Below are 1,073,647 nucleotides of genomic sequence, written 5' to 3' on the forward strand. Positions count from 1 at the left end.
AAAATAAATCTAGCTGCGCGATTCTGAACTGATTCGAGGGTGTTTGAAAGGTTAGATTGATGAGGGTCCCAGACTGAGCATGCGTACTCTAACTTCGGCCGGACAAATGTGAGGTATGTTAATGTTTTAATTGAAGCAGAAGCGAGTCGCAAGTTCCTACGGAGGAAGCCAAGAGTGCGATTGGCTTCGTTTGTTATGTGCGCTGACCAATTAAGTTTGTTAGAAAATGTGATGCCGAGATATTTATACGATTGAACAGATTATACGATTGAACAGATCTACTAGAACTACTACGGGCTGAACTCGCCACTACGGAGGTAAAACGCGAAACATTAGTACCGGGGCAAAATACAGGACACCGCTCAGCGCGGGGCAGCAGGTTGCCAAAACTCTCGTATACAAGTAACTAAGGGACCACCTTCTCGTATACACCGACGGCTTCCTGTCGAGCGAAAGCTGCTTGCTTGCCACAGTGGCTACCATCTGCGCTTTGAGGCTGCACAGCCAGAAGAGACTGACCTGTGGAGTCTTCACGTGGACCTGATGCTCGCCCCACTGCCGCTCAGGTGTGCATTGCAGCGTGACTCCCACACCCGCCAGCAGACTTCCGCCCGTGGCACTCGGCACCTGTGCGCGATACACGAGTGTGTTGGGCGGCTCGCACACAGCAAATGCACTATTCGTGTGCAGCCTTTGCCCTGTCATTGCTGCATTGGACGGCACCGGCCTTAGTCGGCTTCCACTACTGGCGATGTGCTCGCCCTGGAGGACGTGTGTCCGGTGACCCACGATCAACTCCGTCAACAGCACCAGAACCAAAATATGGCACTAGGAGAGCGCATCTTCCTCTTTAGCGCAGCTCAATGCCGGTTTTCCAGCGAACGATGATCCGCCTAGTGCGCCTCGGCTGCGTGTGGCCAGGTGAAACAAAAGATGGCTACAGATTTTGGCTCAATGAAGCGTGCCGTAATAGCGCTGCCATGGAGACATCGGAACACCTGCTCCTGCGCTGTGCCGCTATCGCCGCGCCGGGCAGAGCGCTGGGAATCATCCCGGGACCTTCTCGAAGCGCTCATCGCCAGGTAGTGCGCGCGGGACGTGAATGCTCGGTATGCGCTACTGAGGACGATATGTGAGTGTGTCGCACAAGCCCCACCAGTGGCAGCGCCTGTGATCACAGGGCAGTGGTGTTATGATCGTACTTCTGGCCACGCGGGCCGGAGCAAGCGACAACCGAGAACTGTCAACAAAGGCGACAACTTCACGACGGCTGAGGATCGGATGCCCTTTGTCTCGAAAAAAAAAAGGGTTCCTTCTATAGCACCTTCTGGCCACTTCGACAGGGCGCTGGAAGACTGAACCCGGCGTGACTACAGCGGACTCTCACGTGCTACCAGGAGTACCGTGAAGCGCTGCGGGGTCCAGTCGTCATGTTTTGACGTCGGCATTAGTCTCCAAAGGGGAGGCTGACACCTCGTACCCTTCCACGTAGCCTTGCCCTTGCACTGATGAGCAACACGTGTGACCGGCTGCAAACCGTGGGAACATCACTCGTTCAGATTCCTGTGTCTGCGCGACGTAGATTGCGCCCTCCTCTCAAGCTCAACACGTGTGGGGGCGTGTTCTCTGGGGAGGTAGTGCGTGATGATCTGCCACAGTGAACTTGGACACGCCTTCCGCGGCAAACACCGCCTCCATCTAGACATTTTAGGGAAGAAAATTCCTATTAAACCCGGCGCAGAGTAGTGCGTCAAGGGGTCCCTCACATCAAGTAGCTTCGTCTGATCGAGACTCTTAGACTGAGAAACACTCGCAGTTGTACGTGTAAACAATGTAAATATACGTATAAAGTTTCCCTTGCCTTTCTCGTAACCCAGTCTCCGATCAACGTCGTCCCATCACCGGTCCGGCCATGCTACCCAAGTCGCAATAGTGGCGCATCGTTTAACCGCCGTGCCACTACTCCAGGAGTGGTATGAAGGAAATGACCAATTCTGCGTATAGCGAGATTAATGCGCAGATTGCGTGATAACCTTGAAGCAGAGCTTAGTTGACCTTCAAATTTTTCGTTCAGTGGTACCTATGTCGCCTACCTTGCACGCGCTCCTACAATTTGAAGAAGTTGCTTTGGGCAGGGTTTAGTTTGAGCTTGTTGGTGAACAGACATAGTAAAAGAAATACAATGGCACAAGAAAACGAGGGCCTGAATTTGGCGCTTGCCTTGTCGTTTGCGTGTTCTGGTCCTCGTTTTCTTGCGCCATTGCATTCCTTTTACGATGTTGCTTTGGCGCTCATTGTGTTGCAAATTGTTACATAAAAAGGAACGGTTATTCATTTTTTCGCTTTGGAGATGGGAAATTAATCATTCTCAATCCATTGGCATAACAATAAATTGTTAATAACATACCTTCTTTTGATGGGTGAGTGGGAAACTATTATGAAAGCGAGTTCAGACCATGCAAGGTCTCAGGGCCAGCGCACAGCCCTCACATTACGCGCATGTGTCCAGGCCACGTAGGGCCATGGCACTGGTACCCCGGTTCACACAGCGAAGTCGCGTGTCCGGGTCCTGTGAAGCAAGGAGGGTCTCCAAATCCTCCCATGCTCCGATGGTGGGCTGTCCCTGCGGGCGAAGATCAACAGGGCAGCCCAAGAGGATGTGGTCCAGGGTGTCGTGCGATTGTCCGCAGAGAGTGCATTCTGGGGAAACGGGGCTGCAGAAGGATAGAAGCTGAGGGGTAGGAAGAGTTCGGGCCTGGAGTCGCCTCCAGAGGATTTCTTGGGAGTGGGATAGGTGGGGGTGGGGAACGGGGTAGAGTCGATGAGCAAGGCGTGTTTGTTGAGTCAGTTCTGAGAACGTGCGCGCCCACTCCCTCGAGAAATCTTGGCTGGGGTGGCCATTTGCCCAGCAAAAAAGTGCTCGAGCTATTTTATCGGCAGCCTCATTTCCTGGATCGCCTATGTGAGCCGGCTCCCACACGAGCTCAATACGCCTATCGAAATTTAGGGTCACATTCTCAATATCTGCCACGCGTTGGGATGGACGCGTCCACGGGCGAAGTTAAGAATGGCTGTTTTAGAATCGCTAAGTATATGTATAAGCGGCATTGACATGGGCAATGGCGATTGCTATAGCTGCTTTCTCTGCTTCTTCCGCGGTACAGGGGGTCTGTGAAATGGGTAAGTGGGGGGTTGCTGGATGGTAAGTCAAAGCTACTGAAGGGTCTGGACCACATACGGCGTCCACCCAGCGCACATCCCCTGAAGTGCCATATTCTTTATGGAGAGCTTTTGCTCACGCGACTCGGCGGGATTGTTGATATTCAGTGTGGACATCCTTATGAAGTAGTTTGAGGATAAGCGTGGCGTGTATAGCGCGGGGGAGAGAGATTAAGTCTGTAGTGTGTGCGGGTACGCGAATTCCCAGAGAATCCAGTATATATCGTCCTGTTTCCGTGCCAGCAAGACGAAGGGACTGTGTGTGGCGATGTGCATCTATAAGTTCTTGTATACTGTTGTGCATTCTCAGTTTAAAGAGCTGTCCATGCTAGAGCTCTTTGATAGGTTCAGTGCTGCTTTGCTAGCCATGCAGATTAGAGAATTTATCTTATCGTTATCCGCACAGAAAAGCTTCAGGTAAGACTGAAATGGCAATAGCGCCACAGCGAGACACACACAAGAAAGACTGACACAGGACATGCGCTGAATAGCCCATGTCCTGCGTCAGTCTTTCTTGTGTGTGTCTCACTGTAGCGCTATCGCCATTTCAGTCTCAAATAATGCCCCATCTAGCCCAAATTGACGTTCTTCTAAACCATTTGTTCAGGTAAGGAATGGCGTAAAGAATGTGTCTATGCTCAAAGGCATGCAGCACCTTGAGGTTGTCTGCTTCTATACCAGCTAGTGAACGTGAAACCCTTCTAAGAAGATGGATGGTGGAGTAAGTGGACTGTTTCAGTACTTTCAGGGTAAAGTTTTTTCTAGTGTACTGTAAATGACGGCCAAGAATGTGGAGTGTAGATGTTCGCAGTATGGGAGTGTTATGTAGGTAAACCGTGATGAGGGCGGTAGAGACGCGCTGCGGCCGTATTATGAGGAGTGCTGTCTGCGTGGGGGAGCATTCAAGCCCAATGCTTGCCGCGTGAGTAGCTATAGTTATGGCTGCTTCCTGAAGGGTCGATTCTATGTCGCCATCCGAGCAGTATGTGGTCCAGACCGTTATGTCATCCGCTTAAAGTGTATGCCCTAAGTGCGGGATGGGGCTGAGAGCCTTGGCCAGGGGAATGAGGGTAAGGTTGAAGAGGAAGGGAGATAACACCGCCCCTTGAAGGCTACCAATGTTACCAATGGCGAAGGAGGGGGTCTGTGTATAATATACGAGGGGGTACCCAAAAGAAACCGGAATAAATTTTTTGGTCGGCAATGCTTCTGTGGTACCGCGTTTTGCCACTAGGAGCGCATAGAACGAACATTCCAGAGTCAGCAAGCCGAGTGCTGTCGTTGAAGGAGGTCAGACTAGTTTAGGCAGAGTTTTAGAGTGACGACTGTTTTGTGTGAATGTCGTTTTTGCAATGGCTGATTTTCGTGAACAGCGTGCGCCGGGGAAATTCTGATTTTTGCTCGGAAAAAGTTGAATGGAAACTCTTGAAATATTAAGAAAGAGGGGGAAAGAGGGGGAAAGACGATGCTATGGGGACAACTGAAGTGTTCCTGAATCGAATCCTGAATCAAAGCAACAATCATGCCAATGGAAAACTTCAAATTACCTCGCCTCAAGAAAGCTCGTCAGGTGAAACCAAACCTCAAAACAATGCTGATTTGTTTTTTCGACGACGTGAGAGGAGTCGTCCATTGAGAATTTGTTCCGCAGGGTCATACAGTTAGCCAGGCTTTCTACTTGGATGTTTTGAAAAGATTGGGCAACAGTGTGCGGTGGAAGCGGCCAGATTTGTGGCGGTCGGGTGACTTTTTTTTCCATCATGGCAATGCCCCTGCTTACACAGCGCTGCCTCTACGACAATTTTGGACCAAAAATGGCATGACCCCTATTCCTCAACCCTCATACTCTCCCGACCTTGCCCCGTGCTACTTTCTTTGTTTCCTAGAATGAAAAGACAGGTGAATGGAAAGCGTTTCGCTGATGTTGCTGAGGTGAAGAAAAAAACGACGGAGGCACTGTCAAGCATCACAAAATATGAATTTAAACAATGTTTTGAAAAATGGAATGAAAGATTCGATAAGCGTATCATTGCAAGTGTGGAATACTTTGAAGGAAATTGAAGGTCTGTGCTTAAAATGTGACCAAATAAGTTCAAACAAAAATAAGTCCGGTTTCTTTTGGGTACCCCCTCGTATATGCAGGTAGGTGGTTCGGCAGTTTAAGAAGGCCTGGATATAGTGGCACGTCTTACGCTCCATTAGCAGCTCTTGGATGCCCTGCAGGATGGCGCTGTGCGTAACTTTGTCAAATGCTTTGGAGAGGTCAACTGCCACGATTGCTCCGGTGTGATGTAACATGTCATTTAGGATAGCGTGTGAAATCTGCAGCAGGGCGTCCTGTGCAGACAGATGGGCTCGAAATCGTGCCATAGTATGGGGATATAGTCCATGGGATTCCATGTGTTGCGTGAGGCAGGTAAGGATGACATGCTCAAACAGTTTGCTCAGGCACGAAGTCAGCGAAATGGGACGGAGATTTTGGGCATTAATTGGTTATTTGATTTAGGGATGAAAACTATTTTTCGGTGCTTCCATTCAGCAGGTAGCGCCCCCATTTCCGAGCACTCATTGAAGTAGTCGAGTAGAAGGGAAATTGGACGGTCATCTAGATTTGTGAGCATGACATTTGTGATTTGGTCCTCCCCAGGTGTTGAGTTTCGAAGGTTGATAACGGCTGCTCTGACTTCAATCTCCATAATGGGGGCGTCAAGGGAGCTCTGATCGGAGCAGTTGGGATAAGATACAGCTTGGGCCACTGTGATATAAGTTGATTGAAGTTGGCGTAATAGTGCTTGATGATTATGTTGATTTTGATGGGTAAGCATATTGGGTGTAAGCGGCGTTTGCTTTTTAGCTTCACTGCGGTCTATCATGTGTCCTAGAAGACCCAGGTCCTGGTGCGGGAGAGATTACCTCGTAATCCGTCGCATGATTGGTTCTAGTTAGATTTACTGATTGCGGCACTGTGCTCTTCTAGTTTTTGTTGTTGCGCCAACTTTAGCTTAAGTTTCCTAATCTGTTTCTGGGTTTTCCAGAATGTGTGGATACTGTTCTGAGCTTGGAGTAGGTGCGCTAAGCGACTATCTGCAACGGGAGTCTCGGGGGTGGCGCCTAACATTTGCGTGAATGGCTGGACATCCTGTTTCAGCTCTGCCATCTATGTGTGGAGGTTAAAGGGGAATTCTAACGTTTCGGCCTCCCTCTGCTTTCGAAGTTTATCCTAGATAGTTATTCGGACACGGTTGTTTTAGCTTTTTTGGCGAAGTCAAGATGCATAGTAATGATATAATGATCCGTGCCCAGGGCCTGATTTCAGTTCGTCCACACCGGTCTGGCAAGGTTGCGACCAAAAGTAAGATCTGGGATAGTGTCGGCGGTGACACTATTGCCGATTCTTGTGGGTGTGCTCAGATCATTATATATGGACAGGCCGTGCATGTGAAGGGTTTTGCACAATTGGATGTCGGTGCGTGTGTATGCCCAGTCTACATGTGCGCACTTGAGGTCTTCTAATGTAAGCAGCGGAGCCTTTCTTGCACTGTTGAGAGTGGTTGTAAAGAGATAACTTAAATCTGAGACCCGTTGCCTCGGAAGAAGGTAACAGTTGAGGATGAGAGCTACCTCTTCCTCCCGCGGTGAGGTTTGGGGTGCACTGGTGGGTTTTGTCCTGGCTCGCTGGCGCTCTTGATGAGGCACTAGCGGTGGAAAGTCCTTCGGCGTAGGCACTTGTTGCTTGGGTTTCGGCGCAGTCTGTCTTCGAGGTGGAGAGGTCCTGGCTTTGCACGAGCCTGTACTGGTAAGGTGGGAGCCAACCACAAAGAATGCAGCTCGGCGTACAAGGGGTCTCTTGAGTGGTGGGCTTCTCGCCACACCGCGGGCAGAGTCCAGCTTCTGGGATAGGGCACACATTATACCTGTGACCAGGTTTCTTGCAGCTCGCGCAAGAATCAGGGCTGCCCTTGTAGTTGGTATAAGCAGCCGTGTACCGCACACATATATTTAATCATGTGAGGCGCGGGACCAGAGGCTAAGGTTATTAGGTTCGACGCGGTTTTTTGCCATGCGTCGGGCCGCTATGATGTTAGCCTCCGGGTATCGGTACTGCAAGCCACGGAGGATTTGCCCTGGTGTCTCATTCTAGTATGCCCGGGAAATAACACCCTTGACTGCGCTGGAGGGGCTGCGATGTACGGGGCCTTCGGATGTTGCTTTTCATCTAAAGTAATTCGCTGTATTTTTACCAAAGCGAAAGCCGTTACCTCCGCTGCCGTCGCCACTGTGCAGGCGTTCTTAGTTGGATGGATTCTGATGAGCAATTGGACCATCACTGAACAGCTGAGTGTTGAGTGAAGCACCTGCAGGATACTGGGAGCCAGCAGCTTCTCCATGGAGAGGCCGCGTCCTAGGACGAAAGACGACTCTGATGGCACCCACCGGCAGTGCGGCCAGTGGCTTACTTCTTTGGACTACCGCGCGCGTCATGCCTAGCAGCTTCGGCGTCTCCTTGAACGCGGATCGAAAGTTTCCAGATGCAGCGTTCGGTGGCACACCGGCTTTGCAGTCGCTTGGCTTAGGTTGAAGCGAGGCCGATGCGGGGTGCTTGGGGGCGAATTAGAATCCGGCCTCCGATTTCTGTAAGCATGGAGCACAGTTTTCTACTCACCAGGGTGACAGTCCAACGTTATAGCTGTCTCTCCATTTACGGGCTCCTCCATGGCGGTCGGGGAGTGAGGAACGGAGCGGGCCGGCGAGGCTCGCCTCAATGAGGCGAGGCTTAGCACAGCGGCGTGGCTGCCAGAGACATTTTTATCGGGTAGTTTACCGGGGTCATTGGGCACATCCAAAAGACGGTAGCGATTAGGGTGCGTGTACCTTCTAGGATCCGTTGAGGACCTTGGTGAGTCCTAGAACGGACTTACCGGGGCACAGGAACCAGAAATTGGCGGAGCCGATAATAAAAGCGGCCGCTCACTCGAATCTCCCATCCGCCAACTCTTCGGTGGGATTTGCTTAGAAAAATATTTAATGCGCTAGCATTAGGAAGTCGAAAACTGAGTGGTGTGTGAAGCCTCCACGTGCCAACCGTGAGTTTAAGAGGTTGTGACACATGTGTTACCTGAAGATAACTGTATTCGTTTTCTGGATATCAAGCTGCAATTCCAGGCGCACCACACTTGTTGGACCTATGAAGCTGGCAATAAGAAATCTGTGGTTCCATACGATTCCGCACATTGCAAAGTGTTAAAGAGAGCCATAGCCAGCCTGGGTTTTTCCAACGCCCCCAAAAATCCTCTCCGTACAGTATGAATGCTAGCTTTGAAAAGCAGTATCTTCGTTTGTGAGAAGCACGTTACCCTTCACACCTCTTAACATCAGTTGCCCAGAAGCTACAAAAGCGGAGAAAAATTCAAGCTAATGAAATTGGCCTGGCTCAGCAGCAATGTTAGAAAGGACTTTAAAAAGAAATAAAATTTAAAGGCTGGCTCTGCGCTCCGGAATTGGGCCAGACGGCCTGGCTTTGGGTGCTCGAAGCAACGGCTCTCCTCCGGGCTCGCTGCTAAGGCTGGCCCGCGGCTGCAAGGCTGGCTTTTCTTTCTAGTTACTTTCCCGATTTACATTTTGTTTTTTTCAGCTAATGTAACCCCCCCCCCCCCCCCCCCGGTCTTTTCCGAAGAGAAAGCGTGTGCTTACTCTTCATTAAGTAAAATTCAAAATGAAAATGTTCTGGCTCGGCACAAAGAAGAAAGCAAACAAAAAGTAGCCGTCATCTCGTATTGCCACACACTCTCTCATAATCTTAAAAAGATTATGAATCATGCAAAAGTGAAGGTGGTCTTCTCTGCTCTTGAAAAGTTGTCCAAGATATGCACCCGTGTCAACCCTGCACCCAACAAAGCCCGAACTTGCAAAACTAAACATCAAAAACAGTTTCTTCCATGTGAAAAAGAAGAAATCTATTCATTTCCATTGAAATGCGGCAAAAAGTACATCGGGCAGACGGGAATATGCCTGAATGACCGGTTGCGCGAGCACAATAATGATATGAGAACGGGCTCAAAAGGATAATTCACCGCACATTGCAAAACATGTACCGCCTGCCACCCAGAATATGAAAAATGTGAAGCTGAATTAGAGCACTGCAACGTCTTAGCCCAGCATGCAGATAAACTGACCAGAGAAGTGATTGAGGCGTTTAACATAGCATTCAATAAAGATACCTGTGTCAGTGCGCCATCAGTGCTTTTATTTGACAAAGAAGTGATGTATCTTTCTGCCAATCTCTGAAACCTTTGAAGACAAGTATGCTCTGATTATTTCCCTCCCTCTCCTTATGTTTCTTTCCGTACTACACTCAGTTTTTTTGCGCGCCCACATTATACAAGGGGCTGTCCCTTCAATAAATTCCTAGTTGTGAGTCAGCAGCTGTTTGTACGTCTCTTCCTGTTGTCCGTGTCTCTTTTGCGCAGTTTTAGAATGAATTTAAGAGGATCTCTCCTCCTCCCCCTTCGCTACTTGTATGTAAGTAAGGGAGGCGCCATACAGAGAATTACTCGTTAAAAATGACCCATGCAGCAGCAGTCCGACGTACAAAATACACAGGCTCCTGAAGAATTATGTGTGCAAAAATTAGGCTTGCGGCAGCTATGACCCCTTCCGTAAAGTAATCGCCGCCAGTGGCTGCGTTTGAAACATCCACCTGCAGGGACAGTGGCGCGTTGTTTAGCGACTGCGCAGGCAGTGGTACGAGGACTCGCCACCACCTATGAATGTGACACGTTGTGGGTCGCTAACAAACCCGAGTGCGTTCTCAAAGAGAAGCGCTAGGGGTGAAGAATTTTTCCAACAGCACGAGGTCTGGCTTTTTAGCATAGAAGGACGCCCGGAGAACTGTCTGAGTAAAAATGAGGCTTGTGGGCCAGTAATGAAGAATGGTAATAGGAATATAATCAGAATTTCAATGCATTGGTGAATGAGATATTAGCCAGAATAGCACCGGGACTGGAACAGATTGGTGATGAAAGAAGAATTATACCGCATTTGCTCGGCATAAGCCCATGTGATCGCCCCCCAAATCTTTTGCCGTCAAGTAGTCATTCCCTAAATGCCTTTTGCGAAACATAAAACATTTCATGAATTCAACGGCGCGATATTGCTGCATATGGCAGGAGGTGCTGGGCAGGAATGCCTTCCTTAATATTCACTCGAGCGTCCAGTTAGTCGTCGGGCTCCGCAGCGCACTAGCTTAAGGCAGAGCGCAAGAAAAAAAAAGCAGTGGTGACCTTGATTCTACCGTCGAGAGAATTTTTCTGACAGGACGCGGCGAGATCAGTTCCGCCGTCAGCTTGGAACGTCCCTACCTGTGGTTAGAAGCAGCCGAAAAAGTGAACGCAGAGCTACGCACCTCTGGTCGGTGGCTGAGACTCATGCGCTGAGTGGTTGGCCTGAAGGGGAAAATGGTTCGTGTAGACTGCGACTAACCGGCTGAGGTTGGTTTCGGTGAGCGAGAATGCGATCTTCTTCTGCTTCTTCTGCGCCCTGGTGGCGAAGAGATCTTCAAACTTGTGGTTTCATGTTTACAGAAAAGATAAGCGCCTGAAAAGACAAACAGTCCGGGCTTCATCCTGGAACAAAGCAGGAGAGTTATTTCGGATATTTAATTTATTTTCTGCTTAAGGTGCCAAAAGCATTATATAAGACGATACAGATGAATATTGTAAGCGTTCCTTGATTAGGCGAAAAAAAAACGAAACAGAGAATAAAATTAAGCAAGGACCAATGAATCAAAATTACAGCAAAGTGCAGAAATAGATGAAGCAATGCCAACTGGTTAAGCATTGTTAGCTGGGCAAGTTGGTTCGATGGTTAACAGCGCGAAAGAAAGAGGAACGAAGGGAGACAAGACACGAGTAGCGCAGGCTCGCAGATGAAAATATATATGGAGAAAAATATCCAAGAAAAACAATACCTCACACCGCGTTCCCACGCAAGAAACAAACAAAAAAAACAAGAAAATCGGATACATAGAGTTAGAACTACTATGAGGTGATTTACCGACAAATATGCCTGAATTCCTTCTAATCTAGCACAATGAAAGGCTTACTGACGCATTGATCTCCAAATTATAGTGCGAAAGCACCCACACACACCAACACCGACCGAGAACCACGTCAAGAAATGCTCTCAACAGCACTAGACAACAAGACCAGACATAGGAGGAGACAAACACGGCGCTTACTTCTTACAACTGGTTTATTAGAACATAGGAAGTGAATTCATACATACGAGCATGGGTGCTCACATACATTCATGCTCAGGTTATGAAACCACAATTCAGATCCAGCCACAACATTCTACGCTTTCGGTACCTGTTCCTATATCTCGCTTGGTTGTCTAGCACCGTTGAAAGTATTTCTTGCCATTGTGTGCGCCGCATTCGTATCCTCCTATGTCAGGTGTTGTTGTGAAGTGCTGTTGAAAGTATTTCTTGTCATGGTATGCGCCTCATTCCTATCCTCTTATGTCAGGTGTTGTTGTCTAGTGCTGTTGGAAGTATTTCTTGTCATGATATGGGCCGCATTCGTATCCTCCTATGTCAGGTGTTGTTGTCAAGTGCTGTTGAAAGTATTTCTTGTCATGGTATGCGCCTCATTCGTATCCTCCTATGTCAGGTTTTTTTGTCTAGTGCTGTTGGATTTCTTGTCATGGTATGGGCCTCATTCGTATCCTCTTATGTCAGGTGTTTTTGTCTAGTGCTGTTGAAAGTATTTCTTGTCATGGTATGGCCCGCATTCGTATCCTCCTATGTCAGGTGTAGTCTAGTGCTGTTGGAAGTATTTCTTGTCATGGTATGGGCCGCATTCGTATCCTCCTATGTCAGGTGTTGTTGTCTAGTGCTGTTGGAAGTATTTCTTGTCGTGGTATGGGCCGCATTCGTATCCTCCTATGTCAGGTGTTGTTGTCTAGTGCTGTTGGAAGTATTTCTTGTCATGGTATGCGCCTCATTCGTATCCACCTATGTCAGGTGTTGTTGTCTTGTGCTGTTGAAAGTACTTCTTGTCATGGTATGGGCCTCATTCGTATCCTCCTTTTTCAGGTGTCTTTGTCTAGTGCTGTTGAAAGTATTTCTTCTCATTGTCTGCGCCTCATTCATATCCTCCTATGTCAGGTGTTTTTGTCTAGTGCTGTTGGACAACAACACCTGTCGTAGGAGGATACGAATGCGGCCCATACCATGAAAGAAATACTTCCAACAGCACTAGACAACAACACCTGACATAGGAGGATACGAATGCGGCCCATACCATGATAAGAAGTACTTTCAACAGCACTAGACAACACCTGACATAGGAGGATACGAATGAGGCGCAGACAATTCGTATCCTCCTATGTCAGGTGTTGTCTAGTGCTGTTGAAAGTATTTCTTATCATGGTATATGGGCCGCATTCGTATCCTCCTATGTCAGGTATTGTTGTCTAGTGCTGTTGGAAGTATTTCTTTCATGGTATGGGCCGCATTCGTATCCTCCTACGACAGGTGTTGTTGTCTAGTGCGTTTGAAAGTACTTCTTGTCATGGTATGCGCCGTATTTGTTTCTTCCTATATCTGGTCTTATTCTCTAGCGGTATCCTGTGTCTGCTCTTGTTGTCTAGCGCTGCTGAAAGTATTTCTTGTCATGGTCAGTGCTGTATTTGTCTCTTCCTATGTCTGGTCTTCGTGTCTAGCGCTGTTGGAAGTATTTCTTGTCAAGGTCAGCGCCACGGCTTTCTCTTCTTTTGTCTGGTCATGTTGTCTGGCGCTGGTAAAAGTTTGTCTTGTCATTTTCAGTGGCGTGCTTCTCTCTTCCTATGTCTGCTATGTCTGGTCTTATTGTCTAGCGCTGTTGAAATTATTCCTGGTGAAAGGGGGTTCGTGCACTAGTGAACTCGGCGATACAGTTCACGAAACAGCTGAGCGGCCGGCAGCAGAATCGCAGTTAGTCTAGACTGCCAGAGAGCTGGAGCCATGCGCCGGAACTTCGTCTTGAACTTCTTCGTCTGCCATGAAGGGAACACGAGGCGCATTCATCATAGTTCAGATGCGTTCATCATAATTCACTACAATTGCCCCGGGATAGAAGAGGAGCCATCCTGGCGACCTAAGGTGATGGCAAGAGGAGCGGGTCGTAATAAGTCTTGAGGCGACTGACATTGACGAGTTCACGGCCACGACGACGCAAGTCTGAAGAGGGTGTAAGCGACTCTAGACTATAATTAACAGGGCACGTTGATTGGACAATCATCTAAGGGCCATGATGTTCTCTACGAAATTTCAAAGACTGTCCCGGTGTAGTGGAAGGGACCGAAAGCCAAACTAATTATCCAGGAGAGAAAACGAGCGGGGTTTGATGGGCGTCGTGTTCATGCTTTCAGCGAGCCTGGGAGTCCGAGGTGAAAGAACGGGCCAGTTGGCGACATTCCTCGGCGTGCATGGCGGGTTCAGAAAGGGGCGTTCATGCGAAGGCGTCCGGAGTGTACGGCAAAATCTTGTACATTGTGGAGGTCGGCTCACGGATATACAACAGGTAGAAAGGGGAAAATCCGGTGGTTGACTGGGTGGCGGTATTGTATGCGTACAGGTGCGGCCAGAATAATAAGGAGCACAGGAAGGGTCGCGGAGCAGCGGAAACGTGCTTATGCGCGCTGCCTAGCAGTGGCGACAGGAACAAACCTAATCTGGACGCGGCGAGATGGGGCCGGTAGCACGGACCCACTTTTTCCGCTGGCCTATCAACATCACAGCATATAGCATGCAATCCCTTGCTCTATGATCGACTGATACTCTGCTGGCAGCGCCATGCGCTTCGTTGCCCCATTTCTCGCATCGAGGAGCGGCGCGCGCTGTAAACGGGCGCAAGACGGCCGTTTTGACATTACGTGTTATTTCGGCCCTTCAGTCCGCGCGGCCACTGCTTCGCAGTTTAGTCGACGGCGCGCGGCACCGAGGCTGAAGTGAACACGCCTTGATGAAGGCAGCACGTGGCGGTGTTGCCCGAACCAGCTCAGCATCTTTCGAACAGTGATAACGGCAGGGTTGCAGCAAAGAGGAGGGCTCGGCGGCAGGCACTCTCGCAGCGCGCGGAGAGCCATGGGTGTCTGTTGTGCTGATAGGTGGCGCTTAGATGCAGTTTCTGCTACCTTGGCCGCCTTTCCCGTGCTCCGTATTATTCTGGCCGCACCTGTACCTCACAAAAGACAGGACAGCGTCCCAGTTAAACTGACCTGACGAGACGTACTATCGGGGACAAAAGTGGTATACTCCACGCGGCGGGAGCCGGAGCAACGAAAAACTGCGTTGCAACGCCATCTACAGGCGCCATCTCGGACCCAGATAGCCAATCTGTGACCTTTTTATTATCAGCAGGCCTGTCGCTTGGCTAGTTTCAATGTTTCAAAAATGCGCTGCTTCCACGACAAGTTAGCCACGCGCGCGCGGGCATTTGATCGCATCATGACGATGCGAGCGCCGGCTCTGAAGCCATATCCAAGGTAGATATACCATGGTAGCGAAGGCTCCATAGACGCCCATTGGTCCAAAAGATGGCGACTCATGGGGGCACCCCAGCGCCCCTATTTTGGGGGCAAACTACGTATTAGTGACGTTGAATGACGTCACGCATACGTATGCTTTTGGCGCGAATTATAAAGTGGTCTTTTTTTATAGAACCCACATTTTCGAGCCGGTATCACTTGCAGGTTGCCTTTCAGTGCGCACCAACCTTTGCCAGACAAATGTGCTCGAGTTCCTGCTAGTTATGGCCTTGTTAATGTGCATGCAATTGGGAACCCAATGAAAGTGACTGGCAAAGAAGGCAGCATAGAAAGGCAGCAACAATTTCAGACGCTGGCTAAGCATGCATGATTCGTAGTGGAAACCTTGGTGGAAATACTGGTGATAGTACTTTTGAGTATATTGTTACATTAGGCGGTGCATGCATAAGGAAGGAAGAAGAAGAAGCTCTTGAGTTTTTGTGAAGAAGACGACGGTCGAGCAGTGTCGGCTGGTGCCTGCAGTAAACGCCTGTGGTTTTAAAGCCCTGTTTTCCGTGTCCGCTCTCTGCAATCCCAAGCGGAACTACCCCGTAACATCTTGGTGGAGGTGCTTTGGATCCCCCTGGCCACAGCTCCTCGCATTTCTGCGCCAGAAACCTGGATTTGCGCAGTGGACGCCATCTCCCCGAACTCACACCACCGACTGCCACAGTAAGCATGGCTTCCCAGGACGCATCTCCCGCTCCGGACACTCCAGCTGCCCACATGGTCTTAACCAAAATCCGCCATCCGCCTATTTTTAATGGCGAAGACAAGACGGATGTTGAAGATTGGCTCGACGAATACGAAAGGTACGGCAAGAATAACCGTTGGGATGCTAGCATAATGCTCGCAAACATCATCTTTTATCTCGCGGGAACTGCGAAGACCTGGTTTACCAACCACGAACAGGAGATGCCTACTTGGGACATCTGCAAGCAAAAACTTAAGGACTTGTTCGGCAAGCCAATTGGGCGAGCTCTCGCAGCCAAAAACGACCTGGCTACTCGCGCTCAATCGTCAACCGAATCTTACCTTGCCTACATACAGGACGTCCTCGCCCTCTGTCGAAAGGTAAACACCTCCATGACCGAAGCTGACAAAGTGGGCCATATACTTAAGGGTATCGCCGATGACGCATTCAATATACTTATCTGCAAAGACTGCTCTACGGTGGACTCAGTCCTGCAAGTGTGTCGCCGTTTTGAACAGGCGAAGCAGCGCCGTATCGTCCATCGGTTTGCGCGCCTGCCCAACACGGCGACTACATCCTCATGCGACGATCTGCCCACTTTGCAGCAGCCTTCAAGTCAGAATAACCTCACTACCATCGTCCGCAGGGAAATCGAGGCCTTGACTCCTGTTCCACTTACAACACTAGGAGAGTTTCAAATTGGGCTAGTTGGTGGTTGTTATTCTCGTGCATTGTTGCGCTTACGAAGGAACGGGGACACAATCAGGGACGACACAGAACATATGTGCGCAAACTATCAACTGCAAGTTTATTTCTGAGTGCATGTATATATAGGCATTGTCAAGACAAAAACAAAAACAAAAACAAATCCGTGCACTCAGAAATAAACTTGCAGTTGATAGTTTGCGCACATATGTTCTGTGTCGTCCCTGATTGTGTCCCCGTTCCTTCGTAAGCGCAACAATGCACGAGAATAACACTTACAACACCTCCTGCAGAGGCAACAATAGCTATGATACAGGCTGTTGTCCGCCAAGAATTCGCGAATGTGGGCCTCGTTTGCAATCCTACCACGCCACCCCCTGCACCACAGCCAATACCAGTGGTTGCTGCTGCTACGACAACCCCGTCCTACACACCGCCCTACACACCGCGCTACACCACCCGCAATCCTGCGGAGTGGCGCACGTCTGACAACAGGCCTATTTGCTTCGTCTGTTGTCGGGCTGGCCATACGTCCCGCTATTGTCGCAGCCGCCCGGCTCCCCCCTCTCACCCCTACTACAGCCCTGTCCGCCATGACTATTATGCACCGCGGCGCGTTTCTGTCACCCCAGCACAGCATCGTGCCGAAAACATTGAGCAAGTCCGTCGTCCTAGCCGTTCGCCATCGCCACAGGCCCACCGTTCCCGATCACCTACTCCTCGCCGCAGCTTGTCCCCAACGTACCAAGACCCCTACTCGGGAAACTAGGCGACGCAGCGCCCGGACGTGACGCTGCGTTACCGACCCGGACAGCCAACTGTGTCTCGACCATCGCACCACGCCGCAACCTGATCAATGTCCTCGTAGATAGAGTCCCTCTGCCCGCTCTCATTGACACTGGAGCCCATATTTCAGTCCTTAGTTCGTCGTTCCGCCAGCGCCTCAAAAAAGGTCTTACGCCCGCTAACACCTCTACAGTTCGTGTTGCTGACGGAAACACTGCTGCCATCATCGGAATGTGTACTGCGCGCGTTACCATCGCCGGCCACCACGTACCTGTGCTATTCGCCGTCCTTACTACTTGTCCGCAAGACGTCATTTTAGGCCTAGACTTTTTAACAGCCCATTCCGCTCTCATCGACTGTTCCTCCGGACTTCTGCGCCTAGCCCTGCCCCATTGTGTTCACGACCCTAGTGCTGACCATTCCCAGCCTCGCCTCCGCTCCAGTACATTTGCTCGCCTACCTCCCGAGGCGGCAGTATACGTGCCCATGTCACCTTTTCCCTCCCTTCCTGACGGCGACTACGTTGCCAACCCCATCACCGACGTCACTCTACAACACAACATCGCCCTACCTCATAACATTGTACACGTCGAGAACAACCTCACCTACATTCCCGTACTCAACTTCAGCATGTCCTCGCAAGTTCTCCCGGAGGGCATTTACCTTGCCGAGCTATCACCTTTGTCCTCATTTACTATTTCTGCAGTGCTGTCCGACCGTCGCGCCGAGGTACCTGCACAGCCTGCCTCGTCACATAGTCCGGAGGACCGCATCTCAGCCATGGTTGCCTCTGACCTGCGTCCCGAATATGCCAGTGCCCTTGCCAGCCTTTTGCGGTCGTACAGCAACATTTTTGATTTCGGTCACGGATCCCTGGGCCAAACGTCCGTCGTCACACATCGCATAGATACTGGAGATGCCCGCCCTGTTCACCGACGGCCTTACAGAGTTGCTCTTTCAGAACGCCATATCATTCAGGAAGAAGTGGACAAAATGTTGGCCAGCAACATTATTGAGCCGTCGAGCAGCCCCTGGGCGTCTCCGGTAGTACTTGTCAAAAAGAAAGACAACAGCTGGAGGTTTTGCGTAGATTATCGACACCTCAACAAGATAACAAAGAAAGACGTGTACCCTCTTCCTAGGATCGATGACGCCCTCGACTGCCTCCATGGTGCCAACTACTTCTCCTCCATCGATCTCCGAACAATATAAAGGTATGATGCACAAAGCACAGGCTCAAGTGCACAGTTTGCAATACAGTGTGCGGCAAGTATGGTTTTCATATTCATGGTTTATTACAGCAACCAAACAAATACAGTGATAAAGCACACCAACAAAAAAGGCGCGTCACAGGCCGCTCAAGCAGTAGTTTTTTTTTTAAGCTGGCTATTCATCTGAATGGTCACAGTGCGGATAGGAAAAAGCCCTGAAGTTCCACGAACGTAGCCAGGTAGGAAATTGAAAAGTATAGAAAACAATGCTACGACAGCTTCTATTGAGGCAAACATGACATGACATAAGTAGGCGCATCAACAAATAGACCATGCAGCACAGAGGGATTACTCTTCACATTTCGTTTCTTCAACTGAAAGAATACAGCAGCTGTGTTTACACCTGCATTTTTTATTTATTTATACTCCGGTCTTGAACAACAAGACCATCGAAGGTGGGCACGTAATTTGTGTAACACCAAAGGACAAAAAAAGAAAATACAGCAGACAAGGCGTCACCAGCAGCGAAATTACTACATCACACTGCACTGTATCGTTCCACAACATCAGAATACATACACTGCAGTCATAGAGCCAAGCATATAGAAGGTTATAATTAAGTAAATCAGAACAAATTACTGAGCAACCGAACACTCGAAATTTCGTCACTTGTTGCAGCAGCGCCTCAAAATGGGACAAATTATTCTCTTCGACTATATGACCAGCAAGGTTGTTCCATTCGGTAATAGTGCTAGGAAAATAGGGATATTTGTAGCAGTTCGTTCTTGTGGATAAAGGTTTTACGGAAAGAGCATGTCAATATTAAAAACAAGTTTTTGCATCAACAAATCTGCTCAACGCTAGAGCATTACACCATACATAGGGCCTGCGCACAATCTCGAGACCTCCTTCTTGTCGCTAACCGCAGTAATTTGAAGCAATTCTAATCAAAGTAAAGCATACACGAAGTGCAGTTTAAAGTGAAGTGCAAGGACATTCAATGCAGCCACTTCTTCCTCGAGTAGGCACAGCATCGAGACGCAGCCATCCTGGCCGCAGATACACAAACAGTTCGAAGTGCTTGGAAGAAACCCTCAGGTCTCGCAGCTGGCACGGCGTCTTCTCCAGGCTGAGGTTGCGGCAGAACTGCACCCACGTTTTGCACCTGGACATGATGCAGCGTCCACGTTATACAACTGCACCCAAATGAATACCATATTGCGACGTATCATTGTAGCGTCCGTTCTTTCGCGCAAGGCCGCAGAAAAGGGGTGTTATCATTTTTGTCCGTGACGCGAGAAGCGACCGGACTAATCTCTATTGTTCACAGCCATGAACAGCTGCATCTGCGTGTTTCTAGATTACTCTAGATGATCTCGGCCTGTTATCTCGAAGTTTCCTTGCCGGCTTTAAATTGAACGATGCCGCGAGCAGCGGGCATTCGTAGTTCGACGACTGACGAGCACGTTTGTTGCTTACGCCGCCGCCGAGTGATTCAGTTCTTTTGTGGGCGCAAGTCAGCCCAAATAAAGACCTTCGTTTGCAAGGCTTGTTGCTGTTTTCTTGACTGCTGGATTGCCGTCACAACGTGAGAATATACTCCAAACGTCAATACGCCAAGAATCCTTTCACCTAAATGCAGTACGTTATAAATATGGCAGAAAATGCTCGCGCCAAGCCTCCGCGCCTCAGAGTGCGGTTACGCTCGCCTGATACCACGGGGCTAGCTGCTTTTCTATGCTCAAAGAGTGACGACAGCGATGCAGCGAAATGAGTTTAAAACTACATTGACGGTCATGCATACGTAGAACGGAAATAACTACTGCTGGGCGAATTCAGTTAAGGCACAGTCAATGCGGCGCACATACAAATGGTTGAGTTTCGATACTGTCAGTGGCGAGGGGATCCTCAAATTGGCTTCCGGTGCTGCAAATACCAATAATGTCATGTTCAGAGCTGTTAGGCAGCGCAGTTGGTTTTAAATTAACCATGCGGCAAGTAGAGGGCACGTGGTTGCTCATGAGAGCCCGGTATGAATTTCACGTTGGTGACAGTCGGTTGCACGAAAATAAGACAAATGATTTGTGTCTTTTGCATATCTTATGAATGCAAGTGCGTGCCCTACAATTTACTAAAATATCCCGATAGCATGAAGCCAAGTGCGTATGAAACGGTTACAGCTACGATAGCCGCGGAAAGCCCGACAAAAGCATATCTAGAGCAGACGAAAACTGCAAGAGCTCACCTGAGAAAGTCCAGGGGCAAGCGGTGTAGACTTGGTAAGACACCCACGGTACAACCCACGCTGTCACAATGTGCCACGGAGCAAGGTTTGTTCACATGCCGCAACCTCATCTTGAAATGCAGAGCTAAGCGCTTGAATCGACGAGCGCGAAGCCTCGGGAAAAGGTTTCGCACTGGCCGTACACCGAAGGAAACGCTGCAGTGGTGCAGCGGGGTGCAGATCTTGCCAAACGGTGACAGAGAAGCGACGGGCAAGGACGACAAAAACTTCTTAAAGAGAATAACACCATCTGTCGGGCTAGTTGGTTGCGATCCATATTGTCACGAAGTTGCGAGGACGGGAACGGGTTTATTTACAAGTCGGGATCGGGGACGTCACTGGACGGTCAGCGTCAGGCGGGCTCCACCACGGTCTCGCGCACACCGAGTTCTTCTTCTTCTTTCCGCTGCACTGCAGTGCGCCAGCGCCGCAGCGCGGCGTAACACTTCGCCCGGGGCAGTCGAAGCTCGACCTCGAGCGAGTTAGTCAGCGTTGTGACTGCAGCGTTTAAGACGGGCGACGTGAACGACCTGGACCGTGCGAGAGCGGCGATTGCCTGGGGTGACTTTGGCGATTGTGTAGTTAACGTCACTGAGGCGATCCAGAACAACAAAAGGGCCGCAGTACTTTGCGAGGAATTTCTGATAGAGGCCCCGTCGACGCAGTGGCGTCCACAGCCAAACGTAGTCACCGGGCTCATACGTCACCGCAATGTGTCCACTGTCGTAACGGCTCTTGGTGCGAACTTGTGCACTGAGTGTTCGGAGGCGAGCTAGTCGTCGCGCTTCCTCCGCACGGCAGAGAGTCTGCGCAATGGACGGATCACGATGGTCAGAAAAAGGAAGAATCATGTCCAGAAAGGTGCGTGGTAGGCGCGCGTAGAGCAGAAAGAACGGGGAGTATCCAGTGACGTCTTGTGTTCCGGTGTTGTAAGCGTATGTTACAAACGGTAGCACAGTGTCCCAGTTCTTATGGTCGGCCGCTACATACATGGACAACATGTTCGTGAGGGTGCGGTTGATGCGCTCCGTCAGGCCATTCGTCTGCGGATGATAGGGTGTCGAATGACGATAGTCACAATTGCAGAGCCGTAGCAGTTCTTCCACGACATCGGCAATGAACTGGCGCCCACGATCGCTGATTACGACACGAGGAGCTCCGTGGCGAAGGATCACCGAGTGTAGCAAAAAGGACGAGACGTCTGTTGCTTTGGCGGACACAAGAGCAGCTGTCTCCACGTAGCGAGTCAAGTAGTCGACGCAAACTATAATCCAGCGTTGGCCCGTGGTAGACTTGGGAAGCGGTCCAAGCAAGTCGACCCCGATCTTCTCAAAAGGGGAGTAAGGTGGTCTGATCGGTTTCAACAAGCCGGCGGGCGAGGCAGTGCGATGCTTAAAGCGTTGACACTGCAGACAGCCTGCAACGTACTGCTGAGTTTACTTGTAAAGGCCAGGCCAGTAAAAGCGTTGCCGCGTCCTGTGTAACGTGCGAGAAAACCCTTGATGTCCAGCAGAAATATCATCATGCATGGCATGCAGGACAATGCCACGAAGACTGGCAGGGACAACCAAAAGCAGACGTGCACCCTCCACGGAATAGTTCTTCTTATAGAGCAAGCCCTCTGATATGACGAACGGCGTTACAGGAGCAGACGTACGGGCTTGATCAAACAACGGCTGGAGACTACGATCCTTGAGTTGTTCTTGCTTAAAAGTCGCAAGGCTAGGAAACTCGGTAGAGACAGAAGATAAACAGTCATCGAAGTCCTCTTCACAACTTGCCGTGTCTGGCAGAGGGAAACGAGACAAACAGTCGGCATCAGCATGGTGGCGACCGCTCTTATACGCCACCGTAAAGTCATATTCTTGGAGGCGTAAGGCCCAGCGAGCGAGTCGACCGGAAGGATCGCGGAGGCCAACAAGCCAACACAACGAGTGATGGTCTGTAACAATCTTGAAGTGACGTCCATGTAGATATGGTCGAAACTTTTGCACAGCAAAGACGACAGCGAGACACTCGACTTCCGTCACGGTGTAGTTGCCTTCCGATTTGGTCAAAGTGCGACTTGCGTATGCGACCACGTGCTGGGCGCCGTTGTGAAGTTGGATAAGCACTGCGCCGACGACCACACCACTGGCGTCGGTATGGAGCTCTATCGGCGCCGCCGGGTCGAAGTGGCGCAAAACAGGCGCAGAAGTGAGCAAAAACTTCAGCTGCTGGAAGGCAGACTCACAGGCAGGTGACCACACAAACGGGGCGTCTTTATGAAGGAGGGAAGTCAAAGGGCGAGTGAGCTCGGCGAAACCTTGGATGAAGCGGCGGAAATATGAGCAGAGGCCCATAAAGCTTCTAAGGTGTTTCAAAGAGCGTGGCTGTGGGAACTCCCGCACGGCAGCGATCTTCTGTGGGTCTGGCCGGATACCATCCTTGTCGACAAGAAACCCGAGGACAAGGGTTTGCCGTTCACCAAAGTGGCATTTCTTGGAGTTTAAGACCAGTCCAGCTCTTGCGAAGCAAGCCAGCACCATACCTAGTCTTTCGTTATGCTCGCGGAAGGTCTTTCCATAAATGATCACGTCGTCGAGGTAGCACATACAGACCTCCCACTTAAGCCCACGCAATATTGTGTCCATAAATCTCTCAAAAGTAGCGGGGGCATTGCATAACCCAAAGGGCATGACATTAAATTCATACAGTCCATCGGGCGTGATAAAAGCTGTCTTCTCCCTGTCCGACGGATGCATGGGGATCTGCCAATATCCAGAGCGCAGGTCAACCGACGAGAAGTACGATGCAGATTGAAGACTGTCCATGGCATCATCAATACGCGGGAGCGGGTAGACGTCCTTCTTCGTCACAGCATTTAACCGACGATAGTCTACGCAAAAACGCCAGGAATTATCCTTCTTGCGTACCAGTATAACAGGAGCAGCCCATGGACTTGACGACTCCCGGATGACGCCTTGCTGTAGCATATCCTGCACTTGCTCGTTGATTAGCTTCCGTTCAGCCTGGGACACACGATAAGGCTTCTGTCTGATCGGATGAGCAGTACCGGTGTTGATGTGATGCTGCGTGCGAGTAACTGGCAGCGAAGGTGGAATGGCTGGCTGAGCGAAGTCAAATACCGACGCATACTGGGTAAGAACAGTCTGTAAAGCAAGCCGTTCGGACGACGGAAGCGACTTGCTGATCATGCGCATGATATTGACGGAAAAGTCTTCTGCTCGACTGGAAGGCTCGCACTCAGACACAGATTGGATAGTAAGAATGTCGTAAGCATGAAACCGAGCGAGTTTAAGCCCCGATGGGATCAAAACAGGCTCCGACGAAGCATTCACTGTCCATAGTTGTGCGTAACCGTCGACAACGGCAACAATGGCCCGGGGCACCAGAACATTCTGTTTCGCGGCGTTGTGCACATCTGGCTCAACAAGCAAATGGAAGGTGCCTTTGCGGTTGTCCGAAGAGCGAACAGAGACGAACATTGCGGCCATGGCTGGCAAACGCACATCTTGCGTGACACTAAAGACACCAGCAGCGAAACACCACACAGGAAGAAGAAGGAGAAGAAGGTAAAGAGCGCTGAACTTCCAACTTTTATTTCAGCAAAAATTGAACCCGCACTTTTATACACATACCAGGTAAAATCCCACCAGAGGGAGTAATCAAGGCAGGCGATCGAATTGGGACCAACACGTTGTCCAGGGCATCAAAATGATAACTACTATCGCACTATACAAAGACTTCCATGAAAAGCACGAATGACATGCGGAAAAAAAAGACAATGTAAAAAACAGGGTTGAGTGTGCGCAAATGGAAAAAAATGGAAAAACAGGGTTGAGGGCGCAACTCAACTCAACAGAAGCAACTCAAGTCCTCCACACTTTTTCTAATACTATATCACCTCTTAAAGTTACTCATGAATTCCCAGAACAAAACGCCATGCGGTTTCTAGAGTTAAAGTTGTTTTTCGGAGAAGACCATGTGTGCTGGTTATTTGAACCAAGAGCCAATAAACCCATCCTACCCTACGATTCAGCCCATTCAAAACTTGTGAAAAGGAACATTGTGAAGTCAACTTTTAAGAACGCACTCACAAAATCTTGTGAACACAGGTTGCAGGACAGTTTTTCGAGCCAAGTGCTGAGGCTGACACAATCAGGATACCCGCAATCTCTCCTTTCGTCTGTTGCAAAAAAAGTCCTGATAAGTATGAAGCATGAATGTGAAGCCCCGGATGATACGCGACAGCGGAACAAAAGGGTCGCCGTTCTGCCATACCTGCACCAAATCTCGCATAATCTGAAGAAAATTGGCAGAAAAGCAGGCGTAGACGTAGTCTTTTCAGCCCCTCTGCGCCTGTCAAGCCTGTGCAACAAAGTTAATAAAAAGAAAAATAATAGTAGCTGTACAACCAGGCACCGAGATCCTTTTGTGCCTTGTGCGGAGGGTGTTGTATACTTTATACCTTTAGCTTGCGGTAAGGCGTACATAGGCCAAACAGGAAGATGCTTAAACGAAAGGCTAATGGAACATAGGAACGATCTAACTGGGGCGCCGTTGAGGAACCTGCCCGCCCATTGCAGCGTATGTGACATCCAAAAGAAGTGCATTCCTCATTTTAAGAAAGCAACTGTCTTAAAGAAACATAAAAACCAACTAACACGCGAAATCATTGAAGCTACCTACATCTCAGGGCTCAAAGAAGGTTGCGTAAGCACCCCTTCCATCTCATTATCTGAAAAAGAAATCACCTTTCTCTCTGGTTTTACCTGATTTTACCTGGTTTTTAGGGGTACACTGCATTTTAGTTCTAGCCGTGTTAATTGTTGGCGCTCATCCCTTCGCATCGCTTACGTTTTTACCGTGTCTCGCCTTCTCATGTTTTTTTCTTCTTTTAGCAAAATTCGCGCCCTCAACCCTGTTTTTCCATTTTTTCCATTTGCGCACACTCAACCCTGTTTTTACCTTTTTACCGTGTTCTTGCCTTCTCACGGTTTTAGCAAAATTCGCGGCCTCAACCCTTTTTTTCCATTTTTTTCCATTTGCGCACACTCAACCCTGTTTTTTACATTGTCTTTTTTTTTCCGCATGTCATTCGTGCTTTTCATGGAAGTCTTTGTATAGTGCGATAGTAGTTATCATTTTGATGCCCTGGACAACGTGTTGGTCCCAATTCGATAGCACGCCTTGATTACCCCCCTGGTGGGATTTTACCTGGTATGTGTATAAAAGTGCGGGTTAAATTTTTGCTCAAATAAAAGTTGGAAGTTCAGCGCTCTTTACCTTCTTCTCCTTCTTCTTCTTGTGTGGTGTTCGCGCTGCTGATACATATGGTTCTTAAAGGGGCCATTTCTAGACCGGCGAGCATAATTTGCACGCTTTCCAAGGCGCGCCATAGCAGGCAGCTAGAGTTAAGAAATCGCTTCGTAAGTTCCCGCAGCTACTGTGGCCGGGTACCGAAACCAGGCCTACAAAGTCGCGCTGCATATGCACCGCACACTCATCAAAAGAGGGCCCAACAAGAGCGTTGCAAAAAATTACAAAATTCGGCGCAATGTTTTGCTGAAATAGTTTACCTATTTTATAAAACGTGGTATTAAAATATTCCTTTCTTTTTGTTGTTTTATAGCGTTTTTATTTGTGCTTTTGAATTTCGTTATATAAGTGTATCGGCCGCCCAAAGTGGCTGTGCTGCAGTCGCGCTAAACCGTTTTCGGGCCCAGCCCATAGAGTTAATATAACCAACTCTAGAGGGAAAGCTGCCCATTGAGCCCATGCATTCCAATGGGCAACGCATGAACGCAGCCATCACACAACGGTTTGCGTGTGTTGCCAGCTGTTTTGTCACTTTCTAAATCTGGGCAAAGAACGGAGTTGGAACCTGGCAACGTAGTCCGTGGGAAGATGGCGGTATGCAGAGTAGCCAAGGTCAATTGGAGTAGCTCTCGACTGCTCTAAACTGCTGTAAACAACGGGAAAATCGTCGCGTTTGGATCGTTTTCAGTGGTATGCAGTGTCGCATACCCAGTGTAATTTCATATAGGTGGCTTGTGACTTCTGAATTGTTATTTGAACGCTAGTACCGCGATTGTGACGCGCTGGAGTGGTGTATTTCGTCTGTAGAGCGCACGGGATTTTGCATGTCCTTTGTTGTCGAGTGCAAATACATGTCGGAAATTTGCTTTGGCCCCAAAAGGGCGAACAAAATTCGCAAAGGAAATGAATGCCCAAGGTAAATGGAGCAACTGCTCTGCCTGGTTTGTTTTGAATTTTTCAGCGTTTTGTTATATTAAATGTCGAAGGTTTGTTAGAGTACCGCGGGCCTCTCGCGTTTTTTTTTTTTCTCCTTCGGCGAGGAAGACGGTGCCGTGTCTTATCTGGCGCGAGACGAGCTCATAATGGGATTTTTCGTACGCAGCAACGCTCAGAGCTTCATCACGAACGAGTGAAACAAGGTGGAGGCCGAAATACATGAAACGCCATGTACCGCTCGAGAAACCTTGGTTTCATGTCGAGCATTGTGCGCATTAAAATGTGGGTGCTTGGTTGGTTGTTGTGGAGGGTTTTTGTTATTATTTTTGTGTTGGTTTTTTAGGTTTATGATTGCTTTTGCTTCTAGTGTGTGACACTGCTTTCTTGCTGAGATATTTTTTATTCCTTTGTTTGGTTTCAAAACCCATTTATGAGAAGCTAGTGCCGCAAGTACTTTATACGCACGGGATAAGAAGGGTCCTGCGATTACATGTATGCTGTCTTGTTTACATGCCAATTTCCTGCCACTGGAGCAATAATGCGCTGTCAGATCCTTGAGCTGAGGATCATAAGTGTGCCTCTTTTCCGTAAAATAAACAGTTGGTAGACTGCGCATGTCCTTCTTGTGCCGTTGTCGTTGCGCGGCCGCTCACTTCAACAGTGTTACCTTGTTACAACAGTGTTACAACAGTTACAACAGTGTTACAACAGTGTTACAGTGTTGGGCATGGTGTTTTCACATTGTGTTCTGTTTCGTTGCAGCGATATTTTTGCGCATTTTTATTTGTTGCTTAGAGGTCAGTTCCATTTTTTGATATGTTAAAACTTGGCACCGACTGGATGGTGCTGGTGTTTTGTTTGTCGTGTTCCGCCTTTGTAATCTGTACTTTGTATCACACCTATCTTGGTCCTGACCGGACTGATAGTATCTCTAATAAATAAATAAATAAATAATTACCGCATGCATTACTGATGAAAATCGTAATAAAACGCATTTAAGCAAGAACACCTGCATCCTTTATAAGTATTGCCAATGTGTCAATCTGTCAAGCAGATTGAGGCAATGGCGCTAAGAAAGTCGAATGCCGTGAAAAAGTAAACGGCTGCAAGGTTCATTCGCTTGGTGTCATCCGCCTTTAAAGAGAGTTCCAAGAGCGGGAGATTTTCATTCACACGCTTTACAGTACACAGTTGTCGTGAAATGTGCATATGTATCTCTTTCAACTTTTACTGACAAATGATGCAAAGTGCCCGATCCTTTTGGAGCTTTTCCCATGCATCAACGCACGAAGATGGCATCGCGGTGAACGAGAGCGCGAGTGACTCCTTGTCGTATGCAGCTCCTTGAATTAAGTGCCTTGAAATCAGGTTCGAAAAAAGAAGTTTAAAACCGAAACTCCGAGAGCGTTTGTTCAGTTCACTCGTGAACATGTTCGCAATCGTCCGATATTAAAAGAAATGACCGCAATCAGTGTGCTAAAGATTACAAGATGTGTTTAAAACATTGAAAATACGCGTAAGAGTGACATATAATTACTATCTCTGCCGCAGTTTTCCGACTTTAAACACAAACTTCACCCATCCTTGACTTTGCGAGAAAAAACTGTGCTGGCCACAATAGTGTGTTGTAAGATGGCGTTCAAGATGGCGACTTACATGCGTGGACCGCTTTGCGAGCTCAGCTTTACCCCCCTGGCCCAGCCTTCGCCACCATTCTACATCCACCTTGCCATATCCCGAACGCGAGTTGAAAAAAGAAGACACAAAATGAAAACAGGGCCACCAGATTGCTACTGCTGCGGCGCAGCTCGACATTTTGGCGAGCAAAAGCACGAAACATTGAAACGAGTCAAGCAACATGCCTGCTGATAATGAAGGTCACAGATTGGCTGTCTGGGTCCGACATGCCGCCTGCAGATGGCGTTGAAACGCAGTTTTCCGTTGCTCCGGCTCCGGTCGCGTGGAGACTTTTGTCCCCGACAGCACATGGTGAGCATATCGCCGAGAGTGCGATTAAAGCGCTCAGACAGCCCGTTAGTTTGAGGGTGGTAGCCAGTGGTGGTTCGATGAATGATGCGATACTTTCTGAGTAGGGCTTCCACCACGTCCGAAAGAAAGGCATGACCTCGGTCACTGCTCCCGCGGCGCACCGTGGCGAAGAACAAAATTGTGCAGCAGGAAGTGGACACTGTCGAGAGCAGTGGCAGCGGGTAGTGCGGTGGTCTCTGCATATCGGTTCAGGTGGTCAACGCCAGCAATTATCCAGCGGTTCCCAGAGAACGTGCAGGGCAGCGGGCCGTAGATGACGCCAACACGATCGAATGGGCGGGCCGGGCACCGTAATGGCTGCAAGGGGCCGCTCGTACGGGTCGCGGGAGACTTGCATTGCTGACAGGCCATGCAGGAGTGGGTGCATTGGCGAATGTACCCGTACATTCCCAGCCAATAATAACGTTGAGAGATTCTTTGGAACGTCTTCAACACACCAGCATGGGCGCATTGTGGGTCAGCGTGAAACGAGGCACAGATCTCAGAACGTAAATGGCGAGTTATCGCGAGGAGCCACCGTCGACCATCCTGCGTATAGTTAGGGCGGTAGAGGAGGCCATCGCGGAGGGCAAAATGGAGTGCTTGGCGGCGGAGAGTGCGCGAAGGCACAGCAGTGTGAGCGTTGGTCGCGACGTCGATGATCGACGCAAGCCACGGGTCTTTACGCTGTTCTGCGAGCATATCAGAAGCGGGCAGAGGCGAGAGGACGGGTTCTGGCACCGCTGAGCATGCAGCGGCCGTGGGCAGAGGAGATCGAGCTAGAGCGTCGGCGTCCGTGTGCCTGCGGACAGAGCGATATAGAGCGCGGATGTGCAAAATCCTGAAGACGGAGTGCCCATCGGGCGAGGTTGCCGGCCGGATCTTTCAGAGACAATTAGCAAAGCGCGTGGTGGTCCGTGACGACATCAAACTAGCGGCCATACGGATAGGATCGAAATTTCGTGAGCGCCCAGACGATCGCTAAACAATTCTTCTCCGTTACGGAATACTTGCATTCAGCCTTGGTGAGCACGTGCCTCGCATACGCAACGACGTATTCCTCAAAACCATCCTTCCGCTCAGTCAGGACAGCATCGAGGCTGACGCCACTTCCATCCGTATGTGCAGGGTCAGTCAAAAGTTCCAAGGCCACAGGGTTCGCTTTTGAGCAGCATAGTCGGGCTGTTGAGATACCCTCGAAGCTCAAAATATCTGTAGAGAATAGAAGAAGCATCGTTCTACCGTCTGAGAACCTCGATAGCTCTATCGGAATCTTAAGTTTCAGGATATACCGATGAAAAGCGGACCATGTGGCCTGGGAACTTTTGACTGACCGTGTACCTCGGTAGGGGCTGTCGGGTAGTATGGGTGAAGCATGGGCGGCGAGGTGAGAAGACGGCGAAGCGTGGTGAACGCGTCTCGGCATTCGGATCACCAAGCGGACAGGCGAGAGTGGGTTCCAGCAGTTTTGTGAGTGGCGCAATTATCGACGCAAAATTGCGGATGAAGCGCCCAAAGTAGGAGCACAGACCGATAAAGCTCCGAAGCTGCTTGATTGATGTCGGCTGAGGAAACTCTGCAACAGCACGGAGTTTGGCCGGGTCAGGGAGACCGCCTTCTTTAGATACAGTGTGACCCAAGATGGTTAGCTGCCGAGCGCCGAAGTGGCACTTCTTCATATTAAGGCCGGCGTCGGTGAGGCAAGTCAGAACCTGCGGCAGGCGCGTGAGGTGAGTAGAGAAATCTGCCGAAAAGACAACGATATCGTCCAAGTGACAGAGGCGCGTGTGCCATTTCGGCTCGCGTAAGACGTTGTCCATCGTTCTTTCGAACGTGGCTGGCGCGTTGCACAAGCCGAATGACATGACGGTGAACTCGTAAAGGCCGTCAGGGGCAACGAATGCGGTCTGCTCACGGTCAGCTGCAGCCACCGGGACCTGCCAGTAGCCAGAACGCAATTCAAGGGAGGAGAAGAATTCTGTGCCTTGGAGACAATCAAAAGTGTCGTCGATGCGCGGTAGCGGATAATGCGAGGTAGCGATGCGAGGTAGCGGTCTTTGTGCGTAATTTTGTTGCGTCGCCGGTAATCGACACAAAATCTGATAGAACCATCTTTCTTCTTGACCAGCACCACCCGAAATACCAAGGGCTGTGAGAGGGACGGAACACGCCAGGGTGCAGCATGTCCTCAAAGTGCTCAGTTATCACTAGACGCTCAGCCAAAGACACGCGGTAGGCCGCTGACGAAAAGGCGGGTGGGAGCCGGTCTCAGTGCTATGAACCACGGCGGATGTACGGCCTACAGGCTGATGGGTTGCATCGAAAGAGGAGCGCAGCGTGCGAGAATGGCTGAGAGCCACACACGGTAGGTGGACGGAAGAGTATCGTCGATGGCGGCGCGGAACAGTTCGTCAGGCTCAGGTTCAGTAGCGGGCTCGGAATGCATGGCGTTTACTCAGGGACTGCTAGCTACCTCGTGGACATTAAGGAAAGAGAGGAGGCAGAAAGGTTTAATGCAGCCAGGACACTCGCCAGGGAGCAGGGTAAGGGGACACGGGGATGGACTGTAGAGCAGCATCTTCGAGACACCCTGGCGCACATCGAGGACAGCAGAAGGTAGCGGCAGGTTCTTGCGGCGCACAAAGGAAGCAGATGGCGTAAATAAAATGGTGTCATCCGACGCGGCACGGCACGACAGGGAAACAAGGGCAGATGCTTTCGGCGAAACTTCCATATCTTAAATGATGGTGACCTTGAGTGGCCAGGGGGCAGAGGTTTCAGTATTAGCTCGTCAGACAAAGCAGAAAATTACATTTCGGCGCGGGCGCAATCGATGACGGCTTTGTTGTGGGATAGGAAGTCCCACCCGAGAATTATATCCTGTGAACATGAGAACATCACCAAGAATTGTACTGGATACCGTCAATGATATCGTCAATGATGACCCGCGCTGTGCATGAGGCCAGAGGGGCAATGCGCTGTTTACTTACGGTGCGGAGCGGGAGACCCGTAAATGATGTCGTGACTTTGCGCAAACGGCGGCATAGTTTTTCGTGAATCACTGATACCGAGGCACCCGTGTCGATAACCGCATGTACCGGCAGTCCGTCGACGGTGACCTGAAGAACGTTTCGTGAAGAATGCGGCGGCCTTCAGCTTTTCGCACAGTGCGCAGTTCTTGCCTCCGGAACTGCGGAACTTAGTCTCCCTCTTCAAAGGAGAGAGGGCGACGGCACATCGGTGACAGTGAGCGGCGACGTGGGGATGCAGAACATCGGGTCTCGTAAGGACGATGGTCGTTGGCGTACGCGTCCAGAGGCAAGGACGGAGGAGCCGAATGAAGCATCCGAGATGGGTGCACAGTGCCTGAGATGGCTGGCGAGGCCACCATGCGACGGCGACAGTGACGGGCGGCATGTCCCAGGTACCCACAGGAGTAACAGATGGGACGGTTATCCGATGTGCGCCACGGGGTGAAAAGCCGCTGCGGTGACGGTGGAGAGACCGCTTCTGGTCGTAGAGGCGAGGCCGGGCGCAGGACGGGCTGACGAGGCGAAATAGTCATGGGCACACAGCGCGCCGCCACTTCTGCGTAAGTCGTACGGATCAGCGTTCGTTGGAAAACCGCCATTGAGCTGCGCTAAAGAGGAAGATGCGCTCTCCTAGTGCCATATTTTGGTTCTGGTGCTGTTGACGGAGTTGATCGTGGGTCACCGGACACACGTCCTCCAGGGCGAGCACATCGCCAGTAGTGGAATCTGACTAAGGCCGGTGCCGTCCAATGCAGCAATGACAGGGCACAGACTGCACACGAATAGTGCATTTGCTGTGTGCGAGCCGCCCAGCACACTCTTGTATCGCGCACAGGTGCCGAGTGCCACGGGCGGAAGTCTGCTGGCGGGTGTGGGAGTCACGCTGCAATGCACACCTGAGCGGCAGTGGGGCGAGCATCAGGTCGAGGTGAAGACGCCATAGGTCAGTCTCTGCTGGCTGTGCAGTCTCAAAGCGCAGATGGTAGCCACTGTGGCAAGCAAGCAGCTTTCGCTCGACAGGAAGCCGTCGTAGTATACGAGCAGGTGGTCCCTTAGTGACTTTTACATGACAGTTTCGGCAAGCTACTGCCCCGTATTTTGCCGCGATACCGATGATTTCGCATTTTACCTCCGTAGTGGCGAGCGCAGCCCGTAGTTGTTCTTAAGTCTGCAGTGCCGCGCTCTTGCACGAGTGTGGGAATTGCCGAAGGCGCCGCCATTCGGTGCGCGGTGGAGATTGTCGAAGTGGTGCAGGGCACGTAGAGTGGCTAGCCCCGGCCAAACACCCTCTTTGGCTATTGTCGCCTCGCATTGCGCGTTTCTCCGTAGGTCGTGGCAAGTTTGATGTGTTTTGACTTTCCGCACCACCACCGCCTGTGACGATGGTATGCGCACTCTGGCGTGTGGCAACGTTTAAAGTTACACCCCAAAGGCTGCGGCATGGTAAAAATACTGCTGCTTTAAACTTGTTTGATTTTTATTTTATGCAAATATTGCACAAAGCTCTCCTCTTTCCTTTTTTGCTATCGCTCCTTTATCTAGTTCGCACGCTATGCACTCCGCCTCTTTCCTTAATCCTGGCCGCAGCTCGGGTGCCTATGATGTCAGATAGCAATTTCTCCGGACGCCAACGTCATTCCCTTCCGTTTCTATTCTTTTCATAAACCAATACTACTGCTGAAACTTTATAGAGCACGCGAAAGAATTTCACTCAGTCCAAACTTCAGAACCCATGCAGACATTGCAGAATCAGAGTATAGAAGAGCCTTATGTAAAAATACTAGAAGATATCTATAGCACGTGCGCTGCCATAGTCCTTGATAAAGTCAGCAATAAAATTCCAATAAGTAGGGTGTCAGGCAGCGATACAGAATCTCGCCTATGCTATTCACCGCTTGGTTACACCAGATTCTGTCCTCTGGAAGGGCCCTTTACAGTCGGTTCACGCATTTCACAGGCCAGCGAAGGTTCTATTCCAAGGTCCCTGAGGTGGATGTTTCAAACGCAGCCACTAGCGGCGATTACTCTTCCCGAGCAATTCGAAGGGGTCATAGCTGTCCCAAGCCTAATTTTTGCGCGGATAATTCTTCAGGAGCCGGTGTATTTTGTACGTCGGACTGCTGCTGAGTCGTTTTTAATCAGTAATTTTCTGTCCGGCGCCTCCCTTACTTACATACAGCTAGCGCAGGGGGAGGAGGACAGATCCTCTTAACTCCACGGTTGGCACGTGGAGGCTTCACACACAATTCAGTTTTCGACTTCCTAATGCTCTCGCATTAAATATTTTTCTAAGCAAATTCTGACGAAGAGTTGGTGTATGGGGAATTCGAGTGAGCGCACGCGTTTATTATTGGCTCCGCCAATTTGTGGTACCTGTGCCACCCTCAGTCCGTTCTAGTACTCACCAAGGCCCTCAACGGATCCCGAAAGGTACACGCTCCTTCTTTTCGCTACCATCGCTACCATCTTTTGGATGTGCCCAATGATCCGGTGAACTACCGGGTCAGAATGTCTCTGGCAGCCACGCCGCTGCGCTAAGCCTCGCCTCATCGAGGCGAGCCTCGCCGGCCCGCTCCGTTCCTCACTCCCCAACAGCCATGGAGGAGCCTGTGGTTGGAGAGACCTCTAATCCGTTTCACTGTCACCCTGGTAAGCAGAAAATTGAGCTCCATGCTTACAGAAATCGGACGCCGGGTTCTTAATCGCCCCTAAAGCACCCCGCATCGACCTCGCTCCAACCTAAGGGAAGCGCCAGAAACGCCGGTGTTCCACCGGACGCTGCATGTGGGAAACTATCCATCCGCGTTCAAGGAGACTCTGCAGCTGCTACGTATGACGCGCGTGGTGGTCCAAAGAAGTAAGCCACTCGCCGCACTGCCGGTAGGAACCATCAGAGTCGTCTTTCGCCCGTGTGGCGGCCGCTCCCGGGAGAAGCTCCTGGCTCTCAGTATCCTGCAGGTACTTCAGTCAACACTCAGCTGTTCAGTAAGGAGCGAATTGCACATCAGAATCCATCCAACTAAGAACGCCTGCACAGTGGCGACGGCAGCGGAGGCAACGGCTATCGCTTTCGTAAAAAAAGCGAATTACTTTAGATGACAAGCAGCACCCGGAAGCCGCGTACATCGCGGCCCCTCCAGCGCTGTCAACGGTGTTATTTCCCAGGCATACTGGAATGAGACACCAGGGCAAATCCTACGTGGCTTGCAGTACTGATACCCGGAGGCTAACATCATAGCGGTCCGACGCATGGGAAAAACAGCGTCGATCCTAAAAACCTTCGCGTCTGGTCCCGTGCCTCACACCATTAAATATATGTATGTCGTACACCGTTGCCTGCACCAACTACAAGGGCAGCCCTGATGCTTTGCACGAACTGCATGAAACCTGGTCACAGGTATGATATGTGCCCTATCCCAAAAGCTGGACTCTGCCGAGCATTCTGGCGAGAAGCTCACCACTCAAGAGACCCCTTTCACGCCGAGCTGCATTCTTTGTGGTTGGTTCCCACTTTTCTGGTTCAGGCTCGTGCAAATCCAGGACCTCTCCACCTCGAAGACAGACAGCGCTGAATCCAAAGCAACCAGTGCCCAGCCCCCGCCGAAGGACTTTCCACCTCTAGTGCCTCATCAAGAACACCAGCGAGCCTGGACAAAACCCACCTGTACACCCCAAACCTCAGAGCACGAGGAAGAGGTAGCTCTCATGCGGCATGAGGTAAGGCCTCTTACGGCAGCCATATATTCTAACCCTTCTGCTGTTTCTCCACCCGCTCCTTCACCAACACCCCCAACCTCTTTACCAACGCCTCAACCCTCCACACCCCCTCCACAAAATAAACGCAGACCAGACTACACTCCACACATGGATTCTAATCTAAAAAACACTGCCCAACATCTCGAGGCCAGTATTCTGGCTCAGACTCAAAATTACATTGAAGCCGTCATCACTAAGGTTACAGAAATGATTCCCAGTCTGGTAGCCACCACCGTTCTACAACAAATTTCACAACTAATTGCTAAAATGTCTTCACATATCCCAGCTAGCAACGCCATAGCTGCTCCCATCCTTCGCCTCCCCACCCTCCACCATGGCCCAGTTTACGGGCAATAATCGCCTATTGGGCATCCTGGAATGGAACTGCCGGGGATATTTCGCCGCAAACGAGACCCCGCGCAGCGGCTCGTCTCTGCTTCTTCCACATCCCCTGATGTAGCAGCAATTCAGGATACTGCCACAAATTTATCGCTGCCAGGGATACGCTCTGGTACCCCCTTGACATCACTCGAAACCTCAGGGTTACCACGTTTGTTCAAGATTTTGTACCCTACACTTGTCATGTACTAACCTCACCAGTAGCTGCCATATTCCTAGAATGAATCTCCTCCGCTCACAGATGTCATCGCCTCTTGATCGTCAATTCTTGCCTTCTTCCGAGGCAACCGGTCTCAGGTTTAAGTTATCTCATTAAAACCACCTCCAACTATGAAAAATAGGCTCCGCTGCTTAATTAGGGGAAGCCAACTGCGCACATGTAGACTGGGCTTATACACGCACCAACAACGTATTGTGCAACACCCTTCAGATGCACGGCCTGTCCATATTGTTACGAGGTGGCAAGCCTAGGAAAAGCACGACATGATGACAGATGATAGTGTGGTTTAATGACTGTGGGCCTAGCACGAGCGCTCCGTCCCGCGCCACTGCCCTCTTCTTCTTCGTAACACGACCCGGGTCCTCCGAGCGATCGTCCCGATCGGTGGTTTAAATTCTCGAAGATGAGGTGGCGATGACCATGATCACAAAGGATAGAAGAAGATGAAAGGCTTGCCACCAAGATGAACGAGATGATCCGATGAACGGTTGTCCCTGGAGCTTCAGGTCCAGCGGTCGGTCGCCCACAGCCGAAGGTCAGGGATTAAGGACTCGCCGGACAGCTTGGGCGGGGGTGCCGTCTTGATTCGGGTCGTCGTCGGGTCATGCTGCGTCTGGTCCTGGTCGTCGTGTCTTGTGGTCGGGGCTGGGGACGGGGCTGGGGAAAGCGGCTGGTCGGTTCTGGTCAGGTCGGGCTCGGGTTGAGCTGGCGGCGTAGTCCAGGTCCCCTCGGCCAACGACGAAGGCGGGCAGGAGGTGGCGATGCTCCAGGGACCAGGATGACAATGAGGAACCCGCACCTCCACCAAATGTTACGAGGTGGCAAGCCTAGGAAAAGCACGACATGATGACAGATGATAGTGTGGTTTAATGACTGTGGGCCTAGCACGAGCGCTCCGTCCCGCGCCACTGCCCTCTTCTTCTTCGTAACAATATGTAATGATCTGAGTACACCCACAAGAATCGGCAATAGTGTCACCGCCGACACAAGCCCGGATCTTACTTTTGCTCGCAACCTTGCCAGACCGGTCTGGACGAGCTCAAGTGAGGCCCTGGGCACTAATCATCATATCATAACTATACATCTTGATTTCGCCAAAAAAGCTATAGCTACCGTGTCCGAATCACTAGCTGGGATAATCATCGAGAGCACAGGGAGGCCAAAACATTACATTCCCCTTTAACCTCCGCACATAGTTGGCAGAGCTGAAACAGGATTTCCAGGCATTCGAACAGCGGTTGAGGCAGTTCGGCCGAGAGACGGCGCCACAAGAATGCCCAGGAATGTGGCATTGCTTCCCCCCCCCCTTCCCCGTCAGGAAAGCGCCGCGTTCGACGCGGCAGGTTGTGTGTACCGACAGCCGCTTCCCTGGTAATGGGATTGTAGAGCCCGAACACCTGCTGTTCATGGAGTGCCCGGGCAGAGGCGCAGTAGTCCTAGTGCTTATAGCAGTGATCGGCAATAGGCTCGGAATCCACTGTCTCGGCTGTCTTGATCTGGTACGCGAGGAGGGAGAGGCACTGAAACACAATCATCCTATATGCGGATAGCTGGAGCATATGGGCGGGCAGGGTGGAGAAAGGCATGGCCTTTACGCTCTCCGTCTGCCGGACATTGGCTACTTCCAGTTCGAGCAGCACGCAGTCGTACAGCGGTCCCGACACCGAGGCGTGCGTACTCTGCCCGACGAAGTATGCAAGCTGCAGCGCGTTGTGGTTGGGCAGCACTGCGAGTGTGGGATGGACGTTGGCGTTGCCGAGACGCATGAGGCGGTTCTGGCCGACCACCATCGCGACGGGTGCGCAAGCTGTAGACCTTAGTCTTCGGCGCCCGAAGGCAGAGACGAGTGAGCTGCTAGCGGGCGTGGTAAGGCTTCATTCGTGCGACATGTACAACCTCGGACGTTGGTTGTCTAGAGGAACGAACAGTTCCTTGAGGGAGAACTTCATAGTTTACCTCGTGAGTTGGCGTATCACTTTATAGGGGCAAAAGTACCGCCGAAGCAGCTTTTCAGAGCGCCCTCGTTGACGGATTGGGTCCACACCTAAACGTTTTCTCCGGGCTGGTAAGTGACATCCCTGTGGCGATGGTTGTAACGATGAGCGTCTTTTTTTTGTTGATGCCGGATGCTGCCGAGCAAGTTGGCGGGCGGCCTCGGCTTTGTGAACAAAGCGGTCGGCCCCCACGACAGTGCAGTTTACACTACCAGGAAGCAGCATTGCATCGAGCATAGTCATGGCTTCGCGACCATGGACTAAGCGAAACGATGTGAAATGAGTCTTCTCTTGCAGCGCAGTGTTATGTGCGAATGTAACGTAAGGGAGTACTGCATCCCAGTTGCGGTGGTTGTCGTCGACATACACGGAAATCATGTCGGCGATAGTCTTATATAGGCGCTCAGTGAGTCCATTAGTTTGCGGGTGATAAGCTGTTGTTCGTATGTGGCTGGTGCCGCTGAGTCGCATAACTTCCTCTGTCAGCGCCGAGGTAAAGGCCGTCCCTCTGTCAGTTATAACTACCGTGGGTGCGATATATGGGTACGATATTGTACGTGAAGAAGGCGGCCATTTCCGCAGCTATTCCACGGGGAAGAGCTTTCGTCTCACAGTATCGACTTAGGTAGTCGGTGGCGGCCACAATGTACTAGCTACCCTGCGAAGACTCCGGAAATGGGCAGAGTAAATCCATGCCGACTTGGCAGAAAGGAACTTGTGGTAGATCAATAGGCTGCAATAGTCCGGCCGGCTTAGTCGACGACGTCTTGCGACGTTGACACTCGCGACAAGTTCGGACGTAGCATTTTACAACCACCCCGACCTTGGGCCAGTAGTACTTTTGCCGCGTGCGTGCCAACGTTCGGGAGAAACCAAGGTGACCAGAGGAAGGGTCATCGTGGAACGCCTGCAAGTCTTCATCGCGAAAGGCATTTGGTATAACGAGCAGATAGACAGCCTCCGTCGGCCCATAGTTCTTTTTGTACAGGATGCCGTCCCGTAAACAGAATGATGACATGCCGCGTGAATAGATCCCGGGCAGAGTCTGAGCGCTGCCTTCGAGATAGCCAATCAGGGACCGTAATTCAGTGTCGTCTCGTTGGCGTTGAGCCAGGGCGGACGCGGAGATGACACCAAGGAAAAGGGAATCGTCGTCGAGGGCTGCCCTGTTGGTTGGAAGGGGGACACGGGACAAACAATCTGCATCACTGTGCCTTTGCCCTGATTTATACACGATGGTGACATCAAATTCTTGCAGTCGGAGGCTCCAGCGAGCGAGTCGCCCTGAGGGATCCTTGAGATTTGCCAACCAACACAGCGAGTGGTGGTCGCTCACCACTCGGAAAGGGCCGCCATACAAATAGGGTCGAAATTTCGGTACTTCCCACACAATAGCTCGGCATTCTTTTTCGGTGGTGGAATAGTTCACCTCAGATCGTGATAACGTGCGGCTTGCGTAAGCGATTACGCGTTCAACACCACCTTGCCACTGTACAAGGACCGCACCAAGGCCAACGTTACTCGCGTTTGTGTGCAGTTCTGTGTCAGCTGCCTCATCGAAGTGCCCAAGTATGGGTGTACTTTGGAGACGCGTGCGTAGCTCTTCGAAGGTATGTTGTTGCTCCCTACCCCAGAACAACGGTTCGTTATCTTTGGTGAGGCGGGTTAGGAGCTCAGCTATTCGGGAGTTCTTCACAAAACGCCGATAATAGGCGCAGAGACCCAGATAACGGCACACACTTCGCTTGTCAGCAGGAATGGGAAAAGCAGTGACGGCGGCAGTCTTGTCGGGGTCTGGGCTAACGCCGTTGGCACTCACAATGTGGCCCAAAAACTTCAGCTCCTGGGAACCGAAGTGACATTTTTCTGGCTTAAAGGGAGAGGCCGGCTGAACGGATAGCTTCGAAAACAGCACGTAACCGGCTGAGGTGTTCTTCGAAAGTGTCGGAGAAGATAACAACATCACTCAGGCACACGAGGCAGGACTGCCATTTGAGGTCAGAAAGCACAGGGTCCATCATCCGTTGGAAAGTTGCCGCAGCTGAGTATAGACCGAAAGGGAGCACCCTGAATTCGTGCCAACCTTCCGGGGTAATAAATGCGGTCTTTTCCCGGTCACGTTCGTCCACCTCTATTTGCCAGTAGCCGCTGCATAAATCGAGTGATGAAAACTATTTGGCGTGGCGCAGACGGTCTAGGGAGTCATCAATGCGCGGCAAAGGATAAGCGTCTGTCATAGTTACTTTGTTGAGACGTCGGTAATCAATACAAGACCGTAGGGTTACATCTCTCTTTGCAACTAGGACCACAGGCGACGCCCACGGGCTCTTCGATGGCTGTATCACGTCTTCCTGAAGCATCGTAGAAAAAAGAAATCGTAGAAATCGTAGAAAGAAAATCGTAGAAGAAAGCTGCCCAAGGGCAGCTTTTTTCTACGATTCCTTCATCTGTAGTGCTAGATGGGAAATAAACTTTGATTTGATTTGATTTGATTTGATTCTTGCAATCGCTTTCGAATTGCATCCCGTTCCTTTGAAGATACCCGGTACGGCGACTGACGTTATGGTCTGAGGCTTTCGTCAACTATAATTCGATGTTTTGTTATCGGCGTTTGTCTAACTCTGGAAGTTGACGCAAAACAGTCCCGGAAAGAGTCAATGTCAGTCTGCATGTTGCGTCTTTGACTAGGCAGGAGATTCGAGTTCACGTCGAGTTTAACCGGAGCATTCGTTGATCCTACTGATTTCGTAGTCCCCGTCAACGCCTACTCTCCGGCGCATTCCCCGCGTTCATCAAAATAAGCAATCGCTGTGTTGGCCGCTAAACGTTGTGGTTCACAACCGAAATTTGTTATCAAAAGCTCGGCTCGCTTATTGTCCAATTCTGTATGCCCGCGAGCTACACACACTTGCCGACCCAGGAGCAGCGGCATGTTGGCTTCAGCGATGTCATGGGTGCCGGCGTTGTCATCGCACTCCACAGTTACTAACATGCTGGTTCTCGCCGGAATCACCACGTCATCATCGCAGACCCGCAACTTAGTCCTGCGTTGCTGGGGTTCGTCGTCAACAGTGCGGTGTGCGCCAAACGAGACGATGAGCTCCTGAAAGTCGATGACAGCCCCATATTGCTGGAGGAAATCGAAACCGAGAATCAGGTCTTTAGAGCACTCAGGAAGCACAGCAAACCAGCCGGGGAAAGTGACGCCGCGGATTTGAATTCGCAAGGTGCAGACGCTGGTCGGCGTCACAACATGGCCGCCGGCTGTGCAGATCTGCGGCCCAGTCCAAGGTGTCAAAACCTTTCTGAGGGTCGTGGCTAGCCGGCTACTTATCACAGAAAAATCAGCGCCGGTATCCGCCAGTGCGGTTATTCTAAGTTATCGGCGGTTACTGGTATTTCCGGTTACTGGTATGCGCTCTGTTGCGCTCTGTTTATGTCGTGTGTGTTCCTTTGTTGTGTCCCGTCTTCTTCACGCAAGTATGTACCAGTTCAAAGATGAACCAACACGCCCAAACAAAAGTTTTACTTCCTATTTCCGTAGAAGCCAATCGCTGGCTCTTCGTCGGTGAGCTCCTCGGGTCAGGTGGTTGTTGGTCTTGTGGTCGCTGCAAATCGTCCAGTGGAGGCTCGTGTCACTTTCCAGCTGCGGCGACCCTACCCCCGGAGGACGCTGTCTTCAGTTTTCCCGCCATGAGGACGTGTCTCTGAATTCACCAGAGGTTGATGTGCGGCTGGGAGAAGAGAATCTCCTTGGCGATGGGGTTCGAGACTGACGTCGAGGCACAGTCGAAGCCTGCAAGTTAGAGGTTAGGTATTGCTTAATCTCCTGAGGTCGCTCACCGTAACGTGGTCGAGGAGCGTCTGAAGCAAAACCCCTTAAACCATTTCGACGGTAGGGGCAGTGGCGCCGGATATGGCTGGGCTCACCGCAGTGGTAGCAGAGTGGCCGGCTCCTCGGCGTCCGCCCCACGTCCGCTTTACGCATGGCGGGCCGGAATTCCTGTGGAACGGTAGTGGGCACAGCTGGACGTGGGTACTGCACAGCCGGCACAGTTTAAAAAGCTGGCGCCACTGCCGCAGGCCGTCGAAGTGCCTCGCTGTAGGTCATGATGCAGGGCTGCGGCTCCGGAACAGCTGGTGCTGGCTGCACCACTCGCCGGATTTCAACCCGCACCACGTCCGTCAGTGCAGTGACGCTGGGCTGTGGGGCTTCGAAGCGGAGTTTCGCGAGTTCTTCGCGAACGATGCTCCTGACGTGCTCTCGAAGATCCTCAGCGGGCAGCGTCGTAGGCGTGCAGATTTCAGCGGCTGCCATACTAGCCTGCCGGCCGTGCTGCGCACCGCGTTCCTGCAAGGAGCGCTCCATGCTCATTCCTTCCTTGTCAAATTGGCCACTGCCCTTGGAGGGTCGCGGACAAGTCCAGCAAACAGCTGTTCCTTAACACCCCGCATTAGGTGCCGCCCTTTCTTGGCCTCGGCCATAGCAGGGTCGGCTCGATTGAAGAGGCGCATCATGTCCCCAACGAACATGGTGACACTCTCATTTGGCTGCTGCGACCTCGAGTGCATAGCGTCTTCCGCCTTCTCTTTTCTTTCACTGGTGCCAAATGTCGCCAGCAACTCGCGACGAAAAACCTCCCAGGTGGCAAAAAAGGTCTCGTGGTTCTCGAACCCGATTTTTGGCGAGTCCTCTAGTACGAAGTAAACGTTCCTCAACTTGCGCTCACCATCCCACTGGTTGAAGGCTGCCACACGGTCGAAACTGGCCAACCAATCTTCAACGTCCTCGAACCTGTCACCGTGGAACGTCGGCGGTGACCGGGGCGCGTGGAGTACGAACGGAACGTCAGCTCCGAAACGTTGAGTGGTCTGGCTACCAGTGGTTGATGTCAGCTCCCTTGTCGGTTTTGTCACGCCGCTGAACTCTGGCTGTAGGCCTAGCAGGCGGCGGCTCGCTTTGTGGACGGGGGTTGTGTCTGCGCCCTGAGAACTGGCTTCAATGGCGTCTTCGGAGTCAGTGTACATGGGACGGCACCTAGCACCTCCACCAGATATGTCACGGCTTGACAGTTTAGACGGCCAAGACACGTTTTACTCGGAAGCGCCAGGCAGCAGCGAACTCTCGAGCGGGACCCGAAGAAGCGACGAATAAGAAGAAGCACTGCCCGCCACTTTGGCTAAGGATAGCCAGAATAGCGGTTAAGCAGTTCGGCCGGGAGATGGCGTCACGAGAATTCACAGGAATGTGGCAATATTATAGTGAATTAGATAGTTCACTATTATCACATGCTGCTGTTGACCGTGACAGTGTTATTGTTGGACTAGTGTGACCGCAATGACCGCCGCCATCGTTGTACACTCAAAACAAGCTGAGGCTTTGGAATGCATTTCGAAAGTGTCGTGCAGCACCGCGGGGGTCCGTCGAGTACCAATGCCGTTCCAAGTCTCTAATACCATTCGACTCAGATCTCATTCTAATGTAGCCGTGTGCACAGGTATAATTCATCACGATAGTCGACAACATTTCAGATGAAGCCATTTTAATTATAATCGGTTACTTATTTTCTGTAAAGTGTACACGACTAATGTATAACGGAGCTGTGTCAGCTTTTAGTTATCTTGCATGTAAGAAGTAGCAGAAAGAGAATCGGGAAACAGGCCCTTTCCCCACAAGTGTGTGACACTTGCTCATTTTCTAACTGAGAATGGAATGTGGTTTGTACCACTCCTTATTATTTTAAGGGGTGGGAAAAAAGGGGAAAAATTATTTTGTGCATTTATTAGTCTTTCTTCGGCTTTTCTGGGTGAAGCGGAAACGGTAGAGGTGAAATACTAAGAAAGCAAACACGGGGGACACGCGGAAACCGGTTCAGAGAAGGAAAAGAAGAAGAAAGAATCGGCCTGCAGAAGGAGGGCATGAGGTAACGTTGCAGACGACGCGTGGGTTCGCTCATTAGTTCTTCCGCGAATAGAGCGCGGCCCGTCATTACACTGCGTGTTACTGGCTGTTGGTGGCGGATGTAGTTTGCACTTCGCGTCTCGGGACGGTGCTTCTCATGCTATCTACTATGCGACTCTGTGGTGTGCAGTCACCGAGGAAATAACGTGTTTCGATAGCCTGCCAACAGGCTTACTTCGCGATGACGTCATCAATCCTGGTAAGTACTGTCGAACGTTTATCTCCTTCTATTTTGTAGAACGGTGGGGGCGAGGAATTACTTTCATAAAATTATTCGATTTCGTCACCGTCTCTCCACGCATCTTAGAATAAACATATGCAGACTAAGCCTCATGGCGCAAATTTCGCAGTATACTCTCATATCTCCAGCAATAAGTTCTGGACGTGAAATGATTACATATTTTCGACGCAGTCGCCTTTCATGAACTGGCGGGTGTACTTTGCAAAACGCATGCGGCCTCCAGCATAAGCATAGCTAATAGTATATTGGAGCTTCAGAGGGTGAGTCGTATCTTCTTTTAGGAAGCTTGATGCTTGCCCTCAATAGTTGAAATTTAAAATTAATTGAACTGGAGACCAACACATTTTTACGATGCGGCCCAAAGCCATTTGGCGTCTTTGTTCCAGACGCACGCGGTTCGGGTGCGTCACTCTCGTACAGAAATATTTTTCTTGAACGCCCTTTTTGAAATTCGGGTTTCTTGCAAAAAACAGTGGCGGCAACAGCTTCATGGTCGCTTATTCCCGGTGCCACTGTAACAGATTCAACTGTACCATTTGGATTACTAAAAAAGCAAATCTAAGACATTTGCGCCAGTTGTGCATAAGCGAGTCGGAAAATCCACAAATTGCAAGAGCCCATAGTTCCGGATCATCTCATAAAAGGCTGAGCGTAGCGCTGATCTACTTTGTTCGACAGGAAGCCGGTTGTTCCATACGACATCAGGCATGCCTCCCAGAATAATCATATCTGATAAGCTTGACAGTGATCTTGATACACTGTGAAATATTTCCGGGTTGTTTGGACTAGGTGGCCTGTAGAATGATCCGACGGAAAGGCTCTCCCCATTTGACAAAATTATTTTGCACCACACAGATTCTGCACCATCATGAACACAGCTGATTGGTACACTTTGGATGTCGTCGCGTACAAGAATAAACACTCCACCGCCATGCGCGTCTCGATCCTTTCGATATGCTATATAACACGAGGGAAAAACTTCAGAGCTTGTTATATTGTGGTCAAGCCAAGACTCAGTTCCCATAACAACATGAGCCTGTGTCACCCCTACTAAACTGGCAAAATCAGCAGTCTTGTTCCTAACACTCCGACAATTCTCGATAAGAAAAGATAGCTGACTCATAGAGTGCTTATTATGACGGGGAGGGCTACATGATTGCTATTGCACAAATTCACGAACAGAATCAGTAGTGCTGTCAAAAATGTATGCTTTCCCATCAATTATTAGTTTATCGTACTTTAACGCATACTTAGCGTTCAGACCTCGGGCATACGCACTTAACGTGCTCCTTGACTGACGCACACTGGGCGAGTAGTCTTCACTCACTAAGTAACCGGTATCCTTAAATTTAGATGCAACAGAAAGAACTCGCTGTTTGTCCTTAAACAAGTTAAATTTAACAATGATTGGTCTCTTTTTGTTTTCAGCATACCTGCCTATTCTATGCGCTCTCTCAATTGCAGCGGGATCAATTTTAACACCCAGTTTTTCGTCGCAGATTGATATGACCTTAGCCTCCGAATCATTCCATGATTCTTTGTCCGTATCTGAAGCACCAAAAAAGAGCAAGTTATTTCTACGGGACCGGTTTTCCATGTCATCTTGTTTAGCTAGCACCGCATTTACAGCACTTGTCAGCTGGCTATGTTGGGATTTCAACTCATCCTTTTCAGCGTTGGCTGGCTGTTCAAGCAGACCTTCAATTTTTGAAGATAACGTTCCGATTTTGTTTTCAATTTTTTCCTGGTGTTCTCGCAGAGCTTCCAATTCCTTAAGAATATTTTCTTGAACTTCCAGAATTCGTGGTAGGCACTTCACGGCAGCAACAAGTTCACTACTCCTGTCTTGGGGGGTCGGGCCTGGATTTAGCTCCACGTCACCACAGAGCAGCAGTAGCAAGAAGAAAAATGCAGCGTTTCTCAACAGTACGAACCGGCGTCTAACATGATGTCTAACTACGTGAGAATCATGCATACAGCGAAACAACATGTGGGGCGTTACCGGCAAAAAATAAAAACTGAATTTTGCACAACGTAGACCAACCTGCGTCAGCAGAAATAAACGTGTGAATCGCAGCACCGACATTTCGCCGGTTCCACGCCCCGATGTCGCTGTGACGCCAGCCGGTCTTTGTAGTCGCCAGTCCACCACACCCACCGACAAGGCAGCACAATGTTCGTGGCAAGCAGCGTCGAATCCGTCAGAACCGTCCGTGGGGCAAAATTCGCAGCCGTAGTGATGAAAGCCACTTTTCTTCAGGAATGAAGCGTCCAGGCAGCCACTGTCATGCCTTGTTAACAGGAAGGCCTGCGTCAGCAGAAGTAAACGTGTGAATCGCAGTACCGACATTTCGCCGGTTCCATGCCCCCATGTAAGACGCGGCATATATCTGTGCATGTTTTTTTTTTCTTCGAATAAATCAGTTGCGAGTGGCGCTTCGTCCCGTCTTTCTGTCTTGTGTACCGTCTTTTTTTCGCGCCTGTAACCAAAGATGAACATCATGAAAGGTATTGACAACGACGCTTTTTAAATGTTGTTGGCGAAGAGCCCCACCACCGTTGTCTCGGTGTATACCCTGTGCCAAGGTTTCAACCAGTTGCGCAAACAACGTCTTTGCGCTCGTCGCCCTCCCCCGCCTGCCGACTCAACCCCTGCCTGGGCATCAACCACGAATTACTCGCTACCGACAAAAACTTCGTGCAGGACGAGGTCGCCCGGCAGCTCGCGCTCCCATCTAGCCAATACCCGTCACCACCCTTCCTCAGTCCTGAGATCCGGAATGCCATCACGCAGGAGGTTGCCGATGCACTTCCTTGTCTTCGGCAACCGGCACCCTTGGCTCTGACATATGCCGAGGCTGTAACAAGACCACCGCGGTCGCAGGCGTATGCATACGTTCCTCCTGCGGTGCCTGCGCCTGTTGCTTCCCTACACCGTTTCACGCCCGCTACCTACAACCCATGGCGCACGGCGGACAGCAGACTGCCGTTGTCCGATGTCCATCGTTACTGATCACCACGCCTTGTGCTGGTTGGCCTTACTAAAAGATCCCTCAGGACGCCTTGGCTGCTGGGCGCTCCGTTTTCAGGAATTCGATATTAACGTAGTTTACCGACCGCGCCGCAAGAACTCCAACGCCGACGCCTTGTCATGCTCGCCACTGCCCTCTCCTGCGCCCTCTTTACCAATATCTAATTCCCTACTCGCAGCGCTCACTACTATGGACATGCCCAGTCAACAGCTCCAGGATCCATGGATTTCGTCCTTGCTCGATGTCCTTCGTGCACACTCTACATCCTCCTACCTTCGGGCCCTCCATCGCCAAGCTTCCCATTTTGCCATCCGCGGCGATCTCCAGTACCGCCGCAACTATCGTCCGGATGGCCGAAAGTGGCTCCTCGTGATTCCCCGACATCTTAGGTCTGAGATCTCCAAACCAAACTTTATTTCTGTGCGCACCACCATGCCGACCCTCAGAGCACTCACGCTGGCTTGCTGAAAACTTCCGAGCGACTACCCCAGAGGTACTATTGGCGGGGCATGTACAACTTCGTTCGTCGCTACGTTCGCTCCTGCACAGCCTGTAAGCAGCGGAAGTCGCCACCTCGTCCCTCGGCTGCCCCGCTACAGCCATTACCGTGCCCGGCTCGCCCTTTCGATCGTGTGGGCATCTTCCCTTCACGACCGCCGGGAATCGATGGATTATAGTCGCCGCGCACCACCTCACTCGGTATGCTGAGACCGCTGCCCTACCTGCGGCTACTGCTCGTGATGTCGCCTTATTCCTTCTTCATCACTTCGTCCTGCGTCACGGCGCTCCCCGAGAACTTCTCAGTGACCGCGGTCGTATTTGCAGGTCTGAAATTGTTCACGACCTTCTCAATGCGTGCCACTCAGTCCACCGCACCGCTACTGCTTACCACCCCAAACCAATGGCCTCACCGAATGATTCAACTGGACTCTTGTGGACATGATCGCCATGTACATTCGCTCCGACAGCTCTAATTGGGATCAGGTCCTTCCGTTCGTCACCTATGCATATAACACCGCATCTCAAGCAACCACCGGCTTTTCCCCATTCTTTCTTTTATTCGGGCGCGAGCCTTCCTGTCTGCTGGACAAAATCCTTCCCTACAACCCCGACAGCTTAGAGTACAGAAAAGTGTGTACTGCCCGACATGTTTCAACGACCTTTTCTTTTTTCTCACACAGGTTCGCTTGGAGAATGGATGCTATCGTGACGTTGACATAAGACAGCTGAGTTATGCTACCATTTTAAATTCAATACGAAATAAATCCTGCCGTGAATACTGGTGTACATTCACTGAAGAGCTAAACTGCACTCTGAAGTGCTGCACGGCATGCCACAAACTTAATGCACTAACACAAACAGAACCAGGAATGTGGAAGAGAAAAATATCGGTGAACTGCACGTAAAGGAGGTAGTTATCATGCCTTTTCAGCAAGCAGCTTTGTAGGTGTATCATGATACTGCGTTTAACTGCAATATGAGTTATACGTTACCGTAGAAGCACCAGTAACGCACACATACAAAGTGAATTATTTTCCTTGACAAGCCCACAAACTGCCTTACTGTAATAACTATGGGTGCCTCTTATCACGGCGAACGCACCTGTGCCTTACTTGCGAGAAGCTGCATTAATGCAGTGCAATACGGGATGCAGTCCTCTGGACGTTAACGTTACCCTTCCAAAAAAGGCGTAAGGATGCTACTAAACGAGCAAAACGTATGCACTTGCAGAGCAATGTTATGCCCACTAATACTATGCAAAGCTGCACTTCGGGAGCGTTGTTATAAACTCATTAGGTAGGTTTATCTAAATTCCCTGTGAGGGTAAGTTTACGCTTAACATTGTCCTTTCTAACACGGTGTAAATGAGCACCTGAAGAGAGCAAAACCATATACACTTGAACAGCTGTGTTAAGCCCATTGATAAGGTACTAAGTTGCACTTCAGGAGAGTTGTAGTAAGCTCATTTTACAGGCTTAATTGTAGCCCATGCGAGGATAAGTTTATGCCCTGAGATAAAGCATAAGCTTATTCCGAGTGGGTGCATATGTTTGCAGTTTCATGGCCTAAGCGTTAGTCTTTCTGTGGAGGGGTAACAATAGACGCCAAGGGGCTATACTCACACTTGACCGAACGGAATAATGTAATTGCTATTGCAGCCTAAATATTACACCATACGCATTTAGTCCCCTGACAAAGCTGTAAATTTGCACCAAAAGGGGCTGGCCACAGCATCAGTGGATTTACTCCCTCAAAGGACTAAGACCACACCTTTTTTTCTTAGAGTGTGGCAACTGCCTTCACCCCACACCAAAGAGGATGCTATAACATCCATCCTGAGTAAGTCGTCAAGCTGACGCCTATGGGACTCTAGCTATCAGCTGATCTGATCTGGTCTGACTTCGACAGCGAGTCACAGCGCCAGAAAAGTGTTGTCACGGCCTCTCGTCAGTTTCTGCAGCGAAAGCTATTAGAGCCTAGTTAAAGAGCCAGGCGTAGGGAGTACAACAGCGGTGTTATGCATAACGCGCATACATTATAAAGAAAAAGGAAGCCCGGCGCGTCAGCTGCGGCGATTCTGAGTCTGAGTCTAAACCTTCCATTGTTTCTGAGAAAAGAGAAAGCGCATAACTGACTGACATTGCAGGCGTACATCACCGACACCTCACAGCACGATTGAGGGGTCCACTGACCCAGTGAGCCATTCCTCGAAACCAGCGGAGGGTTTATACTTGGACACGACAGGACTCGTAACTAGAGACTGCATTTGCTTGCACGCCTGCATTTTCTTCATGCACGTGTGCCCTGGAGTCGGTGAAGTGCGCTGGGAACGCAATCGAACTAAATACCGAGTATGCATGTGACGGTATTGACGACAAAACGGGCGTGTGAGATGCCCAAATAGACCTGTGAAACGTCAAAACGTACGGGCTTTCCACTCTACAGCAGTCGATTATAGGGAAGCTAACATTTTAGGCCAACCTTTAGCTTGCATTATGAGCCGCATGTTGGAAACTAGTATATTTACCGATGAGTATAAGATTGCCCGTGTGTGCCCCGTTAGGTAAGGATGCGGTATGTCCCCTAAATATAACTACAGCAGATTTCTGTTCTACCATTTTTGTCCAAAGTGTTTGAGATTGTTATAAGCAAGCGTCTGACAAGATTCATTGAGAAATATAGCATTAAATCTGCTAATAAATATGGTTTCCGAAAAAACGAACGTACCGAGGAAGCTTTACTAAATACCAAACATGAAATACTCTACAATATTGAAAATAACTTGTTCACACTAGGACTATTTCGTGACCTACGTAAAGCTTTTGATTCGGCTAACCATGAAATATTATTAACAAAACTTAGTAATTTATTTATTTATTTAACAATACTATCAACCCTCGTGTGAGGGTCCTTACAGAGAGGGTATAAAAATTTCATAGAAAAACAGCACTATTCACAAGCATTGAATACATCAGCATGAAACGGTGCATCATTCAGTCAAGCATCAAATGGCACTTTCAAGCAGGGTTATCCAGAGATCGTTCGAATTCATGCACATCACTCTGCTCCACAACACTCATTGGCAAATAATTCCACATTTCAACTGCATGAGGGAAGAGGGAATGTTTGAAAGTTTCACTACGGGCGTTGTAAGGCTGAATTATCCGACCATGATTTGTTCTAGAACTGCGTTTGCCTGGTGCTTGTATGTATGTTTCCTTCTGAATATTTATCTGTCCTTGGAGCATCTGGAACAATAACTTCAGCCCATTTTTTTGTCGTCGTGTTTCTAATAAATCCAGGTTACAGGAAGAGAGCATATCCGCAACTGAGTCTGTCCTTCGATATCGGCAGCAAATAAAGCGTACTGCGTACCTCTGAACTCTTTCTAATTGTTTCTTTAAATAATTCTGTTTAGGACTCCATACTACTGACGCATACTCAAGGACTGGCCTCACAAAAGCTTTATATGCAATTAGTCTTACATCCCGTGTAGCATGCTCCAATTTTTTTCTCAGAAAATATTACTTCTCGTATGCTTTAGAACAAACCTCTTCTATATGTGTGCCCCAATTTAAGTTTTGTGTTATTGTCATTCCTAGGTACTTAAACTGAGTTACATTTACCAAACATTTGTCACCAATGACATATGGGAACAAAAGAGCGTGTATGTTGATTTCGAATAATTTATTTCCATATTCCATTTTTTGCACCATTCGCTTAAAGCTTGTAAAGAGTTGTTAATTCTAAGCTGGTCGTCCTTGTTTCTAACTGTAGAATAAATTAAACAGTCATCTGCAAATAGCTTTAGTCGTACATTTGGTTCCAGAACAGCAGGGATATCATTAATATAGACTAAAAATAACAATGGTCCCAGAACAGAACCCTGCGGAACTCCTGAAAGCACTGCTAGTGGGCTGGACACATGACCATCCACTTTGACCACTTGGTTACGATTTGTTAAATAAGATTTAATCCATTTCACAATATTCAAATTAATTCCAGCTCTTTCCAGTTTAAAAACTAATTTATTGTGCGGCACTTTGTCAAAAGCTTTGGCAAAGTCTACAGCGATTGCGTCAATCTGCTGCTTCCCATCAATCGTCATTGCAAAATCATGAATTGTCTCTACAAGTTGTGTAGTGGTGGAAAGGCCTGCTCTGAATCCGTGTTGGTGAGGGTAAAGTAACCCGCTTGTTTCTAGGTGATGAAAGATGTGCTTCGCTATAATATATTCCATAAGTTTACAAGAAATCGATGTAAGAGATATTGGGCGGTAGTTATTTACAAGTTCTCGGTTTCCCCCTTTAAACACCGGAATTACTAGTGCATTGCGCCAATCTTGTGGTACACAATGGGTGTGCAAAGATTTTTGAAAAATAAGTGTAAGGTATCTCGACGCCCACTCGGCATATCTTCGGAGAAACTGGGTTGGTATGTCATCTGGTCCATTGGCCTTCTTAGCATCCAAATTGAGGAGCTGCTGAAATACACCCTCCTGTGTAATTATGACGTCATTCATTTGGCTAGGCAACAGGTGTTCTGAACTAAGGTCTATGTCATCTTGGGTTGCGGGGAAAACCGACTGGAAAAAGTGATTAAAGTAATCTACTATATGCTCCTTCTTTATCAGTACCTTATTTTCGTGCTTAATCTCCTGTATTCTCTCCTTCCTATCACTAAAGTATCGCCAGAACTTTTGCGGCGACGTTTTGAGGAAGCGGCGCAGCGTTTCATTATGGCACACGTGGTGGTGCACTTCATTTGATGCGCAATTATCTCACTAATATGTACCAGTACGTAAAATTCCACAATGATGTATCGCCCAGTATCAGTGGTGTCCCGCAAGGGTCCATACTAAGTCCAACTTTATTTATTTTGATATCAATGACTAGTCTGATATACCTGTTCAGAAGTGCAAGATGCCGGGCTAGTTGGTAATCCATGATGAAATAACAGCGCAAGGAACGGGACGAAAACACGAAGGAAGAAGACACAGACACTGTTAGTCAGCGCCCGTGTCTGTGTCTTCTTCCTTCGTGTTTTCGTCCCGTTCCTTGCGCTGTTATTTCATCATGATATACCTGGTTCCCCTCGTCTGATTATATACCACGATGATGCAAATGTATTTTTTGCGTCGGCTTCGCTTGCAAATCTAGAATGTACAGTTAATGATTATTTGAATAACTTTCAGCATGGTTGCATACAAAGAGGCTACAACTAAATATAAATAAAACGAAATATATACATTTTTCTCCAATTAATAAACCTGCTTAAAACACCACTACTATTCATTTATTAATGTTAAAATAGAACAAATAGCGACGCAGAATTTTTTGGGTATGTGGTTTAAAACCGATCCATCTTGAAATGCACATGTAGACAAGCTATGTTCAGAATTAAGTAAGGTTGTTTGATGACTTTGTAGGTTAACTTACTTGATACCTCTCTGGTTGAAGAAAACATTGTACTACGCTCTTTTTTATTCCAGATCATCTTATGGCAGCCTAGTACGGGGTAGAACGTTCATTGCCGAAAAAAGGTTAGTACTGCGCCGGAGAACGATGAAGAACGGAGAACCGAGGATGAAGAAAACGGAGAACGAGGAAGAGGCTGCGCCTGTGTTGTCGTTTGTGTTCCTCGTTCTCCTGTCCTGTCCCATTCGCGCATAACTAACATTTTTAGTATGAGGTACTACGAGTAAAACAGATTGTACCCAGTTAATCATGATACGGAGAAAGATTTTAAGAATGTTTGAAAGCTACAGAGGTATACCTTAAGTTTGTCCAACTGAACCCCTCTTCTTAAAACATGAAATCATAAACCTAGTCAAGCGTGCAGAATTCATAAAAAAAAGCTATATATTGATGCCACGTATCTTTCTAGCATCCGTTCGTTCGCGCAAGGCCGCAGAAAAGGGGTGTTACCATTTTTGTTCGCGACGCGAGAAGAGGCCGATGTAATCTCGATTCTTCGCAGCCATGAACAGCTGCATCTACGTGTTTCCAGATTACTCTAGATGATGTCGACCTGTTATCTGGAAGTTTCCTTGCCGGCTTTAAATTGAACGACGCCGTGAGCAACGGTTATTCTGTTCGACGACCGCCCAGCACGCTTGTTGCTGCCCGACTATCCGCACTATGTGCAATGTGCTCGCCTTGCGAGGAGTACGCAATCTTTTGCGCAACCCAGACTATCCCGGGAGAACACTCCTCACATACTTTCTGGGTACAGCGCGTAACGTGTTTTTTACACAACACGTGGTTGGCACTACAGCCGAGCGGCCGCCGGTATTTTTCGTTAACGTGCTTCGCACACTGGCGTCCTTGTCTGCCAGCGTGCCCGATCTGGATGTTGATGAAACCCCGCCCTCCAGGACGTGTGAAGCACTAACGGTAGCTGAGCTGACACGCGAACAACTCCAGAAAACGAGACGGGCACGCTGGCGCCAACTGACCTCAGCTGTGCTTCCTGCAGATGTCAGGGACTTCGGCTGGCTGCGAGGCTGGCGGGTCCTGCCCACAAGAGACCGCCTTGCGGCGTGGGGCGTGGCGCCCTCCGCCCGATGCCCGTAGTGCGGTCTCTTAGAAACATTGCGGCACGCAATGTTAGACTGTGTAGTGGCGCGCACCTTTTGGGTACTAGTGTCACGAATGTTCGTAACCCGCCTCGAAGCGCGCACTAGTTCACGCGAACTGTTTACAAATATGCTCTTGTGTGTCGGCATGTTCGTTTTGTGGCGGCAGCGTGGAGCGGCTTCCGTAAATGGGCGTCCGCAAAGAGCAATGTTTCCAATGTTGCAGCGCCTCCGCACGCGCCTCTTTGAGCAAGCATGCGTGGACGCACTGACAATGAGCGAGGCTGAGTTCTTGCGCAAATGGTCGACATACTTTATCGTCCTGCGCGGCGGTCGAGCATCGGCTTTCATACTGCCATACTGACGTGCTCAGTGCTGCGTCACTGCGCATGTGCTTGAAAAATCAGACTTCAGTTCAACTGTTTTGTTTCGTATTTTTGTTCCTTTCGAAAAAAATAAACTTCTCTTTCTATGCCCGCGCACGGTTGCTGCCCGAGCACGAGCGGCGGTCGAGTGTCGGCTTTCTTACTGCCTTACTGACTTGCTCAGTGCTGCGTCACTGCGCATGTGCTTGACTGATCAGAGCATTGAGTTCAGCAGTTTTTCATTGTAGTTTTGTTCACATTAGAAAAAAATAAACTTCTCTTTCTATGCCCGAGCACGCGCCTCTTTGAACAAGCATGCGTGGACGCTCTGTCAATGAGCGAGGCTGAGTTCTTGCTCAAATGGTCGACATACTTTATCGTCCTGCGCGGCGGTCTAGTATCGGCTTTTTTACTGCATTACTGACGTGCTCAGGGCTGCGTCACTGCGCATGTGCTTGACTGATCAGAGCATTAAGTTCATCTGTTTTGTTTTGTATTTTCTATGTTACACAGAAAAAAATTAACTTCTCTTTCTACGCCCGAGCTCGTCCAGACCCAGCGAAGATTTTTCGGCGCTGGCTTGCTGAGAAGTTTTGACAAGTGCAGGCGGGCCTCGGATCCACTGCGACCCCTAGGTTCCGCAACCAGCCTTCCAGCCCAGGCGCCGTGCCTTTGCAGTGCTCGGGCAACTTCGAGACCTTCAAGCAGCAGCCCAGTCGACCGCCCGTGACGTCATGGGAGGCCCGGGACCTGCTGCCCCTCCGGTGCTCCGTGCGCCGCCCCCAAAGCCGCACTGTTTCCAGTTGCAACTTACTTCCGACGCGACGGCTGACGACATCGTCGACGGCATCGAGTCGGTTGTCGGCCCGAAAGGGCTAGAGAGCCTCCAGCATCATGGAGGCATGAAGTTCTGCGTCGCCTTGGCCTCGGCTGCGGCGGCGGAGAAGATGCTAGTGGAAGGCGCCTTCAACGTGAACGGCACTTCCTTCCCAGTAGCCTGCGTGGGTCCCGCCGTGGTCCACGTGACGGCTTTTCGTGTGCCGCTGTACGTGGGAGATGCGGCGCTGGCGGCAGCACAGAGCTCTGACGGCATGGTGCTGGACATCACCCACCCCGTTCTCAAGGGCCGTCGTCACGTCGGCAACGGGACGCGCGTGGTCCGGATCGAGATGAAGCAGGCGGTGCCGAACTTCCTGACCGTCCAGGGCCACCGCGTCATGTTTGACTACCGAGGCGTCCGGAAGGTGTGTTCCCGCTGTGGGCAGCGGGAACACATGTGGGCACATCGGCGCGGCGTGTCGAACGCCGCGGTGCGCTCGCTGCGAGGTGTTCGGCCACGACACGGCCGGATGCGGAGCGGCTTGCAGGCGCTGCGGTGGAAGCCACGCCACAGCGGGCTGCCTACGGCCACGGTCCTCGAGGAAAGACCCGAGTAAGGACAACGTGGCCACAGAAACACGGAGCACACCAGCCGTCCGGACGTCGGTTGCCGACGAGCACCCAACGACCAGCCGCCCGAGGGAGCCCGAATCCGCACCCGCGACGGAGGTGCCCGGGAAGGAGCAGCACCACGAGGGGTCACCTTCAAACGAGGTGGAGCCGTTCGCTGCAGCTTTCGCCGAGCCCTTGGCGCCTCTTCCCGGCACAGACACCTACGACACCGTGAGCAGCAGCGACGAGTCGAGCGTGGCGTCGGGCTACGTTGAGGAGGTACCGGTCAAAGTCACGCCGCTTCGCCTGACAGGCGACTTGACGTGCGGCCAGGTGTCAGGGCCGACGACTCCTCGAGGTGCGGACGACGCGCGCTTCCCGTCACCAGCCAGCCACACCCTCCCATCGGCGACCCTGGCGTCGGCATCGGCTTCAGCTGCGAGCGTCGCCAAGACCATGCAACAACCGGTGAGCGAGGCCACAAGCGCCGACGACCCCGAAAATATGGATTTTTCAAGACCCTACTACAAACGTGCCCACCCTCAATCATCGGAATCCGAAGGGACTGTTAACGAACGTTGCAGCAAAAAAGTGCCGCGTGCGTCAAGCGCCGCCCATGGCCGCGCTCTTTAGGTTGTATGTTATGCCGTCGGTGCTCTTGGCAGTCATGGCGGTTGTGCATCTCCTCTCCCTGAATGTTCGGGAACTTCAATCCGCAGACAGACAGAGAGAGGTGATGCACTTTGCCAGGGCTAAGGGCGTCGACATCCTGTTTTTACAGGAATGCAACTTCCGTACTTCTCTTGATGTGCTGCATTTCACCACCCGGTTTTCTGTTTTTGCTTATTTTTCGTTGACTGATTCTCATATGTGCGGTGTTGGTGTCGTTTTTGTAAACCCCTGCCTGCGCGCGGGTGCTCATTGCACTTTCGGGCTGGACGGCCGCACTCTTGCGGTCGACTTCACACTAAACCAGCGGCGGGTACGTGCGTTAGTTGTATACGCGCCAGCACGGCGGACTAGTAGTTTCGATTTTTTTGAGCGCCTCGAATCATTCCTCCTTGATCCCTACCCCACTTTCATCGTCGGTGACTTCAATTGTGTACTTAACATCGACCGTGACGTCCGCGGACAGGGTCACGGTCGCCGTTATTCCGGTGCCCCCGCGCTCCGCGATCTCGTGACTCAGTTCCGTTTGTCTGACGCGTGGGTGCAGCTTCACGGGGATGCCTTTGGAGCGACGTGGGAGAGAGCGCAAACAGCCAGTCGGATAGACAAATTCTATTTTCCACCTGAGCTCGCTTCTTTTGTCGTCAGCTGCGAGGTTCTTGCGTTCCCTGCAGGCACGCCGGTGATTTCCGATCACCACCCCTTGTCAGTCAGGCTCGACTTTGGTGAGGGCACCCCACGTACTGCTACGTGGCGCATGGACACGTGCCTACTGGCAGACCCGGAAAGCCTGGCGTCGCGGCGTACGGCGTTGGCCGCATCGTGCAAGAGCTTCGTTGCGACTGATTCATGGGACACACTCAAGACTCATTGGCAGGCAACTCTGGTGGCGGCCGGTCAAGACCGCAGAAGCCGGGTAACTCATGCACTGAATGATACCCTCAAGCGCATCCGTATAGTGTTAAGGGGAGCACCCTTAACCTTTGCCATGAGCGATTACCTGAGCCTACTTAAAGCACGTTACCACGTGTTGCTCTGCCAGTCATCACGGGCAGCTAGTCGCGCACACTAGCTCGGGCGGCCTATATCAGACCCGGCTGTGCTGCGACACGTACGCGCAGGCACGGAAGAGGAATTCGCTCCCGCTACTGTGCCTTTTGTGACCCTCCCAGACGGCACAGAATGCAGAACCACGTCCGACATCTGCGCGATCTTCGCAAGTCACTTCTCGGACCTGTTCTCGACGGGCAATTGGCTACATCTTCAAGATGGGTATGACGGGCTTCTACAAAGGTTTTTTGGAAGCTTGCCACGAGTAGCTGAAGAGCTGCAGGAAAACCTTTGCGCACCAGCCACAAGCCAAGAGCTGCACGCCATCCTGCAGAGTATGAATGCAGCCTCTGCCCCCGGTCCAGACGGCATTCCAACAAGTTTTCATTCAATGTTTTTTTTACCAGATCCAAGGAGCGCTGCTCAAGATGGTCAACGGCTTCCTCGCGGATGGGTTACGTCCAAACACTTTCCGCGAATGACGCATCATACTCATTCCGAAAGCGGGCGGTCACCCCTCCGACCCGCAAGCATGGCGGCCCATAAGCCTCTTAAACGCAGACTACAGAATAGTCGCATCTTTACTGAACACAAGAATGCGGACGATCCTGCCTCATCTAATCCACCGGGCTCAAACCATCAGCGTGCCTGACCGCTCTGTGTTTGATGCATTGGCACTCACAAGAGACCTGTTCACATTTGCCAGCAGGACGGGCTTCAGCGGGTGCTTTGTTTCTCTTGATCAGGTGAAAGCATTCGATCGGGTGGAACACTCGTATCTGTTCGGAGTCCTCGAAGCCTTCGGATTCCCTCTGCAAATTGTCAGCAGTCTGCGCTTACTTTACGCAGACCTGAATGATTGAAGTTCAGAATGGCGCAAAAGACACACACACTGGAAAAAAGGGGATGACACAAAGAGCGCCTTCGAAGGGGAAGGGGATGACACACAAGGCGCTCTTTGTGTCATCCCCTTTTTTCCTGTGTGTGTGTCTTTTGCGCCATTCTGAACTTCAATCATGAACCAACTAGCCCCAAAGCAAGTTCTTCTGAGACCTGAATGCTCGTCTCTCCGTAAACGGCCACCAGAGCGCTCCCTTCTCAGTCACCCGGGGCATAAGGCAAGGATGCCCTCTCTCCCCACCGTTCTTCGTGTTATGCCTGGATCCACTCATCCATAAGCGGCTTCCCTCGGCCTGGCCAGGGCCAAATCAAGGTTTCGGCCTACGCCGACGACGTGTCGCTTTTCCTCAAGGACGAGGATAGCTACTCTGCTTTTTCGCGGCTGTTTCTCGAGTACAGCGAGATATCGGGGGCCCTATTGAACAGGGAAAAGCAAGGCACTAAGGTTTGGCACCTTCACACCGAACCTTGCGGGAGAGGTGGAGTGGGTGCAGGGGGTCAAAGGCCTGGGAGTAGTATTCCTCGCCAGCAGAGAAGTAGCCCGTGAAACCTGGACTAACCTCCGCACGAACGCTGAGAAACGCCTCTCGGTGGCGTCAACTTTCCGCCTTTCAATGGCAGAGCGCTGCTATATAGTTAAGTCTACAATCCTAGCCGCATGTTGTTTTGTCGCCCGCATCGCAAACCCACCGCCCACGTTTGCTCGCAGGCTAACCTCGGCCTGTGGCTCTTTCGTTTGGGCAAAACCGAACTTGTGTCACGAATGTTCATGCGCCTTCCATCGTACATGGGTGGGTTTGGTATACCTTGGATCCGCACCATGTGCAATGTGCTCGCCTTGCGAGGAGTACGCAATCTTTTGCGCAACCCAGACTATCCCGGGAGAACACTCATCGCATACTTTCTGGGTACAGCGCGTAATGTGTTTTTTACACAACACGTGGTTGGTCCTACAGCCGAGCAGCCGTTGCCATTTTTCGTTAACGTGCGTCGCACACTGGCGTCGTTCACTGCCAGCGTGCCCGATCTGGATTTTGATGAAACCCCGCCCTCCAGGATGTGTGAAGCACTAACGGTCGCTGAGCTGACCCGCGAACAACTCCAGAAAATGAGACGGGCACGCTGGCGCCAACTGACCTCAACTGCGCTTCCTGCAGATGTCAGGGACTTCGGCTGGCTGCGAGGCTGGCGGGTCCTGCCCACAAGAGACCGCCTTGCGGCGTGGGGCGTGGCGCCCTCCGCCCGATACCCGCAGTGCGGTCTCCTTGAAACTTTGCAGCACGCAATGTTTGAGTGTGTAGTGGCGCGCACCTTTTGGATGTGCGGGTTAAAAACATGTCACGCATGTTTTTAACCCGCCCGGAAGCGCGCACTAGTTCACCCGAAGTGTTTCAAAATATGCTCTTGTGTGTCGGCATGTTCGTTTTGTGGCGGCAGCGTGGAGTGGCTTCCTTAAATGGGCGTCCGCAAAGAACAATGTTTCCAATGTTGCAGTGCCTCCGCACGCGCCTCTTTGAACAAGCATGCGTGGACGCTCTGTCAATGAGCGAGGCTGAGTTTTTGCGCAAATGGTCGACATACTTTATCGTCCTGTGCGGCGGTCGAGTGGCAGCTTTCTTACTGCCTTACTGACGTGCTCAGTGCTGCGTCACTGCGCATGTGCTTGACTGATCAGAGCATTGAGGTCAGCTGTTTTCTTTTGTACTTTTATGTTAACACAGAACAAAATAAACTTCTCTTTCCACGCCGCCGCCGCCGAGTGATTCAGTTCTTTGCGGACGCAAGTCAGCCCGAATAAAGCGTTTCGTTTCGAAGACGTTCTCGCTGTTTTCCTGTTCGCCGTACTGCAGTCACCACTACGTGACATCTGGTGGAAGTGCGGGGTAATGCCTCGTATCTTTCTAGCGTCCGTTCGTTCGCGCAAGGCCGCAGAAAAGGGGTGTTATCATTTTTGTTCGTGACGCGAGAAGAGGATCCCGCGAAAGCCGCAGAAGCCGAACTCTTCGATTTCGGCTGGTCGCTGGCCGGGTCGGGGTCGTGGGGCGTCGTACGAGAACCCTCGTGTGCCCATTCTCCGGTACTGCCCATACAGGAGAATGGGCATCCGAGGGTTCTCGTACGACGGCCCACGACCCCGACCCGGCCAGCGACCAGCCGAAATCGTGGAGTTCTTGCATCGGGAAGAATACTCACCGCCCAGCTGCCTATCCCGTTCCCCGTCGCCATCGTCACCGCGCTATGTATCTCCTAGCCGACGCTACGCAGTGCGTGGACGCTCCCCCAGCCCCCGAAGGTTAAACTGAGTAAAGCAGCCTCTGGAGGTGAGGTTGCTTCTGAGCGCAAGAACTAGATCCTCCATCGAGGAAAACGCAAGACTATGCCTCAACGACGACGACCCCTACGGCGACGACGACCCCTACGACGACGACGACAACTACGACGACGAAGACTTCGACAACACCGACGACGACGACACTGCCAGACTTGAAGCTTTTACCGCTGCACTTAAACCTTATTATGAACGCTAAAGGACTCGAAGTTAGCATTCTCCGTGTTTATTTTCATTTTAAAGCATCGAGACGATGCTTCTTTGGGAGGGGGGTAATGCCACGTATCTTTCTAGCGTCCGTTCGTTCGCGCAAGGCCGCAGAAAAGGGGTGTTATCATTTTTGTTCGTGACGCGAGAAGAGGCCGGTCTAATCTCGATTGTTCGCAGCCATGAACAGCTGCATCTACGTGTTTCCAGATTACTCTAGATGATGTCGACCTGTTATCTGGAAGTTTCCTTGCCGGCTTTAAATTGAACGATGCCGTGAGCAACGGCTATTCTGTTCGACGACCGCCGAGCACTCTTGTTGCTACGCCGCCGCCGCCGAGTGATTCACTTCTTTGCGGGCGCAAGTCAGCCCGAATAAAGCGTTTCGTTTCGAAGACGTTCTCGCTGTTTTCCTGTTCGCCGTACTGCAGTCACCCCTACGTGACAATAACGTCCGGCCTAAGACACTAAGTCGGTACAGCTTACTAAAAAACACTTGAACACCACGTATACGTACAAACTATGGCACGCAACATATGCACTACCAAGTCCCCTATTTTTAAATAACCTTGGAAACAGGATTGATTTCAGGTCAGGTATTTCAAAGATGTCACTAAGAAGACTCTTGCTGGAGATCGAAATAATAAATACCTAAATTCATAATTTCTCCTTATGTTGCTGTAACCTGATATTCTTTGTTGCCTTATATTGTAGTCCTCGTGTTGCTTGGTCAGAATAGGAAAATTTAACATTGTTTGGTTTGGTTGGTTTATTGGTGGTTAACGCCCTATAGCAACTCAGGCTATGAGGGACGCCATAGTGAAGGGCTCTGGAAATTTCGACCACCTGCGGTTCTTTAACGTGCACTGACATCGCACAGTACACGGGCCTCTAGAATTTCGCCTTCATCGAACCCGCGGCCGGGATCGAACCCGCGTCTATCGGGTCAGCAGCCGTGCACTGTAACCACTGAACCACCGCGGCAAGGCTTTCTGTTTGAGCGTGTTCTATGTTGTATTAGATGCATTTTGTGCGCTTCCTAGTGTTTTTTTTCCTCAGTTTTTTCTTTTGTGTTCTCTTTCAACGTTTGCCGCCTGTACAATAAGTCAGCTATATGCTTGCAATTTTTGTGCGGAATTTCATCCTGTCTGCCGTTAATGCTCGATAGGGCAGGAGCCCCTGTCAGGCTACGCCTTTAGCTCGTGTTTTATCACGCGTTTGTTACCTGCACAAAAAAGCAATGAACAAACTTCAAACTACCCTTATAAAAATGGTCTGTAGACAGTCTGTCCACTTCTTATTGACTGTATTGACTTCCTATAGATATTGCTTTCTCTCTATTCGTAATGTATAGACCGTCTATAAACAAAAGTCTACTAAACGTGTATGGCCATAAATCTATAGATTGTTTATAGACTGTCTATGGCATTCGTATTGCCTATAGACTTTTCTCTATAGACACTTTATAGACAGAAGTCTATAGGCACTCATAGCTGTCTAAAACTTTCTTGCAAGGGTAATGCCAATCAGCCTGCGCTGTTTAATGCGCTAGGTCGGCAAAACAAGGCCCACTAACTTTATTCGCGCGAGAAGCATTGGCACGTGTCAGGGACGCAGCTTTCCCCGAGCAGCGTCGCTGCTATCTTTACAGCTGGCGGCGGCCGCAAAGCGAGCAAGATAAAAAGCAGCTGCCGGGACAACGACCCGCAGTTGCCGCGCAGAGCCGCCGGCGCCTACGCAGCGACGATGGCCACGATGCGGGGGAAGGCACTCACCGGTGAGTTGCGTGTTGCCTCCTCCTCATACCCGCGCTCATTCAGGGCTTCTTGAAAGCGACCGATCGGTTTGCGAGAACACCTTTACTGGCACCGCAGTCGCAGGAGCCGTACATTCACCGTAATCTCTGCCCCAATGCCAGTCGTCCAGCGTCAGCTGCATTAGCTTCGTAAGCACCTAGCTGTTATTGGAGGGTTCGTCTATAGGTTTCCTGTATACACAGTAAAAGCCTCTCCGGGGCATGTTGGTTGATAGCTGGCAAGAATTAAAGCGCAACAAGACGGCACATAGTAGGTGAAAAAAACGACAGGACAGGCGCTAACTTGCAACACTTTACTGTATTCATAAACCGCTGCATACATATCAATCATAACGCAAGACCCCCTCCCCCTTTTTTTGTGTGCGATATACAGGGTGTCCACGCTCACTTTAGCCAAGGAGTAAAAAATAAAATATTTGAGCTAGGCCAGGGAAATCACATACATACATCTACCAACCCGCTTGCGCATCATAGGCATTTTTTGTTTCGCAATTAATTAGCAATCACGATAATTTTTCTGAATGCGTAAATATTTAATTTAGGTGACAAACACAAATGCGACGAATTTTATTTGCCACTGAGAGGCAAAAGAAGATAGGCAAGTATTTTACTTATCTTCTTTTGACTCTCAGTGGCGAACAAAACTCGTCGAATTTGTGTTTGTCACCTTTGGCCATGTCATAGTTCACAATGCCCGGCGCGTTCACTGCAACTTTCACCGTCACGCTTGCAGACTGGCTCGCGCCGGCGCCGCAACCACCGTTGACATATCGGCCTGCCAGAGCATTGAGGTCGTCGCGCCCTGCCAGCCGCTGATTTCGTTCACTCAAGCCACGGTTGAGAGCAGCACAATCGTGGTGCGTGAATGGGCTAGTCACGTGATTTATTTTGTATTTCGCGGGCTTTCTTTGGAGCTCGGAAAACAGACACACGTGAGGTTTTCTTTATCGCAAATAAATGGAGTGGGGGTTCCTGAAAGCGCTCTCCAACTTCGATATTCACACTTGCTGTCTAAAGTCAATATTTATGTATTTAGAAAAATTATCTTAATTGCTAATTAATTGCAAAACAAAAAATTGATTATGATGCGCAAGCCGGTTGGTAGATGTATGTAAGTGGTTTCCCTGGCCTCACTCAAATATTTTATTTTTTAACCCGTGGCTAAAGTTAGCGCCCGTGTCTTCTTCCTTCGTGTTTTCGTCCCGTTCCTTGCGCTGTTATTTCATCACGGCTAAAGTTAGCTTGGACACCCTGTATACGCAGCGATTTATGAAGACTAAGTGTTGCAAGTTAGCGCCTGTCCTGTCATTTCTTTCTCCTGCTATGCGCCGTCTTATTGCGCATTAATTCTTTCCAATCGTGTACACACATGGACGATGGATCTGTAACGTTGATTCGCCGCTCTTGGGCGGGCCTGTATTCGTCTTTTTACCGCACGACATTTTTTTTTTTTCAAGCAAGAAGGACCCATTCTCACTTTACTACCCTGTGCAGCCGGAACTTTTCTCGCGTTTGGTGCTGCTTTGCGGGGGCAGTAAGAAGCCTCTCAATTGAACATTCCAAAACTGTTCAAGTCGCCCTCCGTTGCTTGCTTTGCTAACCGCCCCACTGTAACTTGAGCGTCGACTCAAGCAGTTGTCGTCAAATGAGAAGACATGACTAACATGTAATGATCTCTGATGCACGCATCTCAACAGAAACGCGCATTTCTCCAAACGGCGTCATTTCTGTGCAAGAAACGGTAACAGCACAGCGCCATTAACGCCTCATGTACCCAATACCTGTTCTGGTATTTTAAAGACAAGGTAAGTTGCTGGGCGAGTTGGTTTCGATATTCCATGACTACAGCGCAAAGAACGGGACAAGAAGAAGGGCACAGGCAGAGACACAACACAGCGCTGACTTACAACTGAAATCTTTATTACTTTTCCTTTATCACCGCCTGCTAGGTACTTATTCCGGCTGGCAGATAATAAAGATTTCAGTTGTAAGTCAGCGCTGTGTTGTGTCTCTGCCTGTGTCCTTCTTCTTGTCCCGTTCTTTGCGCTGTAGTCATGGAAGGGGGTATTTTATAGTTAAGCATGAATGCACTGTAAAAAAAATGGTGACCAACGCTTTTATGATGCTGCGGATGCGAGCGCGGGCTGCGTCGCCAAAGATAGCGCTGGCACTTCTAAAACTGGGGATTTGTGGTTGTGCGTTCTCTCAAACGACGGGCGAATGCTTTTCGTGTGTCGTTTTCGAGCCTTGGCCCTTCGCTTCACTTATTACCTTAAAGGCCTCCAGGTTTGAGGGTATTGCATAAGGGGTGGGTTACATATATCAAGCAGATTGAATAAAGAAAGAAAATACGAAAAAGGTACATAAATTATTCGCCGTTAAAGATAGTAACTAAACAGTTCGTAAACGTTGATGGGCAGGTGAGTGCGGCGATGTCGTGTGGAAGGCTGCTCCAGTCCGTGGCTGAGCGTGGAAAGAATCAATCAATCAGGTGTATTTTCACATCAAGGATGTGAGGAGCGGGGACAAAACGCCTATAGAGGCTTGACAGAGGTCCTCGCCCCCTACAGCAGCTGCATTGTGCACAAAAACCGACAATCACGCAACGCTAAAGTACATGTTATGCATTTGACATATTTAAATGAAGAGCACATTGCATCGAAAATAAACATGTTCAGGGCATCAAAAAACACATTACCATCAAACATTCCCGTCAAGAGGGAAGGCATAACAGCTGGCTGAGTTAGTACAGTAAAGAAAGAACCGATATTTTGTTACTCTTCACTAATAACAGTTTTTCGCAAATTGTTTAAAATATACGGCATATTTTAGGACAGCATTTGTTGGCCGTAGTTAGTTCGCGTTCGCGGTAAATAGCAATTGTCTGTAATGCGCGTATTATAGGGGCGTTCTCTGCATATTAGGGTCGAAAAATCAGCGAGACTGCAGTTCCTCGATTAATATTTGATGTGTACTTTTTACGCAGCAGGATAGAGTACAATTACACAATAGGTACAATATGTAATGCCTCAAAGACAAGTTTGGTGTGTGCATCATTTGGAATGTTGTTAATTGCACGAACTGCTTTTTTCTGTATTACATGGAGTTTTGTAGTGTTGAAGACAGTGGTTGTACCCCCAGACTAAGAAACAATAAGTTATAACACTGGTGAACAAAGAGTCGTATAAAAGATTTTTTTTATGCGTTTTTATGCATTGTGGAAAGTAGTACCATAATACAACATTTTGGGCGAGTTGGTTACCTACATTCATTATTACAGCGCAAAGACGGCACAGAACAAGAAGGGGACACAACAGCGCTGACTGTCAACTAAGTTTTATTCGAGACCAGCAGGGTTTTTATACCACCTGGCGATCAGAACAGGAAAACAAACATACATGCGACATTGTCACTGTGCTCTTTTAGCCTTTTGTTGAGACAGCGGCCAGTCTGCCGGATGTATTTTTTCCCACAGGACATGGACAGTGAATACCCCACACCTTCTTTACATGGTACAAAATGATCCCCGTGTTTAACTTTACACCTGCGTGTTTCGTTAGTCGTGCAGTTAACAATGTCAATGTCACAATGACACAGTGACAATGTCGCACGTGTGGCTACCACAGGCCACGTAGCCAAACATTGCAGGGACTGCAGCGCAGAAGATGACAGCGACGATAAATGTAAACCGATGTACAGGGAATGCAGTGTCATAGGGAAACACCGAGCCACATTAACAAGAGAAATAATAGAAGCTGCTATGATTATAAGACTGCAGGACGAGTGCATAAGCGCACCATCAGTGGCATTGTCCCAGAAAGAGATGAAGTATCTAGAATGTGAAATCTGACACGTGCCGGATAACCGCCGTTACTGTACCCTTGCGCGTGCCTACAGCTATTCTTGTATGTTTGTTTTCCTGTTCTGATCGCCAGGTGGTATAAAAACCCTGCTGGCCTCGAATAAAACTTAGTTGACAGTCAGCGCTGTTGTGTCCCCTTCTTGTTCTGTGCCGTCTTTGCGCTGTAATAATGAATGAATGGAAAGTAGTACCGAAACTTGGACAGGATACCTACTACTCTTGAAATTTTGGCAGCTGTATTATCAACACGAAGATCCCAAGATAAGTTCTCGTTGGTTTATGGGGTTTTAACGTCCCAAAGCGACTAAGGCTATGAGAGGCGCCGTAGTGGAGGGCTCCGGAAATTTCTACCACCTGGGGTTCTTTAACGTGCACTGACATCGCACAGTACACGGGCCTCGAATTTCTCCTCCAAAGAAATTCAGCCGCCGCGGCCGGGATCGAACCCACGTCTTTCGGGCTAGCAGCCGAGCACCATAGCCACTGAGCCACCGCGGCGGCTTAAGTTCTCGTGAAATGCAGTTGTGCACGTACGTGGCCGGGCTACTTGAAGGGGATGACCAATGCGGAGGGAAATGCGTGCCGGCGGATTGGTGTAGGGCGGACGACGAAGTGCACGAATAGCACGAATAGCGAATAGCACGAATATATGAATCTTGTGGCTCCATTTTGTACTGATTCTAGGGAATTTATTAGACAGTTATGGTTAGGGCTCCAAATAGCAGAAGCTTTTTCTAATGTAGAATGGACAAGTGATTTGAAGGCGCGTAATTTTAGATTTTGTGACAAATGACGTAATGTCGATGTAAGACTCCAAATCTTCTGTTAGTGGATGATATAGCTTTAGTGACGTGCGTGTTCCATTTTAGATGATCGGACAATGTCACGCCGAGGTATTTATAAATTTTATGCGAGAAAAGGAGAGAAGGTATCTGCCTTAGTAAGCGACAGTTCTCTGCATGTCTAGGATGTCTATTCTGGCATTTTTGAACTGCGATTCTATCGAAAGCCTGGCGTATAGCTGCTAGTCCGGCGCGCATGTAACAAATTGTGGGAAAATTCCAAACCTTTTCGCCTTCAAAAATTCAAAATGAAAAGGAAACGAAAAATTCGCAGTGTAGTGTAGCAGCCGCGCTCGCTCACTGTGGTGAACTGTGGAGGTGAAAGACAACGACGACCTTTAAGTGTGAAGCTCGCTCGCAGCGCGAACGCTTGGCTGAACCTTTGCTGAACGTTGCAGAGCGACCTACGTTCTACTGAGTCACAACCCCCTCCTACATTTGGTGGAGGCTGCTGTAAGTTCCCCCTCTCTTCCTCATCCTGGAGCTCCGTAGCCGTACCTTACCTTTGCCGCCCGTTATGCCTGAAGTCACCAGCCAGACAGCCCCCCTCCCGTCGCCTACCATCCTCTGTTCTGGCGGGCTCCGGCAGCGAGATCCCAGCGTCTTCAGCGGTGCCGACGACCGCGATGTCGACGACTGGTTGTCGTCTTAGGAGCGCGTCAGCGCCCACAACAAATGAGACGATGCCACCAAGCTTGGTAACGTGCTCTTCTATCTTAGCGACGTAGCGAACTTGTGGTTCCGCAACCACAAGGCCGACTTGCCTACCTGGTCGTCCTTTAAGACCAGCTTCTGGGAGGTATTCGGCCGCCCAGCTGTGTGCAACCCGCGCGCCGAACAACGCCTCCGCGCTCGCGCTCAGCACGCCACCGAAACCTTCACCAGTTACACAGAAGATGTTCTAGACCTGTGCAAACGCACCAATCCATCCATGCCGGAGGCCGAGAAAATTGTAACATCTTGAAGGGCATCTCGGACGACGCGTTCCAGATGTTGCTAGCCAGGAATCCACAAACAGTGGTGGATGTCATCCAGCTTTGTCAGAGCTATGACGTCCTCAGGAAGCAGAGGAATTCTACTCACCGATCCGGCGTGCTGGACAAGTCCCTTCCTGCGCCGGCGGTCTGCAGTCTGGTCTCTGACCCGGCCTCACTGCTTCCCGAGATCAAAGCCTTCATACGGGAAGAGGTGGCCCGCGTCCCTCCTGCCTGTGTCTGGCTACCCTGCGCCTCCCCTCGATCCGGCACTTCGACGCACCATCCAAGAGCAGGTCGCCGACGTTTTGCCCTCTAGTTCTCGGCTACCGCCTGTGACTGCCCGTCTCACATACGCTGAGGTTGCCGCCAGACACCGAGGCCACGACGCCTGTTTCCCACCCATCTGTCGCGCCGCTAACACCTCCACCGGCACCTATCCGTCGTCGTCTGCCGCCTCGCCGTGCCGTCATGAACCCATGGCTCACCCACGACAACCGCCCCATATGTTACGCCTGTAGCTTGCTGGGCCACGTCGCACGGCTTTGTCGCCAACACACGCCAAGTTTCTGGGACGGGGCAGGCCCATTCCACTACGACCCTGGGCCTCCTTCGCTACCAGTTTCCTCCGGCACCCCTGCGGACTCCTTCCATCTTGACCGCTCTTGATATTCTTCACGCCGGTCGCCTTCTCCCCGTCGCCGATCTATGTCTCCCATGCGCCGGCGATCACCTTCTCGTCCGGAGGAAAACTAACAGCCGCAGTTCCGGAGGCAAGAACTGCTACTCCATCGAACTGTCCAAGTCCTCCGTCTTCACCCGTCAATGTTATCGAAAGTTTGTTGATGGCGTCGACGTTCTCTCCTTTGCCGTAGACTCCGTAAAGTGACGGCGCCTGTTTCGAACTTTTGCCTCCGCACTGCAAGCTCGCACCGCATTCAACCTCTAGCGTTATGCACAGCTCGCCTTGTTAGCCGGGATGTTGTGTAAATCGCCGAGTTTTTCGTGCTTTTCCGGTGTTCTCATGACGTCATTCTGGGCTGCGACTTTCTAACCCTTCATCATGCGATCATCGACTGTGCCCGCAGCAGCATTGAACTGTCTCCGCTCAGTGCCACTCTGCCGTACGAAACATCTCCCCGACCCGGTAAAATGCTGGTCGCTAAAGATACTGACATCTCTGCAGCCCTGGTTCCCCTCTCTTGCGCCTGCGATCCTGATTTGACTGTTCTCCTTACTCCGACTGATGCTGCTGTCGGTCGCCACTGTTTCCTCCTTGCGTTCGATCTTCTATCTGCGATGGCCACAGCGCAACTTATGTCACAAACCCTTTTTCTTGTCCATCACCGCTTCTCCGCGGCGAATGCCTGGGACATGTCGAATCAGTCTATCACGCTCTTCCATACTCTGTCTCTGAAAAGCCTGCCCCTCTCCAGATAGATGCCACTGGTTCGCCTCCTGCTGCGCCAAACCATGACAGCGTTTTTGTTTTTCCCCGATCTATCAATGCCAGCCTTTCGCCGCACCAACGTGCTCCGCTTGTCGCATTACTTCAAAGTTTCGGTCCGTCTTTCGGCTTCCCGCACACCTCTCTAGGCCGCACATCGCTCGTCACACGCAGCATGGACACCGGCACGCATGCCCCTTTGTGCCAGCGTCCTTATCGCGTGTCGATCCTGAACGCACCGTCTTTACCAAAGAAGTGGACGACATGCTTCAGCGCGTCGTCCAGCCTTCTCACAGCCCCTCGGCCTCTCCCGTTGTTCTCCTGCAGAAGAAGGACTGATCCATCCGCTTTTGCGTTGATTACCGTCGCCTCAACAAGATTACGAGCAAGGATGTGTATCCACTTCCCCGTATTGATGATGCCCTCGACTGCCTGCAAGGCGCGGAATTCTTTTCCTCATTGGACCTCCGCTCCGGCTACTGGCAGGTGGCCATGGCTGCTGCTGATCGGCCAAAGACGGCCTTTGTTACACCCGACGGCCTCTACGAATTTAACGTCATGCCGTTCGGTTTGTGCAATGCGCCGGCCACATTCGAGCGCATGGTGGACACAGTTCTCCGCGGACTCAAGGGGCACACGTGTCTCTGCTACCTGGACGATATCGTCGTCTTTTCTCGAGACTTTTCGTCCCACCTGATCCGCCTCGAGCGTGTCCTGCAATGTTTGACCGACTCCGGCTTACAACTGAATTTGAAGAAGTGCTGCTTCGCAGCCCGGAGGCTTACCATCTTGAGCCACGTCGTCTCCAAACAAGGAGTCTTTCCCGATCCTGCAAAACTGCGCGCAGTCGCCGAGTTCCCTCGACCCACTTCCCTGAAAGAGCTGCGTAGCTTCATTGGGCTGTGCTCTTACTTTTGCCGCTTCGTGCGCAATTTCGCTTCCATCCTGTCTCCCCTGACTAATCTGCTTGCCGGCGACATCAGCCTCTCGTCTTGGACACCAGACTGTGATGCGGCGTTCACCACGCTTCGGCGCCTTCTTGTGTCCCTCCGCCATTTCGTGCCCAGCCTGCACACTGAAATTCACACTGACGCCAGCGGCGTGGGCCTCGGTGCCGTTCTGGCTCAGCGGAAGCCCGGCTTCGCCGACCATGTTGTTGAGTATGCCAGCCGCACTTTGACAAAGGCCCAGTGGAATTATTGCGCAGCGGAAAAGGAATGCTTCGCAATAATTTGGGCTATTGGAAAGTTCTGACCTTACCTATACTGTCGCCCATTCTCTGTCGTTACCGACCACCATGCCCTCTGCTGGCTGTCATCCCTCAAAGACCCCTCAGGCCATCTTGCTCGTTGGGCGTTGCGCTTAAAGAAAAAGACATTGAAGTAATCTATCGGTCTGGCCGTAAGCATTCTGACGCCGACGCACTATCGCGGTCCCCTCTACCTTGTGACTTAGACTCCACATCTTTCGCCCCCACTGATGTCTCTTCCCTTGATAATGCCGACATGCCATTTGAACAACATCGGGACCCCTGGATCGCTTCCCTCCTCGCTCTCCTGTCTAAACCATCTCAGCGTCCTGCGACCTGCACTCTGTGTCGTCAAGCGCGCCACTTCGCAATCCAGGAGGGCCTTCTTTACCGCCGCAACTACCTTCCCGACGGGCGCATATGGCTCCTTCTTATTCCTCGGCTCCTCCGTTCCGACATATGCGCCTCTTTCCACGCCGACCCCCAGTGTGCTCACGCCGGTGTGGTGAATACTTACACGCGCCTTAGACTCCGCTTCTACTGGCGGGGAATGTACCGTTTTATCCGACAGTACGTTCGCTCCTGCCCGGAATGCCAACGCCACAAAACCTCTTCTCACCGTTCCATTGCTCCGATGCAGCCCTTGCCTTGTCCCACGCGCCCATTCGACCGCGTTGGCATCGATCTCTACGGGCCTCTTCCCATCACTCGGTCTGGACACCGCTGGGTCATAGTGGCAGTCGATAACCTTGCACGCTACGTCGAAACATCATCTTTGCCATCCGCGTCTGCGCACGACGTTGCGTCTCATCCTGCATCATCTCGTTCTACGCCATGGTTCCCCCAAGGAGCTTCTGAGCGACCGCGGCCGTGTCCTCCTCTCAGACACCGTCGAAGGCATACTTCGCCAATGCCGCATTGTTCACCGCTCTACAACGGCCTACCACCCCCGAACGAATGGCATTACTGAACGTTTCAACCGCACATTGACGGACATGATCGCCAAGTATGTTGCCTCTGACCACTCAAAGTGGGACCGCATTCGCCCATTTCTGACATATGCGTACAACACTGCCACACAGAGCACAACTGGCTTCTCTTCGTTCTTTCTTCTTTACGGCCGAGAGCCTACCTGTCCCATGGATACCGTGCTTCCGTATCGCCCTGATGTGTCCGAAACTCTCACCCTTTCTCAAGCAGCGACCTATGCTGAAAAATGCCTCCAGCTTGCCCGCTCTTTTACAACACAAGGTCAGAATCGCCAGGAGCACCTTCGCGCCCCTACCAGTCCGCTTCCGTCCTATACACCAGACTCTCTCGTGTGGCTTTGGGTTCTCTCAACCAGTCCCGGTCTCTCCACAAAACTCATTTCAAAGTACCACGGCCCGTACCGTGTCGTCTCCCAGACCTGTCCCGTCAACTACAATATTGAACCGCCTTCACCGCCCCAAGATGCGCGCCATCGTGGCCGTGAAACAGTGCACGTTGACCGTCTCAAGCCGTACTACAATCCGCCTACCGTGTGTGCGCCCTAAGTCGGCAGGATGCCTCCTTTTTCGCCGGGAGGTAATTGTTGTGTAGCAGCCGCTCACTGAGGTGAATCAACAGGAAAATGGCGCAAAAGACGTGGACAAAAGAGACAAACACGACAGGACCAGCGCTCTTTTTGTCTCTTTTGTCTATTTTGTTTGTCTCTTTTGTCCAAGTCTTTTGCGCCATTTTCCTGTTGAATCATGAACCAACTAGCCCAAACTAGAGTTCTTACTCAGGTGAGCTGTGGCGGTGAGAGACGACGGTGATCTTCAGGTGTGAAGCTCGCTGGCAGCCCGAACGCTTGGCTGGACCTAGGTTCTGTTGAGCTACAACCCCCTCCTACAGCAGTGGTTTAGCCCTGGTTCAACCTGGAGGATTGCGAAGGCAACGAGGAGATAGACAGAGGCGAAGGAGAGCGCGCGGCAACGGTGGCGGCCCCGGCACGGTAGCTATGTGCCGCTACTGCGCATGCGTAATTGGCTAGCGTGGCGGCGGCACCTCTGAGTCACCCGCACAGCGACGGCAGCGGCGCGCCAGCTGTGCGCCATGGGACGTCACTGCTCCTCGCGCATGCGCAGTATGGACTTTCCTCGGCTCCGCCAACTTGGCTCGGCGAGTAGCGTAGTGTTGCTTTCGAAATAGTATCTAGTTAATTGCTGCGTGCTTGAAAATAGCTTCCTTTAGTTGGCAGTACCGTGACATCAACATGGATGTTTAATGGCCACAGCCGCACTCTCTCACAGGTTATCTTAATATACTTCGTACTTGCTTTTAGTAGTAGTAATTTATTTTGATATCAAAATAAAAAACAATGCGAAAGGCTTTGCTGGCCACGCCGTGGGGGAGGTGTGTTTCTGGAATCAACGCGAAGGACCTAGAGAAAGTCGTCCGCTGCCGCTAATTTCGGTTCCAACTTTGCCGACCTCTTCGCTTGCTTCATGGCAGTCGCTCTGTAGCCAGCGTCTTAGTAGTAGTTGTTGTCGGCACAGGGCGTCGGAAATATTCGGGGGTTGCGTAAACTTCAGAGGGCACGCCCTCTGAATGACTACAAAAGGCAGGGTCTAGACCGAGAATCGAACCAGGGCCTATGCCGTTCGAGACGGGGAAGCTTCCACTCCGAAAGGAGAGTTCGACGTTTCAACGTGAACAATGGTGCGTCTAGAGAATGCACGGGTTTCTTAGAAATGTATCTTTGAGAGGTAAACTGAGGAGTGCATGGTTGTTATCGGCATGTGTCCGTTCCGCCCCGTCCGTCAGCGCTGTTTCGTCGCACCATTCAACGTGAACCACCCAGCCCGACTCGGCCCTCTACGCAGTAATTATGAGCGCATAAATTGCAGATGTCGGAATTAAGCAAGTACAATTTGTTTCCAGTGAATTCCATCCGTGCTTGGCGCGAACTCGTAGCGCCATCTGGGGCGCCCACTGGAGCCCCCGTTCGCCACGCACGGCGATAGGCCCGACAGATGGCGCGACCTTTCTGCGTCGAAGTCGTGTGGTAGTGTCGTTGCGTTCCATTCTGAACAGGTGAGATAGAATCGCAACCATCGGGGAATGCTAGTGTGGAGCAGCTTGGGTGCTGCAAATGCGGATATTTGTAGAGGACTCCTGGAGACACCGAACAACTAGTCCAACGGGCAAGGCTTTGCGCAGAACGCGCCGTGGCTTTCCGTGGACTGCCTGGCAGCGCTGCAACACGCTCTCGCGCTCGTCTCTTAAAGGCGAAGCTTAAGCGTCCTCCAACTTTTTTCTGCTGCAACATCGCTGACTGTACTGCATCATCACCAGACCAACGCGACGTACTGAATTTTCGCACGAAGTAAAACCAAAATAGTCAAAATGACATGAGGCTTTCTATACATGCATTGCGGGGGCTGAGATGCGCTGTGCGCACTGCACGTTTTGTTCGTTCGCTAGTTCAGTGGCAGCCTTTAGATGCTGTGAGGAAACCAGTGTCTGCTAAAAGGTGCACGTCTGAGCACTTCGCACTGCTGCGAAAGTACACAAAATAACTGACGCGTTAACACTAGTTCAAACGCTCATGAAACCGACTGCAGTGTATAAGGCCGAACATCCCTCCTGCGTTGTCGATTTTAACCAAGACAGAAAACGTTGACCTTTGGCGATTGTCAATTTCGGCGCTAACGAAATGCTCATACGTCGAAGGCGCTTATATTACTATGGTGCTATACTGTGACCGATGCGTCATCAGAAATAGTTAATTAAAAGACTAGCACATAAACCTAGGACAAAGACAAAGAAGAAGAAACCGGTATGCACCATAAACCATGTGTGCAAGTTCGTTCCTTGCACTGCTGTCGTTGTACACCGCATACCCCTCTCCTGCGGTAGTTGCTACGTGGGGCAGTCTGGACGTTGCCTAAATGACCGGCTACGAGAGCACCGCACGCTGGTGGATTCATTGGCGGGGGGCAGCCATTTGGCCACGCATTGTAAGCGGTGCTGGTGCGTGCCGGCGTTTGATGCCACATGTGTGCTTGGTAGGAGAGGCGCAAGGTTAGGCCGTGAGATTTATGAGGCTTTTCACATTAACAGGGAAGGTGATAAGTGTGTCAGCACGACGTCACTTGCCCTGACCAGGAAAGAAAGCATGTATCTCCGAAACAGTTTGCCACATTTTGATTAGTTTGTGCTCTTTGTAACCAAGTGTGCACATGTTCCACCGAAGTGTTTTTAAGTACTTGTTTGTCGTAGTAAATCTTCAGTTGATGTTTAGTACTCATCCTGTCTCCTTCTATGTCTTTGTCCTAGTTTTATGCGCTAGTCTTTTAATTAACAATGACATACCAATTAGCCCAGTTTTCCGCCTTGATTGCGTCAGAAATAAATGAGTGAGGCGACTGCAAATGAACAGATAGTGTGCGGGAGAAAATTGGCGCCGGAAGTAGCTAGCAGATGACTTTTCAATTATTATTTGCATTCTCATCCGAAACGCTCCTCACCAACATTAGCACCCCAGCTGCGCTCAGCGGAAATACACGTAAGATGATGATTAGCTAAGTACAGATAGGAGCGATAGCAAAAAGAGGGAGGGTACCCACTATTCGCACCCAATAGCCACACTAGCAATGGAAAGAAGATTATCACCACCGGTTTTTATACAGGGTCCTATACGCTTCTTCATGTGCATTCCTCTGCAGCTGCTGTTTTGTTATGCTCTTGATAATTAATGCGTGGCATCTTCCTTTATGTTTATTTTTATTTCGCCTACGTTCATATTCGCTGGCGATCCCACCCTGTAAAGGATAAATCTAGTGAGACCGCTTGCTCTGCTTGCCAAATGCCTGTGAAAGCCGACTGCCCATCAGTAACATACATTTAGTGAGCGCATGCATGGGCCAATTCTATATTGGTTCCATCTGTGCAGCGTATCATAGTCTACATGCCAATACCAAGGGAACGACTATATGGAGCCTTAGAGATGCGTATCGTGCCGGAAAAGCAATACAACTGTGCCCAATTCTCAGGCACGTAGTTAGGAATTGTAGTTAGGCGGGTGCGGATACTAGCAGGTCGCTGAGTACTGCCAAGAGAACGGGGTTGAAGACGAGGCCTCGCCACCCCCACCCCGGCGCCGACGCTCACCGTAGGGTGCCTCTGTGCACGAGCTATAAACGAGGCACCTGATGCCGATTCCTTACTATGCACGACACATGCAGTGAGGGCACAGAGCTCCCGGCGGAGGACAAGAGAGCGGGCGTAAGGTGGTGTGCAACGCAGTTTCGGCACGTGCATTCACGTGCTGCAACGTTGTGATTGCGTAGGTGCCAATGTCACAGAGCACACCGGCGAAATAGTCTAAGACTTTCAAAGCTCGAAGAAGCTGGAAACAACGTTAAGCTAAGCAGTGTCTGCTGCTGCAAACGACCTTCAATTCCACACTCGAAAGTTCGGCATCGAAATTGACGGGTGAAAAAATAATGAAAAGGAATGCCTCGTGACCAAAATAAATGCCCTCGCTACGAAATTGAAAAGTGATCCCATTAAGGAGCGGACTGTCTGCGCCGCTGGCCGTCTTCCTTCTAAGCGAGATACTGTCACGGCTAGACAGTCGGGATGGCCAGGACACGTTTGACTGTGAAGCGCCAGGCAGCAGCGGACTCCCGAGGGCACCACACAGAAGAGACGACGAAGAAGAAGCACTGCCCGCCACCATGGCTAAGGCTAGCCAGAACAGCGGTTAAGGCAGTTCGGCCGGGAGACAGCGCCACGAGAGTGTCCAGGTATGTGGCATTGCTCCCCCCCTCTGGAAAGCGCCGCCCTCGGCGCGGCAGGTCTTGCAATGCCACATTCCTGGGCACTCTCGTGGCGCCGTCTCCCGGCCGAACTGCCTTAACCGCTGTTCTTGGAGGGTCGCGGACAAGTCCAGCAAAGAGCTGTTCCTTGACACCCCGCATTAGGTGCCGCACTTTCTTGGCCTCGGCCATAGCAGGATCGGCTCGATTGAAGAGACGCATCATGTCCTCAACGAACATGGTGACGCTCTCATTTGGCTGCTGCGACCTGGAGCGCAGACCGACTTCAGCCTTCTCTTTTCTTTCACTGTTGCCGAATGTCGCTAGCACCTCACGCCGAAAAACCTCCCAGGTGGCAAAAGAGGTCTCGTGGTTCTCGAACCAGACCTTTGCCGAGTCCTCTAGCGCGAAGTAGACATTCCTCAACTTGCGCTCACCGTCCCACTGGTTGAAGGCTTCCACACTGTCGAAAGTGGCCAACCAATCTTCAATGTCTTCAAACCTGTCTCGTGGAACGTCGGCGGTGACCGGGGCGCGTGGAGCGTCAGCTCCAAAACGTAGAGTGGTCTGGCTACCAGTGGTTGATGTCATCTTCCTTGGTTTTGTCACGCCGCTGAACTCTGGCTGTAGGCCTAGCAGGCGGCGGCTCGCTTTGTGGACGGGGGTTGTGTCTGCGCCCTGAGAACTGGCTTCAATGGCGTCTTCGGAGTCAGTGTACATGGGACGTGACCCAGCACCTCCACCAAATGTGTCACGGCTAGACAGTCGGGATGGCCAGGACACGTTGTACTGTGAAGCGCCAGGCAGCAGCGGACTCCCGAGGGCACCACACAGAAGAGACGACGAAGAAGAAGCACTGTCCGCCCCCATGGCTAAGGCTAGCCAGAACACCGGTTAAGGCAGTTCGGCCGGGAGACGGCGCCACGAGAGTGCCCAGGAATGTGGCAATATTAAAAGAAGTAAACGGATCCCATATTGCCATGCGCCTAACGCGCCGCGCGGCCTCCGCGCTGAGTCGAAGACGACGACGAAACGGCGGTGGTCTCTGGAGGCGCGCTTGTTTGGTTCGGTGTCCTGGAACCTGGCGCTGTAATTAAAAGAAGGCTCCCAGACTTGTATTCTTCCCGACGCCTATCTCCACGGCCCCTCTGGTCGTGACAATATTATACTACCGTATTCAAGAAGAGGTGAAACGACCGTACTATACGCAAGAAACTTAACATCCTTGGATGAGTTGCGAAGGCTTCGCTTCAAATAATGCAGTTTTATCATGACGTTATTTGGAATGTGGGTAATATGATGATCCCAACGCAAATCATGAGGTATGTGAAGGCCTAGGTACTTCTGCTCTGAAAGTGTGCTCTCTCAGTCTTGTCTGTTTTTCCGGCAACCAGCTGTAACAGAAAATTTTTAAATATTTTCTTGAAGAGTTTTTCTTTCTGTCTGAATTTTGTTACGGAGTTATTTGAGGCGGTGACTCCAACTTCAGTATGATCGTCGGAAATATTCTTAAACGTAACCTTGAACCAATTATACGCACTTCTGGTTGTTTCGATGTGATTTACGTTAATGGCATTGTTAGCGCTTACTATAACACTAAGTACATAATGACACCACGATACTGTTTTCCTCTCATGATGCCTCAGATTTACTAAATACTGCTAATTGTGCCCCAGATAAACTTCATGCATGGTACATTGCAAACGGCCTCATAATCACCACAACTGCAACAAAGCTATATTGTTCCAAGCCAAGAACAAAAAATCACGGAGGGCACTCAAGACTGCTTGCGTGCTTTGAACGCGAAAGCAGTGTGCCATCGCGAGCTCTGTTGCGGGATTGATTGAAGATTCGTTCTGTTATAATGGCACTTACCCATTAGCATACAGCCTTAAGGAAACTTATACACACCGCTCACCTTTATTCGCAAAGTTACAAGTGCTTTGTTTATTTATTTTTATTTATTTATTTCCTCAAAGGTCTCGGTTGCCAACGTACGTAGTTTCATGCCCAAGAAGGAATCTATAGAAGCTATTCTAGACGATAACAGCACCGATATCGCGGTATTCACAGAGACTTGGTTGACTGCTGACATTCGAAACGACGAACTACTTGATTTATTTTTGTTTTGTCTTTACCCCTCAGTTTCCACGTCCCGTCTTTGTTGCGCTGTTTCAAAAATGAATACGTATCAACTTGCCCAAATTTCTGCTTTACTCAATGAACTACTTGATAACATTACAGCATTCACCATTCACAGGCGCGATAGGCTCGGTCGAAGGGGTGGCGGCGTACTCGTCTTCATTAAGTCCTGCATGCCTTCCTTCACTATTGATATTAGCTGCCGTCAAGAAATTCTGTGTGTTAACTTTTCATTTTCTGGAATCACATACATACTGATTGCTTGTTATCGCGCGCCTGATTGTGACATTTCCTTTACTAACGAACTGCATTCAGTGCTGCTCGAATTGAATTGTCGCTTTACCCGCGCTAATTGTATACTTTGTGGCGATTTCAATTTTCATGATGTAAAAAATAGCGCACAGGGAACACACTTCAATTTTCCCGATATTAACTGGGCCAACTTAACTGGATCCTCCCCTCTGTCTAAAGCGTTTCTTGACCTAATACTTCTGTTTAACTTTATTCAAACAGTCAGTGCACCTACTCGTTATTTCAACATACTTGATCTAGTTTTTGTCACGGATGCAGAATTAAGATTCTATGTCGTGTGTCGATGGTCTGAGTGATCATAAAATGCTGTTATTCAACCTATCCATTCAAGCACCTGCTCGTCAACCATCCATTAAACACATACGCGACTATAACAGTGCTGATTTCACCCGCATCAACGAAGAGTTGGAACCTTTCCTTTCGCGAATCTGCCAACAGAAGAGCAGTAAACGAAAACTGGATGGCTTTCAAACACACACTTTTATCTCTAATTCATACCTATGTACCACTCGTTTCCATTCGTGGTGACTCAGGCAAACCCTGGTTTTCCAATGCTTTGAGAAAACTATCGCAAAAGAAAAAACGCCTTTTCCGCGCTGCCAAAATATCAAATTCTGCTCTTAAATGGGGAAAATATTTTACTGCTCTGAGGGTTTACAATAAGCTTTTAAAAAGTTCGAAGAAAACGTTTTATCATCTAGACCTACTGAGCATCCTCCGCACCAATCCCCCAAGGTTTTGGAACGTTCTTACTCCTCCGCGTAGTAAAAACCATAACATTTCCTTCCTTAACGAAGACAGTTCTCTGGTACCGGTAGAGCAGCGCTCCAATGTAATGAATTCATACTTCTAATCCATTTTCACTCACGAACCTGCTCAAAACACGCCGGTCTTACCTCGCTCACACCTCAACCAGATGCCGCCCATTCATATTTCTGCAGAAGGAATCGAGAAACTTATTGACAGCCTTAAGTTCTCTACCAGCCCCGGCCCTGACAACCTCCCCGCGAAGATTCTGAAGTCCACTAAAATAATTTCTAGCCTGATCTTGCAAATTTTATTCATCCAGTCATTAACCGAATGCTCGCTTCCGGAAGACTGGAAACTAAGCAAGGTAGTGCCAGTATTCAAATCAGGAAACCGCTCAAATCCGTCCAACTATCGCCCAATTTCATTAACGTGCATTGCATGTAAGCTCATGGAACACATTATATACTCTCAAGTCGCCAGCCACCTTCACAATAACTCATTTTTCTTTTCTAAGCAGCATGGCTTCCGCCCCGGTCTCTCATATGAAACACAACTTTTTGAATTCACTACTGACCTTCATTTGCATTTGGAATCATTATTTCAAACCGATGTCATATTTTTAGACTTTTCAAAAGCATTCGATGGCGTCCCGCACCCACGTCTTATGTCTAAACTTTCTTGTCTCAATATTGATCCCCTCACATTATCCTGGATTAACTGTTTCCTCACTAACCGGTTTCAATATACCGTCATCGGCGGTTATCATTCAGCAACTCATGAAGTGATTTCAGGCGTGCTTGGGCCCGTGCTCTTTCTCGTATTTAACAATGATCTCCCATCCGGCATATCTTCGTCCATTCGTCTTTTCGCGGACGACTGTGTGTTATATCGTCGCATTTCCTCTCACGACGACCAGGTTATCCTACAAAATGACTTACAAAAAATAGATAATTGGTGTTCCGAATGGTTGATGGAGCTGAACATCACTAAATGCAAATTTATGCAAATTTATGCAAGTTTCACGCAAGCATTCCAATATTACGTATCCTTATTCTCTTCAATCAACTATCCTTTCGCAGGTTGAATCATACAAGTACTTAGGTGTCACAATCAACAGCAAACTGACGTGGGAAAAACACATCACTCAACTCGTTGCCGATACATCAAAAACACTGGGTTTTTTTAGAAGGTCACTTTCACTGTCTCCTCAATCAATCCGTAAACTAGCATATGAGACTTTCATTCGCACTAAACTTGAGTACGAATCAGCAATTTGGGCTCCTCACCAGGCTTACTAAATTAACACCATTGAATCCATTCAGAATCGTGCGACACGCTTTATTACTTCAGATTACGATTTTCACCACAGCATTACCGCTATCAGGTCATCCATCGCTATCAGCGCACTTGCCCTTAGACGCAAAGTTTCTCGCTTATGTTAATTGCACAAATTATATCACAATTCTCCTAACCTACGCGAGTCCTTTCTAGTCCCTCCTGTGCGCACGTCATCCCGTTTATTCAACTCCATGAGCATCCAACGTTTACACGGATCAACTAATGAATTTAACAAATCTTTTTTGCCAGTGGCTATTCAAGACTGGAATCGGCTTCCAGAATTGGTTGTCATTGAATGCGATCCAGTAAGGTTTAAAGAATGTCTGATGTGTTATCTTGCTGTATAATTTGTTTCATTTCCCTTTCGTGACTTTATTTCTCTTTATAATTTTGTTGTGTGTGTGTGTTTTTGTTTGTTCTTTTTTAAATTCTTTTTTTTCCCACCAATGTGAGTCATGTTGAATGTACTACTGCGATCGCTCATTTTCTTAAATTGGCCCTGGGTCCACGCTGGGTATGAGGAGATTGATGCACAGACTCCAAGAATGGTTTTAGAATATGATTTATTGAATGGATCTGGCTTGATGCCGCTTACGGGAAAATGCAGTAAGGCTCGTCCACGTCGGGGCTGAGTCAGCTTGTCGTGGCACGGGCTCGACGAATGGCTGGGTGTCTGCTGAGGCCGGGCTGGGGATTCTTCGCGGCTGTGCGGCTCTCGTTCTCGGCCAGGCGTTGGATGAGCTGCCAGGTACCGAAGCTTGCTGTCGGAGGCCGAACGCGAGCGAAGGCTAGGCCCCTGGGCTCCCTAGTCCACGCGCCGCCCCGGTCTTCTGCCTTCCTCCGTCTCGTCCGCTCGCTCGAATCGTCCCTGTCTGCCCGTTCCTCCCGTCGGCTCCCCCTTTTAAGCCTTTTGCTTCTTTCTTTCTGCAGCCTCCCCCTTCGCCGTAGCCGCTGGCTGCTTCTCGCCGCCCCCGCGGCGCCGCCCGCTCGCCGCTTCCTTTTGTTCCCTCCGCGCAGATCTCTCTCCTTGTGACAGCGTCGAGCCCCCCACCATGGCGACGCGACGCCAGTCTGCCGCTTCCCGGGAAAGTCGCTGACTGGGTCCACTCCGCGCAGCTCTTCCCTGGAATCTTCGTGACAGGCTTAATCCCCACCGCAGGAGTCGTCGACGGCCATCCTATGCGCTATGTGGCCTTGTCCCTCCGTGGCGACACGCCGCCAGGATGGCGCGGTCTGCCGTTTCCCGGGAGTCACCGACCGGGTTTGTGCGGCCACTGGTGTACGCGCACGGATCGTCACACTACTCCCCCCTTATGTAATACCCCCCCCCCCCCAGGGGCCTTTAAGGGTCAAATAAATGATGATGATGAGACATTACATGAGGGAGTGGACGGTATCTGGCAAACAATGGCAAAAAATGTTAAGATGAAAGGTTGGCCATGCTCCGCTTGAATTCTAGTGGGTTGATGATAATGGCAACTTCGGTGGGCGGTCATTCCAGGAGCCTATAAAGGATGTTACTCGCTATTGTAAGTAGACTGCCAGAGAAGTCACACATCTTTGAGACTGTGGAGATGAATCACAGACACAAGTCGTTGTTTTGTCTCCACAAATATATTCGGCAGGACCTGCTCAGCCAATCGGAAACGGGACAGCGCGCCGCCGGCATTCAGTTAGCAGCCACGAAATCCAGTGTGCGCGTGCTTGGCCGGCGTGCTGGGGCGGTCGTCGTCTTCTGCGGCCGAACCCCGATGGCACGGTATAAGACTTGCATGGGTTCGGAGCAACACCCCTCCGCCTTTTGAAAATATGACGTGGTCTTTCAGACCTGCGCGCGGCTATACCTCGGACTCCCGCTTAAACATATAATAAGGACCCAAAAGGTTTCAGTAGTGATGAAAGTGAATGGTTGCTCCTCCAACGCTCTGAGCGTCCAACGATACTTTCAACTGATTTTATTTCATGCGAAAAACAATTTTATACTCATGACATTCACCTGCGCATGCTTACAAGACCATTATCAACGAGTGATGGCTGGCACATTTTATCAGGCAACCCACGTGCCCGATGTAAGATATGATATCCCTTTTTCAGACAAGAAAATTTATGGAGCGGTTGCGTAACTATCGTCCACTCGTGGGATCGCAAGTTTCCAGAATCTCTCTCGTTATTTGACATTTGCCTTTAAGAAGTATTCTGCATCTGTGAAAAATGGGATGGCAGCCTTCCTTGCGTTTCTCGCTTTTTTCCTTGCACTTCAGACAATGGATACTCAAGTGCCCACCTCTTTTGTTTTCCACGTTGTAATTATGCTCTCCTAACCTTTCATCTAGGCATCTTCCTGTCTGCCCTATATAACTTGCCGCATGTAAAGCGAACCTCGCACACAACGCCTTCACGCATCTTACAAACGGCTTTTGGTGCCTGAGTGCACAAGCGGAGTTTCCCTGGTTTCCAGAAGTGCTTTTCCTACACAGGGCGCTCAACTTATTCGGGCCTGAAAACAAAGCGTGTCTTTACCCCGTTACCAATTTCCTCAGGTTGTGCGATAGGGAACCGCAGCTCAAGTTTGCCGTGTCGACTGCAGCGCCTTAGCACACAGCATAGCGAGAGGAGCAGGCAGTTCTGGGGGCGCTCTTGGTGCTATTCCACGCCACCTTCCTGAGCTTATTGGCGTGAGCTTCTGCGCGCCGTCGAAGCCACACGTGGTGCGTGTCAGTTATCGGGGTTATGTGTACAGAAGCGAGGCAGATAGTGCTATCAACCAAACGCGGGCTTCTAATCGTTCAGAATGTGCCCTGGCGTTTGTAGCGGCCCAAGCGACTGACGGCAGCAGTTTTTAGACGAACAGTGGAATAACTGCAGTGCCACCTGGGCAGCGCACGTTCCCTATAGCCTATGCTTATATAGAACAGAGTTCAGTAAAGTAGAAAGTTGGGCTAGTTGGTAACGATCCATCAAAAAACGGCGCTCAGAACAACATAGAAAACACAGGGAGAACGGACAGGACAAGAGCGTACTAGCAACTGATGTCCGGTCGATGAAACACCTCTCACTTGGTGGGCATGCGCTAGGAAGTTCAGCACGTGTCAGGAAGATAAAAACCCAAATAAAAAAAAACCCAGTAGATTAGACTTGGAGTTGTCGCCTTAGTGAGTGGCCCAATTTAGAAGTGCTTCAAGGCCCCTCCAAGTAAGTCCTCAGCATCTGCTAGAAAAGCAATTTCTACTTGCCCAATAAAATCACAGGCTAATCAAAACAACATTTGATGTGCTATGAAAAGAAGTGTTACATTTTTCATTGACAGCTCCACTAAATGCTAGTCATTAACAAAGTTTGATTTTGCCTGGTTGAATGTGCTCACGTATTTTGTAAATTCATTTGGATTTGTTTCTTTTCGTGATATATTTCTAATTATTTGCTAAAAATAAACGTACGGTTGGCATTTTCTGCAAGCAGTGCATGCTGCTTATGTAAAGGAGGCGTACAGTTGTTAGATTTTTCAACAATTACGTATTTTTCTTCACTGCGAAATTATGTCAGTCTTTTGACAAATATTTTTTCCTAGCAATCCTTCATTGTATAAGTCCTGTATGTGCCGGGGCGCTGACCCATTCCTGAGTGCTTTTGCCAACGCGCTATACGTGATGTCGAATAAGCTTGACTGACATCACGAGTTCGAATAGAACGGAGGTAGCAACCTTTTGTTTTCGCAAAAAAACTAAGTGCAAGAAAAGCCGGATAAGGGAGAGGGAGGCCTCTCCTTTTAGAAAAGTGGAGTTTTGGGCCAGTTGGTGATCCATGATTTACAGGCTGGCTTCGCGCGAGATAAGCGAGGACAAAGAGAGGGACACAGGACGATCGCTATCCTGCGTCCTGAGCGCTTGTCCTCTTTCCCTCTCTTGTCCCTGTTTGTCTCGCGCTAAGGCAACATGCAAACCTCTTTTTTTGACTGGTGGAGTCACGCAAAATATTTTTACCAATAGAATGAAGCACCAACTCGTCCTGCGAAAAGTTTTGCTCGTGTATGCAAGGAAGAGAGAGGAGGCATGTCTCTCTTCCTTTTTCACTTCGTCTTTTTATGAGACCATGCACCAACCAGCCCCCCAGCGTGCATTACTAAGCAGTTTTCTGCTGCCGGCCTAACATCTGTTCGGCCAGTTGGAGGAGAAGCCATAGGAAAAGAAAAACTGCGTTCGAGCGATCAATTGTGGCGGTGGTGGTGGTGATCTGTTTTACTGCGCCCGAAAACAGGGGACCAGTCCAAGGACCGGTTGCGCTGGCTTAGAGGAGGTCGGCGGGGATCCCTTGAAATATCGCGGCCTCCACCGCGCGCTGGATAAGCCGGCGTTGGTTACGTAGGAGAGACTCCCACGTCTCTGGGGTGTTTGAATGTTGTAATGTGTACAAGTCCACGTCCTGTGTATGAGAGTGGCCGTTCACTGCTCAACTGCCTGTGCAGTCTTGGGCCCCGTGGAGCCGTCCCAGCTGGGCGCGGTGCTCACGCACGAGCACCTCTCCGACACACTTGACGAGCGGGTGTTCGTCAGCGGAGCGCCGCAGGTGCACCACGCCGACATGCGCCACTGTCCGCTGTCCATGGAAAACCTCTGGTGGATACGTCAGTTCCCGTGAGTCTTTGCGATGGATTCTCAATTAAACAGACCACGGGCCAAGATTACTCTCGAAAAGTAATTTACATACGGAGCTCCTTTCCTAGGCACAGATCACTACTCACATTAGAATTGCTTCCCAAAAGTGATACAACTATTCTTTAATCTTAGTTTCGGCGCACACAAACTACCCTTGTGACAGCTTCTGCAGCACCACAGGGCCCTTACTTTGATGTACGCTTTGCTGGCACGAAGACAAAAGCCTTGATGAGTTTGAGTTTGATTGAGTTTGATTTACTATCATACGGGGCATTACATAAATAGTTTGATTCCACTTTAATATAAGCAGCTAGCGATGATAGCTTATAACTATTGGAAAAAAACCTATGGATGGGATTATTGGAAACCACTATCCAACACCTTAGTGGATTGTGATAATCGAAAAGACGTTGCTGGTGACGCTGAGCCGATGGTTGCTGGTAGGGTGAGATGCGGGGAATGGGGAATGCTGGTGTTGCTATGAATGCGGCCATGTTACGTCTCTCACGATGAGATATCAAAAATTGTGGAAAAAGATGATGCTTGTACAAACAGGTTTATTTTGTTTCTAAGAAAAACAGCAGCGCTAAAGCATGCAACCACAGAAGAAAGAACAGGACACAAGCGCCGACTGCCAACTAAATTTTATTGATGGAAGGCACACACCTTAAATAAGGCGAGGAAGAGAGGTGAACAGGAGGAGAGGGAATATTCGGGATTACTAACAGCACGCGCAAGCAAGCAACAAGACATACAAAAGCTCAAACGTTAGCTACTTCAAAAAAGTGGACCTCTCCTGCGAAGAGTGATAATAACGGAGTGTTGATCCAGCTGCTGCCATATCTCTTAATACAGTATGCTTCCGGGTTGACACGCGCAGCTCTGTCGGCAATCTTACCCATAGTCCTGGTCTCACCCATCCGAGCCTGAATCCTCTGCACTTACGTGCGGAACGAAGTGTGCGTACTTGCCCTTGGACTGACTTAAATTGCAGGCATATTCCACTGATCGTTCCTTGAGGGAACGGCCGGTTTTGCTGGCATAAAACTTTGCGCTTATCCTGGGATAAGCGGTAACTCCTGTTGAGCACTTCACGAGGGAAGTGTCATATTGTATCTCACATCCTCGTTTTTTGGAGCCACAAATGCGTCGGCATAACTGTTCCAGCTTGTTGGGTACCCAAAAAACCAACGAACACACCATGGCTGCCGCCCACGTTCAACGTGGGCGGCAGTTGGGGCTGGTGCAAAATAATGGGGGCTTACGTCCTCGTTGAAGAGACCTTCTTTGCTCGCGTGCGGTCCGGTAGTAGTCCGTATTCACGTGAACGGCTCTGGAGACGACAGCTGCCACGCTCCTTGTCTTCGGTTGGGGCGGCTTCTGCGGCTTTCTCCTGATCTTCTTCGAGACGGCTCGGGCTGCTTTGACGGCTCCCAGGGAGTGAGGGCGACAGGGACATCCATTAGCACGTCCACCAGATGTCACGTGTTCGTGACTGCAGTCTGGCGAACAAAAATATAGCGAGAATGGGTTGTAAACGAAACTCTTTATTTGGGCTGACTTGCGCCAACAAAGATCTTAATGACTCGGCGGCGGCGTGGAAAGAGAAGTTTATTTTGTTCGACGTCAACAAAAATACAAAAGAAAACTGCTGAACTTAATGCTCTAAACATTCAAGCACATGCGCAGTGACGCAGCACTGAGCACGTCAGTAGGGCAGTAATGAGGCCAACACTTCCTGGCTGTTATTACACTGTACGATAAACAACCATGCTGGCTCTTGACTGGATCAATACTTGGTCGGCAAAGGCGCCTAACTTAGTCCTGCGTGGCTCGGTATTGTGGTCGATAGGGCGTTGGGTGGAAAACGCAGGTTTACTTCCTGAGAGCTGATGACGGCAACGTACCCCCGAAGAAAATCCAAATCGAGCATCAGGTCCTTGGAGCACAGCAACCCGGGAAAGTAACACCGGAGACCTCTAATCGTGAAGAGCAGACGCCAACTGGCGTCACCACATGGCCACCAGCTGCTCATTATAGAAAAATCAGCGCTGGTGTCCACGAGTGCGGTCGCGTCGTGGTGGTCGGCGGCCACAGGAATTTTGGCGGAAACCAGTCGGTAGTAGCGCGCCGTTGAGGTCGTCGCGGGGCATCGTCGGGTGGAGGTCCAGCAGCGGCAGCCCTGCCCCTGGATGACGCCGTCTTCCGTTTTCCCGATGCGGGGACGGGCCTCTGAACTGGGCGGCTGTGTGAAGAGAACCGCCTTGAGGATGACGATCAGGACCGACGTCTCTGGGAGGTCCAGGGCTACTAAGCACTAGCTTAGTAGCGCTGTTGGAGGAATTATCGGGTATTAAATGGGATGTCATAGGGCACAGCAAGGTTAGGAGGCGTATACAGTTCTAAACAGCGGGCACGTACTGTGCTATCGTGGATTAGCAAAGAGAGGAGAATTAGGCATGTGATTCCTCATCAATCAGGATATAGCTGGCGACCTAGAGGAGTTTATAGTATTAACGGGAGGGTGGCAGCTATCATTAGGCTTAATAAGAGGTACAAAGTGAAGGTGGTCCGGGCCTACGCGCCTACATCAAGCGATGATGACCAGGTTGTCGTACGCTTCTATGAAGATGTTGAATCGGCAATGACGAAAGTAAAATCACAGTACACTGTACTGATTGGCGACTGCAATGCGAAGGTAGGCAAGCAGCAGGCAGGAGACCAGGCGGTAGGCGACTATGGGATAGCTTCTAGGAATAGCAGGGGGAGATATTAGTAGAGTTCGCAGATTGAAATAATTTAATGATCATGAGTACCTTCTTCCGCAAACGAGCAAACTGGAAGTGGACATGGAAGAGCCCCAATGGTGAGACTAATAATGAAATAGACTTCTTACTGTGCGCTCACCCTGGCATCGTAGAAGACTTGGAGGTCCTCGGAAAGGTCCGTTGTAGCGACCACAGAATGGTAAGGTCTCGTGTTATCTTAGGTTTGAAGAGGGAACCGAGGAAACTAGTGAAGCAGAAGGCTATCAAAGAGTTAGCGTTATGACGGAAAGAAGAGGAATTTAGGATTTCGCTGCAGAACAGGTTTTCCGCTTTAACAGCAGAAGACTACCGTAATGTTGAAACAATGAACGATAATCTCACAGCAATCGTTACGGAGTGTGGCGTGGAAGTAGGTGACAGGATGGTTCGACAGGATACCAGCAAGCTATCTCAGGAGACTAAAGATCTGATTAAGAAACGCCAAAGCATGAGGACGTCTAACTCCACAGGCAGAAAAGAACTAGCAGAGCTATTGAAGTTGTAATAACTAAGCGCAAGAAAGCCGACATAAGAAAGTTTAACATGGAGAAAATCGAGCATGCTCTAAGGAACAGAGGTAGCCTGAAAGCAGTGAAGAGAAAACTATAGATAAAACCAGATGTATGCGCTAAGAGACAAAGAGGGCACTGTCATTAGCAATATGGATAAGATAGTTAAATTAGCCGGAGAGTTCCCTACAAATCTACACAGTAGCGAATATAATCAGCACGCTATTTAGAGAGGCAGTCGAGCACAGCATTGGGACATCCCGCCAGTAACGAAGAAAGAGAGAGAGAGAGAGAAAAGGACGGAAAGGCAGGGAGGTTAACCAGGCGATGCCCAGTTGGCTACCCTACACTTGGGGAGGGGAACAAAGGGGAAAAAAGGAAAAAGAGCGGCAAGGAAATGAGTCTTCTAAGTGACCAGCGACCACTATGTCACAGGGACAGAGGGCGCGCACTGAAAACTGAAAAGATTATAGGCGGGAATGCAACCCCGAGTCGCTTAGAAAATTCAGGAGCGCTTTCACCGCTTTCCGTTGTCTGGAAGGTTGTGTCCAAGGCCCCAGAACGTTAGAATCTGTTAAAGGACGCGAGTCCAAGCGGAGCAGAGAAGCAACTAGGCAACCGCGCTCTCGCTCAAAACGAGGGCAGTCACAGAGTAGGTGGCTGATCGTCTCGTCACAATCACACTGGCCACACGCAGGAGAGAGAAGTAATGAAAGCCTGAGGAGCAATGCAAAGGGGGAAAGCAGCTGGTGAGGATCAGGTAATAGCAGATTTTTTGAAGGACGGAGGAGAGACTGGCCTAGAAAAACTAGTATACGCAATGCCTTGTGACGTCGAGTGTACCAGCAGCTTGAAGAACGCTAACATTATCTTAATTCATAAGAAAGAAGACATCAAGGTATTTATAAGGCAGTCGATAATAGAGCCAGGACAACCTTGCACTTCAATCAACCAAAATTAAGAGGCAGGCTTTTGTAAAGAATACTCGACAATAGACCATATTGACGCTATCATTCGGGTGACAGAGAAATGCGCAGAATATAACCAACCCTTATGTAGTGTAGCCTTCATTAATTACGAGAAAGCATTTGACTCAGTTGAAACCTCAGCTGCCATGCAGGTATTGCAGAATCAGGGTAGTTAAACTTGAAACTCTAACTTGAAACTCTAGGCTGATCACGGCACTAGTTAAACTCGGCAATCTTCCGGAAACGTCGTCGGTGGCGACGAATAACGATGGCACGTTGGCCGATGATCGTATAGCACTTCACGTCTTCGTAAGCTCGTCCGGCGACACGTTGCCGGCGGGGGCAGCAACTCCAAACTTCTTGACAGACAAAACTTATTTATTCAAGACGAAACCAAAAATGAAGGCAACCGGAGAAAAAGGCGGTTAAAAGAAAGGCTGTCTACAAGAAGGGCTGTAGAAAAGCGGCCGAGACTGAGACTCGGCGCGCTCTCCGCACTTTGCTGCAGCGGGTTTTAATACCTTCGATAATTGGGCGCAGCTTTATTAAATCTGTTCTCGCCCAATTTCAACCAGCGTGTCGATGGAATTGCATAACCAGGCTTGGAGTGCGGCCTGATTTCGGTGAACAGAACCGAGAACGCACTTCCTCACCAGAACAGGATTTGGCCACCCTGGTGTAGTACTTGGCCACAACCTTCTATGAACGAACCAATTAACCCTCGGCCCTCAGTCCCCAGCGGCTGCGGAGAAACTGACCAAGGCGGCGGTCAGACCTGTGACGACGCGGAGGGTGCTAAGAATCTCTCGCTCCGGACAGGCCGCCATTGGAAACTGCACTTGGCAACGTTTAACGCAAGAACTTTATCAAGTGAGGCTAGCTTAGCAGTGCTGTAGGAAGAATTAGCCGGTATTAAATGGGATGTCATATGGCTTAGTGAGGTTAGGAAGACAGATGAGGCGTATACAGTACTAAAGGGCTGGCATATACTGTGCTAACGTGGATTAGCAGATAGGCGAGAACTAGGTGTGGGATTCCTCATTAACTAGGATATAGCTGGCAACATCGAGGAGTTTTACAGTATTAACGAGAGAGTGGCAGCTATCGTAATTAGGCTTAATAAGAGGTACAAGCTGAAGGTGGTGCAGGCCTACGCGCCTACATCAAGCCATGATGACCAGATAGTTGAAAGCTTCTAGGAGGATGTGGAATCGGCAATGACCAAAGTAAAATCACAGCACACTGTACTGATGGGCGACTTTAATGCAAAGGTAGGTAAGAATCAGGCTGGAGACAAGGCGGCAGGTGAGCATAGGTTCTAGGAACAGTAGGGGAGAGTTATTAGTAGAATTCGCAGATAGAAATAATTTACAGATTATGAATACCTTCTTCCGCAAACGAGCAAACAGGAAGTGGACGTGGAAGAGCCCCAATGGTGAGACTAAAAATGAAATAGACTTCATACTGTGTGCACACCCTGGCGTCGTAGAGGATGTGGAGGTCCTCGGTAAGGTCCGTTGTAGCGACCACAGAATGGTAAGGTCTCGCATTACCTTAGATTTGAAGAGGGAACGGAGGAAACTGGTGAAGAGAAAGGCTATTAACGAGTTAGCATTAAGAGGGAAGGTAGAGGAATTCATAATGTCACCAGCAATATGGATAAGATAGTTGAATTAGCCGGAGAGTTCTACACAAATCTATGCAGTAGCGAATGTAATCATCAAGTTACTGAGGGAGGCAGTCGAGAACAGCAATGGGACATCCCGCGAGTAACGAAGGAGGAAGTAAAGAAAGCCTTAGGAGCAATGCAAAGAGGGAAAGCAGCTAGTGAGGATCAGGTAACAGCAGAGTTGTTGAAGGACGGAGGAGAGATTGTGCTACAAAAACTAGCCACCCTGTATACGCAATGCCTTGTGACCTCGAAAGCACCAGAAGCTTGGAAGAACGCTAACATTATCTTAATTCATAAGAAAGGAGACGCCAAGGACTTGAAGAATTACAGACCGATCAGGTTACTGTCCGTTGCCTACAAGGTATTTACTAAGGTAATCGCTAATAGAGTCAGAACAACGTTCGACTTTTGTCAAGGCAGGTTTTCGTAAAGGATACTCGACAATAGACCACATTCACACTATCAATCATGTGATAGAGAAATGCGGAGAATATAACCAACCCCTATATATAGCCTTCATTGATTACGAGAAAGCATTTGACTCAGTGGAAACCTCAGCTGTCATGCAGGCATTGCGGAGTCAGGGTGTGGAAGAGTGTTATGTGAAATTATTGGAAGATATTTATAACGTTTGCACAGCTACTATAGTTCTCAATAAAGTCAGCAATAAAATTCCAATACGGAAAGGTGTCAGGCAGGGAGACACGATCTCGCCAATCCTCTTCACTGCCTGCTTGCAGGAGGTATTCCGGGGACTAGAATGGGAACAGTTGGGGATAAGAGTTAATGGAGAATACCTGAGTAATTTGCGATTCGCTGATGACATTGCCTTGGTAAGCCACTCAGGACAAGAACTGCAAAGCATGATCAATCAGTTAGACAGGCAGAGCAGAATGTTGGGGCTAAGAATTAACATGCAGAAAACCAAAGTAATCTTCAACAGCCTAGCAAGGGTACAGCAGTTCGGAATTGGTAGCGAGGTAGTTAAGAAGAAGTTCTTGTTGGGCGAGTTGGTGCATACTGTCGTAGGTACGTATTGCGCACAAAAGACACACACAGGAAAAAACACACGAGGGAGACTGAAAGAGCGCAAACTGCCTATAAAGCGCGCTTTATAGGCAGTGTGCACACGTGCTTACAAAGAGGGGAAAGAGAGGATAAGGAGGCAAATCATACCCTGCGCGACAAACCATCAGAAACGCTCCAAAAAATTCTTTTCCGCGTTCTACAGTCAAACGGATGTGTCACTCACTCAGTTATCACCCCTTGCCTTGATGTGGTATGCCTCTAGACGTTCACGGGAAACTTTGTCATTTCTCCTGCTCAGAATTCTGATACTTTTTAACAGTGCCTCACAACCGGTGCATGCAATGCAATGGGCAGGCAAATTTGCTCCTTCTCTGTTCCTAATTGAACGCTGATGCTCCCCTGCGCGTTCATTCACGCAGCGTCCTGTCTGGCCCCCATACACTCGACCACACTTGAGCGGAATCAGATATGCAACGCCCGTGACGCATTTGACAAATTGTGCCGCGTGCTTTTTCTCGCATGCTCTTCGTCGAGCGCCTTCCGCGCTGATCCTTGGGCACTACCCGGCGAGCTTGCGTGGCGCCGAAAACACCACAGGGACGCCATGCCTATTTGCCACTTTTTTATGTTGTAGGCCACCTTGTGTATATACGGGACAACCGTAGTCTTTCGTCGCGGCAATCGCTCCTCGTTGTTGGTGCGGTTTCCTTTTTTTTACCTTCCGAAGAAGGTTCTCGGCCACAGCTGAGATGACCTCGCAGGGGAAGCCGGCTCAAAGCAGCCTGTTTATCTGATTATGAAAGCTGGTGTGCATTGCATGCTGGAATGACTTCTTCAGAGACGATTCCAGGCACGAGCTAACAATGGCTCTCTTTACTATCTTCGAATGGGCAGCATCATAGGGAAGAAGCCCTTTCTGCGCTCGCGGTGCATAGTGCCAGCAGACGTGATGCAAACCTAACTGTAAGTTGAGGTCTAAAAATTGCAGCGAACCATGGGTCGGAAGTTCGTGCCTAAAACTTAAACCCTTCCCATAGCGTTTGAGAAGAGTTAAAATGCTATCCACTGAATAAGTGTGGTCAAGGTTTTTTGTTTAGATAAAACAATTATAAAATCCTCAACATATCTAAAAGCCGTAAGTATACCCTGGTTAGTAAACACGTGATTCAGGGATTGGTCAATATTGGCTAAAGAAACATTGCAAAGAGTCGGTGCGACGCAGGATCCAATGCTTTGTCGTTGAATGTAAAAGTCATCGTTAACAGAAATAAAAGTAGCCTGCAAATAGAATTCTAGCAAGGAAATGAAGCTGTCTGCTGGCACACCGGCTGAGTTTCCAGAACTTACTTCACCATTCCTTTCCATACACTCTCTGACGGCAACAAACAATTCATCATGAGGCGCGGAATAAAACAAATCCTCCACATCTACAGAGAATGCGTAGCCAATAGCAGCGTTGGATTTCAATAAGCGCACAACATCACCGGAGGTTTTTGTGGCGAATGGGTCCTCAACTTGTAACCGACTCAGATGATTCTGCAAATACTGGCTTATTAGTAACTACCACGAACCCTTCTCACTAACAATTGTTCTGAACGGCACTGAGTCCTTGTGGGTCTTTGCGGTGAAGAAAACGGATAGCGCTCTCTTTCTACAATCAGTTATCGATCTCGCCAGCTTAGTTAAATCAAGATCACTGCACAGAGCCGCAGCCCTGCTCTTGATTCTTGTTGCACTGGGCTTCACGCGCACCAAGTTCTTAGCGATCGCTTGGCCAGCCTTTTCGTTGAAATCATCTTGCCGTAAAACGACGAACCCTCCAGTCTTATCAGCCTGTAGCAGCCGTAAGCTGTTTTCCCTGAAGAAAGAGACAGCACTTCTGGTCGGGTCTTTGGTGTGTTTAGTGTTCACTGTTCTTGCTAGAGCTTCTACTCCTTCCAGGAGGCACCTTTCACGATCTTCTTGTTCAACCTTGCTTGAAACAAGCCGGTTAAGTGCCAGCAGGTCGTGAGCTGGGACCGTAGGCTCGTAGCTGTACTTTGGACCCTTGCTGAGTAAACATGCAACTTCTTCAGGTAACGCAACGTGTCCAAGGACTTGAAGACCTCTTCCCTGGATTGGCTTGGATGAAGTTCTACCAAAAGCCCGGACTTAGTGAAGGCACTGAGCCCACCTAAATTAAGTCAACTGAGAAGCAAATCTTCTGGCAGCGCGTAGCTTGACTTCAGCTAGCCAGGCCTGGTCTAGGGCATAGCAAAGCGTTCCCAAAAGATCTTGGAACCTGCGCACTTGACGCCAAAGTTCTGATCTGAGGTACCTGCATATGCGTTTTGGAAGACCCGCTCGCGGTTTTAGGATGCCGAACATAGAACTTACATCTTCGGGTATGAGTCCCATGCGCAGGCTAAAGGCAAGGTACCTGGCGCGGCAAGTTGACCTGACGATGAGGTTCACACAGGCGTGTACTTAATGCTTTTAGATATGTTGACGATTTTCTAATTGTTTTATTTAAACAAAAACCTTGACCCCCACTTATTCAGTGGATAACATTTTAACTCTTTTTAAACGCTTTGGGAAGGGTTTGAGTTGTACGCACGAACTTCCGACCCATGGTTTGCTGCAATTTTTAGACCTCAACTTAGAGTTAGGTTTGCATCACGTCTGCTGGCACTACGCACCGCGAGCGCAGAAAGGGCTTCTTCCCTATGATTCTGCCCATTCGAAGATAGTAAAGAGAGCCATTGTTAGCTCCTGCCTGGAATCTTCTCTGACGAAGTCATGCCCGCATGGAACGCACACCAGCTTTAATAATCAGATAAAAAGGCTGCTTTCAGCCGGCTTCCCCTGCGAGGTCATCTCAGCTGTGGCCGAGAACCTTCTTCGGAAGGTAAAAAAAGGAAACCGCGCCAACAACGAGGAGCGATTGCCACGAAGAAAGCCTACGGTCGTCCCGTATATGCACAAGGTGGCCCACAATATGAAAAAGTGGCAAATAGGCATGGCGTCCCTGTGGTGTTATTGGCGCCACGCAAGCTCACCGGGTTTTGTCCAAGGATCAGCGCGGAAGGCGCTCGACGAAGAGCATGCGAGAAAAAGCATGCGGCACAATTTGTCAAATGCGCCACGTGCGTTGCATATCTGATTCCGCTCAAGTGTGGTCGCGTGTATGTGGGCCAGACAGGACGCTGCGTGAATGAACGCGCAGGGGAGCATCAGCGTTCAATTAGGAACAGAGAAGGAGCAAATTTGCCTGCCCAATGCATTGCATGCACCGGTTGTGAGCCACTGCTAAAAAGTATCAGAATTCTGGGCAGGAGCAATGACAAAGTTTCCCGTGAACTTCTAGAGGGATACCACATCAAGGCAAGAGGTGATAACTGTGTGAGTGACACATCCGTTTCACTGTAGAACGCGGAAAAGAATTTTTGGAGCATTTCTGATGGTTTGTCGCGCAGGGTATGATTTGCCTCCTTATCCTCTCTTTCCCCTCTTTGTAGGCACGTGTGCACACTGTCTATAAAGCGGCACTGAGTCCCATAAACACCAGTTGACAGTTTGCGCTCTTTCAGTGTTCCTCATGTGTTTTTTTCCTGTGTGTGTCTTGTGTGCGCAATACGTACCTACGATAGTAGCGAGGTGCTGGAAGTAGTAAGAGAATATGTCTACTTAGGGCAGGTAGTGACCGCAGCTCCGGACATGGGCGTCCGGAGGGGGGGGCAAGGGGGGGCGGCTGCACCCCCCTGGAAAATCACTCACTCGAACCGTGAGTGATGGCCGCACGCCAGGGGCGGTGGTGGGCTCAGCCAAAAGGGTAAAAGCAGCCCCGCTTCCACGCTTTGGGTCACATCTGCGAAATGCCGTGTCCGGGCGGGCGTCGTTCCGCCGTTTTCAAACCACGCCATCGTTAGCTCTACTAAAAGGCGACCTGTTGCAAACATACAGCGGCACCGGCGAGCATGTGTTTGAGCCTTCTTACGATCGGTGTCTGTTTCTTTGATCTCTAGAGATAGCGGCACGGAGGCAGACAGTGCACAGAGCATCTTGTTTTCGCCTTCGTCGCTCGCTATAATCAGGATACGTTCGTACGCCGGCCACCGATGAATTCTTCAGGAGGGAAGGACAAATCAGCCGTATCCACCCCCGCTTTGTCGGGCTGCTCAGGGTCAAGCGGGCGGTGGGTTGGCGCCGCAGCCGCCGCTCGCTGTCTCCTCCGATCCACGGGAGAGCGCAGTTCGGTAGAAGCGCCGCTTTCGGAATCTTCGGCAAAGGGGATTAGCTGCTTTTGTTCACGGCGACGCAGTCTCCAGAGGCGCCCCCACACCAGCGTTTCTTGCGTCTTCTCCGAAAACCAGCGCCTTTGGTCAACGCAGACCGATGGCGCCTGCCTGGCTCGCCTGTAACCTCTGGCTGGGTCTCAAATCACAACAGCGCCCATGTTCTGTGCGTGTCAGTGCACGGTAAAGAGACCCAGACCCAGGTGGTCGACATTATCCGGAACTCTGTACTGCGTTTTGGGGCTCTGAACCCCATAAAAACACAACAACAAATTTTCCGACCGGAGTGGCGAGTGTTCCTTCCCCTCGGAAGTTGCGTGGCGTTCCTTTCACCCCCCAAAGTGCGCATTCGGGGATATTGCGGCAAGTAAGCCCTTGCACGTGTGCGCGCCTCTGTGTTTGTGCTTCAGTGTTTTTAGTGGCCGGTTGTCAACGTAGGTCAGAACAACCAAGACAGCGGACGAGAAAACGACGAGCGGCGAGCAGTGTGTGTGCGGTTGCTCGACTGTGCGGATGCGCGAGCAAGATGGAGCGAGGTGTATGAAGCGGCGAGCGTGCATTTATCTTGTAAAGAAGTTTTTGTTGTATATATAGTTGTCTTTTGTTTTCAACGTACGCGTTCAACCGTTTTTCCATTCAATGTGTATGATGAGTATGCACCGAGAGCGTGTAGTGAAGCACAGAAATGAATTTATCACCCGTGTAATTACACAATTCGCCCAGAAAAATCCGAGGCGCCTACAGTTGCTGTTCAAGGAAGACTGACTGAGTGACTGTAGTTGCGTGTTTGTGAACATATTGTGCTGTGTGCTGGTCATCAATCCGGGTGAGTCGAGAACCCGTATGCAGCAAGACTGAGCACTCTTCTCCACGAAGTGATAGTATCTTTTTGTATTTTTTATTAATTTTAATTGTTTTTTCGTTGATAAACTTTAATGTATCTCTCCTAGCCGCGCTTTAATTTGCTGTTTGTAATTTTTCTTTCATGTGCGTATTTTACTTATTTTTTTTATTTATATATAAATAAATAAATTTACTCCGCAAATAGTGCCTTTTTGCTACGAATATACCCCCCCCCCCCCTCCGGCGCCAACAACCAATGGGGCCCCCCCCTGCAAAAAATTCTGCGGACGCCCTTGGCTCCGGATTATGAGAGGGAAATAACTAGAAGAATAAGAATGGGGTGGAGCGCATATGGCAGGTTCTCTCAAATCATGAATGGTAGCTTACCAATATCCCTAAAGAGAAAACTATACAACAGCTGTATCCTACCGGTACTCACCTATGGGGCAGAAACGTGGAGGCTAACAAAGGGTTCAGCTTAAGTTGAGAACAACGCAGCGAGCTATGGAAAGGAAAATGATAGGTGTAACGCTAAGAGATCGGAAGAGGGCGGAGTGGGTGAGGGAACAAACGCGAGTTAATGACATCTTAGTTGAAATCAAGAGAGAGAAATTGGCTTGGGCAGGGCATGTAATGCGAAGGCAAGATAACCGCTGGTCCTTAAGGCTAACGGAGTGGATTCCAAGAGAAAGCAAACGTAGCAGGGGACGGCAGAAAGTTGGGTGGGCGGATGAGATTAAGAAGTTTGCGGGGATACAGTGGCGGCAACTGACAAAGCACAGGGTTAATTGGAGACATGGGAGAGGCCTTTGCCCTGCAGTGGGTGTAGTCAGGCTGATGATGATGATGATGATTAATTGGGCGGAGCTTTATTAAATCTGCTGTCGCCCAATTTCAACCAATACTGCTGCGATGTCACTGTACATAAAAGTGGGCGGGGCCCAGTGTTCGCCTGAGCCCGACTCGGCGCACCGCGCACTTTTCCTGGAACTTTCGCACTTTTCGAGGCAAAGCCGAATTCCACCGCTTATCACGACAGTCGGGTGGTTTCAGAAGGCGCCTACCTTACTGACACCCACCCCTTGAGAGCTAATCTCTTCTCAATGGGAAACGGTCGTCAGCCCCTTGGTCCCCATTTCCCGCGGCCCACGACAGCGTCCAAAGCGCACCACGCGCTGTCATCATTGTCAACCCCTCCCGACTTCAGACGGACACGGTAGGGGGGAATTAGCTACTGGCGCCGTAGGCTTCTACCTTAACAAGGGTGTAGAAGAGTTTTATGTGAAGTTATTGGAAGATATTTGTATCGGTTGCACACTTACCATAGTCCTCCATAAAGTCAGCAATATTTCAATAAGAAAAGCTGTCTGGCAGGGAGACATGATCTCAACAATGCTATTCAGCGCCCGTTTGCAGGAGGCATTCCGAGGCCTGGAATGGGAACAGTTGGGGATAATAGTTATTGGAGAATGCCTAAGTAATTTGCGATTCGCTGATGGCATTGTCTTGCTAAGTAACTCATGACATGAACTGCAAAGCATGATCAATGATTTAGGCAGGCGCAGCAGTATGATGGGGCTAAAAATTAACATGCAGAAAACCAAAGTAATGTTCAACAGTCTAGCAAGGGAACAGCAGTTCGCAGTTGGTAGCGAGGGGCTGGAAGTAGTATAGAATATATCTGCCTGGGGCAGGTAGTGGTCGCTGATCCGGATCATGGGAGGGAATTATAGAGAAGGACAAGAATGGCGTGGAGCGCATATGGCAGGTTCTCTCAGATCATGAATGGCAGTTTGCCAATATCCCCGAAGAGAAAAGTATATAACAGCTGTATCTTACCGGTACTCACCTATGCGGCAGAAACGTGGATACTAGCAAATAGGGTTCAGCTTAAGTTAAGGACAACGCAGTGAGCTATGGAAAAAAAGAACGATTGGTGCAACGTTAAGCGATCGGAATCGGGCGCAGTGGGTGAGAGAACAAACGCGCGTTAATGATATCTTAGTTAAAATCAAGAGGAAGAAGTGGGCTTGGGCAGGGCATGTAATGCGAAGGCAAGATAACCGCTGGTCCTTAAGGGTAACGGAATGGATTCCAAGAGAAGGCAAGCGTAGCAGGGGGCGGGAGAAAGTTAGGTTGGCGGATGAGCCGAAGAAGTTTGCTGGGATACAGTGGACGCAACTGGCAAAGGAGAGGGCGAATTGGAGAGACGTTGGAGAGGCCTTTGCCCTGCAGTGGGCGTAGCCAGGCTGAAGATGATGATGATATATCGAATTCGACAAAATGGATAGCGATATATTTGCTATATTTTTGTTTCGTAACGCAATTGTGGCGCTTCAAGGCCTAACGAGAGCCGTAGATTTCTTCTCAAACGTGGTTGTACTAACCACAAGTGCCACTGGTGATTTAATTATCGTTGCGCTGAAGAAGAGATGGTTTCGAGACACTTTGAACTGAAATTTGTGATCTGACATACAACTTCAGGTCATGCAAAATGCTGCCAGTTAGCGTTCTCTCACATGCCTCCAAAAACAAATGGTAGCTGTACGTGTCTTAACCATTAAACAATTCGGCACATATTGAAGCAGCATTTAGTAAAGCTGAGATCTGGACGAGTTGGTATGCATTCATACTGGTGAACAGTATGCAACATACTGGTGTCGTAGTGCCGCCTTTTTGCGCTCTTCACCAGTATGAAGCAGCATGTTTCACACGTCCGGAATTTTCAGCTTACGGTCGGCTACACGTTGGCTATTGTAAACAAAAGAAATGAGGGAATAGTACACTTCGAACATAAGGGGTTCGAGGGGCTCGGTGGGAATGATTCGTTCGTTTCTGTGTTTAAATGTGGTTAGTGTCCCGCTGTGATGCAACAATCTGCCCCCAGGTACAGCCACCCGGAGAACCTGCGCTTCCACGGGGCCGACGTGGAGGAGGCCGTGATGCAGGAGATGCGGTTTCTGCGTGCCAACGGAGGCGGGGCCCTGGTCGACAACACCTGCCGTGGTATGGGCCGGAACGTGGCCCTCATGCGCCGCGTGGCCCGGGAAACGGCACTGCACGTGGTCGCCGGCACCGGTGAGTGAGTCCGAGGAATGTGTGCGAGAAGCAGAGGTGGTTGCTGCCTACGCGGAGTGTTCAGACAAATGCAAGTCCTGCTGTTGAAACGCAGCTAGCGGACTGAGCATCCCTCGATCGTTTCGCTTGCTTTTACAAACCATCGTCGTGGGCTGAATGAGGAAAGGGCCGGCTGTTTCGCCTCTCGGTGCGCACTTCAATGGCGGCATGTGGGAAAGAATGAAGAAGGGAGTGAATGAAGCGCGGTATAGGATACGGAGAAATTTCTAACTCCTGGGGTTCTTTAACCCGCAAGGATACCACACGCAGCCTAATCACATGTCCACCTCATGCACGAACGCACACAAGCAAGCACTGAGGCAGCCATGCAGCAGCGGAGCTGTCGCGTTGGGGCGCAGATCGCACTCCACTGCAAGCAGTTTCATAATGCAGATGGGGACACCAGGCCACTTGCACTCGGTGCTCGTGAGACTACGAACGCGCTAAACTTGTGCGCCAGAAGAAAGGAGGATCTAGGCAGGAAAACTCTTGTTCACGGGTTATCTGGACAATCAAATTGGGTGACAGTGGCGAAGGCCACTTTAACTCGTGACTGATGCCAGGCTGCGCCAAGCCGCAGATGCGGACCTGAGCACTGAGTGCATATCAGGGCTTTGGTGGCTGATCGTGAAGCGAAATGTTTATAGCCAAGCGGTACAGTGGTCAGCAGGTGCGTTTGTTGCGGGATGGAAATCCTTTAAACTGACTTTTTTCAGTCCGTAACAAGTGTAAAAATTTTTGATATCTTTCGAAATGAACGTTCTTACGTTGTCTGAAGCGAGATAACGCGATTTCCGGAGTGTCGGAAAAAGTCTTCTTAGAACGGAGATACCCACGCTGCTTTCGACGCTTATTCTACATCAACTCATTTCGTATAGACGTCTTGGGCTGTAGGTAGGCACCTGTGTTTGTAGTGGGCCTGCAAAGTCAATGCGCAGCTTTTACCGCGATGTCTCAGGGCATTCCGAAGCAGGAATCGGACAGGTTTCTCTCTTCTTCTTGTCTTTCTTTTCTTCACTGACTGGCTTGGCATGCGTGCATCCGAACGTCTGGCAAAAGAAGCGTACGGCTGTCTGACATTTGCTGGCACAGTGCTGCGTTTACATATTTGCAGGCCACGGCTATGTTACCACCGGCCGAACTCTCCACCTTTTCCTCGTTAAAATTCCTTTCTGTCTCTCTCGCGGTCTATCTGGCGTCCGTGCCACAGCCACTGGCCTAGTGCACGTCCTTGAAGTCAGTCTCCTGTAGTCTTCAGGCAAATTTTATTCGCTCAGAGTGAAGTCGTATGCCTTTTTAAAGGGTTTTAGATATGCTGTCGTGTTCCTTAAAGCTTTTACTGAATGACTCACGGCGCTTGCAAACGACGTCCAAAGGCTTTCAAAGTTTCGTCAAACTCTTAAGTTCAACCGTGAACTTCATAGGTCGCCAAAGATTGAATTAAAATTTCATGACGATGGCCATTTATGCTAGTTTTTCACCTAGAACTAAGAGGAATAGTTGTCTTACGGGTCCGAAGACTCAAAGATTGTTAAGAGGGAGAATCGAGTTAACTGATTTCAGAATGCACTGCAAAATAAGTTGGCACCAGGCCATCAAAACCGACTTTTGCAAGCAATTCAAGCCCTTTTGAGTGCTTTCGTGGAGTCGATGCTTCCCAAAGCAAGGAAGGACGATGTGCAGGTGGCTTCCGCTGTATAAGGCAGAAGTTTCAAGTATTGGCTTATTTGCACAGTGGGGCCTACAACATTAAGAAAGTAATTGTCAGGCAAGGCGGAAGTGTTGCGTTTTCAGCTCGTTGGAAGCTTTGAAGCTTGTGCTGCTGTGAGGCATGCAAAGGAATCCATTGTTTCCGACTCAGCATGAGTCAGCCCCACAGGGGTGTCTCCAACATGAAGATGCTGGCGAGTTGCGACACTATGAGTTCCGAGCACCCGCGGAGACGTCCCCTGCAATGGTGAGCAGTGGCGAGCCGTGCGTGGTTATGCCGATGTTCTGAAACCTAGCTGCACTAGACACAGTGCCTAGAATTGCGCGAAAACGTGATCTATTTCCGTCATGGTTCTATTTCCCTGCAATGTGTGACTTGACTCTTTCACAGTTCCGTAAAAACAAATTCCACAGCGAGATATAATTTAAGAATTTCTTAAACTCGAGGAAAGTGCAGTACATTCACAGCTTTTTATACAGATAGTGCAAAAAGTGGTGTTTACGTTAGGTGCGCAGTGGTACAAGGAAACCGGAATAAAATCGTGAGGCTTCCGCAGTGTGAACCCATCTTCACTGCCACATCTAGCGCCACCTGCATAGCCGTGGAAAAAATAGCGAACGAGAAATACGAAAACAGCATTGTTTACAGAGACTCGCTAAGTGGGCCCTTAACTAGAGATGCTATCACTGCGCTGCTTGGCGACATCATGCACAACACAGCAACCGCCATAGCTCAAAGACAAAACATAAAGCACATCAGGGTACCAAGTCATGTCGGAATAAAAGGCAACGAAGGAGCAGATTTGTCCTCTGCTCAAGCTTGGGGCAAGCAAATTAAAAATGTAAACATGGCCAGGATTCTGGTTCATGCGCCCTTAGTTCACAAATCTGCCACCACGCGCCGCATGAAGTTGAGCTCCTCCTTCTCCTCTTACATTCCTCCTTCCTGGATTGGGGGAGAGATGCCTTCCCCTTCCCGCATTCTCCACTTTGTGTGCGCTCCCCTCACGTGAACCCAACTTTTCGGTGCCCCGGCAGAGATTCTCTTTATTCTTTTGTCACCCAGCGTATTGAAGGCGCGCTGATTGTGTCGCTCCCCTACCCGCTCCCTTCTTTGCTGGGGTGAAAGAAAAGAAGCCGGACCGTGGCTAGTGCGGTGTACGCATGCCAACTTCGTCAAAAAATTTGGGGGCGGTTTAGCCCTGCTAGCTACGAAATATTTTTCGAAAGCAAGTTTTTTATGTGGTCCCGACGCGCTCGCTCGTGAGCGAGCGCGTCGAGACCGGCCGTGCTATGCTTTGGTTGTTTGCTTTGAGAGGTTGAGTCGTGCCACATGAAGGCGTACTTTAATCAAAAGTGCTCCCATCGGAGTGAGGCTATACCATGGGCTGCTGCATAAAGTGCGACAAGAAAGCGCACCCGGGGTGGATAGAGGAGATTACAAGGACACTTTTGCGTGATAGGTGCATTTTTTATTAAGCGCGTACAGTGACCACATATGCATAATGACACTGATATTGCTTACGCATTAACAATACAAAAGCAATGAAACTTCCAGGGACACTCGTTCAAGCAGTGAAATGCGTAATTCCCGACGCTCATACTTAGAGCTCACTCACGAATACTTGTATGTGGCTCTTACTCTGTGCATTAAAAATATTAAAATCGTGTTGTTAATCACTGCATTTCAACACTCATGTTATTGGCCTCGATAGCAGTCAGCTCTTCGAAACTTCTGTCGATGTGGTGAAAATGCAGTACGAATGCGTTGAGTGAGCAAGTGCTGCAGTATAACAAGCGGCAACACCTGATGCTGCGCTTCATGCTTGTTTCACTGACTCATTGTGCGCGGTACGTGTTTTATCCAATGTAACAATTAGTAGTGTGGTAGTTCACATTTTTTCTAGGTTGGTAAAGTGCCTCCGATGATTATTCGTTCACCGTCGATAAGGGCTTTACCACTGCTGCAAGCGATGCTAGTTTTGGAAAATATTCCAGTGGTGTACGCAAACTATGAAGAGCTAAAGAAGACTTCACAAACGGCATGCTGGGAACTATTCCGAAGCGTTTCCCGCCTGTTCGGCAAGAAACTACGCCTTTACCCAGAGCAGCACTCAAGAGTCAAACCTTAGTTAAATGTTGTTGATTATGATTTAAATTTCTTGAGAAATGAAGAGAAGTTATTTTTAGATAGCACGACGTTTAAAAGCTGACTGGGTTTCTCAAGCGCGGCGGCTTGGCGCTCCACCCCGCCCGCTTGTGCAGTGGGCCGCTCGCGCGATTCATTAGCGAGAGGAAGCTACGTGCGCGCGGCCCTGAATATGCAGTGAATTTACCCGTCACGGATGCGAATACGTGCAACAATACCTAGGCGCTCGCACGCGAGTGGCGCGAACATATAATTTTTTTTTCATTTTGGAATGTTGTGCAAAGCTACCCCTGCCTTTTTTCTCTGTCGCTCCGCTACGTACTTCTCGCTTTCCTCTCCCTTTGCCTTTAATTACACCGGCGCAGCTCCAATGTTTGAGGTCATCATCATCATCATCACCAGCCTGACTACACCCACTGCAGGGCAAAGGTATTCGATAGCACTCACCGCAGCCGGCAACATTTTTAATTTCGTTAGTTTATTTTTGTCAACTGTTATTGCCTCTGGCAAACCACTACTACTACTACTACTTCTTAAAGGAGGGACTGCAGGGGAGTTGCAGGTTCTTTTTAAGCCCACAAACGCGGGTTAAGAAGAGGGAGCCATTTCCAGGGAACGATTAACATTCCCCCGCGACTTTTAAATCAGCCAGGGCAACAGGTTGGGCATGTTGGTTACTCATTTGCATTTGTGATGGAACAGCGCAAAAACCTGTGTCCCGGTGTTTACTCTGTTCTATCACACACACAAAAAAAAAATTAACTGTGCCATGACTTAGGGCCGTTTCACATGCATGCGATTCTCGCCTGCGACGCTGTGATTGGGGAGGTCCGTCGGTCTAGCCGCAGACGGCCTGCGACCAAGTTCCGTCCGGTTGGAATTCAGTCGCAGCGTCGGTGTGCTCGCTCTGCGACTGACCAATGGGCAGCGCCGAGACGGCGCGTGTCACGTGGGAGCTGTTGCCTCGGCCACGGCCGGTCTCGAGGCGCGCGTGTCGAGACCGCCGCGGCAACAGCTCCCACGTGACGTCACGTCACGCGCCGTCTCGGCATGGGGTCACGTGGGAGCTGTTCCCGCGGCGTAATCCAAACTGTTTATTCTAATCACAACATACCAAATATTGCCTTGCATCTAAAAACACGCTGGCCATAATATCGTCAACACATTCCGTGCAGCCTTTCTGTCGCGTTTAATCGTGGGTTGCCTATGCAAACATCGACCAACCTTGCGTGTCCCTCCGACCGAATTCGCTGGGTACGCGTTGCATGTGAAAGCACTGTGCGAAAATCGCACTGCGGCGTCACCGACTTGGCCGGCTATTTTCGTTCTGCGCAAATCTGGCTCGGACTCGAGCACAATGGTTCTGTTGAAGTCAGTCCTGTTGACAGACGCCTCGAAGGGCTAGGCCACCGCGCTTCGCTCTACGTTTATTTGTTTGACGTAAGCATTGTGCTGCTTCACCTTACCGCCATATTTCACAGCCTACGACACCAAGCACTTGAAGCAAGGTATTACATACCACGCCTTAGGCCTTTTCTTTAGGATGACTGTCTTTGGGACGGTGGAGGAGGCGTCCGATAATGGTGGCCGGCTTGTGTGTAGTTTACATCCCTTCCTTTTTGAGAATACTGGCCAAGGTTTCGCTGACTTCGTCTTAATCAAAACTTGCTTGCATTTCACTGTACCCTTCGGACATGACTTTTTGGCAGTGTTCTTCCCACAAAGGCAACAAGAACAAGACGCACTGTTGGCAACATCAAACCCTACTGAAAAAAAGGTCTATGATGCAATAACCTCACAGAGGCTTCATCATAGAATATCGTGCAATTTTTGTGATATATCATACAATTTGTATGATATTCTGTGACATCTCTATGATGACTGTGTGATTTTACAGAAATGTATGACATTTCTATGATAATTTTCTATGATTCGTGTGATAAGTATATGATATTTGTATGACAAACTGTATGAGTTTATTGCATCATACAACTTTTTCCAGCGGGGAACTGATGAAGAAGGGGGAGGTGTAGTATCATGAAGGGCGAAGGATGAAGTGACTCATGTGAGCTGTTGCATAGGTAGAGAGAAATTGTTGTTATTTTTTAAGAGCGGTTATTTTGCAACGGGGGATCGGTCGTGGGTGGTAAGGGGGCGGGAGAGAAAATGACAGTAGGGGGGTCTCCTGTTGTGCCTTTGCCTGCCTTTCTTTTTTCCCCCTTTTACTTTTCCTCGAGTCGTAGAGCGCAGACCGTGGTTGCTTCTGGAGTGCGCTGTTTTTCTGCTCCCTACAGTGAAACAGGACGGAGTCAGCGCCTCTGCGAAAACGGCCCGGAAAGGTCTCATACATGAACGCACTCTTGTCTCTAGGCTTTCACAAAAAAAAAAAAAACTTACAGCCGGTAATGTGTCAGTCCTGGCGAAGGGTCACTCCATGCGCGAAAGAAATCTCCCAAAAATGACATCAGAGCTTTTGCAGAGGATCAGTTACATTCTTTAATGCCTTCCACCAGCTTAAGGACTTCCACCAGCTTTGTTAAAACCAGAGCGCGTGGTCATGGCGTGGTACGAAGAGTTGCACAAAAACAAATTTCGGACGATTTAGCGCGGTTACTCGACATGCGCAGGTGCGCCCGCACTCCGGTTTTCACTGCGGTTGCGGTGTTCGGATCCATTGCGCACGGATGCTGTTGAAGAAATGATATCCAAGACACAGCGCAAGAGACTGGTAGTTTAAGATGCATGCGGGATGCTCGGTTGCGGTGATGTAGTTGTCTAAAATTGATCTGTTCGCGCTGGCCAGGGTTCGAAACCCACTCGCGGCCGCAAAACATTTTCGATTATTTTATTTCACGTGAAGCAGGCTTCAGACATACAGACAGACCACGTCGAAATCGAGAATTCAAGCCTTAGTGCCGCACCAAAAAATGCGACCCCGTCAGCTGGCTGTTGTTTTACCAGTTTGTGGAGGTGGCGGTTGACAAAAAAACGGCCGCTCGATGGAACCGCATCACCGAGTGGCCGTGGTTCTCGTCTGCTCACTTACTGAAAAATACGGCATGCTGAAAGGCTTTTCCTAGAGCCTTTACTTCGTTCCTTCTCATTAAACGTGCGTGCACAGTGTTATTATGGCTTGTGTGCAGTATCAAATAAAACAAACCATTGGGAACGGACGAGACCTTTCAGCGGCCACGTAATTGGTCAAAGCTTCAAAAACCGCGTGTTCTCTCCTTGTGTGGCTAGAAACCAGTCGAATGTAGCAAACTTTCCGTTTCTCCAGAGATCATCTGGCGACGACAAAGCGTCGAGGCTCCAATGTCACTATATCAAAAACAAAAAGAAAACGCTCAGAGTAGAATGCAAAAATCACAGGACGTGATTACCGCTGTAGAACGCGAGATTTCAGGTGATGAAATTCGTATTTCTTATTGCCATTCATTTTCATATTGCTTTCAATACGCATGGCCTCACTATTCTTTCACTCGTGATGTAACTGTGCTCGTACCTCTCAGACATCAACACCAACACTGACGATGCACAACCGAGAAACATGCCCTCAACAGCTGTCGATGTTAATACGTCGCAGAGCGTGCACTGAGAATGCAGGCAACGAAGGCAGCTCCGTGGAAGATACCCGCTTTCGCTGTGGGTCGCTTGGCGGCCTTGATGTCCGCTGACGCACCCTAGCATACTCTCGACGTGCCGGCATTCATTGTGTCTGAAGTAAATGGACAACTTGCAGAATTGCAGGAAAGCTTATTTTCATGAAGGTCTCTTCAAACCAAGAACCCTCGTTCACAGACCGCGTTTCCACTTCCTGCTCGGCTGGCTCAAGGGGTTAGCGCGAAGGGGGATGATACAGTAGCCCTCCATTGTGTCGTTCTTGGAAGAAGGTGAGGGGGGCTGCTCCCTAATATGCCGGAACCTGAAGCCTCGACGCACGCCTCCAGCCATCGAGATAGTGTAAAAAGAAGTTGCCGAAAGGTTACCATGATGCGTTCTCGTGACAAGTACCTGTCCCGACCCGCTCCTCACATCCTTTCCACAACTTCTGTCTTATATTGACAAAGGGACATCTCCCCCCTCATTTTTCGAACGAGAATGTTCGGTTGAAAAATTGTTGAGGGCACTCGATATGCTGAAAGTGTGCTCCAAGGGCCCTTCTTTGGCGTACGCGCTCAAGGTGGGCGCTCTTGGAATACCACAGAACCGGTATAAGCATGCGCACTATAGGAGACGTCACCGGACCACCACCGGAACGCACGGGCGCTCGCGCACGCGTAGGAAGCGGGGTCCGGTTTACGACATTCAGAGGACAGCGGAGCTCTCGGCGACTCTTTTCTTTATGGCTTGAAGCTATATCAGGTTCCCAGAACTTTTCGCGGTTCGAGTTGCCCTTCAGAGCACCCAACCTCTTTTCTTCACGGCTCGAAATTACTTCCGTCGGCTTCAGAGGGGGAGCCAGCCAGCACCAAGAACATGGAGGTGCATGCCCTTTTTCGGCGCCCGTTCGGCGTACGCCGTCGCTGTACTGCTTGCAGCATCGGTTCATGTTTGGTAAACTTCGGTATGCCAGGCACTCGGGCAAGTGGTTTGTCAGCGGAACGTTTTATCATATCCGTTCTAGAAGCCGCGCAGCAGCTGCGTGAAAGTGTGGAAGTTAAGCTGAAATTGATCTGGCTCCCGTAGAAAGTCGGAAAGAGGAAAACATATTGCGTTAGAGCTGAGCTGGCTGGACTGTACATAACAAAGACCCACACGTACTGGTAGTACACGAATCCGTGTAGGCCGGTTTATTGAAGTGAGCGTAGTTCTAACATTGCTATCGCACCAACTAACCCTGTTACAAGTAGAGATGCCGTGTTTTCGGTATCCGTTAAACTCCGTTAAACTCCGTTAAACTCCGAAAAATGACCCCCGCGGCATTTTGATATGAATGCTGGAAAACCAATGAACACTTATTTTCAGCCGTCCTTGAAGAAAAGAATGCCAGTTTCAAGTGAAGAAATGTACTCTACTTTTTTTCTCTAGTTCACCCGGAACACAGCCGCACTGAACTGTCCTTGGTACCATTCCTTTCAATCGAAACCAAATTCTGTTGTCGCGTTCCTTTGTCTTCTCTTTACCAGCGTGACGGTTTTCAAGTGTGTAGGTCAGGCATAAGTTTCCTGTAGCGAGGAACGCAACAGGACACGAGAGTACCCAGGACAAGCTCCCCACCCGACAAAATCTTCTACTCTTTCGGCTCAGCAGTGCTTACAGGCTCCAGGGGAATACGGCGGGATTTTCACATTGCCTGCACGTCTCTCTCATTGCCAGTTTGGCAACTTGCCACTGTGGCTCCCCTGAGAGCTGGTACTTTTTTTTTAGCGTTCATTCATGTTCTTGGTTTCTGGAGAGCAATCAAACAAAAGGTGAAAAGCTCGAGAACCTGCTAGCAGTACTCGCTATCCCCGAAGACATGACTGTATATATAGTTTTTGTGGAGTGTAATCGCGTGGTATAGAACATCGAAGCAATAAACACAGCAATAAAATCATTGGAATCAGAGGAGGCACTTGTCTGCTGCGTGTACTCAATCCTGGTTCATCTAGCCTGCACCTTCACTGGTCAATACCTTCCTGAATGGTCAGCGTTTGGTGCGAAGACCGATATATTCGCTACTCGACAAGCTATGAAGTCCGCGAGAAATATATGCGCAGCTTCCGCGAAAACTCACTTCATAGCGATGATTTCTGGCATCAAGTGCAAGTTGTGGACCCGCCCATAGAGCAGGAATTGATGACAAAGAAGTCTTTAATGGATTATTTTCGCCTGTTGTGAGCTCTGCAGACCACCCGTTTTTGAAAGAAGGATCTCAGAATAATCGCTGTTCAAAATTACATCTGCTGACGTTTGCTTTCACAGCATATGGAGAGCGCGCTGTAAAGAATGGCCGGTCTTGTTAAAACCATTTCTTGATTTTCTTGCCATCCCCCCATCAAGCGCAAATGTAAAACGTGTGCTTTCTGACCGCATTCCTCCGATGGCTGACAAATCTCTCAATGTACGTGTCCATTTTTTTTCACTACGTGTAAATATAACATTTTATACTCTTTAAAGCCTTATAGTTCCATTACGAGAAAATCCGGCGCCGTGCGTTCGTCGTTCCAAGTATTTGCGTGCGTATGTACTACATACACTACAGACAATCCAAGCGATGCCATCACTGGCAGAGGCTCAATGCGGTGGCAGTATTCCCAACTACATTCGTGCCAAAATTTTGAATAACCTTACGTCGTACAGCGTTCCGTTGCTGTCATAGCAGTTCTCTTTTATTTTTACTCGTTTGGGAATTAATTCATTGGGTAGGGTGTTTGGTATGTGTTTAATAAAAAAATTCAGGTGCGCTATATTTTCTCCAGTAACTATACAGCCGCTTTAGAACACCTATCCCGATAAACGCCGGTTTCTCTCCGGCATTGAAAGTAGAAAGCGAAAATCATCGAACCAAAGAGAAAAAATAAACCCCATATAACCCCCAAGTGGAAAAAAAAAAGAAATACTGAAAACACGGAACCCTAGGTTTTTTAGTGAAACGCCTTAGCAACGAAATAAAGCACCCAAGCGCTTTCCAAGAGGCGCCATAGGGTGCGTGTGTCATTATTCCAGAGGACGAGGCAAGCACAAGGGCCCCTGCCTCATTCCAGATAGACGCAATTGCAGGCCAAATCTATTCAGGGTGTTTCACGGAACTTGAACCAAAGATTAAAAAAAAGGGTTGCTGCGTAGCCAGGTGAAACCAACGACATGTTGTTGCTCACTGTGTGGCGCTCCTCAGAGTATTTCTTATTTTCGCTTAATTAGTTACTTATTTAAGATCAATTATACATAATTTTAACGTTTACTGTAAGGGAACGTGCATTTTGTTAAGTTGTACAGAGGCGTTACGAAAGAACCGATCCAGTTTTTTGTAGCAACGTACGTGGCCCTTTTTTCGAGTTTTCATGGAATGCTCGCTAAATATGAAAAAGAAAAAACACTTCATTGCGCTCTTGCGCTACTGCATTGTAGCGCTGCCAAGCGCGTTCTGAATGAAGCGTGCGCGCTCACCTTCTGGAAGTGAGCAGTCGACGCCGCTCTTAGCATAATCTTGAAAGTGCGATCAGCACATTCTTCCAGCATGGAAAGCGCACGGCGTGATCTGCCAATTGCGATAGGGCTTTTATGAGACATCGCGCAGGCAAACCAGAAAATGAAGTGAAAGTAGTGAAGTCGTGTATTCCAGTGCAGTCTTCGTTTTTTTTTTTGTTCATAATTTTGCAGCCCGTCGAACTACGCCCCGGCCGCTTACTTGGCCACGGTGAGCGCACACGCTTCGTTCATTCAGAGCTGGCTTGCAACGCGACAGTACGGTAGCGCAAGAGAGAAAACACGTGGTGTTTTCATATTTCGCGGGCTTTTTAAAAAAAAACTTGAAGAAAGAACCACGTAGAAGACACGCTCCTACAAAAAAACTTGATCGGTTCTTTCGTAACTCTCCTCTACAACTTAACAAAAGGCACGTTAACCTAAAGTGAATGTTTAAAATTTAGCATAATTAATCTTACCTAATTAACTAATTGATCGGAATTTATAAAATACTCTGAGGAGGACCATACGACGGGAAACACTCTGTGGGTGGTTTCACGTAGCTCTGGAACTCCATTTTTTTATCCTTGGTTTAATTTACGTTAATCACATATTATACTTTTTTTCAAGAGCCGATAATCTGAGAAGTTGAGAAAGTCAAAATTGTCGAATAGAACTCAAGAACCGTAATCGACAAATTCCGCTGAAAGGAGGCCTTCCGTCAAATGCCGTCTGCCGGGTTTCGCTATCGTCGTGTTTAATCTGCCTAATCCTCAGTAATCCCATTTAACGTGCAAAAACTCGTGATGACAGGCTGACAGGTACAAGATGTCACGGCGTCATGCCAATCGGTGAAGCCATAGGGTGTATTCGTCGTACCGTTCATGAGTTGTATCGATCATCAAGCCTTCTATTCTGCGCTTGCACTTTGGTTAGCCCCGCCTCACTATGAAAAACGGAGCTGCTCATAGTGCCTACAGCTTACCTGGCAGCGTCTTAGTCTGCATTTCACTGGCCAAACACGTAAAGCCGAATGTATTGACGCTGAACTGGCATTCGAATGCCCAAATGGCACCTTCTTTGTTTTTGCTGTTTCTTGCGTCTGGCGGTTTTGACTTCGTGGGCGCGCACTTCCTAATAATGGTGGCATCGCAAGATCGCGCGTGACTCTGCCCACCGTTGAAGGCTTCGTTCAGTTCACGCAGGATCAACACATAGGCGCCGCTTGCGCTCACCGTTTCAGCATTGTTCGCGAACTTTCGGAGTCCTGCTTCCGGTGACTGAGACTGCTCGCAACGAAAGCTAGCGACTGAGTGACGGAGCGCTGACAACAGTGCTGGAATGGCCGAAATATGTTTTTTTTTTTAAAAGCTTTTGGAGAACAAAAATGGGCGTTCTGGGGCAACTATGGAACGAAAAATGTGCATTCTGATGCAGCTGTGAAGTAGAAATATCGCCATTTTGTTGCAGTAAAACCAGTATTGTGGAGCTCCAATACACAAAATATTTATTAAAACAACCCCTCATGCTGAGAAGTGCTGGTGTGGTGGAAAGTTTTGTTGCTTCTGAACCAACTATCCCATTTACCTCATCCTTCACAGTTTGGATACCTTCCCGACCATGTTGTTAATGATAGCAACTGTCAGGCTTTTAGGGCTCCGCTCTCTGATTATCGCAGCAAAATCTTGTCCCGTTGTCTCGAAAAAGTTCTGTGCCGCTTATGGGACGTTTAGTCATGTCTTATGTTATGTGTATACTTGCAGTAATTTTTGACAAATCATCGCTCGAAGTCGCACGAAGAAGGCACAGAGCCCTGTTAGCCGCGACCCGACTTTTCCTTTTCCTGCACGCCAACAAAGGGAGCACGGGGGGCAGCCGCACAGTCAGCCCGCCTTGAAGACGCTGGGTGAGAAAAGAAAAAATAAACGCACTACGGCTGGTTTCTTGACACACAGGCTGAGGACACGTGGTTTCCGAAGCTTCCACCAATTACGTGGCCGCAGAAAGGTCTTGCTCCACATGGCAGTGGAACAACAGCGACCTGATGCGATCAAAGTTTTTTTTTTTACTCGGTGCTGAGGCTTCTTAGTGTTCGCCTAGGTCCGTCTGTATGTCTGGAGTTTTCTTGATCTTAAATAAAATTAACTAAACGAAAATACCTTACGGACCGAGTGGGTTGCGAATCCGGACGGCGCGTATAGATTAGTTTTGCTGGCCACTGCATCAGACCACTACATCACTGCCTTTTGTTCTATGTACATGAACCGTGTCCAAACCATATGGAAAACAGTAGCAGATCGACATGACACGTAATACGACACACCTCAGCACCACAGCACTCGCTCTTACATCACCGCAGCCGAACATCCCGTGTCCTAAACTACCCGTCTCTCGCGCTGTGCTTTGGGTATCTTCTGCATCAACTTGCAGCCGTGATCAGCGGATTCGAATATCGAAACCGCAGTGCTAACACATCTAATTCGCATTTGCCGTAGCCACGACAAATGGACCAAAATTTCTTTTTGTGCCACTCTTTTTGCCTTGCACTGCTCTCTTCGCAAAGCTGGTGGCAGTCCTGCGTAACCAGGACGTCAGAGAATGCAACTGATTCTCTCCAAAAACTCTGATGGGGTTTTTAGGAAATGTTTGACCGCTTCAGTCAGGAGTGGCACATTAGCAGCTGTAAGGGTTTTTTTTTTTTTTTTTTACGTGAGCCGGCAAGGATGCGTTCATGCATGAGACCTTTCAGGACCGGTTTGGCAGACGCGCCAGCTTTGTCGTTCTTCAGCGTCGGAAGTAAAAAAAAAACAGCGCATTTTAGAAGAATTCGCGGCCTGCGGTCCACGGCTCGAGGAGAAGTAAAAGGGGAAAAAGAGAAAGGCGCACACAAAGGTACAGCAGGAGACAGCACCCTCTCCCTACTGCCCTTTGCTCTCTCCTCCCCCTTACCCCCGCAACCGGTCACCTACGTACCTCTTGAAAATAACGCCCATTTCTCCCTGTGTTTGTCATCCATTTAATTCTGCGAATCTTGTGTCGCGTTGTCATAGCCTTTCTGAGAGGAACATATTGTCAAAGAGTTGTGTCGGAAGGGTAGCGTGAAATTCAAGCAAGTTTAGGTTGAAAGCGATGCCCAATTCTTCCTTATTTATTTTAAAATCAGCGATAGCAGTGCTTTTAGCATGCGGTTCGCGGGCGGTTCGGTTGTTCGATTCCCAGTGCCCCCCGGGTACCTATCGCTTTCCAATGCATACAAATTTTTTCGTGGTTTCTCTGAGGTGAATTGACTCGAAAAATGTCTTTCACCTAACCTTATGTAGAAGAAAACACTGTTCCATGGCGCTCTTTGGTGCAAGGCGGCCCTTGCACCATTAAAACTTGTCAACAAAAGCAAACATCCTTATGGGAAAAAACGCAACGAAAACAATTCTACGCGTAGGCTAAGTACACGCCAGGAGCAAAAACGCGTATGCAATCTGTACGTAAAAGGCGTCAGCAAAACATTGGCCAGCATTCGCGGAAAGGAAGCGGTGGAAACTGGGTACCAGCCGGACATCATTATCAGGCGCCTCCTCCCCTGTCCCGAAGACCCATCGTCCTACAGAAAAGATGCAAGGCGTGGTACGCAAAAACCCTGCTCGAGTGCATGGTGTCTAGAGCGGCGTTTACTTGAAGGGGTTTAGTTGAGGAATTCAGTTGAAAACCGGTTACTGGTTTCATGTAAACACCGCACAGTCGGTTCCGGGAGTCGAGGAAGTGAGTCCAGTCAACTCCGCTGCAGGGGGGGGGGGGGGGGGTTGACTCGCTCAATTCCAACGGAAGATAGCACGTAAACCGGATACAGACGAAGAGTCGGGTTAGCGGGAGTGGAGAGCATAAATTACGATCCTGCTTTTACGCTTGCGCCATCGCGCCTGCGAGACAGCGGTGCCGTGCCGCAATCTTGGAGGCTGCCACTGCCCTCACCCGCTGCGCTGCTCGACGCTTGGTGTCGCTGCAGTTGAACCGGTCTCGACTCGCTAAAATCTAGTTCATGTAAACACGCAATCGTCGAGTCGGGCTGACCTTACACAACTTGACCCCCCGATTCGATCTACCGCAGTCCGGTTTATGTAAACGAGGCTTAGGCTGGGGACACCAACAATATGACGGAAAGAGTGAAGCAGCAAAAAGCTTATGTCAAGCAAATGAACAGAAGCGCAGTGGCCGTACTTCCCAGCCATGCCACCACAGGGGTGACTTTGACGGCACTATTGTGGTGGAAACCGAACCAAACTGCGCAGAAGCCTTCTACTTGAGTCATGACGGAGGAGAACGTTGAATGTTTTCTGGGAATAACTCCCTTTTCCTACATCCACGGTATAAGCTCCATGACCCTGCGGTCGACCTTATGTGGGCTTAAAAAAGGCTCCGCAACGCGCCCGCAGTCGCACCTTCAAGAAGTAGTAGTAATCGTTTACTGACAAAAAAATACAAAAAGGAAGCACGAGAGCTGCAGCCGGTGGAATTCACGGAATTCAGAGCCGGCGGAAGTCACAGGGAGAGTATAGCGAGGAAAAGTACGAAGGAAAGCGACCGGCAGAAAAGACGGGGGAGCTTTGTTTGGACAACTTGCAAAACTGCGGGAAAGCTGACTAACAGGAAGATGTTTTCCAACCAAGAACCCTCGTTCACAGACACGTTTTCGCTTCCTGCAATGCTGCATGAAGGGTTTAACCGCGAGGGGAGATGAGTCAGCAGCCCTGCACTGTGTCCTTCTTCGAAAAGGTGTGCGGGGCGCCCCACAAATCTGCGTGAACCTGAAGCCCCGCCAGACATTGCCAGCTTTCGAGGTAGAGTGTAAAGGAAAGCTGTGCAAAGGTTACAATGATGCATTCCCTTGACGACTGCCTGTCTCGACCCGCACCTGTCCTTCGCGTCTCGGCTCTATTGTGTCCTTTCAACAATTTCCCTCCCATACAGATAAAGGGACGGCTCTCCTCTCTCTTTTCGAAGAAGAATGAGAGATTGCCGTCTGCGTACGAGGGTTCTTGGTTGGAAAATTGTAGAGGGCGCTCGTTATTCTGCAAGTTGTCCATTCACAAAATACAAAAAAGTATCAAGTTCGCGCCGCTCGCAAGCTAGTAGTGCCTAAGCTTTGTTGTACACATTTACAACGCGCGTAAATTAACTGCATATTCTAGGCCGCGTGCACGTAGCGTCCTGTCGCTAATGGACAGCGCGAGCGGCGCATTGCGCAAGTGGCCCGGATGGAGCGCCCAGCTGCCGCCTTAAAGCAGAAACAGAGCCGGCTTTGAAACGTCGTGTTATCCTACAAGAACTTATTTGGCTGGCGTTTACTTCTCAAATAAATGCAAATTATAGTCATAAAATTTTAATTGGATTTGCCTCTGGGTTGCAGCTTTGGGAAAAGGCGTAGCTTCCTGCACAGCAAATGGCAGATTTGTCAGAATAGCTCACAACATGCCGTTCTATGAACTCTTCGTTATCGCTTCATAGTTTGCACACACTTTTGACATGAACGCGGAAATTAGCAGCGATTACGGCAATGGCAAAGCCCTTAGCGACGGCGAATGATCGAATAACTGGAGGCACTTTAACAACCTAGAAGAAATGCTGTGAATTACCACACTACGAATTGTTACACTGGACAAACTGCCTAATGCGCACAATCAGTTAGTGAAACAGGCACGAAACGGAGCACCAGGTTTCTTGCATAGAATCCTGCAGTACTTGCAACGTACAAGCTTATGGGCATCTATATATGTACAGATGACAGGAGTACAGCAAGAAGCCAAACGAATTCGGCTTGATTGGGCTTGTACCCTTACAGAAATAGCTTTATATTCAATAAAGAGACTACAGAGGTACACTGATTTCAACGCATCCCTGCTGCATTTTGACCGCATCGCCTAAACTTTCGAAGAGCTGAACGCTATTGAGCTTTAAGATGTAGCGATTAATGCGCTAATACCTAAGTTTCGTGGCTTTGTATAGTTAATGCGCACGCATTTCCACTATCACTCATCCTCAAGTAGCCACTGTACGCGTTTGCAATAGTAAATGTGTCTGTAAAGCTCTGGAGTTTGCTTATAGTCCTCTATAATACCCATTCATGGCGAGCACTTTCTTGTAGCGGCCCATGTTTGTGTGCCTACATCCGATGGGGACACTTTTAATAAAAGCGCGCATTCACAAGGCGTGACTTGATCTCCTTAAAGCAAGCAAAAAAAGCGTAGACGTGCGCCTAGCCAAACGCACCAAGAGAGGGCGCCACACGTTTCTTGCCGATGCTGAGGATGCATGATGAATAGAAAAATAGCCAGGGAAAAATTCTGCCTCTTTCAAATGTAAAATACTTTACATCTATTAAAAGATGGGACATTTCGCTACCTAAAGCTCCTAGAGCAGTCCGATATATTTTAAATCATGGCAGCGGTGAGTGATCAAGTGAGGACAAGTGGGCTTTTTTTCGCGACCTCGTCATAGGCATCATGCGACCATATCTCATCGCGCAGGGTAAACGCAATATTTAAGCCACAGTGATGAAACTTTATTAAAAGAAACTTTATGAGGTATTTAACCCCTCAGGGTCAGAGCTCGCTTGTAACTGTTATGCGTGACGAGATATTGATTTTTTATTTTTCATCGCCATTCAGTTACGCGCCGCCGCGCCGCCGGCTGTCGCGAGATGGCGCGACCGGCTTTCCGAGGCGCATGGGCCGGAATCCTGGGGATGTATGCCCTGTAAAGACTGCATGAACTTAGTGCATCGTAAAGCAATGGCAGCGTACTTAGAGAGCACGCTCAGACCTTATCACAGACTAGTGCTCACAAGGGACTTTAACCTACCTGGCATAAACTGGCAAATATTTGCGGTCTCGGGATCCAAATATAATAATAGCGCCCGCCTTCTTGATATTTTGATCAAGACTAAGATATTTTTCCATGACCTAAGGCAGATTGTAGGCACCCCAACACGCATTACTGAATTTCAGCAAAACTTGTGGTTGGGCTATTTGGTATGCCATGATCTCAGAGGAACCGGCGCAAAAAAGGACAACGAACAAGGAAGACGGCACTGTCCTTATGCGCTTCTGTCCGTGTCGTCCGTCCCTCTTCTTTCTTGTCCGTGGTCCTTGTTTGTTATTACTGAAAGAACGCAGTTGGTTCTTGACCTTGTCTTTCTGAAAAAAAAAATTTATCCGATATTTGTTCACTTAATGCTACAGATGAAATTTCGGACCACAAGCTTGTTCGCGTAAATGTGAGTATTGATAGAAAGAAAAGCACGAATTCTCGCCAGACTTGTCGAAATTTTTCAGCTGCTGATGGCGAATTCATTCTTGATAACCTGCATTTCTTCGTGTCTTAATTTGAAAGCAGCTTGGATGTCTCACACCTTTGGGAAAAGTTTAAAGCTTTAATTTTCTCTTGTATCACTAGTTTTGCCCATTACATCATAAGATGGCAAAGCTTTGCAGTCTATGGATTAATTTAAGACGCCGTATTGCACGAAGACGGAAAAGAAAGGCAAACGCTCCCGCCGAACTGGCCACTCTTAAGGACGAATTGCTTAGAAAGTTAAGGAACGCGCGAAGCAACTTTTTGGGCAAACCCTCACAAATATTTTGAAAGAAACCCCTCAAAGGTTTCGGTGCTTCCTCTGAGAAACTAAGCGAAGTGTGGAACAGCTAAAAATTAAAGGTAGCATAACTGATGACCTCGCCAGCATTGCTAATGAATTCAGCGGTGCTTTCCTGCTCGCCTGTGCTCGATCACGCGCCGCACGTGTGCAAGCTCAGTACGCCACCCCTGCTACTGCGATACCCGGCCTAGAGCTTAGTCGTGAAGGGATATTAAGGCTTTAATGCCTCATGCTGTCATTAGCAATCCGTGTCGGCAGTCGCGTCTGCGTGCGTGTCGGCAGACACGTCAAATACAATTTTCATTTTCTTCATTACGGCCTCTCTTTCTCTTTCTTCTTTCACTTCACTTCCTTCCTTCCTGTACGGTGCGGTTCAGGTGTCCATCGAGATGACAGAGAATTACAGTTCCATTTTCTTTCCTCAAAAAGCGTTGCGTTCAAAGGGCAACGCATCGCGCCGAACGGATGGTGGCGTTCCGTGGACTCCCTGGCGGCGCTACAACACGCTGTCGCGTTCCACTCCTAAAGGCGAAGCTTAAGAGTCATTAATTAGCAATCAATTAGTTCTAAGTGATTAATCAGTAATTAGTCATTAATTGGTAATTTGTCATTATTTCCTCATCAATTATGTGAGACGTCATCTAGTGGTGACGTCACCAGTATCACATAGGCAAAGTGGTGCGGAAAACGCTTTCGCCTCTACGTACTTTAGACAAAGTGCCCCTGATTTTTTTTTTCACTCTTTTCTAAATAATAAGGTAAAATCGTCTCACGGGCCGGACCGCGCACCGAACACATTTCTTAATCGATACTCCGAAATATTATCTCATTATCTTTTCGTTGTATTCAACGCATCTCTTAAGCAAAGTTCATTCCCAACTGACTGGTTGACAGCAACAGTAATTGCAATGTTTAAATAGGGTGATAAACTAAATGCTGTCAATTTCAGACCGATCTCTTTACTATGCTTAATTCTAACCACCTCGAATCAAAAAACTTTTCTGCTGCCAGCCAACATAGCTTTCGAGAGGAGGTGTCCGCTGTCACACAGCTATTATCGGTCATTCATGATGCGCATCGGCTGTTGACAGTGGCGAGCAGGTTTTCACCATATTCCTCGACCTCTGAAGGGCTTTCGACCGCGTCTTGCAAACTTTGCTGATCGAGAGAATTAGGCAAGCAGAGATTCCTGTCAATCTGATCAGATGGTTACAAGTATACTTAAGCCCCAGTATGTAGAATGTGCTGGATTTAGATCTGCTGATGGAGATGTTCTGACTGGAGCGCCTCAATGGTCTGCGCAAAGGCCGTTATTATTTTTAATTTATATCCATAGGATTGCCAACGATGTCGATCAGAGTGTGAAAGTGAAATTGTTTGCCGACGACTGTGTCTTGTAGAGTGTTTTATAGACAGTGCTTCGCAACGAACTGTGTTGAATGAAAACTTCTGTAAACACGCGGACTGGGGCGATGGGAGCGCTATGAAGATCAAGTTTTCCAAAACTCTTTCTGTGTCAGTGACAAGAAAGAAAAGCCCCTTGATTACAATTCTCATATAGCAGACGACTTTATTAACTCAGTTTCAGCTGTTAAATGTCCAGGATTAAATTTTAGAGACAACCTGAAACGGGATACACTTATTTAAAATATAAGCACTACGGCATTTAATAACGTTTGTTTTCTTCGGCCAAAATTAAAAGGCTCATCTCCTGGCGTTCAGCTTGACCATTTCACTCTATCGTCAGACCAGTTCTCGAGTGTGCTTCTTCTTCTTGATTGAAGGACAGTGCAGAAAAAGACGAGCGATCGTCGTGTCTTGTCTTTTTCTGCGTTGTACTGCAACGAAGGTGAACCAGTGCCAACTTTTCGCTTTCGAGCATGCTTCGATTGTATGGGACTCGTAAGGACATAGCTAAACAAGAACGCATCCAGCACCTTTCCGCCAGATTTATTATCTCTGATTATCGCATGCTGAGACAGCTTAACTTCACGTGCGCCGTCAGGTTTCCAGGCTAAAAGTCTGTATGACAACAAATACGGTCTGTCACGTGAGACCTACTTTCTCGCTGCTGCACCCCGTAGATCTAGTGGACTGAACCACTCGAAGGTAATCCGGCCGTATTTCGCCAGGACAAAACTTAATCAGAATATCTACTCCCCCTCACAACGTACCAGTGGAACCGTTTGCCGTCATTTATTGTTGAATCTACCAATTAAAATTTTTTGCTGAATTGTTACTATAGCATATGTAACCCTTTCTTGTTTGCGCACCATTGCTGACTGCAGTATTTGTAAGTAAATAATTAAGTAAATAAAATTGTGGTCCACTTGGAACAACAAAATCACAAACTACACTTGGTAAAACCAGTTTTAGGTGAAAGGAAGTCATGTGCGCACCCAGAACGTTTCATGGAAGTGATTCTCTGCCGTCTCCGTATAGGCCGCACACAGCTCACACGCAACTTTCTGCTGACGAAAAAAGAAAAAAGCACCTCTGACATAACTGCAGCGCGAACGAAACAACCACATAGGGAAAGAACACACTCAAGACACGGACAAACGCTTCACTCACAACTGATTTATTGCACCAATGCAATAAAAATATAAAAACTCCACCGCGCGTGCGCGCAGAATACAGTGTGCATGCACAGCGGGGTTTTTATATTTCCATTGCATTCGTGCAATAAATCAGTTGTGAGTGCAGCGTTTGTCCGTGTCTTGAGTGTGTTCTCTCCCTATGTGGTTGTTTTTTTTCGCACTGCAGTTGTGTCTAAGGTAAGCAGCCAATTGGTCCAATAGTTCGTTTTACTTAAGCAAGAAAAACAAGTCCGTACATGTGGAGATGAACATACAGGAAATCACATTTTATTTTCTTGCTTCAAATACGAAAAGCCCAGGAAAATATGCTTTTCTCCGATTTATAATCAACGCCTCCCTTCCTCCCACAGCAGCTTTTGGGTGATAATGTAATTGTGGTGATTAAGAAAATTAGCAGCACTACCGACCAAGAATGCTTGCAGTCAAATCTTAATAATGTCCTAGAGTGGTGCACCCTTTGGTCCATGAAAATAAATAGCGACAAATCGGTTCTTCTTCAGGTTACTAACAAGAAAGCGCCATACAGTTTTAATTACGCAATAAACAATCTTCCACTGCTACAGGTGAGCGAATACAAATATCTTGGAGTCACCATTACAAATCGCCTTTCATGGTCCAGCCACATTAATAGCATTTGCTCGTCTGCTTCAAGGAACCTCGGCCTTCTAAGACACAAATTAAAACACGGTCCCTCTGAACTTAAACAACTTGCCTTCAACACACTAATTCGTCCGAAACTTGAGTATGCTTCCGTCGTATGGGATCCGCACTTAAAAAAGGATATAAAGAAACTTGAAATGATCCAAAGAAAAGCCGTCCGTTTCATTTTTAAAGCTTACCATAGCTCTATCTCGCCATCCGTTAATCCGTCTACGAAGAACATATCCACTCTAGAAAGAAGGAGAGCACTCGCAAGGCTTAAATTTCTGTACTCATTTTACTCTAGTCAATTTAATATTAATGCTGCTCCCTATATATCCCCCCGTTCTACACGACAGACACGCAATAGCCACAACCATAACCTTACCCCGTACTTTGCACGCACAAATACGTTCAAAAACTCATTTTTTCCCCGAACAATCACAACATGGAACTCACTGCCAGCAAATGTCTTTTCGGCTCAGGATGCCGCTGCTTTTGAAAAGAGTGTCTTATTGTATGTGTAAACTTAACAATATCATTGCCCTCTGTTTGGTTTTCTTCTTTTATTGTTGCCGGAACGCTGGATTTGCGTAGTGTTTGATATTATTTTTGCTTTTTGAATGTTGCCCCCCTGCTTGGTCTCTATGACTGCAGTATGTGTAAATAAATAAATAAATGTCTTGTATTTTTAGATTTGTAACAGAAGCAGGTTTTCTTCAAAAAAGTAAAGCATGATCCACTGCTTTAACTGATGCACCTCAGCTGCGTTATCATGCCTGAAAAAAACGCTGAGGTTGATTGTTTGGGAGCCTTCAGATCCTTGCCCCATCCAAGGATAGCCGCTGAGGCTACCTCACTTCTTTAAAGCTTTCACCATGAACCATTCATAAATTTCTCTTCTTTTGTTACTACTATAGCCAGTACAAACTTTTTAAGCCCATTACACCACCGATCACTTCCACATCTTTATGAAATTCTCCAGACAACTTTTCTTACACCTAGGCGCATGATGGTCTTAGCTTCCATTGAACCCGACACAACAACACACTGAGCATGAGTCAGGGCAAGGTCCAAAGGTTTATATCGGCCAGGCAGGAACTCCGTGCTTCCTTGTATTTTAGTGGCGGAGCAAACCTGCCTCGCCACTTGCTTAGGACTGATCAGCAGTGCAAGTTTCCTTGAGAGCCAGAGGGGAGAACGTGAAACTTTTAAAGCTTACTACATCAGTAAGCATGTTGATGGTTCCATTAGCAACCATCAACATGCTTTTTAACCAAAGAACACGCTTGGTAGGATTAAAAGCCTGGTTTTACAGATATCTGGTGATACATTGTCATTGCTTGAGCTGCACATTCCTGTTAGCTCTTGTGGGGGCGGATTCGCTCTAACAAAGCGCAGTTAATGCAAGAAAATATATACTGGCTGATTTATGAAGTTCCCAGGTTTTTATCTTCAAAAACTACGAGAGATAGCGAGTGCGGCCAGTTCAGGTGCATTGGAGGAAGTGGACGTTATTGCCACGAATTATTGCAGTGTCCTTCCGTTCCCGCTCAAGGCCGCAGTAAAGGGGTGTTGTCATTTTTGTTCGTGACGCTAGAAGCGACCGGGCTAATCTCGGTTGATCACAGCCATGAACAGCTGCATCTACGTTTTCCCAGATTGCTGTAGATGATCTTGACCTGTTATCTAAAAGTTTCCTTGCCGGCTTTAGATTGAGCGATGCCGCGAGCGGCGGGCATGCACGTGATAAAACTCAATGATTAAACATATATTGAGCTATAATTACTAATGAGCTTTATATCTTTAGCTTAGGAGGCAAGATTAAATTGCGTCAAACAAAAATAGCGCAGTAACAGAACAGGGACAAGCAAGAACACAAACCAGCGCTACCTTCTAACACTGTATTGTGAACCGGAGGGCGGTAACTATATACGAAGCGGCGATACATTGCGTAGGCGCCGGACACGTCGAGAAGCAGTATCGCCACCTTGTATATATTTACCGCCCTCCGGTTCACAATAAAGTGTTGGAAGTTAGCACTCGTTTGTGTTCTTGCTTGTCCCTGTTCTGTTCCTGCGCTATTTTTGTTTGACACGTGATACCAACAAGCCCAAACTGCCACCTTAATAGATTAAATTGCGAAATTCAAGGTTGCCGACTTTGAAGCGGATCTCAGGTTTTGAAAATTTGTTAATAGGCTATGTAATTCGAAATATCTAACGTTCAAACACGCATTTGGAAGCTCGTTGAGTTGGATTTTCCTCATTGCACATTGATGAAATGGTACACGACATGAGAGAGGCAGCGCTGTGTCTCCACCGTGTCTCTGTCTTGTGCGCCTACGTTCCAGTCAGAATTACGAGCAAACCTAGTAACCCAAGCAATAGTAAATACAACGGTGTCGCTGCACTTAGCATCGTCGCCGCAATTCCCCAACTGCGTTATGGACTACAAAAGGAGTGTCTCTATTCCCTGCATGGCAATAGAAAACGGCGCCATTTCATATTAATTGGGTAAGCTGTTTCATTTGGTTCGTTCGTTCATTGAGATTTTCAACGCAAGAAAGCCAACTCAACAAATTTTTAAAATGTGTATTCTTGACTTTCGATATTTAGAACCACATTGAAGACCAGGAAAATTAAGAAAAGAAACATTGCTAACATTCAACACTGCCAGCCATGAATTTCTCAACATGACCTTACCTCTGGAGTAAAAAAAAAACGTTTATTCATTTATTTATTTACTACGAAGTGGTGCAGCGCCCAAAGGCATTGCACTAATCACATTCACTGGTAGGGCCAAAAGGAGAGAAAGAAAATTACACAAGTAATAATGGGAAGCATGCACCGAAGGAGGGCCACAAATACTATGAGACGAATGTAATGAAAAACACGCGCAAAAAGAAAACTACGCGCCACGTCACACATGTGGTACAAATGCGTGAAATCGATCTTCCATACAGCACTCAGTGACGCCAGCTGGTAGCCTGTTCAACTCGTTGCTCATCAATGCAACGAATGACGATTTATAGAAATCTGTTCTACATTCGGTCGCTTTTATTTTCCTTTTATGATCCAGTCATCTAGAAAAAAGTGAGGTTCGCGGAGCTGCCGGGGTTTGTTAATACTCAGCTTTCCAAAATATATTCCATACACGATTTGCAATCTTAAATATTTTGTACTGCAAACTTGAGATCTCCAATAAAGGTGATCTTTCTGTGACGTAAAACTATTTAAAAATCTGGTATTTGCAGAACGAAATCTCGCAGCATTATTTTGCGCGTTGGAGCATGTCAGATATATAAGGAAACTTGGGGTGTCATACGGGCACATACATTCAAGAATTCATGTCATGTAAGCGGAATGCAGGAGTTCAAAAGGGTGGAAATTTCGGCTGGTTGGTGCATGATCTGAGGCTAAAAACAGCGCAAACGGGGACGAAGCAGAGAGAGGGACACGACGCTGACTATCAACCAAGTTTTATTGCACGTTCACCGGTTAAATACATCTCGTTCGTGCAAAAAAAAGGAAGAAAAAAGAAGAAAAAGAGAAAGAGGGAAGGCGGGATAGACAAGAAACCAGGTGGCATGAGATTATGCATTCATACACAGATAATTAATTTCGCTGTCACGAAGTGAAATGGAAGGAATGCTGACGCACTCTTCACAATTTTGCCGAATGTTGATGGCTTCTTCAATTTCTCTCGTCCGTTGGTCTGGGTAGGTAGATATGATTGTGGTGTTGCCAAACTGGGGAGCACATTCATGTTCTCGGCAATGTCTTGCCAGTTCACTGCTGATGGCGCCTTTCAAAGATCTTTTATGCTCTTGCAGCCGTTCATTTAAACAGCGCCCTGTTTGGCCGATGTAGGTGTGCCCGCATGACAGTGGTATTTGATAGACGACGTTTTTAGTACATTTCACTTGCATGTTCTGGTGCTTCTTTTGGCACTGCTTCCTTCCCGTTCGCTCACTGTTTACCTTGGCACACCTGCTCTTTAACTTGTTGGGTGCTGACATCAGTACTTTTACGCCAACGTTTTCGCCTATCTTCTTGAGGTTGTGTAAAAAGCCATGAATGTACGGAATTACTGCATACGGCTTCCTTTCTTGTGATGTGGTCTTGATCTTTTTCCTGCCTCTAAGTTCTTGCAGTACTCCTTCTGCGACACTGGACAGTAGCTGCGTCGGGTAACCTGCTGCTTCCAGCCGACAAATTTGGGCGTCGAAACATGGTGGCAAGATCTTGTTAATGTGGCTTTCATTGCTGCTGTACGGGCCACGAAGCAAAAAGGGACTGCTTCCTTACACCTCAGCCCACTCCAAGATCATCAAACGGGGAATAGTGAAAGCAGCAATGAAAACCGCATTGACAAGATCTTGCCACCATGATGTACAAGCTAGTTTCGACGCCCAAATTTGTCGGCTGGAAGCAGCAGGTTACCCGGCGCAGCTACTGTCCAGTGTCGCAGAAGGAGTACTGCAAGAACTTAGAGGCAGGAAAAGATCAAGGCCACACCACAAGAAAGGAAGCCGTATGCAGTAATTCCGTACATTCATGGCTTTTCACACAACCTCAAGAAGATAGGCGAAAACGTTGGCGTAAAAGTGCTGATGTCAGCACCCAACAAGTTAATGAGCATGTGTGCCAAGGTAAACAGTGAGCGAACGGGAAGGAAACAGTGCCAAAAGAAGCACAAGAACATGCACGTGAAATGTACTAAAAACGTCGTCTATCAAATACCACTGTCATGCGGGCACACCTACATCGGCCAAACAGGGCGCTGTTTAAATGAACGGCTGCAAGAGCATAAAAGATCTTTCAAGGGCGCCATCAGCAGTGAAGTGGCAAGACATTGCCGAGAGCATGAATGTGCTCCCCAACTTAGCAACACCACAATCATATCTACCTTCCCAGACCAACGGACGAGAGAAATTGAAGAAGCCATCAACATTCGGCAAAATGGTGAAGAGTGCGTCAGCATCTCTTCCATTTCACTTCGCGACAGCGAAATTAATTATCTGTGTATGAATGCATAATCTCATGCCACGTAGTTTCTTGTCTACCCCGCCTTCCCTCTTTCTCTTTTTCTTGTTTTTTTCCACGAACGTGCAATAAAACTTGGTTGATAGTCAGCGTCGTGTCCCTCTCTGCTTCGTCCCCGTCAGCGCTGTTTTTAGCCTCAGATGCAGGAGTTGTTTTGACTCTAGACTGTGCTCTATGAAATTACGTTTCAGGAAAGTAAGAATTGTGGACGCTTTGATTGCAATATACTGAACATGCCTTATCGACCTAAGGTTACATGCGAATTAAACGCGGAGATAGTAACGTTCGGACATTCTTTCTAGGGGGACGTTATTTAATGAGGAATGAATTGGGACTGGGAAACGGTTTTAAGAGAACGACATAGCTTGGCTTTTTGCGGCCCACTGAGGCATTCGCAATTGATTGTAAAACCGCGCGAAAGACGAGGTTCCGGAGAATGCTGACTGGCAACTAAAATATTAATTTGCTATAACCTTAGTATACAAAGGAACACTCAATTACATTAAATGTTATGATGCAAATAAACCATGAAAACACAGCTATAAAAGCACCCAAAGATGCGCGCGACCCTAAAGCATTCCCAATGAAACCATTCTCCCTGTCGCTTAGAAAAACCGATGTTTTGCTGATGCACTTTTGTTGGTCCTTTGTGGTATGGAAAACGTCAACCAGTTCCCGCGTTGCCTGATCCTCGTGGGTGTAAAGTACACATGCCCGACGAAACAATGCTGTGCATTCTTTTTCTTTTTTATCTGCTGACACCCTAGACATTGCTTCCTCAGATTTGATAGGCCATATCCATTCTGTAAATTATTCCTATGCTCTTGGAAGCGCTTGTTAAGGCCCAGCCTGGTCTGACCGATGTAACGGCCCTCGCAGGAAAGGGGAATTGTATACGCTACGACTATGCTGTAGGCGACGAACTTATTGCTGTGAGCGACGCCACAACTTTTTCATTTGAATGGCTTGGCACACCTCTTTTAGCTTCATGGGGGCTGAAAAAAAAAACGCCTTCAATAAATAATTTCTACCTACAGCAATAGAAAATTGGAACCAGTTACCAGACCATATTGTAAATAAGCTTGACGCTACTAAATTTAGAGACGCACTAATCGAACATTACAGCAAATTAAAAATCAACCTAATGCTTTGATTTTTCATCAACACCTCTTTTTGGGGTAGTTGGTGCATACTTGACTTAGGGGGAAAAAATAGCGCCAAACCATGCACAACACGAGAAAGGAACGTAGACGATACGCAAGCTCTAACTCAGAACTGAAATTTTATTGAAGCCAGGAAGCACCTTGTATAAGGTGAAGTTTCAAGGGGAAAGAAGGGTGACCAGGATGAGAAGGTGAACAAACGCAACCATCTGGGAACGCAGAAACAGGCAGGCAGCCCAAAATCACAAAAAAAAGTTACCTGATAGCAGAATCTAGAAAATTGTACTCGGAGGCAAAAAGCGATAAATATGGAGTGCTAACACACCTACAGCCAAATTTTTTTATGTAGAAAACCCCCAGACTAACGCATACAGTTTTATCCGTGCTCTTGCCAAGAATCTTTGTCTCCTTTAACCGAGCCTCGCAACCATCGCAGCTCATTACGTGCGCAACCAAATGTGCATACTTATCTATCATATCGGATAAATTCCGGGCATGGTCCCCCAAACGCTCGTTGATGCTTCGGCCAGTCTGGAAGAGATAAAGTTTCCCACACTTTAAGGGGAAAGCGTAAACCACTCCTACGGAACACTTGGTAAGCGGAGTATCGTGCTTTATCTGGCAGCACCGCTTTCTTGAGGTGCAGATTCGTGGGTACAACTTTTCCAGCTTGTTAGGAGCCGAAAAGGCGACACTCACGCCATACCTGTTGGCCACTTTCCTCAAGCTGTACGAGGTTTTGTGCACGCAAGGCACAACGAGCGGCTTCTGTGTCCTGTGAAGGTCGTCTCCTGTATTTCTTCTTGTTCCATGCTTAAGTTTTTGAAGGAGGGTCTCGCAAACAGCAACCAACACAGAGCAGGGGAACCCAGCCGCCGAAAGTAGGCTCATCTGATTGTGAAAGCTATCTTGCAACTGGTGCGGGCACGATTTCTCGAGAGAAGACTCCAGGCAATGCGACGCAATCGCTCTTCTTACTGTCTTGGAGTGCATGGAATCGTAAGGGAAAAGATCTTTTTTTGCACGCGACTAATAACCCCAGCAAACGTGTCTTTCAAGAAAGGCAAGTTTCAAGTCTAAAAACTGTAAAACATTAGTGTTGGGTAGTTCATGGGTAAAAGAGATGCCAAGTCCATGTTTGTCAAAACCATTTAAAGCTTCGCCTTCGCACACTTGATTGCACACTTTGCAGCTTCGATTTTTACCATTTATTTTTCTTGTTACTGTTGCCTCCTTTAGCCTATCCGCCAACATGCATTGATTAAAACTGCATCTTAACATTTCACACTGTATTCCATGTTTTTTTGCATTGAATTGTGTTGTATTTTACTGTGTTAACATTGTTATTCTCTTTAGTTTGCATTTCAACTGTTCTCCCCCCCCCCCTTATGTAATGCCCGCAAAGGGCCTTTAAGGGTACAATAAATGAATGAATTAGAACTGTAGACTGTTAGTTTCTCCCTGTATACCTCGCGCTTTCTCGGCTTCATTTAATTAGTCAGCGTAGGCGTCCGCCGCAGTCACGCCGTTACTCGCTGCGAAGTACGAACATAAAAGAAAGCTCGTGCAGCGTCCGCCCTGATCATTCCGTCTGAAGTAGAGGTTGAAAATGTCCAGAACTACTCTCCGGGTTGAAACAAAAATGTTTCTAACCACAAGTAATGCGCGCTCTTTAAAATATTCGCGTACGCGCGTTGCTTTGAAAGCAGAGTCACGTGGCGCATGGTGCGTTTTCACCCACACCCTACGTCGCTGCCAAGCGCAACGTCACCTTTCTTTACAAACATGGCGCTTGTTTAAAACACCGGCATCTTAGCGGTTAAAAAGGAACAGCGCAAACACGGGACACATGTACGTACAACACTGGCGCTGCCTGTCCTGTGTTTCCGCTGTTTCCTTTGAACAATGCTCAACCAACTAGCCCGCAACAGCGCCCTCGTATCTTAGCCGCACTCACTTAAGGGGCAAAAACGTGGAGGATAATGAAAAGGGTTCAGCTCAAGTTAAAGACAACGCTGCGAACTATGGAAAGGAAAATGATAGGTGTAACGTTAAGATAACCGAAGCGGGCAGAGTGGGTAAGGAAAGTAACTCGGGTTAACGACATCCTAGCCGAAGCCCAGAGGAAGTAATGGGCTTGGGTATGGCATTGCAATGCGAAAACTGTATAGCTGATTCTCCTTAGGTATAATGGATTCTAAGAGAAGGCAAACGTAGTAGCGTGTGGTGCAAAGTCCGGTGGGCGGAGGAGATTGAGAAATTTATGGGGATACAGGGATCGCAGCTGGCACAAGACAGGGATAATTGGAGAGATATGGGAGAGGCCTTTGCCCTGCAGAGGGCATAGTGTGCATGTGATTGTGTGTAGTGAGTAGTAATCAGTTCATGTGCTTATAGGTGCAACATTATGTGCCTAAACTGCACCATGGGAGGCTTCCAAGACAAGACTGTTTGCTGATAATTATGACAAATGTGTGAATGTTAGCAACGTACAGAGACTGTGCGGGACGAAAAGCTGCTGTACGTATGAGGACGCTATGGCTTTATTACATCATAGGTGGTGGTTAAGTGTCCCCCTTAATGTTTAATGCGATTGCATTTAGGTTGGCGTATTGCGAAAAGCAGCGGATTTCTCCATAACGATATTCCCTGAGGGCTGAGGGGGTCGTGGCGTGATGAGAACCAGGAAGTTTGAAAATCTGAGGACTACGAATGCTCCAGTACTTTCTACTGCATTATAATGTGGATTTCCACTAACCTGACCCAGCCTTCAACCTTCTACCCATACACCTTAATCCAACCACTAATCTCTACTCGGAATCATCAGCCTGACTACGCCCACTGCAGGACAAATGCCTCTCCCTGTGCCCCTCCAGTTAACCCGGCCCTGTGAGAGTTGCGGCCACCTTATCCCTGCTTTATCTCATCCGCCTACCTACCTTTCTTCCGACCGCTGCTACGCTTACCTTCTCCTGGTTCGCTAGCCTTTAAGACCATCAGGTACCTTGCCTTCGCAATACATGCCCTGCCAAAGCCCCTTTATTCTTCTTGATTTCGGCTACGATGTCGATAACCCGCGTTTGCTCTCTGACTCGCTCTGCCCTTTTCCTGTCCCTTAACGTTACACCAAACACTTAACTGCCAAAATTTTGGGGGTTCTTTGGAATATTTGGGGGTGGGCCAACATGTAAATGATATTAGATTTTATTCTTCCAAAATATGGTTAAGAAGGCCGTGAGTTTTATGTTTATCTGTGTTACAACAATACAAGACGAAAAAATAATGCAGGTTGATGACAGACCAATGTGACTATGCCAGCAACAATAATGCAACATTGAAACGAATAATTCATCCAATATCACAGAACGAATAGCGCAATCTCCTTTTTTTCATATCCGAATAGCTCATGAAAGAAGTTACATTTTGAAGAAATTTGTTCTGCATGTGTTTCTTTGTCCGTGTCTTCTCGTTCATCGTGTCGTCTCTCGTGCTCCGTTATTTCTTTTCAGATATGAACAACCAACATCCCAATAGCAATAGCACAATTTAGACTATTCTATTTGCGGATAGTTCAGGAAAGAAATGGCATTTTGAAGATGTCGTTGAGCTATTTCATGTGATCGAGACGTTATGACATGTAATCAAGGCTCAATATGTTCTGACCGGGTTCAATAGCTGTTTTGCATTGAAAGATGTTGTTGAATAGTTTCAAACGAAAAATTATCCTCCATTTCTCAAGTGTATCCTAGCCAATACTGCCGTTTGCTGCTTTCAAACCAAAATTGCTCGAATAGTTATCAAAAAGGCAAAATGAGCTGCCATGTTCTGTACCCTTTCTGAATGACGAATATTAGTCATCGCCCATGGGTCCCATACTATTGACGGGCTACTTCAGATATAAAGAGAAGACACCGAGACTCATCTCCGAGCCCTCCTATGTACAAAGCACAAAAGGCGCATGCAACAGTAGCCCGTGAATAGCCTTGTTGCCTCAGAGAAGTGCTTATCTTAATCAAAGACAATGAGTAATTCTTCTTTAGTGCGTGGGGTGTGGTCCCCCTTTTCCCTTTTTTCTTGTTATCGCTCTCGTTATCTTGTTGGCCAGGTGCCCTTTATACGCTGCTTCAATTTTTCACAATGAATCATTTTGGTTGCTATTCAGTGCAGGTGTCTGTCTCGTTCTGCCCCGTGTTCAAAAAAGCGCTGTTATTTCTTTTCCGTAAACATGCTCCAATCAGCCCGTATTATCTCTCTTCTCGAACAATAAGAATGTTTATTTCAGCATCATGTCATGAATGGTAATGCAAGTCGACCGATGTAAAAGCAGTCTTTCACTAATAATCATGTGAAAGCATCCAGAGTGTCTCCATTTTCTTTTTGAACCGACGAATTTTCTTCATTTTCGTATTTTTTTTATTTTTCGTGCACATAATACATGATGTGTGGCCCTCAGGAATTTTTATCGTCTCTTACTTTCACTCTTTTGATCCTTAGTATCGAATATGTGTTTTATTCTTTTACTGGGAACATATTGCCACGCATTGAATACACAGTGCGCGCTTCTCTGTATACTTTATATCTTACACTATTACCATGTCCCCGCAGGGGCGTCTGATTCATGCAGACGTTGGTGAGTTGGGGCACCACGGGTACCTGAGCATCCGCAGAGACATCCCCACAGGGAGATGATGGCGAGCAGTTCGTCCCCACGGACCCGAGCACCCGCGCTTAGCAGTGCGTGGCATCGCCGTGTCCGGGGAAAAGGGGATCCTGGTGGTTGAGTCAATGCCGAGCGTTTGGGCCTTTAAGGCCCCTCGGCGGAGGCAACACACCGCTTTGGCCACAGCTTCCTGTAGACGGCACCTCCGGCCTGACCCGACCTGCGGAAATCGGCAGTCGCCTTTTCCTATCCTACCCTATATCTTTCACTTTCCTATCTCTCTCTTACAACTCTCCTGTCTCCTCCTCTCTTCTTAGTCTTTTTTTACTTTTCATAGGCGGCTAGGGTTAACCTTGTGTGGCCAACTACCCTGAGTTGCGTCATATTTGGCTATAGCTGGCGTGGGCAGGACTTGCTCGCAAGTTTCTGTCCCGTCCCTTTGTTGGGCTCCATGGTGGGTTGCTGGCACCATGACTGAAAAACTAGAATCTTTTATGGCTCCCCCGCTTTCAAAACCTGATCGCTCTCTCAAGAGAGGGCGGAACGAAGCAGACGAGTTTCTTCAAAAAAAAAAAGTCAGTTTTCCTAAATACCATGTCATCCATAGTGAAGTACAAGATAAGCAAGCAAGAATCCTGTCCCCCTTCTTAGTATCAAAGTGTTTGACAGAAGCCTTGGGCATTGGCTACAAGGTATCAAAAATGGCCAGTGGTGACTTACTGCTCGAACTCTGTGACAACGTCCAACACTCAAAACTCAAAACACTCAAAACTCGTAAACATTGTGTCTGTTGGGGATATTCCTGTCTCCGTGACTTCATACCGATCTCTGAACACTGTCCGAGGCGTTGCATCGAGCGGAACAGACGACGACACGTCATGTGTCACTTGCTGGGCAAAAGTGAGCCCGAGCGTTTATTCAGCACTGGTTTTATACACGAGAGGAACAGGCGGGCAACGTCCTTATCACATGGCTGCGTATCTTGCCATCAACACAGAGCGCGCTACATGCTGAGCAGATTAGATACAGATTACGATACATCCCCCTTTGTAAAGAGAAAAAAAAAAGACAAGGAGCGCTTTTAGCTCGGGAGAACAAAAAAGAAAAAAAAAGTTAAAGAATCACTGCCCATTAAAACTACAGCAAAGATCAGAGTACTGAATACAGTCACGGCACTTGTTGAAAGTTCGCGTCATACATTAAGCGCCGAGGTGGTCTGTGTGTTGTCTTGTGGTCCTTCTTGGAGCAGCTGCTTGTTGCGAAACTGTCGGCACAATGCTGGCTGTGCTGTTTATATTTTGCGCCGCCTCTGGGTCGTGTTGTTTGCTGGCAGGGGCAGCGTATTCTTGAAAGTCACTTTCATGGTCGTGAGGAGGACCGCTAAGGCGAAAAGATTCTCTGGTTGGCAGCAGATGCTCGCGGTTGCGCCACAAAAGTTGCCCGTCTTCCGTCATGACTACGTACGGCCTTGGTTGACCAGAGGACTGAAGAACCCAAGCCTTTCTTCTCCATGATGAGCCGTGTTTTATTTTGACCGTTTCGCCGTTGTTGAGTGGTGGGAGTGGCCCTCTTGAGTAGTCTTTTTGCTGGCGTTTGTCAACCCGACGGCTTTGTCCGACCTGAACGGCTGGTAGAGTTGTTCGCAGCGAGCGTCCCTGTAATATTTCGGCTGGTGACCAGCCGCATTCCAGTGGAGTTGACCTGTAAGCGAGGAGACCAAGCCAAATGTCTTGCTTAGCTTCAGTAGTTTTCTTCAAGATTCTCTTGACTACTTGTACCCCCTTTTCGGCGAGTCCGTTGGAGCGGGGAAAATACGGGCTTGAGGTCACGTGTTTGAAATCATATACTTTTGAGAACATGGCAAATTCTCTACTGGAAAACTGAGGCCCGTTATCAGTGCATACCTCTACAGGTATGCCATATCTAGAAAATATGGCACTTGCTGCATCTACAGTAGTTTTTGCTGAAGTGTCTGCGAGCTGTTGGACTTCGGGAAAATTGGATAGGGCATCATAAATACACAAGTATGACCGACCTGAGTAGCTAAAAATGTCCATGCCGACGCGGTACCATGGTTGGTCTGGAACCGGACGCATAATCAAAGGCTCTTGTGGCAACTTGTAAGCGTACGTTTTACATACAGAACATGCCTGTACAAACGCCTCGATATCAGTGTTCATTCCTGGCCAGAACACCAGGCGCCGTGCCCTTTCTTTGCACTTGCTAATTCCGATGTGGCCTTGATGAATTCTTGCCAACATATCGCGCCTCATACTGGCCGGAATGACAATCTTACAGCCTTTCAAGAGAACCCCTTTTACTTCCGATAGCTCAGCGGCAAACAGCTTGAGCGGTCCTTCAATTGGTTGCCCGTTCTCCAGGTGCTCTAGCACAGCGGCGAGCTGCGTGTCCTTCATTTTCTCGGAAGCCAGTTCTTTCCACGTGGTTTCGGTGACAAGAGAATCCACCACATTTACTGCGTGCACTTCGACGCCGTCGTCGTTGTCTGCGTTATCTGCTGCGCCCTTAACGGAAGCCCTGGACAGCATGTCCGCCAATAGAAGCTGTTTTCCTGAAACATAATGCATGAAAATGTCAGAGCGTAGCAGACGCAAAAAAAATCGCTGCAGTCTTGGCGGCATGTCACCGATCGCCTTCTGCGAAATGGAGATCAACGGACGATAGTCAGTCTCAACGACAACCTTCCGCCCATACATGAAATGGTGAAATTTTTCGCAGCCGAAAACTATGGCCATTGCTTCCTTTTCAATTTGTGAATAGCGTTGCTGCGTACCTGTAAGCACTCTGGAAGCGTAAGCAACCGGTTTCCATGCACCGTTGTGATACTGCAGCAAGGCAGCACCGATTCCGTTTTGTGACGCATCGCATGATAACCTGGTTTCTTTTTCAGGGTCAAAAACTGATAGCAAGGGCTGCTTGCTGAGGCTGTCGCACAGTGCTCTCCACTCTTTTTCGTGATTTGCCGACCATTCGAAAACAGTGTCTTTTTTTAGCAAGCTTCTGAGAAGCGTTGTCCTTTCCGCTAGTGCTGGCAAAAACTTTCCGAAATAGTTCACGACACCCAGCATGCGTTGAACGGCTAGTTTATCACTAGGCGGTGGCATCTGCAACATGCACTCGACTGACGGATTCCTTCTTCGTTTATTTTGTTGTACGCCAAACTCGCATTCTGCTGTATTGAACGTTAGACCCGCAAGTTCTGCCGCTTCTAGCGCTGATCTGAGACGTTGGTCGTGCTCTTGTTGGGAATTGCCCCACACGAGTATGTCATCGACATACACTCTAACGCCAGGAAGCGCGTCAAAAATTTCACGCCCTTATCACATGGGGGCGTATCTTGCCATGAACACAGATCGCGCTACATGCTGAGCAGATTAGATACAGATTACAATACAGGCGTTATATCAGAAAATGACTGTCCACATCACCGAAAAAGAAATGCTCGAAGGTCTGAGTGACCAAGACGTCATAGACGTTCACCGAATCAAGGTCCGGAAGGAAAATAAGGAAATAGACACAAAACACATGATCCTCACTTTCAAGACCAGCACACTTCCCGACACAGTCGAAGTAGGATATCTGAAAGTTATCCACGCCCCAGGCAGGGACAGCGAAGGCTGCTCTGCCAACTCCAAGGCAGGGAGTGCCGGCCCGCGGGTCAGCATCCCGCAGGACTTCCCCCAGTCCGGGGAGGGCTGACATCCACACACCCACGGCATCTTCGCGGTCGTCCAGCACCTCTAGTGAGGTGATGGACCTAACTCCCATCCCGCCTGCTTTACAGCGGCGGAACAGCTCTCTTGAGCGAAAAAAAGACAGTGCCGTCCTAACGGCCCCAGAAAACAAGTCAACCCCCTATCGTTCATACCCCAAACATAAATATGGCTTTTCTACTTCAGTGGAACTGTAGAGGACTGTTGAGGAATTACAGCGACATAATAGATATTTTAGGGTCAGTAGTGCCCGTAGCCTTATGTCTTCAAGAAACAAATCTAGGTCCACAACATATGAATATCCTGAAACGTTATAAAACTTTTAGACGCGATCGCGAGCAAGCCAATAGACTCTCGGGAGGCGTCGCGGTTGTTGTAAAAATCGGTGTCCCTGTTCGGGAAATCAAACTAAAAAAACTTAAAGCCGTTGCGGTCAGTGTCGTCAGCTATAAAACAATTTCTATCTGTTTGATATATATTCCTCCACATTTTACATTAACAGTGCACGACTTATAGCAACTCAACTATGAAATTCCAGAACCGTATCTAGTAGTTGGGGATTTTAACGCTCACTCCCCTTTTTGGGGAATCGAACGCTGTGACGCTAGGGGTCAAGTGATCGAAAATTTTATTCTTACAAGCAATGTTTGTCTTTTAAATACAGAACAAGCCACATACTGCTCCCCTACCTCGGGGAAAATGACCCGTTTAGATTTTTCATTTAGTTCACCTTCCGGTTTTAACGATTTTAATTGGGATGTCATTGACAACCCATATGGCAGCGATTACCTCCATGTACTAATCACTTTATCATCCACACCAGAAATAATTCCAACAAAACCGCGACGCTGGAAGCTGCATTTAGCAGACTGGAAACTTTTTAGAGCTAAAACCACTTTAGAAAGTATAGCTTTAGAAAATTTGAGCATCGATCAGATAAACCAAAAATTCAAAAATTGTATCATAACTGCCGCACAGTTATCTATTCCGCAGTCGTCAGGAACTGGTGTCACAAAACTGGAAAGTGTGGTGGACAAAAGACTGCAAGAAAGCAAAAAACAACAAAATAGAGCATGGAGTAAATTTCGAAGATATCCGACACATGAGAACCTCTTAAATTTTAAAAAGGCGAGAGCTAAAGCTGGGTACGCCCGCCGCGGTGCTGAGAAAGCCTCATGGCAGAGTTATGTTTCATCTAGTAATAGTCAAATAACATCTAAAAAAATGTGGGAGCAGGTTCGAAAATGAAATGGCAACTTCTCACCGTTCACAATTCCTCTTCTGACAACACCTGGCACACAAACAAGCATAGGAGGACAGGCAGATATATTGGGGGGATATACAGTATCAAGTTCATCGCTACAGTATCAAGTTCATCACACTATACGTAGTCTTTTTTGAAACACAAAAACACAGCCGAGAAAAAAAGGCTTCCAACAAGTGGAGGTGCTAACGAAAAGTACAATAATCTAATTACCCTCCAAGAAATCAATAGAGTACTGTCTGCCGGGAAAAAAAACTGCACCGGGACCCGACCAGGTACACTACGAAATGCTTGCTCATCTTTCCCAGCCTGCCGTAGAGGCGCTCTTAAATTTCTTTAACATAATATTCATAGAAGGTAAAATACCTAAGGAGTGGAAGAGAGCTGTTATAGTACCATTCCGTAAATCTGGGAAACCGACAACCGCTCCTACCAGCTATAGACCCATAGCCTTGACCAGTTGCCTCGCCAAATCCTTTGAAAGTGTCCTTAACATAAGATTAACTTTTGTCCTTCATTCGTGTAAACTTCTTTACAGCCACCAGTGTGGTTTTAAAAAGGGATGCTCCACTACTGATCACTTAGTTCGTCTCGAAAACACCGTTAGAGAGGCTTTTGTCCACAAGCAGAAATGTCTTGCTGTATTTTTTTATTTGGAGAGGGCATATGACATGGCCTGGAGGTTCGGGATTCTTCAAGACCTTGCAAAGCTTGGCATCCGAGGCAGAATGTTGAACTGCCTAAAAGACTTCTTATGTAAACGTTCATTCCATGTACGCCTAGGTGCAACCCTTTCAAAGAAGTACTTCGTCCAGGAGAATGGGGTGCCACAGGGGTGTATTTTAAGCACTACACTTTTCATTGTAAAAATGAACTCTCTTAGTAAAGTAATCCCAAGATCCGTTATGTATTCAGTGTATGTAGGTGACCTCCAGATAGCCTGCACATCCTCCAACATATTAACATGTGAAAGAGAAATACAGTTAACAATAAATAAACTGGCAACATGGGCACACAGAAATGGTTTCCGATTTTCTCCACAGAAAACAGTGGCCATTTTTTTCTCGCTAAAACAAGGTTTACAGGCAGATCCCACCCTACACCTGAAGGAAATAGAGTTACCTGTAAAAAACAGGCATAAATTTCTAGGCGTAACATTTGACAGAAAACTCACTTTCCTGCATCACATAAACACATTAAAAAAGAAAGCCTCCCGATCCCTTAACATACTTAAAGTACTCTCCCGAAAGCACTGGGGTTCCGATAGGTCATGTCTTTTGCAAATCTGTCGCTCTGTAGTGCGCTCCTCCCTGGATTACGGGTGTATAGTATATGGGTCGGCGAGACCATCGTACTTGAAACGACTCGACCCGGTACATAATTTAGGTTTGCGTCTTTCCACTGGTGCATACAGGACTTCGCCCATAAATGGTCTTTATGTGGAAACTAATGAACCATCGCTTACAGACAGAAGAACGATGCTCACATGTTCATACATTTTAAAAATCCGTTCACTACCTAAACACATCTTTTACCAAATAGTCACAAACTGCCCATCAAGAACACTATTTCATAACAAACCGCGGACTACTAGGCCACTGCTCTTGCGTTTCGAAGAGGTGTGCGAAAACCTCGGCATACTAGACACATTACCTGGCATTGCTCCAAGACGAGATCCAACCTCCATGGTACCTTTTTCCTTCAATCTGCGATTTCAGCCATACCAAGTTCCGTAAAAAAGAAAACCCACAGCAGCATATAATACAAGAATTTTTGGCACTCGAGGAGAAATGCAGTACTTTTACACCTTTTTATACAGATGACTCAAAAAACAGATGTTTACGTTGGAAGCGCAGTGGTACAGGAGAATTGGAATCAAATAGTAAGGCTTCCGCAATGTGCATCAATCTTCACTGCCGAATGTTACACCGTCTGTGTATCCACTCAGCTAATAGTAAACAAGAAACTCACAAACAGTATTATTTACACAGACTCACTAAATTTACTGACTGCGCTCCACCCTAGACATTCAATCACTCCACTACTTGGTAACATCATACATAACATAGATATATCCACAGGTCAAGGACAGAACATTAAACTCTGCTGGGTCCGGAGTCATGTCGGAATAAAAGGAAACGAGAGAGCAGATTTCTGCGCTGCTCAAGCTCGGGGCAAGGAAATAAAAAATTAATTATGCCTTTTATAGATTGCGTGAACTTAATACAGGGTAAATTAAAAGAAAAAAGGCAGTCATCTGGAACAATGATGTAAATAACAAACTACACTTAGTAAAGCCGGTTTTAGGTGAGTGGCACTCCTGCACCCATCAGGAACGTTTCAAAGTTGTTATCTGTCGTCTTCGTATAGGGCACACACATCTCACACATAATTTCCTACTAACAAAAGAAGACAGGCCACAATGTGAAGTTCAGGATTATGCCAAGACGAGTTAACAATAAACCATGTTTTATTTTGTGGGGTTAAAATGGGGGAGATAAATGCGTATTCCCCGTTTAACCGTGGCTGAACCAGTTCAAAACCCCGCGGACCCCACCCCGTGGTCGCGTACGCTACTGAGCGCACGCCGACCACGGCGGGCCGTGCTCTACGGGAACAAAGGAACGACACACTGGCTGACACAAACAAGGCGTTTATTGCTATAACAACAATAACGCCAGCTAGCAACAAAATACACCGAGGAATGTCCGACTCACCAGCACGGCTACGAGCGAACGTTCGCCCACGCTAGGGCAAAGGGAAGATCCGAGGCCCGACGGGACGGGGTGGCGGGAGCAAGTTCCAACCACAAGACGCCCGCGGCGAAGAGCAGACCGGCGCGCGGAAACGTCCGCGTGCTTCCCTGTCCCAGGGAGAAGAGACCCCGTAGCTCCCCGCTAGCGCGCAGCAAAACGCCATCCGTGGCGCTGGTGTCGCTGCGACGCGAGCGCCCTCCCCTGTTAACCGAACCGAGAGGAGTGCTTTTCGGGGGCAGCTAACAACAGTGGGCTGCAATGCGGGAAAGTGAACGCAGGGGACGAAGGCGTCCCCACAATTTTCATGCAGAAAACTAGAAAGACTGAGGAAAGAGCATTTTACAGTTTTTTTAGCGAACACATACCATTCCATCCAACATTGTTTTTAGGCGAAGATGCACTTGTTGACATTTCACAGGTTTTTAAGTTTTTAAATAGTGCAGGTGTTTTAAACAAATTGTAAATGTAATTAAATAATGGTCAGTTTTTCTTACAACTTGCGGTTTTTTTCGAACCACACCTCAGCCACCCTCTCGTCTTGAGAAGACGGCTGAGGTCACTATTCCATCGGTTGGGGACCTCAAGATCCTTGTACAGCCAAGGATGGCTGCTGAGGTTGCCGACCCTCTTTAAAGCTTTTACCATAAGTCACTTCTCAAATTTTGTGTTATATTTTTACTTGGTTACACGAATTAATTTTTAGGCCCTTTACACAGCCGTTCATTTTGACTTTTGTGTAACATGTATATAAAACAATTTTTTATGCTCTGAGCTTGGCGCATGATAGCCTTAGTTGCTTATGCGCCATTAAACTCAACTCAACTCAACTATTACCATGTATATTTTACAGGATAATGTTCATGGCTTTATGTTACCTTTAGACAGGTGTACTTTTCGGTGCACCTATGGCTTTTATTTTCTACATGATTAGCCACGCTTCCCATCATTGCTCATTTTTTTTTAATTGCTAGCCACCCACAGCTTCTCCCTTATTTTGGTGCCGCACAGCCAGCACATGAGCATTGAGCGAAAATTTCACCATTTGCTTGCACTCGCCAGCGGCTTCGTCGTCACAGCGTGATAAAGTGTGCATAAATTCCTTATGTAGCAAGCCTTCAGCAGCTGGCTTTGCCACCTCCGAAAGTGCAGCAAAAAGAAATTTTGAGATAGCCCTATCAAAGTGCTTTCGTCCTGGGAGCGCTTCTGCAGCGCACACTACTGGGGCCCTGGACTGAGAGCTCCACCTAGGCTGAGAGAACTCTTGTGAAAATCAAGTTTTTCATTCATTTATTCATTCACTTCAAGTGCCTTCACAACTCCTCATTTTCCGCATCAGTGAGCTTGCAGTGTTTGTTGCTACGTAAGCGTAGCATGTGTAAACTTGGACGAAAGCAAGGACTCGGCCGACACAACCGCAGCCCAGGCACAGATAAGCATGTTGCTGATCGCTACGCTAGACATTGCAGAGTGGCACTGTAGGCAAGTCGCGATGAAAATTAATGGCAAAATAATGCGCAGGCTGGACCCACGTAGAAAAATTGCTAATAAGGGAGTAAATTACTCATTGGCATCCACCCATGTGCATCCACATGGCTACAAAAGAAAGCAAAACAGCTTTCTCAGAAACTTCGTAATCAAAGAAACACTTGTCCTGGTCCGGGGTTCGAACCCTGGACCACCGCTTTACCGGAGCAGTCGCTCTACCAACTGAGCTCACCGGGACGGCAAGCTTATGGTAGGGCGAGAGCAAATTAATTCGAAGTGGGAACTGTGTTTGTCAAATGTTTAGTGGAATCCCCCAAGGTGGAGTAGAATTTTAATAAGGGAGTAAATTACTCATTGGTATCCACCCTAGCGCAGCCATACGGCTACAAAGGGAATCTTTCCATTGTAGCCGTATGGCTGCGCTAGGGTGGATGCCAATGAGTAATTTCAAGTTTCAGGTTTCAAGTTTATTTAATATGCACATAGTAATACAAATACAATAAAATCAGTACAGAAGGAGGTCCCATAGTACACGACTGTCGGGGGGACCTCCTAGAACTAATCAAGTGGGGTAAAATTGCAAAGAATGGAAGGCAGTGTATCAATTAGCATAAATAAACAATCTACAAAAAAATTTACAATGTTATGTGTGAAAACGGAACAAAAAGTATATACAGCAACAACTTTGTAACATAATGCAAAGAAAATGAGACTTTAAACAAGGATTACTACTGTTTAGGCATGTGAACTACACAGGAAATTAATTAAGTACTCTTTAATGCGGTGATGAAATGAGTGAACAGTAAACGACGCTTTAATTTCACATGGCAAAGTATTCCAACAGGATATGCCGGCAAATATTGTGGTAAATTTTCCATAATTAGTCCTCACTTTAGGTAGAAGAAGATTATTACGCTGTTGAAACCTAGTAGAATTAGTATTTATAAGCTGATCAGTATTTATATCTTATAGTATTTATAAGCTACTCCCTTATTACAATTCTGCTCCACCTTGGGGGATTTCCCTGGCTATTTCATAACGAGCAGCGAGTTGTTGGTCATACCAATCCCCAGAAAGCATAAAAAAACCAAGAGAACCTGTTAGAACAGACGCTGCGAACAGGGCTCGCGCGTTCGTTCTCTGCCCCTCTCCGAAAGCTGCGTAACGCGCTGGCCTTGTATGAAACTTAGGCTGTAGTTTCGTGGCCAAAAGAAAAAGCACTGAGGGGCCATTGAAGGCTATGATTGTACCAGGAAGGAGCTCTACTCATCTCTTCTGCAACATGCCGCACCCCGCCGATTGCCTCTGCTCCGATACTGCAGAACAAGAACGTCTTAACTGTTTACATATTCTAGTAGCCTTTCCGATAGCCTCCACCGACCTCCAGTGCTTCCCTGATGGTCACTTTGCTGGTATTGCTGGTAAATAGGCGACCCAACTTGATGTTTGGTTACTGCTGTGGAGTTCGACATGAGCAGCTGAAACCTGGTGACGCAAACTGGCAAGAAAAAAAATTCTGGGGGGCACTTTGGCTCTCTAAAGCGCTGCAAGGCGAAAACGTTTCCTGGCACACTGTTTGTTTGTTTGTTTGCTGATTTTTCATGTTTCATCTTTGTATTTTATTTTTATTTTGTTTTGTTTCTTATATTTATTTCTTTTTATTTATTTTATTTTATTTATGGAGCCCATGCATTCACTAGATGCGCCTTTATTAATGCTCAAACCCTGAGCCTTCATGGCGGAGTGGTAGCGTCTCCGCTTCAAATGCCAAAGGGCCTTGTTCTATTCCTAGCCTCCACACAGCGTGTTTTTAAGTAGTGATGCCGAAACGCGGACACATCTGCCGACACGGCTGCAAACGACAGTATGAGGCACTGAAGGCCTTAAAAGAGAACCTCCATTGCAACGAGAACGTGTGTATCTGGCGCAGGGTACTACGTGTCCGCCAACTACGGCCACTCCGTGCTGAGCAAAAGCGTGGAAGAGCTGGAGCGCGAATTCGTTGCCGACATCACCGAGGGCGTGGACGGGACAGACTCCCGCTGCGGGGTACTCGGCGAGCTCGGCTGCAGCTGGCCCCTGCAAGGTACGTAGCGCCCAGGACGATGCCACTCGAGCGCGTGAGCGGCGCATATAGAAATATGGGGATACAGTGTAGTGCATACAAATCCGTGCAGTTTCGGTACTATTTATGTGTGTCGTGTGTGACGTAGTACGGAGTCCGTATCTATTGCGACTTTTCCATATGCGTTGTCCGTACAGGCGGCGAGTTCCATTGTACTATCGGGGACAAAAGTCGCATACTCCACGCGGCGGGAGCCCGAGAAACGGAATACTGCTTTTGAACGCCATCTGCAGGCGGCATCTCACACCCAGACAGCCAATCTATGACCTTTATTATTGCAGGCATGTCGCTCGACTCGTTTCAATGTTTCGCGCTCTTGCTCGCCAAAATGCCGAGCGGCGCCGCAGCAGCAGCAATCTGGCGGCCCTCTTTTCATTTTGTGTCTTCGTTTTTTCAACGCGCGTTCGAGGTACGGCTTGAGAGTCGGCGCGCGCATCGTCATGATGCGGTCAAATGCCCGCGCGCGCGTGGCTAACTTCTGGAAGCAGCGCTTTTTAAAACATTAAACGAGCCAAGCGACATGCCTGCTCATTATAAAGGTCACAGATTGGCTATCTGGGTTCAAGATGCCACCTGTAGATGGCGTTGCAACGCAGTTTCCGGTGCTCCGGCTCTCGCCGCGTGGAGTATACCACTTTTGTCCCCAATAGAACATCTCCCTTGTGTTTGTACTAGGCAAAAATACGCATTTATGGAATCGTCGTAAGTAAATTTCATAAGGCATGTTGATAAAAGCATTAAAATCTGCCGTCGGCGATGGAAGATGCAGACATTCAACGCAATAAAATACATTGAGCTACAGTGCAGTTTCATGCCCAGAAATCTCAGATATGAACAAGAACTGTCATCAATCGGTCGCTTGATCCGGAGGGTGATGTGTTTTCAATGGGCGCCTCTTGCTAAAATTTTCTCTGAAACGCGGAAGTGCACTCGGCCCGTTGTATGAACAAATATGTAAACATATATCGCATCCTAGACATATCACATCCAGCAGTAAACAGCAGTTTGCATGCAATGCTTCACGGCAGCACACTCTACTTGTGTTGGTTGCGAGGAAGCGTGCTCACAGGGGCGAGTTGCTCACACTCTGCGGTTACCTAGAAAACTGAAGATCCATTTTAGAAAATAATGCCCACCTGTAAGTGTACATTTTACGAAAAGGGCATTTTAGTCGCAACTGAGTTGAGGTCTTAGGCAGAGAGCTTCGTATTGACTTATGTCACCTGGGGCTATTTGACGCGTGCTGACATCCCTAGAACACGGGCCTTCTTCCACACAGCCTCCAATATGATGCTTTCGCCAGGGCCGAGTTCCAATCCCCCATGTTCCCCCAGTGGCCTAAACCCAAATCCCGGCTGGTCGTCTTGGGAAAGAAAGGCCACCCGTCATACAGTTAATAAGCAGAGAAAAAAAGAAAGGACTTAGAGTAAATCCCACGCGAGCAAGACAGTTATCCCTTCGTCTTCATGAAACGAAACAAAGAAATAGCGTCCAACGGCGCGCGGAAAGAAACGTTTTCTGATGACGACGGTCAGCTTGAATACGTGTTTTCCGTGGCTGCGTCTTCTGACACCATTTTTGGTCAGGACGGTGATTAACCATGGCTCATCACAATCTAAAGGCCGTTACCCCGCCAACTCGTTTGAGGATGTGCAAGCGGCCGGTCACCACACAGCAGGTGGCACACCAAGCTGTTCAGAAATCGCGGACGGGCACAGCGAATAGTGCACATTAGCGACCATAGGCATTTCGGAGCAATAGCGCAAACAGGACAAGGGACCGAGAACGAGTAGACACACACAGCGCTAACTTCCAACAACTTGATTAGAAACACGAGCACAAGAATTTATACATGCATTTTTGCCGCGTCATCCCAAATCATGCGCAAATTCACTGCGGGCGTAGGTTAAGCAATTTCTTTTTTTGAGAGCCTGACAGAAGGAGTGCTTACACAGGCACTTCCTAATCTGGCTATCTTTTCTGCTTCAATAATTTCACGAGTGCGCTTGGCCTTACTTTTCCCAGCTAAAAAACACTTGTCTAGTAACGGCTTGCACTTTACACATGCGTTGCAGTGTTTCACGAGTTCTCCATCGTTTTCGTTTTTATTACTTACATTGCGATTATGCTCACGGAGGCGGTCATTTAGGCAGCGACCAGTTTGACCGACTGTAGGCATGTTCAGCCTTTTTTGTGTATTCAAACTCATTATGTAGTCAAAGCTACTCCAGGCTAGCGCATTTCGCGGTTGCCTGCCACAGGCCGCTACTGCGCATGCGCCGTTACCATGGCGACCAGTACGGTTAAGTTTTTCACAACCATCGGATGGCCGGATTGGGCTTGTCAGGTGTCCGTCGATGGCGATGAATAACGATTGCATGTTGGTCGACGATCGTAATGGATAGCAGTACGAAGGGCACTTCGCGTCTTCGTCCACTCGTCCGGTGACACGTTGCCAGTTCAAATTCAAATTCAAATTCAAATTTATTTGGCATCAACAATGATGTTACAGAACTCGTGATGCAACGGGGTGCTAGCAAAAAGCCTGTAACGGCTTGACAAAGGCTAGCACCCCGTTCACAAAGCAATACAGCAGTGGACAAAAAGTGATAGCGATATAAAGAAAAGCAATATATATATATGGCGACGGCTTTACATAATCATAAAAACATGTTAAGTGATAGGGCTAGCATTGCGGGTTCATAATTGTAAGTGTTAATGTCTTGGAGGTGACTTGAAGGTGTTATCAGAAGAGTTAAGAGCATGTGGTAGTGTGTACATCAGCATTTGGCGGCCATAGTTAGTACGGGTGTGAGGAATCTTCCATGTCTGACTGCTTCGTGTGCTATATGCTTTCGCAAACGGAGACAGGGTCGCAAGGTTTTCAAAGAAAGGGTCATTATTTAGATGAAAGGCATGATGACGTTTTAACAGAAGTGCATTGAACAGGTTTGATAATGGTTGTAATCTAAGGTCATCAAAAAGAGGTTTTGTGTGGGCGTCATTGGGTTCATTTGAAATAATTCTTACAGCTTTTTTCTGCAGTCGATAGATTTTGGACAAGTTTGTGTACGTTGTTGTGCCCCATATCAAGTAGCAATACGATAATGTGGATGTGAAAAGGGAGTTATACAAAAGTAATTTAATGTGCTTAGGAAGAAAGTTACGAAAACGTGCAAGAATACCAACTATTCGGGATAGTTTGGAGTGAACGAGGTGAGTATGTGCGTTCCACTGCATATTCTCATGAAAAAGGACACCTAAGGTTTTTATTACTGGTACCACCTCTATGACTGAAAGACCAAGTTGCAGGACAATATTTGAATTAACTGGTTTATTTTTAGGGCGAAAAAGAACTGATTTTGTCTTCGAGACGTTTATAGTTAAGGAATTATTTAGACACCAAGTGTTCAATACATCAAGCACTGCATTCGCTTTCTTTACAAGCAGGGGTAAACTGTGATGGGAGAAAAATAAGCTTGTGTCATCGGCATAAATAATAAATGATGTATTTAAATCTATGTTAACAAGGTCATTGATATATATTGCGTTAACACGTTTTGGCGGGCTAGTTGGTTAAGCATCTTGAATAAACAGCGCGAACGAAGACGAGCACAAAAGACAAGAAGACAGCGCTGTGTCGTCCATTTTCTTGTATTTTGTGCTCGTCATCGTTCGCGCTGTTTATTCAAGACATTGATATATAGGTTGAAAAGTAGTGGCCCGAGAATACTTCCCTGCGGAACGCCATGTAGCAATGGTTTGAAGCTGGAGCAAGAGTTACTTATGTGCACCCTTTGTTGGCGGTATTGTAGGTAGGATTTAACAAGAGAAAGGAAACAGCCTCTGAAACCATAATATTCCAATTTTGTTAATAGTGTAACGTGATTTATTTTGTCAAATGCCTTTGAATAGTCTATGAAAATTTCAAGTGAATACAATTGGTGTTCAAAGGCGTTAAGAATGATTTCTTTTTGCACTAGCAAGGCGCTTTCTGTAGAGCGTTTTTTGGTGAACCCAAACTGATACGGTGTCATAATCTGATGCTTGGTTAAAAATGAGCTCATTCGTACGTGTATTAGCTTCTCAACGACCTTGGAGAATACAGGGAGTATTGAAATTGGCCTGTAGTTAGACATGTTACCTTTCTCACCACCTTTAAATATGGCAGTAACTTTGGCCACTTGGAGCCGGCGAGGAAATTGGCAGCATGAAAATATTTGATTAATGATGTACTCTAAAACAGGGGCTATAATAGTAGCAACATGTTTATGTGGCCGAATCTCCAAACCATCTACATCAGTACTGGTAGTATTGTTTAGAGATAAGATTGTAGACACAACGTCATCTGCAGTTACCGGGAATAAAAATGCAAGGGGGGTACTGCGCACAAAAAGACAAGGACAAGAAAACACAACAAGCGCAGACTCGCGACTAACTTTATTTGAAAACACGATACTCCTTTTATAGTTTCAAACTTGTTGAGTTGGCGGAGGCGTTCTGTATCAAACAGAAGGATAAATATTGCGTAAGTGACCCGTCTATCAAACTGTATCAGAATGAAGAAGGGTTTTTGGTTTCCACATGTGTGTGATGTGACAGTTTGAAACTATAAAAGGAGTATCGTGTTTCCAAATAAAGTTAGTCGCGAGTGTGCGCTTGTTGTGTTATTTTCTTGTCCTTGTCTTTTTGTGCGCAGTACCCCCCTTGTATTCACCATGATTGACCGACTAGCCCAACAACGTACGCTCTTAAATAAAAATGCAGTCTCTTCTGTTGGTTGGTGCATAAAGTTCATGCAGCTTGGGTCATGATGACTATTTCCCACAGATGTGAAGAAATCATTAAAAGCTTTAGCTAATTCTTCTCCTGCAAGAGTTGTGCCATTCATACTTATCTCCATCGGGCTATCAATTGCACCAGTGTGCCGATTTAGGAGTGTGTTTAATCTTTTCCAAATTATTTCCGGAGTTTGCTTCGTGTCCTGCATGAAAAGGTTTTCAAAGTACTCTTTTTTAATTCTCCGTAATAGGCTGTTTGTCCTATTTCTGTGTTTTTTGAAGTCACCTAAATCGTTTTCGTTTCTGGATTTTAAAAACTTTTGATAAAGAACATTTTTCAGCTTTATAGCTTTGACACATTCAGCTGTAATCCAAGGTTTGCGTGCTTTGCGTGGCCGCTTACGAGTTTTGAAGGGAAAGCAATCATTATATACCTTTATAAATTTGTCTATGAAGATGTTATAAGCCTCCTCCGCATCAGCGCTTGAAAGAACACTCTCCCATGATATCCCTAAAACTAAATTATAAAAAGACCCCAGGGTATCTTCATTTATCTCCCGGAATGTACTTACAGTCGGTCTCGCGTCTTTTAATTGGAACTTTTTATGACTAAGCACTAAATATATAGGTAAATGGTCACTAATGTGTGTTTGAAGAACACCTGAACTGATGGGCACATTTGTAGCATTGGTGATAAAAATGTCAATGAGTGTAGATGTATCCCGCTCTATACGAGTTGGTTGTTCTATGAGATTAATAAAAGCATTAGTTTCTAAAGTGCAGCACAATTCTTCACTTTGTGGGGACGAGTGTAGGAGGTCAATGTTCAAGTCTCCACCTAGAATCAGTTTGTAGGCGTTTTCGCTGATCCAACCTAAGAAAGTGTCGAGAAATGAAAGAAAAGCTCTATTGCTACCTTTGGGCGGACGGTATGCCACAGAAAAAATGGTCATATTACATTGCAAAGTTAGCATTTCATAATCATCAGTTATTACAGAAAAAATGTCAACAATGTCGCATACAAATGTATCTTTCACTAATAACATTACGCCGCCGCCTGTCTTACCACTTCGATTCAAGTGGTAGGTTCGATAGCCGTGCACACGAAGCACTTCCGAGTCATCCCGGTACCAGGTTTCTGTTATCATCACTGCATCAAACTTAAAACCGTCAAAAAGTGTTGTTATTTCGTCTTCTTTGTTTCTGGCTGACTGAGCATTTATATGTAAGCAAGAAATGTTGTACTTCTCTGGAAAGAGCGGCAAGGTTGATACTTGTGGTGCCATCTGGTATACGATTAAGCGTGCTAAACAATCTTTTCAAGGTCACTGCTGCTCGTTATCTGAAGAACTCCGGATTTATCGGTTTTACGGGCAAATATTTTTCCGCCTTTCGTCCACGCATACAGCCAGCTCATCTCTTTTTTCCTTGCCACTGTCATACCGAGCAGCTTTTTTAACTGCGGACAGAGATGCTCGTTTACGTAGATGGGCGTTGTTTCTGAAAGGCCGACGTCGGTAGCTGATAGACGCATTTTCCGCGCCTTTTCCAACACAGCATCCCGTTTAGACCGGTTGTGGAATTGTATAACAATGTGTGGGAAAGGGGCATCTCTGGCAGGAACACGATGACAAATATCGATGTCGCTTTCTTCTATCGGCTCGCCTACTGCTTCACCAAGTTTTGCAAGGACTTCTGTTAGCTTTTCATCGGAAGAGTTGGGGACATTTTTCAGTTCAATGTTTTTGTTACGTGAATACTGCTCAAGGGCAGTTGTTCTCTTCTCATGTTGAACAGCCAGTGTTTTAAGCTCCTCTTGCGCAGCCACTAGAATTTCATTCTGAGCCTTCAGTTCATTATTTTCTACCTTGAGCCGTGTGCACTTCGTTACCATTTCCTCATACTGTTTATTGAGGAATTCAAGGCTCTGCTTCAGGTCGCGATGCTCTTTTCGAAGTTCTCTTTCGAGAGAGGTACGCAAGTCAGTAAATTGTTCGTGCAAGTCACTTTTAAGCAAGTCGCGAACTTCTTGCTTAAACTCTTTGAGAACCTTTAGTAGTTCTGCATTTGGCATGTCACAAACACTTCGGCAGCAGCAGCAGAGACACTGGAAAAGAAGTACTACAAATGTAGTCAAGACTAACCTGAAAAAATGGTAGATAGTAGCTTCAATTGCTTGTGCGCGTCCGCTGCTGCTGCCAAAGTGTCAGGAAAGACGCTCTGCGTAGCCACAGGAAAACAGCGAACCAGGTGTCGCTCACGGTACACAGATGACAGCCACGCCCGTAGCAGGTATCCTCGCGCGATGACACGCGCCGATGCGTCACTGGAAGTGCTGAAAAAATGGTAGATAGTAGCTTCAATTGCTTGTGCGTGTGTCCGCTGCTGCTGCCAAAGTGGCACCAGTTCCAACTTCCTGACAGAGAAACTGATTTATTAAAGACAAGACTAAAGTGAAAGCAGTAAGAGAGAAGGCGGTTTACAAGAAAAGCTGTTTAAAAGCGGCCGAGACTGAGACTCGGCGTGCTCCTCTCTAACGATCTTTGTTTGGAGCTGGTTTTAAACCCTTCGTTAATTGGGTGGAGCTTTAGTAAATGTGCTCTCGCCCAATTTCGAGCAATAACAGTGCAATGCACCCCACATAAAAGTTGACAGAGCGCAGGCCTCGCCAGAGTTGGTTGGTTGGTTTATGGGGTTTAACGTCCCAAAGCGACTAATGCCGTAGTGGAGGGCTCCGGAAATTTCGACCCCCTGGGGATCTTTAACGTGCACTGACATCGCACAGTACACGGGCCTCTAGAATTTCTCCTTCAAAGAAATTCAACTCCCGCGGCCGGGATCGAACCCGCGTCTTTCGGGTCAGCAGCCGAGCACCATAACCACTGAGCCACCGCGGCGGCTCGCCAGAGTCCGAATGAGCGGACCGCGCACTTTTCTTGGAACATGCAGGGCGCCCGGGTTTGCATATGCATCTCACTACACCTGCAGCCCATCGAGGCGGCCCCGCATCGGCTTTACTGTCACAGCTGCCAGTGAACAGAACCCTACCTCTTAAGGCCGTTGTACGATCGTTTTTTGGGCGGATTCCGCCAGCGAGCGGACCGCTCGCTTTCAGCCTCCGCCCGGGCGTGCGGCGGAAAGGTTTTGTAGGATCACTTTGGTGCTGGCGGACGAGACGGATGGTTCGAACGTTCCGATTGGCGCCACCGGCAGTGCCGCCCGTCTAATCGCCTGCAGCGGTACGGGCTTGTATTTGTAGCGACACACCAAGATATCTTGTGGTAGAAATTATTCGTATTGATTGTGGCGTATTCGAGATCTATCCGTTGCGTCAATGTTTCTTTTGCTGCGGGATTTTCGTCAAAGGTAAAATCGTGGTCGGCTGTCACGGCACGGATCTCGGTTCAGCCAGTCCTGACGGCCGCAAACCAATTCGCGGTAAAACTTTACAACATCGAAGTAGAGTCTGATCATCTGAAGCGATGTCGTCGGAAACGATACGTGTTTGGACCATTTCTACCCAAGAGACTGAAAAACGCGTCACATCGCAATCCAGTACAGCTCCTCCTCGTTCGACGATACGTTCTCACAACGGCTTGTGATTTCTGCCCCAAAATAACAGAATGCTGTCTTTTCTTAAACTTACGCTGCCTCGACAATTTCACAACGACGACGCGATTCTTACTGCGAATTCTCGATCGGGCCAGGCTGCAGCACAGTCACCTAACAACCATCCGTAATTACGATCGGTATAATCCCATTTTTAAATAGCTATGATTACATACTTAATATTTTTAGTCAGTCTTTGTCTTCAAAGTGAGCAAACCTCATGATTATAGGCCTGCATTTGCCAGTTTAGAAAGAGTCAATACGATGCGCACGCTCAATTCCGCGGGGCTGTATCTGGATATGTAAGTACTGCTTGCAATGTGATATGACGACGTTCTCAGAATCAAGCCATGTTTTTTTAACTTTACCTTCGATGCCCTAGAACACAAGAATATTTTCTTTTAGATCGGTTTTCTGCATCGTTTTTCCGTGCAGACAGTACATTGGTCTGTGCGATATTTTCGGTGTTTTTCTCATGCAGTTTGTCTAATTCATTCTGCATGCCATCACACGAGTACAAGCTGTCTCAATTTTGTCTAGTCCCGCCTTAATTTCGCTAATTGTTTTATCATGATTGACCAGTTTCATTTCAATTGACTTCAGTTGTCTAGCATTACTGTATGCCCAGATTGTAGCTCTTTTAAAACACTAAGAATCTTTTCGTCAGGACCGGGATTTGATTCAATATCACCGGCTAGCGTGAGAAGCTTTAACAGCATATGCGTACAGTCACACATAATAGAGCTCATTCAAGTGTTCAAGAATAAAATGGCTAATTTGCTGTTGCCTTGAATCGCGCTCGCTGACAATGCATCTAAATGGCTTATTGGGCTCATGCGTTTTAACAGTGAAAAACACGTCTAGATAACCCTTCTTGCATTTGCTAGTACCGCTGACTTAACTGGTGAGCTGCATGTCATTACACAGGCCTATCGCTTTAGTCTTCACTCTGGAGGCTTCTCTGCCCACCTCAACAAAGTTCATTGCTAACACTAGACAGACCTTTTGTTTTTTGAGAACGTATGCCCCAAGTTGTGATCACAACAGTTTAATCTGCATTGTGCTCAGTGTCCGTTTTGTGTCATTCATAGATGTGTCTGCTTAGAAGAGCTGTGTGGTGTTCGTAATTTAGCAGCACGAAAAAACTGGACAAAGGGGGAGACAACACAAGCGCGGACTATCAATTGGTTTTCTATTCTGTGTAGCTATAGAGGTGCCAGGCAGGGCGGACAAAACACAAACCCTTAAAAATCTTCAATGACAGTCCTTTAAGCAGAACTTTTAGCTGGGCTAGTTGGTTTATTGTGACATAAGTGAAACAGCGCTTTTTCCTGTCCCTTCTTCGTTTCGCCTTCGGGCTTCTTCTTTCGCGCTGTTTCACTTATGACATTCCTTTATGCACAGAGCAGGAGGGTGACCTCATCTTTCCAACGCATTAGAGCCTTCATCGTAGACACCCCAATGCTATCTGCTGGGACGCACGCAGTTGAGGAGAAAAGTTGCCTCCTTGACTAACAAAGTGAGAGAGGCTGATGCGTCTGTTTCCTGCCTGAGCAGGTATGCTTCCTAGAGCTTTCTACAAATCCGATCGGGGTGATTAAACGCTTGTCTTATCTAAACAACCGAAGCACTCTTTACAATGTCTGCGATGCAAAGCAAGTTTAGTTGTCACCGCTGCGTTCAGGCTTGTTGCGCACAGAACCACACACACTTCAAGGGATCCCCCCCCCCCCCCCCCCCCCGCCAGAATCTCTTCACATGTTGGAGCCTCATCCGGAAAACCAACATCCCTTAGTAACGGCAAAAGGAAAGTGGTCGCAGCCCTGTTGGTGCAAGATTTCGGCAGGAGTGCTTTAAGGCAAGAAGTAGTCGCGATGTTTGAATGTCCTGAACTGTAATTGAGGAGAGGCTTAGCCGTCCTTGGGTGAAATTTGATATAGACTCCGCGCTGATGGCAAACAATCTTCAAATCCATGAACCAGATGGACTTCACTCTCGCAGCTCAAAGGTGAAACTGATATACTTGCCCCTTTCATAGCGGTCATCAGGGAGCCTTGTTTCAGAAAAACCAAAAAATTGTAGACCTAGTGGCACACCCTTAGAGCCAGCTCCGGAATATCTTATTCCAGTCTAGGGCTTCTTTCGCACAGTTGTTGCTCTATGAAGATATAAAGTGACTCGCCTGCTCTATGCACGCGCTTGAAGGATTGTCATTTTTTTGGCGGGGTTGGGGGGGGGGGGGGGGGGGGGGGGGGGGGGGGGGAGGGATGTCTTTTTGGTGTTTTGTGTTTTTCCGCCGTGTCTGGCGCCTGTATAGCTACGCATTGCGAGACTGTATAAACCAGTTGATAGTTGTCTCCCGCTTTGTCGTGTTTTCGCCCTAAGTAGCTAATATATAATAATCTGATTAGAATAAGCACCCATGATTATTTTACTCCTGTTCCACGAGCAAGTACGCGTTATAACCATGGAAAAATGCTGCAAGAATTTCGTGCACACTCTGACGCAGTTAAACACTCATTTTTTGCCAAATCGCTTACAGAGTGGAATAAATTGCCGAAGCGTGTAGGGAACAGCCCGAATGTAGAAATATTTGTTGATAATTTGAGAGCCTTTTGTGTGTGAAACCATTGTCTTTTTGGTTTCATTTTTCGCATTATCTGTTTGCTTTTGCTTGACGCTCGTGTATATCTTGTTTTTATTTGTATCTGGGCTCACGCCTGCTTGGACTCAAGCGTTCCGCAGTATTAAATAAATAAATAGATAAAAAGTGGTCAATAAATAATGCGCGTCTTGCTTGCAGAGTTCGAGAAGCGGGTGCTTCGTGCCGCCGCGCAGGCGCAGGACTCCACGGGGTGCCCGGTCATCATTCACCCGGGCCGCGACACCGGGGCGCCCTCGGAGATCGCCAGGGTGTTCGCCGAGGCGGGGGGAAAGATGCGCCACACCGTCATGTCCCACCTGGACAGTGAGTCCTTTGCATGCAGACCTTGTGCAGCGGCAACTTTTACATTTCCATAGGGTAAGAGTGCGGGCTAGTTGGTGATCCGTCCCATATAAATACCAGCGCAAACCAGCAGGACACACGACGAAGAACGAGGACACACAAGCGCTGAACTTCCAACTGACGTTTAATGGGTGAAAGATGTGCTTAAATAGTAATTACAAACAACAAGAAGAGAATATCTCTGTTTGTCACCTCTTCAAGAAGAGCAACTCCGCATCTGACAGAGCGATTGGAGGCGCGCTGACACAATTGCCGGGCCGCAAGATAATTGTGTCAGCGCGCCTTCAATCGTCTTGTCAGATGCGGAGTAGCGCTTCTTAAAGAAGTGACAGGCAAAGATATTTTCTTTTTGGTGTTTGTAATCAGTATTTAAGCACATTTTTCACCCATTAAACGGCAGTTGGAAGTCAGCGCTTGTGTGCCCTCGTTCTTTGTCGTGTGTCTTGCTGGTTTGCGCTGGTAGTTATATGTTTACATTTCTGGTTTCTGAGGCGCCCGTGTGGCGCGGTGCAGCGTATAACGCCCTGATTGGTTCCAACACAGTGACGTCAAGGGCACGTTAAAGGCACGTCATGGTAACGCGTCACGCTGATCGATCCGAACACAGTAGCGCAAAGCTCCTTCCGCAAACAAGAAGTGGACATGGAAGAGCCCCACTGAAGAGACTGAAAATGAAATAGACTTCATGCTACGCTCCCTCTGGCATCCCGCAGGATGAGGAGGTCCCCGAAAAGGTGCGTTGTAACGATCACAAAAAGCTAGCTGGGCTGGAAAAACGAGATTCATATAGGTCAAAAGGGTTAAATGTTGGGCTAGTTGGTGTTCAGACTTCACAGGCATATTTTAGCGCAAAAAAAAAGGGACGACGGAAAGACAGGACGAGCACGGGCGCTACTGACAACTGCTTTATTGAAGCGAGAACGAGGCATATAAATACGCTTCTGGCCTGCGCCAGCGCTACCTACTGAGGAACTTGGAATCTACATAGGGAATCATATAAGACGCGATAGGAAATTTATCTCGGCATTATACACAACAATAGACGTGTCACTAACGCAGTCCTCTCCCCATTTCCTGACAAAGAAAGCTTCGAAGGTTTCACGGGTTGTTTTATGAGCACTTCTGCAAAGGATTTAAACGCTAAAGAAGGGAACATGCAAAAGATATCTACAATAAGGAGCGTACTAATCTGGTTGACCACTGCACTGCTTGCACCAATTGTGAGCCGCGTTTCCTTAGCATTTCAATACTTGGCAGAAATGCTCAAAAAACAACCCGAGAAACCTTGGAAGCTTTCTTTATCAAGAAAGGGGGACAGGACTGAGTTAGTGACACGTCTATTGTTCAGTGTAGTGCCGAGGTAAATTTCATATCGCATCTTATATGATTTCCTGTGTAGATTCCAAGTTCCTTGGTAGGTAGCGCTGGCGCAGGCCAGAAGCGTATTTATATGCCTCGTTCCTGCTTCAATAAAGCAGTTGTCAGTAGCGCTCGTGTTCGTCTTTTCTTTCTCTCGTCCTGTCTTTTGCGCTAAAACATGCCTCTGAAGTGTGGAGATTCATATACAGCGCAAGAAATATTGAGCGATAGGGCGTGAAAACTCACGGAATTTCGTATGGTAATCGAACATTAGAAAGTAAACTATCCCGACTTTTCAACAACCTCGCACAAAAATATACTGTTTTCCGAAATGCTACCCGCCGGCATCTTTTCAATAACTTTTACATATATTCTAAACCCCTTCTTTTGTGACTTTTCCGACCTCCTACTTTCTTTTTTGCGCAACGATTGTGATCTTCATTCCGCTTTTTTTTGTGCTGGTTTTGTTGATGTGCTGGTTGCTAAAAACTGCAAAGAGCTTTGTTCTCTATGTTGCCTTTGCTTGTGTTGTTGTTTTTGCTTGTGCTGAGATGTCCTTTTGATGTACTTCACATTTACGACCACATGCCAGACTACTGCATTGCTGCTAAAGGGGCAGTCCCTGGCATTGTCAGGATGTCAAAAGACAGCTTTTACTCCGGACCCTCGCCATCATTTGTGCCATGGTGGGAAAGAAATTGAGTTGAATTGAATGGTAGGGTATCGAATTAGAATTGAAGAGGGAGCGGAAGAAACTAGTGAAGCGGAAGCCCATCAACGAGCCTATAATTGTTCGCTTTCAAGACTCGAGAGAAAAAGAAGCTGCGTTAAGCAATGCTTACAAACTGAAAGGGACAAATGTCTCTATCCAAAATGATTACTGTGCTGACACTCTTAGAAGACGTAAGTTACTATGGGACAGTGAAAAAGACAAAAAAGGAAAAAAAGTTCGGCTAATCCATGACAAACTGTGCATTGATGACCAGTTCTACAAGTGGGATGACGAAACTATGTCTCGCGTACTCTTACCTAAACGTACCAGTCTTTCTTCTTCGTCCGAAAGCTAGCAGTTAAATACCAGGCTCCTACGTATCCTTTCTTTTAACGCTCAAAGTTTGGTAAATAAAATAGATGCCTTAGAAGCGCTTCTTTTTTCATACGACCCACACTTTTGCGCGATCACTGAAACTTGGCTGCACGAATCTATACGGGATGATGAAATTGTACCTCCCGGGTACAAACTTTTCCGGCGTGATAGGGGTTCTCGAGGTGGCGGCGTAGCAGTTATTGTTAAAGCGTCTATTGATGTTATTTCCAGTGAAGAAATCCCTGGATGCGAATCCTTATTATTAAAAGCCAGATATGCAGAATTCACATTCTTTATTTGCGCAGTGTACCGCCCCCCAAATGCAGATGATACGTTCATGTCTAATCTATATGACAATCTTCTAAGGCTACGAGGTAAAAACGTTATAGTAACCGGTGACTTCAACTTTCCTTCGTTTGACTGGAACCATATCAATTATGGAACTTCCTTGCAGAGTGATACGCTTTTAGATATTATGTTTTCATTAAACTTGCAGCAAACGGTGCATGAATCCACTCGTGGCACCTCTATTCTGGATCTTTTGTTTATTACTGAAATATTTCAAGGCGCGTCCGTGAAAGTTGAAAACGGATTATCGGACCATAAGTTAATTTACTTCTCCTTCATGTTACCATCTAAACAAGCTAAACCACCTAAATCAGTCGTTCTTAGAAAAGATTTCCTTCGGGCAGATGACACCTCGATTTTAGACCACCTGGACTTGGTTCTTAATGCAGTTGAAGATGATGTCGAAGCCTTGTGGGCTAAATTTTGTGGTGCAGTTAGGTTTTCTATCAATAGGTATGTCCCATCGAAACAAGTTCGCAAGCGTAGCCGTAACCCTTGGATAACCAGGGAAATTATTCACATTAAGCGTAAAATTAGGAGGCTAAGGAAGCAAAACAAGGAGTCAACGCCCCTTTTTTCCAACCTAAAACATAGCATGTTATGTCAAATAAACGATTCCAGAAGAAGTTACTTCTCCGATGGTCTAAACAAGTTCATTAGCAACGATGTCCAAAAGTTTTGGCGCTATTTGAAAAAGAGCAATCTTGACATCAAGAAAATAAATATTGCGGAAACTTCAACTGCTGACGCTTGGGAGATAGCGGAACACTTTAACAAGTATTTCCAGAACATTTTTTCAAAGCCTGAACGATATGAACTTCAGTATTCAATCTGTACAGAATCGCAAAGTATTACAGTAAATCGTGAAGGAGTCGTAGCCATGCTTCTAGAACTTGACGATAGCAAATCAGCAGGACCGGATGAAATACCAAATGCTTTTCTAAAGCGTTACGCAGAACAGATATCGGCATTTCTGACTAACCTTTTTCAGTTATCTCTAGATTCAGGTGAAATACCAGCACTATGTCGCACGGCACGTGTTGTCCCAGTTTACAAAAAATTACCGACGGTTACGTTACTTCTTAATGCGAAATTTGAGCGCAGCAAATAAGCTGTTTCACCTTTTCGATAGATTGAGGCAAAGAAATGCGCAATCATGTATGCGCAATCACAGAATTTTTTTTTTTTTTTTTCACACGTATTCGCAATTTCGGCTCGGGCGGTGCACATATACAGATCCGCCGCCACCGATCTGGCTCTCTGATTGCCACCGCACAGGGGTTGCATTGGAGGAGGAGCGAAGAAAGGAATTAAGTTCGAGCCGGCGCTTTGACAACCGGAGACTCGCAGGAAGAGGGGGGAGGGGGGCGGCGTGTACACCCAGCGGCAAACGATGGGGGCAGAAGCGCGCGCAGCAAGCGGACAACACGATAAAGGGAGGAGGGAAGAGATAGCAGCGACTGACTGATGCCGCTGACGCCGATAGCGCTGGGGGGATGAAAGGGGGGCGGAGCTGGTTACGAGGCCGACGCCGACGACGACGCGAAACCCAGGAACGGACGCCAAAGAGCTGCGCTCTAAAAAGGTGAACCGTTATCTGTCGCGAATTACCGACCAATCTCGATCACAAGTACGTGCTGTAAAATGCTGGAACACATTGTAGCATCATATATTCGGCAACACTTCGAAGGGAACAAGGTATTATCTGAATTCCAACATAGTTTTCGAAAAGGGCTCTCAACTGTCACACAACTGCTATCGACTGTGCATGAACTGGGATGTGTGTTAGACGGGAACGGTCAACTCGATGTATTGTTCCTAGACTTCTCTAGAGCTTTTGACCTGGTTTCACATGCAAAACTGTTGTTTAAACTGGAATGTATCGGTATTCCTCAAAATGTTGTCCACTGGATCAAGGCCTACCTTAGTGATAGGAAACAATACGTCACCATTAGGAACTGTTCTTCTCGGATGTTAGATGTTACTTCTGGTGTGCCTCAGGGAAGTGTCTTGGGCCCGCTCCTTTTTTTAGTTTTTATCAATGACCTGTTAGATGTTATTCCTGCGCAGGTTTCTGCCCGATTATTTGCCGATGGATGTGTTGTGTTTAAAGAAATTACGTGCACAAAGGATCAAGAAATTTTACAGGATACTTTAGAAGCTATTTCCCACTGGTGTACAAATTGGGGTATGCAGTTAAACACTGATAAAACGGTACTTTTAAGAGTAACAAGGAAAATACACCCGTGTTCCTTTACATATAAGCTTAACAACAATAATATCTTAGAGGTGGTCTCATATAAATACTTAGGGGTTACGTTTACAAATACATTAACTTGGTCAAAACACATATCAGAAACTTCTGCTGCTGCACTTCGCAAACTGTGGTTTCTTAAGCGAAAACTTAGGAATGCTCCTGCCAGTACTAAGTGTCTTGCCTATAACAACTGTGTAAGAGCTAAACTTGAGTACGCGGCGGTTGTATGGGACCCCCATAATAAAAAAGATATCATACAACTCGAGCGTGTGCAAAGAAAAGCTGTGCGATTTATATTTGGAAAATATAGAAGACAGGATTCCCCATGTACGCTTATGAAGCAACACAACATTCACACCCTTGAATCCCGAAGGAAGGTTAGTCGCCTCATCTTGCTTCATCACTGCCTGCAAGGAAAAATAAAAATGAAGTTGCCTAATGCGTCAAAGCTCATTTTACGAGAAGAACTAGGCATACGCAGGAACACTCACTGGCACCAATTTTCGCCCGCACAAACACATTTAAAAATAGTTACTTCCCTAGAACTGTATCCGAATGGAATGCATTACCTTCTCATATTTTTCTGTCCAGCAACTTTGTAGCAGAGTTGGAACGTCATCTCTTTATTTCATGAGTAATGTTTGTTTTGTGTTTCGATGCCTGTCTATATGTTCAATTCTGATTGATTGTCTGACTTATTATTTTTTTCTCTATGCATATGCTTGTCATTTTTTGTACTGAAAAGTGTTTGAATGTGCCCCTCCTGCTAGGACCATGCATGGTCCGCAGTTTTTCAAATAAATAAAAAAGCCATAAGAAGAAAAATAGAGGAAGACAGATTATCGCCGCAGGACAGATTTTCGGTTCTAACTCAGGAAGGCGATCTTAATGTTGAAACAATGAACGACCGTCTCACAGCTATCGTTACGAAGTACGCTGTAGAAGTAGACGGTAGGATGGTTCAACAGGATACGGGCAAGCTATCTTAGGAGACGACAGATGTGATTAAGAAACGTCAAAGCATGAAAGCGTCTAGCCCTACAGACAGAATAGAACTGGCATTAGTAAACAAGCGCAAGATAGCCGACATAAGGCTACCTTGAAGTTTAATATAGACTTTAATATAATATATAAGTTTAATGAACGGAGCTAACATAAATGCGGGGAAGAGAAAACTAGGCATAGCTATAACCAGATGTATGCGCTAAGAGGCGAAGAGTGCAGTGTCATTATCAAAGTGGATAAGATAGTTAAAGTAGCCGAGGAGTCCTTCGCAAATCTATACAGCAGCCTACGTAATCAGAACGATAATTAGATGTATGCGAAATGTATGCGCCTTAATTATAGAGGCAGTAGAATACAGCAGTATGACATCCCGTCAGTAACGAAGGAAGAAGTAAAGCCTTAGGAGCAATGAATAGTGGAAAAGCAGCTGGTGAGGATCAGGCAACTGTCGAAAGACGGAGGTGAGATTGCGCTAGAAAAACAAACCACCCAATAATATCACATCTCAGGACCATGAGAGGTGGCTAAATCTCACTCACAGACACGGCCACTCACAACCACTCCCACTCGCACTTTTTTCCACTCGCACTTACGTCAGGTCCGTCCACACTCACAACGACTCACTCGCACTCATGTCCACTAGTTCTCACAACGACTCTTTCGAGCTCAAAGCCATTCACTCACCCTCGTGTCCACTCACTCTCAATTACGTTCACTCACTCTTTTCGTCTTTGCTGACAGCGGAGGGGGTGAGAGATTTACTGCCGCTCAGCAAGGCAGAAATTTGGGCGAGTTGGTAAGTATTCATGATATTGTTCACAGCGAAACAAGAACGGGAAAAAACGAAAGACGAAAGAGTAACGCAAACAAGCGCTGACTATCAACTTGTTGCGCTGTGAACAATATCATGTATATTTACTGCTGCGGCCGATTGCCATCGTGCCTCCCCTAGCATAGGCTTAGTCTCAAAGATGGGGTGGGGAGCCGCCAGGGCTATTTGTCCAATGTTCACAGTTTCGATGCTCGTAGGAAGTGGTCACACATATTCCGTGCACTGAATGCTACGCACGTGTGCTCCGGCACTTGCTGCGGAGATGGGAGTGCCTGTACAGCGTCAGCAGCTGAGATGCTTGACATTACAACTTTCGCGGGTACTTGGTGAAGCATTGTCTAAAAAAAAGATAAAAACTGCGCTAAATTTAGCATAAACCGCACAGAAAGGCGGGCAGGACGGGAGCTGACCCCAACTGTGTTTATACGCGATAATGGGTATTTTTCGTCTGTCGGGTGTTTTCTGTTTTTTTAAGGCAGAAGCCTTTAATGCCTAATCGTTGTAAGCAGTTGTTGTCGACAGAAATGTCAAGGTTTTCAATTGGACGAAATGGACGTGACGCCACAGTGCGCGAATTTCAAACGGGGCAAATCGTGCTAGTAACCATGGAACCAATTAAAGTGATAGTATAGTGATGTTCCAAGTGGGACTGAGTTTAGTTAATTAGTTAATTAACCAATTAGCCTACGTAACCTTTCTAGTGAGACCAGATGAATAAATAGAACCGAGTAGGAAACTCGTCGAGTTGGGGAATTGAACTAGGGTATCCGGAGTGCCAGACCAGCACGCCAACCACTCCGCCATGGCAGCGCGATGGTTTAGAATGAACAAAGGCGCGTCTATACTCCGTTTCATACATCAGGTGCAGCGCTGTCAAAGCTACAGCTCTTGTTTACGCTCCCTGCATACGTGATAAAAAATAGTGCATGCTCGTGGCGAGCGGAAATAATAATTGCTTTGTCTGCAAGCTTAATAATATTACGTTTGACATCAATTTGGTAAACAACAGCTTTTTTTAGAGGGAAAAGATCGGAATCAGTAGATATATATGTTTCGTTTGTCGTTTTTGTTCGTGTCGCGTTTTCGCCGACCCGCAACCCTGCCAGCTATGCTCTCCGTGCTGCGCATCTCGTTTTCAGAAAATGTCGTCCAACGCATTGACCGCGACCACCTCTCCGGAGCGGCTTTTTTCGAAGATTCTCACTTCGAAGATGTCCAGACACGCGAAGCAAGTCATTTCAAACGTGTATGCTCGGAATAGAGCCCGTTTCCCGCAGAAATCCGTCCGGGATATTGTGAATGTTGTTAGCGAGGATACCGGAGTGTCTCCGCGTACCGTCGCAAAATACAAGGCGGAGCGCCTTTGCGGACCAATCATGTCTCCGAAGAAAAGGCCTCGTCATGTGAGAATCGCAAATTCACGAACGGTGAAGCATGACAGCTTCACGGTGCATGCCGTCCGACTGAAGGTACATGAGATGTACAGGAAGCGACAGGTACCCACGCTGGAGAGTGTTCGGAAGGCTGTCAACGAAGACGAGGACCTGCCGAACTTCAAGAAAACCACCTTGTGGAGGTTGTTGAAGGACATTGGCTTCGTATTTCAAAAAAGAAAAAGGAATTTTGCTTTCATCGAGCGCAGTGACATCATTGCCTGGCGCCGGCGGTTCCTGCGGGCGATTAAGGAATTCCGAAGACAGGGCAGGTAAGAATAATGCTTTGCATCTTTTCTCACACAGCACGTTTGGATTGTCCCATAACGCGTGATGTTAACGTTTACAATTTAATAACATTAATACGGATTTCTTGCAGAACTGGCAATGAATGTTGCGTCATCAGAAAAAAAAATGAAAAAATTACGAGGAACTTTAACGGCTAAAGTCGTGAAAGGCGAAAGCCTGAGTGCTGCATTCTGCTCTGCGATTGTTCACTTCACATTCTGTTGATGCATTAATTAACTTCCAATTAATGACGCTTAATATTTGTCTTTAGGAGTGGAACGCGACAGCGTGTTGCAGCGCAGGCAGTCCACGGAACGCCACCACCCACTCGGCGCGGTGCGTTGGCCTTTGAACGCAACGCTTTTTGAGGAAAGGAAATGGCGCTGTAATTCTCTGTCATCTCGGTGGACACCTGAACCGCACCGTACATAACCACCATAGCACCATAACCACTGAGCCACCGCGGCGGCACCACTTCTCGGCCTTTTGGCTAAGATCGAAGTGTCTTCTCTAAGAGTGGAACGCGACAGCGTCTTGCAACGCTGCCACAGAACGCCATCGCCCGTTCGGCCCTACGCCTTGCTCGTCCGTAAATTGGTTTTTGAGGAAAGAAAATGTATCTGTCTCGCATATCTCGGTGGTCACCTGAACCTCGCCGTAACGGGAAGGGAGGAAGATGGGAGTGAACGAAAAGACCGTATTTACCAGACGCGCCTTTGTTCATGAATTTTGCTCAGAGGTGGCATTTGGTGGCTGCTGATGTTTTATGCTATATTTGGGTGAGGAACTACCTGATTTGTTCAGAAGTAATCAGTTTAATTCCAACTGTCTGCTACGACAAGCCAAAAACAGGTCTCCACTGGTTGAGGCACCAGTATGCGTATCATCCCGCCGTCATGGCAGAAATGACATGCAGGAGTGAATCGTAGTACTCGTTCTTCCGATGGACGCAACTTGGGGCTCCTGGTGCTCGCGTGCATATCATTTCGCAGGCAAAGAATGAAGATAAATCATGAAGTAACATTTCCTACTCAGTTTTTGGCCTATATTCTGCTCTATGTTGTCAGTGATATGGCAAGACTCGTATTGCTGCTATAGACATAGCCGTGGGTATGTTTAATGATGTTAATTACCTCATCCATTATTTTGTTCAGCTTTGTGCAGATCCATCATTTACTTGGACGAAACGTGGGTGAACAGCGGGCATACGAAGGAAACTGTCTGGCAGGACAGAAGCCTCAAGTCCTCGCATGATGCGTTCCTGAAAGGCCTGACAACAGGACTGCCTGCGCCCTCAGGAAAGGGGGCCCGTTTGATCCTTGTGCATGCCGGGAGCTCTGTAACAGGCTTTGTGCAAGGAGCTGCTGACTTCTTCCGAGCCAAGAAGGGCAACAAGGCTGATTACCACTCCGAAATGGATGGAAAATACTTCGAGATGTGGTTCACAGAGAAGCTTCTGCCTAATATTCCAGGCAACAGCGTTATTGTAATGGACAATGCGCCATACCACAGTGTGGCGCTTGAAAAGGCCCCTACATCATCAACCCGAAAAGCAGATATTCAGCTTTGGCTACGATGTTCTCCGTATACCGTCCTACCACTGTGAGTTCAACCCTATTGAACTTGTTTGTAGCCAAGTGAAGGGCTTTATAGCAAGCAGGAACAAAGGTTTCACTTTGGCAGAAGTTGAAAACCTCCTACCCGTGGCGTTGGCCGGTGTAACCCAACAAAACTGGGAAAACTGTTGTGCCCATGTCCAGCAAATTGAGGCAGAGGCTTGGGAAAGGGACATGATTGTGGACACCGAAATAGATCCTCTTGTTTTCAGTGTCTGTGACTCGTGCAATTCCTCGTCTGATGATTCGATTGCTGAATTCAGCGATGAAGATTTAAGTGCTGTTGATGAATTTGTGTGACTTTTGTGAAGAGATAGCTTGTTTGTTTGTTTCTTTGGGGGGTAATGGTTGGGGGTTTACTGCACTCATCACAAGCTCTTAGCAGTGGGCTGAATTCCTGATCGCAACTGTGGATCAGTAGTCTCAGACACTGCAAACAGAAGCCCACCCTGCAATGGGCACTCCTGAAAACCACCCCTGGGAAGCAGGACGTATCAGCTGGTGGTGGTGTCGTCAGCAGAATAATTACAAACGCAAGCTCAAAATTGTCAAGGACACACAGCAAGCAGAGAGGACTGTGTATCGACCCTTTCCAAAGACAGCTGGCTCTCCGTGTGCGGTTCCTTGCGTGGAAACCTCTTACGGCACCCGTCACAAACTATTGTCAGTGCACTGAACCGCTTATTAGTACTGTCAATTAATAGTCTCGTGCACTACAAACAACAGACGTGGGGGGCAGTTCTATCTTGCCCGAGACTCGTCGAGCAGCCTTCGCCAACGAAGTCCGGGACTGAGGGCCCTACTACCTATCCTTTTCCCTGAACCCTTTTTTCTAATAAATGTTTTTAGCAACTACTGCAAAGGTAGTTGTTCATTGCTACATTGGAGTATGGATGTTTCTCTTTCCCCAGTATGCAAGACGCCAAAAGTTTGAATAAAGGCTTCGAAATTTTTATTTCCTTAGGCGGGAAAAAAACATTTGAGTGTGGCATAAAGAAATTTCTTTCCTCAGCCAGAAATTTCAGCATCTTGCTCTGCACATAACAGTGCACCTAAAAGAGCTTTCCTTTATGACAAGAAGCAGAATATTGCTTTTTTTTTGCCACAAAGAAAACTCGCACAAAAATCAACTCATAAAAGTTACGACATCAGTATACCCTGACAAAAAGGAATAAAAAACAAACTGCTCACATGATATGCATCTCGCTGTTCCGCAACGGATATTGTTATTTTTTTTGCCAGAAAACTCTCACAAAAATCGACTTATACAAATTATGAGAACAGTGTACCCTGAATAAGGAATGAAAAACAAACTGTTCACATGATACGCATCGCGCTATTATTCTGCAGCGGATATTGCTTTTTTTTGCCAGAAAGAAAACTCGCACAAAAATTGTCTCATGAAAATTATGACATCAGTATACCCTGAGAATAAGGAATCTAAAAAACAAACTGCTCACATGATGTGCATCGCACTATTCCGCAACGTAGTGGCCGTCAGTCCCGGACCGTCTTAAAAACTCGATCCCCTGCTCTGCTGGATGCACGGAATAGTTCATGACATGCCCGATGCCTCGACAGAGACAGGGGAGCGAGCAGTGCCGTGGGGTACAGCAAAACGAAAATTACAGATGGCCTGAATCCTGAACGAAAAACCATATTTCATCGTCGTTTCAGCTTGGTATTGAAGGTATTGTGAGCAAAAAATGATATCAGTTGGCGTCAACTACAAATTCCTAATTAAAAAAAATGTCGCGAGGTGGATTGCAACCTACGTACGTGAAATGCTGCAAAAAAAAAAAACAAGTATCGAGGTGGATTCGAACCGACGCCGCCGAAGTTCCTAGTCGTCCCAAAGCGACGCCTTAGACAATTTTTTTTTTATTTATTGCCTGACTTCGGCAAGAACCACAGTACACAAATACACTTACAGAGCGCAATGAGCAATAACTAACAACACTATCCGCCCGGGGGTGCGTGGCTTCATCATATTAAAACTCCTTAAGCGTCACCAAAGGCTCGACTCTTTCGAGCCACTCGGGAACTTCAGGAGCAAGTTTCTGAACTTTAATATACTTATGCATGCACTCCCGAAAATAGATCCGTGCTGGCCATGCATCAGGATCGCAATGATATCCTGCCATTCTGGAGCGCCAAATACAATGGAGGCCCATTAGCATAATGAGGTCGAATGGTGTTCCATCCTCACTCCCTACAGGCAAGTACCGAATACCATGAGCGTCGAGCGGAAATTCCTTTTTTAAAGTCCGTTGCAAGATGTCCCAAAAGTATACCCCCTCCCAACAGTGCAAAAAAACGTGGTCTATTGTTTCTGGTTGTTTACAAATTAAACAATGTGATCCCCAAGGTAGAAATAACTGCTTCCTTTCCAAGAATTCCTTTACTGGTAGTATTCCGGTATGTAATTTAAAGAAAAAAGTTTTTGCACTTGGCGGCACCTGCATCGCCTTCACACGCTTAAGTACGTCGCGTCCCTGGCCTCCATTGTATAAGGCCCTGTACATAGGTTGTGGAAGAACTACATCGCACAAATCTTTATACAACTTCTTCCTGCTAACAGAAGATAAATATTCATACGAAAATCGAACAGACAGGAATCGAACACTCGCGACAACCTCTCTAAAGTAACCAAAAATACGTCCCGAGAAACTTTCGGTTGTGACAACAAAGTCCGGCAGTGCATTTCCGAGCCTTAATTGGCACACAGTGCGCAAAAACGGATCGCTTACATCGCGCACAAAACAAAATCTGCTTGCAATCTGCCGCAGAAATAAGTGTCCCAGACTCAGGCCGCCTTAGACGCCTTAGACAACTCGGCCACGAAACGAGCGCGGAGGGGTACAATTCATTATTTTTTCTTGCGGACTACTTCCGTAGCCTTAACAGCGTTGCACGTGATGTATGAAACGGAGTATAGTGAATACGGTGTCTTCGTTCACTCCCGTCTTCCTCCCTTCCCTTACAGCGAGATTCAGGTGTCCACCGAGGTATGCGAGACAGATACATTTCCTTTCCTCAAAATCAAAGTTACCGTCGAGCAAGGCGTAGAACCGAACGCGCGATGGCGTTCTGTGGACTCCCTGGTGGCGGTGGTGGAAAACATTTATCTACAGGTATCTACAGGAGGTTACGCATGAGCTGACCTAGAGGGGGCCAGCCCTTACAAATACTAGATGGACGTCCCTAGTTCGGGACCCCAGTGGCATCGGCCGCCGCCCGGGCTCGCGCGACCAAGGCCCGTTCGGCCTGCAGGTCAGAGCAGCCAAGCAGGGTCGTCTCCCAGTCCTCCCGGGTTGGGTTGGGTTGAGGGGGGATAGCAGGGTTGTAGGGGCAGGCCCACACCATGGGGTAGATGTCCGAAGACTTCTCCGCACAGTGCGGACAGCTGCTCGAGAAAGAAGGGTCGAAGTGTTTGAGAGCTGCCGGGCACAGCAAAGTATTAGTATAGAGGCGAATCAGAAGCCGCTCCTCCGCCTTTGAGAGACCTTTACACGGGCGGGGATAAAGACCACGGCCAGATTTCTAGAGTAAAACGATGTCTTTGAAGGTGTAAGCTGGAATAAATTCGAGTTCCTGATCGTCAGGGTCGGAGGGAAATGTCCGGTGAGAGAGCGCGCGGGCGGCGGCGTCAGCTGCCTCATTTCCCTCAAGGTACATGTGAGCTGGAACCCAAACTATGCGCCGGTGCGCGGGGTCACCGGTGTAGACGCTGTTTTGGAGAATACGGTAGGCTAGATACGGTACCCAGTCCTGCTCGACGTTCCGACATACCCCTCGCGAGTCGGAAATAATTGTTTTTGAATTGGAATCAGATGCAGCCAACGCAATGGCAACCTCCTCCGGGTGTGTTATGTCACGGGCTCGGAAAGTAAGGCCGTTCACTGTTTTGGATTGGTGGATGACTGCGGCTGTGTACCATCTCTCATGGTGGGAGCTGGAGGCATGCACATAGAATACGCCGGGTTTCGATCCATAGTGGCGGGCCAGGGCTTCCGCCCGCGCCAGGCGCCGGCCATTATGGTCCTCACGGTTCATGTTCGCGGGAAGAGGGCGCACGTGGAGGGCGCATCTCCACTGGGCGCTCTTCCATGAGAGTGGTGTGTTGGATGTGCAGTCGGGCAAGGAGGCGGCGACCCGACGATGTCTTCGAGAGACGTGTGTATTGGTTAGTCAAGTGGGCATCCCGGAGCTCCCGAAATGTGTTCAACATGCCCAGCCCCAGGAGGCGCTTGTTGGAGGTACTCACAAGGAGGCCTAGAGCCCACTTAATAATTTTGCGGAGGATGACTTCGAGTGAATCCTCGTCTTGCTTCCGCAGGTGGAGGTATGCAGCCAAATATAGAATTCGACTGGTTACAAATGCATGCGCCAGCCGCAAGGCGTCCTTACATCGTAACCCCCAGCGCTTGTTAGAAACCCGGCGGACCAAGCGGCCCACCTGGTCCCCCACCTGACGGAGTTTGGCCAATGTTGTTTCTGACCGTCTGTCTTGATGTATAAAGAGCTCCAGTACCCGGACTTCGATATTTCCAGGGATTGGACCTGTCTCGAGAGACAACCAAATTTTGGCTGTGCACTGTGGTGAGGGGCGTACGTGCACAAATTCAGACTTTTGGGTCGAGCATTGGAGGCCGCAGCGGCGAGCATAACGGTCCACTATGGTCGCCGCCTCCTGCAGGTTAACCTCACTGTCTCCAAGGGAACCCTGCGTGGCCAACAGGGTGATGTCATTGGCGTACAGCGCATGCTGCACACCGGCGAGAGTGCCCAGCTGGGCCGGTAGGCGCATCATAGCCAAATTGAATAAGAGGGGAGAGAACACCGCGCCCTGGGGTGTAGCCCTGGTTCCTAAATGAAGAGGGCCATGTTCTTTATCCTGGATTCGAATGTAAGATTGTCTGTCGGTTAAAAATTACCGAATGTATTGAAAGGCGTTTCTGCCGCAGTTAGTTTGAGAGTGGTGGGTGAGAATGATCTCGTGGGTAACGTTGTCGAATGCACCCTTCACGACCTTGTCATTGTGAGGGCATTCGACGGGGTCGAGGACAGCCCGATTGAGTTGTAGCAGGACATCTTGAGCAGATCTGTGTGGGTGAAACCCGAACATGGTGTCTGCGAAAATGTGTTTGGATTCCATGAACTCAGACAACCTGTCACGTACCATCGTCTCCATGAGTTTGCCCACACAGGAAGTCAGAGAGATGGGGCGGAGGTTGTGCGCGTTGATGGCCTTGCCAGCTTTAGGAATGAAGGTGACCAGGGCGGTCTTCCAGTCGATGGGGAGTGGCACTTCCCCAGGACAGATTCAGTTAATGTAATTTAATGAAGACAGGTATGCTGGGTCGGGGAGGTTGGCTAACAATTTGACTGTAATTTTGTCCCGACCCGGAGCGGTGCCGCGTTTCATTTTTGCCAGGGCCGCCTTCAGGTCGTGGAGCTGGAACGGTTGATCCAGCTCAACGTTCTCAGAACCTGCATAAGAGTACGCCGGCCCGCGGGGGTCCTGGTTGGTGCGCAAGTATTGGTCCCGGAGCTTGTGCGGCAATTGAGTTGTGTTGCCCTGAAAGCTGTGTATTGCTCTTTGGAGGTGTTTCTGAGTTTCCGTGCGTGTTTGCGTTGGGTCAATTAAGGCGCGAAAGAGACGCCACGTGTTCCGGCTTGACATTTGCCGCGCGGCCGTATTGCATCGGGCCACCCAGTTGGAGTCGGCGAGTTGGGCCGCATACTCAGCCGCTCGTTGAGTGAGCTCGGCGATGCGAGCTTTAAGTTTCCGGTTGTGCTTCTGCCGGCGCCACCGACGGACGAGGCAACGCCGGGCCTTCCAGAGATGGAGCAGGTGGTTGTCCGCATCCGAGACCGCCTCTGAGGGCTGAATTTGAGTTTCGGAGGAGCGAAGGCCAGAAACCAATTGCTGTGACCAAGACTGGTAGCCCTGCTCATGTATGGGTGTGGCATTATTATAATTCTGCCTGAACTTGGTCCAATCTGGCAGTCGGGCTTGTGTTGTTGGTCACGCGAAAGGATGGGTCCTAATCGTAATATTTAGAAGGCAGTGGTCGCTGCCGAGGGTTTCCTCGGTGTTGACCCAGTCTGCATATTGAATGTTGCGGGTGAATGTCCAGTCCGGACATGTATCCCTAGTCACGGATTTGCCTATACGAGTTGGGTGGACTGGGTCAGTGTGAAGAGTGAAGCCCAGCGTTGACGCAAGCTCCGACAACTTGCGTCCCCGCTTCTCTTCATGGCGGCAGTAACCTCACATCCGAGCGGGAGCGTTGAAATCGCCCACAATCAGGAGGGGGTCTCGACCCGCACCTCTCAGTGCGCGGCTAAAGAGGTCCGCAAATGATACATTCGGCAATTTCAGATTGCAGTATACATTGAGTATGTGTAGCGGTGGGTCCTGTTTGCGGAGTGGGAGGAGGGTCACCATTACACAGGAGTATTCAAGTTGCATGTCTAAGTCGACCTGGTTGGCTGTATAATTTCTATGCACTAATAGACAAGACGAGGGGTCCTGCTGGAACGTCGTATAATTTGTTAGTACGGCGCCTTTCCCTGGCTCTTGGAGGGCAACCACGGCTGGCAATTGCTCAAAAGTTGAAAGTAAAAGTCGGAGGTCGGCCCGCTTGGAACGGGACCGGAGCCCCCGACAGTTCCATTGAGTAATCGTAATGGGGGAAGCCGATTTGGAAAGGGGGGAGCGCCTACACCGGGGGTGTCCCACCATTCTCAGATTTAGAGGTCAGAGGTGGAAATGAGGCTGACCCCGAGCCAGATACCAGGGGCTGAAGCTCAGCATCTAGAAGGGGGCAGCTGTCTTCCTCATCGTCAAGGTCATTTACTCGGCGGGACAATCTGGAGGGCCGACGAGATACGTCCTTAAGAGGACCGGTTCTGCGAGAAAGGCGGGTGTTAGTCGCGACGTGTTGCGCGATCATAGAGGGGATGGCCTCCATGACTCTAACGATGAGGCGTTCCATCGCTGTTTCCAACATTGTGTCAAATTTGGCATTAAGACAGGCTTCGAGTTCGGCAAGGGAAGGTTCCATAGTCGGCATCGCCGCCGTCTCGCTCTCCATAACGTCCGTATCGGAGTTACTAGGGAGAGGGGGAGCTTTTTGAGCCTCTAAGGCTTCAATTTTGGCAAGTAGCATCTCGTTTTGGGCCCGGAGAGAAGCTACAAGGTTGTGGAGCTCAGCGTCAGCCGCCGAGCGAGAGGGAGGGGAGAGGGGGTGGGAGGAGGAGGCAACCCTTGATCACGATGACAAATTCGTCCTGTTGAAACTTTGGTAAAGGCTTGGGCCTCCACTTGGTCACTGGGTTGCGGCCCTTACGGCCGGAATCCTTCGCCGCTTGCGAGGCGAGAGCTTGGCGGGTAGCATTTTCGGCGGTTGCCGGGGCGTCAGCCGCTATCGTGGCCTCTCGTCTGGAGTGGCGCTCAAGTAGACGGAGGAGAGATTCATTGCGGATCGGGTCCGCGGGTGCCGATTTCGGTTCCACAGTGACGGGAACGGTCTACCAAGACATGGCGTGCGGGTCATAGCCGCGTTGAACGTGCGTTTCCGTCATCTTGCAGAAAGCAGCAGCTCCCCCGCAGCCGAACGCCGGCGCAGCCGTTAGGCTTAGCGTCGGCGCCGGAGGCGGGAAGGAAAACCCACTTTAAAATTCGGAAAACTGGGCCCACCTGAATGAAATTGGTGTCCACGGATGCCGATCAGCATGCCGAATCCAAAGTGAGCAAAATTGATGAGGTCCGACGACTTGAGTCGTGGCTCCTGTCAAAAAATGACGGAGCCGAAGCGCCACACGTCTGGCAGACGCGATACGCTGCAAGGTCTCGACTCCCTGGCACCGTTGCAAGACTCAGTCGCGTTTCACTCTTACAGGCGACGCCTAACATCTTAACCATACATCAGTGACACAAGCAGCAACACCGCGATTAAGACTTTCGCCTCACCGCACTTTAGGTCAGCAAAGTGCCCCCCTGAATTTTTTTTTGACATATCGGAAATACACATGAGTTCACCTTCTTCGAACTATGTAGTATATGCAACCTGTGGCCTTCAGTAAGCACAGTTGGAGTCAGCGCCCTTCCTGTCCGTTTTTCTGGTGGTTTGCGTCCCATTTAACGCTGTTTCCGCCTTTTCTTAGACGAAGATGCTTGGGCACGTTTTTGAACGGTGTCCACAGGCGTGCGCAGGGTTCTCCACAAAGGGGCGGGGAGGAGGGAGGGGGGGGGGGGGGGAAGCTTAATTTAAGCGCAGCACCCCCATCCCAACCGCATCTCACCTGGGCCCCTGCGGCCGGAGCTGACCGCAAGGATAAAGAATATGATCACAAAACATTTACTGAAATGCTCTGTATTTGTAAAATATACAAGACATTATAGTGGAGTAGTTTTTTAGTCAAGGGTTCGACGGCATACCGTCTGGTCAGGAGTCATGGCTTGATGAGATTCACTGGTCACTGACCATGGTCAAACAAAAACAAAAATATGTTTCGGGAGCGCTACGGCTCCCTTGTTCACAAGATTGTGAACAAGGGAGCCGTAGCGCTCCCGAAACGTCTTTTTGTTTTTGTTTGACCATGGTCAGTGACCAGTGAATCTTATCGTGGAGTAGTTTTTACTTTCATATGTAATCCAGGAAGAGGAACATATGGTAGCGAGGGGATAAGCGGATGATTTTTTGACACTCACGCGGGCAACAAGGGAGGGGAAAGCCTCGGGGTGCTTGCCAGCGTTTCCACAACAGGTCTTGTCTCCACCCGGAAGAAGACAAGTGCTCTTGTTGAAACTTTCGCAAGCACCCCGAGGCTTTCCACTCCCTTGTTCCCCGCGTGAGTGTCAAAAAATCATCCGCTTATCCCCTCGCAACCATATGTTCCTCTTCCTGGTTTAGATATGAAAGTAAAAACTACTCCATGATAAGATTCACTGGTCACTGACCATGGTCAAACAAAAACAAAAAGACGTTTCGGGAGCGCTACGGCCCCTTGTTCACAAGATTGTGAACAAGCGCTACGGCTCCCTTGTTCACAAGATTGTGAACAAGGGAGCCGTAGCGCTCCCGAAACGTCTTTTTGTTTTTGTTTGACCATGGTCAGGGACCAGTGAATCTCATAATGGAGTAGTTTTTACTTTCATATCTAATCCAGGAAGAGGAACATATGGTAGCGAGGGGATAAGCGGATGATTTTTTGACACTCACGCGGGGAACAAGGGAGGAGAAAGCCTCGGGGTGCTTGCCAGCGTTTCCACAACACGTCTTGTCTCCACCCGGAAGAAGACAAGTGCTCTTGTGGAAACGTTCGCAAGCACCCTGAGGCTTTCCACTCCCTTGTTCCCCGCGTGGGCACGGGCAGTGGAAGGCAGTCACTGCGTCGCTGAGGGAAAAGTGTAACACCGCGCTCCCGTAGGAATGTCCACTCACTCTAGACCCCAGAAAATATGACAGATTTGTCTTTAGGTGGAGGAAGAGGAGGAAAGCAGGGAGGTTAACCGGGAGAATAATCTGCTTGCTACCCTACACATGGGGAAAGGAGTGAGGGGATAAAAAATGAAAGGAAAGAGAAAAGAGAGAGGCAGAAAACTCAAGTCACTATGAAAAGTCAGCGTTCGTTAAAGTGACGGCCTATCAAAAAAGAACCTGAAAAGATTGCCTCAAAATAATTCGGCATGTAAACAGTTCTTGGAACGCAACAAAATGGGTCTTCGGCTGTTAAAAAAACCAGCATGGCAATAGCACTGCACTGTAAACAATGACGGAATAGGTCCGACAGAGTAAACGTGTGGGGTAGACTCTGCGACTCGGGGGCTTGCACTACCAGGCGCGGGGTTGGCCGCACCCATTCCACCCCCCCCCCCCCCCCCCCCCTCTCCGTGAACGCTCCTAGGATGGTGTCTAAGTAACTGTAATGAGTTTGCCTTGACAACACTCTTCGATGCTGTCTAATTGCCAGTAATGGAACTTTCTTGAAAATGACGTGTCCGTGGCTCCGCATGAGCACAAAGGAGTCAAGGGTCGGCTATGAATACTTTTCGATTCATGGCAAGTGGAGCGCGTTTTTGTGAAGATAGAGTGAGCTCCTCACAGAAAAGGAGACAGCCGGAATGGGCCGCAAGTGCAGGTCTTCTCCGCGTAAAAATGATGCTAGGGAGAGCAGCCATTACCATTCCATTTACAAAACTTTTTACGCTTACTATGTGTGACCAATCTGTGGACATGTCTGCGTGCAGTACGTTTTCTGCACTGCTCCTTATTCCTGTCTGAAGGAGGTTTTGCAAACCAGCGCGGTGTTCTCCCTTAATGCCAGTACGCGCGGAGACCACGCGCGCATCCGCGTCGTAATAAAGAGTACTAACATGGCACCAAACTGTTCTCCAACGTCGTACGCGTAAGAATGCGTGTGAAGCTCACTTTTGATCCATTTTGTAAAGCACGCCCTTCCGAAACGATACGATGTTACTGGAAACAAGCCTTATCGGGAAGTTCTCAGAGGAAATCACAGTATTCGGTTATATCAGTTGCTGAAATCGGTGCGTGCTGAAATAGGTGCGTGCAAAGAGAAGTTAATGCATCCACTGTATTGAAAACACAAAGAATGAAAAATTGCATTTCACAAGCCCATTCCACTCGCCAAGCGCCGAAGATTAGGCGCCACAAATCACAACCATGTCTTGCCCATACGAGTATGCAGCGGTAGCTTGTATGCAGCTGTTGACTTGCCAGCTCAGTCCCCAGCAGCTCCAACTGCTGGCGGAGTAGCTCAGTGTACATGACGCTGAGGGGAGCCTTTTCATCACCACAAAAAAAAAAAAACAGCGTTTTTCTCAACTCCGGGCAGAGCGTGGGGGAGCCTAACCTTCTGTTCTACGCGCACAGTCCAACAGCCTTCGACCAGTTTATGAAAAGCTCATGGCTCCCCTTCCGCCCTCAGTTTCCTGTTCTCCTCTGGTCACATTCTTGGCTGTGATCTCCGTCGGACGGTTTTCTCTTCACTGCCTTCTCGGTGTTGGCAGTTTGAACAGCAGCACTGGCTTGCACAATACTTTAGGCGAAACGAAAACTGTCGCCCCGCTTGATTCCTATTAGCTTTCATTCACCTGTACTGCTTTTCTTCTCTACTTTTTTCTCGAGCTGAAAGGTGACAATAGTCAGGCACATTCTGTTTTATATCCTTTTCCCAAGTATATAAAAATTAAGTTCCAAATGTATGCCCAACTGATCAGAAATGGTGTGGCCAATATGGTGGACACCTCGTATCCACTGCTGAAAATCGCCGCAACGTTTCATCACCATCGGCACGAGACAATAATTTCTGGCGCAGAATAAAAAATTAAATATTACCTTTTTGGATGTCACCTTGGGCGTCAAAGGCATCGCCGTGTCTGATGCTATGCATACAACAAGTAAAAACCACATGGTTGATTTTATGACACTGTGCTCTTTCAAGTGCATAATAGAAACACGAATCCTCTGGCGTTACTGAAAAGCTCGCTTGATTTTAGCGTTGTTTCCGTGCTTGAGCCGAGCTTGGGCAGATTTTCGCGTGGGTCCGGCCCAATAGAATACAAAGCACCAAACGAAGTCTACAAAGTGTGCTCTGGGGGTAGTTTATTCTATCCGTACCTCTTCTACGGAAATTTACACAGGGACGACGGGGTAGTGCTTGAAACTCAGGAGACACTGCATTCTGGCACACGGAGCAACCTGGACGTACATGTGAAAGACTGCCAAAATGGCGAGGACACTTTGGCAACCAGAGTGTTGAGAGGCGAAAGCCGACGACGCTATGCTGTGACGATTTCCGGTGGATATGACGTCACACAGTCCCCGTGGCTATATCGATACGTAAAATATACATCTTTCGGGGATCTGAAATGTTAATTACGCTTAATTACACATTTTCCCACCTATTTTGACCTAAATCCGACGTTTTTCCGGCCATACTGTGACAATTTTCACTGTGCCGTGACGACTTCTGGTGGAAGTGACATTACACCGTTCCCGTGGCTATATCGACGTCCGCGGTATTTCGACGCAATTTCGACATTTTTGCCTATAATAATTAATTAATCTACAGTCATCAAACTTGGCTTCTAGATTTATTTTTTACTGCTCTATCTGAAGCAGCCATTGTTTTTCTTCTACATTTTTTAGTTCCCGAGTTAAAAGCGTGTGGCACGCTATGTTAACGGACGACAGTACGAGACATTAAAGGCTTTCGCCTTAAAATTATGGCCAGAGCAGAGCTCAACAGTGCGCACACCTGGGCACCGAAAAAACCTAAGCGCCCAGGGCAGTAGTCCTCGACATCCCACCTTAGGGTAGTTATTGCTCTGTAGCAGAAGTCGTTGTTTCAGCAGAGAAGCATTGTTACTCTGCTTATATGAGCTCGAGCCGGGTGGGGAGCGTGACAAGAGACAACTGTCTATATTTTAGCACTGTCAACGCTAAATTCCATCAAAGGATCTGAGGAAACTCGTAGCGGCTCATTGCACCCGCGAAGGGCCTGCGCAGTGCCGACGATGACTTACAAAACCAACGAAAGATTGTCGTTCCCGCGCCGGCGGAATCCTCTGCTTCGGTTGTCCAAAAGCACCGGCACGATGCCTTATGCTGCCTCGAGCGCCCTCAGTAGTGAATGATTGCTTTCCTGAGCTGTGAACAACATGAAAATACCCAAGCGGGTATCGTCGTCGCGAAGCACTCGCGGCTGACTTCGCTGTCGCATCCACCCACCACTCACGACCACTCATTGCCGCGCATGTCCACTCACCAATCGTGTCCACTCGCCACTCACACCTACTAACACTCACACCCACTCACTTGAACTCACACTCATCCCCACTTACACTTACGACCATTAACTCACACTCACTCTCAGGACCACCCATGCTGATATCCACTGACTCATATTCACATTCACGTCCACTGACACTCATGACCTTCCACACATACACTCACACTGGCACCCAGAGACGTGAGTGTGAGTGAGGCGATATGAGTGCACTCAACAGTTAGTGTGCCCACCTATATGCCCCGCATACGCAATGCCTTTTCACCTCGAGCGTACCAGAAGCTTGGAATAACGCTAACATTCTCTTATTTCATAAGCGAGGAGACGTCGAGGACTTGCAAATCAAAGAGCGGTAAGCTCGTTGCTCGTTGCCTACTAAGCGTTTACCTCCAACACCAACATTCTGGGCAAGGGCAAAACAAAAAGCCAACGCGAAATTTTGGTCGCTTATCACATCATCACAAAAGAAAGATACCTGTGTTAGTGACACGTCTGTGATATTGTATCAAAAATACTATCGCTTCTTAAGCACTTTAGAGAACCTGTAGATAACTCGGCATGCAGTGAATTTTATTTTTTCCATTTTGGGTTTTTTTTTCTTTATGCGTGATGTATGGCGTGCGCATGCGGTGGCATCCTTTGTTCATGGGTGTGTTTCCTGCGAATAAATCAGTTGCAGGTCCAGCGTCGCCCTGTGTCCCCCTCTCTGTCTGTCTGCGTCCTTCCGCTGGCTTTTTCGTCACAACTAACTGGTTTGGTTTATTGGGGTTTAACGTCCCAAAGCGACTCAGGCTATGAGAGACGCCGTAGTGGAGGGCTCCGGAAATTTCGACCACCCGGGGTTCTTCAACGTGCACTGACATCGCACAGCACACGGGCCTCTAGAATTTCTCCTCCAAAGAAATTCAACCACCATGTCCGGGATCGAACCCGCGTCTTTTCGGGTCAGCAGCCGAGCGCCGTAACCACTAAGCCACCGCGGCGGGGTCCTATGTGCCAACTGGCCCAGCTCTCAACCCTACCGAATGTTTCACTCGTACCCGTTAGTGAATTTAGCCTTCTTGGCAGCAGCATGCGGAAAAGACGCGTCTTCGTTTCATTTATTTTTTCCCCAACCTGGGTCGAGGTCGAACGCTCACGGTGAGACACAAGTGAAGAGACACTAGCTAACAGCACGTAAGCAGTCATCAGTGACTTCTGAAATTTAGTGGTCGCGTTTGGAGCCTCCAAATTCCGCTGATTCCACGGATAGAATCCTAGATGCCGGCCTGCATAGCAAGACATTGCATCCGAGTGGTTGCCATGGCAACCGAAGGGTGGATACATACTAAAGAATGGTGAACCAGCGCAAAACACGGGACGAAGGAACAAAACGGCACACAGAGCGCTCACTAGCAACTCAAGAGTAATGCGCCAGAAGCGAAGTATATACCCAGAGAAAGAAAGATAACACAATTAAATCAACCGCTTACAGAATCCAATAAAAGAGGAACAGGCGGCAGCGTGATGCCCCAGCACCGCAACTCGAACGTAAACTGTGTCGATCCGCTTTGTGTGTGTGTATATACATATGTGAGAGAAGCCAACAACCTTAGAAGCCAAGGGAGACAGGGGATTTTAATTTTTTAATTTATTTTATGGTGTTCATCAATTTAGAATATTACTGAATATGTTGCCGCTTAAAGCTAATTGATTAGAAAAGCCGAAGAAAAAAATTACCGACGATTACGTTACTTCCTAATGCGAAATTTGAGCGCAGCAAATAAGCTGTTTCACCTTTTCGATAGATTGAGGCAAAGAAATCGAGCAACACATGTATGCGCAATCACAGAATTTTTTTTTTATTTTTCACACGTATTCGCAATTTCGGCTCGGGCGGTGCACATATACAGATCCGCCGCCACCGATCTGGCTCTCTGATTGCCACCGCACAGGGGTTGCATTGGAGGAGGAGCGAAGAAAGGAATTAAGTTCGAGCCGGCGCTTTGACAACCGGAGACTCGCAGGAAAAGGGGGGAGGGGGGCGGCGTGTACACCCAGCGGCAAACGATGGGGGCAGAAGCGCGCGCAGCAAGCGGACAACACGATAAAGGGAGGAGGGAAGAGATAGCAGCGACTGACTGATGCCGCTGACGCCGATAGCGCTGGGGGGATGAAAGGGGGGCGGAGCTGGTTACGAGGCCGACGCCGACGACGACGCGAAACCCAGGAACGGACGCCAAAGAGCTGCGCTCTAAAAACAACCACACGCCGTCGGTGGGAACCGAACCCACGACCTCCGGTTCAGTTCCCACTGGCGGCATGTGGTTGTTTTTTCTTATGCTTTTCTAACCAATCAGCCTTAAGCGGCAACATATTCAGTAATATTCTAAATTGATCAACACCATAAAATAAATTAAAAAAAATAAAATCCCTGTCTCCCTTGGTTTCTGTGGCTGTTGGCTCCTCTCATACTTATAACGAGCCCTCATTCCTCTTCCTAGAAGCTAGGCGTGTCCTTTTGGAGCATTACAACAAATCATGGAATGAGGGCACAGTTCCAGACGAGTGGAAGTCCAGTCGTCCGGTTCCGCTCCTGAAACCAGGGAAATCGCCTCTTGACCTGACATCATACCGTCCAATTGCGCTGGCTAGTTGTGTTGGCAAAGTACTGGAAAGGATGGTACTTACACGCATTGAGTGGTACCTGGAGCGCTACCGCATATATCCGGATATAATGTCCGGGTTTCGACGTGGACGCTCTTCAATCGACAACGTGGTCGACCTAGTGTCATCCGTCCAGCGCCAAAAAACATTTGAAGCGCTTGACCGCGGCATTGTTCCTGGATGTAAAGGGCGCATACGACAATGTAACCCACCAGGCTATTTTGGACGCTCTGGAAGCTGCCGAGCTTGGTGGCCGCGTATTCTGCTGGATACGTAGTTATTTATCCAACAGATCTCTCTTTGTGCAGACAGAAGAAGGCTCAACATCATCTTATTTCACTTCCCGTGGAGTCCCGCAGGGTGGAGTGCTCAGCCCAACGCTGTTCAACCTTACACTTGTCGGCCTTGTCGATATACTACCACAGTCGGCGCAACTCTCAATATATGCGGATGCCATCTGTATCTGGGCATCCGGAGTTACGCGCCCACAAGTTCGAGCGAGACTTCAAAAGGCGTCAAGTATTCTTGCGGCCTACCTTCGCCAGCAAGGCCTACAGATTTCAACCGAGAAGTGCTCGCTGGTTGCCTTTACACGCAAGAACATGTCTCCTTATACCGTATGCATAAACGGCACATCAATACCCTACGTAAAGAGCCATCGGTTTCTGGGAGTAATCAGCGACCGAAATCTATCATGGACCCCCCATATCTCATACATGAAAAAGAGACTGACAGCGATTTCGCACGTTCTCGCCTTTCTAGGGGGAAAGTCGTGGGGAGCGTCGGTGCGGTCGATGATGCAGCTCTACAACGCCTTATTCATGGGATTTCTTCGCTACAGCCTCCCTGTACTTGGAAATATTCGAAAAACAAACATACGAAGTCTGCAAAGCGCTCAAGTTCAAGCTCTCCGGACTTGCCTAGGATTGCCGAAATGTGCCTCTACGGCCGCATCTGTACTCATCGCCCAGGAGCATCCAATCCCTACCTACTTAACAGTTGACGCACTGAGGGCACATTTCCGGCACATTTCCCGGGTTCCCTCTCACCATCTTGCCAGTCTTCCTATTACCAGGCCGCGCACATCGTTTACAGGCATCATTGACGCACATCCCGCCATTCTGCCGTCCCAGTTTACACCCGCCTCTAGACCGTCCTCGCCACTTTGGAGCCTGCATAATCCCCGTATGCTTATTTCGATACCTGGCATCACGAAGAAGATAGACTTATCGCCGACAGAACTACAACAAGTCACCCTTGAATATTTACATGAGCACCATGCAAACCGGGTGCACGTTTACACCGACGGCTCAGTAAACCCTATCACTTCTTCTGGCTCCGTCGTCATACCCGCAAGCACTACAGAAATTAGAGTTAGTACAGGTCACCGCACTTCTTCGACGGGTGCAGAACTCACCGCTCTTCGTATCGCCATTGAATACATCAATCAGCAGCGCCTTCAGCGGTGGTCTATTTTCACCGATTCGAAAGCTGCCCTCCAAGGCTTACAAGCTGCTCTTCGCCGTGGAGCCCATGAACAACTGGTCGCAGAAATTCGACAACTACATCACTCTGCCATCAACAAAGGACATGACGTTATCTACCAATGGCTACCGGGGCATAGCGACATAGCAGGCAATCACCGCGCGGAATTAGGTCGCGCGAACTGCTCACGACGACGGCGATTTTGTGTCGATCCCCATTTCGAGATCGGACGCAGCGAGCAGGCTTCGCGCACTTGCGCGGGACATCACGCTTGCCGCGTGGAATTCCGGCCAATTTTGCAATTCCCGTTTACAATCCGTGGACCCAGATCTGAAGCTCCGGCTACCATCAGGCCTACCACGACGAGAAGAAACTTTGCTGTGTCACCTCTGGCTTGGTGTAGCTTTCACCAACCACTACTCATTCTTAATTGGTATGGCTGATAGTCCTGCATGTTCCATCTGCGGGCATAATGAGACCATAACCAACATTCTTTGTGACTGCCCTGCCTACACCACCGAAAGGCAGTCTCTCAGCCGTGCGCTGGAGCGCATAGATCCACGCCCTTGCACGGAAATGAAGATTCTCGGCCACTGGCCGCGGCGGTCATCGGCGGAAAAGGCCTGCAAGGCACTGCTCCGCTTCTTGAGAACTTCTGGCCTGCACGATAGGCTGTAACTTTAACGAACAGTGACGTTTTAGAGTGACTTCAATTTTCTGTTACTCTCCTTTCTCTTTCTTTTTTTAGCCCCTCACTCCTCCCCCCCCCCCCCCCCCCCCGTGTAGGGTAGCAAACCGATTATTCTCTCGGTTAACCTCCCTGCCTTTCCTCTTCTACATCCTCCTCCATTCCCCTTCCTAGGCTTTTCCCCTTCCTAGTAGGCTTTTTGGGATAAGAATATATCTTTTGCGGCCTAGTATTACCAGTGCTCGCGGACGCCATAAAACCGGTTAATCGTCTTAAGTAGTACGCTGTTTAACTAATTCTTGATAATTAAATTATAACCATTAGAGTTAGGCATCTAGATGCAATCAGAGATTTTTAGTCGGTCGTTATTTTTAGCCATATCAGGTTTTATAATTCCGAAAACGCAACTACGGCTGGCGACGTGGATCAACAATATTGGGCTTTTCCGGCTAGTTACGTGCACTGGAGAGGTGGCTTTGCCTCCATGCTCTCGAAACGTATGTATTTTCAAACGATGCAGCCAAAATTTGCCGAGCAACAGCGGCGAGGGAAATCGCGTTTTGGAAATTCTAAAAAATGATACGACTATTTCGAATGACCGGCTACAAATCTCTAATTGCGACTAGGCGCCTATCCTTAACAGTTGTAAAGTCAGTTATTCAAAAATTGGTTAACCACTTTAGTATTTCAGACGATTCGCCGGTTTATGGTGTCTGCCAACACTGGTAATTCTATGCCACAAAAACCATATTTTTAACCCAAAATGCCTGTTTCTGAAAATTTTTGAAAATGTTCGCTGAAACGCCTGGTGTATACAGTGTGTGCCAGCTAACTTGGACCAAGATTTAAAAAAAAAAAAGACTAAGCGTTCATCAGAACCGGAATTGCATGGATATGGTTAAGGTATATCTAAAGTTACAGTGCCATGTTTTTCGCCCCTCCTATTTAAATAATTAGTCGGGATAAATAAATTAACTTTTTAAATGTAGCTTGAAACGTTCAGGCGTCAATAGGAACGTTGTGGAGCCCCACAATATTGCCCCACCCAGGCACTTCCAGCTAGATAGAGTTAGTAAAGTAAAAGCTTTTAGCGCACAACGACTAAGAAAAGACGGGACGGACGGACTTTTAACTGCTGTGGCTGAGACGATGTTGCAAAAATCTAAGAGGAAACCAGCGGTGGATGCCGCAGATAAGGAAGGGAACGAAAGGGCAAGAATGAAAAGGCCTCAAGTGATACCATACTCTCACCGCGTGGCCCTCAAACTTAAAAAAAGTGGCCGACAAATACGACATTCCAGTTGTCTTTTCAGCGCCCTGCAAGCTGAAAAGCCTACGCCCTAGAGTGAATGATGAGGAGAGAAATAACGGATGCCTAACGAAGCACCAATTCAGATATGTTGGTTGCAATGTTGGAATCGTCTATGAGATACCCCTCAGTTGTGAAAGAGTGTATATTGGCCAATCTGGACGTTGTTTGAATAAGCGCTTGCGGGAACACGAAAGATGCCTCGAGCAGGGGACCGGAACAAACTTGGTTGTATATTGTAGATCCTGTGGTCGGGAGGCGACATGCGTGCCATTGCTAAAACATACTCGGGTTATCGGGAGAGGCAATGATGAGGCTTCTCGGGTGTTGTCAGAGGTGTTCCACATCAGAAAGAAGGGATCTGTGTGTGTCAGCAGCCCCGCGGTGAAGCTGTACTATAACGAGTACATGTTTTTAGATAAGATTATGTTACAAGATGTGTGAACGACAGCGTCACTTGGCGTGTGCACATGGGCGCAGTCTTTGGAATCTGAGCAGGTTCTGTACTGGAACCAGTGTATAAAATGACTGTTTCATCTGACTTGGTTGAGAGTAGCGCTCCTTCGTATCTGTGTTCTTTTCCCGTCCTTTCTTAGTCGTTTTGCGCTAAAAGCTTTTACTTTACCAAGATGAACCAACTCGCCCAGCAGAACGTGTTACTGAGATAGACTTAGCGTGGTCGTTTTTATTCAGGAAAAATGAAAGCCCTCGGAGTTTAAAAAATACCACGTGACAGCGCGCTCCGTGCGAACGAATGCGCCGCGATTAGAGCGCCCTCATCCGTGCTCTGTAGGTAAAAACCATCACTCGCTTCGCGCCTTTCGTGCTGCCCAAGACGGGGCTTCGCGTTGTGCTTGGTTCCAAGGTAAGCACCAATGGGTACGGGCGGCAGTTAAAAGGAAGCACGGCTCCCGTTTCTGCGGCAATAATTGCGCTCTCACGTTAGCAGAATGCGTGCAGAGGAACGATGGCACTCTCACGAGTTTGAATTTGGGAGGAAGATTCCAACAAGCAAAGACACACAGACAGATAGACTGACTGACAGATTTATTTGACATCATGTGTACACAATGTCGGGAACATGGGCAAAAAGCCGGAAAAAGCGCGGCTTGACAGGGCCCATGTTCCCTATTAATAAAGGCTACATATGTTATGAATTCTGGTAACAAACACAATTTGACAACAGCAACGATTAGGAAATGGTACAAAGATCACCTTTAAAAGAAACATAGTTTAGTATTCAATTCGACATTGGAGTATGAAGTAGCAATGAGGGTTATTAAGAAAGTCAATTGGAATACAAGTGATTAAGATATGTTCCAACAACAATGCTTATTAATAGTTTACTATACAATTCAGCACAGCAATATGAAGTAGCAGTCAAAAATGAAAAACAGAATTTCGAAAATACAAAACTATCACAAATTATCACAGTTCAAATCAAACAGTATGAAAAAGTTTACCCCACATACATTTATCCCTGGACACAAATGATCATGTAATATTGCCGAGTGAGTTGAGTAATGATGGCAGTCTGTAACTTAGTGCCTGGGTTCCGTAGTTAGTTCGTGTTTTTGGAATGTACCATGTTTCGTTATGCCGGGTATCGTAAACGTTAGTATTTCTTGTGAGGTTAGATAGCTCTTGAAATAAATTGTTACCCTGTTTTTTGCTTCCTATAAATCGCCCAAGGAGTAAGTCATTGTATATGTAATTCATTGTGGCTATGGAAAGTCTGTTCAAAAGTGGTTCTGTGTGAGCGAGGCGTGGTGCGTTAGCAATTGCACGGACAGCTTTCTTTTGTAATAATAACAGCTTACTAATGTTAGTTGCGTTGGTGGTACCCCAGACCCGGTGGCAATAGTTAATATGCGATAGAAATAGTGAATTATATATATGTACCTTAATGGCCCGTGGTAAGAAAAAGCGTAATCTTGTTAATATGCCAACACCTTTCGCAAGTTTTTTTAAGAATGAGTTGGACGTGATTATTCCATGTTATGTGTGCGTCAAATATAACTCCAAGACTTATTGTGTACGGAACAAGTTCCGATGTACCTATAACGAGGTAACTGTTAATGAAGGGGTTTTTATTTTTCGCTTGAAATAACACGGCCTTAGTTTTAGTGCTATTAATAGAGAGTGAGTTGAATGTGCTCCATTCGTGTAATTTACTTAGGAAATTATTGCAGCGTGGCACAAGATCATTATGATCGGAAGAAGTAAAAAACAGGCTAGCATCGTCAGCATATACAATGAATTTCGCAGATAACAGAATTATTTCGCAGATAATTTCGCAGACGCATATAACAAGCCTGATAACGTCGTGTGAAATGTGCTGAAATACAGGAACCGCGCTTTCTTTCAATTTTGGGGAAAAACACAGCGCACTCCTAAGACAAAGACAAAGAAAGACAAGACGATACAGCGCTGTATCGTGTTGTCTTTCTTCGTCCTTGTCTTAGGAGTGCGCTGTGTTTTTCCCTCAAGATGAACTACCAACTAGCCCGCACTTCCACCCTTGCAAGTTCTTTCAGTTGCCGCCCGTGCCCACTGGCACTTGCTTGGAACCAAGCACAACGCAAAGCCCTGTCTTGGGCAGCACGAAAGGCGCGAAGCGAGTGATGTTTTTTACAAAGCACGGATGAGAGCGCTGTAATCGCGGCGCATCCGGGTGCACGGAGTGCGCTGTCACGTGGTAGCAACACTGTGCTAATCTCCGAGCCATGTCGCGGAGCTCTGGAGAGGCCAAGCTGCGCATGCGCGAGGAGCGGGTGACGTCACACGGCGCACAGCTGGCGCACCGGGGCCGCCGCCGCAGCCGCCGCGCGCTCTCCATTGCCTCATCGAAAGTCTCCCTCTCGCTCTCTGATGCGCAGTAGCGATTGCACATCTGCGTGGTTTGTGGTGTATACGAAATTGGCCGTGGTTTAGCTCTGCTATGCCAGGATATACGTAGCGTTAGGTAAGGGCGAGGTGTCCCCATCTCGGTGGACACTTGAGCCAGAAAGAAGGCGCATAACTGCCCTCTTGGAACAGTAGACACCTGAACCATGCTTTAAGCTAAGTGGTGGTAGTGACAGGTGTGCGCTGCATGCGTTGGCATAGCCATAGACCATCGGCGATCGTTGTGCTCTTTGGCTTTGGCGTTGACCACGTTTTGCACTCAGATCATTTTAAGGAAAGGAAGTGCGCATAATGGCTCCCCGGGTAAGTGGACGCCTGAATCGTGCTTATATGTACGTGGGGTGATGAGAGAGAGAGAGATGTGAGCTGCAGGCATTGACAAGGTTGTGCCAGAAACGCGGCGCTGAAGCCATAGACCATCGGCGATCGTTGTGCTCTTTGGCTTTGGCGTTGACCACGTTTTGCACTCAGATCATTTTAAGGAAAGGAAGTGCGCATAATGGCTCACCGGGTAAGTGGACGCCTGAATCGTGCTTATATGTACGTGGGGTGATGAGAGAGAGAGAGATGTGAGCTGCAGGCATTGACAAGGTTGTGCCAGAAACGCGGCGCTGAAGCCATAAGCCATCGGCGTTCATTGTCTTCATTGGCGTTGGCGTTAACGTTTTAAACTTCGATCATTTTAAGGGTAGAAAGGCGAGCGCGTGCCGCGAGGCACGCCAGCTGAGCATAGTGACGTCACTTGCTCCTCGCGCATGCGCAGTATGGTCGTGCAAGAGCGCGAGAAACGGCGAAACTGTAGGAAATGCATCTCACGCAACAATATATGGCTACGCGCAGATGTTCCTTTCGCGATTAATCCTCCAGGCTTAAGCAGAGCTAAACCACAGCCAATTTTTTTTTTAACTCCGCGCTAGTCTATCTCGTTGGAAGTGCATAGGAAGTGTATGGGCACAACTTTCCTATTGACGCCTGAACGTTTCAACGTTTCAAGGGATATTTGAAAAGTGAATTTATTTATCCCGGCTAATTATTCAAACACGACGAGCAAAAAAATAGTACTGTAACATTAGATAATCCCTAGAAACATCCACGCGATTTCAGTTCTGAAGAGCGATTAGTTTATTTATAAATAATGGTCCGAGTGTGTGTGTGTGTATATATATATATATATATATATATATATATATGTAGTTGCAGGAGGTCTTGTCGTTCAATGGGCCAGGAAGACTTGTAGAAGAAGGGGTCCCAACCTTGCAATTATCTTAATTTAATACCGACAGTTTCGGACGGAGGACCGTCCTTCCTCAGGGTATACACAAGAATATACAGGTATACCCTGAGGAAGGACGGTCCTCCGTCCGAAACTGTCGGTATTAAATTAAGATAATTGCAAGGTTGGGACCCCTTCTTCTATATATATATATATATATATATATATATATATATATATATATATATATATATCCCTCTCTGGCAGGCGCCAAAATGAGCCGCTTAGTCCCGACGTTTGTATCAAATTTGCCGGCCAGGTGTGTGCCGCAGAACGTTCCGGATGGTGCAATACGATTTACCGTTTTATGCACACAAATTTACTAGTGCGTTAGAGCCTAACGCGCGGCAGGGATACGAACCGGATAAATACGTACCCACAATTCCACGTCTTTACGGACCTTCATAAGAAAATTGCGGCTTAATCGTTTGTCGCAGAGTGTTCGCGGTAGTGTCACACGATTTCGTGTTTCGTGTAGCATAAACTCAGTAGGGAAGTTAGAGTCTAGCTCACGGCAGGGATTCGAACCGAGACCTATGCTGGGTGTGTTAACGCTCGATATTCGATCGCTGCCTCAGTGCGGCTGACACACACAAACACACACACACACACGCACACGCACACAGAGTAACGCACGGCGCCGGCTTTTCTCGTTTTTTGGTACTTTTCTTCAGAAGTTTTCTGCAGTTTTAAAGGAGTTCAAAGGTAAAAATTAAGCAGAAAAGGTTGGCCTGCATGGTAATAACACGTCGCTCGCCAAGTCATCGGCAGGGTTAATATTTAAAATAATTAAAAAGTTGTCGACGTGTTAGTTTACACGAAGGATATGGTTGTTAGTAAGTACACGCGGGAGCGAGCAATCGGCTTCAGCTAGATATTACCAAGGGCTCGAACGAGTGTTTTCGTGTTTGAAGGCAAAAAGATTAATTTTTTAGATATATTAGGTTCACCTTCATTCTCCAGACACGCTTTTGTGGCCTGAGGGTGAACCTCACAATCTGATTCAATTCCTTCCACCCACGGAAAAAAGCTTTTAGAGCGATAGCGGCGTAAAACTCTGTTTCGCCTTACTTTGCGCGTTTGACCTTGAAGCCTGCCAAAGGTTAAACCAAGCGCACACCCGCAAGACTAGCGATGGCTTTTTGTTTTGCGGCATATAGCCTTGATACGCCTGATATGTATGATATAAGGCAAGACAACCGGTGGTCCTTAAGGGTAACGGAGTGGATTCCAAGAGAAGGCAAGCAAGCAGGGGGCGGCAGAAACTTAGGTGGGCGAATGAGATTAAGAAGTCTGCTGGGATACGGTGGCCGCCACTGGCAAAGGACAGGGTTGACAGGAGAGACATGGGAGAAGCCTTTGCCCTGTAGTTGGCATAGTCAGGCTGATGACGACGATGCCTGTACGGTATGATACAAATTGAAGGCACAACACACGAGGGACGGGACAAGGCAGAGACAAACACAGCGCGGACTTGCGACTAAACGGCTTTATTGCTCGCACGCAATAAATAGGCGAAAAGGAGCACAATAAACAGATAAAACAGCATCAGTGATGATTGTCAAAAAAACACACCTTGTCCCTTGCCTTGCCTGGCCCTGTTCTTCGTGCGCACGTGCGCTGTGCCTTCAATTTGAACCATGTACCGACTAGACCAGACAAATACCTTACTGCAATACGGTATGGTAATAGTTAATGACCAGCAGACCAGTGACCGATGCAGTGACCGATGACCAGTGGTCACTTTGACCTGAAGAGCTTAGATTTGCATCTCCTGATATGACATATCAAGCGAGGACGTAGCAATGATGTCTCACCGTTCATCGCTATAAATACAGCCGACTTTGCTTTCGCTTGTCTGCCAAGTTCAGCCGGGTGGAACCTCAGCCAATTTTTCTGTTTGCTGATGACGTCTTTCGGGGTTTTTTTTTCGGCGCCGACGAGTTTAGTTGCTAATGGGCTTACGCAACACTTTCGCCGTAAAAGGCCTCTGAAAGAACGGCAGTTACTCTAGACAGGATACAGAATGGTGAAGGTCAAGTAAACATTCAGCAGTCCTAACAACTCCTATTCTGTGAAACCACAGCCATTCTGAAATGACACCGCAGCCTAAAGTTCGCCACTGTTCCGAACCACCATGAAGGTCATCGTGGGGATGCGAGTAGCACAACTCGGTTATTCTTCAAATCAAATTATTCTTCAATAATTGTGAATAATTACTCTTGAATAATTGTGGGAGCTAATGATCTTACGCGGACCTTCAGGTGCAAGTCTCTTCAGAACGTACTTAGTGATCACAGCTTTCGCGGGTCCTCCTTCCGTTACAATGACTCAGAAAGAACACTCCTCCTTATGGCTCTATGCGCTAAAGAAGACGATGAGCACACGGACCTTTTTCTTCTACACTTAACTTTTTATCCGATCGAGTTTCCGGTCCTCCAAAGGCGCGGCGTCCTTAGCTTGAGCCTTAGAATGCTTTTCATCAGTAGATGGAAGCACGTGGGCAGTATCGTCCGGAACACATGACTTGCACGCCGCCTTTGGGCCAAACAAAGATTATCGGCGGCGCGAGGGAACGCGCAATTCTCGAAGCCTTACAGATAGCAAGATTTGCTCCTGACAAGCGTTGAAGTGAGGATTTCATGACCCTGTGCAGAAAGGAACTGGATTGTTTGGATTTGACGAGGCGATTCTGTGTTTGACGACAATGTGTGTTTGGTGCGCGTGCTCTTTGCTGCTTTTATCGTGATATGCTGAGATCGTCTATCGTGATATGCGACTAGCGTGAATGAATGTGTACTACTGTTTCCATTGTCACGGCTCACTGCGTCCTTTTCCCCGCACCGCCGCAGGAACCTTCGTGGACGCCACTGGCGCCCTCCTCGAGTTCGCGGGGCAGCACGGCTGCTACTGCGAGTACGACCTGTTCGGCATCGAAGTGTCGCACTACCAGCCGGCGCCGCACGTCAGCATGCCTAGCGATGCGCAGCGCCTCGCCCAGCTCCAGACGCTGGTTGAGCAGGGCTTCGGCGACCGAATCGTCATCAGCCAGGACATACATACTCGCCACCGCCTGGTCAGTTTGCCTCTTCGCAGAGCATACGCTGCATACTGGGGACGGGCGTTATGTGACAGTGATACCATAGTTGGCTACATAGCGCTCGTGTTGTTCGTCTCTCGTCTCTTGTGTCCTCGTCTTTTGCTGCGCTACAGTATATTGGAACTATGTACCAACAAGCCCAAAAAAGCCACGCTACATATAGCGCGGTTGGTGGAAAGATCGCGTAATGACGCGATTTTTTTTTTTCGCCCGACGTGGCAGGAGGCGGCGTTGAATAATGTGCGTCGTGTGCACGATCGAAGGCGCGAATGTTTCCACCACGCTGTACCGCGGGACGGCCTGCCTCAGAATTGACGCAGCATCGTCGAGCAGTGAGGGGCGTTCAGAGAGAGAGAGAGAGCTACTTTATTAAGGCGAATAATTAGATGTCTCATTAGCATAAAATCCGGCGTCCGTCGCCGTTCATCGAACGAAATTCGTCGCTGACGTCACCTTCCTCTCGCTCGGCATCAGCAGTCGACCACCAGATAGTGACGTCTACTGCTAAGAAGTCAGAATAAAATTTCTTCCGAAGGACCTTCCTTCAAGGGCGAGCACTCAACCACAAAGCCTCACTTCTCGGCGAATAAAAGTTAACCTAGTGCATGTGTTGCCACACACGAGTATGCTAATGAGTAGGGCTGTCATTCGAAAGGAAGAAATAGCTCGCAAGAAAGCCAGCGATGACGCATTGCTTTCATTCTCAATGCATGTAAGCAGTCTTAAGTGCTCCCGTAATTTCTACAACTCATGACCGAGCCGCGTTTGTGTCTGGGCGTAATCGGCGTGACTTGAGCACCATGACGTGAGACGGAGCAACAGAAAAGCCTGTAGTTCCCAGAGTTGAGCGGTCTAGCTGCGCCGTACGTGAGAGATGCTGGGAGATAGGTGAGAGCATCGGGTAACTGGTCCAGTTCATGTGTTCACTGTCTGGGACACTCCCGTGGCATTGATCCCTGATCTTTGGTGTCCCTGATTTTTGAAGGGTTCATCATGTTGCGTGGGATCTTCGCTTAGCGAATGTAAGTGGCAGCGCGTCGTGAGAGCGTGCGAACGAGATGGTAACCGGCAGCGGTCCGTGAGAATAGCTGTTTCTGCGCAACATGCGGCCAACGGCATGTTCTTGATTAGGGTCTGACCAGGGTTGCTCAGTGGCTGCATTTCGCGAGCAACGGCCCTGGCGGCCTCGATTCTTTCCCAAAAAAAATTAGGAGTCACTTTGGCGACTAAAGTGGTGCAAGGCGAAAGCCTTAGAACAGCATTCTGTCACGAATGTGGTTGTGAATTTTGATTCAAGTGCTGCCAGCGAATGACGCGTCCATTGGCTGTCTGCGTGTGTTACTGATGTGTGGTTAACATGTTAAGCTTCGCCTGTAAGAGTGGAACGCGACAGCGTCTTGCAACGCTGCCAGGGAGTCCACAGAACGCCATCGCCAATTCGGCTGTACGCCTTGCTGGACGGTAAATTTATTTTTTGAGGAAAGGAAATGTATCTCTCTCGCATATCTGGGTGGACACCTGCACCTCGCCGTAAGGGAAAGGGGGAAGATGGGAGTGAACGAAGACGCCGTATTAGCTAGACGCACCTTTGTTCATTCCAAACCATTCAGCTGGCATTACGGAGTGGCTAGCGTGCTCGTATCGCACTCCGGAGACCCTGGTTCGATTCCCCAACTCGACCAATTTCGTTCTCGGTTTTATTGATTTATGCGGTCTAACTAGAAAGGTTAATTAGGCCATTTCATATTTATATTATTGTATTTCTATCCATCGTGTTCTGTCATTCACCTGTCAATTGTTGGAACTGTCTAGGATGTTCGACACAACGTATATGAAACGAGCAACGTCGAACTGAGTGGGGAAGTGCGTGGTGGTGGAGCGAACGCGGCTTCGTACTTACCTGTTTTTTCCAGCAGCGTCTCCTTCCGCGGACGCTGTTGTCGCTGCGGCGCGCGTCTTTTCTTTTCCTCTCTCTTCTGACCTCTTCATTCTCCTCTATCTTAATTAGGCTAATTGATTAATTAAGCAATTAACTAAACTCAGTCCAACTTAGTTGGAGCATCACTAAACGATCCCATTGATTGGTTGCATGGTTACTAGCCAAAGTACAACTATTGGCCCCATTTGAAATTCGCGCACTGTGACGTCACGGCCGTTTCGACCAATTGAAAAGCGTGACATTTTCTGTCGACAACTCCTGCTTACAACGATGAGGCATTAAAGGCTTCCGCCTTAAAAGACCTAGAGTTTGGTGTGCTGGCAGCCCCTCCCCTGCTGCGCTATGCTGTCAGTAAAGGAGTGTAGGGCACGCTGGCTGTGAGCCCGGACAGTGATCATCTCTCTATTGCTTGCACTCCCACCGTGGAGGAGTGCTGGAGTAGGACATGATCTTTGGACCCGACCGATCCAGCGATTCTGACGTTATGCGTGCATGCCTGGTAGGTGTCATTCAAGGGTTCGCTCAGTTATTCAGCAGGATCCTGCCGACGCACTTGATTGGCTGATAACAATATTCTTCGGCATAGGTTGCATCATAATATGAGCTGCACTGACCCAAGGAGCCAGACTTTACGGGATTTCGGGGTGGCGTTCTCTGAGTAACCGAGATCTTCCAGGGTGGCCCTGCCTTGCTGTGAAGTGATGAGACGATGGCGCTGGGCCTCATTTTGGGACGATATCTTCTCTTCCAATATGTTATGGAGGGCAGCGTCAGCAGGGCAAACGTTAAGAGCGCAGTTAGGGACGTCTAATTCTGTCCTTAGACATTTGCTTAACGGCGTTGCTACCCTACTAGCTTGCGTTTTGCTCAGTTGTGGTGAAACAGCTTGCTTGGAGAGTTGGTGCATAGCTTGCGGTGATGAAGCGCAACAAATGGCAATACACAGAAGAGGGAACGGTGACCAAATGCGTCTCGTCATTCATTCTGCTGGGTGCTTTCATTGGTTGCGCTCCATCAGTTACAAAAAAAAAAGAACCCTGGCTTGTACGTACCGATACGCATACATGATGTTGTAGTATTTGGTGGCTTAAACGACCTTCCGTACCTCCCTGAGGCCTTGTTTATGATGGGAGACCCGGGCGATCACCACCATGGGATGAATTTGTTGAATCAGCTTAAGAATATTTGTAGTAACTGTATGCTGCCTTCCTGCTGCAAGATGAAGCCAAGAATGCCTATGTCGATCTTGCGTGGAGTGGGTGCCTCATTGACATGAAGGGTGTCAAGATTTCTGTTTTCGTCGGCCTTTTGTAAGTGTCGGTAAGGGTGACCGTGTACTGAGGCTTCTCTGGGGAACGTTCCAGATCTATGGACTGAGGTCGAGACTGTGACAGAATCCTGTCTGGCCAAGGGGATACATTTAAAAAAACAGAGACGCCGACCATTAAAATGAAAATTGAAATTGACGTTTCGGCGTCCAGAACGGGGCCTTGTTCACAATGGAATCACGCCAAGAGGGTTCGTCTTTAAAAGCTAGAGTAATTGCCGTAAGGATCGCGCGTAAATCGGGTTAAGATTGCCCTCGTTACGATTAAGCGTATGTGACGTTGTGTGTATCCCTAGGGACTCGAGATGAAGCCGTGATGCTGTCAGTTTTTTTTTCTCGATAATTTGTCCCTTTTCCCAATCGATTTTATGATTTTGCATCACCGCGTGCTCTGCCAAGGCGTCATTGCGAGCATTTTCATTCTGCACATCACGAGCATGCGAGTAAGCGCTTCTTATAACTTCGAGTTTCGCCGATGTAGACATCGCTGCAGTGTGCGCAAAGGATGGCGTAGACAACTCCTGGAAATTTCCCTTTCGGCAACTGCTCTTTGACGTTCATCAGTTGTCGCATTTCTCTTGGCGGGGACATAGGCTAGTTGAGACCTACGGACTGTGCGCATTCATAAACGATATCGAGCCCTATTCTCAGGGTGCGTTCTTGACACCCTGTGCTGCCTTTTATGCACCATACTGTAATATCCCGAGGTCTTTGTTGCTTGCTAGAAAGGAGTGTTGTCGCGGCTTTTACAAGAAAAACAGTGACTCGATATCCGCTCCTCCAAAGTGGACCGTCACTACCTTATGTACGAACTCAATGATTTCTAGATTGTGTGACAGACAATAATCTCTCGCGGTCACCTCAGATCAAAAAAAAAAAAAAAAACTCCGCGAGAGGATCACAGCAGCATTGCCAGCTTTCAGATTCATTGACACATCGGGGAAGCAAGTGCCGTTCAATGATTCTGCTTGGAAAAGCCTACGGTGAAGGAACCTTACGCTAGTGTCTACGAGTGTTTAGAAGGTTATCTCCAACAATGAAGATTCTACAGGTCGCGCGAAACAACTGCCTGCGGATATGCCTCAGCCTCCCAAAGGATTCCTCTGCGTCAGGAACAGCAGCGGAAGCAGACCGTCTCCCTTTAGATGTGATTGCCGCCCAAGAAACTATGCGCACCGACATCCGCTATGTCCTCCAAGGGAAGAAGCACTTCCTACTCCGTGCCCAGCTAACTCACTGTAACTCTGGCTTTGGCCAAGGTGTGCAGCCCCAGAATTTCTCTGCTATTATATCGGCCGCAGAAATTACCTTTCGCCCCTGGACACTTTCGCCTCTAGAGGTCAAGCATTTTGCTCCAGGTGTGAATGCAAAAAGCCGCAAGCAGCAGGCAGCGCTCTGCCACCTGCTCTCGCGTACTTCACCGAGGAATACAGGCAACATACCCACATCTTCACCGTCGGTTCAACTACGCAAGGAACTTCTTCTTGTGGCCGTTGTGTGACCTCAACAAGCCATGTCCTTTTTTACCGGCTGCAGCGGAAGACATCCTCTACGACAGCTGAACTTTACGGCTGTAAAGAAGCTGTTTCTTATATCCTGCGCCGAACTCCCGGATGATGGGTTATGTCTACCGACTTCAAAGCATCTCTGCAGATCCTGTCCAGCCTGCAGATGAAAAGCAATATTCAGTCCGTTTCCTTTGACATCGAGTATCTACGTCATTTAGCTATTGCCGCACGACACTACTTAACACTTCATTGTATACCAAATGAAAAAGCAGATGAAGCGGCCCGTAAAGGCCACCAATGTCCGCTATGCACCCTGGCCAATCCACCGCCGTAGGAATGTGCATTAAGCCTGAGGACATCATCATCATCATCAATAATATCGGAGATGCATTCGGACGTCGTTCACAAAAAGTGATGTGTCCCAAATGTGTAAAATATATGCTTCTGAAAAGCTTATCGGCACTAGAGCTTGCTGACACATCACTGCCAGTTTCTTTACTCAATCGACCCACATCTCTGGTTAGGAGAGAATTCGAGTTCCTGATCGTCGGGGTCGGAGGGGAATGTCCGGTGAGAGAGCGCGCGGGCGGCGGCGTCAGCTGCCTCATTTCCCTCAAGGCCCATGTGAGCAGGAGCCCAAACGATACGCCGGTGAGCGGGGTCCCCGGTATAGACGCTGTTTTGGAGAATGCGGTAGGCTAGATACGGTACCCAGCCCTGCTCGACGTTCCGACATGCCCCTCGCGAGTCGGAAATAATTGTTTTTGAATTGGAATGAGAACTCGAATTCTCTCCAGCTTACTCGTTTAAAGACATTTCTTTACTTTATCAATCTGGCCATAGTCTTTATCCCCGCCCGTGTAAAGGTCTCTCAAAGGCGGAGGAGCGGCTTCTGCTTCGCCTATATACAAATACTTTGCTGTGCCCGGCAGCTCTAAAACACTTTCACCCTTCTTTCTCTGGCAGCTGTCCGCACTGTGCGGAGAAGTCTTCGGACATCTACCACATGGTGTGGGCCTGCCCCTCCAACCCTGCTATCCCCCCTCACCCCAACCCAACCCGGGAGGACTGGGAGGCGACCCTGCTCGGCTGCTCTGACCTGCAGGCCCAACGGGCCCTGGTCGCGCGAGCCCGGGCAGCGGCCGACGCCACTGGGGTCCCGAACTAGGGACCTCCACCTAGTACTTGTGAGGGCTGGCCCCCTTTGGGTCAGCTCATACCTCACCTCCCGAAGTTTATCTGTAAATAAATTTTTTCCACCACCACCACTGGTTAGGAGTCCCAAGGAGAATTCCTCCCCATCTGGAAACACTTTTTCACCCACTTCGCTCAAACGCTACACTTAAAAACGACTTGCGATACCGTTTCGGTCAAACGAACAGTCCGCTTTGTGACAACTCCGGCTCGATCGAAACTGTGGAACATAAGCTGCTTGAGCGCCCTCCGTATGCTGACGAGCGTGCGCACTATGAACACGCATGGAGAAGCTCTCCTTAGTGCTTCTAACAATGGGCAAAGTAAAGTTCCAGGGTGTTTCCCTTTCCTTGCCTCAGGGGTGCCCCGTCGGAGATGGTTTGATGTCTTGAAGGCAATATTCTAGCACACAATATTTGTCAACAACAGAGGACTTCCAGGGGATATAAACTGTTGTTATATGTACAACAAGTTGAGCAGTGAGCACCACAACACGCAACTGGCTAACATTAGGGAAGGCCCTTACTCGGCATGCATTACATCTGACCGTAGCCCAGAACCCCTTTTCCCGGGCTCCGGGACCCAGTTCTAAAGACATATGGGCCCGCCCCGCATTGTTCAACATCCAACCAATCATACCAAACTCTTAGAATGATTGGTTAGCAGCCGTGTGGCCCGCCCTCCAATTTCGTTAATACAGATAACCTATCTCAAATATACATAGTGTAAAAAGGACATCAGTTTCAATTAAAAAATCGTACATTGTGAGAACGGGCACGCAAGCGGATTGACTCCCTGGGTTACGTGCCACGCCCCACACTTCCACTGTATTAGATAAACTCTCTCCCCTAGGGAAGAAAAGCAAAACACATAACACCAACACATCGAAGCACTTCCACAGGTGCGCCGGTCTCCTCAAAACCCGTGACCCGGACGGATCTCGGAATTGGCGTAGTTATCGGCCCAGACGCGAGCCACAACCGTCGTGAACAGTGAAAAGCAAAACATGTAATCAGCATAGCAAAACACATCCACGGGTGCGCCGGTCTCCCCAGGACCCGTGACCTGGACGGCTCTCGGAATTAGGGTAATTATCGCTTCCTAACGCGAGCCACGACCGTCGCGAACAACACCCGGGAGCGCCGCACTGCGCCCCCTTGCGAGTCGGATTACCGCGGACTGCTGACCCAGCAGAAAATGAAAATTGTAATTGAGGAAAGGCTATTACGCAGTAACTGTCTCATATATCTCGGTGGGCACCAGTCATCCGTTCGTAGAGGAAGGGTGGTGGTGGTGGAAACTTTTATTTGGTGAAAGCGTTTGGGAGCCAAAGAATGGCCCCGCTACATGGTCAGCGTCCCTAGTCCGGGACATCGCATGACGAGGCCCCGTCTCTCGCCCGTTTCACCAGAGCCCATTCGGACTCAAGCGAGGAGCAGTTGAGGAGGGCAGTGTCCCATGCCTCTCTGGAAGGGGTAGGGGAAGGGGGGAGGTGGGGATTTTGAGCACATGCCCACACCATGTGGAAGATATCACAGGTCTCCCCACAGTGGGGGCATCACCCATCCGTGTTAGGATCGTAATGTTTTATGATTGCAGGACATAGTAGAGTATTAAGGCGGAAGCCTTTAATGCCTCATCGTGCCCAGCTGGGCGCTGTCACCGGTGTACAGCATGCGCTGTACGCCGATGACATCACCCTGTGGGCCACACAGGGTTGCCTTGGAGACATTGAGGCCACCCTGCAGGAGGCGGCGACCATAGTGGACCGTTATGCTCGCCGCTGCGGCCTCCAATGCTCCACTCAAAAGTCTGAATTTGTGCACATACGCCCCTCACCAAAGTGCACAGCCAAAATTTCATTGTCTCTTGAGACAGGTCCAATCCCTGAAAAAATCGAAGTCCGGGTACTGGGGCTCTTTATACATCAAGACAGACGGTCAGAAACAACATTGGCCAAACTCCGTCAGGTGGGGGACCAGGTGGGCCGCTTAGTCCGCCGGGTTCCTAACAAGCGCGGGGGGTTACGATTTAAGGACGCCTTGCGGCTGGCGCATGCATTTGTAACCAGTCGAATTCTATATTCGACTCCATACCTCCACCTGCGGAAGCAAGACGAGGATTCACTCGAAGTCATCCTCCGCAAAATTATTAAGCGGGCTCTGGACCTCCCCGTGACCACCTCCAACAAGCGCCTCCTGGGGCTGGGCATGGTGAACACATTTCGGGAGCTCCGGGAAGCTCACTTGACCAACCAATACACACGTCTCTCGAAGACATCGTCGGGTCGCCGCCTTCTTGCCCGACTACACATCCAACACACCACTCTCATGGAAGAGCGCGTACGTATTCCATCCCAGTGGAGATGCGCCCTCCACGTGCGCCCTCTCACCGCGAACATGAACCGTGAGGACCATAATGGCCGGCGCCTGGCGCGGGCGGAAGCCCTGGCCCGCCACTATGGATCGAAACCCGGCGTATTCTACGTGGATGCCTCCGGCCCCCACCATGGGGGATGGTTCACGGCCGCAGTCGTCCACGAATCCAAAACAGTGAACGGCGTTACTTTCCGAGCCCGTGACATAACACACGCGGAGGAGGTCGCCATTGCTTTGGCTGCATCTCATTCCGATTGAAAAACAATTATTTCCGACTCGCGAGGGGCATGTCGGAACGTCGAGCAGAGCTGGGTACCGTATCTAGCCTACCGCATTCTCCAAAACAGCGTCTATACCGGGGACCCCGATCACCGGCGTATCGTTTGGGCTCCTGCTCACATGGGCCTTGAGGGAAATGAGGCAGCTGACGCCGCCGCCCGCGCGCTCTCTCACCGGAAATTCCCCTCCGACCCCGACGATCATGAACTCGAATTCACTCCAGCTTACTCGTTTAAAGACGTTTCTTTACTTTATCAATCTGGCCATAGTCTTTATCCCCGCCCGTGTTAAGGTCTCTCAAAGGCGGAGGAGCGGATTCTGCTTCGCCTATATACAAATACTTTGCTGTGCCCGGCAGCTCTAAAACACTTTGACCCTTCTTTCTTTGGCAGCTGTCCGCACTGTGCGGAGAAGTCTTCGGACATTTACCACATGGTGTGGGCCTGCCCCTCCAACCCTGCTATCCCCCCTCACCCAAACCCAACCCGGGAGGACTGGGTGGTGGTGGTGAAAAACTTTAATCAAAGAGAGCTTGAGGGTTAAAAAAAAAATAACCCTGCTGCATGGTCGGTATCCTTAGTCCGGGACACCGCATGACGAGGCCCCGTCTCGCGCCCGCTTGACCAGAGCCCTTTGGGATTCCAGTGTGGAGCAGTTGAGGAGGGCAGTCTCCCATGCCTCTCGGGTGGGGGTGGGGGAGGTGGGAAGGTGAGGATTCTGAGTACATGCCCACACCATGTGAAAGATATCGCAGATCTCTCCACAGTGCGGGCAGCGCCCATCTGTGTTCGGATCGAAGTGTTTTGCTATTGCAGGACAGAAAAGGGTTCCTGTCTGCAGGCGCCGCAGAGTTCGCTCCTCCGCCTTACTCAGCCCCTTGGCAGGTGCCGGGTAGAGACGGTGGCTGTCGCAATAATAAATTAGGATTTCGCGGAACCGCAGAAGCGGTTTATGAGCTTCTGAGCCATGAGAGCTAGGATGAGGAGCCCGGTGTGTGAGCGCTCGGGTGGCCGCATCAGCGGCCTCATTGCCTCGTAGACCCTGGTGGCCAGGAGCCCAGATCACTTTTGTGCGAGTTGGATCGGCGAGAGCGCGTCTTAGAATTTGCGAGGCCAGAGGTGATATTTCGCCTACAAGATAATGTTCACAGGCCCGGCGAGAGTTTGTGATAACCGTTTTCGATTTTGGATCGGCGGCAGCGAGAGCTATTCCGACTTCCTCCGCTCGTGTTGAATTTGGGGCCCGAAAAGATAGCCCATCGACATTCATTCCCCGGTGGACTACGGCAGCCGTGAGGCGACCCTGCTCGGCTGCTCTGATCTGCAGGCCCAACGGGCCCTGGTCGCGCGAGCCCGGGAAGCGGCCGACGCCACTGGGGTCCCGAACTAGGGACCTTCACCTAGTACTTGTGAGGGCTGGCCTCCTTTGGGTCAGCTCATACCTCACCTCCCGAAGTTTATCTGTAAATAAATGTTTTCCACCACCACCATCGTTGTAAGCAGGAGCTGTCGACAGAAATGTCACGCTTTTCAGTTGGTCAAAACGGTCGTAACATCACAGAGGGCGAATTTCAAACGGGGCCAATTGTACTTTGGCTACTAACCATGCAACCAATTAAAGGGATCGTATAGTGATGCTCCAAGTAAGTTTGAGTTTAGTTAATTGCTTACTTAACCAATTAGTCCAATTAACCTTTCTAGTCAGACCAGATAAATAAATAAAACCGAGTAAGAAATTGGTCGAGCTTGGGAATCGAACCCCGGTATCCGGAGTGCGAGTCGAACACGCTACCAGTCCGCCATGCCAGATCGATGGTTTGGAATGAACAAAGGTGCGTCTAGTGAATACGGTGTCTTCGTTCACTCCCATCTTCCTCCCTTCCCGTTACGGCGAGGTTCAGGTGTGCCCCGAGATATGCGAGACAGATACATTTCCTTTCCTCAAAAACCAATTTACTGACGAGCAAGGCCTATTTGTCCGCTTTTCAGATTGGTCCAAATTGTCGTGATGTCACCACGCGCAAATTTTGACGCGTGTCCACCGAAATATTTGAGACAGTTACTGCGCAACTTTCTTTCGTCAAATACCATTTTCGACTAGTGTCTACTGAGATATGCGAGACAGTTAATACGTCGCAGTGCGCGAATTTCAAACGGGGCCAATTGTACTTTGGCTACTAACCATGCAACCAATTAAAGGGATCGTATAGTGATGCTCGAAGTAAGTTTGAGTTTAGTTAATTGCTTACTTAACCAATTAGTCCAATTAACCTTTCTAGTCAGACCAGATAAATAAATAAAACCGAGTAAATTTCCTTTCCTGAAATACAATTTTCATTTTCGCCATTACGGCCCCTCTTTCTTCTTTCACTCCACTTCCTCCCTTCCTGTACAGTGTGGATCAGGTGTCCACCGAGACGACAGAGAATTACTGCGCCATTTCCTTTCCTTAAAAACCGTTGCGATCAAAGGGCAACGCATCGCGCCGAACGGGTGGTGGCGTTCAATGGACTCCGTGGCAGCGCTACAACACGCTGTCGCGTTGCACTCCTAAAGGCGAAGCTTAAGCGTCATTAATTGGCAGTTAATTAATGCACCCACAAAATGTGAAGTGAACAATCGCGTAGCAGAATGCAGCACTCATGCTTTCGCCTTTCAGCACTTTAGCCGCTAAAATTCCTCGTAATTTTTCCCTGCAGGCGCCTTAAGGTTCGCTCCTCCCTCTTACTCAGCCCCTTTGCAGGGGCCGGGAAAAGGCGCTGGTTGTCGCTATAATGCTAGCGCATTATTTCCCTGAATCGCAGCACCGGCTGGTTAGTCTCCGAGCCTGAAGAGCTGGAATGCGGAGCCCGGTGAATAAGCGCTCGGGCAGCCGCGTCAGCGGCCTCATGACCTCGTAAGCCCTGGTGGCCAGGAGCTCAAATGATTCTTTTGGGTGTTGGATAAGTGGTAAATACAAGGGGGGGGGGGGGGGGGGTACTGCGCACAAAAAGACATTGACAAGAAGATAACACAACAAGCGCAGACTCGCGACTAACTTTATTTGAAAAAACGACACTCCTTTTATAGTTTCAAACTGTCACATCACACACATGTGGAAACCAAAAACCTGTCTTCATTCTGATACAGTTTGATAGAAGGGTCACTTACGCAATCTTTACCCTTCTGTTTGATGCAAAACGCCTCCGCCAACTCACGCGCCACCTCATCACGGCCACCGCGCCACGGGATCAGTGGCAGTCCGTCTTAGAATACAAGCACCTAGGGGGGAGATCTCCCCTGCCAAGTAATGATCACATGCTTTTCGGGAGTCCATGATGATGATTTTCGAATTGGCATGGGCGGCACCAAGCGCTATCGCTACTTCCTCGGCTCGCATTGAATTCGGGGCTCGAAAGGAGAGTCCATCAACGTGCATTTCCTGGTGAACGACAGCGGGCGTGTAAAATCCCGTTGGCGATGACCCTGGTGCGTCTACATAATATACAACGGTTCGGGAGCCGTGTTGTCTCTCAAGAGCCCGAGCCCGCGCTTGTCGTCTGTTTTCGTGCATGTCGGTGGTCATGTTACGGGGGATAGGGGAGACCCAGAGCTTATGGCGCCACAGTACTTGGATACGCTCCGCATCCTCTGGAGTGCAGTCGTGATGGATGTGTAAGCGGTTTAGCAGGCGGCGCTCTGGGCCTGTCTGCATGAGCCGCGTGTATTGCTTCACGAGGTGGGCCTCCCGCAGCTCCTGGTAGGAGTTTAGCGCCCCCAATGCCTTGAGTTTGGCTTTAGAGGTAGCCACCGGGAGATCCGGGGCTCGCTTCGTTGCCTTGCGGATGATGGCGTCTATTCGCGCCTCGTCTTGCTTAGTAGTGCGAAGATATGGCACGGCGTAGAGGATCCGGCTAATCACGAAGCCATAAACGAGCCGAAGCGCGTCCCTGCCTCGAAGACTGCCCCGCTTGTTGGAAACGCGGTGCATCATGCGCCCTACCTGTTCGCCTACACTCTTGAGTTTCACAATAGTGGAGTCAAGTCTGAGTCTGTGGTGAATGAAAAGGCCCAGAATACGAAGCTCCTCCACCTCTCTAATAGTACCTCCTGACAGAGAGATGTGTATTGCTGTCCTATCCTTTGGGTTCGCTCTGACATGCAGAAGCTCTGATTTCGCTGGAGCACATTGGAGCCCACAGTCAATAGCATACGCATCGACTATGGAAGCGGCCTGCTGAAGGCGGTCTTCCATGTCCGCAAGTCTCCCCTGAGTGGTCCAAATTGTAATATCATCTGCATATAACGCGTGTTGAATGCCTTCCACCCGGGCTAGTTGGTTTTCGAGGCGCATCATAGCTATGTTGAACAGGAGCGGTGATTGCACCGCTCCCTGAGGGGTACCCCGTGTTCCCATCATGTAAGAGCCGTATTCCTCGTCCTCAATCCGAAGAAAGGCCTGGCGATTAGTCAAGAAATCTCTTACATACGTGTAGGCCCTAGCCCCACAATCGATAGAACTCAAGTTGGCCAGGATGCTTCCGTATTTAACATTGTCGAAAGCCCCTTTCAGATCAAGGGCGAGGATAGCTTTGTCATTGTGTTGCATAGTTGTGGGTCGTATTACATCCCTGTGCAGCTGGAAAAGGACGTCCTGTGCAGAAATGTGGGGGCGAAACCCGAACATGGTGACTGCCAAGAAGCCCTTGCTTCCAGGTATGGAGAGAGGCTATCCCGTACCATCGTCTCCATAAGCTTGCCCGCACATGAGGTCAGTGATACGGCCTCAGGTTGTCCGTATTCATGGCCTTACTTGTTTTAGGCCTTACTTGTTTTAGGGACAGTCATGCTCCGCCGGGTCGTCAGGAGTGGCACCAGGAACCTGGACCCCGCAGCGTTTGTAGCGCCCCGGCTGCGGTCGCGGGCACGCATTGGCCTAATGGCCCACTGTGCCACAGCGGTGGCATGCAGGCACTGTCTTCTTGTACAGGCGAACAGGGAGCCGTTCCTAGCTGTACAACATCGTTCGTGGCACCTTGGTCCCCGAGAAGGTGATCACCGCAACCGGGGTTCCCCCCAGCTTGCGCACAGACACCACATTTGGTTCCGGACGGAGTTTTCGTTTAACGCTTTCAGACGTTTCGTCTGGCGAAACAGTCACGACGCTGCGACAGAACGCACCGGAGAGTTTGGGGTGTCTCCGGAACGGTAGCGCGTGTTCCCCACCCGGCAGTACAATATCCCGGGGTAGCTTCTTCGCGGCGTCGAATAATTTCAGTGCACATACTAGCACGTTCTGTTCCCAAATAGGCCACACCGCAAGTCCCGCATTTGCGTTGTCCCTGAGGATGCTGCGGATTGCAGCGCCGGCTTATCCAGGACCAAGAGTTGCCTTGAGGTCGATCGTGTTTCGCGGTTTCAGCACCATGACGATGTCTTTATCGATGCGCGGCGTGTTCTGCGGCCGCCACCGGAGTTTCTTGGAGCGCTTCGAGGCTGCGTTCAGCGCACTTCCGCCCTGCGTATGCGCAGAGCTAGCCGGCGCCAGCACCAGCGTCCCTCGATGCCGCCGCTTCGTTCTTCTTTCCGCGCCAGACGCGGACCATATCTTCAAGGGAATCGTCCTGGGTTGGTAGAGGATCCTCGTCTTGAGTCGTATCCTCGGATTTATTGGTATCCATTGTTACGGTCCGCAAGGACTGCGGGTCGTATCCGGTGACTTGATTTGGAGCCGCCGGAGCCGAGAGATCGGCGACCGGGGCCATCACAGGTCCCGGCGCTGTTAGGCTTAGCACCACCGCGGCGTGGCGAAAGCTTCAAATGCCCGGAAAGTGGTCAAAAATCGACCCCACCTTAACAAACGTGGTGTAGACGGGTGCCGCTGAGGTTCCTGGAGGTCATGATACCGGGCTTGCAGGGGAAAATTTGATGTATCGCAATTGATTGCGATCTGTCACGGAGCCGACGCGGTATATGCGACCGCTCCCGCCACCGACGCTAGTTCCCCCCTAGAGGAAGGGAGGAAGTGGGATTGAAAGAAGACAGGGAAAGAGAGGTCATAAAGAAGAATATAAAATTTTACTTTTTTACTATGAACTTGATTGAAGAATACCAATTGCCCAGCAACTAAATCTTCTCAAGTTCATTTCTTATACATCGGGCTCGCCTATCCTGGGCGTTTCTGTTCTTTAGGATGTGAATCCGCTCCAGACCAACATCGCAAAAGCAACGTACCGTGCGAGGTGCTTGGGGCTCTGCATTAAGAGTGTAATGCCAGCTGAAGTCAGCGCTGTGTTCGTCTTCCTTCCCTTCCTTCTCCTCCACATTCAATCTTTGGCCTCCTTGGCCTTTGCGCTGTTTACTATGAACTTAATTCAAGAATACCAACTATTCCCGCAACTAACTCTACTGAAGTACCGTCTTTGTCAAAAGTAACCAGGCTTCATGGTTTGCTTCTACCTTGTATAGTTGAGCCCTTGAGGCTTTCCTAAAGATCAAAGGGTGTTGGAAGGTAAGGAGTCCCAGTCCTTCCCTTTAACTGCCAATTGAGCTTTAGAGATGCTGTAAGGGCTCCACTGTACAAGCTAGAAGCAAACCATGCAGCCTGGTTACTTTTCACAAAGACGGTACATTTCTTATACAACCGGCTCGCCATTCGTTGGTGTTTCCGTTCTTCAGGATGTCAATCCGCTCCAGACACACATCGCAAAAGCAACGTACCGTGCGAGATTCTTGGGTTTCTGCATAAAGAAGAGTGTGACCACAGCTGAAGTCAGCGCTGTGTTTGTCTTCCTTCCCGTCGTTCTTCACCATTTCGAAATTTGGCGTTGTGCCTTTGCGCTGTTTACTACGAACCTAATTCGAGAATACCTACTAGCCCAGCAACTATACTGAAGTACATGTCTTATACATCAGGCTCATTTTTGGCTGTGTTTCCCTTCTTCCGGATGTGAATGCGCTCCAGACCAACATCGCAACAGCGACATACCTTTGAGGTTCTTGGATTTCTGCATTAAGAAGAGTGTGACCACAGCTGAAGTCAGCGCTGTGTTTGTCTTCCTTCCCGTCGTTCTTCACCATTTCGAAATTTGGTGTTGTGCCTTTGCGCTGTTTACTACGAACCTAATTCGAGAATACCTACTAGCCCAGCAACTATACTGAAGTACATGTCTTATACATCAGGCTCATTTTTGGCTGTGTTTCCCTTCTTCCGGATGTGAATGCGCTTCAGACCAACATCGCAACAGCGACATACCTTGTGAGGTTCTTGGGTTTCTGCATTAAGAAGAGTGTGACCACAGCTGAAGTCAGCGCTGTGTTTGTCTTCCTTCCCGTCGTTCTTCACCATTTCGAAATTTGGCGTTGTGCCTTTGCGCTGTTTATTACGAACCTAATTCGAGAATACCTACTAGCCCAGCAACTATACTGAAGTACATGTCTTATACATCAGGCTCGTTTTTGGCTGTGTTTCCCTTCTTCCGGATGTGAATGCGCTCCAGACCAACATCGCAACAGCGACATACCTTGTGAGGTTCTTGGATTTCTGCATTAAGAAGAGTGTGACCACAGCTGAAGTCAGCGCTGTGTTTGTCTTCCTTCCCGTCGTTCTTCACCATTTCGAAATTTGGTGTTGTGCCTTTGCGCTGTTTACTACGAACCTAATTCGAGACTACCTACTAGCCCAGCAACTATACTGAAGTACGTGTCTTATACATCAGGCTCGTCTTTGGCTGTGTTTTCCTTCTTCCGGATGTGAATGCGCTCCAGACCAACATCGCAACAGCGACATACGTTGTGAGGTTCTTGGGTTTCTGCATTAAGAAGAGTGTGACCACAGCTGAAGTCAGCGCTGTGTTTGTCTTCCTTCCCGTCGTTCTTCACCATTTCGAAATTTGGCGTTGTGCCTTTGCGCTGTTTATTACGAACCTAATTCGAGAATACCTACTAGCCCAGCAACTATACTGAAGTACATGTCTTATACATCAGGCTCGTTTTTGGCTGTGTTTCCCTTCTTCCGGATGTGAATGCGCTCCAGACCAACATCGCAACAGCGACATACCTTGTGAGGTTCTTGGATTTCTGCATTAAGAAGAGTGTGACCACAGCTGAAGTCAGCGCTGTGTTTGTCTTCCTTCCCGTCGTTCTTCACCATTTCGAAATTTGGTGTTGTGCCTTTGCGCTGTTTACTACGAACCTAATTCGAGAATACCTACTAGCCCAGCAACTATACTGAAGTACATGTCTTATACATCAGGCTCTTTTTGCCTGTGTTTTCCTTCTTCCGGATGTGAATGCGCTCCAGACCAACATCGCAACAGCGACATACCTTGTGAGGTTCTTGGGTTTCTGCATTAAGAAGAGTGTGACCACAGCTGAAGTCAGCGCTGTGTTTGTCTTCCTTCCCGTCGTTCTTCACCATTTCGAAATTTGGTGTTGTGCCTTTGCGCTGTTTACTACGAACCTAATTCGAGACTACCTACTAGCCCAGCAACTATACTGAAGTACGTGTCTTATACATCAGGCTCGTCTTTGGCTGTGTTTCCCTTCTTCCGGATGTGAATGCGCTCCAGACCAACATCGCAACAGCGACATACGTTGTGAGGTTCTTGGGTTTCTGCATTAAGAAGAGTGTGACCACAGCTCAAGTCAGCACTGTGTTCGTCTTCCTTCCCGTCCTTCTCCCTTTCTATCTTTGTCGTTGTACCTTAGCGCTGTTTACTATGAATTTTCATTCGGCTTGCCGTGTGCTAATCGCACAGAGTCCGCCACTCAGACGTGCTCTGTCAATGAACAAGGTTGTCGTCTGCGAAATGCTTCGATTTTTTGTCGCTCTCAGCTTGTGGAACACGAAAATTAAAGTACTAGAAGATCATTTACGACTCTTTTCGGTATGAATGCTTATATGGCCTGCATGCCAAAGCAGTGTGCTTGAGTCTTATTTTGGTAGGTTTCACTGTGGTCGCGGACCGCAAATGAAGTTGCTTTCGCCGCTCTTTCCTGTTGGTTTATCCCGCGCCATCGCTCGTGCAAAGAAGGTAAGCAAGTGTTTTGCTGTGAAGGCAATGCAGATCAGAGCTTGGAGTGTATTATTGGTTGTGCTCTAAACAGCATTCAAAATTGGCGGTGCGCTAGGTTTCCCAGAAGCTATGCTGAGATCGTGAAGTTCGCGGCAACCGCAAGGTGCCGCAGCACAGATTGCGGTTCTGCTTATTTATTGCGGTTGTTCGCCAGATATTCAATCTTTTTTGCAGTAAAGTAGAAGCGCTAGATGAATGGCTGATCTGCAATAAGCACTATGCGATTTCAGCTGAAATAAAAATGAAATAGAAAAATTGAAAGAAAAAGAAAGTTGTGCCGACAAGGATGAATTCATGGCTGCCCGCTTGCGAACCGAGGCCATTAGCCACTATACCACGAAAGATGCCATCTCGGCGCCCATAAAAAGGCACCCAGGGAAGACTAACGACTGCAGCGCTCCAAGCGTAAAAGACCTTTTTTGGCTTCAGTTTCGATAAACTGGCGGCATAGGCAGTTCAGGCACTCTCTTTTTCTAGTACACTCTGGGTACAACTAAAGATTGCGGTTGCAGTCTGTGTTTTGTCTGTACAATTACTTCACGAAGGAGGGGATGCTGCAAGCAGTCGAACGCAGTTTGGGGACAGTGCAAACAGTGCAGGAAAGAGTGGAGGAACAGCACGGAGTGCTCGGCACAGGCAAGGCTCTAATGCTTACAGCTCTCTTCATGATACGGGTATTGCGAGTTTGCAATGGGTTTAAACGCAGAATTCAAGTCTGAACGAATATTTTTCTGTGGCATTCTGTTGAAGTGATAGACGCCTTGACATCGGTATTTGCATTCACTGCGTGCTTTATTTTCCAGTGACTGGATTGCATAAGTGCCGAGATATCAGTCATGGATGGTTTTCAGGCACGAGCGCTCTTTTTATAATGCTTCATTTTGTTGGCGTGAAATTTTCGTGACAAGACTGTTCAGTATTTTAGAGCAATAATAATGAACGGACAGTTTCGATTTTAGTTCATTAATTTTTTTTTCGTGCAGGGCTGAGGGCATTACATAAAGGAGGCAGAGTTAATATGCTACACACATTAGTTGAATATAAAAGAAAAAATTTAAATACGATGTAAACACGCTAAAGCAAAAGAATACATTCACTGAAAAAATAGGAAAGAACCGGTAATTATCTTGAAAATGACTTTTTTCTCAGGCTGCCTCTATTATGTTTCCAGCAGCCGAACGACGGCTGTGACATCAAGGTCACGTGGGGAATGCAAGAACTGTGGTATTGTCGTAGAATAGATAGTTACATGGCGGACAACCTTTACCCGCATAGCATGGTAGGATTTCGCCCCCATCTACCGCACAGGACGCCATGCTACAACTACAATTCACACACGGCATTTTCGACCCCTTCTTCCAGGTCACACCAAGGCAGTCTTAGCTTTGGATCTCTCCAAAGCTTTTGATCGCATTGAACATCAGGCGATCATGACTGCTCTATCCCCCTTGAATGTGGGTGCGCGCATGTAGGCACAGCTGAGATACACTTCGGCCCTCTGTCTTCCCCCTCCTACACTCTTCAGAGTATCGGCACCCCTCAAGAGTCCCTCCTTTCCCCCTTTCTCTTTAACATTACCCTCATCCCCCTCGCCTGAAAATTGGCAACTATTCCCCACCTGAAGCACACTCTTTATGCCGACGATATCACCCTGTGGACCACCCACGGCAGTGACGGAGTCATAGAGAACACCTTACAGGAAGCAGCCACCCTCACCCAAAATTACGCACGGACCATCGGACTGTCTTGCTCCCCAGAGAAGTCCGAACTGCTCCTCATCCGGCCTAAAAACCACCGCTGTCCTCGCTCCCTCATTGCCATTGAACTGAATGGTGACCCGGTCCCTGAGGTTGGCACCATCGGTGTATTGGGCTTGCACATCCAGAACGATGGCAAAAACCCCACTACCCTCAAGAAACTCAAGCAGGTTGTAGGCGCGATATCGCACCTCATCCGCAGGGTTTCGGGACATCATAGAGGCATGAAGGAGCGCGACCTATGTCGCCTCATTCATGTCTTTGTCCTCAGCCGTGTGCTGTACACTGCCCCATACTTACAACTATCCAAACATGACATAAACGCTTTGGATGCTTTGATTCGCAAGGCATTCAAGGTAGCACTTCATCTTCCCCTCAACACACCCACAGACAGATTACTAGGCTTGGGCCTCCACAACACGATCGGGGAACTGGTGGAGGCCTACCGACAGATCCAATACATCAGGCTCACACAAACTTCCGCAGGTTGGTATTTCCTGGACTCCCTCGGAATCAGAACACCGGCCAACGACGCAACCCTCCTCGCCATCCCACGACCCCTTCACCGGGAGCTCCTCATCAGGCCGCCCCCGAGGAATATTCACCCGTTCCACCATGAGCAGCGCCGCAGAGCCCGAGCGAAGGCACTCCATCGAGCGTACGGCTCTGAGCCGGACGCCGTATGGGTCGACGCTGCCCGCACGGGTGATGAAGCGACAGCAGCTGTGGTGGACTCCTCTTCATCCGCCCTCCTCACACTACCTCTTTCTCCAGACACGTCCCCAGAGGCTGCAGAGGAAGCCGCCATTGCACTTGCTATCACTCGCATGGAAGCCCGGTATATTTTAAGTGACTGTAAAACTGCGATGCAAAATTTTGCTCGAGGCCGAGTTCATGTCCCTGCTTTTGACATACTGGACTAGCCTGATGCACCCCCGCCCCGCCATGTGGAGCTGATATGGGTGTCTGCGCACTCCGGGAATCCCGGAAACGAGGCCGCCAACCTATTAGCCCGAGGTTTTTTAAACCGGGCTCAGGTGGCCTCTGATCGGGGATTCACGAAGGAGCGCATGCACTCATTCAGTGAGCTGACCCAGTCATACAGAGCCTCACGCCAGCTCTACCCCCCGCTCCACCCCACCCTAGATAACAAACACGCAACACTCTGGCGCAGGCTACAGACACACACTCTCCCTTCACCGCTTAACCTAGCCCACTATCATCCCTCCTTCCCCACTCCGGCTTGCGCTCTATGCCCAGAACCCTTCGCCTCTTCCCTCCACATCATTTCCCTCTGCTCGGTGGACCCTCCCCGCGGGACCTAGAGAACCTCAAGACCTGGGAGGACTGGGAGACCCTGCTGCGCTCGGAGGACCCGGCCGTGCAGACCATCGCCACCGGCTGTGCTGCGAGTGTTATGGACCTTAGGAACATAACTACCAGTGTTATGAACCTTAGGAACATAAACACTTGAGTGCAGTGGGGTCGTTCGGGGACCCTGGGGCGTGCCCCGAATTCCTGTGTAAATAAAATTTTTTCTCGCTCTTCGGCTAGATTGTAGACAGCGCTCGTCTCTGTGTTTCCTTTTCTAGGTCTATCGCTCGTTCGGGCTGTTTTCTGCCCAAAATGTGTTATTTTCGCTGCTTTCTTTGTTTTTATTTACGCCGACAAGAGTTGGAATGAAACAAAAATGAGCATGCAGCAACTAGCCCGGCTTGTTCCTCTCTTGGACGCATCTTACGTCGCAGCGAAATTGAAATTAACACATGAGAAAAAATTCATTATAAATTATTCACCCTGGGTAGCTCCATTCTACGTGGCGACTCTTATATAGCAGTCAGACATGATGTTGGGCTAGTCGGTTCATGGTTAGAGCGAAACAAAACTGCGCGAAGAAGACGGGACAAAACAAAGGCACGAATACACACACACAAAGCGCAGACTTCCAACTGACTTTATTTTGTAAAAGCAGGGTGCTTATAAAAGCAAACTAGGAGACAACAAGCAGAAGCAACGTGCGAACGGCAATGACCAAGTCAACAATACCATGTGTGATTACGACGCATGAAAAGTTCGAATGTGACCATGTAAGAAATTGATTTCCTGACATGAAAGAGATAAAGAAGGGGCGCTAACACACTTATCACCCCTTTTAGAAATGAAAAAGGCCTCGATAATTTCTCTTTCGGTTTTAGTTTTGGCTTTAGAAAGGAACTTTGTGTTTTCCTGGTAAGGAGAACAGGTTTTCGTGTCGCAGCTCTTAGTGCAAGGGTAGATTGCTGCCAGAGCCACTGCTAAGGGATCGCCTGTGTTCTAAAGCGCGCTCATTAAAACAACGGCCAGTCTGGCCTATGTAGGAACGACCGCATGACAAAGGTATCTCGTAAACAACTTCGGAAACACATTTTGTAAACTTGTTCCGGTGGTTCTTCTTGCAAGTGGTGGGTTGCTTTCTTGTTCCAGCCAGTAGAGGGCACACTTTTTCAGCTTGCAAGGAGCCGAAAAAACAACGCGTATCCCATACCTTTCTGCTACCTTCTTGATGTTATGGGAAAGGCAATGAAAATACGGCATGACAAATGGTGGCTTGGGATCCGAGCATCCTTTATCTTTTTCTTGTGAAGATTTTAGCCTTTGAAGCAGGCTTTCGCAGGTGCCAAGAAGTAGATGACGGGGATAGCCAGCGGAAAGAAGGCGCTCAACTTGACAGTGAAAACTGGATGACATGGTGTGGGTACAGGATTTCTGCAGGGCAGAGAGGCAACGTTTGACTAGCTTAGAATGAGCGCTTTTATAGGGTAGTAGACTCTTGTTCGACCTTGGGCTATACGACCAGCAAACGTGGGCATTAGTGAAGTGCAGATTTAAGTCTAAAAACTGTATGCGGTTGTCCCTTGTCAGTTCATGAGTAAAACGTAAGCCTTTCCCCTCAGAGGAGAAGGCGTTAAGAATGTTAGTGACAGCACTGTCAGGGTCATAGTTAGAAGAATTGTCTAGAATCACTAGAAAGTCATCGACATAACGAAACACACGTGATACAGGGTGGTTTAAAAGCTCTTTTTCTAAGCGTCTGTCTAAAAAAGCCATAAAAATGTCACATAGCACTGGAGCAACCGAAGACCCAATGCAAATTCCGGACTTTTGAACATAAAATCGTCCGTCGTAAAAAGTGGCTGTGGAACTCAGGTAAAACTGTAAAAGCTCTAAAAAATGCTCGGTACTGATGCCAGCCATATTGTGAAAAACTAATTCACCATGCTCTTGAATGCAATCCCTCACAGCAGTGTACAACCCTTCATGCGGTACTGAATAGAAAAGATCTTGTACATCAACGGAAATAGCTGTGTAAGCGGAGGGCATTCCCTGTTCCAGAGCCAGCAAAAGGTCCTTGGAGCTGCGGATGAGGAACGGATCACGACCCAAAACTTGGTCGAGGTGGCGTTTAAGGAAGGAGCTAACAGAACGTTGCCAGCTGTCTCTCTCGGACACAATCGCACGTAGCGGGCAGTCAAGCTTGTGCGTTTTGCCAGTGAAGAAAATTTCCAGAAAATCTCTGTTTGCTTTTGACACTGAGTTTTTGACAGTGTCCAGATTCATCTTGTTCAGCAGCTTGACAGCTTGTTTCCGCTGGGTAGAAGCACGGAAATCAACAGGCTTGAAATTCTTGAGCACTGCTTCTCGGGCCTTTTCTTCAAACATGCCTTGCGGCATGACGACGAAGCCCCCCTCCTTGTCAGCTTCCACGATAGACAGTCCGTGCTCCTTAAGGTATGAGACTGTTTTCTTGATCGGGGCTTTTGTAGAAGAAAGGCGACTTGCATTGCGTAGAAGGCAGTCCACGCTGTCACTCACGACGCGTTCCCTCGTCTGATCGGAGGCGTGAGAACCGACGCGTCGCACCGTGGCAAGAAGCTCCGAACAGCCAGACGGAGGTTCGAAGCAGAACTTCGGCCCCTTCTGCAGAGTTTGCTTGACAGACTCCGGGAGTATAACGTTTCTCAGGACAGTGACAGTGTTCTCTATAGATGATGGACGTCGTGGCGCCTGAAGGGAGAAGCGCGTCCTCTGCCGAAGAAACTCAGTCGTTTGCGCAGAGAGTCGCAGATATTCTTGAAGATGCTTGGCCGCAAGCCATTCGTCCGAGGAGAGTCAGGCATTACTCGGACTGGCTGAAGGTGGACATCTATGAAGGTTCGGACGAATGGCTTGCGGCCAAGCATCTTCAAGAATATCTGCGACTCTCTGCGCAAACGACTGAGTTTCTTTGGCAGAGGACGCGCTTCTCCCTTCAGGCGCCCCGACGTCCATCATCTATGGAGAACACTGTCACTGTCCTGAGAAACGTTATACTCCCGGAGTCTGTCAAGCAAACTCTGCAGAAGGGGCCGAAGTTCTTCTTCGAACCTCCGTCTGGCCGTTCGGAGCTTCTTGCCACGGTGCGACGCGTCGGTTCTCACGCCTCCGATCAGACGAGGGAACGCGTCGTGAGTGACAGCGTGGACTGCCTTCTACGCAATGCAAGTCGCCTTTCTTCTACAAAAGCCCCGACCAAGAAAACAGTCTCATACCTTAAGGAGCACGGACTGTCTATCGTGGAAGCTGACAAGGAGGGGGGCTTCGTCGTCATGCCGCAAGGCATGTTTGAAGAAAAGGCCCGAGAAGCAGTGCTCAAGAATTTCAAGCCTGTTGATTTCCGTGCTTCTACCCAGCGGAAACAAGCTGTCAAGCTGCTGAACAAGATGAATCTGGACACTGTCAAAAACTCAGTGTCAAAAGCAGACAGAGATTTTCTGGAAATTTTCTTCACTGGCAAAACGCACAAGCTTGACTGCCCGCTACGTGCGATTGTGTCCGAGAGAGACAGCTGGCAACGTTCTGTTAGCTCCTTCCTTAAACGCCACCTCGACCAAGTTTTGGGTCGTGATCCGTTCCTCATCCGCAGCTCCAAGGACCTTTTGCTGGCTCTGGAACAGGGAATGCCCTCCGCTTACACAGCTATTTCCGTTGATGTACAAGATCTTTTCTATTCAGTACCGCATGAAGGGTTGTACACTGCTGTGAGGGATTGCATTCAAGAGCATGGTGAATTAGTTTTTCACAATATGGCTGGCATCAGTACCGAGCATTTTTTAGAGCTTTTACAGTTTTACCTGAGTTCCACAGCCACTTTTTACGACGGACGATTTTATGTTCAAAAGTCCGGAATTTGCATTGGGTCTTCGGTTGCTCCAGTGCTGTGTGACATTTTTATGGCTTTTTTAGACAGACACTTAGAAAAAGAGCTTTTAAACCACCCTGTATCACGTGTGTTTCGTTATGTCGATGACTTTCTAGTGATTCTAGACAATTCTTCTAACTATGACCTTGACAGTGCTGTCACTAACATTCTTAACGCCTTCTCCTCTGGGGGGCAAGGCTTACTTTTTACTCATGAACTGACAAGGGACAACCGCATACAGTTTTTAGACTTAAATCTGCACTTCACTAATGCCCACGTTTGCTGGTCGTATAGCCCAAGGTCGAACAAGAGTCTACTACCCTATAAAAGCGCTCATTCTAAGCTAGTCGAACGTGGCATCATCATGTCTGCCTGCCTCTCTGCCCTGCAGAAATCCTCTACCCACAACATGTCATCCAGTTTTCACTGTCAAGTTGAGCGCCTTTCCGCTGGCTATCCCCGTCATCTACTTCTTGGCACCTGCGAAAGCCTGCTTCAAAGGCTAAAATCTTCACAAGAAAAAGATAAAGGATGCTCGGATCCCAAGCCACCATTTGTCATGCCGTATTTTCATTGCCTTTCCCATAACATCAAGAAGGTAGCAGAAAGGTATGGGATACGCGTTGTTTTTTCGGCTCCTTGCAAGCTGAAAAAAGTGTGCCCTCTACTGGCTGGAACAAGAAAGCAACCCACCACTTGCAAGAAGATCCACCGGAACAAGTTTAAAAAATGTGTTTCCGAAGTTGTTTACGAGATACCTTTTTCATGCGGTCGTTCCTACATAGGCCAGACTGGCCGTTGTTTTAATGAGCGCGCTTTAGAACACAGGCGATCCCTTAGCAGTGGCTCTGGCAGCAATCTACCCTTGCACTGTAAGAGCTGCGACACGAAAACCTGTTCTCCTTACCTGGAAAAAACAAAGTTCCTTTCTAAAGCCAAAACTAAAACCGAAAGAGAAATTATCGAGGCCTTTTTCATTTCCAAAAGGGGTGATAAGTGTGTTAGCGCCCCTTCTTTATCTCTTTCATGTCAAGAAATCAATTTCTTAGATGGTCACATTCGAACTTTTCATGCGTCGTAATCACACGTGGTATTGTTGACTTGGTCATTGCCGTTGGCACGTTGCTTCTGCTTGTTGTCTCCTAGTTTGCTGTGATTGCCTTTATAAGCACCCTGCTTTTACAAAATAAAGTCAGTTGGAAGTCTGCGCTTTGTGTGTGTGTATTCGTGCCTTTCTTTTGTCCCGTCTTCTTCGCGCAGTTTTGTTTCGCTCTAATCTTATATAGCACTGTCTAGTGCATCCCTGCCAAGAGAAGAACTTCTATCCAAAAAATTGGCTGTGGCTTAGCTAAGGTTAAGCCTGGATATCTCGAAGCGAAAATATCTAACTGCTTATCATCCAACTCCCAAGCTACCACTTCTGGATCGTTGTTTCTGCGCCGTGCGGCTGTTGCTTCTTCTTCTCCTTCCATGGCGAGTGTCTGCGCCTGTTCTATGGGCAAGGGCGCCTGTTCTATGGGCAAGCCCTCCTTTCAAATGCGCGCTGCGCACGGCTGCGGCGAAAGGTCAAACAGTGGCGAGGAGGAGGAGAAGCGGCGGCGCACATGCGCAGTAGCGCGCGGCGGCGACGACGGCTGCGTCACTCGGTTTCGCGCATGCGCAGCTGTGGCAAATCTGTAGTGTGGTTCACGCAAAGCGCGGTGTTGACGAGCCTAGTGACGCTTTTCGCTTCAAAAATTAGCGCTTCTACTTCTTTAAAGCTCTGTAGCATGCTGAGGAAATGCTACCTCAACTGATAGGGCGTGAATTTGGAGTTAAAGCTTCTCTTTCTTGCGGTCATCCACCTTACCGAGAAGGCCTTTTAAACTCAAGCGGAAGTGTTCATCCTCATCTGCTGACATGGCAGCCGTTGTCTGGTCATTTAGGCTCTGGCGGTTCGCTGGCGGTGCCGGCATCATTAAATCGTCCAGGTCACTCTTGTTTACTTTTGTGCGCTTGCTCAAGTTTTTGGCTGGCGTAGACGCGCGAAGGCCCACTTGTGACAGAGTCTCCGTCGGCGGCTCTGAAGGGGGAACATCGAGTGCTGTCGGTGCGGCATAACAGATGGAGCTGACTTACTGTGCAACTGCAGCCGCAGTCTCGCCAGGCTGTGGACGGGACACTTACATCCATTTATAAACTCAAGAACATGAAGAGAATAGCGCATGCGTCGTTGTGTCGCATGGGACTGTGTCGCATGGGACTTCTCTCATTGAATTTAACCACGCTGTCTGCCCGTCGCCAGACTGAATCATTAAAATTCTTACATTGTATCGTCAATTCCTCAGTAAGGCTCTCAGCTAACCACTACATTAACTTTGCACCATTATCATCTACAGAAGAACTGCAGATTGGGCTAGTTGGTGTAGATTCATAGTGATGGTTCAACAGCGCAAACACACACAGACCAAGAAGGAGACAAGACACACACAGCGCTGAACTTACAACTGATTTTTTATTAGGAAGAAGCATGTCATAATATAAACACACGAAAACAACACACATGAAAAAACAGCGCACATGCGCAATGTCAACAATCTCATAGTACTAAAAAAGGTAAAAACCGCTTTAAAAGCACGTGTGTATCCACAGAACCACTATCCACTGTGTAGCATTTTCATTTCACTCACTGATGTGTTGTTTCGTCATTCTGACCAGCGCACTAGAGAAATTGCTGAAGCCTTTCACATTAACAGGAAAGATAAAGGGTGCGTGAGTGCACCATCTGTAACATTATCTGTAAGGGAAATGAAAATGCTACACAGTGGATAGTGGTTCTGTGGATACACACGTGCTTTTAAAGCGGTTTTTACCTTTTTTAGTACTATGAGATTGTTGACATTGCGCATGTGCGCTGTTTTTTCATGTGTGTTGTTTTCGTGTGTGTATATTATGACATGCTTCTTCCTAATAAAAAATCAGTTGTAAGTTCAGCGCTGTGTGTGTCTTGTCTCCTTCTTGGTCTATGTGTGTTTGCGCTGTTGAACCATCACTATGAATCATCTACAAGAAGTCATCACGAGCTTAATTTGATACCGTATTTCGCGCATGCTAATTTGTTCAAATTCCGTTTTTTTCCCCGTTCAATAGAAGCCTGGAATTCTCTACCTGGGTCCATTCGTTCTTGTCTATTTCAAAACTTTGTAACTGCCGTTGCAGACGCATAATAGCTGTGTATTCTTACCCTGTCGTTAACAGTTCCTTTCTTGTTTGATATTTCGTTTGTGATTTTAACTTTTTGTAGTGCTCACTTTGTACATTTTGCTGCATTTTGTTACCTTGCATTTTGTGTTTTTCCCACTCCTGCCATAGCGCATATAATTGCGCTGCAGTATGAATAAATAAATGAATAAATAAATAAATAAATAAATAAATAAATAAATAAATAAATAAATAAATAAATAAATAAATAAATAAATAAATAAATAAATAAATAACTAAATAAATAAATAAATAAATAAATAAATAAATAAATAAATAAATAAATAAATAAATAAATAAATAAATAAATAAATAAATAAATAAATAGAAACTTCCTTTCAAGTCGTGACAAGTCAGCTCTGCCCCATTGTATGGGTGGTTCGAGCTTCTAAATATTTTGGTGCTCGCCGGTGTCCTTTTGTCACAGCAGAATGGAGCACAAAATCCTAGCTTTGGAATGAAGTTGGTGGCGGTGAAAAAATAGATAATCACCAGCACTACATGTAACGGGGCCAGTAGCTCTTATTACTCGAATGAAAATTCCAATTGTAGACTACAGGAGAGCAAAATACTACCAACATGCGGTAACTTGGACGAAGGGGCCTAAGTATTGTCGGAATATATTACTGATTCTTTGAAAAACACACTTTAGCGTTGTGGTAGGTCATTTTATGCGCGATGTGCAGGCGGTTGTGTTACCCTGATTGTTCCTACTTCAGGAAGTGAGAAAGTCAAGTACTTCTTACATATCAAAAATGATATTAAAACATATGCCCTTTAAAGTCCCAATGCCCAAATATAGGCTACAAGAATGTCGGGCTGTGGGTACAGCGTTTTTTTTTGTTCACCAATTAGTGTGCGCGAAATTGTAGGTCACGAGTGTGGATGTCTTCCTTTCTTTATCGAAATACGGCCGTTACAGCAGGTACCGGAAATATGAGCCCATGCATAGCAGCAAAGAAGCTTTTAAGGCGAAAGCATTTAATGTCTCATCGCTGTAAACAGGAGTTTTCGAGAGAAATGTCACGTTTTTGAATTGGTCGAAATGGTCGGGACATCACAGTGCGCGAATTTCAAACGGGGCCAATTGTGCTTTGGCCAGTCACCATGAAACCAATTAAAGGGATGCTCCAAGTAAGTGGGACAGAGTTTAGTTAATTAGTTAATTAAGCAATCGGCCTAATTAACCTTTCTAGTCAGAACAGATAAATAAATAAAACCGAGTAGGAAACCGGTCGAGTTCGGGAATCGAACCAGGGTCTCCGGAGTGCGAGACGAGCATGCTAACCACTCCGCCATGCCAGTTTTTTTTTTCTTTATTGCCTGGCTTTGGCTCATGACATTGCACAACAAAAATACACATAACGCTATCAACCGTAACCATACATACGACACTGTCATGGTCAGCCAGCACGAGACTGGCTTCGTCAGCTTAAAATTCCCGCAACATACACAACGGCTCTAGTCTTGAGAGCCACTCGGGAGGCTCCGCAGCTGCTTTTTGGATTGCAAGAAAGCAGTCCATGCTTTCCCGAAAATAAAATCGGGCCGGTCGTGCGTCTTTGTCACAATGGTAGCCTGCCATTCTGGAGCGCCATATACAGTGGAGGCTCAAGAGCATTATGAGATCAAAAGGTGCCCCATCCTCATTATCAGTGCTTAAATAGCGAATTCCGTGCGCATCAAGTGGTAGCTCTTTCTTTATGGTCCTTTGTAACACGTCCCAAAAATAAACCCCTTCCCAGCAATGCAAAAAACATGGTCTATTGTTTCAGGCTGTCTACAAATTAAGCAGTTCGATCCCCACGGTAAAAAGAAATCCTTTCCCTCTAGAAACTTTTTAACTGGTAACGTCCCGGTGTGTAACTTAAAAAAGAAAGTCTTTACTCCTGGTGGCACCTGCATTTCCTTCACCCTTTTTAAAACATCCCCACCCGGGACCCCCCTGTACAAGGCCCTGTACATGTGCTCTGGGAAAACAATATCACAAAGATCATTGTACAACTTTTTCCTTTTACTTTTCCGCAAATAATCGGTGGAAGAACGTGCCGAAAGAAACCGAACGCTTGCTACAATCTCTTTGTAGTAACCAAAAGTTCCACCAGAGAGCTCTTCTGCGGATACCACAAACTCCGGCAGCAATCGCCGCAGCTTCACTTGGCACACGGTGCGCAAGAACGGGTCTGTGACGTCGCGAAAAAACAAAAAACGGTTCACCAGCTGCCTTAAAAAGAGGTGCCCTATCCTAGCCCCGCGTCTTTTACCCGCCGGAAGAGGTTCGTTCTGCTACAACGTTCCCATTCGGACGCCCATATGAAAACTGCAAAAATCCTGTGTAGCTTCTGAACGTTCACACACGAGCAATGCAAAACCTGCATCACATACCAGAGTTTGCTAATAAAAAAAAGATTGCAGACTGTAGCTCTGGCGAAAATTGAAAGGCTGGTTGGTGCCTTTCCATTTCCCAGCTCGGTCATGTGCGTCTTTAGTTTGCTCTTTCCAATACTCCTCGCTACCGCAATAAGCATCGAGCGGAACGCCCAAATACTTGCCGGGGTCGTCGCCCACGGTACGTTGGCGAAATGGTCCGGGTGGGATGGCCACCATCCATGCCAGAGCCCGAGGCACTTGGACCAGTTAACCCCGCTACCTGTGACTTCGCTGAACGCGCGTACACACCCGACAGCTTCCCTTATGCTACCCTGCTAAACCGTAAATACCATGCCAGTTCGATGGTTTGGAATGAACAAAGGCGCGTCTAGCTAATACGGCGTCTTCGTTAACTCCCATCTTCCTCCCTTCCCGTTACGGCGAGGTTCAGGTGTTCACTGAGACAGGTACGTTTCCTTTCCTCAAAAACCAATTTACCAACGAGCAAGGCGTAGAGCCGAACGGGCGATGGCGTTCTGTGGACTCTCTGGCAGCGTTGCAAGACGCTGTATGTTCCACTCTTAGAGGAGGAGCTTAACGTCTCAACCACACATCGGTGACACAAGCGGGAACACCGCGCTTAGGGCTTTCGCCTCAGTGCACTTTAGGTCAACAAAGTGCCCCCCTGAATTTTTTTATGCGAAGCATATTGCTAGAGCTACCACTCACGCCGTCGGCGTGGGACCCCTAGACGTCACACCACGTGACACCGTGACGCCACACCACGTGACACCGTGACGTCACACCACGTGACGCCGTGACGTCACACCACGTGACGCCGTGACGTCACACCACGTGACATCGGATGAGAGAGGCGGCCTCCACCTCGCGCCGTCACCGTGGGACCCCTAGCCGTCACGCCACGTGACACCGTGACGTCGTCGTGACGATGCCATCGCACAGACGCCGGAATGTCCTCGAGCGGCATTCCCGCGCATTTCGAACGCGCGTTCACACTCGGTGTAGGTGAAACGCTCGCTCCACCGGACAGGCAGACGCGGCTTCCGTGGCAATCCAGGCGCTCACCCAACGCGCGTCTCGGGGTTAGTCGGCGTTCCGCTGTAGCCATGCCGTTGTCTTCCCCCACGACGAAGGCTTCTAGTGGTTGTATTAAAATGACCAAGTATGCAACCAAGGAAAGCCATGTATTACCAAGCCTAGCCACCAATATGCTTCGCATCTGACTAGGCTTAACCTTAGCTAAGCCTCAGCCATAATTTTTTCCATCTACTTTGTATAGGGTTGGCCGGGAACATTACGTTGGTCCGTGGCTTCTCACATGTCTGCTGCTCCACTGCCGGACTTTGTACTACACTTTCCGGAGGCGGAGAATTTTTTGTCGTCGATAGCTCCACCAGTGCTGCAGCTCTGGCACCGCATTGAAAAAGAACGTGTTTACATATTACAAACAACACATTACACACATTGAAAAATGAGTTCGTCTAAAGAAAGCTCACTGCCGCTAGTCTATGCTCATCTCATTTTTATAGCCTGACATTCGGTTTATTAAAACTTACGCACGCTGCCTTAGAAGTGACATATGAACATTTAGTACGGCCTACTAGTGGGGCACATGGATAGCATAGCCGCTCCCATAGACATCCCTGCATGCGTCGGTTTTCGGTTGGCCTCCCAGCCGACGGCTAGCGACCAGCAGCTCTGTGCCCGCGCCGATTTGAACGCAATCACTGACGCACCTGCGCGCGGGGCCCGCAGTGTTTGCCCCAGAAGTGGACAGCGACACAACGACACCGAGAAAGGGCCTCGGCGGGCTCCTTGTCCCAGCACAAAAGCACCATTGTAGACACGTCGCTCGATGGGCGTGGCCGATGGCGGCTGGAAGAATCCACTAGAAGGAAACGGACAGCGCCATATCGCACTTTCCCAGATGACTCTGTCCGCACACGGAAAAACGAAATACGCTTTGGTCCAGCGCATTCTCTATTTCCAGCATGGCGTCGTTTTGCCTCGGTGCGTTTTCAGCCGCTGGTCGTAAAAAAACCGGCCTCTGCCGCTCTAATTCGGTGAGCAGCTCATCATCAATACATACGCAAAAAGCTTCCGCGGTCAACAAGCTGCGGGCGGACAAAATGAGCGACACAATAACACTGGTGAGCCGAGACAGTGATGGCATGTGTCGTAGCGTCAGATGGAGCCACCTACTTGTCGGTTTTCGCGCGAAATTTGGGTTCCAGTGCTTCGGTATTATTAAACGCTGCACTTTTTGACAAAAAGGCGCTGAGTGAAGCTTGCTTGTCTATCTCCTGACGAACACGCTTTTGCACCACGAAATGAGGTGAAGGTAACTCATATTTTAGCATGCGCACTTTATCTTTTATCTAGTAGCCTGATTACAGCATTTTGGAAATTTATTGCAATAGAGAAAGCGAAACTACAACGGCAAGAAACACTAGTTGCACCGACACTAGTTGCTTTCCCGGTACAATCAATTTTCGACGATCTTCAATAGTACGCGCCTCCTTAAATACGAGTCGCCTTTCTGTGGCGAATAATTTGCAAATAACTGGCTGTGCTCGTAAGAATCAGTCGTTTCCGCCACCCATACCTTTGCAGATGAAGTACGGCGGCCACGGCTACTCGCACATCCTGCTGAACGTTGTTCCAGCTATGCGGCAGCGAGGATTCTCGGAGGAAGTTGTACGAGCCATTACACAAGCCAACCCGCAGGCATGGCTCACTTTCTGGTGACGCTTCAACTTCCCGCACTCGTATCACTGGTGAATAAAGGGGTCACCTTATTAAAAGCTTGCACGTTCCACTGAAAGCATGAGTTTTAACCAATTCTTGCTATATTGTGCTGTTCTTTTTTGAAGTGTTGCGTTTTTTTGTGTGTGGCTTGATTGAATTGTTCGCCCACCATTCTCGGACTTAGTGTCCACAGTATTTTGTAAATAAGAAATAAATAAATAAAGGCCACCGCGGTGGCTCAGTGGTTATGGCGCTCGGCGGCTGGCCCGAAACACGCGGGGTCGACCCCGATCGCGGCGGCTGAATTGCGATGGGGGCGAAATTCTAGAGGCCCGTGCACTGTGCGATGTCAGTGCACGTTAATGAACCCCAGATAGTTGAAATTTCCGGAGCCCTTCACTACAGCGTCCCTCACAGCCTAAGTCGCTTCGGGCCATTAAACCCCAACAAACCAAACCGAAGCAAGAAAGCCGGGTGCTCAGAGTGACATCTGACATACGACGCCCCGAGATCTTGTGTGCAGCGTATGCGCAAATATCGATCTTTTCAGCGGGCACAATTTGAAGCGACCATCCAAGTGTCTTCCTTGCCATAATTCCAATACAAATTTTTCTCGACTACTGGAAAGCTACATTTACTCAGCACATCTCGCGGAAGAGGTTAAACATGCACCTCCCAGTTGCGCCGTATGGAATGTCGGTAACGATGGGGGAAGCCGTACGAATTATTCATCTTGCCCGGGATGAAAAACTGGAATGCCTGTTAGACACGCTCACCTGGATGCTCGTCAGCGGGTCAGCCTTCCTTCGAAACTTGGGCTTATAGAGAAAAGAAGTTTACAACGCTCAGGGCGAGAAGTGTGAGTGCGTTGAGCGAGTTGGCTAACATAAAACATTTTTTGAAACACAGCTTTGTCTTCCACTGTTTCCAGAAAATGGTTGTAGCGCCGAAACAGACAACACAACAGGCGCTACAACCATTTTCTGGAATCATGCACCAACTAGCCCCCCAACAAGTATTACTCAGTTACCTTCCACTGTTAGTGGTACTCCAGTGTATATATTTTTTTTTGGCACTGAGCAGGCAATGAATAAAAGTCATCCTTGGCGAAATAGATTACATTTGTGGTTTTCAACGCCTGATACAACGGTTGGGATCAATCTTGTGCTGATAGACTTTTTCTAATTTATTTATAACAAAGAAATAATAGCAGGCAAATAATTTGTAATTTTCCCTCGACCGTGTGTTACTTTATAATTTCAATTCTAAGATAATGATGAATAAATTCAAAGGAACTTACGACTGCATACCTCTTAGATGCTGCAAAGGCGAAAGCATGAATGTCTCATTGTGAGTTTATACGTCGTCGGTTGAAATCCGTGTCGCGATCCAGCCTTCAACTTGACAAGCAGCTGTAGGTTACGTGCAGCCAAAAATAACATGACACCACTCCGAGTGAGGTAGGACGAACAGCTGCGTCACAATTTTGAAACAAGTACATATGTCGTCGTTTGGAATTCCCGTCACGAGCTAGCCTGCAGCTTAACGCCTGACTTAAGAGTCTTAAGAGACAGGACGAGGGCAGAGTAGATCAGGGATCGAATGCGGGTTAATGACATGGTGGTCGAAAACAAAAGGAAGAAATTGGCTTGGGCAGGGCATGTAATACGAAGGCAAAATATCCGATTTTCCTTAAGGATAACAGACTGCATTCCAAGTGAAGGGAAGTGTAGCAGGGGGTGTCAGAAAGTTTGGTGGGCGGATGAGATTGAGAATTTTTTTGGGATAGCTTTGCTCAGAGCTAGCTAATTCATTAAATATACTGCATTAAATATACCAGTGCTTGCTACCCCAACCCCGCCTTACACACCGCGCTATCCTGCCCGCAATCCTGCGGAGTGGCCCACATCTGACCACAGGCCTATTTGCTTCGTCTGCTGTCAGGCTGGCCATACGTCCCGCTATTGCCGCAGCCGCCCGGCTCCCCCCTCTCGCCCCTACTACAGCCCCGTCCGCCGTGACTATTATGCACCGCAATATGCACCCCGGCGCGTTTCTGTCACCCCAGCAGAGCTTCGTACCGAAAACATTGAGCAAGTCCGTCGTCCTAGCCGTTCGCCATCGCCGCAAGCCCACCGTTCCCGATCCCCTACTCCTCGCCGCAGCTTGTCCCCAGCGTACCAAGACCCCTACTCGGGAAACTAGGCAACGCAGCGCCCGAACGTGACGCTGCCTTACCCACCCTGACGGCCGACTGTGTTCCAACCATCGCACCATGCCGCAACCTGATCACTGTCCTCGTAGATAAAGTCCCTCTGCTCGCTCTCATTGACACTAGCGCTCATATTTCAGTCCTTAGTTGGTCGTTCCGCCAGCACCTCAAAAACGTTCTTACGCCCGCTAACACCTCTACAGTTCGTGTTGCTGATGGAAACACTGCTACCACCATCGGAATGGGCACTGCACGCGTTAGCATCACCGGCCACCGCGTCCCTGTGCTCTTCGTCGTCCTTACTACTTGTCCTCAGGACATCATTTTAGGCCTAGACTTTTTAGCAGCCCATTCCGCTCTCATCGACTGTTCCTCCGGACTTCTGCGCCTAGCCCTGCCCCATTGTGTTCACGACCCTAGTGATGACCATTCCCAGCCTCGCCTGCGCTCCAGTACATTTACTCGCCTACCTCCCGAGGCGGCAGTATACGTGCCCACGTCACCTTTTCCCTCCCTTCCTGACGGCGACTACGTTGTCAACCCCATCACCGACGTCACTCTACAACACAACATCGTCCTACCTCATAACATTGTACACGTCGAGAACAACCTCACCTACTTTCCCGTACTCAACTTCAGCATGTCTTCGCAAGTTCTTCCGGAGGGCATTTTCCTTGCCGAGCTGTCACCTTTGTCCAGATTTACTATTTCTGCAGTGCTGCCCGACCGTCACGCCGAGGCACCTGCACAACCTGCCCCGTCACATAGTCCGGAGGACCGCATCTCAGCCATGGTTGCCTCTGACCTGCGTCCCGAATATGCCAGCGTCCTTGCCGGCCTTTTCCGGTCGTACAGCGACATTCTTGATTTCGGTCACGGATCCCTGGGCCAAAAGTCCGTCGTCACTCATCGCATCGATACTGGAGATGCCCGCCCTGTTCACCGACGGCCTTACAGAGTTCAGGAGCACTGACCTTTGGGCTAGTTGGTTCATAGCAGACACGTACAAGCGCAAAAAACACGGACAGAGAAGACACGTGTTGTCCAAGTCTCTTCTCTGTCCGTGTTTTTTTTTTTGCGCTTGTACGTGTCTGCTTACAGAGTTGTTCTATCGGAACGCCAGATCATTCAGGAAAAAGTGGACAAAATGTTGGCCAGCAACATTATTGAGACGTCGAGCAGCCCCTGGGCGTCTCCGGTAGTACTTGTCAAAAAGAAAGACAACAGCTGGAGGCTTTGCGTAGATTATCGACATCTAAATAAGATAACAAAGAAAGACGTGTACCCTCTTCCTAGGATCGATGACGCCCTCGACTGCCTGCATGGTGCCAATTACTTCTCCTCCATCGATCTCCGTTGTGGATATTGGCAGATCTCTGTTGACAAAAGAGATCGTGAGAAGACGGCTTTTGTCACCCCGGATGGACTCTACCAATTGAAGGTGATGCCTTTGGGCTTATGTAATGCCACTGCGACCTTCGAGCGCATGATGGACTCCTTACTACGCGTGTTCAAATGGACCACATGTCTGTGCTACCTCGATGACGTCATCGTATTTTCATCAACCTTTGAGTGCCACCTCCATCGTCTTTCGGCTATTCTTGGCGTCTTCCGACGAGCTGGCCTTCAGTTGAACTCCAAAAAGTGTAGCTTTGGTCGCCGGGAACTTAAGATCCTTAGACATTTGGTCAACACCCATGGCTTCCAGCCGGACCCCGACAAAATTCGCGCTGTAAGTGGTTTTCCTATACCGAAATCTTGCAGCGACATGCGTAGCTTCCTCGGACTTTGCTCATACTTCGGGCGATTTGTACCAAACTTCGAGGAAATCGCCAGTCCACTCACCCAGCTTCTGAAAAAAGAGGACTCCTTTTCCTTGGGCCACGAACTATCGGCCGCTTTCGCCGCTCTTATTGCCCACCTCACCCGTCCGCCAGTGTTGGCTCACTTCAATCCATCAGCACCCACAGAAGTATACGCACCGACGCAAGTGGTCATGGAATTGGTGCCGTTCTCGCACAACGTCAGCTCGGCTCCCCTCGCGTCATCGCCTATGCCAGCCGACTCCTCTCTGCGGCCGAACAGAATTATTCCATCACTGAACGCGAGTGCTTCGCCCTAGTCTGGGCCATTACGAAGTTCCGCCCTTACTTGTATGGGCGGCCATTCACAGTAGTCACTGACCACCACGCACTGTGTTCGCTCTCTACACTCAATGACCCTACTGGCCGCCTTGGACGTTGTACCTTGCGCTTTTAGGAGTACAATTTTTCAGTAGTTTACAAGTCTGGCCAGTTGCATCGAGACGCCGATTGCCTGTCACGTCGTCCAGTCGACCCGCCCAGCCAACCTGAATGTGACAATGACGATTGCGTGCTCTCTATTTCTGACTTTTCCAACATTCGCCGTGAGCAGCGCCAGGACCCTCAGCTTCGCGGAATTATCAATCGCCTCTGCGCCGATCGCCATGATCGCCTTCCCTTCGTTTGTTTGTGCTCCATGACGGCCCCTTATACCGGCACAATATGCGATCTGATGCCCCCGACCTTCTATTAGTCGTCCCTCAGCACCTACGCGCAGCCGTCCTTGAACAGCTGCACGACGTTCCCACAGCGGGTCATCTAGGCCTCTCTCGCACATAAGACTGTGTGCGCCGTCAGTTCTTTTGGCCAGGCCTATACCGCGCTGTCCGCCACAACGTGGCTGCTTGTGACCGCTGTCAACGCCTCAAAAAGCCATCAGTTCTACCAGCTGGACCTCTGCAGCCGATCGACATCCCCATAGACACATTTTCTCGATTGGGTCTGGATCTTCTAGGGCCTTTTCCGCTGTCCGCATCGGGGAACAAATGGATTGCGGTGGCCACTGTTTACACCATACGCTACGCGGTCACACGAGCAATACCAAGCAGTTGTGCAACTGATGTCGCTGTTTTCCTCTTCAACGACGTTATCCTTGTCCATGGAGCTCCCCGCCAACTGCTCACCAACCGTGGCCGCTGCTTTCTTGCGCGTATAGTCGACGAGATCCTACGGTTGTGCAACGTTCGTCAGTCTTTCACGACTGCCTACCATCCACAGACGAACGGGCTTACCGAACGCCTTAACCGGACACTGACTGACATGCTGTCTATGTACGTTTCTGATGACCACCGCGACTGGGACATAACGCTGCCATTTGTGACATTTGCATACAATTCGTCGCGTCACACCACTACCGGCTACTCCCCCTTCTATGTTCTATACGGCCGTGAACCTCTGCTTCCTTTTGACAGCCTGCTCCCTTCTGTCGCCACTGCCAGCTCATATGCTCGTCACGCCATAACCCGAGCTGATGCTGCCCGCGTTCTTGTTCGCAACCGACTCACAGCCTCCCAGCACTCCCAGAAACTTAGGCTATGATTCCTGTCATCGCATCCCCCATTATTCTTGCGGCTCTCTCGTGCTGCTTTCGACCCCAGATCGCCGCGTTGGCGTCTCGGAAAAACTTTTGCCCCGTTATACAGGACTCTACCTTATTTTACGACAAGTGACTCCAGTGACATACGAAATTGCGCCCTTCCATCCCGCACGTCATACCTCTCCACCTCCCACCGAGACTGTCCATGTTGCACGCCGCAAGCCGACCCTGGTTTGGACGCTGGTACGCACCCGGACGGTGCTTTTCAGCCGGCGGGGTAGTGCTACATTAGGCGGCGCCTGCACTGATATGCGCATAAGGAAGGACAAAGAAGAAGCTCGTGAGGTTTTGAAGAAGACGACGGTCGAGCAGTGCCGGTTGGTGCCTGCAGTAAACGCCTGTCGTTTGAAAGCCCTGTCTTCCGTGTCCGCTCTCTGCAAATCCCAAGGGGAACTACCCCGTAACAATATATTTACTTTAGCTTAAAAAAAGGTTTCTCTAGTCGGCTTTTATTATTGACTCATGATGTAGTTCTTAGACTGGTGTACTCTGGGCATGTGCGCGTGCGACGTCCAGTTATGTGACCTTTTCTTAACTGTAAATATCTGTTTTTTGGGTCTAATTAATAGTTGTGAGTCAGCGCTCGTCCGTGTGGTTTCGCTCTTCTTTGTCTTCCGTCCCTTCGCGCTGTTTTTCCACCCAAAATGAACGCATACTAACTCGCCCAACTTTTTATTCAACTAGTCGGCTTCACCAGATGGGACGGGTAATGTTATCATCTGTACTAATGACTGACGGGGCTATACGCGATAAGCATGTAACACGTTCTGCGGGTCGAGTTCGTTCGTTTTGGTAAAGTAAAAGCTTTTAGCGCAAAACGACTAAGAAAGGAGGGGGACAGAACACAGACACAAAGGAGCGCTACTCTCAACTAAATTTATTGTCAGATAAAACAGTCATTTTATACACTGGTTCCAGTAAATAATCTGCTCACATTCCAAAGACTGCGTACATGCGCACACGCCAAGTGACTCTGTCGATCACACATCTTGTAAGATAGACCTATCTAAAAACTTGTACTCGTTAGAGTACAACTTCACCGAGGAGCTGCTCACACTCAGAGATCCCTTTTTCTGCTGTGGAACGCCTCTGTCAACACCCGAGAAGCCTCATCATTGCCTCTTCCGGTAACCCCGATAACCCGATAACACTTCGTTGCCAGTGACATGCGGTAAACAATACATTGGGCAGACCGGCAGGTGCATGAATGTAAGGCTACTAGAACACAAAAATAATTTTGAGCAAGCTTGCAGGAACCTGGGAATTCATTGCAGAGATTGCCCTTCAACAAGTTGTGCACCGGTTTTTCAAAAATGTAAAGCTTTGGCTAATCACAATGACCAGTTAGTCCGGGAAATAATCGAGGCAGCTTCGATAGCGAGTCTGCGCGACGATTGTGTCAGCACGCCGTCTGTTGCTTTGACGAAGAAAGAATTTGACATGTTAAAAATGTGATTATAAATCTCTGTGATTATTTGTCTTATGTTTTTTGGACGCTTGAACGATATGGTTGTGACGCATGCTGTTTTTGAGAGGGTGAAGAAGGTATAATAAGCAGTGTTTCTTCGAAATAAAAACCAGTTGTAATAAGTTGTAATAAGCAGTAATAAGCTTGTCTCTTGTCCCGGTGTTTTGCGCTGTTCCGTCACAAATTGGCAGAGGCGCCGCTACTGTACTACGTGACTAGACGGTTGTATATAACAGCTGCTTCGCTGGCGCTCAGCCGCTCAGAGTGGCCAAGGATGAGGCGCTCGCCGGCTCCAAACCGTGCGTAACCACGCTTAACAGAGCTTTCGCGCGTGTCACCATGTTCAACAAGCTGCTATTTATCATCATCATCATTTATTAGCCCTTAAAGGTCCCGTTAGGGACATTACATAATGGGGGGAGGTGGTACAGGTGTCTTCAGCAGTCATACATGAATATAAATATAAAAGGAATATAAATATAGAAGGAATATAGAAATACAGAAAAATATAGAACATATAAAATATAGAATATAAAAAAGTAGAACAAGACAAAAAAAAGACAGAAGTAACCAATTGAAATAATCAAGTCATTACAGCGTGTAGCAAAAATATAAACAAAAACAGATTACAACTTTGGAAGTAGAACAGGCTGGTCAGTTTGTAGGGCTTGGAAGCTGACATAGGGTGCAGGAAAAAAGTATTGGTCGTTGACATGGTCGATTAGGAGCTGTCTGAATCTGGAAGGATTAGTCTCAATGGCAATGTGTTCGGGGAGGTTATTCCAGCTTTCTATCGCACTGGGAAGGAAAGATTTATTGAAAGAATTGGTGGAGCCATGTAAACGCTGTATGCTTAAGGAGTTAAATAAACGACGAGATGATCGTACCGGAGCACGTAGAAGGTTTTCTCGAAGTGCTGGAAAGTTAAAGTACAGTTTGTGAAAAAGACAAAGAATTGAAGTTTCCCTGCGAAAGGCTAATGACTTGTGAAGGTATAGGATGCGCAAACAGAGGACGAACCACGAAGAAAGACGCAGAGACACACACAAGCGCGTCTCTGTGTCTTTCTTCGTGGTTCGTCCTTTGATTGCGCATCCTATACCTTCACAACATCATGTACCAACTAGGCCCAACCCAAGTTTTATTGAGGCTAATGACTTGATGCCGAGAGATGATTTCAAAGCTGTGATTCCGAGCGTGCTGCCCGATTCTGAATGGCTTCGAGTGAATCTATCAAGTAGGCCTGGTGAGGATTCCATATTGTTGAGGCGTATTGTAGTTTAGTCCGAATGTACGTTTCATATGCTAGTTGTCTGGTGGCTGCGGTGGACATGGAAAGTGACCTTCTGATGAATCCGAGTGATCTGGAGGCACTAGCACATAGTTTCGTGATGTGATTAGCCCAGGTTAGGTTGGTTGTTATCTCGATGCCGAGGTACCGGTATGAATTAGTTTGAGACAGCGCTATGGAGTTCAGGGAGTACGAAAAATGAAGAATCGAGCGTTTACGTGAGATGTGCATGAACTTACATTTAGAAACGTTGAGCTGCATTAGCCAGTCGAAACACCACTTCTGAATTCGGCTTAGGTCATCCTGTAATAATGCCTGATCACTGCTATTGTTGATGCGGCGATAAATGACGCAGTCGTCCGCAAAGAGACGGACAGATGATAAAATACCAGATGGCAAATTGTTGATGAAGATTAAAAAGAGTAATGGAGCAAGAACCGATCCTTGGGGAACCCCGGAGATTACTTTAGTAGTTTGATTACTTTAGTAGTAGTTTCAGTAGTTTACTTCAGTAGTTTTACTTTAGTAGTTTGAGAACTCCTGAGATGCGTCGTTTTGCGCGGTTGCAATATGCACTCCATTGAGATGCATGACTGGCGGTGACCGTGAATTCCAAGCGGTCGGTTAAGAAACAGTGGATCCAGGATAAGACAAGCGGGTCAAGCGACAGAGCTGAGAGTTTGGAAAAGAGACGCTGGTGATAGACGCGATTATATCGGTTTGGAAGGCAGAGTCTAGATTTAAGTGAAGATCAGTTGTAAGTTCGAACAGTTGAGTTTCGCACGAAATACCTGCCCTGAAACCGTGCTGATTGGGAAAGAAGAAACGGTTGTGGTCAAGGTGAGATGCGATATGCGAGTATATTGTATGTTCGAAAAGTTTACAATGTTTTTACAAAAGTTTACAAAAGTTTACAGTTTCACATGTCAGTGAAATTGGTCGATAATTCGAGGGGTCGGAACGATCTGCAGCTTTGAAGACTGGTACAACTTTGCTTAATTTCCAGTAGTCTGGAATCTGACTAGTGTTAAGAGACTGGGCAAAAATGAGTTCCAATATTTGGCTCGTGAAATATTTAGTTGCTTTAAAAATCTTAGCAGGGAGGTTGTCTGGTCCAGGGGAAATGGATATCTTTAGATTATCTATGAGTTTTAAAATTCCCTCTGCTGTGATGGTAACAGGTGGCATAGGTGCATAATTTAGACTTGGCACGGAAACGATGCTTGCTGTTGGCTCCTGGGTAAATACGGACGTGAAATAGGAATCCATGACGTCGGAGCACTCGGAAATTGGAACATCGGAGCCGTCTCCTCCCTTCAGGGAAATATTGTGCGAACTGTTTTATTGGGCATGAGCAAGTTCCAAAACTTCTTGGGGTTTACCCGCATTATCTCTATGAGATCGTGACAGTAGAATTCTCGTTTTGAAGATCGTAATAACTGCGTGTATTCGTGCAGACTTGCAAAGTATTTGTCCCACTTCCTAGCGCATCCTGATTTTTTTTGCATTACGGAATATGTGTTTTTTCTTTCGCGACAACTTCCTCAGCGCATTTCAGTACCATGGTTTATTGGCATCCCCTCGAATGCAGATGAGCGGGACGTAAGCTTTTATAAACGATAACATTTTCTCTTTAAAAGAACACCAGTTGTTATTCACGGATCTGCGATGTATGGAAATTTGAAACGTATGAAGAAATTCTTCAAGGTGGGAGTTAATGCTTAGAAAATCGGCCTTAGAATAATCGCGGATGTATTTAACAGACGGTTGGCGTATAGGAATTTCAATTGAAAGGTTGAAAGTTATGATACAGTGATCACTTAGACCACTAGTACACGAAGAGAGAGAAACAACTTTATTGCCATAGATTGGCGGGATTTAGGGCAGGTGGGCTTGGTGTGGCCCCCAGGTGGGGGCGACTTCCTGGGCCCACGAAATGAGTGCCAGTTGGATGCTCTTAGAAGGAGGGCAGAAAGTTGCTCTTTGATGCTCTTGTCTGACCTTTTGAGGAGTTGGTTCCATCCGTCTTCGGAGGGAGCTGGCAGTAAGGTTCGAGGGGGCGGATTTCCCGCGCAACCCCAGAGGATGTGAGCCTGGGTGGCGATTTCTCCCTGGTAACAATTTTAGCAGACGGGGTCGTATTCCCCGTCTGTGATGAGTGAAAGTCTAGAATGGCTAAGGATAGAGTGTGTCTGCAACCTGCGGAGGAAGGTGGCTTGCGCTCGATTCAAGTCGGGGTGTGGAGGCGCGAACTGGCGTCTCATCTCTCTGTAGAGGTTGGTAATTTCGGCAAAGGTCTGGGGAGCCTCGGCAAGAGCGTCTGGGTCCGTGGGGTCGGCCGCCCGGTTGGTTAGTCCTCGGGCTAGTCGGTCGACCCCTTCGTTTCCAGAGTTTCCCGCGTGGGCGGGTACCCAGACCAGGTTGATCTTATGGTCGGGAGTGCAGCCGCGAAGGATGCGTGCAGCGGGGTGGCAGATAAAACCTGCCGAGTAATTTTGTATTGCCCTTTTGGAGTCGCTGAGTACTGTGCGCGTACGTGGGTCAGCGATGGCCAGCGCGATGGCAGTTTCTTCTGCCGCTGTCGGAGAGTGAGCTACTACTCGCCGCAGAGTATGAAGTTGGCACGAGAGAATCGAGACTACACGAAAGCGACTGAACTAATTCTGGATTGGATACAAGGACGAGGTCTAGTATGTTTGAGCCTCGAGTTGGTGCACACACAGTTTGGGTAAGGTTAAACGTAAGGACCAGATCTAAGAAGTATTTTGATGGACGAGATGACGCAGTCAAGTTATCCCAATCGATGTCTGGGAAATTGAAGTCGCCGCAGAGTATGAAGTTGGCACGAGAGAATCGAGACTGCAAGTCCTCAAGAAGAGAGTGAAGGTCGCTAATGAAAGAAGGATCCGTGTCGGGGGCTCGATAGCATGCAATTAGAATGTTGGCGCAAGAGGGAAAATTAAATTTGAGCAACAGTACTTCGCTACGGCAATTGGTATCAACTGGGGTAGAAGAAATGCTTGTTTTCACCAGAGCAAGAATGCCGCCTCCCCGACGACCAACTCTGTCTCGCCGGTAGGAGTGATATGATTGATTGTCGTGTAAAAGTTCGATATCATCTATATCGGATGTTAGCCAGGATTCAGTGAATAATGCGATGTCATTGCTGTGGTCGTCAAGAAGAGCCTCAACAGATTCTTTTTTGGGCAGGTAACTCCGAATATTTGTCAGCAAAAGAGAAATATTATTGTAGGTGTGGATTGAGCGACTGCGCTGTGAAGGATTGGAATGAGGCGATTGTGGGGGTCTCGGTGTTTTCAGTAATCGCTATGGTTTTAGTTCGACAACGGAATCCGTATCTGCATTCTAAGTGAAAACCTTTTTGCCAGTGAGCAGCTTGTCAAAACGAATCTTGAAAGAGGCGTTTTTCTGTTGACCATAATTGAAAAGTTTCCTTCAAGCCACGCGTACCTTGGCTCAATAATCCTCGCGGATAGAAAACGATGTATCCTTCAGCTTCGGACCAGCAAGCAATATCCCTGATTTGTCTTTGAAATGCGTTATCTTGACAATGATTGGGCGGTTCTTGCCTACCTCGAATCGACCCAATCGATGCGCACGACACTAGACCAACTCCGTCAGCGTAAGCCAAAATTTTGATTGAGCATTGCGATCTCGAGAAGCCAAGAATTTCAGCATTTCTGATGACACCAATGCATAAGGGCTTAATATATAAAGCGAATAACAAAAATAACAATACGGATAGAGGTAAATTCGGCGAAAGAAGTGATAGGGATAGCGGGCAACCATGTTCAGTCGGTGATTTAAATGCAGCAAGGTGGGTTAGCTTGTGGTGAGTGATTAATGATGAGTGGATGCTTTATAACATCACCAATGGTTGTACTTACAAAGACGGCAAACAAGAAAACTTGACGCGCTTCATCAGAATATCAATCTGATTAAGTGATGCTTGGCTAACCTCATCTGACACTGCCTTCAACAACGAGCCATGTGCGATATGGACATGGTCTTGTATACTGCGGCCTTTCATTCCATGCACTTGGCGTGGCCCGTAAGAAATCTAATGCCACAAGCTGCAGATGAGAAAAAAGAACTTTCGAGAAATCTGCAACTCAGGCTGCATAAGGATATCGGACGATACCTTTCAACAGTTTTCAACCGATCTGCATCTGAGCTTTTCGGGGTAAGTAAGGTTTGGTTTGGTGTATTGGGGTTTAACGTTTGACGTTATGGTTTATTGGGGTTTAAGCAACTCAGGCTATGAGGGGCGCCGTTTTGAAGGGCTCCGGAAATTTCGACCACTTGGGGTTCTTTAAAGTGCACTGACATCGCACAGTGCATGGGCGTCTAGAATTTCGCCTTCATCAAAATTCAGCCGCCTCGGCCGGGATCGAACCCGCGTCCTTTCGGGTCAGCAGCCAAGCGCCATATCCACTGAGCCACCGCGGCGGGGATAAGTATGGTTTGACCAGTATAGAACATGGGACGTGAAAGCGCACGTCATAAACAGAACTGAAATCTTCGAACAAGGCAGACGCAAGGAAAGGCATAAATAAGTTTCAATCAATGCACGCTGCTCATCTTCAAGTCAAATCGCATCCCTGAAGTTGATCAAATCTGACCCACTAATCTCGTTACTATTGCTGTACCGAATTTCTAAATCCTGCTAGGAATGGGCAGGCTACCTTCCATGATTAAACACGCGGTGATATGGTTGTTCTTTAACAATCCTCGCAGCCCGTGCGCCAATAAAGGCGCCTGACATTTTTGTAGTCTAAACGGTTGTTACAGTGCTTGTATATTATTGATGTCAAAACCACGAGACCCCGGAGAGATTCATTCCATGTAGGTCATCTGAACAATGTCCCGATTCACGAAGGTAAAGACGCTTCAGGAATGAGATCGATGATGATGCTATGATATCCAATATCTTAACTTGCTGCCTGAATAGATGCTACCTTTCAAAGACTGAGAGGTCTATACGTGTCCACGTATCTTTGAAGCAAGCAGATACATCATCACCATCATCAGCCTGACTACGCCCACTGCAGGCAGATGCCTCTCCCATGTCTCTCCAATTAACCCTGTCGTCTGCCAGCTGCGGACAACGTATCCCAACAAACTTCTTAATCTCATCCTCCCACCTAACATTATGCCGCCCGTGCTACACTTGCCTTCTCTTGGAATCCACTCCGTTACCCTTAAGGACCAGCGGCTACCTTGGCTTCGCAGTAAATGTCTTGCCCAGGCCCATTTCTTCCTCTTGATTTCCACTGATTTGATTTGATAATCTCTTAGCCCACGTTCATCCCCTCACCTACTCTGCCCGCTTCAGGGCTCTTCACATTACACCTATCATTTATATTTGCATAGCTCGCTGCGTTCTCTTCAACTTAAGTTGAACCCTTCCGAAAAGACCAGCGCGAAAACAGACGGCGACAAGAGAAGAAACATTAGCGACAGGACGGGAGCTGACGATCAACTGTTTATTTTCGAAGAAAGCACAGCACAATATATGCCAAAAACCACGTGACAGTCAGGGGGCCAAAGATTGAATAACACTATCTGCCGGGCTAGTTGGTTCCGATCCATAAGTATCAGCAACTTCGTTAAAACATTAAGTTGGGCTAGTTGGTAACGGCTGGAAGGAATCACATTCTTAGCGGTAAGAAACAGACACAACACCAAGACACCCACACACAGGACACCCGCTAGACTTCAACTACCTTTACTGGACACTTGTACGGCATAAATATGTATCACTGAGCCCACGCAGGTGCCTCGTCATCCGCATCAGGTCTAACTACGCCCTGCCCTCTCCTTCAAGGCATACGGTTGCGCAGATAATCTCTTTCTGCCAACGCCAGGGAGGGAGTGCTTACACACATGTCGCCCGCCTCTTGAATACGAAAGGCTTCGATAATTTCTCTTTCTTTTTTCTCGGCTCCCACATGCATCACAGATGTAGCGTCATATACAGGGATACAGCCTCTACAACCTCTGCAATGCTTCACATATTCAGCTCTACCGGCCTGTGATGAAACATCCCTTCTGTGCTCTCTTATCCTATCGTTGACACACCTTCCGGTCTGGCCTATATATACCTTGCCACAGGCAAGTGGAATGGTGCACACCACTCCCGTTCGCCAGGTTACAAACTTCATTTGGTGCTTTTTGCTGCAACACGGCTTCTTCGTTTCTGTGACTGCTGAACATAATCGTACCAGCTTTTCAGGGGCTGTCAACAGAACACCAACACCACACTTCTGGGCAAGTTTTTTTGAGGCGCTGGGATATACTGTGGACGTACGGGATTGCGACCCGCCGCTTAGGCCTTTCTTCACCGGCCTTCACTTTGGCACCGCATTCACCGATTCTAGAGGGTAGTCCGCCTTGTCCAAACGGTCAACCTGCTCTTGCAGACTGGCTTCCATATTATGCGGGCACGACTTCTGCAGAGCCGCACGCAGGCTGTTCATCATAATGCCGCGCTTCACTACCTTCGAATGAGCAGAAGCGTAATTTAAAACCTGTTTTTTGGATCTCGGCTTATATGCCCAGCACGTACGCTCACCCGTGATGCAGAGGGACACTTCTAAAAACTGGATAGTACCATTCACTGGAAGTTCATGAGTGAACCGAAGCCCATCTGCACATCTTTGAAAAACACCTAAAATACCAGATACAGCAGAGGCACTTTCCTGGAGGCTATTCAACTTTACAATCACCAGATAATCGTCTACATATCTGAAACATTTCACAACACTCTTATCTAAACCCTTAGCAATGCGCTTGTCACAATGGGCTAAAAATATATCACTAAGCCTAGGAGCTAAACAAGACCCGATACATATTCTATCCTTCTAAATAAAATAATCATCTCTGAAACAAACCACAGTTGCTTTCAAATAAAAGGATAGCAATTCCAAAAAACTGTTTACTGACAAACCACAAGCGTTCTGCAAGTCTACCGCGCTCCCGTTTTCTGTGAGGTCACGGACAGCATCGATTAGTTGTGGCTGCGGAATGCTGTAAAACAAATCTACTACGTCGACAGAAAATGCAAAGTTACCACAGGGTGTTTCGTGCTGCTCTTTTAGGTAATCAACCACTTCCATCGCATTCCTGACCCTAAACGGATCAACTACTGTTAGAAGTTTCAGTTGTTTTTGCATGAACCTTGACAGCACCCCTTGCCAGGATCTGAAACAATGGCTCAAAAGGGCAGTCCTTGCTTATGTGTTTTACCTGGAAAAAAGGTTCTTAAACTATTCTCCTCAGCCCTGTTCACCTGTTTTTTCAGCGCAACCAAGTTTAGCTCCTCACATAAAACCAAGCCTTCTTTCTTTAATTTCGCAAGTGTCTTTTCGAATGGATCGAAGTTTTTCTGGTTTTTAAGAGCTTGTCTGGTTTTTAAGAGCTTGTCTGGTTTTTAAGAGCTTGATAAGGCCCATTCTCGAATATTGCCACGTATCATTGCAGTGTGTGTTCGTTCACGCTCAAGGCAGCAGGAAAGGGTCGTTATCACTTTTGTTCGTGGCGCGAGAAGCGACCAGACTAATCTCGATTGTTCGCTGCCACGAAAGGCTGCATCTAGGTTTTTCCAGATTACCGTAGATGATCTTGACCTGTTATCTGGAAGTTTCCTTGCCGGTTTTAAATTGAACGATGCCGCGAGCAGCGGGCATTCGTAGTTCGACGACTGACGAGCACGTTTGTTGCTTACGCCGCCGCCGAGTGACTCAGTTCTTTTTTTGGGCGCAAGTCAGCCCTAATAAAGAGCTTCGTTTCCAAGACTGGTTGATGTCTTCCTGACCGCTGCACTGCGTCACTACAACGTGACATCTGGTGGAGGTGCGGGGTAGCCTTCCATGTACCGGACACCCCCAGCAAGTCGCGACGCCAGCCCTTCGAGTCATTCACCGGAGGATTTGACTCCAGTCTACCACGCAGCCTCTTGGAGCCTCCAGCCATGACTTACGCCGCAGCAGTGCGCCGTCCTGCACTTCGACGACGGCACCTAAGCCCCTATCGCCATTAGCCAGCTGCGCTGGAGCGCCTCCCTCTCGCCCCAACTCGCCCGTCCTACGAGCGTCGCACACGGCCTAGGAAATGCGTCAAGTGGAGAACACCCGACCAGCGCCGCCCACAATGCTTCCATTGCGGAGAAGCCGGTCACATTCTCCGGTACTGCCCATACAGGAGAATGGGCATCCGAGGGTTCCCTTAAGACGCCCCACGACCCCGACCCGGCCAGCGACCAGCCGAAATCGAGGATTTTTTGCATCGGGAAGGATACTCATCGCCGAGCCGCCTATCCCGTTCTCCGTCGCCATCGTCACCGCGATAAGTATCTCCTAGCCGAGGCTAAGCAGCGCGTGGACGCTTCCCCAGCCCCCGAAGGTTAAACTGAATAAAGCAGCCTCTGGAGGTGAGGTTGCTTCTAAGCGCAATGACAAAGGTCCTCCATCGACGAGTACTCAAGACCATGCCTCAACTACGACGACAACACCGACGACGACAACACCGACGACGACGACACCGACGACGACGACGACGACGACGCGGCCAGACTTGAAGCTTTTACCGCTGCCCAGTGAAGTAACGTCGCAGTACGCCCACCGCAGCCTCACTACTCGACGAAGCCGAGATCGGACACCGAAGACAACGTACAATACGAGAACGCGAACAAGTGACCTTGAAGTTACGGTCGACGGTTACACGGTTACTGCCTTGGTGGACACGGGAGCTGACTACTCTGTCATGAGTGGCCCACTCGCTGTCCGACTCAGGAAGGTAACAACAACCTGGGATGGCCCGCTGATCCGCACTGCAGGTGGCAACCTGATTACGCCGTCAGGACGCTGCACCGCGAGAGTTACTGTAAATGGGAGAACCTATGCGACAACCTTCCTGATCCTACAGCAATGCTCGAGAGACGTGATTTTGGGAATGGACTTCCTGAACGAACATCGGGCAATCATCGACCTTCGATCTAAGTCGATCAAGCTTTCCACGGAAAAAGCCATACCTGTTGTGACGGGCGCGACTCATCACGTTGCCTTAAACGTCATCGATGAAGCATTCAGCGTGCCGCCCCGATCAAGTGTTCTCGTCGGCATAGGTACTGGAGACATCGAAAATGCCGAAGGCGTTATCGAGGGGAACACCCAGTTACTCCTGGATCGAGGATTGGGCGTCGCGAGGGGAGGTTCCGAAATCCGAAATGGCCAAGCCCAGGTGTTGCTAACCAACTTCACGGAAGAATACCGGCATCTAAACAAAGGTACGACGATCGCTTTCCTCGACGAGTTGGCAGACATCAGAGACGTATTTGCCCTACCCGACCAACCAGCAGAACCATCTGACCAAGGCCATCAACCCACGTTCGACATCAACCCGGCATTACCCCGGAGCAGACAAGACCAAATACGCAGTCTTCTTCAAAGGTACACCGATTGCTTCTCATCAGCATCGAATGTGCGACGAACCCGGCTTGCCAAGCACCGCTTGTCACAGACGAACACGCACGACCACTGCGACAGAGCCCCTACCGCGTATCGCCGCTAGAACGCCAAGCTATCCGCAAGCAAGTTGAGGAAATGCTTCGTGACGACGTCATACAGCCATCGAGGAGCCCCTGGACAGCACCGGTCGTCCTAGTGAAAAAGGAAGACGGCACCCTTCGCTTTTGCGTCGATTACCGCCGTCTGAACAACATTATGAAGAAGGATGTCTACCCCCTCCCCCGCATCGACGATAGACTGGACCGGCTGTGCAACGCTAAGTACTTCTCATCGATGGACCTGAAGAGCGGCTACTGGCAAATTGAAGTCGACGAAAGAGACCGCGAGAAGACTGCGTTCATCACGCCAGACGGACTCTTCGAGTTCAAGGTGATGCCATTCGGCCTCTGCTCTGCCCCAGCGACGTTCCAGCGAGTAATGGATACGGTGCTCGCAGGCTTGAAGTGGCAGATTTGCCTAGTCTACTTAGATGACGTTGTTGTCTTCTCCTCAAGCTTTGAAGACCACCTCAGAAGGCTTCGGATAGTGCTGGAAACGATCAAGTCTTCAGGCCTGACACTGAAACCAGAGAAGTGCCACTTCGCCTACGAGGAGCTGCTGTTCCTTGGTCACGTCGTAAGCAAGGATGGAGTTCGCCCAGACCCCCAGAAGACGGCTGCGATCGCAGAGTTTCCACAGCCTAATAACAAGAAGGCTATACGCAGATTCCTTGGACTGTGCGCTTATTACCGACGATTCGTCAAGAACTTTTCGCGCATCGCTGAACCTTTGACTCAACTTACCAAGGCTGACGTGCCTTTTAAATGGGAAAGGCCACAAGAGGAAGCTTTCAACGAGCTGAAGCGTCGCTTACAGTCCCCTCCTGTGCTCGGGCACTTTGATGAAAACGCCGAAACCGAAATCCATACCGATGCAAGCGGGGTGGGCTTAGGAGCGGTCCTCGTTCAGAAAAATGGCAGACAGGAGAAAGTTATCGCGTACCCGTTCACTGTCAAGAGCCGAAGCCAACTATTCGACGACAGAGAATGTCTCGCCATTATTTGGGCCACGTCCAAATTTCGCCCCTACCTATACGGACGACCATTCAAGGTTGTGAGCGATCACCATGCTCTGTGCTGGCTGGCCAATTTGAAAGATCCCTCCGGTCGCCTTGCTCGTTGGAGCCTGCGTCTTCAAGAATTCGACATAACTGTAGTCTACAAATCTGGCCGCAAGCATTCCGATGCAGACTGCTTGTCACGAGCTCCTGTCGACGCAGCACCCGAAGAGGAAGACGACGACGCTTTCTTAGGACCGGTAAGCGCCAGCAGTTTCGCGCAGCAGCAGCACTCGAATCCTGACTTGCAAAGCCTAGCCGATTATCTGAAAGGCAAGACCGCATCGCCTCCCCGAGGGTTCAAGCGGCAACTGTCGACCTTCGTCCTTCACAATAATGTCCTCCTGAAGAAGAACTTCGCGCCGAACAGGACAGTGCATCTTCTTGTCGTGCCCAAAAATCTCAGGCAAGAAATTATGCAGGCATGTCATGATGAGCCGACTGCAGGGCATCTCGGGATTGCTCGCACGTTGCACCGCATCCAGGAGAAGTACTATTGGCCGCGGCTAGCTACCGACGTTTCCCATTACGTGAAAACGTGCCGTGAGTGTCAGCGACGCAAAACGCCTCCGACTAGACCAGCCGGACTCCTGAACCACATACCACCGCCAATTAAGCCTTTTCAGCAAATAGGGATGGACCTCCTCGGCCCCTTTCGGACCTCTTCATCAGGAAACAAGTGGATCATCGTGGCCACCGACTACATGACCCGCTACGCCGAAGCAAAAGCGTTGCCTAGTGGTACCGCAACAGAAGTCGCAAATTTTTTTGTCGAACAAATTCTCCTGCGACACGGCGCCCCGGAAGTGCTCATCACAGACAGAGGAACGGCGTTTACAGCGGAGCTGACGCAAGCCATTTTAAACTACAGCCAGACAAGCCATCGGAGGACCACTGCCTATCATCCACAAACCAACGGACTCACAGAGCGTCTGAACAAGACCATCGCAGACATGCTCTCCATGTACATCGACGCCGAACACAAGACGTGGGACTCCATTCTGCCCTACGTGATCTTCGCTTATAATACTGCCGTCCAGGAGACAACCAGGTTTACCCCATTCCAGCTGGTATACGGCAGGAAGCCCACGACAACACTCGACGCAATGCTCCCGCACGTTTCCGACGAAGACAACCTCGACGTCGCCGCCTACCTTCATCCCGCCGAGGAAGCCCGAAGACTTGCGCGGCTTCGCATTCAAGACCAGCAGCACACCGACGCCCGACGCTACAATCTGCGCCGACGAGACACGCATTACAAGCCAGGTGATCGGGTTTGGATATGGACGCCAGTTCGCCGCCGTGGATTGAGTGAAAAGTTGCTGCGACGCTACTTTGGCCCGTACAAGGTTCTCCGTCGTATCGGTGACCTAGACTACGAAGTCATCCCCGACGGCACGACAGCATCTCAGCGACGCCGCACACGCCCGGAAGTCGTACATGTCGTACCCCTGAAGCCATATTATGAACGCTAAAGGACTGGAAGTTTTCATTGTCCGTGTTTATTTTCATTTTAAAGCATCGAGACGATGCTTCTTTGGAAGGGGGGTAATGCCACGTATCATTGCAGTGTGTGTTCGTTCACGCTCAAGGCAGCAGGAAAGGGTCGTTATCACTTTTGTTCGTGGCGCGAGAAGCGACCAGACTAATCTCGATTGTTCGCTGCCATGAAAGGCTGCATCTAGGTTTTTCCAGATTACCGTAGATGATCTTGACCTGTTATCTGGAAGTTTCCTTGCCGGTTTTAAATTGAACGATGCCGCGAGCAGCGGGCATTCGTAGTTCGACGACTGACGAGCACGTTTGTTGCTTACGCCGCCGCCGAAAACGAAAACGAGACGGGCACGCTGGCGCCAACTGACCTCAGCTACGCTTCCTGCAGATGTCAGGGACTTCGGCTGGCTGCGAGGCTGGCGGGTCCTGCCCACAAGAGACCGCCTTGCGGCGTGGGGCGTGGCGCCCTCCGCCCGATGCCCGCAGTGCGGTCTGCTTGAAACTTTGCAGCACGCAATGTTTGAGTGTGTAGTTGCGCGCACTTTTTGGACATTAGTGTCACGCATGTTTTTAACCCGCCTGGAAGCGCGCACTAGTTCTCCCGAAGTGTTTCAAAATATGCTCTTGTGTGTCGGCATGTTCGTTTTGTGGCGGCAGCGTGGAGTGGCATCCTTAAATGGGCGTCCGCAAAGAACAATGTTCCCAATGTTGCAGCGCCTGCGCACGCGCCTCTTTGAACAAGCATGCATGGACGCTCTGTCAATGAGCGAGGCTGAGTTCTTGCGCAAATGGTCGACATACTTTATCGTCCTGCGCGGCGGTCGAGTATCGGCATTTTTACTGCATTACTGACATGCTCAGTGCTGCGTCACTGCGCATGTGCTTGAATGATCAGAGAATTAAGTTCATCTGTTTTGTTGTATTTTCTATGCTATGACAGATAAAATAAACTTCTCTTTCTACGCCGCCGCCGAGTGACTCAGTTCTTTTTTTGGGCGCAAGTCAGCCCTAATAAAGAGCTTCGTTTCCAAGACTGGTTGATGTCTTCCTGACCGCTGCACTGCCGTCACTACAACGTGACAATATGGAAAAATTGCTTGGGACCCCCATACTGCACAATTGCTCTAAGCTGGAAAGAATTCAGCGTCTCGGTGCTAGGTTTATATTTAATAGGTACCGACATTCTGATTCCCCAACGTCTTTGTGTAAACGTGCTGATTTGGAAGCGCTCGATTTTAGAACCAAATGTGACAGGCTCAAGTTTCTTTTTCAGATTATTAATCGCAACTTGAAAATAAACCATTCAAAGTGCTTTGAAATTAAAACTGGAGAAATATCACGCCATCGTCACAGCTTTTACATACCAATGCCCACAGTCCGAAATGATTGCTTTAAATTTTTATTATTTTTTTTATTATTTATTATTCCTCAATGGTCCAGAAGGACATTACATGAGGGGTGGGCTGACAAAATTCTATTATTTTGGACACAGATGATATTCGATGGCGGATTTGAAAAGGACTGGATTGATGATGGTCGCCACCTCGGATGGAAGGCCATTCCAGTCGTTGGCTGTTCTAAGAAAGAAAGACTGCTGATATGTTACAGTACGAGATTTTTCGGGGTAGACCGCGTTTGGGTGGGAGTTACGGGATATCCGATGAGCGCGTGTGATACGGGGCGCATCGTGGGTAAAGGTGTGAAAAAATTTGTGATACAAGGAAAGACGGGCGATTTTGCGACGGCAGGCTAGTGTGGGAAGACTGAGCTGGGATTTCAATGCAGAAACGCTAGTGTGATAAGAGTAGTCAGACCAAATAAATCTGACAGCACGGTTCTGGACAGATTCGAGCATAGTGATAAGGTTAGCATTGAAAGGATCATACGCTGCACATAGTTTAGGACGTACAAAAGTTAAGTAAGCAAGAAGTTTAGTCTTTTCCCAAGAACCGTTAAGGAATGGAATATGCTACCAAACTCTGTTGTCACCTCACAATCACTTAGGGAATTTTTAGATAAGCTGCACGATGTTTTATTGTCGACATGAAATATATGCCAGTGTTTTATTTTTTGTATAAGTGGTGAACGCTTTATGTAGTGAATTTTGTGCCCGTTTCAATTCTTTGTGTTCTTGCAGTTTTTCATACCTGATTATCCACTCCTGTTATAGCCAGTGATCTGGGCTAACAGTATAAATAAATGAAAATGAAATGAAATGAAGTTCTTACATATAGCCTCTTTCGCTTTTTTCAGAAACATATCATTTGGAAGTACTACAATCCCCCTTCTTTATCAGCTGTTAGCAAAGGAAGCTCTTTGTTCGTTAGATATTCCGTTGTACTTCGAAGCATTTGTGCAGTCCTCTTATCAGGCTTCTTTCTATCTAGTACACAGTCCATGCCCTCTGAAATACACCGCTGTTTCTCTTCAGGCGCAACATTATCTGCAATCTTCCTAACCATAGACACAAGACTCACAGGCTTTTCCTCGGGCTCCACACAGAACTTCACACCACAGCGCAACACCTTTTCAACATCTTCTGGCAACTCTTCATTTGTCAGCAGGGTTACACTCTTATTCTTCTCTTCAGCACACCCTTCTCGTTTCTTCCAGGACAGAAGGCTCGGGAGACACTGTTTCCAAAGGAATTCAGTCCCACAGCTGCCTCCTGGAACCAGGATCGCAGTATGGTTTCATTGGTGTACTGACAGCTTGACCAGGTCGCCGCTTAAGTACGCAGGCATACTTGGTGGAACCGAATCTGTCTCCACAAATAGGATAAGAGATAGGATAAGATAGGATAAGATAACGAAGGATAAGAGAGCACAGAAGGGATGTTACATCACAGGCCGGTGAAGCATTCCAGAAGTTGTAAAGGCTCTATCCCTGTATATGGCGCTACATCTGTGATGCATGTGGGAGCCGAGAAAAGGTGTGGTCACACCCTTCACAGTGTTCGGTTACGGCGCGGACGTCCGTCACATGAATCGTCAACGCAGCTCCGTGGCCGAACACTGTGAAGGGTGTGACCACCCAATTGACTTCGACAGCACCATTGTATTGGAAACGGAAGCTAACCCACGCAGGAGGCTTCTATTCGAGTCGTGGCACATTCAGCAAACACGAGAGAATGTTAATCGTTCCCTGGGGACTCTCCCCTCATCCTACGTCCATGGGCTGCGGCCATTGACCCGGAAGTCCTTCACGCAGGGACTTAAAAAGCCAAGCTGCGCTCGCCCGTAGTCACACCGTGAAGAAGGGGCCGAGCCGGTCCCGAAACGTCTTGTTTTTCCTGTATTTTACTTGGTTGGCGTCACTTACCTTCTCCTAACATCAGTGATGATTTCCAGCGTGTATGTCAGGTCACGTTCGTCCCGCATTTTCTTCCCATCAATGATTTATATTACCCCCCCCCCTCTTTCGCAATGAACCATTTGGTTGTTAGTTCAGCGCATGCGTCTATCTCTTCTTCTTGCATCCCGTCCGTCAGCGCTGTTTTGTCGTACCATTCTACCTACAGAAGTCTCTTGCATGCCTTGTCTTTGAAGACGCTTTTCTCACAAGTAACTCCGAAGTCGTTCGCGAATACCTCCAGGACAGTAACTCCGGTGACTGTCATGTGTTCAGTGTGGACGTAGAGTGCTTATACTACTTGATTCCTCACGATTGTTAGCTGCGCTTTATGAGGGACTGCATTACGGAAGAAAATGACGAGGTGCGGTTCCGCAACGTTTGTGGTGTGTCGGCGGATGCCTTCTTTGTGTAGTGTGCCAACTACTACCGCAATGCGCCGACACTACGCTGCGCCTGACGACGACGAAGTTGCCCCGCTATCTTGGTGTGGCTACGCCGGTCTACGCTGCCAGATCCTACACGGCGGTTCGGTCTCCTGAGGACGCCCAATAAACGCACCCCGACACTTGAAGTACTGTGCATGTACCTTAGATCAACCATTGTTGCTTGTAATGATGGTGTGGTTATACAGCGCTCTGGGATTTGCATCGGTTCTCGTGTGGCACAGATGCTAAGCGATTCGTTCCTCAGCAGGGCTGACAGAGCGATTGAAGGAGAGGTACCGGCCGGCGTACTTAAGATACTTAGGCATGTGGACAATTACCTCGTCTTTGTAAGGAACGACAGCTGTACGCAGCCTGTGCTGGACGCTTTTGTCATGAATGGCCATGGGCTTGCCTTTACCACAGAGTCCATTCAATATTGCAGGATTCAGTTTCTGGATCTAGAATGGAGGCTTTAACCTGGGCATGTTTGCTGGCTGTATTCGCCATGCTCCGCCAAGAGGCTACTAAGCTTCCAGTCGGAGCATTCCAAGTTTGTGAAAGATGGCATTGCCACTTCATGTATTCGCGCCGCTCTAAATAAGTCGTGCTTCCATTTGATTGAGGAAACTGAAAAGCCAAGTTGCCAGGCTTAGGGAGGCCGGTTTCTCAGAAGTCACGACTGGAAGGCTCTGTGAAAGAATGGTGTCAAAAATGAAATTTAACCACATCCAAGCGCCAGAAGGTCGCGGTTTATTCCTTTCATCCACCCGGCATCTCGCCGTCTAAGAAAGTGGGCCGTAAATTTGAAGTTGACATTTTATTTTCGTCTCAAAGAAAATTGAGTAATATTTTCCTAGCTGTACAAAGAAGGCGTGAGTCCCTACTTGGTAGGAGGGTCGAAGGTGAATGTACCTGTAACTATGCTTAAAGGAGGGTCGATTGCGTAAAAGGGGTTGTATACAGATTCCCCCTGTCTTGCGGCGCATGGTATGTAGGACAGACAGCACGCTGCTTAAACCGCCTGCGGGAACATTTATTTTGTTGGACAAAGCAGGCGGATCAAATTCAGCTTTGCATTGCAGACAACGTGAACACGCCTGGGCTTCTTGTTTCAAGAGGCTCTGCAATTTTAAAGCACAAAGTTCACACGGTAACAGAATTAGTAGAAGCGTATCAGATTGATAAGGGGAGTTTCACGTGTGCCGCAAAACCGACGTTGTCATTGATTAACCGTGAATTTCCTTTTCTTGAGAAGTCATTGCCGGAATATTAAGATGGAATAACTTAAGGGAAACGACTTTGCAATAAGTGAAGATTATTCTAAACATGTTCGTCAGGCAAGGAACTGCCGACGCGCATTTGCCATGGAACAAAAAGGCAAGTACCCACTTAGGTACCACAAACTGGTCATGGGCGGAAAAGCGTACATTTATGACGGTTCCAATGGTTTTGTTCGAGGATGTACCCAATAGCAACTAACACAGCCTTCTTATCAATCTACTTGAAACAGAACTGAGCACCTATCTTTCAGTGTCGTAAACCGGCGAAGCCTAAAAAACAAAACTGCTGATTTCGCTGGCATTTTGTCCATAACAGAGCCTGCCAATATTATCGCCACCAAATCCTGGCTAGACTCTGTCATTGCCGATTCTGAGGTTTTTCCGTCCGGCTATGTTTCATATCGAAAAGACCGAAATGCACGAGGCGGAGGTATTCATTCTTTGAAGGGTAAAAAACGTAGCGCAAAGAAACAAGGACACAGAAAGACAGACAACACATGGCGCTAACTTCCAACAATGGTTTATTTCAGAAAGTAAAGGTGGTTTTATATCGACATCAAGACCATCACGCCGTCAAACCATGCGCTAGCAAAGCGTATCAGCCAGATATGCGAGCTCTTTTGCCAGCAATGAAACAGAGGGGGTACTTTCAAAAGTGATATCCATTCTGCTTCTATGATTTCTCGTGTCAACCGGTTATTGTGCACTTTTAACACCATTCATTGTTCAAGAAGCGGTATGCAGTGACACCCACGGCTGACAACCCTTTTCCACGCATATCATCTACGTCAGGCCCATGCTCTCGAAGCCTATCATTCAGGCATCTGCCGGTTTACCCTACACTCTGCTTGCCACAGGAAAGAGGAATCTGATAAATGACATTTTCAATCTGCTTTTCGCGAGCTCATCATGACCTATGGGCTCACCCAGTTTGTTTATTTTCCTACTCGTTTTGAATGCACCGGTGGCAATATATTTGGATTTTAGTAACCAAAGCGATTTAATAGAATCAACTGCACCAGTACCAGGGATTAGTGATCAGGAAGTAGTGGCAGGCACTACTCGTTACAAGAAAATAGAATTTACCAAAATGCGGCGAGAAAGGTATTTTTCTATGAAAGGGGCGATTGCGACGCTGTCTCTACAGAGTTGATAAATTTCCATCCAGTATTTGAGCATTTGGCAGCATAGACAGGGATAAACTATTGTCATTGGCTTCGGATCATGTTCCGTCTAAAGTGGCTTCGGCTAGGCGGCGCAAAGATAAACCTTGGATTAATAAGGCTTTACGTACATGAGTTCAGAAAAAAATCTCGAATTTTATAAAATATACCGAAAGACAAAAAATCCTAACCTGTACACAAGGCTAAGATAAATGAGCGCAAATTTCAAGAATGAACTAAAGGCTGCGAATAATGCATATCTATCAGCCTCGGCGGATAAAATCACGACCAATCCCAAAGAGGTCTGGCGATATATTAAGAGCAATGAGGACAGCACTGGCATCCCTGCCATCGCAAATGAAGGAAACTTAATCAGAGATGACAACAGCAAAGCCGAATTTTTCAGCAAGTATTTTCATTCAGTGTTCACAAAACCCTGTAGCGTTGCTATTTCAGGGACACCGACAGGCTTACCGGAAATGGAAGGCATTGTCGTGAGCGAGACGGGAGTCCAACCTTTGTTGCGCAGTTTGAATCCCCATTCAGCTCATGGACCCGACGGTATTTCCAGACACATTTTGAAACGGTGTGCAAGACAGGTAGCTCCTCTATTATTTAAGAAATCCTTAAAACTACAAAAACTGCCCGAAGATTGGAAGACAGCTAACGTGACGCCGATATTTAAAGAGGGCGATGCACACGTGTAGGCAATCACAGGCCAGTATCTTTAACGTCCGTCTGTTGTGAGACGCTAGAACATGTCTCCTACTTTAATCTAGTGAAGCAATTTGAAGAATACAACTTTTTGACCTCAGCTCAGCATTGTGTTCGCTCCGGTTTCTCGTGCGTAACGCAACTAACGGAATTTTCTCATGATACTGCAGGCAGTTTGGACCGCGATGAACAAATAGGTGCGCTTTTCATATATTTTCGGAACGCATTTGATGCCATCCCACACGATCTGCTTGGCTTAAAATTGTCATCTTTAGGCATACCTGAAAATATTCTCGGCTGGTTAAAGGCTTATTTACACCTGCGAAAACAGCAGGTTGTTCTGACATCAGCTCTTATGCACGTGCTATCAGGAGTGCCTCAAGGCTCTCTACTTGGGCCACTTTTATTTCTGGTGTATATTGATGGTATAGTAGCAGATCTGAAATCTAACGTTAGGCTTTATGCCGACGACGGTGTCGTGTATCGTTCAGTTAAATGTCTTGCCGATATGTCTGCTTTCCAGGGCTACCTAGATAAAGTAGCTGTCTGGTACAGCCGGTTCAAACCACAGACCATGTTAAATACCTCGGAGTTATGTTTACTGAAACTCTTGGCTGAACAAATCATATTGACTTAATTACCGCGAAAGCTTACCGTGTCCTCCACTTTTTCCAGCGAAATTTTAAGCAGTCTCCGGCATCACTTAAAGCAAACTTGTATTTGACTAGCATTAGGCCTATTTTAGAATATGCATGCGTCACCTAGGATCCATACACAAATAACCTTATGGCTAAAATAGAACATGTCCAGAAACAAGCAGCACGATTTGTAACAGGAACCATAACATACGAGTAGCGCAAAACCAGGACGACGGACAAAAGGGGAGAGAACACACACCAACAACACAGGCGTATGTTATGGATCAATACCGACTTGCCCAAATTTCCACCCTGGTGAAACGGAGAGTTGAGCTAGTTGGTACATGTTTCTTGGAAAAAACAGCGCTAAACGAAAGGACAACGAAAAAGAGTACAACAGGACCGGCGCTGACTATCAACTGAAGGGTTTATTAGGAACAACACGCAATATATACTCCAATGACAACAAAGAACGCATGGCAACACCAAAAGCTACAATGATACATCAATCACCTGGATCCAGATACTTCAGTTCACAGTCATGAACTGTTACAGAGGGGATGCTCACGCACGAGTCACTGTTTTTTTGAATATGAAAGGCTTCACTGATTTCCCGTGTTAGTTTATCTTTGTGTTTGTACAGAATCTTAGTTTCTTAGAATCTTAGAATCATGTACCCCCATTTTTAACGAAACTAAGATTCTGTACAAACACAAAGATAAACTAACACGGGAAATCAGTGAAGCCTTTCATATTCAAAAAAACAGTGACTCGTGCGTGAGCATCCCCTCTGTAACAGTTCATGACTGTGAACTGAAGTATCTGGATCCAGGTGATTGATGTATCATTGTAGCTTTTGGTGTTGCCATGCGTTCTTTGTTGTCATTGGAGTATATATTGCGTGTTGTTCCTAATAAACCCTTCAGTTGATAGTCAGCGCCGGTCCTGTTGTACTCTTTTTCGTTGTCCTTTCGTTTAGCGCTGTTTTTTCCAAGGAACCCTGGTGAATTGTAACAGGAAATTATAATTTTACATTTAGATGATCCGCTATATGTGAAGGGTTGGGTTGGAAAACTCTCTCGTCGCGCAGAAAAATACTAAGATTAAAATTCTTTCACAATATATACAAGAACAAAACATGTGTAGACAAAGGAGCTTTCATAAAGGAGCCGAATTACGTCTCCTCTAGGCGAGGCAATACTAACAAAATTACACCTTATCAGTGCCATAATAATGTGTTCAAATATTCATTTTTTCCTAGCACGATTAATGACTGGAACCAGCTCCCGAACGAAGTGATGGATGCTCCTGATTTTTGAAAATTCTATTGAGAGCCTTATTCATTGAATTTATCTGAGCATTTTTCTTCTTATTAAACTATAGTTTAATAAGAAAAAACTTACTTATACTTATGTGTGCGCTCTTCATACGTATTTTATTTATATTGTTCTGCATCGACATTGCACTCTCTGTATGTTTTCCAGTAATTTTGATTTTATTGTTATTTTTTGTTAACTGGTGTATTTGTGTGCATTGTTACTTAAACTTAACACAAAAAAATCTTCCGGACCCGATGGTGTTCCGAATTCATTTCTTAAACGCTACGCGGAACAAATATCTCAATACTTAACTGATATGTTTAACTTGTCTTTTACAACAGGTGTTATACCGTCTGATTGGCGTAAGGCTCGAGTTGTCCCTATTCTTAAGAAAGGTGACTGCCAACTAGTTACCAATTATCGCCCTGTTTCATTGACGAACAATTGCTGTAAGTTGTTAGAGCATGCTATTTTTTGTTATATTGTAAAATTTTTAGAGGACCGTAATATTTTGACAGCTTACCAACATGGTTTTAGGAGAGGTATGTCTACTGTTACCCAACTTTTATCTGTAGTGCATGAATTTTCAAGAGTCCTGGATGCTTCCGGACAAACAGACGTCTTATTTTTTGACTTTAGTAAAGCATTTGACAAGGTGTCTCACGGAAAATTATTGTTTAAACTTCAATCGATTGGACTTCCCTCTTTTATAATTCAGTGGGTGCATGCCTATCTTACAGATAGGCAGCAATTTGTAGCAATCCAGGACTCTTGTTCTGACATGCTGCATGTGACTTCAGGGGTTCCTCAAGGCAGTGTCTTGGGACCCCTGTTATTTTTAATCTATGTGAATGACCTAGTGGATATTGTTGAAAAGGATGTAGAGGTGAGGCTGTTTGCCGATGATTGTATAATTTTTAAAGAGGTAGTAAGTGATTCTGACCACTTATCACTTCAAAAAACTGTGCTAGCAATTGCAGACTGGTGTGAGCGCTGGGGCATGGATATTAACCCAAACAAAACCGTATTATTAAGAATCACAAGAAAAAAAGCACCCAGAATTCACAGTTATATACTTCACAATCATCCCATTTTAGAAGTAGAAAGCTATAAGTACCTCGGAGTAACCCTCACGAACAAACTTACTTGGTCCACTCATATAGCTGACATCTGCTCATCAGCAGTAAAGAAGTTATGGTTTATTAAAAGAAAACTCAGAAACTCTCCCGTGAGTACCAGAATCACTGCATACAAGGCTTGTGTTAGGTCCCGACTTGAATATGCGGCAGCAGTGTGGGACCCGCATAACAAGAAAGACATTGCTCAACTGGAGCGTGTTCAGCGAAAAGCAGTTCGTTTTATTTATGGGAAATATAGAAGGATAGACTCTCCAACTGCATTAATTCGAAAGAGTAATTTACAGTTCTTGGCAATAAGAAGAAAAGTTACCCGTCTAGTACTGCTTCATAATTACATGTCTGGAAATTTGAAGGCAGATCTTCCTGATTGCGTGAAGCTGGCGAGCACTAGGAGAACACGTCATGTACATGAGCAGTCATTAGCACCAATTTTTGCACGAACTAGTGGGTTTAAGAACAGTTTTTTTCCGAACACTGTCGCGGAGTGGAATGGCCTTCCTTCGGGTCTATGTAAGTCTAGAAATTTTGAGAAGGAGCTCAAGAACTTATTGTATGGCTCCTAGTATCTTGTTTGATGACTCTGGATTTGTGTCCTGTTTACTGACTCGCGGTGTTGTAGCTGATGCTCTTTTAGAAATTTTTTTAGTTGTATGCCCCTCCTGCTTGGGCCAACTCTGGCTTGCAGTATACTGAAATAAAATAAAAATTATGGCGAACTTTTTGCCATTGTGTGACCCCCATGTATTTAACTCCCCTACAATAATGCCTTCTGGCGATGTAGGTATGCTGAATCAATAATAAATAAAATAAATAAAAGTAGGGTTTTGAGTGTCTTTTGGCGGGATTATGTATACATGTCGTTTGTGATCATAAATCTTCATTTGAAAGTCAGCGCTCGTGTTGTCGTGTGTGCAAACGTCGTCGTCTTTTTCGCGCTGTTAAAAAATGGATAACAACCAACTCGCCCAGCTTTCTGTTCTTCTTAATGACCTCCATGATCTGAGAGAGCGTGGCATGTGGACTCCACCCCATTCTTATTCTTCTGGTTATTTCCCTCTCATGATCCGGATCAATGGTCACCACCTGCCCTAAGTAGACAGATTCTCTTACATCTTCGAGCGACTTCTGTTTTCTTGCGAGACTTTGGTCATTGCTTTGGTTTTAATGTTCTTTATGGATGGATGTTCATTTAATACGCATGTTAACTTTCAGCTCCACCGTTCTGCTCTGCGTGTCTGACTCACTCATCATGCTTTGCAGTTCATGTCCGGAGTGACTTAGCGAGGCAATGTGTCAGCGGAAGGGTCGAAATGCCGGCTAGTTAGAACATTGTAAATGAAAAAAAAATAGTCACAAAAGACGAGGGACAAGAGAAGGAGCGTGCACGCCACAACAACTGGACTATCAACTGAAGTAAGCTGTTAGTATTTTTGCCGTGCTACTTGTTGGCATCTTATCTTTTTCATTTCCATTGCCCTGTTAACTTTATTGCTTTTATCGATTTTATTGGTTTTTAACCTTTTTGTTTTTATCGGGTTTTGTTATTAGAATCAATTTTCATCTTCACGAGGTCTGGCGTTTTTTTTTCCCTGTGTTTTTTTCCCTGTTTATTCTTGCCTCCATTGAAACATCTCACCTTCACGTGTTATATTGCTTAAGATCTTTGGTTTGCTTGTGACGCTTGTCTCATCATGACCTTGTAGATTCCACTTGTTCTTGCTTTCCTTGTGTGGTACGCCCCCCTGACATGGCTGTATATATACGTTGCATCTGTACTTCCAAAATAAAGTTGAAAGTTGTGGGATATACAGATATCCCTCGCCGCCCCGCGCTGAGTCACGAGACGAGAGCGCACGCCGCAGGGAATGGGGAGAGGAGGGCACCCGGCAACTCTCCTCACCCTCAGCTCGGACGTGACGTCACGCCTACGCTCTGGCGTCTTAGGAACGGGGTGAACGACCCCTCTTGAATGCAACCGGTTGCTCAAGGGGTGCAATGTGGTAGGGGTTTAAGGAGAGCTCACGCGGGAACAAAGGCTGTCTAGTCTCTCCTCTCGCCGCGGTGACTGCCCGATTGCCCCGCCGACCCCGTCTCCTGCCCGCGCCCTCCCGGATTATCCAACGCCAGTCGACGACGACTTGGTAAGCTGCTGAACCATCTATTATCGGATAGAACATTCTTCCGCAGTGTGCTTTGCCTTGCGCTAGGTAAATAAACGGTTTCCTAGCGTACTCTGTTCGTTGCCTACTTCGTCCGAACCCGCCGTGGCTGTGGCTTTGCGCCACGGGTTGGGGACACGAGAACGCCCGCGCATAGCTGGCACGGAAGCTCGCCCTCCCGGCCGGCTGCTCGCGGGTGACCCCATATCTTGGCACCCGAACGTGGGGCGAACTAGGCATTGAGCAGTGTACTTTGTTGGAGCGAACGACTGTCGACGCGCTAACAAAGGATGGCAGCTGATAGGCCTGACTTCCAGTCTTTGTTCATGCTGTCAGAGCTAGCGGCACAGAGCCAGGGCTCCCTACTTGACTTGCCTTTGGAAGGCGTAAATCTTGAGTGTTCCACGCGGAATAGCCGTGTTGCATTCCCGGGCGAGTCGGCAGGACTTAGGCCTGGTACGGAGGGCACCACATCGGGCACCTCGCTGCTCCGTGGTGCGAACAATGGGGCACTTAGGCCTCATCATTCGACACCATCAGCGGCTGCGCCCAACTCCGGGGGCGTTAGTCCGCAGTCATCCGAGGTGCTCTTGCAGAACGCGATGCAAGTTATGCAGAGCTTAGCGGGGATGTTGCAAAACAATTTGCAAGCCCCGGCCCAGGCATCCCGTCTTAGGATAGACGTACCTACCTACACGGGGTACCTTGACAGAACAGGGGCTAATGAGTACCTCGACCGTCTGCTGCGTTATCAGCAAGCGACAGGAATCGCAGACGCCGAACTGCTCGCGCGTGTTGTGCCTGTTTCTTTGACGGAGCAAGCGGCCCGCTGGTACCGACTAACCGGGAACCGAGCGAGGACAATGGAGGAGTTTAGCGCAAGCTTCCGCGACGAATTCCTCCCCGCAAACTACGAGTGGCGTTTGAGGAGGGAGCTGGAACTCCGCACCCAGCACCCCGACGAGTCTTTGTTAGAGTACGTCCGAGCGATGGACGAACTGTATCGCCTCGCTGACCCTCGCGCCACAAACACGGAGAAAGTTGAGCGTGTCACACGACAAGCGCACCCGACTTTCGCGGCCTACCTGAGAGGAGGCAGGTTTAGAGACCTGGACGAGCTAGCAGCTGAGGCGAAGCGCATTCAGGGAGACATCCTCTCTGCGCGAGCGTATCGGCCGCCGCCACCTGCATCGCAGTCACTCGAGCCGCGCTGCGCGTGGAATGGCAGCTCAGCGCGTAGTCCGTCTAGAGCTGAAGCGACAGCACAGTTTGCTGACGAGCGTGTCCCGAGGGGTTGGGAATTGTCCGACCGCGCTTTGGACCCATTCAGCTACGCGCTGCGAACAGCACACGCTGCCGCAGAGCGGAACACCTGTAGCCGAGATCGCGAGGCCGACACGCGGCCGCACGAGCGGCCCCCACCGTCCGCACCGCGAGATCGAGATCGAAACGACCGACCGGAGCGTGGCGACCAGCGCCTAGCCCGTCGGAGCCCGAGCAACCGCTGCTACAGGTGTGACCAACCGGGGCACTTCGCCCGCGACTGTGGCCGCCTCCCCGCCCGTGACCAAACACAGTCGGGAAACGGCTACAGCCGCCGGTGATCGACCTTCGATCCCGCGCGGCTTACACAGAGAACCCCGGTTTATTAGCGCCTTTGGCATGTCGCGTAGGAAGTTCTGTTGACTTGCCAGCGCCGTTCATCGAGCTAACGATAGCTCGAAAGAAATTCACCGCGTTACTCGACACAGGGGCAAGCGCTTCTTTGTTCGGTGACGAAGTGCTAAACCATCTCCGCCAGAACAAAATCCGGTTGAGAGAGTGCGATACCACTTTTCGCCTCGCGAGCGGCACAGCGCAATCCAGCGGTGCAGCTAGGATAGTGGTTCGCTGGGAAAGACGCGTGCGGCGACAACGCCTCGTTCATCTTCCCTGTTTATCCGTTCCTGTAATTCTTGGGCGAGACTTCCTAGCCAAGACAGGCATTGTGATAGACATAGCCAGCGGAGGCTATCGAGAACGCACCACCGGCGCCTTGAAGCTTTTTGCAAAAGCTCCCGCGGCCTCGCAGTCAATTACGGCTCCGAACGCGGAGCTAGCGGGGAGTGACCGTGGAAAATCACCCCCGCCGGCCCGGAAACAAGCATGCGGGCGGACAGTCGCCGCTGAAAGAGGGCCCACAGAGAATGCTGTCGCGGTAGAAAGCTGTTCTACCGTGCCAGGGAGGGCAATGCACCCTTTGTTGTCGGAGGTGAACAGCGTATCGGAGAGGGAGAAGGCACGCTTGTCATCTCTCCTCTACGAATTCAACGCGACATTCACGGACCGGCCTGGCCTCACTACACTAGTAAGGCACAGAATAGACACGGGTGATGCACTGCCTTGGAAGTGCAATCCTAGACCAATCAGCTTGGCTAAGAGAAAAGCACTGGACGGCGCCTTAGACGAACTTATCGATACTGGCGTTGTTGAGAGGTCTAACAGCCCTTGGGGCTTCCCGGTAGTCTTAGTTCCAAAGAAAGACGATACGTATCGGCTTTGCGTGGACTACCGCAGACTGAATGAGGTTACGAGGAAGGATGCGTACCCTCTACCAACCATTTCTTCCCTAGTGTCCAACCTAGGTGGGGCGAAGTACTTTACTACGCTCGATGCTAGCCGCGGATACTTTCAGGTTGAAATGGATGAGCGTGATAAGGAGAAGACTGCTTTCACTTGTCACAGAGGTCTTTTCCAATTCAAGAGAATGTCTTTTGGCTTGGTAGGAGCACCCGCTACTTATCAGCGCCTAATGGACCGTGTTCTGGGAGATGCGAAGTGGCACCACGCGCTCGCATACCTAGACGACATCGTGGTGTACTCGAAAACGTTCGAGGAACACCTGCGCCACTTGAGGGACATCCTAGAGAGGCTGAGGTCCGCGGGAATCACTTTGAACCCGAAGAAGACGCAGATCGCCGCGACCCGAATAACACTGTTGGGGTTCACGATCGACGAAGGCCGCATTCTGCCATGCGAGGATGAACTCGAGGCTTTGCTTAAGTTTCCGTCGCCGTCAGATCTAGCTGGTCTCAGACGCTTCCTGGGAATGGCGAACTTTTATCGCCAGTTCATCCCAGATTGCGCAGCGCTGCAGGCACCTTTGACAAAGCTTTTGAAGAAGGGAGAGCGCTGGAGTTGGGGTCCCGAGCAAGAGGCTGCACTGCGCAACCTCGTTAAGGTGCTCGCGGACACGGCTGAGTTGCAGCTACCCGACCTAAACAGGGAGTTTGTGATTCAAACCGACGCAAGCGACCTGGGCTTAGGAGCAGTGTTGCTTCAGGAGCATGAAGGCGTCCTCCGACCGGTAGCGTTCGCGAGCCGTTCACTGACGCCGGCAGAGAGGAGCTACTCGGTGACAGAGAAGGAATGTCTCGCGATAGTTTTTGCTCTGCGGAAGTTCGACTACTACGTCGACGGGGTGGCATTTGTGATCGAGACGGATCACATGGCGCTCACCTGGCTGAGACGACTCAGCGAGCCGAGCGGCCGCCTGGCGCGTTGGGCCCTGTTGCTGCAGCGTTACGACTTTACCGTACGCTACCGCAAAGGGAAGAACAACGCCGTGGCTGACGCACTCTCGCGAGCGCCTGTCCAGGGCGAGGAAGGTCACGCGACCGACCACCCGACAGAGGGAGAGAGTGCGGGACTGTCGCCAGCCGTAGCCGATGTAAGGGACACGGACCGACCGTTGACCCCAGGCGAGAGCGTGAACCACGTGGACTACGCGAGTTCCGTGGGGATCGTGTTTAGCAGAAAGGAGTTGCTCGAAGCTCAGCAGATGGATTCATTTTGTCGAAAAGTGTTCGACGGGCTCCGGGCGGCCGGGCCGCCGCGCACACGGGGACAGCTGGTTTTGCTGTCGGTGCGGAGCGCTTGGAAACAGCTGGTAGTGCTGTGAGCGCGCTGGATTCTTATCTGCTGGATTCCGACGGCGTCCTGCTGAGGTATATCCCATCCGAGAACGACACAAGTGAGGCGTTCAAGGTGGTGATACCGCGGGTGTTGAGAGCGGCACTGTTACGCTACTTTCACGACTCGTGCATCGCTGGGCATGCAAGCGGCCCCAAGACTTACATCAAGTTGTGTCGCTTTGCTACCTGGCTTGGCATGAAAAGGGACGTAACACGCTACGCCCGCTCATGTCATGTGTGCCAAAGCGTGAAGCCCCGGGGTGGACGACCGCCCGGCCTCATGCAGCCGATTAACAGCCAGACTCCCTGGCAAATCGCGGCGTGTGACATCATGGGACCGTATCCCACGACACCAAGCAGGAACAAATTCTTGTTGGTGGTCACGGATCACTTCAGCAAGTGGGTTGAACTTTTCCCCCTTAGAAAGCTGACGGCACGAGTCATCATGGAGAAGCTGATGGACGTATTCACCAGGTTCGGTTTCCCAGAGCAGCTGATAACGGACAACGCGTCCTACTTCACTGCGAAGGTGTTCGTAGATTCGTGCGCTGCACTCGGCATTAAGCACAAGAAAACGACCACCTATCATGCTCAGTCGAACCCCACGGAACGAGTCAACCGCAACATTAAGCACATGCTTGTCGCGTACTCTGAGAGGCACAAAGATTGGGACTCCTATCTGCCCGAGATCGCGTTCGCTTTGCGTTCGACCGTTAACCGCTCGACTGGGTATGCGCCGTCTTCTCTCAATCTGGGTAGAGAGCTGCTAAATCCGATGGACCGGGTTCTAACGGACAGCAGGAAGACGCCAGTCGCTTCGTCAGCACGAGCTGAATACGCGACGCAGCTGCGCGCTAAGATGACGGAGGCCTTACACAAGGCTCGCCGAAACCTGAGCACTGCTAGGGCGCAGCAGAAAGCACAGTACGACCGCTCGCGCCGGGATGTTCACTACGAAGTGGGCGATCTGGTGCTTCGGCGCCAACACGTTCTGAGCGATGCTAGCAGACAGTTCGCGGCCTCGTTGGCGCCGAAATGGATCGGGCCGTTTCGCGTGCGAGAGAAGCTTTCCTCGCTCGTTTACAGACTCGAGGACTTGCGGTCGAAACCGACAGGCGGACCGGTGCACGTATGCGACCTGAAACGTTACGTGCAGCGAGATGAGTGGGTTCAGGACACAGCCCGGCCTGCGCCGCAGTCGGAGAACGAGCGCTGCGATCAGCCGGCGAACTCCGCGTCCCGCTATAACTTGCGCCGTAGGCAGAAATAAAATCTGCCTGCGCGGACTAGAGCGAGTGCGCAGGCTGACAAGCAGTCTCGTTAAATGCATGAACGTACGGGCCGCTCATGCCGATCAATGTTACGTGAGACTTACTTGCGTTAGCCCTCATGACTCTCGTGAGGGCCGAACAGCTACGTAGCACGCGCTGCGGGAGTTGGTTACATCTGTGTTGAACTTTTCAGCGCAGATGGAAAAGAAGCAGGGCGCATCAGAACGACATCGTTCACCACTACCACCAACTAGAACCATCTAGAAGCCACCATCCAGCTTCGGCAACGCGCCGCGCCCATGGCCCGCCGCTACGCCCAGCCCGCGACCTGCAGCCGCCACCCTGCTGCAGCCAGGCCGCCACTGCTACCTGCCACAACGCGTCGGAGCTGCCCGCCTGCCGACTGTACGCCGCCGCACCCGCCTACCCAAGAGCAAGCTGGCCAAACGAAGACAGAGCAGCCGTGGCCCCATTACCACCTCAACCCTGGGCCCTGGCCAGCTAACCGGGTATGCCAGGGCAACCCAACCGCCCGGCCTCTACCATGGAAGCGCCTCGGCCCTCGCTCCTGAAGTCACCTGACACAGCATCTCAGGGCGGCGCAGCCACGAACCTGGCCTCCAAGCCTTCTCGGCCGTTGCCACGGAGGCAGTCAACCACCTTGAACGGAGCGGCGCAGCCGCGCGTACTCGGAAGACGGCGACCGGTAACAAGCCACCTTTCGACGTCGGCATCTCGCGGGTGGTCAAGCCTTCGGACCAGCTGATCGGTGCGGGCGTGGCGCGGACATCAACAAGTGTACCAGCGGGAGTCGAAGAACTTCGATCCCTGGATGGCGGAGAAGATTAAGTAACGTTGCGCCCGCTTCTCTGTTCGGGAGGCTTCTTAAGGAGGGGAGGATGTGGGATATACAGATATCCCTCGCCGCCCCGCGCTGAGTCACGAGACGAGAGCGCACGCCGCAGGGAATGGGGAGAGGAGGGCACCCGGCAACTCTCCTCACCCTCAGCTCGGACGTGACGTCACGCCTACGCTCTGGCGTCTTAGGAACGGGGTGAACGACCCCTCTTGGTTGCAACCGGTTGCTCAAGGGGGTGCAATGTGGTAGGGGTTTAAGGAGAGCTCACGCGGGAACAAAGGCTGTCTAGTCTCTCCTCTCGCCGCGGTGACTGCCCGATTGCCCCGCCGACCCCGTCTCCTGCCCGCGCCCTCCCGGATTATCCAACGCCAGTCGACGACGACTTGGTAAGCTGCTGAACCATCTATTATCGGATAGAACATTCTTCCGCAGTGTGCTTTGCCTTGCGCTAGGTAAATAAACGGTTTCCTAGCGTACTCTGTTCGTTGCCTACTTCGTCCGAACCCGCCGTGGCTGTGACTTTGCGTCACGGGTTGGGGACACGAGAACGCCCGCGCATAGCTGGCACGGAAGCTCGCCCTCCCGGCCGGCTGCTCGCGGGTGACCCCATAAAGTTCAGCGCTTCTGTCCGTCGTGTTCCGCCTTTTTCTTGTCCGTTGTGTTTTTTGCGCTGGTTCGTTCAGAAGTGGCTGCAAGGAAAGATCAAACTGTGGCGAGGAGGCGAGCGCGCAGTAGTAGCGGCGGTGAGGCGGCGGCGCACATGCGCAGTAGCGCGCGGCTGCGCCGAAAGGTCAGGCGGCGAAGTCGGCGCGGCGGCGGCTGTGGCCACCTGCGCCGCGCATGACGTCACTCCGTTTCGCGCATGCGCAGCTGTGGCCAATCTTGGCTCCGACGGCTCACGCGAAGCGAGGCTGTGGTGCGGGTAGTGAAGCTTTTCGCTTCAAAAACAGCGCCGTGCGGACACATCTCGCCAGCGCGGGTCGCAAAATGGGTGAGAAGGAAACCCTGGAGAGCTACTAGCCCTGTGTGTGTGTGGCTGCCCCCTCCACCGCCGCTCGCCAGAAGGATGAGTCAGCCATGACGTCGATTGTTTAGACTGTCCGAGTCGTTTATAGGCGATGTTGACGGAGAGGGCGTTGCCTTGCGTGCGCTAAGAGATGACCTCCCCCTCTTCACTGGCGCGTCGGCGGCGGCGCCACGACTGTTTTTTCTGGAAGCTCCACGAAGCCACTCCCGGCGTTTTGACCAATGGGGACGCGTGCCCGGCGCAAGAAGGAGAAGGAGACTGCAGGGCCGATACTGCGTGCATGTGCGCGCCAGCCTTGCCGCGAAGAACAGACTGACGTGGAGCGAGCCTATATAATAAGGGCGTTGACCGCTGTCAGTTTAGCGCGGCCACTCGACTCCCGGGACAACAACACTCGCTCCAGCCACGGACCAACGAAGCAGCGTGCGCCAGTCTACGGGACGGCATCGTCCTGGATCTCTGGTCGTCGGAAAGTCGCAGTGCCCGGTGAACAAATTGTGTTTTGTTTGTTGCCTCTGTCTTGTGTTAGTGCACTTTAGGTGCAATATCCCTTTTGTATTGTAGTCTCTCTCGAGTTTAACTTTGCACGAGTTGCATTGCTTCGTGAATCACTTTATATGTGCTTTTACTAGTGATTGTGAAATCCTCTGCATCGTCTAATCGCTGTATAAACCTTGTTTTGTTTGTGAACCTTTGGCTCCGGCCCATTCTCTGGCCTGCGACCGGCGAAAGCTGGGCACCAAACGACCAAAAACCTCTTGTCACTTTGCAGCTGGTCTCCGCTGAGCTTGCCACGCTGAGTCGAGGGCATCTCCTTTGAGTCCGAGACCGCTATACCTACACGCTCTAAGGGTGTCTGGGAGCTCAAGCTAAAAGTGCGGGAAGTTGGGTGACAAGAGGTCTTGTCCAGAACGGTCTGAAGGCGTACTTCTTGGCGAATAGGGTCCGTGTGTACTGACCAAACGGCTACATTGTCCGTATACATCAAACAAAAGATATCCGGAGTAGTAGCCAGTTGTCATGCTAAAGAGAGTAGAGCGATGTTAAATAATACTGGGGCCAGCAGGGATCGTGGAGGTACACCCGTCTTTACGGACTTCCACGAGCGATGCCACCAAGTGGCGGGCTCGGGTAGGGAGACGAAGCCAAAGTAGAATGGCCACGATCGCTGAGGGGCTGACGTTGTCATACACCTTGTGAGCGTCCATGGGTAGAAGTGTTCGGAATTTGCGAGATCTATCTCCTAGCAGCACCATGCTTCATAGGTGGTCCAATCCGTCCTGTGGGTGAAAGCCACTCTCAGGTGTGTGGTACCAGTGATACTGTGGAGGTCAGTGTTGAGGTCGCCCACGAGGCGACCACGACCACGTTTATTTGAGGCTGCCTGAGAAGAGGTAGCGACAGAGCAGCGGCGGCAGCGTCCGGCGAGGCCGAAGTCCAGAGCGTTCTCTTCTGCGCGAGCTGGAGTTCCCCTGCGCGTGCCCACCGCTTCGTCGTCTTCCGCGAGCCGAAGCGGTGGCGCTACAGAGGCCCCCACCCAGCACAAACGTCCGGTTTGTGCGAAAGGGGCAGAAAACACGAGAGGAGAGGGTGGAACAAAAGAAATATATAAACTGGGAACGAAAGGCCGGTGAGTTCAGGTCGGTAGTCCGGGAAGGCAGTCAGGCTGGAGAACAAAGCTCAGGCGGTCGAGCCTGGCTGCTTCGCAACGGGCGAAGGAGGCAGAAAGCGGAAGGTGAGGACAGGGGCAGCAGACATGAAAAGTAATCCAAGATACGTCCACGGGATTGCCGGGAGCAAGTCTTGGGGGCAAGTGGTAGTAGGGCTGACAGCGCGCTCGATGATGGCCTGAACATACACCAGCGTCCAGATTTGCAAGCGTGTTTAGTGCGTCGCCCCAGCGAGTGTGGTAGATGATGCCGCCTGTGGCAACAGCAGCGGTAGTAGCGGAGGCGATGGCGCAGGCGCTCGAGGCGGCGAAGAAACGGCAAGGCAGGCGTAGGCGGAGCGAGCAACGGGCGGCTGCCATCTGATTGGAAAGCCGGGGCTGCTTGGGTAGTGGCAGCGGTGGATGGAGGAGTAGGGCGCAAATCCGGCACGTGAGCATCGGAAAGAACGGGGTGCGCTGGTGCTGCTACGACAGGCGGTGCTGGAGGGGGCCCGCTGAGGCGCGTCGATGTCGCATGCAGGCCACTTTCGACGACTGTCTCGTTTGTCGCAGAGGCAGAGTCACTTGCGAAGCCGCCAGATGACCAGGAAGCCGTGGGAAGCATTGCGGGTTGCGCATTAGCAGCGACAGGGTCCTGGTGTGGCGTGCAGGCGTGCCCCGCGACAGGAAGGAAAGAAGGGCTCACCGGGGAGAGGCATGAGGGGACAGGCGAACATGTGACGAGGAGCGAGACTGCGGCGCAGGTCGGGTTACTTTCCGAAGAGGTGGGGCACGTGTCGAGAGAGACCTCTTCTGGTGGTGGTCCCAAGGCAGGCACCACAGCTGGCAAGCAGGGCTGGGCAGGAGCCGTGAGACGGGTGCTCGCACGTGGATGGGCGACTAGAGCCGAAGCTTGTACCGTGTGGAATGCAGAACGGGGAAGGTTTGCGCCGAAAAACTTGAAGAAGGCGTCCCTCAAGTCATCGTAAGGGTGTTCACCCGGCGGCGGAAGGTCAAGCTGGGAAAAGAGATCGGCGGGCAACTCCCTTTTCACGAGGAGGTACCGCCAGATCTGTGATCGGACGCCGTTCACGTGTAGCTGAGCGTCCACTTGCAGAAACCAAAGTACAGGGCTGTGCGGGCGGAACGGCCACAGCTGCAGACGTGAAGAGTCGAGAAGCTCGGGTGGTTGCCACTCGCCCTGAGCCAGGTCCTTGGCGAGAGGGCAAGGTGCGGTCGTTGTTAAAGCAACCGGGCCGGAGACGCTGGACTGTGGCGGAAGAGTACTGGCCAGTGACGGTTGCGGCATGCTGTTTCTCGAGGATGCAGCCGAAGACGAGTGCGATGCTTGTGCGGGCGCAGGCGCTGGCGGTGGCGAAAGCGAGTCCGCCTCATCATGGAGCGGCAGCGGGTAGTATGATGCGCCGTAGTAGACGAGGACGGCAGCGCGCAACTCGTCGTAGGGCCGGCATCCCAAGGCAGGGCAGGCGAGTCGGCAGAGGAGGTCAGGCGGGAGAATGTCGCAAAGGACTGCGTGTTTAAACGGCTGGATGGTAATGCCGTTCAAGTACATCGCAGGCTCCAGTTGGGCGAACCACCCGCCGACGCCTGCAGGCCGGAACGCTGGAAGCGGGGGGTTGAAATCCAGGTCTTGCCAGCCTGCCATGCTGAGACGCCGCTGGGATAGAAGGCGCGGCTCTCCGGGTCACCACGATGTGGAGGTCAGTGTTGAGGGCGGCCACGAGGCGACCACGACCACGTTTATTTGAGGCTGACTGAGAAGAGGTAGCGACAGAGCAGCGGCGGCAGCGTCCGGCGAGGCCGAAGTCCAGAGCGTTCTCTTCTGCGCGAGCTGGCGTTCCCCTGCGCGTGCCCACCGCTTCGTCGTCTTCCGCGAGCCGAAGCGGTGGCGCTACAATACCATTCCAGCCACCATGACAGCCGCGTAGCTATCATCCGTTCCAGTAGTTTGCATAGTGTGGACGCAAGCTCTATCGGGCGAAGGCTGCTTAACCTACTCGGATCCTTTCCGGGCTTAGGGATAGGCACCACCTCAGCATTTTTCCATAATGTTGGGAGGTCTACGGATGTCCAAATTGTGTTCAGGGCTTCGAGTAACCACTCCAATGCCGGACCTTCGATATTTTTGAAAACCTGATATGTAAGCCCAACCGGCCCAGGAGCTTTACGCAAGTTTTGCTTGATCGATGGCTGCACGAAGCTCAGCCTTGGTGAACTGCTTCTGCTTACCTTCAAGGTCCTCGTTGCTTGGAGTCGAGCCCGCTTCAGAAGGAAGAGTATTCGGGTCGATGAACGGCGGAGGTGGTTGGTCTAAAGCTGGAAATAAAGTAGTGACAACCTCTCAAGCGAACTGACTTGATGTCTGTCCCGAAGCAAGATATGCTGAACTTGCGAGGTCGTTTGAACGCTTGCCGATTTCCATGAGACAAAAGGTGCGCCATATCGATGCAGTAGTCGACGATGAGCCAAGAGAGGCGCACCAATCCTGCCATCGCTGGTTAGAAAGGCGCGTCTTATGTCGGCGTGCTGCAGCTCTTAGCCGGTGTAAAGTGTCTCGGCGTTGCGGCGAAGATGGGTCTCGAGTGAGCGCCTGTTCCGCCCGACGACGGGCTGCCCAGAGCCGAAGAAGGTACAGATCCGGAGGGGGTCGCCTTTTCTCCACCTACCTAGAATGAGTGGCAGTTTGAAGCGCTGCACAAAAAGCTTCCTGCAGATTAGATGGAGCTGATAGAAGGCAGTCGTTTAGTGCCGCTCTGAACAAATTTCACTCTCTGACATATGGCAACAGAGCTTATGGCGACGCTGGGAATCAGGATCCAAACCGATAAGCAAAGGGTGGTCATCGCTGCCCCAACGGTCTATTTCTCGGTCCCAGGATGCAGGTCGCGTACCACACCGCCATATTAGGTCTGCAGAGGAAGGTTGAGACTGCGGATGGTCCCACCGGACGGTTGCGGTGCCTGGGGAACCCAGAAGCACAAACTCTCCCTCTTTAAAAGTATCCAGGACTACATTTCTCCGAACACTAGAGGAGTGATAACCCCAAGTCTGATGTAGGGCGTTGAAATCAGCGCCAACCAGGATAGGACGTTTCAGGTATGCGCCGCGAAAGTGAGCTATCCATCCTAGCTGTAGACGAGGCGCTCTGCCACTGTAGGAACGTATGTAGCACGAGAGAATAGTCACGTCAGTGCGGGGAACGCGAACCAGCACAGCAGCATCTTGCCAATTATTGCACCATGGAGCCATTTGAACTTCACTCTGACAGTAAGAAGTAGCTACGTATACGGCGGCCTTTGCAGGCGTTCTGGAGGCAGCACTCCAACAGCTGTCTGTGATAGTTGGGAACGAGTAGGCACTGAAGCCAGAAAGCGGAGGCAGAGCATTAGTCTCTTGTACAAGTAATGCCCACGCAGGAAGTTTACCTGAACGCTGTCGTTGATGGATCTCACCTGCCTTGTTCAGGAAACCCCAGCAGTTCAACTTTAACGCACTTCGGTGGATGTTCAATGTAGAGTACATCGTGGGAGGGAACAGCGCGAAACAAAACGGCGGACAAAGGAAGAGGACACAAAGACAGCGCTCGTCTTTGTGTCCTCTTCCTTTGTCCGCCGTTTTGTTTCGCGCTGTTCCCTCCCAAGATGTATCAGTACAAACTCGCCCAGTTATCCATCCTTCTTCAATCAGCGCTCGTCTTTGTGTCCTCTTCCTTTGTCCGCCGTTTTGTTTCGCGCTGTTCCCTCCCACGATGTATCAGTACAAACTCGCCCAGTTATCCATCCTTTTTCAATGTAGAGTACATATTTAAGAATCCGAAGGAAGGTTAGCTATCAACACTTTTGTCAGTTGTTGCAGTTGTCGGGCCACGAAGTGGAGCAGCTCTACAGAAGTCAACTGAGCAGGTTGTGGTTTTGAATATTTATAACTTTAAACGGTTATTAGGAGGTGGCCATAAGTGGAGTAGGGAAAAGTTTCAATTTTCTTTATTTGTGTTATTTTCATTGCTACTGTTCTTTCTTATCTATATTCATTTGTCATGTTGTGCAGCCATTTTCTATTTTATCCAGAGATGAACTAACCTGAGAGTGGTCATTCGAATCTTTAATTTCTTGGTAGATAACGCAGTCATCTACAAAAAGTTTTATTTTCGAACACATCGGTGAAAATTTCTTTAATTAACACAAAGAGAAGAGGCCCGAGAACAGACCCCTGGGGAATGCCCAACTGGACCGACACATAACTAGAAAACACAGCTTCAGTCGACACACACGGATTCCAGGAGGAAAGATAAGCTGCTATCTAGGAAAACTATGTGTGATTTCTAAGTATTGCCAGCAATTTTAGCCATAACTTTTGGTGGCAGGTATTCCGTTGTTATCGCAGTCTTCTTGAACCGTTGATTTAAGATCAAGGCTCGTCCGATGCCTCTGCCGCCAAAGGCTTGGCGGCTCCAACGGACACCTTTCTTAATTTCGCCGTGGAGCGCTTGTTCGCCTCCCGGCGTCGGCCGTGTGTTTGAACGTTGGTTCCGTTGTTATCGCAGTCTTCTTGCTGCGCAAAGCCACGTTTCAGGTGCTCAAGGGTGAAGGGGAAGGCATAAAGTAGAAAAAAATAAGATGAAGGTCAAGACAGCTCCGCCGCCGCTGCGGCGGAGGCGAGTTCGGACTTGTGTCCTCGGCCTGAATGGAGGCGCTCTGCGGAGAGCCCACGGGCGTAGGGGGTGTGGGCTTCTCCCGAACGGGGCAAGCTTTCCGGGCTGCCGACGAGAGAAGACGAGAAAAGAAAACGAGAAAGAAAGAACAGGAGATAAATGGACTTCGTGAAGCAGAAAGGGCACCACGACTCCGTGTAATGGTAAGTGGGAGCGGAAGTAGGATTATTCAAAACGGTCAGTTGGTGAGCCACGGCGAAGTGGCTAAGTTTGGAGCCACGCCAATCGGAGGGCGCAGGGCCGCACAATTCATGTTTGGCGTTAAAGTCACCGGCCAGGATGCATATGGTGTGACCGGCTGCCAAGGCGACCACTTCATGCAGTTCGTCTAACGAAGAGTCAAAGTGGGCGGGGAGCAAACCGCGACAAAGAGGAAGCAAGCAGATCGGGAAGTGCAGAGCAGCACCGTAACGAGGCGTAAATGAGTATCCGACGCGAGTACCAACGAGCGCGGATGGGTTTGAGCAGAGAAGACGGCGAGCCCACCAGAAAGACCCGACACGGCATGCTCGGGTGGTGTCGCAACTCACCAACATCTGCACGTTGCGGACAGCGGGCAGAAAAAACAGGCCTTTCCAATTTCGACGACTGCGCACTTCTCGCCTGAGGCACTGCGTTCTCCTCTTGAGTTTCCGAGGAACACCGTCGCATCGGCGAGATGGAGCGCCGACGTGGAAAAGGCGAATGGCGTCTGGAGAAGGCGGTGCGGTCAGTTGACAGAGAACCTTTAGGGGCGGCTCAGCAGAAGGCAAGCACTGGCGCTGCGGCCAGGAACTTGAAACTTCGGGCGGAGGTCGCGAGACGCTCATGGCCTGTCAAGCCGCAGCAGTCGCAGGTCGGGAGTTTGTCAGGCGCGCGCAAGGAGTTTTCCAGTTGAAGAGGCGGTAGAAAAATTAATTAAACCGAGTAGACCTGCGAAAGCAGGTGTTCATTCCTCAATTGGAGGGGGCACTAGTGCCTTAGTGCCGCCTTCATACTTCCATTGGAGGGGGCACTACCCACGTAACACAAAAAGAACTATGTGAGGTCTAATAAACCTCTCAGCAAGACCATGCCTGAGTCTTGCAGATGTCTAGTGGTAGATGTTATCCAGCTGTGGAAAGCCTGAAGCCTTCCTGTAGTTGCGCTAACGTGACGCTAAAAGGTGTCTAAAAAACATCTTGCAAGAACATTTCAAGCATTCTTCAAGCCCCCCCCCTCCCCCCCCCCCCCCAAATGAAAAATTAATTTTTTTGCTAAATCTGCCCCTGATCACTGCAGTAAGCCATGCATACACCATTTGGTGCACTCCTGCTGTCATCCTGACCATATTGGCCATTCAGGCATATGTCTAAAATTTAGTCACGCGTACAGCCACCCAAATCTCTAACTAGCGTGCACGATGGCCATTTTCCTTGTCCTAGCTGCGCCTTTGCGTGGATCAAACTTGTGGATAGGTCAAAATTAGGCAAGAGCTTGGTGAGCCTCTGCTTAGTCTTGATCTCTTCGTAGGTTAACTATTTTTTAACGCGCAGGAACGCAGAAAAGTGGCAGTCATGCTAACTAGTTAACTTTCTTGGTTTCTATATAATATCGGAACTTGTTAATAAAGCCAATTAAAATCATTCTGCCTAAGAGCCTTTCAATATGCTAGCCTGAAAAATAGTGTTGTCACAAGAGCTTCTGGCAAAGGCAGCAGAACAGCTTTAGTCGCAACTGATGTAGACATGCAAAGTAATTCAGAACTTTAACCAATACATGGCAACTTGATGACTTGACTTGTGAAGTGAAGTGAAGTTTATTTTTGACATCGATTTATCAGAGGTGACGGGACAAAAGGCAATTCATTTTTTGCCTGACGTGGCCCCGTCACCCGTTACATTGCTCAGGGGGTGACAATTTACACAGCAAAGTACACAAAGCAAAACAAGAAAAGTAACAACATCGCATACGTACTACATGAATTATATGTAACGATCAATGAGTTACACATAACACAGATGCAATGAAAAATGAAGGAAATAACAACGCATAGCTAAAATGTCTATAGGAAAAAACAAAAAATTGAAATAGCAAACAATGAGATACACAGAATTAACATACAGGCAAGGGGTGAAACAGCACGCAAACCAAAAACAATGAAAACCGCATCGCACACCTCCTACGTCTTTAGGACAACAAGACCAAAAACAGACCAAAAATAGCGAACCTGGACATACACCCAGCGAGTAAAAGAAAATAAGCATAATAATAAATAAAAACTAGAAACTGGACACTTTATGGGGGAGGCAGGGAGAGAAGGTACATTTTAACATTGTTTTTGAAGTTACGGGGGGAGCGAGGCTGCTGCAGAAGTTCCATAGTACGTCGGTGATTATTAAGTAAATCAGGAATTAAGTAATCAATGTGCTGCATACCATAATTCGTTCTCATCAGAGGCATTTGAAAATGACTATGCCTGAAATCATAAGGTTTCTTGTCAGGAAAGTATAAAGCATAAAAGGAAACTGGGTCACGGGTGACTTCATGATAAATATGATATGCAAGCTTTAGTTGATACAGTCCGTTTATCTTGAGTAAATTATGTTTTAAGAATAATGGGTATGTATGTTCTAGCAGACCTACATCTTCTATGCAACGCAGAGCTCGTTTTTGCAATACCTCAAGCCTGCGCAAGTTTGTCTTGGTAGTGGTGCCCCAGATTAACAGACAGTAATGTAAATGAGACTGTACTAAAGCAAAATACAACTGACGTTTAATAGAACTGGGAACCAAATATCTCACTTTATACAAAATGCCTAGAGATCTAGAGATATTTGTGTGAACCTTATTTATATGAGAAGTCCAGCTTAAGTTTTCCTCAAATAGGACACCTAAGAACTTATAAATGGAAACGCGTTCAAGGGCTGAGTCTTGGTACTTGACCTGGGTATTAAAATTTTCAGGTTTATTTCGCGGCTTAAACATTACGTACTTTGTTTTCCGAACGTTCAATTGCATTTGGATTATACGGAGCCAGCATGAAAGCTCATGTAGCCAGGTGTTCGCCAAGGTTTCTAGTGTAGATAACTGTTTTCCTGAAAAAAACACACTGGTGTCATCTGCATAAAGTATAATATCGGGTGTATTTGGTATGAGGACAATATCATTAATATAAATTATAAACAGCAAGGGTCCCAGGATTGAACCTTGTGGAACACCATATGCAATCGGTTCTAGAATAGAAGAATGTCCATTAAGGCTTGTAAATTGGTAACTGTCCGTCAGGTACCTCAGAGCAGGTATTCAGAGCTCAGGTATTCAGAGCAACGCCACGGATTCCATAAAAAGGAAGTTTATAAAATAATATTTGATGTTTAATAGAATCAAACGCTTTTCTGAAATCAAGGAACAGACCTAGCGTGAATCGGTTATTTTCAAAGTTATTGATAACCTTGTTTTTAATATTCAGAAGGGCTATTTCAGTTGAGCTATTTGGACGGAAACCATATTGCTGCCTCACAAGAAGCTCTCTTTCAATACAGAACTTACTTAGGCGTGATTTTATCACTTTCTCAAGCACTTTAGAAAATAATGGCAGTACTGAAATAGGTCTGTAATTGTTAATATCATCATGCGCACCACCTTTATGTAAAACCACCACCTTTGCAATTTTCATGCTGTTTGGAAAGATTCCTGTAGCTAACGAGCTATTGCATATATGCTGCAGAGGAAGAGATATGAGGTCAACAACAGATTCTATAGGCAGAGCCTTGATATCATCGTTCCCTGGGGCAGCATTTTTGCTTAAAGAGCTAAGACAGCAAATAATTTCAAGCTCACTGCATGGAGTCAGGAACAATGAATCAACCACACTAGGAGATATGTATTTGTCAAGTCCATCAATATCTACCACCTGTTGTGTCGTAGCCCCGGAGTTTACAAAATGAGTGTTAAATTTATTGGCCAAACAAGTGTCCTTATACTCAACACCATCAATTTTAAGTACGTTAGGTATCTTGTTGCTAATTTTTCCACTAATGTCTTTGAGGCAGTTCCATGCCTTTTTAGTATTACTGGAGATGGCTTCAAACTTTTGCGTGTAGTATTGTAACCGGGCCTTCTTGAGATCTTAACTGAGCTTGTTCCTGGTTCGTTTATATTCAGCTAAGAAATCAAGGTTCTTTGACCGAACAAACTTATCGTACAGTTTATCGCGTGCCTTTATTCTTTTATATAACTGTTTGGTAACCCAGGGTTTGCTGGATTTCTTGCAAACTTTGACCGGCTGCAAAGGAAATGCTCTATTATAACTTTACTTTACCTTAAGTAGGAAAATATCATAGGATAAACTTGGGTTTTCCTCCGAGTAAACGTCATCCCAGTTTGTCGCTTCTAACCCAGTACGGAACGTAGCTAGCGCCTCAGCACTATAATTACCATGAAAGATTGGAGCGAACCGGTTACGACCTCCCCTTCTTTTTGTCCATGGAAAAAAACAGAATATGGGTAGATGATCGCTTAGTGGCAGTGTTAAAATTCCTGAGATTGTTTCCTCGTTACTATGGCTAGTTACGCACAGGTCAAGCAGTGTTTCTATGTTAGGTGTTATCCTGGTTGGTGCATTTATAACGTTACAACAGCCAAACGACTCGATGGTATCCCGGAAACGTAGGCAAAGAGGGCTTTTAGATGACAGATCAATGTTGAAATCACCAACGCAAACAATACGTACATTGAGAAGTAAGGCATGTTCGAAAATACTAGAAACAAAATTCAAGAAGTCATGATATCACCAGAAGGTGGACGATAAACTGAACCAATTAGGGTCCCATGAACTATTACGGCGACAGACTCATAGTGGTCGCAAACAGCAAAAAACTCAGGCAAGACTTCATACAAATGTTTATCTTTAATGTAGAGTGAAGTTCCACCCTCTTTTCGAGTTCTTCGGTACACGCCTACTTCTCTATAGCCTGGGACCCCGACAACCTCAGTTTCGTCTAAAAACCACGTTTCAGTGAAGGCCAAAATATCAAACTCGTGGTTCAGAGAACTCAAAGATAACTCAGTATCGTTCCATTTGTTTTTTAAACTTCTGATATTAACATGAAACAATGACATCTTTCCACTTTCAGTCTGTGCAATGCGTGTAAAAGACGAGCAGTCATGATAATTATTTACTCGGGACTGTGACATCAGAATTTTGAATGAACAACACAGCAGGAAAGAGAAAAGATTCAGCGAATCTTATCTAGATCTGCATGACTTTCAATACGAATAGCTGTGTCGCCTTGTGCCTTGCGTACAAACAACTTTCCATTGCTTTGCCAAGCGTACTGATAAGCCATTTCCGCAGCCTTCCTCTTCATTGCCCATAGCAGCTTTTTGTTATATGCTGTCAGATTGTCGAGCATATGCACACCTGAATTCGTGTCACTGAGATCACGCCTCTTCGCCATCCACTGGTCCCGTGTTGTACGTGACACAAAGCGAACAAGTACCGCCGGCGATTTTCCTTTTTTCTCGGGCAGCCTGTGCAGGCCATCGAGCTCATGTTCGGACAGCAGAGGAAGTTTTAGTTCATTTGCCTGTGCATTTAGCTTACCAAGCAGGTCTTCATTGCTATCGTGTTTCAACCCATGAATTTCCAAGTTCTGTCGCCTATTGTATTGTTCTAAGCTCTTCAATTCTTGCCTGAGCTCCTGAACTTCCTGTCCGGTGTTAGTAGCCTCAACCTTTTCCACCCTCTTTTGAAGAACCGCGATTTCAGCTGACTGCTGTTTCATTTCCACAAGTACCTCGTCGTACTTCTCAGACATATGTTGAACAGAATGTTCCATTCTGTCTACAGTTTCTTTGATTTGTAGCAGTGTCTCGACCTTGGCTTTTATCTCCGTTATTTCTGCCAGCTTCTTATTTATCTGTAGTAAAACGTCCTGAAAGGCAGGTTCTTTTTCCGGCTTTCCTTTCCTAGGTGATGCAGTGCCGCGAGCCGATAAAATGACGCATGTTTGACACGTCCATTCCTTCCTTTCTGCGAGACTTTTAGATTTGAAGGCAGTTTTAGAAACTCCGGAGCAGGATCCGAAGTGATAACCATAAGCACATTCACAGCACATCGAATACGTGCCGTTTTCCGGTAGCAGCTCACTGCAAACCAAGCAGGAGTCGTTTGCAGCCATGTGTAACAAAGCAAAAGATGAAAAACACACAGAATGCACTTCAGCAACAGCAACAGCCAGTGGAGCCATTTCTCTGTGTATGACTGAGCTTACACTGCAAACCGAAAAACTCCCAAATAGGAGTAAATGGCTCATCGCGTAGCGCACTCCCGAAAAGGGGTTTTAGATACTCCTCAGAATAGGAGTAAATCGTCTACTCCTCTGTTTGAAGGGGTACTTTCGGAGTGCTGGAAGGAGTGAAGTGTTACCGCTCTCTAGACGGGAGTTTATTTAGGAGTAAATTTGCGATCACAAAGGAGTTAGCATGGAAATTAATAGAAGTATTATATACTCCTTTGCAGCTACTTTTATAGTACATTTCAGGAGTACGTGCCTGTTCCTTATAAGTAGTTTTGACAGGAAATTTTTTTAGCAATTTCCCTTACTATAAGGTAACATTCATGATTCCCAGACGAGTTTATTATTTCACTTTATGAGGAAGCCCATTTGAAATGAAGTATTCCTATGGAAGGCTCATTTAAAGCCTTCCCAGGATAAATGCGTCGATGAAATTGCAGTGATTGATTTCAAACAATATTTTATTGTGTACGAAACATTTGAACCAAGTGTTCGGCAGCTTGCTTTCGATCGTTACAGAGAACCAATGTCTTGGCCCCTGCAGAAAAGAAGAAGAGTGCCTTAACCCGTGCTGTCTTTGGGTACAGGGTTGAAATATCCCAAGGAATAAAAATAGAGATGCCACACTTGAAAGCAAGGAGGGAACCTTGAAATGCTTTGCTGTCAACTTACGGGCATGTCACGCTATCGCTGGTTAAAAGGCACGACGTCAGAGGAGGCTCCTTCTGAAAGAAAGATTAGAAAAAAAAGTGCATCAGAGGAATTACACCTCTAAGCTTGAAGTATGACGTGCTTCAAGAAGTCAAGTTCCCAAAGCAGTTCAGAGTGAATTTTTCAATAAAGTAGGTGTTGTTGAAGTTTAAACGTTTCTCGTGACAAAAGATTAGCTAGTAGAACATAGTAGGTAATCAACTAGCTAATACATATCTGTACCCTGTCGCATGACAGCGGCTAAACGCGTTTTTCAGGGACTCACAAATTCCAGAGAGCCGCTTTCGTAAACGTTAAGGCAATACGGCGAATGGGAAGCAGCGTCGATGGGGAACATTTTTCCCGTAAAGAATAAAACTAAAAAAATAAAATGGTCTTACTGAGGCACTTGCGCATTCGCGCTGCCTTTGTCTGCGTTCCGGCAATGCAAGAAGCATTGCGATATAATTTTCTTTTTCACTTGTCAGAAGGTTCCCCACACGTTCCAGGCACCATATCAGAACCAATTATTGAAATCAGAACATGCAAACAAAAGACTGCATGTGAGCTTCCACCGCGTGTATGCAAAGCGCTATTTCCTTGATGGGAGAACCCGCAGCCGTGCATTTTGAGGGCGTCGTCATTCTGTGTACAGTTCAAAGGCAGGGCAAGGGTAACTAACGTAGCATTCACTGTTAGGAATAGAAAGCTACCACCAGACCCACCCTTCCACCGCCACCTGTCTTCTGTTATGCTTTGCCCTCACATGAGAAGATGAGAAGTGCTGCATATATCTGAACGAGAACCTGACAAAGCGGAACCGGCAACTGTTGCAGCGTGCAAAGACGTGGGCCGATGACCATGGATTCCGTTTTGCATGGTACAGACATGGTAGAATTTACGTGAGGAAGGAAAGCGGTGAAACCGCTTATCTAATCAAAGACGAGCGTGATCTTGACAAGATCGTGACCTAAACCGCTACCACCTTGAATTGCGGATAACACAAGCGAACAACAAAAATGAGTTTTTCCTACCTGCTTCCTGAGGAACTAAAAGACGTTCTTGGTTCGAAGTACCATACATTATTTAAATGTTTTCATATAAATACGCGGTCGCTAAATAAGAAACTTTCGGAAATAGAGCTATTGTTATCTTCATTTCATTTCAGCAATGATGTTATCATGTTCACCGAAACTTGGTTGTCTGATGAAGAGACGTTCATTCTGCCCCACTATAAGAGCTTTTTTCTTAACCGCAGCAGTCGTCGTGGCGGCGGCGTGTCTTTGCTTGTAAGCAACGAACTGAAAACTGACACCCTTGATCAATATTGTGTTTGCAGTGATGACTATGAGATATTGACTGTAATTACTGGCGACATGGTTCTCTCTGTAATCTACCGACCACCAGACGGAAACATTTCGAACTTCATTAATTTCATTGACCACTTTCTTGCCTTTATAAATGAAAAAAAGTTAAAGATAATACTTGGTGGTGACCTAAATTTAGACATGATGTGTGACAATATTCATACGCGATGTTTCAATGTTGTGATTAAGAGCAATAACTGTGAAAATGTCATTTGTAAACCAACTCGTGTTACGTGTTCTACTGAAACTTTACTTGATCTTTTTATTACTAATTATGACACCTCATGTGTTCAATCAGAAGTACTGCTATGTGACATTAGTGACCACCTTGGTATATTTATAGGTGTTGAAAAGACTAAACGCCATAAAAAACCAAAGTCATGTCACTCTACCCAGTTCGTCTCTGAAAAAAGCTTAGAAATGTTCCGCGATGACATTAGCAAGGCAGATTTCTCTGAGCTGTATTCTATGCAAGACTGCAACGTTGCCTATGAATTGTTTATTGAAACTGTGAAAAAAGTGTACGCAAAGCATTTTCCATATGTAACCAAAAGGCAATCCACACGTATAAGAAAACCATGGATTACACGTGATTTATTAAAGCGAATAAAGGAAAAAAACAAAATATACAATAACTTTATCAAATGTAGGGATCCTGCAGTGTTTTCAACATTTAAAGCCTATCGAAATAAGCTAAACAAAGATATTAGGCTTGCTAGAGATCGATATTTCTGTGAATATTTTGAAGGATGTGGTAATAATTCAGACCTGCTATGGAAAAAACTTAATTCGCTGTTGAAGCCCTTGAGAAAGGAAGGCGCCATTGAAACCATAACATGTGGCGATAATGTCCTCACGGGTGCCGCTGTGTCGAACGCTTTTAACAGCTTTTTCACAGATGTCACAAGCATGCCTTGTGGCAATATTGACTACCCCTACATTAATGATCGCTTAGAAAACAGCTTGTTCCTTCATTCTGTTTCTGAGGCTGAGGTTGTGTCGGCATTTTTGGAACTTTCTAATAGTTCGGCCTGTGATGCGGACGATATCCAGGTCAAGCCAATTAAGTTTGTTATAGACATATTATCATCGCCACTAAGTTATTTATTCAACTTATGTTTTTTAAATGGCATATTTCCAAATAAAATGCAGGTGGCTAAAGTGGTAGTTATTTACAAGAAAGGTGACAAGAACTCCCTTGGAAATTACAGACCTATTTCTTTGCTCCCTGTCTTTTCTAAAGGTTTAGAAAAGCTTATCTTCTCTCGACTGCAAAAATTCATAGAAAAAAATGATATTATAACAGGATGGCAGTATGGATTTCGGAAGAATAAATCCACTGAGCTTGCGCTTCTTCACGAGAGAGAATATATCCTAAACAGTTTTGAAAAGAAACATATTGTGCTAGCTATCTTCGTAGATTTCAAAAAAGCTTTTGATTCTCTAAATCACGAACTGCTGATTAGAAAGCTTGAAATGTATGGAATTAGAGGTCTTCCTCTGCAAGTTTTAAACTCTTATCTTTCTAATCGTGCACAATATACAAGCATTAATGGTATTGAGTCTTCTTTAAAGAATATAAAATGTGGAGTGCCACAGGGTAGCATATTGGGGCCTTTGCTCTTCAACTTATTTATTAACGACATAGTAAACATCACCGACCAAGCATCGTTTTTTATTTATGCAGACGACACAAGTATTTTCCTCTCAACGAATGACTGCGATTCCCTGATAGACAAAGGAAACAATATTTTATGCCAACTAAACACCTGGACAGAACTAAATGGGTTAAAAATAAATGTGAATAAAAGCAAGGCTGTTATCTTCCGACCACGGAATAAACTTCTGTATACAAATAAAAAGCTACTACTTAATTCAGAGGAGATTGAGATAGTAGACAAATTTAAAACACTTGGAGTCGTCTTTCACGAAACAATGTCATGGGACCATCATGTAGATACTATCTTGCCTAAACTCGCTCGAGTCGTAGGACACCTATATCGCCTGAAAACAATGCTTCCTGCGAGGATTAAGGAGCTCATATACAAATCTTTGTTTTTGTCTAATTTGAATTATTGTCACCTTGTCTGGGGCATGACCACTCTGAATAATCTTGACAAAATTTATCTACTTCAAAAGAAAGCGATAAGGTGCATATTCCAGCTTAGTTTCAACCAGCATACAAGCCAGTACTTTGAAGATGCATGTATTATGAAAATTTTGACATCTATAGTTTTCAACTGCTTTCTAGGTATAAAAAGGAGCTACTTCGTCATATTGATTATTTGGGGACACTGGCCTGCTTAACGCCGAGCGAGAAGCTGTATAACACTAGACAACACTCCCCGTGGCAGACTAAAACACCAAGAACAAACTACTGTTTACAAATGATTGCCTTCCAGCTGCCTAAACACCTAAACACGTTACATCATAAAAATATTGACATAATTAGTACGCCGATCCGTGACCTTTGTAAACATTTCCTGTGTTTCAAAAATTAGTCTGGTTTTATAATCTTTTCATTTTTCCTTTTTATTCAATGTTTCCATCAAAAGTTTGTAGTACTATTTTTGTTATTGTGATACTGTTGCACAATATGTATTCTTTGTTCCCCTGATGCCTTTGTATGTGAAGGGGCCGAGGGCTCATCAAGCCTTGCTGGCTTTTTTCCTCGGTCCTTTTCATCGTGTTGATGAATAAATCTCTATTATTATTATTATTATTATTATTATTATTATTATTATTATTATTATTATTCGTTGCCAGGATTCAAAAGAAAACATTCGACAAAGGTCTATCTGGCTGGGAAAGGAATTTAAGTAGGAAAGAACGCCAACGAAAAAAAAAGCGAAAAAAAACACGACGGAACCTTCTTCGTTCTTACCAGATGTGACTGCGAGCGAGTCACAACTTGCGTTTTTTAAGCCTTCGATCAGTCATCCGCCGGGTCACTGCCCGTAGACAGTTGATGCAAGAGGGGGGTAGGGTTTCTAGGGAGAGTATAACATTTCCTTGCGTCTGCTGAATGCGCCATGACTCAAGTAAGAGCGTCCTGCGCGGGCGCGGCTCGTGTCCAGCACAAGAGTTCCCTTGAAGTCAGTCTTGTCAACCCGCGCTTCGTTCCTTATTCATTTGTTTGACATCCGCTTTGTGCTGCTTCAATTTTTCGGGGAAGTGCTTGGTTTCGCCAATGTACTGCGTCCAGCTCGAGCAGGGGATCTTGTATTCTAGCGTATGCTTTATTCTTTTTCTTTCGCTACCTTCCCGGGATCAGCAGTCCGAACCGGAACGCTTGCCTCCACGAGTTTCACATAATGGAATGTGTTCGGAAACTGCACGCGAAGAGGAAACTTATTTTCACATTTTTCAAATGCGAAGAGCTTACAAGATACCACATTTTGGAACTAGGCGCCTAACGATCCAGAAAGGCAACGCTCAGTATGGTTGCCACCTCATGTCCGCTGCCGAAAATCGCTGCTACGTTCAGACGCCACCAACTCGGAAAATGTAACAATTTAGGCAATCTCCTTGAGCGCTAAGGCTTCGCCATGTCCTGTGCTATGACTGAGAAGAATAAAATCGCTTGCATTCTTTGCATAACAAGGCCCTCTTAAAACACAGGAAAGGAAGCAACACATTAGGGCAGGCAATGTTTTGTTCTCAGCACTGTTCGTAATAACCTGCTCATTGCCTGTACAGCTTTTCCATATTCATGGGGCGTGAACGCATGGAGAAAATTTGGTCCCTAGAAGAATTGACCCTACTTCCAGTCGTACATACTAACGTAAACAGCCATGACTGCAGTGCCACACTCTTTTTCAGCCGCATGCAACAACAAATTTCTAGATGCTTACTTAATGACCTCTGTGTGAGCTGGATCCTCCGGACGACGATGAAGCCTTTCGTCTCCGTGCACCCGGGGTTCACAGCAAGCCTTCGCACACTGAAAAGGGAGCGGCGTTAAGTGCATGCGCGTCTGTGGCATCAAAGGAGAGTATAATACTGCTAACCGCTATACACGACGATGATAATCCGGTCTTTTGTATTCTTGCTGTAATACAGCGAAAGAACGAGGGGCCGTCGGTGTCGAGAAAACTGATGCGTCACACACACACCGCCATGTCGGCGCGGCGAAACGGCAGCAGCCAACACTTGTATGCTGCGTAGACAATGAACGACAAGCCGCTGCTTCTGCACATATTGCTGGCTTGAGAGAGACGTTCATTGCGGCATGTTGCTGCTAAGGTCGATGATGTCCAGTCTCTTATGTCCCGACAAGCGCGCGAAAAGGAGCGGGCGGCAAGCTGGCGGCTGCGGGGAGGTCGACGCGTCACACACCGCCATGTTGGTTCGACTGAGCTAGGCTGGCTAAGCCTCTCGCGGACTGCCGTCGTAGGCGATGCAACACCAAGCGTTCTCCGAACACACTGGAGACTTCACAGGCACTGTCTGTGCAGAGCACACTGCTGCGCAAGGCTGCGACGATCCGGTGTCTTGTAACATGACAAACGGGCTTGAAGCAGCAAAAGTAGCAGCGAGAAGCGAGCAGGCAGCGACGAGCGAGCAGGCGTCGTCACCTGCAAGTGCAGCGAACCGGCAGCTGCCACTAGGCGGCGGGCAGACACTAAGGAGTGCATAAAGGGCCTGAAGGAGTATTGAAGCCGACATACTCCTGCTTGGAAAAGTAGTAAAATCATGTGAATACTTTATTTTACTCCTCCATTCCGCGACAGCGGTAAAAAAGGAGGATTTCCTCATTTTTACTACTTAAAGTCGATTGCGCAATTTTCAATAAGGAGTTTAAAAGTGGACACAAGCTATTTATACTCCTATTTTGGCTTATTTGAGTTTGCAGTGTAAGAAACCTAGCACATCGCATTTACTTCTGTGAACAAAGATTTTATTGCCTAAAAGACTAGGCAAGAAGTAGAAGTTCTACACTTTTAATTTAAAGCACTGACGTAGAAATAGCAAGCCTGAACAGAAATAGATGCGGACTTCCACTTCATGTGAGATGCTAGTATCTTGGGCACAGCTAGTATCTTGGGCACCTCAGCAGTCCACGATGTAACAGACTTGCACTGGAGGCTTGCACTGCATGGTCCTAAGCAGGCACGGCCTCAGAAGAATCGAAATACCTGCATTAAAAAAAAGCACGATAGTCATTAGCAACAGTCGCGCCGCAACGAGGTGCAACCAAAACAGATGCAACAAAAACTAAAGCAGGAACTCACTGATGGAGTCCGCCTTTTTCACAAGGTCGATCTGTGCATGCGCCCCTAGTCCTCCTCCAGCTCCACTGGTTGAAAATGTACCACCAGCTCCTATCGCGCATGCACAGTTTATGTTAGTGACAGGCGTGTGCGACAGATGGCGACAGCTGTCAAGCACACTCATGCCACTCAGATGAAGTTGGTGCCTCGTGGAACCAGATCGCGGCTTCTTCTCCCACGTGTGTTTGTTCTCAATCACTTGCAGACGAATTTCCGCCACTTTCCAGAGGGCGCCGCATCTTGTGAAAAAGGCAGATATTAATCTATGCCTACTCTCTTGGACTTTGTCCGTCTTCTCGAAACACATGAAGCTTGCTTCTGTTTTATTTCTGCCATTTTCTAAAATCCCCTCTCAATACATAATATCTAAGGCTAGTACCGGTTAAAAAGCCCAATTCCCTGTCTTCTACTCTTTCCAAAGCAACCTCAAGTAGAACTTTAAGAATAATGAGAGTAATGCGGCATGGTCCTCAAGCCGATGACATTAAAGTTCAAACTTCCCATCCCTTTCAGCAACGTGTAGAACGCAATACCATAAATTACTTAGAGAAATGTTTTTATTTTCACTTCAGTACGAAGACCGCTGACTATGCAACCAAGTTTTATGACTACAAAAAAGCACCATTACAAAACAAACGAAACCGACAAGCACCACTCGAAAACACCTTCAAACACCACATGGAAAACCATCTCTTGTTGAGAGAGCATAAAAGTCAGTTTTAGCGAGTATATGCATACTGTGCGCTTATAAAAGCACTCTGGAACCGCCAGTAGGCCACTCAAACAAATATTTACACACAGAGTGGCAAAAAAGGGCTATTTTGATTATCATTTCGTGCATTCACTGCTGGATCGTTATAAAATGTTCATTAGAATTGGCAGGCAGCTCTCCTCATTACAGCAGTACGATGGCGCAGGCCACAGGGAAACGAAGGCACAGAGCCGACTATACAACCTGATGCCTGCCTAGATGCGGAAGGGTGTCAATAAATAAAAATGAAATGTATTTGAACCAGCTTACCAGAAAAACAACGAACGTGACTGCCATTCTCTGCTCCGGCCTTGAGCAGGACACAACTGTCACCAAAATGCCTGCATACATAGAATGGGAGGTAATAACAGACTTAATTAACGTGCAAGTTGGTTTACCTGATGTAATCAAAAGCGAAACCCAGCTGCAATTTTCCCAGTATATGTTAGAGTACCCTGAACTGCAGTCGCACTGCTTTGCAAACGACGACGCTGCTGCCTTGTAGCACATCTTTGTCGGGCACCTATTCCCCTTGGAAACTGGAAGCAAATAAAAATAAACTGTGAAAAAGCCCAAATGAACACCACACTTACTAAATACCAAACTAGGCCGACACGTTTTTTTTTCTGTGTGGAACGTGAGAGTCTTTCCTCGTTTTTATGTCCCTAGTAAGGCAACTTGCACGCATTTCAACAAAGCGATGTTTTGTATGCACAGCCCACAGGAAGATGCTACACAGCAGTGGGCATCACAGGTAGCCAGGTCTTGATTATTGCTAACCATGCACGCAGAAACTACCCTCTGCTGTTAACTGGAACTCGAGACAAGCATCTTGCTTTGCTGACACCCTGTTTAAATGGCTGACACGACTCCACTGGATGTAATATCTTTTTATTTTATTTTCATTTTACGCTGAGCAATTTTTTATATATTTCTTTTTTTAGTCAGCAATACCTAAAATGAACAAAGCCAGGGCACGTTTTTAATTCTCTTCAATAAACGCTCCCTATACCAAAACAAAAAAGAAACATCTTTGAAGAAGCAAACCTGCCTTTTGTTCTACTTCATCACAATGAAGTACAGCACACAAATGGAGTGACGGAGAGCTGTCGAAAGTCACCAATTTGTCTGGAAATTTTTTTGGAAATCGCTTAAATTGCCGAGGACAGTATTAACCCAGTTCTTATGCAGTAGCAAATGGCAGTTTAAATACGTGCTTTGTGGTACCCTACCTTCTCAATTTTTTATTCAATTTAGAAAGTTAAAATCTCACGAAGAAAATAAATGCCTATTTTGACAAAGGCTATGCACATGAGCTGTGTTTGATTCACTACCCCTTTTTACCCATGTAATATTTGCTTTAAATATTTCTTTTTTTCCAAGCACAGTAGAAGAGTGGAATTGTTTACTAACGACCAAATTTTACAGCAATCTCTGGCGTCACTCACTAGAAGTCTAAGTTTTGCTGATAACTACTTCGTTGCTGTATTATGTTATAATTTTTCATTTGGTTTAAAAGGCATTTGCTACTGAGTAGTAGCTGTAGTACGTTTCTTTATATTATTACTTTCTTTGCTTACTGCCAATGAGTGGTTGTTTATTATTGTTACTTCTGATTAATGCCTAAACTTTTGACACCTGTACTTCTATTTTTTTTTCTCCTTGTATTCCTGTCCCCGCCCTTCAAAAATTTCTCATGGGATTGCAGTAATTACCAATAATAAATTATCTAGACATCCCAGACTTTGAGAAGTGCATAATATTGTGAACAGGTTCACCCTGAACACTAGTAAATGCAGGCTGGGCATGACAAATCCCCATAAAACGGACAGATGAGCAATAAATTATAATGCATAGAAGTAGTTACCTCTTCATTGTGGTTTTCAAACGTGCCTGGCAGTTTTTGAGCCAAGCCATAACTCCGGAACGTACATCCATGTCTGTCACATTATAAGCTGTTCGGAACGTACATCCAAGCTGCAACATAACTGCATATTGCCTTAAGAAAGGCAAAACAAACATGAAAAACCAATCATATTGGCAGATTACTCTCTTAACATGCTAACCGCACAGTAAGAATGAATGAACATACAAGGAGAGGGCTGAGTCTGGCTGGTTGGTTCATGTTGAATGGTACGGCAAAACAGCGCTGACGGACGGGACGGAAGATGAGACAAACACATGCGCTGTGTTTGTCTCATCTTCTTCCGTCCCGTCCGTCAGCGCTGTTTTGCCGTACCATTCAGAATGAACATACAAATGCTCGTTGTCAGCTCCGGCAAAAAGCTTTGACAAACCTTTGACAACCTTTGGCAAACACCTTTCACCAGGCAAAATGTAGATTTCATGCAGCTCTCATGAACTGCCTATTCTACTTTTCTCAGCTCTGCTGTGCTTTTCCATATCTATGTCTAAGCCCACTGTTCACCTTCACTGCACAAGTGTCAGACAAAAGGAATACTAGCTGGTCCTGCTACGCTGTTCTTGCATCTGTAGGGATCAAACCTGTCTGTGAAAAGAAGAATCCATAGAAATGGTTAACAAGTGCTTCTCACCTATTCATTTTCACTCTGCAGTAGTTAGATATTGCAAAAGTAATTGGCATACTTCAGCCTAGATTAGTTGCCCTGCTAATATTTTTTTTACTAAATCAGGTTACAAAAAAGTAGGGCTCCCATCGTTAAAATGCATTATAACACCCAAAGTGAATAGTAAAAGCACGCTTGATATCCATAAAGTAACATGTTCCTTTCTATGAGTAGCTGTCAAGGTAAATAACTTTCATCTATTTGTACTTTCATCTGTACTTTCATCTATTTGCAGTTTTTCTTGGAACGAAAAAAAGGCTCGCGATGCACCCATCCTTGTTATCAGTAATTACGGATGATAATTTCAACACAGCATTGATGAGCCTTGACGTCTTGTCACTAGATGGCGCTACCGTTTACGCGTACCCCTGAGCGACGCTACGGCACGGCCAGCCAGAAGCGACTCCTCCGAAAGACAACACGCTGCTCGGCCGTTTCGGCCGAGAAATCCGAAATCCAAGCCTCGGTACCCTCGGAGTGCCAAACACCCGTCTTTCCGGGAAGCGCGACGCAATCTCGTGGTTCAAGCTACACTACCAGCTCAAGCTCGCGAGCGCGTCTCTCTCGGCCGGCGTGGCTCCGTCCAGAATCACGTGACGCCCGCTCCGGCTCTCATTGGTCCTCTGTCGCTGCCTTCTCCCGGCGTCGGCGCGGCCTCGACGTTTTTTGCTGTTCCGCCAGAGCCCGACGATTTGACAAAAACGTCCTCTCCTGGGGCAAAAAAACGCTCCGGTGCCGTCGACGCCGACGAATCACCAGGAAAAACGCTCCATGCGGGCCACGCTTAAAGGCCTACTTGATCGAAAGTTTACTTCCGCTAATTTTGCGCTGGATAAAGTGTGCATGTTATGAACAATATTTACATTTAATATTAGGGCTGTGAAGCGTCTAGAATTTTAGTTAGAAGCGTTCAAAAACCTCTGTAGCAGACGACGCAGTCCCCTGGCGGTATGCTTGGCAACTAACAAACCTGACCGGAAATGACGCACAATTGAGACACCGGCATCGCCGGCTCGCCAGTTTCAGGCGTTCAGAAGTGAGTGCGCGCTCCTTGTAAGCTCTTCTGGCGCGTTAAAAATGAACTGCTGGCATCATGTCGACGAAGTGCGTGGCCGCGGAAAGGAATACGAGTAATGCGGAAAGCATCATGTATACCTCTCGGCCACTGCCCTTCACCCCCGATCTCGAAAGCTGGTGTCAGCTGTCTGGCGCTCAGGTTTTAACGTGATTTCCCCTCTCTTCTTTAAAAAAGATAATGGTAGGTGACTGACGCTTCTGCCTCGCGCTAACCCCTTTTGTGGGTTGAACTTCGTCGATAGACCTGTCCCGGTCTACATCATGCATCAGAGCACGTACGTGTTTCTGGCATGATCGGCAAAGCAGGCCACGAACCGAGAGGGTAATAATTCGGAGAAGAAAGGCTTAGAGGCGTGTCTAATCGGGAGAATAAAGAGGACGGGGGACCGCTTGTCACAAGCTACCTTAGCCGGTTCAGAAGCTAAAGTGACGGTTTTGCTCATCGAGCAGCGCCCTTTTGACATGTAACAAGTGAAGGCGGGTTAGTTGGTGGTTGACAATGGAGTGCATACTGCAACCGCGCAAAACGACGAGGGACGAAGAGAGGAAAGCACATGACAAGACGCGGGCCCGCATCTTGTCCTGTGTTTTCCTCTCTTCGTCCCTCGTCGTTTTGCGCGGTTGCAGTATGCACTCCATTTTCCTTTTCACGGCACGTTATTTACACCAGGCAGAAGTCTAAGGGGATGTCTGCTTCGTCTGAAAAGGAATCAACATATGCACGCGTTTACTGCACATACAGCTGTGCCCAATGCGCAATAATGCCGTCGTGCGCCGAGTGTATCTGCTGCCTCGAAGATTCGCAGGCCGGGCTGAGAATCCTGGAAGGAAACATGGGCGGTACTGAAAACATCGAATTTCTTACTGCCTCGCGCCGTTCATACTCGAGGTCGATTAGAGGAAGCCTCAGCGTTACCATTCGAGGCTCGTCTCCAAGACCTCAGAGAACTGAACGCATGTTATTTGAATGATAATACTTTCAAAGGAAGACAACACCTAATTTTGATTATACGTTCTCCATTGTTACTCAGTCGGTACAGACACACTGCCTACGGTAATTTACGCGGTGGGTGTAAACGGTCGACTGGGGTCCGGCAACCGCGTCGTTCTGCGCAGTTGTGTGGTTTGAAAAGATTAGAAAAACTTTTCCGTCCCTGCAGTACACCGGCTGTAAGTGATTCTAGGTAAATACAGTAATGAACGCAGCTCATAAGTTTTTGTTCATTTGAATCGGCATGTATTTCGCAACGCGCAGTGGCTGGCCCGACCGAGGCGCGCAAAGATGAACCAGCCCACCATCGGCACCGCATTCATGCCACGGTCCTCGAAGAGAAAAATATATATTTATTTCGCAACACAAGTTTTGTTTCTGGCATATTCTTTCGCTTAACGCAGCGATTGATTCTCTTGAGCTCCCTTTTCAGACATCCAGCTGTTTTTATTGATTTACCTCGCGTTCACAGCACCTGTTCCAAATTTCTATGCGACGGCAGGAATACCTTTCGACGGGGGAGAAAAATGAGAAGGAAAAGGAGAAGCAGGTCATTTTTTTAATCAAGACAACAACCATATTGCACGCGCAGCAGAGCGCACATGTGCTGTTGGCACGCGCGTGCCCGCTCAAAAAAGCCGACTTGATAATGCAAGCACTTCTACTTGGTCTCGATTTGAATATGCTTCCTTTCTCCGCTGTGTCCGAACTTTGCGCAAGCAGTAATCGAATACTGCCAGGCAAACAACGCTCACTAACATTGCGGCGCGATCATCTTCGCTGACGTTGAGCGAGGAGTTTTCTAGTCTACTACAGCAAATAAAACACGCTAAAAACTTTTTCTGGGGTCTTTGATCCGTTTCAAGATGTGTGTTTTCACATATAACCAGTATTTATCGCACAAAGTGCTGCACGCGCTACCGGTACCAGCGCTTTGCTCGGGCCGCAACGAGCAGACGCTCCGAACCTGTCAGGCCTCTAGTCTCAAACATGCGTCACTTCCGGCGGGCGGCAATGGCGCCCGTTTTTCTAGTTTCGGTATTGAAAACTCCGATTTTTGCGTGCCTTTGGCACCGTAACTGCTTGAAACTGGAGCGTAATGTTTTGTGGGTAGCATAATACGGGGGTGTACTATGAAAAAACAACCTTTCTACGGTTTGAAAAATTTCGGTCAAGTGGGCCTTTAACAGCCTGAAAATGTCGCCTCGGCAATCCTGCCATCGGTAAAGGTAAGCATTGCATACCGGTTATTTTCAACACCTGAAGGACATTGCAGCTCTCTCCCAAACAAAATTACCGATGATTCAACTGCCGACGGCGGAAGTTTTGGAGAATAAAAACTTAGGGAGGGTCAGCCCAGCACATCGGGCGCATTTGCCAAAATTCAGCACAGTGATGGTCAGTGGGCAGAATCGATGCTTCAAAACAACTTCTTCAGGGTTAGTCATTCCTTTAACTGTCAGGAAAAAAGGGGCAGTTTGAAACCGCAAAGAATTTTAAAAATATCAATTTTTAATTCCTCAATGTTAGCCAAACCTGTTCCTTAATGCGATACGAGCACACTCTAATTGCAAAGGTCACTGCCGTATCTGTTATGCTTTACTCTTTGCAGGTTATAAACATGACAGTTCACCCCACCCGCAGCACTCCACTCGGTGGTGGTCCCAAAGATTGGTTTTAGGGGGAGGGGGGGGACGAACTTCTGTAAACAAAAAAAAAGAAAAACTAGAACCGCGAATTTTTATTCCCATTTTATTTGCACAACAATTTTAGTGCGTTTTCTGTAGAAAAATAAATGACGAACGATATAGATGTTATACCATAACTCTTGCCTTGAATGTTAACGTTTACGTGAGCAATATTCTTTTCCGGATGCCAGGGGAAAACGGGTCGTCGGATGAGATATCCCGCCACGGTGGGTCCAGGAAGGTCAAAGCCAAAGCGCGTTTGGCGGCTTTCATTACTCAGTTGGGGAAAAGGGCTTTGTTCCGCCATCGGTCCCCTCCGACAAGGCGGCTGGTCGGCGCGCCTTGTGAAGCCAACGGAAGGGATGATCCCCACGCTGGCGTCGCTGTGTCTCACGGTGGAATAGGTGGTAGTTTTTTGTTGTAAAGAAAATATAAAAAAGGTGAAGGAAAAGAAGGTTGCCGGCCGCGGCCATTGCCATCTAATATCTCAAGCACGCGAGCTGCAGCCAGCGGACATGAAAGAGAAAGGGAAAGGATAGCGTGGAGAAGTATAGTGGAGAGCGATAGCAAGGGAGAGCTTTGTAAGCTATTTATAAAATACAATAAGTGATCAGGTTCGCGCTGCTCGCGCGCAAATGTTCAGGCTCTGTCCGAAAATAAGAGCGCGCTAGCGGCTACTGTGCACAATCATTTAGAGAAAACCACAAATTGTACGTAGCGTCCTGTCTCGAACTAATCGCACGCGCGGCACACATGCGCGAGCGGCCGGGGTGGGGCGTCCGAGGTTAGGGTGCCTCGATGAGCGCCCTTCTTTTGTAGCATATACAGTAACTCTACGCCCTATCCGAGGTAGCACCCACGGAGCGTTCGTGTCACGCGTGCACTACCTGGCGAAGAGCAAGAGGGAAGTCAAGCCGGCGTGCGCTCCCATGGTGGGACAAAGACATGAATGGGTGGCCCCGACCAGGTTGCTGGCCACCCCAACCGCCGGTGAATGGCACCACCGCCGCCGTGCCGGCGTAAAGCAAGACAACGATGGGGGCACGGCAGGATCCCGATACCTCGACAACGGAGGGTCGGGGCGAATAGGGTGACCCTGTCCGCATGCGCTTAGCGTTGGGGAAACGGATTCACGCTTTCTGTCTATAGAATAGGGTCGTGGATGGTCGCTTTGCGTTGCTTGAAGGCAGCGCCATAACGGCGGGAAAGAGAAGCTTTCAGAACAAATATATATGCTGTGTAACGGCCTTTATTGGCAAGAGATGACTGGTTGTGAAGGCCGGTTAGAGCGGGCAAGGGCAGGGCCGGTACCTGGGCTCTGCTGCTTCAGCTGCCGATCGTCGTCTTCTCGCCTCGCGCAGCGCATCGGTTCTGTTGCTCCGACTGCTAAGCATCTTCCTCTTTACATGTGGCCCCGGCGGAAAAAGAGCCATCCTGGCGAGTTAGGGGGTCAACAGGACGCAGGGGTCGTAATACGGCTTCAAACGCGAAACGTACCTATCGAAAAATCTCATATGAATTCATATGTGTCTCGTATCATTCCATATGTGTTACATACGAGCTATATGTGTCAGATATGTGTCTCATATGAACTCGTATGCAGCCCATATGAGTTACATGTGTCAGCATATGTGCCTCATATGAACTCGTATGCGGCCCATATGAGTTATATGTGTCAGCATATGTGCCTCATATGAACTCGTATGCAGCCCATATGAGTTATATGTGTCAGTATATGTGCCTCATATGAACACATATAGGCTTCATACGATTTCATATGTGCCACATATGTGCCTCGTATGGACTCATATGGGCATCATATGAGCCATATGTGTCGACAAATGCGCATTGTATCTGCACATATGCTTCATACGAGTTCATATGTGTCACGTACGAGCTCATACGCGTCACAAATGTCACAAATGAACACATGTGCCGCATATATAGCAGTTCACGCGCTACGGAAATGTGACTTGTATGCACTTATTACATATGTGGCGTACCTCAACTGACACGCGACACTCGTGCGTACACAAGAGCTCCGATATGCGTGGCATCAGCTTACATCAATCTCGTGCGAAACAGATAGCCGCTGTTGAGTGCCTCTTATAGAGTGGGCCTTGCTGTTTGAAACACGCGGAAAAGAAGGGATGAACAAGCGAGTAACAAGTGCCCAACCAACGCATAAAAAAAACTCTTTGTCTGTTTCAAATATTTTTCTCAATGATTCTCTGCTTGTGCCCTCTTGTTCTAAACAGCGCCTGTCCAAACAGTATGACGTAAGGCGTTTCCAATGTGTTTGGACAAACGTTAAGCTAGAAGGCAAATATTGCCTTCTGGGCTTAGTTGAGCTGTTGAGCGAATAACGCCAGGTATTTTCATGCAAGAGCTCCGACTGTAGCTAACAATAGGTGCGCAATGAAAGTACTACGATGAATGGTGCAGGCGCTGTGAAAATTAAAATACATACAAATATCAGATCTTTCAGTGCTTATCACAGAGCACATCAACGTTCACAATATCAGTGGAAGTGCAATCGGCTGTAGTTCAGCTCCGTAAACCTTACAAATAAACATTTGACTTCGCACCTAACTGTCGAATTCTAAAGTAGTGGGAAGCATAGCGTAAGTCTTCTTGAATAAACAGCGCGAACGAAGACGAGCACAAAAGACAAGAAAATGGACGACACAGCGCTGACTAACAACTGAGGGTTTATTGCTGATCACACAAGTATAAATACATAGATGTCGGCAGAGAGGGAAAGGTATACAAAGTGCAAAACAAAAAACAAACCATAAATGTGACAACAGCAACAGAAGCGCGCTAGAAATCAGCGGAGATTATCAGCCCCCAGGAGTGACAGCTCTTTTTCCAGTAGTGTTAGCGAAGGAGCGCTTATACATGCATTTCCCTGCTTGAATATGTTGAAGGCCTCGATAATTTCCCTCGCGGTTTTTTCCTGATTTTTGGCAATGACCTTGGTTTCATGATATAGCGGTACGCACTGTTTCTTCTCTGTCTTTGCCCATTCACAATCCCGGCAATGAATGCCGAGGTGACCGGAAACTACTTTTGACACTTTATAGCTGTGTTCGCTCAGCCTTTTATTGATACATCGTCCCGTCTGTCCAACGTACTGCCCTCCACAGGGCAGAGGGATGTTATAAACGACCCCCTTATCACAAGGGACGAAGCGTGACTGGTGCTTGGTTGTGCACTTCGCCACTTTTCCTTTGATCTCATTAACAGATCGGCACAAACCAGCCAGACGATCAGGCGCGGAAAACACAACATCGACACCTGCTTTTTTCCCCACTTTTTTCAGGGAGTGTGAAATTCCATGTAGATATGGAATCACAGCGACACGTTTGCGGTTGTTGTCCGATTCCTGGCCGTCTCGTGTAGCTGGTTCTGACTTGCTCTTCTTTAGGGCCGACTCAGCAAGTCAGAACCAGCTACACGAGACGGCCAGGAATCGGACAACAACCGCAAACGTGTCGCTGTGATTCCATATCTACATGGAATTTCACACTCCCTGAAAAAAGTGGGGAAAAAAGCAGGTGTCGATGTTGTGTTTTCCGCGCCTGATCGTCTGGCTGGTTTGTGCCGATCTGTTAATGAGATCAAAGGAAAAGTGGCGAAGTGCACAACCAAGCACCAGTCACGCTTCGTCCCTTGTGATAAGGGGGTCGTTTATAACATCCCTCTGCCCTGTGGAGGGCAGTACGTTGGACAGACGGGACGATGTATCAATAAAAGGCTGAGCGAACACAGCTATAAAGTGTCAAAAGTAGTTTCCGGTCACCTCGGCATTCATTGCCGGGATTGTGAATGGGCAAAGACAGAGAAGAAACAGTGCGTACCGCTATATCATGAAACCAAGGTCATTGCCAAAAATCAGGAAAAAAACCGCGAGGGAAATTATCGAGGCCTTCAACATATTCAAGCAGGGAAATGCATGTATAAGCGCTCCTTCGCTAACACTACTGGAAAAAGAGCTGTCACTCCTGGGGGCTGATAATCTCCGCTGATTTCTAGCGCGCTTCTGTTGCTGTTGTCACATTTATGGTTTGTTTTTTGTTTTGCACTTTGTATACCTTTCCCTCTCTGCCGACATCTATGTATTTATACTTGTGTGATCAGCAATAAACCCTCAGTTGTTAGTCAGCGCTGTGTCGTCCATTTTCTTGTCTTTTGTGCTCGTCTTCGTTCGCGCTGTTTATTCAAGATGCTTAACCAACTAGCCCGCCAAAACGTGTTAGCGTAAGTCTTATCATCCAAATATAACGCAAGAGTTTTCCGTGTCAGCCGTGGTGAAATTACACCATACACTATTAGATTTCTGCCTGTTGCCAAAAACTCTGTTGTGCCTTATGATCTGTTTGTGTTGATGGGACTATTCAGTCTTTGGAAAAGCCGTATGATGGACAGACATGCCGAGCCACCAAGATCGTCCAAATCTGTGTTTCGTGAACAGTGTGCTTTGGTGAGGAGTGTATATGCTGCACGCGAAGAACCTCCAAGCTGGCTGCCGTGCCTAGATGCATGTGTGTGCCTCCCTGAATTTTGATGTTTTGATGGGGATGCAGTGTTGAGTTAGGGCTATGGCGGGCTCCTATTAAGCAGCCCGGTAACTTGAGACGCGAACCAGTCTGATTGAAGTTTTCCTCCTTTCTACGGAAGTTCTTCTATGCAATAAGAAAAAAAAAGTGTCAGCCGTGGTGCAGTTGATTACAGTTCCTTACTCGGAAACTTCCCTCGACTTGACGATGAGAACTGGGCTGTAGTGAAGGGACCTATCACTTTGGATGAAATTCAGTCAGCCATTTCTGCCCTGCAGAGCCAGAAATCTCCTGGGCCAGATGGTATTACTAGCGAATTCTATAAAACATTTTCGCCTTGCCTAGTGCCTGTTTTGATGGAAGTTTTCCAAGCATCTTATGATGTGGGTGTCCTGCCTCCCACTTTCTATTCTGGGCACACAATATTAATTCCCAAAAGCAAAGATACTAATCGGTTGAAAACTCTTGAGGGATATCGTCCAATTTCCCTCTGCAATGTTGATTACAAAATTTTTGCCAAGGTTCTTAGCTCTCGTCTGCAGCTCGTCATTATGGACTTGATAGGTTCGCATCAGGTCTGTGGTATTAGAGGCCGCAGTATTCAAACACATATCCATATTGCACGTTCAGTATTAGAGACAGTATCAGATGAGACAGGCCAAGTAGCTCTGATTCAAATTGACTTGGCGAAGGCGTTTGATAAAGTTCGGCACAATTTCTTGTTCGCGGCCTTGGAGTATGCAAATATTGGTGACGTCTTGCTCAAAGGCATAAGGCTGTGCTTTAAGCACTCCTATACAAGGTTAATCAGGAGCTAACGAAACCAATACCACTAGAAGCATCTGTTCGTCAAGGATGTCCACTGTCTCCATTGTTGTTTGCCCTATATCTGGAACCCCTCTGTTTCTGTATAATTAACAGCGCAGCTATCCGCGGTTTCTCTCTGGCTCAATGTGAAGTTAAAGTTTTAGCCTACGCTGATGATGTCGCCCTCTTTTGTTCTGACAAAAAGAGTGTACTTGAGGCTCTAAACTTGACTAAACAGTTCTGCGATGTATCAGGCGCGGCTCTTAATTTAGAGAAATCCAAAGGCTTTTGGTTGGGTTATTGGGGAACTAGGCCAAGCCAGTTCGGTGGCATATGCTGGTGGCATAGCCAGTTCGGTGGCATATATAGCCCTCTTGAGTACCTAGGCGTTCCGCTGCACCAAGTTCGCAACAGTACAGCCTACTGGTATTCACAAATTGTAACTCTACGGCGGCAAACACAGGCTTGGATGGGTAGGGAACTCTCAGTGTTTGCGAGGGCACAGGTCTGTAACATATTTTTGTTTGCAAAGCTCGCGTATGTACTTCAAGTCCTGCATTGTACGAGGAGGAAGGTGCAAGCAATACACAGAACATTTGCAACATTCGTTTGGCGCTCTCAATGGGAGCCCATGAGGCGTGACAACTTGTTCCTTCCCTTAGAGAGTGGTGGAGTGGGCCTTGTTCACCTGTTCGTGCATCAACTTGTTTCCCGTTTTTTCTTTTTCAAATCGGCAAATCACCCGTTTCTGGTAGCTGGGCTCATTAGGCGGCTTAGTTTTCATTTCCCTTACTTATTCGCACCGACTTTGCAGGCTCGTGAGGGGACTTTATGGGGATTCCTTAAGGAGGTTGCTGACACTTTCAATTTCCTCACTGTGCGCTTCTCTTTAGATTACCTGTATAGCCTCTCGAGAAAACAGATGACCCAGGCTCTCACTGAGTCTTTGTTCCCTACACCATTGTATCGGCAGCCTTATCTGGGGTCTTTGGACATCAGTGTTCTAAAGCGTGTTAGGCGGATGTGCATTCAGGCAGCCGATAAAACGTTCTTTTTCAAACTACACACAGTGACGCTGCCTGTCAAGACATTTCTTAATGACAAGGGGATGTTTGTACCCTGGAATGTGAATTGCCGTCTGTGTAACCTGCCTGAGACAATTGATCATTGCTTCATCCTGTGCCGTGATGCCATGTTCTTTTGGGACATACTACAACGAACTCTTAAGAAGGACATTGAAATTACACCATACACTATTAGATTTCTGCCTGTTGACAAAAACTTTGTTGTGCCTTATGATCTGTTTATGTTGATGGGACTATTCAGTCTTTGGAAAAGCCGTATGATGAGCAGACATGCCGAGCCACCAAGATCGTCCAAATCTGTGTTTCGTGAACAGTGTGCTTTGGTGAGGAGTGCATATGCTGCACGCGAAGATCCTCCAAGCTGGCTGCCGTGCCTAGATGCATGTGTGTGCCTCCCTGAATTCTGATGTTTTGATGGGGATGCAGTGTTGAGTTAGGGCTACGGCGGGCTCCTATTAAGCAGACCGGCAACTTGAAACGCCAACCAGTCTGATTGAAGTTTTCCTCCTTTCTACGGAAGTTCTTCCACTTCTTTGTACCCGTTGTGAAAATGCAATAAAGAAAAAAAAGAAAAGCCGTGGTGCAGTGGTTAGTGTCGTGAGCTGTAGATCTCTAGGTCAGTGGTTCGAATGCGGACCCACCCGCAGTTTTTTTTCGCGTCCGAATTTTTTTTTACTTTCTTTAGTTCCCTAACTTCCATGGAAGCTATTTTATTGTTAATTGCCTTATAATTTCACCCCAGCCCTTCCCTTTCCTTTCCCAATAATTGTAAACCAGACACATATGACACATATCACACATATCACACATATTCCATAATCTCGTATGAACCAGACACATATGACACATATATATGAGATCTTTCGATAGGGAACGGTCTCGTGCCCACGTCGTCGGAGATCGGGTGATGGCGTCACGGGCTCAACGATGCAAGTGACGGGAGAAATGCGCTCAAGGACACGGTAGGGTCTGTGGTAGTTTGGCAGCAATTTCGTAGAGAGACCTGGTGCAGCAGAAGGTACACGGAGACAAACAAGGGATTGCGGCTGAAAAGTGTCTGTGCCACGGGAGTGGTCCAAGCGGTATTTCTGGCGCCCTTGGTCGTCAGACGTGAATGACCGGGCGAGTTGGCGGCAGTCTTCAGCGTGTCTGGAGGCTTCAGATACGGTTGTGGATTCTGACGAATCAGGGTGGTACGGAAGAATAGTGTCGAGCGGCGAGGATGGTTCACGGCCGTATAGAAGGAATAATCGTGAGAAACCAGTAGTGCTCTGCGCAGCGGTGTTGTAGGCATATCTGACGAAGGGGAGGACGACGTCCCAGTTGGAATGGTCTGCCGCCACGTTCATTGACAACATGTGACCTAATGTTCGATTGAAACGTTCTGTCAAGCCGTTCGTCTGAGTATGATAGGCAGCAGTTTTGCGGCGAGTAATGTTGCATTGCTGCAGAAGAGATGAAACGACGTCTGACACAAACACCCGCCCACGGTCGCTCAACAGTTCACGCGGTGCTCCGTGCCGAAGTATGAAATGGTGCAAGAGGAAGGCTGAAACATCCCACGCCGTAGCAGCTGGGAGGGCGGCTGTTTCGGCGTACCGTGTCAGGTGGTCTACAGCGACGATGGCCCAGCGGTTTCCTCCAGCAGTGTAGGGAAGTGGTCCATACAGATCAATGCCAACTTGGTCAAATGGCCTGGATGAGCAAGGCAAAGGCTGAATCATCATCATCATCATCAGCCTGACTACACCCACTGCAGGGCAAAGGCCTCTCCCATGTCTATCCAATTAACCCTGTCCTCTGCTAGTTGCCGCCACTGTATCCCCGCAAACTTCTTAATCTCATCCGCCCACCTAACTTTCTGCCGTCCCCTGCTACGTTTGCTTTCTCTTGGAATCCACTCCGTTACCCTTAAGGACCAGCGGTTATCTTGCCTTCGCATTACATGCCCTGCCCAAGCCCACTTCTTCCTCTTGATTTCAACTAGGATGTCATTAACCCGCGTTTGTTGCCTCACCCACTCCGCCCTCTTCCGATCTCTTAACGTTACACCTATCATTTTCCTTTCCATAGCTCGCTGCGTTGTTCTTAACTTAAGCTGAACCCTCTTTGTTAGCCTCCACGTTTCTGCCCCATAGGTGAGTACTGGTAGGATACAGCTGTTATATACTTTTCTCTTCATGGATATTGGTAAGCTACCATTCATGACCTGAGAGAACCTGCCATACGCGCTCCACCCCATTCTTATTCTTCTAGTTATTTCCCTCTCATGATCCGGATCTGCGGTCACTTATTAAGGCGGAAACTTGGGCTAGTTGGAAAGCATTTGGATTCATATGCGGTCACTACCTGCCCTAAGTAGACATATTCTCTTACTACTTCTAGCACCTCGCTACCAATTGCGAACTGCTGCTCCCTTGCAAGGCTATTGAACATTACTTTGGTTGTCTGCATGCTAATTCTTAGCCCCACCGTTCTACTCTGCCTGTCCAGCTGATTGATCATGCTTTGCAGTTCTTGTCCTGAGTGGCTTAGCAAGGCAATGTCATCAGCGAATCGCAAATTACTCAGGTATTCTCCATTAACTCTTATCCCCAACTCTTCCCATTCCAGTCCCCGGAATACCTCCTGTAAGCAGGCAGTCAAGAGCATTGGCGAGATCGTGTCTCTCTGCCTGACACCTTTCCGTATTGGAATTTTATTGCTGACTTTATGGAGAACTATAGTCGCTGTGCAATCATTATAAATATCTTCCAATATTTTCACATAGCACTCTTCCACACCCTGATTCCGCATGCCTGCATGGCAGCTGAGCTTTCCACTGAGTCGAATGCTTTCTCGTAATCAATGAAGGCTATATATAGGGGTTGGATATACTCTGCGCATTTCTCTATCACCTGATTGATAGTGTGAATGTGGTCTATTGTCGAGTATCCTTTACGAAAGCCTGCCTGATCATTTGGTTGACTAAAGTCCAAGCTTGTCCTGATTCTATTAGCGATTACCTTAGTAAATACCTTGTAGGCAACGGACAATAAGCTGATCGGTCTGTAATTCTTCAAGTCCTTGACGTCTCCTTTCTTGTGAATTAAGATAATGTTAGCGTTCTTCCAAGCTTCTGGTACTCTCGAGGTCACAAGGCATTGCGTATACAGGGTGGCTAGTTTTTGTAGCACAATCTCTCCTCCGTCCTTCAGCAAATCTACTGTAACCTGATCCCCACCAGCTGATTTCCCTCTTTGCATTGCTCCTAAGGCTTTCTTTACTTCCTCCTTCGTTACTGGTGGGATGTCCCATTGCTGTGCTCGACTGCCTCCCTCAGTAACTTGATGATTACATTCGCTACTGTATAGATTTGTGTAGAACTCTTCGGCTAATTCAACTATCTTATCCATATTGCAGATGGCATTGCCCTGTTTGTCTTTTAGCGCATACATCTGGTTTTTGCCTATGCCCAGTTTTCTCCTCACTGATTTTAGGCTACCTCCATTCCTTAGAGCATGCTCGATTTTCTCCATGTTAAACTTTCTTATGTCGGCTACCTTGCGCTTATTTATTAACTTAGATAGCTCTGCCAGTTCTATCCTGTCTGTGGAGTTAGACGTCCTCATGCTTTGACGTTTCTTAATCAGATCTTTAGTCTCCTGAGATAGCTTGTTGGTATCCTCTCGAACCATCCTACCACCTACTTCTGCGGCGCACTCTGTAACGATAGCTGTAAGATTATCATTCATTGTTTCAACACTACGGTCGTCTTCTTCAGTTAAAGCGGAAAATCTGTTTTGCAGCGACATTCCGAATTCCCCTACCTTCCCTCTTAATGCTAACTCGTTAATAGCCTTTCGATTCACCAGTTTCCTCCGTTCCCTCTTCAAATCTAAGCTAATACGAGACCTTATCATTCTGTGGTCGCTGCAACGGACCTTACCGAGGACATCCACATCCTCTACGATGCCAGGGTGCGCACACAGTATGAAGTCTATTTCATTTTTAGTCTCACCATTGGGGCTCTTCCACGTCCACTTCCTGTTTGCTCGTTTGCGGAAGAAGGTATTCATAATCCGTAAATAATTTCTATCTGCGAACTCTACTAATAATTCTCCCCTACTGTTCCTAGAACCTATGTCATAATCACCTACCGCCTTGTCTCCAGCCTGCTTTTTACCTACCTTTGCATTAAAGTCGCCCATCAGTACCGTGTACTGTGATTTTACTTTGGTCATTGCCGATTCCACATCCTCATATAAGCTTTCAACTATCTGGTCATCATGGCTTGATGTAGGCGTGTAGGCCTGCACCACCTTCAGCTTGTACCTCTTATTAAGCCTAATTACGATAGCTGCCACTCTCTCGTTAATACTGTAAAACTCCTCGATGTTGCCAGCTATATCCTGATTAATGAGGAATCCCACACCTAGTTCTCGCCTATCTGCTAATACACGATAGCACAGTAGATGGCCGCCCTTTAGTACTGTATACGCCTCATTTGTCCTCCTAACCTCACTAAGCCCTATGACATCCCATTTAATACCGGCTAATTCCTCCAGCAGCACTGCTAAGCTGGCCTCACTTGATAAGGTTCTTGCGTTAAACGTTGCCAGGTTCCGTTTCCTGCATAGGGCTGCATAGGGCCGGTCGAATGGTGATGGCCGGGCTTGCGGCGCTGGCAATCGGTGCAAGAACGGACGAATTTTCGAACGTAGTTGTACAAGCCGCGCCAGTAATAGCGGAGGCGAAGCCGGTTGTAGGTCTCGAAAGCGCCGCTGTGACCAGCTTGCGGGTCGCTATGAAAGACTGCGCATATTTCCGAGCGTAAATGTCCAGGGATCACTAGGAGCCATTTGCGGCCATCAGAGAGATAATTGCGGCGGTACAAAATCCCATCATGAATAGTGAAGTGGGCAGCCTGACGGCGGATTGCGCGCGGTACCGGCAGGACAGAACGGTCTGAAAGATAGCGTACAAGAGAAGTGATCCAAGGGTCCTTGGACTGCTCGTTGAGCATATCGTCCAATGATAAAGAGGCGCAGTCGATGGCGGGAGGAGAGGCACTTTCATTGGCAAGAGGGGAACGAGACAAAGCGTCGGCGTCGTTATGCTTCCTGCCAGAGCGGTAGATCACACGAATATCGTACCCTTGAAGGCGTAAGGCCCATCGGGCGAGGCGGCCATTTGGGTCTTTTAGGGAAGACAGCCAACATAGGGAATGATGGTCCGTGACGACCGCGAAAGGCCGGCCGTACACGTAAGGCCGAAATTTCCCGATCGCCCAAACGATCGCCAAGCACTCTTTTTTCAGTGACTGAGTAATTTTTCTCTGCCTTCGTCAGTGTGCCGCTCGCGTATGTAACAACATACTCCGCGTACCCCGGTTTGCGTTGACCAAGAACAGCACCGATACCAACGCCACTGGCATCTGTGTGGATTTCAGTTGGAGAAGCAGGGTCAAAGTGGCGCAGTATGGGCGGAGAGGTAAGTAGACGGCGCAACGTAATGAACGCTTCGTCAGAGGCCGGACTCCAGCTTGATAGGTCGCTGCAGCCAAGAAGAAGGGCAGTCAGAGGTGCGATGATAGAAGCGAAATTTCGGATGAAGCGTCGGAAGGAAGAACATAAGCCGATGAAACTGCGAAGTTCCTTGACCGTAGAGGGCTTCGGGAACTCAGAAGCTTTGCTCGGTCAGGAAGGACACCCTGTTTCGACACGACGTGGCCCAGAATCGTCAAATGTCGAGCAGCAAAGCGACATTTCTTTAAATTGAGTTGAAGCCCGGCTGCCGCGAGGAATCCCAAAACTTGCTCCAGGCGAACGAGGTGCGTCTGGAAATCTGTGGAGAAAACAACAATATCGTCCAAGTAACATAAGCATGTTTTCCATTTTAGGCAGCGCAGTATCGTGTCCATCATCCGCTCAAAAGTGATAGGGGCATTGCATAGTCCGAAGGGCATGACGTTGAATTCATACAGCCCGTCAGGCGTCACAAAGGCTGTCTTGGAGCGGTCAGCGTCGGCCATCGGGACCTGCCAATAACCCGAACGTAGATCTAAAGAAGAAAAGAATTCAGCTCCCTGCAAGCAGTCAAGTGCGTCATCAATGCGGGGCAGCGGATAGACGTCTTTGCGGGTGATTTTGTTCAGGCGCCGGTAGTCAGCGCAAAAGAGCATAGAGCTATCTTTCTTGGTGACAAGGACGACGGGGGAAGCCCATGGACTGTGCGATGGTTGTAGGACGCCCCTCTGTAGCATGTCATTTACCTAGGCGTCGATAACCTGGCGTTCGTTGGCCGAGACGCAATATGGGCGTTAACGCAACGGCGAATGGGCGCCAGTGTCGATTCGATGGGTAACAGCTGAGGGTCGGCCCAAACGGTGGTGAGAGAAGTCAAACGATGACCGAAACTTATCTAGCACGGCCGCAAGCTGAGTCTTCTGCGGTGGCGAAAGATTCGCGTCGATTGGGTGCATGAAGACGGCTTCGGGAGCGGGATCAGGAGACGGTGGGGAAGAAGTAAGTGAAGACACTTGCATGCGGCAGGGGTCATCCTCTGTCGCAAATCGGGTGGACGCGTCCCCGACCAACGTTACTGCTGGAGGGCAACGCTTTCGCGTGCAGGTTCGAAGAAAGGAACAAAGAAATCAAACAAAACAAAACGAAGCCGTGTTTATATTTTAAAGGAAAGGAGCCAATAAAAGAAGTGAGAACACTAAGGAAAACACACTAGGCACGCGTAAAACACAACAGATAAAAAGGAGAGTTCACCGGCTATACAAAGCGTCCCAGGTGGTGCGGGAATGCCTTGCAGGTAGCACAGACGCGGGTTGGCGAGTTGCGATGCGTCACTGGCGTTGCGTCCTGGGAGGCGGTGGTAGAGAGCCAGGAGATGAGAAACGGAGATGACACGGGAGACGCTGACGAACTCTTGTCAGTCGCCCCCAAGAACTGGGCAGCTGCCGCAGGAGTACTATAGCCGGGTCCTGTCGACGGCGTTCCGCAAACACCGTGGGCTTGTGCAGCCTATCCAAGGAAGCCTTGACAGCAAAGTGGCGATTGCAGTAGGCGTGCGTCGTAGATTCAAGGGAAGTCAACGGCAGCACAGACCCGAAGTCTGACGGCTGCCACCTCCACGCTTGAATGAGGCTCAATGGTCTTGCGTCGTTGATCCAAGGGAAGTCATTGGCAGCTCGGATCCAATGTCTGACAGCTGCCACTTCCACGCTTGAACGACCAGATTTGTGCTGCGGTGTCTCCTCAACACCTCGGTTTGCTGACACGTAGCTCTACGCTCCTCGTGCCTGCCTCGCGCACATCACTCGCACGCGCACACGCGCAACGCGGGGCTGGCACGTATGGCGCTCCGCTGTCCGACGCACCACTGCGACACGCCGCGTTCCAAAAATCCCTCACCAGTGTGGTGTGCACATCACATCCTCATAAGGGTCCCAGGCGACGACGGAGGCGAAAGGCTGGACACGTCCCAAGCATTCACCGCGAAGAAGAGTAGAGGGGCACAGGAATGGATTCGTCAGGGGCAAGGCGCTGCAGCCGGCTGAGACGGTAAGCACGGCGAATGGCAGGGGTAGACAGTGGCGAGAAGCGAAGGAGTCGGACGGGATGAAGGTGACAGGGTCGTTGGATGCAGAGTCGCAGTGAACAGAGACGAGCACAGCAGAGCACGGCGGGATCACGACGTCATCAGCCACAGTCAACTTGGAGCACGGGTTAGTGGAAGCGTTCACGGAGGCGTCGCCGAAGGGAAGAAGGGCGACTTCAGAACGAGTGCAGTCGATGACAGCTTCATGTTGGGAGAGAAAGACCCAGCCTAAGATGACGTCGTGATACGGCGATGCGAATACGATGAATTCAACAACGTACAGAACGTCCTGAATAGTAACTCGAGCTGTACAGGCCCCCAAAGGCGCGATTATTTGCGAATAGCGGCGCGAAGCATAAAACCAGATAGCGGAGTCATCACTTTTCGTAACTGGCGGCACAATTTTCCACTGAGTACAGATACAGCCGCACCGGTGTCAACAAGCGCGAAAGCATCGGTGCCCTCCACAGAAACGGTCGAGGTCTTGAGCTTGGCGACGAGCACGCAGTTCTTGCCTCCGGAACTGCGGGCACTAGTCTTCCGAAGGGGACGAAGGACGACGGCGCATCGCGGTAACCGAGCGGCGACGCGGAGATGGAGAACGGCGGCGAATAGATGGGTTGTAATCGGAGGAACCAGTGGTCTCAGAAGGCGAAGTGCGGTGAAAAGGCTGGGGAGGGGCGTAGGCGTAACCTCGAGGGTCGGTGTACGCAGCAGGGGGCAAAACTTGGCGGCGGCAGTGACGCATCACGTGGCCAGGAATGCCGCAGGCATAACAAATGGGTAGGTTGTCCGGTGTCCGCCATGGACGGAAACATTGCGGTGGTGGCTGGGCAGGACGAAATGGGGTCGACTGCGGTAGATGTTGTTACAAAACGAACGTGTTTGGGTGGGGACGGCTGACTGATTCGGCGTATGTAAGTGGCGCAGCGACAGGAGGCTGGGAGGAAACCGGTGGCAGGGCCTCGGACACTTGCTCCCGGATCACGTGCTGAAGTGTCGGAGTCAGCGTAGATGGGCCCGAAACAGTAGGAAGAAGCGAAAGCTGCCGCGCAACCTCCTCACGGACAAACTGTTTGATCTGGAGCAGTAGCGAGCTGTCTTCTGTCGTCATGCTGAGGCTAGTTACTGTGTCTGTCTGTGCAGAGGGCTGCCGAGTGAAAACGCGCTGTCGGCGGAGCTCGTCGTAGCTTTGGCAGTGGTCGACTATATCGGTGACAGATGTGACGTTCTTGCCCACAAGCATATTGAAAGCGTCGTCTTCGATTCTTTTCAGGACGTGTTTAAATTTATCAGCCTCCGTCATGGACGCATTGACGCGCTTGCAAAGATTGACGACATCATCTATGTAGCTGGTGTAGGATTCACCACTCTGCTGTGCGCGAACGCGAAGACGCTGCTCGGCGCGAAGTTTGCGCACTGTCGGACGGCCGAAGATGTCGAAGAAGCTGGTTTTAAATTCGGTCCAGGTGGTAAAGACCGATTCGTGATTTTGGTACCAAAGGTGGGCGACGCCGGTTAGGTAGAAGATGACGTTGGTGAGTTTCGTAGTGTCGTCCCATCGGTTATGAGCGCTCACCCTGTCGTAAGAGGACAACGAATCCTCCACGTCGTGATCGTCCGTGCCGCTGAAGACGGCAGGGTCGCGCTGGCGGGGAGCACCATGGCAAGCAACGGGTGCCGGCGAGGAGCCGGCTGGCTGGTTGGCGTTGGCAGGCATGGGGGTAGTGATGGTCCGGTTACGTAGCTCCAGGACGGAATCCCGCACCTCCACCAAGATATAACGGCCTTTATTGGCAAGAGATGACTTGGCCTTTATTGGCAAGAGATGGATGGTTGTGGAGGCCGGAAGGCCAAGGGCAGGTCCGGTACCAGGGCTCTGCTGCTTCAACTGCCGATCGTCTTCTTCTCGCCTCGCGCCGCGCATCGGTTCAGTTGCTCCGACTGCTAAGCATCTTCCTCTTTACAGCTGTATTTTTCATTGTGTTAATAAAATGACACGCAAACTGTTGCAGTTAGCATTTTCTACTTAGGAAATGAGCAAAATGATGCAAGCATTTTTTATAATGCGGACATGTTCAATCCGAGCCAAGACTATCCACACAAGAAGTTACCGCCGCTAACAGCCGATTGCCCCTCCGTGAGCGTGCCTAGCTTTATTTTTATGCATAAGTTCTGCGCTCGCTTGGGCGTAGCTCTACAAGAAAGGCTTTTCACATTTTTCTTTAATTTTTTTGTTGTTTGTCACGAGCAGCGTCATCTCGAGCAGAACCGCAATGGTAACTCTCGCAAATGTAATTATTTTCAGTTTTGTTTACATCCGCGCAAATAAAATATAGTGCCTAAATAAGGAAAGTGTGTTACCGGGAAGCCAGTTCTTTGTGACTCTTTTTTGGGACCAAAATTGCAAACCTGTTTGTGGAGATCAGTAGTTCGAACTTCCCGCGCTTTCTGACGTCATTCGACGAGTACTCGCTAAGCCTAGCAGCTCTGTAAACACGGAAGCAATCTGAAAATTTGGCGCGTTTTATCGTTCAAATTTTGTTGTTCAGGCAACTTCAGCCAAAGCGAAAGCCTCGTGCGCCTTTAGTTTGCCGTGAGCGTCAGCCACGGAGTAGCGGCAACGACGAATCGGTGATGAAGCGAGAGGGCCCGCTTCGATGGGCGCCGCCATGTTGACCCAACGTAAAGCGGCTTTGGGGCGCACGCTATTTCGCCGATTTAGTGTTAGCTTCGCCCGCTCACCGAAACACCAAGGGGCGTTAGCGTTCTGCGCATGCGCAGTAGCGTCCCGCTATTCCCCTATGACCCAAAGCGATAGGGTGACGCTATACTAAAACTCTCTATTAACTACGAATTTTACTTGTATAACCTGTATAACGTAGAATTGTGTGAAACAAGACAGGCGCTAACACGGTGAACGTAAAAAAAGGGGACTACTTGACGCATCACAGGCGGAAAAGCTTTCCTTTTCTGCGTCAAAAATCTCATCTCGCCCTGTGAGAGCCCGAGACCGGACGTTCGTGAAGATGTGCAAAGGATTTTGGGGAAGAGGGGGGGCACTGCCCCCTCCGCCCCCTCCTTAGGACCGCCACTGACTCCACTGCACACCGCTGCGCTGTTTTGTCATCACGCTGTTTTTTACGTGTGCTGTTTTTTTTTCTCTTTGCTATCGTGTTTTTTTTCTTAGCGCTGTTTTTTTGCGCTTAAGTTTTAGTCAATTCCCTGTGCGTCAGTTAGAATTCTCGGCCTATCAACCGCCATATTCGGACTGCAAGGTGCACCAGCCGGTGTCCGCCATGCTGCAAGGGAAGTGGCAATAGCGCGACAGCGAGACACACACAGAAAAGACTGACGCAGGACATGCGCTAACTTCATCTGAGTTTATTTACTGCGCATGCGCCTGCATTAATAGTTCGATGCATCGAATGCTCCGCTTAGCGCGAGTTCGATAAACCACTACTATACAGTTCCGTGGAGTTTTAAAGGCCATATTCGGAAAGTAGTAAAACTGACATTCGAGCAAGTTGGTACAGCATATTGGAAAATTTACAGCGCACACAGGACAGGGACGAAGAAGAGAACACCACAAGCGCTGACTCGCAACTAAGCGTTTATTCGCGAACGCAGAAAAATATATGCTCAAAGGAAAAACAAAAACATCAAAACTGATGCAATGACGCAGGCGTGTCCAGATATCAAAATTCCCGTTCATGCAGGACAACAGATGGGTCACTAACCCATGTAGGCTGGTTTTTGTAGATATGGCCTTTACTCGATAAAACGGCTGTTTTGTTTAGGCATCTTAATCAATTGACGAGAGAGGTATCAGAAGCCTATCATATCTACAAAAACTAGCTTACATGTGTTAGTGTTGTCCCATCTGTTCTCGGTTCAGAAGTGTCGTCCGTCTCTTCCTGTAAGTACTTGGGTATTACTGTAACGCAAAACCTAACATGGTCATCTCATATCATGAACATCGCTAACGCGGCTAATCGTACCCTTGGTTTCATACGGCGTAATCTGCGATTTGCCACCCCATCCATCAAATTATTAGCATACATAACTTTTGTCCGTCCTAAACTAGAATATGCTTCAGCAATATTGGATCCTCACCAGTCTAACCTCTCTTTAACCTTAGAAAAAATACAAAATCGAGCTATCCGCTTTATTTATTCTGATTATTCGTACTACACTAGTGTGTCTGCTTTAAAATCTCTAGCTAACTTACCCAGGCCTTGAAACGCGAAGAAAAATTTCTCGATTGTGCCTCTTTGATATGTTTTATCATTTATCTTTAGGAGAATCGGTCATATCACCTGCTTATCGCCTCTCAAGCCGTATTAACCCCCATAAGGCCGTCTACGCCCCCACCGCAAGAACCACCGCTCATTCTCGATCTTTTTTCGTCACGTCATCCCGGGACTGGAATGATCTACCACAGGACGCCGTGCATCACATCAACGCCATCCATTTAAGAACGCTATCAAGACCATAGCTGTTTAACTGTCATGCCCATCCCTCATGTAATGCCCCGTACCAGGAGCCTTTGAGGTATCAAATAAAAAAAAATAAAGCAAATCCAATCGAATGCATTCAGTGCGCGCCACTAAGAAATAAAAGGAAGCGAGCAACCCTTGGATCACGAGGAATATGATTCATGTAAAGAGCAAATGTAAACGGCATGGGAAAGCTTAATGTCAGACTCCAGGTTTTAATTTTATTCTGCAGAAATATCTACGCATATCACCCCTTTAACAATGGGACACAGCTATCTCCTTCTAAAAAGTTAGTTTCCGACGTTACGACAGGAAGACTAGCATAACAAACAAACTAGAAATAGTGAATTGCTGCAAGCAAAAATTTTGCATCGCTTTCGCAAAGATGTCGAAGTTCTGATGGACTAGTTCTAAGTATCGCGAAAGAAGTTGAGAGACAGGAAAGAAGCACTCCTCAATTCCTGGTTCAGCCCTGGCGTCAGCACGAAGGCCAGCGCCGGCTTCACGCTCCCTCCTCTTCCTTGCCGTGGCACAACTGGCTGCTGATTTTTGTTCGGAAAAATACAGGAAAGCTCTGGCAACGTGATTATATGCTTCACACGGTGTAAAGGGGCTATAAAAGCGATAGGAGATGTACAGTCTCCGGACCACGCGTTCCTCAAAAGAAGCGTGTAGCTCGACTATCAGACAGCGGCTGGAGACCGCACTTGTGAAAATGAAAAATCAAAAATTTAACTTTTACCTCCACAAGTGGGGAGTCTTGGGGAGTGGGGAGTGGCGACGAGGGTGGGACAGCTTCACGATGACAGCCAGACCACCCGAGTTCGACGACACGACCAGTAGCTGGAGCACTTACCGTGTTCGTTTGGAGGCCTTCTTTGAGGGTCACGGCATCACAGATTCAGGGAAGCGGCGTGCGCTTCTGGTGTCGGCACTGAGTGACAACGTGGTTCGCGTGCTTCAAGGCCAATGCCAGTCCGAATCGGTGAACAGCCTGAGCTACGAGGCCGTCGTACAGCACCTGGATAACCACTTCGATCCCCAAGCCAATGAGATAGCAGCGAGCTACGCTTTTTTCATGCGGAACCAAGCAGAAGGCGAAAAGGTACGGGACTACATCACCGACCTGAGACGTCTCGCAAAGGATTGCAGTTTTGAGAAGTTTTTGGACCGCATGTTGCGGGATCGGATTGTCTGCGGAATACGTGATGAACAAGCTCGACGACACATGTTGTCGCAAAAGAAGTTGAACCTGGCGGAGGCAGAAGCTTTTGCTCTAGCAGCGGAAACCGCAGAAGCGAATGTCCGGGCAATGCAAGAAAGGAGCTTCAACGACAACGGCGCGGCAAACTTTGTACAGAAGCGCAGGATGAATCCGCAGAAGTCCGGACGCGGGCATGGATCCATGACCGAGTCAACTCAGTGCTGGAGATGTGGCTCAAACCATGCTTCGGAAGTATGCAGACACAAGAAAGCGACGTGTCACAAGTGCGGCAGGAAGGGACACCTGGCAAGGATGTGCTCCAGTGGCCGCTCTAACCCCTCAGGAACTTTCGCGGTGAAGGAGCTGGACGCCAATGACGCAAGCGGAGAAGAAATGCTCTACGCTTTGGTGGCTCACAGCTGCAGTAGTAACCAGTCCGCACGCCCATTCGAAAGAAATTTCATCTGGGAAGGCCGGAACCTGCGCATGCTGGTGGATACAGGGTCCACTGTCAGCGTCATTCCAAGAAAGGTATACGAGAACCATCGCGAAGGGTGGCCGGCACTGCAGAAGACTTCACTACGCCTGACGTGCTTCCTGGGGCCGCTGCCGGTCCTTGGCCGGGTGGCCATGAAAGTCGAATGCGGCAGCACTCAAGTGGACAGCTCGCTCGTAGTAGTGGATTGCGACGGGCCTCTATTATGCGGCCGGAACACCATCCAAGCCTTCCGGAATGCTGGCATGGCACTATTGGAAGAATGCAAGTCGCAGACCATACATGTGGTTCACAGTGGCACAGAGACAGCGAAACTTCTGGCGGAATTTTCGGAAATCTTCGAGGAGAAGTTGGGTTGTTGTAAGGGACCGCCCGTGAAACTCCACAAAAAAGAGGCCGCTGTACCACGCTTTTTCAAGGCTCGACCAGTGCCCTATGCGCTTCGAGAAAAAGTGTCTGCAGAAATCGACCGCCAAGTACAGGAAGGAGTGCTGGCACCAGTGAGAGTTTCCGAGTGGGCTACGCCCGTCGTGCCCGTACTGAAACGAAACGGTGATATTAGGCTCTGCGGCGACTTCAAGCTAACCGTGAATCCAGCAACACATCTGGAGCAGTACCCGCTGCCGAAAATTGAGGACATCTTCGCATCTCTGTACGGGGGCGAGGTGTTCACCACTTTGGATTTACGACACGCGTATAATCAACTTCCACTGGACGATGAAGCACGAACAATGGCCGTGCTGAACACACACAAAGGGTTGTTTGCATACAACCGTCTCGCTTTCGGCATCGCATCGGCTCCAGCATTGTTCCAGCGCCGCCTCGAATCCGTTCTGCAAGGCCTCCCTCGCGTCAAGGTGTACTTGGACGACATCATTATTGCCGAAAAACAGAATGACGACTCCACTCTCCGGCAAGTCTTCGAGCGGCTGCGCGAAAACGGACTGAAGTTGAACCGTGACAAATGCAGGTTCCGCGAGAAGGAAGTTTCGTTCTTGGGGCACAAGATCGATGCAACTGGCCTACACCCCCCTGAGAATATGGAAGCCATCACCGCCGCACCAAGACCGGAGACTGTGAGCCAGCTAAAATCCTTTTTGGGATTAATCACATATTACGCCAAATTCTTACCCAACCTTTCAACTACGCTGGTTCCACTCTACAGGCTGTTGGCTAAAGGAGCGCAATGGCAATGGAGAGCCGAACACGAGGAAGCCTTCCAGGCAGCCAAGCGCGCTATGGTAGAAGCGGAACTTCTCGTGCACTACGACCCCGGAAAGCCGTTGCGGCTTGAATGCGACGCTTCGCCAGTGGGAGTCGGCGCGGTGCTGTCACACCGTATTGGAAACAGGGACTACCCCATATCGTTTCGTTCGAGAGCACTGACACCGGCTGAGCGGAATTATTCGCAGTTGGAGAAAGAAGCGTTGGCCTTGGTGTTCGGCGTCACCAAGTTTCGGGATTATTTGCTGGCGAAGCATTTTACTCTGGTGACGGATCACAAGCCACTGACAGGACTGTTCCACCCGGATAGGCCGATTCCGCACATGGCCGCAGGAAGAATTCAGCGGTGGGCATTACTACTGTCGGCTTACCATTATGATCTCGAGTACCGCCCAGGACAGCTAAATGCTAACGCCGACGCTCTCAGTCGCCTACCATTGCCGTGCTTTGGTGACCGAGGAAGCCAAGAGCCCATGGAATACGTGCTGTATACGCGGAGTCTAGATTCCAGGGCCCTTTCCGCTAAGGAAATAGCAGAGCTAAGCCGCTCGGACGAGGCGCTTCGTCAGATCAGGGAGTGGATCTCACGCGGCTGGCCGCGGCACTTATCAGCAGCACAGCAACACCTGATGCCGTACTTTTCTCGCCGTAACGAGCTCACGGCCAGTCATGATCTGATTTACTGGGGCCATCGCGTAGTGTTGCCGGATGCGGCGCGACGATGCATGCTAAAGGAACTGCACGACAGTCACCCCGGTATCAGTGCCATGAAGCGCATAGCGCGAGCGTTGTTTTGGTATCCAGGATTAGATAGGGACCTCGAAGTGCTCGTTCATGGTTGCCCTCAATGTATACAATGCTGGCCCATGCCGGCTGCTGCAGTGCCGTCTCCATGGCCGGCGAGCAACAAACCATGGTACAGGTTGCATATGGATTTTGCGGGCCCCATCAATGGCTGGCAAGTTTTCGTGTTGGTTGATGCCGAGACGAAGTGGATTGAGGCCATACCTTTGAAGACCATCACAGCGGAGACCACCATTCAGGTACTTCAAGGGATTTTCGCACGTTTTGGCCTACCACACTGCTTAGTATCGGATAACGGACCACAGTTTTCAAGTGCCACCATGTCCAGTTTCTTGCAAGAAAGCCACGTGAAGCACATCAGAACAGCCCCATACCATCCTCAGTCAAATGGTTTGGCGGAACGGGCCGTGCGGACAGTAAAAGAAGGGCTTCGAAAGAATCCGGCCGGCACGTTGCAAGAACGACTAATCAAGTTTTTATTCCGTTATAGAACGACACCGTTGGAAGGAGGAAAGTCGCCAGCGGAACTACTGCTGGGCTTCCGTCCCCGAACCCGGCTGACAGCTTCACTCACAGACACCAAGGTGACAGGAAATGATGGCTCTGGCGAACCTGTGCCAGGAGCAGCAAAAGCACCGACACAGTTTCAACCGGGAAGGCATGTATGGTCGCGCCAGTTTCAGTCTGGTCGAAGGTGGGTGCCGGCGACAGTAGTGTCCACGACGGGAACACGTATGGTAACATTGGAAACACCTGGGGGACAGCAGCGGCGCCATGTAGACCAACTCCGTCCACGACTCGACACACGGTCGTCACCTAGCAAGCCGAGCCAAGTCCGCACCCACGAAGATGCTCAGCATAGCTCCGAGCAGGCAGAAGCTGATCAAGACCCGGAGGCACGGGAAGTCAGCTCTCAAGCCGAAGACCAACCACCACGTCGTTCGACTCGCATACGGAAGCCTCCAGATCGTCTCGCTTACTCCAGCTTAGGGGGAAGGGATGTAGCATTATCAAGCACGCGTGATGCAGTGTTATCAAGCACGCGTGCTGATGTATGAGCAGGATGGTTCACATGTGTCGCACTCTTGCTTATCAGCGCCAGTCATGTGACCTTTGCTGTATCGTTATAAAGTCGGTGACACCAAGCAATAAACGTTCATTTTCTATGTTCCACCCACCGGCTACGTTCCGTTACTTCACCGCCGACCAATAGCAGAGCTATCGGCTTCGTTAGAGGAACACGTGGTCCGGGGACTTTTGTCCCCGACTGTAAAACGGTGGTAAGGCTCAGAGGCGATAAATTCTTCAAAGGGATGGTAGAAAAAATACTGTACACTCGATAATATTGTTGCGTGGCGGCCAGCCGAAGAATTAGGCGTGATGAACGATGCATAAGAGATGATTTAATGGCCACCAGCCTAGCGCGACTGCTCGGCCCCGCGCCACTGCCAGCCTCGTCACACTACCCGGGGCCACCGAGCGATCGTTCGCGCGGGACGCAGCGCTAGGCCGGCGGCCAGTACAACTATATCATCAACATGGGTCATGTAATCCTGTCTTCATCGGCTCGCCGTCACGTAACAATATATAACTGTTAATGTCGCACGGTTTAAAGGGGCATAAAAGCGATAACATGCATGACAAGGTCACGGCTAAAAGACGATGAAATGTTAAAAGGAATGGTACAAAAAAATTATCTGCAATGGATGACTATATAAGAGATAATGTCGCGTGGTTTAAATAGCCATAACTTCGATGAAATCCGTATATAATTATATTTTTACCGAAGACAATAGCCAGGTTAAAGAATTTCAAAGGACCGCGGAGCCTCTACGACTTCCTGAGATTAAAGCCGCTTTTATAAGCTTAAAGTAACGAAATTTATTTGTCCTTACGAAATTTTATAGGCTTCCCTAAAAATGATACACTGAACGGTCGGCTACATACCTCTATGTTATATCCCAGAAGTCATTATCCTCTGGCGCACTTACGACAGGCTAGGGAACACTCGCCTGTAAGAACTTCAATAGTAGTCTAGCACGCAATAGAGAGATCTTTAAGGAACGAAACAGCGCAACTAAAACAAAGGACCAGAAAAAGAGACACGAACACGTGCTGACTCACAACTGACTGGTTTAATCGGAAAACCTTATATAGATAATCTCTAAGCGCTGCGTCACAGCCTCACGTCATCATCGCAAACTGCTGACATAAAAGGAAGGGAAATAACCATTGCCGAAACATAAGCACCTACAGGCTACCACGTTGTTCCAACAGGCATATCTCACGCTTAAAACAGTCAGTTGTAAGTCAACGCGTGTTCGTGTCTCTCTTTTTCTGGTCCTTCGTTTTGGTTGCGCTGTTTCGTTCCTTAAAGATGCAATACCAACTCGCCCACTATGCTATGTTGCTGCAAATAGAGAGATCTCAATGAGAACATGTTAGTGAAGTCTAGGAGCCGCATTAAAAAGGACACATTGGAAGTGGAGAGAGTCCAGAGAAAAGCCTTGGTATACATACATGGCAAACATGCCAGGGAAGATTGCCGTTCGCAACAACAGAGTACGGACACCAGAAACACGTAGGAAGATTAGTCGCCTTACACTACTACACAGTAATTTTTGTGGGAAAAAAATTGGGCAGTGCTTACGTGCGGGAATGCGAAACTGTCCCGGCGTGCATTGCTGACGGGTAAGATTTGTACACCGATTAAAGTTCTTTCCTGCGCATTTATGGCAGCTGCAGAGTTGTTCCGGGTGGTGGCACCGTCCGGAACGCTGTGCGGCAAACGGTTACGTCATGATTTTGGTGTCGGCAAACCTGGCGCCATGTTGACGTCGGCCAGTAAACAGGGTGTTTCACCTAATACATTACATGATTTTTAAAAATAGGATTTTTGAGTTAGAAGGGAACATTTTTTTCGGCATAACATTGTCAGCGGTGTAGTTTATCAGAGTGCAGCTAAGACGTGCTAACTAGCAGGCTGGTTAATTAATATTGAGTAGTTAACTTTTTAACCATTACTGTCAGGCTCCTAATTACTGTGCACGCCGTAAATAATATCCATATGAGTTCTCATAATTTCGAAAACGTGGTTACCCTCGGCGCTGTGCCCCAACAAATTTTGGGTTAAGTACACTGGAGGAGTTGCTTTGCCAGCAGGCTTCTCAACAGCGCATGTACAGGGTCTGTTCTGAAAGTAGTAGGACTGGTTTTTTCCTGGGCGAACGGGCGGACGAGAGGTGGTCTGCGCGTGCAGGATTGTTGAAGGGGGATATTGGGAATGCTGGGTAAAATCGGCAGTCGGCTCTCGGCCGTTGACGAGAGGAGGTCGCTTGTACTGTGAACCCCTGTCGAAACGTCTCGTCACGCAGAATCGTCGAGCGTTTACTGGATCAGCGATATGCGATCAAATTTTGAGTAAATCTTAGTAAAACGGGCAAAGAGACTCACAACATGATTAAGGAGGCCTACGGTGACGCTTCCACGGGTAGATCAGGTGTTTTTTGAGTGGCACAAGCTGTTCCGAGAAGGTAAGGAAAGAGTGGAGGAAGACGACCGCTCCAGACGCCCTTCGACCAGCAAGACCAACGAAAATGTGTAGCGAGTGAAATATTTACTTAACAGTGATCGTAGAATGAGTATCAGAATGATTGCTGATCACTTGAGCATTCCTCAAACCCAAATTTTTGAGATCGTGACAGAAAAATTATCCATGAGGAAAGCGTGCGCGAAGTTGGTGCCGGGAGTGTTGTCAGAGGAGGAAAAGGCCAACCGGTAGGATGTTCTTCATCATGTGAATGAGGACCCCAATTTTTTGCCCAGCACAAGGCGGCAACGCTGCCTCAGCCCCCCTACAGCCTCGACTTGGCCCCGCCAGACTTTTTGGAGATATCTGAACTCTAGTAAACACAAACAAAGCCATGTACCTCCGCATGAGGCTTTAAAGATAGCTAATGACTTCAATCAGTATTTTCAATCGGTTTTCACGTTTGACGACAATTCTGTGCCTCACCTCGATTCCCAAATAGGTGACTGTAGCCTAGACCTGCCTGAACTAACAATAACTGAATCGGGAATTTTTGCTCTTTTACTTAATGTTGACGAGAAGAAATCTAGTGGCCCAGATAATATTCCGAACACGTTCCTCAAGAGATACGCAGAGTGGTTATCGAAATATTTGCTCCTTGTTTATAATTGATTTGAAGAAAATAGCGCCAGAGCATGCAAACCACGAAAAGACAAGGACGAGACACAAAGCTTGTTTATAAGAAGTCCCTAGATAACGCAGAAGTGCCGAAAGACTGGAAAATAGCTAAGGTTGTTCCTGTTCATAAATCTGGGGACACTACAAATGTATCTAACTATCGCCCTGTTTCACTCACGTGTGTTGCATCCAAGATATTTGAACACATCATTCTTAAGCACATAGTAACATTCCTGGAAGAAAATAATGTACTGAGTTCTAATCAACACGGCTTTAGGAAAGGGCTATCAACTACAACTCAACTGCTGGAAACGATGCACGATCTCGCATGCGCACTGGGCAAACGTAACCAGGTTGACGTTTTATTTCTTGATTTGTCGAAAGCGTTCGATCGTGTATCACACCCAAAATTGATGTTTAAACTTCAACATTTTGTTAGTTGCAATAAAATTACAAACTGGATACAAAATTACCTTGCAGACCGCAACCAGTTTGTGCAATATGACGGCCACGCATCACACCATGTCAAAAAAAAAATGTCTGGAGTACCTCAGGGAACGGTATTAGCACCCATATTAATTCTACTTTACATCAACGATCTAACAGTTAACCTTAACGCAACAGTCCGAATGTTCGCAGATGATTGCATTATTTATAAAGAAATTAAATCGCACGACGATCAAGTCACATTAAACAATGCAGTTGGTCAAATAGCAGAATGGTGTCGAGAGTAGCAGATGACCCTGAATCTCGAGAAATCACTGTGTATGACTGTATCAAGAAAAAAGAACCCGCTAGTTTTCTCACATGAAGTCGAAAATAAACCTTTAAAATCAGTCCAAAAATACAAGTACCTCGGTGTAGTCAACTCCTCCGACCTGAAATGGGATAACCATGTAGAATATATATCGTCAAAAGCACTTTCCGCACTCTCTTCTCTAAAGCGATCAATACCGACTGCCTCTCCCGATACCAAGCTACTGGCATACCGTTCCCTCGTCCTTCCTGTGATCGAGTACAACATCCTGTGTTGGGTTCCGCACACACATAAATGCATAAATGAGTTAGAAAGCGTCCATCGGAAAGCAGTAAGGTTTATTTTTAACAAATATAAACGTAATGACTCTCCAAGTGAACTCTTAAAAAAGGCGAATCTCTCCACTATTAGTAACCGCGCCCGGATCTCGCGCCTTAACTTGGTCTTTCTCCTCTTAAACGGCGCTCTTAAAATAGATTCTGAACGCTATTTAGTTCCTTCACCAAAACGCAATACCAAAACGAAACACTCACAGCATTTAACAGAGTATAAATTCACTGACACCTTTCATTATTAATTTTTTTCCGCAAGCGATTAAGGATCGACACCGCGTCAGCCATGCACAACTTACCGGTCCTGATTGTGCAGGGTGCTTTCATCTGTGGCGTCGCTTGCTGGCCGGCCATCTACCGCGAGGCTGGTCTTAGAGCATCGCTGCCGCCCGTTCTTGGTTCGCCGCCGCCTTCCCTGTTTTTGGATGCCACCGACACTTTCATCTGGCAACATCCATCGTCGACAACGGACCACGTCACAGCCAGCCCGGTATATAACGGCGACAGAGCGGCGCGCGGAATTGGGCTCGACACCGCGTCAGCCATGCACAACTTACCGGTCCTGATTGTGCAGGGTGCTTTCATCTGTGGCGTCGCTTGCTGGCCGGCCATCTACCGCGAGGCTGGTCTTAGAGCATCGCTGCCGCCCGTTCTTGGTTCGCCGCCGCCTTCCCTGTTTTTGGATGCCACCGACACTTTCATCTGGCAACATCCATCGTCGACAACGGACCACGTCACAGCCAGCCCGGTATATAACGGCGACAGAGCGGCGCGCGGAATTGGGCTCGACACCGCGTCAGCCATGCACAACTTACCGGTCCTGATTGTGCAGGTTAGTTACCTCAACGGTGCTACTTGTGCCAAAAGTGATGATTACTGTCTGCTAGCGGTGTCGTGCCCAACAGAGTTCCGCGCCAAAGTGAAGCGTTTTCTACTCCCAGTGTCGCGATGTTGGTCACTTGCCCTGTCCTTGTTGATCTTACTTGCCGGTGACGTTGAATCAAACCCAGGTCCTTCTCCTGAGGACCTGCTTTCCTCGATTTTGGAAACTATGCAGAGGCTCGAGTCTGGTTGTATCTGACTACAGTGCATACTGAGACAGGTTGTCGGCAGCTTATTCTGAATACTGTTCCGCTTTTCCCTAAGATTGCATGCAGCGCCAATATGACCAGGCTTTCTTAAAGCAGTCGGTGCTTGTGCAATTTTACAAGAATCAAGAGCTGTGCAGCTGCAAAGCAGTAGGCAGAAGGAAGAAACTGGACCTATCACAACCCACTGTATTGGGTGGCAGCCATATTTTGCACCGTTTTTGAGCATCTGGCAGCCACCGCCCGTGTCTTGACCAAACAAATGTCTTGAAAAAACAGGATGCTACAGATGTGATGATTAAACAGCTTTCTGACAGAGTTACAGCACTGGAGGCCAAAGCTGTACCACTTAGCCAACCTGACGCCAGCACTCTCGATCCCGGTCTGCATAACATTACTGAAAAACTGGCCCAAGTTACAGAGAGGTGTATTGATGCTGAAAACAGGCTTCGGCGGTCCAATTTGTTGTTCTTTGGGCTCACAGACGATGAGAACGAAAGCTGGGACGATTCGGAACAGAAAATAATTACCTTCTGCCACGAAAAACTGGGAATTACTGTCACAAACTCCCAGTTTGAGCGTGTACATCGGTTGGGAAGGTTCGCTGTCGACAAGCATAGGCCCATTATCACGAAACTAACTTTTTTTAAGGACAAACAGCGGATTCTTTCGTCAGCGTATAAGCTAAAAGGCTCGAATCATTAAATTCGAGAGGATTTTTCTTTGCCAACCAGGCAAGCACGGCAAAAGCTACTCGAGTTCGCCAAGCTCCAGGATAAGAAGGGCAAACTGGTCGTCGATAAGCTGCGCATTGGCAAAAATACCTACGTATATGATAGCGCGACCAATTCTGTCATTCTATCAACCAGATAGCTCAGCAACAGCCATCCCACTAAGGCTCTGCCTGGGTCTTGTGGCTCCAGTCCACAGTTATCGTTATCATTTACTAACATCCGAAGCCTACTGCCTAAGCGTGAAGAGGTGTGTTCTTTTCTGGATGATTCTGACGATGATATTGTGGCACTAACAGAAACTTGGTTGCACCCTGATGTAGCGGAGAGCGAAATTTTTCCCAGTAAAGATAACTACAACGTATATCGCTGTGATCGCTTCGGTAGAAAAGGTGGTGGTGTCCTTATCGCCATCAAAAAAGGATTAAATTCATTCCTCATTAACACCGGGTCTTCACTTGAAATAGTCTGGGCTGCTTGTACTTTGGCATCGGTGAAGGTACTGGTTGGTGTTTGCTACCGTCCGCCTGATTCAGATCATTCATTCGTTTCTAAACTCCATAGCAGTATTACTTCAGCTATGCAAATATGCCCAACTGAACTCATTTACCTGGTTGGTGACTTCAATTTTCCGCAGATAGATTGGTCACATTTGTCGTCATCTTGCCGCGCCTCAACAGAACTTATCAACATTATGTTAGATTTTAATTTCTTTCAGGTGATTAACCAACCTACTCGCGGTTCAAACATTTTAGATTTAGCTTTCTGCAATGCGCCCGAAACGATTAACGAAGTATTGCTCCTTGACGGTTTTAGTGACCATAAGCTCATTCATCTACGACTTAATGTACCATTAGCGTTTCAAGGTCTTACATCCAGGAAAATTCGCGATTACAATAGAGCTAATTATAGAGATATGAATATTGCACTTAACGATTTTTTTATTCAAACGTTCTTGCCCTCATTTGCGGACAGGTCCGTCGATCAGAACTGGGTACTTTATAAGATCATGATGTCCAATCTAGTTTACAAATATGTTCCCTTGGTTTCAATTTCAAACGACAAATCTAGTCCATGGTTCACTAGATCTCTCCGTCGTCATCGAAACAAAAAAAAGCGTTTGTACAGAAAGGCTCGGTTGGTATCTACATCGGATGCTTGGAAAAAATACAACGATTGTCTGAAATCTTACTGTTCGGCCCTCCGGGCATCAAAGAAAAAATATTTTTCCCATGACCTACCCGCCCTCCTAAAATCTAATCCCAAAAAGTTCTGGCGCGAGATATCTCCCGACAGTACTAACAACCAATTTCCATTATGCAACGACGATCACGTGCAGCTTTCGGAGAGTGAATGTCCCCAAGCATTTAACAAATACTTTGCGTCAGTGTTCACTCGGGAAGATCGTTCAAACATACCCATTGTTCCTGATCATGATTACCAATTCATGGCCCCTATTACCATTAACGCTGAAGGTATCGCTCGTCTCATTGCAAATCTTAAGGTTTCCTCATCAGCAGGTGTTGACAACATAAATTCTAAAATATTGAAAAACACCGTATCGATATACGAGCGAACTACGATGCCATTAACCTCGACTTACAAACATTCTGTGATTCCTTTCTGCAATCCTTTCCTAATCAATCTGTTAACGAAAACTGGCGTCACTTTAAAGATAAACTCACGCAGTTAATGAACACCTATATACCCCGCATATCTTTCCGTGCTAACTCATCTAAGCCGTGGTACCACAGGAACCTGCGTACATTGATGAACAAAAAAAACGACTTTTTAAAACAGCTAAACGGCTCAAAACACCCGCATCATGGGAAAAACATAAAAACGCTGATAAAGAATACTGCGCGGCCATACGGAAAGCTAGGCATAAGTTCATGGCTCACGATCTGCAATCCCTCCTTAAGCACAATCCAAAAAAATTTTGGAAAACATTATCACCTTCCGAAACTTCTTCAGATTTTACGTTGATTGATGAGGCTGGAGACCCCATTGCTCAAGACGAACGCCCTCAGACTTTCAATAACTTTTTCGCCAATATGTTCACGAAGGAAGACTATTCCAATATTCCATCGGCATCAGAATATGACTATGACTACATGAGCCCAATAGACGTTACTGTTGATGGCGTTGCGACATTGATTAACAATCTGAAATTAAGTACTTCATGTGGTATTGACGGGATTAATTCGAAAATTTTGAAACATACCGTGGCTCATTCCAGCGTCATACTCACTCATATATTTCGGCAATCACTTTCAACAGGTGAGATACCATACGAGTGGGAAATTGGAAAAGTTATTCCAATTTTCAAATCCGGTGACCGAACTGACGTTGCTAACTATCGCCCAATATCTCTGACATGTATATCTTGCAAGCTTCTCGAACACATCATTGCATCTAACACGGCATTACATTTAGAAGGCAACGGTTTTTTCTTTTCAAAACAACATGGGTTCAGAAAAGGGTTATCATGTGAAACACAACTACTCGAATTTACTAATGAGCTGTTTCACGGTATGGACGAAAATCTTCAAATCGACTGTATATTCCTAGACTATGCTAAAGCCTTTGACCGCGTCCCACACTGTCGTTTAATAGCGAAACTCTCATCATTGCGCCTCGATTCATTAACAATTTCTTGGATAAGAAACTTTTCATCATTTCGAAAACAATTCACTTCTGTTGATAACCATTCATCCCCTTTAATTGATGTAACATCAGGCGTACCGCAAGGTAGTGTAATAGGCCCGTTACTTTTTCTGATTTACATCAATGACCTCCCATTAGGCATTACCTCAACACTCAGAATGTTTGCAGACGATTGCGTTATTTATCGCAAAATCCGCTCCTTTAATGACCACATCGCCCTTCAAGAAGATCTACATCGCATTAATAACTGGTGCTCATCATGGCAAATGTCCCTTAACACTGATAAATGCCAGTTAATGACATTTAGCCGTAAACGGTCTAATTACCTTTTCACTTACTCGCTTAACAACAGTCCAGTCACTCTTGCGTCATCGTACAAGTACCTTGGCGTTCACTTTTTATCTAATCTCTCATGGAAAACCCACATAGAAAAAATTGCTGCCAAAGCTAGCCGTACATTAGGTTATTTAAAGCGTAACCTCAGAGGTGAGCCTTCTTCCACACGCCAGCTCGCATATCAGACATTCGTCCGCCCACAAATTGAATACGCATCTTCCATTTGGTCACCTCACCAACAGTACCTAATTAATTCCCTAGAGCGCGTACAAAATCGTGCCGCTCGCTTCATTTCTCGCAACTATTGCCGACATTCCAGTATAACTAACATTAAGGCTTCGCTATCCCTTCCATCCTTAGAATCTCGCAGAACAATAGCACTTATCTGTCTCTTCCATAAAATTGTTTACAGCCATCATTCCTTCACACTACCCCTTACAAAACCGGCCCGCACATCTCACCGATTGCATAATCACCTCAGTTTTAAGCGCCTTTCGGGAAGGACCACTGCATTCAACTCATCAGCCCTGCCCCGTGCAATCATTTATTGGAATAGTCTTCCTGACAACATTGTTCACATCTCAGATCATGTTATTTTCAAAGAAAAAATAAGTAGCATTTTCTTGTGAAGTGTGTTCTGTAGTGCGTTTTTCAATTTAGTTTTTCAATTTAGTTCTATTTTCTGGTTGGTTGCTTGTTCTTTGTATAACGATGTTAAAATAACCATGTTCTACTTGCTTCTTTTTCCCACCCCAGTTATGTAACCCCCCTCACATAATACTCCAGTCGGAGCCCGTGAGGTATTTGAATAAATAAATAAATAAATAAATAAATAAATAAATAAATAAATAAATAAATCTCCAGTGAAATTTTATGCCTCATCTATCAGCAATCATTATCATCCGATTTACTTCCTACAGATTGGAAAATTGCTAAGATCGTTCCGGTGTTCAAAAGTGGAAACAGAAATTCACCGGAAAACTACCGCCCCATTTCTCTAACCTGCATTTGCTGTAAATTACTCGAGCATGTTATCGCTTCCCACATTTACTGCCATCTGGAACTTAATTCTTTCTTTTTTCCTAATCAGCACGGCTTCCGGAAAGGTTTTTCTTGTGACACCCAACTGCTAGAATTTACGACTGACTTGCATTTCAACATGGATGCTAACCTTCAAACTGACTGTATCTTTTTAGATTTTGCTAAAGCCTTCGACCGTGTTGCACATTCCCGCTTGTTCTCAAAATTGTCTGCTCTGTGCCTAGATTCTTTAACACTGTCATGGCTACGTAACTTTCTTTCATTTCGCTAGCAGTTCACTACAGTTAACAATTTCACCTCCCCACTCAGTGATGTAGAGTCTGGCGTACCCCAGGGCAGTGTTCTTGGTCCCTTATTGTTTCTAATATACATTAACGACTTGCCAACAGACATATCTTCTTCTATACGACTCTTTGCTGACGACTGCATCATTTACCGGCCCAATAATTCTATGCATGATCACCTTGCCCTCCAAACTGACCTGAACTTAATTTCAAATTGGTGTAGTAAATGGCAAATGATGCTCAACTCATCGAAATGCAAGGTAATCTCTTTCACCCGCAAGCGTACTAATTCTAATTTCTCGTACTCCATTGAAGGTACCGCAGTGTCTCGGGCATCATCTTATAAGTATCTAGGTATTCACCTCACGGATAATCTTTCATGGGCCACACACATTCAATCCATCTGTGCCAAAGCTTCAAGATCACTTGGGTACCTGCGCCGGAACTTGCGAAACACCCCTAATAACGTGAGAAAAGTCGCTTACTTAACAATCGTGCGTCCTCAACTAGAATTTGCTTCACCTATGTGGTCCCCTTATCAAAATTACCTGATCAACATGCTTGAATCCGTACAAAATAGAGCCGCTCGTTTCATCACACAAAAGTACCACCCCCAGTCCAGTATCACTAAGATTAAACTTGATATCTCCCTCGAACCATTACATATTCGTCGCTCCATCGCTCTTTTATGCTTACTTCATAAATATCGTCATAGCACCAGGCCATCTCCCTTGCCCCTCGAAGAGCCTTCACGCATTTCACGCCGCCTACATAATCAGTATAGCATTAAACGCATTTACGGAAGAACCTTAGCATTCAATTCATCTGCACTTCCACGTGCCATTATTCTTTGGAATGATCTTCCCAACTGTATCGCATCTATCGGCAACCACGAATCATTTCAAGACCAGCTGCACAAACATTTTCTTTAACGACATAGTGTCTTGTTTCAGGTTGTTCTGTTTCCTTGGTTCCCTTTTCTTCTCGTTGGTATTTTACAAAGTTTTGGTTTCTTGTGCAGTTTCAACCATTTGTATGTTTTTTATGGCTACTGCTTTTTCTTTTCATGTGTATTGGGCACATGCGATGCATTCTTGCTACTAATTTAATTTTTGTTGCTCGCGGTGATGTATGTCTTTTAGTTACGTTTTGCCCTGTATATTTATAATTGTGTTTAATTTTTGCATTGTATCACGCGTTGTTTTTAATTTATTCTTCCTACTTGCTTAATATATTGTTTTTGCCCCCCTTACTCAATGCCCTTCTGGGCCCTGTAAGGTATTTTGAATAAATAAATAAATAAATAAATAGAATACGTTACCTGCAAATGTTGTTAGCTCTGAAGCTCTGAGTAGTTTTCTTTGTCACCTGTCATAATTGTTTATTTGAATTTTTAGTAAGGCTTTGCTTGTACTTTTTCGAAAAAAATATGTATTCACATTGTGCTTTATTTTGTGTTTAAGACTGCGTCTTCCATTTCGAAACTGTCTCCCATGATTATCCCTTTTACAATGGTTTGGTTTATGGGGTTTAACGTCCCAAAGCGACTAAGGCTATGAGAGACGCCGTAGTGAAGGGCTCCGGATATCTCGACCACCTGGGGTTCTTTAACGTGCACTGACATCGCACAGTACACGGGCCTCGAATTTCTCCTCCAAAGAAATTCAACCGCCGCGGCCGGGATCGAACCCGCTTCTTTCGGGACAGCAGCCGAGCGCCATAGACACTGAGCCACCGCGGCGGCTCCTTTTACAATGTTATTTCAGTTGTGTGAACCTTCTTTGCGAATTTTTGTTGTGACGTACCTAAAAAAAACGAAAACAAACATGTACCCATTCCTGTAACAGCCTCGAAAGAGGCTAGCAGTATGTTCCAAATAAAATAAATAAAAAATAACCGATAAGTGCAGTGTATACGCTTTGGACATTATTGCGTTGCATTCATACAGCATATTTGATATGATTTCAATATATTTTCCGGCCCAAAGCAACTTCACTGACATCGCGACATCCCAGAGCGAAGTGCACTAACATCGCGCAGTGCATGAGGCTTTGGCGTTTCGCTTTCATCGAAATGCGACCGCCGCGGGGTTCTGAATAGTGCATACCATTAAGCGAAGTCGTGCACTTCCGTAGAATGTGTATAAGGAGAGACTGTCATGGCAACAGTCGCAATTTATCCTAAACATTAGTTTATTGCTGTGTGAATATATTTTATGCCCTTCGGAACCGCCATTCACATTTTACAACATCTATTCCAACACAGCAACCTCCAAGGAAAAGCGGTTCGCAGAAACGAGCCATGCTTCTGTTAAAGGAAAACACTTCTGTCAGATCCCGCAAACCTTCGCGTTCGACCTCGAAACATTAGTTTAAACACTTTATATTGCATAGCTACTACGGTATGAATGATCTACGAGTGCTCTAGGGAAGCTACACATCATTTTAATACGAATAATAGTGCATCAGGACACCAGTTAACTCGTTCGCGAAGGGCGAGTCAACGTACGTACCGTGCACCATGAAATTGCTGTCGAGTAAAGTTTTCCCGTGGCGTTAAGATGTTGCCTTTACTGTTTCATCATTTACCTACCTGTGCCAACTCTAACCAGCCACGATCTACGAATTTGAAAAACAGAATTCGCGACATATACGCACGAAACTGCCGCTGAACTCAAAATGTAAGCATATATAACTATTCAAAAGCATTACTACCAGCTCCAAGTGAGGAGAAAGAAGAAGACGTTGTTCGAAGCAGACTCGTTCCTCGATGTTCTCCGCACAAATGGTTCAATCGGCCTCTGGCCGAGGTACTGCTCAGGCTTTTGCCGGCAGTAATGACTACCGTATCGTTCTGCCCCGACTCCCAACCGGTAAGCTTGTGACCGACTCCGTATTCCTGCATGCAGACCTTGCCGGACGCCCGTACAGGACACATGATTTCAGAGACTCGCTGCGAAACGTCGGGGACCTCAAAGAAATTAGCTCCATCGGACAATTCTAGATGTCTCACGTCTGGATGATTACTTGCAAATCGGCGCAATCAAAAGAAAAGCTCGTGTCGTGCGGCGACCTCTTGGTGAAGAGCCGCCGCTGCGTTTTTGTTGACCCGGAACCGAAGGAGGTGAAGCTGAAGCTTTTGTGGCTTCCCGAGCGCTTGGAAGATTGTTTCATCCGTGAGGCCCTCCAGGCGTACGGGAAGGTGATATCTATCTCGGCGGAAAATTGGAAAGTTTCAGACATGGAGCAGATGAGAACTCTAAGCCGTGATGTCGTCCTGTCTCTTGCTGAAGGAGTCGGGATTCCGCATCAGCTGACTGTGCGCGGCATTCAGAGCCTTGTTCTGATTCCGGGCAGACCACCTCTGTGTTTACGTTGCAACCGCGTTGGCCACATTCGTCGGCACTGTCGTACGCCCCGGTGTGACGACTGCCGGCGTTTCGGCCACAGTACGGAGGAGTGCGTCGCGACGTATGCCGACAAGCTGCGGCATCGTGTGCAGCCCCCTGACGACGCTCTGCAGGAGCACATCATGGAAGCTACAGAATTACTTGACGTGACTGCGGTCTTGCCAGCCTCCGTTGTAGCTGAGCCTTCGAGTGTCAGTGCGCCGGCTGTTCCCCAAAGTGCTGCCGCGGAGCGTAAAAAGCCGGCGGATGACCATGCAGCGCCGCCTCGGTGTGAGGCGCCGGATTCTGCTGCTGGTGGGGAACCAGTCGCCGTCCTTGAGGCCCCTACGGATACCACAGCGGACACTTCGCCTCCTCCTGTCAATGCTGGTCAGCAGCTTCCGGATCAGGGCCCTCTTCCAGCGGATGCTGAACCTGGTGCCGCAGTCGAGCCGCTTCAGAAGCGCCGCGCGTCCTGCGCTTCCGAAACGAGTGGCGATGAGGACCGCAGCACTCATCGCCGCGCGTCGAGTCACACGGAGCAGCGCCGACGTTCGCGGTCCAGGAGGCCTGGCGGTGGTTCTCAGGCGGCTTCGCCGTCTACCGACAGGCACAGGGAACTGTAGGCATCATGGCTGCTTCCGCAGAGTTAGTATTCGCAACACTGAATGTCTCGTCAGAAGCAGGTGCAACTCCGCCGACTCTACTGCAGCAGGCACCTTGATGTTATCGCCGTCCAGGAGACGAAAATTGAAAGTGAGGAAGATGCTGAGGTGGCCCTGCAGCCCTTTTTGTCAGAATGTCCTCGTGACGCATGCTGTGGGCTTGTCGGCGGGTTGCTGTTTTTTCCTACGCAAGACACTTCCTTGTTCCGGCTTGACCTATAGTGTCGATAATGAGGGCCGGTTGATATAGTACTGCGATTTTCTGCTGTATGGAAAGCCATGGCGACTAATTAATGTCTATGCATTTCATACTGTAACGCAGCGCATCAGTCTTTTAGCAAGCATAGCTAGTTTACTGGACTGTGACCGGCACGTTGTACTAATGGGTGACTTTAATCGTGTGTGCGACCCAGTTGATAGGGCCGGTCCTGATACAGCCAGGGATAGGAGCGGTGAAGTTTTTTCACTTGTTACAGAAGACGGAGGGCTCAAGGATACCGCAGCTTCATGTCGTGGTTCCTGCTTATTCGCACGCATTCAGGCCCATTCTCACGCTTGCCTAAATCGAATTTATGCATCTTTCGCACTCGTCTCCAGAGGATTGGTCTCTGACACTGTACCTGTTTAATTCCCTGATCACTGTATGGTGATTACTGTTCGTTCAATCATAGCTCAAGCATCGTTCAAGCATCGTTCAAGCCTAGCATTGATGATGTGTTTTCCACAATAGATCGATTCGGCATCGTTTCTGGTGCTCAAATGAATCGCTCCAAAAGTTCTGGCCTCTGGTTTGGTTCATGGGGCACAACTCCGCCTCTGTAGGCTGGCGTAGAATGGTCTTAAATATCTTGGTGTTCCACTTCATGCCTACAAATTTAATTCCCATTACTGGAGAGAGCGAGTTCCGGCTGTTGAGCGTTATGCTGAGATGTTTGTACCGCATCGCCTCTCAATTTTTCATCAAGCCCAGGCTTGCAACACCTTTCTGGCAACAAAGATTTATTACGTACTCCGGGTCCTTCACTGCGGCACACATTACATACAGCGTTTCCATCGTATATTTGCGACGTTTATTTGGTCCTCCAAATTTGAGCCCATGCGGCGTGATAACCTTTTCAGGCCTGTTTGTGCAGGAGGCCTGGGCCTAGAGCACCTGCATGTGAGACAGTTGGTTGCCCGTTTATTCTTTATTCGTGCTTGTTCCCTTCTGATTATTAGAGCATTCTTGCAGGTTAACTTCATGACTCTACTTCCGAACTTAGTAGTTTCTTCCAATTTTACTGACCGACCCCGTTTACTAGGCTTTATGTAGGAAGTTTATGCCTCCGTGCGTTTTTTGAAAGTTCGGTTTGCAAATGAGGACTTATATTTTGCTTCGCGCAAAAATCTGTACAGCGATTTGATATCGACGGTCTTCCCGCCCCCGCTGTATCGTTCCGTCTACTTTGGGCTCATGGGTCATGATGTTTTAAAGCGAGTGCGTAAAATGCCAATTGCTCCTTGCACCAAAAGATTTTTCTATAAATTACACACTGAAACTCTACCTGTCAAGACGTGGCTCGATAGGAAAAACATTTTTGTGTCTTCTGTAAACTCGCTTGTGCAATGTGCCTGAAACAATTGCACATTGTGTTATAGACTGCAAAGACGCGATTTTGTTTTGGGATGTGTTGCAGAGGACGCTACAGAATGATTTTCTCCTAAATTCCTACAGTGTGCGGTACCTTGTTCTTTCCCAACCTGACTCGAACCCCTATGATATGATTCTTCTGATTGGACTTCATAGCCTTTGGAAAACGCGCATGCAAGACCGCAACGTTGAACCTGTTGTTTCGCCCAGAATTCACTTTAGCCGAATGTTGCTGCAGGTAACGGACATTTACAAAATATTGGACTTTGTACCGGATTGGTTTCCTCTCCTGATGCGCTGTATATTCTTACCGGCCTTTTAGTTATATGTTACTATTATGTTTCTGCCACCGCCTACCTAGGTGCTCTGTACATAGTTGTTTTTTTTTTGTGTGTGTGTATAGAAACACACATATGTATATATATGCTTTCTATACAAAACCATGTAAATAAATACCATTAAAGAAAAAAATCCAAGTGTAGGCGAGAGGTCGCGCACTCGGTTCACAATGCAGTGTTCCCCGGTTGGAATCGTCGCTCCGGCGCAGCTTTTTTTTTCCCCCAGCCATTCGTATTAAAGGAATGTCTACTCCTGCAGAGGGAGTGCACCTCGCAGGAGTGCGGCGACTCTGGAAAAAGGAGTTAAATACGGGACAAGCGTATACTCCATCGAAAGGAGTTCCCCGCACTCCTTTCGTTCTTAGAGTGTAGCTGTATTATGATGCGCTATACCGCCGACATTGCTAGGCCGAAAAAAGCGCTAACTCAGAAGTCCTATTTTTAAAAATTGCGTCAATTCTTTGGTGAAACACCCTGTATATGCATATCGGAGAGCACGAAGTTGGGCGAGTTGGTGTGTATGCATGTCTGAAAGAAAGCGCGAAGGAAACACAAGGGCGGGGAAAGGAAAGACACGGACGGACGCCAACTCGCAACTGAGACTTAATCGAGAACGGAGCGAACAAAAGGAAACATGAGATGCAAAAACACGAGCACCAGGCTTCAATCTCCACGTGACACGTGCTTTCATTAGAGTGTTGGTAGTTCACCGCCAGTTCTGTTGTCTTGTGCTCGTTGGCCAGGACAGCAGCTTGGGCATGTGGGTTGCTCATTTGTGACGGAACAGCGCAAAACACAGGGACAAGAGACAAGCGCTGACTTACAATTGATTTTTATTTCGAAAAATCGGTGATTATAAAAGAAACGTGATTATAAATCTGTCTGATTATTTGTCTCAGGTTGCCATTTTAGGACGTTTTAACGATATGGTTGTGACGCATGTGTTTTTGAGAGGGTGAAGAAGGTATAAGAAGCAGAAATAAAAATCAGCTGTAAGTCAGCGCTTGTCTCTTGTGTTTTGCGCTGTTCCGTCACAAATTGTGCTCGTTGTTGTCTATTCGCGCTGCTTCTTTTTATCACGCAGTCTTTACAGTGTCCGTTGTGCGCGTCTTTTTCTTAAAACCGAGCCCTTTCAAGCCGTTTCCTAAGCTCTTTATCGCAGTCATGTTTTTGGGGCGCAATTATACCGACAGCAATTGAGGCAGCCTGGTGATAGGTCGGCCTCTGGTGCCTGAAAGAGTGCTGAGCTACCGCTGTGCAGAACGAGCAGTTTGCGCCCCCTCGACATCCGGCTTCGAATCACCTTACACTGTTAACCGGTCTGCCTGGTGCGCACTGCTAGACCGCTCCACACAAGGGCCGCAGCCCATAAGTCGGAGGTACACACACGCCACGTGACCGGGAGTTTGAACTTTTCAAGTTGCAGTCATTTGATGACCACCGGGCAGTAGTTTCAAAGCAGCCCACCGCGCTTCTACTTAAGGTGCACAGCCAGCAGACAGGGGGTTGATGGGGTCGACACTATTTCTGTTGGGACCACGGGAGAAGCGCCCGGTTTTCGACTGCGCTGGTGAGTGCTTCGTTATAAACGAGTGATACGGCCGTAGTTGTTCGTTGTATACGAGACGCAATGCCACATCTTTTAGCTTCACCCTCGTTCGTAATAAGCGGGTTATAAGTGCGGCCGTTTGAGTGGGCTCGTCTGATCAAGTCTGCACTGTCCAGGATTCGTGACTGTATCACCCGACTGTAGTAGAACGAATTTTATAGCATGAAGACAGCGCAAGGATGCAGCACCTGGCTAACAGCTGTGCCTTCGCATGTAATGCGAGGGTAAAATAACCGCTGGTGCTTAATGGTAACGGAGGGGATTCCAAGAGAAGGCAAGCGTTGCAGAGGGCGGCCGAAAGTTAGGTGGGCGGATGAGGTTAAGAAGTTTTGCGGGGATACGGCGGCTGCAACTTGGCGAAGGACAGGGTTAGTTGGAGAGACATAGGAGAGGCCTTTGCCCTGCAGTGGGTGTAGTCAGGGTGATGATGATGACGTTGGTCAGACATGATTTCTTGGGCAACAGCTCAACGGCACAAGGCCAGAGGACAAAAAGCGACGATACACAGCGCTGCTACTTCGAACACAGCCACTTCGAAAGCAGTTGGGCAGGGCTGATGCAAGCTCAGCCCTGTCCAGGGAGAAGAAGGCTTGGGTATCCATCGTCACTGTCGAAGGCCAGCCTACGGAGCAAATCCGCGGTGGTGGGCGCCCTGTCCCGTGTGTCACATGTCTTAGGACGACCTCCCTGCAATTTCCTCTCGCCCACAGGACACGGGCTGTGTTCATACGCTGACGGGTTCGACGTCCTCGCTCCCGACTAATAACAAGAACAATCGCATCATGGTGCGTGAAGCCTGCAAAATAGAGAAAAGAAATAACGGGGAGATCAGACATCTGATGCGACAATTCTGGGAAACTGGTTGGATTTTCCCTCAATGCTTGTTCATCAGCAGCCTGACCAGAGGCTCTCCCATATGTTTCCAGTTAACTTTCGCCAACTGCGGCCGCCCTATCCGCACAGTGATTAACACAAGCAGCAGAGATCGCTGGACCCGAGCTTCGCAAATCGCCAGTGGCAACATCATTGTTGCCACTGGCGATGCAGGTTTTCGCTCGAAAATGGTGACAAGCCTGCAATTGGTCGAACGCAGCAGGGCCACATATTGGACCCACCTTACACCATGAAGCTGCCAATGATAATATGCCTTGCATTCAATTAGCACTTTATATTTTTGGCCCAACACTTTGTCCAATGCTTGTTCGAACACCTTTGCAGAATGCAAGGTTGTTTGTCCAATGTTTGTTCTAGCATTTTTCATATCAATACCAGCGCAAACCAGCAAGACACACGACGAAGAACGAGGACACACAAGCGCTGACTTCCAACTGACGTTTAATGGGTGGAAAATGTGCTTACTGATTTCTAAACAACCAAAAGAAAATATCTTTGCTTGTCACTTCTTCAAGAAGAGCAACTCCGCATCTGACAGAGCGATTCAAGGCGCGCTAACACAATTGCCGGGCTGCCCGGCTATCTCAGCAGCCTCCTTGATCTCCCGCACTATCTGGTCCGAGTATTACCGAACAGCTGGCCAAGTCCGGAGTGCACTGCTCTCCTTACACCCTGTAGTTCGGTCTTTGATGAAGCATTTCCGCCGGTGCAGCGCCAGATTGCCTGTCTCGAATGTCCTGTAGCGGTGTTCTTTCAGCCGCCGCTCATTCAGGCAACGACCCGTCTGGCCGATGTAAACCTTGCCGCATGAAAGGGGAATGAGACTTCCATGCTTTTGCCATTGCTATAAATTCTGAGGGAAAATTATACACTATCGCTGCTGGAAGTAGAGCTTCCTGAAAAATATTTCCAATATTTTTGTATAACGAAGACGGTGAAGCAATGAAAGCTAACATCATCATAATAAGCAAAAAATAAAGCAGCCTTAACTTTTTTCGAGATATGCACCTAAATTCCGTTCATCATCGTCAGCCTGACTGCACCCACTGCAGGGCAAAGGCTTCTCCCATGTCTCTCCAGTTAACCCTGTCATTTGCCAGTTGCGGCCACTGTATCCCCGCAAACTTCTTCATCTCATCCGCCCACCTAACTTTCTGCCTGCACCTGCGTGCTACGCTTGCCTTCTCTTCGAATCCACTCTGTTACCCTTAAGAGTACTATGCTATAAATTTATTTAGATTACGTAAAGCAGACCAGAGATAGGCGTTTCATCACTCGTCCCCCCAGCGGAGGAATTTTTCAGCTAGCATCAATAACAACAAAGACATAGCCGACTAAAGATTACGCTCCTCGTCTCCCCCCTCAACTCGCACACGCGGGTCACCCGAAAAAAAATAAAGAAAATAGCTCTGGGACTGGGCCCTGCCCATGGATACGTCATTCGCTGACGTTTGGCTTGCGACGACTTCCGGTTGTCGTGCCCAGCACCCCAGCAGCAGCGTCGGCAGCGTCTCTCTAGTTTCTCTCTTCGCCTTCCTGGATTATCGAGAGTGGCTCCCGAATTCCCGTCAGAAAGAGGCGGCAGAGGTGAGTTGAAACCATATGCGCGAAGGCAATGCCTAGCTGGCTCGCGCTTGCCCGAGGGGGTCGCGCGGCGGCACGAGCAGACGATTTTCACGGCTACCGCAAGTGGGCCCGTAACGTCTTGGCTGCCGTGGCTCCAGCGAATGACAGCGTGTGGCGGCCTGCCGACGTCACGGGACTAGTCACGTCTATTTTCAGAGGGATTCCTCCGCCGGCTGTTGAGGTGAGCGGACGTGCGTCCGCTGAGCTCCGTCGACTACGGGGGCTGCGCCGCACTCAGGGCCCTGGATGCGCACAAAACAAGCTGGAATCATCGACAAGAGTCTACCGAGCGCCGGCCTGGCCGAAATTATCAAGGTGGGAGCGGAATTTTCCATCTTAAGAGCCGCAAAAGCGCCGAGAGCCGAGGGAGCCGCTAAGCTTAACGAGGCCTAGGTGCGAGAACAAAGACCGGACCCCCTCGAAGGCCCTCCGGGGCGACTCCAACAGACATGGAGGTCGTAGAGGGGAATGAAATTGATCCTGAGGAGATGAAGATACCTGGACAATGGTTTAAAGCCAAGAAAAACGGAAAGTAGTACCGGAAGAGACTGAAGCCGGCGGCCACGTGGCAGCGCCTGAACAGCGACGCAAGGAGGAGAAGCGTGCGGGAAAGAAGCTCGCGGAAAAATCGGTGGAAAGGCAACGAATGAAGATTCCATGCGACTACGAGAAAGTTATTATGAGGCCGCAATGAGGCCTGGAAAGACTGATGAAGTTCGGCGGCACCTACCTGGATGATGCAATCGGCAGGGCGACAGGCATAGGCGACGAAGGAGCTGGAGACATTATCACCTTCAACTTAAAACAACAGTCCGTGCTCATCGCAACGGGAGACGAAGGGAAAAGAAACCGCTACATGGCGGTGCGTGAACTCATCGTGGGGAAAGAAGCTACAAGCATCAACGCATATATGGCGGTACCAGAAGACTGCGGGTGGGCTGTTATATACGACGCCCCCACTTTCTGGTCGGAAGAGGAGATTATGAGGAGACTAAAACTCTTTGGAAAAATGAACCCCCCGGTTCTAGGGTGAGAAGATTGGGAAAGGACTCAAAAGCGGTCGTCATCCTGTTCGAAAGCAAGGAGGTTCCGTGGCGGGTACTGCTCTCAGCGGCGCCAACCAGATGCGTACTTTACAAGAAAAAGTACGAGGTCTGCTATGCATGCGGCCGCATGGGACACAGGCAAGACGTCTGCCCGGCCCCCGAGAACAAGAGATGTAGAGGCTGCGGGGAAGAAAACCCTCAAGATGGACATCAGTGCCAGATAAAATGTCAGCTCTGCGGCAAGGAGCACCTACTCGGAGACAAGAGATGCAAATAAATATATAGAACTCCGTTCATAGTCAAGGAAAGAACGTGGGAAAAGAAGAAAATCGAGGAGCAGCGAAAGCAGCAGCAGGAGCAAGAGGCAACCAACAGCAAGGATCGCCGCAAGGACGACAGCTTCCCAAGGCTGGCCGAGAAGCAAGTGGATTCCGGAGAGGCTCCCTCGAAGGAACCCAGGAGATCGAGATCCAGGGACCCAAAGAACCCCTGGGGCAAGAAGAGAGACCAGAGCAGAGATCCGAGCAAGGACTCGAAACAAGTAAGCTTTGCAGAAGGGCAGTCCCAGGCCAAAGATGATAAAGATAAGGAGATAGAGCAACTTGAAAAGAGAATAGACGAGCTACAAAAACTCGTAAACACTCTTACACAGATGTTGCCTGAGACAAAAGGGAAGCAGAGCGTTGCTCCTCCTCCGCTCACACAACCTGAGCAAGCGAAACAAGTGGTCCAACAGGTTGTCCCATCGGCACCTAGAGCACAAGAAGATACGAGTGAGGCAATAGAAGTAACAGACCCACCTAGGAGGCCCCCGCTTAAACGTAAAGGGGGGGATGAAGAAACGGACATATGGGTGGTACTAAAGAAGGAAGGGGAAGCCCATAGAGCCGAGATGGCGGCAATTCGAACAGTATACGAGAATTCATGACGCAGGTGTCGCTGCAATTCCAGAACATGAACCAGAGATTCGAAAGTATGATGGCAGAACTTAAGGTCCAGACAGCCGATATAACAACTCTGGTGGAAAGACAGAGGACCTATGAAGAGCGCCAGGCCAGATGTGAGGAAGCCTTCATGTCTCACCAACTGGCCTACACAGCTACCCTCCTAAGCATTAACTCATTTTGCAACATGGCCAGACGCACTAAACAGAAATCCATAATCTGGCAATGGAATTGCGAGGGTTCCAACGCAAGCGAGCGCTGATGCAACAGTACATAGGAACCCTGCAGGAGAAGCCGCTAGCAATAGCGTTGCAAGAAGCTGGCAAAAAGATAACACTCCCGGGCTATCAAGCCTTTCATAGCGATCGGGGGGAAAACTCGCATGTAACAACGTTGGTTAAAAGAAACATTGCGACAATAGAACACCAAATTCAGTCGAAAACGATAGAAGGAGTCTTAGTGGAGATGATTGCGGGTAGGAAAGAGGAGCCCAGCCTCTTCCTACTAAACATCTACTCGAGGCCAAGACAACAAAATGTAAGGTTCAGGGCCCTCTTTCGTGCAGCTTTGAAGGCTACAGGAAGGCATCCCCTTGTTATAGTTGGAGATTTTAATGCGCACCATGAAGAATGGGGCTACAAGAAAAAAGATAGCAAAGGCAGACAGCTGTGGGAGGACATCCAAGAGCTAGGCCTCACGCTTCACACAGACTCTGGCTGTCCGACAAGGAAAGGAAATAGCGTAATGGCAGACACATCTCCTGACCTGACGCTCTCCAAAAACGCACCTGCGATTAGGTGGGAGAATACAGAGCAGGACTTAGGAAGCGACCATTACATAATAGCAACTACCCTGGAAACAGGACTTTCGGAAGATCGCTCTCAGCAAGCGAAGATCACGAAATGGGAAAGGTTTAGGGAAATGCGGGAAGGTATCCCGGCTGAAGACATTACTGACATAGAAAGCTGGACGAGCAAGCTTAAAAAGCATGTAGCTAAGGCAGCAGTAGCTTTAGAAGGACAGGACGCCCCAGCGATAGCCGACAGCAAGCTACTCCACATGTGGGAGGCAAAACGCGGGTTAGAACGCAGGCTTAGAAAACAAAGGTGGAACCGGAACCTGAAAAGGAGGATAGCTAGACACAATAAAGAAATCTAGAGGTAAGCAATGCAGCTATGTGAACAAAATTGGTGCGGCGTATGCGATGATATGGAGAAAGGAATGAGTCTAGCCAAGACGTGGAATATCCTACGCCACCTGCTAGACCCAACTCAATCGAAAACTCAAACGAACATTAAGCTAAAGAAAACTAGACATGCCTACCAGGGGGAAGACAAGGAATTCATGAAGGAAATAGAACAGACCTATATAAGAAATATAACTTGCTCTGACTTGCCCGCTTATAAAGGTGTAGTAAGAGAGGAGCTCGACGCACCCATAACGGAGGCGGAGGTTAGAGCGGAGTTAATCAGACTTAAAACAAAGTGCGCCCCAGGGCCGGATGGTATAACAAATAAGATACTTAGAAATTTAGATGACGAGTCCATCATTGCTCTCACAAAATACATGCAACAAGTATGGGAAAAAGGAAAGCTACCCAAGCAATGGAAAGAGGCCAGCATAATTTTAATCCCCAAGCCGGGCAAGCCACCCAAGCTGGAAAACCTCAGGCCAATATCCCTGACCTCATGCGTAGGAAAGCTGATGGAACATGTAGTTCAAACGAGATCAACTCGCTACATGGAGGATAACAGCTTATGGCCTGATATGATGGTCGGATTCAGACCAAAGCTAAGCACTCAGGATGTAATGTTACGACTGAATCATGACATCATAGACTCCAATTCTAGGGATGCAAAAGTAATTCTTGGGCTGGACCTCAAAAACGCTTTCGACAATGTAAAGCACGAGGCGATCCTAGAGGAACTCCAAGAGATAGGAGCAGGCCAAAAAACCTATGACTATATTAAGGACTTTCTGACAAATAGAACAGCGAAAATAAGATATCAAGACATAGAGGCGGGGGTAATTACGCTAGGGAGTAGGGGCACCCCGCAAGGATCGGTCTTATCCCCGCTTCTATTTAACCTTGCTATGAGAGGTCTCCCGGAAAAGCTCAAAAAGATTGGCAACATACACTTTAGTATGTATGCTGATGACGTAAATATCTGGGTCAATCAGGGCAGCGATGCCGAAATAGAGCATAAACTACAGGAGGCAGCGGACGTAGTGGTAAACTACGCAGCGAATAGAGGGCTAGTGCGCTCACCAGAGAAATCCGAGCTTCTGGTGTATAACCCTAAGCACTTGAGACTCAAACAGAGTAACAACTTCAACATCACGGTCGGAGGAAAACCGGTGCCGATGGTGGATAGGATTAGAATATTAGGACTGCATATTCAGAGCGACGGATACAACGGGGAAACCCTGAAGAAGCTCGAGGGATATGCGGTGCAAGCCATAGGGATATTTAGAAGAATAGCACTCAAAGGACGAGGGCTAAGAGAAAAATGCTTGATCAAGTTGGTGCAAGCATACGTTATCAGCCGGATAAGCTGATACAACAAGGGGAAGCTTTGGGCCAGTTGGTCTGACATGTTGGAGGGGAGGAATAACCGCTAGCTTGACAGGACTGTCCTGTCCTGTCGTCCTGTCCTCTTCTCGTTCTTCAGTCCTGTCAAGCTAGCGGTTATTCCTCCCCTCCAACAAGCTATGATACACTCTACTTGAAGATGCAATGAAGTGAAGTAGCAGTCACTGACCATAGTCGAAAAAAGAAAGACGTTTCGAAAACCGTGCGGGTTTCTTGTTCACAGTGAGCAGGACAAGAGCTGTGTCGAATTTATGTCCGGAGAATGTGACGTAAAGATCGGGCGTAGATGCCTGGCATGGGGCCAGCGTTCTTGTTTAATGTTGCTTGTGTTGTTTGGATGAACAGCGATTCCAGCAGAAGGCGCGTCGTCAGGTTTCTTTCCTTAGATAAGATGGAGGCATTGCCCCAGTCAATCTGGTGGCCAGTGTCGTGTGCATGACCCGCCAGCGCATTTGTGGCATGCTTTTTGTTTTTCACATCACGTTGGTGGTCCTTTATGCGTCTTGAGAACTTCCCTGTCTCACCGATGTAGGCATGATTGCAGTTCAGGCATGGTATTTTGTAGACGACCCCTGGAAACTGCTCATTTGGAAGTCGGTCTTTCACATTCATTAACAGTGTCGAACCAAGCTTGAAGTTCACGGCCGAGTTTGAGCAGGAAAACCGCCTTCCCTTCTTGGATGTCCTGGTCGAGCGGAGGGACAATCGCCTTTCGTTCTCTGTGTACAGAAAACCTACGCACACAGCCCAGTACTTAAATTTTCATTCGAATCATCCAGTTGCGCACAAAGCCTCCGTCGTCACATCACTGACCAAACGTGCGACACGTGTCTGCAAAGGCCAAGAAGATCTAGAAAAGGAGTTAAAAAAAGTGCACGAAGAACCGTCAGCCAACGGTTATCCGAGCCGCTTCATATCAAAGATACAAGGACGAGCTGCACATCCAGCTACCACTGATTGTAGGACGTATCGAACGCGAGCAGGCATTCCATACATGCCTGGTATCAGCGAAGCGCTGTCTCGTGTGTTCTCAAAATACGACTTGCGCGTGGCCCACATGCCTGTCAGCAAGCTGCGGAATCAGCTAATGAATGTGAAAGACCGACTTCCAAATGAGCAGTTTCCAGTAGTCGTCTACAAAATACCATGCCTGAACTGCAATCATGCCTACATCGGTGAGACAGGGAAGTTCTCAAGACGCATAAAGGACCACCAACGTGATGTGAAAAAAATTATGACTGAGGCTTAGCTAAGGTTAAGCCTAGTCAGATGCGAAGCATATTGGTGGCTAGGCTTGGTAATACATGGCTTTCCTTGGTTGCATACTTGGTCATTTTAATACAACCACTAGAAGCCTTCGTCGTGGGGGAAGACAACGGCATGGCTACAGCGGAACGCCGACTAACCCCGAGACGCGCGTTGGGTGAGCGCCTGGATTGCCACGGAAGCCGCGTCTGCCTGCCCGGTGGAGCGAGCGTTTCACCTACACCGAGTGTGAACGCGCGTTCGAAATGCGCGGGAATGCCGCTCGAGGACATTCCGGCGTCTGTGCGATGGCATCGTCACGACGACGTCACAGTGTCACGTGGCGTGACGGCTAGGGGTCCCACGGCGACGGCGCGAGGTGGAGGCCGCCTCTCTCATCCGATGTCACGTGGTGTGACGTCACGGTGTCACATGGTGTGACGTCACGGTGTCACGTGGTGTGACGTCTAGGGGTCCCACGCCGAAGGCGTGAGTGGTAGCTCTAGCAATATGCTTCGCATAAAACAAAAAGCATGCCACAAATGCGCTGGCGGGTCATGCACACGACACTGGCCACCAGATTGACTGGGGCAATGCCTCCATTTTATCTAAGGAAAGAAACCTGACGACTATGGTCAGTGACTGCTACTGACGACGCGCCTTCTGCTGGAATCGCTTAATTTATCTGTTACTTTCGCTAAACTCATTGCCATCGCACATGAATGTTCCATTGCTTTTGTAAGTACTTTCTAGCTTCATTCTAACATATTTTCTGTATAATTTTATGTAGTTCTTATGAGTGATTGTAATTGCAGATGTTTTCATGTTTTGTTTCTATTTTCTTTTTGGATGAGACATGCCGTTTCATTGCGCCTATGATGCTGTCAAGTGTATAGGGGGGCCTCCGGCTTTGTCAAGCTGTCGCTTGTGACAGCTTTTACTGCGGGTCTCCCGCGCCATGTATTCATTTGGCGCAAATAAAACCATTATTATTATTATTATTATTATTATTATTATTATTATTATTATTATTATTATTATTATTATTATTAACATTAAACAAGAACGCTGGCCCCATGCCAGGCATCTACGCCCGATCTTTACGTCACATTCTCCGGATATAAATTCGCCACCGCTTTTGTCCTGCTCACTGTGAACAAGAAACCCGTACGGGTTTCGAAACGTCTTTCTTTTTTGGACTATGGTCAGTGACTGCTGCTTCACTTCATTGCATCACCATGCCTGACCAGACGGATTTCCGTCGAACTCTTGACTACATCTACTTGCAGATCCGCGCCTCAGAACGGGATAAACTAGACACGATCATAAGGGGATGCTACAAACGGGCTCTAGGCCTGGCCTTAAGCACCACCACTGAAAGAATCCTAGACATGGGTATTCACAATACATGGAGAGAGATCACTGAAGCCACGAGAACGGCGCAGCGAGACAGATTAAGCCAATCAAACACAGGAAGTGCGATTCTAAGCATGGTAGGACTCCAGACGGAGAGGGGTATTCTAGTAAAGCAGGACATCCCAAGGGACATCAGAGAAAAGGTCAGGATGGATCCTTTACCCAGAAACATGCACCCTACATTTCACAAAGAAAGGAGGGGAAAGAGAGCTGAGGCGCTCACCAAACGCTTCGGCGAAATGAATGAGAAAGCAGTGGCCTACACGGATGCGGCTAGCGGGAAACTGGGAGCAGCGGTGGCAATTCGGTCGTTAGTGGCCGGGGTACAGCTGTCTCTTCCGCAACCATACGCAGTCGAAATCCAGAGTCGGCTGAAGAAGTTGCAATAGCGCTCGCTTGCGTGGGAACGGAGGCACAATACATAATTAGCGATAGCAAGACTGCTATCCAAAATTATGCCCGAGGCAGAATAACACAGGAAGCACGGCGAATCCTAGAGGGACGGAGAATAAATAGAAATATTAGTCTTGTTTGGACGCCAGCTCACGAGGCAGTTCCAGGAAACGAGGCGGCCAACGCCCTGGCTCGAGATCTCTACTTCCGAGCCGCGGCAGGACCGCCCGATAACAAGGAACTAGGCGAGAGACTGATAAATTGTACAGAAATAGTGGAAAATTACAAACTAAACAGGAGACTCTTTCCTCCCCCGGACAAAGAGCTCGCTAACACAGAGGCTACGGCTTGGAGGAGACTACAGGCTAAAAATTTCATACACCCAGTGTGGGCACCGCATGTCTTAAAGATGAGGATATTGATGATAAGTGTAGGAAGTGTGGGGAGCGGGAGACCCTCGACCATGTGATTTGGGAATGTGCGGATTGTCCAGGGTTCCGAGAGAAAATAGACAGTAGAGAGGCCTGGGAAACCCTTGTGCGAAGCACGAACCCCGTCGTGCAGAAGAAAGCGGTCCAGCTGCCGCGAGGAGCCAGAAGCTCCTTGCCTGTCTCTAGTCGCGGAGGTCCCGGCCCCTGCCCCTCGGCCTGTGTGCCGGAGGTAGGGAGTAGGGGACCTCCATTCTGATGGAAAATAAAGGTTTATCAACAACAACGTCATTTTCACGATTTTAGTTTTAAAATTGGTCACTACGAGGACACCAATCGGCCCGCGAATTTTTTAAAACAGTTTTTGAAAATTCATAATAAATTGCCGGCTCCGTTCCGAAGACTCACACCAAGTACGAGTCTAAGCATCATGTTTAAGCATTGAAAACATTTACAAGCGACTTTTAGTTCGTTTCATAGTCCCTTTAAGGACCAGCGGTTATCTTGCCTTCGCATTGCATGCCCTGCCCAAGCCCATTTCTTCCTCTTGATTTCGACTACGATGTCGTTTACCCGCTTTGTTCCCTCACCCAGTGTGGCCGCTTCCGGTCTCTTAAACTTACACCTCTCCTTTTTCGTTCCATAGCTCGTTGCGTTGTCCTTAACTTAAGCGGAACCCTTTTCGTTACCCTCCACGTTGCTGCCCCATAGGTGAGGTGTACCCTAACTTTCATGTCATTAGGTAACATTAGTGCGCAGCACGCGCGACAGGTCGCAGTCCGAAGGCACACCAAACCAAGTCACCCGAAGCTGCAACGTCGTCGTCAACTGCCCAGCGTCAAAACAACGTCGTCTTCGCCTCGCGACTATGCACCGCATTACCCGCCCTCCGCCTCGCGGAAGAGAGCACAGTCCATATTCGTCCTAAGGTTCGAATGGTAGGGCTTAAAGGTGCCCTGAAAAGGTGGCCATGTAGAAGCCGAAATACTGATAGACATTGAACGATCCATCATCCTACCGCAAAAATTTTGATGTACCTTGTGTGGAACCAGAGATAATGGCTTTAAAAATTGACCACCAGCCTTTTCCCTCTCAACTCGTACACCGGCTGGAACCATAAAAAAAATAAAGATTACAGGCCAGGACCATGCTCCACCCACAAATACGTCTTCGACGAGATCGGTTTGTTTACTTCCGGCTGACGCGCTCTTTCGATCGCTCACTTTCCCGCTGACTGCTGTGTTTACCTGTGTCTTTTAACAGAGTACACTGTGGGGCCAGTTGGTCATACATAATCTGAACGAAAAAACGTAGCGTTGAAACAGGACACAGAAAGTTGAGGACAGGACGGGGCTACAACTTACAACTGAATGAAATCAATCAACGAAAGACACAACCCTTCTCTAGCAGACACGCATCAGCACGCCCGTTTTTTCGTTCAGATTATACCTGTGTCTTGCAACCGTCGCTGCGGCTTCTCTCGAACTATGGAGCCCGAGCTGAAGGAAGGACTTTTGCGGATGAGTGCCGAAATGGGATTTCAGCCTTAAGCAGGAGAGATATGTGCGAAAACTTGGCCGACGCGCCGCACCGATCGCTGCTTGCGAACTGCCGTCCCACAGCAAGTAGGGACACACGGAGCGGTGAGCATCGCTGCGCCGCTCTACCCAAGCTGCGCCAACAACCGGTGTCGCACTTCGCCGCCGTGCAGCAGTGCCTGAGCGCTGATTGGGATGGTGTACAAATATCACAAGAAAAGACAAGATCGCCTTGTTATCAGGACAGCCAGCTATACTCGAGCGACGACAAACATGCCTCTTATGGTTGCGAGCTTTCGGCAACGGCACCGCTCGTGGGCGCTCCGGGCGACGAGCTCTGCTGCTGCCATTGCCTGCTCTATAATGGCCTACTGCGGCCTGCTTTATAATAAAAGTAGCAAAGCAAAGTAGCAAAAGTATAATAAAAGTAGCAACTATATGGTTTATGGTTTATGGGGTTTAACGTCCCAAAGCGACTAAGGCTATGAAAGACGCCGTAGTGGAGGGCTCCGGAAATTTCGACCACCTGGGGTTCTTTAACGTGCACTGACATCGCACAGTACACGGGCCTCTAGAATTTCTCTTCCAAAGAAATTCTAGCCGCCGCGGCCGGGATCGAACCCGCGTCTTTTGGGTCAGCAGCCGAGCACCATAACCGCTGAGCCACCGCGGCGGCTAGCAACTATAACAAAAGGCCTACTATACACATGGCTTTACTGTCAACAGCATCGTCTCGCAATAAAATAATAGCGTAGTCAATTTCCGCGACGCCTTCGGCAGCAGAGCTAGCGGGCGCCAGGCGAGCCGGACCCCAACGTCGGGCCAGCGGCAGCTGCGAGGCGGTTGTCGCAAGAGATTTGCTCGTATCACAGTTGTTACCTTCACCAGCGCGTCAGTAGTGGTCAGCGCTCCTCGAAAATGACACATTTTTCACTTTTCTTATCCCATGGTTTATTATTTACGTCAAGAACACTCTTTAGCTCGTTTTTATGACGCCGGCAGGTGGGAGCGAGGCTGGCCGGCCGGCCGGCATGCTCGGTGTACTTCACGTCCGCGCAAGAAAATACAAAAAAGCGATGATACCAGAGAGGATGCTTCCTAGATTCGAGCAACGACAACATGTCTGTGCAAAGGTGAATCTTTCGGCAATGACACCGCCTGCGGCAACGCCGGGCGACGAACTGCGCGTTGGCCCCATGCTGCCCTAGTCGTTGCTAGGCCTAGCTGGTTTCGCATCGAGCTGACGGCGCTTCGGAAGTCGCCTGCGCCATAATAAAAGGCATACTCTTCACATCGCTTTACGGCGAACTCATCCCATAATAAAATATATGTTCGATTTCCACGACGCCTTCAGCAACGGAGCTAGCAGACGGCAGGCGAACCGCACCGATTGCCCTAGTAGCACAGTATGTTACTGCAACGTTGGAACAACATTGCCAATGTTGTACTACGTTGCGCTAAGATTCTTCACATTAGATAATGTTGCTGCAATGTTGCCTAGCAACATGCTGATAACGTTCCTCTAAAGTGTTCTTTTCACATTACAGCAATATTGTCAATGATGAATAAATGTTGAACCACATACGAAGGCATTGCTATAACATTCATGATATAAAGCAAACAAGGGAAGGGGAATGAAGGGCTCGTTATAAATATGAGAGAAGCCAACAGCCACAGAAACCAAAGGACAGAGGGGATTTTTAATTTGTTTATTTATTTTGTGCTCTTGTTCGATTTAGAATATTACTGAACGTGTTATAGCGTAAAGCTACTTGATTAGAAAAGCAGAAGAAAAAACAACCACATGCCGCCCATGGGATCCGAACCCACAACCTCCGAATTACGCGTCCGGTGCTCTACCGCTGAGCTACGGCGACGGCTGTCAAATCTTCTGCTTTCGGGGGTATTTATGTTTACAAATAACCTAACCTCGAGAGTGTTCATCAGCGCCACCCACGTTCTTAAGCGGCGGACGTAGCACGTCCTGAGTTACCGCTGATGTGACGTAGAATGTCATCGAACGGCGCGGGTGGAAGCTGTGTGAGGGTTTCCTATGGCGTCAAGGCTGCCAGAACCGAGGCCCTCGCTAAGCAATTAAGCAAAAAGGGAAGGGGAATGAAGGGCTCGTTATAAATATGAGAGAAGCCAACAGCCACAGAAACCAAAGGACAGAGGGGATTTTTAATTTGTTTATTTATTTTGTGCTCTTGTTCGATTTAGAATATTACTGAATGTGTTATAGCATAAAGCTACTTGATTACAAAAGCAGAAGAAAAAACAACCACATGCCGCCCATGGGATCCGAACCCACGACCTCCGAATTACGCGTCCGGTGCTCTACCGCTGAGCTACGGCGACGGCTGTCAAATCTTCTGCTTTCGGGGGTATTTATGTTTACAAATAACCTAACCTCGAGAGTGTTCATCAGCGCCACCCACGTTCTTAAGCGGCGGACGTAGCACGTCCTGAGTTACCGCTGATGTGACGTAGAATGTCATCGAACGGCGCGGGTGGAAGCTGTGTGAGGGTTTCCTATGGCGTCAAGGCTGCCAGAACCGAGGCCCTCGCTAAGCAATTAAGCAAAAAGGGAAGGTTAATGAAGGGCTCGTTATAAGTATGAGAGAAGACAACAGGCACAGAAACGAAAGGACAGAGGGGATTTTTAATTTGTTTATTTATTTTGTGCTCTTGTTCGATTTAGAATATTACTGAATGTGTTATAGCATAAAGCTACTTGATTAGAAAAGCAGAAGAAAAAACAACCACATGCCGCCCATGTGATCCGAACCCACGACTTCCGAATTACGCATCCGGTGCTCTACCACTGAGCTACGGCGACGGCTGTCAAATCTTCTTCTTTCGGGGGTATTTATGTTTACAAATAACCTAACCTTGGATGGATGGATGGATGAATAGGAGCGCCCCCTTTGAAACGGGGTGGTGGCAATTGCCACCATGGTCAGCTTTTATTTCTTTATTATTTTTTTTGTTTACTGTGTTGGCAATTCTCATTAAGATTCTCCATCAACTTTGCCTACGGTTTCCTACTATTCTAACCTTATTCCACATCTCTGCTTTTCAGCCACCAATCCTCCAATCGCTTTTTGCTGACTTCCACTGCAGATTTATTTACATGACCATTGTTATCTTTAAACCCTAGGGCCTCAGAAAGAGTGACTGTGCCTGCATCGACATCCGGATGGATACCATCACATTTGATTATGAGGTGTTCAATTGTTTCCACAGATCCACACACCTTGAGAGTGTTCATCAGCGCCACCCACGTTCTTAACGGCAGACGTAGCACGTCCTGAGTTACCGCTGATGCGACGTAGAACGTCATCGAACGGCGAGGGTGGAAGCTGTGTGAGAAATAGCCCTCTCGGGCTATTTCTGAAGCCCAAATAGAAAACCGGTACCAGATCACTTCTCCTCACCATGACAGTATTAATTTATTTATTTATTAATTTTTACTTCAAGTGCAAGTTTGCATGTGGTGTGTATGCAAGCGGTGAGCAGTGCAAGTGTACTTGCACTCTGTTACACTAAGGTAGAAAGATATATTTCTATCTAAAATATTTTTAAACAGCTGGAATTAAACACGCAGACAAAATTAAAACTCCCGAAAAAATTTAGTTCTGGTTTCATTGACGCCCCGCAGTCTAATGGCCATGGAGATCCCTGTCACAAATCTAAATCCAAACCCATGAAGAGAATGATGTGTTCGCTAAGCGAAGTGTCCAAGAACAGCAGAGGCTGTTCACGGCGAACTAGAAAACTGTTTGGCAGTTGTCAGTCTTGATAATGTTCATGGCAGCAGATTGTGCGAAACAGGAGCAGAACTGTATCAAGATGCCTTTTGATCGCATAATGTTATTTTATCCTCTTTGTCAGCGCCAGCCAAGGATGCATTTGAAAGCCGCAGTTCGCACTTGTCGGAGTTTAGCACCGCTAGCAGCATCTCTGGCATAGAAAGTCCAACGTAAGAGTTGTCGTGGATTTCTGACAATGAGGAGTTGGTGACTTATGAAGATAGGATGACACTTGAGTCTCGTGCCGGTACTCAGTGTCTAGAGCACGACTTGCGCGTGTGGGCAATTAATAGCCAATTGCCTGCTTCTCACCTGCATTCCCTGCCTAAGGTGCTGAAGCCATACCATCCGGAGTTACCCACGGATGCTAGAAAATTACTAAAGACGCAGAGGCATACTGATCCAGCATTGATGACTGATGGTCGTTACCACTACTTTGGAATTTTTCGTTCTCTGGAAGAACATTTTGTGCATGTTCCTTAACGTCTGCACTTTGTGCGAGCGCATTACACCAGTTCTCATGCATTCTACTGGAAGATAGCATAAATCCAGCAGCATTGTAAGCAAGGGACCAGAATTTATTATTTTACTCGAAACTGACGCTGCTGCATTATGCGAGTAGTTCAGACACTGCCCTCTCATTCCCAAAAAGATGTACACTCATATAACCAACATTTATGGGACTGTGCAGTTATTTGCGCCAAGGGTAAGAAAAGTAAAATATTCATTGGTATTCAATCATCCTTCATCATCATCAGCCGGACTCTATACCCACTGCAGGGCGACAGTCTCTCCCATATTTCCCAAATTAGCCCTTTCCTGTGCTAGCAGCAACCACTTCAGCGCTGTACAGAGCTTCAGCGCTGTATCGTCTTGCCTTTCTTTGTCCGTGTCTTAGGAGTGCGCTGTGTTTTTCCTCAAGATGAACTACCAACTAGCCCGCTCTTCCACCCTTGCACTTGACCCCTGCACCCATCATCAGTTTGTGATCCAGCTTATGTAGCCCAGGAAGAATTAGCCGTTAGCAACTTTGCCTTTCAAATTGTGCACAGCAGTGAGGCTGAAAAAGACTATAGGCTGAGCCTGCCCTCTTCGCTCGGTTTACTTTGTCGGCGACCCGCCATGGCACAATTGAGGGAAGACAAAGGGAGTGATGTGCAACCACCTCCACAATTTCGATGAAGGCGAAATTCTTGAGGCCCGTGTACTGTGCTATGTCAGTGCACGTTAAAGAACCCCAGGTGGTCGAAATTTCCGGAGCCCTCCAATACGGCGTCTCTCATAGCCTTAGTTGCTTTGGGACGTTAAACCCCAATAAACCAAACCAAACCAGCCGGCTACGCCTTCATCTACAAACGCCCTTGTGGTTTTAAGCAATTGAATGGTCGTCCCCATGGCTGACACCAGTAGGTCCGCTTGAAAGGCAGGATTCAAGCGAGGCAGCAGCACTGGTCATTGCTGTGAGGTGCGGGATTGGAAATGTTTGTTTGTAAATTATTTGCTTGCTTTTGAGGAATTTTAGATGGCATGAATAGTCGATGTCTTTTATGTAATGAATGCTTTCTAGCGACTTTCAGAACAATTTGTTGCTCAGGATGTTAAAATATGCTCGCGGTGCCAGGGAAGGGCATTTTTTTCACTATTTTAATTTGAACCAAGTGTCTGGACATAAATCCTTTGTACAGAGCTGTCCAATGTTTGTGTTCATTGAGGAGTGTAGAAGATTTGTTATTAGACGTGCGCCCACCAAGATGCTTATATTAGGAAATTTTTGGTTCTTTCCTTTTTTTTGCACGGATGCAGCTTCGCTTTTGACATCATGAATTAGAAGAGACCATCATCGTGAGCAGCTGGAGGCTACGAGAAGACAAGCATATTTCAGAAGTGCTAAATTGTTCAGGCAAATGTTGACAGTACTTTAAATTTGTAGTTTTCCAGTGCAACGGTGCATGACCAGAGAAGGGAAGAAGGATACTTGACGAAAACAGCACAGCAACAGGGACAAGAGAGAAGATGAGACAGGTGCTGACTAGCAAATAAAGGTTTATTGAAAAGGAACGCATAAAATACACTCTCTTTACAACCAAGAGTGCGCATGAGCTGCGCGAAAAACACTGATGACCTGTCAACTTCAATCGTGGTGGTCAGGATACAATAGTTCACAATCATGAACAAGGACGGACGGTCGTTCATGATTGTGAACTGTTGTATCTTGACCACCATGACTCAAGTTGACAGCTTATCAGTGTTGTTCGCGCAGCTCATGTGCGCTCTTGGTTGTAAAGTGAGTATATGTTATGTGTTCCTTTTCAATAAACCTTCAGTTGCTAGTCAGCACCTGTCCCATCTTCTCTCTTGTGCCTGTTGCTGCGCTGTTTTCTTCAAGTATGTACCAACTCGCCATTTTGCTGAAGTTGGGAAGAAGGATGAAACACGGCGCTTAGTGACAACTGGTTATTTAACGGCGCAGAAACTGCTTAAATGCCCTCAGACCAGCGCAGCAGGAAATAAACACTTATCACATCTTTATCATAGAAACTATGAAAGAAACATCATTTCTGCGTTATATTGAAGTATTGCTCGCACATTGTGAACCAGCTTTTTTAATATGATGCGTCTCTGTCCCTTCACATGTGGTTTGTGGTCTCCTTCTGCTAAGGATCTTCACACTTGAAAATCTCTGTGCAATCACTGCAGTGCTTGACAAGTTTGAAACCTATCCTCATTCTTTAGATCTCTTACGTGCAGATTGCGTTTACGGGCCTCTAGCATTTTGTCTCCATCGAAACGCAACCACCGCGGCCAGGATAGAACCCGTGTCTTAACAGGCCAGCAGCCGAGCACCATAACCACTGAACCACCACGGCGGCTCATGTATCTGTTTGCCGCCGCGGTGGCTCAGTGGTTATGGTGCTCGGCTGCTGACCCGAAATACGCGGGTTCGATCCCGGCCGCGGCGGCTAGAATTTCTTTGGAGGAGAAATTCTAGAGGCCCGTGTACTGTGCGATGTCAGTGCACGTTAAAGAACCCCAGGTGGTCGAAATTTCCGGAGCCCTCCACTACGGCGTCTCATAGCCTCAGTCGCTTCGGGACGTTAAACCCCATAAACCAAACTAAACCATCATGTATCTGTTTGAGACAGAAATGGTAATAGCGCTGCCATAAGACGTACACAAGAGAAAGACTGACACAGGACACGCGGTTTCGGCGGGGTTCCCATGCACGGTTATCACAGCAGTTGCTGAAGCCGTCCCAAGAAAAATCAAGTGTGCGATGTTTCACAAGTCGACTGAGCCGAACAAGCAGTCCATGAGACCAGAAGTGGTGCCTTATGTGCACAGGGTCGCGCACAATGTGAAGAAAGTGGCAAAGCGACATGGCGTGCCGGTCGTGTTTTCTGCCCCACGAAAGCTTGGCCAGCTATGCGCGCCCATTGGGAGCGATAAAAAGAGCTCCTGCAACAAAAAGCATGGCAAGCAGTACGTGAAGTGCTGCATAGGTGTGGTGTATGAAATACCACTGTTCTGCGGAAAAGCCTATGTGGGACAAACGGGGCGGTGCGTTAATGACCGCGCGGCTGAGCACGCACGATCGCTAACAAACCTAGGAGGTGCACATCTTTCGCAGCACTGCGCTGAGTGCTTCATGTGTAATCGTGCGGCAGAACATGGGCCGGGGCAAAAAAGATGCCAGCAATGCAAGAAGTCTGAGCCACGGCTTCGGGAGATAAAGATTCTGGGCAGGAGTGGAGATACGAAGGCGCGGGAGCTTTTGGAAGCATACCACTTTAGGAAGAGGGGATTAGATTGCGTGAGTGATACCTCGGTTCGCCTTTTCAAGACTGAGATATCGTATCTTGAACGGTTTTGTTGATGCCTGTTGTACCGGTGTTTTTTGCGCATGCCTTGAATTTTCCATATATTTGCTGGCTTTGCAGTAAATAAAATCAGATGAAGTTAGCGCGTGTCCTGTGTCAGTCTTTCTTGTGTACGTCCTATTGCAGCGGTATTACCATTTCTGTCTCAAATAATGTACCATCTAGCCCCAATTGACGTTCTTCTAAATCATGTATCTGTGTGTGTGTGTTCTGTAGGAATGGAAAACTATGGATTTAAATCAGTGATGTTAACCAGCCCAACAACTAACTGTGCTGTTCATAATACTTTATGAGAACAAAAAATAACTGCGCAATAGGACGGGACAAGAGTTTGTCCCGTGTGGTTCTCTTTCTTTTGTCCCGTCCTTTTGCGCAGTTATTTTTTGTTCTCATAATGTCATACCAACTAGCCCCTCACCGACTCTTCTAGTGCTCATAATACCTTTGCTCCTTGTTTCATAATGGCCAACTAGGTTGCACTGCTACTTTGTTTATTTGTTGCAATTTTGTGCACAAAATGAATGTCTTATAGTTGGGAAATATGAAGTTCAGGTAAGGCATGTTGAAGGGCTAGTTGGTTTTTCATCTTGAAACTTGGGAAAAAACCCACCTAGGCGCAAATGATTTCACGACACAAAAAGATACGAGGTGACAACGAACAGGTGGGGCATGTTTTCAAGGTGCGCTATTGTTGTTTAAATAGTTTACTGAAGTGTTTTGTATTTATAACATGCCATTTGAGAGGTGTGTGCACGTTTTCATGCTATGGTAATGTGCCTAGTAACTATTTAAAACATTTGCTCTGGTTCTTGTTCCTGAGTAGCTCACATGTGTGCTGTTTTTTTAGATTTGTTGGAACTTTCTTTATAAAGTAATTAAATAAATCATTTCTGTGAAAATGTTAGCCCACGTGTTGCATTTTTCAAGCTATGCCAGTGTGTTTGTGTAAATGTTGAGTGTATATTATGAGTCTGCTTCCTTTTTGTAAATTATATTTCTGTCGATTTAAATAAATCAGTCTAATTGTCAGAATAACCATGTCATGGAATCTTGTTTCATCTAAATGATAAGAGCACTGGTAGAGAGCTGATGAATGTTACATTTAAGGATTTATTTAGAGTAGGCGGTCTGGAAATTATGGAAAAGCAATGTGTTGTGCAGTGCAGTCTTGCATTTGTATTCTATAGCAAGCACCGCATTACTGTGTAGCAAGGAGTAATGCTCAATTGCTCATTCTTACCTTAAGCTGCTGTAACCATTCTGATATGACGATGTCATTGTAAACAGTTTAGCCTTTCAAGAGTTCACTTTATTGAGCAGCAGCCATTATAGGTAGCTGAAATATTTCAGTAATTTAGAATGCTGTCTGAACGTTTCTGAAACATTATGACAGCATTGCAGCAATATTGCAGTAACATTGTCGTGGCAATGTTGCATGTGCGCAAATAAAAAGTTGTATCAACATTAAGAAAATGTTGTAGCAATGTTGCATTAATATTGTCTCCAGAAGTTGCTTTAACATTGACTGAAAGTTGATGTAACATTGGAGCAATATTGTCTCAACGTTGTCTTATGTATGTTTCATTAACGGAGCAAAAAGAGGACGCTAGCCACGTTGAGGCAATGTTAGAAGCTAACGTTGTGGCCACACTGAGGCAACAAAGCGTGCTACTAGGGAAGTAGCAGCACCACCAAAGCGGCTATGGGATGAAATTTGCTTGTACCACAGTCATCACTTCTACCGGCAACTCAGTATTGGCCAACGATCGTCAGAAATGATTTATTTTTGGCATGCATCTATCCCAGGGATTGCTATGGACGTGAACAACAATACTAGTGCGTTTTTCAGCCGCCGGCGGCCGGCATCAAGGCTGACACACCGTCTCGCCGTGACTCCGCCCCGAGCGCACCGATGACCGCGCTTACGTCATCATGACTCTGAAAGAACCAGCGCAAAAAGGCTGAGGCTTAACTTGGTTAAGCCTGGAGAATGCGAAACATCATCGTGTCGCGTAATTTGGAGGCGCACAACCACAGCGACGGCGCGAGGTGGGCCCCCGTTTCTCCACTGTCGTGACGTCATCGTGTCACGTGGTGTGACGTCATGTATCACGTGATTTGGAGACGCACAACCACAGCGACGGCGCGAGGTGGGCCCCCGTTTCTCCACTGCCGTGACGTCATCGTGTCACGAGCTGTGGCATCATCGTGCCACGTGATTTGGAGGCGCACAACCACAGCGACGGCGCAAGGTGGGCCCCCGTTTCTCTACTGTCGTGACGTCATCGTGTCACGTGGTGTGACGTCATGTATCACGTGATTTGGAGGCGCATAACCACGGTGAAGGGCTGAAGTGGTAGCTAAAGTAGTATGCTTCGCATAAAAAACACAACGGACAAGAAAAAGGCGGAACACGACGGACAGGAGCGCTGTTCCGCCTTTTTCTTGTCCGTTGTGTTTTTGCGCTGGTTCATTCAGAAGCATGTCCTACCAACTAGCCCAACAACAAGTGTTGTCATCATGACGCTGCCGCTCTCCGCGCTCGCATTGGCTCCCACTTCCCGTCGCTGCGTTTGCCGCGCGCGGCTCGTCGTTGACATCCAGCAGGTTGGACGCAGGCGACGAGCTGCGATCAGACGTTGCGATGCCGTTCGCAACGGCGCGCCGCAGTGAATCGCAATCACTTTTCGCACATGTGTCCCCGCCCTTATGAGGACACGCCGTTCAGAAATCCGGCGCTGAATCCTGACGACGACGACAGCTCGCTCGCTTCCATCTTTCGGCAGACAGTGCCGAAGGGCAACATCTTGCCGAACCCTGGCTTTCCAACCAACGACACAGCACGGCCGATCCATTTTGATCGCGCATGCCACGGAGGTCACGATAGAAACCAGTAGCGCGGTGACTCCGAATTGCACCTCAATTCTCGATTCGATTCGACGGCGACGGTGACACAAGCGGTACGAGCAGACGACAGCATTGTAAACCGGAAGTGCAGCACTAATTTCTGACACCCAGCACACAATAACCGCGTAAACATGCATATAAACGACAACTCTCCTTGCTGAAATGCGAAATGTTTCCGAAAAAGAGTACGAATGTGAAGTATCTAGAGCTTTTAGTTTCTTAAATGCGTGATTTGACTTTGGCACGGCGAACCAATGATGGCCCTGCGCTGGTGACGTAACGAGCGCTAAAATGGCGTAATGAGTGCGGATTCGTGCAGAAGTTCTCCGTCGCTGGTCGCCGCGAGGCTCGGGAGCGGTAATTTTTGAAAATGTATTGTAAATTATCTACTCGTTTGTGATGTATTGTACGCGGCAATGAACGCTCAGTGGCCTATGCTCTACATAATACAAGTATTTTTTTGCCAACCTCAGACGCCCCTTTCTGGGACCCTTTAAGACGGGCGACGTGCACGAGCTGTGTGGAGGGGGTAGCAGGGAGGAGTGGGGGGGCGCATGGGGAGTGATTTCTTATGTCACATTGCTCACTTGCCTCAAGACGCGGTAAGGACCCACGTAACGAAGAGGCAGCTTCTCACAGACGGCCACACGGCGTGCAGGGAGCCAGAGGAGTCCGAGGAAGCCGGGAGTGTAATGGGCGTCACGGTGATAAAGGCGGCACCGAAGTTTTTGAGCGAGTTGTGAAGCGTCGAGGCGATCTCGAGCGATTTGGCGGGCGGCGTCAGCACGGGCAATGGCGTCAAAAGCGTGACTGCAGGTAGAAGGTTCATGAGGCGGTGAGCTGTCAAAATGAGTCGCGGCCAAAGAACAGGTAGAAGGGGGAGTAGCCGGTGATGTCATGGCGTGTGGAATTGTAGGCGAACGTCACGAAAGGTAAACTGACGTCCAAGTCACGATGGTGGTCTCAGACATACATAGACGGCACGTCCGTCAGGGTGCGGTTAAGACGCTCAGTAAGGCAGTTGGCCTGGGGATGGTAGGCCGTCATGAACTTGTGGCGCAGAAGGTCGTGGATCACTTTAGAAAGAAAGCAGGGGCCGCGATCCGTAAGCTGTTGACGAGGAGCGCCATGAAGCAGGACGACGTCATGGAGAAGAAAGTCGGCGACATCGGAGGCACAGCTGGTAGGGATAGCGCGCGTGATAGCGTACCGGGTAGTGTCGTCGGTCGCAACGGCAATCCACTTGTTCCCGGAAGTTGATGCGGGGAAAGGAGTAAGCAGGTCGATACCAACACGGAAAAATGGGTCAGTCGGGACGTGGATGAGCTGAAGCTGGCCACTAGGCGGTAGTGGGGGCGTTTTCCGGCGCTGGCATTGATCGCAAGCAGCAACATACCCGCGGACAGAGCGGTAAAGGCCAGGCCAGAAGAACCGCCTGCGCACACTGTCGTACGTGCGTGACACGCCGAGGTGCCCTGCAGTAGGAGCGTCATGAAGTTGAGCAAGTACTGTGGAGCGGAGATGGGTCGGGACGGCGAGCAAGAGGCCGGCGCCATCTGGGTGCATATTGCGTCGGTACAAAGTATCCTGATGCAGCACGAACAGGCGTAGAGCAGGATCGGAAGGGTCGCTGCGGAGGTGGTCGACTATGAAGCGTAGAAATGTATCACGGCGCTGCTCGTCACCAATGTCCGATACGGACAGAACACAATCGTCGGTATCACGGGTGTGGGAATCAGGAGGATCGACAGGATGGCGGTACAGACAGTCAGCGCCTTGGTGCAGCTGGCCGGACTTGTAGACAAAATTAAATGTGTACTCTGGCATGCGCAAGGCCCAGCGACCGAGACGGCCTGCAGGGTCTTTAAGAGGGGACAGCCAACACAAGGCATGGTGGTCTGTAACTGCCCAGAACGGTCTTCCAAATAAATAAGGACGTAATTTCGTTAACACCGAAACGCACTCCCGCTCCGTAATGGAATAGTTACTTTCGGAAGGAGAGAGCAGGCGGCTGGCGTAGGCAATCACACGAAAGTGTCGGCGCTGCGTAAGGATGGCGCCAATACCAAGGCCACTGGCGTCTGTGCCAAGTTCTGTAGGCGCAGGCGGGTTGAAATGGGCCAGCACAGGTGAAGCAGCATTGAGGGCCGCAACAAGCGCCGTGATGCAGCGAGCTTGGTCAGGGCCCCAGGAGAAAGGCACCTCCTTATTCAGGAGGGTGGTAAGGGGTCGAGCCGTGTCGGCGAAGTTTGGGATAAACCGGCGGAAATACGAGCAGAGCCCGATTAAACTTCGCACATCGCTTGAGGAACGGGGGGTGGGGAACTCACGAACTTTTCAGGGTCGGGATTTACACCAGAAGCATCAACCACGTGGCCGAGGACCTTAGTTTTGCGCTGGCCGAAGCTGCACTTCTTGGAGTTCAGTTGGAGACCAGCGCGACGGAAGACCGCAACGATAGTACCAAGACGGCGTATGTGGCTTTCGAACGTGGGGTAGAAAACGACACCGTCATCTAGGTAGCCCAAGCACGTCATCCATTTGAAGCCAGGTAGGAGCGAGTCGAACAGCGAGCGAGTACAATACCATTATTTAAAGCTCAATTTACATTTCATGTTAGCATTTCTGGCGTCTGCGACCATTGTATTATTTGTCTTGCTTATTGTGTGAACTGGTGGGCGAGTTGGTCTTACATATCTAGCGAAGCAGCGCAACGGCACTGGACCAAGGGAAGAAAGCGCTGAACTGACAACAAAGGTTTATTCCGGATGCTAACAGCACACAAATACTTTAGCACCTGAGACTGAGTGGCTTCTGTGCGAGGATAAATGGCCCGGATAAAAGATCAGAATCTCGTCATGAAGCCAGGAAAAACCCCAAGATAAAGTATGTGCCATGCCAAGATAACATGGTGTATTCAGTCCCGTTGACGTGTGGTGGTCAAACTGGCCTTTGTTAAATGAAAGACTTAGGGAGCTTGGAAACAACGTTAAGAAGCCGGCCCGCCACACAGGTATTCACTGTCGTGAGTGTTCATGTTTTCCAGTATTCAGAAACAGCCAAGTAGTTACCAAACACTAGGATAAACTTACACGAGAGATTATCGAAGCATCTGAGATCATGAAGCTGGGTGCGAATTGTATCAGCACTCCTTCCGTTGCCATCTCGGTGAAAGAGCACAACTATCTGATATCACATGATCGATGTACACGCGATACAGCTGCATGCGCATAGTGACTGGGTTCGAAACTTTCCGCTCTTCTCTGTTTCTTTTGTTTTTCCTAAGGTGCTAAAGTGTGTATATATATGCTGTTAGCATGCGGAACGAACATTTGTTCTCAGTTCAGCGCTGTGTTTCTCCCTTTCTTCCCTTGGCCCGGTGCCGTCGCGCTGCTTCACTAGTTATTGTGTGTGTGTGTGTGTTGTAACTGAGCTTTGTTAGGAGCACCAGTTCGTTTTTCTTCCATTATGTGCAAAGAAGTAGCCGGCGCCACGATCTAGGCACCAACATTTGCTTTCATGTCCATTGTGGGGTTTAAAGGGCAACTCCGGCGATTTTTCAGCCATTTTAAGTAAATGGCTGTTTTGTGTTCCTAAGAACCTCCTGTAATGTGTACGATACACGGTTTTCAAAAGCAACTCTAAAATAATTTTTAAACAGCAAAAAACGCAAAACTCGAAACCGAAACCGCAAAACCGAAGAGGTGCCTTCGTGCGGTATTGACTGTGACGTCACTAGCGGGTTCGCCGCACTGCGAAGATCGGAGCCGCGCTGTCGACATGGCTTAAGCGCGGAGAACAGCTTTTCCTAAACCAGCGAGTCTTTAGAAGACGACTCATTCGATGATTTCGGACTGGACGAGTCGCCTTTCAGGTATGATCCACCGCCGCGCGAGCCAGCCGAGTCACAACACAGGCCGCGTCACCTGCAGCATGGAGACGGTCTGAACTGAATACTTACTCGGAGAAGTAAGTATTTGAGTCATTTCTCGTGCATGCATTTGGGACACAGTCGTCAGAACAAAAGTTAATGTGATGCTCCCGCTGATAGCTGTTCGTGTGGCGAGGGATGGCCAACCCAGCCTGATGAAAGAATCTGCTGCCGAAACGTTGCCGCGCTGCACAACGTCCTTACAGGGGAATGCATAACGAAAAGTCCTCTCTTTGCGAAGCTTTGTCTCGACTGCGAGCTTTTGGGAGTGAATTCACGCCAGCTACAGTTCTACAATCCAACATACTTTAAGCGCGCTCTCCGTGGTCCGCTTCCTCCTGACGGCCGCGCTTCGTTCAGCTGGCCGCTGCGATGGACGGTTGTACTCGAATAACGTTGGCACAGAATCTGCCTTCAAGTGCCGGTTGACAGAAGCCTTAGCGAGTCCAAAGCTCCCTCTGAGGTACACGCTGTCTTCATAGCAATCTGGCGCGAAATGTTCCGAGCACAAGCGGGAATGCATCCTCGGAGACCAGTTGACACGCTGGACAGATCTCATCCAACTGTCGCGAAGGTTCTTATCGCTAGGAAACCTATGGCAGATCACGCCCGTTGTCACAGGTGAAGAATTGGTGCCCACAGTACATCAGAAGTTGCCATGACCCATCACTCTGGCGTACACATCACATCAGGCACGTTGAGATGGCTCGAAATTGCACAGGTGGTCGAAATAATTCCGGAGACCTGCACTAAAGCTCCTCTTTCTTCCTTTCTTCTTTCACTCGTCCCTTACGTCCCGATTCGGGTGTCTTTTACTGCGTCATTTACTTTCCTCAAAATCAATTTTCAGTTTTCCCTGAACTGCCAACGCCGGCGCGCGCCCGACCAGCTTGACACGCCACCCCGCCAGTGACGTCACAGTACAGGGTGGCCTGTAGAAGTTGCTCGATCAATGGGTGCCGCTCGCGTCGAGGAGCGCTTGTCTTCAAAATTCGCTTGCGGAAAAACTACGCCGCTTTCAGGTTCGACATTTTACATGAGATATCAGACTACCATAGAGAACACAGTCTTAGAATTTCATTTCGATCGATGAACATCGAAATATCGCCGGAGTTGCCCTTTAAGTGGGGGAGATAAATACGTATTCCCCGTTTAACCGCGGCTGACACAGTTCAAAACCGCGCGGACCCTACCCCGTGGTCGAGAGCGCTACCGAGCGCTCGCCGACCACGGCAGGCCTTGCTCTTCGGGAACAAAGGAAAACACACTGGCTGACACAAACAAGGCATTTATTGCTATAACAACAATAACGCCAGCTAGCAACAAAATACATTGAGGAATCACGGATGTCCGACTCACCAGCACGGTTACGAGCAAACGTTCGCCCACGCTAGCGCAAAGGGAAACTCCGAGGCCAGACGGGACGGGGTGGCGGGAGCAAGTTCCGACCACGAGGCGCCCGCGGCGAAGAGCGGAGCCGCGAGCTAAACGTCCGCTTGCTATCCCGGTCCCAGGGAGAAAAGACCCCGTCGCTCCCCGCGCGCGCGCAGCAAAACGCCGTCCGTGGCGCTGGTGTCGCTGCGACGCGAGCGCCCTCCCCTGTTAGTTAAACACAACTAAGGGGAGTTCGGGGAAGGTAACCACAGGGAACTAGTGCGTTGCGGGAAAGCGAACGCAGGGGACGAAGGCGTCCCCACATCCCCCAACCTTAAATAGACCCCCGCGCCTGCAAGTTAAATGCTATGGAGGAGTCTCCTGGTCTTCATGCGCTTGAGGTAGGTCGTGCAGCGGAGGTCACGCCGACAGCGTGCACGCAGTCTTCCGCGGTATTCCGAAGGCGGCGTGAAGGTCTCCGCTGGGACGTCTCGCATGGCCCGCGGACTACGTGTCTGCAGGCCTGCGAAGAGGAGGGCCGGTTGGAAACTACAGGCCAGGATCCTGCAGTAGTCGCCACGGTAACAGCAGCCGGAGGTGGCTGCTGTCTGGTCTCGCCACGGCTGCCCCGGATGGATGCGGCGAACTGGATACAGGCCGCTCCGTCGCAGCAGGCGGCAGCGAGACGATGTGCACTGGATCTGCAAAATTTCTGAAACACACTCCGCATGCCTTTAACGTAGGTCACGGGAGGGGAAACGGCGTACACAAGGGCCTCGTGGCTCAATGCTCAACTCGCTAGCAAAACGTGTCGGGCGGCTGTGCAACTCAAAGTTCGAGTGAACAAAGCCCTTTCTTGAGTTGAACGAGAATGCTCAGTTCATGCGAGGTTAAAAAAAACGGGTGAGCAGCAAAGTGCGCCCCCTATCAACACCATGGTCCGGTGGTCGTGTCACTTTTGACATGGTGAAGGCATCTCTGAAAAGCCTTAGGCCTCACTGCCATTGTGACGGTCGAGGACCCCCAACAAAAGAAAGACCCCAAACGGGTTTCATGAGCGCAGCCGCGAGGAGGCATCAGCTTTGTGGAGTGGTCCTTCCCGCTCACTGCACGAAGCAGCTTCTGAGCGGCCGGCGCCCACCGTATCGGACGGTGTCGGAGCGCCCGGTGCCGAGCTGCAATACCAGCGAGCTCGTAGCGGCACCCGTGGCCCCAGGCCACCCGGCTCCCGGAGCCGCGACTCCCAGAGTCGAAAAAGAGACAGCGAGAAAATATATACAGAAAACTCGGACCACCCACGCGGCTTCTGTACTCCCTCGCTTCGGGCTCGGCAACTCCGCGGGCGCTAGGCCTCGCGCTCCCTCGATGCGGACCGAGTGGTTCTCGGGCTGAAGCTACTCCAGAAAAGAAAATCTTGACGAAAAAAACATGGTGAGCATGTCGAAAAGTTCAAACATGCTGCAGCGCAATACACCTCGCACTCAAGAAAGCATGCCGCAGGTCCTAGCGATCAAAGTTCACACTAGGCCTACCACTTGTCAAATCCGGACAAAGAGCGTTCCTCGAACCGAACAGACTGTCGTCCAATGTTCCAAGAGCAGGCCCCACGTTGGGCGCCAGATATGGGGTTTAAAGGGGGAGATTAATACGTATTCCCCATTTAACCGCGGCTGACACAGTTCAAAACCATGCGCACCCTACCCCGTGGTCGCGAGCGCTACCGAGCGCTCGCCGACCACGGCGGGCCTTGCTCTTCGGGAAGAAAGGAGCGACACACTGGCTGACACAAACAAGACATTTATTGCTATAACAACAGTAACGCCAGCTAGCAACAAAATACACTGAGGAATCGAGGATGCCCGACTCACCAGCACGGTTACGAGCGAACGTTCGCCCACGCTAGGGCAAAGGGAAGCTTCGAGGCCAGACGGGACAGGGTGGCGGGAGCAAGTTCCTACCACGAGGCGCCCGCGGTGAAAAGCGAAGCCGCGAGCTAAACGTGTGCTCGCTATCCCGGTCCCAGGGTGAAGAGACCCTGTCGCTCCCCGCGCGCGCGCAGCAAAACGCCGTCCGTGGCGCTGGTGTCGCTGCGACGCGAGCGCCCTCCCCTGTTAGTTAAACACAACTAAGGGGAGTGCGTTGCGGGGAAGCTAACCACAGGGAACTAGTGCGTTGCGGGAAAGCGAACGCACGGGACGAAGGCATCGCCACATCATATCAATAAAAAAAACACATGTAACTACAATTCAGCGTTCATGCTCCATTAAAAATTGCAGGCACCATACGCAGCAAGTAACATTAAACGTTTTCTGAGGTGCCATTTGGGGTGAGCTGGCTTGACACAGCGAATATATGGCAAAGCAGCCAAGCAAAGCCAAGGTAGATAGATACAGAGAGAGGGGAAAAGCAGGGATGTTAACCAGAAAGGTTTCCGGTTCGCTAATCTACACAGGTTGGCTACCCTGCTCTTTCTGTCTTCTGCTCTTTCCTGTGTATGTTTGTTCATGTGCGGAACGTCATCCCAAGATAGGAATGAAGGGAGTAAAGAGGAAAGAGAGAAGGAAAGAGAGACACAGTCGCAATCTATCAATCAAGGCAGTCTCTCTCAGAAAAAGCAAAACAGTGCCTTATAAGCCCTGATGACAGTCGACTGTTGTGGCCACGGGCTGAGGATCTTGGCCTGTGTGAAAGAGCGAGGATCAAGGCAGTCCAGAGCAAACGCAGCTTAAGCCTTTCGGTCACAAATACAGGGCACTCACAGAAGAGATGAATGATTGTCTCTTCACAGACACAGTTTACACAAGAAGGGCTGTCTGCCATCGTGATCCGGAAAGCAAACTGATTTGTGAAGGCAATGCGGAGCCATAGACGATACAGTAATATTGCTTCACGACGCGCTACATCACATGGAAGACGGAGGCGCAGTCCAGGGTCCTATGCCCTGAGGCGACGGTTGCAGAACTCTCCCGTTTTCCACGCTGAAAGTGTGGGCTCCAGCCTCAAGGAACGAAGCCCACACGCTGCGTCAGCTCTCGTTACAGAGATATTGACAGGTATTCCGTCATTGTGGGCAGAACGGGCAGCTTCGTCGGTGTTTGCCATGAATACCGCAGTGACCCGGTAGCCGCTGGAAAATTATGTTATGTCCGTTCAATGTGGCGTCATGGTACAGCTTGCGGATTTCTGCAACGAGTTGTTCGTGTGACCCACGGCGTAGTGCAGCTTGAAGGCCTTGAAGGGCTGCTTTATAGTCGGTGAAAACTTTCCATTCATGTGCAGATTTGTGACGGATGAATTTCCAAAAAGCTTCCCACCATTAAGGTAGCAGAATGACACAGTCCCCTGCACTCTTTTGCATTTTAGGCCAAGCATTCTGTCCGATGTTTGTTCTAGCATTTTTTTTTTGCTGTTTCTCTCAAGTGAACAGCAGGGTGCTTCTCTGTGTGTGTGTTTTCTTTCTTTCGTAACCGCCGCGCCATTCGTCCCAAAACATGTGGCACCAACTTGCCTAAACCTTTACACTGTTCAGTTCAGTTCAGTTCAGTTTTATTCCTTAAAGGCACCCTTTTCAGGGGGTTTTACATAAGGGGTAGGAATACACTTGAAAACGTGAAAAAATAGCAATGATTAACATTTAAGATGATCTGTTACACGCGCTTGAAAAACAGATGGCGAAGCGATGACGGCGATGTCATAGGGAAGGCCGTTCCAGTATGAAGCTGTTCGAGAAAAGAGCGATGCAGAAAAACTAGCAGTGTGCGATGGTGGGCGTGCAACTTGCAGTGGATGACTGGTGCGGTGAGATATGCGTGCTGCGGCTCTGATGTACGGTGCTTGATTCAGGGAAGAATAAAAAAACTTGTGAAAAAGAGCGAGGCTAGCGATGCGGCGACGAAATGAAAGGAGTGGCAATCCGGATTTCACTTTCAAAGTTGAAACACTGGTGTCGTACGAGTATGAGGAATGAATTAACCGGACGGCACGATTTTGAACAGATTCCTATGCAGTGATTAAATATTCTTGATGTGGGTTCCAGATGGCAGATGCATATTCTAATTTTGGTCTTACTAATGATTTGTACGCGAGCAGCTTTACCTCAGGTGGGGCAAGACGGAGGTGACGCTTCAGGAAACCTCGTGTTTTATTTGATGCTGAAATTATGTTACTAATTTGAGCGCGCCATGAGAGATCAGGAGAGACGGTGATTCTCAGATATTTATACGATTCTGTTAGCTCAATCGGTGTATTAGAAACAGAGTAATAAAAGTGATAAGTATCACGACGACGAGAAAAAGACATGAGTTTGCATTTAGTAGGATTAAGGGACATCAACCAATTATTGCACCAGTTTAATACACTGTTAAGATCTGCCTGTAGGGTGTGTTGATCATCACGATTGTTAATGGAACGGTAAATGGCACAATCATCGGCGAACATTCTAATGTTGCAGGAAACATGTATGGGCAAGTCGTTAATATATATTAAGAATAGAAGGGGACCAAGGACAGATCCTTGTGGGACACCTGATGTTACTGGGACGGACTTAGACAGGTGGCCGTTAACATAGACAGACTGCGAACGATTAGTTAGAAATTCTTCAATCCATTTTAAAATATTAGCGTGTAGGTTGAGCTGCGAAAGTTTTAGTAATTGTCGGCGGCGAGGGACCTTGTCAAAGGCTTTCCCAAAATCTAGAAAAATGGCATCGGTCTGCATGTTACATTCGAGATGAGCATGTAAGTCATGAAGGAAGAGTGCTAGTTTGGTTTCGCATGAGAGGCCCTTGCGAAATCCGTGTTGTGAAGGATGGAAAAATTCGTTTGCGTCAAGGAAGTTGATGATTTGTGAGTATATGACGTGCTCCATTATTGTACACGGTACGCTAGTTAAGGAAATGGGGCGGTAATTCAAAGGTGAGTCTCTGTTACCCGATTTGTAGACTGGAACGACCTTGCCCTGTTTCCAGTCAGCTGGAATGATTCCTGAAGACAGTGACTGTGAAAAAAGAAGACACAAATAGGCTACACAAATAGTGTTCACATTCTTCAAAAGTTTTGAATTGATTAGGTCTGTACCAGCTGCAGACGACAGTTTCATATTATGAATTATGGATGAGATGCCTTCTTCGCTAAAGGTGATAGCCGGCATGAAGGATTCCAAGTTAAAGGATGATAAGTGTGGAGGCGCGTCAAACTCGGTGGTGAAGACAGTTGCGAATGCATTGTTAAAAACACCTGCACAGTCGTACTCAGCAACAGGTTCATGCAAGTCAATCGTTAACGTAATATGGGAACGGTGCGTAGGATTTAGGACCTGCCAAAATTGCTTTGGGTTGCTTATTAGTAGGTTTGGTAAGTCGTGGTGATAAAATGAGTGCTTGGCATCACGAACGGAATGTAAGTATAATTTTTCGATTTCGTATTATTTTTTCCATGCGGCAGGCGTGTCGATGCGTTTGGCGGAGCGAAAAAATCGTTTCTTTTTGTTTTCTAGGCGTTTTAAGGGCCGAGTAAACCAGGGTTTATTGCGGTTAGTGTGAAAAGTAATCGGCGGGACAAACGTATCAGTGAGACTGTTTAATTTGTTCTTGAAGATTGACCAGTTTTCATGAATTGAGCGAGTGTTAAATGCGGATTCATATTCGGGAAAAAAAGTGCTAAGATCTTCAGTTATTGCGTTTTAGTTCCCTTTATCGTATAGACGTATCGTTTTTTCAGATGTCTGTTTTTCAGTAGAGTGAAATGAAAATCGAGCATGTATGACTGTGGTCACTGATTTCCGGAAGAAAACTGATAGATGTTAGTTTTTGGGGGCTATTGGTTAATATCAGGTCGAGTGTGTTTGCTGATTCTCGTGTCACACGGGTTGGCTGCGACACTACTTGGGTAAGGTTAAAATTTAGACACATTTCGATAAAGTTCTTTGCCTCTGCATGGCATGTTATTTCAGAGCTAGTTAAGTTCTGCCAGTCGATGTCAGGGTAGTTAAAATCACCAAATAGAAGGATGTAAGCATTTGAATATGTGGAAAGAAGCTTATGAATGGTATTATTGAGATGACGAGGGAAGTCAGGATTAGTCTGCGGAGGTCTGTAGCAAACGCCGAGCAGTACTGTTACGGGGGCAGTGCGACAAATGAGCCATAATGGTTCGATGTCAGAAGTGACGCCAGCAACAGAGCAAAACATCCCTATGAATTGCAGCAAGGACACCACCCCCCCGCGAATTTTTCCGATCATTTCTATAAACATTGAAATCAGGCAAATCAGTTAGGAGTTCAGCGTCTGTTACATCACTTTTTAGCCAAGTTTCTGTTAATATGAGTATGTTGCTCCTGGATGACGAGATGGTGTTGGGTACATTTAGGAAGGAAGCTTCGGATGTTAGTGAATATTATGGAAAACGAAAGAACTTCGCGGGGCGTGGTGGGTCGACGTGAGTGGGCAACTGCTACGCGACTTCTCTAACAGTATCAGACGATGCGTCGAAAGTGTAGCGTTTTGACCCTATACAGTGTTTTGAAGCGTAAAGAGTACTTGTCAAAGTGTGCTTTCGCAAATGTTAGCAATTGCTTCCGTGCGTGTTGAAGGGGTGGGAAAAGTCTTCACCAAGGGCGCTATGCTGGAAGGCCCGAGTTTGCTGTAACTCGGAATCTTCCCGAGCTCTGGCGACGCCCTCAGATGAGTGAACTAATGGTAGCAAGACAAAATCCCACCCTTGTGACGCCTCCAACTTCATTGGATTATCTGGATATATTCCGTGCTTTGTCATCACATCGGCGCCACCTCATGGGCTTCTTGAGCGGTCTACAAAGAACGGGTCACGTGAGCCAACCGCCGGTGCACTTTTCATTTCTGTGTCGCTCCACCAAGTGCATTGCGTGTGCAATCAGACAAACGAGGTTTGTTGAATTTTATAATGCACTTAGTACACCTTTATAAGCATTTTATAGTGTGCAAGATTTGGACTTAAAGCGCTTTAGAGTGATTCATGCATTATTAAATTTTGCTTTGTACCGCGAGGGAACGCTACCAGCGCTACCGTCGCATCATCAGCTGACTGCCAATGGCAACGACGTATATGTGCAGCGCTGTGAAGGCTACGGAAGTAGTCGGCAATAAAAAATAAAGAGGGGTGTATCACTTCGCGCTGTTCTGTGGCCGTGTGCATTTCAACCGAAAGTTTCTCGGGACGTATTTTTGGTTACTTTAGAGAGGTTGTCGCGAGTGTTCGATTCCTGTCTGTTCGATTTTCGTATGAATATTTATCTTCTGTTAGCAGGAAGAAGTTGTATAAAGATTTGTGCGATGTAGTTCTTCCACAACCTATGTACAGGGCCTTATACAATGGAGGCCAGGGACGCGACGTACTTAAGCGTGTGAAGGCGATGCAGGTGCCGCCAAGTGCAAAAACTTTTTTCTTTAAATTACATACCGGAACACTACCAGTAAAGGAATTCTTGGAAAGGAAGCAGTTATTTCTACCTTGGGGATCACATTGTTTAATTTGTAAACAACCAGAAACAATAGACCACGTTTTTTTGCACTGTTGGGAGGGGGTATACTTTTGGGACATCTTGCAACGGACTTTAAAAAAGGAATTTCCGCTCGACGCTCATGGTATTCGGTACTTGCCTGTAGAGAGTGAGGATGGGACACCATTCGACCTCATTATGCTAATGGGCCTCCATTGTATTTGGCGCTCCAGAATGGCAGGATATCATTGCGATCCTGATGCACGGCCAGCACGGATCTATTTTCGGGAGTGCATGCATAAGTATATTGAAGTTCAGAAACTTGCTCCTGAAGCTCCCGAGTGGCTCGAAAGAGTCGAGCCTTTGGTGACGCTTAAGGAGTTTTAATATGATGAAGCCACGCACCCCCGGGCGGATAGTGTTGTTAATTATTGCTCATTGCGCTCTCTAAGTGTATTTGTGTACTGTGGTTCTTGCCGAAGTCAGGCAATAAATAAAAAAAAAAAGTTCTGTGGCCGTGTGGTCTAACGCGTCGCTCCGGAGAGTCGACAGGCAATGGGAGTGCATGGGTTCAAATCCCGCATGGTGAAACGTTTCTTTTCGCACATTTTTTTTTTTCATCGCTAGTTGAATTTCTTGTGACTTGAATGAGGAAACTCGTTTTGTTCAGAATCGCTTGAATATTATGCCGTGTTCTGAAATGAACTGCATGCATCTGTTCATTTGAAGCATACCGCGCTAATGTAAGCTGTCTGAAATTCGTTGTCAATGAGCTCGCACCGGCTTTTGGTCAGCAGGGGCGGTTTTCTTCCAGATTCTGCAGCATTGTGACTATACTTTTTAGATGCAAGCGAGAGGTTTGTGCGAAAGGTGACATTCATTCGTCGGGTTTAATTAATTAGCACAGTAGTGAGTGCTCTGCAGTGGCCTGATTAACAAGCGGCCGTCTGCAACTTTCGATTTCGCCGTTGCCGATGAGCCCACTTTTTTGTGGGCCTCTCTTAAGGTACCTGGCATGTTATGAATTGCTCGGTGCAACCGGTTAGCGGCTGATCCAGTCTTCGCCAAAAGAGTCTGGGGCCGACTTTGGCACTGTGCTGTAGAGCAACCTAAAGGACTTGGCGAAAGCAATTATTTTTTACTGATCGCAAAGTTCAGACGCAAGATGTCTGTTAATTTAGAATGCTGGTTTATCATGTAGGAGCGCAGAAAACATGTTCTAGACTTCTTCATCGCCTATTTTCTGACTGTATATGTGTCACATTCTTGTGCATATCTGCAATTCTTTTGTTTTTGTTAAGATATCTTTCGTTCTTAAGCAAAGCGCGTTTTCCTTTGTCATTGAAGAGAGCTCTATAACTTGGCTATTATATGCCGCAAAAGAGCAGTATATTTAAACTGATTGGTCAAATTATTTTTACACACACCACCTCGATATGGCCTGTTTTCCCGTGTTAAGTGTTATATTTTGAACATAGTGTTGATTCACACAGTGACAGAAAATAGTACTGCCTCAAGAGTCAGTTTGGCTCGATTTCCCTGCTCTCCTAGAAGAGCAGATGCTGCTCAGGCAGGATTTTCATGCAGCCAGGTAAAAAGAGTTCCAGGCTGTGGGAGCGTCAATTAAGAATGCAGAAAAAGTTGTAAAACGCTAGGAAAAAATATTTTGAAAGAGCAAACAATAAATGAGACAGGACAATAAATAATGCTGACCCCGCAGTGTTTGCGAGAAATGGTTTATTCTGGAAACAGCCAGTGCCATGGATCACAGTGCATACAAATTAAAGGACACGTGCAGTGGATGTACACCAACACACAATCAAACTGGAAAAAAAAATGTGGAGCCATCGAACAACACTATTTGATAAAACGAAAACCTGACCAATGTACTAACAAAGACATGACTCGAAACAAATTCACACTCAACTGAGCAAGAGCCAGCCTGAAATCATTCACACCTCCGAAAAATTAAGGACAAAATATACAGTACTGGCCCCTCAACACTGGCACTGCATAACATGTCAAAACGACCAGAGATTGACAGTAATGCAAGACAACACCAAACCAGGAATCCCTTTTCAGGGCATGAAGATCAGACACCCGTACGCGTATTCGCCAACTGCAGCCTGTACAGCCACAAGGCTTGAAACCACGGTGAATTGATCACGGTGACTGAAGATTGTCACAACGGCTTACCTAAAAGGGATAATAAATCCTCTTAAACGGCGTTATATGCCACTAAGCATCACGATTTGCGACCTAAAAGGGAAAAAATGGAAAAAAATGTAATTAAAAAACAACAAAATTACAGTACCGAGAGCGGAGTCGAACGGCCGACCTTCCATACGCAACACGTGCCTCTAATCCACTGCGCCATAGCGGCGATGTCAAGCCGTCGTTCTGAATGAATATTTATAACCAGCCTTCATGTGGCTGCTACCTGCCGGTGGGCGGCGCTGTCATCGCTGGCTGTACCGGCTGCATTTGGCGAACACGCCACCCGTACATACCATTCCCAACCATCACACAAAAAATGAGGGATCTGTGAACGTTCCAACTTTTTGGACAGCATAATTGAATAAATTTCTGTTCAGTTAGCCGAACAAATCAAACAGTATATATTCAAAATCATTTTAAATGAATCCAGTTTGCTGTCAAATTTTCAGATACTTTTCGAATAAGTGACACAACGCTTGATTAAGCTCCACTGTATTTTTCTGCTATTAATCTTCCAAAAACTGCACACATTCACGACGTGTACCAGTATACGTATTCTAATTGAAAAAAGTACTATTTGCACTCCCTTACAAATTCTACTTCTACACAGACACTATTAACACGACCACCTCGGCTCCTACACTACAAGTTACTGCCCGATACAATTTGATGCAATGAACCGCAATGATGCAATGATTTGATGGAAATGTTAGAAGTTCTGATGGAAATGTTACAATTTCCTCGGTAGACTGATCAACACACACACCCACATGCACACATATTTCACATTTCCACCCACACGCGTACAAAGGTGATCACAGCAAGCCGATGAGTTCTCTCTCTTTCCTCGGTAGCATGTGTATTACACATCAGTTCGAAGTCAGACAAGTTCCTCGATGGCACTCAAATCTTCATCACTGGAATCAGTGCTCGACTCATCAGAGGAAGAGTTGCACGAGTCAGAAATGCTGAAGACAACCGGTTCAATTGCAGCGTCAACAATCATATCACGTTGCTATGCTTCAGCCTCAACTTGCTCCACATGAACACAACAGTTTTGCCAGTTTTCTTGGCTTACAGACGCCAGTGCTTCCAGCAGGAGCTTTTCCACTTCAGCCAAAGTAAAACATTTATTGCGGCCATGAATATTGCATAAGAATGCAATCTGCCAAGTGACACAAACGCTACCGTTTAAAAATCCATTAAAATGCATGCATGAAATAGCTGGAAAAATCCATGCACTTATTACATGCGCAAACATGAGGTAAAAAAAAATTATCTACACTGTGTGTAAAACTGCTCAGTTACAGATAAACGGAAGCGGTTTTTGAGGTTTAATGCCCCAAAGTAACTCAAGCGATGAGGCATGCCATGGTGAACGGCTGCCAATAACTTCGACCATATGGGGTTCTTTAACATCCACTGACACTGCACAGTACACGGACCACTATCACTAATAAATGGGAGAACAGTCCATTAACCATGACATGCATGAAAGCAAAAACAGGGCATTCTTACAACCATTGTGTCCACTGCATAATGTACCTTCCTCGTGAAATAGCTGGCCTTCACCATGTCAGGGCTGGACTTCGAAGGGGCCTTTGCGCCAGTGTAGGTCCCGGCGACGCATCCCACAACGTCTGTGATGCTCGGCCGCAGTCGTGGGGAATGCGAGCCACCGCTTCTGCACAGCCGCGTCGATAAGCGCGTCGGAGACGTCCCTCACACAGCGACTCAGTGCTTTGGTGGCGTCCAATAAAGAGGTCGGCGCCGACGCTCCCCTGGAAGCTCCCGGTCGCGAAGAACCGGAGGGCGCAGAGGACTTGCTCTTCGACCGAAAGCAAATGAGGCCCGGTACGCACTCTCCGCAGGCGTGGGTCGTCGCCTAACTCTTTACACAACCATCGTACCGATGTTTTCGAGAGGCGAAAATGTCGCTGGAATTCGTCGTCGGCCACGGCAGTAAACGGGTCCAGCCGGCCGTACTGACATTTGCCGTCAGAGGAAGCGATAACCCAGGGGTGGTATTCTGCCGGTGTCGCCTTTTGCGACATGTCGCATATGGGCGGGGCCTAAAAAAGTGCTTACAGATGCTCGAAGAAACGGAAAAAGCCGCCGGCACTTTCGTCTGCGGTGCATTCATTCACTCCGAGAGGCGACAATTTACCACTGCTGATCCACTAGCAGCAGTAGTTTCGTATCTTTTATAGTGTTGAGGTATTAGCGGGGTCGCAGCGGAGCACCAGACAGAGACGACCAGCGTGGCAAGCTTCTAGTTCCGGACTGCGCGTGCCGGGCGTGCGCTCCGAGCACGCGCTGTCGTTCTTTATTTTCTTCTGTCGCGGGAACGCCGATCGCAGCGCCTGCGCTTTATAGCGTCGCCGGGCGCTACAGGGCCCCCCGCCTAGACGGAACGTCGAAATATACGCGCCGACGGGGCAGAGATGGAGTAGCCACGGCAGGCAAGCAGGCAGCTGGAGTAACAGTGTCCCCACGGGGTCGCTACAAGGTCCGGTAAGTTCATGTCGGGGGCCGGGAAGAGCTGTCGGGTGGAGTGCACGGGCTCAGGTGGACGAGCCTGGCTGCTTCGCAACGGGCGAGGGATGCAGAAAGGGGATGGTGATGACAGCGGCAGCCGACATGAAAAGTCACCCAGGAAACGTCGACGGGATGGCCGGAAACAAGTATTGACGGCAACTGGTAGGGCTGACAGTGCGCTCGAGGATAGCCTGAAGAGAAACCGGCGGCCAGTCTGGCGAGCGTTTGCAGTGCGTTGCCCCAGAGGGTGTGGCAGATGGTGCTCGAGGCGGCGAAGCAACTTCAAGGCAGGCTTAGGCGGAGTGAGCAACGGGCGGCTGCCATCTGGCGGGAAAGCCATGGCCGACTCGATACTGGGAGCACTAGTTGGAGAAGTAGGGCAGAAGTCCGGCACATGAGCATCGAAAGGAACGGGATGCGCTGGTGCTCCGACCACAGGCAGTGCTGGATGGGGCCCGCCCAAACGCGTCCATGCCGCAAGCAGGCCACCACCTTCGGTGGCTGTGTCGTCTGTCGCGGAGGCAGAGTCACTTGCGAAGCTGGCAGATGCCCAGAGAGCCATGGTAAGCGGTGCGGGTTGCGCATTGTGAGCGACAGGGCTCTGATGGGGCGTGCAGGCGCGTCTCGCGATAGGAAGGACAGATGGGCTCACCGGGAATGGGCATGAGGTGGCGGCCCAGCTAGCGGTGTCAAGCTGCTTTGAAGATGCAAACACCGGCGGGGAGCAAGAAGGGCCCACATCAGTGGACTGGTCGGGCTTGAGAGAAAGCGCTGACACCGGGTCAGGAACCTTTTCAGGCAAAGTGGGGCTGGTGGCAACCGCCATGCCTGTTACTGCTGTCACCGGGTTGGCCTTCTCACCCTGTTCCTGATGACGATTAGTGCTCTGCGGACCTTCTGAGGGGCTGGGAGTGTGACAAGCAGGCTTGGTCGTGGTCGAGGGCTCTTTAGCATCAGCGGGCGGCGGCTTCAACCGCACAGCAGAGGCCTGCAGAGCTGTTGGCGGTAGTGACGAGGTAGATGGAGATTCCGGAAGCCTCGGCACGGCTGCTGCCGCAGAGTCGTCCTTGGCTGCAGGAGGCTCTGGCGACAACGCCACTGGTGTGGCGTCGAGAGAGACAGCCGGGCTGGAGACGCTGGACGGGAGTAGCGGCGATGCGGCGAGGGGCTGCTGAGGCGGGCCGGGTTCTGATGAAGGCTGCGTGGGCGCGAGCGAGGCCGGTGCAGGGCCAGAGGCTGGCGGCGGCGAAAACGGGTCCGCTGCGTCGTAGAGCGGCGGCGGAACGTAGTAGGCGCCGAAGTACGCCAAGACGGCCGCACGCAGCTCATCGTATGGCCGGCCGCCGAAAGCAGAGTAGGTGAGCCGACGCAGGAGGTCGGCCGGGAGGATGTCACAAAGGACTTCGTGTTTGAACGGCTGGATGGTGATGCCGTTCAGGTACATCGCAGCCTCCAGTTGGGCGAACCACCCGCCGACGCCTGCAGGCCGGAACGCCGGGAGCGGCGGGTCGAAACTTGGGTGCTGCCAGTACGCCATGCTGGAACGCCGCTGAGATAGAAGGCACGGTTCGCCAGGTCACCACTGTTGAGGTATTAGCGGGGTCGCAGCGGAGCACCAGACAGAGACGACCAGCGTGGCAAGCTTCTAGTTCCGGACTGCGCGTGCCGGGCGTGCGCTCCGAGCACGCGCTGTCGTTCTTTATTTTCTTCTGTCGCGGGAATGCCGATCGCAGCGCCTGCGCTTTATAGCGTCGCCGGGCGCTACAATAGCAAGAATATTTGCCATCACATGACGTCTAATGTTCAAAAAAACATTTGCGAATTTAATATAAACTCGCTTTACTTCATTTAAGTCTATAAAACACCGCGAAAAAGCTCCAAATCTATTTTTCTTTCGTTCCGGACGGTTGTGCTAGGTTTCGGCTGCGTTTCGGGCAGTTGCAGACGGTAGCAGTGTAGCTGGAGGTCCCATTAGGCTTGCGCGCTCCAGAATCGACAGCGTATCTAAAAAACTAGGCTGAATTGCAGCTTAAACTTTATCGTCGAAGCAAGGTAAGTCATAGCGAAAAGTAACAACACCAGTAGTTGCCGGTAAACATGCCGACCGGAATCGCAAGGACTGCTGAATTGGCTGAAGCGGGCGGCTCTCGCTTGAAAGGACGTCGCCATGTTTTCACGCCAAGGGCGCAAAAGCCGCAACTGCCATAGAGTTTCTTACTATTACCTAGAGGGAAAGCTGGCAAGCCGTCTATGGGAGTTTGCATGGCGACCCCTCGAGACCACTTAAGCCACCATGGGCGCTCAAAGCATCATGGGACGGTGAGCTACTTGTTGCGGAACTGCAACTTTTGGCCAAAAAATAATAGAAAAATAAAGCTGTTCGATAACTACGAATGTCCTAACATTAAATATCTTGTCTAATGATTGCAACAAATGAGCAGAAAAGCATTTAAGTGCAAAGTTTGCCCAAAATAAGAGATGACTAGCTTTCCTATTGGCCAAGTGATGAGCACTACAAAAACAAATATTTCGTAATTAACAGGCGCACTTTTAAAAGTAAATATGTTTTCAAAAAATATGTTGTTGCTTAGATACTTTAAGAGGTTTTTTAATGGCATTTCGGAAGAATAGAACCTTTTATTGGCGTTGTGTGTCGTTGTGGTTTCACTACTATTGTTTTTACACACTGCTATCGCGCGAAAGTCGTCTGCGCATACACGAACAGCGTTTTTGGAATGAAACATCTTCTTCGGCAGCGGCAACGGCGGACAGCGCACGCAAATCAACCCTCTGTTATTGCTTGGTGCAGGACTGTCTGTGGGAAAATCTACCAGCAACCAGCCACTTCGAGTACTGTGACTGCTGCGTCCTTTCTACGGACACTTTGGCCTGGGTGCATCGCATTTTGCGTCGCATCAAGGACGCAGCTAGCGTCACCAAGCAGTGATTCCAGGCATCCTTACTCGGACAAGTGACGCCCACCATCGCGCACTTCGGCAGCGGCAACGGCGGACAGCGCACGCAAATCAACCCTCTGTTATTGCTTGGTGCAGGACCGTCTGTGGGAAAATCTACCAGCAACCAGCCACTTCGAGTACTGTGACTGCTGCGTCCTTTCTACGGACACTTTGGCCTGGGTGCATCGCATTTTGCGTCGCATCAAGGGACGCAGCTAGCGTCACCAAGCAGTGATTCCAGGCATCCTTACTCGGACAAGTGACGCCCACCATCGCGCACTTCGGCAGCGGCAACGGCGGACAGCGCACGCAAATCAACCCTCTGTTATTGATTGGTGCAGGTTGGTTCTCTATTTACTATTACCGAGATATCCCACAATCATTGAACAGCCGTTTCCCTGCCGAAGTTTTGAATGTTTTGAAAGCTTTGAAAGGTTTGAGTGTTTTTAACTTTGTCTGTGCTGTTTTCACGTATTACAGTGCCTTGAGTATTTTGTTAAGTAATTTTTGTGGTTTTAGTAGTTTTTTCGCGCAATCTGCAACGTAAAATATGACTAAGGAGGCGGCAAAACTAAGGGAAGATATGAAGGCTGAATTTGCCAGATTGAAAGAAGAACTTAAGCAAGAATTTAAGTTGCAACGGGAGACACTGGAGCGAGACATGCGCAATGAAATCAGGGAATTAAAAGTGGAGCAACAAAACATTACCAAAAGCCTTGAATTTGCCTTCAGCACTGTCGAAGACTTGAAGTCCCAACTAAAAAATGAAGCAGTTGCAAACAAAAAGCTAGCAAGTGAGAATGAGGCCCTTCATGCTAAGTGCATTAGCCTAGAAAAGAAGAACCGTGATCTTGAAATCCGCTTGGTGACCTCAGAACAGTATTCTAGGCACTGCAATCTTGAGGTACGTGGTGTTGTCAAGCACGATGATGAAAACGTTATCAACATCATCTCCCAAATTGGCTCACTTGTAAACGAAAGCATATCTGAGTCTGACCTGGACGCTTGCCACCGTGTGCCTACGCGAGATGCCGATAAAAGCAATATCATTGTTCAATTCAAGTCACGTGCGAAACGCGATAGAGCACTGATGAAGGCAAGAAAGCTGAGGCTTAAAAACACTGACCTTGGATTTGACGAGACCACACCCATATACATTAACGAACACCTTTGCCCCTCGCTGAAACTGCTTCTGGGAAAGGCCGTCAGCAAAAAGAAGGAGCACAAATGGAAGGCGGTGTGGACGCAAAGTGGGAAAATCTTTGGCAGAGAAAAATGTGATTCATTGCCAGAAACCCTAACAGTTAATGGCATTGACCTAAGTGGTAAAGCTCTTGCTGATCATTTCAATCGTCACTTTACCAATGTCTCAAATTACGGTAATTACAGCTCAGCAACATTAAACACGATACGTACCAGTACCTCTGAAAGCATCTTCCTTCACCCGACAGACGAAAATGAAGTGCAGAGATCGTTTCTATGCTTAAAAAACAGTAAGGCCCTAGATTTTGACAACGTACAAATCAAGCCAATAAAATATGTAATTGAATATCTTAGTCCAGTACTGTCTTATATATTTAACCTAGTAATAGAGTCTGCTGTTTTTCCTGAGGGTATGAAGCGAGCAAGAGTCGCTGTAATCTTTAAAGGTGGAAGCAAAAATGAAGTAACTAATTATCGACCGATTTCTATATTACCTGTCTTCTCCAAAGGACTAGAAAAGATCATTTACCTACGCCTAATAAAATTTTTAGACAAGACTAAAGCTTTGACTGATTGTCAATTTGGCTTCAGAAAGGGCAAATCGACTGAAACGGCGCTGCTCATGATAAAAGAAAGTATATTGCAGAGCATTGACAATGGAGCATACACGCTGGGCCTTTTTGTCGATTTCAGCAAAGCTTTCGACTGTCTCGATCATAACATACTTCTTGAAAAACTCACTTCATATGGCATCCGCGGAAAACCTCATGCTTTACTTAAGTCGTATCTCAGCAATAGAAGCCAGTCTGTCTGCATTAAGAACGAACAGTCATCCTTACTTCCAATATTTTGTGGAGTACCACAAGGAAGTGTATTAGGTCCGCTTCTGTTCAACTTATTTATAAATGACATAATTCATATTGACAACAGTGTTCAGTTCATCATATACGCTGATGATAGTAGTGTTCTTATTTCTGGAAACGATCCCAATGATCTTGTGCTACATTGTAATGATGTGCTTGAAAAATTGTTTGTTTGGTCCCAGTCAAATCGCATGAAAATAAACGCTCAGAAAACGAAAGCTATTTTATTTCGAGCCCGTAATAAGAAATTTATTCTTGAAAGGTGCCTAATGATTCGTGGCAAAAGTATTGATCTTGTGGAAGCGCATAAAATTCTTGGTGTGTATTTTTCTTGCCATTTGAGTTGGGACACTCATATACACTATGTTGCAAACAAGATTTCTTCAGTGACTGGAGCCGTATCTCGATGTCGTGCTTTCTTGCCCAAAAAGGTTAAACTTCAACTATATAATGCATTATTTGCCCCGCACATGAGCTACTGTAGTTTACTGTGGGCAAGCACGACAAGAGCAAATACTGATAAAATAATAGTTCTTCAAAAAAGGTACATTCGTAACATAGCTAATATTGACCGTCAGTCTACAACAAGACATTTATTTGCAGAATATAATATTGTTAGCTTTGACCATCACTATGAACATCGCTTGTTGCATGTTTTCTATTTTTCTCAACATGACACTCAAAGTTTCCTTCTTTCTCTAGCGCTGCTGCAGCCTAGAGCTATTTCTTTAACTCGAATTTCCCAACCCTGGTTCGTTCCATTTTTTCGCACTCAGTACAAACTGCAATCATTAAAACACAACCTACCGGTCTTGCTAAATAAACTCAAACAAGTAACCTTCAAATCGCCAAAGCAACTACGAATACACTTTTCACAGTTGTAAATGAGAGTATAATTGCACTGACAAATATTCTACCATGTCTCTATTTCCTTGTACATTTTTGTTCATAGCGTTGTGAATATTTTGTTGTGCTGCTCGGAACCGACGTCTGCTGTTGCCTTTGTAAACGGCTCCAGGGCCCAGTCAAGTTGCTGGCTGCAACTTTTAGCCCTGGAGACCGTCCAGTATTCTGGTAAAATAAATATGAAATGAAAATGAATTAGTAATGACACTCCGTGTTCCTGAAAAACTACGACTGTCTCGCAACAAGTAGCTCACCGCCCCATGATGCTTTGGGCGTCCATGGTGGCTGAAGCGCAGCGCCGCCAGCTTTCCCTCTAGGTAATAGTAAGAAACTCTATGGCAACTGCCGATTGCGTTCGTACGCTAACGGTAGCCCGTCGCCCGCGCGAATCGCTTCAGCGCATTCCGTTGTTCGACTAAGCGTAATAAATTGGGGCGACGTCACGATGACGTAGCAGGAAGGCGGGTCCGTGTCGTCACGCCGCCGTCACCGCGGCTCGAGCCAATCAGCGAAGAGCGAATGCGACATGTCGCAAAAGGCGACACCGGGAGAATACCACCCCAGGCTGCTGCTGCTGCCGCTATGACAGTCCCGAGATGAATTCGGGGCGCTTCACCGTTCACGAGTTTAGCTCAGAGTTCACCTGTCAATCAGAACCATTGGTCACGCCCCCGACGTGCCGTGCATAAATTATAGGCGTACGCGCACTCCCAACATTCCTGCCGGCTACAGATGTGCTGCGCGGCTGTGCTGATTATTGACAGACATCGACGATGTTGACCATCGAAATATACCAGTCAAAACGGACGTCATCGCTGATTAATCTAAGCACCTCTGCGAAGGACGCGCAACGTGGCGACACCCGCCGATTTCTTCGCTCGCATACCAAGATTGCACAACACTATAGCCTGTTGCAACCACGTAAGACACAGCACAACGCTGACGACGCGTCACCCCTGCTTGCAAGGCGTCAAACACGGAGCACGAGACGAAACGGTGATTGAATTCAAATTCAAATTCAAATTCAAATTTTATTTTGCACCATGGTACAGATGATGGCGGGGACCCGTAGTAAAAGCTGCCGTTTGACAGCTTGACAAGGCCACGGGCCCCCACTTTGACAGCAATGCAGTGGTTTTTTTTTTTTTTCACACACACGAAAAAAAAAAGAAAATACAGGAAATACAGATAACAAAGGAGAAAAAATACATATAGCAGAGCTGTTATCAGGTTACAGTAGTCAGCATAAAATCAACAGCATTGTCCTGGCTGGAAAGAAAACTTACAATGATGGTGAAAGAAAGAAGAATTAGGTAAACAAATCGCAGGAAAAAAGGTTAGGTGTAGTGTAAAAAATACTCGAACAGTTTGTGCCCTCTACTCCACCCCCTCACCCTCTACTCCAACAACAGGTGTTTGGCTTGGCCGTCCTTTCAACGGTGATAAACCTCAGCATCAATGTGTCAAACACATCCGGGATCTACAAACGGTCGCTTGTCGAGACCCAGTGCAATAAAGAGTTTGTAATTTCCACCACGCAAGCACTGCGTACTTCACAACCGTAACACCTTTCTCTGTTATAAGTCAGATTCCATTATTACAAACAGGATCCCTCATCTGCCCGAACGATATCCATTTTGGGTGGAAAAAACAGCGCGAAAGGGACGGAAGACAAAGATGAAGGAAACCACACGGACGAGCGCTGTCTTCCGTCCCTTTCGCGCTGTTTTTTCCACCCAAAATGAACGTATACCAACTCGCCCAACTTTCCATTCTACTACTCGAACGATATTATTGCGTTTCACTGCGGTATACAACGGCGATCGACGTTAGTGACAAAACCAGTGCGCAAAACCTTGAAGAGCGCGATGTAAACAAATACTACGCAGATACGCGCGCCACCACCGTCACAGCTTTTAGTCAGCGTCTGATGACATAGGATGAGTTGTGTCGCTGGGTGGCACGCTCTTCGCATCCGCAGTGCACTAAAGAGGCGTCACACACAACAGGCATACGTAAGGAATCATTGAATACAGCCAAACAGCAATTTTTTTCTCACACCGCATCACAGCCGCTCGCACGGCCAATTTCTACCGCTGAGATTCTCCAAGAGCGTACTAAAAGCAATGGTTGGCCATAGCGGGGTGCGGCAGCGGCCGTAGCGGCGGAGAACTCCACCTGAGGTCACTGCACAGAGCAGCAGTGACGTGGGGGTGCAATGCAGTTCAGTTTTTTGCTTTTGTGTATTATGAAAGCCAGAAGATGCATGACTGTTATATTTTGATATACGACACAATAAAATATATTATCGCAATGGCCGAAAAATAAGAAAGATTCAGCGTGTAGTAGTTGCCCAGTCTTTCCAATCGAAGGCAGCTCTACCGGCGGCGTGTCAGCGCAGGAGCTCTCTCGTTTTCGGCACGGTGGCTGCCGCTCTAGTTCGTATGCGAGCCACGCTGCAAGCAATGGCCTCACTATCGCCACTAGCGGCAGAAAGTGTCAAATCTTTGTTAATTACCTAAAGCTATGCTTTTCAGCAACGCTTCATTGGATTCACATTTTAAAACAGATTTGGAAATGAACAAAATGTTCACAATATTGACACCGCCATTCGGGCACCGCCCTACTGAACCACGCGTGACAATATTCTCTGTTGCCTTTTAACGTATTCGAGAGAAGAGAAAGGGTTGATACAAGAGTGCACCTATTGCGCACTGTTCATCTTCGGAAATGTAGAGACAGATAGAGCCTGAAAGAGAAGACACGCCTTTGACGCGCCCGCAAAGGCGTGTCAAACAGCTAGCGGCGGGTGTGCAGATAGATAGCAGCGAAGTCACGATTTCGCGATTGCTGATATGGCGCTGATAACTTCAGGTAGCGCTGCTGCCTGGTATTGCGCAGTGTATTGTGTTTGAAATGTGAAACAGGCGCGCAGGGTGCGCTTGTATCGCCTTTACGTGGCTTTATCTCTACATTTTATTGTCCGCTGCCTGCGCACGTTCCGCGCTATCTTCGTTGACTGAACTCGGATGAAACTCGGGCGAGCGCCAAACTCAGGCCTTCCGGCATGGCGCCCCAATACTGTAACCGGTGTTTTTCAATGTTTACGCACTACAACGCACAACTTTGTCTCTCGCCGCGGAGGCTGCTCGGTTATAAAGACAAGCTAAGAGCACTTGCTGCTGGTCTGGTAGGTTTTGGTTCATAATTTAATAGTTTTTAGGCTCAAAAAACAGACGAGACACCTAGGTAGGCGACCGGAAGAAGTGCCAACTTCCAACTGATTTTACAGCATGCATGAAACGTACTCATGTAGCTTTTCATCACATGCTCAGGTGGGTCACCTAAAGCTCAGGAACGAGATGATAAGGCGTGCCCCAAGAATTTCTTTTCACTTTTATACAATGCAATGGATGCGTCGCTTACGCACAAATCGCCTTTATTTTTGATAAAAAACGCTTCTATCAACTCCCTAGCATTACTTTCATTGGTTTTGCCCAGAATATGGCGCTTCGTCTTGTCACCCTAGCTACGTGCCTTGTCTGTTTTTTGCGCCTGAAAACTATTCAATTAAGACAAGCTGTTTCCACACACGTGCTTTACACTTTGCCCAAGCTCCGCCATCACGCTCGCTTATTGCACGGCGGCCAAGTTCTTTATCAGCACCCTGCCCAGTGTCGCTAAAATTTAGCTCGGTAGCCAAGCCCTTTTTCGCCACACAGGCTGGTGTTTCTTCAAGCACATTGGCAATCGATGTGAATCTGGCCGATCATTGGCTGGGGCGGTCTCTGCTTTCCCACCGCGTCCTTGAATTCCAGAGCCGTTACACGGAGTGTTGCGTTACGGACCAGTTGGGCAGCCGACCAGGCGGGTCCTCGTTCATCGTGATGAGTGGCAGGTCTGTAACAGCGGGGAACGAGCCGAGAAGCAGTCGGGAGAGGCGTCATCGCAGTGCATTGGATAATTTTGCGAACCATAACCAGCCGCCGTTGCGGATCACCCGTTGCGGTGGCCGGGAGCGGCACCGGCTGCTACTGCGGGATTAAATCACTTCGCAGCTTTCGACGCCAGATTTAAGCCTTGTTTACATACGATTTCAGCAGCGCGAAAACGGTTAGGAAAAGACAGAAGGCGGCCAGGACAGAGCGCTTTTCCTAACCGTTTTCCCGCTGCTGAAATCGTATGGATTCCTACCAACTAGCCCGCCAGATTGTGTTGAGCCTTGTTGTTGTTGTTTAAGACTTTATTTGTGCGCAAATTTAAAAGGGAAGGGTGATGGGATCAGGCAGACGGGAGCCCTCGAGCCCCGGCGGCCTCCCACTTGCATGCCGCCACTTGGACGGCTGGATCGGAGCTGCGCATCAGTGCCTCCCACTGCTCCATATTTTCAATGTTGCTGGGTAGTTTGGGAAGATTTGAGCAACCCCACATCATATGCGTGAGGTTGGCTGACTGAGGGCAGAATTCACATGCACCCGTGTACTTGTCTGGGTAAATGTGCGAGTAAATTGGGCGATGAGGGTACGTATTTGTCTTTAAACGGCGCCAGGTGTTTTCTTAGGCTTTAGAGTTAGGGTTTTGTGGCCGGCGGGGTACTGTTTGCGGGCCACACGGTAGGCCTGCGTAGGTTCCCGGTATACGGTAAGCCTTCCCCCCGTGCACCCTGATACGCTGCACGGCCGCTCCATTGTGTGGGGCGCTGCTCCGACGGGCGGCGGCACCCCGCCAGCTGGGAGAGAGGGGGCGGCGACGACGAAAATGGCCGCAGGAGAGAGGGCGAGCAGCGGGTGACGAGCAAATGTTTTCCCTGCGCAGCCGGCCGGGCCAGTTGTGCGAGGTAGCTCGTTCGGCGCCTCCGCTCTGGGCGCAGCATGGCAGGCCTGCTCGTGCTCCTGCTGCTTCTCGCGGCGACGGCGGCCGGCGGACGCGGCGGCGGCAAGCTGCGCAACGACGACTTCTCGCTCTGGATCGACGAGAAACAAGTACGGGAGTTCAGCGGTGAGCCAGCAGCCCCCCTTGTGCGCCGCGCGACCCCGCAGACGCACGTGCGCCGCCCGCTATTGTGGCGGGCGACTCGCTTGACCAGAGTGCGAAACCGTCACGGACAAAGCGCGCCCCTTCTTTCGCGGTCGGCGCATGCCTCTTGCTCTGCGGTGCCATGTGACAGCACTCGCTGATTGCGGGAAATACGCGCCTCTTTCCGGGGGGCGAATGTGTCGAGCGAAAGGATGCGTAAAACTGATGAGAAAAGAAAAACTTCCGCTTCGCCCGGTTGCACCCATGTTCTCTTCAGCCGATATGGGGAAAGATAGCCCGCCATTTCGACTAGACATGACGGTACGGGTAACTGTAGCAGGGACGGAAATGTCCTGTCAGACATTGCAGTAAGACATTGCAGTAATTAAATTACGTTCAATAAATTGCTTAGATACCCACCCTATAATATGTAGTTATGAAGTATTTCAGAAAAAGTTATCTTCGTGGTTCCCCTTCATATAGGGCACCGCTTTTCCGGTCAGCAAGGCCTTGCTGCAGGCAGAGTGGGGTGAAATTTTCGTTGCGTATATTGAATGTCAGTTGTTGCTGCTCTGCATGAAATTACGAAACCTGACATAGCTGTGGGAACTGTCACCAGCGTTACTTTGTATGCGTCAGAAGTAATACCAGCAATATAAGAGTACTTACGTTACTTTTGGAGGTAATTGCGGTGTTATGTGTATACTGTTGGCGAACTGTAATTGATTATGTGATTTATTATTACATTTGCCCCGATGTAATTTTTTAATTTAATTTTTCAAAGCCAATTTCGCCGTGGCGCATCCCTGGGTACGATGCACTCAGTGCCCGTCGGCATCGGCAGCAAGCCGATCGAACGGTGCACGACGACTTGACCTGCCCTCGAAGACAGTATTCGAGTAATATGCAGCCCACAGTTGGAGCAGTTTCAAATTAATTAGTACAGGCGGTGCATGCCCAATCGCGCTCTGCTGTGGGCGGCAATTCCGGCTCTTGAGAAGGACTCGGTCTGCAGTGAATTAAAGCAGCGATTGTATCGCAGTTTTTCATGCCTCACTGTCTACCAAAACTGCATGAGAAAAGAAATTGAACTGTGCATATGGGTAGTGTAGTACATTTACACCAAAGTCAAATGAAATCAAATCAAAATTCATTCGTATCTATGCGTACACATTCATAACTTCTGATCTGCCTAAGCACATTTTGCTTGTTGGCTGATCAGGCAGCAGGTGGAGAAACACCTCCATATGCATACATTTCTTGTCTAAACAGTCATGCTAAGATAGAGAGAAAAAAAAAAGTCTGTGAACACAAAATACCACATACGAAAGAACTCAAGCTATACACAAGGCATTTGCACACCCAATTCTTATGTCACTGATCATCCTACGTTTATTATTTGCAATACATAGATCATCGGGAATTTCATTAAATACAGCCGGCACATAATAACTGCGCATGTTTTTACCATAGTTTGTGTAAACCCGTGGCTTAAAAAAACGTTCCGTTTTTCTCAAGGTGACATTTTTTTTTACGGGAGTCTTATATTCATTTGAATACAATACCGTGTTAACACAACAAAGTGAAATAGTTCACGTATCTGAATGATGCCTAACTCATCGCATTTCTCCTTCATGTCAACCGAGTGTAGTTTCGTGCCGTACGATATAGTGTTCACTATTCTTTATAGGATAACATTTAATGCTTCTTTCTTGTATTCGGAGCAGTTCCCATACAGAGTACTTTAAAACAGGTTAAAACATGAGTATTATAACAAAGAAAGCACGCAAGGAAACGTTTAGGGTCTGCAGACTAATCAGCAGCTGTCGCTTGGAAAAGGATCATGATCATCAATAAGCACACCAGAATAGACTTTCACACTTGTATGCAGTATAACAGAACACGACAAACTCGGCACAAACACGATAAAACAATTGTAGTTCCCAAATGCAGAACCACTGCATACAAGCTGTCATTCTTTCCAAGAACGATAGCTGATTGGAATGCATTACCTGACCTCGCGAACTGGTCACTTTATCGTCAGCCGAAACATTTTTATCTGCAATCAACCCCAGCCGGTCAAATTAGGGTATTTGGTTCGATTTTGGAGTGTTGCCCTTGTCGCGTGTTGTTTTGTATTTTAATGTAAAGTGTTTGTTACTCGTCTATTATTTGAGTTGTATGGCAGAAATTTTGTTGCCTACCTGCAGGCCTTCTTTTTTTCCCCCTTTTTTTCGTTGTTTGCTGTTGACAGAGCACTGTGCAATTGTATCCCCACTCCTGCCTTGGCCACCAAAAGGCGGCTGGCAGTATTGAATAAATAAATAAAACATGGGGTGAAGTGAAACGAGAGATACCTGTTAAAATCATAAACGGTATTCCTTCGTCCGTTTGACGCGCTCTAAGAAAACTGGATAGACATGAAACTGTGGCTCGAATCCGAGGTTATCACACTCTGAAAACACCAAGATAATCGTCCAAAAAAATTCCACAAACGCCGGTCCATTCGAACCGTTCATTCAAGATTCTGTTGCGCACGGTCAGAAACACGTCGCTAAGTATGGGTGCTAGGCATGACCCAATACAGATGCGCTCTTTTTGCATTTATGCATTGCCATTCTATTCAGGAGATGTAGGCCCTAGACAAAATAATAGCTCTCCGAGGAAGCTGCCTCTAGGAATCCCGCACACACATTGCGGAATGTCTGAGGAGTTGTGTGCTATCAGTGTTTTGAACCAATTGAAACTCCACAAAGTTTCTTGCTGTAATTGGATTTTAGGAACGCACTTACTTCGCCCCAACATTTTACTATGACACGCTCATCAAATGCGAGAACATCCAGTTTTTCGTGCAAAATTTTCGCGACATGTTTCTTCCAAGTTAGTTACGGCGATTATTGGACAAAAACTGCCTCTCAGGTATTTTCGCTGTGAAAATCATCTCCAAGTAAAATTTGTTGCTGCTGCAAGGTAACTTCTCCCCGAAACACCTGTACCTTGTTAATACATCTGCACCTGCTTAGTTATGTCGACCTGTCTGCACCCCTTGGTTAGACCAGGGGGCGGAATGTTCCCGGCGGTGCGGATCTGTTGTCCACGAAGTACTGCGGCCGCCGTATGGTGCGGTGCGGATTGGATTGGAGCACCCGAAGATGCTCACTGTACACCTGCCACCGCGCTCTGGCGTACATCTGCATACCCTTCCTCCATTCTATTTTACTTGCTTATGTCGCTTACTGGGTAGCTGACCTGATAGTATTTAACCACATCTTTCGCCTCCCGAGAGAGGTCTACCGTCTACCTTATCTTCCGCTGCCTGAACACCGAGGTCGTCGTCCTCGGCTAGAGTCTCTTCTGCAATGAGCTCCTGAATTACCTCTTTTTTTCTCTTACCACTTATTCGTTAATATGCACATTTTCTTGACAGCTTACAAGGCATTTACGGGGATGATCGCTAATAGAATCACGAATCTCAAACTTCAGTGAATCAGATGACCAGGACCCATTCCGTAAAAGCTACTCAACAATACATCATGCAGAGAAATGCCCGGAATATATGCTACCCCTTTATAGATGACGAGAAAGCATTTGACCGAGTCGAAACTTCAGTCACGCAGGAATTGCGCAACCAGGGTGTAGAATAAGGACATTTTCGAGTACTGGGAAAAATAATTAGCGGCTTGACAGCCACCGCAGTACTCCGAAGAGAATAAAATCACAATCAGAAAGGCCAGAGAGAGACGGTATTCTTCATCGCGGGCTCATTAAGTGTACATAAATCTGATTTTAGAAGACCTGGGGATAAAAGTTGATCGTAAATACCTTAGTAATCTCCGATTTTCTGGTGACATTGTCTTGCTGGGTAACTCGAAAGACGATTCCCAAAGCCTGTTGAGTACCTACCCAGGCAAAGAAGAGCGATGGGTTTAAAGTTAAAATGCTGAAAACGAAAGTAACCTTCAAAAGTTTCAATTTCATATATGAGTGGCGGTTTACCTGGTATGCCTCAGGAGAAAAGTATATAATAGCTGTATCTTACCTTTCCTCACCTCTGGGGCAGAAACGTGGAGGAAGGCGAAAAGGGTTCAACTTAAATTGGAAAGGAAAATGATAGGTTAAGAGACAGGAAGCGGGCGGAGTGGGTGAAGGAACAAACGCGGGTTAATGACATCCTAGTCGAAACCAAAGAGGAAGAAATGGGCTTGGGCAGGGTGTGCAATGCGAAGGCAAGATAACCGCTGGTCCTTAAGGGTAACGGAGTGGATTACAAGAGAAGGGGCGACAGAAAGTTAGCTGGGCGTATGAGATTAAGAAGTTTTGCCGGGATACGGTGGCCGCAACTGGCAAAGGACAGGGCTAATTGGAGAGACATGGGAGAGGGCTGATGTGACAGAGCCGAGGGAAGAAAGCTACGAGAGGCAGCTTGACGGGCCCCCTGGGCGAATGCGTGTGGAAGCAGCAAGCATAAAAAACACCAGAACTACGCGCTGAGAATGTGAACGAGAGTTGCCGACTTGCCACGCAGGAACTATAAGCAGAGAGCAGTAGAACGAAAAAACGCAAAAAAAAAATGAAACGTATGTGTCGCACAAGTCACACAGCGGAAAGATTGTGAACGGGAGAAGCGCAAAAGAGCGAGTTCAGCAATTGGTGGCAAAGAATTGGCTTAGACGCATGCAAGCCTACACAGCAGCGCAAGCACCTCTGCTGTGGGACGCATCAGCACTTAACTCGTTTAAACACAAGGTAGGGTACGCGGCAGGTTGGGGCATGCCTCGTTTCAGTGTCTCTGGTGGGGTATTGCTTAATCTTGGTTTGATAGTTCTTTGGTTTCACTAGAATTCCGGTTTACGCTTCTGCTTCGCGTATTGTATCTGAATTGTTTAAGCTATTTTTCATGTAGAACGCAAACTTTTTCAGCCTCTTTCAGAGCTTTTCATGTCGAAGTTAAGTGGTACGAGTTGATATCACTGGAATAGAGAGCGCGTCATTCTTCGTGGATGTGGACAAGGTTGCCTCTTCATGCACATTACCTGGCACTGCCCATAGACGGCGTTTACATGAACCCGACAACGGCGGGTCGAGTGAGGGGATCGAGTTGAGCAAGGTCACCCAACTCGACGACTGCGTGTTTTCATGAACTCGACTTTAGCGAGTTGAGACCGCTTCAACTCCAGCGGCACCAAGCGTCAAACAGCGCAAGCGGGAGAGGGCAGCCTCCGAGATGGCGGCATGGCACTGCTGTCTCGGAGGCGCGACGGCGCAGGCGAAAGACAGGTTTGCATATATCCTCTCCCCTCCCGTTAACCCGACTCTTCGACTAGATTCTTTTTAGAAAAGCGGGGCAAGTGAGTTAACCTACCCCCTGAAGGTGAGTTAACTTGACTCGCCCTGCGGCTTATTTTACTCGACCCGACAGCGTTTACATGAACTCGACAACTGGTTTTTTACTCGACAAGCAAGGTCGACTCGGCTCTATCGAGTTCATGTAAACAGGCCTATAGACGTGACCTCCTCTGTACAAATTTCGTGCAAGCCGCGGAGTTACTCTTGCACAGTTGTGTAAAAGTCAGAACAGCATATCATTCAAGAATTCCTTGGACGCGAAGAAAAATACGGCTCTTTACAGACTTTTATGCTGCTGGCTAGAAAAAAAAACTACTGTTTACGTTGGAAGCGCGGTCGTACGATGGAATTGTGAGGAAATAATGAGACTTGCACAGTGTGCATGGACGAAGAAATACTGAATGGAAACATTTCGAGCGGTACACGCGCCTGAGGTTACTCGCAGTTAATTCCATCAATTTTAAAAGAGCGAAGAGCGATCAATGGGATTCATGCAACCCTAACGCATTAGCATTAGTTTTACAGCGCACAAAACACAACGCGCCTCTTGGAACGCGCGACACGTATCCGTCGGTGGCCGAACGCCGAAGGCCACGTGGGCTGACCGACAACTTGCGGGGTTGCATGGCAGCGCCCCCTCTTCTCTTTCAGTGACGCCGTACACAAGGCGACAGACGTGTTTCCGTTCTCGGCACTGTTTTAATGCTAACGCATCAAGGAAAAGCAGGCTGAGCTACTTTAGTAGAGTGAGTTCTTGGGCTGGCTGGTATACTTGATTTAAACTCATGGATTTTCAGCGCAACGGCCAAAGAAAAGAGGCAGGAAGAGAAGGACTGTGTCCGTCGGATTGTGCACAGAGTTCGCTCCTCCCCTTGGCAGGTGCCGGGTAGAGACGGTGGCTGTCGCAATAATGAATTAGGATTTCGCGGAAGCGGTTTATGAGCTTCTGAGCGAGGAGAGCTAGGATGAGGTGTCCGGTGTGTGAGCGCTCGGGCGGCCGCATCAGCGGCCTCATTGCCTCGTAGACCCTGGTGGCAAGGAGCCCAGATCACTTTTGTGCGAGTTGGATCGGCGGGAGCGCGTCTTAGAAGTTGGGAGGCAATAGGTGATATTTCCCCTGCGAGATAATGTTCACAGGCCCGGCGAGAGTCTGTGATAACCGTTCTCGATTTTGGATCGGCGGCAGCGAGAGCTATTGCGACTTCCTCCGCTCCTGGCGGTCGCGTTTTGATACAGGCGAAATGCAAAAATGCACCCGTGTGCTGTGTGATGTCAAGTTCCCAGGTGGTTGAAATTATTCCCGAGCCCTCCACTAAGGCACCTTCCTCCCTCCCCTCAAGACGCGATTGAGTTGTCCACCTATAGAACTGAGGCATCTGCTGCGCCTTCTGTGTCCTCAAAACTGAAAATTTTTAACCTGGCTCTACGAAACCAATCCCACAACAAAATAACGAACAAAATAAATTGCCGCGGCGGTCGCATTTCGCCTCGTGCACTATGTTATATCAGTGCACTAAGGAACCCGAGGTGGTCGAAATTGTCCGGAGCCATCCACTACGGCGTCCCGCATAGCCGGACCCGTAGACGAGTGTTTCGCTTTCCTAGTGGCCGCCAGAGCACGAAGTGAAACCGTGTGACTGCCAAAAACTTATCACAGCCTAACTTTTTTTTCAACTGGGTAAAGTTGAAGGAAAAAAAGTTGGTGTGGTGTAGCTCTGGCTAAGCCTGGCCAGCTGCGTTAGCTGTGACGCTTGTCTCTTTCTAACTTGGTCCTGCCGCCGTTGGAAATAGAAACAAACAGTGCGCCAGGAAACGCTTTCGCCTTGCAGCACTTTAGAGAGCCAAAGTGCCCCCTGAATTTTTCGGTCATGTTGGCAATTCGTGTCTGATAACCATTGTTCACAGCGCTGAAAAAAGGTTGACGATAACCTTAGTCACGCAAACTAATTACTATTTTCTCAACTTGTCCGGTACGCAAAGAAGCCAATAAAATGTTTTAAATGCCAGAAAACGTAAGCCGCTTCAGAGAAAAACATATCAGTAAAGTTTTTTTTTTTAGGAATATTCAAACGTCAGTTGTATACTGGGGTGTTAGTAAACCAACTATGAAAATGGTACGCTTCAGAGTTCCACCCGGTGAAAGGCATTTTAGGAAATTGTAATGGACCACTTCGTCACGCGAGAAAATAAATATTTTTCAAGTTGAGCCCAGCGTTCAACCCTATTGTTGCTCCACGCTTGCTCCTCACCGAGCACACGTTGGAGCCGAGGCCAAGGGGCCAGAGAGAACCATGGCGCTCCGAGTGCCTGAGGTTTGAGTGCTGAAAGTAAGGCGACGGGCTCACCTACTTTGCGACGCCTGAAACCCGCGGACAATCAACGTCTGCGAATAGGTGGTGCGTTGCAGGTAGGCAACTCGGAACGAAGCGGACAATGGCGTCAACTCCCCCTTCACCTCGGGGCGGCTCAACGGGATTGGCCGCGGTCGACGCCCTTTGAGGGGCTCCTTCTTGACTTGTATGCCACTTCGTTATCCCGAGTGCGTAAGAAAGAAGTGAGGCGCGCATTTGAGCTGGCTGTCGGCTGCCATACTGAAGCAGCCTGACTGACGGTCGGTGCGGATCAGAGCGCGAGCCTACTTGCCGCGGCACACTGTGGTGATGTTGCCGGGCAGCAGCTAGGTAGAAAAGGGACTTCCCCTAACATGGAACGACGCGCAGTGCAGTCGTGAGCAGGCGCGTCGCCGTCAGCTTATGTCGTCAGTGATGTGTTGCCTGACTGCCACGCGGTTCGGGAGAACTTTTAGCTGCAAAATACTCACTGCATGAAGGCAGCTCATATTTTGCCCAGTTTTTCCGAAATGCACAGCGAACAACATGCAATGAATAGCTTGAGCCCAGAAATGACCCTTTTTAATATAGCTCAACGCTCGATGTCATGAAACGCCCGTGTTCCTTTCAAAGCTACTGCTCTTTCAAACCATCCTGGACATTTTTTCTTGAATAAATTCTTGTGGCGCCCAGAGAGCTACGGTACGCTTGAACGTTTCCTCCATCGACGCAAATAGCTCATAGGAGGTCAGTATCTATCCTTTCTATGGCCTCTGAACACTGATCTGATGCAAGAAGAGATGCAAAATGCCCATCTATTCCGCTTTTACTATTTCTTTAGCCCATGGGCACAGTAAGGCGTGTTGCCGGGCTAGTTGGTTTAGCATCTTGAAACTTGGAATAAAACCACCTTCGCGCAAATAAGTTTAATAATAGTTTTGGTTTGGATTTATTGGGGTTTAACGTCTTAAAGCGACTCAGGCTATGAGGGACGCCGTAGTGAAGGACTCCGGAAATTTCGAGCACTTGGGGTTCTTCAACGGGAACTGATATCGCACAGTACACGGGCCTCTTGAATTTCGCCATCGAAATTCGGCCGCCGCGGGCAGGATCAAACCCGCGTCTTTCGGGTCAGCAGCCGAGCGCCGTAACCAATGAGCCACCGCGGTGGGGCTAATAATAGCTTTGTAATAAAACAAAACTAATAATATTTTTGTTTTATTCAAAAATAATATTGTTTTATTCCGGAAATAACTTCGTTTTATTCCGTCGCGCATGCTGGCATCTGTCGCCCCTATTTTATGTGAAATTTATTTAGTCGCTTTGGACAACGAACTCGCACAAATGCACGACAGCTTAAGAAATCAGATTGGACGCCTTTTGGCTCCTGGCTTCCCCTCGGTGGTGTTGACTGCCGCCGCTGAAACCCTGATAAAAAAAAAATAAACGCTGCACCAGTCCAAAGAATTCTGAAGAAAGGCGCCCTGCGGTAAAATGCCTTATGTGCACAAAGTGTCACAAAATTTGAAGAAGGTGGCTAAAAGGCACAAGGTACCGCTCGTTTTTTCAGCCACAAACAAGTTGAGCAAACTTGTACCCCGGATTTGTGGCACTGAGCGCCCTGGGTGCAGCATAAAACATCAGCGCACCTTCATATTCTGCATGGAAGGAGTGGTGTACGAGATACCCCTGACCTGTGGTATGTCCTGTTGTCACGTAGTGGTGACTGAAGTCCGGCGAACAGGAAAACAGCGAGAATGTCTTCGAAACGAAACTCTTTATTCGGGCTGACTTGCGCCCGCAAAGAACTGAATCACTCGGCGGCGGCGTAGCAACGAGCGTGCTCGCCGGTCGTCGAACAGAATGCCCGCCGCTGTCGGCCGTGCTCTCTTTAAAGCCGACAGCGAATCTTCGAGATAAAGCTTTAGAAGTTACTAGAAAATTCTGGCACAAACTAGAGTCGGCTCCGTCCGGATGCGATCCATCGAGATAATTCTAGGCGCGTCTTGCGTCAAAAACGAAGCGATAAAGCGGCGTGCCGGCAGCCTTGAAGCATGAACAAATAAACACAACAAACAAACGCTACAAAGACTCGCGGCACTATATAGGGCAAACGAGGAGGTGCATCAACAAACGCCTTGGGGAGCATGACAAAAAGGTGTAGAATAATAGAGATAAATACGCCACTTTGGTCAGCCACGTTAACACGGGCAAGTGCGAATCTCGACTGGAAAAGGCGAGTATTCTAGGCAGAAGCAAATTCAAGCAGGCGAGGCTTTTATTGGAAGCCTTTCAAAACATCAAGAAAAAAGGCAGCCTTGTGCATGAGTGATAATTCAGTTAAACTGAATGCGGTGGAGTACGATTTTCTGTGCAATAATGATGGTGCGATGGGGCACGTGGAGTGAAAATGTGGCCGTTACCTGAGGCTGTAGACGTATGTGCTTTTCTCGAGCGATGAACAGTTGGAAGTTGGCGCCTGTCCATTGTCTCCTCGTCTCTTTTGTCTATGCGAAATTATTTGCGCCAGGGTGGTTTTATTAACAGTACTGCATATTGGGCGAGTTGGTTAACATACATGTTGCTGCGCTCGTGTCGTCTACTCTTTCTGTCCGTGTTTTTCGCGCTAAAATTTTGCAAGATGTGGTTTTATTCCATGTTTTATTCCAAGATGGACAGAACCAAACCACGGCCGCTGGATCTGCCGTGGCCAAACTTACGAAAAACACAACCCTCCGGTTCGCTCACACGATCACACTCTCCTTGTTATGGGAAGCTTGGCCGAGCAACACTGTTAGCAGCACATGACCACTCTGGTCCGCCGCTTATCTCTGCTGCGGGACGAGTCTTGGAAGGATGGAAACAACTTTATTTAATACACACAAAAAAATATTACAGGGTGGTCCCCTACTGGTCCAGGAGTCCACGGGCTTGTGCTTCACGTAAAGCCCGATCCACCAGCCATTGCTGGCCGTGGGGATGAGCGGTCCGTAAAGCAGCGTCCCAGGAAGAATGAGTGGACATTCCCAAAGGCAGTGGAAAAGTGTGGACCTGGGCACGCCGCAGGTGGTACAATCAGGAGGAAAGGTGGGGTGAAAGCATGAGAGACGGTAGGGTGAAATAAAGGAGCCTGTCTGTAATTGGCGCCATGTGGCGCTAAATAAGGGCGACAAGGTACTGTGGTGTGGTGCCAGCGTCATGCGGCTGAGTTTGGTGGGGGTGAAAATATTTATGAAATAGTTTAGAAGGTTGTAGCGGCGGTTTGAGCTCTCAGTCCGGAACCCCATTGGCATAGGCAGCTGTCCGGGCTCTTTCGATGAGTTGCTTTTGGTTCTTTTCGTCCGAGCTGGTCAGAGCTGCCTCCCACCCCTCCTGCGTTGGCTGGTGATTAACAGTGATCACCTGATTTAGTTGGCAGGCCTATACCATATGGTACAGGTCCGCCTTCTCCCCGCAGAATTTGCATTGTGAGTCAAATGACTCCGGGTCTATGGCATGTAGTCTTGGTGTTGGTCTGTAGCTTTCGGAGGTGTTGTTCCTCCCCTTTATCTAGTGTCTTATCCGGCGGAGGGTAGACCCGATTCGCAGACAGCGTATTGCAACTACCTCAGCGGCTGAGTTTCTAAAATGTGGTGATTTGGTGATATGCAGAGAGGACCGACGGGGCTTCTTGCGCAGGGTTGGGTGCCTGACGAGTCTTGAGCATATCCAGTGGCAGCTTCGTTCTCCTAGTTTTGATGCCGTGCTGCCGAAGCGTCCATCGCATCCCACTTGTGCGGCCAAGTGTACTGCAATGAAGAGCAACGTTGGACTCAGCATTAAAATTATTTCCTCCTTTAAATTGGTTTTTAATAATAAATTGGTTTTTGAGGAAAGGAAATGGCGCAGTATCTGTCTCACATATCTCGGCGGACACTTTAACCGCGCCGCCGTAAGGGAAGGGAGGGAGGTATGAATGAAAGAAGAAAGAGAGAAAGAGGTGCCGTAGTGGAGGTCTCCGGATTACTTTCGACCACCTGGGGATCTTTAACGTGCACTGACATCGCACAGCACACGGGCGACTTTCGCATTTCGCCTCCATCGAAACGCGGCCGCCGCGGTCGGTTTCGAACCCGGGTATTCCGGCTGGGTAGACGAGCGCCTTACCATTGAGCCACCGCGGCGGGTTCCTCCTTGAAAACAAAACGTATTCTGGAAGTAAATGATGCTGTTTTGCGTACTACCTTCCATATTTTGATTAACACCTAGCTGCAAATATTTGGGCTTAATGCGCCATATAAAGCAAATGTTCTCAAATCTCGAATTTCTTATCTTACGCAGCTTACGTTTTCTGATCTTTGAAACAATTTATTGGCTTCTTTGCCTTTCGGACAACCTCAGAAAATAATTGGAATGACTACTGTGGCAGTATAAATTTTTCTATATATTTAAAAATACCTTTGTTGTCTACCTTTTTACGTACTTTATATTTGAGGAAAATGAAGCAAAATAATTTCTACTTCCCGTGTATGAAACCGCAATATCTTTGAAAGCGCAATGTCTGCGTAAAAAAAAATTGTTCCTTGCAATTTTTTTAGACTGCGTTTTTTTGGTTGATGTTGATGGTGATGTTCTGCAATAATGTTAAACAGTAGAACACAGACACTGGAAATACACAGAAAAATTAATCGTCTTGTACTACTACATAATACTCTTTCTGGAAAAAATAATATGACGCTACCAGCTTCCGCATGTCGGCCTTCTGCAAGAAGAACACGACACATTCATGAGTATTTGCTTGCACCTATCTTCGCGAAAAGAAACGCGTACAAGTACAGTTTTTTCCCTCGAATGGTGAACGAGTCAAATTCACTTCCAATTAGTGTATTTCAGTCTAACGATTTCATGGCTGCATTGCAAAATCATTTTTGTGCAAGTTAGCGAAGTTGACGTTTTCATTTGTGCTTTTTGTGCATTATGTTCATTTCATGTTACATTGTATACGCTTTTCTGTGCTTTCTCTTTTGTTTGTGATATGCCCCTCCTGCTTGAGCCAACGTAATGGCTTGTAGCATTCCTAAAATAAAATAACTAAAATAAATTAACCAAATACTATATACCGCCCTGAGCTTGAAGTACTCAATAATTATTATTTATTATGAATTATAAATATTATGAATAATACAAGCGGTATTTAAGAACGAAGCCTAGGACATAATTTCGCACAATGCATGTTCTCCTAAAATATCGTATGCTGCGGATTTACTGGCGACTATCTGCGTGCCAAGCGAATTTCGGGGGCTGCAAGACCCGCCAAACGAGGGCACTCATTCTGATGTACTCTGTCACAGCGAGCTGTATCGAGAAAGGCGAGTCGGCTTGGCGCACGGACTAGTGGCACTAGTGAGTGACTTTATTAAAAAATGAGAAGGGTGGGCCTGCCAGCCGGCACCCACTGGAACACTATCACTGCAGCGCGCCAGTAGAAGAGAATGAAGAAAAGTGGCGGTGCAGAAAGAACCAATGCGTGTCAAACGCACCGCATGTTTCAGTACTGCGGCGAGAAATCAACGCACTACCGACCGCTACTACAAGTAGGAGCTTGTAGAAAACATTCATTTTGCTGGAGACATACACTGTAGAGGTTTGCAACCTGTAAGCAAGCCGGCAGCCTAACATAACATCTATCAAAGGCATTGTGCAGTAGCTTACCAAGACGCCTTGCAGACTTTCAGCAATATTATCGTAATGGAGTGCGTAATGCAACCGCGCAGAACGACAAGGGACGAAGAGAGGAAAGCAGAGGACCAGACGCGGTTCTCTTCGTCCCTCGTCGTTTTGCGCGGTTGCAATATGCACTCCATTGTCAACCACCAACTAGCCCGCCTCCACTTGTTACAATATTATCATAGACTGCCCTTTGGGAAGCTGCAGTCCCAGCCTCCGCCTGCTTCAGGGCAGCGCGGTAGTGATCTCGGAGGCGGTGCCCTGTTGTGCCTTCGGGAGACCACGCGATCGTGGCAGCTCCAAAGCGTGTCCTTACGCGCTTCATTCCGTCCCAATGGGAGACCCGCTCAAAGTAGTCACACACTTCATAGTCCAGGACTTGCGCATGCTCCTGGAGCTCATTGTAGCCTGGAAATGAAAACAAAGGCACACACTAACACAGCACTCGCGGGAGACATTTCCTTCACTTACTTTTCTCATTGCTCTAAATGCCTCTGCTTAAGCACACTTCTCAGCGTATGAAGGCGGAACTGCATTCTTTCACGCAAGTGAAGTCGGCGTTGTCAGCGAAAATTTTCACGCGTCTAACGCGTGTGTATCGGAGCTTGGAGGTAATTACCCCAACTTCGTAGCAAATAGCTGGAAGAAACGTGTGCTGCAAGAGCCCACCTCACCTTTCGCAACATCCTCCGGTCGCGGAAAACTCAAGGCCGGAAGTAGCTGCCCTGCTTCGCGGAAGTAGGACTCGGTAGCGTACTTTCGGATCAGGCAGATCTCTTGGACCTTCCTTCGGACAGACTGCTTTCAACGAAAAAAAAAAAAACACGCGGAAGGGGTTGCGGCCGGAAACACCACCCGGGCGGCTTGGATCGAAATATGTGAGCAAATCTCATTGGCGACAGAGCCGGTTCGAGTTCCTGAACACCCAGACAAGACACCATCGACAGACTGCAGAGCGTGAAGGGTGTACAGCTGGTAAAGCACGGCTGGTCCCACTGTGAATGTTCCGCCGGCGAACCAGAGCGGACAGGAGTGAAGTTTGCTTTGTTCCAAGAAGAATGAGTATCCTGCCGGTCGTCGCCATTGGCCAACTGCATGAGTTCTCTATCCAATGCGATGTCTGCAATGGACCGAGGAGTGGACGGCAGCGCCTTGGAAATCCTCCGTTGCCTGTGAATGGTCCTAGTCATCGATGCTTTGGAGGGCAGGGCCAACCTTTGAAATTCGGTAGTGGATGTAAAGGGAAGGGGTGGATAAGTAACGTTCTATTTCTTTCTACCTGCATTCTAAGTCGATCAGAAAAACAGCTTTCCATTGCCCTCGCAAGAGAAGAGCATTGTGAATTCAAGCCCCACAATCCTCATTTGCCGAAAACCCCACTTCCAAAAACTGTTTCGCGGTCGGGCCGAATAAGTACAGGGTGAAATTAGGAGAAGCGCCATTAAAAATACACGCTGTTGAGGACGCGGTCGCGTCTCGACGGAACCACAGTCAGCACGACGCCCGTTCCCACCACCTGGACAGGAGTGCCGCTGAGCGAAGGAGATCGAAGGTGGCGAAAGAATACTGAATTTATTTGCATTTTTACACGAGTCAAGATCAGAAAGTGGGTCTCCGACCGCATTCGTCGTCGAGTTCTACAGCGTCCTTCTAATTTTCCTAGGACGCCGTCCGCGGGGTGGGAGTGGCCAGAAACTTTCAGTCGTGCGCAGAGACTCACACCCCCGTCATGACATCCGTCACGAAGGATCGGAATGCGAGGTCAGCAAAGGGCCGAAGTAGTCCTTGGTGGTGGTGGTGAAAAACTTTAATCAAAGAGAGCTTGAGGGTTAAAAAAAAAATAAATAACCCTGCTGCATGGTCGGTATCCTTAGTCCGGGACACCGCATGACGAGGCCCCGTCTCGCGCCCGCTTGACCAGAGCCCTTTGGGACTCCAGTGTGGAGCAGTTGAGGAGGGCAGTCTCCCATGCCTCTCGGGTGGGGGTGGGGGAGGGGGGAAGGTGAGGATTCTGAGTACATGCCCACACCATGTGAAAGATATCGCAGATCTCTCCACAGTGCGGGCAGCGCCCATCTGTGTTCGGATCGAAGTGTTTTGCTATTGCAGGACAGAGAAGGGTTCCTGTCTGCAGGCGCCGCAGAGTTCGCTCCTCCGCCTTACTCAGCCCCTTGGCAGGTGCCGGGTAGAGACGGTGGCTGTCGCAATAATAGATTTTCTTTTGGGTGAGCTACTTTTTGCGGCAATTATTTCCATAAAATTGTTTTAGAGCGCAGCTCTTAGGCGCCCGTTTTTGCGTTTCGCGGCATCGCCGTTGTCCGTTGTTACCAGCAGTGGACACCCTTTAAGCTGCGGAAGCAACGGAGCTGGAGCTTGGAAAGGAGAAAATAAAAGCGCAACCTCCTCTTGTCCTTAGCAACCGGCGCGCCGGTGGGGGCCGCAACTGTGCATAGCAACCGTGACGTCACACAGTAGGGGTAGAACCAGCACGCGCGCGTCGGCGGTGGCAGCTGCACCGCCGCTCCTTCGCCAGACGTCTCGTTGCAGTCGAGTGAGTGAGACGCATGGCTCTGATGCGGCCCAGTGATTCCGCGCCAAGCGGTTCGGGGAAGCGGTAGTGGGTTGACCGCAAGGCTTTCGCCAAGCACACTTTAGAATTTCCAAAGTCTCCTAGGTATTTTTTTGAGGAAAGGAAATGCACAGTATCTGTCTCCCATAGCTGCGAAACCAATAGAGCGGGGACTTGGAAAGTAGAGGATAAAATTTGTAAATTGGTTTTTGAGGAAAGGAAATGCGCAGTATCTGTGTCACACATTTCGGTAGACGCCTGAACCAGAGGGAAGGCGCATAGCTGCCCTCTTGGAACAGTGAACTCCTCAATCGTGCTTTAAGCTACGTGGCGGAAGTGACAGACGTGCGCTGCATGCTTTGGCATTGACAAAGCATGCAAGGGTGGGTGGGGACTTTAATGTAGATATAAAGACAAGCGGGAATTTCTTACCACTTATGCGGGAGAACATCCCGTTCCTCTCGCTCGTAATGGCTCCCACAGCTGTGACAACCTCGCGAAATACTTGCGCAGACCTCGTTATTGAGAACCAGGAATTGGTGCAGTAGATGGATCCTATATCCGTCTATTTCTCCGTCCACAAAGCTTCCTTCATGACAATCAAGAACTCTTAGTGGAGCGTTTCTTGAAGAAGGAATATGTGCGAAAAATAACAAGTTGTCTTAATTGTACACACATGTCTTGCTCGAATTCTTTGCCTGAATCTATCGAAAAGCTGAAACAGCTGATGAGTTGCGCTCAAATTTGGCTAGGAAGTAACGTAATCGTCGGCAATTTTTTTAAAAAATACATTAAATCAAGTAGAAGCTCGGTGCTTTCGGTATCACTCTGTTTACGGTCACAAAAAAAAAAGCCTTCAATCAGCATAGTGTCGCTGCTGCTGATAGTGGTTTTCACTCAAACGTTTTCGGAATCCACGCATCCTCAAAATGCGTTCTTGTCGGAGGACGTTCCCCTCGCAATCTGTAGGTACGTTCAGGTGAAGGGATGTCCTATACGTTTTATAATGTATTACGCAGAGCCAGGTGAAGTAAATACTCTGCCTAGGAATTGAAAATATTCCTTGTAGGTCAAAGCCGGTCAAGCGCACCACAAAATTATCTCCAATAGCCCCTTTGGAAGAATCCAATTGCCAGGGAAACTCCATCCTTATTAGTGCTAGCACCTTTTCACATTTGCTCATCGCACCTGAGGTCTATGTCAATACAAATTGAAATATTTCCAGAGCTTTGCGACGACTTCCTACGTTATGAAAACAGATGCAGTCCAATTCGAATTTTTTTTTTCCGGCTATGGCAACAATAATAAGTTACCATCCAATGAAGCCCCTGAAATGACTTTTCTGGCCCAGTCTCGAGATCCTATCGCTTGCTGGTTCATTTTCCTCGAAGCCGCGATGCAACGTTCAGGGTTGGGAAAAGGCCTAGGTGCAGGGCCATTGCCTGCGGGGGAAAAAAAACAAACAGAACGTAGCTCTTCGAGGTGTATCCTAGATATTCGGTTATTCCTTACCTTTTATTAAAGTTTTTTCCCGCTTAATGATGCGAACAAGAATATTTCAAGTATATTCAAGGTTGGTTGAGTCTACATTCCTGTTTTCACAGTCACAAAATTAAGCGCATTTTGATCGCATCCTAGAAATAAAGAAGGCTGCTGTCAACACGAAGTGCTCCTTCCAGCGTGACGGTGGTAGCTTGCACCCGACGGTGCAGCACCGCCACGACGTTCGGTTGTCGTTTCTTCCTACTACGCGGTAGGAGTAGCCCTGGTAGACGAGTTTTTCCTCTCCTTTCCGCGTTTTCAAAATTTCTGCCGTGGCTGCGGTTGTTGTTACTGAGAGAAGGATGAAAAAGAAATTCCACGGGCCTGCCAGCTGGCTCCAGCCGAGCCACCACCGCTGCCACGTGCAGATAGAGGAGAGTTAAAAGATCAGAGGAAAGAGAAGAAAGAAAAGAAAATACATGCGTTGCAGCAACAACCGCGTCCGCCGAAGCGGACTGTGGCTGAAAAAACAGATAAGCGGCCGAAGCCGCGATTCGTCACCACCTCCCCATAGCAGAGCTAAGCCACATCCACATCCACGTCCACGGGTGTGGATGTGTTCTCTGCTGGAGTTCGTGATTGGTTGGTATAGTGCCTGATATAATGCGCCTTGCATTTGTGTTGGGCGTGGTGTTTTCACATTGTTTTCTGTTTCGTTGGAGTGATATTTTTGCGCAATTTTATTTGTTGCTTAAAGGTCAGTTCCATTTTTTGATATGTTAAAACTTGGCACCGACTGGATGGTGCTGGTGTTTTGTTTGTCGTGTTCCGCCTTTGTAATCTGTACCTTGTATCACTCCTATCTTGGTCCTGACCGGACTGATAGTATCTCTAATAAATAAATATACACCAGAAACCACGCAGATGGCGATGCGCAATCGGTACTGCGCATCAGAGAGGTAGAGGGAGACTGTCGGCGAGGCGATGGACAGCGCGCGGCGGCGGAGAGCAAGCTGACGTCACGCGTCGCCATAGCAACGAAGAGGCTGACGTCACACCATCTGTTAGGCGTGATGATGAAAAGCCTTTATTTAATAAAAGAGGTGAGGCTTTCTTAAAGAGCCCCGCAATGGGTGGAGTCCCTATTCCGGGACCCCATTGGTCGAAGCCGCCAGCTTAGCCCTCTTGACCAAAGCCTTTTGGGCCTGAAGGTCCGACGAGCAGCCAAGCAGGGCCGCCTCCCATTCCTCTCTGGTAGGGTTGGGGTGGGGGGAGAGAGCTGAGTTGCGCTGGCAAGCCCAAATCATGTGGTAGGTGTCAGCCACCTCGCCACAGTGTTTGCACCTGCCAGCGAACGCGGGATCGAAGTGTTTTAATACTGCCGGGCACAGCATTGTATTAGTGAACAGTCTAAGTAGAACGCGTTCGTTTGCTTTCCCCAGTCCCTTTGCAGTGGCTGGGTACACGCGGTGCCTATCCTTATAATAAGATGTTATTATAAGGATAAAGTAAAGAGTAAAGAGCGGTGCCTATCCTTATAATAAGATGTTATTATAAGGATAAAGTAAAGAGTAAAGAGTAAAGAGTAAAGTTAAGAGTAAAGAGCCACCTTCAGGTTTCAGGTGCTCAGGAGCCAATGGGAACGCCCGGTGAATGAGTGCTCGGGCCGCCGCGTCTCCAGCTTCGTTTCCTGCTAGGCCCTGATGGCCCGGAGTCCAAACTATGCAGCGGGGAGTAGGATCGGTGTCTCGGCTGCAGTTCCTTAGTATTCGTTCAGCTAGTGGAGTTATCCAGCCAGCCTCATAATTTTTACACGCCGAACGCGAATCTGTTATGATGTGTTTTGATTTGGTATCAGAAGCAGCTAGGGCGATAGCAACCTCTTCAGCTTGTGTTGTGCCTGGGGCTTGAAAGGAGAGACCGTCCACCTGTATTTCTTGATGTATGACCGCGGCAGTGGGTCGCGGCCCCCCGTGGGTCGGCCCGGCTACATCTACGTAGTAGACATCCTGCTTGTTGCCATAGTGGCGCGCTAAGGCTTCCGCCCTAGCCTGGCTATGGTCTTCCTTATCCATCTTAGTGGGGAGGGGTCGAACTCTGACGGCGCGTCTCCAGAGTTCGGGCACTCGGACCCGCTCCTGAATGTGGAAATCGTGTTGGATGTGAAGCCGGGCTAGCCAGTCCCGGCCCGACTTCGTTTGGGCTAGCCTCGTGTATTGATTTGTGAGATGGGCTTCCTTGAGCTCCTGAAAGGTGTTCACCACTCCCAATGCAAGAAGTCTCGCATTGGAGGTGGAGACAGGAAGGTCAAGTGCCCTCTTCATCATTTTACGGAGTATTACCTCAACTTTGTCTTCGTCGTGCTTCCGCAAGTGTAGATAAGGGACCGAATAGAGAATTCGGCTGATTACGAAAGCATGGGCCAGCCGAAGTGCATCCTTGCTTCGCAAACCCCCTCTCTTATTGGAGACGCGACGGACCATACGGCCCACCTGGTCTCCAATTTTGCGGAGCTTGTGCAATGTTGTGTCTACTCTTCTTTGGCTATTGATGAAGAGTCAGAGTATTCGAATTTCTTTGGCCTCATGTATGGGGCCACTTGTTAAGGAGAGATGTATTTTGGTATTGTCCTTAGGTGATGCCCTAAGGTGTACAAATTCAGATTTGCTGGGTGCGCATTGGAGACCACAGTGCCCTGCGTAGCGATCCACTACGTGAGCGGCTGTTTGCAGGCATTCCTCCATGCGCCCTAAGTTTCCCTCTGTGGCCCAGATCGTGATATCATCAGCATACAGCGCATGCCGTATGCCTTCAATACCCTGCAACTGGTCCGGGAGATGGAGCATCGCCAAATTAAAGAGTAGGGGGGATAGCACCGCGCCTTGTGGTGTCCCCCGCGTACCCATTTGATACGGACCGTATTCTGCCTCTTGGATTTTGATTAATGCTGTTCGATGGGTGAGAAAGTCTTTGATATAGTTGAAAGTGTTGCGGCCACAGTGGGTCTCACTGAGGTGTGTCATTATGACGCTGTGTTTGATATTGTCGAAGGCTTCTTTCAAGTCTAAGGCAAGGACGACCTTGTCATTATGTGGATGTTCAACTGGTTGTATTATGTCTCTGTTGAGTTGGAGGAGTATGTCCTGTGCCGACTTATGTGGGCGAAAGCCGAACATAGTGTCTGGAAACGTATTCCGTTGTTCCAAGTATTCCGAGAGCTTATCCCGCACCATTGTCTCCATTAGCTTGCCCACACACGAGGTGAGCGAGATAGGCCTCAAGTTGTCTGTGTTGATTTCCTTTCCCGCCTTGGGGATGAAGGTTACTAGAGATGTTTTCCAGTCTAGAGGGAGCGGGGTTTCGCCCTTCCATATAGTGTTGATGTATTCCAGAAGGGCCTCATACGCCTGGTCAGGGAGATTGGCCAGAAGCTTGACTGTGACCTTGTCCCGTCCAGGCGCACTGCCCCTTCTCATTTTAGCCAGGGCTGCCTTGAGATGAAAGAGTTGGAACGGTTCGTCTAACTCAGGATTATCTTTGCCTGCGTAAAGATACTCCTGACCACAAGGGTCCTGTTTGCAGCAGAGATACTTGTCCCTGAGTGTGTCTGCGAGTTGTGTTGTGCTGCCCTTGAAATTATGAAGTGCTCGTTATAAGTGGCGCTGTGTTTCGCCCCGGGTCTGCGCGGGGTCTATAAGGCTGCGGAAAAGCCTCCAAGTGTTCTTCCCGGACATCTGCCTGGCAGCCGTGTTTAGCGATCTATCCAGTTGGCGTCAGCAAGTTTTGAGGCATACTGAGCTGCTTTGTGAGGGAGATCTAGGATGCGCTTCTTGAGTGTTCTGTATGTTTCTGTCTTTTCCAACGTTTCGTGAGACTGCGGCGGGCTTCCCAGATGTGGAGTAGATGGTTGTCCGCCGCTGGGCAGTCCTCCGTGGTTTGTATCTGTGTTTCGTGTTTCTTGAGTGTTGTCATAAGTGTTTGGGCCCACTGCTCGTATCCATCTTTAACCAGGCTGGTTGTGGGCAGGGACTTTCTGAAAGCCTGCCAGTCTGGGAGTCGAGCCTGTGTGAGTGGCCTTTTGAGAGGCCGCGTGTGAATTAGTGTGTTAATGATGCAGTGGTCACTGCCTAGCGTGTCTTCTGTATTGTTCCATTCCACGTGTTGGATGTGTTTGGAAAGTGTGAGATCAGGACACGTGTCCCGAGTCACAGAGTTTCCCATTCGTGTGGGATGTGCTGGGTCGGTCTGGAGGGTGATGCCTAGCGTACAGATAAGCTCCGCTAGCTTTCTACCTCGCGCCTCCCCCTTTTTGTAGCCCCATAATTGGTTGGGGGAATTCAAATCGCCCACAATCAATAATGGGTCCCGACCCGCTATCTTCAGTGCCCGGCTGAAGATATCTGAGAAAGTAATATGTTTTAGCTTTGGCGGACAGTATATATTCAGTATGTGTACAGGGGGGTCAGAGCGTCGCAGGGGTAACACGGTGACCATAGTGTACGAGTATGTTATATCTATGTCGAGGTCTACCTCCTGTGCTGTGTATGACTTATGTACAAGAATACAGGTGGATGGGTCCCGCTGAAATGTGTTATATCCAGAAATTTTTGCTGAAGCCCCAGATTCTTGAAGCGCGACGATGGCGGCATGAAATTCTAATGTTTCTAGGTAAAGGCGTAGGTGTGCTCGTTTCGCGTGGTCGCGAAAACCTCTACAATTCCATTGTATTACGCACAAAGGTTCCTGTTTTGTTTTATGAGGTGTCCGTTTAGTGCCCTGAGCCATGATGAAGGCTAGAGGCTGGCTGGCTCACCCCACTCACTGCATTGGTGTTCTGCACCGTAGCGAGGAGGTTATCCTCATTCTCTTCCTCAACAGCGTCGCGGCAAATTTTGGATGGGCGGCCTACTTCTTTTACGGGTCCTGCGCGCCTAAATAATTTTGGGCTAGTCTGTATCCAGGCTTTAATGTTTTGGGTGACTTGCTGAGTAATGGACACAGTTAGTTGCTGAGTTATGGTTGTTACCAGCTGCTGCATTTGTGTTTGGATAATTTGTGTAATAATCGCTGGTAGTTGGGCCATGTGCGGCGGCTCCTCGAGGAGCAGGGGGGTCCACGCACCACGCGACGAGCGGTTAGGCCTGGCGTAGCATTGCTGTCGCAATAAAACGCAGGGATCGAGCCAGGGCCTCCGGAGTGCGAGACGAGCACGCTAACCACTCCGCCACGCCAGCTCGATGGTTTGGAATGAGCAAAGGCGCGTCTCGTGAATACGGTGTTGTTTTAGAAGGGTGCTTTAGAGATATGTACTGTGGTGTATATTAGTATACCCTTAGCGAAAAAGAGGATGTGCTAAAAATGCATTTCAAACGTATTGTATTAATTTCATATTTATTTCGCATTTTTTTGTCCCTATGCTTAAACTGCAATACGAATGCTTTCTAAGTATACTAGGAATAATATTTTCAACGTTCTTAAAAATACGTGAAAATTACATTTTTGCCCGCTTAGCATATTTATAGTGCATTAAAATATACTAAAAATATACATTAGAAATAGACTAAAAATGTACATCTAATACATTAAAAATATATTTACTCCGGCTTAAAAGAATGGCTACTGGGGCGGCTCCATGGAATAAGATGGGTTAATGCTTCAACTGGAGAACAAATTGTACACAATTATTTATCATCAATTAACAGGAGTCTGAAATTATAAGCTCACGTTACTAAATGGGAACGGCAGATACCTGTTTAGAAAAAATTTTATTTACATATGTACACATGCCAAGGTTACTAGATACATTCACATTTACAAGAACACGACACATGTAAGGCGAGCCAATTAAAGAGGTACCATAAACATTTCTAAGTAACTAACAGGAATGGGCGATGTAAAATAGGAATGCATATATACCGATTGTCAGAAGAGCGAAAAGGCAATAACTGGACATTGAAACATTGAAAAGGATACTTTAGCGCCAGTTTGGCCTAAAAACCAAGACAATACGACCGTTATTTACAGAAATAAATGGGCATGACCACTGTCGGGGAAACTCTTCCTCACCCAAGAAAAAGAGTTCCTCGGACAAAAAACTGATCAGCTCCCGTCGGAGACGGCCGAGAATTGGCCACACAGCGCGGCGTCGAAAGCCACTAGCGACCGCGGCGCATCGACTGCGCCACAAACTAAAAAGACCTGCAACTATTAACAGGCGAGCAAAACGGCCGCTGGGGAAGCGGCCGCGGGAGACGAAGCACGAAATGCCCTGCCCATGAAATCCCGCATGAACCGCGCGCCAAAAGACACGCGCTACAACACAGGTGACTGTAGCGTGGCGATTAGATTCCGGGAGCGGGCAATTCGGACAGGTACTGGAGCGTAACACACCCCACCGTTCTAACCGATCACAAGTAGGGAGCACTGCCCAGCCAAGTTTCCAGACAAAGTCACGTAGATGATCTGGGAGAGGTGTCGACGCTAAACGCGCCCACTGAACCCGGCGCATCGGTGAGCGGCGAGACGCCGGCACAACAGGTAACAATAGCGTGCCCATAATGTCCACCACACGGTCTGCAACGATGTTGACAGCAGGTGCTACTGCTCTAACATGCCTGTAAAAGGCCACTGATGAAGCGTAGAAAGCTGTAGGTTGCTCTGACTGGGGTCCATGATTAACAGGGGCCGCCGGATCCAAAAAGCGTAAAGAAGGGCCCAAAAAGTACCGAGCCAGGATTCGCGCCGGAGACGCGTTTCCTAGCAGGATACGCAATATACTCTTCAACGCTAACAGCGAGGACGTGACGGACAAATTTGGAAAGGCAAACCCTCCTCTCTCCCGTGGTTGTCCAAGAACAGCACGGGCCACAAGCTCGGTTCCGCCCGACCAAAAGAACGAAAAAACTGTAGTCTGCACTCGCCTTATGACACGGAAGGGTGGTTTAACAGTGTAGCAGAGGTACCAGAAGGCACCGAGCATGACGGACTGAACCAGGTAGCGCCTCTCAAGCAGAGGCAAATCGAATGTCTGCGCCCTTCGCACACGAGCTGTAATGTCTTCGACGACCGAAGACCACACACCATTCTATATTCCAGCACAGTCGTAGGTCACACCTAAAATGCGCATCTGCGCGCACCACTGCAAAGGTATTGAAGATGTAATACGAGTCTGGGTAGACCCCACAAAAAAGTAACAACTCTTCGAGTAATTAAGAGCAGCCCCAGACAAGGAGGCGTACTCACGGAAAACATTTAAAGTTTCAAGCAGGCTGCGTTCATCAGCTAAGTACAGAGTGATGTCGTCTGCATAAGCAGTGACGCGTACCGCTTCGCTGCCTGGCAAAGCCAGACCTCTAATAAAGGAGTGGCGATTGACTGCCAAGAGGAAATGCTCTAATGCTAAGACAAACAAAAGGGGGGAGAGCGGACAACCTTGACGGACGCCGCGGCGAACATCAAATGCGGTACTTTCCCGGCCATCGAGGAACAGAGTGCTTGAAATATCTCTGTACATCTCTTTAATGAGAAGAACGAAAGAAGGTGGGAAGCCGAAAGCATCCAGCATCCCGTAAATGTACTCGTGCTCTAAGAAGTCAAACGCCTTTTCCTGATCAAGGGAAACAAGAAGACCCTGTGCGCGCCGTCGTAAAGTATACGCTACAATGTCTCGCGTTACAGAAGATAAACTGTGTATTTCACGGCCTGGGATGGAGCAAACCTGGTGGCAGGAAATAAGTGACGGGAGGAGAGCTCGTAGACGACGAACGAGTAATTTTGCTAATACTTTGTAATCTGAATTTAGCAGGGTGATAGGGCGCCAATCTGCCGGACATGTAGACATAGGAGACTTTTTAGGAATAAGGACAATGCGGCCTCTTTTGAATGATTCAGGAAATACGTGCTCAGTAAAGCATATTTTTAATACTTCCGAGAAAATAGGGCCCACAATATCCCAAAATTCTAAATAGAACTCCACAGGAAGGCCGTCTGGACCAGGCGCTGAGCCTCGTTTCATGGAGTCCAACGCCTCCTTGATTTCATCTGTTGTTGGCACAGCCATAAGGCCGTCATGGAGTTCAATTGAAACCTGCGGCAAGCCTGCTAAAAATGGGGCTGCGGAAACGACATTGCGATCAACTAGAATGACCGACTGAGCAATACCCCTGAAATGGCTAAAAAACGCACTGAAATTCCTGCCACCTGGTTGGGACGTAGCCCCGGCGGAAGATGTAAACGCAGGGGCACTTTGAGTGTACAACAGCTCTTGGCGGGCCAACCGAAGCATCTCAGGATGAGCAGTTGGACTGCGTCGACAACGCCATGCAGCCGCTGTCAAAGAGGAGGCACGTAAAAGACGCTGTAGGCGCTCCGAAAGCTCCTCTTTCCATGCGCACATAAGCGACGAAGGCGACGGGGTGCGTTGAGCAATACGTAGCTTCGCCGTCACCACACGCACCTCACCTGACACGCGAGCCCTAAGGGCTCGACCAGATGCGGCGCAATGGTGACGCCACTGCTCCTTCAGACGGTCCCAGTCACCAGGCACCGCCCCAACAACCGAAAAACGCAAGACCCGTGTGAGCCCCTCTTTAGTGCTGGCGTCGTGAAGTATGCGTACATCCAACCGCCATGGTCTATGGGGTGATACTGCAGGCGCCGGAACCGTGAGTGATAGAAGAAAAGGGCGGTGGTCTGATATGTGCACCGGCGACGATGGCAGCGTCAGTACATTAGCTACACACACTGACCGCGAAAGGCTCGCCGGAACGTACGCCCTGTCTAGCCTACTCGACGATAACCCGCGACGCCAAGTCCACACAAAGACGTTGCCATAGAGGAGCTCATACGCGTCCGTGAGCATGAAATGGTTCACTAAGCGGCGCAACTCACGCGCATTCCAGCCTGGCCTACCCCTACCAGGGCCTTGCACATCGGCGACCGTATCGAGCACGCAGTTGAAATCGCCCAACATCACAACATTACGCCCTCCAAGAAAATACACATCTAAATCTTTAAAGAATGCGTTTACCAAATTGGAATGCGCAGGCGCATAAATACAAAGAATTCTCAGGTGAAGTGCGTTAAACGTGCACTCGAACGCCAACACGCGTCCAAGCGCATCGTAGGTAACATGATGATCGCGCAACAGTGAGCGGTTCAAAACAAGAACGCCAACGCCGCTAGAACGCGTGCTGGCGTACGAAAAGAAGGCATCGACGCCAAACCTACGCTTGAATTTCAACACGTCACTGAGACGAAAAAAATTGGTTTCTTGCAGGCAGACGATATCGCAACCCTAGGAACGAGCGAATGCGACCACCGTTGCCTGCTTCAAAACACTGCGGAACCCCTGCACGTTAAGAGTAATAATTTGAAGGTTAGTCATTTTGGAAGTGAAAAATGAAACCTGAACAGTCGTGATGCTTAGGCAATACAAAGCGCGCCGGGAACGGCGCTAAACCACCTCACTTTTTGCGGAGGGTCGGACCAGAGGAGGCACGAGGCCTCCTTGGCCGACCGGCAGAATTGTCCGAGTCCGTAGTCGACGCATGTGGACGCTTTAAGCTCGAACTTAAAGCGACCATCTCAATATCCGACGACTCTTCGCTAGAAGTGCTAGCGCTGATCCTCGATATTGAAGAGGACGGCGACTGCACAGGGTCAGCGTCTGGAGATGATCTTGGCTCTCGTACAAGCGATGACGAAGACGACGATGGCGGCGTCGGGTCCTCCTCAGGCGTGATGACAGTCTCGTCAATGACGAGGTTGACTGAAGAGGCCGAGGACGTCAAGCTGCTGTCGTCACCGTCGACCTCAGCTATGTCGGCGTCCCTGCTCAAAACCGCAACGCTGGCCGCGGGCTCTAGCGCGGGCTCCGAGGGTGGCACGTTCTCAGCCTCAGATTTTTCCAGGGACACAGTAGGCTCGGCCCCTGTCTCATCAGGGACGCTCGGAGAGACTGAGGCTGACGCAGCAGGAACGTTTACTGTCTGCTCGCTTGGTGCAGCACTGGACGCATCAACAGCAGACTCCGGCTCTTCCACGCAGCGACGCTGAGACGCACTGGAAGCACCCGTAACGGCGGCGGTGTTGGATCCGCCAGTCTCCTTGATGGCTTCAACCGCTCCCTGAGCGGCCTGCGGGGGCGCAGGGCGGGCCGCAGCCTCCGAGTACGAGGGCTTGATAGCGCACGCCACAGTAGCGTGCGGATCACCACAACGACGACATGGCAGCACGCAACCCTGGCCTTGGTGCCCAAAGACCCCACAGCGGGCGCAGAAAGGAGCCGTGCACTGTGCCCTGAAGTGCGTAGTGGACCTGCAACGCCGGCAAACGCGCTGCATGCCCTTGTAGTCGCACGCCACGCGGTGGCCCGCGACCTTGATGTAGTTGGGTACGGGTGACTCTGGTTTCATTTCAATCCGCACGTAGCGGGTCCCGGTGGTGACAGTGGGACGCGATCCCATGACGCCGCGACTAATGTGCAGCACCTTGCCAAAAGGGGAGAGAGCCTTGGCAAGGGCGTCACTGGGTACACGTGCGGGCAGAAAAAGAACAGTCACCTGGGTCACTTGCGGGCTCAGGGGAACGATGGCGACGCGTTCCTTGCCGATGGTGAGGCAGGAAGCTTCAACGATTTTAGCCATGGCGGCTTCACTTTTCACAGTGACTTGGTAGTTGCGTCCACCGAAGTGCTGGACGCAGTACACTTCCTCCAATCCAACAAAGGAGGCTGTCGCATCGACGACATCCTTCGGACTAGCCCCCTCAGGGACGACAACATCAAAGGCCAGAGCCTTTGTAGGTGGCTGGCTCACCATAATGAGGCGCCCGCCAGCCGAAGGACACCTTAACAAAACAGTACGTCGAAAGGTCACACACCGGCCACCGACGCAAGCCGGCGGCCGGAACACACACCGAAGCGTCCACCAGCTACCGGTGCAACGTGCTACACACAGCATACCAGGACGACAGTAGAACCGCAAAATAGAAATCCTACGACAAGCACTATACTTGGCTTGCCTTATATATATCCACCGAAAGCTACGCACTATCTAGCCCGATGAGGCCTTTTTTTGCGCAAAGACTGTGGGCTGCCAAATTATCGCAGTAGTACCCTACTGATTGCGTTCGAATCTGCGGCTAATCGAGAACGGAATTGCTAGTTGAAACTTGCGTCAGGCATACGTCATGAGTCGAACTGTCAACCAAAAGATACATGGGCGTCTAAGGAGCCGGTCGGTCTTGCCAGTCGGGGTCCTTTCCGCTGGCGTATTCGGGCCCAGAAGTACCCAAGGCGCTTTTGCTGGTATAATGCTACCACGTTCCCACACGGAAATGTTCAAATGACATCTGAGTCGAATGGCATTCGAGAATTGGAATGACATTCGGAATCGACGGGCTCTCGCGGTGCTACACACTTTCCAAACGCATTCGAAAGCCTCAGCTCGTTTTTAGTGTACCGCGACAACGACGGCGGCGGTCACACTAGTCCGACAACGACAGTATATATCACGCTCAACAACAGCATGTGATTATAGTGAACTATCTAGTTTACTATAATATGATTGCAGAGGGACATGTTTTTCAGGCCAACGACACCGACGAATCCGGTCGGCGGACGGTCAGCCTTGTCGGCGGCTGAGCGAGAGCACGGTGATGAGGCGGCGGTGTGAATATGCTCGCGCTTCTAGATGAGCGACACGAACGGCTATATTTCACATGTGCACACCTGAACACTCACCAGCGATAAGCGCTTGCCAAATCAATTTCAGTCGACGACGGCTCTCTTTCCTTCAGCGACGACTAGGCCCAGCGAGTCCGCAGGGTTGGATCAGTGATTGCGGCGGTTGTGAAGATGAATCACAAGCTTTAGCGAATGCAAATGGTCACCGGGTATAGTTTTGGCAACAGTGACCTGAAATCAACTATTGCTTACATCGCAGGGCACGCGTACGATGAACGGGAGACGCCGGTGTGACCCAGACTGCCGAGCCGTGTTTTACGGCCAGCAGCAGTCGTCGCCGTCGCTAGCTTGTGGATAACAAGTTAGGCCGTTTCAGTTAAAGCGAACAGTCGCCAAACATACTTCTGGGTAAAGTAGTTTAATAAAAGTACTGGTCACGTCGGAGAAACCCGGGACAAGAAGCGAGAAGCGCCGATCCTGCGCGATGCCAACAACCCGGCTGCCAAGTATTTCTCAGGCGTGCGATCGCATCATCGCTTCCTACATATTGTCGCACTGCGTAAACAAGCACGAGTACAACCAGTAAAAAAGAAACCAGATTGTTTAATAGAACTAAATCGCAGATTGAGTTTATGTTATGAAAAGAGCACTAGCTGTTCGTACGCAGCTATGTAAACAACAGTATGAGTGCAGTCGTCCTCATCGGCACACTCCTGGGGAATGACATTCGGTTGGAAGGCATTCGAAGCGCCCGTGTAGCAGGGGTGGTGATCACCATAAACGAAAGGATGACAAGAAAGGGAAAATTTTCACTCTTCGCTGAAACGTCATTTCGAGCCCTAGATTGTTCCACGGTAGCTTGAAGTGTAATGCAAATATGTTTACGCGGACTACCGATTTGTTAGAATTTAAGTATACCTCAGGCGGATTAATTGCGTATTTACGGAAGTACACTTCAAATACATTGACAACACGCAAATGCCATTTCCCGAAACGCGATTTCGAGCACTCGACTGTTCAACGGCAGCTAGAAGTGTGGTGCAAATACTTTAAAAAAAACTGCCCTTTTGTTAGAATTGAAGTATACTTCGGATAAATTAATTTCATATTAGGACGAAGACGAAGCTACACCGAAAATACACTTTTAATACATTGACAAGATGCTAAAACTGCATACATATACGTTTACAAGGACTGCCCGTTTTTTAGAATTGAAGTATACTTCGGATAAATTAATTTCATATTTCCGAAAATACACTTTTAATACACTGACAATGTGCTAAAACTGCATACATATTTTTTTACGTATTTGAAAAGTGCTCGAAGTATGCTTTAAGTCAGGTATTTTTGGCACATTTTAAAACTATATTTCGAATACCAAGCATGAAATTTCAGGAACGTATTTCCTACATATTTTTAGTGCATTCACGAATACAAAATATGTTTAAAATACAATTTAAATAGCCCACCATATATTCCAAACGCATTAGTTTTTGCTAAGGGTAATTATGAGCATGGAAATAACAGAAGTCGCAGTTAAGCCAGTAGCAGTGTACGTTTCCGCTACTTTTACTCCGCTTGGCGCACACGTAGCGCCATCAAGCGGCGCCCCCTAATACCTCCTCCTCGCAATGTACGATGGCGGGGGACGGCAGCTCCTCCAGCTCGTCTCGTTCGGGCGCAATGGGGCCGTGCGGGGACGCAGAAACCGCGCGGTGAGCGGCGAACGCTGCGCACACCCAATGCGCGTTCACCACGAAGCTTGCTGCCCGTTCGTGCCGCGTCGAAGCTTTGCTGGCCTTCGTGGCATCGTCGAGAACGATGTGCCGACGAACGCTGTCGCGTCGTACCCTCAAGGCGGAGCTTGAGTGCCCCCTCCATTTTTCAAGCATGAAATTTTTTTTTTGGTGTAATAAAGTTGTTTCCATCCATCCATCCAAGCATGAAATGCTTTTAGCTCCCGTTGTCGGCAGTGTGGTGACGTCACGCCGAGACCGAGAGCCAACATCCGGGCACCGCACGAGATTGAACGAGATGTTGGTTGGTTGCGACTGAGAGAAGGATGAAAAGGAAAGTGCACGGGCTTGCCAACTGGCTCAAACCGAACCACCACAGCTGCCACGTGCAGATAGAATAGAGTTGAAAGATAAGAGGACAGAGGAAAGAGAGAGTAAAGACGTGCGTCGCAACAACCGCGTCCGCCGGTACGGACGCTGGCTGGAAAAACAGATACACGGCCGCAGCACGAAGGCTGCGGCCGAATGCCACAGATATATATATTTTAAGGCGAAAGCCTTTAATGCCTCATACTGTCGTTAGCAAACGCGTCGGCAGCCGTGTGGGGTGGTGGTGGTGAAAACATTTATTTCGAATGAACTGGAGGTATGTTTGGATCAGCCCGTAAGGGACCAATCCTTACAAACACTAGGTGGAGGTCCCTAGTATGGGACCCCAGTGGCGGTTGCCGCCGCCCGGGCGCGCCCGACTAAGGCTTGTTGGGCCTGTAAGTCGTGGCAGCCGAGCAGGGTCGCCTCCCAGTCCTCCCGGGTTGGGTTGGGGATGGGGGGACTAGCGGGGTTGGAGGGGCAGGCCCACACCATGTGATAGGTGTCAGAAGACACTGCACTACAGTGTGGGCAGCTGCCGTGTCGACAGACGCGTCGGCAGGAGTGTCGACAGACGCGTCGGCAGATTCGGCGTCACTGCTTAAAAGGCTGAAGGTTCCAGCATGAATAAAGGCGCATCTAGTGAATGCATGGGCTTCATAAATAAAATAAAAGGAGTGAAGTCAAGAAAAGGAAAATAAAAATAAACAAAAATAAAATTAAAATGAAAATCAGATGTGAAAATAAAAATAAAAAACTAAAATTAAGGAAAGGAGCAAAAAATAAAGAACAAAATATGAAAAATAAAATGTAAATAAAAACAAACAGTGGCCAGCAAACGCTTTCGCCTTCCAGCACTTTAGAGAGCCAAAGTTGTTGTGACTGAGAGAAGGATGAAAAAATTCAGGGGGCACTTTGACTGTCTAAAGTGGGTAGAGGCGGAAGCGTTTTCCGCACCACCTTCGCTGTTTCTGTGGCACTGGTGGCGTCACATATATTTGAGTACTAATTACTAAGTGATGGCAAATCACTAATTAATTCTTAATTACTGATTAATGCCTGAATACTAATTAACTGCTAATTAATGACGCTTAAGCTTCGCCTTTAGGAGTGGAACGCGACAGCGCGTTGTAGCGCTGCCAGGGAGTCCACGGAACACCACCACCCGTTCGGCGCGATGCGTTGCCCTTTGAACGCAACGCTTTTTGAGGAAAGGAAATGGCGCAGTAATTCTCTGTCATCTAGGTGGACACCTGATCCGCACCGTAGAGGAACGGAGGTGGGAGTGAAAGAAGATAGATAAAGAGGAGCCGTAATGAAGAAAATGAAAATTGTATTTGAGGAAAGGAAATTACGCAGTAACTGTCTCACATATCTCGGTGAACACCCGTCAAAATTCGGGGGGCCATTTTTTAAACTGAAGTGTGGTCACTGATGTGTGGTTAAGATGTTAAGCTTCGCCCCTAAGAGTGGAATGCGACAGCGTCTTGCAACGCTACCAAGGAGTCCATATTACGCCATCGCCCATTCGGTTCTACGCCTCGCTCGTCGGTAAATTGGTTTTTGAGGAAAGGAAATGTATCTGTCTCTCATTTGTCGGTGGACACCTAAACCTCGCCGGAGGGGAATGGAGGAGGATGAGAGTGAGTGAAGACACCGTATTCACTAGAAGCGCCTTTGTTCATTCCAAACCATCGAGCTGGCATGTTTTGATTTTCTCACGCGAGCGAAACACATGTCCGTTCTTGTTGTTTGAGTGTGCAGCGCAGAACATCTGTTTATGATCTGTTGTAATCTGTCAAAACAGGCAATAAAGACAAAAAAAAAAAGCTGGCATGGCGGAGTGGATAGCGTGCTCGTCTCTCACGCCGAAGACCGGGGTTCGATTCCTGAGCTCGACCAATTTGTTAATCGCTTTTATTTATTTATATGGCCTGACTAGTAAAGCTAATTAGGCTAATTGGGTAATTAAGCAATTAACTAAGCTCAGTCCCACTTACTTGGAGCATCACTATACGATCCCTTCAATTGGTTGTATGGTTACTAGCCAAAGTGCAATTGGCCCCGTTTGAAATTCGCGCACTGTGACGTCACGACCGTTTCCACCAATTGAAAAGCGTGACATTTTCTGTCGACAACTGCTGCTTACAACGATGAGACATTAAAGGCTTCCGCCTTAAAAGGAAATTGCACGGGCCTAGCTACTGGCTCGATCCGAGCCACCACCGCTGCCACGTGCAGACAGAGGAGAGTTAAAAGATCAGAGGAAACAGAAAAAGGAAAGAATAAACGCCCGCCGCAGCGGACGCTGCTCAGAGAACAGATAAGCGGCCGAAGCCGCTCTCGCCGAAGCGAGAACAGATACTCTACAGCCAAAGTGACCCCTGAGACTCTCTAAGCCCTCCTACGGGACCGGCATACAAGCGCCGGTTGCTCTCCAAAACGAGTACAAAAAATAGCTGCTGCCAGTGTCTTCTCAATGTTCATCAAGATATCACTCGAGCTGTGCATTTGATAATGCACGGAATTATATTTTCCGATTTCTAATAACGCGTGCAAAAAGCACACACATGCCACGATACATTTCGTTGTCATACGTGATCTGTTAGGGGCTTTGAGAGAAGGCCGCATAGAGAAAGAGGGGAACTCCAGGGCGAGAAGGGCTTTCGGCGGAAAACTGCTTTCGCGCCCTCCCCAAGGATGGCGCTACGGTCCTACACTCACGCATGTAAGACCGGCCGCTGGGCCTTCAGCTGCATCGTCCTGCATTTCAATGCCGCCACCGTCACAGCTGCTTAAGACGGGAACATTCCCGTGCCTAAACATCCTAAGTAAAAATTCAGGGGACACTTTGGCTCTCTAAAGTGCTGCAAGGCGAAAGCGTTTCCTGATCACTGTTTGTTTTTATTTACTTTTTATTTTTCATATCCTGTTTCTTATTTTTTTGCTCCTTTTCTTAATTTTATTGTTTTTTTTTATTTTCACATCTTATTTTTATTTTGTTTTTATTTTTGTTTGTTTTCTTTTTATTTTTATTTTCCTTTTCTTGATGAAGCCCATGCATTCACTAGATGCGCCTTTATTCATACTGGAACCTTGAGCCTTTTAAACAGTGTTGCCGAAAGGCGGACGAATCTGCCGACGCGTCTGTCGACACGGCTGCCGACGCGTCTGTCGACACGGCTGCCGACGCGTCTGCTAACGACAGTATGAGACATTAAAGGCTTTCGCCTTAAAATCTACCCCACACAGTACAAGAGCGAGTGCCCGTGGTGTGGAGACAAACCAACATTATACCATAACACATGGGCATGCCAGAAAATAGACAAGCTATCCATAATTGAAAACCCGAGTGCGGAACAGTGGGAGAGGATGCTATCCAGCGACATCCTGAAAGTCCAACAAGGACTAGTGTGACGTGCACGCAGGGCAGCTACCCTCAGCGGAGCCCTGGACTAGGGGAACCGACCCTGATGATAAGATGGAAGAGTCCATCTGAAGCCGCAAAAAAAAAAATATTTTAAAATAGAGGAAATAAACGTTTTCCACCACCACCACCACCTAGCAATGGAGCCTGATAAAACGAGAGGTAGGAAGCGTCTTGCGGAAAGCGATCGCTTTGCAAGTGAAACGCCACAGAAGAAGACTGCTCGCCCTGCCGACAACGAACACTAGACCCATTTCAAGATTTTGACTAGTACCATCTACAAGCAATGTGTTATGCCCGTAAATATTTCATATTTACTCTACTCTCGGTTACGGGAGAGGCAGAGATTTTTGTTTAGTGGTTTCACTTTCTTTTTCTTTCGGCGCGTTTCTGCGGCGATTAGCGTCTATACGCATGTAAGGGCCTGACTTTTAGTCACGGTTTTTGTTCTTTTTGGCGCTAATCCGAAAGCGGAATTCTACAGTCCAGTTTTTAAGCTAGCGTCTGCAGAGGCTGCTTTAATGACTCAGATAGTCTCACGCTATATTTGGTGCCTATACGAGTGTGGCGCTTGCACGCATAAATACGATGCGTATTTATTTCGCGTCAATCTTTAAAAAAAACTATTTAAAAAAATCAGCAGTTAGTAACACTCGCCATGGTCCGTGGCGTCCACTTGCCAGTTACAGCTGTGATCAAAATAAGATTTTTAATATTTGGCTCTATCAGACAAGCCATATATGATCACCAACCTTGAGCCCACAATTCTCTCTCGTGATTGACTGCTTGTTTAGGCAAAAAGAGAAGCTTTAAAAGCAGTCAACTTTCTCTCACGGAGGAATTCCCTTCGGTGGTCCTGAACGAGGGCGTAGCTTCTCTGCAGATTTAGTTGTATCCGACTACAGTTTATCTGCAACGTACGCTGTTCACATATACGGTAATGGAAGAGGCAATTTATACTGTGTTGTTTGAAGTGGCAGCCAGATGGCCATTTCAGCTTAATAGAACAGCCGAAACTTGCGCTCAAAATGTAGTTTCGACGAGCGGAACAAAATCGCTGTGATCGAGTGACACAGACGACAGTTGTCATACGTTTGCGATTATTGAACCACTTTGGGCATTATATCCGAAAAACGAAAAAACCATTGTGAAGGTCTTTCATTCATATGGCCATTTCGCAAACACTGTCGCCAGAACAGCGCCTTGTTTACTCCAGACCTGAATGAACTGAAGCCTTAAACAAAAATCTTCGTCTGCTGCAAACGTCCGCCTCAAAATATAACCAATATACTTTCCATCAGCTGAGCGTTTAAGCACTGTTTTCATGCAGGTCCAGTGCGCTACGAAGAGCGTATGCACAAAACTCGAAACCAGGGCCTCGGCATGGGCATCGAAGTGGACAAGCACAGGCGTTGTTTGCAAGCGGTGCCGTAATTCATCGAATGCCTTTTGCTGTTCGTCTGTACAGGCGAACTGTCGGGTGAGACTCGTCAACGGGGCAGCAATTCGTGAAAAGTTTGCAATGAATCGGCGGTAATAGGCGCAGAGTCCCAAAAAACGCCGGACTGTCTTCTTGTCGGAAGGAGTAGGGAAGTTGCCGGCTGCAGTTTTGGCGGGATCGGGCCGAACACCTCGACTGCTGACGACGTGGCCCAGGAACAGGAGCTCTTCATAACCAAAGTGGCACTTTTCAGGTTTTAACGTGAGGCCGGCAGATCTTATAGCCCGTAGCACGGTGGAAAGGCGTTGGAGGTGTTCCTCGAACGTTGGGGAAAACACAATAACGTCGTCCAGATATACTAGACAAGTTTGCCATTTAAGGCCGGATAAGACTGCGTCCATCATTCGCTGGAATGTCGCTGGAGCGGAGCAAAATCCAAACGGTATGACCTTGAACTCGTAAAGTCCATCCGGCGTGACAAACGCTGTCTTCTCACGATCCCGTTCGTCTACTTCGATCTGCCATTAACCGCTTTTGAGATCGAGCGAGGAGAAGTAGCGCGCATGGCGCAGCCGGTCCACGGAGTCATCAGTGCGTCGTAGCGGGTAGACGTCTTTTTTTGTGACCTGGTTAAGTTTGCGGTTGTCAACACATAATCCGAGACTGCCATATTTATTCTTAACCAAGACGACAGGTGAAGCCCAGGGACTCTTCGACGGCTGTATGACACCGTCATTCAGCATTTCGTCTACCTGCTGAGCGATTACTTCACGTTCCCGCGGTTACACTCGGTGTGGGTTCTGTCGGACTGGTCGGATGGCGTCTGCTTGACCGCGGAGGCAGACGACAAACAGTCTTGAAACTGACAGAGCAGCCCGACAAGTCAATCCTTCTCGGCTGGTAGGGCGAATTGGGCCGTTTTTTTTTTGAAGAAGAAAGTTAGGCTTTATTGGTCCCCAAAAAATATACAAAACATCATAAATGTACAGACGAGTGTCCCAAAGTCAAAGACTGCACCGGGACCCTCGATAAATCAATAATACAAGAAATGGTTACAGCATAGTTAGCGGATAAATACAAAATATAGAAAATATCAAATCAATACTTCACAAAAAACAAGGTCAAAAATCACAATAACGCAGGTAATATACACAAAAAGAGAATAACACATCAGCATTCCAATAAAAATACTTTGAGCTTGTTTTTGAATTCAGGCAAGGAAATTGATGTTTTTAGATTAGGTGGCAATGTGTTCCAAATTGAAATGGCTTGAAAAGACGACGTAGATTTACCATGTAACACTTGTTGCTGGGCTAGTTGGTGCATTATTCTTCGTACAAAAGCTAGCGCAAAACACGACACACACAAGAAAGGTAGACAGGACAACGCGCTAAGCGTTGTTCTGTCTACCTTTCTTGTGTGTGTCGTGTTTTGCGCTAGCTTTTGTACGAAGAATAGATTTACCATAATTGGTATGGACTTTGGGGAGCAGAAAATTGTTTCTTGCTGCAAATCTGGTAGGGTTGTGATTGATGAGCTGAATGCGGTCTACAAACTGAAAATGTAGGGTGCCATGTAGTAATCTAAAGAACATGATTGCTAGGTGATACTGGAAAAGCTGGTGGACTGGTAGAATACTGTGCTCCTGTAATAAAGAACGAGGATTAGTTGAGAAAGGGCTACGGGTAATAATGCGGATGGCCTGGTTTTGTAAGGTTAGGAGAAGGTAAGTGACGCCAACCAAGTAAAATACAGGAAAAACACGACGTTTCGGGACCGGCTCGGCCCCTTCTTCACGGTGTGACTACGGGCGAGCGCAGCTTGGCTTTTTAAGCCCCTGTGTGGAGGACCTGCGGGTCAATGGCCGCAGCCCATGGACGTAGGATGAGGGGAGAGTCCCCAGGGAACGATTAACATTCTCTCGTGTTTGCTGTATGTGCCACGACTCGAGTAGAAGCCTCCTGCGTGGGTTAGCTTCCGTTTCCAATACAATGGTGCTGTCGAAGTCAATTGGGTGGTCACACCCTTCACAGTGTTCGGCCACGGCGCTGCGTTGACGATTCATGTGACGGACGTCCGCTTTGTGTTGGTTCATCCTTTCCGCGAAGTTCTTCGTTTCCCCTATGTACGACGCCGGGCAGACGGAACATGGAATTTTGTACACGACGCCCTGGGCCTTTTCTCTGGGCTGCCGGTTTTTTGGGCGGGGGAGAAGGCGACCGATAGTGCTGGTCGGTTTGTGCGTTGTCAGCACCCCTTCTTTTCCGAGAATGCGACCGAGCGTCTCGCTCACGCCTCTCACGTAGGGGATGCAAACACGTTTCCGCTTCTGGCATGCGTCTGAGGAAATAATAGACCGGATTTTGTTTTGCCTTTCTTGCTTCCTGATAATGCGCCGGATGAATGAGCTTGGGTACCCAAGCTCATTCATCCGGCGCATTATCAGGAAGCAAGAAAGGCAAAACAAAATCCGGTCTATTATTTCCTCAGACGCATGCCAGAAGCGGAAACGTGTTTGCATCCCCTACGTGAGAGGCGTGAGCGAGACGCTCGGTCGCATTCTCGGAAAAGAAGGGGTGCTGACAACGCACAAACCGACCAGCACTATCGGTCGCCTTCTCCCCCGCCCAAAAAACCGGCAGCCCAGAGAAAAGGCCCAGGGCGTCGTGTACAAAATTCCATGTTCCGTCTGCCCGGCGTCGTACATAGGGGAAACGAAGAACTTCGCGGAAAGGATGAACCAACACAAAGCGGACGTCCGTCACATGAATCGTCAACGCAGCGCCGTGGCCGAACACTGTGAAGGGTGTGACCACCCAATTGACTTCGACAGCACCATTGTATTGGAAACGGAAGCTAACCCACGCAGGAGGCTTCTACTCGAGTCGTGGCACATACAGCAAACACGAGAGAATGTTAATCGTTCCCTGGGGACTCTCCCCTCATCCTACGTCCATGGGCTGCGGCCATTGACCCGCAGGTCCTCCACACAGGGGCTTAAAAAGCCAAGCTGCGCTCGCCCGTAGTCACACCGTGAAGAAGGGGCCGAGCCGGTCCCGAAACGTCGTGTTTTTCCTGTATTTTACTTGGTTGGCGTCACTTACCTTCTCCTAACATTAAATTTCCCAACCAGGCAGACTTCTGTCGAATGTTTTCTTTTGGTTTTGTAAGTGTTGCAGAGACGATAAATAGCAATGATAAGTATTTCCCCATGCAATAATCCCATAAGTGATGTGACTATGTATGAAGGCACAATACAAAGATAGGAGTAGGTTGCATGGAAAATATGGACGCGCCTTAATTAAAGCTCTGATGCCAAACATAGATCTTTTTTTTTTTTGATGAGCGATATGGACGGAAAATTGAAGAGTTGAATCAAGAATAACGTCGACGAAGTTGGTTGTATCAGAAGCCGGAATATTACAAGAACAAAGGTTTAACGTAGGAGGACACGAAATAATTCGGATGTCCCGTTCTGGAGTGCGACGCAGTCAGAAGTTTCGGCGATATCTTCCAAGTAGGCGCCCGTGGTCCCTTTAGCGATGCGTTGTCGTTCATTGCCGAAGTTGTCAGAAGTATATCCGCGAGGCTGTTGGTCAGATGGACGATACCGCGGGCAACACAGATGCCGTGATGGAGCAGCAGCTCAGTGTTCTGTTCGGCCACCCCTGCAGCACTGGACTGGTCATCGCACCTGACGGTAACGAGGGTACGTGAGCGCGGCGGCATGGTTACATCCGCGTCAAGTATGCGCAAAGGTGCGTGGCGTCGTTCGGCGTCTGAGGAAGTCAGTGCAGGAGGTGAAAACGTGGCCAAACGGCGAGGAACGTTAATGACGGCACCGTGCCGTCGTAAAAAGTCAAGGCCGAGTATGAGGTCCTTGCAACAGTTAGGCAGAATAACGAAAACGGCAATGAAGACGGAGTCGGCAATGGTGACTCGTGCAGTGCAACGCCCTAAAGGTGCCATAAGGTGGCCACCAGCAGTACGAATTTGGGGTCCAGGCCATTCAGTCCTAACTTTTGCGAGCCGATCCGCGAAATTCTTGCTGATTATTGGGAAGTATGCTCCTGTATCTACTAAAGGAGTCACTGGGTGCCCGTCAACAAGCACGGGAAGGTCAGCGCGAGCTGTGTCATCGGTATGAGGGAAGCTCGGAGTCACGGAATCACGCTGCGTCGCCACGGGGGGGGGGGGGGGGGGGGGGGGGGTCTTTGGGACGTCGTTTTCGTTTGTGAGCAACCTGCCCCCCTGAGGTCGCCGCCTTCAGTTTCGCCGGCGTGGGCTTGGCGACCGCCCCCTCAGCGTATCGCTGAAAGTACGACGGCTAGGTGGCAAGTAGCGGACGGGAGAAGGTGATCGTTGGCGGCCGTTCGGTGAAGTCTGCCAGGCAGCAAGGTATTCCTCGATTTCCCGAGGTCGCTCACCGAACCGTGGGCGCGGGGCGTGACGTGAAAATCCCTGAAGCCCGAGTTCACGGTAGGGGCAGCGCCGATACAGGTGGCCGGCTTTCCCGCAGTGGAAGCAGAGCGGCCGTTGACGAGGAGTGCGCCAGATGTCTGCCTTCCGGACCGGTGGTTGCATGGCGAGTCCCGGCTGCGGTGGCCGCTGGTAGGAGGGTGGCGGCAGAACGGACGGCGGCTGCGAGTCGAACGGGAGAGGCTGCGCGGGAGGCACCGCGGGCTGACGGACAGCTGCTGCATAACTCAACTGAGCAACTGAGGCGGTGCAAACGCTTGCCGGATCTCCTCGCGCACGACTTCAGTGAGACTTGGTTCAGCGCGAAAGACGAACACAAAGAAAGGAAACGACACACACGGAGCGCTCCGTGTGTGTCGTTTCCGTGTGTGTCGTTTCCTTTCTTTGTGTTCATCTTTCGCGCTGAACCAAGTTTCAACTATGTCCCACCAACTAGCCCAGCACGAAGTTTTGTTAAAGTAGACTTCAGTGAGGGCAGCGGCTGTCGGATCACGCGAGATGATGTGGAGTTTCCGGAGCTCCTCGCGAACTACGTCTCGGATCAACTCTCGCAAAAAGGAATGTTCACTGGCGCTGCACGAAGCGGCCACTGAGCTGAAGGGTTGAACGCACGCAGACTCGTTACGTCGGGAACGTTGCTGCAGGGCTCGCTCAGTGAGGGTTGCTTCGCTGATGAAGTCGGCAACGGTCTGGGGGGGATTCCGCACCAAACCAGCGAAAAGATGTTCTTTTACCCCCTGCATCAGGTGGCGCAACTTCGCGGCCTCCGTCATGTCGGGATCAGCCCGCCGACAAAGACGGGTCACGTCGTCGGCAAACATGGCGACGCTCTCGTTGGGCTTCTGGATACGGGCTTCCAGGAGGCGGCGCGCTCGATCGCGGCGGTCGGGGCTGGCAAACGTATCGCGCAGCTGCTGGCGGAAGGCATCCCAGCTTTGAAGCCCGGTCTCCCGGTTCTCGTACCAGGTTTTGGCGCCCTCTTCCAGCGCGAAGTACACGTTGCGCAGCTTCATGCTCCACTGATTGAAGTTGGCCACACGTTCAAACTGCTCAAGCCAGTCGTCGACGTCCACAGCAGGAGCGCCATGGAAACTGGTCGGTACACGGGGCTGCTGGAGGGGAACTCGCCTGCGCCATGGGATGACGCTCGACGGGGCGGTTGGGAAGGAGACCGAACTCTGGGGAGAGGCCGTGAATGCGGCGGCTGCTTCGATGTACGGGCGTCGGTCGGGACTCGATGGACCGCGGCGAGGAGAGGTCCGGGACATGGTGTCTGGAATGCACCTCCGGCAGTGTTACGTAGCCGTTGGGGCTCGTAACCGAAAGGCTTTAATGGGGGGTTGACCTGGACGGCACCGGAGAGCAAGCCAGGAGCACCCAGAGGAGCCCGGGACCGAGTTTCGCTCGCCGGTGCACGCGGCTTGCTGAGAGCAGCCGCCCAGCGGCTGCTTGTGGAAACGTGGCAGTATTATCTACGAATGAAACTATTAATTCACGGAAACCTAAAAAAGAAACAAAATAGAGCGAAAGCAATGCCTCCATGGAGCTGGCATAAAGGCAGTCCACGCGTTGGTCGACTCCGCCCACCGTACGGAGAGGATTAGGGAAATCGGTCACACAGGGCAATAAGTCAAAGTTTCTAAGAATGCTCGGAACGTGTAGATCGAGTTCCCTCGGCAGAAAGACGAGTTCAGATTAAAAAGGTGCAGTGAAGAGGAATCTGGACTCGTCTGAGACTCATAATTTGTGGTTGGCGTGTTCTTTGTTTGAAACCTTTCTTATTGCTCCAGGAAGCATGATAAACACTCTAATACTCATATATTCGCAGTGATTAATTTAATATTGCATTTTTTGGTGAACAATTTTCGGTTCCGGCTTTTGAACGCCTACTTGGACAGTGACGTCACATCTAGGATGGCCACCTACCTTGCCTGGTCACGTGGGCCCACAAAGTTCTGACGCACCTACTGCTGCATCGTCTGCTTTCTCACACACGTGCTGACCAGCGCATAAAGACAAGCAACGGCATGGCTAGACCCAGCAGCTCGGATTTTGACGAATCTGATTCCAATAAGGACATGGACATTTTTTTGATCGCACTATCGCACGCTAATATCGCCTTCGCAGGTTCGCGTGGTGATGCGAAGCGCTTTGCAAAATGCCATTAAGCATGGCTAGCTCGGCAGTACGTCGACAAAAACTAACCGAGCGAGTGGCTGTTCGCAGCAAATGCGGCTCGCTGGTGCGTCGACTGCGCTCACATGGCTCGTCACTCGTGCCTCATGGCTGCAGCTGTGCCCCCGCTCATCGTACGTAACTGTATTTTGGTATGACGTCACTGAAACGTTGCTTACTCTACCAGCGTTGCGACGTCACATTGATCGCGCTAGCGATGGGTGTAGATTGTGAGAGTGAGCATTTAGGTTATGTTTATAACCGAATTCAAATATTTTTTAAACGTTCGTTGTGTCAACACCTGGCTGTGAGTGCCCTTGCGTACAGAGGAATCCCATAGTAGTCTTTCTATAGCCTCAAAATTTTGTGTCTCCACCTCTTTAAAACTGAAGAAAAACGCTGAAAATAGATTGTCGGAATGTGATCACACCGAAATCTGGTCGTCACTTCGCATATTTTTCAGCAGATGTTTTTGCTTTAGATGTTTTATGAGCAGACACCAAGCCTTCCCTGCCGGCGCGAGGTGAAGAGCGTGACGTCATTGTTGCGCTTTAATTCTTTGTAACTTTTGTTTTGTTGCGCTTTAATTCTTGCCAGCTATCAACTTTGGTCACGAAAAACAGAATGGTGGCAGACTGCCTAATCTGTCTTAGATTATTGAGGCTCACGGCAGTCTAACATGCGCAATAACGAGCAAACCTAAGTTCCCCTCGAGCTAGTTAGAATAGAGCTAGCTTGTGCGCTGTTTCACTCGCCCACCTGACCAGTGCATATATGCGCGTTCTGTTATTTGCTTTAGACGCACGGTGCCATCTATCCGTGCAGTTAGATGCCACCGGTGAATGGAGCACGCATTTCACTCGACCTGTGCAGTGCAGCGGCGGGGTCTCGTGGCGCTGGTCCTATATTGCATGAGTAGACTACTGGGCGATGCACACGTGTTTAAAGCGGATGCTTGAGCGAGTTGGTTTTCTTGAATAACAGCGCGAACTTGGACTAGGACTGAAGGAAGACAGCGCCCGTCTATGTGCCTTCCTTCAGTCCTCGTTCAAGTTCGCGCTGTTATTCAGGAAAACATACGTGTTTGCTGTGCAAGCTTTGAAATTTCTATCTTAGCTGTGCATTTTTAATCAAACCAAATTCAAGGCTAACCTAATCCGTCCTTCAATAAAATTGGCAGTGGCTTAGCTCTGCTATGCCAGGATACGGTGCCTAGCAATATACTGGCAGTATATTCTAGGCACTATAGCCAGGATATACGTAGCGTCAGGTGAGGGCGAGGTGTCCACATCTCGGTGGACACCTGAACCAGAGGGAAGGCGCATAACTGCCCTCTTGGAACAGTCGACTCCTCAACCATGCTTTAAGCTTAGTGGCGGTAGTGACAGGTGTGCGCGGCACGCGTTGGCATTGACAACGCTGTGCCAGAAACGCGGCGCTGATGGTGGTGAAAATATTTTAATTAAATAGTTTAGGAGGTTGTAGCGGCGGTTGGAGCTCTCAGTCTGGAACCCCATTGGCGTAGGCTGCTGTCCGGGCCCTTTCGATGAGTTGCTTTTTACTCGTACCGTCCGAGCTGGTCAGAGCTGCCTCCCACCCCTCCTGCGTTGGCTGGTTATTAACGGTGATCGCCTGATTTCGTTGGCAGGCCCATACCATATGGTACAGGTCCGCCTTCTCCCCGCAGAATTTGCATTGTGAGTCGATATGACTCCGGGTCTATTGCGTGCAGTCTTCGTGGGTTGTTGTAAGTGTTGGTCTGTAGCTTTCGGAGGTGTTGTTCCTCCCTTTATCTAGCGTCTTAGCCCGCGGAGGGTAGACCCGACGGGAAGTATGTCATTGTAAGTTAGTAGTGGGGTAGGAGGTTCCACGGCGTTATTCCCCCCATCCCCAACCCAACCCGGGAGGACTGGGAGGCGACCCTGCTCGGCTGCCACGACTTACAGGCCCAACAAGCCTTAGTCGGGCGCGCCCGGGCGGCGGCAACCGCCACTGGGGTCCCATACTAGGGACCTACATCTAGTGTTTGTAAGGATCGGTCCCTTACGGGCTGATCCAAACATACCTCCAGTTCATTCGAAATAAATGTTTTCACCACCACCATCCGTACTGGGTGCCCGGGGGAGAAATGCTGGGGCTGAGGCATGTGCGTTCTCGTTCCCTGGGATTGCCTGACGACCTGGTACCCATATGAAGTGTTTTTGTGTCGGTTAGTAGCCAGGGGTGTAGGTATCTTGCAGGATTTTAGCTCCTAACGGTGCGACCCTGCCTCTGAGGTAATTGCGATACGCTGTCTGTGAATCTGTGAGAATGTATTCTGAGCTAGTGTGCGTTGCAGCTAGAGGAATCGCCACTTCTTCCGCAGCCAGTATGTCCTGGCTAGCCGATACTAGTCCGTCCACTGTTTTATTTTGGTGCACTACCGCGACGGCCGTCATTCCCTGCTCGGGACCCACAGCATCGACATAGAACACGCCCTCGCGCCCGCCGTAGTGTCTTTTCATGGCTTCGGCTCGCGCTTGTCGCCTTGACTGGTGAAAATCGGGGTGCATATTCCTGGGTAATGGAGCTGCCTTGAGTTGTCCTCTCCGTGAGTCTGGGATGTCGGTTTTGGTGTCTAGCTGTCGGGGGCAATTGATGTTTAAACCACTCAGGACTTGCCGGCCAGTGCGAGTTGTGAAGAGCCGTACTACCTGCGCCGTATGGTGTGCCTCTATCAGGTCATCTATCGTGTTGTGCACAGCCAGTCGCAAGAGCCGGTCCGTCGATGTCGCAAGAGGGAGTCCCAGGGCCTTCTTGTGGGCTGTTCTGATTATGATGTCGAGGTTTTTGATGTCACGCTTCTTGATGCGGAGGTAGGGCGCTGCGTAGACGACGCGGCTGACAACGGAAGCCTGCACCAGTCGCAGAGTATCTTCTCGCATCCCCGATTTCCCCGTCGTTATCCTGGCGATAATCCTGGCGACTTGCTCGCTCACGAGCCGTAGTTTCTAGAGCGTGAGCAGGTTGTTGCCGTTGTTATTTATGTAGAGACCCAGTATCTTGAGGGTCTGAACTTCCTTGATGGGTGAGTTGTCGACGCGGATGTCGATGGTGTCCTGAATCTTGCGTTGACGGAAGACTATGAGGTCGGATTTTTCGCGTGAGCACGTTAGTCCACACGCCCGTGCATAATTTTGAACTGTTGTCGCCGATGTTTGAAGTTGTTCTTCAATCATTCCCATACTTCCCGTGGTTGTCCAGATGGTTATATCATCAGCGTACAGGGCGTGGCGTATGCCCTGTACTTGATTGACAAGAGGTGGGAGATTTAGGAGTGCAATATTTAAGAGAAGTGGGGATTGTCAAGTAACACTTGTTGCTGGGCTAGTTGGTGCATTATTCTTCGTACAAAAGCTAGTGCAAAACACGACACACACAAGAAAGGTAGACAGGACAACGCGCTTCCTCGCGTTGTCCTGTCTACCTTTCTTGTGTGTGTCGTGTTTTGCGCTAGCTTTTGTACGAAGAAAGTGGGGATTGTACTGCCCCTTGCGGAGTGCCTCTCGTGCCCATCTTCACTTGCGTTGTGTGTTTTGTGCCGGTGCTAATATTGACGGTTCTGTCCGTTAGGAAATCGCAGATGTACCAGTAGACTCGCTGGTCACAGTTCGTGCTGTGCAAGTTGTTGAGGATTGTGGAGTGTTTGACATTGTCAAACGCTCCCTTGAGGTCGAGTGTTAGAAGCGCTCGGTTACTGTTTGTGCGTGCGGGATCAATGACTCCCCGTTTGATTTGCAGAAGCACATCATGGGTGGACAAGTGTGCCCTGAACCCAGACATCATTTGTGGCAGTAGCTCGTTGTCCTCAACATAGTTGGAGAGACGGGCGTCGACTGCCTTTTCCATGAGTCTGCCTGCGCACGATGTGAGGGATATGGGGCGCAGTTTTTCGATGCTGATTTTGTTGCCGGGCTTCGGGATAAAGTGTACATTGACTGTTTTCCATGCTTGCGGAATGATGCCGGTGCGCCAGCATTCGTTTATGCAATCCCTGAGTTGCTGCAGAGCCTCTGTGCCGAGGTTGGCCAGAAGCCCGACCGTAATTTTGTCTTGTCCCGGGGCTGTGCCTCGGCTCATGTCTGCTAGTGCTGCAATGATTTCCTCCAAAGTGAAGTCTCTATCTAGGTTTTCGTTCGGTTGCCCCCTGTACTCCTTTTTGTAGGGTTGTGGGTCTCTCGCGGTGCAGATATAGCGACGCGTGAGTTCATCCACGAGTTCGTGATCCGTACCTTGAAAGCCGTCTAGGGCTCGATGCAAATTTCTGTGTTGTTCACTCTTCGCTTTCGGAGGGTCAATTAGGCATCGCAGAAGGTTCCACGTGGCATTATTATTTTTTATTTATTTGCTGTTTCCTCAAGGGTCCACTGGGGACATTACATGAGGGGTGAGCAAAGAAATCAGTTAATATGAACACAGATGGTCTTCAATGGCGGTTTTGAATGGAACAGGATTGATGATGGTCGCCACATCGGATGGAAGGTCATTCCAGTCATTGCTCAAGAACTCTAGTTTGGGTTAGTTGGTTCGTGATTCAGGAGGAAAACGGCGCAAAGAAAACGGGGACAAAAGAGACAAACACGACAGGACCAGCGTCAACTTGCAACTGAATTTTATTTCACACCAAACCCGCCTTTATGTAAGCCAACACGCTGTAGCATCCGTGTAATCACGCACAGGCAGTAGAAAAGATCACTGTAATATATCTAACACATGAAGAGCGATAGCAACCACGTAATATGTTACGTGGTTGCTATGCTATCATGGCTAAAAAACCCAACAAATGTATAGCAAACAACACTAAAGCGGTCAAGGCCAAGCAACTCTTAAACACCAAAAAAATGATACACACTCATGAGTGATACGAGATGACCAACAAGAAACGTGGAAAAAAAAGGTGTAGAATGAAGCGCTAAGACCAAAGTAGTGTCAAAGGTAAAAAAAGCTTGAAATGGATGAAGAGTGGAAACCTTGAAATTGGAAACGAACAACCAGCAGCCACATGAATGATAACCGATGACCAACCAGAAACATGAAAAAAGATGGATGCGGAGCTGAGACCAAAGTCAGCGTCAAATGAATAAAAACGATAAAAAATTGGAAACGGACAACCAGCAGCCATATGAATTATAACCGATGACCAACAAGAAACATTAAAAAGGGTGAACGCGGAGCTCAGACCAAGGTCGACGTCAGAGGTGTAAAAGAAACAGAACATAAATCCGCGCAAACAACCGCACATCGTCAAAAAAATTGTCAAAAAAATTGCACCCAATGCCAAAGAGAAGAGCGTGCAGAACAAAACAAAACAAAGAACCTACAAAAAACTTTCTAGAAAAGTGTACTCCTCGTTGCTAAGCGTAATGGATGGCTTGCTGACGCATCTGCTCCCTTCTGTCCTGATGTAAAAGGCTTCGACCACCTCTCTCTCAAATCTGTCCTTCCCAGTCCTAAAAAAAAATAGTTTTCTCGAACTCCGGATGGCAGCCCCTGCAGGCTTTGCAATGATCCACTAGAAAGCTTCCTTCGTTATTCCGCAGATTCCGGCAGTGCTCGCTGGCGCGCTCATTAAAACACCGACCAGTTTGGCCAATGTAGCTGAGCCCGCAACTCAAGAGAATCTGGTAAACAACCCGCGTCCTGCACCGTGTGTTTTGATGTTTCACAGTACAAGCCGGTTGTTTTTTTCCGGTAGTCATGGCGCAAAGCTTAGAAAGTTTGCAGGGGGCTGAAAATGCGACCTGAATATTATGTCTGCTTGCTACTTTTTTAAGGCCAGTCATTGGCTGTTCGAAGAAAAAATGACAGTTTATATGTTTCGGTGCGGGCCCGTTTAGGGTAGACGGCGTTAGGGTGACTATTACGAGAAAAGCGATGAGCGCGTGTTATCGGGGCAGTTTCATGATCGGAAGTGTGATAAAATTTATGATACAGCGAAAGACGGGCGATTTCACGCCGGCAGGCCAGTGTTGGGAGATTGAGCTGAGATTTTAGTGCTGTAACGCTAGTATAATGAGAGCAGTCTGAGCAAATGAATCTGGCGGCGCGGTTTTGGACTGCTTCGAGCGTGGTGATTAGGTTAGTATAGTGGGGATCATATGCAGCACATGCGTAATCAAGTTTAGGACGTGTGAAAGTTATATAAGCAAGAAGCTTAATGGGAGGGGGAGCTAAGGATAGGTTACGGCGCAAATACCCTAGAACTTGATTAGCTGAATTGGTGACGTGGTGAATATGATGCGACCAGGTTAAATCTTTACTTAAATGCATACAAAGATAATTGTATGAGTCATAGGACGAAATAGGATTGTTGAGAATTGTATAAGTATTTTCACGGTGGTTGCGCCGGCGATGGAGAGAAATAAGTGACGTTTTACTGCTATTTAGGGACATGAGACAGGTACTACACCATTCTTCGACGCGTCCAAGATCTTCTTGAAGAATGGTGGCGTCGGAGGAATTATGTATTGGGCGGTAGATAACGCAATCATCCGCAAACATTTGTTAGGTTGGGGCAACCAAAAGGAAATAAAAATAATATGCCCCCGCCTGCACCGCTTACGCACAACAGGCTCAACCCAATTAGAAAATAAAAGAGGAGGCCCGTAGGCAAAAGATGTTTTTGCCACCCATGGGTGGAAAAATAAAATAATAGGGAAAATGCTACATCAGCGACCCACAACCGAGGAAGCGGGCCCGGGGAGACTCCCCTGATCTCCCCTGGGAAGTAGCGGAAAGGATGGGATAAATGGATGGGAAATTGGACGTTGGATTGGGTTGTGGGAATTAGGTGGGATTGGGGACAGCAGGATTTTGACCAGATTTGGCTTGATTTGATCCTGAGTTCCTTTTCAGGCCTCCTTGAAGGGCGAGCACTCAGTACACCAATAGTGGGCCCTCGGCGTCGAACGTACTCCCACACCACAGAGAACGTTTTGCCGGCGATCTCCGACCGTCCGAGACAGGGAAAATCCTAACAGGGGCTCGACTAGGATCCCCTCCCCCAAGCCAGGTTCCGCCACCCCGACCCACTCACAGTACTAAGAGACAGATATTTCGCAGCACTCGTTCGGTACTTCGGCTCTTACTCCTGCAGTACTCGCACACGCTGCAGCCATCCTTTCACGGTTTTCGCGGCGATCGAGACCGATCACCCTGGCAGAATATGTGAAACTTCAATCCATACTCCCACTCTTTCATGGTTGAAGTCCCGGTTGATGTCCGCAGTGACACCACGTGCTACCACAAGGTATATCTGCACGAGCCCGGGCAGCAGCAGGCTTGATGCCTTCTGCGATTTCACCAGTCTACTAACCGTTACTCAGACAGCCGCCGGGCTTTCCCGCGTTTCGGAGCTTACTGGCCTCGGAGTTTGCTGCTACTTACTCCATCTCTTTTCGTGCTTTAAGGCCAAGGGCGGCTTCCCCAAAACCCAAGCTTGGATCGCCCAGCCGCATGCCCCCGCGAGGCACCGAGCTCTTCGTGATCGGAAACCAACGCGTCCGCGGCTGGGTGGTACGCCCTCGTACCGAGAGGGAACCGTGACTTTCAATTTTGCGAATTTTGGAACGACCTCGTCTGCCCGTCGATCGGCAAAACAGCTAAGTCGGGACCGCGTCTACCGCGTCGACCACGCCAAAAGCAAACAGCCGTTCTAGTCACCAGTTCTGCTTTTAAGCCGGGTTCCACGTGCCCAGTCCGTCTCCCTTCTCGGACCTGCCCTCCCACTCAGGCATAGGGCATCGTGGGCGCGACACGCTCACAATGTCGCGGAAAGTCTGCTGCACCTTTCCTGGGGATTCGCAACCCCAAGAGTGGATTCCGGCGGATCCACCCACCGCTGTGCATTGCACCGGAACAAAGCCTAGTTAGCCGAAACTACACCGGCCCGTATCCGGTGGCAGGGGGGGGCCACGGGCAGGCCGCACAGTCGGATTTCCCCCCCATTCGCAAACAGTTGGACATTAGATCTGATGTTAAAGGGTAAATCATTTATGTAGATAAGGAAGCGAAGAGGGCCTAAAACGGTCCCCTGAGTGACGCCAGACAAGACAGGGGAGAGGGATGACGAGTGTGTGTTAGCAGGAACAAATTGATAACGATTAGTAAGGAAGGCTCGAATCCAATCCAGAACTAGGGGATGAAGGTTTAGGCGTGACAGTTTAAGAATTAGGCGCGCGTGTGGGACTTTATCAAATGCTTTTTCGAAATCCAGAAATATTGCATCCGTGGGAATGTTACGATCTAGGCATGCGTGTATATCATGAAGAAAAAGAACAAGTTGCGTGTCACAGGAATGGTCTTTACGAAAGCCGTGTTGGTTAGAATGAAAAAAATTACGAGATGATAAAAACTTGGCAGTATGAGAATATATGATATGTTCCATAATTTTACAACAAACACAGGTTAATGAGATCGGCCTATAGTTAAGTGGTGAAGATCTGTTACCTTTCTTGTAGACTAGAATGACCTTCCCAATGCGCCAGTCCCGTGGTAATGAGCACGAAGAAAATGACTGCTGAAAAATCAGAGACAATATGATACTGCAGAGGTCTTTGATATTTTTGAGGATTTTGGCATTGATGCCGTCAATACCGGCGGATGATTTTTTTAGTTTATCGATGACCTTGGCGATGCCGCGCGGTTCAAATGCAATGTTATCCATAGGCGTGTGAAGAAAACTGGGTGCATCAGGAAGGTTATTAAGTTGTTCGTTTGTGAATATAGAACAAAATGCGTCATTTAGAATATTTGGACCTCTGATTCGGAAGACGAAACACCAGAATTATCAGTCAGAGAAGTGTCTAGGCGGCCTTTCAGGGATTCGCGCTTTGTTAGCCAATTGGTGCGAGCGAGGTCCCATGCGTATTGTTCCGCTTGAATAGTAAGCTTGGCGATCCGAATTCTTTCTGAGTTTCCGACTGTGCCTTTGTTTTTTGTTTTATAAGACCACGTCTGGCTTCCCAAAGATGTAGGAGGTGGTTGTCAACAGCTGGGTGGTCCTCCGTAGTGGCGAGGGATTTTGTGAACTTTCCTTCTCAATCCGGCACTGCTTGCCCTCATGTACCCTGGCCAGTACGATCCAAACTGCCATAAAGGTGGTGAAAGGGCCACCTACGACCACATTCTGTGGAATTGCGCAGATGATCCGCCTCCGGCGGAGTTGATGCAGCTCCCTTCTCCCGAGCGGTGGGAGGCCGTGCTGGTCAGCTCGGACCCCAGGATCCAAGTGCGCGCAATCGAGCGGGCCAACGAGGTCGCCGCTAGCCCAAGGCTAGCGGCCATCTAGTACGTGTTTCCGCAACCTCCTCTCGACGCAATAAATGTTTTACAATCCAAATTGAGGTCGAGAAGGGAGGCTGCCCAATCTTCGTAACTGGTTATTTGTTGCGATGTTGCTAGTTTGGTGTCCTTCCTCAATGTCTCCCAGTCTATAATTCTGGCTTGTCCTCATTGTTTGCTGTGCTTGTTGCTTTCGAAGATAGTCTGCAGCACGTAGTGATCACTGCCTAGCGTTTCTCCCGTATTGAGCCACTCATAGCTGCGGGCAATGCGGACGAGCGTGAGGTCGGGGGAAGTATCCCGTGTTATGCTGGTGCCGACTTGCGTCGGGTGCTGCGGGTCTGTGAGTAGTGTCAAAGCAATGTCAGCGATGGCGGATGCTAGTTTTCTGCCTTTCGCGTCTTCCCTCAGGTAGCCCCACAGGGGGCTAGAAGCATTAACGTCGCCTACTATAGCTATGGGAGCTTTTTGGGCTTCTCTTAGTGCTTTAAGAAAGATCGCGTCAAAGGCTACGCGGTGCTGTTTGGGGCGACTATATATATTGAGTATTTAGGTGTCCATGCTGTTTCTGTGCTGTGATAGTAGCTTTATGAAAGTATATTCAATGTCGGTGTCTAGGTTAAGGTCTGCAGTGGTTGCCGTGCATGATTTGTGGACCAAGATGCATGTCGAGGGATTTGTTTGATGTCTTGAGTATCCTCTGATCTTAGCCTCCATATTAACTTCTTGCAGGGCTATTACTTGCGGCGTATGGGCATGAGAGTCTGTGTATTGTTGTAATGTTTCCCTCTTCCGTTTGAGTCCCCTAAAGTTCCACTGTAGGATGGTAAGTTTAGGCCTGGGTTGTGGTGCCATGCTGAGGATTAGAATCGTGGGTCTCATCTTGTGGTCCGCCCTCAGGTCGTTGATCGAGCTGATCGAGTTTTAATAACTGATTCGAACAGGGTTTTGATTGTCGTCTCGAGCATAATTTGTAATTTATTTTCAGTGAGATCTTTAACTGTGTTTTCCAAGCGGGTTAAGCGTTCCTCAGTTTGGGGCTGCTCTGTAAATTGCGGCTGTGGTGCCTGCGGAGCTGGTGCCTGGTGTGGTGCGTCTGGTGGAGTTGGTTGCCTCTCGGGGGTGCTAGTGTCTAACTGGTGTGGAAACGGAGGGGGTAGCTCTGCCTTATCTTCTTCCGTCGGACATGCCTGTTGCGTCGATGCAGGTAATTTCTTGGTTTGAATGCGATACCTAACTGCTCTTTCAGTGTGCTATTTTCTTATTGTAGTTGTTCAATCTGCTTTTAGTCTTTTGTAAGCCAACGCTTCGGGGGAGGAAGCAGCTACGCTGAAGCGACAGGCCGTCGGTGTTCGAACTGTTCATTGCTGTTGGCGTACAACGCTTTGCACTCCGATCATATTAAGGACAGGAAATGCGCATATTGGCTCCTGGGGTCAGTGGACGCCTGCATCGTGCTTGCAGGTTCTAAGGACGTGGGGTGAGGAGAGAGAGAGATGCGGTCTGGAGGCATTGACAAGGTTGTGCTAGAAACGCGGCGCTAAAGCCATAGGCTGTCGGCGTTCGTTGTGTTCATTGGCGTTGGCGTTGACAACGTTTTGCACTCCGAGGGAGTCGGCGTTCCTGGCCTGGTGTGCAGACGCGTGTGCGTATGGGCTCCGGCCATTTCTGCTATTTTGACCGACTTTTGACCTTCCGCCGAATCTTATTGTGTCTCCCGAAGTTCATGAAGGTGCTCGGCACCTGCCCAGCCCAATTTCGGGCCCGGCACTCCGTTTTTGTGACCTGCATGGACACTTGTTTCCACCGAGTCCAGCGCCAGCCTCGCTAAGCCTACCGCCGCTGGCGATAGGCTCTGCTTCGCAGCCGGGCCCAGTGCTTCGCCAAGCATGGACGTCGTCACCGTGGAGGGGGAGGATCTAGCCCCTCAAGATTATATACCCACGGACTGGACCTACGTAGCCCGCTGCTACGAACGCGGCTCCGCCGCCGCTTCATCGAAACGCACTCCCAAGCCACCGCTGACGGAGACGCCTTCCGCGTCCGCCCAGCATACCGCGTCCCAGCAGCTACCTCCCTCCACGTCACGTAAGCTACCTCGAGGTGCACCGTCACTGCCACGTCTCCCTCTTGAAGACTTTAAAGTCATCATTCGCCCTCGCGGGGGCCTCAATCTGCGTTCCTGGGGCGAGAACGCTCTTCGCAGAGCAATCACCTCAAGCCTTCGTTTGACTTACTCCGATGCCGCAGAGGACCGCCTTCAGGTGAATTTTGTTCACAACACCCTCACCTTTAGCACCCCGAACCGGGACCGCGCCATCACTTACACGAAGCTACAGGAAATCATCCTGGGCCCGACAAGCTACCCAGTTGCCGCCTATTTGGCCCCACCAGGCGCATACGTCCGAGGTATCATTCACCACCAGTACGTGGATGAGACCCAGGAGGAAATCATGGAGTACTTGATACCCCAGAATCCAGAACACTGCATTCTCTACGCCCGCCGTTTAGGCAAGACCCAATCTATTGTCATCACTTTCGCAGGGACAAAGGTCCCCCGCCAAGTCTCCTACGCAGGAAGTGCTGTGCGCTGTTACATCTTCAAGAACAAAGTGGAAGCCTGCCTTAACTGTCGCAAAACAGGACACCGAGAGGACGTTTGCCCGTCTCCCAAGCTCTCCAAGTGTCCTCACTGCGGAGTTTGCGACCCTGACGAAACCCATGAATGCACCCCCACTTGTATAGTTTGTTCTGGTCCTCACCAGACTGGTTCCTCCAAGTGTAAACGCCGCTACAAAGTGCCTGCTGCCGTACTGAAACGCCAGCTACAAGCTGACTCAGACAGTGCCTCCACCTCCCATCGTTCCCGATCCCGGACCCGTCGCCAAGGGTCTGGAAACACCTCGGCCAAAATGGATTCTAACCGCTCCTCCTCCTCTTACCGGCGCTCCAGCCGGAATCGCTCCCAGTCCTTCCCGCCCCTGGACTCCAAGTCGTCTCCTCACCGAGAGCCCTCCACGAAAAACCAGGTGAGCTGGGCAGCTGCGGCTTCTCACTCTCAGCAATCTCAGTCCCGTGATTCAGAGCTGCAAGCCCTGCGCGACGAGATAATAGCCCTTAAAGCTAGCAATCATAGACTCCAACAACAAAACGCTTCCTTAAAGCGTCCACCCTTTGCACCCGATCCACCACCTCAAACAAATGCCACTCTACCACTTCAACCTGTTCCTACCATCTCACCTCAGGCGCCCCCATCTACTCCCCCGCAACCCAAAGATACTACCTCTAGTCCTCCCTCTAAGCGGAAAGCTACCTCCCGCTCAGAACGCTATGTTAATTTTGCCGACCTTGAGGATTTTGAGGCTCGCCTAGAGGAAAACTTAGAGGCTAAAATTGATGCTAAGCTCGAAGCGAAATTTGCTGAGTTCTCCCAACAAATCCAACAGCAAATGCTCTAGTTGCAACAACAAATGCAGCAGCAAATCCAACAACTTAACACCCTCATGCAACAGATCCAAACACGCGTCACAGGCCTTGAAGCTAGGGGAGACGCAACGGCCGCCCTCCACACGACGCGCGTTAAACCATACGGTCGCTTGCCGCACGCTCCCACCACCCTACCCATTTTAGCTTTACCCACACTTCACCATGGCGCCCCGCCACCTACTTAATGTGTGGCAATGGAACTGCAGGGGGTTTCGCCGCAAGCGAGGCAACCTGCAGCAGTATGTCCAAAGTTCCGACATCCCCCTTGATATCATCGCCCTTCAGGAAACTCATGGCCCAGTGAAACTACCTCGTTATAAACCATACTCCCCCCTAGATGTCACCACTCCCGACACCGCTATTTTGGTTCAACGCAACCTGACGGCCGTCCAACACTACTTAGACGACGTTGGGGTAGACTGCGTCTTGCTCGAACTCCTCCCTCGCAAAAGGGGCGACCAAAGCCTCTTCATTCTTAACCTTTATAGCCCTCCAAGAGACAGAAGACGCAACTTCACCACCCTTCTTTCCCGGGTGAACAGGCTTGCGCACCATTCTGGTCTCCTCATTGTAGGAGATTTCAATGCCCACCACCCCGCTTGGGGTTACCGCACCGCCAACCGAAAGGGTAACACACTGTGCACTCTTAGAACTAAAGGAGTGCAGAGGAGTGCCCAGAACACACTTTGAAGGAGTATTCGCTTGTCCCATATTCCACTCCTTTTTCCAGAATAAAATTACTCCCTCTGGACAAAGAGTGATCCAACACCTACTCAAGGAGTACTGTACTACTCCTGCAATAGAGTACAGGCACTCCTCCGAGGGAGTAAAGCTACCACATTGAAACAGCATCCTACTACTCTTTCAGGTAGAGTTCCAGGACTCCGTTTGTTAGAGTGACTATACTCCTTCAAGGAGTATCAGCCCAGATCTTATATTACTCCTTCCAAAGGAGTTTCACGTGTTTTCAATGTATCGTACTAATTTTCTTATTTCACATATTCTTCAGAGCAAGTTGGTCATATGTTTTGCAGGATCCACCTGCGCTACATCTACAAAAGAGTAATGAGCAAAAGGGATCATAATCTTTGAGTAGAATAATTTTTGCTCATACAACTACTTTATGGCTACACTACAGTTTGCACATTAGTATGGTGCTCTGTCTGCGTTGGGAATAACAATGGTTCAAGAAATAATGACACAAATGTACAACACTGATAACTTTTATTTCTCAAGTCATTGCTGTGATTGCTGTGGCTGCCCAAAACACGCTCGGGAGGCGCTCGCTAGGATCAAGCCCCATTAGTGTCTCAAGCAGCAGACAAGCCCGCTTTGTTTTTGGGGTGTACTTGACATTAAATGCCAAGAACACTGCCAAAAGCAAAGTAAACCCATCTACCAAATCCACCGCAGTGAGCTGTAAGCGCTCAAAAGAAACTAAGATGCTGGATGATGCCGTAGCTAGCTTGCTCGGCTGAGTGAAGGAGCTTTGGCTATGAGTGCATTTCACCAGGTGCCTGCAAATATGAATGAAAATAATGCAAGTAAGAGTGAATTCCAATGCCCTTTTCATACTATCCTGCATATAACCCCATGAAAAAAAAGAAAGAATACAACTAGAATGTACTGATCGTGTGTGTCATGTCGCCACTAGTGTGTACCTATATTGTGACCAAGTGCAGACACCTTTCATTGCAAACCTTCATTCAGAGCTACAATTTTATGAAGCCCAATACAATTATCACTATGCTAGTCCTTTCAAAAGCTGTGTGCATGTAAAACAAGCACATATTTACCAAATGAAAATTTTAACATGAGCAAGCTCTTCTGCAAGTATCATGATCAGCCTGACTACGCCCACTGCAAGGCAAAGGCCTCTCCCATGTTCTCCAATTAACCCTGTCCTTCGCCAGCTATGTCCACCGTGTTCCTGCAAACCTTCGCCCATGGAACATTTTGCTGCTTCCTGCTACGCCTGCCTTCTCTTGGAATCCACTCCGTTACCCTTAAGGACCAGCGATTATCTTGCCTTCGTCTTACATGCCCTGCCCAAGCACCCTTCTTTCTCTTGATTTCGACTAGGATGTCTTCAACCCGCGTTTGTTCCCTCACCCACTCCGCCCGCTTCCGATCTCTTAACGTTATGCCTATCATTTCTATTTCCATAGCTCGTTGCGTTGTCCTTAACTTAAGCTGAACCCTCTTCGTTAGCCTCCACGTTTCTGCCCCATAGGTGAATACCGGTAGGATACAGCTGTTGTATACTTTTCTCTTGAGGGGTATTGAAAAACTGCCATTCATGATCTGAGAGAACCTGCCATATGCACTCCACCCCATTCATATTCCTCTAGTTATTACTCTTCATGATCTGGATCAGCGGTCACTACCTGCTCTAAGTAAATGTATTCCCTTATCACTTCCAGTCATTTCTAAAACCACACCTATTGTGCTTGACGGTTCTTGTCACATAATACATTGTGCAGTTTAAAATATAGGGTAACCTTGAATCGGGAAAACACTTAAACCAATGACAGTTTTCTTGCTGAAGAGAAATGGCTGTTGCAATTCCTGTTTCTCAGATACCATAACTGAATTTCATGCTCTAAAATAGTGAAGGAAAAATTCAAAATTTTTCATCTCAAAGAGGCAGACAACAAATTTCAGTTTGGTTTGGGTTGGTTTATGGGGTTTAACGTCCCAAAGCGACCCAGGGTATGAGAGACGCCGTAGTGAAGGGCTCCGGAAATTTCGACCACCTGGGGTTCTTTAACGTGCACTGACATCGCACAGTACACGGGCCTCTAGAATTTCTCCTCCAAAGAAATTCCAGTCGCCGCGGCCGGGATCGAACCCGCGTCTTTGGGTCAGCAGCCGAGCAAATTTCAGTTGCACATTTTTTTTTGTTTTTAATGATGCATAAGGCATTACTATGCACGGATAACCACACAGTATTCGCCTATGACTGCTAAATAATTTGTAATTAAATATCTTCTCTCTCCTGCTTCACTTTTAAAAACTGAGCAATGGCAATGGCATCAAAGGTCAGTATAAGCCAGGGGAGGCATGAGGAAAACTGCAATATAATTGCGGCTTCGTCATTCATTGTGATTCCGACTCTTAAGGCAGGCTGGCTTTAGCATTGTAACTAATTAAAACGATGAAGTAGCGATATAGTAGCTTTTTTGTGCCTTCCATAACCTATACTGAACATTGATGTCATAGCAATTGCTATGCTATTGAAACAGGGAAGAAAAGAAATCTCGTGGTAATTCTTGATGGAACAGCGCAAAACATCGAGACAAGAGACAAGCGCTGACTTACAACTGGTTTTTATTTCGAAGAAACATTGCTTCTTATATCTTCTTCACCCTCTCAAAAAACACATGCGTCGCAACCATATCGTTCAAGCGTCCACAAAAAAGCATAAGACAAATAATCACAGATATTTATAATCACATTTTTAACATGTCAAATTCTTTCTTAGTCAAAGCAACAGACGGCGTGCTGACACAATCGTCGCGCAGACTCGCTATCGAAGCTGCCTCGATTATTTCCCGGACTAACTGGTCTTTGTGATTAGCCAAAGTTTTGCATTTTTGGAAAACCGGTGCACAACTAGTTGAAGGGCAATCTCTTCAATGGATTCCCAGGTTCCTGCAAGCTTGCTCGAAATTATTTTTGTGTTCTAGCAGCCTTTCATTCATGCACCTGCCATTCTGCCCAATGTACTGTTTACCGCAAGTCACTGGCAACGAATAAACAAGGCCTTCGGTGCACTCCACAAAGGGGGTTCGATGCTTTATCGTGCATCCCTGCTTCTTTTTGGTCGGATCGGAGTTGACTCGTCTGCACAGACTTTTGAGTTTATTAGGAGCAGTCATCACTACATTCACGCCAGCTTTTCGACCTATGCCTTTCAGGCGATGGGAAATATTGTGAAGATACGGAATTGCTACTACCGGCCTCCTTTCTTTCTGTTTCTGTGCATCATCTTGCTGCTCGGGCCTAGCCTGCATCAGGTGCTTTTTCATCTACTTGGCAACAGATACCAACAGGTGCGAGGGGTAACCCGAGTTGCCAAGCCGTTCCGCCTGGCGAAGAAAGCTCACATTCATTTTGTGAACACAGGATTTCCTCAAGGCATTCGTGAAGCACAAGTTCACAATAGCCCTCTTGGTCAGCTTAGAGTGAGCTGATTGGAAGGGCATTGGCGCTTTCTCCGCTCTGGGCTCATAGGCCCAGCAGGCGTGCCCTCTAGTGAACTCAAGTCTCAGGTCTAAAAACCTGAGTGACCCTTGAGCAGGAAGCTCGTGCGTGATAATAAGTGGCTGCAAAGCCTGCGCAAAGCGACCCACCTCCTCCATTACTGCTTCTAGCGTATTCGCCCTTTGGCCATCACAAAGAACTAGGTAGTCATCAACGTACCTAAATACCTTTTTAACACTAGTACCTGCAAGGGTTACGTTCAGGAACCTGTCTTTTCGCGCCAAGTACAAATCACTGAGTAGAGGCGCGATACATGAACCAATGCAAACACCGCGTTTCTGGAGATACACTTTTTCCTCCCAACAGACGTAAGTTGACCTGAGGTACACTGCTAATAGCTCCAGGAACCCTCTAATAGACATTCCGCAGGCGTTTTGAAATGCAACAGCACCATGCGTATCTATGCATTCTTCTACAGACACCATCAGCTCGTCATGCGGTATGGAATAATACAAATCTTTTACATCAACTGAGCATGCGGCAAAGGCACTGCTAGAATTGTCAGTTAAAAATCTAGCTATATCGTCCGAAGATTTCACCTGAAATGGGTCGTCAATTGTTAGTAGTTTTAATTTTGCTTGCAAGAAGACACCAAGAATCTTTTGCCACGTCCCTCCCTCAGAAATTATTACCCTCAAGGGCCAGTCTGGTTTGTGAGTTTTTACAGTGAAAAACGCGTCCAAGTTAGACTTCTTGCAAGTTTTTATGCCTCGAAGGAGGTAGTCAAGTTTAAGTTCTTTGCATAGCTTCATAGCATTGCTTTCCTAACAGCTGATGTCTTGTGCTCGTCAAAAACAGAGCTGATGGTTTCTAACGCCTTAGTTTTGTACAAGTCCTTGGAAATCACAGCAAAGCCCCCCTCTTTGTCAGAGGTCAGCAACGCAAGGGAATTGTCTTTCAAGTACCTTACAGTACGTCCCACTGGGAGATTCCTCTCGCAGAGCTGGTAGCGGCCAACGACGTCGGCTCCGTCTGAAATACACCTCGCACTTTCCGACTCAGGGCTTGCCTTGGCAACGCGCCGCACCATGGCAAGAAGCTCCGGTGTTGTCTTCTTCGGTTGGATGGCAAACTTAGGCCCAAGGCTAAGCACCTCGCGGACCGGTTGTGGCAGAACATCCACACCAAGCGTGTGGATCTTGTTTTCTTGGCTTTGTTCGGTCATGCCTCTTCTCCTTTCATTGTAGTCAGCGCGCAGCAAGGTGCAAGGAAAGTGCAAGGTGTATTTCAGACGGAGCCGACGTCGTTGGCCGCTACCAGCTCTGCGAGAGGAATCTCCCAGTGGGACGTACTGTAAGGTGCTTGAAAGACAATTCCCTTGCGTTGCTGACCTCTGACAAAGAGGGGGGCTTTGCTGTGATTTCCAAGGACTTGTACAAAACTAAGGCGTTAGAAACCATCAGCTCTGTTTTTGACGAGCACAAGACATCAGCTGTTAGGAAAGCAATGCTATGAAGCTATGCAAAGAACTTAAACTTGACTACCTCCTTCGAGGCATAAAAACTTGCAAGAAGTCTAACTTGGACGCGTTTTTCACTGTAAAAACTCACAAACCAGACTGGCCCTTGAGGGTAATAATTTCTGAGGGAGGGACGTGGCAAAAGATTCTTGGTGTCTTCTTGCAAGCAAAATTAAAACTACTAACAATTGACGACCCATTTCAGGTGAAATCTTTGGACGATATAGCTAGATTTTTAACTGAAAATTCTAGCAGTGCCTTTGTCGCATGCTCAGTTGATGTAAAAGATTTGTATTATTCCATACCGCATGACGAGCTGATGGTGTCTGTAGAAGAATGCATAGATACGCATGGTGCTGTTGCATTTCAAAACGCCTGCGGAATGTCTATTAGAGGGTTCCTGGAGCTATTAGCAGTGTACCTCAGGTCAACTTACGTCTGTTGGGAGGAAAAAGTGTATCTCCAGAAACGCGGTGTTTGCATTGGTTCATGTATCGCGCCTCTACTCAGTGATTTGTACTTGGCGCGAAAAGACAGGTTCCTGAACGTAACCCTTGCAGGTACTAGTGTTAAAAAGGTATTTAGGTACGTTGATGACTACCTAGTTCTTTGTGATGGCCAAAGGGCAAATACGCTAGAAGCAGTAATGGAGGAGGTGGGTCGCTTTGCGCAGGCTTTGCAGCCACTTATTAATACGCACGAGCTTCCTGCTCAAGGGTCACTCAGGTTTTTAGACCTGAGACTTGAGTTCACTAGAGGGCACGCCTGCTGGGCCTATGAGCCCAGAGCGGAGAAAGCGCCAATGCCCTTCCAATCAGCTCACTCTAAGCTGACCAAGAGGGCGATTGTGAACTTGTGCTTCACGAATGCCTTGAGGAAATCCTGTGTTCACAAAATGAATGTGAGCTTTCTTCGCCAGGCGGAACGGCTTGGCAACTCGGGTTACCCCTCGCACCTGTTGGTATCTGTTGCCAAGCAGATGAAAAAGCACCTGATGCAGGCTAGGCCCGAGCAGCAAGATGATGCACAGAAACAGAAAGAAAGGAGGCCGGTAGTAGCAATTCCGTATCTTCACAATATTTCCCATCGCCTGAAAGGCATAGGTCGAAAAGCTGGCGTGAATGTAGTGATGACTGCTCCTAATAAACTCAAAAGTCTGTGCAGACAAGTCAACTCCGATCCGACCAAAAAGAAGCAGGGATGCACGATAAATCATCGAACCCCCTTTGTGGAGTGCACCGAAGGCCTTGTTTATTCGTTGCCAGTGACTTGCGGTAAACAGTACATTGGGCAGACTGGCAGGTGCATGAATGAAAGGCTGCTAGAACACAAAAATAATTTTGAGCAAGCTTGCAGGAACCTGGGAATCCATTGCAGAGATTGCCCTTCAACTAGTTGTGCACCGGTTTTCCAAAAATGCAAAGCTTTGGCTAATCACAAAGACCAGTTAGTCCGGGAAATAATCGAGGCAGCTTCGATAGCGAGTCTGCGCGACGATTGTGTCAGCACGCCGTCTGTTGCTTTGACTAAGAAAGAATTTGACATGTTAAAAATGTGATTATAAATATCTGTGATTATTTGTCTTATGCTTTTTTGTGGACGCTTGAACGATATGGCTGCGACGCATGTGTTTTTTGAGAGGGTGAAGAAGGTATAGGAAGCAATGTTTCTTCGAAATAAAAACCAGTTGTAAGTCAGCGCTTGTCTCTTGTCCCGATGTTTTGCGCTGTTCCATCAAGAATGAATAACCAACATGCCCAAGCTGCTGTCCTGGTTGTAATTATTTAGCGATTGGAGACGAATACTATGCAACAATTCTATGTATACGAATGCCCAGCACGTCACTACAAAGAACACACATAACCAAAAATTTGGTGTTTATACTCATTTAAGGTAATACTACTTCCCACGCAAGAACACGACAGCCATGTGTAAACTTTTTGCTTTCATAGTAATAAAATCTATCCAACGACAAGTTAGGCGCAGCATGCCTGCTCTTTATAAATATGCAATACTGACAATGTTTGACACTAGCATTTGGCATGAACGAGATAACTGTGATTACTTCGCACATTACGTGCCAGTCCATACTATTATGCACAATTTAGATTTGCAAATGTAATGTGTAATTCTCTCTGACTGCCACGTTAGTGCACTGCAAACCAATGAAGTTGCCTTGCATTTGCAATGTTCTCACTAGTTTTATGCAACACTGATCACTTCAGTATATCTGCATCGTTCTGTTAGACGGCCACGGGATAGCTAGAATTAAGGCTATTTTATGTGATGGAAACCATTGACTAGACAACAAAGAAGAAAAGCCTCAACTACTGTCCTGGTGCTGGGACGTCTAATAAGAGCTCAGAAAGACTCGGTTTCAATACGCCAAACCCTCCGCATAATATTACCCTGTGCGAAAATACCCCACCCCACCCTAGCTTAATTTCTGTCCACATGCACCAAGGCTCACTGCACCTGTTATAAATATTGCCCTAAATATTGCAATCAAGCTGCCCGTGTATGCATAGGCTATCTGTGCATCGAGAAAGAAAGAAGTTGTTAGGAATGTTTCACACCAAAAACAGAAAAAAAGGCAGCCTGTTTCTCAGAAACAGCTAAGAGCATGAAATGGTGTGTCCAAAAAGATTAGGCTGCTTTGTACTTATTTATGACAACGAGAACTGTCAGAGCTGCGCTTTCAAAAATTCAGGACCTTTGTGCACAAACGTAGCTTCCGTATGCACGTCTTGCAGCACCAACGCTTCCGAATTGAAACGACCGATGAATATGCACAGGAAAAAGCAAATAGAGAGCGCTTGAATTTAAAAGAAAAGCTACCTTGCACAATCAGAAATTTCACGACAGAACCTTCCAAACAGTGACGTGTACTGGTTGCGGTATACCGAATATATACCTAGCAAATAAGTGTGCGCTTTGTTAACGAGCGGGATTCTGTGGCGGCAATGCTACAGCTCCAATTCCGAAAACCTAATGCTGCAGAAATTGAGTTTTCAAAATACGTGCGAATGCACGATACACTTTTGCACGCATTTAGAACTTTCAGTTGTGAAACACAGACAACGAATCTTGTGTATGCGTCTTCCTTGGCTGGTAAAAAAATTCTATAAGTCTCCAGTTTGCCTGTGTACTCCACAAATTCTAGGATCCCTGTCCGCTACATGTCAAATTTCACTGAAGCGAAAGTAATACAACCGACAGCTGATGATCTGCTAGGGCAACAGGATTTCAAAAGTTTGAGAAGGGCAGTGGGAGTCCAATCCAGGTGGAGTAATGAAATTTGACTAGTAACAGACAGGGATCCTCCAATCTGTGGAGGACACGGCAAATTGGAGACTTACGGAGGAATTTTTTTACCCGCCAAGGAACACGCATACACAAGAGAGAACCACAGAGGACTACGGCTTTTACCAGCCCTTGTCCTGTGCGGTTCTGTCTTGTGTATGCGTCTTTTTTGGCTGGTAAAAAAATTCTTCCATAAGTCTCCAATTTGCCTGTGTACTCAACAAACCGCAGGATCCCTGTCCACTACTAGTCAAATATTTCAACTCCACCTGGCTTGGACTCCCACCGCCCTTCTCTGTGGAGAAAGGGTGACAGCAGCTGGCAAAGGACAAGGTTAACTGCAGATCAACTGGGGAAGCATTATCCTGCACTGATTTTGACGGCAGGTTCACAAGACAAACAAAATCAACTCGAGGAGCGGGGTGCACATCATGCGACTGAATGTCAATGGCCAGTGAAAATGGCACCAGCACTGTGGAATGCACATGCAGAAAACGACGCATTTTTTTGTCAACTTTGAGTAGCAGTCTACTGCAATTTTAAAGAGCAAAGCTCTCAAGTATGGCAACACTGGCACTTTTTGTTTTACTGGGGTGAGGGTCGTCGTGAGGGTTGAAGACCATATTTCTTTTCCATCCACTGTGTTAATTGCGAGCTATGTTTACCTAATAGGGGCTGGGCATCTAACATCACCGTTATTTCTTTGCAGCAGTTAAAACAATACAGCATACATTTTATATCATGCTTAACGAATTTTTGGGAGCAGCATGCTTTTACCCTTCTACTATTTGTTGCTACTGAATCAGTTTGGCGTTGACAAAAGATCTGTAATAAGGAGTAATTACTCATTGACATCCACTCGAGCACAGCCAAATGGCTACAAAGGAAAGCTACACAGCTTTCACAGAAACTTCGTAGTTAAAGAAAGATTCGTCCTGGTCCGGTGTTCGAACTCAGAACCACCACTTCACAGGAGCAGTCGCTCTATCAATTTGTCCAACCTGGACGGCAAGCTTATGGTAGGGCGAGAGCGAAGTGATCAATAACTCGAGTGGGAACTGTGTTGGTCCAATGTTTTAGGACCCCTAAAACATTGGAGAAACTCAGTTCCCGCTTCATGTTACCTCTAAAACATTGGACAAACTGAGTTCCCGCTTCATGTTACAATACTGAGTGACATTTTGGTCTATACACCAGAAATACCGGTAAAGCATCATGATAGAACACAATGTTTTTTAAAGGGATAAAGGAATATGTTCGTCCTTTCAGAGGGCACATATGCATAAGAGGCAACATGTGTGAAATAGTCTCTGCACCTGAAGCAGTGTAAATTCCATTATGTTAACAGCAGCAGTCAAAAGCTTCCTAGCGACTATTTCATACAGATCATGTAATTACATTCATGTAATTCAGGATCAGATTCATGTGATTATACAGGGAGGTACTACTGCTAAGTGCACGTAGAGCTCTGCATGCATTTCTAAACCCGGCTGTGAGCCTATGTCTACGAAATTTTTCTAAATAGGCAGGTAAGGTTGCATCACTGGAAAACAATACCTACCACAAACAGCTGAGGAGAGATAGCACAGCCAAAAGCTGGAAGCACGAATGGCCCAGTAGATACTGGCAGCTGGCAACTGCAAATAAATATGTCAGAGCAACTGTTGTCAGTGGCCGTAACAATGTCATGAATGACAAGAGAAGAAATTGTCTACTGCTTCATAAATTAGAATAAGGTAGTAACATAGGAACACAAAAAGCAATGAGAGGGCCCATGACAAAAGAAATGAACAGATTGTATGTGATGCACCGATATACATTTTTTCAGTAGATTTACATGACTGTCACACCCGCATAGAAAGATGAGCAGGCTGGAATACCACTATTTTTATGCATGATGAAAAGAGCGTAACTATTCGAATATAGCATGCACAGGATTTTATTACTACTAGGGTGCTTTGCAGCAGCACCGAAGGTATTTTTAAATTGAACGTAGCGACCAGTAGACCCGTCTGCTTTGCACAAATGATGAGAGGATGGAAAAGGCATGCATTCATTAGCAAGAAGCACGATATCTCACATCACAGCATGAAACGAAAATTGGTATTGCATTTAACAAATCTGCACAGAAATAAAAACTGCCTAGTGGCAATGCAAGTAAGAGCAAGGGAAAAAAATACCGAATAAAACTGGTGAGTGTGGTGCAGGGAGGTCTGTGGGTAGGGTCTCGTGCCTGGGAATAGTTCCGAGCGCGGAGAATCGCCGGCAGCACAGCTGGTGGCAGTCAACCAAGAATAAATAAGAGAAAGTGAAAATCAATAACAAACCATCACCGATATAGCGAACGACTTGAAAGCGGGCCGCACAAACGAGGGATATAGCAAAAAGCTTGAAATCCTAAATAAGTGCGCAGTTGCATCCCAAACAGTTCTCAAAATCTGAAGGCGAGGAAGCATCGACACCTACACCTCAGGGCAGACGCAAGAACGATCTAACTTTGACATAATACTGTGTCAAATTCTGTTCCATGGGGAAGCACAGATAAAAATTTACAAATGACTAGGCAAGGGATATGCCCCAGCCTTTTACACGCGATCATTGTCCCCGAAAAAATTGTATGACAAATATTAAGGCGTAAGCACTAATCCCACGAGTACACACACTGAGCACTGTCTGTTGGCAGCTGGCCTAGCGCGAGTGCTCTGTCGCGCGGCACTGCCGCTCATCGTCATCTTCTAAGTAGCACAAATCAATCCGACGGGCACCAGCCGCGAGGCAACTCGACCGTTGTCAGTTCCCTTGTCTGTCCGCAGCTGGCCTAGCAAGAGCGCTCTCTAACGTGGCACTGCACGCTCATCATCCTCTCCTACGTAGCACAAATCTATGCTATTGGAATGTAGTAAACTTTGTCTGTTGTTTTTCGCAGCGCTAGCAAGCGACCGCATAACTCTGTTGTGATAACTGGTGGCATTTTTATTTACCGCGGCACCCGAGTACTAAACGCAGATAGAGACTATGGAGCAACAGTTGCCATGCGGCCTATACGCCCGTTCTTTTCTGGTAAAGGCCGATTCACACGATTTTCCGTTCGCCCGCTGCCGCGGCCGACAGCGCGCCTCTCAATGTGGTGACGCATGAATACGTAGTGCGCGGGCCGCGGGCGAACGGACCGTCGTGTGAATCGGCGTTAACGCATTATAGCTGAGGCAACCGCACGCAGACTGCCTGCACTGCCATCCCTATATAGGCGCACACTAATAACGCGTGCGAATAGAGATCAGAAGTAAAGAAACGTACTGTCAGCAGCAAAAGTTTGCGGGATCTCCAGCGCGTGGCGGAGCGACGCAAAACAGCATTCCAGCGCCATCTGCCGCGATTACGCCCGATGTCGAGGCTCACAGCACTTCCGTGTTAGCCATTATTTGTGCATGCCTGTCCTTTCTTTGTTATAGGGCATGTCTCATCGCGTTCTTCGCCGGGATCCGCTTTTGCCACTGGCAACGAATCGCCGTGTCACCGTCGTTGCGCGTCTGTTTCGGCTGCTGCGATGGTGACGAGTGCTCCGATCCCTCGCGCGAGCCAAAGTAGGACTGGCTGCGAACATCACACAGCGCCTCAGCGGTTTCCCTGAGTCTGATAAGCACGTCACGGGGAAGCAAACGTCAAGGCATGCTTGATAGCGAAGAAAGGATAGGCATGCGCAAAGCGTGCTTCAAACGCCATTTCCGTGAGCCTCGACATCGGGCGTAATCGCGGCAGATGGCGCTGGAATGCAGTTTTGCGTCGCTCCGCCACGCGCTGGAGATCCCGCAAACTTTTGCTGCTGACAGTACACGGGACTCACCGTTCAGACGGCTCATCAAGGCTTAGCAAAACCGCACATTCTTCTTCGTTGCCTCTCCAGATGACAAGAATTCGTAGCGCTACCTTTCTTCAGGGCTTTACCCGTTCAAAATCACCAGTGTTGATAGGGCGTAATTCTCGTCGTTGGTTTCCAAAACACACTTGTGTTCTTCATACACGTCCACCGCACGAGCACTCAAACAATGCTACTAAAACCCAAATAACACAAAACGTGACGACGGCTGCAGTTTTGCTTCGTTGAAAAAACCTACAAATGCGCTTTTTTTATTACTAATATTTGAATTGTGTTCGCAACAAAAACAAATTATATTTTTTCATTTTATTTCTTTATTAAATGCGAATACCAAAGCGCTTTTAGATACTTTTGCTGACATGTCGTTTGTAGAAGCTGCGATCCTGTGATCCCATCCCCGGGTGTCCTAGCAGACGACGGCGCAGACGACGCTGTTGACGGAATGCAATTTCGATTGACGGCAGCGAAAATCCCTTAAATGTGACAAAAAAGGCAAAGAAACGCACCGTATCGCAAACTGGTCCATATCAAGGATATGTTCGACGCGAGCGGTAGGACAAAGAGCAGCTGCGATGCATTACTCTACGCGACACTGGCATGGTCGACGGAGATCTACATGAAACAGAGCTTAAATGTGACCCGTACAAGCGGATTACTGTGATATCAACTGCGTTACGGAACTACGACGATACTTGCTTCACACTTTAGCTTGTATGCAACAGCGGCCCGCACTCGCCGCATCCTGTTCGAGTGTACTTTCACTAGCAAGAGCCCACATGCATGGAAGCCGACAGAAGCAACTGTCTTTTCGAGTTCAGATTGTTCCGAATAATACGAGCAGCTTACTTTAGCACGTACTCGAATTCAAGTTCTCAGCCTGTGTGTCACGTATGGTGACGATGGCGTCGAGGACGAGCTTAAGAATCGCCTTAACGTGGCCGCAACGCAGCCGGTATCCCAAGCATTCGTGCGCTAATTGTTGTTCACCTGTACTGCGAACGTGCGCTCAGTCGCAGGCCAGCCGCTAGCTGCTCGATTTGCCAGCGTTGCGAGTACAATTCGCAAGTTTCTGAGCCAATCTTTGAGCGAGCCGAGCTTTCAGCTATGACGCTGCTCGCGAGCGCGCCGCGCGACGAGCTTCGGCCTGCTCCCTGGCTGCCGTATTCGTAGCTAAGCCTAGGAGGTTTCACTTCGATGCCAGAGCTGAGAGCGCTTTGAAACTGGCTAGCGCTGAGGTGCTACTCTTTGCATTGTAAACGTTTTATTGTGAACTATGTCTCGTAGTGAAATAAAGATATGTTCGGGTCCACCCGAACGGTGATGATGGCGTCGAGGACGGGCTTAAGAATCGCCGCAACGCCGCCGATATTCCATGCATACATGTGTGCTAAATTTGAAAGCACGAGCTGATGGGCGAGTTGGCTAAATTTGTTCACCTGTGCTGCAAACGTGGGCATAAAGGCTCGCTCAATCGCAGGCCAGTCGCTGCTCGATTTTCCAGCCTTGCGTGCGCGATTCGCAAGCTACGGAGCGAATCATTGAGCGAGCCGAGCTTTCGGCAACGACGGCGCCCGCGATCGCGCCGGGCGACGAACTGTGCGCTGCTCGCTGGCTGCCCTTGTCGTCGCTAAACCTAGCCGATTTCACATAGATGCTGTAGCTGAATGCGCTTCGAAACTGGCCAGCACTTAGGTGCTACCCTTGGCACCGTTTTACTCTGAACCCCGCGTCATAGGGAAATAAATATATGCTCGGTTTCCGCGACCCCTTCAGGAGCGGAGCTATAGCAGAGGCCAGGCGAACTCCAGAGCAGCAGCAAAGCGGCTATGGGAGGAAATTTGTATGGCTGTTATCGCTTCTACCAACAACTCGACATTGGCTAATGATACTCTATCCCAGAGCTTTGGTCGTGAACAAACAATACCAGTGCATTTTTCTGACGCCGGCATCCAGGCTGGCAGGCCGGCCCCGAGAAGCTAGCGCGCCCTTACGATTGTATGGCCGTAAGGGCGGAGGAGTAAAACAAGCACTGAACTCCCTTGGGGTATGCAGGAGTGGAAATGCCATTTTACTCTTTTGTCAAGAGGAGTGAACAGGACCTTTCACTCTTTCTCGTTTGTAGAGAGAGTAGATTGAGACCTGCAGGAGTAGCGAGGCTCTTTTACTCTTAATGCAGGAGTAGCAGTTCTTAGAGTGTGGTTGCGAGCACAGGAACTGGGCTTCACCCTTGTTACTGACCCTCACACTCCCACCCGCGTAGGAAACAGCGTTTCTGTTGACACTTCACCTGATCTGACATTCTGCAAAAACGTACGGTTCGATCAGTGGCTGAACACTGGGAATACCCTCGGCAGCGACCACTATCTCCTCGCGACCACCCTCAGTATGTCTCCGTTCCGCCGGAGAGGTCGCCCGACCCTAATCACGGATTGGGACAAGTTTCGTTCCCTACGCGCTCAGAACGCCCCTACCCGGATTAATAACCTGGGCGAGTGGATCTCCAAACGGCAGGCAGATGTCTCTGCTACTACTCAAGAATCACCTATCACGGCTGATCAATCCAATACAGACAGCCGTCTCCTTCACCTATGGCAGGCCCGCGAAAGCCTTCAAAACCATTGGAAAAAACAGCGCCACAATAGAACGCTTCGGCGCAGAGTAGCTCAGATAGACAAACAGATTGAGGCGCACACTATCGCAATGACTACCCAGAAATGGGGTCAAGTTTGTGACAACATGCGTGGACAGCTCGGGCTAACTCGCACCTGGCACCTTCTCCGTTACCTTTTAGACCCAGACGGTTGCAAAACATCCAAACGAGACACCATTTCCCGCATAGTCCATCAACACCCCTGCTCAGACCAAGATCTTCTCGATGAACTTCGTGTACGCTATCTCAATACTACTTCCCCAGATCCTCTCCCCCCCTACATGGGCGGTGCCAACCCTGCCCTCGATCAGGAGATTTCGGAAGCTGAGGTAAGATTCGCTCTCACTCAGCTCCGTCCTAACTCTGCCCCGGGACCGGACGGCATTTCCAACAAAACTCTCCGTAATTTAGATGGCCCGTCCATTGAGGCCCTCACTGCCTTTATGAATGATTGCTGGAGAGAGGGTAAAATCCCCGCAGCATGGAAACATGCACGCGTGACTTTCATACCGAAGCCAGGCAAACAACTAGCTCTCGAAAACCTCCGCCCCATCTCCCTCACTTCCTGTGCTGGGAAACTGATGGGGCACGTCATTCTCAACCGTCTCAATAATTACGTTGAAGATAACCATCTCCTACCTCGCACCATGTTTGGCTTCCGCTCAAATCTCTCTACGCAAGACATTATGATCCAGCTCTCACGAGAGATACTGTGCCCCTCTACCAGAGCGGGCACAAAGGCTATTCTAGGGCTTGATTTAACTAAAGCATTTGACAGCGTCTCGCACCGAGCTATTCTCACTAACCTCTCCCTGTTAAATCCTGGTCACCGTACCTACGAGTATATACGTACTTTCCTCTCTGGTCGTACAGCTGAACTTAGCTTTGGCTCTCTCCTCTCAGACCCTATAAACCTCGGTAGCAATGGCACCCCCCAGGGATCCGTTCTCTCCCCGTTTCTTTTCAATGTCGCCTTGCTCACGCTACCTTCTAAATTAGATGCTATCCCCCGGCTATCCCATACCTTATACGCAGACGACATTACCCTCTGGGTTTCAACAGGCAACGATGCTGAGGTCGAATCCGCACTTCAACAAGCGGTCGATGTCATTGAGCGCCATGTAGCCGCAGCCGACCTCTCGTGCTCCCCTCAGAAATCCGAGCTGCTGCTCATCCGAGGTCAACCCGGCCTCCACGGCCATCCTCCCATCTCCATTACTGCTAGTGGTCAGCCCATACGCGAAGTATCCACCATTAGGGTATTGGGGCTCCTCATCCAGGCACTCGGAAAAACACCGACACTCTAGCTAAACTTAGTCTCTGTATCGCAGACCATTCGTCTAATTCGTCGCATTGCTAATAAACATAGAGGCATGCGAGAGGCTGACCTCCGACGTCTTGTTCAGGCGTTTGTTATCAGTCGCCTCACATATACCCTCCCTTACCTCTACCTTAGCTGCCAGGAACAGGACCGCGTTGACTGCTTTATTCGACAGGCTTACAAGGCGGCTCTTCATCTCCCCCACCGGACCCCCACTTATAAACTACTGGCATTAGGGGTCTACAACACTGTGACGGAGCTCTCGGAAGCTCATCTCACTTCTCAGTACGAGCGTCTCACTCACACCTCCACGGGACGTCACATACTCGACAAGCTTGGAATACGCTTCGAAACAACCGCACCAGACAGGGTCCAGCTTCCACACCATATCCACAGTAACCTTATCGTTATCCCTCTTCCTAAAAATATGCACCCATAGTATCATGTCGCTCGCCGCAAACACAGGGCTAAGTCTGTGCACAAAAAATATTTAACAGATCAGACAGCAGTCTATGTCGACGCCGCTGAATACCCCGACCGCGAAGGTTTTTCGCTCGCGGTTGTAAACTACTGTGGACGGCCGCTAGTTGCGTGCTCCATTCCCGTCAGATTGCCTGAAGAGGCCGAGGAGGCGGCCATAGCCTTGGCGATGGTCTCCACCTCTGCAGAAACCATCTTCAGCGACTCTAAATCGGCGATTCGTAGTTTCGCCAAAGGCCGGGTCTCCCCTGTCACCTTCTCTCTCCTTCACTCCACCAAACTCCACTCCACCCGATCCAATTCCTGCGCACTCGTCGCATCCAGGCAACGAGGCGGCCCACAATTATGCCCGAGGATTCGTCGACCGGGTTGTGGTGTCGCCCGTCCTGCGGACGGCGAGAGATCGTATGGTCACATTTCATGACATAACCATGCACTACCGCTTAGGTAGACTTCTATATCCCCCGCACATAGTTCTCTCACCAAACCCCAAGAAGTTGCGTGGAGGCAACTCCAAACGAACACCTTCCCCAACCCCGCGATATATGCCCGCATATATCCTGGGGTCTACTCCCCTTCCTGTCAAATGTGTGGCCAAGATGCCACTCTATCCCACATGCTCTGGGCTTGCCCTCGGGACTACCCCCCTAGAGGCTTGCAGCTCTCGAATCCAGACCAGTGGGAGGCCGCATTGCTCCGCTCCGACTCGGACACACAGATCCGGGTTGTGACAAGAGCCCTAGAAGTCGCCGAACGCCACGGGCTCATGGCCACTTGATGGGGCTATAACCCCACACCGTCAGATACATCTGTCGACGAAAATAAAGTTTATCGTCCTCCTCCTTTGCACTCCGATCATTTTAAGGAAAGGAAGTGCGCATATTGGCTCCTGGGGTCAGTGGACGCCTGCATCGTGCTTGCAGGGTCTAAGGACGTGGGGTGATGAGAGAGAGATATGCGGTCTGGAGGCATTGACAAGGTTGTACTAGAAACGCGGCGCTGAAGCCATAGGCCGTCGGCGTTCGTTGTGTTCATTGGCGTTGGCGTTGACAACGTTTTGCACTCCGATCATTTTAAGGAAATGAAGTGCGCATATTGGCTCCTGGGGTCAGTGGACGCCTGCATCGTGCTTGCAGGTTCTAAGGACGTGGGGTGATGAGAGAGAGATATGCGGTCTGGAGGCATTGACAAGGTTGTGCTAGAAACGCGGCGCTGAAGCCATAGGCCGTCGGCGGTCGTTGTGTTCATTGGCGTTGGCGTTGACAACGTTTTGCACTCCGATAATTTTAAGGAAAGGAAGTGCGCATATTGGCTCCTGGGGTCAGTGGACGCCTGCATCGTGCTTGCAGGTTCTAAGGACGTGGGGTGATGAGAGAGAGATATGCGGTCTGGAGGCATTGACAAGGTTGTGCTAGAAACGCGGCGCTGAAGCCATAGGCCGTCGGCGGTCGTTGTGTTCATTGGCGTTGGCGTTGACAACGTTTTGCACTCCGATAATTTTAAGGAAAGGAAGTGCGCATATTGGCTCCTGGGGTCAGTGGACGCCTGCATCGTGCTTATAGGCTCTAAGGACATGAAGTGATGAGAGAGAGATGCGGCCTGGAGGCATTGAGGCATTGAGTATGAGTGACAGTATGCGAAGTAAGAGCGAATGCCTTCATTTAGGCGAGAAACGGCGGCGAAGAATGCTGCGGAGATGCTGTATTTGGACCGAAGCTGCCGTGCGGGGCGCCGCCATGTTTGTTTACGAGCGAACGCTAACCCTCCGCAACAATAAAAGACACTCCGTGAAGTGCTAGCGGCCCGGTGATAGGCGCGCATGCGCAGATGTCGCTTGATATAAGTTTTTGTCGATTTTTAAGATTTTTAACACGGTAACGATATGCTATAACTCAATAAATGGTTGTGCCCGTGTCACCTGGTAGTCGACCTTTGTTAAGCCGAAGTGCATTAAATATAAGTTTGTGTGTATTTTGAATGTAATGTAATATATTTTATTTATATTTTAGTGTATTTGTAACGTATTATAAATATACTAAGCGGACAAAATTGTACTTCTGACGTATTTGTAAGAACGTTCAAAATATTATTCTAGTACACTTAGAAAGCATTTGTATTGCAGTTTGAGCATAGGGACAGAAAAATGCGAAATAAATACGAAATTAATAGAATATGCTCGAAATGCATTTTCAGCACATCTTTTTTTGCCAAGAGAAGGGCTTGTTCCTTGATCAGCTCACACACATATGTACTGCCGTCTCCACCTGTGAGCAGTTTCTTATCAGAGCTCCAAAATGGAGCGGCTTCTTTTGTTGCAGAGGCGGATGCGGACCGCTTGCTTGGCTGCTTGGCACACGTGGCTGCAGGCTGTCGTTTTCTAGGAGGCTTTATAGAACTTGCTTGTTTTGTCAAATATTTGGGAAATCCCAGGGAAAATACTGGGCACAGCATTCGGCAACAGCACCGGTTTTTTGGACGCATTTAAAAGCTCCTTGCCATTGAACTCGGCGTAGTACGATTCCATATCGTGTGCTCGGGAAAGTGCTTTGCGCTCGGTTGCAGTATCGTATCTGCTCTGGGGATTGCCTGGGGCAAAGTTCTAGGCGAGCAGGCTTCGGCGCAGCTTTAATAAGTGACTCTGGTTGTCCGATCTGCAGCTGGGTACGAGGCATAATCGCGTCCAGTCGGCTTCCGGACCCGACTGGACGCCTCAGGTGTGCCACAGCAACGACCAACACATTACAGCCACTATGTATACTATAGGTCGCGACGACCATCCACGGCGTCGGCTTGCGCCATGACGTGAGTTCGCACAACAATCACTGCGGATGGCCCCAAACCGGCACACAAAAAGCTGGTTCTAGCAAACTTTGTTCGTGCACGGTGCCTGCCACAACGCGGAAGCCGAGAACTTAATGCCCACACCCTGTAATGCACTTTGGCAGCCCATAACACCGACAAACACAGCCTTAGGCCACATTCTCACAGCCGGTTTTTGGCTTGCTCCGTCTCCTCCGTCACGCCGGTAGCCGACGGAGGGGGCTGCATTTGGACCGTTTTCCCCCGGGTCCTGCTCTACGTTTCCGTCGAGCGGCGGCGACGGAGCCCGCCCCCCACGGAGAGCGAGCCAGTCACAGCGCGAGCTCGCTTCACGTCACCCGCGGCTTGCTCGCTGCGACCAAGAGATGGCGCTGGCGAGCGTCGGCGGCGGCAGCGATGCTATAGTGCCTAGAATATACTGGCTAGTGTGCTGAGCGCGGGCGGCGCGGTGGCACCCGCGGTGATGCCTGCCGCGGCGGCCGCGTAGCGGCGCTGTGGTGCGGGAGGGTGTAGGGTGAGCGCGCGCGTCGGGGCGAGCCGGTTTCTCGCACGCGTCGCGCCTCTGAGGGTTGGAAAGGCCTTGCCAAACCTAGTGTAAGCACACGGGAGCGTAAGCGGTTGATGGGATTTAAGCTAAAAAAAAAAACACGTTTCACAAAACGCACAATTCGGTTTAATAGAATGAATGCAGTATGTTTAATCAAAGGGGAAGTGCGAGTGGGGGTAAGGCTTTTTGGCCAACAGAAAGTACGATAAAGTGCGTATTCAACTGCAGTGGCAACAGATAAGCACTGTCACGGATAGCCAGCAACAGAGAGACACTGTGTAGGCTTCACCTACACATATTAACTTTGAGTGTGATAGAGTAGCACATTTTTTTACCTGCCAAAGCGGCAGGATATCAAACTTACAGCTTTTGAGTATATTAGTACGGAAACAGATAAAACACAACGCTATTATGAATCCATTGCAGCCTATAATTTATATAAATTTTAAAAGTTCCAAGTAAAGAGAACTTGTTACGATTACGGCTGAACGTGTCCATGCTTTTGGTCTTTTCGCTTAAGGCCTAAAAAACCTTCGTGTTTTTTTGCAAGTATTTTCGCCCAGGCAAAATCATAATGCTCTGCTTCCGAAGGTGCTCGCAGAGCTTTGGGCTCCTCATTAGCAAACATTCCACAATCCAGGCATCATCATAAGGCATGCCTCTCAGAGACTTTCGTCTTACGGCCAGGAAACAAGCTCTCACAGCTAACTGCTGCTTCTTCGGGAGTGACTGCATTTTTGCCTCAAGTGTTTCTTCGCTCAGTGCATTGTTTTGCTCCTTCATTTGAGTCACATGTTGCTGAGCATTGGCCGCGCTTTTCTTTGTCTTTCTCAAAGCACGAGAAAAATTCTTGATTTTTTTTTGTCACTGCAAGGATCTTTCGTCTTTTTTCTTCTGTACATGTTGTTCTGCGAGAGCTTCCGTAAATATTTGCACTGCAAGCAAGACTCTCCTTTTCTATCGGTGGTCAGCAAGCATTTCTCTGCAAAGTGCATATTTCTGTATGAAGTGTGCTAGCCTGCAACAGGAATCATGCCACATCCATTACAAAGGCCACGCAGAGCCATTTCTTAGATTAATCTGCCTCATGGCGTGATGTAAGCACGCGCTTTTCCTTTTATCTTCCTCGCAAGTAAATTGTGGCAATTACAGAACCGTGCTCACGCAAAGTTTTTACAAAAGTCACCATTCTTTCGATGAATTGTTTCGAGAAGTCACCAGTTTCGGTCTCGCAACAGACATAAGTTAAAGCGCCATTTGACACAGCAGGCAACTTCATCCATGTCACCGGAATCAGAATTCCATCGAACGGGTGCCGAACATCACTTGGGCACGGACACTGCAGTATCGCTTCGCTATCACACACCGGTCCTGTAGCAATGTCTGTCTGCTTGGAATCGGAACGCCTCTGGAGTTCCTCTGATATGCGCCTCCACGAGCGACGCAATGAGGGTCAACCCGCGTATGATATCACCGTCGACTGCAGGGCACAACTCGGGATCCACCAGCTCAACATTTCGCTTCCGTTATTTAGGTGCCGGTCCTTGGTCGCAAATGTTTCGCACCTTCTTTTTCACCATCTTTTTAGGCACAAGATGAGGTGGATAATATTCGAATACTGTAGGAACAGCATCGGGCTTCAGGCGTGAGTTCATTCACGACGCCGTTCACCGTAATCTTGAAAAGATCTTTCGATGCATTCGTTCTCGAAATGTTTTCATCTTATTTTCCCATTCAGGATGCCGTGCTGGGTTCGCCTGTGCAGTGAACAAAGATACCTTTTCTTCACCGATAACCGCTTCGACACAACGGAACAAAACACGTCCTCTCTTTGCATTGCCGCTTAACATTTCAGGGTGTTTTTGCTCACGTTTAGCGTCTTCCAGCTTCACAATCCAAGAGATGATGTCTGTCAAACATTGATTTCACACGAGCAATCGCGCGAGGCTGCCGTATCGGCGCGACAGCAGACGACAGGAGTCCGGCGGCTTTCGCGCACGGATGGATGGATGGATGGATAGGAGCGCCCCCTTTGAAACGGGGTGGTGGCAATTGCCACCATGCTCAGCTTTTCTTTATTTATTATTTTTTTTGTTTACTGTGTTGGCAATTCTCATTAAGATTCTCCATCAACTTTGCCTACGGTTTCCTACTATTCTAACCTTATGCCACATCTCTGCTTTTCAGCCACCAATCCTCCAATCGCTTTTTGCTGACTTCCACTGCAGATTTATTTACATGACCATTGTTATCTTTAAACCCTAGGGCCTCAGAAAGAGTGACTGTGCCTGCATCGACATCCGGATGGATACCATCACATTTGATTATGAGGTGTTCAATTGTTTCCACAGATCTACCACACACTGCACATGTGTCATCTTCTTCGTTAAATTTCTTTTTGTAGCTGCGCGTTCTAAGACACCCTGATCTAGCTTCAAAAAGTAGGGCACTGCCTCTTGAGTTATCATAGAAAAATTCTTTCCTGATCTGCCTTTTCCAGCATCGATATAGTTCTACACTATGTTTCTTTTCCATTGAATTCATCCAATTTTTAACTTCCGCGTTTTTAACCTGTCGTTTAATGCTCTTTCTTTCTCCGTCCTCATGACCGGCATACTTACTGGTTAGTTTTCTAGTTCTTTTCCGCCACTGTGAGTCAACGTTCTTTCTGTATAAATATTTAAATACCTTAGCTGCCCATCTGTTATCGTCCAATTTCCTCAGGCGTTCTTCATATAGTATTTTACTCTTAGCTTCCCGTGCCTCGAACGATGCCCAGCCCATATCCCCTTGTACTGCCTCGTTTGTGGTTTTGCCGTGGGCACCTAGTGCTAATCTTCCAACAGCTCTCTGATTTACGTCTAATCTCGACTGAACTTCTGCCCTTAAGCACAGAACCGCATTGCCGAAAGTAAGTCCCGGCACCATTATTCCTTTCCAAATACCTCTTAGTACTTCATATTTGTTGTACCCCCATAATGCCCTATGTTTCATTATCCCGGCGTCCCTCCCGACCGGCAGCGCCCCTTGCGGCCTCTCCGCGCAGGCATCGCGGCGGGGGCCTCGTCCTCCCGTACGAAACGCGCGCGCTGCGCACACTAGCCAGTATATTCTAGGCACTATAGCGATGCGCGGGTGCGCGGGCAGGGAGAAAAAACAAAAAGCCTGCTCACTTTTTTACTCTCCGTCGTGAGATGCACGCGCATTGCACCCCGAAAAGCGCCCGCTGTCGAGGAGCAGAGAGCGGATGTCAGTTTTATTTCATATGGCAATATACGAGGTGTTCGAGCCAAAACGGGTCTCCGAATGAGCATTGTGTTTGCACTAGGTGTGGGATATACGATAAATTATTTTTTTTTCTGGGACGCTCAAGTAGCACCACTGTTATGTATTTGAATTTCATGCGCTATCTTTTAGAGCTTTAAGAAAAAACTACTCGGACGATACCTTGTTGCGAACACCCTAGCCGGCCGTTTGTCAAAGTGATCTACAACTTTTAAATTGGCACTTTTTTCAAGAAATCAGTCAGAAGAATGAAAAGACAGCACCAAAACCTTTTCCAAGAGAACTTCCTGATGTCCATGTTTTCTTTTTTTTTTTGGAAAGCAATCATTTTTTTTTTTTTTTGACGCGAAATAGCCTTGCCGTGTTTGTTGCCTGATTACCGCTAGCGGTATTCGTTCTGTCCGGTGGCGTCTCTGCGCCCGCCCGTTTTTTTTTTTTTTTTTTAACCGCTGATGTTCCGACTTTAGAGCTTTGGCGCTATCACCGAACACCAGCCAGCCGCACTGTGGCTAACAACTGAAGTTCACTCCACGCACAGAGAAATACAGAAAACGGCACGCCGGATCAACACACTCGTTCACATTTAGCCCAGAAGGAAAAGCCTGTTCACAAACAGCGCTGACTGCAGCACCGCGCTTGCATGCTACAAGAAGCTCGCAAACCTAAGACACCCCAAATCAGGAAAAGCCTGGGAGGTTGAAACGGTGGCTCAACATGTGGCTCAACGGTTCAGAGGCGAGCCATAAGGTAGAAAAAAACTTGAAAAAAAAAAAAAAACATGGCCCGTGGGTCATGAAGAACAGTGGGAGTTCGAGAGGTTACGAAGTGGGGGACGAAAACTGTTGCCAGGTTTAAAGCGAAGTGAAGGGGATGGCTGATGCAAAGGGGAACCATCCAAGTGAAGAAAGGAGAAAGGGGCGAGAGAGGTAACTGCGGAGATAATGAAAAGAGCAGAAAAAACAAAATTCTGTTCACCCGTTGCTAGCTCTTGAGGCCTCATTGTTTTTATTAACCGTTTAAATTATTTTGCTAGCTTAATCTCTCAAGCCATTGATAACAGAGTTCATTACCACCCTACATATGTTCAATTTCGTGCAAATCGGCCTGAATACAGTGAGTGCAGCACTCATTTCTGCAGCGGCATTAAAAGTAGCTTGCTATACTCATATATATTTGTTTTGGTGCTGTACGCGTGGTGTTTCGTTGCAAAAACAGGGGAGTTGCGTAGAATTAATAAACTAACTTCAAACGTTTTCCACCGCTTGCGAGACCGCATCGTTTTTTTTTTCTGCGATAAGAGCGAAGCGAACCAAAGCGCAAGCAGACGACAGACGACTTTCACCGCTACTTCGGCATGTCCCTCGGACACCACCGAGCAGCGTTTCTTTTTTTCGCGCGGAAGAAAAAAAAAGGCACAGACGTAGAGTCACGTGGGAGGAGCGAGCGCCCGCCCAAACTGGTCTGCCGGTGTCCGGCGCCTCTTTCGATTAGAACACAAATCCGTTCCGTTGCGGCCGCGGTTCCCGGCTCCGTCGCCGCCGCGCCGGAGAGGAGGCCGGCTGTGAGAATCAGGCCTTAAACGTCACCGAGAGCCGTGAAAAACATTCAGCCCCGTCCGCTGCTCCGCAAACGAATGAATGAATGAATGAATTATTTAATTAATGGGTGGGTGGGTGGACGGACGGACGGACGGATGGATGGATGGACGGGCGGATGGATGGACGGACGGACGGATGGACGGACGGATGGATGGATGGACGGATGGATGGATGGATGGACGGATGGATGGATGGACGGATGGATGGACGGATGGATGGATGGATGGATGGATGGATGGATGGATGGATCAAAATCTTCATTAAATTCTTTTTGTAGCTGCGCGTTCTAAGGCACCCTGACCTAGCTTCAAAGAGTAGGGCACTGCCTCTTGAGTTATTATAGAACAATTGCTTCCTGGTCTGCATTTTCCAATATCGACATAGTTCTACGCTATGATTCTTTTCCATTGAATTAATGCAATTTTTAACCTCCGCGTTTTAACCTGTCGGTTAATGCTGTTTCCTTCCCCGTCCTCGTGTCGGGCATACTTGTTAGTTTCCTACTTGTCTTCCAGCGCTGGGAGTCAATGCTGTTTTTGAATAAGTATTTAAATACCGTAGCTGCCCTTCTGTTATCGTCCCATTTCCTCAGGCGTTCTTCATATTGTCACATTGTAGTGACGGCAATCCAGCAGTCAGGAAAACAGCAACAAGCCTTGCAAACGAAGCTCTTTATTTGGGCTTACTTGCGCCCCCAAAAGAACTGAATCACTCGGCGGCGGCGTATGCAACAAACGTGCTCGTCAATCGTCGAACTATGAATATCCGCTGGTCGTGGCAGCGTTCAATTTAAAGCCGGCAAGGAAACTTCCAGATAGCAGGACAAGATCATCTACAGTAATCTGGAAAAACCTAGATGCAGCCTTTCATGCCTGCGATCAATCGAGATTAGACTGGTCGCTTCTCGCGTCAAGAACAAAAATGACAACACCCCTTTTCTGCGGCCTTGCGCGAACGAACGGACGCTACAATGATGCGTGGCATTACCCCCCTCGCAAAGAAGCATCGTCTCGATGCTTTAGAATGAAAATAAACACGGAGAATGCGAACTTCGAGTCCTTTAGCGTTCGTAACAAGGTTTAAGGGCAGCGGTAAAAGCTTCACGTCTGGCTGTGTCGTCGTCGTCGGTGTTGTCGTAGTTGTCGTAGTCGTAGTCGTCGTAGTCGTCGTCGTCGTAGTCGTAGGGGTCGTCGTCGTCGTAGGGGCCGTCGTCGTCGTAGGGGCCGTCGTCGTCGTAGGGGCCGTCGTCGTCGTAGGGGCCGTCGTAGTAGTTGAGGCATAGTCTTGTGTTTTCGTCGATGGACGGTCTTAGTTCTTGCGCTCAGAAGCAACCTCACCTCCAGAGGCTGCTTTATTCAGTTTAACCTTCGGGGGCGGGGGGGCGTCCACGCACTGCGTAGCCTCGGCTAGGAGATACATAGCGCGGTGACGATGGCGACGGAGAACGAGATAGGCGGCTCGGCGATGAGTATTCTTCCCGACGCAAGAACTCTTCGATTGCGGCTGGTCGCAGGCCAGGTCGGGGTCGTGGGGCGTCGTAAGAAAATCCTCGGATGCCCATTCTCCTGTATGGGCAGTACCGGAGAATGTCACCGGCTTCTCCGCAGTGGAAGCATAGTTGGCGGCGCTGGTCGGGTGTTCTCCACTCGTCGCATTTCCTAGGCCGTGTGCGACGCTCGTAGGACGGGCGAGTTGGGGCGAGAGGGCGGCGCTCCAGCGCAGCTGGCTAATGGCGATAGGGGCTTAGGTGCCGTCGTCGAGGTGCAGGACGGCGCACTGCTGCGGCGTAAGTCATGGCTGGAGGCTCCAAGAGGCTGCGTGGTAGACTGGAGTCAAGTCCTCCGGGGAATGACTCGAAGGGCTGGCGTCGCGACTTGCTGGAGGTGTCCGGTACATGGAAGGCTACCCAGCACCTCCACCAGATGTCACGTTGTAGTGACGGCAATCCAGCAGTCAGGAAAACAGCAACAAGCCTTGCAAACGAAGCTCTTTATTTGGGCTTACTTGCGCCCCCAAAAGAACTGAATCACTCGGCGGCGGCGTATGCAACAAACGTGCTCGTCAATCGTCGAACTATGAATATCCGCTGGTCGTGGCAGCGTTCGATTTAAAGCCGGCAAGGAAACTTCCAGATAGCAGGACGAGATCACTACAGTAATCTGGAAAAACCTAGATGCAGCCTTTCATGCCTGCGATCAATCGAGATTAGACTGGTCGCTTCTCGCGTCGAGAACAAAAATGACAACACCCCTTTTCTGCGGCCTTGCGCGAACGAACGGACGCTACAATGATGCGTGGCAATATAGTATTTTACTCTTAGCTTCCCGTGCTTCGGACGATGCCCAGCCAATATCCCCCTGTACTGTCTAGTTTTGGTTTTCATGCTGGAACAACAGCGCAAACTTAGAGAACACAGAACAAAAGGGGAGACACTACATGCGCTGACTCGTAAGTAAGGTTTATAAGAAAAACGGAACAGAATAAACACAGTAACCACCTAAGACTGCCTACTTACGTCATAACCACGGGGAAACAGATTACATGCATGGCGTGAAAGAGATATATCTAAACAAGAGTGGCGCGCGTGTACACCCGGTTGTTCAAGTATCTGAATTTCATATCTGCCAGGTAGTACACTGAAGGTTCGCTGACGTACCGGTTTCCGTTTTTTTTTCTAATAAAGAAGGCTTCCATCAGCTCCCGGGTCACCTTGTCTTGGTGGCGAAAAAGCACATTAGTTCTCGGCGGGAAAAGGGGGCTGCATTTGCAAACCTGGCACTGTGCGGGCAGGTTGTCTCGCGAGTTACTGCCGAGTATGTTGCGGTGCTCAAAGAGCCTTGCGTTTACACAGCGCCCCGTCTTCCCGATATACTCTCTATCAAGTGAAGGCGGGCTAGTTGGTGGTTGGCAATGGAGTGCATATTGCAACCGCGCAAAACGACGCAGGACGAAGAGAGGAAAGCACAGTACAATCCGCGTCTTGTCCTGTGCTTTCCTCTCTACGTCCTGCGTCGTTTTGCGCGGTTGCAATATGCACTCCATACTCTCTGTCGCAAGACATTGGCAATCAATAAACAACACCCTTTTTGCAAGGAATGAAAGACGACACATGGTTAGTTGTACAAGCTTTCCGATTCTTGTGAGTACCATGCCGCCAGTTTTTGGTCCACTTATGGGCAAATTGCAGCGAGCTTCTTTGGTGCCGAAAACACCACCCTAACGTCGTACTTTTTTGCCACGCTCTTTAGCCCATGGGAAAGCCTGTGAGCGTACGGAATGACAGCCGGCCTACGGCGCTCGCTGTCAACACGGCTGCTTCCCTTGGCCCCTGTCTTAACCCACCTCAGAACTTTTTCTCCTGCCCTGGAGATGACGTGGTCGGAAAAAACACTGCTTTTCATTCGCACTACTTGCTCTGACACACTTTCCGCAACACGGTGGTGGCAGGACCTAGATGTGGCGGCCGTAAGGCACGAAATAACGATACCGTCCTTGATCAGTTTTGAGTGCCCTGACTCATAACCGAGGAGTGGCTTGACGGTGCGCGGGCGATACATCCAGCAAAGGTGTTCCGAAGTAGCTCTCAAAGACATGTCAAGGAAGCGTAGTTCGTTGCCAACAGGAACTTCCGTAGTAAAACTTAGACCACGGCCGAACTGACTAAACACCCTCAGAACTTCAGCCATTTTCGCTGTGAGGTCAGACCCTGTAGTGCCGGAGCTCCCATTTCGCTGGCTGGCCCCCCTGGAAACAAGCGCTGCGCGCTCGCCGACGCTCAAAGCACGCCCAGACTTTCTCGGACAAGTCGCGACATGCAGCGTGACTCACCCCGACGCCGCGGCGCCGACACGGACCCTTCCTCCTCTCCTCCTCTCCGTCGGTGCGAACTCCTCCGCCGCTCGCCGGCTCTCGACCATTGGTCTAATTTGAACGGTGGCCAGTGATTGGAGGATTTGAACGGCTGGCTGCCGTAACCGTTACCAGCGGCTATAAAAACGGAGACGCGCTGAACCCGAGCAGCAGACGGGCAGCAGAAGAGCCATCACGCCGGAGCTACGCTCGCCGCCGGGGACGCCCTTCTTCTGTGTGCCTGCCCGTGGTGCTCTTGACCCTTGTATCATGTAAAAGCCCTTGTACATACTGTACATAAAGTTCATTTGACTCACCGTCGCCTCGACCGTTCCTTGGCTCGGACCACGAGTCCCAACAGTGGATGGCAGCTGCGGGATCGACCGGCGTCAGCTACCTCGGCGCGGTGAGTGCCTGATGTTTTCCCCTCAATTCGCCAGACTGCTCTAGCACACGTGATTGTAGTCTAGAGTAGGGCTGTGTGTGTAGCACTGTAGGAGAGCTTTGCTGTTTCGAGCCAAGTCGGAGCGCTTTGAAACGAAAGCTGGTGCAGAGGGAGTAAACGAGGCGTTTTGGAAAGAATTACTTGCGCGTGTCATACTAGTAGCGCTGTAGTAGTGAACGGCAAGGGAATTCTAAGAAAAGGGCAAACTACAAGAGGCTATTGTGAGCGATGGAGAACTTCAAAGTGAAGGAACTCATCGAAATTTGTGAAGAGTTGGGCATTGATTTGGGCCCCGCAAAACGAAAGCATGCGATTCTTGAGATCATGCGAAAGGAGAATGTAACGGCTGAGGAAGCCAATGAGGCCCGGGAAGAGATCACTGAACGCCGTGATCGCGAAGAGGAGATAAAACGGCGTGCTAGGAAACTGATGGACCTGGAGTTTGAAGCACACGAGATCTTTTATGAGAGAGATAGAACATTGTTCGCTCTGCGTGAGACCAACGGTCATCAGCTGAGAGACAGGCTGCAGCCCTTCGTGATCGCCGAAGATATGGCGAAATATCTTGCGGAGTTCGAGCGCGTCTGCGAGAGAAAGCGCGTTGAGCGGAATGGTTGGGCACAGAAGTTGGTAGCCCTGCTTTCCAGCGAAGCGTATGACGTTGTCAAGCGCCTGTTGGACGACGGCTTGGCGGACTACGATGAGCTGAAAAGCTTCTTACTGGCGAGATATAACGTGTCACCGCTGGACCTTCGCCAAAGGTACCTGCGAGAGAATAGCACCCCATCGTTTAACGATTTTCCGTACCAGTTTAAAGCCGACATTTTAGAGTGGCTCGAAAATGCTGAAGGGTCGGAAGATCGTGACGCAGAGGTAGAGAACGCAGCTGTAGAGCAGAGCTGCCAGTGCGGCACAGAGGAAGGTAGTCGGTACGTGGCAGACGTAACTGCTGCTGTAACATTGGGAATTGCCTCGCATTCGCGAACTGAGGGAACCTCTCTACCATCGGAAAAGGTAGTCACAGCATCGGACGATGCAGTTACGGAGGTCTCGCCCATTGAGATTGTCGCGGAGCTACCGGAAAGCGGACCTCCTAGCGTGTCAAAAGCAGGAGAAGTTGCCGAACAGGGCAGAGAGGACGTCCGTCTGGACATTAATGGAAACACTTGCGCCGACGCAAGCGAAGTAGATGAGGACGGCACACCGTGTTGTGCAGCGCGTTCGGCAGAGATGCAGAAATCCGCAATTTACGATCAACGGAAGCAGGCGCATGGAGTGTTTGCGGACGCTGAGTTGTGCGTTAGTGTCTCTGGCGAGGAATGCGAAACGAGTCCCGTGCTTCCGCACTGCTCTGAGCTTTACGACATTCCTGAAAGCAGCTGCAGTGGCGAGAACACCGCGACTGAGTGCACAGCCGACCCTCAACCGAAATTGGCTGAAACGCGTCAGGAGCATGACGAGAGCTGCGTGTCAGCAGTAATGTCAGTAGAAAACACTGGTTCGTCTGCGCCTGAAGAAACTAAGGTGCTGGACGACAGTGGAGAACAGAACGTTCCAGACAACATAGCGGCGGCAGACGTCAACCCGTCCGAGAAAGATGAGGACGAATGCGCACTCAGAGACGCTGAGCAGGAAGAGCGCAGCTTTGAGGAACTTAGTGAAGGCGCCATAGATAGGTCTGATCTAGGTAGCGCACGTGAATCGGCTGCGAATCATAGTGACATTTTCAGAGAACAGGAACCTAGACGACGGAAGCAGCATGTGCTTCCTCAGGAGAAAATGATAGGAAAGCACAAGAAAGAAAGCTGCAACCGGAAGGAAAGTAACAGCCAGTTCCGAAAAGTGAGCTATCACCACAAGGTGACCGACAAACAGTGCTGCCGCCGAAAGGACAGTGAAGGCAAGCTCGAGAGAGAGAGCTGTCACCGAAAGACGATGGAAGGCAGGCAAAAGAAAGAGTGGTGCCGCCGAAAGATGAAAGGCAGGCATAAGAAAGACAGGCGCCGCCGAAAAGAGAGAAAGGGCAAACGCGCGAAAACGGGTTTCCACCATCGGAAGCGCCAGCGTCGCCGGCAAAATGACTTCAGTAAAGTCAGTCACGTTGTCAGCCCTGAAACTAGCGTCAGAACCAGAGCTAAAGAAATGTGCGAGGCATTACTATCGCGCAAAGCAAAACGCATCAGTGTGTCGAGGCACATAGATCTGAGCAGTCGAATAAACTGCAAAAAGAAATCGCACAAGTATTTGTGCGGGAAAGAGTATCTTGGGGGGAAACCGAGATACAAGAGAGCGCTGCCCGGGAGGCGAAAAATTAAGGAGCGGGACAAGTGTGAATCTTGCCGCCAGCACAGAGAGAGCGAGACGCGCAAAGGCACGTGCTCTCATGCGGGCTCTCGCTTTCCGCTGCAGTCACGGGAGAAACCGCGCTCCCACAGTAAGCGGCACGCGCGCGCAGAGAAAACGCGAGGACGGCTCAAAAAGCGAAAGATTGTACGAGGCCGCAGTGACAGGGGCAAGAAAATTGGCAAGAAACCGTCTAAGCGCTCGGCCAAGTACGGTTATCGCGATGGGAAGCCGCATGTCAGGATAACGCTCTCCAGTACGCGTAAAATCCACAGGCTGGGCAGAGGCGAACTACACACCGAGCGGAAAGGCAAACGGATGCGCGAGAAAGTCAAGACTCGTGCAAGGTCTGACTTGCCCCCACGAACAGAGAGAAAGAAAGAACGGTCCCATCGGAAGCGTTGCGCACTCGCTATGGGACGTCGCGACTGGCGCGCGAAGCGCAAAGAAAGGGACAAGTTGCCAGTCTATGAAAGCGAATCGCTCTCGTACTGTAGCTCCCGTAGAAACTGGAAAGACAAGTACAGAGAGAAAGAAAAGCGCGTATACCGCGAAAGAGGCAGAGACATTAGCTACCACGGTAGTAGAGAGAGAAAGAAAAGCGCGTCTACCGTGAAAGAGGCAGAGACGTTAGCTACCATGGTAGTAGAGAGAGAGAGAAAAGCGCAGCACAGCGAAAGAGGCAGAGTCACTAGTTTCCGCTGTAGCGGGTGTCGTTTACCGTCCGTTAGAAGCGAGGAAAACGCGAACGTAGACGCACTAAGCCGTGTGTTCTAAGCAAGGCTGGCTTCGCCTCCTCGTGACCTACATTTTGTCTCTTCGCGAACAGCTGTTATAAGTTCGCTCGTAGATCGGGGAAAAATTTGTCCTCATTTGTGGCCTCAGCTGTGTGTTCTGGCCGAGTGATCTCAAGAGAGCGAATTTATTTTGCATTCATTCTATTCCGTGTTACGTGTTTGACACTTTGTTTGAGTTAATTACTTTCAAGTTCTCGTATCCCACATGCGTCTCTTGTTGGAGAGGGAACAAAAAGGGGACAGAAATGTAGCCAACAGAGATTTGAGACTTTAAGTCTGGCGTTTTGACGGGTGACGGAGGGCACTTGCTCGTGTTGGGTGTTGCCTGTTGTCGGTCGGTTCTTCGCAACATGCAGAACGATCAACGACCGATGCTGAGAAGCAAGCTCTTCCGAAGGACCGAGCGAAGCTGATCCAGTCATCTGGGCGACAAAGCTGCGGAGCAGTGATCCTGTCCTGGCGAGCGGGACCCGTTCTCGGGAAGGAGCCTGGAGCTACCTGCGGCTGAACACCGGACGAGAACTTGGAGGAGCCTGGCGTACGAGCGCGCCCCGCATCCGAGCCACGCGGAAGTAGCTCGTCTTCGTGGCGCATTGTCTGGCGGCGGTGGTGCTGTAGTGCCGGAGCTCCCATTTCGCTGGCTGGCCCCCCTGGAAACAAGCGCTGCGCGCTCGCCGACGCTCAAAGCAGGCCCAGACTTTCTCGGACAAGTCGCGACATGCAGCGTGACTCATCCAGCCACGCCGGCGCCGACACGGACCCTTCCTCCTTCCCTCCTCTCCGTCGGTGCGGGCTCCTCCGACGCGTCATCGGCCGTCGCCCCTCGACCATTGGTCTAATTTGAACGGTGGCCAGTGATTGGAGGATTTGAACGGCTGGCTGCCGTAACCGTTACCAGCGGCTATAAAAACGGAGCCGCGCTGAACCCGAGCAGCAGACGGGCAGCAGAAGAGCCATCACGCCGGAGCTACGCTCGCCGCCGGGGACGCCCTTCTTCTGTGTGCCTGCCCGTGGTGCTCTTGACCCTTGTATCATGTAAAAGCCCTTGTACATACTGTACATAAAGTTCATTTGACTCACCGTCGCCTCGACCGTTTCCTGGCTCGGACACCTAGTCCCAACAGTGGTGGCAGAAGTGGGATGCCTCAGTCCCAACAACCCTTCCACGATGATTAAAAAATCATCCACGTATCTGAAAGCCCTAAAGAACAATCCCGCAGAGGCCTCAGCTACCTTCCTATCCATGTCGCTCAGAAATATGTTGCTAAGCACAGGTGCAACCCTCGACCCAATGCACACGCCTGTCTTCTGTACAAAAAATTAACCGTTCCACCCGATGACTGTTGATTTAAGATAAAAACACAATATTTCGCAAAACATGTCAATGGACTCACCGCACTTCCTCATACAGCTGACCACATCATTATCGTCGGTGATGCACGCTTGAACGCTTTTCATCAGTTCATTATGCGGCAACGAGTAGAACAGATCCTAAACAATGCTAAACATGCTGCACGTTCCCGGATTGTCGTGCATGAGCACTTTAACGAATGCTCCAGAGTTCGGCACCAGAAAGGGATCAGGCACTTCTAGGGACGCCAAGTTCGACTGCAGATATCCTGCAACAGCACGTGGTATCACAGCGGCTGAGCCGGCGAGCGCGCGCAGAGGTGCGCCTCTGCATGACGTCATTTGCCTGCGCTCCGGGGCCTCAAGGTCAGACCCGCATCAAAACTGACCTTGGGAGACGTTGTAAAAGAGCAATGCAGAAAGTTGGGCGAGTTGGTAATACATGCTGAACTTAGAAAAGCGCAATTAAAAGACAGGGACAAGAAGAAGCAGCACGCAGGACGCTTGACATCAACTAGTTCTTTACTCGGGAAAAAACACATATATACAGATACATAGAGGGCGGAAACAAATTATAAACCAAGCAATCAATCGGCTTTATCACATGTGTGTTTAACGTGAACAGGCATCAAGGTAAGCAATTTCCTTGCGTGATAAGGTCAGGGAATGAGTGCTGATACAATTTTCAGCTTTCTTTACAATGCGGTAAGCCTCTATCATTTCTCGGTCAAGCCTCTTTTTTCCTTTACCGCACGTGCGTGTGGCATTGTAAAAAATGTCATGCAAAAAATGTAAAGCAAATGAGCCGCAGTTCAATGCCACACGCACGTGCGGTAAAGGAAAACAGAGGCTTGACAGAGAAATTATAGAGGCTTATCGCATTGTAAAGAAAGCTGAAAATTGTATCAGCACTCCTTCCCTGACCTTATCACGCAAGGAAATTGCTTACCTTGATGCCTGTTCACGCTAAACACACATGTGATAAAGCCGATTCATTGCTTGGTTTATAATTTGTTTCCGCCCTCTATGTATCTGTATATATGTGTTTTTTCCCGAGTAAAGAACTAGTTGATGTCAAGCGTTTGTCCTGCGTGCTGCTTCTTCTTGTCCCTCTCTTTTTATTGAGTTTTGCTAAGTTCAACTTGTGAAAGGTAATTTGCAGCTGGCGTTTTTTTTTTTGCAATTTCGAATGCGTTCCCCCCTGTGGCGCCGGACACTGATCCAAGCTCCGGCGGGCTCTACAAGGGTATCAAGGTACGACGGCGCAACTTGCGGACACTCTGTGCGACAGATATCTTTGTCGTACGGAGGACCCGCCTGGGCCTGAGTACATGTACTCTGGCAGGCCTAATGAAACACTTGATGCCCCTTTTGAGTTGCACGACCTTAAGGCGGCCTTAGCAAAAATGCGCCGGGGTACTGCTCCAGGACGGGATCACATAAGAGTGAACCTGTTGGCGAACCTACCGGACTCAGCCTACCTCCATTTATTAGAATACATCAACCAGATCTGGGACTGGCGTCCACTCCCTCCCGAGTGGAGAACGTCACTTGTGACGTTTATCCCTAAAACAGGTAAGGCCGTGAATACGGACAACCTGAGGCCCATATCACTGACCTCATGTGCGGGCAAGCTTATGGAGACGATGGTTCGGGATCGCCTCTCTCCATACCTGGAGAGTAAGGGCTTCTTTGCAGTCACCATGTTCGGGTTTCGCCCGCACATGTCTGCACAGGATGTCCTTCTCCAGCTGCACAGGGATGTAATACGACCCACAACTATGCAACACAATGGCAAAGCCATCCTCGTCCTTGATCTGAAAGGGGCTTTCGACAATGTTAAACACGGAAGCATCCTGGCCAACTTGAGTTCTACCGATTGTGGGGCTAGGGCCTACGCGTATTTAAGAGATTTCTTGACTAATCGCCAGGCCTTTCTTCGGATTGAGGGCGAGGAATACGGCCCTTACATGATGGGAAGACGGGGTAACCCTCAGGGAGCGGTGTTATCACCGCTCCTGTTCAACATAGCTATGATGCGCCTCCCAAGCCAACTGGCCCGGGTGGAAGGCATTCAACACGCGTTATAAGCAGATGACATTACAATTTGGACCACTGAGGGGAGCCTTGGGGACATGGAGGCCCGCCTTCAGCAGGCCGCTTTCATAGTCGATGCGTATATGCTATTGACTGTGGGCTCCAATGTGCTCCAGCGAAATCAGAGTTTTTGCATGTCAGAGCGAACCCAAAGGATAGGACAGCAATTCACATCTCTCTGTCAGGAGGTCCTTTTAGAGAGGTGGAGGAGGTCCGTATTCTGGGCCTTTTCATTCACCACAGACTCAGACCGGACTCCACCATTGTGAAACTGAAGAGAGTAGGCGAACAGGTAGGGCGCATGATGCACCGCGTTTCCAACAAGCGGGGCGGTCTGCGGGGCAGGGACGCGCTTCGGCTCGTCTATGCCTTCGTGACTAGCCGGATCCTCTACACCGTGCCATATCTCCGCACTACTAGGCAAGACGAGGCGCGAATAGACGCCATCATCCGCAAGGCAACTAAGCGAGCCCTGGATCTCCCGGTGGCTACCTCTAATGCCAAACTCAAGGCAATGGGGGTGCTAAACTCCTACCAGGAGCTGCGGGAGGCCCACCTCGTGAACCAATACACGCGGCTCATGCAGACGGCCCCTGTGCGCCGCTTGCTAAACCGCTTACACATCCAACACGACTGCTCTCCAGAGGAGGCGGAGCGTATCCCAGTACTGTGGCGCCATATGCTCTGGGTCTCCCCGCTCCCCCGTAACATGGACATCGACATGCACCTAAAAAGGCGACAAGCGCGGGCTCGGGCTCTTGAGAGATAACACGGCTCCCGACCCGGTGTATATTATGTAGACGTAGCAGGGCCATCGCCAACGGGATTTTACACGGCCGCTGTCGTTCACCAGGAAATGCACGTTGATAGACTCTCTTTTCGAGCCCCGAATTTTCATGCGAGCCGAGGAAGTAGCGATAGCGGTTGCTGCCGCCCACGCCAATTCGAGAATCATCATTATGGACTCCCGAAAAGCATGTGATCATTACTTGGCAGGGGAGATCTCCCCCTTAGCTGCTTGTATTCTAAGACGGACTGCCACTGATCCAACACCCAAAAGAATCATTTGGGCTCCTTGCCACCAGGGCTTACGAGGTAATGAGGCCGCTGACGCGGCTGCCCGAGCGCTTACTCACCGGGCTCCTCATCCCAGCTCTTCTGGCTCGGAGACTAACCAGCCGCTGCTGCGATTCAGGGAAATTATAACGCATTATAGCGACATCCACCGCCTTTTCCCGGCCCCTGCAAAGGGGCTGAGTAAGACGGAGGAGCGAACTTTAAGGCGCATGCAGACAGGTACTCTACTCTGTCCTGCAATCTTAAAGCATTACGATCCTAACACGGATGGGCGATGCCCGCACTGTGGGGAGACGTGTGATATCTTTCACATGGTGTGGGCATGTACTCAAAATCCCCACCTCCCCCCTTCCCCTACCCCTTCCAGAGAGGCATGGGAGACTGCCCTCCTCAACTGCTCCTCGCTTGAGTCCCAAAGGGCTCTGGTGAAACGGGCGAGAGACGGGGCATTGTCATGCGGTGTCCCGGACTAGGGACGCCGACCATGTAGTGGGGCCAGTCTGTGGCTCCCAAACTCTATTTCAGTAATTAAAAGTTTTCACCACCACCATCACGGGAGCCATTCGAAACAAAAAATTGGCAGTGGTTTGACTGTATTGCACGAAAGATTCAGCGAGCAATGTCGGCCGGGTGATCGGACGCAGCCTGGTTTCTGTGCTGAACCGTTCGCTTTGTATGCACGGCCTCCTTGGCGTCGTGGAGCGTGGCGGAGTGAGTACCTGTTCTTCTTGGGGCTACGTGGGGCATATGTGCTCGCCTTCTGCCACCATGATGGGAGAGTGTATACGTGGTTGCCAATCTTCCGGGGCATCGTGGCTCTAACCGTGGGAGTGGAGACTTTGGCAGGTGATCCGACTGCGGGTGGGCCTTGTGTTGGTCAGCTTCCACCGGGAAGGGGGGTGTGGACTCCCGCACGGAGGCTGGGGGCTCGGGAGGGAGGGAGACACTGGAGGAACTCCTGCAGTCGCCGGAAGGCCAGGATCTGGCTGCGCGCCGGGTGCAAGAGGTCGCGTCATGATGCTGCATCCAGAGTCGGGCAGGCGCAAATCCCAGGGTCTCGTCTGACCCAGCAGGCTGAAGAGGGGGCTCTGCCATGGCGATGGAGGCGGCTTATATCCACGCGGCAGCCGTTGGGGTCCGCAGGAGAAGGGTCCGGTCCTTCCGTGGTAGGCTGTCGGCATCCTCAGGAGGCGGCCCCCTGAACCTTGGTGGAGATCCCGGAGTCGGAGGGCACGGCGAGCGAAGTCTAGCAGGTCGGCAGCTGAGGAGTCGTTCCGCAGCCTCGCTACCAGCGATGCCGATGTGCGAGGGGATCCACTGCAAAGATACGGGACGGCCACCATGAGGTGTGCTGCCTTTTCTGTACCCGCCGCAGGAGGGCAGCTCAGGAGACTCAGTCCGGGCGTCAGGAACAGAGGGTCCACAGCCAGGTGGAGGGCGGCCAGTTCCGCCCCTGTGGAGCTGGCCGGGAGGCGCCACGATAGTGCTGTGCCTAGGGTCGGGGCGACACAGGCCGCATGTCCTGAGCCACCCTGCAACACGGTGGCGACCGTGTCTGCTGGAGGTTAGCGGCAGGTGTTCGCCGGCGGCTGCGGCCCGGAATGGCCACCGAGAGGGGGAGTGGTGGCGGCTTGGTTGGTGGTGTGGGGACCGGTGCCTGGGCTCAGGCGGCAGAACGTGCTGCTCCATAGGGGCCCCATACTGGAGGACGGTGCGTGGCGCAGTCGAGGCAGGAGGGCCCTCCCCCCCGTCTGGCGCGTGGCATAGGCGGTCAGTGTGCCCAAGCCCAGTCTGGTGCAGGAACTTCCAACGGCGCAAATCACTAATATGAGATTGCGTTCTTGAGGCTCCCCTTCACCCTCCTTGTCTGGGCGGGACGTAGCAGGTCGCATGACACGCGCGAAGCGGAGCATGTCTTGGTAAGCGTACGGCAGTGTTTCGCGGCAAACTCTGACCGCCACTAAAGCAAGGGAGCCGTGCCCGGCCTACTGGCCCTGACCGCCACTGCCGAAGCCTTGTGCGCGGTCAGGGACTTTGCCAAAACGTACGACGGCTAGAGACAAAAGCCACGATCTGGGCTGTAGCCAAGATGCTCACGACCTTCATGAACCTGCGTACACCAGTAGTACACAACGCACTACAAGTGCTGGAGGCCAGTTGTTGGGGCCCAGCTGAACTGCAGCAGCCGATAGACTGGGATTGCCAACAGCCGTTAGCGTCCCTCTGTGTTGTGCTCTGTGCAACCTGGATCCTCGGCCACTAACAGAGGACAAGGCCCTCGGATCGTGGCTACCGCAGTCGACTGCCCTACTGTGCCATTCGTGAGAGCACCTGGCTTGAATGGGAAACTTTGACTGTGGTGCTCACCCATTTTCCAGTCACCTCGTCTACAGTGCAGGGTAGCCAGCCGGAACACTCTTCTGGTTAACACCCTTCCTTCCTTCTTTATCTCTCTCCCACCGCCGCAGAAGAGGCGCTGGCTTAACCCCGTCAAATGTTTTGACTCTCTCGTCATTAATACACCTTTTGTTCCTTGGTCCTTGATCCTCTTCCTTTCTTTTCCTTGGCCTCCACGTCTCTGTCCCATCGGTTAGCAGCGGTTGTACGCTTTTTTTATTGGGGAGTATTGGTAAACTTTCATTAGTGACTTGCGAGAACCTGTCGAATGGGTTGTTATATTCATATATTTATTTCACTCCCGTGATACGGATTTGCGGTGACTACCTGCCCTAAGTAGACATATTCGCTTACCACATCCTATGCCTTGCAAACAGTCGTGAACTGCTGTTTCGTTCCGAGGCTGTAAAACATTACTTTGAACTTGTGCGTATCAATTTTCAGACCCATCGTTCTACTGTAAAACTCTAGATTGGGCGAGTTGGTTCGTGTTGAAGGAAAAAAATGGTAATGGCGCAAGAAACGAGGACACAGAAGGCACAAAAAAAAGACAGGACTGACTGTGCCAGTCTCGCATGTTTGCCATTTCATCTCAATAAATTAGCAAGGCATTGCCAAGGCGGATTTACCCACCTGAAAAGGGAGTGAGAAAAAAGCCATTTTGGTCCCGGCCAGGAACACGGGCGATTGTCTTTTATACCCCGCTACACAGATGTCGCTGCGGTTCCATGCAAAACGCTGCGAGTCCACAAGTCATTCGACGCACAGGCGGGGCGAGTGAAGCGTAGTCGACGTAAGGGGGGCCAAGACACAGGCGCCAAAAGGCACTCAATGCCACCTTTGCCAGTGGGCCGGGCTGTCTGCCGGCAGGCGCGACGGGAACGACTGCGCGCATTCGCCGACGATCAGTCTTTAGCCGTGCTTCGACCGACGGCGCCGTCAGCTGCTGCACAAGAGCGGAGCACGTCCGCTCCCTTGCCGGGCCGCTCCCCACCCCTTCGGCAAACAAACGGCGGCGCAATGATTTATCGCTCGCCCAGACGACGCCGTTCGGCTTTTCCGCGCCTCCTTACGCGGCGGTCATCGCGCGTTCTTCCATTTTTCACGGCACCCGAGCAGCTCCTCCGCTAATTGTTTGCTTTCTCCTCCTCTCCCCCCGCACCCTTGTAATTGAGCGCCCTTGGACGGCTTTATTTATTACCACTCGCCCTGTCCCCGGGAGGGAAACGGCCTGGCCCCCCTTTCACACTTGCAGCACCGCCGAAGCGCTTTAGCTCGGAGCGCACGCATGTGTCGCCGTAGTGCGCCCTGTTTGCGAGACGCCATTTGCACGTCGGGCGAAGACAGCGCGAGGCTCGCCGTCACCCAGCGCCCCTCGTCGTTCGTCTTCCACGCCTCTTGCGCAGCGCACACTGTTTCGCGCCGTATCGGGAAAACCCGCTTCAGCACTGCACTGCAATTTGGCCATGGCCGCCACTAGCTTTCGCACAGAACGCCGCCGCAGGTATTCGTCGCCCGGTTCGTGACTTGGGTAGCGCGGTATAAATCGTGTTTGCACTATGGCACAGATTGTATTGGCGTCGCGTTCGAACCGGAGCGTTTCAAGTGAGCGCAAGCGCCCATTTTCCTTATGTCGCATTTTTGTAGCGAAAGCAGAAGCGCATTTCACGGTGCCTGCCAAAGGCCACTACTGAGCCTGCGCCGTTACGAAGGCAACAACCAGTACCATGGCAACCATGGCGCCGAAGCCGCTGCGCATCCGCAGAGTGGCGCTGCGCAGCTGGTATATAAGCCGGAAGCGATCCGCGCTCGCCACGGCAGCAGCTCCACGGCCGCTCGATCTCCCTTCGGAGCGATGATGGAAGCACCAGTTTACGCTGGCTACCGGTGCAAAAGTAGAAGCGTTGGCGGGTGCGCATTTCTAACAGAATCGTTGCCTGCAGTTTTGCGGTATGCACTGCACCTCGGAGCCTGTGAGTTAGGGCTTCGAAATTTAATAAAAATTATATTTCGATCTACTGGTTTTTTATCCAGTAGTATTCATAATGGTATAAGGAAGGGAAAGGGGTAGCGGGGTATGATTTCGTACTTTTGGAAACGCAAATAAAATGAACACGGTTGTCTATGCGGATGTTTGTTGACATCCGCGTGGGCGGTAACTTTCGCAGCACGCGAAGTTAAGCCGAAAACGCAACTGAGATTGTCATAACGACTACTGACATTATCTTGTCCAGCCATGCTCAGCGCATGCCCTTTATTTGCGGCACAGAGCGCACTTTTTACTTTCTTTTTGAAGAAAACGCGTACTCAGGTAACGAGAAAAGTATATTTCTCAGTACTTCTGACGTATAAAAGACGGCGAGTAGTAAAGATTCGCCGAAAATAATTTTACTACATTTCCGCTTATGCAGGACATAAGTACATATTGTAACGTGATGGCAAGCCGATGACAAATGGCCATGGCATGATTTAGTGGCCTTGCGCGAGTGCTCCTCCTGCACACGCCACTGCTCGCTCTGTAGTCGGTGGCCGCGAATTATGTCAAGGAGGCGGGGCTAAAGGCGAACCATGCGTCTCCTCACGAGGCCTTCAGCACATCTGACAACAGCACAAGGATACTGCGTGTACCTTTGATGCAATGATAAGTATACGCAGCACACAAAAATGAAACGGAGTAGCTAGAAACACTTTATCACGGAACATTGCGGTGTTGGTCTCCTCGTTGTCGGTGACAACACGAACAATGCGGATTCCTGCCTCTTCAACTGCCTTCAACCTGCCTTCGCGTCATATTGAGGAGCTGGCCATGCTTGAGGTTTCTTGCAAAAAAGTAACCGAGTGGCCACTTCAGCAGCACCTTTTCTAGACTCGCGCACTTTGTCAACCACCCAAATGTTTTGTCTACTTGACGATCATAAATTACTTTTTTGCTGGATCGACATTTCGTCAGTGATGAGGTTGCAGTATGTTTTTTTTTTTCTGATGTCATACCTTCCCTCTCTACCTGCAGTCGTTCTCTCCCGTCTGCAGCGTGCTTCGGCACGCTAGTTTCAGATGCTTTCTTCCGCGCACCAAGTCGTATCCTTTAATATAATATACATAATATACACTCTCTCAACGTTGGCCAGTTGGTCTTGCTTTCTGAAAGTTCATCGAGCTGTCGAAGGCCCGATGGCGAGATGTGCCGACCGCAGTCATCGTGGGTAAACCAGAGACGTTGCACTCCCTCAGTATGGTTGATTTTTGTCTTAGGTCCCAGACGACGTCGGCATACTCGAGTAGTGGACGTATGAGGGCTGCGTAAGCAACCAGTTTTGCCTTTGTCGTGCAGTCATGTGGGCGCGCTTAGACGTATTCAAGCTCATCTCCCATTTCCGACGCCAGTCATCGACAGCCTTTTGATCGTCAACTGTTCCGACACTAAGGTAGGCAACGCAATCATCGGCAAAGAAACGGCAGCGCACAGGAGATTCAAATGACAGATCATTGAGATAAATAAGGAGAAGTAACGGCCCGGCACAGATCCTTGTGGGACGCCTGATAGGACAGCCGCCAGATCAGATGTGGACCTACCAAGTTTGACGTATTGGTAACGATCGGATAGGTAAGAATCAAGGCACTGCATGATATTGTTGTTTTTTAACAGGTTTTTTAGCTTCATTTGTAACTTGGGATGCGAGACCAAATTGAAGGCTTTTCCGAAGTCCAGCAAGACTGCGCCATCATCTAAAATAGTAAGATTTCATTTGTAGTGTGGATTAACTGCGTGACAGTGGACAAGCTTCGACAGAAACTGTGTAGACTGTTTAAGAAAAAATTGTTATTCTCTAGGAACGAACTGATGCGATTGAATATGAAGTGCTCCATGACCTTGCTCGAAGAACGCAGCAAGTAATTGGCCCGTAATTAGTTACGCATTGCTCATTCCCAGATTTGTAGACCGGAACAATTTTGCCTAATTTCCAGTCCTGTGAGATATCTCCGGTACGCAGGCTTTCGGAGTAAATTATAAGCAAGTATTTAGCACACACTTCAGCATACTTGCAGAGAAAAACATCTGATATCGTCTGGGTCGGTGGATTTTTTTGGGTCTAGATTGCTTAGAGCAGAGACAATTCCCTGTTCATCAATTTCAATCTCGGGGATTACATCTAGTGAATGACGCTCAAGCTCAATGACCTCGTCACTGCCATGCGAAAACACACTAGCAAGATAGTCGTTAAATGTTGTTGCTGTCTTATCAGTGTCTTTAACCTCAGTACCCGCTATCTTTATTTTATTTATGGTCTCTTTTCTACTCGCCAAGTGCCTCCAAAACTTAACTTGGTTGTTGCACAGAAAGTTTTGCATTCCCACGTTAAAAAAGTTTTATTTTGATGATTTAATTTTTGACCGTAACCGATGCAAACCCCTGTACGTTGAATGAACAAGCCTTGTATTATTCGATGCCTCATGAAGGATTAATGGCAAGTGTTAAAGTGTGTATCACGGATGACAATCATGAAGTCGCCTTTATGGGCAGATGCGGTGTTTCAGTAGAGTCCTTCATGGAAATTCTTTCTATCTTTCCTCAACCTTCATCGGATGGGAAGGAGGCTTGTTCATTCAACGTACAGGGGTTTGCATCGGTTCGTGCGTAGCCCCCATACGTAGTAACATTTTCCTCGCACAGGTGGACCGAAAAATTGAACTTAATTCACCAGGTTTGGTTAAAAACAATTTGCAGATATGTTGATGACTACCTTGTGTTTTCATATCAGTGTGATCTAACTCATAGCATGCCTGTCATTTTGAACGTTTTTAAAGAATGCAGTTCAGGTTTGAATTTCACCGTTGAATCACCCAAAGAAGGGGTGCTACAGTTCTTAGACTTGTCGTTGTCCATTTGCTGGACTTACAGCCCCCGTTCTGCCAAGGCCCTTCTTAATTTTGCTTCGGGACACTCAAAAATCGTGAAGAATGGTATCGCGACGTCCTGCATTAAGGCAGCCATCACCAAATCGTGCATTCACTCCTTCCAAAAGAGCGTCTCTGCACAGGTGAACAGGCTCAAGGAATCAGGATATCCCATGCATGTCATCTCGATGACGTGCGGCAAACTAGTGCGTTGGATTAAAAGGGCACAAAAATCCCAAGACGTTGGAAGGGAGCGGCATAAAATCGGCGTGGTGCCCTACGTGCATAGAATGGCACATGGGTTAAAGAAGGTAGGGAGCCGCTACGGCGTCCAGGTGGTTTTTTCCGGGCCAAGCAAGCTGAGCAGTTTATTCTCTCAGATACGGAACAGGCAGGTAGGTGTTGGAGATAAGCGAAAAAAGCGCGGATGCACCGTTAGGCACCGCGCCCCGTTTGTTCCCTGCAGCTTGGGTGTAGTGTACAAGCTACCGTTGTCCTGCGGAGCTGTCTATGTAGGACAAACGGGGCGATGCCTCAACGTTAGGCTTGGTGAACACCGTAACTCCCTAAAAGATCATTATGGCAATCTTCCTGAGCATTGCCGGGAATGTAGCAAAAAAAAAGAGCAGAAGGGGAAAATTTGCAAACCGATTTTTTCTAGTACCGTCATACTTTTCAGACATCGAGATCAGCGTGTACGCGAGATAATGGAGGCATACCATATTAGGAAATGTCGGAATCCGTGTATCGGTGAGCCCTCTGTTAACTTGGCAGACTGTGAAATCGATTTTTTAGCCTCAGCGTTGCATTGAATTCCTTTTTTGATAACGGTTTTTTAACTGATCTTCCACAGCGATGAGTGGCGCCTGATGCTTCAATTTTAATTTTTTCCTCTGACTTGGTCTTTCGAGGAGGGACTGTTTGTGGTTGTTTTATGCTTTTAAAGTGACTGACTACCTTATATTGCGCGCGTCAACAATAAACCTCAGTTGCGAGTTAGCGCTTGTCTGCGTCGTTTACTTTCCGTCCCTTGTGTTCCCTGTGCGCTATTTTTTACATCATGGGCGATACTAGCAACTCGATTTTTATTCCGCCAGAAGCGAGATATATATCCGGAAAGTAAAAAAAAACAAAGATAAACAGTACAGACACTCAGATACATAAAGTGCATTGCAGGTGCATGCACAAGTCACAAAGTTAGATAGCGAATTTCTTTGTCAAGTAGCTAAATGGATGGCTTGCTGACGCAGTTCTATCCTCTCTGTTGAATGATTAGTGCCTCGAAGACTTCCCTTGCTCTTTTCGATCTATATTTCTTGATAACGCTCGTGCGATCCAAGAAAGGTGTGCACTTTTTTGACTGGCAGTTTTTGCAGTGTATGGCTAGATTGCTGCCAGTTCCTGTAGAATGTAATCTGGCGTGCTCGCTTAGTCTGGTGTTAAGACAGCGACCTGTTTGCCCGACGTACGTTTTACCACACGAGAGTTTATCTTTATGTTTTTGTGTTCTTACTTTCCGGATATATATTTCGCTTCTGGCGGCATAAAAATCGAGTTGCTAGTAGCGCCTCGTGCTGCGTTGTTCTTCCTTCGTCCCGTGTCTAGCGCTGTTTTACTTACAAGACATGGTCACGCAAAAGGCGCACTGGCGCTAAAAAAAAACGGAGACAACACACACAACAAGACAGGACTGGCGCCGGTCTCGAATCGTACTGAAATTGAAGATGAAGCAAGCATTTGCCCTTTTGCTCTACGCGAGGTTTCTGTCCTCGCTGAGCTCGCCTTAGGACACCAGCGTTACCGTTTGATAGGTGTACCGCTCCAATCGGAGTCTCATTCCATGCTGAAATAAAAAATAACGGCAGTCCCAGTCAAACTCCCCGCCTGACACTGTCCTCGGAACAGATCGTGCAGGCCTTCCGCAAAGCCCGAAGGATCACGGAGGTCCCCGCACTTGGCGCTAGAAGCGTGGACAACACAATGGTCCGCTCCACCGAGTAAGTAAAGAAACGATGAGAGTAGTGGTATTTCACTGACGGCCACGAGGACCCCGCCGAGGCGAGGCCGTATTCCGCGACCTCCCACTTATGCTACACCTCTCATGTTTCACAGAGTCAGACTAGAGTCAAGCTCAACAGGGTTTTCTTTCCACGCCGATTTTGCCAAGCCCGTTCCATTGGCTGTGGTTTCGCTAAGTAGTAGATAGGGACAGAGTAGATTGAGACCCTAGGTTGGGTCTCTCGCGCACCGCTAATGAACCGCGGGTAATGAAAAAGCCAATCAGAATTTCTAAAATTCGGTCTAGTACCAAAATTTTAATTTTGTAATTTAAATGAAATAAAAGGTGGAAAAGTGGAATGGAAAAGGGGGGGTATGAAAGAGGGAACGAAAAGGAGAGAAGTAGATACCATCATCAGCGAACCCCAGCCAAGAGAGCGAGCCTGGCCTCCAGCGGTTTTTATTCTTATTTCGTTTTTTTTTTTTACATTCCGATATTTCACTACATCCGATTTAGATTCTTCATTGGACTGTGCTTGTCACTTCTTGGACTACTTTTCTGTCTTCTATTCTTCTCTTCCTCCACGTACTTTTCCTCCACCATACTGCCAGATGTAGCCAGCGAGCACTTAGTTGTGGTACTTGGATTCTTGATTTGACTTCTGTCATCTTCCGTTCTAACTGTCCACTTAATAACTTAATAACGACACACGCAACACAAAAAGCACGAGCACTGCTGCACTTCACTTTGCGCACTTTCACTGGTCACTGGACTCCTTGTCACTTTTTGCCACAAACACGGTCACAAACCTAATGACTAAATTACTTCACAAGATTACAATAACACTTGATTGTTATTCGCTCGTTGTTCTCCTGTGTAGTGATTTTCCATTTTAGTGATGCCTGTTTTTGTTACACACACACAGACACACACACTAAACACATATACGGTCGCACAGTTGCTTTTCACCCAGCCTTCATTGTGATGATTGGAGCTCTTGACTTGTCATCTAGCTCTTGCATTCTCTGTGTGCAGACTTGAAACACTTTTAAAAACACAGCACAGAACACTCACAAACACTTGGTTGACTTCAATTCTCTACACATTTATTTATTTGTTTAGTAAGGAACCTACAGCGCCGTGGCATTACAGTGGGGGGGGGGGGGGGGGCAATGTACAACAAAGAAGCACACATGACACCTCCGCTCGCAGGCAGAGTTACAAGCATAAAACTTTCACCATGTACATCTCACTTCAAAAGAACACATCACAATCGCATCACATCATTAAAGAACGAAAGAACGCATCATTTGATGTCACACTCACAACATCGCTCGGTAGTCTGTTCCATTCTCTAATGGTTTTCGGAAAGAAAGACATTTTAAACAATTCAGTTTTTGCCGCGAATTCGCGGACTTTAAAAACATGGTCAACACGGTTGGATCTATAAAAAGGCTCCTGCACATACCTTTCGCGTTCAACCCAAACAGTTGAATAATAAACAGCATGAAACAGCTTCAGACGCAACTTCTTTCGGCGCGTGTCAAGCAATTCCCAGTTGAGTGCATCCTTCGTACGCGATGCACTGTAACGAGCCCCGCGTGTGCCAGACACGAAACGAGAGGCAATGTTCTGCACCCTCTCCAACTTATTTTTATCTCTAGCAGTAGGCGGGTCCCAGACAGTGCACGCGTAGTCCAGAACCGACCTGACATAAGTCTTGATAAGCAGAGATATAATCGACTTGACGGCGCCAGCTCAAATCAGGAGTAAAATAAACGCCTAGATATTTAAATTCGAATACCTGTTCTAACATTGTGTTCCTAATAACATATGAATACACATCAGGGTTTTTCTTTCTTGTAAACTTCATATGGACAGCCTTGGACAAATTCAAATTCATATTCCATTTAACGCACCACTCTGAGATTCTGTTCAAATCTTCTTGGAACATTTCCGCATCTCGATCACTAGTGACAACACTATAAAGAACGCAGTCATCCGCAAATAACCGCATTTGAGATACTATTCCGTCACCAATGTCATTCACGTAGAGCAGGAACAATAGTGGTCCTAACACGGAGCCCTGGGGAACACCAGACACAACCTGCACTCTTTGAGACTCGGCGCCATTCATAACCACAAACTGCTGCCGTAAACATAGGTAATCTTTTACCCATGATATCACTTGAGGGCTAATATTGTAAAAAGACATTTTTTGAATTAGTAAAGAATGCGTCACGGTATCAAAGGCCTTCTTAAAGTCCAAAAACACGCAGTCCACGCTAAGTCGCCTGTCCAGTGCCTCAGCCAAATTGTGCGCAAATTCAGTCAGCTGCGTAGTACACGATAGGCCCCTTCGAAAACCATGCTGACGAGGATTAAACAATGAATGTGCGTCCATATGTGCTGCTATACTGGTGAACAAAATATGTTCGAGTGTCTTGCACGTAACTGGAGTTAGAGATACCGGTCTATAATTTGATACAGTGTTGCGAGGGCCCGATTTGTAGATTGGCACAACACTTGCAATTTTCCAGTCATCTGGAAGGCAGGATTCTTCAAGCGATTTTTCAAGAATTATCTTTAAGTAGGGTGCAACCGACTAAGCACACAGTTTGTAGAATTTGTTTGGCAAGTCATCAGGACAACCAGCCTTAGCAATCTTCAGATTCTGCAACAGAGACTGTATACCGTTGATGCTGATCACAACATCATCCATAACACTCGCCACTGGCTGGAAACTCGGGGTATTCATATCAGCATGTTCGATTTCAGAGCTGAAAACAGTGCTGAAATATTTATTAAAGAACTCAGCTTTCTGTGCATCATCATCAACAAAGGTGTCACCAGAAACAAGAGGTGGTATAGTTACAGGGTCTTTTCCATTTCTCTTTACATGTTTCCAAAATTCCTTTGGGTTTTCTTTTAATTTCGTCTCCATTGAAATGCCAAACGAATTCTTTGCAGCTGCCACAGCAACTTTCATTCTTCCGGCAATTTCCTGAAGCTTGAACCAATTCTCACGCGTCGGATTTCCTTTAAATTTAACGTAAAACACGTTGCCTTTTGCGTAACGTGTTTTGCCTTTGCGTTGCGTTGCATTGCCTTTTTGTTTTTCCCACACTTCACTTCAATACAAATACCGTCAACACCGTAGTGACGGTGTGCTAATTAGGTAGCACCTCGGCCACATATCGCGGGTTCGGGCCGGAGCAAGCTGAGGGCACTGCCAGCGTTTGGTGCGCGCCTGCGCTCTCGCTCCGAACGAAGGAAGGCGCAGTTATTCGAAAGCACGAGTGTTTATTACACAGTAAGCTGCATTACATAACACTGCACTAATCCCCAGACCTCGGTACAACCCATAGCCCCGCCGCAGCACCCGAAAGCGGGCCCGCGAAGCCGCGCTCGCAAAGCAATGACTACATACGCGCGTGACGGCACAGCTAAGGGCGATCGCATGCCGCGCGGCCAACCAAAGGGTTAAGTCACGCGCAGCGCAACACTAGCAAGGATGGGGTATACGCGGAGCACATCTTGACGACGCATTTCGCACATCGATGGCTCATCGCGCGTCGTCACCGGCAATGGCCGGCGATGACGGAGAACCAGCCAGATCAGGCCCTCCCGAATCCGGAGCGCGTCGGCGCCGCACAGGCGGGCTACACGACTCCGGAGGTTCGGGCCTGGACTCAAGCATACATACTAGGCGCGCACGTTAAAGCACCCGCGTTCTTGGGCCCCCGGCAAAGGCCGGGGCGCCCAAGAGCCAAACTCTACGCACCTTTCTGCTGCCCGAGTCGGTGGCGATCTCCCCGCTCATTTCCCGCTCGGGACCTCTCGCCAAAACAACGCCCCCAACTGTCACTCGGGGTGCCCCAATGGGGACGCGAGGTCGAAGCCGGAAGAACGGAAGGGAGGGTGATTTACTGCGGTTCTCGAAAGAGCTTCCCTTGCAAGGGAGGACAAGCAGCGTGGCTGCCCACATTCCGCTCGCGGACACCCCACGGGGGGTCCCTCTAACGAACGAAACGGCAGAAGCGGGCGCACACTCGGGTAGCCCAAGAAGCTCAATCCCCACAACTTTCACTTCACTATCATCGTGATCGGTGTAACGGACGCATACTTGATGTTTTCTCGCCGTTATTCGGCAGTCAGTTTGCTGTTCTGTTCATTGCTATTTTCACTGCACACACTCACACCACCTGCGATTACTTTCAGCTGTGTTCCTTGGTCAGTACTTCACACGCACGTTTTTTCTGCTGTTTTCACAAGTTCTTTTGTTCATTTCAGCCTTAGCACCTTTCACCAATTAACAGACCAGTCAATACCCTTCTTGTGCCTTACAGTTACTTACTTTTAATTTATTTTTTTTCGCTACTAGCAATTTTCTTCATTCCCATTTATGACTCATGATTTTTCTAATATTACCTCTACCATAGTATTAAGTATATTATAAGTATCTAATTGTCTAATTATTTCTGGTTTCCTAAGTGCTAAATTAGGGCCTAATTTATTAATCAGTTGTTCTCTCTCCTTTCTTGTTATCGAGCATTTTTGAAGATAATGGTCAAAGCTTATAGCATTTTCTCCGCAAGTACATTTTAGTGAATTCGATATATTAAACCTGCATAAGTCAAAGGGGAATCTCCCATGCGAGGAGATTGCCTGAGATGTGCGATGATTTGTTGGAAAATGTTGTGGCAAATTCTTAATAATTCTAATCCACTGAAATGCATAGCTATTTTTCCCTCCTGATTCTCCTGATTCCTGATTGAATTTTTCTAGAATTTTCTCTAAAGTTGAGTTGATTGGAATTGGTCGCAATTTTCCTATTCCCGGCTTTTCCTTAGCTCCAACTTCAGGTATTAGAAGTACTCTTGATTGTTTCCAGTGACTAGGCATATACCCTACTCTTAAGCAGGCATTGAATAACCTCACAAAGAAAAGTTTATGAGCAGCAAAAAGTTCTTGAATGAAAGTTGTCCTTAATTGGTCCGGCCCGACGGCCACATCCTTCCTGAGATTCCTGGCGACGTTTTCAATTTCTTTTTCTGCAAACAGCTTGTCTGGTTCTACTTCACTTTCTCAAGGTGAATCAGCTGGCTATTCTTCCTCGATTTTGCTTTCGTACAAAGACTCCAAATTATACTCGACTGTTTCTTCTACTGAAGTTGTGTTTTCTCCCTCTTTTTTCGTGATGCTCTCTAAAATCTGAGCAGTTTTTAACTGCCCCCTGGCAATTTTGTATGGTAGCGTAAATGGATTTTTTGATGCACTACTGCATAATTTGTCCCAACTTTTTTGCCGAGCTTCACTCAACATATTGTTATAAATTGTGTTTTTTATAATATTGTGTTTTATATAGCTGCCTTAACTCTCCTTGGGCTCTCTGATATCTAGTTCTCATCGCACGTACTTTCTTTCATTCTAATTCCAATTCTGCATTCCACCAAGTGCTTACTTTCTTTGATGCTTACTTTGATGCTTACTTTCTTTCCATCTGCTTCTAAATTTATTTCGTAATTTCCTAATTTTTTGGTAACATTGTTCTACAAGTTTTTCTACTTCCTCCGTTGTATTGAGGTCAAGTTCTGCCTCAAACCATTCATCCTCTTTTAATTTTTTAAGTATTTCCTGTTCCCCCTTTAAAGTTATATGATATCTTGTCGATTTTTTCATTTTGCCTACTAAGATTTCAATATATCTATGATCGCTATCATCTGCTTCCCTTAATACCTCCCAATTTTGAACACTAGCTTTCAATGCCTCATTTACCATTATTAAATCTATCCACCCTTGTGCTCTTACAGTTTTAAACGTTGGTGGAGAATTTGAGTCGCTCAAAATTGTGAGGTTATTTCTTATGGTCAATTCACACACTTCGTCTCCTCTTTGATCCGTCTCTTTGCTGCCCTACAATACATTCTTGGCGTTGAAGTCTCCTATGACTAGAATATTTTCTGTTGAAAATTGTGCTATCGCCATTTCTATTCTCAACAATAACGTTGTTACGTCTTCGCTAGGAGGACAATAAACATTTGCAGCTACAAATTTTTTATCGCCTTTTGTTATTCTTGCAAAAATCAGTTTCTCCTCAACCTTAATGGGAAATCTTTATTATCTTTATGCACTAAAATTGCTGTTTTTGGGGTTTTTCTTACTTGAAATTATTTTATGCTTGATTGGAAATGGGATTATTTTATCATTTAAACTATATGGCTCTTGTACTAAAGACAAATCATGTTGCGGGCCTTCATGTTGCAAATCATGTTGCGGGCGGTTGGCCTAAAGGCCCGCCCCAAATTGACCTGAATTACTTTCATCACTTATTCTCCCGTTCGGTCTGCCGTTCCACCGTCTTGATGTTTCCAGACATAGAGTAGATAGGGACAGATATTAGTTTGGGTTTAAAAAAAGGAATAAGAAAAAAGTGCCCTGCCCGCAAGTAGATAGGGACAGTGGGAATCTCGTTAATTCATTCATGCGCGTCATGAAATAGATGACGAGGCATTTGGCTTTTTTTTTTTGCTGTCCACCCACCTCCCGCCGCTGGTGTGCTGGGAGACTGCATGAGACTACTTTGCCTACCTCCACCGTTGGACGTGTGAGGCAGCTTTGCACACCAGCTGCGCCGCGATCAGCCGATTCAAACTAACTTGTCCGAACAGTGACGCGCGTGAGAGGGAGTTGCCGGATTCCCACTGAGAAAGTGTAAGTTGTGCACTAGTGTCAGTCGGCGCCAACCTCATGACGGGCCTCCCTTTTTATCACGATTGCATTGCAGCCCGTCATCCGTTGATGTGCCTTGAATGCTCTCACCCCCCTGAAGACAACGCACTGTTAATAATTTGAATTCTCATAAATGCTGCGCTGCTTAGTTGTACACGGACAAAGAAACTGGACAAACGCTGAGGTTAAGCGCAATTAAAACATAATAGTGCACTGTAACAGCAAGAAGAACTATGGAATGAGACCATGCCAATAAGAACATATGAAAATAAAAACTTTATCTAAGCCCGGGATGAAAGCGCACTCAACCCCCCCCCCCCCCCCCCCCCCCCCCACGCCGCGCATCTACCAGACACGCGCGGGTGATCCTCATGCAAGTCTTTTGTCTCTCCGCAACATATCTATTTCCCTGCGGAAAAGAACTACGGGGGGGGGGGGGGGGGGAGTGCGATGTCATCCCGGGCTTAGATAAAGTTTTTATTTTCATATTGTTAAGAAGAAGACGGATCTTGGCGCGAAAAGCAGACAACTCGGACGCGATCCGAATTTCTACAGAGGCCGACCTCGGCCTTAAGCCCCAACTCCAACGACACTTCCTGGGCGTACGCGCTCAGCGTCGGCGCTCTTGGCGCCGCGCAACGACAGGCGCTGGCAGCAGTACGCACCTCCATGGTACTAGGCGCTGGCTAGCGCTGCCGCACGCTGCTCGCGCTTGTGCTCACGCTGCTGTGTGGTTGCCAGACCTTACAGGCAGATGCTGGCCAAAACAGTCTGACTGCCACAAGCGTTTTCGAGCACATTTCACTCAATCAGCACTCGTCACAAGCAAGATATCGGCTTACCTGTGCTTGGCAGAATCTCCGCTGCCACTTCAAGCCACAATGCTGCCTTTATTAGCTTATTTTTATGGCTTTTATGGCTCGCCTGCCAGAGCGACGGCCGCCTTTCTAGTGCGGCGATCAGACTTTCATTTATTATTTTATTTTGCGACATGGCGCGAACAGCATCGGCACCAAGCAAAAATGTAGACAGCAATTGAAAAGCGCGCGAAAAGCCGCACCGGATGTCCCGAGAACCGCGTCCTTCCATTGGTGTATGAGAGACGTGACGGTGAGCAGCTTCCAGCGCTCGCGCTAGCGCTGGCGCAGATATCTAGCAGTGACAGATATCGGCGCCTCGCCGAGGTTCGCTGGCGTCTCCTGCAGTGCGCATGCGCAGACCGGTTCTGGCGTACGCCAAGAGCGCCGACGCTGAGCGCGTACGCCCAGGAAGGGCCCTTGGAGTTGGGGCTTTATAGTCTAGTTCACTCAAAATGCTGACTGTACGAACCACTCATAAAATTTTCACGTCAAATGAATCACGCACCATACTGCATTGCAATGTAAGGAGCATAGCTAGAAATTTTGACGGCCTTTGTACGTTTCTAGCAGAGCACAGCTTTCTTTACGATGTTATAGCCATTACGGAAACCTGGCTGATGCCCGGTGAAAGCTATAACATTCCCAATTATGTATTTCTATCCCGTCCCCGCATTTCGAACAATCGAGGAGGAGGGGTAGGTTTGTACATTAAAAGGGCCCTTGTACACTGCGAATGTCCGTTTCTTAACGCATCCGTCAGTAGCAGTTCGGAATTTCTATTTGTTGAACTTGAAGGTGTCATGGTTGGTGTTGTTTATAGAGCCCCCCACGCAGATCGCAGTAAGTTTGTGAATGATCTTGAATCTGTTTTTATACACGTAACCGATATGAACAAAAAAGAAATCATCGTCGGCGATACTAATATTGATACTTTAGGTGCCAACCACAGTGAATACACTGACCTGTTATTTTCATATGGATTTACGAATCTTATCTCTACTCCGACCCGAATCGCAGGTTCCAGCTCGACATGCCTCGACCATGTTCTATGCAATTTCGTGCCACCTAGTTATTTGGCTGGGGCATATGATACAGCAGTGGCAGATCACTTCGTGATTGCCTTCTTATACCGCGTAGACGATAGAGATAGCCGTAGAACTTCTGACAGCACGTGCGAACATAGGAAGAAAATTGACTATCAAAAATGCGCACTCAGGCTCTCTGAAATGAGCTTTGCAGACCTCGCCGATATGAATGCCAATGAACACTGCTGCAGCCTTGTCGATAGAATTAAAGCTGTGATAAATGATTGTAGTTTTACGCAGAAAAAAACGTACTATACACATCCAGTCTGCCCTTGGATGACAGCAGCTGTGCTAAACATGATAAAAACGCGCGATCACTGGCACACCAAAATGAAACAAAACAGAGGGAACGCATATTATAGTGCTCAGTATAAGATTCATAGAAATAAAGCTGTTGCTACCATGCGTGTACAGAAGAAGGTATATTTTAGTAACCAAATAAACGCATGCGCCGGCAATTCTAAGAAACTCTGGGCTACAGTGAACTCGATAATTCAGCCTACTTCATTAAACCGAATACTTCCTGACCTGGCCCTTTCCGCAGATAAACACCTGCTATCAGATCAGTTTAACGATCATTTCTGCTCAGTGGGTGCTGATTTACGTTTAAGTATGGGTCTCACAGACGAACCTTCCCTGCCTGAGTATCTTGAAAAGACCTTCGGTTTTATAGATATAAGCAGTGACGAAGTAATGAGTGCACTTAATTCAATGGATGCCACTAAGGCCACGGGTCTCGATGGTATTCCGGTTTCCATAATTAAAAACAACAGTGGCGTCCTAGCTGCCACCTTAGCCTCTTTATTTAATAAAGCGTTTCTGTCCGGCATCTATCCTGATATTTTGAAGCTCGCCAAGGTAGTCCCTATCTACAAAAGTGGGAATCCTAATGAACTCGGAAACTATAGGCCGATCTCAATCCTTAGCTGTATCAACACTCTCTTCGAAAAACTATTGGCTAAAAGAATTACGCAATTCCTGACTAAAAATGCAATTCTGTCAACGTCCCAACATGGTTTTCAGAAATTTAGATCGACCACCACGGCTGTGCTTTCTATAACTGACTCAATCAATGAAGCACTCAGTAATAACAATATTTCTGTTGGTGTATTCCTGGATATTAAGAAGGCATTCGACACTGTGGATCTCGATATTTTATGCAAGAAACTAGAACGATATGGGTTCAGAGGTGTATCACTCGATTTCTTTAGAAGCTATTTAACTGGGCGACGGCAGTGTGTTATTATTGACGAACACGCGTCAAGTTCGCGTTCTATTTCCGTAGGTGTTCCGCAGGGCTCAGTACTGGGGCCTATACTTTTTACACTCTACATAAACAACTTACCCGATTGCCTAATAAATACCCGTGCCATTATGTACGCCGACGATACCTCATTGTTGGTGACTGCTAACTCCGTTGAAACAGCCAAGTATATTTTAAACTCAGAACTTCAGAGAGTCAATAAATGGTTTTTAACAAATAGACTCACTTTGAACATAGGCAAGACTAAATATTTGCATCCCCTTATAAAAAATACCAGAATACCTGCTCCGCAATATCGATAGGAGATAAAGAAATTGAAGAAGTTAAAACTATTCAGTACTTGGGTGTAACCTTAGACGCTGCATTAAACTGGAAACCGCATATCGAAAAATTGCGCAGCAAACTATCTTATGCATGTTTCGTTCTGGCCAATGCTCGGCGACATTTCAAAATACACACACTAAAAACAATATACTTTAGCTTTTTCCAATCCCAATTAACTTACTGTATAGAATCATGGGGGTTCACTTACATCACTTACATTGAACCTGTTTTACGCCTGCAGAAGCGGGCACTGAGAATAATGACTTGCACAACACCGTATACGCCTTCTCGCCCTTTGTTTTTTAGACCCCAAATAATGCCGGCATTGCAGCTTCGAGATTTTCGCATTGCACTACTCGTACTAAGAGTCCTCTCCGGCACCTCCCCCTTTCCTTTGAACACATTCCATAGAGCCCCAACTAACAGCCGTTCAGCAGCACAGGGAAGATTTCTGGTTCCTACATCTCGCAATGACTATGGCCAGCGCCGCTTCGAGTATCAAGGGGTAAAAACTTGGAATAAAATCCCCTGTGCAGTCTTTGCAACGTCTAATCCTTATATTTCACTGAAGACCTTTTTTCTGTCACAAATAATTACCTGATTTACAATGCAAATCGCTTTGTGATTGTTTCTTATTATTCTCTGTAGTGTCTATGTTGGGTTTGCCATTTATATGTCATTGAATAATCACTTCTAAGGCAACTGCGTTTATTTTGTATAAAGAATGCTGTTCCTGCCTTCATGTTTTTTTGCACACTCTTCTATTTTTTTTGTAGTGAGCCCTCTTGTATTTCTGTAATTTGAACCCTCTTGCTTGTACGCTTTGCATTTTTCCACCGTTCTTATGTGTATTATTTTGGCATGCATGTAGAAAGCATTTGTCCTCACTAATATCTTTGCTTTTACTGCATGGATCCATAACTAGCCGTTGGCTAAGGATCCAGACAGTGATGTTATGTACTGTGCTGAAGAAATGATAATAAAAAGAATTGAATTGAATTGAAAAATTGAAGCTGGCAGTGGCGCGGGACGGAGCGCTCGCGCTAGGCCAGCGGCCATTAAATCAACTCTTGTTCATGGTTCATCACGTCTCATTCTTCGGCTCGCGGCCACGTTACATTTGGTGTGAGGTGCTGGGGTCCCTTCATCGCCATCCTGGTCCCGGAGCTTCGGTGTACTGCGCCTGCCGCGGACGTCGGCCGTGAGTACCCGGTCCGCGCCGCCCGGCCGTGCCCCAGCCCGCCCGACCTGAACCGACCTCGCCGCTCACCCCAGTCCCGTCCCCTGCCCGGACCACAGGACACGATGCACTGATGACAGCGACCTTAATGACCCGACCGACCGAAGACCGACTCAAGACCGACCCTAGACCGACCCAAGACCACGTGACCCAAGAAACAAACACGTGAAGACACCGCCCCCCTGCCCCGGCTGTCCGGTGCGCCCCAGGACCTCGGCCGTCAGATCCTGGCACCCTCCGGCCCGGATGCTTCGTGGACCGGGACTCATCGTTCGATCATCTCACCCACTGTGGCGGCCAGCACTTCACCACTTTGCCACTTCTTTCTAAGCTGGAAGCCCATCACCGTTTCGCCCATCCCTTCATTGACGTCTTCTTGACGAAGCTGGCAGTGGCGCGGGACGGAGCGCTCGCGCTAGGCCAGCGGCCATTAAATCATCTCTTGTTCATGGTTCATCACGCCTCATTCTTCGGCTGGCCGCCACGTTACAATATGTTCTTATTGTCATGGTTTCATTCCATAGTTCTTCTTGCTGTTACAGTGCACTGTTTTGTTTTAATTGCGCTTAACCTCAGCGTTTGTCCAGTTTCTTTGGCCGTGTACAACTAAGCAGCGCAGCATTTATGAGAAGATGTTCCAACTAGCCCAGTCCCAAGCACTTCTTAATAATTTGAAATCGCGCGCAGCAAACCCAGGCCCTTCATTATATGTACGGTTTCTCGCGCCCAGACCCCCCCCCCCCCCCCCCCGTATGACAAATTCAGTGAAGAGATAAGGGGCCTACTGGAACCGTGAGAAATTTGTTGAATCAGGCCTTTGAGCAGATCCTTGCTCACCTTGGCCTCGTGAGCTCCCGACAGGGGAGCGGAACCCCCCACCACCTGGGCATCCAGAAGAGCGACCTGGCCATCCCTTGTGATGACAAGGTCAGGGAAACGGTTGCCCACGGAGGTTTTGATTCAGGGGGCATGTTTCACCTGGCACCCCATCTCTTGGAGTCATGAGGCCAAGTACTTGCTGAGGCTGTCATGACTCTGAATGCGGATACCGTCCGTGCGTTTACACTTTTGGAGGACATGACCTATGGTCTCGGGCGAGTTGCACCCTGCCCTGCACTATATGACCACATCCCTGCCTCGTTTAGTCCTGGAAAGAGTTGGAAGGGCGTTGAAATGAAGCTTCACGACGTCTATGAAATCTCGTCCGGTGAGCAAACGTGTTCCCTCAGCGATCCAAGTTGTGGATCCTGGAGCATCATCGGAGCCTTTTAACGCAACACCATCCACGCTGGCGTACAGCTGGCTTTTCCAAAATTTTAAGTTCAGGGAACCGGAGTCAATCGTCTCTCCCTTGAAGACGCACAGTGTGTCATTCCTCGTATCCGAAATGCGGCCGATCTCTGCCATTGTCCTGCAGCAGGGACTGGTCGAAGACTGTGACCGTTGAAGTCTGCGCCTCCTCAGAACCGGGATAGCCGTCCGAAGACAAGGTATCCCCAGACCGCCGTACTTGACTTGGGCATAAAAAGCTCCTAGGGGTAGGTCCTTTGGTAGGCGGCACCACAGACGCGTAGCAGCCCTAACCGCCCCGTCCATCTTGAGCAGCAACTCAGCAGAAACCAGCCCCAAGACCAAGCGGTGGTAAAATCGAGGAAGAAGGTAATGCCGTAGAGCCACCAGCCTCTGTTGGGGCTTAAGAGGTGCCTGGCTGAAGTTGTTTAGGAGACCCTTCATGTCTTGTAGAATTTCCGCAGCGGCCAAACCCGAGGGTGTAAATTGCAATCCTACGTACTTCCATTTCGTGGTGGCACCTGCTGAGGGGATTTTCTCTCCTCCCACATAGAAGGAAATGGAGTTGTCAACCTTGGCGATTTTAGCCTTGACATCAGGAACTATGGCAACCTTGGCGATGGCAACCTTGGAACTATGGCAACCTTGGTTCTTTGCCGCGCTGCCATTCTTTTGATTCTTTTGCTTACTTATATGTCATGCAAAGTGTCTTATTTGTGCTTTTGATTGATTCTTTTGCTTACTTATTTCATCCAGTGTGTCTTATTTGTGCTTTTGTTGTTTGTTTTATATTTGTGGTTTTTCTTTTAGTCTGTTCAATTGCCTGTGCCCCCCTCCCCTATGTAATACCCTCTCGAGGGCCTTTAGGGGTATTCTGTATAAATAAATAAATAAATAAATAAATAAATAAATAAATAAATAAATAAATAAATAAATGAAAGGCATTTCTTTGGATTAAGGGCGAGGGCCCTGGCCGAAGGAAAAGGTATTCTTCAGTTGGAGTTGTAGTCCCCGTGGCGTAGTTGAGGAGACGACTAGGTCATCCGCAAATGCCATGGCGTTTAGTTCAAGGTTTCCACTTCGGAACGCCACCCCGATGTCACATATCGACAGCCAGAGATCCACTACTGCGTTGAACAGCATGGGGGAGAGAGGATCGCCCTGACGAACGCCGCGAGAGGGTCGGACCAGCTTCGTGGACTCTCCAAAAGTAAGGACCGTATTTGCGGATGTACAGAAGTCCCTAATATATCTAACAAAGTCTTCGTCGAGGCCTTTTCTCTCGAGCCCTTCCAGTATGGCTGCAAAGGTGACCCTATCAAAGGCCTTGGCTATATATAAATAGAGGTCTGAACTTAGTCTTGGCCTCATGTAAGGCTCCGGCCAGCATATGGAGGTTTTCGCTGCATCCGTCGACGGGCAGGAAAGCTCTTTGCCGAAAACCTAAGTCCAGCAAACCAGCTAGTCTTGATGCGATGATCTTATGGAAGAAGCGGAGGAGGACCGCGGAAACTGTTATGGGATGGAAGTCACCCGGCTGCGTCGCGTTCTGGACCTTTGGTATGAAGATTGTACGAGCTCCAGTCAGAGAGACTGGAAGGCGCCGTGTCAACATCAAAGGAGTTAAGACCGTCTTGAGTACCTCAACAGGAACCGCTCGCAGATCCCCAGGACGGAAGCCATCGGGACCTACTGCCGAGTTTAGTGCTGGCAATGCCCTTTTGATCTCCTTAGAGGAGACAGGTCCCAATGGAGACTTGCCCGTAGAGCGGGGACTTGCTGTCGAAGGAAGCGGAGGCAGGTTATCTGGAGCCTCCATCACTTGCGCCCATGAAGATAAGAATGAAGTACGTCAAAGGTCACCTTGACGTCTAAGACTTGTCGAATACAGCTGCTTTGGTTCTTCTTGTAGAGGGATTGTACTTTGGCATATTCCCTTCTTCTTCTCTTTCTCCTTCTTCCCGTCCTTCGTTGGTTTATCTCTCCTACTGGGTCACCGTTGTCCCTGTAGAATACAGCTCGTAAGTAGTCATTAAATTTCCTATCAATCCAGGAACAGTCTCGCTATGGCCCAAAGCTCACCCGCATTGTGTGAGCGCGGGCATTTCCTTTGGGTGAGCTTCCGTAGTTCCTCAACCAGTGAGTCACGGATGCTGGGTTCACTTACCTCCAGTACTACCCCCACCCCATCTCCCAAACCATTTCATTTTTTTTTTTTCATTTCATTTATTTACCTTAAAGGCTCCTTTCGGGGTATACATAAGGGGTGGGTTTCGGTGATTTTTTCACGATGACATATGAAGTTCAATGTTGGCGTTGAAGAGTGACGGGCAGGTGATAGCAGCAGCGGAGTGGGAGAGGCCGTTCCAGTCTGACGCGGCTCGTGGAAAGAAGGAGGTGGAAAAGGTTACGGTACGGGCACGTGGACGAGTAACTTGAAGGGGGTGACCAGTGCGATGTGATATGCGCGGCGGGGGTGCGCAGATGTATGGTTCATGAGCGAGTGAGCTGTAATAATTCATGATGTTGTTCACAGCGCAACAAGAACGGGAAAACGAAAGACGACAGAGTAACACAAACAAGCGCTGACTATCAACTAGTTTTTATTGCAGAAAAGAAGGGGTACATATAGAAACACTTATCAGGCACACAGACGTTTTCTGGAAGGCACGTGGGAGTTCAGATACCTTATTAACTCCCTCTCGGATAAGGCAATCGAAGGGCTGCTGATACATAGACTGCCTTTCTGATGAATATAAAAGGCCTCCATGATCTCTCGTGTTACCTTATCGCCGTGTCGGAACAGGATGCGCGTGTTACTATAATCCGGTACGCATTTGCACTCCTTGCACATAAACGTAGACTGTGCAAGGGGGTCACCTCTTGCCCTCCTTTCAGCATGATCTTTCATATGCTCGCATTGGCAGTTCCTGCAATGGGCGCCTGTGTGGGAAAGGGGTTCATTTTTTCTAGTATTTTCATGCTCCAACAGGCGCTTATTCACACACCTGCCGGTTTGGCCGATGTACATAGCCCCGCATGAAAATGGAACCTGGTAAACCACCCCTACTTCGCAGGGTACCGCCGGGGCCATATGCCGCACCTGGCAGGCATCCCTCTTGCCTTCTAGCCTCTGGCTGATCTGCTTGCACATCGTGCTTAGTTTCCTGGGCGCAGAAAAGACGACGTCAATGTCGTATCTGCCTGCAACTTTCTTCAGCCCATGTGATAAGCAGTGTGCATATGGGACCACAGCCGGCCTTTTCCTCTTTTTGCCTTCTTTCGGCTAGACGCCATTCTTGAGCTGCCTGAGAAGCTTTTCCGCTGTTCTAGAAATGAGTCGGTTAGGGTACCCATTCACACGCAACCTGCTTGCTTGCGCCAAAATGCTCTCTCCCATTCTCTCATGGCAAGATTTCCGGAGAGCTGATTGCAAGCAAGAAACGGCAATGCCCTCTTTTATGAGCTTAGAATGACCAGACCGGAAGTTTAGCAAGGGTTTGGCTGTCCTCGGGCGATACCACCAGCACACGTGTTTTTCCTCCCCACACAGTGCCAAATCCAAAAACTGCAGTTCACTGTTGCTGGGAACCTCAGTCGTGAACTCTAGCCCTCGTCCACACTCCTTAAAAATCTTAAGAACGTCGACCAGACTCCTAGGCAAGCTGCCTGTTCGGGTGAACACCAAGTAGTCATCGACATATCGAAACACCCGAACAACTGACTCATCTAATGCCCTTTCAATTGCCTTATCGACCCTACCTAAAAAGATGTTGGCCAACACCGGAGCAACTCTGGAGCCTATGCAAACCCCCGACGCTTGCACAAAAGCCTCACCCTCCCAATCAACCACTGTTGCAGACAGATAAAAAGACAAAATCTCTAAAAAACTTTCAACTGAAACACCGCATTTATCAATAAAGGCACTTTCGTCATTGTCCTGTGTAATGCAAGGTAGGTTCCAATGATGTGTAAGCGAGTAATTTGACCTCTTTTGTTGCGTGACGTAAATGGCGCTTCAGATATCCAAGGGTTCTGTTTACAGATGAAATAACATTAGTAGCATGTTCCCGCCAAGTTAGATCATGACACACAGTGATACCTAAGTATTTATATGAATGAATGTGCTCTATTGGATTGTTAGAAATTCTATAGGAAAAGGACAGCGGATTAAGTCTGCGGTGAAACGAAATAAGCTTGCATTTGTTAGGGTTAAGTGTCATTAGCCAATCATCGCACCATTTTTCAATGCGGTTAAGATCATCCTGAAGGGCTTTTTGGTCGGAAGTGTTAGTTATTGAGTGGTAGATAACGCAGTCGTCGGCGAATAAACGGATATTGCATGATAGATATTCTGGCAAGTCATTTATGTATATTAAGAAAAGTGGACCTTGGACCGAGCCCTGAGGTACGCCTGAGGTTACGGGGGCAGAAGGAGATGACTGGTTGTTAACAGCAACTGACTGAAAGCGACACGTTAGAAATGCTTCAATCCATTTTAAGATGTTAGGATACAAGTTCAGCTGCGAAAGTTTTAGCATCAAACGTCGGTGGGAAACTTTGTCGAATGCTTTAGCAAAGTCTAAAAAAATTGCGTCAGTCTGGATATTCAAGTCGAGGTTCGCATGCAGATCGTGAACAAAGTGTGCTAATTGTGCGTTACAGGAATAGTTTTTGCGAAATCCATGTTGTGCAGGATGAAAGAATTTGTTACCATCCAGGAACTGCATGATTTCTGAGTAGATGATATGCTCCATGATTTTACACGGTACACTTGTGAGCGAGATAGGACGATAATTTAAAGGTGAATTTTTGTTACCGGATTTGTAGACTGGAACGACCTTTCCCTTCTTCCAATCATCAGGTATGGTGCCTGTGGAAAGTGGCTGAGCAAACAGTAACAATAAATATTCGGCAGAAATGCACTTTGTGTTCTTTAAAAGTTTAGAATTTATTTCGTTTATCTATTAAAGACATTATGCCATTAGCAGAAACATTGGTTACAGGCATGGTGTGCGGAATGGTTGTAGGCAGAATAGGTAAGGGCGCATCAGGCTCGCTTGTGAAGACAGAGGAAAAAGCAACTGAAAAGATATTAGCACATTCAGTATCGCTAAATGGCTCTCCTGAATCTTTATTCAGGGTAACTGAATGCGTATTGGTAGGGTTTATAATTTGCCAGAACTTTTTTGTGTTACTTTTTAGGATTCTCGACAAGTCGTCGTGATAAAAGTGTTGCTTAGCGTTTTTGACAGCTGATAAATACGAGCTCTCGGCGGCATAATATTTGTTCCATGAGTAGGTGCTGTGATTGGCTGTAGCTGCGCGGAATAGGCGTTTCTTTTTATTTTCGAGTTTTTTCAGGGACTTCGTGAACCAAGGCTGGTTTCGAGTGTCATGAAAAGTAGTCTTCGGGATGTATTTATCTGCCAGAGAGTTAAGCTTTTGTTTAAATATTGACCAGTTTTCCTGGATAGATCTGCATTGAAAAGTTGCGTTAAAAGATGGAAATAAGGCGTGCAGCTCGCTATTTATTGCTTCATAGTTGCCTTTATCGTACAGCCGGATTGTCTTTCCCGGACTGTGGCGAGCAATTGCTTTGAAATTAAAGACTGTGTGGATGACTTTATGGTCACTAATTTCCCGCAAGTAAGTCATGGAGGAGAACCTTTCAGGATGGCTTGTTAATACTAAATCTAAAATATTTGCAGTGTCGTTTACTACACGCGTAGGTTCTAGTACAAGTTGGGCAAGATTAAAATTCTAACAGATATCAAGAAATTCTCTTGTATCCGCTCGATTATCTATGGAGTGCACCGGGTTATGCCAGTTCATAGTCGGGTAATTAAAATCCCCGAAGAGGAGAATGTGAGCGTTGGGATACCGCGAGGTTAATTTAGACAAGGTTGCGTTCAGCTGGCGGCAAAAATGGGGAGTGTTGTGTGGCGGCCTGTAGCAGATACCCAGCAGCACGGAATGTGGTGCGGATCGACAGATAAGCCAAATTAATTCAAGGTCGGGTGAAATGTTTAGAGCAGTGCATGATAAGTGGTTGCTTGCCGCAATCAGAACACCACCACCACGTGCGTTTTTACGATCTGAACGAAAGAGAGAAAAATTTGGCAGATCAGCAAGCACCTCGCCATCACTAATGTCATTTGTTAGCCACGTTTCTGTTAATATCAGCAAGTTGCTATCATATGATAACACCAGGTTTGACACGAGCTCTCGCTTCGGGATGAAACTGCGTATATTAGTAAAGATTGCCGAAAACGTAAGATTAGGACGAGGACATGTTTGGGAACGGTGTAGTGCCGACTTGCGTCGCCGTGGTGGCTAGAAGATTTCTTTTACTGTTTGCTCAGTCTCATCAAAAAAATAGCGTTTGGGGCCTATATGGAGGGTCTTGTACCGCAAAGAAAATTTAGTTGTCTTTGATTTGGCAAACGCGACAAGTTGCTTTCTTATATTTTGAACTCGGCGGGAGAAATCCTCACCAATGCTGAAATCCGTATCTTTTAGTTTGGGGCCATTTGAGAGGATCATTTGTTTTGTCTTAAAAGACGCAAACTTTACAATTATGGGACGCTGGCGTTCTATGTTGTGACGCCCAAGACGGTGTGCACGTTCGATATCTTTACTATCTAACGTCAAATCGAGCTGATCGGAGCAGTGGCGAATTATGACTTCTTCGGAATCGGCAAATGACTCGGATGGTGTAGGATGGGAAAGGCCGTAAAAAATCAAATTGCATCTTCGTGAGCGGTTTTCGGCGTCATCAAATCGGGCTTCCAGATCCCGCACCAGTTGAGTAGCCTTTTCTGTGTTGCATTGCACACATTCGACATCTGTTTTCAAAGTAGCCAGGTTCTGGTAGTGGCTCTCTAAATCGGCAATCCTCTGAATTAGATCTGTAATGGTTTTCTCTGTAGTTGTTAACTTGTTTTTGGTGTCTTGGACGTCACTAATTATTGTAGCCTGACCTGAAGACAACTTTTTCAATTCAGCAAGCACTGCCTCTGCACTGGCAGGTCCCGGATTGGTTTCTATGTCCCCGGACAATAGTAGCAAGATGCGAATCGTTTCTAAACATTCAATAGCAACATCGACACAACACCGTGGGCTCGGAAGCTGCACCAGGCAGTAATTACTAGTTTTCTTAGCAAATAAGGCGTATGGGTTACTGACCTGCATTATGAACAGAAGCGGATTAGTGGTCTGCTTCATGGTACAGCCACCAAGCCCACAGAGCGCGGCCGGTGATTGCCGATCTTTTATACACGGTGTGCCAGGTGCCGTCGATGACGATGGGTGTGTCCAAGGTTCCGGAAGTGTCCAGGGTTCCAGCGATGACGCTGGCAGGTTTGAAGCGCTGATGGCGTTGAGGCAACGGACATGCGTATCACTGTAGGGGTATCCAGGCGGGTCTGACGGCGCGCATTCCACCCCAGCCGAAACCAGGGCGGGAAGCAGCGCGTGTGTAACGACTGCTGCGAGCACCTGCATTCTGAACAGAAGCGGATTAGTGGTCTGCTTCATGGTACAGCCACCATCGAGATCATTCCCCTCTGGACCATGCGGCAACTCACTCCCCACTCATGTGAAAGTTTCTCCACTAGTTCCCTATACTCTGGAGAACGCCTGTGCGACTTTATCGCATCGAATCTGCGCTCAGAGAAGTGCTGGTGTAGAAGTTGATTTATATTGTTTTTGGGACCATCACGTAGGAGGTCCACCTCCATTCTGGCTAGAAGAGTTGACTCTTCCAATGATCATCTAGGCTTTATACGTGATACCACGATGTCGGCATTGTATTGGTCCAAATGCTCCCTACGACGGTGCACCACCGGACCGATTTTTGTACTAAAAGACCTGCCACACAGGTAGTATGCAGCAAAGGACCTGTGGGAGGGCCAGTTGTGGTCTCATCGGAAGCTGTCTTCAAGAAGGCCGGCCCGGGCCAAGCCGAGAGAGGTAAGAAACCGACCTCTGGCGAAGAGGAACCACCAACGTCCGAGGAGGAGGCCTGGACATCTCCCCACTCGGCTGCTTACTAAGACCGACGGGAAGCCCTCGAGACCCGCGGCCGAACATCTCGGGGGACACGCCCGTGTGGCGAGTGACGCGGAGGGAGAATGCGGCCAGAACGCGTTGTGATGCCACTCCCAGGTGGAGGAATGGACTTCTCCAGCCTAGGAGACGGCGAACCCCGCACAGAAACGGACTTTCTTAGCCCCGGGGGCCCCCACACATGCCGTCTTAGAGGTAGTGGGAGTAGCGCATACCACGCGGAAAAGTTTCCTTCGTCGGAAAATTACAGCGCGGGTGAAATCATCCCCCGAAGAGGCAGGCGAGGAATCCCCCCGAACGCCGAACACCCCGGGCCCAACCGCGTCTGCCGGGGCGGCCGCGGGCGAAAAAAAGGGTGGGGGTCATCCAATGACGGGCCTACAATCTGTGAAGAAGTCCCAGGGAGGCTACCACCATCCGAGGAATGAGCCCCACCAACAGGGGGGGCTACCATAGAAGGGGAGCCTGGGGCATACACCCGAAGCAATCCCCGGGGGGCCGGGCCAACGGGCCCCTGTTGGAGAGGAGCGCTCCGACTCACTGACTTCCCGGGACTATTTTAGCCGCCGTCCAGGGCGTCAGTTAGCGCATCCTCATCCAACTGGCGAGTGCCTTGGAGCAGCACAGGCCGCGGAGCACCGTCCAAACCGACAGCAGACACCGGGGTATTACCGACACAGACGTAGAGGCGGCCCCCGGGTCTACGGCCAGCTGGAGCGGTGACGCGGCTGGCTCCTTAAGGTACAGCAGTCAACTCCATGGGTTTCAGAACTAAGGTGGCAGGCTTCGTTGAGAGATCCATCCCCAGCGGCACACGCAGTGCTCAAACCTCACATGCCTTCTCATCCTCTCGCATCGGTACATCAGAGAAACTTGACCCGTCTATAAAAAACTTAGTTTTTTTTATAGACGGGTCCATTTATTTTCACGGCAACTTGCCTGCAGTGTGGCTCTGGTAGATCTGGCAGAGTGGTGAGTAACGCATTTATATGAGTCTGGGTTGCGGCTGACTCGGCCGAGTCCTTGGTTTCATCGAAGCGCATAAGACTGCTCATAGCAGCTGGCGTTTGGAGAAATACTGCAATCTCACTAATGGTGAGAACAGTACGCTATGGCAGCATTTTAAGAACCGGAATGCGCGCTGCGGAAGCGATCACGGGACGAATGCGCCGGCAGTATTCTTTTTTTTGCTCGCACTTTCGGAGGCGCCAAAGCAGCTGTGACGGCGAAGACTCTCTGGCGAGTGCAAGAAAATTTCCAAATTGTTTGTTTGGTGCTCGAGCTCGCTTTGCGCTACCAAATTAAGCGACAAGCTGTGAGCGGTCACGCACTAAACACAAAATGCGCAATGATAGAGAGCATGGAGCGCTCATGTACAAAATAAAAAGAAAATAGGCGTATGTACGGCCCTTTCGCCATAGCTGAGAGCAAACCCCGCGCGTTGTAAAATATTTAAATTTCAACCAGTAGGACGCCGTAGAGCTCCGCGAAAAGTGCCCATGAAATCGCTTTAAATTCAGACGTGTAGTCACATGTCATACGCAGAAAAAAATACACACGCTCCCTTTCCTTTTATTATGAAAGGTGCGCATCGTGAGTTCAGTTTACTCGCTGGTGATCATGGCTGAAAATCAAGTTGTGCGACCGTGGCACTGGATAGTGACAATATACCCGGTGATTTTTTAAAAATCTCTGCCACTCCCGTAACCGAGAGTAGAGTAAGCGTGAAATGTTTACGGGCATAACAAGAAGCGTACGCGGACACGACGAGACGCAGGCCTAACAAGAATGTATATACAGCGCGTTCGAAACTGTCTAAAGTGCGTAGAGGCGAAAACGTTTTCCGCACCACTTTGCATATGTAACACTGGTGACGTCACCACTGGATTACGTTACACATAATTGATGACGAAGTAATGACAAATTACTGATTAATGACTAAATACTAATCAACTGCCAACTAATGACGCTTACGCTTCGCCTTTAGGAGTGGAACGCGACAGCGTGTTGTAGCGCTGCCAGACAGTCCACGGAACGCCACCACCCGTTCGGCGCGATGCCTTGCCCGTTGGAAACACCTTTGAACGCAACGCTTTGGAGAAAAGGAAATGGCGCAGTAATTCTCTGTCATCTCGGTGGACACCCGAACCGCATCGTATAGGAAGGGAAGAAGTGGGAGTGAAAGAAGAAAGAGGGGTCGTAGTGCAGAAAATGAAAATTGCATTTGATGAAAGGAAATTCGGCGGACACCCGTCATTCGTTTGATGACGTCACCTTTTGACAGCTTCGCTCGTCGATGAGTCACCCCAGGCGCTGGATGTAACGCCGGACGGACGGCCGGGAGAATGAGCCATTAAAGGCTTTAGCCTTAACAGAGTAGCTGAAAGAGAAATTGGATTATGAGGTTTCAAAACACAAGCAATACGAGGTCTGTCAGAAAAGTATCCGACTTTATTTTTTTTGCGAACACCTGATGGTTATGAGACAAGCGCGCTTGCATCAGGCGACCTTGAACCTTCATGCGCATGCATGAATTTTTTCCCGCCTGCCGATAGCGTCAGTCGCTGGGAAGCAGCGTTTGAGTGAGGCAGTGTGCAGTGCTCTCGTCGGTTTTTTATTGCAAGGAAAATGGCGGAGTGAAAGGAGCAGCGCTACTGCAACAAATTCTGCCATAAACTTGGCGACAGCCGAGTGGAAACCATTGGAAATATTCAGACGGCTTTCGGTGAAGATGCTATGAGCAGCACACAGTTTAAGCAGTGTTACAATTGTTTTAAAGATGGCCGCACATCAGTGAAGAACGAGCCACGCTCCAATCGGCCATCAACATGCCAAAATGACCAGGTCATTGCCGAACTGAACGCTATGGTGATGCGGGACTGTCGCGTTACTATCCGAGAAATTGAGGAAGAGGTGGACATGAGCAATTTCTCCGCACATTCCATTATCACCGAAGATTTGGCCATGGAGAGAGTTGCGGCGAAATTCGTGACGAAGCTGCTCACGGTGGAGCAAAAGCAGCTTCGTGTTGAAGTCTCACAGGACATGCTGGATTCCGCAAACAGTGACCCCGACTTCATCAACATCATAATCACTAGTGACGAGTCTTGGGTGTACAGGTACGACCCGGAAACCAGATCCCAGTCGTCAGAGTGGAAGCATTCCACGTCACCAAGACTTAAGAAGGCCCGCCAATTGCGCAGCAATGTGAAAGTGATGCTGACTGCTTTCTTTGACACCCTCTGTGTGGCAGACCACGAGTACGCACTCTACAGGGTCAAACAATGACCAAAGAGTACTACAGGGATGTCCTCCGTTGCCTACGTGATGCTGTGCGGCGCAAGAACCCGGAGCTGAGGTCAACAGGAAATTGGCGCACCCATCGCGCCAATGCTCCTGCACATTCCTCGCACTCGAATCAGATTTTTTGGTGAAAAACCAGACTCCTGTAGTTCAACAGACTCCTTACTGTCCTGATATGGCCCCTGCGATTTCTGGCTGGTTCCCAAAATCAAAAGGCCATTGAAAGGAGCGCGATTTCAGACAAGGAAGAACATTATGGCTGCAACGACAGCTGAGCTAAACTCCATTCCGAAAGGGGCCTTTTCGGAATACTTCCCACAATGGCAGCACCGCTGGGAGAAGTGTGTGGAGTCCCATGTAGACTACTTTAAAGATGACTAGGTTTGCAACGCTCCAGTTATGCGTTTTTTTTTCAACTGCCAAAGGTCGGATACTTTTCTAACAGACCTCGTATAGCAGCTAAAAACAAAGCACTGCGCACAGCTTTCACGTCTGTGGAAACCAAGATGAAAGATCTGGAAAACCGGCTGCCCTTTCCGAGCACTACTCCGGGAAGAAGAACCTGCAAGTACAGGGCGTGACTATAGATGCATCAGCCTAGCAAAAATTGGAGACGCCGTGAAAGAACCATTTTCTGAGACCGAGGTTTGCCACGCGAAGCTCTGACAAAAGAAATGTTATCGTCCAGTTCCGTTCACGAGCTAAGCGCGATGACATGCGCAGGAAAGCTAATCTCGCAGGCCATCTACGTGAACGAAAGTCCTTGCCCAACGCTCAACTAGCCGTGACTAGAAAAGGGGTGGAATGGCAAGGTATTGCGACGGCATGTCGATTGTGGCACCGATAAATAATATTCTCGAGTCACAGATGTATCTAGGAACAGCGAATAAATAAAGTATTAGCTTGCGTATCAACACGAAGAGAAAATAAAATGCACTGTAACGAACTGATACTGCCATCCAAACTCAGTTTACAGCAGTCTTTTTTGCGAATACGTCCTGCACATGAGTGCACATTCGGTTGACTCTAGGGAGGGTGACATGTTTTTGCTGTTGCGCCAGTTTTCTAGTAAGTTTGATATTGTCACGGAACCAAGGCAGGAGACACCGTTCGCTAGCAGCGCTAACAGAATCATCATCATCAGAACCAACTCTCAGAGCGCGTGAGCCAACTCTCACCTCTTTGTCTTCTGATGCCACCTGGGGCCACCTGGTGGCATTATTCCCCCTCCCGAAAAAAAAAAGAAAAGGAATACGGAAAACCACTACGACACCACGAGATAACTGAAGGAAGTAGGGGAACAAAAATCGAAGGGGCAAAATGACAGGTGGAAAACGGGCCTCTGCGAAAAAAAAAAGAAAAACCGAAACAACTGTGGAAGCGCTGTCAGTGCGTGAAGAATGGCCTCATACGCAGTACGTGCACTACTTCAGGCTGGAGTCGACGGCGCGCACTGTGGACAGAACCGTCGGGCAGAACTTCATAAGTCACATCTGTTATGCGACGCAACACTCTGTAGGGGCCAAAGTAGCGACATAAGAGTTTTTCCGACATGCCCGGGCGACGTACAGGGGTCCATACCCACACTTGGTCGTCCGGTTGGCACTCGGCGTGGCGCTGTCGCTGGTTATAGCGGCGTGCATCTGTGCCCTGTTCCCTCCTGATGTGCATGCGGGCGAGTTGGCGGGCTTCCTCCGCGTTTCGGACAAATTCTCCGGCGTGTGGCGTGAGCGCCCGGTCGTCGGCAGTGCATGGAAACATGGCATCCAACAAGGTGTGCACATCGCGCCCATAAACAAGGCGAAATGGCGTAAAGTGAGTGGTTTCTTGTACAGCCGTATTGTACGCGAAAGTCACGTATGGAAGGATCTCGTCCCAAGTCTTAAGCTGGACGTCTACGTACATAGCGAGCATGTCTGCTATTGGTTTGTTCAGTCTCTCGGTGAGCCCATTGGGCTGCGGGTGGTAGGCAGTAGTCTTGCGATGGCTGGTATGACTCAACTTGAATACCTCGAGTATGAGCTGCGCTGTGAAAGCCGTTCCCCGATCGGTGATTACCCTGGACGGGGCGCCGTGTCGCAGAACAATGCGATGCATGAAGAACTGCGCAATTTCAGACAATGTGCCACGCGGCACTGCTTTGGTTTCGGCATAGCGTGTAAGGTAGTCTGTGGTGACAATTATCCACTTATTGCCGGCCAACGGTAGGGGGAATGGGCCGAGAAGGTCCACGCCGACTTGGTCAAAGGGCGTCCGAGGAGGTGCAACTGGTTGGAGTAAACCTGCGGGCTTGAGGGGAAGTGACTTGCGGCGCTGGCACTCACGGCAACCTCGGACGCAGCGGCGGATGGTGGCAGCAAGTTTTGGCCAATAAAAGGCCTTGTGTACTCGAGCGAGAGTGCGTGTAAACCCCAAGTGACCAGAGGTGGGCTCGTCTTGAGAGGCAAAAACGATGTCGGCACGGAGGTCTGCCGGCACGACGAGGAGATAGGCGCGGTCAATGTGGCTCGAGTTTTTCTTGAACAGTATGCCATTGCGCATGCAAAAAGAGGAGAGGTTCCGGGAAAACTCCCGGGGTATGGTAGCAGTGCGGCCCTCCAAATGGTCAATGACGGGTCGTAAGGTGATGTCATCTCGCTGCCTCGCCATTACGTCGGAATCGCTGACCACTCCAAGGAAACGACTGTCGTCCTCTATGCTGTCATCAGTTAGGTCGACTGATGCGCGGGAGAGCGTGTCGGCATCTTCGTGCTTGCGTCCAGATTTAGGCTATGGTGTAGTCAAATTCCTGGAGGCGGAGGCTCCACCTTGCCAAGCGGCCTGACGGGTCCCGTATATTGGCCAGCCAGCACAAGGAATGGTGGTCTGCGACGATTTTGAAATGGCGGCCGTAGAGGTAGGGTCGAAACTTCATCGTGGCCCACAAAACCGCGAGGCACTCCTTCTCCGAGGTAGAGTAGTTAATTTCGGCGCGAGACAAAACGCGACTCGCATATGCAATCACGCGTTCCACGCCATCTTGGTGTTGGACTAAGACAGCACCCAGGCCGATGTTGCTGGCGTCTGTGTGGATCTCGGTGGCAGCCTCCTCATCAAAGTGAGCAAGAACAGGTCTGGTGTGCTGGCGTCGGCGTAGCTCTGTGAAAGCCTCCTGTTGCTCGGTAGTCCACACGAACGGGGGGGGGTATCGTCACGCGTCAAACGGGTCAGGGGTTCGGCGGTCATTTTTAGCGGTCATTTTTTAGCGGTCATGTTTTTAGCGGTCACTTAGATCACTTGCTGAATTATGTCAATCAAAAAAACCTTAACCTCATTCTCGGTGGAGATCTTAATCTCGGTGGAGATCTTAATATCGACTTGCTGAAGCCATCTACAGCTCAAATGACGCTTGTATCAACGATAGAGTCCGGTGGCCATCGTATTTTAACCCAAACTGCAACCCGAGTCACAATGCAAACTGCTACCCTTCTTGATATTTTTGTAACCAACATTAATAGTAATTGTGTTTCCTCCGGAGTTGTATGCTGTGATATTAGTGACCACTACCCGATTTATATACTTGTACGAGGCATCAAAAAGCAAACAACTGACTTACCCGCCCTGAGAACAAAACAGTGCATCACACCCCTGACTCTTGAAGCGTTTCGTTCAAGTATTATAAACGAAAGTTGGAATGGTGTATTTTCTTCTGATACAGCCGATGATGCATATGAGGTATTCATTTCTCGTTTTAAGTCATTATACCACGAACATTTTAAAGAAAAGGTGATTAAGAAATCAAGAAGAAATCGTAAACCTTGGATCAACCACGAATCTCTAAAGATGATTAAAAAGAAATCCAAGTTGTTCAAGAAATTTCTGAAAACAAAGTCGCCGGCTGATCTACAAAGATTCAAAGAGTATCGTAATAAATTAACGGCTCACTTAAGAAATGAAAAAAGAAAATATCTGCATAATGAGTTTATGAGTGAAAATTGCGAAGGAAGCACTCAAATCTGGATGAAAATCAACAAACTACTTGATCGCAAATCAAGTTCTGCAGATGTTACCAGTCTTACTATCGAAGGTCATAATGTAGAAGGTATCGAGCTTGCAGAAAAGTTCAATATTTTTTTTAAGGATGCTGTTTCACGAAACAGCCCCCCGAAAACTGTACATCCCAATGTAAAAGCCAGTGATCACAGTGTCTCTTTAGATCCTACCAATGAAAATGAAGTTTGCAGTATTTTTGCCTCCTTAAATAATAGCAGAGCTTGTGATATAGATAACATTCAAATTGCGCTGATAAAATACGTAATTGACTGCATAGCTTCTATTCTCACCCATATTTACAACCTCGCCCTATCTACTGTTCTGTTTCCGAAGTTAATGCAAGTGTCAAAAGTTATCGTTGTCTACAAAAAGGGAGATAAAAGTGATACGTCTAATTATCGACCAATCTCAATATTACCGGTCTTTTCAAAAGGATTAGAGAGAATAATCTACAAACGAATAATAAATTTTTGCTTAAAGTTCAATCTTCTTTCCCCTTCCCAGCATGGTTTTATCCATGGGAAATCAACCGAAACAGCGTTATTAACGCAAAAAGAAATCATATTGGATGCAATTGAAAATCGGGAAATCTGCATCGGAGTTTTCATAGATTTTTCAAAGGCTTTCGACCGCCTCATTCATGCTGTTTTACTGCAGAAACTGGAATTATATGGCGTACGCGGAACACCCTTAAGCCTTATAAAGTCCTACCTTCAACATCGACATCAGAAAGTCCAAATAGGGTCTCATCTGTCATCATCGCAAGCAGTTTGTACCGGTGTACCGCAAGGCAGCATTTTAGGGCCTCTCCTGTTCATATTATATATAAATGATATAGTTACAATACATGATAAGCCAAAATATGTCATTTACGCAGATGACACAAGTTTATTTTTTCAAGGCACCGCAATACAGCTCCTCATTCCAATTATAAATGACGCAATGAATAGATTAAAAACCTGGAGTGAAAATAATGAACTACTTTTAAATACTGAAAAAACTAAAGCCGTACTTTTTCATGCTAGGCAATCAGCAATTATTCACAACTTCGACATAAAGCTTGGGAGCACCAACGTAGAATTCAAGGACATGATTAAAACACTAGGAATACTTTTCCACAATCGCATGAGCTCGAACGCTCAAGTAGATTCTGTCATCGCTCATCTGTCACGGTGTGTTGGTATTCTCGCTAAATTCCGAAACTTCCTTCCTGTTGCAATCAAGATAAAGATATATAACGCCATTTTTTTGTCACATTTAAACTACTGTTTTTTGGTGTGGGGAACTACAACAGAAACAAATATGCGGAAAATTTACATGCTGCAAAAGAAAGCTGTCCGTTACATTGCCAATGCTGACTACCATGCCCCTACTGATCACTTATTTTCACACTACCAGATTATACCAGTCCATAGCTTGTACCGATATTACTTAGCAACCAGATACAAGAAGTACAAGAAACTGTGTCTGTGTAAAAAGTTTTTGTCTCTAGCGTTTGACCATCTTCCGATGTTTGCTGCTGTATTCCATGTAAAGGGGGGTCGGGGGTCCCTCAAGTGATCTGCGATCACTTTTTACCCGAACCTACCCACATCTATTATGTAAAATAAACAAACTTCAAACTTCAATATGGGAGAAGGCGGTGATAAAGCGATGGTAGTAGGCGCACAGACCAAGGAAGCGTTTCAGCGCTTTCTTCGTGGTAGGAACCGGAATTTCGGCCACGGCGGCAGTTTTGTTGGGATCGGGTTGGACACCGGCGGCGCTCACAACGTGGCCTAGAAACTTCAGTTGTTCGTAGCCGAAGTGACATTTTTCGGGCTTGAGCGTTAAATTGGCCGACCGAAGGGCATCTAATACATTCCGCAGGCGTTTAAGATGTTCGCCAAAGGTTTCAGAGAATACGACCGTGTCATCCAGGTAAACTAAACAAGTTTGCCATTTCAGGCCAGCGAGAACTGTGTCCATCATTCTCTGAAACGTTGCCGGCGCTGAACAGAGGCCGAAGGGCAGCACCTTAAATTCATATAGACCGTCGGTAGTAATGAAGGCTGTTTTTTCCCGGTCCCGTTCATCAACTTCAATCTGCCAGTACCCGCTGTTTAAATCAATCGAGGAAAATAATTGGCGCGGCGAAGGCGGTCGAGTGAGTCGTCTATGCGGGGCAGTGGGTATACGCCCTTTTTATTTATGGTGTTCAACTTCCTGTAATCGACGCAAAAGCGCAGCGTTCCATCCTTCTTCTTAACTAAAACAACAGGCGACGACCACGGACTCTGAGATGGTTTAATAATACCGTCATTGAGTATCTCCTTCACTTGTGTTTGGATGCCCTCGCGTGCTTTAGGTGAAATACGGTACGGCTATTGGCGTATGGGACGGGCATCTTCACTCGTGATGATGAGGTGTTTCGTAATGGCTGTCTGTTGAACTTTCGAAGAAGACGCAAAGCAGGCTGTGTATTGGTGTAGTAAGGTACGGAGAGCGCGGCGTTGAACCTGTGATAGTCCTGAGCTGATGTCAATGTGATCAAGAGACACATGTTCAGAGATTCCACGGCTGTGCACGCAAAACATTCAGAAACATCAGCTAATTGGTCGGCGAACGCGATCGCTGTGGCGCGGAAGAGGTGCCGGAGTTCGTGGGTGAAATTGGGAACCAGTAATTGGGTCCTACCACTGCGTATGTGGACGAGGCTTCGGGCCGTACAAATGCCGTGTGTCAGCAACATTGAAACATTGCCTTCGGCGACTGCTGTTCCGTCACGGAACCCATCGCAGTCGACAGTAACAAAAACACTGGAGCGTGGAGGGATGAAAACACTCTCGGAAGAAACGCGAAGGGCGGTGGTGGTGGTGGTGGAAAACATCCCAGAGGGGGCTGACCCAGAGGGGGCCAGCCCTCACAAGTACTAGGTGGAGGTCCCTAGTTCGGGACCCCAGTGGCGTCGGCCGCTGCCCGGGCTCGCGCGACCAGGGCCCGTTGGGCCTGCAGGTCAGAGCAGCCGAGCAGGGTCGCCTCCCAGTCCTCCCGAGTTGGGTTGGGGTGAGGGGGGATAGCAGGGTTGGAGGGGCAGGCCCACACTATGTGGTATATGTCCGAAGAGAGCTGTTTGAGAGCTGCCGGGCACAGCAAAGTATATAGGCGAAGAAGCAGCCGCTCCTCCGCCTTTGAGAGACGTAAAGTAAAGAAATGTCTTTAAACGAGTAAGCTGAAGTGAATTCGAGTTCCTGATCGTCGGGGTCGGAGGGGAATGTCCGGTGAGAGAGCGCAGCGGGCGGCGGCGTCAGCTGCCTCATTTCCCTCAAGGCCCATGTGAGCAGGATCCCAAACGATACGCCGGTGAGCGGGGTCCCCGGTATAGACGCTGTTTTGGAGAATGCGGTAGGCTAGATACGGTACCCAGCCCTGCTCGACGTTCCGACATGCCCCTCACAAGTCGGAAATAATTGTTTCTGAATTGGAATGAGATGCAGCCAACGCAATGGCGACCTCCTCCGCATGTGTTATGTCACGGGCTCGGAAAGTAAGGTCGTTCACTGTTTTGGATTCGTGGACGACTGCGGTCGTGAACCATCCCCCATGGTGGGGGCGGAGGCATCCACGTAGAATACGCCGGGTTTCGATCCATAGTGGCGGGCCAGGGCTTCCGCCCGCGCCAGGCGCCGGCCATTATGGTCCTCACGGTTCATGTTCGCGGGAAGAGGGCGCACGTGGAGGGCGCATCTCCACTGGGATGGAATACGTACGCGCTCTTCCATGAGAGTGGTGTGTTGGATGTGTAGTCGGGCAAGGAGGCGGCGACCCGACGATGTCTTCGAGGGTCCAAAGCCCGCTTAATAATTTTGCGGAGGATGACTTTGACTGAATCCTCGTCTTGCTTCCGAAGGTGGAGGTATGGAGTCGAATATAGAATTCGTCCGGTTACAAATGCATGCGCCAGCCGCAAGGCGTCCTTACATCGTAACCCCCCGCGCTTGTTAGAAACCCGGCGGACTAAGCGGCCCACCTGGTCCCCCACCTGACGGAGTTTGGCGAATGTTGTTTCTGACCGTCTGTCTTGATGTATAAAGAGCCCCAGTACCCAGACTTCGATTTTTTCAGGAATTGGACCTGTGTCAAGAAACAATGAAATTTTGGCTGTGCACTTCGGTGAGGGGCGTATGTGCACAAATTCAGACTTTAGGGTGGAGCATTGGTGGCCACAGCGGCGAGCATAACGGTCCACTATGGTCGCCGCCTGCAGCAGGTTGGCCTCAATGTCTCCAAGGCAACCCTGTGTGGCCCACAGGGTGATGTCATCGGCGTACAGCGCATGCTGTACACCGGCGACAGCGCCCAGTTGGGCTGGTAGACGCATCATAGCCAGACTGAATAAAAGGGGAGAGAGCACCGCGCCCTGTGGTGTACCCCTGGTTCCTAAATGAAAAGGGCCATGTTCCTTATCCTGGATTCGAATGTAAGATTGTCTGTCTGTCTAAAATTGCCGAATGTATTGAAAGGCGCTTCTGCCGCAGTTAGTTTGAGAGAGGTGGGTGAGAATGATCTCGTGGGTAACGTTGTCGAATGCTCCCTTCAAATCCAAGGCGAGTACGACCTTGTAATTGTGAGGGCATTCGACGGGGTCGAGGACAGCCCGATTGAGTTTTAGCAGGACATCCTGTGCAGATCTGTGTGGGCGAAACCCGAACATGGTGTCTGCGAAACGATGTTTGGATTCCATGAACTCGGACAACCTGTCGCGTACCATCGTCTCCATGAGTTTGCCCACACAGGAAGTCAGAGAGATGGGGCGGAGGTTGTCCGTGTTGATGGCCTTTCCAGCTTTAGGAATGAAGGTGACCAGGGCGGTCTTCCAGTCGATGGGGAGTGGTACTTGCCCAAGCCAGATTAAGTTAATGTAGTTCAGTAAAGACAAGTATGTCGGGTCGGGGATGTTGGCTAACAATTTGACTGTAATTTTGTCCCGACCCGGAGTGGTGCCACGTTTCATTTTTGCCAGGGCCGCCCTCAGGTCATGGAGCTGGAACGGTTAATCCAGCTCAACGTTCTCAGAACCTGCATAAGTGTACGCCAGCCCGCGGGTGTCCTGGGTGGTGCAAAAGTACTGGTCCCGCAGCTTGTGCGCCAACTGAGTTGTGTTGCCCTGAAAGCTGTGTATGGCTCTTTGGAGGTGTTTTTTAGTTTCCGTGCGTGTTTGCGTGGGGTCAATTAGGGCGCGAAAAAGTCACCACGTGTTTCGGCTTGACATGTGCCGCGCGGCCGTGTTGCATCGTGCCACCCAGTTGGAGTCGGCGAGTTGGGCCGCATACTCAGCCGCTCGTTGAGTGAGCTCGGCGATGCGAGCTTTAAGTTGCCGGTTGTGCTTCTGCAGGCGCCACCGACGGACGAAGCAATGCCGGGCCTCCTAGAGGTGGAGCAGGTGGTTGTCCACATCAGAGACCGCCTCTAAGAGCTGAATTTGAGTTTCGGAAGAGCGAACGCTAGAGACCAATTGTTCTGACCAAGACTGGTAGCCTTGTTCATGTATTGGTGTGGCAGTGTTATAATTTTGCCTGAACTTGGTCCAATCTGGGAGTCGGGCTTGTGTTGTTGGTCGCGCGAAAGGATAGGTCCTAATCGTAATGTTCAGGAGGCAGTGGTTTCCTCGGTGCTGACCCAGTCCGCGTACTGAATGTTGTGGGTGAAGGTCAAGTCCGGACACGTATCCCTTGTCACGGAGTTGCCTATACGAGTTGGATGGATGGGGTCAGTGTGAAGAGTGACGCCCAGCGTTGACTCAAGCTCCGCCAACTTGCGTCCCCGCTTCTCTTCACGGCAGTAACCCCACATCCGAGCGGGAGCGTTGAAATCGCCCACAATCAGGAGGGGGTCCCGACCCGCAACTCTCAGCGCGCGGCTAAAGAGGTCCGCGAATGATACATTCGGCAATTTCGGATTGCAGTATATATTGAGTATGTGTAACGGTGGGTCCTGCTTGCGGAGTGGGAGGAGGGTCACCATTACATAGGAGTATTCAAGTTGTATGTCTAAGTCGACCTGGTTGGCTGTATAATTTCTATGAACGCACAGACAAGACGAGGGGTCCTGCTGGAACGTCGTATAATTAGTTAGTGTGGCGCCTTTCCCTGGCTCTTGGAGGGCAACCACCACTGGCAAATGCTCAAAGGTTGATAGGAAAAGCCGGAGGTCGGCGCGCTTGGAACGGGACCGGAACCCCCGACAGTTCCATTGAGTAATCGTAATGGGGGAAGCCGATTTGGAAAGGGGGGAGCGCCTACACCGAGGGTGTCCCGCCATCCTCGGATTTTGACGTGAGAGGTGGAAGTGAGGCTGCCCCCGAGCCAGATACCAGGGGCTGAAGCTCAGCACCTGGAAGGGGGCAGCTGTCTTCGTCATCGTCGAGGTCATTGACTCTACCAGTGTCTGGTAGAGGCGGGAAGCGACAAATGGACAAAGTGGTCAAACATTTTGTTGACAATGACCTTAGGCTACTGTTATCTGACAAAGAGGGTAGGTTTGTCGTACTGCCTAAAGGTTCGTTTGCAAAAAAAGCGGGTGATGCCATGTCAAAGAACTTCGTCCCAACGAAGAAAAGACTTCCACGCCTGAGACGAGAAGCGTCGGAACTGCTCCAGGATTTTAACCTGCCTTGGTTGGAGAAGGCGGTCAACAAAGCGGAGCGAGATAAGCTTGAGGTGTTGAGCTTGAGCTACTCACCCAGAACTCAGAAAGCGCTTTTGCCTTATGTTTCATCGCACTCCAAGCTGATTAAAAGAGCCATAGCTAACATTTGCCTAGGGAATGCCTTGCAGAAGAGCTGCCCACCTGCAGTGAATGAGAGCTTTCATCAGCAAGTGCGTCGCCTTAGCGATGCGGGTTATCCGGATTACGTGCTGACTGCAGCTGGTGAGTCGATGCTGCAGAGGATTAAAAATCAGAACGTACGGGGGTCCGGAAGTGCTAGACTGGATGGGAGGAAAGTTGAAGTGGTGCCCTATCTTCACGGTGTGTCGCATAACCTGAAGAAAGTGGCACAACGGCACGGCGTGACGGTAGTGTCTCGGCACCTTGTAAGATGTCTGGTTTATGTGCACGAATTGCGAAGGCCAGTGAGCGGAAGAAGCCCAAGAGCTGCACTGTTAAGCATGCTAACAAGTTCGTTGCATGTTCGACACGGGTCGTTTACAAGATACCCCTGTCATGTGGTATAGTGTACACGGGCCAAACTGGCAGATGTGTGAATGATCGGGCACGCGAACACAATAATTCTCTGAAAAATTCGTCAGATCAAAATACTCTCCCACGTCACTGCAGGAGTTGTAAAAAATGTGTTCCAGGTTTTAACAACATTTCTGTTATCGGGAAAGGGAAAAACGGAGGAGAGGGAAATCCTTGAGGCCTTTCATATTAGGCTGCAAGGCAGTGAAGCATGCATCAGTGCACCGTCCTTGCATCTCACTGGCAAGGAAGTTAATTTACTAAGCAGAAGTGTGCGCGTGCACGATTGATAGGCATATTATCTGTATTTTGTTGTTTGCCAGTGTTGGAGCGTGTATCCACTCCTCGGTGATCTGCCACTTATGTATCTGTTTGTTTTGTTTGGTGTGTCTGATACGCATGCGTCTTCTGGTGACCTAGGTTGGCCGTTTCTCGATTAAACTTCAGTTGTTAGTCCAGCGTTGTCCTGTGTTCTTCTTCTCCTCGTGTCTCGTTCTTTCGCTGGTGAAGTTATGTCATTGACTCGCCGGGATAATCTGGAGGGCCGACCAGATACGTCCTTAAGGGGACCGGCTCTGCGAGAAAGGCGGGGGTTAGTCGCGACGTGTTGAGCGATCATAGAGGGGATAGCCTCCATGACTCGAGCGATGAGGCGTTCCATCGCTGTCTCCAACAAGGTGTCAAATTTTGCATTGAGGAGACGGGCTTCGAATTCGGCAAGGGAAGGTTCCAGAGCCGGTGTCGCCGCCGTCTCGCTCTCCATAGCCTCTGTGTCGGGGTTACTAGGGGGAGGGGGAGTTGTTCTAGCCTCTAAGGATCAATTTTGGCAAGTAGCATCTCGTTTTGGGCCCGGAGAGAAGCTACAAGGTTGTGGAGCTCAGCGTCAGCCGCCGAGCGAGAGGGAGGGGAGAGGGGGTGGGAGGAGGAGGCAACCCTGCCTGAACCGCTCACCTGTTTGCCATTTTTGATGGCGTTGGCTCAGGAACCGGCCGCGCCATTCTTGTCTTGGAAGCGGGCTTGCTTCTCCTAGCCGCCTCATTCGGACGTCTCATGGTTAGCCACCGTAATGACTCCATAGCAGACGTCCTCTTCATGTTCTTTGAGATGGCCGGCGAGAGGCACATCTCCTTTGGTCGATTTGATGGAAAAATCTCCCAGCAGACGGTCTGCGACGTGGGCGTTCCGGGTGCTGGCGAGGACCAAATTTTGGTCCTTGGATAAAAGGAGGCTCAACTCGGACGCCTTAGGCGGCCCAAGGAAAGCGCCGAACGCGGCACCGAGCTCGCCGTATTGAAAGACGTCCCGGATGGCCAATGACTTCCGGGGCTTTATGACGATGACAAAGTTGTCTAGGTGAAATTTTGGGGAAGGCTTGGGCCTCCACTTGGTAACTGGGTTGCGCGTTGGCGGGGAAGCCCTGCAGGCCGAGCTCACGATATGGGCACTGGCGGAAGAGGTGGCCGGGCTCTCCACAGTGGAAGCACAAACGCCTTCGGTCAGGGCCACGCCAGACGTCCGCCTTGCGCATAGGTGGCCGTTCATTCGGCAAGTACTGCGCCGGCTGCACGGAAGGTAGCGGGACGTGATGTTCAGGAACAAATGACGCAGATGCTGGGGCAGGGAGTCGCAGGGCCTCAGCGTATGTCGGGCGGTGGAAGTCATTCCGGTAGGGCTCAGGTTTGTCACCAGGTGGCATCAGAAGACAAAGAGGTGAGAGTTGGCACACGTGCCCTGAGAGCTGGTGTATGTCTCGAGCAGACGACGGCGGAGCTCATGCCATGATCTTAGAACTTCTTCACGATTCTCGTACCATGTACGAGCGCCGTCTTCCAGTCTGAAGAAGACATTCCGAAGCTTTGCGGCGTCGTCCCACTGATTGAAAGATGCGACGCGTTCAAACTGCATCAGCCAGTCTTCCATGTCCTCAAGCTGACTTCCGTGGAAGGACTTCGGTACTCGTGGGTTCTGAAGAGTGTAGTAAGGAGTACCTTGCATGGCTGGTCGTGGGGCAGGCGCCGAAGTAGAATCCAGTGGGCCGTGCTCAGGGGGTGGTAGTCCTAGGTTGCGGCAACTGACTCGGTGCACTGGTGTGTCGACCGGCAGAGGCGCGAGGTCTGCAGTGCGAGGAGGTGTGCGTGACATAAGTCAGAAAAGAACCCAGCACCTCCACCAAAAACATGTCACTGAACCAAGGCAGGAGACACCGTTCGCCAGCAGCGCTAACAGAGCCAGCTGTCAGGGCGCGTGAGCCAACTCTTACCTCTTCTGATGCCACCTGGGGCCACCTGGTGGCAATATAATACTAATGCCTGAAACTTGATAATCAAACTGTAAAATTTCAAACTGTAATTTTTTCTTGATTTGTTCCGGTAGGCGAGGTGGCGGTATTGCTATTCTTGTTGCAGACAAGTGAAATTATTCCTGAATTCAGCATGACTAATAATGAGTATGAAATTCTTACGCTTGTTGTGGCGCACAGGAAAGCTCGAACCCAGGCTCCATTTGGTAGCGTGTTGAGTCGTCGGGCTGAGGAAAGTCTGAAGCTTCGAAGGTTGGAGAATACGAAAACAAGCAGATTTAATGGCAAGAAACTAAGACACTTATTTACATAAATTTACAAAAGAAGAGCAAGGAATCAAAATTTAAGAGTTCATGACGTCGTCCGACTGGATGAGCCTTTTTCCCAGGTCCCAGAGCGTTCGTGCTCACTTTGGGAGCAGGTTAAATAGCCCAAGGCTCCGCCCTTTCACCAGGCGGCAATTCATCGTGACACAGAAATAAGGCGATTCAGAAGTTTGCGGGGATACATTGGCGGCAACTGACAAAGGACAGGGTTAATTGGAGAGACATGGGAGAGGCCTTTGCCCTGCAGTGGGTGTAGTCAGGCTGATGATGATGATGATGATAACGCATTATAGGGACATCCACCGCCTTTTCCCGGCCCCTGTAAAGGGGCTGAGTAAGACGGAGGAGCGAACTTTAAGGCGCCTGCAGACAGGTACTCTACTCTGTCCTGCAATCTTAAAGCATTACGATCCTAACACGGATGGGCGATGCCCGCACTGTGGGGAGACCTGTGATATCTTCCACATGATGTGGGCATGTACTCAAAATCCCCACCTCCCCCCTTCCCCTACCCCTTCCAGAGAGGCATGGGAGACTGCCCTCCTCAACTGCTCCTCGCTTGAGTCCCAAAGGGCTCTGATGAAACGGGCGAGAGACGGGGCATTGTCATGCGGTGTCCCGGACTAGGGACGCCGACCATGTAGCGGGGCCACTGTGGCTCCCAAACTCTATTTCAGTAATTAAAAGTTTTCACCACCACCACCTTGCCCTTTGAACGCAACGCTTTTTGAGGAAAGAAAATGGCGCAGTAATTCTCAGTCATCTCGGCGGACACCTGAACCGCACCGTAGCGGAAGGGAGGAAGTGGGAGAGAAAGAAGACAAAGAGGGCCCGTAATGAAGGAAATTAAAATTGTATTTGAGGAAAGGAAATTACGCAGTAACTGTCTCTATCTCGGTGGATACCCGTCAAAATTCAGGGGGGCACTTTTTTGACCTAAAGTGTGGTCACTGTTAAATTGAATTCAGCGCAAAAATACAGACAAGGGACAAAGAGAGACACACTGAGACGTACACGAGCGCTCGTGTACGTCTCAGTGTGTCTCTCTTTGTCCCTTGTCTGTATTTTTGCGCTGAATTCAATTTAACATGCTTCACCAACTAGCCCGGCAGCTTGCTCTCCTGAACTGTGGTCACTGATGTGTGGTTAAGATGTTAAGCTTCGCCTCTGAGTGGAACGCGACAGCGTCTTGCAACGCTGCCAGGGAGTCCACAGAACGCCATCGCCCATTCGGTTCTACGCCTCGCTCGTCGGTAAATTGTTTTTTGAGGAAAGGAAATGTATCTGTCTCTCATACCTCGGTGGACACCTAAACCTCGCCGGAAGGGAAGGGAGGAGGATGAGAGTGAGAGAAGACACCGTATTCACTAGACACGCCTTTGTTCACGCTAAACCATCGAGCTGGCATGGCGGAGTAGATAGCATGCTCGTCTCGCACGCTGAAGACCGGGGTTCGATTCCCGAGCTCGACGAATTTCTTACTCGTTTTTATTTATTTATATGGCCTGACTAGAAAAGTTAATTAGGCTAATTAAGCAATTACGCAATTAACTAAGCTCAGTCCCACTTACTTGGAGCATTGCTATACGATCCCTTCAATTGGTTCCATGGTTTCTAGCCAAAGTACAATTGGCCCCGTTTGAAATTCGCGCACTGTGACGTTACGACCGTTTCGACCAATTGAAAAGCGTGACATTTCTGTCGACAACTGCTGCTTACAACGATGAGACATTAAAGGCTTTCGCCTTAAAAGATCGGCACCACAGGTCACAACAAACGAAGACACCTGTTGAGAGCGCCCACACTTGGGAACTGGCGAGGAGGAAGCGCAAGTCCGCATCCCTGTCGCACTCTGTTGGCAGCTGGCGTCCATCGAACACAGGTGTGGCATGATGACGTCACAGCCGCAGCTGCGCAGGCTTCCTCTGATTCGTTCCGGGTTTTTTTAAGACGAGGGGCACCCGTTTTTCCCCGGTCGTCGGTCCTTCTAGAAGGGGGTTGGCACCGAGCCGTGGGGTCATCTTGGGGGTCAAACGACCCGTCGAAATTGCCGCTACTGTTGAATCCACCACCGTTTCATCGCGGGTCTCAAGATGGGTCGTAACACGCTGCAAAATGAACGTGAAATAATATCTCTTGTTTACCGCTCACCGCATGTTATGCTCTTCTTTTAGTTTGATGAAAAATTTCTAAACTTTGCTTGACCAAAGGCGGTCAAAGGCGGTGGTCAAAGGTCAAATGCTGGTCAAAGGCGGTGACTTCAACATCAACATTTTAGAGGATAGTATTCATGTGCATAATTTCAAAGCGCAGCTACTTTCTTTCGGTTTCTCAGATGTGATTGTTTCACCAACTCGCATTACATGTTCTTCATCTTCGACATTCGATCTTCCGATAACCAACACTGGCACGATCATCTGTAGTGCTGGCACAGTTGTGTCTGACTTCAGCTATCATTTTCTGGCTTTCATGATACAATGAAGGAATTCAGTAGAAACCCCTCAACTACTTCATGAATTATGCAATACATCACTGAGCTTAGACCTGCTCAAACAAGCAACCAGAACCCAAAACTGGTCTTCAGTTAAATCCAGAGGTGACGCGAATGAAGCATATAACGAATTTATTAAGCTCTTTGCTGCTGTCTATGCTAAACAGTTTCCACTAAAGACTATTAATCACTCTTAGAAGACGAGAAAGACGTGGATAATAAAAGAGCGTCTAGAAATTATTTAATATAAAAGTAGATTTTATCACTCTTTCTTATGTACACAAATACAACCGACACATAAAGGGTTTAAAAAAGTTTAGCAGTACCTTAAATATTCAATAAAAAGGGGTACAGCACACAAAAAGACATGGACAAGAAGGTAACACAAGCGCAGACTCGCGACATGATTGACCGACTAGCCCAACAACGTACGACCTCAAAAGTTAAGCTGACAGAAACAGAACCGACACTTAGAGTTCAAACAAGTTTAGTAATACCTTAAATGTTAAGCTGAGATCTGCTAAATTTCCATACTGCAAACAGATATTTTAAAATATAACTCAGTAGCACCCCGGCGCTGCGTGGAAAGTACTAAATGGTGTCCTGGGGCGTCGAAAAACGAACTTCGTTCCGAATACTTTAGTGGTCGACGGCCGAGAACTTAATAGCAAAAATTACGAGGAACTTTAGCGGCTAAAGTGGTGAAAGGAGAAATCCTGAGTGCTGCATTCTGCTACGCAATTGTTCACTTCACATTCTTAATTAACTACCAATGACGCTTAATCTTTGCCTTTAGGAGTGTAACGCGACAGCGTGTTGTAGCCCGGCCACGGAGTCCACGGAACGCCACCACCCGTTCGGCGCGATGCGTTGCCCTTTGAAAGGAAATGGCGGAGTAATTCTCTGTCATCTCGGTGGACACCTGAACCGCCCCGTAAAGGAAGGGAGGAAGTGGAGTGAAAGAAGAAAGAGAAAGAGGGGCCGTAATGAAGCAAATGAGAAGTGTATTTGAGGAAAGGAACTTGCGCAGTAACTGTCTCACATATTTCGGTGGACACCCGTCAAAATTCGCGCGCAGTGACGTCACGACCATTTCGACCAATCCTAAACGCGAACACACTTGCTAACATATTAAAGGCTTTCGCCTTAAAGAACTTGCTGATTACTGAAATCAATGCTTTGTTCACGTTGCTGTCCCTGGCCCCGGAGACAGTGTCTCGGAAGAGACAGCATACCGAAGCATACATTCCTTCAGCCAGCCTCTGAAATTTTTAATATACTGATGGCCAACAGCAAGTAGAACGTGTTGTGGGGCTAGAATACTTCAGACATGGTTGTTGCGCGAAACAGACAATACAGGGTACGGGACGAGCGCAAACTTACGACTAATTTTATTCAATGGACACAGGACATATTTGAAGGAACGAGTGCACTTCGAGCATGCGCAGCGAAAGGGTACAGCATGTGTCAATCAGCAGCACACCAAAGCCACAACTTACATCGTCTTATCGAGGAAGGCTACCTCACTACTGAACAGTGCAACCGAAGAATCACTGATGCATGCATCTCCTCTTTTCTTTATGAAATACGCTTCCGCAAAAGCATTTGTTGGGCGAGTTGGTGTTTTCGATTATCCATAACTACAGCGCAAACGACAGATGAAGAAGGGACACCACACAGAGCTGTATGGTGTCCCTTCTTCATCTCTGTCCTGTCGTTTGTGCTGTAGTTATGGACGCTTCCGTAACTGCACGTGCGATTGAATCGCGGCTCTTGCCCAGTATTCTAATCTCATTCAGCCGCAGTCACTGCAGGACAGGCAATGCTTAGCCAAATTGGATCCCTCCCCCGTTGTTAGCGATGGACCACGTTCCCGTGCACGATCGTTCAAGCAGCATCCACTCTGGCCTACGTACGTTTTTCCACAAGTCAGTGATACTTCGCAGACAACTCCGACGGCGCATCCCGCAAAGGGCCTAGCGTGCTTCTTGTCACAACCACTTTTCTTTGTTTCTTGATTCGCGATGTGGGTGCATAGCTTTGCCTGTTTGGACGGTGCAGTAAACACCATTGGCACACTGTACTTTTCCGCCACGTTTTTTAGGTTCTGTGATACCTTGTGCACGTATGGCATGACTACTGGTCTTGCTTTGCCTTCAGCCTTTTGCATTGCATCTTTTGCATTAGCGTCTCAGCTACAGCCGCCACGATCGCACGGGGGAACCCGGCAGAGAAAAGCCTGCCGACCTGATCGTTAAAGCTTTCCTGCATTCTGTGAGGACACGATTTCATGAGGGCAGCAGACTCCAGACACAGAGCAGCAATCCCCCTCTCTGCACTTTTTGAGTGCTCCGAACTATAGGGCAACAGAACGTTTTGGGCTTGGGGCGGTACAACCAGCACACACCATGGTTGGAAAAGATCTTGTGGATGTCTAAAAACTGCAGGCAGTCCTCCGAAGGCATTTCATGAGCAAAAGTTAGATCATTACCATGCTGCCTGAAATGAAATAAAACCTCATTCACCATATCCTGGGACGTCATAGCTTGGTGGTTCAATCAATCAATCAATCAATCAATCACTCAATCAATCAATCAATCAATCAATCAATCAATCAATCAATCAATCAATCAATCAATCAGTCTCTATTTTCGCATACATTGTACAGCGAAAAAAGGTGACTGGAGAAAAAGCCGCTTCGTTGCGGCTTGACTGAGCTCCAGTCACCCATCACCCATTAGCAGCGACGAACGATGCACTTGCCTGCGGAAACAAAAACTGGTTTGGCGCATAATGGTGAGAAAAATAAACATGCTAAATACAGAGGAAACAAACAAAAATGCACACATCAGAAATACCATAACTGGAAAACAAACTTGGATAAGACATTAATACATTATGTAATGATGGTAATAAACGACTTTTGTATGAATAGTTCGGTAATACGTTTATGAGGTAGTTGTGCAATATCAATTATGCCGTAATTAGTTCGTGATGCTTGAACCAACCAAGGTGACTGGTTACGAAGACAGTAATTACTCAAAGGAGGTTTTAATTGTGCTAAGTCCAAAAACAAAATCTAAGGTGCCTTTAAGGGCCCTTTTGTAAGTGGGAAGTAATTTATACATATATATGTCTTGTGTTTTGATGATCTTATGTGTAATAAAAAGTGGTGCTGTGTGTTTGAACAATGGCACATTTGCAACAGCGCGTAGGGCACGTTTCTGAAGAACAAAAATTTTCTTCATGTTCGTTACAGTGGTGTTGCCCCATATTAAAACACAATAACACAAGTGGGAATGGAAAAGAGCATAATAAATAACACGTTTCACTGCAGTTGGAAGGAAAAGGCGGCATCGGTTTATCATTCCCACAGCCTTGCTTAATTTTGATGAAAGGTAGTTGATGTGATCATTCCATGACATGTGTTCTGAAAAAATCATCCCAAGTGATTTGACACATTTTTCTACAGATACTACGTATGGACCTAAAATAACAGTTTTTGGGACATCAATTAATGAGCTGCGGGCACGAAATAGCAGGCATTTTGTTTTCGATTCATTTAGCATCAACGAATTGCTTTTACACCAATCTTGCAGTTTGTAGCAAAAACCCCTTGCCTTTGTTTCTAGTTCCGCCATGTCCTTCCCAGAAAAAAACACAGTACAGTCGTCGGTGTAGATAAAAAACAGGCAGTTATTTTCTAATTTTACAATATCATTGATATAGTAAAGAAACAAAATAGGCCGAAGGATACTTCCTTGCTGAACTTCTGATTCTATACATTTGAGGCGCGATCTATGACTATTTATGTCCGTGAATTTGAATCGGTCTTTCAGATAAGACTGCATCAGTTGTTGAACAGTTCCTCTGAAGCCATATCTTTCACGTTTTTCTAGCAAAATTGAGTGATTCGCGCAATCGAACGCCTTACTAAAGTCTAGATATAGCCCCAGAACCAATAGTTTATTCTCAAAATTCTTTAATATCATGTCTTTCTGCGCCAGAAGTGCAATTTCTGTTGTACGGTTCTTTCTAAAGCCGAACTGGCACCTAGTAATGAGTTCATGTTTCTGAGAGAAGTTATCGATGCGTATTTTAATCACCTTCTCGAGGCCCTTAGAGAAAATTGGAAGTATGGAAACTGGCCGGTAATTGGCAAAAGTATTTTTTGCCAATTTTTGTCACCATGTTTGTCGATTGCGATTACCCTTGCGATTTTCATATTACTAGGAAAAACACCTGTGGGAAGTGCGCAGTTGTAGATGTGGGTTAATATAGGAGCAATTACGTCAAGGACGTATTTAACCGGTCTGATTTCTATATCTATTGCATCGCGACTGTGGCTGTTTTTAAGGAGACGAAAAAGTGAAGTAACTTCAGAGACGCATGTGGGCTGGAAAAAAATAGAATGTGGTAAAGGCAAAATGCACAATGCCGCTTCTGGAGAAGGTTTAGAGCTGCCTATCTCAATGAAGAAGTCATTGCATTTGTTTGAAAGGGTCTTCCACATTATGTCGCTTCTATGATGGCAGCAGGTCTCAAACACTTGTCTGAAGTAGTTTTCTGTAGAATTTTTTATCGACTTATTTAATTTGTCCCTAAATGCTTTAAATTCCCGCAATTTCTGTTCATGACGAGAGCGTATGAAAGTTTGATACATCTTATTTTTCACGCGAATGAGTTTTAGGAGGTCTCTGGTAATCCACTGCTTGCGCGATTTTTTATGCGATCGATGTGTCTTTATTAGGAAAGATGTGTCATAGTGTTTTTTAAAAATGTTCAAGAAAGCATCATATTGTCACGAATATTACACGGCACACAGTTAGAGACACAAGAACTGTTCCAGTCTGGCGAGCGGTCACCGGCAAGAAGACGAACCACTTCTTCTTCCTCGTCACAAGCGAGATGGCAGAGCACTTATTCTTCGTCCACTTCTGAGCTGTATCATTGCTCCCTCCTCTGCAGCATCGCCTCGATGCGGGCCGCTTTCACAGAGGGGAAAATGGGTTAGACACGGGAAGTGAAACACAGCTATCACGACACACAACTGGCGGCACTCAGCGTCAAGTACAATGAGCAGGACGGTCGTGGTACGGCTTCATACGAACGACGTGCACAACATCCGGATTCGGTGGTCTGCGCGAAGGGCGGCCTGGGGTTGCCGGTGAAACTTCGTACGTCACGTCGCTAATGCGGCGGAGAACTCGGTAAGGTCCGAAGTATCAGCGCAGTAATTTTTCGGACAACCCACGGCGACGAACTGGTGTCCAAACCCACACATGGTCGCCTGGTTGGTACGTAACAAATCGCCGTCCGGGATTGTAGCGGTCAGCGTCGACGTGCTGTTGACGGTGTATTCGCTGCCTGGCCAGTTGACGTGCTTCTTCAGCCCGCTGAACGAAAGTGGCGACGTCAAGATCTGGCTCTAGGTCACACTGAGGGTCGACGGGCAACATGGCATCCAAAGAAGTAACAACTGGACGACCGAAGACAAGCTGGAAGGGCGTGAGCCGCGTTGTCTCCTGCAGGGCCGTATTGTAAGCGAACGTTACGTATGGGAGAATTTGGTCCCATGTTTTATGCTCCACATCCACATACATAGAGAGCATGTCGGCCAGGGTTCTGTTAAGGCGCTCTACCAAACCATTTGTCTGTGGGTGGTACGCTGTTGTACGCCGATGGCTGGTGTGGGTCAGATCTAGGACTGCCTGAGTCAAGCGGGCTGTGAAAGCAGCTCCACGGTCAGTAATGACAACCGCAGGAGCGCCATGACGCAGCACGATGTTGTGTACAAAAAACGTAGCTACTTCGACAGCAGTTCCGTTTGCAAGCGCCGTTGTCTCAGCGTACCGCGTCAAATAATCCGTCGCGACAGCAATCCAACCTTTTTCCAGTGGATGACTTCGGGAAAGGGCCGAGTAGGTCCATTCCCACTTGTTGGAAAGGCGTCTTCGGAGGCGCTATGAGATGAAGAAATCCTGCGGGTTTGAAGGGCTTACGGCGCTGGCAGTCGCGACAGGTTTTGACGTATGTCCGCACTGATGGAAGTAATCTTGGACAGTAGTGCCTCTGCCGAGTCCTCGCTAAGGTACGACTGACCCCCAGGTGACCGGCAGATGGTTCGTCGTGGCAAGCGCTCAAGATATCGGGTCGCAACTCGATCGGGTCGCAACGAGCAGAAATGTTGCAGTGTTGCTGTCAAAGCTGCGCTTGTAGAGGACGCCGTTCTGCAGAGTGAAAGCTTTGAGCCCACGAAGAAAAACACGAGGAACGCGGGGACCATTGCAGCCTTCCAGGTACGCGATGACCGGCGCTAACTCTGGGTCTTCCCTTTGAAGCTGCGCCATATCGGTTGCGCTAACAGCACCAAGGAAAGAGAAGTTTTCAGCGATTTCTGGGGAAGCCAGGTCCACTGGCGCGCGTGATAAACAATCCGCATCTTGGTGCTTCCGCCCCGACTTGTACGCGACCATTACGTCGTACTCCTGCAAACGGAGGCTCCACTTCGCCAACCGCCCAGATGGATCTTTGAGGCTGGCCAGCCAGCATAACGAGTGGTGATCACTGACAACGCGAAATGGTCTTCCGTATAAGTATGGGCGGAACTTACTGATGGCCCAGACTGCCGCAAGACATTCTTTCTCAGTCGTTGAATAGTTGCATTCCGAGCGCGAAAGTGTACGGCTTGCGTAAGCGATGACTCGTTCGGCGCCATCCTGCCACTGTACCAGGACCGCCCCAAGGCCTACGTTGCTAGCATCAGTGTGTATGTCGATTGCTGCGGCGTCATCGAAATGGGCGAGTATCGGTGGACGTTGCAGGCGGTAGCGGAGCTCCACGAAAGCATCCTCTTGGTCGATTCCCCACAAGAAGGGTGTGTCGTCTCTGGTCAGCACTGTTAAGGGTTCAGCTACTTTGGAGAAATTTTGGACGAATCGTCGATAGTAAGAGCACAGTCCCAAAAAACGTCGAAGAGTCTTTTTGTCAGTAGGACGCGGGAAACTGGAGACAGCAGCGGTCTTGTCGGGATCTGGGAGAATACCGCGCGCGCTGACAACATGGCCGAGGAAACGAAGCTCTTCAAAACCGAAATAGCATTTCTCAGGCTTGATCGTAAGTTGCGCACATTGGAGCGCCCGGAGCACTGTGCGCAGCCGCTCCAAGTGTTGCTCGAAGGTGGGCGAGAAAATGACGACATCGTCCGGGTATACGAGGCAAGTCTGCCGCTTGAGCCCAGACAAGACAGTGTCCATCATGCGTTGGAAAGTGGCCGGCGCTGAGCATAGTCCAAACGGGAGCACCTTAAATTCGTGTAGACCATCAGGCGTCACAAAAGCAGTTTTCTCGCGGTCTCGTTCGTCCACCTCTATCTGCCAGTAGCCGCTTTTGAGATCCAAGGAGGAAAAGAACCTGGCATCACGTAGTCTGTCGAGTGCATCATCAATCCTGGGGAGCGGGTAAACGTCCTTTTTGGTCACGTTGTTCAGTTTGCGGTAATCCACACAAAATCTCAAGGTGTTGTCTTTCTTTTTCACGAGGACTACCGGTGATGCCCATGGACTTGTCGACGGTTGGATGACATCGTCGGCGAGCATTTCGTCTACTTGCCTTTTAATGGCTTCGCGTTCCGTCGAAGAAACGCGGTATGGGCGCTGGCATACGGGTGGTGTAGTCTCGTCGGTGATGATGCGATGCTTTGCGACAGGCGTACGACCGACCCTGGAGCTCGTGGCAAAACAACCCGCGTAGTCGGTTAGAAGCGCCGAGAGAAGAGCCTTCTGCTCAGGCGCCAAATCCGGATTGATTCTGACGGATGGAAGGACAGGGCATGGTGGGGCCTGGTCTTGAGAGCTTGTCTCCAGGGCGCACACTTGAGGCAACACGGCGAAGTCATGCAGGAAGGCGACAGTCGTGACCTTGGCGAGGTGCTGCAACTCGTTGGAAAAATTTGTAAGAAGCCCACTAACACAACCGTCTTGTAATTGGACGAGCCCGCGAACCACCGCTACACCCTTTTCGAGCAGCAGGGGTACGTGGCTGTCAGCGATACCCTCGTAGTCGTGGAATAAATCATTCCTCACGAGAACTAGCACACTGGACCGGGGTGGCACCATTACGTCGTCGTCGCAGAGCAGTGAAGCGTGAATCGTCTCTGTAAGTGCGTGCCACGGCCCGTTTCGTCGAGAACGTGACCCGTGCTTCGTGGAGGTCAATGACAGCACCGTTCGTGTGGAGAAAGTCGAGACCGAGGATCAAGTCCCTCGAACACTCACGGAGGACTACAAATTCGCCGACGTACACAAAACCATGGATATCAACACGAGCTGTGCACCTGCCGGCAGGGATAATCAGGTGACCCCCAGCAGTGCGAATGCTAGGCCCCGATCACCCCGTCAATACTTTCTTCAGTTGTACGGCAAGGGCCAGGCACATGACAGAATAGTCGGCACCAGTATCCAGCAAAGCGGTCACGTCGATTCCATCAATTTTGACGCACAAATCGGAGGTAGCGCGTCGGATGCTGTCGCTACTCGCTCCCGGAGAAACATCGTCGCGTGGTAGTGGCGCAGGAGGATCTTCACAAGTCCCGGCATCAGCGGCCTTGCCTCCAGAGGCCGCTGGTATCAGTTTTCCCGGCGTGGACTGGGAGAACGGCGTCCGGAGTAGCCTGCAGCTGGACGGGGGCTTGGAGAACGGTAGCGTCTCGGCGACGGGGATCGAGCCTCTTGGTGGCCTGACGTGATGTGATTCTGGCGCGACGACAGATGGTACGCTATCTCATGCGGTCGTTCGCCGTTCTGTGGGCACGGGTCGTCTGGCGCGAAACCACGCAGGCCCACGCGGCGGTATGGGCACGCCCTGTAGAGGTGACCCGCCTCGCCACAGTGATAGCAGAGGGGCCGACCATCCGGGGCACGCCACACTTCACTCTTTCGCGGTCGCTGGTAGGCTGGCGGAGCGTGACTACGAGGGGAGCTCGGTGAGAGCACTGCTGGAGTCGCGGCGATGACGTCGTACCCAGGGGCCTGGCGTAGGACGGACGCGTACGTGGGCCTTGCATCGTGCTGGCGAGGAACCTCGGAAATTTGGTGCTGTTGTGCTGCCAGGCGCACCTCGTCCCGGACGACTTCACTCAGTGGCGTGAAAGATGGCGTCTCGGATGGCGTACGGAAGGCCTGCAGTTCCTCTCTGACGACAGATCGGACCAGCTCGCGTAGAAAGGTCGCGTCGATACCGGGAGGCATGGAGATGGGATCAGGCCCGAAGGTGTTGACGTCGCGATTGTACTGGCGGGCTCGCTGTTCCACCGTCTTCTCCATAGTGGCCGCCTCGGTGAGGAACTCTGCCACAGTGCTTGGTGGGCTGCGCACGAGTCCTGCGAAGAGCTCTTGCTTGACACCCCGCATGAGGTGGCGAAGCTTCTTATCTTCCGTCATGTTGGGATCCGCGCGTTTAAAAAGTCGGGTCATGTCCTCGTAGTACATGCGTACACTCTCGTTGTGGCGCTGGTTGCGCGAGTGTAACGCAGCTTCTGCTCGCTCTCGACGGTCTGCATTCGGGAAAGTGGCTAATAGATTGCGGCAGAAAGCTTCCCAGGACGTAAACGAAGCTTCATGGTTTTCGAACCATGTCCGAGCCGACTCTTCAAGCGCAAAATAGACATTGTGAAGCTTACGGTTGTCGCTCCAGCCGTTGTAACGGGCAACACGTTCGAAGATCTCGAGCCAATCCTCGGCGTCCTCGAACACGTCGCCATGAAACGACGGGGGTGTTCGTGGCTGATGACAGAGGATTTGCGCCGGGAGCGTGGTCTCAGTTGCCATGGCAGCTGGTGCCTCCGAAGAACGAGGGTGCGTCGCCCTGGTTGCAGCCGGAAGGAATCCGAATTCAGGGGACGCTCCACGGAGGCGGCGGCCGCAGCGCTGGTGAACTGGGGTGAGATCCGTATTGGTCGGTAGCCTACGCGCGTCTGGATCATCACTGTCCCAGGTTTCCGTGAACATCAGTACGTCAAACTAAGCGCCGCATGACTCCAACAAAAGCAGTATGTCATCCCATTTTGGCCGGACAGATGTGGCGTTTCAATAAAAGACTTTGAACCATTTGTCTGCGTGATTATTTTGGATTGTTTTCTGGACATCTTCCGGAGGAATCGCCATGATTATCAATGAAGGCTTATACAAAAGCTTATGACGATGGTTCTGAGACGTCTGCGATAGCGCATATCTTGTCGAGGTCGCTCTCATGTTTGATTGAAACGACAGATGACGTATCGCTATGACGGGCAAAAATTAAGCCGTTCTGACCCACACAAATCGCCACCTGTGCTCGCGCTTGCGCGCGATGGCTGTTCCCAAAAGTTTCTTGAGGTAAGGGCATAGGTGGTCATTTATATATATGGGTTGCTCTGTTTGGGAGTCAGAATAATCCTCCTCTGAAGTCTTGTTGCGCAAGCCCAGGGTAGCATTTGTAACCCTTTCCTTTTTTGCTTTTTCCACGACTTTGTCACGCTTGTCGCGCCTTTGGAACTGCACGACAATGTTTGTGCTGTTTTTGTCCTTCCTTAGTACCCTGTGGCATGCATCAATGTCAGTGCGGCTAATTGGCTCCCCAATGAAAATACAAAAGAGAACACTCTCCCTCGCAGTTAATGATGTCAAACAACATTCCTACACTAGAAATCCGCCGAAAGATAACAGGTAAAAATAAACTGAAGCTTCCGGGGTGCATTAAGCGTCCTCGGAACGTTCATGAACATTCACTTACTCCCCTTTTCGCCAGGACTAAGAGTTTTAAATACAGTTTTTTCCATATGAACAGTGCAAGATTGGAATTCGTTACCGGAATCTGTTTCTTCCTCGAAAAATTTTTCTGATGCGTTAAATCGTCTACTTACCTGCTAATTTTGCTTATATGTAAGTTTTGTATCCGTGTGCTGCTAATTTTGTATAAGTTTATAAGTTTATTCTTTTGGTTTTATTCTTTGGTATCCGTGTGCGGCTAATACTGAATAATTTTGTTCTTCTTTGTTCTGTAACAATGTAAGTTCACTCCTGCTTGGGCCAAGCAGTGGCCTGCAGTATTATGAAATAAATAAATAAATGAAATAAAAAATCGCACTACCAATTTTTTCCAAAATTTCAGGAATGCTTTCGTGTGGTTCCTGCAGCACACCTTTAATTTCTAGATTCCTGTTCCGTGTGTATTGCTCAGATTTCACTAAGCTAGTTCGGGAATCATTTAATTCCTTTCCTGCGACCTGCAATTTCTGCCTCAGCATTTCATTATCCTTCTTCAATGTGCTGTTGTCGGTTAAAGCTGTCGCCAGAAGTTTTTTCCTCAAGTTCAGTGCGCAAGGTGCGCTCGCCTAAGCTAAAGTTCCTCTCCATTGTTTCTCTTTGGGATTTCAACTTGACAATTTCTTTCGTCATTTTATACTGGGTGAACAAAAACCACTCAGCGAAAGAAAAAAAAATCACTCAAGCTTTGGCAGCAGTGACGGGGATAACAACAGCAAAGCGCAATAAAGAAAAGTTCTAACCTGCGATATGTAGAAGATTTGCTTAGCTGCCGTTCACACCACCGTCACCACTGCCAAGCGTGGCCTCCGGGACGCGCTGCGGCTTTGTGACGTGGCCGCTCCCTCTGGTGTAGGCTTGTCCTTGGCGAACAGCAGGGCCCTCTCGTGTGTCGATGAAGTAATCGTCTGCAGAGGTCGTTGGTCTGGCGCAGCCGGACGATGTAGCAGGTCCGCAAAAAGCCGGCCAACTTGCAATCGCTAGCACTTCCTCGTAGATTAAACGGTATTCCACCTTGCACAGTGATCTCCGATATGTAGAAGATTTGGTTAGCTGCCGTTCACACCGCCGTCACCACTGCCAACCGTTGCCTCCGGGACGCGCTGCGGCTTTATAGCCACAGTGGTAGACACGTGACGTGGCCGCTCCCTCTGGTGTAGGGTTGTCCTTGGCGAACAGCAGGGCCCTCTCGTGTGTCGATGAAGTAATCGTCTGCAGAGGTCGTTGGTCTGGCGCAGCCGGACGATGTAGCAGATGCGCAAGAAGCCGGCCAACTTGCAATTGCTAGCTCTTACACGTAGATTAAACGGTATTCCACCTTGCACAATGATCTCCGATATGTAGAAGATTTGGTTAGCTGCCGTTCACACCGCCGTCACCACTGCCAACCGTTGACTCCGGGACGCGCTGCGGCTTTATAGCCACAGTGGTAGACACGTGACGTGGCCGCTCCCTCTGGTGTAGGCATGTCCTTGGCGAACAGCACGGCCCTCTCGTGTGATGATGTAGTCGTCTGCAGAGGTCGTTGGTCTGGAGCATCCGGACGATGTAGCAGGTGCGCAAGAAGCCGGCCAACTTGCAATCGCTAGCACTTCCTCGTAGATTAAACGGTATTCCACCTTGCACAATGATCTGCGATATCTAGAAGATTTGGTTAGCTGCCGTTCACACCGCCGTCACCACAAGCCAAGCGTTGCCTCCGGGACGCGCTGCGACTTTATAGTCACAGTGGTAGACACGTGACGTGGCCGCTCCCTCTGGTGTAGGCTTGTCCTTGGCGAACAGCAGGGCCCTCTCGTGTGTCGATGAAGTAATCGTCTGCAGAGGTCGTTGGTCTGGCGCAGCCGGACGATGTAGCAGGTGCGCAAGAAGCCGGCCAACTTGCAATCGCTAGCACTTCCTCGTAGATTAAACGGTATTCCACCTTGCACAGTGATCTCCGATATGTAGAAGATTTGGTTAGCTGCCGTTCACACCGCCGTCACCACTGCCAACCGTTGCCTCCGGGACGCGCTGCGGCTTTATAGCCACAGTGGTAGACACGTGACGTGGCCGCTCCCTCTGGTGTAGGGTTGTCCTTGGCGAACAGCAGGGCCCTCTCGTGTGTCGATGAAGTAATCGTCTGCAGAGGTCGTTGGTCTGGCGCAGCCGGACGATGTAGCAGGTGCGCAAGAAGCCGGCCAACTTGCAATTGCTAGCTCTTACACGTAGATTAAACGGTATTCCACCTTGCACAATGATCTCCGATATGTAGAAGATTTGGTTAGCTGCCGTTCACACCGCCGTCACCACTGCCAACCGTTGACTCCGGGACGCGCTGCGGCTTTATAGCCACAGTGGTAGACACGTGACGTGGCCGCTCCCTCTGGTGTAGGCATGTCCTTGGCGAACAGCACGGCCCTCTCGTGTGATGATGTAATCGTCTGCAGAGGTCGTTGGTCTGGCGCATCCGGTCGATGTAGCAGGTGCGCAAGAAGCCGGCCAACTTGCAATCGCTAGCACTTCCTCGTAGATTAAACGGTATTCCACCTTGCACAATGATCTGCGATATCTAGAAGATTTGGTTAGCTGCCGTTCACACCGCCGTCACCACAAGCCAAGCGTTGCCTCCGGGACGCGCTGCGACTTTATAGTCACAGTGGTAGACACGTGACGTGGCCGCTCCCTCTGGTGTAGGCTTGTCCTTGGCGAACAGCAGGGCCCTCTCGTGTGTCGATGAAGTAATCGTCTGCAGAGGTCGTTGGTCTGGCGCAGCCGGACGATGTAGCAGGTGCGCAAGAAGCCGGCCAACTTGCAATCGCTAGCACTTCCTCGTAGATGAAACGGTATTCCACCTTGCACAATGATCTCCGATATGTAGAAGATTTGGTTAGCTGCCGCACACACCGCCGTCACCAATGCGAAGCGTTGCCTCCGGGACGCGCTGCGGCTTTATAGCCACAGTGGTAGACACGTGACGTGGCCGCTCCCTCTGGTGTAGGCTTGTCCTTGGCGACCAGCACAGCCCTCTCGTGTGTCGATGAAATAATCGTCTGCAGAGGTCGTTGGTCTGGCGCATCCGGACGATGTAGCAGGTGCGCAAGAAGCCGGCCAACTTGCAATCGCTAGCACTTCCTCGTAGATTAAACGGTATTCAACCTTGCACAATGACCTGCGATATGTAGAAGATTTGGTTAGCGGCCGTTCACACCGCCGTCACCACTGCCATGCGTTGCCTCCGGGACGCGCTGCGGCTTTATAGCCACAGTGGTAGACACGTGACGTGGCCGCTCCCTCTGGTGTAGGCTTGTCCTTGGCGAACAGCACAGCCCTCTCGTGTGTCGATGAAGTAATCGTCTGCAGAGGTCGTTGGTCTGGCGCAGCCGGACGATGTAGCAGGTCCGCAAAAAGCCGGCCAACTTGCAATCGCTAGCACTTCCTCGTAGATTAAACGGTATTCCACCTTGCACAATGATCTCCGATATGTAGAAGATTTGGTTAGCTGCCGTTCACACCGCCGTCACCACTGCCAACCGTTGCCTCCGGGACGCGCTGCGGCTTTATAGCCACAGTGGTAGGCACGTGACGTGGCCGCTCCCTCTGGTGTAGGCGTGTCCTTGGCGAACAGCAGGGCCCTCTCGTGTGTCGATGAAGTAATCGTCTGCAGAGGTCGTTGGTCTGGCGCAGCCGGACGATGTAGCAGGTGCGCAAGTAGCCGGCCAACTTGCAATCGCTTGCACTTCCTCGTAGATTAAACGGTATTCCACCTTGCACAATGATCTCCGATATGTAGAAGATCTGGTTAGCTGCCGCTCACACCGCCGTCACCACTGCCAACCGTTGCCTCCGGGACGCGCTGCGGCTTTATAGCCACAGTGGTAGGCACGTGACGTGGCCGCTTCCTCTGGTGTAGGCGTGTCCTTGGCGAACAGCAGGGCCCTCTCGTGTGTCGATGAAGTAATCGTCTGCAGAGGTCGTTGGTCTGGCGCATCCGGACGATGTAGCAGGTGCGCAAGAAGCCGGCCAACTTGCAATCGCTAGCACTTCCTCGTAGATTAAACGGTATTCCACCTTGCACAATGATCTCCGATATGTAGACGATTTGGTTAGCTGCCGTTCACACCGCCGTCACCACTGCCAACCGTTGCCTCCGGGACGCGCTGCGGCTTTATAGCCACAGTGGTAGACACGTGACGTGGCCGCTCCCTCTGGTGTAGGCTTGTCCTTGGCGAACAGCAGGGCGCTCTCGTGTGTCGATGAAGTAATCGTCTGCAATGGTCGTTGGTCTGGCGCATCCGGACAATGTAGCAGGTGCGCAAGAAGCCGGCCAACTTGCCATCGCTAGCACTTCCTCGTAGATTAAACGGTATTCCACTTTGCACAATGATCTCCGATATGTAGAAGATCTGGTTAGCTGCCGCTCACACCGCCGTCACCACTGCCAAGCGTTGCCTCCGGGACGCGCTGCGGCTTTATAGCCACGGTGGTAGACACGTGACGTGGCCGCTCCCTCTGGTGTAGGCTTGTCCTTGGCGAACAGCAGGGCCCTCTCGTGTGTCGATGAAGTAATCGTCTGCAGAGGTCGTTGGTCTGGCGCAGCCGGACGATGTAGCAGGTGCGCAAGAACCCGGCCAACTTGAAATTGCTAGCACTTCCTCGTAGATTAAACGGTATTCCACCTTGCACAATGATCTCCGATATGTAGAAGATTTGGTTAGCTGCCGCTCACACCGCCGTCACCACTGCCAAGCGTTGCCTCCGGGACGCGCTGCGGCTTTATAGCCACAGTGGTAGACACGTGTCGTGGCCGCTCCCTCTGGTGTAGGCTTGTCCTTGGCGAACAGCAGGGCCCTCTCGTGTGTCGATGAAGTAATCGTCTGCAATGGTCGTTGGTCTGGCGCAGCCGGACGATGTAGCAGGTGCGCAAGAAGCCGGCCAACTTGCAATCGCTAGCACTTCCTCGTAGATTAAACGGTATTCCACCTTGCACAATGATCTCCGATATGTAGATTTGGTTAGCTGCCGCTCACACCGCCGTCACCACTGCCAAGCTTGGTGGTTTTTTATTTTTTATTTATTTATTTCGGATACTTTCCAGGCCCGAAGGCATTACAGAAAGGAGTAGTAAGATACATAAAATGGACAGTGCATGTTAAACAATGTTATTTACAAAACGGCAGAAAATACAGTTGTCTTGAAATTACAGATGTCAGAAATGGCAGCGATGGAGGGAGGAAGTTCGTTCCAGTCTGCGCTCGTTTTGGGAATGAATGAATTATGACACATTTTTGTTCTGGAAAATGGAACAGCAACTTTAAACATATGGTCAGAACGGGACGATATGTATGATGGTCGAGCAAAAAGATGATCCTTTAATACAGGGTTGTGATGATACATTCTATGGAAAAGACAGAGTCGAAAACATTTACGGCGTGAGGAAAGGTCTGGCAGGGTAAGGGTGTTTTTCATGGAAGTAATGCTGGCGTGACGGGAATAGTTAGATAAGATGAAACGTGCTGCGCGATTTTGAATGTATTCAAGTGTGTTGATTAATGTGATTTGACTGGGATCCCATACTGCGCAAGCATATTCTAGCTTCGGCCGCACTAATGTTTTGTAAAGTGTTAGTTTTATTGGTAGAGGCGCAGCAGAAAAATTTCGACGTAAATATCCAAGAACCCGGTTAGCGTTATTAGTGACATGCTCAACGTGCATATGCCATGATAGGTTACGTGAAATATGAACACCTAGGTATCTGTATGACTTGACGGATTCAAGGGAAGTGCCACGAAGAAAGTAAGTGCGCGTGTTGTCAGTGATGTTAGTGCGACGCGATACATGCATTGTTTTACATTTGCTAGCATTTAGTTGCATGAGCCATTTATCGCACCAGTTAGATATGCTTTTAAGGTCTTCTTGAAGCTTAATAGAGTCAGTGAGGTCAGATATTGTGCGATAAATGACGCAATCATCTGCGAAAAGCCTGATAGATGAATGGGAAATGCATTTAGGTAGGTCGTTAATGTAGATAAGGAAGAGAAGAGGTCCCAGTACCGATCCCTGCGGTACGCCCGATGTTACAGAAATGTGAGAAGATGAACAGTCGTTAGCAGAAACGTACTGAGTTCGATTAGAAAGAAAGCTTTTAATCCAGTTTAGTACATGCGGATCAATGTTAAGCATGCTAAGTTTAAAAATTAGGAGATCGTGTGAAACAGTGTCGAAAGCTTTCGCAAAGTCCAAAAAACACGCAGTCTACATCGATGCTCATGTCAGCATGGGTAAATAGGTCATTAGTAAAACATATAAGTTGTGTTTCACTTGAGAACGTCTTTCTAAAACCGTGTTGTTCAGCCGCAAAGAAGGAATTAGACTCAAGGAAAGTGATGAGATGCGAATAAATAACATGCTCGAAAAGTTTACATGGAATACTCGTGAGTGATATGGGACGGTAGTTATTGGGGGAATGGGTGTTACCTGATTTAGGGACCGGAATAACCTTGCCAACCCTCCAATCGCTTGGGAGTACTGCGGAACCTAGAGACTGTGAAAAAAGCATCGAAAGCATAATGGACGAATACGGTTGAGTAATTTTGAGCATTTTACAATTGATTGAATCTTCGCCCGATGAAGAAGATATTTTCATGTTATCAATCAACTTTGCTATGCCTGCAAAGTCTATAGTAATGGAATTCATTGGCAAGTAAGAGCAATTAGGTAGAGACGGAAGAGTAATAGGAGCACTTTTGAGCAAAACGGAACAAAATACATCATTCAAAACGGAACAGCACTGGTTCGGAGGGATCGGGACATTGTCAGAACGGGCTAGTTGGATTACTTTGCTTTCTTTGCCTCCAACAATACTCCAGAATTTGCGTGGATTAGATTGTAGGAGCGATGGGAGGGTGTTGTCAAAAAAAATCTTTTTTGTATTTTTGATTCCGATAGCGTATTCTGCGTGAATGTGATGATACGCAGCCCAGCGTTCAGGAAGGTTAGTTGCTTTGGCGCGACGAAAAATACGCTTCTTTTTGTTACGCAGGCGGCGTAGGGTTGCAGTAAACCATGGTGAGGCAGAATGCGAAAGAACCTTTCTTTTAGGCACATGACGATCTATTAGTGTAAGCATTTTGGATAGTATTTTGGATAGCATTTTGGTAGTGGATAGTAATAACCAACTTGCCCACCTTTCTGTACTTATCTAGGACATGCCTGCAGAAATCTGGAACGACACTTCTCCGTGTTCTTCCACACATGCCCTTACCGATGCGAACAATTCCGCGTGCGGTACGGAGTAGAAAAGGTTTTCTACATCCACAGAAAACGCGAACCCAATTGAGTGGTTATGCACCAGACACCCTGTGACATTTTCTGAACTCTTTGTGCCGAAAGGGTAATTTACGCTCAGTTTGTTCAAATGCTTAAGAAGGAACTGGCTAACCTGGATCTGCCAACAGTCCTTTTCACTGACAATTGTCCGGTACTGTATGTCCGATTTGTGAGTCTTTGCAGTAAAGAATACAATTAACGAGTTGGATGGCTGCAAGAGATTGCCGAGGTTCAGGGGGTGAAGGATGCTGCTGGTTTAGAGGGGTTCGATCCACTGACGCTCGAATGCGTGCGGATGGCGAGTTCCTCGTTATCGGAGTCGTCAATGCGACGAGAGAATTTTGTGGGGCGTGTGGGAACCTTACGCGTCTCAAGGAACGTGGGTGTTGGAGAATCAATTTCTGGGTTGAGGTTGCTACCGTGCGCGTGATGCGGGCAGTTATGCTTTCCACCTGAGAGGCAGTGGCAGCGTTTATGAGTTGAGGCAGCTGTGCAATGATGTTTCCGATAGCGGCCACTCGGTCCTCCAGGGCATGAAGGTGCGCCTGGGGGGAGGGGACCCGTTCGGTGATGTTATCGTCGTCCTCCGTAAGGGACGGCAGAGTTTTGGGTGGCCAGAGCGTGAAGAGTGGCTTGGAGCTTGTCATTCTGTGCCCGGAGAAGAGAAAGCTTCGAGGGGCGAAGGGTAGGTGTTTTTATTGCGGTTCGTAATGTGCTCTCATGTTATATTTTACCTGAGCTTTCAAGCACAACATGTGATTTTGAGATACTAACATTCCAGCATGCAACCTATGTTATATGTGTTGTTTATCGCCCACCACATGGCTCTTTACAAAATTTTATTGATCATTTACAAAGAGTGTTTGACTATGTTACCTGCAACCAATATACACTCATAATGGGAGCTGACATCAATATAGTCAAGGGTTCGACAGAATCCTGTCTGGCGAGGGAGAGGCATAGTGGTAAAATAAAACATACACTCGCCAAAGATCGTTTTTAAAACATGACGTTTCGGGACCATTACGTGTCCCTTGTTCACAATGAAAGATGGACGGATTGGGCCGCTTCTTATATGCGCACTTGACAGCGCTTCTTATATGCGCACTTGACAGCCCTTCGTCCTGTTAATGACATGATCCGTGGTCTGTATATAAAAAGATTCTAAAAGCAGTCGTCACGATGTGGGTTTCATGGTATGAAATATTGTGGCGTTCTCCCAGTCATTTGTGTGGTTCATTTCTTGAGCATGCTCTGCCAGCGGGTTGGATGAGGTGCGACATTTGTTGACGTCGCTGTTGTGTGCTCTTAATCTTCTTTTGAAATCGCCTGATTCGCCAATGTATGATGCATCGCAGTTTTTGCAGGGGATTTTGTACACCACTCCGGGGAAACGTGGGCGCTCCAGATGGTCTTTTACGTGGCAGAGCTGTTGTTTCAGCTTGCTGGACGGCACGTGCGCAATGCGCACGTCGGATTTTGAAAATATTCGTCCCAGAGCCTCAATTGTACCCCGGGCGTAAGGGACGCTCGCGCACTTCCGTTGTCCGATGAGTCGGGGTTCGGCAGGTTGCAGAGAGCGACGCTGTTCGTTGTGCAGCAGTTGTCGAGGACAGCCATTCTTCTCGAGGTCGACACGCACTTTTTTCTGCTCGGAACAGCGCAGACCGGGACTGCAGCAAAGGCGAGCTGCACGGTTGTATAGAGAGGACGCGACGGACCGTTTGTGGCCAATGGGGTGGGCGGATTGGAAATCCAAGTACTTCCCAGTGTGTGGGGGTTTTCGGAAAACAGTAGTGCCAAGACCATCGGGAGTGCGCAGAACAAGGACGTCAAGGAAAGCAATCCTTTCGGAAACTTCTTCTTCCATTGTGAACTGAATTTTCGGTATAAAAGAATTTAGATGGTCCAGAAACAGTTTGGCGTCCTTGCGGGGAATTACACAGAAACAATCGTCCACATACCGCAAGAAGAGCTTCGGACGAGTATGGAACGATTGCAGGGCCGAATTTTCAATGGTCTCCAGAGCGAGGTTGGCACAGGTTACGGATACCGACGCACCCGTAGGCGTGCCAAAGATTTGCCTGTAGAACTCGTTGTTGAAAGTGAAATATGTGTTCTGAACACAGAATTTCAGGAGACGGCACAGATCAGCTGTTTCAAAAGGCGTTTGGGATGGCAGTGATGCGTCTTCTTCCAGTACCCTCTCGCAGCATTCGACAGCGAACTGAACAGGAACGCATGTGAACATGGATTTCAAGAGAGACCATGATGTCATCGTCGTCAACCGCCACAATCTTCAGCTTAGTAACAAAATCAGCCGAAGCTTTCACATCTGTCGGTGTTCGTCCAACGAGGGGCCTAAGGACTTGATGCAGATACTTGGGCAGGTTATGCAATGGCGAACGCGTGAAATCAACAATAGGCCTGAGAGGCACGTCCGGTTTATGAATCTTGGGTAAGCTGTAGATAGCTGGTGCTGAGCCGTTGTGGCATAACAATTTGTAGTAAATGTACTTCTTTGAAGAAGGGACAAATTGAACACACGGATATTTTGGTTTGGTTTGGTTTGGTTTATGGGGTTTAACGTCCCAAAGCGACTAAGGCTATGAGAGACGCCGTAGTGGAGGGCTCCGGAAATTTCGACCACCTGGGGTTCTTTAACGTGCACTGACATCACACAGTACACGGGCCTCTAGAATTTCTCCTCCAAAGAAATTCAGCCGCCGCGGCCGGGATCGAACCCGCGTCTTTTGGGTCAGCAGCCGAGCACCATAACCGCTGAGCCACCGCGAAATACATATCTAGTGAAGCAGCGCTACGGCACAAGGCCAAAGGGAAGAAAGGGACGAACATGAGCGCTGTGTTCGTCCCTTTCTCCCCTTTGGCCCTGTGCCGTAGCGCTGCTTCACTAGATATGTCAGACCAACTCGCCCACCAGTTCATTTTGTTTCAAAATACGACGTGCGCATTGCGCACGTGCTGTCCAGCAAGCTGAAACAACAGCTCTGTCACGTGAAAGACCGTCTGGAGCGCCCACGTTACCCAGGAGTGGTGTACAAAATCCCCTGCAAAAACTGCGATGCATCATACATTGGCGAATCAGGCTATTTCAAAAGAAGATTAAGAGCACACAACAGCGACGTCAACAAATGTCGCACCTCATCCAACCCGCTGGCAGAGCATGCTCAAGAAATGAACCACACAAATGACTGGGAGAACGCCACAATATTTCATACCATGAAACCCACATCGTGACGACTGCTTTTAGAATCTTTTTATATACAGACCACGGATCATGTCATTAACAGGACGAAGGGTAATCTCCCGGATAACTACGCCCGCTCACTGCGCTGTCAAGTGCGCATATAAGAAGCGGCCCAATCCGTCCATCTTTTCATTGTGAACAAGGGACCCATAACGGTCCCGAAACGTCATGTTTTATAAACCATCTTTTGGCGAGTGTATGTTTTATTTTACCACTATGCCTCTCCCTCGCCAGACAGGATTCTGTCGAACCCTTGACTACGTTGCCTTCCGCGGAAAACATGGGCCCGCTGCAATCATCGAGATCCGTCAGTTCGTTTTTCTGAAATCAAGACTGGCCTCGTTCCAGAGCCACTTGCGCTTCAACTCCCGTTGCAAGGCACACGGGCTTATACCAAAGTCTCTCCGTTTACCCCAGCTCGTAAAGACACCGATCGGAAGAAATGTGATTGCTCAGGCAGAACGGCATCTCCTTCAGGCCCGCATCATGGAAACAAAAGCCACTATCAAGCGCCTTGATAATGAAGCGTTCTTCTCGGAACGCAGACTTCAGGATCTTCTGGGCCCTGATTTCGTCGACGTGTTGCTTCATGCCAACTTCGTCGCATCCCGAACAGGAGATGAAAGGGTCGCCAGCCAGGAAGCGAAGTTCCAGCGCTTACTCGGAACCACCGGAAGCAGCCACGCTGTACCGGGGATCTACAACTTGTCGTCGCACAACTTGGATCCCGTGGAACATGCCCTCCTGAGCCGTGGCCTCAGTTTCAACACAGGCGCCGCACCAAGGGTAGGCCAAATGACTTGTGCCGTTGAGCAGGCAATTCGCCTAGTAGATCCGAAGTTTCAAGCAGAAGCACGCTCGCGTGCTATTGGAGCGCTTTGAAAACGTTCAAATTTGCCCAGCACTTTACCTACTTGTGAGAAGCATGCGCTCAAGAGCTTGAAGAAAAATCAAAAGATAGCAATCCTTCCGGCCGACAAAGGAAACGCTATACTTAAGAAAAACCAGCCAAAAAGACGGGGACAAAGGAGAGACGAGGCACACACAACGACTGGACTATCAACTGTGCTTTATTGAAAAAACAGCCAGTCTCCAAGAAAACCCAACAGAGCATGCGCAACTCAACGGCACCGCAAAACCAGCACAAAAAACAACAACAGCGATCTCGTAAGATAGTCAAACTGCGGTGTCAACGGGACAAGTAACCTAATTCTTTCTGCATCAACGTGATAGAAGCCGTGCTAACACAGTTATCTCCATGATTGCTAATGTGAAATGCTTCGAGGATTTCCCGCTCAACCTTACCCTTGCCTCTACCGAGAAAAGTGACATTCGAAAACAACGGGTAGCACCCGCAATCGCGGCAATGGCGAGGCAAGTTTGCTCCGTCAGCCGGAGTCAGAAGAGAGTTATGGTGCTCTCGTAGCCTTTCATTTATCCGGCTGACGGAGCAAACTTGCCTCGCCATTGCCGCGATTGCGGGTGCTACCCGTTGTTTTCGAATGTCACTTTTCTCGGTAGAGGCAAGGGTAAGGTTGAGCGGGAAATCCTCGAAGCATTTCACATTAGCAATCATGGAGATAACTGTGTTAGCACGGCTTCTATCACGTTGATGCAGAATTAGGTTACTTGTCCCGTTGACACCGCAGTTTGACTATCTTACGAGATCGCTGTTGTTGTTTTTTGTGCTGGTTTTGCGGTGCCGTTGAGTTGCGCATGCTCTGTTGGGTTTTCTTGGAGACTGGCTGTTTTTTCAATAAAGCACAGTTGATAGTCCAGTCGTTGTGTGTGCCTCGTCTCTCCTTTGTCCCCGTCTTTTTGGCTGGTTTTTCTTAAGTATAATGTACCAACTAACCCAGATTTCAACTGTTCTGAAAGGAAACGCAGCCGTGATATTAGACCGTACTCAGTATATTTCAAAGATGTCCGACCTGCTGCAAGATGCACTAACATACGCCAAGCTGAACCGGGATCCCACTAAAAAATTAGAAGCAGAGCTTCATAAACTGCTAACCGATGTGTTCAAGTTTTTCCCTACTTCAAAGAAGTACATTTACTACAAATTGTTATGCCACAACGGCTCAGCACCAGCTATCTACAGCTTACCCAAGATTCATAAACCGGACGTGCCTCTCAGGCCTATTGTTGATTTCACGCGTTCGCCATTGCATAACCTGCCCAAGTATCTGCATCAAGTCCTTAGGCCCCTCGTTGGACGAACACCGACATACGTGAAAGATTCGGCTGATTTCGTTACTAAGCTGAAGATTGTGGCGGTTGACGACGATGACATCATGGTCTCTTTTGATGTGAAATCCATGTTCACATCCGTTCCTGTTCAGTTCGCTGTCGAATGCTGCGAGAGGGTACTAGAAGAAGACGCATCACTGCCATCCCGAACGCCTTTTGAAACAGCTGATCTGTGCCGTCTCCTGAAATTCTGTGTTCAGAACACATATTTCACTTTCAACAACGAGTTCTACAGGCAAATCTTTGGCACGCCTACGGGTGCGTCGGTATCCGTAACCTGTGCCAACCTCGCTCTGGAATCTATTGAAAATTCGGCCCTGCAATCGTTCCATACTCGTCCGAAGCTCTTCTTGCGGTATGTGGACGATTGTTTCTGTGTAATTCCCCGCAAGGACGCCAAACTGTTTCTGGACCATCTAAATTCTTTTCAACCGAAAATTCAGTTCACAATGGAAGAAGAAATTTCCGAAAGGATTGCTTTCCTTGACGTCCTTGTTCTGCGCACTCCCGATGGTCTTGGCACTACTGTTTTCCGAAAACCCACACACACTGGGAAGTACTTGGATTTTCAATCCGCCCACCCTATTGGCCACAAACGGTCCGTCGCGTCCGCTCTGTACAACCGTGCAGCTCGCCTTTGCTGCAGTCCCGGTCTGCGCTGTTCCGAGCAGAAAAAAGTGCGCGTCGACCTCGAGAAGAATGGCTGTCCTCGACAACTGCTGCACAACGAACAGCGTCGCTCTCTGCAACCTGCCGAACCCCGACTCATCGGACAACGGAAGTGCGCGAGCGTCCCTTACGCCCGGGGTACAATTGAGGCTCTGGCACGGATATTTTCAAAATCCGACGTGCGCATTGCGCACGTGCCGTCCAGCAAGCTGAAACAACAGCTCTGCCACGTAAAAGACCGTCTGGAGCTCCCACGTTTCCCCGGAGTGGTGTACAAAATCCCCTGCAAAAACTGCGATGCATTGCGATACATTGGCATTGCGATACATTGGCGAAAAACTGCGATACATTGGCGAATCAGGCGATTTCAGAAGAAGATTGAGAGAACACAAGAACGACGTCAACAAATGTCGCACCTCATCCAACCCGCTGGCAGAGCATGCTCAAGAAATGAACCACACCACTGACTGGGAGAACGCCACAATCTTAGATACCATGAAACCCACATCGTCACGACTGCTTTTAGAATCTTTTTATATACAGACCACGGATCATGCCATTAACATTACGAAGGGTAATCTCCCGGATAACTACGCCCGCTCAATGCGCTGTCAGATGCGCATATAAGAAGCGGCCCAATCCGTCCATCTTTCATTGTGAACAAGGGACCCTTAGCAGTCCCGAAACGTCATGCTTTAAAAAGGATCTTTGGCGAGTGTATGTTTTATTTTACCACTATGACATCAATATCCACCTTCTTTTAACATCAAGAGCGAAAACGCAATTACTAAATACACTATCAGCAAACAGCATGTTAAATGCAACAAACTGCCTTACACATATCACGACAGCATCATCGTCCATACTCGATCTGTTCATTACAAACTTGGAGCCCTAGAACACATCAGCAGGAGTAGTAAAGAGTTCTATAAGCGATCGTTTACCTATATACATTATTGTGCACAAAACCTCGCTACACCGTAGGAATGAAATTATCTCTTTGTTTCGAAACATGAATCAAAGTACGCTTCAAAATTTTTGTCAGAAAATGCACGCACCAATGATGCGTCGTACAGCAGATTCCTTGGAATATTGAAATCTATTTACGATTAATGCTTTCCTCTAGTAAGCAGACAAAATGCCACAACAGCTCAAAAACCTTGGGTAACAAAAGAATGCCTGAGCATGATCCGCAAGAGAGACAAACTCTTCGCAAACTTTATGCATACGAAGGAAGTAAGCAAGGAACAAACTGGTGAAAGCACTCCGTAAATCGAAGTAACGCTACTTCTATTCTCTGCAACCGGACAAAATGTGAAGGCAATTAAACTTGCTAATTAACCGCGTCAAGTCACATGACCTGCAACTAGAAATGAGCATAAACGGTGGAGTTCTGTCAGGATCTACACTTGCAAACTCTGTTAACGAATACTTTTTGAACTTAGTATCAGAAAATACTGATCAGGTCGACACCTGCCCGATTTCCACGAGCAAAGTATTCATTTTCATCCTGCTATTGAGGCAGAAGTATTTCCATGTTTTCACTCCATGTTTTCCCCGTTTAATTTGTTCTGGACATTCTTCTGGCGCCTATTCTGACGCATATTTGCAACCGCTGCCTGTGGAAGCTTTCCTCAAAAGCTGCAAGTTGGAAAAGTTATTGGTTTGGTTTATTGGGGTTTAACGTCCTGAAGCAGCTCAGGCTATGAGGGACGCCGTAGTGAAGGGCTCCGGAAATTTCAACCACCTGGGGTTCTTTAACGTGCACTGACATCGCACAGCACACGAGGCTCTAGAATTTCGCCTCCATCGAAATTCAGCCGCCGCGGCCGGGATCGAACCCGCGTCTTTCGAGTCAGCAGCCGAGTGCCACTGAGCCACCGCGACGGGAGTTGCAAAAGTGAGCGTGGTTTATAAAAGCGGAGACAAAAAAAAATAGCTTTCCCAACTATAGACTTTCTTGGGATGGCGCTGCGCACAAATAGAACGTACACAAGAAAGAGCAGAAGATGACAGAAAGAGCGCAGACTATCAACTGAATTTATTGCTCTCACAACGGCATATATATATATTCACACACGCAAAAAAAAACAATGGGGAGGAGGAGAAAAGCAAAAAAACGCTGACCTGCACTTACTCAGTTAGCAGTGTTTTAACTCTTTTTGTACAATATGGCAATGGCTTGCTTTTCACGCACGAACTCCCAACCAACGGCTCATTGCAGTTTTTAGACATTAAATTGCAGGTTGGCTCGCAGCATGTCTGCTGGAAATATGCTCCTCGAGCACAGAAAGCCCTACTTCCATTTCATTCTGCACTTTCAAAGATTGTGAAAAGAGCAGTTGCAAACTCGTGCCTAGAATCAGCCTTAACCAAATCATTCGACCACGAAATGCATTCCAGCTTTAATAATCAGATCACTAGGCTGCTTTCATCCGGATTCCCCTACTCGCTCATCACAGCGGTAGCCGAAAACCTTGTCCATAAGATAAAGAAAGGCAAGCGCAGCTGTGACCTTGAGCGCTTGCGGGCTGCAAAGCCGATGGGCCGATGGTGGTTCCATACACGCACAAAGTCGCCCGCAATTTTAAAAAAGTGGCAAATAGGCATGGTGTTCCGGTGGGTTTTCCGGCGCCTAAAAAAGCTTGCTGGGTTATGCCACAGGATAACCGAGGAAGGAGCCCCACGGAGCGCATGTACAGTGAAACATGCTGAACAGTATGTGAAATGTGCCACGGGCGTGGCCTATCAAATCCCGCTCAAGTGTGGACGCGTGTGTGTCGGCCAAACTGGGCGCTGCGTCAGTGAACGCGTAGGGGAGCATGCTCTTTCTGTATGAAAAAGAGAAGGGGCGACCTTGCCCGCCCGTTGAATTTCATCCTCTGGTTGTGAGCCGATGCTCAAGGACTTCAATATTCTGAGCACGAGTAAGAACAAAATAGCCCGCGATCTTTTAGAAGCATCCCACATCAAAGAAAAAGGCGACAACTGTGTTAGCGATACCTCGGCCACCTTATATGACAGGGAAAGGAATTTTATCCGTAGCTTTTGCTGACCTATGCAGGCTTGACTTGCCATTCCCCCCAACCCCCTTTTTCTCTCTTTTTTCCTTTTTTCTCTTTCCCCATTCATTTTTTGCGTGTGTGAATAATGCATATATATGCCGTTGTGAAAGCAAAAAATTCAGTGGATAGTTAGCGCTCTTTCTGTCATCTTCTGCTGCTTCCTGTGTATGTTTGTTCGTGTGCGCAACGCCATCCCAAGAAAGCTATGCACCAACTTTCCCAGCAAGAAGTTCTTCTACCTTACCCGACTATAGACCCATATCAGTACTACACTCTACGAAAAAAAACAGGTCCAGGGGGGAGTAAAGACAACTGTAGTCCTCATAGCGCCCCGTTAGTCCCAAAATTTTTACACGGCACTCTTCTTGCCACAAATGCGTACCGTGTGCAAACTCAGCGGACTAACTGCCCAGAAAGAGACTAAATGGGGGCGAATCGCAGCATAGCAGCACTCGAAAATCGCACGAGAAGACCTCGACTGCAATAGTACTCGATTTTTGAAGCGCAGGATGTCGTCTGAGGCCAGTGAGAGCACCGCCGCTGCCCGGGACGAAGCGGATAGAGTCTTTTGCGTGAGAAAAAGGCTTCGTGCAACCTAAACGGCTGGCAGCTATGCAACCACATAAACAAACACAGCGATCTTCAATACGTGTCGAATGTGGGTTGTAAACTGGAGCAAAATAGTGGTCTGAGCTAGTTGGTACAACTTCACAACTACACCAGCGCTGCGACGAGGAAAAGACAGAGAAGTGAGGACAGGGACAAGCGCTACAAGCCACTGAAAGTTTATTTTAAAAAAACACACAGCTTATATACTCTCAAATGACAACCCGAAGCGTCTGCCCTTCCAGCAAAAAAGCACACAAAAGAAAGTTACGAATCCAGTTACGAAATTTCACACTCATGTATGGTGTCGCTGTTCTTGTGAATGTGAGAGGCTTCACACAACTCCCTGGTCAACTGATCTTGATGTCTAAACTTAGTCTTAGCCCTGTTAAGCAGTGGAAAGCATGCTTTTTTATTAGACACCTTGGACACACCGGGTTTGTTCAGATGACAATATCTGTAATGAAGGGACAGATTTCATGAAGGAGCACCATTCAAAGATGTTTTATGCTGGCGTAAGCGTGTATTTATGCATTTCCCGGTTTGCCCAATGTAATTCTTGCCGCATTTAAAAGGTATGTCATAGACCACTCCCTCTGCACATGGCACAAAAGGTGATTCATGTTCCGGTTGGTATGCATTTTTTCTTTTGCCTCTTTTTTGCTTCTGTTCCCGGGCTCTTTTGTCAACAATAGCACAAACCTTGCCTAGCTTATTATGGACCGAAAAGAGCACTTTAACCCCAGATCTAGTGCCAACCTGCTTAAGCTTGTGGGATACTGATGGATGTAGGGTATTACCGCATACTTCGTTCTATCATTACCGGAATTTTCCTGTGGTTCATGTCTACCAAAAGACTTCATCTTCTTCAGGATCTTGTTGCTAGCAAGCGCTATCACATCATTGGGAAAGCCCGTTAACCTTAGCCTTCGAACCCGCTGATCGAAACTGCTGACTAAAGTATGAATACATGATTTAGTACGTGCAGATCCTAAACAAGACACTGCTATGCCGCATTTAACTATTTTCGAGTGTCCAGACTGATAATTTAGCAAAGGCTTTTCCGACCAGTGTAGGAAGGACCAACAAACATGATTCATCCTTTTCTCCAATCTAATATCCAAGAATTGCAGCTGCTTTTCTTCCGGTAATTCAAAAGTAAATTCCAGACCAAACCCGCAGTTTTCAAAAGTCATTAAAATGTCGTCCACCTGTGCCTTGAAGTCATGGGATTCAACAAAAACGAGATAATCGTCTACATACCGGAAGATTTGCTTTACACGGTTGTCTAGGCTATCTTTAATGCACCTATCCGCATAGGAAAGAAAGATATTACAAAGAACTGGTGCCACTTTTGAGCCAATGCACACACCTGTTTTTTGAACATATAGCCTGCCTTCCCATTCAACAAATGTGGATTTGAGATAAAATGACACTAGCTCCAAAAACGAGCCCACAGAAACACCACACTTTGAAATGAATGCTTCGTCATCATTATCCTCTACTATACATTTCTTAACACACTGGAGGAGCCTATCATGTGGCAATGAATAGAATAAATCCTGCACATCAATACTAAACATATCACACCCACCAGGATTATTGAGTTTCAAATATTGCACAACCGCCACGAAATTAGACACAAGAAACGGGTCTTCTACAGAAAGTTGTGGGAATCCTGGCTTTCCGCCGTTGCCTTTGCGCGGCTGTGCCGGCTTCCCGCGTTGTTTCTCCTCTTTCCCTTGCTCCCGCCTCAGGCGGTGGAGAGGCGGCTAGGTGACTAATCACTGTCATTTGGCCACAGCTCCGCCCCGGCTCCCAAATGGCCTTTGCCATTGGGGCCTTTTGGCGGGATTTCGGGACCCTCTGGGCGGCCGCGCACCGCGCGACCGTCCGAGCGGGGCCCAGAGAGAGATCCCTCGGAGACAGCGTAAGGGGCGTAGCTACTCTTTGTCTGAGCCGGCCTTTGCCGTTCGGACCAGTGCATACTCGAGCTCGCCCGCACGTGTCCTCTGACCTGCAGCGGCTCGAGCCTGTCCAGCGGGGTCCAGCTACCCTCCGACAGGCGTACCTTGCGTTGATTGCCCACTCTCTCTAGCAACCGGCCCAACGGTCGACCCGAGAGAGAGATCACAGCACAGGGGACATTCTCCTGCAGCGGCGTGCTAGCGGCGCGCATTACTCTGGTCGCTTCGTGCGCGCAGCGGAGCCTTGCTCCTCGCGCGCCCCCGGGACGGGGTGACTATTGAGTGCTTGTGTACCTGCTGGAGGACGACGTGAATAAACGTCTCCGTTGTGAGCTTGGAGGCCTATTTCTTTGCGGCGAATCGCTCTCCTCCCAGCGGAGGTTGAGTGCACCGCATCAGTGTCCCAGTGTGTGTGTGGTGACGGCTGATCGGGGCCCTTGGCTCGCGCGAAGCTCGAACCCGTGGAGGTTGGTGGCCTCTGTCCACTTAGAAACCCACAAAGTGAACATAAATTGCTTTGCAAAAAAACTTGAAACAGCATGTTGCCATGTTCCCCGTTCAGTAACAATGGAACGGAAGGGAATGTCAATTTTGTGAGTTTTGGCTGAAAAAACCACCTCTAAAAAGTTACCCTTCGCCTTCTTAATGGATGTTTGCAAGCCAACTAAATTCATGTCGCCTACCAGCCTTAACGCCTCGCTTTTTTTGCTTCAGGGCACTGGTACGCACAGGCTTAAAGTGCTTGGCAACTGAATTCCTAGCCTTCTCGCGGAAAAGTTTCTCTGGCAGCGTTACGAAATAACCTTATTTATCCGAGACAACCACACTTAGTTTTGCGGACGCCAGGAAATCGGTCAGGTGCGCAACTGGCCGGTTTCCTTTGCATCCGCAGAGGATGGATCCCCAAAGGGTGGGTTCCGGCCGTCCCATCCCCACCGCTGGCGTTGCACCGGAACAAAGCCTAGCAGCCGACACTACACCGGCCCGTATCCGGTGGCGAGGGGGGGGGGGGGGGCGGTCCACGAGCAGGTCGCACAGTCGGATTCCCCCCCCCCCCCCTGTAGATAGGGTCAATGAATAGGTTGGGGCGACCTAAAAGAAAATAAAAATAATAAGCCCCTGCCTGCACCGCATACACACAACAGGCTTAACCCAATTCGAAAAAAAAAATGAATAGCCCCGTGGGCGAATGGTAATTTTACCACCCGTAGGTGGAAAGTAAAAAGAAAAGGGAAAAGCTACTGTAGCGACCCACAGCCGGGAGAGGGGACCCGGGGAGACTCCCCTGATCTCCTCTGGGATGTAGCGGGAACGATGGGTAAAAAGGGATGGTTGGAATGGTTGTCAGGAATGGATTCCTTCAATTATCTCGACTCCATTTCTGGCCTGCCTGGTCAGGGCAGGGAGAGCATCGAGATTGCCCAATGGTGCGGCCCCGTTCACGGGATGCCCGACCACCCACCATACCCAGCGGGCTCCGACCGTCTGAGACAGGAAAACCTAACACGAGGTCAGCTACCTGGGGCCCCTCTACGACCCTAGGGGTGTTTCCGACCGGCCAGCCACTTACCGTCGAGTGCTTTTCGCGGTTTTTCAGACACCGGAAGTATGTGTGATGCGATCCAGCCAGTAGAGGCTTAGGTCGTCAGACTATCGGCCTTCCGGACCTCGGCACCATGACCTAACACCTCCGGGGGACCCATCTGTGCTACGAACCAACCAACAATGCACTTATTTCCTCCCCCTAGCTTGCTCTTATCCTACTGAGGAGAGAGTGTTCAAGGCCGGGCGACCGGGCCACAAACCACGAACGTGACTGAGGGTGGATAGCCCGGGCCTACTCCACCGGTACTCCACAACATCGACGCTTTTTGCCGCTTCGAGCTCGCACTACTCCCCCATCCCCCAGAGCCCCGCAAAGCCATTACAGCCCTGCGGCCGGCCGTGAGGCCGCTTCCCTGAGGCGCCGTTTCAGAGCCTGGCTACTGTGAACCCCCGCGCGGACTTGGTTTCTCCGTAATCAGAAACCGGCGCGTCGGTAGCCAGACTTGCACGACCCCGCGTGCGGAGGGAGATAGCATGTATTTGAACGTTTCGCTCTTTTTACATGCCTTCCGTGCCGGATTTCTTGGGTCCAACCAGAGTATAAACCCAGGCCTGCCTCTGCGCAGGTATCGGACCTTACGCACGCGACTGGCCCTCAAAGAGCCTGGGAGTCGCTGCCACTCCCATGGGGCTTTGCATCCCCAGAGGATGGGTCCGGCCGTCCCATCCCCGCTGCTGGCGTTTCGCCGGAGCAAAGCCTAGTAGCCGAAACTACACCGGCCCGTATCCGGTGGCAGGGGGGGGGGGGCACGAGCAGGCCGCACAGTCGGAGTGAACATAGGGACAGAAAGTAGACCGAGGTTGAAAGGAACCGCGCGTGTTCGTGTCTCTCTTTTTATGGTCCTTCGTTTTATTTTGCGCTCTTTCGTTCCTTATAGGACCCTGGCCTGCTCCACTAGGGAATCTCGTTAATCCATTCATGCACGTCACTAATTAGATGACGAGGCATTTCGGTATTTTTTGCGGTCCTTCCGACCTCTCGCCTTAGTCCCCTCCGAAGGCCACCAGGGAACGTTGTCCATAGCGCAGAGCATCATGCTGGGCAGCCTTCGAGAGGACTAATCCGCCGCGATAGCCAAATCGAGACGTCGCGCGCGCTGAGAGAAGAAGGTCGTATTACTACTGTGTGCCGGCAGTAGGACCGGAGGTTAGTAGGTGGTGAGAGGATCATGAGAAAAGGGCCCTCATAATGAGGGCCTTCTAAAGGCCGTCATCTGTTGGTGACGTCTGAAGGCCTGAACCCCGCCCCCCCGCCCCCCCCCCCCCCCCCCCTGCAGGCAGCGGAGAGTTAGTAGTTTAAAGTCTGTTTGTGCGAAACCAAGGTCTATGAGGATTTTCACTGAAGCTGCGGCTCAAACACCACGGCAGGAGATTGTTACCGCGGAAGGAATGGGTTTCCAGCTACCTGGCAGTTGCTGGATCAGTTCTGGGATCGCATACTTAACGCCCTTGATGTCATGGGCCTATGAGAGCGTAACCCCCTTCCCCCAACCACTTGGGCATCCAGAAGGACCGTCTGGCCCTCTCTTTTGAGGACCAGATCCGGAATCTTTTTGCCCTGTTTTGTTAGGAAGTGGGGCTCCAGCTCGACCTCAAAGCCAAGCTCACGTGCACGCTTTGCAATATACCGCCCAATGGAATCATGCCGCGAGGTCCGGGATTGGTCAGTTTTATGACACATCTGTGTAACGTGGCCTAGTGTCTCAACGGCCGAACATCCAGCTCGAAAGGTCTTAGGTATATCTCTGCTCCTTTTGGTGCGGGCAAGAACAGGCTTATCGTTGTACCGGAACTTCACGACATTTATGAAATCGCGGCCGCTTAGAAGGTGTGTTCCTTCCCGGATACTACTGTTGGCACCTGGGGAATTTCTCGCACCTCGGAGGGATGCACCATCTGCGCTGGTGTACAACTTGTTCCTCCAAAACGCTTGTACCAGTTTCCCAGAAGTCAGGGCCGTCCCACTGTAGGTAATCATCTTCTGTGCTCTAGCGATCATGTCAGTCATGTACGGCATCTCCGACAGCACTGTACAGCATACATTTATCGAGTCCCGTAGGGAAGTCAGACGCTTGAGCTTCAGGAAGGGTACCGTAGCACGAAACGACAAAATCCCTAGACCGCCATCTTCAATGGCCGCATGAAAGATGGAGTGCGTTGCGTCGGGCGGCAAGCGTAGCCCGCGTAGCACAGCTGCTCGGGTAGTGTTATCGATCAAAATTTTTTTTTAGGGGAATCCCCCAAGGTGGAGTAGATTTGTAATAAGGGAGTAATTACTCATTGGCAACCACCCGAGCGCAGCCATATGGCTACAAAGGAAAGCTATACAGCTTTCTCAGAAACTTCGTAAAGAAAAATTCGTCCTGGTCCGGGGTTCGAACCCAGGACCACCGCTCCACCGGAGCAGTCGCTCTACCAATTGAGCTAACCAGGACGGCAAGCTTATGATAGTACGAGAGCGAATTGATCAATAACTCGAAGTGGGAACTGTGTTGGCCAAATCTATCGAGTCTTATCGAGTTTCGTCAACAATTTTGAAGAGGCCGGACCAAGCACCACTCGGTGCATAAGTCGCGAGAGTAGGTATGTCCGGAGTAGAACCAGACGCTGCTGCGGCTTCAGAGGCACTGCACTAACACGCTGTAGCCAGAGCTTCAGCTCCTCAGTGGTGTCCGATGGTATCATTCCTTGGGGCAAAAAAGTCAGCCCTATATAGCGCCACGTTCTGTACACTGTGGCCTTTGGAGTAGCATCACCGCCGCTGGCTATCGTCTATCTTGGTGATTTTTCATTTCGCAACCGGGAGGTATGCCACCGTCAGACTCTTTGTAGCGTTGATGGCTAATCCCCGCGGTGCGAGGTAGGCGTACAAGTCAAGTTGGTCTTGGAGACCTGCCGACGTTGACGCCATGAAAATGAAGTCGTTGGTAAAAGCCATGGCATTTACAACGAGTGTGTCACTCTTGAAGCCTATCTCAGGTGGGCAAGCAGCCAGCCACTCGTCCAGCACAAGATTAAACAGCACAGGTGAGAGTGGTCCCCTTGTCGCACCCCCCTCGTTTGCTTGACATACAGTGTGCACCCTTGGAATCCGAGAGCTGTCTCGGCGCCGTCGGAGAAATCTCTGATATAGCGAAGGAAAGGCTCATCCAATGCTTTGTGTCGTAGTCCCTCCAGGATTGCTCCCTTGGTCACCCGGTCGAACGCCTTAGCTATATCCAGAGTTGCCATGTACAGCGGACGATAACGTCGTCTAGCTTCATGGATGGCGCCCGCCAACAGGCGGATATTTTCGGCGTAGCCATCCACGGGCATGAATGCCCGCTGCTTGAGATCTAATGGGACGGCGCACTGAAGTCTTGCTGCAAAAACCTTATGGAAAAGCCTCGCCAGAATGGGGGATACCGTAATTGGCCTAAATTCCCCAGGCTCACTCGCGTTCTCTTTCTTTGGTATGAAGATGGTGCGAGCTCACTTCAGGCAGACTGGCAGTCGCCCCAAAAGCATTATCAATGACAATACGACCTTGAGCACCGCGACCGGCACACCCCGTAGGTCCTTAGCCGTCAAGCCATCGTGTCCTGGCGCTGAATTCAATCTCGGCATTGCTACCTTGAGCTTGCTCGTAGCGACTGGTTGGAAGAGGGACACTTCTTTCACATTCCCTTCTTCTGTGCCAAGTGGTAAAGACGGTGGCTCCTTTTCCATTATTTCCTTCCACGTGTGCAGAAAAGCAGAAGTGTCCTGTACGTTGGCCTGCTTTGAACCATGCAGTACCTCCAGCGCGCACCGCCCTTGGCATTTCTTGAAATCCTCTTCAACTCTGGCGTACTGCATGCGCCGTCTCTTCCGTTTGCTTGGAGTCTTCCTCTTGCGCTGTGCTTGTCGTTGCGCTTGCCGTGGTGGTTGGACACGAAAGAAGTACTGTCTCAGAGAATTGTTGAACGTGGTCAAAACATCCTGTCCGTCAAGGTACAACTTAGCGATTGTGCATAGATCGTCAGCCCCGAATAGTCGGGGACATGGTCAATTCATCAAAGATCGTAACTCCTCACGATTAAGTTCGTGATCTGATTGTGTGGTTATATCGCTCTCAGGTGTACTGGCCGCAGCCTCAGCATCGCTACTGGCACTAGCTGACTCGGCTAGTGGCTCCAATTGAGGCAGCATATAAATGAAATGGCACGAGTAAAAATGAGATAAGCATGAGAGAAAGATACCGCACAACCACACACCTTGACTGAAAAAAAAAGGCACGTCACTGATTAACATACGCAAGTTCCTTAGGTAGTAGATTTATCGACGGGCTGCTGATACAGGTGTTACCTAGCTTTTCGATATGGCAAGCCTCCGAAATGAGCCTCGTGGTCTCATTCTGATAAGAAAGACTGATGGCGCGTCAGCAATGCTAGTGCAGCACTCTTGCGACCTTGGCAAGCTGCAATAAGAAGGGAGAATTGATTTTGAATTTTTATTTTGTTTCCTGCCAAAAATGCAGACTGTAACAGAAAGGAATTATCTACTCCCAGAGAACTTCAAAGATTACCTTGGCCCGGTTTTCCAGACGTCATTCAAATGTCTTCATATCAATGCTCGATCTGTCAGACGTAAAGAAGCATACTTCGGCACTTTCTTTCAACAACTAAATGACGCTATCATGATCAGCGAAACTTGGTCTACAAGTGATTATGATGTCTTTCGAATTCCTGGTTATGAGACATTTTTTCTGAATCGTTACGCTGGTATTGGTGGTGGCGTATCCATATCATTTAAAAAGAAGTGGCGGCCTGAAATGTTAGAGCGGTTCACAGTTTCTGTGAAATAATATGAAATCTTAACAATGTGTTTGAACAACACTATTTTTGCAGTGTGCTATCGTCCACCAAAGGGTTCCGTAGCTATTTTCTTGAATTTTCTTGAAAGCCTGATTTCATTTGCAACCAGTCAGCACTTAAACATTGTCCTTGGTGGTGACCTAAACATTAATATGTTATCGGTTGATGCATCCCAAATGAGTTTAGATTTATTGCTTAGAACACATGGACTTCTGAATGCAATCAAAATGCCAACGTGTGTTAGGGTCACGTCTTCATCGCTGATAGATTTGTTTATCACTAACCATGACCCTAGTATGATCACATCTGGAGTAATAATTTCTGACATCAGCGATCACTTGCCAATATTTATGTGTGTTAAAAACATGTCTAAAAAGAAACGTAGTTCAACATATTCTTTCCAACTTATATCTGAAAAACCACTGTCCACATTTAGAAACTCAGTAGAAAAGAACAACTGGAGGCCTGTCCTTTTAGAAAATGACGCCAATAATGCTTACGAGGCATTCTTAAGCATTCTGAAGCCGATTTACGAGGCCTGTTTCCCAATATTAACAAAAAAACAAAGGCGTCACAGTCGCAAACCATGGGTCACACCGGAGTTGGTGGCAAAGATAAACACAAAGAACATCCTATACCATAAGTTTATTAAATCGAGAGCTGAATGTGGTCTGACAGCGTTTAAAAAATATCGAAACCGCTTGAATACTGAGCTCAAGAAAGCCAGAAACGCCTATTACACAAATCAATTCACGTCAACTTGTGGTCGTGTCGACATTATGTGGAAGCGGCTAAACGCAATTTTGGGGAGAAATAGCAAATCAGGTGAATTAAATATGCTAAATATTGATGGTGTAAGTATAACTGGAAAAGAATTAGCAGATACGTTTAATACGCACTTTGTTTGTGCTTCTAGAAATCAAGTACCGCATAACAATCTCAGTGATGTTGTTCATATAAGCGACACTGTGTTTCTCAAACCGGTTGAAGAAGCAGATGTAACGGCAGCCTTCCACGAACTAAACAATAGCACATCCATTGATATTGATGGCCTCCAGAAAAAGCCTATACGGTATATTTTTGACCTTATTTTACCATACATCACGCATATCTTAAACCTTTGTGTCAGTACCGCTGTATTTCCTCGTAAAATGCAGATTGCACGTGTAACAGTTATCTTTAAAAAGGGTGATAAAAACCAGCTCGGAAATTACAGGCCAATATCCATCTTACCCGTGTTTTCTAAGCTATTAGAAAAAGTAATACTTAGAAACTTTTTTGCAGTTTGAAGAAAAACACAAAATTATAACAGCGGCTCAGTATGGCTTCCGTAAGCACCGCTCTACTGAACTTGCACTATTAAATCAACGAGAATATATATTGAACGAACTCGAACATAATAGGATAGTCATTGGTATTTTTCCTGATTTTTCGAAGGCATTCGACTTATTGAACCGTACAATACTTCTTCGTAAACTTGAGCGTTGTGGCTTCCGCGGCCATGCACTATCGCTTGTGCAGTCATACCTCATGGATCGCAAACAGACAGTAGCAATAAATGGTCTCCTCTCAGATATGCAATCTGTAGGCTGTGGCGTTCCACAAGGTAGCATTTTGGGTCCATTTCTGTTTAATCTTTACATCAATGACATTGTACTTGCAACTCCATTCGTTAAATTTATCATCTATGCTGATGACACCAGTATTTTTCTTGCCGGAGATAATGCAGCTGAACTCACAGATACTGCAAACAATGCACTGAAGCAAATAGAAAACTGGAGTAGCAGAAATGCGTTGCTGATTAACACAGCAAAGACTAAAGTCGTTGTTTTCAAAGGTAGAAACAAGAAGGTCTGTCTCACTGAGAATATATTCCTTCAGTCCGTACCCTTAGAAGTTGTGCCTTCATTTAAAACATTAGGAATAATATTTAATGAAAGAATGTCATGGGATGATCATGTTAGCTTTGTAATAAATAAATGTTCACGTATTATTGGTCTTCTTTACAAGAACCCTGAGATACTGCCGCGAAATGTAATGCTAATGCTATATAATTCATTGATACAATCTCATTTCAGCTATTGCCATTTAACCTGGGGTGCAACAACAGCAGGCAATCTTCAGAAACTACACTTGTTACAGAAAAAATTTCTAAGAATTGTTGAAAATGTTTCGCATACCTACCATACGGCCGCACTTTTCTTAAAATAACTTACTTCCAATTACTAAGCTTTATGACTATCGTCTGAGCAAGTGTGTGAAAAACGAGGTGTTGAAGAATATATCTTTTCTATCCAAATTAGCTGGTTTAGAAAAGCGAGATGCAATGTACAATACAAGAAATATAGCACAATGGAACGTAAAAACATACAGAACTTTCTATGGTAATCAAACATTAGAAAATAAACTACCACGACTTCTTAACAAACTCGCACAAAACGATATTGATCTCCAAAACACAACACGCCACAAACTGTTCGAGCATTTTTTACACTACACCTAACCTTTTTTTCTGTGATTTGTTTACCTAATTCTTCTTTCTTTCACCATCATTGTAAGTTTTCTTTCCAGCCAGGACAATGCTGTTGATTTTATGCTGACTACTGTAACCTGATAACAGCTCTGCTATATGTATTTTTTCCTTTGTTATCTGTATTTCCTGTATTTTCTTTTTTTTTTCGTGTGCGTGAAAAAAAAAAACAAAACAAACCACTGCATTGCTGTCAAAGTGGGGGCCTGTGGCCTTGTCAAGCTGTCAAACGGCAGCTTTTACTACGGGTCCCCGCCATCATCTGTACCATGGTGGCAAAATAAAATTTGAATTTGAATTTGAATTTGAATCTTTATAACGGGCGATGATAGTGGTCCGACTGAGATGCGCTTCGCAATCTTCACACTCAGCACAGTGCACAGCAAGATGGTTTCTGCGAGACTTGTTCTCTATATCTTTTGCGTGTTCACGTAGTATATCGTTGATGCATCGCCCCATCTCACCGATGTAGAAACTGCCACAGGAGGTCGGGATCTCGTAAACGACACCAACACGACACTGAAAAAACTTCCGCTTATGCTTCTTCTGGCAGCCTTTTTTGCTTCCATCCTCATTAACACGCTTGCACAATCCGCTATGTTTATTCCTGGCTGAAAAAAAAACAGCCTAATGCCTCCTTTGCTGACTATCTTCTTTAGATTGTGCGAATCTTTGTGCACGTACGGGATGCACACTGTTCTCTTTCTTTCTGCCAGACCCGCATCGGTGCCCTTGATCTTTCGCAAACTACATTCAGCAAGCAGGGACTCAGCAACATTTGACACCATCTTCGTGGGGTATCCTGCTGCAGATAGCCTGTTCACCTGTGCGTAGAAACTGCCTTTTGTCTGACGCAGACATGCGATCTTTGCAGTGCGGCTCTTAGGCATGCCTTGGCGATACCGCGCTTAACAATCTTCGAGTGAGCTGACCGGAAAGGGAGAAGGCTCTTCCTGGACCGCGGCGAGTATGCGCAACAAATATAGTTGTTAGAAATTGGAAATTATCAGTTCCATGTCTAAAAACCTGAGCCTATTATTAGAGGGGAGCTCAGAAGTCAATTGGAGGTCATTAAATTCATAACAGAACACGTCAAAAATATCTGCAGCCGTTTGCTGTGCGTCGTTAGTACGATATAAAATTAAAAATTCATCAACATATCGCATTATCCTAAAAATGGGCGCGTAATCGAGCTTAGTTCGAAGACGCCTGTCATAACTTGCTAGAAATAGATCGCTTAGTACAGGAGCGATGCTCGAGCCAATTCAGACTCCTTGTTTTTGGATAAAAATTTGCTCTCTATAGTGACAACATTTAAAAAAATCTCTGCCTCGCCCGTAACCGATGGTAGAGTAAGCATGAAATGTTTACGCGCATAACACATTGGCTGTAGATGGTACTAGTCAAAATATTGAAATGAGTATAGTGTTCAATACACCACACCCCACTCTTCTTGTTGCGTCGAAGCGATCGGCTGCAATAGTGCGGGGTTAGGTAGGAAGCCGCGAACCGGGGCGGCCTTGTCACTTTCGGGAGTGGCCGCATAATCCTCAGCGTTGTCGGCAGGGGCGAGCAGTCTTCTGCTGTGGCGTATCACTTTCCGCAAGACGCTTCCTACCTCTCCTTTCATCAGGCTCCATTGCTCGGCTTAAGCAGCTGTGACGGTGGCGGCATTGAAATGCAGGACGATGCAGAAGCGTCCGCTGACACGACGAGACGCAGACCTGACAAGAATATATGCAGCGCGTTTGAATACTCCGCGAGCGTGTATACATCAGCCTGCCAAAGGGGGAAACGTCATGAGGTGAAGGCCCAGCGGCCGGTCTTTTACGTGCGTGAGTGTGGGACCGCAGCGCCATCCTTGGGGACGGCGCGGAAGCAGTTTTTCCGCTTCCATTAAAGTCTCGTTAAATCTCGTACGGTGCCCGGATGCTCTTGTTTCAGTGCCCGGATGTGTGGAATTCAGTTCCGGGATGTTGGCTCTCGGTCTCGGCGTGACGTCACCACATTGCCGACAACTGGAGCTAAAAGCATTTCATGCTTAAAACCTAGCACTTCTAAAAACCTGCTAACGTCCATTCCACATGCGTTTTGGAACTTTGTTACTTCAATGCGGTCGATGCAAAGGCTGACTCTGTGACCGCGGAAGTCAGCCTTTGCATCAACCGCTTTGGGACGCTTTGGGACGGGACGATGCATCAACGATAGACTACGTGAACATGCAAAAGATATAGAAAACAAGTCTCGCAGAAACCATCTTGCTGTGCACTGTGTTGAGTGTGAAGATTGCGAAGCGCATCTCAATCGGACCACTATCATAGCCAGTTATAAAGATGAGACCACGAGGATCATTTCGGAGGCTTCCCATATCAAAAAGCTAGGTAACACCTGTATCAGCAGCCCATCGATAAATCTACTACACAAGGAACTTGCGTATGTTCATCAGTGACGTGCCTTTTTTTCAGTCAAGGTGTGTGGCTGTGCGGTATCTTTCTCTCATGCTTATCTCATTTTTACTCGTGCCATTTCATTTATATGCTGCCTCACCTGTAGCAATAAACCATTTGGTTGTTAGTCAGCGCTGGTGTTTTGTCCTTCTCTTGTGTCGGCTTCCGTTGGGCTGTTTTTCCGATTCGTAAAATCCAAGTGGTATGAGCAAAAACATTCATTACATCGAAGTAAGACATGATGTTGGGCTAGTCGGTTCATGGTTAGAGCGAAACAAAACTGCGCGACTAACATTCTTAACGCCTTCTCCTCTGAGGGGCAAGGCTTACTTTTTACTCATGAACTGACAAGGGACAACCGCATACAGTTTTTAGACTTAAATCTGCACTTCACTGATGCCCACGTTTGCTGGTCGTATAGCCCAATGTCGAACAAGAGTCTACTACCCTATAAAAGCGCTCGTTCTAAGCTAGTCAAACGTGGTATCATCATGTCTGCATGCCTCTCTGCCGTGCAGAAATCCTGTACCCACACCATGTCATCCAGTTTTCACTGTCAAGTTGAGCGCCTTCTTTCCGCTGGCTATCCCCGTCATCTACTTCTTGGCACCTGCGAAAGCCTGCTTCAAAGGCTAATATCTACACATGTAAAAGATAAAGGATGTTCGGATCCCAAGCCACCATTTGTCATGCCGTATTTTCATTGCCTTTCCCATAACATCAAGAAGGTAGCAGAAAGGTATGGGATACGCGTTGCTTTTTCGGCTCCCTGCAAGCTGAAAAAAGTGTGCCCTCTACTGGCTGGAACAAGAAAAGAACCCACCACTTGCAAGAAGAACCACCGGAACAAGTTTACAAAAAGTGTTTCCGAAGTTGTTTATGAAATACCTTTGTCATGCGGTCGTTCCTACATAGGCCAGACTGGCCGTTGTTTTAATGAACGCGCTTTAGAGCACAGGCGATCCCTTAGCAGTGGCACCGGCAGCAATCTACCCTTGCACTGTAAGAGCCGCGACACCAAAAACTGTTCTCCTTACCTGGAAAAAACAAAGTTCCTTTCAAAGGCCAAAACAAAAACAGAAAGAGAACTCATCGAGGCCTATTTCATTTCTAAATAGGGTGATAAGTGTGTTAGCGCACCTTCTTTATCTCTTTCATGCCAGGAAATCAATTTCTTAGATGGACACATCCGAACTTTTCATGCGTCGTAATTCACACGTGGTCTTGTTTACCCTGTCATTGCCGTTCACACGTTGCTTCTGCTTGTCTCCTAGTTTGCTGTGATTGCCTTTATAAGCACCCTGCTTTTACAAAATAAAGTCAGTTGGAAGTCTGCGCTTTGTGTGTGTGTATTCGTGCCTTTCTTTTGTCCCGTCCTCTTCGCGCAGTTTTGTTTCGCTCTATTCATTACATACCGTGCAATCATCATCAGGTTCAACGGATTTACCACATTCAAAGTATACATCGCCTTGCTCACTGCCCATCTTTGAACGCTGCAGGGGCAGTGCTGCAGCAACACAGACTACCGGACGTACAGTAGGTTCAAATGTTCGGAGACAAGCCTGCAAATACAGGAGTGCACTCAAGAAGGCGCCTTTTCTGTGTCGCTGCAGCTGCCCAAGTGCCAGGCGTGTCGACGATGCCTCCTTTTAAAGCAGTAGTGGCGGAGCGCAGATCTCTGGCCGTACTTGATGTGCGCAGATTCCAGGTCAGGCGGGTAGGACGAAAGCAGCAGGAAAGGCCAGCTTATCGTAGTCCACGAAGAAACACAATCTGCAAATACAGGAGTGCAGCCAAGAAGGCGCCTTTTCTGTGTCGCTGCAGCTGCCCAAGTGCACATTTCTGTGCCTTCCTCCGTTGCCTTGGCATATTGAGCAAGAGCAAACGACTATCCGGCAGCTAGGAAACAGAGGCGGAAAACTTGCCGTCTGCTTTGGAACTTTCCATCATTGGCTGTGTAACTTTTTTTTTTCAGACGAAAGTACGTAAGATTAAACAAAGTTATGGATTATTAATAATTTTTAACGGTCTGACAAAATTATTGTAGCTTTTATCGAAGACAGTTTAATTCATTGTTCTGTAATAAACAGTGCGTGCATTAGAGCCCTCCTCCGTTCTCTTGCATAATAAAAAGCCAGTAACCTATAGCGCTGAGCCCATGTGCAGTTTTCTAATGTTGAGATTGTGCGCTTTAAACAGCGCTTTAAAACACTTGCACCAAGGCAGTGTTGATTATAGTATTGATGAAAGCTATGCAATATGTGGAAGCTTCGCTGAGGCTTCGCATGATCTGAAAAATTAAATTAACTTCACTTTAACCCTGACATTCGTGTTCTATGTGCTCTGGAGTCTTCTGCCGCATTCGTCTTCTGCCGTTCTTCTGCCGCATTCGAGTGTTCTGCCGCATGCGGATTAAATTGGTTGGCAGCCGGACTAAAACCGCCGGCGCTGGTATTATTTTTGTTGCTACTCAGATTAAATTGGTCGCCGCTGGCATTGTTCGAGTTGGCGTTTGGATTAAACACGCTGGCGCTTAGATTAAATGTTTTGCACTGGGATTGAATTACATGGCATGCAGTCAGCGCTTAGATTATTTGCGCCAACACTAGGCGACAGTGGGACAATCTGCGGATGTACCACTGTAAACTTTGGACCATGTCCCTATACCTTTCTTTCCTGCTGCCAAGCGCAAGTCGAGACAGCACATGATTTGCCGACATCCGTTCCATATGAGTCAGTGTAGGTACCCGAAATAGCGTGTTTTGAGTTGAAGTCCCTTGCAATAGTGACCCTATTATAGTTGGCAAGTAAGCTGTCTAGGTAGCCTGTTCTGCCTACTCCTGCTGGAAAATAGACATTATCAACTGTGACAGTGGCGCAATGCGGTAAAGTGAGATCTACAGCTCGCAGCCAGGAAGCATTGCTTTTTTTTATTTATTGATGCCCGGTGACACAGTTTTGAAGAAACAACCCGCCGCCTGTGCCATTTATGTGGTCCGCTCGAGGGCAGATGCCACCCGCAAAAGTTGTTATAACTGACCCCGTAGCAACATGCACTCCAGCCACCTCGAGAAAGCAGCGGTTTACAGAAATAACCGTCGCTCCTGCATCCTGGAATTCCTCCAAAATTTGTTGAGCGGTAGATGACGGGTCCACTCCACGCACAATGTCTTTAGTGCACGCAAGCTGTTTAGGAGTGAAGACTTTAACCGGATTAGAAGTGAATGTGAATGGCGCAGATCCGACACACAATCAATGTTTGCTGATTTGCAAACAATACCACGGGTCCCGAAAGGTCGCACTTCAGAGATGCCTAGATAGCGATTTCTTAGACTCTTGAGTTGTTGCTAGATCATTTTAGGATTCTTCACTTTCAGCATTCCATCACCTATCGGAACAAGCGCCACCGGAATTGCATCGACATCATTCTTTCCAAATGAAACCAGAGGCAACCAAGCTGCTGAGCCCCGTGGCGGGGAGGTGAAAGTCATGCCTACAAAGAGCCCAAGTCAGCAGAGCTACCCTGATACCTGGCAAAAACTGCACGAACGGCCTCACCCAAAAGAAACGCCCGGCACCACCAGGAAACGAAGCAGGAAGGCAGAATGGACAGCGACAGTGTGGGGGCGCTGTGCGAGTTCCTGCCTTGGCAGCATCTACCCCGCCCGTCCTCTCAGTGAGGCTATTCTACAGCTTCCCGTGATTACCGCCACTCCAGCGGAAGACACGTCGTATCCGCCAAATCCAGCTACAGTGGAATTCCCAGCCTGGCAACCATACAGCATCGTCACCTGCGGAGCCACGCCTCGACTGCAAATGCAACCGCCGTTTCGGGGCCATTCGGGGCACGCCACTGCGACGAAGGGGGTCATGAAACCGCCGCTCTTTGCGCAGCTCAGTTACCTGACTCGTGTCAGTTCTGTCCGTACTAGCAGCCCTTTCGCGGTCGCAGTGTCGTGGCCCGCTGACCTGCCTGACTGCTACCGCAGAAGGATGTGCTTTTCGGGCCACTTTTGTCTCAACGCCCATCCGGTGTGCCTCTTTGTCGTCCTGTCGAGAGACGTGCAACTAAATCCTGGCCCTCCGAACGGGGGCCCACCTGCATCACTTCAATCGATTTCGCAGACTCTGTCTCGTTTAGAAGAGTCCCAGACCATATAAGGCAGAAAGGTGGGCTAGTTTGTGTTTGGATTGAGAGGACATAGTAGTAGCGCTACTATGCGCTACTACTATGTCCTCTCAACCCAGACAGCGCTTGTGTTTGTCTCTGTGTCTTTCTTCGTGGTTCGTCCTTTGATTGCGCAACCTATACCTTCACAGACGATAGTCCTCGCCGAACTTTTAAAAATTCGCGCTGCATAAAACGATATTGAGCGTGCGGTCTGCCGCTTGTCTTCTCGCGTTCACGCACTATAAAAAAATCGTCCAGATTAATCAACTGAATGACCCAAATTCTTCTGGAACGTACGTAGAAAAATTTTCCTAGGAAATTAACGTTTTCACTAACAAGATCGATCACGCAGAGAATGGCCTTGGTCGCTGTTGTAACCAGACGCCGAGTAACCAGACGCCGAGTAACCAGACGCCGAGTAACCAGACGCCGGGTAACCAGACGCCGGGCAAACAACGGGACGCTTTATTACGAGGTGCTCAGTATCAGCCTCGAACCAACGACTGCCGTGCATGTTGTTGTTGTTGTTGTGACTGAGAGAAGGATGAAAAGGAAATTGCACGGGCCTGCTACTGGCTCTAGCCAAGCCACCACCGCTGCCAACGTGCAGATAGAGGAGAGGTAAGAGATCAGAGGAAAGAGAAAAAGGCAAGAAAAAAAGTGCGTCGCAGCAACAACTGCGTCCGCCGGAGCGGACGCTACTGAAGACATCAGATAAGCGGCCGGAGCCGCGCTCGCCGAAGCGAGGTCAGATACTCTTTTTACTGCCGTGCAAGGCGTCCGCACGGGGTTAAATACGTTTGGTGAGACGTCGGCGCATGCGCAGCAAGGCATGGCGAACGCGACAAGCCACGAGCAGACGCCGCGCTACGATACACTTCCTCCCCTTTACAGTTCTAAAAACAAGCATAAGTTAAACGATCAGGTGGACGCCGCTCCCTGGTGCAATTTCGTAGTGGCACCAGTTGCTCGCCGCTTGCTCGATGTGCTGGTCGGGTAGACTGAGATGGCTCAGCCGATTGTTCTGTGCCGCGTGAATGAGAGACCACGTCCGATGCATGCGGAAGTTCCACGTCTGGGTTAACGTTCGATCGTGCACGCATATAACTGACATCATTTCGTCAGCTAACAAATCCGTTGGTTTTCTAAAACGTCATCTCCGCGATGCGCCCACGCATGTTAAGTTATTAGCTTACGAAGCACTTGTGAAATCGAAATTAGAATAGGCATCACCCATTTGGCATCCGCATCAAGCTTATCTGACCAACGCATCAGAAATTTTGCAAAACCGCGCCGTCGGATTTATTCATTCTTCATACCATTACAGCACGAGTGTCACGTATCTAAAATCGCTTTCAGGCATACAGCCACTCGAGCTGCGCCGCCGCACAGCCAGTCTTTCGTTATTTCACGTTATTTTACAGCCATCTACGAACTGCACCCTACATGGTCCCTCCGGCACGCATATCTCACCGCACTCTCCAACTCCAGATCAGCCGTCCACGTGCACGCACAGTCACCTTCGCAGCTTCATTTTTTTCACGCATCGCCGCGGACTGGAATGGCCCTCCCGCTGACATTGCAACAATAACCTGTCCCGCGAACTTCGCAAGCAGAGCTAACAGTTTTGAAGCGAAAAGCTTCACTAGGCTCGTCAACACCGCGCTTCGCGTGGGCCACCCCTGGGCGCCGCCGTGGCGCGCCCTTCCACCTCCTCGCCATCCCCTCCTTTCTCCTCCTCGCCACCGGTTAACCCTTCGCCGCTGGTAGCGGTTCTTATCGCGTTCTTATCGCGTTATCGCAAGGCGTTGCGATAACGCCTGTGCGGCGGCGGCGGACAAGAAAGAGGACGCGCGCCCCGGCGCGCGCTCCGTCGTTACTTCTCCTCGCCATCGGTTAGCCGGTTGGAACGGTTGGGACGGCGGTCTCCGTCCCGAGAGAAGGTTCTTTCGCAAGGCGTTGCGAGAACGCATGCGTGAGCGGCGGCGGCGGCCGTAGAAGAGGCGCAGACATTCGCCATGGAAGGAAGAAAAGACCCAGAAGTGGTAGCGAGGGAGTTGGCTCAAAATCTACACCGCTACCGTGGTGCTCCCAGTGCATTGTGCGCGAACTGCGACAGCCATGACGTCAAACAAAGCATAACTGCAGCTTTTCGCTTGTATATCCAGGCTTAACCAGAGCTAAGCCACTGCCAATTTTTTTTTTTGTCATCATCATAACGCATGATTACTTTGTCTCGCCAAACGTTGTACCCACCCCTTATGTAATTTCATTTCATTTCATTTATTGATCCCTTAAAGGCCCGAAGGCATTACATAAGGGGGGGCATATTGGTTTCCAACGGCGATGATGGGAACATGCATAACAATAAAAAGAACAAACATACAAACAAACATAAAAGGGGTTGCAGTCATATCAGGGTTTCCCAGCAGGTGATACACCATTTAATAAAGGTATGTGAAGCAATACTCGCTACAAAGAGCGCAGAAGTGATCAAGATTTATGTGAGGTGAATTTTTATTTTCTCGCGGAATGTTTTGTGATCAGTGCATGCAGCGATGTCGTTAGGCAGTGAATTCCATAGTGCTATTGCGTTGGGGAAAAATGAGTTGTTGTAAGCTGACGTGTGGCCACTGATGCGTGCTATCGGGTTACCGTGACTAAGCCGGGAGGACGTTCGTAGTGGGCCGGTTAATAGAGCGTGCCGTGATCTTGTGTTATGATAAAATGTATGAAGTAAGCATAGGCGGGAAACGACGCAGCGTGATTCCAGTGTTGAGAGACGGAGGGACTGCTTGAGGGCGGTGACACTGGCTTCTCTTGAGTAACATGAAGTGATGAACCGAGCTGCACGATTTTGGATTGATTCCAATTCGATGGTGAGATACGATTGCCATGGGTGCCAGATGGATGATGCATACTCTAATTTTGGCCGCACAAATGTTTCATACGCGAGTTGTTTTATGTTAGGGGATGCAGATTTCAGATTTCTTCTCAGGTAGCCAAGTGTGCGTGAAGTGTCGGAGCAAATGGTTCTAATGTGGGTGACCCAAGAAAGTTTGGTTTGGTTTATGGGGTTTGACGTCCCAAAGCGACTGAGGCTATGAGAGACGCCGTAGTGGAGGGCTCCGGAAATTTCGACCACCTGGGGTTCTTTAACGTGCACTGACATCGCACAGTACACGGGCCTCTAGAATTTCTCCTCCAAAGAAATTCCAGCCGCCGCGGCCGGGATCGAACCCGCGTCTTTTGGGACAGCAGCCGAGCACCATAGCCACTGAGCCACCGCGGCGGCCCCAAGAAAGTGTTGATGTGAGATGTACACCTAGATATTTGTAAGATTTTACAACGGTTATAAGGACTGATGAAATGCTGTAAGTGTGATTCGTCAAGGTGTGTTTGTGAGTGAAGGACAACGATTTGCACTTAGTAAGATTTAAAGGCATCTGCCACTTTTCACACCATGATGCAATAACGTCAAGGTCCTGTTGCAAAGTGAGGTTATCGGTTGGGCTACTTATTACATTATAGATGACACAATCGTCCGCAAAGAGTCGCAATTTGCATTGAATATTAGAGGGCAGGTCGTTGATGTATATTAAGAAGAGTAATGGTGATAACCCGGCCCCTTGAGGGACACCAGATGTTACGTCTGTTAAGGGTGACTGGATGTTATTGGCGGATGTGAACTGCGAGCGTCCTTTTAGAAAATGTTCGAGCCAGCATATCAGATTAGCAGGAATTCCCAGGAACGAAAGTTTCGCAAGCAGATGGTTGTGAGGTACGCGATCAAATGCCTTCGAGAAGTCTAAGAAGATTGCATCTATTTGGAGGTTATCGTCTATGGCCTTAAGGATGTCTTGGGTGAACTCTGCCAGCTGGGTTTCGCATGAAAATGATTTCCTGAAGCCATGTTGATGAGGATAAAAGAAATTAATTGAATCAAGGTGAGACATTAAGCTTGATGATATAATGTGCTCTAGAAGTTTAGAAGATATGCTAGTAAGGGATATTGGACGATAGTTAGCTGGGCATGCGCGATCACCTGTTTTGAAAATGGGAACAATTTGGGCTATCTTCCAATCGTCAGGAATGATTCCGGTGTCTAAAGATTGGGTAAATATTAGATGTAGTATCTGGCTTGATAATGATAGAGTGTTTTTAAGTAGTTTACTGTTTATTTGGTCACATCCTGCAGATGATGAGTGCTTGAGTGAACTGATTAATTTGGAGATTCCTTCGGGGCTAATTTGAATTTCCGGCATTTCTTTTTGACTATTGGTTTGCAAAACTGTGGGTGTAGAATTGCTGACAGGCGAAAACACACATGAGAAGTAGTCATTTAAAAGTTTTGCGCATTGATTAGTATCAGCCGGTTCGCCATCAGGTCCTACAAGATCGAACCGATTAGATTTATGTTTAGGGGAGAGGATACGCCAGAATTTGTTGGGATTTGTTCTGAGAATGGATAGCAGGTCAACAGAGAAAAATTTATTTTTCGCAGCACGCAATTCATTTAAATATTTACTCGCGCAGGCGTGGTATCTTTCCCATGCTTCTTGTTTTTGGCTTAGTTTAGCGGAACGATAAAGCCGTTTTTTCCTACTAAGAAGGTGCTTCAAGTTGCCCCTGACAAGGGGTCTTTAAGGAAATAAAATTGATTGATTGATTGATTGATTGATTGATTGATTGATTGATTGAGTGACTGATTGACTGATTGACTGGTTGATTGATTGATTGATGCGATGCCTGATCGTCGCAGGTGGTCCGCGTGCACAAACCGCACTCACACACCAAGTACGTTGACGGTGACTTCAGTCGGGTAATTTTTCCAGGCCACGTCATCACGCACAGAGCGAACCCACACGCAATCACCAACAGCAAACACTCGCTGCGCACCCCTGCGTTTATCAGCACATGTTCTAATTCTATCAGCCTTCGCACTCAGTGCCTCCGCCGTGCTTGGCATCAGTAACGATAGGCGAGTCCGCAGTTTCCTTTGCAGAAATAATTCAGCGGGTGTTCTTCCCGTGAAAGTATGAGGTGTAGTTCGGTAAGAGAAGACGAAGTTATCAGTTCTGTGCTGCAGCGACCTAGAAGCGCCTCTTTCTTAGTCTTCCAGCAGCTGCTTAAGCAATGCTTTCTTGACTATTTGCACCGCACGCTCTGCCGCTCCATTCGACTGAGGATGGTAGGATGGTGTGAGCGTGTGCTTAACTCCATTTGATTTAAGAAAATCTTGGAATTCAGCTGCTCGAAACTGCGGGTCGTTATCGGTTACTACTTCCACAGGCAGTCCATGTGACGGAAACCACGAACGAACACAGTCTACCGGTTTAGCGGCAGTTGTCACTGTCATTACCTTGACCTCCAACCATTTGGAATAAGCATCAATCGCGACAAGGAACAATTTCCCTTTTTCTTCTGCGAAGTCCAAATGTACTCGTTCCCATGGGTTTTCACACAGTTGCCAGGGTGTTAAAGGTACGGGCTGTGCGGAGGAGAGAACTGACTGGCATATCTGACAATTCCGCACAATTCTCTCGAGAGCGTCATCAATGCCAGGCCACCATACCGTGGATCTCGCTACTGCTTTCATTCTAGAAATGCCCAGATGTTGCTCATGCAACAAACCCAGCACAAGATTGTGCAACGACTCGGGAATGACCACTCCGTTTGTCCGCACAAGGCATCCGTCGTCTATACTCAGCTCCAGTCGGCGCGCCCACAATGGTTTCAGCTATCAGACACAGTTTTTTGGCCAGCTATGCCATATCGTTTCCCGAACAGTGCTAAGTAGTTTATCTCGCCCTGTTTCTCGTTCCACATCCTTAGCCGTCAATGGTAACTCATTCAAAGACGAAAAATAAAAGATTTCATCACACCGGTCACTCGTGTCTGGTAGTGGCAAGCGAGGCAATGCGTCCGCATGACTGATAGCAGATCCCGGCTTATGTTTTATCTGGTAGCGATAGTTGGCCAAAAATCCGAGCCAACGATGGACTCTTGCAGTAGCTACAGCACTGCCCTGTCCTTTCGGATAAAAAAAAAAGTAGTGAGCACCTGATGGTCAGTCAAGACGTTAAACACTCGCGGCCGTAAAGGTACTTGTGAAATTTTTTCACTGGAAACACAATGCTTAGGGCTTCTTTTTCTATTTGGCTGCAGTTCCGCAATGATGCATACAATGACCGCGAGACAAAAGCTAGTGGTTTTTCACTACCATTTTGGACGCGCGACAGTACTGCGCCCAGCCCGTACTCATAAGGGACACATGTAATCTGAATTTCTTTTTTCACAGCGTAAAGCTGCAAGGCACTTTTATGAAACAACATTTCTTTACACAATGTGAAAACCTCGTCACACTGACGCGACCAGTGCCATTCGCTTTCCTTACGGAGAAAGTTGTGTAGGGGTTCAAGGACCGTTGCCAAGTTTGGCAAGTATTTGGCGGACAAATTGACCATGCTCAAAAAGGCCTTCCGCTGGGTGACGTTGATCGGCTTAGGCGCATTTTTAACGGCCACCACCTTTTCAGGCGTGAGATGCAACCCAACCTTATCAATGGTATCTCCCAAGGACGTTATTCGCTGCTGAAACAACGCACACTTTTTTATTCACTCGCACACCGTTTTCGCTCAGGGGTCGGAGAGCCTGCTCTACTCTTCCGTAGCACTGCTTGCAGTTATCGCCTGTGAGGAGTATGTCATCCAAGTATCAGGCCGTACCCGGCATACCGTGGAGTATTTGGTCCATGACTGCTTGGAACACTGCGGGTGCAAAAGTTACGCCATACGGCAAGCGACGAAACCTAAAAAGGCCCAAGTGCGTGTTTATAGTTAGCAGTTCTTGAGCTTGCTCGTCTAGATCGAGCTGGAGATACGCCTTAGACAGGTCAAGAACAGAAAACACTGTTCCGCCTTGTAAAGTGGCAAAAATATCCTCAGTCATCTGCAAGGGACAGTGGTCTACCTTAATTACTGGGTTTACGGTGAGCCGGGTTTACGGTGAGCCGGCAATCGCCGCAAAGGCGAAGCTCCTTGCGGTTCTTTTTAGGGACTATGACCAGGGGCGTTGCCCATGTTCTGTGCCCAACCCGATACGCAACGCCAGCTTTCTCTAGATGTGCCAATTCCTGTTCGACTTGCTCACGTAAAGCGTGAGGAACTGGCCTTGCTTTAATGAACACTGGGCGCGCATTTTCCTTGAACCCTTTAATAGCCCAAAACCTGAGTTGAACACATGACTATAAATTTTGTGAGGGGCGTGTCAGTTTCCACTGCCTGCACAGGCATGATCTCGTGCCAATTGATCTTAATCTGGGAATGCCAGTCTCGGCCGCCGAACAACGTCTCGCGCCCTGCGCTCCTTCGCGATGACTAGAGGCATAATTGGATAAAACGGCGCAACGGAAGACGAGACAAGAGAAGGACAAACACATTCCTTCTCTTGTCTCGTCTTCCGTTGCGCTGTTTTTTTCCAGCTCTTCAAATATGTACCAACCAGCCCGTATTTGCCCACTACTAGAGGCAGCTCGAAACACTGATCTTTATACTGAACTTTGACGTCTATAACTTCATCAATAGGCAAAGCCGTGCTGTTGTATGTCACGAATTTCACATTGACCTGTCTTCAATCGGCATTAGGAAAGTGTTTCGCCCACTCGACTTCCGACATGATTGAGACAGCTGCTCCTGTATCAGTTTCCAAAGGAATATCCTTGCAGTTTATCGTAACCACAATGACAATAGCAGGTGCACCAGCTTTTTGGGTAGTGTGACACAAAGTCAGTACCTCAGTACTGCTATCATCCGGCTCTACAGAGTGCACTACTTTAGTTCTGCATGTTTTTGCAACGTGTCTGTTCTTTTTAAACTTGTAGCAACGGCTGTTTACAGAAGGGCAACTCACGGGTGCGTGTTGACAGGTGTTTCTCTGTTACCAGCACTACGCTGCTTCCCTGCCTCTCGCATCCTGTAGACTTCGGTGCTGTCCGACAAAGCTGTTCCGTTGCTCGGAGATTTCAGCATGTCTTTGGTGTCCTGGCTTGCAGCTTCCATGGCTATGGCCACAGTCCACGCTCGGTCCCGTGTTATCTCGTCGACAGGAAGAGCCAGCAGTCGGCACCGTATGACGTCGGAACACAATCCTGCGGCGAGCCGATCCCGCAGAGCTTCGTTCAGGAACGTGCCGAATTCGCAGGCTGAAGCTAGTCTCTTCAATTCGACAATGAAGTCCGCGATGGTCTCGTGGGTTTCTTGCTTGCGCTGGTTGAACCGATAGCGTTTGGTGACAGGTGAGCGTTTGGGAGCGTAATGCTTCTTCACAGCACTTATCACTTCCTTGAATGAAGACTTAGCAGGCGCCGCCGGCAACAGCAATCTCCGGAGCGTGACATATCTTTGTCGCCAATAGCTGTTGAGAAAACTTGCAGTTTCTTGCCATTCTTGATGCCGTTGGCAGAAGCGAATAATTCGAAGCGTTCCCGGTACACTTCGAAGTTGCCGCTTTCCGGCTGGAACTCCGGTAGCTTCCCGACGCTTGCGGTCACTCTGGTTTCTTGGTTGTCCTCATCCATCCCATCCTCGTCGCCACTTGTTGTAACCAGACGCCGGCCAGGGAACAACGAAGTGCTCAGTATCAGCCTCGAACCAACAACTACCATGCATGGCGTCCGCAAGTGGTTAAAATACGTTTGGTGAGACGCCGGCGCATGTGCAGCAAGGCATGGCGAACGCGACAAGCCACGAGCAGGCGCCGCGCTACGATATAACAGCCGCTCCAATTTGCTTTTTTTTTAAATTAGGGATGATAGTGGCTAAACGTGGGCTCAGTCCGTCTCTCTGATTATTTTTTTTTGCTCGGAGAAACTTGGCCCTACCTTAAACCCTGATGACGTTGAACGGGCACACAGGATGGGGCCTTACTAGCAAGAGAAAAATCGCGGCATAATTTTCAAACTGTCACATTTTAAAGAGAAATCAAGAAATATATCGATGGGACCGAGGTTGAAAAATACCTCTAATGAAATGCGTGAGGATTGTTTGTTCAAAACGTTCAAGAATGGCCCTAAGCAAGCTTTATTGTTATACCCAAGACAGAAGCGCCCCGCTCCAGTGGCTCAGTGGTAACGGCGCTCAGCTGCTGACCCGAAAGACGCGGGTTCGATCCCGGCCGCGGCGGATGAATTTCGATGAAGGCGAAATTCTAGAGGCCCGTGTACTGTGCGACGTCAGTGCACGTTAAAAAACCCCAGATGGTCGAAATTTCTGGAGCCCTTCACTACGGCGTCCCCATAGCCTGGGTTGCCTTGGGGCGTTAAACCTCAATAGACCAAACCAGCGAAGAAAGAAGCACTACATTTAAGATTCGGTTCTATAGGCTCTACATGAACGAAACGACCAAGAATTCATTCATAACACTGAAACAGATTGTGTCCAAAAAGCGGAATTGTAGCGGTTGCCGTCTGCTCATTGGCCACCGCCACGCCTACCACGTCAGTCACCAGGAGTCAAGTACGCTGCCTCGACTTATGAGACGTTAGCCGTTCTGCTAGCCAGCATCCGCAGCCCAAGAAAGATGAAGCCTTCTTAAACGATAGCGATATAGCTACATTTACTGAGTCGTGGCTAACCTCGGCCATGACGAGCTGCTGCAGGATCAGTCACAGAGGCGACAGGGAGGGGTGGGGGCGGTGCACTAGTTTCTGTGAAATCAAGCCTGCTGTCTTCTTTATCATCATCATCATTTATTGTCCCTTAAAGGCCCCTGTCGGGGTATTACATAAGGGGGGAGCGTATACAAGGTTGATGTGGAAAAACAAAGGTCACAAAAATATAACAATGCAATATAGGAACATAAAGAGAAGCAAGGAACCCGAATAGTTAGAACGGTGCAGGTAAAAAATGCCTTTAGGCCACAAGCACCACACACGTCGACGAGAGGTTAGGGCAGCAAAACTCAATACAGGAAAAAGAATTACATATAAACACAAATAGAAAAAAAAAGACATGTTAACCCAGGTGATCTAACAACATCGCCTTAAACCTTGTCGCATCGTGCACATTTGCTAGTGAATCGGGCAGAAGGTTCCATTCTTCAATTGCGGTCGGAAAGAAGGACTTGTTGAAAGCATTGGTGGAGCCATGAAGTCGTTGGACACTATTTGAATTAAAAAGGCGGCGCGATGTGAGACATGGGAAATTGAAGTATAGCTTATGGAACAAGCAAAGGCGCGCAACTTTTCGTCTGAGAGCTAAGGAAGTGAGGTCAAGTGATGATTTAATGGAACTTACGCTGGAATGAAAGTCGTGTGTTGATGATATGAAGCGGGCTGCACGGTTCTGGACGGCTTCAAGCATGTTAATTAGGTAGGACTGATGAGGACTCCAGATCGCGGATGCATACTGCAGCCTACTGCGGACAGAAGTTTCATAAGCCAGTTTACGTATGTTAGCGGGGGAAGAGGGAAGTGATCTTCTAATAAAACCAAGCGTACGTGAAGCATCGGCCGTGATTTTTGTAATATGATCAACCCAAGTTAATTTGCTATTGATTGTGATGCCAAGGTAACGATAAGATTCAACTTGCAATAGATCCTCAGAAAATAAAGAGTAAGGATAAGTTAAATTGGAGCGTTTCCGAGAAATTTGCATAAAACTGCACTTCCTAATGTTCAGTTCCATCATCCACAAAGAGCACCAATTTTCGATGAGCTTCAGATCGTTTTGGAGGGCAGCTTGATCGTCTTTAGTATTTATACGGCGGTAGATAAGGCAGTCATCTGCGAAAAGACGGATGGTGGATGAGATGTTGTGTGGGAGGTCGTTAATAAATATTAAGAAGAGAAGCGGACCCAACACAGACCCCTGTGGTACTCCGGAGGAGATGGAAGTAGAATTTGAAGGAAGTCCGCCTATTACGGTGAACTGAGAGCGAGCTGTGAGAAAATTGTGAATCCAGTCTAAAACAAGTGGGTGAAGGTGAAGACCTGAAAGTTTGACCATAAGACGCTGATGTGGGACACGGTCGAATGCTTTGGAAAAATCAAGATAGATGACATCGGTTTGGAACAAAGAATCAAGGTTTAAGTGAAGGTCCATGGTAAACTCAAATAACTGATTCACATGAATAGCCGCGACGAAAGCCATGCTGATTTTTGAAGAAGGAGTTGGAATTAAGGTGGGATGCAATATGCGAGTATATAATATGCTAAAGAAATTTACATGGTATGCAAGTTAATGAAATAGGACGATAATTCGACGGGTCGCTCCGGCTGCCAGCATTGAACACAGGAATGACTTTGTTAATTTCCTAGTCACTAGGTATGGAACTGTTCGCAAGAGATTGATCAAAGATTATTTTTAGAAAATGAGAAGATACATTTTTTGTAGCTTTTAATATCTTGGCAGTGAGGTTGTCAGGCCCGGCAGCACTGGATAAGTTTAGTTTGTCTATCAGAGCACAAATTCCAGCAGTAGTGATGTTGATAGGTGCCATCGCAGAAAAGTTTAAAAAATCTTGGTGTGATGTATTCAAGGCAGGTTCATGTGTGAAGACTGATGTAAAATAAGAGTTCATGACGTCAGATCGAAGTTCTGGAGGCACCTGTGAACCATCTGGATACAAAAGGGTAATGCAATGAGTGTTGCCTGATCTGGGTGATAACATCCGCCTGAATTTCTTTGGGTTTGTTAGTAGAATGCCATACAGATCATTGTGGAAAAAACTTTCTTTTTGTACACCTTAGGAGACGCGTGTAATCCTGCAGGCACGAGAAATATTTTGTCCATTTATAAGCCAGTGCAGTACTTTTAGCTTCACGAAAAAGACGCTTTTTCTTTTGAGAAAGCCTCCTTAAGGAGTTAGAGTACCAGGGCTTGTTGGAGTCGCCGCGAATGCATATCAGCGGAACCTAGGTTTCGACCATATTTGAAAGTTTGTTTTTGAAAGTTAGCCAGTTTTCTTCGACAGACCTATCAGATGCAGACTGCTTGAAATGAAGAAAAAAGTTCTCAAGCTCCGAGTTGATACGGGCGAAGTCTCCCCTTTTATAATCGCGAATGAACTTAACAGAGCGCTGCCGTTGGGGAAACGGGAGTGATAGGTTGAAAATAACTGTGTTGTGGTCACTGAAACCGTCAGTGCTCGATATGGATTGGATGAATTCGGGGCTAGACGCAAAGACTAAGTCAAGGGTGTTACTGCCACGTGTAGGGAAGTTTACTGCTTGGGTGAGGTTAAATGTCATGACAACGTCAAGGAAATCTTTCGCTTGACGAGAAGATGTGCTCAAGTTTCCCCAATCAATGTCGGGGAAATTAAAGTCACCGCAGAGGATGTAATAGGCTCTAGGAAAACGAGTATTAAGATCGAGCAGAACCGAGTAAATATCGGTAATAAAGGAACTGTCACTGTCAGGAGGGCGATAACATGCAATAACTATGCATGTGCTTGTGGAAAGGGTAATTCTGACACAAAGAATTTCCTGGCAGTAATGAGTCATGAGAAGAGAAGAATTAAGACTGGTTGTAATAAAGAGTAAAACACCCCCACCCCTGCGCGAGACCCTATCACGTCTGTAGATGAAAAACGGTTTATTGTTGTCAAGCAGTTCCTCGTCTGAGATATTATCGGAGAGCCACGATTCTGTAAATATGGCAATATCGGTGCCGTGATCGTCAAGAAAGGCTTCCACTGACTCTCTCTTCGGAAGATAGCTACGAATGTTTGTTAAAACAAAAGCCATAGTTTCACAAACATGTGAACGTGACGGAGGCAAAAGTGGCTGATGGTGGGAGGGGAACCTTGAAACAGACAGTGACCGCTATGACAGATGCTCTACCACGGAATCTGTATCCGCATCGTAGACAAACTGCTTATCGCCCATGGTTAACCTGTCATATCTTACTTTGCAATTTAAACCACTTTCCTTGCCGAACGCACGAAGTTTCTTTTGAGCTGTACGCACGCGCACTGAAATATCTTCACGGATTGAAAAGTCAGTTTCTTTGAGCTTAGGGCCAGCAGAAAGGATTTTGCATTTATCTTTAAAATGCGAGAATTTGACCATTGTTGGCCGTTGTTTCCCTTGCTCGAAGCGGCCTAAGCGATGCGCTCTTTCAATGTTGGCGGAATCGATTGATGTGCTTAACTTATCTGTGCAGAAAGAAATCACGACCGTTTCAGATTGCTCCCATGTTTCATCCGCCGTATCGGGCAGTCCGAAGAACGGCAGATTATTTCGGCGAAGTCGGTTTTCCGAGTCGTCACATTTTTCTTTGAGGATTCGAATTTCAGATGAAAGGCTGTGAATAGCCGGGTTTGAATTAGGCGTTGCACTGACATCGTTGCACTGACTTGTTGCGACTATTTTTTCGAGAGCATCGACGCGCGATGAGAGGCTACTGACCAAGCTTTGGAAATTCGACTGGGAAGCACGAATCACTGCAAGTTCAGACAGAACGGAATTCTGTGCAAGTTCTAAGCGTGACAAACTTTCAGCAATAGAATCAAGAGACGGAGAAGGACCAGGATTTAACTCGATGTCGCCTGACAGGACAAGATGCAGGGAGACAAAGTGAGCATGTACGGCGAGGGAAAGTAAGCATCGACACAAAAACGCTTGGCAACGCTTGACTGTGTCTGAGGGGCACGACACCGCAAATAAGCATTTCGCCCATTTGAAATCATGGAATTGATGCTGTCAAGTTACCGCTTCCTTCTTGTGCTGTTATATTACTTGCATGCTGTCGTGCTTCAGACTACGACACTTCATTTGTTAATGAACTGTACTCAATACTACTGGACCTAGAAACCCGTTTTCCCCGTGCAACGTACTTATTATGCGGCGATTTCATCTTTTCTTATATTAATTGGTTCAGCGTGCACTGGCCAATCGAGGGAATTTCTAAAGTTAGCCCTTACTTTTAACTTTACGCAAAGAGTTTACACACAAATTCGCCTGGTCAATACTCTTGGTCTTGTTCTTATTTCAGGCCCGGAATGTATCCAGTCATTATCATACATCTCCGGCTTCAGCGATCGTCTTACTTTGTTGTTCGACTTATCCATGCACATCGCTACTCGTCAACTATGAATGCAGTACATTCGCGACTATAATAAAAGGTCGACATTCCAAGTACTACCACTTAGTTAGAGAAGTTTTTCCACCACTTTAGCATGTCCTCCTCTGCAAGACCCGTTCATGAAAAGCGGCTGCTTTTCAAACAGAACTTGATATAACTCATCACACTGTATGTGCCCCTTATGCGCATTCGAGGTGTTGCCAAAAAACCGTTCTTTTACCAACGCCCTCAGAAACTTTTAACGCGAAAGAAACTGCTCTCCCATCTAGCAAAACGTTCGGCTAGTGCATTACGGTGGGAAAAGTATTTCTCATGTCTTCGCGAATACACGAGACTTTTTCGACGCTCAAAATAGGGTTTTACCACCAGGACCTGCTGGACAACATTCGGTCCAATCCTAAGAAATTCTGGAAACTTCTAAAGGCAGGCAGTAAGCCTACGCGCCATATTTTTTTGGTGAACCCTGACGGTTCTGAGCTTCCATCAGGCGAACGTAGTGTCGCAATCAGTTTTCACCACGAATCTCAGTTTTCACCAACGAATCTACTTCAAACACCCTTCCCGTATCCAAGTTTTCATTTTCGCAAATGCCGCCCGTTACTGTAGCTACCTACGGAATCGCAAGCCTTATCGATAAGCTTAAAGCGTCAGGTGCCCCAGGACCAGATAATATACCAGTTACGAGTTAAGATACTGAAATGCACCAAGGAAGTCTCCAGACAAATTTCGCAAATACTCGACGAGCAGTAACATACAACTAGCCTATTTCCGGATGACTGGAAGCCCAGAGGAGTAGTTCCAGTTTTTAAAGGGGCAACCGTCATGATCCGTCTGAGTACGCATTGTTTGGTTGCCATAGAGAGGATAGCTCAGAAAGTGCAGGAGGTTGAAAAAGGGGGAAAGACTCTGGTCCAAAGAGGGGTCACAGAAAATTGACATTCCATTAACAGGTTAGCTTTTATTAGCACAGTCGAGTATTTTCGTTTTTTGAAGCAGGCGACCGACATGATCCCTGTAACTATCGTCCGATGTCATTAACATGCATTCCATCCAAACTACTACAGCATATTATTTATTCACAAACCGCATCTCACGCTGATACCAATTCCTGATGTTTGTCTGATCAGCACGGCTTCTGATCTGATTACTCATGAGAAACCCAACTATTCGAGTTCACTACTGATCTCAGCCTCAACTTAAATTCTTCATTTCAGACAGACGACATATATCTGGACTTCTCAAAAGTGTACCCCACCAACACCTCGTGTACCCCACCAACACCTCTTCAGCAAACTTTCACGCTTGTACCTCCATCCTCTGACATTAGCATGGATTCGCTGTTTCTTAAATGATCGCTCATAAGACACTATTATCGATAATGACCATTCTCCCACGACAGATATTTTCTCTGGAGTCCCGCAGGGCTCGGTTCCTAGCCCACCTCTGTTTTTAATCTTCATATACGATCTTCCTTCCCACATTTCATGGAAAATTTGTCTTTTCCCAGATTACCGCAGTATCACAACAATCGTCAGGTATGGCTTCAAAGTGACCTTAACAGAGTTGAAAACTGGTGTTCCACATGGCTAATGACGCTCAACATATCCAAGTCCGAATTCATGCAGGTAACACGCAAGCGCACTAAAGTCAACTACGCGTATTCAGTGCACTAAACCGCTCTTACACAAGTCGAATCCTACCGGTATCTCGGTATTCATATCACCAGCAATCTCACCTGGTCCCATCACATAACGAATGATGCCTGAAAGCACGTGGAACTCTTGGAATGTACCAACTAACAGTCTCCATGGCGGCGGCGCAGGCTTCCCGATGGAGATCTTCGCCATCCTGGACGGCGTGGTGCTGCCCTACATCCTGGACCCCAACTTCGAGAAGTACCTGCCTGTCATCCCTTCCGAGGTGGACTCGGTGAACTTCACCTGGAAGGCCGGTGAGAACAAGGTTAGACGAGCCTCTCCCGTCCACGGCCGCCGCAAGGGGGTCTGCGGATCAGAGGCACATTCTTTAGGTGGCTGAGTTATGGCTTCAATTAAGGGCTGAGCGTATGCGGCGCAAAGCTATGCAGCTTTCACAGAAACTTCGTTGTTGAAGAAAATGCCTCTGCGATTGCACTTTCTCACTGAAGGCCATCGCATCTATTCCCGGTCGAATGAACGTTGGGAACACCTGTGGGGTGACGACAGGTCGAGGTGCTCACTTGATGTCTTGCGCCTTCAGTCGGCGCGACGCCACTGGCACCTTCGCGGCAAAGAACTGTTCTGGCTCGCAAATCGAATCGGCTGGCAGACTGCAGGGCGAGCCTGAATTGATCGGAACAGTTGCTCAATTGAAATATAGGATTCCTAGGCCTATCAAATCTATTAGAAGAGCTCCTACTAGGGCTAGTCGGTATATGATCCTTACAGTTTATGCGAAGCGTGGACTGTGCACAGGAACGGACACACACGACGAAGCGCTAAGCAAGATGTGCTCGGAATTTGTCAGTAGAGTTACTACCAGGGCTAGTTGGTATGGCATGCTTGTGCCTGTGAGGCCCTAACTCGGCACAGGAACGCACACACGCAGACGCGGGACGAAGCGCTAAGCCCGATGTACTCTAAATTAAAGTCAGAAGAGCTGCTGCTGCGGCTAGTTGGTATCACATCCTTGTGGCTTTGGAGGCCCTGACTCTCCACAGGAGCGGCTGCCTTCTTTCTAATGATCCTATCAGTGGTGGGTGAGGAACCATGCTGTTCTGTTTCTTCTGCGACAGGAGCCAAAAGCTTTTTACGGTAACTAGCCTCTATGAGTCTCATTGCTTGCGCTAAAAGGCTGGTTTCAATTTCATGGTCACAAGATTTCATTACCGCAATTCCAAAAATTCTTTGCGCTACATTTTTATTTTTCCAAATTAGAGCGGGCTGACTCAAACTGGAGAATCGGTTTACATGCCCCTTGGCTCATTGAGACCAGGAAAGAGAATCCATCTTGAAATGATGATGCAATTCCAATAACCTGAAAAACCCGTTAGTCGGCAGTTTATGCGTCAGAGTTAATGAGTATTCTGAGAAAAGGACCAATGCTTTTGGGACTTGAACTTGAAAGGAACCCTAATTGCAATCAAGAAGCACAAGAAAGTCATACACAAATCGAAAATCTGTCACTGTTGTGCCTTCAATACGAATGTTCGCTTCTCTGTCAAGTTTAGCTAAATATAGGTCCCTTAATAACGGGGAAATGACCGAACCAATACAGATACCTTGGTTGTGGAGAAAAATATTATCTTCCCATTTCGCAAAAGCTGATTTTAGATCGGCTGCTAAAAGTTCCAGGAAACATTCTTCTTGAATGCTACAGTCATTTGAAAAACACCGGAACAAATTTCTCAGTGAAATCGTTGATGGATTTCAGTAGGTCGCCATGCGGAATTGATTAATATAAGTCTTTTACGTCGGCTAAAATCATAAAATTGGCTTGTTGTGCTGGAGCTCTAAAAATTCAACTACTTCTCCAACATGCTTTACTAAGAATCCAGAAATAATTTCTTTAGCTGACGCTTCAGAAAGCCTCAAACACAATTTTTCAAAGTACCAGTTTCTGAAACAGTAACCCCAGGCAATGGCCAGGCTCGTGCGAATTGCCTGTGAAAAACATAGAGGAAGCTTTTTGCTCTTTTTATAGCAGTGGCGAGTTTTGCAAATTATAAATTTTACGCAGTTTCTTCTCTTATTTTTAGCTCCGGAAATTTAAGCTATACGATGCTTGTCAACAGAATCGTTGATTGCCTGAGATGTTTTACCCTCGTAAGCATGTCTGGGTAGAACACAGAATCTTCCTTCTTTGTAGGCGCCCAGTAAGACTAAGTACTTTTCTTTCAAGAATGCAGCAGTTCTTTACAGAGGAAGCTTTGCGCATTTACCTTCACACCTTGCCAGTAAGCGAAGGAAATACTCCTGTAGAGAGACTCCTTCAGCGAGATGGACTGGATTCCTTGACGCCGGTTTCTTCTTGACAACTTGTGTTCTAAGCCGGGGCTGAATCCTTTACCACAGGAATTCTGTAGTTCTGCTCATGATGCGGGAGAACTGACGCACTGCCACTGGCAACTGTTGATCCCCTGCTCTGCTAATCCCCCGCCACTGCCGAATACGGGATCAACAGAAGCCGCAGGAAGTCCACTCATACATGAGCATCCTCCAAAGCATGACTACAACTCGACTGTTCGAAAGCGCCGCCACATTCTCGAGATTGCAAAGCTGTGAAAACCGGCCGTTTACCTCAACCTGAGAAAAAAAAACTCAAATTTTTTTATTCTTTATTTCTTTATTCAAGAGCGACACGGACCTCGGTGACCGAACACCGACAGAACAGCACATGCATCGCCCGAAGGCGTTACAGCAGGGGGGGGGGGGGGGGGTTGCAGATTGGCAAAAGATATATCTTCACTTGCAGAGCACACTTACATTTCCGAAGGCCGGTTCCACTGTTGCACTGTTTTAACAAAAAATGAATTTGCAAACATGTTCGTCCTGGTATGGTACTCTAATTTTACGAGAATAGTGATCTCGTTTAGAAACGTAAAATGGCTGTTTAAAGTAACTTTCAAAATCAATCCCCGTTTTTTCGTGAATGATTAAGAACAGAAACTTTAGCCTCAATTTTCTTCTGCGGGAAGCGAGTGGTTCCCATTGCAATTCTTTTTTCATTGCTGTACAACTATTCCTTCACCCGTACCTGCCCAAGACGAACCTTGCTGCTCTGTTATGAATTTTGCCGAGTGTGTCAATTTATACCAGATGTGCACGGTCCCGTACAATACACGCATATTCCATGATACACAAGAGAACAGAACACAAGAACACAGCACAAGACTGAAAAGCAGTTTTCTTGGGGTTTGGCTGCGAACACCTTAATAAATTTCGCTGTATGAATTTCAGCGCCCTACCGGCACATGATCCACATGATGGTAACCACATGATACACATGAGCATTCCAACCTATGTATCTGTATGTACATTTCTCTCTGATCAATTCATTACTTATGCGTTACTGAGCGTTTGAATTTGATTTTTTTTCTTGAAAAACAAAGATGATTGCATTTCTCCGTATTCAAAGACATTTTCCATTTCAGACGCCAATCGTGGATAAGTGTTAAGTCAGTTTGGAGTTGAACAACACTATTGGCATGGTTAATTTTCCTACACAAAACGCAGTCATCAGACGTAGGAAATACTGCGTGAAATATCATTTATATAAATTAAGAAGAGGGGTGGCCCCAGGACCGACCCCTGTGGTACCCCTCATGTCACAGCAACGTAATCTGAGCATTTAACATTCAGCACTACACGGTGGCGGTGGTCGAGCAAATAATTCTGAATCCATAATATTACAGCTGTGTCCAGATTTAATATTTTTAGTTTATAGAAGCAGTGGGTGTGGCACAGTGTCAAACGCTTTCCGAAAATTCAGAAATATGCAGTCGGTCTGCCCCGCGCGGTCAAAGTTCGTGATAAAGTTCGTGATAAAAGTTGAGTAGTACATTATAAACCTTGGCGGAACCCATGTTGTTCCTTTATTAGCAAATCATTCCTTACCAGGTGGTTCATTATTTCTGTGCATAAGATGTGCTGAAAGATTCTGCATGAAAGTGATGTTAGAGAAATTTGACACATCCTTTCTTGATCCGCCTTTGTAAATTGGGACCACATGAGCTATATTCCAGTCGTCTGGTGAAAAAAAATCTCTGCCTCTCCCGTAACCGAGAGTAGAGTATGCATGAAATGTTTACGGGTATAACACATTGGTTGTAGATGGTACTAGTCAGAATCTTGAAATGAGTATACTGTTCAACACACCACACCACACTCTTCTTGTTGCGTCGAAGCGATCGCCTTCAATAGTGCGGGCTTAGGTAGGCAGCCGCGAACCGTGGCGGCCTTGTAACTTCTTTCGGGAGTGGCGGCATAATCATGGCGTTGTCGGCAGGGGCGAGCAGTCATCTGCTGCGGCGTATCACTCGCAAAGCGATCGCTTTCCGCAAGACGCTTCCTACCTCTCATTTCACCAGGCTCCATTTTTCGGCTTAAGCAGCTGTGACGGTGGCAGCAATTAAATGCAGGACGATGCAGAATCGTACGCGGACACGACGAGACGCAGGCCTGACAAGAATGTATCTGCAGCGCGTTCGAATACTCCGCGAGCGTGTATACATCTGCCTGTCAAAGGGGGAACCTTCATGAGCTGAAGGCCCAGCGGCCGGTCTTTTACAAGCGTGAGTGTGGGACCGCAGCGCCATCGTCGGGGACGGCGCGGAAGCGCGGCCCTCTTTCTTAGGGAGTCTCGTTAAATCTCGTACGGTGCCCGGATGCTCTCGTTTCAGCGCCCGGATGAGTAGAATTCGGTGCCCGGATGAGTGGAATTCAGTGCCCGGATGTTGGCTCTCATTTATTTACCTCTCATTTATTTATCGGTCTCGGTGTGACGTCACCCCACTGCCGACAACGGGAGCTAAAAGCATTTCATGCTTAAAACCTGTATCCAGAGATTTTTATAAATAAGATATGGATACTAGGAGATAGGATGAGCACAGTTCGTTAGCAAACGGGGCGATATGCCGTCTGGATCACAGGCCTTTGATTCATCTATGTCCTCCAAGAGCGTTAGAATACCTCTTACACTTATTTCAACTGGCTGCATTGTTGGCGCATAACTTGTGTATTTTTGGTGACTATTGATATCGTTAGGTGAGAAAACAGAAAACGTTGCCTTTTCTAAGTCACCTGAGATGACCTGTTGATTATAAACGATTTCACCTACGCCAGATGAATCTGATCCACACTCTCTTAAGTAATGCCAAAAAAAGTGAAGGGTTAGGAGAGGTAATTGACGCCAACCAAGTAAAATACAGGAAAAACACGACGTTTCGGGACCGGCTCGGCCCCTTCTTCAAGGTGTGACTACGGGGGAGCGCAGCTTTGGCGTCAATTACCTTCTCCTAACATTAAATTTCCCAACCAGACAGACTTCTGTCGAATGTTTTCTTTAAAGTGAAGGGTGTTTCTTCATTTTAAAGTCCAGCTTTTTAAAGTACTCCTCTTTCGCAGTTTTTCGTTTTTTCTTGTCCTCAGGCATTAGTTCCATGTAGTCTGTCAAAGTGATCTTCACGTTTCTTTCTCTTAAACTCGAGGTACGCATGCCTTTTCCTTATCATTTTAATCTAACTGGAAGTCACCCACGGCTTTCTACGTTTCTTCGGTCTAGCCGAATCTATATTTGGCACGTGTGCATCCCTCAGTTCAAAAAGTTTTCCTCAGATAAACGACCTAATTCATCAATATCGCACTCTTCATAAAAGCTCTCAGAAACGGGCAAGTGATCTAGTAATTTTTGGGACATTCTTGCATCGTCACCTTTCTCGTAAAATAAGACTCGCCTTCACTCACTTTTCTTCTGTCTATTATTAGATGCTTTTATACGTACTGCATCGAGTGGAACAGTCGACGACACGTCGTGTGTCATTCTGGGCAAAAGTGAGCCCGAGCGTTTATTCAGCACTGGTTTCATACACGATATGAACAGGCGGGCAACGCCCTTATCACATGGCTGCGTATCTTGCCATCAACACAGAGCGCGCTATATGCTGGGCAGATTAGATACAGATTACGGTACACATACAATGACCGCTTGATGATCACTAATGCCTGGAACAACCTGAACAGCATTAACTTGATCGGGATAGTTGGAAAAGAAAAGACCTAAAACATTTTTATCCCTAGTTTGTTCCTGAACGTACTGTAATAAGCCAAAAGTATTTATGATGCTCTTCATTTCTACATCAATTCCACAACCTGTTGTGGTTACACTCATGCCATCAACCTAATGCAGATCCGGCAGATTGAAATCGCAACCGAGCAATATCGGTTTTTTTGGAAATACTTTCATAAAGTGATTGCAACGTGCTCAGATCAGAACTGGGTGGGCGATAAAATTGTTCAACAGCGTATGATAAGTTCCCGTGTAGCGCAAGTGTGCACCATATTGATTCAGCATCATTGTAATTGACATCTAATAATGGTGATCTTAAAGAAGAACGCACCAACAGAAAGACGCCCCCGCCAAAGCGGGATCTGTCTTTGCGGTAAGCACTGGATTCTTTCGGGAACACCTCGCAATCACGAATTGAGGCATCTAACCATGATTCAGTACCAAATACTATGTCTGCCTTTACAGACTCTAGAAGACTAGCAAACTCATCAACTTTATTTACAATGTTTCTGCAGTTAACGACTACGACAACTAAATCTCGTTGGAGGCTTTTCTTTGGATGAATGGGGCGTCATCGTTTCATGACGGCAACAACCACCTGTTTTTCTTTGTCCCCTGTAAAAGCCTTTAAGTTCAGAATAAGTTTGTCGTACCTTAGTTTTATATTGCTTTTGTCTGCCTTTTGAATTTTTGCGTATTCCCACAGTCACTTCCGAAAATTTCGTGCCTGTGGTGAACAATCTTGATTAACGCTATAATCAGAACCCTTTAACTTTTTCGCGCAACTCATGACTTCCTATTTTTCTTTGTAGAAGGCAAAATTCACTGTTATAGGTCGCCCAGTCTTATCATTGTAACGCCCGACACGGTGCGCCCTTTGTACAGTTTTCAGTTCGATCCCCAGCTTTGATGAACAGATGTTTTGATTGGGTTCTCAGATTCTTCCCACGTTTCTGATTGGTTGCTGTCTTTAACGCCTTAGAAGACAAGGTTTTGCCGCAGACTTCGATTTTCAAGATCGGTATTCTCGCTGTGCAAATCCTTTCCTTCTCGCATTAAGTTGTCAATAACATTTTCCTGTTCAATAACCAATTTTTCGAGAGCGTCAATCTGTGCACAAGCTTTATTGAGTTTACTGCTTATATCCCCTATGATAACTTCATGCTTAGCCATCCTCGTGTCAATGGTAGCTAACTTAGCCATAATAGCAGCCTGACCGCTTTGTAAACTCTTGAGTAGTTCCACTTGACATTCACTAAGAGGGCCAGGATTGAGCTCAATATCTCCGGAAAGTAGCAGTAGGAGCACCAGGTACAACACCCGATTCACGATCAAGCGAAACTGCTAGCAACATACAAGGTTGTGCAGTCGTCTGCTACGACAAACAGAAGCACTTGGCATAGGTTGTGGGAATCCTGGCTTTCCGCCGTTGCCGTTGCTCGGCTGTGCCGGCTTCCCGCGTTGTTTCTCCTCTTTCCCTTGCTCCCGCCTCAGGCGGTGGAGAGGCGGCTGGGTGACTAATCACTGTCATTTAGCCACAGCTCCGCCCCGGCTCCTCAAGGGCCTTTGCCATTGGCGCCTTTTGGCGGGAATCCGGGACCCGCTCTGGGCGGCCGCGCACCGCGCGACCGTCCGAGCGGGGCCCAGAGAGATCCCTCCGAGACAGCGTAAGGTGCGTACGTTACTGTTTTGTCCGTGCCGGCCTTTGCCGTTCGGACCAGTGCTTACTTGAGCTCGCCCGCACGTGTCCTCTGACCTGCAGCTGCAGCTGTCCAGCGGAGTCCAGCGACCTCCGACAGGCGTACCTTGCGTTGATTGCCCACTCTCTCTCGCAACCGGCCCAACGGTCGACACGAGAGAGAGATCACAGCACTGCCGCGGGGACATTCTCCTGCAGCGGCGTGCTAGCGGCGCGCATTGCTCGAGTCGCTTCGTGCGCGCAGCGGAGCCTTGCTCCTCGCGCGCCCCCGGGAAGGGGTGACTATTGAGTGTGTATGTACTGCTGAAGGACGACGTGAGTAAACGTCTCCTTGGTGAACTTGGAGGCCTATTTCATTGCGGCGAATCGCTCTCCTCCCTGCGGAGGTTGAGTACGCTGCAGCGGTGTCCCAGTGTGTGTGTGGTGACGGCTGATCGGGGCCCTTGGCTCGCGCGAAGCTCGAACCCGCTGTGGGTGGTGGCCTGTGTCCACGTAGAAACCCACAACTGGCGCCCAACGTGGGGCGCCAGTTGTGGGTTTCTACATGGACACAGGCCACCACCCACCGCGGGTTCGAGCTTCGCACGAGCCAAGGGCCCCGATCAGCCGTCACCACACACACACTGGGACACCGTTGCAGCGCACTCAACCTCCGCTGGGAGGAGAGCGATTCGCCGCAAAGAAATAGGCCTCCAAGTTCACAAAGGAGACATTTATTCACGTCACCATTGCTGGCCGCGAATTTTCGGCGTTACTGGATACGGGAGCCAGCGCTTCCTTGTTCGGTGAAGAGGTTTTGTCCCACTTGCAAAAGCACTCTGTGCGCTTGCGGGACTGCCGTACGGCATTCAACCTTGCGAAAGGCGTAGCCCATTCGGCTGGCCCCGCGAGGCTGACTGTCAGGTGGGGAGAGCGGACGAGACGCACGCGTTTCATCCATCTCCCAGGGCTCAGTGTGCCCATGATTCTCGGACGGGACTTTCTCCTGAAAACCGGGATCGTGGTGGACATTGCGAATGGCGGCTATCGCGACGGACCATTTTCCCAGCTTAAGCCGTTCATTAGCCCACCGGCGTCAGTATCTGCCTGCGCAGTGAAGGCGTTCGGAGAGTGCCACGCTCAGCGGACAGGGCCACGCCCTTGTGTCGAGCGTTCCGTCGTTCAGCCTCCCCTTTGGGACCGAGCGGCGCGGCACGACCAGGCACCACATCCGCTGGCCGCCTGTGCGGTAACATTGGATGACACACAGAAGGCTCGTTTGACAGCGCTATTGCGTCAGTACGATGAGCTCTTCACGGATCAACCTGGCTGTACCACTTTAGTGAGCCACAAGATCCACACTGGAGATGCGCTTCCTTTGAAGTGCAACCCTAGACCCGTCAGCCTTGCGAAAAGGCAGGTGATTGATGGGTTGCTGGATGAGATGCTGTCGGCGGACATTATCCGCCGCTCGTCCAGTGCCTGGGCGTCTCCGGTGGTGTTGGTGCCTAAGAAAGATGGCAGCCACCGTTTGTGTGTGGATTATCGCCGTCTGAATGCGCTGACTCGCAAGGATGCCTATCCGCTCCCGACGATCAGCTCAATCGTAGGAAACCTGGGCAGCGCGCGGTACTTTTCCACGCTAGATGCCTCCAAAAGTTACCTACAGGTCCAGATGGCTGACACTGACCGGTCTAAGACCGCGTTCACGTGTCACAGAGGGCTATTTGAGTTCACTCGTATGCCCTTTGGTCTCTGCAATGGTCCTGCGACTTTTCAGAGGCTCATGGACCGCGTCCTGGGGGAAGCGAAATGGTCCCACGCCATGTGCTACCTGGACGATATCGTGATTTATTCACGAACCTTCGATGAGCACTTAGGCCACATTGCCGACGTGCTCGAGAGGGTACGGGCTGCTGGGATGACTTTGAATCCTGCGAAAGCCCAAATAGCGCGGACCCGGGTTCAGTTACTAGGGTTCACGCTGGGCGAGGGCTCCATTGAGCCTGATGCGGAGAAACTTCGAGCCATACTCGAATTTCCCGCGCCCAAGGACGTACGCGGCCTCCGCCGTTTTCTGGGAATGGCCAATTTTTATCGGTCGTTCATCCCGTCCTGTGCCCGCGTGCAGGCACCCTTGACCAAGCTCTTGGGAAAGACTGCAGCGTGGCGATGGGGGCCCGAGCAAGAGCGATCCTTTCGCCTCCTGTCTTGTGCCATTGCCGAGACAGCGCAGCTCAGGCTACCCGACCTGACCAGACAGTTCGTAGTCCAGACTGACGCGAGCGATCTGGGTTTAGGAGCAGTTCTCCTACAGGAATTCGATGGCGTGCTGCAACCGCTGGCCTTTGCCAGCCGCTCCTTGCTGCCCTCGGAGAGGAATTATTCCGTGACCGAGAAGGAGTGCCTCGCCATCGTGTTTGCACTGCGCAAATTTGATGTCTAGCTTGATGGAACGCAATTCGTGGTGCAGACAGACCACAGTGCGCTCAGTTGGCTGATGCGGCTCCGCGAGCCTGCGAGTCGGCTGGCGCGCTGGGCTCTCCTGATACAGCATTACGACTTTTCGGTGCAGTATCGAAAGGGGAGCACGAACGTGGTAGCTGACGCGCTATCCCGTGCCCCACTCGCCAGCGGCGCCTTGACGCCTGTAGGCGGAGGGGGCGAAACAGCGGACGAGCCGCCGGGCGGCAAGGAGGGGGAGCCCGCAAACGGGTTAACCCATTTCGCTAACCAGGCAAGCAGCGCTTCGCAAAGCGGACGAGAGGCAAAGCTCTTCGTGAGCGCCTCGGAGTTGCCGACGCGAACGGAAATTTTGGCTGCAAAACTGAGTGGGGACGAGACCAGGCTCCCCTCTGGGATGACTGGAATCGTTTTCAGCCGTAAAGAGCTACTGAAAGCCCAGCAAAATGACCCCTTTTGTCGCGAGTTGAGCGACGGTCTCAGGGAGACGGAGCGCCGTGACGCTACTGGTATTGTAGCGGGTGCAGGGGGGCAGAAGCCAGCGTGTGTCGCGGCGAACCCCGGGGATTCATATTTGCTGGACCATGACGGGCTCGTGCTGAAGTACATAGCCACCGATGACGAGTCCATCGACCCGTTCAAGGTGGTTATCCCCAAAAGTCTGAGAGGCGCCCTGTTGCGATTCTCTCATGACGAACCACTGGCCGGTCATCTGAGTGGCTCCAAAGTTTTTGCAAAACTGAGTCAATCGGTGACGTGGCCCGGCATGAAGCGTGACATTTTCCGCTATTGCCGTTCCTGCCATGTCTGTCAAGCGGTGAAGTCACGGGGCGGCAAGCCGCCTGGAATGATGAAACCAATTGACAGTGTGCGTCCGTGGCAGATGGCCACCTGCGATTTGATGGGGCCTTTCCCCAGGATCAAGCAGGGGTTCATTTACCTGATGGTAGTCGCTGACCACTTTTCCAAATGAGTTGAGTTGTACCCCCTTCGGAAAGTGTCAGCACGAGTGGTGCTGGATAAACTCCAGGAAGTGTTCTGTCGGTTCGGCTTTCCGGAAATTGAGAGGACATAGTAGTAGCGCTTAAAAAACAAGGACGACAGGGTAGAGAAAGACAGCACAGGCGCTAGACATCAACTGACTTTATTCCCGAGAACAACGAATTTGTAGGCGACAATCAGGAGCATAAAAAATCAACTTTTGAATCGCATGCGTGATGGCACTTCCCGATACAAGAACCTCAAATGTTTAGTGCACAGATAAACATACGGTTTGCTCACGCAGGTTTGCAGTTCCGAGTGAATGAGAAAGGCTTCCAATACTTCCCGCTCTTTCTGATCTGCACTGCCATAAATCACACGTGTCTGCTCAAGCAAAGGGGTACATTTTTTGTCATCATGTTTACAACGTTTGCAATGTGCCGCCAAGTGTCCCTCTAAACACCAACTAGCCCAGCTGTCTGCCTTAAATTTCCGGAAATACTGATCACGGACAATGCGTCCTATTTCACCGCTCGGGTGTTCGGTAACACGTGCCGTTCCCTCGGAATCGAGCACTACACCACTTAACCCTACCACCCGCAGTCCAATTTGACCGAGCGAATCAACCGAACGCTCAAGCCAATGCTTGCGGCCTTTGCCGAGTGTCAAAAGGATTGGGCAGACCATTTGAGTGAGTTCGCGTTCGCCATTCGAACAGCTGAGAATCGCTCAACTGGTTTCTCTCCCGCCTTCCTCAATTTCGGGAGGGAGCTGGCGAATCCGATGTCAAACGTCGTGCGGAGCCAGCTCGGGGATGAGCAGACGCGGGCAGACTGCTCTACTTATGCGTCGACGCTTCGGGACCGGCTTGGTCGGGCTCTCAACAGAGCAAGGCAGAGTTTGGCGGCAGCCAGAGCCCAACAGAAGGCTCAATATGACCGCAAGCACCGCCGCCTGACTTTTCAGGTGGGTGATCTTGTCCTGAAGCGCAACCACGTTCTTAGCGATGCGAGCAAGGGGTTCTCAGCCTCGCTCGCTCCTAAGTGGCTTGGTCCGTACCGAGTGGTCAGAGTCTGGTCGCCACTCGCGTACCTGCTGGAGGATCCCCTTACGGGGAAAACCAGCCGTGCCCACATCGCAGACCTGAAGGCCTACGCGTCACGGTCTGACGAGCTTGCGCCGGTACCCATTGGTATCAAAGGCAAGCGCAAAGGCACAACTGGTGCTTCGGAACGCAAGCGTACGGAGCACCGGTACAATCTGAGGCGACGATCACCGGTGTGATTGATGCCGGACGGCGGACTTTTCCGCAACCGAAGGCACGCAGCCTCAGCTAGCTGGCGAGCTTTCTCGTCAGGCCCTACCCAGGCAAAGCGTGGTGTGTTATTTTTTTGTTGTTGTTTTTGCAGCATGCTCAGTTCCAGCCTTGTGTGTTTATCAGTTTATTTATTTGTTTGCTTACGTCAGTTTCTAGCCACTTTCGTTTCCTGCTTGTACGTCTGTTTTCGTTCTAACGTACCGAGATTGTACATAGGCAACATGCGTCAGCATTGGCGTTCAGTTTTTTTTTACCAGACTTGTACATAGGCAAACTTCAGCCCGCTCGTGCTTGCTCTTATCTTCTAGAAGCAATAGATTGGGTGTCGTTTGTACAGCGCTCCTTTTCTCATTTCCGGCCCGACTGTGGGTGGTTGGCTCGTTAAGGAGCCGTGTGTCGCGGTGTGAGTTTTGTGCGGCCCGTATGGAGGGGAAGTTGGCGGGGCGTTTGGGGCGATGGGGGGCGGAAAGTGCACCCTTTGACCCTCGCCGCGGCGCCTCTGGACGCTTCTGATGAGGGAATCGTTGTCGCCGACCAGCGTCCGCGCACGTGCCGGTGTATGCGTGTTTGTGGCTGTGGCTGTGGCTGTGTGCGCGCGTAACCGTGAGCCAAGGCGACGCCTGTGAGTTGTGCCGTGTGCTTCTGCGTGAGCGCGAGGATGAGAAGGACCCCTCGCTGTGGCCAAGGTTACACATCAGGACCCCGCCGAACGTCCTCGCCCGTTTCAGCCGGCGTGAAGGGGGGGTGTACTAACTGTCTTGTGCCCGAACGTGATGTCGTGTCCAAGGGCGCGAGGTCAGTGCCCTGCCGCTGCCCCTTCGTCATCAACGGAAAGAAGACCGCCATCAGTCGTCGGCCCTCCCAACCCGTTCAACTTGAAGTCTGCGAGCGGTGAGTCGCCGACAGGCCCACTGGGCCGCGCCATCGAACTTTGAGGCTGGCATCCACCTGTTACACAGCTGTACAGTGGTATTCACATCTCCTTGTGTACCGTGTATATAATCTGCAGGCTGCTTTGATTTACTGAAGAGTATGCCAGTGTTTGTTTGTTTGCCTTGTTTTCCTTTGTTTGTGTTGTTTTTTTTCTTACGTTGTTGTGGCTGGAACTGAAGTGTATCTAGTTTTTTTGTGTATTCATTTCTTTATTTTGGAACTGAAGTGTAGCTTATTTTTTTTGTGTATTGATTTCTTTATTTTGGCCGCGTGCTTTGCCGATGGGTAGGAGGGCATTTAAGGAGAGGGGGATGTTGGAATCCTGGCTTTCCGCCGTCGCCTTTGTGCGGCTAGCCGGCCTCCCGCGTTGTTTCTCCTCTTTCCCTTGCTCCCGCCTCAGGCGGTGGAGAGGCGGCTGGGTGACTAATCACTGTCATTTAGCCACAGCTCCGCCCCGGCTCCCCAAGGGCCTTTGCCATTGGCGCCTTTTGGCGGGAATTTGGGACCCGCTTTGGGCGGCCGCGCACCCCGCGACCGTCCGAGCGGGGCCCAGAGAGAGAGATCCCTCCGAGACAGCGTAAGGTGCGTACGTTACTGTTTTGTCCGTGCCGGCCTTTGCCGTTCGGATCAGTGCTTACTCGAGCTCGCCCGCACGTGTCCTCTGACCTGCGGCGGCTCGAACCTGTCCAGCGGGGTCCAGCGACCTCCGACAGGCGTACCTTGCGTTGATTGCCCACTCTCTCTCGCAACCGGCCCAACGGTCGACACGAGAGAGAGATCACAGCACGGCCGCGGGGACATTCTCCTGCAGCGGCGTGCTAGCGGCGCGCATTACTCGAGTCGCTTCGTGCGCGCAGCGGAGCCTTGCTCCTCGCGCGCCCCCGGGACGGGGTGACTATTGAGTGTTTGTGTACCTGCTGAAGGACGACGTGAATAAACGTCTCCTTTGTGAACTTGGAGGCCTATTTCTTTGCGGCAAATCGCTCTCCTCCCAGCGGAGGTTGAGTGCGCTGCAACGGTGTCCCAGTGTGTGTGTGGTGACGGCTGATCGGGGCCCTTGGCTCGCGCGAAGCTCGAACCCGCGGTGGGTGGTGGCCTGTGTCCATGTAGAAACCCACAAGGTGGAGCCGGCAATGTATACAGATGTTCTCGTATTACAATAGGATACCGGCAACTAGCCTGCATGTGCGACAGTAGCCTGAGGCGCATGTCAGCAAGCGTGCCGGCTCCAAATCCCTACGTAGCCAAAGAGGAGCGGTTTTAAGTAGGCTTGGTTGTGGTCACGCGGCTCCTGTTGCTCGAAGATTGGTGCGTCGCAGACAATGGAATCAGTGTCCGAGTGAAGCTTGGAAACGTTGATAACCGGTGATCCGCTACCTTCGAACCGTGCGCGGCCGATGAAAAAGGCTCGATGAGTATGAGTTCAATAATGGCTGCGTTTGGGCGAGTTGGTTAGACATGTTAAACCTGGAAAGCGCATAAAAAACAACGGACAACAGAAAGAGACAGACACACAAGCGCTCGTGTGTCTGTCTCTTTCTGTTGTCCGTTGTTTTTTATGCGCTTTCCAGGTTTAACATGAGTATGAGTTTATTTCAAACAAGCATGTTTACATACAATGAGGCAAGAGGACGCCGCCTGTCCGGTCGGGTCGAGATTCCGAGCGTGAAAAAGACCTGCATGTGCAACAGTAGCGTGAGGCGCATGTCGGCAAGCGGGCCGGCTCCAAATCCCCGAGATATAGAAGCACGAGGCCCCGTGAAATCATTGAGGCAGTCAACATACTGTCGTTCAAGGACAAGTGCATAAGCAAGCCTCTTTCAGAAAGACAGCCTGCCTATGGAACGCGATATTCGAGGCACTAGCCGTGCAGCCGTCTCACCATGTTTCGCATATTCATCACTTTTGTGCACTTCTATCAGTAAGGAACTGCGTGGGTTTTTGCTTCCTTGTGCAATTCTTTTCGTATCCTGAGTCATTGTCTTATCAAAATGGTCTTGCTCTGCTTGTGCGCCACAGTCCCTGACAGGAAACTGTATACATACGTTGCTCTAGTTCCTTCCCAGATAAAGTTGAAAATTCAGCGCCCCTGTCCGTTGCCGTTTCACGCTCGTTCTTCTGAGATCATGAGAGGGAAGGATGTGCCCTCACTCCGCGCGCCATCCGTGCACCTCTCGCTGTACGCTACGCGGCGGTCTTTCTCACCCTAAAGGCGGCGTGTGTACATGCGAGAGAGGCAAGGAGGCCCCACGAATGAACTCAGTCTTGTTTCGAATTCGCTGCTCTCGGTCTGGTTCTTGACCCAAGAGTGGTGACCCACCATGAGCATGCACAGCGACGTGCCTACCACGGCGGCTGTCGAAGTAAAGCTGCCTCCATTTTGGCCCACGGTCCCCGGATTCGGGCTTGTCCAGGTGGACCGGCGCATCACAGCTGACCACCGCGTCGCGAGCAGTCTGCCACTAGCAACGGCGAGCGAGGCCCGCCACCTGTTGCTCGTCCCGCCTGCGGAGAACGCCTGCAAGACTTTGGAGCATACGCTCATTCGGCGTCTTACATCGTCCGAACGGTTAAGTCTGAGCGACACGGACCTCGGTGACCGAACACCAACAGAACAGCACATGCAACATCTCGCGGGAGGAGCCACAACGAGCCTGGACAGCACGCTTCTGCGACAGATATTCGTCTCCCCAACAACGTCCGAGTGACGCTCTCTGCGGTGGCTGAAAAAGACCTCGCCATCGCCGGCACGACCATGGCGGCTGCACTTCCGTGGATGGCAACCATGGAGACCACCTCCCCTCAAAACCAACTGCTCCAACTCCGCTAACAGATCGCACGCCTCGTCGACACAGTGACAGGCTTGGAAACAAGCACCGCTAGCACTTCGAAGCGACGTTCCGTACAGCCGCAGCAGCCGCGGCCGCGCTGGTATCACCGGAAACATAAAGGCGCCAAGCGCAAATGTATTGCACCCTGCGACTATCCGAGAAACGCAACAGGCCAGCTCTGAGGGCGTCCAGCGCTGCAAACTTGACGGAAAGTGCCCTTCAGTGTTGTTCCTTACCGGTCATGGTTGTGGCGTCCGCTTCGCTGTCGACATAGGCGCAACGGTCAGCGCGTTCTCCCAGAGTCTTCAGCTGACCGCCAGCGTCCGAGCTTATCCCCATTGCAAGCAGTCAACAATACAACGACTGCCACTTCCAGACATCGCTTGCTGTCCCCCTACCTAGACTTGAGAAGAACATTTCGCAGGATACTTATTCTTGCGCATGTGAAGATTGCTATTCTTCGGGCTGATTTCCTCCGTCATTTTGGCCATTCGGTAGACGCGCAAAACCGATGGCTTCAGGATCCGTTATCGAATGCAAGGCATCCTTCAATGAGCCCAGCTTGGTCGGACCTCCTGGAGCACCACGTTTCGTGGCCATACTGAACAAGTTTGCAGAACTCATGCACCAAACACTGGCAGACACTGCAGTCCAGCATAATGTACGCCTCCACATCACTACAACCGGTTCTACTGTCCCAGATCGACCATGTCGCCCAGAAAAGCTCCGCTTGGCCCGTCGGTCGTTTGATCACCTGTTGGAGCTCGGCATCATCTGCCCGTCGTCAGGCCCTTGGAGATCTCCGCTCGACATGGTCTAAAAGCCAACATCTGATGACTGGCACCCGTCTGGAGGTTACCGCGCGCTAATTAAAGCAACTGTCCCTGACCGTTACCCTGTGCCGAACATAATGACCAACTTCAACGGTGCCACAGACTTCTCTAAAGTGGACCTCGAGAGGCACCAGGGGACATCCTAAAAACCGCCATTACAACACCTTTTGGCATGTTCTAATTTCTTCGAATGCGTTTGGACTTAGAAACTCAGAGCAGACTTTCATTCATTATTACAGCGCAAAAACGGCACAGAACAAGAAGGGGACACAACGGTCAGGGCAGACCTTTCAGTGGTTCATAGACGATTTCTTGCGTGGTCTAGACTTCTGCCACATCTACCTAGACGACCTTCTCATTTGAACATGAACAACACCTGCGCAGCGTTTCCCGATGCCGCTCTGCACCCGGCATCGTAGTCAATGCAGCCAAATGGCAGCTTGGTGACCGGAATTCGCCGCCATCTGGAAAAAGTCAGAGCTGTGCGGGATTTTCCGCAATGCAGCACAAACCGGCAACTCCGAGAAATGGTAAACTTCTGCTCCCGTTTCGTGATTCAGTGCGCTCCGATTTTGCACCCTCTATACAGGTCGCTAGCAACAGCGGACAGCACGGTGGAGAGCGTCACTTGGACCGACGAAGAATGCGACGCTTTTGATCGGGGCAAAAAGGCTTTGGCAAATGCTGCTACGCCCGCATATCTGCAGCTGCAGTGTAGCATGGTCGACGCTTCGGGCGCAGCCACCGGCGCAGTGCTGCAGCACCTGAGCAATGAAGCCTGGCGCCCTCCCTCTTTCTTCTAAGCTTGTTCTTGGCGCATGATAGCCTTAGCTTTTTATGCGCCAATAAACCCAACACAACACAACACACTCTTTCTTCTAAGAGAGCTGGCCGCTCGAGAACAGTTTTACAGCACCTTCGGCCGAGAACTGCTTGCCATCTATGCCGTCATTCGCCGCTTTCAGCACTATTTGAAAGGCGTGTATTTATTTCGGCTTAAGGACCACAAACCTCTGACTTGAGTGCCCCGACGTTAAATGCCTTACGTATCCAACTTTACGACAGACGTAAGACATGTGAGCGGGGTTCTCAGAGGGAACCGATTTAACTCAACTCGTTGCAGCTGATCAAATCTGAGTGGCACCTGAGTTAAATGAGCTGAGCGTGACTAAGTAGAGCAATTAGCGGGTATTAAACGGGATGTCATAGAGTTTAGTGAGGTTAGGAGGACAGATGAGGCGTGCACAGTACTGAACGGTGGGCACGTACTGTGCTATCGTGGATTAGCGGACAGACGAAACTATAGGTGTGGGATTCCTCATCAATCAGGATATAGCTGGCAACATAGAGGAGTTTTATAGCAATGACAGGGTGGCAGCTATCGTAATTAGGCTTGATAAGAGGTACAAGCTGAAGGTGGTGTAGGCCTACGCGCCTGCATCAAGCCATGATGATCAGATCGTGAAAGCTTCTCTGAAGGCATTGAATCAGCAATGACCAAAGTAGAATCACAATACACTGTACTGATGGGCGACTTCAATGCGAAGGTAGGCAAGGTGCAGGCTGGAGAGCAGGCTGTAGGTGACTATGGCATAGGTTCTGGGAATATCAGGGGAGGATTATTAGCAGAGTTCACAGATAGGAATAATTTACGAATCATGAACACCTTCTTCTGCAAACCAGCAAACAGGAAGCGGACGTGGAAGAGCCCAAATGGTGAGAATGAAAATTAAATAGACCTCATACTGTGCGCTCATCCTAGCATCGTTAAGAATGTGGAGGTCTTCGGAAAAGTGCGTTGTTGCGACCACAGAATGGTAAGGTCTCGTATTATTTATTTATTTATTTATTTTCACAATACTGCAGACCCTCATTTCGGTCAAGGCAGGGATTGCACAAAAACACATTCACACAACACTGTAGCACATATACAATCTAAAATAGCTGTCAAAGTGCATTGTTAAAATCAACAGCCGATATGACTTGTAGAGGCGGGGTTTAGATTTGAAGAGGGAACGGAGGAAACTAGTGAAGCGGAAGTCCGTTAAACGGTACGAGGGAAAGTAAAAGAAATTCAGGATTTTGTTGCAGAACAGAACCCCTGGCACTCTGTAGCGTCAGACGTGTTCGCTTACTTGCGTGGAGAGATTTACACGCTTTGTTGCAGCTGTGCCCATAGCAGACATCACTGCTGAAACAATCGCCTGCACGTTTCTGTACCACTGGGTGGCTCATTTCGGCGCACCGTCGACAGCAGCGACTCACCGAGGCAGGCAGCTGGAAACCGCAGTTTTCGCCAGCTTTACGCGGCTGATCGGCACTCCTCACATCAGAGCGACTGCCTGTCACCCTCAGGGCCACGGCATGGTGGAACACCGCCAGCTGAAAGCAGCTCTGGCTACGACCGAGCGGCACAGCTGGACGGAAGCGCTGTCGTTCGCTCGGTCGACTTCCAGCGAATGGCTTCCACCGGAGATACGCCCGTCGCTGACATTGTCCGCACCCTCGTGCAGCCAGTCTGGTGTGAACGTGCTCTCATGTGCGACTTGACGCTGTGCCGACGGGCTGGTGCTCCACCGCACGGGTTGACGTCGTCTCTACTGACCAAGCCGGCCCATGCTGGCCGCGTTCCGCAGGCGACCCGACCACCCGCACGCTGCGGGCGCACTGTGCCAGTGCCCACGATGCCTCCCTCCATCCGCTGTCTTTCACAACGCGTAGGCGGCGAGAGAGGAAAAAGAGGCCACAGGGGACGAATAAACGCCGTCTTTGTTCGCAGCTCTCGGTGCGGTTCCTGGCCCGCGCTTGCATTCCACCATCTCCGTGTCGGTGCGGCCCTTGTCTTCGCCTGACAAGCACAGTGTCACTTTATGTCACACTACGCATAACAGGGGGTTGTACCATCGTGGCGCCTTTGACTTTGACCTTGGCCCGGGCCACCCCCGACAGTTCATTTCGTCCGATTTAAGCCCAAATTTATGTCCAACCATTTCTGGCGTGTCTGACACGACGGCGACCTCCAAATTTGGCCCGGGCCATTTACAAAATTGGACGTGAGGGATTTGAGAATGCTTTCGAGTTTCTCCAAGGTTTCTCCAAGTTAGAACCCTAGGCGTACCAACTCTACCAAAGGTACACCTCATGCCCACCATGGTGGTTTGCTGTCCTTTAACCGTAGTTAGTTTCGCAAAGGTGGCACTACTGTCGGGTCACGTAAAGTGATTTCAACGTATACACACGCCGCGTAGCCGCGTTTGCATGTAAAAAGATTTCATCGTTTTATTGGGGCTTAACGTCCAAAAGCGACTAAGGCTATGAGGGACGCCGTAGTGAAGTGCTCCGGGAATTTCGACCACCTGGGGTTCTTTAACGTGCACTGACATCGCACAGTACACGGGCCTCTGGAATTTCGCCTCCAAAGAAGTTCGACCGCCGCGGCCGGGATCTAACCCGCGTCTTTTGGGTCAGCAGCCGAGCGCCGTAACCACTGAGCCACCGCGGCGGGTGCATGGAAAAGAGTCGGGACCGTCTGCCTAGCCAGCAATCGCTCGACCTTTGGGTATGACCCCAATGGTTACACTCAATGCACCTTCAAATGCAAAAATATAAAAGGGTTATACCCAACGCGGCACGTCGGCTTCACCCGCTTAGCGTCTTACCTCGGAAAACAAGTTATCTTTCGTTGCATCTCATTCTCGAAGTCTCTTTCACAAACAAGACCAGCTCTGTGCAGTCACTGAATCTAGCCTAATACTAGGCACAGAAACTTGGCTCTCCTCTGGCTGTAAATTAATGCACTTTGTTTTTCAGAAAACTTCTTTACATTTAGGAAAGACAGGTCATTGTCAAGAGGAGGCGGTGTGTTGATTGCAGTCAAAAAGAACCTTCGCGCGTCCATTTTTTATTTGTGTCCAACCTTAGAAATTTTTGTGAATAGGACTGCGGCTCTCTGGTTCAGTTTCTTGCTGTGTCGATGTCTGTTACCGTCCGCCAGACTCAGTTGGTGACTTTGCAGGGAATCTATATAATTCACTAATTTTTGTGGACAACAAATGTCGCAACTCTCCCATTATTTGGGCCTGTGATTTCAATTACCGTGTAATTGACTGGCAGGCACGCAGACCAACCAGCAACGGAAGGAAGCACGGGTGCCAAGAGTTCATAAAAAATTCAGGGGGCACTTTTTTTGGCCTAAAGTACGGTGAGGCAGAAGCCTTAAGAGAGGTGTTGCTGCTTGTGTCACTGATGTGTGGTTAGCATGTTAAGCTTCACCTCTACGAGTGGAACGCGACAGCGTCTTGCAACGCTGCCAGGGAGTCCACAGAACGCGAATACATGAAATTTTACCCCTGCAAGCCTGGTATCGTCTCCAGGAACCTCAGCGGCACCCGTCTACACCACGTTTGTAAAGGTGGGGCCAATATTTGACCACTGTTCGGGCATTTGGAGCTTTCGTCACGCCGGGGTGGTGCTAACCCTAACGGCCCCGGGGCCTGCAATGGCCCACGCCAGGGATCCCTCGGCTCCGGCGGCTCCAAATCAAGTCACCGGATACGACCCGCAGTCCTTGCGGATCGTAACAATGGATACCAATCAATCCGAGGATACGGCTCAAGACGAGGATCCTCTACCAACCGAGGACGATTACGTTCAAGATATGGTCCGCGTCTGGCGCAGAAAGAAGAACGCGGCACCGGCAACGAGGGACGCTGGTGCTAGTGCCGCCCAGCAACAGGCGCCGGCTAGCTCTGCGCATACGCAGGGCGGGAGTGCGCTGATCGCAGCCTCGAAGCGCTCCAAGAACTCCGGTGGCGGCCGCAGAACACACCGCGCATCGAAAAAGACGACATCGTCATGGTGCTGAAACCGCGAAACACGATCGACCTCAAGGTGACTTTTGGTCCTGGACAAGCCGGCGCTGCAATCCGCAGCATCCTCGGGGACGACGCAAACGCGGGACTTGCGGTTTGGCCCGTCTAGGACCAGAACGTGCTAGTATGTGCACTGAAATCAGTTGACGCCGCGGAGAAGCTACTCCGGGATATTGTGCTGCCGGTAGGGGAACGCTAGCTACCGTTCCGGGGACACCCCAAACTCTCCGGTGCGTTCTGTCGCGGGGTCGTGACTGTTTCGCCAGACGAAACGTCTGAAAGCGTTAAACGAAAACTCAGTGCGGAACCAAATGTGGTGTCTGTGCGCAAGCTGGGGGGAACCCTGGTTGAAGTGATCACATTCGCGGGGACCAAGGTGCCATGGACGGTGTTGTACAGCTACGAACGGCTCCCTATTCGCCTGTACAAGAAGACAGTACCTGGATGCCACCGCTGTGGCACAGTGGGCCATCGGGCCGATGCGTGCCCGCGACCGCAACCGGGGCGCTGCAAACGCTGCGGTGTGCAGGTTCCTGGTGCCACTCCTGACGGCCCGGCGGAGCATGACTGTGTTCCGAGCTGCCTCATCTGCGGAGGCGGCCACCCAACCGGAGTTCCTGGCTGTGCCGGGCGGTTCCGGAAAGCCATCAAACTGAGCTCCCCATCCGGATTCAAGCCGAAGACCAAGACGTGGCCCAAGCAGGCTCCTCCGCCCAAGGCCAAGAAAGCGCCAGCCCCTAAGGAACCCAAGGCCCAAACCGGGCCATCGAAACCCGTCAAGTTCGGGACCAAGGTGGAGGCCCCGGTCCTCAGCGCCAGGGACTTCCCGCCCTTGGCACCCGTCCAACTACAGGTGAGCAGTTGGAGTAGGGCAGTCTCCGGACCCCCTACCCGTCGCTCCCCTATCGAAATCGCGCTACAGCAGCAGGTAGAGGAACTAAGGCGCCAGAACCAAATTCTAGCGCGCAAAATTCAAGAATTAGAGGCCGAACAGGTCGGGTCATCCGAACCAATGCAGGAAGCTGAGCCAGATGACGAGGATGACGGATCATCCGTAACAACTTGCCTCACTAGCGTCTCGCGGCAGACCGGGGACACGGTAGTTGGATCAGTTTGCACTGCTGGTCGCGTCGGCGGCCTCGAGGCACTGCAGCGCCAAACCGAGCAACTGGAGGAGCAAGTGGCGGCCCTCCCGAATCAAATCATGTCAGCAGTCCGTGAGTCCTTCCAGCCCATGTTCAAGGCGGTTTTAACGCAAGGACTTCCCGACCTTACGGCCCAGGTCACTGATTCCGTCCTTAAAATCGTGCAGCCCTGCGTCAGCACCTAGATTAAGAACTCCGCTAGCTGTGAATCTCCTTGACCTCAAACGTAAGACAGCCTCCCGCCAGGCAGCGGAGGAACACGGTTCAGGCTCGGCAACCGGTGAGTCGGTTCGGCCCCTCTCTGGGGTTGCGCCGGTTCCCGGCCAGAGCTAGCCCACTCGCCCGTAAGTAAATACAACAGGATGGCTAGGAGATCTAACAGGAATGCTAAAAACCTTGAAAAGTTCCAGATGATCCAATGAAACTGCAGGGGTTTCAGAGCTTGGAAAAAGCTGTCAAACCTCTAGCTCTACCTGCAGTCCCTAGGTGACATGCCGGCGCTCATTGCCCTTCAGGAGCCCGGCATAGAAGCTGAATTCTCGGGATACAGCACCTTTCAGGGGGGCGCCTCTACGTGCATCCTTGTGAATAAGGCTTACACCGTGGTTCAGGTCGACTTAGACTTGAGCACCGAGCAAGAATATACAATGGTCCGGGTACTGCCTCTCAGACGCCGCGACCCGTCAATACATATCCTCAACATATACTGCCCTCCGCATAAGCCGCGTAACTTTCAATGAAATCTTCCTTCGCGCGATCAAAATGGCAGCCAAAGAGCCTCTAGTGATCGTTGGAGACTTCAGTGCTCCCAGCCTTCACAGGGGCTACCACTTCGAAAAGGCAAGAGGAAGTAAGCTGGCGGAGCTCATCTCCACCCTCAACCTCACGTTGCTCACGGACCCGGCGTATCCCACCCGAGTGGGGAATTCGGTAAACCGCGACACGTGTCCTGACCTTTCTCGCGTTAAAAATGCTAGAGCGGCTGCCTGTGAGAACTTGGGAGATTCTTTAGGCAGCGATCACTTCCTTCTCCGAATTACACTCGTGGCAAAGGCAGCGCGCAAAAAATGGGGTCAGGCCAAGCTGACCGATAAGCACAAATTCCGAGATCACACTATCTCTCACGTACTATTTTCCGGCGGCTACGCGGAGTGGGCTAACCACATATACAACATTCAGAAACAACACGTCACAACACTACAAACCACCGGAGAGATCCCCGCAGTGGACACCCACCTCCTGCATTTGTAGGAGGCGTGCCGGAGCTTAACTGAACGGTGGAAAAAGCATAAAACTAATCGGAAACTACGCGCCCGCATAGCCAAACTCACAGAGCAGGCTGCAGCGTATGCTGCGGAACTCTCAGATTCAAATTGGATAGCACGCTGCGACGCCGCAGTTCATCAGATGAGCTCGAAGGGGACGTGGCGTCTCTTTCGCAGTCTAATCGACCCCTCCCAAACGAGAGGGGAGACGCAAAAGCAGCTCCGGCGGGCTCTGCAAGGGTGTCAAGGACGACGGCCCAACTTGCGGACACCCTGTGCGACAGATATCTCTGTCGTACGGAGGACCCGACTGGGCCTGAGTACACGTACTCTGGCAGGCCTAATGAAACACTCGATGCCCCTTTTGAGTTGCACGACCTTAAGGCGGCCTTAGCAAAAATGCGCCGGGGTACGGCTCCGGGACGGGACCACATAACAGTGAACCTGTTGGTGAACCTACCGGACTCAGCCTACCTCCATTTATTAGAATACATCACTCAGATCTGGGGCGGGCGTCCACTCCTTCCAGAGTGGAAAACGTCACTTGTGACGTTTATCCCTAAAACAAGTAAGTTCATGAATACAGATAACCTGAGGCCCATATCACTGACCTCATGTGCGGGCAAGCTTATGGAGACGATGGTTCGGGATCGCCTCTCTCCATACCTGGAGAGCAAGGGCTTCTTTGCAGTCACCATGTTCGGGTTTCGTCCCCCACATTTCTGCACAGGATGTCCTTCTCCAGCTGCACAGGGATGTAATACGACCCACAACTATGCAACACAATGACAAAGCTATTCTCGCCCTTGATCTGAAAGGGGCTTTCGACAACGTTAAATACGGAAGCATCCTGGTCAACTTGAGTTCTACCGATTGTGGGGCTAGGGCCTACGCGTATTTAAGAGATTTCTTGACTAATCGCCAGGCCTTTCTTCGGATTGAGGGAGAGGAATACGGCCACTTACATGATGGGAACACGGGGTACCCCTCACGGAGCGGTGCTGTCACCGCTCCTGTTCAACATAGCTATGCTCCTCCCAAGCCAACTGGCCCGGGTGGACGGCATTCCACACGCGCTATATGCAGACGATATTAAACTTTGGACTACTCAGGGGAGGCTTGGGGACATGGAGGACCGCCTTCAGCAGGCCGCTTCCATAATCGATGCGTATCCTATTGACTGTGGGCTCGAATATGCTCCAGCGAAATCAGAGCTTCTGCATGTAAGAGCGAACCCAAAGGATAGGACAGCAATACACATCTCTCTGTCAGGAGGTGCTATTAGAGAGGTGGAGGGCCGTTTCATTCACCACAGACTCTGAACGGACTCCACGATTGTGAAACTCAAGAGAGTAGGCGAACAGGTAGGGCGCATGATCCGCCGCGTTTCCAACAAGCGAGGCAGGGACGCGTTTCGGCTCGTTTCGGACGCGTCTCGGACGCGTTTCGTCTATTCCTTCGTGACTAGCCGGATCCTCTACGCCGTGCCATATCTCTGCAGTACTAAGCAAGACGATGCGCGAATAGACGCCATCATCCGCAAGGCAACTAAGCGAGCCCTGGATCTCCCGGTGGCTGCCTTTAATGCCAAACTCAAGGCGTTGGGGGTGCTGAACTCCTACCAACTAGCCCGGAACCTTGCTCTTCTTGCTCTTCCTACCAGGAGCTGCGGGAGGCCCACCTCTTGAACCAATACACGCGGCTCATGCAGACGGCCCCTGGGCGCCGCCTGCTAAACCGCTTACACACCCAACACGACTGCACTCCAGAGGAGGCGGAGCGTATCCCAGTACTGTGGCGCCATAAGCTCTGGGTCTCCCCGCTCCCCCGTAACATGGGCACCGACATGCACGAAAACAGACGACAAGCGCGGGCTCGGGCTCTTGAGAGACAACACGGCTCCCGACCCGGTGTATATTGTGTAGACGTAGCAGGGCCATCGCCCACGGGATTTTACACGCCCGCTGTCGTTCACCAGGAAATGCACGGTGATGGGCTCTCCTTTCGAGCACCGAATTCAGTGCGAGCCGAGGAAGTAGCGATAGCGCTTGCTGCCGCCCACGCCATTCGAGAATCATCATCACGGACTCCCGAAAAGCATGTGATTCATTACTTGGCAGGGGAGATCTCCCCCCTAGGTGCTTGCATTCTAAGACGGACTGCCACTGATCCAACACCGAAAAGAATCATTTGGGCTCCTGGCCACCAGGGCTTACGAGGTAACGAGGGCTCCGCATCCCAGCTATTCAGGCTCGGAGACTAACCAGCCGCTGCTGCGATTCAGGGAAATAATAACGCATTATAGCGACAACCACAGCCTTTTCCCGGCCCCTGCAAAGGGGCTGAGTAAGACGGAGGAGCGAACTTTAAGGCGCCTGCAGACAGGTACTCTACTATGTCCTGCAATCATGAAACATTACGATCCTAACACGGAAGGGCGATGCCCGCACTGTGGGGAGAACTGTGATATCTTCCACATGGTGTGGGCATGTACTCAAAATCCCTACCTCCCCCCTTCGCCTACCCCTTCCAGAGAGGAATGGGAGACTGCCCTCCTCAACTGCTCCTCGCTTGAGTCCCAATGGGCTCTGGTGAAACGGGCGTGAGACGGGGCCTCGTCATGCGGTGTCCCAGACTAGGGACGCTGACCATGTAGCGGGGCCACTCTGTGGCTCCCAAACTCTTTCAACAAATAAAAGTTTTCACCACCTCCACAGAAAGCCATCGCCCGTTCGGCTTTACGCCTTGCTCTTCGGTAAATTAGCGTTTGAGGAAAGGAAATGTATATGTCTCGTATATCTCGGTGGGCACCTGAACCTCGCCGTAAGGGAAGGGAGGAAGATGGGAGTGAATTAAGACACGGTATTTATTAGATGCGCCTTTGTTCTTGGCGGAGTGGTTAGCGTGCTCGTCTCGCACTCCGGGGACCCTGGTTCGATTCCCCAACTCGACCAATTTCCTACTCGTTTTTATTTATTCAGCTGCTTAAAACATAGTGACTGGCTAGTTGGTTCTGCATACTGGAAAATTGCAGCGCAGCAGTAACAAGGACGAGACGAGAAGGTCGCAAACACAAGCGCTGTGTTTGCGTCCTTCTCGTCTCGTCCTTGTTACTGCTGCGCTGCAATTTTCCATTATTCATCTGGTCTGACTAGAAATGTTAATTAGGCTAGTTGGTTAATTAACTAAACTAGGTCCCACTTAATTGGAGCATCACTATACCATCCCTTTAATTGCTTGCATGGTTTCTAGCCTAAGTACAATTGGCCCCGTTTGAAAATCGCGCACTGTGACGTCACGACTATTTCGACCAATTGAAACGCGTGACATTTCTGTCAACAACTCCTGCTTACAACGATGAGGCATTAAAGGCTTCCGCCTTAATATACTGATTACTGTTCCAACGCGTGGCAACTCCCTACTAGATTTTGTGCTCACAATGGAGCCAGGTGCCATTCCTGTTCGTGTCCTAGATTGCCTCACTGATCACAGTGTGTTGCACTGTGAATTTTCTTCGAAAGCAGAGAAACTGAAACCGACAAAGAAAAAATTACATTTTACTTGAAACGAGCGCACGTGGATGCACTACTCAGTGATCTGACATCATTTTCATCGCAGTTTCTACGATCATTTCCTTACCGCCGCACAAATGAAAACTGGTGTACCATCAAAGCAAAGATTACTCATACTTCGGAGCAATAGCGCAAAGAGGACAAGGGACCAAGAACGAGTGGACACACGAGTTGTGTGTCTACTCGTTCTTGGTCCCTTGTCCTGTTTGCGCTATTGCTCCGAAGTATGAACCAACAAGCCCGAATTTCAACGTTGTTGAAGCTTACTCAGCTGAAGCACAAGCACGTTACAAAACTTTCAGTCACTGCATCTACTCGGGACTCATGGTTCATTTCCCAGTGAAACGTTGCATTAACAAAAAAAAAAAGCCTCTCCTCGAAAGCAAAGCTTACTGACTCTGATGTTGATTGGCAGTGCTAAAAAAGGCAGTCCCAAGAATGTAAACTTTAAATTCACGCAGCAAAATCCAAGTTTTACGGTGATGATGTATCTGGCCTGTTAGTGACTGCTGAGCAAAAATATCCGGAAAGTGATTAATCCGAATTATTCCTCCAACGTGATACAAATTAATAAAGACGACAGAGTGCTGTCGGCATCAGAAACAGCAGCTGAATTTAATTCATATTTTGGGTCTGTATTTGCGAACGAAACTCCACTGCCACCCGATTTAACATGTGACTCCTGAGCTCTGTTGTGGATGACATTACCTCCGGAGGAATTGCATCTGCCATCGATCGTCTCGCTCTTAACTCGGCGCCAGCGCCTGACGGTACTTGTCCAAAATTATTCAAATGACAAAACCCGTCATATGTAATATTTTAACCGCCTTATTTTAGCAACCTATTTATACAGCGCAAGCACCCGATGAGTGGAAATTAGCTAAAATAGTTCCAATTTTTAAAGCCGGTAATTCCTCTCAGCTTTCTGACTACAGGCCCGTATCACTCGCAAGCATACCTTGCAAGCTCCTCGAACATACTTTATCATCAGCAGTTATGAAGTACTTAGCGCGACAAAATTACCTTCTTGTTAACCAGCATGGTTTCCACAGTGGTAGGTCTTGTTTGGTTTTGGTTTTATGGGGTTTAACGTCCCAAAGCGACTCAGGCTATGAGAGACGCCGTAGTGAAGGGCTCCGGAAATTTCGACCACCTGGGATTCTTTAACGTGCACTGACATCGCACAGGTCTTGTGAAACATAATTATTTGAACTGATAACTGACAATCTTTTAGCAGCCCACGCTTCCTTGCCAGTTGATGCCATATTCATTCATTTTTCAAAAGCTTTTCGTATTGAACGTTTAATATTGAAGCTTACCAGCCCTAATATCAAGAGTAACGTTGTTCAGTGGACTGAACATTTCCTAACCGGTCGTTAGCAGTCTGTTTCTATATATTGTTACGGGGATGTTACGGCGGTAAGTCTATATTGGCGGCTGCTCTGAGATGGCCAGCACTCAGCTCAGACTCCGAGGGCCCAGCTACCCACTGTCAACGTCGTCGTCGTTCAGCGCACCGCCACTTCTTCGTTCACGATTCGTCTACTTATTTAGTAACCAGTTCATCGGTAACAATATGACGTCAGTTCCTGTCTGGCTCATGTTAAATCTGGTCTCCTGAAGGGTACAGTGCTTGGGGCTATACTTTTTCTCATATACATCAATGACTTTAGTAATAACTTTACCTCCACTAAAAGATTATTTGCAAACGATTGTGTCATTTACACGCAGATACATGGACCTTCGGACATTGCTACCTTACAGTCAGACCTCAATGAACTTTCCAAGTTGTGCGAACGCTCGAAGATGGAAATAAACGTTGCTAAGAGAAAGTCTATTAGATTTACCACTATATCTAATGCAGTTGTCAAGGAGTACCCTATAAACAGTCGAACTATTGAAACGGCAAGCATTCACAATTACTTAGGTGTCCACATATCAAGCAACCTCACATGGCAACATCACATTGACACAGTGACTGTTAGAACGGGCGGTGGTAGCCGCACGGGGCTTTACCCCTTTACCTTGGGACCAGTGGGCGCCCTACCTCCCTGCCCGACGACCTCGGTGGATGCCCTGTCCGGAAAAGGGTCGGGACGGTCGTGGTGGGGACGGGGTTAGTGTGTGTTGTGTTGTTGACTTGCCGTGGTCGGTGATGTAGTGTGCCGCCTTTTCTCCTCCATGCAGAAAAAGACTGTGTGGTGGCGCGTGATCAATAACGCTGATCGGATCACTCCGTTACAGTCACCAGTGAGGCATTTCGCTCACTCGGGTTCATTAAACGCAATCTACATCACTCTAACGCATCTGCAAGACTTCTGGCCAGTGGCGTTCCTAAAAGGGGGGGGGGGGGGGGCGGTCGCCCCCTCATTTCCCCTTTGCACATTCTCCCGGACATCTGTTTTCGGGCTCTCATTGGGCGAGATGTGATTTTTGACGAAGAAATGGAAAGCTTTTTCGTCTGTGATGCGTCAAAAAGTCCCCTACTTAGTACGTTCACCGTGTTAGCCGCTGCCTTATTTCACACCATTCTACCTTCTACAGGTTGGTAGTTGTTCGAGAACAATTCGTAGCGATTGTCGAGGTATCGTGCTCCAGCCGTGCCCCCACCGTTGTCTTTCCACGCCGTCCGCGCGGCGACCACGGCGACACAAAGCCACTTCCCAGAACTGAGTAATGAAGGCCGCTAATCCCACTGGTGAAATGTCCGGGTTTGACCTTCGTGGACATGCCGTGGCGGGATATCTCAGCCGCCGGCTTCTTTCCCCTGGTATCGAAATGAATATTGCTCGCGCAAACATTAGCATTCAATGAATGAGTTATGGTATAACATCGATATCGTCCGCCATTTATTTTTCAACAACAAAGCGGTCAATATTTCTGTGTAAATAAAATAAATGAAAAATCATTGTTTCTATTTTTTTTCTTTTCTGGCATACGGAAGTCTCCCTGCCCCCCCCCCCCCTCCCGTCCCCCCCCCCCCTATAACCACTATCTGGGACCGCCACTGCTTCTGGCATACAAAACACTTGTACGTCCTAAAATAGAATATGCTTCACTGATCTCGAATCCCATCAGGCGTATTTAATCAATGAAGTAGAATCTCTTCAAAATAAAGCTGCCCGGTTCATCACAGCAAATTATGCACGCACATCTAGTATTACGGAAATAAAAAAGATCGATAAATTTGCGCTCTTTTGAAAAAAGAAGACTGTGTTCTCTTTCGTCATGTTTCCATCGGTATTATCACGCACCGTCGTCGTTCTCCGCCGGTCACATCACGCCTGCTCGTCGCATTTTTCCCGGTCCTCTTGCACCCCGGTCCTCTTGCACGCGAGGCGGATGCTCTACCTCTACGCCATCGCTGCAGGCGCTGCAGGCGCCATCGCTGCAGGTTGCACGCCATCGCTGAGGCCATTAGGATATATTTATTTAGTTGAAATACTGCCAGTCTCTGGTTGAGACCTTAGCAGGTGGGCATTACATGTATAATACAGGGTAAATGATAAACATTTCAAAAAGCGGCTGTGCAAAGGACAACAATAATCTAGACAATTCATAGCTCAGAAAAACTGATAAGAAGTTTGACAGATTTCCACAAGCAATCCAAAGAAAAAAGCGTGCTAGTTCAGAAACATAAACATAATATAAACATGGGCATAACACATCGTATACTCCTTGAAGTTGAAAAAAAGCTTTCGAACCACAACTGTAGTTTTAAAACGCGCCTTCTAGTTCAGAACAAAAATTTTGAAAATGAATCAGCGTTAGTTATAGATGCGTCTAGACGGTTCCATTCTCTTGTTGCTAGTGGGAAGAAAGGATCTTTGAAAGTGTTACTGTGATAAGGACACTCGGTTAGCGTATACGCGTGCTGGTTTCTTAATGCACGTTTTTGTGACAGTGAAATGTACTTTGATGAATCGATCTTAGAAGTGTTGTTAAGAAGCTGATAAAGGAATTTTAGTCGCGCGCGCTTTGCCCTAGTTGATAGTGTTTCGAGCCCGGAGATTACAACTAGTTGTGTTCGTGAGTCAGTTTTTTTGTACTTGTTGTGAATAAATCTCACTGCTTTACGTTGAATTTTTCGAGTCGTGAAATATTGGTTACAGACTGAGCAAACCAAACAGTGTTAGCAGGTTCTAAAACAGGACTGACAAACGTTTTATAAGCTAAAAGTATAGCCTCTGTTGGCGCAAGGCGAAGACACCTTCTTAAAAAAAAACAGCTTTCGTAATGCAGTTGAAGTGATATTGCCGATGTGTTTGCCCCATCTAAGATGGTTAGTTAATGTAACTCCTAAGTATTTGTGTTCGTTGACGAAGGCCAGTGGAGTACCACTGATGTTATACAAGAAATTTGATGGTTGTTTTTTTCTAGTTTTTTTTAGCGCCCATGAGGCATTATTGTGGGGGGGGTATTACTATATACAATAACACATGCAAAGGAGATATTGGAAAACATGTCAGCAAGGATAACACAACGTATTAAAAGAAGACTAAATAAGTTTACAACTAGTATGAGTGATGGCACAGTGCTGGTAAACACACGAGCCCTGGAAAAAAAAATACATCAGACTATCGCTTCAACAGCACTTTCGAAATCAGGTGCACAAACAACATCATTCGGAAGCTTATTCCAGCCCAGGATTGTGTTAGGGAAAAACGTATATTTAAATACATTAATGCGGCATTGATAACTATTAATCTTTTTCGTGTTATCGAGTCTCTCCGAAATGTAATATGGCTGCTTTATATAAGTGTTTTTATTAATACCGGTACAATCATTGTAGATACTGTGCAAGAACTTCAGCCTGGAGATTTTTCTTCGGGTTGCTAAAGTCTTCCAACCAATACTGTCGCGAAGTTCGGAGCTCTTTATATGAAAATTAAAATTTCCAGTCACAAACCTTGCAGCGCGTTTCTGTACCCTTTCTAACTTGTCAATGAGTGTACCCGTGAAAGGGTCCCATGCTATACATGCATATTCTAATACTGGCCTGACATTTGTTAAATATAATGTTTCTTTTAGTACCTGGAGAGAGTTTTTGAAATTTCGTTGGAAAAAATACAAAAGACGAGAAGCTTTGGCAGTTATCATGTCAACATGGGCTGTCCAGTCGAGGGATGCTGTGAGTATAACACCAAGATATTTAACCTTATCAGTAGTTTGGATAGTGTCATGGTTTAAAAGGTACGATCCAAGAATTTTGTTTTTTTTTTTGTTTTGGGCACATGGAAACACTTAGATACATTCAATTGCATGCCCCACTTCAAGCACCACTCGCAAACTCTGTCAAGAGTTTGCAATTGCTACAGCTTTCACCTTGTTAATTGACATTTGCCAGTCATTACACCAGTCCGAAAGTTTTTGCAGTGATCTGTTAAATATGGCATGATCTTCATGGCTTGTGATTTCTCTGTAAATTATACAATCGTCTGCGAAGAGTTTGATGTTACAGGTAATGTCGATAATAAATATAAGAAACAACAGTGGCCCAAGGACAGAGCCTTGAGGAACTCCGGGTGTAACTGGTACCGTTTCAGATTAAATGTTGTGATACAAAACGAGTTGAGAACGTTGCTGCAAGAAATCTTCAATCCAAGCCAAAAGTTCCCCGTCACCGATGTAACCCCGTAGTTTTACGATTAGTTTGGAATGGCATACGCGGTCGAAGGCTTCAGCAAAGTCGAGTAATATGATGTCAGTTTGGCTGTTATTGTCCATACCTAAAGCTAGGTCATGCACAACCTCAGTTAATTGAGTAACTGTTGATAAGCCGCGGCGAAATCCATGTTGATGAGGCGATAATAAGTTGTGATCTAGAAACTCTGTTATGAATAAATAAGCCGTGGCTAAACGCTGCCCAACTTTATTTGTTGCGTACTCTCGCGGACTTGGGTTCCAAAAGGTCACAATTTTATAAGCAATGTCTAACAAAAAAAAAATGGCTGTGGCTTAGCTAAGGTTAAGCCTGGATATCTCGAAGCGGAAAGCTGCGGCGATGCTCGTGGCATGAGTGAAAACAGCGCGAAAGAAGCCCCAAGGCGAAACGAAGAAGTGACAGCAAAGAGCGCTGAACTGACAACTGAATTTTTATTAAGCGAAACTCGTACTATATATAGGAAGGCAGTGGCAAAGATAATCAGATGCAGTCAACGTCACATGGTGTGAAGAGCCATAAAAGCGATAAAAACATAACAGGGCGAAAAAGCTAAAAGTCAACTGAATCTCAAAAGGGATGATAACAAAATGAGAAAAAAAGGTACACTTGATGACTTTGAACAGTAAAGTAACAAGGTGTAAAGAGCCATATAAACGGGTAAAACATCAATAGCAGGTAACAAGGATAAAACCGATTAAAACTGATAAAATGAAATTGTGGAAGGAATAAAAACTGACTGAATGTGACAGCGTCGGGCTAAAAAAGTGCACAGACCTTAACAATAAAACGATGAAACAGAAAATGCTCGATGATTGAAACACGCATAGTCAGCAATAAAAATTCAGCAATGTTGTTCCAAAAAGGCAAGTTTACTCCCGTACAATGATTTTGACGCGTCACTGACACATTCCAAGCCCTTTCTTTTTATAAAGAAGGCTTCCTTCAACTCCCAGGCTACGCTGTCCCTACTTCTATCTAGAACAACAGTTTCGCGTAAACGAGGCATGCATTTGCATTCTTTGCAATGAAGCGCTAGATTAGAGCCAGTGCCTTTTTCAAGTGAGCGCTCGTGTTCCCTTAAACGTTCGTTCAAGCACCTTCCGGTTTGTCCAATATATGTTGTTGTTGTTGTTGTTGTGACTGAGAGAAGGATGAAAAGGAAATTGCACGGGCCTGCTACTGGCTCGAGGCAAGCCACCACCGCTGCCACGTGCAGATAGAGGAGAGTTAAAAGATCAGAGGAAGGAAAGAGAGGAAAGGAAAGACGCGCGTCGCGGCAACAACTGCGTCCGCCGGAGCGGACGCTGCTCAAAAAACAGATAAGCGGCCGAAGCCGCGCTCGCCGAAGCGAGAACAGATACACATCCGCGCTCGCCGAAGCGAGAACGTTTTTTTTTTTTTGTCCAATATAAACTTTGTCACATGTAAGCGGAATCTGGTAGAAAAGTGGAGTATCTGTTCTCGCTTCGGCGAGCGCGGCTTCGGCCGCTTCTTTTTGAGCAGCGTCCGCTCCGGCGGACGCAGTTGTTGCTGCGACGCGCGTCTTTTCTTTCCTTTTCTCTTTCCTCTGATCTTTTAACTCTCCTCTATCTGCACGTGGCAGCGGTGGTGGCTTGGCTCGAGCCAGTAGCAGGCCCGTGCTATTTCCTCTTCATCCTTCTCTCAGTCACAACAACAACACAACAATCTGGTAGATCACCCCTTCCCTACACCTGACAAACATGTTGGCGTGCTTTACGACACACTCGTGGTTTAACTTAAGGTTATACTTACGGTTACACTTAGGGTATAGCTTTCTGGCTTCTCCGAAACGTATTGTCTTAGATATAAAAAGTTTGTACAGAGGCGGAGGAGGAGACGCGCGTGTAGTGAATACGGTGCTGTCCTAAAAGGTTGCTTTAGAGCCATGTACTGTGGCGTGCATTCCTTTCGGGCGTACACCAAGATATGAGAGACAGGCATTTACTTTCCTTAAAAGCAATTTTCATTTCATTTCATTTTCCTTAAGGCCCTTACGGCGCGGTTAGGGAATCCACCGAGATATGAGAGATACAGGCGTCGTTTCCTTTCCTTAAAACCAATTTTCTTTTCATTTTCCTCCCCTTACGGCGCGGTTCGGGTGTCCACCGAGATAAGAGAGTTTCCTGGCGCACTGTTTGTCTTTCATTTATTTTTTTATTTGTGATATTTGTGATATTTTAACGTGGAGGCTAACGAAAGAGGGTTCAGCTTAAGGTAAGGACAACGCAGCGAGCTATGGAAAGAAAAATGATAGGTGTAACGTTAAGAGATCGGAAGAGGGCGGAGTGGGTGAGGGAACAAACGCGCGTTAATGATATCCTAGTTGAAGAAGTGGGCTTGGGCGGGGCATGCAATGCGAAGGCAAGATAACCGCTGGTCCTTAAGGGTAACGAAGTGGATTCCAAGAGAAAGCAAGCGTAGCAGGGGGCGGCAGAAAGTTAGGTGGGCGTATCATATTAAGAAATTTGCGGGAATACGGTGGCCGCAACTGGCGAAGGACAGGGTTAACCCGAGAGACATGGGAGAAGCCTTTGCCCTGCAATGGGCGTAGTCAGGCTGATGATAATGATGATTTCTGTCGTGTGTTTTTTTATTTTTGTTTGTGTCAGCGGCGGCGACGGCGGCCATCTGCGCCGTGCGTGACGTGACTTGGTTTCGCGCATGCGAAGAAGTGGCAAATCTGGGATCCGGCTCACACGAAGCGCGGTGTTGACGAGCTGAAGCTCTTCGCTTCAAAACAGCGCTAATTTAACACAAACCACGCAGAGAGATGGACAGGACCGACGCTGCCTGCAACTGTGTTCATTGAAGGCCACAAGTTGCATATATATAGCATGCGCATTTCCGATATGGCAAAAAACCAAAACTTACCAAACAGACGAAAACATCTACTAGATTAGAGAGCGCAGACTCATCGCGTACTTTTTAACAATCTGTGTTCACCTGCTCGCACGGAGAAAGAAGTGGTGCTGCCGCGCATGTGATAAAAAATGGCTGACCTACCCGAAGCGGTGGCTCAGTGGTTACCGCGCTCGGCTGCTGACCCGAAAGGCGCGGGTTCGATCCCGGCCGCGGTGGCCGAATTTCGATGAAGGAGAAATTCTAGAGGCCCGTGTACTGTCAGCGCCATCTTGAATTCTCAAGGCCTGCGCGCTTTCCTTTCCCCCCGCTCTGACGTCAGCCACTTTGACCGCTGACCCCTCCGCATTCCTCCGACACTGAGACGTCTCCTTTCTTCCCTCAACCAGTTCTGCACCCTTCCGTAGTCGTGTAGAAGGACATGTCAGCGTGCGCTGCTTCGTTTTATTGCTGTTGCGTTCGTGAGTGCTGGCTAGGAAATTGCTTGTCATCGTGATACCTAAATCTTTGCGTGTCGTGACCTGCTGTTGAAGCAATGGGTCGCTGCTGCGTGCCCAACTGTAGAGGAAACTATGACAACGGGCCAAAAGTGCGTGCGTTTTCGTTCCCAAAAGACTCCCGTAGGATTACGTGGGAGCGTGCTGTTCGCCGCGACGACGTCGACATACGGACTGTGCGAGATTCTAAGGTACTGTACGTTGTGTCTGCGCATCGAAGCAATCGTTGAAGTGTAATAATTTATCACGGTGCTAAAATATGGACAAGGTGCTGTTCTAAGATTCATGGGACGCGATGTTTGCCCTAGACTGCTGGTATCAGTAAATGTATCTTTTTCTCGTATGTACCAGGCAGTGTTCTTGTGTGGTTGAAAGATACAAATTTTCAAGTTCAGGGCGGGCGTTCATGTCATGGTTAAATAAATATGTCTATGAATATCATCGAATTTTGCAGAGAGCATATACACACTAACGAGATATATTCTTGCATCTTGATTCAGCGTTTCGACTATATTTAGTGTGCGTAGTGTTTTGGCTAAAGAACGCTCAGTATATTTAGGTAATTGAAGCGATTTTATGCATTTGCGCAACGAATAAAGGCGTCTATGACATGGGTGCGCAGTGTCGCATACAAGTAGCTGCACTGAACTTGGTTCAAACTTGAAATAAAAAAGTGAAAAGAAAGGGCAATATTTTGGTCCCTGAAGGACTTTTTCCTCCGCTGCTTTTCAGGTATGCGCTCGAGCTACATTTCAAACCTTAAAATAGAATCTTTAATAGAATCGTGTGGGCTGGCGTACGAACGGAAAAATCTTGCCATTTGTAAATATGTATATAATTTGTAAATATGTGAATAAAGTCTTGTGACCACTGTTCCTTACGATCCCTGGCGTTTCTTTTACGGAAGTTTCATATCTAGGTATGCTACGTGAAACATATACCACAAAAATATTCCAGCAATCCCTTTATTAATACAATAAAAACCCATCCATTCAACGCATACCTTCATTTTAGCCCAATGCAATTTAATAGCAGTCGCCAAAATTTTACCCCACATCAGTACCGCCCGCACTACGCGCGTGCACCTGCACGGGAGGAGACGCGGGCAGCGGCGGTTGGGTCAAGTTGGGTGACGTCACGGAGGGAGCGCGCAGGCCTTAAGTGTCTAGGTGGCTTTGGTACTGTGCGATGTCAGTGCACGTTAAAGAACCCCAAGTGGTCGAAATTTCAGGAGCCCTTCACTACGGCGTCCCTCACAGCCTGAGTTGCTTTGGGACGTTAAACACCAAATAACCAAACCAAACATTTTTATGCAAGCGAAAGTCACTCTTCCATAACCAGCGTGAAGTCACGCTATTGGTGCAGTGCCGCAACGTTAGCGAATTCAGCCCACATCTCTCGCTCACGTATAACCGCGATTGAGGCGTCCACTGACCCAGTTATGGTCCTTCCTTTCCTCAAAATCGTCGGAGCCTGGAACGTTCTTCTCAACGCCAGTGAACACAATGTTCTAGTCGAGGGTTCGACGACATACCGTCTGATCAAGAATCATGGCTTGATGAGATTCTCATCAAGAATCTCATCAAGAACACAATGTTCAGTGCCGCGTTTCTGGCACAACGTTGTCAATGCCAGCGCACACCTGTCACTCCCGCCACGTAGCTTAGAGCACGACCGAGGCCAGTTACGCGCCTTTTCTTCGCTTCCTGCCCTCCTTCGTCGGCTGCCCGTGTAGCTTGCCCACGCTCGATGGCTGAATCCCTCGCACGGGTGGCAATGTCGACCGGATGGCTCGGCCCGACGTCTGCGAGTGCCCACTCTCGAGGACGTCGGCACCGGCTGACTTACTTCGTCCGTAGCGAGGCACTGGATAGGCATGCAGCGCGCAGCGGCCGCGGAGACGTGCGTGGCTGCACCTGCTGCTGGGAGTCACGTGGTTACTTACGCAGCTCCGCTCCTCCTGCTCACGGTCATTCGCTCAGACACAACGAAATCATCGCCGCTGGGATGGTCTCGCTTTAAAATGCTTCTGCCAGTTCACGAGCTATTCCATCTCTACTTCCAGATATAATCTTGATCTCCTTAGCCGATATTCCCAACCTTCATTTCGTCTTCTATGCAGACGATCTCACCTTGTGGGTCACCACTGGCTCACCGGGAGAGGTCCAAACCACACTACAACATGCACTTAACACCATTTCCTCACACCTCTCCCAAGCGGGCCTGCAACCCGCTCCGGAGAAATCAGAACTTTTACTCATAACACGCTGTAAATATCAACGGACGATGAACCCCTCCATCTCCCTCACACTTGCCGGACAGCGCATCCCCCGCGTCGAATCTTGTCGCATCCTGGGTATGCCACTAAACTCCAACACTTTCACCTCTGCCATCAATCAGTCCATACGCACATGCCACTCAGTAACACACTTACTGCGCCGCGTAGTTTTAAAACATGCGGGCCTCTCCGAGACACACGCCAGCCGCCTTGCTCAAGCGCTGGCTCTGAACAAATTCCTGTACTAATACCTTACTGCCCACTTACAAGTACACAACAAGACAAACTAACCCGGGCCCTCAATACACTATATAAAGCAACACTAGGACTCCACCCTCAGGCTTCTACAGACATCCTGTACATAACAGGCCTCTTCCACCCTCTTCAAGCCCTCCTTGACCTGCACCTGGAGAGACAAATCATCCGCCTGTCCAGTATACCAGCTGGACAGTGGATACTTTCCCAGACTCCCTACGCACCCATCTCTTTCCCAGACCGACCGCAGTCTCCGATCTATCCCCCTAACCTCCGCCTCGCAACCATTCCACGCAACATGTCCGCACACACACACGCAGGCCGTCGCCAGGCATACGCATACAACCACAAGCCACCTTTGGACGCTGCGGCGGTGGCCTACACAGACGCCTGTCTCACGGAAACCGCGGGCTCCACAGCAGCCTTCGTCCTCCACCCTTCCCTCTCTACAACCAGCACTCACACAACCGGTCCATACACCTCCACACCCTCCACGCTCGCCCTAGAAATACACGGGATCGCCGATGCCATCACACACTTTGCCACCCTACCCCCCGCCCCCCAATACGTTGTCTATACAGACTCGCAGGCAGCTCTGCGTGCCTTCCATGAAAGAGCCCTCCCTTTCCCTACTCGATCGGCCTTAGATGCCGCCCTATTAGCATTAAGCCCACGACCGGTGACCCTTCTGTGGATCCCTGGTCACATGGGCATCCCCGGCAATGAGCTGGCTCACCAGCTTGCCTGCGAAACTATACACCGGGCGCCGGGGATCCCATGGACGAGCCCACCGACGGGGCAGGCGGTCAGGGCTTACAAACGTACTGTCGACGAATACTACGCGCAGCAAAAATTGGATTTAGCTGATTTACCATCACCGCACCCATCCTTATCGATCCGTGAAGCTCGCATTCTTCGCCGAATACAGTTTAATCTCCTACATACACCAGCCAAACTTTACCTATACCGGTACACTTCCACGCCTCAGTGCCCAAACTGTCCACACACATATGCAGACATAGAACACTGCCTTACACAGTGTCACGCAGCCTTCCAGTCCCCCGCCTATCCTTCCCCCCCCCCCCCCCCCCCCCGTGGCCCATCTGGCTCGCCTCCCTGGAACTGAGACTGCAACGTGCCCTCGTCGCCTTGGCCCAGGATGTACTGAACGCCTAACAGAAAGGATGTTCGAATAAAAATGTCACACCACCCCAAGTCGTGGTTCACAGTTTTTTTTTTATTTTTCATCAGTGCAGCAGCGGAATTGAGCAGGCATGTTTTTGGAACCCTTCTGATGTGTTTTCTAACGACCTTTCATGTTCCCTGGCAATTTGCTTCTCGTGGCGCCCAGTTTGACAGGTATACCCCGTCGCATGAAAGGGGGATCCCGTAGCGCACATCCGTGGCACACCGTGCGTAGTGCTCTGTGTGCTTCGTTTCACAGCCAGATGTTGCATTGGCGCCGCTGCTAAGCCGCTGCTAACATATTAGCTTCACCCTAAAGGGGGGGGGGGGGGTAATGTCGTTGATGATATTGCCTTGCTAAGTCACTCAGGACGTGAACTGCAAAGCATGATCAATGAATTAGACAGGCAGAGCAGAACGGTGGGGCTAAAAATTAAAATGCAGAAAACCAAAGTAATGTTCAACAGCCTAGCAAGACAACAGCAGGTGGCAAATGATAGCGAGGGGCTAGAAGTAGTAAGAGATAATGTCTGCTTAAGACAGGTAGTGATCGCTGGTCCGGATCATTAGAGGGAAATAACTAGAAAGATAAGAATGGGGTGGAGCGCATATGGCAGGTTCTCTCAGATTATGAATGGCAGTATACCAATATCTCTCCAGAGAAAAGTATGCAACAGCTGTATCTTACCGGTGCTCACCTATGGGGCAGAAACGTGGAGGCTAGCAAAGAGGGTTCAGCTTAAGTTAAAGGTGCACTGAACTCGTATTTTTACCGCTGGAACTCGATCTACACGTTCCGAGCGTTCTTGGAGACTTCGAATTGTTACTCTGTGCAGCCGATTTCCCTAATTTAAATCGGATTAACGTTGGGCTCCCGCCTTTTTTTTTATTCCCCGCAAACGTTTGGGAGGAGTCGACCAACCTTCCACCCAGTCCCGTAGCGGCTTACGGCTCTGCCATCGGTGGAGTGCTACGTATTGATCGGCAAAAGCAGTCCACGTGTGTTTTTATTTCCGTGGGCCTAATTGGCAGACGTGTAGTCTCTGACTAGACCTATTTATTCACGAAAACCTAAAAGAAACAAAATAAAGGTGAATACAAGGGGGGGTACTGCGCAAAAAAAGACAAGGACAAGAAGATAACACAACAAGCGCAGACTCGCGACTAACTTTATTTGAAAACACGATACTCCTTTTATAGTTTCAAACTGTCACATCACACACATGTGGAAACCAAAAACCTTTCTTCATTGTGATACAGTTTGATAGACGGGTCACTTACGCAGTCTTTATCCTTCTGTTTGATACAGAACGCCTCCGCCAACTCACGCGCCAGCTGGTCACGGCTCCTCCTCAAAACTTTTGTATCTGTCAGCAAAGGCAGGCAAGGGTTATTGCGCGTAGCATCCGGGCATGCGCCACAATGCAGGGGTAAATTCGACCCTGTCCCTGATTTCATGGAAAGCTGGTGCTCTCTTAAGCGCTCATTCAGACATCGGCCTGTCTGGCCGATGTATACCCTGCCACAGGTGAGGGGAATCTGGTATACGACACCCGTCTGGCACCTGACAAATCGAGTGGCATGACGCTTCTCGCAGTCAGGTGCCAGACGGGTGTCGTATACCAGATTCCCCTCACCTGTGGCAGGGTATACATCGGCCAGACAGGCCGATGTTTGAATGAGCGCTTAAGAGAGCACCAGCTTTCCATGAAATCAGGGACAGGGTCGAATTTACCCCTGCATTGTGGCGCATGCCCGGATGCTACGCGCAATAACGCTTGCCTGCCTTTGCTGACAGATACAAAAGTTTTGAGGAGGAGCCGTGACCAGGTGGCGCGTGAGTTGGCGGAGGCGTTCTGTATCAAACAGAAGGATAAAGATTGCGTAAGTGACCCGTCTATCAAACTGTATCAGAATGAAGAAAGGTTTTTGGTTTCCACATGTGTGTGATGTGACAGTTTGAAACTATAAAAGGAGTATCGTGTTTTCAAATAAAGTTAGTCGCGAGTCTGCGCTTGTTGTGTTATCTTCTTGTCCTTGTCTTTTTGTGCGCAGTACCCCCCCTTGTATTCACCATGATTGACCGACTAGCCCAAAACGTACGCTCTTAAACAAAATAAAAGCGAAAGCAAAGTCGCCAAGCGACTGCCTGAAAAGCACTCCATGCGTTGGTCGACTCCCCCCACCGTATGCGTGGAATTCAAAAAAAAAAAAAGGCGAGAGCCAGACGTTAATTCGATTTATTTAGAGAAGTCGGCTGCACAGGGCAATAAACCGCAGTTTCTAAGAATGCTGGGAACGCGTATATGGAGTTCCCGCGATAAAAAGACGTGTTCAGATTCCTCTTCAGTGCACCTTTAAGGACAACGCAGCGAGCTATGGAAATAACAATGATAGGCGTAACGTTAACAGATCGGAAGCGGGCGGAGTGGGTGGGGGAACAAACACGGATTAATGACATCCTAGTCGAGATGAAGACGAAGAAATGGGCTTGTGCAGGGTGTGTAATGCGCAGGCAATAAAACCGCTGGTACTTAAAGAGGTCATGACGGCCTATTTTCGCGCATACAGTGCTTATTGCATATAATCCCCAACACGTTAAACTACAATTCCCCGTAGATTCAGTTCATTCTGTGTGGTAGATATATTTAACTCGATTTTTTTTTTCGTTTCTCTTGCGAGCTACTTGCTGGTCTGGCAACCTCTGACCACTGACATCGCAAGGGCATACCCGCCCCGCGTCGTCTGCTGCGCGCTGTTCGCTGCGTTGGGGTGCTTGCTCGAGTAAAGTGGACGGCGGTTGCGCGAAAAGTATTCTTCTTTTTTTTCGCTTAGCGAAATGAATGCATTTTCCGTGTTTTCTTTTCGGAAGCCTTCAGTTTAGTACGAGGGCTTAGTGGGGAGGCGGAGTTGCTCGTGGCGCCTGTTTTCTCATTATTGATGAAACAGAAATCGGTGCGCTCCCGCTTTATTATTTAAACTTAGATAGAAGCAGTGAAGTGCTCCCGTATGTGAGAAACGGCACCTGCCATGCATGCCTTCGCCGATGTGCGCCGGGAACGGTGTGGCGATCTGTCGCTGGCTGTTCTTGCCCGCCATTCGTCGGCTCGATAAATAAACTCAAATTATCACAAGGTGGCACTAGGGCAAGCTTGCGGCACGAAAGGAGCAGAGAAAAGTGCCAAGTGTGACTGCCTCGCCGCTGCACGGGTGTGTGTGTGCGTGCGTGTGTGTGAGTCGAACATATATTTCTTTCAGCTCGTAGAACCCTTTTGCTGAACCACAAGCCATTAGCAGAAGCCAACACGACTCGAATGTTTCACTGCCCACACCGACGGATAGTCGCCGCCACCTAAACGAGTGCTTCAAGATAATAGTGCATCCTGTAGCATTTACTCTGCGTGCGCTAAGTCCCTAAGGAATGCGACGATTATGATTACTACAGCCCCGCGCTGAGGTTCTTTACATACTGTTGTAGGTACGAATTGCGCAGAAAAGACACACACAGGAAAAACACGAGGGACACTGAAAGAGCGCAGACTATCAACTGGTGTTTATTAGATTCAGTGCGCTTTATAGGCAGTGTGCACACGTGCCTACAAAGAGGGGAAAGAGAGGATAAGGAGGCAAATCAAACCCTGCGCGACAAACCATCAGAAACGCTCCAAAAATTCTTTTCCGCGTTGTACAGTAAAACGGATGTGTCACTCACACAGTTATCACCTCTTGCCTTGATGTGATATGCCTCTAGAAGTTCACGGGAAACTTTGTCCTTGCTCCTGCCCAGAATTCTGATACTTTTTAGCAGTGGCTCACAACCCTTGCACGCAATGCAATGAGCAGGCAAATTTGCTCCTTCTTTGTTCCTAATTGAACGCTGATGCTCCCCTGCGCGTTCATTCACGCAGCGTCCTGTGTGGCCCACATACACGCAACCACACTTGAGCGGGATACACAACGCCCGTGGCGCATTTTTTGGCGCTGGTCCTGTTGTGTTTGTCTCTTTTGTCCACGTCTTTTGCGCCGTTTTCCTGTTGAATCATGAACCAACTAGCCCAAACTAGAGTTCTTCTTGAGCATTTTATGAATTGTGCCGCATGCTTTATTACGCATGCTCTTCGTCGAGCGCCTTCCGCGCTGATCCTTGGGCACAACCCGGTGAGCTTGCGTGGCGCCGAAAACACCACAGGGACGCCATGCCTATTTGCCACTTTTTCTATGTTGTGGGCCACCTTGTGCATATACGGGACGACCGTAGGCTTTCTTCGCGGCAATCGCTCCTCGTTGTTGGCGCGGTTTCCTTTTTTTACCTTCCGAAGAAGGTTCTCGGCCACAGCTGAGATGACCTCGCAGGGGAAGCCGGCTGAAAGCAGCCTATTTATCTGATTATGAAAGCTGGTGTGCATTGCATGCGGGCATGACTTCGTCAGAGAAGATTCCAGGCACGAGCTAACTATGGCTCTCTTAACTATCTTCGAGTGGGCAGAATCATAGGGAAGAAGCCCCTTCTGCGCTCTCGGTGCGTAGTGCCAGCAGATGTGATGCAAACCAATCTCAAGGTTGAGATCTAAAAATTGCAACCAACCATGGTTCGGAAGTTCGTGCGTAAAACTCAAACGCTTCCCATAACGTTTAAAAAGAGTTAAAATGCTATCCACTGAATGAGTGGGGGTCAAGGTTTTTTGTTTAGATAAAACAATTAGAAAATCGTCAACGCATCTAAATGCCTTAAGTACACCCCGGTTACTAAACACCTGATTCAGGGATCGGTCAATAGCGGCTAAAAAAATATTGCTAAGGGTCGGTGCGACGCAGGATCCAATACAAATGCCTTGTCGTTGAATATAAAAGTCATCATTAAAAGAAATAAAAGTGGCTTGCAAATAAAATTCTAGCAAGGAAATGAAGTTGTCTGCTGGCACACCGGCTGAGTTTCGAAAACTTACTTCACCATTCCTTTCCATACATTCTCTGACGGCAACAAACAATTCATCATGAGGCACGGAATAAAACAAATCCTCCACATCTACAGAGAATGCGTAGCCAAGAGGAGCGTTGGATTTCAAAAAGCGCACAACATCACCGGAGGCTTTTGTGGCAAATGGGTCCTCAACTTGTAACCCACTCAGATGCTTCTGCAAATACTGGCTTATTAGGAACTGCCACGAACCCTTCTCACTAACAATTGTTCTGAACGGCACTGAGTCCTTGTGGGTCTTTGCGGTGAAGAAGACCGATAACGCTCTCTTCCTGCAATCAGTTATCGGTCTTGCCAGCTTAGTTAATTCAAGATCACTGCACAGAGCCGCGGCCCTGCTCTTGATTCTTGTTGCACTGGGCTTCACGCGTACAAAGTTCTTAGCGATCGCTTGGCCAGCCTTTTCGTTGAACGCCTCTTCTCGTAAAGCGACGAACCCTCCAGTCTTATGAGCCTGTAGCAACCGTAGGTTGTTTTCCCTGAAGAAAGAGACAACACTTCTGGTCGGGTCTTTGGTGCGTTTAGTGTTCACTGTTCTTGCTAGAGCTTCTACTCCTTCCAGGAGGCACCTATTCTACTCCTTCCAGGAGGCACCCTATAGTCAATGACTATAGGGTGTACTACACCAACTAGCCCACATGGGTACCTTGTTACAGTGTATTTCGGTCCTCTGCCAGTGGCACGAGACCGGTCCACTCTTGGCCTCCTCCGTTGTGTTTTATCCGACATGCGACTTACGGGTATTCTTGGGGATTGCAGCCATTCCACGTCTCCACTTAACCACACCAAATTTGTGCTTCCCCATCTCGACGTTTAAAACCTTGCTAAAACGTGTCTGCTAGAAGCTAGTACGACTCCTTTCTTGAGGCGGAAAAAGAGAAGGCCCAATCTAGAAGAAAGTTCGTTCATTTTGCGGGGCTTTACGAAAAGGTAAAGCAGCAGGTATGACTAACAGTGCAGCAGAGCGTGGTCTGCTCTCCTTGCTATCGAATGCCCACCGTTTAGTCCTCATAAAGATGGCTCCCTCGTCACCCCGCAGTTAGCTTCGTTTCCGGAGACCGCGACTGTTACTGGAAGACATGTCACCCACAAGGACGAGCAGCAACGAGGCAGCGCAGCACAACGGATTCTGTGTAGCCACGCTGCGGCTCGGCCGGGGTCGGTCACCGTGCCTCACAAGGGAGGCGCAGGGAACACAAGCGTGGTGTCGTATGGCTGCGCTTGGGTGAGTGGCCAATGAGTATACTCCCTTGTCTACTCCAGCTAGGGGGATTCCCCTAAAACATTTGACCAACACTGTTCCCACTTCGAGTTATTGATCAATCCGATCACGCCCTACCATAAGCTTGCCGTCCCGGTTAGCTCAGTTGGTAGAGCGACTGCTCCGATGAAGCGACGGTCCCGGGATCGATCCCCGGACCAGGGCGAAGTTTTATTTAACTGCGAAGCTTCTGTGAAAGCTGTATAGCTGTCCTTTGTAGCCGTATGGCTGCGCTCGGGTGGACGTCAGTGAGTGTGTACTGCCTTAGTATAGAACACGAGTGTTGTGCCACGGGCATTTAGTCACCCTCGCCGCCCGGAAAAAAGGAAAAAACCAAGAAGGGAGGAGGATACAGGAAAGTTGTAAGAAAGGAGATAGGACAGTGAAAGATAGAAAGGAGAACAGGAAAAGGCGACTGCGGATTTCCCCCTGTCGGGTTAAGCCGGAGGTGCCGTCTACGGGAAGCTGGGGCCAAAGTGGAGTGTTGCCTCCACCGAGGGGCCTTAAGGGTCCAAACGCTCGGCATCGGCTCAACCACCAGGATCCCCTTTTCCCCGGGCACGGCGATGCCACGCACGGCTAAGCGCGGATGCTCGGGTCCGTGGTGACGCATTGCTCACCATCATCCCCCTCAATGTATAATGTATAAAATGTATAAAACTATTGAAATGAATGGATTTTTAATTAACAAAACACGAAAGCAATAAAAGAGGATCGAAAGTAGTTAATGTAAAGAACTGCCCGTGGCACAACACTCGTGTTCTATACTAAGGCAGTACACACTCACTGACGTCCACCCGAGCGCAGCCATACGGCTACAAAGGACAGCTATACAGCTTTCACAGAAGCTTCGCAGTTAAATAAAACTTCGCCCTGGTCCGGGGATCGATCCCGGGACCATCGCTTCATCGGAGCAGTCGCTTTCGCGAAAAAGTCTGTTGCCTCGTTCCGCCCTCTTTTGAGAGAGCGATCAGGTTTGGAAAGGGGGGGAGCCATAAAAAATTTAGTTTCTTCGGTCATGGTGCCAGCCACCCACCATGGAGTCCAACAAGCGGACGCGACAGGAACTTGAAAGCAAGTCCTGCCCACGCCAGCTGTACACCTCAACTATAACCAAATATGACACAACTCAGGGTGGTTGGCCACACACCCTCGCCGCCAGGAAAAAAGGAAAAAACCAAGAAGGGAGGAGGATACAGGAAAGTTGTAAGAAAGGAGATAGGACAGTGAAAGATAGAAAGGAGAACAGGAAAAGGCGACTGCCGATTTCCCCCGGTCGGGTTAGGCCGGAGGTGCCGTCTACGGGAAGCTGGGGCCAAAGTGGAGTGTTGAATCCACCGAGGGGCCTTAAGTGTCCAAACGCTCGGCATCGGCTCAACCACCAGGATCCCCTTTTCCCCGGGCACGGCGATGCCACGCACGGCTAAGCGCGGATGCTCGGGTCCGTGGTGACGCATTGCTCACCATCATCCCCCTGCGGGGATGTCCCTGCGGATGCTCGGGATACCCCGTGGTGTCGCCACTCACCAACATCTGCATGCTGCAGACGCCCCACTGCGGGGATAATGTAGAGTGAATACAGCAAAATTGATCTTGTGCTACTTTATTTTATCCATGTTGATGGAGTAAATGCTTCCACACAAGGACTTTAAAGGGCGATGCCCTTTATCCCTTGTCTACTCCACCTAGGGGGATTCCCCTAAAACATCTGACCAACACTGTTCCCACTTCGAGTTATTGATCAATCCGATCTCGCCCTACCATAAGCTTGCCGTCCCGGTTAGCTCAGTTGGTAGAGCGACTGCTCCGATGAAGCGATGGTCCCGGGATCGATCCCCGGACCAGGGCGAAGTTTTATTTAACTGCGAAGCTTCTGTGAAAGCTGTATAGCTGTCCTTTGTAGCCGTATGGCTTCGCTCGGGTGGACGTCAGTGAGTGTGTACTGCCTTAGTATAGAAGACGAGTGTTGTGCCACGGGCAGTTCTTTACATTAACTACTTTCGATCCTCTTTTATTGCTTTCGTGTTTTGTTAATTAAAAATCCATTCATTTCAATAGTTTTATACATTTTTAACAAGAATTCACCATAGTTGGAATTTAAATGGTGTGCATCGCCCTTTAAAGTCCTTGTGTGGAAGCATTTACTCCATCAACATGGATAAAATAAAGTAGCACAAGATCAATTTTGCTGTATTCACTCAACATTATCCCCGCAGTGGGACGTCTGCAGCATGCAGATGTTGGTGAGTGGCGACACCACGGGGTATCCCGAGCATCCGCAGGGACATCCCCGCAGGGGGATGATGGTGAGCAATGCGTCACCACGGACCCGAGCATCCGCGCTTAGCCGTGCGTGGCATCGCCGTGCCCGGGGAAAAGGGGATCCTGGTGGTTGAGCCGATGCCGAGCGTTTGGACCCTTAAGGCCCCTCGGTGGAGGCAACACTTCACTTTGGCCCCAGCTTCCCGTAGACGGCACCTCCGGCCTAACCCGACCGGGGGAAATCGGCAGTCGCCTTTTCCTGTTCTCCTTTCTATCTTTCACTGTCCTATCTCATTTCTTACAACTTTATTGTATCCTCCTCCCTTCTTGGTTTTTTCCTTTTTTCCTGGCGGCGAGGGTGTGTGGCCAACTACCCTGAGTTGTGTCATATTTGGTTATAGTTGAGGTGTACAGCTGGCGTGGACAGGACTTGCTTTCAAGTTCCTGTCGCGTCCCCTTGTTGGACTCCATGGTGGGTGGCTGGCACCATGACCGAAGAAACTAAATTTTTTATGGCTCCCCCCCTTTCCAAACCTGATCGCTCTCTCAAAAGAAGGCGGAACGAGGCAACAGACTTTTTCGCGAAAAAGAAACCGTCATTCACAAAGTTCCACGTAATCCACAGCAACTGTGAAGAAAAACAAACACGAATCATATCCCCATTTCTTGTCACCAAATGCTTAACAGATACCTTAGGGCCTGGCTACAAGGTATCAAAAATGGCCAGCGGCGACCTACTCCTTGAACTACGCGAGAGCATCCAGAGCTCAAAACTTTCAAACATCGATTCCATAGGGGACATCTCTGTCTCCGTAACTCCCCACCGATCCCTCAACACAGTCAAAGGCGTGGTCTCAGAGGCTGACTTTATCCGCCTTAAAGAAACCGAAATGCTTCAAGGACTATCCTAACAAAATGTAATTGATGTCCACAGGATCAAAATCCGCAAGGATAACAAGGAAATAGACACCAAACACATGGTCCTCACATTTAACACCAGCAGCTTGCCCGAAACAATCGATGTCGGATACTTGAAAGTCAACGTCAGGCACTACATACCCAATCCCAGCCGCTGTTTCAACTGTCAGAGGTTTGGCTATGGCTCACAGAGCTGCCGCGGCCGCAAAACCTGCGCGCAATGCGCCTCAAAAGACCGCCAGTCTGAGGAATGCGACGCAGCACTACGCTGCGCAAACTGCGAAGGAGACCACGCTGCGTACTCCAGGGCGCGTCTGTCCTGGAAAAAGGAGAAAGAAATCATCACCATTAACACCAAAGAAAACATTTTATTCAAAGAAGCCAGAAGGCGTTTTGCACTTACCAACACATTCTCCTTCACAGCGAAACCAAACTTCGCTGATGTGGTGCGCAGGGGCGTAGCACCACACAGCACTCCGGCACCTGCCGCGGCCACTTCCACCGCGCCTGTGGCAGGGCCATCCACGCCCCAGGCAGAGACAGCGAAAGCTCCTCTGCCAACTACAAGCCAGGGACTGCCGGCCCACGGGTCCGCATCCCGCAGGACTTCCCCCCGTCGGTGGAGGCCTGGCTCAGGCAAAAAGCGAAAATCGTTAGCTTTTTGCCTGAGCCTGCCCACGTCATAATGATGTAAATAAAACTGACTTGACTTGACTTGACACCCACACACCCGCGGCATCTCCGTGGTCGTCCAGCACCTCTCGCGAGGTGATGGACCAAACTCCCAGCCCGCCTGCTTTACAGCGGCGGAACAGCTCTCTTGAGCGGAAAAATGGCAGGGCCACCATAACGGCCCCAGAAAGTAAGTAAACTCTGAATCGTTCCTATCCCAAACATAAATATGGCTTTTCTATGTCAGTGGAACTGTAGAGGAATGTTGAGGAACTACAGTGACATAAAAGATATTCTAGGGTCTATCTCGCCCGTAGCTTTATGTCTTCAGGAGACCAATCTTGGTCCTCAACATGCAAATATCCTGAAACATTATAAAACTTTTAGACGCGATCGTGAGCAGGCAAATAGACTTTCTGGGGGCGTCGCGATTATCGTAAAAAGCGGCGTTCCTGCTCGAGAAATCAAACTCAAAACAAAACTTGAAGCCGTTGCGGTCCGTATCGTCAACCATAAAACAATTTCTATCTGTTCTGTATATATTCCTCCACATTTTACATTAACAGTCCACGATTTACAAGAACTTATCAATCAACTTCCAAAACCGTATCTAGTAGTTGGGGACTCCAACGCTCACTCCCCTTTTTGGGGAAGCGAGCGCTGTGACTCTAGGGGTCAAATAATCGAAGATTTTATCCACACAAACAATGTATGTCTTTTAAATACAGGAAAAGCCACCTACTGCTCCCCTAACTCGGGGAAAATGACCTTTTTAGATTTGTCATTTAGCTCACCTTCTGTTTTTAATGATTTTAAATGGGATGTCATTGACAACTCATATGGCTGTGACCATCTCTCTATACTAATCACTTTAACTTCCTCACCAGAAATAATCCCAACAAAACCGCGACGCTGGAAGCTTCACCTTGCCGATTAGTCACTTTTTAGAGCAAAGGCAACTTTAGAAAATATAGTTTTAGAAAATCTCTCCATCGACCAGATAAATGAAAAGTTCACTAATTGTATCATAACTGCCGCACTCACAGCTATCCCTCAGTCGTCAGGAGTAGAGATGTGCAGGCCTGAAAAAAACACTGCAATTTTGGAAAAAAACCGGGTTTTTTTTCGTTTTTTTTTTCAGACGACAAAAAATGGAAAGAAACATCGAAAATTTCACAATGCAATTTCAAGGTTCTATGATTTCTTGCTTTCAGTTCAAGGTTTTTGTTTTTGCTTTGGAAACCATAACAGTTTGCATCGTTGAACGATTGGAGAGCAGTCGTCATCGCCGGTACCAGGTAGTGGTTTTAAAACTCAAGGCTGAAGTAGAACAAAATTACTGCAGATTCTACAGCGCGACACACACGGCATAAATAACATAGGTTGCTGTGCACGTAAGCGGTTCTAGCCAAATACAAGCCTAGCTTCTTGATTTCCAACGTAGCAGAGTACAGGACATCCGCAGGAATTTGATTCAGGACAGGGGTCTGGGACTCAGCGAAGCACGTGGCCCCATCTACCTGGTGGCAAGGCCTTTGCACCAACCAGCCGCTAACTCATCTGGCTTGCCGACTGCTGCAGATATCTTAATCAACCGCCAGCTGCGAACGAAACTGGTCACGTTTCGGAAACGTCCATACAAGGATTCGCAACAGGCTTTCAGGGGATCGCGTTCGAAAGCTCGTGTATGTGCAGTCGAACTTAACTGTGGACACAACTTAATCCATGCTGCTGCGCGTAGTGCCGCATCCTGCGGAAGTGACTCTGAATCCAATATGGAGTGACTTATAGATCAGTTTTCATGTTCCCTTTGTCGGTGCAATGGAACAAGAAGTTCGCTCCACAAATACAATATTTATATCTCCATATTCGCCTGGAGTGCAAATCATTATTTATCTTCTCGGTGCAATAGAACAAGAAGTTCGTTTCAGAATATGACATCTATAACTGCATATTCGACTGAACTTCGGAGCATTATTATTGATCGTTGTGCTGTTGCAAATAAATCTGTTTTTAACATGTTTTGCAAAATTTCCAATTTTTCATTTTTTCACGTAAAAAACCCTGAAAAGAATGGTTTTTTTCATGCCATTCAAAATTTCTTGAAATTGTGCATCTCTAGTCAGGAGTCGTGCGACAAAATCATAAAATATGGTGGACAAAAGACTGCAAGGAGCGCAAAAAAACTACAAAACAGAGCTTGGGGTAAATTTCGCAGGTATCCGACACATGAGAATCTCATCAATTTTAAAAAAGCAAGAGCTAAAGCTCGGTACGTCCGTCGTAGTGCCGAGAAAAAATCATGGCAGACTTACGTCTCTTCTATAAACAGTCACATCACATCTAAAAAAATGTGGGAACATGTGCGAAAATTAAATGGCAACTTTTCACCATTCACAATTCCTTTATTGACAACACCTGGCACACAAAGAAGCATAGGGGAACAGGCAGACATATTGGGGGAACATTTCGCTACAGTTTATGTTCATCACACTATACGTAGTCTTTTTTAAAATACAAAAACACAGCCGAAAAACAGACTTCTAACTAGTGGAGGTGCAAGCCAAAAATACAACAGTGTGATTACCCTCCAAGAAATAAATACAGTACTGTCTGCTGTTAAAAAAACCGCTCCAGGACCCGACCAAACCCACTACGAAATGTTGGCCCATCTCTCTCAACCTGCCGTAGAAGCACTTTTAAGGTTCTTTAACACAGTTTGGATATCGGGAAAAATACCTGAGGCCTGGAAAAAAGCTATTATTGTACCGCTTCTTAAACCTAGTAAACCCCCAACCTCTCCTAGCAGTTATAGACCCATAGCCCTGACCAGTTGCCTCGTAAAATCCTTCGAAAGTGTCCTAAATATACGACTAACCTTTGTTCTTAAATCCTGTGAACTTCTTGATATCCACCAGTGCGGTTTTAAAAAGGGATGCTCAACTACAGATCACCTAGTCCGTCTCGAAAATACAGTCAGACAAGCTTTTATACACAAACAACACTGTCTTGCAGTCTTTTTTGATTTAAAAAAAGCATATGATAATACCTGGAGGTTCGGAATTCTTCAGGACTTAGCTGAACTTGGCATCCATGGCAGAATGCTGAACTCCATTAAAGACTTTTTATCTAACCGCTCATTTATTGTCCGTCTAGGCTCAACCCTTTCGAGGAATTTTATTCAGGAAAATGGAGTGCCTCAAGGGTGTATTTTAACATGTTGGGGAGGAGGAATAACCGCAAACTTGACAGGACTGAAGATCGAGAAGAGGACAGGACGAGCGGTAACTAACAACTGAAGTTTATTGAAAAAAGACATGTTGCAGCAAAGGTTGCATCTGCGCATAGCGTACGGGAACTAAGATAGTGACACGTGGAACACACAAGATAATTAATGATATACATCGAAACGAACAAGAAACGAACAAAAAACAACAAAGAAATGCCCGTCACAGGTTTAACAGAAACCGGGTCTCTTTATCTAAAAGCGCCACGGAAGGCTCACTCACACACTCTCTTCTCGTTCTTCTCGATCTTCAGTCCTGTCAAGTTTGCGGTTATTCCTCCTCCCGAACATGTCTGACCAACTGGCCCAAAGCTTCCCCTTGTGTATTTTAAGCGCAACTCTTTTTATTGTAAAAATGAATTCTCTTAACAAAATAATACCAAGGTCCGTTATGTATTCACTTTATGTAGACGACCTACAGATAGCTTACACATCCTCCATCATATCAACATGTGAAAGACAAATACAGCTAAGAGCGTACGTTGTTGGGCTAGTCGGTCAATCATGGTGAATACAGCTACCAAATACAGCTAACAATAAATAAACTGACAACATGGGCAGACAAAAATGGTTTCCGATTTTAAGCTCAGAAAACAGTGGCCATTCCGTTTTCACTCAAACGAGGCTTACGGGCAGACCCCACCCTACACCTGAACGAAATAGAGAAAATGAAACCTGTAGAAAATGAACACAAATTTCTAGGCATAACATTTGACAGAAAACTCACTTTCCTGCCTCATATTAACACGTTAAAAAAGAAAACTTCCCGATCACTCAATATACTCAAAGTCCTTTCACATAAACACTGGGGTTCTGACAGGGCAGGCCTTCTAAAAATTTATCGCTCTGTGGTACGATCCTCATTAGACTATGGTAGCATAGTATATGGTTCAGCAAGGCCGTCGTACCTGAAACGACTGGACCCAGTGCACAATTTAGATTTACGTCTTGCAACTGGCGCTTACAGGACGTCACCCATAAAATAGTCTTTACGTTGAAACAAATGAACCATCTCATACAGATAGAAGAATTCCAGAAGAGGGCAAATACGGGCTGGTTGGTACATGTTTTACGAATTGCAAAAACAGCGCAATGAAAGACGAGACACAAGAGAAGGACAAAACACCAGCGCTGACTAACAACCAAATGGTTTATTGCTACAGGTGAGGCAGCATATAACTGAAATGGCACGAGTAAAAAAAAAACACAAAATAAGCATGAGAGAAAGATACCGCACAACCACACAATTTGACTAGAAGAAGCATACTTACATGCTCATACGTTCTAAAAATCCGTTCCCTACCAAAACATATCTGTTACGAAATAGTTACAAAGCGTCCATCCAGAACACTATTTAATGACAAACCGCGGACTACTAGGCCACTGCTCTTGCGTTTCGAAGAGATGTGCGAAAACCTCCGCATACTAGACACATTGCTCCGAGACTAGATCCACGGTACCTTTTTCCTTCAATCTGCGATTTCAGCCTTACAAAGTTCCGTAAAAAGAAACCCCACAGCAGCATATAATACAAGAATTTTTTGCACTCGAGGAGAAATACAGTACTTTTACACCTTTTTATACAGATGGCTCAAAAACAGATGTTTACGTTGGAAGCGCAGTGGTACAGGAGAATTGGAATCAAATAGTAAGGCTTCCGCAATGTGCATCAGTCTTCACTGCCGAATGTTACGCCGTCTGTGTAGCCACTCAGCAAATAGTAAACAAGAAACTCACAAACAGTATTATTTACACAGACTCACTAAGTTTACTTACTGCGCTCCACTCTAGAAATTCAATCACTCCACTACTTGGTATCATCATACATAACATAGTAATAGCCACAAGTCAAGGACAGAACATTAAACTCTGCTGGGTCCCGAGTCATCTCGGAATAAAAGGAAACGAGAGAGCAGATTTCTGCGCTGCTCAAGCTCGGGGCAAGGAAATAAAAAAGTAAACATGCCCTTTATAGATTGCGTGAACTTAATACAGTGTAAATTAAAAGAAAAATGGCAGTCATCTTAAAACAATGAGGTAAATAACAAACTACACTTAGTAAAGCCAGTTTTAGGTGAGTGGCAGTCCTGCACCCACCAGGAACGTTTCAAAGAAGTAATTATCTGTCGTCTTCGTATAGGGCACACACACATCTCACATATAATTTCCTACTAACAAAAGAAGACAAGCCACAATGTAAAGTTCAGGATTATGCCAAGACGAGTTAACAATAAACCATGTTTTATTTTCATGTAGAAAACTAGAAAGACTGAGGAAAGAGCATTTTACAGTTTTTTACAGCGAACACATACCATTCCATCCAACATTGCTTTTAGGAGAACATGCACTTGTCGACATTTAGCAGGTTTTTAAGTTGTTAAATAATGCAGGTGTTTTAAACAAATTGGAAATGTAATAAATAATGGTTATTTTTTTTTACAACTTGCGAATTTTTTCGAACCACACCTCAGCCACCCTCTCGTAGTGAGAAGACGGCAGAGGTCACTAATCTATCGGTTGGGGACCTCGAGATCCTTGTACAGCCAAGGATGGCTGCTGAGGTTGCCAACCCTTTTTAAAGCATTTACCATAAGTCTCTTTTAAAAATTTGTCTTATATTTTTACTATGTTGCACGAATTAACTTTTTAGGCCCTTTACACCGCCGTTCATTTAGAGTTTAGTATAAGAGCTGTTTAAAAGAATTTTCTATACCTTCAGCTTGGCGCATGATAGCCTTAGTCGCTTATGCGCCATTAAACCCAACCCAACTCAACCCAACTCAACACTCAACATTAGAGCAAGAATGTGAGTTTTTCAATTCAACTCCCTTTTTAAAATGGCGTTTCTTCCTCTCAACGTTCCCCAATCACCAACGAAAAAAAAATCCAATTTGCGCCATCCTCACGCATCGCCTCATCTGCTTCTGGTCACTGGTGCGGTAACGGTGGTGAGCGCCGTTTCTTTGGTTGCCACCGTCGATGGCTCGTTGCTCGCTTCTGGCATTTCACGGTGCCTGCTGACGTAGAAGATGCCAACGTAGAGGCAACATTCAACTGTTTTCTCAAGCACCATACTTGATCTTCCTTTGTTCGCGCCGGCACCCCCTGCTCATTCTCACAGCTTGTTTCAGTGCGGTTCGCGTGGTATGTTGCGACAATCAACGCTGAGCTGTGGAAGAGAGGAGTTCCAGCACCGAGCTGATGAGGGTACATTGTTCTTCCTCGATTATATACAGAAACCAAGCTTAAAGACATGGTGGAAGCAAATAGTGTCATTCCAGGTTACCGTCGGTGGTTTTCAACTTAATCTAGGCTTATTTTTTTCCGGACTGTTGTTGGTAACGCTGCATCAATTTATATACGAAGCAACAAAACGAGCTCACAGAGCACAAGCTGACGACTCCGCTGGGCTTGCAGACGGCAAAAAGAACGCGTGGCCTGGGGTCGCATGAGAGCAGCGCAGTTTCCCAAGCTGCCCGCAACGCCCGGTCCGCTGAACTGCTGTAAGAATGAGCCTGAATGGGGATGCATAAACATCGCATCCTGTTTGTGTTCCAAACTTTGCTTCTTCTATGCACCTCCCTCGTACAGAGGAGTGAATAAAATACTCCGCACATGTAGAACACTTCCTTACGGGTGTCCAGCAGACGGCATGAGTTAAAAAGGTCGGAATGGCCGGTTGGTCCGATCGTATTGCCGCGAATCTTTGTAGCGTTTGTTTGTCGTGCTTATTTGTTCATGCTTCAAGGCTACCGGCACGCCGCTTTATCGCTTCGTTTGTGACGCAAGACGCGCCTAGAATTATCTCGATGGATCGCATCCGGACGGAGCCGACTCTAGTTTGTGCCAGAATGTTCTAGTAACTTCTAAAGCTTTATCTCGAAGGGTCGCTATCAGCTTTAAAAAGAGCACGGCCGACAGCGGCGGTCATTCTGTCCGACGACCGCCGAGCACGCTTGTTGCTACGCCGCCGCCGAGTAATTCCGTTCTTTGCGGGTGCAAGTCAGCCCGAATAAAGAGTTTCGTTTCGAAGACATTCTCGCTGTGTTCCTGTTCGCCGGACTGCAGTAACCACTACGTGACATCTGGTGGAGGTGCGGGGTATCGATCCCCGTACCTCTTCCTTTGAATGGCCTTCGTCCACTCGTCCGGCGACAAGTTGCCGGTTGGAGCTGCAACTCCAAACTTCTTGAGAAGCAAAACTACTTTATTGAAGACGGGAACAAAAATAAAGGCAACAGGAGAAAAAGGCGGTTAAAAGAAGGGCTGTATAAAAGCGGCCGAGACTGAGACTCGGCGCGCTCGTCTGCTCTTTGTTGGCAGCAGTTTTTATCCCCTCGATAATTGGGCGGAGCTTTATTAAACCAGCTCTCGCCCAATTCCAGCCAATACTGCTGAAATGTCACTCTACATACAAGTGGGCGGAGCCCAGTGCTCGCCGGAGCCGGACTCTGGCGGACCGCGCACTTTTCCTGAAACATTCGCCCTTTACGAGGCGCCAGCAAAGTCTACTCCACCGCTTAACGTGACAGTCGGGGGTTTCAGAAGGCGCCGACCTTACTGACACCCACCCCTTGAGAGTAAACTCTTCTCAATGGGAAACGGTCGTCGGCCCCTTGGTCCCCGCTTCCCGCGGCCCACGACAGCGTCCGAAGCGCGCGACGCGCTGTCATCTTGTCAACCCCTCCCGACTTCAGCCGGACACGCTAGGGGGAAATTAGCTACTGGCGCCGTAGGCTTCTACCTTAACAGCATGCCATTTCGCTAATAGCGTGTGGGAACGACGCTAGTGTTTGTTGTGCGAGCACTGCTTCCGTAGCTGCAGCCGCATGTGCTAAACGTAAGTCCTGGGCACAGCTTGCATGCCTCGAGTTTTCGTGTGGCTTCCTTTCGCGAGACTGAGCGCACTGAATTGTCTCTCGTGCAGCACTACTACTACGACTTCGACCTCTTGGAGTCCTTCGACGGCTCTGTCCTCAAGGACCCGCTGATATCCATCGAGACCAAAGGAAAGGTGCCTCGCAAAGCGAAAGGTAAGAAGAGCCAGCCGAGATTCTGACTAGTTTAGAGCGAACGGATGGTCTTCGGCGCTTAATAAAAGGCATGCAACAGCGAAACCGCCTCGCTTGATGAAGGAAGCGAGACCAATTCCTGGAAGCCGATTCTTGCAGGGCCGGTTGTCACTGGTTGAGTACATCCGAGAGACGACCGCCTAGAAATAAGATGAGGAGTTAAGGCAGACGCTGGGGCGAGTTGGTAATCCATGAGTGTAGACAGCGCAAAAAAGATGGGGACGTAGAAAGAACACAAAGGCAATCGCAATTGAAAACATGACGACAGTCACATGAACTGCTGAGTGGAATTTCGCGGGCCACGCAATGAAGCCTCGGTTGAAAACAGCGTTCTTCTCTCGGTTCTTCCTGCATGCCCGTCTTTTTTGCGCTGACTGCACTCAGGGACCAGCCGCACAACAGCGCACTCGAACGCCGGCGCAGCAGCAGCGCAGGCCTCTCGTGCGTGAGGCATTACAGTTAGGAGCAGAATCGTGGTAGCGCTAGAAGTTATCCACCGCAATCTAAAAACAAAAAATCTTGGAGGACGGTTAAGCTTCGCGTTCAAGAGTGGTACGCGACAGCGTGTCGCAGCCTGCCAGGCCGTCCGCAGAACGCCATCGCCCGCTCGGCGCGACGCCTTGCCCGTCGAACAAATCGATCGGAGTCTCCAGGAAGCCTCTCGACAAACCCGATGCCATGGACGCCAGCATAGCTTCCGCGCCGCAAGAACGGGCAGCAAGCCGCAAGCTTCGTGGTGAACGCGCCTTGGGTGTGTGCGCCGTCGTTCGCCGCGTGGTTCCTGCGTCCCCGCACGGCCCCACTGCGCCCGAACGAGACCAGCGGGAGCCGCTCCCGTCGCGCGCTATCTGTTGGGGCAGTGGCGTACACTGCGTGGAGGAGGAGAAAGAGGGAGTGGTTTTAGTGGGCGCCGCCTGATGGCGCTACGTGCGCGCCAAGCCAAGAGGGAGAGTAGCGGAAGCCTACTGTGCTACTCCCTTAACTGCGACTTCTCTAATTTCCCTGCTCATAATTACTAGCGTACACCACAGTACACGTCTGTAAAGCACCCTTCTGAGACAACACCGCATTCACTAGACGCGCCTCTGTTCATTCCAAACCATCGAGCTGGCGTGGCGGAGTGGTTAGGGTGCTCGTCTCGCACTCCAGAGGCCCTGGTTCGATTCCCGAACTGGACCAATTTCCTACTGGTATTTATTTATTAATGCTTCTGCGATTTTACGCCCACGGCCAGTGCTGCCGACGGCGACAGCGGCTTTTCTGCGACACGGGGCCCATAACGCTATCGCTTTAAAATTTCAGGCCTCACTCCTTCCGAGGCCAATTTTGACCTCACATTGTGAGGTTGGGTTCGGGTGTGCACCTCAAAATACACATAAAAAACTGATCACACATTTGAGTGAGTATATCCAATTCAATCTCCAAAGTAATTACTGTTGTGTTATAGTTACTAGTTGTGGCATTTAGGTGCGTATAATTATTCAATACGCAGTAGAGATATACTACTCAATGTGCATTCAAGAGGAAAAACTGGTATTTTCTCATAAAAGCTCCGAGAATCTGTGGCTTGCACGTGGAAGAACCATCGCATACTGCTGTAGTTTGAGTTGTATTCGTGAAGCGTTTTTAGATAAGCACAGTTGTAAAACTTGCGCCGCGTATGCGGCCCTATTTTGTGGCCGCTTTAATCTACTAGAGACGCGAGCGCCATCTGTACGGTGGTGACAGTACCGCGTTCGGTTTTTCGGTTGAACTTTGGGCACGTGGTCATTTTTCTGCAGAACTGGCCTGCGCTGGCTCGCGCCTCGCATCGTCCGCGCCGGATGTTGCTACGTCTACCCGCACGTGTCTAAGTCTAAGTGCTGTCAAGTTCTAGTGCGCTCTACGCCTGGGGTACGAGAGAGCTTCGTGTTGATTTTTATTGCGAAAGCAATACTACGCTCATGAACGGCCTTTCGCGTAGTGGCGGCCGGTAGCCACTGGCACGCGATGATAAAATTGCGAGGCTAGAAAAGGAGATGGCGAAGCTCCGCCAATTAATTACGAATGCTAGGGGACAAGAATCGAAGTCCCCCGCACCAGCTAAGGAGACGCGAGCCCCGCCACCGTCGTCGGAGGCAGGGGTGGAAGCGATGGAAACGGAGGCTAGGACCCCAATCAAAAGACCACCTTCCCCGAGCGGACAGGAGAACAGTAAACGAGTAGCAGAAGCCTCGAAGTCTGATACGCGGCAGCACATTAGAGCCCCGAGTAAACTCAGGACTGACTTAAATGCAGTCACAGAAAGGGTAGACATCTTGGAGGATAAGGTGGACACCCTAACGGGCAGAATGGACGCACTCACGAATAGGGCGGACGCCTTATTCAACGCATTCAGGGCGTTCCAAAATCAGGTAACCATGTCATTCGAACGAGTGATGGAAACACTAAGCGAAATAGAGGCGCGCCTTCATCCGTTGCCTGGTCAGCAGTAGAGATGCAAATTTTCAAGAAATTTTGAATGGCATGAAAAAAGGGTTTTTTCAGGGCTTTTTCATGAAAAATTGGAAATTTTGCAAAACATGCAGATTTATCTGCAACAGCACAACGATCAATAATAATGCTCCGAAGTTCAGTCGAATATGCAGTTATAGATGTCATATTCTGAAACGAACTTCTTGTTCTATTGCACCGAGAAGATAAATAATGATTTGCACTCCAGGCGAATATGGAGATATAAATATTGTATTTGTGGAACGAACTTGTTCCATTGCACCGACAAAGGGAACATGAAAACTGATCTATAAGTCACTCCATATTGGATTCAGAGTCACTTCCGCAGGATGCTGCACTACGCGCAGCAGCATGGATTAAGTTGTGTCCACAGTTAAGTTCGACTCCACATACACGATGTTTCGAACGCGATCCCCTGAAAGCCTGTTGCGAATCCTTGTATGGACGTTTCCGAAACGTGACCAGTTTCGTTCGCAGCTGGCGGTTGATTATGGTATCTGCAGCAGTAGGCAAGCCAGATGAGTTAGCGGCTGGTTGGTGCAAAGGCCTTGCCACCAGATAGATGGGGCCACGTGCTTCGCTGAGTCCCAGACCCCTGTCCTGAATCAAATTCCTGCGGATGTCCTGTACTCTGCTACGTTGGAAATCAAGAAGCTAGGCTTGTATTTGGCTATAACCGCTTACGTGCACAGCAGTCTATGTTATTTATGCCGTGTGTGTCGCGCTGTAGAATTTGCAGTAATTTTGTTCTACTTCAGCCTTGAGTTTTAAAAGCACTACCTGGTACCGGCGATGACGACTGCTCTCAAATCGTTCAACCATGGTTTCCAAAGCAAAAACAAAAACCTTGAACTGAAAGCAAGAAATCATAGAACCTTGAAATTGCATTGTGAAATTTTCGATGTTTCTTTCCATTTTTTGTAGTCTGAAAAAAACGAAAAAGAACGGTTTTTTTCCAAAATTGCAGTGTTTTTTTTTCAGGCCTTCACATCTCTAGTCAGCAGCCAGTACAGATAATCGCGGCGCAACGTCGGCCCCTCGCCAACAAATTGAAGTGTGGCAGTGGTACTGCAGACGCTTCCGCCGTAAGCGGGGGAACTTGTAGCTCCACATACAAAACATAAAGCGTCCGCCAGACGTTATTGCGCTACAAGAAGCCAGCGGCGCAGTAAAAAATGACTGAGGCTTAGCTTAGGTTAAGCCTAGTCAGATGCGAAGCATATTGTCGCCGAGTTGCATATCAAGCACGCCGCTTGGCTAGACGTTCTTCACGCTCTTCATCAGTCTCTGTAGCACGGCGCAACTTTTGCTTCTCATTCCAACGAGCAGCCCTGTCTCCAGGAGGCATCTCTCTCCCGTGTACGCCTAGCAGAGGCAGGCGCACCCCCTTGTATACCGCCGCTCCAGCATCACGTGTTCACTACAGCGCACCTAGCGGCAGAAGCAGGAAACACATTGGTCGCGACGCCTCGCGCGACGGCGCGAGCTGGGGCCCCGTTTCTCCTATGTCGTTACGTCACGCATCACGTGGTCCTCCTTGGTCGCGACGCCTCGCGCGACGGCGCGAGCTGGGCCCCCGTTTCTCATCTGCTGTGACGTCACGCACCACGTGGTCATCCTTGGTCACGACGCCTCAAGGCGCCGCCACCGGCGGACCTACTACCAGTCCCTTCTCTAGAGCGGTGGGAGGCTATACTGGCCAGCTCAGACCCGTTGACGCAAGTCCGGGCCACTGAGTGGGCTCACAAGGTCGCCAAGAGCCATGGGCTCGAAGCCACCTAGTATAATGCCCACTAGGGCTCAGTGCTGACAATAAACGTTTTCCAATCCAAATCGCGTGACGGCGCGAGTTGGGCCCCCGTTTTTCATCTGCTGTGACGTCACGCATCACGTGGTATCACATGGAGGTCACGAAAGGTCAATGGTAACGACACCGCCGCGCTCGAGGAGCTGGGTTGGGCTATTTTAGTATGCTTCGCATAAAACTTCCGGGCTACAAAGCGTTCCTACCGTCGGGATATGACGCCAGTACCGTCACGAGCGCGTTCACCGCCACGCTGGTGCCGCGTAACGTCACGGCAATACAGTACAACATCAACTCCAAGGAGGACAGAGGGACGGATATTCCGGAACTACTGATTCGAAGCCTAAGGTTGGCAGCCAAAGCGCAGCTACTAGTGGTCGGAGACTTCAATGCCCCGCATCCGGAATGGGGATACGTTAAAGCCGGCCCAAAAGGCAACTTAGTATCGCAAGCGACCCAAAACCTGGGCCTTTCTGTATTAAACAACCCGCAGGAATGCACGAGGCTAGGCAATATTGTCAGTGTAGACACCATGAACTGGTGGGCGAGTTGGTCTGACATATCTAGTGAAGCAGCGCTACGGCACAGGGCCAAAGGGAAGAAAGGGACGAACACAGCGCTGAACTGACAACAAATGTTTATTCCGGATGCTAATAGCATATATATACTATTTTGCACCTTAGAAAAAACAAAGAAACAGAGAGCAGCAGAAGGTATCAATCCCAGTCACTATGCGCATGCAGCTGTATCGCGTGTACATCGATCATTTGAAATCAGGAAGTTGTGCTCTTTCACCGAGATGGCAACGGAAGGAGTGCTGATACAATTCGCACCCAGCTTCATGATCTCAGATGCCTCAATAATCTCTCGTGTAAGCTTATCCTTGTGTTTGGTAACAACTTGGCTGCTTTTGAATTCTGGGTAACATGAACAGTCACGACAGTGAATACCTATGTGGCGGGCCGCGTTCTTAACATTGTTTGCATGCTCTTTAAGTCTTTCATTTAGACACCGGCCAGTTTGGCCGATGTATGACCCACCACACTTCAACGGGACTGAGTACACCACGTTGTCTTGGCATGGCACATACTTCATCCTGTGATTTTTCTTGCAATTATGACCAGATTCCGATCTTTTATCCGGGCGATTAACTCTCGCACACAAGCCACTCAGTCTGACAGGAGCCGAAAAACAACATCTACTCCAGCCTTTTTGCCTATTCTGTTCAAATTGTGGGACACAACATGAACATAAGGTATTACTGCCAGATTTTTTTGTTTGGAATGGGGGACAGCTTTGCCCTCCTTCAGATTTTTCAATATCCCTTCTGCTACTGATGCCAGAATATGAAGGGGGTATTTTGCGTCTGTTAGCCTATCAACCTGATTGGAGAAACTAAATTCAAACTTGTGTGGGCAGGATTTTTGCATGGCATTTTATTATTTATTTTATTTTATTTATGTACATACTGCAGACCATGGTTAGGTCCAAGCAGGAAGGGCAGGTGCACAAAAAGCAAAATTATAGCAACAAAAATACAACAATACAGCAAAGATAATGTAGTAAAACAACAATACAGCAATGCAAGACAAAGCAGAAAAAATACATAATACGCAATATCAAAAAAGATGGCTGAGGAACGCGTCTGATTTTCAGGGTTGATTAGGTTCGGTTAATGAGTTCCAGTCGGATATGGTGCGTGGGAAAAAGGAAAACTTGAACGAGTTAGTCCGGGCAAAATATGGTTTTAAAAGAGCTTTGTGATAGTGTCGTGTATTCCGTGTTGGCATTGGGGAAAGATAAGCAGAAGGGTCAAGTCTGAGTTTATTGTTAAGAAGTAACGAAAGAAAATCTAAACGAAAATTTCGTCTTCTTACCTGTAGTTCTTCAATACCGTTAGCATGCATCAAGTCTGAGGGTGAGTCAGTGGGTAGATACTTTGAATATATGAATCTAATTGCTTTCCTTTGAATGTTCTCGAGCTTTCTTATGTTAGACTTAGTATACGGGTCCCAGATTATGCAAGCATATTCAAGCTTCGGTCTAATTAGAGTATTATAACCTAAGAGCTTAACGTTAGCGGGGGCGTTTCGAAGTTTATGCCTTATATAACAGAGCTTACGGAATGCGAGTGAACAGATGTTATCTATGTGAGAGTTCCAAGAAAGGTTATTAGTAAGTGTTACACCCAAGTACTTTACGGACGCTACTTGTTGCAATGGTGATGATTCTAATTTATATACATATTCTAGAGCGTTTATCTTGTTAGTTATGCGAAGAGAAATGCTTTTATCTGCGTTCAGTGTCATGTCCCAGCGCTTGCACCACTGTACAATATTAGTAAGCGTATTTTGTAGGTCACTCTGATCGTTTTCATTGCTAACATCGCGAAATAGGACACAGTCATGACGCCATGACGCCACAAGCATGACGCCACAATGCCTCTTTTAACAAGCTTCGAATGGGCTGAGCTGTACGGAAGGTAAGCCATGGGTCATTTACACTATCAGTGCTATTCCTAAAATTATCATAACATGAATCAAGCATACCCAGAATAGATTCGTCTTCCCCACGCGAAAAACTTGGGAAAAATTGCACGCTTGTTTGACGATCTGGGTACACATTTGACAAGCTCAGCAGCACAGCTTTGCGATCGGATATTCCGTTTATGACTTCACATTCTACGAAGTTGCGGATGGCACCACTTACAAAAAATAGATCTAAAATTGATCCCGCGGCTCCTTGCACTCGTAAAATTATTTACTATTTGCAGCAGGTCAAATGTGAACACAATGTCGAGCATTACAGTACCAGCGTTATGGGCAGAGTATGATGAAAAGGTGTGCCAGTCAATATTAGGCAAGTTGGAATCACCAGCCAGTATTAGTCTATCGTCTCTTTTTACATGGCATTGTAAATATGCTCTTAAGTTTTCCAGGACCGTAAAAACGGCCTGTAAAAAAACCAGAAAAAAAAGCGAACCCTGTTGATGAATGTTTTGCAAAATATGGCTTCAATGCCTTGAGCATCAGGCATCCTCAAAAATTGCAACAATGATTTCATTACCATTGCCACTCCTCCACCACTTCTGTCGCGGTCACTACGAAAAACTTTATAGTCTTTAGGTACAAATTCACTGTCAAATATTTTATTGCTTAGCCAGGTCTCGGTAAGCATGGCAACGTCCGCGTCATGTGAGAACAACATGCCTTCATGTTCTGCAGCTTTGTTTACGACGCTGCGACAGTTTATGTTAAGAATTTTGAAAACCAGACTGTTCCCTTGCTGGTGTCACTTTTGATTCCTCGGGATTTTATACTTGCATTATCCCATCCGAACATGTTACCCTCAATGTATAAGCTAGCCAAACATCAGCTTAACCTTGGCACCATTGCTCTTTTCCCGAGATGCTCTTTCCCATAACTTTTTTCTGACGTCACAAATTCTTTTTGAGAAGTCTTCAATAACCGAAAAATCTGTGCCTTTCAACTTTGGACATGCCTTCATTATTGAAGCCTTTTCTCGGTAGTAATTCAGTTTAATGATGACAGGGCGATTATTTGTTTATTTCATACCTATTCTGTGGCTCCTTTCTATACTGTTTATTGCCACTCCTAACTTCTCGTCAAAAATTTCCTTTGTTATTTTCTCCCTAAGCTCTGCTTCTTCATTCTCTTCTTTTATTATTCCGTAAATAAGCAGGTTGTTCCTACGGCTCCTGTTATCCAGGTCGTCTGTTTTATTTAACAGGCATGAAAAGGTGCCTTCCATTTTAGTTACAGTCGACTTCAGGTCCTGCAATTCCGATTTTAAAGTATTGATCGTTGCTACCTCATTTTCAGCACTTTTAATTCTATCTGTGGAGCTATCTATCTTTTCTTCAAAAGAACCCTGTTTTGCCAGAATGTCGTGCACACACGACGCCAGGGTGCTTTGGCCCAAGAGTAGCTGCTGCAGCATTTCCTTTTCTGTCATATCTGGGCCTGGATTTGATTCTATGTCACCACATTTTAACAGATCGTCTTGGAAAGAATAAACGTACCACAAACCATCTGTTATACACAGTGGGCAGGGCAGTAGCAACAGAAAACGGTGGCCGCTACGATAGCAACTCGCAGATAAATAGTTACCAACCTGCGCAATGAAGTAGAATAGGTTCCTGAGCATTGTGCTCGATGCGCTGCTGCCGAGCCCACTGGATGCAGGCGGCGATGAGGAGCTTCTTATATAGGCGACGATGTCCCTGTGATGTGACGTTCCCAGTGATGGCGCAGTCGCAGCAACGGTGGTGATAGGCACGCTGGGGTGGTTAATCTAGCAAAGGGCGGCACGTGCTCGAGTCTCGAAGCAAACATCACTTGCTTGATATGAAGGCTGGTTTGGTTTATGGTTTGGTTTATGGGGTTTAACGTCCCAAAGCGACTAAGGCTACGAGAGACGCCGTAGTGGAGGGCTCCGGAAATCTCGACCGCCTGGGGTTCTTTAACGTGCACTGACATCGCACAGTACACGGGCCTCGAATTTCTCCTCCAAAGAAATTCAGCCGCCGCGGCCGGGATCGAACCCGCGTCTTTCGGGCCAGCAGCCAAGCACCATAGCCACTGAGCCACCGCGGCGGCTGATATGAAGGCACTTGGAAGAAATGGTAGCCGAGGCATGACGGTTGTACGGGCAGCAAGACGGCCAAAACCTACGCAATAAAGCAAAATGGGTTCCTCAGCATTGTGCTCGATGCGTTGCTGCCGAGCCATCTTAGTCTGAAGAGGTCGAACCTAGAGGGCACGTCTCCACAGTTCGGACACTCGAACCCGTTCCATCGTATGGTGATCATGCTTGATATTGCCACGTATCATTGTAGTGTTTGTTCGTTCACGCTCAAGGCTGCAGGAAAGGGTTGTTATCACTTTTGTTCGTGGCGTGAGAAGCGACCAGACTAATCTCGATTGATCGCAGCCATGAAGGGCTGCATCTAGGTTTTTCTAGATTACTGTAGATGATCTTGTCCTGTTATCTGGAAGTTTCCTTGCCGCCCTTAAATTGAGCGATGCCGCGAGCGGCGGACATTCGTAGATCGACGACCGACGAGCACGTTTGTTGCTTACGCCGCCTCCGAGTCATTCAGTTATTTTGAGGGCGCAAGTCAGCCCAAATAAAGAGCTTCGTTTACAAAACTTGTTGGTGTCTTCCTGACCGCTGGACGGCCGTCACTGTAACGTGAAATCTGGTGGAGGTGCTGGGTAGCCTCCCATGTTCCGGACACCCCTACAAGTCGAGACGCCAGCCCTTTGAGTCATCTACCGCAGGACCTGAGTCCAGTGCACCGCGCAAGCCGACGCCTGCAAGGGGACGAACCTGAGTTCGGGATTCTGCCGGACCCTACCCGGAAGCGAAAGCCAGCAGCAACATCTACCATGAGCTTGCCCCAGACGATGACTCCAATCATTCTTCAGCAGCCCCGGGTGCCACCAACCTTCGACGCTTCGCCTGGCGCCGACCCCGAAGAATGGCTGGAGCAGTTCGACCGTGTGGCGATCTTCAACAACTGGGACGATGCCACGAAACTTAGGTACGTGTTCTTCGCCTTGGAGGGACCAGCAAAATTCTGGTTTGAGAATGAGGAAGCTAACCTCACGAACTGGGAAACCTTCAAGGAGCAGCTTCTAAAGACCTTCACGAACGTCGTGCGAAAGGAGAGAGCCCAGCAGCTGCTACAGTCTCGCATACAACACCCAAACGAGACCGTTGCTGTGTACACTGAGGAAATGAAGCGTCTCTTCCGGCGTACCGACGCAAACATGAAGGAAGACGAAAAAGTAAAGCTGCTCATGCGAGGAGTTAAAGAGCAGCTCTTTGCCGGCTTCGTCCGCAACCCACCGAAAACTGTCGCGGAATTTGTAGAAGAGGCATCCACGATGGAAAAAACTCTTGATACCCGAGCCCGCCAGTATGACCGCCAGCAGCGCGTTTTCTCAGCAAGCTGCCTGGACACCGCTAACAGCAATGACCTGCGGGAGGTTATACGTCAAGTTGTGCGAGAGGAGCTCCGACGATTGCTGCCAACGGGAACGCAGCCGCAACCTTCACCGCTCACTGACGTCATCCGGGACGAGGTTCAACAGGCCTTGGGTGCGACGCCGACACCCATGCAGCCTATGCAGCCCCCCAGCCATGACTTACGCCGCAGCTGTGCGCCGTCCTGCACCTCGACGACGGGACCCAAGCCCCTATCGCCCTCAGCCAGCTGCGTTCGACCGCCGCCCACTCGCCCCAACCCGCCCGTCCTACGAGCGACGCGCGCAGCCGAGGAAATGCGACGAGTGGAGAACTCCCGACCAGCGCCGCCCACTATGCTTCCACTGTGGCGAAGCCGGTCACGTCCTCCGGCACTGCCCATACAGAAGACTGGGCATCCGAGGGTTCTCTTACGACGCTCCACGTCCCCGACCCGGCCAGCGACCAGCGACTCAGGAAGGTGACAACAACCTGGGATGGCCCACTGATCCGCACCGCAGGTGGCAACCTGATTACGCCGTCAGGACGCTGCACCGCGAGAGTTACTGTAAATGGGAGAACCTATGCGACAACCTTCCTGATCCTACAGCAATGCTCGAGAGACGTGATTTTGGGAATGGACTTCCTGAACGAACATCGGGCGATCATCGACCTTCGATCTAAGTCGATCAAGCTTTCCACGGAAAAAGCCATACCTGTTGCGACGAGCGCGACTCATCACGTTGCCTTAAACGTCCTTGACGAAGTACTGAGCGTGCCGCCCCGATCAAGTATTCTCGTCGGCATAGGTACTGGAGACATCGAAAATGCCGAAGGTGTTATCGAGGGGAACACCCAGTTACTCCTGGATCGAGGATTGCGCGTCGCGAGGGGAGTCGCCGAAATCCGAAATGGCCGAGCCCAGGTGTTGCTAACCAACTTCACCGAAGAATACCGGCATCTAAACAAAGGTACGACGATCGCTTTCCTCGACGAGCTGGCAGACATCAGAGACGTATTTGCCCTACCCGACCAACCTGCAGAACTACCTGAACAAGGCCATCAACCCACGTTCGACATCAACCCGGCATTACCCCGGAGCAGACAAGACCAAATACGCAGTCTTCTTCAAAGGTACACCGATTGCTTCTCATCAGCATCGAATGTGCGACGAACCCGGCTTGCCAAGCACCGCATTGTCACAGACGAACACGCACGACCACTGCGACAGAGCCCCTACCACGTATCGCCGTTAGAACGCCAAGCTATCCGCAAGCAAGTTGAGGAAATGCTTCGTGACGACGTCATCCAGCCATCGAGGAGCCCCTGGGCAGCACCGGTCGTCCTAGTGAAAAATAAAGACGGCACCCTTCGCTTTTGCGTCGATTACCGCCGCCTGAACAACATTACGAAGAAGGATGTCTACCCCTTCCCCCGCATCGACGATACACTGGACCGGCTGTGCAACGCTAAGTACTTCTCATCGATGGACCTGAAGAGCGGCTACTGGCAAATTGAAGTCGACGAAAGAGATCGCGAGAAGACTGCGTTCATCACGCCAGACGGACTCTTCGAGTTCAAGGTGATGCCATTCGGCCTCTGCTCTGCCCCAGCGACGTTCCAGCGAGTAATGGATACGGTGCTCGCAGGCTTGAAATGGCAGATTTGCCTAGTCTACTTAGATGACGTTGTTGTCTTCTCCTCAAGCTTTGAAGACCACCTCAAAAGGCTTCGGATAGTGCTGGAAACGATCAAGTCTTCAGGCCTGACACTGAAACGAGAGAAGTGCCACTTCGCTTACGAGGAGCTGCTGTTCCTTGGTCACGTCGTAAGCAAGGATGGAGTTCGCCCAGACCCCAAGAAGACGGCTGCGATCGCAGAGTTTCCACAGCCTAATGACAAGAAGGCTATACGCAGATTCCTTGGATTATGCGCTTATTACCGGCGATTCGTCAAGAACTTTTCGCGCATCGCTGAACCTTTGACCCAACTTACCAAGGCTGACGTGCCTTTTAAATGGGAAAGGCCGCAAGAGGAAGCTTTCAACGAACTGAAGTGCCGCTTACAGTCCCCTCCTGTGCTCGGGCACTTTGATGAAAACGCCGAAACCGAAGTTCATACCGATGCAAGCAGTGTGGGCTTAGGAGCGGTCCTCGTTCAGAAAAATGGCAGACAGGAGAAGGTTATCGCGTACGCTAGCCGTTCACTGTCGAAAGCCGAGGCCAACTACTCGACCACCGAGAAAGAATGTCTCGCCATTATTTGGACCACGTCGAAATTTCACCCCTAGCTGTACGGACGACCATTCAAGGTTGTGAGCGATCACCATGCTCTGTGCTGGCTAGCCAATTTGAAAGATCCCTCCGGCCGCCTTGCTCGTTGGAGCCTGCGCCTTCAAGAATTCGACATAACTGTAGTCTACAAATCTGTCCGCAAGCATTCCGACGCAGACTGCTTGTCGCGAGCCCCCGTCGACGCAGCACCTGAGTTGCAAAGCCTGGTTGATTATCTGCAAGGCAAGACCACATCGCCTCCCCGAGGGTTCAAGCGCCAACTGTCGTCCTTCGTCCTTCACAATAATGTCCTTCTGAAGAACTTCGCGCCCAACAGGACAGTGGATCTTCTTGTCGTGCCCAAAAATCTCAGGCAAGAAATTATGCAGGCATGTCATGATGAGCCGACTGCAGGGCATCTCGGGATTGCTCGCACGTTGCACCGCATCCAGAAGTACTATTGGCCGCGGCTAGCTACCGACGTTTCCCATTACGTGAAAACGTGCCGTGAGTGTCAACGACGCAAAACGCCTCCGACTAGACCAGCCGGACTCCTGAACCCCATACCACCGCCAATTAAGCCCTTTCAGCAAATCGGGATGGACCTACTCGGCCCCTTTCCTACTTCATCATCAGGTAACAAGTGGATCATCGTGGCCACCGACTACATGACCCGCTACGCCGAAGCAAAAGCGTTGCCTAGTGGTACCGCAACAGAAGTTGCAAAATTTTTTGTCGAACAAATTCTCCTCCGACACGGCGCACCCGAAGTACTCATCACAGACAGAGGAACAGCATTTACAGCGGAACTGACGCAAGCCATTTTAAAGTACAGCCAGACAAGCCATCGGAGGACAACTGCCTATCATCCGCAAACCAACGGACTCACAGAGCGTCTGAACAAGACCATCGCAGACATGCTCTCCATGTACATCGACGCCGAACACAAGACGTGGGACTCTATTCTGCCCTACGTGATCTTCGCCTATAATACTGCCACCCAGGAGACAACCAGGTTTACTCCATTCCAGCTGGTATACGGCAGGAAGCCCACGACAACACTCGACGCAATGCTCTCGCACGTTTCCGACGAAGACAACCTCGACGTCGCCGCCTACCTTCATCGCGCCGAGGAAGCCCGAAGACTTGCACGGCTTCGCATTCAAGACCAGCAGCACACCGACGCCCGACGCTACAATCTGCGCCGACGAGACACGCATTACAAGCCAGGTGATCGGGTTTGGATATGGACGCCAGTTCGCCGCCGCGGATTGAGCGAAAAGTTGCTGCGACGCTACTTTGGCCCGTACAGGGTTCTCCGTCGCATCGGTGACCTCGACTATGAAGTCATCCCCGACGGCACGACAGCATCTCAGCGACGCCGCCCACGCCCGGAAGTCGTACATGTCGTACGCCTGAAGCCATATTATGAACGCTAAAGGACTCGAAGTTTCATTCTCCGTTTTTATTTTCATTTTAAAGAATCGAGACGATGCTTCTTTGGAAGGGGGGTAATGCCACGTATCATTGTAGTGTTTGTTCGTTCACGCTCAAGGCTGCAGGAAAGGGTTGTTATCACTTTTGTTCGTGGCGCGAGAAGCGACCAGACTAATCTCGATTGATCGCAGCCATGAAGGGCTGCATCTAGGTTTTTCTAGATTACTGTAGATGATCTTGTCCTGTTATCTGGAAGTTTCCTTGCCGCCTTTAAATTGAGCGATGCCGCGAGCGGCGGACATTCGTAGATCGACGACCGACGAGCACGTTTGTTGCTTACGCCGCCTCCGAGTGATTCAGTTATTTTGAGGGCGCAAGTCAGCCCAAATAAAGAGATTCGTTTACAAGACTTGTTGGTGTCTTCCTGACCGCTGGACGGCCGTCACTATAACGTGACAATATGTAACAGGTCCAAGAGGCGGCGACCGGTCACGGTGTGGGCGAGACGCGTGTGTTGGATAACGAGATGCGCCTCCCAAATTCCCGATAGGTGTTCACCACCCCCTACGCGAGGAGTCGCGCATTAGAAGTGGAGATCGGGAGGTCAAGGGCTCTCTTGAAAATTTTGCCTGTACAACCTCCAAGCAATCTTCATCATGTTTCCGTAAGGGGAGGTAGGGAGTCAAGTACAGTGCTCGACTAGTTACGAAGCCATACGCGAGCCGCATCGCATCCTTCCTTCGCAACCCTCCTCGCTTGTTGGAAACGCGGCGAACCATTCGGCCCACCTGGTCGCCGACTTTGCGGAGTTTGGCAAGAGTTGTGTCTGCCTTACGATGTTGATTAATAAAGAGAGCGAGTATTCGAAGCTCCTTCGCTTCACGGATGGAGCCGCTTGCGAGAGAAAGCTGAGCGGAGATTTTGCATTTCGGAGAAGATCGAATACGCACAATTTCAGACTTGGGCGGGGAGCACTGGAGGCCGCAGTGCGTGGCATAGTGGTCAACTATGCTCGCCGCTGCTTATAGGCATTCCTCCATCTCTCATGTGTTTCTCGTAGTGGCCCAGATGGTGATGTCATCGGCGTATAGCGCATGCTGAACACCGCCGACACCCGCCAGCTGCGCCGGGAGATGTGGCGGTAATGACAGATGTGCGCTGCATGCTTTGGCATTGACAACGTTGTGCCAGAAACTCTGCCACCTGCCAGGGTGGCAGGGTGGGCCGGGACTATAATTTAGATATAACGACAAGTGGGAATTTCTTACCACTTATGTGGGAGAACATCCCGTTCCTCTCGCTCGTAACGGCTCCCACAGCTGTGACAACGTCGCGAAGCGCAGACCTCGTCTTTGAGAACCAGGCTTTGGTCCAGCACGTCGAGCATATATCCATTTATTTCTCCCTCCACAAAGCTTCCTTCGTGACCATCAAGAACTGTTAGTGGAGTGTTTTTTGAAGAAGGAATGTGTGTGAAAAGTAACAAATTGTCTGTAATTGTACATACATGTCTTGCTCGAAATCTTTGCCTCAATCCATCGAAAACATGAAGCAGCTGATGAGCTGCGCTCAAATTTTGCATTAGGAAGAAACGTAATCGTCGGCAATTTCTTTCGACGTGTCTATCCTGACATGACGGAAGAGAAGAAAGTAGAGATTCTGATCCGTGGCGCTAAAGAGGCACTTTTTGTTGGTCTGACCCGCATTGCACTGAAGCCGTCGCTGAATTCACCAGCGAAGCAGCCACAATTGAGAAAACTTTAGAAGCACGAGCCCGCCATTTCCCTCGACAGCTCCAAGTAACCTCCACAAGCCACTCTGATGGCACAGCATTCGGAGGCAAGCTGAGGGATGCCATCCGCGAAATTGTACGGAAAGAGCTGCGTCGCCTGCTACCATCTTCCAACCAGCCCCAAGTAGCGACCCTTGAAAAAATTGTGCGCGAAGGAGTACAGCATGCGCTTGGCTCCCCGTCATCGACGCCCCCAGATGAAGCTCGTCTTGACCTACGTCGCTGCCGTACGCAGTTCACAGCCCCAGCGGCACACCCTAAGGCCATCTTTACGACATCAACCAGGCGTTCCCCACACCGCAGCTAGGCAGAAGCGGTAAGAGGAAGGTCTCCCAGCCCACGAAGGGGGAACGAAAGGCAGTCGCCTCTAGAGATGAGGTTGCTCACGAGCGAAACGCCGGAGATCCTGCAACGACCATTCCGCATGAAGACTCCGCCCCCGACACGCCGACGCCGCCTACAATGGCAACCTCGACCACGACGCGAAGTCTTCAAAACGACGCCGCCACCCAGGAAAGCTTCGACGACACGCCCTACCCACCCACGATTCACATAAATGACGAATCCGTGACCCGACGCCGAGGATGACGTGCAACGCAAGAGCCAGGACATCCGATTTAGAAGTGGTTCTCGACGGCCGGAAAGTTACCGCTCTAGTCGAGACAGGAGCCGATTACTCGATGATGAACGGCACATTCGATGCGCAGCTGAGGAAAGTGACGACCACTTGGGACGGCCCACAAATTCGCACCGCAGGGGGCCTCCTCATTACGCCACCAGGACGATGCACAGCGCGAGTGACTCTCAAGGGACATACCTATCCCGCGACCTTCGTAGTGCTACGCCAATGTTTCCGCGAAGTGATCTTGAGCATGGATTTCCTTAATGAGCATCAGGCGATCATTTACCTGCGATCCAAGCTCATCACGCTTCCCATGGACGTGGTCATCCCGTCGATGAGGACTCTGGAACACCACGCTGCACTTAGTGTCCTGGAGGAACAAGTGAGTGTCCCACCCCGCTCAAGCGTCATCGTCACCGCATTCGCCACGGAAGCCAATAACACTGAAGCCATCATCGAGGGGAACATGCAGTTGCTTCTAGACCGAGGAATCGGCATCGCACATTTCCGTAATGGCCCAGCTGAAGTACTGCTGACTAACTTCAGCGAAGAATACCGGCACGTTAACAGGGAAACGGCGATTGCTTTCCTCGACGAAACATCCGCCGTACGAGATTTCTTTGCCCTCTCCGACCAATTCGAAGAAGATTCGCCTGACCAAGAGAACTCGCCCTCTTTCGACATAAACCCAGCCATGCCCCGGAACAGACAAAACCAAATCCACAATCTGCTTCGAAGCTACAGCGAGTGCTTCTCGACATCGCCGAAGGTCCGACAAACGTTGATTGCCAAGCATCGCATTATAACCTAACAGCACGCCCGACATCTCCGCCAAAGACCCTACTGAGTGTCGCCGCGAGAACGACAAGCCATCCGGGACCAAGAGGAAGAAATGCTTCGTGACGACCTGTTGTTCTAGTGAGAAAGAAAGACGGCCCACTTGGATTCTGTGTTGATTACCGCCGCTTGAACAACATCACAAAGAAGGACGTCTACCCTATTCCTCGGATCGGCGGCACACTGGACCGGCTCTTCAGCGCTTATTTCTCATCGATGGACCTCAAAAGCAGCTACTGGAAAAATGAGGTCGATGAAAGAGATCGCGAGAAGACCGCATTCATCACTCCAGATGGCCTCTTCGAGTTCAAGGTGATGCCATTTTGAGTCTGTTCCGCACCAGCGACATTTCAGCGAGTAATGGATACAGTGCTGGCAGGCCTGAAGTGCCATATTTGTCAGGTATATTTAGATGACGTCGTTGTCCTCGCCTCGATCATTGAGGAACACCTGAAAAGGCTTCGAACAGTACTGGACACCGTCAGATCGTCCAGCCTAACCTTGAAAGCAGAGAAGTGCCACTTTGCCTACGAAGAGCTGCTGTTTCTAGGCCACATTGTTAGCAAGGAGGGAGTACGGCTAGACCCGCAGAAAACAGCTGCTATCGGAATGTTTCCGCCGCCGGCCGATAAGAAAGCTGTGCGCAGATTCCTCAGACTGTGCGCGTATTACCGACGATTTGTCAATAACTTTTCGCGCATCGCCGAGCCACTGACCCACCTGACAAAGGCAGACGTGCCAATTAAGTGGGAAGCGCCGCAAGTGATGATGATGATGATGATGTCCTCGGGCTGAATGGCACATACCCACGGCGGGGGATTGGCCAGGGTGCATAGCGGATACAAACGCACTCATGTACAGGGAATGGAGTATAATTAAATCTAAAAATTTGGACGCAGAGCTAGAATTTGTACAATACAAAAAATACGGAGAAAGAAAAGTTGTGAATTCACATTCTAGCAGAGAAATCTACCAGATGAAATTATATAATCCGCAAGTGGAAGCCTTCAAGGAACTTCGGCGTCGTTTACAGCCCCCGCCGATCCTGGCGCACTTTGATGAAAACGCCGAGACTGAGATTCATACCGACGCAAGTAGCGTGGGCCTAGGCGCTGTCCTCGTCCAGGAAACTAACGGACCGGAGAAAATAATCGCACACGCTAACCGTTCCCTGTCCAAGGCCGAGGCTAATAATCGACAACTGAGAAGGAGTGCCTTGCCATCATCTGGGCTACGACGAAATTCCGCGCCTACATGTGCGGACGACCGTTCACGGTGGTCAGCGATGACCACGCACTGTGCTGGCTTGCCAGTTTGAAGGACCCCTCCGGCCGCCTCGCTGTGGAGCCTGCGCCTCCAGGAGTTTGACGTCACCCTGATTTAAAAGTCCGGACGCAAGCACTCTGACGCGACTACCTGTAACGAGCCCCTGTAAATGCACCGCCGCCGGACGACGATGAGGACGCCTTCCTGAGACCCATCAGCTCCAGCTGTTTTGCACAGCAGCAATGCTCAGACCCCGGCCTAAAACGCCTCATCGAGTACTTGTAAGGCAAGGTTTCTTCACCCCCCGCCTCTTTCAAGCGAGGATTGTCTTCGTTCTTTTTACAGAACGATGTCCTTGAAGAAGAACCTCGCAGCGAACAGAAGAGCCACCTGCAAGTCTGCGCGGAGAAGTTCTTCAGGCCTCACACGACGAGCCGACAGCTGGACATGTCGGGTTTTCTCGCTCCCTGCTCCGCATTCAAGACAAGTATTACACTCTCTGACTGTCTGCCGATGTCGCAGGTTTTGTGAAAGGCTGCCGAGGTTCTCAGCGACGAAAGACACCGACAACCCAACCAGCAGGATTTCTGAACCCCCCTCAAGGCCATTTCAGCAGATCGGCACGGACCTGCTTGGCCCCTTCCTAAAGTCAACGTCTCGAAATAAGTGAATCGTCATAGCGGCCGACTATCTGACCCGCTACGCCGAGGCAAAAGCGCTACCGAACGAAACAGCAGCAGAAGACGCCAATTTTTTCCGTGGAGTGCATTCTTCTGCGACACGGCGCCCCCGATGTGTTCATCACGGACAGAGGAACAGCGTTCACGGCGGAACTGACGCAAGCCATCCTGCGCTATTGCCAAACCAGCCGCCGGAGGACAACAGGATAGCATTCGCAGTCCAACGGAGTGACCGAACGCCTGAACAAAACCATCGCCGATATGCTCGCCATGTATGTCTGTGCCGAACACAAGACCTGGGACGTTATCCTGCCTTCCATTCTTTTCGTCTATAACACCGCAGTCCAGGAGTGCAGGAGACCACCCAGATGAGGCCTTTTAGGCTCGTCCATTGCAGGGAGGCCACGATGACGCTAGACGCCATGCTGCCCAACGTTATCGAAGAAGATGACGTCGACGTCGCCACCTACCTGCAATGCGCAGAAGCCCGAAGAGTTGCCCGATTACGGATCAAAGACCAGCAGCGTACCGACGCCAGACGCTGCAGCCTACGAAGACGCAACGCGGAATACAAGCCAGGAGACCGAGTCTGGGTTTGGACTCCCATTCGCCGCCGCGGATTGAGTGAAAAGCTTTTGCGACGCTATTTCGGCCCGTGCAAGGTTCTTCGTCGGCTAGGTGAACTGGTCTGCGAAGTCGTCCCATACCAAATCACTGCATCGCAGCGCCGCCGCGTACGATCAGATGTTGTCCATGTTGCCTGTCCAAAGCATAATATGCGCGCTAAAGGACGCTGTGCTTCTACATTCAGTGTTTATTTTTCCACAATCCGTTTTTAATTGCTTGTTGCCGCATTATGTTCAGAAGCATCGAGGCGATGCTTCTTTGAGAGGGGAGTAATGCCGCGAATCTTTGTAGTGTTTGTTAATTCTTCAAAGCTGCCGGTGCGGCGCTTTATCGCTTTGTTTGTGATGCAAGACGCGCCCAGATTTGCCTCGACTGATCACATCGAGGCGGAGCCGATTCTACGTTGTTTCAGAACGTCCTAGTAACTTTCCAAGCTTTATATCTAAAGTTCGGTACAGCTTTAAAAAGAGCACAGCAGAGATAGGCGGTGTTAAGATCGGGGTACACGAGCCTGAGAAGAATTATTTCCAGACGTCAGTCATCGTGAAGCAAGATGCGGCGAAGGCTAAGCACCAGCGGAAGCAGCGGTGACGGCAGCGGCGTCCAGTGGCCGAGTCTACCCTCGCGTCGCCGGACGACGGAGCGGTGCTCGTAAGACCAAGCTGTTGCTGTTAATCGAAAGACTGCTGTTTCCTCGACAGAAGCCTCGTACTTCGGACATCCGGCGGGGGTCACCTGCAGGGAGGGAACGAGCAGAAGACTTGCCGCAGTGATCTAAGGAACACATCAGTGTTTGATGACTGTCTCTTCCCCTTCCCATCTTTCGAGCTGAGAGAGAGCCTAGCACCGCCCCTGCCGTGGGTGGTATCACCAAAGTCCACAACTGCCCATCCGATTGGACAGCGTTCATCGAACTTTATTCCCCAGTCAGGGATCTGGGGAGTACCAACCCTATTTAACGGGTCGTTTTTGTGTGTGTGTGTGTGATCAGAGCACTCCCATCTCGATTGTAAATATGTGAAATAAACATTTTGTACAGTTTCCTCCATAATGGATCGTCCTTCGGAGCCGGGACCTGCGGGCCTGAACGACCCACCCAACTCCAGGGCCCCTCCGTCCTCAACAGCTTGTTGCTACGCCAACGCATTCAGTTCTTCGCGGGTCGACCCAATCTCTCCGGACCAACGTTGCTAGAAATCCAGCAACGTTGCTCCGGACTGCAGTCACCACTGCGTGATAGCATTGAAACCAGCGTTGTGCCTTACATAGCTCAGCATTGGGTTGAGCAGCGTGGAACCCCTCTAAGCTTTTCTTCCTAATTTTACAACTGTGTTTTTATTCTGGTAGAAGTTATGCACCTTCACAGATGCAGGCTACTGCGGTTACTTAAACTGTGGTTACTTAAGAGGTAAGTGTGCTTATTCTGTGTGTTTTGGCATTAGATATACCTGCAGCAAGGGGGTTGCGCAGTCACATTCCCACGTTTAAGAGTTTCTGCAAAAGAAACGCTGTTTAAACATGGATGCCACTTAACTTGTTTCCTTGTTCTCAATGGTCTCTGAAAATTTTGAGCTTTTGCTCTGCAGAAGGATAATTATGAAAAGAAAAACCACTCATAACCCCGCCTTCCTCGTGAAATTTCAAACCAGAAGAGGCACACGAGGGTACATTTTTTGCTTGGTATGCAACTACTTTTTTCGAATCTTGACAACTTCTTAAAAGCAGCGTGAAATAAGAAAATGAATCCCTCAAGGTTAAGCAAACATCGCAGTTTCGCCTTTATTGCTGGCCAAAGATAACCGAACAGAGACCAGCGCAACCGCTTGCCTCTTCCCTTAGTGGAGCGAAACCCTATTCCAGTTATCGGAACGCCTGAAGGTGTCATTTATCCGAACGTCTTTGTATAGTCATTTTCCGAGTGAAAATGTACGCAGTCAAAGCTGAAGTAGGGTAACAAATGAACGCGGGAAAAATGCTCCATTGGCCGCGCGTTGATAGCTGCGCTGATCGGGAATTCGTTTTTGGGCCCTCGCCGCTTCTAAAATTTGGTGTTAGCCCTTCTTTGCGCCCTTTGACAAAAGAGAGCACAAAGAACGAAGGACGGCATTTCAAACGAGGGACCGCCCGCCAAGCTGGCAACATTCCGCACTTTGAAAACGCTGTTCGCTGCTCCAAGACTTGAAGCAGCACGCACTGGTCGTTCTGGGACCCACAGACAAAACAAGCTTCTTCGTAATCGACCAAAAATGAGAAACCTCGCTCCCGGCTCCTCCGCCACTCTCGCTCCCGTGCGCCTCTCCACCAGGGTAAGGGCAACGCCGCAGGAGAGAAGTGGTTGGGCTAGTGATGCAAAACTATCGATAGTACTATCGATACTATCGATAGTTGGTTCACTATCGAACTATCGATGATAAAAAAGACTATCGATAGTACTATCGATAGTTCACTATCCATAGTACTATCGATAGTTAGTACTTTAGATAATAGTATCGACAGTACTTTCGATAGTTCTATTGATAGTACAATCGATAGCCGTATCGATAATATTTGTTATATATAGTTTTATCGATTCTATAAAATCAACCACGCGTACCCACTGCATCCTAAACTTGTCTTCCCGAGCGTGTGGTATGGAGGCGATGGTATGAGTACCTGACAAGACTCGCCGGTTTTCGTGGCCTACGCGTCACCGAGCCCTGCCGACGTTCCATACGTAAAGCTGCTGGGTGAAATGTTAGCGTGCGAATGTCCTAGTTGCGAAGCATGTGTGCGAAAAGCATTTCTGCAGGGGTTACGTCAGCAAGACGACGTCTGCTGTGCACGACGGTGTCGTGTAAGCCAGCACAGCTTGTGCTGTTTGTTCTTTCATCGGATGCAGTTGCAGGCATTTTTTCCGAACTGTCGCTGTGCATGTTAAAGAACCACAGCTGGTCGAAATTTACTCGGAGAAAACAGCGCGAAAGGGACGGAAGACAAAGATGAAGGAAACCACACGGACGAGCGCTGGAGTGGTTTCCTTCATCTTTGTCTTCCGTCCCTTTTGCGCTGTTTTTTCCACCCAAAATGAACGTATACCAACTCGCCCAACTTTCCATTCTATTACTCGGAGACCTCCACTACGGCATCCCTCATAGCTTGAGTCTTTTAGGAACGTTAATTCTCATGAGACCGTGAAACGAATCAGGTATCGCAAATGTTTTGGTTATACCGCTGGCCAGCAAATGCATAATAATATCAATATTGTTACTATCCATAGTGTTACTCGCGATAGTAGCGCTATCGATAGCAAGACTATCGATAGCGGTACTATCGCGAGTAATACTACCGATAGTAGAATTGATAGTATTACTATCGATAGTAGACTATCGATATTACTATCGATATTCTATCGATAGTAGCACTATCGATAGTTTTTTACGCTATCGATTGTTTCAAAAAAACTATCGATACTGTCGATAGTCAATTTTCCGATAGTTTTGCATCACTAGGTTGCGCCCATTGTAGCAGCCCATCCCGCCGTTTAGCAAGTTTCTGGCGGCTGGAAGAGGACGAGAAGGAGGGCTTCGCGAACCGCAGCGAATGCACCAAGTTTTACTTGGCAAATCCAGCGACCCTCTTCCCCGGTATTGTAGATAAGACGATCTCAGCCGGTGGCGTCTCTCAGCAACGGCCCCACGCGGCTGAAAAGTGCTTCCTCCCACGTGACTGCAGAGTGTGGTTCATGCGTCCAACCTGAGTGAATGACGACGGTGTTCTCTGCGCGCGCAGTGTTCCAGGTGTTCCTGCCGTGCCTGGGCAACGTGACGGGAACCGCTTCGTTCGGAATCGGTCTGCGGATCCAGAACGAGAGGGGCCGATACCTGAGCGGCACACCCATCCGGCTGCGGCTGCAGAAGCAGTGCGCTGACAACCGTGAGTAGTCTCTTTAATGCCACATCCTGTGTAGAGGAATTCGTGGGGGATTCCTCCCTTGCATGCGGGGCCCTCGGTGTCGCCTGAAGCCTGGTTGGGATTTGCAGTGTTGAAGGGTGTGGATAGAATACCAGCTCCTAAACACCACTCCTTCTCAGCGTGAAAAGTTTGAGTTTGGAAAATATTTATTTTGAAGTGTCTCTACTAGAGCACTGCACGGGCCTCAATCTGAAGCCCAAGCCCGGCCTGGGCCCGAGACCTGAAGCCCGAGCCCGGCCCAGGCCTACGGCTTCAAGCCTGGGCCCGGCCCAGGCCCGCTATATTATCGCTCTAGCGAGCCCGGCCCGACCCGTGAATCCCGGAGTGAAGCCCAGCCCGGGCCCGGCACGGCCCGTTTCACAGTAACGCTTCAGCTATACTGCTCCTTCTGATCAAGTAGACTGCTACTGGACCGATAAGAAACTGGCCGACAAAGGTTCTGAAACCACTGTTCGGCTTGCAGAAAGTTGGTTCTTTTTCACCCAGAAGGAAGTGATTAAGAGTAGTGCTCGCCAGGCCCGTCTTCTGGACAGTGATCTCGTGTAGGTGCGCAAAAATAAACTCGGAAGTTCCGAGAGCCAAATAAAAAGGGCTGCATACGAGCGTAATAGACTACTTTGCATTGCCCCATGATTTTAATCAGTTATATTTTGCCGCCCGCGAAGTATAAACATTAAAGCTGCCTAGCAAGCAGTGGGATGACATTTTTTTAATGAACGCGATCTCACAGGTTGAACTCATAGCCGAACTGGTCGCCTTTCAGCAGAAACGAAAAGCTAGAAGGCTTGAGTGTTTCACGGTGTGTGTTTGAAGACTATAAGCGTCCTAAACTTATATGTTCTTCCCGAATGCATTTTAATAGTGTATAGGTATGTTTTTGGATGACGAACGATCAATGGCCAATTAAGGCCGGTTGAATTTTACTCATAATGATGGAGCAGAAATAACGCGCGAACCATGTGATAACTTACAGGGGAAAACACTTGCCATGATAACCAAGCTGAAGAAGCGAGGAGGGATAGATGTGCTTATGAGAAGAGATTTACAAACTCTCGCGAGCTTCTGCGGCTATTTCATTTACGAGATGTTCCGCTCAGCTGATTAAAAAGAAAACCAAACGCGCTTTAGTTTGTGAATTTGCTCTCATGAGAAAAATATAGCTATAAAATAAAAGCTATGTTTTTGGGGCTTAAGGGCCTAAGGGGAGTCAGACTGACTGTGAGAGATACCAAAGCAAAGGGCTCCGGATCATTTCGACCGCCTGGTTTTCTTCAGTGAGCAATGATACTACAAAGTACATGGCTGTCATGCTTGCCGCATAACTGGAAATGCGGCCGCCGAGGCTAGCAGCAAACCCTGATTCCCCGGCTCAGTAGTCAAGAAACTTCACCACTAAGCCACCGCGGCGTGGAAATAGGGAAACGAATAAGTCAATGAATGAAGCTTAGCTTTTTTTCATCGCGCACTACAACCCATAGCTCAACCGTGTCCCTGCTGCAATGCCGCAGTTGTGTACTTCACTCTGCAATAGTGAATGAATAGTCGGACACCAGCCGGACACCAGCCCGGCAAAACAAATCATGTCCTGGCCCGGCACGGCCCGCAGGCCGGGCCCGGCCCGGGCTTTTGGGCCGGCCCGAGCCCGTGCAGTGCACTAGACTCTCTACATACACTTCAGGAAGGAGGCCAAAAGGCCTGGTGCCTGACGATGGCCTTCCTCCCTGGGGTAAGCAAATTGCATTCAGCATATGTACACACAAAATAAACAAATAAAATAATTGTAGCGGTCACCATGACACTTGTTGGAATGTTAAAAACAAAACAAGAACTGTACAGCAATCTAACAGTATCTTCAAATTTGTTGAGAAGCATGCTGTTAGATTACAGGGAGGAAAAAAAATATAATCATGTTAACTGTTACCAATTTACGGGATATATCAACAGTGCAATCAGTTTTCTCGTGTATATTTTTCGACTTTTGCATTGATAGTGGTGGTCATGAAATTTTGTGTTTTCATTCGAAAAGGTAGTCGTTTGGTATCTAATTGTTTTGAGCACGTAATTTGTTCTTGCTTTTGATGCTCTCATTGTCATGTGCCGAAGGTGATATGGGTTTTTTGGTAGCTGCGGTGTTACAAAAAACTGAGGTTCAAGATGAATTCCGTTATGTGCCTCCAGCGCTAGCCGAAGAGTTCTTAACTGAGAAATTGTCAAGACTGTCAAATTGTCAAAACAAAGCTCCCGTAGGCAGGAGAATTAAAGTACAGGTATCGCCGCCAGAGCGCAGTTTCGCAAGTAAAAAGGAGTAAAAAGACACTCAGGCTGACAAAGGTGCCGACAAACGGGTTTGACCGATGCCAAGTTTTATTTTGAAGCCACTCATGGCGAAGATAGAAAAACCTGAATAATGGCCAGCTGGGCTTCGTGGGGTGCTTCGCAGCCGTGCCTTCTGCGTGCTGTCCATTTACAGGGGCGGAGACCTCCAAGTGCTCCTCGAACGAGGAAAAAGAGCTGCGTATGTTCAACGTGCCTCCATGCTATAGCAAACGCACCGCTCGGCGAGTTCGCTTCGTCAACGTGTCCAGACGCTCCGCTGCATAACCATTACTGCAGCATACGCACGTACCAGTCGCTGCTCATCAGTCGTGACGGTGGCTGGGCGACTTCTCGGTGCTTTTTTGCCAGACCCGCAGCCTCAGAACGCTGTGTGGAGTTGAGGTCCCTGATTGGAGTTCTTCCTCGTCGGCATCCATCGTAATGTTGGTGCAAGCGTAAACGAAGTGACGTCCGGCCGGCTTTCACTTCGGCCGCTGCCAGGCGGGAGCGCAGCGCTCGCCGGCTGCAGCCACGGAGTCCTCGTTTCCGTTTCTACCGCTTGACGTCCCTCTTGCCCTATTTCGTCATCAGAGTGCCCCTAGTTTGAATCATAGCGGTGGGAATTCAAATCTCTCAGCAATAAATGCACCTTTCGCTTCGGACAAGCGGCATCAAAGCCATAATCTGCCCAACTATCGTATTTTACTAAAAAAATTTATAGCGTTGCGTCCCTTTAACTGTAAGGGGCGTTGAATGAAGTTGATACCTGTAAAGGACGCTGCTTCAAGAATATCCCCAGCAAAATTATTTTATTGTTTATTTGTTTCTTGGGGTTTAACGTCCCAAAGCGACTCAGCCTATGAGGGACGCCGTAGTGGAGGGCTCCAGAAATTTCGACCACCTGAGGTTCCTTAACGTGCACTGACATCGCACAGCACACGGGCCTCTAGAATTTCGCCCCCGTCGAAATTCGGCCGCCGTGGCCGTGTTCGAACCCGCGTCTTCCGGGTCAGCAGCCAAGCGCCGTAGCCACTGAGCCACCGCGGAGGGGCAAAATTAAGGCGAAAGCCTTTAAAGCCCCATACTGTCGTTAGCAGCCGTCTCGGCAGATTTGTCCGCGTTTCGGCGTCACTGCTTAAAAAGAAACTGCGTCGAGGCGGCGAATCGAACCAGGGCCTTTGGCATTTGAAGCGGAGGCGCTACCACTCCGCCACGAAGGCTGAGGGTTTGAGCACGAATAGAGGCGCATCTAGTGAATGCATGGCTTTCATAAACCAAATAAAAGGAATAAAAAATGGAAATAAGAACATAAAAATAAAAACCATAAATCTAACAAAAGAACAAAAAAGATAATAAAATATGCAAAATAAACAATAATAACAAATAAAAAATAAAACAATAAAAGGAAACAACAAAATGAAATGAAAAAAAAAAACATAAAATATGAAAAATATAAAATATAAATAAAAACAAACAGTGCTCCAGGAAAAGCTTTCGCCTTGCAGCACTTTAGAGAGCCAAAGTGCCCCCTGAATTTTCTTATTGCATTTGTTAGAAAGTGATTAGTTATTCAAATTTTAGCAAATTCGCGCTTTTCCCTTTAATTTCACAGAACCTTGAAGGCAGTCGCGATTTTAATGGGCGATTACGCAGCCATTTTAAAATGCTACCCAAAAGGCACTTCACATGTTTTACCAGCAAGTTTCACACATTCGACACCTTTAAGCTTGCCGATTTGTAAAACAAACGCAGTTGTACTTTAAAGCCGCCCCCCCCCCCCCCCACATCATTTAAACGGGTGTTACATAAGGGGTGGTATTACAGCTGATTATAAGAAAACAAACGGCGAAGATTAGTTAACATTGAAAGTGATCAGTTCCACAAACTTTAAAAGACGATTAAAAAGCGAAGGCGACGATGTCGTAAGGTAGGCCGTTCCAGTCTGTATACAGCTGCTCGAAAAAGAAGGAAGCAGAAAACGTAGTAGTGTGTGATGGTAGGCGCGCAACTTCAAGTGGATGACTGGCACGGTGAGATATGCTCCTAACCCAAATTTAGACGCAGACATCACAGACGCAGAGGTCTGGTACGCAATTGGAAAACTGCGGACCACATCTGCGGCAGGGCCAGACAAAGTAACAAATAAGACTCTCAGGAACTTAGACGCAACGTCGATCGCGGCGGTTACTATGAACAAACACTGGCATGCAGGCAACATACCACAAGAGTGGAAACACGCGAAATTCAATTTTATTCCTAAAGCGGGTAAGAAAGTCAGCTCTGAGAATCTGCGCCCAACTTCATTAACATCATGCCTAGGCAAACTCATGGAGCATGTCATCCTCAACAGGCTCCAAAACTATGCGGAGGACTTGAACCTCCTACCTGAAACAATGTTAGGGTTCAGGGCCCAACTATCCACCCAGGACATACTCCTGCAGCTTAACAAGGACATAATTGAAGCTGACGAGGGAACAGGAACGAAAGCAATATTGGGTTTAGACCTTGTTAAAGCTTACGACAATGTCACCCACAAAGCCATTTTGACAAACTTCTCAGAAATCAATCCCGGAGAAAGGACGTACAACTACATCCGATCGTTCCTCACTAACAGAACAGCAGCGATAACGGTCGGAACAATAGAGTCTGCCCCAATCACACTAGGAAGTAAAGGAACGCCTTGAACATTCGACTTAAAGAGCACAACAATGGCAGTGCCTCAGGGGTTAGGGAACACCTCCAAGAATGCAATAATTGCCGGCCTATCTTTGTGGCAACAGAGGTTCTACTCCGTCACCCTGAATCAGGGAGGTGATGGAAGCTTTCCACATTGCCTCGCACGGTAATTGCGTGAGTAAGCCGTCAGTATCGCTCACGAAAAAGGAAATAGGTTATCTGCGTAAATTTTGAGTTTGTTCAGTCATAACATCGAATCTTAACTGTTTTTATCTGTACCTACCTGTGATATATTTTCATATTTAAGTGTTTGTTGCCTTCCCATTAAATTAGTTGTGAAAAAAGCGCTTGTCCTGTGGTTTCTTCACCGTGTCTTTTGTTTGTCCGCGCCCACAAATTTTCATTATGAACAACCTACAACTAGCCCAGCTTTCCATTCTGTTGAAAGGAACGCCACAGGGCTCCGTCCTGTCCCCTTTACTTTTTAACCTCTCCCTCATCAAAATTCCCCCCAAACTGGCACAAATACCAGACGTTCTGTACACACGTTCTGTAGAGATGACATCACACTTTGGGTAACCAAAGGATGAGAAGGCTACATCACACTTTGGGTAACCAAAGGATGCGAAGGGTACATAGAAGACACACTCGAAGCAACAGTGGACATCATTGAGGCATGCGCATGGGAATCCGGCCTCACTTGTTCTGAGCAAAAATCTGAACTCTTCGTGATCCGTCGTCGTAAACAGAGGTAGGCGTAACACGACTCCCCCCCCCCCCCCCCCCCGCAAATAAACGTCTATGTTAATGGACGATCTGTCAAAGAGGTACAAACCATGAGCATACTGGGGTTGCATTTACAAACAAATGGAAAGAATACTGACACACTCACTACGCTAAAACGCACGGTAGAAGCGACGGCGCGATTAATCCGCCGCATAGCTAATCGCAGACAAGGGGTGAGGGAAAGAGATTTATGCCAACTAGTGCAGGCCTTTGCGCTAAGCAGGATACTCTATGCCACCCCTTATCTCAAATTAGCGAAAGCAGAAAGGGACAAATTGGATAGCATGATACGGCACGCCTATAAGGCTGCGTTAGGACTCCCACTAAATACCTCAACCGAAAGGCTTATGAGGTTAGGGATACATAACACCTACAAAGAACTGAAAGAAGCCCATTTAATGGCTCAAACAGCGAGATTAGCCAATTCGAGGACTGGCAGGAGTATTCTTACCAGGCTCGGAATTAACTTTCAACCTACGAATAAAGATGCTAAAGTAGACTTACCCCGCGACTATAGGCCGGCCCTACTAATCAAACCACTTCCCAAAAACATGCACCCCTTACACCATGAGGGTAGAAGACAAGCACGAGCCAAAGCCTTACATAATAAATACGGACAGTGCGCTAGAACACTTTATGTAGATGCGGCAGAATACAAACATTCCAATGCCTTTGCAATTGTGGCTGTGAACGAGAATGGTGACCACATCGTCTCGGCAACAATCAAAACGAAATCCTCTGAAACGGCAGAAGAGGCGGCTTATAGCGCTCGCCCTAGCGCATACCCAAGAGAGCATCATCCTCAGCGATTCCAAAATGGGTATCAATAATTTCGCAAAAGGGCGAATTACAACCACCTCCCTTAGAATCCTTAACGCAACCAAATTACCACCAAATTATTCCGAACTGATATAGGTCCCAGCTTATTCGGGGAATCCGGGGAACGAGGCCGCCCACACTAAAGCCCGAGGTTTCGTCGACCTGGCTGTGAATGAGTCTGCCTCCCTGAATTTCACGAAGGACTCGATGATCACATATCATGATCTCTCCAATCATTTTAAACTAGAGAGGAGAATTTTCCCGCCTCCGGACAAAAGCCTGACTAAAGAACAAGAGGTTACGTGGTGTCGCCTACAGACGAGATCGATACGCACCCCATCACTCCTCGCGCACATTTATCCAGATCTTTACAACCCAAACTGTAAACACTGTGGCCAGCGAGCCACCTACGATCACATCCTGTGGGACTGCAAAATAGAGCCTCCTCAGGGTGATCTAGTTACCGCTCCTTCTCTCGAGCGGTGGGAGACCGTGCTGGCTAGCTCTGACCCCAGAACGCAAGTTTTGGCGGTGGAGTGGGCTGACAAAGTCGTCTAGGGCTGCGTACTTTCGACCACTTAACGCGACCTCTTACCAAGCTCTTTCCGGCAAATAAAATGTTTTACAATCAATATGCGTGCTTCGGGTGTGATATACGGTCCTTGACTGAGCAGAGAATAAAAAAAAGCTTGTGATAAAGGGCAAGGCATGGCGTGCGGAGACGTTAATTAGGGGGGTGCAAGTAAAGATTTTGCTTTCAATGACGAAACACTCACGTCGCATGAATATGCGGCATGAATGAATCGTTTTGAACTGCTTCCAGTGCAGTGATTAGGTACACTTGATGTGGGCTCCAGATGGATGCATATTCCAATCTGGATCATAGAATTGATTTTTACGCGAGCAATTTTACATAAGATGGAGCAAGACGGAAATGGCGCTTAAGAAAACCTGATGAGGATGATGTAGATGAAGAATTTTGTTGCGAAACAACACTACGCTAGTCGCCGAGCCATTTCGCGGAGCTCTGGAAAGGCCAAGCTGCGCATGCGCGAGGAGCGGGTGACGTCACATGGCGCACAGCTGGCGCACCGGGGCCGCCGCCGCAGCCGCCGCCGCGCGCTCTCCATCGCCTCGCCGACAGGCTCCCTCTCTCTCTCCCTCTGATGCGCAGTAGCGATTGCACATCGCCATCTGTAACGGCGTTTACATGAGCCCGACAGCGGCGGGTCGAGTCAGGGGATGGAGTTGACCTAGGTCAGCCCAGCTCGACGACTGCGTGTTTACATGAACTCGATTTTAGTGATTCGATACCGCTTCAACTCCAGCGTCGCCAAGCGTCAAACAGCGCAAACGAGAGACGGCAGTGGCAGCCTCCAAGATGGCGGCTCAGCACCGCTGTCTCGGAGGCGCGACGGCGCAGGCGAAAAACAGGTTCGCATCTATCCTCTCCCCTCCCGCTAAGCGAGTTAACCTACCACCCGCAGGCGAGTTAACTTGACTCGCTCTGCGGCTTATTTTACTCGACCCGACAGCGTTGACATGAACCCAACAACAGGTTTTCTACTCGACAAGCAAGCTCGACTCGACTCTATCGAGTTCATGTAACAAGCCTTGTGTGGTTTGTGGTGTATATAAAATTGGCAGTGGCTTAGCTCCGCTACCCTACTGAAAAATCGAGTATGAATTTTGCTGTGAAGGTATGCTGTGCACCACTAGCACAGCACCAAGGACACGCTCTGCCGACACTGACAGGTCCTGTGCACGCCACTCTCGCATTAAAACCAAGACACTGGACCAGAAGAAGGCACACTGTCGCCGGACTTACAACCGATTTATTTTTTTGCTCATCCACGCATACTCAAGAGCCATCTTGTCGCGCAAGCGCACATGCAAACGTAAAAATCAAGTCCGGTCGTCATTCCATCGCCGATGAAAGCCACCACTCTTTCTATGCGATAAGGGCAGACTTATGCAGGACCACTAATTCTTTATGATTAAATATTCTTGAAGCAGTTCTCTCTCGCGCCTGGATTTCCCCGTGCCGATAATGCGGTTAAACAGCGGCGAACATTTGTTGCACTCGTTCACATGCACCCCGCCGCGGTTGCTCAGTGGTTACGGCGCTCGGCTGCTGGGCGCTGAAAGCACCGTGTTGGCAGGCAATTTTTCAGCCTCTGGGATCATCTCAGTCTTTTTTGTCGCTTCTCTTGGGGGTCGGCGTTCCTGGCCTGGTGTGCAGACGCGTGTGCGTATGGGCTCCGGCCATTTCTGCTTTTTTGACCGACTTTTGACCTTCCGCCGAATCTTATTGTCTCCCGAAGTTCACGAAGGTGCTCGGCACCTGCCCAGCCCGATTTCGGGACCGGCACTCCGTTTTTGTGACCTGCATGGACACTTGTTTCCACCGAGTCCAGCGCCAGCCTCGCTAAGCCTACCGCCGCTGGCGATAGGCTCTGCTTCGCAGCCGGGCCCAGTGCTTCGCCAAGCATGGACGTCGTCACCGTGGAGGGGGAGGATCTAGCCCCTCAAGATTATATACCCACGGACTGGACCTACGTAGCCCGCTGCTAAGAACGCGGCTCCGCCGCTTCTTCATCGAAACGCACTCCCAAGCCACCGCTGACTGAGACGCCTTCCGCGTCCGCCCAGCATACCGCGTCCCAGCAGCTACCTCCCTCCACGTCTTGTAAGCTACCTCGAGGTGCACCGTCACTGCCACGTCACCCTCTTGACGACTTTAAAGTCATCATTCGCCCTCGCGGGGGCCTCAATCTGCGTTCCTGGAGCGAGAACGCTCTTCGCAGAGCAATCACCTCAAGCCTTTCTTTTGACTTACTCCGATACCGCAGAGGACCGCCTTCGGGTGAATTTCGTTCACAACACCCTCACCTTTAGCACCCCGAACCGGGACCGCGCCATCACTTACACGAAGCTACAGGAAATCATCCTGGGTCCGACAAGCTACCCAGTTGCCACCTATTTGGCCCCACCAGGCGCATACGTCCGAGGTATCATTCACCACCAGTATGTGGATGAGACCCAGGAGGAAATCATGGAGTACTTGATACCCCAGAATCCAGAACACTGCATTCTCTACGCCCGCCGTTTAGGCCAGACCCAATCTATTGTCATCACTTTCGCAGGGACAAAGGTCCCCCGCCAAGTCTCCTACGCAGGAAGTGCTGTGCGCTGCTACATCTTCAAGAACAAGGTGGAAGCCTGCCTTAACTGTCGCAAAACGGGACACCGAGAGGACGTTTGCCTGTCTCCCAAGCTCTCCAAGTGTCCTCACTGCGGAGTTTGCGACCCTGACGAAACCCATGAATGCACCCCCACTTGTATAGTTTGTTCTGGTCCTCACCAGACTGGTTGCTCCAAGTGTAAACGCCGCTACAAAGTGCCTGCTGCCGTACTGAAACGCCAGCTACAAGCTGACTCAGACAGTGCCTCCACCTCCCATCGTTCCCGATCCCGGACCCGTCGCCAAGGGTCTGGAAACACCTCGGCCAAAATGGATTCTAACCGCTCCTCCTCCTCTTACCGGCGCTCCAGCCGGAATCGCTCCCAGTCCTTCCCACCCCTGGACTCCAAGTCGTCTCCTCACCGAGAGCCCTCCACAAAAAACCAAGTGAGCTGGGCAGCTGCGGCTTCTCACTCTCAGCAATCTCAGTCTCGTGATTCAGGGCTGCAAGCCCTGCGCGACGCGATAACAGCCCTTAAAGCTAGCAATCATAGACTCCAACAACAAAACGCTTCCTTAAAGCGTCCACCCTTTGCACACGATCCACCACCTCAAACAAATGCCACTCTACCACTTCAACCTGTTCCTACCATCTCACCTCAGGCGCCCCCATCTACTCCCCCGCAACCCAAAGATACTACCCCTAGTCCTCCCTCTAAGCGGAAAGCTACCTCCCGCTCAGAACGCTACGTTAATTTTGCCGACCTTGAGGATTTTGAGGCTCGCCTAGAGGAAAAATTAGAGGCTAAAATTGATGCTAAGCTCGAAGCGAAATTTGCTGAGTTCTCCCAACAAATCCAACAGCAAATGATCCAATTCCAACAACAAATGCAGCAGCAAATCCAACAACAACTTAACACCCTCATGCAACAGATCCAAACACGCGTCACAGGCCTTGAAGTTAGGGGAGACGCAACGGCCGCCCTCCACACGACGCGCGTTAAACCATACGGTCGCTTGCCGCACGCTCCCACCACCCTACCCATTTTAGCTTCACCCACACTTCACCATGGCGCCCCGCCACCTACTTAATGTGTGGCAATGGAACTGCAGAGGGTTTCGCCGCAAGCGAGGCAACCTGCAGCAGTATGTCCAAAGTTCCGACATCCCCCCTGATATCATCGCCCTTCAGGAAACTCATGGCCCCGTGAAACTACCTGGCTATAAACCATACTCCCCCCTAGATGTCACCACTCCCGACACCGCTATTTTGGTTCAACGCAACCTGACGGCCTTTTTGGTTCAACGCAACCTGACACTCCTTAGACGACGTTGGGGTAGACTGCGTCTTGCTCGAACTCCTCCCTCGTAAAAGGGGCGACCAAAGCCTCTTCATTCTTAACCTTTATAGCCCTCCAAGAGACAGAAGACGCAACTTCACCACCCTTCTTTCTCTGGTCAACAGGTTTGCGCACCATTCTGGTCTCCTCATTGTAGGAGATTTCAATGCCCACCACCCCGCTTGGGGTTACCGCACCGCCAACCGAAAGCGTAACACTCTGTGGTTGCGAGCACAGGAACTGGGCTTCACCCTTGTTACTGACCCTCACACTCCCACCCGCGTAGGAAACAGCGTGTCTGTTGACACTTCACCTGATCTGACATTCTGCAAAAACGTACGGTTCGATCAGTGGCTGAACACTGGGAATACCCTCGGCAGCGACCACTACCTCCTCGCGACCACCCTCAGCATGTCCCCGTTCCGCCGGAGAGGTCGCCCGACCCTAATCACGGATTGGGACAAGTTTCGTTCCCTACGTGCTCAGAACGCCCCTACCCGGATTAATAACCTGGACGAGTGGATCTCCAAACTGCAGGCAGATGTCTCTGCTACTACTCAAGAATCACCTATCACGGCTGATCAATCCAATACAGACAGCCGTCTCCTTCACCTATGGCAGGCCCGCGAAAGCCTTCAAAACCATTGGAAAAAACAGCGCCACAATAGAACGCTTCGGCGCAGAGTAGCTCAGATAGACAAACAGATTGAGGCGCACACTATCGCAATGACTACCCAGAAATGGGGTCAAGTTTGTGACAACATGCGTGGACAGCTCGGGCTAACTCCCACCTGGCACCTTCTCCGTTACCTTTTAGACCCAGACGGTTGCAAAACATCCAAACGAGACACCATTTCCCGCATAGTCCATCAACACCCCTGCTCAGACCAAGATCTTCTCGATGAACTTCGTGTACGCTATCTCAATACTACTTCCCCAGACCCTCTCCCCCCCTACATGGGCGGTGCCAACCCTGCCCTCGATCAGGAGATTTCGGAAGCTGAGGTAAGATTCGCTCTCACTCAGCTCCGTCCTAACTCTGCCCCGGGACCGGACGGCATTTCCAACAAAACTCTCCGTAATTTAGATGACCCGTCCATTGAGGCCCTCACTGCCTTTATGAATGATTGCTGGAGAGAGGGTAAAATCCCCGCAGCATGGAAACATGCACGCGTGACTTTCATACCGAAGCCAGGCAAACAACTAGCTCTCGAAAACCTCCGCCCCATCTCCCTCACTTCCTGTGCTGGGAAACTGATGGGGCACGTCATTCTCAACCGTCTCAATAATTACGTTGAAGATAACCATCTCCTACCTCGCACCATGTTTGGCTTCCGCTCAAATCTCTCTACGCAAGACATTATGATCCAGCTCTCACGAGAGATACTGTGCCCCTCTACCAGAGCGGGCACAAAGGCTATTCTAGGGCTTGATTTAACTAAAGCATTTGACAGCGTTTCGCACCGAGCTATTCTCACTAACCTCTCCCTGTTAAATCCTGGTCACCGTGCCTACGAGTATATACGTACTTTCCTCTCTGGTCGTACAGCTGAACTTAGCTTTAGCTCTCTCCTCTCAGACCCTATAAACCTCGGTAGCAATGGCACCCCCCAGGGATCCGTTCTCTCGCCATTTCTTTTCAATGTCGCCTTGCTCACGCTACCTTCTAAATTAGACGCTATCCCCCGGCTATCCCATACCTTATACGCAGACGACATTACCCTCTGGGTTTCAACAGCCAACGATGCTGAGGTCGAATGCGCACTTCAACAAGCGGTCGATGTCATTGAGCGCCATGTAGCTGCAGCCGACCTCTCGTGCTCCCCTCAGAAATCCGAGCTGCTGCTCATCCGAGGTCAACCCGGCCTCCACGGCCATCCTCCCATCTGCATTACTGCTAGTGGTCAGCCCATACGCGAAGTATCCACCATTAGGGTATTGGGGCTCCTCATCCAGAGCACTCGGAAAAACACCGACACTCTAGCTAAACTTAGTCTCTGTATCGCAGACCATTCGTCTAATTCGTCGCATTGCTAATAAACATAGAGGCATGCGAGAGGCTGACCTCCGACGTCTTGTTCAGGCGTTTGTTATCAGTCGCCTCACATATACCCTCCCTTACCTCTACCTTAGCTGCCAGGAACAGGACCGCGTTGACTGCCTTATTCGACAGGCTTACAAGGCGGCTCTTCATCTCCCCCACCGGACCCCCACGTATAAACTACTGGCATTAGGGGTCTACAACACTGTGACGGAGCTCTCGGAAGCTCATCTCACTTCTCAGTACGAGCGTCTCACTCACACCTCCACGGGACGTCACATACTCGACAAGCTTGGAATACGCTTCGAAACAACCGCACCCGACAGGGTCCAGCTTCCACACCATATCCACAGTAACCTTATCGTTACCCCTCTTCCTAAAAATATGCACCCAGAGTATCATGTCGCTCGCCGCAAGCACAGGGCTAAGTCTCTGCACAAAAAACATTTAACAGATCAGACAGCAGTCTATGTCGACGCCGCTGAATACCCCGACCGCGAAGCTTTTTCGCTCGCGGTTGTAAACTACTGTGGACGGCCGCTAGTTGCGTGCTCCATTCCCGTCAGATCGCCTGAAGAGGCCGAGGAGGCGGCCATAGCCTTGGCGATGGTCTCCACCTCTGCAGAAACCATCTTCAGCGACTCTAAATCGGCGATTCGTAGTTTCGCCAAAGGCCGGGTCTCCCCTGTCACCCTCTCTCTCCTCCACTCCACCAAACTTCAACTCCGCCCGATCCAATTGATTTGGGTCCCTGCGCACTCGTCGCATCCAGGCAACGAGGCGGCCCACAATTATGCCCGAGGATTCGTCGACCGGGTTGTGGTATCGCCCGTCCTGCGGACGGCGAGAGATCGTATGGTCACATTTCATGACATAACCATGCACTACCGCTTAGGTAGACTTCTATATCCCCCCGCACATAATTCTCTCACCAAACCCCAAGAAGTTGCGTGGAGGCAACTCCAAACGAACACCTTCCCCAACCCCGCGATATATGCCCGCATATACCCTGGGGTCTACTCCCCTTCCTGTCAAATGTGTGGCCAACATGCCACTCTATCCCACATACTCTGGGCTTGCCCTCGGGACTACCCCCCTAGAGGCTTGCAGCTCTCGAATCCAGACCAGTGGGAGGCCGCATTGCTCAGCTCCGACTCGGACACACAGATCCGGGTTGTGACAAGAGCCCTAGAAGTCGCCGAACGCCACGGGCTCATGGCCACTTGATGGGGCTATAACCCCACACCGTCAGATACATCTGTCGACGAAAATAAAGTTTATCCTCCTCCTTGTCGCTTCTCTTGGGCTCTGGGAACGGGTCGGATCGGAACCTTCATTTTTCTTTTTCACCAACGGCCAGCGACAAAGAGGGCACAAAACCTTTTTATTGCGAAAGCAATATTGCTAGCACTTTTCTGCCGTCGGCGGAGGTCGTTCCTTCGCTGTCACGTGGCACGACTACGTGACAGCGTGACGTCACGACCAGAGGAGAGCAGGGGCCCCAACTCGTCTCTTTGGCGTAGTCGTTCCTTCGCTCGGCGCGGCGGCTACCACGTGACGGCCTCCTCCGCCCGCTGCGTGAGGGCGCTCGCTAGGAGAGGATACAAGGGGCGCCGCAGGCGCGCTCCGCTTAGTCATGTCTGAGGAGTTGTACAAGGCGTCGCTGGAGCGACGTGCTGCGCGCAAACGCCGGCGCCGTGCCGAGGAGACAGATGAAGAAAGAGAAAGGCAAGAGCGGTTGGCTAAGCAACGCGCCTATGCCGCAGAATGGCGAGCCCGGCGGCGTTCTACAAGTTCTTTCAGTCGCAACAACAAGGCATCGCGCCGAACGGGTGGTGGCGTTCCTCCCTTCCTTTACGGTGCGGTTAGGGTGTCCACCAAGATGACAGAGAATTACTGCGCCATTAACTTTCCTTAAAAATCCGGTAGCCACGCGTGACCTGTAGACGCGGCGCACTGCGTTCCTTCAGTTGGAGGCGCTGCGCGCTTTCGCTACCTACCAGGCTTAACCAAAGCTAAGCCCCCGCCAATTTTTTCGTGACATTCGTGCAACACAGGTTTGGAGATTCACATGGAAAAGGTGACTAAGACCCAGGAGCATACTTTTAACACACGTGTCCGTCAGATAAAACGAGTTTTAATGGTCTTGTCTGAGGGTGTCTTTGGTAAAAACCTTAGAGCAGGCACTAACAACCTTTAAAATCTGGTTCGCAGCAGAAGTTAGCTGGTCAACTCATGATAAATTTCGGATGATCAGCATATCTAAAAAATTGGCAGAGGCTTAGCTTGGTTAAGCCCGGAAGGTTGCGAAAGCAAATTACGAGCGACTTTAGCGACTAAAGTAGTGAAAGGCTGCACGGAACGCCGGAATTAGCTTGAAGTGCTAGTGAGGTGTCCACTCAACCACACAGTTGGTAAGGCGCCTTTCCTTTCCTCCAAATCAACGCAGTCTTAAACGCTGTCTATGTCAGAGCGCATCAATGAACGCCGGAATTAGCTTAGTGTTATTGAGATGTCCACTAAACACAGAGTTGGTAAGGCGCCTTTCCTTTCCTCCAAATCAACGCAGTCTACAACGCTGTCTATGTCAGAGCGCATCAATGAACGCCCGAATTAGCTTAAAGTGCTATTGAGGTGTCCACTAAACCACAGAGTTGGTAAGGCGCCTTTCCTCTCCTCCAAATCAACGCAGTACACAACGCTGTCTATGTCATAGCGCATCAATGAACGCCGGAATTAGCTTAAAGTGCTATTGAGATGTCCACTAAACCACACAGTTGGTAAGGCGCCTTTCCTCTCCTCCAAATCAACGCAGTACACAACGCTGTCTATGTCATAGCGCTTCAATGAACGCCGGAATTACCTTAAAGCGCTATTGAGGTGTCCACTAAACCACAGAGTTGGTAAGGCGCCTTTCCTTTCCTCCAAATCAACGCAGTCTACAACGCTGTCTATGTCAGAGCGCATCAATGAACGCCCGAATTAGCTTAAAGTGCTATTGAGGTGTCCACTAAACCACAGAGTTGGTAAGGCGCTTTTCCTTTCCTCCAAATCAACGCAGTCTACCACGCTGTCTATGTCAGAGCGCATCAATGAACGCCGGAATTAGCTTAAAGTGATATTGAGGTGTCCACTAACCCACAGAGTTTGTAAGGCGCCTTTGCTTTCCTCCAAATCAACGCAGTCTACAACGCTGTCTATGTCAAGCGCATCAAAGAACGCCGGATTTAGCTTAAAGTGCTATTGAGATGTCCACTAAAACACAGAATTGGTAAGGCGCCTTTCCTTTCCTCCAAATCAACGCAGTCTACAACGCTGTCTATGTCAGAGCGCATCAATGAACGCCGGAATTAGCTTAGTGTTATTGAGATGTCCACTAAACACAGAGTTGGTAAGGCGCCTTTCCTTTCCTCCAAATCAACGCAGTCTACAACGCTGTCTATGTCAGAGCGCATCAATGAACGCCGGAATTAGCTTAGTGTTATTGAGATGTCCACTAAACCACAGAGTTGGTAAGGCGCCTTTCCTTTCCTCCAAATCAACGCAGTCTACAACGCTGTCTATGTCAGAGCGCATCAATGAACGCCGGAATTACCTTAAAGTGCTATTGAGGTGTCCACTAAACCACAGATTTGGTAAGGCGCCTTTCCTTTCCTCCAAATCAACGCAGTCTACAACGCTGTCTATGTCAGAGCGCATCAATGAACGCCGGAATTAGCTTAATGTGCTATTGAGATGTCCACTAAACCACAGAGTTGGTAAGGCGCCTTTCCTTTCCTCCAAATCAACGCAGTCTACAAAGCTTTCTATGTCAGAGCGCATCAATGAACGCCGGGATTATTTTAAAGTGCTATTGAGGTGTCCACTAAACCACGGAGTTAGTAAGGCGCCTGGCCTTTCCTCCAAATCAACGCAGTCTACAACGCTGTCTATGTCAGAGCGCATCAATGAACGCCGGAATTACCTTAAAGTGCTATTGAGGTCCACTAAACCACAGATTTGGTAAGGCGCCTTTCCTTTCCTCCAAATCAACGCAGTCTACAACGCTGTCTATGTCAGAGCGCAACAATGAACGCCGAAATTAGCTTAAAGTGCTATTGAGATGTCCACTACACCACAGAGTTGGTAAGGCGCCTTTCCTTTCCTCCAAATCAACGCAGTCTACAACGCTGTCTATGTCAGAGCGCATCAATGAACGCCGGAATTAGCTTAAAGTGCTACTGAGGTGTCCACTAAACCACAGGGTTGGTAAGGCGCCTTTCCTTTCCTCCAAATCAACGCAGTCTACAACGCTGTCTATGTCAGAGCGCATCAATGAACGCCGGAATTAGCTTAAAGTGCTATTGAGATGTCCACTAAACCACACAGTTGGTTAGGCGCCTTTCCTCTCCTCCAAATCAACGCAGTACACAACGCTGTCTATGTCAGAGCGCTTCCATGAACGCCGGAATTACCTTAAAGCGCTATTGAGGTGTCCACTAAACCACAGAGTTGGTAAGGCGCCTTTCCTTTCCTCCAAATCAACGCAGTCTACAATGCTGTCTATGTCAGAGCGCATCAATGAACGCCCGAATTAGCTTAAAGTGCTATTGAGGTGTCCACTAAACCACAGAGTTGGTAAGGCGCTTTTCCTTTCCTCCAAATCAACGCAGTCTACCACGCTGTCTATGTCAGAGCGCATCAATGAACGCCGGAATTAGCTTAAAGTTATATTGAGGTGTCCACTAACCCACAGAGTTTGTAAGGCGCCTTTGCTTTCCTCCAAATCAACGCAGTCTACAATGCTGTCTATGTCAGAGCACATCAATGAACGCCCGAATTAGCTTCAAGTGCTATTGAGGTGTCCACTAAACCACAGAGTTGGTAAGGCGCCTATCCTTTCCTCCAAATCAACGCAGTCTACCACACTGTCTATGTCAGAGGGCATCAATGAACGCCGGAATTAGCTTAAAGTGCTATTGAGGTGTCCACTAAACCACAGAGTTGGTAAGGCGCCTTTCCTTTCCTCCAAATCAATGCAGTCTACCACACTGTCTATGTCAGAGGGCATCAATGAACGCCGGAATTAGCTTAAAGTGCTATTGAGGTGTCCACTAAACCACAGAGTTGGTAAGGCGCCTTTCGTTTTCTCTAAATCAAGCCAGTCTACAACGCTGTCTATGTCAGAGCGCATCAATGAACGCCGGAATTACCGTAAAGTGCTATTGAGGTGTCCACTAAACCACAGAGTTGGTAAGGCGCCTTTCCTTTCCTCCAAATCAACGCAGTCTACAACGCTGTCTATGTCAGAGCACATCAATGAACGCCGGAATTAGCTTAAAGTGCTATTGAGGTGTCCACTAAACCACAGAGTTGGTAAGGCGCCTTTCCTTTTCTCTAAATCAAGGCAGTCTACAACGCTGTCTATGTCAGAGCGCATCAATGAACGCCGGAATTACCTTAAAGTGCTATTGAGGTGTCCACTAAACCACAGAGTTGGTAAGGCGCCTTTCCTTTCCTCCAAATCAACGCAGTCTACAACGCTGTCTATGTCAGAGCGCATCAATGAACGCCGGAATTACCTTAAAGTGCTATTGAGGTGTCCACTAAACCACAGAGTTGGTAAGGCGCCTTTCCTCCAAATCAACGCAGTCTACAACGCTGTCTATGTCAGAGCACATCAATGAACGCCGGAATTAGCTTAAAGTGCTATTGAGGTGTCCACTAAACCACAGAGTTGGTAAGGCGCCTTTCCTTTTCTCTAAATCAAGGCAGTCTACAACGCTGTCTATGTCAGAGCGCATCAATGAACGCCGGAATTACCTTAAAGTGCTATTGAGGTGTCCACTAAACCACAGAGTTGGTAAGGCGCCTTTCCTCTCCTCCAAATCAACGCAGTACACAACGCTGTCTATGTCATAGCGCTTCAATGAACGCCGGAATTACCTTAAAGCGCTATTGAGGTGTCCACTAAACCACAGAGTTGGTAAGGCGCCTTTCCTTTCCTCCAAATCAACGCAGTCTACAACGCTGTCTATGTCAGAGCGCATCAATGAACGCCCGAATTAGCTTAAAGTGCTATTGAGGTGTCCACTAAACCACAGAGTTGGTAAGGCGCTTTTCCTTTCCTCCAAATCAACGCAGTCTACCACGCTGTCTATGTCAGAGCGCATCAATGAACGCCGGAATTAGCTTAAAGTGATATTGAGGTGTCCACTAACCCACAGAGTTTGTAAGGCGCCTTTGCTTTCCTCCAAATCAACACAGTCTACAACGCTGTCTATGTCAAGCGCATCAATGAACGCCGGAATTAGCTTAAAGTGCTATTGAGATGTCCACTAAACCACAGAATTGGTAAGGCGCCTTTCCTTTCCTCCAAATCAACGCAGTCTACAACGCTGTCTATGTCAAGCGCATCAATGAACGCCGGAATTAGCTTAGTGTTATTGAGATGTCCACTAAACACAGAGTTGGTAAGGCGCCTTTCCTTTCCTCCAAATCAACGCAGTCTACAACGCTGTCTATGTCAGAGCGCATCAATGAACGCCGAAATTAGCTTAGTGTTATTGAGATGTCCACTAAACCACAGAGTTGGTAAGGCGCCTTTCCTTTCCTCCAAATCAACGCAGTCTACAACGCTGTCTATGTCAGAGCGCATCAATGAACGCCGGAATTAGCTTAGTGTTATTGAGATGTCCACTAAACCACAGAGTTGGTAAGGCGCCTTTCCTTTCCTCCAAATCAACGCAGTCTACAACGCTGTCTATGTCAGAGCGCATCAATGAACGCCGGAATTACCTTAAAGTGCTATTGAGGTGTCCACTAAACCACAGAATTGGTAAGGCGCCTTTCCTTTCCTCCAAATCAACGCAGTCTACAACGCTGTCTATGTCAGAGCGCATCAATGAACGCCGGAATTAGCTTAGTGTTATTGAGATGTCCACTAAACCACAGAGTTGGTAAGGCGCCTTTCCTTTCCTCCAAATCAACGCAGTCTACAACGCTGTCTATGTCAGAGCGCATCAATGAACGCCGGAATTACCTTAAAGTGCTATTGAGGTGTCCACTAAACCACAGATTTGGTAAGGCGCCTTTCCTTTCCTCCAAATCAACGCAGTCTACAACGCTGTCTATGTCAGAGCGCATCAATGAACGCCGGAATTAGCTTAATGTGCTATTGAGATGTCCACTAAACCACAGAGTTGGTAAGGCGCCTTTCATTTCCTCCAAATCAACGCAGTCTACAAAGCTTTCTATGTCAGAGCGCATCAATGAACGCCGGGATTATTTTAAAGTGCTATTGAGGTGTCCACTAAACCACGGAGTTAGTAAGGCGCCTGGCCTTTCCTCCAAATCAACGCAGTCTACAACGCTGTCTATGTCAGAGCGCATCAATGAACGCCGGAATTAGCTTAGTGTTATTGAGATGTCCACTAAACCACAGAGTTGGTAAGGCGCCTTTCCTTTCCTCCAAATCAACGCAGTCTACCACACTGTCTATGTCAGAGGGCATCAATGAACGCCGGAATTAGCTTAAAGTGCTATTGAGGTGTCCACTAAACCACAGAGTTGGTAAGGCGCCTTTCGTTTTCTCTAAATCAAGCCAGTCTACAACGCTGTCTATGTCAGAGCGCATCAATGAACGCCGGAATTACCGTAAAGTGCTATTGAGGTGTCCACTAAACCACAGAGTTGGTAAGGCGCCTTTCCTTTCCTCCAAATCAACGCAGTCTACAACGCTGTCTATGTCAGAGCACATCAATGAACGCCGGAATTAGCTTAAAGTGCTATTGAGGTGTCCACTAAACCACAGAGTTGGTAAGGCGCCTTTCCTTTTCTCTAAATCAAGGCAGTCTACAACGCTGTCTATGTCAGAGCGCATCAATGAACGCCGGAATTACCTTAAAGTGCTATTGAGGTGTCCACTAAACCACAGAGTTGGTAAGGCGCCTTTCCTTTCCTCCAAATCAACGCAGTCTACAACGCTGTCTATGTCAGAGCGCATCAATGAACGCCGGAATTACCTTAAAGTGCTATTGAGGTGTCCACTAAACCACAGAGTTGGTAAGGCGCCTTTCCTCCAAATCAACGCAGTCTACAACGCTGTCTATGTCAGAGCACATCAATGAACGCCGGAATTAGCTTAAAGTGCTATTGAGGTGTCCACTAAACCACAGAGTTGGTAAGGCGCCTTTCCTTTTCTCTAAATCAAGGCAGTCTACAACGCTGTCTATGTCAGAGCGCATCAATGAACGCCGGAATTACCTTAAAGTGCTATTGAGGTGTCCACTAAACCACAGAGTTGGTAAGGCGCTTTTCCTCTCCTCCAAATCAACGCAGTACACAACGCTGTCTATGTCATAGCGCTTCAATGAACGCCGGAATTACCTTAAAGCGCTATTGAGGTGTCCACTAAACCACAGAGTTGGTAAGGCGCCTTTCCTTTCCTCCAAATCAACGCAGTCTACAACGCTGTCTATGTCAGAGCGCATCAATGAACGCCCGAATTAGCTTAAAGTGCTATTGAGGTGTCCACTAAACCACAGAGTTGGTAAGGCGCTTTTCCTTTCCTCCAAATCAACGCAGTCTACCACGCTGTCTATGTCAGAGCGCATCAATGAACGCCGGAATTAGCTTAAAGTGATATTGAGGTGTCCACTAACCCACAGAGTTTGTAAGGCGCCTTTGCTTTCCTCCAAATCAACACAGTCTACAACGCTGTCTATGTCAAGCGCATCAATGAACGCCGGAATTAGCTTAAAGTGCTATTGAGATGTCCACTAAACCACAGAATTGGTAAGGCGCCTTTCCTTTCCTCCAAATCAACGCAGTCTACAACGCTGTCTATGTCAAGCGCATCAATGAACGCCGGAATTAGCTTAGTGTTATTGAGATGTCCACTAAACACAGAGTTGGTAAGGCGCCTTTCCTTTCCTCCAAATCAACGCAGTCTACAACGCTGTCTATGTCAGAGCGCATCAATGAACGCCGGAATTAGCTTAGTGTTATTGAGATGTCCACTAAACCACAGAGTTGGTAAGGCGCCTTTCCTTTCCTCCAAATCAACGCAGTCTACAACGCTGTCTATGTCAGAGCGCATCAATGAACGCCGGAATTACCTTAAAGTGCTATTGAGGTGTCCACTAAACCACAGATTTGGTAAGGCGCCTTTCCTTTCCTCCAAATCAACGCAGTCTACAACGCTGTCTATGTCAGAGCGCATCAATGAACGCCGGAATTAGCTTAATGTGCTATTGAGATGTCCACTAAACCACAGAGTTGGTAAGGCGCCTTTCATTTCCTCCAAATAAACGCAGTCTACAAAGCTTTCTATGTCAGAGCGCATCAATGAACGCCGGGATTATTTTAAAGTGCTATTGAGGTGTCCACTAAACCAAGGAGTTAGTAAGGCGCCTGGCCTTTCCTCCAAATCAACGCAGTCTACAACGCTGTCTATGTCAGAGCGCATCAATGAACGCCGGAATTACCTTAAAGTGCTATTGAGGTCCACTAAACCACAGATTTGGTAAGGCGCCTTTCCTTTCCTCCAAATCAACGCAGTCTACAACGCTGTCTATGTCAGAGCGCAACAATGAACGCCGAAATTAGCTTAAAGTGCTATTGAGATGTCCACTACACCACAGAGTTGGTAAGGCGCCTTTCCTTTCCTCCAAATCAACGCAGTCTACAACGCTGTCTATGTCAGAGCGCATCAATGAACGCCGGAATTAGCTTAAAGTGCTACTGAGGTGTCCACTAAACCACAGGGTTGGTAAGGCGCCTTTCCTTTCCTCCAAATCAACGCAGTCTACAACGCTGTCTATGTCAGAGCGCATCAATGAACGCCGGAATTAGCTTAAAGTGCTATTGAGATGTCCACTAAACCACACAGTTGGTAAGGCGCCTTTCCTCTCCTCCAAATCAACGCAGTACACAACGCTGTCTATGTCAGAGCGCTTCAATGAACGCCGGAATTACCTTAAAGCGCTATTGAGGTGTCCACTAAACCACAGAGTTGGTAAGGCGCCTTTCCTTTCCTCCAAATCAACGCAGTCTACAACGCTGTCTATGTCAGAGTGCATCAATGAACGCCCGAATTAGCTTAAAGTGCTATTGAGGTGTCCACTAAACCACAGAGTTGGTAAGGCGCTTTTCCTTTCCTCCAAATCAACGCAGTCTACCACGCTGTCTATGTCAGAGCGCATAAATGAACGCCGGAATTAGCTTAGTGTTATTGAGATGTCCACTAAACACAGAGTTGGTAAGGCGCCTTTCCTTTCCTCCAAATCAACGCAGTCTACAACGCTGTCTATGTCAGAGGGCATCAATGAACGCCGGAATTAGCTTAAAGTGCTATTGAGGTGTCCACTAAACCACAGAGTTGGTAAGGCGCCTTTCGTTTTCTCTAAATCAAGCCAGTCTACAACGCTGTCTATGTCAGAGCGCATCAATGAACGCCGGAATTAGCTTAAAGTGCTACTGAGGTGTCCACTAAACCACAGGGTTGGTAAGGCGCCTTTCCTTTCCTCCAAATCAACGCAGTCTACAACGCTGTCTATGTCAGAGCGCATCAATGAACGCCGGAATTAGCTTAAAGTGCTACTGAGGTGTCCACTAAACCACAGGGTTGGTAAGGCGCCTTTCCTTTCCTCCAAATCAACGCAGTCTACAACGCTGTCTATGTCAGAGCGCATCAATGAACGCCGGAATTACCGTAAAGTGCTATTGAGGTGTCCACTAAACCACAGAGTTGGTAAGGCGCCTTTCGTTTTCTCTAAATCAAGCCAGTCTACAACGCTGTCTATGTCAGAGCGCATCAATGAACGCCGGAATTAGCTTAAAGTGCTACTGAGGTGTCCACTAAACCACAGGGTTGGTAAGGCGCCTTTCCTTTCCTCCAAATCAACGCAGTCTACAACGCTGTCTATGTCAGAGCGCATCAATGAACGCCGGAATTAGCTTAAAGTGCTATTGAGATGTCCACTAAACCACACAGTTGGTAAGGCGCCTTTCCTCTCCTCCAAATCAACGCAGTACACAACGCTGTCTATGTCAGAGCGCTTCAATGAACGCCGGAATTACCTTAAAGCGCTATTGAGGTGTCCACTAAACCACAGAGTTGGTAAGGCGCCTTTCCTTTCCTCCAAATCAACGCAGTCTACAACGCTGTCCATGTCAGAGCGCATCAATGAACGCCCGAATTAGCTTAAAGTGCTATTGAGGTGTCCACTAAACCACAGAGTTGGTAAGGCGCTTTTCCTTTCCTCCAAATCAACGCAGTCTACAACGCTGTCTATGTCAGAGTGCATCAATGAACGCCCGAATTAGCTTAGTGTTATTGAGATGTCCACTAAACACAGAGTTGGTAAGGCGCCTTTCCTTTCCTCCAAATCAACGCAGTCTACAACGCTGTCTATGTCAGAGGGCATCAATGAACGCCGGAATTAGCTTAAAGTGCTATTGAGGTGTCCACTAAACCACAGAGTTGGTAAGGCGCCTTTCCTTTCCTCCAAATCAACGCAGTCTACCACACTGTCTATGTCAGAGGGCATCAATGAACGCCGGAATTAGCTTAAAGTGCTATTGAGGTGTCCACTAAACCACAGAGTTGGTAAGGCGCCTTTCCTTTCCTCCAAATCAACGCAGTCTACCACACTGTCTATGTCAGAGGGCATCAATGAACGCCGGAATTAGCTTAAAGTGCTATTGAGGTGTCCACTAAACCACAGAGTTGGTAAGGCGCCTTTCGTTTTCTCTAAATCAAGCCAGTCTACAACGCTGTCTATGTCAGAGCGCATCAATGAACGCCGGAATTACCGTAAAGTGCTATTGAGGTGTCCACTAAACCACAGAGTTGGTAAGGCGCCTTTCCTTTCCTCCAAATCAACGCAGTCTACAACGCTGTCTATGTCAGAGCACATCAATGAACGCCGGAATTAGCTTAAAGTGCTATTGAGGTGTCCACTAAACCACAGAGTTGGTAAGGCGCCTTTCCTTTTCTCTAAATCAAGGCAGTCTACAACGCTGTCTATGTCAGAGCGCATCAATGAACGCCGGAATTACCTTAAAGTGCTATTGAGGTGTCCACTAAACCACAGAGTTGGTAAGGCGCCTTTCCTTTCCTCCAAATCAACGCAGTCTACAACGCTGTCTATGTCAGAGCGCATCAATGAACGCCGGAATTACCTTAAAGTGCTATTGAGGTGTCCACTAAACCACAGAGTTGGTAAGGCGCCTTTCCTCCAAATCAACGCAGTCTACAACGCTGTCTATGTCAGAGCACATCAATGAACGCCGGAATTAGCTTAAAGTGCTATTGAGGTGTCCACTAAACCACAGAGTTGGTAAGGCGCCTTTCCTTTTCTCTAAATCAAGGCAGTCTACAACGCTGTCTATGTCAGAGCGCATCAATGAACGCCGGAATTACCTTAAAGTGCTATTGAGGTGTCCACTAAACCACAGAGTTGGTAAGGCGCCTTTCCTCTCCTCCAAATCAACGCAGTACACAACGCTGTCTATGTCATAGCGCTTCAATGAACGCCGGAATTACCTTAAAGCGCTATTGAGGTGTCCACTAAACCACAGAGTTGGTAAGGCGCCTTTCCTTTCCTCCAAATCAACGCAGTCTACAACGCTTTCTATGTCAGAGCGCATCAATGAACGCCCGAATTAGCTTAAAGTGCTATTGAGGTGTCCACTAAACCACAGAGTTGGTAAGGCGCTTTTCCTTTCCTCCAAATCAACCCAGTCTACCACGCTGTCTATGTCAGAGCGCATCAATGAACGCCGGAATTAGCTTAAAGTGATATTGAGGTGTCCACTAACCCACAGAGTTTGTAAGGCGCCTTTGCTTTCCTCCAAATCAACACAGTCTACAACGCTGTCTATGTCAAGCGCATCAATGAACGCCGGAATTAGCTTAAAGTGCTATTGAGATGTCCACTAAACCACAGAATTGGTAAGGCGCCTTTCCTTTCCTCCAAATCAACGCAGTCTACAACGCTGTCTATGTCAAGCGCATCAATGAACGCCGGAATTAGCTTAGTGTTATTGAGATGTCCACTAAACACAGAGTTGGTAAGGCGCCTTTCCTTTCCTCCAAATCAACGCAGTCTACAACGCTGTCTATGTCAGAGCGCATCAATGAACGCCGGAATTAGCTTAGTGTTATTGAGATGTCCACTAAACCACAGAGTTGGTAAGGCGCCTTTCCTTTCCTCCAAATCAACGCAGTCTACAACGCTGTCTATGTCAGAGCGCATCAATGAACGCCGGAATTACCTTAAAGTGCTATTGAGGTGTCCACTAAACCACAGATTTGGTAAGGCGCCTTTCCTTTCCTCCAAATCAACGCAGTCTACAACGCTGTCTATGTCAGAGCGCATCAATGAACGCCGGAATTAGCTTAATGTGCTATTGAGATGTCCACTAAACCACAGAGTTGGTAAGGCGCCTTTCATTTCCTCCAAATCAACGCATTCTACAAAGCTTTCTATGTCAGAGCGCATCAATGAACGCCGGGATTATTTTAAAGTGCTATTGAGGTGTCCACTAAACCACGGAGTTAGTAAGGCGCCTGGCCTTTCCTCCAAATCAACGCAGTCTACAACGCTGTCTATGTCAAAGCGCATCAATGAACGCCGGAATTACCTTAAAGTGCTATTGAGGTCCACTAAACCACAGATTTGGTAAGGCGCCTTTCCTTTCCTCCAAATCAACGCAGTCTACAACGCTGTCTATGTCAGAGCGCAACAATGAACGCCGAAATTAGCTTAAAGTGCTATTGAGATGTCCACTACACCACAGAGTTGGTAAGGCGCCTTTCCTTTCCTCCAAATCAACGCAGTCTACAACGCTGTCTATGTCAGAGCGCATCAATGAACGCCGGAATTAGCTTAAAGTGCTACTGAGGTGTCCACTAAACCACACAGTTGGTAAGGCGCCTTTCCTCTCCTCCAAATCAACGCAGTACACAACGCTGTCTATGTCAGAGCGCTTCAATGAACGCCGGAATTACCTTAAAGCGCTATTGAGGTGTCCACTAAACCACAGAGTTGGTAAGGCGCCTTTCCTTTCCTCCAAATCAACGCAGTCTACAACGCTGTCTATGTCAGAGTGCATCAATGAACGCCCGAATTAGCTTAAAGTGCTATTGAGGTGTCCACTAAACCACAGAGTTGGTAAGGCGCTTTTCCTTTCCTCCAAATCAACGCAGTCTACCACGCTGTCTATGTCAGAGCGCATCAATGAACGCCGGAATTAGCTTAAAGTTATATTGAGGTGTCCACTAACCCACAGAGTTTGTAAGGCGCCTTTGCTTTCCTCCAAATCAACGCAGTCTGCAATGCTGTCTATGTCAGAGCACATCAATGAACGCCCGAATTAGCTTAAAGTGCTATTGAGGTGTCCACTAAACCACAGAGTTGGTAAGGCGCCTATCCTTTCCTCCAAATCAACGCAGTCTACCACACTGTCTATGTCAGAGGGCATCAATGAACGCCGGAATTAGCTTAAAGTGCTATTGAGGTGTCCACTAAACCACAGAGTTGGTAAGGCGCCTTTCCTTTCCTCCAAATCAACGCAGTCTACAACGCTGTCTATGTCAGAGCACATCAATGAACGCCGGAATTAGCTTAAAGTGCTATTGAGGTGTCCACTAAACCACAGAGTTGGTAAGGCGCCTTTCCTTTTCTCTAAATCAAGGCAGTCTACAACGCTGTCTATGTCAGAGCGCATCAATGAACGCCGGAATTACCTTAAAGTGCTATTGAGGTGTCCACTAAACTACAGAGTTGGTAAGGCGCCTTTCCTTTCCTCCAAATCAACGCAGTCTACAACGCTGTCTATGTCAGAGCGCATCAATGAACGCCGGAATTACCTTAAAGTGCTATTGAGGTGTCCACTAAACCACAGAGTTGGTAAGGCGCCTTTCCTCCAAATCAACGCAGTCTACAACGCTGTCTATGTCAGAGCACATCAATGAACGCCGGAATTAGCTTAAAGTGCTATTGAGGTGTCCACTAAACCACAGAGTTGGTAAGGCGCCTTTCCTTTTCTCTAAATCAAGGCAGTCTACAACGCTGTCTATGTCAGAGCGCATCAATGAACGCCGGAATTACCTTAAAGTGCTATTGAGGTGTCCACTAAACCACAGAGTTGGTAAGGCGCCTTTCCTCTCCTCCAAATCAACGCAGTACACAACGCTGTCTATGTCATAGCGCTTCAATGAACGCCGGAATTACCTTAAAGCGCTATTGAGGTGTCCACTAAACCACAGAGTTGGTAAGGCGCCTTTCCTTTCCTCCAAATCAACGCAGTCTACAACGCTGTCTATGTAAGAGCGCATCAATGAACGCCCGAATTAGCTTAAAGTGCTATTGAGGTGTCCACTAAACCACAGAGTGGGTAAGGCGCTTTTCCTTTCCTCCAAATCAACCCAGTCTACCACGCTGTCTATGTCAGAGCGCATCAATGAACGCCGGAATTAGCTTAAAGTGATATTGAGGTGTCCACTAACCCACAGAGTTTGTAAGGCGCCTTTGCTTTCCTCCAAATCAACACAGTCTACAACGCTGTCTATGTCAAGCGCATCAATGAACGCCGGAATTAGCTTAAAGTGCTATTGAGATGTCCACTAAACCACAGAATTGGTAAGGCGCCTTTCCTTTCCTCCAAATCAACGCAGTCTACAACGCTGTCTATGTCAAGCGCATCAATGAACGCCGGAATTAGCTTAGTGTTATTGAGATGTCCACTAAACACAGAGTTGGTAAGGCGCCTTTCCTTTCCTCCAAATCAACGCAGTCTACAACGCTGTCTATGTCAGAGCGCATCAATGAACGCCGGAATTAGCTTAGTGTTATTGAGATGTCCACTAAACCACAGAGTTGGTAAGGCGCCTTTCCTTTCCTCCAAATCAACGCAGTCTACAACGCTGTCTATGTCAGAGCGCATCAATGAACGCCGGAATTACCTTAAAGTGCTATTGAGGTGTCCACTAAACCACAGAGTTGGTAAGGCGCCTTTCATTTCCTCCAAATCAACGCAGTCTACAAAGCTTTCTATGTCAGAGCGCATCAATGAACGCCGGGATTATTTTAAAGTGCTATTGAGGTGTCCACTAAACCACGGAGTTAGTAAGGCGCCTGGCCTTTCCTCCAAATCAACGCAGTCTACAACGCTGTCTATGTCAAAGCGCATCAATGAACGCCGGAATTACCTTAAAGTGCTATTGAGGTCCACTAAACCACAGATTTGGTAAGGCGCCTTTCCTTTCCTCCAAATCAACGCAGTCTACAACGCTGTCTATGTCAGAGCGCAACAATGAACGCCGAAATTAGCTTAAAGTGCTATTGAGATGTCCACTACACCACAGAGTTGGTAAGGCGCCTTTCCTTTCCTCCAAATCAACGCAGTCTACAACGCTGTCTATGTCAGAGCGCATCAATGAACGCCGGAATTAGCTTAAAGTGCTACTGAGGTGTCCACTAAACCACAGGGTTGGTAAGGCGCCTTTCCTTTCCTCCAAATCAACGCAGTCTACAACGCTGTCTATGTCAGAGCGCATCAATGAACGCCGGAATTAGCTTAAAGTGCTATTGAGATGTCCACTAAACCACACAGTTGGTAAGGCGCCTTTCCTCTCCTCCAAATCAACGCAGTACACAACGCTGTCTATGTCAGAGCGCTTCAATGAACGCCGGAATTACCTTAAAGCGCTATTGAGGTGTCCACTAAACCACAGAGTTGGTAAGGCGCCTTTCCTTTCCTCCAAATCAACGCAGTCTACAACGCTGTCTATGTCAGAGTGCATCAATGAACGCCCGAATTAGCTTAAAGTGCTATTGAGGTGTCCACTAAACCACAGAGTTGGTAAGGCGCTTTTCCTTTCCTCCAAATCAACGCAGTCTACCACGCTGTCTATGTCAGAGCGCATCAATGAACGCCGGAATTAGCTTAAAGTTATATTGAGGTGTCCACTAACCCACAGAGTTTGTAAGGCGCCTTTGCTTTCCTCCAAATCAACGCAGTCTGCAATGCTGTCTATGTCAGAGCACATCAATGAACGCCCGAATTAGCTTAAAGTGCTATTGAGGTGTCCACTAAACCACAGAGTTGGTAAGGCGCCTATCCTTTCCTCCAAATCAACGCAGTCTACCACACTGTCTATGTCAGAGGGCATCAATGAACGCCGGAATTAGCTTAAAGTGCTATTGAGGTGTCCACTAAACCACAGAGTTGGTAAGGCGCCTTTCCTTTCCTCCAAATCAACGCAGTCTACCACACTGTCTATGTCAGAGGGCATCAATGAACGCCGGAATTAGCTTAAAGTGCTATTGAGGTGTCCACTAAACCACAGAGTTGGTAAGGCGCCTTTCCTTTTCTCTAAATCAAGCCAGTCTACAACGCTGTCTATGTCAGAGCGCATCAATGAACGCCGGAATTACCGTAAAGTGCTATTGAGGTGTCCACTAAACCACAGAGTTGGTAAGGCGCCTTTCCTTTCCTCCAAATCAACGCAGTCTACAACGCTGTCTATGTCAGAGCACATCAATGAACGCCGGAATTAGCTTAAAGTGCTATTGAGGTGTCCACTAAACCACAGAGTTGGTAAGGCGCCTTTCCTTTTCTCTAAATCAAGGCAGTCTACAACGCTGTCTATGTCAGAGCGCATCAATGAACGCCGGAATTACCTTAAAGTGCTATTGAGGTGTCCACTAAACCACAGAGTTGGTAAGGCGCCTTTCCTTTCCTCCAAATCAACGCAGTCTACAACGCTGTCTATGTCAGAGCGCATCAATGAACGCCGGAATTACCTTAAAGTGCTATTGAGGTGTCCACTAAACCACAGAGTTGGTAAGGCGCCTTTCCTCCAAATCAAGGCAGTCTACAACGCTGTCTATGTCAGAGCGCATCAATGAACGCCGGAATTACCTTAAAGTGCTATTGAGGTGTCCACTAAACCACAGAGTTGGTAAGGCGCCTTTCCTTTCCTCCAAATCAACGCAGTCTACAACGCTGTCTATGTCAGAGCACATCAATGAACGCCGGAATTAGCTTAAAGTGCTATTCAGGTGTCCACTAACCCACAGAGTTGGTAAGGCGCCTTTCCTTTCCTCCAAATCAATGCAGTCTACCACGCTGTCTATGTCAGAGCGCATCAATGAACGCCGGAATTAGCTTAAAGTGCTATTGAGGCGTCCAGTAACCCACAGAGTTGGTAAGGCGCCTTTCCTTTCCTCCAAATTAATGCAGTCTACAACGCTGTCCACAGCGCCGTGGTTACCCTGGGACCGCGCCTACGAGCCGAGCTGGGGGCCCTTTTTTTCGCAGCTGCTATGACGTCACCACAGCGAGCGCCTCCTCGCGGCTGCGGTGCGCAGCAGATGCGCGGCGCGCCGTGGTTACCCTGGGACCGCGCCGACGAGCCGAGCTGGTCTCCAGTTTTTCCTCCGCTCGGTGTGACGTCACTGCGGGGGTCGTCTAAAGGTCAAACGTGGTTACCGCCGGGACCACGCTGACGGCTCAAAACCTAGCGTAGTATTGCTTTCGCAATAAAATATTAAGTGCTTCCCGGAGCCAAACTTTACCAACGACAGGCTACGCAGCCTTGGAACCAAAACATAGCTCTTGTTTTATTGCAACATAGCGTGCTGTACAATAGTTGACCTTGAGAAGCTCCAGGAAGGACTCGAGTGCAATTCCACACTTGTTGCAACAACCTCCTTACTCTCGATTAATTCGCGCACTGCTTCTAATAAAATTCAGGAGGGCGCTTTGTTGACCTAAAGTGAGGTAAGGCGGAAGCTTTAAGCGCGGTGTTGTTGCTTGTGTCACTGATATGTGGTTCAGATGTTAAGCTTCGTCTCTAAGGTTTGGTTTGGTTTATGGGGTTTAACGTCCCAAAGCAACTGAGGCTATGAGAGACGCCGTAGTGGAGGGCTCCGGAAATTTCGACCACCTGGGGTTCTTTAACGTGCACTGACATCGCACAGTACACGGGCCTCTAGAATTTCTCCTCCAAAGAAATTCTGCCGCCGCGGCCGGGATCGAACCCGCGTCTTTTTGGTCAGCAGCCGAGCACCATAACCGCTTAGCCACCGCGGCGGCGCTCTTCGTCTCTAAGAGTGGAACGTGACATCGTCTTGCAACGCTGCCAGGGAGTCCACAGAACGCCATCGCCCATTCGCCTTGCTCGTCGGTAAATTTGTTTTTGAGGAAAAGAAATGTAACTGTCTCACAGATCTCGGTGGGCACCTGAACCTCGCCGTAAGGAAAGGGAGGAAGGTGAAAATGAAGGAAGACACCCTATTCACTAGACGCGCCTTTGTTCATTCTGAATCATCTAGCTGGCATGGCGGAGTGGTGAGCGTGCTCGTCTCGCACTCCGGAGACCCTGGTTCGATTCCCCAGCTCGACCAATTTCCTACTCGGTTTTATTTATTTATTCATTTAAATTTATGATGATAATAATAATAATAATAATAATGTTTATTTGATCACCACGTTGTACATGATGATCCAGGGGACCGAAGTAAAAGCTGTCTTTAAACAGCTTGACAGAGCAACGGCCCCCCTTTTGGCAGCATACAAAGTGGCGCAAAAACAAAATATACAAGGTAAAGGGAAAACTACGTGGGATGAGCAACACCGCACTATAAGACAGTATAGAAACATGTTACAAAACAGATGCACATGGCACATATATTTAAAGCAGTACAAAACCATAAACACATGGCAAAAAGAAATAAGGAATTCTAATATTTAACACAATGCAATTACATGCTAAAGACACTTTAATAGAAAACATATGAATACGAGCCAGGAACACCAACAGGTCCAAGGCGGCTGTTTTCGTTGCATGAAGAATTACACGAAATGTTTACAAAGAAAGTAAGTTAGAAGTCTCTGAAATGTTACACATTGGGGTGTTATATTCTGTTTTAGTAGATCATTAAGAAGTCGTGCAAGACGGTTTTCTAAAGTTTGCAGACCGTACGTTCTTCGGAAAGTATTATTTTGCCACATGTCATTATTTCTTGTTTCATAAGTTTGTTCGCGCCTTTTCAGGCCTGAAATATTTTGAATAAAAGATGTTTTATTCAAAAATTCCTGTTTAAGTGTTCGGTTAAACCGGTTTGTTACTGGTATAATTTTGTGTTCTAAAAATATTTCTCGTGTGTGATGTAACCTTGGTAATCTCTTAACAATTCGCATTGCCTTTTCTTGCAATACAAGTAATTTGCTCAGATTTTCCTTTGTCGTAGTACCCCAGATAAGGCTACAGTAGTTAAATCGAGAATGGAATAAAGAGTGATAAACTAACATCATAACACAAGACGGCAAGATTTCACGGTTGCGATGGAGTATACCAATTATTTGTGACAACTTAGAAGTTATGTGGGCTATGTGATCGTCCCAGGACATTTGCTGATTAAAGACAACCCCAAGGGTTCTGAAATGTGGCACTATTTCCAGTGGACAAGATCGCAAACATAATTGTTTTGTCAGGTGAACTTGTTTATTCTTGGCCCGGAAGATAACTGCTTTTGTTTTGTTTACATTAATTTGTAATGCATTATTTTGTGTCCACTAGTCTAGATGTTCGAGCATGCAGTTTGCTGTATCTATTAACACATTAGCATTTTCACCAGCCAAGAACATGCTGGTATCGTCTGCGTATATAATAAATTTTGTGAAGAGAAATACATTGACGATGTCATTAATATAAAGATTGAAAAGAAAAGGACCGAGTATACTCCCTTGCGGTACACCGCAACGAACAGGGAGAGTTTCAGACATGAAGCCATTTACACTAACAGCCTGCCGGCGATATTGAAGATATGACAACTATCGATGCTGCGTGCCCGCGGAAGCCGTAGCGTTCAAGCTTCTGGAGAAGTAATTGATGATTTATAAGGTCAAACGCCTTTGTGAAATCAATGAATATTCCTAAAACTATCATATTCTGTTCAAAATGTTTTACTATATATTCCATCTGATCTAGTGTGCAAATTCTGTGGAAAGTGCTTTCTAAATCCATATTGTGATTTGGTAAGTATGTGGTGTCTGGATTCAGATGCCGCAAAGCGTTTATGAAGCGCTTTTTCAAGTACCTTTGAGAATATTGGAAGAATTGATATCGGGCGGTAATAAGGGGTATTCAAAATTCCGCAACCGCGCTTTTCCTCATAACAATGTGTCCCAAACAAGATGGCTGACCATGCGTTTCCAACTGAAACAAAGCAAGAAAGACTGGTTTTTTGTTTGATTCTTCCAAAACACGTTTCTTACATTCTATGCACAACTTTTAGCGCCTGTCCTGTAGCCCACGTAGTTCCTTTATAGCGAAGTCGGCCATCTTGTTTGGGGCAACATAGTTATGTGGGAAAGCGCATTTTCGAAATTTTGAATATCCCCTATTGCCTAGCTGGTTCCTATCACCCTTCTTAAAAAGTACAGAACAGCGGGCAACTTGCATTTCGTGAGGAAAAACAGCATTTGCAATACATAGATTAATTATATGGGTTATGTAGGGCAGGATCAGTACTTGGAGGATCACTATATCATCCCTTTAATTGGTTGCATGGTTGTTAGCCAATGTACAATTGGCCCCCTTTGAAATTCACGCACTGTGACGTCACGACCGTTTCGACCAATTGAAAAGCGTGACATTTCTGTCGACAACTCCTGCTTACAACGATGAGGCATTAAAAGTTGGTCATGGGGAACTGGATGAAACAATGGCCAACAAAGAAAGCAGCGTTGGCGCTACGAAATCCGCAGCTCTCCACAAGCTCTGCACTGCACAAAGAACCGGCGGTGCAGGTCCACAAATGGACTGTCTTCGCAATGAAGACTGGGAAGGGTTAACGCTGTTCTGCTCTGCTTCGGCCGCAGAAGCCCTTGTCCGCCCTTCTGACAGCAGGTGACGACGTCCACGCAGGTCCAGACCCGGAGTGTGACCGCAAGTGCGCCAATGGGGGCCGCTGCAACGCCGAGAAGATCTGCGAGTGTCCCAAGCGATACATGGGCCGCTACTGCCGGACAGGCAAGTGCTCTTTCTCCTCACAGCGGTGGCCCCCCTTCGTGTGGGCGGAAAAATGAGACGTGCAAGCCTCGCACCTGTCCTTGACGCTGGTGAGGCTGAGAAATGAATCCGGGTTTCTTTGCCAAAGAAATTTGTCGAGCTGTACATGTGATAAAAAATGCTGCAATATCTGCTTCGCCTCTTGAAGGTGTCACCTAAACGCAGACATCCGAGTCTGAGGATCATTTGTAGCCATTTATTAAAAGTACCGTAAGTGAGATCGACTTATCGGGGATTACGCTACGCCCTATAGACTACCAAGAAAGCATGTGGCGACATCTGAACAGCACGCTTACGGCCAAGTTTCTGGCAAGTCCATTTCTCCTGGTTGTCGTGAAACAGCGCGCAGTGAAGAGGACGTCAGTCGCTTATGCTTGGTCCTTTCGTCGTGTGCCTTTTTGCGCGTGCGACGATGAATCGCGACCGACTGGCCGACGCTTGACGTTACTGTACGCCCTCGCGACCGTGCTGTTATATAGCGTCAGGGCCGGCCTGCTAGGTTTTTTGTGTAAATCATTGTCTCTCGAGTGTGCCATCGCCTGAAGCACTCTGCTTTTTATGGCACCTCCTGCCTAACCCCGTGCAATGTGTGGCTCAATGGCCGCGATACTTTCAAGTATACGAAGGAGCAGAACCAACTCGCACCATTGGTCAGCGCGATAATTCGCTACGCAACGCCCCACCTATAGGAACTTCTAGTTTCCATTACTGGTCTCTGCATTGCGAAAATGTGAAAGCTAAGAAAACCTTAATTGCTGCAAAATTAATCTAAGCGAAATACGATAACTTCTGAACGTCTTAGATCGGCAACGCTTAGCATAAACACTGAGGCGCATGAAATAAAAATTCAAAACCGTTTCATCGGTTACCAGCTAAGTAGTTGGGCCTCCTTTGCCGCTAGGATTAGGTATTGCACTGAGTTATTTGCCAGCAGTCTAGGTGGCGGCCACTTTAATAAATATGTCGAAGATGGCAGAATTTCAGTAACAAGCAGATATTACTACCAGTCACGTGATGCGCCGGACATTCAACGAATGCGAGCGCACTGCAGCCACGGCTGCGAGATAGTTCTCCGTTTCCGGTCAAGCGTGGCCTGTCCGTGCTCGGGGCAGATTTGCAATGCTCCCTGGGTCCGACGAAATTCTTGTACGCTGCTTTCCCTTTGAATGCATTGCGCTTAGTGAGCAGCAGGCTAGGTATGCTCGGCTTTTCTGTATTTCCTAAAATCAATATAGCTCAAGTCCTAATACTTGCATGTGTTGATGCCACATTGGCACGTTTCAGAAAGTGTCCCAATAATAATCATTGCCCACCTCTATTTCTGTCCGTACGGAAGAAATACGTTTCCATTTTTCTTTTATTTTGCGTGCTTACTCGATGCAAAGCATGCATCATCGGACCCAATAGCCGATGACTAGTAGCTGGGCTCAAGCATTAGTGCAGCGCACAGCAAAGTGTTGATGTCGCTAAGCCTGAAAGGAGTGTCGGGGGGAGGAGGGAGCTCTGATCCCGGTCGCCTGCCCAGCAGCGCTGTGCTATCCACAGTGCATGAATGGCGGCACCTGCGTCGCCCCGGGGAAGTGCGACTGCGCCGTCGGATACCAGGGGCCCCACTGCGAGGGAGGTGAGTGCCGCTCTTCTCTTCTATCCACCCTGCTATCCACCCGCGGTAATACGCATGACGAGCACAAACGATCGAAAACAGTAGCAGCGTGGCCACTTCCAGACAGCGCCTTCGATGCGAAAATAATCGCTCTGGTCTTGTTTCATTTCGCGTTGATAGCACTCAACATATTTATTTACTGGATGGGCAATACATGGTACTGCCCGTGGGGCAGGACAAAAGGAGATAATTAGTCTCCTGACGACGCCGTGGCCCCACTGGGCGCAACAGCAGCGGTTACAGAATACATGTATACAGTACACATACAAATGGATATAACAATCATCACCGTACAAAAATGCACATGAAGCAAGTTCAAAAGGAAAGAAATACATGTTACTGTTGACACTTTGTACACAAATATAGAAACCACAACACAATAACTTTGCAACTAGAAATCATTATTCAAACGTGTTTGGCTTGCTATTTCGAGTGAACAGAAGTTGTATTCTGCGTTTGAAATTTCTCAGACTTCTACATGATTTTGCTATTTCGAGAATATATACCCGCGAAAGCAGAAGACTGGACAGCCGCCACCATAGGTCAGTTGGTCGGGCACCGATACACCGAGGTCGTGGGTTGGGTTCCAACTGCCGGCACGTGGTTTCTTGCACAGGACAAGTTTAAAACAGACAAGGCAGAGGAGGAACACACACACAACACTGCTTTTTACGATGGATCACAATCAACTCGCATAATCCTCAGTTCTTCTGCACAACACTGCTGGACTTACAGCTGATTGTGATTGAATGGCCGCATGTGACGCAGCAAAGTCCGGCGGAGGGCAAGTCCTTACAAGACGTGCGCCCAAATCTCTGGCGGGAAACAGGAGCTTGTAAAACCCACTACGTGATTGGCCGGAGGGCGTCTGAGGCAGCACCGAAGCAGTTAGTTAATTAAAAGACTAGCGCATAAAACTGGGACAAAGAGAAAGAGACAGGACGAGCGCTCTGTGTTTGTCCCAGTTTTATGCGCTAGTCTTTTAATTAACTATGACACACCAACTAGCCCAGCTTTCCGCTTTGAGAGCACCGAAGCAACTCAGCCTTGCACTGCCGCCACTGTTCCCCCCTCTGTTTCACGTCGCTAGTGTGATCAGCGATCCTTCAGCTTTTATCGCCGAAAAACAGGGCCAGTTCTTGTGACCGTCTTTCCATCATTTTGTTCTGAGTCCGGCGACGTCGTGTGTGCGCCTCCTTTGTCTCGTCCTGCATTCGGATTTCGCTCGTTTCACCTTCCGTGCACTGTCAACCGGTATTCTGCGCTCTTGTTTCTTCTTTTACTTCAACGATTGAGCGTAAAGTGATTGCGCTGTTAATTTCCCATTGATCAACTACCTTAAAGAGTAATAAAAACTAGAAACACGTCTGTTCCTTAGTTTCGCTTGCTGTTGGCTTCCTTCATGTGTTCTGCTGCGCCCTGTGTTGGTCGCCGTCATTAAACCCCACTTGGTGGCGGTGCCCCGATCCTCACCTCTGACGTCACCCTGAGCCACCTGCCCTGAGTGGCAGCAGCGACCGAGATGTCGAGAATCGGCTGTCGGCCTGTTATTATTATTATTAGTTATTTATTCAGTACTGCCAGCTGCCTTTTGGAGGGCAAGACAGGGGTGGTACAACGATACATCGTTTCTACATTGCAACGCAAAGGAACAAGTGAGCACGGAATGAGCATAAACACGCAGCGTTTATTGAAAAAAAAAAGGAGGCGTGAAATGAGCACACAGTATACGCTCGTAAATGTCGTCTTTCGTTCGACACCGTGGCGCTACGGGTCGTGATGAACGCGTGAGCCGGCACAACAGACGGGACGACGCTGAACAGCGCGCGGCATTCCACTTACGCAGGGAAGGTAAGGGCGCAGAAAGGACGATCACGAGAGAAGAGACAGGACGGCACGAACGCAAACTGTTACAAGCAGGCTAGTCGTAGTCCCCTATGCCCACAAGACTGCTCACAACTTCAACAAAGTAGGGAATAAACACGGCGTGCGGTTGGTGTTTTCAGCGCCCTGTAAGCTCAGCCGCCTATGTGCTCGAGTCGGCCAAACCTCCACCAAGAAGCGCAATGCCTGCAGTGTAAAACACAAAAACCCTTATGTGGACTGCCAGACAGCCGTGGTGTATCAGATTCCATTATCATGTGGTAAGATATACGTAGGGCAGACTGGCCGCTCCTGAACATAAAGGGTCAATTCGGGAACCAGATCTACGACACCCGCCAAAACATTGCCTGGCTAGCCGTTACCGAAAGAAACGAAGATCCTGCGCAAGTGCAGAGATAAAACAGCACAAGAACTTGTAGAAGCCTAATACATTGATAAAAGAGGTGCAGACTGTATCAGTGATACGTCAATCAAACTTTACGGTAGTGAAAAGCGTTTTCTCGAAGGCACCATACCATGATTCGCCCCCTGCGTGTTTTCGTCGCTCTTTTGCGATTCATGAGTGAAGCCAACAGCGACAGAAACCAAGGGACAGAGGGGATTTTAATTTATTTATTTATTTTGTGCTCTTGTTCGATTTAGAATATTACTGAATATGTTATCGCAAAAATCTAATTGATTAGAAAAGCAGAAGAAAAAACAACCACATCCCGCGGGTGGGATCCGAACCCACGACCTCCGAATTACGCGTCCGGTGCTCTACCGCTGAGCTACGGCGACGGCTGTGGGGGGTATTTATGTTTACAAATAACCTAACCTTAAGAGCATGGTAGAGAGAGGGTGCGGTAGATGGTCCTTGGCGATCACAAAATGAACAAGGGAGGGGAAAACCTCAGGTTGCTAGAGCCAACGTTTCGACAAGGGGACTTGTCTTCGTCTGGGCAAAGCGTTCATCATCGGCAGGGATTATATAGGGCCTTCGCTCCGAGGAGGAAGGCCCCGGGGGTGGGGAAGGAAAGTGGTGTGGGAGGGGATGCGTGTCAGGAAGGGGAGGGAGGTGAATCATCATTCGCTAGGCTGCAATAGTCCAACAACCTATATCCGGGGGGTATGCAATGAACAAAAGGCTTTGAAGGGGCTGCGACGGGAACTCAGATAAAAGGATTAGTCAGCGTGGTACAGGGAAATGAGAACAAGGGAAAAAAAAAGGAAAAGGGGGGGGGGGGCTGGCACTGGAATGAGAAAGGAAGGGGGGCATTTCCAAGGAAGGACAAGGCAGGGGGGGGGGGGGGGGGGAAATGGCTCGTGTTCAGAGAAAGCCAAAAAGTGGGGGCGGAGGGGTTAACAGGAGTGTCATGGTTTCCGAGAACTGGTAGCAGGGGATTAGGAGAAAAAAAAAAAAAGGTGAACAAAGGAAGAGGGTGACAAGGCCGGAAATGGGGTGGAAGATATGACTTGGGAAGGGTGCAAGGAGCGACCATATACTTATGTGAGGTTCTAGGAAATAGTCTGACCACGTGCTAGACATTTGTTAATTTAAAATTATGCTGACCCTGGAATGTACCTGAGAGATTCCAGGTTTCCTCTGGACATGTTGATCCCTGTTGGTTGCAGTGTTTTAAATTTGTGGATTAGGAATGCTTCTCTGTATTTTTTGTCCCTAGTCGATTTGAAGCCTGACTGAAGAATGAACAATTTGAGTTCGTCGAATTTGTGATGGCGTTGATTAAAATGGGTCGACACTGCCTTCTGTTCATTCCGTGTTGTGTCAGCCCGGTGCCCGTTTAATCTGGCACTCATTGTTTGTCCGGTTTCTCCGATATATTGTTTCTGGCAGTAGGAGCACTGGAGCATGTAGATAATATTGGACGATGTGCAGTCAAAACTGGTCTTTATATCGAAACTGAAATCGCTTGCCATGCTTTTAACCGTAGTGTCCCTTTGTAAATGTTTGCATGTCTTGCATCTGGGTCGAGAGCATGAAGTTACTGTCGGTGGTGGTTTCTTACCGAGCCTAGCATGCACCAGGATGTCCCTCAGGTTTGTGTTGCGTCTGTATGTTACCCTTGGTGCGTCGGGAAATATTTTCTTGAGACGGTCGTTACCAGTTAAAATGGGGTGGTATTTCCGCAGGATATTGTTTATGTTTGGAAGCGCGTTTGAGTATTTCGTTATAAGTGCAGGAGGTCGTTGACTGTTAGCTTTTGTTCATTTTTTAAGAACTACATCTCGTTTCAAAGTGGTTGCTCGTTGGAACGCATTATTAAGGGTTGTCTGTGGATGGTTTCTGGTGATTAGTGTGTTTTTTAGCGAGTGGAGGTGTTTCAGGTAGTCATCGTCGTCGCTACATATTCTTCTTAGTCTCGTTGCCTGTCCTACGAATATACCTTGTTTGCAGTGTCTTGGATGATGGCTAGTGAAATCTAAGTATTGTTGTCGGTCAGTAGGCTTCCTGTAAAGTGTGGTTTTGAGCTTGCTATTTTCTAAATGGACAGTGGTGTCAAGGAAATTGACTTGCGTTTTCGAGGAGTTGAAGGTGAATTTAATGCTGGAGTGGAATGAATTGAAATGTGTGACGAATGCCTTCAGGGTCTCAGCCCCATGCTCCCATATCATGAAAATATCGTCTATGTACCGCAGGTATATGAGTGGTTTTTTTAGAAATGAATTTAGAAGTTTAGATTCTAGTAGCCCCATAAAAATGTTCGCGTAGGTTGGTGCGAAGGGAGTGCCCATGCTTGTTCCAAATACTTGAAGGTAGTAAGAAGAATTGAATTCAAAGTAGTTGAGTGTTAGTACCAATTCAAGTAGCGTGAGATACACTTCAGTTTCGTGCGGGTGAGGACTTTGAGTTAGAATTTTTAAGAGTGCGTCGATACCTTCATTAATGGGAATATTTTTGTACAAAGCGGCGACGTCAAGTGTGACAAGTATGCTATCTGCTGGGATAATGGAAGCGTCATTCAGAGACTCTATTATGCGGAAAAAGTGCGGTGTATCCTCGACAAAGGAAGGGAGGTGGGTGGGAATATCTGCAAGATAGTTGTTCAGGAAAATTGATAAGTTCTCTGTGGGCGTGTTATTGTTTGAAACGATAGGTCTGCCGGGGATATCTGCGGTAAACAAGTCTTCTGCGGAAACCTTATGGATTTTGGGAAGTAGGTAAAAGCGTCCTGCCTGTTTGTTTAGCGGATTTAAGAAGTGGTAATCGGACTGCGTGATTAGTTCTCTTGATAGTAAGTTTGCCAGTTTGTTCAGAATCAATTTGCAGAACTCTGAAGTGGGATCTGAATCTAATTTCCTATAATGACAAGGGTTGTTAAGTTGCCTAAAAGCTTCTTTTTTGTATTTTTCGGCTGGCAGGATAACTATGCTACCTCCTTTGTCTGCAGGTTTAATGACTATATCGGTTCTAGAAGCTAAGTGGTTCAGAGTAGCCTGTTCCGTTGGGAAGAGTGTTCATCAGCGCCACCCACGTTCTTAAGCGGCGGACGTAGCACGTCCTGAGTTACCGCTGATGTGACGTAGAACGTCATCGAACGGGAAATTACACATTACACATGACGTGCTTGATGACACGATCCCCCACCTCACTACAGCTATTCTGGCGGTTGACCTCACAAAGGCATTTGACAGGATTCGGCACGATGCCATTTTGCGAGAACTGCAGGCACTACAGGTAGGCTCAAATACCTACAACTACGTTCGCGCCTTTCTCTCGGGCCGCACTGCCTCCCTGCACATAGCAGAGCTGAGCACACCACCTTATACACTCGGCGAACTTGGAACCCCCCAAGGCGCGGTCCTCTCCCCTCTTCTCTTTAATATTGCTTTCATCCTCCTAGCTCATAAACTCGCTCTCATCCCACACCTAAGGCATACCTTGTACGCTGATGATATTACCGCATGGAGCACTCATGGATCTGATGGAGAAATTGAGGAAACTCTTCAATTAGCAGCTGACACCATCTCTGCTCATGCGTCATCTATTGGGCTCGAATGCTCCCCCTCTAAATCCGCACTTCTCCTCATAAGACCGAAATCTGCCGCTAACTCGCCCATTCAAATCGCTTTACAAGGAACCCCTATCCCCGTCACCCCCACCCTCCGTATCCTTGGCCTTTACTTGCAGGATTCAGGACGCAACGATCATACCCATAAAACACTCAAGTCCTCCACGCAATCTGTGTTGCAACTTCTACGCCGCGTATCCTCCCTGCACAAAGGTTTAGACGAAGCGGACAGCATGAAAGTAGTGCATGCTTTTACACTTAGCCGCATTTTATACGCCACCCCATATCTTAAGCTCAACCGCATGGAAACAGAGCGAGTGAACGCCATGATTCGTCTAGCAACCAAGGCAGCCTTAAACTTACCCCGCAGCACTAGCACAGCCAAGCTCCTTGAACTATATGCATAGCACCATTCAGGAACTAGTAGACGCGCACCTCCAGACTAAGTATCTGAGACTTGCCGCGAGCGCAATTGGCAGGCATATCCTCGCTTCCCTTCGCATCAACATTCCCGCTAATCAGACATCCCTTATAGCTATTCCTCGACACATTCATACCCCCCTCGTTGTGAAACCCCTTCCCCGGAACGTTCATCCCCAGTACCACATCCCTCGCCGCATGGCTCGCGCTGAGGGCCTACACAAGTATTATGGACAAGCCCAGGACGCCATTTGGGTAGACGCCGCGTGCACAACTCATGAAGCTGTAGCTGTCGGTTACAATCCAGCCCTAGCACAGCCCCTCACACACCGCCTTCCCTCGGGCTGTACGCCTGAGGAGGCAGAGGAAACCGCCATCGCCCTAGCCTTGTACATTCCAATGCAAACTACATCTTTAGCGATTACAAAACGGCTCTGTTCAACTTCGCGAGAGGCAGGATTCACGCAGGGTAGAGCTCCAGTGGGTGCCGGCTCACTCTGGGAATCCAGGAAACGAGGCTGCCGATAAATTGGCCCGAGGTTTGATTTGCCGGGCTCAGGACGGCCTCGATCCAGGTTTCTCGAGAGAACGGGCGCACACCTTTGCAGAGCTCACGCAAATGCCCCGCTTGGACCGTCGGACTTACCCTCCTCCACACCCCTCCCTTACCCATTCCCAACAGATCCTCTGGAGACGCCTCCAGACCCGCTCTCTCTCATCCCCTCAGCTGCTATCCCACTACTGTGGCACCTCCCCTGCATGCACCCTGTGCGGCGACCCTCACGCCACACTCTCCCACATCCTTTTCGGCTGCCCTGCTGATCCTCCCCCGCAGGGACAGCCCGCGTTATCAAGTTGGGAAGACTGGGAGGTCGTGCTCTCGTCTCCGGACCCGCCATCGCAGCTTGCTGCGGTGCTTCGGGGTGCCGACGTCATGGACAAACACCACATGAACGTTCCGACGTAGAGTGGGACCGTGTGGTGGTCCAGGGACCCAAGGGGGGTCTAAACACACTTGCCATAATAAAGTTTTTCTCTCTCTCGAACGGGAAGGGTGGAAGCTGTGTGAGAACAATCTTATGCTTCCTATGGAGTCAAGGCTGCCAGAACCGAGGCCCTCGCTAAGCAATTAAGCAAACAAGGGAAGGGGAATGAGGGGCTCGTTATAAATATGAGTAAAGCCAACAGCCACAGAAACCAAGGGACAGAGGGGATTTTAATTTATTTATTTATTTTGTGCTGTTGTTCGATTCATGTCACATACCGATTTGAGCCTGTACTGAAGAGAAAGATTAAATATGTAAGCCTGCCTCAACTTCCAACAAACATCAGTCGAAGTTTGCGCTCGTACCGTCCTGTCTCTTCTCTCGTGATCGTTCTTTTTGCGCACTTACCTTCCCTTCGTCACGAACCCACTCGCCCAACAACGTATCCTGCTGAAATACATTTCTTCTACATCGAGCTCTTCGGTGTTTACGCTACAGTTTGCCAAGAACCAGCTCTCATTCCAGGTATTGTAAGTACCTCCTGCCGTGCAAGACTCTTGGGATCCTATCTGAAGAAAGGCTTCATCCCAGACGATATTAATGCCTTGTTTGGCCTCCTTCAGTTGGTCATGCCAAGCGCATGTGCAAGATCCTACGCTCAGAATCAGGTTCGGATGTTTCGAGATATGCTTCGAATGCTCTGCTTCTCCCGCGACGCAGAAAGGTTGGTGTACCCTGTACCCACTGTGCTCGCGACGTACGGTGAAATGGTGAACACACTCGTGAATATCGTCTTTCGTTCGGCACTGTGGCGCCACGAGTTGTGGTGAACGCGTGAGCCGGCGCAACCTTCACCCATGACAATAATACTTTGCAGTTTTTAGACCTTAATCTAACCTTCCTTCATGAACATGTTTGATGGTGGTTCTCTCCCCGCTCAAAAAAGCAACTCTTGCCCAATGAGGACCCTTTTGCCAGACTACGGAATACTGGTGGAGGCATACACTCAACCAAGTGCTTCCTCGCCTCAAGAAGAACAAGAGACAGCGGAACAACCTGGTGTGCCTCGGAGGAGCCGAAGTTTCGGAGAAGGTGGCCTCACTGCAGCAGAAAGGTCCCAAATTCAGCTTGGAACCGACTGTAGAACCCCATCAATGGATACCTATGCAAGGTCAGCGAACAAGACTGCTTCTAAAAAAGACCCAACAGACAGCGTCTACGCCTTCTTTAGAAGTAACGATCTCCAACTTGTCGAAGCTGATAAAGAAGGTGGCTTGGTCGTTTTGCCTTCGGTACTTTTTGGCGAAAAAGCAACAACGGCTGTGTTCAGGAACTTCAAACGAGTGACTGCAAGCACTACAGGTGTAAAGAAAAAAAAACAATCGCATTATGTGAAAGTCTTCATCTCGATAAGTTGCCACGCGCTATCAGCAGCAGTAGCAAAGACGGTCTGTCAGTGTTCTCTGCTGCTAAGACGCATAAGACCGCAGTGCCCTTCAGAGCAATTGTAAGCGAAAGAGGTACGTGGCAACACGAAATCAGTTTATTCCCACATAAGCACCTAAACATGTTAAAAATTGAGGACCCTTTTGCCACAAAGAACTCCAAAGAAATTATTTCGCTCCTACGGACCAATGAGACCATTGGGTTTGGGTTCTCAGTGGATGTAGAGGACTTAATCTACACTATACTACATCAGCCTCTTTTCGAGTCTGTGCGCAGCTGTATTGAAGCGAACGGTACAGTAGGCTTTCAAAACACATCAGGCATCTCGGTTGACAGCTTCTTAGCTCTTTTAGAACATTACTTGAATTCTACCTTTATCACATTCGACAACCAGACCTTTCTGCAAAGACAGGGAGTGTGAATAGGTTTGGTTTATTGGGGTTTAACGTCCTAAAGCGACTCAGGCTACGAGGGACACCGTAGTGAAGGGCTCCTCCAGAATTTCGCCTTCATCGAAATTCGGCCGTACTTTCGAGTCAGCAGCCGAGCGCCGCTGAGCCACTGCGGCGGGAGTGTGCGTATCACGAGTTTTAATTAAGTAGCATACTTTTAAGCAGCACTGACTGCACCTTATCTGGTGTTCTAAACCGTGATGACATCGTCGATGTCTTTAGATATGTTGACGGCTTTCTTGTGTTGTTGAAGCAAAAGAGTGATTGTGTGTATGACGATGCTATTGCTGACATTTTACATTGTTTCAAATGTAGTGCTTCAGGTTTAACCTTCACCCATGAACTCCCTGTCAATAATACTTTTCAGTTTTTAGACCTTAATCTAACCTTCCTTCATGAACATGATTGATGGTGGTTCTGTCCCCGCTCAAAAAAGCAACTCTTGCCCAATGAGTCCGCCCACTCGAAAACCGTTAACAGGGCTATTGCTGTAGAAATTATTGCAGATGCCCTAGCCAAATCCTGCACATATGCCTTGCAGTATAGCTTCGACCGGCAGATATCAAGGTTGAGGGAAGCTGGCTTCCCTGACCAAGTCTTAAATTCAGTGGTTAAAGGCGCCCCCTGAACCAAAGACTGATACGGATAATGTTACAAACAGGCTAGTCGTAGTCCCCTATGCCCACAAGACTGCTCACAACTTGAAGAAAGTAGGCAATAAACACGGCGTCCGCCTGGTGTTTTCAGCGCCCTGTCAGCTTAGCCGCCTATGTGCTCGAATCGGCCAAACTTCCACCAAGAAGAAACGCAATGCCTGCAGTGTAAAACACAAAACCCTTATGTGGACTGCCAGACAGGCGTGGTGTATCAGATTCCCCTATCATATGGGAAGATATACGTAGGGCAGAATGGCCGCTCCATCAACATCCGCTTGGCTGAACATAAAGGGTCAATCCGGGAACTAGGTCAACGTCACCTGCCAAAACGTTGCCTGGCTCAAAAATGCAAGCCGTTACTGAAAGAAACGAAGATCCTGCGCAAGTGCAGAGATAAAACAGCACGAGAACTTGTAGAAGAATATTACATTGATAAAAGAGGTGCAGACTGTATCAGTGATACGAGGGTCGTTCAATAAAGATTTCCCCTGACCCACTTCCTTTCGACGGAGAGCAACGAAACTTTGCAGATTTATTAGTCCTTCTGTACATAGGTGCCACCCAGGGACACACACTTCTCCCATTTTTTATGCATCTGTAAACATCTTGCTTGTAGAAGTCAACACGTAGCTCCAAAAACCATGTTGTGACTTCGGAAATCAGAGTCTCATCATCTGGAAAATGCTTGCTCTTCAAATATGACTTCATTGTTCGAAAGAGGAGGCAGTCCGATGGTGCGAGGTCGGGTGAATAAGGGGGATGCGGTAGAATTTCAAAGCCGCAGCAGCGTGCTTCCATCTGGGCAACATGAGAGTTGTGAACTGAGGCATTGTCTTTCAGAAGGCAGACACCTTTGGTGAGCACGCCACGTCTCTTGCTTTTGATGGACTCCCGAAATTTCCGCCGCAGTGAAGCATAGTATGCCCCAGTAATCGTGGCACCATTTGCTAGGAAATCCATCAAGACTACTCCATGCTGGTCCCAAAAGACTTTGAGCATGACCTTGCCCGCCGAGGGCTGGGCGCGTGCCTTCTTTGTAGGCGGTGAGTCCAAATGCTTCGATTGCACCGACTGGACATTAGTCTCCGGATCATAGAAATGGACTCAGCTTTCATACTGTGCAATCAGTCTGTTGAAAAAGTCCTCCTGGTTTCCATGGCACATGGTCAAAAGAGCCTGGGAGCATTCGACTCGTTCCTGCTTTCGGAAAGGTGTGAGCAGCCGTGGAACCCAGCGAGAGGATATCTTACGCATGCGAAGATGGTTCTGAATGATTTTTTCCATAGACCCCACACTAATCTTGATATTTTGGGCTAGGTCTCGAGCGGTTACGCGGCGATTTTCTAAAATGGCGGCCTCTACTTGCTGAATGGTGTGTTCATCGATAATGGAATGAGGTCGCCCTGCAATCGGAGCTGTTTCCACCAAAGTCCGACCACATTTGAATTGACGATGCCAGTTCTTTACTACACCATATGATGGGGAATCCTCCCCATAAACTTGTTTTGTCTCATCGAAAATATCCCTTGGAGTGCGGCCTTACAAGTACAGGAACTTGATGACTGCTTTGTATTCCACTGCATCCATTATCACACCGCACACCACTTCAGCACCTGTGAAAGGAAGACCGTTATTAGTTAAGAGTTGCATATTAGCACGTGACCTATAGGGACTTGAGTCATTACACATGCGCAGGTTCAGCATCCTGCAATAAGCAGAAGTGTGTCAGGGGAAATCTTTATTGAACGCCCCTCGTACGTCAATCAAACTTTACGATAGTGAAAAGCGTTTTCTCGAAGGCACCCTACTATGATTTGCCCCCCTGCGTGTTTTCGTCGCTCTTTTGCGATTCATGCCACATACCGATTTGAGCTTGCACTGAAGTAAAAGATTAAATATGTTAGCCTGCCTCAACTTCCAGTAAACATCAATGGAAGTTCGCGCTCGTCCCGTCCTGTCTCTTCTCTCGTGATCGTCCTTTTTGCGCACTTACCTTCCCTTCGTCACGAACCAACTCGCACAACAACGTGTCCTGCTGTGTTCTACTCACGCGAAGCCGCCGGGAATTAGAACCACAAGTCGGCAGGCAGCCATTTGCTGAGGTATTCGGCCGCTCGCAAACATCGTGCTGAGCATCGTGTGCGCTCAGCAGGAAAGCTCCGCTAGTTACATGGACGACGTCGTGGGCGTACGCAAAGACATCAGCCCGGCAGAGAAAGAAGACGAGATCCGGCACGCCTTGAAGGGGACCGATGACGGCGTCAGCCTGCTCATCGCCGAGTCCCACTACCTTCGCGACGGTCCTCTGCCACAGCTCTGACGAGCAACGAAAGTCGCGTGTTGTGGTTCGCCACCCGACTGGCGCGTCGTTCGCAGGACTGCCAACCGAACCCTCTCTGGCGATCTCAAGAAGTATGAGGTCGCCCGTCAGTTGTGTCTGCCGCATCGTTCCTTGCGCCGCATCTCAGGCACGAAATACAGGCCTCCCTTCCGGCCAGCTCCCCTCACTGCACCCCGCCTGCAACATGCATTTGCTTTGTTTGCGTCCCTGCACCACCCGCAAACGTCGGCACTTCAGTTCAGCCGGCATCAGGCGTCCTTCACCTCGTCGCCGCTCCATTTCTCGCCTCTGCCGAGCCGGAAAACTAACCGCCGCAGTTGACGAGCTGCGTTCACATGAAAGCGCTCGTCTTTTCCTCTCGAAGGTTATTGCCGCTATCCATCTGTATAAATTTCTCCACCTTATATTTTCTTTTCTATTACAGTAAGCTGATTCTGAAGTTCTTTCGATGCCTGTAGTATCTGTCGTGAGTCAGAAACTTTGTCGCTCCCTTCGTACAGTGGCGCCCTTTCGCGGCCTGTCGCTGCGTACCGCCAACGCTCTTCTGCGTCGCCCGAGTTGTAACTGCCCAAGCTCTGTGTAACGTCGTCCTCCCCAGTTTTTCTCACGAAGTCGGCTGGGGTCTCCTGTCCCTGACTGACTGCGCCCGTCTTCATGTCGAACTCTCCGTACCGTCTCCACCCAATGACGAGACGGGTCCTCGTGCTGCTACCAAGCTCCTCCCCGTCCCTACTCCGCCCGTCTGTTCCTCCCTCGGCCGCCGATGCCACCTGTGTCTGTGCCTTGTCTCCCGCCTCCACCACGTATCGCTCTAGTTCGCCACCTGCGAAATGGTCCCTCCTCCCGCCACACTGCTTCGTGGGAAGTGCGTGGAACTCCTCCTTGGCCTTGACACATAGCTGCCATGACCTTCCCGCCGCTTCGGCGTGACATCTTCAACCGGTCTGTTGGCAGCGTCCTCTTCCAGCCGCGCCGCTGCGAGAAGCTAGTTGACCTTTTCCGCTCCTCTTTCGACACGCGGCATTGGGCAGACAGCCGTTACATGGAAAGTCATCCTATTCGCAAGCAGCGCCCGTGTATCCAGACAACGGACCTCTTGGGGCCCGCGGACTAGCGGTCACGTGGGGTCTAGCTTCCGGTGTACGAGGTCCGCGGACCGAATCGCGCGAGGAATGCGAGAACATTTTTTTCTGGCGGCGGACCACGGACTTCTTTGCCTACTGGCTCACTTCAAGTCTGGCAACCACGTCACACTTGTCTCTTCAGGCTCTAGTTCACTATACTTCAGGCAGTCGATTCACGACAGCTATCATTCTGTGCGCCAAGGCGAGCACTGTCCACATGTCAGCGTAGTCGCACGATGCTACGTTTTACTTTTATGCAAAGCATACTACTTTAGCTACCACTTCAGCCCTTCACCGTGGTTATGCGCCTCCAAATCACGTGATACATGACATCACACCACGTGACACGATGACGTCACGACAGTGGAGAAACGGGGGCCCACCCCGCGCCATCGCTGTGGTTGTGCGCCTCCAAATCACGTGATACATGACGTCACACCACGTGACACGACGTCACGACAGTGGAGAAACGGGGGCCCACCTCGCGCCGTCGCTGTGGTTGTGCGCCTCCAAATTACGCGACACGATGATGCTTCGCATTCTCCAGGCTTGACCAAGTTAAGCCTCAGCCATTTTTTAGGTTCAGTACAGCTTTATGCCCCTTTTGCACTTGGGCATGAAAGCGAGCGAAATCCGCCGCCGCCGAAATGCTGCCTCGTACGCACCTCGCAGCCGCCACGGCACAGCTTGCGGCGTACACAGATATGGTTAGAAAATAACATAAATTGACGCTGTCTACGCACCGCTAAACTGAGTATTTTGTGGGGCATTACACCAATTCTCAATATCCTACGTTTAGTTCACCCATAGTCCTTCAATTGAAGGACTATCGTTCAGCGCATGCAGCACACACAACGATAAGCCCAGCCTAGTGGCGGCATCTAGTTGTTAAGACAGGAATCATTTCTGTCAACAAACCTACGCCTCTCTTAAGCCTAGAAGCGGCAGAATCGTCACTGTAAATAAAAAATGAAGCAAAATTTTTATTTGTAAGTTTTCTTATCGATGAGGTGAGACCAAGCGAAAGATCGGTGCCCCGTTTATGGCCAATGAACGCAATGAAGAAGGCAGTAACAACGACGAGTAGAGTCCGAAGTGAGCGGTCCTGCTTCAAAGCGCGCCGCCATGTTTGTTGACGTGGGAATGCAACTTCCTTCTCGCCGCGGCCCAAATCGGTCGCGGACTGGTCGGGCTTTCCACTAGGCATTCAGGCGGAATCGCTGCCGCGGCGGCCACTTCCGCTTGCCCTCGCCGCCGTATGCCGAAGCGTGAACGCGCCATGAAACGAGCCGGATCAGAGAGCTTTTCAGTTGGCCCGCCTGCTCCTTTGGTCCGTCGTGTGGAGGCTGTCGCCGGGCCGCCCTGGGCGGGCCACGACCCCACGTGACCGGTTCGCGGGCCAGACCGTGGCCCGCCGTCTACAGAGCAGCGCCGTGCGACAGTGGGCTGCGCTTTTCCGGAGGGCCGCCATCTTCCCGCTCGACAAGAGACTGCACGGTGCCATGAGTCGTCGGGGGCTCATTGCGGCTGTGAAGGGTGACAGCCTTACCACACCAACAAGCATCAAGAGTGACAGTGGCACCGGCCGGAGAAGAAAATGCGGCAGTAGGCGGAGAATTCGGCAGGCGCTAAGAGGAGGGCGAGGGAGACTGGAAAGAAGGATCGCCCGAATGAAGGGGAAAGAGAGTAAGGGGGGGTGACGAGGAAGGCCCGAATGAAGGGGAAAGAGAGTAAGGGGGGTGACGAGGAAGGCCCGATACGTCACCGCTGGGAGTCGCTCCTTCGAGGCCCGAAGCGCGAAGACATCGGAGGCAGCGAACTAACAAGGCCCTTTGCTCCTTCTTATGAAGGCTCCGGCGGCAACGTAGCGGCGCCAGTATATGCGTTCTCTTTCAACTGAGTCAAACGGTGTCCCTCCGTCCCGTGCGGACCCGCGCAATATGTGGGGTCGCCGCATGCGGTGTCATGACATGCCGCACCGCAGTGTTGTCCTTGTGGAGGATGGGTCCATTCGGATCTGCGTCGCCGCTTTAACGAAATTGGATGTGTATCCGCTCCACCCACTGGCGCAAGCAGAACACTGGGCCAGTTGGTGTAGCGACATATTCAGGAAAACTTTTTGCGCAGAATAACAAGACGGGAGGGAGAGACACGCACACACACACGAGCGCAAACTTGCAACTGTGTTCTCAGAAACGATACACCGCCTTAAGAATCGGAAAGGTCGCAAGCGTACAATATCCAGGCCAACACGTGTGGGAAAAAACAGCGAGCACATGGGTACAGCAAATATTGCATTAGTGACAGGCACAAGCAAAGTCACAGCGGAACTCAGCGGAAATGCCCAGAAACCAGGAACAAGAAAAGCGGCAATCGGGGATAGTTTCACGCATGATAGTTGGCACGCATGCAAAGCTTGATAACTTAACGGGGGCCGAAAAAACAACATCCACTCCGTCTCTTTTACCAACACTTTCCAAATTATGCGATAACTATGTGAAATTATGTGAAAACTATCTCCGATTGCCCGAAAAACCATGAGTGCAAATTCGTGAAGTGTCAAAAGAAAAGCGGGTTATCGATCGCAGAGAAAATCAAGTTCTTTTTTTGAGAAAGGCTGCCGATGCCTTACTCACGCAGCTTTCCATAATAGATATATCGAGGGCCTCCACAATTTCCCGGGCCAGCCTATCGGAAGCTCTTCCGATAACCACCGTAAAACGGGGGGGAGGGCGGCACTGCTGTTTCTTCTTCTTATTCCTGTCAATGCAGTGTTGGCATTTAAGGCAATGCAATGACTGGTTCGAGCCGCCTTTTGAGGCCATGGAATTGGCATGCTCTCTGAGCCTGTACGCAGACCCACAGCTGAGTGGAACCTTGTACACCACACCAACAGTGCAGGGCACAAACTGAGTTTGGTGTTTGGTGACGCATTTGTTCTTCTTTGCTCTCTTACCCTGGCACCTGGTGGCCATGGCGCACAGGCGGGACAATTTCAAAGGAGCTGTAAAAACAACATCAACTCCGAACTCGTGCCACCCTTTTGACATTGTGCGATAGCTTGTGCACATATGGGAGGACTTGAAGAGGCCTTTTTTCTCTTGCCAGCGTGAGGTGAGGAACATCCGACGGCCCTCCTCTCAAGCCTCCTGAATTGTCTAAGCAGTGACACCGCTTCAGAAACTAATACTGAACTCGGGAATCCAGCTCGCTCCAAACGTTCAATCTGGTAATCGAAACTGGGTCTAAAAATTTCAGGTCTAAAAATTGTTTTTTTACTAAATGACTATATGGTGCGTTCTTTACTATATGCCGCGTTCGAAGAAAGCTTTGTTACCATTTGAATCATCTCATTCTAAGCTCGTAAAACATAGTATTGCGTCTTCTTGTCTAAGAAGACGCCCAAAACTGCCGCACTTCAGAACCACGCAAGGTGTTGTTTTACGAAAAAGACGACTACGCATCACTGTCCGCCGAACTTGACGCATTTCTTCCCCACTTCCGATCACATATCTCACGCCTTGATATTAATGGGTTATGGAATCTATTCAAAACAAATTTACTATCGTTAACAAAAACCTTCATTCCTTCGTGTATCATTTCCACCAAGCGCTATAGCGATAAGCCATGGCTAATAAGGGAACTTCGCACGTTGATAAACAGAAAAAAATAGATTGTTTCGTAGATATTGTCAGTTTCCTGATCTAAAGCTGCGCTCACAAATGAAAGAGCTGAGCAAGGTCATTACAAAAGTGATGCGCACAGCACATGATACGTACCTTTCCAATCTAGGCGATAAACTTAAATCCAACCCAAAGGAATTGTGAAAATACGTCAAAAACAAGAAAAATACCAGGCAGGCTATTCCAGATGATATTGATGGTACAAACTACAGTGCCGATAAAAAAGCAGAAGCTGAAAGTTTTAATGCATTTTTTCAATCTGCTTTCTCACAATCTGCAACTGCAGTCACCGCTTCGCAAGGCGTTTCCAGCTGAACAAAAATGAATGGGGTATCCTTTTCCGAATGCGGTATAGCGTCTATACTGCAGAAGATTAATTTACAGTCTTTGTCAAAAGTTTAGAGCCCAGGGGGTTTGCTTCTAAGCCTCGCAGTGGGACTGCTGTAACATTCGTGGTAGACCTAAACATTGGAGAAGGCAGGACCAGAAATCTTCTTACCTTCAGCATATTTCGAGTGCTGGAGATGCATTACGAACCAGACAGTGTGCTTCAGAAGCAAACCCTCTGGGCTCCAAACTTTTGACAAAGGCTGTAAATTCTTCCCCCGGTCCAGATGGCATATCAAATTTCGTCCTCAAGAACTGCAGGTTAGCTATTGCTCCGTTTTTAGTACTACTCTTTGACACCTTTCTTGAGCAAGAACCTTTGCCCGCTGACTGGAAAAATGCAAGCATAATTCCGATCCATAAGAGCGGTGACAAGAACGGAACATGTAACTACAGACCTATTTCGTTGACAAACGTAGTATGGAAAACACTAGAGCATGTAATTTACACTAACCTAATTAATCACCTACAGTGTAATAACTTATTTTCACCAACGGAGCAGCACGGTTTTAGGGCTACGTTTTCTTGGGATACGCAATTCATTGAATTTATTTGCAGCCTCAATTAACTTAGGTACGCAGGTAGAGTGTATTTTTAGATTTTTCGGAACGCATTTGATTCCGTTTGCCATATACTTCTGTTGCATGGCAAAATTTCTTAATATACCAACCAATCTCTTAGCATGCGTTCAAGCATAGCTCTCTGAAGGAAAACAGTGCGTGGTTCTGGACGGTGAGTGCTCATCAAGTGTGTCTGTGTTATCTGGTGTCCCACAGGGGTCAGTTTTGGGCTCTCTACTTTTCCTTATTTATATCAATGACCTTACTGACCGTACCACCAGCCATGTTCAATTGTACGCAGATGATTGCTGTATATAACCGCGAAATCACTAGTGCGGCGGACTGTCAACATTTACAGAACGACCTGGTCTCCGATTTTTTGTGGTGTCAGTTCTGGAAGAAGTCTCCTAATTCATCCAAATGCAATCTCGTAAGATATACAACTAAAAAACAGCCAATTCTTACCAGTTATGTCATGGATGGAACCTGCCTGTCGGTCGCAAGAGAATACAAATATTTGAGGGTTGTATTCTCGGCCAATTTGTCATGGAATACTCATATACATATCATAACTCTGAATACTAGTCCAATGTTAAATTTCCTCAGACGAAATTTTAATCAGGCACCAACAAAGCTAAAGAAGGCATGTCAAATGTGCGTCCCATTCTTGAGTACGCTTGCAGTACTTGGGATCCGTCAACCCAGTGCAACATTGCAAAATTTGAACGCGTACACGCACGTGCTGCTCGCTTTGTATCAGGTAATTATGACTTTTCGAAAAGATCTCGCGATATTTCCAGAAACCTTGGGTGGCCGCTGCTTGAAACGAGAAGAAAATACCTGCGCTTGTCGCTATTTTATAATATCCTTAACTCTAGAACAGGCATCGATAAATATATATATCTGAAGAAACCAACTTATGTATCTGCACGAACGGACCATTCCCGAAAAGTGCGTGAATATGCTTGCCGAATAAATTTATTTAAGAACAGCTTCTTCCCTAAGACATTACATGAGTGGAATGGTTTGCCTGCAGAAATTGTTTCCGGGACCCCTTCGTCTTTTATCCAGGATCTGAAAAATATTCTCTTTTATTGCCTGCAGAAATTGTTTCCGGGACCCCTTCGTCTTTTATCCAGGATCTGAAAAATATTCTCTTTTAATGGGTTTCAGCATTTCCCTTAACTTCTCATATCTATTTTTCCACTTACCATGATACAGTGTGATTAAGTGATACAAATATCAAGACAACTACGTGTATACGCATCGTTTTATTTTTCACTGCTTGTTTCATGCTTTTCAATTTGCTGCTGAATTTGTATTATATTGTCACGTTTTAGTGACGGCAGTCCAGCGGTCAGGAAGACACCAGAAATACTTGCAAACGAAGCTCTTTATTAGGGCTGACTTGCGCCCGCAAAAAGAACTGAATCACTCGGTGGCGGCGTAAGCAACAAGCGTGCTCGTCAATCGTCGATCTACGAATGACCGCCGCTCGCGGCATCGCTCAATTTAAAGCCGGCAAGGAAACTTCCAGATAACAGGTGAAGATCATCTACAGTAATCTGGAAAAACCTAGGTGCAGCCTTTCATGGCTGCGATCAATCGAGATTAGTCTGCGCGCTTCTCGCGTCACGAACAAAAGTGATAACGACCCTTTCCTGCAGCCTTGAGCGGGAACGAACAAACACTACAATGATACGTGGCATTATCCCCCTTCCAAAGAAGCATCGTCTCGATGCTTTAAAATGAAAATAAACACGGAGAATGAAAACTTCGAGCCCTTTAGCGTTCATAATATGGCTTCAGGCGTACGACATGCACGACTTCCGGGCGTGTGCGTCGTCGCAGAGATGCTGTCGTTCCGTCGGGGATGACTTCATAGTCCAGGTCACCGATGCGGCGGAGAACCCTATATGGGCCAAAGTAGCGTCGCAGCAACTTTTCACTCAATCCACGGCGGCGAATTGGTGTCCATATCCAAACACGATCACCTGGCTTGTAATGCGTGTCTCGTCGGCGCAGATTGTAGCGTCGGGCGTCGGTGTGCTGCTGGTCTTTTATGCGAAGCCGAGCAAGTCTTCGGGCTTCCTCGGCGCGATGAAGGTAGGCGGCGACGTCGAGGTTGTCTTCGTCTGAAACGTGCGGGAGCATTGCGTCGAGTGTTGTCGTGGGCTTCCTGCCGTATACAAGCTCGAATGGGGTAGACCTGGTTGTCTCCTGGACGGCAGTGTTATAGGCGAAGATGACGTAGGGCAGAATGGAGTCCGACGTCTTGTGTTCGGCGTCGATGTACATGGAGAGCATGTCTGCGATGGTCTTGTTCAGACGCTCTGTGAGTCCGTTGGTTTGCGGATGATAGGCAGTTGTCCTCCGATGGCTTGTCTGGCTGTACTTTAAAATGGCTTGCGCCAGCTCTGCTGTAAATGCCGTCCCTCTGTCTATGATGAGCACTTCGGGGGCGCCGTGTCGCAGGAGAATTTGTTCGACAAAAAATTTTGCGACTTCTAAAAAAAAAAAACGCTTTTGCTTCGGCGTATCGGGTCATGTAGTCGGTGGCCACGATGATCCATTTGTTTCCTGACGATGAAGTCGGAAAGGGGCCGAGGAGGTCCATCCCCATTTGCTGAAAAGGCTTAGTTGGCGGTGGTATGGGGTTCAGGAGTCCGGCTGGTCTAATCGGAGGCGTTTTGCGTCGCTGACACTCACGGCACGTTTTCACATAATGGGAAACGTCGGCAGCTAGCCGCGGCCAATAGTACTTCTCCTGGATGCGGTGCAACGTGCGAGCAATCCCGATTGGATTGGATTGGAACAAACTTTATTTGTGCCTGCAGTTGGGCGCTCGCGCGCCCCGACGAGGGCCTACGTCGTCTACGAGGCTGCCGTTACTCGGCGCGGGTCTCCGCTCGCCGTTGCCGGCTCGCTGGGTCCCTGCCTTTCGAGCGCCCCGAGGACCTGCTGGACGGCCCATAGCTGTTGGTCATGGTCGTTGCACTTCGCGGCTGCCTCCAGCCGCGGCGGGATTGTTCCTGATCTTGCTTCCTTTGGATTTCTGATGCAGTCCCACAAGATGTGCGTGTGATCCGCCGGCTCCCTCCAGCAGACTCTACACGTATCGGTCGGGTAGGTCGCGGGGTACATGCGAGGCATCAGTCCCGGGCTCGGTAGCGATCCGGTCTGGAGCTGTCTCAGTAGTACCGCCTCCGCTCGACTCGGGTGCGGGGGTGGGAGAGTCCTGCGAGCCAGGCGGTAGGCCTTCGTGATTTCGTCATGCGGTCCTTGGCTCCAAACCACGTCGGACGGTGTGTTGCCGGGGCGTGTGCCGTCTCATTGTGGTTCGCACTGCGTTCCGACGCGTCGCCCGCGTGTGCCGGAAACCACTTGATTCTCACTCTTGCAGTTTAGTCGTTCGTAGAATGCGCTCGGCCTCCCTGCAGACTTGGCCTTTGGCGAAGTTTCGCACCGCCTGTCTCAGCACCGTGTAGCAGTCTGCGTCGGCGATGGCCAGGGCGATGGCCACCTCCTCCGCTTGTTCCGCTCCGGCGCTTCTCACGCTCGCTGCCGTCCTCGTGGCGCCGGTCGACGCTTCTATGACGACCGCTGCGAAGGCGTTCCGTTGGTATTCGGCCGCGTCCACGTACCGCGCGTGCTCGTCTTTGGCGTGCAGGTCGATGAGAGCCTTGGCCCTCGCCGCTCTTCTTCCCTTGTTATACTCGGGGTTCATGTTCTTGGGTATGGGGTCGATTCTGGTCTGGCGTCGGACCTCTTCGGGGACGGGGATCTTCGTCTCCGCCTCGTTCGAGTGTCCTATTCCCAGGTCGTCCAGTATCTTCCTCCCGGCTTTGGTCGTTGACAGCCGCTCAAGTTGAGAGGTCCGTTGCGCTTCGGCTATTTCTTCGAGCGTGTTGTGTATCCCGAGTTGTAAGAGATGCCCTGCAGTCGGCACATCATGACATGCCTGCATAATTTCTTGCCTGAGATTTTCGGGCACGACAAGAAGATGCACTGTCCTGTTGGGCGCGAAGTTCTTCTTCAGGAGGACATTATTGTGAAGGACGAAAGACGACAGTTGGCGCTGGAACCCTCGGGGAGGCGATGCGGTCTTGCCTTTCAAATAATCAACTAGGCTTTGCAACTCAGGATCCGAGCGCAGCTGCTGCGCGAAACTGCTGGCGCTTACCGGTCCTAAGAAAGCGTCGTCGTCTTCCTCTTGCGGTGCTGCGTCTACGGGGGCTCGCGATAAGCAGTCTGCATCGGAATGCTTGCGGCCAGATTTGTAGACTACAGTTATGTCGAATTCTTGAAGACGCAGGCTCCAACGAGCAAGGCGGCCGGAGGGATCTTTCAAATTGGCCAGCCAGCACAGAGCATGGTGATCGCTCACAACAATCGCTCACAACAGGTAGGGGCGAAATTTCGACGTGGCCCAAATAATGGCGAGACATTCTTTCTCGGTCGTCGAATAGTTGGCTTCGGCTTTCGACAGTGAACGGCTAGCGTACGCGATAACTTTTTCCTCTCCACCATTTTTCTGAACGAGCACCGCTCCTAAGCCCACGCTGCTTGCATCGGTATGGATTTCGGTTTCGGCGTTTTCGTCAAAGTGCGCGGACACAGGAGGGGACTGTAAGCGGCGCTTTAGCTCTTTGAAAGCTTCCTCTTGCGGCATTTCCCATTTCCTCTTGCGGCATTTCCCCCTTGGTAAGTTGGGTCAGAGGTTCAGCGATGCGCGAAAAGTTCTTGACGAATCGCCGGTAATAAGCGCACAGTCCAAGAAATCTGCGTATAGCTTTCTTGTTATTAGGCTGTGGAAAGTCTGCGATCGCAGCCGTCTTCTGGGGGTCTGGGCGAACTCCATCCTTGCTTACGACGTGGCCAAGGAACAGCAGCTCCTCGTAGGCGAAGTGGCACTTCTCTGGTTTCAGTGTCAGGCCTGAAGACTTGATCGTTTCCAGCACTATGCGAAGCCTTCCGAGGTGGTCTTCAAAGCTTGAGGAGAAGACAACAACGTCATCTAAGTAGACTAGGCAAATCTGCCACTTCAAGCCTGCGAGCACCGTATCCATTAGTCGCTGGAACGTCTCTGGGGCACAGCAGAGGCCGAATAGCATCACCTTGAACTCGAAGAGTCCGTCTGGCGTAATGAACGCAGTCTTCTCGCGATCTCTTTGGTCGACTTCAATTTGCCAGTACCCGCTCTTCAGGTCCATCGATGAGAAGTACTTAGCGTTGCATAGCCGATCCAATGTGTCGTCGATGCGGGGGAGGGGGTAGACATCCTTCTTCGTAATGCTGTTCAGGCGGCGGTAATCGACGCAAAAGCGAAGGGTGCCGTCTTTCTTTTTCACTAGGACGACTGGTGCTGCCCAGGGGCTCCTTGATGGCTGGATGACGTCGTCACGTAGCATTTCCTCTACTTGCTTGCGGATAGCTTGGCGTTCTATCGGCGATACGCGGTAGGGGCTCTGCCGTAGTGGTCGGGCGTGTTCATCAGTGACAATGCGGTGCTTGGCAAGCCGGGTTCGTCGCACATTCGATGCTGATGAGAAGCAATCACTGTAACTTTGAAGAAGACTGCGTATTTGGTCTTGTCTGCTCCGGGGTAATGCCGGGTTGATGTCGAACGTGGGTTGATGGCCTTGGTGTGATGGTTCTGCAGGTTGGCCGGGTAGGGCAAATACGTCCCAGATGTCTGGCAGCTCGTCGAGAAAGGCAACCGTCGTACCTTTGTTTAGATGCCGGTATTCTTCGGTGAAGTTGGTTAGCAGCACCAGGGCTCAGCAATTTCGGACTTCAGCGACTCCCCTTGCGACGCCCAACCCTCGATCCAGGAGTAACTGGGTGTTCCCCTCGATGACGCCTTCGGCATTTTCGATGTCTCCAGTACCTATGCAGGCGAGGACACTTGATCGGGGCGGCACACTCAATGCTTCGTCGAGGACGTTTAAGGCAACGTTATGAGTCGCGCTCGTCGCCACAGGTATGGCTTTGTCCGTGGAAAGCTTGATCGACTTAGATCGAAGGTTGATGATCGCTCGATGTTCATTCAGGAAGTCCATTCCCAAAATCACGTCTCGCGAGCATTGCTGTAGGATCAGGAAGGTTGTCGCATAGGTTCTCCCATTTACAGTAACTCTCGCGGTGCAGCGTCCTGACGGCGTAATCAGGTTACCACCTGCGGTGCGGATCAGCGGGCCATCCCAAGTTGTTGTTACCTTCCTGAGCCGGACAGCGAGTGGGCCACTCATGACAGAGTAGTCAGCTCCAGTGTCGACCAAGGCAGTAACCGCGTGACCGTCGACCGTAACTTCAAGGTCACTTGTTCGCGTTCTCGTATTGTACGTTGTCTTCGGTGTCCGATCTCGGCTTCGTCGAGTAGTGAGGCTGCGGTGGGCGTACTCCGACGTTACTTCACTGGGCAGCGGTGAAAGTTTCAAGTCTGGCCGCGTCGTCGTCGTCGCTGTCGGTGCTGTCGTCGGTGTTGTCTTCGGTGTTGTCGTCGGTTTTGTCGTCGGTTTTGTCGTCGTAGTTGAGGCATGGACTTGGGTTTTCGTCGATGGAGGATCTTTGTACTTGCGCTCGGAAGCAACCTCACCTCCAGAGGCTGCTTTATTCAGTTTAACCTTCGGGGGGGAGCGTCCGCGCACTGCGTAGCCTCGGCTAGGAGATACAAAGCGCGGAGACGAAGGCGACGGGGAACGTGATAGGCGGCTGGGCGGTGAGCATTCTTCCCGACGCAAAAACTCCTCGATTTCGGCTGGTCGCTGGCCGGGTCGGGGTCGTGGAGCGTCGTAAGGGAACCCTCGGATGCCCATTCTCCTGTATGGGCAGTGGCGGAGGACGTGACCGGCTTCGCCACTGTGGAAGCATAGTGGGCTGCGCTGGTCGGGAGTTCTCCACTCGTCGCATTTCCTCAGCTGCGCGCGTCGCTCGTAGGACGGGCGGGTTGGGGCGAGTGGGCGGCGGTCCAACGCAGCTGGCTGAGGGCGATAGGGGCTTGGGTCCCGTCGTCGAGGTGCAGGACGGCGCACAGCTGCGGCGTAAGTCATGGCTGGGGCCTGCAGAGGCTGCATGGGTGTCGGCGTCACACCCAAGGCCTGTTGAACCTCGTCCCGGATGACGTCAGTGAGCGATGAAGGTTGCGGCTGCGTTCCCGTTGGCAGCAATCGTCGGAGCTCCTCTCGCACAACTTGACTTGACGCAGGTCATTGCTGTTAGCGGAGTCCAGGCAGCTTGCTGAGAAAACGCGCTGCTGGCGGTCATACTGGCGGGCTCGGGCATCAAGAGTTTTTTCCATCGTGGATGCCTCTTCTACAAATTCCTTGACAGTTTTCGGTGGGTTGCGAACGAGGCCGGCAAATAGTTGCTCTTTAACTCCTCGCATAAGCAACTTCACCTTCTCTTCTTCCTTCACGCTCGCGTCGGGACGCCGGAAGAGACGCTTCATTTCCTCAGTGTACACAGCAACGGTCTCGTTTGGGTGTTGTATGCGAGACTGTAGCAGCTGCTGGGCTCTCTCCTTTCGCACGACGTTCGTGAAGGTCTTTAGAAGCTGCTCCTTGAAGGTTTCCCAGTTCTTGAGGTTAGCTTCCTCATTCTCAAACCAGACTTTTGCTGGTCCCTCCAAGGCGAAGAACACGTACCTAAGTTTCGTGGCATCGTCCCAGTTGTTGAAGATAGCCACACGGTCGAACTGCTCCAGCCATTCTTCGGGGTCGGCGCCAGGCGAAGCGTCGTCGAAGGTTGGTGGCACCCGGGGCTGCTGAAGAATGATTGGAGTCATTGTCTGGGGCAAGCTCATGGTAGACGTTGCTGCTGGCTTTCTCTTCCGGGTAGGGTCCGGCAGAATCCCGAACTCAGGTTCGTCCCCTTGCAGGCGTCGGCTTGCGCGGTGGACTGGACTCAGGTCCTGCGGTAGATGACTCAAAGGGCTGGCGTCACGACTTGTAGGGGGTGTCCGGAACATGGGAGGCTACCCAGCACCTCCACCAGATGTCACGTTTTAGTGACGGCAGTCCAGCGGTCAGGAAGACACCAGAAATACTTGCAAACGAAGCTCTTTATTAGGGCTGACTTGCGCCCGCAAAAAGAACTGAATCACTCGGTGGCGGCGTAAGCAACAAGCGTGCTCGTCAATCGTCGATCGCCGCTCGCGGCATCGCTCAATTTAAAGCCGGCAAGGAAACTTCCAGATAACAGGTGAAGATCATCTACCAAATCTGGAAAAACCTAGGTGCAGCCTTTCATGGCTGCGATCAATCGAGATTAGTCTGCGCGCTTCTCGCGTCACGAACAAAAGTGATAACGACCCTTTCCTGCAACCTTGAGCGGGAACGAACAAACACTACAATGATACGTGGCAATATCATCTGGGCACTCATTGTTTTTTTTCTTTCCCCCTACACTAATGCCCGCAAGGGCGCTGTAGGTATGTAAATAAATAAATAACAACAGTACAGCCCTTTCGAAGTCGTGCACGCACAGGGTCAAATCCAGTTTTGTTCAGTATTAGGTTCTGTAGCGGAGTCACTGCTTAGACAATTCAGGAGGCTTGAGAGGAGGGCCGTCGGATGTTCCTCACCTCACGCTGGCAAGAGAAAAAAGGCCTCTTCAAGTCCTCCCATATGTGCACAAGCTATCGCACAATGTCAAAAGGGTGGCCAACGAGTTCGGAGTTGATGTTGTTTTTACAGCTCCTTTGAAATTGTCCCGCCTGTGCGCCATGGCCACCAGGTGCCAGGGTAAGAGAGCAAAGAACAACAAATGCGTCACCAAACACCAAACTCAGTTTGTGCCCTGCACTGTTGGTGTGGTGTATAAGGTTCCACTCAGCTGTGGGTCTGCGTACAGGCTCAGAGAGCATGCCAATTCCATGGCCTCAAAAGGCGGCTCGAACCAGTCATTGCATTGCCTTAAATGCCAACACTGCATTGACAGGAATAAGAAGAAGAAACAGCAGTGCCGTCCTCTCCCCCGTTCTATGGTTGTCATCGGGAGAGCTTCCGATAGGCTGGCCCGGGAAATTGTGGAGGCCCTCGAGATATCTACTACGGAAGGCTGCGTGAGTAAGGCATCGGTAGCCCTTCTCAAAAATGAACATGATTTTCTTCGCGATCGATAACCCGCTTTCTTGTTTGTGGGCATTTCCTTCGAGTTCCACTGTGAATTTCCTTGTGCCTATCACTGATGCAATATTTGCTGTACCCATGTGCTCGCTGTCTTCCCACTCGTGTTGCCCTGGATATTGTACACTTGCGACCTTTCCGATTCTTAAGGCGGTGCATCGTTTCTGAGAACACAGTTGCAAGTTTGCGCTCGTGTGTGTGTGTTCGTCTCTCCCTCCCGCCCTGTGTTATTCTGCGCAAAGAATTATTCTCCTCCTTTGATTTGCGCTGCAGTTACTGACAGTCCCCGCGGCTGCGGCCGATAGGGCGAAGACAGCCTTTGCCACCCCGCAAGGACTCTACGAGTTCAATGTTACGCCATTCGGCCTCTTCAGCGCCCTGGCGACGATCGAAAAAGTGATGCTGCGTGGGCTCATGTGGCATATCTGCCTCTTCTCCCCTGATTTCGCAACCCATCTGAGTCGTCTCCGCCAGATCTTAACCTGCTTTACACACCTTCAGCCTGAAAAAAAAATCACTTCGGAGCCCGCCAGCTCACAACACTTGGCCACGTCGTGTGCAAAGACGTGAATCCTGGCAAGCTGTTGCTGACTTCCCGAAACCGACCTCTATCGAAGAACTGCGCAGCTCCTTGGGCGGCTGCACCTACTTTCGTCATTTTGTCCGAAATTTGGCTACAGCCCGCCTTACTCCGCTCCTGAATCTCTCCTTGGACACCGCCCTGCGAGGAACACGTTCGCGAAGCTCCACCACGTTTTGACATCGCCGCCAATACTTCGTCAAAGCATGAGTTAGACAGGCAGAACAGAACGGTGGGGCTAAAATTAATGCGCAGAGAACCATCGACAAGGCAATAGCAGTTTAGAATGGGTAGCGAGGTGCTGGAAGTGCCTTAGTGCAGACACTGACCGCACAACCGGATCACAAGAGTGAAAAAACTGGACATCACTGCAGCGGCGACCCGCATCGGGAGAATGCGACAGCAGTGACGCCTTCTCGGCACTCGTCGGCTCTCTTTATCATCCTCTTTTTGTTCGTTAAGTAAGTTAACATCTGAACTAGCGTAATTATCGTATGCTCTAATTAAAGAACGATTTATTTGCTCCGACTATACCCGCTTTACTTGGTGGGAAGACAGCGCAAAAAACGACAACCACAGGGGAGGACAAGACACAAAAGAACGCTACTATCAACTGATTTATCCACAAAGTTTATCCGTTTATCCACAAAAGCAAGACTTCTGCTTGAAGCGTTTCATATTGACAAGAAGGCGGACCACTGCGCTAGCGATCCGTCTATAAGCCTGTACACAGCGGAGCGCGGTTTTTTGGAAGAATTCTTGTAACAATCTTTGTAGCAATCTTTTCTTACTTGCCTGGTCTTTTGTCATGCGTGGTTCTTTCATTTTCTTTTTTGCAATCTGTATCTAACTATAGCTATTTTTACAGCTGAGGAGGTGATAGTACCTTTCATATCTATTAGTCCAAGATAGCTGGTACCGCAAAATGTGGCATGTGATGTGACTGTCTGGTTATATATATGTGACTTGACGACAAATAAATCAGTTGATAGTAGCGTTGTTTTGTGTCTTGTCCTCCCCTGTGGTTGTCGTTTTTTGCGCTGTCTTCCCACCAAGTATGAATTACCAACTAACCCGCTTTAATCTCAGCCATTTTGGTTTTTATGCGAAGCATATTAAGGTAGGTTTCGGGCCTTCGCGCGACGCCCGGCGGTGGCCACCATTGACCTTGAAGTGAGATCACATGATGTGACGTCATGTGATGACGTCACACCGGCTGCAGATGGGGCCTCATACAACACCACCTAGAAGACTTAAGGCCCCCACACGGCGGCGTGACGTCACGCAGGTCAGATCGTCCTGAAAGTGGGCTTCACCTCGCCCGATACTGCACGTAAGCGGCGCGTTGCCGCAAAATAAAACTAAATTCGCTGGCTCTTGTTACACGTAGGAACTGACTAAAATGCCGTATCTACAGTTATGTACGAAGCTTGGACGGGAAAAATCGCCACGGTTTGTAGCCTCGTGCCTTAAGGAGGCGTTTTGCATGCTTACACATGTAAGAAACAGTTTTCTGACTGATTGGATGCGATAGATTAAAATTTTATCATCACTGTTGGGGATCACCTCTTTGTCACGTAAGTATAAGCTATTCACTTTTCAACCTACCGCCACGATTATAATATAGTTAACACTTTCAGATGTTTTTTGTTTACAGTTTCAAAAGCCCTATCAGGGATGTTATGAAAATGGCAAAATTTGACATTACACGAAACTACAATGTCAAGAGTTCAAGGTGGAAGAAATGAACACTCATAAAATGACACTCATTTCTGCTCAGCAGCAATACAGGGTCGTTTATTATACACAGCTTGACAGTCTTGTCGGTGTACAAGAATACATTTTAGTAAAAGTGCACATAAATGTGATGCACGTCAGTGTCAGAAAAAAGTTGGTAGAGTAACTTTTCTGCGAATACACTTCACTGCTTTGGCACATACTATTGCTTCAAGCCTGCAAAACCAGGCGTGCACAATTTTTCGTGACACAGAACAGAAACAGATTAGAACACGAGAAACCATCTTGAGAATGTAGGTAGGATGAAGGGCATTTCATTTGACATTGATGAGAGAAAAAGGTATTTTTTTTTTACAAACCATACCGTGTAAACAAAACTGCATAAATGACACCTCAACTTTTAACAGTTTGAATTTTTCGCTTTGCCTTTGCGGCAGACAACTTGTCATTTGCTAACTTGTCGTTTGCTGCTTTGCACAAGTTGTTTAAAAGGGTGTTTGCTGCTGCACTCAAAATGTAATGCATGACTTGCCGTCTCTTCAGTTAAGAAGAACTTCTTGTTGGGCGAGTTGGTGCATACTGTTGTAGGAACGAATTGCGCACAAAAGACATACACAGGAAAACACGAGGGAGACTGAAAGAGCGCAACTATCAACTGGTGTTTATTGGATTCAGAGCCGCTTTATAGGCAGTGTGCACACGTGCCTACAAAGAGGGGAAGGAGGGGGTAAGGAGGCAAATCAACACTGCGCGACAATCCATCAAAAACGCTCCAAAAAATTCTTTTCCGCGTTGTACAATGAAACAGAGGTGTCACTCACACATTTATCACCTCTTGCCTTGATGTGGTATGCCTCTAGAAGTTCACGGGAAACTTTGTCATTACTCCTGCCCAGAATTCTGATATTATTTAGCAGTGGCTCACAACCGGTGCATGCAATGCAATGAGCAGGCAAATTCGCTCCTTCTCTATTCCTAATTGAACGCTGATGCTCCCCTGCGCGTTCATTCACGCAGCGTCCTGTCTGGCCCACATACACGCGACCACACTTGAGCGGGATGAGATACACAACGCCCGTGGCGCATTTTACGAATTGTGCCGCATGCTTTATCACGCATGCTCTTCGTCGTGCGCCTTCGGCGCTGATCCTTGGGCACAACCCGGCGAGCTTACGTGGCGCCGAAAACACCACAGGGACGCCATGCCTTTTTGCCACTTTTTTTATGTTATGGGCCACCTTGATAGTTGCGCTCTTTCAGTCTCCCTCGTGTTTTCCTGTGTATGTCTTTTGTGCGCAATTCGTTCCTACAACAGTATGCACCAACTCGCCCAACAAGAAGTTCTTCTTAACTACCTGTCTAGTACAGAGGGCCCTTTCATGAATGTTCCTCCTTCACCTCTGCAAGTCAACATCTGTGTGAACCTCATCGTCAGCTCAACTTGCCGCGCCAGGTACCTTGCCTTTTGCCTGCGCAAGGGACTCATACCCGAAGATGTAAGTTCTATGTTCGGCATCCTAAAACCGCGTGCGAGCCTTTTAAAACGCATATGCAGGTACCTCAGATCGGAACTCTGGCGTCAAGTGCGCAGGTTCGAAGATCTTTTGGGAACGATTTGCTATGCCCTAGACCAGGCCTGGCTAGCTGACATCAAGCTATGTGCTGCCAGAAGATTTGCTGCTCAGTCGATTGAATTTAGGTGGGCTCAGTGCCTGAACCAGCTCCGGGCTTATGATAGAACTTCGTCCAAGCCAATCCAGGGAAGAGGTCTTCAAGTCCTGGGAGACGTTGCGATACCTGAAGAAGTTGCATGTATACTCAGCAAGGGTCCAAAGTACAGCTACGAGCCTACGGTCCCAGCTCACGACCTGCTAGCACTTAACCGGCGTGTTTCAAGCAAGGTTGAACAAGAAGATCGTGAAAGGTGCCTCCTGGAAGGAGTAGAAGCTCTAACAAGAACAGTGAACACTAAACGCACCAAAGACCCGACCAGAAGTGTTGTTTCTTTCTTCAGGGAAAACAACCTGCGGTTGCTACAGGCTGATAAGACTGGAGGGTTCGTCGCTTTACGAGAAGAAGCGTTCAACGAAAAGGCTGGCCAAGCGATCGCTAAGAACTTTGTACGCGTGAAGCCCAGTGCAACAAGAATCAAGAGCAGGGCCGCGGCTCTGTGCAGTGATCTTGATTTAACTAAGCTGGCAAGATCGATAACTGATTGCAGGAAGAGAGCGTTATCGGTCTTATTCACCGCAAAGACCCACAAGGACTCAGTGCCGTTCAGAGCAATTGTTAGTGAGAAGGGTTCGTGGCAGTTCCAAATAAGCCAGTATTTGCAGAAGCATCTGAGTGGGTTACAAGTTGAGGACCCATTTGCCACAAAAACCTCCGGTGATGTTGTGCGCTTTTTGAAATCCAACGCTCCTATTGGCTACGCATTCTCTGTAGATGTGGAGGATTTGTTTTATTCCGTGCCTCATGATGAATTGTTTGTTGCCGTCAGAGAATGTATTGAAAGGAATGGTGAAGTAAGTTTTCGAAACTCAGCCGGTGTGCCAGCAGACAGCTTCATTTCCTTACTAGAATTTTATTTGCAAGCCACTTTTATTTCTTTTAACGATGACTTTTACATTCAACGACAAGGCATTTGCATTGGATCCTGCGTCGCACCGACCCTTTGCAATATTTTTTTAGCCGCTATTGACCGATCCCTGAATCAGGTGTTTAGTAACCAGGGTGTACTTAAGGCATTTAGATACGTTGACGATTTTCTAATTGTTTTATCTAAACAAAAAACTTTGACCCCCACTCATTCAGTGGATAGCATTTTAACTCTTTTTAAACGTCATGGGAAGGGTTTAAATTTTACGCATGAACTTCCGAACCATGGTTCGTTGCAATTTTTAGATCTCAACCTAGAGATTGGTTTACATCACATCTGCTGGCACTACGCACCGAGAGCGCAGAAAGGGCTTCTTCCCTATGATTCTGCCCACTCGAAGATAGTTAAGAGAGCCATAGTTAGCTCGTGCCTGGAATCTTCTCTGACGAAGTCATGCCCGCATGCAATGCACACCAGCTTTCACAATCAGATAAACAGGCTGCTTTCAGCCGGCTTCCCCTGCGAGGTCATCTCAGCTGTGGCCGAGAACCTTCTTCGGAAGGTAAAAAAAGGAAACCGCGCCAACAACGAGGAGCGATTGCCGCGAAGAAAGACTACGGTCATACCGTATATGCACAAGGTGGCCCACAACATAAAAAAGTGGCAAAAAGGCATGGCGTCCCTGTGGTGTTTTCGGCGCCACGTAAGCTCGCCGGGTTGTGCCCAAGGATCGGCGCCGAAGGCGCTCGACGAAGAGCATGCGTGATAAAGCATGCGGCACAATTCGTAAAATGCGCCACGGGCGTTGTGTATCTCATCCCGCTCAAGTGTGGTCGCGTGTATGTGGGCCAGACAGGACGCTGCGTGAATGAACGCGCAGGGGAGCATCAGCGTTCAATTAGGAATAGAGAAGGAGCGAATTTGCCTGCTCATTGCATTGCATGCGCCGGTTGTGAGCCACTGCTAAATAATATCAGAATTCTGGGCAGGAGTAATGACAAAGTTTCCCGTGAACTTCTAGAGGCATACCACATCAAGGCAAGAGGTGATAAATGTGTGAGTGACACCTCTGTTTCATTGTACAACGCGGAAAAGAATTTTTTGGAGCGTTTTTGATGGATTGTCGCGCAGTGTTGATTTGCCTCCTTACCCCCTCCTTCCCCTCTTTGTAGGCACGTGTGCACACTGCCTATAAAGCGGCTCTGAATCCAATAAACACCAGTTGATAGTTGCGCTCTTTCAGTCTCCCTCGTGTTTTCCTGTGTATGTCTTTTGTGCGCAATTCGTTCCTACAACCGTCTCTCAGATGGCGTGCTTGTGATGATTATGTTGGATCCAGGTCGGATTCTGGTAATGAAGTTCTCTCCTCCGCATGCTGAGTGGTGGCCGGTAGCCGCCTGGATTGCTTTCGAGATGAGAAACTGTGGAAACTGTTTCAGTTGCAGTCCTTGCTTAGGTCTTATAATGACTTTCACGTCGGTCTTAGGTAGCGGTGGTACCCTCCGCGATGGCGCCTTGCCGCCTGTCTTCTCCAAATTGGCCGCTGCGTCCCGTCCGACTGGCGTCTGTAGCCTCCTGGCTTCCGCTCTGACTTTGTTTTCTTCTTTTGCTTGTTTGAGCTTTTCTCGTCGTCGCGCCCTGGCCCGCATAACTGGCGTCCAGTTATCCGCGCCATCGTTGTCGTTTTCCTCCGCGTCCGTGTTGGCGTCGCTCGCGCGTTCCCGGCACGTTTCGGTAGAACTTTCGTCCTCAGAAACTTCGTCTTCCATGTGAGAATCCTCGCACTGTGAATCCTCGCTTTGCACGCCCTTGGGAGCGTTTCCGCTCCCGCTTGGACTAGCGAGCATCCCTCCGTCGGCTTCTGTCTCGGCGCAAGCGCCGAGGTCTAGCGGAGGCCTTCGTCTCGTTAGGCTTAGCTGCGGCGGGTCGCTGGCGAACTTTACAACTCGATAAAAAGTCGCAAAATTGGCCTACCGTTTTGAAGTTGGTATCCAGATGCGTCGGATATCTTGCTTTCCTCGCACACCAAAAATGGTTGGGCCACGTCCGTTTTAACCTGGTAAAATTAGCCCACAATGCGGGAGGCGGTCCGACATGCGTCCGCTCCCGCCACCAGGCTAGCGTTCCATCCGAGTGAGGATCTGAGCTTGGTGACGTAGACGCTTGTGCGAGGAGGCGACGCGGGGGCCTTCAGTCTTCTAGGTGGTGTTGGCCTCATACAACACCACCTAGAAGCTTGCCTCATATCGCGCCGTCGGACGTCGCCTAGGGTGCCTGGATGCGCACCCTCGCCCCCGCTCCGTTCAGGGTGGGGACATTCTTTGAAGGACCTGTTGCCGCCTCGACCGGTTTTCGTAGCCGCTGTCCGCCATTGCCTAGCCCACTCTCCGCGGAGCCAGCACGTGTGAACTTCGCGCGGCCGCCTGGCCGTGGTTTTCGGCTACGGAATGCCTGGCTGCTGTGTGCCGCTGTGCACCAACCATTCTAGAAATGGCTGGAAGATGTATCACTTTCCGACAGAGCCGAAGAGAAGACTTCTGTGGATCGCAAAAGTCAAGCGTGATAAGTGGCAGCCGACGAAGGGATCTGAACAAAATGTTGAGACCCAATCTCGAAACTTGCGAACAGCACAAGGAAGCCGTCCAGAAGATGCTCATCTCAAGCTACGCACGGCTGCGGCTGCGCATACACCTTCGTAAGGTTGGAGCAAGAACAGTCAGTGGAAACGCAAGTAAGACATGTGCAGGAGCAAGCCTGCCGTGAACTCTGAAATTGTCCTGCAGTGCCCTGTACATCACCACAGCATATCCCCATTCATATTACCTTAGTAACAGTGGTTTTTTTTTTGCTCCTTTCTTCAATACCATCTCGTCCTGCATTTTTAATTGTTTTCTGTAGTGTATTGCCTTGCATTTTTACGCTGCACAGCTCATTTTCCCCTTCAAAACTATAACAGCATCCGAATAAAATTCTTCAAAAGGTTGCTCGGTGTGTTCAATATGCCTGTTTTAAACTGTATTCGAAGCTAGTGTGAAATTCGCTGCTTAAATTTATTCCCCAAGTCTGACATAAATACCAGAGTTTTCGTTCATTAGGTTACTTCCATTCATTCTTTCAGCAATTGAAGTTCATATCTTAATGTCCCATAATGACAGTTTAGAAAAATAAAATTTTGTCAGCCCGCCTTGCCTTGGGAAGGTGCAGCACCTAGAGCTCGCATAAGCTAAAGCAATTTTTTTTTATTTGTCTGTATACGTACACATTCATAAATTCTGATCTGCCTAAGCACATTTTGCTTGTTGGCTGATCAGGCAGCAGGTGGAGAAATACCTTCATATGTATACTTTACTTGTCTAAACACTCATACTAACATAGAAAAAAAATCAATAAACCAAATAAAACACAAACAAAAAAAATTTTTGAACACAAAATTGCACATACCAAAGAACTCAAGCTATACACAGGGAAATACATTTGCACACCAATTTCTCATGTCAGTCATCATCCTACGTTTGTTACTTGCAATACATAGATCATCGGGAATTTCATTAAATACAGCCGGTACATAATAACTGCGCATCTTTTTACCATAGTCTGTGTAAACCCGTGGCTTAAAAAAACGTTCTGTTTTTCTCAAGGTGACATCTTTTTTTACGGGAGTCTTATATTCATTTGAATAATAATACCGTGTTAACACAACAAAGTGAAATAGTTCACGAATTCAGTTCACGAAAGAGAAGCTCACACCACGCCAATAAAAATCAGTGAACTACGGCATCTGTCATACCGCGAGAATAGAGCGATTCACATCGCATACTTTCTAAGCGAACAATTACTGCACTGTGTTTCGAAGCAAAACACGCTGCATTCGTGAACGATATCATGTCACAGCATGGGTTGAGCAAAACTGTACCATTAAAAAGTTAACTTCCTTGGTCTATTATTTTGTCCTGCCCCCTCTTCAAGTAATTTTATTAGCACGAAACGTGCACGCGGACGAGCAACTAGGGCCATAGTCGTATGCTTGCAGCGCGCTACCTGAGAGAGGGCTATGCAATGGCGGACGCCGTAGCAGACGACGCGGTTGTCCTCACCCTGAACGGAGCGGGGGCGAGGGCGCGCATCCAGGCACCCTAACGTCGCCCGGCGGAGGCCTCCACACTTCGGTTCGCGCCGTCGCGCGCGACGCGGCGGCGGCGCCACGATCGCTGCATCACGTGATATGTGACGTCACGCCAGGGATGAAGCGGCGCGCGCCCGCCGTCGCGTCAGTCTCTGTGCCCGCAACCGCGCCAGCGTCTTTGCGCCGGGCGTGTATGCGGTCAAGATGCCTCCAAACGCTAAGGACGTTAATAATAAGAATGCAAAACGAAGGCTGCTTCGCATCCACTGGGCTTAACCTTGATAAGCCTCCAACTTTTTTTAAATATGGCGCCGTGGTTGCTTTCTCGCCCGCTTACTATATCCCTGTCCAGCCTATTCAACCGTCCAACGGTTTCTGCTGGTAATTAGTCAATCTATGTCAAGGAAATTTTGTGTTCGATTAAGTTTCACTGATCATATACATTTCAAACTTCATTTACACTCTCTTGCCCATTTTTCCACAATTTTGCTATAAACGGCTCTATTCCCGCCCAAACACTTTATCGACGTCCGCGCTATTTCGACGTTTTTCCGACATTTTTTATTCCACATTTTTTCCGCATCCTCACATCATCTTTCAATTACAACCACTCGTTTGATGATACCACTTCTGAGAACGTCACAACTGCTGCGGACAGGTTTTGCTGACACGGCCCCGGCGGCCTAGCCTAACAATTTTCGCATTAATAATGAGAAGAGTACGAATGGGGCGGAGCGCATTTGGCAGGTTCTCTCAAACGTGAATCGCAGGTTATCAATGCCCCTCAAGAGGAATGTATATAGCAGCTGTATCTCATTGGTACTCACATATGGGGCAGAAACTGTTACGTTTCGGGCGAATCGACGAGCAAGCGGCGACACCGAAGGAACGCCTTTATTCCAACTCGGCAGACGGGCAGGAAAGAGCGGCGCAGCGCTCTGCCGTGGCGTTTATATAGCATCCCCAGAACGCCGGCGCGCGTCCCACTCGGCTCGCCTAGAACGCCGGCACGCGTCCCACTCGGCTCGCCTAGAACGCCGGCACGCGTCCCTTACTCGGCTGGTCCAGAACGCCGGCGCGCGTCTCACTCCGCTGGCCCAGAACGCCGGCGCGCGTCTCACTCGGCTCGCCCAGAACGTAACAACTCCTCCCCCTTTTAGGAGGACACCACATAAATTGAACAAGTTCTTCGCTGTTATGCCAACAGCTGTGAAGAGCTCCCCTACAGTCGCAAGTCGACAATAACGTAGTTCGTGAGAGCAACACGCACCGCTGCTCCATATAAGTCGTGACGACCAGTTCGGCGCTGTTGAAATCTTGCTTCCGAAATCTGGTGCGGCGGAGTCCACAGACGAAAGCACCAGCACAGCACAGCAGCACACCGTTCCGAGGTCTGGCTGGAGGAGGGGGTTGTAGCACGAGGATGAATTCACCCACACATCATTGTGACGGCCTCCATGCCGTTGAAGAGATGTGGACCGCAGTGGCCAGGCATCAAGGGCTGCCCCGACGGTGTCTTTCTGAACCTCTGGCCGAAGCCACCGGTGCCCCATTCTTGAAAGAGGCTGATGGCTGGGCAGACGGGGAAACAACAACCAAGCCCCACAGAAGCCACCGAGGTGCCCAAGATGTCAATTGTGTTCACCGAAAATGCCTTTGTTTGCCTCATTATACTGCCCAAAGTCTTCCTAAATGCAACCAGATTTTTGCCCTAAAAGAAAAAGATTAGTAGCGAACATTTGAAAGAGGAATAAGCATGAATGACTGTCTGATGAGACTATGTACAGTGATGCAGATGAGCCAAAAGAAACAAGAACTCCAGATGGCGTACTTATTCGTGCGCCCGACTTAACAAGTCTGCGTTCGCATGAAGTTTGCCTCTCTTATGCTTTGCCACAAAAGTATATTCCTGGAGAGTTAAACTCCACCGGAGCAATCTGCCGTTCTTTTGAGACAGTTGCTGGAGCCATGTCAACGGCCGATGATCAGTAATTATAATAAATTCAGAGCCCAAAAGGTAACAGCGAAGTTTCTCGACAGCCCACACCAGGCAAGCGCATTCTTTTTCAATTGTGCTGTAAGCTTGTTCCCTCGAAGTAAGCTTCCTGCTGACAAACAAAATCGGGTGTTCTTCCCCTTTGTCGTTTTCTTGGCTTAGTACCACGCCCGTACCTCTTTCGCTAGCGTCACACTGCACCAGGATAGGCCTCACATAGTCTGGGGTGGCCAGCACAGGCTGAGTTAATGCCAGCTTCAGGGACTCGAACGCTTGACGTTTACGATCGTCCCATACAATGTTATTGGGCTCCTTTTGCTTGAGGGCATCCGTAAGTGGACTCGCCTTATCCGAGAACTTGGGAATGTACTGATGGTAGTAATTCACCAACCCGATGAAAGACATCACCGCCAGCACCATCGGCACCAGGGTAAGGGGGGCTTCTCGTCGCTTGTTCGGACGTCCCGTCCTCTGACACGTGTCACACGAACGAACGAACTCCTCAACGTACTTGGAACAATCGGGCCAATTATACTCTGCCATTAGCCTACACTTCGTTTTCGTGATTCCTAAGTGCCCCGACCATCCTTCCTTATGAACAAGTTCCAGAAGGTCACGCCTGTACTTGCATGGAACTACCAGCTGGTCTACTTCATTCCCTCCTTTATCCTTAAAGTGGCGATAAATAATACCGTTCTTCACATAAAACGAGATATTCGGTGTTACATTTTTTCCCAGGCTATCTCGACATTTTTCTAGCGTTGGGTCCGTGGCCTGTTCTCTGGTAAGTGTGGCCTTATCAACATTTACCAGAGCACGGAAGTTCGCGCTTTCCGGCGAAACCAGCGTGGTTACGTCGGCTTCTTCGAGCTTATCCTCCGGCGTCCCTTCTGCCGTTTCGCTATCTGACTTATCAGCTTCTGCCCTCGTCGCGAGCGTTTGCGGCTCAAAGCCGTTCGCTGACGTCATAGAGCGAGAGAGAGAGAGAACAACTTTTATTTAGAAAGCCTGCAGAGTAGCGAGTGACTACTAGAACGGGATTCATGTCAAGCGAGACGCCCGAGTCATCGAGCTGCCTTGCCGTTCTGTTCGAAAGAATGTACGGGCAGTTTGGCAATACTCCGTCGGACACTGCTGCCTCCGTGTCTACTACACCGAAAGGCCCGTCTAGTTTTACTCTGGCTACTGGCAAGCTGATTGTACGATCTTCCAGGGCCTGTCGAACCCACACGCAGTCGCCTGTGAGATCGTCTTGCTTCACTAGCGAGGAATGAACCAGGTCGTGTGTGGCTCCCGTGTCTCTTAAAGCCTTGCAAGACTGACCATTTACTTCTATGTCGTACAAGTATGGCCTAAGCAGGTCTTCTGCCTTATCCATGCACAAGTTAACCGGTGACACTTTAGGCACACGACAGCCTGAAGCCACATGACCCGGCTGGTGACATATGTAGCAAAGAATATGCTTTCTTGCTTCAAACGACTTTGTTTTTAGCTTTTGCTTTTCTGGATCCAACGCTTCCTTAACCGATGACACTTTAGGCACACGGCAGCCTGAAGCCACATGACCCGGCTGGTGACATTTGTAGCAAAGAATAGGCTTTCTTGCTTCAAACGACTTTGTTTTTAGCTTTTGCTTTTCTGGGTCCAACGCTTCCTTTGAAGGCGGAACATGCGTCGAACGCTCTGCGTTTTTAGATAACGCACGAGCCGTTCCTCGCTCGTGGCTTCGGACAAAGCTAGGCTTTTCGTTATTAAACGTTTTCCCGTGTCTGGAGCAATACAGGTCTGCGTAATCTGCCACCACTTGTACGGTTTTTACATCTGGCCTGTCCTGAATCCAATCATTCAGGGTTGAAGGAACAGAACAGAAAAACTGCTCGAGTGCAATCTGCGCTAGCACCTTTTCGCGGTCCTCATAAGAGTCTACACCACGGAGCCAACTCTCAAGAAAGCCCATTAACTTGTAAGCGAACTCGGCATAGCTTTCTTCCGGCTGTTTCCTTGCCTCTCGAAACTTTATTCGAAAAACCTCAGGGGACAGCCTGAACTTCTTCAGTAGACAGGTTTTTACGGACGAGTAATCATCCGCCTCTTTGCAATCTAACCTTGCCAAAACATCAGCCACTTCCGCTGGCAGCAAGCTCAGAAGCCTTTGTGGCCAGCTCGACTCCACGAAGCCCCCTTTTCTGCACACCCGCTCAAAATTTACTAGGAAGAGACCTATGTCTCCCACGACGCAAAAGGGCTGCAAGAGACTTCGCATGTCCAATTTTGTCGATATATCGATCGCCATGGCTTCCTCGTCCTTCTTAACCTTTTGCTTAAGCATTTCTAGCTCAAGTTCTTCTTTCTTCCGTTTCCTCTGCACCTCGGTCCAAGATTTTAAAATTTCATCGGCGTCCGCGCCACACTTTTCGATGGCCGAGATGATCTCGGGCTTTCTCATGGCTTTCGCCACCTTTACGCCCAGCTCTTCGGCTAAGAGCATTAATTCGGGCTTAACAATCGCACCGAGATCCATCTTGCTACGACCGAAAACTTTACGAGGAAAAAAATCTGGCTGCTTTCCACCCACTGCCCTTTCTAGTCAGTGACAGTCTATTTTCACCTTTCAAGCTACCTGGTGAACAAAAGAGACCTCCCAGGCAATCACCGACAACCGCCGCGGAACCCGGAGTCGTCGATCCCCACCGCTGTTACGTTTCGGGCGAATCGACGAGCAAGCGGCGACACCGAAGGAACGCCTTTATTCCAACTCGGCAGACGGGCAGGAAAGAGCGGCGCAGCGCTCTGCCGTGGCGTTTATGTAGCATCCCCAGAACGCCGGCGCGCGTCCCACTCGGCTCGCCTAGAACGCCGGCACGCGTCCCACTCGGCTGGTCCAGAACGCCGGCGCGCGTCTCACTCCGCTGGCCCAGAACGCCGGCGCGCGTCTCACTCGGCTCGCCCAGAACGTAACAAGGCTGTCTGTTTTCCGCCTTAGCTATTTCTATGCATTGGGTAAGCACGAAGAGGCTATCATCTAAGCGCCTACCCATTCTGATCCCGTTGTGAAGTTCTCCGAGTATCCTATTGCCTTCCACCCATGACTGCATTCTTAATTTCACCGCCTGCATTGCCAGCCTGTATATAACAGATGTTATCGTAATCGAACGGAAGGATTTTATGTTCATCGTATCTCCTTTCCCTTTACAAATCAAATTCATTTTACTCTGTCTCGAGCTCTGCGGAATTTGCTTATTTGTTATGACTGTCTACAAAGCTTTTATCGGCGTTTCCTTGTTTTTTGGACCAAGGTCATTAATGAGCTTGATTGGAATTTCGTCTATCCCTGCGTATGTGTATTTAGGAATATTTTCTTCCGCCTTTTCCAGTTACGACTAGTCAGTTCTAAGCTGTTCTCTATTGTGCTGTCCCGTGTTGCTCCCTCACAGGGGAGATTACCCCATTGTCGTTGCTAAAAGACGCAGCTATAAATGATGTAATGTAGTTCACAGCATCGTCTTTCTCTAAATATTTTTCCTCGGCATTTTGAATCTGTTCCTGCTTTGTTTGATTCGTAGTACCCAGCCAGCTTAAATAGTTTTCAAAATTTTCTTGACTCAACCTTTATTTGCATTGCGAACTTCAGCCAGCGAGTGATCAGAGGACGGCTTTATTTTAGCCTGGACGAGGACCTGCACTTGCTGCTTATTTTGTCGACAACATTCCCATTTTTGGGCTATTTTCTCTTCAGATCACTGCGCCCACTATGCTTCTCTGTGTTCCCTTGAAGCCGCCCGTCGTTGTTCGATGGCCTCCTTAATTTCCATATTCCACCAGCTTCGCGGCTTCCTCTTTCCTCTTTTACTCCTTTTACTTGTTTCATTTTTGTGCTGATGAGTAGTTCTGATTATAACCCCACTTTTCCACGGGGCGTTTGTCGGCTGCTGTTAGCGATATTTGTTCGTCGTTGCGCTCACTTTTTTACTTCTCTACATTTCTCTTTCGATCAGGGCTCCCAGCTGTAGACTAATACGTTTGTGATTACTTTCCACGCTGTAATTCCCCTCTTCGTCTATTTCCATTATTGTGAGCTTGCTATAGATGCCCTGCCACAGTAGGCAGTAGTCAATGGTCGTCTGCCTGTTACGGGATTCCCACGTGATTTGTCCCTCACATTTAGTTTCTCTCTTAACAATAACTAAGTTGTGCCGCTCACAGAAGTCTAGCATTAACTTCCTGTTACAATCTGTGTATCCATCCAGATCATCTATGTGGCCATTGATCTCACCAAGCAGAAAATATCGGCACCGTCTCCAAACTGCTTTATATCGCCATTGAGACATTTAACTAGATCTTTGTCGTCTTGCCTGCATTTGTCCCCGGTCCCTAAATAAACTACCCCCTAGCCATGTCCTTTTACCGGCAACTTTACCTGATACCCAGACATGTTCTTTGCAAGTTGATTTTATTCTCTGCCAATTTGTTCCGTGATGTATCAGCATATACCTACTCCTCTTCTCTTCCTCTCCGTTGTTGTGCTGTTGCACCCTTCCCAGATGTAGCCATCGATTAACAGTGGTTCTTCTAGATCCTTCAGATGTGCCTGGCATTGAGCGTACCCAACTACTTATTCGTCCTTTAATTAACTGCCGTTCTATTTCCAGCCATTTCGCTCTCTTTCTACCCCCTTGCATGTTTATGTAACTGATCCTGGCGTTATATTTCTTTTTGGCAGTTTTCTTTCTGGACCTCCTAGTGGCCATTTTGTTGGGCTCAGCCACCATTGCTACACCTTCTACTTCACCTCTACCTTCCCCTACACCCTGAGCTGCCGTCGACCCCCTAAAAAAGCTATACCGCCCGGCGTGCCAGGTGCCGGCCGATCTCTGCTCCCACCCTTCTACTGAAATGGATGCCATCTCGTGCAAACCCTCTGCCAAAGCCTTCTCTGTGCACTTCCCTGTTTGTCTGCCACTTCAGGCTTAACTTTATCTCTCGATTAAGATTCACGTCATCAACAACCTCTCTGTTCCTTTCCACCACCTGTGCGGCGTCACCGCTCAGGACATCATTCAGCCCCGCCGCTACCACTACCAAGTTACGCCGTGCAACGTTCTCAGAAAGTTCACTTTTTGTCCCTCTCAGTACCCCGTCCACTGTCCTCCCCGAGAATACCCCGACTGCTACCCGCCCATCACCCATTACACGCTCCAGAATGCACGCACAATCTCGACAAAAGCGCACATAAGCTGGTTGAACGCGTACATCTGGAGCAAGCAGACGCCCTGTGCAAATTTAGCTGCGTATCGTGTCTGTAATGCGTAGAGTGCTGGCACTCGGAGGAGCTACAACTCGGCCTTGCGCCTCACAGATGACCCTCGGATATTTTAGGCATCTGTGGCATGTAGCACACACCGCCTCGGCTGCCGTGACAACTGTGTGGATTCCTCGAGCGATGGGCCGCCGCGGTGGCTCAGCGGCTATGGTGCTCGGCTGCTGACCCAAAAGACGCGGGTTCGATCCCGGCCGCGGCGGCTAGAATTTCTTTGGAGGAGAAATTCTAGAGGCCCGTGTACTGTGCGATGTCAGTGCACGTTAAAGAACCCCAGGTGGTCGAAATTTCCGGAGCCCTCCACTACGGCGTCTCTCATAGCCTTAAGCCCCACCTCGATGGACACTTCCGAGGCGTACGGGCGGAGCGCCTACGCGCACGGGCGTACGCTGGAGCCTGTCTGCGCATGCGCGAGGCGCTACGCGCGAGCAGGCGCGAGCGGGGCGCAGATATCTGTGCATGTCAGATATCGGCGCCTGCGCACGGGCGCTAGCGCGCGCGTCGGAAGCGGGGTCCGGTTGACAACAATCGGAGGACCGCGGGGCTCTCGAGGACTCCTTTCTTCATAGCTTCGTGTTCCCCGAACTTTTCTTCGCGGTTTAATTCGCCCTTTCAGCACCCCCCAACCATGTTTTGTTCACGGCTTGACATTCTTTCAGTCGGCTCGGGAGGGGGAGCGAGCCAGCACCAGGAGCATGGAGGTGAATGCCACTTTTCGACGCCCGTCGCAGCGCGTGCTGGGCGCGCAGGCGCTTCTCGTGTACGCCTGGGAAGTGTCCATCGAGGTGGGGCTTTAGTCGCTTTGGGACGTTAAACCCCATAAACCAAACCAAACCATCCTCGAGCGATGGGACATGCTTGAATCAATCAAGCATTTCTGAAACCATATCGATTTTTCCACTGCGCAGAACGGAATGAAGACCACGCTCTCGCATCGTGCGCACCTCGCCAAACACGTTTACCGTACGCATGTACTACCGGGGACAACAGTGGTATACTCCACGCGGCGGGAGCCAGAGCAACGGAAAACTGCGGCGTTTTGCGAGCTAAAGCGCGAAACATTGAAACGAGCCCAGCGACATGGCTGCTGATAATAAAGGTCACGCATTGGCTGTCTCGATCCCAAATGCCGCCTGTAGATGGCGTTTCAACGCAGTTTTCCATAAAGGGGCACATAGGTCATTATGGGGGTACAACAAATATGAAGTACTAAGAGGTATTTGGAAAGGAATAATGGTGCCGGGACTTACTTTCGGCAATGCGGTTCTGTGCTTAAGGTCTGAAGTTCAGTCGAGATTAGACGTAAATCAGAGCTGTTGGAAGATTAGCACTAGGTGCCCACGGCAAAACCACAAACGAGGGATATGGGCTGGGCATCGTTCGAAGCACGGGAAGGTAAGAGTAAAATACTATATCGAGAACGCCTGAGGAAATTGGTATTTAAATACTTAGCTAAGGTATTTAAATACTTATGCAGAAATAGCGTTGAATCACAGTGGCGGAAAAGAACTAGGAAACTAACTATAAAACTAACATTGTCGTAACTGCACGCCCAGGTTCGGCGACACAATTGTCTTGAAAAAATTGACGGCCCAGCTTAGCAGGGAAATTTTTGAAGCCTACTGCATAAAAAAAGAAAATGACCGTTGCATCAGCTCCACTTCAGTATCTTTATGCAAGAAAGAATTCCACTATCTAGATGCTAACTTGTGCCACGCGCGACCACGTGCCTGTATAATGTGATGCTGTCGGCTGTTTATCAGGTGTCATTACGAATCATGTATAAATGTGGTTTTCCTGCAGTAAACCTTAGTTGAAGTTCCGCGTCTTCTCCTGTGCTAACCTCTCTTCGTCCCTTGTCGTTTTGCGCGCTTGCAATATGCACTACATTGTCAACCCGCCTTCACTTGTTACATAACCAGTAAGTATGCCGGTCATGAGGACGGAGAAAGAAAGAGCATTAAACGACAGGTTAAAAACGCGGAAGTTAAAAATTGGACTAATTCAATGGAAAAGAAGAATAGTGTAGAACTATATCGATACTGGAAAAGGCAGATCAGGAAAGAATTTTTCTATGATAACTCAAGAGACAGTGTCCTACTCTTTGAAGCTAGATCAGGGTGTCTTACAACGCGCAGCTACAAAAAAATTCAACGATGATGATGACACATGTTCAGTGTGTAGTAGATCTGTGGAAACAATCGAACACCTCATACTCGAATGTATGAGGTCGATGCAGGCACAGTCATTCTTCCGCCCGCCGCGGTGGCTCAGTGGTTACGGCGCTCGGCTGCTGACCCGAAAGACGCGGGTTCGATCCCGGCCGCGGCGGCTGAATTTCTTGAGGGCGAAATTCTAGAGGCCCGTGTGCTGTGCGATCTCAGCGCACGTTAAAGAACCCCAGGTGGTCGAAATTTCCGGAGCCCTTCACTACGGCGTCTCTCGTAGCCTCAGTCGCTTTGGGACGTTAAACCCCAATAAACCAAACCAATCATTCTTCCTGAGGCCCTAGGGTTCAAAGATAACAATGATCATGTAAATAAATCTGCAGTGGAAGTTAGCAAAAAGCGATTGGAGGATTGGTGGCTGAAAAGCGGAGATGTGACATAGGTTAGAAGCGTAGGAAACCATAGTGAAAGAAGATGGCGAATCTTAATGAGAATTAACACAGTTGAACAAAAATAAAGAAAGAAAACCTGAGCATGGTGGCAGTTGGCCACCACCCCGTTTCAAAGGGGGCGCTACCGTCCGTCCGTTGCTCCGGCTCCCACCGCGTGGAGTATACCACATTTGTCCCCGATAGCACATACGCGCGTGTCTGAGCACGTACACGGAACCTGGGCCGCTCTCACGTAAGGCCTCGAACACCCGGGGGCACGAAATTAACGGCATTTTGTGAATGAGAACGGGGTGCGGGGTTTGTTTCGCGACAGGGCCGTACTATAAAAATGTTCGCACCGACACTGCGTCACACGCTCACCGCGTCTTGACGGATGCCAGATGCTGTTCAATCTAGCTTCGTTCGGAGGTTGGACAGCTTTTCTTTGAAAAGGGAACACTGCCAGACGAAGCGGGCTCGGGCGCGCCCAGATAAAGGGGAGTTCAGAAGTGCAAGATGCCGGGCTAGTTGGTATTGCATAATGAAATAAAACAGCGCAAGGGACGGGACGAAACACGAAGGAGCGCCCGCGTCTGTGTTTTGCTCCTTCGTGTTTCGTCCCGTCCCTCGCGCTGTTTTATTTCATTAAAGGGGAGTGGTCGGCGACAGTGCAGCTGGCCGGCGTTCGGTATGGCGCCCAAGCTCGAGAGCTGAAACATCAACAGTTCTCAAGAAACAGGCGCGCGCAGAAGACGCCACCGGACGGAGCGAACGCAGCCACCTGCTTAATTAAGAACAGTGACGGCCACTTGAGTTATGACGCCTCCCGGACCCCGGTGGGGCGGCTGCCGGGTCAGCAGTGCAGGGTAATCCGACTCGCATGGGACGCGGTTCGGCGCTCCCGGTTGTGCGCGACCGTCGTGGCTCGCGTTTGGGTCCGATAATTGCCCTAATTCCGAGAGCCGTCCAGGTCACGGGTTCTGGGGAGACCAGCGCACTCGTGGAAGTGTTTTGCTTTCTCTTCCATAGGGGAGAGAGTTTGTCTAATACAGTGGAAGCGTGGGGCGTGGCACGTGTAACCCATGGAGCAAATCCGTTTGTGTGTCCATTCTCGGAATGTATGATTTTGAAGTGAAAATGATGTCCTTTTTTACACTATGTATATTTGAGAGACGGTTATGCTCCTTATGGAAATTGGAGGGCGGGCCACACGGCTAACAACCAATCGTATTAAGAGTTTGACACGACTGGATGCTGAAGAATGTGGGCCGGGCCCATGGGTCTTTAAAACTGGGTCTCGGAGCCCGGAAAAAGGGTTCTGGGCTACGGTGACATGTAACGCATCTTCGGCTATGCCGAGTAGGGGCCTCCCCTAATGTTAGCCAGTTCCATGTTGTTGTGCTCGCTGCTCAACTTGCATATATATAAATCCATGTACATAAGGCTTCAGTTTATACCCCCTGCAAGTTCTCTGTTGTTGCCAAGTATTGTCTAGCAGACCCTCAGCCTTGAAGACATCACAACCAGGACAGCAGCTTGGGCATGTTGGTTATTCATTGTCATTGTCACAGCGCTTGTCTCTTGTCCCGGTGTTTTGCGCTGTCCCGTCACAAAGACATCACAAGCCGTCTCCGACGCGGCACCCCTGGTGCAAAGGAAGGAAAGAAGTCAAAAGAAGCTGAAACTTTACTAAGACGGAAACAGGCAGCCAAAAATTAGCTGTCTATGAAACGGAGCTGGACTTCAGCGCTGTGAACAGTGCGCATACTTGTTGATGGCAAGCTGGCTGCACTTAGGCAGCGAAGCAGACGAGGACTCTGACAGACGCTTCCATCGCTCTCACAGCCTTTCGGCCAACCAGATGGCGCCGCGGCAGCCGGTCTTGACGGCGCTCGTGAGCATCGCGTAAAGTGGCGCCCCCTGGGCGCCGTGCTCCAGCGCCGCGTCATGGTGGTCCTGCTCGTCGTCGCGGCAGCGCCGCAGCAGGTCGAGCAGCTCGGCGTGCTCCTGGCTGCCGCCGGCGTCGGCCAGCAGCTCGCGGATCTGGTTGTCGTAGTGCTCGGTGATGACCGACTCGACCGCCACAGTGCACGCCATGGCCCCGCGGGGACCCAGGAGCGCCGACGCTGCGAAGACACGTACTACCTCTCAGTCCCCTAGCCAAGGAAAATCAAATGCCAGCCTACAAAGAGCCAATCATTATGAGGCACCCCATTGACGATCCCATCTGTTGACATCCCTCATTCCACTTTGAGTGGATTCGACCAGCGCTCACCTTCCTTTGCGCATTCCCACATCGCATTCGCCGCACCAAAAGGGCGTGAAGAAGTCGGCTGAGAACAGAAGACACCTCACCGAAGCCTAGGGCGAAGCCGGCCGCGTTCCACACGGGTAGCAGCGCCGTTGGTCGGGCCCGGTGTCGGGGCAGCATGCGCTGGAAGGCGCGCAGGTGCTCCTTCTCCTGCGACCACATGTGGCGAAGCACGGGGCCCGTCTCCGGGTCGCGGCCCAGCACGCACACCTGGCAATAATAAGAGCTTATGTCTGTACGCGGCTCCGCGGCCAATTAGTAGAGTGCCCCTACCTGGCCCGCGTAGATGCGGTCGGCGCCCAGTTCCCCGGCGTGGTCCACCCGGAGGATGCGGTCGTAGAGGCGGTCACGGCGCCGGCGCACCCACGCCTCCTCGTCAGGCGGGCAGCTCAGGCGCCGAGCGGCCATGGCGGCCACCCGACGCGTCGACGAAGGCAGCATGTCACGCCCCAGACGCTTCTTGGCCTGGTGTAAAAATCGACCCAACCATAATCGCATGAAGAGGCGAAATACGGGCTGGTAGGTACATGTTTGAAGAACTGGATATAACAGCGCAACGAGAAGGGCAAGCCTTCCTTCTCTTGTCTCGTCTTCCGTTGCGCCGTTTTATCCAGTTATTCATAATCACATGCACCGCTGATAGGAGACAACGTCATTAAAACCGAAACACGGTCCCGCTGCAGGCAGATAAAGTGCCCCTATAGTTCGCTCAGCGATTTCGCGTGCAATTTGAGCGCCTCGATGACAAAGCCAGGCCTGCATGGCTTTGCCACCCGCGTGGCCCCGGCGCCGAACTACGTTTAGCGGCAGAAAATGCAGGCCGGGCTGAATATCGGCTCGGCGCTTTGTCCATGCCAGAATGGAGGTTTGGGCGAGTTGGTGACGGTTCACTTGCCACATAGCGCTAAGCAGACAGGGAGACAAATAGGACGGGCTTTATAGCTTTCCGCGTCTGCACTGCGTGGTTACGCCGAACGGCCGACCGATGGCAAAGAAGCAAGTATCGCGCAACAGCATCAAGTTTGGCCTGACCGCTGCGATTGCAGGTCCCGTAAATCAAAGCTGCGCCGTTGGTACTTTTCTGGTCGCTGGTGTCCAATATGCGCTTACCGTGTTGTGTCTTCACCTGGAAACGTTCCAATTTGAACTGCAGAGGCCGTACAGGTCTTCTAAGGAAACGCGAAGAGTTAGAAAACAGAATTAAAATTGCTTCTTTTTTTATGAGGAAAGGGCGCAGTATCTGTCTCACATATCTCGGTGGACGGCCGAACCGCGCCGTAAGGAAAGGAAGGTGGGAGTGACAGAAGGTGCCGTAGTGGAGGTCTCCGGAATAATTTCGACCACCCAGGGATCTTTAACGTGCACTTAAATCGCACAGCACACGGGCGCTTTTTACGTTCCGCCTCCATCGGAACGCGGTCGGGTTCGAACCCGGGTACTCCGGCTCGGTAGACGTGCGCCTTAACCACTGAGCCACCGCGGCGGGTCAGAAAACCGAATCTCGGACTATGAAGGACGCCGTAGAGGGGGGCTCCGGAAATGTCGACCAGGTAGGGTTCTTTAAAGGGGTGGAGACACCAAATTTTTCGCTGGCGTGTTGTTTCAAACGGTGCGTATTGCCCCAGGACGCGTGATACGCGCTCCGCGATTCATATATTCGCCGCAAATAATTTGTTATTGTACTATTTATACTGAGCGATTTCGGTTTCTGAGCGCCGGGGTGTGCTGTGACGTCATGATCAGGGAAGAGCAGCAACCCTGGTCACGTGGGCTCCAAAAGCTGTGGCACACAGACTGCTGCGTCGTCTGCTCTCGAACACATGCTGCGCATACCAGGGTCTTTCAAAATGCCGGCAAACCTGGCCGGTACCGCGACGTATGCTGAGAGAAGCCAGGCGAGCGGGGGACGACACCGAGTTCTGAAACCAAGCGGCTCGCTTGGGCCGATCTCATTCAGTAGAACAGCAAACGCGGTTTCCGTGTTTTATTTCGCTTTGCCACACTACGCCGATGCTGGGCGGACGTCTGTGTCCCGACAGCGCGTCAGTGCGCCGATCCCTTGCACACGTTACGATGGGTTGTGCCGACGAATACCCCTCGCTGTCTTCGCCTCACTCCGTGGCTGCTGATTACGATATCTGCTGCTCGCTTTTTTCTGCTGCTTCAAACAGCCCGTGTATTCTCTAAATGAACGCTTCAAGGTAATTGTACATGATTCAACATTTACTGCTCGAGTACGTAACTTCCCAATGAATGCGATCATGCCGACGACGGACATTAATCGTGCCGAGTAGACCATCGTCATCGGTGCCAACAAGAAGAAGAACACAGGCAGACAACGCAGGGCTCGCTTCGCTGTCGGCGTCCGACGTACAAACCTAACGGTACGCAGCTGCGTGCCACAAGAATTGTCGAGCGCCGCAACAGACATATGGCGCCACCTAGCTCCGCAAGCTTACAAGGTAATTTTCCGCTCGCAAGGAGGGCTGTATCTACCAACTGCTACCAACCGTGCAACCACAGCAAATGCTCCGAAGCATTTGCGCAGCAGCCAACAGACAGCCGGGAGACAACGTCCAGCTACGGATACATCCAAGCAACAATACCCTACAACAATTAAGTAGAGGCACGGCACTTCGACTGGTGCGAGTGAAACCATGATCCACATCAGCAAAGAATATGCAGTCACGTCATGCATAGCCCGAGCATTGGATGCTGTCCGAGGCGTGATTACGGACGCCTTTTGGGACGAAAAGGAGCAAGAAATCTTTGAAGATCTACAAAGGCGAAACCCTGACGCGGACATTATGGCCGCCCGTCGTATGGGACGCACCAGTCTATCCCGGCGACCTTCGCACCAGGGCCAGTTCCCCGGAAACTGATTTAGTTCGGAGGTGTACACCAGGGTACTCCATACCATTCCAGGCCAGAGGGGTTACACTGACTGCCGCCAACCGGGATATCGCTACGATGTCAGCCCGTATCCAAAACAGCCCAAAATGCCCGAGATGTGGCGATGACCACGGAACGGACTCCAAGGGGCTGTGTATCTCCATGAGTGCACTGTGCAGTGGCGAACACTTAACTGGAACAGGGTAGTGGCAGCCGAAGCAGGGAGCGCCACGACCGCCACGCGGGGATTCCGGTGGACAGCCGCGCCGAAGCGGCTCCAGGGAGCCCTCCGGAAGACGGACTGACATGGGCAGACAGGGTCGCCCAGACCCTCAGGCGGAAGAAGTGGCCCGTCTCAGGGTAGAGATAAGGCACCTCTCCCAACCATCTTCGCCCTATCTCCAGCCCAGCACACCGACACCAACCTGACACTTCTTCCATCCAGCTCCCCTCCAACCTCTCCATCCCCGCACACTACCCCCCCTCCCCGCCCCCCTCCTTCCGGCAAAAAAAAAAAGAAACGCATCGAATCAAACAGCGTCAATGACCCCAGCTGAACTGGAAGCCTGCCTAGAGGCAAAATTCAAAATCTTCCAGAAACAAATGGAAGAACGATTCCAAACCCTCACGGCCCAGCTAGAGGCGCCGCTGAACAAATTCTGTGACCAACTCGCTGTTAAAGTAGAAACGATGGTAGAAGCCAAATTGGCTGGACTCCCACTTCAATCATCCCTCATTCCTCTCAGTCCCAACCCCCTCCCAGACCGACAAGTGCAGAAAGATGGCAGCTAATCCTCCCATTCATAACGTCAACAACCACTAATCTGGCACTGGAACTGCCGGAGCATTAGGCGAAAGCATAACTAGCATTCAGTAAAGCAGAAAGTTGGGCTAGTTGGTAGTTGGTTCTGTGCGCCGTTTTTTTGATGGATCATAACTACCAAATCGTCACCCCCTGACCTTATACTCCTACTAGAAACGCGCACAGCGCTTAACATACCATGATATACAGCATACCATGCACCCAACAAGCCCACGGTTACAACCTACATCACACTCAGACGCACAAAACACGAGCACGGACGCGAGGCAGCACATACCACTGGAGAAATCTTACCGAATGACGTTACCAAAAAATCATTAATAGTCTCCGATATATACAACCCTCCTAGTAGCCCCGCATCTCGCTGCGCTAATCTAATTAAGACCATAGCGCAGGAGGCCAAGAAAACACACTTATAATAGCGGGGGACCTAGACTGCGCACACGCTGGCTGGGAATACAGCCGTACTGGCAGCCGAGGAGAGGTTCTGTTCAATCAGATACAGCAGTCCCAGCTATCCATGCATAACGACTTCGATATCCTCACCAAACAGGGTACGGTTGGGGTGATGGATACCAGCCCAGATGTCACGCTCGGCAGACACATCTGCCGTGGGAACGAACCCCACAAACACTAGGCAGTCATCATACCATTGCCCTTACTCTAGCAGGTCCACACTGTACGCCTAAATCATATAAGCATCGTTTGGTGAAGTGGGAAAATTCCGACAGCAACGTCAAAATACCCCTGCTAAAGACCACACAGAATTAGGGCCACGGGTGAGACAACTCCTTCAGGACCGAGACACTAATACGCAGAGCTTTGATGCACATGAAGAGAGGCCAATGTTAGATACGAGAATGGTGCACTTGAAGCCCACTGCAGCTTAACTAAACGATATGCCACACAGAAGCACAATCGCAAACTTAAACAGAAAATTAATGATCTGGCCACCCAAATTGAAGAACATGGAGCAGCAGAATTGGACAAAAATATGTGAAGGGCTAAGAGGGGACCTCACCACACCACGTGCATGGCACCCACTCCGGCACCTGCTAGACCCCACCCTGAGGAGAACGAACACACGCAACATAATAGCTAGACTAACACATCAACACAGACACGACACAGGTACCCTTCGAGCTACGCTAAAGGATATGCACACCACCCCGGGACAACTACAACCCCTCCCGCCCAATGCAAGAGAACCACATGATAAAATAGATACTGCAATAACAACATCAGAAGTATGGGCAGCACTTGAAAGGCTCAGGGACACTACGCCGGGCAAAGACGAGGTTACAAATACGGTCCTCAGAAATCTGGACGGTAAATCAATCCAGGAACTGACAGACCGTGATAACAGACACTGGGAAGAGGGCGCACTCCCAGCAGAATGGACAAATGTAAAAGTTTGGTTTGGTTTGGTTTATGGGGTTTAACGTCCCAAAGCGACTGAGGCTATGAGAGACGTAATAAAAAGACGTAATGTAAAAGTAATATACTAATCCCAAAGCCTAACAAGCCAATCGCCCCAGTGAATATGCGACCAATATCCGCTCACCTCCAGTTGAGGGAAACTTCTTGAACAGGTCATACTAGCTCGGCTAACAGCATACATGGATGACACGGGACAATACCCGCACACTATGGTCGGTTTCAGGCGACGCTTATCTACACAGGACGCTATGCTACAGCAAACTTGAGAAGTGCCTGACCCACTCATACTAAGGCGATATTAGCTATAGACTTGAAAAAAGCCTTCGATAATGTACAACACACAGCAATACTACAGACACAGGTCCTAGGGTATACAACTACACAAGAGCCTTGCTCCAACACAGGACAGCCACGCTTCACGTCGATAATCTCCACACCTCACCCTACACATTTGCCAACGTGGGCACACCCCAAGGCCCCGTGCTTTCCCCCTTTCTCTTCAACATTACACTTATCCCCTTAGCTGCAGCAAATCCCCCATCTTGGTCACACTTTATACGCCAATGACATCACACTCCAGACAACATACGAATCAGACGGAGGACACGCTATAAACGGCAGCAGATACCATTACTAAACTCACCTCAACAATCGGATTAGCGTGCTCGCCAGAAAAATCAGAATTGCACTGCGGATGGTAGGCCGTGGTCTCGCGGTGCATTGTCCAGCTCAGCCGAAAAATGTCCAGCAGAAAGTCCAGGCCAGTAGTACATGTTCCGCACTCTGGCGAGCATACGCGAAAAGCCCAAGTGGCCAGACGTGGGCTCATCGTGGCAGGCGAAGAGAATTTATTTATTTATTTATTTATTTAGAACATACTGCAGGCCTACAGTAGGCCCAAGCAGGAGGGGCGAATACATAATATATGCAAAAAAGAACAGGTTTAGCAAAATTGAAAAATGTTAAATACAAGTTGTAACACAAAATACAGCAATAAATACAAGGCTCAGATGCAAAATACAAAAAGTAAACGTAGAAATAAATGGCTCTCAAATTAAATGCTGTGAAGAAAACTCTGTGAAGAAACTAGAATGTCAGCTTGGAGATCGGCTGGAATGACGACAAGGTAAGGTCTATCGTTGCCTCTCGAGTTCTTGTACAAGAAACCTTGCCGCAAACAGCAGGAGCCAAGACGTCGAGAGAAGTGGCGAGGTTTAGGCGTTTCGCTACCTTCAAGGGTGTCAATGAGAGGGCGAAGGTCCGCGCCTGTCCTCTGCCAGGTCAATAGGTCGGCGACGGTGAGGGTACCAAGGAAGCCACTGTCATCATCGGGTGCTGCGCGCCAGTGTCAACTGGTGCACAGGACAGTGTGTCCGTGTCTTGGTGTCTGCGGCCAGACTTGTAGACAATGGTGATGTCAAATTCCTGGAGCCGTAAGCTCCAGCGTGCCAGGCATTCAGATGGGTCTCGCAAATTTGCCAGCCAGCATAGGCAGTGGTGATCGGTTACGACTTTGAATGGGCGGCCGTACAGATAAGGGCGAAACCTCATGGTGGCCCAAACGACCGCAGGGCATTCTTTTTCAGACGGGGAGTAATTGCTCTTGGCACGGGAGAGAGTGCAGCTCCCTCTTGGTGTTGAACAAGGACCGCGCCAAGATCTATGTTACTGGCGTCAGTGTGGACCTCGGTATCGGCATTTTCGTCGAAGTGCGCAAGAACGAGAGATGTTTGAAGGCGGAGCGTAGAGAAAGCGATCTGTTGCTCAGTGGACCAGACGAAGGATGTAGTATTCCTGATGAGGCACGTCAATGGCTCGGCAATCGTGGAGAAGTCCGCAATAAAGTGCCGATAATACGCACAGAGACCCAGGAAGCGCTGGACTGCTTTCTTGTCGGTTGAAACGCGAAAACGTGCGACGGCGGCAGTCTTTTCGGGGTCCGGCCGCACTTAACGTGACCCAGAAATCTGGGAACTTCAGCAGCAGTTACTCCAAAGCCAGTCGTTGCTCCCGAAATAGGTGACAGTTTATGTCGACGTTTTCAACGAAGGGTTCGTCAGTGCTGGCTGCCGCGGACGCAAAACAAACACGAATATCGATAACGGGTTCGGAAGAAGTGATAGCAGTTCCTGCAAAAAAGTGTCGGTACTCACTAGAAAAAGTATAGTGACCAGGATCGCAGACCGGCCACCACGAAGCGTCAGTAGGCTGCGAGTGAAGCAGATGCCTTGAGTCAGCAGCAGTGAACGGTTAGCCTCGGCGACTGCTTCTGCGTCATGCAAGTCGCCGCAGGTGACTTCAACCAAAAGTGGCGGCAACGTGCCACTTTCTGCAGAAGTGCGAAGGGCGCGGCACTGCGGTGGCAAGAGTTGTCGAGGTGGTTCAACACATTTTGGCGGGCTAGTTGGTTAAGCATCTTGAATAAACAGTGCGAACGACGACAAGCACAAGAGACAAGGAAACGGACGACACAGTGCCGACTACAACTGAGGGTTTATTGCTGATCATACAAGTACAAATACATATATGTCGGCAGCGTGGAAAGATATACAAAGTGCAAAAAAACCCATAAAAGTGACAACAGCAACAGAAGCACGCTAGAAATCAGCAAAGATTATGTCGTCCGTTTCCTTGTCTCTTGTGCTTGTCGTCGTTCGCGCTGTTTATTCAAGAGGCGGGTCGGTTTACTGGTTGAAAAGGTGATGATTCGTTGGCGGAGGTCGATGGCGGCACCATACTCCTGCAGAAAGTCAACGCTGATAATGAGATGGCGGGAACAACTGCACAGAACGACACAACTGGTGATGAACGTAGATCCGTGAATCTGAACGCGAGCCGTGCAAATACCCTTGGGGGTAACGAGATGACCACCGCCAATACGAAGATGCACCACAGAACCAGGAGTAAGCACCTTTTTAAGAAGAGTCGCCAATTTATCACTCCTAATTGAATATTCCGCCCCGGTGTCCACTAATGCACTAACTCTGTGACTGTCGAGAACAGATGTCCAAAGAAACAGGGCTGTCTCGGTCGGATGACGGTGCCATCTATTCACGGTCGGAGCGTAGCGGCGGCGGCGGCGGGAGGTCTTCAGCGCAGCGACTCACAGCGACCTCGCCCCCGAAGGTCGCAGGTCTCAGTTTTCCCGGCGAGGGCTGGGCGAGCGACCCTGTGCTGCTCGCGAGGAGCTGTGGGGGTTCGGGGAAGAGCGCCTCGAAAACGATGAGCGCGGCTGATGCGGCGCGCGGACTGAAATTCGCTGTTCCACAAGGAAGTCTTCAATGACAAGTGGCCAAACCGGGGTCTGGGCGAATCGGCTCGAAAGCCCTGCAGACCGAGGCGTCGATAAGAGCAATGGCGGTATAGAGATGGCCTGATTCTCTGCAGTGAAAGTAGAGTAGCCGGTTGTCAGGTGTGCGCCAGACATCGCCCTTCCGCAAGAGCGCTCGGCGATCGTCGAAATACTGCACTGGTGACACTGAGGACAGTGGCACAGGACGCGTTACTGGAAACGGTGGTGGCGAAGCGGCAGCCGGGAGTCTCGCAACTTCAACATAGGTGGGGCAGTGGTAATCTCCTAACAGAGGTGATGTTTCGATAGTAGGACCCCTGAACTCTTGTTGCACTTCCTCGCGAACAGCGGAAATTGAACCCAGCGCAGTCTGCGAAGGGCTGCAAAATTTCAGGACCTCTTCACTCACGATGGTGCGAATCAATTCGCGCAAGTCGTCAGGGTGGCTCTCGGAGGTGGCAAATGATTCGATCGGCGACTGCAGCAGCATGCACAGGCCAGTTGTAAGTCGCAGAATGTTGTTGAAGGACATTTTTCATCGTTGTGGCCTTTGTAAGGAGTGCAGCGACGGGCGCTGGTGGGCTGCGCACGAGGCCTGCGAACAGCTGTTCTTTGACACCACGCATCAAATGCCGGAGTTTCTTTTCTTCGGCATGTCCGGATCAGCTAGCTCTCCTGAAGAGGCGCATCATGTCCTCGACGTACATCTGAACGCTTTCGTTCGGCAGCTGGACGCGGGATTATAGTGCGCGCTCAGCTCGTTCGCGACGACCCATGCTAGTGTAGGCCCCCAGCACTCGATGACGGAACTCTCGTCGAACAAGGTGCGAGCACCATCCTCGAGGCTGAAGTAAACATTGCGGAGTTTGGCTGTGTCGTCCCACTGATTGAAGCTACGCGTTCAAAAGTGAAGGAGCCAGTCCTCCACATCCTCAAAAAGTTCCCCACGGAACGTCCTGGGAATCCGGGGAGTCTGCAAGGTGTAGTGGGATGGCACGGCAGTGGCAATTTGCAGAGGAGGAGCAGCAGCTGTCGTCATGGCGCCGCTCTCTAATGGTCCAACCTCCAGAGGCAGTTCCTGGAGCCTCCGAATGAGGCGATGTACCGGGGTGTCAAGCAGTACAGGGCTGGCGTGACGGCTTCCTGGAGGGGCCAACGGGCACCCAGCACACTCCACCAGACTGTAGCGTACTTGCTGACGAAGGGTGCTTTAATACCAGGCATGAAGACAGACAAGGCCAGGCAAGCTGAGGCAACAATGGCGACCGATTGCTGTTGTTGTCCTCTCATTAATGGCGCGTGCCCACTGCGGTGGATTGGCCAAGACACAGGCGGCAACTGATAGGTGCTCAAAATGTTAAACAAGAAAATAATGATGGGGGAAAAAATAACAATGATAATAATAGTAATTAGGAAATAAATGAAATTCAGATGTGCAATTGAAACAAGCTGTACAAATACTGTGAGATCGGTGACTGAAACAGAGAACGAGGCTAATGATCCATGTTTCGGAAAGCGTTCGTTGCAGAGAAATATTGACCATGAGAAAGAGCAGAGCTTAAGACGGCAGCCGTTTAGTGTCGTTTAGCACTACTTTGTTGTCATCAGCTATGCGCCACCTGGCAATACTAGGTGGCATTATATTAGACTAGCCCCTACAGCTACCGGACGACACACAATCAGTAAGCTAGGCATCAATATCCCTGCAAACAATACATCGCCAAGAACACTCCCCACTCACATTTCAGTACATATAGCCGTGGCCATGGTCGCGGCAGCGCTGCAAAAATAGTACGGGGATGAGCCCGATGCCGTTTGGGTGGATGCCACCTGCGATGAGCACGGAGCCACTGCGGTTGCCCGCAACCCACACTTAACACCCCTAACTTCCAAACTTAATTCCTTCAGGCACCACCTCCGAGGAAGAAGGAGACTGCTATAGCCATTGCTCCGGCATGCAGAGACGCCCTTTACATTGTTAGTGACTCGAAAACAGCCATCCTAAATATCACCAGGGGTAGGGTTCATCCCCCTGCACATTGCCTGCTGCACAAGCCCACCCCCCACCTCCCCCGACGCGCTGAGCTCATTTGGGTGCGAAATCCCGGCAACGAGGCCGCCGACTTCGTAGCCCGAGGATCCAGAAACCGGGCACAGGCGGTCCTCATGGGGGATTTCTCGAAAGATCGTATGCACTCGTTTGCTGAGCTCACCTCAAACTCCCGCGCTGAGCGCCTCATCTACCTGCCACCCCACCCATCCCTCACTACCAGAGAACAGTCAGTCTGGCGCCGCCTGCAGACGCGAACGCTGCCTACACCAGCTGATTTTTCTAAATTTATGTCGGTACCCCCCCATATGCATTTTGTGTTTCCAACCCAAGGCCACCCTTACCCACATCCCATGCCCGGCGTCTCCTCCCCCCCCCCCCCCCCCCCCCGCGCCGGTGCCTCTCTGAACATGGGAGGACTGGGAGACGGTCAGCGCACCTGGCCAGGCAGAAGACCGCCGTCAGCTCGGCCGCGTACGTCATGGACCAACACCACATGAACGTTTAGTCCATGAGTGGGGTTGTGCGGAGACCCAGTAGGCCTGCGAGCCTCGAATTCTCTTGCTAAAGTTTTTCCATCCATCCATCTATGACAATGACTGCACCTAAGTGCTACAGTTGTTTACATACCAATCAATCAATCAATCAATCAATCACCTTTATTTCCTTTGAGAAGGAGGAGTGCGGGACTAAAAGCTCGGGGAGCTTGACGAGGTCCCGACCCCTTACTGGTTGGCAAACAGCAAGATGAACGGCCAGTCATACATAAAAAAAAAACAGACAATATCAAAGAGACACTAAAAAAAAAAGGCAAACGCAAAAGAAACTCAAACAAAAATGCCGGTACAAATCAACAGAAACTGTCGCGAACAAAATAAAATTATTTTAGCCTTGCAAAAAAACAAGTTGGCAAAAGTGTTTCACGATGTCGTTTTGGTTACAAGTGGGATCAAACTACACACGGTTTAGTAAATTTAGCAATGAGGGCAACGTGTAAGATAATGATTGTTCATCGTAGGATGTCCTAGGGGTGGGCACGGACCATATTTCTTTGTATCTGGTTTGACGATCACTTGTGTTCACCTGTAGTCTTGCAAGACGAATTGCATAATCCATATGAAATTTAACGAAAGCTTTATAGCGTACAATCAACCTATAATTGTATAAACAAAACACAGGAAGAATATCAAACTTTGAAAAAAGAGGCTTCGTGGAGAAAGTGTAATGTACATCAGCAATATAACGTACTGCTCTCTTCTGCAGTAAATGTAGCCTGCGCAAATTGGTCACACCAGTTGTGCCCCACACCATGTTACAGTACTGCATGAGAGATAGCACTAAAGCATTGTAAAGCATAAGTTTCACTTTAGCAGGGATAAAGCGCCGCACACGCGCAATGGCACCAATGGCAGATGACAACTTAGATTGGAGGTAGTCGATATGCTCATTCCAGGTAAGATGCTTTGAAAAATGTACTCCAAGACTATTTACAGAGTCCACCATCTCTAGCTGTTGGGAGCCAAGAAACAAATCCATCTGTTCTGTCAACACTTTGCCTCTAGGCGTATACAAAATTACTTTTGTTTTAGTGGGATTTATTTTCAAACAATTCACCTCAGCCCAGACCTTTAAATCAGCCAGCGTCTTGTTGGCCTTGCTTTCAATATCTTTGCACAAACTGCCTGTAATAAACAGTGTTGTGTCATCAGCATAAGAAATAACCGAAGAATTTTCTGTGCAGTGTACAATGTCATTTACATAGATTAAAAATAAAAGCGGTCCTAAAATGCTTCCTTGCGGCACACCAACATTAACCGGTTTCATTGCGGAAACGACATTGTTGGCATCTACAAATTGCTTTCTGAAAGAAAGGTAAGATTTAAAAAGCGCATGTGCTATTCCCCGCACGCCGTAATTTTCTAATTTGTTGAGAAGGATAGAATGATTGATCAAATCAAATGCCTTAGAGAAATCAATGTATATACCTAATGCCATGTGCTTACGACTGAATGCATCTATAATAATTTCTTTTTGAGTGAGGAGGGCTGTTTCGGTAGAGCGGTGCTGTCGAAAACCATGCTGAAAGTCATGAAGCAGGTTGTGGCGATTAAAAAATGATAGTAATCTTTCGTGCATTATTTTCTCAATACCTTTTGAAAATACTGGAATGATTGAAATCGGCCGATAATTAGTTAGGTCAGTCTTATCACCGCGCTTAAAGACTGGAACAACGCGGGCAATTTGCATTTTCTTAGGGAATACACCCGTAGACAATATTATGTTATAGATATGGGTAAGGACCGGGCTGATAATATCGAGCACGTACTTTAAAGGGCGTATCTGGATACCATCGGCATCCAGTGACTTGCTATTTTTTGTGGCACGGATGCAGGAAAAAACTTCAAGTGATGTAGTTGGAGCAAGGAAAAGCGATGTTGCATTCCTTATAACTGGTAGAAACTGCAAACAGTTGTTCAGGCTGGGATCGTCGTACTGGGAAGGTTCTATGGTGAAAACTTCATTAAACATTTGTGGAATTGCGTTTCCGGAAAGTTGCTGTCCATTATAATATAAAACATCTGGAATACCTGAACACGAGGTGGGATGCAATAACGTATTCAATTTGCGCCAAATTACATCACTTCGTTGATTGTCAGGGTTACTAAATACACCTGAAAAATAAGAATCTTTTGCTGCCCTAAGCTTATTTGTCAGGCTGTTCCTAAATTTTTTAAACTCAGTAAACAGCGTTGCATCTCGACTTTTCACAAAACGTGCATACAAGGCATGTTTATGTTTAATCATGTCAAGAAGCTCGGTAGATAGCCAAGGTTTCCGCGCTTTAGATGTGCTTGCAAGTTTCTTCAGTGGGAAGTGTGTATTATATAAAGTTTTGAAAATATTTACAAAAGATGAATATTTACAAAGATGACTTGACATACGTCAAGTAAACAATTTAAAATATCTTGGCATATACCTTGATTCTGATATGCACTCAACTAAAGCAAGTTTTCTCAAAGCTAGCATATGGTTGCCATATTTCATTGCAACAGCACGAATGCTTTAATTTCTTTATACAGAGGATACTTTGCTTTTGTACAAAGTCAGCTAATCTACTGCACAGAGTCATGGGAAACTCCACATATCTCGAACCTGCGTTCCGACTGCATTTTGGAGCAGGCAAAAATGGGATATTTGGAGCAGCTATGCGTGCTGAGTAGCAGGAGCCCGAAAAGAGAAATAAGGCACAAATGCGGTAATATTAGGTGTTTCACCTCAATGGTGAAAAATTGCTTTCAAAATTATTTTTTTTTTTAGGAAAAGAAATCACGCAGTATCTGTCTCATATATCTTGATGGAGCATGCCGTAGATATGGAAAAAGGTGACACTTCAAACAATATGGTTCTTCATTGTCGTAACTGCAGCAAGCGCAAGAAGAAATGTTCTCCCATTTTTTTCAAAATGTGTGTTCTTTTTCATCATCGAGATCGTGTAACGCGGGAGAGAGTTGAAGCCTATCATATCGCAGAAACGGGGCATACATGTGTTAGTGACCCTTCGATTGCCTTGTCTAGTAGAGAGATAAGTTTTTTGAAAGAGCGATTGGTTTGGTTTGGTTTATGGGGTTTAACGTCCCAAAGCGACTAAGGCTATGAGAGACACCGTAGTGGAGGGCTCCGGAAATTTCGACCACCTGGGGTTCTCTAACGTGCACTGAGGCCTCTAGAATTTCTCCTCCAAAGAAATTCTAGCCGCCGCGGCCGGGATCGAACCCGCGTCTTTTGGGTCAGCAGCCGAGCACCATAACCGCTGAGCCACCGCAGCGGCCAAAGAAAGAGCGATTGAAAATCACGAGTTAATCTCTTCCTGCACATTGGTCGGCATGCGGCGTGCGATTACTCTGGGTTTGTTTTGGTTTTTGTTGCATATATAAAAGCTTCTGAATAAGAATTGTTGCAGTTGCGAGTAAGCGCTGTGTCCCCTCTGTGTCGTTGTTTGTTAGCGCCTGGATTTTTCATAATCACATATCTCGTTAGACACCTGAACCGCGCTGTAAGGGAAAGGAGAAAGGTGGGAGTGAAAGAGGAAAGAGAGAAAGAGGTGCCGTAGTGGAGTGCCCCGGAATAATTTAGACCACCGGGGGTCTTCAACGTGCACTGACATCACAGCACACGGGCGTCTGTTTCACCTGGATGGAAACATGGCCGCCACGGGCGGGTTTGAACCAGGCTCAGTAGCTGAGCGCCCCAACCACAGAGCCACCGCGGTGGGTAAGCTAACTGGAGCCAATGTATAAAAAAGAGAGAAAAGACAGCGCACTGCTTGCAGATCTGAATCTGTAGTGCACGGTTGTAGGCAGCTCTCTTGACCAGGTCTTCATGTTTTTCAATGCATATAACTTGCCAATTACTCAACAAAAGATAAATTAGCTAACCTTTGCATTCTTAATGCTGGTGCAGAACTCAATTTGGGGAAGATGGAGAGAAAGTTGAGAAATGCCATTTCAGTTTTCCTCAGGTTGAATTAAGAGCTTTCTTTTTTGTAAGATTAAAATAATGCCAGTGGTATTTGAAAAGTGCCACACGACTTCACTGCCGCGTCGCAATTTTAGCGGAAAGCTGCAATTAAAAATTCAGGGCAATTTGGCTCTCTAAAGTGCTCCAAGGTGAAAGCGTTTCCTGGCGCACTGTGTTTTTATTCATTTTTTATTTTTCATTTTATTTTTCATTTTTATTTCTTTTCTTATTCTAATTTATTTTGTTATTTTTCATATTTCTTTTTTTTAATTTCATTGTTCCTTTGTCTTCTTATGTTTATTGTTTTTTACGTTTTCATTTCTTATTTATATTTTTTATTCCTTTAATTTCATTTACAAGAGCCATGCATTCATAGATGCGCCTTTATTCGTGCTCAAACCTCGAGCCTTTGTTTGCGGAGTGGTAGCGTCTCCGCTTCAAATGCCAAAGGCCTTGGTTTGATTCCCAGCCTCGACGCAGTTTCTTTTTAAGTAGTGACGCTGAAACGCGGACAAATCTGCCGACACGGCTGTCGACACGGGTGCTAACGACAGTATGAGGCATTAAATGCGTTCGCCTTAATATACAAGCTACCATCAGTCACAGCATGGGCCACAGCGATTGTTCTGGCATGAGCACGGGCACTTTGCTCTGGCAGCATGCTACAGAAGCAGTGCTGACACCACCACAGTGATGGGAATGGCCAAAACCATTTTGTAGCAGGCCTTGTAGCAGGAAAATATTCGCTTTGTAGCAAGCGTCACTTGTTTTGTAGCAAGAGCCGGCATTTCCGAAAAAAAAAGCTTAGAAGACAAATTTATAGTTTATTTGTAACAGCATACATCAATGCAATGCAATACAGAAACACACAAAGTGTATATTGACTAGCACTGGTAATCATTACCATGGTAATTGTACCGCAAGACAAAGAAACATTGTCTTCACCAGCAACAAAGAACTGAGACCGAAGTACTCAAAATATTAAAATAAATTATGAGTGTAAACAGGAGCAGCCACTGAACTAAACCTGCTTTCGAGAAAAAAAGGAACTGACCATCTTGGATTGCAGTAAGCATGTATGACAACCCTTCGCACAAGAATCAAGAGAAATGAAAGGGAATTAGGCATGTGCTTTAAAAATACTGATATCAGATGGACAGGCCTATGTTCCTTTCTTTGAGCCCTTATTAAAGGCAGCCAGATGAGAGACACTATCATTCATTTTTTCCCTAGCTTGGCTCAATATTGCCTGGCCACTCGCAATGTCACTGAAGTTCTTCAGCTTCATGCCCCGCTCAATCAGCAATTCAGCATTTCTGAACATGTGCTGCGCTTCATCTACCTTCTGTTTCGCTTGTGCTTTAGACAAGCTGGCACTTGCTAGCACTGGATCCGCACCTGCACGTGGCCTTTTCGACTTCTCTTGTTCGCAGGCAATGCGCTCTGCATACCGTTTCGATGCGCCTCGAACGGCCCTAATGACATTTGGACAAATTGAAAGCTGGCATGGGTCACTGTTGTACCTTCTGGCAAATGACATAATCTGGCGAATACCATTCACGCTTGCCAGACAAAGGTTCGACCTCTCATTCAAAACCCTTGTATTCTGGCTGAAGCCTCGCTCAACATCAGCGTTCCCATGCGGAAGCGAAAGAAGGGCCTTGACAAGCTTAGTCAAAAGCGGATATTTTCTCTCACCTTGAGCGCCCTTGATGATAAATATATTATGCCAGTATTTGTCAAGTGGCCCATCAGTGCCCACATTCAGCGCTTCAGAGCTTAAGAGTGTCACCTCATCAAGGAGAGATGAAACTTGGCTAGGTTGTATCACTTGAGGCGCACATTTTGCAAGATATCTGAACGATTCTGCTGAAGACTCCTGGGAGTGGGTGTTTGGGTGCAAGCACCTGAGGTGCTGAAGTGTCAAATTCTGAAGAGGAAGCCTTGTCAGAAGGTACTTTGAGCACGCTATGTAAAATGACCTAGCTCCTAGTCGAAATTCAGCTTTCTCTGAAGCAGACCAAGATTTCATAGCTTCCTCAGTATCTGCCCCAACTACTATGCTTTCCTTCCAATTCTGCGAACTTTCGACATCAATGGAAGCGAGCTCATGTCCCTGTTTCAACATGAACACCTGAGGCCTCAGAAATCTGCCCAAAATTTTCTTCAACATCATCACCATTTCATCATAAAGAACATGCAGCAAAGGTTCACTCTTTTGAAACAGCGTCAGAAATCCCACAACTAGGTCACCTGCATTCTTCACAAACAGAGCCTTTGCGTAGAAACTTTTGTCATTCAGGTTTCTGTTTAGTCTCGCCCTCATGCTACCTGCAGCACGCACTGGTTTCTGGGAGTCTAGGATGCTCTTTAGGGCAGAAAACTGCTCGACTAGTCTTTCCACGGCTGGTACAAGAGACAACCAGCGACAGTTGACATGACGCAAAAACACAGTTTCAGGCAATCCAAGAGCCTCTTGTTTTTCTTGGAGCTGGGCACTTTGCACCGAAGATGTCTTGAAAAAGTAATACACGTCACTGACTACAGTTTCAACTTCACTACCAAATGAATCAAGAGCACATGAAAACGCGTTGTGCACCTTGTGCAGCGAGCACTCTCCGATTTCCATTAAGGGGCCGTTTTCCTGGGTCAATTTTTTCTTTAAACACTTCATTACATTTGGACCATCACTGAAAAATGAAAAAAACCCTGCTCGAGGAATATTTTCAGTGGCTTCATTTACACATTTCAAAAGGATATCAGCCGTTGCCCTCCCCAAACGAAACGACTGCAGGTGCTCGACCACTACTCCTTTTTCAGCACCAGAAAAGTAGCGCACGAGAACATCAAACTGCTGGCACCGCTGTTCTGGCAGTGGTGTTTCATCTACACTGATACTGTAAAACACACCAGGACGATTCAGTTCCTCATGCACAAGTCCCTTGAAATAAGGCCCAAGCCCATCTGACACAACGTAAGACACTTTTTTCCTACTACAGGAGAAGTCTTTAGCCACCTTTGAGTCGGGAAACATCAAGCGATGAAGGGGTGTAGCCGTATCCGCCCATGAGTATGGGAGACCTTTTATCGTCAATGCCAAAACAAAAAGTGCTTCGCTAGCTGTGACACGGTCTGCATGGGTCATCGTGCCTGTCGATGAAAAATCCAACGATGCTTGAACAGCAGCTGGCCTCTTCAGCCTCCCGTCAGGGCCCCGAAGCTTGCTGGTCAGCTCCAAGTGCTTTTTACTCTGTGAATGCCGTTTCACTGCTGTGACACCATGCTGTGAGCAGTTGATTGTCTGGTTACAAATAATGCAATAAGCATTTTCTTCCCTTTTTCCTGGTCTGCACCACACCTCGAAGCAATCTCCATTGCAGTCGACATCTTTCAATATGCCAGAGTTAAATTTGCTGTTGCGTCCTGCAAACGATAAATAATAATGTTAGTTTGATGAAATAAAAAGCTGTTATGCAAGCAATATGATCCTGTAAATTAGAGAATAATTGTAGAGTGCTTAAACATATTCTAAAAAAAAAAATAAAGACCCAGGAAACACTACGGTTCTTTTCCCACAACAGTCATGGTTAACAATTATACACTTCATTCAAACGTGGCAGTACAAGTTATAGAAACACGTTCCTCGATACAGAACTGAATATTAAAAATTAACTTTAACAAAATTTCAATGGAGGCAAAATTCCAGAGGGCCGTGCGATGTCAGTGCACGTTAAAGATACCTAGGTGGTCGAAATTTCCAGAGCCCTTCACTGCAGCGTCCTTAGGTTGTAGCTGTTGCACTAATAGCTGCAAAAGTAGCTTTTTCAGGGCTTTCAGAGCACCTGAGCTGCACATACCGGCAATCTTTCCTGCACTAATTTGATGAATAAACATTAATTTGGATAAACGTTAATTTGAACACGTAAAAACAAAAGAGCAGTTTGTTATAAATCCAGAATAAGCAAAGTGCCAAAATTTTGCAGCTCACTAATTGCAAAGTATTGAAGGCTTCTGTCTAGATGTTTGGCAGAGCAAGCTCCATTCTAAAAACCGGACACGTGTAATTATAAAAGCAGTACCACTTTCGCCGACAAAGAGCGCACCTGCTTTGAGCGCGCGATCGCGCTATCATGCAGTCCTCGACCGCCGAGGAAGGGTGGAGGCTTTCTCCCACGTATCCTTTACCCGCCCGTTAATTGCTGCCCTGAAAAACGACCTTGTTTCCCCTTACTTTTTGAAAGCTTCCGCCGTAAATTCGCGAAGCCTGCCAAGCTTCGACAACAGACAGGGCCGTCAGCGCAGCGCCAAAATCGTACGAACGTAGCGGGCGCGCCAGAAGACGCTTGTTGCTTCATCGTATAGCCGGAAGGCTGCAAAATACCGCGTTCCGTGGAACTTTCTTTCATTTTCGCCTCGGAAGTTTTTTTAATTACGGCAGCAACACGAGCACGAAGGCCAGAAGGCCCACCAACTCCGTGAGAAATGTACGGCGTCATATACGTCCGCGGTATACACTTTATTTCAGAAGCCGCTACATAAAACTCCTTAGCATGAGTTCAGTGCTCATATCCATATAACACTTTCAGCTCAAGCTGCAAAGGCACCGCTTTAAGGACGTCTTTCAATCAGCCAAGTGATGTCAGGAAAACGCATTCCGTAGGCTCCGCAGCCGGACAATCCGAAACTACCAAGCGACCTCGCATGCCGAGTGAATAAAGGAGCGCGTGAATGGCCCGGTCGCCGGCGAGTTTTATGCATTTCGTGCCGCAAGGTTGTTATGGGCAGCCCGGACGTCACTGTAGCTTTATTTCAACCACGGAATTCGTAGAACTGCGGATGGCAATATGAAATTACTGAGCGACGTTACACGGCTGCCCAGCACGCCACGTGCTCCAGGGCTTTCGAAGCTGATACTAGCGTAAGACGAACGCCACAAAACTACAAGTACTCTTTCATAAAAAGTAAACAAACCGGAAATTAACAGCACCCTCTCTTGCAGGCTCAAACTACCGCGGTTCTGCAACGTGCATCCACCGCCATTCGCTCAATTTGCTACTGTTAAGTCATGTTCAGTTTCTAAATTTGAACCCCGCCACACTGACTCATCAGCTCTTATGTCCAGAAAGACTCATTTGAATAAACTAAAAGGCGCAAAAAACGAGAAAAAGCTTACCTTTCAGTTTCGAGAGCGCCATCGTGACGCCGCCACGACGCCGCTGAAACCACGCAGTCGAGGCGAACGAGCGGCGGGAAAGTGCAAGAGCGCGCACCGACGCGCCAAGGCCTAGCCACGGCCCACTCCACCAACTACTCGCCTCCGGTGCCGGCCCACCGGAAACGCTCGGAGCTCGGACGCGGTGGAAAGCGTGACGCGTTCACGACACCCTCACTCAGTCACACTCTCCCATCAGAGACGAAGTAGACGGAGCACCATGCGGAGCACTCTAGACGAAGACTGAGAACTGGATCGTATTGGATTTTACCGGCTACTCTCAGACTTCAATGGCGGACAACAGTCGCAAGCATAGTTCCCTCACAGGGCAGTACCTGACGTTGGCGACGGCTCGTTTTGGCGCAGCTTTGGCGCAATTTTGCAAAAAGGCCCCTTTTTGGAGCAGCATGTAGCAGCTTTATCGAAATGGCGCAGATTGGCGCAATTGGCGCAGCATTCCCATCACTGCCACCAAAGCCACACTGCATAGCACAGATGCACTCCAATATGGCCGTGTGTCTCCCGACGAAGCATTTTGCAGCACATGCGAGGACCCAAAGATTTCCTCCACTCATAACTTGCCAAGCACGTGCCACGTGCTTCCTAAAATACTCAGTAGCTAGGCACAATAACCACTCAGCCACCATGGTGGGCTTATAGTCCAGATGCTAACATAGCAGAAGACATCCAATCAGAACACAAGATTGAGATCATGAGTGCACAGTGTGATCACGGTATGCCAAACCCATCACTGTCACTGCTCCAATATGAACTCCAATATGAACCGACTTTCTACACCGAATTATGTGGTTCTACTGTGCAAACCGACTGAAGTAATTACTCGTTAGCATCCACCCAAGCACAGCCGCACACCTACAAAGGAATGCCAAAGAGATTTGACAGAAACCTCGCAGTTGAAGAAAAATGTGTCCTGGTCCGGGGTTCAAGCGCAAATGAATCAGGACCAAGAAATAGAGCTGGAGTAAGTGCGAAACGTTATTCATGGGCAAACATTTACCCTACAGGACAGGGGATGGTGCTGCACAAGCGCTATGTAAGGCTGTTCAAAAGCACTAATTTTTTTGCACATGCGCTTGCCGTGTTTGTTTCGGACAATGTTGGTAGCATCGTTGAGGCAGATATGCAAAATGCGTGCATGCCGTGTACTAACAGTAGGCAGTAAAGGGCTAACAAGTGAAACAGCAGATTTGGACTCCGCAGTTCATCTTTCTCGTCATCTTTCTCATAGGGCCCCTTCTTTTTCTAATTTATATAAATGACTTGCCTAACAAAATTGTTTCTTTCTTATGTCTTTTTGCTGACGATTGTGTTATTTATCGTGAAATTAACAGTGAGTCTGACATTTCTGTTCTTCAATCTGACATTAACCAAGTTTCAGAATGGTGTAAATTATGGCACATGGAACTTAACATTAATAAGTGCAAACATATGTGTGTTTCTCGACGTAACACTGAAGTAGCCACCTACAACCTTAATAACACTCCTCTTGAAACTGTGTCTTCCTATAAATACCTTGGTATGCACTTAACTTCCAATCTTTCTTAGAATCTGCATGTGGAATTTATTACTAGCAATGCTAACCGCATGTTGGGGTACCTGCGTCGTAACTTCTATCTTTTTTCTAGTTTAATAAAATTGCTTCTTTATAAAACATTTGTTCGGCCTAAATTGGAATATGCAGCATCTGTCTGGGACCCTGGCCTTGCATCATTAGTATCTGATACCGCGCGTCACGTTTCATACTTTCCAATTATCACCGTAACTCCAGTGTTACCGCTATGAAAACTACTTCATCATTGCCACCGCTTTCACTCCGCAGAAATATTTCTAGCTTATGCCTATTTCATAAGTTCTATTACTACAATCCTGTCCTTAAGAACTGCGTACTAACTACCCCTACATATGTTTCAGTCCGCATTGATCATCTTCACAAAGTAGGTGTTCCTTCATGTCATACCAAACACGCTTTCTATTCGTTTATTCCTTACACTTCTGGCAGTTGGAACCACCTTCCCAGGCTCATTGTCGATATTACTATTACTGACCCAAATGCCTTTAAGACTGCCAATTTTATTTGCATTGGTTCTCGCTGTCATATTGCTGTCTCCCGGAAATGTTCTTTCTTTTTGCCTCCGTTGTTCTTTTTTTCCCCTTCTATTATTTGCCTTTTTTCTTTTTCTCTCGCTTTTTGCCGCGTTACAATTTCTTCTGTTTTGTTTTTCTGCTGCACTGTGCCTTATACAATGTATATCTTTCCCACTCCCCTCTTTAATGCCTTTGGGCCCTGAGGGTATTCAAATAAATAAATACATTGAGAGAGGAAACCAGACTCATGCCTCTGCATTTTCAGCAGTTACCTGTGCCACATTGGATTCGCCGCACTTGCTAGAATGGCATTTTGGCGCAGCATTGCCTCAATAAATATCATCGATATGTAGCAGGTTTCATGAAATGGTGCAGGTTGGGGCAACTGGAGCAGCACCCAGCACTGCAGCCTGTAGCTGTGACATTAATATGCTGTCACACAACGTGAAGAAGGTGGTATGATGTGAAAATCATATTCTATGCTCCTCACAAACTGTCAAAGCTATGCATAATGAGCACAGGCGGCCCTTTGTTGAATACGCAGAGGGTGAATATATGAAATTCCACTGTGGAAAAATGTATGTTGCACGAACTGGGAGATGTGTGAACGACAGGCTTACGAGTTTTTCTGGCTGTTCCCTTGATGTTCCCCCTTCCCCTTAAGCAAAGAATGTACCACACGAGAAGTCGTGGTATCGGAACAGATATGTTATCTTGGTGCAGCCCGTGTCAGTTCTGCCTCTACTGCCCTCCCCGACAGAGAGCTGGCCTATTAGCGCATGCACTGACGATCAGCCCGACTCAATCGTGGAAACATTCACAATAAAAGCTGTTTGAAGTTCAGCACTATCCTTGTTACCTCTGTTCCTGTCTTCTTTTGCGCTGCCGTATCTTCAAAAACGTACCAACACACCCAATTCACCACATTAATCGAGGTTGAATGGAATCTGGAAGGTAGCGTCATGAGTAGGTTCAGTTGTGCTCTTTTAGACATTTTCGTTTATTATATTTCCTACAGATACACACAGCACTGCATTCACAAGTGAAAACTGTTGCACTATTTGGCATTGTTTTTCTACTGCACTAGTGCACTTTGAGCCATCTGCATGCAAACATTTAAAACTGGCCGAGGGAACTACGTCGTTTGCACGACTGAAATTAAGGAGTTAATTCTTTGGAATACCTTCTTTTCTCTTCTACAAGGCATCTGTGCTGAGAAGTGCCTGAATGGGGGAAAGTGCATCCAGAAAGACACCTGCTCCTGCCGACGTGGTTACTATGGTCCGCGATGTGAATACAGTGAGTGGCCATGTGTTCTTCCTCATGCATCCGATGGCCATTGTTCTCTTGTCTGCACTATCGTCTGTCACTTTTAGTCACACCTTTCTGGCTTCTCTGTCACAAAATCCTCCGACTGGTCCGGAGGCCCGTGACGTCACAAACACCATGTGACACCGATCGTACGTAGAGCACTGCCAAATCTGTACGTAGAGATCATACATAGAGCACTGCCAAATCTGTACGTAGAGATCGTACGTAGAGCACCGCCAAATCTGTACGTAGAGATCGTACGTACAGCACCGCCAAATCTGTATGTAGAGATCGTACGTAGAGCACGGCCAAATCTGCACGCAGAGATCGTACGTAGAGCATCGCCAAATCTGTATGCAGAGATCGTATGTAGAGCACCGCCAAATCTGTACGTAGAGATCGTACGTAGAGCACCGCCAAATCTGTATGTAGAGATCGTCCGTAGAGCACCTCCAAATCTACGTAGAGGTTGTATGTAGAGCACCGCCACATCTGTACGTAGAGATCGTACGTAGAGCACCGCCAAATCTGTACGTAGAGATTGTACGGAGAGCACCGCCAACGACCCCAAAATTTGGAAGTAGGCCCAGCCCAGAAAATGGATTAAGGTGCATTAGTGGTTGAACTAGTATAATCCCATATAATAATCCAATGGAAAGTAAGCAAACATTCTATAAGATGAGGACTCATGCATCAAGGCAACGGAACTGGTTCCTACTGGAGTCTTGGCAGGAAAATTTCAAGATTACACCAACAAGACTGAGCGCGGAACTCCTAGTCCTTCCTCGTCCCTTGTCTTTTTCAAGATGCATTCTAACATCCGCCTTTCTCTGTTATAAGATTAGACACCATACTGGCAACCTGAATGCCACTTCTTATTTAGGAATGCGGTTAAAAAGGCCATGAAGTTTCCAGCCTTTTTGACATACCATTCTGTTTTGACCACCTATGCCAATCACATAAAGGTTTTAGATTCCGTGCAATCTTCACAGATGAGATGGTGATGAGGCAACATAGCTCTGCGCTGATTTACTACATGTTAAACCAGTAATCGTTTGCAGAAAAGGCTGCAAAGCTGAGTGAAAAGAAATTGTTGTCAGTAGCCAAGTAGAACTCTTGGCTTGGTGTGTGATTTTTCAAGTGATTTTCCTTTCCGTTGCTGTATATTTAACGCACTTTCACAGACCCTCTAAGTATCAGGATGCTCTGAACTGCAGCCTCTGGCAACTCCTGCAGAACCTCTCTGTTGGGAAGCACTCGGTATGCTGCTGAAAAACAGACGAAGCGCAAAACAGACGGCACACTAGGAGAGAAAACGAGAGATGTGCAACTTGCAACCATTCATTCACAGCAGATGGTTTTGCTAAGGATGCTCATTTAACTGTCTTGGAGTGGGTGATATCATTCTAAAGTCATAAAGCAGAGGACAGCTTTGAAGACCATGTTCGAAAGCTGGAACAAGCTGGCTCTCCGACTTTGATTATATCCTTAGTGGCAGAAGCTTTAGTGAAAAAAGTGAAAAAAAGACACAAACAGTGCACAAGGTGAAGTTGCCAAGAAGAAAATTATGTGCTTCCTTATACCCATAATTGGTAGCACTTAACTCGAAACACACTAAGTACTTGTAGTTTCTTCTGCCCCAAAGAAAACTTTCTTCTTTGTGCCACAATCCTACCAAGTCAAAGAAAGCACAATGTCTGAGAAAGCTTGTAAACCTGTTTGTGTGGTGGACGCCATCTATCAGATCCCGCTGACATGCGGGAAGCCATACGCAGGCCAAACTGGGAGATATGTATTAATGATCATCAGCAGACCATTACCATGTGCAGGTTTTTACATCCCGCAGTGAAGAAGAAAAGAAAGAGAAAAAAGTGAAGCGAGACTGCAACAAACAAAGATCTTAAACTAGAGCAAAGAAATGACAGTGTGTGAGCTCAAAAGTATAAGCATCGCATATATTACACGTTTGGCTGTCCTTTTTTATATTTGTTTTTTCATTCCTCTCACGAGCACATCCAGTGTCGTTTTCCCACCCTCTCCCCTCGCCCTTTTTTGCTGTATATTCACTCGCACCTGCAGTGAATAAACAGTTCCGAATTGCACATGTCTAGTCTTCCTTCCTAAGGTGCTGTCTGTTCTGCGCTTATGCATCACGAGGTCTGTTAACTTGAGAAGGCAGAAAACAGAGCAAATGTGCTGACCGTATTTGGAACATGCAAGGGGCATTCTTACCATCCGCAGATGCAAGGTGACGCAGCATTTAAAACAGAACAAACTCTGCTGTGGCAGCCAAAGTGGAAAAATGCCCTGAACTGCAGCCAAGATATACACGGGGACTGATATCTGTGCAGGCAAGTGCTCCATCCCGTGCCTCAACGGTGGCCGATGCGTGGGTGTCAACCAGTGCCGCTGCACCAGGAGCTTTGTGGGGCCGCAGTGCGCTCACCGCATCGACAGCACCGCGGGTGTGCACAAAGGCGAGTAAGCTCAGCTGGGTGGATGGAATGGGTCAAAGTGGCTGGCCTGTCCTAGCTCCTACTGGAAAGCAACAACCAGCCACAGTCAATGGGAAAGAGAGGCTGATCGATCAGCCCAAAATATATGACCAAAAGGAACTTATTAGGATGAGCAGATGCCCAGAGAGCACCTGTGGGGTTTCATCCAGTTGCTTGCAAAGTACAGCTTGAATAAACAGTGCGAACGACGACAGGCACAAGAGACAAGGAAACGGACAACACAGTGCTGACTAACAACTAAGGGTTTATTGCTGATCATACAAGTATATTATACATAGACGTCGACAGTGTGTAAAGATATGCAAAGTGCAAAAAAAAACATAAATGTGACAAATCAGCACAGATTATCAGCCCCCAGGAGTGACAGCTCTATTTGCAGTAGTGTTAGCGAAGTGTTAGTGTTAGTAGTGTTAGCGAAGCGGAACAGTAGTGTTCTGTTGCTGTTGTCACTTTTATGGTTTTTTTGCACTTTGCATATCTTTCCACACTGTCGACATCCTATGTATATACACTTGTATGATCAGCAATAAACCCTCAGTTGTTAGTCAGCACTGTGTCGTCCGTTTCCTTGTCTCTTGTGCCTGTTGTTGTTCACGCTGTTTATTCAAGATGCTCAACCAACTAGCCCGCCAAAACGTGTTAACGCAAAGTGCAGACTCAAACGGCTCCTTTGAAGATTGAGTTGAGCGAAGATAACCCTGTGTTCCTCCTCCCTCGATGCAGAACACTGCCAGCGGCGCTGCGTGCATGGTGTCTGCATCCGGCACAACCGCTGCCTTTGCGATGAGGGCTTCTACGGCCGGAGGTGCGCCAGACGTAGGTAACCCTCGACCATGGACCACATCAAAGTGATGTTTGCACCAAATTGTATTTTTCACTGACCAGCCATGCAGCAGCGCTATCAAATGCAATTGGGGCCCACCTGCTTCCTCATCTTTCTCAGTTTTTCCAAAAATTGTCAAATTTCCCGACTTTGTCAGAAAACAACCTCCTTAACCAAATTCCTGAAAAGGAAAATGCCATAGTGCTTGGAAGCTGCCCCCCCCCCATATTCCAAAGGACCCCACAAATTTTGGAAGCAGGCCCACCCCAGAAAATGCACCAAGGTAGATTAGTGGGGATTAGTGAGTGGATCAAGGTGTATTGGTGGATGAATTAGGTGTGAATGTTGATTAGTGTGCAGATTAGGATTTTGAGATTTGGCACTGCTGATGATGTCACCACCGCATGATGGAGAAGCCAGTAATGTTTTTTTCAGACAACCTCAATTATTAGGCTTAATAATAGGTACAAGCTGAAAGCGGTGCAGGCCTAAGCAGCATCCAGCCATGATGACCAGATCGTTGAAAGCTTCTACAAAGACACGGTATCAGCAATGAATAAGGTAGAAACACAGTACACTGTACTGATGGGCGACTTCACTGCGAAGGTATAGGCAAGAAGCAGGCCAGAGACCAGGTGCTACATGACTATATGGCAAAGGTTCCAGGAATAGCAGAGAGGAGTTGTTAGCAGAGTTCACAGAGAGAAATAATTCATGGATCATGAATACCTTCTTCCGCAAACGAGAGGACAGGAAGTGGACGTGGAAGAGCCCCAACGGTGAGACTAAAAATGAAATAGACTTCATACTGTGCGCACACCCTGGCATCGTAGAGGATGTGGAGGTCCTCGGAAAGATCCGTTGCAGCGACCACAGAATGGTAAGGTCTCGTATTAGCTTAGATTTAAAAAGGGAACGGAGGAAACTAGTGAAGCGGAAGTTATTAATGAGTCAGCGGTAAGAGGCAAAGTAGACGAATTCAGGGTTTCACTGCAGCACAGATTTTCCGCTTTAAGGTATGTCACCACCTTTGAAAAAGCGCTTTTTTTGGAAAAATGACATTTTTTCTTTTTTATATTTTGGGAATCCCAAAACATTCAAAAATGTTCTGCAGCAAGAATAATGTTCGTATCTTATTTTGTTAAAAAGTTATAGCCAACTTTCGAACAGGTGGTGAACAGTTCTGAAACCGAAACTAATGTGGTTTGGTAACAGAAAATGATAACTCGCCAATAATCAGCGGTGTATATTGAAAATTTTTTGTTTTGTTTTAGTCTGTTATATAAAAGATTACTCAAAGGCAATTTTTAAGGCTTATTTTGTTTTTTAAACATTGCTTTAAATTTCCGCAAGGGGGATGCATGAGGCTACAAGCGTCTGAGTTGTTTGCTTCGCGCTATCGCTTTGAACGCTACCGAATTCGTCCTTCAGTAATGGCAACAGAAGTACAGCAGATATTTTGAGGGAAGCAGGCATCGAATCTGGCCGCCACACTCTCCTACCATGTTGCACCAGTGACCATTACCATGTGATGAAGGCCCAACGTCAATCAACGGGCGAGGCAAAACATCTCCGCAAAAAAAGGACGGGCAGCAACAAATGCCAAAAGAGAGCTCACATCAGCTAAGGAGGGCCCTAGCTATGAACCTGAAGGATTTTAACTTCCTAGGGCATGATGATCTTCTTTCTAAAAGGATTGAAAAACTTTAATCTTGTTTTTCTCAAAACTTTATTTCTTGCACTTTCGTGTTGCGCAAACAGTCATAACTTCGAAACAAATAAATATTTTTCAATGAAACTTTGCACGCTCTTTCCTTTGTTATTAGCCTGTGCGATGAACTAGGATAAATTAAATCGAATGGTGAGTTTTGATATAATCATGTTTTATGTCAAGGAATGCAGGCAAAAATGACACATTTTTTTGTTTTCTTTGGCATTTTTGCTATAACTTTTTTCCCAATTATCAGATGGCAAAGATCCTAGTTGGTTGCACAGTATGGTTAGTTGGCTAAGTCTGCGCCAAAAAGTTTAAAATTCCTGCTCTCCATTCGCTAGTTATGAATGTTTGCATAACAACCAAGTTTGGGCATTTTTTTGTGAATTATTAATACCAGCATGGCTTTTTTCACTCTTTCTTCCTTTTGAATATCATATAAAACGGTGCTTTATAACGTAAATGTGAAATAAAAATTTAATACTCAAAATTAAAAAAAATTTTGAAAAAGGTGGTGACATACCTTAACTGAGGAAGACGATCCCAATGTTCAAACAATGAACGATAAATACGGAGTGCGCAATAAAAGTGCGCGGCAAGATTTCGACAGGATACTTTATTTATTTATTTTATTTAGAACATACTGCAGGCCTACAGTAGGCCCAAGCAGGAGGGGCGAATACATAATATATGCAAAAAAGAACAGGTTTAGCAAAATTGAAAAATGTTAAATACAAGTTGTAACACAAAATACAGCAATAAATACAAGGCTCAGATGCAAAATACAAAAAGTAAACGTAGAAATAAATGGCTCTCAAATTAAATGCTGTGAAGAAAACATTGAGCCAAAAGAATCAGCTCTGGTTAAGAGATCTGGCGGACACCTGTTCCACTCCTCAATGGTGCGTGGAAAAAAATGAGTATTTAAAGGCGTTAATCCTAGCACTGTAAGGGGTATGATGATTTCGTGTTTGGCGCGTAGTGTTAGGTTTAAGGAAGGGGTCTGCATTCATAGACAGTTTATGGTTTTTTAGTAAGAAAAGTAGTTTCAGTCTTTGAATTTTCCGGCGCAGCTGTAATGTTTCAATACCGTGAGTTCGCATGAGGGTCGTTGGTGAGTCAGTTACACGATACTTTGAAAAAATAAAACGCACGGCTTTGCATTGAATCATTTCAAGGGCCTCGATGTTATGTTTAGTGTAGGGATCCCAGACGGTGCACGCATATTCTTGTGATGGTCTTATTATTGAAAAGTAGGTTAATTTTTTAAGTTCAGGTGGGGCAAGTTTTAGTTTATGTCTAAGAAAGCAGAGTTTACGAAAGGCTGAGGAGCATACGTTTGATACATGTTTATTCCAGCTAAGGTTTTTCGTTATTGTATCTCCTAGATACTTGTACTCACTGACAACGGTCAGAAGGTGAGATGAAATCTGGCACGCTATCTCAGGGGACAAAAGGTCTGATTAAGAAACGCCAAAGCATGAAACTGTCTAACCCTACTCACAAAATAGAACTGGCAGAGCTATCAAAGTTACTAAGTGCAAGGTAAAATATGGAGAGAATCGCGCATGCTCTAAAGAAAGCAGGTAGCCTAAATGGAGTGAAGAGGAAACTAGGCATGGTTAAAAACCATATATGTGCATTAAGACACAAAGAGGCCAACATCATTAGCAATACGGATCAGATAGTTAGAGGACTATACACACATCATTTTATTGCATGTTTTCTTCTTTTAAATGATGCATTACATTAGAATACGTCGATTACGACGTGGTATTCACCTACAACTGCTAAACAGTTTACAACTGAATTTTTTCTCTCGTGCTGTTTCGGTTTCATCATCCAAAAGATGGCTGTGACATGTAGTTGGTGCTTAGGTCACGCGTTCATGGCAATCACCAGAATGACGAAGCTGCCCGTTCTGCCCACAATGACGGAATCCCCGTTAATATCCCCGTAACGAGAGCTGACGCAGCGTGTGGGCTTCGTTCCTTGAGGCTGGAGCTCACACTTTCAGCGTGGAACACGGGAGAGTTTTGCAACCGTCGCCTCAGGACTTTGGACCCTGGACTGCGCCTCCGTCTTCCGTGTAATGTAGCGCGTCGTGAAGCAACACTACTGTGTCATCTATGGCTCGGTGTTGCCTTCACGAATAAGTATGCTTTCCGGATCGCGATGGCCGACAGCCCTTCTTGTGTGAACTGCGCCTGTGATGAGACAATCACCCATATCTTGTGTGAGTGCCCTGCCTTTGTAGCCGAAAGACATAAGCTGCGATGTGCTCTGGACCGCCTGGACCCTCGCCCTTTCACAGAGGCCAAGATCCTCGGTCCGTGGCCACAACAGTCAACTGCCATCAAGGCTTACAAGGCACTATTTCGCTTTTTGAGAGCGACTGCCTTAATTGACAGACTGTGATTATTTCCCTTTACTTCTCTCTTTCCTCTTTAATTCCCCTCATTCCCTTCCCCTGTGCAGGGTAGCCAACCGGAATCCTTTCTGGTTAACATCCCTGCCTTTCCGTCTCTCTCTCTCTCTAGGTCACGCGCCCTAAACATCAGCTACAAGTCACAGCCATCATTCTTCAGTTGAAACCGAAACCGAAACAGTGTTGAAAAGAAATTCAATTATAAATTATTTAACGGTCACAGTGAATGCCACGGTGTGCTCAATATGCATACCAATGTCTAACGCATCGTTTGAAAGAAGAAAACATGCAAGCAAAAATTTGGTGTCTATAGTCCTTTAAAGTAGCCGGACAGTTTTACACGAATCGATACAGTAGCGATTGCAATCAGAATGTTACTAAGAGAGCCAGCAGAGCACAGCAATGGGACATCCCACCAGTAATGAAGGAGGAAGTAAAGAAAGCCTTAGGAGCAATGCAAAGGGGGAAAGCAGCTGGTGAGGATCAGGTAACAGCAGATTTGTTGAAGGATGGAGGAGAGATTGTGGTAGAAAAACTAGCCACCCTGTATATGCAATGCCTTGTGACCTCGAGCGTACCAGAAGCTTGGCAGTACGCTAACATTATCTTAATTCATAAGAATGGAGACATCAAAGACCCGAAAAAATATACAGATCGATCAGCTTGCTGTCAGTTGCCTACAAGGTATTCACTAAGGTCAGCTAATAGAGTCAGGAAAACCTTAGACTTCAACCAACCAAATGATCAGGCAGGCTTTCATAAAAAATACTCGACAATAGACCATATCCACACTGTCAATCAGGTGATAGAAATAAGCAGAATATAACCAACCCCTTTATATAGCCTTCATTGATTACGAGAAAGCATTCGACTCAGTAGAAACCTCAGCAGCCATGCAGGCATTGCGGAATCAGGGTGTAGAAGAGTGTTATGTGAAAATATTGGAAGATATATATAACGATTCCACAGCTGCCACAGTTCTCCACAAAGTCAGCAATAAAATTGCCATAAGGAAAGTGTCAGGCAGGGAGACACGACCTCGCCTATGCTATCCACTGCCTGTTTACAGGAGGTATTCCGGGGCCTGGATTGGGAACTAAGTAATCTCCGATTCGCTGATGACATTACCTTGCTAAGTCGCTCAGGTGATGAGCTGCAAAGCACGATCAATGGTTAGACAGGCAGAGCAGAACGGTGGGTCTAAAAATCAACATGGAGCAACAGTCTCGCAAGTGAACAGCAGTTCACAATTGGTAGCGAGGTGCTGAAAGTGGTGACGGAATATGCCTACTTAGGGCGCGATTTTCTTGCTACTCCAGAAATTTCTCGAAATGGACATGTTCACGCATTAAACGCACCTGCTACATTTGTTGTCAAAATTGATATTTTTTTCCACACACATTTTGAGGGGGAACCAGAGTCTTGAGAAAAATTTTTGTAATGCTCTAACTACACGCATGAAATTTGCAGGGCAGAGAACAGCAGTTCACAATTGGTAGCAAGGTGCTGGAAGTAGTAAGGGACTACGTCTACTTAGGGCAGATAGTGGCCGCTGATCCGGATCATGAGAGGGAAATAACTTAGGGCAGATAGTGGCCGCTGATCCGGATCATGAGAGGGAAATAACTAGAAGAATAAAAATGGGGTGGAGCATATTTGGCAGGTTCTCTGAGATCATGAATGGCAGTGTACCAATATCCCTCAAGCAAAAAGTGTACAAAAGCATTTGTTGGGCGACAAAAGCATTTGTTGGGCGAGTTGGTGTTTTTGATGATCCATAACTACAGCGCAGACGACAGGACAGAGATGAAGAAGGGACACCACACAGCGCTGACTCACAACTAAAGTTTATTGGATGCCAGAAGGTATAAATACCTACCTGGCGGCCAGAAAGAATGCAGTCGACACTTACTTCTTCATCTCTGTCCTGTCGTTTGCGCTGTAGTTATGGATCATCAAAAAGTGTACAACAGCTGTATCCTACCGGTACTCACCTATGGGGCAGAAACGTGGAGGCTAACAAAGAGGGTTTTTTTGTGAAGAAGTTAGCGCAAAAAACGAAGAAGGGACAGAAAGAAAGGACACAAAGAGGGTTCAGCTTCAGTTAAGGGCAACGCAGCGAGCTAGGGAAAGAAAAATGATAGGTGCAACGGTAAGAGATCGGAAGCGGTCAGGTGAGGGAACAAACACGGGTTAAACACATCCTAGGCGAAATCAAGAGGAAGAAATGGATTGGGCAGGTCATGTAATGTGAAGGCAAGATAACAGCTTTTCCTTAAGGGTAACAGAGTGGATTCCAAAAGAAGGCAAGCGTAGCAGGGGGCGGCAGAAAATTAGGTGGGCGGATGAGATTAAGAAGTGTGCGGGAACATGGTGGGCACAGCAGGCAAAGGGCAGGGTTCATTGGAGAGGCATCTGCCCTGCAGTGGGTGTAGTCAGGCTGATGATGATGATGATGAAATGCCCACACATTAAAAGGGTTCATGCATATCCATCCTTTGCAGGTAAATTTGCCAATTGATGGTTGGTCCTTGCAGTGTGTACTCTGCAACCTTGACATGGCTTTGTCATGCAGCTCAGACCAAATTCAATGCCAATTTATTTTTATTCCTTTTATTATTTTTCTTTTTTATTGCTTCCTCTTTTCTTCTTTTACTTCTTTGCAATTATGTGCACATCTCTCCTTCCCTGTTTCTATCCCCAATCCCCTTATACATGCAGAATAGCATGTTTGCAATGTTTTCACGCCAGCTAAAATCACGTTTCAATAAAAAGGTTTTTCTCTCTTGCCACCACTCGGAAATCACGTGCGTGGCTCTTCTGTGGACAAAGTGGAAGCTGGGCGAGATTGTTCAATATTATCAGAGCAGCACAAAGACGCGAACGTGACAGGAGGACACGGATAGGGTGTGGAATTATTGGGGGTCACCTTCCGCCCCTGCACTCCCACACCACGGATGCAGCTAACCGCGGAGGGGTTCGTGCTCAAGGGAACAAAGGGAGGAACGACAAAGCGTGGAACACTCTTATGCTATTTATTACATTTGCAATTAATACACAGAGTGGGCTGGCTAGCAACACAACATCAACGAGGCATTTCTCGGAAATAGAAGGCTACGTAAGAAGGGTTTCCCACTTACCGGCTGGGGCAGAGGCGCGACTTTGGGGGGGGGGTATCGGCAGCGAACGTTTGTGCACGCCAGCAATGGCGGCCGGGTTTTCCCGTGCGCGCCGCATACTTTGGGGCAAAGCCATCCCCGAGCATTTGCTGGGGAGGTGAGGAGAGTGCGCGTTTGCTGTGCTCGCTTCGCTGCCTGGAACCAGAAGGCCAGCAGCAAGGCATAACAGATCTACGTGCGCCTGCCGCGGAAGGTGACAAGAGCGTGCAGCTGCAACCACTCGCGATGCTGGCCCGATCCCAAAGAGACTCTCAATGGCTCCACATAGCCTTCGAGGTGGCGCTCCCGTCGCTGCTTCTGCTCACCCCATGAGGGAAACTTTCCTCCTCGCCCAGCCCATGCTGTCCTGACGCATGAAGTTGGTCGCCCGCGTCGAAACGAAGGGGGAGAAACAGGTTTTCCACAAGGGCACTAACGATTTCTTTTACTGAGGTTTGTGAGATACACTGTTACCGCTCCTCATCCCCCGCGCCAGCAGCGAACGCGCCGGAGTAACGAGACCATGCGCACACGCCACCAGGAATGTGGAGAGAAGGCTACTCTCCCCGTTCCCAACAATGACGTGACGTCACGACAGCGCGTTGGCCACTTGGGGAAAGGTTGCATGCCTGAGCTTGTGAGCAACCTATTGCTCCCAGTGAGGCAATGCCCCAGGGGTTAAAAGAGGAGCTCGCGGCGGGAAGTCTCTCTTGCCGCTGGCCTCCTGCTGAGCTGCCCCGAGGGACCCCTTTCTGCCCGCCAATCCTCGCGCCCAGCGCCGGTAGACAATGACGACTTGGTGAGCTACTGAACTAATATTTTACCGGAGAGAACATTCTTCCGCCGTGAGCTTTGCCTTGTGGAATAAACTATTCCCTAGCGTGCTGAGAAAAACAGCGCTTGCAGACAAAGGACGAAGACAAGGTGAACACACAACTGTTTGGGCTGAGTTGTTGGTTAAAAGTGACGATAAGAGTAGTTGATGTATCTGTTGGCTCTTTCCGTGCTTGCACTTTGATGATTTTTGCACGTGTGCATCACTCCCTCCAGTTCTGTATAAAAGGTGCAGATCGGCTGCCTTCCAAAATAAAGCTGTTAGTCAGCGCAGCTGAGTGTCCTCCTTGTTCTCATCCTTTGTTTGTGTAAACACAAAGGATGTTTTGTGTAAACACGAAGCTATGGGCAAACATGGAGATGACCAAATTCAACCATCCATGGATGTTTCCTTTCTGGAAACATCACTTCCAAGACACAAGCAGCACCATCTACCTCATAGATTTTGCACTACTATTGTGATTTACAGCCGCCTTTGTTATATTTCCTCGTTATATCAGTTAATGAATTTCACAGACGTGTATCACAACACGATGAATCGTTTGACACCATCCAGAAGCCCCTGTGACAAACGGTTTGGCCGTAAAGGCCGTTTGAAGGTCCTCAGAATGCACGTGGGGGCGGAACGGTCGTCCTTGTGGATCCCACACATATTTTGGGCTTCATCTCAATTACTAATTTTATTCGCAGGAACATGCAAAGTCATTTGACACCACTTCAAATATTCTGCATCAAACAGGCGTCCCGCAAAATTTATGCAAATAGTGGCCCTGGGAAGGGGAGGGTTCCACTTCGATGACCGCTACACTGGCAGACAAAGAACAGATCAAAAGCATAGGTACCAAGTGAGGCGCCCACTCTTGCTATGTGATATAGCGTGGTTACTGTTTTGGTCAATTTGACCTTCACTGCAGACAGACGCGTCCTTCACGAATGTAAGTAGTAAGAGCTAATGCTCTTAAAATTCTTTTGAAGATATGGGGAATCGAACCCAGGACTTTCAGACTGCAAGGCGAGCACACGCTACGGAGGCTCGTTGGGTTGAACTGAACAAATGTTAGTGAATGCGTTGTGGTCTTTGACTTTGTGACGTGTCTTTGTGTACTGATGTGTACATATGAGTATGTGAATTTTGAAACGGGACCCAATAACAATCGCATTCTACTCCATAAAACATTTCAATTGACTGTCATAGGCTGAGGCCAAGCAGTGCCATCTATGTTGTAGAGATGAAAGTAAATGCGAATAGCTTGCACTCAGGTATGACAGATGGTGTTATGAGTGTGTTCGGTTTGAGTTTGGGTTAATGGAGTTCTACGTTCCAAAGCAACGCAGGCTATGAGGGATGCCACAGTAGAGGGCTTAGGTAATTTTAGTGACCTGGGGTACTTTAACGTGCACTGACATTGCGCAAGGATTGTGGATTTGAATTTGGAGGACCGGCAGACGAAACCTTTGAAGACGTCAAGTGGTCCAAACGCGGAGCCCGATTACAACACGATGGTTTCAGCCCTGGGGGCGGCAGCGTGGGTGCAACGCTTCGCGACCTCTTCTTCAGGCTTCTGAAGGGCAGGCAGTGGTGACTCTACCTGCGTGCACCATGTTTTCTGCGGTGTCAACCACTGCGATGTCATGGGACCCGTACCGTACCGCCCGAGCGCCTGTGATGTACGTCTGTATGCTGTTGTGGTCAATGAATGTGACATCAATGGAGATGCAGACCTCCACAATGGCCTCTCTGTCTTTTCTCTTTCATTCTAAACTTCCTGGTTGGTTGAGGTGTCCATCAATATGCGAGACAAAATCACAGACGCACAATGGCCAAATCAGGGAGCAGAGTCACTGCAGCCCGTTCGTGATCTCTTTGGGCAGTGGATGAACTGTTTTGAGAGACTCTCAGCAATTTGTCCAACAGGCAAGGCATTGTGCTGAAGGGGCGATGACGCTCCATAGGCTCCCTGGCAGTGCTGCAGCATACTGTCGCATTCCACTAGAAAAGGCGAAGCTCGGGCAACCTCAAGTTTTTTTTCTTTTTATCTTCAAGCGGCACCACCACAGCCCGCGTGGTTATGCACAAGTTTTCTAACACTACAGACCAACACCATGTTTACAAACAAAGCACGGGGTTTGCAGCAGGTGGATCCAACTGGGGGCGAAAAGTAGGCGTAACGCCGAAGAAATATATGGAAGCAATCGTTTTAAAAGCAGTTCTCTGGCATTATAGTGCACCTATGATGCCGTGCCTTCGTGTATAACAACCAAATTCATCCTAGAACAGGTTCTGAAAATATAAAGCATTGTTGCGAAGGTGACGTATTCTTAAAACACTGCGAAATCGCATAATGGGGCTCCCTTGCCGCTGGGAGTATGAGGTAGCTGCGTATCCCATAGAAACACATTAAGCAAAGCTTACCAAACTATATTTCTCGTCTGACAGAGTATCAGTGGAGGCAGTGGATAACATCTGACAGGTGCTTTGGAGAAAAGTGTGACTAAGTACACCACGTGATTCCGAAGCTGTGTTTTTAAAATGCCATGATATGTTTGTTAACAATTCGAACATCCACTGGGTCTTTCCCTAAATCACGCAAGCTTCTCGTGTAGCCTGGTAATTCTGTCATGCGCGCTACATTCCCTCACAACTACTGCCGCTCTAATAATTAGGGAATTTAGTGATAGTGCTCAAACAGCACAACAAATGAACTGTGCACATTAGCATATGGCCACAGAGCTAATAAAATGGCCAGAGGCTAAAGTGACTTTACCGGAAGTGGTCGAGGACATCACCTGCGGCACTGTCTGCTACAGTGTGCCACCCTATTTCATGTGCTTCCCCCATGGTGTTTGAGAACTGCGTTTTCAGGTAATGCTGTCTAGATTAAACAACTGACATAATCACCATCAGCAGCAGCAGCAGCAACAGCCTGACTACGCCCACTGCAGGGCAAAGGCCTCTCCCATGTCTCTCCAATTAACCCTGCCCTTTGTGAGCTGTGCCTACCGTATCCCCACAAACTTCTTAATCTCATCCGCCCACTGCTACTCTTGCCTTCTCTTCGAATCCACAGTGTGGATTCGAAGAAGGACCAACCAAGGACCAATCTTACCATTGCATTACATGCCCTGCCCAAGCCCATTTCTTCCTCTCGATTTCGACTAGGATGTCATTAACCCGTGTTTGTTATCTCACCCACTCCGACCGCTTCCGATTTCTTACCGTTACACCTATCATTTTTCTTTCCATAGCTCGCTGTGCTGTCCTAGACTTAAACTGAACCCTCTTTGTTAGCCTCGACGTTTCTGCCCCATAGTTGAGTACCGGTAATTACAGCTGTTATATACTTTTCTCTTGAGGGATATTGGTTAACTGCCGTTCATTATCTGAGAGACCCTGCCAAATACGCTCCACCCCATTCTTATTCTTCTAGTTATTTCCCTTTCATGATCCGGATCAACGGCCACTACCTGCCCTAAGTAGACGTAGTCCCTTACTACTGCCAGCACATCGCTAGCAATGGTGAACTGTTGTTCTCTTGCTAGACTGTTGAGCATTACTTTGGTTTTCTGCATGTTAATTCTTAGCCCCACCGTTCTGCTCTGACTGTCTGCCTCATTGATCATGCTTTGCAGTTCATGTTCTGAGTGACTTAGAAAGGCAATGCCATCAGCGAATCGCAGATTACTCAGGTATTCTCCATTAACTCTGGTCCCCAACTGTTCCCATTTCAGGCCTCGGAACACTTACTGTAAGCAGGCGATGAACAGCATTGGCGAGATCATGTCTCCAAGCCTGACATCCTTCCTTATTGGAATTTTATGCTGACTTCGTGAAAGACTATAGTAGCTGTGCAGTTGTTATAGATGTCTTCCAGTATTTTTACATAAGACTCTTCTACGACCTCATTCCGCAATGTCTGCACGACTGCTGAGCGACAGTTGAACGACTGTATTAGTGAGCAAGGCAAGATAGCCGATGGTCCTTAAGGGTGATTCCAAGGGAAGGCAAGCATAGCAGATGGGCGGATGAGATTAGGAAGCTTGTGGGATAAGGTGGTGCACGACCTCTGCCCTGACGTGAATGCAGTGATGATGACTGTGCCGATTCTACTGCTCAGTGTCACTTGTGTCCGCAGCTCTCTAGTTCTAGGGAACAGAGAAAAGGCTGCTTGTGCTTGACGGGTTTTGTGGCTGTGCCGATGCTAGTGCTGCAGTGAAATAAGCATTTATTTTCTTTCCTTAATTCTGACACCGCAAAAAACGATGCCAGCAGTGTGCAAATCTGAGTGCAGGCCCACTTTTCCAAGTGGTGCTCATCTCTCTGTGCAGGTATACCTAGGCGGAAAGAGCGTCGAAAGAAACAGTTTGTGTGAACGGCGCCTGGCGTGCCACAGCGACAGAGGCAAGAACAGTGTGAGGCTCAGCAGCCACCGCTCTGCGTCACCTGAACTAGCTTGGCAACCGTTGGAAGCACGTCAGAAGCCTCGCCTCACTGGGTGTTTTGCTGCTAGAGACAGTTGCGGACCGACAGAGCTGTGTGTCTGCCTTCCAAGCTACGGCTGTGATCAGGACATGCTTCGGAGGACGGGAAACCTGGCTGCTGTGTGCCCTGTCCCCCACCTAGTCTTCCTTCGGGCCCCAGCATGCGGAGGGGGCCCAGACAGTGCCAATAAGAGACTTCTTTCAAGAACCACTTCTGCACTTCTGTGGGAGGACCAAGCAGAGCAGAATTGGATACAAATAATAATAACTTCACCAACACACACGGTTCCCTGTCTCCCTCACCACGAACCCCCTACTACAGCTGCTAGCTAGCGCGGTCGGCAGAACTTCCCTTTACTGCATCCATTCACTGTTCACAGCCAATGCTTGATGTGTAGCCGCAAGCAGGCCAGGGTGATAGGGAAAAGCCAAGTTCCAAAGCCATACATGACGGAAGGCCACCGAAACCAAGGAGCATAGGGGATGTGTTTACTTATAAGAGATTAATCTTGATGTAAAGGGTTTTCAATGCAGACAAAGACAAGAAGATTAATATCGCAAGTATTTAAAGATGGAAGCAGAAGAAAAAACAGCAACATGCTGGATTCAAACCCACGACTTCAGATCTCACTGGTGGCATGTGCTTGTTCTTTTCTTCTGCTTCCCAATCAATTATGTTTAATAAATATTTACCCTGTTAAGCTCTCGTTGATGAACAATGCAAATTATAAAAAAAAATCCCCTATTCCCCTTGGTTGTGGCTTCCATCATATGAGCGCGCGAGAGAGGCACGTGTTTACAGCAAGAGACAGCCCACAAGTTAGGACACCTCAAGCAGTTTCAGAGCGGCATCCTCCCGACACATGCAGCAGACACGGGAGGCACAGTGGTGTCCTCAGCTGCCTGTGCTGCTGCCAAAGAGGCACCAGTCAGTGCAAGCAGGCTTCATGGTGGCTGCCTAGAAGACCCATGCACTCACAACAGAGCAAAGAAAGACAATTTTTGAGCGTAGCTGCTTCGGTGCTCGTATAGAACGCACGGAGGTGTCACCGACTTGGGCAGCATCCTGCCACCTCAGGTGAGTGAGCAGCGCAGCACACTACTCTGGCGCCATCTCTTCCTGCACAACTTCACCAGCGCTGCGACGAGGAACAAAGACAGAGGAGGAAGGACCAGCGCTACTAACCACTGACAGGTTATACACTCTCAAATGACAACCCGAAGAGCCTGTGCTTCCCGCGAAAAAAGCACACATAAGAAAGTTAGGAATCCAGATACGAAATTTCACACACGCATGGATGGATACAGAAGGTGTGCTAACGCACGTGTTGCTGTTCTTGTGAATGTGATGGGCTTCACACAACTCCCTAGTCAACTGATCTTGATGTCTAAACTTAATCTTAGCCCTTGGACACACTGGGTTTGTTCAGATGACAATCTCTGTAATGAAGGGACAGATTTGATGAAGGAGCCGCAGGAACGAGGCGTTGTCATTTTTGTTCATGACGCAAGAAGTGACCGGACTAATCTTGATTGACCAAAGCCATGAAGAACTGCATCTGCGTTTTTCCATATTACTGTAGTTACTTTTGACCTGTTATCTCGAAGTTTCCTTGCCAGCTTTAAATTGAGCGATGCAGCGAGCGGCGGGCACTCTGTTCGATGACCGCCAAGCTCGCTTGTTGCTACGCCGCCACCGAGTCATTCAGTTCTTAGCGGGTGCAAGCCCAAATGAAGAGTTTCATTTAGAAGCCATTCTCGCTATTTTCCTACTCGCCGGACTGCAGTCACCACTACATGACATCTGGTGGAGTTGCTGGGTAGAGGTGGTGGTGCTGACCTGCTATCTTGCTAAGCCCCTAACAATGGAACCCGGAGCACAGCCAATGCCCGTCGTGCTTTGACAGCCCCTTGAGCCTCCGCCTTTCCATGGAGGATGTAGAAGACTGGCTGGACATGTACGAGCGTGTGGCAGCGCTCAATGCCTTAGACAATAGCGCCAAGCTTCGAAATGTTTATTTTGCAGGATGGCACTGCGAGAACGTCGTTTGAAAACCATGAATCTTCCCTCACGACCTGGGCGACCTTCAAGAAGCAGCTAGTGGGTACGTTCACTAGCGTTGTACGAACGAAAGAGTGGAGGTCCTGCTGTAGTCACGAATTCAACATCCAAACGAGACCGTGACTGCGCATTTGGAAGAAACGAAACACTTTTTCAGGAGCTCCAGCCCTGATATGACTGAGAAATAGAAGCTCAACTTTCTATGCGCGGCTTAAAGGAGCAACTTTTTGCCGGTTTGATACGGGATCCTCCAAAAACTGTCGCCGAGTGTTTAGTTGAAGCTTCCACCATTGAAAAGACCCTTGACACCAGGGCCCGTCACTACAACCGACCACTTCAAGTGCTGACGGCAAGCCCCCCAGAAGATACCCTCGCAAGCGGAGATAACCTGCGAGATTTGATAAGCGAAATTGTTTGCGAAGAACTTCGTCTGCTGCTGCCATCCCCAATGCAGCAGACGCAGCAGCCTCAGGTAGCGTCGCTCGCGGACATCATCCGTGAAGAAGTACAGCATGCACTTGGCTCTCCGCCATCAACAAATCCATCGGAAGGTGGAGCCATGACCTACGTTGCCACTCTACGCAGTCGTCCGCCCCAACGAGACCCCCCAAGCCCTCTTCGACGGGGCACCAGCTCTACAAGAACAACAACACCCTAGCTCCCGCCCACCCACCTTACAAGGGACGCAACGGAAGTAGGAAATGCGACCAGTGGAGAACTCCCGACCAGCGCCGCCCACTATGGCTCTGGTGGCGAAGCCGGTAACATCCTCCGGCACTGCCCATACAGAAGAATGGGCATCCAAGGGTTCTCTTACGACACTCCATGAGCCCGACCCAACCAGCTGAAATCGAGGAGTTTTTGCGTCGGGAAGAATGCTCATCGTCGAGCCGCGTATCACGTTTCCCGTCACCGCGCTTTGTATCTCCTGGCTGAGGCTACGAAGTGCGTGGATGCTCCCCCAGCCCCCGAAGGTTAAACTGAATAAAGCAGCCTCTGGAGGTGAGGTTGCTTCTAAGTGCAAGAACAAAGATCCTCCATCGACAAAAACGCAAGACCATGCCTCAACTACGACGACAACACCGACGACGACACGGCCAGACTTGAAGCTTTTGCCGCTGCCCAGAGAAATAAAGTCGGAGTACGCCCACCACAGCCTCACTACTCGACGAAGCCGAGATCGGACACCGAAGACAACGTACAATACGAGAACGTGAACGAGTGACCTTGATGTTACGGTCGACGGACACGCGGATACTGCCTTGGTCGACACGGGAGCTGACTACTCCGTCATGAGCGGGCCACTCGCTGTCTGACTCAGGAAAGTGACAACAACTTGGGATGGCCCACTGATCCGCACCACAGGTGGTAACCTGATTACGCCGTCAGGACGCTGCACCGCGAGAGTTACAGTAAATGGGCGAACCTATGCTACAACCTTCCTGGTCCTACAGCAACGCTCGCGAGACGTGATTTTGGAAATGCACTTCCTGAATGAATATCGGGCGATCATCGACCTTCGATCTAAGTCGATCAAGCTTTCCACAGACAAGCCATACCTGCTGCGACGAGTGCGACTCATCACGTTGCCTTCAACGTCCTCGGCGAAGCACTGCGCGTGCCGCCCCGATCAGGTGTCCTCGCCTGCACAGGTACTAAAGACATCGAAACTGCCGAAGGCGTCGTCGAGGGGAACACCCAGTTACTCCTGGATCGAGGACTGGGTGTCGCAAGGAGAGTCGCCCAAATCTGAAATGGCCAAGCCCAGCTGCTGCTAACCAGCTTCACCGAAGAATACCGGCATCTAAAGAAAGGTATGACGATTGTTTTTTTTTTTGACCAGCTGGCAGACATCAGAGACATATTTGCCCTACCCGACCAACCCGTGGAACTATCTGACCAAGGCTATCAACCCACGTTTGATATCAACCCAACATTACCCCGGAGCAGACAAGACCAAATACACAGTCTTCTTCAAAGGTACAGCGATTGCTTCTCATCAACATCGAATGTGCGACGAACCCGGCTTGCCAAGCACCGCATTGTCAGACGAACACGCCCGACCACTGCGGCAGAGCCCGTACCGCGTATCGCCGCTAGAACGCCAATCTATCTGCAAGTAGGTTGGGGAAATACTTCGTGACGATGTCATCCAGCCATCGAGGAGCCCCTGGGCAGCACCAGTCGTCCTAGTGAAAAAGAAAGACAGCACCCTTCGCTTTTGCGTCAATTACCGCCGCCTGAACAGCATTACAAAGAAGGATGTCTACCCCCTGCCCCACATCGACGACACATTAGATAGGTTGTGCAACACTAAGTACTTCTCATCAATGGACCTGAAGTGTGGCTACTGGCAAATTAAAGTCGACGAAAGAGATCGCGAGAAGACTGCGTTCATCACGCCAGACGAACTCTTCAAGTTCGAGGTGATGCCATTTGGCCTCTGCTCTGCCCCAGCGACGTTCCAGCGAGTAATGGATACGGTGCTCGCAGGCTTGAAGTGGCAGATTTGCCTAGTCTACTTAGATGACGTTGTTGTCTTCTCCTCAAGCTTTGAAGACCACCTCAGAAGGCTTCGGATAGTGCTGGAAACGATCAACCAAGACTTCAGGCCGGACACTGAAACCAGAGAAGTGCCACTTCGCCTACGAGGAGCTGCTGTTCCTTGGTCACATCGCAAGCAAGGATGGAGTTCACGGCTGGGATTGCAGAGTTTCCACAGCCTAATGACACCCTCCTCTCCCCTTTCTGTGTTTGCGTCCTCAGGTGGGGTGAAGGAAAACTGCTGTAAACTGGTCCTCTGTCGCCAGACACAACGGATGGGGATGCCTGGCCACAGGGCTTAGCATGCTGGAGAATTCCACTCAAAACGAGGCCTCTTGTGTTCAGCGTGGTGTTGTGTCTGGTTGGGCACTCTCATGACACCCCTCTGGCAGGAGGGCAAAGGTGTGGCCGCGCGAGATGAGGCTGCAGAGTTCACCTCTGTCGCAGATGAGGCAGAGATGTGCTGCCCTGACTGCACTGCTCTCATGGCGACAGAGTGTCTGGTGCAAGTTACCTTGACAAGCACAAGCAACAAAAGAGCCAAATCTTTGCTGACCTAGATGTTTTGAAGCAACTTCTAGTATCTGCAAGATCTCTGTGACTGTCAAAGAGATGGCCGACTTGTGCTACCCGTGCCTTCGCTACTGTTGCAATGAAACATGTGCACAGAACGCGCAGTTTACTGATGACATTTTTATGCCCCCTGAAGGACAAGTCAACACCATCAACTGGAGCACTGCAGCCACCGCCGTCTCTCCTCATCCATGACTACAGCGCAACGAATGGGAGGACCAGAAGAAGGACAGGGAGGCAGGGACAGCGCTGTCCCTGCCCGTGTCCTTCTTCTTGTCCCGTTCATTGCGCTATAGTCATGGAATATTGGAACCAACTCGGCCAGCAACTTACCTCGGCCTCATCGAAACCAGTGAGAAGTTGGGACAGGCTTGCTTACATCAAGGGGACACAAGCGAGTTACACAAGTCGGAAACCAAAAATGTTTTCTGCAAGATACGAAAGGGAAGACAATTCATTGGCAAATTTAGCGGAAGAAAGGTGCTCCCTGTGCGTGCAGTGGACTGAAGCCTATGAAGCATCCACAACATCCCAGGAACTTCTCACTCTCCTGCCATCGACACTCGCAAAAAATGGGACTGAGAAGCTTATTGCTGAAGCATCGATGTACAAGTGCAGGAAAGACACCCATGGAGTGTGGTACCGGCTGGATCATTTCACCAGACACAAGGTGCACATCTGTGCCACGTGAGTCCTACGCAAAAGACGAGTTTCCAGACCAAGTCCCGACAAAAAGGATGTCCCCTCGGTTATGACTGATGGAGACAAAAACATTGGCAACAAAGCATTTCACGACAGGATCAAGTATAGAGGCATTCCGCATATACAAAGATTCTGGTATTGGCCGATCAAAATACTACACCTTGCGACCGCAAGATAGGTGAAATGTTATCTGCAGCATTATGTGTCCATTTAACAGTTCCTCTTGCTGGGCTAGTTGGTGTGACATTGTATTCACGAAAGTAAAAACAGCGCTAAATTTTGCACAAGCCACACAGAAAGACAAGACAGGACGGGCACTGAATCCAACTATGTTTGTTGAAAGCCACATGCTGCATATACAGGGTGTTTCATTAACACTTCCAAAATTTTCAAAAATAGGCTTTTTAGGGTAAAATTATGGCTTTTGTAGCATGGTATTTCCAAGCCTGGTGGATACCAGAAAACAGGTGAATTATCTTAACTAGTAATCTGTCTAATTTCTAATAATGAACTTTTTAACTGGTTGCAAGTAGAGATCTGCAGCCGGTCGTTAGTAATAGCCATATCCGTTTTTAGAATTTCAAAAATGCGATAACCCTTGGCTCGACAGAATTTCACTTTTTCGACCAGTTACATGCACTGGAGCGCTTGCTTTTCCTGCATGCTTTCAAAAGCGTATGTATTTTCGCGCGATGCCGCCAAACTTTGTCGAGGCACAGCGGAGAGGGTAACTGCGTTTTCGAAATTCTAAAGACTCGTATGGCTATTACTAACAACCGGCTACAAATCTCTTATTACAACTAGGCGCCTAACTCTACTAGTTAAAAAGTTTATTCAAAATGAGCTAACCAGGTTACTAGTTAAGACGATTCACCGGTTTTCTGCTGTCCACCAATACTGGTAATACTATGCCTCAAAAGCCATATTTTTACCCCGAAAAGCCTATTTCTGAAAATTTTTGAAACTGTTTGCTGAAACGCCCAGTATATAGCCGGAAGAAGGTGAACACATGCGCATTTTTTACGTGGCAATATTATTATTATTATATTATTATTGTGTTGCTTTTTTGCCATGTAAGAAATGCGCATGCATTCACCTCCTTGGGCTATACACATGCAACATGTGGCTTTCAATGAACACAGTTGGAGACGGCGCCTGTCCTGTCAGTCTTTCTGGGTGGCTTGTGCAAAATTTAGCGCTGTGTTTACTTTCCTGAACACAATGATGTGTCCATTAGTGTGATTTGCGCCAACTATAAACTTGGTCTTGTTGCTCTCTGAGAGCATTACTGGCCACACGATTGATGCTGGTGGCATTCACTCAGCATTCATTTGCATGCTGTCACCAACACAGTACCTTCCAGGTGAATGCAGTCAGTGTCTGAAAGGCACTGCAGACACTTAATGTCCCAGAAGGGGCAGAAATACTCTTAGCGACATGGGAGTTGGGCAACCTTGTGAACAAGGCTTTGGATGCTGACACTTCTTTTAATCATCTTTGGGTGTGAATGGCAAGATGGATTGTGCACAACAACATTAGGAGACACAAGGTACGAGGAAAAGCAATGCACACAGCGTCGGAGCAGTGTGTACCACTTTGATTTTGCTGAAAACTGGACTGTCATGCTTCTTGACAAGACTCAGCCATATCATCATCATCATCAGCCTGACTACACCCACTGCAGGGCAAAGGCCTCTCCCATGTCTCTCCCCAATTAACCCTGTCCTTCTTTGCCAGCTGCACCACCGTATCCCCGCAAACTTCTTAATCTCATCCGCACACCTAACTTTCTGCCGTCCCCTGCTACGCTTGCCTTCCCTTGGAATATCCACTCCGTTACCCTTAATAAGGACCAGCGGTTATCCTGCCTTCGCATTACATGCCCTGCCCAAGCTCATTTCTTCCTCTTGATTTCAACTAGGATGTCATCAAGCCACGTTTGTTCCCTCACCCACTGCGTCCTCTTCCGATCTCTTGAAGTTACGCCTATCATTTTCCTTTCCATAGCTCGCTGCTAACCCTCGGCCCTCAGGCACATACCACTAGCAAAAGAAACTAGTACCAATATGTGTGGTCGCAACGAGAAAATCTACAAACAGTTTCACCACGACTCTGTAAAGGAAGTGAGATGACACGCTGGTGGTAATTTGTTTAGCGTCCTGAGTCTGGAAAGAGGGAGTGTCCCAATGGACACAGAAACAAGTGCAGTGGAGCGGGAGGAGGACTCAGCAGGCACAGCCAGCCCTGAGAGTGCAGTTCTATCGGAGAAGGTGGAAGCACAAGAAGAGAGTTACGGAAGTGCACGGCAGTCCTTCTTGGCATGCGTGGCAGCTGTCATCAACAGACGCATTTTCTCAATCGCATGCAATTGACAACTCACCAGCCTGACTGCGCCCACTGCAGGGCCTCTCCCCTCGTGCCTCTCTCCAGTCAACCCTGTCCTTGACTAAAGTTGGCCAAAAAAGCAGAGCACAAAACTCTGTCCCTTGGTAATTTCGGTGCTCCGAAAAAAATTAAGGGGGCAGCATCTATTGCGGATCTTTTCTTATAAGGCAACAATATATAAAAATTTCTAATAAATGTAAGAGGTCAACCCTTTGTTCAATCTTATGTGGAATCACCAAAAAAAAACAAAAAACCAACAGGTAATGACAATGACATTGCCAGGTAAGGACAATCTGGACTTAAGCACCACCTTAAGGCATGAAAGCCATATGCAGTAAAACTTTGTTAATTAGAAGTCAGCGGGACCACGAAAAAAATATTCGAGTCAACCAGGTTTTTGAGTTAACCGACCACACGACAAAAATGCACCCAGGTAAAAAATTTCATTGCGGGAACACTGGGCGATGCGAATACCATATATTGCCTACCTGGCAGCCCATGGTGCCCAAAAAGAAAGCTGACTATGAGTGGACGCATGCCTCGCAATTGTTTCCCTCGGGATGGAGCAACAAACGATGCAGTCAGAAGAAGGAGACGAAAGGGGCTCCACACACAGACTGGCAGCACACTTAAGGGTCTTGAAAAGAACATTTTATTCATCTAGTCATGGGCAAGAAATTTTCAGGGCACATGTATTTTTGTGCGCTGACCCTAGATATGTCATTTAATTTAATGCAAAATGATTCCTTGGGCACTTATGCAATTTTTATGCAAGTATTTTGCGGAGAGTTTTGAAAATTTGCTGTGGGAAACTCGCTGAAATGTATGCCATGGAGTTCTCTTGACACCAAGGAATGCAATGAGGGTAAAATTATCATCCTGGCTATCACAGACCTTGAGTTATAGGGTACCGAAGCTGCCAATTCAGGAACAGGAATACGCACTATTCTGATCATTTCTGAAGCGACAACTTCAAAACCCTATAACTTAAGTTCTACGCTAGGCAGGAAGACAATTTCACCCTTATCACATTCCTTGGTGTCAAGAGAACCCAATACCATACATTTCAGCAAGTTTCCCACAAGAAGTTTTTTTTCAAATCTCTTCACAAAATACATGCATACAAATTACATAAGTGCTGAAGGAATTGTTTTGTTTTACATGAAATTAAATGGCATACTTAGAATTGGCACACAAAAATACATATTCTCTGAAGATTTCTTTACTGTGACTTCATTAATAAGATTTTCTTTTTCAAGACCAGGCTTCCCCCTTAACTAACGACCCATCTTGTAGACGTTACAGAAAAACTCTGATTACTCCATTTGAAATGTACCATTGGTCAATTACCGCCCCAGAAAAGTACCCGAATAATTACAGAACAGCAGTCTATTACTGCTGCACTACTTTCCATCACTCTCCCTTGGTCATCCAAGTCAAAGCTTGGATGACCAAGTGGCTTGCCTAGTTAGTTGCTGGTTATCCAAGCACATTTATTTCCAGCAACAGTGCTTACAACGGACTATAAAGACAGGGCCTAAGAGTACAACCTGAACTGAACGTAAAAAAAAATAAATCCCATGGTTTCTTGGCATACCAACAGCTGTGGTCGTAAACTGCTCTCCAACAAAACCAAGTTTCTTGTAGACGCCAGAGACACACTTGAGACAGAAATACCCAAGAGTAGAATGGAAAGTTGGTATTCATTCATTTTGGGTGGAAAAACAGCGCTCGTCTGTGTGGTTTCCTTCTTCTTTGTCTTCCGTCCCTTTCGCGCTGTTTTTCCACCCAAAATGAAAGAAATACCCAAGCTTTTCTTACTTCTAAAGTGGGAGATAAATGTGTCAGCACACTCCTTGATACACAGCTGGACATACACGCGTACGTTGTTTTTTTTTGTGGAAGGCGATTCCTGCAGTCTTTTCTGCGATTTTCATACGTCTTGATTACCCTTTGACTAGGATCGCTTTCTCATTTTCAGCACTGTTTTGCTACAGATGGTTTTAACAATCCACACTGGTTCCTTGTTTTTTTCCTTTTTCTCTTTTGACGCAGCCTGGCAAAGAGACAATAAGATTCTCCACTGATAAACACAGCTTACGTGTTATTTATTCCAGGTTATAAGCTGGCTTTGTATCGCTTTTCTAGATTTATTTTTCCTGTGTAGAAATGTGGCGTGTGCTGTAAGACAAGCCATGACTGTAAGCAGAAATAGAGGTTTATCGTTTTATCGTGTGATGTTGCGCATGTGTGATGGTTGTGCCCATAAAATGTGTCTGTCTGAAGCTGAATCCATCTTTGAGCCATCTTTGAGCTGTTTCTAATAGTCCGAGGAAAAAGCAGTTTTTTATTACAATGAATTAGCCAAGAAGCATCCACAGATGGCGCCAGATACAGTCGTTGTCAAAAGTAACCAGGCTGCATGGTCAGCTTCTCATTCGTATAGTAGACCCCTCACATCTTCCCTAAAGACCAAAAACTTCTTTGAAAGTAGTGACAGGGGTTCTCCTTACCATACAGAGATTTAGAGCTTGAGGGCTGGCATAACAGCTTTACTATAAGACTGAGAAGCAAACAGTGCAGCCTAGTTACTTTTGACAAAGACTGTACACAAGGAACGAACGCTATGGAAAGTGCAGCCATGCACGGCCAAACTCTTTGTTGCAATGACATCATCGCGGACACTTCGCCCTGGCAGCCTTTTTTTTGCAAAGAAGTAACTGATTACCGGTAATCAATTAGAGAAAAACAATAACTGCATAACTCAAAATGCTACCGCCTAAGAAATGAACTGATTACAAATTACACAAAAGTGTAATTAATTAGAAGGAATCAACCACGCACAAATCTGCTGCAAACGGCCCTGTAGCTTCAGATTCAGGCACGACGCACGCCCCAGATATTCCTGGTATCGAAACATTGCCCTTGCGCTACCCAGCGCTGGTGCAAACGAGCTAGGTAAATGGCGCGCAATTCGAATTTTCTTCAGCAGAACAAATTTCCATAAAAATTTATTCCATAAAAATTGAATATTTTTGAGGCATCGAGCCCCATGCGTCACGCTGGAAACGGGCACCGGCACGGAGCGCATACTACCTGGTTATTACAGGGCACAGGACGTGGCTACTTACGCCCTAACCTTGCCCTGGCGCCCCCTACTGTAAGACTATGTCGCACTTGTCAGACCCAAAGTGCTCGTTCCATATTCGATCCTCATCCAGTTAACCTAACCCATTTGCTCAAATCTGTTCAAAATCGCGCAACCAGACCCACACTTTCCAACTACTCCTGTCACATCCGAACTGAAGTGGCCCAACTTGGTCTCCTCCACCCCTTGGCTTAATTCCTGCCATAGACTAGCAGGCCCTGGCACATTCATACCTTGCCTCCATCCGTCCAGCACATCACTTATCCTGCTACAGCCATCCTGAGCGCACCCATACCTTCCACGAATCATTTCTCCTGCAACTGGAATGCTCAGATCGCTCTGTTAGCCAACCAATTGAAGACCGCCATCCTGTAAATCACCTGTCAAATTGCCTCCATCATCTGTGCATGTATTTTTATTGCCCACCCCTCATGTGACACCCCGTAAAAGGGCCTGTGAGGTATCAATAAATGAATAAATAAAACATAAACAGGGCCAGGAAACTCGAGTATTGCTAAAATTTTCAAATAGGTTGTTGATTTCCTTGTGCTTTCTCAACTACACTTGAAGGACGGTGCTTCTGCTGTTGCTGACCTGGTGTCGGGGAGGTTTTCTGCTTCTTCCAACCTCCAGAGGACAACTGTTTGCAGTTTCCATACACGACTGTTTCTTACTCAAGACCTCTGCCAGGCTTATATCGAAGAAAGCTCTTTTCACTTACGACCCACTTCAGGTCTGTCTTACAGGGTTTACCATCTCAAAGGGACTCTAGCTATGAGGGACGCCAGGGCTCAAGATAATTTTGACTATAGAGGCAAAATTCCAGGGGCCCGTGTACTGTGCGATGTCAGTGCACGTTAAAGCACCCCAGGTGGTCGAAACTTCCGGAGCCCTCCACTACGGCGTCCCTCATAGCCTCAGTCGCTTTGGGGCGTTAAACCCCAATAAACCTAAACCAATTTCAACTACTTGGCTTCTTTAACCTGCACTGGCATTGCGCAGTACATAGGCCTGTATTGTTTCGCTTCCATTGAAATGAGACTGGCATGGCTGGAATCAAAGCCTTTGGGTCAGCAGTGGAACACTGAGCCACCGACTTTGCATATTCCAAGCTTCACCCTGCTTTAGATCGACCCTTCAAAAATTTAGCACGGGCAGAATTAAGGCCAGTGGGCACTGCTGAAAAGAATGCTCAAGCCTGAGAGCAGCCCTGATGATTCTTGTCGCACATGGGGAAAGTAGAAAAGGCAATTGGAAGTCCTTTTGCAGGTGCATAAGCTGTCACATAATGCCTGAACGGTGGCTCATAAGACCCGCACTGACACTGTTCTCACACTTCACCAGCAGGTGCCAAAAGACAAGGAACGCATTAACATCGAGCAATACAGGTGCTCTTGTGTTTGACATGTGAAGCAGGAAAGAAAAGAGAACCGCAATGAAGTTTGCACTTCAGTTTTGCAGAGTGATGACCTTCACGTGATCTGAACAGAAATGCACCTGCATACGCTACCCCGCGGAATAAAGATAACTGGATGAAAGGACGGAAAAACGGTACAGAATATTATGACACAAAATATGAAAGCAACGCCTGGTCAAAATTGCCAGAGGAAAAAACTGCACGCGGCAGACCATTACACTGACTAACTGTACTAGGGAGAAAATAAGTTTTAATGTGCGCACGTAGAAAGGCAGCAAGTTGTGAGTGTCATGGTGCCTTGACGTGCGTGGCAGGTATGGTTCAGTGTATGGCCACTCGTTAAAATCCAATTCCAGCGACTTGTCGTACATCGTGAAGAGAGATTTAAGTTGGGCTATAGCTGTTTGCGATTCTAAGCCATGAGTTCTGACGGGGAATCAGTGGACCTGAACTTGTTGAAGATGAACCTAACTGCTCACCTCTGCACCATGGCCAAGTTTATGTCTACCCTTCAGATTCTGAAAGGGATCCCATACTATTAGTGCATATACTGATTTCGGAGTTCTGTACAATTTCAGACATGAAACTAAGTTTGCTCCTTTCACTGTGGGTGCAGTGCATGTATAATAATACTCAGCTGTGGTGTTAGCCTGCAGCCAGGCTCACAGAGGCATCCCGGGACTCCTAGGACGCTGTCTCTGAGTTGCAGACATGGTTTTCCTGTGTGGTGGGAAATTCTCCCATGACTAGGAGGGCAGCTTCTGGTGTGTGGCATCATCAAAACGTCTGGTCGCTCTGCTTCTTCCGAATGCGGCCCTTTTACTACTGGTGGCAGGCCTGTCCCCTTTGTACACCTCGGGGTGTGTGCAAACAATGCCCTTTCAAGAGCCTGGCTGAAAGTGATTGAAACTATTTTCGGCATTTAAGCATAAAATCCACTGATGCTGACTTGCACTGCATTTTACGATAGCTACTGTAGTGGTTCAGAAAGCCCTGTCTTGCGCAATAAAGCTATTCTTGTATTGGCTGCATGGAAATAAAAAGTTCCTCACAGACAAAACCAAGAGCTTCACTTCAGTCTCTTTCCGCCGCCATTCATCACGAAATGCCCAAGCAATCGTAGAAAAAGTGCAAGCCGAGAAAATACATTGTCAAGTTTATCACCTCACTGCTTTCGGTCAGAAAAATGCAGCACTGACCTCTCCTCTTTGTGGCGACACTGAGATGGAAAATGGACACTGAATGGAAAATGCGCGAGACGCAATGTCGTACTGATGCTTTCAAGCACTCTTTCTTCCCGCATACCACCAATAAATGGAATAAGCTGCCTGATGCTGTTGTTGAATGTCGGTCTGAGAATGCTTTTCGGGCACTGCTGTCAAGCCTGAGGCGTGCGTGAATCCTCACTTATACTTTATCGCCTTTTCTCTGTTTTGCATTGGTGCCCCCAGTAAACCTGACAGATGTGTACTCCCAGTTGATGCCACTACTTTCTTTCTATTTTCTTCGTCACTGCCATGTATCACTGACTGGGTAGCCCATGTTGTTTGTTTGACATGTATCTATGCATGTATCCCCCCCCCCCTGCAATTATGCTGTCACGGCGCTGCAGGAAGTTCAAATAAATAAATGACGGTTCTTGGTGACACACAATTCGCAATGCTTCGAGACCACTGCAAGCACCATACACTCGACCATACATAAAAAAAACGTCATTTTGTAAATCTGTACTGCAAATCAAGACCCAAGAGTTATGAAAGAGAAAAATGTAAAGTTTTGACCAAACTGCCAATTTTATTGGCCTCATCTACTTTCAGTTGTGTGTGTTTTCTTGTTTCAAATGATACGTTAGAAATTAGAATACATGGATCACCGCATGGTACTTGCCTACGACAGATATCTATGACTGACATGAAGTTGGCTCCTGTGAGGCATGAAAAAAATCTGTCTCGCTGTTGACAACGTAATGGACTAGACCGGCATCAGTGAACGACAAATGCAAGCAAGGCCCCAGAAGACCACACAGAGCAAGGATGCCCTGGGATGACAGATGTGGTGCACTTTTTTCATGCCTCCACTCATCGCAGACACCACTCGACTGATGAAACCAATAAGTGAGCAGCTCCAGAGATCACACAATCAGTCCAATAAGCACTTCACCTCCGCCCAAATACTGCTGGGATTAGCCAGAAAGGCCCCTCACAAATATCACCACTGCCCACACATTACCCAACTTGGCCTTAGTAGTGTCTCAGTCTGTGGCCACCAAAAGCGCAATTATTTAATCCTGTCCACACTGCCTACTCAGCATACTCAAGATGCTTTCACTAGGTCCCCCACCACAGTGGCCTACACCAATCCACAGGGCATTTGCTGCCACTGGGGATTTTTTGCTCAGAGCTAAGGATGCACCACCAGCTTTTCTGCAACACTTGATGCGTCAAAATGGACTCAACACACTGGCACCCCTCTTGCATCCAAAGTAGGCAGCCAGGCACTTCTGCAGCACACCACTTTACTTATCACCAGGCACTACATTTGCTGGGGATGTCTGGAGCAGCACTAATTTATCCAATGGCGGCAGGGATCAGGATCCGAGTCCGTACCCCAGGGGCACCTCGTACAGTTCGTAGGCGAACTCCTCGGTGTGCGAGTAGTCCACGTGCGCCCCCACGTAGTCCAGCTCGAGGCGGAAGGGCCCCGAGAAGCCGTCGGCGAGCGTGACGCCCAGGTGGCGCACGTAGGCCGGGTTCAGGGCGCCCTGCTTGTCCTGCACCCGCCCCTTGTTGGTCACGAAGAACTTGGAGAAGGGGATGCGCGCCAGCTGCCAGTAGGGCCCTCCCCGGGTGTACAGCGGGAACTGGTACAGCACGTTCCACGTCACGTCCCAGTACAGGTCGGCGCCCAGGCTGAGCATGTAGCTGCGGCCGTCGCCGCGCACGCGCAGCTCCAGGTGCGTGAAGTCGCCCCACTCGTAGCACGAGGGCAGGCCGAAGGCGCCCGTGGCCCGCGGAGAGCGCATGGCGCAGTAGCCGCCCTGCACCATCTTGCCGTCCCTGGGGACGCGGTGGTCGAGGAAGCCCGAGAAGACGCCCGTGCCCGCCGGGCCGAGCGAGAGGCGCGCCGACGAGCCGCCCTCGTTGTTGTCGCGGTCCGCGGTCACCGTCCACTCGTCACACGCCTTGGCGCTGTCGAACTTCCAGAACACCTCGGTGTCCCCGTGGCCGTACAAGGCGGGGTCGCACCGCAACGCCTCGGCCACCCGGCCGCCCAACTCGCGCACGTCCTCCTTGAGGCCCTTGACGCCGTTTCGGAACTGCGTCTTGTAGTCCACCTGCGGCGGGGGCTGCTCGTACTCGACGCCTCCTTTGCGGCTCGGGTTGTAGAACGACCGCGAGGGGACGACGACGACGACTCCCCGAGTCCTCGCGAGCAGACGACGGACGGCGCAAGCCATCGCCATCCTGCGCACAACGCCGTTCAAGGGCGGCGCGCCAGACAACTTTTTCGGTCTACGCCGAAAATCGACCCCACAGGCAGGAGAAGAAGAACGAGAGCAAAATACAACATCACCTTCAGGCAGCAGACGTCGATAATGGCACCGCGAAATTCGTCGCCATTCGCAGTACGCAACAAAAACAGAAACGTGGTTCTCGAAAGCGGGCGATGACGTCACTTCCCGTTCCGCTCCTACCTTGCTCAGACCGGCGTCATTTTGATCGACTCTTGCGCATGGTTTTTGACCAAATCTCGAAGGGCAGGAACACCTTCCAACGGTGAGTAAACGCGGCCGCGAGCGAAAAGCGAGTCGATTAAGCCGTGAACGCATTCTGCGCATCTACCGCGCAGTGCTGGGGCCCCGGAGTGGCCCGCAATCCGCCGCCGAAATAGGGGTCCATTCCGCCATGGGACAGCCTCACCGCGCAGTCGCAAAATGGCCGCTTACATTTGTTTTTGATTTTTTTGTGATATTCTTTTATACTGGTTTTCTTCGTCGCGCAGCGACGACCGCAGTAAAAAAGCGCATTGCCGTCCGTTCCGTAAAGTGCTCGTGCCTGAGAAACGAAAACTCGCGCACGGAGATGCAATGAGCAGCGTCCGAGCAGTAGCTTCCGCGGCGTTGCGAAGTCGAGTGGCGGCGGGGGGGTTCAGTGGGCAGCATGGCGGCGTCGTCGCCCGCAGCGCAACAGCGATGACTTACCTCCTCTCGGTCGGGGCCGATTCCAGGTAGGCTGCAGCGGGACGCGCCTCGGTCGCGTCTTCGGGGCGGATCCGAGCTGCGCCGCGGCCAGAGCTGCGACCCGTGCTGCTGCCGCGCTAGTGGAGAGAGGCGGTGCGGGCCGAGCCAAAGTGCGCAGACGCGGCGGCAGGTCTGCACCTGCTCAGTCGCTTCCCGCGGTGCGTGTTCGGGTTGTTGTGGGCCGCCATGGGTGCCGGGGATGCTCGGAGGCGCAGGAGCGGCTGCGTTGCGGAGCAGCATCACGCCCCAATAAAGCTCGCCGCGGTGTTCCTGAAAAGTGCCCGCGCAGGACTTTTTCCTTTGGCCAGCGCCGGAATGGCGGTACTTGCCGACGTTTTATCCGTTCTTCTGGCGCTCTGCTCAAGTTTTGCGTCCCGTTCCTCTAGCTTCTCAGCCTTTTCGTTCCTTTAGCTTTTCAGGGGCGTCGGGAAATTTGGCATTGGGAGCACAAGTAGCACATAATAATGGACAGCTGGGAGGCTGTGATAGAATTTTGGGGGACCGCCGGATGAATGTGTGCACGAATGCTGTGTCGCGCGCTGGTTTAGAAGCATTGAAAGGGTCTTGTTGAAAGACCGAGTATTTGTTGGTGCTATGACAGCAGTAGCACCATCGTGTTTGACCCTGTGCCAGTGATCACCTTTTCCAATATGTCAAATGCTTGGAAATGCAGGGTCCTCTGAGGTGACATGGTGTTCTCCTCAGGGGCCTATCCACTCCTACGTGGCAGGAAGCACAATTGTGTCCTGAGCAAGCACTGAGGGCAGATTGAAATTGGCCTGTGTTGACCGACTTGAAATAGCCTTTTCCCACAGTGTCGACAGCTTCTTCCAGACAGGGACCTCTTTGAATCTATTAGTGGTGAAATTGCATCTAGTTTGCTCACCCTTTTGATGCTGGGCCTAGCTCAGTCATAGCTAGAAACGTGCTGATAATCCGTAGAGGTATAAAATTCATGATTTCACTCTAAACATAAGCAAGTCATTTGAATATCTAGGCGTCTTTTTTTACATCGGGCTTACGATGGAATAAGCACATTAATTATATTGCGGATAAGGCAGCATCACGTTGGGGTTTCCTACGGCGGAATTTTATCCATTTACCAAGTAACTTAAAAACACAGCTGTATTTCAGTCATGTACGCTCAATACTTGACTATGGATGTGTTTGCTGGGTCCCACGCACATCTGAGTGTGTAGGCAAATTATAGAAAATTCAGAATAGGGCTGTTGGATTTATTCTTGGTAATTATAATCAGCAAGTTAGTATGATGGAAAGCAAACGAAAACTTAAATCGCAAGAGTTGAAGGACCATAGAAGGTACATCAGACTGAAATTTTTCCATGAGATCTATTATTCGAAAACTGGCATAAACCGCGAACAATATATCCAGGCACTTCATTATATCTCAAAGCGACTGGACCACTGCTTGAAGGTCAGGGAATCTTCTTGCAAGGGTGACGTCTTGCATTGTTCTTTTTTTGTTGAAACTGTTCGAGACTGGAACAGTTTTGAAGGAATTGGTGAGCGCTAAAAAACACGGAAAAGGGACGAACACACAGGTGTTTGTCCCTTTTCCGTGTTTTTTAGCGCTCGCCAATTCCTTCAAGTATGTATTTCCTACTAGCCCCAGTAGTAGCTCTTTTGGAACAGTTTGCCATTGAGCGTTGCATGTATCACACATAATGATGCATTTTCCCAAGCGCTGCAATGATTTTTATACCTCTAATGAAGCCTGTACCCCCCCTGCTGTAATGCCCTGCAGGGCGATGCAGGTGAGTAGTAAATGAATAAATAAAATGAGTAACAAAAAACATAAGCTGAATAATTTATTTCCAAGCTACCTGGTGCATGATCGAGAAAATAGACTCCACCCATGTACTGTCGGCAGCAGAAGTTTACGGGATGTGGGTGTGCGGAAAAAACTATTTTCCGGCACAGTAACTGAGGCCAGTCGGCTGAAATGTATCAAAAAACATACCAGTTCCTTCCTCAGGAAACAGGCCACTTGGTCGAGAGGTAAAGCCACAATAAATGTTCTTCTGAGAGCTTGCATCACGGAAACTTTTGCTGCCGATAGTACATGATGCTGACCACGACTGACCTTCATTCAAGAGTGGAATGAGGATGGTGGTCGGAGGTAGTTGCGTCACAGGATAAAATACAAAATATAAAGCTACTAAGTTCCAGGGGTGTGAAGGGCCACATGAGACAAAGAAAAAACTAAAGCTTAATATAGTGTACAAAAATGATTGAGCAGACAAGTGTGGGGAAACGAAGGGCTCATTGTGGCTTGCACATGAAGGACGCCAACAGTCACCGAGACCTGGGAGAATGTTTTCTTTTGAAGTTGATCCATGGGAAGTGTAATTATTTTATGGCTGAAAGCAGAAGCAGAAACAAGCACATGCCGCTGGTAGGATCCGAGCTCACAACCTCCAAATTTCCTGTACCCACAGAGCTATATACAGTGGCAGCTGTCCAATCTCCTATGCTGCGTGCAGCCTAACCCCGGGAGTAGAGAGGCACATGGGGACAATCGCAGAGGGTTGCTTGCCAACGCTTCGACAAGAGGGCTTGTCTATATCACCCTTGTGCACACCTCATTAAGCTTTAAGCAGACAAGGGAAGGGGCACGACATAAAGGAATCGGAAGAAACCAGCGCGGGACACCTGTTTTTACACCTGTGTATCGTCCTTCGTCTCAACTTGGATATGAAGACAGCCAGCCATTGCCGAGATGCCTGGGAGAATGTGTCCAGTGTACAGTAAAATGCCAAGGAGCAAGTGCGCCTACAACTTGAAGGCAAACCCAAAATATTGAGCAGTCGGCGCTTGTTAGCTCCATGCGTGAAAATGCAGCAGAAGGTGCAGTGGACCCTTGCTCAGCACGGCGGCTGATTATTAAATTCATGGTCGGGCCACCAGTGCATTGGAAGACATGAAAAACCTTCATCACTGACACCATCAGACGACTCTTTTCCCTCCACGATGAGTGTCGTGGAGACAGCGGGTGCTTGCTGCTCTGCCTGTCAAACTCATTGATCATGCTTTGCAGTTCATGTCCTGAGTGGCTTAGCAAAGCAATGTCATCAGCAAATCGCAGATTGCTCACGTATTCTCCATAAACTCTTATTCCCAACTAATCCCAATTCAGGCCTCGGAATACCTCCTGCAAATAGGTGCCGAAACCATGAATATTGATAAAGGATTTGGGTATCTTGCAAAGTGTTATCAGTTTTCAAGCTGAGGGTGTAGCAACCGGCAGTGGCGAAATGCCGAAAAGGACGAACAGTTGCTGGCACGCTTGGGGCCTCGGCCACATTTCCACTGTGCTGCCATCTTTTCTCTGGCAACATAAACACGGTCGCCTCCTGGGCGACGTGGTGACCCGGGTGTGATCTTAATTCTTCGGACAAATATCTGCGGTTGTGTCTTTTAACTTTCTCCCCCCCCCCCCCCCCCCAGTCTGGAATACGTTTTCCAGCCTGCTACTCCTCATTTTTTCTTCTGGTGTGGGCCTTTACTCACCCAGAGATTTAAGCTGCCGCAGTGGCTCAGTGGTCATGGTGCTTGGCTGCTGACCCGAAAGACGTGGGTTCGATCCTGTCCGCGGCGGTCGAATTGCAATGGAGGTGAAATTCTATAGGCCCGTGTGCTGTGCGATGACAGTGCACGTCAAAGAAATTTCTGGAGCCCTTTACTGCGGTGTCCCTCATAGCCTGAGTCACTTTTGGACGTTAAACCCCATAAACCAAACCAAACCAATCATCCAGAGATTTGTATCCTGTGACATGACTAGTTCTGATTGGCTGCCAGCGCCCTCATTCCTCTTTGTTTGCTTGAATAAAGTTCAGCTCTTAGTTGGCCTCTTCCCTGAGTGACTGTGGTTCTCTTGTGACCTTGACGCTCGTATTTCTGCCCAGAGAGATGAATATTGTGGGGTGTAAAATGAGGGAGATAAACACGTTCTGCCTGTTTAACTGCGGCTGACCCAGTTCAAAGCCACGCAGACCCCACCCCGTGGTCGCGAGCGCTACCGAGCGCACAGCGACCACAGCGGGCCTTGCTCTGCGGGAACAAAGGAACGACACACTGGCTGACCCAAACAAGGCATTTATTGCTATAACAACAATAACGCCAGCTAGCAACCAAATACACTGAGGAATCGAGGATGTCCGACTCACCAGCACAGTTACGAGCGAACCATCAAATCATCCATTGATCTCGACTCGTTAACTCATCGAAGGAAGACATTACGGCTGAGTTTATTTCATAATCTATATTACAACCGCCCTGACCTGCGAACCTCCCTTCTGGTACCACCTGTACGAACGTCCCGTCGGCTCTTCAATTCCCTGAGCGTGCAGCGTATTACTGGTTCCACAAATGCATTTAATAAATCATTCTTACCCTTGGCTATTGATGACTGGAATTCACTTCCCGAAACTATTGTCCATGAGCGTGACAACTCAAAATTCAGGCAGTTAACATCCGCTCATTTTTCTAAATAAACTGATGAGCAGCAATAGGATTTCATTTTTCTTTTGCTTTACTTTTCTCCAATACACTGCATTTTTTTGTTCAGTACCCGATTGCTTTTCCTTTTTGTGTGTGAATATACTGTTTGGTTGTTTGTTAAATAATACACTGCATTTTTGTTCAGTACCCGATTGCTTTTCCTTTTTATGTGTGAATATACTGTTTTGTTGTTTGTTAAAAGTATGCGGACCATAACTGCCTGTGTAATTTTCGTCCGTTTGTTTTGCATATATTTCAAAATGCACGAATCATAGAAATGCACGTACATCACCATGCCTCGTTGTGTTTTTCTTGTCTGTATAAATATGACCATGACCATACTTTCTTGTCCCCCCCCCCTTATGTAATGCCCAAACCAGGGCCCTTAAGGGATAATAAATGATGATGATGATGATGCTGGTGTCGCTGTGACGCGAGCGCCCTCCCCTGTTAGTTAAAGTAACCCAACTGAGAAGAGGGCGTTTCGGGGGAGCTATCCAGAGTTGGGGTGCATTGCAGGAAAGCGAACCACGGGGGGGGGAGTGCATCCCCACAAAATGCATGCTGGTGTTTTTCTTGCCATGCACCGCACGTCAAATGCAAAAAAAAAAGTTGTTGTATGGCATGACTCCTCTGCCTTTGGGTGGTGGTTGCATGTTGAGCAGATGATTGGCAGACCCTGCTTGATTGCACTTAAATACAACAGCAGTCCCAGAGGAACTTCAACAAAACTTGGGTAGGGCCTAGTTGGTACATGATGTTGTGAAGGTAAAGGATGCGCAATCAAAGGACGAACCACGAAGAAAGACACAGGGCATGACTATTGTGGTTAGAGATTGCGTTTGAGCATGCGTGGCCAGGTGTATAAGTAAGCGTTTCAAGGAAGAAATAAACAGTTGTTAGTGCGCTTGTGTGTGTCCCTGTGTCTTTCTTCGTGGTTCGTCCTTTGATTGCGCATCCTTTACCTTCACAAAGTCCCAGAGGAGCTTCACGGGGGACCCGTACGAACCAATAAAGGGGGGAGGAGCGTCCTAAAACCGACATTTTTTTATTTATGGCTAGAATCTCAAGAAATTTTGCACACAGATGCATTTCCCTCTTCTGATTCCAGACATGTAATCGCAATTGAGCTGGTGGTCTTAGTTCAAAAGTTATCTTGGAATATTAAAGTGTAATTAGGTAATTTCTTACGCAGCTTCAATGAACTTTCTCATTGCATTTTGTTGCTTTTGTTTACATGAATTGATATTCAGTGAATTTCCATACCCGATGACATTCTTGCTTTTTTTGTTTAGGCCACATATAAATAGCAATTTACAATTAGCTTAACGAGTTGCAGTCTCAAATACTGCAACCTTTTACTCTTGACACAGTATATCACAATGATATCCCTTTAGAAAAAACAAAGAATGTCACCGGGTATGGGAACTCTCTGGTGATCAATTCATGTAAGTAAAAGCAACAGAATGCACTGAGAAAGGTCATTAAAGCTGTGTAAGAAATTACCTAATTACATTCCAGTCTTTGTAAGATTTAAGACCACCAGCTCAATTGTGATTACAACATTGGAATCAGAAGAGAAAAATGCATCTATGCGTAAAATTTGATGAGATTCTAGCCATAGATAAAAAAGTTAGTTTTAAGACCCTCGTCCCCCCTTAATTGTACAGTTTTCAATATGTACGGACAGCTGTACATAATGAACAGCAGCACTTGATTTAGCATTCAGCCTGCCCCGACGGCCCTTCATCACAGGCAATGTGATTGTTGACGTGCATCCTAAAGTTTTCATCTGAGCATAAAATCTGATGGTTTTATGAGCTTAATTTTGACCACGCGCAAGTCCTGATCCAAGCGGCTCACCTCGGCCCTTGAGAGGTGCCTCACTCACCTTCACAACCGCTCCTCACTCACTCACCACTCGCCATTCACTGATGCTGACGTCCGCTCACTGTTTCCTTTTCTGATGACAGCTTGGCTCCCCTGGGCCACACAGATGTGGTGGCGAGCCACCCGACGCTCTGTCCGGCTCGTGGGCCAATTTTCACCGTTTCAGAGGAAGTGGCCACGCATGTTCCAGGGGCCTGAAGTGGGAAGGGTTGGGGATACGAGTTAATGGAGAATACCTGTGTAATTTGCGATTCGCTGATGACATTGCCTGGCCAAGCCACTCAGGACATGAACTGCAAAGCAAGATCAATGATTTAGACAGGCAGAGCAGAACGGTGGGGCTAAACATTAACATGCACAAAACCAAAGTAATCTTCAACAGCCTAGCAAGGGTTCACCTAGCAGTTCACAATTGGTAGCGAGGTGCTGGAAGTAGTAAGAGCATGTGTACTAAGAGGCAGGTAGTGACCGCAGATCCGGATCATGAGAGGGAAATAACTAGAAGAATAAGAATGGGGTGGAGCGCATATGGCAGGTTCTCTCACATCATGAATGGCAGTTTGCCAGCATCTCTCAAGAGAAAAGTATAGAACAGCTGCATCTTACCAGTACTCACCTATGGGGCAGAAACGTGGAGGCTAACAAAGAGGGTTCAGCTTAAGTTAAGGACAACGCAGCGAGCTGTGGAAAGAAAACATTTTTCAAGCGCTAAGACAACAAGGACGAAGAAGGAACAGACAAGGACGAGCGCTCGTCCTTGTCTGTTCCTTCTTCGTCCTTGTTGTCTTAGCGCTTGAAAAATGTCAAATCTGCACCAACTAGCCCGATCCGCTACCCTTGTGGAAAGAAAAATGATAGGTGTAACGTTAAGAGATCGGAAGCGGGCGGAGTGGGTGACAGAACAAACGCGCGTTAATGATATACTACTTGAAATCAACAGGAAGAAGTGGGCTTGGGCAGGGCATGTAATGTGAAGGCAAGATAACCGCTGGTCCTTAAGGGTAAAGGCCGATGCCGCATACAATGACAACCTAGACCACAACGCGAACAGTTTTCAAAACGACGCCGCCACCCAGAAAGGCTTCGACGACACACCCTACCCACAATTCACACACCCGACGAATCCGTGACCCGACGGCAAGGACGACGTGCAACGCAAGAGCCAGGACATCCGACTTAGAAGTGGTTCTCGACGGCCGGAAAGCTACCGCTCCAGTCGAGACAGGAGCCGATTACTCAGTGATGAACGGCACATTCGATGCGCAGCTGAGGAAAGTCACGACCACTTGGGATGGCCCACAAATTTGCACCGCAGGGGGCCTCCTCATTACGCCACCAGGACGATGCACAGCGCGAGTGGCTCTCAAGGGACATACCTATCCCGCGACCTTCGTAGTGCTACGCCAATGTTTCCGCGAAGTGATCTTGAGCATGGATTTCCTTAATGAGCATCAGGCGATCATTTACCTGCGATCCAAGATGATCACACTTTCCACGGACGAGGCCATCCTGTCGACGAGAACTCCGGAACATCCCATTGCGCTTAGTGTCCTGGAGGAACAAGTGAGTGTCCCACCCCGCTCAAGCGTCATCGTCACCGTATTCGCCACGGAAGCCAATAACACTGAAGCCATCATCGAGGGGAACATGCAGTTGCTTCTAGACCGAGGAATCGGCATCGCAAGAGGCATCGCACATTTCTGCAAAGGACAAGCCGAAGTATTGTTGACTAACTTCAGCGAAGAATACTGGCACGTTAACAGAGGAACGACGATTGCATTCCTCGACGAAATATCCGATGTACGAGACTTCTTCACGCTCTTCGACCCATCCGTAGAAGATTCGCCTGACCAAGAGACCTCGCCCACTTTCGACATAAACCCAGCCCTGCCCCGGAACAGACAAGGCCAGATTCGCAATCTCCTTCGAAGCTACAGCGGCGATGCTTCTCGTCATCGCCGAAGGTCCGACAAGCGCCGATTGCAAAACATCGCATTATAACTGACCAGCACGCCCTGCCTCTCCACCAGAGCCCCTACAGAGTGTCGCCCTCGAGAGCGACAAGCCATCCGGGATCAAGTGGAAGAAATGCTGCACGACGGCGTTATTCAGCCTTCAAAGAGCCCCTGGGCGGCACCTGTTGTTCTAGTGAGAAAGAAAGACGGTGCACTTCGATTCTGCGTTGATTACCGCCGCTTGAACAACATCACAAAGAAGGACGTCTACCCCCTCCCCCGCATCGACGACACACTGGACCGGCTCTGCAACGCCAGATATTTCTCATCGATGGACCTCAAGAGCGGCTACTGGCAAATTGAGGTCGATGAACGAGATCGCGAGAAGACCGCATTCATCACTCCAGATGGCCTCTTCGAGTTCAAGGTGATGCCATTTGGTCTCTGTTCCGCACCAGTGACATTTCAACGAGTAATGGATACAGTGCTAGAAGGCCTGAAGTGGCAGGTTTGTCTGGTATATTTAGATGACGTCGTTGTTTTCGCCTCGAACTTTGAGGAGCACCTCAAAAGGCTTCGAACAGTACTAGACGCAATCAAATCGTCCGGCCTAACTTTGAAATCAGAGAAGTGCCACTTTTCCTCTGAAGAGCTGCTGTTTCTAGGCCACATTGTTGGCAAGGAGGGAGTACGGCCAGACCCGCAGAAAAAATCTGCTATCGCAATGTTTCCACCACCGGCCGATAAGAAAGCTGTGCGCAGATTCCTCGGACTGTGCACGTATTACCGACGATTTGTGAAGAACTTTTCGCGCATCACCGAGCCAGTGACCCACCTGACAAAGGCAGACGTGCCATTTAAATGGGAAGCGCCACAAGTGGAACCGTTCAAGGAACTTCAGCGTCGTTTACAGTCCCCACCGATCTTCGCGCTTTTCGATGAAAACGCCGAGACTGAAATTCACACCGATGCAAGTAGTGTGGGCCTAGGCGCTGTCCTCATTCAGAAAATTGACGGAGGGGAGAAGGTCATCGCGTACGCTAGCCGTTCCCTGTCCAAAGCCGAAGCTAATTATTCGACAAGTGAGAAGGAGTGTCTTGCCATCATCTGGGCTACTTCGAAATTCCGCCCCTACCTGTACGGAAGACCGTTCAAGGTGGTCAGCGATCACCACGCACTGTACTGGCTCGCCAGTTTGAAGGACCCCTCCAGCCGCCTCGCTCGATGGAGCCTGCGGCTCCAGGAGTTTGATGTAACCGTCGTTTACAAGTCCGGACGCAAGCACTCTGACGCCGACTGCCTGTCACGAGCCCCTGTGGATGCACCGCCGCCGGACGACGATGAGGACGCCTTCCTGGGACCCATCAGCTCCAGCTCTTTTGCACAACAGCAACGCTCGGACCCCGACATAAAATGCCTCATGGAATACTTGGAACGCAAGGTTTCTTCACCCCCCGCCTCTTTCAAGCGAGGATTGTCTTCGTTCTGTTTACCGAACGATGTCCTCGTGAAGAAGAACTTTGCAGCGAACAAGACAGCCTACCTCCTTGTTGTACCTGTAAGTCTGCGCGGAGAAGTTCTTCAGGCCTCGCACGACGAGCGGATAGCTGGACATCTCGGGTTTTCTCGCACCCTCCGCTGCATTCAAGACAAGTATTACTGGCCCCGACTGTCTGCCGATGTCGCACGTTATTTGAAAACCTGAGATTGTCAGCGACGAAAGACCCCTCCAACCCGACCAGCAGAATTTCTGAACCCCATTGAACCCCCCTCAAGGCCCTTTCAGCAGATCGGCATGGACTTGCTTGGGCCGTTCCCGACATCAACATCTGGAAATAAGTGGATCATTATAGCGACCGACTACCTGACCCGCTACGCCGAGGCAAAAGCCCTACCCACCGGAACAGCAGCAGAAGTCGCCAAACTTTTCGTGGAGAACATTCTTCTGCGACACGGCGCCCCCAATGGGCTCATCACTGACAGAGGAACAGCATTCACGGCGGAACTGACGCAAGCCATCCTCCATTACAGCCAAACCAGCCACCGGAGAACAACTGCATACCACCCGCAGACCAACGGACTGACCGAGCGCCTCAACAAAACCATCGCCGATATGCTCGCCACGTATGTCGATGCCGAACACAAGGCCTGGGACGTCATCTTGCCCTACGTAGTCTTCGCCTACAACACTGCAGTGCAAGAGACCACCCAGATGACGCCTTTTAGGCTCGTCCATGGCAGAGAGGCCACGACCACGCTGGACGCCATGCTGCCGAATGTTACCGAAGAAGATAACGTCAATGTCGTCGCCTACCTACAACGCGCAGAAGAAGCCCGAAGACTTGCCCGATTGAGGATCAAAGACCAGCAGTGGACTGACGCCGCACGCTATAACCTACGAACACGCAACGCGGAATACAAGCCAGGAGACCGAGTCTGGGTTTGGCGCCCATTCGCCGCCGAGGATTGAGCGAAAAGCTTTTGCGACGCTACGAGGTCTGTTAGAAAAGTATCCGACTTTATTTTTTTTTGCGAACACCTGATGGATATGAGACAAGCGCGCTTGCAACAGGCGACCTTGAACCTTCATGCGCATGCATGAATTTTTTCCCGTTTGCCGATAGCATCAGTTGCTAGGAAGCAGTGTTTGAGTGAGGCAGTGTGCAGTGCTCTCGTCGGTTTTTTATTGCAAGGAAAATGGCGGAGTGAAAGGAGCAGCGCTACTGCAACAAATTTTGCCATAAACTTGGCGACAGCCGAGTGGAAACCATTCGAAATATTCAGACGCCTTTCGGTGAAGATGCTATGAGCAGCACACAGTTTAAGCAGTGTTACAATTGTTTTAAAGATGGCCGCACATCGGTGGAGAACGAGCCACGCTCCAATCGGCCATCAACATGCCAAAATGACCAGGTCATTGCCGAACTGAACGCTATGGTGATGCGGGACTGTCGCGTGACTATCCGAGAAATTGAGGAAGAGGTGGACATGAGCAATTTCTCCGCACATTCCATTATCACCGAAGATTTGGCCATGGAGAGAGTTGCGGCGAAATTCGTGCCGAAGCTGCTCACGGTGGAGCAACAGCAGCTTCGTGTTGAAGTCTCACAGGACATGCTGGATTCCGCAAACAGTGACCCCGACTTCATCAACATCATAATCACTAGTGACGAGTCTTGGGTGTACAGGTACGACCTGGAAACCAGATCCCAGTCGTCAGAGTGGAAGCATTCCACGTCACCAAGACTTAAGAAGGCCCGCCAATTGCACAGCAGTGTGAAAGTGATGCTGACTGCTTTCTTTGACACCCTCTGTGTGGCAGACCACGAGTACGCACTCTACAGGGTCAAACAATGACCAAAGAGTACTACAGGGATGTCCTCCGTTGCCTACATGATGCTGTGCGGCGCAAGAACCCGGAGGTGAGGCCAACAGGAAATTGGCGCACCCATCGCGCCAATGCTCCTGCACATTCCTCGCACTCGAATCAGATTTTTTGGTGAAAAACCAGACTCGTGTAGTTCAGCAGACTCCTTACTGTCCTGATATGGCCCCTGTGATTTCTGGCTGGTACCCAAAATCAAAAGGCCATTGAAAGGAGCGCAATTTCAGACAAGGAAGAACATTATGGCTGCAACGACAGCTGAGCTAAACTCCATTCCGAAAAGGGCCTTTTCGGAATACTTCCCACAATGGCAGCACCGCTGGGAGAAGTGTGTGGAGTCCCAAGTAGACTACTTTAAAGATGACTAGGTTTGCAACGCTCCAGTTATGCAAGTTTTTTTTCAACGGCCAAAGGTCGGATACTTTTCTAACAGACCTCGTATTTCGGCCCGTACAAGGTTCTTCATCGGCTAGGTGAATTGGACTATGAAGTCGTCCCTGACCAAATGACTGCATCCCAGCGATGCCGCGTACGACCAGAAGTAGTCCATGTCGTACGCCTAAACCCTTATCATGCACTCTAAAGGACGCCGTGTTTCCATATTCGGTGTTTATTTTTGCACAGTCCGTTTTTGATTGTTGATAGCCGCATTATGTTCTAAAGCATCGAGTCGATGCTTCTTTGAGAGGGGAGTAATGCTGCGAATGTTTGTAGCGTTTGTTTGTTGTGTTTATTTGTTCATGCTTCAAGGCTGCCGGCACGCCGCTTTATTGCTTTGTTTGTGATGCAAGACGCGCCCAGATTTATCTCGATTGATCGCTTCCAGGCGAAGCCGATTCTACTTTGTGCCAGAATGTTCTAGTAACTTCTAAAGCTTTATCTCGAAGGTTCGCTATCAGCTTTAAAAAGAGCACGGCCGACAGCGGCGGGCATTCTGTTCGACGACCGCCGAGCACGCTTATTGCTACGCCGCTGTCGAGTGATTTAGTTCTTTGCGGGCGCAAGTCAGCCCGAATAAAGAGTTCCGTTTCGAAGACATCCTCGTTTTCCTGTTCGCCGGACTGCAGTCACCACTACGTGACAATATTTTACATGCCCCCCCCCCACTGCAGTACGCTAGAAAACATAATCAATGCATTTTGTTTTGTTGCTGGAGATAACATTGGAGCCAGTTATGAGGCAGGTCAAGTCTATGCAGTGTAGAGACATGAGGCCTTCTCGAATGTAATGAAATGCAGTCTGTTTGTACACCAATGTCATGGAAATGCCATGACTTAAACTGTTGAGAGCTACAGTGGATGCGCGCTAAATCAAACTCTCATAAACGAAAACTCCTCTTAAATGAAACAATTTCAAGACAAGTAATCGGTTTCCTATAAAATCAGTGCTGAATCACGCTCAACAATCAAAACTCCATTTTGTCTGTAGCATGAATAAATGAAACCGAAACTGAGCACATGCAGTCTTCGCTGATGTCAGAATGAAATGCACTCCGATGATACCTTCTCGATGTTGCGCACTGTTTTTGTTGTGTGGACACCATTTGGTGCTGTGTTCTGCAGCAGTGTTCCGTAGCTTCCTACGGGCGTGCAATGTGGGAGGAGCTGCTAGAAAGCATCCCCATAATGTGTTGTCTTTAAAAGCCAAGATGAAAATTTTTGATAACGTGAAGTCGAAGACTGCTGTTGTGAAAAGGCATGGCATCCCAAAGTGCACCCTTTCAAGGATTCTGAAGGAGCGTGACAAGATTGAGAAGGCATACCACAGCGGCGTTTTCGCCCCCGATAGGAAAGGGGTGCGTCTGGCCGACCACGAGGACCTCAATCCGCTTTTCCAGAAGTTCAGGGATGCCCGAAGTTCCAACCTTCCAGTGGCCGGGCCTACCTTGGAGGAGAAAGCGAGAGACATTGCACTCTGGATCGGAATTTCAAACTTGGAATTCAGCGATGGCTGGCTAAGCCGCTTCAGCCTCGTTTGCCACACCATAGCAGGTGAAAGTGCCGTGGTAGATGCAGATGTTTGCACTGATTGGCAGCAGCAGAAGCTCCAAGGCGTCCTCACAAATTACAAGCCCAGCGACGCACTCAGCGTGCACGAGATGGCTCTTCTTTAGAAACTCCTCCCGAACAAGGTCCAGGGTGAGAGGTGCACTGGAGGTAAGCACAGCACAGGGACTGTTCTTGTGGGAGCTGACATAAGTGGATGCTCCTCGTTGTTGGAAAAGCAGTAAGACACCCCGAGCTTTTACGGGTGTCAAAGGACTGCCGTTGTTGTATGAAGCGAGCACCAAGGCCTGGATGACGCAGGCCATTTCTGAAACCTGGTTCAGCTGATCCAGATCATGAGAGGGAAATAACTGGAAAAATTAGAATGGGGTAGTAGAACGTTAAGCTGGGCGTATGGGTTCATGGTTGAAAAACAGCGTCTGAAAAGCTGTGTCGTCTACAGCTTTCCTGCGGAGCCCGCTACATCGGACAGACCGGCCGTTGCTTGAACAAGCGTTTGCACGAACACAGCAACAATTTAGATAAAGGCAATGACCAGTCTTATCTTGTCACTCACTGTAAGGGGTGCGCAGTGATGGAAAGCAAGAAGAAAAAGTGCACTGCTTTGTTAATTCAAGCAGAGGTGTTGTATACTCACAGAGACCAAACTTCGCGGGAAGTAGCAGAAGCATTCTTCATCGCAACGGGGCATTCGTTAGCAAACCTTCGGTTGCTTTAAGTGATAACGAGATCACATTTCTTGGCAGATTTTGGGCTTCGGGCGCACGCTAGTTTTATCACTGCCATAGTTTTGTTTGTTCAATTTTGTTTTTATGTATTATGCTTTCCTTATATACCCAGGTTTCCGCAATAAAGCCTTAGTTGTGAGTTCAGCGCTTGTCCTGTCGTTGCCTTTACTCTTGTCTCTAGTCTTTTGTGCGCTGTTTTTCAACCATGAAGAATGGGGTGGAGTGCATATGGCAGGTTCTCTCAGATCATGAATGGCAGTTTGCCAATATCCCCCAAGAGAAAAGTATACAACAGGTGTATCTTACCGGTACTCACCTGTGGGACAGAAACGTGGAGGCTAATAAAGAGGGTTCAGCTTAACCTAAGGACAACGCAGCGAGCTATGCAAAGAAAAATGACAGGTGTAACAATAAGAGATCAGGAGTGGGCGGAGTGGGTGAGATAACAAACGTGAGTTAATCACATCCTAGTTGAAATCAAGAGGAAGAAGTGGGCTTGGGCAGGGCATGTAATGCGAATGGAAGATAACCGCTGGTCCTTAAAGGTAACGGAGTGGATTCCAAGAGAAGTCGAGCATAGCAGGGGACAGCAGAAGGTTAGCTGAGGGCGGATTAGATTAAGAAATATGCGGGAATATGGTGGCCGCGGCTGGCTAACAGGGTTAACTGGAGAGAGACATGGGAGAGGCCGTTTATTTTTGTTTATTGTATTTGTTTATTGTAATACCCACAGCGCCACAAGTGGCATTACAGTGGGGGGGAATAACACGTCATACAAACGAAAAAAAGGTAACAAAGTGCAGCACATACCATGCAACCATGATGCAACATTAATACAGCCTAAAAACAGCATTCACAGAGATGAAGAGAATAAATCACCTGACGTAATTAATACCACCTCTGCAGAGAGCCGGTTCCAATCTCTTATAGACCTAGGGAAAAAAGCATATTTGTACATCTCTGATTTACAGTTAATTTCCTTAACTTTTAACCGATGGTCACGGAGTAGCAAAATATAGTTTGGTGAATGGATGTACAGGTCACGGTTTATGCCAGTATTGGAATAGTAAATACTATGAAAAAATTTTAACCTCAAACAATATCTACGTTTTTCAAGCGTCTTCCATCCCAGCGAGTTTTTTGCACTTGAAACGCTAAAGCTCCTGGTATAGTTGTTAAAGACATATCGGATACCCAAGTTTTGTACCCTCTCAAGTTTATATATATCCGTTTTATGCCAAGGGTCCCATACTGTGCAGGCATATTCGAGAACCGAGTGAACGTTTGTCATGAAAAGTAACTCTTTTGTTTCTAAAGGGAATTGCTTGGTGTTACGCCTTAAAAAACCAAGAACACGACACGCCTTTCCTGTTACATAGTCGACATGTCGTCTCCAGCTTAGGTTGGAGGTTATGAATCTATGCCGAGATATTTGTATTCCGATACTGAGGAAAGTTGTGTCCCATTAATTGTATAAGAGAATTCATGGGGCTTTTTCTTTTTTGTGACTCGCATATACACAGATTTTTGCAAGTTAATAAACATACCCCATTTCTTACACCAATCAGACACCCTGTTCAATTCATTCTGTAACTGCACACAGTCATTCGGGCTATCAACGACCCTATACAATGCGCAGTCATCTGCAAACAGACGAATTTGAGAAGAGATATTGGAGCAAATGTCATTCGTAAAGATCAAAAATAACAAAGGTCCGAGCACTGATCCTTGAGGTACACCAGAAGATACAATGCATTCGCTTGATAATTTTCCATTAATAACTACCCTTTGTTTCCTTAAGTGCAAGTAATCTTGTATCCAGTCAATCATTCTCTCATCAATGTTATACCAAGACAATTTTTCAAGCAAAAAAGAATGAGGAACAACATCAAATGCCTTCTTGAAATCTAAGAAGACACAATCTACAGACAACCCTTCATCAAGTGCACTTGTCAGATCATGAATTAGTTCAGTCAACTGTGTTACACAAGAAAGGCCTTTACGAAACCCATGCTGCTGATTGCTTAGTAAGGAATGCGTATTCATATGATTAATAATGCTAGTGAAAAACACATGTTCCAAAACTTTACAAGCAATACTCGTCAAAGAGATGGGTCGATAGTTAGAAACTACATTTCTAGGGCCAGATTTGTGCACAGGAACTACATTGGCTAACTTCCAGTCAGAAGGCAGTGCACCTTCCTCTAAGGATTTTGTGTAAATGACTCTCAGATATGCAGACAACTCACATGCACGGAAAAGGGCAGTTGGTAGATCGTCAGGACCAGGAGCACTGGCAGCATTCAGCCCTTTGAGTATCGGCTCAATTCCTCTTTGATTAAACTCGACACAACGCATGTGATCAGAATTAACTCGACCAAAATTGAGCTCAACGTGAGAGGTTTTGGAAGGAGCAGAGAATACAGAAGAAAAAAAACTCATTGAAGCACTCAGCTTTATCGATACTCTCGTCGATAATGGAACCTTCATGTACAAGAGATGGAATCAATACTTGATCCTTGCCGTTTCTTTTCATGAACTGCCAAAATTCTTTAGGGCGCTCTTTAATGCGCAAATGAAAAGAAGAAAAAAATAAGTCTTTTGCTTGTTTAACGGCTGCGTTTGCTGTATACATCATGGGATGTAGCGAGGCCAGTTGGTTCATTTTTCAACTTAAAACAGTGCGCAGGGACAGGACACAGTCAAGAAACACACAGACACAGCACTGACTTTCATTTTTCAACTTAAAACAGTGCGCAGGGACAGGACACAGTCAAGAAACACACAGACACAGCACTGACTGACAACTGAGGAATTTACTGCTTTGCTTGCAATAAATACAGAAAGTATCGTCTAAAATACAAAGAAAGCCTTGAAATCGTCATTTTGTCACTTCTGTCGTCATTGCTTGTCCAGATAACCCATTTCTTTTTTCGTCAACGTTAGTGATGGTGTGCTTACGCAGGTGGAACGATTCTTCTGAATGATGAACGCTTCGTATATCTCTCGCATGAGCTTTCGGGGGTATCTTCTCAGAATCTTGCAGCGTCGAAAGTGTGGAATGCATTCGCAGTCCGACACGTGTCCCGCTAGCTTGCTGCCATATCCTTTTTCGATGTTGCCGACGTGTTCCATGAGACGTATGTTGACGCAGCGTCCTGACTGCCCAACATAGCTGTATATTTTAATTTTTCATTGTTCTGTATAGAAGGATTCTTTCTATACGCCCTGTAAGCAGCCTGTCTTTTGTATATGAACCTGCGCACAGTTTTGTTAAACCAAGGCTTGCTTTTGCTTCGTCGTGCCGTCAAGATCCAACTAGGAACGTACATTTCACGTAACTCTAAAATTTTTTTTTTGAAAATTTTCCACAACTCGTGAACTGACATCGTTTCAGATAGTGTTTCAAACACATGAAAGTAGGATTCGAAAGCAGCGCAGATATCACTGACACGTGCTTTACCATAGCTATATATGCGACGCCGCCCGCCATCACTAACTCTGACGTAATCCAGCTTCATTTCGCACAGGACTGAACTGTGATCACTGATCCCGGGCAAGATTACAGGAGGGTGCACAGCCTCACGAATGTTAGTCAAGAAAAGGTCTAGAACGTTGTTGCCACGAGTTGCCCTACAGTGGGCGTAGTCAGTCTGATGATGTTGATGACCTCAAGGTGGAGTGCGAGACCTGAATTCTACTCATCTGGAGTTTTCCTGTGAACTCCAGCCTATGGACCAGGGCAGTCTGAAGGTGTCCTTCCGTGGCCATGTTGTGTATGGACAAAGTATACACCATAGACCTCCTCATTCACCTTTCGGCTCACTCGTGGGATGAAGTTACGGCAACAACGAATCCGTTACGATGCTTCCATCATGCGGCCTTTTCCAAGGAAGTGGCCGCAGACCAAGAAGAACCTGACAAAGCTGTTTTATTTTGAAATGAATTTAAGCGCACAAGAAGAGGAGACACACAGGACAGGCGCTATGTGGCTCTCAAGTGTGGCATTGTGACAATGGATGATTATGAAGCTATTGATGATGAAACCTGCCGTGAGGACACTTTAGCTGACATCCTGAAGGACAGTAGCTTGGTTTGGACTAGTTGGTAACTGTTCTTCAAAAACACAGTGCAAAAAAGGATCTGACCTTTGAAGTGGACAGGACCTGACCTGTCCACTTCTGTGTCGTCCGTGTCCTTTTTTGCACTATGCTTTCAAAGATCCTGAAAGAAGCTGAGGTAAATTGCTGGGCTAGTTGGCTCATAATGTTGTCAGGGTGGAACCAGCGGAACACAGACGCAGGACAAGAAAAATGGAGGAACACACCCCCTGGTTTGCCCGATGTAAGGTTTTCAGGGGGGTGCATTAATGAACGTCTGAGGCAGCACCGACGAACAACGTTCAATTCAGGCACTGGAAGCAGTTTAGCTTTGCATGTTAAGGTATGCAAAGGATGTTCTCCTTTGCTTCACCGCACGAGCATTATCGGTCGGGGGAGAACAGGACAAGAGCATGAAATTCTTGAATCGTTTTTAATCGGGAAAAACAAGGAGATGTGTGTCAGCGATCCCTCGGTTTTTACCACGGATAAAGAATATAACTTCCTTTTATCTTAAAGCAGTCGATCCCATCGTCCAGAGTGTGCACTTCCGCAGGGAGCACATTTAAAGGTGGCGGTTTTCTTTGGCAATAAATCGGTTCCAGCGGTGTGTCCTGCGGCGTCTGCTGGTTCCTCCACCCTGACACAGCTGAGGATGCCACCGGTGATGAGAGATCAACCACCGTGGCAACAGTGAGCGCCCTCGAGTGCCAGGCTAGTCAAGCGGTTGGACTGCTCCAGAATAGAGGGCTGCTTGGAGCACATGTGCATGCCTGCCTGGTGAAGCAGCAGGATGCCAGCCACGTTGCACACAGTCGGAAGTCTGCAGTGAAGCTCCGCCCACATTCAGCCTCCGTGCACAGAATTCCTCCACAACAGAGAAGTAGCCCGCTGCTTACACGCTTCTTGTTACTCAAACCAGCAGCTTATCACAAGAAAAAGAACTGTGACCTCTAGAATTTCGACAGGTGGTTTGTTTGGTATAGTCAAACATTAAAAAGCTGATTTCGTTCATAGTTGTTTGCCCAGCGGAGTAATACAAGGCGCCGCGGACCACAGCCCTGTGTTAGCAACTGCTGTTTTTTTTTGTTGTATCCTACTATAGCTCCTTTGGTGGTCACAACCCTTAAGCAAAAAAAATTCTGGACTCACTTTGGCTCTCTAAAGTGCTGCAAGGCGAAAGCCTTTCCTGGCGCACTGTTTTTTTTATTTTTCATATTTTATTTTATTTTCCATTTTATTTTTTTTTACTTTTATTGTTTAGTTTTATTCATTTTCTTATTTCATATATGTTTTTCTATTTTATTTTTGTAGCTTTCTTATTTTTACTGTTTCTTTATTTTCTTATTTTTACTTTTCTATTCCTTTTATTTTATTTATGGAACCCATGCATTCACTAGATGCGCGTTTATTTGTGCTCAAACCTCGAGCCTTCACGGCGTAGTGGTAGCGTATCCGCTTCAAGTGCCAAAGGCCTCGACGCAGTTCCTTTTTAAACGACGAAATGCGGACAAATCTGCCGACACGGCTGCTAACAACAGCATGAGGCATTAAAGGCTCTCGCCTTAACAGTTTTCCTTGTCCCCATCGAGTTTGATTTAAAGGGAGTCCACTGTACGGGGCAAATGAGAAACCACCTGGTCTCACGCTGTGCTCAGCTCGAGTGGCTGCTGAGCAGATTGGCTTTGGCAGTGGCGAGTTCTGATGGGGCAGCTCTGGCCAGGGGGTGTCAGGTGACAAGCGTGTCACTGAAACCCAGAGGCCCAATGTATCACCGAGCGGCATGCAAGGAAATTGGACTTGAAGATGCCTTTTTTTTTCTACTTGTGACATCAAAGACGTGTGAGAACCATTTACGAAGAAAGCTAAGAACTGCCCCAGCACACATGAAAACATTGGCTTACGAAACTTGTGTGCGGTCTTTACTTGAATATGCTCGAGTCGTGTGGGACCCGTACGAGAAAAAACACGTAATGGTCCTTGAAAAAGTGAATAGGGAAGCGGTTAGCCTTATAGTATGCGGAAAATACAAAAGGGAAGACTCTCCCTCGCAGTTAGTGATCTCAAATAATATTCCTACACTAGAAATGTGCAGAAAGATTAATAGATTGGTATTCTTGTTTAATAGTTTAACAGGAAAAAATAAACTCAAGCTTCCAGAGTGCATTAAGCGTCCTTTAGTGAGAAGGTCTCGGAGCGTTCATGAGCATTCACTTAATTCACTTACTCATTCACTTACTCCCCTTTTCACCAAAACTAACAGTTTCAAATACAGTTTTTTCCCTACAACAGTGCAATATTGGAATTCGTTACCAGCATCTGTTTTTTCCTCGCAAAATTTTTTATGATGCGTTAAATTGTCTACTTACCAGCTAATATTGTTTATGTGTATGTTTTGTATGTCCGTGTGCTGCTAATATTGTATAGTTTTATTCTTTTGGTTATGTAACAATCCAAACTCAATCCTGCTTGGGCCAAGCAGTGGAGTGCAGTATTCTGAAATAAATAAATAAATTTGTCAGCTGTTGCTTGTTCTGAGGGTTCACTCTAAGGTGCTGCTGATGACCAGCATTGACTGCAGTGTCACTACTGGCATCCCCATTGCAAAGGCAGTGCAGAACACGAAAAGGCAGACAAATACCAAAGGCAAATGAGTTGCTCTTTATGGCATACGTATGAAGGAAGCCACGGAAAGCATGAGTTTTTTCTTTTTCCTAATCAACCATGTTTCAGGCATGAAATGATTGCAGTACTAATTTCTTATTGAACAACACCACAATTTTTAAAAAAAGGCAGCGTCCTTATGCTTGCCTTAGTGCTTGTGGGCTCATCCAGGCTACTTGACACAGGCAAGATACTCATCTTTAGTGAAAGAGATTGGCTGCCACCATCATTGGCTGTTTATTTTATTTATTTCAAGATACCCCTAAAGGCCCTCTTTACGAGGGTATTACATGGGGGGTGGTAAAATTCGAACATGAATATTGAGAACGAACATCTAACATGAGTAACAGAGGGAAAAAAAAGAAACAAGAAAAGAGCAATAACTGGTAGTCAGCAAGTATCAAAATGTGGCGGAACAACAAACTGCAAAATGAACAATACAAAGAAAAAAACGACTTAATGAGCAGATTGAGAAAACAAAACTCAAACATATTACGGTGAACAGAACAACAAGAGAACTACACATCGCTTCGATTTTTTAAAAGTTCACGAAATGATGTCGCGTTAGTTTCAGTTGCGATTCTGGAAGGCAGCTGGTTCCAATCAATAATGGTTTTGGGCATGAATGATGTGGCAAAACTTGAAGTGTGTTGGGCGCTTAGCAAGTGCAGGAGAACGGGGGGGGTTCACATTTAGCACCATGCTTAGATAAAAGGGGAACACTGTCAAGGATGATATTGAAGAAGCATAGCTTGTTGGGCCAGTTGGTGCATGGTGAATGAAAAACCAGTGGAAAGGCGTGTTCACAAGCAGGAGAAGTACACGGGACAACGCTGGAAACACACAACTGAAATATTCTTCACTTGGTGAATTGCCAACATCAGAACAGGGCGTACATGCACGAGAGCAACCACAAACGCTATCAAAACAACAAGAAGAAAAGAAATAAAAGAACAATCAAATAAATAAATAAAAAAAATTGATTAAGCGACGAAAGATTGCATGTGGCATCCGATGTCCCATTCATGAATCTGTGCGCTTTTGCCGTGAGCCTGACAGAGCTGTCGCTGATGCATTCAGTTCCTAACTGCTTGATTTTGATGTTGTTTACTCGCTCCCACTGTCCTGTGGCAGGGCCTGCATAGGTCAAACAGGTCAATGCGTCAACGACCATATGAGACAGCACTGCACTTCGCTGCAGCCAGGCAACACAGCAAATCTGCCAAGACATTGCAACCACTGCAAAAACTGCAACCCTCTGTTCCATAATGTCAGAATCATCGGTCGTGGCAAAACGCAGATAGAACGAGAAATCTTGGAAGCCTTCAAAATCAAGCAGTTAGGAACTGAATGCGTCAGCAACAGCTCTGTCAGGTTCACGGCAAAAGCGCACAGATTCATGAATGGGACATAGGTTGCCACATGCAATCTTCTGCCACTCAATCAGTTTGTTCTTGTTGCTTTAATAGCACTTGTGGTTGCTCTCGTGCATGTGCGCCCTGTTCTGTTGTTGGCGGTTCACCAGGTAAAGAATATTTCAGTTGTGTGCTTCCAGCGTTGTCCTGTGTACTTCTCCTGCTTGAGAACGCGTCCTTTCCACTGGTTTCCCACTTGTCTAGGATGAATTTTGTTCGTGCGCGGAACTAGTGGCCGTGTAGTTTAAATCCTGTCGTGAGATAATTGTGGTTTGCTACGTACCACTTGTGCGGGTAAATAAATGGCAGCAAATTTTCTTTAGTGGAGCGGACCTGTGTAGGAATTTCACGTCTGGGGTCCCACGCGGCCGGTTGAGAACGGGCGCCGGCACGGGGCCCACAACTGGTCGACGCATGTCCAAAGCTACTTTAGACTCTGCAGTGTTATTTGACAAGCGGGCAACCTAAGCCACACTGTGTGGCAAGCACTGCATGCAGTCAACAGTCGCAGGTGCTTCACATGTCAAGCATCTGTGTGTAACTGGCATTGCTCTGTGGTGTCGCCTCCTCACTTCACCGGTTTCCTGTTGAGGCGATCACACTGAGTGGTGCAGACAGACGAAGCGCATACTTTGAACGTGCTTCAGAATTAACCCAAAACCACACACCGTCTGTGTCCAAGTCCTCCTTCTACCACTCGGCATGATTTCCTCAGCACAAAACAGCAACACCGCTCTTGCCTTGCTTCACCAGTTTGCAGCGAGATCAGGATCGGGCATAGCACCCCAGGTCTGGGAATTATCGGGTGAAATTTGCAAATTATGGGATTGCACAGATTCTTTGAAGTATCCAGGCAAATGATTTGACTGAGTTTGAATTATCACTGCTGTCATTGTTTCCCTCAGTTGGCCTGGATCGTTCTGATCTCACAGAACAAGGAGCTCTTATGAGCTGGAAAAGAACAAAATACAGGTGTTGCCATCGCCAGACAGTTTCACAAGTTCACAACGGTGTTGCTCATTTGAAAACAGTCGGTGTAGCTACCATGGGGAATTAAATTTTCTTGCCCATACAGGTGTGTTTTGCTGCCGGGTGAGCATAGCCAGGGAATCATTTTGATTGGCTGGACTTCAGCTTTGTTTTCAGTAAATGTGTTGTGTGCAACAGCTGTATCCTACCGGTTCTCACCTATGGGGCAGAAACGTGGAGGCTAACAAAGAGGGTTCAGCTTAAGTTAAGGACAACGCAGCGAGCTACGGAAAGAAAAAATATGATAGGTGTAATGTTAAAGAGATCGGAAGCAGGCAGAGTGGGTGAGGGAACAAATGCACGTTAATGACGTCCTACTTGAAATCAAGAGGAAGAAGTGGGCTTGGGCAGGGCATGTAATGCAAAGGCAGGATAACCGCTGGTCTTTAAGGGTAACGGAGTGGATTCCAAGAGAAGGCAAGCGAGCGGCAGAAAGTTAGGTGGGTGGATGAGATCAAGAAGTTTGCGGGGATACGGTGGCTGCAACTGGCAAAGGACAGGGTTAATTGGAGAGACGTGGGCCTTTGCCCTGCAGTGGGCGTAGTCAGGCTGTTGATGATGTTACTAATCGTGTAAGGTGTGCTGACTGTGTGTGTCCCCTAGCAGGGAGTGTGGTTAGATGGAGTGATGATGATGTGCAGCCAACGGACGAGGCGCTGCCTCCGGTGGCCCCCTGGAGCAGGATGAACGGCGGTGGGGGGGAGCTGACACCGTCGCTCAGTGTGGCAGTCGTGAGCCACTCCATGATGTCGGCCGACGACCTGAGCGACCCGCCCTCGAGCCCCGACAGCCCCTTTGACGACTCGGACCTGCTCTCCTCATCCACGGTCGCTGACGATGTCACCACCCAGCTGGCGGCTGCTGGTCAGTGCTTGTGCTGTTGTTGGCCACACAGATGTACGGGCTCTTTCCTGGAGGGAGGCATAGAGTGGCACCTCTGGCCACCGCTCCTGCTGGAAACAAAGCTCTGGTGGGGTGGAGAAAAAGCAAGAAATCATGGTGGCAACACAGCGCAAAAAGACGAGGAACCAGAGTAAGAAAGACACAGGACAGGCGCTGAACTAAAGGCTTTATTTGCTAAAACTTTCTGATGTGAAGGGAACAGGCAGAAAGATACACCACAAAACCCAAAACTAAAAAAACCCTGTGTCTTTCTTTCCTCGTCTTTTGCGCTGTGTTGTCACCATGAATCTTTACCAACTAGCCCAGTCGAACGTCTTCCAATCTCACAGGTTGAAGCACGAGGACAAAGACACCACGAATCTCTGTGGCTGACAAACGTGCACTAATGTTACGTGTTTGGTTGATATTAAAGTATATAAGTTTTGTTCTGAAACCACTATAGACAGCCTGCATGTTGGAACAAAGCCTGTACACCCAGTGGCCACCTGAGTTCCACTATGTATCGGTGCTTTGGTGAAATGTTTAGGGGAATCCCCCAAGGTGGAGTAGGTAAGGGAGTAATTGCTCACTGATGTCCACCCGAGCGCAGCCATACGGCTACAAAAGAGAGCTGTGCAGCTTTCTCAGAAACTTGGCAGTTAAAGAAGACCACCGCTTCACCGGAGCAGTGGCTCTACCAACTGGGCTAACCGGGACGGCAAGCTCATGGTAGGGCGAGAGCGAACTGATCGAAGTGGGAACAGTGTTGGTCAGATATTTAGGGGAATCCCCCGTGGTGCTTTGCAGCTGTGCCCTTTGTGTGCCTGTGTGGTTGATGCAGGTGTGGAGAAGCACCCCTCAGAGTGCTGCCCATGTGGCAGCACGCAGCTGCAGTAGCTAATGTGGCACCAGGAGGATACAGAATATGTCCGGGCTCATGACTCGGCAGTGACCGTACCAGTACCATGGCTGGCTGCTGACGGCCCTCATGAGCATCGCACACTGTGTGGTGCTGAAGGGGAGTTCTTGATGAGAACCTCAACAACGGGTTCTGTCGTAACAGCGGTGGAAGGGCACACGAAGCAACAGTAGTGGCGAGTGAGAGAAGCCTTGCAGCTGGCGGTCGTTGTCATTTTAAGCTGCTGCTGCTAGGCTGCATCGCTCACTACCAGCAATCACAGAGTCCACGTTTACGGCACTTTTTGGCTATTCCATCATCAGAGAGTTTTACAACTTTGAGTCTACATCCCTTAGCACTAAGCAAAGCCATGGAATGCCAAAGTATCGTATGTTGCTAGCAAAAAGAAAAAATGATGCAATTGTCCTCAGTGTCCTCTTCAGTGGGTGGAATCAGATGGAATTAACAAGGCCACATGTGTTTAGATGCATTAGAGGTTGTTTAAATTTTCATCCCATGGTATGCTGGGAAAGGCTGTTGGAGTCGTTTGCTGCACGTGGAGTGGCTGCTGCGGTGATAGCTGTGCAGGGCTGCAAGGTATAAAGTGAGGAGAAGTAGAACCTGTGCCAGGGTGGCTGTGCGACGGCAAGCAGAAAAAGGCACTAATGCAGGTTCACTTTATAGGGCTGATGTCGTATGAAAAAGGACTTGATGCAGGGCTTGTTGGTTCATGTTACAATATTTTCAACAGTGCAAAAAAGGCCACAACACAGGAAAAGACAGAAAGAGACGGACAGTAAGAGCACGTCATATGAATGAGAGGAATAGATGAGTCTTGCAAGGTGATTTTGAACTGCTTCTAGGATAGCATGGTGCGGATTCCATATGTCTATCAGCGCACAATAAAAAAGAACCAGGACCAACAGCATGGATACCACAAAGCGCTGGCAGCCACTAGTTTGTTGCCATGCAAAGTGCCTGGCGCATTGAGGCACCCTATGATCTGTCGCAGTGCACCCTGGTCGGGTCGGCTTGAAATAGAGACGTGCTCCCACCACTGGGGTTGGTGTGCGCTGAAGCCGCCAAACGTGTCAAGCGCCGTCAGAGTGCAGAGGGTCCTGCTTTGGCCAACTTGACGTCACCATGCCGGACATGCGTTGCATTGGAGCATAGACATGCCTTGAGGGGGAAAAAGTGATGCGGATGCTTTGCATCACTTTTCGTGCTGTCCTTGAGCAGCTAATCTGTCAGTGCGCAGAATGAGCATCCCGCACCCTAACTGCGTGCTTAAACCCACTGACGATATCACAATCTACTCTTACAGGCACAGTCTTCCAAGTTTTCGTTTTCGAATTTGCCCACACCCTTCTTTTTTTTTTTCCTGATGCAATATGAGGGGTCGACTTAACAGTCAAGTTGATTCGCAGTTGTGTGTGGTTAGTGCAAAGGCAGCCGAAACTGCAAAAAAAAGTGTGTCTCCATCTCTTTCTCTGCATGTGGTGTGGGGCCCATCCAGAGAGTGAGGCTAAGCCAGATTTTGCTGTAATGGAAAGCTCATGGGCAGTACTTTTGAGAGCACTGACTTTGTGCAAACCTGATGTCCAATGAAAATGGGCCACACCCTGCACCAACCAAAACGACCGCATGACAGCCTTCCTCGTCAGCTCAGAGGTCAGGCGGTGTTGCGCACTTATGTTGTCGCCCTAAAAAGAACAACCACGTTTCTTCGCAATAAAATTCCGTGTAGGATGTTCTTGCAGGCTGTCTGGTTCATTTTCGAGGAAGGATAGAAACTGCACAAAAGGACGGGAGGTAAAGAAACACCAGCACCAGCAGACTGACAACTGTGTATTGAAGAAAGCACAGGCCGTTTATTAAGGCGGGATGTCACAGACAAACACAGGGGAGGGAAATCTACCAAAAGAGCAGTACTTGAGGCCAGGTGAGTCAGCAAGGAATGCATGTAAAAACACTCATCAAAACACATAGTTTATAAGAACTTCTATTTGCGCGAGATGGTTCATTGTACTCGAGACAGGAAAACACACACACAGCTGAAAAACAATGTAGTACAAGCGCACACTTCACCTGACTTTAACCTCTGAAAAGCGAGCAAAGCTACAGAAACCTAGGCATGCGCAGACACAAGCCTCATGTGCAATCAGCAGAACCGTTCACCATATGAAGCTTTAAGAAGGTTCACAGATGTATCGCTGACACAACTTTTTCCTCTTTTTCTTATGTGGTGCGCCTCCAGCACCTCCCGTGCCTTCCGCTCCTGCCCAGAATCTTAATCCCATCAAGTCGTGGTTCCCGCTTTATGCAGTGCTCACAATGTTCCCCCCCCCTTGTATGTTCTGCCGCTCGGTGACGCACCTCCCACTTCTTTGGGCGCCTGCTCTGCTGCACAGTCACTGATGCCAGTTCGGCCCACATTCCCGCAGGTGCCTCGTAGACCACACCGGTGCAGCACTTCACAAAGTGTTTCCCATGTTTTTTACCGCACCCGTTCCTCTTCCCATCGCTCGCTACGCGTGCACAGATCTGTGCAAGCTTCCATGGAGCCGAAAAGACGACAGGAACGACATGTCTGTTTGCCACCTTTTTTCACGTTGTGGGCAACCCTGTGCACAAACGGAACAACTTCAGGTTTTGCATCTTGCTTCCTTTGCTCTGCTGGCCGCTTGAACATGGCGCCCTTGACTTTACGTGGGAGGGCTCCAGCAACACCTGGGATCACCGAGCTAACATATTTTTACTAACATTACTAGCATATTATTAGCCTATACTGACTGTGCCCTAGAACGAAGTTAGACAGGGAAAGGAGTACTAAAGTTGTTCAGATACGTGGACGATTTTTTGGTGGTTTTTAAAAAACTGGACGACGTGACCTACACCGATGCTGTAAGCAGTGTTTTAGAGATCTTTAAAGAGAACGGGAGGAGATCAGTTTTCACACATGAGATGCCCTTGCAGGGATGTTTACAGTTTTTACACCTGGAGCTTACTTTCGGAGTATGCCCCTCGAGCTAGAAAAGAGTTGCTACCGTATGCATTGGCTCATTCTAGGACAGTTAAACGAGCTATTGCTAATCTTTGCCTCGAATCTCCACTCGTGAAGACGTGTCAGCATGGAATGCAAGGGTGCTAGCTTTGATACGCAAGTGGATCGATTGGTGGGGGCCGGATTCCCAAGCTTGGTGATCCCAGGTGTTGCTGGAGCCCTCCCACGTAAAGTCAAGGGTGCCATGTTCAAGCAGCCAGCAGAGCGGGTATGCGAATTCTCTGGCTATCAATTCATGTAACTGAAAGCAACAAAATGCAATGAGAAAGTCCATTAAAGCTGCGTGAGAAATTACCTACTTACACTTTAATATTTATGATAACTTTTGATCTAGGACAACCAGCTCAATTATGATTACATATTTGGAATCAGAAGAGAAAACCGCATCTATGTGCAAGATTTCATGAGATTCTAGTCATAAATAAAACGTTTAGTTTTAGGACCCTCGTCCCCCGTTAAGCTTCCCCTGCCTAACTCTAGAAAAGAAGGCTGTCACAGAAGCCTGCTTTACGTGCTTGTGTTGAAGCACAGCATAATCAATTTAGAGCATTTTTTTTTTCATAAACAGGGCTTGGAAACAACTGCCTAAAGAAAGTTTGTACAAAACTGGGTCAAGTCCAGAGCTTCACCTGGGAAAGAGTCAAATCCAAAGTTTATGCGCTGATGTCGGCTAAATTAGTTGCAAAGTTTTTCATGTCACAGTGGCATAGAGTTGCTTTTAAAGCATACCACATTGTTCATAGCCTGGTGTTCTCTTCAAATGATGTTTGGCTTCTTTCTATGTCTGATTTACGAGAATGAATGCAGTGTCAGTAAAAATGGAAAGGATGTTTGTTTATTTATTTACACCATTCTGCGGACACTCACTCCAAGCAGAATGGGCAAACAGGTCAGTCAAGCCACAAAAAACGCAAGACTCGCTTATTGATTTATATTCATTCAAATACCTCACGGGCTCCGACTGGAGAATTATGTGAGGGGGGTTACATAACTGGGGTGCGAAAAAGAAGCAAGTAGAAGATGGTTATTTTGACATTGTTATACAATGGCAAGCAACCAACCAGAAATATAATTGAGCAGAGTAGTAATTTGGGCGTGTTGGTAGTTCATGATGAGGAAGTTGGAGCGCAAAAAAAACAAAGACATAGTGGAGACGTGGACGGGACAAGCGCCAACTTTCAACAACTGCTTTATTGAAGTGCGGGAAGGGAACCTAGCGGGGCCGCCGCGCATGCGCTAAACCTCTTGTCTCCTAAACTTGCTGTCGTTAAACCCTGAGGCGAGTGTGCAGAAGGTGGTGAAGGCATACATGGTTCAAAATAGTTAAGATTATACACATTATGATAACAAAAATCGATGTTCTTTTGGAGTCATGTGCACTGAGGGTGTGCTGATGCATAGATCGTTCTGAGCGATCTTAGCGGCTTCAAACAGCTCATGTTCGAGCCTACCTTGATGCCTCCCGATTACCGAGGTGCTTTTCAGCAGCGGTAGACATTTGCAGTCCTTACAATGGGGTGGGAGGTTCGAGGCGTAGCCTTTATCTAGTGAATTGGCATGCTCCCTCAATCTGTCGTTTAAACAGCGACCTGTCTGACCGATATAGACTTGACCACAGCTCAGAGCGATAAGATAGATAACACCTTCTTTACAGGGAACAAATCTTTCTTCGTGCTTCTCCCCAGGATTCTTTTGACGCTCACCAGCCACCCTGGGACATAACTTGGATAGCTTGCATGGCGCCTTGAAGATAACATTAACCTGTAATTTAGCCGCATTTCTCTTCAGATTATGCGACACGCGGTGCACGTAAGGCATGACAGCGAAGCTTTTGCTCATTTGTTCCTTCGTGCGCCCTTGCAAGGGTGTTTGCATCTTCTGTATCAGCGTTTCTGCCACAGCTACGATCATTTCAGCGGGGTAGCCAGAACTACCTAAACGCTCCACTTGGGTGTGGAAACTTTCTTTTGTATTATGGTGGCAAGACTTCAAGAGCGCTGCACGAAGACATGATGTAGCTATCCCTCTTTTGACTAACTTGGAGTGAGCTGAGTCAAAAGGAAGCACTGCCTTTTTAGAACGTGGCGTGTACACCCAGCACACATGTCCAGGGTCATTAAAAAACAAGCTTCTTGGAAAAAACAGCGCTAAACGAAAGGACAACGAAAAAGAGTACAACAGGACCGGCGCTGACTATCAACTGAAGGCTTTATTAGGAACAACATGCAATATATACTCCAATGATACATCAATCACCTGGATCAAGATACTTCAGTTCACAGTCATGAACTGTTACAGAGGGGATGCTCACGCACGAGTCACTGTTTTTTTGAATATGAAAGGCTTCACTGATTTCCCGTGTTAGTTTATCTTTGTGTTTGTACAGAATCTTAGTTTCCTTAAAAATGGGGGTACATGATTTTTCAGAAGAATCAGGTTGGTTATTCTGGGAACAGTTCCTGTAATGCAAGGCCAAGTTTGACGACGGAGCCCCCCTTAATGAAGTGTTGTGGTCTCCAAGCACCTTCCTGTTTGACCTATATAGGTCTTCCCGCACGTGAACGGCACTTGATACACAACCCCTTCAGCACAAGGGACAAACCGCCGGTCATGCTTAATCTGGCAACCTTTTTTTGTTTTTCTTCGTTTCTTTTCCTCTTCCCTGGCCCTTCTATCTACCATGGCGCACAATTTGCCGAGCTTGTTTGGTGCCGAAAAAAGAACGTCAATGCCATATCTGCTGCCTACTTGCTTCAAACGGTGTGACATTTGGTGAATGTACGGTAACATCTTTCTCAGTTATGTAGATCAGGCTATTAAAAGTAAGTTGGGCATCAGTATAAAACGCATCTGTAGATATGTGGATGATTATCTTGTTTTTGTCGAACATCATAACTTCAATAGGCAGGTCGATGAGGTGTGAAATATTTTCGACGCAAGCGGGCACGGACTAACTTTCACCTTTGAAAAACCTCACAACAACGAGCTGCAGTTTTTAGGTATAAGATTGACAACGAAGCAAGGACAACGAAGGAAGGACCAGCACACGTGATGTGTGCTGGTCCTTCCTTCAGAGATCAGAGAAGCCTTTGCTCAGTTTTCGTTCAGCGCATTCCAAGGTTGTTAAATGTGGCATAGCAGTTTCTTGCTTAGGTGCTGCCATAACCAAATCATGCGTGCATGCCATCAGTACAAGTTTTAATCAGCAGGTTCAGAGGCTAAGAAGTGCGGGCTTTCCAGTCGACCAATGCGTGGAGCGCCTTTCACCCAGTCCCGCGGCAGCTTGCCGCTCTGCCATCGGCGGAGTAATACGCAGTAGTCCGTAGTAGCAAATAGTCCGCGCATATTTTTATTTCTTCAGGCTGATTTTGCGGCTATATTATCTGTGAATGAAACTATTTATTCATGGAAATCTAAAAAACAAAATAAAGCGAAAGCAAAGCCTCCACGGGACTGGGTGAAAGGCGCTCCACGCGTTAGTCGACTCCGCCCACCGTACGAGGCAGAATTTAAAAAAAAAGGCGGGAGGCGGACGTTAATTCGATTTAATTGGGGAAATCGGCCACACAGGGCAATAAGTCACTGTTTCTAAGAATGCTAGGAACGTGTAGATCGAGTTCCCGCGGCAAAAAGACAAGTTAAGAATCCTCTTCAGTGCACCTTTAACTATTTTGAACCATGTATGCCTTCACCACCTTCTGCACACTCGCCTCAGGGTTTAATGACAGCAAGTTTGGGAGACAAGAGGTTTAGCGCATGCGCGGCGGCCCCGCTAGGTTCCCTTCCCGCACTTCAATAAAGCAGTTGTTGAAAGTTGGCGCTTGTCCCGTCCACGTCTCCACTTTGTCTTTGTTTTTTTGCGCTCCAACTTCCTCACCAACCAGAAAATAGAACTAAATTGAAAAACACACTACAGAAAAAAAAACAGTTCTGAAAGAAATGCGGCTTATTTTTTCTTTGAAGATAGCATAATCTGAGATATGGACAATATTGTCAGGAAGACTATTGCAATAAATGATTGCACGGGGCAGGGCTGATGAGTTGAATGCAGTGGTCCTTCCCGAAAGGCGTTTAAAACTGAGGCGATTATGCAATCGGTGAGATGTGTGTGCCGGTTGTGTAAGAGGTAGTGTGAAGGAATGATGGCTGTAAACAATTTCATGGAAGAGGCAGATAAGTGCTATTGTTCTGCGAGATTCTAAGGATGGAAGGGATGACGAAGCCTTAATGTTAGTTATACTGGAATGTCGGCAATAGTTGCGAGAAATGAAGCGAGCGGCACGATTTTGTACGCGCTCTAGGGTATGCGATAGCGACATTTCACTTCGGATTGGGTCTGTGCCTTTAGAAGTTGCCCCTGTCGTAAAAAAGCCTTGGAGTATATTTTGAGAAGCATTTATCGTGGTCAACACATGTCGATAAAACAGCGGACAAGCTGTCAAAAATAACTGGTCTGTTAAGTAAACTGCGCTATTTTCTGCCACAAAAAGTGAAACTAATTCTTTATAATTCCATGTTTGCTTCCGTTTTAAACTACTGTTTCACGGTATGGGGAACTACCACACTCTCAAACTTAAACAGGTTACATGTAATCCAAAAACGAGCCATAAGAAGCATTGCAAGCATCCCCCGCGACGTTACGACAAAACCCCTTTTTAATGCCTTCCACATAACTCCAATACACGATCTATATAATGTCAACTTAATAAAACGATATAGGAGAAGTAATACCTACCATAATTTTCTTGAAACTTTGTCTCAACTAACACCTAGAGAACACACTCATGCCATAAGGAACCGCGATAAATGGTTCATTCCCCAAATACGTACTAACTATAGACGTCAAATGCTCAGCTACCACTTACCATTATTGCTAAATGCTTTGTGTTAGTCTTACAAACCAGTATTTTTGCATTTTATTTCTTTTGCTGTTTTTGTCTGTTTTTATCTCTTGTTTATTTATTTTTTCCGAGTCAGTTGTGTCTCGCTTATTTTTCCTCAAACGCAATTGTTTTGTTAGTTGCTGCCAATGTATGCAATCAAACAAACCTTGAAACCTTGTACGGGGGCGCAGGCGCGCAATCAAGCTCCAGTGAGAGCTTTTTGTCTGCGCCCCTAACATCTGGATGATGTAAATAAAGATTTGATTGATTGATTGATTGAATGAATTAAGCACTGTTGGTGGGGTGACCAAATGGAAGATGCGGATTCAGGTTGAGGGTGGACAACTCGTGGGACGATGGCTGATTCCAGTCTGTTATTGTGCGTGGACAGAACTACTGACTCTGTCCTGTTGCAGCGTTGACGGGTTTTCCCTGCCTTGCAGGCCCCATTGGGGTGGCGGCCGCTGCGGCCATTGCCACGGGCAAGAAGCGCAAGCGGCCCCACACCTTCGAGACGAACCCTTCCATCCGCAAGCGCCAGCAGACCCGCCTCCTAAGGTGAGCACTGGGCTGGGCTCATTTGGCAGGCACAGTGGTGACGACGTGGGCAGTGGGAATGCGGTAAAACAACCAAGTGTTTCCCCATCAGCAAACCATACAGGGCAGTGCAATTGTTTCCCCCCCCCCCCCCCCCCACAACGAACCATTTTGGGTGCGAGGTTCCGCTTCGACCAAATTTCCTTCTTCTCTGTTGATGCTGTCAGCCCTGTTGGAGGGCCACTACAGGAGTGGAAACCACAAACAAAAAAGAGCAGTTCCAACAAATCAAATAAGGCTAATATGCAGAGTAATACGTGTGAATTAAAGGGACACTGAGGAGGGCTCTATTAATATCTTTTTTATAGCAAAATCCGATAGTTCGGCATTTGGTGGCTTTGTTGCCACTTGGCCGGCAGCGAAAGATGCATTTATTTCTAAGAAATTTGGATTCGAAGTTGAAAAAGTTTTTCCCGTCGCTCAGATTCAAACTTGGGATTCTCCTATGACGACACAGGACTAAGTGACGTGAAACATGACATGCACATGACGTATCGCAGACTCCGTGATTTCTGGCGGCCAGCAGTGCGGCCTAGCAGCAGCCGAAAAGAAAGCTACCGCCGGCCGCACGTTGAAGGCATCTATCGGCTATTGCGGCCGTCGCTTCGTTTACGTTTGCACCGGCGTTTTGCCAGCGTTACAATGGATCTTGTTCTCGAAGTCGATAACGAAGTTCTCGCAAATAGACACCTTTAGCATACCGTGTACCTTGTTACCGTTAGCGGAATACCGGGAGCCCCCATACCGCTGTGAGCAGGCACTGATTGGTCCCGGCACTGCAGGAGCGCGCATAGCTGTTGGGTACGTGGCGCCATCTGGCGACGTCAAGGAGATTTGCGCATGCATTTGCTGCGCCTCAGTGATTCGTGGCTTCTCGTGTCCTAGTGTTGCTAGAACCATTGGTTCTAGCAACACTGTTTTGTCCTGTGACATCATGAAGCTTGTACTTGCGAGTTTGGCCTGTGGCGGCGATACCTGTATTTTGGTTCTTGCTCGTTTCTACGTTACAAGAGCTTTGTTGTCAGTATGAGTGGCGTTTTTGTAATCAGGAGCTGGTATTCTGTCGATGCAAGTCAACTTCAATTTCTCCTCAGTGTCCCTTTAACACAGAACAGCAGCAATGTATGTATGTATGGGTAAGCGGCTGATCTCGCTCTCCTTTCCTTTTCATGCTTGCACATCCACATATGCTTGTGTATCTTGGTAGATTTCTCCAAGAACGGCTGCCGAAGACAGTTTGCACTTTCAGTATGTCACGATATTGAGGGTGGCTTGATGTTGGGTTGGCGCCGAGGTTTTAATTAATTGGACCAACGTGCCCACCGCTGCACTCTCCGTGAGTTTGGAGGGGGAGGAGCGACAAACTTCTCCACCCCGCCTGCAAAAGATGAGGTTCGAGTGCTGACTGGCGAAAGGGGCCACGCCTGATTAGCCGTGCACCAGAGGCATGAGGCGTAGGCAAGTTCCTTATCAAACACCTTTGTACTTGAGCACAAAACCACGACAAAAAGTTACAAAACAAGGCCCCCAACAAAATAGTGCCAATACACAGAATCAGAACACAAACAACTAATAACAGGAAAAGGAAAACATAGGGCTGAGAACTGTACAACAACGTTTTAAGAACAAAGCAGTACTATACAAAAGGTTAGGACGAGAAAGAGCGACAGGACAAAGAAAAAGAGTCAAGTGAGTGGGGAGAAACAGCGGCTTAGCTGAGGAGTGGCAAGGTCCGGTCGCAGGGAGCGTCGGGCTGCGAATGCGCGCGGGGCTGATGGACGAACTTGGGCCACGCTTCTTCGGGGCTGCCGTCGCCGCACTCTACGCGTCAGACACCCGCCTAGGCTCACTTGCCGACTACTTCCCTGGCTGACCTCACACACGTCCGCACGCACCAAAATCTTCACGCCAACTAACTCTCGGCTTGCGGTTTTCCCGCCACCGTGTTCTCGTGACGAACGACAAAAAACAAACAAACAAACGAATCCTCAAGGCCCGGTGCGCCAACGATTTGCAGATGTTGAGAAGGGGGGGAAAGAAACGCGAAGAGATTGAGAAGGGACGCGAGGGAAAGCCACGGTCCTAACGAGGAGCTTGCGAAGGTCGGGAAGGGTGCTGGGGCATTCAACCGGCCGCTTCCCGTCGCCACCTCGTGCAATCGCTCGCTTCCCAGCGATAATCCTGGGGATTGACCCTCCCGTGTCGTGAGCAGTCAACTGGCCTCGCGAGGGGTGCAAAATTGTCGCCACCGCATTGCGACCTTTTCTGAAAAACTGAGGCGCCTTGCCCACCTCGGTCGCAAAAGAAAGACAGGGCACTTTGCTACGCAGCAGCTCAGCTGACATTTCCTGTGAAACTAGAAGTAATGTGCATAAGCATGCGGTGTGGCACACAGCTGCTGGCACTGGTTTTGCCAAATGGCTGGGCTCTGCACTTGCGAACGTTGGTGCAAGGCAGCCTTCGGCTTTCTCACTCACTCTGCTGACGAAGACCTAACGGAAGCCTTCATTTCAGTGTCAAGCTATCATGTTGACGAAAACTAGTGAAAACGTTAAACGTTTCATGAGAAACAGTGGCCAGTTAGGGGGGGGAGTCAGGTATTGGACGCGAAAAAAATTGCCAGAAAATCGAATTTTGGAAAACTGCATTTTTCGAATCTACTACACTTATTCTACTGCTTTGTCAAGTTTCTCATCTCCTCAATTCATATTTGAGCCATAATATCAATTTATAACAAGCCTTGTGGCTAATTTCGAGCCAGCATTCACACCAAAACAGCATGTTTTCAAAAAAGTACAGCTTCCGTCTCACGCCTGCGCTCATGGCAGTCTTGATATCGTTTGAAAGAGTGGTTTTTCCTGTTCAAATTGCCCGTGCCAGCTCCCGGTTCCGCCGATTGGTTGAGTAAAAAATAAATAAAAACAGGTACCCGCGTGTGTTCCTATTTGCTAGTCTGTGCACGTGACGAAAAGGGATTGATTGCCTGATTGGCTGATGAATTAAAGTGGCTGTCTGGGCTTGTTGGTCAGTGGTCATGTTTAAAGAACGCAGTGTGAAAAGACAGTCCGTTTGCCCGGGCATCATGGGTTCATGCGTCACCACACTGAGAGGCATGCTGTTGGGCTGCAGACTGGTCTATACTCCGTTTCATACATAACAGGCAATGCTGCCAAAGCTAGCGTGACTGTTTGCGCAGGCTAAGTCCGCTTGCAAAATGTAGTTCGCCACGCAACCAAAGCGAACACAAACATATTTCGTAGTGAAAAATCTTAAGTGTCATGACTTCGTTTTTACCTCTTGCCACATTTCCGTCCTGTGACTCGTCGAGATTTCGAGAAGCAAAAAGTACACGTGGCGGTATGATACGTGGTTGGTAGGGTACGATACGTGGTTGGTTCCACTAAATCCGCGCCCAAAAAGTAGTTCACTCTCTGTCAAAATTATGGCCAAAGAGCCCGAATGCTGAGCGCCTCACAGCTTCGACCGTGATTTTCAGTGCTACTACATCGTTTCATACCGCTCTTTGCATTCGTCCAAACACTGACGAGTTTCGAGAAGAATGGATGATACGTGGCGGAGTAATATGGTTTTGCGGACGCGCTACTTCAGCAACCTCCGCAGCGTTGCCTGCTCTGTATGCAACGGAGTATAGCAGGGAAGCTCGGGTGCCTCTCCCCTCGCGGGAATTAGCGGTGGGCTGCGAAGATGTGCCTCTGGCAACTGGGCTAGCAAGATGGCCCAGGCCACTGTGGAACCGACTTCGCGGGAGCTCTTTTGCAGTTCAGTGAAGTTTTCCTTCCATTCAGTCACAGAGTCATGGGTCGGCAGGAAAATGGTAAAAGAATGAACCGCAAAAAGACAGGGACAAACGAAGACAGGACTGTCCACTTCTTCGTTTGCCCCTGTCTTTTTGCGCGGCATTCTTTTACCATGAGCACTGACCAACAAGCCCAAACAGCCACTTTAGTTCGGCAGGAAAAACCAGTTCGGCCAGCATTGCCAAACACTTTAAGGGGGGACGAGCGTCTTAAAACTGACCTTTTTACTTGTGGCTAGACTCTCATAAAATTTTGCTCACAGGTCTGTTTTTCTCTTCTGATTCCATGTGTGCAGTCATAATTGAGCTGTTGGTCTTAGATCAAAAGTTATCCTAGATTCTAGAGTGTAATGAGGTAATTTCTTACACAGCTTTAATGAACTTTCTCATCGCATTTTGTTGCTTTTAACTGAATGAATTGCTAGCCAGAGAGTTCCCATACCCGATGACATTCTTACTTTTTTGTTTAGGCCACGGATAAGTAGCAATTTACAATTAGCTTAACGAGTTTCAGTGTCAAATACTGCGACCTTTTTACTCTCGGCACAGTATATCACAATGACATCCCTTTAGAAAAAACAAACAAAGAATGTCACCGGGTATGGGAACTCTCTGGTGATCAATTCATGCAATTAAAAGTAACCAAATGCAGTGAGCAAGTGCATTAAAGCTGGAATAAGAAATTACCTAATTGCATTCTAGACTTTGTAAGATCTAACACCACCAGCCCAATTATGATTACATACTTGGAATCAGAAGAGAAATCCTCGTCCCCCCTGAAAGTGTGGTCATGGCCCTGTTCTGTGGGAAACCCTTTGCAAACCCTGCAGTGGTGAATGCCCACCTGAAGGGCCCCTTATGTGTGCACGCACTGATTCCAGTGTGCTGGATGCCAGGCGCTGAATCCATGAGAGGGTTCGCTTTGGACTTTGCTGGGACGTCAACGGGACGTGGGAGGGGACAGGCCAGTCGACTCTGTGGGTGCGGTCCCATCCCAGCTGCTTGCATTTCTAAGGGGCCGTATGCTTACTTGAGTGCTTTTCTAACCGCCAAATGAATGCGTTTGGCTACACTACTGGGAATTTATCACTCAGAGCTTATAGAATAAGCATAGAATTTATTTCCAGAAGGTTTCAATGCTTCTGCGTGCAAAAGTTAGCGCAACACACGAGGCACTCACAAGAAAGGTGGACAGGACAACACACTTGTCCTGTCCACCTTTCTTGTGTTGCGCTAACTTTTGTACGCAGAACTATTTATCGACTAGCCCAGCAACAAGTGTTGCATGAGTTTCGATGTTTCAGATTGTTTTGTTTTCATCTGTGTTCCCGAGAGGGCACTCTTGATTGTGTTGTTTTGTGTTTGTGAGAGGGCGTTAGCCATTTTGAATTTGCACGGGAGACTTTTCGTGTGGCAGCACTTTGTCGGCTTGACATTTTCACTATAGTCATGTCTGTGCACAAGGGGAGATGCCTGGGCCTACACGTCTCAACGCGCCAGCATGAAGGGCTCGCGGAGGATTTCTTGTGCAACAGCACAGCGACATAAGGCCAGAGGAGGAGAAAGGACGATACACAGCGCTGACTAACAACATGAGTTTGTTCAGCAAGCCATGCTTGTAAAGGCACCAGCAACACTGAAAAGCACAAAAACACAAAGAACCGTGACATATATTCCTCCACCCAAGCATGTTTCTGAAACCACAAGGTTAACCTGTGTGCAAAAAATTCATCTTCTTTCTGCAAGATAGCGACAGAAGGGGTGCTTACGCACCTCTGACCCAACCTCATGATCTCAAACGCTTCGATAACTTCTCTAGTCAACTGATCTTTGTGTCTATCAACAATCCTGCCTTTGCCATGTGAAGGCTGGCAGGAACAATCAAGGCAGTGAACACCACAGTGGCGGGCAGCATTCTCAACATCGTTTTTGTGCTCCCTCAGCCTGTCGTTCAAACAACGACTGGTTTGGCCAACATGGGAACCACCACAAGTGTAGGAGGAACATCCCTCCTGCGGGGTCAAGTGTTGAGCTCAGTCACGAAAGGCGCAGCTGTGGCAGCAGATCGCTGAAAGGCCCCGAGGCTGTCAATCAGTGGCAGAAATTCTGGAGAGAAGAAGTAGGCAATGCTTGGCACGGTGCAGCGTTTGTCAACTGCCAAAGCAAGTAAGTCCTGCAGTCACACTTTACTCTCTCTTCTTATCTTGAAACTTGGAAAAAACCACCTGGGCACAAATAATTTCACAAGCACAAAAAAAGACACGAGGAGACAACGGAGAGAAACACACAAGGAGACAACAGACAGAAAGACACGAGGAGACAACAGCCAAGCACCTGTCCGTTGTCTCCTCGTGTCTTTTTTGTCCTTGTGAGGTCATTTGCGCCTAGGTGGTTTTTTCCCAAGTTTCAAGATGCAAAACGAACCAGCCCGTCAACATGCTCTTGTGTCAACAAGCGCACGTTGTCACCCGTAGGGAGGCGGCTGCCTGACGGGGGCCGCATACTTGATGACCTTGTGGGCCGCTCAAGCACCTTTGGCGTGTGTGATACGACGGAACAGGGCAGGTAAGTCCCTTTCAGGTATCACAGCAGCTCTCAGTGCTCCTGCCATTTTTTTTTTTTCAAGTCTTACACTTGCTACGTTGTGATAACTTTCTTCACGATAACCGTATTAGCCAGTTCATGACTGCAATCACGTTGTACAGGGTAACGGCCGAGAAGGCAGGTCCCTCAAGAACCAGAAATTTCTCACCTCTAGAGCGGCTGCTGCTGGGTCTGTGGGTCACAAGGCTGGCACGAAAGCCATAGCACGGAGTCTCTTCTGTTGGAAGCTACCATACATCATCTGCATACACGTGTGCATGACAGGCAGAGCCAGCATTGCATTTGAAGGAAGCCACACTTGAAAGCAGGTGAGTGTAAACACCATGGGAAAAAACACATGCTGCAAGTACTGACCACAAGCCAGATGATTTATTCAACCATGAAATTCAACTATGAAATGAAACAGATATTGTGCAAAAGTTAAGGGGGGACGAGCGTCTTAATGCTGACCTTTTTATTTGTGGCTAGAATGTCATAAAATATTGCACACAGATGCATTTCTCTCTTCTGACTCCAAAAACGTAGTCATAATTGAGTTGGTGGTCTTAAATCAAAAGTTATCTTGAATATTAAAGTGTAATGAGGTAATTTCTTACGCAGCTTCAATTAACTTTCTCATTGCATTTTGTTGCTTTTAATTACATGAATTGATAGCCAGAGAGTTCCCATACCCGGTGTGACATTCTTACTTTTTTTTTGTTTAGGCCACGTACAGCTAGCAATTTACAATTAGCTTAACGAGTTGCAGTGTCAAATACTGCGACCTTTTACTCTCGACACAGTATATCACCATGATATCCCTTTAGAAAAAAACAAAGAATGTCACCGGGTATGGGAACTCTCTGGTGATCAATTCATGTAAGTAAAAGCAACAAAATGCAATGAGAAAGGTCAATAAAGCTGGGTAAGAAATTACCTGATTAAATTCTAGACTTTGTAAGATTTAAGACCACCACCTCAATTGTGATTATATATTTGGAATCAGAAGGGAAAAACTCATCTGTGTGCAAAATTTCATGAGACTCTAGCCATAGATAAAAAAGCTGGTTTTAAGACCCTCGTCCCCGCCTTAACATGTCTTACTTAAACCAGTCCAACATTTAACGGACTGAATATTGGTCAGAATGAGTGAACGTATTGGCGATTCCATTGGCCTATTGTGCACTCCTTTACAGCAGGCAGAGACAAGCCAGCTGCACGCCCTGGTCGACCAATGCTTGCCAACCTCCGGCCAGGCATTGCAGAAAACTACGAACAGTCCCTGGAGATTGCCAAAAAGAAGCTCTTTGTTTCGTAACAGCTGCTAAAATCACACTAGCAGGAGTCAATTGTGAAAGATTAACATATGCCTGGTACATAACACGCACTAAGCTAATAATTGCACACATGTTGCTTTTACTGACAAGTTTCACAGCAGAAGATGACACAGAAATTGCACTGTGTGGCAGCCATTACATACACCTAGTGCATAGCACACACAGTAAGCTGCACACTGTTATTGCATTCTTTATACAAGGCAGTCTCACAGAAGCGGACGGCAGGAAAATTGCATTTTGTTGCAGCCACCTACCTGTCCGATCCTCGGAAGAGGGCGCACCCCCTGGCATTGCAGTGTGATTCTTCTTGCTCTCTGTTCAGGAGATACAACTGGCTTGTGCAGGACAGGGAGGGTGCAACCCAGGCAACTTGTGCAATAGCTGCAGGTGTGTGGGGATACCAGTGCATCTTTTTGAAAAGGCTGCTTCAGCACTACAACGCAGCACAGGCAGCCTTGGAACGCATAGCACGGTGCTGCTTTCTCTGCCCCATGCTGGTATCTGCACCGTTGGCTGTTCTGCAACAACTCGGTGGGCTGCAGTCGAATACTACATCATCATCAAGTAACTCTTGTTTGGGCGAGCTGGTTCTTCTTTGAACGGGCACGTACTTGCGCAAAGAAGAAGACGGGGCACAACAAAGGAACACACACGACATGCACAGAGCGCAACTTCCAACCGGTTTGTAAAAAAAAAAAAATACACCAGCTGGAAGTTGCGCTCTGCATATGTCGTGTGTGTTCCTTTGTTGTGTGGCATCTTCTTCACGCAAGTACGTACCCACTGTGTTTAGTGCAATATGACACCATGACTGCAAAGAAATGTGTGCAGTTGACATTCTACAGCGGGATGCAAGTTGAAAGAAAAACTGCTATTAATTTTGGGTCATGAGTGCATTACTCTGTTAAAGATTGCATGAAGCAATTGTCTTCAATGGCCATGCCAGAGAAAGCTGAGGTACTTACTAGGCTGCCTTGACACTAAAGGTGCACTGAAGAGGAATCTGAACTCGTATTTTTACCACTGGAACTCGATCTACACATTCTGAGCGTTCTTGGAAACTTGGAATTATTACCCTGTGCGGCCGATTTCCCTAATTTAAATCAGATTAACATCGGGCTCCCGCCTTTTTTCTTTTTTTAGTTCCCCGCAAACAGTGGAAGGAGTTGACCAACCTTTCACCCAGTCCTGTGGCGGCTTGCGGCTCTGCCATCGGCGGAGTGATATGTAGTGATCGGCGAAAGCAAAGAGTCCACGCGTATTTGTATTTCCGTGGGCCTAATGTGCAGCTATCCACGGAAACCTAGAAGAAACAAAATAAAAGTGAGAGAAAAGCCACCACGCCACTGCCTGAAAGGCACTCCATGCGTTGGTTGACTCCTCCTGCCGTCTGCGGGGAGTTCAAAAAAAAGGCGGGACGTTAGTTCGTCTTAATTATTGAAATCGGCCGCACAGGGCAATAAATCGAAGTTTATAAGAATGCTGGGAACATGTAGATTGAGTTCTTGCGGCAAAGAGACGCGTTCAGATTCCTCTTTAATATTTACAGAGGATGGGTGTGATGTAATGACCAACCAATGTTTTGTAACATGTGACTGTATGGGTTGTTATTTTTCATATTCAGTTGGAACAACAAAAGCCGCTGATGGCAGTGATAACATTCCGTAGAAGTGTTGTAGGAGTGGTTTGTACTGAATCCTTTTTCAAAATAAAACATTTCCAATTACAGTCATCTGCCTCTGATTGTTTCTTGTGGTGGACACTCCAGCAACGGCCTGATGTCAAGGCGCCCATGTACTGTGCGATGTCAGTGCACGTTAAAGAACCCCAGGTGGTTGAAATTTCGGGAGCCCTCCACTACGGCGTCCCTCATGGCCTGAGTCACATTGGGACGTTAAACCCCAATAAACCAGACCAAGGTAGTGAGGCTGCCCTTAAGCAACTAAATATTCAGCATAATTGCATCATCTGCCTAAGGTGTGGTGTGTGACCTGCCGTTGCATCCGTCTCGGATATTTGGAGGTGCAAGCTATTCTCCTGCAAGCTTGTTGTGCCCGGTCTGAGTCGCCTCTGCCACAGCTGCAGGTTGTGCCGCTACCCTCATTTCGGAATGTGCCTCGTTGCGTCACCTCCTCCAGAGGATATCCCCTGGGTTTTCTTTTCTGTCCCCAGCAGCACTTGCCGAGAAGGTGCTCTCACCCTGAGAGATGCACAGTTGCTCGTTGTCGCAGGGATGAACGTCGCCAGACACTAGAGAGCCGTGGGGTGCGTTCCAATACTACCAAGTCTACTTAGACGTCTTGCCGGACAGCGACCATTTTGAGACTCGTTCCAATTTTCATGAAGCCGTCCAAGAAGACTGCTTCGCCGAAGTCCAACATCGATGCAGGCTAACTTCCTGTCTAAAGATGGCGGAGCAGTTGGTGCAGTCAGAGCTGAGTGAGCCGTGCTCTTGGCGGGCACTGGTGCCCGGAGACGCACCATCTTTCAAGTGTCAGTCATTCCGTTACGTTGATTTTTATAGGAACTGGTGGCAAATAAAGCCGTCTTTGTGGACCTACGATTATATTTGTGAATCGAGCGAGAGGAAATCGTGCGGGTGAGATCGTCTGCTGAAGCGGTAGCGATGAACGCACCATTATTGCAGAAAAAAAATAAAATAAGAACTAGCAAACTACTAACAGCGCGTTTTTAACTTGTTTTATTAAGAATTTTTAAGAACATAGGAGTGCAACTATTCCCAAATGTTAGTTCAGTTTATCTGCCGCAAGGTGGCGCGTGAAGTAGACACGTTCCAATATGTAGACATGTAGACGGCTTCCTAGACGTCACACTAGACGTCTTGTCGGACGTCTAGAGAATTGGAACGCACCCGTGGGTTGAGCCTGGCCGGCATAGATCAATTGCCTGGATGCGCGCACATGCATCGCACACCTGTTGGGACACCAGAAGGAAAAAAAAACATGATAGCAGAATAATTACAGTGTACCACCAACTCTGTACCAACTGCCATGGCCAGGATGACCAATCGAATATATCTCAAAATTTCTTCAAGGAGGAAAAAGTTGGCACTGCACGAATGGGACAGTGCAGGAGAACCAGGAACACAGACGACAACACGGGCGCAGACTTCCAACCGTTTATTCGAGACCGAAAAGCAAACGCTATATACGCGATGAACCTATGCGCATAAACATCACTGTCAGTCACACAAGGCCTGATTAAAATCTAAACCACATTGATCAAAATTTGCATCGCAGGAAGGCCAATAAACCAGAGAGCATTCAGTCAGCATGTCCCCAGAAACTCCTTGTCAAGAAAACGACTAGGAACTACTAAGGAACCTAACAATCAGCCAGAGTAAAGAGCATAAGAAATACTCAAAGTGACAATGCAGTTGTCACTTTGAGTCAAACCTAGGTCAAAAGAGGCTGTCCGAACGCAGAGGGCTGGTTGGTTGACGGAAATGCGCTAAAGACGGACCAGCAACCAAATGATTTATTGAGGGAGCCGTGTAAAGGAAACAAAGGATCAAACATACTGGGGAGAGCCAGTGGCTGAGATAGGCTGTGGGATCAGAGCCATCAACTCACACACGTGTCACCGTAGTTGTGAATGCTTTGCAGATGAGCCGTGATGTCTCATCTTTATATTTGGCAAGGGTAGTGTCAATCTGTGTCAGTCTTCACAAGTATGACCATGTTATTTTTGCGTGACTGATTTTCTGTATCTTTTGCATGCTCGCGTAGACTGTCAGTGATACAGCGGCCTGTCTCACTGATATAGAATCAGCCACATTACATATGCACGATAGCAACAACTGACAAACTTCTTCCGGTGCTTTCTTTCACAGGCTTTTATTTCTTTCTTTCCTGATTGACTCGCTCACACATCCCTCTCAGTTTGTTCCTGACCAAAAAAAGCAATTTTGCACTGTCTTGCTGATTGGTCAGCCTTGGTGCGCGATCAGTGCCTCCACTGTGTTTGAGAGTAGTAACTTTCAAGGGTATTATCTCGCAGGGGTCCACTTGTGCATCAAAGCTTGTTTGGGTTTGATGCTTGCAGTGCAGACCTGTACAGTGCACGCACATTTTGGCTTCTTTGAGTGAGCCGACTCAAAAGGCTCTAAACTCCGTTTCATACATAACAGGCAACGCTGCCAAAGCTAGCGTGCCTGTTCACACATTCTAAGTCCGCACACAAAAAGTAGTTCGCCACACAGCCAAAGTGAACTCAAGCATATTTCGTAGCAAGAACTCTTAAGTGTTATGACTGGCACCTCTTAGACTTCGTTTTACCTCTTGCCACACTTTCGTCCTGCAACTCGTGGAGATTTCGAGAAGCAAAAAGTACACGTGGTGGTATGATACGTGGTTGGTAGGGCAAATTGCTTCTACCAAAAAGTAGTTGACACTCCGTGAAAATTATGGCCAGAGAGCCCGAACGCTGAGTGCCTCACAGCTGCGACCATCATTTTCAATGCTACCACATCGTTTTATCTGTATCCATCGAAACAATGACCGGAGTTTCGAGAAGAACGAATGATGCGTGGCCTCTGCAGCGTTGCCTGCTATGTATGAAACGGAGTATGTACTATCGCGCTCAATATGAGTTGCAACACGCGGTCATCGACCGGGGCTCGTTCCGTGGTGTGCCTCCTCCAAACAGTCGCTCTGAATTCTGGGAGAAACTTTTTCCTGAGCGGGGGTGCTGTTGTTTCCTGGAACAGCAGTTTCTCCCTGAATTCCGAGCGTCTGTTTGGAGGAGGCACACCACGGAACGAGCCCCGGTCGATGACCGCGCGTTGCAACTCATATTGAGCGCGATAGTACATGTTGATCGGAAAGCACCTTGTTCTGTTGTCAAGTCATTGAGTTCCTCACAGAACACGTGAGAGCAGCAGTTTGCTGAGCGTAGCGTGTGCGATAAAAGATCCTGTGGCAGGATCTGGAGCGGCAGTGAGGAGCAGCACGGTTGACACACCTGTCGTGCAGTGCATGCCCACTCTCTCCTGGAGCCCACCCTGAATCGGATGCCAGGCAACGCAGCAGCTGCAAACTGCGTGCCGCATCTAGGCTTGGTTTCTGCGTGGTATCCTTTGTCTGTCACTGTCGTGCGAAACTGGGAGAATCCTTGCAGACAAGCTTCACTCACCTTTTTATGAAACAGCGTCATGCCGTGAAAGATTTCATGACGTGTGGCAAGTGGTTTCCAGGTGTCTGGTGCCACGTGTGAAGCTAAATGTGCAAGGGTCATATTAAGAATAGCCCCAGGTGAGGATAAATTATCATGAAGGCGCCTTTCATATAACTTCCCAAAATGTACCGTGCTATCAACAAAGGAATGCATTTCTTCATCGCGAGAGGGCTGGCCCCAGGACACCAGAATGGCTCCGAATGACAACTCCTGCGCAGCTAAATCTGATTTTTTTTTTACTTGTGCAGTTTTAAGTGTATTGTGCTGATGTGTGGGCAGATGAGTGCTAGGAAACCTTTGCAGCATTCACTGAGTGACAGCAGCGATCGAGACCAAGACTTGGCACTTTATGTCTGCTGTGCACTGCGGTATTTATGTGTGAGAAACTTATCGAGGCTAATTTAATTGCCACTTGTATGTGAATTTCACGGAGACAGAGCTGGTCAACATTATGTGCAGCTTCCGCAGAGCACTGACACAGTGTAGCTGCGTTGTCCCACTGGTAGCTGCTGTAGGCAGGCGGAACATGTTTATTATGAAAAATCCAGGCACCAACAAACAACAACACAGAGGGGACACAGCACTTACTCACAACTACGAGAATTTTTATTCCGAAGCTTCTGTATATGCAACAAAAACCAACCGAGGGTCATCGCACGCCACATGCCAACCAATGTGCAGGAAAAGATTAACTCGGGATTTTCAATCGCGCTTTCAAAAAACTTATCTCTCTAATAGACAAGGCAACCGAAGGGTCACTAACACATGTGTGCCCCGTTTCTGCGATATGATAGGCTTCAACTCTCTCCCGCGTTACACGATCTCGATGACGAAAAAGAACACACATTTTGAAAAAAATGGGAGAACATTTCTTCTTGCGCTTGCTGCAGTTACGACAATGAAGAACCATATTTGCGAGTTAAAATCACGAGTGGAAATTGCGAGTTAATCTTTTCCTGCACATTGGTTGGCATGTGGCATGTGATTACTCTGGGTTTGTGTTGGTTTTTGTTGCATATATAGAAGCTTCTGAATAAGAATTGTTGTAGTTGCGAGTAGGCGCTGTGTCCCCTCTGTGTCGTTGTTTGTTAGCGCCTGGATTTCTCATGATGAGTGTTTACCAACTAGCTCAGCTTTCAGCCCTGTTGGAACCTGTTTTGCTGACTGTGCGGATGCTGGCATCAGTGCCCCCCCCCCCCGCACCTTGGTGACGTGAAGGAGGAGGTGATGAAGGCCTCTTCTGAGTTGTGTGTTCGTCCTCTCTGCAGGAAGCTGAAGGCGACCATTGACGAGTACACAACCCGTGTCGGGCAGCAGGCGGTGGTGCTGGCCGTCACGCCTGGGAAACCCCAGAACCACTTCAAGGTGGGTGGTGGCCCCCTTTGGGGGGAGTAGTAGTAATGTGCCAGTGAAAGAAATCAGCCAAAAGGGAGAACTCTGTGCCCACTGGGAATATGCCTCACAACAAACTGTTCCTTGCTTCCAATGGAAGGCATGTAACCAACTAATTTCAAGACGCAGTTTCAATGCAAGCAAGCTTTTGCGAGCACTAAAAGCAAGACATGATGTTGGGCTAGTCGGTTCACGGTTAGAGCAAAACAGAACTGCACTAAGACGACAGGACAAAAGAAGGCACCAATACACACACACAAAGCGCAGACTTCCAACTGACCTTATTTTGCGAAACCAGGGTGCTTATACAGGCTATCACAGGCAAACAAGGAGACAAGCAGAAGCTAAGGCAACATACGCACGGCAGTGATGGTGTCAACAAGACCACGTGTGGTCACAACCCATGGAAAGCTCGGATGTGCCCATCTAAGAAATTGATCTCTTGCCTTGAAAGAGGTGAAGATAAGTGCGTTAGCGCGCCTATAAAGGTGAGACAAATGAGTTATCAGGGGCGCTACGGCACGGTGTAATTCTATGTTTGCTCTACGGCTCTACCCAGTAGCATTCGGCAATTCTGTGTGCTTGTTCAGAACATATATTGATTTTCGATCTTTTTTCTTTTTTTTAACTTTAACTGTGCACTCGGCGTTCATTGGAATGTTGATAGTAGATGTGTCAATAACAGCGCCACCACCACTCAGAACGGCAGTGCGTCCAGGGAGTGTCAGTAGCTGCTGGAAGAGCGGACGCTGCTCCTGTACAGTTTTGCCAGTCTTTACTGTCATGCCTCATGGGTCCGGCTACATTCAAGGTGGCTGTCATTCTTGGTGTCGAAGGAACTAACTGTGTGCCGGGCTTCAACATTTCGGCATGGGTGATGCCGATACGGCGGCTTAGGTGAGGCAAAATTTTCAGCTGTTCCATGCGATGTCATTAAGCATAGAAAGCTGGGCTAGGTCAAAAGACTAGGTCGGAAGGGAGTCCTGTGATTTTATATCCTCACCGAAACCTGGCAGTGCTCATGAATGCAGAGAAACTAAAGGACACTGGCATTTTCATTGAAAAGTGACTGTTCCTGCTGGACACTTCGATTGCTGTGGCAAAGCACTATGGGCGATAAAGGCAGGTCTTGGTACATGTGTGTGGGGCAATGGCAAAAACGCACAAGTAAAAAAAATTGGCAGTGGCTTAGCTGCGGTTAAGCCTGGATATACAAGGCAACAGTCGCACAATGCAGCCTATGTCACCCAACGAGTGCATTCTAGATCATCTTGCTGGCTACGTGGTCGAGAAGTTTGCAACGATGGCTTGCTCGTGCTGTGTCCAAACCTTAAAAAATTCAACTCGGAGGCCAAATGATTTGACAGCAACAAGATCAAAAGGCTATCTACAGGTGCCTTCAGACCGCTTGCTTGGCCTGCAGTTATGCTTTGACGTCATGGCTGTCGCAGTTCGCGCACAATGCACTGAGAGCACCGCGATAACGGTGGGGGCAAGCACGTTATATATGTGATGTGCACTCTCTTAACTGTCGAGGGACTTTTGAAACACGGCGTGTCGGCAGTGGTGCGTCGGACACCGGAGCGCCGTGCGTGCCAGCCCCGCGTTGCGCGCGTGCGAATGGTGTGCGCGAGACAGGCAGGAGGAGCGGAGAGCTGATGTGTCAGCAAACCGAGGTGTAGAGGAAGACACCGCACTACAAGTCTGGTCATTCAAGTGTGGAAGTGGCAGCTGTCGGACGTTGGGTCCGTCCTGCCGGTGACTTCCCTTGAATCATCGATGCAAGACCATTGAGTCCCATTCAAGCGTGGAGGTGGCAGCCGTTAGACTTGGGGTCTGTGCTGCCGTGGACTTCCCTTGGATCAACGACGCTGGCCTACTTACGTCCCTTTCGAGGTTGGAAGAGGCAGCAGATGGATTGAGGGTCGGTCCTTGCTGCCAAGGCTTCCTGGGATAGGCTGCACAAGCCTACGGTGTTTTGGAACGCTGTCGACAGGACCTGGCTTCGGTTTTCCTGCTGCAGCCGCCCAGTTCTCTGTCCACCTCCGTTCCTCATCTCCTGGCTCTCTACCACCGCCTCCCTGGACACAACGCCAGTGACGCATCGCAAGTCGCCAACCCGCATCCTTGCTGCCTGCAAGGCATCGCCGCTCCACCTGGGACGCTTTGTATCCGGTGAACTCTCTCCTTTTTATCCCTAGTGTTGTGCGCATGCCTAGTGTGTGTGTTTTCCTGGGTGTTCTTCTATTGGCTCCCTTTCCTTTCAAATATAAACACAGCTTCATTTTGTTTTGTGTGATTGGTTTGTTTTCTTCTTCGAACCTGCACGCGAAAGCGTTCCCCTCCAGCTGTTGGGGACGCGTCACCCCGATTCGCGACAATATGGCCCTCCTCCTTGGGCATGTGTAGTAACTGTGGCTGCAACGAACGGTGGCGAGGAGGCGAGCGCGCAGTAGTAGGGGCGGTTGCGGACCACCTGCACCTCTTCTGTGACGTCCCTGCACATGCACAGCTGTGGCTAATTCGGATCACGGAGCAGACGCCAGGCCCTGTGCTGACTAGCCTAGTGAAGCTTGTCGCTTCAAAATTTTGAGTACGCCTACCTCAGTGTAGAACGCCTGCTAAGCATTGACGCCAGAAGTATCAAGGCTGCTGAACTTGAAAGTATTCTATTTGTAATGACCCTCAGGTGACACGTTAGTGACCAAGTCCCAGATTCATACAGCATTTAGGTCGACCACATTCGAGCGCTTGAAACACGGTGTAAGAATATTTTAGGACACTGACCGCCCGCCAAGGCGGAGAGCGCGCACAGATCATGTTCGCCCTCTAGTACATGCGCCGACCACAGCGTTGTGGGGGCGCTGTGGAGTAGTGGCCACTCGCATGTGGGGCGGCGGAAACGGCTGAGTGGCTTTTGGTGCCACTTTAGGCTGTGTTTGTCTACGTTACCATCCACGCTGCTGTTCCACCTGTTCATGCAGTGCCATCAAGGTGACAACACAGCGCAATAAGACGAGGAACCAGAGTAAGAAAGACACAGGACAGGCGCCGATCTAAAGGCTTTATTTGCTGAAACCTTCTGATATGAAGGGAACAGGCAGAAAGATACACCACAAAACACACAAAAACTAAAAACACCCTTGAAAATGAGCACAACAATCAAGCGTTATGAAGAAAACACATCTCCTTATCAATTAAGGAAACTGATGGTCATAACGCTTGACTGTTGTGCGCATTTTCAAGGGTGTTTTTAGTTTTTAGTTTTAGTTTTTGTGTGTTTTGTGGTGTATCTTTCTGCCTGTTCCCTTCATATCAGAAGGTTTTAGCAAATAAAGCGTTTAGTTCAGCGCCTGTCCTGTGTCTTACTCTGGTTCCTCGTCTTTTGCGCTGTGTTGTCACCATGAATCTTTACCAACTAGCCCATTTGAACGTCTTGCTAAGTCCCATCAAGGAAAACACGAAGGCACCCAAAGTTACTCGGGGTCGACAGAAGTTTCAGTCTTTCAGTACCCTGCTGCACTTAACAGAGCGCACGTGCACACCGCGGCACCAGACGATCGTGCAACACCTGCATTACAGCCGTCGCAGCTCAGCAGCTGTATGCCGCCATCTGTCCACATTCGAGAGAAGCGCCAGGAGCAGTGAACAGAATCTGGTCATGCTGCCGGGAGCAGTGTCAACTCCTAAATATACTCTTACACTGTGGTTTGAACAAATCAATGACTTGCTTGCTGTCCACCTTCTGGGACCATACCTTGTCAAATACAGTAAGGTCAGCAGATCCACCACAGAATGTAATCATTTCTTGCAGTACGTCTTTGCAGATTCCCTATGCCTTTGTTATGCAGTAAAACCTCGATAGTCGAAGAATTTCTGTGGCCTAGTGTAAATTGATGTGATCATTCGAAGCAGTGGTGTGCGCCAGCTCGGTTAATTTGAAGATTTCAGGTGCTGTGCGAGGATGTCCAACCCCAGTTTTGTCACAGGCTGCCCCGAAGCAGCACTGCCGATGCGCTGCCTCAATACTCTGTAAACTAGTGGCTTGCAGATGACGGCTTCACTGCAATGCAAGTGTAACGTGCCAAATGGCTGTTTCAAGGTAGCGTAGCCTCAGCACTTCGTCAAGGCGTGGCCTGGCAGCTTCGCTTCTGCCTGGCCAGCGCAGCGTCAGTTCCTGTGTTGGCTGTGTGTAATGCAACTTTTCTTTTATCAGTGCACATTGAGGGTTCCTCTGAGGGTTTGGTTTTCCGTCACACGAAAACAGCGCAAACTTCACGAAGGACGCAGAAAGGGGAGACGAGGCACAGGCGCTGACTAACAACTGAAATTTTAATTGCTCTGACACATCGGTAAATATACTCAAGGCATCGGAAACAAGAAGAAGAATAAGACATGAAACATGGGCAATCGCAGCAGGAAATGAGCCGGAAATCATAAATTTCACTTGTTAGTCAGCGGCTGTGCCTCTTCTCCCCTTTCTGCATCCTTCATCAAGTTTTCGCTGTTTTCGTGTGTTGAGGGTTAGGTCGACCTTTCTTCAAAACAAAAACCTCCTGAAGTTTGGGGTCAACCCGTACCCAGTAATGGGCACCAGGCAGAGCATTGCAGTTCGTGTGAAGGGTGCAGTCCCTCGAACCTTGTGCTCTGACCTCCTGCTTCTGCACAAATTCCCTTTGGTATCCATCTTTAATGGTTGCTGAATTTTGTACTCACACAGGAATGAGCTGCCCCGAGAGATTGTTGAGGCGAGGGAATTGTGAGGCATTGCGCAAGTGCACCATCAGCACCTTTACGAGATAAAGTGAGATCGTTGGATGCGGATCTGATATCACAAGTCATGTTGGGTTTTTGCACGAGCAGCATTGGCTGCTTCTATTTGTCATTTCTGACTCATCCTTCTGATTGTGAACATTATTTCTCATGTTCACAGTAAACTGCATTTGAAGTTTGATCCTGTTTGTGTCCCTTTTCATGTCCTCTCATGTGTCTTTGCAAATGTTTCTAAAAAAGTATGCAGTACCAACTTGCCCCAAATGCAGCGTTTTTCAACTCCTCTGTACTGCCACTGCATGAACCAATCAGTGGCATCCTACCGAGGCTGATTTGTTTTAGCTGGGACTTGCCATGCATTTGTATCTGCAGGCTCTGAGGTAGTTTTCGACGAGTGTCCTCGTGCCCGTTCCCAGCATTAGGCTCCTTGCGTAAAAAAAACTCCTTAATTTGTACGCAAATTGGTACTGTTTGTCTGGCTCATTTGCAATAGCAGTAGCTTCCTCGGATGGTAGCACGAAGGCAAATTTCCGATAATCTCCAAAGGCGCGTGTTGCGCTGAAACCAGAAACTGGAGGACCATGTCCTGTTCAGTTTTTCAGTGCTCCTGTCTGAAGTCGAAATCTTCATGTGGCCCTGACACCTCTCTCTGTCATTACGCTGAATCACTTGCGCGGTTTCTTGTGGTTAGTTTTTCTTTTATCCGAGTGGAGGCTCGCATGCCTCTATTTAAGAAGGGAGACCGCCCCATATCGTGCACTCATGGGGCACTTTATATCAAACTTCCTGGCTACAAAATACATTCTCTCTCCTTCCCTTCCCTTGTGTGGTTTGGCAAACCACACAACAACAGATCATTCCTTTTCGTCTGTTCTCGATACCGGACATGTGCAAATACTGGTTTTTGGTTCAAAGCAAATACCGTATGAACGCGTGTAAGTAAGGGCCCCCAGATTCGAGCGCCAATGTTCGGGGTGCAGCCCATACACACGAACTGCGTAAAAAAATTTTAAGCAAAAAAAGAAACACCAGTCAGGGACTGAGCACTGTTTATTCGGCGTTCACTTCTCGCTCGCGGAGTCTCCGAGCTGGGGCTGTGCTCTGGTGCACGCTCATCCCACAAGAAGTTGTGCAGCACGTCCGCTGTCAACGCGTAGCTGTTGCTCCTCACTTCCATCACATAGCAGAGCAGCTGTTTATTTATTAGTTTACCCACAGTGCCAAGCGGGATTACAGTGGGGGAGGGTATACATAAGAAACAAACATAACATAAGCAGTGTCAGCCACGGAAACAAGTCCAAATTGCATCAAAACAAAGAAAAACAAAAACATATGAAAATTTCACAGAACCACGAAACTGAAATGGTTATTATAAGGTGGAAAAGAAAACACCATTAGACACAATACAAGCAGTGTCTGAAGACAATTTTTTCCATCCGCGTATTGTTCAGGGGAAAAAAAAAGACAATCGAAATACATCAGTTTTTGAGGCAATCTCCTGACAAGAATTAAAGCTCAAAAAGACGGCACAAAGTAGTAGAAAAAATGACAGGACAGGCGCTAACTTGTAACACTTTAATGTCTTCATAAACCGCCGTGTATATATCACACAGGGGGGGAGGTGGGGGGAGTAAAGACGGACAGGGGTGAACACAGTTGAATGCACGTGCATGGGAACTTGAATGTGGCAAAACAAGTATAGGTGATCCAGCAGATACTAAGGCATATCTAAAAACTGACATTCTTTTTTACATATCATGATCGACGGGGTGCTAACACATGCACTCCCACTCTTACATATTCGGTGCGCTTCTATCAATTCGCATGCGATCGTGTCTTTACTCTTACAGATTACACATGTTTCCAGAAGTTTTGCCCCACATGCCTTCTTTTTTCCTTCTTCTTCTTTCCAGCAATCCTTACAGTGAAGCGGTAGATTTGACCCAGTCCCATTCTTTAATGACAGACTGTGTTCTCTCAAACGGTCATTAATACATCGCCCCGTTTGGCCGATGTAAGTTTTTCCACATGTCAGTGGGATGCTATACACAACCCCAACCGCACAATCTACAAAAGGGTTAGCATGTTTCGTTTGGCAAACTTTTTGCTTGTCCTTATCCGGCTTAGTCACTCGGCACAATGCGGCGAGTTTCCTGGGGGCAGAAAAAACCACGGGCACCTTGTACTTGGAAGCAACATGCTTAAGAATATGTGCAACTTTATGCGAATACGGGATCACAACTGGTCTAATTTTTTTCTTTTCCGAGGTTCCACTTTCGTCTCTTTTTCCATTCCGTACTTTTTTCACCTTCTTTAGCAAAGCTTCTTTTTTTCCTTCTTCAGCAATCTGCTGTACTTAGGAACTGTGGTCTATGCGGTCAGTGGGGTGCCAGTATGCACTTCGCTCGTTCGATGCCAACAGCTCCTGTTCCAGTTTGGGAAACTCGCACGGCTTGCCTCATGCAGTTCGACGGCTGAAAAAAGTGCAGAAACGCCATCCGTCACCAAAAACAATTGAAAAAATATACTCAGCCATCACTGATTTCAAAACCAAAATAAAAACAGCTAAAACATTTTACTTTACTAATACGCTGACTCGTTTCTTAAAAGATGCTCCCCAAAAGTTCTGGCGTCACCTGAACCCTAAATCACGAAAAGATAACCAAGCTCCTCCAGAGGAAAACAGAAATATTGCAACCACGCTGAATAACTACTTTACTTCTATTTTCACTACAGACAACGGAATTAAGCCTCGTATTAGTTTTTGCTCAGGAAATAATTTAGAACCCCTCACTGTAACAGAAGCAGGAGTCTTACACCTCTTATTAAACTTGGACACAAAGAAAGGATCAGGACCTGATGGAATCTCTTAACATTTTCTTGCGTAGATATGCCGAATGGGTAGCAAAATATTTAGTAATACTTTTTAACAAGTCATTGTCATCGCACACCATTCCTAAAGAATGGAGAATAGCTAAAGTGACACCTATACACAAAACAGGAAGCATATCAGATCCCTCAAATTTCAGACCAATTTCACTAACAAGCACTGTATGCAAGTTACTAGAGCACATTATCTTAAAGCACATAACAACCTACTTAGAGGAAAATCAAATTTCAACACCTCTTCAGCACGGCTTTCGGAAAGGAGTTTCTACAGTCACACAACTAATCGAACTTACACATGACATATCCTTCGCTATTGATCAGCAGAAACAAATCGATCTCATTTTCTTAGACTTTTCGAAAGCTTTCGACCGCGTATCACATTCCAAACTTATTATGAAACTTAATGCAACCCTTGGAGCTGGCCCTATAGTAGATTGGATCGCTGATTATTTGACTGACCGTATTCAATTCGTCGAAATTAACAATGCTAAGTCCAAAACAGCTAATGTTACATCCGGCGTGCCACAAGGAAGTGTTCTTGGCCCAGTATTATTTTTAATTTTTATAAACGACTTACCTACTAGTATTTCTCACAATATTAAACTCTTTGCCGATGACTGTGTACTTTACCAGGAAATTAACTGCGTCAACGACTTTAAATAACGCTTTAACAGCAGTGACAGCAAGTGGTGTGAAGAATGGCAGATGACTATTAATGTTAAAAATCAGTTTCTTTATCCGTAACCAGAAAGATACACCAATCAAATTTCCAGTACACATTAAAAAACATTCCTCTTGATTCGGTGTCCGAATATAAATATTTAGGCATAACACTGACCTCAGATGGGATTCTCATGTTAACAATGTCACATCAACCGCCTTAAAACAGTGATTTTTCATTAACAGACGCCTCAAACTAGCATCATCAGAAGCAAAGCTCCTTGCGTATAACACATATGTCAGACCAATTCTAGAATATGCTAATGTTGTTTGGTTTCCTTTCACTAACAAGCAGAGGAAGGCGGTCAGATGTATATTTAATAGACACAGGTTGACAGACTCACCAACAGAACTACTCAAACACGCAGGACTACTAACCCTTCAAAACAGCAAAACTAGCGCGCCTTAAAACTTGTTGTGTTATCTTCTTGTCCTTGTCTTTTTGTGCGCAGTACCCCCCCTTGTATTCACCATGTACCAACTCGTACACAATCAATTAAAAGTCGACACTTCAAGATACATATCAAAATCACAAACGTGACAAACACGTAATAAACACATACACACTCTAAACGAGTTTTCATTCCGTACTGACACTTTCAAATATTCATACTTCCCTCGTGCTATACGCGAATGGAACACCTTGAACATATCCATTGTTAGTAATCCATCATTAAATTCCTTTAGCACACGTGTGGAAAATCAACTACTTATATCTTAATAATCATTGAGTTCATATAGGAGGTATTCACATGACGTCATCCGCAAGGGGCGCTAGCGGCCGGCGCGGCATTCGCCATGTTGGTGGTCGCGCGCGCGGCCGCCGCAGCCAGCCGCAGCGTTTGAATAGCTCGTGTGAGTGTGTTTCGCGTCTCGCCGCACGTAATTTCTGTCCGACCCGTTCCGCCGCGTGACTGAGTGAATATTCCGTGAACTGTGCGAAGCAGAAAAGAGCGGGCACGCTCAGAAGGTTCTACTTTGTGAAAAGGTCGACCCCCCGTAGGAATGCGGAGGCACCGGCATGGTGTGCGACGTATACAAGACTGCTGCCGCGCGTTGAATTCACCGGTATCCAGGCCCACCTTGTGCACGGCTTAAGTTTGCTGGCAGGCCAAGGAATTAAAGGATATAAACCTATGAGAGGGTGCAATTACTTGACAAGCGGGTGAGTCCAAGAGCCGTGCTGTGGGTGCCGACGTCCGCGGTGCCGACGGCCGAAGTGCCGTTTTTGAAGAGGTGAGTAATTCGAAGGGTCTGTTCACTTAGCTGTAGCTTAACTTGTCATCTCTACCTGCTGAAAGTGACGTGTTACAACTGAATCTAGCGGAATGGCTGCACACTGCGTTGTTGCGAAAACGGTCTTGTGCATACGAAGCAGCGCTACGTAGCTACAATCAAAACTGCAAAACATTCTCGCTGTGTCTGCCGTTCGTGCTGCGTGCGCATGGCAGTATTTGTTTGCTCATTCTGTCGGGTAAATAAGGCAGCTATGACGCTTTGCCTTTCTGCTGAAAGACCGTACGTCTGAGAAGCGTCGTCAGCAGTTCGCGGACTACAGCTAGACGCTTGAATTATCAATTTCTGCAGTGGCAGTTCTGGAATTTCGGTAATTAATCGTGCTGTTTATCCACGATGTGCCCTGCATGACTAGCTGACAGTTATCAACTGATATTAAAAGCTGCAAGTCGTGTACGTTCTTGCGTGCAGCGCAGCCAGCCAGTTTTGCTGCCGAGTTGAGGCAGCTCGGTTATATCACGGCGCAGAAGAATTCTGCGGCAAACTTCATGCACAATACGCGCTCCACAAAGATTAGTGGTCGCTGACGTATTCAACAACGTACAAATATATTACGGATCACTAACAGTTCAGGCCGGGTACCTCACGGCGCACCGTGACACTGCGCGAGCTGGCCTGAAACGACCGCAAACATGGCGCGCCTACCGCGACGACGCTCGCGCCGTCTGGTAGCGCGGCCTCAGTGAATACCTCCTATAGTCATAACGAAGTTATTCCTTCTGTTTGTGTTTTCACTTGTGGTATTATTTGTCCACCAAAATCTTGTCACATGCTCCTCATTCTGGTTTATTTGTTATACGTATCTTCTAATGTATAATCTCGTGTCATATTTTTTATGTACTTAGATTAATTACCATTGCTATTTTTTGTGTGCCTCTGTACCTTTGAATGCCCTCCCTGTTACGATCCTTGATGGGATTGACAGTATCGAATAAATAAATAAAGCGCGCTTTTTTGCAACGTGTGTTCTTCAATGTATCCTTCTGGTTGCACCATCGTCGGACGCACTTCTCGGCCACTTCGAATTTCCTGCCCGCCGCATGAATGCCGTGTCCGACAGCAGCCGTCTTGCACATCATGCTGGAACTGCGACGCCCGCACGAAAGCCACAGCTGCAGTGGCAACTAGCACAGCCACACAGAGCTGCAGCTGGTGATGCTGATGCCAATGTGGATAGCGGGAGCTCGCAGAGGGGGAAAAGGCTGACGGTGATGATGATGAGCTGCGGCCTCGCGCACCATTTGTGGGCAGCACCTCCTGTGTTGCCTCCGCGATTGAGTGGGGATGGGGGTCTTAAAAGCTTGTTCGTTATTTTTCAACATAAATTGTTGAAACTTGGCACGCAGGTGTATTATAGAATGCTGATTTCAAATATGCATTTAGATTTCAAATATCTCACCTGGAAAAAAATTTATCGCAGAATAACAACCAGATTAGGCCATTTCTTACTGACCTTTATAGTAATTTATCAGTTGAAAAATCCTTTTTAAGAATATTCAAGCATTTCCAAAGGGTGCACCGCACATGCTAAAGCTTCCTTTTTTTACTTTAAACGTGATATATTAGCAATTAGGCCAAGTGTGGGCTAATTACTGCCACATCATTTTTTCTTTACAACTTTGTTATTTATTTATGATCAACAAAATGATTTTATAGAAATTTTGTTAGCTTTAGGATGTGTTTTGGGCCTTTGCAAATGTCTGCTTATTCTTTATAGATCCTTCTTCAACCGACAAATTACTATGAAGGACCGTAAGACATGACCTAGTTAGGATATTTTATTTTGCCATGTATTTCCTTCCAGTTAAGATATTTTAAATCTAAATGCATATTCGAAATCAGCATTCAATAATATACCTAAATGCTAAGTTTCAGAAAGATATGTTAATAAATAAAAAAGTGGTTAAGACCCTCATCCTCCCTTCCCCCTTAAAGGGACTATGAAATAAATTTATTGAGATTACGTAAAGATAGGCAATCCATCACTCGTCACCCCAGCGCAATAATTTTTGAGCTAGCATCAATAACAACGAAGTTAAAGGCGATTAAAAATCACGCTCCTCCTCTCCCCCCTCAACTCGTATGCGCGGGGCACCATAAAAAAAAATAAAGAAAACAGCTCCGGGACTGGGCTCCGCCCATGAATACGTCATTCGTTGACGTTCAGTTTACGACTTCCGGTTGTCGCACTCCCGAGGAGCAGCATGCGTCGGCAGCGTCTCTCCGGTCTCTGCGCTTTCTTGGCTCCCGAACTCGCGACAGAAAGAGGCGGCAGAGGTAAATTGAAACCATACGCGCGAAGGCAATGCCTAGCTGGCTCGCGCTTGCCCGAGGGGGTCGCGCGGCGGCTCGAGCAGACAATTTTCACCGCTACTGGAAGTGTGCCCGTGACGTCGTAGCTGCCGCGGCTCGAGCAAATGACAGCGTGTGGTGGCCTGCCGACGTCATGGGACTAGTGACGTCTGTTTTCCTGATTTTGGTTCCAAAATGGCTCCCTACGAAGACACCAAACGGCCCGCGAATTTTAAAAAACACGATTTTTAAAAATTCATAATAAATTGCCGGCTCAGTTCCGAAGACTCATACTTGGTGTCAATGCTTCTGAGCATCACTTCTAACATTTACAAGCGGCTTTTAATTCTTTGCATGGTCCCCTTAAAACCGCCATTGCTTGCAGCCGGAGCTGATGATGGAGGCCACGGCACTTGCATTTGGAAGGCTATTCCCGTTTGGGTCGTGGAAAGTTTGGGTGTGGCCTCTTACATGCATTTATATGGTACTCATTTCCTTTTAGTAATATCAAAGCCAATATTTGTAATACCAATATTTGTGATAGCGCCTGTCCTGTCCACCTCTGTCGTCCGTGTCCTTTTTGCGCTATGTTTTCGAAGAATTGGGATACCTTTAGCACACAACAAAGGTAGAACGGTGCAATGCGCATTTTAAAAGTCATGTTTTTTAAGCATGAAATGCTTTTAGCTCCCGTTGTTGGCAGTGTGGGGATGTCACGCCGAGACCGAGAGCCAACATCCCGGCACTGAATTCCACTCATCCGGGCACTGAAACGAGAACATCCGGGCACCGTACGGGATTTAATGAGACTCATACGTGATCTGTTAGGGGCTTTGAGAGAGGGCCGCTTAGAGCAAGAGAGGAGCTCCAGGGAGAGGTGGGCCTTGGGGCTGAAAAACTGCTTCCGCACCGTCCCCAAGAATGGCGTTGCGGTCCCACACTCGCGCATGTAATATACCGGCCGCTGGGTCTTCAGCTCATGGCCCTTTGGTGGGCAGATGTATACACACTCGCGGAGCATTCGGACGCACTGCATGTATACATTCTTGTCAGGCCTGCGTCTCGTCGTGTCAGCGTACGCTTCTGCATCGTCCTGCATTTCAATGCCGCCACCGTCACAGCTGCTTAAGCCGAGCAATGGAGCCTGATGAAAGGAGAGGTAGGAAGCGTCTTGAGGAAAGCGATCGCTTTGCGAGTGATATGCCACAGCAGAAGACTGCTCGCCCCTGCCGACAACGCCATGATTATGCGGCCGCTCCCGAAAGCGACAAGGCCGCCACGGTTCGGGGCTGCCTACCTAAGCCCGCACTATTGCAGGCGATCGCTTCGACGCAACAAGAAGAGTGTGGTGCGTTGAACACTCGACCCATTTCAAGATTTTGACCAGTACCATCTACAGCCAATGTGTTATGCCCGTAAACATTTCATGCTTACTCTACTCTCGGTTACGGGAGAGGCAGAGATTTTTTCTAACACACAATGGTCATCATCATCAGCCTGACTACGCCCACTGCAGGGCAAAGGCCTATAAAAGCATATAAGGGGGCCATCTGAGTATGCTTTTCAAAAAACAGCTGTGCGAATTGTCGCGCAAAACATTCAGCATGCTCATTCGGATGAATTATTTGCCGTTCTGGGTATCCTAAATATATACGACCTAGTAACTTATAATACCGCTTCCTTAATTTATCAGATCATTCACAACACACTCAATTTAATTACAATATGTCTTCATCACTCACTACGCACCAACACGTCTACTACAAGACATGGGCTTTTGCTTCCTACAATACACACCAATTATGGTCGACAAACATTGCAATTTACTGGTCCTTATTTGTGGAATAGTCTTGAATATAATGTTCAAATTTCACCTACTCTTCATACCTTTCAAAAACAGCTAAAACATTTTCTACTCAATTCATCCTATTCTACATTCTTTAGTGCTGTGATTTCTGTTTTTTGTCCAAAAATAACATGTTTACTTAATGTTTTCACTAGTATCCAGTTCCTACGCCTGTAATATGCTTATTGCTACATTATTAGTTGCATTATTTGTTGCTGTCGTCTACAGCATATGTATTAGCTTATTGTGGTCGGGACCCTTAAACAAATTTTGCTCGGCCCCTGAAGTTGTGTGTTTTTTATTTCATGTTTTATGCTAAATAAAATACTTTTTCTCCAATTAACCTTGGCCTTTGCCAGCTCCGGCTCCCGCATCCTCGCAAACTTCTTGATCTCATCCGCCCACCTAACTATCTGTCGGCCCCTGCTGCGCTTGCCTTCCTTTGGAATATCCACTCTGTTACCCTTAATAAGGACCAGCGGTTATCATGCCTTCACATTACATGCCCTGCCCAAGCCCACTTCTTCCTCTTGATTTCTTTCAGGATGTCATTAACCCACGTTCATTCTCTCACCCACTCTTTTAACGTTACACCTATCATGTTTCTTTCCATAGCTCATTGTGCTGTCCTTAACTTAAGCTGAACACTCTTTGTTAGCATCCACATATCTGCCCCATAGGTGAGTACCGGTACGATACAGCTGTTGTATAATTTTCTGTTCAGGGATATTGGTAAACTGCCATTCATGATCGGAGAGAACCTGCCGTATGCGCTCCACCCCATTCTTATTCTTCTAGTTATTTCCCTCTCATGATCCGGATCTGTGGTCACTACCTGCCCTAAGTAGACATATTCTCTGACTACTTCGAGCACCTCACTACCAACTGCGAACTGCTGTTCCCTCGCTAGACTGTTCAACATTACTTTGGTTTTCTGCATGTTAATTCTTAGCCCCACCGTTCTACTCTGCCTGTCTAACTCATTGATCTTGCTTTGCAGTTCACGTCCTGAGTGGCTTAGCAGGGCAATGTCATCAGCAAATCGCAGATTACTCACGTATTCTCCATAAACTCTTATCCCCAACTCTTCCCATTCCAGTCCCCGGAATACCTCCTGTAAACAGGCAGTGAATAGCATAGGCGAGATCGTGTCTCCCTGCCTGACACCTTTCCTTATTGGACTTTTATTGCTGACTTTATAGAGAACTATTGTAGCTGTGAAAATTGTTATAAATATCTTCCAAAACTTTCACAGAATGCTCTTCCACACCCTGATTCCGCAATGCCTACAAGACTGCTGAGGTTTCCACTGAGTCAAATGCTTTCTCGTAATCAATGAAGGCTATATATAGGGGTTGGTTATATTCTGCGCATTTCTCTATCACCTGATTGATAGTGTGAATATGGTCTATTTTCGAGTATCCTTTACGAAAGCCTGCCTGATCATTTGGTTGACTAAAGTCCAAGGTTGTCCTGTCCCTATTGGTAAATCCCTTAGTAAATACCTTGTAGGCAACAGACAATAAGCTGATCGGTCTGTAATTCTTCAAGTCCTTGACGTCTCCTTTCTAATGAATTAAGATAATGTTAGCGTTTTCCCAAGCTCTAGGTACACTCGAGGTCACAAGCCATTGCTTGTACAGGATGGCTAGTTTTTGTAGCACAATCTCTCCTCCGTCCTTCAACAAATCTGCTGTTACCTGATCCTCACCAGCTGCTTTCCCTCTCTGCATTGCTTCTAAGGCTTTGTTTACTTCCTCCTTCGTTACTGGCAGGATGTCCCATTGCTGTGTTCGACTGCCTCCCTCAGTAACTTGATGATTACATTCGCTACTGTATAGATTTTTGTAGAACTCTTCGGCTAATTCAACTATCTTGTCCATATTGCTGATGACATTGCCCTGCTTGTCTTTTAGCGCATACATCTGGTTTTTACCTATGCCCAGTTTTCTCCTCACTGATTTTAGGCTACCTCCGTTCCTTAGAGCATGCTCGATTTTCTCCATGTTAAACTTTCTTATGTCGGCTACCTTGCGCTTATTTATTAACTTCGATAGCTCTGCTAGTTCTATCCTGTCTGCGGAGTTAGACGTCCTCATGCTTTGACGTTTCTTAATCAGATCTTTAGTCTCCTGAGATAGCTTGCTGGTATCCTGTCGAACAATCCTACCACCTACTTCTGCAGCGCACTCTGTAACGATAGCTGTAAGATTATCATTCATTGTTTCAACACTACGGTCGTCTTCTTCAGTTAAAGCGGAAAATCTGTTTTGCAGCGACATTCTGAATTCCTCTACCTTCCCTCTTAATGCTAACTCGTTAATAGCCTTTCGCTTCACCAGTTTCCTCCGTTCCCTCTTCAAAGCTCAGCTAATACGAGACCTTACCATTCTGTGGTCGCTACAACGGACCTTACCGAGGACCTCCACATCCTCTACGATGCCAGGGTGAGCTTACAGTATGAAGTCTATTTCATTTTTAGTCTCACCATTGGGGCTCTTCCACATCCACTTCCTGCTGGCACATTTCTGGAAGAAGATATTCATGATCCGTAAATTATTTCTATCTGCAAACTACTAATAACTCTCCCGTGCTATTCCTAGAACCTACGCCATAGTCGCCTACCGCCTGGTCTCCAGCTTGCTTCTTGCCTACTTTCGCAGTGAAGTCGCCCATCAGTACAGTGTACTGTGATTTTACCTTGGTCATCGCCGATTCTCATCTTCACAGACGCTTTCAATGATCTAGTCATCATGGCTTGATGTAGACTCATAGGCCTGCACCACCTTCAGCTTGTACCTCTTATTGAGCCTATTTACGTTAGCTGCCACCCTCTCGTTAATGCTATAAAACTCCTCTATGTTGCCAGCTATATCGTGATTGGTCAGGAATCCCACGCATAGGTCTCGTCTCTCCGTCAAGCCACGATCGCACCGTTCATGCACGCCCCTTTGTGACTGTGTGCGCCTCATCTGTCCTCCTCACCTCACTAAGTCCTGTGCCATTCCTCTGTGCTAGTTCCTCGAAGAGCTTTGCTGGGCTAGCCTCACTGGATAAGGTTAAATGTTGGCCTGTCCAGAGCCAGAGGTCCTTTTCCACTTTGTCGGAAGGTGCCCCTTCAATGTGTGGTCGTGGAGAGCAACTTGACTCGCCCCCACCTGCCGTCACTGCGCCAGGAGAGGACTGCCAGGGATCTGCAAATTCCAGGGGATTAATTCCGTACTTTAAAAGCAGTCACATCGTAACCATAAGGTGGAGGCTAAGCATCCCCTCAAATTTTACTGCTGTTACTGATCTATCAAACTCAAAAGTATTACCATTTATGAATATGCCATTTTTCTGTAAGTGTAAATTTTATTGACCAATTTTTAGTCTTGAACTTGTACGCCTATATCACAAACCTGCTTTTGAGCCACCTACCATCTCCTCACTTTTAACTGACGTCTTCCATGGGTTCACTCATGTTGCCTTTGTTATCTGTAAACCGCAAGACCTGAGGTTGAATGACATTGGTCACGTTAAGATGTGGGTGGATATATTTCATTGTTTCTACGGATTTACCACAAGCTGCAGATATGTGTTCTTGGTTATATTTCTTTCAAAGCATCTAAGGCACCTTGAGCACGCTTCTGTAGTAGACAGTGTGGTGGTGGGGGAAAAGGGTAATGATCTTGATCTCATCCTCACATCATCTCCAGACATCGTGTCTTCTATCATTCATTTGCCTGGGTTAAGCGATCACATGATAATCAACTTCAACCTCTCTCTACCCCTATCACGCTCACGTAAGCAGTTCAAATACATCAGAGATTACAGCAAGGCTGACTTCCAGGCTATTAATAACAATATGTCTTTATTTTTAGATGATTTTTTGAGTGTTTATCTCGACCGTAGCGTACATCGTAACTGGGAGATCTTCAAATCTAAAGTTTCTGACCTCGTAAATAAATACATACCAATCAAAAAGGTATATAGCAACAGTGCTGCACCCTGGTACAACAGGTATCTTAATAGGCTTTCCAATAAGAAAAAAAGGCTTTTCAGGACAGCTCGCTTCACACACTCTGCTGTCAGGTGGTCTGCGTATAAAGCCGCTGCAGTCGCTTATTCAAAGGCATTAAAATCAAGCAAATTTACCTTCTTTAATCAGACTCTTCCAGCTATGCTAAGCAATGACCCGAAGCAGTTTTGGAACACAGTGAAAGGCAAAGAAAATACCACCATACAACTATTTACCCCGGATGGGGATCCAGTTCCTGACCACCTGTGCGCATCGCTTCTCAATAGCACTTTTATCAAAGCCTTCTCTAGCCCCCACCGGCACTTCCGTCCTACCTTCGCTCATAGAATATCACTTTTTACCAATGGATCCCATCGTCATCTCCTCAGAAGGAATTCGTGGCATTATTAACCAACTTAAAACGTCATCCTCTTGTGGTATCGATGGCCTCAGTACTAAATTCTTGAAAAATACCGTAGAATATGCTTCCATTATTCTACATTGTATTTTTTCGCAGTCTTTAAACCATCACACCCTTCCTAATGACTGGCTCACCGGCAAAGTAATCCCAGTGCACAAATCAAGGGAAACGCAAGATCCACGTAATTATCGTCCCATCTCACTTACTTCCGTTCCATGTAAAGTTCTAGAGCACATCATATTTAGTCATCTTGTTAATTTCCTAGAATCAAACCAGTTCTTTACTCCGAAACAGCATGGTTTTCGCAAATTCTTCTCGTGTGAAACGCAGTTAATGATTTTCACTAACGACTTGCATGTTTCTTTAGACTCTGGACTCATTACTGATTGCTTATTCTTAGATTTTTCAAAAGCCTTCGATAAAGTCAGTCATTCTCTTTTACTTTTAGAACTGAGCCAACTTAACATTGACCCTAATGTACTCAATTGGATTCGTGCCTTTCTTAGTAACCGTACTCAGTTCGTCTTCGCCAATAACCACGACTCATCACCAGTGCCAGTACATTCAGGTGTGCCCCAGGGGTCGGTTCTTGGCCCGTTATTATTTCTAATATACATCAATGACTTACCTTTAAAGATTTCATCTAACATGTGCTTGTTTGCTGACGACTGCGTAATTTACAGAGTAATTAATAACACTGATGATATTATTCAGCTACAGACAGACTTAAATAAAACTTATGACTGGTGTCAATTGTGGAAAATGGAATTAAACATATCTAAATGCAAATGCATGCGCGTAACCCGTAACCAGCAAACGAGCCCAGATTATTTTATTAATGACACTCAGCTGAATCCAGTCTCGTCTTACAAGTATCTTGGCGTTAATGTTTGTTCTAACCTTTCTTGGAAAGCTCATATCAGGTTCATTACTTCAAAGGCTAACTGCATGCTAGGGTACGTCCGCAGGAATTTTTCATCCTCTCCACCTTCATTGAAAATGCTACTGTATACTACACTCATTCGTCCGCAACTAGAGTACGCATGTTCAATTTGGGATCCTGACACCATCATATTAACAAATGAACTCGAGGCCGTGCAGAATCGAAGCGTCCGTTTCATCGTTGGAAACTACCATCGCACTGCCAGTGTAACAAAAATGAAATCTAATCTTAAACTCCCCTTACTCTCCACTCGCCGTAAGCTATCACGCATTTGCCTCTTCCATAAAATTTACTATCACAATCCTTGCCTGAAAGCCATCTGTGTAAAGGCACCATCTTTCATCTCGCCTCGCATAGACCACAATCAAAAAGTAGCTGTTCCACACTGCCGCACAGTGACCTGCTCTAATTCCTTCCTCCCTAAAACATGTCGTGACTGGAATAATCTTTCACCCACAGCCACCTGTGTTAGCGACACTGCGCGTTTTAAAAGCAAATTACTCGCACTGTTAGAATCAGACCAATTGTGATATGTTGTTTACTCATATATAGACTACATAAGGTTTCTTTTTTTGTAATCCTTTTATTTATTTCTTTTTACTCCTGTACTTTTGTTCTCAATGTTTTCGTCCTATGTCTCTAGGATCTTTCAATATTGTTCGTATATATAGCCCTGTTTTTGATCTATGTATTGTTTTCTTCACTGTCCCACCCCCTCTGTAATGCGAAAGCCCTGAGGGTAAAATAAATGAAATGAAATGAAATACCGAGGTATCATGAAACAACTGCGCGAATAAGGATGGGGACGAAAGTAAAGACAACACAACGAGCGCTTGTTGTGTCATCTTTACTTTCGTCCCCGTCCTAATGCCTAAGTAATTTGCAGTTCACTGATGGCATTGCCTTCCCAAGTTGCTTAGGAGGCGAACTACGAAACATGATCATTGAGTTAGACAGGCAGAGGAGAATGGTGGGGCTAAAAATTAACATGCAGAAAACCAAAGTAATGTTCAACAGTCTAGCAAAGGAACAGCAGTTCACAATTGGTGGCGAGGTGCTGGAAGTAGTCACAGAATACGTTCACTTAGGGCAGGTAGTGGCTGCTGATCTGGATCATGAGAGGGAAATAACTAGAAGAATAAGAATGGGCTGGAGTGCATATGGTAGGTTCTCTCAGATCATGAATGGCAGTGTACCAATATCCCTCAAGAGTTCGTCCTTGTTTTTTTTGCGTGTTCCTTCTCCGTGTATGTGTGCTTCTTAGCTGCAATATGAATCAAGAATGTTACCAACTTGCCCAAAAACGTGTTTTACTCATACCTCAAGAGGAAAGTATACAACAGCGGTATCCTACCGGTACTCACCTATGGGGCAGAATAGGGGAGGCTAACAAAGAGGGTTCAGCTTAAGAACAATGCAGCGAGCTGTGGAGAGAAAAATGATAGGTGTACCGTTAAGAGGTCGGAAGCGGGCGGAGTGGGTGAGGGAAGAAGCGTGGGTCAATGGCATCCTAGTCGAAAGGGAGAGGAAGAAAGGGCACGTGTTGTGGCGAAGGAGGACAGGATTAATTGGAGTGGTGGTGGGTGTGCAGGTGTTTGGGGCGCACCCCCTGGAGACGGTGGTGCGTGCCTGCCGGGGCGTGCTGGTGGGGGAGCTGGAGGCGGCCCTGGCTCAGCAGGCGCCCCCCCAGACGCAGGAGGACCCCACCCTGCACGAGCTGCCCCCCCTGGTGGTGGACGGCATCCCCACGCCCGTGGAGAAGATGACCCAGGCCCAGCTGCGTGCCTTCATCCCCCTCATGCTCAAGTACTCGACCGGGCGGGGCAAGCCCGGCTGGGGCAAGGAGTCGACCCGACCCCTCTGGTGGCCCAGCGACCTGCCCTGGGCCAACGTCCGCAGCGACGCACGCTCCGAGGAGGACAAACAGAAGGTGGGTGGGTGTGCTCCCCCCCCTCTGCCCTGACACCTGTCCCCCCAGCAGGTGTCGTGGACGCACGCCCTGCGCCAGATTGTCATCAACTGCTACCGCTTCCACGGCCGGGAGGACCTGCTGCCCGCCTTCGAGGAGGACGACAAGGAGAAGGTCGCCGGCAGCAAGAGCCCCACACCCACCCAGCTGACCACGGCCGCCCAGCAGGCAGCCGCCACCGAGGCCCTGACTGCGCCCGCCGGTGTGCGCATCGACAAGGTAATACTCTTACGCTCAGCGTGCCGGCAGAGCAAGGCAAATTTTTCGGTGCCCTGTCCCTGGTTGCACTTGGCACTCTCATTGCCAGAATGATATACCAGTTCACCCCAGTCATTGGTGTATTGTTATTTAATCTCAGTTGCTCCTTCAGTAAAATGCTTAATAAACCAGAAATGTTCCAGCCTTGAGGATCCGCCTTGAGGATCGCTGGCCTGTACCGAGTTGCTGGTAGGAGTAATAACTGTGATACAAGCTAGTTTTACATTCGCAGCCACATTGCAGCTGCCGCCGTTGCAGCGCCAGCTCCGCTGCTAAGGCGTCGCTGAAATCGATCGTATATATTTCTTTTAGTACGAAACAACTTGGTTGTCAGTAAGACAGCACTATAAGTAGAACATTCATTATAGCGTTGGTCAGTTCAAAAACGCCGTCGACTGTGGCTTCGATACGAAACAAGTTAGGCCTAGCGACGACTAGGGAGTACAGAGTGCCGTCGACCGCCGCGCTCGCGGGCGGCATCATTGCGGTAAGCTCGTGGAATCTGGTGCTGCAAGCGTTCCAAATTTGTTGCCTACTTTAAAGATGCGGCTAGGACCGAACATTTTTCGGCGTAACGCAGTAAAATGCATAGCTTGAGCACCGCGGGATGTTGCTGTTGAACGCTGTTGCTGCGCCATCGGACGAGTTCGAAGGCTGCATAAAAGCGCCATCGCGCAGCACTATGCACACTGCCTATTTTGATGCATTGCTCTTGGAACGTGATTTAGTGCGAAGAAAGTACGTTCTTGAAACGGGCCAGCTCGAGCACTTTTCACACTCTATCTTCTCGGTTAACGACAAAAGCCGAGATCGCCGAGCTCGGTTCGCGATAACTGCATTTAGCGGCAAAACCGCGGGTAGCACGCCCGGGTAACAAGGGTTGTCTGACCTGCAACTTGTTTGTGTTTCCAGGGCTCAAAAATTTTTTGTTAAAAATTTACCCCGCGTAATGATCACACCCCTAAATTTGCGTCAATTTTTTGAAAAAAAAGTGCGATCATTATGCGAGAAAATATGGTAATAGGCGCACCCCCAGTTTGGCTGCAAAAAATCACATTTTTTTATTTCCACGCATAATAGGCGCACCCCAAACTTGGCACTGTGATCAATACCGTATTTACACGGCTGCAAGCCGACGCCTCCCCACACCCCAAATCTTTACTTTAACAAAGTTTTTGCTGTACTGACTACTAGTCCTCACTAGTGCTGCTGCCGTCGCAGCTGCTGCGAACCCACAGCATGTACAGCGACATCGCGTAGAACAGCCACTCAAAGTTTTTCACTTTAAACGTCTGTTTGGAAAGCTTCATCTACAGCCGGAAACGTTCCCGACTTAGGCCCGTGAGAACCTTGGTGATGGGAGTCGTGTACAAATTTTTGGCACGCCACAGTTGCAACTGCCGCACTTCTTTGCCACGTCGAATTTCCGACCATCCGCACGCTTGTGTTCGAGAGCGAACTCCCAGCCATGTAGCTAAAAACGGTGCAGTGAAAAGGAATCTGAGCTCGTCTTTTTGCCGCGGAACTCGATCTACACGTTCTGAGCATTCTTAGTAACTTCAACTTATTGCCCTGTGTGGCCAATTTCTCTAATTAAATTGGATTAATGTCCGGCTCCCACCTTTTTTTAAAAACATTCTCTGCGTACGGTGGGCGGAGTCAACCAACGCATGGAGTGCCTTTCAGCCAAGTCAGTGGAAGCTTGCCGCCCTGCCATCGGCGGAGTAATACGTAGTAATCCGTAGTAGCAAATAGTTTGCGCGTATTTTTGTTACTACGGGCTTATTTTGCGGCCATATTATCTGCAAATGAAACTATTTATTCATGGAAACCTAAAAAACAAAATAAAGCGAAAGCAAAGCCTCCACAGAGCTGGCTGAAAGGTACTCCACGCGTTGGTTGACTCCGCCCACCATACGGAGAGAATTAAAAAAAAAGGCGGCAGCCGGACGTTAACCCGATTTAAATTAGGAAAATTGGACACACAGGGCCCCGGCCCTTAGTTTTCTGTACTGAGAACTAAAATTTTAATAAACTCAAACTCAACTCAAATTCAATAAGTCGAAGTTTGTAAGAATGCTCAGAACATGTAGATTGAGTTCCCGCGGCAAAAAGACGAGTTCGGATTTCTCTTCACTGCACCTTTAAGGCGCTTGCCCACCAGGCTAAAATAGCAACGCTCAGTAACGCGCAACCACAGAACCCGCCACTTTGGCAGCCACAAAAAAACTGGAGCTGGTGATGCTGATGCCGATACGGATAGCGAAAGCTCGCGGCGGAGGAAGAAGTTGATGAGCTTAGAGTTCCTGTATATGCTCCCGCAGAGTTGCCCGAAGGTCCGCCATCGTGTTCCAAGCTGTGCGGGAAAGCCACTTCTCGTACGTACAGGGGCTGCGTAGCTCGCTGTGTAGGGCGCTTGGGCTTTTTTTTTTTCTCCTTTAAGTAGATTGACTTGATGGCAAGTTTCTAAACGTAACGCTGAAAACTAATCTGTGATTTGCCGAGGGTGTGCACACAGCACGAAAAAAATAATCGCCAAAGGTTAACAGCAAATCGTAATCATGACAAACTGACGAAAAAAGACTGGAAACGACCTGCGAGTTTTTTTGTTTTTTTTTTTCTGGAACCAGTAATTTCAGAAAAACAAGCAGTTTTGTTCCAGATGAGACAGCGTCTGTCCCATCCTGTCTTCCTGCGTGCACTTCTTAAGAACAAAAAGAGTATAGCGATGAATTGCTTTTTTCACAACTCGCACCGCTGCGTGTTCTGTACTAGTTATGCACGGAAAATACGAAAACGCATTTCTCTAGAACCACATTAAAATAATTGTGCAGCTTGTTGTGGGCAAGCAGACTAAAGAAACGCCAATGCATTGAACGAGCCGAGTCTGACATAACGAAAAAATTAACACTCAATTGCTTGCCCAACACATTTCACAAAATGTACCCTGTTGCTAATGCACTGATAGGACGGATCTTTAAAGGACCTTGAAAGTACTGTTACAAGTAGATATTATTTAACTTTCCTCATTTTTTATCAAAAAGCACTATCATTTCACCGTAGTTATTTAATTACAATAGTTGTTGATTACTGTGGTAGGTTTTCCCGCCTGCTTCATCCTTATTGTTCGGAAAAACTAATTTAATGTTCCGCTTTGCATTTTCGTACTCCTTCTTCATAGATTCGGGTTAGGTCGCAGTATCAAAACATTTCGCGACTCCTGGATTTTTTTAAAGCCAAGGTTATAGGCTGATTTGCTGTCTTCTAGCTGAAATTATTTGCGGCATCAAGATTTGCGACACTTGTTTACATGCGATTTTTGCCTATCCTGCCTGGCACTGCGTAAAACGCTTTGCCGTTTCCCGTGCGGTTGCTGCAGTTTGGCGCACTGCACCCAGTCATAGCTGACGACTGCGTCCGTCACTGCCACTGCAGAACACCAAACCTGACGCCACAGGTGTGCACGAAAAATGTATAAAATGTAGCCGACAGCGCGGGCTCACATGAGCCGTCGAGCTGACAAGGGTTCGCTCGGCGCTGCACCTGTGAAGTCAGCTTCTCCGCGGAGTATTGAACACACGACGTCACGAAAATGATGTGATCTCCTCTCGGCGAATGGCGTTCGGAGCGGCGAGGGAAAACAGACGCGCAACTCTGCTACCTTTGGTAGCATATGCAGTAACTCTAGATGAGCTTGGCCTCGGGCGCCCTCTGTGGGCGGCACCTTGAAACTCCTGTGCACATGTGTGGCCTCCACGATCAGGCACCCGTTGCGTGCAGCCGGTGCTGATGCGGAGGCCACGGCGCGTGCATTTCAAAGGCTGTTCCCGCGTGAGGCATGGAAAATTTCGGTGCGGCCCTTACACGGATTTTTTTTTTAATTATTCTTTCGGGAAAACAGGGTGCGGCCCGTTTAGGATGCGTTATGCGGTATGTTCAGTTTTGCGAGTCAAAAAATTTTCAGAAATTTTACCTTGCGTAATTGGCTCACCCCGAACTGTGAGCCGGATTTTCTTGAAAAAAAGTGCGCCTATTACGTGAGTAAATACGGTATTCTCCAGCGATCGCCAAGAAGCGGGCAGAGGGGGTGTGACTGGTTAATGATATTCTAGTCAAAATCAAGAAGAAGAAATGAACTTATTTATACAAATACCTCACAGGTTCCACACTTGGAACATTGTGTGAGGAGAGGGGTTACAATATTTAGCAGACAAAAGATGGTACAAAGTGGAAAGAACAAAAGTAAACACTATTAAGCACATTGGACTGCAAACAATTATTACACCGTACTTGAAAAAAAACCGTAATATATTGACACAGAGGAAAAAAAAAGCAAACAGATAGCAGCACTGCATGGATTTGACAACACATACGAACACAATTTATGTACAATATCATGGATGCATGAAGGTGGTCAATTCGTTTTTGAAGATTAATGGGTCACGTATGGTAGCAATGCAATCCGGAAGGCCATTCCAACACTTGATAGCTCGTGGCAAAGCAGAAGAATTAAACGCGAGTGTTCGGCCGAATAGACGTTGGAAGCTAAGATTATTATGTAGGCGACGTGAAGTGCGCATTGGGCGTGTAGGTGGCAGTGTGGACGCGTGACGACTGTATATTAGTTTCTGTAGTAAGCAAAGAAGTGCGATATCCCTATGTGTCTGTATCGCCGTTATGACACACATAACTCATATGGGCTGCATACGAGTTCATATGAGGCACATATACTGACACATATAACTCATATGGGCCGCATACGAGTTCATATGAGGCACATATGCTGACACATGTAACTCATATGGGCTGCATACGAGTTCATATGAGACACATATCTGACACATATAGCTCGTATGTAACACATATGGAATGATACGAGACACATATGAATTCATATGAGATTTTTCGATAGGTACGTTTCGCGTTTGAAGCCGTATTACGACCCCTGCGTCCTGTTGACCCCCTAACTCGCCAGGATGGCTCTTTTTCCGCCGGGGCCAAATGTAAAGAGGAAGATTGCTTCGAGGGAATGAATTAAATAAGCCTGATGTGGTGACCAGATGGCTGATGCATATTCTAGTTGGGGACGGACAAATGTTAAGTATGCTAGCTTGCGGGTAGAGACAGGTGCGCTATGAAGATTTCTTTTCAGGTAGCCAAGCATGCGCGATGCTTTGGCAGTTATGCATTGAATATGTTCCGCCCAAGAAAGATTAGAAGTCAGATAAACGCCAAGGTATTTATAGGAAGACATGCGGGATAGTGTGACACTGTTAAGGGAATAAGTGAATAGCGAGTTTGAATGCTTCCGGCTAACTGTCATGATTTTACATTTGTCAGTATTAAGTGTCATTTGCCATGATGTGCACCAGTTAGTTACACATTCAAGGTCCTGCTGAAGAATTGCATGGTCAGTGGTTGAGCGGATTTGGCGATAAATTATGCAGTCATCGGCGAACAGTTGGACTGATGATGTAAGATGCGATGGCAGGTCAAAACTTGGGCAGAACTTGTGATGCGAAGGCAAGATAAAGATAACCACTGGTCCTTGTGGGTAACAGAGGGGATCTTAAAGGTGCACTAAATGGGAATCTGAACTCGCCTTTTTACCACAGGAACTCGATCTACACATTCCGAGAAATCTTAAAGCTTCGAATTATTGTCCTGTGAGGCCGATTTCCCTAATTTAAATCAGATTAAACGTCCTGGCTCCCGCCTTTTCTTGAACTTGCCACAGATGGTAGGAGTCAACTAACACGCGGACTGCCTTTGAAGCAGTCGCATGGAGGCTTCACTTTTTTTTGTTTTTTAGATTTGCGTGAATAAAGAGATCGAGTCGGAGACTACGCAGCTGCAAATTGGGCCCACAGGAATAAAAATGTGTGTTTGCTTTCGCTGATCACTATGTATCACTGCCGATGGCAGAGCAGCAAGCCGCCACAGAACTGGCTGAAAGGGTGGCTGTGTCCTACCACCGGAGAGTTAAAGAAAAAAAGCGGTGGGAGCCAGGATGTTTCATCCGATTTAAATTAGGGGAATCGGCCGCACATGGCAGCAGCTATGCTTGGAACATGTTCCCACAGTAAGAAGACGAGATTTCTTCTCAGTGCACCTTTGCAAGAAGGCAAGCATAGCAGAGGTGGGCTTATTAAGTTTGCGGGGATAAGGTAGCCACGGATGGTTCATAACGGAGAGATATGCGAGGGGTGATAAATGTAATTGTGTTTTTATTGTAGGTGGCATGGTTTCAGTTGCAAGAGTAATTTTCATTTCATTTTCATTTATTTACCCTAGTGGCCCTTTCGGGCATTACATAGGGGGGGAATACGACTGTTCAAGATTGGTTATATGTGCACATAAGCAAAAACGCACTTATAAGGTAACCATAGAATATATATTAAAGGAAAAATTGTAGGAAGAAATAAACTAATTTGGAACCTGTGCATTTATACAATAGATATATAGATTTGAATGATTACACAAGGCTATAACAGAATTAGCCTTGTACATGAAGGGAAAAAAAAACGAGATAAGTAGTCTGAAACAATCAATGACAACAAAGCAACCAAAACAGCCTAACATCGGACACCGTGAAAGATGCATGATTAAATATGGAGGCGACATCTGCAGGCAAACTGTTGCATTGTGAGGTGAATATTTGAGCGAATATGGGCCGGTCTTCCCTCTGCCATTCCTTCGCAGTGTTTTGCTTGTGTTGCGAGCAGTGCTGCCAGTGGGTGGTGTTGTGTTGTTGTGCAGACCCTGTACACCAGCCCCATCACGCACTATGCGCCCACGATGGTGCAGACCATCAACAACCCGGACGGGACCGTCTCCATCATCCACGTGGACCCCGGCAGCGCCCTGCTCACCCTGCCCGACGGCACCCAGGCGCAGGTGCGCACGGTCAGCACGGTAAGTGGCAGCAAGGGGGGGAGGAGGAGGGGGGAGCCCGTCTATTGCGTGGAGGGGGGGGGGGGGGGCACATGGTCCCGCCACATGTCGGTTGTGGAGGAGCTGTAAAAAGACACTAGGGGGGGGGGGGGGGGGGGGGGGGGGGTCGTAGAATGGTCGGAGATGGCCAGAAAGTAAATTTTGAGAAGAATGTTTGTACCTGCCCTCAAAGTATTCTATGTGTTTGTGTAAGGGCTGCACCCCAACTTGGCAGCTGGCATTTGGGGGGGGGGAAGTCAGCCAAAAAGAAAATTGTTTCATGTGTACATAATTTTGCCCACAGCTACTGCCTGTGACACTCGATACAACCTGTGCTAGAATCATGAACGCTGTGTGCTGCTAACTCGTCTTGTGCGCTCAGCTGTGATTTAGAAAAACTGGAATGGGGTGCACCCACAAGGCTCTGGCGGCATGCAGTAAAAGCTCGTTGAGTGGAACTGATGCAGTTGGAAGTAACGAAAGCAGTGAAGGAGAAGTGCAACCAGGAAGCAGCCGGGCATTCAATGCTTGAAGAAATCCCTGGTCTGCCTTTTTTCCTTTTTGCTCTAAAGAGCAACTGGCACAAGGCCTCCCCTTCGAAAACTGAAGAATGGCATCAAGTCCGGCCATGACTTGGTCGTCGTCCTTGTCATCTACACTGGCAGCGCTTTAAATGTGGGAAGTGATGTGCTCGTCTGTGGACGGTAGTGACGCAGTCTCTAAGTGAGGCTGGCTCATCTGCTGGCTTGTGGCAGCAGCGATTGGCTGTTGCAGCCACTGTCACTTACTCCCAGCCACACTCAAGAGCACCACTTTGTAGCTCTGCCACGAAATAGTTCTTTCCAGCATGTGGCACCAATAAAATGTCTCTAAATTCTTCATAATGCTGGGCTGCCGTTGTGTTCGCTGGAAGAAGGGCCAGCTCATTCGTTTCCACTTCAGTCTTGCACGCAGAGCAATTATCGATAGGCAGAAGGACTTCGTGGCCGCAAACTGCTCGTCTACCTTCATGAGCCACTGCTCCAGTCATCCAAGCCTTCCTGTTCGCAGCGAAGTCTGCTGGGAGGGACCTGACAGCGAGGACTGCTCAACTTTCCTATCAGGAGCAGCTTTTCACTTCCGGTCATGTCAACTCACTCTTTGCTGATGGGGCGACACACTGTGCGCATATTTCCACGCAGCCTCCGCCTTGTTGTCATCCGGCCCAGTGTAATACGGCCACACACTGGACTGCGTCACTGATGAAAACTCAGTGTCACCCGAGGCATGCGTCACCGCCGGTGGCTACAAAGGCAGGCTGCCCGGCTGGGAAGAGTGGCTTATTTCTTCCGCTACCGAGACAAGCGTAGTGTTGGCATGCTCATCCGCTGCCACCGCTAATCAGGTAAACAGTTGTTACATTCTTGTGTTGGGATTTGTTCTTCAGCAGAAACGACATCCCCCTTTTCTTTCACCCTCCATAAACTTGTCATCTTTGTACCTGATGGTTTTGGCGGGCAGCAACTTGAAGAATGCGCCGTCTCATCCGCATCAAATATGTCACCAACCTTCACAGCCTGCATCTCCCCTGACAACACACGAAAGACAAGGTCGTACCTTTCACGGACGCAGTGCAGCCACCTATCTGAAGCCTTCGCTAATTCAGTAGAATCTGGATGATACGAATCCCTCGGGAGCAAGCAAAATATTTGTGTCGTACCGAATTCGAATGATCCCATACAAGCCAACTTCAACACGAAAATGAACAAAAAATTGGCAGGGGCTTAGCTTTGGTTAAGCCTGGAAGGTTGCGAAAGCGAGCGCAGGAAGGCAGTGCGCCATGTCTGCAGGTCACGCGTGGCTACCGGCCGCTGCTGTGCAACGACTCGACTTGGTAGCCCATTTCTCACCCTGGTATGACGTCACTAGGCATGGCATGACATCAGAGGTCATTCCAAATGTCACGCGTGGCTACCAGCCGCCGCTGTGCAGCAACTCGACTTGGTAGCCCATCTGTCACCCTGGTATGACGTCAAGATGTGACGTCACTAGGCATGGCATGACATCAGGGGTCATTCCAAATGTCACGCGTGGCTACCAGCCGCCGCTGTGCAGCAACTCGACTTGGTAGCCCATCTGTCACCCTGGTATGACGTCACTAGGCATGGTATGACGTCAGCGGTCATTCTAAATGTCACATGTGGCTACCGGCCACCGCTGCGCAACGACTTGTCACGCGTGGCTACCAGCCACCACTGCGCAACAACTCGACTTGGTAGCCCATCTCTCACCCTGGTATGACGCCAGAGGTAATTCTAAAGGTCAAACGTGGCTACCGGCCGCCGCTATGCGAAAGGCTATTCATGAGTGCAGTATTGCTTTCGCAATAAATCTTTTTATGCTTCCGGCCGAAAAAGTTTGTAATGCACTTGTGCACTTTCCTGCCCTTGATGTCGCTGACCAGCCCCGGCTGAAACGCGTATAACCGTGCAGCAGTTTCGTCGCTCACATTGCCGGCACCTACAGTGCGGCGCAGGATGTCAAGAGTGTGAAAGGTTTCTGCCAGTGATGGCGGTTGGTCTAAGCATCTTCACTATCGCTATCAGGCTCCTCCAGTTCATCTCCGTCTGCTTCATTGCCTAACTCTTCCATGGTTCTTTACCCTCATGCATCGTCCGCGGTTAAGAAGAAGCCAGCCAAAGCTTGGGTTGTGAGACTGCCCCAGCCTTCAGTCGTGAAATCCTCACCGGGCTCTTGATTATCTCTCGTCGGAGCCATATCAGGTCCCATGTTAAATCCACATTTTCAGAAACAATTCGAGATTGTGCCTGCAGTCACAGCATCCCAAGACATGGCTAGGAAGTGCACTGCGTCTTACAGACTTATCCGCAGATTCACATCTTTGCACTCAATTTTCGCCAGGAGACTCCTCACTAAGGTCCTTGGAAGTGATGCTCAACGTTGTGAGTGATTCCTGCGTCTAGTGGCTGCAGATGGCTGGTAGTGTTCGCTGGCAGGAGCCCGACTGTGACGTTGTTGAAAGTCATTTGCTTTGTGTGGGCAGAACGCTGGTCGACAAAAAGCAAAATCCTTTGGTTTTTGGATGCCATTTATTGGTCCAGGTTTGTGAGGAACTCGCAAAATAAATCTGCGGTCATCCAGGCCTTTTGGTTCCCTCTGTACATGACAGGCAAACGTCCTGTCAATTGAAAACACCTCGGCTTCTTGGACTTGCCAATGACTGGGGGCTGCAGGTTCTCCGAGCCGCCAGCGTTGCAGCAAAAAAGCACCGTCGCTTGTTCCTTGCTTTTCTGGCCACCCTGGCATACCTGGTCTTTTACACACAAAGTTCTCTGCAGTTGCAGATTGAAGAAGAAGCCCGCCTCATCGGCATTAAATATGTCGTGCGGTGTGTACTCTCAAATCAGAGCCGGCAGCGTGTTCAGCCAATTGTCAGCAGCTTACTCGTCCACTTTCTTTCCTTCACCAGAGATGACTCTGTACTCAAGTCCATGCCTCTCTTTAAATTGGTGCAGCCACCCTCGAAAAGCCTGGAAACCTTTGATTCCAAGAGAAAGCGCGATGCTGTCAGCTTTTTCTCGCAATACCTTGCCGTCCACGTTGATGCCGGCTGCTGTGACTTCTCAAAACTATGTCAGCTAGACCTCTTCCAGCTTAACATCCATCGCTGTCTTTGCCTGCTTCACGTTGACACCAAAGCTCTAAGCGTTCTTCAAAATAACATCTCGCTGCCCAACAATGGTGCAGAGCATTGATGGTGCCAGCCCTAACTCTTTTGTGAAGTTGACACGTTTCTTCGCTGAGTTCTCGTCGACCATCTTGAGGATATCAAGCTTCTCCTTAAAAGAAAGAGCCTTCCGCTTCTGCGACGTGTCAACAGCGAACGCTCGCGTTTGAGCAGACCACATTGCACTCGGCGAAACGCACATGGCAGCAACGAACGAGGGAAGTGGATGGGCCCAGCCAGTGGCAGTGGCCTCCTGGCCAGCTCCCAGCAGCTGGCGAGACAACTTTTCCGATAGGCCAATGAGCAGGGGTGACTAGCCCTGTTGGGCCTGTCACTCGTCTTGACTCGTTGGGTTCGCGTTGTAGTGCTGAGACCGGTTCGCGTTGTAGTGCTCACAACCACTCACTCACACTCGCACTCATGTCCACTCACACTCACAACCACTCACTTGCAATCACACTCATCATCACTCGCACTCACAACCCCTCACTCGCACTCATGACAACTCACACTCACAACCATTCACTCACACTCATGTCCACTCACACTCACAACCACTCACTCGCACTCGTGTTCACTCACAATCATAACCACTTACTCACACTCATGACCACTCGCACTCATTTCCACTCATTCACTCATACTCATGTCCTCTCACTCTCATTCACGTTCAGTGCACTGTTTCCTTGTTTGCTGACGACGGAGGGGATGAGAGATTTACTGTCGCGGCGACTGCCCTCGTGGCTCCCCTAACATTAGCCTGAGTCGCAAAGATGTGGTGGTGAGCTGCCCAGGCTTTGTCGGGCTATTTGGCCCCACTTGCACAGTTTCGATGCTCGAAGAAAGTGGTCACTCATCACGCATATTCCATGCACCGAATGCTATGCACCTGTGCTCCAGCGCTTGCTGCTGAGACGATGATTGCCTGTATAGCGTCAGCAGCGAAGATGCTGAGACAAATTTCTGAACGGTGTCCATAGGCGTGCGCAGGGTTCTCCATGAGAATGAGCCTCAAAAAACCTGCTTGGCCATAGCACTGCACTGTGAACAATGACGGAACAGGTCCGACAGACTAAATGTGGGGCAGACTTGGCGATTAAGGGGGGCGCACCCCCCTCCCTTTGTGCGCGTGCCTATAACGGTGTGCAAGTAATAATAATGAGTTTGCCTTGACAATATTTGACAATGACGTGTCGGTGACTCTGCATGCATCAACTCATTGGAGTCACGTGGCGATTATGAATACTTTTCGCGGCATGGAAAATGGAGCGTGTTTTCTAAACGATCGAGTGATTTCCTCACGCCAAGGAAAATGGCTGGAATGAGTCGCAAGCAGAGGATTACGCCGCGTAACAACGATGCTAGGGGAAGTTGCCATTATCAATCCATTTAAAAAACCTACCGATCTGTGTCTGCAGGGCAGTACGTTTTCTGCATTTCCTGTGCGAAGGAAGTTCTTGAGGCCAGTGCATCGTGCGGAGTGGCAATAGGGGGTTATGCTCCAACGTTGTTCGCACATGCAGCTAACTTGTGAGCCAATTTGAACCAGTCTTGAACGATATGACTTATCCAGAAGTTCTTGGTGGAAACCTGCTTCAAAGGATGCTGTCCAGATATCAGGAGGGCTGAAACACAAGTTACTGTAGTAAAACACGAAAAATAAACAAAATTGCATTTCACCAGCTCATTTCGGTTTCACTCGCCAAATGCCAAAGATTAGGCGGCACAGATTAGAACCAAGCCTCGCATGCATACAGCGGAAGCCTGTATGCACTTGTTGGCTTGCCCAAATCGGAACCTCGCCTCGCATACATAGAGCGGGAGCTTGTATGCAGCTGAGCAGAGTGGTGTTCTGAGCCAGTTGGTAAGGCATGTTTAAGGGAGGCGTAGCGTGAAAAAAGACAGGGACGAGAGAGACACAGGACCAGAGCTAACTTACAACTGAAAAATATGAAGCGGATTCCCGAGCTCGAATCCTTCGCTACAAGACATTGCACATTGGTACTAAGCGTTACATCTATGATATCTCATCGCAGATGGTTAAAGAGATACCATAGCAGTCACCTCCCCCAAATGTAATCAATACCCGTCCCCGCACTTTACCAAGTAATCATCTTTCGTTCTCTGTAACCTACACTAATATTCGCAGTCTAATGCCGAAACGAGAATGCGTGTCTAGCTTAGTCACATCATCTAACAGCAGTATACTGTTATTAACTGAAACCTGGCTTACTAATGATATCACTGATGCTGAAGTTATTGCCGATTTGCCGAATTTTTCTGTTTATCGGAAGGACCGCACAGATTCTCGAGGAGGTGGCGTGCTGATCGCTGCTGGACCAGAATTATCTTGTTCACCCATCCATCTCGCATCTAACTTAGAGATACTGTGGCTTTTGTGCCGTACTTCACCGCATTCAGTCATAATCGGCGTGTGTTATAGGCCTCCGCATACTAGCCCAAACTTTTCTCGTGAACTGAACAATATGCTAAACCAGCTCATGTTATCTTATCCGAACGCGCATATTCTTCTGTTTGGTGATTTTAATTATCCAGGTATAAACTGGCTCAACCGTTCTCATTCACAGCCAATCAGTGCAGAATCAAGGGATTTTCTAGATGTTTGTTTGAACTTTAATCTTTACCAACTAGTAACCAGCCCAACTCGCATCGCAGGCGATTCGAGCAACATTTTAGACTTAATACTAAGCTCTCATCCTGACAGTTTGTCATCCATTACATACTTAGAGCCCATTAGCGACCATAAAGTCATTCAAGCAGATTTTTCCTTCCGCACCGAGCGCCATGAAACACAAAAGAAAACAATCACCCTGTATGACAAGGGTAACTACAATGCCATTAATCATGAACTGAGCATTTTTCTCCCACTCTTCGAAGCCGGTTATAACCAGAGATCCGTTAATGAGAATTGGCTAATATTTAAAGATAAACTTCATGAACTAACACAAAAATTTATCCCTAGAATAACTTTTCGTGAAAATCGCTCTAAACCCTGGTTTTCTAAGACACTAAAAAGACTGGAGAATAAAAAGAAGCGGCTTTTTCGCGCTGCCAAGTTTAAAAGCAATTCCGAAGCGTGGGAGAAGTACTTTACAGCCGAAAAAGAATACTTGACTTCCGTCACCAACGCTAAACACTCATTTTTTAACAGCGACCTACCGCGCATGCTATGCGATAACCCCAAAAAATTTTGGCGCATCATCAATCCCGCACCATCACACTCAATCACTCTCACTCATGCATCCGGTATTCAAGCCTCCGACACAGAATGCGCTAACATCTTCAATACGGCGTTCTCGTCAGTTTTCACCCAGGAGCGCAACCCGCCTCCAAGGATACCTCCTACTAATGCCACCTCACCGATGGACGCAATAACTTTTTCTTCAACTGGCATCTCGTCTTTAATTGAGAAAATGAAAGTTTCCTTGTCAGCCGGCATCGACGAGATAAACACTAAACTACTAAAAAACACGAAATGTATCAGTGCAGTGTGTCTTGAGTTATTGTTTTCGCAATCACTCTCTACAGGTCTCATTCCGGAAAACTGGAAAGTTGGGAAGGTCGTTCCACTCTACAAATCAGGTGACAAAAATTCCCCTCTGAACTACCGTCCTATTTCTCTAACTAGCGTCCCCTGCAAGATCATGGAACATGTCATATACTCTCATGTAATGGACTTCTTAGACGCTAACAATTTCTTCCATCCATCCCAGCACGGTTTCCGCAAGGGGTATTCATGCGAAACACAACTAGCCATGTTCCTCAACGACTTACATGCTGACCTGGACGCTAACCTTCAAGTTGACGCCATCTTTCTGGATTACGCTAAAGCATTTGATAAAGTTCCACATCAACGTTTAATACAAAAGCTTTCTATTCTAAACCTTCATCCTAACGTGCTAAACTGGATCAAGGCCTTCTTAAGAAATCGGTTTCAGTCAGTCGTTGTAAATAACCAGTCTTCCAACCCTCTCCCTGTAACATCCGGCGTCCCACAAGGCTCTGTTCTTGCACCCCTATTGTTTTTAATATATATTAACGATCTCCCACAGTATGTATCCTGCCAAATTCGAATGTTCGCTGACGACTGCGTAATTTACCGCCAAGTAACAAACATAACTGATCAAGAAGCCCTCCAGCAGGACCTTAACCAAATTGAACAGTGGTGCGCAGATTGGCTTATGACCCTCAACCCTAGCAAATGCAAGCTTCTTTCCATCACCCGTCGCAAAAAGAGTCATGCCTTCCAATACAAAATCGCTAACGAGTCCGTAGAATCTGTATCATCTTTCAAATACTTAGGTGTCACATTATCTAATGACCTAACATGGAATGCACATATTGCTAACGTGATATCATCGGCTAACAAAACTCTGAGATTTCTTAAACGTCACCTTCGCCTCACCTCACATCACGTTAAACTGCTCGCCTACAAGTCACTGATTAGACCTAAACTTGAATATGCATCCGCCATATGGGACCCGCATCATATTAACCTCGTAAACGACCTAGAAGCCGTTCAAAACCGCGCTACAAGGTTCATTCATTCTTCTTACTCCTACGACGTCAGTGTTTCAGCCTTAAAAACCAAATCAGCACTATCGCCTCTTTCCGTTCGTCGTCGCATAGCCACGCTATCACTGTACCACAAGTTCTTTTACTCATCACTTAACCGTGCCCCTTACATCACGCCAGCATCATGCATTTCCCACCGCACTAGCCACACGCTTCAAGTTTTTCGCCCACGTGCCCAAACTGTTACTTTTTCAGCCTCCTTCTTCCCACGTGCAGCTAGAGATTGGAACGGCCTTCCCCAGCATATCGTCGACATCACCTGTACTTCATCATTTGCAAGCAATCTAAACAACATTTTTTGTTCATGATCACATGTCTTGTACCTTTTCTGCTAATCCCACCCCTTATGTAATGCCCCGCGAGGGGTCTTTAAGGTAATAAAATGAAATGAAATGAACCAAACGCGCATGCCCAGCAACAACTGATTAGATGAAGCGGAAAGATAAACCTGACCTAGCATGACTCGAACACGACCTAATCACCATGGGACGGGAGCTGGACAGCCCCGTGCCACACCTTCGAGCAATAATGCGAAAGCGACTACTTAAAAATTTAGAAAGATGGGTTCCTTTCGAAGCAGAACTACCGACGTTTCACTGATGCACTTATCTCTTCCCAGCTTATGAATGAATGAAGCCTCAAGAACCTCCCTTGCTAGCTGTTCTTTAGAGCAACCAAGAACTTTAGTTTTCCCGAAAAGCGGATGACAACCGCAACTTGAGCAATGCTTAGGCAGATTCTTACTTTTGTCTGATCTGAGGGACCTAGCGTGTTCTCTTAGGCGATTATTGAGGCAACGACCGCTTTGCCCTATATAAACACGGCCACAGCTTAAAGGGATCTCGTACACAACACCTACTTTGCACTCAACAAACTTAGTAACATGATTAACACTGCAAGCCGGTTTCTTCTGGCTTCGACTTGAAAGTGCACAAAGGCTCGACAATTTGCGAGGAGCCGTGAAGACGACGTCCACACCAAACTTTCCCGCTATCCTTTTCAAGTTATGAGATACGTGGTGAATGTAGGGTACCACCTCGTATTTCTTTTCCTTATTCTCGTGTTCTATTCCATTGCTGGAATCAGGTTTCTTTTTTTGGTTTCGCAACTTCTTAAGCAAACCCTCAACAACAGCAGTGAGCAACGACGCAGGGTAGCCTGCATTCCTGAGGCGTGTAGCCTGCAGATCGAAACTCAGCTCCACTTTGTGGGGACACGACTTGGAAAGCGCGGATCTGAAAGCAATGCCACGTTTGACAAGTTTTGAATGTGAGGAATGAAAAGGTAACGGTGCTTTTTTCGAGCGTGGCATATAGGCCCAACAAATGTGGCTTGTCACGTTAAAATGCAACCTTATATCTAAAAACTGTAAGGAGTCATTATGTGGCAATTCAAAAGTAAAATTCATGGTCTTGGATACGGCACGAAACCGCTCCAGGGCGAATCAACAATAACCGCAAGGTTGTCTTCCCTTAGTTGTAAAAGGGCCAGGAAGTCGTCGACATACCTAAAAACGTGAACCACGCTTTCATTCCTCACAATCTGATTAAGCTCAGGGCCAAGTTTAGCCAAAAAGATTTCGCATAAAACAGGCGCTACACTAGAACCAATACAAATGCCTCGTTTCTGGACAAAAAACTTCTCCTGAAAGCTAACAATCGTGGAGGACAAGTAAAACGTGAGCAGTTCCAAAAAAGCCTCCACCGTTAAACCGCAACTGTTGCGGAAAGCCACACTTCCAGACAAGTCAGTGCTTTCACGAACTGCAGTCATCATGTGGCACTGAATAGAACAGTTCTTCAATGCCTATGGAGAAGCCACTGTTTGGGAATTTGCTTCATATTTTTCAGTTGTAAGTTAGCACTGGTCCTGTGTCTTGTGTCTCTCTCATCCCTGTCTTTTTTCGCGCTACGCCTCCCTTAAACTTGTATGCAGTTGTTGACTTGCCAGGGCAGCACCCACCTGCTCATGTTGCCAACGCACGTTGTCCACCCATGTTGTCCTTCGTCTTAGCGCTGTTTTTTCCAAGAAAAATGGGGACAATACTCAGGCACATTCTGTTTTATATCCCTTTCCCGAGTACGTAAAAATTAAGTTCGAACTGTACATCCAACCAATCAAAAAAGGTCCGGCAATTTGGTTGCCATCTCATATCCACTGGCCGAAAATCGTCGCAACGTTTGATCACAGTTGAGTTTTCCTCTCAATCTTGTAGAGGTAAATTACGTTGATGATGATTATTGAAGGGTGCTTGACGTCTTGCAGATTCGATATTGCTCGATCATGTTGCCAGAGGACACTTCTGGAGAGGTTAACTTTTTATTACCAATTAATAAAACAAAGAATAAAGAATTAATAAAACAAGCAAGGAGAAAACTTGTTTACATTTGACTGACTAGTAGCTTTACGTGACGAAACCAGCCCTCGGTCCCTCCCAAACACCTGATTTTAAACCCTATGACTCCGCCCTCGGTGGAGACAGTAACCGATCAGGTAACTCTACAAACATCAACCCAATAAATCATTGGGGGAAGGAAAACTTCACCAATCAACAACTGGAAAAGGACAACACAGCCAATCAGTGTTTTTGGAGGGAAGATAACTCACCTCCACAAACACTGCACAAATATGTACATTTTCCACCATCAAGATTTCGGAGGTTTCTCCCTTCCTCCCGCGAGCTTCGCTGACATTCTCGATTTCCGACGGTGCAGGTTGTTTCAACCTCTGGTAAACTCAGGTTCGGGGAAAGTCACCTCAAGGCCCATCTGTTCAGTACCGTCACTTACAAACTGTCTTCATGCCTGCATCTAGCGTGGCATTGTCCTGTTGACCGCGCCTCAAGCTGTCAACGCGTGCTGCCATAGACGTGGGACAAAAGCCACACGACGAGGATCCGCCTTTCCGCAAGAACGTGCACAGTGGGATGCGACCTGACGTATATGTTCCGGGAGGTTGTTTGTCCTTTCCCTTATTCTCGGAATCTGCTGGGCAGCCAGTGTGACTCATCCCCTTCCCTGCAGTTGTGCGGAGGGCAGAAAAAAAAAAACTCAATGGACATTCCTTTATTGCAAACCCGGACGCGGCAAACAATGCACAGGACCGCAAACTTCACTATCACCATCAGCACAAAACAATAATTTCTGGCGCAAATTAAAACATAAAATATTGCCGTTTTAGATATCTCCTTGGACGTCAAAGGCATGATGCTATGCATAGAAAAAATAAGTTATAAAAACCACATGCTTGATTTGCAACACTGGGCTCCTTCAAGTCATCATCATCATCAGCAGCTTGACTACACCCACTGCAGTGCAAAGGCCTCTCCCATGTCTCTCCAATTAACCCTGTCCTTTGTCAGTTGCCGCCACTGTATCCCCGCAAACTTCTTAATCTCATCCGCACACCTAACTTTCTGCCGTCCCCTCCTACGTTTGCTTTCTCTTGGAATCCACTCCGTTACCCTTAAGGACCAGCGGTTATCTTGCCTTCGCATTACATGCCCTGCCCAAGCCCACTTCTTCCTCTTGATTTCAACTAAGATGTCATTAACCCGCGTTTGTTCCCTCACCCACTCCGCCCTCTTCCGATCTCTTAACGTTACACCTATCATTTTCCTTTCCATAGCTCGCTGCGTTGTTCTTAACTTAAAGGGGTGGAGACACCAAATTTGCGGTTCGCGCGTTCTTAGTTTCAAACGCTTCTTATGGCTCCAGGAAGCATGATACACACTGAAATATTCATATATTCACAGTAAATAATTTATTATCGCATTTTTAGGTGAACGATTTTCGGTTTCGGAACGCCGAGTTGTACAGTGACATCACAGAGGGGGAAGATCAACTACTTCGCCTGGTCACGTGGGCCCACAAAAGTTGTGACGCTCCTACTGCTGCATCGTCTGCTTTCTCACACACGTGCTGACCAGCGCATGAAAAAAACAACGGATGGCTAGCAGCTCGGATTCTGACGGATCTGATTCCAATGAGTGAGGACATCGACTTTTTTTGATCACACGCTAATATCGCCTTCGCGGGTTCGTGTGAGGATACGAAACACTTTTCAAAATGCCAGTAAGCATCGTTGCGCCGCTCTACCCAAGCTGCGCCCACAACCGGTGTCACACTTCGCCGCAGTGCAGCAGTACCTGAGCACTGCTTGGGATGGTGTACAAATATCACAAGAAAAGACAAGATCACCTTGTTATCAGAAAGACTGCCAGCTATACTCGAGCAGCGACAAAGCATGCCTGCTTATGTTCGGAGCTTTCGGCAACGGCACCGCTCGCGGGCGCTCCGGGCGACGAGCTCTGCTGCTGCCTGGCTGCCGTGGTCGTCGCTAGGCCTATAGCCTGTTTCGCAAGCAGCCGGCGCTTTGGAAGTCGCCTGAGCTATAATAAAAGGCCTACTTTTCACAAATAGCTGTAGTGTCAACGGAATCATCTCACAATAAAATAATTGTATGGTCAATCTCCTCGACGCCTTCGGCAGTGGAACTAGCGGGTGCCAGGCGAGCCGGACCCGAACGTCGGGCCAGCGGCAGCTGCGAGGCGGTTGTGGCAAGATATTTGCTCATATCACAGTTGTTACCTCTACCAGCAGCTAAGTATTAGTCAGCGATTCTCACAAATGACAATTTTTTCACATTTCTTGTCCCATGGTTTATTATTTACGTCAAGAACACTCTTTAGCTCGCTGTTATGACGTCGGCAGACGGTATCCAGGCTGGCCGACCGGCCGGCAGGCTCGGCGTACTTCACGTCCGCACAAGAAAATACAAAACAGCCATGCTACCAGAAAGGATGCTTCCTAGATTCGAGATACGACAGCATAGCTGTGCTAAAAGTGGATCTTTCGGCAATGACACTGCCTGCGGCAACGCCGGGCGACGACCTGCGCGCTGGTCCCAGACTGCCCTAGTCGTCGCTAGGCCTAGATGGTTTCGCATTGACTCCGCAGTTGAGGGCGCTTCGGGACTGGCCAGCGCTCAGAAACGTGCTCCGCTCGGCACCCCTTTACTGTGAACTCGTCCCATAATAAAAGATATGTTCGATTTCCACGATGTCTTCAGCAACACAACTAGCAGACGGCAGGCGAACTGCACCAGGTAGCAGCAGCACAAAACCGGCTATAGGATGAAATTTGCTTGCATCGCAGTCATCACTTCTACCAGGAAGTCGGTATTTGCCAACGATCGTCAGAAACGATGCATTTTTGATATTCTTATATCCCAGGGTTTGCTATGAACGTGAACAAACAATACTATCGCGTTCTTCAGATGCCGGCGGTCGGCACGAAGGCTGGCGCAGGCCGCTCGGCTCCAAGGAGTGCGCCCTATGTCATCATGACGCTGCCGCTCTCCGCGCTCGCATTGGCTGCCGCTTCCCGTCGTTGCGTTTGCCGCGAGCGGCCCGCCGTTTACATCTAGCAGGCCAGACGCAGACGGCGAGCTGCAATCGGACGTTGCGACGCTGTTCGCAACGGCGAGCCGCAAACCGAGCGAGGGGCGGTTAGCAGCAAATGCGGCTCGCTGGTGCGTCAACTGCGCTCACGCAGCTGTGCCCCGCTAATCGTACGTCACTGTATTTTGGTATGACGTCACTAAAAATTTAATTTTTCTTCCCACCTTGTGACGTCAGAGTTGATGGCGCTAGCGATGGGTCTAGATCGTGAGAGTGAGCATTTAGGTAATCTTTGGAACCGAATTAAAATATTTTTTAAACGTTTGTTGCGTCCAACACTTGGCTGTGAGTGCCCTTGCATACATAGGAATCCCATAGCAGGCTTTCTATAGCTTCAAAATTTGGTGTCTCCACCCCTTTGAGCTGAAGCCTCCACGTTTCTGCCCCATAGGTGAGTACCGGTAGGATACAGCTGTTGTATACTTTTCTCTTCAGGGATATTGGTAAGCCACCATTCATGATCTGAGAGAACCTGCCATATGCGCTCAAGTACATGATAGAAACAAGAATCCTCTGGCGTTACCGAAAAGCGCACTTGGTTTTCGCGTCGTTTCCGGGCTTGAGCTGGGTTTGTGCGGTTCAAGAGCTGGGCCAAGTACGTCGGGTTATCGCGTAGGTCAGAGCTTATGAACAAATTACGGCCAGAGGAGAGCTCTGAGGCTCGCACACCTGGGCACACCTGGGCAAAGAGAAAAACCTAAATCCGCTGCAGCACTCGAGGTCCCAACTTAAGGTAGTTATTGCCGAGAAGCGGACAGTCGTTGTTTCAGCAGTAAGCATTGCAACTCATATGTATGCAGTGTGTGTACGGCACACTGCATCTGCGAAGGACCAGCGCCCGTGCCAGCGGTGAACTACAAAAGCAACGGAAGATTGCCGTTCCCATGCCAGCGGAATCCTTGCCTTCGGTTGTCCAAAGACACCGGCATGATGCCTTATGCTGCCTCGAGTAGTGAATACTTGCTTCCCTCGGCTGTCAACAACATGGAAATAGCTAAGTGGATATCGTCATCGCGGAACATACGCGACTGATTTCGCTGTCGCGTCCACCCACCTCTCACAACCACTCATTGCCACTCATATTCACTCACAACCAGCGCCCACTCACATCCACTCATCAATCATACCCACTCACCTCTACTCACGCTCACATCCACTCAATCGCATTCGCACTCATGTCCACTCACTCTTACGCCCACTCACACTAACAACCACTCACTCACACTCATGACCACCCATACTCACATCCACTCAATCGCATTCACACTCACGTCTACTCACACTCACGACCACTCACTCGCACTCACACTGATGACCACCCACACTCACATCCACTCACTCACACTCACGTCCACTCGCACTCACGACCATTCACTCACACTCATGACAACCCACACTCAAATCCACTCAATCGCACTCACACTCACGTCCACTCGCACTCACGACCACTCACTCGCACTCACATTGATGACCACCCACACTCACATCCACTCACTCGCACTCACGACCACTCGCACTCACGACCATTCACTCACACTCATGACAACCCACACTCAAATCCACTCAATCGCACTCACGTCCACTCGCACTCACGACCACTCACTCGCACTCACACTGATGACCACCCACACTCACATCCACTCACTCGCACTCACGACCACTCACACTCACAGACGTGAGTGTGAGTGAGGCGATATGAGTGCACTCATGAGTGAGTGTGCCGACCTATGGTTTTGAGGGTGTGGTGAAGGACGCGGAATGGTCCGTAGTAATCCGGGGTGAGCGGTACTCGGATAGCGTCACAGCGAATGAAAACATGGATGGAAGTGGATGAACAAGGATGTTGTGGCAGTGAAAGCGAGGCGGAATAGGCTGCAGATCTTTAACAGACTTGACCAGGAGCTGCAGGAACCTCTGTGGCTGGGCAGGCTCTGAGGTGAAGCCTCCGGGTGGACGCAGGGAAGTACCCTACACCAGCTCCACTGCAGAGGTCTGCTCAGAGAACGGCCCAGGCTCACAGGGGGCAAGGCATCAACCCAGCGGCCTTCAGTTGGTGGTGATGGCATTCCACCACGCCTTTGGCACATGGATGGTATGCAGTGGTGCGGCAATGCCGGCCACTGAGAATGCAGTGAACGGAAGCAAACAAGGTGCACTGAAGGTGGCGCCTACGCTCTGTTGTAACGATGTCAGGACAACCAAAGCAAGACACCCACGAGGAAATGAAGGCTCAGCAAACGGTCTCTGTGGTGGTGTCACAAATGGGAACAGCCCCTGGCCAGCGTGTGAAACTGTCGACCATGGAGAGTATGCAACGGTAACCTTGGAACACGGGTAGAGGGCCCACGATGTCGAGATGAACATTGGTATGACGAGAGACTTTTGTTGCCTGGCAGAGGATACATGTCCACGTCCGCACGCGCACATCGCCATTAATACCGGGCCAGACGTAGCGCTGGGTGAGAAGACGCTGAGTAGCCTGAATGCATGGGTGAGAAATGTCGTCAAGCAAGTGGAAAACGGTGCGGCGAAGTGCAGCTGGAACAGAAGGACAGTCAAGTTTTATGGTACCATGCTTTGCTTTCAATTGTAAGACGACGCCCCCACTTCGGATTTTTAAATTTTAATGAACAGGTTGACTTACGATCGTGCAAATACGGTACTTCTTTTTATCCAGCTCCGACAGGAACTTGACGATGGTTGCAGAATTTTTCACCAAAAAGGGGCCTGAAAGCTTGACTCCAAATCGCGCTGTAGAAATCTCGAAACGATGTGCTGCCAAGTGTTCTGCTTAGATACAATTTCCCTAAATAGAACGCTCAGCTTAAGGGTTTTCGCCATGAAGAACAGCTCCAGAACAGTACCTTTAAGTGCCAACTCCAAGGGCCCTTCCTGGGCCCAGCGCGCCCAGTGTCTGCGCTCTTGGCGTACGCCAGAACTGGTCTGCGCATGCGCACTGCAGGAGACGCCAGCAAACCTCGGCGAGGCGCCGATATCTGTCTGTGCTAGATATTAGCGCCAGCGCACTGGCGCTCGCGTATGCTTTGGAAGCCGGATCCGGTTTGCAACAATCGGAGGACTGCGGGAGTCTCGGTGACTTTTTTCTTCATGACTTGAGCCTCTTTCGGGCTCCCTGAACTTTTCTTTGCGGTTTAATTTGTCCTTTCAGTGCCCCCCAACCAATTTTATTCACGGCTTGAAATTCTTTCCCTCGACTCTTGAGGGGGAGCAAGCCAGCACCAGGGACATGGAGATGCATGCCCCTTTTCGACGGCCATTCCGGCATACGCCCAGGAAGTGTTGTTGGAGTTTGGGTTTTACTGTTGTTTACAGCAGCACCCAGTCTGTCTAGATTCGTTCTTTGCAGCAGAACCACGGCTTGTTTCCTGGTGGTAGCAGGCCTCAAAGCTACTTGCTTGAAGTCCTTTTCCACTGCTTCTCTCGCTTTTTGGACGCAAAACCCTTTTGGTGTGAGGTCAACGAACCCTTCTTCGAAAGAGGCCACAGGCCCTCAGCCACCAAATAGTTGACCAATAGTTCACATTGGTGTCTTCTCTCCCTTCACACCACAGCGCTAAAACATTTTCATTGCTTGCCTGTAACCGCCGTGCGAGTTCTTTCTTATAAGTGGTGGAAAATGTGTCTAACGAAGTGCTAATCGGTGCTGTAACATTTACAGGTTGGTTACTGAAGTGTGCAGCTAATTAGCAGCCTTGTAGTTCACCGTCATTGACGGTTGTTGTCGCTTGAATCAAACAGCGGCAATGCCGTTTCGATCATTGCCTGTGTGTGTTTGCTGTGGGAGCGGCGTGATGCAGTGCTCTGCAGACTGGTTGCCTGAAGCCTTTTGTGCGGGACTGTTGCCATTGATGCGTGGCAGTTTCCCGGGGTGCAGATGGGTGCAGATGCGGAGGCCGGCCAGGCGGTGACGCCCATCAGTGCGGTGAACATGGAGCTGAACAGCGAGGCGGCCGCCCAGGCGGTGGCCACCCTGGCCGAGGCCACCATCAACCACGACGGGCAGATCATCCTCACGGGCGAGGACGGCACCCAGAGTGGTGAGTGGCCAGCGGCATTGCATAACACCACAGTCACACCTGGTTGTAACGAAATTGAAACAAGTTCGAAATTTTGCATTATGTCTAGGTTTTTGTTACATGCAGGTGCGGGTTAAGACTGGTAAGGGTCATGCCAAAACGGAAAAAAAATGCGACAGATATCAATTCAAGTGAACTCACCATTCAATGGATTATTAGAAAAAAACTGCATAATTTTCACTTGCTGTGTTTGCCCGATCGAAGCCACTACTCAGTGCTCCAAGGAAACTAAGACTGCTTGGTTAGTAAAACACGTTGCGGTAGTTGGTGATGCATTACCTTATGTACAGCGCGAAAAACTAAGACAGGGGAAGAAACACGCAAACAAACAAGCGCTGACTATCAACTGAAAACTTTATTAGGAAACTCGTGGTTATAAAGGCTTCAACCCAGCACGCGCAGGCGCACAAAGCCTGAAACAACAAAACAACAAAAACAGCAAAACCGAAACAACAAACCAAACCACACGTGCGCATTAGCCTCATTGCACTGCCGCAGTACTATCAAGATATTCCAGTTCTACCTGGTGTAACGCCACCGAAGGTTTTGCAACGCATGGAATGCGCGATGTGGCGATCAGATACGCCTCTACTATTTCCCGGCACTTCTGATCCCTGTGCCTGAAGACAACATCAGCACGCCCCAAGTCAGGAGTGCACACGCTGTCATTTTCCTTACTGCAGTCACGGCAGTGCAGAGCGAGATTAGAAGAAGCGGCAGACGTCCCCAGCGACCTCTCGTGTTCTCTCAGGCGGACGTTGAGGCACCTTCCAGTCTGCCCATAATAAATTTTCCCACATGACACGGGTATTCTGTACACAACGCCCATGTTGCACGGCACGTATCTGTTGGCGTGTCTGACAGCACATGCTCCCGCAATGGGCCTCGACTCTTCCATCCTTCTCCTGACCGCGGCACAAATCTTGCCAACCTCATTCTCAGCAGTAAAAACCACTTGTATGCCAAACCTGCCTGCGACTTTCTTTAGACGATGGGAGACCCCATGCAGATATGGAATGGGAACAACCTTTTTGTGGTCGGAACTTTCCTGGGCTTTTTGGCAACCCCCTTTGATCTTCACCAAGAGCCTCTCCGCCAGACGCGCGAGGCTCTGTACCGGAAAGCCAGCCTCTTTGAGCCTAGAAACCTGTGCGTAGAAGCTTTCCTCTACCAAGTGTGGGCAGGACTTCTTCAACGGTGACCCAAGGCGTGACATTGCTATGCCATCTTTAACAAGCCTCGAATGACCAGACTCGTGGCTCAGAAGGGGCTTCTGAGATCGTGGTGCATACAGTGGAACCTCGATTATACGACGTTCAGGGGACCGCGCGAAACCGTCGTATAATCCGGGTGTCGTATAATCGAAAATCAAAGAATGCGGCCAGTGGCGCTCGGCCTTGCGCCGAAAACTGTTGACCGGCTTCAAGCCCGCGGCAAGTACGCCAATCAGATTAAAAAAGACAAAACCCAGCATTTGTTTGAAACAGATTTGCAAAAAAATCTTTATTACCGTTTAAAAAAATCGGTAATTTTTTTTTTTGCACCTTTGCCCAACCTCGGCGCATCAACTTTCTTTCAAGGGCTGCCACGTCTGGCAGTAGGTCGCCAACATCGTCGCGCGCGCAAGCAAAGCGCCGGATGTTGTCGACGCTCTGCAGCACGTCCGCCTAACTAGGAATGGGAGCGCAAACCTCTGCATCGTTGTCCACTTCCGAAGTTTTATCGTGGGGCACAAGCATCCATTACTTCCATTACAAAAAGCGCCGTGGACGCCGCTGTACTCGCTTGGGCGAGCGCGGCCTCGCCCGCTTATCTGTTTTTTCATCAGCGTCGGCTCCTGCAGACGCATCTGTTGCTGGGACGCGCGTCTTATCTTTTCTCTTTATCTTTCCTCTGATCTTTTAACTCTCCTCGGCAGCGGTGGTGGCTTGGCTCACGCCAGTAGGCGGGCCCGTGCGCTTTCCTTTTCATCCTTCTCTCAGTCGCAACGACAACACACAGGCCGCGCCTCCTTGGGACTCCGACTGCACAGGCTCGACGAAAAAGAGAGCAAGTGCACTTGGCGGCCTCAGCAACGCTCTCTTCCGCGCAAAAACGGGGGTGCTTAGATTCGCATGCAGTTTTTTTTTTTTTTCAGAAATTTTTTTCCGAAAATAGGGGGGGTGCTTAGAATCGCGAAAATACGGTACATCCCGGCCTGCGTTTGCTGACGGCCTTTTTTGACGGACCGTACGAGCCAGCCGTCGTACGAAGCGGGGTCCTTCTAAAATTTGCGTCGTATAACCGAGGTTTATAATGCATTGTCTCTATGGGGGTTTTGCCGGGACCGCACAAATTCGTCGTAAAATGCGGGTCGTCGCATGACCGGGGGACGTATAATCGAGGTTCCACTGTATTTCCAACACACGTGATCTTCCGTAAAGAACATATTGATGTCCAGAAACTGTATATGTCGACTATCTGTCAACTCAAAGGTAAATTTCAAGCCTTGTCCCTTTTCCTTAAAAAGTTTTAACACGTCTACCGAGGTTCTCATCTCACTCCCTTCTCTAATGAACACCAGGTAGTTGTCCACATACCGGAACACTTTGGTTGCTAGAAGCTTGATATCCTCTTCGAGGGCCCTGTCCACCATCCCAAGGAATATGTCGCTGAGGATTGGGAATACGTGTGTTGGAAATATGCACCACGATCTCAGAAGCCCCTTCTGAGCCACGAGTCTGGTCATTCGAGGCTTGTTAAAGATGGCATAGCAATGTCACGCCTTGGGTCACCGTTGAAGAAGTCCTGCCCACACTTGGTAGAGGAAAGCTTCTACGCACAGGTTTCTAGGCTCAAAGAGGCTGGCTTTCCGGTACAGAGCCTCGCGCGTCTGGCGGAGAGGCTCTTGGTGAAGATCAAAGGGGGTTGCCAAAAAGCCCAGGAAAGTTCCGACCACAAAAAGGTTGTTCCCATTCCATATCTGCATGGGGTCTCCCATCGTCTAAAGAAAGTCGCAGGCAGGTTTGGCATACAAGTGGTTTTTACTGCTGAGAATGAGGTTGGCAAGATTTGTGCCGCGGTCAGGAGAAGGATGGAAGAGTCGAGGCCCATTGCGGGAGCATGTGCTGTCAGACACGCCAACAGATACGTGCCGTGCAACATGGGCGTTGTGTACAGAATACCCGTGTCATGTGGGAAAATTTATTATGGGCAGACTGGAAGGTGCCTCAACGTCCGCCTGAGAGAACACGAGAGGTCGCTGGGGACGTCTGCCGCTTCTTCTAATCTCGCTCTGCACTGCCGTGACTGCAGTAAGGAAAATGACAGCGTGTGCACTCCTGACTTGGGGCGTGCTGATGTTGTCTTCAGGCACAGGGATCAGAAGTGCCGGGAAATAGTAGAGGCGTATCTGATCGCCACATCGCGCATTCCATGCGTTGCAAAACCTTCGGTGGCGTTACACCAGGTAGAACTGGAATATCTTGATAGTACTGCGGCAGTGCAATGAGGCTAATGCGCACGTGTGGTTTGGTTTGCTGTTTCTGTTTTGCTGTTTTTGTTGTTTCATGCTTTGTGCGCCTGCGCATGCTGGGTTGAAGCCTTTATAACCACGAGTTTCCTAATAAAATTTTCAGTTGATAGTCAGTGCTTGTTTGTTTGCGTGTTTCTTCCCCTGTCTTAGTTTTTCGCGCTGTACATAATGTTGAACCTTCACCAACTCGCCCAGTTTTCTGTTATGCTTAAATGCATTACCTTTTCTTCAAATTTAAACGACGCTAACTTTTCACACGAATACACAGATAGACATGACAGGACGGGCGCTGACATCACAGGACATGACAGGACAGCACCCGTCCTGTCATGTCTATCTGTGTATTCGTCTGAAAGGTTAGCGCTGTTTAAATTTGAAGAAAAGGCTGCTTGATCACCCTACGAGCCGACGAAACGGCGCAGAATGTACATCAGTTCCCTCGCAGTTGGCACCACACAAAACACATTGGGCTGTGACGAACCATCACCTCCAAGGCTATCTTTAATGGTTTCCACAAGTGCCACGTCAGTCATCTCTTCCGTAGAAACGGTGCCGTTGTCCACGAACAAAATGTCGCACAGTCCGACACCGTCGGGCACCCCACCGTTCATGCGTAGTTCGTCCCACACTTCTGCGACCTCGGGTGGGCTTGGAGGTTCGTCTTCAGTGATTGTAGCTTGAATGGCCCTATTTACCTGAGCATTTGGGGATCACTTATGGTCTGACCTCTTGCCATGACGCAGCAAGCATTTCAATTGCTTGGTAGATGTCTGCTTTCGTCGGCCGTTCAAGGCAGATGTCCAGGGGCATCTTTTGAATCAGTCGACGGCGGTAACAGCATTTATTTATTATTTATTTATTTTTACATACTGCAGCCCCTATTGGGGCTATTGCAGGAGTGGGGTTAACAATTCGCAAAAATGCCAAAGTACAACAGACACACAAAAGGATTACATCTAACATGGTTAAACATACAGCGTGAACAATGTTAGGCAGTAACTAATAAACTGAAACAATGAACAACGCTACACAAAGAAAACATCATGTGGCACGGATAGCTGTGAAAAATCACTTTAATGGAAGAGACCACGTTATGCCTGGAATTAAGTGGCAACAAGGAAGAAAGCTGTGTGTGAAATTATTAGTGTGGGCGAAGTATGGCCTAACATTAAGGCTGTCATGGCTCCTGGTTGATCGGGGGGGAATATCAGGGGGGGTGAGACGGGCATTGGGTGTGACACGGTAAGGTGAATTAACGATGCAGTGCAAGAACTTCAGTGGATCCACCTCAGGGTGCACGAACAAGGGGGTTTGATTCAGAGCGGACAAGGCAGAGGAAGGTGAAAAATAGCGGTTATATCGACGATGTATGAACCTGATGGCTTTCCTTTGGATGCTCTCGATTTGGTCAATTTCACATTGTTTATGAGGATTCCAGACGGGAGACGCGTATTCAATTACGGGACGAATTAAGGACTTGTACATTAATAGCTCAGTTTCTTTTGATGCATTAGTTAACTTTCTCATCAAATACCCAAGTGTTTTTAGTGCTTTTGTACAACTGAAATCAATATGTTTCGCCCAGGACATGTTAGTGGTGAATATAACGTTGTGATACTTGTATTCCAAAGTCCTATGCAGTGGTGAGTTATTGAAGTCTAAACAGTTAAGGGGACGTGCAGTTAGTGAAAGACATCACTATGGATTTAGTAAAATTTATTTTCATTTGCCATGTATTACACCAGGTGCAAAAACTAGTAAATGAGGCGTTTAGTTGCAAGCGATCATCTGGTGCGTTAATTACTTGATATAATACACAGTCATCCGCATAGAGGCATACTTGTGGTGTGACATGGCGAGGTAAGTCGTTGATATATATTAGGAATAATAAAGGGCCAAGTACTGACCCTTGAGGAATGTCAGATAATACATCGACAGGACAGGAATTAGTAGAATTATAGGAAACAAATTGTGAGCGGTGGGAAAGAAAACTAGCAATCCAATTAACCAGTAAATTTAACAATACGTTTTGCTGGGTAAGTTGGAAGTAATTCATATTGTGGACCAGCGCAAAATGGACAAGGGACCAAGGAAAGAGAACACGACCCGGGCGCACGACACGGGCGCCCGTATCTGTAACGAGTTAGTGGACCGAGCAATGCGGAGAGGCGGACCGGCTCAGCGGTCGCCGTCAACGGCTAGGCTCGAAGAAACGGACGATGATGCACCGCGCTCCACTGCGCAACGAACAACTGCTCCTAGAGCCGTGTCCTTTTTATTGCCTTGCTGCCTCGCAAGTTCTATCCCGTCAGCACCGGGTGGCGCCACAAAACAAACATGAAACCGAAACTGTAACAGTCCTCCCCCATTAGTTTGTTCAAGAAGAGAAGAGCACTATGGAGAGTAGCGCTGCACTGGCTTGCGGCTTCTCATGCTTCTTCGCAACTGAGGCGTGCTGCACGCTGACTTGGGAGAGTTCATAGCAGTCTCTTCTGTACCACCAGTCACGGTCACAGTTGTCTCTTCTGTGCCACTAGTAGCACTCACGGTGAGGTCAGAGTCCACAGCCAAGCTGGTGTCACACTCAGTTGATGGGTGGCTGGAAACGCCCTGTGTTCCAGCAGGTCCAGGCCTCCATAGTTCAGGGCTAGGCTCAACGATTTCTTCGGCTTGAGGACGTAGGTGGTCGCCGTGCCTATGCCAGAGAGTACCGTCACTGAGACAGACTGCAGCTGCTGACTGACCTGTGGTGCTCGTGACACGTGCGGGTACCCGCGGTGGTCCTCGACGAAAATTCTTTGCGAGTACGTTGTCTCCCACATACGGCAGTGGGGAAGAACGACACCCTTTATTGGCCTGTAGTTTCTGCTTTAACTGTCTCAGCAGCACTGAAGTGTGTAGATTTGGGCGAAGAACATCCAAAGGTGTCTTGAACATCCTTCCCATGAGCATTTCACACGGTGCTCTGCCTGTGACTTCATGTGGCGTGGTTCTGTAATCAAATAAGAACCGCGAAATCTGGGTTTGGAAAGATCCAGATCCACTCTTCTTGATCTTGTTCTTGACAGTCTATACGACGTGCTCTGCCGCACCATTCGAAGCTGGATGGTAGGGAGGCACAAGCATGCGACGTATTCCATTACGTGCCAAGAATTCCAAGTACTGTTCACTTGCAAAGGCAGGCCCATTGTCGGAAACTATGAGATCCGGCAGTCCATGCTGCGCAAATGTTGTTCGCAAAGCATTGACAACAACTTCCGCTGATGTTGACGCCACTGGAAAAACTTCAACCCACTTTGAATAGGCGTCAACAATGACCAGGAATGTATGACCCATGAATGGGCCCCCAAAGTCAACGTGAAGCCTTGACCAGGGCCTCGGTGGAAACGGCCATGGCGTGTGCTGAATGCGTTGCGGTGCACGCAGGTAAGCTTGGCAGGTTTCACAGCTCTTGACACTCTTAGCGATGTCTCCATCAATTCCCGGCCACCAGATGTGGCTTCTGGCAATTGTCTTGCTTTTCTCAATGCCAGGATGCCCTGCATGAAGTATCATTAGGATTTTGGCTTGCAAAGATTTTGGGATAACAACTCGGGAACCCCACAGCAAGCAACCTTCGTGGAGGCTGAGTTCGCTGCTCCTTGCTGTGGATGGATTTCCTTCTGGTCCTGCTGGAAGTTTTTCCCCTCGCAGGACAGCAAGAGCTACATGGCTCAGGAATGGATCCTTTTTTGTAGCTTGTGCCACAATGGCAGGTGACAACAGTCCTGGGTATGCTTGTTCAAGCATGAACATTTCAGCAGGTGCAGGTAGATCCATGTTGTTTGCAGGCAACGGCAACCTACTGAGAGCATCCGCATGACCCAAGTCCAGACCAGGCTTGTACACAAGCTTGTACTTGTATGCAGAAAGTTTCAATGCCCATCTGACTAGTCGTGGTGATGCTTGCACTGGAATGGGTTTGTCATCATTCAGTAATCCTAGTAGAGGCTTGTGATCCGTATAAGCAGTGAAAGGATTGCCCCACAAGTACTGGTGGAACTTTTCAACACCAAATACAAAGGCTAATGCCTCTTTGTCGAGTTGGCTGTAGTTTTGCTCTGCACGAGACAAACATCTGGAGGCAAAAGCAATGGGCAGTTCTCGACCATCAGATTCTCGGTGTGCCAAAACTGCGCCGATCCCATACGGAGAGGCATCGGAGCTGAGACACAGTGGCTTCCCTGGGTCGAAATGTACTAGGACTGGGGCGGATGTTAGTAACTGCTTCACTGCATTGAATGCATTTTCTTGCTCTTTTCCCCACACCCATTTCTTCTCGTTCATGACAAGTAAATGCAAAGGGCGGAGGCGTCCGGAAAGGTTTGGTAGGAAACGCCTGTAGAAGTTCACAAGTCCCAAAAAACTTTGAAGCTCCTTGACGCCCCGGGGTGCAGGTGCATGAAGGATGGCAGATACCTTGCTCAAACTTGGAGACAGGCCTTGTTTGCTTATAATGTGCCCGAGGTATTCAACTTGTCAGACGAAAAAATGACACTTGTCGAACTTCAACTTAAGTCCAACATCACGAAGTCTAGATAGGACAGCACTGAGGTTGCGAAGATGCTCTGAGTCATTCGAGCCAGTGACAAGGATGTCATCGAAATATACTCCAACATGTGGCAGCCCTGGGAAAAGGTTCTCCATCTCCCTTTGGAACAAGGCTGGTGCCGATGACACGTCAAAAGGAAGACGTGTATACTGGAATAATCCCATGTGTGTGGAGATTGTGACATACTTTCTAGATTCTTTGTCAAGAACTATTTGCTGGTAGGTGTCCCTCAAATCCAGCTTCGTGAACTTCTCGCCTCCTGACAGCATGGCCCACAGGTCCTCAATTCTTGGAATCGGATACTTTTCCACCACAGCCACTGGATTAACGGTAATCTTGAAATCTCCGCAAATCCTGATGCGTCCATCCTTCTTGGCCACTGGAACAATTGGTGCAGCCCAAGCTGAAGAAGTGACTGGCTCCAGGATGCCTTCCCTCTGTAGGCGCTGAAGCTCTTGTGACACCCCATCCTTCAGGGCAAAGGGCAGTGGCCATGGCTTGAAAAACTTTGGTACAGCATCTTGTGGAACATGGATTGTGGCTTCTGGACCCTTGAAAGTTCCCAGGCTCTGTTCAAACACCTCAGGAAACGCTTGAAGAAGGTCCTCAACATCAGAAACAGCATGAACGTCTGCTTCCACGCGAGCAATCTCAATGCCCAGTTCTCGAATTCAGTTCCGGCCCAGAAGTGTAGGTGAACGTTCCCCAGTCAGGAATAAAGGTAGCACTGCTTTTCTGTCACGAAACTGCACTGTGACATCCGCTCTACCTTGAACTTGCATGTGTGAGCTCACCCGAGTAGCTTCGCAGGAGTACATCAGACGGCATGACAGGTGCTGACGGTAGCAGCTCCTGAAGACGATTTTTTTCCATGACAGAAACGCTCGCACCGGTGTCCAGCTCCATACAGAGCGGCTTACCGCGAACGCTGACTGTGACGGTGAAGGGTGGTGACGGCGCGACGGTGTCGACTGGCCACATGTCAAACACGTCGGCAGAAACGTCGTTGTCTCAGTGTTGACTGGATGAGTTCCACACGAAGTTTTGCGAGCCGGAGGCGCGGACGCATGTGGCTTTGTGAATTTTCCCTTCTGTGACGAGGCATGCTTTTTCTTCGAGTTGCACACTCGAGCAATGTGTCCCTGCTTCCTGCAGTAATTGCACGAACTACTGATGTGCTTGCACACGGACGCGAGGTGTTCGTCCCCACAGCGGTAGCATGTGACACGCCCCTTTGATGCCGCGACTTGATAAGTGGGAAGCGCGCTTCGGCTTGAGCTCGCTATCTCGCCGGCATCTTTCTTCGCAGCTTCCATGGCAAGTGCAGTTTGTACAGCGTCTCTCGAGCAGCCTCGTCTGCACGGCTGTGTCGTTGATGCCGCACACGATGCGGTCCCTCAACATGTTGCTAAGCTCAGTTCCAAAGTTGCAATGTTCAGAGAGGCTTTTGAGCGACGCCACAAAGTTACTGACTGACTCGCCCTCCGCGCGAACACGCGTGTTGAACCTACAACGCTGCGCGACAGCAGATGGCTTGGGGCAGTAATGGTCACCAAGAACAGAAAGAATTTCTTGCAAGGTTTTGTCTTGCGGTTGGGCGGGCTTCACGAGATCTAGCAAGAGAGCATACGTTTTCTGTCCACAACAACTAAAGAAGACTGACTTCTCTTTTGCTTCTGCGATGTCATTCGCGATGAAAAAAGCTTTAAGGCGATCAACGTAGCAAGGCCACGCATCTCCTCCTCCTCCGTCGAACGCTTCGAGGTTGCCGAACATTGGCATGACGGAATTCTTGCGCGTTGAACTCGTCAGAACAACGAAGAACTCACGTGCGCAGAAGGGGCGGAGGAAAGACGAACTTGAACTTGAATTTTTCTCCTCGTCGCCACTTGTAACGAGTTCGTGGACCGAGCAATGCCGAGAGGCGGACCGGCTCGGCGGTCGCCGTCAACGGCTAGGCTCAAAGAAACGGACGATGCGGCACCGAGCTCCACTGCGCAACGAACAACTGCTCCTAGAGCTGTGTCCTTTTTATTGCCTTGCTGCCTCGCAAGTTCTATCCCGTCGGCACTGGGTGGCGCCACAAAACATGACAAACATGAAACCAAAACAAACATGAAACCGAAACTGTAACAGTATCATGTTCTCTTTCCGTGTCGTGTTCTCTTTCCTTGGTCCCTTGTCCGTTTTGCGCTGGTCCACAATATGAATTAACCAGTAAAGGATTTTTTAGAATGACGTTTAGTTTGAACAGGAGATTAGAATGCAGTACAGTGTCAAAAGCTTTAGAAAAATCTATAAATATGGCGGTGTCCACCTGGGCTCCAGTGTCGAGGGTGGAGGAAAGGTCGTGCACAAATTCAATTAGTTGTGTTACGGTGCTGAAACCTTGTCTAAATCCATGCTAAAAATTTGAGAGCACATTGTTAGATTATAGAAATTTATTATATGTTTGTGGATTATGTGTTCCAATATTTTACACGAATACGATGTTAATGAGATTGGTCTGTAATTCGATAGAAGCTGCTTGTTACCGGATTTGAACAATGGAATATTCACCGACGATGGTACCACACCAGAGGTTAGCGACTCACGAAAGGTGATGGTTAGATATCGAGCAGTCCATAATGAATAGCGAACAAGAAATGAGTTTGGAATACCATCAGGCCTACTGGATTTTTTCGTGTCCAATTTCAGTATCAGGTTAAGCACTCTTCGCTAATTATGATATCACGAATTGAGTTTGACACGTCAGGAGGATCAAAGGCTGGAATTACGTCGGTGTCAGATAAAAACACAGATTGGAAGTAGGCATTGAAGGCGTTAGATATTTTTACTGGATCATTAGTGGTTTCATTACATTAGTGGTTTCATTACGGATGATGAAAGACGAAGAAGCCGACTGTTTTGGTAAAACTGATTGCCACAATTTACGAGGTTTGCTCTTAAGAAGACTACCAAGCTGGCAGTTGAAGAAATGATCTTTTGCCAGACTGGTCGAAGTTCGTCCCTTGCTTTGCTGAACCTGACAATGCTGAGAGGATCGTTTAAGCTTTTTGTGCGCCTCGGGTGGTGGACACTGCATGCAGGTTGTCACTAGACATCCAAGGGAGGTTGGGATTTTTCTTCTTTGTTTTGAAAGGAACAAAATGCTCTATGCAGTTTTTAACGATGTTTGCAAAGTTGCAGACTAAAAATGGCTGAGGCTTAGCTTAGGTTAAGCCTAGTCAGATGCGAAGCATATTGTCGCCGAGTTGCATATCGAGCACGCCGCTTGGCTAGACGTTCTTCACGCTCTTCATCAGTCTCTGTAGCACGCCGCAACTTCTGCTTCTCATTCCAACGAGCAGCCCTGTCTCCAGGAGGCATCTCTATCCCGTGTACGCCTAGCAGAGACAGGCGCACCCCCTTGTATACCGCCGCTTCAGCATGGATGGATGGATGGATGGATAGGAGCGCCCCCTTTGAAACGGGGTGGTGGCAATTGCCACCATGCTCGGCTTTTCTTTATTTATTTTTTTTTTTTTGTTTACTGTGTTGGCAATTCTCATTAAGATTCTCCATCACCTTTGCCTACGGTTTCCTACTATTCTAACCTTATGCCACATCTCTGCTTTTCAGCCACCAATCCTCCAATCGCTTTTTGCTGACTTCCACTGCAGATTTATTTACATGACCATTGTTATCTTTAAACCCTAGGGCCTCAGAAAGAGTGACTGTGCCTGCATCGACATCCGGATGGATACCATCACATTTGATTATGAGGTGTTCAATTGTTTCCACAGATCTACCACACACTGCACATGTGTCATCTTCTTCGTTAAATTTCTTTTTGTAGCTGCGCGTTCTAAGACACCCTGATCTAGCTTCAAAAAGTAGGGCACTGCCTCTTGAGTTATCATAGAAAAATTCTTTCCTGATCTGCCTTTTCCAGAATCGATATAGTTCTACACTATGTTTCTTTTCCATTGAATTCATCCAATTTTTAACTTCCGCGTTTTTAACCTGTCGTTTAATGCTCTTTCTTTCTCCGTCCTCATGACCGGCATACTTACTGGTTAGTTTTCTAGTTCTTTTCCGCCACTGTGAGTCAACGTTCTTTCTGTATAAATATTTAAATACCTTAGCTGCCCATCTGTTATCGTCCAATTTCCTCAGGCGTTCTTCATATAGTATTTTACTCTTAGCTTCCCGTGCCTCGAACGATGCCCAGCCCATATCCCCTTGTACTGCCTCGTTTGTGGTTTTGCCGTGGGCACCTAGTGCTAATCTTCCAACAGCTCTCTGATTTACGTCTAATCTCGACTGAACTTCTGCCCTTAAGCACAGAACCGCATTGCCGAAAGTAAGTCCCGGCACCATTATTCCTTTCCAAATACCTCTTAGTACTTCATATTTGTTGTACCCCCATAATGCCCTATGTTTCATTATCCCGGCGTCTCTTCGTCCTTTCGCCCTAAGAGCCTGTTCATGCTTTTCCGTGTATATCTGCCCTTCGTTTAGCCATATCCCGAGGTATTTGTATTCGGCCACTTTGGGTATTTCGTGGCCTTGTATGGTAAGCACCTGATCAGTTGTATCGTTAAAAATCATCAAACCTGATTTAGTTGCGCTAAAACTGAATCCTAGAGTGTCTCCTTCGTCTCCACAGCAATTAACCAAAGTTTGTAAATCTTCCTGGCTATCTGCTAACAGTACAATATCGTCCGCATACATTAAACCCGGGAGTCGCTGCTCAACTACATTTCTGCCTAATCTGTACGATAGATTATAACCCAGATTACTTTCTTCTAGCCTTCTTTCCATATTTATCACGTAAAGCATGAACAGCAGCGGTGATAGAGGGCAACCTTGCCTTAATCCTTTGTGCACCCCTACAGTTGTGGTACTTTTTTTCCCTTCCCATGTAATTTCAACTTCATTATCTCGGTAGATTTCCTGTAGAAAATCAATTACCTCATCACCAATACCTAAATCTTTCAATATGATCCACAGGAGTTCCCTGTTCACGTTATCGTATGCACCGCTTATGTCTAGAAAGGCTATAAACAGAGGTCTATTTTCCGCCTTAGCTATTTCTATGCATTGGGTAAGCACGAACAGGCTATCATCTAACCGCCTACCCCTTCTGAACCCATTCTGAAGTTCTCCGAGTATCCTATTCCCTTCTACCCATGACTGCATTTTTAATTTCACCGCCTGCATTGCCAGCCTGTACATAACAGATGTTATCGTAATCGGACGGAAGGATTTTATGTTCATCTTATCTCCTTTCCCTTTATAAATCAAATTCATTTTACTCTGTCTCCAGCTGTGCGGAATTCGCTGATTTGTTATGACTGCCTCCAATGCTTTTATCAGCGCGTCCTTGCTTCTTGGGCCAAGTTCATTAATCAGCTTAATTGGAATTTCGTCTATCCCTGCGGATGTGGTTTTAGGAATATTCGCTTCCGCCTTTTCCCAGTTAAGACTAGTCAGTTCTAAGCTGTTCTCTTTTGTGCTGTCCTGTGTTGCCGCCTCACTTGGGGAGATTACCCCATTGGCGTCGCTAAAAGACGCAGCTATAAATGACGTAATGTAGTCCACAGCATCGTCTCCCTCTAAACATTTTCCCTCAGCATCTATAATCTGTTCCTGCTTTCTTTGATTTGTTTTTCCCAACCAGCTTATATGGTTCCAGAATTTTCTTGGCCCCCCTTTATTTGCCTCGCGAACTTCAGCCAGCCATTTATCAGAGGACTGCTTTATTTTAGCCTGGACTAGGGCCTGAACTTGCTGTTTCTTTTGTCGATAAGATTCCCAATTTTCGCCTCTTTCCTCTTCAGATAACTGCGCCTTCTTTGCTTCTCTGTGTTCCCTTGAAGCCACCCGTCGTTGTTCGATGGCCTCCTTAATTTCCATATTCCACCAGCCTCGTGGCTTCCTCTTTCCTCTCCAGCGGTTTACTCCTTTCACTTGTTTCATTTTTGTAGCGATGAGCAGTTCCAACTGATTATAATCCCTATTTTCCATGTGGCGTTTCTCAATTACTTCTTCTATATCGGCTGATATTAGCGCTATTTGTTCATCATTTAATTTTGCGTTGTCTTTTGGACTTCGTTGCATTTCTATTTTGACTAGGGCTCCCAACTGTAGACTAATACGTTTATGATCACTTCCTAGGCTGTCCTTCCCCTCTTCGTCTATTTCCATTATTGCGAGCTTGCTATAGATGCCCTGCGACATTAGACAGTAGTCAATGGTTGTTTGCCTGTTACGGGATTCCCACGTGATATGTCCCTCACATTTAGTTTCTCTATTGACAATAACTAAGTTGTGCCGCTCACACAAGTCTAGCATTAACTTCCCGTTACAATCTGTGTATCCATCCAGATCCTCGATGTGGCCGTTCATGTCTCCAAGCAAAATAATATCGACACCGTCTCCAATCTGCTTTATATCGTCATTGAGGCACTTAACTAGATCCTTGTTTTCTTGCCTGCATTTGTCCCCGGTCCCTAAATAAACTACCCCTAGCCATGTCCTTTTGCCAGCAATTGTACCTGATACCCAGACATGTTCTTTGCAAGTCGATTTTATTCTTTGCCAATTTGTTCCTTGATGTATCAGCATACCTACTCCTCCTCCCTTCTTCTCCGTTGTTGTTCTGTTGCACCCTTCCCAGACATAGCCATCGATGAAAGGTGGATCTTCTAGATCCCTCAGATGTGTCTCGCATAGAGCATACACACCTACTGCTTCGTCCTTTAACTGCTGTTCTATTTCTAGCCATTTCGCTCTCTTTCTACCCCCTTGCATGTTTATGTAACTGATCCTGGCGTTAAATTTCTTTTTCGTAGTTTTCTTTCTGGGCCTCCTAGTGGCCATTTTGTTGGGATCAGCCGCCATTGTTACATTTACATCGCTTCTACCTACCACTACGCACTGAGCCACCGTGGACCCCCTAAAAAAGCTACCGCTCGGCCTCCCAGGCGCCTGCCTATCTCTTCTCCTACCCTTCCACTGAAATAGATGCCATCTCGTCCAAAGTCTCTGCCCGAACCTGCCCTGTGCACTTCCTTGTTTATTTCTACCACCTCAAAGCCTTTCTCGAGGCCTAACTGCCTTATCTCGCGATTAAGATTCACAACGTCTTTAGCAACCTCTACATTCCTTCCTTGTACCTCCGGCACTGTACACACCACGATCTGCACTTGCTGTGCTATCGCCCTTATACCGTCAACTCCCTCAGCTAATGTTTTCCCTACTTGTGCGGCGTTACCATTCAGGACATCATTTAGCCCCGCCGCTACCACTGCCGAGTTACGCCTTGCAGCCTTCTCGGAAAGTTCACTTTTAGTCGCTCTCAGGACATCGTCCATTGTCTTTCCTGGAAACACCCCGACTGCTACCCGCCTATCACCCTTCACCCGGTCCAGAATAGCTCTTTTGCAGCGCCCCATGTTTGAGTCACCAGCGATAAGCACTAGGGTACTCTGCCACTCCCTCCTAACTTCCGGATCTTGCTGGCTCTTATCAGCGACTGTGCCCTCATTTCCTGGAAATAGCTCGGACCCCTTCTCAGTACCGCATCACGTGTTCACTACAGCGCACCTAGCGGCAGAAGCAGGAAACACATTGGTCGCGACGCCTCGCGCGACGGCGCGAGCTGGGGCCCCGTTTCTCCTATGTCGTTACGTCACGCATCACGTGGTCCTCCTTGGTCGCGACGCCTCGCGCGACGGCGCGAGCTGGGCCCCCGCTTCTCATCTGCTGTGACGTCACGCATCACGTGGTATGACATGGAGGTCACGAAAGGTCAATGGTAACGACACCGCCGCGCTCGAGGAGCTGGGTTGGGCTATTTTAGTATGCTTCGCATAAAATGTCGATGTCTCCCCTGTGGCTAAGCGTGAGAAACAGTTCGAAGGCATCAGCAAGAGTGTCAGTGATAGCAACGTCGTCGGCACGATTGAAGTCAGGTGATCCAGTGAAAGGGTGGTGTGGTACAGAAACGGAACAGTGCAATGAAGCAGCTACCGCCCTGTGGTCTGAAATGCCCTTGACAACGTCGAATTCACAACCAGTACCACAAAAATTTGACCCTACAAAAATCAAGCCAAGAAGCAAATCATCCCGTGTAGCTTCGTCAACCATTTGTTTAAGGCCGAAGAACAAGGTAAAGTTTATCAGCTCACGGCAGATACTGTCTTCCCGAGAAGAAAAAGAAAGTGTGGGCCAACGGATGCCTGGAGCATTGAAATCGCCCATCAAAATTAGATTGGACGAGTTGGAACTTTTGGATGTTTAGATGATCGTTTAGGCTGTGCAATATTTGTACAGAAGAACCAGGAGGACGGTATATAATACATTGGACTGCTTGGTAAGAAATAGTGCAGCTGTGGACAACCCCTTTGTGTTGCATCAGAGAAGTGCAGTTAGGTGGCAATCACTGCAGCTCAACGTTCGAAAGCTGTAGGCCTTCCACATGGTACAACACAGAGCAGTTGTCGTTTGACGTCTTGGTTGAGCTCCTTCAGCCAGTCGGAAGAGACATCCATGGGACATCCAAGCTTTGGAGTTTGCCACATATTTTGCTGGCCTTGTTCCTTTAAAACATCTGGGCTGGGCATTGCGGTCAATAACTAATGATATTCGCTTGTCACTGCCATCAGTGTCACACGGAGTTTACTTTGCTTTCCACCACGGCATTCTTCTCCCTTCAGTGACAACGTGTGGCTCAATAACATTTGGTAAAACAGGGCCGTCTCATCAGCATTGTAAATGTCGGCAGCTTCATAGTGGCTGAAAATGCCGGGCCACCCACGAGGCAGCAGCGTCGCAGACAGGCTCGCCAGACAACACCTTTCCGACAGCACCGTGCCGGCTTTTAGATCCTTGTAGCCAGCCCCGTTACTGGCTTTGAAGTCGTCATGGCCCAGGATGCAAGCGAAATCTGTGGCTTTCTGCTGCAATATCGCGCCACTTATGGGCACGTTTTGTGCTCATTTGTCCAAAAAGCATGCAAACACGGCATTGTCCACATCAGCATACGTCTTCGGTCTTTTCTTCTTGGCACTTGTGCCCGACTCCATTGCACTGCGGATGCTTTGTTGTTCCGCAGCAAGGATGGTTGACAGGCTTGGTGTGTTGAGGTGGGCAGCGACATCCTTCTTTTTCTCGCCAGCAGTAATCGCATTCAAAATTGAGAGCTTATTTTCAAGGGACAAAACTTTGCGTTCTCTCACAGCAGAACTCATTGTAACGAGCCGACACCATGAACAGTACACGCACGTCAACATGCTGATGAAGAAGGCTTATCGTAAATGCGCTGCAAGACACCACAAAGAATTTGTCATAGTAGTGCCACCTAGTGTCAAGCTGCAAAATGGAAGTTGCAAAAGTTGCTACGCTTGCCACGGAGCAGCGCTCAACATCGTCATCATTACTGAGGTCTGCTTGTTGACTGCAATTGCAAGCGTTCTGCTCGCGGTTTATTTTACCTTTTGATATAAAAACTTACTTAAACAATATTCATTAAGGTTGTGCACTGCTCGGCTGAATTTTGGGCAAAACATTACAAGATACAGCTCGATGATCAGCATTGCAAATTCGTTACATCAAGGTCAACCGCTGCAACCCATTTGTTACATGGAGGTTGCATATACATGGGCTTCGATGGGGGATGTGTTGGGGAATTGAAAAATTTTTTAAAATCTAGGAATTCATTACATAGAGGTTCAACTGTGCATCATTGCTGTAGCGAAATGTGTACATAAAACAGAACACTAACAAAGTATATGATTAGGTGATTGACGTACAGTAAACTCTTGTTAATCCAAAGTCATGGGGACCGCAAAAAATAATCCAATTAATCAGGCACATAAGAAAAATGAGATCCAGGCAAAAAAAGAAAAATTGTGTTGTGGGATTGCGCTACCTTAATCAGGCGAAGTTTACAGTCACCGTACATTGCCGCACCTATGTCATTCCCCCATGTCGTTGCCCCTGACATCAAGAAAAACATGAGTTGACTCTGCACGCATACACCTTCTGCGCATACACCTCCCACCCCACTTCATTTTGCAGATTGCGCCATGCAGGCAACTCAAAGCAGTTAAACAGTGTGATGACAAGGTGTGCAGCCATTGGAGACCCCATTGGTGTGACAACCTCTGTGCGGCTGGCGGGAACTGCAGCAGACACTAGTCCTGTTTATTGGAAGCAATCTGCTCCTGCCTGTCCCAGGGAGTGCACAGTGGGAGTTTTCCTTAGCAGTCGCATAGGCCACTCCTGCAAACAGGTCGATCCTCCAGTCTATTTTTGTGAAGACCCCTGATTGCACATGCGATGCTGCTATCGGTTAGGGCTAAATCGAATTTGCCTTGCGTCTTGTCTGCGTCTTTTTTTTCCTCCAGTGCCTCAATATAACAGACATGTATATTACGATTTATTGGCAGCATCGAATTCTTCGTAAATATTTTTGACCCTTGTTTTGTTTGAGAGTCATGCTTTCATCGTGTCCGCACCACTGTGAAAGCATGCAGGAAAGCATGGCAAAACTGTGTTCTGCGCCACGTAACAGCTTCTTTCCTTCGTTGAGAATTGGTAGGTCACACCTGCGAGGATAACAAAGGGGGAAAACTCCATCAGCAGCAGATGCCTACGTCAGGCAGGAGTGATGGATGCCTGCAGGTCGATGTTGCGAATGAATGCACACGCTGCGCAAAGCAAGTCTGTTTCCATGGTTGCAGAGACCAGGCGACAGACCAGCGAATTCCATGGTCGACGTCTGGGCTGTCCCAATTTTAACACGACCCTTGCAGACCACCTCGATGGAAACAAAAAGCAGCCCATTGAAGGGCTAATACCACGCAAGTCAGTCCGTCCTGTTTAAATCCAAGACGGTGCTTTTTCGCAGTGGCGAAGAACTGGTTGCTAGGGACGACGATGTCTGCTCACATCTATGTTGTGCTGAGAAGAGGCGAGAAGTCAGAAATGTTGGTCATGCTTATGTTCCTATGAGGTGCGGGACAGTTGTTGGACACCTGTATGCTTCTACTTGTTTTCCCCTCGAGAGCCATGTGGCTCAGCGGTTATGGCGTTCGGCTGCTGACCCTAAACACGATCCCAGCTGCAGCCGTCACATTTGGATGGAGGCGAAATTTGAGTACCGTGCGATACCAGTGCAGGTTGAAGAACCCCAGGTGGTCCAAATTTCCGGAGCCCCCCTAGCCTGACTGAAGCCACCTGAGCCAAACCTTGAGAGCAGTACTGTCTGCACCTCTTCCTATATGGCCTCACCACGGTTCCTCTGCCAGGTGGAGGCTGACACTGGGCTGCCCTCGCAACAAAGCCACACGGGGGGAAGGAAGGGGGAAAAGAGTACCTGAGAAGTGCCCTCACGGCAGAGGTCCTTGAGAAGGAGTACTAGATTGTCAGGCAGTTTAGTCCGCAGTAATCTACACTCGTGTAATCTGAGTACTTTCTTTTTTCTTTAAATTAAGGCCTGAAAAAGGGGGTGCTCAAATTACACAGGGATTTCACAAACATATGTACTGTATACTGCCGCCAGCCTTTGCTGGCTAAGAAAAAAGTTGGGTCGGAGTATGATTCAACACATGCCCCCATCCCTGCTGCCCTACATTGTTGTGCAGTTCCCCGTGGGATGTGTGATGACACCACATGCACAGCTCATCAAAGCAGTCAACAGACAACGGTGCAGTCTCAAAGTCAGAGGCACACTTTAGATTAAAGGCATGGCAGCCACTGGCAGCCACTTGTAACACCTGCGACAGTTTTTGAATGTCGAGCCATGCCTACCTTGCTTGCCAACGTACGTAGTTTCATGCCCAAGAAGGAATCTATAGAAGCTATTCTAGACGATAACAGCACCGATATCGCGGTATTGACAGAGACTTGGTTGACTGCTGACATTCGGAACGACGAACTACTTGATAACATTACAGCATTCACCATTCACAGGCGCGATAGGCTCGGTCGAAGGGGTGGCGGCGTTCTCGTCTTCATTAAGTCCAGCACGCCTTCCTTCACTATTGATATTAGCTGCCGTCAAGAAATCCTGTGTGTTAACTTTTCATTTTTTGGAACCACATACATACTGATTGCTTGTTATCGCGCGCCTGATTGTGACATTTCCTTTACTAACGAATTGCATTCAATCCTGCTCGAATTGAAGTGTCGCTTTCCCCGCGCTAATTGTATACTTTGCGGCGATTTCAATTTTCCCGATATTAACTGGGCCAACTTAACTGGATCCTCCCGTCTGTCTGAAGCGTTTCTTGATCTAATACTTCTGTTTAACTTTATTCAAACAGTCAGTTCACCTACTCGTTATTTCAACACACTTGATCTAGTTTTTGTCACGGATGCAGAATTAAGATTCTATGTCGTGTGTCGATGGTCTGAGTGATCATAAAATGCTGTTATTCAACCTATCCATTCAAGCACCTGTTCGTCAACCATCCATTAAACACATACGCGACTTTAACAGTGCTGATTTCACCCTCATCAACGAAGAGTTGGAACTGTTCTACCTTTCCTTTCGCGAATCTGCTAACAGTCGATCAGTAAACGAAAACTGGATGGCTTTCAAACACACACTTTTATCTCTAATTCATACCTATGTACCACTCGTTTCCATTCGTGGTGACGCATGCAAACCTTGGTTTTCCAATCCTTTGAAAAAACTGTCGCAAAATAAAAAACGCCTTTTCCGCGCTGCCAAAATATCAAATTCTGCTCTTAAATGGGAAAAATATTTTACTGCTCTGAGGGATTACAATAAGCTTTTAAAAAGTTCTAAGAAAAGGTTTTATCATCTAGACCTACTGAGCATCCTCCGTACCAACCCCGCAAAGTTTTGGAACGTTCTTACTCCTCCGCGTAGTAAAAACTATAACATTTCCTTGCTTAACGAAGACGGTTCTCTGGTACCGGTAGAGCAGCGTTCCAATGTAATGAATTCATACTTCTCATCCATTTTCACTCATGAACCTGCTCAGAGCACGCCGGTCTTACCTCGCTCACACCTCAACCAGATGCCGCCCATTCATATTTCTGCAGAAGGAATCGAGAAACTTATTGACAGCCTTAGGTTCTCTACCAGCCCCAGCCCTGACAACCTCCCCGCGAAGATTCTGAAGTCCACTAAAATAATTTCTAGCCTGATCTTGCAAATCATATTCACCCAGTCATTAACCGACAGCTCGCTTCCGGAAGACTGGAAACTAAGCAAGGTAGTGCCAGTATTCAAATCAGGAAACCGCTCAAATCCGTCCAACTATCGCCCAATTTCATTAACGTGCATTGCATGTAAGCTCATGGAACACATTATATACTCTCAAGTCGCCAGCCACCTTCACAATAACTCATTTTTCTTTTCTAAGCAGCATGGCTTCCGCCCCGGTCTTTCATGCGAGACACAACTTTTTGAATTCACTACTGACCTTCATTTGCATTTGGAATCATTATTTCAAACCGATGTCATATTTCTAGACTTTTCAAAAGCGTTCGATCGCGTCCCGCACCGACGTCTTATGTCAAAACTTTCTTGCCTCAATATTGATCCCCTCACACTATCATGGATTAACTGTTTCCTCACTAACCGGTTTCAATATACCGTCATCGGCGGTTATCATTCAGCAACTCATGAAGTGATTTCAGGCGTGCCGCAGGGTTCTGTGCTTGGGCCCCTGCTCTTTCTCATATTTATCAATGATCTCCCATCCGGCATATCTTCGTCCATTCGTCTTTTCGCTGACGACTGTGTGTTATATCGTCGCATTTCCTCTCACGACGACCAGCTTATCCTACAAAATGACCTACAAAAAATAGATAATTGGTGTTCCGAATGGTTGATAGAGCTGAACATCACTAAATGCAAATTTATGCAAGTTTCACGCAAGCATTCCAATATTACGTATCCTTATTCTCTTCAATCAACTATCCTTTCACAGGTTGAATCATATAAGTACTTAGGTGTCACAATCAGCAGCAAACTGACGTGGGAAAAACACATCACTCAACTCGTTGCTGATACATCAAAAACACTGGGTTTTTTTAGAAGGTCACTTTCACTGTCTCCACAATCAATCCGTAAACTAGCATACGAGACTTTCATTCGCACTAAACTTGAGTACGCATCAGCAATTTGGTCTCCTCACCAGGCTTACTTAATTAACACCATTGAATCCATTCAGAATCGTGCGGCATGCTTCATTACTTCAGATTACGATTTTCACCACAGCATTACCGCTATCAAGTCATCCATCGCTATCAGCCCACTAGCCCTTAGACGCAAAGTTTCTCGCTTATGTTTATTGCACAAATTATATCACAATTTTCCTAACCTACGCGAGTCCCTTCTAGTCCCTCCTGTGCACACGTCATCCCGTTTATTCAACTCCATGAGCATCCAACGTTTACACGGATCAACTAATGCCTTTAACAAATCTTTTTTGCCAGCCGCTATTTAAGACTGGAATCGGCTTCCAGAATCGGTTGTCACTGAAAGCGATCCAGAAAGGTTTAAAGAACGTCTGATGTGTTATCTTGCTGTATAAATGGTTTCATTTCCCTTTCGTGACTTTATTTCTCTTTATGCTTTTGTTGTGTGTGTGTGTTTTCTTGTTTGTTCTTTTTTTTAATTCTTTTTTTCCCCACCAATGTGAGTCATGATGAATGTACTACTCCCCCCCCCCTTATGTAATACCCCCTCCCAGGGGCCTTTAAGGGTCTAATAAATGATGATGATGATGAAAAGGCAGTGAAATTCATCCAGCCCAGCTGACTAGCGACCAACCGAACAGCAAACAGTTGGGTAGTTTTGGACTCCAGCATGCGCCGGAGGTTACTGGATCCAGAAAAAGCGACCACCAGTGCAAGCGTGCCTGTAGAAGGTGCAAAATGTGATTTTTTTTCCTGAAACCAGTTTACAAACAAACTTCTTTTTGCTTTGCACAGAGCCCTACATATCTAGCTGGGAATGGGCACCGGTGTGGGGCGCGTACTATACACGACTTGGACGACATTGATGTATGTACTCATGTAAGGGCCGCACTTTTATATTTTTTTCATGGTTTTGATGGGCACAGCCATTACACGGGACTGGCATTTTTCTGCACAATTTTTCAGACTGCAGCACAGCAGCCCCAGTTATGCGTCCCCTTTTTATGCTGTGGCACGCATTTTTATGATGAATTAGCACAGTCGTGGCACATCCTTCAAATACATGACGCATTGAAGGTATGGATGATAGGACGTACACCCGACGACCGGCACAAATTAACCACGAAAAGTATAGCAGGTTGCGAGAGATCAGTTTAGTGGCTAAGGTCGTGTGACTCTAAGTTAAGATCCTCCGAAGATCTGGCGCTCGACTCACTCACAGTTTGGAGCGGAGAGTCACGCGCGCCGTCAGTGTGAGGTCACCTGGCTACGTACTTCACTGTCGAAGGCCTGGTGGAAATCAGTTATGTGTTCCTTTTAATGTAAGATTATTGTGCGATGGTGAACTGGCAAGATTAAACCTTTTGTAGTGGACCACCACTAGCTTCAAAGCTGCGGCATTGATGCGAAACACGCTAGGCCTAGCGACAACAGGGCGGGCCAACGTTTCTAGATAAAGGCAGTTGGAAAACTCTCTCCGGCTATGCGGCCCCTTTCTGTCGCCGATTTCATCTCAAAGAGATGCGAGCGCCATCTCTTGGGTGGTGGGAGTACCGCGTTGTTTTCCATGGCCTCCGTGACCAGCTAAAGCATCGGTACTTTAACACCGCGCTTGATCTCAGAGGCCACGATTTCTCTTCACCGCCGCGGCGCCCATTTACTGCACTTGGTCACTGTTTGCTGTGCGAATGATTAACGTTAGTTCGCGCCTCGCATCGTCTGCGCCGGGGGCGGCTGCTTCTAGCCGCGCTCATCTACGAATTGCGAAGTCCGCGTGTGCTCCACGTCTGGGGTACGCGAGGGCAGGATGCTCGAGGTTGAGCTTTTGGGCGGTAAATATCGGAAAAAACCGGAAGCCCTTCTTTCCGCGGTTTAGAGAAACATGACGTACCGCTTGCCTCTTCGTAGTTTATGTTGATAATATTCCTCGGGCGGGTAATATTCCTTAAATACGTTGTTTTTTTTTAACGGACGCGAGCAATCTCCTTCCGACGCTCCTCAAGCTGGCAGTAGCAGACGACGCGCTCATCCTAAAGCGACCGCAGCGCCACCGCCTAGACGGCGATCGCGTGGGGCCGCTCTGGTCTTTGGCTCGCCGGCGAAGTTTCCCAACTGTCTTTATCTAGAAACGTTGGGGCGGGCGGCGTGTCACCGCAAAGAAACGCGCCACTAGTGTGGGCTAGTTATTTGCGCAGCGTAACTTTATCCTTTCTGGTGCAATGCCAAGCACACAAGACGAGTTAGCAGTGCTGCATCACTGCCTGTCCATCATGCGTCCAGGCTGTCTATCAGTTCCCAGTGTAACTTACCATGTGGGCAAATTATTGACACATAAAGCAATTTTTTTGGCTAACTTTTTAGAGCAGAGCCTTTAGACTAGCACCTGTGTTGTCTCCATCTACCCTTGTCCCTGTTTTTTAGCGCTACTACTATGTCCTCCCAATCCAAACACCAACTAGCCCTCCTGGCTTCCGTGTCGTAGACGACGCTGTCCAAGTAGCAGAAGGAAACGCCACCTGGAAGGGGCTCTGAAGTCATCCAAAAACAGAGTGATTCATTCAAAAGGCCCCTTGGCAACATCTTGTTGTCGAAGGGGCCATCAGTGACAACCTGGAGGAAATTGTTCTTTTCTCTGTGCGGATGAGGGCCTGGTAATTTTGTTAGCAAAGTTTGGCCGAAGGACAGCGTTTGTGAAGAAAAAAAGGTTTCTAAAAAATCGGGGCTAGGTCTTTACTTCACAGCCGAACTGCCCAAAGAAAACAACCTGCAGTTTTTTTATTTTCGATTGCAATTTGAAGCAGCAGAACATGTGGGTTTTTTCACCCCAGATGAATGGAAACGCCTTGAAATTTTTCTTCAGGACACTCAAAAAGAGTAAAGAATGTCTTGGGTCCCCGCAGTTGTGGAGGGCGTTGAACATCAAGTGCTTGTAAAGTGCTGGTTACCCAAGTTCTGTGATTGCAGCAGCCTGCGGAAAATTGATTAAAAAGGTAAAATGTGGTTTAAGTGCTCCTCCTCAATACCATAAGAAATTTTCTGTGATTCCTTACCAGCATAAGGTGGCGCACGCACAATGCTGCGCAGCGCTATGTGGTCAACGTCCTATTTTCTGCACCCTTAAAAATGGCCCGCTTGTGTGCACAAGTGCTGAGTGAGATTGGAAAGACGCCTAGCCTTAGCGCCCATGTATGTTCCCTGCGTGTGCGCTGTGGTGGACAAATTTGCGTTCTCTTGCGGGCACGTTTATGTCGGGCAGACGGGACGTTGTGTTAATATCCGTTTTAACATCTCGCGAGTATTCCCACAACACTGCAGGGCTTGCGGAAGAGAGACAAAGCCTTCCGCTTGCAAGAATTAAAGCACAACAAGGAAGAGAAAAAACGACAAGACCTTGCAACACTTTAATGTCTTCATAAACCGCCGCGTGTATATCACACACAGGGGGGGGGGCAGAGTAAAGACAGACAGGGGTGAACACAGTTGAATGCACGTGCGTGGGAACTCGAATGTGGCAAAACAAGCACAGGTGATTTTTAGATATGTCATAGTATCTGCTGAATCACCTGTGCTTGTTTTGCCACATTCGAGTTCCCACGCACGTGCATTCAACTGTGTTCACCCCTGTCCGTCTTTACTCCCCCCCCCTGTGTGTGATACACAAGCGGCGGTTTATGAAGACAGTAAAGTGTTGCAAGGTCTTGTCGTTTTTCCTCCTACTTTGTGTCGTCTTGTTGCGCTTTTATTCTTGCCAGCTATGAACCAACATGCCCCGGAGAGTGTTTTACTGAAGTACCTTCCGCTTCTTGACAAAACAAGGATTCTGCACCGTCACAGGGACCGCCGCACACGAGAGCTGTTCAAGGCGTATGTTAACAAGAACAAAAGCACGTGTGTGTGTTAGCGATCCTTCGGCTGTACTTGCTGATTGTGAGGCGAAATTTTGGGATGCAAGGCTGTGACGGCAGCGTTACTCTGTTTTTGGATGACGTCAGAGCATGTCATCTTTCACCAAGTAAATTTTAGCTGTGAGTCTGCGCACATCCTGTCCACTTCTTCTTTCGTTTTTAGCACAGTAGCCCCTTTCTTCAAGTGTCTCGCTAGGGAACAGCTGCTCACAATTGGTAGCTAGGTGCTGGAAATGATAAGGGACTACATCTACTTAGGGCAGGTAGTGACCACTGATCCGGATCATGAGAGGGAAATAACTAGAAGAATAAGAATGGCGTGGAGCGCATTTGGCAGGTTCTCTCGGATCACGAATGGCAGTTTACGAATATCCCTCGAGAAAAAAGTATACAACAGCTCCATCTTTCCGGTACTCACCTATGGGGCAGAAACGTGGAGGCTAACAAAGAGGGTTCAGCTTAAGTTAAGAACAACGCAGCGAGCTATGGAAAGAGACCGGAAGCTGGCAGATTGGGTGAGGTAACAAACGCGGGTTAATGACATCCTGTGTTCGAAATCAAGAGGAAGAAATGGGCTTGGGCGGGGCATGTAATGCGAAGGCAAGATAACCGCTGGTCCTTAAGGGTAACGGAGTGGATTCCAAGAGAAAGCAAGCGTAGCATGGGACGGCAGAAAGTTAGGTGGGCGGATGAGATCAAGAAATTTGCAGGGAATGCGGTGGCCGCAACTGGCAAAGGACGGGGTTTATTGGAGAGACATGGGGGAGGCCTTTGCCCTGCAGTGGGCGTAGTCAGGCTGATGATTAGATACACTATGTCTTTCTTTTTGACAAGGAGAGCCAGTCCGTCTGCTTCTTGTCTTTGGCAGAGACCTGTTTGTTGGCCAGGTAAGGATGAGAAACAGGAGACTGGTCTTGTCTGTGCCCTGACAGCGCTGAGCTGTCAGATGTGTATTCCTGGTGGAAGAGTCATAGCAGCAGCCCTTCAGCTTGGCCATTGGTGGAGTAAAGAGCGTGTGTCACCCCTTGCATGCAGCGTTTCCCGTGTCGGGCATGGTGACCATCCCGGTGTCCATGTACCATGGCATGCAAGTGACCATGGCGCCCGTGGTGTCAGCCGAGGCAGCCGGCACGGACGGAGCAGGCGACACGGTGGAGGTGTTGGCTGTGCCCGTGAGCACCACGCAGCAAGTGGAGTGAGGAGGGGGGGTCCCACATCCTGTGCGGAATCTGTGAGCAGTCACTCCATTGAGGCATTTCTCTGTTGTACCAGCGTGCTCCCGGTTGGTGCGGCCTCCTGGCGACAGTGCTGAAGAATGTGTGCAAAACAGGGTTTCAAGACAGGTGCCACCGTAGAACTGCTACAGCGTGACTCTGGGCCTCTCCCGTCGGGGAGAGACAGTGCACTTTCTAGTCTGACAAAGGTTTGCGTGCGTCCCCTGTTGCACCCCCGTGTCTCCTCCATCATCAAATGATGTGCTGGATTGTATTTATTGATGTGCTGTGTGTGTGTGGCATGTGTGTGTGTGTGCAGCCCCTGGTGATGTAAACCCTCTCTTGCCAAGATGTCTCTCTGCTACCAACTCGCATTGGAAATGTGTTTTCACATTTCCAGCGCTCGTGTACAGCCCTAGGATTTACCCTTACATTTTGTTACTGTTTACTTTTCTGTGTATTTGTTAGGTGTAAAGAAATAGGTGCCCAGTGTTAATTTTTCTTTGTGCATTCTACATGACTCTTTGAGTCTCCAATCAGACCTGTGCCATTAGCTCTAGCAAGGAGATCTGAAGTGCTTTTTTTTGTGTTGTTTCTGCATGGGCCAGCTTGTGCTGTGACTGAGGTTGTGCCCAAATTTTCAAGCCTACCGGAATAAACGTTGTGCTCATTGTTAAAAGGCCACTTTGCATCGCATCCATAAAATGAGTTTGTAATTCCTTTGGAGTGACTTTTTATGCACGCTCAAGCAGAGGGGAAAGATATTTCTTTCTGTGCAGGTAAGTGAAATGTCCACAAGAGTACGAACAACTACAAACATCTTCCTCAATAACATAAGAGTAGCGCAAAACCAGCACGACGGACAAAAGGGGAGAGAACGCACACCAACAACACAGGCGCTAACTTCCGACTGACGAAGAAAGCCAAAACCAACCTAGCGAACGGTACCTGAGCAAAAGTAGCGCATGCGCTGACCTAAGAGAAAAAATCGAAAAAAGATGCGATAAAAAATGGGAGATCACGAATGTTTCGAACCCAAGAAGGCCAGCTCTCGTTTAGACAAGGAAATGGACAGAGCACTAACGCAGTTGTTTTGTAAGGCAGCAATCTGTGCAGCTTCCACAATTTCGCCAGTTCGCTTATATCTACTCTTAGCAACGACTGAGCATTTATCCAAGAAAGGCGCACACTTGCAATCTTTGCAGTGCAAAGCTAGATTGCTGCCGGTATATGTCTTCATGTTGTTATTGTGCTCCCGAAGCCTATCGTTTAGGCACCTACCAGATTGCCCAATATGCTGCTTGCCACAAGAGAGTGGAATATTGTACACAATGCCCTCAGTACACTTAACAAATCTTTTCCAGTGGCGGATAGTACACTGCTGCTTTTGAGAGCGATGTGCGGAGGGCACAGATCTTTTGCGTAGCACACTGAGTTTCTCTGGAGCTGAAAAAAACCGCGCGAACGTTTGCCTTTTTTCCTATTTTCTTGAGATTGTGCGCGAGACAATGGACGTACGGAATGACAGCCACCTTGCTCCCCGTTTCTTCGGTGGTGCTAGGTTCTTTCCGGAGCTTCTTTTTCAGGAGGTTTTCGGCGACTGAACCCACGAAATCTTTAGGGTACCCTGCTTCGAGGAACCTCGCGAGTTGTTCATGAAAGCTAGATGTGGATTGATGGGGGCATGACTTTTCAAAGGTGTTTTCCATGCAGAGGTTAATAATGCCTCGTTTCACGAGTTTAGAATGAGCTGATGTATAAGGTAGAAGCGGTTTGTTGGCACAAGGTGAATAGCACCAGCAAACGTGGTCGTCCATGAATTTAAGCCGAATATCAAGAAACCTTATCTCTGAGTCAGTAGGCATTTCGCTAGTCAATAGTAGCGGGTGAAAACACCCTTGTGCAATGGTCAAAATGTCTGAAGTAACGGCCTCGAGGATCGATGGTGTGCAGTAAACAAGGAAGAGAAAATCATCAACAAATCTAGAGATTCTAACCACACAAGAATTAGCAAGTCACTCCTGGAGGATCCTGTCAAGGTGTGCAAGGTATAGGTTACTACACTGCGCTACTGAATCGCCGTTTCCCTGCACGTGTGCTGCCAGCTTGGTTGCTGACGTGGCCGCCGACTCGAACCGTCGCCTATTGAAAGCTGGCCAGCCTGCATCTGGTCTCATTTTGGCAGCGGCAACCGACACAACTGTGACGTTCTTCACTTTTAAACCCAGGTTGGTGGATACGCCCTTTGTTTTCACGCCAAGTTGTAGTCTGTTGCTGCTGCTACTGCCAAGTGTTTGTGTCCATTGCTGCAATGTTGCCGGATATCGCAAAAGCGCTAAAAGAGTTCAGGCAGGAAATGTGTGACATGAAAAGTACAATCGAGAAGGAACTAAGAAAGGAGTTCAAAGAACTGAAGTTGTCGATCGACTTTTTCAGTGAGCGATTTGATGGAATGGCCAAGCGCTGCACAAAGATTGAGAAAGAAAATGTGTCACTAAAAAAGGAAAACGCCGCTTTGTCTGAGGAGTGCAGTCAGCTTAGAAAACTGGCTATGGACTCAGAGCAAAGGCTTACAAATCTAGAGCAGTACTCGAGGAACCGTAACCTTGAGCTGGTGGAGGGCGAAAGCCTCCCAGCTGTGCTAGAGAAGCTGGGGGACGTCATCCAGGAACCAATCAGCGAGGGTGACATAGACGTTTGCCATCGTGTGCCCAAGAAGGATGGCGGCTGTCCTAATGTTGTTGTGCAATTTCGCACACGTGGAAAGCGCAACGCTGTCCTTGAGAAAGCCCGCAAGAATCAGGTCCTCCATTCAGACCTTGGGTTCACTGGTGATTCTCTGATCTATGTCAATGAGCACTTGTGTATGGCTCTGAAAGAACTGCTCAGCAGGACTGTCGCTCAATAAAAGGACAAGGGGTGGAAATACGCGTGGACAAAAGACGGAAAAATCCTTGCCAGGAAGACGGATACATGGCGTGTGCTTCGCGTAACGTGTATCAAAGATTTAGAAAAGATTCAGTAAGGCTGAAAGACGCCCCTCAGCCACCTTTGCTGTTTGACAGTCATGCCCAGCTGCTTGTTAACGCCATGTGACGTAACAAAACTGCATCGGACAAATAATACTAAAAACAGCACATCCTTTTTTCACCTTAACGCTCGATCTGCCCGGAATACGGAGGACTTTGCTTTCTTCCTTTGGTTTTTCTTTTGATGTCATCATGCTTTCTGAAACTTGGTACCAGTGTGAACATGAAGTTTTTAAGTTGTCAGAGTATGACAGCCATTATCATAACCGTCTTTCTAGTAGAGGAGGCGGTGTGCTGCTCATGGCAAAAAAGGCCTTATCAACAGAAAAAATTGAAAAATACACACAAACAACTCCAGATTTCGAAATCTTGACAGTCATTTCTTCCACAAACATCTTTTCCGTTCTGTACTGCCCACCATCTGGCAGTATACGAAATTTTCTTTCATTTTTGGATAATTTTTTAGAATGGGTTAATTACAACCTTGTATTAGGAGGCGATATTAATATTAATATGCTTCATACCTCAAAAGCTCGATCAGACCTCATCACAATACTCGAAGCCAACACCTGTATTAAGACCATTAACAGGCCCACGCGAATTCATGACGATTCTGAAACATGATTAGACGTATTTTTAACAAATATACACAATGAGAAACATCATTCTGGCACCATTGGCGCCCACATCAGCGATCACTTGCCAATATTTCTCATTACTGACCACAAATTAACACAATCATCATTCCTGGCAACGCGTGACATGACATATCAGGACATTAACCCATTTACTCTGGAACAGTTTCGCAATGAAATATCTCAAATCAGGTGGGAACAAGTCTACAATGAATCGCACCCGGACACTGCTTACGACACTTTTCTGTCATTATTTAAGTCAGCTTATAACAAAACTTTTTCCCGCAAAGCAACAAACAATAAAAAGACTCGTAAACCATGGATAACGAACCATTCTTTAAAACTAATTAAACAAAAGGACGCTCTTTTCAAACGCTTTATTGAAACAAAGGTTCCTGAAGACCTGCGTGCTTTTAAGGCTTTCAGAAACAAAGTGACAAATATTTTAAGACAAAGCAAAAGAAACTACCTTCACAACCTTTTTAACACTGCAGTTATGAAACGCAGTGACGTTGCATGGCGAAGACTTAATACGGTTCTTGGTCGACACGGCCGAAATTCACAGAGCCTAGAAGGCTTGGTGTTAAATGGCACACCATCATCACTGGCTAACGCTTTCAACGAATTCTTCACCACCCTGGTGACTGATTCCCACGATTCACGGAGCGTAAAAAACATTCCTCCCATGACAGCGCGTTTTTGAAACCAACTAACTCTGAAGAAATTTGCGACACGTTTCTCACCTTCAACAACAGCAAATCATGCGACTCGGATGGCTTACAGATGCGCCCCATCAAATACGTCATCGACACTATCAGTCCCATCCTTGAGCACGTGTACAACCTTTCCTTCGCACATGGCATATTCCCTAAAGGCATACAGACAGCAAAAGTGAGCGTTCTTTTCAAAGGCGGCGATAAACATAGCCTAACCAATTACAGACCGATTTCTATTCTTCCAGTTTTTTCAAAGGGATTAGAAAAGTTAATTAACAACAGGATGACTGAATTTTGTGAAAAGCATAACATACTAGCTAAATCTCGGTTCGGATTTAGAAAGGGACTTTCAACTGAATTAGCACTTCTAACTCAAAAAGAACTCATTTTGCATGCAATAGAAAGCAAATTACTAACTCTAGGTGTATTTATTGATTTCTCGAAGGCCTTTGATCGCCTAAATCATACTACATTACTAAAGAAACTTGAAATCTACGGATTTCGAGGGGTATTCCTAAGTTTACTGAAAAGTTATCTCCAGTATCGCCAACAAAGAGTGCACATTAATACTCACATATCTGAAATTAGACAAATTAACAGTGGGGTGCCTCAAGGGCACCCTCGGCCCATTGCTGTTGAATATTTACATTAACGACATAACATCTATTGATGAATCAGCTACGTTTGTTATTTACGCCGATGATACTACCATATTTTTTACTTCGCCTACTCTGGTGGGCTTATTCGACAAATGGAGCGCTGTCAACTCATTAACAATCAACACTAATAAAACCAAAGCTATTCTCATCAGGCCAAAAAATCGGCACGTGTCCGTTACTGGGAATCTAATGATCGGAACATCAGTCATTGACATCGTCCATTCCTTCAAAAGTCTTGGGGTCATATTCGAGGAGCATTGGAATTCACATGTCGACATGGTGGCTAACAAAATTCCCAAAGTAGTTGGAGTACTAACCAAATTACGTTCCTTTTTACCGAGCAGAATAAAATTAGTTATTTATAACTCACTCATCCTTTCGCACATTAGCTATTGTCATCTGATTTGGGGGACTACCACTGCCACTAACATGAACAAGCTATTGTTGCTCCAGAAAAAGTCAGTGTACGTCATTTCGGACTACTCATATGATGCTCATACAGAACCCCTCTTTGAAAATCTGAAAATCCGTCCAGTTCACTTTCTGTGTAATGACACATTACTCAACCGATACTTTAAAACAAGAAACCAAGGAAATAATTTTATTGCAACATTACCGAACCTTATGAGAAATGATAATGTTTATGAAACTGTCACCATGAAATCTGGCACATTCCATCAGTGCGTACCAACTATGGAACTCAGTCATTGCGCGTGAGATTGCCGTCCCTATTGAATATTCGCAACCCATAAAAAAAATTAAGTTAGCTAAAAGCAAACCTAGAAGAAAGTCGGCGTCTTTTCCTACACATTTTAAACTTTCATCAACGTGTCACTTTCTCTTGTTTTTCCTAACGTTCTTATTGCTCGCTTTGTTATCCTGTATTCACCAGTGCTTTCGTGCTGTCGTCCTCTGTTTGTTTTGCTTAGCTATTATCCATGTATCTGCCTTGTATCATTACCGAGAATGTTTTTACTAGTACATTGTGAATTGTTCGTCTTATTAATAACAGAATTGTTCATTTAGTTTTCAGTCATGACTTTTTATGTTCTGAATTACAAATTTGCAACTGACGATGCCAAATATCATTTCTATATGTCTGTACGCACATGAATTGTTAAGGGGCACAGACCCGTCAAGCTGTCTTCTTCAGCTTTTTGTCTGTGCTCCAGACCTCTGTAAAGATGTCGAATAAAGATGAATGAAAGAATGAATGAATGAATGAATGAATGAATGAATGAATGAATGAATGAATGAATGAAAAGTGCGGGGGCCAGGCAGGACCCAATGCATATTCCCTGTTTTTGAATGTACGGAGCGTCTTGAAAATTTATGAAAGTGGAGCGCAGATAAAACAACATTACCCCTTAGGGTAATAATTTCTGAACAAGACACTTGGCAGAAGTCAATAGCTCTGTTTTGCCAAGAAAAACTTCATATTTTGCCTGTCAATGACCCATTTCTTGTAAGAAATTCAGAATAAGTTGTTAATGCTGTGAAATTGTTGTCCGACAAGAGCCTTCTCGGCTTCTCCATTGACGTTAAAGACTTGCATTACTCCTTGCCTCGTGATAACCTACTTACCATAGTTGAAGAATCAATCCTTCATCACGGTGCGGTGTCATTTCAAAATTAATCAGGGCTGTCTGTTGATAGTTTTTTGGAACTGCTGTTGTTTTATCTGCGCTCCACTTTCATAAATTTTCAAGACGCTCCGTACATTCAAAAACGGAATATGCATTGGGTCCTGCCTGGCCCCCGCACATAGTAACCTATACTTTGCACACCTTGACAGGATCCTCCAGGAGTGACTTGCTAATTCTTGTGTGGTTAGAATCTCTAGATTTGTTGATGATTTTCTCTTCCTTGTTTACTGCACACCATCGAACCTCGAGGCCGTTACTTCAGACATTTTGACCATTGTACAAGGGTGTTTTCACCCGCTACTATTGACTAGCCAAATGCCTACTGACTCAGAGATAAGGTTTCTTGATATTCGGCTTAAATTCATGGACGACCACGTTTGCTGGTGCTATCCAGCATGCGTGCTGGATTTCAACAGCTTCTAACTGAGGTTTTGTAACAGTTTGCTCTAATTGCTTCCGTTGACACAAGTGTGCACCATCGTCCCTTGTTCGCCCTTTGATTCTGATTCTAGTGGCTTCGGGCATGATTCAGCACTTCGCCCCTGCGTTCGTTTGCTTTGTTGCTCATTATACCTATAAATGTATGTATTGTTTAATGTTGATATTGACCTGCACTCCATGGGCAAAGAGAAAGCAAACTGCCCCTTTGTATTCCTAGCTTTTATTTTTTTGTGTTTTTGCCCCAAATTGGTGTGAGCACAGATCCGTAATGAAATTGATGGAGACTGCTGAGTGGTCACTCTGATCTAGCAATTGGCAGTGACTGGTACATAAAAAAGGCTTCCGTGTAAAAATTAAGCAGGCAGGGGCTGCGATGATTTGTCAAGGTTTCCTCACATTGTAAACACCGTGTACACAATTTCACTGCGCCCTACTTCATTCAGTAACACGGAGAAGTTTGGTGACAAGTTTGGTTGTTAAGCAATCTTGGTCAGGAACGAGGCGGTCGGTGACAGACTAGAGAGAATCCTGAAGAGGAAGGAGACTGTACAGTTCTCTAAGAAGCATAGCATCCCACACTCACACGGTGGCTTTTATACCCTCTTGTTCCTAGGTGGGGAATGTAGTCACTTGAGTGTCTAATAGGTGCTGTGCGTTTCCATAGAGAACGCAGAGAATCACGGAAAGGTCGTCTGCTAGCTACTTCCAGTTCCAATTTTCTCCCAGGTGCATTGCAGCCACGGTGCTTGCGGCATTTATTCACTCATTTATTTGTAATGCAGCGTTGTTTATTGTACGGCATCATGATAAGATAAGCGCGTGCTGCATATGCACTTGTCGTTAGCGCAGAAACTGAGTTGCGAAACGTAAGTGTTCATGGTTAAAATGCTGCCGTAGAATGTACTTTTGTATGCACTGAGGTCGGTTTCATACGCATTTGAGCGAGTTTAACACGTCAGTCATTAGGTCATTACATCTATTTTCACCACACTGCGAAGTGCTGAAACGTGCACAATTTAGCAAACAGTGTGCTTTCCTCGCAGCATGTAAAGGCTGCCACTGAGCTAGCAAACAATCCATACATGTGCTGTATAGGTGATATTCACAATGGCGTGGTCGTTTGCCGTATTGACGGACCAAGCTGTGAGATCTTCATCCAGTGCTTCATCGGGTGCATATTTGGATGCCAGCTCCAGAGTTGCATTGGGTGCGGAAAGGTGTGTTTTTTTTTTCTGTTTCCATGGAAGGAATGCTAAAACACTGCACTAATGACATTGAATGAGCTCGTGGCGTTGTCGTGCGAGCCATTGTCTTCAGATAGCATTGTTCTGCGGAGCCATAAGACGTGCGGTGTTTTCGCGCGAGACTGCTTCCATTTCTAGCTCTGGCAGGCGTGACTAGAACCTAAAATTTGCACAGTCACTGAAGTTAGCAGGCCCAGGAGCACGAACGTGCAAGTGTGAGAATTTCGAAATGCCGTATCCTTCCCTGGCTGGAGAGGCGCGCCTCCTACCTGAAACAATGTTAGAATTCAGGGACCAACTATCTACCCAGGACATACTCTTGCAGCTTAACAAGGACATAATTGAAGCTGACGAGGGAACAGGAACGAAAGCAATATTGGGTTTAGACCTTGTTAAAGCTTTCGACAACGTCACTCACAAAGCCATTTTGACAAACTTGTCAGAAATCAACCCCGGAGAAAGGACGTACAACTACATCCGATCCTTCCTCACTAACAGAACAGCAGTGATAACGGTCGGAACAATAGAGTCTGCCCCAATCACACTAGGAAGTAAAGGAACGCCACAGGGCTCCGTCCTGTCCCCTTTCCTTTTTAACCTCTCCCTCATCAAAATTCCCCCCAAACTGGCACAAATACCAGACCTACATCACACGTTCTATGCAGATGACATCACGCTTTGGGTAACCAAAGGATGCGAAGGCTACATAGAAGACACACTCGAAGCAACAGTGGACATCATTGAGGCATGCGCATGGGAATCCGGCCTCACTTGTTCTGAGCAAAAATCAGAACTCTTCGTGATCCGTCGTAAACAAAGAGGTAGGCGCACCACGACATCCCCCCCCGCAAATAAACGTCTATGTTAATGGACGATCTGTCAAAGAGGTACAGACCATGAGAATACTGGGGTTGTATTTACAAACAAATGGAAAGAATACTGACACACTCACTAAGCTAAAACGCACGGTAGAAGCGACGGCGCGATTAATCCGCCGCATAGCTAACCGCAGACAAGGGGTGAGGGAAAGAGATTTATGCCGCCTAGTGCAGGCCTTTGCGCTAAGCAGGATACTCTATGCCACCCCTTATCTCAAATTTTCAAAAGCAGAAAAGGACAAATTGGATAGCATGATACGGCAGGCCTATAAGGCTGCGTTAGGACTCCCACTAAATGCCTCAACCGAAAGGCTTATGAGGTTAGGAATACATAACACCTACAATGAACTGAAGGAAGCCCATTTAATGGCTCAAACAACGCGATTAGCCAATTCCAGAACTGGCAGGAGTATTCTTACCAGGCTCGGAATTAACTTTCAACCTACGAATAAAGATGCTAAAGTAGACTTACCCCGCGACTATAGGCCGGCCCTACTAATCAAACCACTCCCCAAAAACATGCACCCCTTACACCATGAGGGTAGAAGACAAGCACGAGCCAAAGCCTTACATAAGAAATACAGACAGTGCGCTGCAACACTTTATGTAGATGCGGCAGAATACAAAAATACCAATGCCTTTGCAATTGTGGTTGTGAACGAGAATGGTGACCACATCGTCTCGGCGACAATCAAAACGAAATCCTCTGAAACGGCAGAAGAGGCGGCTATAGCCCTCGCCCTAGCACATACCCAAGGGAGCATCATCCTCAGCGATTCCAAAATGGGTATCAATAATTTCGCTAAAGGGCGAATTACAAACACCTCCCTTAGAATCCTTAACGCAACCAAATTCTCACCAAATTATTCCGAATTGATATGGGTCCCAGCCCATTCGGGGAATCCGGGGAACGAGGCAGCCCACAATAAAGCCCGAGGTTTCGTCGACCGGGCAGTGGATGAGTCTGGCTCCCTGAATTTCACGAGGGACTCAATGATCACATATCATGATCTCACCAATCATTTTAAATTAGAGAGGAGAATTTTCCCCCTCCAGACAAAAGACTTACTAAAGAACAAGAGGTTACGTGGCGTCGTCTACAGACGAGATCGATACGCCCGCCATCACTCCTCGCGCACATTTATCCAGATCTTTACAACCCAAACTGTGGCCAACGTGCTACCTACGATCACATCCTGTGGGACTGCAAAATAGAGCCACCTCCGGGTGATCTAGTTACAGCTCCTTCTCGGTGGGAGACCGTGCTGGCTAGCTCTGACCCCAGAACGCAAGTTTTGGCAGTGGAGTGGGCTGACAAAGTACTCTCGACCACTTAACGCGGCCTCTTCCCGGCGAATAAAATGTTTTACAATCAATCAATCGGAGAGGCGCGCCGTGAGCCGCTCGAGAGCGCTGCCCTCTCCCGTCGCAAGCGCGCACCCCCGAAGCGGTCGCTGATTGACCGAAAGTGGCAAGTGCGCCGAGATCCGGCCAGAGAGCAGTGCTGCCAACCCTAGGGATTTTTCCCTGTATTTAAAGAATTTGGACGCTGCTTAGGGGAAAGCGGATTTTTTGTATAATCGAGGGAAATTTCATTTGCTCGGAGAGTTCTTTTTTTTCTCTCTCAAATTGGGAAGACAGTACAGTTTTCATTGTTTTTTCTCTACAACTGACGGAGGCCCGCACAGTACCGCCGCGCGCTCGAGCGAAGCCTTTTTCACATGCAAGTGCAAACGCTTTGTTGCTGCGGCGCAAAAGCTGTTTAGAGCCACCGCTGCGGCGTGCGGCGATGTTATCGCTTGCATGCATGTGAACCAGCCTTTACGCGGATTTAATCGGACGTGTATGGTCCCTGGCATCAGCTGCTGTGATCTGGCGCGCCGCTTGCCTTCCCTCAGCACACGCGCCCCTTCCTCATGCTAGCTTACTGAAGAGGAAGAAATGGGCTTGGGCAGGGCATATAATGCGGAGGCAGGATAACCGCTGGACCTTAACGAAGTGGATTCCAAGAGAAAGCAAGCATAGCTTAAGGGGCGGCAGAAAGGTAGATGGGCGGATGAGATGGCCGCAACGATGCCCTGCAGTGGGCGTAATCATGGTGACGCACGACGTGAAATTCCTATTTAGTAAGCATATCTGCATGCTTATTTTGATGACTACAACAGAACAAGGGCGCCATTTTTTAATGCATGGGCTTCATAAATAAAATAAAAGAAATAAAAATTAGAAAATGTAAAAAATAAGAAAAGAAACAAAAATAATATGAAAAATAGTAAAGTACGCGAGGATAGGATAGGATAAACTTTATTTGCTCTATTTTACAAGTTATTACGGTCGACAGTGGTCGGCGCCCCTATTCCAGGGCACCGCCCACGAAACATAAAACGTCTTCCGAACGTCTCGGAACAGCTTCAAATGACTACAAACGTCTTGCGCTGTGTTCAAACCTCTCATAGATGTCGACAAGAAGTTTCCTCTGCGACGTCTCTTAAACATCTGCAGTCAGACGTTTGCTGTGAAACTTCTGTGAAACATCTGTAGTCAGATGTTTTCTAGACTTGCTTCTAACATGTGCCGGAACTTGAGACCACGTCAAGGAGATGCGCCAGCAATCAGCAGAGAGTTGCCACCGTGGATTAAACATGCTGTAAATCACGGCACATAAATTAGATGGCTCTCCTGCTTGACGTTTCGAAGAGCAGGCGCGCCGGTGCAAAGACCGCTCTTTGTTCGAACACAGAAAGCGCGTTTTCTCCTACGGAGTCCGAATCACGTTCCACATCGAGTGCAGCTAACCCGCCACTCGTAAGGCTGGATTTAGGTAATATATAATGGCCCTGAAAGCCGACGGTACGCTTGTGACGGAACAGCGCAAAACACCGGGACAAGAGACAAGCGCTGACTTACAACTGGTTTTTATTTCGAAGAAACACTGCTTCTTATACCTTCTTCCCCCTCAAAAAAACACAACAAATTCGTCACAACCATATCGTTCAAGCGTCCAAAAGACACAAGATAAATAATCACAGAGATTTATAATCACATTTTTAACATTTCAAATTCTTTCTTAGTCAAAGCAACAGACGGCGCGCTGACACAATCGTCGCGCAGACTCGCTATTGAAGCTGCCTCGATTATTTCCCTGACTAACTGGTCTTTAATTGTGATTAGCCAAAGCTTTGCATTTCTGGAAAACAGGTGCACAACTTGTTGAAGGGCAATCTCTGCAATGAATTCCCAGGTTCCGGCAAGCTTGCTCGAAATTAGTTTTGTGTTCTAGTAGCCTTTCGTTCATGCACCTACCAGTCTGCCCTATGTATTGTTTACCACATGCCACTGGCAACGAATAAACAACACACGAAACACAAAACGTCTTACGAACGTCTCGGAACAGCTTCAAATGACTACAAACGTCTTGCGCTGTGTTCAAACGTCTCATAGATGTCGACAAGAAGTTTCCTCTGCGACGTCTCTTAAACATCTGCAGTCAGACGTTTGCTGTGAAACTTCTGTGAAACATCTGTAGTCAGATGTTTTCTATACTTGATTCTAACACGTGGAACTTGAGACCACGTCAAGGAGATGCGCCAGCAATCAGCAGAGAGTTGCCACCGTGGATTAAACATGCTGTAAATCACTGCACATAAATTAGATGGCTCTCCTGCTTGACGTTTCGAAGAGCAGGCGCGCCGGTGCAAAGACCGCTCTTTGTATTCGAACACAGAAAGCGCGTTTTCTTCTACGGAGCCCGAATCACGTTTCACATCGAATGCAGCTAACCCGCCACTCGTAAGACTGGATTTACGTAACATATAATGGCCCTGAAAGCCGACGGTAGTTACGCGAGTGAAAAAATTTGCTGCATGTTGCGAACGCCTCTGTTACGCCTCGGCTAGCTGGCGGCAGCATGCGGATTGACAGGCGCAGCGCACGCTGCCTTTGCCGCCTTCCCGCCGCCTTCGCCGAGCTCGCTCGCGCGGTTTATCGCGCAGATCACCCGCGCGCTATCTTTTCGTGGCGGCGTATCTTGGAGGCTATCTTTCTTGAGTCACGCCGCAGCTTGCTGCTTAGTGTCGCTCCGCACGGTGGCGATGCAGGATAGTTTGCCAAAGTGGTTTAAAGCAGAAAAAAATGGAAGCTGCAAGTGCTTAGTTTTACATGAAAGTATTAGATTCAATTTGTTTTTTGGTTTTTTGATGATTTGTTTATTTTTACGTTTAGAAATTTAGTACTTCATTTGGCGTTGCAGAGGCTAGCGATAGCTACGCGCGCGAAGCGGATGCTACGCACGTTGTACGTTTCGCTGCGCACTTTTTTCCGCGCTGGTTGGCACGCCGCTGCAGTTTGCATTTTCCCCTTTTTCTGCGGTATCGTTTACTACCAGTGTTGCACTGAGATGTGAGCCTGGTTTTCCGCAGAAGTAAGTAACCTTCCATTTCTCCTCTGTGGTGAAAGCGTCGGCTTTGCCGGCTAAGCCACTAACGCGCCTGATTTAACCTTTGGTTTACAAAGCACAAAACAGTATCAGCCAGTGTTTTACATACCAAAGTGCAGCGTTGAATATATTAAAACAGGGCATTTGCATGTATTTGAGCTTTTGTTAAGTGGATACAGCTAGGCTGCTCTCGCATGCGAGTTGCTTTCTTTACCAAGGCGGTGACAAGGTGAACGTGACAAAGCTTCAAACCAACCAGCTTTGTTTAAGCGTACGTTGATAAGGCGCGAATTTTTTCCTACACGGTTTTATTCTTGCCAAGGACTCTCATCTGGCCACCTGTGTGCTCCAATTCTCCTTGCTGTGATTGCCTTCAGTGAAACTCACGTTAAAAAGGCGTTGGTTATCTTAATTACTGCGTCAAGCTTTTATTTCATTGCGATTGAGAGCCCCGGCACAAAGGTAGTTTACTCAGTGGTGCTGCTCTGTATGTGTGCAGGCTGTTTGACAGTGCAGTGAAGTACTACGGCTCTTTGCAGGCATGGCAGCTTTTATTTTTTGGAAAACCATTGCACCGTGCACAGCTGGCGTTGTCCCTACTTCACTGTGTACATTTCGTTTTGAGTACAGGCTGTTCAACAGTGGTTTTCAGAGGACCTCCTTGCCTGCTCAACTTCTCAAGTTTTGGTAAGCACACTTTGCAGCTGACACCTTTTCTTTCACTTCATGATTTCTTGTATAGGTCTAGGCTCTTTGCTAATGTTCATTCCACAAGCCCCATTATTTGTTTGTCCTTTAGAACTCCAACTGTTGGCCGGAGGAGCAAGGACCTGGTCTAGTTTCACGCAAATTAATAGCAGCACCTTGTACTTGGTTGTTCAGACGACTTGGCCTGGAGATTGTTTCAGTTCTGAGGTGGGAACCTGGACTAATGCTTCTTGTGCAGTGGTGTAAGTAATCTCTTGCCCACTGTTTGAGCTTCATCGTACAGATTAGAAAGGGCTTCTTTGGCAATGCAGTGTTAGGAACCTTATACACATGCACTTTTATTTGTCTTATCTTTCAGATGTGCCCTGTGTGGCTGTCAAGTTAAGGTCCAAGATTTAACACATCTCTGGTGTATACTGAAGTGATGCAGGCATTACCAGGACAGCAGCATCTCTGCTATGTTTTCATGCGACGGTGCAAGATGTCAAACATCAACCACTTTTGATTCAGCCACATCTTGCAGGTAAGAGAAAGCCTGTTTGCAAGATGCAGCTTAGGAGGTTCTATGAGTATAGTGTGCATCACAGTAAGGCAGTGCACTTGCTATTGACTGCTTGGCTTTCAGTGTACGTGCACGCTGTTCGAATTTTGCTTCTGTTAAAGGCCTCCACAGTGATTGACTTCTTGAGTTTATGGTGAGCCGTAGCACTCTGCTGAAATGCCGCTTGCAATGACATCATATGCATATATGTTTTTGGTTAGCTTATTTTATTGCCTGTGCTGTCACTCCTTGCCATTTTCTGGTCTTATTTGCTTCCGACTCCTCATTGGCCATTCTACATGCACCTGACTGACTGCTTTTGGTTACTCTAATATTTTTCACTTCTGCAGGCTGCTGAACAGAGCTGGATTTGACTTCCCCTTGTTACCGTCTAGTGGGCATCCTCCTTGCAAGAAAAGCGATGTTTGGAACACCTATAGCGAGCTCTTCATTGCCATCCACATCACAGCAACTTGATCATCAACGCATCCGTTGTGAACAAGGCCTGGGGCCAAATGAATTTTTGATTTAACAATTGGTTGCTGCTCGACACTTTCCCACCATCCAAGTGCTTACCATTGTAATGTCAGCCAAACCAGTGAAGCTACCTCCTCCATGGCTTCTAACATTAATTTCCTGGTCCCTTTCTTTTATTGTGTGGTAGTATGCACTGGATTCAATAAAGAGTAACGCAGTGACTGGAAAGTGTGCTAGCACATGCATTTATGGCTCATTACTACAGCCATACATCCCTTGTAATGTGGGCTTATTGTTCGGGTCATTGCAAATCAGCTTTGAGTTCATTTTTGAGTGTATACCAGAAAAATGAACTGTAAAATTTTTAAAGATTTAGAGGGTTTAAAGGCAGCACTAAAAATCAGTCTTGAAATGCTTAAGTTATTACAGGCACCCATTTCGGAAAAAAAAAGGAACGTCTAAAAAAATTCTAAAAAAGTTCTACCTCAGAAGTTTTCTAGCCGTATACAAGCGTAGCGTTAGCAGAGCTAATAGACGGCTAGTAAACGTCTAAGTCTAAAACACTGCTTAGATGAAACTTCTTCTAGATGTCAAGCTTTTTTTTCAGAGACTTTTTTTAGACGTCTATTAGCGCTTTTTGTGTTTCGTGGGAAGGCCTTCGGTGCACTCCACAAAGGGGGTGTGCACCGGAGGCCTTGTTTATTCGTTGCCAGTGGCATGTGGTAAACAATACACTTCAGGGCTTGCTTCCGTTGGTAGTGCCACAAGATAGTCATCCACGTATCTAAGGATGCTAGAGGTGCAATCCTTGAGTTCTTTCTCCAGTGCCCTGTCCACTGCGCTTAAATATATACTGCTCAAAACAGGTGCTACGCTTGAGCCGATGCATATGCCGGACCGCTGGACGTATGTGTCTCCTCCCCACGACACCAATGTACTCTGCAGATACACGCTCAATAGCTCCATAAAAGAATCAACTGATATTCCGCATTCCATCACAAAACGACTCTCGTCGTTGTCTTCTGTGACACATTCCGCAGATAGTCAGTTGTAAGTCAGCGCGTGTTTGTGTCTCTCTTTTTCTTGGTCCTTTGTTTTAGTTGCGCTGTTTTGTTCCCCAGTCAAAAAAAAACCATTGGAACCAATTGGACATTTCAAATGGAACCAAGTGGACATTCCCATTGGTTCCAATTGGATATTCCAATTGGAACCAATTGGTTCCAGTGGTGTTTTTGGACTCCCGACCAATTGGACTAGCCAATTGGACCCATTAGGCCAGGCAGTTATTTCACCCAGAAAATATTCACAAATTATGGTATGTTCATTGAGAGAGGTAGCTAAATGTTTGCGAATGATATACTCTAGAATCTTGGACAAATATTTCTACAACTGAACATATTATAATATGCAAAAGGAAAACTCATTTATGAGGACTGCAGGGAGATGTCGTGCCTAGTGCCAATCAACATTGTTCTGTGGAATTGAGATTAACATGTTTTTATGGAAATCAAAGTCAACAGCCACAAATACATCACACGCAAGCAACATTCAGGGACTAGTAGCATATATTAGCTCAATATGTACATCCAGATAACATATACTTCTGCTCCAACTTATATACCCCAGTTGTGAGGCTCTCATGCTGGGGCCAGTGGCGCTCGCACACTGAGCGCAGTTATTTAATTTAATTTCAGCTGCAGTGGTGGTGCAGATGATGAGTACAATTTAGTAGGTTAAGGTGCTGATAGCTCTTATTATAGGAACCATATTGGTTCTACCTTGTTTGTCAAAAATGCAAACATTCATTGGAAATATTGGGTGCAGTTGGGCGGTCCAATTGGATGTAATGGGTAAGACCAATTGGGCCCACCAATTGGAAACTCAAATGGTCCATTTGGATAGTCCAATTAAACCATGGTCCAATTGGACAGTCCAATTGGACCATCCAATTGGAACACCATTCCAATTGGAACCAGTTGGAAACTCAACTAGTCCAATTGGAACCATTTGGAACCAGTTGGAAATCCAATGGGTTCCAATGGTTTTTTTTGACTGGGTCCTTAAAGATGCAATACCAACTCGCCCACTATGCTATGTTGCTACAAGTTATTTCTCGTACACACCTTGATATTTCTAATCCCGCCGTACTGACTCCGCTCATCGCAGTCTACATGTGTAGAGCCCGGACTATGTCTTGGTATGCTCGAGGTTCACTGTGCCCAACAGACATCCAGACTATCTGCGGACTTCTAAAACCTTCCCCAGGACACCTCAGGCGGATGTGCAAGATTATTTCTGCTGAATGCTGGAGACAAGCAAGATTTCTCAAGGACTGTCTCTGGGTACATTGCGGCGTCAGGGAAGGAAAAAGGAGGCAACTGCGTGTGTACCAGGATTGGAGTGCGAGGGCTGAACAGCTTACTGAATGGATCTGGAAACTCACACTGCGTACCCTGCCGAAGAAAGAGAAGAAAAGGACAGAAAAAAGGGACGTCCTGCTGCTGGGAGGCGCAACATTGGACAAAAAATCTGAAAAGTTGCTTAGCCTTGGGCCGAAGTTCTCAGTTGATCCAGGACTGAGCATACCAGAAAAAATAGCTCTTACGAGAGCTATTTCTCGGCAAGTGAATGAAGAAGATCGGTTCCAATGCGCCGCCGACTGGGTTGATGCAATTGAGGTTCCAAAGGACCATAGGAGGCATAGACCTATTTCAAATGTCGTGGAACACCTGCTAGCCAACAACCTTCGAGCACTACTGGCTGACAAAGAAGGCAAGTTTGTTATTTTACCTGATAGTGTGTTTGGAGAAAAAGCAGGGGCAGCAGTTAACAAACACTTCAAGCAAGTGCAAGTTAGCCCGAAGAAGTGCAAAAGACAGGCAGTCGCACTGCTCCAAGAGCTACACCTGGAGGCTCTTCAAAAAGCTGTACATAGTACAAAAGGCCTACAGCTCGAAGTGTTTTTCTCAGCCAAGAGCCACAAAGTGGATGTACCATTCAGAGCAATAGTGAATGAACACGGTACATGGCAGTACTTGGTGTCAGGTTTCCTGAAAAAGCACCTATCTTCCTTGAACATAAAGGACCCGTTCCTGGTGGAAAATTCGTTCAAGGTTATAGAAACGGTATCAAAGGCAGAACTGTGCGTTGTATCCGCGTTCAGCATCGACATAGAAGATCTTTATTACTCGCTGCCACATCCCACTCTCATGAAACATGTCAAGGAATGTGTCACAGAAGACAACGACGAGAGTCGTTTTGTGATGGAATGCGGAATATCAGTTGATTCATTCCTGGAGCTATTGAGCGTGTATCTGCAGAGTACATTGGTGTCGTGGGGAGGAGACACATACGTCCAGCGGTCCGGCATATGCATCGGCTCAAGCGTAGCACCTGTTTTGAGCAGTATATATTTAAGCGCAGTGGACAGGGCACTGGAGAAAGAACTCAAGGATTGCACCTCTAGCATCCTTAGATACGTGGATGACTATCTTGTGGCACTACCAACGGAAGCAAGCCCTGAAGTGGTCAATAACATCATGAAGGTATTTTCAAGCACGGCGCCTGAACTAAGCTAGGTTTACCTATGAAATGCCTTCTGAAGAACGCCTGCAGTTTTTGGATGTCAACTTCAAGTTTTAAAGGAACCATGTATGTTGGCGTTACGCACCAAGAACGCAAAAGCCACTTCTTGATTTTGATTCAAATCATTCCAAGCTGGTCAAGAACGGGATCGCCTTGGCGTGCCTTGGAGCGGCAATTAAGAAGTCATGCTTGCATGAAGTTGGTTCAAGCTTTGACACACAATGGTCTCGTTGCAGAGCAGCAGGTTTTCCGGAAGAGGTGTTAGTGTCAACGTGCAACAGGCTACTCTTGAAAATGAAAACAAAGAAAGAAAAAGTAGCTGAAAATGACACTGGAAGTAAGAACAAAGGGGTGGTAGTCCCATGTGCATCGGCTGTCTCACAGATGGAAGAAGATAGCGGCGAAGTTTGGGGGCAAGGTCTTGTTTTCAGCGCCTAATAAGCTGAGCAAGGTTCCGGCGTCAGTGAAACGCAAGAAAGAAAACGGCAACGCCACAGAAGGGTGCGGAGTCCGTCATGCCACTCAGTTTGTGCAGTGCAGAGTTGAGTCGTTTACAGGATTTCGTTCTCGTGCGGCCATTTCTACGTGGGTCAAACAGGCAGGTGCCTCAACGAACGCCTTTTGGAACACGCTAATTCTTTGCGTGGCTCCGGTTCGTCAAAACTGGCTGCACATTGCAAATCCTGCCTATGCACTCCGTACTTTGACAACACTGTTGTGCTGTATCGCCATAAAGAACAACTGGTACGGGAAGTAGTAGAGGCGTATCATATCTGCACAGAAGGCGACTCATGTGTGAGCAGCACTTCGATAGCCTTGTCTAAGCGCGAGATATATCTGCTGGAAAAGCGTGGGAGCCTGTAGGTGCTTACCTTTCGCCAATGGTTTTTCCTTTCTTTTTATGTTAGTGGTTTGCGATGACGACGTGAGCCAGTGACGCAGCGATTAGAGATATGTGGTTTATATTTATATGTGGTTTTCCGATTAAAACAGTCAGTTGTAAGTCAGCGCGTGTTTATGTCTATCTTTTTCTTGGTCCTTCGTTTTAGTTGCGCTGTTTCGTTCCTTAATAATGACCCTTTAAGGGTGCGCTGTTTTTTTTCTCTCTAGATATGAACCACCAACTGATTCATGCACCCTTGCAACGCAATTATTACTTACCCTGCAATAGGCGGCCGCGATTTCGTCAGGCGCACGGTATATTCACCAGCGAAGTCTTGATCGCGAGAACCAGCCACTGTTCTCATGCACTGAGTTAACATCGGCACCGTTTCGCTCGTGTCGGCCGGCATCGCGGGACACAGACGTTTCAGCTGGCATCACAGCTAACTGACGCGATGAGGCCTCTTTCCTCTTCTCAAGGTCGCAACAAAACTGCGCAGTACCAGTATACATGCAGCCCTGCATAAGCACTCACTACAAAGCCATCTGCCTTAATTAATTCTCGTAGTGCCAGCACAGAATCAACATTTTGAGGACCATTCTTTAGAGCAATTGCACAAACACAGAAAAATCAGCGCGTAACTCTGGCGGCAAGTAGCAGTTCACTTGGGAAGGGAAAAAAAAAAAAACTGGCGGTGAATACTAGCCACTTGCAAAGTGCCGTGCGCACACTCGGGCTCCGACGCCGAGCTTCCAAAGATCGGCGCCGCGCTCGACGGCGCAGGCCCACCTTATTCTGCGTTTTGGATGCCGTGCAAAACGACACATTTTTTTGTCCCCGGAGGAAGGACTGCGACAGCCCTGCGCTGTGCAACGTACCATATTAGAGCGAAAAGTGTGTCACGTCCCAGTCTCGTTTCTTCACCCTAAAATCACAACTGCGCAGGCTACAAGGCGTACCAACTTGCACACTGTGCACGAGGCGACGTAGCGTTTCTCTTTCGATGCTTGAGTGCAATCAGCACAAATTATTAATCTCATGAGGGCCAAACATTCAATCAGTTCAGCAATTTCGAAGCGGAAGTAGCTAGCAGACGATTTTCCCAAGACTCCTTGCGCGCAAACCGGAAACGCCACTCGCCGAAATGACCCACGGCGAGCGGCAGCCGCGGCGGTCCGCGTGCTGGCGGCAGCGTTGCGCCTATGCTCTCAATATTTGACGAGATATTCGTGTCTCCATCATGAAATTTCTCCGCGGAGGCAATGAACGACGTCGTCAAATATTTTTTCCGCGGTCCGCGTGCTGGCGGCAGCGTTGCGCCTATGCTCTCAATATTTGACGAGATATTCGTGTCTCCATCATGAAATTTCTCCGCGGAGGCAATGAACGACGTCGTCAAATATTTTTTCATTGTTGTCATGATGTAGCATCACAATTTCACATGCCGCTAAAAAAAAAATTATTGAAACGCAGAAATGCCTACCGCAGCTGTCTTGAAAATCCATACAGACCATAGGTCATGCGTGCATGCTTCCTCTGCGATATCGGGGCGTTTACTGCGAGTAATTTAAGAGCCGCATGATAAAGTAACGTTTAATAAATAGTTACTGAAAATTCTTTTCTCTGAGGAATGCAGTGTATGAGATCAAGAGTTAGAAAACATTTAGAAGCACTTTGAGAACGGATAGACAACACTTCCAAACTCAAATTGAACACCAGCTGAAATCACATTGCAAACATAAAGAAAGTGCACAGGCTGAAAGCGGAACTTCCAACTGCTGTTTGCTAAGGGAACGAGCCACTGAGGAAACCAAAAGCAAACAAATCTGTGAACACAGTGCATTGCAGCAGTTACAACGTTGAGAATTTGTAATTTGCGACTGAAACCTAAAAATAAAGAGCGGCTAACAGAACACGCTTTTGAAGCTCGAAACCGAAACTGCCAGTTTTTTTTTCAGCATTCTGCGTTACCATCTTTATAATTTTTTGGCAGCTGTCGTACTCTAGTTCATTCGGACACAGTTCTTATTGATTCGCAACCACAATCGTGGCGCATTATAGCTTTAATTAAAGTTCACGTTGCACGATCGGCAGGCAAACAAAACATGCTTTCCGATTTGGAAACCGAAACCTGTCCGAGGGATTATGTGCTCTGTGCACGGAAACCTAGTTGAATATTAAAAACGTTTGCTGCACATAAAAATAACTAAACAAGTGTTTCTCTACGTCAAGAAATTGTAATTTGCGACTACAACCTAAAAGTAAAGAGCGGCTAACCGAACACACTTTTGAAGCTCGAAACCGTAACTGCCAGTTTTTTTCAGCATTCTGCGTTACCCTCTGTTGTGTTTTGGATAAACGTAACAGCAATCTTTATTCACATGGCCGGCGTCTGGCCGTACACACACAGCACTTGCTGGGGCGCTCGGGGCGGTGGCGCCATCTCGTGCCACGCACACACAGGCGCTGGGATGGTGGCGCCATCTCTTGCCACGCACTCAATACACATACACAGCACTCCTCCTTCCTTAAGATGGTTATCGGTAACATAGGAGCTTGCGAACAGTTCTAGTTGAACGTCTCACAGATGGCATCGCCGTAGCTTCCGAGGTGCTTGCGGTGCTGGCTACGTCTTCCTCGGTGCTTGCAGATGTACCCGCTGCACTTGATGCTGGAGTGGCCAAGTGCTTTTTCACTTGGTTGTTGTGACGGCGAACTTTCCCTTGAGGGGTTGAGACCGTTACCATCGAAGTTCCGTTCGTTTCATCAACTTCGCCCAACCACCATTTAGCTCCTCTGCCGAAATTGCGAACTGCAACCTTGTCACCTTTCTTGTATTTGGGTCCCTTTTTCGTCTCTCCGCAATGCCTCTTGGATTCTGTCAGCAACTGCTCGGGTGCACTCTCTTCCTCCCTTCTAGGAATGCAAAGATCCAGCTTCGCTTTCATTGGGTATGCCAACATCAGCTCAGATGGTGACGTTCCATTTGGGCGGGGTGCTCTACGGTACATAAGCAGCCATCTCGCTAGCCGGAGCTTGAGATCTCCACCCGTGGTTTTCTTGAGGCCGTCCTTTACAGTTCGAACTTCTCGCTCAGCCAAACCATTTGATGCCGGATGGAAAGGAGCTGTCCGTAGGTGCTTAATGCCATTTTCCGAAAGGAATGCCTGGAAAGCTTGGCCAGTAAATGGGGTTCCATTGTCTGTTACAATGCACCTTGGCAGCCCAAACCGTGCAAAAATATCCCTCAAATGCTCTACAGTGTTTTCCGCTGTTGCACTTGGCACGATGATAACTTCAAGCCACTTTGACTTGGCGTCTACAAGTACAAGGAGCATTTTACCTTCAAATGGTCTGGCATAGTCCAGGTGCACACGTTCCCAGCATTCACTTGGCTCAGGCCATGACACTGGTTCAGTCTTTACTGGCATTGGAGAATTCTGCAGACACTGTGTACACTGTCGAGCCCACTTTTCGATTTCAGCATCCATACCAGGCCACCAAAACAAAGACCTTGCCATGCTTTTCATGACAACCATTCTCTTGTGCGTTTCGTGTAGCAGTTCCAAGATATGCTTCTGGGCAGGAGTAGGCACCACCATTCGGTTACCCCAGTACAAGAGATTTCTATACGTGTTCAGCTCATCATGTCTTTGCCAGAATGGCTGTAGGGTTTTGTCTGGGGTGCTTTGTGGCCATCCGTCCTTGACCCACAGCAGCACTTGGCTTAGGGCTTGATCACAACTCGTGTAGTGCTGAAGCTGCTTCACTGACACTGTCAGCTTTTCCATGCTTGAGACTGAATTCACCAGCTCTGGTGGTTCCGGTGGATCAGCAAAGAGCACTGCCAGTGGTAGCCTGCTCATGGCATCTACATTTCCATTGAGACGTCCAGGTCGGTGCTCAATAGTATACGTGTAGGCACCAAGTGTACGTGAGTGCCCAACGCTGGATACGTGAAGCAGTCATGGCTGATCGGCATCTTCACGGAAGATGCCGACCAGTGGCTTGTGATCAGTGATGAGGATAAAGCTGCGACATAGCAAGTAGTCTCTGAAGCGTGTGACACCATATATAATGGCTAGTGCCTCCTTTTCCAGATGTGTGTTGTTTCGCTCCGCAGGTGTGAGAGTTCGAGATGCGAATGCTAGTGGGAATTCAACCCCTTTCTCACGATGTGAAAGCACCGCACCTACACCATACGGCAAAGCGTCACAGGCTAGCACGAGCTCCTTAGATGGGTCATAGTGTGCCAACACTTTTGCCTCCATGATGGCTTCCTTGCTTTTGACAAAAGCTTTTCGTTCTTCATTTGTCCACCTCCAGTGACTGTTCTTGTGAAGCAGTGCATACAACGGTGCTAGTAGTGTGGACAGGTTCGGCAGAAACTTTCCGTAGTATGACAGGAGTCCAATGCAGGATCTCAGCTCACCAACGTTCTTGGGCTCGGGCGCTTCAATGATGGCTTGTGTGTTTTTCTTTGATGGTTGAAGACCAGTGGCATTGATCTTTGTGGCCCAAGTAAATGAGAGATGGTTTGAAAAACTCACACTTTTCCTGTTTGAGCTTCAACCCTGGCTCTTTGACTCGTTGCAGAACTTTGCGCAGATTCTGAAGGTGCTCTGCGTCAGTTCTTTCTGTCATCAAAACATCGTCTAGGTAGACTGATGTGCCTGGGATGTCACAAAGGGTTTCTTCCATTCTTCTCCGGAAAAGGGCAGGTGCTGATGAAACACCAAATGCCAGACGGTTGTAAGCAGAGACCCTTGTGTGTGTTGATGACCAGTAGCTTACTGGTTTCTTCATCAACAGGCACCTGATTGTAAGCTTCACGGAAATCCAACTTGGAAAACTTGACTCCGCCTTGCAAGGATGCGAATATGTCTTCAACTTTTGGCAATGGGTGCTGTGTCGTAACCACTGCTGGATTCCCACCGATCTTATAGCCTCCACAAATCCTGACACTTTGGCCATCTGCTTTGAGTACTAGCTGGTACTGAGTGGCGAAGCCCACTCAGAATGGTCCACTGGTGTGATGATGTTTTCATGTTCTAGACGCTGAAGTTCATTTTCAACCTTGGCCCGAAGTGCGTAGGGTACCGTGCGAGGTCTGAAGTATCGTGGCTGTGCATCGGGTCGAACGTTGATATGCACCGGTGGTCCTTTCAGTGACCCGCAGCCTGGTCTGAAGATCTCTTCAAACTCCCGCAGCATTTCTTTCACTTTCCCTTCAGTGGTGCTTTCGAGCTGTGTCGCATTTACTTGGTGTGGTAGCAGGTCAAATGCTGGAAGCCAATCCCTGCCGCACAGGTTAGGGCTCTTGCAGTGTCTGCTGACATGTAGTCTTGCCAAGACATACGTCAATCGCCAGCGTTCCCTGCACCGGTATTGTTCCACGTAAGCTTGATGTCTGTCCGTGAAAGCTGCGGCAAAACACCTTGGTGCTGCCAGTAAGTATCTTTTGAGATTAACGAAACGGGAGAACCTGAATCGAACTCCATTTTCAGTGGCACTCCATTGACTATGAATGTCACTGTGATTGGCTTCAGGGGTGACTGTGCACGCGAAGAATGCAGGTAGTACTCAGGTGGCTTCTCGGTCGACTGTACTGCATTGACTGCAGTTGCGCTCAGCTTCTTCCCTTTCTCAGCACCAGACAAACAGCAGCTCGCTAGGTGACCTACTTTGTCGCACTTGTAACACCTTGTGTTGATGTGCTTGCATTCCGGGGGCCTGTGATCACGGGATCCACAGTGTACACATGGCCTGGACTTCTCTTGGCGTCCGGTTTTGATTTTGCCTTTAGGCTTCGGGTCTTGCCCTTTTTGGCCACCGAGCCCTTGCAGGTGCTTTTTCTTGTGCTTGACATAATTCGCTGAGCCTTCTTGAACCGGGGAAGTCGGTATGTCCGCGTGGCCCTTTCGCAGCTCGTTTGCGTTGAGTTCCGCCGCCTCTGCCGTTCTAGCAATCTCAAGCGCTTTATTTAGGGTGAGGCTCTTCTCAACTAACAAACGTTGCTGCACGGCTCTGTCACGAATTCCACACACGTCTGTCTCTCAGCATGCGGTTAAGCGCCGTACCGAAGTTGCAGTGTTCCGCCATTTGCCGGACCTCGGCGACGAACACCGCGACGCTTTCATTCTCGAGCTGTACTCTGGTGTGGAAGCGATAACTTTCGGCTATTTCCGATGGAGCGGGGCTGAAGTGGCTGTTGAGAATAGCCATGAGTTCAGTAAACTTCTTTTCTTTAGGCTTTTCGGGCGCTAGCAAACTAAGGAGCGTCGCGTACGTGCTTGTGCCGACCGTCGACAAAAATACCCACTTTGTCTTATCGTCGTCTTCGATGCCATTTGCATTGAAGAACGCATCCAGCCGTTCCGTGTATGACGACCACGGCTCTTTGTTGTCGTATTCTTCGACTCGACCAAACGTCGCCATGTTTGCGCGGGAACGAAGCGTGCTTCACTTCACTGGCTACTGGCGCAAGTTCACTTGCCTGCGTGCATCACAATGCGATGTCTTCCCACGAAGCGTGCTTCAATTCACTGGCGCAAGTTCACTTGCCTGCGTGCATCACGATGCGATGTCTTCGCCTGCGTCCGGGTCCCCGCTATTCCATGCTCGTCACCAGTTGTTGTGTTTTGGATAAACGTAACAGCAATCTTTATTCACATGGGTTACACGTTGCACAGGGCCGGCGTCTGGCCGTACACACACAGCACTTGCTGGGGCGGCTGGGGCGCTCGGGGCGGTGGCGCCATCTCGTGCCACGCACTCAATACACGCACACACAGGCGCTGGGATGGTGGCGCCATCTCTTGCCACGCACTCAATACACATACACATATAATTTTTTTGGTAGCCAGCTTCCTCCATGTTGGTAGCTGTCGCACTCTAGTTAATTCGGACACAAGTTCTCATTGATTCGCAACCGCAATCGTGGCGCATTATAGCTTTAATCAAAGTTCACGCTGCAAGATCGGCAGGCAAACAAAACATGCTTTCCGATTTGGAAATCGAAGCCAGTACGAGGGATTAAGTGCTCTGTGGAAGCCTAGTTGAATATTAAAAACGTTTGCGGCACACAAAAAAAACTCAACACAAGTTTCTTAACATCAATAAATTGTAATTTGCGAGTAAAACCTAGAAATAAAGACCGGCCAACCGAACACGCTTTTGAAGCTCGAAACCGAAACTGCCAGTTTTCTTTCAGCATTCTGCGTTACCCTGTTTATACTTTTTCAGTAGCTGTCGCACTCAGATTCATTCAGACCTTGATTCAGACACAAGTTCTCATTGATTCGCAACCTCAATCGTGGCGCATTATAGCTTTAATTAAAGTTCATGATGCACGATCGGCAGGCAAATAAAACACTCCCTCCGATTTTGAAATCGAAGCCTGTCCGAGGGATTAAGTCCTCTGTGGAAGCCTAGTTTAATATTAAAAACGTTTGCTGCACATAAAAAAAACTAAACACAAGTTTCTTAACATCAATAAATTGTAATTTGCGAGTAAAACCTAGGAATAAAGACCGGCCAACCGAACACACTTTTGAAGCTCGAAACCGAAACTGCCAGTTTTCTTTCAGCATTCTGCGTTACCCTGTTTATACTTTTTCAGTAGCTGTCGCACTCAAATTCATTCACACAGAAGTTGTCATTGGTTCGGAACCTGCTGGTGCCGCATTATAGCTTTAATTAAAGTTCGCGCTGCAGGATCGGCAGGCAAACAAAACACGCTTTCCGATTTGGAAACCGAAGCCTGTCCGAGGGATTAAGGGCTCTGTGGAAGCCTAGTTTAATATTAAAAACGTTTGCTGCACATAAAAAACTAAACACAAGTTTCTTGACACCAATAAATTGTAATTTGCGAGTAAAATGTAGGAATAAAGACCGGCCAACCGAACACACTTTTGAAGCTCGAAACCGAAATTGCCAGTTTTCTTTCAGCATTCTGCGTTACCCTGTTTATACTTTTTCAGTAGCTGTCGCACTCAAATTCATTCAGACACAAGTTGTCATTGATTCGCAACCTGCTGGTGGCGCATTAAGGCTTTAATTAAAGTTCACGCTGCACGATCGCCAGGCAAGCGATTTGGAAACCGAAGCCTACATGTCCGTCGGATTAAGTCCTCTGTGGAAGCCTAATTTAATATTAAAACGTTTGCTGCACATAAAAAACTAAACACAAGTTTCTTGACAGCAAGAAATTGTAATTTGTGATTAAAACCTAAAAATAATGACCGGCCAACCGAACACGCTTTTGAAGCTCGAAACCGAAACTGCCAGTTTTTTTAGCATTTTGCGTTACCCTCTTTATAGTTTTTTGGTAGCTGTCGCACTTTAATCAATTCGGACACAAGTTCTCATTGATTCGCAACCTGCTGGTGGTGCATTATAGGTTTATTAAAGTTCGCGCTGCACGATCGGCAGGCAAACAAAACACGCTTTCCGATTTGGAAACCGAAGCCTGTCCGCAAGATTATTATGTGCTTTGTGGAAGCCTAGTTGAATATTAAAAACGTTTGCTGCACATAAAAAAACTTAACGCAAGTTTCTTGACATCAAGAAATTGTAATTTTCGAGTAAAACCTATAAATAAAGACCGGCCAACCGAACATGCATTTGAAGCTCGAAACCGAAACTGCTCGTTTTCTTTCAGCATTCTGCGTTGCCCTGTTTATACTTCTTCAGTCGCTGTCGCACTCAAATTCATTCAGACACAAGTTCTCATTGATTCGCAACCTGCTTGTGGTGCATTATAGGTTTATTAAAGTTCGCGCTGCACGATCGGCAGGCAAACAAAACACGCTTTCCGATTTGGAAACCGAAGCCTGTCCGAGGGATTATTAAGTGCTTTGTGGAAGCCTAGTTGAATATTAAAAACGTTTGCTGCACATAAAAAAACTTAACGCAAGTTTCTTGACATCAAGAAATTGTAATTTGCGACTACAACCTAAAAGTAAAGAGCGGCTAACCGAACACTCTTTTGAAGCTCGCAACCGAAACTGCCAGTTTTCTTTCAGCATTCTGCGTTACTCTGTTTATACATTTTCAGTAGCTGTCGTACTCTAATTCTTTCACACACAACTTCTCATTGATTCGCAACCTGCTGGAGGCGCATTATAGGTTTAATTAAAGTTCACGCTGCACGATCGGCAGGCAAACAAAACACGCTTTCCGATTTGAAAACCGAAGCCTTTCCGAGGGATTAAGTGCTTTGTGGAAGCCTAGTTGAATATTAAAAACGTTTGCTGCGCATAAAAATAACTAAGCACAAGTTTCTTGACGTCAAGAAATTGTATTTTGCGACTTAAACCTAAAAATAAAGAGCAGCTAACCGGAGACGCTTTTGAAGCTCGCAACCGAAACTGCCAGTTTTCTTTCAGCATTCTGCATTATCCTCTTTATACTTTTTCAGTAGCTTTCGCACTCTAATTCATTCAGACACAAGTTCTCAAAGGAACAAAGGAACAAAAAAGGAACAGAGGAATACAAACATTAAAACATTTAAAGGGGTTGTGAAAAGAAAATGAAGCTGCCCGGTTTTAATTTTTACTGCTTGCATAAACATTAGACATGCTGATTCCGAAATATTTCGTCTCAATATTGAGTCTGCATTTAATAAAGCCCGTTCGAAATCGCTGCCTTTTTACGTTCATGAAACGACCATGCGCCGCCGTCGGCCGGCAGACGCACTACTCGACTACGTCCGTGGCCGCCGCGATCTGCTCCAGCGGCGCGCCGTTGCTCCGGCCGTCCCATTCGGCGCCTCGCCCAGCAGAAGAGTGTAATGCTACTAGTTCCCTAAAACGCCGCGAGGTGGCGGTCTTAGCCTAAGCATCGAGCGGCGCTCGCCCGGCCGGCACTGCCTGCACTTTCAGCCGATGCACCAGCTTTGTTGGCACGCTTCTACGCTGAATGACTAGGAATACGCAGGCAGTTTTTTTATGACTCTTTCCTGAAGTGACAAAGAAGTTGAGGTACATTGTTAAACAGTTGCGAATGTCTTCAGCATGCAGCTTTTGTGGTAATTTAAGAGTTGATGGGGGGCAATACATGCTTTCACGTCGCGGCATGTCGTCTAAATTGCATGCCATCGCGCTGAGTTTTTTCTTCGCATTCTTGAAAGCGATGCCTCGTGAGTTCCCACTCATTCACCTACTCCACCCATGAAGTGCAACCAAAAAGCGACCACTTTGCTTTATGTTAAGGCTATAATAACTGAGTGGCAACAATGCCATGATTTGAAAATTTTGCAATACATTGCAGAATGTCTAGGTCGGGACCGTGGTCGGGATACTTATATGGGCATTTTCTATTTCACTGCAGCGGCCGCCTTCAGGCATCACAAATGCCAGCATTACGTGGTGAGAGCTCTTGAAGAACGTAGAAGGTGCAGCTCCTGGCCTGCCCTCCACCAGTCGGATTGGTCTAGTCCGTTGCTTACTCATTAGCCTACAGTCAAGGGGGGGATTAACCTACCCAAAATCAGAGTTCTGACGTCAGTGTTCTGGTGGCCACCAGAAGGCTATTGATATTTCCCCGCCGCATATAAAAATAAGCAACGTGCAGTGGCAGCTGGCTGCAGCTATTACTTTCGAGTATCCGGCAGTGCTCCCTTTTTGTTTGCAAAGCAAGGGAGGACCACGCCGCAAGCACAGTATCTGTGGTGTTCGATAATTTCGTGAGGCCACTCTTACCTAACGTAGGAGCTACTGTCACAGACAGGGCAGCATATACCGCAAAAAAAAAGCTCGCCATCAAGCCGCTCCACAGGAAAGTGCTGCGTGTTTAGAATGAACACTATTCGAGAAACATTATTGATCTGGTTTAATCTGCGTAAATAAAGCATTGCGTATCCTATGTATTTCCAAATAATTTTATTTGTCCTCCTTATTGCTTGCAGCGCGCGAGAAAAAAAATGTAAATGCTCCTCGGTTCAGGCTATATGCGCCAAAAAACCATATGCATTGCAGCCTGTTGTGCAAGGCCCTGCCCAACATTCGACAGGGAAAAAGGAATTGAGTGATATCTACAAGCGCCGAAAGCAAACGGTTACTGGATGCATTAAAGTTCAAATCAAATACCATTGCTACACAGGAAAACCGACAGAACTCTAATCTCTATATATAATTTAAGGCTCTAAACTAACGTTTACAGGGATAGCAAAATTAATATAGACTGCTGTGCTCAAATGTAAAGTAATTCATGTTTGGTGCCATATACAACTGCACAAATAAAAAACGCTCTTATGACGATCTGCTTCATCTCGGTCCTAAGTCGGCTTCCGAATTTAGGAAGATATTATACCAGCAAGCTACCTTGTTCTTTGCCAGCGCTCCTGTGCGGTAATTTTCTAGCGCGCATCGCACACAGGACTGCGACTACTGCGTTTTCGCGGCCTACGCACGACCGCCTCAGGGAAAGCGCGCATGGGGTAAGCGCGCCACCGTGCGGCGAGAGGAGCGGTCGCACCGCTCTCTCAAATTACGCTCTCTCCGTGCGAATGGGATGGCCGGAGCAAAAGCGCGCTGCGATCGCGGAGGCCACGCTACGTCCGTGGCCGCCGCGATCTGCTCCGGCGGCGCGCCGTTGCAAAAGCGCGCTTCGATCGCGGAGGCCACGCTACGTCATTTTAAGACCTTCAGAAACGTATAGAGATATCTTCAACTTTCGTTTGCCCTAAAATAATAGCTTTATGAGAAATTGAGAAAGTGAAACAAGGTTTTTCAATTATTTGCACTCTGTTAAACTGCAGCGCGTGGTCATACATCAATCACTGACTTGGGACCAGTTTCGGTTTCGGTTGTGCTTCTCCATCCTCCTTGGCTTCAGTATCAGCGGCTCGACATAGCCTTGCTTACGTGAACCTATCTATACCGCTGTCACACGGGCACTTTCGATCCTCATTGAGTCAATGCTCATCGAACTCAATGCAGATCGACGGTTGTCACACGGCCACTTTCAAGCGCAATCGAGCTCGATCCTGCTTGACTCGATGCCGGCCCCTCAAGAGTGCTTGAGGCATAGAGGAAAAAAAACTAGGAGAGAGTGCGCTCAGCCTCTGCAAGCCATCCTCCTCTGACGCCGCTGCCGAGGGCCCTTTTGCGCACTGGCTCTTGGGAAATAGGCCCTTCGCCACAGTTACCAGACTGCCAACCAGCGGTGCTTTTTAGTGAACATCCGTGCTCCGATGTAGCGCAGAAGCGCAGCGCCTGTGTTGCAGCTTTGGCGGAATGCGTACCGAGCTCGAGGTTGTCTGAAGGCTCCGCGTCTCAACACTTCTGTTGATTACACTCTTGAGTTTTTGGGAGCACTGTAGAAAACTGGAGGTAAACTTTTCATCAAAGGGTGCGGCCGCGACCTCGTCACTGTTCAACTGTGGTTCATAAAGAGAATAGAGAGGAATTCCTTTCGTCGTTATACACACATACGGAGCGTTTATTTCAGCGCTTGCTATAAGCGCAGAACTCGAGAGTAGGCGAAGAAAACGAGCCTCTGTTGTGACTGTACTTCGGACCACGTGGGCCCGATCAAGCAGCTACCGTGAACAATCACCAAGGCCGACAACCTCGCGACGACCATGGGAAGTGGGATGCTTGGAATGCCCCTCCGAGCCTCAGCGGATTAGTGTAGCAGGAATGCCAGGGGCCATTGTCAGCAGTAACCCCAGCGAAATTCCTTCAGCTGAGGTATTGTCCGAGCGACCACACCAAGGCGACGAGCCGGCGCCGGTCACGCTGGCGGATAATTGAAGAATTCTGTGTCCCCGACTCGCGTTCTGGGCAATCGGCGGGGAGGCAAGTTCATTCCCCTGCTGGAGGACTTCGGGAGATTCCTTTCCCGCAGGGCTGGATGAGTCAGCATTCTACCCCTCTCATCGACCCAGCTGCGAGAGAGTGGAAAAAACCCGCACCTGCCCAGCCGTGGGTGGTAACAAGAACGTCCCCTTCGGTCCTTCCGATTGGACAGTGCTCGTCGACCATTATTCCCCAGGGGACCACGTGGGCCCGATCAAGAAGCTACCGTGAACAATCACCAAGGCCGACAACCTCGCGACGACCATGGGAAGTGGGATGCTTGGAATGCCCCTCCGAGCCTCAGCGGATTAGTGTAGCAGGAATGCCAGGGGCCATTGTCAGCAGTAACCCCAGCGAAATTCCTTGAGCGGAGGTATTGTCCGAGCGACCACACCAAGGCGACGAGCCGGCGCCGGTCACGCTGGCGGATAATTGAAGAATTCTGTGTCCCCGACTCGCGTTCTGGGCAATCGGCGGGGAGGCAAGTTCATTCCCCTGCTGGAGGACTTCGGGAGATTCCTTTCCCGCAGGGCTGGATGAGACAGCATTCTCCCCCTCTCATCGACCCAGCTGCGAGAGAGTGGAAAAAACCCGCACCTGCCCAGCCGTGGATGGTAACAAGAACGTCCCCTTCGGTCCTTCCGATTGGACAGTGCTCGTCGACCATTATTCCGCAGCCAGGGATCTGGGGAAACCGAACGATATTTAACTCGGCCGTGAGTGTGGCCGAGAGAAGCCTGCTAGCTCCAGTCGACTACGGTTGACGAAGACGTTCCCCTTCCACTGAGAGCCATTCTCAGTCCCGCTCTATGTAAATAATGTAATTAATCATGTAACTATGTAAATACAGTTTTTTCCTTCACTTCCCCTACTCCCTGTCTCCGGCCCACGTTTCCTTCCTCCTTCGGCAATGCGGCGGTGATCCTGGACACGATGCCTGGTGGGACACGCTACGAGCACGGCAAAATATTTCAACTGGTGGCAGCGGTGGGATCCGAACCCACGCCTCCGAGGAGACTGGTGTGAGTGTGGCCGAGAGAAGCCTGCTAGCTCCAGTCGACTACGGTTGACGAAGACGTTCCCCTTCCACTGAGAGCCATTCTCAGTCCCGCTCTATGTAAATAATGTAATTAATCATGTAACTATGTAAATACAGTTTTTTCCTTCACTTCCCCTACTCCCCGTCTCCGGCCCACGTTTCCTTCCTCCTTCGGCAATGCGGCGGTGATCCTGGACACGATGCCTGGTGGGACACGCTACGAGCACGGCAAAATATATCAACTGGTGGCAGCGGTGGGATCTTCCACGCTTGGTCCTGGCTGCAGCAGTGGTGAGCGCTTGACTTTCTTTAAGAATCTGCCAGGCTTGATAACTCTGGAAATTTATCACCACCTGTAGATTGTTTTTCTGCACGTGCTCGCTTAAGCATTTCACGTAGCAGCTTATTTTTGAATGTCCTCGTTCGGAAGTTGCCATGAATTTGAGCAAGCTAAAGAAGCCAGAGTTGATGTTGCTGTGTGAAAAGCTGGGTATTGAGGCCAGGAAGAGTCACAGAAAGCCGCAGCTGATTGAGGCTATTAAGGAATGTGGTGCTAAGGAGGAGGGTGACAAAATTTTGGAGACCTGGGAAGTCATTCAGGAGGGAATCAGGAACGTCAAGGAGGAGGCCGACAGGGTTGAAAAAGAACGCAAGGAGGAGGCCGTGAGGGTTGAAAAAGAACGCCTTTACCGCAAGGAAGCCGCTAAAAAGGAGGCCGACAGGGTTGAAAAAGAACGCGTTTACCGCAAGGAAGCCGCTAAGAAGGAGGCTGACAGGATTGAAAAAGAACGCAAGGAGGAGTCCGACAGGGTTGAAAAAGAACGCCTTTACAGCATGGAAGCCGCTAAAAAGGAGGCCGACAGGGTTGAAAAAGAACGCAAGGAGAAGGCCGACAGGGTTGAAAAAGAATGGCAGGAGCAATGCCGTAAGAGACGCGCTGAGCTCGAGGAACTACGTGAACGAGAGCAGCAGGAGCTCACACGTAAGACTCAGTTTCTCAGACGGCGAAGGGCGCGAGATCGGTTGCGGACTTTTCAGAGAGGCGAGAGATTCAGAACTTTCCTCGCGAATTTTGAACACATATGTACGGAGGAGGAGCTAGATCAGGGCGAATGGTCAATGATGTTGCTGGCCATCCTTCCTTGCGATGTCAGCGCCGTATTAGCGCGACTGTCCAATGAGGATGCCAGCAACGACGACAAAGCGAAAAGTGCCCTCTTCCGATACTTCGGAATTCGTGTACAGACCGAGTCTAAAAGCCGAAGTGATAACAGCGGGCAGCGCTCCCATCAGTGCGTCAGTGACCAGCCAAAGAGCCTCGCTTGGTCAGCTACGCACAACGTAGTTGCTCAGAAGAACAGTGGCAGTCGGGAAGTTGACGCGATCATCTGCGGCACAGAGCGTCGTTGTCAGTCACCTGACAGCGACTGTGGCGCTCCAAGCAAGAGCGCAGCGTTAGCTGAAAAGCGGGATGCCGCAGAGATTTCCCTTGCAACCCAGAAAGACGTAGGCGCAGCGCAAAAATGTAGTCCTCCAGAGAGCAGTCGCGCGCTGAAAGCGGCAACTGCAAGTTCTATTGTAAGCGAGGAATGCGCCTCAGCGCTGCCTCGAAACAATGATCAGTTCAGCGATAACGGAACGACAGCCGCCCGCGACCGAACACCCGAAAATGAGTTATGCTCCACTGAAACTAGTGTGTCTTTGCCCATTGCCCGCGTCGCGATTGAGAGCCCGCTCGAGGTGCGTCTGACCGAGGCAGCCGTCTCCCAAAACCTGCCTAAGCAGCATCCCTCGATTTGCTCAAATCGCTTGGATGTGCTGCCCAAAGAGAAAGGCCTTTGTTTTGGAGATAACGCTGCGCAGGTCCTTACCATTTCGAAGGCTCGTGAGGTCGCGGCGCTAGCAGAGCACGTGGTTGAAGAGGGCAAACCTCAACCTGTAAGCCCGAAGCCTGTAAATTCTCACGGTGATGAGCTAGAGCAGGCTTTATTGCAAACTGTCGATGAGGCGAACGCCGGCGACTTTACCCGTGACGGCTCCGCGCTACCTAATGACGAGCCAGCCCAGGACTTACTCACTTTTAGCACAGGGGTAAAGAGCACCGATAGTAGTGCAAGCTATAGTGAGTCTTCCGAATCAGGCGCGAGTGATGAGCTGGGGCTAGGTGAGGAATTAAATACCAATCTAGTGTTGCCCCACTCAGATGGCTTTCTCGAACTCCTTCGTGTGGACAGAGAAACGTTCACCGCTGAGCAAGAGAAAGACCAATCTCCATGCAACTTGAGTCACCAAAGTGACATAGGTGTGTCACGGAAGAACATACCTTTCCAGCTCCGTTCTGGCGTGCTGTACCGCCAGTATAAGGATAGGAAAGGTATCCAACACGACCCACTTATTGCCCGCGTCGCGATCGAGAGCCCGCTCGGGCTGCGTCTGACCGAGGCAGCCGTCTCCCAAAACCTGCCTATGCAGCATCCGTCGATTTTCTCAAATCGCTTGGATATGCTGCCCAAAGAAAACGGCCTTAGTTTTGGAGATAACGCTGCGCAGGTCCTCACCAGTTCGAAGGCTCCAGAATTCGCAGCGCCAGCAGAGCACGCGGGTGACGAGGGCAAACATGACCCAGTAAGCCTGATAAATTCTCACGGTGGTGAGCTAGAGCAGGCAATTTTACAAACTGATGATGAGGCGAACGCCAGCGACTTTACCTGTGACGGTTCAGCGATTGCTAGTGACGCGCCACGCAAACCAACTGCGAGGGTTTCCACGGAGCGGCAGCGCACAGAGGTGGCCAAACGGGAAGAGTTAATTAAGGGGAAAGTGCGGCTCTTGTTGACTGCTCGACTGAAATCCGAACCGCGTAGCCGCCCCAATTTGGCACCTCGGTGCTCAAGAGTTCGCACCCGCCCCGTGGGAACACAAGCCAAGAGAACGCAACGCGCGAACCCGATCCGAGAGAGACGGATACGCTGGCACGGCATTAGCACTCGTCCGTTCCCTTCTCGCATTCTGCTTTCTGAGCGTCAGCCAAACTTCAGAACCGCGAGACTTGGACGAGGAACAGTTAAGGGTCCCAAGCTGAAATTCCTAGCCTTGTGTCCTGTTGCACCTGGTAGAGCAGCAATCCGACCGCGGCCGCGCAGGGGGCGGCTGAAAAATAGGAACCAGTAAATTCCCTGAGTCGCACCGCTGTTTGCGGGCAGATTCGAGGAATAATCCGTTCTTGAGTTGAATGCTTGTCTCTTTTTGTTCATTTAACTCTCCTGTACAGAAATGCAAGCTGAAATTCCTAGCATTATGTAATGTCTCATCTGCTAAGCAGCTGTCGGACCACGGCCGCGCAGGGGGCGGATATGACGCATAATCTCATATTGAGTTTAATGCTTGTTTTTTTGTTCATTTAACTCTGATACAAAAATGAGAGCGAAATTTCGGAGCTTGGCATTGCGGGACTCAGTTCACATGCGTTGCCGAAAGGTGCGAGTAATGGCAACGCTGATGGCCTCAGCCGAAGCTTTCCCGTGTAATGCCCTTTCCTGACTCCCCGGACGTTAATCCGCTATGCAAATTTGTATTTTGTTTTTTGCTTTAGCGGGAATCATTTTTGTCTGTTTTGTATGTGTGTTCAGCAGCTCCACCTTCCCTTTGTGCTCTCACGGGCGGTGGCTTTCTGTGACATAAACCGTGCTACGGCAACCCCCCCCCCCAAAATTTTAGAAAATTTTCCTCCCTTTTGGCTAAACAAGCTCTGCGTATTCTGGTTTGGTCAAACATGTCAACTTTCGGAGGAGGACGTAAATTTCACGCGACAGCTCATTTTCTCTAAAGAGGTTTTGTTGACCGAAAACAGCTTGGCAGTTCTTAAAGTCGGTTTGGCGCTTTCTGCTTGTTGGGCTTTGGACTTTGCTGGTTGAGCTCGTTACAGTTGTCAACGAAGCAAGAAGAACCTTTGGGCCCAGCTGTGACCAAAAGCCGAACGGACACAACTCCAGGTCTCTGCGCGCAGCAGCGTTGGCTGCAACCACTACGAGACCTCTTCGGGCGGCGGACGTGCTGTTGTGACTGTACTTCGGACCACGTGGGCCCGATCAAGCAGCTGCCGTGAACAATCACCAAGGCCGACAACCTCGCGACGACCATGGGAAGTGGGATGCTTGGAATGCCCCTCCGAGCCTCAGCGGATTAGTGTAGCAGGAATGCCAGGGGCCATTGTCAGCAGTAACCCCAGCGAAATTCCTTCAGCGGAGGTATTGTCCGAGCGACCACACCAAGGCGACGAGCCGGCGCCGGTCACGCTGGCTGATAATGGAAGAATTCTGTGTCCCCGACTCGCGTTCTGGGCAATCGGCGGGGAGGCAAGTTCATTCCCCTGCTGGAGGATTTCGGGAGATTCCTTTCCCGCAGGGCTGGATGAGTCAGCATTCTCCCCCTCTCATCGACCCAGCTGCGAGAGAGTGGAAAAAACCCGCACCTGCCCAGCCGTGGGTGGTAACAAGAACGTCCCCTTCGGTCCTTCCGATTGGACAGTGCTCGTCGACCATTATTCCCCAGCCAGGGATCTGGGGAAACCGAACGATATTTAACTCGGCCGTGAGTGTGGCCGAGAGAAGCCTGCTAGCTCCAGTCGACTACGGTTGACGAAGACGTTCCCCTTCCACTGAGAGCCATTCTCAGTCCCGCTCTATGTAAATAATGTAATTAATCATGTAACTATGTAAATACAGTTTTTTCCTTCACTTCCCCTACTCCCCGTCTCCGGCCCACGTTTCCTTCCTCCTTCGGCAATGCGGCGGTGATCCTGGACACGATGCCTGGTGGGACACGCTACGAGCACGGCAAAATATATCACCTCTAAAAAAGGGTGCAGTGGCTTCCAGAGCGCTCACGGCGGACGGTAACGAGCGCTCCGGCGCGCTGCGCAAGATTCTATTTCTCGGGCAGGCGGACTTCGGCCCGCCCATGGGCCCGCCGTTCTCCGCTAATCTCGAGGCACAAGTCGCGCCGAATACGCTCGCGCGCATACGCGGTTCCGACGTGAAATGCGGCAGTGAAGTATTTCTCTCTGTCGCTGTCGAGAGAGAGTGCCGGCGGCTTTACGTCTGCCCCTGCGCGGGGTCTCCCGGCCACTGCGCACAATCACTTACAAAAAGAAGTAAAATGTATGTACTACATAGCCGCGCGCATGTAGCGTCCTGTCTCGGACTAATCGCGCGCTCGGCACACTGCACTAGCAGCCGGGGTGGGGCTCCAGGCCTCGTATACCGTCCGAGGTAGCACCAACGCGTGCTACCTCGGTTCGTGTCACGCGTGCACTACCTGGCAAAGAGCAAGCGGGAAGTCAAGTCCGCCTGCTCGATGAACGCACAGAGGCTCACCATTGTTCTGTCACGGATGCGCGCACTGCCGCGCGCCCACAGGAGCGCTTCGAGACCGTCCGGGGTGATACCCAGCGCCCTGTAGGCCGCGAGCATCTCGCGACTCGGCACTGCAGAAGCGGCAAAGCGAAGGAGCATGTGCTCCAATGTCTCCACTGCGCCGCAGTCAGCGCACGCGTCGCTCGGGGATGGTGGCCGCTGCGGCGAGCGAGCAGTTTGTGCTCACGACGGAGCCGTCAGTGAACACAAGCAGATGGTCGCGCAGTTACTCGTAGAACGAGAGAGCTAAACCGAAACCGAAATCTGGCTAAGAGCTACCGCTGCCTTGTCACGTGAGGGCCTTTTTCCCATGATGCTTTCCACTATATTTTTTATGACTAGGCTTCAAGATTGTGACGTCATGCTCCCTCCTAGTTTTTTTCTTCCTCCATGTTCCTGTACGACCTGAAGTGATCCGGAAAGACTTCACTATCTGCCACGTCGCTGTCCAACCATGATTCCGTGCCAATAACAACCGATGGTTTCACCATGTCAACTAGGCTACTGAAACTATCCACTTTATTTTTGATGCTGCGGCAGTTTACGGCAAGGAATGAAATATTCATAGGTGAATGATCACCGGGTCCTTTTAGAGGAACAACTTGGTTGGCGCTATCATCAAAGATGTATTTGTTATCATCCAGATGCAGGACGTCGTATCTGATGGATACTTTTGAGCTATCGTTTTTACGACCCTTAGCGAAATCCCAAAGATTCCGTCTTTTCTTTCGCATTGCCTCTGAATAGTCTTGGGATAGGCCGATTTCGGTGCCCTTTAACATTTTCGCGTTGTGCAAAATAGACTCCTTTTCTTTGAAAGATACAAAGTTAACAATTATAGGACTAGTGCCATCTTGCTTATATTTCCCAATTCTATGTGCTCTTTCTATTGTGGTAGGATTAATGTTGAGCTTTGTTTGGCATGTTTCCTGTACAAGACTCTCAGATCAGACCATGATTCGCAGTCAATATCCTTTATGCCGTAAAAAATAAGGTTGCAACGCCTGGATCGGTTTTCAAGGTCATCCACTTTTGTAAGAAGAGACTGCACGATAAGTTCCTGTTTACCATAGCTTTTAGTGTACTCAGTTACGTCGTCCTCTAACCGTGTGAGGGCTGATACACGTGTCTCCAAAGAAGAAATGCGGTCTGTTAAATCCTTAAGAACAATCTTTTGCGCAATCTGGTTTGTTTCAATAGTTTCGAGTTTAGTTTTGATGGCCTCTTGTCCATCTAAAATCATTTGCAAGGTTGCGGCGCTATCGGGACCGGGGTTTGATTCAATATCTCCGCACACAATGAGTAATAAGAAGTAGAGTGAAAAACGGCGAAACAGACCAAAACAACGTGAATGCCGCTTCTGCATTGAGTGTGCCTTGACACAGTTATACAGAGCCTGGGGTGGAACCCACGAAACACAGAACGTCTTAGAAACGTCCTGAAACAGTTCGAAATGGCTTCACATGTCTTGCGCTAGAATGAAAGGTCTCATATACGTCGACGGCAAGATGTCTTTTGGAAACTTCTTTAAGACGTCCGTTTAAGACGTCCGCGCTTTCTGAAACGTCTAACTTAAGACTATGTTACGAAGACGGGCCAATACGTTCAGGGGATTGGCAGAAAGCTGCCACCATAGATTAAACATGATATAGATCATGGCAAGCGTTTTTAAGCTTCACGTTTTATTCCAAACCATGAATGAAACATGCAAGTGTGGCACATAAACTGTTAGATTTCAGTGCCCTACACCGATATTTTCGCCTTTTTAAGAGCAGGCGCACCAGTGCAAAGTCCGCGCTTTGTGCTCAAACTCTGACAGCGCATTTTGTCATATGCAGTCCGAAATCACGTTTATCACAGTCCACATCGAGTACAACTAGCCCACCACGTGTAAAGCTGCACTAAAGTTACGCGAATCATGAAATTTGTTTCCTGTGGCGAACGCCTTTTCGTTCGGCCTCGGCTGGCCACGAGCAAGGAATGTTGCCGTCGCGCCATCGCCGCTTCCTTCCATGCTGTCTTCATCATGTTGGAGCAGTCTGCTCGCGGTACTCGCGGCTCGCGCGCATTCCTCCCTCGCCACGGCCGGTCTCGAAAGCGGCGCGCGCCTTCGCCTGCCTTCGCGTCCTGAACGCCTCAGCTTGCTGCTTGGTGTCGCTCCGCTCGGTCGCGATACAGTCTACAGTCTGCGTAAATTTAACTGTTTCAAGCAAATATAAACCTTTTTGCAAGTTGTAAATGCTTAGCGTCACATAAAAGTATGAGATGCAGTTTGTGATTATTTTTATGTTGTTGCTTTGTTTCTTTTGCATTTTTGGAATGTAGTACTTCGTCTGGCCGTTTGGCGTTGCGCTCGCTAGCGGTTCCTTGCTACGCGCGCGAAGTGGACGCTCCCAACGTTTTTCTGCCTCCATTGTCTCGTGCTTGTGGGCGCTTCACACTGCTATTTGCAGTTTTCCCGCGATGCCTTTTACTACCAGGACTGCGCTGAAAGGTGCACCTCGTTTTCAGCAAAAGTAAGTCGCCTTCCATTTCTCTCGTGAGCGTCACCCTTACTGCGGCTAAGTTGCCAATGCGCCTCATTCAATCGTCGGCTGTGCGCCCCAACGTTCGTAGACAGTTTTGCGTCCCTCCTTTGGTTTGAAAATCGCAAAGCTCTCTCAGCCAGTGTTTTCATACCAAAGTGTAACGTTCGATGTTCGAAAACAGGGTGTTTCCTAGCGTTTGAGTTCTCGTTCAGTGGGTAGCGCCATGTTGCTCTTGCATCATCCTCTATGAGCTGCTTTCTTACGAAAGTCGTCCATAAATTGGAACCATAGAAAAATCAAGTGTCATCATTTGTGACATAGCTTCAAAGCGACCACGCTTTGTTTAAACACGGGTAGGAAAGGCGCGAATTTCTTTGTGCACATTGAATTGTGCTCAGTTGCATCCCGGTAGGAATTTTATTGTTGGAAACCACTCTGTTCTGTAGTAGAACTTTTTGACGGGTTAGTTGGTACATTGTCTAGAAAGAATGTCGTACCTGTGCAGGTCATACCTTACCTGCATGGGTTTTCGCACAATTTGAAAAAAGTGGCTTCCAGGCACGGAGTGCGGCTGGTTTTTTCAGCCCCCCTGCAAACTGGCAAGCATATGTCCGATGGTGTCAGGAAAGCGGGTCAAAAAGGCCTGCACTGTCAAACATCAAACAGTGTTCACAAAATGTACCACTAATGTGGTATACGAGATCGCTTTGACGTGTGGCAAAGTATATGTGGGGCAAACGGGACAGTGCTTCAATGAGCGTGCTCGACAGCACAATGTGACACTAAAAAGAAAGACGGGAAGCAATCTAGCTTTACATTGTAGCAGGAGTAAAGATTGTTTTCCGAAATTTCAAGAGACCAGGTTTCTAGCCAGGGCAAGAGAAAAAATCGAAAGAGAAGTCATTGAGGCTTTTTATATTGATCAAAGAAAAGACAACTGCGTTAGCACGCCTTCTGTTCTCCTCACCAGAAACGAACTAGCTTTTTTGGACGGTTTCGTTTAGATGCCCTTTCCAAAGTCCGCCTGCTTCCTTCAATCGGTTTCATGATTGTTAATATCTTAGAGGTAGTTCTTATCCTTATTCATAATCGTTCAACCTGTGCTATCATTCACGCTCGCATGAGTTATCAACATGCCTTTTGTAATAGCGACCTCCCTATGACTTGTTGTGCTGTGTTGTAGTGTTGTTATCACTCGTCCACCACCGCATTTGTTTTTTAGTTCACGCACCCTCATGCAGCTCAGCGGCTATGAAAGAGCGCCTGGTTTCCTTTCCTGTTATTAAAGTTGGAAGTTGCGCCTCTTTCCTGTTCTGTGTTTTTCCTTCCTGTTTCGTCCTTTTTTGGCGTACGACATTCTTTCAACACTGTTCTGTCCTTGCGAATGTTCGTATTGAAGTTAATTTGATGACTACCAGTGACACTCGGGTTAAGAAGGCGTTGGTTATGATTATAATGGAGGAATAGAATGTTCAGTACCCATTATCATGAATCGATCATGAAACCCGTCGTGGTGGCTGTGTGGCTGTGCGTTCGTTTGCCGTTCGCAAGCTATCTGACGCCGACCGCGGCGGCCGCACGTTGTTAAAGTCAAAATACAAAGACGCCTGTGTGCTGTCTTAAGCAAGCGCACGTTAGAGAACCCCTATTCATCCAAATTAATCTGGAGCCCTCCACTATGGCGACCCTCGTTGCCCATATATCGCTTCTGGGCGTTAAACCCCGCAATTTAAAAGTAATCATGTGGCGGGAATTGTATTGGTTTCATGAAATTCAGTGACTGCATGCATAATATATTGTCGATAGCTTGTTTTGTTCCAGGTTTTCATGAAAATATGGAATAATACTTTGTCAGTTAACTGTGATTACCTGATTTCTGTTTATTTGAGCAGGGCTGCCCTGAGCTATTTCATTTGCTGTTTGCACTTGTATATGCGTTGTTGCTAAAGATTATGGAATTGTTGTTTTGCCCTAGGTCTGCAGTTGGTTGTGAACTTAGAGAAAAAATAATGGAGTAGAGGGAACCGTGAAAATCCAGGTGCATTACTGCATAGACTTGTTGGACCTGTCAAGCGTTTGTTTCACTATGATTGATAGCTACGACACTGAGGAAACCTACTTGGTGGTACTGCTCTATATGTATGCTGGCTGTTTGACAATGTAAGGAAGTAGCCCCTTGGCAGGCAGGCCTCCTTGAATTTTTTCGTAAGCCTTTGCAGTGTGCACAGCTGGTGTTATGGATGAATTCACCCTGTGCATTTCTTTTTAGGTAGAAGTTGTTCAACAGTGGTTTCCAGAGAACCTCCTGGCCTGCTCAACTTCTGAAGTTTCAGTAAGCACTTTTCACAGCTGACAGTGTTTTCCCCCTTCACTTCATGCTTTCTTGTGCAGGTGCCGGCAGTTAGCAAAAATTTATTTCACGAATTCTGTTGTTTGCTTGACCTGACCTTTTGGTTTTGTCATTGTAGTGTGCACAACTGGTGCTGTCGATGAATTCACCCTGTGCATTTCTTTTTAGGTAGAAGTTGTTCAACAGTGGTTTCCAGAGAACCTCCTGGCCTGCTCAACTTCTGAAGTTTCGGTAAGCACTTTTCACAGCTGACAGTGTTTTCCCCCTTCACTTCATGCTTTCTTGTACAGGTGCCGGCAGTTAGCAAAAATTTATTTCCCGAATTCTGTTGTTTGCTTGACCTGACCTTTTGGTTTTGTCATTGTAGTGTGCACAACTGGTGCTGTCGATGAATTCACCCTGTATATTTCTTTTTAGGTAGAAGTTGTTCAACAGTGGTTTCCAGAGAACCTCCTGGCCTGCTCAACTTCTGCAGTTCCGGTAAGCACTTTTCACAGCTGACAGTGTTTTCCCCCTACACTTCATGCTTTCTAGTACAGGTGCCGGCAGTTAGCAAAAATTTATTTCACGAATTCTGTTGTTTGCTTGACCTGACCTTTTGGTTTTATCATTGCAGTGCGCACAGCTGGTGTTGTCGATGAATTCACCCTGTACATTTCTTTTTAGGTAGAAGTTGTTCAACAGTGGTTTCCAGAGAACCTCCTGGCCTGCTCAACTTCTGAAGTTTCGGTAAGCACTTTTCACAGCTGACAGTGTTTTCCCCCTTCACTTCATGCTTTCTTGTACAGGTGCCGGCATTTAGCAAAAATTTGTTTCACGAATTCTGTTGTTTGCTTGACCTTACCTTTTGGTTTTGTCATTGCAGTGTGCACAGCTGGTGCTGTCGATGAATTCACCCTGTACATTTCTTTTAGGTAGAAGTTGTTCAACACTGGTTTCCAGAGAACCTCGCCTGCTCAACTTCCGAAGTTTCGGTAAGCACTTTTCACAGCTGACAGTGTTTTCCCCCTTCACTTCATGCTTTCTTGTACAGGTGCCGGCAGTTAGCAAAAATTTGTTTCACGAATTCTGTTGTTTGCTTGACCTTACCTTTTGGTTTTGTCATTGCAGTGTGCACAGCTGGTGCTGTCGATGAATTCACCCTGTACATTTCTTTTAGGTAGAAGTTGTTCAACACTGGTTTCCAGAGAACCTCGCCTGCTCAACTTCCGAAGTTTCGGTAAGCACTTTTCACAGCTGACAGTGTTTTCCCCCTTCACTTCATGCTTTCTTGTACAGGTGCCGGCAGTTAGCAAAAATTTGTTTCACGAATTCTGTTGTTTGCTTGACCTTACCTTTTGGTTTTGTCATTGCAGTGTGCACAGCTGGTGCTGTCGATGAATTCACCCTGTACATTTCTTTTAGGTAGAAGTTGTTCAACACTGGTTTCCAGAGAACCTCGCCTGCTCAACTTCCGAAGTTTCGGTAAGCACTTTTCACAGCTGACAGTGTTTTCCCCCTTCACTTCATGCTTTCTTGTACAGGTGCCGGCAGTTAGCAAAAATTTGTTTCACGAATTCTGTTGTTTGCTTGACCTTACCTTTTGGTTTTGTCATTGCAGTGTGCACAGCTGGTGTTGTCGATGAATTCACCCTGTACATTTCTTTTAGGTAGAAGTTGTTCAACACTGGTTTCCAGAGAACCTCGCCTGCTCAACTTCCGAAGTTTCGGTAAGCACTTTTCACAGCTGACAGTGTTTTCCCCCTTCACTTCATGCTTTCTTGTACAGGTGCCGGCATTTAGCAAAAATTTGTTTCACGAATTCTGTTGTTTGCTTGACCTTACCTTTTGGTTTTGTCATTGCAGTGTGCACAGCTGGTGCTGTCGATGAATTCACCCTGTACATTTCTTTTAGGTAGAAGTTGTTCAACACTGGTTTCCAGAGAACCTCGCCTGCTCAACTTCCGAAGTTTCGGTAAGCACTTTTCACAGCTGACAGTGTTTTCCCCCTTCACTTCATGCTTTCTTGTACAGGTGCCGGCAGTTAGCAAAAATTTGTTTCACGAATTCTGTTGTTATCTTGACCTTACCTTTTGGTTTTGTCAGTGCAGTGTGCACAGCTGGTGTTATGGATGAATTCACCCTGTACATTTCTTTTTAGGTAGAAGTTATTCAACAGTGGTTTCCAGAGAACCTCCTGGCCTGCTCAACTTCTAAAGTTTCGGTAAGCACTTTTCGCAGCTGACAGTGTTTTGCCCCTTCACTTCATGCTTTCTTGTACAGGTGCCGGCAGTTAGCACGAATTCTGTTGTTTGCTTGACCTGACCTTTTGGTTTTCTTAGACCTGCTACAGTTTGCCAAATGAGCAAGGGCTTTAGTTAATTTCAAGGAAGGAATGGAAAAGAGAGAAGGCGGTAATTGCCCCCCCCCCTCCCCCCCCCTTCCGGGCCAGATTGAAAACTGTGCCTATGTGGACCTGTCTGAATGAATTCCTACATGAGCACAGGTATGCATGCCAGCAGGTTATGAACACTGGAAACTTAACTTTACATTGTTTGAGTTTTTTAGACAGTAATAACTGGAATACTGAAGGGAAAATAGCAGTGTCATTATAATGGCTCAGCTAAGAGAAGTCAAATATGTAAGCCTTTCAGAAATAACAGTTGTTTATAAAGCAAGGGCATTTCGACTGATCTCATCCAAGTTTCAAAAGTAAAGCAATATTCCTGTTATTTTATTCTTTCACTCTACTTACAGCAGCACGCATAAGAATCATAAATGGAACACAGTATACAGTGTTCCATGGTATAAGAAGTAGTGCAAAACGGGACAAGGGACAGAGAGAATTTCACGTGTTAACTTATCCCAGTGTCTGGCCACGATCGAGCCCTTATCCAAAAATTGGACACAACCACACTCCTTACAGTGCGAAACCAGATTACTGCCATCAAAAGTTTTCAAGTTGATTTTGTGTTCACGAAGCCTCTCATTCAAGCAACGACCAGATTGACCAACATACCGCTTGCCACAGGTGAGTGGGATGTCAAACAATGCCTTCAGTCCATTTCACGAATTTTTTCCTGTGATTAATGGTGCACTGCAGCTTTTGGGGACGTTTATGGCGGGCAAAGTTTTTTTGGATAGCGCACCTATTTTTTAGGGGCTGAAAAACATTCGCTTTGTCCCAATTTTCTTGAGATTTTGGGTCTGGCAATGAATGTAGGGAATGACGACAATTCTGCCTTTCTTTCTTTCTGAAGGTACAGACGGTAGTTGATCTTCCTGGTGATTCTTCAGTATGTCTTCAAGGACAAAAACACAGATATCAGCTGGGTAGCCTGCTTCACTGAACCTTGAGAGTTGTTCGTGACAGCTCTGGCTGACGAGGTGGGGGCATGACTTTTGCAGGGCATTTTTGAAACAATATAATGACGTTTTACAAGTTTAGAATGTGCAGCAGTGTAGCGGAGTGCAGGCTGAAGATAGGTTATTTCAGTAACGACTGAAATAACCTACCTTCAGCCTGCACATCCTTACACTTTCGAACATTCTAAACACGTAAAATGAGGCATTATTAATTTATGTTTGAAAAATGAACTGGAAAAGTCATGCCCCCACCATCCGCCATAGCTTTCACGAACAACTCGAAAGGTTCAGTGAAGTAGGCTACCCAGCTGATATCTGCGTTTTTGTCCCTGAAGGCATACTGAAGAAGCGCCAGGAAGATCAACTGCCGTCTGTGCCTTCAGAAAGAAAGAAAGGCAGGATTGCCATCATTCCCTACATTCATTGCCTGTCCCACAATCTCAAGAAAATTGGGACGAAAGCGAATGTTCGCATGATTTTTTCAGCCCCTGAAAAACTAAGTGCGCTATCCAAAAAAACTTTGCCCGCCGGTAAACACCCGCAAAAGCTGCAGGGCACCATTAATCACAGGAAAAAATTTGTGACATGTACTGAAGGCATTGTTTGACATCCCACTCTCTTGTGGCAAGCGGTATGTTAGTCGATCTGGTGGTTGCTTGAATGAGAGGCTTCATGAACACAAAAACAACTTGAAAACTTTTACTGGCAGTAATCTGGTTTTGCACTGTAAGGAGTGGGGTTATGTGCCATTTTTGGATAAGTGCTCGATCATGGCCAGACACCGGAATCAGTGAACATATGAAATTATTGAAGTAGCATGTATCGCTGCTTTAAAAAATGAATGTGTCAGCGAACCATCTATGTCCCTGTCCAAAAGAGAACTGTGGTCGAAATTTCCGGAGCCCTTCACTACGGCATCTCTCATAGCCTCAGTTGCTTTGGGACGTTAAACCCCAATAAACCAAACCAACCAAAAGAGAACTGGCCTTCTTAAACAATCGCTGAGGTGTACGTGTCCGTAGTTCCTCGTTCACCTGATTTTCATTTTTTTCCGGGCGCATGCACCTGTTTGCCCTCACGGTTTACGTTCGTCTTGGTCGCTTGGGCTCTGTCAGTTGGAAGTTAGCGCCTGTGTTGTGTGCGTCTTTCTCTGTCCCTTGTCCCATTTTGCGCTACCTCTCATGCCATGGATCACCGTTACCGACTCGCCCAAGTTTCTACCCTTGTGAATGATATACAGTTATTAGTTGCTGGCTGTCTTGTGTATTTTTCGACTGCTTACGTGCAATTAGTGAGAAAAAAATATTGAGTGCTGAAAATTGACATTAATTTTTCTGTTCACCCAGTAACCATGGCCCTTTTTATGCCCGCTCTGGAGTGCGACTGAAAACATCTGTGTTGGAGTCATGGGACACGGTCTGGTGCCTACCATGTATATGGCAGACAGCTGTCAACTGTTCCTGCCATGTGGCACTTTTTGTTCTCTTGAGGTATTTGTCATGTGTTTTGATTCAACGTGTCACTTTTTTTTAATCCTAATAAGCAGGTATGTATTACTGAGGCAATAAAATGTTTGATTCTTGGATTGAAGCCATTTCTTGCTTTTTTTTGCGCTCAGAACAGATCCTGCATTAAGAACCAACTACATTGGCTTTTTTTTCTTTCGTCTGAATTTTACTTGTAGTTCTACTATGAATAAATTTAATTAACACAGTTTGCCTGCCCAAAGCTTTCATCTTGCAGTAAGCATTGTAAGACTCAGATTTGCACAATTTACTTATATTTACGCAGCAGCCAAAGTTAAAGGTGCTTTACGAAGAGCTCGTCTTGATGTCTCATGAGCAATAAGAGCTCAGTTTAAGAGAAGGTACAGATCTCTTGCATGCTTGGGAAAAAAATGTGTATTGAGGGTGTATGAGAAAACTTGTTGCTATGCTCTCTTGTCCTTGTTGCCTCGCATTTGGCCAGTTGTCTACAGATTAAAGGAGTGTTTGCATTTAGCAGAAGTCTAGCTACCAGGCAGTCAATACATGAAATGATGCAGCAGTTTCTTTTGCACTCTTGATATGCAAAATTTTCTCGCAAAAGAAACTGCTGCATTATCCATGAATTAATTATCTGGTACCTAGACTTCTGATGAAGAAAATATACTTTTAGTCTGCTGACAACAAGCCAAATGTCAGACAAGAGGGGCAAGAGACAGCAAAGCAACAAGTTTTTGCACACCCTCAATGCACATTTTGTCTCCCAGGCATGGAAGATGTTTGTACTTTCTTCAGTTCTTATTGCTTGTGAGGCGTCAAGGACGGGCTCTTCGTGAAGTGCCTTTCATTGAACAGCATTACATTAGCCCCGATACAAAACACCTAAAATACATCTATATACAGCTAGGTAAGACCTCTATTAGCGAACTACTAGCATCGGATACCACAGCTACAGAAGAGCTAAAACACTTCTTTACAGCTAAAGAAGGTATCAGCTAGAAGTCTACAAGATGTCAACAAAAACCTCTTGTAGCCGACAGATAGCGTTGCATTAGCCTAGGCTACAGGAGGTCTTCAAGACTTTGGACGGCTAAATAAAATCTTGGCTATGCTTCTATAAGACGTCAAAACATCTTGGTGTAGATGACTTATAGATTTCTACAAGCACTTTTTGTGTTTCGTGGGAACCGGCAACAAGAAAACAGTGCTGAATTCACACAGCAATAATTCACTAACCTGAGTAAACAGCAGAAAATGCGTAAGCACGGGCATCGTTGTGCCGGCTCCACGCCCCAGCAGGCCACTGGTGATTCTTGCCTTATGTAGGCCGTAGACAACGTCGACACACCAGTGTTCGTAGTCCGGTAACGGGCAACGGTCGAACTCAGCTGCGCCGCACATCGTGGTTCCCCCTTCGATGCGCGCGGTAGTGTCGATCAGGGATGATGCCAAGCCCACGCAGTCCCTGCAGTTCACAACAACATATTCCATTACGTTCAATTTTTCAGCAGTTGGCAATGAATAAACAGTATACGACTTTATGTTGGGGTTTTTGGTGCTTTGATATCCGTCTATTCGATATTTTGTGGTTTGCTAAGATAGCAGTTGCATGTATTGCTCACAATGTAAAGCACATCTGTACGCCAGCAGCAGTTTGTTGCTAACCAAGTGAGCTCGGTGAGAATCTTTGGCACGCACACACAAATGACATCACGCAGGACGCACGCATGGAAGAACAAAAACTGTTCAATCAAGCCCGCACTGCGTGCTTGCGTGCTCCAACTGTTCAGACTCCGGGCTTGGCTAGCGCTTCGCCATGGCCAAGCCAAGCTTCCACCCAGGTAGTAATAACCTCCATGCAACGAACAGAAAAACTTCAACTTGAGAGAAACGCAAAAATTGATAAGATCATGGACCTGTCCTTCACAGTGATCGTCGTGTGTAAACTTTGACATTGACCGCCTTCTGGATATCGTACGCAGTACCCCTGCACTGCACATCATAATGGCAGACTTCAACACACACCATCCTGTATGGGGAGGCATCACATCAACAGCCAGACGTCAACAGTTATTTGGTTTCGCGCAGTGCAGCCATTTAACTTGAGTGGACAACGGCCAGGCAGCTTTTTATCAAGGTGCAAGATCCAGTGCCCTTGACATTTCTATGATTTCTGCGCATCTGTTGCTTTCAACAACTTGGAATGTCGACATACAATCTTATGGCAGCGATCACCAGCCTACGTACATTGAGGTTGGTTGTGCTTTTTTAAGTTCCTAGCGGCGTGGTGGTACACTACACGAATTGGGAATTTTCACTGGCGCAGTTGAAAAACTGGAGCTCTCGAACCTAGATCATGAAAACTTATTGGTGCTGTTGCACATGCTAAAACGTCCAGCACTAAGGTTATAACTCACCAAAAGTGTGCCCAACTGTAGATGCTGAATATGAGCGACTTTGAGCAATTCGTCGCACAGCCGAGAGACGAGCTCGCAGGAAGAATTATAGAGAAGACATCAGTAATACTTGTTGGGGGGCTAGTTGGTGCATGTTTCCAGAAAATGGTTGTAGCGCCGAAACAGACAACACACAGAAAGCTAGACGGGACAGGCACACTGGCGGGACAGGCGCCTGTCCCGTCTAGCTTTCTGTGCGTTGTCTGTTTCGGCGCTACAACCATTTTCTGGAAGAAGACATCAGCGTTGCTTGCCTTGCACAGAAATGTGTTCAGTGCCATTTGGACAAGACGGGAATCACGATCCTTTTGCGCGAAGCTTGATCCCGGGAAGTCTCTTTCTAAGGTCAGCCCGCGCCACTAAGTCCTATCGAGTGCATAGTCGTAAATGCGGATATTTCTCATCTCGACGCAGTGGATGCTTTCTGGTTTACGATCAATGCTCGATTAAGGGCCGTATTGGTGGCATTGCCTCTCCAAACAATTGATAAAGTCATCAGGAAGCCTTCAGGAGCCCATCGTCGATAACCTGAACAGATTACAAACCAAGGCCTGTGAAGTACGTCACCGTGTTGTGCTTCAGCGGTTACCCACTCACTGCGGCCACGCAGACAACGATCATGCTGACGATGCAGCAAGGTCGCGGTGCTTAGCGGCCCCTCTTTGATCCCACCCATATCCTTTTCTTGATGCGAGACTTCTGGCTACTAAATCCTGGCAGAAACAACGCTCTTTGTGGGGCGATACACAGCGTCACCCCTTCTTCATATCGACCCAACTTGTGACTTCCACATGTCACGCAATCTAGATATACATGATTGCAATTGCCTGCACTGAATTCGCATGGACATTCCCTTCACTAAATACCATCTTCATAAAATTGGTGCATCCAGTAGACCTCTGTGCCTGACATGTGTTGTGCGTGAGGATTTTCAACATTTGATCTGCTGCTGCCAAACCTTTATTAACCATTGCAAGGCACTGTTAAGTGATTTAGGACTCCGTCAGGATGGCCCCGTGCACCTGCAGCATGTCCTTGGACCCTGGCGTGATTCGGATTTGGCTGCATGAGGGACAAAAGCATTATTAGTTTTTCTTAGGGAGACGGGTTTCGTGGACACCCTTTGATAAGTATGTGTGTTTGTGAGTGCGTGAGTTTTGGGTATGCTTGATTTCACTTTCCACCTTTTATTTTTTTCCTTTTCCTCTCTTTTCCACCCTCACCTTCTTATCTTCTTTAGCCCTCACCTGGAGAAGCATGCTAGGCTAACAACCAGGCAGATTTCGCCTTTACTCACGAAAGTCTTTCCCTCTCTTGTTCACAAAACAAGGGTCCCATGCAGCACATAAAAAAACTCTGTGTCATTTCTAAAGGATCAGTAGGTATTTGATTTCAGGGGAAGAGAAGTAAATATAATTTAATGTGACGTAGCTGTCCTTGACATTTCCACAAGCATAATCTCACAGTTCCTTTTGTGATAGAGCAATGCTACTAGTTGCGTTTTGTTTACAGACTATGTGATACAGGTGGACCAACTCCGCAATTTTCAATGCAAGGCTAATCTCTCCTGCCCCTTTACAACATCACTACTGCCACAGCATCGACATGTGCTTGACAAGAAGTGAAATGTTCATATAAGCTACTCTCTTAAAGTAACTGGCACAAATTTGTTTCCTTCAAAAACAGTACACTGCTTGAATTATCCGTTACCCTAAGAAATAAAATTTTAAGACTACTATGCGGTGTCCTAGAAGTTTGGGCATGCGCCTGGCATGTGGACAGTGCTGGGTTCAATCCCCAGTGCTGCTGTGTAGGTGCCAGCTTTCTGCAGGCCTTGCGTGTAGCTTTTGTGGCAAGAAATGCTTTGGAAAAAGAGCCCTTGACCAGACAATTTCTTCAACCGGCCAGTAACTTAAATCTGCTTTATGCGGTAAAGCCCAATTGTGGCCCTTTTTTAATGTTTTCAGACAGGAAGACTACTGTTCCTTTGTCTTGGGAAGTGCTGTTGTAGCTAACCTACACAAAATCAAATTCACATTCTACAGAATAATCTCGTATGTTACGTAGCTAATGTTGGTTTGCCTTACACACAGCAAAGCCATCAAACATAAAAAATATATTTTTCACCGTGACCATATATCTTTCTACAACTTTCACCCCTAGAGCCGACCTCGGCACAATATGTAAATTTTGAAAACAAGTACAATGAAACCTTTGCTTCAGCCTTACAGAACATGGCTGACAAATGATACATCATGCAGCCCTATGATTAATAAAGAAACTAACTTCAACAGGTTTTTCAGTATAAAAACCTAGTCTCTGAACGCTGCAAGAATATTTTCTGTAAGCGTCTTTGTATTTCTCCAGTGTTATTACGTGATATATGGATTTCAGTTTGCACGTGTCTTTTGGTAGCGAAACATCCTATGCTTGTTAATGATGGTTGGTTTATGGGGTTTAACGTCCCAAAGCGACTAAGGCTATGAGAGACGCCGTAGTGGAGGGCTCCGGAAATTTCGACCACCTGGGGTTCTTTAACGTGCACTGACATCGCACAGTACACGGGCCTCTAGAATTTCTCCTCCAAATAAATTCCAGCCGCCGCGGCCGGGATCGAACCCGCGTCTTTTGGGTCAGCAGCCGAGCACCATAGCCACTGAGCCACCGCGGCGGCGCTTGCTAATGAACATTCGTGAAAGTTTACCAGTGGACACGGCGGCACCGTCGTGACTATGTCACCTAACGTATCGTTGTATGTCTTAAAGCAGCGCGATACACAGGACGAGAGAAAGAAACAAGAGACGACAAGAGCGCCTCGTGTCGTCTCTTGTTTCTTTCTCTCGTCCTGTGTTTCGCGCTGCTTTAAGATGAATCCGTTCGAACTTGCCCAGTTTTCTGTTCTCGTTGTATGTGCAGGTTAGTCATTCGAAACATGGCTTCTATAGCGACGACCTCTGTCTTATAGTGTTGCCGTGTCCACACCTTGTGCTACGCTGCTTTTTGGAGTGTTTCTCGTTGGCGGGTTTGTTACTGAAATTATCGGGCGATGTAGAGGAAAATCCCGGTTCAGTGACAGAAGAAATGTTCACAGAACTAATACAGAACCAAAAGGAGATCCTGTCAAAACTCAATGAGGTACAGGTTAATCAGGCTTCCTCTGAAACAAGAATGCTTGAAATGCAAGGTCGCCTTCTAGCAATTTAAAGGAAACTAGAAACCTTGGATGATAATCAGAGCAGGCTCGCAAACATTGAAACGGTCGTTGACAAGTGGGATGATGATATGTCCCGCCTTGCTAAACAGGTCGATGAACTAGATAATCGTTCTCGAAGAAATAATTTGATTATTAGAGGTGTAATTGAAGACGAAAAAGAAAACGAAGTGACATTGATGAAGAAAGTGACAGAAGAAATCTGTAGCGATATCCTTAGGGTGGGTATGTTCCATTGAAAGAATGCACAGGCTTGGCAGGTATTCACCCGAAGGAAATCGCCCGATTATCTTGAGAGTTGGGGACTATAGGGACAAAGTAAAAATTTTGAGTAATTGTACTAAACTTAAAACATTCAGGAATAAGCATTAGTGAAGATTACTGCAAACGAGTAGTGGAAATTAGGAAAAAGCTTTGGGATTCAAGTGCAGAAGAAAAGATGGCCGTAAGGGCAAACTTGTTTGGCTGGAACGAAGTTAAGAATGAGAGATACAGAATTGCCAGCACCACCGGAAGTGGCGCGAACAAAGCAAGCAGAATGAGTTTAAGATAGTGAAATGCGTTTTGAGAAGCTTGCAGGCAAAGCAACCTCTCCAGTGAACCTAACTCGTCGAGATAGCCGAAATTTGTTGGGCCACAGCGCCGAGGATAATCACGTTCTCGAAATTCTGAAAACGGATATGGACATCACTTACGGTGGGCTACATGCCTCTCAATAATTAAGGAGCCTAATGGTAATAGTTTAAACGTTAACTATTAAATATTGGTTAACAAGCCTGCTAGTTAGCACGTCTTAGCTGCATTATGGTGTACTACACCACTGACAATGCTATGCCAGAAAAAGCGCGCATCTAATTCAAATAGCTTATTTTTTAAAATTGGAGAAAGTCTTAGGTGAAACACCCTGTATATAAAGGACGCCGAGTTCGTGCCAGCTGGATATAAAGCATTCAGAAAGGACCGAGAAGGAAGAGGTGGTGGCGTAGCCATACTGGTCAATCAAAACGTTTTGTGTACTTTCCTGCATCAATCGGGCGATAATGAAGCGGTATGGATCAAAACTAAGCTTACCGATCGAACCGTTTATATTGGAGGGGTATATAGACCACCAAATTCCTTACTTGACGTAATTACCAATATAAGGGAATTTATGGAAAGAAATATTAGAGGAGGAGACGGAGTAATTCTCCTAGGTGATTTTAATTTACCGGGAATTAATTGGAGCTCCTACGCACCCGGGGAGATGGATGTGGCAAGCTCTGAACAACTTTTGAACTTGGTATTTTGTTATGATTTAGTTCAAATAGTAACCTAATTCACAAGACTGTGTGATACAGCATCATCTATTCTTGATTTAATTTTTGTGTCTCATGGCTTAATAAGGCTCTTGACAGATTGTCATGTTGAGGACGGATTATCAGATCATAAAATGGCAATAGCTTCATTCAATATGTCACCATCTATCTCATCATCTGAACCAATGAGAGAGGTTTTGAATTTTCAGTTCGCAGATGATGTCAATGTGCTAGATTATCTTGAATCTTCTTTCGATGAATTCATGTACATCTATCACTCAGAACTGAGCACTGATGCTTTGTGGAGTTTCTTTTCCAATGCCGTAACCCATTGCATCGAGCACTTTATACCAAAGAATAAAAAGAAGAGCAGGCGCAGGAATCCATGGATTAACAGAGAGATTATCCATTCGAAAAGGAAAATTCAGCGGAAACGAAAAACATGTTCCGAAAATTGCAATGTGGGTGACACAGCTTGTATTAGCCGCATGAGACATGACTTGAAACGCCAAATTAGAGAGTCAAAAAACCGTTTTTTTAATGTTACACTGAGGAAATTTCTTTGCGAGGCACCGGCGAAATTTTGGAAGTAGGTTAATCGATCAACCAAGCAACACTATTCAAATGCTGAGGTTAACACTCAAGAAAACACTGAACAATTCAACCTTTAGTTTTCCTCTGTTTTTACGAAGGATGATGGCACGTTGCCAGGCCATCATGACTTCTCTACCCATCCTCCCATTTCAGATATTGTGATAACCGAAGAAGGTGTTCTGAACCTGTTACTCAATATTAACACAAAAAAAGCCCCGGACCAGATGGTATACCTAATGAATTTTTAGTCAGGTATGCTGAGTGGGTGTCTAAGTTCCTTACGAAAATATTTATTTCCTCCGTTAGCAATGGTTACTTCCCTTCCGCATGGAAACTAGCCAGAATAGTGCCAATCCATAAAACCGGCAACACTTCAGACTTTAGCAATTACAGACCAATTTCTCTCACGAGTACGTGTTCTAAGCTACTGGAACATATCATGACCAAACACTTATCGAACTATTTAGAAACGTATAACTTGTTATCACCACTACAGCATGGTTTCCGTAAAGGTCTGTCTACGATTACACAGTTAGTTGAGCTAGTTCATGACATTTCGCAAACGATTAATTCCCGCGGACAGATGGACTTAATTTACCTAGATTTCGCCAAAGCTTTTGATAAAGTTTCCCACCCTAAGCTTCTGCTTAAAATCAATACTATGTTTAAAAATCCCAAACTAACGACATGGTTTACTTCGTATTTAGAGTGCCGCCACCAGTACGTTGAAATAGACGGACATACGTCCAGCTTATTACCGGTTTTATCTGGTGTACCACAGGGCAGTGTCCTTGGACCGCTTTTATTTCTTATCTTTATTAATGACTTGCCAAGCCTTGTTTCTGTCCCTGTAAGATTATTCGCCGACGATTGTGTCATTTATAATAGAATAAATTCTCCCAGTGATCAAATGAACATACAACGCAGCCTAGACAATATTACTAAATGGTGCGATGACTGGCAAATGACCATTAATCCCTCGAAATCTGTTTGTATGTCTACCACTAGGAAGAAAACTACCGTAGAATTTCCTTACCGCATTCGTGATAACGTGCTCGAAAGGGTAGCTGAGCACAAGTATTTGGGACTAATATTTACGAACAACTTTAGGTGGAATAGGCACGTAGAGGAAACATGCAATAAGGCTAATAAAGTGCTGTGGAGTCTGAGGGGCAACTTACATAGTACAGCTCCTGAAATTATTAAAAACTTGGCTTATAGAACACTAGTTAGACCAATAATTGAATACGCTAAAATTGTCTGGGATCCTCGCACGCAAAAAAAACTGTAACAAACTAGAAAGGATTCAGAGGTTGAAGGTTGAAGGTTGAAGGTTTATTTCCGCAACTAGGTGTTGCGAGGACAGCCAGGGAAAAAGCTGTATAGACAGCTTGAGAGGTCCTGGCTTCCTCTTACAGTGCAGCAATAGGTTAGCCTCTCGATTCATATTTAATAAATATCGCCGAGTTCATACCCCCTCAGAGCTGTGTCACCTCGCAGACCTTCCCAAGTTAGAATTAAGGACCAAATTCGACAGGCTCAAGTTTCTGTTTCTTATTATCAGTAACGCAATTAAAATCAATAGGACCGATTATTTCGACATCCGTTCTAATGAATCATCTAGACATCGCCATAGCATGTACATTCCGCCTCCAGTAACTCGTAACGATGCATTTAAATATAGTTTCTTCCCCAGAGCAATAAAAGAATGGAACATGCTTCCCGATTCCGTAGTTCAATCTTCTTCGCTCAGTGCATTTTTTGTTAATTTAGACTCTTTTATTTATTCCGGGTGCGCGGTGTGCTAACATGACTGGGTTAAGCCCGTGTATTGTGTTTCGTGTCTTTATATAGTGTTTTACTGTGTAGTTGCTCTTGAGTGTGCGTGATTATGTTTTTTGTTGCTCTCTTCTACAATGTAATAGGGCACTGTGTACACTTCTCTCGTCCTCTTTAATGATTTGTTACGTGTAAAATGCGCCTGATGACAGATTTGTTGGCATTTTTGCTTTCTTTTTTTTCCTACCACTCCTGTAATGACCCTTTAATAGGGTTAACAGTATCAATAAACAAAAAAACATAGGTGGTGACATTTGGAACTTTTATTCCGCTCCTCTGCTTCGTGCTCTGTATGAAAATTTATTTTCTCCCTTTACTGCTTGCACTTGGTGTATGCCCTCCCTATATCATAGTGTTGTAACGAAATCTGACTTAAATTAATTGTCCTACTATAGCGCAACACATCCGATACGAATGGCTTAGTAGTCTTATAAGCTAATACTGCTCATGTTGCCGATACTGGCAAGCATCAGACTGATACAGAGTTGTGGTTTACAATTTTCATATAAAATTATAATGCATTCTGACGTGCTTACCAAACAATGTGAAACATTTAGACTCTTTTATAAGCATAGCATTCATATTGTGTTTATAGCGCACTCGGAATTGTGCTTGATATGTATCTGGTCTTAAAGGGCAACTGCACCACTTTTTGAAAATTCCACGCTACTCAAGGATTCAAATTTATACAAGCTGTAGGTAAAGCATGCCAGCAGTTTTGGCGTCAGAATTTAAAATATTGACATGATCAATTATTAAGTTTTAGACTTTTTCTGGAGAGTGCAGAGAAGGCTGGTGTGATGTCACGGAAGGCAAGATTTCAAATTTTCACTGTCGTCGACCACATCCTGCCGTGCCTTGTTGGGTGCTGCTGAACAACGGTAGGCGACCTTTGCCATTGATGACCTTAGATTTTTTTTCCTTGAAAACAAGCCTTTATGCATTGTGAATGTAGCGGTACCTTTGATGACGTCATGATGTGCCCCTCCCCCCCCACTTGGCGCTGTGCGCTGCGGTGGAGCTTGAACACCGTCACGATTTCAGACAGCATTTACATACACATACATACACATATTCTTTATTTCTCTAAAAAAGAAAAAGGCCCCTAGGCAAAAAAGCTACTTCAGAGTAGCTTGACTAGGCCCGGGGCCCATTACAAGGTAGCAGGGCACACAGAATTCGGACATAATAAAGCACAGGGTCAATTTGGCTAAGCACTGCAATTTCGAACGCAAAAGAGACGAAACATGTAAGGGTTTTTTTATCAAATAAATCAAATTGAACATGACATAATATAACAGGAAAGAAGAACAATAAATGAAATCATAATCAGACATCTAGAATACAACGCTACTAAATAGTCCTAGGCGACAGACATGAGTAAAAAATAAGATGTTCACTATGAGATAATAGAAACAGGGAGGTAGAATTTTCTGTTTGTGAGGAGACACCGTGAGGATGTACAATCATGTACACAAAACAATAGTTAAGAGAAAAAACTGTCATCATCCATACGACTGAGAAAATTTTTCATAAAAAGATTTCTTTTACAGCCGGCATTCCCACACCACCATTCATTTGAATTAAGTGTGTTAGGAACTAGGAATTGCATCATTTGCCTCCCATAGTTTGTGCGAGCCTGAGGTACCGACCATTTGTTTCTTTGACGTGTATATCTGGGTGGGTCTATTTTTTGTAAGGATGCAAGTTTGAGGAGGAATTTACTGCTTGGGAGATCGTGGGTTTCATAAGAAGCAGGACGTTGTACTCTAACATTTTGTTTACTGGTGGAATATTGTGTAGACAAAAACGAACAAAAACGAAGGCTATTATATTCCGCTCTAAAAACAAATCTCTTGATTTTAGTCCTGTTCTAACACTCGGTTCCAACACATTAGAAATTGTCTCTTCCATAAAAAATCTGGGTGTTATATTTCATGAGAACATGCTCTGGAATAATCATATCAGTCATCTCATTGGTAAACTTTCTAGAGTAGTAGGGATCATCTCCAGGGTGCGCTTCTTATTGCCTCAGAAGCTTAAGGTGGTATTATATAATTCATTGTTTTATTCCAATCTAATAAACTGTCATTTGGTATGGGGCACGACAACGTTCTCAAACATAATAAAATTGAAAAATCTGCAAAAAGAAGTTCTCCGCATTACTGCCAACGTAGCTTACGATGCCCACACGTCTCCGCTTTTTTCCTCATTAAGAATAACACCTGCCAATGAACTTTACAACACGTTATTAATTCGTCGTTATAAAACCCACCGAAAAAACAAGAACCCATTTTTCAACATTCTAGCTCGCTTAACCCCCAAAGACAAACCGTACACTACGCGAGCTAATGATGATTGGTACATACCTCGCTCCCGCAATAATTATGGTCGCCAAATGCTTCGAGTTCTGGTTCCCCAAATGCTTAATAGTACATATAACTCCTGTGGTGCTTATGTGACCGTCTTAAAGAATTTGAATGGATGCATTTGCTGTTTTTTGTTGTCTTTGTTCTGTTCTTTAATAAGCCTGTATAGTGGTCCTATGCAATTAATAACCTTTGCCGCACGCAGATACCACATGATGTTTTTTACTGTTTATTTGTAACTCACCCCACTGATCTAACCACCTCTGCCCCGTACAGGGGGGCACATTGCCCGTCAAGCGTCTTTTTGCTTTTTGTATGTGCCCACCCAACATCACGATGTTAAAATAAAACTTGATTTGATTTGAGGATAAATAACGGTGGTGTATGTGTCATGTAATCGGCGGAGGAAATAATACAGATGACCTTTTTCTGCAAGATGAGAATGTGGTTAATATGTGTACGGGCTGCGGTCCCCCAGACTAAGTTTTCAAATATTATCATCATTTCAAATATTAGCCCGAAAAGACTTCGCATGCTTTACCTTCAAGTTTCATACGTTCACCCCCTTTAAGCTCTTCCATTTCTGTAACCTATGCAGTTGCCTTTTCAATGTCAAACTTGGCTAGTTATGAAACGTATTATATTTGTGCCATTAAAATGCTGATGCTTGCAATCATCTGCTTCCTAGAGCCTCCATTGCTAACGAGTAAAGCTAGCACAAGGAAGCATGCCTTTTCTAGCCACATAACTTTCATCCTTAGAAGCATATGATGTAACATCGCTTGGTGAACTCCATCCATTGCGAGATGAAGTCCTCTCCAATATCCCCGCTATTAACCTTGTCCTCCTGCTCTAGATGCAGCCACCTTATCCCTGCAATCATACTAATCTCGTGTGCCCACCTGACTCTCTGCTATGTCTTTCTTGCCCCAGAATCCATTACTTTAGTATAAGGAATCATCAGTTATCCGTACTCCACATTACTCGCTGTGCAGATTTCCTTGATTTTAACTAGCTTTTCTTTAACTCCTACTTGCTCATTAGGCGATTAGGATCTCCTCATATACCCTTTACCCTGTAGATTTGCTTTCCACTCTTCACTGCACTGTCCTTAATTAAAATTCCACCCACTTCCGACAATGATCTGTATGTTATGAATGACGGCAGTCCGACATACCTACGCGGCTGTCACTACAGCAGCTGCCTGGATCTGACATTAGTTTCAAGGTCGTTGCACCGGAGTGTTCGTTGGTTTTGTGATGTGGAGACCCATGGAAGTGACCACATTCCTACCTACCTCAAAATAAACGGCCTTGGTGCGTCCACCCCAGCCCAACTCGTGCGAATCGACTGGGCAGTATTTCGAAAACATATGGAGGAGACGAGCAAAGAAGCCCTCACTGGCAGGCTGGAGCACACTATAGCTAATGCTATGAACGTTGCGAGAAGTCACATCACGTCCTCAAGAACACGCAGTGATTTCGATATTGAACTAGAACGCCTGCGCGCTCTTCGGCGGCGAGCAGAAAAGCGATACAGACGAACCAAGTGCTTAAATGATCTACGGGAGGCGAGACGTACGCAGCAAAAAATCAAACGAAGATTGGATCAGCTGGCGAACTAGCGCTGGAGGTCTTTTTGTCAGCACTTGGATCCCCGCAAGCCCATGTCCCTCGTATGGCGTACTGTGCGGGGCCTCCGTACGCTTCCGCAACAAAGACAACCATTCTATGCGTTGGCTGTCTATCAAGATCGACAGCAGTCGGAGGTAGCAACGGACTACTGCAGGAAAATTGCTGGTGTACAAACTGCTTCGAGTTCCCGGCGTGTTCCTCCTGCCTCTCGGGTCTCAGCCATAGATGTCCTTTTTTCTCGCGAGGAACTCGACGCTGCTCTTGCAGGATGTCGGCGTTCGTCGTCACCAGGGCCAGATGGAATCACATATGCTGCGCTGTCCCACCTTGGCCACGACGCGCGAGAAGAGCTCCTCAAACGTTACAACGACTCTTGGCTCGACGGTGCTGTTCCTCAAGAATGGAAATCGAGTCGATTGATACCCCTACTAAAACCAGGGAAATCTCCACTCGAGCTCTCATCGTATAGGCCAATAGCTTTGGCCAGTTGCGTAGGAAAGGTCATGGAGAGAATGATTTTGTCGCGCCTTGAGTGGTACCTCGAACACTACAAAATATACCCCGACGCTATGGCCGGCTTCAGGCGGGGTCGCTCTTCTATTGACAACGTCGTTGACCTCGTATCCACGGTTCAACAACAGAAGCACTTGAAACGTTTGTCAGTTGCACTCATTCTGGATGTAAAAGGTGCCTACGACAACGTCACCCATGAGGCCATCCTTGATGCGCTGGAAACTGTGGGCATCGGTGGTCGGATGTTTGCGTGGATAGAGAGCTATCTGTACAAAAGATCATTTTTTATCCAATGTGATGATGGCCCGACGCCTGCGCATTACACCTACCGTGGCGTGCTCCAGGGCGGTGTCCTTAGCCCTACATTGTTTAATCTGACTCTCATCGCCCTCCCTAAGAACCTCCCCAACACCGTCCAGGTGTGTATGCACGCCGATGATATCTGCATTTGGGCCTCCTCTGTGACGCGTCCCCAGGTGCGGGCAAGACTTCAGCGGGCAGCATCGATCACTTCTTCCTATCTCCAGAAGAAAGGTCTCAGCGTTTCACCGGAAAAGTGCGCGCTAGTGGCATTTACACGTAAATGTATGACTCCATATCCGGTACGCATCGACGGTCAAGTCATTTCTTACCGCAAATCTCATCGTTTCCTAGGGATCCTGATCGACCGCAATTTATCATGGAACCCGCATTGCACTCTACTGAAAAAAAAGCTAACATCTATCGCTCATTTACTTCGATTTCTGGGAGGAAAATCATGGGGCTCGTCGGTCCAGTCAATGCTGGAGTTGTACAGAGCTCTATTTGTGGGATGCTTGCGGTACAGTACACCTGTGCTCTCAAACACGTGCAAAACTAACATGCGTGCCCTCCAGTCAGTGCAGGGTCAGGCCCTTCGCACATGCCTAGGTCTCCCTCGGAGCGCATCAACACTGGGTAGCATTGCACTCGCCAAAGACCACCCGATCTCTACTTATATTGTCCTAGACTGCTTGCGAATGCACATACGTCATATCTCAAGGATTCCACAGCATCACCTTGCGCCCTTGCCACTGCAGAGACCACATTCTGCATTTGCGAAGGTGATAACGACGCAACAGTTGTCGATCCCACAACAGTTCACCCCGGCAGCACTACCTCCCTCTCCTCTGTGGTGTACGCGGCTTCCATGTGTGCGCCTTGCTATTCCGGGGATAGCGAAGAAGTCAAATTTATCGACGCCAGCCATTAAGCAACTGACACTGTCCATGCTACACTTCGAATATTGGGACCGTACTCACGTCTATACGGATGGATCAGTAACCTCTACTAGTTCTGCTTGCGCTGTGGTCGTTCCTGCTCGACAGACTCAAATTCACCAACAAATTTCGCATCGGACTACCTCTACTGGAGCACAGTTGGCCGCACTTCTTGCGGCGGTACAGTATATCTCACAACAATCACCTCAAAAATGGGCTGTTTTCTGTGATTCAAAAGCTGCCCTACAATGTCTTCAATCTGCCTTGAGACATAGCGACCATGAGCAACTTATAGCGGAGATACGATATCTGCATCACCTGGCAATCGAACAAGACCATGAAATCATCTTCCAGTGGGTACCAGGCCATAGCGGCATTGTTGGTAACGCCTTAGCTGACGATGCTGCTCGATCGGCTCACGAGACAACCAACACTGTCCGCATACCACTGACAAGAGCTGACGCAGCAAGGCACCTTCAACTGCTCGCCCGAAACCTGCCTGTAACGTCGTGGTCTGCCCCTGGAGGTTGGACACCCCGCTCGCATCACTTCAACCTCTTGCTCCAACATCATATTCCATTCGGCCTCCCCCGCAGTGATACTACGCTGTTGTGCCGCCTGTGGCTGGGAGTGGCGTTCACAAACGCCTATTCCCATCTCATCTCAATGGCTGACTCTCCTGCGTGTGGCCAGTGTGGTTGTGACGAGACGATCAGCCACCTCCTCTGTGACTGCCCTCGTTTTGAGCGAGAGCGCGGTTGCCTAGTTGCTTCTCTGCTCCGCTTGGACTCGCGTCCTTTAACAGAGTCTAACGTTCTGGGGCCTTGGACACAACCTTCCAGACAACGGAAAGCGGTGAAAGCGCTCCTGAATTTCCTAAGGGACTCGGGGTTGCATTCCCGCCTATAATCTAAGTTTTCTGTGCGCGCCCTCTGTCCCTGTGACATAGTGGTCGATGGACACTTGACAGACTCATTTCTTTGCCGCTCTTTTTCCTTTTTTCCCCTTTGTTCCCCTCCCCAAGTGTAGGGTAGCCAACTGGGCATCGCCTGGTTAACCTCCCTGCCTTTCCGTCCTTTTCTCTCTCTCTCTCTCTCCACCCACTTGATAAAGGGCTCAGTTCAGAATATTTGCTAACTGCGCTTCACTACTGATCCCAATAAAAGTGCGACTCCCTGGGCCACTTTATTATTCTATACATATGAACACATCATGAGAGGAACGTTTTGAAGACTGTGTCATGTGCCTGTGCGTGCTTAAGAAAATTAAATATTTTCTCTGACTTTCAGCCTTATGGTATTGTCTTCCTTTTTCCACACTAAATATGGACAAGAATAAGCTGGATGGTCTCTGTCACAGTTCGCACAATATGTTAGAAGGTGGAAGTGATCTGGGCTAAAGGGTGCTGCTGATGCCCAAAATTGTCAAATTGCCACAACTGCCTCTGTTCACATAAACTGGGCTCTAGGGGCGGATTTATGCCGGGATGGGGAGGAAACTCTTTCCCAAGCAAGAAATTTTACGTAGGCAAACCGAACTGAACCCTATTTTTTAGACAAAAAAGCCCCCGTGAATAATACATGGTCCAAATGGTCCCCTCAAACCACCTCCTCCAAGAGTGACCCATAAGTCTGCCCCTGCTTGGCCTATGCCCATATTCATAACTAATGCGAATGGGGTGCAGAGCTTCCTTCATGCCAGATGTGATTTTTGTTTTAGTAAGGGGCGTGAAACTAAATTTAAAAAACAACATTTTATTTTTGTCACATCACATGATTATTTTTTACACAGCAATTACAAAATGGTATTGTGAACTCAGACATTTTCTTTTTATACACATCAACACTTCAACATAAAAATTTGCTCCGTGTTCATAGACTAAAGGGTTGTTCATGTTTTCCTGAAGGCACCGAGTTTCCGTAAATTTGTGCTGAGCCCGACAAAAACATTGCTTCTGCAGCCTAATCGTTCTTGCTTTAAATTTGCCATCACGCTGTATTGGGCGAGTTGGATGTAGTTCATCTTGAAGACCAGCCCAAAACAGACAAAGGACCGACAAAAGAGAAGATGACGCGGGCACTGTCTAACAATTGAAGGTAGAATGGAAAAATCAGGAAATATATCAGGTGAAAACGCATGAAACTTAAAACGACACAAAAACAGAAAAACATCAAGGGTTACACTGCACAGGAAAGGGACTTATTAAGGAATGCTGTCTCGTTTCTCTGCAAAGCAACAGACGGTTTTGCTACACACGTGTCCGAGTTCTTAGCGATGCAATAAGCTTCTAAAATTTCCCTGCCTATCTGGTTACTGCTATTGCATGCTGTTGATTATGCAAGTCCGGCAGGCAAGGATGATCTTCATGTTCTTTGCATTCGCGGCAGTGTAGCGCAAGGTTAGAAGAGGGGGATTTTTTTTTTGCCAAGGGAATTTTCGCACTCTTTCAATCTGACGTTTCAGCACCGAGCCGTTCGACTATAATTCCGCATGCAAAAGGAACCACCCCTGTTTTGCAACTAATGAACTTGTCTGCATGTGATAGAGAGCACTTTCAGGAATTCCAGCTCCTCATTCACTGCAGCACACACTTTCCCAGCTTTATGACCGGCGGAGAACCCCACCTGCACATTGTGTCACGCTGCGATCTTTTCTAGATGACGAGACACACCGAGCAGCTGACGGAATCGACACGACCTTCTTTGGTGTCTCTTCCTGGTGTCCCTGAGGGGAAGGTGTGGCCTTTTTCTTCAGCTTTCCCAACAGTCTTTCCGCCAACCGAGCAAGGTTCTACTCCTAAATTTGGCACTGCAGGCATACTGAAGTTAATATAAGAACTGCAAAATAAGTCATATCAGCAAACTATTTTTGGCTCTGGGACTCAGCTAAAGTGCCTTAGAACAAGGTGTTTCAGGCGTTTTCTTTGGTCTGCTCTGTCCTTTCAAAGGATAATGAGGACGAGGAAATTAAATGTTCCCATGCAGTTATGTGCTCTACCTATGGCACCACTCACCCACCGTATGTAACAATTTAACGCGAATGGGTGTAAATGTCTGCCTACTCTCCTATGGAGGGAAATATACGTTAAAAGACACAAAACTAACTTGAGCTTCCTAGAAATCGCAAAAAAATTAAATTGTAAACTACGTGACTTAACATCCCTGCACAACACGTGAGCTATTAGGGACACCATAGCGGTTGACACCAGATTAACTTTGACCAGCTGGGGTTCTTTAGGGTGCACGTGCAATGAACAGCAATTAAGGATCTATGAATTTCTCCTTGAATGAAGTCCTACTGACCTAGCTACATGCCGCGGTAAGGCGGCTGACCCAGTGGTACAAATTGCAGGAGTGATCCTAGCTATTCGCGCCTGGAAGCTGATGAAGATGATGTGCAGTGCATAGTGCTACAGTGTGTTGCAGTTTAACACGAAGCTGTGCCGATAGCATAGTGCTCCAGAGCACTGGCTGATCTGTTTGTTTGAAAAACAAAAGTTGGAGATGGAGACTTTTATTCCAGGCCGCACTGCTGGAGAGCTTATTTACAGAAACATATGCACTCAGATATGCACTTCGCTTTATGTGACAGTAACCAATGGAAGCCAGACAAACGGTCTGGCTACAGAGCACTTCACGTCTTTCGTATTTGAAGGCGTCACGGACTCTTCATAACCACCCCCCCCCCCCAAAAAAAAAAACAATATTGAGGGGCGGGCAATAGCTTGAAGCATCACAGTGGCATCGAGCGCAGTGCGCCATCGAAACCCTGTATGTAGTTAGAAATTGCACTCGATGAAATTGCTATGCACGCCAAATCTCCTGAGATCCTGCATGATAATTCTTTCCCCCCTGTGGAACAGTGGAGTTAGTCGAGACAGCCTGATGATGACTGTGGTCTTGTCTTTTGAATCAGATGGGCACAGCTGGTGTGGTGCCCCCCCCACACACACGCACGCACGCACACACACACAAGCACGCACGCACGCACACACACTCACACGCACGCAGGCACACACGCACACACGCACGCACGCACGCACACACACACACGCACGCGCGCACACACACACACGCACGCACGCACACACACACACACGCACACACGCACGCACACACACACACACACAAACGCACGCACGCACGCACGCGCGCGCACACACACGCACGCACGCACGCATGCACGCGCGCACACACACACGCACGCACGCATGCACGCACGCACGCACGCACGCACGCACGCACGCACACACACACACACAACTAGCCGCCGCGGTGGCTCAGCGGTTATGGTGCTCGGCTGCTGACCCAAAAGACGCGGGTTCGATCCCGGCCGCGGCGGCTAGAATTTCTTTGGAGGAGAAATTCTAGAGGCCCGTGTACTGTGCGATGTCAGTGCACGTTAAAGAACCCCAGGTGGTCGAAATTTCCGGAGCCCTCCACTACGGCGTCTCTCATAGCCTTAGTCGCTTTGGGACGTTAAACCCCATAAACCAAACCAAACACACCCACAACTGGAACAGCAATGACAGCAGCACATCGTAAGCTTGGTGGCCATTTCAGTGACTGCTGCCACATGACACCCCCAACCAGTGTTTATAGAGGTGCTCCTAGTATCGTCTGTACACACCACCCACCACCCAGCAAGGTGCTTCTCGATGGTCTCCACTGGGGCTCGGACATTACGTTTGCTGCTGTGATCGCGATCCAGTTCCTCTAGCTGGGTGGGAAATGGAGACCCAAACGCCTGTAGAATTTGTCATCCGTGGTGGACTAGAAAGGCCTGGGCAGCCGAGCCAAGTGTTCCGCAGTTTTGTCTGCTTGCCCATTCATTCAGCATAGCGCCTGATCAAATCGGCGTCATAGAAGGTAAGGGCAGCCTGTCGGTAGCCTTGTGAAGGCCATAACGGATTTTCAGCGAACATCTCCACTCCCAGACATGGGAACTATAAACTCTGGGCGAAGGACTTATTTTCCAAGGTTAATTCTTAATCCGCCGTGTTGCTTCCAGCCATACAGAAAACCACAGTCTTCTTGGAACTGAGCCGCGGCTTCAGACGAGTAAGCACATTCTCGCAGTTGTTTAGCAGAAATCCCGAATCCTTGGCGGGTATTCTACAGGCAGTACTAGATTGTCCGCGGCGGTCGTCATCCATGCCAGCCGAGCCAATCTGCGACCTAAGCAGCTCTCGCTCGATGACATGTTTACGCAAAAGGCGTACTGGCGCTAAAAAACGAAGACAACACACACAACAGGACAGGACTGGCGCCAACTTCCAACTAGTTTATTCACAGAAAAAACCACTTAAGAACTACACTGCATGCAAAAATATACAGACAAACCATAAACAAGGGGTGATTTAACAAAGGTGCACGTGCCATACGGACCAAAGGAATGATTATAACGCTGCAAGAGACCCACTCAGAAACCTAATCTCTTCTTCTGACAATGACACAGATGGCTTGCTTATGCAGATATCGCCCCTCTGCTTGATGTAATAGGCTTCTATTATTTCACGCTCTAATCTGTCTTTTGATCTTGCAATGAATTTGGTGTTCTCAAAACCAGGACGGCATTTGCAGCTTTTGCAGTGAGTGGCCATGTGGCTGCCATAGCCATTTTTTACAGCAATCTTGTGCTGCCTCACTCTTTCATTGTAGCACTGACCTGTCTGGCCGATATATTCCTTGCCGCAGCTTAGAGGAACAACATACACAACATCAGCCGTGCATTCAGTGGCGCGAATTTGGTGTTTCTTTTTGCACTGCTTAACCTTGGCAGCACTGCTTAACCTTGGCAGTGGCAGCCACATGGCCACTCACTGCAAAAGCTGCAAATGCCGTCCTGGTTTTGAGAACACCAAATTCATTGCAAGATCAAAAGACAGATTAGAGCGTGAAATAATAGAAGCCTATTACATCAAGCAGAGGGGCGATATCTGCATAAGCAAGCCATCTGTGTCATTGTCAGAAGAAGAGATTAGGTTTCTGAGTGGGTCTCTTGCAGCGTTATAATCATTCCTTTGGTCCGTATGGCACGTGCACCTTTGTTAAATCACCCCTTGTTTATGGTTTGTTTGTATATTTTTGCATGCAGTGTAGTTCTTAAGTGGTTTTTTCTGTGAATAAACTAGTTGGAAGTTGGCGCCAGTCCTGTCCTGTTGTGTGTGTTGTCTTCGTTTTTTAGCGCCAGTACGCCTTTTGCGTAAACATGTCATGCTACAACCAACTAGCTCAAATCAAAGTATTGCTGGTCTCGCTCGATGCTCGCCATATATAATATACGAGTTGCGACGACAGACACCCTTGGCGCAGACCTTTCTTCACTGCAATGGGGCCGATCGAGAACCCCAAGTGCGCGACGACCGTGTTTTCCTCACAGAGACGTAGAATGTCGGCCAGCAGATGCTCCGGATGCCCCAGGTCCGAGTCCGACAGGGAGGTAAAAACATGGGTAAAAGGACGGCACGGGTTACGCTGTCGTACGCTTGCTCGGCATCGAGTATCTCCGTGTGGGTGAACTAACTGCCGTCGAACCGACGGTCTGGACGAAATTCATTCTACTGTTCATATGCGCGAACTCCGGCTCAAGCCATGGCCGCCGCCTCGCCTCAAATCATGTGCTTTAAAAACATTTCAACTTAGTTTAGAAACAAAACCTAACAGCTGTATAATTATAGGTGAGCCTTTAAGCTGTTATTGAATATTCTAAAAGTTTATGTCGATTTTATGCGCCCTTTTGTTTAAATACTTTGTCACGTGGTTATGACGTACTTCCGTGCGTGTCACGAGCGATCTAGCCCCGCTACCTCGCTATTGACACGCGGGTTGCAGGATCCCTTGCCTTTTTTTTATAAAGGAGCGCCGTGTTGAAAATCTTCACTAGTCTAACTAGGGCAACAATTCCCAGTTCACCCGCCGCGGTGGCTGAGTGGTTATGGCGCTCGGCTGCTGACCTGAAAGACGAGGCTTCGATCCCGGCCTCGGCAGTCGAATTTCGATGGAGGCGAAATTCTAGAGGCCCGTGTACTGTGCGATGTGAGTGGACGTTAAAGACCCAGGTGGTCGAAATTTCCGGAGCCCTTCACTGTTTCATCCCTCATAGTCTGGGTCGCTGCGGGACGTTAGACCCTCCAAAATCCTAAACCATAATTCCCAGTTCCACCACGGCGAACAAAGTGAGTTGAGATCACATGAGGCATACAAAAGCTTAACAATCACTGCTTTATTGTTTTAATTGACTCAAACTGTTATGTCAGCCACCCTCTAGAGCAATCCCAGCAAATGAACAAGCAGCTTTCAATCGCAGTTTCCGTACACTCCTCAAGCTACCTCCAGGCATTTTTTACGTGGTCTCCTTCGGCTGAAGTCTAAACCGATACAACATGAGGGGAAAAAAATTTAGTTAAAGGGGTCGTGAAATTTTTTCCGAAAATTTTGAACGACGTGCGTATTTGGAATTCTGACCCTTCATTCTATAGTATACCTTGGTTCGTTTTATCATCTGGGTTGACTGAATAGTGAAAAAACTAAATTTTGGTTTCCCAGCGAGTGTCCCCTCATCTCACAGCAAACGTCGTCTTAAGCAGCCAGTCAGAGGCTTCCGTTGTCAACACAACATGGTGGCTTTGCGAGGCCTGTTGAGCCATAGTTGACCGAGGTCACAGCATCATATTGACTAAAATGTGGTGTCAAAATGACGTCACGCCGGGTAATTGAAAAATGACCGATCTTCGCGAGCTGCACCGTCGCCTGCTCAGAACGGAGTCTGCTAGCTGTTAGGCTGACACATGTGCGAAAACTTGGCCGGCGCGCCGCCCCAGTCGCCGCTTGCGAACTGCCGCCTACTGCAAGCAGGGACACAAGGAGTGGCAAGCATCTGTGCGCCGCTAGATTCAAGCCCCGCCCACAGCCGGTGTAACCCACCGCACACCAGCGCGCTGCTTGGCTACTGAAGTTCGCACCAGAAAAGACAAAATAGCGATGTTATCAGAAAGACTGCCTCCTGTACTCGAGCGGCGACAAAGCATGCCTGCCCATGTAGCGCGCTTTCGGCAACGGCGCTGGACGCGGGCGCGCCGGGCGGCGGACTGCACTGCTCTATGGCCCGTCGCTAGGCCTGTTTCGAATCGAAGCCACGGTGGACGGCTCTTCGGAGCTAGCCTGGATTATAATAAAATGCCTACTCTTGGCATCGATTTACTGTCAACTGCACCGCCTCACAACAACAACAAAAAAAATGCTCATTTTTGCGATGCGCTCAGTAGCTGAGATAGTGGACGCCAGGCGCGAGAGCCAGACCGCAACGGCCGGGCAGCGGCAGCTGAGCGGCGGTTGTGGCAAGAAATTTGCTCGTATTACAGTTTCTACCTCTACCAGCAACCCGGTATTGTTCAACGATCCTCAAAAATGATCTGTTTTCCACACTTCTTGCTCCCAGAGTTTATTATTTAAGTGAAGAACAATCTTTAGCTCATAAGGGAGTGATTACTCATTGACGTCCACCCGAGCGCAGCCATACGGCCACAAAGGAAAGCTATACAGCTTTCACAGAAACTTCGTAGTTAAAGAAAAATTCGTCCTGATCCGGGGTTCGAACCCGGGACCACCGCTACACCGGAGCAGTCGCTCTACCAATTGAGTTAACCGGGACGGCAAGCTTATGGTAGGGCGAGAGCGAATTGATCAATAACTCGAAGTGGGAACAGTGTTGACCAAATATTTAGGGGAATCCCCCAAGGTGGAGTAGATTTCTAATAAGGGAGTGATTACTCATTGACGTCCACCCGAGCGCAGCCATACGGCCACAAAGGAAAGCTACCATAAGCTTGCCGTCCCGGTTAGCTCAATTGGTAGAGCGACTGCTCCGGTGTAGCGGTGGTCCCGGGTTCGAACCCCGGATCAGGACGAATTTTTCTTTAACTACGAAGTTTCTGTGAAAACTGTATAGCTTTCCTTTGTGGCCGTATGGCTGCGTTCGGGTGGACGTCAATGAGTAATCACTCCCTTATTAGAAATCTACTCCACCTTGGGGGATTCCCCTAAATATTTGGTCAATCTTTAGCTCATTTTTATGACGCCAGCGGATGGGATCCAGACTGGCCGGCCGGCCTGCAGGCTCGATGTATTTTATATTTGCACCAGAAAAGATAAAATGCTATCAGAAAGTCTACCTGCTATATTCAAGCACTGACAGCATGCCGAGCTTTCGCGCCGGGCGGTGAACTACGAGGCTCCCCGGCGGCCCTGGTCGTCGCTAAGCCTACCTGGTTTCGCATCGATACCGCAGCTGAGGCAGCTTCGGAAGTGGTCAGCGCTGTAAAAGGTACTACTTTCGTCACCCCTTTAACTGCGAACCTGTCGCATAATAAAATAAAGATATCCTCTATTTCCGCGACGCCTTCAGCAGCGGAGCTCGCAGATGCCAGGCGAGCCGCGACAAAGCGGCCATGGGATCAAATTTGCTTGTATCGCAGTACTCAATACTGCCAGCAACTCGGCATTGGCCAACGATCCTCAAAAATGATTCATGTTTGGCATTAATCTATCCAAGCGCTTGATGTAAACGTGAACAAATAATACTAGCGCGTTTTTCTGACGCCGGCATCCAAGCTGACAGGCCGGCCCCGAGAAACTCGCCCCTAAGTCACTAGACACCTTTAGCATACCGTGTACCGTGTTACCGCTACCGTTACCGGAGTTCCGGGAGCCCGCCCACTGGCGCTGAGTACGCACTGATTGGTTCCGACTATAGTGTACTAGAATTTTCCAACACTGCAGGCGCGAGTACAGCCACAGGATGGATGGAACCCTTTGAAACGGGGTGGTGGCAATTGCCACCATGCTCAGCTTTTCTTTATTTTTGTTCAACTGTGTTGTTAATTCCCATTAAAATTCGCCATCTTCTTTCACTACGGTTTCCTACACTTCTAGCCTTATGTCACATCTCTGCTTTTCAGCCAGCAATCCTCCAATCGCTTTTGCTAACTTCCACTGCAGATTTATTTACATGACCATTGTTGTCTTTAAACCCTAGGGCCTCAGTAAGAGTGACTGTGCCTGCATCGACACCCGGATGGATAAAATCGCATTTGAGTATGAGGTGCTCAACTGTTTCCACAGATCTACCACACACTGCACATGAGTCATCATCTTCGTTTAATTTTTTTTTGCAACTGCGCGTTCTAAGACACCCTGACCTAGCTTCAAAGAGTAGGGCACTGCCTCCTGAGTTATCATAGAAAAATTCTTTCCTGATCTGCCTTTTCCAGTATCGATATAGTTCTACACTATGCTTCTTTTCGATTGAATTAATCCAATATCTAACTTTCGTGATTTTAACCTCTTGTTTAATGCGCTTTCTTTCTCCGTCCTCATGACCGGCATACTTACTGGTTAGTTTCCTAGTTCTTTTCCGCCATTGTGAGTGAACACTCTTTCTGTATAAGTATTTAAATACCTTAGCTGCCCACCTGTTATCGTCCAATTTCCTCAGGCGTTCCTCATATAGTATTTTACTCTTAGGTTCCCGTGCTTCGAACGATGCCCAACCCATATCCCCTTGTACTGCCTCGTTTGTGGTTTTGCCGTGGGCACTTAGTCCTTATCTACCAACAGCTCTCTGATTTACGTCTAATCTCTACTGAACTTCTGCCCTTAAGCACAGAACCGCCTTCCCGAAAATAAGCCCCGGCACCATTATTCCTTTCCAAATACCTCTCAGTACTTAATATTTGTTGTACCCCCATAATGCCCTATGTTTCATTATCCCGGCGTCTCTTCGTCCTTTTGCTCTAAGAGACTGTTCATGCTTTTCCGTGTATATCTGCCCTTCGTTTAGCCATTTCCCGAGGTATTTGGGTTCGGCCACTTTGGGTATTTCGTGGCCTTGTATTGTAAGCACCGGATCAGTTGTATCGTTGAAAATCATCACACCTGACTTAGTTGCGCTAAAACTGAAACCTAGAGCGTCTCCTTCGTCTCCACAACAATTAACCAAAGTTTGTAAATCTTTATTTATTTTATCTTTATTTAAAAATACTGCAGTCATTGAAGACCAAGCAGGAGGGCGATACAGGTCATAAGAAAGCGCAATTCAGCGCCACCATTAGCAAGCAATCACAAAAAAGCAACACAAGCAATCATAACAACAAATAGAAGAAACAAATAGACGCTGTCTTTATAGATTTTTCAAAGGCTTTCGACAAGGTGTCTCATAAAAAGTTACTTCACAAATTAGGCGCAATACTGAAAAATTCTCAACTAATTAACTGGCTTACAGCTTATCTTGAGAACAGAGAACAATTTGTTGTTTTTAATGACCACCATTCAGAACGGCTTTCAGTTGGCTCTGGCGTCCCGCAGGGCTCGGTGCTTGGGCCTCTTTTATTTCTTTTGTTTATTAATGATGTACTGCATGGTATTCCCGTTAAGGTTAAGCTTTATGCTGACGACTGTGTGTTGTACTCGGAAATAGAGAACGCCGCTGACCAGGAACTGCTGAACAATGCCTTAGGACAAGTTGTTGCCTGGTGCAAAGCTTGGCAAATGGCAAATTCACAAAGTAGCCCATAATCTGAAAAATGTAGCTGGTTGGTTTGAAGTCGAAGTTGTTTTTTCGGCACCTTGTAAGTTGAGTGGGCTTTGCCGGGCCATCAGAAACCGTAGTGAAAATGTATTAGGAGTTAGTCCATTCAAATGCCGTGTTACTCACAGGTCACCGTTGGTGGAATGCGCATGCTCTGTAGTCTACGAGCTTCCACTATCGTGCAAAAAAAGTATACATTGGTCAGACAGGCCGATGTATTAATGTTCGCCTGAGGGAACATCTTAATTCACTATCAGACACCAGATACTCTAATCTGAAAGATCATTGCCGCGAGTGTGGGAAGGAAAATGATAAAAAAGAGAAAAAGTGCCGCCCTTTGGTCACAAAAACTAAACCTTTGTTTAGACACCGGGATAAATTGACAAGGGAGATTATGGAAGCTTATTTCATACGGAAGAAAGAATAACAGTGTATCAGCCAGCCTTCTTTGGCATTAGTTGACAAAGAAGCATCGTTTTTAGATAATTCGTGACTTGCTTCATTTCGGTTCTCAGGGGTGCCTTTGTTCGGAGTTCACCACGTGGCATATTGTGCGTTTGATGGTCTTGATTCCGCTAGACCAATGCTCCTTGCTCTGTTTGTTCACGTGATTGTGATGTATATATGTTTTCGTTTTTCAATAAAAAATTCAGTTTAGAGTCAGCGCTCGTCTGTGTGTCCTCTTGCTTCGTCTGTCGTTTTGTTCGCGCTGTTCCCTCCCACGATGCAAATGTCAATTAATTTTCAAAAAACTGTTTTTATGACCATTACACGCAAGAAGCACAAGCTTAAATATCCATATGCTACTAACGACATATTTCTCTCCGAAGTAACACACTACAAGTATCTAGGACTCTGGATCACTAATGATCTCACTTGGACTAAGCACCTTGAATATGTAGTAGCTAATGCTAACCGCAAATTATTCTTCTTGAGGAGGGCTTTGAGACTTTCCACCCCTTCTGTCCGCCTGCTCGCATGCAAAAGTGTAATTCTGCCGATACTAGACTATGCATGTGTAATTTGGGACCCTTTCACCAAGACTAACATCACCAAGATGGAAATGATGCAAAGAAAAACAGTTCGCTTCATATATAACAGCTTTGGACGTACATCAGTAACCGAACTACTAATGAAAGCAAACCTGCCACCATTAACGCAAAGAAACCGTGTATCATGACTAAAATTCCTCTTTCAACCGACCTCACGGGAATAAAACCGACCTCAAGGGAATAATTAGTTTTTCATCTGGGTATTCCACAAGGCAGAGACACAGTCGCACAATAACCGCCTTTAGCACCCATAATAACTGTTTTAAGTATCCTTTCTTTCCCCGAACGGTAACTGAATGGAATCTTCTAACCAATGATCAAATTTCAAAATCATCACTATCGTCATTTGTTTTTAGGTATTGTTTAGAAACGTGTTGTCTTTAACTGTTTATACGCTCCATGGATCTAATTTGTATTATATGCTTTGTCTGTGTTATTGTTTTCATTATGTATTCATTGTATCCCACCCTGCTAAAAGCCCCAGAGGGGATTGCAGTATTGATAAATAAATAAAATAAACAGATTGTAAGGCTAAAGAAGAAGATGCGAAGAAAGCCAGTATTGCCAGGGTCCGCCAGTCAGCGCGGCAGACGATAAAAGCGGCTTAACATCCGAAAGAAGAAGAGTCGTTACATTGCACTGGACGACATCAGACGCATCTTCTTCTTTAGCCTTACAAAATAAGCAATCAAAGGGTATAAAACGCGCAGCATGCAGTGCAAACACAGAAAAAGAAGGAAAAAGAAATGAATCAGCAAAAGAGAAGAGTAACACCAACCCAGAGCTTTTCGTACACGTTCTTCGAAAACTTTTACGTCATGCGCGGAAAAAACTTCTATTGGGAGTGCATTCCATTGGGAGACAGCACGTGGAAAAAATGAGTTGTTAAACCTGTTAGTACGCGCAAAGATTGGTTCCAGGTTGTAAAGATGGGAGTGCCGAGTTTGACGACCCTCACGTGGATGAATGAACAATCGCGCGTTGATACCAAGTTGGTGATTGCAGAGCCGATACAGAAACCGCAGCCTGGAAATCTTTCTTCTGCTTTCTAAGGTGAAAATGTCGTTAGCCCTCATTAGAGACGATGGTGAATCTAATCTGCGGTATGAATTGAATATGAAACGAACTGCCTTTCTCTGTACCATTTCTAGTTTATTTACGTCTTTTTTCAAGTGAGGGTCCCATACTGTACAACCCCAATTCCAGCTGGCTATCTGCTAACAGTACAATATCGTCCGCATTCATTAAACCCGATAGCCGCTGCTCAACTACATTTCCGCCTAATCTGTACGACGGATTATAACCTAGATTACTTTCTTGTAGACTTCATTCCATATTTATCACATAAAGCATAAGCGGACAACCTTGCCTTAATCCTTTGTGTACCCCACCAGTTGTGGTACTTTTTATCCCTTCCCATGTAATTTCAACTTTATTATCTCGGTACATTTCGTGTAGAAAATCAATTACCTCATGACCGATAACTACATCTTTTAATATGTTCCACAGGAGTTCCCTGTTCACGCTATCGTATGCACCGCTTATCTCCAGAAAGGCTAAAAACAGAGGTATGTTTTCCGCCTTAGCTATTTCTATGCATTGGGTAAGCACGAACAGGCTATCATCTAAGCGCCTGCCCCTTCTGAACCCATTCTGAAGTTCTCCGAGTATCCGATAACCTTCTACCCATGCCTGCATTTTTAATTTCACCGCCTGCATTGCCAGCCTGTACGTAACAGACGTTATCGTAATCGGACAGAAGGATTTTATGTTCATCTTATCTTCTTTCCCTTTATAAATCAAATATATTTTCTCTGTCTCCAGCTGTGCGGAATTTGCTTATTTGTTATGACTGTCTACAATGCTTTTATCAGCGTTTCCTGGCTTCTTGGGCCAAGTTCTCAATCGTAGAAAACCTGACTCGGTTGAACAGAACGCTTCTCGATTCTGCGAAGAAATGGGCTGATGCGAATGCCTACAAGTATGCCTGGCACCGGAACAACAAAGTGCATGTACGAAAGGCGAACGGGGAACTGGCACACGTGATTCGACGCGATGATGATTTGAGGAAGCTGTTGCAGTGAGTCACTGCTCTTGATTGTAATTAGTTCCTTCTATATGGGTGATACTTACCTCTCTCCGAATGATATTAATAATGAGGTTCAGGGTCAGTCTAACCATTTTTCAGTGCTATGTTTGAATATTCAGTCTGTTCGCGATAAACATGACATTTTACGTGCATTCCTTGAACAGTTTAAATTCACGTTCTCTGTGGTAATGCTTACTGAGACATGGGTCAAAGACAAAGTTGATTGTCCTGAGCTGCTCAACTATCAGTCTTACTTCCTAAACAGAACAAGCAGAAGAGGCGGAGGCGTTTCTTTCTTTGTGCTTGATAGTGTTCAGTGTGAAAGGGTTGATGAGATTACTTCGGTTACACCTGATTATGAGGTGCTCTCAGTTTGTAGCAATAAGAACCTCTTCACTGTTGTGTATCGCCCGCCGAATGGTTGTGTTGAGAACTTTTTTCACTATATGGAGAATGTTTTTCAACTTGCCATTGAATATAATTACACTGCATATATAGGTGGTGATTTCAATGTCGACATGCATGAAAATACACCCAGAAAGTCACGACTATTATTACTAATGGAATCATATTGTCTTGTAAACGTTGTGGCATTACCTACACGCATAACACCCACTACGGCAACACTTCTTGATTTGCTGATTACAAATAACGCAACAAATGTGCTCTCAACCGGGGTTATTAATTATGCTATTAGTGACCACCTGCCTGTTTACATCGTATGTAATAGTGTGCCTGTATTAAAATCAAACTGTAAACAAACAAATGTAAATATACAGCAGATCACCTCAACGACGTTAGAAACATTTCGACGCAAAATAATGAACGTCAACTGGGAACCAGTTTTGCTGCATTGACTGCTGACATAGCGTTTAGTTGTTATCTGAAGATATTCGCTTGTATATATCGTAACAGTTTTCCGTACAAAGATGTAAAGAAACCAAGACGAGCTCGTAAACCCTGGATTACCTCGCATATTCTTCGAATGATTGCCTGGAAAAATTCCCTCTATCAGAAATTCTTACAAAGTCGCAGTCCAGAATCGTGGGCAACGTTGAAGAGGTACCGAAACAACCTGAACTTAACTTTAAGAAAGGCGAGGAATGCATATCACCTTAACATGTTCGCTGGCTTGACCGATCAAAAGAAAGTTTGGAATAGGTTGAATCGAATCTTGAACCCTAACTCTACAAATACAATTGACAGTATTGCAATGGAAGGCATTAGTTATAGCGGATTCGCACTCGCAAATAAGTTTAATAGCTATTTCAGTGGACTTGTTGATAGTGAACACAACAATATGGCATTGGATTACATTACTAATCATACAAGTAACAGTATCTTTATAACATGTTGTGACGAAAATGAGGTGCTTAATATATATAAACGCATGAACAATACAAACAGAGAAGATGCTTTTGGACTGAAAATGAAACCTGTTATGTACGTCTTGGACATTATCTGCCCAATTTTAACTTATATTTATAACTTGTCTTTGACTACCGGCATTTTCCCTTCGGACATGAAAATAGCAAAAGTAGTTGTTCTTTATAAAGGTGGTTCGAAAAACGATCTTGGTAATTATAGACCAGTGTCTATATTGCCTATTTTTTCTAAGGGCTTGGAAAAAACAATACATTTACGACTTTCCAATTTTCTTGAAAAATACAACGTGATAACAGTTTGGATTTAGACCTAAGTCCTCTACTGAAATGGCTGTCCTGAAGCAAAAGGAAATAATCTTAAATAACATTGAACGTAAACAAATAACCCTTGGAATATACATAGACTTCTCCAAAGCCTTCGATAGGATTCATTACGAAACTCTTCTTAAACTTTCTGCATACGGTGTCCGGAACAAGGCACTATCTCTTATCACCAGCTATTTAACTGACCGATATCAGTACGTTTCTCTAGATAATCATCGCTCTACTTATACTAAAATAAAGCATGGTATACCTTGGTCCCTTATTATTTAATGTATATATTAATGATTTAGTACAGATTGACTCCGAAACAGAATACGTAATTTACGCTGACGACACTGCTTTATTTCTGTCCGGCACCAACGCGAATGATATAGTAGAAAAGGCTAACAGCGTGTTGGGTAAACTTAACTCATGGTCTGAAAAAAATTCCCTACTAATAAACACACGTAAAACAAAGGCGATATTTTTTAGAGCTAGAAATGTCAAATGGGATGTACATACAGATTTAGTATTGGGTGGTAATATGATAGAAATAACTAACGTTGTAAAAACACTTGGCGTTCACTTCAATGAATTTATGTTATGGGACTACCACATCGAGCAAATGGAGAGTAAGCTAGCTGGCGTTGTCGGCATACTCAGAAGGTTAAAGTGCATGATACCTACTAGGACAAAACTTGTTATTTACCATGCCCTCTTTGACTCTCATGTTAAATATTGTCATTTGGTTTGGGGTACAACGACGCAAACTAATATTCAGAAGGTTTCGACATTACAAAAAAATGCAGTCAGAGCAATTGCGGGTGCTACGTACTTAGCACACACGAGTGCTCTATTTGCAAAATACCGCATTATGGATGCAAGGCTTATTCATCAGTACCGTGTAATTCAGCAGTACAAATCTCAGGTACATAGTGAAACCACATTTTTTTGCTGACCTTGCGAATCTACGAGAAAATACCACCGTTCACAACACAAGACACTTCGAGTATTGGTATGTACCCGGTCCACGCACAAATTACGGTTTTCAAACTCTCAGGTATGTGTTGCCGTCTTTCCTTAATAGAAACACTTTCACTAATCTATCCATTCTTCCCGTTTCATATAACGCTGTCAGAAATATGTTCTTACAAAAGAATGAATAATATCCAACTAAAATAAACAAAGTATCCATGTGCTGTGATTAAACTATCATTTGCGTGGGTGTAACAGTATAGAGACTATTCTGGTAACCTGTTATGAAGATATTGTACATATTTGTTATTTCATGCATTCTCTTGTTATTGTTTTACTGCTGTCCGTCATCGCCGTCCCAAGCCGCTACGGGAGATGGGAGCTTTGTCAAGCCGCGTGCGCGGCTTTTTTTCCTTTCTCCTCAGCCATTGTACATGACTGAAATAAATGCACTGAACTGAACTGAAGTTCATTAATCAGCTTAATTGAAATTTCGTCTATCCCTGCGGATGCGGTTTTAGGAATATTTGCTTCCGCCCTTTTCCAGTTAAGACCAGTAAGTTCTAAGCTGTTCTCTATTGTGCTGCCCTGCGTTGGTCCCTCACTTGGGGAGATTACCCTAAAGTCGTTGCTAAATGACGCAGCTATAACTGACGTAATGCAGTTCACAGCATCGTCTCCCTCCAAAAATTTTTCTTCAGTATGTTTAATCTGTTCCTGCTTTCTTTGATTTGTTTTTCCCAACCAGATTATATGGTTCCAGAATTTTCTTCGCCCCTCTTTATTTGCATCGCGAACTTCAGCCAGCCATTGATCAGAGGACTGCTTTATTTTAGCCTGGACGAGGACCTGAACTTGCTGTTTCTCTTGTCGATAAGATTCCCATTTTTCGCCTATTTCCTCTTCAGATAACTGCGCCCTCTTTGCTTCTCTATGTTCCCTTGAAGCCGTCCGTCGTTGTTCGATGGCCTCCTTAATTTCCATATTCCACCAGCTTCGCGGCTTCCTCTTTCCTCTCCAGCGGTTTACTCCTTTCACTTGTTCCATTTTTGTAGTGATGAACAGCTCTAACTGATTATAATCCCACTTTTCCATTTGGCGTTTCTCGATTGCTTCCTTTATGTCGGCAGCTATGAGAGCTATTTGTTCATCGTTTAATTTTGCGTTGCCTTTTTGACTTCACTGCATTTCTTCTTTGGCTAGGGCTCCCAACTGTAGACTAATGTAGGATACGTTTATGATCACTTCCTAGGCTGTACTTCCTCTCTTCGTCTATTTCCATTATTGCGAACTTGCTATAGATGCCCTGCGACATTGGACAGTAGTAATGGTTCTTTGCCTGTTACGGAATTCCCATGGTGATTTGTCGCTCACATTTAATTTCTCTATTTACAATAACTAGGTTGTACCACTCACAGAAGTATAGCCTTAACTTCCCGCTACAATCTGTATCCATCGAGATCCTCGATGTGGCCGTTCATGTCTCCAAGCAGGATAAAAAATTTGCAGTGGCTTAGCTCTGGTTAAGCCTGGATATACAAGCGAAAAGCTGCAGTTATGCTTGGTTTTGACGTCATGGCTGTCGCAGTTCGCTCACAGTAGCCCTCCTCCCGCATGCGCAGCAACTGTGGTGAACACGCGGCTGCAACGAAAGGTCAAGCGGTGGCGAGGAGGCGAGCGCGCAGCGGCGGTGAGGAGGCGGCGCGGCTGCGCCGAAAGGTTGCAGCGGCGGCCGCTCCGACCACCTGCGCCTCTTCTGTGCGTCACTCGGTTCTGCGCACGCGCAGCTGTGGCTAATTCTGATCACGGAGCAGACGCCACACCCTGACTAGCCTAGTGAAGCTTTTCGCTTCAATATCGGCACCGTCTCTGCCGTTGTTGTGCTCCATCAGCTAACGTATGAGGGTGTGTGCTGTGCGTCACTACTCACATTTTCCCTCTTCCAGGCAGTACTGCGGTTATCTTGCGCGCAGTTACTCGTTAACGTGACATCCGAGGGTAGTCGACCAGGTAGTGTACGGACTGGAAAACGGCACTTCTAAGCAGATTTCTGCGCTGTCGTGTCGTTTGTTGTCGCCTTTTACGTACGCTGTCATCTATGATAATTTTATGCATCAGAATGTAGATCTATTGATTTGACTCAGTGGAGTAGTAACTGGATAGGCGAGCTGCAGACTAGGTTGTCCCGACGGAGCGCGTGTTTTCGATCACCAGCACGTGTTCGGCATCCTTGCGCTGAGCTTGCTCTTGGTAATGTAAAAGCTTTTAGCGCAAAACGACTAAGAAAGGACGGGGACACAGCACAGACACAAAGGAGCGCTTGTGTAAGCGCTCCTTTGTGTCTGTGCTCTGTCCCCGTCCTTTCTTAGTCGTTTTGCGCTAAAAGCTTTTACATTACCAAGATGAACCAACTCGCCCAGCAGAACGTGTTACTGAGCTTGCTCTTGTTCCCATTAAACAGATTTCGTGCACATGATTGTAAGCACGACCGCTACCAATTTCAGCTGCTTTTTCCGCATGCATGTCAGAGAGATCTGGGGGCAAAGGTTTATCTATAGTATCTTTCTACTGTTGGTATCTACCTTAGTTTGGTTTGGATTAAGGTTTTACGTCCCAAAGCGACTCAGGCTATGAGGGACGCCGTAGTGAAGGGCTCCGGAAATTTCGACCACCTGGAGCTCTTTAACGTGCACTGACATCGCAAAGTACACGGGCCTCTAGGATTTCGCCTCCATCGAAATTCGCCCGCCGCGGCCGGGATCGAACCCGCGTCTTTCGGGTCAGCAGCCGAGAGCCGTAACCACTCAGCCACCGATGCGGGGCGGTATCTACCTTAATCATCGGAAAATATGCGCGATTTCATTACATTTTCCACACTTAGCCAAACGGCTACGCAACGCTCTCACACACGGCGCGAGCTCCTGAATAAAATAACGCGACTTCGGACCTCAGAATTAGCGAAAGCTGGATTAGCTGCTCATATCTATTCAAGATTTGATAATTTAAATTAAAAATTGAAAGTACGTTTTTATGCACCAGGTTGCATAAACCATGACAAAATTTGTTTTCTGTTGGCGCTGCGACTTAGTTGAGCTGACAGCGATAATTTGTTGATAAACTGGCGCACCACGCAGGCGACAAGAAAGCCCTGTTTGTGGAAGGGGGAGGGGGGGGGGGGCTTTATGGCCGGCAGGAAGGAATAAGAGTGCATGGAAATTGGAACTTCATGCTAGCTGCACACCTAATGCTTGATGTTGAACAAAAAGTTTCTTTGCGGTGGAGCACCAAGACGGAAGCGATGTAAGCACGGGCGCGTTTTAAGCACCGGCACAGTTAACGTGATCATGGAAGACAGTTGGGCTAGTTGGTGTGTATTCGTTAGTGACTGCGACATTGCAACTAGCGTGGAAAGCACAAGGACAGCGACAAAAAGGAACCGACGGGACAGCACGCTAGACTTCAACTGACGTTTTAATGCACACATGACAGATTTTTACACTTGTATTCGGCGCATGCTCAGGAGACTGTACCCCCGCCCCCTTCTCTTTATCACGAAGCAGGTTGTCATAACAAAGAGTAAACATTTGAACCAAATGACGCGCAAGTTTTTCGACAGATAGATTATCTCTTTTTTCGTGAGGGCTACTGAGGGTGTGCTCACGCACTTGTCCCCTGCCTTATCAATCCAAAATGCTTCAAATATCTCCCTATCACCCTGCCTATGAAGCCGCCTCAGCACTCTCGTGTGGCTAAAGAGTGGAACGCATTTTTCTTTATTACCGCCTGTTGTTTTAGAGCGCAGCTCTTTGGCGTCCGTTCCTGGGTTTCGCGTCGTCGTCGGCGTCGGCCTCGTAACCAGCTCCGCCCCCCTTTCATCCCCCCAGCGCTAGCAGCGACCGACTGATACCGCTGGATGCCGCTGACGCCGCTAGAGAGTCAAGATAACGTGACTGCATAGAACACCGTCGCCGCCATGCAGAAAGAGGAGGAAAGGGTCCCCCCCCCCCCCCCCCCCCCTGTTCTTGTGTGGCGGATAGGGTGCTCTTCAGTTGCCGATGCGCCGGTTATTTCACGTAGGCCCCGGCACGTCGACGAATACGTGACCACCTTCCCACGGCTAGACCTGGTTCTTAGCGCTGCGGAAGCGAGGGTATCATATCGTTTGTGTCGGCATCGGCGGCGTTGTCCCTGAAACCAACTCCGCAGCTGGGGTTGACTCACTATCGAAAAGGTGAAACAGCTTATTTGCTGCGCTTAAAATTTCGCATTAGGAAGTAACGTAATCGTCGGTAATTTTTTTTCAGTTCAGTTCAGTTCAGTTTATTTCCTTAAAGACCCCTATTCAGGGGTATTACATAAGGGGTGGGGCTACAGATATAACATGAGGTTTGGTTTAATCGAACATCAGCTGCGTTAACTCTTGGTGGAATCTTGATGGACAGGTAATGGATGCGACTTGGTGGGAAAGGCCGTTCCAGTCGGATGCTGCTCGGGCAAAAAACGAGGCTGAGAACGCAGTGGTACGGGAACGGAAAAAAAACCAGTCACACAAGACGACGGACAAGAAGAGTGTACACACCACAACGACTGGACTAACAACTGAAGTTTATTGGAAAATACATGGTCCGAGCAAGGCCAGCAGAGCATGCGCAACAGCATCATCACTAATCACTGGGCATAAGAGACAGAGACAAGAAATCTAAACTATCGTGGACGACCTAAAAAAGCAAATTCTTTTTCAAGTAGGCGCACCGAGGTTGTGCTTATACAATCAGAGCCTAACAAACCGATATGATATGCCTCCAGTATTTCCCGCTCCTGTTTTCCCTTGCCTCTACCAAGAATGGTGGCATTGCTGAACAAAGGATAACAGCCACATTCATTGCAATGGCGAGGCAAGTTTGCACCGCCACCGGACCCCAGGGAGGAGTGATGCTCACGAAGCCGGTCATTAATACACCGGCCAGTTTGGCCGATGTAAACTCTCTCGCATGTGAGGGGGAACTTGTACACCACCTGTGCGACACATGTCGTGAAGCGATTCTCATGCTGCGTTGTGCAAACGTGGTTCCTTTCCCAGTCGTTGTGGTGTGTACATTCTTCTTGTCCGTCGTCTTGTGTGACTGGTTTTTTTTTCCGTTTACAATGTACCAACTGGCCCGCATTTCAACCCTTCTGTGGTACGGGAGCGTGGACGAACAACTTGAAGCGGATGACCAGTGCGCTGGGATATGTGCATGCGGCGTACGATGTAGGGTGCTTCGTGCAATGAACTGTTGAAGAATTTATGAAAAAGGCAGAGACTAGCATTGCGCCGGCGGTGGGAAAGAAGTGACAAGTTAATTTCAGTTTTTAAAGACGATACACTGATGTCGTATGAGTATGCGGAATGAATGAATCTAACAGCGCGATTTTGAACTTGTTCAAGGTTAGCCTTCAGATAATTTTGATGGGGATCCCAGATGGCTGATGCGTATTCAAGTTTAGGTCTTATCAGTGACTGATATGCTAGTAATTTTAAGTCTTTTGGTGCATGGCGTATGTGGCGTTTGAGGAAACCTAGTTTTTTGTTGGCCGATGAAATGATGTTCACAATATGCGCATTCCAGGATAGGTTAGTTGATAGTGTGACGCCTAGGTACTTAAATGTTTGTACAGATTCTATTGGTAGGTTGTCTATTGTGTAAGCAGAACGAAAAGGTTTAAGACTTCGGGTGAATGACATGAGCTTACATTTGTTAGGGTTAAGAGTCATTAACCACTGGTCGCACCATTCTTGTACACTGTTAAGGTCAGTCTGAAGAGCGTTTTTGTCTGAGATGCTAGTTACTGTACGATAAATAACGCAGTCGTCAGCAAATAAGCGGATTGAGGAAGACACATGCAAGGGTAAATCGTTAATGTATATTAAGAAAAGAAGAGGACCAAGGACGGACCCTTGTTAAGCAGCAAGCGTCGGTGGGATACTTTATCGAATGCCTTAGCGTAATCTAAAAATACAGCGTCAGTCTGGATGTTACGGTCAAGATTTGCATGCAGGTCATGTAGAAAAAGTGCCAACTGTGTTTCACAAGAAAATCCTTTCCTAAATCCATGTTGTGAAGAGTGAAAGAAGTTGCTAGTATCTAAGAAGTTCATGATTTGCGAGTATATGACATGTTCCATGATCTTGCACGGCACGCTGGTTAGTGAGATGGGACGATAATTCAAAGGGGAATTTTTATTACCTCATTCGTAGACGGGAACGACCTTTCCCACCTTCCAGTCGTGAGGCAAAATACCTGTAGACAATGACTGCGAAAATATGAGGCACAAAAATTTTGCAGAGGTATGTTTGGTATTTTTTAACACTTTCGAGTTGATTTCGTCGATGCCGGCTGATGATGAGAGTTTAATATTTTGAATTTGGGAAGCGACACCATCAACCGAGAACGTTGTGGCCGGCATGTTATTCGTTATGTTTCTGGGAAGGGTAGACGCGGAAAGTAGGCCGGTATCCTTGGTAAATACAGATGAAAATGCGTGATTAAACATGTCTGCACTGTCAGCATCTGCGATTATTTCATCACATTCGTTAGTGATAATAACTTCGCGGGGCTGTTGGGGATTTATTATTTTCCAAAATTTTTCTGGGCTGTGACGTAGGATGTTAGGCAAATCATTTTGGAAAAAAGAGTGCTTTGCATCGCGGATAGCTGCTAGATAATCTTTTTCGGCCGCGTAGTATTTATTCCATCCTGAAGTGCTCGGTCTAAGTTTGGCTGCGCGGAAAAGTCTTTTTTTCTTATTTTCTATTCGTTTTATGGACCTCGTGAACCACGGTTTGTGGCGATTTTCATGAAAAGTGGTTTTCGGAATGAATTTTTTTGTTAGTTCGTGTACCTTAGTTTTAAATATAGTCCAGTTGTCTTCAGGAGATCTGTTATGAAATGATGCTTCAAAGGATGGAAGGAAGGCAGTTAGTTCATTATTTATGGCCTCATAGTTCCCTTTATCGTACAGGGCGATAGTTTTTTTGTGAGTGACACGTGGTGCTGGAGCAATGTGCATTTGCAGCAATGTGCGGCCAAATGGCCCCCCGCCATCAGAGCTGCGACTGTAGTCCGGTGTTTTCGTAGCCTTTCTTTCAGGCACTGGCCTGTTTGGCCAATATAACATTTACCACAGGCCAGTGGGATAAGATACACCACACCGATGGTTCACAAACCGCGTGGCGTGTTTTGTTGCGCAGGTTTTTGCCTGGTAAGCACTGTTCACCATTCGGCACATCCTTGACAGCTTTTGTGGGGCTGTCAAGACAGGGATGCCGCACTTTCCCGCGGCTTTTTTGAGGCGATGGGACAAGTTGTGCACGTAGGGCACAGGCACCGGACGTCCCCCCGGGCCGTCATTGCAGCAGCCTGCTGTCTTGCGTCCCTGTCGGAGCTCTTTAAAATAAATGCACTATGCGCCCATACACTGCACTTTTCGGAAGGGTACCACTGGAATAAAACGTGATGGTGTAGAGCTATAGCGAACATAATAAGCACAGATGACTGCATGCTACCCTTGAAATAAGCGAGTCGTGCTTCCATTCAGTACCTCTTAGGGACAAGTACAACAGGCCTAGCCAACAGGCCCTAAGCACGAGTGAGCATATTAAGGTGACAGTCGTGTGATCCTATTAAAATAAACGCGCTATGCGTCCATACACTGCACTTTTCGGAAGGGTACCGCTGCAATAAAACGTGATGGTGTAGAGCTATAGCGAACATTATAAGCACAGATGACTGCATGCTACCCGTGAAATAAACGAGTCCTGCTTCCATTCAGTACCTCTTAGGGACAGGTACAACAGGACTAGCCAACAGGTCCTAAGCACGAGTGAGCATATTAAGGTGACAGTCGTGTGATCCTATTAAAATAAATGCACTATGCGTCCATACACTGCACTTTTCTGAAGGGTACCGCTGGAATAAAACGTGATGGTGTAGAGCTATAGCGAACATTATAAGCACAGATGACTGCATGCTACCCTTGAAATAAGCGAGTCGTGCTTCCATTCAGTACCTCTTAGGGACAAGTGCAACAGGCCTAGCCAACAGGTCCTAAGCACGAGTGAGCATATTAAGGTGACAGTCGTGTGATCCTATTAAAATAAACGCGATATGCGTCCATACACTGCACTTTTCGGAAGGGTACCGCTGGAATAAAACGTGATGGTGTAGAGCTATAGCGAACATTATAAGCACAGATGACTGCATGCTACCCTTGAAATAAGCGAGTCGTGCTTCCATTCAGTACCTCTTAGGGACAAGTACAACAGGCCTAGCCAACAGGTCCTAAGCACGAGTGAGCATACTAAGGTGACAGTCGTGTGATCCTATTAAAATAAATGCACTATGCGTCCATACACTGCACTTTTCGGAAGGGTACCGCTGGAATAAAACGTGATGGTGTAGAGCTATAGCGAACATTATAAGCACAGATGACTGCATGCTACCCTTGAAATAAGCGAGTCGTGCTTCCATTCAGTACCTCTTAGGGACAAGTGCAACAGGCCTAGCCAAATGGTCCTAAGCACGAGTGAGCATATTAAGGTGACAGTCGTGTGATCCTATTAAAGTAAACGCGCTATGCGTCCATACACTGCACTTTTCGGAAGGGTACCGCTGGAATAAAACGTGATGGTGTAGAGCTATAGCGAACATTATAAGCACAGATGACTGCATGCTACCCTTGAAATAAGCGAGTCGTGCTTCCATTCAGTACCTCTTAGGGACAGGTACAACAGGACTAGCCAACAGGTCCTAAGCACGAGTGAGCATATTAAGGTGACAGTCGTGTGATCCTATTAAAATAAATGCACTATGCGTCCATACACTGCACTTTTCTGAAGGGTACCGCTGGAATAAAACGTGATGGTGTAGAGCTATCGCGAACATTATAAGCACAGATGACTGCATGCTACCCTTGAAATAAGCGAGTCGTGCTTCCATTCAGTACCTCTTAGGGACAAGTGCAACAGGCCTAGCCAACAGGTCCTAAGCACGAGTGAGCATATTAAGGTGACAGTCGTGTGATCCTATTAAAATAAACGCGCTATGCGTCCATACACTGCACTTTTCGGAAGGGTACCGCTGGAATAAAACGTGATGGTGTAGAGCTATAGCGAACATTATAAGCACAGATGACTGCATGCTACCCTTGAAATAAGCGAGTCGTGCTTCCATTCAGTACCTCTTAGGGACAAGTACAACAGGCCTAGCCAACAGGTCCTAAGCACGAGTGAGCATACTAAGGTGACAGTCGTGTGATCCTATTAAAATAAATGCACTATGCGTCCATACACTGCACTTTTCGGAAGGGTACCGCTGGAATAAAACGTGATGGTGTAGAGCTATAGCGAACATTATAAGCACAGATGACTGCATGCTACCCTTGAAATAAGCGAGTCGTGCTTCCATTCAGTACCTCTTAGGGACAAGTACAACAGGCCTAGCCAACAGGTCCTAAGCACGAGTGAGCATACTAAGGTGACAGTCGTGTGATCCTATTAAAATAAACGCGCTACGTCCATACACTGCACTTTTCGGAAGGGTACCGCTGGAATAAAACGTGATGGTGTAGAACTATAGCGAACATTATAAGCACAGATGACTGCATGCTACCCTTGAAATAAACGAGTCGTGCTTCCATTCAGTACCTCTTAGGGACAAGTACAACAGGCCTAGCCAACAGGTCCTAAGCACGAGTGAGCATATTAAGGTGACAGTCGTGTGATCCTATTAAAATAAACGGGCTATGCGTCCATACACTGCACTTTTCGGAAGGGTACCGGTGGAATAAAACGTGATGGTGTAGAGCTATAGCGAACATTATAAGCACAGATGACTGCATGCTACCCTTGAAATAAACGAGTCGTGCTTCCATTCAGTACCTCTTAGGGACAAGTACAACAGGCCTAGCCAACAGGTCCTAAGCACGAGTGAGCATATTAAGGTGACAGTCGTGTGATCCTATTAAAATAAACGCGCTATGCGTCCATACACTGCACTTTTCGGCAGGGTAGCGCTGGAATAAAACGTGATAGTGTAGAGCTATAGCGAACATTATAAGCACAGATGACTGCATGCTACCCTTGAAATAAGCGAGTCGTGCTTCCATTCAGTACCTCTTAGGGACAAGTGCAACAGGCCTAGCCAACAGGTCCTAAGCACGAGTGAGCATATTAAGGTGACAGTCGTGTGATCCTATTAAAATAAACGGGCTATGCGTCCATACACTGCACTATTCGGAAGGGTACCGCTGGAATAAAACGTGATGGTGTAGAGCTATAGCGAACATTATAAGCACAGATGACTGCATGCTACCCTTGAAATAAACGAGTCGTGCTTCCATTCAGTACCTCTTAGGGACAAGTACAACAGGCCTAGCCAACAGGTCCTAAGCACGAGTGAGCATATTAAAGTGACAGTCGTGTGATCCTATTAAAATAAACGCGCTATGCGTCCATACACTGCACTGTTCGGAAGGGTACCGCTGGAATAAAACGTGATGGTGTAGAGCTATAGCGAACATTATAAGCACAGATGACTGCATGCTACCCTTGAAATAAGCGAGTCGTGCTTCCATTCAGTACCTCTTAGGGACAAGTACAACAGGCCTAGCCAACAGGTCCTAAGCACGAGTGAGCATATTAAGGTGACAGTCGTGTGATCCTATTAAAATAAACGCGCTATGCGTCCATACACTGCACTTTTCGGAAGGGTACCGCTGGAATAAAACGTGATGGTGTAGAGCTATAGCGAACATTATAAGCACAGATGACTGCATGCTACCCTTGAAATAAGCGAGTCGTGCTTCCATTCAGTACCTCTTAGGGACAAGTACAACAGGCCTAGCCAACAGGTCCTAAGCACGAGTGAGCATATTAAGGTGACAGTCGTGTGATCCTATTAAAATAAATGCACTATGCGTCCATACACTGCACTTTTCGGAAGGGTACGGCTGGAATAAAACGTGATGGTGTAGAGCTATAGCGAACATTATAAGCACAGATGACTGCATGCTACCCTTGAAATAAGCGAGTCGTGCTTCCATTCAGTACCTCTTAGGGACAGGTACAACAGGCCTAGCCAACAGGTCCTAAGCACGAGTGAGCATATTAAGGTGACAGTCGTGTGATCCTATTAAAATAAACGCGCTATGCGTCCATACACTGCAGTTTTCGGAAGGGTACCTCTGGAATAAAACGTGATAGTGTAGAGCTATAGCGAACATTATAAGCACAGATGACTGCATGCTACCCTTGAAATAAGCGAGTCGTGCTTCCATTCAGTACCTCTTAGGGACAATTTCAACAGACCTAGCACAAAGGTCCTAACCACGAGTGAGCATATTAAGGTGACAGTCGTGTGATCCTATTAAAATAAACGCGCTATGCGTCCATACACTGCAGTTTTCGGAAGGGTACCTCTGGAATAAAACGTGATAGTGTAGAGCTATAGCGAACATTATAAGCACAGATGACTGCATGCTACCCTTGAAATAAGCGAGTCGTGCTTCCATTCAGTACCTCTTAGGGACAATTTCAACAGGCCTAGCACAAAGGTCCTAACCACGAGTGAGCATATTAAGGTGACAGTCGTGTGATCCTATTAACCCATTAGCGCCCAGCGTACTTTTAAAAGTACAGTTAATTTTTTTATAATTTCACCACCAAAGACTGCAATTTTCTTTTCAAGTAGGGCATGCTTTTGTCAACAGGGGATTGGCCAACCACCCTTAACAAATTTGGCGCACTTCCTCTCCTCAGTATATCAGCTTTCCGTGGTGAAACTTCAGGATGTTTGTTTCCCACGAACTGCACCGGTAGTTGCTTGCTTATAATTTTCTCACGGCCGTATTTATGTACATATTACGCTAGTTTCAAGTATTGAGCAGCACGAAAGACGAAAGTAAACAATGGATGCTTTGAATGTCCCGCACCCTTGGCGTTTTTTGCTCTGTGATGATTTATATACTGCTGTACTTTCTATAGTACACTGGGTCTTCCTGTGTGCAGAACGGCGCCTATTTATTCCAGTTCATAGATCTTATGGTTCCTGCCAATTTTTCGGAAAAAATCACTTTGTCTGCTCAGAAAAGCCTCGGAGGCTGCTGTACTTGCCGCTAACGGTCTTGAGTATGATGATGGTATGATTTTAATTGGTTCTAATAAAGTTTGGTTATAAGAAGTGAAGTTTCTGCAGAGCAGACAGTTACTGTTATGCCATTCACACCGTCTGCGGAAAGTACTTGAGTTCAGAAATGAAACTTTTGGAAGCGCGTGTTGTCCTGTCGTCACCTGAGGTGATTTCAACGCTTAGTGACCATTTCAACTTTTTTTGTAAATTTTTTTACCCCTCAAGACATTCTTGTAACGCTCCACTGGGAGGAATTTAGGGCTAGAGGAACCGTTCGCCAAAACGGGTTTAGGAAGTGTCCACTCGGGTCAAAGAAAGCGATGAAATAGAAGCATCCATGAAACATCGATTCTTGCTTCAGTAGTATAGGTTAGATGCCTTTATTGAAGTCTACGATCAACAGTATAGTAACTATGGCTTGAAACTATAACAGCAGTGAGCCTACGTGTTTTGTAGAGTGGTGGTTGCCTATAGCACAAGAAAAACAGATTTTTTTAAAGCCAAAACTCCTTTCCTTTTACAACAGTGGTAGGGCAGGTGTTGACCTTTCGCATCAAGCCATCTACTGCCAGTATATCATCGCCAGGGACAAAAAGTGATAGTGGTTGTTGACACCAAAGCTCAACTTTGCAATTGTGAAAGCCTGAACAATCTGCCAAATTGCTAGAGACGAGCCAGCTGACTATTTTTGCTTTGGTAAGAACGTTACTCATTATTATCTACACCTTGACATGCAGTAACCAGCGGTTCGCAGACACTCTGGCTCGATCGTATCTGATGCTTCTTTGAAAATGAGAAAGCTTTCCGTGCAAAGTATGATAACTGCGGTGCCAGTATAGCCAGAAAATATTCATGAGGGCCTGCAAGAAGTGTTATATCACCCTGCGTAAAAATCGCAGACATAATAACAAAATTCACGCCGCCAAGAGGAATGCAGTGAAGTAGCCACATGTGCTATGGGGAAGACCCAGTGTACTATAAAAAGTACACCTGTGTAACCTCTGGAAGGAATAAAGCAATCGTGACGAAATTTCAGCAATCTCTTTTTCTTTATATGAGAGTATTATGTGCTAAAAATGAAGAGAATCCCTCTGTTAGATTTTTCTTGGTCCCTAATGGGTTAATAAGGCTCTCAGCGACGGGCGCGAGTATGCTGTCAGCGAAGCCAGCGCTACGCAGACGGAGGACCTGCTGCTCAATATTCACTGTTCTTAGCTATAATTCGGCCCATTCGAGAACCGTAAAAAGAGGGATAGCACTGAACTGCCTAAGAGCCGCTCTTCAGAAGTCTTGTGAACACAAAGTGAACGTGAGCGCATTGCCAAACCATATCCCGTAGACGCACTCGAGCAGACGACGCCCAGAAGTGCGATCCCGTGACATGACGTCACTTCCGTGAACAGTCAAAAGGGCTGCTTTAAAGTTTGCGGCGGCAGTCTCGGTGTTTTCGGGTCGTTGTAAAGCAAGTGGTTCCAAGACCACGGCTCCATGCAAGCCGCCTATCTGGATCCAGGATACTTGTTTCTGAATGGCTAAAATGCGTCGATTCCAAGGTGCTATGTAAGCCGCGCGGTTGGATGCTAGATATGCGTATTGCATTGGTCTTCAATCCGACGTAGGACCTACGCAGTGGCGATGTCACGGAGCGTTTGTTTGGAGCCGTTTGTGGCCGTTGCAAGCGTTTATAATTCCTGTGAGGATCACCACGGACACCGAAGAGCTGCTCACCTTGGAGCAACGAGGCTGCTCATGGTGAATTTCCTGCGCGTGCATAAGCTACACAGCATGACGGTTGTTAGCAGCTTGTACTGTAGCCTGGCTTGTTCCAGTCAGTGTGTTCGGTCCGATAGAGAATTCGCGATAAGAATCACGTAGTCATTCTGGAATCGTTTTTTTTATTTATTGATACTGCGATCTTTTACAATACCTTCGCAGGGTGGGCACACAATATAGAAATACATAAATTCTGGAAACAACAAAACGGTCTCAGGTGCAAGCAAACAATTCAAAAACAATTGATCAACAGTGAGTTATTTAACTTCCAGTGAGTTTTGAAGGACAGCATCAAAATCGACGATGGATAGTAGCAGAAACAACGATTTCAGAATGACTACGTGATCCTTATCGCGAATTCTCTATCGGGCCGAATACACTGACTGAACAAACCAGGCTGCAGTACAAGTTGCTAGCAACCGTCATAACTACAAAATCACATTTTTCAAACAGCTAAGGTTATATACTTTAAATTATTAATCTTACGAGTTTCTGTGTCAAATTTGAGACTGACGTCAAAATGACGACACCGCGAGACGCTGACCGCGGAATCAACCAATTAGCAGCGAGGTTGTGGTGGCTAGTAGCAGGACTCCACCCAGGAAGCATTTAGTTGCACAATAAGGGACCGTATGCTAACATTTCGCTGTAAACACGGCGTTAATAAAATGAGCAGTGTTTTATTTTCCTAACAAACTATGTTTCAAACCTAACATGAAGCAAAACAATAAGTGTCCTCAGTTTTGCAATTAAGTTTGCTCTTCAGTCACTTGCTGCCGCGAGGGTACGCTGACGCTGGAAAAGCGTCGGCTAGGTGGCGTTAGCTGCCGCCTGATTCAAAGGAATCAGCCTTATCCCTCCACCCACATATTCAGCCATCGTAAACATGACTGTCAGAAAAAAATCAGCTGATTCGACGGCTGTCCTTTATTAAGGCGAAAGCCTTTAATGGCTCATACTGTCGTGACCAAGACGTGTTAGCGAATTTGTCCGCGCTTCAGATTGGTCTAAATGGTCGTGACGTCACTGCGCGCGAATTTTGACGGGTGTCCACCGAAATATGTGAGACAGTCACTGCGCAATTTTCTTTCCTCAGATACAATTTTCGACTGGTGTCCACCGAGATATGCGAGACAGTTACTGCGTAATTTCCTTTCCTCAAATACAATTTTCATTTTCATCATTACGACCCCTCTTTCTCTTCTTTCACTCCACTTCCTCCCTTCCTGTACGGTGCGGTTCAGGTGTCCATCGAGATGAGAGAGAATTACTGCGCCATTTCCTTTCCTCAAAAAGCGTTGCGTTCAAAGGGCAACGCATAGCGCCGAACGGGTGGTGGCGTTCCGTGGACTCCCTGGCAGCGCTACAACACGCTGTCGCGTTCCATTCCTAAATGCAAAGATTAAGCGTCATTAATTGGCAGTTCAATAATGCCCCAAAAGAATGTGAAGTGAAAAATCGCGTAGCAGAATGCAGCTTTCAGGCTTTCGCCTTTCATCCACTTTAGCCGCTGAAGTTGCTCGTCATTTTTTTTACACATTACGCAGAATCAAGGTACCGCGCGGACGCCTTAAGTGCGCGGAAAAATCTATTTAAAGGCAGTGATTGCTACGGGTCTGCCGAAATCAATTTGCAAGGAGCGCTTGGCTCGAAAACCGGCTTTAAGGCAAGTTCACACTGGCGAGTTGCAAACGTCGCGCTAGCATTCTAGGCACCATAGTCGCGCGACCGATTTCGGTCAATTAGTTACGGTTTGCGAAGCACAAGTAAAGCGTGGAGGGAAACAATTCGATTTAAGCGTGTCGCGCGACCTCCGCGACTCGCCAGTGCGAACTCACCTAACCTGCTATCGATGGCAAATGTGCTCTAAGGGCGATGCGTGGTTCCATTTATTTTTGTTCAGAAAATACCAGGCGATCATGAACAAGCACACTGCAGCAACTGCCGACATGCGGGAGCAGACCGGTGCAGCTGCTGGGAGCTTGCAATCTCGCTGCGGGAATTAAGAGCCGGCACGCCCAGTCACTGCAGCAACACTCTTCCGCCTCGTAACCAACTAATGCCGCCCGCTTCGGGTTAAGCACTTGATGTTCGTGTTGGTGTTGTTGCCATTCCGTTCGGATGACGCCGCCGGGGATACTGCGGTGGCGAAAGTTTATGCGAAGGAAGCCCTCCTTCGCCGCCGCCTTGTCTTGGGGGTCTCGCCGGAAAGCGCGCACCTTCTGCGACTTAACTTTGACAGTGGTCTCCGCAACTCACCGCAAACACTTGCTTACAGCCGGTTGGGCTACGCCGACGTTTACTTCATTTCCTATGGTGTCTTGAAACCCACCGGCGGCGAAGGCGCGCACAGCACTTGCCGCTCCACTGACCGCGCACTCACCCGCACACCTCCCAGTTCAACGGCGAGTTCGTCGCACAGCCATTGTGCAGCCTCCTTCCTATGTCAAAACGCCGAAACAACTCGTCCCACACGTCAAAACCGTCTTCATGCACCCTCCTACACCTTGCTCGCGCGGCCACCGGCGATGCAAACTACCGCCATTTCCTGTCTTAAACGGTGGGAGACCACTCGTTCCAGTCGCAAAAAATCGTCTCAGTCGGCTCGCATAATTAGGTAAGCAACGTCAACACTTCTAGCGCATGTGTTGTCGTCTTCGTTGTGTCCTCGTCTCGAGCGCTACAGTTTTTCATCATCAACACTTCTGCACGTTTATGACGTCGGCCGGTGACGCAAAAAATCAATATGGCCGCTGGTCACGGCCGACCGATAGGAACGGAGCAAATGAGACATTTTTTGAGACACTTTCCGATTGAGACGATTTTGAGCGACTCGTAATCGCGCCCCTGGCTAGCGAACGCGGAATCAAGACGATGCTCACACGATTTTGTGAGAGCAATGCAAAAACAATTGCTCGTTTAACTAGTTTGGTGTGGGCTGAACCGAAAGGAAGTGCAGGTTTCTTTCCTCACGGTTCATAAGCCCAACACACATGGTCAGCCGAAATGTAAACTGGCAGGTCAAGAAACCTGATGAATTGCTTCACAGCCACTTCATGCGTCAAGTGGAAGGCAATCTGAAAACACTGACAGGATATTGAACATATCTGCCTGATCGGAAATATCTTGTGCATTGGTAAAAACGAGAAAATCATCAACATATCTGAAAATGCCTGCAACATTGGACCCTTCACTTCTGCCTTTCAACTCCCGGTCCCACTCCGCTAGAAAAATGTCGCTCAAAACTGGAGCAACGCAGAAGCCAATGCATATTCCGTTTTTTTTTGGGGGGGGACGATGGTACCTTCCCACACTGAAAATGTGGATTTCAGGTAAGTTGCAAGCAATTCCAGAAAGTTATCGAGGGACAAACCACTACTATTCTGAAACGAAATCAGCCCGTGTCTGTCTATGCAGTTCCTAACACTGGTCAATAGATCGTCCCGCGGAATTGAATACGAAGGTCTTTAATGTCGACTGAAAAAGCCAACAGGTTCGCCTTGGGCCTTTCCTCAAGAAATCGGATCACCTGGTCAGAGTTTTTCGCCTTGAAAGGGCCGTCAATGGTAAGAGAATTTCAATTTTGCTGCAGAAACCTTGCAAGTGACTTCTGCCAAGTTCCATTTTCAGAGACAATTATCCGCAGAGGGCAGTCCCCTTTATGAGTTTTTTGCAGCGAAGAAAAGTTCCAAGCCGACCTTTTCCGCCTTGTCTATGGACTTAACAAGCTTATCCAAATTCATGGTGGTGCATAATCTTTTGGGCACACTTTCTACACGCTCCAGACGTACCTCATTTCTTCTATCGAACACCGAGGACACAGCTTCCTCTGCTTTTGCTGTATACGCGACCTCCGGGAGCACCACGAAGCCTCGGTGGTTAGAAGAGCTAAAGAATTATCCCGCAAATAACGGACATTTCTTTTGGATGGTTAATCTACGACACTGAACTTTACGACGAGAGACAACATCTGCACTCTCCGAAAGGCATCTCCCACTCTCTGAGCCAGGGGCAATGCTCGACACCTGCCTCACCATCGCCAAGCGTTCTGCGGCTCTCTTCCTAGGCTCCACCACGAACTTGGGTCCGCAGCTGAGCACCTGCGGAACATAAGACGGAAGCTGAACATCACCGACGATGTGGACAGTGTTTCCCTGGACCGGTATCCTCGGTGGAAGCATCCGGCGAAGTGTAGGAAGCGCTTGCTACCATAGAAATTCTGTTGCCCTATCAACTTCCCGGAAAAGTTCCCGCCAACGGAAGGCAGCGCTCGCAGGACTCGCGCCTGAAAAAGCCCACAGCCGAAGATGGTCTTTTAGGAGACGGGTTTGTCGTAGCCATTCCGAGCGCAAAAGCTTGCACATCCTAGTGGTATGGTTATTCGGCGTTGCTAAGACGTCGAACGGGGCCACAAGATCGGGGGGGGGGGGGGGGGGGGGGGTTATATTATGGTTTGTTTGTTGGGTTTTATGGCACGTAGGCAACTGAGGCCATCATGCGCCAAGCTTGAGTTATATTATGGTTTGGTTTATTGGAGTTTAACGTCCCAAAGCGACTCAGGCGATGAGGGACCCCGTAGTGAAGGGCTCTGGAAATTTCGACCACCTGGGCTTTAACGTGCACTGACATCGCACAGTACACGGCCGTCTAGAATTTCGCCTCCAAAGAAATTCTAGCCGCCGCGGCCGGGATCGAACTCGCGTCTTTCGGGTCAGCAGCCGAGCGTCGTAACCACTGAGCCACCGCGGCGGGGCGGTTACGGCGGATGTGGAAACCGAGTCACCTGGCCTTGCACGATGCCACCGCTACCAAAGATACAATGCGACATTGATCGCTGAGAGTGACGAGCCCTCAGAAAAACTGTACTTGCTTAAAACGAGTTGCTGGGCGAGTTGGTATTTCATGCTTTCACTCACACAGCGCAAAGACGAACACGGACAAGAGGGGAGACGCAACAAAGCGTCGACTTCGACAAAGTTCACTGCTGCGCTCAGCAAATGCATACAGAGTACTACAGCGGGCAAGCGCAGCAACAAAAAGGGAAGTCCCGCTAAGCTTCCACTCGGACCGCCAGAATCCATGGTATACCAAAACGATAAAAAGACTCGACAATAAAAAGAAGCGCCTTTTCCGTGCGGCAAAATTAAAGCAATACGACGAGTGCGCATGGGAAAAATACTATACAGCCGAACGCACCTACCTATCAGCAATTCGCAGCGCAAAATACTCTTTCCTTCACAACGACCTCCCCAAATTGTTGACTTCCAATCCCAGAAAGTTTTGGCAGGTCATAAGTGAACACCCGGCACATACCATCACTCTAACTAAAGAGTCTGGAGAAGAAGCTGATGACATTGAGTGCGCTGACATTTTTAATAACGCCTTTTCATCTGTGTTCACTAATGAAATTCACCCACCAACTGCAACTTTCGCCGTCAATATAGAGTCCAGCATGCCTGCTATCGCGTTTTCTGAAGCCGGCATTTCCTCGCTCATTGAACACCTTAAAACTTTATCATCGGCCGGCGTCGATGAAATTAACTCCAAAATACTGCGCAACACTAAGAATATTTCTGCAATGTACTTATTGTTATTGTTTTCACAGTCGCTTTCTACAGGTTCCATTCTGGATGACTGGAAAGTGGGAAAGGTCATTCCCGTCTTTAAGTCCGGTAACAAAGATTCTCCTTTAAATTACCGTCCGATATCATTAACCAGCATACCTTGCAAAATCATGGAACACGTCATCTATTCTCAAATCATGGACTTTCTTGACGCTAACAACTTCTTTCATCCCTCACAACACGGGTTTCGCAAGGGTTTGTCATGTGAAACTCAACTGGCCGTCTTTCTTCATGACGTTCACTCTAACCTCGACCTAAATTTACAAACTGACGCTATTTTTCTAGACTTTGCTAAAGCATTTGATAAAGTTCCCCACAGGCGTTTACTGCCAAAACTAACCATGCTAAAACTGCATCCTAACGTCTTATTGTGGATCGAAGAATTCCTTTCTAACCGCTCCCAGTTTGTTCTCGTTAACAGCCAGAGTTCCAACCCTCTTCCAGTAACATCAGGCGTACCCCAAGGTTCTGTACTTGCTCCCCTCCTATTCTTAATCTATATAAACGACTTACCCTCAAACCTGGTTTGCAATGTTCGTCTGTTTGCAGACGACTGCGTTATTTACCACACGATTTCTAACACCTTTGACCAATCACAGCTCCAAAACGACATTGACACAGTGCATGCCTGGTGCGATGACTGGCTAATGTCGCTTAATCCTAATAAATGTAAAGTTGTATCTTTTCACCGTCGGCGTAACCCCCATATTTTCCCTTACTCCGTTGCTAACGTTCCACTAGAATCTGTATACTCATACAAGTACCTAGGTGTCACCTTGTGCCAGGATCTCTCCTGGCGCTCTCATGTAACGAACATCGTCGCATCAGCTAACCGCTCATTGGGTTTTTTGAAACGTCATCTACGGCACGCCCCTCAAAGTATTAAACTTCTCGCCTACCAATCACTCATTCGACCAAAACTAGAATACGCATCTGCTATCTGGAGCCCGCAACAAGCATATCTCATCAGTTCACTAGAATCTGTCCAAAATCGCTCCACGAGGTTCATTCATTCTGCCTATTCATACGACATCAGTGTATCGTCACTTAAACGACAATCAGGTTTATCAACTCTTGCCCATCGTCGTCGCATTGCTTCTCTTAGTCTGTTTCATAAGTTTTTTTACAGTTCCCTCGGACAACCACCCTACATCACACCGCCCGCTCGCATATCTCATCGCACCGGCCATCCACTGCAAGTGTCATGCCAACGCGCCCGCACCGTCACTTTTTCCGCATCCTTTTTTCTTCGCACTGCTAAAGACTGGAATGGCCTTCCCCACGACGTTGATGCCATCACCTGCCAATCAAGTTTTGTGAACAATTTAAATATGCATTTCATAAATATCATGTAAGCACTCATATTCAAACTATATTTGTACTCCCACCCCTTATGTAATATCCCCAAAGTGGGGTCTTTAAGGTAATAAAGTGAAGTGAAGTGAAGTGAATGGTAGCAGCGCCAAACAGCACGGGGACACACTATCGTCGGTGCATGGAAGAAAACATAATGCTAGAACCTAAAAGGCAGGATGCCGCCGCGGTGGCTTAGCGGTTATGGTGCTCGGCTGCTGACCCAAAAGACGTGGGTTCGATCCCGGCCGCGGCGGCTAGAATTTCTTTGGAGGAGAAATTCTTGAGGCCCGTGTACTGTGCGATGTCAGTGCACGTTAAAGAACCCCAGGTGGTCGAAATTTTCGGAGCCCTCCACTACGGCGTCTCTCATAGCCTTAGTCGCTTTGGGACGTTAAACCCCACAAACCAAACCAAACCAAAAGGCAGGATGCAAGCAACAAGAACATTAAGAGGATACTCTAGTTCGAAATTCTCAAGACACGGCGCTCCTTATCAGTTAACAACACCGATGGTGTGCTGACACAGTCATCTACTTTTTCGGCGATCTCACCAGCCTCAGCTATCTCCCGGGCTGTTTTGCTGGCATACTTATGAAGGATCGTAGTTCTTCCCAAAGAGGGACCATGTTCCTTACACTGGTGGCAATCACGGCAGTGTATGCCGAGATGACGGGATGCCCCGATGAAGCTGTTGCTATGCACCATGAGCCTCTCATTGAGACATCTGCCAGTTTGACCAATGTAGGCTCGGCCACAGGGCAACCGTATCGAACAGACTACGTCTTTCGCGCACTCTGCAAATGGTTGCCGGTGCCTAACAGTGCAGTCAGTGATTGCTCACAGTGACGGTGGAATTCATGTGTTTTACCTGTCATGCCTGTGATAACTGATATCGCGTTAGGCATATAAGCAGCTGGTGTCTCAGAAATAACTACTTGGAAGTTTGCGCTCTGTCCTGTCCTCACGTCTCTTTCGTTTTCTTCTTCATTCCCTATGCGCAATTTTATTCCTTTAATTGGTGTTAATAACCAACTCGCCCAGACGAGAGTGCGTAGTGGAATTTACCTTCTTGCACAGTTTAGATAGCTTCTCTGGTGCAGAAAACACTACATGTAAAAACATGTGGTGTTTTTCACATGAGAACACCACTCAAAGAAAGTCAGGAAAGTGGTTCCTAACAACGGCGGGGCTGACACAGATTGGAGAAAAAAATGTGTCGGTATTACTGTACATGCACACCATCACCCACCATCTCAAGAAAATAGGAAAAAGAGCTGTTTTCAGCACCAGAGAAGCTATCTAAACTGTACAAGAAGGTGAATTCCACTGTTACTGTTAGCAATCACTGTTAGGCACCGGCAGCCATTTGCAGAGTGCGCGAAAGACGTAGTCTATTCGATACGGTTGCCCTGTGGCCGAGCGTACATTGGCCAAACGGGCAGATGTCTCAATGGGAGGCTCATGGAGCATAGCAAGGAACAGCGTCATCGGGGCATCTCGGCATCCACTGCCGTGTTTTCCAACAGCGTAAGGAATGTGGTCCCTCTTTGGGAAGAACTACGATCCTTCATAAGTATGCCAGAAAAACAGCCCGGGAGATAGCTGAGGCTGGTGAGATCGCCGAAAAAGTGGATGACTGTGTCAGCACACCATCGGTGTTGTTAAGTGATAAGGAGCGCCGTGTCTTGAGAATTTCGAACTAGAGTATCCTCTTAATGTTCTTGTTGCTTGCATCCTGCCTTTTAGGTTCTAGCATTATGTTTTCTTCCATGCACCGACGGTAGTGTGTCCCCGTGCTGTTTGGCGCTGCTACCATTCTTAGCGGGACTTCCCTTTTCGTTGCTGCGCATGCCCGCTGTACTCTGTATGCATTCGCTAAGCGCAGCAATGAACTTTGTGGCACTCGGCGCTTTGTTGCGTCTCGCGTCTTGTCCGTGTTCGTCTTTGCGCTGTGTGAGTGAAAGCGGATGCTTACGATAATAATTTTTTTTTACAGAGTACAGCCGGCCGCCATTTGATAGCTAAAGTAGTAGTGGGTATATATATTCTCACTGGAATGGGCACATCGCAATTGGCGCACTTCCGTGTTTTATTTACGGCTTTCCTCGGTATTAGTGCGACAGCATTTAATTTATCTTCTTCCAAAAAGCAACGCCTTTCTCAGTAGCGAAATTCTCTGATTGGTTGACAGAGTCGTCACGTCATCAGGACTCCCAAATTTGAAAATCCGAGGGCTAGAATATTCGAGAATATCGGATTATATGGTATTATAATGACCTGACCCACTAATCCACATTCATTATGGATACGCAAAAAGACGAGCACACGGAAGAAGGCCACAGCGCTTACTGGCACAAAAAGAGAGAGAAACGCTTCTGTTGCTAGCGTGCGCTTTAGTATCCATTATGAAGCTGCTGTTCCAACCTTTTTGCTCTCCCCCACTAATGCACATTAATTCACCCCAGTGATCTGCAATCACGTACCAACTAATCCCATATAACTAAATTCTATCCGCCCCAGTAACTGAACTAATCCACCTCAATCTATTTCCTGAGATGGGACTGCTTCCAAAATTTTGAGCGTGCTGTGAAATTTTGGGTGGAGGGCCACCTTCCAAATTCATTTTCTTCTTTAAGAGAGCACGTAAGAAGAGTTCCTTTGCTGTCATGTTTTCCTGCCTCACATGTCGCCCGTCTTCGTAGGGCTTTTAATAACAATTTTTTTTTCTAGAAACCCACCTGGGCGGGCAGTGAAGGGACCACTGGCATGAGCCGGCTGTTTGACTTTAATTTATCACAGCGCGGCCTGATGTCGGTGAAGGAGGAAGACTCTTCGTGGACTGCTTGTCCTTCGCGCTATACGCTCCACGATGCTTCCAAACCAAGTGGTCTATCGCAATAGCTGTAGCCATTGCAGTTTTCCAGAAGCGCCAAGTTTCGGAGATGTATCCACAGCGTGGCCAGTCCTTAGGTGGGTCCCCTCACAGCAGCTGCTTCTCTCGGACGCAGCCGCTGTGCACACACGGACCATCTCCGGGAGCCGCCGTCGTCCGTCGATGAGATGTGCGCGGCCGCTTGGTGCCGGAGGTCACTCGGGGGGGATGTCCAGGCTGAGCCGCTTCAGCAGCTTCACGGCCCACGTCTGGCTGTCGTTGTGCACGGCGCGGTACTGGCCGTCCCCGCACAGACCGGTCATGGCTTCGTGCAGTTGCTCCGCAGAGACGCGGTGCTCGCCCAGGGATATCTGCGAGGGGCGAGACCCGGTCAGTTCCGCCAAACTGAGGGCAGAAGTTGCATGTTTAATTGTTGAAGCGTTTAGATGCACCTTTTGGTGACGTACAGAGAGGGGATCGCTGATCTTTGCTGCACTCACACATGAAGGTATACAGTAAATTTCATGTGTGCGCGCAGTGAAAATGAGTTATAGCCTGGCGTCTGTCCTGTCCCGGTGTGTCATGCCTGCGTCTTTTTTTCCGATAGTAATGATGGATTTAGGGGAGTTCAACTGCCCTGAAACCATTCTGAAGAAATAAAACTACGCAGGAGACAGGACACAGAAAAGATTCAGACAGGATGCAGCATCTTTTCTGTGTCCTGTCTCCTGCGTAGTTTTATGTCTTCGGAATGCCTTACCAACTAGCCTCTCATCACACACTTCCAGAAACCATTGTAAGACTTATCCCGCCTGCACGTAACACCACCATGAAAAATACGGTGCCATTAGGTAAATGTGCTATCGCGCGGGTTGGGTTTCTCTTATTTGTAACCTGAATAACGATAGTAAACTTACAACCAGGCTGGCGTACAACTCAAAGTAAATATATGGGCGCAGACAAAAAATAACTGGCTAGAGGCGATAGAAGCAGAAGGGTTGAAATGCGGGCCAGTTGGTACATTGTAAACTGAGAAAAAACCAGTCACACAAGACGACGGACAAGAAGAGTGTACACACCACAACGACTGGACTAACAACTGAAGTTTATTGGAAAATACATGGTCCGAGCAAGGCCAGCAGAGCATGCGCAACAGCATCATCACTAATCACTGCGCAAAAGAGACAAAGACAAGAAATCTAAACTATCGTGGACGATCTAAAAAAGCAAATTCTTTTTCAAGTAGGCGCACCGAAGTTGTGCGAAGTTGTGCTGATTGTATAAGCACAACTTCGGTGCGCCTACTTGAAAAAGAATTTGCTTTTTTAGATCGTCCACGATAGTTTAGATTTCTTGTCTTTGTCTCTTTTGCGCAGTGATTAGTGATGATGCTGTTGCGTATGCTCTGCTGGCCTTGCTCGGACCATGTATTTTCCAATAAACTTCAGTTGTTAGTCCAGTCGTTGTGGTGTGTACACTCTTCTTGTCCGTCGTCTTGTGTGACTGGTTTTTTCTCAGTTTGCGATAGAAGCGTGTGCATGGCCCATATATGGAGGCCTGTTGTCCAGGAACTTTCCACATAATGGGCCTGCAGTACTAGCAACAATCAAAAAGATCGTAGAAGGTGCTGCATGTGTTCACGACCGCTCCGGAGAAGAAAATGGGAAAGAAAACGGAAGAAAGAAAATGCAAACTAAAGGCGCGTTTATAGTCCGAAGTGTTCAGCGCGCGGGCGAGCGTCGCTTGCAGTCTGTCGGGCTACGCCGGTTTCGCTGCGCCGGCCGGAGCGCCACCCCCTGTATACTTCAATGCGTCCAGACGCCGCGCGCCGCTTCGGAGCATGCGCAGAACGACCGCCGACTCGCGCGCCGATCGTCGACCGGCGGGTAGTTTGAATACCGTTCGCGCCTTTTTCTGCGTCGCCTCATCCGTTTCGCTCCATTCACGCCATTGCGGCTACTATATGAAATATGGCTAGGGTGTCATCCGCGCGACAGAAACTTGCTCTCGTGTTACTAGTCCACCGCTTGCGGCGAAAGCGCAGGCGCTCAATGTATGTGCGAAAGATTTTCGCACTCACGCCGCTCGCGCTGGCATCCGCCATTTTTCTCCGCGCTATGCATTGTGGGTCGACGCGGTCGGCGGCGCCGGCGCGCAATTGGAGCAGGAGTATAGTGAACTATTCTAGTTCACTATAAGCAGGAGCCAAATCTGCGCCGGGCTCGTCGGGGCACGCTGGCAGCCGCCGGTTGCGTTGGCCGCTGTAGTGCGTCGAACTATAGACGGAGCTGTTTTCACCAACGCAACGCAGCGTGCGCGCGCACGCTCGCTCGCTTGCGTTACGTCGGACTATATTCGCGTCTTTACACATAACAGAAGTGTGCGTTGGATGGTTAGCTGGTATGACTTTCTATAAACTTTAAATGTGCGCAAAAGATGGAACAGAGAAATAGAAGACGCACACAGTACTAGCGGAGCCTAACAACTGGTTTAAGGAGGCGCTGAAGAGATAACTGTGTTGTCAGTCGGCTCTCGTGTCCTGTCTTTTGCATAGTTTAACAGAGTATAGAGCACATATGAAAGCTTCGCCGCAGCATATGGCGTTTTTTCAGCAGGTTTCACTCTCATCAAAACGAATGGCTTACATTGAAAATACAGCATATCTGGGACCGAAAAAAAACTTTTAGAGGTCCCTGAGCACTTGGAGTTACCAAAATATATGCAATGGTAACGGTACGTGGAGAGGACGTGACAGTGTTATTCACGATTACTATATTTCTGTAAACAAAGTGCTATTATTGCAAGCAAAATTTATACGCTTATGCAATTAAGCAAACATTCAGCAGTTACGGTCAAGGGAATATCAAAACTTGGTATTATGCATACCGCATTGAACGTTTAGACAAAATACATTACGTCTTGTTAAAGGGCAACTGTTTTATATGTTCTCCAGAAGGAACGAAAAGAAGGTGCAGCATTCGCGGTTGCAGGGGGACTATTCCAATTTCTAATAGTTCTGAATTTCAAGGTACAACGAGCATAAACAGTTTTTATCTTGGCTATCAAAAAATGACGACGGGAGGATGGCTTCTCATCATCGTAATCATCATTTCTTAACCCATAAAGGCCCGTTAGGGACATTAATAGGGGGGGAGGTGGTACAGGGGTGTTCAGCAGTCATACATGAATATAAATATAGAAGGAATATAGAAATACAGAAAAATATAGAAAATATAAAATATAGAATATAAAAAAAGTAGAACAAGACGAAAAAAACCTAGAGTAACAAATTCAAATAATCACAGTGTGGCATAAATATAAACAAAAACAGATTACAACTTTGGAAGTAGTACAGGCTGGTCAGTTTGCAGGGCTTGGAAGCTGACACAGGGTGCAGGAAAAATTTTTTGTCGTTGAGATGGTCAATTAGGAGCTGTCTAAATCTGGAAGGATTAGCCTCAATGACAATGTGTTCGGGGAGGTTATTCCAGCTTTCTATCGCACTGGGAAGGAAGGATTTATTGAAAGAACTGGTAGAGCCGTGCAAACGCTGTATGCTTAAGGAGTGAAATAAACGACGAGATGATCATACCGGAGCTCGTAGGAGGTTCTCTCGAAGTGCTGGAAAGTTAAAGTACAGTTTGTGAAAAAGACAAAGAATTGAAGTTTTCCTGATGCCGAGAGATGATTTCAACGCCGTGATGCCGAGCTGAGATTTATACTGTGAGGTGATGAAGCGTGCTGCCCGATTCTGGATGGCTTCGAGTGAATCTATCAAGTAGGCCTGGTGCGGGTTCCATATTGTTGAGGCGTATTCTAGTTAAGTCCGAATGTACGTTTCATATGCTAGTTGTCTGGTGGCTGCGATGGACATGGAAAGTGAACTCCTGATGAATCCGAGTGACGAATCTCAGTCGATATGAAACGCATGCGAAAGACGGCCAATAAATTTAACTGCGACATTGCAACTAGCGTGGAAAGCACAAGGGCACGGCATCTGGCCTGCGGACAGCATGGCTCACCCGCTGCTGCTGTTTGTGCAGGTTCTGCCGTGGATTTTGCATGCGACGCCCACCCCGGTATCAACGACCAACATCACCGTGATACAACCCCTGATGCTTTGCGCGTGCCACGTCACAAGCAACAACACAATCAAGGGATATCGACCACGAGATGTGACGTCACCAGCAGCCGATCTACTTAAGGAACGACGCGACACCGACCAGATCAGAGGGCACGGCATCTGGCCTGCGGACAGCATGGCTCACCCGCTGCTGCTGTTTGTGCAGGTTCTGCCGTGGATTTTGCATGCGACGCCCACCCCGGTATCAACGACCAACATCACCGTGATACAACCCCTGATGCTTTGCGCGTGCCACGTCACAAGCAACAACACAATCAAGGGATATCGACCACGAGATGTGACGTCACCAGCAGCCGATCTACTTAAGGAACGACGCGACACCGACCAGATCAGAGGGCACGGCATCTGGCCTGCGGACAGCATGGCTCACCCGCTGCTGCTGTTTGTGCAGGTTGGTTCCCCATCCACAGACTGCTGTTACCGTAGTGACAATAGATTTTTAGTCGTCCTGCCGTGCCCTGGTAGGCTTCATTGCATTGTTATTGACTGTTGGTCCGTGCTGTTGCTGCTGATGTCGGGAGACATAGAAGAAAACCCCGGACCTAAGACAGCTGAGCTGTTACAGACGATTATAGATAATCAAGCCGCGTCTGACTGCCGGTTGACTAATATCAGCAAGGATATTGGTCAGCTGAATGAAAAGACTGATAGACTGACTGATTCTCTGGCAGTGATACAAGAATTGAACAAAAGAATTGAATATCTTGAGGTAACAGTTCTGCAACAGGCCAGAAAACTGATTGAGTATGAAAACTATAGTCGTCGTAACAATCTGCTGGTTTTTGGTGTTTCTGAAAAAATCGGCGATTCAGAGAAGGAGTTAAAGGCAGCTGTCATAGATAAAATTTTTCATGATACGCTGGGAGTTGAAGTAAAAACCGTCGAAAAAATCCATCGCATAGGGAAAAAGAACAAAGAACGGCCTAGGCCAATTATTATGAAATTTTATGACAGCAGAGAAAAGCAACAAGTACTGAAGAACTGTAGCAAACTGAAAGGACAATCGGTTAGTGTGAGCAATGACTATGCAAAGGAAACGGTAGCGGTGCGAAGGAAGTTGTGGGAAAGTGCCTCTGCTGAAAGGGCGCAGGGCGAGAAGGTCTTTTTGATCGACGACAAGCTCAAAATAAATGACAAGTTATACACATGGGACAACGAGAAGGACGCACGCTCGCTCCTGAACTCCCGAGATAAGTTCAAGCAACGCACTCGAAAAGCAGGCAACTCGCATGATGGCTCTTACACCTCGGATAATTCCGCCGATTCAACACCTGAACTCACCCCGTCATAGCTACGAATCTTATCATTGAATGCTCGTAGCCTTTTTAACAAAGTAACCGAGTTAGAATATGTATTAATGACAGAAAGTCCACACGTGCTCGTCGTAACCGAAACATGGCTAAACAACGGTGTGCCTAGTCACTGTATAGTGCCCCCAAACTACCAGATGTTCAGATGGGACAGGGATACTCGTGGTGGGGGTGTTGCAATCATTGTCAAAAGATCTATAGATGCAGTAATGGTCGAGTGCACTTTGCCTGAAACAGTTTGGTGCAAAATTACTTATGCGAGTGTTGCTTACCTTGTTGGCGCAGTGTATAGGCCGCCTGCCACTTCACCAGAGTTTTTGGATGACCTTAATATGTTCTTATGCACTCACTTGAACCGTACCACCAGACTAATAATGACCGGAGATTTTAATTTGCCTAGCATTAACTGGGACAGACTCCTACCTGGGAACGCTGAAATTTCTAGTTCCGAAGCACTGCTGCAAATAATGTTTTCGCACAATCTTAAACAAATCGTGGAAGAAGACACGAGGGTAACACTAGAATCCCGGTCACTTTTGGACTTGGTGTTTCTTTCGGGCAGAGTGGGTGAATGTAGTGTGTCTGTTAAAGACGGGATATCTGACCATAGAATGGTTTCTGTGCACATTCCGATCAGAACAAACACTCGTGGCCAACCCTTTGTATCTGTGCAATTTAAGGCTTATAGGCAGGCAGACGACACATCCATTCAAGATTTTTTAGAAATGTCATATAATGAATTCGAACATGCCTGCGATTGTGAACCAGTTGAAGACCTATGGCTACGTTTCAAGAATATCATAAAACATTGCGTTGACAGATTCATTCCAACTCGAGAAAAGAAAATAAAACCCCGTAACCCTTGGATTAATCGACCTATTATACACATTAAGCGCAAGATAAAGAGGCTGCGCAGGAGAAAAGACAGCTCAGCTGAGGTATCGAAATTGCGAAGGAGTTTAAAAACGGCTCTGGTGGAATCAAAAGAGCATTTTTTTAATAAAAAATTAAGTAGCTTCGCTAAAACGGCACCTCGGAAGTTTTGGCTTTACCTTAGTGGCAATAAAGAAGAAATCAATAGAATTCAAATTGGTGAGAACATAGTAACAGAAAAAATAAAAATAGCAGATCATTTCAATAACTTTTTCCAGTCTGTATTTTCTAAACCAAGCAATGATGACTGTGACGCGTACCCGCCTTCCTCCCTTTCATCTTCGATGGAAGACCTGGTCGTGACTCAGGCCGGCGTGTTTAATCAATTGTTACTTTTGGATTCTAAAAAGGCTAGCGGGCCGGATGGGATTCCAACCCAGTTTTTAAAGCGATACGCTGAGTGGATATCATTTTTCTTGACAATAATCTTTACAAAGTCCCTACACACTAACTCCTTGCCACAAGATTGGCGGTGCGCAGTCGTAACACCTGTTTTTAAAAACGGCGACCGACTACTTGCAAATAATTATCGCCCAATTTCCCTGACAAGTATCAGCTGTAAACTATTGGAACATATCATAAGTAAACATATACTAACTTTCCTCGAGGATAACGCGTTCTTTTATCAGCATCAGCACGGGTTCCGAAGAGGGCTATCTACCATAACACAGCTTATAGAAACGATACATGATTTTAGTTCAGCCATAGATGCCCAAGAGCAAATAGATGTCATTTGCGTAGATTTTGCAAAAGCATTTGACAAGGTTCCACACAGTAAATTACTTTTCAAGTTACACAAAGCAGGAATTAGCGAAACCATTCTTAAGTGGATTAAAGCCTATTTGAACAATCGCAGGCAGGTTGTGCATGTGGATGATTGTTTTTCTTCTACATTAGAAGTATTTTCTGGCGTTCCTCAAGGGTCGGTTTTAGCCCCATTACTGTTCCTAATTTATATTAATGATATTAACGAGGTTACCGAGTCTCCCGTAGAATTGAAGCTTTTTGCAGACGACTGTTTAATTTATTCTCGAATAACACAAGCTGCCGACCAAATTAGAATAAACCGTGTCCTTAATTCCTTGCATCTTTGGTGCGAAAAATGGGGCATGGAAATTAATTATACAAAATCAACTTTTACGCATATAACTAATAAGAAGACTGTGCAGTTATTTTCTTATAATGTTGGAAAAAATAATCTAAAAAATGTTGATACCTTCAAGTATTTAGGCGTCACAATTGCACATAATCTGCAGTGGCATAAACATATTAATAACGTGTGCTCGACAGCTTCCCAAAAACTTTACTTTCTGAGGAAGAAATTGGAACATGCAACAAAAGATGTCAAACTGATAGCTTACAAAACATTCATCCGCCCATCCTTGGAGTACGCTTGTGTCGTCTGGAGCCCGCACCAAAAAGTTCTAAAAGATAAACTGGAACGAATTCAAAGAATGGCTGCTCGGTTTATTTCGTCAAGATACAGAAGAAGGGACTCAGTGACGGAAATGCTGAACTCATGTGGGCTCGAGTCACTTCAAAATCGGAGAAAAAAATCAAGACTAAAGCTTTTCTTTCAGATAATTCAAGGACACTTCAAGATAAAATCAGATAGGTATGTTCAGCCTCCGGGAAGACGCAGCGCGAGAACAAGCCACAATCGATCAATCAAGCCTTACGACTCACGTGTTGATGTTTTTAGGTACTCTTTTTTTCCTGATGTCATCGAAATGTGGAATGCTTTGCCAGTTGAAGTTGTTGAGCAATCGGATGTGCACAAGTTCGAACGTTCTATCGATATTTTGTGTCGGGGCCACCCAACTTGATGTTATGAGACATGAATTTTTTCTGTTGTACATTGCATTTGTATTCCCTCCCTGTAACGACCCTCAAGCGAGGGTCAACAGTATCAATAAAAAAAAAAAAAAAAAAAGGAAGGTCGCAGTCACTAACGAATAACAGTTCAGAAGAGCGTGTTGTCGGGCTAGTTGGTTCTGCATAGTATATAAGTGAATCGTGCAACAACTTAGACAGGACACAGAAAGGAACACATACAACAGTTCACGAACGCAACTACCAACTGTTTAATGGGGTGAAACAACAACAGCATATATACAGAAAAGCAGCGCATGCGTAAAGGTAGAGCAGGCACACACATCACAAAGACCGCAATTTTATACAAACGAATCAAGATAAGAAACTTCAGCATCATAGATCTGCAACGAAGCATCACTTACACAGCGATCAGATAGTTTTTTAACATGGAATGCCTCTAAGACAAGCCGGGCTTTTACATTGGTACTCCTGCCTAGAATCTTTGTCATCTCAAACCTTGCCCTACACTTGCAGGAAGAAATGTGCCTTACAAGGTTTGAATTTTTATCATTATTGTCAACATTTTTTGCATGCTCCCGTAGCCGGTCAATACTGCAACGGCCAGTTTGGCCTACATAGGAAGAGCACCATTAAACAGTTGGTAGTTGCGCTCGTGAACTGTTGTATGTGTTTCTTTCTGTGTCCTGTCTAAGTTGTTGCGCATTTCACTTATATACTAACGAATAACTTAGCGTGCTGTCCCGTCGGTTCCTTTCGTCGCTGTCCTTGTGCTTCCCACGCTAGTTGCAATGTCGCAGTCACTAACGAATACACACCAACTAACCCAACTGTCTTCTATGATAATAAATTTAACCTCTCGCGATGCAATTCATAAAATAAAGAGCCAGTATTATATGGAGCTGAACAGCGTATGTGTCACAGACCAGTGGAATGTGTCTCGTCAGGAATTCTCTCGGGGCTCAGCCATCGGCGAACGAAGGGAACACTGGAATTCCAGGAAGAGTAGAAAGTTCTAGTATGTTCTAGAGCGGTGGTACGGGTGCAATGTTTTTTTTTTTTTTAAATAGAGAGTGCAGGCATAGCCGACTCGGCGACGCCGGTCACTGAAAGACCTTTTGCGTTCCCTCCTGCTCTCCCGCGCGGCGCTCCGAGGGAACTTCGCGGTTTAATGCGTCCCCTCTGCCCCGTCGTCACCGCGTTGACAAAAGCGCCCCGATGATGAGGGAAAGGGAAGAAGTATGCTATCTGCCGGCCCGTCCAGGTTGCAGAGGGCGGTTGGCACAGTCGGGAGGAAATAGGCAGCTGAAGAGGTTGGGTGGTGTGTTTGCGGACGTGGAGGGCCGAGTTACCGCGCCGAGGCACGCGTTCCATCGCACAAGGCCCGCCGCCGTCGAGCCATCGTCGCATCCACAACCACCCGAACCAGAGTCATCGCCGCAGCCCCCGTATGTGAATTGTCCGTCGGACTTCCTGCTTTTCTGTCTCTAACTTTTTGTATATTACTTCTTTTCATGCCCTGTACGCCTTCGTGTTCTCTGTAGTTGGATTTGTGTGTTCTTTGGATTGTCTCTTTCTTGTTTGTCGCGTTTCGTGTTTTGTATAGTTTTTCGGCTACTCCTCTGTTCGTTTTACCTGTTTTTGTGTTTTCCTGCATGCGATTAAATATTTGTTTTAAACCCGCAACCCCTTGAGTTCCTTTGGAGGACTGACGCACCGACACACGTGCACCTCGCACGGGCTGACCGACCTCAACAAATAAATGTTGCACAACGCTCGCTTTTAGGCCACAGGGGAGCGTAAAGCGGCCCCTGTGCCTTGACGGCTTGCACCAGGCAGCCGGTTGGTGGGCGATAGTTGTGACAGTATGTTGAGAATGTTAAGGTATTCAAATAGTGCCTCACCGTAGTGCATCAAACTGGTTTTAACTATACGAAGCGCCCATTTTTGAAGAATAATGTGGAGAGGAGGTGAGGTTTGTAAGTACAGAGGGCAAACACATGTCTAGGATAGCCGAACTGTGTGTTCCGCAGTTCCCAAAGCCACTGCGACCATGAAGGCAAAAAATGACAATGAAATCTTATGAGGTTACCTGCACATGCTTGCATCCATACCATTTTTAACCAAATGGTATCGCTAGATATAGCGTGTTCAGCCCGAAACACGCAAAGAAACAAGAATTTTGTCCTATGTACATCCCTTACACAGGAGTTATCAGAGAGGGCATAAACGCATGGTAGAGATTAAAACGTAGCACCGTACACGTCTCATGTGTCGTCCTAACCTCACTAAGCCCTATGACATCCCATTTCTCAGAAGGGTGATTAAGAAACGCCAAAGCGTGAAATCGCCTGACCCTACGCGCAGAATACAACTGGTATCAAAGCGCAAGGTAGCCGGCATAATTGAGGAAGTTTATTATGGAGAGAATCCAGCATGCCTTAAAGAGCGGAGGTAGTCTAAAAGCGGTGAAGAGGAAACTAGGCATAGTTTATTTATTTATTTATTTTGAAGAGGGGTTTATTGGCAAGTTCGAAGGACTGGCAGCGAAACGATGGCACAGGTTGTTCGAGTAGCGGCGGCACCAGAACAGAACCAAGAGCGAGCTCGAGCTCTCCACGCGCGCGGCCGCCGGAATCGGAGGACGCACAAATCGCTTCGTCGTCTTTGGTGCTGGCGCTCTGCCTTCTTCATTGCAAGTGCCCCGGCGAAAACAGGGAGCCATCCTGGCGACTCAGGGCGAGCAGGTGACGATGGGGTCGTAGTACGGTTTTAGCCGGCTCACGTGAACAATTTCGCGGCCGCGACGGCGGTGGTCCGAGGAAGGCGTGACCGGTTCGACTGTATAGTTCACAGGTGAAGTGCGCTGCACGACACGGTAGGGACCGAGGTACTTAGCCGCAAACTTGGATGAAGCCGGCACAGACAGCCAGACGAGGGAGTCAGTTGGAAAGTCATGGGTGGGCTTGCCTTGGTCAGTCTCATATTTGCGGAGTCTTTGAGTGGCGGATGTCAACGAGCGAGCCAGCTGGCGGCACTGCTCGGCATAACGGGCAGCGTCGGAGAAAAAGGTGCATTCAGAACTGTCGGGGTTGTAAGGAAGGATAGTATCCAGAAGACAGGAAGGTTCACGGCCGTATAAAAGAAAGTAAGGGGAAAATCCGGTGGTGGCCTGGGAAGCAGTATTGTATGCATAAGTCACGAATGGTAGGACTTGATCCCAATTAGTGGCGTCAGAGGAAATATACATGGCGAGCATGTCACCAAGAGTCCGGTTGAATCTTTCAGTGAGGCCGTTCGTTTGGGGATGATAGGCGGTGGTCGTGCGATGAACGGTGTGGCACGCATCCAGAACCTCGTGAACGACTTCGGATAAGAAAACGCGGCCGCGATCGCTGAGTAGTTCCCGAGGGGCCCCGTGGCGTAGGACGAAGTGATTAAGGAAAAAGGATGCGACGTCGCGAGCAGTAGCCGAGGGCAGGGCGGCCGTCTCCGCGTATCTTGTGAGGTGGTCCACGGCTACGATAATCCAGCGATTCCCGGCAGGCGTGCACGGGAGCGGACCATACAGGTCGATGCCCACGCGATCGAAGGGACGAGCTGGGCAAGGCAAAGGCTGTAACGGGCCGGCGGAAAGACGAGGAGGTGACTTCCGCTGCTGACAGGCAGTGCACGAGCGTATATAGCGGCGGACAAAAGTGTACATTCCGCGCCAGTAGTATCGCTGACGCAGACGCTCGTAGGTTTTCAGCAATCCAGCATGTGCACATTGTGGGTCGGCATGGTGATGCATACAAACATCAGAGCGAAGGTGGCGAGGGATGACCAAGAGCCATTTGCGGCCATCCGGGCGATAGTTGCGGCGATACAGTAGAGAGTCCCGAACTGTGAAATGGCAAGCTTGACGACGAAGAGACCGAGGGAACGATGCCGTAGACGGTGCGCTGAGGAGGTCGAGGAGTGAAGAAATCCATGGGTCTCGTCGTTGTTCGAAAGGGAGGTCCGTGGCGGTGAGAGCGGCCAGTGTCGAGTCGGATATGGACGAAACGGACGCAGGAGATGGCAAAGGTGAGCGCGACAAGGCGTCAGCGTCGGAATATTTGCGGCCCGACCGATACACAACGTTATTGTCATATTCCTGCAGACGAAGGGCCCAGCGGCCGAGGCGTCCAGAAGGGTCTTTCAGTGTAGGCAACCAGCAGAGGGCATGGTGATCAGCAACAACGTCCAGGGGGCGGCCGTATAAGTAGGGACGAAATTTTGTTAACGCCCATACTATGGCGAGGCACTCCTTTTCTGTAACAGTGTAATAGACCCTTTAGAAAATTCAGTCTGGCAACTCGGCAGGCATCATCATCAGCAACTTTCGTCGGCGCCGTGCGCCATAATTTGGGCACCTTTGGCTGGAAGACGCGCAGATATAGCGCTCTGCACGGCCTTTGCACTAGTTTCCACCTTGTGGCACGTCTGGTTGCGTCTGTGAAAGCGATGGCGGAAAATTTGCAGTGGTCGAGGGACCTGACTGTCATCCCGGGCGGATTTTCGGAAAGGCTTTTGGACTCCTATCGTCCGGCCGCACCTCTCAGCGAAGCTACCAGCCGGTATCACTGCGATCCGTCAACAGTGCGCGTTGCCGTGTCACCCTGCAGGTCGAATCTACTGTCGATAAAGGAGGGCTAACAACACTTGGACCGGACTCGACTACGAGCAGGTGCACTGCAGGGCGAAATGCGTGTGGGTCCGGATACGGGCGCTCGATCAGCGATCTAGGCCTAGCGACGACTAGGGCAGTCGGGGACCAGCGCGCAGTTCGTCGCCCGGCGTTGCCGCAGACGGTGTCGTTGCTGAAAGCTCCACTCTAGCACAGGCATGCTGTCGTTGCTAGAATCTAGCAAGCATCCTTTCTGGTAGCATGGCTGTTTTGTATTTTCTTGTGCGAACGTGAAGTAAGCTGAGCCTGCCGGCCGGCCAGCCTGGATCCCCTGCCGGCGTCATAAAAACGAGCTAATGAGTGTTCTCGACGTAAATAATAAACCCTGTGATAGGGAAATGAGAAAATATATCATTTTCTGGGTCATTGGTCAATACCGAGTTGCTGGTAAAAGTGACAACTGTGGTACGAGCGAATTTGTTGCGAGAACCGCCTCGAAGCTGCCGCTGGCCCGACGCTGGGGTCCGGCTCGACTGGCGCCCGCTAGCTCCGCTGCTGAAGGCGCCGTAGAAATTGACCATATTATTATTTTATTGTGAGATTATGCTGTTGACAGCAAAGCGGAGTGAAGAATAGGCCTTCAATTATAGCGCAGGCGACTTCCGAAGCGCCGGCCCCTGCCGCTTCGATGCGAAGCAGGCTATAGGCCTAGCGACGACCACGGCAGACAGGCAGCCGCAGAGCTCTTCGCCCGGAGCGCCCGCGAGCGGTGCCGTTGCCCAAAGCTCGCAACATCAGCTGGCATGCTTTGTCGCCGCTCGAGTATAGCTGGCAGTCTTTCTGATAACAAGGCGATGCCGTCTTTTCTTGCAATATTTGTACACCAAGCCAAGCAGCGCTCGGGCTCTGCTGCGCTGCGGCGAAGTGCGACACCGGTTGTGGGCGGAGCTTGGGTAGAGCGAGCCAGCAGCGCTTGCCGCTGCGTGTGTCCCTGCTTGCTGTGGTGTGGCAGTTCGGAAGCGGCGCGACGGACGTGTTGCCGGACATGTGTCTCCTGCCTTAGCCAGAGTGCACAGGCCCTGACCGAACGAAAACACACAGCTGCTGCTGCTGCATTCCGCCTATGTCGCCGTCGTTTGCTGCATGTTCGCAACGGAGAGAACGACGGCGCTCCTCGCCGCGCCGCATCGTCGTGCTCTTTTTCGCGCACACGGAACTCTCTACGAATGGACGTGGATGCTTGAAAATCCAAAACAAGCGCGTTTGAGCTACGTTTTGATTTTGTGACGCGCCGAAACAGTCGCCAGCATCGGAATGCATGTCCTCGAGTGCGCCGAAGGTGGCACCTTTATTTTTTGTGCTCACTATACAGCGGAGCGGCTACACGGTAGAAGGAACTTTTCGCTGCTCTTTCAATACTTATATCATTTATTTTATGTGAAAACGAACAGGTCACGGACGAGACGAAAGAAGCATGCAGCTACTCCATGCGCTCCGTGCTCTGGTAACACAGCTTGTTTCCGTGCGCGTCTCTTCGCCGCGCTGGCTGCAGAAAGGCACACAGCAGCATGCCGGCATCGCGACTATAGCTTGGTGCAGAGAGCCAATGTCAAGGAACATAGCTAGGACACAGAAACAAGAAAATTGCGCTTGTTGTGGCTTCGCCGGGCGCGCGTACTTTTCAATCTGGCCCGAGCGCATACCGGCAGGCGTATGCCCAAGTAATGGCGGAGGCACCGCGGTTTGCGCACCCGTGGCTGACAGTGTCCCGTGTGTCCCGTGGCTGACAGTGCATCACGTGGTCCAGGAAATAGTATAAATCTGTACTGGTTTTTCACGCAATAAAGAGTTGGTAGTCAGCGCCCGTCCTGTGTTTTTCGTGTTCCTTCTGTCCTTGTTCCGTAGCGCTGTTGTGAATCTGTTTATTAAACACACCAGATGGCGCTGAATTTTCTAAAGGGTCTATTGGCTTCCGCTTTGGTGAGTGCACGGCTGGCGTAAGCAACAACGTATTCGGAAAAGCCCGGTTTACGCTGCGCAAGGACTGCCCCGAGGCCGATGCCGCTGGCGTCGGTGTGGAGCTCAATAGGCGCGCTGGGGTCGTAATGGCGAAGGATCGGTGGTGAAGTCAGAAGACGACGGAGCGTATTGAAAGCATCGTCGCAGGTTGAGTTCCAAGCAGATAGCTTGGTGGGATCATTCAAAAGCTTTGTAAGCGGCGCAATGCTAGAGGCGACGTTGCGCACAAAACGGCGGAAATACGAGCACAGGCCCACGAAGCTTCGCAACTCTTTAACAGAAGTCGGCTTGGGAAAGTGCGTGACAGCACGTAGCTTCTCTGGATCTGGCAGGACGCCATCCTTGGAGACAACGTGGCCGAGTATGGTCAGCTGGCGGGCGCCAAATCGGCATTTCTTTAGGTTCAGTTGGAGACCGGCGCCGGTGAGACAGGTCAGTACCTTGTGCAACCGCGTGAGATGAGTCGGAAAATCGGGGGAAAAAACGACAACATCGTCTAGGTAGCATAGGCAAATATTCCACTTAAGTCTACGCAAGATATTGTCCATCATTCTCTCAAACGTAGCGGGAGCGTTGCAGAGTCCGAATGGCATGACGGTAAACTCATAAAGGCCGTCAGGTGTGACGAAACCGGTTTTCGGGCGGTCAGACTCAGCCATGGGCACCTGCCAATAGCCGGATCGGAGATCCAAGGAAGAGAAGAACTCGGCTCCTTGCAAACAGTCGAGGGCGTCGTCGATACGTGGTAGCGGATAGACGTCTTTGCGCGTAATTTTGTTCAGGCGGCGGTAGTCAACGCAAAATCGAATCGAACCAACCTTCTTTTTGACCAGCACGACGGGAGACGACCACGGACTGGAAGAGGGCTGAATAACGCCGCGCTGCAGCATGTCGTCAACCTGCTCAGCGATGACGCGGCGCTCCGGAGGCGACACACGATAGGGCCGCTGGCGTAGAGGGGCATGAGTGCCGGTATCGATGTGGTGGACGATAGTGGTCGCGCGGCCCAGGGAAGTTGTCTGGTGGTCGAATGATGAGCGGAACTTGTTAAGCAGGGCGAGGAGCTGCTCGCGGTGAGGTGGGTCGAGGTCGCTGGCAACTGAGTGGTGAAAAATCGCCGAGGACAGCGGGTCGCAGGTAGCGTTAGGCAGTGTGAGGGCGGCGATTGGTGTACTTTCGGAAAGAGCATCATCGTCGAAGGGTGCGATCAGGTCAACGGGTTCAACATGTCCAAGGCACTCTCCACGGAGCAACCTGAACCCAGAGGGTGAGGGATTCGAGACGACGATCTTGGCGGCACCTTGGCGCATGTCGACGACGGCGAACGGAAGAGGAAGGTGTCGGCGAGAAGCAAAGATAGGCGAAGGGGCGAAGAGTACAGGCTCGCAGGAACCAGAAATTGAGGAAAGGGGAACGAGCACGGCACTGCCGGGGGGAACATCGGTGTCGGCGGCGACAACGCATTTGGCACCAGAGCAAGGCGGCTGTTCGTCGACGGGCGCATCGCAGAGCATGGAAAAGGAGACGTGAGTACGGGCACAGTCTATGACGGCATGGTGACGGGATAGAAAATCCCATCCAAGGATGAGGTCATGGGAGCAAGAGCTGAGCACTAAAAATTCGACGACATATAAAACGTCCGCGATTACGACACGTGCCGTGCAAACGGCAGAAGGATGAATGGGCTCGGCGCTAGCGGTGCAAAGAGAGAGTCCAGAAGTAGAAGTGGTGACTTTACGAAGTGAACGGCAGAAGTTTTCGGCTATCACGGAAACGGCAGCACCAGTGTCCACAAGCGCAAGTGCTCGAATGCCGTCCACTAACACGTCTAAAAAGTTCGGTGGTGAAAGGCGAGGTCTTGAGCAGGTCGAAGTGTGCGCAGTTCGTGCTCCCAGAACTGCGGGTTGTCGGTCATGTTGCGACGCCGCATAGGTGACAAGGACCGACGACGAGGGGAAGGTGACCGATCAGAAGGGACGTGGGGCCGGCGTGGCAAGTGGTCAGCAAAAGCCTCCCCAGGTAGCCCTGAAGGTGTGCGAGCGGCGCGAGACGGGTAGTAGTTCGGCACAGTGGGCACAGGCGCAGCCAGAACCTGACGACAATGGCGGGCGACGTGGCCTGGGAGACCGCACGTGTAACAAATCGGCCGGTTGTCAGCAGTGCGCCAAGAACTGTAGGAAGTAGGCGCCGGTCGGAGCCGGGGAGCACGAGGTGTAGGCGGCGTTGTCCGGACGTATGGAAAGGCCAGCGGTTGAGTGGTAGGGCGACGGCTTCGGCATACGTGAGAGGCGCACGCATAGGGGCAGGCGGCGTAGCAATAGGAGTGCCGTAGCTCAAAGGTGCAGCGACGGGGGCGGTCTGCATCGAGAGGAGGTTGACTTCAGGAGCCAGTGGAGCCGGAGCCGGCTGCCGACGAACGGGAAGCGCATCGGCTACCTCCTGTGCTATGGTCTGCCGTATCTCAGGGGTCAGGGTGTGGGGCGTAGAGGGCGCGCCAGAGAGGAGCGAAAGCTGCCGGGCCACCTCATGACGCACGAAGTCTTTGATGTGATCCAAAAGGTCACTATTGACGGCCAGGCCGGAGATGGACTCAGCAGGTGCGGGCGGGCGACGAGCGTTAAGTCGCTGCTTGCGCAACACATCGAAGCTCTGGCACAGGTTGTACACGGAGGCGACGGTTGTGGGACTTTTGGCCACCAGCATATGGAAAGCGTCGTCGTCGATGCCCTTCATAATATGGTTGATCTTGTCGGCCTCAAGCATAGACGGGTCGACACGCTTGCATAGATCGACCACATCTTCGATGTAGGCGGTGAAACTTTCACCCGCACACTGAACACGAGCGCGCAAGCATTGCTCAGCGCGAAGTTTACGCACGGCGGGACGGCCGAAAACTTCGGCAAACGTTGTCTTGAAAGTAGCCCATGTTGGAATATCAGCCTCGTGATTGCGAAACCAGAGATTCGCGACGTCGCTCAGGTAAAATATTACGTTGTTAAGTTTCATGCGGTCATCCCAATTGTTGTGACGGCTCACCCGCTCATACGAAGCCAGCCAATCCTCGACATCCTGGTCGCAGTGTCCGTTGAAAACGACGGGGTCTCTCTGCCGGACGGCACCGGAGCAAATGACGGGCTGCGATGGGACTGCTGGCTGCTGGCTTTCGTTGGTCGTCGCCATCGGAATTGTGCGGCTGCGGAGCTCCACGTTGGTAGTGTACTGTGAGCACGGATGCATTTATTCTACCGTTGAACAACAGTTACAACAAAGGGCTTGAAATACAGACGGCGGCGTCTCCGCTCGCGGCAGAAGGCTCTCTCCCCGCCTCGGCACACCGAGAGGGAACGCACGGAGCCAGTCAGGGTTGCCAGGCCACTTATGAGTTTGGCTGTTCCAGGCGGCGAGTGGCTTGCACCTGACATCCCACCCCGCCTGCAAGTCCAAGTCCTCTTGGACAGCAACATTAGTCCACTAAGGCAAAATCGTAGTCAAGCAGTCGCTTGGGTGGTGCACGGTGACGCTGAGGTCGCTGACTCGCTGAACCAGTTGGCTGATCCGGCTCATTGGTCATAGGTGGCACTTGTTCGGCATTGTCTTCATCAGGACTCGGGATAGGTTGCACGGCTTCGCATGTGGGCTCCACTAGCACTGGGTCAAAGTACGGAGGGTGGTACAGTTTCATTTGACTTATGTGCACTGTACGCGCATCTGGTGAGGGTGTGGCGGAGTTCGTTATGCGCCGAACGTCGTAGGTGACGGGCGTCCTTTTCCGTGTCACCTGGTAGAGTCCCTTGAACTTTGGCGCGAGCTTTTCAGTTCCGCCAAGTACTGGCTCTTGTCTTCGCACCCAGACAAAGTCTCCGACGTCAAATGAGGCGCTGCGGTGGGTGCGGTCGTAGATTCTCTTGCGGTTCCTTTGAGCTTCCTGGGAGTTACTCGCAGCCTCGCTGCGAAGGTCTGGCAAGGTCTGGCCTGTCACGAATGTCGGCGGCTTGCGTTGTGCGGACTTTCTGATATGGGAGTTTCGGCAAAAATCCAAACAGAAGCTCGAATGGCGAAAATCCTGTACTTCTGTGGCGGGTTACATTGACAGGGAAAGCTGCTTCATCGAGTTTGGAGACCCACAGTATCTGATCATTGTTGCACAGTTTTCGGAGGACGGTCACAAGTGTGGCATTGGCACGTTTCACCAGTCCGTTGCTAGCTGCTCTGTAAGCTACTGAGAAGTGTATGTTCACACCATGCATATGCATGAAGTTCTTGAACAGGTGTGATTGAAATGACTTGTTATGGTCACACAAACAATCGTCAGGAGCACCGAACCTGTAAAACACTGAGTGGAGATGTTTCAAGGCATCTTTTGTAGAGGTTGTAGGCACAGCAGTTTCATTGTGGAAGTGTCCCAGTATAGGTGCTGTTGTAGGTGATGAATGCACGAGAGAGTTGATAATTAGTATCAACTCTGCTAAGGATCTTGAGAAACTAGCGTAATGGCGTCCTTTGACTCATTTAGCGAGTGGAACGTTCATGTTGAAACTGCACAGAGAGATGCAGATTTGAACCATGAACTCGGTTTGCTGCACGTCAACATCAGAAGTTTAAACAAATACTGGGATGAAATAGGATTCATTTTAAAGACTGCTGCGGTTCCATTTGATGTTATTATTCTCACAGAGGTGAATATAGATGTGTCGAGAAAATGTGCATTTACATTTGCAGGGTACACTCAGTACGCATTGTGCCGTGAAAACCGTAAAGGAGGCGGTGTTATGCTGTTCATAAAAAATGAGTGGATGACGAATAGAATTGACGTCAGCTTTATTTACGCAGAGGCGGTCACTCTCTCTATTTCCAAAGGAAATACAGATTACACTTTATGTGCAATATACAGGCCACCAAATCTGAATGCCAGTGCATTTCTAGATGAGCTGCATACTTTTTTTCATAAATATATGAATGAGAAGAACTTCATCATTGCAGGGGATCTAAACATAGACATTATGAAAGAGACAAAAGGTATCACAGCAGATTACCTCAATTTGCTGGCAGAATTTGGTCTTGTGAATGTAATTAATGAATGCACGAGAGAGGAATACTTAGGTGCTAATATTACCAAGTCATGCATTGACCACATAATTATTCGTTTGCAAAACCAGCAGTATGTTTCGGGAGTTATCAAGCAAAAACTAGCTGATCATTACTTTGTGACGGTTGCAATTCTGTCTGAGGATCATACAACTGATGGAGGTATTATTACAGGTTCTGTTCTAGATAACAGAAAAGTAGACCAATTAATTCGCAATGTTAACTGGAGTTCCTTTTTAGACTTAGATCATATCAGCTTATATAGCAAAACTATTGAAATCTTTCACAACGTCTATGCACAGTCAACTAAATCTGTTAAAATCAAAATAAGAAGACCAGATCAGAAGTGGATAACTCATGAGATAGCACAGTTGTGCTGTGCAAAAGATAAAGCGTGGCAAAAATGTAGGAAGCAACCTGAAGATAAAGCTCGAAGAGATGAATATCGCGCTCTGCGGAATCAGGTAACGGCGAAAATGCGTCTGGCGAAAAGATCCTTTTACGCACGACAGTTTTCACTGAACAGACATGACGGAAAGAAAACGTGGCAAATTGCCAATGAACTGATGGGGAGACAGAGAAAGGCTTCCGTTGATGAAGCAGTAAAAAAGAATTTTCCAAAAGAGAACGTGAAAGTGCTGTGTGAAAAATTTAATGACGTGTTTATACACACAACCGAAAAGTTGCGGAATATAGTTGTCAGTAGGCCTGTACCACATCGACCGAAGCGGACATGTGTGCATACTGCATATCTGCCACTGATATCAGTGGACGAGCTATGGAGCATTATGTGCAGAATGAAGCAGTTCAAGCCACCTGGGTATGATGGCATTCGTCTGAGAGATCTTTGCAGAAACTTTGACGCTTTGAAAGAAGTGCTTATGAACATATTGAATGGTATATTCGAAACTGGTGATATCCCCGAAGAACTTAAGATATCGGTTGTCAGGCCAATCTACAAACACGGGAAGAAAGGTGATTTTACAAATTATAGGCCGATCGCAATACTGTCATCAATAGCACATATTATGGAAAAGCATGTTGCATATGTTATGGAATCATTCTGTGAAAAATACTCTTTGAACAATGATGCGCAGTTTGGCTTCACAAGGAATAGAAGTACGACTACACTTCTTGAAGAATTTTCTGACTATGTTTACAAGGCACTAGAAAATAATCACATCGTGTTAGCCTTATTTCTGGACTTAACTAAGGCATTTGACACAATAGACCATACACTACTACTCGAAAAATTAAGCTCACTTGGGTTCCGCGGTCATTTTAACAAGTTTTTTGTCAATTATTTTACAGGCAGATTGCAGTGTGTGATGCTTGATAATACGCATGGAGATTTAAAAAATGTTAAATTCGGTGTACCTCAGGGAAGTACACTTGGCCCACTACTTTTTAACATATATGTATCCGATTTGGGTTTGTTACAGCTTAAGGCAAACGTTTTTCAATACGCTGACGACACAGCGCTAGCGCTTGAAGCTACTGATTATCGTACAGGCGTGGAGTCATTTCAAACAGATATAAGTGAAGTTGTTGACTGGTTCTCGCAAAATTTTATTTTTTTTAAACGTGAACAAAACAAAACTGACATGCTTTAAAACCCCTCATAAAATTGTTGCTTTCAACCAACCACTGTATCTTCATACATCCCATTGTTACCAGTGTAATTGTGAAGCTATGCAAATAGAGCGAACAGTTCTGTATCTGGGCATCCACTTTGACTAACACCTTACATGGAGCGACCACATCGTCTACCTCTCTCGAAAGATAAGGGCCATTGCGGCTATGATGTATCACCTTCGTGGTAAAGCTCCGCTCCATCTTAGGCGACTGATCTATACAGCATTAGTAGAACCTGTTTTAAAGTACGGCATTACTCTATACGGTAACTGCTCCGAATACAAGAAAGAAGCATTAAATGTTATCCTAAAAAGAATCGTTAACACTATATCGTACGGCACAAAACTACACTCGGTTGACATGAAAGAGAGATACGATGAGTTAGGCATCCTTCAAATTCGTGAACTATTTCACTTTGTTGTGTTAACACGGTATTATTATTCAAATTAATATAAGACTCCCGTAAAAAAAGATGTCACCTTGAGAAAAACAGAACGTTTTTTTAAGCCACGGGTTTACACAAACTATGGTAAAAAGATGCGCAGTTATTATGTACCGGCTGTATTTAATGAAATTCCAGATGATCTATGTATTGCAAGTAACAAACGTAGGATGATGACTGACATGAGAAATTGGTGTGCAAATGTATTTCCCTGTGTATAGCTTGAGTTCTTTCGTATGTGCAATTTTGTGTTCAAAATTTTTTTGTTTGTGTTTTGTTTGGTTTATTGTTTGTTTGTTTTTCTATGTTAGTATGAGTGTTTAGACAAGTAAAGTATACATATGAAAGTATTTCTCCACCAGCTGCCTGATCAGCCAACAAGCAAAATGTGCTTAGGCAGATCAGAATTTATGAATGTGTACGTATACAGACAAATAAAATTTTGATTTGATTTGATTTGATTTGTAAGTGCGGCACGAAGGGCTTCAAAGGCTTGTTGACACTCAACTGTCCACTCGAAGTCAGCCTTTCGGATGGCAGCTTGCAGAGGTGCGGCAACTTTCGAGAAGTTCGGGATGAAGCGCCTCTTTTTGTCTTTCTGCGTCACGACAATGGCAGGAAATCCCCAAGGTCCAGATGAAGGACGGATGATGTCATTTTGAAGAATAGATGCTGTTTGGGCTTCGAGGAACTTCCGATCACTGGCTGTGTAGCGGTATGGTTGCCGTCCATAAGGCTTTGCATCCGGCAGTAAGTTGATCTCGTGCTCGATGCCTTCATAAAGGCCAATGTCATCAGGGCTGGTAGCAAGGAGACGTGAGTGGCGGTGCACTATTTTCTTCACTGCTTGCTGCTCTTCGGGCTTGAGTTGGGTCCCGATGATGATATCAGGGAAACTGTTGGGCGTGGATGAACATGGCTCAGAAGGAAATACGCTGCATGAGGCTGGCTGGGCTGGGCTCTTGTAGTCTGCTGGCTGAGTTTGAGACTGGGCTGCCTTGTTGAGCTTGCTCCACACGGGCTCGTGTTCGTCTGGTTCAAAATCCATTTGTAGGGGTTCGCTGGTGGTATGCGGTGGGTCAAAGCGAGACAAAGTTGATGTTTTAAGTATCACTGCATTGGACATACGCGGTAACAGTTCCTCTTTGCACAGCACGACAGTGTTTGTAGAGGGCTGGCAGATAACAGGAAGGTGTGGTGGTCTGAAATGAAGTTCCGCTTGAGCAGCATAAAACCAGTCCTCTCCCAGGATAAGGGGAAGGGCATTTCTCTGAAGGACTGCGGCTTCTACAATTGCAGAGAGGGGGCCTACGCTGATTCGCAAGAAGACAGATCCCTGAGGCACGACGGAGGCTCCTCCTATGACGAGAAGGGGTGGCTTTGTCCACGGCTCTATGCTGAGGTTTTCAGCTAGGCTGGCAGCGAGGATAGTGACGTTCGAACCACTGTCTGGGAAGGCATTGATCTCTCCAATGCCCTTGACGTGAGCAGTGATAACCGCACACCTGAGCATGGATCCAAGCAAAGGGTCCTCAGTGCGGCCAACACAAGCTGTTGGCGTTTTAGGGAGTGTTTGCGTCTTGTCTCGGGAGGGCTGTCCTTTCTCAGTGCAGTTGCTAGCCAGATGGCCCTTTTCCTTGCAGCTATAACATACTGCTTCGCTTAGGTCTTGCCCTCGTCTGTAGGCAGGTGCACCATACTTGGAAGAGATTGCCTCGTACCGATGTTCTTGGTCAGCAGGTGGCAGGTTGGATATTCTTGAGGGCGGCAGCCTTGCACGGTTTGGTTGCTGGTAGGTGCTATTTATAGGTCGGGAAGGCTGGCGGATGTCTGCAGTGCTCTCGGTCATGGCTGTAGCACTGGAGGTGACAGGACGCGGCTGTCGATTTGAAATTGGCGCGGATGGCTTTGTCAGTCTAGTCATGCGAGAGTGGTCCATGGCACGATCAATTTCTGAAGCGATGCTGACGAAATCCTGGACAGTCTTCGGGCGTTGAACGACGATCGCTGTAGCCACTTGCTCATCACGGATGCCCTGAATTAAATACTCGATGCGCTCTTTGTCAGTCAATGAAAGCGGACACCTTCCAATTATCTTGAGCTTGGCGAGAGTATAGGTAACCAGGCTCTCACCGGGGCTTTGCTCACGCGCACCGACAAGTTCCTGCCACTGTATAAGCGACAGTCGCTCGCCGAACTGCGCTATAAGCGCTTCCTTCCACTCTGACCAAGTTTTTAGCTGGTGGCCAGTGATTTCCTTCCAGTCAGCGGCTGGGCCACGAAGTTTTGAGAGGGCGATGGCTAGCAGGGTAGCGGGTTCCCAAGAGGCAAGCTGTTGGGTGCGCTCGAGATCGTCTACCCATCGGGTAACGGATAACCCTCCGTCGCCACTGAACGTCGGAAGCGTTGATGACAAGTCCGGCAAAGTTGTTACGTGCACTGCTCTCGTAGAGGCTTGTGACAGTGTCAAAGCTAGTTGATTTTGAAGGTAGGCGGTCAAAATCTGCATATTCTGTACGGGGTCAGCGCTGAACACTGGCATAGGTTGGAAAAACTGGTCACCTTGAGTTGGAGCGGGCTGCGTCTCGGTGACTGATCCAGTTGTTTCCGGTAGCAGGACTCGTTTTGCGGCAGTGTCAGCAAGGATGCAAGAAATAAGTTCGTCCTTGGAACCAGTATTGTCCAAATTGCGTTGCGATAGTTCATCTCGCAAGAATTGCGCTGTAAAACTAGCGAGGTCCGAGGCGGTGGCTTCCTCCCAGTTTATGAGCGGCATGGCGGCGGCGGCGGCGGTGAGACGGGCGTTGGGCTTCGGCTGCTGGTGCTCGACACACGTTGACTCTGGCTTTCGGTGAAGTGGCTTGCGGCTTCGAATGGGCGGGCTACACCGAGGTTCGGGACGTCGACTGCGCCATATGTGAGCACGGATGCATTTATTCTACCGTTGAACAACAGTTACAACAAAGGGCTTAAAATACAGACGGCGGCGTCTCCGCTCGTGGCAGAAGGCTCTCTCCCCGCCTCGCCACACCGAGAGGGAACGCACGGAGCCAGTCAGGGTTGCCAGGCCACTTATGAGTTTGGCTGTTCCAGGCGGCGAGTGGCTTGCACCTCACAGTACTAGGCGAACCCGCACGCTCCACCAAATGAAGAGGGGTTTATTGGCAAGTTCGAAGGACTGGCAGCGAAACGATGGCACAGGTTGTTCGAGTAGCGGCGGCACCAGAACAGAACCAAGAGCGAGCTCGAGCTCTCCACGCGCGCGGCCGCCGGAATCGGAGGACGCACAAATTGCTTCGTCGTCGTTGGTGCTGGCGCTCTGCCTTCTTCATTGCAATTTATTTATTTCATGTTCCATCGTGGCCCATGCAGAGGGCATCCAGGAGGGGAGTGAGCGCTTGCAAAGTGGTACATAAGAACAATTCTGAGTAGGCTTCTCCACTAATAATGAATGCGTGTAGATTAAAATATTCCAACATCATTATACAGGGTAAAGGAAATACCCATTACACTTTGCTATAAAAATTGATAGTGGCTTAACGTAGTGAAACCGAGTAGACCTGAAAAAGGATGTGTTCATTCTTCAATTGGTGGGTGTGCCTTGATATCGTTAGTGGGTTAATGCCCATGTATGCTGAATTGCGAAATCCTACTTAAGATTCATAGATAGCGGCGAGATTTCATATACCCCTACCAGCGCAGTGGCGCAGAGGTTAAGCGATGCGCCACTGCACTGGCAGGTGGCTGTTTCTATCCCAGCCACCCGTCGGGATTCTGCGACCCATGTTGCTCTTCCCGAGCAACCTCTCACGCAGATGGCACGAGTAACTCGGGTAAACTCGGGTAGTAACTCGGGTTGCTAGGCAACGGCACAAGATCGTATTAGCTTGTGGTTAAGGGTTTGCTTTAGCTCGTGCCGGCTGCCTGGCCGGCACGACGCCGTCATGAGCTGTGAAACCCAGCGCCTGTGCGAGGATGGTGCCCTCTGGGTGTGTAGGCGACAGGATGGATGGCTGGATGGATGGATGGATGGATAGATGGATAGGAGCGCCCCCTTTGAAACGGGGTGGTGGCAATTGCCACCATGCACAGCTTTTCTTTATTTTTGTTCAACTGTGTTGTTAATTCTCATTAAGATTCGCCATTTTCTTTACCAACGGTTTCCTTCACTTATAACCTTTTGCCACATCTCTGCTTTTTAGCCGCCAATCCTCCAATCGCTTTTTGCTAACTTCTATTGCAAATTTATTTACATGACCTTTGTTATCTTTAAACCCTAGGGCCTCTGGAAGAGTGACTGTGCCTGCATCGACATCCGGATGGATACCATCACATTTGAGTATGAGGTGTTCAATTGTTTCCACAGATCTACCACACACTGCACATGTGTTATCTTCTTCGTTAAATTTCTTTTGTAGCTGCGCGTTCTAAGACACCCTGACCTAGCTTCAAAAAGTGGGGCACTGCCTCTTCAGTTATCATAGAAAATTTCTTTCCTGATCTGCCTTTTCCAGTATCGATATAGTTCTACACTACGTTTCTTTTTCATTGAATTAATCCAATTTTTAACTTCCGCGTTTTTAACCTGTAGTTTAATGCTCTTTCTTTCTCCGTCCTCATCACCGGCATACTTACTGGTTAGTTTCTAGTTCTCTTCCGCCACTGTGAGTCAACGCTCTTTCTATATAAATATTTAAATACCTTAGCTGCCCACCTGTTATCGTCCAATTTCCTCAGGCGTTCTTCATATAGTATTTTACTCTTCCATTTACCATTTTACAGGCGGCAGCGGCGCGGCGCCATCTTTTGGAGCGCAGCTGAAGCGGTTGCTAGGCAACGGCGACTCAAGGTAGTTTGGTAGCCGCACCGCCACGAGCATACGCGACGAGCCGAGCTGGGCTTCAGGTGTGTTGCTTTCGCAACAAAATTATGCCTCGTTACAATAAAGATATTAGGGTGAGGAACAAAAATGATACAAGCATGGTATCACGTGGTTCGCTAAGGTTAATGCAGAAGGTTCGAGTTGTTTCGAAACAGTCCCAACAGCAGCAACGAACGACAATGCAATAAACAAGATCAATGTATAAATGGTATCAAGAATAAAAAATAACAAAAACCGAACCATTAACCGAAAAGGGAGAGGAGTTCTAATAGCCGTTCGTAACACTCTGCAGTCCTCGCTTATCCGGCATGATAATAACCTAGAAATGATCTGGGTATGCCTTCACAACGCCTCCGAAAAGCTAGTGTTCGGTGTCTGCTATAGACCTCCAGACAGTCACGTATCATTCCCCGATTCCCTACGCCATGAATTAACGGTTATTAGGAATGAGTATCCTAAGGCACCCATATTTCTGTTTGGTGATTTCAATTACCCACAAATTAACTGGTCATTGCTCTCGACACTAAGTTCAACACCTGCAAACGAACAGAAACTTTTTCTAGAACTAACCCTTGACTTTAACCTTCAGCAAGTGATAACAAGTCCAACGAGAGGAGACAACATCCTTGATCTTTTGCTCACAAGTCACCCGGACGACGTAAAATCTGTTACTGTCCTTCCTGGATTAAGCGACCACAACCTTGTTCACATCTCCATGACACTGCCTTTAAAAAAGAAATCACCAACCAGCAAACTGATAAAAGACTACAAAAGGGCTGATTTTGATGCTGTGAACAATGATCTTGCAAAATTTTTCGACAACTTTCGTTGCACTTATCTAAATCGCACACCTAACTCAAACTGGAATTTGTACAAAGACAACCTACTACATTTGGAAAGTAAGCACGTTCCAACACTACTTATTAAATCAGATACCAAGAATCCATGGTTTAACAAACGCCTGAAGTCTCTCCTTGGCAAAAAGAAGCGCCTGTATCGAACAGCAAAACTTCAAAATAGTCACTTAGCATGGGAAAAATATCGCTTGTGCGCCCAACAGTATACCACAGAACTGACAAGTGCTAAAGATAAGTTTTACTCTCAAGATTTACTATCAATCCTTCACTCTAACCCCAACAAATTCTGGCGCATGCTATCTAATAAACCACAAGATCGCCATGTACAACTCCTAGATGCTGATGGAGAACCAATCAAAAGCGATGACTGTGCGACCGCGCTCAACAATTACTTTACGTCAGTTTTTTCCGCTGCTAACATTACTGCTAATGAGCACATTCCAGAAATTTCACTCTCAGAAATGCCTAAAATCGAAATTAACCCTGACGGTGTATCAAAGCTTATTGCCTCACTTAAAATATCTACATCTGCCGGCTGCGATCAAATTAACAGTAAGCTACTAAAAATACCATTTCATTGTCTAGCCAGGTACTGCATCTAATTTTTGCGCAATCCTTAGATACCGGGGTTGTCCCCGACGATTGGAAAAAAGCTCAAATTACACCCATATTTAAAGCGGATGACCGCACGTGCCCTAACAACTATCGTCCCATTTCCCTCACTAGTATACCGTCTAAACTACTTGAGCACATTATTTTTTCCAATCTTATGACCCACCTAGAATCAATAAACTTTTTCTATCCGAATCAACACGGCTTCCGCAAGCAGCTGTCATGTGAGACCCAGCTCGCCGAATTCACCCACGACATTCTACAATACTTAGATAACCTTGTCCAGATCGACGCTATCTTTCTCGACTTTTCAAAAGCATTTGATCGTGTTTCCCATAATCTTCTTCTTTTTAAGTTGTCATCGCTCGGCATTCCACAAACTTTGCTCTCCTGGCTAGAGCACTTTCTTAAAGGACGTAAGCAGTTCACCTGTGTTAATAACTGTCGCTCAGCTTTTACCGACGTAACATCCGGCGTACCTCAAGGTGCAGGCTTATCACCTCTTTTATTCCTCATCTACATCAATGACCTACCGATCAACATAAAATCCACGCTACGTTTATTCGCAGATGACTGCGTAATTTACAGCCCCATCCACGGCGCTAGCGCCATTGCCGCTCTTCAACAGGATCTAACCACTATCTCAGCGTGGTGTGACAAATGGCACATGCCTCTTAATCTAAATAAATGTCAATCCATATCATTCTCCCGCAATACCACGCTTATTGATAGTTCTTACAACATAAAATCGGTCGCCGTCACCAGAACATCATCTTATAAATACCTAGGAGTACACATCACATCATCGCTGTCATGGACAACACACATTCAGACCATCTGTTCCAAAGCATCACGCACACTTGGTTTTCTCCGGCGCAATCTAAAATCTGCATCACCTGAAGTAAAAAAGTTGGCATATATAACATTCGTACGTCCTAAATTGGAGTACGCGTCATCTGTCTGGCATCCATCACAATCGTATCTCATCTCAGACCTTGAAGCCATTCAAAATCGCGCCGCCCGTTTCATTACATCGCAGTACTCAAGAAATACCAGCGTAACATTACTAAAACGATCCCTCGGCCTTCAAACACTAGCAACTCGCCGTGTTATTTCCCGTCTATGCCTCTTTCACTCTTTCTTTTATCGCTCACCAAGACATTTGTTGCTGCAGCCACCCCCACGTACGTCATCCCGCCTAAATCACAGTAACCCAATCGCACGCATTAAAACCCGCACCTCCGCAATGAGCAGTTCATTTTTTCCCGACTCCATAGTGCTCTGGAATGGCCTTCCCGACAACATAATAACATGCTCCGATCGCCGCCTTTTCCGCGAGAAACTGGCTAATTACTTCTCATAAACATATTCATACTGCGACACCGAAGTGCCAACTGTTCCTTGTTTTCTTTTTGTATGTTTATTTCTTGCTTTTAGTTTGTATATTATTGTACTCTTTTTGTACCCCGTGTATTTTCCCCCTTTCTTTTTTTGTGTGTTCTCTGCCACTACCCTCCAACCTGTATGTACGCCCCCCCCCCCCCTTATGTAATGCCTTCGGGCCTTTAAGGGACAAATAAATGAAATGAAATGAAATGAAACACGAAAAATCGGCCGCATTGCTATGCAGAATTACAATGTGAAGAAAATTAAAAAATACCAACTGCAAAGTGTTCCCTTAATAGCTTTTTGAATTCTTCAATCTTGTTAGTAGTAAGTAAAGTTGCAGATAGGCGGTATTAGGAACAACGACAACAAGTGATGGCGCCAAAGCTCGAAAGCCAGAAGATCAACGGATCTCGAGAAACGGGCGCGCGTCGGGCACGCCACCGGACAGAGCGAATGCTGCCACTTGCTTAAGGACACTGACGGCCAGTTGAGTTGTGACACCGGCCGGACTCCGGGGGCGTCTCCTGGGTCAGAAATCCGCGGTAATCCGACTCGCATGGGAACGCGGTTCGGCGCTCCCGGTTCTTGTTCGCGACGGTGGCGGCTCGCGTTTGGGACCGTAACTACCCTAATTCCGAGCGTCAAGGTTACGGGTCCTGAGGAGACCAGCGCACCCGTGGAAGTGTTTTGCTGTTTGTTTTTACCTGTTTTGCTTTTTCTTTCAGAGGGGAGAGAGTTTGTCTAATACCGTGAAAGTGTGGGGCGCGCCACATAACCCAGCGAGCCAATTCGTTTGTGTGTCCATTCTCGCAATGTACGATTTTGAAGTGAAAATGATGTCCTTTTTACAGCATAGGTATATGTGAGAGAGGGTTATAATTTGCTGGTACCTTTTGCTGGGCTAGTTGGTGTGACATTGTGTTCAGGAAAGTAAAAACAGCGCTAAATTCTACACAAAACACACAGAAAGACGAACAGGACGGGTGGTGATACCGTATATGCACAAGGTGTCCCACAACTTGAAACGAGTTGGCAACAAGTGCGGAGTCCCCATGGTGTTTTCCGCCCCCTGCAAATTGGCCAAGATGTGCCCCAAGATTAGCAGCGGTGGGAAAGAAACATCTGGGTGGGGGAAGAAGCACTCAAAGCCCTACGTAAGGTGTGCCACGGGAGTGGTCTACGAGATCCCCCTTACATGTGGCAAGGTGTACGTCGGCCAGACTGGACGCTGCGTCAACGAACGTGCCGGGGAACATAGAAGGTCGTTAGGGAACGCATCAGATTCGTTCGAAAACCTACCCGCCCATTGCCGCTCTTGCATTGATGAAAACAAAAAGAACTGTGTACCACGATTTGAGGAGATCAAAA

The 1,073,647-nt window shown here is 48.3% G+C and overlaps 9 protein-coding genes, 2 long non-coding RNA genes and 3 pseudogenes across 32 annotated transcripts in view; 9 read left to right on the forward strand and 5 right to left on the reverse strand.

Annotated features, from left to right (window-relative positions):
• The window catches only part of LOC149337844 (uncharacterized), a 124,920-nt gene extending 87,713 nt beyond the window's left edge, over window positions 1–37,207 (forward strand). Inside the window, exons 3-4 of the mRNA XM_089554529.1 lie at window positions 35,310–35,502; window positions 37,184–37,207. Coding sequence (XP_089410655.1) covers window positions 35,310–35,502; window positions 37,184–37,207 — 217 coding nt within the window. The remainder of the gene's footprint in view (window positions 1–35,309; window positions 35,503–37,183) is intronic.
• Window positions 37,208–63,086: 25,879 nt separating this feature from the next.
• On the forward strand, window positions 63,087–226,871 carry LOC149337845 (N-acetyltaurine hydrolase). Its single transcript, XM_089553551.1, has 7 exons — window positions 63,087–63,195; window positions 86,402–86,570; window positions 101,581–101,771; window positions 145,707–145,862; window positions 157,095–157,259; window positions 193,509–193,732; window positions 226,656–226,871. The coding sequence occupies exons 1-7, from the start codon at window positions 63,165–63,167 to the stop codon at window positions 226,788–226,790; spliced, it is 1,071 nt and encodes a 356-aa protein (XP_089409677.1). The 5' UTR covers window positions 63,087–63,164; the 3' UTR covers window positions 226,791–226,871.
• On the forward strand, window positions 165,293–168,375 carry LOC149337846 (uncharacterized). Its single transcript, XM_089553552.1, has 2 exons — window positions 165,293–165,891; window positions 167,072–168,375. The coding sequence occupies exons 1-2, from the start codon at window positions 165,329–165,331 to the stop codon at window positions 167,511–167,513; spliced, it is 1,005 nt and encodes a 334-aa protein (XP_089409678.1). The 5' UTR covers window positions 165,293–165,328; the 3' UTR covers window positions 167,514–168,375.
• Window positions 226,872–386,025: 159,154 nt separating the features above from the next.
• shf (WNT inhibitory factor 1) lies at window positions 386,026–798,571 on the forward strand. 5 transcript variants are annotated; one of them, XM_089553559.1, is made up of 11 exons: window positions 386,030–386,248; window positions 568,834–568,943; window positions 590,645–590,784; window positions 649,541–649,646; window positions 673,276–673,419; window positions 708,546–708,650; window positions 710,218–710,313; window positions 782,231–782,326; window positions 784,690–784,815; window positions 785,578–785,674; window positions 798,138–798,571. In XM_089553559.1, the coding sequence occupies exons 1-11, from the start codon at window positions 386,049–386,051 to the stop codon at window positions 798,145–798,147; spliced, it is 1,230 nt and encodes a 409-aa protein (XP_089409685.1). In that variant the 5' UTR covers window positions 386,030–386,048; the 3' UTR covers window positions 798,148–798,571. The 5 variants fall into 5 exon arrangements, 4 of the variants coding, with proteins under 4 accessions (XP_089409685.1, XP_089409684.1, XP_089409686.1 ...); XM_089553558.1 differs by having other exon boundaries at window positions 785,578–785,670; XM_089553560.1 differs by lacking the exon at window positions 568,834–568,943 and having other exon boundaries at window positions 386,030–386,232; window positions 785,578–785,670.
• LOC149337848 (uncharacterized) lies at window positions 507,421–508,664 on the reverse strand. The gene has a single exon (XM_089554963.1). The coding sequence runs from the start codon at window positions 508,662–508,664 to the stop codon at window positions 507,807–507,809; it is 858 nt and encodes a 285-aa protein (XP_089411089.1). The 3' UTR covers window positions 507,421–507,806.
• On the reverse strand, window positions 582,643–583,407 carry LOC149337849 (uncharacterized; annotated as a pseudogene).
• LOC149337850 (uncharacterized) lies at window positions 611,291–613,972 on the forward strand (annotated as a pseudogene).
• Window positions 758,052–815,463, reverse strand: Coq7 (ubiquinone biosynthesis protein COQ7, mitochondrial). The gene is made up of 4 exons (XM_089553562.1): window positions 815,323–815,463; window positions 758,968–759,159; window positions 758,739–758,904; window positions 758,052–758,509 (listed from the first exon to the last, which is right to left on the reverse strand). Exons 2-4 carry the CDS (start codon window positions 759,133–759,135, stop codon window positions 758,223–758,225), a joined length of 621 nt encoding a protein of 206 aa, XP_089409688.1. The 5' UTR covers window positions 759,136–759,159; window positions 815,323–815,463; the 3' UTR covers window positions 758,052–758,222.
• CIA30 (complex I intermediate-associated protein 30) lies at window positions 813,620–815,467 on the reverse strand. 2 transcript variants are annotated; one of them, XM_089553563.1, is made up of 2 exons: window positions 815,323–815,467; window positions 813,620–814,585 (listed from the first exon to the last, which is right to left on the reverse strand). In XM_089553563.1, the coding sequence occupies exon 2, from the start codon at window positions 814,582–814,584 to the stop codon at window positions 813,709–813,711; it is 876 nt and encodes a 291-aa protein (XP_089409689.1). In that variant the 5' UTR covers window position 814,585; window positions 815,323–815,467; the 3' UTR covers window positions 813,620–813,708. The 2 variants fall into 2 exon arrangements, with proteins under 2 accessions (XP_089409689.1, XP_089409690.1); XM_089553564.1 differs by lacking the exon at window positions 815,323–815,467 and adding an exon at window positions 814,695–814,833.
• On the forward strand, window positions 814,116–938,001 carry LOC149337853 (DNA-binding protein P3A2-like). Of its 4 annotated transcripts, none has more exons than XM_089553555.1 (9): window positions 814,116–814,897; window positions 839,696–839,918; window positions 849,225–849,339; window positions 863,580–863,676; window positions 884,475–884,813; window positions 884,862–885,071; window positions 891,870–892,025; window positions 909,723–909,885; window positions 937,139–938,001. In XM_089553555.1, the coding sequence occupies exons 2-9, from the start codon at window positions 839,738–839,740 to the stop codon at window positions 937,300–937,302; spliced, it is 1,425 nt and encodes a 474-aa protein (XP_089409681.1). In that variant the 5' UTR covers window positions 814,116–814,897; window positions 839,696–839,737; the 3' UTR covers window positions 937,303–938,001. The 4 variants fall into 4 exon arrangements, with proteins under 4 accessions (XP_089409681.1, XP_089409679.1, XP_089409680.1 ...); XM_089553553.1 differs by having other exon boundaries at window positions 814,117–814,897; window positions 909,708–909,885; XM_089553554.1 differs by having other exon boundaries at window positions 814,126–814,897; window positions 884,865–885,071; window positions 909,708–909,885.
• Window positions 938,002–950,821: 12,820 nt separating this feature from the next.
• LOC149337854 (uncharacterized) lies at window positions 950,822–952,947 on the forward strand. 2 transcript variants are annotated; one of them, XR_016284439.1, is made up of 5 exons: window positions 950,822–950,985; window positions 951,540–951,687; window positions 951,800–951,950; window positions 952,067–952,231; window positions 952,600–952,947. It is a non-coding gene; the product is annotated as an uncharacterized LOC149337854 (long non-coding RNA). The 2 variants fall into 2 exon arrangements; XR_016284438.1 differs by having other exon boundaries at window positions 950,825–951,687.
• A 7,356-nt stretch (window positions 952,948–960,303) lies between these two features.
• Window positions 960,304–968,166, forward strand: LOC149337855 (uncharacterized; annotated as a pseudogene).
• A 14,806-nt stretch (window positions 968,167–982,972) lies between these two features.
• LOC149337856 (uncharacterized) lies at window positions 982,973–983,534 on the forward strand. Its single transcript, XR_016284664.1, has 3 exons — window positions 982,973–983,037; window positions 983,223–983,282; window positions 983,469–983,534. It is a non-coding gene; the product is annotated as an uncharacterized LOC149337856 (long non-coding RNA).
• Window positions 983,535–1,042,382: 58,848 nt separating this feature from the next.
• Window positions 1,042,383–1,073,647, reverse strand: part of LOC149337857 (uncharacterized) — a 111,588-nt gene continuing 80,323 nt past the window's right edge. For all 13 annotated transcript variants that reach the window (XM_089553566.1, XM_089553573.1, XM_089553579.1 and 10 more), the window contains one exon: window positions 1,042,383–1,042,858. In XM_089553566.1, the coding sequence (XP_089409692.1) occupies window positions 1,042,703–1,042,858 (156 nt within the window). In that variant the 3' untranslated portion in view covers window positions 1,042,383–1,042,702. The remainder of the gene's footprint in view (window positions 1,042,859–1,073,647) is intronic.

The sequence above is a fragment of the Amblyomma mixtum genome, chromosome 7 (genome assembly GCF_055824585.1).
Source record: "Amblyomma mixtum isolate Tamu chromosome 7, ASM5582458v1, whole genome shotgun sequence".
Classification (NCBI taxonomy): Eukaryota; Metazoa; Arthropoda; class Arachnida; order Ixodida; family Ixodidae; genus Amblyomma; species Amblyomma mixtum.

Bases quoted from the DNA above. Each gene is read 5' to 3' on its own strand.
- LOC149337848 (XM_089554963.1), bottom strand. From the start codon at position 508,664: ATGCAGGTCAGTAACCCATACGCCTTATTTGCTAAGAAAACTAGTAAT.
- LOC149337845 (XM_089553551.1), top strand. From the start codon at position 63,165: ATGGCCACGATGCGGGGGAAGGCACTCACCG. The intron at 101,772-145,706 runs GTGAGTGAGTCC...TATCTGGCGCAG, and splicing joins GCACGTGGTCGCCGGCACCG to GGTACTACGTGTCCGCCAAC. The intron at 145,863-157,094 runs GTACGTAGCGCC...TCTTGCTTGCAG, and splicing joins CTGCAGCTGGCCCCTGCAAG to AGTTCGAGAAGCGGGTGCTT.
- CIA30 (XM_089553563.1), bottom strand. From the start codon at position 814,584: ATGGCGATGGCTTGCGCCGTCCGTCGTCTGCTCGCGAGGACTCGGGGA.
- Coq7 (XM_089553562.1), bottom strand. From the start codon at position 759,135: ATGCTGCCTTCGTCGACGCGTCGGGTGGCCGCCATGGCCGCTCGGCGC. The intron at 758,905-758,967 runs GTAGGGGCACTC...TATTATTGCCAG, and splicing joins ACCGCATCTACGCGGGCCAG to GTGTGCGTGCTGGGCCGCGA. The intron at 758,510-758,738 runs GTGAGGTGTCTT...GTGTCTTCGCAG, and splicing joins CGGCTTCGCCCTAGGCTTCG to CGTCGGCGCTCCTGGGTCCC.
- shf (XM_089553558.1), top strand. From the start codon at position 386,049: ATGTTTTCCCTGCGCAGCCGGCCGGGCCAGTTGTGCGAGGTAGCTCGT. The intron at 710,314-782,230 runs GTGAGTGCCGCT...CTCTTCTACAAG, and splicing joins GGGGCCCCACTGCGAGGGAG to GCATCTGTGCTGAGAAGTGC. The intron at 784,816-785,577 runs GCGAGTAAGCTC...CCCTCGATGCAG, and splicing joins CACCGCGGGTGTGCACAAAG to AACACTGCCAGCGGCGCTGC.
- LOC149337853 (XM_089553553.1), top strand. From the start codon at position 839,738: ATGAACGGCGGTGGGGGGGAGCTGACACCGTCGCTCAGTGTGGCAGTC. The intron at 849,340-863,579 runs GTGAGCACTGGG...TCCTCTCTGCAG, and splicing joins CAGCAGACCCGCCTCCTAAG to GAAGCTGAAGGCGACCATTG. The intron at 885,072-891,869 runs GTAATACTCTTA...GTTGTTGTGCAG, and splicing joins CCGGTGTGCGCATCGACAAG to ACCCTGTACACCAGCCCCAT.
- LOC149337846 (XM_089553552.1), top strand. From the start codon at position 165,329: ATGTCGTCCAACGCATTGACCGCGACCACCTCTCCGGAGCGGCTTTTT. The intron at 165,892-167,071 runs GTAAGAATAATG...AGCTTTGTGCAG, and splicing joins GAATTCCGAAGACAGGGCAG to ATCCATCATTTACTTGGACG.